The sequence below is a fragment of the Pongo pygmaeus genome, chromosome 6 (genome assembly GCF_028885625.2).
Source record: "Pongo pygmaeus isolate AG05252 chromosome 6, NHGRI_mPonPyg2-v2.0_pri, whole genome shotgun sequence".
Classification (NCBI taxonomy): domain Eukaryota; kingdom Metazoa; phylum Chordata; class Mammalia; order Primates; family Hominidae; genus Pongo; species Pongo pygmaeus.
The window spans coordinates 109,269,448-110,368,380 of NC_072379.2; the positions used below are offsets into that span (position 1 = coordinate 109,269,448).

General features: G+C 36.7%; 2 protein-coding genes and 1 pseudogene across 11 annotated transcripts; 1 reads left to right on the forward strand and 2 right to left on the reverse strand.

The window, feature by feature from the left end:
* Nucleotides 1-27,667: 27,667 nt before the first annotated feature.
* On the reverse strand, nt 27,668-973,099 carry IMMP2L (inner mitochondrial membrane peptidase subunit 2). 8 transcript variants are annotated; one of them, XM_054495035.2, is made up of 8 exons: nt 942,454-942,499; nt 941,835-941,907; nt 912,432-912,499; nt 901,187-901,323; nt 869,415-869,518; nt 323,410-323,475; nt 242,570-242,672; nt 27,668-28,167 (listed from the first exon to the last, which is right to left on the reverse strand). In XM_054495035.2, exons 4-8 carry the CDS (start codon nt 901,319-901,321, stop codon nt 28,048-28,050), a joined length of 528 nt encoding a protein of 175 aa, XP_054351010.1. In that variant the 5' UTR covers nt 901,322-901,323; nt 912,432-912,499; nt 941,835-941,907; nt 942,454-942,499; the 3' UTR covers nt 27,668-28,047. The 8 variants fall into 8 exon arrangements, with proteins under 8 accessions (XP_054351010.1, XP_054351007.1, XP_054351008.1 ...); XM_054495032.2 differs by lacking the exon at nt 912,432-912,499 and having other exon boundaries at nt 942,454-942,503; XM_054495033.2 differs by lacking the exons at nt 912,432-912,499; nt 942,454-942,499 and adding an exon at nt 942,281-942,431.
* Nucleotides 441,945-489,994, forward strand: LRRN3 (leucine rich repeat neuronal 3). Of its 3 annotated transcripts, XM_054495030.1 has the most exons (4): nt 441,945-442,045; nt 453,014-453,112; nt 456,444-456,567; nt 487,012-489,994. In XM_054495030.1, the coding sequence occupies exon 4, from the start codon at nt 487,370-487,372 to the stop codon at nt 489,494-489,496; it is 2,127 nt and encodes a 708-aa protein (XP_054351005.1). In that variant the 5' UTR covers nt 441,945-442,045; nt 453,014-453,112; nt 456,444-456,567; nt 487,012-487,369; the 3' UTR covers nt 489,497-489,994. The 3 variants fall into 3 exon arrangements, with proteins under 3 accessions (XP_054351005.1, XP_054351006.1, XP_063523797.1); XM_054495031.2 differs by lacking the exons at nt 441,945-442,045; nt 453,014-453,112 and adding an exon at nt 464,963-465,041 and having other exon boundaries at nt 455,040-456,567; XM_063667727.1 differs by lacking the exons at nt 441,945-442,045; nt 453,014-453,112; nt 456,444-456,567 and adding exons at nt 462,358-462,460; nt 464,963-465,041.
* Nucleotides 474,360-474,449, reverse strand: LOC129041879 (small nucleolar RNA U13; annotated as a pseudogene).
* Nucleotides 973,100-1,098,933: the final 125,834 nt, after the last annotated feature.

A 1,098,933-nucleotide genomic window follows, 5' to 3' on the forward strand; every position in this document is an offset into this window, starting at 1 on the left:
CTACCTCTCAGCTGCCATCTTTTAATTAGAATTGTGCCCTCAAAAGATATGTACGTGGTCCTCCATTTAGATGATTGGAATAATATTTTGACACACTTGCAAAAATCATGTGGATAGACAGTACCAGGAAGGGGGTTAATTTTAATTATCTATCAACTGCAAATTACTATAATATAGGATACATGTTTCTACCTCCATTATGTATTTTTAGAAATTCATTATTATTAACTCCTGGACAGAAGGACTTCTGAAATGCTGAGCAATGGGTGCTATATAAAACTTCTCATTGCACATTCATAGCCCTGAGGGAGTGTTGGTGTTGGTATTGTTGATTTTTTACTGCAGAGTGAAGAATCTGAGTTGTAGGTAAGTTTTGTAACTTACTGGTAATGGGCCCCTAACCCCTAATGTGATGGTATTTAGAGGTGGGCCTTTAGGAGGTAATTAGGTTTAGATGAGGTTAATATGAGGGTGGGTCCCTTATGATGGGATTAGTGCCCTTCTAAGGGGAAGACAGAGAACACACAGCAAGAAGTCCACTGCTGTCTGCAAGCCAGGAAGCAGGCCCTCACCAGGGCCTGTGCTAGCAACTTGATCTTGGACTTCCCAGCCTCCAGAGCTACTTGTTGTTTAAGCCACCCAGTCTATGTTATTTTATTATAACATCCTGAGCCAAGACATTGCTCAACTTTTTCCAGAACTTAATTAGTAGCCAGGCTCTTTAACAGCAAATATACACCAGTTCAAAAGTACCATACTGCTTTATGTTCCACATACCATATTGGTTAACCATAATGCACTAGGCAGTGGCATCTGAAGGGCATTGGCCTATCTTGAGATATCTTTATAGATTAGGGAAAAAAAATGTTTAAAAATAAGGGCTGAAAAACTGTGCTGTTGGTAGAGCCTTAGATAGTCAAATAGCCTTAACCAAAGTTTCTGATCAGTTCACCAGTGTCAGCTGAAAGAGACTTACTTTTCTGTCTACTAAACTATAAGGCATTTGAGGGTAGGACCCATCAAATGTAATAACATATGCCAGTTACTTAATATTTAGTGGCTGCAAAGTGTTGTTCTAAGTGGTTTGCATGTATAAAGTCATTTAATCCTGACAACTCCATTAGATTTTTAATTGAAAATTAGATTATCAATTAATTGTTACCATTATTATTCTTGTTTGATAGATGGGGAAACTGCAACAGAAATATTAAATAATGGCTAGAGGAACGAGTAAGAGACAAGGCTGGGGATGAATGAAAGTAGCCTGGCCCCAGAGCTCCATCTCAACCCTCTGTCTCATTCACTGCTAAATCCCTAGTGCTCAGCCCAGAGCCCAAGAGTTGGCTTCACTAAGTGTGCATTGAACGCATACCTAATAGCCATTATTATTAGATGAATGCCAAAATCAGTCACGTAAACTTATTATGCATTAAAACAAGAAAGTATCCAGGAAATGGGGCTGAAATCTTGTCATTTAGGAACAGAGGAGGGAACTGGTAGAGGAGTGAAGGTTTGCTGGGGGTGGACTGGCTGCAATGCAGGAGGAAATAGCATTACTGCATTTTGGCGTTATTTCTTGTAAGACTGATCCACCAGTATTACCACTAGCATTTTATGATTTTTAAGTGTCAGAATTTATTTTTGTAAAAGTCAGAGAATCCATGTTCTTAAGGCATTTCAAATATGAAATGTATGAACTCTGTCAGACATCCCTCTGGCCTCCACTGGCTCCTGTGACTTTGGTACCCAGTTCCCACGGGCTTCTAAGCTACAGGCTCCAATGCAGCTGGTCCCATGGGATGCCAGCCCCTTCCTGCCAAGCATAGCTCCATCAAGGGAGCCTTTAGAGCCACTACCTCTGGGAAGCTCCTCTGCTCTCACTGGGGCTGGCGGCCCTAAGACACAGCAGTTTTGATTTCTCTCCCTCACATGGAAGGTGGCTAACACTTGGCCTGATGCCCACTTGTCCCCATGACATATCCACCAGCCTCAGAGGAGCTACCTGTCAGGCCCAAGCTCTTGTTTGTTTGCAGAGAAGGTGCAACTGGGGACAAGAAAAGGTGGGAGCTGTAGGAGTAGAAAGGTCTGGAACAGTGGATGGTAAGAGCAGTAGGCAGGGAAGGAAAAGGGGGAAGGATTAGAGAGATCAAATGAGATTAAATGAAGCCACCAACCTAAGTCAGATATAAGGAATTACAGTCATAAAAGTATCATATGTGATAATTAAAAAAACCCACAATGTATAGGAATATACAGGAAACTTGCTACTAAAGGAAAGAACTTGAACTACATGTAAAAAAAATTGTCACCACCTCTTAGAAAAAGAAATAGATCATATTTCTTTATTTCAGAGGGCAGAAGAAATTGCAGAGAGAAAAATTTTAGATCAATGTAAGGAAAATTGTCAAACAAATAATCCTATCTTAAATTTAATGGGCTGTCTATATGACAACACATTTTCCATCACTTGGGCATTTAAACAAAGCTTAGGTAATTACTTCTCAGGGATGATATATATTGATAAAGACTTCTAAATTCCTTAAATCAAATGTCCAGTATTTTTCCCCTCAATTCCAATAACTGTAAAGATGACCTTTCTGCAATCCCTCATAGCAAGAGAATTTTAAGTTGAAGGACTAAAAACCTTTATGAGATAAATAATGTTAGAAGAACTAAGGGCATAAAAGGGAATCTTAAAGTATTTTAAATATCAGCAAAAACTGAGACAACAAAGACCCACATACAAAGCAAATAAAGATGCTATCTTTAATTTTTGTATAACTTAAATAGTAAGAATGGGCTCTGAGATGAAATTTTCAGACCATCCATTCCTCAGGATCTCACTTTTTATTCATTGTCAAAGACATGCTTAAAATCAATTGTGCTCTGTTTGAGGAAAGCATTGCATTGTGAGAGGCATTTTCTCTCACCTTACCCTCTCTCGTCTTTTCTTCCCTCCAAGAGGTCAATGCCTTTTGGATTTTATGAATCAGAGTTATGAGCTTGGACTCCCAAGTCCAACTCTACTGCATGGCTGCAGGATGATGAACACTTCAGATAACATGCTACTGTTGCCTTATTTAGCATGTCTGCTCTAGCAGCAAATGAGTGTTTTCAAATCTCTAAACACAGGATATTCACCAGGAGATTCTAGACTGTGGCAGGATTCTTGGACTTGGCTCCCCAGCCTGTTTTTGAGGACTCCTTCCTTACTTCTGCTCCTCTCACTATAGAGGAAGGCCATTCTGAGACCCAAATTACTCACCTTCTGCCTTCCTTTTCCTCTCTGAAAACCACAGCAATAAACCTCTACTCCTAGTTTTCCGTGTGCTCAATCCCCATTTTCTTCTCCCAAATCCCCAATCCTCCCTTTTCTATTATTTCCCATAGTGGGCAGTTAATATTTGCTTATTCTCAGAACAAAATTCTCTTGATTGCTAAATAGATATAGAAAAGTAAATTTGACTATGCTAGAATTTTGCTTCAGGGAAATTCATGGTCAGAAAGAAGTCATATACTGTATGTACTTTCCCAAAGAGACACATTTCAATTACGTTCTTCATTATGGTAAAAACGTAATGATAATTCACTGCAAATTATAATTAACTCTTTAGAACAGGAGAATTTCTTCTCTTTAAAAGAAAAGCTTTAATATGAACTTTTAAATAATAGCACACAGTTATTTCTATGAATTAATTAAGAATAAGTGACCAATAGAAAAAATATATACTCATGAGCTGGACCCAAGTTTAAAGGTTATATTTAATGAAGGTAAGGGGGCAAGAGAGGGACAAGATTTTTTGAGGAAAACAAATCTTTCCTTTCAGTTTCATGTTAAAAAATTACCATCAGAATTGTTTGTTAATATTACTAAATAAACTTTAAAAATGCACGTATATGTTCATTATTACAAGGGCAGGGATATGTAAACACACAGGGGCAAAGAGAGAGACACATGGAGGACAGGGAGGCGTGCAGGACAGGGTAGTGCCATGCTCTGGGGTTAAAGAGAACAAAGGAGTGAGGAAGGAGGTTGAAAAAGAGGAAGAACTACGTTTCTGAGAAAAGTAAGACAGGTGTGCCAATGAAAAAAAGAATAGCATGAGGGAACAAGAAGATCAACATCTTCTACTGGCCATAATGACACACAAAAAAAATGATTACCAGCTGTTATGAGTGATTCCTTCAGGCAGGTTCAAAAACTGGTAGCTCATTCACCAATTTGGCATCATAAGGGTGTTTATATTTTTTAACTGGATTTGAATACCGTTAGATTCAGCATTTCTTCCCCAGTTTACCACTAGCCTAAACACGTCTTAGCATCTAAAATTTTAGGAGGAATTTAAAAAAGGGTATTGGATTTCTCCTAGAATAGAGGACTCAGGTTCGAATCTTGATATTACAGGGCAGAGACCACAGCCCTAGTTACTCTTTCTCCAGGCTTCTGCTTGTGTCAATCAATCCCCAAATCCCCACCCTCCCTGTAGTTTGCCAAGGCAATTTGCCTCAAATTCTTGTTTTAGGAGATTTCAGTTTCTAAGGATCTTGCTCTCCTGAAGCAATCCCTATCTTTCTTTTCAACTCCTGTCTGCAGAGTCTCTGCCTCCTAGGAGCCCCACTGCTAGATAAACAAATGGTTAAAAACAAAAGTCTTAATGTCCTTTCCAATTTTGAGTGACCTGCCAAAATTCTCCCTTCTAGAACTTTTCTTCATCCTGTCTTGGGTCTAGCCTACTCAAAGGCCCACAAGTGCCCCATCCTCCATGCTCATAAAGTCTGGAGTCTACACTCAAAATCAGCATCACTGTCTAGAACTTAATCCCAAGTTCTGCTCTCTCCCTATGGAAAGTACTGTGTTTCCCTGCCTCTGAATGGAGAGACTCCTCTGTTTAGTATTTCCATCATTGTCTTAGCTCCAGAACTCTCCTCAGATGAGCAGAAAATTGATTTTATTAATTTTAATATAAGGGGTAAGAAGACCTCATAGCATTGCCTGCTTAGTTGAGTAGGCATGGCACAGGGAGTAAACAGTCTTGGAACACAACTCATCTCCTTGTTGTTTCAGCTCAGAAAATGAAAAGCCCAATTCCTTCTCTGAACCCCTCAGGCTGGGTATGTTTAGGAAGTAAAAAAATATTTTTTAGAATCTAAAATCTCAAAATAGAGTAGTATGAAGCTTATAGTACATATTACAGAATCCCTCTCTCACCTCCAGGGGATCAAAAGCAGTATTGTAGAAGTGCACTAAGGTGCTATCATGAAACGTGCAAGATTCACACCAAGTGGAAGAAATAAAGTCTCCAAATAGTCTTCTATGAATTCAAGCCAGGTTTTGCCCTCAAATGTGTTCAGGTCAGGCCGGGAGAGTTTTACTGCCAAATAGGCAGGTAAAAAAATCAACCAACAAACCAATCAAGCAAACAAATAAGAAACCTCTCAATTTTCAGGACATTTTGGATTTCAGAACTGTGGAGAAGACATTGAGAACCAGCAGCATAAAGAGGGTAATATACAGAGAGGCAGGAAAAGGTTCTTACAAAAAATAAGGGAAGCAAACAGAAACAAATCTGGCAAAGGCGCCGGTTGCATGAAGAATGAACGACTGAATGATCATCATCCACGTGAAAGAGGAAGTGCGGTAAGGCAAGGAGGAGGGCACCACACATAGTGGGGCTGTTTCATCTACACACGGGCAGGTATTATGTCAGGCAGGAAGGACATGGATGCAGAGGCCCTGGAGACTGAAGAGCAGCCTAGGGCCCCAGAGTGCTGGAAGGGCAGGGGGCGGGGGGCGGTTGGGGGTGGGGAAATTTAAGCCCTATGTCAAGGGCAGGCAACTGGAGCCAAGAGGAAGCTGGTCCAGAAACTCTCCCACCACTTCCACAACCAGGAAAAAGAAAAGGGACAATTTTAAAACGGTAATCTTAGTGACAGGAGAAATTTCAGTATCCCTATTTGATCTGTTAACTTAGACGCCCTTATATGCTAGTAAATGTCTATCTTTTCGTCTATAAAATCTATTTATCTCACTGTCAGGTTTTTCATAGTCATCTTTATTACTTTTGTTCCGAATGCACACAGGAGGTATTTATTCTGGGTCAGAGACAGGTTTCTTATTACCTCACAGTAAATACTAACTGCATTGCCTGCCTTTTTCCCCAGTCTTTACCCCTGGAACCAGGCAATAAGAGCCAGGTCAATTGCCCTTCATGAGTAGCTGGATGCTCCGTAGGTAAGGGATGAGGACAAATGATTTTTCTCTGCTTATAAAGGGAAAGATGTCTCAGGAAGCTAGGGCTTTTTACAAAAGCACCAGGAGACCCAGGGAAGTTTTCTTTTTCCACACTTACATGGTTTGAGTGAGCATTAAATGAGAATTATGGAAGATATTAATGCAAAGTCTGGTGCATTTTATTCTATATGATATTCTAATTAATCTTGTAGTAAGGGTAAGTAGAACAAATATTGTCAGTCTTGTATAACAGGTATTCCAGGAAAGTCAAGACAATGATGTAATATTCTTGGAGGCTATCTTGAAGACTTAAAAAGATAGTGCCCTGACCTAGATGTTATACTGTATTTCTTTAAGAAATTATGTACAAGTTAATGAGACACATTGGGCTAGAGGTGCCCTGTCTCTGACTTAACATGTTGAAGCTGCCATAGTGCATTTCACTTGCTCCGTGAGGTTAAATCACAAGGGTGCTCTTGGTGATCTGAATGTGGTTAATGCAACTGCAATGTAAGAAATTGGGTAATTTCTATTAAGACCAACCTAAACATTACATCTAAATAGAGTTTGTTTTATTTTTAGTAATTAGATCTAAGGAAAACATGCAACTCTAAGATAAATATCTTTTAAAAAAAGTTATAGAATGACAGAAAGACAAAGCAATTTTACATTAGTGTTTCTGCTAATTAGTATATACTTATTATATAGCAGAATATTTAATTGAGTCTAATAGAAATGTTAGAAGTGCTAATTGCTTTGCCATTATATTGCTTTATGTATTTCCAGTGCTTTCTGATGAAAATATAATACCATAAAGAAAAGCATATTTATTATTCATTTTATGAGTGGGTTATTAAAAATAAAAATTTTCCTTGGGAGATTGGAGAAATGCAGCTATGTACAGAATGTAAGTTATAAACGGATCTTCAAAAATGGATTGATGTTGGTTTACTGCTTCTCTTGTTCTTCCACTTTCCAAGCTGCAACGGTGAAAGCAGCAGTGCACCGAGTCAGGCCAGTGAGGTCAAGTGTGGCTCTGCTTCAGCCATCCTATGGCCTCGGGCCTCAGTTTCTCTAACACTAAGCCATATCACACATCTTTGGGCAGTATGATAGAAGATTATTCAGAGAAAAAATTATGAAGATATCTATCTTATTAATCTTTGTAACCCCAATTGATGGTGCAGAGTTGGTTTCCGGTATACATTTGCTTAGTAAATGAAAAAGGAATAAAGGAAGGAAGGAAGGAAAGAAAGAGGGATAGAGGGAAGAAAGGAAGGAAGGAGGCTGTATCTGTGTGACAAAGAGCCCTATGGGAATATAGGTAACTTTAATGTTTGTCTGACTTCTTTAATGTTTGTCTGACTTCTGTGTCTTTTATGCTTGGGTCTATCTAAATCAATTGGCCCACCACCTGTTTTTGTAAATAAGGCTTTATTCAAACACAGCCACATCTATTCAGTCATAAACTGTATACGGCTGCTTTCATGCTATAACGAGAGCTCCAAGAGTTGAGTAGCTGTGAAAGAGATCATACAGCCACCAAACTGAAAATATTTACTATCTAGCCCTCTACAAAAAAAAAAAAAAAATGTTTGCCAACTCTTTATCTAAATATTCCACATAGCTCTGGCCTGCCCTAAAGGATGCATTTAAGGAATGATTTATAATAACAGAAGACTTCACCACTAATTTGGATACAGAGCTTCGGCATAATGAAGGGCACTCCTTGAAAGGCAGTTGCATAGGGAGACTTTTGAAACTACTACCAACCTTTAAAAACCCAGTTCCTGAAAATTCTGAAAATGTGAGTCTTTGAAAAGAGCCAGGATATGTTGTGCAGAGGAGAAATGTCCTAACCATTGCTATCAAACAGTTAATGCTAACTCACAACACATTTTTCCAAAAAGTTAATGTGATCGTACATCTGTATTAACTCAGAAGAGGTGCAAATTTCCACCTATACTCCCAGCATAATTATTAAGAGTGCCCCTTTTCATGATGAAATGTCCTGATTTAGACAATCTATTATATGGCCATGATTTGCATACTTGATCCTAAATTTATTGTGTTTGCTCTTGTCGGACCAGACTCTTCTTTTGTTGTCAGTTTTAGAGTTTCTCGCTGAGCCTCAGGGTACTTGATTCATCTTTGTTGTTTTTAATCATGATTTTTGCTTTATATTCTGAAGCAGCCTTTGCTACAAGGCCACAGCTTTTGAATTTTGACTCTGTTTTTGAGAAAATTACCTCACAAAAATTTGTATCTGAATGTTCTCCATGTATGACTTTCTCCCAACAAAGATAAAAATCGAATTCTCTTGAAAATACGGTCTAACTACTAGGCTGAAATATTTCTTCCTCATTTTCTATAAGAGCATTGACGTCTGTGGAATTAAAATCATTTAACTTCTCTTCTCTTACGGCTGTGTTTAAGAATCATCTCCAATTATTCTTTGAAGCCATATCTGAGAATCAGTGATCATTAAGATGCTCAAAATGTCTCCCCTGAAAATGGTAGCTTGGGTCATAGGAGGACCAATCCACATCTGATACATTGCCTTTGCTAACCTTCATGGGAAAGTGGTTGAAACCTATTACCAGGTGTGTTAGTCAGCTCCACGTAGACTATTAAAAAAAAATTAATGACTGTGGATAGAGTTTAACCTGAAGTTAATTTTACAACTTATATAGGCTGACAGATTGTCTGTCAAAACTGTTTTAAGCATCCTGGTGGCCATGAAAACTTTCTCTTGTCCCTAGGAAATATTTTGATCAGCAATGGTCTGTGCTGTCTAGTACCAAGAACTATTAGCCACTACTACTTAAATTTTAATTAATTAAAATTAAGGAAAATCAAACATTTAGTTCCTCAGTTGCACCAGCCACATTTTAAGTGCTCAACGACCACACAAGGTTAGTGATGACAGTATTGAACAGTGCAGACATAGAACATTTCCCTACCGCATAAAGTTCTATTGTTCAGCACTGGATAGATGCATGGAGAGAGATGATTAGGCTAGGTCAGTTAACATATCTATAACAATACATTATCTTTCTTCTATTTAGCAAATGTTATGCTGTAAAGCAGAAGTATTAAACTTTTATTGTATTGGAATTCATTTTATTTATTAAGCAACTGTCATATGACAGGCCATGTGTTGTTTGTTGTGAAGAATTAAAGAAAAATGTTGCCATTGAGGATAGCCAACCTGAAGAACCAGCTGTGGACAAGCTATGTTTTTGTTAGTGGGATGAGTAGGAACAGCCAAGCATAAAAAGAACAGCACAACCATGTGCAGAATATCAGAGAGTATAAACCATATCCAATCAGCCACACTGCTGGGAGATACCTTAAAAGAACAAAATATTTATTCATTCATGCTTCTGCAACAAGCCTGTGAGGAGCAAAGCGTCTCTCAGCGTCTCTCAGTTTCATAGGATGTGGTCAGCGTCTTACCAATCAGTAGTGGTGTTACCAGCATGAGAGCAGGGCTCCCAGTTGGGCGCCATTTCTATTTTATTGCAACCCTATAACCTAGAAGTTTTAGACATAGAATAAGGGAACGAACTGTAAATGGCAATAGAAAAACATTAGCTTTATAGAGTACATTTTCATTAAAGTGAGAAAGGTCTACTAAGGATACAGCTTGAAGTTTCAATTTTCTTCTATTCTAAAACTTCCATTAAATCTAAACATTTAGGGGAAAATATTATTTCCAAAATTGTTCATGATGTTTCTATAAGTAATGCAGTTAAGAAAACGAGGTACATTTATGGACTAGTACTGCATATGTTCCACGGTAAGAAATCAAAAGGCTTACACTGATTCGGGTCCTCACCTAGAAAAGGGGACATATTTAGAGGCATCGTCATTTGGGGGCTGTTCTTCTCAGCCTATGGCTGCTCTGTCCTTCTGATCACAGAGGGCAGCCTAAGGTTTAGCATCACTGTGTACATTTTTATAAGGTTCTGGATAGTGTCACCTTTTAAAGACTTTACTTAATCTGATAGAGAATGAAAGAAGAAAACAGATGTTGTAAATGCATATTTGTGGTAATGTAATTTCTTTTGAAGGGCATTAGGCTATTTCTGTCTTAAAGGTTAAAGTAATTTTAAAGCATAAACATTTGAGTGTCAAGTACAAAAGCAGAATAAGAGTTCATTATCCTAATATCTAACAATATACCACAAACCAAAATGACTTTCTTCACCATAAAAGACTCTTCAGTTGGCTTTCTGGTGAAGACTCTGTAGTAACAGTTCTGTAGTTCTGGTTTATAGCTTCAGGGTCTCTTTTTTAGTGCTTTATCTTTTCCCTCCAGGCTGACATATTTCCACCCTCACATATAAAGCAGAAAACAGTGGCCTTGAAATTGACTTCACAAAGGGACTGTAGATCTCTACAAAGGGGAGAAAGAGAAAACTAAAGTCTTGGTCAATAGAGGAGAAAAAGGAGGTAATTAATATGCACTTGTAGAAATGCTAACATCATTCATGTTTGGAAACAAGGATTCTTCTAGCATGTATAACTGGGTCATGCTCTTGGATTGGCATTAAAGCTCAGAAAAGAGGAGACCAGCTTGGGCAACCCTGTCTCTACTAAAAATACAAAAAATTAGCCAGGCGTGGCGGCATGCACCTGTAGTCCCAGCCACTTGGGAGGCTGAGGCAGGAAAATTGCTAGAACCCTAGAACCCAGGAGGCAGAGGTTGAAGTGAGCTGAGATTGTACCAGCCTGGGCGACAGAGCTTGAAGTGAGCTGAGATTGTACCAGCCTGGGCGACAGAGCGAGACTCCATCTCAAAAAAAAAAAAAAAAAAAAAAAAGAGCAGAAAACTAGTTTATCCATATGGGACGATTGTGAAGATCACCTGTGAACCTGTGATATATAATGACAATATTCATGTTGACAAGTGTATATAAATTTATGTAAAGTTGACCTATTCTGATTGTGTAGATTGTAATAGTTTAGGAACCTATGCTTACTCTAAAATAAGCCTGAGCATTGCTGGGACAGAAATTGAACCCATTTTACTAAATCCAGCACTTGAGAGGCTTAACTTTTTATCCTTACAGGGCACCTTTATGAGGCAGGCACTAAGGAATAAGAGTCACATATTCAGTTGATGTCTGAACACAATTATGTGAGTCCCTGCTGATAGGGGTTCTAGAGCCCCAGATTTTTGAAGACTGTGGTTATCTTTTCCATTAGCTCTCAGACTATCAATGATAAGGAAATCTCATTATCTTTTGAAACAGTGCTTTGTCTTTAAGCTTATCCAAAGTCCTTAAGTGCTGCCTATTCCTGATTTATTCTTCAGGAGCATTTTTATTTTTAGCTTTGCTTCTTGCAGCTAAAAAATTTAGCTCATTCCCCAAGGAAATGTAACAGCCCTTTTCCTGGGAAGGAAACCTAGAAACATTTGTCCTGAGTGATATGCCTCCTGTTTGGGGTTTGCACACAGATTCTACCGGACATTTCCAGGGCATTGTTTGACATTCAGAGGTAACATGTAAAATTGAGTATATGGTACCTCTGTCACACATTAAAGTGATGTGAGCCATGCTTGAGCTAAGAGACACAAGAGTTTTGATTTCTCCCATAGCAAGAAATTATATCCTGTAACATGTGCTTGGTAATTACAAATCTTTGAACGGGCATCAGTGCCATATGCATAATATACCCCGGTGGCACCATTTCAAGGTTGCAGAGTCACATTTTGTCAACGAATCATTTATAATCACCACTGCTACTGCAGCATTGTCTGTCACACTTTGCTCTGTATGCATGATTCTATAATGAATTTTAGTGTTGCTAAGTGATTTCTTTAAAACCACAAGTTAATGCTAGTGTATTTGAGATATTTCTTAAGGACTATGATAAAATGTCATCATGTATCTTGGAAAAGGAGTAGGATAAGAAAGAAAAAGAATGGTAACCAAACCTTCATTGATCGCTTATCATAACAGTAGAATAATCTTATAACAGTAGTAAGGACACATGAACATTTGCATACTTTTTTATCAAGGCTGCTTACCTTTTTGAATTATGAAAAATATGATTAAATGACAGAGCTTAGATATGTTCATTTCTGTATACAACTTGCTCACATGAAAAGATACATGCATTCATACTTTCTTCTATTTTTTAAATTGATCTCCACTTCAACTTTGGAAAGTGTGTATTATACTGAAAATAGAATATCAAGTGGTTAAGAGCATAGGCTCTCAGAGATTGAGAGTTTGACAGGCATAGGTTAAAATCCTGGTTCCATTAGTCTTTAGTTAAGGGACATCCACCCCACCCAAGGTCAATTAACTTTTGTTTACCTTGGTTTCTCCAACTGTAGAATGAGGACAATGACATAATCTCCTCATTGAGTTGTTGTTGTGGTTAAATAATTAATATAAATATCCACTAAATGATAAGTATTCAATATTAGCCATTACTTCCATTATAGTCATTTTACAGATGAAATGATAGTTTTAGTGAGATAATGTAATTTGCTCCCAGATTTACATTGCTAGCGAGTGGTTGACCTGGGATTTGAATCCTCTCTAGCCAATACGAATAAGAATCCCATGATCATCTATATTTTTAGAAAATTATCTCTGACAGTCAGGAGCCTGTCGCAATGATTCAAGTTGACAAACCATTAAGATAAAGAAAAGACAATATCTATTAGGTTGGTATAAAAGTAATTGCAGCTTTGCAATTAAAAGTAATGGCAAAAATCTCAATTACTTTTGCACCAAACTAATACTTTTAGAACCAGATAGACACTAGATTCTCATCTTACTCCTACCGCTTACTAGCTATGTGACCCTGGGCAAATCATTTAACTTCTTGGATACTCAGCCTTCCCAACTTTATATTAGGAATACCGTCTACCTTTAAGTAAATATTGTTGGGAAGACTAAATATGATTAAATATGATATTTGCAAATCACTTAGCACAGTGTCTGATACATGGGAGGTATTCAAAAAATAACAGCTATAGTCATTGTCATTATCAGAACTTTACTGCCCAGAGTTGCTCCCTGGAAGTTGCCACTACAGAGCACTGTAATGTCATGCAGAATGAACAAATATTAGATGCCCAACTCCTGTTCATTATGCTCCACTACTGAGATAATTGGGAAAACCAGACTGATTGGGTGACTATAAGAGAATTCCGTAGAAGATAAAGCAACACTTTAGCAAATCTCAGTACTTTTTTTCTCAAAGGGAAAATGAGAAGCAATGAGAAACCAAAAATTCAGATGTTAAAACTCAAAAATATTTAAATTATCCATTAGACATATGTCAAGCCATCATATACTTTCAGCAATTTGATATCATTTAGGAGGTTTAATGACCTTATTTTAAAAATCATATGAAAATTAAATTCAATAAAAATCAATGTATACTCATATCTACCTAACTTAATGAGAAAAATTAAGTTTAGTTGTAAAGATCTCCAAATTTGATTTAAAGTATATGTGGCTGCCACAGGAAAATGGAGAAGATGTAAAAAACCTCTTGATCTTAGAAAGAGCTAGGCACTTAAATTCAGAGACTAAATGAGAGCTAAGGGAAATCCATCTCTTTAATTATAACCTCATCAAAAGTATGTAATCAAATGATAGCGATACATGAAGGTTTTAGATCTATAAATGCCAAAATACAGGATTAATACATATAATCACAGGATTCTTGAGTAACAACTTGTGTGAATACAATATCAGCTGGTGATCAAACAAGAGCTATAAAGAATTTTTTGAAGGGAAAAGTAAAATCCACCTGTCATTTGTTTCATTTATTATTAATATAAGGATATTGAATATTCAGATGATCATGCAAAGTAATCCCCTAAAATGTAAATTTCAATTGGATTCAAAATGTTTAACTGTCATTCAATTAGAAACTAAACAACCAGAGATTTAAAAGAGAAATTGCAGACTGACTGGCAGTGAAGACTTCAGAGAAGAACACACCATAACACAATCTTTCAGTGGTTTAAGCTTGAAAATCAAAACGGAAATCTCTGAAGCACCCATGTTTTACAACTTGGTGATGAGAATATGAAGATAAGTGAGCAAACGTAAGTTACCTGATGTTTGAATTTTCATATTCTAAAATATAAAATCAAGAATAAATGACTGTCAAGTGTATTCTGTCATGATATATAACCCAGAGTAAATTTATATGTATTATTAGTTCATACTTCTGCCAGTTACTTTATTTTTGCAATATACTGTCAAGGAAGACTAACTTATTAAGCAGGAGCCCTTAGTAAGTCCCCAAAAACTTTATCTAACTTTTATGGTAGACAATCTCTATTAAAAATTCTTTCTTTAGTGGATTTAGTTGAAATAATGTTCTCAGAAATATAAAGACTACACACAATGTTATGTAGCTTAGACTGTAATACAAGTATCAGAGTAGGTTCTGACACAAACTTTATGTAAGTATTTTACTGCAATTAAAAATGTACAAAAAACTATGGCTTAGTTTTTCTTTAGGCTTAAAACTATGGACATTTAGACTTGTAAAAAAAAAGGAAAATACTATAAATTGGCACGAAGCCTACTTAACATGATGAGAATGGAATTGATAATGTAGCAATCTCTGAAAATAAATGGAAGCTGACTAGATGAATAATAATTGGAGTGCAACATGAGGCAAGATGATGCAAGTACAATAGTTCATCGTATAATAAAAATAGGGAGAGAAAAGCAGCTTACCTCTAAGTGTTCTTGTGAGCCTATGTGTATTGAAATGAATTACATTTGCGAGGACTGCTGGGAAGGGGCTGAAGTGAAAGTGTCAGGAATGCTGTCCAACTAGTCTTATACTCAGCATTATTTTTTCTACAAACCAATAGATTCCAGTACACATTCCCTTTTTGTTAACAGATTCTCTGTGATTTATCTCAATTTATGTTACATTTGTTTATTTAATTTGTAAGAAGTTTGATGTTCAATTTATAGAATCTAAGAAATGTTGGTCATTTTAAAATAAAATAAAAATTTAAAAATACATTTGGTATCTGTTCATGGAAAAGCAAAATTGTATACACTATTATTTAATATTTGTATTTTCTCATTGAGCATAGTCTGAAAGCACTAACTTCCACATTCCCCCCCACTACAAAAACAAAACAAAACAAAACAAAAACCCGGAAACTGTGTTCTGAAATTTTCATTTAGTAAATGATATACATGATTCTCTGTTTACTATTAGAAAAGAATTAACAAATTGGGATAAGCAACATAAAAGGTGAAGCTGGTTTATAAATAAATAATCACTCAACCCTTTGAACCCAGTCTCCTCTCCCCACTATGTCCACTCTACATTTAGTAGGAATGTGGTAAAAAGAAACAACAGATAAGAACTGCTATTTATGATGCAAATTTAAAATATTAAATATTAGTTTTAGTATCCACCTTCCTGTATCTCTCCTGAACATTTATCCCAGTGGTTTTAACCATCCACTATCTAGTAGACTTTCTGGTATATAATAAGGATTCACATGTAAGTTGAATAAATGACCACTTGATCTAATTTCACATAAAACCAAAGAGATGTGGACCAGAATCAAGTACAAACTTAAAATGGGTATCTGGCAAATATGATTCTGTTATCTGATGTGATATAAAAAATATATAGACATCTAGTAATTTGAACACCAAATTACATCTAAATTTATATTGTTCTTACAATGTAACAAGCAACATGTATTAAAGATAAGATTCCAAAATATTCTTCTGAAATGGACAATTCTAAAAAGAAGTTCTAAAATGTGATGCCAAAACATTTACCCCTTCCACCTTTTTCCATAGCCCACATAATGCCTATATAAATCATACAAGATTCTAGATCTTACAATAGTAGAGAATTATCTTTGGACCTACTTTCCTGCCTATTACAACTAGAAATCTGGGCAATTTATCTGAGTGAGTCTTACCAATAACTTCTAAGATCAAGATTCTAGACGTAAGAGAAATTGAGATGTGTATCACTGTCAGCTCACTCTTTCTCTTAAGGTATTTGCCCATGTGAATGCAGTAGCAAAGAGGCTTAAAAACTAATAGGTTTGGCAGGCTCAAAAAGGAGGAGGATCTCTGGTAAACATTATAGCATGAGACCCCAAATGGTTACATCTTGGGAGGGTGAAGACAAAATAGAAATCCTCATTGGTAGAAGTTAATATTTATTGAATTATTTCAAATATTATCTCTAAATAGTTTCTAATTATCTCTAAAATTTTTCAAATGTGATTTTTCAAAATGAATTAAAAATGTATAAGCATATAAAATTGCAAGAACTGACCAAACCCCAGAAAAAAAAAATAGAAACAAACATATGAGAAATTCAAAAATCAAAGTGATCATGTAGTTTAAGATAATAATTATTAATATGTTTAAGAAATAGATGATAAAATTAGGAATTTAGGCAGAAAAATAGGAACTATAAAGAGAATCGAATGGAAATTCTAGGAATGAAAAATATAACAGTCAAACTTAGGAACTCAATGGGTGATTTAACAACCATTTAGACACAACTGCATGGAAATGCAGGAAAAAATAGTAAATATGTGAGTAAATTTTTAAAATATTGACATATTAAACAATAATAATACATTGTGGTGTTTAAAATATACGCAATTTTTTTAAATGACAAAGATGGCACAAAAGGCAAGGGTTATTAAATAGACTTAAAGTGATGTGAGGTCCTAACATTGTCTATATTAGGAATATGCTATGGTCTGAATGTTTTTCTCCTCTAAAATTCGTAAGTTGAAATCCTGACTCCCCAGTGCAATAGTATTAGGAAGTGAGGAGTGTGGCAGGTCATTAGATCAGGGGTGGAGGCCTGTTGAACAGCATTAATGCCCTATAAAGAGACCTGGAGGAGGTGGCTTGCCCCTTCTTCCGTGCAAGTTTACATTGAGAAGACATCTAGGAAGGAAGAGGGGCCTCGTCAGAGAGCAAATCTGCTGGCACCTTGATCTTGGACTTCCTGAGTTCTAAAACTGAGAAATAAGCTTCTCTTGTTTATGAGTTATCTAATCTATTTTGCTGTAGCAGCCTGAATGGACAAAATCAGAATTATTTATTTTCATTAAATTATGGTTAGAAAATGTAGACTTCTATTTTGATTAAAATTAGGATTTTCTACTTGGCTTAATATTCAATAGACTCTTGTGAATATGTAACATTGCAGATATTATTTGTTTATGTGTAGTATGCTATTTTTACCTTTTTGGTCCCCTTAGTAATATACGTTTAATATATATGTACACATATTTATATAAATAATTTTTGTTTAAGGGTGGGGTGTAAGGAATTTAGGACATCTTAGTAAGCTTGTCTCATGATTTTTCCCTGGCAGGTCTCTTTTTGTCCTCTTAGTAATATATGTGTAATATATATGTATACATATTTATATAAATAATTTTTGTTTAAGGGTGGGGAGTTTGTAAGGAGTTTAGGACATATTAGTAAGCTTGTCTCATTATGAATTTTCCCTGGCAGATCTCTAATTTTGGTCAATTGTTGCTTATTAAAAATAAAAATAAAAACATTAAAGAAATCATTCAAGATAGAGTATATTTTTAAGAGCAACCAAGTCCACTCTGGTTCTAATCAGAGGTGTTTTGTAGAGACGAGATATAAGCCCTGACTCTACGGTTAGCCAGTGCTTCAGTTCTAGATTCAGGAAAGGATATCTACCAGTACCTGAGTTATGGCCACTGCAGTTAAAAAGCTATGCTACTAGCTTGAAACTCCCCAGCTCCAGAATGGGTAGAAATTGGTGTTTACAGAGACACCTGGTTTCTGAACAGCAGCACAGATAGATCAGCAATCACAGTCAAGTGATGATAAAAAAAATGCAATGTAAGACACTGAAAAATTTCTGTAACATATTTTTAAAAATCATGCCAAAGGGCTTGAAATAATTTTTTCCATAAAGTAAGGTCACTACTTTAAAAAAAGAGAATTTTAGAAACCAAATATTTTCTCTCCTCAATGTGCATGTGTATGTTACATCTACCCTGTAAGAGAGGGCAAAATAAAAAGAATAAAAGTAAATGAAATATGCAAGAAAATAAAATTAATGTTGGAAATAGCAAAATGTACATTCATATATCAGAAAACTAAATTAGTGATAGGAAAGATAAATTTGACAAACATATCCAGAATGCAGAATAAATTATGAAACAAGAAACAAAAATAATTTAAAAGAATATTACAGACATGGAATAAAGAACTGGAAAAGGCTGGGTGCAGTGGCTCACGCCTGTAATCCTAGCACTTTGGGAGGCCGAGGTGGGTGGATTGACTGAGTTCAGGAGTTTGAGAGCAGCCTAGCTAACACAGTGAAACCCCATCTCTACTAAAAATACAAAAACAAAATTAGCTGGGCGTGGTGGCGCACGGCCTGTAGTCCCAGCCACTTGGGAGCCCGAGGCATGAAAACCTCTTGAATCTGGAAACCCAGGAGGCAGAAGTTGCAGTGAGCTGAGATCACGCCACTGCACTCCAGCCTGGGCAACAGAGCGAGTCTCTGTCTCCAAAGGAAAAAAAAAAAAAGAAATGTAAATCCAAAAATGAGAATAGTAAGAAAAGTTCAATGACAGTAATAAAACAACAGTAACACAAGAAAGATAATATGATGTGAGTGTGATAGTATTGATGAAGACACATCAGACACTTTCATAGTCATTGGAATATAGTGCTGAACAACACAGATTACATGCATTTTACATTCCAGTTGGCACAGTATCAACAAATAACATAATATCACAACAGTGAGAGGGCTATCAAGGAAATGCAACAGCCTAGGTGGATAGAAAGTGACAAAGGGGCAGTGGCTGCTTTAGAAAGGATGACCAGAGAGGTTCCATGAGGAGGCAATTTTGAGTAGACCTGAGAAAGGTTCAGGAGGAAATCACCAGGTATATAGAGGTGAATATGGTTTAGGAAGGAATAGAGAAAATGTTTTTATGCTGTAGACTAATATTATTGAGGGTAAAACTTCAAAAAAATTCCAATTGTGACTACAGTTGATTACGTAAACTGTAACTTAAAGAATATTAAAATATTTTCCGACTTCCATTTCCAAAGGCCAGTCTCCACTCTCTCTCACAAAAATGTGTGCCAGTGAAGTTTTATAACTGTAGCATAAATAAATTTAAAATTTTTTTTTAATTTCCTTTTTTTCTGACCATCTGAATTCAGAAACTTTATGTACAAGGCAAAAGTGAGCATGCTAATTTGGTAGTTTAACATTCATTTAAATTTAAAAGTTCTTTGATATATAACACATTTTTTAAAATTTTATTTATTTTATTATTATACTTTAAGTTCTAGGGTACATGTGCACAATGTGCAGGTTTGTTACATATGTATACATGTGCCACGTTGGTGTGCTGCACCCGTTAACTCCTCATTTACATTAGGTATATCTCCTAATGCTATCCCTCCCCCCTCCCCCACCCCACGACAGGCCCTGTGTGTGATGTTCCCCTTCCTGTGTTCAAGTGTTCTCATTGTTCAATTCCCACCTATGAGTGAGAACATGCGGTGTTTGTTTTTCTGTCCTTGCGACAGTTTGCTGAGAATGATGGTTTCCAGCTTCATCCATGTCCCTACAAAGGTCATGAACTCATCATTTTTTATGGATGCATAGTATTCCATGGTGTATATGTGCCACATTTTCTTAATTCAGTCTACCATTGATGGACATTTGGGTTGGTTCCAAGTCTTTGCTATTGTGAATAGTGCCGCAATAAACATACGTATGCATGTGTCTTTATAGCAGCATGATTTGTACTCCTTTGGGTATATACCCAGTAATGGGATAGCTGGGTCAAATGGCATTTCTAGTTCTAGATCCCTGAGGAATCGCCACACTGACTTCCACAATGGTTGAACTAGTTTACAGTCCCACCAACAGTGTAAAAGTGTTTCTATTTCTCCACATCCTCTCCAGCAGCTGTTGTTTCCTGACTTTTTAATGATCACCATTCTAACTGGTGTGAGATGGTATCTCATTGTGGTTTTGATTGGCATTTCTCTGATGGCCAGTGATGATGAGCATTTTTTCATGTGTCTTTTGGCTGCATAAATGTCTTCTTTTGAGAAGTGTCTGTTTATACATTTTGCCCACTTTTTGATGGGGTTGTTTGATTTTTTCTTGTAAATTTGTTGGAGTTCATTGTAGATTCTGGATATTAGCCCTTTGTCAGACGGGTAGATCGTAAAAATTTCCTTGCATTCTGTAGGTTGCCTGTTGACAATGATGGTAGTTTGTTTTGCTGTGCAGAAGCTCTTTAGTTTAATTAGATCCCATTTGTCAATTCTGGCTTTTGTTGCCATTGCTTTTGGTGTTTTAGTCATGAAGTCCTTGCCCTTGCCTATGTCCTGAATGGTATTGCCTAGATTTTCTTCTAGGGTTTTTACGGTTTTAGGTCTAACATTTAAGCCTTTAATCCATCTTGAATCAATTTTTGTATAAGGTGTAAGGAAGGGATCCAGTTTCAGCTTTCTACATATGGCTAGCCAATTTTCCCAGCAGCATTTATTAAATAGGGAATCCTTTCCCCATTGCTTGTTTTTGTCAGGTTTGTCAAAGATCAGATGGTTGTTGATGTGTGCTATTATTTCCGAGGGCTCTGTTCTGTTCCATCAGTATATATCTCTGTTTTGGTACCAGTACCATGCTGTTTTTGTTACTGTACCCTTGTAGTATCATTTGAAGTCAGGTAGTGTGTTGCCTCCAGCTTCGTTCTTTTTGCTTAGGATTGTCTTGGCAATGCAGGCTCTTTTTGGTTCCATATAAACTTTAAAGTAGTTTTTTCCAATTCTGTGAAGAAAGTCATTGGTAGCTTGATGGGGATGGCATTGAATCTATAAATTACCTTTTTGGTAGTATGGCCATTTTCACGATACTGATTCTTCCTATCCATGAACATGGAATGTTCTTCCATTTGTTTGTGTCCTCTTTTATTTTGTTGAGCAGTGATTTGTAGTTCTCCTTAAATAGGTCCTTCACATCCCTTGTAAGTTGGATTCTTAGGTATTTTATTCTCTTTGAAGCAACTGTGAATGGGAGTTCACTCATGATTTGGCTCTCTGTTTGTCTGTTATTGGTGTAGAGGAATGCTTGTGATTTTTGCACATTGATTTTGTATCCTGAGACTTTGCTGAAGTTGCTTATCAGCTTAAGGAGATTTTGCGCTCAGATGATGGGGTTTTCTAAATATACAATCATGTTATCTGCAAACAGGGACAATTTGACTTCCTCTTTTCCTAATTGATACCTTTTATTTCTTTCTCCTGCCTGATTGTCCTGGCCAGAACTTCCAACACTATTTTGAATAGGAGTGGTGAGAGAGGGCATCCCTGTCTCGTGCCACTTTTCAAAGGGAATGATTCCAGTTTTGGCCCATTCAGTATGATATTGGCTGTGGGTTTGCCATAGATAGCTCTTATTATTTTGAGATATGCCCCATCAATACCTAGTTTATTGAGAGTTTTTAGCATGAAGGGCTGTTGAATTTTGTCAAAGGCCATTTCTGCATCTATTGAGATAATCATGTGGTTTTTGTCTTTGGTTCTGTTTATATGATGGATTACATTTATTGATTTGTGTATGTTGAACCAGACTTGCATCCCAGGGATGAAGCCAACCTGATCGTGGTTGACAAGCTTTTTGATGTGCTGCTGGATTCAGTTTGCCAGCATTTTATTGAGGATATGTGCATCGAAGTTCATCAGGGTTATTGGTCTAAAATTCTCTTTTTTTGTAGTGTCTCTGCCAGGCTTTGGTATCAGGATGATGCTGGCCTCATAAAATGAGTTAGGGAGGATTCCCTCTTTTTCTATTGATTGGAATAGTTTCAGAAGGAATGGTACCAGCTCCTCCTTGTACCTCTGGTAGAATTCGGCTGTGAATCCGTCTGGTCCTGGACTTTTTTTGTTTGGTAGGTTATTAATTATTGCCTCAATTTCAGAGCCTGTTATTGGTCTATTGAGGGATTCAACTTCTTCCTGGTTTAGTCTTGTGAGGGTGTATGTGTCCAGGAATTTATCCATTTCTTCTAGATTTTCTAGTTTATTTGTGTAGAGGTATTTACGGTATTCTCTGATGTTAGTTTGTATTTCTGTAGGATTGGTGGTGACATCCCCTTTATCATTTTTTCTTGCATTTATTTGATTCTTCTCTCTTTTCTTCTTTATTAGTCTTGCTAGCGGTCTATCAATTTTGTTGATCTTTTCAAAAAACCAGCTCCTGGATTCATTGATTTTTTGAAGAGTTTTTTATGTCTCTATCTCCTTCAGTTCTGCTCTGATCTTAGTTATTTCTTGCTTTCTGCTAGCTTTTGAATGTGTTTGCTCTTCCTTCTCTAGTACTTTTAATTGTGATGTTAGGGTGTCAATTTTAGATCTTTCCTGCTTTCTCTTGTGGGCATTTAGTGCTATAAATTTCCCTCTACACACTGCTTTAAATGTGTCCCAGAGATTCTGGTATATTGTATCTTTGTTCTCATTGGTTTCAAAGAACATCTTTATTTCTGCCTTCATTTCGTTATGTACTCAGTAGTCATTCAGGAGCAGGTTGTTCAGTTTCCATGTAGTTGAGCTGTTTTGAGTGAGTTTCTTAATCCTGAGTTCTCGTTTGATTGCACTGTGGTCTGAGAGACAGTTTGTTAAAATTTCTATTCTTTTACATTTGCTGAGGAGTGCTTTACTTCCAACTGTGTGTTCAATTTTGGAATAAGTGTGATGTGGTGCTGAGAAGAATGTATATTCTGTTGATTTGGGGTGTAGAGTTCTGTAGATGTCTATTAGGTCCGCTTGGTGCAGAGCTGAGTTCAATTCCTGGATATCCTTGTTAACTTTCTGTCTTGTTGATCTGTCTAATGTTGACAGTGGGGTGTTAAAGTCTCCCATTATTATTGTGTGGGAGTCTAAGTTGCTTTGTAGGTCTCTAAGGACTTGCTTTATGAATCTGGGTGTTCCTGTATTGGGTGCATATACATTTAGGATAGTTAGCTCTTCTTGTTGAATTGATCCCTTTACCATTACGTAATGGCCTTCTTTGTCTCTTTTGATCTTTGTTGGTTTAAAGTCTGTTTTATCAGAGACTAGGATTGCAACCCCTGCTTTTTTTGTTTTCCATTTGCTTGGTAGATCTTTCTCCATCCCTTTTTTTTGAGCCTATGTGTGTCACTGCACATGAGATGGGTCTCCTGAATACAGCACACTGATGGGTCTTGACTCTTTGTCCAATTTGTCAGTCTGTGTCTCTCAATTGGAGCATTTATCCCATTTACTTTTAAGGTTAACATTGTTATGTGTGAATTTGCTCCTGTCATTATGATGTTAGCTGGTTATTTCGCTTGTTAGTTGATGCAGTTTCTTCCTAGCCTTGATGGTCTTTACAATTTGGCATGTTTTTGCAGTGGCTGGTACCGGTTGTTCCTTTCCATGTTTATTGCTTCCTTCAGGAGCTCTTGTAGGGCAGGCCTGGTGGTGTCGAAATCTCTCAGCATTTGCTTGTCTGTAAAGGATTTTATTTCTCCTTCACTTATGAAGCTTAGTTTGGCTGTATATGAAATTCTGGGTTGAAAATTCTTTTCTTTAAGAATGTTGAATATTGGCCCCCACTCTCTCTGGCTTGTAGAGTTTCTGCCGAGAGATCTGTTGTTAGTCTGATGGGCTTCCCTTTGTGGGTAACCTGACCTTTCTCTCTGGCTGCCCTTAACATTTTTTCCTTCATTTCAACTTTGGTGAATCTGACAATTATGTGTCTTGGAGTTGCTCTTCTCGGGGAGTATCTTTGTGGCGTTCTCTGTATTTCCTGAATTTGAATGTTGGTCTGCCTTGCTAGGCTGGGGAAGTTCTCTTGGATAATATCCTGAAGAGTGTTTTCCAACTTGGTTCCATTCTCCCCCTCACTTTCAGGTACACCAATCAAACGTAGATTTGGTCTTTTTACATAGTTCCATATTTCTTGGAGGCTTTGTTCATTTCTTTTTCCTCTTTTTTCTCTAAACCTCTCTTCTCACTTCATTTCATTCATTTGACCTTCAATCACTGATACCCTTTCTTCCACTTGATTGAATCGGCTACTGAAGCTTGTGCATGCATTATGTATTTCTCGTGCCATGGTTTTCAGCTCCATCCGGTCATTTAAGGTCTTCTCTACACTGTTTATTCTAGTTAGCCATTTGTCAAATCTTTTTTCAAGGTTTTTAGCTTCTTTGCAATGGGTTTGAACATCCTCCTTTAGCTCGGAGAAGTTTGTTATTACTGATCGTCTGAAGCTTTCTTCTCTCAACTCATCAAAGTCATTCTCCATCCAGCTTTGTTCCATTGCTGGCGAGGAGCTGTGTTCCTTTGGAGGAGAAGAGGCACTCTGATTTTTAGAATTTTCAGCTTTTCTGCTCTGGTTTCTCCCCATCTTTTTGGTTTTATCTACCTTTGGTCTTTGATGATGGTGATGTGCAGATGGGGTTTTGGTGTGGATTTCCTTTCTGTTTGTTAGTTTTCCTTCTAACAGTCAGGACCGTCAGCTACAGGTCTGTTGGTGTTTGCTGGAAGTCCACTCCAGACCCTGTTTGCCTGGGTATCACCAGTGGAGGCTACAGAACAGCAAATATTGCAGAACAGCAAATGTTGCTGCCTGATCCTTCCTCTGGAAGCTTCATCTCAGAGGGGCACCTGGCTGTATGAGGTGTCAGTCGGCCCCTATTGGGAGGTATCTCCCAGTTAGGCTACTCGGAGGTCAGGGACCCATTTGAGGAGGCAGTCTGTCCGTTCTCAGATCTCAACTTCTGTGCTGGGAGAACCACTACTCTCTTCAAAGCTGTCAGATAGGGACGTTTAAGTCGGCAGAAGTTTTTGCTGCCTGTTGTTCAGCTATGCCCTGCCCCCAGATGTGGAGTCTACAGAGGCAGGCAGGCCTCCTTGAGCTGCAGTGGGCTCCACCCATTTCTAGCTTCCCAGCTGCTTTGTTTACCTACTCAAGCCTCAACAATTGTGGACGCCCCCCGCCCCCCAGCCTTGCTGCTACCTTGCAGTTCGATCTCAGACTGCTGTGCTAGCAGTGAGCGAGGCTCCGTGGGCATGGGACCCTGTGAGCCAGGCGCAGGATATAATCTCCTGGTGTGCCATTTGCTAAGACCATTGGAAAAGCGCAGTATTAGGGTAGGAGTGTCCCGATTTTCCAGGTACCGTCTGTCATGGCTTCCCTTGGCTAGGAAAGGGAATTCCCTGACTCCTTGCACTTCCTGAGTGAGGCAATGCCCCGCCCTGCTCCGTTGGCTGCACCCACTGTCCGACAATTCCCAGTGAGACAAAACCAGTACCTCAGTTGGAAATGCAGAAATCACCCGTCTTCTGCATTGCTCATGCTGGAGCTGTAGACTGTAACTGTTCTTATTTGGCCATCTTGGAACCTCTGATATATAACACATTTTTATAAGTTACTTGGTAAAACTGTTTGAAATGACTTTTGTAAAAAGTGAAAAAAAATTAATTACAAATCTCAATGTTCCTGAGGTACAATCATTATTTCACATTTTACAAATTAAATGTATAAAACATAATACACACACTACACCCTGAACTGTAAACTAGCAGTAATGTTTGAGAGGAAACTATTTAAGTAACTGAAATCGTTTATACAGATTAAATTTATAATTCACAGGAGGGGAACTCCATTCATCCTAGAAGGCTCAGTCCATGGCACTCCTCCTGTGACGGTTTCTCCCATCCCTATTTCCCCAGACACAATCAAATTTACAGCCCTTTCTGCTCCCATTGCACCTATTCCATGCTCTATACCTACCGCTGAATTGTATGTTAACTCTTTGCCTCTTTACAGTTCCTCCTACCCCCACCAGTCGACTATGAGAACCTTTGTTTTATCTACTTTGATTTTCCTGTCCTTAACACAGTGCCTAGGATTCATACATTGATTGGGCAGGATTTTATTGTCAATTATGAGCAATTGTATGACCAAGTTGAGCAAGATAAACCCTGCTCTAGATTAGACTACTAGTTCACAGTCTAGTAGGGGAGAAAGTATGTACACGAATCATTAACATGCAGAGTGATACATTAATGAATGTATATACCAGGTAGAGCAGTGACTCTGCCTGGGGTTGTATTCCTGAGGAAGTAACTAGTCAGCTGAGCTATTCAACAAGCATTAGGCATTAATTATGCTGGTGATGTGCTGGATGGCTAGTGAATAGAAAATTGAATAGAAAGAGCATTTACCTTCCTTCCAAAGATTTACAATCTTGAATGAATTTGAGTAACAATGGCACAGGTAGTCAATAAGGTAGCAAGGCTGATAGCCAATGGGGTAAACTGTTAAAATATTGAACTCTTCTATACCAGTGGTAAATAGCAGCCACTACCAGCACCTGTCTATTTGTTCTTCACTCTACCTCCCCTTAGTACTCCCAATCCCCTCTTATATGACCCATAGACCCTCCTGTGTTCCAGCAAGTAAAGGGTCAATACCCTTATGCACTAAACATTTTACACATAATTCCAAAGGAGGCACTTTGCCAAGAAAGAAAAAAAATTACAAGTTTTGAAATAGCAGTATTTGGTAAACTGCAGTTAAAAGCCAGGGTATGAAGTTCAAGTTGGGAAAAAGAGAAAATGGAACTGAAGAATTGAGAAGGGCAATGAAGAGCCACAGAAAAATTTTAGGCAGATCTGCTTTAAAAAAAAATTCTGTCCAACATTAGTATATACATTAGTATATAAGTGCTCATTAATATTTGTTGAATGTGATTATGCTAATACAAACCTCTAACCAATGGGAGAAAAAGAAGCTTTCATAAACACAGACTTAGATGCAGGGAATTTACTCCCTTATCCATACAAACTACAGACTCTATTATTCTACTATAACTTTGCAGTTGGTGATTTCAGTATTGCAGACGTGAATACTGAGAAATAATTAGGGGAAGAAAATCAAACGTGGTTGATCTGGACTGTTTTTTCTTCTATTTCACTCAGAACTTTTAAACACATAGCATGACTAAATGCAGATAAAGGGGTTTACCCATCATTGTGAATAGGCATGAGATCACTCAGAAATGTTGGATTAAAAAGGGCCAATAAGAAAGGCTTGACTGTATGCAAGTATCGATAGAATGGGTTCTCCATTATTTTAATTCCTTATTTTCAGAAGAGATAAGAAATTCCTCATTAATGGATGTACTCAATGAGATTTAAATACTCAAAACAGGACCTTAGCAAATCATTGTTTTATTTTAACATCACTGTTTACTGTTCTTCCTAACTGGCAGTTACTGCTTTGTAGATACTACAAATCACAATATAATTCCCATCATTATATGTATAATATGTGTTCCTTCTTGTTCTACCTTAACAGTAAGTGACAAATACATCATTTTTATTGAATATTTTCAATTTATTTCAGCAGCAAGCACCAAAATCAAAACCCAACAATCAATATAATAAGTAACAAATAATCTGAAATTTAGCCCCATTAAGACATGTGGGTGCAATATTTTTATATTCCCAAAGGTCTGCATATTTTATGGGCATTAAACAACAGGGAACTAAAATTTAACACAAAATCAGGTGCCATTTAATACTTTTAACATTTGAAAATTATTTATTTAATAATACAGATCGTCTTAATGTGCTGTAAATGTTTCTCGCACAGCATCATACTGTCAGAAGTTTTTCCCTTTTGGAGGCTTCTTTTTTCCATTCCTCTCCAGTAACTGGCCTCCCAATGCCAGCAACTCAGGTAGATTCATGCAGTCATTCCTCTTCTCTCTGTACTGGTAAGCGCTCTGGAGGAAGAACAGATTCCAATTTCTGCCAGCGCTCCGGGGGCCACAGGATATGTGTGGCATGGGCATGCAGAAGTCCTAGGGAAACCTGAATTCATGAGAAACAGAAAGAAAGCAATAGAGAGATCATTTTATAAGAATCATTATTAATAGCTTGAAAGCAGAATTTAATCCAGGTTTAAGATTCCATGGAAAAGTGATGATGAATAAAAAAAAATAGTAAACACATTTTGTAGCCATTGAAATACAAAGAAAAAAACAGTAAGCACTTATATAGCATTTTTCTAGGTGCTATTGTATGTAAACTCCTTTAATCCTCACAAAAACCATTTGAGGTAGGTTCTGTTAGTATTTCCCTTTTACAGATGAGAAAGCAAAGCTCAAAGAGGTTAAAAAACTTGCCAAAAGTCATACAGCCACCAAGCGGTTAGTCTGTCTTTAGAACCAAGCAGTTTAACTCCAGATTCCACCATCTTAACCATTAGCCTCAAGAGCCTATTTGCATAGACCCAGGAAGCATAAATCTGGTGTATATTCTCAGAGTTTCCCACAGAGTCATTGGTATCCTAGAGAGACTCTCTTTATGGAAAAATCACAGAGTCCTAAAAAATACATATATTTTGTGAAAAACATTGTCCCACCTACTAGATGAGCAGCAGGAGTTAGGTGTGAGACTGGGTGGGCTGTCTCCATGGAGAGTACACTGAGTAACACGGATCTAGTACTCATGGAGAGAGGTGGAAAACAAAGAGAAAGCAAACAAAGTGGGATGGGTAGCGAGGAAAAATAATAAAGTATATAGATCATGGCAGATGGTAAAGAATCCCCATCAGCCGAGGCGAGCAGAGATTGGTGAGGATGGAAGAGGAGGTGAGGGGGAGGACTTAAGCCTGAGCCCAAAGACAGGAAGGGAGCCCTTAAACATCTTAAATCTTCTTAAAGACATCAATTTCAGCAAACAGGAGAACATAGCAAACTTGTTTAAAAGGCAGATCAGGGTCTTATGTTAAGAGATTACCCTTCAACAGGTTTGAAGGAGGGCCTGGAAATCTGTGTTTTTAAAAAAATTGTTGTTGTATAGTTACTATCAGGTGATATTTTAATGGTATTTAGAAGCTTACAAAATACACTCATATTTAGCACATATTTACTGAGTGCCAGTTATAAAGTAATACTATATGTCCACTTTATTTACCATTTTATTTTCAAATGTTTTTCCTATAAATTGGACTTCCACAGAGATTAACATAAAACATTCCTTTCACTGAAGCTCTTCTATTTGCTATCACATGAATTCAAGAAATCTCTTCTATTTGCTATCGTATGTATTAAAAAAAAATCACATTGTCTAGGGACTCGAAGATGGAGCTGGATGTCAGGGAAGGCTTCCAAAAAGATAATCAAAAACACATTGTTTACACAGAAGAAGAAGAAGAAAAATCTTTTAACAACAACTTGAAATACAAACTAAATAAGCACGAAGGGTAGCAAGAAGCCCTTGGGCTCAATAAAGGTTTTTTTTTCTTCTACTTGTTATTTTGAAAATCAGACCTGTAAAAAATTTGAAAGTGTGGTACAAAAAACAGCTACCATCAAAAGTAAGCATTTACATTTTGCTGCATTCATTTCTTTCTCATTTTATGTGTATGTACATATATGTTACATATACATAGCTACTTCTTCTAAACTGTTTAATAGTTGTTGACATCATGCTAAATTTATCCCTGAATACTTCAACCTATATCTCCTGAGAACAAAGACCGTTTCATATATGAACACAATACCATTATTATACACAAGATATTTAATGTAGATACAATATTACTTATTACGTCGTCCATATTCAAAATTTTCCAGTTGTCCCAGTGATGTCTTTTACAGCCATTATTTTAAAAATTCAAGGTCTAATCAAGGGTCACAAATTGCATTTGGTGGTCATCTCTTTGCTTCGGTTTACATTTAATTTCTTTTAATCTGGAGTCCCGGCAAGCCACCTTATAAAATGTCCTGTATCTGAAATTGCTTGATTTTTTTCCCTCATGACTAGAGTCAAGTACCATCAAATCAGGAGGTACAAAATGTCGGTGCGTCTCATTGTTGTGATGCCAAGTTTGATCCCTTAAGGCAATATTGACTAGATTTCTCCATCATAAATAAATCTTTTTCCTTCTGTAATTAATAACTCTGTGAGATATTTTGTAATAATGTAAATATCCTATATGCCAGCTATATTTCATCTAATTGTGTTAACATTCATTGATGATCCTGTCTGAATCACTTATTACATTAGGGATTACAAAAATAATGATTTTCCAAATCGATTCCTTCTTTTGCATTTATTAGTTGGCATTGTTCTCTAAAAAAAAAGTGCTTTCCCTTTCACCCTGCCTCTATTGTAATATCAAGAAGTCTTTTTTTTAAGTCAAAATCTGTGACTACTTTTTATTTATCTGTTTGATGCTCAAATGTCTTAAGTTTGGCCAGTGGGAGCTCTATGTGTCCTTCGGACACGTCTTCATCAGTATTTTAGCACTACCTTACTTTTTGGCACTATTAGTTGTTACAGGCTTACCTTGCACCTTATACCTGTTCCCCTGAGATCAGATATTTCTTTAAAGTGCCTTGGTTTCTTTTAGCAAGGAATACTACTTAGAAACCAAGATTTGGTACTAGGTGTGCTCAGTGCTCCTGGGGTGTCAATATTCTATGCCATTTCAGGGAATACACATAAAAAATCCAATACCACAAAGTTCTCCCTCACCTTCTGCACTCCATATTTTATCTCCCTTCTTCCACAGTGATCACCCTGGCTCCCCACAACATTAACACATTTACTTATTTATACTTTCCTAAAATATACTCAAAATAGTTTCAAGGTGACACACTACAACCATTACCAACAATAAATCTGCTGAGTACAAATTAAGATTTCTGTGTAATTATTTTAGTCCTTAAAATATATCTTATTTTAAGGGTGTACTTGTAGGCTGGAGTGCAGTGGCACGATCTTGGCTCACTGCAAGCTCCGCCTCCCAGGTTCATGACATTCTCCTGCCTCAGCCTCCTGAGTAGCTGGGACTACAGGCACCTGCCACCACGCCCAGCTAATTTTTTGTATTTTTAGTAGAGAGGGGGTTTCACTGTGTTAGCCAAGATGGTCTCGATCTTCTGACCTAGTGATCCACCTGCCTTGGCCTCCCAAAGTGCTGGGATTACAGGCGTGAGCCACTGCGCCTGGCCTGGAATAAATTCTTTTTTTTCTCCCCAGTATAGTTATGTTACTGTTTGATATAGAGGTAGGCTTATTTGTTTCTATTTATACTCAATTTTAGAGTTTGCTTTTGTTACCCATTTTTGATTCCATTTTATTTTTGAATATATATAAATTTACATCATTCAAAAGTTAAGATTATTTTTTAAAGATGTGGTAGGCAGAATGATGCCTCCCCGCCACTGTCCTGGCAAAAGATGTCCACATCTTAATTGCCAGAAGCTGTGAATATGTTAGAGAATAAAGAAGAATTAAGATGCTGACCAGTTGACCTTAAGATAACAAGAATATTCTCTATTATTTTATGGGCCTGAATGTAATCACAAGGGTCCTAAACAGTGAAAGCAGGAGGCAGAAGGGTCAGATTCAAAGAGATTTGAAAATGCAGTGCTGCTGGCTTTGAAGGTGGAGAAAAGGACCATGAGCCAAGGAATGCAGGCAGCCTCTCGAAGCTAGAGAAAGGAAGGAGATGAATTATCCTCTGGAACTTTCAGAAGGAATGCAGCCCTGTTGACATCTTAACTTTAGCCCAGTGAGACCCATATTGGACTTTTGACCTCCAGAACTGTAAAACAGTACATTTGTGTTGTTGTAAGGAGCTACATTTATGGGAATGTATTAGATCAGCAATAGGAAACTAAAACAAAAAGTATACAAAGAGAAATCCCATTCCCATCTTCCACCCCATCCCCAATAGGTAACTAATTTTATTAGTTTCTGGTTTGTTGTTTCTGTGTTTCCTTTTTGAAGAGGAAAAAAAGCAAATAAGGATACATACATATTCCTTTTTCCCTTTTAGACTTATACCAAAGGTAACATGCTATACTTTCTTGTGCACCTTGCTTTTACTCTCAACAGTATATCCTGGAAGCTACCTCTATCACTTCACAGAAATGAAGTCTGTGTTTTTTTTTAAAGTCTCCTCACCCCACCTAACCCTAGTGATTCTGCTGATTACTCAATTGGGGAACCTAAATCTGTAGTTTCCACTTTGTTTCACGTCTCGAAAAGGTAAACCTAATCAACTTTAAAGAATCCCTTGAATGTATTCCAGAACATCCTAAAAAACCATTCCATCTATGTTAACTGCCAGGAAATACTTCCCTAGACCTAAATGATCTGTCATATTGCAGTTTTTATCCAGTTTTGTTCTTATCTGAGCTCAGCAGAGTTGGAAAACAGCTGGTCTCCATCTCTTCTACAATAACCCTTTTTAAAATGTGATAGCTGCTACTCAGATGTACCTCAAGCCTTTATTTGCTCAAGATGTTTAACTTTTTTCATAAGGGTGATTTGCCAGTCTCCTAACTTGGCTGAACTCTTGCCAATATATCTGCTTGCCTGCTTAGCTTTGGACTCAGTTTTGGGCATAGTGATTCAATTTTTTTTTAATCAACACTCATTTTACCAAAACCAATCTTAGAATTCTTTTATTTTAAACATTTATTAAGGCTACTACTCTTGCTTCCTGAAAAAAATAATTCATCTTCACAATGATGAATGATGAGAATTCTATCAGATAGCATCAATATTGCTTCAAAACATGGTATGGGAATGTAAAATTCAGGGTTTCTTTTTTTAATACTGAGAATAATAGAGAGAGAGTGTCTGTTCATCCTCCATAGTGTCTTGTCATGGATCTTCATTTTTTAAAATTGATATGTCTACAGGCAGGCAAAGAGTATAGTGAATATAGAAAGAGATAAAAATCCAGAAATACAGGAACTTTGTAAAAATTAAAAGTTATCCTTCAGATACAGTTTTGGCTTGCATATTGGCTGTATTAGCTAGGTTCTCCAGAGAAACTGAACCAACAGTATGTGTGTGTATATCTATATATATATATCTATATCTATCTATATATATATATAGAGGGAGAGAGAGAGAGAGAGAGAGAGAGAGAGATTTATCTTTAAGGAATTAGCAAATGTGATTGTGGAGGCTTGGCAAGTCCAAAATCTGACAAGGAGGGTCAGCCGACTGGAGACCCAGGAAAAAGTTGCAGTTCATTGCAGTTCGAGTCCAAAGGCAGACTGCTTGTGAACCAGAAGAGTCAATGTTGCAGTTGAGGTCTGAAGACGATCTGCTGGTGTGTTCCTTCTCACTCAGGGGAAGTCATCCTGTTGTTCTATTCAGGCCTTCAACTGATTGAAGAGGCTTACCCACATTACAGAGAGTAATCTGCTTTACTCAAAGTCGATCAATTTAAATGTAAATCTCAATCAAAAGCACCCTCAAAGAAACATCCAGAATAATGTTCGACCAAAGATCTGGGCACACTGGCACAGCCAAGCTGACACATAAAATTCACCATCACACATGACAAATAAAATCTTCCTGCTCTTTGCTTACTCAGTGTTACACACTCAGTGCTTACTCTATGCGGGGCAGTGTTCTGAATGACTTACACATACTGACTCATTTAATTCTCACAATAACCCATGGGGTAAATACTGTTACTGCCTCTATTTCATAGCCGAGGTAGTCTAGGTGCAGCAATGTATTTTTTGAGCTGAGACTCAAATACATGAACTCTGGTTCTAGAAGCTTTCTATCAGGATCACCATATCATTCATCATCCAAATGAAACACTTCTGGCAGTCCAAGGGGGTGCTATTTTAATTAAGTCAGGATAATAAAAATAAATCAGGACTGTCCTTGACAAATCAGAATAAGTTGCCCTAATATAGTTGCTTCTCAATACTGCTAGGTCCCACATTCTTTCCTGAAAAAAATAGACTCATCAATAAGTAAGTACACATTGTTATGTGCTAAATTGTGTTCCCTCAACTTTATATGTTGAAGTCTTAACTCCTAATACCTCAGAATGTGACTGCGTTTGGATATGGAAACTTTAAAGGGATAATTAAGTTAAAATGAGGCCTGAAGGCAACGGGATTAGTGACCTTATGAGAAGAGGAGATTATGACACACAGAGAAACACCAGAAGCACATGTGCACACAGAGAAGGTCATGTGAGAACACAGCAAGAAGGTGGCCATCAACAGCCAAGGAGGGGGACTATAGAAAAAAACCAAACATATACTGAACCCTTGATCTTGGACTTCTAGTTCCAGAATTGTCAGAAAATAAATCTCTGTTGTTTAAGCCACAATCTGTGGTATTTTGTTATGAGAGTCCTAGCAAGCTAATACACACATGAATTAAAAAAACACTGTGCAGCTGGGTGTGGTGGCTCATGCCTGTAATCCCAGCACTTTGGCAGGCCGAGGTGGACAGATCACTTGAGGTCAGGAGTTTGAGACGAGCCTGGCCAACATGGCAAAACCCCGTCTCTACTAAAAATACAAAAATTAGCCAGATGCAGTGGTGCCTGCCTGTAATCCCAGCTACTCACCAGGCTGAGGCAGAAGAATTGCTTGAACCCAGGAATCAGAGGTTGCAGTGAGCCGAGATCATGCCACTGCACTCCAGCCTCGGTGACACAGCAAGACTCCGTCTCAAAAAAAAAAAAAAAAAAAAAAAAGAAAAAACCCAAACAACACTGTGCTAGAAGTCAGGTCCATGAAATGTCCTAATACTTACTCCTCAAAATAGGGGAACAAAGAAATATGTTGAGAGAAAAACAAAACCATTTTTGCTTTAAAGAAAAAGAGAGAGATGCTTAAGTATAAATAACTCTTCCAATAGGTTAAATACTTTGAACAACCAACCTAACATCTTATTGGAACTTGATTCTCCCCTCTCCTTACTTATTTGTGTCCCACGTGTAACTGTGTCTCCTTCAATGGATTCACATTTTTCAGGTATAAGAAAGTTACTTTTACAGTAAATTTCAAAACACAATAGCAAAAGCATATTAAATGAACCCTGCAACCTTGAGCAGATCATTGCATTTTCAGTATCTATTGAATGTGAAGATAAGTTCACCTACATGTCTTAATAGAACTCTTGTAAAAACTTGCCCCTATGGTAGAGTGGGAGGGCACTGAGCCCACAGATTGGAAATTCATAATCTAGAATAGTAGTCACCAAACTGTTTTGATTATGCATCAGCAGAAAATTTGAGGATTCATCTTTATTATTTATGTTAAAATTACATATATGCTATTAACAATCCATAAAATCAAATGTTAATATGGCTTAGATTCTTATTTTAGATACAAATAGTAGTTCTAATATTTTTTTCTTGCCTCCCATGGATCACTGTATTCACTACTCGACTATTCCTGCTTCCCACTTTAGCAATCTCTGTTTTAGGAAACACCAAAATTACTGGCTGGAAAGTGATCCGGGATATCAGTTAATGGGTTTGTTTTGCCCACACAATGCCAACGAACCACATGGACTAAATTTGCACTGAATTGCCTGTCTTTGATTGAGTTGGCTCCACTGAGAAGTTATTTTGGCATCTGGTAGACACAGTCTTCATGAGCCCAGCCTTTCCTTCAGATGCCAGGGGGACAGGTGTGTGTGGCTTTTGTTCCCTCCCCTCCCTTTCCACAAACCTATAGTCTACCTAACATTCTTTCATTTCTTGGCTTCAGGTAGTTTCACCTTCTCTTGAGGGAAAGGCTTGCAAGGACAAGATAAGGACAAGCAAATGCAAAAGAGCCTTGAGTTGGGATAGAGGAAAAAACACAGGAAAGAGAATCAGGAAGAACAAGACTATTAGCAGGAGGAACGACATTTTTAAAAAGATGTTCAGGCACTTCTACCATGTGAGGGGCCCTCACCAGACGCTGAATTTGCTAGCCCCTTAATCTTGGATTTCCTAACCTCCAGAACTGTGAGCAATACATTTCTGTTTAGAAGCTAAAAAAAAAAAAAGATGTTCAGAACTTGTATTAGTCCATTATCATGCTGCTAATAACTAATAAAGACATACCCAAGACTGGGTAATTTATAAAGGAAAGAGGTTGAATTGGCTCACAGTTACTGTGAGGAAACTTACAATCATAGCAGAAGGGGAAGCAAACATGTCCTTCTTCACATGGTGGCAGCAAGCAGAAGTGCTGAGCAAAAGGGGGAAAGCCCTTTATAAAACCGTCAGACCTCATGAGACTCACTCACTATCACAACAACAGCATGAGGGTGATTGACCCCATGATTCAATTACCTCCTACCAGGTCCCTCCCATGACATATGGGGATTGTGGGAATTACAATTCAGGATGAGATTTAAGTGGGGACACAACCAAACCATATCATTCCACACCCAGCCCCTCCCAAATCTCATGTCCTCTCATTTCAAAACACAATCGTGTCTTTCCAACAGTCCCCCAAAGTCTTAAATCACTCCACCATTAACTCGAAAGTTTAAGTCCAAAGTCTCATCTGAGACAAGGCAAGTCCTTTCCGCCTATTAGCCTGTAAAATCATAAGCAAGTTAGTTACATCCTAGATACAATGAGGGTACAGGCATTGGGTAAATACACCCATTCCAATGGGACAAATTGGACAATACAAAGGGACTACAGGCCCCATGCAAGTCTGAAATCCAGTAGGGTAGTCATTAAACCTTAAAGTTCCAAAATGATTCTCCTTTGACTCCATGTCTCATATCCAGGTCACGCTGATGCAAGAGGTAAGCTCCAATGGCCTTGGGCAGCTCTGTCCCTGTGGCTTTGCAGGGAACACCTCTCCTTCTGGCTGCTTTCATGGGGCGGTGTTGAGTGTCTGCAGCTTTTCCAGGTGCACAATGCAAGCTGTCAGTGGATCTACCATTTTGGGGTCTGGAGGATGGTGGCCCTCTTCTCACAGTTCCACGAGGCAGTGCCCCAGGGGGGACTCTGTGTGAGGGCTCCAACCCCACATTTCCCTTCCACACTGCCCTAGCAGAGGCTCTTCATGAGAGCTCCCCATCTGCAGCAGACTTCTTCCTGGACATCCAGGCATTTCCATATATCCTCTGAAGTCTAGATGGAGGTTCCCAAACCTCAATTCTTGACTTCTATGCATCTGCACGCCCAACCACATGGTAGCTGCCAAGGCTTGGGGCTTGTACCCTCCGAAGAAATGGTCTGAGGTGTACCTTGGCCCCTTTTAGCCACAATTGAATCCAAAGCATCTGGGACTCAGGGCACCATGTCCTGAGGCTGCTTAGAGCAGGCAGGTCCTGGGCCCAGCCCATGAAACCATTTTTCCCTCCTAGGCCTCCAGGCCTGTGATGGGAGGGGCTGCCATGATGGTCTCTGACATGCCCTGGAGACAGTTTCCTCATTGTTTTGGCAATTAACATTGGGCTCCTCATTACTTATGCAAATTTCTGCAGCTGGGTTAAATTTTTCCCAAGAAAATGAGTTTTTCTTTTCTACCGCATCATCAGGCTGCAAATTCTCCAAACTTTCTACTCTGTTACCTCTTGAATGCTTTGCTGCTTAGAAATTTCTTCCAGCAGATACCCTAAATCATCTCTCTGAAGTTTAAAGTTCCACAGATCTCTAGGGCAGGGGGAAAATGCCACCAGTCTCTTTGCTAAAGCATAACAAAAGTCATCTTTGCTCCAGTTCCCAACAAGTTCCTCATCTCCATTTGAGACCACCTCAGCCTAGATTTTATTGTCCACATCACTAACAGTATTTTGCTCAAAGCTATTAAACAAGTCTCTAGGAAGTTCCAAACTTCCCCATATCTTTCTGTCTTCTGAGCCCTCCAAGTCTCTAGGAAGTTCCAAACTTTCTCACACTTTCCTGTCTTTTTCTGATCCCTCTAAACTGTTCCAACCTCTGCCTGTTACACAGTTCCAAAGTTACTTCTACTTTTTGGGGTATCTTTAAGCAGAACCCCACTCCCAGTACCAACTTACTGTATTAGGCCATTCTCACACTGCTAATAAAGACCTACTTGAGACTGTATTTACAAAGGATAGAGGTTTAATTGACTCACAGTTCAGCATGGCTGGAGAGGCCTCAGGAAACTTACAATAATGGCAGAAGGGGAAGCAAGCATGTCCTTCTCCATATGGCGGCAGCAAGAAGTGTCAAGCAAAAGGGGGAAAGCCCCTTATAAAACCACCAGATCCCATGACAACTCAGTCACTATCATGAGAACAGCATGAAGGAAACCGCCTCCATGATTCAAATACCTCCCACCAGGTCCCTCCCATGACACATGGGGATTATGGGAACTATAATTCAAGATATGATTTGGGTGGGGACACGGCCAAACCATGTCAGAACTAGAGCCAGTGTCAGAAGATGATCAATGTCAGGTATGAGGAATGAGGTGAAGCACAACACTTTTAAATCCATTTGATTAAAATATTTTGTAAGCAGGAGAAACAACCTGCACTTTTAGCAAATAAAATATTTTGATGAATTTTACTTAGCAGCGTAAGGAGAGAAATTTCCAAATAAACAAAGCAGCAGTCAGATGATATTTATTCTACAGTATTAAATTACCTACAATTATGTTTGAAAGTCAAAACGAACTGAAACAATATCCAAAATTTGAAATGTTGTTCTAAAATAAGTACTGATTTCTCAATGCTTAAAGAAATGTCAGCTCTCCAATCTGATATCAAAGGTCCTTCACAGTCACATCCTTCCAAACTCATCTTCATGATTTCTCAGTACAAGTACTCTACTCTCAGGGCCTCTCCAGAGCCCCTACAACAGGACAAACCATATCTATCTGCCTGCTTCTGATTACTGTTGTCCTTCCAGTTTGTAATCCTCTTCCTTAGATCCCTGGATCTCTCTTGTAAGACCCAATTCAGTCCTGACTCTTCCATGGAGTCCCTCCCAGCCACTCCAATTCATATCCATTTGTTCCTGACCAAGGAATCAAGGCCTGGTATATGGTCTCCCCAATATCCAGTTCTTCCCAATATAAAGATCAATATATTTGAGTTAAATATATTTTTTATAAAGTAGCACAACTCTTATTTTCTTGACCTCCCACCTTTGGATCCAGAGGATTACACAGCTATCACCCAGTGTTTTCTCTTAGAATGTATAAGGCTAGTGGTGAGTATAAGGCTAGTGAGATATCATCAAAAGTGGTGACCCCTTTTGGAACATAACTTATCTGCCAGTGATCCCTACCTTCAGGTCCTTGTTTAAAGGGGAAACCAATGGTTCAGGCCCCAACTTAATTCAAATGAACAAAATGAGCATAGTGGTGGCTACATCCTTTATCAGGCTCAAAAAAAACAGGCTCAGTTCTCCCATAGTTTTTCTCTTCTTAAATGCAATTGTATTTCATCAAAGGCAGAACCCACTCCTCCTGGGCCTCTTACTACAAGGTTGTCGCATCAGAAAACCGATTTTCTTCTCACTGGTTTAGTTATTTCTGAGTCTCCTTAATGAGATTTTGAAAACATTATTATTGGGTTAATAAATGTTTCTTGCTTAAAGGAACAAAGTTTAATAATATAGGAACCAAAACATTTGTGTGGTTAGGTCAGCAATGACCAATACAAAGTAATTTACTTTCTTATCATAGTACTTACAGCTTTAAAATAAGTTTTAAATAAAACTTACAGTTTTAAAATAAATTTGGTACCTCATCAAAATAAGATAATCACAAATGAAACTTTAAGAAATTCCCTAAGCATAGTGTGACCATGCAATCTATTACCCAAATTAGGACACTTAAGAGTGAAGGGGGTTATTAATAATTAAACTGGGACAGTAGGTGTAAACCAAGGTGGCTCTAGGATATATAGTCATCCTACTTACGTGTCATCCCATTATTTTGACAAGTGAACATTTATTGACTATTGTTATACTCTGAGGGCCTTATATATACATAACCTCTCTTACTACTAAAATTAAACCTGCAGTATAGATATTACTAATTGCATTTTGCAAAAAAAAAAAAAAAAAAACAAAGCTCAGAATTACTAAATAACCTGATGAAGGCTATAAGGCTAGTAAATGATAGAAGCAAGATTTGAAATAGGCATAGTTCAAAATTCATGCTGCTCCCATAATAAGGTACTGTTTCTTCTGTGACGTTATGTAATAATTTATGTTTCCATCTCTATAGAAAGGGTCAGTAAACATTTTCTCTAAAGGGTCAGAGAGTAAATATTTTAGGCTTACAGGCCGTATGATCTCTGTTGCAACTACTCAACTCTGTACTTGCAGTACAAAACAGGCATGGGCAATATGTTAGCGAATATAACATTTGTTCCAATGAAACTTGATTTACAAAAACAGGCAGCGAGCTGTATTTGGCCTGAGGGCCATTGTTCACCAACCCCTGATCTATACTCTAGACCCTATAATGTCTCTGATGGGACAGGCAGAGGTTCTAGCTCACCTTTTCTATATTATAAATTAGCGCAGTGTTTTGAGCAAGATTGGGAACTACCTGTCAGCAATAAGCATTTACTGAATGAGTGAATTAAGGAGGAAAGCTTGTTTGGAAATGCTGTATTTTATTATCTGGGCATCAAGGAAATTCCTTAACCTACATTAATGGAAACATCTACAGTTCTTTAGAAGACAGTATTAAGTAACAGGAGGGTTTCCATAATCACTGACGATATACCACAATGGATTGACAGCAATCTATCCCTACAAAGGACTGTGAGATAGTCTCAAAAGTATTTTTAAAAGGTAGAATATGGAATTCTACACTTCCTGGTACTGCACTGACAACATGCCCCAGTTCTTTCTGGATTGGGTACCACAAAGGGGGATGTTGCCCTTATAATCACCGCTGAGACCAGAGCTGTGAGTGTCAAAGACAGAGCAAGGTCACTAACAAGAAGCACAGGACTTCACTTGCAGCTTCTACTGTGATGTCACGCATTCAACATGATGCAGTGCAACAAGTGGAGGGGATGTCTTGACAGTACAGAGACACTGCTTTCCTGATCCCACCTCTCTGGTCACCATTTTTTGCTCATGTCAACATTACACATGAACAATAACAACCATAATAAAGGCACAACTTTAAAAGCAATCTAAGAGACTAAGAAAAAGTGAGAAGAACAAAATGATTCCTTTAATAAAATAGCATAACATTGAGATTTCTTGTGGATACCAGCAAAACAGATGCATGGTTTAAGTAAATCAAACAGAATTAGAAATAAAGGCAGGCAAAACCAAATGTCACATGGAAAAATGAGCAATTGCACTGTTAAAAATTATCAAAAAGATATTTTTTTAAAAAGACTAAAGCATATAAATGATGCTATCTACTTTATTTTTAAACATGGATTAACATATCCATATTTGAATTTTTTCACCAACATTTTTGGATACAGGAGACTAGGTTCATACAGAGAACAGTATTAGCCTATTATCCACTCACACATTCCTACGATGCTTATCTACACAGCATACAGAACAGATAAACACTACTCCTAATAAAACAAAGGCATGCACACAGAATGCTTCCATTCCACGTAAGCACTGACTGATATGCACTCAAAGACAACCTGATAAGAGCAAAGCTTTGCTTGTTTAGGTGAATGAGGTATGTGAGCATCACGTGCCAAAGAATTATGCTGAAGGCAAACAAGAAGAGCCTCAAAACTCCTACGATCTAAGCTTTGGTGAGCCAAAAAGGATAAAAGAAAAAAATACAGATAGAAAGCAATGGAGGAGTGGAGAAGGGAGGCTCTGGAAAAAAAATGGATAGATAGGTTAGTACAGGGAGGAAGAAGCAGCAGATAAGGTAAAAGGCACAGAGTCAGGGGTGGCACAATGGGTGAGCTTTTTTTGTGGGAAATGAGCTACTGAGATTGCCCCCTCTGGTATCACCATCCTGTGAGACCCTAGCAATAGTGATAGTTCTGGAAGCACGCCACTGTGCAGAAAGACCCAGCATCATTTTCTTCATCCTCCCTGAACTCACAAGAGTAATGGCCCTTGCACCTAGGAATATTTCCTGTAGACAAGAACTCTTTCCTAACTGAAGATATAATACAGGTCCGCAGTATCTTACTAGCAATTCTAAAATCGAAAGAGTTCCAAAAATATGAAGTTTTCTGTAACCCTCTGGTAGCAAAATCTGACCTGACCTGAGCTGCTATAAAATTATAGTCTATTTATCCCACAGAGTATGCCAATTCATACTTCTGGCTGCAGAAATATTAATGTGCTTGATTCTAGAAGCTGCCCCAGTCTCTGCTGGGGGTATTATGTTACATATGGCATAGACATAGTTTAAATATGCTGTTTATAGATACTGATATCACCTTTCCAACAGCTAAAAAGTCTGAATTCTGTAGTATAAGTTTCCTAGTTTCAGATGCGATATTAACATCTTTAAATATAAGCAAAGGTGAATATTTACCAAAGAGAATAAATGTAATCAGAGATATATGCTCAATCCTAGGTGGGATTGGCACTCTACTAGATGCTGGAAATATACAGAAGGTAATGAACACGATCTCTGTCCCTTAGGACCTCATGATCTGGTGGGAAAGACAGATGTTTAAACAAAGTTTTGAACTACAACCTGGCATGCTAGACATACAAAGGAGCCAAATACCCCGAGAGTAGAGGTTGTGGCCAAGCCTTGGAAAGGCTCCACTGAGCGGATTCATCTAAGTTAGCTCTAAAGGATGCTGCTGACTTCACTCTCCTAAGGGCAGATCTTCACCCATGATATCCCTTGCCAGATTTTTATCTAGAACATTCTCCTAATCTTTCATTAATTTCAAAGGTGAGATAATGTGATAGGTTGATACAATGCAATATTTTGCAATTTAAAAGCAAAGCCCTATGGTTTGGAAGAGATTCGAAATGAGACTTTCTCTTTCAAAGGCCTCATTCTAGGACAAGTGTTTTCCTTCATTACCAACAATTTTAACTTTAATCATTTCAAAGCAATTTTCCTGTTCAAGACTTAGCTTTAATCAGAATGCATTTTCAGGTCACTTCATAGCCTCTTCATGCTTCTCTCTAGATAACTACGGAATCATGCATAATCATTCTAGTCCCCTCAAGACACCCTCAGTAAGTAGACAGTTCAACATTTTATGCAAAAACAGATACAAAACAGGCCTCTGGGGGTATCTCCAGCTAATTTTCATGAATTAATTTCCCAGGATTGATGTTTATGCACCAGTCTCTTTACCACATAATCAAATCACTGGAGTTGAAGTGGTCTAACTCCTTATTTTGCAGCTTGATTAAGCAGGTGATGAAATACTTGAATATAATTTGGATAGTTAATAGCTCACACTATTCACAATAATCCAAGGTAGATGGATGACATTACCAACCGATGTCTCATTGTTTGCTTGTTTTGTTTCTAGTAGCTGATGTCCCACATGTTATTTTTATGTTGGAGATAAAACAGTTCATATAAATACATGAATGGAGAGGTGTGAAAGGCTTTAAAATTGATGATGTTGTTTTAAACCACATTTAGACCAACTGGGCAGGCAGCCACTGAGACAGACTAGATTGCCATTGGTTAAGAGAGGATTTGGGATGACATGGTATCTGGTATGCACTGCCAATCCCACTGCTGTGGTGAATGCAGCTATTCCTCTGCTGGAGTTACCTCTGTTCATCTGGGTGGCTATCTGGCTTCCAGCCTCTATCTAAACATCTCCCTCTACTTCCCTTTCCTCTTTTGTCTCTACTTTCAAAATAAAAGGGGAGAGGCTTAGAAAATAAACAACCAGAAATGAAAGAAGATAAATAAAATAACAACTACAAAGACCAAGATAGCTGCTGTGACTAGCACCACATCTGGTGAAGAAGACAACAGGCTAATTTACACAGCTCTCATATGAGAGGACACTTCACATTTTTAAAGAGAGACTAACGTTTTCTCTGATTTAATTTTTGCAATACATTTCTAACATAGGGTCTAGTACAGGACACTCTAAGTATCATAACGAACAATATTCACACATTAGGTTTCCCCAAAAAAGGCAGAAACAGAGTTCAAGTTGCTGGCAATTTGGTGAATATTATTTTGCATGAGACTAAGGTGACTTGGTCTTATATGTAATCTTCTAGACACCTAATTTATTCCAATGATAAGAACTTAGATTACATAGAGGTTTGGATAGGTAGGCCACCCTTAAAATTATCTTTGTTAATTATCATTTTTCTCAACTGTGTTTTTCATATATAAGATCTGTTCTAAGTTGTTTGTGGCCAGAGAAAATTCCTGATTCCAAACTATTGCTACATGTCTGCAAGTGAATGATGAGCCAGATGAGTGATCCACTCCACTCTGCCTGTCTCCTCACCCTAGAATGACACTTCAAGCGGTCAGAGCTATAACTGCAGTTCTTAATTTACACCAGAAAATTGTGTTGTTGAAGACGAAATAAAGCATAATAAAAGGTAATGGAAAAAGTGGTCTAAACCTGAGAAAAACTGACTTCTCAAGAAGAAACAGATCTAGCATGTGCTTGAAGTTTTAAATGTGCACATGGTGAAGCAAGATTTACCTCATTGAGAACATCACAGGTGTGGGCACGGCACAATTGGCAACACCAGTCTTAATGATGGCTGCATGTCTGTCCAAGTGTCCGTGAAAATAAATGTCTTCTTCTATTGCCTACTCCTCCAGCAAAATGATCCAGATATTCCTTTTCTCCACTCCCAGCAGCTAGGCGGAAGCATCTGACCAGGGCCCAGCCAATCAGATGCCCACACCTAGGACCATGAACATGAAGGGAGTGATTACTGGCAGAGACATGAGTGACAGAAAGTGTCCAGAAATACCAATCGCCATCCTCCCTGCCTTGCTCCTGTGGAGTGGCATAGTGGTGTGCTGTGTTGCTAGCTGTGAAATTCCCAAGCCTAGTTTTCATTGCAATTTTTCTGTAAGCTAGCCAATATTCTTCTAATGGCATCTGCTAAAATTAGTAAGGATTAGAAAAAAGACAAAACAAAGTGAGAATGGGTTTGGGTTGTTTGAAACTGAGATGCCGGATTGGTAGGCTGATGTGGAAATAGTGGTGAAAGAATAATGTTTATAAGGAGATTAGAAATTAACCCTAATTCCCAATTCCACAGGTGGGAAAACTGAGGCCCAGAAATGCTACCCAGAGTCACTCAGTTAGCTAGAGATGGAACTTCAAAACCTATTACTGGCTCTTAATTTGAAACCCTTTCACTATACCGATCAGTGAAATCAGGTATAGAACCCGAGAAATTGTAATTTTGTTAAGGGCCCTGCATCCATGCTTTCTACACCTGCTATTATCCTAGGGAAAAGTGAGGTCTTTCATTTTCTGCAGAAAAAAACAAATAAACATTGCACATGAAGGTTTATACACAGCCATGTCACTCTGTTTTGGAATTGTTCTGAGTTGTAGCAGCAGGGCATGTTACAAGCCACTGGGCTGTAAGGAACACTTGCTGAGGGCAACAAGAAAACTAGTGATTATTACAGTAACTTGGTTATATCAATGTGCATAAATGGCCCTGAAAAATAAAGAAATGTGGTTAGACTCTTTTTACTCAACACAACAGATATGCAAAGGCCTACTACATGCAAAGCACATTGCAAGGTGTTCTATTTCATAAATGTACCAAGCTGTGTGAGACACAGAATCAGGCCTTAAAAGGCTTATAATTCACAGAGGAGGATGGTTGTCATAAGCTTGACCCATGCAATGTGTTTGGCAGAAGTGGAGAAGAGATTGTAGGAACTGAGAGTAATCTAGTGAGTAATTCAAGCCATTGAAGGATCAGGAAGAAAGACAGGTTCTCATTGGGGACATGACCTCTGGCTGCAACCTGAAGATAAAAAAAAACGGCAAGGGAGTGGTCAGCAAGAGAATAGTCAGGAGTTTTTTGTGATGTTGCTGACAAAAGATATGATCATACATAGGAAAAGAAGAAAGAAAAATGCGTTGAGATTGAAATCCAACTTTCCTAGTTTGGCATCCAGGCCCTTCATAAATGTTCCTCTGTTCTGTTTCATTTCTCAGCACTCATCAGCTTGTAGCCTGAATCACTCTTAGGTCTCCTTGAAAACTCTCAGATCTCTCACAGCACACTCTGATCTCTCACAGCTCTGGACATTTGTACATACTGTTGTTTCTGCCTCCCGGAAGGCTTTCTCTTGCTCTTTACCTAGATAACCCCTGTTCACCTTTCCACACAGTGCCTACATGCCACCTCCTTCTGGAAGGCTTCCATGACCTCTTCCCAGTTTCAACAGCTTGTGAATAATTCTAACTAATAATTATCATACTGGGCAGTGATGGCCTATTTAGTTCTTTCTGTCTTACTAGGTGTGAGCTTCTTGAAGCAGGCACTGTCTCGTATTCCAAATACATGATATAAAATAGAAAGAAGCTCAAAAGTGTTTGTCAGTTGATTAGATGAATAAATGAAACTGGAGAAAATGTGGATGTAGATTAGACACAACTCAGCAACTGATTGGATATGGGAGCTGAGAAAAGAACAAGGTGATGGGGGGATGATCATTGCTTCTCACCTGCCTGGAAAGATGGTAATGCCGTGAACAGTCACGGGATCACAGTACAAGGAGCAGATTTAGGAAATGATAAATTCAGTTTTGTATTACTGAATCTGAGAGTCCTATTGAATGCCACAGAAGATATCTTGCATGCGGTTGAAATTTCTGTGCAAGAGTTCAGGCAAGGGTGTGAAGTAGAACTTAGAGATTCAGGAGTTACCCAGTTGCACCCATGGGAACACAGTGCTCACAGAGGGAAGGAGAAGAAAGCAAGAGCACTAAGGGCAGACACCTGGGGGAACACAGCATTTCGGAGGCAATGCTAGAAAGCTACCAACTACATGCAAGAATCAATAAACTTGCCTGAACTCTTGCACAGAATTTCCAACTGCATGCAAGATATCTTGTGTGGCATTCAACAGGACTCTCAGATTCAATAATACAAAACTGAATTTATCATTTCCCAAATCTGCTCCTTGTACTGTGATCCCGTGACTGTTCACGGCATTACCATCTTTCCAGGCAGGTGAGAAGCAATGATCATCCCCCCATCACCTTGTTCTTTTCTCAGCTCCCATATCCAATCAGTTGCTGAGTTGTGTCTAATCTACATCCACATTTTCTCCAGTTTCATTTATTCATCTAATGAAACAGAACACAGGAACATTTATGAAGGGCCTGGATGCCAAACTAGGAAAGTTGGATTTCAATCTCAACGCATTTTTCTTGAATTACTGACTAGAATAACACATTCACCCTTAAATCAGAGCTCATGAGACTTATGCACAAGTAGAGAAGCATTGCTCTGCTTATAAAAAGGGGGGCATTGAGATTAGCACACAACAAAATACAGCAGTTAAAGATGAGTAGGGGAAATACTTCTAACATTACCTTTAAAACTGCAGCTATTTGGGGTTTTTTTATTACTGGATCTATACAACATATAAAGTTCTAGATAATACTTCTTAAAATCCTGAAAATTATGTTCAGGTAGTGCAGTTATACATCTGTTCATATGCATATGACTCATATAGATTAAATATATAATGTAAAACCTCTCAGTAGCTTAATTAAAATATCTCCTCTAATGGAAATAAATGTTACTTTATGAACATTTTGCTTTCAGAAGGGTAAGTGCAATGCTTTATATAATTTTTAGCTGACTTTTAAATGAATTTCACAAGCTTTTAATACCACTTTGGTGAGAAAGAAACTTTTGTTTAGTGAAACAAAGACGCTACCAAAAGTGGCTAATATGTATCATTTCTGAGAAATAATTGTAAAACTTTTACTTTAAATATTATGATCTATCTGTTCACTTTTTATCACATCAACTACTAAGTGAATTAAAGCAAAAGACAAGAAATTTAAACTATCATACAGATTTTTGCTACTTTTAATTTTTGTAAAGCCTCAATCTGTCCTCTTGAGAAATCATCTTGTTAATAAAGCATAGTTTGAATGACTAAAAAGTAATGTTACTGTGATCATGTTAAAGGCATATTAGTCCAGTGTCAGTCCTAGTATTGATATTTAGTCCCTGAATATATAGACCTCATTGTTGTTACATTAGGAAAAATTAAGTTAATGGAGTCATTCCAGCTTTGTGTGCTTTCTATTGACTCTGTGATTTTTTCTTTTTCAGATTTGAGTTCCTACAAATAATAGTTATCTTGCTTTTCTACTTTGACTACAGTAGTTAATTCAGAGAAATCTGTTTAGGGTCATTCAACATTCAATCAATAAACATGCTGGCACAAGGCTATGGCTGGGATGTTCTGTAAGACATTTGAATTTCCATATACTGAAATTGCCAAGAGTAAATAACATGTAGTCTTTTGATTTTGAATGTGCACAGTTATTGTCTGAAAGTTAATAGTAGATTATTTAAAGTTGAAATTTATAAAATGACAGATGAGCCATGTCAAATATAACATAGTAGCAATAAAATAAAACTGGTAGAGCTACCATAAACCAGAAGAAATTCCTCATGGCTAACTATGGACTGACTACTTGAGAGCAGTTTATTTACAAAAATTTTTATATTCCAAGCTGTTATTTCCTAAAATAGACTGAACAGCAATAAGTCTTAATTCTTTTTCATATGTTGGTTATGTATATGCCAGAGAAAAGGTTGATCATTTTAATGGTAGCCTAAGGCAAGTATAATGACAGATACAAATTAATTTTTTTAGAGCAATGTTACAAATTACCTTGAGATTACCCACTGGTATGGATTATATATAACTTTACTCCACTGACTCAGATAGTTCAGTGCTGGCTCTAATTTGTAAATTTTCTTAATTTACAATATATCACATAATTCTGCTGTGTGATAAATTTTGACTGATCTTGGTCAGACAAACAGATGAGGTTGACTGTTAAAACTCTTGATGCTTTTTACACCTAGGGATGATGTTAAATTGTCAAAGGTTCAGTCTGAAGAGTGAGGTGTGTTAGCCCCTGTGTAAATGAAATGCTCACTGCCTTGTGAAGAGAAACAGAGATTTGGGCCGATGATGAAGGTTTCACTTTATTTGGCACTGCTGTCCTCATGCATGTTCTGTGCCCTCTCCCAGTGTTAAGAAACTGCCATCAATCCATTTCCCTACCAAAGTGGAATGGAACAAGATGTGCATGCAGCAACAGGAGTAGAACCTGCCCTGCCTATGGATGAAGTCTTTTCACAAACACTTCCGGCCACACTCAACCTACTGTATCCAGTGCTACCTCGCATTTGAAACAACAGTTCCAAATTTTCCTTTTCCTTCAAGTGATTTTTAATTTTTTTTTCCAGTTTGCTTTTCTACATCTCCTTAAAGCTGAAAAGACAACTTCTTCATTATCTTAAATAAATTTTCATTAAGGGTTGGGAGGGAAGGGGATGTCTCAACCCAAACTAATCCATCGGTCAAATAGAGAATATTGTCTCTAATCATAAAAAAAATCCTGATAGTTCAGCATCCATTGTACAGCATCCATGCTCCTGGAGCACCATAATGTACAGACAGTCCAAGAAACAGGAGCGGAGTGAGCATCAGTCATAGAGCACATAGAGCGCAAGCTTTGGAGTCAGAAAACTAGGTTAGGATCCAGAAAATTAATAGCTGCATCATCTTTGGTAAGTATCTTCATTTCTTTCATTCTTCCTTTCCTCATTGTCCAATGGGAATAACAATATCAACTCTGCAAGACTGCCACAAGAATTAAATGGTATAATTTGCAAAGCACTAGCTCAGTGCTCTGCTACATACTAACTGCTATGGCAGCCCCATAGAAAGTCAGGTACAGATTAAGCCTGATGCACTACACAACAATAATAACAAGAAATAAGGTGTTGAAAATAGTTGCATTATATCATATCCCATTATTAACAGTTAATGGTGCTGAACTAGGAGTTATGCCCTTGAGAAAAATTGTTTTTGGTTAGCTGGTGATACTAGTTTTTGTTGGTTTATCATAAGTATAAAATGATTGCAAAATTTTGTCCCAACCAATTTTCTTCTTAGAAAATCTATCTATAATAGCAATAAAATGTGGTTGCTGTTATGTTTCATTTTTTTTGACATAAAGCTGGGCTTTGAAGGAGCTTTTCTATGTACTAAGATGAACTCAATAAAAATAAAATCCTTTGGATTAAGGTAACATCCCTACGAGACCTTTGCCTCTGGTAGAGGCATTTGCAGTAATGAACAAAAGAAGAATGGAAGACTTCCGTTGTTGCTTTAAATTACATGTGTGACAGATCACAAAGAAATTGCTTTTAGTTAAATGAGCAATATTTTCTTGGTTTTCTCTCAGCTCTTCAATAGCAGTTAAAAGGTCCATTGGAAGTATGAATTTTCCTAGGAAAATAACACTGCATTATAAATGTTGCCAGTTTCTGATCACTGACTCATTCCTTAAGCCTTGCTGGATTCTGTTTTCAATATGTGACAGAACTGAATTCTTAAAAGTCACCAACACTTTCCATGGCTTGTCTTTAGTCTCCATCTCCCTCTGCAATCTTTAACCCTGCTGATCACTACCTGCTAAAAAGTCTTCTCTGCAAAAGATAAGTAGCTACCCTATTTATCTTCCTAGCACTCTGAGCACATTATACAATTTTGCTGATTTATAATTATCTCCCTGTTTCCTGAATGTACCTATTTCTTTAGGTTTGTCTTCTCTATTTTTTTGCTCTCTTTATATTCTTCCTCTTGGTAAACTCATCCACACCATAGTTTCAACACCTACCACACTGCCAATAACCCTCAAATCCATATTTCCAGTCCTATCCTTTCTCCTGATCTCCAGACCTGATTCTCTTCTCAGTGGCCGGCTGGACAATCCCAATAGGGTATCCCCCTCAGTATACAAACAAAATGCAGGTATCACACCAGTTCATATTTAGTTGTCTCAACTGAGTATCATGCCCTGGTGTCTCGATTTTGGGATCTCCCTATTGCCTGCTTCAACTGTAACCTCAGAGCCATAATTAGACCTCTGTCTTTGCTTCACCACCCTCATTTCTAATTAGTTTACAGATTTTTTCTTGCTTGAATCCATCTGCTCCTTCCATCCTCACTGCCCTCATCAAGGAACAGGTTCTGATTTCCTCTTCCCTGAACGAACACAGTAACCTCAATACAAAACTCTCCAATTTCAACCTTGTTTTTCCCTAACTGCTATACACACTGGTACCAGATTAATTTTCTAAAGCTTGGCTTCAATCAGATCATTCTCAAGATTAACACATTTGAATCATTCTTCACTTTCTACTAATATAAAGAGAAGATGCATAGCCTGGCATTCAGGAACCATCACAGTATTATGCCCATCTATCCACTTTTTCATTCGTCTCTCTTGATATTCCTCTACCACATACCCTGAACAAGCTCCATACAAGTTCTTCAGGGTGAATTCAGTGCCCATCAAATCTTGAGAACTTCTTCGCTAAAATACAAACAAACTGAAATGGTCACAGTATAACCAGCATGGTTACTCTGTATTCATGACATTTTGCCCGCTATTCCTGTTAAGTATTATTCTTCATCACCACCTCCACCTCTTCATTCTACCCATCTCTCAACATCCAGCAACACTGTCCATAAAGCTTTTTCATAAAGCTTTTAAAAAATGACTCTCTTCTACCCCCACTTCTATCTATGTCTCTCTCATCAGCTTATTTATCGTTATTTATATGTGCTATCTTCCTGAAATGTCTATAAGGGCCTCAAAGGCAGAATCCATGTCTAAGTCATCTTTTTTGTTTTTTAAAATACTCAACATAACATATTATCCATAGCAGGCACTCAATGAATAATTTATTCATAAACAAATAAAAGGTTATAAATAATGACATTCCCTTAGACAATACTTAGGAAGTTCAGGAGGGAACTTCAAAATGTGCATGGCTGACAAAACAGACCTATGAATTAATTTTCGCATTAAATATATTTTAAAACAAATTACTTTAAAATTTAGATCTTAATGAGTGGAAATATACTTTTAAAAGAATAAATTAAAAATGTTACACTTTTTGATGAAATAGCCAAAGCATGTGTACGTAAATAATTCTACTTATTTCTTTATGTCAATAAGCTACCTGTGGCAGATTACATTTTTCAAAGAGGGCCACAAAAATATATCCCTACTCACACACTTTTCTGTGATGTAATCTTTCCACCCACTCATCTCAAGAGGTGGAGTCTATTTCTTCATCTGCTCGTATCGGCTGGGGATGGGTCAGTGTGACTGCTTTGTCCAATTCCGGGCATAATACTTAACTGGCCTGGCAGCTTTTGCTTTTTGCCTCTTGGAAAAGAGCCATCATATAAGAAGTGTGTCTATGAAATCACCATACTGTGAGAAGCCCAAGCCACACTGAGAGTCCCTGGAGAAGAAATGTCACACGGAAATTGAGAGACGGAAAGGTGAAAGAACACTGTGGTACTAAACACCTGAGTGAAGAAGCCATGTTGGAAGTGGATGCTCTATCATGAGCCACACCAGTTTATGCCATGTGATTTGGACACAAACCACCCAGCTGAGCCCTTCTGAAATTCCTGATTTGTAAAATTGTAAGCAAAATAAAAGAGTTGTTTTATACCACTAAGTTTGGTGTAGCTTGTTACATAGAAATAGATCATGGAAACACTACTCATCACCAATTTGAACCTGTACAACTATGTTCACACAAAAATAAAAATGGTATGTCTACAAAACAGACAGCTAGGAACAACAAACTGCTATGTTTGTGATTTAAATGTTCTAAACAAAGCCAAATACTGGCCAATTTACTAATTCCTTTAGTCCTTTCCTTAGCAAAAAATTAATCAATATAAAAATGGATTAAATATATTTAATATTTTCCAAGTCAAGCCTCCGCCACAAAAGCATAAGACTAAGTTATAAAATAGGCTGAAAACTACCAAAGAAACATAGGTTAAAAGAAAACTACGACAAGTTTGCAAAAATGTATTCTGGCAATGTCCATTATTAGTTTACATAAATTATGATGTATTCTAATACTGAAATTCTATGTAGCCATTAAAAATGATGATGTAGCTATACTGACAATAAAGATATACACAGTATATTAAATGTAAGGAGCCAATTACAAAACTGTGAATAGTGAAATCTTATTTGGGACTGCTTTTAAAAGGATATGTATTTGTCCTTTCTCTCTGTCTCTCTCTCTCTCTGTATGTATGTATGTATATACACGTGCATATAACATGTGTACATATATATACACACACTTTTTTTTCTATCAAAAAGAGGTCTGAAAGGATGTACGTAAACATTTCATTATCTTTACGGGGTGGGATTACAGGTCATCTCTGTTTTCTTCTTAAGACTTTAAGGCAGTGATTCTCAAAGTGTGGTCCTGCAACCAACACAATCAACATCATCTGACAACTTGCTAGAAATGGAAATTTGTGGGTCCCATCCTGGGCCTACTGATCAGAAACGCTGGGTGTGGAACCCCGCATTCTGCGGTTCAAATAGGCCTCCAAGGCAACACTGATGTATGCTAAAGCTTGCAAACAATGGCTTCACCATTGTATTTTGTAATTTTTAAAAAGGAAACATGGTATTTTCTCAGTTAAAAAAGTGAATGTGTTTCCTTTATAAAGATTTTTAACGGCAATTTTTTAAAAACAGCAAAGAGATGATTAGAGTAGTATGCACATGTTATTTTTTCCGGTTTTTTTATCCTATTCTCTATATGTTTTAGCTTCTATTAGATATTTTTAAATTCTTTATCTCTCTGCACTTATTCCCAGTTTGTAGACTTTTTACTTCTGTCTAATCGGCCTGTTTAAACTGTCCATTGAGTTTTAATTTCAAACTGCTGTATTTTTCATTTCTAAAAGTCAGCTTTTCTCTTTTTCAAATCTACTTTATTTCCATAGTTACCTCTTTTTACTGTAGGGTGTATACCTTCTCCTTAATAATTGTAAAGGCAGTTTTTAATTAGTATCTTTGAGATCATCCTTGAACCCCAAGTTTTCTGTATCCTAATTAATCGTTATGCTTGTCTTATCGGCTGCCCCTATTTTATGATAGATGTTTTCACCATTTGGTTTGCAGTGTTTTATTTTAAACTGTTCTTCAGAGAATTGTTTTATCTGTAGATGTCTCAAGAGAGGTTGTGGAAGTATTTCAACATAGCAGATTTGTACTTATTTTTGCCAGGTAACAGGAGTTTCTCTGGTCTAGACCAGTTTGTGCTCTAATTTCTCGGTTTAGAACTTCAACCACAATGCATGTAGTGTAAATTCACCATATATATCTTTTTTCATGGGAGGCTTTTGTATTATTGTCATTCAAAGTCCTGAGACAAAAAACCTAGTTTTGTTGTACATAGGATAAAGTTTCCTTGTATCTTGGGGAAAGTTTGCTGGTTAGCCTTTCACTGAGGGGTCAGGACTTCCAGAGTCCAGGCCAGGCTTCTATCGTGGCACCCACTCACCCCCCAGCTCAGACAATGCCACAATTTCTGTCCTATGATGCTGGGACCTGTATCCAGTCTAAGAATCTCCCAAACCATGACAGCTTCACATTTTGAGCACATCGTTCTTAGCTTCATGTCTTCTTTTTGTTTCCTCTAGATGAACTTTCTTTTCCCTCAGGTTCATCTTTGTACTTTGTTCAGCATCATTAAGAGCTTATGGAAGGAGGAAATTTCACTTTAGTTCAGTCTGCCATACTGATGGAACCTCCACATTTCCTTTAATGTTGTTATATTGCTCTTGCAATTAATTTTTTTAAAAACCTTGGTTGTTGGAAGTTCCAGCTAGAGCAACTAGGCAAGAGAAAGAAATAAAGGGCATCCGAATTGAAAAAGGGAAAGTCAGACTATCTCTATTTGCCGATGATTTGATCATATACCTAGAAAATCCTAAAGACTCCTCCAAAAGACTCCTAGATTTGATAAACAAATTCGGGAAAGTCTCAGGTTACAAAATCAATATACACAAATTGGTATCACTGTTATATACCAACAATGACCTAGCTGAGAATCAAATGAAGAACTCAATCACTTTTATAATAGCTGTAAAAACAAACCAATAAATGAATTTTAAAAACCTAGGAATATACTTTACCAAGAAGGTGAAAGATCTCTATAAGGAGAACTATAAAACACTGCTAAAAAAAATAGATAACACAAACAAATGGAAATACATTTCATGCTCATGGATTGGAAGAATCAATATGGTGAAAGTGACCATACTGCCCAAAGCAATCTACAGATTGAGTGCAATCCATATCAAAATACCAACATCGTTTTTCACAGAATTAGAGAAAACAGTCCCCAAATTAATACAGAACCAAAAAAGAACCCAAATAGCCATAACAATCCTAAACAAAAAGAATAAATCTGGACGCATCACATTACCCAACTTCAAATTATACTACAAGGCTACAGTAACCTTGTAGTAGGTACTTGTATAAAAGTAGATACATAGACCAATGGATCAGAATAGAGAACCCAGAAATAAAGCCAAATGCACCGATCAAACTGGTCCTTGACAAAGCATAGAAAAACATAAATTGGGGAAAGGACACCCTATGTCATAAGTGGTGCTAAGAAAACTGTACAGTCACCTGTAGAAGAATGAAACTGGATCCCTATCTCTCACCATACACAAAAATAAACTCAAGATGGACTAAAGACTTAGTCTAAGACCTAAAACAATAAAAATTCTAGAAGAAAACCCAGGAAAAGCTCTCTGGACATTGGCCTAGGCAAAGAATTTATGACTAAGACACCTAAAGGAGATAAAACAAAAATAAATAAATGAAACCTAATTAAACTAAACAGCTTCTGCACAGCAAAAGAAATAATCATTAGACTAAACAGACAAACTACAGAATAAGAAAATATCTGCAAACTACGCATCTGATAAATGACTAATATCCATAATCTACAAGAAACTCAAACAAGTTAGCAAGAAAAAAATAAAAAATCTTATCCAAAAAGTGGGCAAAGGACATGGATAGACATATCTCAAAAAAAGATACATAAATGGCTGACAAACATGAAAAAATGCTCATCACTAATCATCAGGGAAATGAAAATTAAAACCACAATGAGATACCACCTTACCCCAGCCAAAATGGCCATTATTAAAAAGTCAAAAAACAATAAATGTTGGCATGGATGTGGTAAAAGAGAATGCTTATAAATTGATAGTGGGAATGTAAATTAGTACAACCTCTATGGAAAGCAGTATGTAGATTTCTCACAAAACTTAAAAGTAGATTTACTATTCAATCCAGCAGTCCCATTACTGGGTATCTATTCGAAGGAAAAGAAGTCATTATATCAAAAAGACATCTGCATACAAATGTTTACCACAACACAATTCACAATTGCAAAGAAATGGAACCAACCTAAATGCTCATTCAACACTGAGTGGATAAAGAAAATGCGGTGTGTGTACACACACACACTCCCCCCACAACACACACACCATGGAATACTACTCAGCCATAAAAAGGAACAAAATAATATCTTTTGCAGCAACTTGGATGAAGCCAAAGGTCATTATGTGAAGTGAAGTAACTCTGTATCTCAGGAATGGAAAACCAAATACTGTATGTTCTCACTCAGAAGTGATAGCTAAGCTATGGGTATGCAAAGGCATATAGAGTGGTATAATGGACGTTGGAGACTCAGGAGGGGGAAAAAGTGCGAGGAGGGCGAGGGATACAAAAGCTACATGTTAGGTACAATATACACTACGCGGGTGACAGGTACACTAAAATCTCAGACTTCACAACTACATAATTCATTCGTGTAATAAAAAGCCACTTGTACCCCTAAAGCTATTGAAATTAAAAAAAAAAACTTTGGTTGGTAAAAATGGGCTCTACTAAATATAACATCTCAGATTCAAATCTACAGATTGTTAACTATAACAGTTGCATTTGATTTCACTGAAAATAATGTTTTACTAAAGAAAATAAGTTTCAAACTTTGCTGATTATTTACAATTTGTTATTTATTTATTTTTGGTATAGATTATAACTGTGGGGAAAAATAGCTCTTTCTAGGAGGAATTACTACTCAGAGCAGTCTGAACCAGTGTGAAAACTGCTAGAAGCAGGAAATCAAAATATTGTTTATTCTCATGAAAGGCAGGAGATTCTATTAGATACTGTTAGGCCCAATGTGACTGCTAACTAGAACACTAGTAATCACTTTATTAGTTGCAAAAAATCTTCAACAGTTCAGCAATGTGGTACAGAGGAACCAGCCCAGTTTAAGTAGAGGGCTAAGTGCAGTGTTTGTGAAAATGCAGCCCAAGCCATCTGCACATGAATCTCCCAGGGTGCTCCTTTGAATCTTCATTTTAAACAACTCTTCCTGGTGATGCATCTCCATATTCAAGTTTGAGATCAACTGGTTAAGTGCATAAAAGCAGCCATTTTGGTAACAAAATACAAATCATATAACAAAGAACTGAAGTTCCATTTGAGACAAAGAATGAAAATCAAGTACATCTTATATGAGTTACAGGATACATACTAAATTGTCTACTTCTTAAGAAGGGCAGGGGTTTTGTGTACTCTAATGCCGAGTGATCTCTCAGCTGTAAGAGAACACAATATAGGAAAATCACAACTGTCTCAACTACTCTGGTCTGAGACACTGTCATCTTATACTAGGACTATTTCATCAGCCCCCTAAATGGTTTCAAATGTCACAATGGAAAAGCCTTCTATGTCCTCCACATTTAAAATAGTGCCATCTAGTCTTTATAGCACTTTTCTCCAGGTGACACCTTACACAATATAGAATTATTCATTTGTTCTCTATCTGTATTTACTCACTAGGCTATGAAACTATGAGAACAGGACTTTGCTTTGTTAACTGCTGTATCCTGAGTGCCTAAAGGACTGTCTTGCACCTGTAAAGGCTCAACAAACACTTCCTGAATAAATAAGTGAAAGTGCTTAAGGAAGGCTTCTCCTCCTTCTGGATTATTAGAGAGGATGAAGCTTTCCTAGAGGGAATAGGAAAAAAATCCATAGACACCAGAAAATAAGATGTCTTCTGAGTACAGGGCAAACCAAACCAGTGTCATGAGTTTGATGTAGGGAAGAACCTCACATAAAGAGAAGGAAAGAATTTCATAGCCCCTGGAAGTCTTGCACTGAAATCAGTTTTGTTTTGTTGTTGTTGTTGTTAATAGAAGGTCAAACTAGTCTTTCTGGAGTACTTGTGGTAGCAACAATGCAAGGGAGGCTATAGAGACCCTCACAAGTGGGAGGCCATGTGTTGGTGATGGATGCTTCCCTTCTTGGGGAACAGAGGGGACCTTCATCTTAATGAGGTTCTATGTTTCCCACCTGGAATGAGTATCCCAAATACAAGAGATTGCAGATAACTACCACTTCTGATGACTTGGAAGAATGATAAAGTCATAAAAAATAAAGCAATCTTCCTGTGAAATAGACTTGTGAAACTCTGCGATACATAAGGATTAAGTCTTTTTATTTCTTTTTCCAATTCAAGTTTTTGCCTTTGAAAAAAGAAAAAAAAGTCATATACAAGTGAATAGTTGGCTAAAAAAGAATAGACTAGAATTTATGTTCTGGGTGATGACTTATGATCTTAGAACAATTGGGTCCTGACAGGGATAGAGCACAATCTTAAGAAGATGAGGAAGAAAGTGTTTGGCATCTGTGCCCACTGGATGAAGATGTTGTAAACCCAAATGAAATCAGATACAAAAAAAGAACAATATACATGATACAGAAAAAGAACTCTAATAGAGTCCAGTAAGTCTCAGGGGAAAATTAAGGAAAAGAAAAAGTAATATTTAGGTCCTTAATTGCCTTTGAGACACAGTCTAAGTTCTGACACAAAGGAGTAAATGTGATTTCTTGGCAATTATTAAGGCTTTCTGAGAAGGTACTCAGGTCTGAAGATGCAATTGACTGAGGCATAGTGAAACAGAAAGGGCGAGAGAAAGAGGAGGAGAGAGAGAGAGCGAATTTGGTGGTTCCTCAAAAAGTTAAACATAGAATTTATATATGATCGAGCAATTTCACTCACAGGTATATATCAAGAACTGAAAACAGACTCAAACCAATACTTGAACCTGCATGTTCATAGTAGCACTGTTTACAATAGTTAAAAGTGAGTGGATGGGTGGATAACTGAAATGTGATCTATATCTATCTATATCTATATATGCAAAAGATTATTCATCTATAAAAGGAAATGAAATACTGATAAACGAACATGGATAAACCTTGAAAGCATTGTGTTAAGTGAAAGAAGCTGGACACAAAAGGTCATATATTGTATGATTCCATTGACATGAAATATCCATAATAGGTAAATCTACAGAGATAGAATGTACATTGGTCATTGCCAGGGGCTGTGAGGATAGGGAAATGGGGAGTAATTTGTTAACAGATAAAAGGTTTCCTTTGGGGTAATGAAAACATTTTAGAAGTAGACATGGTGGTTGTACCGCATCATAAAAATGTTTGATGATACCGAATTGTTCACTTTTTATTTGTTTGTCTGTTTATTGAGACAGGGTCTTGCTCTGTTGCCCAGGCTGTAGTGCAGTGGCACAATTATGGCTCACTGCAGTCTCAACCTTCTGGGTTCAAGCTGTCCTCCCACCTTAGCCTCCCAAGTGGCTGGGATCATATGTGAATGCCACCACCCCCAGCTAATTTTTAAATTTTTTGTAGAGACAGGGTCTTGCCATGTTTCCCAGGCTAGCCTCGGACTCCTGGGCTCAAGCAATCCTCCCACCTCAGCCTCCCAAAGTGCTGGGATTACAGGCATGTAATCCCATTGTGCCCAGCCAGAAATGTTCACTTAAAGTGGATAATTTTATGTTATTTGAATTTCCCCTCAATAATGAGAATAATAAAGATAGTCTCAAAGGTTAAAAAAAATTAATTGAATTTTTAAAAAGATAGAAGCGGGAGGGCAGGGAAGGGGAGAGTAGAGGAGGCAGTGGCAGTCCCTGATAGAAAAGGATATGCTTCTAGAGCAGCCCAAACCTCAGGGCAGCAGCATAACGTAGGGTGCTTCCTGAGACTAATAGTGTAGAGAGACACCAAAGCAACAGAATTCTGAAAGGAAGACTCAGACAGCCTAGTCCGACAGACCATTAAGAATGATAGTCTCCAATTAAGGAGGCAGAGCACAGAGACAAAAGATGAATGACAGATTCCACAGAGGACATATGCTGTGGGAACTGCACAGGTTAATAAACTGAAGTCTTTGTCTCCAAAAGCTAACACTCTAATATAGCTGTGACTTTCAGAGGAAGGCCTTTTGCCATGATAGAGGTAAATGTACATGTCAGGATCATTCAGAAGAAAGAGAAACCACTTTTCAAAAGTGGAAACAGTAAAAGCTCCATAAACATTTGCACCATCTCTTACTGAAGGATTGCAGAGCAGGGTGAATGGAAAGAGAGAAAAGCACATGAAGACACAGGGCATGTCACATGCATGAAGGGGTTCCATAAGCAGTAAGGCTGGCAAGGAGGACTCTGTCCAGACTGGTACCTGAATGCCAGGCTAACAAATCTGGACTGTATTTATCAGCTAATAGGGAACCATGGAGGTTTCTAAGTAGTGAGTGACATGAGCTTTGCTTTGGGAAAATTATTCTGGCAGGTATGTGTAAGAAGAAAAATGGACTACCAGCAGGGAGAGCACTTAGAAATAGACTCTAGTATTCCAGGCAAGAGGGAATAAGTATCTGCACGGAGACATTCCTTTTTCTTTTTCTTTTTCTTTTTTTTTTTTTTTTGAGACAGAGTCTTGCTCTGTTGCCCAGGCTGGAATGTAATGGTACGATCTTGGCCCACCGCAATCTCGGCCTCCCAGGTTCAAGCGATTCTCCTGCCTCAGCCTCCTGAGTAGCTGGGATTACAGGCACCTGCCACCATGCCCGGCTAATTTTTGTATTTTTAGTAGAGATGAGTTTCACCATGTTGGCCAGGCTGGTCTCAAACTCCTGACCTCAGGTGATCCGCAAACCTCAGCCTCCCAAAATGCTAGGATTATAGGCGTGGGCCACTGCACCCAGCCTTGCATTGAGACATTTCTGTGGTATGAGAGTAAAGGGACAGATAAAACGGGTATCTGAAAGCTGACTGGAAGTAGAAGACAAAGAGAATAAGAATTTGATTGGGGGGAAGGATGGGTAATTATGTCATTAGTTAAAAAAAGTAGCACAGACAAGTTCCATTTGACATATATTGTGTTTCAAATGGGCAGGAAGATCCAGGCGGAAGGCTCAATAAACAGCAATAAAGCCTGAGGAGAGATAAGAAGTGCAGGAGACATCCTTAAAGGTATGAGGGTAGAAATTCGATTCAAGTTTGTTATGCAGATGGTCTGTGAGCACTTGAGGAAATGAAGAAAAATCAACCAGAAGCAAACCTGAGTTTGCTGCCAACTAGTCATGCCAAATTAACCTCAATTCCTTTGTGATGAGGTACCTAGACTCACAATCAGGGAAGTGTTTTGACATGGCATACCTTGATTTCAGCTAAACATTTGACAGTATCTCATGATATCCTTATGACTAAAATGGAATCATGCTGCATACAAAAACAGATATAGATGGATTCAAAGTTAATTGAGTAATCATAGCTGAAGCACATTGATTACCACAGCAGTGCTGACCTGAACACAAACACAGGAGAACCTAAAAAAAAATTACCTTTATACTCAAATGTTTATACCCTTAAAAAGAATGGCTTATTTACCTCACTGAGTAGTTGAAGGAATCTCCAATAGAATCACAACAAATTATTTTGTTGGTTTACAGTGTTATTCATGGTTTGGAATTTTAACTAACAGTGACCACAGAAAGAATTCTTGGCTTGTCATGGTGGCACACGCCTGTTATCCCAGCACTTTGGGAGGCTGAGGTGGGAGGATTACTTGAGCCAGGAGTTTGAGACCAGCCTGCACAACATAGTGAGATCCTGTCTCTATAAAAAATTAGTTGGCTGTGGTGGTGCGTGCTGTAGTCCCAGTTATTTGGGAGGCTGATTTGGGAGGATCACTTAAGCCCAGAAGTTCAAGGCAGCAGTGAGCTGTGATCATGCCACTGCACCCCAGCCTTGGCAACAGAGTGAGACCCTATCTCTACGAAATAAAAATTAAAAAAAATTCTTAAGACATTATCTCAAAAGAATAAGCTAGAATTACTTGTGCACATTATTTGGAAGGAAATGGCTAAAGATGGCATGTTGTCTTTGTGTAATGTATACATGTAAGATTCCCTATTTAATAATTTGGGAGACTTAAATATTTTATTACTAAAATACTATGGTTAAATATACATGTCACTAAATGCTAATATCTGTCAAAACATTCATTATAAAAAATTGTCTTTTGACATTTTAAAGGTATCATCAATTTCCATTTGAAGAATTTATCATTAAAATTTCATGGGGAGGCAGCAGGGCCTGAGAATTAAATATGGTAGAAGATGCCACAGACTGAGTTTCTACCCAAACTCTCCACCATAGTCACTGACTATGTACTAGCAGAAAGAGTCAATATGGAATTGTAAAATACACTGAAATTATAGTGTTTTAAAAGTGCCTAAGACAATGTGTTCTCTGAAAAGAGAAATCAATCATGTATAACTGTTACCTACTGGAATAAATAGGCTTAGTCACTATTCAGATCTTAATGATATCTCAGTATACAATGTAATTTAATATTATCCCTTAATAATAATACTTAAGTAGTTGCCCTTGAATATACGAGCCTTATTATTTCATTGTAATTCAACCAGTAGCATCCAGAATTGTAAAAGGACAGATGGATGGATGAATGCAGTGATGAGGGAATACCCTCCCCTCTACCTACCACTGCCTTCCTCTTTCATCCTTTCTAGAATTCAGAAGTGATGGCTGGAGCTCAGCAGCAGCCATAGAAACTGGCATATAAGCTTTAGAAGCCTTTAGGACTAAAAGTTCATGCTCCAAGGATGGCAGGGCTGGAAGACAGGAGGAGCTCTGGGCCTCTTAAGAGTGGGAGAAAGCCAAATGGATTTCGTTACATGCAGTTAAATTTAGCCCCAGCCAATACACACTATGTGTCCAGTATTCACCTTCTCATCTTTCCACCACATCATTTGAGTCATCATTTGCAAGTCTTTCAAAAGTTTTCATAAATATCAAAGTACAGAAAGACATCAACACATGCCTTGATAGTCTATGGCCTTGTGTCCATCTGGATGCTTTAAGAAATGTTTTGAATTCTTATTTTTTAAGTAAATGCTAACGACATGGTAATTGTTTTTATAGATTTCCAATGAAGGGTGAGGTGCTTTGACAGCTGTCAGCAGAGTGTCAAACAGACTGTGGCCATGAAAGGTGAGGAGATTTAAAAGCCTTTATTCTTAGTGGCCTTAATTTCATCTGATACTAAGTAGCTAAAACTTGGCTTCCACTGAGGAAAAGTGTTATTCTTCCCCATAACTCCTCTACCTATTCTTTCTTCCCTGCCTCAGATTTCCCAAGCTTCTCTCAGTTGTGTTCAGACATGGCCCCAGTTTAAGAAATGATGCTGCCCTAGACTATGTGACAACCTCAACTGAATTGCTAAGTACCTATCCTTTCTAATATCTCATTTAATGGTACCCAGAATATTAAATCATATTAGGACAAAGAGCCTATGATGCCTAGGAAGTTACTGGGCTTGCTTGGTGTAGTTGAAGGAATTCTGAGATGGTCTCTATGATTTCCACCCACTGAACATAGCTCCCCTCTCCTTGAGTACAGGTAGAACCTGTGACTTGATTCTAACCAACAGAAGACAGAAATGGTGAAGGATGCCGGGAGCAGTGGCTCACACCTGTAATTCCAGCACTTTGGGAGGCCGAGTTGGGCGGATCATCTGAGGTCAGGAGTTCGAGACCAGCCTGGGCAACATGGAGAAATCTTGTCTCTACTAAAAATACAAAAATTAGCTGGGCATGGTGGTGCACACCTGTAATCCCAGCTGGGGAGGCTGAGGCAGGAGAATCACTTGAACCCAGGAGGTGAAGGTTGCAGTGAGCTGAAATCGCACCACTGCACTTCAGTCTGGATGACTGAGACTCTACCTCAAGAAAAAGAAAAAAAGGTGAAAGAATATCCCTCCCATGATTATATTGTTACATTATGTGAGTCTGTCTTAGCAGACTGAGTGTGAGGGCCTTGAAGAAGAAAAAAACCATGTTATAAGCAGCCTACAGAAAGCATCACATGGTAAAGACCTAAAGGCAGTCTCTAAGTCCCCAGACTGTAAAAAGCCAGGGCCCTCTCTTATACAGTCCATAGCCCCAAAGAAATGAATTCTGCCAATAACCTAAATGAGCTTGGAAATGGATTCTTCCCTGGTCAAGCCTCCGGATAACAACGCAGCCCAATTGACACTTTGATTATAGCCTTGTGAGACATTCAGCAGAGGACCCAACTAAGTCAGCCATGATTCCTGACCCGCAGAATTATGAGATAGTAAATATGGCTTGTTTCAAGCCACTACATTTGTGGTAATTTGTGAGGCATCACAAAAAAACTAACACACCCCGTAAGCCTCCCTTGCTTTCAGTTGCTCTGGGACCCATTGCCCCATTGTTGGTTTTTTCACCTAATTGAAGCCATTCTGAATCTCAGGAGCTCTAGTCCATAGCACTGAAGCTTCAGCTTTGGTCATTTTTCTTTCAAAGCACTACTACTTGCCACCATCCCAAACCTGCATATACTGCCTTGTAGATTTTACCTTGCTTTGGTGAATCTCATTTTTCCAAATATTCCGGCCGTAACGACTGCAATCCCCATAGTCCTCACAAAGATTGGCACAAATACTGTTTGACCAGTAGTCAAATATTACCCATAGCCAGGTCTCCTGGTCAATAACCACCTGCCAGCCTGGATTCCCCAAAATATTCCCCCAACACTCTGGCAACTCCAGTGCTTTGCATCACTACCTCTTACCTTATCAGAAACTCTCCAGTGTTCATGGGTTTACCTGAACTCTAACTTGAGGTTAGCATCTGTTGGATATTGGGGTTTCTTACCTGGTCATTTCCTTCAATTTTGACTTTCTTATACATTTCAAAACCAAAACAGAACTCCACCTATTAATTCTAAGAAATAAAAGCAAATTCAGTATTAAATGCTTATTAATGTGGCCATGATACTAGTATTCCTATGTACTGACATAGTATGTATAATTTAATTTTGTATGTGTTCAATTTTGGGGAAACTGAAATGCACTATAATGTCATATGAATATTTGCAGTATATTTATATCCATTTTATAGATTTTGCAACAGCTTTTTCAAAAACAGATGTAAATTATTTTTAATACACCTAAATTATTATGAAGGGTTACAGTTAAGGAATCTGTTTTGTTTTATGACATGTTGTACACATATTTTACACATATCACACTTCTGTTATACATGAGGCGATCTTGAATAGGCCATTTTGAAATGACCATTTATTACAAAATTCACATAGAAAAATTATTACTCACCCTAACCTATCATAGTGTAGTTTTTAGAAATGAACTGCAGTGAAAATGGAATATTTACTATATCATATATAATGCAGTATATATTATAGCATTTACTGCCCCTAATAGCAAGTTACTGTCACTTTTAGCAATAATAGCTACCATCTACCAACTATTTAGTGCTTACTAAGTGTCAGACATTATTTTAAATGCTTTACATACATTATCTCATTAAATCTTGGGAAACATGACAAAAAATTTTTTTTTTAATTTTTGTTTTTTTAGATGGAGTTTCTTGTTACCCAGGCTGGAGTGCAATGACCCAATCTCAGCTCACTACAACCTCTGCCTCCCAGGTTCAAGCAATTCTCCTTCCTCAGCCTCCTGAGTAGCTGGGATTACAGGTGTGCGCCACCACGCCCAGCTAATTTTTTGTATTTTATTGGTAGAGACAGGGTTTCGCCATGTTGGCCAGACTGGTCTCAAACTCCTGACCTCAGGTGATCTGCCCGCCTTGGCCTCCCAAAATGCTGGGATTACAGGCGTGAGCCACCACGCTCAGCTAACAAAAGAATTATTAATCCCATTTTAAAGATGAGAAACTAGATTAAAGACACTAGATAAATTTTTAAAGATCACAAAATTGCAAACCAGGATTTAAACTCAGGCTGTTCTAACACCAGATTTCCTATCCTATTACAGTAGATTAGCTCTAATTTGATTTCTATATGTGTATAGTCAAATAAATTGTGTTGCTGAACGATTTCCTTTTTTTTTTTTTTCTCGAGACAGTGTCTCACTCTGTCATCTACACTGGAGTGCAGTGGCATGCTCACTGCAGCCTTGACCTCCCAGGCTCAAGCAATCCTTCTACCTCAGCCTCCCTAGCCGGTAGGACTACAGGTGCATGCCACCATGCCCAGCTAATATTTTTTTTTTTTTGTATGTTTTGTCGAGACGGGTTTTCACCATGTTGCCCAGGCTGATCTCGAACTCCTGGACTCAAGTGATCCATCTGCTTAGGCCTCCCAAAGTGCTGGAATTATAAGTGTGGGCCACTACACTTGGCCCTTGAATGGTTTCTAAAATCTTACTAAAAGGTCGCACTTGTGACAAATTTGGAATACAAATTTGGATTTTGTTTTGGCTCATATATTATTTGGCTTTAATATATATGCATATACATGTTCACAGAAATTTTTGAATAAGTGGTTACTTAGGAACAAAAAGAAAAACTAAATATAAAATAGACAATACTTTCAGGGCAATGGCTAACATTAACCATGAATATTAATATTAAGATCTTAGTGCCTGGAATTACACTGAATTTGTAAACCAAATCATGGATAATTGACATCTTAACAATACGGAGCTTTGCTATCCAAGAACACGGTATATTTTCCAATTTACTTAGGTCTTTAATTTCTTTCAACAATGCTTTGTAGTTCTCAGAGCGTATTGCATATATTTTGTTAAATTCATCCCTTAGTTTTTCAAGGTTTTAATGCTATTGTAAATAATATGATTTAACGTTTTCAGTTTTCAATTGTTTATTGCTAGTATATAGAAACAAATTAATTTTTTATATATTGACCTGTATTCTTCAACTTTACTAAACTTACATATTAGTTCTAGTAGTTTTTTAAATAAATTCCTTAATATTTTCTATGTGTACAATCATGTCTTTAAAACTTTTACTTTTCACTTCCTAATCTGTATGTCTCTCTCATTTCTTCTTCTTCTTGTACTGTACTGTCTAAAACCTTCAGTACAACACTGAATTAAAGTAATGAGATCAAATAGCTTTACCTTGTTTTCTGTTTCAGAAAGAAATCATTTATGATGCTTTATAACCATGAAGTCCTTTATAATTTACAAAAGCATCATGATTAACTATAATGTTGTTGTAGGTTTTTATAGGTACATTTTTCAGAATGCGGAAGTTCCCTTATATGCCCAGTTTTCGCAGAAATTTTATTATGAATAGATATTGAGTTTTTTCAAATGCTTTTTCTGCATCAGTTGAAATTATCTTATGGTTTTGCTTTCTCATTATGTTACTATAAGTTACACTGACTTTTGAAAGTTAAACACCCTTGCATTCCAGAGATAATCCCCATTTGGTAACAACATATTATCCTTTTTTTATGTATTGTTGGAGTCAATCTGCAATTATTTTCATAAGGATCTTTGTGTCTACCTTCACTGGAGTATTGGTATGTAGTTTTTTTTTCTTGTATTGTTTTTGTTTAGTTCGGATATCAAGCCAATTCTTGGCTTATCAAATGAGTTAGGGAGTTCTCCACAATTTCTACTTTATTTCCCTACATACTCATCTCTCAGAGATAATTTCTTTTACTCAGTTTTTCAAAACCTCAGTTTGTAGCTCACTCATATTTTAAAATAGATGAATATATAAAATCAGTTTGCCTTGCAGAAATAATGTTGTAGAAGTATGAACTATGAAAAGCAATGGGGAACAAAGAAATTCACAATATCATTAGAAACAGAATACTGTGTTCAGAAAACAAAACATTGATGTTTGCAAATAGGTCTCTGTGTGATGAAGAATATTGCTTATATAATGACTAGGTTTCAAAATAAAATGTGCAATATATTCAAAATCTTATGGAATTGTAATTATATAGAAAATAATAGTTTTCTAATTGCTCTTAAGAGAAGAATTTTTTTTTTTTTTTTTTTTTTTGAGACGGAGTCTTGCTCTGTCGCCCAGGCTGGAGTGCAGTGGTGCGATCTCGGCTCACTGCAAGCTCCACCTCCCGGGTTCACGCCATTCTTCTGCCTCAGCCTCGCGAGTAGCTGGGACTACAGGCGCCTGCCACCACACCCGGCTAATTTTTTTTGTATTTTTAGTAGAGACGGGGTTTCACCGTGTTAGCCAGGATGGTCTTGATCTCCTGACCTCGTGATCCACCTGCCTCGGCCTCCCAAAGTGCTGGCAAAAGGGGATTTTTAAGGCTTTACGAGTTACTTACCAAATTCCTAATATTCTCAATTGATTTTATAATTTCTAAGGAAAATTGTCAACATAACTATATTTGTTAACCATGCACAGTGGGAAAAAATCGCCAATTTAATGTGTGAATAACAATCTCCAGACTGCTGAATAAGAAAAATTGAGCCTAAGTTACTTTAGGTTGAATAATTTCCCTTAGGAATATCACTCCTTCCTAACATTTCCAAGTTTCTCTTACAATACTGTCACACCTATTAAACAATGCAACTTTCCAATGCATGGTGTAACTATAAGCTATTCTGAGCAATATTTGTAGTTCTCTTGTCTTAATTGCTGAGACTCTATCGTAACCATTTTGTTAGGTGGTGAATTCTGCACCAAGGAGAAGCACTTCTGTGGCAGTGCTGCCTCAAACTGCCCTACCAGAAGTCAGGTGACAACATGGAGCATTAGACTGCATGGTAAGCTATTCATTAGACTGTTAACTTTGTCTGACCCAGTTTGCCAAGTGTTTGTGTTCCAAATGTCAATTCCTACTCACTTGGTTTTGCTAGACTAATAAGAAATTACCTTTTCCAAAGAAAAGAGAAGAAAGTAAGACTATCAGGAAAAGTAAGCTCAGAAGTCTCTTGGGGGAAAAATTAAGTACTGGTGAGAATCATCTTAATTACCCAGTTGGGAGGTTAGTGAGACTCTTTCTTCATCCTGTTTGTCTGACACTACCCCTCATTTTATACTTGGCTAATTACCCTGATCCCACAGCATATGCCAAATCTAAGAAAACTTGCCAGCAAAGCATTTTCTTAGACCAGATGAAATCACCTCTTTTTGAAAAAACAGTTAATTCATATTATATAATTGAATGATAAAAAGTTAGTCATCATTTTTATATATGATCAGCTCATTATTATTACTTCCACCAGAAATAATCATAGACAATTAAAAGGAGATTAAACTGGAAGCTTACTATCAACGTCATAAGAGATTCAGTGATGGAGGAATTTATAAGCTACTAAGAAGACAGTTTAAAATGATCTATAAATGTCTTTCCTTCATGCTGATCCATTACCAAAGATAATCAAGAGTTGGCTAAAATACCTCCAAAACCTCATCAAACAGTTATATTAGAGGAAAGAGACTGATAGTTTCTAGTACACTAGAATGTTTTAGGTGAACAAAGAGTAAACACATGATTATGTCTCAGACCAAAAAACAATGTGCAACTTTAAATTTACTGCATGGCACTTTCCTTATTTACTATGAAACATATCTGCTTGTTGTGAACTGATTTATCCAACCCCTAAGAGGTAGTCCCCCAGGTAATTAATTTTGCCAACATAATAAAAGATTATATGAAACGTCTTGAAATTAATCCAAAGGATGAAGGTCAAAATATTTCATCTCATAAGTTTTAACTTTTATGTCAGTGCAGTCAATTTTTAAAATAATTTCAACTTTTATTTTAGATTCAGGTGGTACATATAAATGCTTCTTACATGGGTATATTGCATGATGCTGAGGTTTGGGATATGAATGACCTGTCACCCAGATAGTGTGCATAGTACCCAAAAGTTAGTTTTTCAACCCTTCCTCCCCCAAAGTAAAGGGTTGGGAAAAGAACTGGCATGCAAATGGAAGGACTATGGATATCCTTAGGGGTGAGATGGGTCTCTTGAAGAGAGGGTATGGATGGCTTTTTTTTTTTTTTTTTTTCTAATTCAACCTTGCAACTCTGTGCCTTTTAAGTGGGGTGGGTAAACTGTTTACATTCAAGGTTAATATTGATATGTGAGGTTTTGATCCTATAATGAAATTTGTTGGTTGGTTGCTTTGTAGTTGCTATTGTGTGGTTGCTTTATAGGGTCTGAGGGCTATGTATGTAAGTGTGTTTTTGTGGTAGCAGGTATCTTTCTTTTTGTTTCCAGGTTTAGAACCTGCTGAAGGGTCTCTTGTAAGACTGGTGTAATAGTAACTAACTCCCTTAGCACTTGCTTTTCTGAAAGAGATTTTATTTCTTCTTCACTTATGAAGCTTAGTTTGGCAGGATATGAAATTCTTATTTGGAATTTCTTTTCTTTAAGAATGCTGAAAATAGGCACTTAATCTCTCTTGTCTTGTAAGATTTCTGCTGAGAAGTTTGCTGTTAGCCTGATGAGGCTCTCTTTGCATGTGATCGGATAGTCACTGCTTAATCCCAGTATTTCTGGTAAAGAAAGGAATGGTCAACTCTGAAAAGAGTGAATGGTTGTCAGAAATATTAAGGATAAAGGATATATAATCTGTCAAAGGTTTTGACTAATTAAATATGGACTTCCTATATGTGATTGAAAGTGAGAAGGAAAAAAAAATTCAAAGCAATTCTCAGGTTTCTAATAAAAAATGATGGTGTTAGTCACTGAGACTGGAAACCTAAAAGAAGAAGTAAGCATTTAGAAATGTGGAATTACATTTCATGATAGATGTCTGGAATGAAGAAATATCTGAATGTTATAAGAATATGAGGAATAAGATAATTAGAGGATTTGGGTAAGTCTATCTAGGAGACAACTTGGAATGAGGAAGAAGGTAGGGGATAGAGTATTACTGTCTGGCAACAACTAAGGGTTTATTTGAACAATCAAGAGCATCCAAGTAGATTATAAAGGCTCAGTTTAAAACACAACTCAAGCCGGGCATGGTCTCACGCCTGTAATCCCAGCACTTTGGGAGGCCGAGGTGGGCGGATCATGAGGTCAGGAGATGGAGACCATCCTGGCTAAAACGGTGAAACCGCGTCTCTACTAAAAATACAAAAAAAATTAGCGGGTGCCTGTAGTCCCAGCTACTTGGGAGGCTGAGGCAGGAGAAAGGCGTGAACCCGGGAGGTGGAGCTTGCAGTGAGCTGAGATTGTGCCACTGCACTCCAGCCTGGACAACAGAGCAAGACTACATCTCAAAAAAAAAAAAAAAAAAAAAACTCAAAGTGTAAGCACCCAAAGGGAAGGTACTTGTATTGCTTGTCATTGTATATATCCATAGCACCTATTACTCTACTTGGAACACAGTACATGGCCATTTGTTAAATAAATGAACAAACAAACCAAGATAGTGATGTTATGAAAACCAAATGCAAAGGGAGTTTCAAGAAGAAGGAATCACTTATAGTGGCATTAAGATGTCCTTGGATTAGGCAATTAGAAAGTCATTAAAAACCTCATCATGAATAGCTGCTGTGGAGTTTTGTTGGTAGAACCCAGATTGAGAAGGATAGAGGAGCAAATGGATAATGAAGCAGTGGAGATGTTGAAAACTGCTTTCACCTTCAAAAACACTGTCAAAGAGCAGGAATTATTAATAGATAAAACTAGAGGAGGAAATATTATTGAGAACACTTTTTGTAAGTTAGGAGAGATGTAAGCAGGTTTATATGTAGGGAAGGAAGACAAAGGAAGGAAGAAATTCAAGAAGCAAAAAAGGGCATGACTGATAAGGTATGGTCCCTGGGACATAGAGGAGATGAGTTCTAAACCAGAAATGGAAGAATTAGTTTAGGACCAAAAATAGGACTTCTCTATCTATAGAGTGTTAAATTGGGGCAGCGAAGGTAAATGAAGAGACGATGATAACCCCCAGATTTATGATATAAGGTGGTGATCTCTCTCTTTTACATCTGTAAGGAGGTAAGAATAAGAGAAAATATAGGCATGATTTCTGGTATAAAAGTAGAAAGTTTGAGAACACTTATTCTCAATGTGTAGCAACGCTGCTATCTTTTTAAAAGGGTTAGAAGTGAAGTAGGAATTCTGAAGAGAGTGGTAGATATTTGGAGCAAACCGTGGCACTAGATTATGGAGTTTAACAAGAATATGTGAAAAGAACTACTGCTATCCAATGGAAGAGTAAATAATAAATTTTAGTTGCTTGCACTAATCTGCTCAATGGTTGAGTTTTCTTCGGTGGCATTCAGTGTTTTTAGTATAAAAACCAAAAAATAAATAGCAGACTTAGTCTAAGGCTAGCTGTTGGCAGAGAAGTATGATAGAATGGATAAAAACCAGGGAGTTAAAAGCACTTGGAAGCTAGCCTGGGAGGAGGTTGGCAATAGTTTAAGTTGGTGGAGGTAACTGAAGTGCTTCAGCATTTGAACAGCATGGGGAATCAGAGGGACGAAAGGAGTATGGGAGCCTCAAGGATAAGAGATCATGGTTTTGAATCATAAAAGGCAGATTTAGCTGGGTGTGGTTCCAAACTGAGGTGGGAGCCTCAGATGCAGATAGAGGTTGGCTCAGGTGCTTACCTGAAATAGCCAGAAGCAGCAAGAGCTAGAAGATACCTTTGAGCACTCAGGGCACAAATTAAAAATGCTAATATTTGTCTGGCACACTGGAATACACAAATGAGGCTGGCTGAAGCTGCAAATGACTGGATCAAGGGGTCCTACTGCTGGAATGACATAGTATTCCAGACACGCGTGTAACCCCCTCCAACCTATTCCCTGCCTGTGCTCCAGAACACACAACTTAGGAAAACTCTGCTTTTAGGAAACACTGAAGGTTTAAATAAGGAAAATCGGGTGATTAATGATGTAGCTCAGAAAGTTAAGGTGACAGATTCAAAACAAAGATAATCAGATCTGAATCCAGGCAAACACTGGACTGAACATGAGTGAAAACAGAAATGATAGGAATAAAGGAAAAGTCAATGACTGTTGTTACAAATTGGTCTCATGCACCATCTGACATAGGCCTGGTGGTACACGGATGAGTCAATGCAGAAGCAAACATGAAGGTAAAATTTAGAGTCCATAATTTCAGGAAAAGGTATTTCAAGGTGAAAAGAAAAAAGGCCTTTTTCACTAATTTTAATTTTAGTTACCATGTAATACACAACCAACGGTACCACAGAAAATTGATCAGGATTTTTTTTTTTTAACAGGTAATTAAAAAGCTGTAGAGTCAAATGAAGTTATTGTGCTCTGGAAAAAACCCCATTATTAAAATACAAAAATGTACTTCTCAAAATATATCCTAATATTTTCCTGTTTAGCATTGTACAAACTGGAAGTTCTCTTAAGTTTGAAATGTTTATAAAATAACAGCTTTGTGTCTCAATAGAATATAAGATGCTTTATTCTTCTTGAACATCTTTGAAGGAATCATCAAAGAAGCAAAATGTCATCTGCATTGTCAAATGATCTTGCTCTGTGATCTTCGCAGAAAACAAACAGCTTTAAATGAGAAGAAGCTGTCAGTTCAGGCCCTGTTACAATAATGAGAGTTCATCACATGCTTTATCCTGTGGTTCTGAATTATAGCACTCTTTTATGTAGTTACATTGTAAATCACCACCCACTATTTATAACATTTCTGTACTTCTAGCCAAAATATCAAGTAAATCAAATTGGAGATGAAATATTTTTGGCTTAAACCGATCCAATATGTTCTTGCTCCTGACAGCTGTAAAACTCAAGAGTTATTTTACTTCTTAGTGTTTGAAGTCGAAAAACCACAATTTGGGATGACCTGATGTATTCCAACTAAAATCCTGGAAATCTCGTAATGTCTGGGAAATTAGCTGAGAGGAGCATGGACAGATCATTGTTACTGGATGAAACTTACAGGAGAATCACAGTAAGGGGCCATTAACTACAAAGCCAAAAGCAAGAGATCATGAACAACAAAATTTAAGAGGTACCCAAATTGGAACCAAGGTATGGCTGTTAAGAGGCTTATAACATGTAGAGGTATAATTCTATTTATTCTAGAAAGTCAGCTAAAGGATAAAGAGTCAGAGCCCCCGGTTGAGCCTGGTAATTATTCTAACAAAACATTTATGTAGAAAGTGATCACTCTTCTCCAAGGCTGTTGTAACAATTAGCGAAAGAAATAAAAGAGGACTAAAGGGATGAGCTGAAGCAACAATATAAACAAAAATGAAACTGTTCACCACCACAGGGGAATACTGTCGTAATTGTGTGAGGTTTGTAAGTAAAAATGGCTATGTCAGTATTATTATCTTAAAATAATTTAATGAAGCCACAGGATGTCTCATGTACATACAATAAAACAATTTAAATTTTGGAAAATAACATATAATCTAGTCTTTGCTCTACTACTAATTGCTGGGGAATATGATACTGGCTGGGGTCCTTCTGTTCTTATATTAGCTGTCTCTGTTCATTGGAATATAACCCTTGGAGACTCAGTATTCTATGTCGAATATTTCTGAAATCGTTTAAGTGCACTTCTCTTAGTGGTTCTGCCTATGCTTTTAAAATAGCAAGGAAATACTTTGGGATTCTTGCCAACCTGTTTTTCCAGTATAGGCAGAATTTAAAAGTGAATTTTCATTCACAGGTATCTAGGAACACATATTTCTCCTTCATACCTCTGGATTGATAGCAACTGCAGTACCAAGTGGTGCTTTGGGAAGGCTTAACCTTCCATCTTTCTTTCAGCTTCTCCCCACCCCCTCCCCAGTCAGCATCAAGATTAATATTCAATATATAAAAATAGTATATGCCTGTTATACAAAAATAAGCTTCAGGAAGAGTTATCTTGCTTCCCTTCCAATGAAATTACCATCCTACTCCCATCCTACATCTAGTGTCATTACTGAGAGTAGCTTCATATACTGACCAAATGCATGGACAGACACTGACCCATTCTAGGGACAAGCTGGAAGGGACAGATACCATCTTTATGTGTAAGACTCTGGGAAACTTTTAACCTCCCCAGGTCTCACATTGTTCAGGGTTGTTGCAAGGACTAAAATGAAATAATGCATTGCGAAGTGTTTGGCCAGTATATGGCAAATAGTAAGAGCTCAATTAAGGCCAGACATTTTTAATATTATTGTTATTGTTCTTATTACTGTTTATTGCAATTTTCCCTTGCAAATGGTTTATCCAATGAAAACATCCAAGCTAAGAACCATGGAGATGTATAGGAAATGAAAATATCTTATAGGTTTTCTTGGGTGACCAAAAGCAAAAGAACAGACTATGACCAAAAAAAAAACAAACAAAAAACAAAAAAACACAAACAAAAAAAACCACAATTCTAAAATATGTTGACTGTGATTTGATTATTTAGAGAACATTTCAGTCTCTTCAATTACCTCAGAACTATCAGTATAACCATCAATTTTCATTTTTCTAGCAAAGAATGGAAATCTTTGCTACTAAAGAATACTGAATGACAATGCAATTCAACAAGTATTGACAGAATGGTGATCATATAGAAAACTCATGTGCTTACCGGAGGGGATTGTATGTAGGGGGACTGGATAAAGATAAGTAAGAAAGTGTTTCAAATACTTTGCAATATAAGGAGGAGGGATAAGAACAAGAGAGAGAAGAAAGAGAGAGAAAGAGGAACAAAGTTGTAAACAATCATAAGATAAGACAGAATTGAAGTGCTGTAATAAAGGTGAAAATCTAAGGATTTGAAAACACAGCTGTGTGAAGGATTGATTTTAACTGGCAAGACTGATGAAGATTTAGTGAGAGGGTTCGTTTGAGCTGGCATTTAAAAGATGAATAGGATGTCAATAGGTATGAAAGAAGACATTTCCAGGATGAACTATAGGATCAAAATATTTTGGAATATCTGGAAAACATAAGGACAATAGCCAAAAAAGCAGAATAGGGTGGGGATGGAGCAATGAAAAACCTGAAGGGTGTTGAGTAATGGGATGTAATAATAACAATATTAATAGTAATAGCAGTGGCAACAGTACTCGGGGTTATATTACTAATAGTAGAATTCATTAAGTAGTTAATGCATACTTAGTACTTTTAGCTCATTCAATTCTCAAAAACCACCACTCTTTAAGAGATGTACCATCTCTGCCTTTTTTAGAGGCACAGGGAAGTTAAAAAAGTTGCCAGTGCACACCTAGGTAGTAAGAGACAAAGGATTCAAAACCCATCTAATGTCTAGAGCTAAAAGTCACTGTCACACTAGCTAATACTACTATGAATATTATTTCTTTCATATGAAAACTAAGAAATAATACAATCTATTTTCTCCACATAAAAGTTGGATCCAATGTATTTCCTTTTTAGCAAATAGATAGCATACATTCTACTCAATGTGAAAATATATGCTGATTTTTGTTTCTATGGTAAATGTTATTATGATTTTAAATGACATCCTTGAAACATAACATACACCATTATTTCCAGTGAGGAAATCAAACCCTGGTTTAGAGGCCCTTCTTATAATAACAAGGGATTATAACTCAGCCCCACCATTCCTATAATTACCAGAAAATATAGATGCTAGAAGGACGGGGTAGGGGTGTGAAGCAGAGAAATGTGTGTGTGAAGCAAGTTTGTGAAAATAAAAGCTCTTTATTCTTCATTTTCATGCTTCTCAGACCATGAGGATCTGGAATTGGTTACAATTTGTGCAGGGAAAAACTCAAGCTGTGAAGCAGGCAACCATGGCAAACTTGTCTTCAGTTCTATGTACCAATCATCAAGTCTTCCTTAATAGGCAGATTCCCTTGTACCTAAGATATTGCAGTGCATTTCATAAAACACAGACATACCAACCATAAGATGAAAAACACTCTTGTGTAAGTAATAAAGAATAATGAAATGGCCAGCAAGCTATAGTCTAAAACTTTGGTCACTGGACCATAAATGGGGATGCCAAATTATCTTATGATTGGGATTTTGAAGTCTTCTCCAATAGGGACAGAAGTTATGCATTGTGTAAACATTCCCCTCCAAGCAAAGATGATGGCTAGAAGTCACTGCCACATCAGCTAACAGAATAAACTACCACTAGTTTGGTGCAAAATCCTGACCCAAGCTTTTCATCCTACAGTTGAAATGCAGCTGCCACATGGCAATCTTGCTCGCAAGCAAACAGAAACCTACATGCCTGCGAGTGTCTGGTTTTTAATTTTTTGAAATCAGTACAATTTTCTCCTACTAAAGGGAATAAAAGATAGCTAACTGGTAGTGATCCATTCTTTAGGCTTGATTTTTTTTAATCCTCTAAATAAATCTTCACTGATTAGCAATTGTAGTAGTTCTAAAAACTGATTGATGGAAAAAAGACACAGTCCATATGTGTGGCAAGATATCTTAATAAAATGCTGTTTGTAAAAAACATAAAAACATCCACAGTTTCAAGAGACATTTACTGGAACCTTTATTTTATATCTTCTGGTTACGGCCATGGAGCCAAATGAATTAGAAAACAGAGGTAATGATATAGATGTGCCATATAACCTTCAACTATAATCTCAAATAATCCCCACACTTAAGAATAGATATTTTGCTGTGGTTGACTTACCTAGAGGGAAAGGAAAAAAAAAAAAAAAAAAAGAACAGACATCTCGGAACAGTAATCACGAGGAACTTAGAAGGGAAATATTGCTAAGAAAATATTTAGCAGAAACGTTTGCAAATGCTTAATAGAAAGAGCTTATAAGTAATTTATATGAATTATAAAAGTAAAGGTTTATGCTAAATTTTGTTATGTTGCTTCGATATCATTTCTAGTTATTTTCTGTTCCTTAAGTAATTCTGCTTACCAACAACCTCTCAAAATATTGTAGAACATTTGGGACATCTGAACCAAGTTGTGCCTGTTGTCAAAATATCATTTCATCTTTTAAGCACGGATAATATTTCAAGATTTATTTATAAGTATAAAACAGATTTCAAGTGATCACCATTTATCTGGTTGGCAATTAAGTTGGTGTGGCTGTCTACCTGAAATAAGATTATGCTTTTGAGTTAAGGACAGTTATTAGCTAGATCCTGCCCTATATACGACTCTACCAAACTAAGCTTAGATGGGGCAAAACTAATGTCAGAGCCAATGCCTTAACTTCCAAACTGGGTATCTTCAATGACATCTTTTGTAAAGCATTCCTATCAAGAAATTTTACTGTGTTACATTCAGGAACATTCTGGAACCAAAGTTTCTGTTTGCTACATTGTAGGAAAGCAACAATAGTATGCACTGCTATAACTTCTTTTAAAGTAATGTTGCAGCTTCTCTGAGGAATGTTGCAGGTGGATTCTCCAAGGTTGCTAAGGATAAGAGAAAATGTCTTCAGCATTTTTTTTTTTTTGCATCAGGAAAGAGATATTTTAAAAATCAGATTTAGTAAAGAAAACGGCATTCCAATAATTCCAATAGTTTTGTAAATTTGTTTTTATAAATATGGTTCTTAGCTCATCTCCTCAGTTTAAAACAAAAATGACTATTAAAGTTCACAAGAACTAAACTAAACCTGCCCTCATCAATAATCACCTGTCAACTCCTTTTCATCCAAGAATCACTGCTATTAAGGATATCATACACCTGTAAGTGGCTTATCAAGAATTGGCTGTGAGATGTTAAAACCTGCACGACCTTGACTAAAGTAAAAACATTTCCAAGTACAATTCATTTAACTACACCATTATACTGGATGACAGGGCTGAGACTGAGGGAGTATGAGAATAGCAAAGCTTTAAGTCCCTTGGGATAGACAGATAAAATGAAGCGGTACCTGTCTAAACAACAGATTTGTTATAACTAGTCATGGTATCCTCAAAGTCTTTACTCTGGAAACTACACTGATTATGCCAGAGTTCACCTTATCACTGATGCACAAAGGCATTTCAGACATGGATCACACTTGCCCATCTTGATTTTACAGAGAGGAAACCAGAAATGACAATTTGTATGAAAAGTGGAATCTGGGCTTTCATTTGGCATTAATATGATTTTAGTTACTAAAGAAATTCTTGTTCTAAATATTTTGCTTTTTACTTAAATAAGTCAGTATTTTGGTAAATTTTGGCTTTTGTTACAAGCTGTACAAAATGAAATATGTTTTGTTGGTCTCATATCCTTTGGAAATAGATGAAATATTTTATTAATAATTATTTTAAAATTCTTTTAATTTCTATGGTATTTTCCTTCGACATCCAAATTTTTTAAAGAATATTCTTATTTTATAATATTGTAAAAATACTGTATATTCATTTTTAGACCTTGAAAAGTTAGATTCAACCATTCAACAAAAATAAGAGGGGAAAGAACTAACATTTGCTGATCATGTCTACTATGTTTAAGCACTGTGTTCAGCAAGAAATACAATAGCCTTGAAATAATCACTTGCTAATGGAGAAGGTAGATAGCTAACACTAACCTTGGTCCCCTGTGACAAGGGTGGCAGTAGACCATTCATTTGTTCTGAGTCCACGGATTAGAAGCTGGTTTATTCTGATTGGGACAATTGCAAAAGGCTTAACAAACTACGTAATATTTAAACTGAAACTCAAAGAATGAATACCAGTAGTATTAGTAATCACAAGTACTGCTACTGCTGCTACTACTTACATAGCACTTGCTATATACCAAGCACTGTTCTAAAAGTCTTATATATATTAACTCATTTAATTCTCACAACTCTGAGAGGCAAGTACTATTACCCCCATTCTACAGATAAGAAAATTGAGGTTCACAGAGATTAAATAACTTGCCCAAAGACACACAACAAATAAATTGTGGAGCTGGAATTTGATCCAAATGGTCTAACCCCAGACTCTGTGCATAACTCCTATATCAAACTGCCTCTCATATAGAAATTCACCAAGGAAGACCATTAACAGGCCAACCCAAATGGAGGGAATAATAGCATATCAAGAGTTATGAGATAAATGATTGTGCTATCTTCAAACACTGGGCTCCTTGAACATCTCCCTCACCATATAAGTAGGTATGTGAACTACATAACACTCCTTTCTTCCTCCCATATGGCTCCAATTCAGTTGTTCTGATAGGAGAGAAAGAGAAGAAAATAAAGTGCACAAAAGCATGGAAATCGATTTTATCCAGAAGTAATAATTATACATAATGGAATATTAAAATGGAAGTTTTGGCTGTAGCACCAAGACAATAATTAACACATTCCCAAAGAGGTGTAAGGCCATATGTTGAATTTCCAAAGGAGGATTCTGAGAAACCAGTTACACAATTCTAAAATGCTATACCTACATCAAAGTCCCAGTGTCTGAAATTAAAAAGGGGAACTTATTTGGAAAAAGTTATTGATAAGCTGTGATTTTGGCTCTGAAGAATGGGAGATCTCTTTCTTCACCTCAGCATGGGGAAAGAAACTTCAACAGAACCTCTTTAGAAACCCTAATATGTGTCCTCTGCATTTTGATGTGCATATAGACTGATGTCTGACCCATGTATATGAGAAACCTAAAGTCCAAGTGACTGTCTAGCTCTACTTATGCTGGAGCAAAGAGAAATTTGCTGAGTGGGGAATCACCAATGCCCAAATTACACTGGGGTTCATAATATGTGAGTGTTTCCCTACAGACCAGTTGTGGGCATTTTGTAAGAAAGAGTCAGAATGCGGTCACCTCTGGTCATGTCAAAGAGGGTCATCTGGAAAGGGTCAAGATCTCAACAAAAAACACTGGAGGGACCATTGGCTTTCTTAGCCAGAATGGAAATGCTTCCTTAGGCATTAAATAATTGCAGACGGCAGAGTCAATAAAAGCATTCAGAAGTCAGTCAGCTTTAAAATCCTCCAAGTCCAGGTTGGGCGCAATGGCTCACACCTATAATTCCAGAACTTTGAGAGGCTGAGGTGGGTGGATCACCTGAGGTCAGTAGTTTGAGACCTGCCTGACCAACATGGTGAAACCCTGTCTCTACTAAAAATACAAAAAAATGTAGCTGGGCAGGGTGGTGCATGCCTGTAATCCCAGCTACTCAGGAGGCTGAGGCAGGAGAATCACTTGAACCCAGGAGGTGGAGGTTGCAGTGAGCCGAGACTGCGCCACTGCACTCCAGCCTGGACGACAGACTGAGACTCTGTCTCTAAATAAATAAATAAATATTAAAAATCTTCCAAGTTCAGACAGCACCAATGCTAGACTAACATTATGGAACTTATCAAGGAAGAACTTTCCTATCCCTGTTTCCTCCTCTCCCTCTCAGTGCTCTAAACCAGGAAGAGTCAGAAACTGATATTAGCAAATTGAAAGTAGAGGAAAAGACAAGGTAGGGAAAGAGAGAGGAGACCAAGTATCCCTTTCCCCACTGCAGGTTTCCTGCCTACAGGAGCTTGAGTTTGACAGCTCAAGGAGAGAAGCTTTAACTTTAAAAAAAATTAGAATATTAAATATAACATGAGCTAGATATTTAAATTATTAAATTGAATCTGTGTTCTTACCCCCAAAGCTACTATAGAGCGTATTATTATCTAAGAGTGTTTGGAAAAGTCATGGGACTTGCCTGAACTTATATCAAGGGGTAAGAAAAGAACCGCTTCACCGAGTGGATTTAAACAAATTTTTACAAATAATTTTTACAAATAATTACATCTAACAAATTGTGCTAAGTCAACATAATAGCTACATACATAACAAGCTCTGCATTGCATACCCACACACATGTAATTCTGCTCACTTCTGTTAACATTGTAAAAGGCAGCACAGTAAGCTTGAGTCTGGCTCTGGAGCCAGTTTATCTGAGCTTGCCTCAGTTTCTTCTTCTGAAGAACAGGGGTACTAACAATATATACTTCATAATGTTGATGGGAAAATTAAATTAAATAATATGCAAAGGCATTCAATTTAATGCTTGGCCAATAGTAAGCATTCATACATGATATCTGCCATGCTTGTTGTTATTGTTATCAATATTATTAATAAACTTAAAGGTGACCGGGAGTGGTGACTCACGCCTGTAATCCCAGCACGTTGGGAAGCCAAGGGAGGCAGATGGCTTGAGCACAGGAGTTCGAAACCAGCCTGGGCAACATGGCAAAACCCTGGATCTACAAAATATATAAAAATTAGCCGGGCATAGTGGCGTGTGCCTGTAATCCCAGCTACTCGGGAGGCTGAGGCACGAGAATCACTCGAACCTGGGAGACAGAGGTTGCAGTGAGCCATTATCATATCACTGTACTCCAGCCTGGGCAACAGAGTGAGACTGTCTCCAAAAAATAAATAAAATGAAATAAAATAAAATAAAATAAGATAAAATAAAATAACAATATTAAAGGCCCCTTTTGACCCACCTTGCCTGCAAAGAATAATCAGGGCGGAAGGCTCACCATTATCATGTTTTATCTAATCACCTACTAACTACTTTCAAACCAACAAACCCAAATATTGCCACTGATCCCCCTCCTATGCAAAGGACAGTAATGAGTGTCAAAAAATATTGTTTGTATTGAATGTCTACCTCCATGTGCTGTACTACGGGTTCTGTGCATATTATTTCATTTGTTCCTCACCACACTCTGTGAGGTGGCTACAATCATTATCCCCATTAAATGATGAAAAACTAGGACTTAAGGTCCTTGTCCATGGTAATACAACTAGTATATGGTAGAAGTGTGATAAACAGTTGTATTAGTCTGTTTTTGTTTTGTTTTGTTTTGTTTTCACCCAGGCTGGAGTGCAATGGCGTGATCTCAGCTCACTGCAACCTCCGCCTCCCAGGTTCAAGAGATTCTCCAGCCTCAGCCCCCTGAGTGATTACAGGCACGCGCCACCACGCCTGGCTAATGTTTGTATTTTTAGTACAGATGGGGTTTCACCATGTTGGTCAGGCTGGTCTCGAACTACTGACCCCGTGATCTGCCCGCCTCAGCCTCCCATAGTGCTGGGATTACAGGTGAGAGCCGCTGCGCCCGGCCGTATTAGTCTGTTTTCACACTGTCATAAAGATACTACCAGAGACTGGATAATTTATAAATAAGAAGTCTAATTGACTCACAGTCCTGCATGGCTGGGGAGGCCTCAGGAAACTTATTATCCTGGTGGAAGGCGAAGAAGAATCAAGGCATATCTTAGATGGTGGAAGGAGACAGCGCATGGAGATACCAAACACTTCTTAAAACCATCAGATCTCATGAGAACTCACTCACTGTCATGAGAATAGCATGGGTGAAACTGCCCCCATAATTCAGTCACCTCCCACTGGATCCCTCCCTCGACACATGGAGATTGGAATTCGAGATGAGACTTGGGTGGGACACAGAGCCAAACCATACCAACAGTCATTGTCAACATTTCTGCTAATTTATGATAATCAAAGTTATTTTCATTTTGGGGTGAAGTCTTTAATATACTCTCTGTCATAGGGACTTCACTAAAGGCCACTAGCAACTCAAATTAAAGCAATGTATCTGTTCTCACTTATAACTGGAAGCTGAATGATGAAAACACACGGACACATGGTGGGGGGAACAACACACACTGGGGCCTGTCAGGGGGTCAGGGGGAGGGAGAGCATCAGGAAGAAGAGCTAATGGGTGCTGAGCTTAATACCCGGGTGATGGGTTGATCTGTGCAACAAACCACCATGGCACACATCTACCTACGTAACAAACCTGCACATCCTGCATGTGCACCCCAGAACTTAAAATAAAAGTTCATTTTTTTAAAAAAGCAATGCATCTTTTATGAAGAAGCAATTCTTCTTTAGTTTTGGGAATCTATTGAACATTATGAGGTAAAATCAAAGAGGTTAGCTTTTAATTTCAAAAAGATTAAACATGAAAACATGAAAGATTAAACATGAAAGATTTTCATGTTAAGAGTATTGTGATGGCTAATACTGAGTGTCAACTTGATCGGATTGAAGGATGCAAATTATTGTTCCTGGGTGTGTCTATGAGGGTGCTGCCAAAGGAAATTAACATTGGAGTCAGTGGACTGGGAGAAGAAGACCCACCCTCAATCTGGGTGGGCACCAGCTAATCAGCTGCCAACATGGCTAGAATAAAGCAGGAAGAAGACAATGGAAAGAGCAGACTCGCTGAGTCTCCCAGCCTTCATCTTTCTCCCGTGGTGGATGTTTCCTGCCCTCGAACATCAGACTCCACATTCTTCAGCTTTTGGACCCCTGGACTTAGACCAGTGGTTTGCCAGGGACTCTCAGGCTTTCAGCCACAGACTGAAGGCTGCACTGTCAGCTTCCCGACTTTTGAGGTTTTGGGAGTTGGACTGGCTTTCTTTCCTTTTTTTTTTTTTTTGAGACGGAGTCTCGCTCTGTCGCCCAGGCTGGAGTGCATGCCATCTCGGCTCACTGCAAGCTCTGCCTCCCGGGTTCACACCATTCTCCTGCTTCAGCCTCCCCAGCAGCTGGGACTACAGGCGCCAGCCACCACACCCGGCTAATTTTTTTATATTTTCAGAAGAGACGGGGTTTCACCGTGTTAGCCAGGATGTTCTCGATCTCCTGACCTCGTGATCCACCCTCCTCGGCCTCCCAAAGTGCTGGGATTACAGGCGTGAGCCACCGCGCCCGGCCTGGACTGGCTTTCTTGCTCCTCTGTTTGCAGACACCCTATTATGGGACTTCACCTTGTGATCGTGTGAGTCAATACTCCTTAATAAACTCCCCTTTAAATTTACATGTATCCTATTAGTTCTGTCCCTCCAGAGAACCCTGACTAATATGAGTATATACAAAACGAAATCATAATTAAACACATGTTGCAGCTGATGGGTGTGACTAGAAAGAGGTATCAATTTAAGTAAATTTAAAACACAATATCCAATCAGGTGAACTCTTCTGAATGTCATATTTTACTTTATATCTTCGTTTAACTTCTCCTAGACTCAGGTCCCTAGTATCTAAAATAAAAATTTGCCATCAAAATTAAGGGAAATTACATATACATATGTAAAAACTACTTTTTTAATCTAGAGAAACATACAAAATGTTAACATTTATTATGTTTATAAGAAATCTTACTGTATTTTAGGATATAGAATATCATAAAAAATATAAATATCTAGCTGCCCAAGTGTGTACAGTGCTTGATCTATAGAAGGTGCTCAATAAATGTTAAATCAATGAATACAGATACTCTGAGTTCCTTGCTAACAGCAAGAATGTATTTAGTATTTATTATTGTTATTATTCCCCCCATCATAATAATAGTGGAGGATAGTGCCCGTCTCTGTTTGTCATTGCAATAATGAACTCTACCAGCAGCCTCTGTAATTTGGGGGTGACACAGGAGAGGGAGCTCACAAAGACACACTATACACACAATGGTTCTGAACCCTGAATTCAAACTGGTGTCTCTGTTTTTGTAGCTTTTCTTCCCCCAAATATGTAGGCAAACATACTAATACAACCATGAAAAAATGCCATTAAAATATAATACCTTGCAATAATTAGGTGAAGAATTCTTGACATGCTCAAATTTTATAGTAATTATTTATATCATAAGTATGAGATTATAAAGCCTACTTTCTCCGTTGACTTCAGGATGAAGTCGATAAAAGGGACTTAACTAATTATTATAATCTATTAATCATTCCATACTTACTGAGCACCTACTAGGTGCCAGGTACTGAACTAGGTGCTGAACGAAAAAAGTAGTCTCTTTGTAGGGTTCTTAGACTAGTTAGAGACAAAAACAACTCACCAGCAATTAGAAAACAGCATGTCTGCTACAAATGGGGAATTAATGAAGACTATAAGAGCACACAAGAGGGATTTTTCAGAAGAGTTCTCCAGGCATAGTGATGTCAAAGCTGAGACTGGGTGGGGCGGGGCTGGAGAAACTGTACTGGGAGAACACGTATGACGGTGAAGTTCAAGGGGCTGGAGAGCATGAAGAATTCAGTATCCTGGGGAAGGGGGTAGTGGGTAGAGAGGGAGCTAAAGAGTCAACAAGGGACAATTCATAAAAGGACTTATGAGCTAATACTCCTCAGGTAATAACACTGAATGAAAATATTTCCCTACATGTCAAGCATATTCATTTTATTTCTTCCATTGATTATTAGTAATAGCTAGCTGCTTTCAAAGAAGCTTCAGAATTTAATCAACACAGGAAGAATACAAAGACCTAAAACAAGTCTCTATAATCTTTTTCTAATTACAAATAAAGAGATCTTTGGAACTGCTTCTCCCTAATTTGGCACGTGAATTATGATTTGAGAGCTTGAAATAGATATGGTACTGAATTCATTTGCTCTGAGGAAGAAAGGACACAGATAGAAAGAAGTGTTTTCCTCTAGGCTTATACCAGTTTGCTTTTATGAGGATTTTGTACCTTGTCCACAAACATTTGGAACTCATGGGAAAATTAATACTCCCTAAGCAAAATAACTGTTTTTTTTAGGAAAATGTCTTCAATTTTTCTGATAGAAAGTTATTTCCTAGGTGCAGAACAAACTACTACATATGCTTCAGAAATGATCCTGATATGTGGTAAAAGTTGATGAATGGAAAAGATGAAGGCTCAAGCACAACGAATTCCTTTTTTTTTTTTTTTTTTTTTTTGAGATAGGGTCTCTGTCACTCAGGCTGGGGTGTAGTGGCATGTTCACAGTTCACCGCAGCCTCAAACTTCAGGGCTCAAGAAATCCTCCCACCTCAGCTTCCCAAACAGCTAGGACTATAGGCACCTACCACCACATCTGGCTAATTTTTAAAAATATTCCATAGAGAGGGGGTCTCACTATGATTCCCAGGCTGATCTCAAACTCCTGGCCTCAAGTGATACTTTAGCCTTTGAAAGTGCTAAGATTATAGGTGTGAGCCACTGCACCTGGCCTTCAATTGCTTTGATACCTTATCAGTTAAGATTGGATTAGTTGCAAAAAATAGAGACTCCTAAAACAGTGATTTAAACAAGATACAAGTCATAGTTATGCTGTCTGGTGCTAGTACGACAGCTCTACAGGGTTGTCAGGGACTGGTCTCCTTCTATCTTAACTTTCTACTATGATGGTTATTATTCCCAAGCTAGCTATGTAAGTGTCAGTTATCGCATGTAGAATTTATGCAGTAAGATGGATGAAGAATTGAGGAAAGCATGCCCTCTCCCTGTCAAGGGAACCTCTGTGAGTCTGTACATAGTTCTGCTTACATTTTATTAGCCAAAATTGTCGTAACACTCTACTTCACTGACAAGAGAGCCAAGGAGTGTTTTGTTTTTTTTTTAAGATAGGTTGCAAAGAGCCCAGCTAAAAATGTGTGTATTTCTAAGAAAAGAGGAAGGAAGAGAAAGAGAGAAGGAAGGGCAGATTTTAGAAGCCAATTCTCAATCTCTGCCATAAACATACATTCATATAAACTTAAAAATGTGAATGTGTGCTATGGTTTGTATGTTTGTGTACCTCCAAATTTCATATTGAAACTTAATCTCCAATGCAACAGTATTAAGAGGTAAGGCCTTTAGTATGTGATTAAATTGTAAGGGCTCTATACATTAAGGGGATTAGTGTCCTTAGAAATGGGCCAAACAAGGCTGTTTGGCCCTTCTTCCCCCTCTGGCCCTTCCTCCATTATATGAGGGCAATGCATTCATCCATTCCATCATGTGAGGATACAGCATCCAGGTACCATCTATGAAGCAGAGGGCAAGCTTTCATCAGACACTGACTCTGCCAGCACCCTGACCTTTAACTTCCCAGCCTCCTGAACAATGAGAATTAAATTTCTACTATGTACAAATTACCCAATCTAAAGTATTTTGTTGTAGTAGCATGAACAGACTGAGACAAAAATTTGCACCAGAAATGGGGTGCTGCTGCAGCAAATACCTAAAAATGTGGAAGCAGCTTTGGAACTGGGTAATGAGTAGAAGCTGGAAGAATTTTAAGGTGCATTGCCATGAACAGAGGGGCATTGAGGGCAATACTGGTGAGAGCTCAAAGAAGAGAGCTGTAAAGAGAGTGTTGATCTTCTTAGAGATTATCTAAGTGGTTTTTAACAGAATGCTGGTAGAAATAGACAGTAAAGGCCATCCTGATGACATCTTAGACAGAAATGAGAAAACGTATTGGAAACTGGAGGAACAGCCATTCTTGTGATAGCATGCAAAGACCTTGGCTGAACTGTTTGTGTCCTAGTGTTTCATTCAAGTAAGAACTTAAGAGCAATGAAATAGGGTATTTGGCAGAAGAAATCTCTAATCAGTTTTAAGAATGTGGCATGGCTTCTTTTGACTGCTTATAGTAAAATGCAGGAAGGGATAATAAATTAAAGACACAATTTATAATCTAAAGGGAAGCAGAACTTAAAGGTTTCAAAAATTCTCAGAAGAAAAAAGTGTGTTCAGAAGAAAACACCAACGGTGTGGCCAAATGACCATTTGATTAGAAAATCAGGATGGATAAAAGTGAGAGAGGAGAAAGGAAGAAACCAGTCAGGCAGACAGTTAGGGTGGGTCCTCAGTTAAATTGTTTCAAACAAACAAACAAAAAACCAGCCTAAAAAATCAAGTTGCAGGCGCAAATAAGGGAACTTGCCCAGGGGGCTTGCCTAAGACATGCCCTCAGCTGCATAGATAAGAAAGGCTATACAGAAGACCGGGCTGTTTGCAACCTATCTAAAAAAAATACTCCTTGGCTCTCTTGTCAGTTAAGTAGAGTGTTGTGACTAAATTTTGGCTAATAATATGTAAGCAGAACTATGTACAGACTTGCAGAGGTTCCCTTGACAGGGAGAGGGCATGTTTTCCTCAACTCTTCATCCATCTTACTGCATAAATTCTACATGTGATAACTGACACTTACATAGCCAGCTTGGGAATAATAACCATCATGCCTGCAATGGAAATAACCAACATGCCTGCAATGGAAAATTCTGTCTCCTGACACATGTGCAGTAAGGGGAACAAAGCAAAATGGAGTAACTCAAGCTGAGCCTGCATGTGCACTCGGAATATGCGGTGGAACTACCAGAAATGGTGCTACCTTATGCAAACTACCAGAAATGCACGCCTTATGCACACCTTATGCAAATGAGATGCCCGGCCCCTTATCAGTTTCTTATAAAAACCTCTGTATCCAAACTGTGAATCAGCAACCCATTTTTCCAGGACCCCTCTCTGTAGCAGAGAGCTATTCTCTTTCTTTCGCCTATTAAACTTCCACTCTTAACCTCATTCTTTGTGTGCCCACATCCTTGATCTCTGTGGCCCTGAAACAACCAACTTCAGGTGTTACCCCAGACAATGAGGCCACTTCAAAAGGAAGCCAGATGCTATTCATCGAGACAATGAAAGAGGCTGGGTGTGGTGGCTTGTGCCTTTAATCCCAGCAATTTGTGAGGCTGAGGTGGGTGGATTGTTTGAGCTGAGGAGTTCGAGGCCAGCCTGGGCAACATGGCAAAACTCTATGTCTACAAATATATACATACATATACATATATATACATATATATACACATACATATACATATATACATATATACACATACATATACATATATATACATATATACATACATATACATATATATACATATATACATACATATACATATATATACATATATACATACATATACATATATATACACACAGTAGACAAATACACACACACACACACACACACACACACACACACACACACACACACAGGAAAATTAGGCAGACATGGTAACGTGTGCCTGTAGTCCCAGCTTGAGCTTGGCAGATGAAGGTTGCAGTGAGCCAAGATTGTACCACTGCACTCCAGCCTGGGTGAAAGAGTCTCACTCTGCCTCAAAAAAAAAAAAAAAAAAAAAAAAAAAAAAAGAATGAAATAATGACCCCAAAAGCATTTCAGAGATTGTTGGGGCTGCCACTCTCATCATAGGCCCAAACTGCCAGGGCCTTGAGGGCAGAAAAGTTTCAAAAAACAGCCCAGGGCTCCTGTGTGAAAAATTTCAGAAAGGGCTCAGGGGTTCCTTCCCAACACCACCTCGAGTCTCTGCTCCCAAAATTCAGGTGCAGTGCTCCTCAGCTGCACCAGCTGTGGCTCAAGTAGGCCCAGGTGCAGCTTGGGCCACCCTGCTGGAACATAGCGACAACTCTGCAGGCATGCAGAGTACAAGAGCTATGGGGGCTTGGCTACCTCCACCTAGATTTCAGAGGATAACCCCAAAAGCCTCAGGGTCCAGGCACAGGCAGGGCTATCACAGAAAGCCCCTAGTAAGGTAACACCCAGCAGATCCATGGGGTCAGGGTCAGGTTCACTGCAGAGTCCCCATTAGGGCAATGCTCGGGGGAGCTATAGGGTTGGGGATGCCGAAAAGAACTTCCACTAGGGCAAATGTCCAGTAAAGCTGTGTGGGCAGTACTACTTCCAAGACCCCGGACCTGCAGAGCCACCCAGCATGCAATTTCAGCCCAGGAGAACTGCAGGAGTACCACTGCAATGCCATGAAAGCTGCTGTGTGGGCTGTGCCCAGCAAAGCTAGGGTTGCAGGATTGCTCTGAGCTTTGGGGACCCAACTTCCACCCCAGTATATTCAGAAAGCAGACATAGAGTCAAAGATCATTCTCAAGCCTCAAGATTTAATGTTCTTTGCCTTGGTGAGCTTTGTACTTACTTGACACCTGTTCCCATTTCTTCTTTCCTATTTCTCCCTTTTGAAATGGGAATATCTATTCTATGCCTGTCCTACTGTTGCATTTTGGAAGCAAAAACTTGTTTGATTTCACATATTCACAGGTGGAAAGCAATTTGTCTCAGGATAAATCATACCTTGAGTCTCATCCATATCTGATTTAAATGATATTTAGATGAGACTCTGGACTTCAAACTTCTGAGTTGGTGCTGAAATAAGTCAAAAATTTGGGGGATTTTGGAATGGAATGAATGTATTCGTATGTGAGAAGGTCATGAATTTGGGGGATCAGGGCAGAATGTTATGGTTTGAATGTTTGTGGCAGTCCAAAATTCATATTAAGAAATTGAGGGATTAAGATGGCAGATAGGAGGCAGGACTAGCTTGCAGCTGTCACTTGGATGGACAGAGCAGCCTGTAGAGACTCACACCGTGAACTTTTGCTCCAGGAACTACAGCAGGAACACAACAGAAAGCCAAGATAATCCACAGACCCTTTGAAGGAACTGGATCACGACTGCAGGTTCCCTGAGATGCCAAAAAAACTGTGAGTCTGCTTTATTTCTCAATGGGGAGGTTTGTGGTCTGGGGCAAGTTTTCAGCCCTGGTCACTGGCTGCCTGGAAACAGACTCAGTGCCGTTGGTGGGGCACAGTGGGAGTGAGACCAGCCTTTAGGACTACGGGCTGCATGGGAGCAGGGTGAGGCCTGTGACTTCTGGCTTTCCTCCACTTCCCTGGCAACTCAGCAGAGGAAACCTTAATCCCTCTGGGAATATAACTCCATTGGACTGGGAACCATACCCCCATCTGCCACAGCAGTCACAGCAAGCCCACCCCAAGAAGAGATTGAGCTCAGACATGCCTATCTCTGCTCCCACCTGGTGGTCCTTCTCTACTTGCCCTGGTAGCTGCAGAAAAAGGTCATAATCCCTTGGGAACTCTATGGCCCTGCCCACCACCTGAGAAAGCTGAATACTTAACCAGATGTCCCTAGGGCAAGTTTTCATCCTCCATATAGGACCACAGCTGATGTGCTCTTGAAAGTACCACCTCCTGGCTGAAAGCCAACCAACAAAAACCAGTGCACTAAACAAAAACACAGCCAAGGACCCTCACAGAGTCCACTCCATTCCCTGGCTAACTCCCCCAGAGCAGGTGCTGGTATCCACAGCTGCAAGACCTGAAGACAGATTACATCACAGGAGTCTTTGTAGACCCTACCTAGTACTAGCCTGGAACCTGGTAGCTCTGCTGGGTGGCTAGACCCAGAAGAGCAGAAACAGTCACTACAGTTCAGCTCTTAGGAATCCCCATTCATAGGGGAAGGGGGAGAACACCCCATCAATGAAACACCCTGTGGGACAAAAAATCTGCACAGCAGCCCCTGAGTCCCAGATCTTCCCTCTGACGTAGTCTACCCAAATGAGAAGAAAGCAGAAAAACAATTCTGCTAATATGATAAAACAAGGTTCTTTAACATGCCCAAAAGATCACACCAGGTCACCAGCAATGGATTCAAACCAAGACAAAAATCTCTGAATTGTTAGAAAAAGAATTCAAAAGGTTGATTATTAAGCTAATCAAGGAGGCACCAGAGAAAGTTGAAGTCCAAATTAAATAAATCAAACACATGATACAGGATATGAAAGTAAAATTCTTCAGTGAAATAGATAGCATAAATAAAAAACAATCACAACTTCTGAAAATCAAGGGCACACTTAGAGAAATGCAAAATGCACTGGAAAGTCTCAGCAATAGTCTCATCCATCAAACAAGCAGAAAGAAAGAACTTGAGAACTCGAAAACAAGACTTTCGAATTTACCCAATATGTCAAATACAAACAAAAAAGAATTTTAAAAAATGAACAAAGCCTCCAAGAAGTTTGGGACTATGTTAAACGTCCAAACCGAAGAATAATTGGTGTTGCCACGGAAGAAGAGAAGTCTAAAAGTTTGGAAAACACATTTGAGGAAATAAAGAAAACTTCCCCAGCCTTGCTAGAGATCTAGACATCCAAATACAAGAAGCTCAAAGAACACCTGGGAAATTCATCACAAAAAGATCCTTGCCTAGGCACATAGTCATCAGGTTATCTAAAGACAAAGGAAAGAATCTAAAGATCTGTGAGGCAAAAGCATCAGGTTCTGTAATGGAAAACCTAACAGATTAACAGCAGATTTCTCAGCAGAAACTCTGCAAACTAGAAGGGATTGAGGTCCTATTTTTAGCCTCGTTAAACAAAACAATTATCAGCCAAGAATTTTGTATCTAGTGAAACTAAGCTTCATAAATGAAGGAACAATAGTCTTTTCCAGACAAATAAATGCTGAGAGAATTCGCCACTACCAAGCCAGCACTACAAGAACTGCTAAAAGGAGCTCTAAATCTTGAAACAAATCCTTGAAATACACCAAAATTGAAACTTCTTAAAGCATAAATCTCACAGGATCTATATAACAATAAGACAATGAAAAATATGAAAGTATTTAGGCAACAAATAGCACAATGAGTAGAATAGGACCTCACATCTCAATACTAACATTGAATGTAAATGTCCTAAATGTTCTACTTAAAAGATACAGAATGGCAGAATGTATAAGAATTCACCAACCAAGTTTCTTATGTCTTCAGGAGACTCAGCTAACACACAAGGATTCACATAAACTTAAGGTAAAGGGGTGGAAAAAGATATTCCATGCAAACGGACACCCAAAGCAAGCAGGAGTAGCTATTCTTACATCAAACAAAACAAACTTAAAAGCAACAGCAGTTAAAAAAGACAAGGACATTACATAATGACAAAAGAACTAGTCCCATAGGAAAATATCACAGTTCTAAATATATATGCACCTAATACTGGAGCTCCCAAATTTATAAAACAATTACTACTAGACCTAAGAAATGAGATAGATGGCAACACAGTAATTGTGGGGGACTTTAATACTCCACTGACAGCACTAGACAGGTCATCAAGACAGAAAGTCAACAGAGAAACAGTGGACTTAAACTATTCCCTACAATAAATGAACTTAACAGATATTTACAGAACATTCTACCCAACAATTGCAGAATATACATTCTATTTATCTGCAAGTGAAACATTCTCCAGGATAGACCATATCACAGGCCACAGAACAAGTCTCAGTAAATTTAAGAAAATCAAAATTATATCAAGTACTCTCTGAGACCACAGTGGAATAAAATTGGAAATCCACTCCAAAAGGAACCCTCAAAATCATGCAAACACAAAGAAATTAAATAACCTGCTCCAGAATGATTGTTGGGTTAACAATGAAATCAAGATGGAAATTTAAAAGTTCTTTGAACTGAATGATAATAGTGACACAACCTATCAAAACCTCTGGGATACAGCAAAAGCAATGCTAAGAGGAAAGTTCATAGCATTAAATCCCTATATCAAAAAGTCTGAAAGAGCACAAATAGACAATCTAAGGTCACACCTCACAAAACTGTAGAAACAAAAACAATCCAAACCCAAACCCATCAGAAGAAAAAACATAACAAAGATCTGAGCAGAACTAAATGAAATGGAAACAAACAAAAAACAAACAAAACCCACAAAAGATAAATGAAACAAAAAGCTGGTTCTTTGAAATGATAAATAAAATTGACAGACCATCAGCGAGATTAACCAAGAAGAGAGAGATCCAAATAAGCCCAATCAGAAACAAAATCAGAGATATTACAACTGATGCTACAGAAATACAAAAGATTATTCAAGGCTACTATGAACACGTTTATGTGCATAAACTAGAAAACCTAGAGGAGACAGATAAATTCCTGGAAATATACAACCCTTCTAGATTAAACCAGGAAAGCATAAAATCTGAACAGACCAATAATAAGCAGTGAGATTGAAATGGTAATAAAAAAATGCCAACAAAAAAAGTCCGGGACCAGATGGATTCACAGCTGAATTCTGTCAGACATTCAAAGAAGTCGTGGTGCCAATCCTATTGTCACTAATTATCAGGGAAATGCAAATCAAAACCACAATGCAACACCACCTCACTCCTGCAAGAATGGCCATAATTTTAAAAATAAAAAAATAATAGAGTTGGCATGGATGTTGTGAAAAGGGAACACTTTTACACTGTTGGTGGGAATGTAAACTAGTACAAACACTATAGAAAATAGTATGGTGATTCCTTAAAGAACTGCACATTCTGTACATGTAACCCAGAACTTAAAGTATAATAATAAAAAAGTTACTGTATATTTAAAAAAAAAAAAGAACTAAAAGTAGATCTACTGTTTGATCCAGCAATCCCACTAACAGGTACCTACCCAGAGGAAAAGAAGTCATTATATGAAAAAGATACTTGCACATGCATGTTTATAGCAGCACAATTTGCAGTTGCAAAAATACAGAACCAGTCCAGATGACCATCAATCAACGAGTGGATAAAGAAAATGTTTATATATACCATGGAATACTACTCAGCCATAATAAGGATTGAAATAATGGCATTTGCAGCAACCTGGATAAACTTTGAGACTATTATTCTAAGTAACTCAGGAATGGAAAACCAAACATTGTATGTTCTCACTCATATATGGACACGATCTGTTCCCCCAAAACCTATTGAAATAAAAAAATAATAAAATAAAATACAAATAAATTGATGAATAAAAACAACCAAAATAAAACTCATACTGAAGCTTAATTTCCAGTGTGATAGTAGCAAGACGTGGGCCTTTAGGCGGTAATTATGCCATGAGGGCAGAGCCCTCATTAATATGATTAGTGCCCTCATAAAAGATCCAAGGGAATTTATTTGTCTCTTTTTGCCCTTTTTCCACGTGAGGACACACAGCAAGAAGGCACCATCTTTGGAGCAGAAAGCAAGCCCTCATCAGACACTGAATCTGTTGGTGCCATGATCTTGGCCTTGCCAGACTTAGAATTGTAAGCAATAAATGTCTATTGTTTATGAATTACCTAGTATAAGGTATTTTGTTGCAGCAGCCAGAATGAATTAAGACAGTATGTAACCTCAATATATTTATTTATAAATTATAGACATACTCCATTATGCTATTATTTTATAGAAATTATAAAGTATGAACAAATAATTTTGTTAAAGAATAAAATAAAAATTAAACATAAATAAAATGTTTATATTGTCTTTCCAATCTCAGGGGATTGTAATGTATAAATCAATTTGGAGACTGCTGCTCTAGGAGGCAATAAGTATAAACATTTAGATTCTACTTCTTCAAATTGGCAAGAAAATAATCATAGAATATAGAAAGTCTTAGGGGTATGAGGTATTCCCTAGTCTATTGAGGAAAAGACTATGTCCACTTAGGTTACTACTCATGGACTAATTTTGAGTAATGGCAAGGCTAGATGCTTAACGTAGACTCAAGAATTACAACATTAGCATGTGAGAACAACAGTATTATAAAATAAAAACATGAAAAACAGAGTGACAATATAAATTAGTAAGTGTTAGTTACATGAAGACTTTGAGGTTATTTTTGTATATTTACTTCAAATGGTAACTTTTTTCTAAAAATGTGTTTATAGTAACATTTCTGAAAAGCACAATGGCAATAACATAACCAAAAGCCTCAAAAATGTTTATATATCATAAGTAAACTTCTTAGACTTCTAAGAGCCTAGGGAAAGAAACTATGATATCATGAAAATTTTATAAATAAAGATATTCCAATGATATTCATTATTAGAAATAGGCAAAAATGGTTAAACAAATTATAATACAGTCATGCAATGAAACATTATGCAACTATTAAAAATTATACTTTCAACTGCTGGGCGTGGTGGCTCACACTTCTAATTCCAGCACTTTGGGAGACCGAGGCGAGCAGATTACAAGGTCAGGAGATCGAGACCATTCTGGCTAACACGGTGAAACCCCATCTCTACTAAAAATACAAAAAATTGGCCAGGTATAGTGGTGGGCACCTGTAATCCCAGCTACTCAGGAGGCTGAGGCAGGGGAATTGCTTGAACTGGGAGGCAGAGGTTGCAGTGTGCCAGAGATCACACCACTGCACTCCAGCCTGGGCAATAAGAGCTAAACTCCATCTCAAAAAAAAAAAAAAAAAAAAAAAAATTATACTTTCAAACACTATTTGCTGACATCATAAAATGCCCAACATTAAGTAGGGGATGCAACATAACAAATTAAGTCACATATCCCCTTACAAACCTTTCTCTTCCCCTCTTTCACACACATGGACATTCCTATGTACATTACACTGATAAATTCCTAAAAGGAAAAACTGCCTGAATTTTAATGCTATCTAGGGAATTATATTAGTGGTGATTTTTATCATATTCTTTAATGTTTTCTGTATTTTCCAAATTTCCTGGCACAAATACATGTAACATTCATATAATTACAACTCAATGCTACTGAAAAGCTTATTGAAAGTCATCTTGAAAGAAAATATATTAATGTAGGTTCTCAAAATTAAAAAATACGTTAAATAGTTTTATAGGTCTAGTGTTGGGCTGTGGAGAGCTATGTGGTCTCTAGGTCTGCGAAAAGGTAGTTTGAAGGAAATTCAGATACTCAATTTGACTTCATGTGGCAGAAAATGTCTAAATTATATTTTAGTTAGTAATTATTCACATTATAGTAATAATGCATTATCAAATCTTGCATTTGAATCTGAATTTGCAGAATTAACATTGACATTACTTAGATAAAACTCTCAAGTAATAAATGAAAGTTAGTAAAAATAAGATGTGCTATTATTTAAAATGTTTTTTTAAAAAAATAATTTCCAGTTGCTGGCAAGATGGCCAAATAGGAACAGCTCTGTTCTGTAGTTCCCAGCGAGATCGACACAGAAGGCAGGTGATTTCTGCATTTCCAACTGAGGTACCCAGTTCATCCCAATGGGACTGGTTGGTCAGTGGGTGCAGCCCAAGGAGGGCGAGCCTAAGCAGGGTGGGGCGTCACCTCACCCGGGAAGCACAAGGAGTCGGGGAACTCCCTCTCCCAGCCAAGGGAAGCCGTTAGGGACTGTACTGTGCACTCTGGCCCAGATACTGTGCTTTCCCCATGGTGATTCCTTCTGGTGCCTACACCACCAGAGCCCTGGGTTTCCAGCACAAAACTGGGCGGCCATTTGGGCAGACACTGAGCTAGCTGGAGGAGTTTCTTTTTTCATACCCCAGTGTTGCCTGGAACACCAGTGAAACAGAACCGTTCACTCCCCCTGCAAAGGGGGCTGAAGCCAGGGAGCCAAGTAGTCTGGCTCGTCGGAGCCCAGATGGAGCCCAGCAAGCTAAGATCCACGTGCTGAAATTCTTGCTGCCAGCACAGTAGCAGTCTGAGTTCGACCTGGGACACCCGAGCTTGGTGGGTGGTGGGGAGTCCACCATTGCTGAGGCTTAAGTAGGTGGTTTCACCCTCACAGTGTAAACAAAGCCACCAGGACGTTCAAACTGGGTGGAGCCCACCCCAGCTCAGAAAGGCTGCTGCGGCCAGACCGTCTCCTCTCTGGGCAGGGAATCTCTAAAAAAAAGGCAGCAGCCCCAGTCAGAGACTTATAGATATAACCCCCACCTCCCTGGGACAGAGCACCTGGGGAAAGTGGTGGTTGTGGGAACAGCTTCAGCAGACTTAAACATCCCTACCTGGCAGCTCTGAAGAGAGCAGTGGATCTACCAGCACAGTGTTTGAGCTCTGATAAGGGACAGACTGCCTCCTCAAGTGGGTCCCTGACCCCTGTGTATCCTGACTAGGAGACACCTCCCAGTAGGAACCAATAGACACCTCATACAGGAGAGCTCTGGCTGGCATCTGGTGGGTGCCCCTCTGGGTTGAAGCTTCCAGAGGATAGAACAGACAGCAATCTTTGCTGCTCTGCAGCCTCTGCTGGTGCTACCCAGGCAAACAGGGTCTGGAGTGGACCTCCAGCAAACTCCAGCAGACCTGCAGCAGAGAGGCGTGACTGTTAGAAGGAAAACTAACAAACAGATAGGAATAGTATCAACATCAACAAAAAGGATGTCCACTCAGAGACCCTATCTGAAGTTCATCGACTTCAAAGACCAAAAGCAGACAAATCCATGAAGGTGGGGAGAAACCAGCGCAAAAAGGCTGAAAATTCCAAAAACCAGAATGCTGCTTCTCCTCCAAAGGATGAAAACTCCTCGCCAGCAAGGGAACAAAACTGGATGGAGAATGAGTTTGACAAATTGACAGACATTAAGCTCCAGAAGATGGGTAATAACAAACTCCTCCGAGCTAAAGGAGCATGTCCTAACCCAATGCAAGGAAGTTAAAAACCTTGAAAAAAGGTTAAACGAATTGCTAACTAGAATAACCAGTTTAGTGAAGAACACAAATGACCCGATGGAGCTGAAAAACATAGCACGAGAATTTCATGAAGCATACACAAGTATCAATAGCCAAAATGATCAAGAGGAAGAAAGGATATCAGAGACAGAAGATCAACTCCATGAAATAAAGCGACCAAACAAGATTAGAGAAAAAAGATGGAAAAGAAATGAACAAAGCCTCCAAGAAGTATGGGACTATGTGAAAAGACCAAATCTACGTTTGATTGGTGTACCTGAAAGTGATGGGGAGAATGGAACCAAGTTGGAAAACACTCTCAGGATACTATCCAGGAGAACTTCCCCAACCTAGCAAGGCAGGCCAACATTCAAATTCAGGAAATACAAAGAACACCACAAAGATACTCCTCGAGAAGAGCAACCCGAAGACACATAATTGTGAAGATTCACCAAGGTTGAAATGAAGGAAAAAATGTTAAGGGCAGCCAGAGAGAAAGGTCAGGTTACCCACAAAGGGAAGCCCATCAGACTAACAGTGGATCTCTCTGCAGAAACCCTACAAGCCAGAAGAGAGTGGGGGCCAATATTCAACATTTTTAAAGAAAAGAATTTTCAACCCAGAATTTCATATCCAGCCAAACTAAGCTTCATAAGTGAAGGAGAAATAAAACCCTTTATAGACAAGTAAATGCTGAGAGATTTTGTCATCACCTGTCCTACAAGAACTCCTCAAGGAAGCACTAAACATGGAAAGGAACAACCGGCACCAGCCACTGCAAAAACATACCAAACTGTAAAGACTATCGACACTGTGAAGAAACTGCATAAACTAATGGGCAAAATAACCAGCTAGCATCATAATGGCAGGATCAAATTCACACATAACAATATTAACCTTAAATGTAAATGGGCTAAATGCTCCAATTAAAAGACACAGACTGGCAAATTGGATGAAGAGTGAAGACCCAATGGTGTGCTGTATTCAGGAGACCCATCTCACATGCAAAGACACACATACGCTCAAAATAAAGGGATGGAGGAATATTTACCAAGCAAACGGAAAGAAAAAAAAAGCAGGGGTTGCAATCCTAGTCTCTGATAAAACAGACTTTAAACCAACAAAGATCAAAAGAGACAAAGAAGGACATTACATAATGGGAAAGGGATCAATGCAACAAGAAGAGCTAACTATCCTAAATATATATGCACCCAATACAGGAGCACCCAGATTCATGAAGCAAGTTATTAGAGACCTATCTAGAGACTTAGACTCCCACATAATAATAGTGGGAGACTTTAATACCCCACTGTCAACACTAGACAGATCCATGAGACAGAAAATTAACAAAGATATTCAGGACTTGAACTCAGCTCTGGACCAAGCAAACCTAATAGACATCTACAGAACTCTGCACCTCAAATCAACAGAATATACATTCTTCTCAGCACCACACTGTACTTATTCTAAAATTGACCACATAATTGCAAGTAAAACACACCACAGCAAATGCAAAAGAATGCAAATCATAAAAGTCTCTCAGACCACAGTGCAATCAAATTAGAACTCAGGATTAAGAAACTCACTCAAAACTGCACAACTATATAGAAACTGAACAACCTGCTCCTGAATGACTACTGGGTACATAACAAAATGAAGGCAGAAATAAACATGTTCTTTGAAACCAGTAAGAACAAAGACACAATGTACCAGAATCTCTGGGACACATGTAAAGCAGTGTGTAGAGGGAAATTTATAGCACTAAATGCCTACAAGAGAAAGCAGGAAAGATCTAAAATTGACATCCTAACATCACAATTGAAAGAACTGGAGAAGCAAGAGCAAACAAATTCAAAAGCTAGCAAAAGACAAAAAATAACTAAGGTAAGTGCAGAACTGAAGGAGACAGAGACACAAAAAACCATTCAAAAAAATCAGTGAATCCAGAAGCTGGTTTTTTGAAAAGATCAACAAAATTGATAGACTACTAGCAAGACTAATAAAGAAAAAAGAGAGAAGAATCAAATAGATGCAATTAAAAATGATAAAGAGGATACCACCAATCCCACAGAAATACAAACTACTGTCAGAGAATACTATAAACACCTCTACACAAATAAACAGAAAATCTAGAAGAAACAGGTAAACTCCTGGACACATACACCCTCCTAAGACTAAACCAGGAAGAAGTGGAATCCCTGAATAGACCAATAACAAGTGCTGAAACTGACGCAACAATTAATAGCCTACCAGCCAAAAAAAGTCCGGGAATTGATAGATTCATAGCCGAATTCTACCAGAGGTACAAAGAGGAGATGGTACCATTCCTCCTGAAACTATTCCAGACAACAGAAAAAGAGGGAATCCTTCCTAACTCATTTATGAGGCAAGCACCATCCTGATACCAAAACCTGGCAGAGACACAACAAAAAAGGAAATTTCAGGCCAATATTCCTGATGAACATCGATGTCAAAATCCTCAATAAAATACTAGCAAACCAAATCCAGCAGCACATCAAAAGGCTTATCCACCACGATCAAGTTGGCTTCATCCCTGGGATGCAAAGCTGGTTCAACATATGCAAATCAATAAACATAATCCATGACATAAACAGAACCAATGACAAAAACCACATGATTATATCAACAGATGCAGAAAAAGCCTTTGACAAAATTCAACAGCCCTTCATGCTAAAAACTCTCAATAAACTAGGCATTGATGGAACATATCTCAAAATAATAAACACTATTTATGACAAACTGACAGCCAATATCATACTGAATGGGCAAATACTGGAAGCATTCCCTTTGAAAACCAGCACAAGACCAGGATACCCTCTCTCACCACACCATTCAACACAGTGTTGGAAGTTCTGGCCAGGGCAATCAGGCAAGAGAAAGAAATAAAGGGTATTCAATTAGGAAAAGAGGAAGTCAAATTGTCTCTGTTTGAAGATGACACGATTGTATATTTAGAAAACCTCATCATCTCAGCCCAAAATCTCCTTAAGCTGATAAGCAACTTCAGCAAAGTGTCAGGATACAAAATCAATGTGCAAAAATCCAAAGCATTCCTATACACCAATAACAGACAAACAGAGAGCCAAATCACAAGTAACTCCCATTCACAACTGTTACAAAGAGAATAAAATACCTAGGAATCCAATTTACAATGGATGTGAAGGACCTCTTCAAGGAGAACTATAAACCACTGCTCAAAGAAATAAGAGAGGACACAAACAAATGGAAGAACATTCCATGCTCATGGATAGGAAGAATCAATATCATAAAAATGGCCATACTGCCCTAAGTAATTTATAGATTTAATGCTATCCTGATCAAGCTACCATTGACTTTCTTCACAGAACTAGAAAAAACTACTTTAAATTTCATATGGAACCAAAAAAGAGCCTGCATAGCCAAGACAATGCTAAGCAGAAAGAAAAAACCTGGAGGCATCACGCTGTCTGACTTTAAACTACACTACAAGGCTACAGTAACAAAAACAGCATGGTACTGGTATCAAAACAGATATATAGACCAATGGAACAGAAGAGAGGCCTCAGAAATAACGCCACACATACACAATCATCTGATCTTTGACAAACCTGACAAACACAAGCAATGAAGAAAGGATTCCCTATTTAATAAATGGTGTTGGGAAAACTGGCTACCCATATGTAGAAAACTGAAACTAGATCCCTTCCTTACACCATATACAAAAATTAACTCAAGACGGATTAAAGACTTAAACCTAAGACCTAAAACCATAAAAACCCTAGAAGAAAACCTAGGCAATACCATTCAGGACATTGGCATGGGCAAAGACTTCATGACTGAAACACCAAAAGCAATGGCAACAAATGGCAAAATAGACAAATGGGATCTGATTAAACTAAAGAGCTTTTGCACAGCAATAGAAACTATCATCAGCATGAACAGCCAACCTACGGAATGGGAGAAAATTTTTGCAATCTATCCATCTGACAAAGGGCTAATATCCAGAATCTACAAAGAACTTAAACAGATTTACAAGAAAAAAACAACCCCATCAAAAAGTGGGCAAAGGATATGAACAGACACTTCTCAAAAGAAGACATTTATGCAACCAACAAACATATGAAACAGAGCTCATCATCACTGGTCATTACAGAAATGCAAATCAAAACCACAATGAGATACCATCTCATGCCAGTTAGAATGGCAATCATTAAAAAGTCAGGAACAACAGATGTTGGAGAGGATGTGGAGAAATAGGAACACTTTTACACTGTTGGTGGGAATGTAAATTAGTTCAACCATTGTGGAAGACAGTGTGGTGATTCCTCAAGGATCTAGAACTAGAAATACCATTTGACCCAGCAATCTCATTACTGGGTATACACCCAAAGGACTATAAATCATTATACTATAAAGAGACATGCAAACGTTATGTTTATTGTGGCACTGTTCACAATAGCAAAGAGTCGGAACCAACCCAAATGCCCATCAATGATAGACTGCATAAAGAAAATGTGGTACATATACACCATGGAATACTATGCGGCCATAAAAAAGGATGAGTTCCTGTCCTTTGCAGGGACATGGATGGTGTTGGAAACCAACATTCTCAGCAAACTAACACAAGAACAGAAAACCCAAACTTGCATATTCTCACTCATAAGTGGGAGTTGAACAATGAGAACACATGTACACAGGGAGGGGAACATCACACACTAGGGCCTGTCAGGGGTTGGGGGCCCAGGGGAGGGATAGCATTAGGAAAAATACCTAATGTAGATGATGGGTTGATGGGTGCAGCAAACCACCATGGCACGTGTATACCTATGTAACAAACCTGCACATTCTGCACATGTACTTCAGAACTTAAAGTATAATAATAATAATAAAAACAATTGCCATTATGTTAAACTTCAGATTAGAGCAAACCTTTTGCAGCTAACACTTAGCTCCCAGAAAATAATGCTTTTGCTTAGACAAGCTGCCAGGACTAAACTCTAACAGCATAAATATGTCACTAAAATAAAAACTTTTCAATAGACAAACACTGTAAGGATTACCTGGTTTAAGTTTCCAAGTGTAAATTCAATTTGAAATGATATAGCTAAAAATCTCTGTGGTCTTAGGAATTTTTTTAAACTTCTACAAAGAGAGTGCACAGTTACAGCTTCTACTCACTGATCTGGGCCTTCAGAAACACATCAATACACATAGTACATAAGAACCAGCTATAAGAGTTTTTTTATCAATACAAAGCAAGGTCACTGCATTATAGAAAGACTCAGCACTCTGTTTATTTCACTTCCATAAAGGGATTGTTCAAGGGCAAATTCTAAAAGAATAATTCCGAGAAGCATTGAAACCCCTGGAAAAACAGACAGCTTTGGTAAAACCCTGAATATCTATTGGGATATTCTTGGATTGTGTTGTAAATAGAAGCAAAGCGTGTATTTGAATAAAATTGTTTGCATTTATCTTTACATATTTTAAAGTAAATGCCTTTACTCCTTATTTCAAAGCAATGGAAAGGAATATAAATACCAAGAAAACAATAAATTAATAGCAATTATGGTGATTCACTCTGGAAAATCAAGATAAATAAGAAAAACTTACAACAATTAAATGCTGACAAAATTGTAATTGTAATGAGGGCCTGCCCCATGCTAGACACCGTAGGTTGCTGAGATTACTGTTAATGCTTCCCAAATACTGTATTTTCTGTACACAGGCCACATTAATGATAGGGAACAAGGCCAGGACGAGGGTGAAACTAGTGAGGTGTTTAATTTGGGCACCAAATGTAAGGAGGCACATACACACAAAAATCCCCTTAGTAATCCAAACAAACAATATTTTAATGAAATATTTTTAAAATAAAAAAGCAGAAAATCCATGATGAACAAAATATTGAAATTTTAATAAATGTCTATCAGAAATCATATACCAAATACTACTTGGTTCAAGTGGAAATGATAAAAGCAATTTCACATCTAAAAATGTTTTCAGAGTGAAAAGAAGATAAACCTTTTCAGTAGAATGTCTTGTTTCTTTTTAATACTTTCGGATTTTCCTTAACGAATACTCTCTTGAGATCATAATGGGAAAACAACATCCAGAATCTTTCCACTTCGTCCCTCACTAAGAGACTTAAAAAAAAAAAAAAAAAAAAATCATGTGTAAGACACAGGGATCTTTAGAAGAGAGTCATTATGGAAAGACAGTGCATTAGTATTTACAAAGTAAATCTCATTATATATGATAGATGGTTAGAACCAGAAAAAAAATTTTAAAAAGAAAAATATCATGACAATACTCCTTTAGAAACATACTTAATATTTGGCTAACCTCCTGTTTTCCTGTTTTTTCCATTGTCTAGATGTTTCAACTGATTTTTCTAAGCCTTTTACAAACAATCTTTTAGAAAGCCAACATTCAAGCAACTCTAAGAGGCCTTGAGGAAATAAGATGAAACATTCATAAGAAACAAAAGCAAGAGCACTAAAGAGAAAAAAAGAATAACCCTGATAACCAGTCAATGCTCTAGGAAATTTTCTTTGGAACACTGAAACAAGATCTAGCTGTAACATAATAAATTGTAATAAGGTAAAGAAGGTAGCTGCCTCACAGCTGTCACACAGCAAGTTAGTAACCAGGAAATTCTAATATTTAATGACTAAAGATAGGTTTGTTTAAGCCTAGATTGCATTTTATGAATGAAAATAAATACTTCTAAATTAATGGCTTTGTGATCATGTGTAACCTTAAAATATTTTATATTCATTCATATTAAATGTCATAAGATTTAAAAAAAACTAATAATATTTTTAAATAAAATGAAAGAATACATGGATTATGACCTTATATGATCACATGCAACCCAAAACCTTTAACTTCCGAGTGGTTGTAGAATTTAGAACCCACAAAATTCTCATCCCACTTGGCGGGAAAGATTATTGCAACTGCTGATCCTAAGCCCCACACTAAGATTTTCTAAATCATTATCTCTAGGTTTAGCATCCCATAAATGGCACTTTTAGGAAAAACCCCCTGTGATACTTACATTTATGTCCAAGTTTGAGAACCACTGCTTAATATAGAATTTTAACCTAGGCTTTTAGAAATAGGCATGAAGAAAATAGCTCCTGGGATGGATTTTGAGGTTTAGTGCTATAGAAATGGTCAGCTACAAAGCATTATACAGGATATATAATCTCTTCTGGTTCAGTCTTATTACTGATGGTAATTACAATAGATTTCTTGGGATGAATAATTGGCCATTACTGTAGAAAAAAATTCAAAAGTATGTTTTGATGCCTTTATTGTCTTGATCTTAAACTGTCTAACCAATGATCATAGAATTTTTGGTTTTGTCTTTTAAAAATGTTTCTGTGTCCTAGATTATGAGACACTATAATTACCAACTTTTCTATTTATATATACACATTTATATATCTAATGATTTTACTTGCTGTGTTTAAAAATCCTGGTTATGATTATATTAAACAATACAAAGTCACTGGGACACTCACTCTATTGTTTTCAAGTCTAGTATTCCAGGGTCTTTGGATTCTCTGGCCGTCCATTACTACGGCAGCAGGGTTGTTCTGACATCATGAAGATCCTCTGATACACATCTCCTACTGTACGGCAGCAGGGTTGTTCTGACATCATGAAGATCCTCTGATACACATCTCCTACTGCTTCAGGGACAAACTGGTAGAGGCAGGCAGGCCCACCTTCAGCCAATCAAAGAAGAAACCCTCAGACTCTGAAGGGATGTGGGGAAGAGAAGAGAAAACAGCTTGCCTAAAAGAAGAGATTGGGTTGACAATACTCTTGATGATCAGCGGGAAATAGAAGGAAACCTGAATTTGTAGTAAGACAAACATCACAGATTATTGAATATTACAGCTGGAACAGATTTGAGAGAACAAATAAATAAGGCCTTTCATTTTACCAATGAGGAAGTAAATACAAGAAGAAGTTAAGTAGATTGCTAAGTCCTTTAAAGGAAAGAATCTCACAGGTCACCACACTAACACTTGTTTATTATGGTTTCCATGAAGTTGCTTTAACTCATAATGGAGTATGGAGTATAAGCTTTTCCTTTGTAGCAGTTATGCTTTATGGGAAATGCTTGGTTGATGCTGGGGGAGCAGAAGGTAAGGAGAATGAAAGAAATCACTGCAAATACTTCCAAACTCCATTGCTTTTTTGTAAATCAACAATTAGTTTTTAAATCACCTGGAATCCTTCTACCTCAAATAATCTAGTTAGTTCAATGTGCTTTCAAACTACCTACTTAAATAGAAGACTCTACTCAACATGATCTTAGATATTAGAAAAGGGAATAGAGAAAAGTATGGATGACCCATGATGGCTTCCTTTGATCAGAATACTTCTTTTCATTTGCTAATTCATAGCCAAGAAGTGGAGACCAGGTTTACTTTCATTACTGATCCCTGCAAATGGGCATAATGCCTTCTGACATTTAACTTTTATGGCCAAAATCCCATATAGTGTTATATAGGATTTGTGTATAAAGAAGCTCACATTTCAATGAAATGTTGAATTCTAAACTATTACAGCAATATCGTGATACCTCAATTTTCTAATAACCACATGCAGGAATTACCAATGTATTCATTACTTGTGGCCCTTAAGTGGACACTCATATTGGTAGATACCAAGAACACATGATAGTACATCATGTCTGATTTTTCAAAAGAAAAGCAGCCAAAGAGAAATGGCCAAAAAGGTAAGAGGCTTTCATTTGAAAGCGTGTGTGTGAGTGTGGTGTGTGCGTGTGTGTGTGTGTGTGTGGTTAGTAGAAGAGGAAAAAAGACAAAATAGGGTGGGAATATAGACAGTGGAGGAAAATTATGTCTAAACACCACTATAATTAACTTATTCTTTGTTCAGGAATCATTATGGTGATAAAAATAGAAGGACAAATAGGGGCTCAGCTATCTTTACTTCTTGTCATAAAGGTTTTGGGGTTCCATCTAAGCATCCCGTAAACGGGTCTTAAGTTTCTTTCTACAAAATCTGCATAGCTTGAAACCATCATCACATTTATTTCACTATCAAAGAAACTCTTCAACTATCATTTTTCCTATCCTCTTTTCAAGATTATACATTTCCATCAAAGAATCTATCTATTTTGGGAGGCTGTCCTTAAAAAGGGTGTCAAAAGGTAAAAGATATCAATATTCAAGTCATAGTGCCACAGGAGGAAAAAGTAGGGTAATGGTTTACCAGATCTTTTTCTATGTTTTACTGCTATTGTAAAAATAATGATGTCCCAATTAATATAATCAGTGAATATGGATGCTACAACAAGACAAATAATACCTTATTTCATAGATGACCGGGGTTAACTAATGGTCCTTGTTCAGAAAGTCCAGATTTAATACTCTGTAGAAGTAGAGTACAGTTTTTCTATCTATGAATTGTACTTTTTATAGAAATCTGTCAGCTTTACTCAGCAGCTATCTCTACCTAAAGGCATATCTGTTCTGGATTAAATGTCAGTCCTCTTTTCTCTTCTTCCTGCTTTTCTATGGGTACAGAAATAGTTTATAGAAAATGAAAAGTTATTTTTGGGTCTAGTGATATTAACTTGGATTTTGAATTTTGGAAATTCTTGTTAGAATTTTTTAAGTGAACAGATACACATCTGCTTACTGCTTAGTATAAATCTAATTATAATCAAACTCATAAAATAATGTTAGAAAAACTAATATACAAAAGAAAATTTTCAAGGTACTGTAATATATTTGCCATAAGAGCCTTCTGCTGGTAATTGGAAGATTCAGCTTTACTTCACTGTTTAATCACCCACAAAACTGTTTATTGCCCTATATATTCCTCCAACAAGAACATTATGCTCTTAACGTGGCCCTCAGAGAACCAGGGAATACAGGAGGGTTACAGTATGTTCTATTTTTTTTTCAAATATTACATTTGAAATTGAATTCAAATGACAAATTTTAATCTGACCATCAGGCTCTGACAACACATACTCCTATTAGTACATACTTGAACTGAAAGAGGTTATTATTTGATGCAGAATGATACAGGCACTGGATTAAGGCATAAATAACAATATCTGCAACATAAGCTATGGGTCTAAAATATTAACTTTTAATTACATATGGTTAATCCTCAGTTTAGACCATAAAATTACAGTTTTTAAAGAAACTCTTAAATATTTTGTTCATAAATATGTTTACTGCATGTTTGTATATATTCATTTAGGTATATTTAGTTTTCTTTCTAAAGCTTTTAAATAAATATAACAATTACAAACTACTACTTTTTTATTCAAAAGAAACTTTTTTCACAATCATTAGAAAAATAAAACTAGCTGCCATTAGTAATTTCTAGACAAAAATAGAGAAAAGTTAACAGACTGGTTATTTAAAATACTGTTTAAAAGACTTTTTAAAACTTAAGTACTTATTTACAATTGTAGTTATGTAGTTCTACACCTGTAGTTTAAGTTTTTACACAGATATGCATATTGTGTGATAGTCACAATCTAAATATAGCATCACATATTTATAGAGCACCTAATGTGTGCTGAGCACTGTACAAGGCATAGGGATACAGAGATTTAAAAAATGTCTCTTCTCTGAATGAGCTTTAGAGTATAGTGGTGTGAAAGATATTTAAACAGATCCTTACAATGTTCTATGTAAGGCTATAGTGAAGTTGTTAAAAGGTGTAGCTGAACTGAGGAGAAGAAGATGGGTCTTAGAAGAGAAGCGGAAGTTTGCTGGGTTGATAAGACTGGGACAAACATATCTGGTAGGTGCTGTAGGAAACAACATTAGGTGCTACAGCCTGGAGGGATTAGAGGCCATGCAAAAATTTTGGTTGAATAAGCACTAGTACTGTAGTTTGGTATTTCTGGAGCAAGAAAGGAAAAGACACAGAAGGAGAGAATATCTGGAAGTATTCTATATTGCCATTTTAAAGGAGGTCATTCATGCTATAGGTGATGAGGAGCCATTTAACAAACTTTATGCAAAAAAGATGTGGTAAGATTTGCATGTAAGATAACCTTATTAGCAGCTTTGTGGATGACAGATTAAACAGCACAGTTAAAGGCAAGAAGACTACTGAAGGGACCACTATTAGAATCTAGACTAGAAATGATGAACACGTGAATTAGGATAGCCGATGTAGAGATAAGAAGGAAGATGCAGACATGAGACATATTTAGGAGGTGGAAAACAAATAGTCTGCTCTGATTAATTAGATGGTGCATGAGGAAAAGAGAGAAGCCACCAGTGATGCCCAGGTTCTGTCCTGGATCATGGAGAATAAAGAGGTTTTTCTTTAGAGACAAAGCAGAAATAGCAGGCTAGTGGCTGGAGTAGAAGGAGGTGCAGTTACATCCATTCTGAGTAAGCTCTAGATCCCTATATTTACAAGTGATGATACTTAGTAGGCAGTGGAATGAAGCATATATATTTTGAAGCCCAGATGGAAGATATAGGATGGAAATAGTGTTTGTGCCTCAGCTGCTTAAAATGTTATTTTGAACCCATGGCTAGAGTATACTGCAGTCTGAATAGTCAGCAAAGAAGTAGGCCAAGCACCGAACCCTGAGAATGACTGATTCTGGAATGGGCAGGCCATAAAGAATATTAGATAGGTTCATGTCAGGGAAATAAACCTTAGAAAACTTTAAAATTATACTCATGCATACATTTCTATTCTATATGCCAACTGTTAATTTAAGTTACAGGACTTGTTTTGATTACTGCCTTTATATAGAAAATTGTTAAGAAAGATGATCTTAAATACTGAGAGTTTCAAAAATTATCCTTTCCAATGAAAGATACTGGCTTGCTCTTAGCTTTCAGTTATGGCTAATGAAGACAGGAGGTCAGGCTGTGGAAAAGGAACCCAATCAGTAAGGGTTTGATCTCTTCCTGTAGCCTTTCTTCTTCCATTTTTTAAGAGAATGGTTTATACATTTTATTTGTATATGTTTATACATATTTATTGTATTTACTATGTGGCAGGGAGTGTTTGTGGCATTATATGCAGCATGTAATGAAAGATACTAAAATTCCTGCCCTGGGGAGCTTAAATTCAAGTGGGTCAGATAAATAACAAACCAAATAAATAAGTTAAATGATATAGCATGTTAGTTAGATTGAAATACGCGTAATGCAGAAATATAAAGTCAGAAAGAGGCATAGGGAGGGAATTCAGTGTTGGAGGCAAGGGGTGAAATCAGGGCTGGCTTCACGGGTGTGCAACCTGGGGAGTCACCCAGGGAACCACATCCAGAAGGGCTTCGTGTTTGGTTTAATACTCATCATCACCATCTAGAGCTTAAAAATTTTTTAACAAGCTATTCTGCATTTTCATTTTGCACTGTACCCCTCAAATGATGCAGTTGATTCTGGTTGTAATTTTAAATATGGTGGGCGAGGGAGGCCTGTATGCAATGTCTTTTATTATTTGGCTCACCAGATATGCTCTCCACATTTCTCTTGAACTCTGTCCCAGGAGGCTATGTGGATTGTATTAGTGGGCTCCTTTGCCCTCTGGCTTCTGATTTGGTACAAATAATGAGGATCCCCAGTTGAAGTTCAAAGGTCACTGCTTTTCTCAAGGGAGGCCTGTCTACCCATATCTCATATACCGGGTTCCATAAGTGCTCCCAGCCCTTGTCCAGCAGTGATAACAGCTCTGCTTTATCAGGCCTGGGATATGCATATCCTCCCTGGACTCCCTCTGCTCCCTGCCCATACCTTTGTTAAATCTTTCTTAAATTTTTCTACTTTGAGTATGTCATCTGTGTTTTGCCAGCACTCTGACGGAAAAAGCCTAATTAGGAAGGCAGCACTTGAGAAGACTCCTGAAAGTGGGGAGGGGAAGCCATGCAGCTGTTTGGAGGAAGATAATTTCAGGCACTGGAAACAGCCACGGGGAAGGTGGTAGAAGGAAGTGGGATTGGGGATTCTGGGGTAGAAGTAGGAGTGATGTAGTAAATGAGTTCAGTTTCATTCATTAAAAGCTTGAAATTTCTACTAACCACCAAGTAAATAAGAGATAGGAATTAAAACTAGAATATGTTGCCCTAGGAGTTAGGGAAGAAAATGTTTCAAAGAGGAAGGAAGGATGGAGCTGGTATGTCAAAGTAGCTGAAGGTCAAATAAGATGAGGATGAAGAATGGATAAGTGAAGTTAGCATCTTGGAGTCATTATTAACATTGAGAAGACCGGTTTTTGTATGGTGACGTGGGTAAAAATCTGACTGGAGTGGACTTAAGAGAATGGGAGGAGGGAAAACACCAGTTGTGAGTAAAGACAATTTTTTAAAGGAGTTTCGCGGTGAAGAAAAGGAGAGAAATAGGAAGTCACTGGAGGCAGAAGCAGAGAGACAGAGATTTTAAAAAATATATAGAATAACAAACAGCAAGTTAGTATGCTATTGGGAAAGATCTTATAGACAGGATAATATTGATGACTCAGGAGATAGCATAAGAATTGCTAAAGCCATGTCCTTGTAGGTGAAAGGGGATGAGTCTAGTAAATAAGTAGAGTGCAGCCCTGGCTATGAGCAAGAAGAGGTCTCAGGGCATGTGACATTGAGCTATTTAGTAGATAATAATCAATCAATATTGACTTTCAGTATTCCTATAATACAACCTTCCAATACTTTGTGAGCAGTCAGGACGTTAGTATATAATCAAGATCTTGGAGTTTAACTCACTATTTTTTCACTGATGAGCTCCAAGACCCCAGACAAAACATCCAACCTTTGTGAGACTTAGTTTGCCTTTAATTATAAAATGTAGTAACTACTGGTCATTGCAGTGCCTGGAAAATTAATGAGTTATATAAGTAAACCTCCCCAGGTGCCAAATCTCTCTGATGTTGCTGCTACAGAACTTCATAGAGAGAAAAAAATGAAAAGTGCTTATAGACAGAGACGTCTAGCAATAGCCAGTGGAGATCTTTTCACGGTCTGTTACCTGATTTTGTTACCTTAAATTTCCTCCAGATGAAAGGTATTTTAGTCTCTATGCCTTAATACTCACTGCAATTTTCATTTCTGAGAAAACTGTTTTATATAAGCTGCACGTTTAGTATTCTACTTGCCATTATTTCCATGAGAATCTTGCATGCGACGCTTGACCACAGATTCATCATCCTTGGAGACACAGCTCAAATGTCACTGCCACTGGAAGACATTCCTGAGTCACCCCCAGGGAGAACATCTCCTTCTTGTTCCTATTGTACTCTGTTCATACCTGTGCTATGACACTGAACAGGCTGCCTTGTAACGATCTGTTTACATTTCTATCTCTTCCAGACCATGAGCACCTTATCTTACCTTCCTCTGAGTCTTCAGTGACTTGCACAGAGTAGATGTGAGATAAATATTTGCCGAATGAATGAATTTAAATATAAATTTCTGAAAGGAGGCTGGTCAAATAAAATAGCATGATATGCGAGGAAAGAAATGGAATAAATGGATACTAAGGCAGAAGGTTTGTATAAGTGTTCATGAGAAAAGGAGGTTCATGATGCATATTCTTATTAATTCTAAGTATTTTATAAAGAGGCCCTATTTTCAAAAATGGCTATGGTAAAAAAGAGTCAGGGAACACATGCTTGACTAGGCTTTAATATTAAAAACAGATTTTGGAGCTGCTTTATTTCCTTTCTTGGTAACATGTATGTACAGACAGACTTAGGGATTTACTTGTTTCCTTAAGAAAGTATATACATGCCCTTGTTCAACTTTTATTTCTAGGGGAATCCTGACGTCAATGAACTACTGAAGTTATAGCTTCAATAATTTCAAATAAGAGAGGATACAAATGAATTGAGTTTATGTTGTATGAATTTTCAGAATTGAACTTCCTGGCAGAAGCAAAGTTGCTTATTATTATTAGATTCATTCTTTCCCAACCCAGTTACTCTTTTTTCCCCTGCTGTGAGGTCTCTGTCTTTGAATTCTTTATTAAGCTTTTTAATAGACAATCTGCTTCAGCACTTTCTGAGGGGAAAAAAAGCTTCCTTTTCTCCCCACAATGCCAGTTAAGCCTTCCATTTAATATGAAATCAAGTGGAGACATCTGTGCTTTGTCATCACAAAAGAAAACCGTTTTATTTTTCTAATTATTATCTACTTATCAGCCTTGGGTTGAGAATTCACTTGCTTTTGTGCCACCTTGAGAATTCAGTCTTAATTCTCCACGTCCAGGCCTAAGATAGTATCATTCCCTTTCTATTAGTGTTTATCTGCATCTGCCTTAGAGAAGTTGTTTACATCCAATATTGGACTACCCTTCACATTAAGTTTAAATTGGAAACTTCTTTTTCTAAGAGAGATAATCTGTGTAGTGTTCAGGAAAGTACAATAATTCAGCAATAGATGAAAATGTTTTAAAACTGTGAAGGGCTCTGAAGCTGATGTTTTCCATTATCAGTTGTTTGTTTAGGTAAATTACATTAAAGGTCAGAAATGAAATGCCCGTACCAACAACTAGACTGAGAAGTGGTCTATTACTCACTGCTTTCAGCTTATATAAAAGAGTTTTTGTTGTCTCCAACTCCCAGGAGGGCAACTGCTGGGAAGGAATGAAGTGCCTAGAAGATACCAATCCATATTGAAAGGCAGCAGAGTGTTGGTTATGTTTTCCTTCCAACATGTCACAGAATTGAATCTTTTTTGGTCTGTGCTTTCTTTTTGTTCTACAATATATTTATTTCAAAATCTCTCACAGCACTGCAATACCTGGAATATCTCAAAAGGTTTGCTGACTATTGTTAACAGCTCTGACTAAACACCTATTTCTTACTACAAGTGTAGAACACCAGATAGGATCATCACAGTAGGCACCTCACAAGGATCATGTAGACCTTAGAGGAAATTATGGCCCAACAAGCCACAGGAGCCAGAGAAGTCAAACCAGATGTATAAGTGACATAAGTGGGTTGAAGAATAGAGAAAGCAAACATTGCAATGCAGCAATAGCAGGTGAATTTTAAAAGCATCTGCTACCAAATACAGGGCTTGCTGATAAGTAAGGGAGAATGAGAGCTGTTGGTATATCAGACTAGTTCTTCCTATGGATGGCTGAGATTCAAAGTTAGTCCACCTTTCAGCCAGTCAAATTTTAAACTTTTGGTGTCAGCAAATATCTCTAACATAGTGGGATTCCAGAAGGGGACTAAGTGGTTTCTCAGTCTGTGGAATATGAGCATTCCACCGGAAAAACAAATGAGAAATAATGACTTCTTGACGATGGGGATAGTAAAAAACAAAAATATAGCCATTCCTCTTTATCTACCTCACATCAAGCCCTACTGACTGTTTAGCAAACAAAGCTTTCCAATGATCAATGATGTCCTTTCCATGACAGAAGAATCTTGAACTCGTCAACCTAGATTCAGATATAGTACTAGGATGGAATTAGACCCATCTCTATTTAGGCTGGTTATAAGAAATCAAGAACGCTATGCTGAAGTCCTTCCTAATGATCTCCAAAAGTCAACATATTCTACAGGAAGGATTCACAGTGCCATAAAATTGAAGTAGATATGCATCAATCAAGTACCTCTCAGGAGATTTTAAATTTTTATAAAAATAACCATTTATAGTTATCAGATGCTTACTGTAGGCTGGGAACTTACTATGTGTAAAGGCTAACCTCATTGACATGTGCTGTCTAATGTAATCCTTATAACTATCTTGTGAAGCAAATATGATTACAAATCCAATTTCACAGATGAGGAACCTGAGGCTTAAAGAGTTTAAACAAACACTTAGCTGTTAATTGGAAGCTTGAGCCCTTAACCTCTACGCCATGCTGAGTATAAATCACAGCTTATTCATTTGTCTAACTTCTGACCTCTAGTGTCATCATGACAATTGTCAGGTCTACATAACATACCTTAAATATTCTGTTTGTACCAAAGCTAAACACTGCCAACATAGCTCCCTGGTCAACACAGGGTCCGTACCTCTGCCCCTGGCCCACTCCTAGCTTCTACCTAGACTGAGGTCCTAAAAGCAGATAATTCTTTGAATTCTTTCTCTACAACCATCATCCTTTCCTTTCCAAAGAATCATGGAACTTGGCAAATATTTTAACAGCTATTTTAAGACATTTAAAAGATTTAATTGCAACTTATTACATTTGCCTCCTAATGTATTTCCAAATTTTATTTCTCCCAAAAGTTATATAAAATAACTTCTTAGAGGTTTTATCTGGGAAAGAGACTTCTGGTAAATGTATCACTTTTTTTTTTCCCATCGGCAAGGTGCTTCAGAGTGCTCAGAAATGTATAAAATACTTGAGTTATAACTACAAAATTTTAAATTTCTAAAACTGTGGGTCCACAAAAACTATAAATCCTAATCAATCAATCTATGTAAGAAAACAAGCTTATGGCCTTCATGGTAAGACCACTACTGGCTGCAAAATGGCATGTTCTGTGTATAACGAACATGTTCATTTGAAGAGCTTATCACATTGCCTGAACATCAACTCCCGTCTAGGCCTGCCTCGGTATCATTCTCCAAGTCACCTTTGCTTCAAAATCTTGTATTTATCCTTCACTCTTTTGTATCCTTCTTGACCTCTTCACAAGCACCAAATCTTATTATTTTTTCTTTGAGTAGCTTTGTTTGGGAGGGCAGAGGTCAGAGGCAGGCTGCTAGGAATGGACTAGTGAAATCCTATGGAGGTCTCTAAGGAAATCTTATCTGCTGAATTGAGTTAATGTCCACTTGTATTTTGGACACATGCCCAGAAGCTAGTGGATAGCAGGGTCTTTTATAAGCAATACAATTCCCAAAAATCGAAAGCAAAAAATAAAAGATAATGTTCGGAGAGCAAGAGCAAGGGCAACCATAAAAATATACTCCACCCTGCATTTGTTTTTGAAAGCATTTCTCCCATTTTCTATTATTATTAATCAGGATTTGTTTAAAGTTTAATTTTAACTATTCTCTTTTCCTGTAACACTATATGCAATAAAACCATCCTTTGAGCTGGGGAATAGCTCCATGGTAACAGATTCTCAAACATCAGCACAGGATGGAGCTTTTAGTGTGTGATCACAGTTCAGCAAAGGAGGAGGAGGAAAATGAAGAAATCCACATTGGGTTTCTTTCCTTCTTTGGGATAACACCCTGAGAAAAAGAAATCAGCAATCTTGAGAGGTTACTGAGAGTGGGGGAAGGAAAATGGAGTCAAGTGATAGAACAAGCTTAACATTTCAATAAGCTAGTTATGGAATTTCCTTTGTTTTAGCTCCCTGAAGAAATGAAAAATACACTTTCTATTCAATAGAGAAGAAAATAACTTTCAACCCTGATGACACACTTTCCAGCATATACTGAATTTGATTCATTCATTCACTTATTCAACATTCATTGAGTGCCTACTCTGAGCAAGCAAAGCCCTATGGTGGGTAGTGTACTAGGGTCCAGGTTCATTAGCTTTTAATAGGATAAATCTTTGCGAAAGAGTGTTATATACACAACAAATTAAATGTTTCCATCTCAAATATCTAGCTGTACTAGAAGCTAGACATCAAAGTCCCACCTGAACACTACTAAATGGGAAGGTCTTTTATACACTTTCCTAATAGTTACCATATAACACTGACAAACCACTTAAATCTTTATAAAAACTTGATAATTTGCCTGCCAAGTTCAGCCAAACCTCACAAATTAGAGTAACTTGATTTAAAGCAGGGTAATAGTAAATTAGGCAAGTATTTCAAATAAGGGCCATTTTAAACTATCATCATCGTTGTTGGACAGAAATCCTCCTTAAAGAAAACTGATAATATTTTATATATGGAGCTTAGATTGTCTGTAGGTATATGGGTGCTTCTAAAGTACTTAAGGGTGTTTAATATCATTTGTTCTTCCAATCTTGTTTGCACTATTAATTTGGTTAATGGGTTAGCAATCCTTTCTTTATAGATAGCAGGAGAATAAACTTCAGCCCAGCTCCTTGCTAAATTATTACATTCTCTGAACAAATGGGGTGCAGATTAATGAGGTTTTACTCAAAGCCTTGAATTCACAGAAGCCTTAAATGAAGTGATACATCCTTGTTTCCATTTAATGAAAATAATAAAGAAATGAAAACTGACTTGAATACAAGGTAACAGAACTGGATAACTACCTGCCAACACTGAAATCATCTTCAAAGTACGCCTTTTGGCAAATGAAAGGGCTCTGACCACCTACTGACAATGCCAACTATATAACCACTTAAAGATGAACAAAAAAAGTACTTATAATCCTTTCTTGGGTGCAGTGAGTCTCACAATATGTCATAAATACATATAATCATATGGCACATTAACAATAAACTAAAGGGGGTTTCTGATTTTCAAGTTTTTAAATTCATTTAATCATAAAGCAATATATGAGTCCCCCTACTCAAAAAAGGCAAAGATTCCTATTTGCACTATTCAGCCAAAAATAAAGTGAATAGATGAAAGAATATCATCACATGTAATATTTTCTACATCAGTATATCAGGATCAAGCTTTTAAATAACTCACTGATATTAAGAATTCTCTGTATAAGGCAAAATTAATATCAACAAATCCTGTATTAAAAAATTGTGAACCTGACAAATCAACAAACATCTATTTTGAAATATTTGCTCATAAGGTCGCACCTAATTATAATAAAAATCCAAATGTAGGAGAATGAATATGTCAATGAAAGAGAATTATGACTTCAAAGTGGGAAAAGGAATATGTAGCTCCTTTTTTGTTACTAAATTACTTGGGGAGAAAATATTAGTATTTAAGTGCAGTATCATTACTCCTGAAAGAATTACTCATAAATCCATCAAGCTCAAAATAAATGCTACTATTATTCTTTTACTTCTAATCTTCTAGCCAACCAAGATGTTATTAAAAACATTAAAAACTAGTTAATGTCTTTGTGGTTTCTTGTATTGATCCAAGATGATGAAGGGAAGAGCTACTGAAAACTATACCGATCCAGTAACAGGCTTGAACTTGAATCCCAAACCTCAATTTTTACATCTATAAAATGAAGAAATACTGCTGACCTAGACATTTTGCCACTGTATTCTTATTCAGCAATCTGAAAAGAAAAGCTTAACCTCTAGAATAGACAGCAAAATCAAGATAAAAGATGTCTTGTAGGTTTGAAGAGTATACATCTACTATGTAAAAGCAGGTAGGATAAGAGGAACAGTTTTCATTTCTCCTCATAAAATATTCTATGCCTATAATAAATCAGATTGCTAAGGTTAATGGTGAATAGAAGTTTCTAACCATAAACATTATCATAGGAAATTAAATACTCACAGAGGAAAGTTATAGACATATTTATATCCCAGAAGAGAAGACAAGATTACTAATGAGATTCCAAGTTTGCAAAAATTGTGGCTGGGCTGAAGAAGTTATCATGACTTTCAAGATATGCCCATTAAATATCATACTGGGGGGACACAGTATGGACTGAAGAGAATCATCAATGTTTTCAAAATATTTTTTTTCTTAGATATGACATTACCACAACCACTTTATATTTAGGATTCTATATTCAGTATTTTGCCTATAGTTAGGGTATGCTACTAGTAGATGGAGTAATGGCTAGGTCATAACTACTGGAAATCATTCATTCATTTGAGAAATCTTAAAATTTCTTTTATTTTTAATTTACATCTAAAAATTGTGCAGTGCGCTCTCTGTTTAGATACATCTATACACTGTGAAATGATCAAATTGGGGTAATTAGCTTATCAATAACCTCAAACACTTAGCTTTTAATACTTTATTTACTATAATAGCCATCTATTTATTAAATAGGAATTTAACACGTCTTTTTTAAAGTAGGCTACTATTTTCATTAGATTTTTAAAAACTGTTTTTGCTAGTGCTCTAGTTACAAAGCTCTGTAAGTTTTGAGTGGTGTGCCTCATCCTATTTTTTAAAAATATACTTGGTTATTTGCAGTGTGTGGTTGTGCACATTGTGGGTGTTTTCAGGACCACATATATCATGTTACAGCAGAAATTCTGTATCATGTGGCTATAATTTATTGACCACGTAATTATTAGTTCTAATGGTTTAATTAAATAGAATTTGTTGTGACTGTATTGATTATTGAGTTATCTACAAATAGAATAAATTACACATTTCCAAATAACGTAGAAGAGATTTATTTAAATAGTTTAATTGGTGAAATACAATCTAAAGATAGACTATTTCCGACTAATTTCTGGCTCTTAATAAACTTGCATTTGACTCCAATCTGGAAAGGCTTTAACTTGTCAAAAATTAAACAGTAAATGTGGCTGGGCACAGTAGCTCAGGCCTGTAATCCCACCACTTTGGGAGTCTAAGGCAGGTGGATCACTTGAGGTCAGGAGTCGAAGACCAACTTGGCCCACATGGCGAAGTCCCGTCTCTACTAAAAAATACATATATTAGCTGGGCGTGGTGGTGCGCGCTTGTAATCCCAGCTACTCGGGAGGCTGAGGCAGGAGAATTGCTGGAACCCAGGAGGCGGAGGTTGCCATAAGCCGAGATCGTACCACTGCACTCCAGCCTGAGTGACAGTGTGAGACTCCATTTAAAAAAAAAAAAAAAAAAGATTTTTCATTTCTTATTTGGGAATAGGAAATTTTCATGGTGGGAGTTGGGGGAAGAAATAGAATCATATTAATTTGCCATTTTTAATCCCTTTTGAATGGTTTCCTTTATGAAAACTGAGAATTTACATTTGTCCTAACTTTTTATTTCATTAAGAGACAATGCTTAATATCTTGCTTTTTGGTCTCTCTATACAGAAGGCAGAAACGTAACTGATTAGAGATTCTGATGAATTCAGAGCAGTTGTAATCAGAAAATTCAGGCAATTAAGTCTTCAAGGGTAGAACCTGGTGTGTGGGTTCCCAGGGCTTCTGAGGAAACTTACGGCAATTTTCATGCTTAATTGGGCCACTGGATCCTGTCTGCGTGAGGGGAGAAAAACAAGGTCCTCCTTGTTTGGCATTTAAAATGACTTCATTAATGATTATGTGGAAGCATTAACTTTAGAGTCATTACAATGCTATCAGCATTTCCTGTTTTTCTTGTTCTAGCATTTATTTTGCAAGATGCCAAACTGACCTTTCAGTCTGTCATATAATTTATTTATCCTATTAAGCCATATTGTTGTTGCTTATGAGTTGGACAGACTTGCCCAAAGATAAACCTTACCTACAAAAGAACCAGTTTGTGTTTTTGCAAAATGGAAAAGATTGATGACAGACACAAGCAAACAGAACCAGAAAGAGACTTCACACATGGGAGAAACGATGTTCCTAAACCAAGTTTTTAATTACTTTAATTTACTTTCAGTATGGGTTTAAACTGGTTCATTTTTAAATAATTGATTTTGAATTGATCTGTATACCTTAGGATTTTAATGTTAACTCTCTCCTAGTGTCACTCTCCACCCTTTCCTCAGGCTAAGCTCATCCACTATAACAGTGTCCTTTACCAAACTATTTGCTGATGACTTGCAAATCCACATCTCCTGCGCACATCTCTCTCCTACACTCAGTTATACAAGAACAATACATAGATATCATCTTGACTCTTCATTCTCTATCTTATGCCTATCAATTAATCATCACGTACCATATATTCAGTCTCTACCTTTATGTCCAATGTTATTCTCTTGATGCAAGTCAGCACTAAGCAGGGGAAGGACTGGAACAATCTCAATAGTTTCCTAACTAGTCTTCCTGCTCCCATCAAGCCCTACTAGATCCATGCTTCATGCTACAGCCAGGATGGTTTTTCTAAAGCACAGAATCCTGGTAATGTCCCTACTTTGTTAAAACCCATTGCTTTTGTCATAAAGCCCCTGGCATGGCATTTAAGACATTTTTTTGGAACTGGCCCTCTGCTTAATCTGTTTATCAGTGATTGAAGAGAATTTTATTGATTGTCTATTATGTGCCAAGCACTGTTCCAGATGCTGGTAATATAGCAATGAACTAGTGTGCAAAATCCCTGCCCATGAGGTCTGTTAATAGAGAAAAGTAGAAAACAGATAAATGCATACTTAAGAGTTTCAGGACTAATAGGTGCTGTAACTAAAACAGATAAGAGAGCTTTACAGAAAGTGACTTGGGATGCTGTTTAATTCTACAGTGATTAGGGAAGGCCTCCAGGAAGGGGTGACATTTGACTGAATCTAGAATAATAAGCAGAAACATGTGAAAAACGGAAAGAAGACCCTGCCTTTAAAGAGCCTGGGACTGGAATGACCTTGATATATTTAAGGAAGGGAAAAGAAAACAAAGGAAAAAAAAAAAAAAAAAAGAATGACCACAGTAAAGGATATAAGGCTGGAGTGATAAGAAGCGGCCAGATGCACAGGGCTCTGCAAGCCACTATGCAATTTCAGTTCCATTCTGTGCACTATGGGAAGCTACTGGAGGGTTTTAAGTAGAGAGAGGAGTGACCTGATTTTCACATTAAAAGCTTCCTTCAGCTTTCTTCACTTCCCACTCTCTCCTGATGCTAGGCTTTAGCCATAATGAACTACTTCTGGCCCCACAAATTTCCATACTCTTTCTCCAGGATTGTATACATGTTATTCCTTCAGCTTGGAATATCTTCAATGCCTCCCTCCCTCCCAGGCCAGCTTCCGCTTATCCTATGGACCTCTCAGTGTAGACATCACTGCAGGAAGGAAATCTATTCTCCAAGCTGAAATAGACATCCCTCCTTTCTGGTTTTAAGCTTTAGTATCATAGCCCTTATAGCAACATGTTGTGATTGCTTACTTTCCCATCTCTCTCACTGGATCATCAGCTACTTCAAAACCCATGTTGTCTAGCCCGTTCCCTGTTTACCCAGCACTAGCTCAGAGCCCTGATGTACAGCAGGCAATCAAAACATATTTACTGAATAAATGAAGGAGTTTTTTAAAAGTAATAATGACTATTGATTGCTTACAGAGATGGCTTAATGGAAACATGCACAGAATTAGGTGTGCTTAAATTTTTTTTTAATGAAAATAAACAGAGTATGCTGCTAAAGTCCATGTAAATGTTCTGGTACATTTTTGCCTGATAGCACAATTTCATATATTCCTCTGGTCCAGTCTTTTGAATACATTTTCATTCTCACAGCACATTTCTTCTGCTGCTTTTCTAAATTATTTTCTTGAATGCTAGTGCTCTTTCCTTGTTATTTTCGTTACCTGCCTAGAATTGTATTTGTTCTTTCCTGGTCACTTCTTATATTTTATGTCCAGCCTTTTTAGCTCTTAAACTTCCACATTCACTTCCATGCCATTTTGCATTCATCTGGCATAACAGGAATGACCTCTTGTACAGAGAACACACATGCTGCTGCTTTATACCACCATTCATTTGCATATAAGCTTTTAATTTAGTAGTCAACTAATTCCTCATTATGCTGGGATTGACTGTCCAGTTAATAGATTATCTAGGTCTCCTCCTTCCTTTTTCTGCTGTCTTTTGGCCACAGCATTTTTGTATTCTGCTAGATAATATGCAGAGAAGAGAGGAAGTAAAATGCAAATTAATCAATTTTGATCATTTTGAGCAGCTCTCATAAGAAGATCTGATGGAAGACAAGGTTGAAATTATTGGCTCAATTGAGAATTATAAGCTGTCTATGGGTGTCATTTATCCATGCTATTCTGATCACCACTTAACATGGATAACCAGAAAGAAAATGGACAGAAGAAAAAAGAAATAAGAGTTAGTGATAAATAAAAAGAAAGAAAAGAAAGCTAAAGGTAAGACAGATGTTATATGACAATACTGCTGAACCAATAAGTGAGTAAAGTCAGCCCCAGATTTGAATCAATTTCTTCTACTGTATCTCCTGCTGGGGAAACAATCTAAACCTTGGAACAAATAACAACTCATCTGACTGACTTAGCACACCAAGGATGAAAAAACCAACAGGTTGACTATCCGAACTGTTGGGTTTCATAATGGGTTGTCTTTGTTCAAGTAGATAGAAGCCACTGAAGAGTCCCCAGTCCCTATGCATTCATACAAACAGACATGTCCACATACATACAACAATAACGATTATGTTACTGATTACAACGGTTTCCTGATCCCAAAGGGACTTAGAGCGTTGAATTCTTTCTTAAAATCTAGATGATAAACCTAATAGTGCTATAAAATCTCAGTCACTTAAATAAAGCAATAGCAAACTATTTTCTGTAAAGAACTCAGGGGATGGAAGTGCTCATACTTAATTCCCTTACAATGAATGTGAAGCCATGTGCATTTATGCAGGGTCATTCCTGCATAAATTCAATCCTTCCTGTGCAATGTGCCCCTCAATATAATGGCACTCATTAGCGAATTACAAACATTTCTGTGAATATATTAAAAGGTTTAAGAGAAATTAGCCTTTGTTTATAATTAGGAAACATCAGTGAAAATGTATTTTATTTCATGAACTTTTCTGAATAAATTAAAATTAACAGTGAAATACCTTCCCCCTCCCAGTCACACTTCTTCTTCACCTAAGTTCAGATCTTTACATTTCATGCACTGTCTTGTCCCTGTCAAAATCCTTTTGATGTGTTTCATGGCAGTTGATGTTCCTGAAGTTATTTTTATACATACAATATGGCAAATATTCCTTTTGAGCAGATCTGCATCTTCACAGGAAGGTATTGAAGACTGTACTGTGTTCTTATCTGGGCAATTATTACATTAAAGATGTACACAGAAAAGCAAGTGTTCAGTGAAAGAAGTCTTCCCGAAGGCACTGGGTCATTAGGTGGATATAGCGCTCCTGGGACGTCTGACCTTCTATGACATTCTAGGAAGACTTGGGGTTCCTGTGTAGCACATGTCACTTAATGGCAAAAGGAATATCTGTCTGGCAAAATCACCGTGTAATTAACATGAACATTGCTCCCAAAGAGCTGTGTTGGTCCTGGTGGGATTTACATAGCACTTGCTCTGTGGGGCCTGTGCTGTACTCACAGAGTCTATTAGGGATACTCAGAATTCACCTGCCCAAGGCCTGGGCAGGGGACTGAAATGTTGACAGGAAAAGGAGGAAGACAATGATGGCAATGTCAAGGGAAAATTAACCTTCGGAATGTTCTGATGGGAAATATCCAGAGTCTCTTTAAAGAAGGGGTTGCTGTTTTAGTGACTTTGTAGCAGAATTATTAGAATTTGGGGGTGAGACTAGGTCAGAAAAGCCACTCTGAGACTGCTGGTTTGGACGAGAATCTCACTGAGGAAGATCAAGTCACACGTTAGTGTTGATGCTGTTAGTAAGGCTGATGAGGGAGCTGCCCAGGGCCTTCTTGCTACAGGTTGATGCCTCTGATCAATAAAGCTTTGAGACACAATGAGAAAAAAAACAAGGCTCATCTTAACAGGAGAAAGCAGGGCTGAACAAATGAAAAGGACCTTGGCAGTAGAGCTACTGGAGCAGGGTGGTTGAGAGCAGGGACCACCAGTCTGCCTGACTCCCAGCTTTGCCACTTTCAGCTGTGTGACCTTGGGCAAGTTACTTAACCTAGCTGGGTCTACAGTTTCTTATCGGAAAACAAGAAAAATATAATTACCTATCTATCATGCTGGCCATGAAGCTTAAATGAGCTAGAATATGTTCACACATAGAATAGTACCTGATACATATTAAATGTTAACTAAACATATGAGGGTAGATTTACTCAAAGGACTTATCGAAAAACATAAACACAAAACCCAACAAAGACTCCTATGACACAGAATATATGCCAGCTATAATTCTAATAGCTTTACACATATTACAAAGTACAATCCTCATAAAATCCCTATGAGGTAAGTAATCTTATAACCTCCATTTTACAGATGAGTAACTTGAGACAGATAAAGGTTATACAACCTTGAGATCTAGGATATGTACCCAGCACTTGGTTACAAAATATGTGCTCTTAACCACTATGCCAAACTTCCTCTATGGTATTAAAGAGAACTCTTAGTCATGATCTTTTGATATCGCATCCTGGGATCACGGCTTTATTTGAGGTCTAACTCAAAGTAGTGAGGAAATCTAGCAGCATATGAAACCCTCCAAAAGCTGCCTGGTCTCTTGCAGGTAACTAGGCCTTAATCATCAGAGTCAAGGGGGAGAGAGTGGTTCTGGAATACTGATGTGGTAGAAAATGGAACAAATCTTCCCAATGCTCCTGAAGTATCCTTCTCCCTTGAGACTTGGTGGAGTCTATACCTTGAGAATGGTGATCCATGAGCTTCAGGAATTTGGAAACTGTCTATATGGCATGAGGTCTCACATCTGTGGGTAATGCCGAGTACAACCATCGGCCTTCTTGTTCTCAAGGCCCTTCTCTGGTGTCTGGTCAGGAGACTCAGCTCCTGCCTGCTGGACCCCCAAGGACAGCTTCATTACTATAAGCAGTCACCCCATTTAACCTACGGCTGCTTTAAGAACAGCACTATGCTACCCAGGGACTCTGTCGTATCATAGCTTACTTTTCCATAGTTTCCACATTATCATCCCTACACTGGCTATGACCAGCTTGGCTACGAGCCCCTTCAATGAATGTGATGCTGAGGAGTGGGCAAATCCTCTCTTGAAGGGAATGATGCTTCTCTAACACCAGTGGGTACCACGGAGGGGGCTCTTGTTCAGAAATTATGGCTTTAGACAAGGCTTAACAAGGTCCGCTTCTCTTCAATAGCCAGGCTCCCTTGACTGCAATGAGATAGGACCAAGTTGGTCTTGACTCCCCCACTCAAGTCATTTGTAAGCACTATGCAAGCCCTGGGTGTGGAGCACTGGACAGAAAAGCTCAGACTTCCCATCTTCCCAGTATTACTGGCAGGAGGCCTTATGCCTGCGTATTAAGGACCAAGTGCAGTAAACGACATGCACTCAGAACTGTGCACAGGAACACTCCAGTTTTGAACGAGAAGTACTATCTGCCATATTCATTTCTTTTTTTTCCCTTTGTCCTTTCAAATGTATACTACCCTTAAAATAATTACAAACATGGATTTTTAAAAACTAATTTAACTTTAAAGCATTGAGGAGATATATATTCCCAAGGCAATGTATAAATTCCACGTAACAAGACCTAAAAAAGGGTTCTGGTCATCTTGGAGCCACGTTTCACAAGACACTGTCAAGCAGAAAAAGTGGTATTATTAGTTTAGTCACTGTGTGCTAGAAAACCAAGGATTTTCAAGGGTGTAAACAAATGAAACAAGGTCTCTATACTAATAAAATGTTCACAACCCGCCTGGGGCGATAATCTTGCAACTACTTTAAGCGAAGAGCACTAAATTTACCTCCTAATTGGCTGAGACACAGCCACAAAAAATTCAGGTGTTAGAAAACAGTAAAAACGAATCATTATATCACTCTTATCTGAAGACATCCTGAAACAGCATCTCAATCTAATATTATGAAATACTTCATATAGTGGGTCCTGTCTAGAACATTAAAAAATCAGTCATTATGTATCAGGTGCAGGGACAGATTAAATTTAGAACTCTGGCCAAACACTGTCTGGCAACATATGAGTATAGCTATAAGAACAATTTTCCTTGGACTATATTTCCTGAAGAGTTAGTTATAAACACAAAAACAAAAATGCAACTACAACAAAACAACTGTGCTAAAACTTTTAAACCACTTAACCTGTTGTTTAGAAACAGAGTTAGCAACTTGGCCATCCAAATTGAGTTCTAGGTGAGAAAGGACAGGCAGAATTAAATCAGTCATTTCACTTGGAGGTTAATCTGTCCAGGAGGGCAATTAGGCAAGTGCTCAATGCAGTTAATAGTCTATTCTTTTTTTTTTTTTTAGTTTCTGTACTACTATTCTTTAAACTATTTTCTGCTGGAGTTCCAAATAATGACATTGGGTAAAATAAGAAAAAAATGTTATAAGTAGCCATTTAAAAGGAAGGTAGTATTGGAAACAGGCATATTTTCTTTCTGTATCTCTAGAAATCAAATTACTTCCTTTTTGTCCTTGATAACTGTTGCTTTTAAGGTTTCGTGTATCCAACAATACTTTGGGAAGGGTGAAGGCTGAGAAACTTTATAAGAGTGCCACATTAAAATATTGTATGGTATTTTATAGTTTTACCAAATTTAAAACCACCAGTCTATATAATAGGCAGAAAATATTTTACAGAGAAGATTGTGGAATCAGTAACTGGTAAACCTTCAGTTACCTAAAACCTGTTTTTCCTGAAACAGGCAACTTGCTTGGTTTGATCATGCTCTCTGGTTGGCTAGCAATTGAAACCGTTCTTCACTGCTGCAAACCTCAACAAGCAAGCATGGAAAAGGCAAAGTTAGTATGTAAAAATGGTACTAAGTGAATATCTCCAGCTGCTTTTCCTGGCCCCAAGGCAAATAGTCATCTATAAAAATATTACTTTATCTCTAACAGTATTTTTTACTACTTTTATCTAGAAGGAAACAAAAAACCCTTCACTATATTATGAAATAATATAAATCTGTTTTAAAACCTTAGTAAGTTCAATTTAAATATAGTTATGTGTCACATAATGACATTTTAGTCAACGATGGACTGCATATATGGCAGCATTTTCATTGATTATAATACCATGTTTTTGCTGTACCTTTTCTATGTTTAGGTGCACAGGTACTTACACTTGTGTTACAAGTGCCTACAGTATTTAGAACAGTAACATGCTATACAGGTTTGTGGCCTAAGAGCAATAGGCTATACTGTATAGCCTAGGTGTGTAGTAGGTATACCATCCATGTTTGTGTACATGTGCTATATAATGTTTGCACAATGACAAAAAGGCCTAAGGACTCATTTCTCATAATGATCCCCTTCATTTAGAGATGCGTGACTGTATGTATGTATAGAAATACACACATACACATCCTTAAATTGTAAACAAAACTCCTTAGTGTAAAAAAATAATGAAGTAGTTAAATAAATAAATCCTGGCAAATCCATAGGATGGAATACCATGCAGCCAATTAAAATCACACCTTCAATGATTACTTAGTGATACAGGAAGATGCTTATAGCAAGTGAAATGGAAGATATAAAACTTTATATGCTGTTTCAACCTTGGAATAAAAATTTATGCATATAGAAAATACGGGTAGGAAATACATTATCATCAAGAATTTACTGACTCTTGATAATGAGATCATGCCTGTTTTCTTTCACTTTTCTGCATTTTCCAAATATTTTACAATGAGTGCATAATGCTTAAGTCAGCTGTGTGTGTGCGTGCGTGTGTGTGTGGTTCTGATCTAACATAGCTTGTATGTGTAGCTTAAAGTGTGTACATTTACAAAACATAGAACTGATATTAAATTGAGTCAATTGCTATGGGTAGTGTTACCTGAAACAGAAAAATTCTATTTAAATTCCAAGTAAATACCTGATAACAATTGGAAACCTAAAGAAGAGGGCATTTGTATGAAGTGTTTTCTAAACTTAAACTAGTAGAGAAAACCATGACTAGAGAGCAGCCAATGGAGGTTTTATTTTGGTATTCCAAGACACACACAAAAAGTGTTGAATGTTTTAAACTTTCAAATATACACATTTGTCTTTAGTTCAAAGCCATACCTACAGGAACCCTCAAAATACTTTTCATCTTCAAGTTTCGTTCTTTCATAATTGAAAGCTCTGAAGAATAAAAATATGTTTTGTTTTTGCTACATCTAATGTTACTCTTCTTTACTTGGAAAACAAAACATTAAATGTAGAGTTAAGTAAATGTAAAGTATGGCAACCACCAAACAGCTCTCAATTTTCTCCTCTAAAAGAAAAACGTGGGAGTTGTTCTTAAACAGGAAGCTGTTACTCCTTGTTAGTATTCCATGCCCAGGCATTACCCTGGTTCTGTGGAACTCCAGAGGCAACAAAGTCAACTTGCTATTTTAAAATACAGGCACAAAATAAGCAAAATACACACATGTAAAAAAAATACCCATGAAAAATAACTTATTGAGGAAGGAACTTATAAACCTCAAAATATAGTTAAAACATCATACTCCTGCCAATAATAAATCATCCGTAATTTGAATAAAGTAATTCATAATAAACAGTGATTGTGTATGTGTGTAAATTATCTCTAATGTACACCCTATGGATGTTTAATGAAAACCAAAGTCATTAGTAATTCCCACTCCAGGGCAGTTAGCATCTGAAGATCATAATCAAGAGTCCACACTACAGAGATGGTTGTGTCATGCACTTCAAATACCACCATTATTTCTGTACAACAGGGTGAGTTAATTGGCGTAAGTAATGTTAGAAATAATCTTTGATAAAAATGAGTGGTATTTAAGAGAGGTGGTTTCCCAGAAAAATGATACAGGTATCTCTACGTTCCATGAACGTAGAGCCCAATGGTCAAATAGCACACTAGGTCTAGAGTTTGCTTTAGTTGTGTGGCCCCCTTAACTGAGGACACCATCACCTGAGCAAAGCAGAAGGCTTTCTGATCCTACCACTATAATACTGTTGCATCTTCTTGGGAGTGAAGTTTTCCTTAAAGCTAATTGTTGGAGTAGCTTTTCCTTAAAGGTAATTGTTGACTTGAGTAGGAATGAACAAGTTGTTGACTAACTGCACTTGCACACTAATAAATGTATGGCAGTATTCAGATTATAACTTGTTTTCATTTTTAAAATGGGGAAGAGATCTATATCTTCCACTTATCATCAATTTCTAGAAGGTACCAATATTTCTTTTGAAAGCCTGATGACTATAAAACTCAGCCCATGGGTCACCTTCTTGGTCAAGCTTTCTCTTTATGCCTCAAGTTGAAAAAACTATTTCTTACATTATACCTCCCACTGTATCTGGTATTGTGTTTATTCTATCTTATTGCAGAGGGTTGATTTTTTAAAAAATGTTTGTCTTCCCCACTGATTTTGTGTTTCTTTACACATTGAGGTATATACTAGGGACCATGTAAACTTCATGGTAACTTCCTGCAACTTTCTAAGACTGGGTTTGTTAATATTTGTGGCTATGAATTTAACAGCAGCTCTATGTTAAACATAAGGAAGGTGTGGGAGGATAAAAGTAGTAAGAAATTAGTATCACTAGAAATTCCTGAGAATGTCTCAAATCCTTTCCCATGGGCCTTCTTATCATTGGCACACCATTCAGGGATGCATACTTCTTAAGACTGCATTCTTGTGCAACTATCACAGGAGCCCAGCTCAGCAGGTGTGCCTGAAAATCACTTGGTTGGGCCACATCTGGAAAACACAGGCAATAACTTCATAAATATATGAACACAACTCTTCTGAGCCATGACAACCCCACAAGCCATTGTTTCCATGGGGGAGAAATAGATTTGTAGCAATATTAATAAGCAAGATGTAGTTATCTGGGACAATTTGAAAGCAAACGTGCTACTGATGCATATTTCCTACAGTAATATTTTTCCCTACAACCTAGTTTTAACCTTGCTGCTCCAATAAGACCTCATAAATTGAAGTTTCTTTAGCCCGTTAATTTAATATGAATGTTCTATACCAAAAACAATATTGAGGAATACTGCTGAGAAAGCTGCAGAGCTGGAGAATGAACACTGCTTCTAGAATGTCTTATGTTATATAAGCTTCATTCTATAAATACGTTTGGCAGAAGTGTCATTCTGCATTATTTTTGCTACAATATGTGTTATTCTGAGGATCTGCAATAGTGGTGGCTTACAGATCCACTATATTAAAATTTCCATATTGATAGTTACAAGGGAGAAAATCTTAATGCCAAATAAACCGTTAAAAAAGATATAGTTTGGTGGTTATATATGCAGTCTTATTTTATATCTAATTAATTATTTTAATTTTAAGAGACTGAAAATAAGTCTTTCCTGTTCTAAAGCTTTGACTTGTTTTTCATTTATTGTTCTGTTAGTCTAAAAAGGGAAACCTAACATTTTCTAACTGATGGACAGCAGTGAATTCCTTTTTACTGAAACACTCACACTTTAAACTTCTTGGCAGTTTTTAAGGTAGTGCTGGGTTAGAAAGAAGATGAGAATATGTCAACTTTACTAAGACGAACATCTGGCTTCTAGAGCTACCAAATGAAGGCCAAAATATAGGAGCTGAAAAATATTTTGTCATACAAAAGTTTTCCAGTGAAGAAATCTAATGGACAGAGAGTCTAGAAGCTTTAAGATATTTTAAATAATTCTATTTAATACTTCTATCTAATAAGAAAAACAGACTCTAAATTTTGTGTTTTTACATATGTGAACAAATATAAAACTTAAAGAAAGGGTGTATTAAAATATAGGAAATAGAAGATATCAAACATTTCAACTTAAGGAACATCTATTTAGCATCTATGTCATTATTGGAAGAAGTGCTGGGATATAAAGATGCTGATAATCTCTTATGATGCACATATTCATCATCATTTACTTCTGTTGTAAGTTAGTGAATGATTTTATTCTCATTGCTGTAGCATTACTATTACCACCAGAATTTAGCTTCTTTTTCAATGTAAAAATAAACTAAAATAGAGCAAACTTATTTTTATTCCTCCATATTTCAGAAAGCTCTAGGACAGTTGCTCTTAAATTTTAGTGTATACAATAATTACTTGGACAAGAGAACCTTACTGAGAAGAATAAGGATGGAACCAAAGAAATTACATTTTAAAATAAGGTAAGCAGAGGATAGAAACACAGCTGCTTTAAGAACCATCATTTTAGATATGTGGCCCTAGAACTGTAACAGCATCTATTTTTTTTTTCAAATACTATTCAGCTATAAGTGGTGTGTTGGAAAATGTTTAACAATTTGGTTTCAGTGTGGTGAAGCTGATATGTAGAGCCTGCCTATTTTGTGATGCAAATTCTCTCACCATGGCCAAAATCAAGTCATCAGGTTAAAACGATTGAACGTCCAGCTGGGAAGTGGTGCTCTGTGGTATACCATTTTGTCCACCACGTAGAGTAGTAAAATGCAGTAACATGAATAGAAAGTGAAGTCTTGAGGATTTATTACCTTTAATTATAAGTAACGATTTTATAAAATTTGACTTTTAATCATGGCTACATTTTAACAATCAATCAAAAAACTGAAAACTTAATAATCATCTCCCAGAAGTCAATACAAACCAGTCCCAGCACAAACTGGCCAAAAGAGTCATTTTATTTTGTCCACTTTACAACAGTCTGATATATAAGCAACAAATAAAGGAAGAGATTCTACTATTCTTATGGCTTTTGTTATAAGCAAATAAAACTAAATCAAAGTTATTTTTATATGCAATGAGTGTAAATAATTGTCTTTTCATTCAAACATCTTCTATACCTGAAAAATATAGTAAGTTATCACAAATACCAATGGAGGCAAAGCAAATTTGGGTCAGCAGGTACTGTTCTTACTAAATTTGAACAATGGAGGTTTAGTTATTGAGAAAAACATGACTTGAACTGAGGTCTGGCAGGGGGAGAAAGGCATTTCTGACTCAGGATAATTTTTGGTGATGTGCTACTGTGTGTAGCTAGTTCTTAAACTCCAAACAGCATGTGTAGCAAAACAGTCTACAAGGCACAGATTTGTGGTATTTCTAGGAACAGACAGATGGCTTATCTACTACTTCCCAACTTTTACGATAAGCAAGGAAAAACTATTTAAGAGGGGTGTTATCACCTTGCAGGGCCCTAGGACACGGCAGCATATTCTACCAGGGATTAACTAAAATTACCCAGGTTAAAAGAATTAATATTTATTTTCCTGGCAGGATCTTACTCAGCCATCCATGTGCCATGCTGATAACAATTTTTACTATTGTAATAGTAAGGAAAATACAGGAGTAAAGTTCCTATGGAACTGCCTAAGTAGGAAGTTAGTAAAGGATCTGGACTTTGAATTTGATTTAAAGAAAGAGGAAAACACATGTTGGCTATAAAAGAAATAAATGAAATAACCATTGCCTACAACCTTTTTAGCATGGGTACTGTCAAGAACATATCTTCTAATGTTAATTAAATAAAATATTTTATTTTTCTACCTTTTGTACTGTCTTTAAAATCATCTTTGACACATGAGTTATTTATGTGGCTCACTTAGGTAAGAATCTCTTGAGGAAGGGCTGAGATATCCTGGTTCCTTTTTCTGCTTCATTATGATTTGAGTGCTTGCACCAAAGCTTCAAAAACAAGGTTGATCCAAATTGGTATTCAGGAAATTAAGTGTACTGTTCAATTCCTATAATTGAATTAGAAGCTGACTCTCTGGATTAGTTCTCTATATACTAGATAGAAAAGGTTTTTGTGTTAAAAAAAAACAAACTGTTATGGTTTACACTGGTGCTGAAAAGAAAGCTGAGAATTCACCACTGGCAAGAGTATTACCTGAAAATAAGATTTTCTCAAAGTCTCTATATTTCTGCAAATATTCTAGAGCTAACTCCCACATATAAACTGACAGCATATTCAGAGGCAAATTTTCAAACTCTATTGATTCTATTGTTTCAGGCTCCTCTCACCTCACCGCTCATCTCGCAACTCTTCGAGCACACAACCCTGCTTGCCTGATCTCTCTCCCTCGCTATTACCCCTTACCCAGGTTGCCAGCTCACCTCTATGTTCCCTTCCCATTCTGGCTTATTCTCATTTGGGAGCTGATTAATTTCCAGAAAAGTATCAGCTGATTAAAAAAAAAAAACTATAAGTCTTATCTTACAAATTTATCTGTATTTAAATGAATTTTACTTACCCAAACTTTAAAGCGTATCTCTCATTTAACAAAGGAGGGTGCCTTTGCTAAACCCCTCTACTTCCCCACAGAACAGGCTCAGAGTACCAGCTTTTTCCTTCAGAGCACCTGTCTCATTATTTGCACTCCCTGTCTTGTGAGTTCAGCAGCTGCATGAGAGAGCAGTTCCACCAATGTGGGCTTATTATGTACAGATGCAAGCTTTTCATTAGGGGACTAATTGAGATTTGAATAGAATCTTTCAAGGACATGGGGAAGATGCTAGAAGTTAAGATTTTACATATGTGTTCCATTTGTTAACCTTGAAACATTTAAGGATAATTATTGATCATGAGTTTATAAGAATTTATAGATCACTGAAAAGGCTTTTAGTTATACATACTATGTTTGTTAGCAATATGGGGCAAAGCAAAAAAGTATGTATATTTTTCAACAGTAATTAATTCATCTTGTGGTACAAAAATCATCCATTTATTAAATTGGGAGTTGAAGAAAGGTGTTCCTATTTTTCCTCCAGTAATGTAAAACATCTATATCCACGATACAACACTGAGTACAAATTCCCAGCATAGTGTGACATGTTTCAGTCTACATATTGTAAATGTAGACTCCGCAATTCAGATTTTTAAATTAATTTTTAAGGTGAATAAAATGCACTGCTTTTTTGAGTTAAGAATATTACAATATATTCTCTAATTTCAAAATGGCAAAAAATAAACAACCAAATTCTAATTTGCCATATGGTATTCTTATTTTTTTCATCAAATATCTACTCAATATTGAGCCAGTATATTTTTTCTGAGATATAGATATTTTGTATTTTTCCAAGAAAACCATGCATAGAATATGTTTCTAAAATGGACTAAAATATTCATTTTCCTACATTCAGATATAATTTAGGCAAGATATAAATGGATTTTATCTGACAATATGTTATGAATTGTCAAAAATCTTCATCCAAAATAAAACAGACCCATATAAACTATTAACAACAGACTGTGCCTAAAATAAAACTTTAAGGAGATAATTATAAGGGAAGTCAGCCTACCTAATCATACTTATTTTATTAACAAAAAGTACATATAAAGTTTCATTATAATTATATGTCTAAGGTGATATGCTATACAGCTCTTAAACTTCTTTGAAAAATTAATAGGCAATAGAAATCAAATTCTCTTTTCCAAGAAAGAGAATGATACTTTCTTCAATTAATTTAAAGCCTTTCCCTTTGAATATGAAGTTTATCCTAGTTTCTTTCTAACCCAGTAGTGGTTGTAAGAGCTGAGACCTGAAGATTAAGTTAGCTGCTAGCCGAGTCAGCCCAATAAACACCTGGAATGGGCTATTCTAGTCGGCAGGAAGATCTGGTCTCCTCTCAGCCTTACTTCAACGTCTCCCCAGCATTTAAATCCAGATGTACACATAAAAAAGAGATTCTGAGATATCCACTAGGCTTATATCTTATGACAAACATATTTTAAGCCTAAGGTGGATGGTACAATTCCAATCCTCAGAAAGACTGTCAAAGTGAGACAATACACATGACTATTTTAAATTAAAAATAACAGTAGGGGAAAAAAATAAACAAACAGCATAAAAATCTAACCTGCTATGTGTTTCTGACAGTTTTAGTACTTACTTTAGTATTGTCAATTTGGCAGTTTCATTTTCTGACAATATGTTGTTTGCTTAAATGTGATAAATGCAGCCTTATTGGTAGAGGTGGGGGACAGATGGAAAGGCACCTCTGTGAACCACATTAGTCCTTTTTAAGACTTTTTTTGTAACTGTTTTTGACGGTCTGTCAAGCAATTTGACACAGTAGTTTCTTCAGGGCATGTTTATTTGCATATATTAGGTCCCTTAAAAAAATACATAAGGAACGCTTATAAACCCAAAGCTTAAGCTAACACTTAATAGGTACTTACTATGTGCTAGGCACTCAGCTACATAAATCTGTATCAATTTGTCTTATACCACCAGATCCTTCAGAAACTCTTTGCTTAGAGGTCAATTAAATCTTCAGCTATGTACAAAACTATCACATGCCTTGGGTAAAGTATGGGCATAGGAGCATAGAAATTACTGTGTCCTTGGTCTAAGAATAAAGAGATTCAAAGGACAGGGATGTAGAAAGATCAGAAAAGATCTTGAAAATGAAACTGCAGAAAAGACCACAAACCTGAAGCCCAATAAAATAATGAAGTAAATAAATTTTAGTGTGTAGGCTGAGGCAATGGAACAGGAATAAGTAAGGGATTATTATGATTTTTCCTGAAAGGATATGAGCTGGAAATGTGCGCTCTTGAGTACACTGAGGTTGGAGCAGGAACAGGATCTCGAGGTGTATAATGTTAACAAGATTCTTTGTTCTCTATCTTGGGTCTAATTAGCTTAAACTCAGCTATCAGTGACCATACAGAATAGGGAAAATGATAGCATGCTAATAAGCTGAGTTTTGTGATTGTGGAGCCCTGTATCTTATTGCTAGAGATTGAAGCCCAGTATTAATATTAATATTATCTCTGTGAATTTTATAATAGCTTTATCAAGTAGGTACCAACATCCTCAATTACAACGAGGAAACTAAAGGTCAGCAAAAATAATTTACTTGTCTGAGGTCACAGAGCTGGTTCTTAAGTCACAATTTAAGTAATCTGTTCTTTCTAGCTCAAATCAGATGTTGTTTCTATTACAATAGGACTAGATCATGTCAGTAAATGCCATTATCAAATGTTCACATGTTGAAATATGGGATTTTACAGAACTGAAAAAATTTAAACAGTCTGATAATTAGAACAAATATGTAAAAAAAAATTACTCCTGGTATATATAGACAGTCTTGTTCAATGGAAATGTGATGTTTAAGTAAAGGGTTTTCACAGCATTTTACTATATCAGGGTACTGTGAAAAATTCAATATCAAACAACTGAAAGAGGAAAAAGTCTGTCTCAGGTTACATTGTATTTTCAATAGAAGAAGAGGAAAAATACATAGAAGTTTAAGAAAATGCAGAATTGTATGTAAATGTGGAGAAGCAAGCTCTCTAAGGAGCCAAAGGTTTACAGAGAACAGGTTAGCACATAATCCAACAAGTTCCTTGTAGTGTGGAGAAATGAAAACCGTGTGACCTGAACACATTCCTAAACCCCATGGAGCTTTGGTCCCTCCATTAAAAAGACCTTGGACTAGCCTACCATTAAGTTCATTATAACTATTAAAATTAAAAATCAAGTACTACTAATTTTATGTCTTTTATGGCACAAATAAATATTTTCTTCAGAAGGACCTTAGCGGGTCATGCATGAACCCACAATAAAAGAATTACTCTCCAATTTGCCCTTCCTTTGGATGACTTACCTTCTAGATAACAAGAATACAATAAGTAATATTCCTCGTCATTGGTATAATTCCTAACCTCCTTCAGTGTTACAGTTAATAATTTAAATACTTGATAGCAAAACCTATGGACTTCTTCAGCAATGGAACGACTTTATTTTACTTTTAAAGCATCTGTTTGCATAGGCTCAAAACTCATGACAAGTTTTTGCATATATTTAATCTTTAAAAAATCATGTAACAACTGCATCTACTTGCAGTGTCCTCCATCACACTGAACAGCACCTCCTCCCCTCCCCTTCCACATTCAGTTTGTAATCAAGACCTTTCATCTTCCAAATAACTCTTGATTCCATCTTCATCTACCATGAAGCCATCATCCATGAACTGGGCTACTGCCCAAGCCACTAAAAGGATCTGCCAACATTTACATCTACTGTATTGCCCTCTAATCTGATCTCTGTGCTTCCACCAGAGTGATTTTTAAAAAATGTAAATGTGATCACCCCTCATCCATGCTTAAAGCTTTAAAGATGTATCATGGTTCTAGGATAAAAACAAAACCTCTCAATGAGGTCTCCAATTCATGCAGTGGTCTTCATCTTAGCTGCACATTGAAATCACTTAGAAAGCTCTTCTGAAAATCCTAATGCCTGGACCCCACCCTAGAGATGTTTATGTAATTGGTCTGGAGTGGGGCTGGAGAGCAGATTTTTCAAAGCTCTACTTAGACCTCCCCTGTGCTACCAGGGTTGACAGCCAGTTCTCTAGAGCTGCACTGTCCAGCATGGTAGCCACTCACCGTGGAGATTATAATCACTGACATAAAATTTGAAATTATAATTCCATGTTAAATGACGTTATTTTAAAATAAGATAAAAGAAACACTTGTAAAACGTTTTCTAAAACATGGTATTAGAAATTACCTTTACTCAGAAATAAGGTTAACTTTAACTTCTCATCAATATCATGACATTCTTTTTAGAAGAATAGATGCAGATATGATAAGTAAATTTTGGTGTTAAAATTACAGTAGGAGGTGGTAGAAGTCAGAATGCTCAACTATGTCTGAAGTCCTTTTTACCAAAAGCTATTGGTAAAATTAGATTAAAAATAAATGTGTTTTAGCCAGAAAAATATCCCTGAAACAAGGCTTGCCATCTTTTAAAAATTTGCATCAACACCATCTTCTGCTTATTATCACTTTTAAGTAACGGTCATTTTTAAATAATATATCTTCTTATTAAATATCTCTAATTCTGTTGGTGGTGATTCCACATCAGTGTGGTTGGATTTAAAAATGGTTCTGGTGACCTTGAAAATCAGATGTTCTCACCCTCTAGGATGGTAGAGTCCCAAGGATCTTTTTCAGTATTAGGACTACATACAATGAGCTTGGAGAGCAAAAATAAATCCTAAGGCACTGGATTTTCCATAGATTTTCCTATTTTATCATTAGATTAGAAAACAGTGACTTCTTGAAGGCGACACATCTAGGAAGAGGTGAAGCAAAGATAGAATCAGTGTTTCCATCCTCTACTATGGTAGTCTTTTCAGGATAACGCCTTGCATCACCAATGAGAGGAATGCATATTTGTCAACAGAAAGCATTATAAACCATATCCACTTAATTTTATTGCAGAGATGTTTGATCTGATCAATAGGCTGTATCATCATATAATTATTACAAGTAAAAACCTTTAATAATGGAAAATATGGTAATAAAACTTCAAGAAACTATGATCTATAACACTAATTGTTCCACATAATTTGTCAATTGTACATTGATATGTATTTTTCTCTCTCTTTCATATTTCTATATCTAGTTTTTAAAGAGACTTCTGATTCCTTGAAAGGGAGAGGCTGTCTTAAGGATCTTTCATATTTTCTGCAAGCCAGTCCCAAACCAGGCATATAACAGATATACTGTAAGTCCTTTTATAAATGAAAACGATGAATTCAGAAAAAGGATGCTTACTAGATTGCCATATTTTCTGTATATTAACAATAAATTTTATAAAGAGTCTTTTAACTAACATGTTTTCATGTTTTCTCAGTCTATGATAGAAACAGCTTCATAAAAAGAAATTAGTTTAGTCTAATGTTCCCAGAATTATTTTTATAATAAGCTGTATCAAATATAATACATAGTTACTTGAATCTCAATATATGTCTTTCTATGGAAAATATCAGATGAGTTTTTCAGTTGCCCTTTGACACCCAGAGACATTTGAACGCTAGAAAAACATAATTTGCAGCAAATTAAGTCTCTGAGAACACATGAGAGTTCAAATAGGATCTGTTTTATCTTTTCACGGAGTAAAGATGCTAAAAATAGCATGGGCTTAAGCTTGGGCTACAGTTTTGTGAAATTGCTATCACTTCACTGGAAAATGGAGGAAATGAAACAAGACTGTTTTAGGGGGCCTCCTGTAGGAGATGGACTGGCGCTCACGTACCAGCCCTTCAGAGCTGTTACACCAAAGGCCTTTTACAGCTGATAGCTAAACCTAACACTAAGTATGATCTAAATATATGACACTTCATTGTACTTCTATTACAGTATGCAAATACAAATAAACTTACCACAAATTGGTGAACAATTAATGAGATTCATTGCAGGGATATTTCATCACTGAATGCTGTTTTCCTGCCAACTGAGACATGATGTATTTAATTCTAAATGACACCACCTGCTCCCACCTCTAAGTGAAATGAAAAAGCTGCCAAAGGGCATGTTGGGAATTAACTTGCAGGCTTCCTTTTAATCAGGCATTTCTCCATAACACTGAAAGCCAAAAACATAACATAATGAAAAATAACACAGCTCTGTAAGTCAATAGTTGAATTTGGAGTGCTTGTCAAATAAAAGAAACTTGGGATATATAGCATGATATTCCACACAATAGTATTATTTTCTTGCTGTGAAATTACTTTCTTACTCTAAAGCAGGAAAAAAGAAAAAAATACAATTTTATCCGACATGACAAATCAATAAGAAGTGACTTATAAGGGAGGAAACTGAAGGGAATGTTTTCATTTGTCATAGTTACCATAATGACACTGTGAACTTAAAGAGTGTCTTTTATTTGAGAATCTGAAAGTGCTTCCCAACCCTTAATTCATAATGTTGCAATATACCCCCAGTGAAGTATTAACATGCTGTATTGCACATTTTCCTAATAGGTAAGATGAGTTAGTGTATGGACAGGTATTTTATAAAGAACCTTACAAAGCTTTTCTTGAAGCTTTTATCTCTTGATTTTCAGTCCTCTCTCCTGAGCAACTGAACTGCTACTCAATGTGATCAGTGGAGGGTAGAGGAGGGCTTACGCAGTTGCTTTACGCCAATATCTTATCTCAGGAGTCTGTCAAATGAGGATCCACTTTAGAAATAATCAAGTTGCCAAGGACAATCTTGGTACTAGAAAATATAAAATCTCCCAAATTATTTTCCCATTAAGTCTTCTGATAATCCCCAGGAGTCTCAAAGTGACACCCTAATTAAAATGTGAAGTCAAAATCACATTTGAATTAAATTTGTAAAATAATTTTGAGGGATGCTAAGCCAAAACAAAAAGATTCCTATTTAATTCATTCCACAATCATCCATTCACTTAAAACATTTTTCTGAATATGCTTTATATGTCAGGTCCTAGGTACTAGGAATAGGTCAGTGAACAAGATGGCAAAATCCTTGCCCTCATAGGGTTCACATTCTGATGCAGTGATAAGAAATAAATGAATAAATGGTAAAGTTCCAGGAAGGCCAAAAAAAAACAGATTAAGATAATGGAGTAGCCTCTTCTACATAAGTAGTTAGAGAAGATTTCTTCAAGGAGAAGAATACAGGTCTATATGAGGAAATGGAGGGAACCCAGCATACATCATTTACGCTGCATGCCTTTCCCTCCTGCCTGCTCAAGAACTTTGCTCCTACCGATACCCCGATCATTGTTTACTCCACTTTCTGCTTTTTTTCCCCACTAGTTTACAAATACGCTCTAAAATCTTCCAGCCTAAAAAAAAATAACACCCTCCTTTGACCTGACATCTCCTCTAAAAGTCATGTCTTTCATCTATTTCCCTTTACAGCCAAACTCTTCGAAATAGATGTTCACACTCAAAGTTTTATTTTCCTTTCATTTGTTCTTGAACCCTCACTAAGCTGGGTTTGAGCTTCACAACAAGGAAGTACCTCCTAAGGGTCATCAATGACCTTCAGATTGACAGAATTAATTCTCAGTCCATATCTCATAATAGCACTTGATGCAGTGGATTTAAGCTAATGTAAATACTTGCTTTTCTTGGCTTCTAGAACACCACTCTCTTAGTAGCACTGGCTACTTATCTCAGTCTTTTTGGATGACTCCTTTTCATATTCCTGAGCCTGAACATTGAAGTGCTCCAGGGCTCTGTCCTTGGACCTTCTTTTCTTTACTTATACTCACTCTGCCTCATCCAGCTTCGTGCTTTCAAACAGACAAGTGTCTTCCAAATACATCTGTAGCACAGAACCCTCTTTAATCATATATCCAACTGTTTATTTGACATCTCCACTTAGTCGTCTTATAGATAACACAAATACAACACTGCCAAAATCTAATTAATTTTGTGCTCCAATACACACCTGCTATTCTCACAGCCTTCCCCATGATGGTGGATTGTGTATTCCAAAGAGGGCTGCCACAATATTTCCCATTTTGCTTGCTCTTCTTGCAACGTGACCTTGACATGTCTCCCATCAAATGGTAGTACATCTGTTACCTATCCTTGATTCTGTGTGAACCTTTGTGACTGTCTCATTCCATAGAGAATAGTGGAAGTAAGGTTATGTGATGTCTAAGACTAGATCATGAAAATCCAATTCTAATTGGCTCTCTTGGGTCAGTCAGTCTTGGAACTTAGCTGCTGTGCTGTGTGGAAGTCCAAACTCACTTGCCTGGAAAGATGACCTGGGGAAGCTGTGTGTAGGTGTTCCAGCTGACAAACTAGCTGAAGTCCTTACTAAAAGCAAACATCAATCGCCAGACATGTGAATGAAGACACTTCCAGATAATTCCACTCTCTCACCACTGAGTGAACCGTAGGCTTTGGGTCTTCCCAACCAAGGCTTTAGATATTGTGGAATAGAGAGAACAGACAAGATGCCCCATTTGAATTTCTAACCCATCAAATATGTGAGTAAAATAACATGGCTGTTTTATTTCACTAAGTTTGTTATGATGATGGTAAATGGAACAGATTTACCAGTTGCTCAGGACAGCTTGTATTCATCTTTAGCTTCTCCCTTTTTCTCATACCCACATTAAAGCTGTTAGCAAACCCTACAAAGTCCAGCTCTTTCTTTGAAATACATCCAGGATCCTATGACTTCCTACCATCGTATCTTTTGTCTGGACTATTGCAGTAGCCTCTTAGTCTTCATGTTTTTACCTTCCCTCCCTTATTGTCTACTCTCAACACAATAGGAAGAGTACTTCTCTAAAAGTATAAATCAGTTATGTCACTTCAATGCTCAAAACTGTCCAATGGCTTCCTTTATGATATAAATTAAAAGCTTAAGTCCTTAATGGCCTAGAAGGCCCTTCATCCTCTGAGCCTCCACAACCTCACTGACCTTATTTCCTACCGTCCTCCCTGCCTGATGTGTTACATCCTAGGCATACTGGTGCCCTTGCTCTTCCCTAAAAACACCTGGCACACTCATACCTCAGGGCCTTTGCATTTTCTATTCCTTCTCCCTGTAGTATACTTACCCCAAATATTTATGTGGCCACTCTTTCATTTCCTCCAGGCTTCTACTCATGAGTCACTTTGTTAGGTATTCTCTAAACACTTTCCATAAAGTAGCACATCTTACGCCCATGGATCTTATTCTTCTAATTTTGACTTACCATTACCTGAGTCCTTATACATTTGTTAATTTATGTTCTGTCATCTTTCTGGAGGATGAAAGCTTGCTAAGGATATAAGCTTTGTCTTGTTGAAAGGCCTAGTCACTGGGTCTACAGTAGTCTCTAGTGCATAGCTCCATAAATATTCCTTATTGTTAAAGGCCATACAAGCAGAGGGGAGAACAAGTAGAAAGGGCTGAAACAGAAACTAGCCTGACTTCCTTGAGAAACAGTATAACTGGGACAGAATGAAAATGGGGGAGAGTGTATGTGACAAGGTCGCAGAGGTAGCCAAAAGTTGGATCATGTAGGTCTTCAGAGGCTAAGGCAAAGACTGATGGAAAGAAACTGAAGGGCATTTGATGTGATCTGAGTGGCATTTCTAAAAGATTATTCTGGATGCTCTGTGGATAATTGTCTATATGAAGAACAGGAGAGGAAGAAGCATCAAGGGGACCAGTCCAGAGGCTTTTGCAGTAATTCAAACAAACAAGAGATCATGGTGGCTTGAACTGCAATGGTAATGACAGAGGTACCTAAGGTGGTCAGATACAGGATGTATCTACTTTTCAAAGTAGAGCTGAACAGACATGATAGCTTGGTTATAAGACAATGAGAGTAATCAAGGATGGGTTCTAGATTTTTGGCTTGAGCAAATGGTTAAACAGTGGTACAATAGGGCCACTTCGAAGTAGGTTTACTTTAAACAAGGGTCCTATTTTAATATGACGAATTCAGAGCCGGCAAGCAAGTCCCAAAGCAATGTTCAATTGTACTATGGTTTAGTCAAACTAAAGTTCCAAAATCCAGTGAGTAAATTCTTTGATTCTCAGAATGTCTGGGCACTGAACACAATAGCTGAATTTGAATTAAAATATGCAAAGAGACCAATAATGACACCTCACATAAGAAATACCTATGTGTGCCACTGTCTTGGAGAAGCACCCCTGACACCTGCACACACAGATGGCCTAACTGGGCACCCTGAAAACTGACAGACTTCGTATTTGGCAGGTGAACCATCAAGAAAATTCATAAACACAAACTTCTGCCCATGAAAACATAGCTCTTCATAACATTTACAGATACTGGGGGAAAAAATCACACTAAAAATCACAGCGAAAGGCTAAACACCACCACTCAAGTAAAGAATGAAGTACTCGTATGCCTTTCTCCCAACATGCACATAATAGAAAAAGAATTTGTAAGACAGTTGATGACTAGGATCAATAAGGAATGTAAAATAATGAAACATCATAAGTATAGCTCTTAGGGAGCAGCCTTTAAAATGGGTTCCACTGGCTTGGTGCTATCCAAGCAGAAAAGGCAAGCTTACCTGACCATCTCTACTCTTCCATAAGCCAATAACCCTTTAAACATATTTGTCACTCAGTCTCTTTAAAATATTTTGCCAGGGATTTTTCTTACCCTCTTCCCTAAGGGCAGAAATGAAAACTATTACTGTGTTATCTTTAATGATAATTATTCTGACATACATATATTTTAACATATGAATCCTTTAGATTTTATCCTACCCATTTTTGAGGCTTTCAGGGACCAGTAAACAAAACAATATTCCTCTTTCTCTCCTAATTTGGAACCAACTGTGTGATGGATAAATAAAAGATCAAAATGTCAGCTTTATTACTAATAAAGTTGATCAAAGAACATGACTCAGAGGTACCACCACAGTAAGCCCCCTAATACCTTCTAATACTCCTGAATTGAACAATTGCCAGATGCTCTCTGAGAGGAGACCCTAGCCTGAAAGCTCACTGAATACAGAAGCAGAGAATGTGTCCAGCAGACAGGAGCCAGAAGGATGATCTGAGCACCATCATTTCCTTCTCTGAAACTCAACTATCAGAGAAGTCACTCCTCCTGCCCTGGAAGGGGCAAATGATGAGGTGGAGAGAAGCAGGGGCATGTCTTCCTCACATGTTTTTCCCTCCTGGAGAGCAGAGTAGAAATGATCTCCCTCTATGAGAACATGGAGTTGAGAATAAATATTCTTCCATCTTGCCCTTCAAAGTTGGGCAAGGGAACTAATTTTATCCACAGTCAGAGAACTGGATTTCTACCAATCACCTATGTACACTTCATTTTTCCATTATTCCTTATATACATGAATGAGGTAGCTGGTGGCTATTGGGCACAGAGAGAGGCAGACAGGTTGACACCTGCACCCTCTACCCTTAGCTTGTTGAATTTAGCAAATAATCTAACTTCTCAGAATCTAATTTTCTTACATGAAAATAGATTATACATACTCACCTCCTAGGGTTAGAATTAAATGGAAATAAATGTGAAAGGACTGGCATACAGGTACTGAATTGATAGCATTTTTCCCTTCTCTAAGTCTTATTCAGTACTAGTTTAGAAATTAAAATCTGTATTAAATCAAACCCTGTAAGTTTTTTCCAGACCCTGCCACTTGGTTGATCTCTTGATAGTCACTGAGACTAAACATCTGGCTTTTCTGGCTTTTAAAAAAATTTTTTAAGTAGACTTTATTTTTTTAAGCAGCTTTTGGTTCTCAGTAGAATTGGACAGAAAACACAGAGAATTTTCATATACCTCAATCTCCCCCACAGTACAGTTTCTCCCACTAACAATGTCTCGCACGCTGCTTGCACTGGAGTGGTACATTGATTATTCTTCCATGAACCTTCCTTGACACATCATTATCTCCCAAAGTCCACAGTTTACAAAAAAAGGTCACTCTTAATGTTGTACATTCTAGGGGTACATTCTATTGACACACATACAATGAATGACATGTATCCACCATTATAGTATCATACAGAGGAGTTTTGGTGCCTTAAAGATCCTCTGTGCTCCACCTAGTTATCTCCCCCTCCTCCAGCCCCTGGCAACCATACATTGAAATATTATTCAGCCTTAAAAAAGAATGTCCTGCCACTTGCAGCAACATGGATAAAACTGGGGGGCACTGTGCTATACGCAATAAGCCAGACACAGAAAGAAGGAGACTGCATGATCTCACTTACACATGGAATCTAAAAAAGTTGAATACATAGAAACAGAGAGAAGAATGGTGGTTACTGGGGTGGGCACTTGGGGAAATGGGGAGAAACTGGTAGAAATCACCCCTGAAGAACTTATCCAGCTGAGCGTGATGGCTCACACCTGTAATCCCAGCACTTTGGGAGGCCAAAGCGGGTGGATCACTTGAGGCCGGGAGGTACAAACCAGCCTGCCCAACATGGTGAAACTCCGTCTCTACTAAAAACCTCCAAATTAGCCTGGTGTGGAGGCATTCCCCTGTAATCCCAGCTACTTGGGAGGCTGAGGCACGAGAATGGCTTGAATCTAGGAGGTGGAGGTTACAGTGAGCCGAGACCACACCACTGCACTCTAGCCTGGGTGACAGAGCAAGACTCTGTCTCAAAAAAAAAATAAAACAAACAAAACAACTTAAAGAAGTTATCCATGTAACCAAACACCATCTCATCCCCAAAACTCTATTGAAATAAAAATAATAAAATTTTTAAATTAGTTGAACTAAAAAAAAATCAACAAAAATGCACAATGCCACAGTAATAAAAACATATCTTCTTTAAAACAAAAAAAAGTATAAAGCTGCAGTTATGTAGAATAAGTATAGAGATGTAATGTATAGCATGATACAGTTAATAATCCAGTGCTGTATACTGGAAATTTGCTAAGAGAGTAGATTTTAGGTGTTCTCACCACATACATGCTTAAAAATAATTACTATGTAAGGAGATGGATATGTTAATTAGTTATCATTCACTGTGTATATGTATATCAAAACATCACATTTTATACCTTAAATATAAAAAAATTATATAAAAACTTTAAATGCATATATACAGTTGGCAAATAAGCAGATGAAAAGGTGTCCAACATGATATGTCATCAGGGAATTGCAAATGAAAACAAGTTACCACTACATAACTATTGGAATAGCAAAAAGCTGACAACTCAAAATGCTGGAAAGGATGTAAAGCAATAGGAAGTTTCATTCATTGCTGGTAGAAATGTAAAATGGCACGGCCACTTTGGAAGACAATTTGGTAGTTTCTTTCAAAACTAAACATACTCTTGCTATATGATCCAGCAATGGTGCTCCTTGGTATCTAACCAAATGAACTGAAAACTTATGTCCACACCAAAACCAGCACATAGATATTTATAGCAGCTTTGTTTATAGTTGCTAAAAACATGAAAGTAGCCAAGATGTTCTTGAGCAGGTGAATAGATTTAGTAAACTGTGGTACATACATACAATGAAATTTTACTCAGCACTAAAAAGAAACAAAATTTCAAGCCATAGAAAGACATAGAGAAACCTTAATATTACTAAGTGAAGGAAGCCAGTCTGAAAAGGCTATCTACTGTATGATTCCAACTATATGACATTCTGGATATACGCAAAACTACGGAGACAGTTTTTTTTTAGTGCTGATTAAAGATTCCTTAAAAAAATATATCTTCCATTATTATCAAATGGTACTTAAATGCAATCATCATATATTCCTATTTTTGAGTTAAGACATTTAGGATATTAAGCTTGGAAAAAACCAACAAGACAAAACACCATCATGAAACAAAATATCCAGCTTCCTAGGGATTCTACCACAGTATATGACTATTGCTATTGTCACCTTGGAAGAAAGTTTCCAGGTTTACTTAGAAGAAAATAAGGAAAGTATAAGAATGTTTTGATTATGAGATGAAGACCCCGTAGAATCATACATATGAGTTAAAAGAAACTTTTAGCTCCAACCCCTTCATTAAACATAAATAAATAACGAATACATATATTCATTAATAATAATGAATTAATTAATTAATAATGAATAGATATATACACACACATACAGGGAAACTAAGATAAAGAATACCTAAATGACTTGCCCACAGTTTTACATTTAGTTAGCAATTGGGCCTGGTCCAGTCTTTGACTTCTGGCTCACTGCTCTTTCCTCTGGTTCAGATACATGGAGGGAAACAGATGGGGAGATGCAGTGAAGACTCTGGGCAGTCAGGGTGATTTAAGACACCAGGTGCTTTCCAAACAGAGAGAATAAGAAAAGGGACAAAAGTGGCTGGAACATGTTGAAGACAAACATTGCAAACTTTATGATGGAGCCCCAAATGAAATATGCTTTAAGATTATGGCTGAGTTCCTGAGTTTTCTATTTGCACCCCAGCCTTGCTTTTTTTACTGGCCACTACCAAACCAAGCTAGTATGGTTTTCCTAGCTGTTGACTCAGTATTTGTCACATGATTCTCCTACTTAGTGATGATTAAAAGTCTAAAGCAAGATTGGTATATTTTTAAAAAAATCAGTATCCTATCATGGTTTAAATATAAAGTATTGAGCAAGTGGGCCAGAAACAAGCAAGGGACTTTCTTTCCTATATCAGTAATAATAAACATTGTCATAAAATTGAAGTTGACATCCTCTCTTGAGGGCAAGATACTGTGCTGACAGTGCTTTTTACTTAACAGCCCTGACAACCAACTCAAGCATAAGCATAGCAGCCATAAAGAAACATCTGCTGAACCAGAAATGTAGAGACAAATGAAATTTGTGACGAAAAGAGAAGATGGCACTGGATGCATAGTCAATCTGGGATTCAGGTCCACATCCTGCTTTTTAACCCCAGAGCTGATGCCTTGTACACTGAACCCGGGAATCACACTAAGATTTTGGTCATATATCTGGGAACTGAATAGAAATCAATCAAAATTTAGACACCAGCTACTAAATCCCAGGCTCTGGGATACAGAGAAGGAGAAGGCAACTTTCTTACCCTCAAGGACAGCATTATACAAAGCAATGCTTGCCTTGCAGGACAGAGATAGATGGTGATATGGTTTGGCTGTGTCCCCACCCAAATCTGATCTTGAATTGTAGTTCCCATAATCTCCATGTGTTGGTGGAAGGACGTGGTGGAAGGTAATTGAATCATCGGGGCGGTTACTCTCATGCTCTTCTTGTGATAGTGAGTGAGTTCTCATGAAATCTGATGGTTTTATAAGGGGCTTTCCCCCTTCACTCTGCATTTCTTCCTGCTGCCACCATGTGAAGAAGGATGTGTTTGTTTCTCCTTCCACCATGATTGTAAGCTTCTGGAGGCCTCCCCAGCCATGCTAAACTATGAGTCAATTACACCTCTTTCCTTTATAAATTACCCAGTCTCGGGCATGTCTTTATTAGCAGCATGAGAAAGAACTAATACAGATGGACTTAGAACTCATCCAGTGCTCCACCTGGATGCCAAGCTTCAGAGAGGTAAAGCACTGTAGAGAGGTAAAGAAATGAGTTCAAGGCAGAAATAGAACTCTATCCTCTTGCTTCCTCGCCCAGTGCCCTTTCCAACACAACAATTCAAAATGGGATGTTATTTTACCATCTTTTCTTGTCTTCATTATTCAAAATCTTTGTTTCTGACTTTTAGAAAGAGATTTTCTAACAAAAACTCTCTAGTTAAATATTATTGGACCAAGTTCTCATCCTACGGTAACTTAAAACACAATCTCAATTTCTTTCAAATACTAAGAATACACACTATATTATGTTATTTCATGGACTACTTTTCTGGAATATAGTTTTTCCTTTTTGGAAGAGGAAACAGTTTAAGCTAGGTAAGGAAGAACTCAGATTTCATATGCCAACAAAAATCTTTGTATTACAACCCACAGCTCTGCTTACCTAGAAAGCAAGACCTGCAAGATCACAGGTGAAAAGATAGGCTTCCTTCTTTCAATATTTGGTTAATTAACCAAGGATATCTACAAGGTGTTAGCCGAACACTCCAGAAAATATCACATTTACAATGCATACAACGTATAGCTAAATGCCTTTGCCTACATTAGCCAGCCATTTATTGCTTATTGGGACCTCAGCAAGTACTGAGTTGATTCATTGTAAGCCTCTGGTTTGTACAGCAAAGGCAGCAAAAAGTAAATCAGAACTCCCCACTTCCAAGAAGAGTGCCAGCTTCATTTTCCTCACTACCTATGAGTAAACAACTCCTATGTAAGTACTAAAATGCAGGATCTATGGAGCTTTGATTCTCAATTTAAAAGGTAAAGAGCAAGGTGATCTTTCATGATCCTTTTCCTCAGGAAGCAATAGCTCTGTCTTTGCTTCTGTCTCAGAAAATAAAAAAAAATGCTATGAAACTTAAATTATTATTACCTTATTTCACAAACCGAAAGTCTGAGTGAAATAAAAATCCTGAATGAAACATATCACCCAATTTGACTCCTCATCAAAATTACACAGTACAACATATGTGTAGTAGAGGAACTTTAAGGAAGAAATAATATTGGTTTTAAATATCTACCTTTATTCAAGAATAAATTATTAATGGGAAAAAGTTTTAATTTTTAGGTTGAATTAAAGCATTCTTTCAATATCATCTTCCCTTCTCCCTGCTGTAATTAACCAATTCAGCAGATAAAATTCATCTTATTTTGAAACATGCATTTAAATGAAGCCTGAAAAATAATTAACTAAGAGAAGAGGCAATTAGACAACACATTTCTGTTGTGCCACAGCAAGTTCATGCTTGTAAGTGTGAGCACACTGGGTACTAGTATAAGAATATCTGCCATTCTAAATACCTATATTATTCACTGGGAACTGATTACTTTATTCACGTGCTATTTATTGGTTCCCTGCTCTATGGAAGACACTGCTAGTCCCTAGAGGAGAGTTGAAAAGTTATAAAATAATCCCTGATCTCCTAGAAGTTGAAATCTACTAACAGAAAGAAAACACATGAATGATCACAGTGCATGACAGTATAAAATAAGTGTCGTGTCATATCAGCATCAAGAAGTGATAAATAACCTAAAAATCAGTTGTTTTGAAATGGATCTTGCATTGTGCCCATGAAAAATTAAATGATGTAGAACAAGGATTTAAAGAATAACTATTCTACCTGATAATGACAGAAGGGCAAACAATGGTTATTAACACAAAAGAAATGCCAAAGTATAAGAAAAGGTACGAGATGTGCAATTAATCACAAAGCCGTAAGAATCTTACAGAGGTCATAGAGTTTATATATAACTTTTATTTATCAAAATATAAAATATTTTCTTCTTTGTGATTCTAATCACACTAGGACACAATTACAGGAAAAAAAAGAAAAGCACAAAATGTTAAAATTTAGGCACTGTGATTAATTCAAACAGATAAAATTCATCTTATTTCAAAACATTCAAATAAATGAAGTCTCAAAAATGATCAACTAAGTGACGAGGCAATCATACAACACATTTCCGAGGAACATTTACTATGTGCTTGGCATCATGAAAGGCACAAAGAAGAAATCAAAAGGGAGTCTTTTTGAAGGAAGAGAATATACCTCATTCACAATTCTATCCACAGTGCCCATACTACCTGACTCATAGGAGATCATCAACTAATATTTTTAAAGAGATAAACTTAGACAGATGAATGACTGAATAAACGAATGAAGGAGAGAATCTCTAACTTTTGGCATTTATATTAGTAACATATTCATTCTAGTTCTAGAAAAATGTTATACCAATTTGTAATAGAAAATTGAGATTAATGCTAGAAAACTAAATTTAAAGCCAAATAGGAAGAAAGTGGGGGTGGAGGGGAATACTAAGACCTGAGGAAAGATGGTGACTTCAATTGAACATTATATTTATTTCTGAGTTTTCTACTAGTTAAGGAAAATGAGAAGCAATTACTTTTTCAGTTCTTATTATCTGATTAAAGGGAAACATCTTCACAAACAGATGTTTTTTATCTGGAAGTATAAGAGAAATTTACATATAGAAACATACATATAAAAATTTATATATAAGGAACTCTGTGATTAATGGGCAATGACATCAATAAACTCTTGCAGATAATATAGAAAGGCTTTTCAAGTGGTCCTTTGTTTTGCTGACTTTTGATAAAAACTAAAACAATGGTAATAATCTGTAACTCAAATAAGGCATTTTATGTCAGTTAAGCTTGTTGTTTTCTAGTGATTTACCGAATTATAAATACATTTTGAAAAAAATGTAAAGGAATAAGTGAACACTGCCAATCTCAAATACTAGTTATCTCCCTTTGATACTATTGGCCCGAGCTGGGTAGTAGTCAACTTAACATTGAGGTCTTTACAAAGAATGCCTAGAGTATGGACTCCTTCACCTGCTAACTGCATGCTTACCACATGTATATCTAGAAGCTTAGAACTAAAAACTGAAGAATTAAATTTGAGGGTGCTAAAACCAGTTTTTGAAAGGGTGACTCCTTCACTAAAACCAAGTGAAAGGGAACTTTAAATTGAAGAAAAATTAAATGAATGATGTGCGTTTTTTCTGAAACTCAAGTCAGGACATGTTTGTAGACTCATTTACTGAGTATATTATAAAATGAATTTAGATTGTAAAGTTATTTTTAAAAGAAAGAGGATAAAATTATCTTCTATTTTTATATCACTGAATTTGTTTTTGGAAGCATGTCATGTAATATATGGATTACCACATCCTTTGCATTTAATATATGATTGCCCAAATACTTTAGTAAAGGGAAACATACTGGAGTCACATTTACTCGAGGAACTACAGTATATAATTTCTGGAAGAAAAGATCAAATATGACAATTTTTCATTTTTATTTACTGCTAGTCATTTTATTTCTCAAATAAAGATGGAAAATGTTCAGTGGTAGCCTTTTCAGGCAAAGTCGAGACAGCGCAGGCCAAGGAGATGGGTGATTCACTGGCAATATTGATGGTTTTGTCTGAATTACCAATTCCACTGGTTGAGGCTTTGCTTCAGTTCACCCATAGAGTCTCTAACATAACCAGCTCTGCAGTGATGTAGGCCTGTCCAATTCTACTGTAAATCACTCCATGATAATGAGGGTGAATTCTGAAATTCATTTCCATAAATGTTCCCTGAAGTGGTACCATAAATTTTAACACAAAATTGACCTTAAAGATTTGCTAAAATATTAAATGCATGTGTAAAATATTTATTAATCTTTTCATTATTTCAAAGTCATATCTGTTCAAATGGAATTCATGCACTTGAAAGAAGAATTGATAGCTTTTTTTAATCTCTTTTTTTATTTATAAATTTCTAGTTTGCTGTTGCTGTACATTCTATAAACAAAACATTTAACTAACAGAGAAGATCATTAGGAAGTGTGAGAAAGTATCAAGTGGGAAGTCTGCAGGAATAGATACAACAATTGGAGTATTAGAAGTACTTTGAGAATGAATGACAATACAGAGAGCAAATTATCAAGCTCCCCTCCCACCCAAAGCTGAATGGCATGTCCATCTGATTTAATGACGTATGTCTTCTGTTATAAGCTAATTTTCAGGGTTTTCCATGAATCTGCAGAGAATTTTTGAACGGCCAAGGAAAGAGAACAAAACCAGAAAATACGCAGATACACATTAAACAACAAAAGGATCAAATCAATAAACATTCATGAAGTGCTTCCCTTATGTGCACACCTCCCAACTCTTTGAAGTTATAAGAAGAAGAAATCATAGTTTCTTCCCAAAAAGTTTATATGCTGGTTTGAATGAAAATATATGGATGTAGATACACCATTTTTTCCTTATGACAAATTTTCCTTAAGATGATGGTTTTACAAATGTATTATCACAGCATTTTTATTCATTGTGGCAAAGGATATTTGCACATTTTTTTGGAAACAGTGACAGGTTAGCATCATTTGACCCTATCCATGTTACTATTTTAAGGTTCATATACCTAGATATATAATAGACAATCATAACTTCTTTACGGGGTACATTTGGTAAGGGCAGATGCCAATAATGTAGGATGATGAAGTGGCTCCAAGATGAGTCTACTCTATTCCACAAGTCTTAGTCAGATATCTCATAAATGGGGGCCGCTGTTCACAATGGGTACCTTCATCAGAAATGTGGATCAGGCACTAAAAACAAAAAAATAAAAAACCCTAATCAAATCAAACAAACCAAAGCACATGACTTACAGCCCACGGTTTAGTAGATTCATTTTTATACATGGATGGCAGCATACTGTTATCTGTGATTGTTTTTAACTCATGACTGCTATACATAGTTGAAAATGTTTCTACACCTCAGTGTCCACCAGCTTTCTAGGTCTGACTGGAAAGCCAAAACTACTCATATGCTCTAATATAGAGCCTGCACCTGCTATCTGTTATTTACTTAGCTGCTGTAGTTGCCCCTTTAGAGGCATGCTGCTGTTTGAATCTAATATTTTGCTCAAATTGAGCCTTCCCATATACTGCTTGTCTAAATTTTATTTGAACTTCCCATAATAAAAACAAAAGTATGCTCTCTAGACCTCTGTTTCGAAACTAGATTTTCCAAATACGTGCTTGACTTATACTTTCCTTTGGTCATTGTTCTTATGAGAACTAACTCAGTTGACTGAGACTCTGAACAACAAGGATTGCCAGAAAACTATAATCAGTGATGCCATATAATAATATCCTAAAAGATGGGTAAGAGAAGCACTGACATTCCTATTTATGCTGTTACAATTCTAGCTAGAATTGGGAATTGATAGGTTTAAGAATGTGAAATCAACTTCACTCTTCAATCATTTCAGTTGTGAACCCTCTGATACCAAAAAAGGAAGTAGGTCATGGTTAGTCATTCACAGAGAGAGTCCTAACAGGGACACAAATGGAAAATACTGAGGTCCTGTACACAGGCACTGGTAAGGGATGAATTCCCACTGCTGGCACAACAGAATTGTCGAGGTCTGGAACACGGGGTAACAGATATTGGGCTGGGTGACACGGCTTGCTGAGTTGTAGGATTATTGCCTTGTATGCCTATCTCTGTGCTGACAGCTATGGGAGGTAGGTGGTGGGAGAAGCAGCAAACTCACAGTTTTCGGATCCTCCTACTTAACAGAGATACCTCATTCCATATGACAGTGAAGATCACCAAACGTTAGGTATGTCTCCATGAAATACATGGAGCCCGGAGCATATACCTGTACCCTTTACAGCATATATTCTTTGCTGTGCTACGAATGAACCAGAATAGAAGCAAATTTGAACTAAATCCAAGTCATTGATCTTGGTCATCTTTGAATATAGATAAGACTCCTTGGTCTAGCCTAGCAGAAATAGAAATTATGACAATTAAAAGGAAGCTTACATTATTAAAAATTCTCTTCTGAATTTTCATGAAATTAGAGGTCCTGAGGTTAACCTGGTGGTATGGATTATATTTTAAAAGTAATTTTTCTTTTAAAGACAATGTGTGTGTGTGTGTGTCTGTGTTGGTAAGTACAGCTCTATATTCTTTATTATATTTTTCCCCACATTGTTAGGCGGCATTTTTTTGTTTACTTCAAATTAATATCCTATACCATTATTATTTTGTAATTTTATTTATAAATGCACTATAAAATACTTAGACTATGAAGAACTCATGTTCTTCGGAAAATAAGCATTCAAATATTGAGAAATATATAATAAAATCATAAGATATGGTCTTCTATTCAGAATATGTATTATTAGCGTGTTCTTTGTTATGGGCCATAAAAACCATTAACTATAATAGGTTCTTTTATTCAGTGAGTATTTATTGAACATCTGTTCTCTTTAAAGCACAACTATAAGAACCATGAGAATATAACAGAGTCAAAAAACAAAGTCCTGACACTGAGGAACCTGTACAGAGGATGAAGCAAGAAGATACATATGGAAGGCTGGTGGAGAAATTACAAGGCATTATGGGCACATCAGTGCAATGGTTCAGTACTCATTTCTGGGCCAGTTATCTGTTTAAGGATAACTCTAAGTGTGGTCCCTGCCCTCAGGGAGTTAACAGTCTAGAAGGATAAACACAAATAAATGGCCATTTTCAATACCACTTGATGTTAAAATAGAAATATGCAAAAGAAGTACAGATTATAAACACAATTACTAGAAGTCTGTCCATATCAGCTCCATAGTGGTTTTATGGAGAATGCCTATTGAAATAGATGAGTTTGTGTCTTAGCCTTGAAGGATGTATAGGATTAGGATAGGTAAAAAGGGCAGTAATGGAGGGGCATATTAGGTAGTGGGAACAAAATGGACATAATCTCTGAGATAGGAATGAATAGTAGGAGCTGTGTAGGGGATGGTAAGGATCAGATAGACCAAAGAAGAGAGGGTTAGGAAGTAGCTGTGAGGTATGAGCTGCAGAGCTTACAGACAGCCAGTTGATGTCCACTTTGAATATCATCAAACTGCAGAACCTGGACTCAATTCGATCTGCCACAGAGAGACACTGAGTGTGGAATCATTACTGTTTCAGTATGGGGTCTCTGGAAAGGCAGACTCTGAAACAGAATTTAGTGTTTAAGATGTTTATAGAGAGTAGGAATCAATGGGATCAATGTGTACACAGGGTAAAGGAGAAAGCAGAATGAGGCTGAGAGGGAAGTCAGTTGACACCACTAGGAGTTCTGCCACTGAAAGGGGCTGGAAGAGTGTCTTGGGTTGGGTCTTCCTACCTCTGCTGTGGTTAGTCATTGGATGGGGGGAGCTCCAGAAATGGGAGTGACCTTGGACCAGGCAGCTCCCTGTAGCCAAGGGCAAGTCCTGATGGGCTGACAGGCTATACCCTGGGAGCACTCCCAGCAATTGGGAGAAGTCATTCCTTGAAGGAACACCTGGGGAGTCAGAGTTACCAGTAGTTTTCAAAGTATGGTCCTGGAACCATCAGTATCTCAACACTTGGGGACTTGTTAGACATGCAAATTATCTTGCCCCACCTAAGACCTAGTGAATTACAAAGTCAGGGGGTGGGGCCATGCAGGAATCTGTTTACCTAGTCTTCCTGGCGATTATGATATAAGCTGAAGTTCAAGAACAACTGGTAAAATGGGTACTTGAAAGATGAGAACGAGTTTATGATCAGTGAGTAAATTAAGGAAGTGCAAAAAGCCTTGTTTGCCAATACTCTACATCTAATTTCTTAATTGGGCTGCTTTGAAACCACATGTAAACACTCTGAAAACAAATGAAATAGGGGATGTCCTCCTTGTTTATTATCATCTCCAGACACCCAGGACTTGGGTGGTAAACACTGTGTTTCTGATCTTGGTATTAGAAACATAGTATTTATTTAAATGCTAGATCCTTCTTTCATGCCAATTACTATTTCCAGATGAAAAATTCTGTGTGGCATTCCTAAAAGAACCTCCTATACACCAAATATTTGCATGGCAAAAGTTCATATCATAATGTACTTTTGGCTGTAGGCTGTTCTGTGTCCCTGAAGCAAAACCTTATTACATGGAAGTCTTTGGAGTCCAAAAGAGTAGTGATTCACCTATCACTGGTGGGATTGACTAAAACCAATCAGAAGGCAGGGTGTTCTGGAACTCTGGTTTCTAATGCACACCAAGTCCTGTGGCACACTACTAGCTGTCCCCTCAATGCATTCTCCTAGTCTTGCTGGGCACATAGCAGCGCAGCTAGGGACTACATTTCCCAGACTTCCTTGCAGTGTGAGATGGACACCTAAGTTTGGGTCAATAGGATGTGCGAAAAGTGAGGAGTGCAATTTCTACTTATTTTCAACTTAAAGACAATCAGCTTTCCCCGGACTTCCTCCCAAACCCACTCCCCGCTGGGGCTGGAATGCCAAAGTAGCAGCAATCCAGCTTCGGCCCCGCAGATGAGGACTACTTACAGGACGGAAGAAAAACATGTAAGGAACTTGTGTCTCTGAATGATCTAAAGGTTCAGGGCTACCCTGCAGTCTAGGCCAGAATGTTAAGTAAGAGAGAAACAAACCTCTAACATTTTTGTTTCAGCACTTTACATTAGCTTAAACATCTATAGCCAGCTAGGTTACAGGAAAACTCCTGAAATTAAATAAGGAAATAAAATCACCACTGATGTCCTTCATGATACTGAACTGCCTGGAAAAAAATTGACTTTAATATTACCATAGATGCTACATTGAATTATTTCCTAATCTTGAACAAAGTACGAAGAAGTCACACCAGTTTTAAAGGTAGATGAGTGACTCAAAAGTCCTACTGAATAAATAAACAAAGGTGCTCAAGAAGTGTTTCATCTATTACTGATATAACATAAATTAACATTTAATAGAAACTTAAATTTTTAAGAACAAACTTTACCAGTCTGAAAATGGTAACTATTGTTCCACAGTACAAGTCAGTGCTAGAAGGTAAGCTCCAGGAGGGTAATGAATTATGGCTTATTTATTGTTAAATTAACAGAACCTAGAAAAAATTCCTGGAACAAGATAGGCATAGAGTAAAGCTGTAGAATGAACGAATAATACAATCTCTTTCATGGTCCAACATCCATGCATAATCAGAACAGATATATACTAATATAGAATTGAAAGATTTACATCTATCTTTAAATATGTTAAATCTTCTTAAAAATAAACCACCATTAAGTCATTTTTAAAAATAACATTAAAAAATTCTATGATCCTATAATTAAAATTTTGCTATTACACTAACTGATTAAATTCAAGATTTATGAGCAATTGTGTCAAGGAAAAAATATAAACTCTCAAGTCTATTAAGAAAAATGTAATAGAATCATAAAATTGTATTCTATCACAGCCAAGTAAACACAGTAAATCCTCTTCTAACAATGGAGTAACATTGGCCTTACAATCTTGACTTGTCTTATACATGGCTTTTACTTTGCATAATTGTGTTTTAGAGATATTTTGAAACTTTCCTAAAACCTAATGACGTGGTATAATGCTATACTCCAAGCACACAATTTATACAAGGTAGAAAAATCAAAAAGACTTTATATTTGGCATTATCTAGTCTATTTTCAGTGAAAAGTTAACTCCTCTAGTTAGACCAACCCTTGCTAAAGTGGGGGAAGCCATTCATTCAATAAATCAGTAAGTGGACCAGTTATCTTTGTTCCATTCTTAGGCCAAAGACCGCACTCTTAATTAGGAATCCTTGTTATTGATCACAGAGGGAACCTGGTGAGTAAAAAGATGGATAGCTAAATCCATGAAATTACTAGAAAAATCAGTACAAAACCTATTTATTGCATGTGTTTAAAGCAACGAGCTCAAATGTCAGCGGAAGTCCAAAAGAGTTGGTTCATGTTCTGGCTCTGAAGTTCTTTTCTGCATAATTTTGGGTGACTCACTTTAGACTTCATTGTACCATAATTTTTCAGTATGTTCAATTCAGATATTATTTGGCATCCATTTAACTCATGGAAACATTAATAGATTAACATGATAAAATGTATTGAAATAAAGTAAAGGGCTATTGAAGGAAGATATGCTATGGATCCAAGATAGCATTAAACTGATTATTTGAGAGGAATTATCCATAGTTTCAAAAGTATTTCATATCTTATTCCCTATTATCTTGCACTTTAACAGATAATCTTCTTTCCTATATGTTAAGCATGAGAATTCTTAACAATCTTCAAAGGGAAAAATCCCCACAGAACCCAACAAATTGTTGGTCTCAAAAAAATGAAACCAACTAAAGGGATACTGCACACTTAAACAGCAATTAAAATGATAAAATATTTCTGTGTTCAGATCTATGGCTGCCAAATTTCTGGTCAACTTTTCAATTTAGAAATATGATCCAATTTAAATGCTTTCTTTTTTTAAATCCCCCTTTGAAATTTTCTGGCATAGTCAGAAAAGGTGATATGAAAGATGAGAAAAATCTTAATTATGTCAGAAAGTACAAAGGACTCTTAGAAAGTAAAAAGCATTTGAAAAACAGTTAAATATTTCCTTAGGATGAAATAGCCAAATGACCCAACTGTGGTTTGAGGAGGTTTAATATGTTTCAGGATAGGTGTAAATCCTTTAATATTACCTTTGTATATGTCTGTTCTGATTATTCATGGATGTTGGACCATAATGACCAATCTATGCTAAGTAGTCAGTCCCCATCTCTGTATCATTTCTTGATCACTGTTTAGGAGACTTGTTCTGGCTCTTAGTTTTAAAATCTTACTAGAAGGTAGGTTAAAACCTAATATGCTCTAATTTTCTACATTCCTTGTATGTGCTTACTCTGGTTTCTCCTCTGTGGGAAGCTTTATTCTTCAAGCCTATTCTTCTAGTCCTTATGGAGTCTACCCCATTTTAAAGCTGATAGAGTTAGCTCCTTTCGGTCAAATACAGTATCTTCATTCTTATTCTCAACCCAGGAGGACGTTTCTTTGGCCATTAAAAAACCTAGTTTGAAAGCATGTCTGAATTTTCTGATATGTGTTAAAAAATACAAACAAGAAACCTCATTGTGCTAGTATCCATCTCCAACCTGAACAAAACAAGGGACAAATCACCCCTCTTTCTAACCACTTTCCTTCGTTTGTACCTTTTCTCTAGTCACCCAAACACAAAGACTAATTTTAACCAAGTAAATATTTGATAATTTCAGATAAATTACTTAAGACTCTTATGAAAGCAACTGATATCCCCAAAGCATTAATTTTTAAAAAAAATTTAAATAAATATACATGAAGACATATATAATTGTGTACAAACAGGTTTGAAGAAAATGATTACAACTTTTATTTTTTTTTTTTTATTTTTTTTTTTAATTATACTTTAGGTTTTATGGCACATGTGCGCAATGTGCAGGTTAGTTACATATGTATACATGTGCCATGCTGGTGCGCTGCACCCACTAACTCTTCATCTAGCATCAGGTATATCTCCCAATGCTATCCCTCCCCCCTCCCCCTACCCCACAACAGTCCCTGAAGTGTGATGTTCCCCTTCCTGTGTCCATGTGTTCCCATTGTTCAATTCCCACCTATGAGTGAGAATATGCGGTGTTTGGTTCTTTGTTCTTGTGATAGTTTACTGAGAATGATGATTTCCAATTTCATCCATGTCCCTACAAAGGACATGAACTCATCATTTTTTATGGCTGCATAGTATTCCATGGTGTATATGTGCCACATTTTCTTAATCCAGTCTATCATTGTTGGACATTTGGGTTGGTTCCAAGTCTTTGCTATTGTGAATAATGCGGCAATAAACATATGTGTGCATGTGTCTTTATAGCAGCATGATTTATAGTCCTTTGGGTATATACCCAGTAATGGGATGGCTGGGTCAAATGGAATTTCTAGTTCTAGATCCCTGAGGAATCGCCACACCGACTTCCACAAGGGTTGAACTAGTTTACAGTCCAACCAACAGTGTAAAAGTGTTCCTATTTCTCCACATCCTCTCCAGCACCTGTTGTTTCCTGACTTTTTAATGATTGCCATTCTAACTGGTGTGAGATGGTATCTCATTGTGGTTTTGATTTGCATTTCTCTGATGGCCAGTGATGGTGAGCATTTTGTCATGTGTTTTTTGGCTGCATAAATGTCTTCTTTTGAGAAGTGTCTGTTCATATCCTTCGCCCACTTTTTGATGGGGTTGTTTGTTTTTTTCTTGTAAATTTGTTGGAGTTCATTGTAGATTCTGGATATTAGCCCTTTGTCAGATGAGTAGGTTGTGAAAATTTTCTCCCATTTTGTAGGTTGCCTGTTCACTCTGATGGTAGTTTCTTTTCTGTGCAGAAGCTCTTTAGTTTCATTAGATCCCATTTGTCAATTTTGGCTTTTGTTGCCATTGCTTTTGGTATTTTAGACATGAAGTCCTTGCCCATGCCTATGTCCTGAATGGTAATGCCTAGGTTTTCTTCTAGGGTTTTTATGGTTTTAGGTCTAACGTTTAAGTCTTTAATCCATCTTGAATTGATTTTTGTATAAGGTGTAAGGAAGGGATCCAGTTTCAGCTTTCTCCATACGGCTAGCCAGTTTTCCCAGCACCATTTATTAAATAGGGAATCCTTTCCCCATTTCTGGTTTTTCTCAGGTTTGTCAAAGATCAGATAGTTGTAGATATGTGGTGTTATTTCTGAGGGCTCTGTTCTGTTCCATTGAGCTATATCTCTGGTTTGGTACCAGTACCATGCTGTTTTGGTTACTGTAGCCTTGTAGTATAGTTTGAAGTAAGGTAGTGTGATGCCTCCAGCTTTGTTCTTTTGGCTTAGGATTGACTTGGCGATGCGGGCTCCTTTTTGGTTCCATGTGAACTTTAAAGTAGATTTTTTCCAATTTTGTGAAAAAGTCATTGGTAGCTTGATGGGGATGGCATTGAATCTATAAATTACCTTGGGCAGTATGGCCATTTTCACGATATTGATTCTTCCTACCCATGAGCATGGAATGTTCTTCCATTTGTTTGTGTCCTCTTTTATTTCCTTGAGCAGTGGTTTGTAGTTCTCCTTGAAGAGGTCCTTCACATCCCTTGTAAGTTGGATTCCTAGGTATTTTATTCTCTTTGAAGCAGTTGTGAATGGGAGTTCACTCATGATTTGGCTCTCTGTTTGTCTGTTATTGGTGTATAAGAATGCTTGTGATGTTTGCACATTGATTTTGTATCCTGAGACTTTGCTGAAGTTGCTTATCAGCTTAAGGAGATTTTGGGCTGAGACAATGGGGTTTTCTAGATATACAATCATGTCGTCTGCAAACAGGGACAATTTGACTTCCTCTTTTCCTAATTGAATATCCTTTATTTCCTTCTCCTGCCTAATTGCCCTGGCCAGAACTTCCAACACTATGTTGAATAGAAGTGGTGAGAGAGGGCATCCCTGTCTTGTGCCCGTTTTCAAAGGGAATGCTTCCAGTTTTTGCCCATTCAGTATGATATTGGCTGTGGGTTTGTCATAGATAGCTCTTATGATTTTGAGATACGTCCCATCAATACCTAATTTATTGAGAGTTTTTAGCATGAAGGGTTGTTGAATTTTGTCAAAGGCCTTTTCTGCATCTATTGAGATAATCATGTGGTTTTTCTCTTTGGTTCTGTTTATATGCTGGATTACATTTATTGATTTGTGTATATTGAACCAGCCTTGCATCCCAGGGATGAAGCCCACTTGATCATGGTGGATAAGCTTTTTGATGTGCTGCTGGATTTAGTTTGCCAGTATTTTATTGAGGATTTTTGCATCAATGTTCATCAAGGATATTGGTCTAAAATTCTCTTTTTTGGTTGTGTCTCTGCCCGGCTTTGGTATCAGGATGATGCTGGCCTCATAAACTGAGTTAGGGAGGATTCCCTTTTTTTCTATTGATTGCAATAATTTCAGAAGGAATGGTACCATTTCCTCCTTGTACCTCTGGTAGAATTCGGCTGTGAACCCATCTGGTCCTGGACTTTTTTTGGTTGGTAAGCTATTGATTATTGCCACAATTTCAGCTCCTGTTATTGGTCTATTCAGAGATTTAACTTCTTCCTGGTTTAGTCTTGGGAGGGTGTATGTGTTGAGGAATTTATCCATTTCTTCTAGATTTTCTAGTTTATTTGCGTAGAGGTGTTTGTAGTATTCTCTGATGGTAGTTTGTATTTCTGTGGGATCGGTGGTGATATCCCCTTTATCATTTTTTATTGCATCTATTTGATTCTTCTCTCTTTTTTTCTTTATTAATCTTGCTAGTGGTCTATCGATTTTGTTGATCCTTTCAAAAAACCAGCTCCTGGATTCATTAATTTTTTGAAGGGTTTTTTTGTGTCTCTATTTCCTTCAGTTCTGCTCTGATTTTAGTTATTTCTTGCCTTCTGCTAGCTTTTGAATGTGTTTGCTCTTGCTTTTCTAGTTCTTTTAATTTTGATGTTAGGGTGTCAATTTTGGATCTTTCCTGCTTTCTCTTATGGGCATTTAGTGCTATAAATTTCCCTCTACACACTGCTTTGAATGCATCCCAGAGATTCTGGTATGTTGTGTCTTGGTTCTCGTTGGTTTCAAAGAACATCTTTATTTCTGCCTTCATTTCGTTATGTACCCAGTAGTCATTCAGGAGCAGGTTGTTCAGTTTCCATGTAGTTGAGCGGTTTTGAGTGAGATTCTTAATCCTGAGTTCTAGCTTGATTGCACTGTGATCTGAGAGATAGTTTGTTATAATTTCTGTTCTTTTACATTTACTGAGGAGAGCTTTACTTCCAAGTATGTGGTCAATTTTGGAATAGGTGTGGTGTGGTGCTGAAAAAAATGTATATTCTGCTGATTTGGGGTGGAGAGTTCTGTAGATGTCTATTAGGTCTGCTTGGTGCAGAGCTGAGTTCAATTCCTGGGTAACCTTGTTGACTTTCTGTCTCGTTGATCTGTCTAATGTTGACAGTGGGGTGTTAAAGTCTCCCACTATTAATGTGTGGGAGTCTTAAGTCTCTTTGTAGGTCACTCAGGATTTGCTTTATGAATCTGGGTGCTCCTGTATTGGGTGCATATATATATTTAGGATAGTTAGCTCTATTTGTTGAATTAATCCCTTTACCATTCTGTAATGGCCTTCTTTGTCTCTTTTGATATTTGTTGGTTTAAAGTCTTTTTTATCAGAGACTAGGATTACAACCCCTGCCTTTTTTTGTTTTCCATTTGCTTGGTAGATCTTCCTCCATCCTTTTATTTTGAGCCTATGTGTGTCTCTGCACATGAGATGGGTTTCCTGAATACAGCACACTGATGGGTCTTGAGTCTTTATCCAATTTGCCAGTCTGTGTCTTTTAATTGGAGCATTTACTCCATTTACATTTAAAGTTAATATTGTTATGTGTGAATTTGATCCTGTCATTATGATGTTAGCTGGTTATTTTGCTCGTTAGTTGATGCAGTCTCTTCCCAGTCTCGATGGTCTTTACATTTTGGCATGATTTTGCAGTGGCTGGTACCAGTTGTGCCTTTCCATGTTTAGCGCTTCCTTCAGGAGCTCTTTTAGGGCAGGCCTGGTGGTGACAAAATCTCTCAGCATTTGCTTGTCTGTAAAGTATTTTATTTCTCCTTCACTTATGAAGCTTAGTTTGGCTGGATATGAAATTCTGGGTTGAAAATTCTTTTCTTTAAGAATGTTGAATATTGGCCCCCACTCTCTTCTGGCTTGTAGGGTTTCTGCCAAGAGATCTGCTGTTACTCTGATGGGCTTCCCTTTGAGGGTAACCCGACCTTTCTCTCTGGCTGCCCTTAACATTTTTTCCTTCATTTCAACTTTGGTGAATCTGACAATTATGTGTCTTGGAGTTGCTCTTCTCGAGGAGTAGAGCATTCTCTGTATTTCCTGAATACAGGCGTTCTCTGTATTTCCTGAATGTGAATGTTGGCCTGCCTTGCTAGATTGGGGAAGTTCTCCTGGATAATATCCTGCAGAGTGTTTTCCAACTTGGTTCCATTCTCCCCGTCACTTTCAGGTCCACCAATCAGACATAGATTTGGTCTTTTCACTTAGTCCCACATTTCTTGGAGGCTTTGCTCGTTTCTTTTTATTCTTTTTTCTCTAAACTTCCCTTCTCGCTTCATTTCATTCATTTCATCTTCCAGGGCTGATACCCTTTCTTCCATTTGATCGCATCGGCTCCTGAGGCTTCTGCATTCTTCACGTAGTTCTCGAGCGTTGGTTTTCAGCTCCATCAGTTCCTTTAAGCACTTCTCTGTATTGGTTATTCTAGTTATACATTCTTCTAAATTTTTTTCAAAGTTTTCAACTTCTTTGCCTTTGCTTTGAATATCCTCCCATAGCTCGGAGTAATTTGATCGTCTGAAGCCTTCTTCTCTCAGCTCGTCAAAGTCATTATCCATCCTGCTTTGCTCCGTTGCTGGTGAGGAACTGCGTTCCTTTGGCGGAGGAGAGGCACTCTGCTTTTTAGAGTTTCCAGTTTTTCTGCTCTGTTTTTTCCCCATCTTTGTGGTTTTATCTAGTTTTCGTCTTTGATGATGGTGATGTACAGATGGGTTTTTGGTGTGGATGTCCTTTCTGTTAGTTTTCCTTCTAACAGACAGGACCCTCAGCTGCAGGTCTGTTGGAGTACCTGGCCGGCCGTGTGAGGTGTCAGTCTGCCCCTGCTGGGGGGTGCCTCCCAATTAGGCTGCTCGGGGGTCAGGGGTCAGGGACCCACTTGAGGAGGCAGTCTGCCCGTTCTCAGATCTCCAGCTGCGTGCTGGGAGAACCACTGCTCTCCTCAAAGCTGTCAGACAGGGACATTTAAGTCTGCAGAGGTTACTGCTATCTTTTTGTTTGTCTGTGCCCTGCCCCCAGAGGTGGAGCCTACAGAGGCAGGCAGGCCTCCTTGAGCTGTGGTGGGCTCCACCCAGTTCAAGCTTCCTGGCTGCTTTGTTTACCTAAGCGAGCCTGGGCAATGGCGGGCGCCCCTCCCTCGCTGCCGCCTTGCTGTGTGATCTCAGACTGCTGTGCTAGCAATCAGCGAGACTCCGTGGGCGTAGGACCCTCTGAGCCAGTTGCGGGATATAATCTCCTGGTGCACCGTTTCCTAAGCCCGTCGGAAAAGCACAGTATTCGGGTGGGAGTGGCCTGATTTTCCAGGTGCCGTCTGTCACCCCTGGAAAGGGAACTCCTTGACCCCTTGTGCTTCCCGAGGGAGGCAATGCCTCGCCCCTGCTTCGGCGGGCGCACGGTGCGCTCACCCACTGACCTGCGCCCACTGTCTGGCACTCCCTAGTGAGATGAACACGGTACCTCAGATGGAAATGCAGAAATCACCCGTCTTCTGCTTCGCTCATGCTGGGAGCTGTATACCGGAGCTGTTCCTATTCGGCCATCTTGGCTCCTCCCCCAATGATTACAACTTTTTGTATAGAAGTCTTTAAATCTCTCCTTTTAAATACAACTTCATTAATGTTATAGTTATTTAAGGCATCCTACCAAGGAAACAGAAAATTTTCAATTCTGTATGAAAATCTTGTCATCGTCACAAAAACTGGCCCCCAGCTAAACCACTGACTCTTGGACTGTCCCTTGAACCAGAGATAAGTCAGAAGAAATCAGTATAACTTCTGCCCTAGTTGATGACAGAAATTGGCTTAATAGCTGTGTGTTATGATTACAATGGTTTCTAGAGCTACACACGGCCTGAAGGTTTTTAAGAAAAAGTTACAAATGAGTTTGCTCAAATATTCTCAAAGTTTTAAAATTTTACCTTAAAAAAAGATTGCCAGGGAAGGAAAGTACATGGAAAAATAATAGTTTTTCACTTTAATAATTATATTTAGTAAATACATTTCAATACTTTTCAATAATTACATTTCAATACTCAGTGTCTGCTTAAAATATATATTCAAATAAAGACAAAAGCTATCTCAAGACATGGTAAGGACTGTAAAATTCAACTTAAATGCATTCTGTTGAAGCTAATTTCATTTTTACTTTGTGCCAATACCCTAGCCCACACCTAGGAATTTGGCTTGGTGGTAGTAGGCCGTATAAAGCAGAGCAGCCAGCAGGGGCTAACAATCTCAGTACATCTGCTGTCATCCAACATTTCAAATCTTCAGTCTGCAATTATAATAGGAGAAGGGAATCAAGAGTTTCTTTATTTTGGGAAGCGCTTTATGAATGAATGCAGTCACTAAAAGGCTAATTGTATCTTCTGAGCTATTAATTGACTTAGCTCCAGGAGTACTGTATAAAACATATGGCACAAGATCCAAGCAACTGTCCAGGGCTGTGCACAGGGGGCATTTGGCTTCTCTTTGAAAAGAAGAACCGAAGGTAATCCCTTTGCAGCTGCAGTGCAGATGGTTTTCTTTACACCATTTCACTGAATACTAAACAGAAACTGGAAAAAGTTTGGAAACATAATAAACAAACAGCTGAGTGTTAGCTTAAATGCTCTCTGCATCTATCAGAGGGAAGCATTCAGAATCTCTGGATGTTTACCAGATAGTTTAAAGGAAACATAGAGACGTGAAAACTGGATGAAATGATTTTGAAATTGTACCTAAATATGGTTCTATGTGGTTTTCGTCAAAGCAACAATATAATTAAATCTCTCTGAAACTTCAGTTATGGGTGTCATGATTCATAATCCTCGACATCATAAAAAGTTTAGTTTCCTTGGAAATATGCGGAAATGGATAAAGCTAAAATCACCCTTCCTATAGGAGTTACTTGAAAATCACCGTTAACCTTCATTCTTCTTCCTTAGTGTGGCAACCCAAAACCCTGTTATCTTTCCCAAATAAAAATGCACAGTGAAGCTCAATTACCATTTCAACTTCACATCATTTTTCTACACTGGCATAAAGAAAACATCAAATAAGAGCCTGGTTGGTGGGCAGGCAAAAAGCAAAGTCATATCAATGAAGAGATTTGGCCTGTTAATATTCAGTAGGTAATAAATAATAATGTATTTAGTTCACTGAAGAAGACTAAGATATTAATACTAAAAACAAATCAGGTAAATACTAAAAACAAATACTCTTAGACATTGGGATGGCAGTAGTAACAAACAAAATACCTGTCATGCCTATCAACATATATACATTATTTCATATATAGCAAGAAAGACCAAAATATTAGCCTTTTTAGTTCTAATTATGAATAAGATTATGAAAAAGATTATGACTAGTATTTATGGATAACTTGCTTTAGTTTTTTTTGGTCAGGTGCCAATCGAGATTTTTCCTAAATAAACATATATTGTATTATCTTTATAAAGAAAAGTTACCCAAAAGACTATGTTACATACTTTATTAATAACAAATGGGCCAGACCAAAAGGTAACATATTACTTTATGTAAAATAAATTATGAACTAGATAAATATAATAATTTCTTTATCTTTTCTCAAATCTCCTAGAAAGTAGTGTTAAAATGAAGTTCTTTAAAACCTGAAATAAACAATTACTACATTTATCTAACAGGACAACTGTGTTTCATCAGTTGGAGACTTCATGAGTTTTAAACAACAAAGCAATTCATTAGGCAAAATATATTCTGAAGTCCTACTATCCAATGACACCAAACCCAAAATAATCTAAGAATATAAAATAAAAATTACTCCTCTTTGCCACTGCTCACCCTTTCCCCCATTCTTCAGTTCCATAAGCTTTACGTACACTTTGGAAACAGCAGTAGCTTTGCATTATGAAAAACACGAAAGACAAAGCACACCAACGCCAACTCTAAGAAGTTGGTGGCTGGTGTAACGGCTTCCTTCCTAAATGCCTGCCATCTGGAGCCGGTGTCCTCACTATTCTGCCTTGCCGGCTTCCATCTCGTTCCCAACTCTCAGCTGGAAATGTTTTGCTTATCCCTTGTTTAGTCCTTTTAATTTCTTTCTTCTCACTTGCTTGATTTCATTTAACTTGGTAAAACATTACAATGGCTGCATTTAATTCACTTATCAATATTCAGCTAAAAAGGACTATAAGAGAATTCACATATGGCTGCTGATACCATTTCTGGCCCATTGAGTAAAAAGACTCTTAACATTTCAAATTCTTCAGTGAGAAAAATTCAGCTATAAGTCACTGAAGAAATAGTTATAATCAGATAGCATGTGTTGCTAAAGGAGCTATTACGTTTCCCATTCCAAACATCTTAATATACTGGGGGCATAAGACCCCTTTCTGGTATGTCAGTTATTAAACAGCCTAAGAAAAGAGCTGAATTGTTGACATGAGAATGAATGTTTAAGCTGCTTGTCAGTACTCTGGTCATGGTAAGAACCTTAACCCATTTATTCTTGAGGTTGCAATTTTTTGAATTTTTGCTATCAGACCTTGAGCAGTAGGATATAAATAACTCTCACATGCTTAGCGTTCCAATAATGGAACACTAGGCATAAATAGGATTAATGAGCTTCAAATATCCTCAGTGGCAGAGTTTGAAGCTTGGGGATAAAGAGACCATAGCATAGCCTAATTCAGTTTGAAAGTTATTAATTATAATTAACAATACCTGAATTTGTCAAGTAGTTTGTGTAGTTTGTACTGATACGTTATTTAAGCCTCAAATATGTGTTTTTCTTCAAATTAATACAACTAAATATTTGAAACTGCAATTATAGGTGCCATGACTTGACATCATAAAAAGTTTGTTTCCCTGAAAATGTGCTGAGATGGGTAAAGCTGAAACCACTTCCATTTCTATCAGGTCAGCAACATAGAACCCTGTGTACCTACCCTGGGGTGACAGGAGAGGCCGTGTTGACGATATGGGGGATGGATGAAGGCTGGGGTGACTGAAAGATTCCCCAGGCTCTAGCTGCTGATACCAGACCCTATGTACTTGGATATTTTTGATTTGTTTGACATGTACTCAGGTAATGAAACCAGTGAAATTTATTAGTTTTTTTTATTGGCTTGACAGTCATTTTTCTTAAGGAAAAAAATAAATATTATTGCTTTTTAGCAATTTTCTCTATTTTTACAACACTGTAAAATATTTTTCTCATACAGTCAAAAAGCACAAGGCTTAATAAATGTTTAAAAATTGCCAACTCTAGAATGACCTTAGTGACTAATAAAGAAGATATCACAGAAAAGCCTAAAAATCAAATCTATAAAGGCCTTAATGCCAAGCATTAGCCTGGTGAGAAATGTGATAAAGGGTCATACATTCATAAACAAATATAAGGGGTGGCAATTTATTATAAATATCATTCTGGGCTTATTCATCAAAGCAGCTGTAACAGGTGAAGGTAAGTGTACAAACAACTTTCCCTTTTCTTTGTTTTTGTCCATACAACTTTTGGCATAAGTATTAGTTCGGCTTCTATAGCAATTTAATTAAAATTGAAAGTCTGTATTTTTTGTTTAATTTTTAAGCTATGGTAATTAGAGCTATTATATACAGTAAAGTGTTATGCAAACATTGTAAACAAATAAAGACATCCAAGACAGTATTATCAGGGACATGTGCTGTATTTATTACCTGGCATCTAGTACCCTTTCTGGAAACAGCATCCTGGTTTTTCTTCATGCAGCCACCCTTCCCTAGTTGTTAGTCCATGCAGTTTAAGTAGAATTGACTCCACCCCTGGCTTAAGGGGGGCCCACCTAGTAAGAGCATCCTAACCCTCTGGCCACAGTGATTGGCTCAGGGACAGGCATATGACCTAAGCCATTCGATAAGATTCAAGCTAGAACTTTGCTGCACTTCTACCTCTATTCTTCTCCAGGGATAATCACTGATAGCCTGTTTCATATGTACTCGTCCAACCTTATTTCTCTGACACATATATTTGGTGATGGAATAAACCTATATATACATATATCCACATATGTATATATACATAAATGTACCTATGTATGTATTTTTATATATGCAGTTTCTAAATAGAGTGGTACAATATAGGAAATGAATCTCTTTTACTCAGATTATTTACATCTTTCTATTTCAGAGCAACAGATCTGCCCTAAATTCTTAATCACTGTATTCTACCATATAGAGAAAATAATTTACAATATAATCAATACGATGTCCTATACCATAGCAGACTATGATGGTAGAAAAACCCTAGCTGAAGCAACAGCTCATTTCTGATCACCCTCTGCATCATTATTTGGCACCTCAGGAGTGACACAGGAGTTAGAAGGAGCCAGTGATAAAGGGGGAGAAAGTCCTATGGAAGCGGTGGGCTTAAGAAAAATGGAGACAGAAATGCAGTGTAATTCAGAAGAGAGAAACAGTGTAATCTCAACCAAGTCTCACTGCTATCTTCTAGGAGCTGGCATCAGAAGGCTTTCTTTATTTAGCAGGAGGACAAGGCATATGTTGGTTCTAATGAAACCAGGCTCAGGCTAGACTTGGAATTAAGTTACATACCCTGGACCAGGATTGGGAGTTTGGGATTGAAGTCTCAATTGTCTCACAGAAGATGGAGGCTGGGGATAAATGAAGACAGAGGAGAAGGGAAAACTTGTTTCAAAATCATGAACATTAACTCATAATGAGAACTCATAATGAGATCTTATTGTTTGCAAAGTTACTAAGAACAGGACACTCATTTCATTTTTCATTTATCCTTACCTAAAATTCCATGTATAGATGATACTTCTTTACGTATTTCTCTCTTCTTAAAAGAAAAAAAAAAAGGCAAATCAAGCAAATGCCAAGTCTGTTTTTGTTAACATATACATACACTCACATAACTGGCATTTTCACGTGGTACTGCATTTTTTATGGCAGCTAGTTTGCTTAATAAAAACTCCTAGAAGACCTGACACAGCATGAAGCTGAATTAGAGTTACGAGGAATCACTTTGCAGTAAAATGTTTTCCCCTATATTTTACCACTAACCTCTTTTTTCAGGATTAAGGACATTGTGAAAAAGTTGTCATAAAATCAAAGGATATAGAATGGAAAGAGGTACAGGAAGAGTTTTTCTAACTTTCTAAATCATCTTATTTTTATACTTTATTCAGTAACTAATTCTCATTTAAACTGAAACTCCCTCTCTTATTGAATTCATTTCATCAAAAATTGAAGTCAAACTGTTTTTCCTTTTTTTATTTGGTCCTTTTAACAGAAAAAAATTACCATTTTGCAACATTACTTCAGGTCTGTTTTGGGTATGAAAATTCTTAATTGTCTGTGGGTTAAGAATTATTTAAAAACATAAAGTTAAAACATTTCTTTCTTTCTTTCCTTTTTTTGAGAGAGGGTCTTGCTCTGTCACCCAGGCTAGAGTGCAGTGGTGTGATCATAGCACACAGTGGCCCTGATCTCCCAGGCTCAAAACATCCTCCCACTTCAGCCTCCTGAGTAGCTGGGACTACAGGCGCATGGCACCACACCTGGCCTATTTTTTCTAACATGCCTGGCCTAAAACATTGTTTAATCAAAGTCGAGCTACCAGAGGGAATGGCAGAAGGATGTTAACTGTAGATAAAAATAAGAAAGCTAAGAAGTTTAATTATGAAGAGACAGATCAGAAATTCTAAGTAAACACATCAGGATTTTTTTTTTTTTTTACTTTCTATAGATACTGTCCTAGGCTGATTTAATATTTATTAACTCTCTACTAAAGTACTTCCATCACCCAATTTATAAAGTGCATTTTTTGCCTGAGTTAAAAATAGAACACTTTAAAATTACACCAAAAGGAAAGAAATTTTCCTGTACTGTTTCCTCAGATAAAATAATTTCATCTCAACTAATTTCCTGGACAGAAACATACTTTCCATACTTAATTCAGAACATAGGCTATTTTTTTTAATGCTTATGAGTATATTAACTAAAGACATCAATTCCCAATGAAATAGAGAACACTCTTGATTTGATTGGCAGAATTGGGCTCTCTCTGCTTGTGAACATAAGCTAGAAATTGCTACATTACCATTTTACTGTATTCTTTTCAGGAGCAGTTCTAAATGCATAGTCAAGCAACATTCCAAATTCCATCCCCAGTTTTCCTCTCTGGAGAATTTTTCTTATGTCACAGGAATGGTGTATAATGTTTTTATAAGCAATTGCCATTTTAAGGCAGCAAAATCATTAACTGGGGCCTACTTGAAGTTATCAGTTTTTCCTATTTTGGAACCTACATAATTTTATTATGACTAAACAATAGCTGAAGAGCACTGCTCTCTATTTACTCCTAAGATGAAAATGTATATGACCTTGAGGAAATATCAAAGTAAAAAAAACTATATAGTAAAAAAGCATTATCAGAGTATTAATTATTAATAATAGATTAAGAATTAAAAGAGGGAGCATTTATATCTAAAAAAATCACAAACCAATAAACTGTTTTGGCTGTTAAAGTATATGCTTCATATTTACCAGGACAACCTGATTTCTTTTTCTTTTTTTCTTCTATTTCTTTTATTTTACTTTCAGAGAAATTGACTTACTCTATCGCTCAGAGTAGAATTCTTTTTCAACAAAAACAATTTGTCAAGTACAGATATATATATATATATAAAATTAAAATTTACCTGTATGAAAGTCATTTCTAATAATTGATTGCTCAGAAAGAAACCTCATTACAAATTGGTATTTTAAGTATAAAATAAACTTAAGACAGATGTGATCACAATACTTAACTTGTTAGTAGAAATTTATTATGATATTTAATCTATTTCCTCCTCAATATGCCAGGGACCATGTAGGTTTCAAAAATGAAACACGTGGTAGTTTTCTTTTAGAAACAAAATACAATTGAGACAATAGCAAGCCTCGTAAAACCACACTGAACTACAACTTCTTAACTGTGAGATGCCGAGAGAGTGCTCTAGGAATACAATATAATAAATCAGTCTGACTGGAGAAGTTAGCAAAGGATTTGTGAACTTCCTTTGGAACTTCCTTTGGAACTGGAACTTGGGTGGAACCTTGTTGGAAGTCATGGTAAGGTAAAGATAGGTGACAGTGGAAGAGAAGCAGCTTCGTGTTTGTTTGGGGAGGTTCGGAGGCTGGGAGGGAATGAGGCTGTGAGGGAATGGAACCAAGAAAGGCCTTCAAGCCCAAGCAGTTTCTATATGATATGAACATTACCCTACGTGAACTGTGATGCATATATTTTGGCTGAAGTGCAGAAATGTCCCCATTTTGAAAACTGTGAAGAACACCCAGGATGTCTAATTAAAATAGGGTAGAGATAACGAAAGTGACCCCATTAAGTGTGCTGGTGGAGAGCTGCTTTCACTTACTTTTCTGTGCAAACCCAAACCATCACCATCACAAAGTTACAAAAACAGTGACCTCAGCAACATGTAATTGTTAGGTACTCACTATGAATTTCTTAAACCACACAGTATGAATTCTTTTAGCAAATTAGGACCCAATGATTTTACTAAGCAAAATGTCCCACTGTAGAACATCATGTTAATTTTAGAGCTAGAGGAGCTCAGAATGGGGAAAATGGATAATAATACAAATTAAAAGCAAGAAGAAGTTGAAATTCCTAGTTAAATAATCATTATAAACTATATCTTCCAAGTAAAACTACAACTATTGATTTCCATGGTGTGCTTAAACAAGACAATACAAACGTGTGTTTTATAAATTGACTATACCTTTTTTCTTAATTTCTCTATATCTTTTAAACAATATTTACTTGCTGTTCATTTTGTTTTATTTAATTTTCCATCTTTACCTTGTTTTTCATATCTAGAGTACGACAATCTAGCAACTCTTTATTTCTGGTAACATTCTAAAATGTTTTATTTGGAACCACTTATTATGGCAGATGATAAAAATCTAGGCTCAGTTTTATCACCTCCACCTAACTCCTAAAATAGATGACATAAATTCAATAAGAATCTAAATCTACTTATCTTCAGGGTACAATACAAAATCCATCTACTTATTCACATTTTTGATTGACAGCATTCATATTTATGAAATGCTCTGGGCTTTGCAGGTGAAAATATTTTATACGAAACTCAAGTATCATTAAATATTCTGTGATGTTATCAAAGTGTTTTGTGTGCATATGTGCTAATGTTCAATAACTTTACCCTGAGGTCTAATATGCATCATAAACTTACAAAACAAGAAAATCTCTTCTTATGTGTTTAATTCACCTAATAAATCACAAAGAAAATTATAAAATAAGCTATAGCAATAAAGTAGCTTATGGAATATCGGTGTTTTGTTTCCCATTGAATACTGGGTGGTCTGCAACTGCTACAGAGTAACTAGTAAATATTATCTGAACATATACGTTTCATATTATGAGTATTATCTGACACCCGCACACCCACCCACCCACCCACTCACCCATAACAGTTCATGTTAAATTTGAACTAACATCTGTAAAGAGGAAACTTCTGACCTTTAGCAAATTTATTAATAAAGTAGAATATCTGCAATGTTATTGTCTATAAGGCATACATAATTTTCAACTCAAATTATATTTTTGGTTAACCTACTCATGATGGCACAGACCCTACCCTAATAAGAGGTGGTAGGAAGTACACTGAACTAAGAAGTGCTGGGGCCTCAGTGCCATCTTTCACTAGATATTTATGCATCCTTGAACACATCGCTTCAACTTTTCTGAGCTCCCTTTTCCTCATCTATAAAACCAATATGATTATCTCCAATCTCCCTCCACTAAAATGTTTCCGTTTGTTAATACAAATGCTTATGATGTTACTGCCTCTGATGATGATTGTAAAAATATCTAATATACACTGAGACCTAAATTATGCATCAGCCACTGACCTGTATACTTTATATATACTAACTCATTTAACTCTTCCCAAGAGTTAACTCATTTAACTCTTGTATATACTAACTCATTTAACTCTTCCCAACAACCTGTGAGGTAGATACTCTGATTATTTCTGTCTTATAAAAAAGGTTAAATAACTTGCCCAAAATCAAAGAGATAGTCAATGGCTAATATTAGAATCTAGGCAGTTTGGCTCAGAGGGCTCAATTCTAACCATTACACTGCATTACAATAAATGATCAGACTTTACAGTGTAACCATAAACAGAGTCTTTATCAATGAGTTTCCTCAGAGTTTCACGTTTGCTGGCATTAATGTAATTTCAATCTTTAATTGCTAAACATGTAATTCTCTGCTTGTATATCAGATATGTTAAAGGGATTTCACAGATACAAAAAAAATGTGATCCTTAAAACAACTCTCTGAGGGATGTTGGGTAGTTTTTCAAAATTTGCACTCATGAGAAAACGGAGGCTGAGACCTAGACATTTACGATAATTACAAAGTCAAGCTGCTTTAAATCCCTTATAGAAAAAGGAAAGGTAGGCTGGGCACAGTGGCTCACACCTGTAATCCCAGCACTCTGGGAGGCCGAGGTGGGCAGATCATGAGGTCAGGAGATGAAGAACATCCTGGCCAATATGGTGAAACGCTGTCTCTACTAAAAATTACAAAAAAAAAAAAAAAAAACTACCTGGGCATGGTGGTGCATGCCTGTAGTCCCAGCTACTTGGGAGGCTGAGGCAGGAGAATCGCTTGAACCCAGTAGGTGGAGGTTGCAGTGAACCAAGGTCACGTCACTGCACTCCAGCCTGGCGACAGAGCAAGACTCTGTCTCAAAAAAAAAAAAAAGATAAAATTCACTAGTCATAAAGACAGTGAAGAACATAACAACATAGTCAGAAACTTGGGATTTCTAACTTCTAGTCAGTCATCTGAATGTTCAGCACTCTCCAATCTTTTCTCCAACCCAGGTGTGTCTCCTGCCTGAGATCCTGATGAGTAAGATTTAATATACCCAAATGAAATTCATCATTTTGCCCCTAAACCTAAGTTTTCTCCTAAATTCTTTCTTCTGATCAATGACACCAATAATTACTTACCTGAATCAGAAACCTGGAAAACTCTTCCTTTCTTTTCTTCAATCTTACATTGTCAACTCATTCTATAAATTCTACCTTCAAAATATAGCTCAAGTCTATCTTCATCCCCATTGTGCTGCTTAATGTCTTGAATCATTTGCAGGACATAAAAGATCCTCTGTGATTGACAACCATTAATTCACCATCTTTCATTTCTTTTGAGACTACAGTCTAACCAAATGACTTGTAGTTCCTCATACTTTAGCACAAGTTCCATTCATGCCTCTGTGAATGAAAATTTCTCTGCCTGGAATTCCTGTTTGCTGTAAACATCTCCTTATCCTAAACACTTGTCCACTAAGAAATTTTTCCTTACCTGTCTCCATCCCCCAGCCAATTATCCATTCTTTCTTGTACATTCCCGTAATATAGTACCTTTCATATTATAGTTTAAGGGTAATAAATAAATCTCATTTGATTAGATTTAGTTCCAGGCTCTGTACTTTTAATGTTTTCTCTAATCCTTAAAAAGACACACACTGAAATTATTATCCCTGAAACTTAGAAAGGTTAGAAGTCTATAACTCAGAAGTGAGGAAGCCCAAGTTTAAAATTTGTTTACTCCCCAAATCTCATGCCCTTCCTATTTCAAAGTGTTACTTCCTTAATTATTTCCTTACATATCTTTCTGCTCCATTGGCCACTAAACTCATAGAATGTAAGAAGTATGTCTTATTCAAGGCTGGGGCCCCAGTACCTGGCACGGGATCTGGCATAGAGAAAGCACTCAACAAGTATCTGATGAGTAAATAAATGAGGCCATGTGATGTTTGGCTCACTAAATAAAATCCTACTGTTATTAACTGCCATTTACATGGAAATGCCAGTTTTATGAACATGACTGATGGAGAAAGAAGATTTGAACAATGCTTATGAGTTTTTAATGTAATTTTTATTGACTTTTTTGTATCCTAACTCATTAATAAAAGAAATAAAGAATAATACTGGCATGCTTTATCTCTCAACACTATCAAATTGAATTGACTTTTTTCTTTTAATAAGATGCCAGGAGTAAATTATTTCTGTTCTTCTGGAAAGGTCCACCTATTTTCACACAAAACCCTAACTCCTATATTATAAAAATATAGTTGCATATACAGTAGACACAAGTTTGTCTGTATATGTTGATGTGATTACATTACTTGACTCTTGACTCAAAAAGATAATATTACTTGACTCAAAAAGCAGTTGTAGATATCACTAAGTAATTTTTAAAAATTATATAATAATATATGGAGTGTTCTTTATTTAAAGATGGCAAGTTGCATCATTTTTCTGATAGGAAAAGTTTATGCTAAAGACAAGCTTATCCTAAGAATAGGTGCATTCTGCTGAATAAATTCCAGTTTGTGGAACTGGCCATTGTGAAATTAAGGTACTAAGTTCTTTTCATAACCTCATAAAAGATCAGAGTTCTTCCTACTGTGGTGCAGTAAAGACTCTGTGAATATTTACTTATTTGTCCTAGTAGCCCCAACATACTTTGAGAACAAAATTAAAGGTGAAAAGTGAATGCTATCAAAACTAACAGATGAAAAAAAATTCTGAAGATTTTAAAGTTGCTCAGAGATAAGATTTTGATGGAGGACCTTTGGTACAGAACTACTCTCAAAACATTATGACTATTCCTTAATAAATCAAAGTATCAAAGAACATCACAATTTAAACTGAGAGAGCAGTTGAATATACTCAAAGGCAGAAGTCTGATCTATGATATTTCTTTATCATTCAGTAATTGCTTGGAGAACACTCTACTGATGGGATGACACTAACACATGAAGTGGTTATTCACTTGTACAACCAACAGTGTCACTGCATAAGTAATAATTACATACATAAGGCAATACTTACATTATAAACATTCTCTATAGGCCAGGAGATTTAACACTGTTCAACTAGTTTGTTTACATTACAATGATGGGTATTATCACCTACATTATTTTTTTAAATAAGACAAAAAATGGATATGTAAATAACAAAATATGAAAGGGTATGAAATGAGATCTGAATGTCTCTTTTCACCCCTCTTTAGCCCCTAATCATTTTCTCCAATGTAACTCCTGTTTCTAGGCATTTGTCTCTATTCACAGAAAACTGTTAATTATTTACACAAATAGGATAAACTAAAAATGATTTTCTGCAGCTATTTTAATACTTAACATCTTAGAATTCTTTGTATAGTTCCAGAAAATAACTATTTTTAATGTTTGTGAAATATATATGAATTCCCCAGGCTCAAGCGATCCTCCCATGTCAGCCTTCTGACTAGCTGGACCATAGGCACACACCACCATGCCTAGCTTATTATTTTTTAATTTTGGTAGAGATGGGTTCTCCCTATGTTGCCCAGGCTGGTCTCAAACTCCTGAGCTCAAGAGATACTCCCTCCCTGACCTCTGAAAGTGCTGATATTACAGGGATGAACCACCACTCCCAGCCCGTATTGCACTTTCAATGGATCTTTACCTATGTGCATGCTTTTGAAACATCATGTCTAGTTTCAAGTGGCTTGTTCAGCTGGCAATTCAACAGCACAAGTACTTTTCCTCAAGACAGCCCTTGTACTTCCAAAATGTAAATGTGATTTGTATATACTTCCCATTTTATCATACCAAATATTAAAAAGGATATTATACCCAAAGACTGACATTTAATAAAAGAGGAAGTCAAATTGTCCCTGTTTGTAGACGACATGATTGTATATTTAGAAAACCCCATTGTCTCAGCCCAAAATCTCCTTAAGCTGATAAGCAACTTCAGCAAAGTCTCAGGATACAAAATCAATGTGCAAAAATCACAAGCATTCTTATACACCAATAACAAACAAACAGAGAGCCAAATCATGAGTGAATTCCCATTCACAATTGCTTCAAAGAGAATAAAATACCTAGGAATCCAACTTACAAGGGATGTGAAGGACCTCCTCAAGGAGAACTAAAAACCATTGCTCAACGAAATAAAAGAGGACACAAACAAATGGAAGAATATTCCATGCTCATGGATAGGAAGAATCAATATCATGAAAATGGCCATACTGCCCAAGGTAATTTATAGATTCAATGCCATCCCCATCAAGCTACCAATGACTTTCTTCACAGAATTGGAAAAAACTACTTTAAAGTTCATATGGAACCAAAAAAGAGCCCACATTGCCAAGACAATCCTAACCCAAAAGAACAAAGCTGGAGGCATCACGCTACCTGATTTGAAACTATACTACAAGGCTACAGTAACCAAAACAGCATGGTACTGGTACCAAAACAGAGATATAGACCAATGGAAGAGAACAGAGGCCTCAGAAACAATACCACACATCTACAACCATCTGATCTTTGACAAACCTGAGAAAAACAAGAAATGGGGAAAGGATTCCCTATTTAATAAATGGTGCTGGGAAAACTGGCTAGCCCCATGTAGAAAGCTGAAACTGGATCCCTTCCTTACACCTTATACAAAAATTAGTTCAAGATGGATTAAAGACTTAAATGTTAGACCTAAAACCATAAAAACCCTAGAAGAAAACCTAGGCAATACCATTCAGGACATAGGCATGGGCAAGGACTTCATGTCTAAAACACCAAAAGCAATGGCAACAAAAGCCAAAATTGACAAATGGGATCTATTTAAACTAAAGAGCTTCTGCACAGCAAAAGAAACTACCATCAGAGTGAACAGGCAGCCTATAGAATGGGAGAAAATTTTTGCAATCTACTCATCTGACAAAGGGCTAAAATCCAGAATCTACAAAGTACTCAAACAAATTTACAAGAAAAAAACAAACAACCCCATCAAAAAGTGGGTGAAGGATATGAACAGACACTTCTCAAAAGAAGACATTTATGCAGACAACAGACACATGAAAAAATGCTCATCATCACTGGCCATCAGAGAAATGCAAATCAAAACCACAATGAGATACCATCTCACACCAGTTAGAATGGCGATCATTAAAAAGTCAGGAAACAACAGGTGCTGGAGAGGATGTGGAGAAATAGGAACACTTTTACACTGTTGGTGGGACTCTAAACTAGTTCAACCATTGTGGAAGACAGTGTGGTGATTCCTCAAGGATCTAGAACTAGAAATACCATTTGACCCAGCCATCCCATTACTGGGTATATATCCAAAGGATTATAAATCGTGCTGCTATAAAGACACATGTACATGTATGTTTATTGCGGCACTATTCACAATAGCAAAGACTTGGAACCAACCCAAATGTCCATCAATGATAGACTGGATTAAGAAAATGTGGCACATATACACCATGGAATACTATGCAGCCATAAAAAATGATGAGTTCATGTCCTTTGTAGGGACATGGATGAAGCTGGAAACCAACATTCTGAGCAAACTATTGCAAGGACAGAAAACCAAACACTGCATGTTCTCACTCATAGGTGGGAACTCAACAATGAGAACACTTGGACACAGGAAGGGGAACATCACACATCAGGGGCCTGTCGTGGGGTTGGGGGAGGTGGGAGGGATAGCATTAGGAGATATACCTAATGTAAATGAGTGCAGCACACCAACATGGCACATGTATACATATGTAACAAATCTGCACGTTGTGCACATGTACCCTAGAACTTAAAGTATATTAAAAAAATAAATAAAAATACATTCCAGAGACTAAAAAAATAAAATAAAATACATAAAATTAATAATTTTACTCCTTCATCAAAGGCATTCTTAAGTGAAATTGGTATGTATATTTTTCATGACAGTGTATGATGGAGATGAAAACAATGACTATTAGTTCAACTTGGTGCTACTGCTTTGATTTGTACAAAGACACTAGGAGTTGTCCCACCATTGCTTTTGTACCATCAATGCCAATATTGACGGAGTAAAAATGACAAATTTCTTAGCATTCTAATAAAAATAGTTTTGACCTCAAATACCCCTTGAGAGTGTTTTGGGAATACCCAGGGGTTTATAGACCCCACTTAGAAAACTGCTTCCCTAAATCCTCTCCATTTCAAAGCTGAGGAAATTGAGGTTCAGAGATAAGCAACCCACCCAAAGACCGTTATTAAACAGGACAGTCAAATTGCAAACCTAGGCATTCTAACCCCAAGTTCTCGTCTTTGATGTCCAAGCACACTGCTTAGGAGACTTTTCAATTGGTTGCCAGCACTACCACAAAGTTCTTTTTAGTGAGATTTCACAATGGTCCTTGCTTTGCCCTCTGGGATTATAATATACCTTCACTCATCAAGCATTAGGTTGATTCTATGAGCCAGGGCCTGAGACCCATGATGAGGATGCCAAAATGAATAAGATATTGTCCTCACTTTCAAGGATTTCACAATCAACTGGGGAGACAAATGTGCAAACAAGACCTATAGGGTTGTGTGACAAATACTATAACAGTACTTTATACAAAGAATTTTGGAAGCACAGAAGAGAGGGTGATCAATTCTGCCCAAAGAAGGGAGTAGCTGGAATCAGGAGCTTAACAACAAAAGCGCATTTTAGTTGGACTTGAAGGATAAATACATCTAATCCCTTTATTCACAGGAAAAGAGTCCTTCACATACTTGAATACAGCTATTGTGTTTCCCATGTAAGTTTCCAGTACTTTGAATTAAGACAAACTAATGTCATCAAGAATATATTATGAACATGAATATAGAAAACAAATCACATATTATAAGAAACACCTCTGGAAAATACGTACTGATCCTTCTGCAAGGATATATGCAAATTTATTAAATAAACCAGTAGTTAATCATGAGAGAGTTAGACAATTTCACCTAATAGCCAAGCAGTTTCTTCTAAATAAGAACTAGAAAAGTGTGCAAACTAAAAAGACTGTTCTCGAAGTGCTCCTATCCAGACTTTTTAGTCTTCTCTCCTCTAAGCCAGAGGTCAGCAAATTTTTTATGTAAACGACCAGACTAAACATTTTAGGCTTTGTAGGCCAGATGGTCTCTGAAAACTATTCTGCTCTGCCCTTGTAGTGTGAAAACAGCCATATATAATATGTAAATGAATGGGCACGCTGTGTTCCAAAAAAAACTTTATTTACAAAAATAGGCCGAGATACGGCCCACGGGCCATAGTTTGCTGACTCCTGCACTAAGCCATCTTTCTTCTTGTGTTCTCCCTCCTTCTCCTGCATAGTAGTGAGAGCGTTAGATCTGGAATCATCAGAATTTTAATTCTACCATTGCTAACAACCGATTGTGTGATCTTAAGCAAACTGCTTTATCATTCTGGTGCTCTGTTTCTTGTGTCAAATCAAAGATCTTTGGATTATATGATCAATAATGGCCCTTCCTAAATTCCAAAGAATCACTGCAGAGTATGTCTCCTCCCCTGATATTCCTAATTCATTCCAGCATGGAATACACTATATGAGAGACTGGTAAAAAATAAATGTGACCTTAGGTGATACTAAAAGAAATGTATATGTCAAATGAAGATGGGGCAAGCCTAGTCTACTCTACACAAGATATAGCAATGTAAAGTTCAATTATGAGCAAAACACTAACAAGACTCTCCAAAGGAAAACAACCAAGGACCTAAAAGATTCTGAAGATTTTGGTAAATGAGATATGGTTGAAAAACCTGGGCAAGAGTGGAGAGCAAAAATTTAGTGAGCATAATTCTATCTTTCAAAATGCTTGTAACCAAACTAATATTAGAACCTAAATAAAATATTACAGGCCTAAATGATATTTCTGAATCCTCAACTATAAAGAGTATAAGTTCTGTGCCTTCTAAGTCTTCGTAGCATTTTGAGTCTATAAAGTTATTGCTAATAACAATGTTAGAAGTAACATCATTTCTAATACTTCATATATGTATGGCTATTTAGAGTTTATATCCTTGTATATCACATTGTTGAAGCTTCCTGATCCTATGAGATTGGCAAAGATGAGTATTATTATTGTCTTTTTACAAACAGGAGAGCAGAAATTCAAAAAGTTTATTCTGTACCTAGAAGATTTTTTAATAAACAACATAAAATGGGGAAGTGCTAAAGCTAAACTCCCAAATCAGCTTAGAAAATGTAGATGGAAGACTAAAACAGACATCACCAAATATTTTATAGAACATCATCTCCTTTATAATTCTCAGAGGAAGGGGAGCTTGGGGGAGTGGGATATATCAGCTTAACAGCTTCAAAGCACTTTACATTTGGAAATAGTTGCCTAGCATTTTGCTTTAGCTGTTAGTGCTCAATTTACCTAATTTTTCTGTTAAGTACTTCAATCACATGTAAATGCGTTATGAATGTAGTTCATAAAATGTCTGAGGGATGGTGTTCTATAATAAAACAACCCCAAATGGGAAGAATTCTAAAAGCAAAAAATATTTATTTCCATTTGATTGGTCTCAGATAAATGCCTCATTCTTAGAAAAACAAAAAAAAAAACAACAAAAAAAAAGAGAAAAACTCCAAGCATCTGTGAATAATTCAAAGTACTAAATGGCATGAATAGATTAATATTTTAATGTATACTTTCCTTTTATCCAGACACAACTTTGAACATAATAAATCTGGTTTTAGAACTTGAAATCCTCAAGACTGTATTTGGTCTCTTTTTAAAATATGTATAATTAACTTCATCTTTGAAGGCTCCTGGAGGTTGTAGAGGGCAGAAGAAATGTATTTTTGTTAAAATGAGCCAATCTGTGGGAGGCCTCCCAAGTTTCCTACATAGAAAATTACAAAGAGATTTGAGAGAGAAGCAATATTGAAGCTAGGTATCCAAAGAGAAAGGATATTATGCATTGATAAATTAATCTCAATCAGCGCTTTTTTCCTGCGCATTGAGGATACCAATGAGGGAACAGGGCTGGGGCAAGTCACATATGTGCTTAGTGTCATTCCCTTCCCCAACTCTCCAAATCTTCTTAGGTTAAATCAGATTATTTATCACTAACATCCCAGGTTACCGTGTATGAGAAAAGAGGTTAAAAAAGGAATGATTTGTAGTGTGCTTAGAAAGAGAAAAGGGACATTCTAATCTTGTGTAGAGAAGTTGAGGGAATTGATGGGCTGACAGTATATACATGGGCCTTATGCCTTTTTAGCAATAGCAAGTGAGGCTCCTTCACTTTCCTGTGGACTGCTTCCTTCTAGAAGCTCAGGTTCTCCAAAGGCTGTGGCTAGCAGGGACAGCATTTAGGACAAAGGTGTTGGACTTCACATGGGGGTTTGTTTCTAAAAAAAACAGTCTATAAGATAAAAATGACCTGAAATCAAAATACCCTTGAAGATCTCTTACAGTTTCCTTAAAGTAGACACACTTTTACATACACAACCCTGTACTGTAACTATTCATAAATATAATGTTCTCAGTAGGACACAGTTTATAATAAAGAAGGCCATCTTGTACCGCAAAAAAAAAAAATCAAAATATTTCAATTTTAAACATGCACTCAGTGATGTGAGAGACTAATACCATGAGGTGTGCAAGAAGCCGCTTGAGAGTCATAGTATGGAATGGAGACCGAATTGTCCCTACTGTTTATAATGTCAGATACCTCCTCTCCTCTTTTCCTTTTTCTTTTCTCTCCCTTCCTCCCTTGCTGTCTTTTCCTGACCAGCTGTTGTTGAAACCAAGTGAACCTGGACACTCAGATATTCCAAGGCATTTTGAGCCTTACCAGTTTTCTATTGCTACCATTACAGTATATGTACAATCACCACTGACTTATAGCAGCTTAGAGCACACACAGGCTTAGAACAACTCAAGTCTATTACCTCACAGTTCAGTAGGTCAGAAGTCAGAACTGGCTGCTCTGGGTTTCTCAAGGCCGAAATTAAAGTGTCTGCTGGCCTGGCCCTGGGGGAGAGTTCACTTCAAGCTCATTTGGATTGCTGGACAAATTTAGCTCCACGTAGCTGAAGGAGTGAGGTCCGGCTTCCTTGCGGCCTGTGGACTGGGGTCGTTCTCAGTTTCTAGAGGCTATCTGCATTCCTTGACCCTTAAAGCTGGCAACAGTGGGTTGAATCCTCATGTTTCAAATCTCTCTACCTTCCCTTCTACCTCATCTTTCTTCTGCCTCCATCTTCAACAGCTTCTCTCTAACTTTTCTGTTTTCCTGCTTTGCTTTTAAGGGCTCGTGTGATTACATTAAATATTGCCCCCTCCCCTAGAAACATTCAGGTTCCTTATCTAATTTAAGGTCAGCTGATTATTAACCTTAATTCTGTCTCCAAAGTCCCTTCACATAAGTACCTGGGTGAGTGTTTGATTACACAATTTGGGAATGGGAATCTTGAGAAAACTTCTTTATTCTTTCTATCATATGGTAATAACAAATTATTGGCCTTTTGAACGTATCTTGTTATAGCCCCTAAAATATGCTGCATATTTAGCCAAAAGACACAAGCAGCCAACTTGGTAAATAAGATCTCATTTGCAAAATGAAAACCGAAATGGAAACTTATCAAAAGAGGCTGTTATGAAAGGTTACAAATATTTCAACAAAAGTATAAAGGGTGCAATAGCAAGTATAAAAATAAGCATGCACTAAAAGAAGAATGCTCTAGCCTGACAAAAATACTAGAGGGAAAGAATCTGCAGAATCTTCATTTGTTCTCTAGACATTTGGGGTCACTGATTTATTCAGAGGTACCCAGGTATTCTTTCCAGGTGAAGTCTAAAGTGTTTAGTGCTTTAAAACAAACAGTGCTCTCAGACTTGTTAGAGGCTTAGGTGAAAGTCCCTAATTGAAGCTAAAGATCCCAGCAGGGTTTTTTTAAAAACTGCTTCCAAACTGATTTGACTTTAAAACCACTCTGTAGGGCTGGGCACAGTGGCTCACGCCTGTAATCCCCACACTTTGGGAGGTCGAGGTGGGCGGATCGCGAGGTCAGGAGATCAAGACTATCCTGGCCAACATGGTGAAACCTCGTCTCTACTAAAATACAAAAAATTAGCTGGCTGTGGTGGCGCGTGCCTGTAGTCCCAGCTACTCAGGAGGCTGAGGCAGGGGAATCATTTGAATCGGGAGGTGGAGGTTGCAGTGAGCTGAGATTGCACCACTGCACTCCAGCCTGGGGACAGAGCAAGACTCCATCTCAAAACAAACAAACGAAAAACAAACAAAAAAACCCTACTCTGTCATTCTGATTTTAGCCAGGTTTTGCACTGTACTGTCGTTATCCTGGTATATTCATGGGTTTTGCTAAATAACATCTTAGCAAAGTAAGCAATGCTAAAGTTCAGGACTTCCCAGTATGTGACACATTCCTTTTCTTCTAGCCAGTAGTCATAGACCACTCTCTTCAGCTGACAAGCCTGCCTTCTCTATTTTTCACAATCTAAAAGGGGCCTGCTGGTGGCATGCTTCCTAGCTTTTCTGTAGCTTTACTTGGCCTGGTGACCATTGGTGAACTCAGAACGTTGTGAAGCCCAAGTCTCGAGCTATGTACCTACCCAGAACTGAATTTAAGTCACATGGATCACCACTTAACCCTGGACAGGCATTTTGCACATAGTGATAATAATAAAAAGTTTCTTTTGTTCACAAGTACCACCAAGAAACTTAGAATTCTTCATAGGAATTCTGCGATCACAGAGATAAAAATTACTGAAGAGTATGAGAATACAGAGGGAGAATTCAGTTTTCTCTGATCATATGAATAACATAAACATTTAACATATAGAAATAGACACAGAAGTTGTGATGAGTTTTTCTAATTCTGAGAATGGATTTAGGTAACCAGGCCAGTAGGAGAAAAGATTAGGGCAGGTTTCCCTGCTCCCTCCAGTACAGCTCCTGACATGTTTTCCTCTGGGAACTCTACTGGTGATCCGTAATGCCTCACTGCCCCCTGCCATATTCTACCTCATACATAAGATGTAATCAATTGTCATATTATGGCCTTGCTTCCTGTTTAATTCAAGGGAGAACATTTATTGCATTGCTGGAGATATTCATTCCAGAACAAGAAAAAGTGGAGCTCTTAGAAGAGTTTTAATCATGAGGACGGGCACGGTGGCTCATGCCTGTAATCCCAGCACTTTGGGAGGCTGAGGCAGGCAGATTATCTGAGGTCAGGAGTTCAACACTAGCCTGGCCAACATGGTGAAATCCTATCTCCACTAAAAATACAAAAAGTAGCAGGGTGTGGTGGTGGGTGCCTGTAATCCCAGCTACTCAAGAAGCTGAGGCAGGAGAATTGCTTGAATCTGGGAGGCAGAGGTTGCAGTGAGCCAAGATTGTGCCATTTCACTCCACCCTGGGCGACAAGAGTGAAACTTTGTCTCAAAAAAAAAAAAAAAAAAAAAAAAAGAGAGAGAGCTTTAATCACAAAATTAAAGTATTTTTAATTGTGTCTCGCCACCTAGGGCATTCTTAGACCATCTTGGGGGATGGCTGATTTTTAGAGACTTCATAGTACATTCACTGAGGCAAAACAATAAATTTAATCTTTCAGCTTTTTCAGAAGTTCAATATTAGAAGACGATTTAGAGCAATGACTTTTTTAATAAAATAACTTGCATATTAAACATTACATTTAATGTTACAGAAGGCCTAATATGACAAATTCAGGATAAATTTCCCCTGTATTTCAATGCTAACTCAGCTGTCTAAGCACATCTCAGCCCTTTGGTTTTATTTAGTCAGTGAAAAAGATTTTGGTTTCTGCTTAACTTTAGCTCAAACTCCTTTGAATAGGGCAAACACAAGCTGTACCATTCTCTTTAGTTCATGCCCAGTCAATTCTCTCATTTACTTACCAGCCTGATTCATGAAGGCCTCTGAGATGAATATGAAAGTTCTCTTCAGGTAAATAATGAGAACTAGATCAACTAAGTTATTTTCTTTTTTGCTTCAGATGCCAGTAACTTGAGAATTAAGTTTAGTGCTCATCTATATTAATAAATTCATTTGAAGTTGCTTCTAGCGTCTTTCTCCTGATAATTTCATTGGTTGTTCTAAGTTTATTTAGAACTCTCTACTTTTTTATTGTAATTTATTTTTAAAGCTTCTTCAAATATTCTTTATGAATAATAAATCTTAAATGTAGTTTTAAAACTGGGACTTCCACAGAAATTCACTGTAGTTACTACTGGAGCATATTCAGTTTAGACTATCACTTTCCCATACTAGCACAGCAGTCTGGCATGTAAGAAATGGTCACTAGACATAAATCAGGCCTTACTGGTCATATTAATACAAAGTTAAGAGTGGCTTAATCATATATATGTGTGTGTGTGTGTGTGTGTGTTTGTATGTTACATATATATCTGTAACTTTATATATATAGTATCTATGTAACATATACACATTAGCTCAACTCAGTCCTGAAGAAAGTTGCTAATCAGTGTTCTAGCAATTCATCAAGGAGACTGGTACTAGAAGAAATAGGAGACAACCCCTGGAAGGAAGAAAGCTTTGTGCTCCGTCCTTCCAAGTATATATGTATAAACATACATACCTCACCATTATACCATCTTAGAACAAAGAATTAAATTTTTGAGTTCACAGCTTTTGTAGCTTAGTATTTGTCGTATAATCAAAAACTTAACTCGAGTTGCAAACAGTTTGAAGAAGAGAAAACTATAGCATGTGATAGTGCAAAGTATGAAAGTAGACTAAGATTGGGAGCTGTCTTTTCTACAAAGAGAATTGTAGGGATTAAGACAAATTTAACTGAAATAATTGGAAGAATAGATTACAGTTGGCAGTAGTGATCTTCTCAAACACCCTGGCCTTTGTGGAGTAAAGCACAACTTGGTTCTCATGAAATAGGTCCCTTTTCCCACCTGCCATGTAACCTGCCTGTAAGCAATCACCCTCAGAAGAATGGCCTGCCATGTAACCTGCCATGTAACCAATCACCTCAGGCCTGCCATGTAACCAATCACCCTCAGAAGAATGGATGCCGGTAAGCACTGAGTGCCATCAGCCAGGGCAGGTGCCACATGGAAGCATTCACCTGAAAATTTTTTTCCCCCAGAGAAAGATTCATCACCTGTGCCACCTAGCCTCAGAATCTCACCACCAGAGCACCTTAGGCAGGAATAAGTATGTAAAACAGGTAGCTAAATCACCTTTAGTGCTCAGAGCAGGAAAAATGTTTGCTTCACCTAACAATAGTAAGAACAAAATAAAAACTTTGCTGCAAAAGGATCAAAAGAGATTTTGCCCAGGGGCTTATTTCGGGGAACAATAGGAGAGAACATGCCGGGAGAGAGGGTAGTATGACTCTAACTATCATTATATGCTAAAGAATAAAGGTGTTTATTATCTGAGGCCAAAGGTCTGATCCACATACCTAATATGCGGTATGGCAGTGCTTTTTATAGACTCTGAAATTTTTGTCCTCAGATCTCTCAGATGATCAAAGACTCTTGGAAAGCTGCCAAGAAGGTCTCTGGCTCATCAACCTGCTCTCCCCAAACATCCTGAGAGCCCTAGGACCAAGGACAACTATAAACCAGAGAAAACAACCAGGAGTAGCAAAGCCAGGACAATTAAAGTGTTTGGTTGTAAATTTGAAATCATTTCTCCAAGCTAAAATACTTGCCTTTGTTCTCATAAGGTAGTTTTGTGTTAAACTCAGTAGCATTTTTTTTTTCTCTTCCTGAATCTCTTTTTCTTTCTCTGTGAACTCACTGGTAGAAATGAGAGCTATGATCTTTGCATATATGACACTGTATTCAATAAATGTTAAATAACAGAAGATTAGAACTCTTTTAATAATTCTGTTTGTTATTCTCATTGTTTGTTTTCTCTTGTTCTTCTCATTCAACAAATCTTTCTTCACATGCCTCACATTTTTTGAGGGCAGAAAATTTTTGACCCATTTTTCCCAATGGGTCACTGACTTTGCAGAGGATGGCATATGCTGAACTGAACATTGTAATTACATTTACACCCAGGGCAACACCCAATTGTTCATTGTCATTTGTAGCTAGAAGCACCTACAAATGACATATATTAATGAATGACAGATCCTGTGGTGACTTAATAAGATAAAAAATCTCAGTAAGTATTGCATAAATTGGGAGTGAAGGGGAGCTGAGTTCTTTGTAAACATGTGACCTGGTGGAATGAAATCTCTGTAACAGCAATTCAGAAATGATAAGGTTAGGTTAATACTGGTTCCTGTATTCCTGCTGTTCTATCAACCCACTCAATTCCTACATTCCAGCTGGTTGTGTTCCAGAATTTCTCTGAGAGTAAAACCTGAATTTACAAGTATTGTCATAAATTGGGGGGGTGGCCCTCATGATATGATTTGGCTGTGTCCCCACACAAATCTCATCTTGAATTTCCATGTGTTGAGGAAGAGACCCAGTAGGAGGTAACTGAATGATAGAGGTAGGTCTTTCCTGTGCTGTTCTTGTGATAGTAAATAAGTCTCACGAATCTGATGGTTTTAAAAGGGGAGTTTCTCTGCACAAGCTCTCTTCTCTTGCCTGCTGCCATGTGAGATGTGCCTTTCACCTTCCATCATGATTGTGAGGCCTCCCCAGCCACATGGAACTGAAAGCCCAATAAACCTCTTTCTTTTGTAAATTGCCATTCTTGGGTATCTCTTTATCAGCAGTGTGAAAATAGACTAATACACCTCATAAACACACATTGCAAAATTCTCTCATGCATCATAAGTTATTAAAAAATCCCCTTAGAAACCTCTGTGGCCCTAGGCTTTTGGTTGTTTGCCCTTGTGTTTTAGGTGGCTGATGTGGTATAATGAAACATAAGGCATTAATGAAATTCTCTTATATTTTTGCCAATTGAATTGGAAAACAATTTTAAAGACTGATAAATCCGGAACTAATAAGGATCCCCAGGGTGCAGAGAAATTCTGCTTCACTGCTGATGGCCATGTGAATTGCCACAACCTTTCTGAAAAGTAATATGGCAAAGTCCATTACTATTTAAAGGTGAAGATACCTTTTGAATCAGTAATCTCAAGTTCAGGGATTTCTCATAAAAATTAAAGGCAGAATACCTAAGGACTTATGTACAAGGTTGTTTATTGCTGTTAGTAATGGCACAAAACTAAAAACAACCTGCTCATCAATAGAGAAATGATTAAATAAAACATGATACATTCATATTATGGAATATTATGCAGCTATTAAAAGGAATGGATTAGATCTACAGGTATTGACATAAAGGCAATGTCTATAATACACTGTATAAAAAGAAGCAAGTTACAGAATATGTGTACAGTATTCCAGTTTAGGAGAGAAGAAAGAGAGGGAGAAAGAGTAAATAAGGGAGGGAAGGAGGTGGGGAGGAAAGAGAGAGAAAAGAGGGGAAGGAAACAAAAGGCAGAGAGACAGAGACAGAGAAAGGGAGAAAGAGCAAGAAAGAGGTAAGGGTGGGGAATATGCAAAAATGTATGTATGTGTCTATCTTCATATGAAAATAAAGAAGGACTACTATGCTGCAGATGATTTTAACACTTGTTACACAAAGACATGAGGCTGAAGGAGGGAAGATGAAGTTATTATTAAATTTTCTTTATTTACTTCCGTAGGGTTCTATTTGGTACAGAGAGAATGAATTACTATTGCTGCCCACTACCATTAAAAAAAAAAAATAGCTTAATGAAAAAGATAGGTTGATGTCAACTATATAGGGGCCTCAAGCTACTTAAGAGGGAACCGATTTTTAGTTCATGAAAATTTGAGATGAATGGGGGTTGGGAGGAAGGGGGGAAGGGTAATGTTTACTGAAAGTGTATTTCTGAATGACAGTGGAGACAAACAGGTGCTTTCCTTCCTAACCGGGAATCCCAGCATCATTTAGACATGAAAATGCCCAGAAGGCCTGGCAATTAAGCCTTTAATTTCTACCTGTAAATTGCAATTTATATGTTGGGGATGGCTCTATTGAGAAACCAAAGACTATGTAAGAACGTATTGTTTTCGGCCCTAGACTAGGGCACTTAATTTGTTTTGGTCAAATGAATTGCGGGAATAACTAAATCTCACTGTTGTTCCAGCAAAGCCCTTGGATTAAGATATGCATTTAACATCATAGGTAGAAACAGTAGTTAGAATTTATAATAGACTAGTTTTTAGCTTCCTAAATAATCATATTCAGTCAGTAGTTATCTGGGCCTTTGATCCTATATTCCTGAAGATTTTTTAGCATGCAGACCACATAAATATACATTTATCTAAAAATAATATACATGTTCTACTATTAAGCAATATTTTGACTTAATGCTTTATGAACATAAATAGAAATAGACGTTTTATTATATTGTATTTATGCATCTTCAATGGTTTGTCCTTTGTGTTTCTTGTGAAGTGTGCACTCTTCTTTGGGGTCTACAGTTTTATAGGTTGCTATGGTTTGAATGTGTTCCCCAAATTTCATGTGTTAGAAACTTAATCCAGTATGGCAGTACTGAAAGATGGGGGCCTTCAAAAGGTAACTGGATAATGCGGGCTCTACTCTCATGAATGGACTAATATATTCATGGTTAATGGATTAATGGCATATCATAGGAGTGGAACTGGTGGCTTTATAAGATAAAGACCCGAATGAGGATGTGAGCATGCTCAGCCCCCAAGCCATATGATCAGCAAGAAGGCCTTCACCAGATGTGACACCTCAACCTTGGCCTTCTCAGCCTTCATAACTATAATAAATAAATTCCCTTTTAAAAAATTAATTACCCAGTTTCAGGTATTCTGCTATAAGCAATAGAAAACAGACTAATAAACAGGTCCTAAGACTTTATTTACTGAGTCCAGTTATATGTTCTAATATATACATGGAACAGTTAATTTATTTGAGTCAGGAAAAATATATCATAAGGATGATCTCTGACTGCCATTCAGCTGTTGACCTTAATGTAGCCTTAAATGTTTTAAGATCTAGTGATTTTATTTTCCATGAATATTCAACACTTTAGATCTAGCAGATGTTCTTATTAAAATATGATAACAACAGCATACTTAATATCATTGCATTCTCCAGAAATCAGGGATGTTAGTTTAACAACAAATTTCAGTGCTATTGTTTGACCCTTAAATTTCTTCATTTGAACCATCTTAATATATGAAAATACAAACTTAAGAAAAAATTAGACGATGATTCACAGTGAAAATTTTCTATTGTTACATGAAGGACAGACCTTGGAATATCTTTAAAAAACTAATTCCATTAGCTATTAGCAAAATTATGCCAAATATATATTAGTTATGAATGAACATTAGTAGAAACATCAAATGAACAAATGATATTCATTAGGATTTGTAAACACTCCTTGGATAATAAAAAAAAAAAAAGTCTATTAGGCGAATTCAGGCTGTGCTAAAAGGCTAATTCATTTTCAACTTAGGTTAACACAAATGCCATTCTTTCTTGACCTAGGTATAGATATATCAGAAATCATTTTTATGACAAAAGAGGTCCTTACAAGAGAATGTTGAGTATGTAGTCCTTAACAACTGCCTCCTCCTACAGTTGTACCTTTACCCCAAGCACTCAATATATGTATATGAATATTCCAGATTATTGATTTGAGAGAGTGCAATGAAGTTTATTTAAGCACATAAATGCTTAAACGTGTGCACATATATTTTAATTAATATTAAACACATGAATGGATAATGAGGGCTATGTATGTGTTCCTATATTAAGCAGATATATCTACCAAGCTATACCTGTTATGAACAGATAACAGATATATATGATATCTATTCATATTAATCAATTAAATAATTAATTGATTAATAGCTGCTTATATTAATTAAGCAGATATATTTTAGTAAATTAGAACATTTAAAGACTTTATCATTGTCCCATTCGTATAGTATCAACTAAGCTGATACACTCTGCTTGCATGCATCCCTCCCTCCCATGGTTCTATCCACTGTTTCTCCTTCCTTCTCAGTGCTCCTGGATGAGTCTTTGATGGGCTACACTGACAGACTTCTCTAGTGTCTGGCTTTTGTTTGGAATTAGCCAGCAGAGGGCCAATGAGAAGAAAACGGCAGAACATAGAGAATGATATTCCCTTTCTGTTGGGCTACAGTTTGGCAGAAGTCCAGGTTCCTTGAAAGGTCACAGCTGCTGCTAGAAGTTCCCTCCTATAGCTATAACCTCAACTGAAGCTCTTTGTAGGTCCTGGTAGTATCACCCCACTTTCGCCCTCAGACATAGGAGTGGTAATAGCTCCTACTATTGCTAGCCCAAGAATGCTTCACCATCCTTGTTTTCTGTTATCCTTTTTCATACCTTTGTAAATAGTTTCCTATCTACAATTCCACCAAATTGAATGTGCCATCGATTTCCTTCTGGAATCCTGACCCATATGCTTATACACACATGATCTATTAAGGCTCCATAACATATAAAAATAAATAAATTAGAAATTGATTCTGCTTTCAAACAGTTTACAATCTGGAAAAGGAAATAAACGTGGTTTAACCAATATCATTGGTTAATGTCTTCTTAGCTAAAATTGAGAAGCTGATAGTATTGTCACATAAATGCAGAGGGTGGGGTGGAAAAAGGTAGAAAATTACATGGAATAACTTGTTCTCTACATGCTGACTTGAAACAATTTATTTACATATGATAGTATGAAAATGTATTTAGAAACATTTTAACAAGATTTTAGAATATCTACCTTCCTATAATTTGTGTATATGTAATATATTTGAAAACGCAATTAAAAATTACATGGTCTTGCTCCTAATGATTGTATCATACACATACTCATTTTATGAAAAACTTTTGTCTCTTTTCTATATAATATTTTTTTTAACTTCTATGTACAAACTCTCAAGTACAAAAATGTTATTTCATAGAATATTTTAAGCTCTCTGTTCTTAATGGAACGATTCATTATACATTTTGGCAATTTGGTAGGGATAAACTCAATTTTGGTAGTAATATAACAAACCATGAGCTGGGTTCTAATAGTGAGAAGGCACTAGGGTTTCATAAAAGGATACTAGTTAATGGTGTTTATTTAATTCAAGGGGCCATTCAATAAACTTGAAAAAGCACTTTTCAAGTTTTACATGAACAGTTAAATTTAGATTTTCAAGCCCTACTGGTATATCAGATGAATTAACAAATGTATAACACACGGTTTTCCTTTTTCCTTTTTTATAGTATACATTTAAGGTGTACAACATTATGTTTTGATATATATATACCCATAGTGAAATGATTACTATAGGTAAGCAATTTAACATATCCATCATCTCACATAGTATCCTTTTAAAAATAGAATCTTTACTTCAAAACATTTAATACATTAATGTCAATTAAATGTTTTGAAGTAAAGGTTCTGTTTTTAACAGGATACTATGTGAGATGGATACAAACAACAGATGAGACGAAAAAAGGACATGATTCTTGTCTTTAAAATATTTAATGAAAAATCTATGCACGAAAATTAATGATAGAAGACAAAGTAGAATCATTTCTCTATAGATGTTTATTTTTAGATAACTAATAAGCTAATCTAGAATCATTTAGTTTAATTAGAGTTTAACAAATATTCCCACATGAATATGTTCATGCTTGCGTCACAGCTTCCTTGCTTTCTTTTATCATAACAGATATGTCATTCACACTGCATTTCAGATCAAATTTTACATGACTTCAATAGATACATTATAGAATTAACAAATATTGAAATACTATTGCTTGAAGACTTTTTTTTAAAGAACTGGGGCTTAAGAGGAAAATTAATTTTCAGATAAGACCTACTATATCTGGACTTGGCAAACAAAAAGTGCTTACATATTTGCGGAAGTAACTGTAAAGATCAATGAGTACATTATCAAATTGTCTAAGAATTGATGTAAAATTCAAATACTTCACCCTGTCCCAATGGCATGAGTTTCAAAAGATACAAACATAAACATGTCTAAGTTAAAATAAACACTAGGTCAATAAATCTCAAATTTATAAAGTACACTTAAAGCTTTGAACTGTACAGCCTCAAGTGATACATTAGCAGTACCGATATACATTAAAGCACTTAGCATGAAAATTGTCCACTGTAAAATGGGGCAGAAACACATTAAATATTCTTATCAATCTCAAGCCCAAAAGGATTACAATTTAGAACATATGCAGTTCAGTTATTCAAAATGGACTCAATAGCTTCTCCAAAAATTTCCTAACTATTTGGGGATTTTTTTTCCTCTCCACTTTTGTATCTGCTGAACAGGGAGAACAGAAAGAAAATATTTCAATAATTTATTTTTGTTTATTTGTCTGAAATAGCAAATCATGAAACACTCACTGAACATAATTAGCTCCTCTGCACTGTGATTCCAAATCTCTTTGGATGCTGGGCCAGCTGACCAGATGGTGTGCTGTAACATAATGCCTTTGAAACAGAGGCTTGAGTTCAGGTCCACAGGCCACAGGACAACAGAGGCAGATTGCACCGTGGAAGTGATATATTCAACTCGGAAGGCCTGGGGCTGGCAAGTGCTACTGTGCTCTTTGCCAAAGGGCAAACCAAATGCCATCTTCCTCAAGCCTCAGGCTCTATTGTTGTATGTGGCAGCTTATTGTGTTTTTAACCTTTGGGGGAGGCAGAAGGAGGGGAGATTGTGACAGGTCAGGAAGACAAAATAGGTAAGGAAGAAGGGAAAGTTAATCAGTTTCCAAAATACTTATTACCTGCTACGCTGAGAAAGGATATGATGGCATTTGCAAAAGGATAGGCTGTTCCCCTAAATTACCTTGTATACAAAGGAATTTTCTTAGGAATCTTTTTTTGTTCTTAATTAATAAGACTGATTTGTTAGCAATCTGCCTTATGACTAAGCCTGACAGAGCTTAATCGAAGAGAAGCTTAATTGCAGGAAAGCAATGGAAGAAATTCATTAGAGAAGTCTTGAAATCTGAAAATTATGGGCAAAGCAGGCTACCCGAATGGAAATTGGGCAATTTAAGATGTCTTAATTAGATTTAAAACCAGAGCTTAGAAAAACTAAATTAGCTATATCGAATCAGATAAAAAAATCTGAGATAAAATGCATGGTTATTATTGGATTACTCAAGATAGTCTGTATAGCTTTGTGCTGGTAATTCTAAAACTCAATCTTTATGAGGAGTAACAACAACAACAAAAAGGACAAAGAAGACAGTGAACGTGAACTTTTAATGGTATTGAATTTATTCCAAGCCTTATAGTAAATGTTTAAGATGTTTTAATAACTGCTCACTGCCAATTATCTTGAAGAAGTCCAAAAATGGCAAGCAAATAGAAGCTTAATTTCAACTTTGTTGACAAAAAAAGATGAAGAAACAAACCAAATACTCCAATTTATTACTGATTTGAGATTTAGACATTTGCATAAAACTGTTGCAGTTTGATGGTGATGATAGTATGGGTATGGAGGGGGCCAGTCAGTCAATAAAGTAGTATATTTACTAGATAAACATGGGGAATTGGAATTAAAAATAAAGGAAGTAGACAGGAAGAGAAAAATATCCAAAGTTATTTGGATAAAGCTTGTCACTCATTCGGTTATATTACTGGGTAAATATGTCTCAGGCACAATGCTGAAGATTAATCTTAGAACAAAATATACAAGGTCCCTGCTATAATGCAGAATAAAACTTAGTGAACAGGATGGACATTAAACACAGATAACACAGAAAAATGTAAACTACACATTGTAATAAACACCAGAAAAAATATAAAGCCATCAATGTGACATGATAACAGGAAAATGTGATATGGATAAGGGCCTTGCTGAGGAAGTCATATCCAAGCTGAGACCTCAAGGCTGAGGAAGAAACTTCCCTTGGCTAACCAGTGCCAAGGGAAGAATATTCTGGACTAAGGAAGTGGTCCGTGTGTTGGGATGGGAGGCAGAGAGGGTGGCCAGGGTGGCTAAGGCAGGGTACATGAGTGAAAGGGCAGGAGAGATCTCTGGGATAGGAGGAAGGGGCTGGGTCCTGCAGACTGTTAAAGACTGGGTTTCGTGCTAAGACTTAGGATCTAAGTGAAGTCTGGAGCCTTTGGATGGATTTGAGCAGAAGAGTGACATGACAGGATTTGCACTTTTAAAAGATCACTGTCATTGCTGAGCCAACAGTGGGGTAAAAGAGAAGCCTCTGGATTCCCAGTGTGCGCTGGCTAGTGTATTCATTTGAGAAACATTTTTCAACATCTATTATTTGTCAGTTCCACTGAGGAGGAGAGAAATGCAAAGATCAATAAAGCTCAGAGTTTTCTTTCAAGAAATGTAACAAATTATTAAATAAATATGGTTTATCAGAGGAAAATGTGTATTTAGAGGCATGTACAAAATGCTAAAGGAGACTAGAAGAAAAGTTCATAAAAGAGATAAACATGGAATTAGATCTTGTAAGGACATAAGAGAAAATGTTTCAGACAGCAGCAATTGCAAAATAATGGAGTCATAGAAGAGTTCAGTATGAAATGGAAACCAAAAAAAGTTTAGCAGTTTTGCTCCCAGAAAAAAAGGAGATGGAGAAGGGTAAGCTTGTGACAAACGGACGGGGGTATTCTATATGCTAAGGTATTTGCCCTTCATCCTATGGTTAATCAATAGGGGAGCTTTCAGATGTATTCAAGCCAGATGACACTGTAGTTTAGAAAGATAAATCTAGTCCTACGCAGAAGACAGAGTGGGAGATAAAGCACTTAGTGGCAGGGAAGACAGTTAAGAAACTTCTACAGCAGTCCAGAAGGAGAGATGGTGAAGCTACAACCTAAAAGACAGCATGGAAATGGCAAGGATGGACAGTTTCTCTCCCAACTCCACATTTCCATCTCTGCTTCTCCCACAACCACCTATGGCCAGGAAATTTACTGGTCACAGGGTTCCGTTACATGTACACCAAGGACAACATAAAAGTCGGTGGAGTCAAAGTGCAATTAAGAGGATTGAAAGGGGAGGCCCAGAAAAAGAGGCCAAGGAGCCCCAGGCACAAAGTTTCCTACTTCCTCATTTTATCTAGGAAATTGGATGGCTCTTTTATTTCCAAACTCTCATCAGCTGGGAAAGATTTAAAAAGTAGCATGTGTCATAACTCCAATATTTCAACCTAAAATCCAAAAAAGCAGCTGCTTCCTTGCAAGAACACGCTCAGAGCTTTCCCTGTCACCTTTCCTTTCCCCTTTCACCTTCATTCACTGTGTTCCATGTTTATTTGTATACCTGTCTCCCTCAGCATCTAGTACAGTGCTTAGCAGACAGTGCACACTGAATTAATATTAGGTTAATGTTTATTTATAAAGATAGTAATTGATGAATGAAAATATATGTTAATTTATTTTTGTTCCTGTCTGAGAGAGCTTTTGAAAAGTATCAGCTCCATTCTCCACATCCCAGATTATGACAAAGGGAGTAGGATAGAGCCTGCTCATCTGTATTTTTAAAAAGCTCCCAGCTGAGTCTTCTCTGCAGCCAGATGAAGAACTCCTGCCCTATAATCTCCTGACTGTTAATGACTTAAGGGCCTGGGGTAAAATAAACTTTTATCTTTATCAAATTGTTATATTTTTATCAGCTATATTTACACTAGTTTCTCTCTGCTCTATGGCATTCATCCATACCTTTTTACTAAACTTATTTCCAACCGATTCTTCTTAGTAGATCATATGTACTCTTTATTATAATTTTCCTTGAATTCTTTGCAGTGCTTGATCAGACTGTCTAACACTTCATCACAAACTGTCTTCTCCCTTAACTTCACGATTCCACATTGCTATGGTCTAAGTGTTTGCGTTCCCCCAAAATTCATATGATGAAGCTTAAGCACCAATGTGATTATATCAGGAGATGAGGTATTTAGGAGGTAATTAGGTCATGAGAGTGGAGCCCTCATGAACGAGACTAGTGCCCTTATAAAAGAGGTGCTAGAGAATTTCCTTGCCCTTTTCCCACCATGTGAGGATAGAAAAAAGGTGCCAACTATAAACCAGGAAACAGGCCCTCAGCAGACACCGAATCTGCCAGCGCACTGATCTTGTACTTTCCAGCCTCCAGAACTGTGGAGAAGTAAGTTTCTGTTGATTCTAAGTTTCCTAGTTTATGGTATTTTGTTATAGCAGCCCAAATGGACTGAGACACACATTGTTCTGGGTAAGGCCTCTTCTAATTATCACCACAGTCAGGTGATTTGTTATCACAGATTCAGCTGTTAATAATCTAGTAGTAACGTTAGAAAATATACAGCCTTTCATTCTGATCATTTAACCCACAAGAAAACAGAGAACCTGAACAGCGAAGTGCCTTGGCCAAGGTAACATGGGTGGTTACTTCCAAGAACACCAAGTTTCTTTAGCTAAGGTCAGGATCCTGCCTACCTTGCTTCACAGCCTCTCTCCAACCCTGATTTCTTTTTTTTTTTTTTTTTTTTTTTGTTGAGACAGAGTCTCACTTCGTCACCCAGGCTGGAGTGCAGTGGCACAATCTTGGCTCACTGCAAATTCCGCCTCCAGGTTCAAGCAATTCTCCTGTCTTAGCCTCCCGAATAGCTGGGACTACTGGTGCCTGCCACCACGCCTGGCTAATTTTTGTATTTTTAGTAGAGATGAGGTTTTACCGTGTTGGTCAGGCTGGTCTCAAACTCCTGACCTCAGATGATCCACCTGCCTCAGTCTCCCAAAATGCTGAGATTACAGGTGTAAGCCACTGCACCTAGCTCAAACCCTGATTTCTAATTCAACCTTGAATGCTTCCAACTGGCCAAGGGAAAATTTTACCTGGATTTGCTGTTTTCACTTGAAAATAAATAAGGACATAGACATTCTTAATATATTAGCTGTTATTCAAATCCTTGTGTTTGGCATTACTCTATTTCTGTCATTGACTCAATTTCCTCAATTACCATCTTAAATAAACAAATCTAATTAAAATCCCTCTGTCACCAAGCCCTGCTGGTTTTTGACATCTATCTTGTCCTCTATCCTACCATTGCTATTATTAGAGTCAAAGGTCTCCTCAAAGTACTGTCTAGAACTAAGGTTTCTTCAGTGTTTTCCAGATGTCGTCTTTATTCAACCTTTCATCAATATCACAGTTAAGAAATATTTTGTTATGTCACATTCTCAAATATTACATTTATCTATCTCTAACAACATGGCACAAAAAATGTTGCATGTGAAATATTCAAGCAATGTTTGTTAAATTATACTGATTAAAAAGTCAAGCTAGAAATATTCTAATAAATAAAAGTTACAAGATTGTTTCAATAAGTTTTAGAAGTTCTTAGACCATAATACATTGAAAAGGTTTGTTGAAAAGCTTTTTAAGATGTACAACATGGATAAGGAAAAAAAGTAGTGTAATACATGCAAAGCACCTGATTTTCTGTTTGTACTTTTGTACTACCATAAAACATGTTTTATCTTAAATATATTTCTTTTAGCCTGATTATGATCGATTTAATACATGCTCATTTGAAAAAGTCAGATAATACAGAAAATATAAAGTGAAAAGTAAAATAGCATTACTTTGTCTAGCTAATCACTGATCCTAACTTGAGTTGTAGGTTCAACATAATCTCAATCAAAAGCAAGTTGTTTTGTAGATATTAACAAACTGATTCTAAAGTGTACCTGGAGAAGGAAAAAACCTGGAATAGCCACTCAATATTGAAGGAGAAGAAGAACATCAGAGGACTGACATTAGCTGACTTTAAAGCTACAGTAATCAAAACAGCATGTTATTAGTGAAAGAATAGACAAAGAGATTAACAGAACAAACTAGTGAGCCCAGAAATAGGGCCACACAGATAATAGTCAACTGATCTTTGACAAAGGAATGAAGGTAAGTTAATGGAGAAAGCATAGACTTTTCAAAAAACAGTGCTGGAACAACAGGACATCCTTTTGCAAAATAATAATAATAATAATAATAATAAAAAATCTAGACAGACTTTACACCCTTTACAAAAATTAACTCAAAATCAATCACAGACATAAATGTAAAACACAAAGTTATAAAACCTTTAGAAGATAACATGGAAAAAAATAAATGACCTAAGGTATGGTGATGATCTTTTAGATACAACATCAAAGGAACAACCCACGAAAGAAATAATTGATAGGCTAGGCTTCATTAAAATTTAAAACTTCTGCTCTGTGAAAGATAATGCCAAGAGAATCAGACAATAAGCCACAGGCTGTGAGAAAGTATTTGTAAAAGAAATGTCTGATAGAGAACTATTATCTAGAATATACAAAAACTAATTAAAACTCAACAATAAGAATATAAATCACCTTTAAGAATGAGCGAACAGCCTGAACAGATAACTCACCAAAGAAAAAATACAGATGGTAAACAAGCATATGAAAAGATGTTCAACATAATATGGCATTAGGGAATTTCAAATTAAAACAATTAGATACCACCACACACCTATCAGGAGGGCCAAAATCCGAAATGCTGACAACCCCAAATTCTGGTGAGGATGTGGAGCAACAGGAAATCTCACTGATAGCTAATGGGAATGTAAAATGATAGTCACTTTAGAATACAGTGTGGCAGTTTCTCACAAACTAAACATACTCTTAACATAGGATCTAGCAGTCACACTTCTTGATATCTTCCTAAATAAACTGAAAACTTATGTGCACACAAAAATCTGCACATGAATATTTATAGTAGCTTTATTCATAACTTCCAAAACTGAGAAGCAATCAACATGTCTTTCAGTAGGTAAATGGATAAGTAAACTGTGGTATATCCAGACAATGGAATATTATTCACTGCTAAAAAGAAACAAACTATCAAACTATCAAAAGACATGTAGGAAACTTATATGCAAATTACTAAGTGAAAGAAGCCAATCTGAAGAGGCTACATACTATATGATTTCAAATATATGACATTCTGTGGAAGAAAAATAAAAACAAAAAAACTATTATGACAGTAAAAAGATCAGTGGTTGCCAGAAATTAGTTGGGAGGAAAGGATAAAAAGTCAGAGCACAGGGATTTTTAGGGCAGTGAAACTATTCTGTATGATACTACAATGAGGGATATATGTCATATGCATTTGTCAAACCCATAGAATGTACACAACCAAGAACGAACTCTAATGTGAACTATGGACTTTGGGTAATAATGATGTGTCAATGTATGCTCATCATTGTAACAAATGCACTACTCTGGTACAGGATGTAAACAGTGGGAGAAGTTGGGGTATGTGTTTGTGAGGACAGAGGATATATGAGAACTCTGTACTTTCTGCTCCATTTTGCTGTGAGCCTAAAAATGCTCTAAAAATATAGTTTACTAATTTTAAAAAACCTCAGTGTACATATCTATCTGATTTTTTAATAAAGAGTAACTTACAAGAAATGAACAGAAATCATAAAACATAAAATAATCAAGAGATCTGTCTGTACTTTTAAAACAATACATGTCTATGAAATCAAAAGTCAAATTACAATATAGGAAAAACATTTGCCCCAAATATCACTCATAGTCCCTTAATATTATATAAATCAATTTGAAAGATAAATTTCAATTAAAAAAGACAAAGTTCATGATAGAAAAATTCACAGGTGAAATACACAAATCACTAATGAACATACGATAAAATGTTCATTGTCCTTGTAATCAAAGCAAAACGTAAATTAAAATAATGATGTTTATCACTTATCAAATTAATAAAAATTAGAGTAAGTGATAGAAATCAGTGCTAAAAAGGTAAAAGTGAAATAGATGCTACCTTACACTGCCATTGGGATTTTGCAGCAGTAAATATTTTCTGTAAAGCAATTTGACAATATGACCATAGCCTTGAAGATGTTCCTACTTTTAACCCACTAATTCTACCTCTAGAAATCTGCTTTATGGTAGTTATCAGAAAGGTAGAAAAGATTCATTTATTAAGATAATTCTCACAGAATTATTTATAAATTTAAAAAATACAAACAAAATTAGATTATGCCATAAGTGTTCAGTAACTAAAATATGTTTCAAGTTGTCTTAGAGAATGTTCATAATATAATATTTAGAAAAATATCTTCTTATAGAGAAAAATTCAAGATGCACATAGGGAAAGTATGTAGAAGATAATGAAATTTTAAAATGATATAACTGTCTATATAGAAATTCAAAGAGAATCAGTGAGAAAACTACAAAAGTCAGAAAATATAATGCATAATCAGAAAATAAATAAGAAAAAAGAGCTATATATCAGCAATTAGGGTAGGAGACTGGTAGGACTTGTTTTCTGCTATCAAAACAGGATCTGGTCCATACAAAATAAAGCAAAAAAACCCAGTAGGAACCAGCGATCCCTAGCTGCCTTCATTGCTCATTGGCATAAGACACTCCTACCAATGCCATGACAGTTTACAGATGCAATGACAATGACCTGGAAGTTACTGCCCCTTTCTTTAAAAGTCTGAAATGACCTGCCTTTCAATTTGCATTGACCTGCCCCTTGATTTACATATAACTGAAGGTGGGTTTACATATGTAAATATAATTTGCCAAGAGCCCATACATTGACTCTGGCTGCACTGCCTATGAGTTAGTCCTGCAATGCAAGGAACGGTACCATTCAATTAAAGACTGCTATCTAATACCACTGGCTCGCCCTCATGCCAAGAACCCTTCTGGGTTAAGCCCCAATTTTAGGGATCACCTGTCCTGTAACACTAACACTATAACAAATTAGGAAATACAGTAAAAAATCAACATTTTTAGTTAAAAAAAAAAAAAAAGAGAAAAAGATACTCAAAAGTCAGGAACTATAAAGCAAAAGACTGATATATTTTTATGTGCTGTTTGACAGAAGAGTTGACAAAAGTAATACAAAAGATTAAAACTGGAATATATATTTATAAATGTAGACAGACTTGCTATTCATAATCTAGATAGCAAGTCAGAATATCAATAAGAAAAAGAAAATATGCCTCAATTAAAAAGCTGAAAAAGACATGGAAAAACAATTTGCTAAAGAAAAAAAAGATTAATAACCATGTAAAAATTTGTTCAGCATCACAAAAACCTCAAAGAAACAAACTAGGAAAACAAAAAGACTTACGTTGATTAGACTGGCAGTAATTACGACGTTGATTAAGTCTAATGTATGAGGTTAAATTCTTTCTGACTACTTGGTAGAGTATGAATGTATATAAATTTTATGGAGGACAATTAGTAATATTTGTCAATGAACAAAATTTTAAATGTATATATGCAAAAATTGTGAGATTTCAATTCTAAAACTTATTTTAGCAACATAAGTTCGCAGGTACACCAAGATTTATATAAATAGATCATCTTTACACAAAAACTCAGTATATACAAACACACTAGACACCTCCTGTAAGCCACTTCATATTTATTAAGTCTAATGTAGAAGTTGTACCATTCAAGCAGGTGCACGATGCACAGAGGAATTAATGCCCCATAAGCAAACTTTGGCCAATGGGAGACAGGAGACAGCAGACAAATTACTCCCCCTTCCTTCCTTGTCCTGAGACGTTGTTTACGTTGCCTTTGAAGATATGATTCTGAAAGACTGAGCAATCTATCATGCTTGATACTGAGCAGTGGTCAGCTCAGTACATCATTCTCATTTTTGCTTTCCTGACATCCTTACCTCATTTTCCTTTTCCTAAATGTGAGGCCATTTTCCAAAAGGAGAAGGGAAATGAGGCAAGAAAGCCACTTACCCTCTAGGATTGAACTAACTCATAAAATTATGACACAAAAGTCTTTACCTTACACATTGTTATCTGAAAAATTCTAAGCTAAAAGAAATGCAGAAATTCTAAATGTCCATCAATAGGAATTTATGCAGAAATTAAAAATGATAAGATACATTCATTTGTATTGATATATGTGGCAGATGGAATTTTCTAATAGTGGTCTAGCAATATTTCTGGTTTCACATTTTATTTCAGAGTCATTCTATTTCTCTTCTACGAGCTGGAGTCTACATCCCTACCCTTGAACATGGGCAGGCCTTTGTGAGTGATCAACCAATGAAATCCAGCAAAATTGACACTGCATGACTGCTGAGGCTGTAATATAAAAGGTGATACAGCTTCCACTTTGCTCTGACTCTTTCACAAAAGACTTGCCTTTGGAATACAGCCACCATTTGGTGAGGAAACTATTATATCAGAAACTGTGAAGGGTCTGAGATTTTATCTTTCTTCCAAGTGAACAATTTAGACTGCTACAGGATGGTTGGGTGGATGAAAGGATGGATGGATGGATGGATGGATGGACAGATGTGTACACATACATAGCCATATACATCCATATTAAAATTATGAATATTGCTTGATACACACACATACACACACACACATATACATACACACAGGAAACATGAGGCCTCTGAGTCATAGACAAATACAGTTTATTACTCACAGCAAGAACAACAATATCTTGCATGAGTTTTCTAAGCCCAAGTCCTTGCAGGGCAACATGATGGCCAGAATGGTACCTGCACATGCAACAGGGTGCATTATAAAACAGAAATCCCCAAATTAGAAAATTTTTGATCTTCTATAGGGCTGTTGATGATATGCCAATCCTCCCTTCAGGAGAAAGAGAAACATTATCTTCATTCTGGAATGCAAGCAAATCTGGGGAGGAGGACAGGTTTTTATCTTTACTACCCTGGACTGTCTCCAGGAAGGGAGATGTCTCTAAGCTTCACTATCCTGGAATGTCTCCTTATAAAAACATTATTGTAAATGCCTTTGTTCAGAGGGCCTGGATCATGTAGAACCATGAAATATTCATGGAGAATTGTCTTCCAATAGAAACCCCGGCCACATAGAGAGCCCAAGTGGAGGCATTCCAATTGATAGGCTAAACTAAGGTCTAAGCCCACAGCCAGCATAATTTGTCAGATATATGAGTGAAAAGGTCTTTTCATGGTTCTAGCTCCCAGACTTTGAGCCATCCCAGATGATACAAAAGTGGAGCAGAGCTGCTCTGTCCCTGGTGATCCCTGCCAAAGACTGAAGATACTGCTGTTTTAAACAACTACATCTTGAGTTGGTTATGCAGCAAAAGATTACTAGAACAACATGGGAACATGTCCATAATAAAGTACATAAGCAGTTCCTGAACAAAATGTGTAACTTCATTACATTTGCATACACACACACACACATATATCTGAGTACATACACACACACAAACACATTTATACAGGCACAGAAATAAGACAAACACAAACATACACAAACACACAAAAAATCACGATGTTAGGCCAAAATGGTTTGTTCTGGTGGGACTTGAAATTTGTACTTTATACACGTATGTATTCATTGCTATTGTTCTGTAAACAAAGACATGTATTAGTTTTGTCAGAAAAAAAAAAACTTTAGCTTTTGCAAAACAATGTGTATACACCTTAATCTCTAGATTGTGTGTTCATGAGCTTTTATTCTTCCATCAACTTTCTATAGAGAGTAGGCACTAAGCACATATGTTGTGATGTGAAGTAATTAGGATAGCAATTAGGATAGCAGTGGAAATGGTTTCAGACAGTAGAAGCTGGCTTCCTTTAAAAAGAAATGTCATGCCATTTTTCTATAATGTTAGTTACCTTGTGAGATGATAGAACCTTTAGAGATCTTTTAAAGAAAAAAGTGTTTTCCTATACATGAAGACAGATAATGCCTCTTCTGTTATTATTTTGAAACTTGATATTGACTATAATTTTTCTATTTTTCTCTCTAGAAGCACCTGGTGAAAACAGATTTAAGAAAATTCTGAAAATGCATGATTTTGAATTACACTCATTAAAGATAAATGGTAAACATAATTTTTATGTAGCTTTCTTCACAAAATCAATCAAAGACAGTTTCAAGGCAAAACAGTCAATAATAACTAGTTACGTAGGTTACCTGGAAAACCTATAGTTCATTGGACTATGTACTTTAATATGTGATAGCCAAAGAAATGACAGTTTATATAGGACATGATAAACACACAATCTATGAAATGTAACACATTATAAATGCTGTTCTCAATTTAGACAGAATCATTTTTCTGTTTAAAGTATGGACTACGAATATTATTAAATCAAAATGAAAACAAAAGAACATATGTCTTACAGTCACCAATAAATAGTCCCGGATTCTTGAAACTAATTAGTGTTAATTAGATAGGTGCATATATATTTTGAATATAGGCATTCTAATATTCTACATGTATATAATACTACCATAAGTTTTAGAAAGAAATAACACTGCCTACTTTTCCACTTAACATATTTATATTTTCCATTTAAATTTTTTTCTGACTATTGTTTTATATATCAGTGGAAAACTTACATAAAGAATACATTTAAATATTACATCCACTATGCCTTACTTAATCCCTCTGGAATGAGTCCTGTGGAATAGTAATAGTGAACAGACACTGAATCATTTTGGAAAATCCACAGGAGAAAATATGTATTCTTTTTTTATTAATATAAAATTATGGTCTTTTAAAGTGTTCCACATTAAGTAAGTTTCACTCTGTCAAAAAAATAAAACTGTGCTTTTTGCTCCTCCATCTTAATAATAATGTAGCTTGGAACATGCACTTAAAACATTACTGAATAACTCCATATTGACCTCAAATCCCATGAAAATAGTCAATCTAGCCAGATGAAATAACATTAACAGATAATTGATATGTGAGCACACTAATATTCCAAGATTAATAACACTTAAAACATATGTAACTAACATACTCTGAAAATAAATATATACAAAGAGGTTTTCATTCAATAATCAGACTTCAAATCAGACATCACCATCTTGAAATAAAATAGTTTGCTTGAGTCTCTAATAACTGCTCATTTACTCATCTCTGCCTTATACTAGACTATAATATTCTGGAATTCAGTGACTGTCCACATGCAGCCTAGTGCCTAGACTATTATCTAATATACAACAAGTATAAAGAAAATATTTGCTGTTGAATAAAGAGAAAAGAAAATGAAGCTTCTAGAACTGTCTTTCCTTCTAGTTGTGTCATATTCCCAAACCCATGTTACAATTAAACTCATGAAAGGACAGTTATAATAGACATTTTAAAGGCCAGTTCTATCACAATTTAAGAAAACACACCAAGATAACAGTGCAAAAATGTTCAGTCAATTAAAAAATATGCACCAAAAAGATAGACCCAGGGCTGTGAAGAATCAAGGGAAAAGAAAATATACGGGGAAAAATTTATCTTAAATGATTGCTAAGCTTTCTGACCAAGAAGAAATTGCTGCTAATAGAAAAAACAATGAATGGATAATCAAAGTTATACAACCTAAAGTCCTACATGTTAGACACTTCTATCTTTTCTGTATGACTAAATGTTCAGGATAAAGAGATCTAATGCCTATGGGGTGATATGACAGTACAGTGTAGTATAATATACAAGAAGTTCTATACTGGAAATGTGTGCATTTTGGCTCCACCTCCACCACTGACAATTGTTTGGACCTGGAGAAGTCATCTCACTTCTCAGGACTTCATTTCGTAAGACTGATATGCAGGATGTATTCAACGATCTTCCAAATTTCTCTGATTCTATGCTAGAAGCCATTCTGGGCAGAAGCAGACACAACAAAGAAAGAGAGCTAATTCCTCATTATCCTAGCAGAGAATGTTTACTATCCCTTATACCCTTAGCCATCTGTCAATTTATTCAATGTGAATGACATTTATATTTTCCCAATCCAAATTTGTCCCTTCTCTTTCTTTTAAAACTCTGCCAAAATTCATCTTCTTCACTATTTCTTGCCAAACATATCTCACCTTCATTTGATCACTATAATCAGTCCCACAATACTTCAATTAGATATGCCACTCCTTAAACCTAAAGTTAGACAGGTACTTGTCAATCTATATCTTAATTTATATATGGACACCTATCTGGGTAAATCTCCTTACAAATTATACTTACTATAGGAACACTACTAATCAATCTACTCAATGCTCAAAAAAATAATATGATAGATCCAACAATAGAAAACTGTATGCTTATAGTAAAACAAATTCAACTAAAAGTTTTGAAAATATGGAAAGCCTCAATTTGCTTTTTTCACATACTTCTTATAATGTTTGAACTGTTCATCCACTACAGCAATCATTCTTTTGGCTAAATGCACTTTCTTCCAAAACCACCAAATTTATAAAACTTCAGTAAAAAACAGTAAGAATTATATCAAAATTACTAAAGACACTCATCATCAAGTCTGGTCTGTTAAAGTAAGGTTGAAAGGGAAAGGCAGTTTAAAGGTCTTAGTTTATTCTTTTTTTAAGACAAGGGGTCCATTCTGTGTCAAACTTTAAAAAAAATCCTCAGCTAAAGGCATATATGGATTACCACACGTCGTAAGTACACTTAGTTAAGGGCAGACTAACACCACTGCCAAGATAAGTAGGAAAGCAATGTTAATTTCTAGAAGGTAAACCAATCTCCTTGAACATGCTACCTAGAAATTAAGGCAAGACAAAAGCAGCCTTCCATATCCCGGTGATGTATAATGGAAGTGACATTATTTTATCTGATACAAATTCATGAAAAAGGAAAATCAGGCTATTTTCTTATAAAAGATCAAAAATTATATAAGCATCTTGAGCAGCTAGCAAGATCTGACATGCTCAAACCAATTTGGCACATAAGGGAAATTGATTTGGAAAAGGGAGAATATCCACTTTATCTTTCTGTTACAAAACCAATAGTTATATTTAATGAAAATTTACATCAAGATATGCTTTGAATTGTTACCAATTAACCAACAGATGCTGAAATCAGTGGCCTTTAATTAATAAGAAATAACAACTCAGTAGTTGAGGCCTCCTAAATGCTGATGAGATGGCTTGGTGTTCATTAAACAGCAGTGGTCATAAGAGGCAGGGAGTCCTGGGAGCCGTCAGCTGTTTGGATGAATGAGACTCATCATTAACCTTGATGAAATAAAAACCACTGTCTCTGTCAGACATTCTCTGACATTCATCTGATCGATATTAAATAGCACCATATAACAGGTCAATGTGTTCAATTGTCTGGGGAACATCTAGCAGCTCACTTATCCTGGCAGACATATCTGGAGACCTGCAAAGGGTCATCATTAAGGCTTTTGGGATAGCTATTTGTGTGCCATAGGTAATACCTTCTCTAAGTATTTTCAAACACAAAACTATGTCTGATTTGTTCTAACTTGATGTTTGAATTCATCAGTTATCCAAGTACTGGAGCAAACTCAAAATTCTTTCTTGGGGAACGTCTGGTCTTGACCAGGTGAAACCTATGGGGGGCTGGCCTTTTGTCTAGCCTAGCATACCAGTCTGGCTCTATAATTTGCATAAGTAGAATAAAGTCCTACCAATTGTGTGATCCTGTATAGTTCTCCCCTTAATCAGCATTATAAAATACCTGCCTTGTAGGCTGTCTTCAGATTGTATATTATTAAACTATTCTATCTGATTCCTAAGAAAAATTTGACTAATATAAAAGACATATGAAAAAAGAGAGCCCAAGCCACTGATTTTCAAAATGCTACTAAGACTAGTTGCATTAGAATCATATTAGGTACCTGTTAAAAATATAGATTCCTGGATCTCATCTCAAACTGACTAAATCAGAAATTTCAGGAATAGAGCTCAACAATCTGTATTTTTAACAAGAACTTTATTAGTCTTATGAGTACTCAAATAAAAGTTTAAGGGATTCAAAATCCAGTCAGTCCTGAGGCACTTGAGGCTCCTCTATATTTGGGTAGCATTTAACCTCTGTGGATATTCATACAACTTCACTATTTGAAGCACCTGCTTAAGATGTGTTTCAATGTTTAAAGTCCTATTTTATTTTGATAACTATCACAAAACAAGTATGTGATTTCTGCTTCTGTTAAAAAATATTAAAAAGACACTGCTAGTACACCACTCAGCATTAATTCCATTGTCTTGTAAGAGATGATACACATTCCCTTTTCTGATATTAAAACTCTTTTATTCATAATAACTCCACTTTCTACTAGGCTGCCAGGAAGCTCATAACCAAACAGATGCCTAACTACAGCTGAACTTGTCTCACAGTAAGCATATTTGTTTCTGCCCTTCTCTTTGATTTCTTTCTTCCTTTCAATTACATTTGTATTAATCTTTTTGTGTAGGTTAAACAAGAAAACTTTCAAAGTTCTCTTGGAAAGAAGCAGAGTATGAAGAAAAATCTCAAATAACAATTACAGTGGTTTTATCAGTTGATTTCAAGTCATCATCCATATCAATTTGGGCTTGGGCTTGTTCTATTTTTCCCCCATACACTTGCAGAAATATAGTAGGTCTAGATTAGTAACAAGGTATCCTCTTTGTCCCTAAAAACTGCAGGGAGATGGTCTCTGTTTCCAGACTAAGGTTTTTGCAACATTCTAATTTAATCAAACTCCTTGGACTAGCAGAGGGGGAGGTGGACAGGGAGAATCAAAACTAACCATGTACCAGTTTGAAATCTACAGTTTTCTATCAATCTGGACAGATAACTTAGACTTCAGCATTGTAGATTAGAAATATCCAGAACCTATAGCATTAGCTGGAGTAGGTCTGCTGGAAGCCAATATCAATTTTAAAGAACTTTCAAATCACTTCTTTCTACTTTCTGATCATGTCTTTCTGAAATTATTGGATCAATCATTTTGGTTTGTAGATAACCCCAAACAGATAAGCAACTGGTTGACTTTCTTCTTGTTTCTTTTCTTTTTCATTGAAAATGAATAGTTGATTTGTTGTTTTGATTGATATAAAACGTAGACTTGGAATTCTGTAGGCCCAAGCAAACATTTTGTGATAAAACTGAGAGTGCTCATCAAAATTCTGAGAATTCCAATGTTTCTATGAAGCTTCTGACTCAGAGATCTGTATTATTAGATAATTTAGAGCTTTTCAGAAGTATTTTTTGAGTCTAACTGAAGTCTGACTTGAGTGCTGTCTGGTATCTTTGGCCATACCAGGAAACCTAAATGAAAAAATGTTAGGAATTCAGATAAAGACAGTTTTTAGAAAATATTTCAGAGCAAAATTTGAGACTAAAAAGTTCAGTATATTGATTTTTTGTTAAATAAAAATCTAGTATGGGCTGTGTGTGGTGGCTCATGACTGTAATCCCAGAATTTTGGGAGGCCGAGGCAGGCAGACTGCTTGAGCTCAGGAGTTCGAGACCAGCCTGGGCAACATGGAGAAATCCCGTCTCTACAAAAAAATACAAAAATAGCCAGGCATGGTGGTATGTACCTGCAGTCGCAGCCACTCAGGAGGCTGAGGTGGGAGGATCACTTGAGCCTCGGTGGCAGAGGTTGTAGTGAGCTGAGATTGTGCCACTGAACCTGGCCTGGGTACCTGGGTGGACAGAATGAGACCCTGTCTCAAAAAAAAAAAAAATTAAAAAAATACATTGTTTAGGAGTAAACAGTTGTGCAAATAAAAATTTAAAATCTGTGTCTTTTTTCAGGAGTAAAGTGTAGTTTTTTAGAATAGGAAAAGTGTTCAAGTTATTACAGACCATCCTTCATAATCATACTCATAAAAAATTATGAATTATACTTTTAAAACTTGTTCTCATCTACTCTGGACTTAAACTGATGTTATATTTTTAACCTAAAACATTAATATGAGGAATTCAAGAACCAACCTGTCACATGTGTCATTGTTTAGTTTTGCTGTTGTTACAATCAAAGCTTCACCTCATTCTGAACTGATTAAGTAGAGATCAACATCAATGGTTAGATGGTCAGAATAAACAAATCAACTGTGGGGCAGCATTATATTCCATTTTGTGGAATATATAAAGCCCAGAAACTGAATTGGAAAAAAGAGGAAAATACAAGATAATTAAAAATTTAACTTTAACTTATAAATAGCAAATTTTTCATTTATCCTAAGGTTTAAAAAATATTTCCGTCATGTGAATATGCTATGACTAGAGTAATAAATTTCATAGAAAATATTGCCTCCTATTGAGAGGTATCTGTGTATATAGTACATTCTTGGAGCCCTTAAGATTTACTTAAAACGCAATGCCATGTTGATGGTAATACCTTTTCTTGGCCAATTGAATGTTGACAGATACAATTACAGAACTTAAGTATATCTTAAATTCTATACTTTCAGGAAGCTGAAGAAAAAATGTCTTATTCTCTGCAAGCATGTTTGTCTATAATTTATAGTTAGTACAATAAAGGTATTATCAGAATCTTGGCCTTGAGATTCATATAACTAGATTACTGCTCATCTCATACTCTACAAAATTGGAGAACAATAATGTATACTGCATTGATGCTACAACTATACTGATAGTTCACAAATTACAGAGTTTAAATTTATAGCTCCCTTTACATCTGTCATCAACAGCTCCCAAATCACAAGGTTTGCAGGTCAATCCACCTACGTTTTTTGTGTTAAAGCCATTTTGGAAAAAAGAAAACCTAAGAAAACTAAAACAAAGGTTAACTAAATTTTCTTCTTTTAAAAATAAAGTCAGGGCAATCCTTTCAATTTTGAAAGCAAAATAGTCACAATTAGATGGATCTAGTCAAATAATAATGGATAAAAATGTATGTAATGAATCCAGCTATTCAAAAATACTGTCATTATTTACTGATTAAAAAAAATTTAAAAATTCCTCAAAGGTATTTGTTTTATCTCAAAGCCAAGAGGTAAAACAATGACTACCACCAGCAGTTTGTGTGTGTGTGTGTGTGTGAGAGAGAGAGAGAGAGAGAGAGAGACAGATCTACTATAAGACAGAGAGAAGAAAAATAAGCTAAAATCATTTTTGCTAATTTAATATCCATTAGAAGGAGAAAATGAAACACTTTTCCATTAATATAATGCTTTTTGGTGAGGACAAACTTATTTTTTGGAGACAGGGTCTTGCGTCAGCTGCACTCAGGCTAGAGTGCAGTGTTGCAATATTGACTCACTGCATCCTCAAACTCCTCAGGCTTAGGTAATCCTCCTGAGTAGGAGGGACTACAGGCATGCACAACCATGCCCAGCCAATTTTTATATTTTTTGAAGAGATGAGATTTCACCATGTCGCCCAGGCTGGTCTTGAACTCCTACGCTCAAGTGATCCAGCCTCAGCCTCCCAAAGTGCTGGGTTTTATAGGTGTGAGCCATCACATCTGGCCTTTTAAATAATTTTTTAATCCGGAAAGGTTTAATACACCAAAACTTTGTGAAGCCTTTGGAGAGGGGCCTTACCTCCAGAAGACAGTTTTCTCATTGTAATTACTAAGAATTTAAATATCCATTTTTCTGAAAATACTATTGAAAGGTCCCAAAAGCCTGTTAATGACCACAGGCCAGAAAGAAAAAGAACTGAAATATCCATTTCTCATTTATCAACTAATTCTGAAAAGTTTAACCAAATTACAAAAATATTTTAAGGATAATTCAGAAGATATGAAATTTGTCAATCTGTTTACCAAATATGTGTCTATTATAATATCCAAATGCCTATAGCAGATTCAGAAAATATGGGAAAACATATTAATTTCAATTAACACTATTATATTACAAGTATAAATTACATCCACATGACCTGCATGGTTTATTTATAAAATATATATTTTAAGTGACTAATATGTACAACATTAATTTGTATTTTAGAAGTTTTTGACATCTCTGGCATACCTGTATTTTCTTAAATAAACTGTGTGCATGTATGGATAAGCAACACATATTACACTCATATATAAATACACGTGGATTTTTATACTTTTATAAAATCCCCCAGTGGGGATTCAGAACATCTTTAGAGAAGATTTTTAAAGTCAAATTTATTTTTTTATATTTTATTTATTTTTTTTTAGAAATGGGGCTGTATTTTATACTTTTATAAAATCCTCCAGTGGGGATCCAGAATGTCTTTAGAGGAGATTTTTAAAGTCATATTGTTTTATACATTTTTTATTTTTTTTTAGAAATAGGGTTGTGCTCTGTCACCCAGGCTGGAGTGTAGTGGCACAATCATAGCTCACTGCAGCCTCAAACTCCTGGGCTCAAGCAATCCTCCTACATCAGACTCAGAGCAACTCTGTCTATAGATATGTGCTCCCAGGCCTGGCTAATTTTTTGTTTTTTAATTTTTTGTAGAGACAGGGTTTTAGTGTGTTGTGTAGGCTGGCCTCAAACTCCTGGCCTCAAGTGATCCTGCTGCCTCAGCCTCCCAAAGTATTGGGATTATAGGTGTGAGCCACTGTGCTGAAAGTAAAATTTAATAGAAAAAAAATAAATTTACTTTTGCATTCTCAAAATAACTAAATCTTCCCCACTATTTCAGTGCCTATAAAGATCTCTGAAAAGACCTTCAGGTCTTTTGTGAACATATTACTTTATTTTAGACTATCTTTCAAGGACATTTGTACAGCAAACAGCCTTGGAAGATAAAGATATCTTTCTCTAGAACAAAGGGCAAGTTTGCGTACAGCCTTAGAAAATAAACGTCTCTCCCTAAAAAGCAGAGAGCTGGCCTACTTACCTTCTCATATAAAAAATTCAGATTCCTGAAGTTCAAGACCCATCTCCTATAAAGCCTGGCCCTCCACACATTACCCTGTGGAAACTGGGGGATCAGAGAACCAGCACAAATTCTGATACTCTGGCTACTGCTGTTGCTATGAGTAATAAACTGCCCTTTTTCTCTGACCTGAGTCTTAAATCCTCTGTTAGAATCCATGATCCAATGGCTGGCTTACACATTAGTTTGTAAGCAGGGTAACATTTCAGACTCTACACAGCTCTTGTCAACCTCCAAATCTCAGGGGTTTATAATAACACCAGTTTATTTCTTGTTTCCTTACATTTTACTCACTTTACATGTTGGCCGTGGGTCACGGGGGATCAGCTTAGCTCTGCTCCACACATCTCCTTCTTTCCGGGATCCAGGTTAAAAGAGCAGCCCCACCCCGGGACATGTTTGTTCTCATGACACAAAGAAAAGAGCAAGGGAAAGTCCACACTATGATTTTTCAACATTTTTGCTTGGTCATGGCATACTGGCAGACTTACATGGAAGGTCCCTAACTTACAATGGTTTGACTCAGGATTTTTCCACTTTCTGATGGTGAGAAAGCAATATGCATTCAGTAGAAACTGTACTTTGAATTTTCATCTTTCCCCCGGCTAGCAATATGCTATATCAATACTCTCAAGATGGTGGCACTTTCTCTCAATAGTGGCCATGAGCCGTAGCTCCCAGACAGCCACATGATCATGAGGTTAACAACTGGTACTCAACAGTGTACTGTGTGTCCAGATGATTTTTGCCCAACTAATGTAAATGTTCTGAACATTTAAATATTAAGTGCTAAGCTCAATGTTTGGTAGGTTAGGTGTTTTGAATGTATTTCAATGTACGATATTTTCAGCTTATGATGGTTTTATTGGGATGTAACTCCATCACAAGTTGAGGAGCATCTGTACTCTACTGACCAAAGCAAGTCACATTGATAAGCCCAATATCAATGGGATGCAGACGTATTCTCTTCCCACAGGGAGAACTGAAACAGTATCACCTCAAATAGGAAGAAGTAAGGATGCATAACATACTTACAAAGCAGAGGAGTGAATAATAGAAATAATACATTCTAACACACATAACACATATTTAGAAAAAGATAGTTATGTTAGAATTTGTTATGTTAGTTAATAATATAGCTAATTGTATTAGCACAAAATCAAAAATCTGAAAGACCCTTTCCATGTTTCAAAATAGTTTCTAATGTCTTGCATTATACTTACGATAAACAGAAAAATACCAAAGTTCAATGATTACTATTTAAAACAAGAGTAGAAATACGTTTGATGAGATGACATATAAATTGAAATAAAGTTAGTACTAGTGATTTTTTTTAAAACAACAGTAGAAATGGGTTCAATGAGATGAAATATCAATTGAAATAAAGGTAGTAGTACAGTTGGTATGAATGTGTTCAAATATACACAGGGACACACAAGCATGAAAAGAATATTTTTAAGAGTAATAAAGAGAAATATTGCTGCTACTATTAATAGAAAAACATATTTATAAAGCAAAGGTTTGACCAAGCCATCATTTAATAATCACAATTAATATTCCAAGAATTATTTAAAGAGTATGTTTAGCATCTCTCGTGCTCCCTTTTGAAGTTTTCTGTTGTTGTTATCAAAATCACCCTGAAGAAACAACACAGAGTGCAAAAAGGGTTACTTCTTATTTTTTCTTTTGAATTGTTTTAGATGTAATCATCCTTTGAGCCATCTTTTCATCAAATAATCTCTTTGAACTTCTTACCTGTGTATTGCCATATGCTAGACACTGCATGAAATAAACATGCTTTACTTTGAGGCCAATGAACCAATTAAAATTGTCTACTTATGCTATATTCCTAATTTCAAATCAGAAGTCATAATTTCAGGATTCCAAAAACTATGATAACCACTCTCCATTCTAACAAGTCTTTTTTTCCCTGATTTTCTCTTCAGTTTAACAATCCCATGTGCTGTGATCCACTGACTACATCCTTCCTTTTTAAGTGGCTATGCTCCATTCCATAGACATTTATCTAAATATCTAAATATTTCCCCACTGCCATGCTAGCTACCTATCTAATATTATTTAGGATGTTCAAATATTTAACTATTCTTACCCACTTTTAACATGTTTTTAATTCAGTATTTAAAATTTGTATATTTAAAGATAAACTTTACCTATTTTCTGTATTATTTATAAAAGATTATACGTGTCAGGAAGTGCATACATTTGCGCACACACACACTAACTATGCTTATTCATTCATTGTTGGGTTTAATAAGTATTAATTGAATGGGTGAAAAGATGAATTCTGACAAACAGTAAATTTTAAACATCCTCTAAAAGTAAATAAAATTAAGACGGACTTTTCTGAATATTTTCAAAAAGAAATGTAAATATGTTTCCTGCCTTTCAGCTTTTCCCATCTTGCCTACTCTCCAGTGTTAGCCTTCATTTCGCTCTTACCAACTACATTCTATCAACATTTACTCTGAGTTCTATATCTTAATTATAAAACATTGTTTGAAGCTCTAGCTATGGCTGATATATTTTTACCTTACAAATGCTAGTCTCTTGAACTTCCTCCTGGAAGAATCTTAGTAACAGATGGTGGAGCTTCTAGAGATATATTAAATAAAACGAAACTTCGCATATCAATACAAATCTGATAAGTGACTTAATCACAAAAGACACCCTCCTTCAAAAAACAATCAGGCAGGCAGCACCGATGAACACCGAGAAAAGAAGTCACTTTAGATATAGCCCCTTCTGTATTTTTCTCTATTCATTAATTAAGCAGCATTTAAGACAGCTTTTCATTTTTAGTATTTAACCTGATTTCAGCTCCATTTTTAATGAGGAAAATTATGTAAGAACCCTACCTTTATTCTCCAAACTAATTTTTTTTTCAAGGAGAACATGGGCATCAGTATACTTAAGTATAGTCTAAAAATTGATACAAAGCAGAACTTCTTCAGAAATTCTCTAGGCATGTCAAAGTACATCCAGGTATTGGGAGCTACAGGAGCAAAAGGATAGAGATAAGGCAAAAGTATCTCTGAATAACATTAATTAAGGGATTCTGTCTAGCAAACAGATTTCTATGACCTTTGAGTAATAATTTAAAGACATGATTGACATGTTTTTTTTTTTTTTCCCATAGCAAAGCCTGATCATAAATCTTATCCTTGAGTATCTATTACATTTGTTGTTTTGGCTCAGGTTTCAGGTTATTTGCTGTTACTCTACTTTAGGAAATTTCTAATTGGGGTAAAGAGAAGAAAAGATTAAAAGAACTACCAATTTCAGCACGAAGCCTTGGTGACAGAAAGAGAAATGGAGATAGGAATAATAGCATAAAATCTGGTAGTTGGTTGTGGAGATGGGAGTGAGTTTTAAAACAGCACAAAGGCGATGGTTTGAGAACATTCAGATAAGAGGGAAGAGGCAAGCAGAAGGAAGATTTTTAAGCCACAGAGATCAGAGAGGACAGGGTATTCCAGGAACTCAGTACCAATTGGCTTCCCTGTACCACCTGAGCTCTCTCGGGGATGCTCTTCCCTCTAATGCTTCACTCTTGTGAGCACATCAGGGCCCATCCTCCCCACTGTGAAACCTTCCTAGTTTAATCTGCTGTTCCTCAGAGTCTTAACTCTCCTCCCTAAAATGACAATTTGTTAATCTTAAAAATTATTCCATGCTTGAAAGAATAATAGTAAAGTTTCAGTTAATTACTCTTTTAAGGATATTTACATTTTACCAAAGGTTTCCAAGAGACACAAAGCCTTGAACCCAAAGGAGTAAATCCCAAATCTTGAGTGTTTGTTATTTAGTGATCTGTTTGTGGGAGAGTCCAGTGTTTCCTAAATCTAAGCATATACACATAGCTTCAGTTCTGCCATGGCCGTATTTTACAAAATGTTCAAAGAACACAAAATACATTAAAAGAACCTTAAGCTATAATTACCAATTGCAAACACAGTGGCAGATTTTCATATACAAAAAATATATATATACCTCTATATACACTATTGGTTAAAGGGAATTTTACACAGATGAGATCTTTTTAATTCACACCATCTTCACTCAATAACTTATCCATATAATTATCACTATGCATGTGTATTAGTCTGCTTGGGCTACCATAATAAAATACCACAGACTGGGTGACTTAAACAACAGAAATTCATTTTCTCACAGTTCTGAATACTGGAAGTCCAAGATCAGAGTGCCTGCATGGTTAGGTTCTGGTGAGGGCTCTCTTATTGAGTTGCTGATGGCTGCCTTCTTGCTATGTTCTCACATGGCACAGAGCTCTGGGGTCTCTTCCTCGTCTTGTAAGGGCACTAATCTCATCATGAGGGGCCCCACCCTCATGACCTCATTACCCCCCAAAGTCCTCATTTCCAAATATCATTACATTGGGGGTTAGGGCTTCAACATATGGATTTGAGAAGGACATAATTCAGTGCATAGCAGTGAGAAAATGCTGCCCCAAGTCCTTAAGACAATTCTACAAAAAATGTATGAGCAAGAAAGTTTTTAAAATTAAACAACTAAATGTATGAACAATAAAATGTCTTCATGTATGTGGGGAGCTGAAAGATGATAAATAACATGACTATTACCAAGAAAAGTCCCATGTATTTTTTTTTTGATAAGTTTCTGTGAATTTTACTACCCTTGAGCATCTCTCTTCTTTGCCCTCATCTCTAGATTTCACCTTGGATCAGGCTGAACAGCAGCACCATTCCCTTAGATATGAAAGCAACTGCCAATCCAGCTCCTCCAGGCCTTTGTCTGAAAACTCTTTATTTCAGTACGGGAGCCTCAAGCTCTTATATTTCAAAAATAAGCATGACTACACTCAAATGCCATTCTCTGAAGCTGGTTGATTTCTGAAACGCCTGAACTCATTATCCTCACATGGAGGTTTCTGATGCTGACATTTCTCGGCCCCTCCATGCACTGCTCAGTCACGGTGCTGTCACCCCCAGAGGTCCCCATAGGTCTTTAGGGCTCCAGATAAAAGTAATCAACATAGGGAGCAAAAAAACAGAGCAATTAACTGAAGGCAGCTCACCTTCAGAGAGACGCAAACTCAAACTTCAAAAAGTTTTTATCTGTAGCTCTTTTTATTCTGAATACAAGGTTCTTGTGAGGTTTTTTTGTGTGTGTATATGTGTGTAACCAAGCTGCAAATTCAGTGATATGGAGAGACAAGCATGAGGTATTAGATGAGCAAGACTAACTAAATCAAGCTGAGACAAAGAACACCTGGTGTATATTATTTTAACTAAGGATTTCTTCGTTTTTCTTATTTCCCAAGCCCATTTTTCTGTTTGAAACAAAAGAGGCATGAAATTTATAGATTCAGTAATTACAGGAAAAGTAACTATGTTGGATGAAGACAACCCTTTGAACTAGTTTAGCCATAAGAACCAAAATCAATCACCCCAAGTGTAAAGTGGCACAGTAGGTAATTGTGATCATCAAATCAGGCCCAGAGGCTGGGGGTTCAAATCATAGCAAATTTATTACATATTTTATTCCAACCTGCTCTAGTCTAATCTAGACATTCATTAAACTTTTGAGTGTCAGGCCCTGGGCTAGGCAAAGGAGACATACACAAGGATTACTAAAACATTTTCTATCTTTAGAAAATCTCTAACAGCGAAAATATGAACTGGCATTGGGCAGGCATTGCTCTGTTCACACAAGAAGTCAGCCAGCAACTGTCTTTAAATGAATAATTGCAATGGGAAGAATACTCCACTAAGCATTGTATCTGGTGCTTTTTACACATACAATTTTCCTTGAATCCACTAGCCTGTCTCCATTATTCTTTCTACAATCTAATCAATTTCTTGTTCTGGAAAACAGCCAGGTTTTAACAGTTCCTGAACTGAATGCGAAAAGAAACCTCTAAAAAAGGAACAAAATTTCTTGAAAAAAAATTAAAAAAAAAAAGAGGGATTCCAATTATTTTAATATTCTCTTGGAAAAGGAAGCTTTAAGTTTTTCTAACACAAGAATATTTCTCTCTAAAGAATGCTATCACTTTTACCAGGGTGCTAATTTTTAGTACATAAATAGTTTCTTCAGTTTTTACTTGGTCATACACAACAGAAACAAGAGTTATTTGTTCCCAGAGTTCAGGAAAATCAACCAGGTAGAATCAATTTCAGGTGGGGCTATTGAAACTTTAATAAAATAAAATACATATTTAATTAACATAGTCTTTCATTTCTACCATCCAATTTCTAATTAAAAATCTGATTCTGTAAATTCAGATTATTTGAAAATCATCTGAAACTAATTACATTTTTAAAACTCAACCAATAAAAGGGCAGATTATGCATAAGTGCAATATTTGTAAATAAACTCAATAGAAATGAGAACGTCTAATTTTTAGAATGAAATGTCTTTTTAGTTAGTTCCACTATATCCACCTAATCAACAATTACACACATACGTGCACTTACATACACATACAAACCACTTCCTCAGGCATTCACAACATTATTAAACTGTGTTTAAACAGTATGTGAACACAGACAAAACTACAGGCCCCTATAAGCCAGTGTTTCTTGAGGCATGGCCTGGCCTTGCATTTGAACTGTATTAATTTCATTTGGGGAATACTTGCTAAAGTACAGCTTCCTGAAACCCACACGAGTTCTACTAAATCAGAATCTCAAGGAAGCCAGAAAATCTCTATTTTTTATAAGCTCCTAAGGTGATTCTAATACACATGAAAATTTGAGAAACAGTGCTATAACATTTTAGTCATGGACAACAAAGTTTCTATTTAGATACTCAGAATGGGATGAGAAGCTTTAGCTCCATCCTTCTTTCTACTGTCCTAAGATTTCTTTCTTCCCATGGAGATAGTTTTACTACTAGATTTCAGGCCATCCCGTACTAAATTGGACTTTGCCTTTTTTAATATCTCTTTGATATCTTGACAAATATCTTGTAGTCCTGCTATTGCCCTGTAGATAAGACAATAATTTCTTTTGGTGTCCCCAGATATTTCTACCACTCTACCCCTCCTCCTAGCTTCAGCCAGCCTGTTCAGCTGACCTATCACAAATGCTCTGTGCTCTACCTAAAATAAACTTTTTATCTGGTCCTATTTCTCCTTGTTCTGTTTGCTTTGCTTGAATCACCATCTATTTTTAAGGTGATATCCATTTCATCCTCTTTCTGAAAAGTGCATCATGTCAGGAGCCTTCTTCCAATCTCCACTAACCATTTTAAGTGCATTTTAGTCTCTTTTTTCCAAAGATGTCAGATGTCCTTCTTGTATACTTTCCACTGACTTCTTATTTCTGAACCAGAAGGCATCACGAATGCTAAACTCACTCACAGAACAGAAATTTGTTTATTTATTTAACAAGATGTAGTGGGTGCCTATTATGAGCCAGCCAGGCACTGTGCTACAGCAGTGAACCAAAAGGACAAGGTTCCTGACCTTATGAAGCTAAATTTTCTATTGGAGGAGATAAAAATATAAACATGAATAAAGAAATAAAATAAGATAGTGATAGTAGCTAGAAGCAGGTGTGTGTGTGTGTGTGCACGCACATGTTTGCGTGTGTTCCATTTTGTTAGATGCACAGAAAAAACTCTTCCCTGAAGTGGGGAAAATAAAGAGCCAATCACACAAAGACCTAAAGGAAGAGAATTCAAGGAAGAGGATCTAGCTAGGACAAAAGGCCTTTCACCTGTTCAAAGAATTGAAAGATCAGAGAGGTGCAAGCATGGAAAGGGAAGAGATGGAGAGGCCATACAATGTGAGGGCCCTGAAGGCCATGGTCAAGGGAATCAGAGAAACTTAACGCTTTTAATTCTAATAGCAACAAGAAGCCACTGAAGTGTTTCATGTAGGCTAGAGACTGAGTTTAAGGATAAGATAACTGTAAGATAACTGCAGCTGCCACAGAGATGTTGATGTTTAGAAGATGAAGAGGGGAAGCATGCAGCCCAGTTAGGAGGCCCTTGTAGTGACACAGATGATGACCTGAATCAGTGAGGCAGCAGTAGAGATGGAAGAAAGCACGTGACTCTAGGACGTTGGTGGAAGAGTAACAGGCATAACCAGGCAGTTGAGGGCAATAAAAAGTGAGACCCCAAGGATGCCTCCTAACTTTTTGTCTTGAGTAAGTGGGTGGATAGTGCCATCTACTGAAATGGAAGAAATCTGAGGAAAGAAGATGGAAGGAGAAAGGAAGGGAATGAAGAATTTCCTTTTAGACATGTTAAATTTAAGATGTTTCTTGAATATCGAAGTGTGATACCATCTGGAGATACGAATCTGAGCACCGATGCATGAAGACAGCATTTAAAAACACAGGATCAATTTTCTTAGGGAGGGTTTAAGTATGGATGAACATTCAGGATCAAGCTCAGGGGCATGCCAAAATTTAGAAATCTAGCAGAGAAGGATGAAAATGTAAAGGAGGCCTAGAAAAAGTGACTGGTTATTTGGGTTCAAAGAAGCTAAAAGAAGAAAATTCTCAAAATATTTTAAAAAGGAAGTGGCCAACCATATCAAATACTGCTGAAAGGCTAAGATGGATATTTGGAAGAGACCACAGGTTTTGGCAACAAGAACATGATGCTGACAAAGAACCAAATAAATAAGTAATCTTTCAAAGCCCAGGTGTTCAGCTGACCTGCAAAAGAAATATTATGGAAGGTAGAAAGGTGAAAAGAAAAAAGAAGGGGATGCAAAGAAAATTCTACCACAGATTCAGAACTTTAATAGTTCTTAATCTAAGATAAACTACAGTGAGACATATATGTTGCAAAAGTATGAAATACAATATAATTTTTTTAAGTATGAAATACTATCTGGCACACATACTAAATTTATCTAAACAAAGATCTCAGAATTTAGTAGCACAGGATAACCTATTTATTGCTCCTGATTGAGGAGGCATAGTGGATTTTTAAAAAGACTTATATTTAATTATTTAACAAAGAATAGCCAAGCAAAGTCTACAAATACACTGCTCCTATATACTGCTGCTAGGATCACTTCTCTCTCCTCCCTCTCTCACGGCAAAGCCTCCAAACACCTGATGATTAATATCAATCTCCCATTTGTTAAACAGTGCAAATCACCCTTTGTCATTTTAGTTGCACTGAATTTGAATTTGCATAGGTTGCAAGTAGAGAACAGAATTTTGAAGCCACATAAACTAATCACACTTGGTCTTAAAACAGAATATATTGGATATCTAGCCAAACAAAATTGCTCAAGTACCCAATACATATTCTAAACACTTCCACCTCCACGCTTCTGCTACCTTGCTTTCTACTTCTCGAAAGTTACTTTTCCACTTGTCCATAAGTCGAAATCCTATCTTTTCTTCAAGGTTGAACTGACTAATGCCTTTGAATTTTTTCTTGCTAGATATCACTTCTATGAACTTCATGATGTCGCACCTCTGTCTCTGGCTTTTATACTTGTTACCTTTTATTATATGACATTGTTGTCTATTCTTTTGTCTGCCTAACACTCTGCATTATCTGGGAACAACAACCCCTTTCCCTGTACTGGCATCAACAAGATAAGGTTTCCATGGAGCTGCCATAATTTTTATATAACGCTGCCCCTAGGCCAGAATTGGTTGGTCTAGAGGTAGATACCTGATCCAAACTATGACAACCACAATATTCCAGCCCTTGACAATGATTGACTCTTCCAGGGCAGGCACTTAACTCAAGCTAGGCCAATCATAGTCATTTCTCAACTAGATCCTGCCCCACTGGTCATAGCTAATTGGTGCAGGACTGGAACTGGACACAAGCTGACCCTCGATTGAGAACTAGAGGTCACACCATTCCCTGTCCCATGTCTCAAACTGAAATATGCAGCACTGGAAAACTGCTCATGCTCACGGCCATGGGATTAGCCTTCCCCTTAGTCTCAGAAGGCCTTGGAGTGGAAGCAACAGGTATCTGGTAGGGGTAAATGCCACCTCTTTAGTCTCATGATTGAAACCACCTTCAAAGCACTATTCAATGTTGTCTTTGGAGACAAGTGAAGTGACTTGTGATATTTGGGGGGAGACACCATCACAAAAATAATTTCTCTCTCTGCTAGGTGATTTCTTCCATTTTATTATTATTTTCTTTTTATGGTGATGTTGAATTGAGGAGAGATGTTCCTGCTACATTTATTAAAAGTTAAAAGAAAATCCCAGCACCTTGGGAGGCCGAGGCATGTGGATCACTTGAGGGAGGCCAGGAGTTCGAGACCAGCCTGGCCAACATAGTGAAACCGTTTCTGTACTAAAAATACAAAAAAAAATTAGCCTGGCATGGTGGCGCATGCCTGTTGTTCCTAGTTCCAGCTACTCAGGAGTCTGAGGCACAAAAATCCTTTGAACCAGAGGAACAGGTTGCAGTGAGCCAAGAATGTGCCACACTGCACTCAAGCCTGGGTGACAGAGCAAGACTCTATCTCAAAAAAAAAAAAAAAAAAAAGTTAAAAGAAAGCAGCATTTGTTGGCTGGGCATGGTGGCTCACGCCTTTAATCCCAGCACTTTGGGAGGCTGAGGAGGGCGGATTACCTGAGGTCAGGAGTTTGACACAAGCCTGGCCAACATGGTGAAACCCCGTCTTTACTAAAATTACAAAAAAAAAAAAAAAATTAGCCAGGCATGGTGGCACGCACCTGTAATCCCAGCTACTCAGGAAGCTGAGGCAGGAGAATCCCTTGAACCCAGGAGGCGGAGGTTGCAGTGAGCTGAGATGGTGCCATTGCACTCCAGCATGGGCAACAAGAGTGAAACTCTGTCTCAGGAAAAAAAAAAAAAAAAAAAGAAAGAAAGCAACATTTGTAAGAGGTGATATTCATCTCTCTGTCTCTCTTTTTCTGTGAAAGGTTACTAGATTTCCTCCTTTTGGGGAGAAGTAGAAAAAATAATTTTGAGAGCAGGAGAGATCTCCCCTCTAAAGGAGGGGCTACTACTTAGGGGGATAAAAAAATCAGGGGCTGAGAACACAGAATGCATGATGAGTTTTGAAGACAATGTATTTTACTCTAAGCCTACTTCACTTTCAACCAAGTGGAAAAAATATATAGGGTATTTTTTTGTGCATCTATAAATGATTTTGTTTTGCATGATTTGTGATGTTTTTGGCTGGCTTACTTTTAAACAGGATTGGAGTAATACAAAAGCACATTAAAGCAGACATATTAGGCAAAGGATCATGGTAATAGTCTCACGGCCATTTGGGAGAATTTCAGGAATTAAAAACAGAGAATGTTGTAAATAACTTTATTAAGAGGGCAGTCTTCCTGAGCCTAAAGGATGGGAATAATATATCAATTTTGGGTAGTCTCTATATACACAAGCATATCCTTCTTAAATTCTTTCCATAAGGGGGCATCCTCTTCATAATCCATCTTATGATCAAATACCAAATTTACTTTGATGTGACAAAAAAAAGGTATTGTGAATAGTGAACTTCAAAAGAATGAGCAGTAAGATGGTTAGGGGTACTGATAGGGTGGAAAAGAATATAATAAAATTTCACATTAATATAATATTATTATACCAAACATATAATAGTAGGAAAATTTTCTTGCAATAAAACAGTAGCTTAAATAATGTTCTTCCATCTAAAAAAATACTTCTTAAGATGGTTGGTTTCTTTAAATTAAAATACAGAGAAATATTATGTGACTATAATAACAACAGAACTTACTCTTTAAAATGTACCTAAAGTTCTTTATAAAATATACTACTGTGACTCAACAGTATAATACTGTCTTAGTCTGCTTGTGCTGCTATAACAGAATGCCGCAGATTGGGTAATTTATAATAAAAAATATATTGACTCACAGCTTTAGAGACTGGGAAGTCCAATATTAAGGAACCAGCAGGTTTGATGATTCTGATTTCAAGATGGCACCTTGAATACTGCATCCTCTGGAGGAGAATACTTTTTCCACACATAGCAGGAGGCAGAAGGGCAAAGAGGAAAAAGGGGACTGAAGTCACCCTTTTATAAGGAATTAATCCCAGCCATGAGGACGGAATCCTCGTGGCCTAATGACCTCTTAAACATCTGACCTGGTAATACTGTTACAATGGCACTTAAATTTCAACATGTATTTTGGAAGGGATTCAAAAAGTCACAAATACTACTTGAAAAAATATAACGGTTTAACCAGTAATGCCCATCTGGGCAAAAAAGCTATTTAAGTACCATGCACTTTGATGAATGACCTTTAAAATAGCCTTCCTCATTTTATACTATTACTTTTCAGTCAGTGCAGGATAACGCATTAAATCTAAAAACAATGGCGCAGTGAAACCATGCTAGTAGATTTAAAGAATCCATTAATTTAATGGTAATTGTCATTTCCTATTCAGTACATATTCCTATTCAGTACAATATTCCTATTCAGTATATTTTCTTTGTTTGAAAGACTATGCTTTGTTTTTGTGTTTGTGTTTTTATTTTTTTAATGACAGAAGAATGCAATACAGTGTTTTAAAAGACTCCGTACCAAATATTTTGTGAAGTAGAATTTCTCCTTCACTAGAGTCTAGATAATTCCATAATGACTTGTAGAAATGACATAATTTATAATCTCATTAGGTTTTTGTGAAATGAAACTTAATTTATATGAACAACCCAAATATAATCATGGCTAATTTGAGAGGAATGTTTCATTTGCCTGCAGCTTCCCAGCAAATACTAGGCAGACAGAGTTTAAACCTTCAGTGGGGAATAGGCAGATGCATTTCACAAAAAGGAAGATTTAAGCAGCTTTGAAAATGGTTTGGTCGAAGCTCTTCAACTGTAAATAAAATCACTGGAAGTCTAAGTGAAACTTCAGCCTAATGTAGTTGTTAGTCTAAGTAGGTCCTAGTTAATGACTATTATTTTTATGAAAATCAGGCTTAGTAATCAAAAAAGTTCAATATTCCGCAACTTGGTGAAGCCTTATAGTTTCCCCTTTCTTTCCACTGATTATATCCTAATTTAAATTGACAATATCAATATACTTATTTTAATACAGTAACTTCATTTAAAGGGGAGATTAATGTAACTTGAAAGTAGTGTGAACATTCTATATCATTTCTTCAAAAAAATTGATACATTTCTTTTTGAAAATATTTTTAATTAAAATATTTATTTACAACTTCCCACAATGTGTTGACGTATTGAAAATATTTTAATTTTCAAAAAATATATATTTGTGTATGTTTTAAATAATAATGACAAAGAAATTTTTAAAACATGCTTCTCTATCAGAGGGTTTACCAAAATATTCGCCCTTCTATGTTTCCTTCTTTTAACCTCTACATTTTGGGAATTGTCTATACGTTTTGAAACATGCGAGAACTTTACCAAAAAGAGTAGAAAAGGCTGGTGAAATGAGTGGGGGGTTAATTGACATGGATGCTAAGTGTAACAGAATGGAACTTTGATACTTCGATGGAATATTTGCCTATAAGCTTAAGGAGTCATGAACAAGACTGGACTGCCACTCCCAACGTCAGGGACACAAATCTAATCATTAGCAGGCAGCACAATTCTCATCACGTAGCCAAGACTGCTGCTCATGCTTAATTTTAAGGTTTGACCCATCAGAGATAAGCATGAAGTTAGTTCAGTATTCCAGCTGGTGAATTTCTCTGACAGATGTGGTGAGTTAATACGAGGCAGCAGAATCTAACAGACATCAAACCAATTATTGGTTCCTAAGGACTCTTATAAGTCAATCTACTTCATATTTTTATTACTACCACCTTTGCCTAATGCCTAATCATCTCCCATTTGAACTAACAGTATTATCAAATAATTGCATTTTCTACCTATATCCTATTTCCAATCTAATCTTCCATTCATAATTTTCCCAAACCAGTCTTGCCAGGATACCTCTCGTAACTTATTACTCTCCTGTTCCAAAATGTAAACTGCTTTTTAGTCCCTTCTAAATAATGTTCAAATTTCTGACTTTCCTATTAACAGCCAGACATAATCAGTCCTAAACCAATCTTTCTAAAGTTATCTATTACTAATTCACTAGGATCAGAGGTTGGCAAGCTTTTTAAATAAAGAGCAGATAATAAATATTTTAGGATTTGTGGGATATAAATCTCTCTCGCAAGCAAGTACTTAACTCAGCCGTTACAGTGGGAAAGCAGCCATAGTCAATATGAAAGCCAGAGTGTGGCTGTGTTCCAACATAACTTCTTTTATACAGAAATAGGAATGGGCCAGATTTGGTTCAAGGGCCATATTTCACTGAACCCTGTTCTAGATGAACCTTTACTGTGCAGAAATTGGCCATTAACTGTGTCATGAAACAGCTGTTAAACTCTGTTCCCACTTCTGGGCTACAGGGATACAAGGATGAGTTAGCTCCCATAGCTGCCTTGGCAAAGTTCACAGTCTTTACACACACAGAATCACTGTGCAATTATACTGCAAATTCTGTGTGGGGTAACTGGCTTAGTCAGAAGCAAAACTTCATGTTAGAGTAGGTCTGGAAGTAGTCATTGTCCAGATTAAGGTGGGCAGGCACAAGATAATGAAAGGGAGAAAAAAAGACAGGCTGTGCCAAAATACAAAAATGCAAAATCAAATGGTGAATTTATGGAATGATCAAGGCATAGGCAGGTAAGACGGATCTGGAAAATTTGGTGGGAGACAGAATCAAAAGGGTTTGACTGCCCTGCTAATGACTTTACACTAGCTGTTTTGAGCCAGACTGCGCTTAGGCCTCGGCAAGAGGCACTGCTTTTTTGGTGCCTGTGTTTTTGAGAAACCTGCACATCACAAGTTTTACAAAAATTAAGTTTATTAAAGAACACATGGGTCCCTATGCCATTCAAGATCTGGCATTCAGCACTAGCAAAGTGTGACATTCTAACTCTGATTATTCACCAGGTATTTACTCATAAAAAACTAACACCATTAAGGACCCAGACATATGTTTTTCCATATATTTTATATTCTTAAAAAAACAAAAAACAAAAAACAAAAAGCACAATGGATTGATTCCAAATGCCATGAAACTTTACCAGTTGATCACAGGCAGGATTTTAGCCATCTAAGCACTTAGCTTAGAAGAAGGAAATTAAATGACCTAACAAGCCTTCTCAGCTTAGGGGCCACAGATTCTTGTATACTCAGTATCATTTGCCAGTAGCTGAGCGCCCCTGTTCTTTCTGCTCTTCATGTTTCAACTTGTGATTCTAGAATTCTAGAGGTACTCAGGAAAACACAATATTCACCACAGTTGTGCATGGTGACAAAGGAAACATTTGTGACTACTTAAATTTATATGTATGTAGTTGAGGGTATGAAATGCATGGAGCATGATACTCTTTACATTGACAAGCACGTAGAAATTGAACCCTCAAACCTGTGAATAGATTTCCTTTTATAAAAATATGTAATAAAATGTAATTAATTCTTTAAATACTTAAAAATTCAGTTCTATTTAAATAATTTTGATGTAATTTTATGTTAATAGTTATTTATATTTTGACTTTTGGTTTGAAAAGATACATTTTGATATTTTACAAAAAATCTTTTCGAAAGACTTGAAAAAATTTACTTTTAAATGTTTTGCATTTATTTTCATCTACATTTTCATTAACATATATTTAAATTATCTATACTAAATACAATTAAATATTATTTTAATCCTTCATATCATTCACTGTTGTCAATAGAATGCATAGCATGTGAAAATCTTGATTATAACAACATAGTGATTTTGCTGAAATGGAGGCCAGAAAAAAAATGTATAAATGAATTTAAAATGTATTTAAAAAAACTGAAAAGTAACAGCTTGGAATTTTCATTTAGAATATATATGTAATTTAACGCTTATGTATATTTTAATTTTATTACTCTTCCAAACATCACAGACCTTTCAACAGAATACTCAAATGTGTAATAATACTTAAATTCAGTCATCTTTGTTTGCTGGTTTTAGCCATATGGAGGTATATTTATCGAGTTAGGAAAAGTAACATATTTCATTTAACAGTTTGCTAACTTAATTTATAGTTAAATGTTAAATATTTGGACATGTAGTATTTAGACCTCCATGCCTGCCTTAGGCCTCACATATATTAGGGGACGATCTAATATTTATAAGTAGTGTGGAGTCACTGATGTCAACTTTTAATATTTTAACTTATGCAGTTATGAGAAATAGTCTATTATAGCAGGCGTGGTGGCTCATGCCTATAATCCCAGCACCTTGAGAGGCCGAGGCGGACGGATCAATTGAGGCCAGGAGTTTGAGACCAGCCTGGTCAACATGGTGAAACCCTGTCTCTACTAAAAATGCAAAAATTAGCCTGCTGTGGTGTGCACCTGTCATCTCAGCTACTTGGGAGGCTGAGGTAGGAAAATCACTTGAACCCAGGAGGCGGAGGTTGCAGTGAGCTGAGATTGTGCCACTGTACTCCAGCCTGGGTGAAAGAGCGAGACTCCATCTCAAAAAAAAAAAAAAAAAAGGAAGTATTATTTTATATTTTAGACGTAAAAAGTATAAAGCATGATGTAATGAACATCTGTATGCTCCCACTCTGCTTCAGATATAAGTACCGTAACTTGGTGCCTTTGTATACTCACTCCTCCCCAAAAACATTCATTCTCATCTTTTCCAGAGGTAACCAATCCTGAATTTTTTACTGCTATTTTAAATGGCAAATTCTTTAAAAGTATGTTTTCTATTTTTTGATGATATCTAGCCATGTTTCATCATGTATATAATAGCTATTATACTACTAAGTTTGCATAATTGTCTTAATAGTTCTGCAGATTCCTCTTGGGACTTCTAAGGAGACAATACCATACTTATGAAAAACAACAGTTTGGAATCTTCATTTCCCATTCCTACATCTTTTATTTCTCTTTCTTGACTTAATCTGCACTGGTAATGACCTTTAGCATAATGTCAAATATAAGTGGTAAGAGAGGGCTTTCTTGCCTTGTTTCTTTATTGAATATAGTAGGTACTGTAGGTTGATAATATTGTTGTTAGGAAGCAAAATAATGTGATCAGGATTCTTTTCAGAAAAATCATTAGTGACAGAAATATCAGTTGCAGCAGAATTCTTTAGGAGTCATATTACAAAAATAACTTCTATTTAATGCAAAAGTCATGGGGCCTGTGATGACCTATCAATAGAACACACGTTATGGCTCTGATTCTGATGACTATAGTAAAAAACTGCATTTTCGCTTGCTTGATTCACCAAGTTAGACAAATCTTAATATACCAAAAACTCACATGAGTCTTACTATGAATAATGTCTAAAAGTGTAGTTATCTTGATTCACTACAGGGTCCATTTATGGCTCCATTATACAAAAAAGATCACCCAAGTTACTCAAAATCAAACTGATCTTTTTCAAATACAACCAATAAGATACTGACACAGAGCAAAGTCTTTTTAAAGATTACCCAACAGGTTTTCAGAAAATAAAAAATTTCCAAAAAAAGCTGACTCCCAGCTCAGTCAAAAGAATGTTATTTACATAGTTTGGTGTTTACAAAGTTATTTACGTAGTTTGCTATTTATTAAAAGAAGTGGAGAGTAAATAATTACCCACCAAATATTTTATAAGTATATATCCATGTAAATGAGGCAATTTAACCTCAAACTTTGAATCTCAGTATATTCAATACTAGACTTTTTTTGTCTTATGGGCGCCTCATATTTTCCATTTTATTTTTCTATGTATACCCAGTTATGTAGGCACCAATTACATCTTACAAGTAAAATAAAGTCTTCAACCTCACTTTAAAAAAAATTCTAAGCACTTATAAAATTGCTAAATTAATAACCCCTGCAAATGTTTCACTAAATCTTGGCTCCTGACCTATTATCAGTAAATATATATTTCTAATAAAATGAATGTGTTTAATTCTGTAACTAAACGGCCCAAAGGAACAGTATCTGCCATAGCAATGAAGTCTAATGACAATTCTGCTGACATTCTTCTATCTAAAAATGAAATCATGTGGAAAATGATTTCTACACTAGCAGAATAATTAAGACATAAGATAAAATTTGATTTGGTAGGAATGGAAGCTAAGATTGCCTCTTCTGTTGGGGAGATGGGTGACATTATTTATTTCACCACCATATTATGTTTCCAAGCTCTCTTTTTAAAATCATATATATTTTTTCATGTCTTAATTACAGCAACAAATCCAATAAACAATGAAGGTAATCCTGAGGGACTTTCTGTTTCATTTTACTGCATGGACATTTCTTGGTGTTGAACACAGCTTCTGAGAATGGGCTCTCTTTTGAGACTTAGTTATCTTTGGTTACACAAATATTTTCATTATAATGGTATCTCCTTTAAGTGGCTTTGATCTTTTTATGAGATGTATGCCTTTGTCTATACCAGTCAAATGAAAATTATATCTAGGTAAAGAATGTGAGGTTGCCAGGTTCCAGCACTGTTTATGGGAACCATGAGAAACATTTGATGAAAAACCACAAGGTAAGGCTTTATGACTTATTAACAAAAACCATAAAACTATTGTTACCAATATTTTTCTATAAAATACAGATTATTTTAGTTCCTACCAAAATTTTCTAAAGAATAAGCATGTACTACAAGCAACAAGAAAATATAACCAATTAAAGTCTAAGCACTATTTTTTCAAAGAAATTGTGAAGAGAATACTTCATTTGGATCCTGTCAACACTGTCTAATGACCTTTTTTAAATCTGAAATGGCTGATTTTAAATAAAAGCTATTCTAGCTGCTCTAGAGAAGTTACAAAAGGAAAATACTACAATTCGACAATAAAAAATGCAATGAAAATTCATTCTCGTGTATCACAAGATTATTCTGTATTGTATAGGCAGAATATTTTCAATGCAGCTGAAACCCATTAACCACTCTAGGCATAAATCACTTCATTCACAAAACATACAGCATCTAGAGCGCTTTATGTAATGCAGGATTTTTACCAAATAGTTATTTTAACTGATTTCAGAACACTCTGTTCTACCAAATCCTCCTGGGAGATTTCATGGGTTTTCATACACAAATGCTCTACTTCTCGAAGAGGCTCTGTCATACCCCCATCTATGGTATTTGCTACAATGTGTTGTGAAGGACTGATTGTCTCTCTCCCTTCCATCCTTCCTTGAGAGTGGGGATTATACCCTAGTACTGGTAGCATGTATTGACCCTCTTACCTGCTCCTTCTAGGCATCAGGGTATGTTTTAATGCTTAGTGATAGTGGCAAAAGAATTCAGAAGGCGTGTCACAGGTTCACTGCACTCCTTATTATCTATGACCTGAATCTCTGTCCTTAAAATCTCTGACTACTTTAAACATTTCCCAAAACTCAGTCCCAATTCCTCTCTTTGTCAAGTGTCAAGTGCCTGCCTTCCTTCCTTCCTTCCTTCCTTCCGTCCGTCCGTCCGTCCGTCCGTCCTTCCTTCCTTCCTTCCTTCCTTCCTCTCTCTCTCTCTCCCTCTCTTTCTTGACAGAGTTTCTCTGTTGTTTCCCAGGCTCCAGTGCAATGGTGCAATCTCGGCTCACTGCAACCTCTACCTCCCAGGTTCAAGTGATTCTCTTGCCTCAGCCTCCCAAGTAGCTGGGATTACAGGCATGCACCACCACGCCCGGCTGATTTTTGTATTTTTAGTAGAGACGGGATTTCACCATGCTGGTCAGGCTGGTCTTGAACTCCTGACCTCAGGTGATCCACCCGCCTCGGCCTCCCAAAGAGCTGGGATTACAGGCATGAGCCACCACGCCCGGCTGTCAAGTGCTCTTAAAATAAAAAGTCCCATTCTTTCATCCTTCCTGCAACTCCAAGAATCTATTGTTTTGTTTTGTTTTTGTTTTTGTTTTACCAAAGAAGCATTATATAGGGGAAAAAAATCAAAACAGGTATGACTAGATACTAAATTGCTTAAAATGTCCATTTCCCACATATATTATAGAATCTAGTAATCTCTGCCTGGTTAAATGTAACTCTTATTTCTCCTGACGCATCCCACCCATCAGGCTCCACAAGCCAAAATCAAGGTGGGCAAATCAGAGGTGCTCAAAAATGTGTCTTGAAGGCATAAATGAAAAGCTTTGCATGATATAAAAACATAAACTTTACTTTTTCTCCTTTACTTTTCACTGGTTTTTAAAAAGTGAAAATTTTTTTGCACTTCATAAACTTCGAAAAGAATTCTATGGAATTTTAACATTCATTTTCCACACTTTTCTAAAAACATAAACTTTACTTTTTCTACTTTACTTTTCACTGGTTTTTAAAAAGTGAAAAATTTTTTGTACTTCATAAACTTCAAAAGGAATTCTATGGAATTTTAATATTCATCTTCCACAGTTGTCTATTTATCATCACTTTTTCAGACCACCAGTTCATTTCATTAATAAATAATAGTTCTAATGCTCATTTATTGCTAAAACTATCATCTCCTATTAGGCATATTTCCTTCACAAAACACTCTAGGGGGCTAATATTTTATCTAATAAGGTATCAATGAAATAAGTGATTGAATTAGCTCTTTTCCAAATGACTTGGAACTAAAAAGAACTCACATTCAGTATAACTCGAAGTTTCCATTCTCAGAAAGAGGCACTCTATCATAAATAGTTTCTGCATCTGAATTATTCAGTTATGCTTCATATTCCCTGCATACAAATTGTTCACAAGGCCACACTATGATCACAAACCTAAAAATCAAAATACATTTATACATCTTAGAAAGGTTATGTTTGCCTTGAAATGTATAAGCTAAAAGTTTTTCTTCTAATGTCCTTTGGTCAAAGTAGCTAAAATAAATTATATATTTTAGGTGCTAAATAAATAAATAATTTACTTTAGATTTATTTTTAGATACTAGAATTTCACAAATCACTATGCAGGAACAGTGAAAGTATCTCAGTTGCTCTCAATTTAAAGCTAGATAAAAATGATAGAAAAACTTCAAAGTGGAAAGTGTACAAGCTAACTGGAGGCCATAGAAAGAATCACATTTGTGTTTTCAGTAAATGGAACATATTATCTAGGAGAACAGTTCAAATATAATTACTAAAATTAATATTTATAATAAATGAAAGAATTGCTGCATGCATTTTTAATTGAAGAGTCTGTCAATGTGAAGTAGTTAAAAATCACTATAAGAAATATCACAGTTATATATACATACAAATACAAATACAAAATTTACTTTTTATGTGCTTCCATTTTAAAGCAAGCAAAATTTCTCACTATCTACGATAATCAGTTATTTTGTGTGCCGGTGAAGAACATCATGGCTACAATAGAAAATGTATTTATCTACATAGAAGTAGGTGTTGTAAAGGAAAAGACACTAATTTCTTTCACAGAGAAAGAAATTACTGAGAGAAATGCTTAGAAATTATTCTAAGCAACTATAAAGCAACACATTAGAATCACCATGTCTTTATGATATAATCCAGTAAAATCAAGTAGTAATACGCACTGAACAACACTTCCAGACAATTATCACAATTTTAAAATAAACTTATGAAAGATATTTATCGCACTAGAAATGCAAACTAAAGTCGTAAATTGGCAAATCCATATCATGAGACGATAGGACATTTTCCATCATTGTGCAATGATCATATACTCAAGAGGGTTAGCATAAAGATATTTCACAGAGACATCGCACACAATGGAAACATTTCATACCCAGTCACATCTGTGATGAGAGAGACATAAAATGGCTTTTAGGTAATCTTTTTCACTTGCGAGTTGCTACAAAATTTTGTCACAAGAGTCACTTCTATACTGTAAGTGACCTAAAATATTTCCAATCTGTTTATTTCATCTTTAGTATACCTTACAAAAATTAGATTATATTTTTGTAATAATTACTACTCAAAGGCAAGAGAAGGACTTAGTAGTATTTATCATCATCGCAACTAGAAAAAAAAGAAGTAGGGGTAGTTTGCTAAAGTTATCTTCTACACAATTATATATGCTTATCCAACTCTAGCTCTATTACTGTACTGTCAGCCAAAGATGAGTCAAAGTGGCTGCTCCATTAGTGACAGCAGGAGTGTGCCCTCATACTATGTGAAAGAAATTGTTTTATTAGAGATCACCAACATTAAATTTTAGAAAAAAACTATATGGATAAAATTTTTTTCACAAACATATCTAAAGGTATTCAATATTAACTTATACAAGTTGAATATCCCTTATCCAAAATACTTGAAACCAGAAGTATTTCAAATTTTGGATTTTTTTTATTTTGGAGTATTTGCACTATACTTACTGGATGAGCGTATCTAATCCCAAAATTTGAAATCCAAAATGCTCCAATGAACACTTCCTTTGAGTATCATATTGGTGCCCAGTAATCTAAGAATTTTGGAGCATTTCAGATTTCAGACTTTTGGATTGGGATGCTCAACTTATATATATGTTAACAAGTATAGATATGTCTACCTTTAGGAAAATCTAATGAGTGAAGATCCAAGCTTTTAAACACACTAGATAATGAGAAGCAGGTGTAGTGCCAGTTAACTCAAAGATTCACTTTATATTATGAGCTATTGCAGGGATTCATAAATACAGAATTTCTGTATACATTCAACATGAAAAAACTCACAAAATACCAGTTTAGTCTCAATTCTATGGAGTACAAGCATGGAATAAGGAATGTCTGCATTTCTACTATAAACTCAATGCTTCTAACATTCTACTGATAAAGGGTGACAGATTATGCCACTCTAAAATATGCCACTTTGACGTAAGGATTACTTTAAGCTAAAGGCACTTGACAAACAGCAGATGCAAAAAGGGCATTCTAATCTTTCCCTTTTCTTCCTGAAAGCAGGAGATACAATTTTTCATGTGAAAGATGCCTTCCCTGTACCAGGAGGAAAAAAAAACACTATTCCATGGGAAGTCATGGCAGGGGGCGCGGAGGGGCTTCTGTACAAACACACCTTGTTAAAATGTGTTAAAATAATTATCTTCCTTTAGCCTCGCCACATAATTTAGTCACTTTTCCACAATTAGGTCTCTTTGTTCAATCTAACATAAAAGTATGTACGTTTTTCCACCTGTTGGGTCTTCATTTCTTTATGAGGGCTCCTGCGTCACCTAAAACTTATTTTAAATTTGTTTGCTTTTCTCCTATGACTCTGTCTTATGTCAAATTAATTCTCCGGCCCAGCTGGGACCCTAAGAGGGTAGAGGTAAAGTTTGCTTCCTGTACATTTACCAATATGATTTATATTACACTTGCATTTTAAACTAATGATTTAGAAAACTGATGCCTATAGGTCTTGTACACATTATGTCTGCTACACATCAACTGAAAATATAAGCTACAAAGTATTCCCACGGGAGAAAAAAAGATCTTCCAATTTGGAATAAGGCAGTTGGCCAAAAGCATTTTTTGGTACTTTGTTGAAGTGTCTGAGTTTTTTTTTCTAAGAAACACACGTGCACATACATACCTACATACACACTCTGATAGTGTACCTTATCTATGATACTTAAAAGGAAATTTTCAAACATAAACTATTCCAGTATAAAATTCATTATCAGTCTTGGCTGAGTTACCTGAATAACCTGTCTGACATACTTTTGTTCTCACCTTTGAAATCCAATTATATCAACAAGAAGATAAAAGATGACTTACCGGCCCAAAAGAATTACTGTCAAAACTGTGTCCATGATGATCACCTTCAACCCAGATGTGACCACGGGGGACTTTGACATACCGGTTTTTGTGTCCTATGGTTCTGGAAATAAACAGTGTAACCACTGAGATATGAGTAGAAAAGAGATCAAACTGCTGAGCATACAAACTCAGGAATGGCGAAAATATTATATAGATGTTACAGAAAGTTAACCATGAAGCTTCTCCATAATTTCATTTTTAAGGAAGATGTGGTTACAGCAATTTGAATCTATTCACAGTATTTTTTTCTTTTTATATTTCTATAGGTAAGAATTTCGTGCTTAGATAAAATGTATTGGCACTAAATATAATGTGTTATTTAATATAATTCACAATATTCTAAATATGTATTTATGAAATCCAGTAAGCCCTAACAAAATACAGATCTATTTTTTTTTAACATTTGCTTTTAAGTCAATATTCAGCTTTTCCAACTGATTCATGCACAACTACAGTCTTCATTTTTTTCGGTCAAACTTCTCAAACCAATAGACAACAGTTTTCATACCCTCTTAATACTCTAAATTTTAGCATAAGTAAGAAATAAAGGAAAGAACATAATCTGAATAACTTCTTGTTAGATAAAAACTATCAGTATCAGTTGAAAATTTTTAACCAGCACTAAAGTATTCCTAAAAATGAAAATTTTTTAACAATTGTGAAGACTAAAGATCGATGATACACATGTTGCAAAACATTCTATATTCTTAATGTTGGCAAGGAAATGGACTAAGAAAAGGCTATCACACAGTTTTTGTAGCAATGTACAATGGTATAATGTTTTTCCCTATATTTCCATTTTAGGCCAATTTTTGGTACATTTTTAAGATACTAAAATGTTTGTGCCTTTTGACTTAGTTATTCTACTTGTAGAAATCCATTTGAAAAATAAAATCAGAAATATAGACAAATTTATTCATTACAAGGGGTGTTCAAACAAGGCTTTTTATAGCAAAAAAAAAATTTACCTAAATATTCAACAACACAGAATTGGTTCAATAAATTATGCTACAACCAACTAAATGAAAGAGACAGGCTTACAATAAAATATTATCCTAATCCCACAATAAGAAGTTATTTTGGGGCAGAGACTGCTTTTTTTTTTTTCTTTTATCCCCTAAAAAGCTCAGGAAAACACCTGGCCTAAAGAAGCTTCTCAGTAAGTGTTGGCTGAATGAAGGAATGAATAAATATCACCTCCAAGGCAGCAGAGTTCAGCAACTGAGCTTGGCATACATACTGTTCTTTGAGGTGGTGTCCCTTTGAGACTATTTTTATTAGTTAGCAAGTTGTATATGTGCAGAATGATACATTAAAAAAACTAAACATAAATTGGTGCTACAGAAACTGAAACGATTCATTATCTAGGATGGTTTTTAATTTTCAAGATAATTTCAGTGTTGAATTACCTTACTTTAAATCAGTAAATCATTCATGCAAGGAAGCAATATTGTAGCTATTAGAAGCTCACAGTAAGTTAATGACTGCTGTTTATTTTTAATTACTATTGGGAAGAAAGTTTTCAGCTTTTTAAAGAAAAGTGAAAAACAAGTTGAACACATCTTACCATCATATACTCTGTAATATAAGTGTTCTTCAATTAAAATCAGTCAATTAGTTCCTGACATCACTACAGCTTTTATTATTAGATTGCTTCTAAGAACTAATATTCTACATGAAATGTTAATGACAACGAGAATATCCTTTTACTTAATTGTTGGCAAGGCATACTCTCCAAATCAGTCCAAACATTTGTTCACCTTATTAAGCTGGGTATTTTGGATAAATGCTCAGAAAGAAAACAATTACCAATTTTGTCTCTTCAAATAACCATTCAAGAATTACAAAGGAAAACCAGCATAAAATCATTTCTGCAGTGACATGGTGAGTTTTAAATCAAGCATATTCCAGAAACCAGAAGAGTGATATGAAACCAAGATTGAGTTTTAATGTCATATAAGCCAAGATACTTGTGAAAGAAAGCAACAGCATCATAAAAGACCAGTGACAGTTACACGTTTCCTTGCACTGACCGTCTTATCTGAAAAATTTAAATATAGCCTTTATCCTGTTATTTTCTAGCTGCTTACAGTGCTTTATTTTTCTTTTCTGAGCCTGCTAACACTTGATATACATTTATGGGTTTGTTTGTTTCTTTTTTATGTCCCTCCACTAGAATGCAGTCTTTGGAACTTTGCCTTATTTGTTCATAAGAGTATCCCCAGAGCCCAGAACAGACTACACAGAGTGCTCAGTAAACATTTGTTAAATGAATGACCAAATGAATGAATATTTGAAGAATAAAAAATACTGCCATAAAGGCAGAATAATAGAGTGGAAAGTACATAGGTTCTGGAAACAGACTAAACCAGTTTTAATTTTAATACTATTACTCACAAGTAATCTTTTGCAAGTTACTTAGAGTTTCTACCTCTATTTGCCCATCTTTAAAATGGGACAAGACATACCCTAACTCAGCAGTCCCCAACCTTTTTGGCAGTAGGGACTGATTTAATGGAAGACAATTTTTTCATGGACCAGGGTGGGTGGGGGAAGGTTCTGGCATGATTCAAGCACATTATATTTATTGTGCACTTTATTTCTATTATTATTACATTGTAATATATAATGAATCAATTATACAACTCACTATAATGTAGAATCAGTGGGAGTCCTGAGCTTGTTTTCTTGTAACTAGATGGTCCCCTCTGGGGGCGATGGGAGATAGTGACAGATCATCAGGTATAAGAGTGTCATAAGGAGCATGCAACCTAGATCCCTCACATGCGCAGTTCACAACAGGGTTCATGCTCCTGTGACACTTTAATGACACCACTGATTTGGCAGGAGGCGGGGCTCAGGCAGTAATGAGAGCAATGGGGAGTGGCTGTTAATACAGATGAAGCTTCCCTTGCTGCTCACCTCCTGCTGTGCCATCCAGTTCCTAATAGGCCACAGACCAGTACCAGTCTGTGGCCCAGGGATTAGGGACTCCTGCCCCAACTGGGCTGAAACGAAGGTTAGTAGTTAGATGAAAATATAATGGAAAGATTGTTATACAACATAGTCTCTGGAGCCAGCCTATCTTGGCTTTTGTATCTTACTTAACATTTTCAAGCTTACATGATCTGCACAAGTTGATGAAACTCTGTGTCAGTTTCCTCAGTTACATAACTGGGCAAGTAACAATACCTAACTCAAAAAGTTATTCTATAGATAAAAGTGGCATATATTAAACACTTGATAAGTGGATTCTCTTGTAGTTGAGACTTTTTAATTTAAGTAAAGCACTGAGTATAGTTCCGATGTATAGTCAGAACCCAATAAGTGGTAGTTATTATTGCTATTGTCTTCCTTTGTCCATTATTTTCTTGCATTTTATAAGTCAGAATGTGTTCAGCCTCTGCTATCTATTAGCATCAGTTTTTTAAAATTACCTGAACTACGCTTCAGTAATTTCCTCTCCCCATGGTTGCACTGTGACTATAGACTATTTTTAATGGTACAATCAATCTTCTTTTTCTTTTGCTCCTACGTCCTTCTGGGACACTCTAAAACTTACATGTAAAAACACTATTTGTGTTCTGCATATTCAAATATGCAGACAGTAGTAGGTGAAAGTACAATCTATTTGTGTTTTTACCTACTAGTCTCTTGTATATTTGAATATTGCTATGCTAATACAGAGTGGTTTCCTAGATACCAGACAGATTTGAAAGAACTCTTAGAGCTATAGAAGAACCCTGGTAAAATTCATGCTATATCCTAGTGCATATTCTGTTTCTTGGGTTTCAATCTAACTTTTTAAAGAATAATCCAAAGTAACTTTAAAAAATATGATGTTAAAATATTGGGCTGGTCCCTTTTAGGACTGCCAAAGAAATATAATACTCCTAATAGAATTTCTCTAGAGAAAGAATTTTAAATAGCTTTCTGCTCCTGAATTCACATAAAAGAAAGACAAGATAATCTTTTAGGTGATTTAACAGTTAAGTGAGGTGTCAGCCTACAAGGTTGTATGTATCTATGACTTGCAAATAATTTTGGTTTTGACAGTCAAAAATGAGCTCTGTATGGTACTCTAACTACCTGTCTAAAAGAAAAGGCATTTTTAGTACTATCTTTACCAAGACAAGTTACCTAGGTCTTATAAATGGAATAAAGAATCGTTACCTCCAATTTGATTTGACCTTGAAAACAATGTTTTTAAGTCTCTGAACCTTTTGAGTGTCATTGGGTGAATACAAAAGTATTGTCTAGGTAATTCTTGTTACCACAAGAAAGGAAGAATTTCTTATTAAAAGTATTTCCCAAATATATGTACACACACACACACACTCTTAAGTAGGTCATTTATATTAATAATTCATGATTGATTTAAGGTATTATTTCTTTATTTTTTAAATTATTCTCTTAGTTTTTCTCATTTTCCAAAGTAGTGGCTGCCCTGAGGATGTTTACCGCTCCCTGGATACTAGATCCATGGTTTTCATTGTCTTGAAGGACCAGAAGTCAGGGGCTCTGGATCCAGAAAGATTAGCAGTTAGAACTAGGTCTCTTTATCATTGTTAACAGATAGAACCAGAAAAAAAAAATCCACCATCAGGAAAGAAAAATGAAAGGAACACTTTCCTATGTAGTGTTGGCCTCTGAAAGAGAAAAAAACTCTCTCTTGAGAATCTACCTTCTGCTGTCAAGTGAAACTAAGGTTCAAATTCACACTACTTGGGTAGTCTGACAAAGTTAAGAATCAACTTTAATTGGCCCCAGGCATCTGGCAGAGAATAATCCCTCAAATGTGGTTTTCAGGTTTTCTATAGATAAATCCCAGCTGACAGGAACCCACAATCCAAAATTACAAATCTCATTTGGAAATACCCACCTTAGTGAGTCAGGACAAACAATAAGTAGCAAAATTAGACTCCCGCAAACTTCAAATACTTGATTTATGAATATACACGCTATATTTAAATATTTTTAAAAGTATAAAGGGAATTAAATACATGAGTAAGGAACAATATAATATTTTAAAGATAGACACTTGAAAAAGAACCAAATAGAAATTCCAAAAATTAAAATATATAACTAAATAAGTGGGTTAAAAAGCAAATTACTATGAGTTAAAGAAAGAAGTAATGAACTGGAGTAGAATTCAATACAGAGAACTAAAGAAATGGAAAATATTAGAGACATTAGAAAGATATGGGAAGCATTGTAAGAAAATGTAACATCGGTGTAATCAAAGTTCCAAAGAAAGAGAATCAAAAGAAACAAGGAAGAGATAATATTTGAAGAGATAGTGGTAGAGGATTTTCCAGAATTGATGAATGAATAAATGTGCTGGGCCTCAGAAATTGATATCCCAAGATATGGCACTTAGATGTGCTAAACTGAAGAAGCCTCAAGGTCTCTCTGACCTCCTTCCACCTCCTGTTTCTCAACCCATTGTCTCTCCTAAATAAAGCTCATGATGAAGCTGTTCCCTGACGTTCCCTTATCTCCCTGAAGTCCAGACTGGCTCAGAAGAAAATGGTTACCTCTGGTCCATTCCCTGAGTTTTCATTAACTGAACTCATATCGCAGGAAGAAAGTCTGAAGTCTCAACATACCTGAACAGACTGGTCACAAACCATCATCTGCTTTGTGGGTCCAACTTGTCTCAGGCCATTGTATGTTCAACCCCATTGAATTCCCATAAAAATAATCTATTACCACCCTAAAATTATCCACACTTCCCCATCTCTCTTCCCCCTAAAAAGAAGGGTATAAAATGGTCTGTACTCCATTGCGTGGTGTACTCGCTCTATGACCCAACCCTCCACTGCACTTTGTATGCCTTCGCTCCTATTAATCTGCCTTTTTTCAGTTACTTTTCAGTCAATTTTCAGAGGGCTAAAGGGAAGTTTTCCCTTGACCACTACAAATGCAGATTCTGGAATCAGTGCAAATAACAAGCAAAAATCAAACTATCATACGTTGTAATGAAATTGTAGAACACTGAAGTCTCACTACTCCCAACCTCAAATTCTGAAAAGCTTCCAGAGAAAAAACATGGACTACCTTAAAAAAAAAAAAAAAGAAAAGAAAATTAAATTGACAACAGAGTTCCCTTATTGGGGTATAATTTACATGACATAGAATTCAGCAATCTTAACTATACAACTCAATAAATTTAAAAATCAACAGTCACATAATCCCTATCTACATCAAGATATGAAACACTTGAGTTACCCAAAAATGTTTCTTCATGTCCCTCTGTGAGAAATCTGCCCCACCCTCATCCTTGGCTTCAGGCAACCACTGTTATGCTGCTTTCTGTCACTACAGTTTTACCTTTTCTAGAATTTTACATACAGGCATACCTTGAATACATTGTCGGTTGAGTTGCAGACCACCTCAATAAATAAATAAAGCAATATTGCAACAAAGAAAGTCACACAACTTTTTTGGTTTCCTAGTGCTTACAAATATTATGTTTACATTATACTGTAGTTTATTAAGTGTGCAATAACATTGTATCTAAAAATACATACCTTAATTTGAAAATATTTTCTTGCTAAAAAATGCTGACAGACACACAAAACAAGCATATTCTTTTGGGAAAATGGTGCCAATCGACTTCCTGGATGCAAGGTTGCCACAAACCTTACATTTATAAAAAATGTAATATCTACAAAGTACAATTAAAGGAAGCACAATAAAACAAGGTATGACTGTAAATGGGAACATACAGTACGTATTCTTTTATTTCTGGCTTCTTACTTTAATGCTTTTGAGATCAATTCACATTATTCAAACAAAAGTAGTTTGTTACTTTTTTTTAAAAAAGTATACTATTATATGAATGCACCAGAATTTATCAAACAATAGTTCATGAATACTTTAGCTGTTTCTAATTTTTGACTTTTTACACAAATAATTTCAAATTTTATTTAAGATTCAGGGGGTACATGTGCAGGTTTTTTACATGGGTACATTACATGATGCTGAGGTTTGAGATGTGAATGATCTCATTACCCAGATAGTGAGCACAGTACCTACCCCAAATTCCTGAATATGAACACTAAAGCATCTATGAACATTTCAGTATAAGTATGACACATTTTCATTTCTCTTCTATAAATGAAATGGTTGGCTCACATGGTAAGTGAATGTTTAAACTGTCAAACTGTGGCCAAATACCCTATTTTTAAAAGGAAAAAATGATTTTTTTTAAAATTTTTCTTTTCCCCCACCTCCTACTTAGTTCTTAATGAAGGCAAATATAGCCTTTACCTTCTTTCCACCAGGCATGGCAAACTTATCTATGAGTTTACTTAGAAGTCCCAGAGACCCTACCTTGAAGCAAACCAGGTGCCTCCAGAACTCTCTTCCACCAGGGGGTAGCCCCAATTTACAACCTGACTCTACCCACATTGGTGTCAAGCAGACCACCTGACAGGTAAGACATCTGAAGATCCTGTACCTCCTCACCCCCTCCCCACATGTCGTTCATGTCGAGCCCCCTTTAAAAGCCCCTGCCTTCTTGTCCTGAAGACTGAAGTGGTACTCTCAAGGCAGGAGCCTATAATACCTCCCCTCAGCTACCTCAGGAGTAAAGTTACTTTCTATCCGATCTCACTATTGTTAATTAGATACTGCAAGGGGTGAGGGATGGGACCTGCGTTTGGTTACAGAACTGTTTTCCAAAGCAGTGGGACTACCAATGTGTAAGAGTTTCCGTTGTTCCACATATCACCAGCACTTGATATTATCATTCTTTCCATTTTAGCCATTTTAGGGGCATAGAATGGTTTTAATTTACATTTTGCTAATGACTAATGATTTGAGCATCTTTTCATGTTGTCTGTCATTTGCATATCTTCCTTGGTGAATTATCTATTCAACTTTTAAAAATTAAATTCAGTGATTTGTCTTATTACTGAGTTGTAAGAATTCTTTATATAATCTGGATATAAATTTTGTATTAGATATGTTTTGTAAATATTTTCTCCTATTCTGTGTGCTTTTAAATTTTTCTTAACAGTTTTTTTCTACAAAGAATATACATTTTTAATTCTGATGAAGTCTATTTAAAACATTTTTCTTTTAAAATACATGTTTTTCATAAGAAATTATTGCTTAACCCAAAAATCACAAAGGTTTTTCTCTGTGTTTTCTTCTTCTGGTTTTATACTTTTAGGCTATTTATAATAATTTTTATGCAGTCTGAGGTATGGTTCAAATTTCAATTTTTTACATATGGTTATCCAATTTTTCCAGTACCATTTTTTGAAAAAACCATTCTTTCTCCCTTGACTTACCCTTGGCAACTTTGTTAAAATTAATTTACCCTATATATTAGTCTATTTTCATGCTGCTGATAAAGACACACCCAAGACTGGGCAATTTACAAAAGGAAGAGGTTTATTGGACTTACAGTTCCACGTGGCTCGGGAGGCCTCACAAACATGGAGGAAGGTGAAAGGCACGTCTCACATGGCAGCAGATAAGAGAAGAGAGCTTTTGCAGGGTAACTCCCATTTTTTAAAACCATCAGATCTCATGAGACTCATTTACTGTCACGAGAACAGCACAGGAAAGATCTGCCCCCATAATTCAATCACTTTCCACTGGGTTCCTCCCATGACACGTGGGAATTGTGGGAGTTGCAATTCAAGATGAGATTTGGGTGGGAACACAGCCAAACGATATCACCCTATATGGATGAGTCTTTTTCTAGACTCTATTTTGTTCCATTGATGTTTATACCAATACCATACTGCCATGATAATTGTGGCTTTATAGGTCTTGAAATCAGGTGCAATGAGCCCCCCAATTTTGTTATACTCCTTTCCAAACCCCTTTGGCTATTCCAAGTCCTCTGCATTTCCAAACAGATTTTAGAACCCCCTGTCCATGTCTATGCAAAGGAGCCTGCTGAGAGTTTGATTGGGATTGCACTGAATCTATAGAGCAATTTAGGTAGAAATGACATCTTAACAACACTGAGTGTTCTGATTAATGAACATAGCATATCTTTCCAATTTTAAAGGTCTTTGAAGATGTTTCTGTTCTGTTGTGAGACTGATAGCATAACAGTCTTGCACATATTTTCTTAAATTAATATCTAAGTATTTACTGTTTTAATGTTATTTTAAAAGATATTTTAAAATTGTAACTCTCAGTTTTTCACTGTACTACATAGCAATGCAGCAGATTTTTCTCTATTGGTCTTGTATCCTGCAGCCTTGCTAAACTCTCTTATTCTAGTTTTATTTTGTAGAGTTCTCAAAATTTTATGCAAACACAATCATGTTTTGCTGGGACTACAGGTGTGTGCCACCATGCCCCGCTAATTAAAAAAAATTTTTTAGAGATGCTGTCTTGCTATGTTGCCCAGGCTACTCTTGAACTCCTAGCCTCTAATCATCCTCCCACCTCAGCCTCCTGATTAGATGAGATTTGTGTGCAAAAGTAATTGAGGTTTTTGACATTTTAAAAAGTGATGACAAAAACCACAATTACTTTTGCATCAACCTAGTAAAATAGTGAAAATACTATTGTAATTATAGCATAATTACAGACACTATATAAGTTGACTGAATATAGAAAAGATAACTCCACACTGTAAAGAAAATATATTTAAAATTAGTTTTTGCTAAAATGATGATAGATTGCATAAAATGTTAAAGGTGTAGATACCATAATTAGTTTACCTATTGTTAAATTGGACTTTATCATGGATACAAATAGTGAATCATATCATTATTCTATGGATGACTTCTGGCAAACCAATTTAAATAAAATAGTGAACTTGTAAAGTATAATTTTATTTTTCAAAAAAAATCAATATTTAATATAATTGGTATTGTTGCATTTGTTTAGAAAATCTTCTCTGAAAATAATTTACTGGGTGTTTGCATCATCATCATTTAGTTTGTAGGTCTTTTCCATATGCTGGTATGCTAGTTATATAGGGAAAAATACATTTCAGTGCATTCTTCTTTTTTTTTTTTTTTTTTTAGAGACAAGGTCTCGCTTTGTTGCTTAGGCTAGAGTGCAGTGGCATGACCATAGCTCACTGCAGCTGTAGTCTCAAATTCCTGGGCTTGCAAAATTTTCCCACCTCAGCCTCCCAAGTTGCAAGGACTGCAGGCATGTGCCACCATGCCTCACTTTTATTTTTTATTTTTTTGTATTGACAGGGTCTCACTATGTTACCAAGGCTGGCATCCAACTCCTGGCCTCAAGTGATCCTCTTGCCAATTTTAAATAAAGAATCTGGAAGCTACACGTATAAAGTAGGATTGGGGAAAGCCTTTTTAAGTAAGCTTAAAAAGCAAAAGTTATGCTGTAAAATAACATGAAAATACCTGAGTATTTTGAAATTAAAAATTTTTGAAAGGCAAAATGTGCCATAAATACAGAAGTCAACAGATTAACAGTATCTATGGGGGGAAAATGTTGTACTGATGTTGCATATATAATGAAATTATTTTTTAAAAAGACAAACAATCCAATTGAAAATGGATAAAAGATACAAATAGGCAAGTGACAGATGAGACAGGAAAAACTGCTTAAATTCACTAGTAGTCAGGAAAATACAAATTAGAGTAAACATGACTTTATAGCCAACAGCTAAAACATATTACTGGCATAGGTATAGGAAACATGTACACTCACGTTGCTGGTAGAAATAGGAAGAGTTATAATCTTTTTGGAAGCAATCTGGCAGCATCCATAACATTTTAAAAATTCATTTGCCTTATGATCTAGCAATTCTACTCCTGGGATAGTGCCATAACATAACTATGTAAGGACACAGGTACAATAATGTTTTTCATAACACTGTTCAGAGTGGCAAAAAATCTGGATGCAAAGATAATACTTAAAACAGGATGGTTTAATAAATGATGGTATGTCCATACCATGGAATGCTATATAACCCATAAAAAGAACAAATTAGAGCCATCAATTAACTTCAGAGATTTTTCAAAAATTATCAAATAGAAAAGCAGAAAAGCACATGATATGATTTATCCTTTGTAAAAAGGAAAGGTTTAAAAGCCACTATATGCAAATGTGAATGTGAATATGGGAAGCATTACACTAGCATAAAGAAAATTATACTGAAGATACACAAGGGGTTGTTGACATGGGTGAAGGATGAAAGAACTCAATAAGAATAAAAGAAAGTAAAAAAGGGAAGAGCATAGACAAAAAAAAGGGAGAAACAATCATACAACACTTCCAAAGAAAGCATTATGATGTTACTATATTTATGCTTTTGTGTAAATCATATGTGGATTCATATAAAAAGTAATTACAATAGACATAAAATATTTTATATATACATATATAAATACAATATATAAAGATTTAAAGACCAATAATTGTGTCATAGCAGTGAAATAAGCAGAAATTTAAAAAGAAGAAAACAAACACTAATTTATTAAAGTTAGGAGTATTAATTAAGGGCAATACATCCAAGAATCCTCCCATTTGTTTTTTCCCTCTGAGACTGAATGCATCAGTAAATAAATGTTAGAGGGCAAGAATAGAGGATGAATCAAGTTCGTGGAAATATCCTTTATTTTGCCGTTGCTAAGGGACCTCAACTGGCTGCTCACTACGCTAAGGATTTCTCAAATGCTGGTTCTAACAGGATGCCTGTTAAAATAATCACTTTTGTTTAAGTAATATACTAAAATGTCTTCATACTTAGAAGTCTAAAAAGTTTGCTATTTATTGCATAGATTGGGGAGGCAAAAGAAAACACAAAAACAAAAACACAAACCCAAAAGCCAGAACAAATAAAACACATTCTCTCCTTCCCTGGAGACTGCTCCCCATCTGTGAATAATATTACGAGTGAAAGATTTAAGAGCTGGGGCACATACTGATGGGCTGAGTCTACACTGACTCTTCCTGTCATGTAATTCATAAAGAATCAGAAGGTACTCTCCAGCTAGAAAATCAGCTCTTTTTCCTGATTTTTTTTTTTTTTTAAATAAAGAACTTAGCAACCATTCTACACAGTCATTACAATAAAGTTTGTTATCCTCTTCTAGGTGGGAAGCTCAGGAAACCTGCCTTTGTGCTCCTATTTCAGAGTTAATAATATTTTTAACTTTTTAGGCCTTCGGGGCCACAAAGACAACTCTTTAATCAAGACATATGAACTGACTGATTTGCTTTCTTTTCCTTTCATCTTTATAGAGCTTGTAATTTTATTTTTTAATAATTTCTCTGTTAACTTAACTCATTATTTATTGCCTGCAATGATTATGAAACTATTTGATCTTCAGAGTATAGAATGATACAGTATCTTTTGAATGAACTTTGCATTTGGCTTTTTAACCCTCCTTTTTATGTTTTAATTATCTACTAATAACATTTCTATATACAAATACATTACAAGAACCCATTAGAATGTGGTTAAATTTGAATTGGAATCCTTCGTTTTACGTGACCAATGGTGTAAAATAATAGAGCTACCTTATCAAAGTCAGCAAAGATTAGTTTGCTATTATCACATATTTTTCTAACTGAATATTCCTTTATATGAATTATTCCAACAGTTTCATACGAACAGTAGTACTACAGAAAGAGAATACAATGACTTCTTAAAAGAATTGCCATACTACATTCCATATTTGACAGCTATAGATTATTCTTCATTAAATATAAATAAGAATAAAATAAGTTTTAAAGAGTATCAAATAAGGAATTCTTGCTAATTCAAGCCCAAATTGCTTCAGCCTACATGAACCTATATTACAAACCCTTATTACAATACCCAGACTACCAGCATTCATATGAATGTAGGGCAGTGAATTGTTTAGAGTCAGATCTATTTTTCTTTCTCAATATAGGACATTTTTGTTTTACTAGTACATGGCGGGTGGCAGGGTGCTAAACTATGAATTCTCTGGGCTACAAAGCATGAAAGGAGTTATGGATCAGAGCACCTGTATGTTTGCTATTAAACATAAAGCTCACATAAAATGTTCTAGGCTATTTTGTGCCTTGTAGAACTTTGAATATTTTTGTATATCTTTGTATGTTTTTGAATGTTTGCTATCACCTAAGCCACAATAATTGGAGAACAAAGTTCTCAACTTCCAAGAAATATGCTCAATTATAAGCCTTTTTCTTTATGAAAGAGAAAAATCAGGGAATGTTCCATTCAGATAGGAAGAGCAGGAAATCATTTTCGATAATGTTTTCAAACTTAAATGTAACCCCAAATCATAATAAACAGCATAAAATTGACTTCTATCTCCACTGGGTTCGTATGGTATATGTCTGACCCGTAAGAAATTGGATTCAAGAGGATAAAGTGAATCATTGAAAGATGTAATTTCTCATATTGTGAAGATCTCAACTGAAGAGTCAATCCTCCATAAATACATCCCTCTGACACCCTGCCACATAGGCCAATTGTTGTCCTCTAAATGTAAATTGTTAAATGATCTAAATCACTTCATGAAACTTTAAAGCCAGATAAAACATAGCAAAAAAGGCAAAAAAAAAATCCAGGATTCAATTTACTTATATCTGAAGAACAACAATCTCTCTCCTTTCCTCCTTAGTGTCCATGCTGGTCCAAGCCACCAGCTCCTCCTTCCTGGACTCTTGCAGTCACCTCCTCACTAGTTTTCATGCCTCTCTTCTCCTCCATCTTTAGTCATTCTCCACACAACAGATCCAACCATGCCATCCTTCTGCCCTACTGAACATTTTCCAGTGGATTCCCATCACAGTTAAAATAAAATACAAACTTCTTACTTTGGCTTACAAGCCCTGTATCTTAGATTCCCAATCTTAACATTATGGACATTTTGAGCCAAACAATAGTTAGGAGGTGCTTCTGTCCATTTTAGGATGTTTAGTAGTATCGCTGGCTTCCAGAAACTAGAGCTGGTAGCATCCATTTTGCTATTGTGACAACTAAAAATGTCTCCTAATTGCCAAATGTCCAGAGGGTGGGTCAGGGTGGTGGGGGGCAGTAGGTGTGGATTGTTCCTTTTGGGAATTACTGTCTTATACCATCTGGCCATGGCTACACTTTTGGCCTCATCGCCTCTTGCTCACTCCACTGAAACCACACTGGCCTCTTCAATGTTCCTCCAAACACACCAAGGGCCCTTCTAACTGTGGCTGTTGCTTCACTTGCTGTTCTCTGCTTGGAATGCTCTTTCTTCAGACTTACTTTCTAACTTAATTTATGTTCTATATTCCTATTTAAATATCTTCTCTCTATTTAAAATAGCTTCTCCTGTCACACTCTACTCCTCAGCATACTTTTCTTCATAGTACTTAACTACTCCTGGGTTTACAATCTATCCACTGTTTACCTGAATTTTTTGGCTGTCCTCGTCACTGACCTGCAAATTCCATGAAGGTAGAGATTTTAGCACTGTCTTCCTGATTCCTAAAACTGTGCCCATCTGTATTTTCAATACATACTCAATAAATATATACTGACTAAATGGATATTCATCGAATGAGTATGGATTCTGGTAGTAGTCCTCTAGAATAACATAAACAATTTAGGGTTGCAATTTCCCTCATCTCGGTAACAGTTTCATATACTATCTTAAATTGAAAAGGATTTCAGATATCTTCAGGTAACACAGTCATTTTATAGATAAAAAATTTGAGGCTTGGAGGTTAGTTTGTCAATAGTGCTAGACTTACTTTGTGAAAATTGAGTCTAAAAACCAAACCGAAGACTAACACATTTCAGGACTTCTTTTTATATTTTCCCTTGTGGACATTTTACCCATACTGATGGAAGCTTCATTTACAATTACATTTTTAGAAAAAGTGGAATTCAATCTGGATACAGATATTGCATATAAGTAATATTATTTAAGAAGGCTATTTGTTGCTATCCTGATTAAGTGAAGACTATTTTGTCTTGCATATTTAGTAGGAAATTCAATCAGTAACATACCAGATTATTTTTTTAAAAATGATGGCTTAGATTCTGATTACAAACTAAAATATCTCAAAGATATTTTAGATATATCTGAAGTAGATCTAAAGTATAGATATTTGGCAGAATTAGATATATGGCAGAAGTACTATCTGAATGGATTCATTTTACAGACTTTATAGACTGATTTGCATCAAAGCTATAAGACTATAGGAAAGGTAAACATTATTGAAAGATACAGTATTTGGATTTGCCACAAGTTACGGTAATTTTAACATGATTAGTAAGGTACAATTCTATCAACTCAACTCAGTCTACATTTATAAAAAAAGATATCTAAAATGTACATGATTTTGGAGGGTTAAGGGGGATTAAAATTTTAAGTATGACAAAGCTTCTGACCTCAAAAACCTTATGTTTAAGAGGTAAGTACAGAAAAAACACCACAAAGCAAAATGTGATAAATGGTAGATTCAAAATATAATGATGATATTAACAGCGTACTATTAATTAATTATAGAAAAAATAATGTAATAAGTGACGGTAAATTAGGTTTTGTGAAACAAACAAACAAAAAAACCAGTAATTAAACCCAGATATCTAAAAGCCTGTACACTTAACTAATGGTCCACACTCCTTTAAAAAAAAGATTAATTCTGATTGGGCTGATCCTGATCTGGAAAATTAGAAAAATAAAATATAAATATGTCATGAATGATAAAATATATATATATATATATATATATATATATATATATAGTATCAAGGGTTCATGTTGGAAAAACCCTGAGTTCTTTGGTTTGTCTGAAATGCAGTTTAATGGAAACCACCAAATGTAAGTTGTAGGTTGGGGATGGACCATAGAGAGACTTTAATATCAATCTAAAGAGTATAGACTCTATTTTGTAGGCAATGGGGAACATCTGAAGGGTGTTAATAAAAAAAGTGACAAGATTATACTTAATTATCCTTCTGACACTAGCAGCCTGAGGGCCAAATGGACTCAGCTGAACAGCCAGCGACCGGTGAAAGCCATTCTTCAAAAAATTCAATACAATTAGGTTCCCCCAGAGTAGCGCCCTTGCTTGCCACACACACCAGGCTAACACTGATTACAGGGACAATATTTGAGTATATGTGGTATGTGGCTGTGTATTTCTTTTGGGTAAATTTTATTGTGGTAAAAGCACTTACCATGAGATATACTCTCTCAACAGATTTTTAAGTGTAGGATACATTATTGTTGAGTATAGGTACAATGTTATATGTCAGATTTCTGAATTTCTAGATCTTATTCATCTTGCTTATCTGAAACTTTATGACTGCGGATGAGTAACTCTTCATTTTCCCCTCTGTAAATTCCTGGCAACCACCATTCTACCCTTTGATTCTATTGATTTGACTATTTTAGATACCTCATATAAGTGAAATCATGTAATATTGGTTCGTCTTTTTGTGACTAGCTTATTTCACTTAGCATAATGTCCTCAAGTTCATCCATGTTGTTGCATATTGCAGGATTTCCTTCTTTTTAAGAATAGTATTCCATTGTATGTCTACACAACATTTTCTTTATCCATTCACCTGATGATTGACATCTGGGTTGCTTCTATATGCTGTCTGATGTGAAAAGTACTAAAATGAGCATAGGAGTGCATATATTTCTTTAGGATGCTGATGCTGGATCATATAGTAGCAGCTCTATTTTTACTTTTTTTTTTTTTTGTAGGAACCTCCATACTGTTTTCTATAGTGGCTGTACTATTTTCGATTCCCATCGACAATGTTCAAGGGCTCCAATTTCTCCACGCCTTCACCAATATTCATTGCCTTTGTTTTTTTAATAGTCATCCTCACAAGTGTGAGGTGGTATCTCATTACGGTTTTGATTTGCATTTCTCTGATTTGTGACATTAAGCATTTTTTTCATGTAAGCGGTTTGCCATGTGTATGTCTACTTTGGAGAAACATCTACTCAAGTCCTTAGCTCATTTTCTGATCAAATTTTTTGGTTTGTTTTACTATAGAGTTGTAGGAGTTCCTTATATATTTTAGAGACTAATCCTGTATTTGTGGTTTGTATATAGATTAAGCCCAGATATATAGTTTGTAAATATTTTCCCCCATTCCACAGGTTGTCTTTTCATTCTGTTGCTTGTTTCCTTTGCTCTGTAGAAGATTTTTAGTTGATATAGTGCCACTTGTTTATGTTTGTTTTCATTGACTGTACTTTTAGTGTCATATCCATGAAATCACTGCCAAGACCAATGTCATGAAGTTTTTCCCCTGTTTTCTTCTAGGAACTTTACTGTTTTGGGTTTTACAATGAAGTCTTTAATCCACTCTGAGTTGACTTTTGTGTATGGTACAAGATAAGGGCCCATTCATTGTTTTGCATGTGGATATCCAGTTTTCCCAACACCATTTGTTGAAGAGAATACATTTGCCCATTGTGTATTCTTGGCATCCTCTTCAAAGATCAGTTATATGCATGGATTTATTCCTAGGGTTTGTGTTCTGATTTGTTCTATTCCTATCTATATGCTTGTTTTTATTCCACTACCTTAAACAAAACAGATTACTATAGCTTGCTTCTTACTGAGACCTAATTATATTCAACTCACCCCCTTGTTTTATGGGCTTGCCATAGAAGGATCACTAGGAAAGCAAAGCATGTAAGAACTTCAGCTTTACAGCTCTAGTGCATCTTAGGCTAAACTGTGATTCGTCAGTGAAGGTGAGTCCAAGAGAGGCCTGTCTTACTTCTTAAGCACTGGAACCACATAATTAACATAATCTCTATATCTTCTGATTGGATATCTATCTCATTTGAACAAAAGCAATCCTGTTTCACCCTTATCAAAAATCATCCCACTTAGATAATAAATGTTTACAATTATATTCTTTTCATGATTACAAAATACCACTTTGATCTGATAAAATATGCTTACTATGGAAACCTCTACAATCACTTAAACTCTACTTACCATCTGCTGTCTCACTTAGTTATGTGTTCACATTTAGGGACCTGCCTTGCAGTTGTGTATCTATTACTGATGGGACTTCTCTCCTACAAATGATCGACCTGACCATAATATGTAAAAAATAACAAGTTTTTGGGTCAAATCATTTCCAAGTCAAAATTTTGCAAGATTCCCTTGTCATATGACTTCCCTCCTCAGCACTACAATATTATCATTAATCTTTAAATCATTGTCAAGTCTGTGATTGCCTTAGATATTTATTAAGAATAACATACTAGGATTAGGAAAGTTCAACTTTTTACCATCCTTAAAATTAGATTTTTGAAAACTGTCTTATCTCCATTAAAGAAAAAAATAAAAAGGATGAATACACTCATTCTTTCCCTTCAATTTTTTGTTGCATTTTTTTTTTCCTGAGTAGTTGTTTCAAATATATATAAGAGGATCTAGCTGGTCTTGGGAGGTCTGCAAAGATTTTAGAGCAGGTAATATCCAAAACTAAAGGATAAATAGAACTTATCAGGTAAAGAAGTTTAAGAAAAAGCATTTTGGGCAGAAGGAAAGCACGTTCAATGGCAAAAGATGAGAGATCATAAAGTACATTGTGGGTTAATATTAGAAGAACCCTGAATTCTGCACTTTGGCTGGACTGTAGGTGTGATGTCACATATGGTACCATACCTCAACAATTAGAAATCCTCTCATCCAAAACAATCCAAACTGACAGTTGTCAGCTTGATTTTTTTAAAGTTGGCAAAGTCATGGAATTTATCATACTCTCACTTCTTAATCATAACACTGAATTATAAAACATGAAATACACAATTTATTTACCAATCTTTTGAAATAAGAAGTCATTCTCTTTGTGTATGAATCCATAAGTTGAAGTTCTGAAAAATCTTTCTGTCATACACCACACCCATACTGCACTATTTACCACTGCCAGTTTCAGTTTCTTTACTTTGGAATGAAAAAGATAGTTGTGACCAAATCTGAGTACAGAACGATTCTAGATTTTTACAAATTTTTCCCCAGCCTTTCACAGTTATCTCACCACATTTGACAGCCATTTAAAAAAAGAAAACTCATTAAAAGTTAGTCTTTCAAAACATTTGGCTGTTTTTTTCTTACTCATGTTTCATATATTTAATTACATTAGATTGCTACAATAATAGGTACAACTAGCATGTTTGGGAATAATCACTACTGATTTTTTAATGCAAACATTTTAGCTGGTGGAAACAAAAGTACATAGTATGACTACAGAGTAAACTTTTAGCTGTGAACATTCTAGGTCACAGACCTCAGACAAATGTTGTACAGAGGAATAAAGAGAGTGCTTGAATTAGTCAAGTTGGTCTAGGTGAAGAATCCATTTAAGACAGCATTTGTTTAGTTCTGTGTGACAGAATAAAATGCAAGATAGGCAAATGCAACCCTAGTGAAAATGAGGTTGGAAAAGAGAACCAAATGAGCACTGTGTGCCAGGCTGCAAAATTAGGGGGCTTACTTGGAAAATCAGTATGAACAACGCTTCAGAACACAGACTCTGGATGGAGGTAAATTGCCTAGGTTTGAATGCCACCTCTCTGCTTAGCCATATGATGGTGGGCAAGTTATTTAACCACTACTTAATGATTAAATTAATTTATAATTGTGGAAAAAAAACCATACCAAAATAACCAGACTTATCTGGTTATTTTTAGGGATACATGAGTTAATATTGTAAAGTGCTTAGGACAGTGCTTGGTCAAAATAAACACTCAATTAATGTCAGCTTTATGATTATACTAATGTGATGACTGATAGTGAAGCCAGATATTTCCCTGACCCCTTTGAGAGCCTTGCAACAGGGGTGCCTTGCTTACTCAGCCCACAGCTCTCAACCACTTGCAGGAGGGGGAGCACAGGTGAGCAGGTACAGGAGCTGTGGTGAGCACTTTTGGGTGCCAGCAGGAACAAAACTCCGTGAGGGCCCTGCAGCAGCATTAGGCAAGGGTGGCGGGGGGGATGGGGGTTGGGGGTGCCCATGACCCCTGAAGCCCCAGAAGGAGTGTTACATATAGTAACACTTTAGTTTTGCCATTTGTGGTTGGCTTGTTAACAGCTCAGTGGAAGGTCAGTGTGACAGCCTTTTGTGCCCACACTTATGGCATCCGAGTTTTTGCCAAGCATCCAGGAAGAGTGAGGTCACACGAATAAACTCAATTTGGTAAATGTAGGAGCTCTCAGTGTGAAGCGGAGCCGAAAGGAGGATAGAACAGGAAGGTAATCTTTTCCTGAAGTCCAGCTGTCCCCGACCAGACTCCTCTCCGAAGCTATGCCATCAAGCTGTCCCTCTGAAGTCAAGTTGCTTCTCTTCAATGGTCAAACTGTAGTCTCCAACATCCAACTGCTTCTCCTCCTCTCTACTGGCTGAGTCTGGAGTTTTTATGGGCACATGATGGGGGATGGGGCGGGCCATGGGTGGTTTTGGAAAAGGCAACATTCAAGTGGGAAAACAGGGATGTAAGTTCTCACTTTGGACTGTGGTATCAGGTTTTGGGGCCCTCACTAGGGACCCACCCTCTTCTGCCCAGAATTTACCTGCCTCCTGTCCCTATCAATAGTTTCTAGATTTACTGTTCCAAGGCGTAATCATGAGTTCATATATATAAAATACTTGGACCAGTACTTGCTATATAGTAAAAATTTTATATTCATTTGTTGTTGTTATCATGAGCAATTTAAATGTTTTGAATGAAGGAGTACTCAGATTTGCATTGCAGAAGCAACCATGCCAACAGTGAGTGGGGCAATTGGTTGGGGGGAAATGCTTCAGAAGTTATTGGTGCTGAGCTAGGATATTCCCAGGGTGGAGAGGTAGAAGAAAAGTAGGAGCCAAGCCTTACTCATGTGACAGAATGGTCAGTACTTGCTGCTTGGCTGGATATGTCTCATGAGCAAGAGGGAGGAGTTAAAGACATTCATCATGGATACATTTTTCTCTGCGGTTGCACTCAAATATTATGTAGTTTCTGGTTTATGGGTAAACTCAGAAAAGAAGTAAGAAATTCAGAGCAGATATTTCTAAGAAATTCACAAAATCAGCTACAAAGGGAGGAAAAGCCTTATCTTTATAAACAGTATCTCTGCATCCAGCAACCTCAGTGTCCAGAAAAAAACTGACCCCTTTCTTACTAAGCCATCAAACTTCTCTCTCTCCTTCAAATTATTTATAGTTTAGTATCACTAAACCGCGCAGGTATACTTTGAAGATCTAGGCATGAGAAGCCTTGTGGAATAACTCTTTGAACATCTTTCCTTTAACATGAACTTGCCGGATAACTGATTTAGCATTCACTCAACTGAGAAAACTCTGTATAACAAAGTTGCCTAGTAAAATCATTAGGCTTCCTCTATTGAAATGAAAAAGGCTTTGGGGATGTTTCAGACTTTTCTGTGTATAATCTTGCTTGGAAGTGGGTATATATTGATACTAAAAATGTATTTAAAGTTTCCCCAACCATACAGCGTGAGAAAGTTACCATATCTTTAAAGAACTGTCTCTACTATACAAAAGACAAAAGACAAATATCAATTTTTGACTAAATAGATAACTATATTTATGCTTTCAACTATTTATGCTTAGAAACCCTTTCAGATGTGTTTGGTTTCTTTTGTATTTTAGAAGGTTTAGATAACAGCGATAACAATGTAACAGAATAAATCTGTATCTATGAAGTAAATAACTGGATTCACAAATGAAATTTAAATTCCCAGTTCACTTAATTTAATAGTTATTTATTGAGTGCCTTGTAGATGCCATGCACTGGGAGGCAAAAATGTGCAAAAACCAATACACTCTCAAGGAACTTTAAATTTAGTAGGAAAGACGGACATTAATCAAGTAATCATTCAAAAATGTAATATCATACCTGTGCTAAAGACCATGAAAGAAAGGTATAGGAAGCCAAAAATACTTATAATAGGGGAATATGACCTAGTCTGAGACAGTGGAGAGAGCTACACAGGCAAGGAAAGCAAAGTTTCAGGCAGATTGAGAGCGTATGCAAAGATCCCGTGTTCAGAAGAAACCTAGTGCATTTGAGAAACTGAAAGGCCAGAGTGGCAGAAAGGCAAAGGCAGTAGGAACGCAGTATGAAATGAGGCAGGCGTGGTGAGCTGGGACCAAACTGTGCTGTACTTTGCTGGAAGAACAAAGGATCTTAGTCCAGTGGTATTATTTAATCAATTGGTTAGGTGCCTAAATAAATAGTTTAGTCAAGATAGTTCAAACAATTGCTTTTTCTGCCACAAGAGACAAGAGTTCATTTTACACAGAAATTCAGTGACTGATGGCCCTAAAATAAATACCTTATAAGCCAGACAATGTAGCATGGCAGGGTGTAATGAAGTTACATGACTTTCACCTAAAGGTACTTGAGAAAACTTCTAATGCACTGAAAGCAAGAGAACAGTGCTGTGAGATTATTCTATTTCTGCTGCCCAGGAAACATCAGGCTAGGCTATATTAAGGTCAAATTTTGAAGAAGGAAACATTCATGACTGCAGTCTTTTTTTGTGAACTTACTTCCCTCTCTCGGAGGCTACTCTCTGGGGTTAACAAAAACTCTCTCCACTTTCAGGTCCTCTTGAGTTGAGCACCTCACTATCCAACAACCCTCTGCCTCCATTCATCTAGCCATTTCATCCATCTCTATCCTCTACCTGCAGTGGGCTCATAAACTCTACCTACTTTTCCCACCATTCATTAAAGTATATCTGTACTCTCCAAGAGAAGGGAAGGGATTCTTACTTCAGTGAGTCAGAAAACCATCAGTGTTAAACAGAGGAGAGAGAGAGAGAGACAGAGGAGAAAGAGAGAGAGAGAGAGAGACAGAGAGAGAGACAGACAGAGAGAGAGAGAGAGAGAGAGAGAGAGAGAGAGAGACCATTAAAACAATAAATGTGCCAAGGAAGGAGATAGAATACTAGTATGGACTAAAGTTGACTAATGGAACTTTTAAGTACAGAAACTTCAGTTAAGCCTAAGGTTAGGCTTAGGGAGGGAGGCCAGACATGATAAGTCATTTCAGAGTAAGCAAACCAGGCATGAAAACACAGTATACAGGAATGATGCATGCTAGGCTTGGGATGAAGCATGAAATACTAAGGGAAATTTTAAAGAAGCATAAATGCAACAGAGAGCATTCACAGTTAGAGTAGTGATAAAAGTAAAATTAAGAGAGCAAGATCTTAAAGAGCCCTAAAAACTAAGGTGAGAAATTTCATTTTTCCTCTCTTCATAGCTGAGATGAACTAGAAATCTGCATTCAGCAAAGTAACTTGATGAGAGCTGCATTTTAATCAAATTAATAAAATGAATCTTGTAGTGTTTACATACTCATTCAACAAATATTGATTCAATTCCTACCATGTGGTCAAATGCAGTGCTAGATGCTAGGATTGTAGACAAAACCAGGAAGGGAAATTTTCATTAACATAAATGTTGAATTTTGATGTAGGATGGCAACAGTGTGAAAAGAAAGGAAGAATCAGAGAGACTTTGACATTGTTATCATATTATTATATATTAGTCATTGAGTCAAAAGAAGGGCATCAAAGCTGACTCCACAGTTTGAAGTCTACAGGATGAAAAAATTGGGTTGTATTTGGGGGGAAGGTGATGACACTTATCTATGAAATATTGAGTTTGAAGTTGTAAGTGATTTCGTCAAGTGGAAAGGTACCATGGACAGATGAAGTTAATATGTGAGACCTAATAATTCTCTCTTCTCACTCATTATTTTTAGTTGAAAACTCACAATTCTAAAACCCTGGTATTTGCAACACATAATATTATGCCCAGCCATTGGGGAAGATATTGTTGATCTAGGAGAAGCCTGTATATAAATATTCTCCCTGTATGTTAATGTTATTGTGATTGAACAGAGAAGGTAGCAGATGGGAAGGTTGCAGGATGTGGGAAAAACCAAGATATTTAGAAAAGAACATTATAATTTACTCTTCAATATATGTGAAGCATATTTACAAATATATATAATCACATATATGTATGTATATAAATGTGTATTTTTCAATACTTTTTTACTTTTTAAACAAATGATAAAGATGAACAACCAGACATTAAAATTAGAATACGTAGACAGTTAAAAAAAGGAAATTACACGACCGAAAATTGTCTGCATTCTCATAGCCATTTACCTAAGCTATCTTGTACAGTAAGAAGTTTACATCTGAAAGACAAGTTACAAAAATGCATGCATTCAAATTCAGCTTTAAAAGTGAAATTAAAAATATATTACAAAATGTAAATCAAAAGGCATTAATTTATGCTAAAATTGCCTTTCCCTCCAAGGGTTTCTAAATACTCAGCCAACTTTATTTTAGCAGTCATGCTCTAATTTCAATTATGTGGAAATTCTTGTGTCTTCATGAACACGAAAACAGAAGAATAAATAATAAATGACCTGTCTTTGTTTAAATAGTACATCGAAACAGTACAAATAAAAAGATTCATACTCACACATGTAAATACTAAGAACTCCTAATAATCCAAGTTGGCTAAAAAGAGGCTGAAACAGGAGTTCTAAAAAATTATCTGGGGGTCAGGTATCAAACTCATGGCATTGAACAGAATTGCAAATGTTTTTCCTTTCCCGTCTTGACAGTAATATACCTATTCTCTGCTTCTGGCAACACAAACAACATATTTTCTCTAGCTTTACCCACATTTATCAAGGAAGAAAGAGACAACTATTACTGCTATCTATTTTAACCTGTCTAATCTTTCAATTCCTATTCAAGATTTCCTGGAAAATTCATGTATGTATTTCAAGCATTTGACGGGACAGTACATATGTATCAAAATAATTTCCTCTACGGAAATTGCAGTAAATGCATTGAGAATTTTCTCCTTCTAAAAGGTAGAAGGAGTTCCTAGAGGAAGAAACTTCCTATAGTACATGCAATGTTTAAAAAAATATTGATTAGGCATCTACATTCCAAAGCTGTTTGTCTTGCCTTAAGTGAGAGACTTCTTTCCAGTATCCAGTTATAATGTCAAAGGAGAAACAAATAAACAAACAAACCTAAGACAAAACAAAACAAAAAACTCTCAAACACACTGTAAATGAAAGAAGGCGAGTTATCTATCTCTCCCTTGCCCTTTTTTTAGTAGGCAATTTGGCTGTACCTATCAGAATCTTACAGCCAGTAAATTTAGAATTCTATTCAGCAAAAATAATTGCAAAACACATAAGAGCATGTGTATGAGAATGATCCCTAGAGCATACAGCCAAAAATGTAAACACAGTGTAAGTGTTCAAGTAAGTAACTTAAAAATTATAATACATTCAAGCTGTGGGATGCTGGGCAGAGATAATAATTAGTTAAATTGTGGTGATAATGTTTGTGATGGATCTCAGACTGGAAATAACACATTAAAGAAAATCCAAGCTCTAGATTAAAAAACACAAACACACACACAAACAAGCATATAGGTATATGCATGTTTCTGTGAGCATTAAAAATTATAGAAGGAGACACACTTAAAGTTTTTTTTACTTCATGGGGGTAGGATAATGGGGCAATTTTACAAAGAGAAACCCTGATCTTTATAAAATTCAGTATTTGGGTTTTTATTTACAATGCCCATGTAAAAACAAGAAAGCAAACACAAAGACTGACTAAATGCCAGTGGCTCTGCGAAAAGGAGTTGCTACTTGCTCCTAGGTTGATAATCAAGGTCTACATCTAGCCTGAAAGTAAAGTAGCAACCTCTTTTACTGCTCAGGAACTGATGCCTGAGATACCAAAGCTGGAGACCCTCACAACCCACACTATGAGAACTTGTGATTTTGCATCTCCTCAGCAACTACAACTCCCAGTATGCAGAATGGCAGAAAGGACAGACATGGCTAGAGAGGGAATGGATAGTGGCAAATGACATTGTGGAAGGTGGAGATCATCTCATGATAAAGACAGATGAGTGAAGAGTAGTCAAGAAGAACCCTGGGAACAATAAACTTTGGAGGTTGTAGTTTCCATGCTTTGTTGTCAAATAAAATATAAAATCTGACTTAGGATTACTAGGATATGTTTAGTCTTTCTTATAATTAGTTAAGAGGAAAATAGGAGCAGTTTTCTCCCTTCTACCCAGGAAGGTACCAGTAGACTAATAACCACTGTGTATTGGACAATAGGTAAGAGGCTACGTACATACCCTGCCCTTAAGATGTGACAATGAGATATGATGTGCATCAAGGGATCAAAAGCAAACTAATACTTTGTTGGTTAGCAAATGCCAAGGAGCTAAATGTGACCTTTCTCAAGAATTCACAAAATAATTGGCATCGATGAAGACATTCTGTTATATAAGAGCAGAAAGGGGTTAACATCTAAAACATATAAGGAACTCATACAACTCAATAGCAAAAAATAAAAATAAAAAATAAAAAAATCTGATTAATAAATGAAGAAAGGACCTGCATAGACATTTTTCCAAAGAAGATACACAGACGAGCAACAGGTATATGAGGAAACTTCAAAAAGTCCATGGAAAATATGAATTAAAAGATACAAATTTAAAAATACACAAACTTATTTCTCCACATAAGCTCCATCAAGGTCTAGGCAACTTTCTAAGTAATGATACCAGCCATTTAGTTGATCCCTGAAGATCTGAGGGTCCTAGGAATTTAACCATGTCCATGCAGCCTTTTTTACATTATTAACTGAAGAAAAATGGGTGTCCTTTAAAATTTCTTAACATTAGGAAACAAAAAGAAGTCAGAGGGAGCAAAATGAGGACCGTAAAGTAGATGCTTAATGATTTCCCATTGAAACTCACAAAATTGCCCTTGTTTGAGGAAAGAGCAGAAGCACTGTTGTGGTGGAGGAGGGATCTCAGGTAAAGTTTTCTCAGGTGGTTTTTTGCTAATACTTTGGCAAACTTTCTCAACACACTTTCATAATAAACAGATATTATCATCGTTTTGGCCCTCCACAAAGTCAACCAGTAAAATGTCTTGAGCACTCGAAAAAACTGTTGCCATGACCTTTGCTCTTGACCAGCCTGCTTTTGCTCTTCCTGGACCACATCCATGTCTTGGTAGCCATTGCTTTGATGGTACTTTGTCTTCAGGATCATGCTGGGAAAGCGATGCTTCATTTTCTGTTATAATTCTTTGAAGAAATGCTTCAGGATCCTGATCTCACTCATTTAAAATTTCCATTGAAAGCTCTGCTGTTGTCTGCAGCTGATCTGGGAGCAATGGTTTTGGCATCCATCAAATGGAAAGTTTGCTCAACTTTAATTTTCAGTCAGAATTGAGTGAGCTCAACCAATTGCATGTGACATCTATGATGCTGACTACTGTTTCTACTGTTAATCATCAGTCCTCTTCAATTAGGGCATGAACGAAATTAATTTTTCTTCACAAACTGATGTGGATGGTCTGCTGCTATGGGTTTCACTTTCAACATTGTCTTGTCCTGTCTTAAAATGAACTACCCATTTGTAAATTGCTGATTTCTTTGGGACATTGTCCCCATAAACTTTTCATAAAGCACCAATGATTTCATCATTCTTCCACCCAAGCTTTACCATAAATGTGATGTTTGTTCCTGCTTCAATTTTAGCAAAATTTATGTTGCTCTTTTCAAAGTGATGTCTTATTCTTCTCAATGCCTCAAACTAAGTTCTGTCAGATACATTACAGCAAGTTTAGTACGAGTTTAATTTAGTAAAAAAGTTTTTAGATCTTTCCTGCTTTCTGTTGTGGGCATTTAGTGCTATAAATTTCCCTCCACACACTGCTTTGAATGTGTCCCAGAGATTCTGGTATGTTGTGTCTTGGTTCTCATTGTTTTCAAAGAACATCTTTATTTCTGCCTTCATTTCGTTATGTACCCAGTAGTCATTCAGGAGCAGGTTGTTCGGTTTCCATGTAGTTGAGTGGTTTTGAGTGAGTTTCTTAATCCTGAGTTGTAGTTTGATTGCACTGTGGTCTGAGAGACAGTTTGTTATAATTTCTGTTCTTTTACATTTGCTGAGGAGAGCTTTACTTCCAAGTATGTGGTCAATTTTGGAATAGGTGTGGTGTGGTGCTGAAAAAAATGTATATTCTGTTGATTTGGGGTGGAGAGTTCTGTAGATGTCTATTAGGTCTGCTTGGTGCAGAGGTGAGTTCAATTCCTGGGTATCCTTGTTAACTTTCTGTCTCATTGATCTGTCTAATGTTGACAGTGGGGTGTTAAAGTCTCCCATTATTATTGTGTGGGAGTCTAAGTCTCTTTGTAGGTCACTCAGGACTTGCTTTATGAATCTGGGTGCTCCTGTATTGGGTGCATATATGTTTAGGATAGTTAGCTCTTCTTGTTGAATTGATCCCTTTACCATTATGTAATGGCCTTCTTTGTCTCTTTTGATCTTTGTTGCTTTAAAGCCTGTTTTATCAGAGACTAGGATAAAACTGACAACCTAACATCATAATTAAAAGAAGTAGAAAAGCAAGAGCAAACACATTCAAAAGCTAGCAGAAGGCAAGAAATAACTAAAATCAGAGCAGAACTGAAGGAAATAGGACACAAAAAACCCTTCAAAAAATTAATGAATCCAGGAGCTGGTTTTTTGAAAGGATCAACAAAATTGATAGACTGCTAGCAAGACTAATAAAGAAAAAAAGAGAGAAGAATCAAATAGATGCAATAAAAAATGATAAAGGGGATACCACCACCGATCCCACAGAAATACAAACTACCATCAGAGAATACTACAAACAACTCTACGCAAATAAACTAGAAAATCTAGAAGAAATGGATAAATTCCTCGACATACACCCTCCCAAGAATAAACCAGGAAGAAGTTGAATCTCTGAATAGACCAATAAAAGGCTCTGAAATTGTGGCAATAATCAATAGCTTACCAACCAAAAAGAATCCAGGACCAGATGGATTCACAGCCGAATTCTACCAGAGGTAGAAGGAGGAACTGGTACCATTCCTTCTGAAACTATTCCAATCAATAGAAAAAGAGGGAATCCTCCCTAACTCATTTTATGAGGCCAGCATCATCCTGATACCAAAGCTGGGCAGAGACACAACCAAAAAAGAGAATTTTAGACCAATATCCTTGATGAACATTGATGCAAAAATCCTCAATAAAATACTGGCAAATCGAATCCAGCAGCACATCAAAAAGCTTATCCACCATGATCAAGTGGGCTTCATCCCTGGGATGCAAGGCTGGTTCAATATACGAAAATCAGTAAATGTAATCCAGCATATAAACAGAACCAAAGACAAAAACCACATGATTATCTCAGTAGATGCAGAAAAGGCCTTTGACAAAATTCAACAACCCTTCATGCTAAAAACTCTCAATAAATTAGGTGTTGATGGGACGTATCTCAAAATAATAAGAGCTATCTATGACAAACCCACAGCCAATATCATATTGAATGGGCAAAAACTGGAAGCATTCCCTTTGAAAACTGGCACAAGACAGGGATGCCCTCTCTCACCACTCCTATTCAACACAGTGTTGGAAGTTCTGGCCAGGGCAATTAGGCAGGAGAAGGAAATAATGGGTATTCAATTAGGAAAAGAGGAAGTCAAATTGTTCCTGTTTGCAGATGACATGATTGTATATCTAGAAAACCCCACTGTGTCAGCCCAAAATCTCCTTAAGCTGATAAGCAACTTCAGCAAAGTCTCAGGATACAAAATCAATGTGCAAAAATCACAAGCATTCTTATACACCAATAACAGACAAACAGAGAGCCAAATCATGAGTCAACTCCCATTCACAATTGCTTCAAAGAGAATAAAATACCTAGGAATCCAACTTACAAGGGATGTGAAGGACCTCTTCAAGGAGAACTACAAACCACTGCTCAAGGAAATAAAAGAGGATACAAACAAATGGAAGAACATTCCATGCTCATGGGTAGGAAGAATCAATATCGTGAAAATGGCCATACTGCCCAAGGTAATTTACAGATTCAATGCCATCCCCATCAAGCTACCAATGACTTTCTTCACAGAATTGGAAAAAACTACTTTAAAGTTCATATGGAACCAAAAAAGAGCCCGCATTGCCAAGTCAATCCTAAGCCAAAAGAACAAAGCTGGAGGCATCATGCTACCTGACTTCAAACTATACTACAAGGCTACAGTAACCAAAACAGCATGGTACTGGTACCAAACCAGAGATATACATCAATGGAACAGAACAGAGCCCTCAGAAATAACGCCGCATATCTACAACTATCTGATCTCTGACAAACCTGAGAAAAACAAGCAATGGGGAAAGGATTCCCTATTTAATAAATGGTGCTGCGAAAACTGGCTAGCCATATGTAGAAAGCTGAAACTGGATCCCTTCCTTACACCTTATACAAAAATTAATTCAAGATGGATTAAAGACTTAAACATTAGACCTAGAACCATAAAAACCCTAGAAGAAAACCTAGGCATTACCATTCAGGACATAGGCATGGGCAAGGACTTCATGTCTAAAACAACAAAAGCAATGGCAACAAAAGCCAAAATTGACAAATGGGATCTAATTAAACTAAAGAGCTTCTGCACAGCAAAAGAAACTACCATCAGAGTGAACAGGCAACCTATAGAATGGGAGAAAATTTTTGCAACCTACTCATCTGACAAAGGGCTAATATCCAGAATATACAAAGAACTCAAACACATTTACAAGAAAAAAACAAACAACCCCATCAAAAAGTGGGCAAAGGACATGAACAGACACTTCTCAAAAGAAGACATATGCAGCCAAAAGACACATGAAAAAATGCTCACCATCACTGGCCATCAGAGAAATGCAAATCAAAACCACAATGAGATACCATCTCACACCAGTTAGAATGGCAATCATTCAAAAGTCAGGAAACAACAGGTGCTGGAGAGGACGTGGAGAAATAGGAACACTTTTACACTGTTGGTGGGACTGTAAACTAGTTCAACCATTGTGGAAGTCAGTGTGGCAATTCCTCAGGGATCTAGAACTAGAAATACCATTTGACCCAGCCATCCCATTATTGGGTATATACCCAAAGGACTATAAATCATGCTGCTATAAAGACACATGCACACATATGTTTATTGCGGCACTATTCACAACAGCAAAGACTTGGAACCAACCCAAATGTCCAACAATGATAGGCTGCATTAAGAAAATGTGGCACATATACACCATGGAATACTATGCAGCCAGAAAAAATGATGAGTTCATGTCGTTTGTAGGGACATGGAGGAAATTGGAAATCATCATTCTCAGTAAACTATTGCAAGAACAAAAAACCAAACGCCGCATGTTCTCACTCATAGGTGGGAATTGAACAATGAGAACACATGGACACAGGAAGGGGAACATCACACTCTGGGGACTGTTGTGGGGTGGGGGGAGGGGGGAATTATAGCTTTAGGAGATACACCTAATGCTAAATGATGAGTTAATGGGTGCAGCACACCAGCATGGCACATGTATACATATGTAACTAACCTGCACATTGTGCACACGTACCCTAAAACGTAAAGTATAATAATAATAAAATGAAATAAAATAAAATAAAATAAAAAAGTTTTTGAAATCTGTGCAATTTTTTATAATACATATCCATTTCATGGACTTTTTGAAGACCTCCTATAAGCAAACACAATCAAAATCACTAATCATCAAGAAAATGCAAATGAAAACCAGAAGATAGCATCTCATACCTATCAGGATGACTTATCAAAGACAAAAGATAACAAGTGTTGGTGATGGTGAGGAGAAAAGGGAACGCTTGTATACTTGGTGGGAATGTAAATTAGTACTGGTATTATTGAGAAGAGTATGGCGGCTTCTGAGAAAAATGAAAAACAGAACTATCATACAACGCAGCAATCCTATTCCTGGGTATATATCCAAAGGAAATGTAAACAGTATCTTAAGAGATATCTGCTCCCCCGTGTTCATGGCAGCATTATTCATAATAGCCAAGGTATTGAAACAACTTAAGTGTCCATCTATAGATTATCAGATAAACAAAATGTGATGCACTCATGTGCACGTGCACGCATGTGTGCACGTGCACACGCACACACACACACACACACACAAATATTATTCAGCCACAAAAAAAGGAGGAAATCCTGCTATTTGTGAGAACATTAATGAACCTGAAGGACATTATGCTACAAGAAATAAGCCTGACACCGAAAGACAAATACTGTATAATATCACTTATATGTGGAATCTAAAATAGTCAAATTCATAGAAGACTAGAGTAGAATGGTGGTTGCCAGGGCTGGGAGGGTGGGGGAAATGGGGAGATGTTGGTCAAAGGGTACAAAGTTGCAGTTATAAGATGAATAAGTTCTGAAGATCTTATGCACAGCATAACAACTACAGTTAATAATATTTGTATTGCTTACTTGAAACTTATCCAGATAATCGATTTCAAGTGTAGTCACTGAGGACCCTCTCCCCACATACAGTAGCTATAGATAGTGACAGATGTGTTAATTGACTGTGGTAATCAATATACAACATGTATGTATATCAAATCATCACACTGTACACTTTGAATATACATAACTTTTATTTCAATTGTTTTAAAATTAAAAAATAAAATAAAACATTATACTGCAAAAAAGAGAAAGAGAGAAAACTTTTGATAGGCTTTAGAAAAGCTTTAAGGATGAAAAATTTAACAACACATTGGAGACTATTTGAAAATCATGCCATCTCCTGAGACATCCTATCAGATAATCTGACTAGTAAATTAAAAGACTAATAAGGCATTTCTTAGCCAGTGTAAGGTTAAGTGTTTAATGCAGCCAATACTTTTCTAATTCCGCAAACTGAAAACATGTTTATTAAAAGGCTCACATCACATTCAATGGCCACATTTACATCCTTGATATGGTTATGTGGAGTTTTTGGGCTAATCAATTACAAAAAAAAAAAAAATAAAAAGAATTAAAAGAATTAAAAATCATTGCCTTGTTGTATGATTTAGTCATGCAAAAGTAACAGGACACTGCAGTCACTGTAATGATATCGGTAGTTGAAATGCAGCTTTTGACGACATAAAGCGTTTCTGTCTGAATGCTTGTAACGCAATCATGAATTTTCTTTCTTGGAAATGGTGATTCTTTGAAGCAGAGTCATATGGATTTCAAAGAAAAAATTTAACATTTTGTCTACTTTTCTGTTCCAGAAGATATAGAGAAAATGCATCTGGTGTTTCTATGTCTTCCAACTCTTTTGTGCTACTACAGAATGGATAAGCCATTCTACTATTATATAAAAGAGGTGGGACATCACTAGGATAGAAAATTTACAACAGAGAGTAAAAGTGAATCCTTGAAGACGTGAAAAGCCAATTCAAGTTCTGTTATAAAATGGGACCAAAACCATTAATATACTCCTTATTTTTTAACTCTCCTACACTACTTCCTTCCTCCATCCCCACACAGATGCACATATAGAACCAAAGTCTGGCAGGAATGCCAAATAATTGTATGAGCAAAAATAATGTATGCTTTCTTTGCTTGTGGCAATTTTATTATCATCAACTTGCTAATTTTATATTTCATAGTTTACTGGTAAATTTTTACTATGTGTAAGGCTGATCTAAAACAAAATGTCAATCAATGCTTCTATATTTGAAATATTATAGTTGGTAATACATTAATGGTTCTGAAAAACCTATTTTCTGTTAATAGATCAGTCATCACAAAATGAATCACAAAAAAGATGTTTGCAGTTGGTATAGTGGTCCCCCTAAAAGATAAATCCACATTCTAATCCCCAGAACCTATGAAGGTGATGTTCTTTGGAAAAAGGGCCTCTATAGGTGTAACTAAAGTAAGGATTTCAAGATGAGATCATCCTGGATTATCTGGACGCGCCCTACATTCAATGATTAGTATCCATGTGACAAAAAACACACGTGGGAGAGACAAGTAGGGAAGACAAGTCATATAAAGATGGAGGCAGAGAATGAGTGATACATCCTCAAGCTCAAGAATGCTGATGGTCACGAGAAGCTGGAGGAGGCAAGGAAGGGAATCTCTGGAGGGAGCACAGCCCTTTCAATACCAGACTTGTGGCCTCTAGAACTGTGAGAGAATAAATAACTGGTGTTTTAAGCCAACAAGTTTGTGGTAATTTGTTATGACAGCCTCAGAAAACCAATACTACATATTTTTTCTTTTCATGCCTTTCCTGTCATTCAAAGGTTAAAAATAATAACAATAATCACAGCCACTGAACACTATCTGCATGTCAAAATAGTGATACGTTTCTTACAGCCTTCTTATGCAACCTTTTTAAGGACTCTGTGAAGATGACATTATTATTAACTCATATTTGTTGATGAAGAAACTGAGAACTAGGATTCAATGCCAAGTAGATCTGACTCCAGTCCATGCTCCTCCAGTAAAAATAGGAAAGAATGAAGAATATAAAGTAAATAAATCCTTCTTTGCTTGCATGTACATTCTAAAAGTCCCCGGAAGGAAGGCAAAGAATAGGGAGATGGGAAACAAGGTGGACGGGTCTCTTCTGCTGTACTACATTTTTGAAAATTTCTGAACCATGTTAATGTATTATCTACTCAAAAATAAATTACAAAAGAAAAACATCGGTTGCCTGGTAAAAAGAAGCTGATAAATTCCCAATTGGATAATAAGAAATTAATGAAAATATTATACATTTATGGGCAGAATGAACAATTTTGAGAATACTGCTAAAATTACATCAGACATACAAAAATATGTCAAGAAATTACTAGGTACTACTAGAGTGCTGCTCAAATAAAAGTCAGTCCTTTCTTATAATATTTCCTAAGTCTCTCACCTTCTACTTCACTCACAGTCATCCACTTTACCGCTGACAACAGGCCAAGAGTAGATGAAATTAATGAAATATCCCAATGTTCTATGTACAAGTCTCTCCCTCAGGAATTTCTTTCCTTTCCTATTTGTTGTAGTTATTCAAAGTTTGATAACACAGCCTAAGATAGTGTAGACCATTAGATGTCTCAAAACACAGATTATGAAATTATTACCAAGGGAGCTATAAATTCTTATTTGTTGATGATATTTAAGAAAATGAAGATTTTTTTGTTTTGTTTTAAGTGATTTGCATTTAGACTTAAGAGTTAGGAGAAGGAAGTAATTATGACCTCTGATGACATTCCTGAACTTACAGCTCTAAAACTTTAGTGTCTTTCACCATAATCCCCTTATTTAAGATGTGTGAGCTACAAAAATACCAAAAGAAATAGGATTTTCTTTTCTTTTTTTTTGAAATGGAGTTTCACTCTTGTTGCCCAGGGTGGAATGCAATGGTGCAATCTCGGCTCACTGCAATCTCCGCCTCCTGGGTTCAAGCGATTCTCCTGCCTCAGCCTCCCGAGAAGCTGGGATTACAGGTGCGTACCACCACACCTGGCTAATTTTTGTATTTTTAGTAGAGATTGGGTTTCACCATGTTGGCCAGGCTGGTCTCGAACTCCTGACCTCATGATCCATCCACCTCGGCCTCTCAAAGTGCTGGGATTAAAGGCGTGAGCTACCACATCTGGCCCCAGAAATAGGATTTCATTGTTATATTACTCTTCCTTATATCACTCTTCTTGTCATTAAAAATAATTTCTCTAATAATTTTAAAAAGATTAAGAAAATAAGTCTTTATCAAAATAGTGACTTGGTTTTTCATTGTTATCAATTAGCATTTTATCAAATCTTCACAACTACTCTATATGCCAATAGAAATTGATGGTTCATCTTTGCCAGAGACACATACAAACCCCAAAAGATAACTGAGTAGATTAGAGTGAACACCAATAAAATCTAGGTCAAACTTAATAACCTTCAAACAGCAGCAGCCACAGTTCATACTAAATGTACCAACCATGAACTAGACGTTTTGATGAAGTCAAAACCAATTCAGGGCTGCCTGAGGATGATCCATTTCCATATACTGACTTTTGCATGACTTTCCCTTTTCAGTATATTTACTTTCAAATGTAACTTTTATTTCGCTACTTTAAGTAAAGTGTTCAAAATGACAAGCTGAATCCTGGTAATTAATTTCTGATTGACTTTTCCTAATATGACTCACCAAATTAAGCCGTAAGAGACAGAAACTGGCAGAGGTAGAAACTTGTGGTTAAGGTATAACGAACTAACTGAAACCTTCAAATAACCAGGATTTCAATATTAGAAATCACAAATGAAACTTAGAAAGAGCAGAATCAACAAAAATTATACTGAGCCTATACCAACCAAGCCCTTTCTCATAGAGACTCTACTTGTTTTCAGGATCATTTACATTTAATTCTATGGAGCAATGAGGGTATGCTTTCAAGCACCCTAAAGTTGACAAGTGCTTCTGCGAAATATTTTCCTCGTTGTTTGTTCCTCGTTTGCACACTGGAGAGGAGATTGAACCAGAAATTCTCTTTAAAAAAGGGTTTTGAAATGTGCACATTTTCTTCAATCAAATTCACTGATTTCTTGAAAAAAAATATTCTAAGAGTACTACTGTGAGCTAAGGCATTAGGGAAGATAAACATAAAGTGTGATGATTGTATTAACCAAGTGTCAACTTGATTGGATTGAAGGATGCAAAATAGTGTTCCTGGGTGTGTCTGTGAGGGTGTTGCTAAAGGAGATTAACATTTGAGTCAGTGGACTGGGAGAGGCAGACCCATCCTCAAACTGGCTGGGTACTACGTAAATTGCTGCCAGCTTGGCTAGAATAAAGCAAGCAGAAGTTGTGAAGACTTGGCTTGCTGAGTCTTCTGGCCTTCATCTTCTGTGCTGGATGCTTCCTGCCTTCAAACATCAGACTCCAAGTTCTTCAGCTCTTGGACTCTTGGACTTACATCAGTGATTTGCCAGGGGCTCTCGGGCCTTTGGCTATAGACTGAAGGCTGCACTGTTGGCTTCCCTACTTTTGAGGTTTTGGGACTCAGACTGGCTTCCTTGCTCCTCAGCTTGCAGACAGCCTATCGTGGCCTATTGTGTCCGTCACACCTTGTGATCATGTGAGTCAATACTCCTTAATAAACTCCCCATTTATATATACATGTATCCTATTAGTTGTGTCCCTCTAGGGAACCCTAATACAGTAGGTTTCTCCTTTCCAGAGGTATGCACCCTAGGTAGGAACACAGAGAGATGTGGTAAGTGACAGTGAAATGTGATGTACCAGGTGCCTATGGAGAACAGGGTTACTGATTTATTCTGGGGAATTAGGGAACATTTCACAGATGTCTTTGAGATAGAAGGCCACTGAAGAGCTAATGCTTTAAAGTTTTTGAAAGTGATTTGGCTTTTTGCTTTTTTCAGAAGGAGCTTCCCTTAGTATGCTCTGTATTTTTGACATTATTGTGAGGCTTCTGTTAATTTGAAAGTCCTAATGCTGGGAATTGATCTTATGTGTTTCTACATTTTTGAAATAGTATTTTTATATTTATATGCTTTACCAAGCTTCTATGTATCATTATTTTTGTACATTTTAAGAAAGCAATGATCACTATGGGGTATGTCCCACTAATAATTATAGTTCTTATTCATGCTACTTCTTTGCCCCAATAACTGGCATGAATTTTTTAAAACATTTTGAGATAATTTTAGATTTACAGAGGAGTTACAAAAATAGCTGAGTTCGCATACACCTTTCACCCAGCTTTCCCTAATGTTAACATCTTATATAACCATAGCACAATTGTCAAAACTAAGAAATTAACATTGGCTTAACACTACAGACTTTATTTAGATTTCATCAGTTTTTCCTGTGAAGGCCTTTTTCTTTTCTGAGATCATGACCTTTTGAAAAATATAATTTACTGAATGACTAGTTATTTAAGAGAGAAAAAAGAATATGAAATAGAACTGCCAGCTTCTTAAATGAGAGATTCTTGTTGAATAATATTTATTTTTGTTTATGTTTTGAAGCATTTAAGTGAGATAAGCTTTGTTCAATGTTATTTTATATGCTACTCATTGTATAACATGGCTGAACTCTGACAAATAGTAGCTACACAAAAATACATTTTTTAACTATTCAATTCTCCACACTTCACTGTTTTAAAACTGAAGGTGGTTCTTTACCTTGGGGATGGAAGGGTCAGTTCCATCTGAGGAGGTTTCTCAAGACAGTGGCATCTATAAATTCCCTTCTCTAGTGGGAGAGTGGTAGCTGCAGGCACTTATATGGAGATGTTCATCTGCTAGAAACAGAAGCTCTTCCACCATCTAACATCAAAGCAAGAGGTGATTTGTCATAGGGATCATTGGACATACCTCATTATTCCTCTGCATTATTTCTTATCTAATTAGCCAATAGAGACAAGATGCTTTATTCAAATTACCCTCCCTTTGAGGGATTTCACTGTAAAGGGCACATAAGAATTCTAGTAAACCAGGCCAAGGAGAGAAATGCCTGAGATAACACTCCCCTGCTTGTTTCTTCTGTTCTCCTATTCAGACTGGAAGCATTGGCTGGGATCACATTATGTTTTCATCTATTCAGTAATGTGAAAGCTTGGATCTTGGAATAACAAATGTGCTTAACTACCCATGGCATACCACAAAGAACATTATTTTGACATATATATGAAAACTGGAAATATAAATTGCTCTGGCATAAGGAGGATACTCTATCTCTCCTAGAAGTTAACAGTAGACTACTCCAACATAACTTTTCAGAGCATTGCATTTTAATAATTCTCCAGAGTCCTTGGCATTAGTCAGAAATTATCTTTTCTTGCAGTGTCATGTCTAATGTCAGTGTACTGCAAAGAGCCTGCACCACTGCTGGAACTTGTATCCTTATTACAGATTTGGTTCATTAGCTAGAAAAAAACATTAACAGCCACAGTATTTCCATCCATTAAGAATAAGCTTCAGCTAGTGTGTTTCACAACTCTCATATGACAGAGTGCCAAGATGCTACAAAAACAAAAATTCCACTTTGCTTTGAAAATAGAAGCATTTAAAGAACTGTAGAAATAGCTGTTACCTATTTAAGAGGTCACTGGAAAGACCAGTGGTCTGGAGAAAATGTATATGGCAAAATTGTAAACTGTAAAGAATTATGCACACATCAGGCTCAAGTGCAATTCTACTTCTTTATATCTTCCACAAATCTTTGCATATAAAAATACTAAGATGTTTGTCAATTGTCTATTATGTTCTGTCCAAAGGATCCTGATAGATAATAAGTGAAAAAATCATTAGTTGTATCTCAATAAACCTAATGGAAACATACATGTAAAATATAAAACTCCCCATATATTCTTGATATACTTTGATATAGTATTTTAGCAGGGTTTTTGTTTGGAATGATCTAAATCCACTTGACATAATAATTTCCTCATGAACGGATTTTAAAAATTAAGTGACTCAAACTCCATGATAAATGCTTAAAGCCTTAAAATATTCTTTTTCTTCTCTTTACTTAATCTACTGGTTGGGTTAGGCTCAAGGAACCACAGAGATTAGAAAGATTTTGATCTCATACCAGTGTCTCGTTTTATACACATGAAGCTGAACTTAGAATCATGAAAAATTCTGCAACCACTGATTGTAAGAATATCAGGCTGATGTTGTTTCAAATGTATATCATGAGCAAACTGTTTCTCGCTAAAGTCTGGATGTAATGTTTTTCTCATCAGATTGATTGTCAAGAACTTCATTTGATGTGTAACAAGATAAAACCTGGAAAGTGGTGGACTGATTGATTTTCTGATTTGCCCCGCTGCCTGGCACAGTCAACAATTAGATTGGTTGTTTCAAAGCCTTTTATTTCACCATTACGAATTTCTACCTGTAAAGAAACAAGCCTAGGGCAGCTGCTGTGGTGATTGTGCCTATGGCTAGGCCCCCAGGCATAAGCAAACACATACTGTCCTCATGTACCAGTAACTACAAGTTTCAAATTTTACTCCTTTGACTACAAAACAGAAAAAGAACATGTAAACAGTGAGTCGTTTACCACTCATGAATCAGCTTTCAGTGATGAAGAAACAATGAATACAACTATTATTATTAAATCATTCTTAAGAAAAGTAACTCTTGTACTATCAAGGGAACATCTATGGCTTGACCATAAACACAGGAAAAAGAGAAACTCCAGAAAAAAGCATTGTTTTGAGAATAAATAAAAGTAAAGCATTTGATAGGGACACTTACCCAGCAAACCAATCTTCTATATAAAGACAATGTATATATGCATTTGGTGTCATTAATAGCATAACAAACAAACAAACAGAAAGTCCTAAAAGAAAATATAATAGAGAGTGAACTCATAGAAGCATAAAAGGTGAACTCTTAAATATATTGGATTCTCCTTGAAAGGAGGCTTCATTATATATCTACACACATTTTACTTTTAAGGGAGGTTCTAACCTTTATTAGTAGAATATTTCAAAAGAATTCACTAAGCCTTTTATATTTAAGCATTACTTTTTCATAAAATAAAATCTATCAAATATACTTTATACACAAATATTTTGGTCACAGCTCATTATTACTTAATTAAAATATATTGCCAACACACTTTTAATTTGATCTAAATTATGACTCAAAAGCTCTCACTTTTAAATTAGAGTATTACTCCTATAAATATGACATTATTCTTTATTTAGGCATTCCTTCAAGGTAGACTAAAACTGATTTCTCAGAACTTACCTTTTTGAGAGTTATTATATCCCAATGCCCTACAGGTTATCTCACATTATAGCCTGATTGCTAGTGATTGACAACAGAAGCCCAGGAATAGCCCCCCACCGGTGCACAGGGGAATTAAAAGCCTTCCTCCTTCCTTGGCCTTTAAGGTAGCATTCAGCCCACCTTGTAGCTCAGTCTCAAGTTTACCTGAGTCTAATGTATGACAAAGGAACGATTCCCATGATTATTGAAAAGTCTAACTTCTACCTAAAATGCTCTTTTCCTCACTTTGTGATTTCACATAGAGCACTGATTCATTTGAATAGGCAACCTTTATCAGCATGAAGCCAGGTTTGGGCCTATAAGAACATAGACAGCACTGTTTCTCCCCAGTGTGTCTTTAATTTCCTTTATTAAAGCAAAATTGAGAAGAGGTTTCTGGTGAAAACATTTGTAGTTCTGCAGGCAGATAAAAGGGTGTGGATAGGGATCGGGATTTATTTTTGTTTCTCTTCTAAGAAGTCCTCTGGAGGTTCCATTTCAGTGGTACCTTTGCCAAGGGAGTCCTGCAATGACATACCAGACTCATTAAAGGGGCCCCATCCTTCTGTCCAGTCACAAGGTCCTCTTGCTGCAGGTACCAGGTTTATCCTATGTTTCTCTCACTATGGGGAACAGGGCAGGCCGGTTTTAATATTAGATATTCTAATAATGTAAATAAATGGCAGATAATAATGTCCTCACTAGGAAACAGGATTCTCAAGTTAGAGAAAAAGTAAGTAGATAATTGGATGTCTAATTTTTTTCTTCAAATAGCTTCTTTTTAATACTTAAACACCAGTGCTGAGACTCAACAATTTAAATGGCCTTATTTCTTCTTTCAGTGCTTTGGAAGGGACAGGAACAGCATTTCCCACCTTTTATTCCATCTATGTGTTCTAGTTATTGCTTCAAAGTAGAATTGGTATACACAGCTGATTAAACAATTTGAAAAAATGTTCTGGTTCACGCCTCTGCCACTACACTGCCTTAGAGCCTTATATTTCAAGAAAATGGTATATTCAAGAAAGGTTATTTTCTGTTAAGAGAAAGATAACAAAAGGAGCTATTAAAAACTTTCAACTACATCTAACCATTCATAGCTATGCATGATAAGGGAATAAAAAGGAGTATGATGAAGAAAGATGTTCTTTTGAAACTTGTATTGCTGAGGTGAAAAATGGAATCATGGCATAAGATGTTGGGGGGAAAAGATTATAGCAAAGATATTAGCGCTAAAACGGAGGGACCAAGGAAGATTAGCTTTTATTTTTCTATATGGATACAGAAATATGGATATAGCTTTTATTTTTCTATATGGATATACTCTTGAGTGAACAGAAAATAAACAGTTGAACATATATTTGGATATGTGGTCTTAAAAAGTTAACTCTAACTTCACGAGTATGGCCTTACAAACAGACATCAAAGTCCTTCTAGGCATAAAGCATGTAGGAGGAGGTATCTTTAAAAATGAAAACAAACACTTCAAAGAGGCTATCCCCCGGATACTCGCATAGCTGTACCAGGACACACACTTGTTTTTATAACTTAAAAATAAATTTTTTTAAATTATACTTTTTAGATCAATGCTGCATTCAATTTGCACATAGATCTGCTGACATTCTGTCTGTGATGAAAAGATATGAGACTACTTGACAGGCATTCAGAATTTCTTTATAATCTCCTGCTTCATTAGATAGAAAAAAAACACACCAATAATCAAGTATAGATACTTAAAGAACATTAAAAAGTTGGTGAATTTGGCTATTAAGTATTCCATGTAATTATCTTTTATTCATTCATTTCACAGTCTGTGTCCTATATTGCTTAATTACAAAGAAAAGAGTAGACTGCTCATGTGTACACTAATTGCTAAATGTGTAAGCAAATGAATGAATGATCCTGTTCTCAATCCACGAGAAAAGAAAATATTAATGAAGAGAACACAAAGAAGGCAAAAATAGGAGGATATAATCAACAAAATTATTTACTACCCTCTTAGTAAAACATGGTTATGAACACATAGTATAAGACCTAATTTAGATAACTCCCATACTTGATCTTACTCACTATATTCATACTCCAAGGTTTTAAAAAATATATTACATCAGATTTAAACATCTGCAAAAAATACACTAATGATGAAAAGTCAATTAATGCAAGGATGGGAGCCCTAGAGTAGCCTCTGTATGTTTTCTAAGAGGCTATGATACTAAAACATTAAAACAAGTATTTTTTTGGTGATTTTCAGTATTCATGTTCTACAATAAAAAGATTTAAATTGTTTAAGTATATAATTGTGCTGATATATTACCTCTATTAAGGCAAGAAAGTTCCTTTATCCCTATTTATAAAGGTGTTCTTTTTAAATAGGAAGGATTCACATTTAATTTTATCAGATGTTCTTTCTGCATCTGTTGAAGTAACCATATAACAAGTTGTAAAACAACCATTTTGAAGTTGATACTTTTCATCTTCTATTTAACCAAGAAAAATGGTTTCTGTATATTTATGTCTGAAGTGTTTTCATCTAAGAAGTAAATACCAAAGTAGGTTTAAAAGCCTACAGATCTGCCCTTAAATGGCCATGCAATTTACTTTTATTCATTATTCTTGTCAAGAAATATAATCCTCATCTCTTTCATGCCCTAAGTCTTTTTAAATTTTTTATTATAATATACAATATTGATGGAACATCAATTGAAGGATGTATATATATTCCATTAATTTTTCTCATCTTTAAGTTTTTGCTTATATTCTTTTTGGTCCATTCGAAACCTGCATACTTGGAATAAAGGCTTTTGCAACTTGTAGAATGATTTTTTTCCTGAAACATACTTTGGGGCTAGCACCTAGAAATGCTATAATAAACATCTCTATGAATTTTATCATTGCAATTTTTTTGTACAGATATTGGTGAGGCCATCATCTTTTATATCACATACAGTGTCCTTTTATGAGACCCATGAAAAAAGTTTTATTTACTTGTTATCCCCAAGAAAAGCTGTTCAGGGGACACTGTAAATCTTTTAAGTGACTGTGCGGTTTTAAACCATGTCTGCAAATTCTTTGACCCTCTTTCAATATAATTCCTCACCCTTGAATATGGTCTCACTTTAGTGACTCACTTCTAATGCACAGAAAGTGATACAAGTGGTGCTGCAGAATGTTTGGAGGCTGGGATATAAAAAACAACACAGATTCTATTTATTTCTGCCTGTTGATTTCCTTTCTCCTCCTCCTACCCCCACTTCACCTCTATTCTCCCGCCCATCCTTTTTTTCCTTCCCCCTCTCTCTGTCTCTTTGTCTCTCTCTCTCCCTCCTGTCCAACGTGCCTTGGAGACCTTACCCAACATATATAAGGAGTTCAACTTCAACTACCTGAGCCATATAGACATAGAGAGAGATGCTCTAGGAATATCAGATTGCTTGTCACTCTTGTGCGAAAGGCATAATAATGGCTCCCCAAAGCTGTCCATGACCTGATTCCTAGAGCCGGTGAATATGTTACGTTACATGGCAAAGGGAAATTAGGGTTGGAGATGGAATTAAATTCGCTAATTAGCTGCCCTGAAGGTTATCCAGGTGGTTCCAAGGAAATCACACAAATCCTTAAAAAAGGAAGAGGGAGGAAAAAGAGAGTAGGAGAGAGATATGACTACAGAAGAAGGGTCGAGATGGAATGTCACTGGTTTTATATATGGAGGAAAGGGGCCATGAGCCAAGGAAGGTGGGAAGCTTCTAGATTCCGAAAAAGGCAAGGAAACAGGTTCTCTCCTAGAACTTCCAGAAAAGAATGCAGCTTTGCTAACACTGAGGCCTGATAATGTCTATGCTGGACTTCTGCCCTTCAGAAGAGTAAGATAATAAATTTGTATTAAGCCATTAAAGTTGTGATAATTTGTCGCAGCAGCAATAGAAAACTATATACCCTTGTTTTAAGTCTCTAATGTAAGAAGGCTTTCTTACACATTATTTTATAAATGAAACAGTGACCTTGCTTAATTTCAGTTTTGGCCAATAGGAAGCTCACTTTGCAGTATCTCTTATCTCCAGTCTGTTCCTTTTTTCTTGATATGTTTCCTCTCCTGTGTTAGGGTTATTTTTGTATACTATCTCAAATCTATTTTAGAGCAGGGCCAGAAATAAATAAATAAGATTAGCTAAAACAATATATATGCCATGAACTACCAGAACGAATGAAGCGGAAGGAAAAAAGAGTTTCTTCTCTTGTCTCTATTAAAAACACAACAAACCCCTAAAACAGATAAATCACTATGGAGGGCATCAACTGAAGACAGAAGCAAAAATACATTTAATTAATTTGATATTTTCTAAAAATATGGAAAATTAGCTCTTCTGTTTTTCAATTTAAGAACAATAAAGAAAAACTTCTTATCCAAAATATAATTAAAAATACATGTGTATAGGAACATATGTGTATATGTACCTGCACACACACACACACACACACACACACACACACACATTGTTTCAGCTTCCTATTGTATCTGGTTAAGTAAGACAGTATAAAAGAAATGAAAACCAGAGGTTAGGAAAGAAAAACAAAAAAAAAAAAGGAAAATGATGATTTTTAAAACTTCAGTGTACACACACACACAGAATAACAGAACCTCAGAGACACACAGGAGATAGAGAATCAAACAGGAATACACATAAAAGGCATCCAGAAAGAAAAGGCACATAGAAAGAAAACAAAGATACTTTCATGACATAACACTCCCAGCACATGCCTTTTGGAGACATTCTTACTGGAGATTTCTGTTATTACACTAGATTTTAACATTCTAAACACACTAATAGGAATATAATCTATCCTTCACCAACTGCTCTATAAACTTGGTGAATCCTTCCTTTTTCAGGTCTTCTAAGCTTCAGAAACCAAATCCCCTAAAGGCAGCTCAGCCCCTCCAGGTTCTCGAGCAGAGGTAGCCACTGTGGAGGGTGCACAGTAGAGGCAACTACCTGACGACTGGAATCCTTGCTGTTGATTCAGGCGACTCTTCTAAACTTGCCTGCCCACCTAGCTGCCACTTGGCTGCAACCATTGATGTAGACCACATCCATGTAACCAAGGCCTAGGCCTCAGTTCTGTTAGGCTGGGAGACCTGTCCTAAGACCCCATCCAACTTGTGGGATGAACAACCGATTAAATGTGTACATCTGTCTCTTCCACATACCCAGTGCTACTGGCTGGGATCCTGCTCCAGAATCTATGTATTAAGCAAAGCCACAAAATGTAGCGACCTAGCCACAGATTCCTGGTGCTGAACTCCACCTGGACACAGTTTTCCGCTCCCTTTCAATATTATAATTTGTACTATTGGACACCTTGTTGAAATCACTAGCCCATCTCTGTGTTTTACTTTATTACTTTGGTGGTAAAAGAAGTAGCAGAAAATTTTCCTTACATAAGGGGAGAAGCAAATCACTCTGTTTGTCAACTGAAAGTCAGAAAAAAAAGGAATAAAGATGAGACAAGTGTACATGCAGCCCCATCAAATTTGCAAGCTATTTGTTTACTGGGAATAAATGTAGTAGGGCAAAATCTTGGGAATTCTTAAGTTCTGTATCTCATAATTAGTTTCTTGTATCTGTAGAACGGTTGGCATTTAATGCTCATGAGAAGTTGCTTTCATCATAATCAACAAACATAGTACACAGAATTAACACTAAGATACTTCCCTCCATTTGAGAAAGTAAGGTCTCCTGTGATCTTTGGCATCAACAGAAGCTCATTATCCTCGGGATAGTTCCACCCACTGTCACGTAAATGTTGCATGTGAATTCCATTTTATATCAGTAGAATGCTTTATAGTTTATAAAGCACTTGTGCATTAATCATATAGAATGAAGTTGCTTTCTGTTCAGGCTGTTTCTATACAAGTACTGAGCATTATTTGCAGATAACGTGCTTCACTGAACCTGCACTGAATTGTTCACGCAACAGCTGTAAATCAAGATTGACTTTTTGAACCTAACTTTGCATAATTCAACAAGCTACTCAACATCTTCTGCCTAAGCAGGCTCATGACTTATAAGAATCTGAAAGCTAAATAACTATCCATGACTGTCTCAAAATGATTAAATAACAAAAAGGTTTTGCATTAACAGATCAGGAATGAGTCACTTACTAATTCTTCTCTGATCAAGAAGTGACAGAGAAGGTGCCATTTACAAAGAGAAATGTCATGAAATGATTGAGTTGTGAATTTCATCGAGTTCCCAATAATAAGCAAATGACCACAAAAGGAGGTGGTAGATGGGGGAAGATAACTGCTATTAAATACTCATTTGTCAAGAGACAAATTTATCAGAGTCTTGGAGGTAGATTTAGTCTTAGCTCAGGAGAAGTAATCAGTTCTGCAGCTAATGAGTATACTGTGCTTAATCATTTCATCATATATAAGACTGAGCAGCGTAAATCAGAAACCTTGTTAAGTCAATACATAGTCACATGGTGCTTTAACATGGCACAACAATGAAACTTCGTTATTCTGCTGAAGCCTTTACTTCCTTTTCATATGTCCTTTGGTACAATTATTTGGAAAGATAGTGATCAGCTCCTCCACCAACTTATTCCACCAAGGTTATCCTCTTTGTTTTGTCCTGTGGTTTTGGACAATAGTAAATCTTTCATTAACATGTTTTTTTTTTTTTTTCCCTAACTTGAGCTTCTCCAAGGAGCAGACAGCCTTGTACCTGTAAACTCTCATTGTTTACACCACTCATAAGAGCAAATGATAGTGATAGTAGGAAGGAGGAAAAGGAGAAGAGCAAATGTTTACCAGGTTCTTACCACACATCAGGTAATTTTTCACATATTTATTATAATAGCTATATAGGTAGGTAATATTATTTCCACTTTAATAAGGAGAACAGATAGTGAGGTTTGGAATAGTTAAGAACTTGCCCTGGGTCACAGAAAGTGGCCCAGTAATGGCATAAACTAAAACATAAAACCCAAACTACTTAATTATCACATTAATAATTTGCATTGCTAGTGAAGTTTGAAGTCATAGAGGATGGCAGAATTGCCATCACATCACTGTAACCATACTGGAGTTATCATACCAAGCTGGATGAGAAACTTAGCCCTGTGGTTTCCACAAAGCTTAACTACCTAACTTTATTATTTAGTTATTACATGGGAATGTGTTTTATAGCTTCAATTATACCCTAAGTTCATGAAAAGCAACAGCTATGTTTATACACATTTAAAATTTATCCTTTAGTACCCAGCAAAGTGCTATTCACAAAAATTATCAATATACAATGGTTGAATCACTAATAAATTGTGTGATCTTAAAATACCCCATTCAGGCCAGAAAATGTACCTAAAATCTAGTGAGTGTAAAATTGTAATTTTTCTGGGGGCTGAGGACAGGAGTGAGAGTTATAATGGCCCTGACAATGACTGAAGTGGGGGATGACAGGTGGTAACTATGGATGGTGGAAAGGAGAACATATGAGGGATTGGAGATACCTAAGAGATACACTTTACCTCATTCTATATGTTTTGCAGGAAAGTTCCAAATATTTCTATGAGAACAAAGGAGAGAATCAGAGATTTCCCTGGCCTGAAACATATAAGGCTCTCCTGTAAACGAATGGATGTCATTAAACCCTGAGATGGGAAGGGATGCTATTGGCAGCAGCAAAAGGAACTCTTCTTCATTGAGTATAGTGTTCAGGTAATTTATCCCTCACACTCAATGACCCTTTTTCCTGCCTAACTTCTTCTCCTCTCTACCTCATATTCCTCATCTCCACAAACATTTTTTTACCATGTATTTTTCAGTTGTTCAGATTGAAATCCAAAGAGCCACCTCTGATTCCTCTCTTTACTTCAGCCCATATGTCTAATCCTCAGCTAATCTTGACGTGTTCTTCAGAACATATCCAGACTCCATCTACTGTAGTCTCTTTCCATTTCCATTCTGTCTCCCTGGACCGAGTCACCATCATTGCTTGCCTGGGTTACTACAGAACCCCCACACTGGTGCCAATGATCACTTAAACATATTAATCAAATCATGTCACCTGCCTGTTTTAAACCCTCTCGTGGCTTCCTATCTTACTTAAAGTAAAATATAAGCTCTGCCGTGGTCTAGAATTTACACAGTCTGATCCTAGCACATTCTCTGGCCTCATCTCCCACTACACTCCACTTCATATCCACCAGAGGACCCTTCTTTCCCTTACTCAGACAGACCAATCTCATTAGCACCTTAAGGTCCTGCTTTTCTCACTACCTTAAATACAGACCCTATGTTCTCACAGGACTACATCTTTCTTCTACTCCTTTCTTCTAGCCTGGGTCAACTTCCCTGACTACCTGAACCCTCATGCACACCTACCCCACTGAAACCAGTCAATGGCTAGCTCCACACCCCCTTCTATTTTCTTCAGAGTACTTGCCATTACCATTTATTTATTTATGTGTGTGGTCTGCCTTTATGTCCTATTTCTGGCCTCCACATCCCTACACTACTGTTGCATACAGGCTCATGAGAGTAGGGATTCTTATCAATGTCCACATTGCCTAGAACAACACCAGTTACATAATAAGAGCTGAATAACTATTTCTAGATCGAATGAATCCCAACAGAAGTCTTAGATGCTTAAGCCCTTTCTGAAATCGCTGCTTCAGAATCTACTTTCCTAGTGTGTATTTATTGAGAATGCAGTTTTTTTTTTTCTTTTTTTGAGATGGAGCCTCACTCTGTCACCCAGGCTGGAGTGCAGTGGCAAGATCTCAGCTCACTGCAAGCTCCGCCTTTTGGGTTCACGCCATTCTCCTGCCTCAGCCTCCTGAGTAGCTGGGACTACAGGCACCCACTACCATGCTGGGTGATTTTTTTGTATTTTTAAGTAGAGACGGGGTTTCACAGTGTTAGACAGGATGGTCTCAATCTCCTGACCTCGTGATCCACCCACCTCGGCCTCCCAAAGTGCTGGGATTATAGGTGTGAGCCAAAGGTCCCAGCTCAAGAATGCAGTTTTTACATTCTCCAGTGACATTTGAGAAAATATTTGATATTTTTGCCTTTGCAAAAAAAGGGGAAAATATGTCACCTACATTTTCCTTGTACACACTGTTTTAATACTGAGGTACTCCCGATGGGAATCTAACCTCAGAATTATAACATGGGGATGAGAGAGATAATTGAAAGAATAGGGTAAAAATTTCCATGTTGCCTTTCTGGAGAATGCAATAGAATTTGTGAGCATGATATATGACTATACACGCCTGCAGTAAGAGAGTGAACCTGCAAAAATGTTATTTCAGAATATTACATCAGCGAAGAGCTCTAACTCCCTTTAGTTTTGCCACAGGGTTTGAAGATTGCTGTTACTGTGCTTACTTGAAACGTAATCACAAATAAGAAGCATGTGGAAACGACAGCTATATTAACTTTATCATGTACAGTTAAGTATTCAACACACTTGAAAGCACTGCTCCTTCATTTTCATAGTGTACTACAGAGAGAAACAGACCTAGAGGAAGAGCCTGGTGGAGACACAGCTGGACTGAGGTGAACAAGGTAATAACCAGATGCCCAGATACTGGAGGAGGGTAATGAGGCAGTGATTAAACACTGGGTTCTCTGGCTCCTTTAACACCACCTTGAACAGAGATACGTGATCTAGAACTGCCCCAGGCAGATATAACTGGAGGGAAGGTTCAGTTAAGTTTGTGAGGTTTGTTTTTCCACTTTCTTTAAAGAAATCCTCTCTGCTCCTCACCTATTTCTTTCTCCCTGCTCTCAGGCACTTCACTCTGAATGTCCTACGCACACAACAGAGAAGGCATTAAATTAAGCCCTCTTATGATATTAAACAAGATAAATTATATGATGCTTTTATAAAGCATATGTGCTTTTTTAACACAGGGCTCATGAAAATTTTCTTTAAACTCTTTGGTGTTGCTCTATGCGTTTCATCATTGATGCTCAGCCTATTCCAGGCTGTATAGGCTGTTGGTTTAGGAGATGTTTCCAATTTTCTCTCAAATCTTAATCCATGGATAATGCCTGTGGGCTTTAACTTTTTAGAAAACTGGCTCTGATCCCAGAGACTCTTTTTATACAAAGAGAAAGTACAGATTTTCCCTTTTCAGATTTATTTTCCTATTAATGATGAAAACAAACACAGAAAAAGAAAGACAATAAAAAATGGAATACACTGATCTTAGTTACTTCTTATGTTTTGCTAGCTTTTGAATTTGTTTGCTCTTGCTTCTCTAGTTCTTCTAATTCTGATGTTAGGGTGTCGATTTTAGATCTTTCCTGCTTTCTCCTGTGGGCATTTAGTGCTATACATTTCCCTCTAAACACTGTGTTAGCTGTGTCCAGAGATTCTGGTACGTTGTTTCTTTGTTCTTATTGGTTTCAAGGAACTTATTTATTTCTGCCGTAATTTCATTATTTACCCAGTAGTCATTCAGGAGCAGGTTGTTCAGTTTCCATGTAGTTGGGTGGTGTGGTTTTGAGTGGGTTTCTTAATCCTGAGTTCTAATTTGATTGTACTGTGGTCTGAGAGACTGCTTGTTATGATTTCCATTCTTTTGCATTTGCTGAGGAGTGTTTTACTTCCAATTATGTTGTCAATTTTAGAATAAGTGTGATGTGGTGCTGAGAAGAATGTACATTTTGTTGATTTGGGGTGGAGAGTTCTGTAGATGTCTATAAGGTCCACTTGGTCCAGAGCTGAGTTCAAGTCCTGAATATCATTGTTAATTTTCTGTCTCGTTGATCTAATATTGACAGTGGGAGATGTTTCCAATTTTCTCTCAAATCTTACTCCATGGATAATGTCTGTGGGCTCTAACTTTTTAGAAGGCTGGATCTGATCCCAGAGACTCTTTGTATATAAGAAGAAAGTATAGGTTTTCCCTCTTCAGATTTATTTTCATAATTAATGATGAAGACTTTAACACTAAAGTCTTCTACTATTTTTGAGTGGGAGTCTAAGTCTCCTTGTAGGTCTCTAAGAACTTGCTTTATGAATCTGGGTGCTCCTGTATTGCATGCATATAAATTTAGGATAGTTAGCTCTTCTTATTGCATTGATCCCCTTACCATTATGTAATGACCTTCTTTGTCTTTTTTGATCTTTATTGGCTTAAAGTGTGTTTTATCAGAGACCAGGATTGCAACCACTGCTTTTTTTGCTTTCCATTTGCTTGGTAAATATTCCTCCATACCTTTATTTTGAGCCTATGTGTGTCTTTGCATGTGAGATGGGTCTCCTAAATATAGCACACTGATAAGTCTTGACTCTTTATCCAATTTGCCAGTCTGTGTCTTTTAATTGGGGTATTTAGCCCATTTACATTTAAGGTTAATATTTTTATGTGTGAATTTGATCCTGTCATTATGATGATAGCTGGTTATTTTGCCCGTTAGTTGATGCAGTTTCTTCATAGTGTTGATGGTCTTTACAATTTGTTATGTTTTTTCAGTGGCTGGTACTGGTTGTGCCTTTACATGTTTAGTGCTTCCTTCAGGAGCTCTTGCAGGGTAGACCTGGTGGTGACAAAATCTCTCATCATTTGCTTGTCTGTGAAGGATTTTAATTCTCTTTTGCTTATGAAGCTTAGTTTGGGTGAATATGAAATTTTGGGTTGAAAATTCTTTTCTTTAAGAATGTTGAATATTGTCTGCCACTCTCTTCTGGCTTGTAGGGTTTCTGCAGAGAGATCCACTGTTAGTCTGATGGGCTTCCCTTTGTGAGTAACCCGACCTTTCTCTCTGGCTGCCCTTAACATTTTTTTCCTTTTGTTCAACTTTGGTGAATCTGACAATTATGTGTCTTGGAGTTGCTCTTCTCAAGAAGTATCTTGTGGTGTTCTCTGTATTTCCTGAATTTGAATGTTGGTCTGTCTTGCTAGGTTGGAGAAGTTTTCCTGGATAATATCCTGAAGAGTGTTTTCCATCTTGGTTCCATTCTCCCAACCACTTTCAGGTACATCAAAAAAATGCTATCCCCATCAAGCTACTGTTGACTTTCTTCACAGAATTAGAAAAAAAAACGGCTTTAAATTTCATATGGAACCAAAAAGGGCGCATACAGCTAAGACAATCCTAAGCAAAAAGAACAAAGCTGGAAGCATCATGCTACCTGACTTCAAACTATACTACAACGCTACAGTAACCAAAACAGCATGGTACTGGTACCAAAACAGATATATAGACCAATGGAACAGACCCAAGGCCTCAGAAACAATGCCACACATCTACAACCATCTGATCTTTGACAAACCTGACAAAAGCAAGCAATGGAGAAAGGATTCCCTATTTAATAAATGGTGATGGGAAAACTGGCTAGCCATATGCAGAAAACTGAAACTGGACCCCTTCCTTACAACTTATACAAAAATTAACTCGGGATGGATTAAAGACTTAAACCTAAGACCTAAAACCATAAAAACCCTAGAAGAAAACCTAGGCAACACTATTCAGGACATAGGCATGAGCAAAGACTTCATGACTAAAACACCAAAAGCAATGGCAACAGAAGCCAAACTTGACTAATGGGATCTAATTAAACCAAAGAGCTTCTGCACAGCAAAAGAAACTATCATCAGAGTGAACATGCAACCTACAGAATGGGAGAAAACTTTTGCAGTCTATCCATCTGACAAAGGGCTAATATCAAGAATCTACAAGAAATTTAAACAAATTAACAAGAAAAAAAGAAACAACCCCACCAAAAGGTGGGCAAAGGATATGAATAGACACTTCCCAAAAGAACACATTTATGTGGACAACAAACACATGGAAAAAAGCTCATCATCACTGGTCATTAGAGAAATGCAAATCAAAACCGCAATGAGATACCATCTCACACCAGTTAGAATGGCAATCATTAAAAAGTCAGGAAACAACAGATACTGGAGAGGATGTGGAGAAATAGGAACACTTTTACACTGTTGGTGGGAGTGTAAATTAGTTCAACCATTGTGGAAGACAGTGTGGTGATTCCTCAAGGATCTAGAACCAGAAATGCCATTTGACCTAGCGATCCCATTACTGGGTATATACCCAAAGGATTATAGATCATTCTACTATAAAGACACATGCACACACATGTTTATTACAGCACTGTTAAAACAGCAAAGTCTTGGAACCAACCCAAATTCCCATCAATGATAGACTAGATAAAGAAAATGTGGTACATATGCACCATGGAATACTATGCAGCCATGAAAAAAGATGATTTCATGTCCTTTGCAGGGACATGGATGAAACTGGATACCATCATTCTCAGCAAACTAACACAGGAGCAGAAAACCAAACAGAAAACCACATGTTCTTACTCATAAGTGGGAGTTGAACAATGAGAACACATGAACAAAGGGAGGGGAACATCACACACTGGGGCCGGTAGGGGGTTTGAGGGCTAGCGGGGGTTAGCATTAGGAGAAATACCTATGTAGATGACAGGTTGATGGGTGCAGCAAACCACCATGGCACATGTACATCTATGTAACAAACCTGCATGTTCTGCACACATATCCTAGAAATTAAATAGAAAAAGAAAAGAAAACATTATGCTAAGTGAAAAAAGCCAAAAATAAAAGTGCATACAGTGTCATGTGACTAGAGATAAAGGTAGGGTGGTGATGTGAATATATGTGAAGATCCCTTCTCAGACTGTGAATGTGGCATTAAGAGGAGTGGGCATGGGCCACTGGGTTTATGTACACCCAGTTTGGGTGGCACAGTTTGGGGGTGAAGAGGCTTACAAAGTAAGTGACTCCAGGTCAAAGAGCTTATGTATCTGAAGGCAGTTTCCAGGTACTCCAATCTTAGGCGGGATTCACACTTCTAAGACTTAATGTCAACAGTTTCTATTGGATGACTCCAGTCATTCTACCCCTGATGTCACAAAATTGCTTATATTTCATGATTTTTGAGTTAAAAGATGGTAATATTATATAGTTCAACCCCCATACAACTGGGAATAAGAATGGGAGTAGCAGAAAGTTCACTTTTGGACTCATTATACTTTGCAAAGCCAGTTCAGCTTGGCTTATACCACCAAGTTCTTGTTTGTGAAGATACAAAACCCATTTTATACTTTATACTATGTCCTGGCAGAAGAGGCATGTTATGCTTTCACAGTAGTATCTCAGCCTCTGCTGGATCTTCCTTCAGTGAATCTTGTCTCAGTTTCAACTGTGTCAAGAAGGATGCATACAAAGCCACTGCCAATTTCTACAAGAACTTCACATACACCAAGCAACAGAACTTCAAAGACTTACTGAAACATTTGAAAATCATATGAAGTGGCCTCTGTTCCCTGAGTGGCCTTCTTTATCTCCTTGGTCCCCCTAACCCTTTCTCTCTCCCATTCATGCTCCTCACACCTTCCTCCCAGGCCTCACTCTAAGTTTTTCTCCCAGTATGCATATCAGTTCAGCTCTTCCTGGCTTCCAAACTCCCAATTTTCATGTTATCATCTGTCAGGTACATGGTAAAACAACTTAATAGGATCTACCATCCTTAAAAGGCAGTCAGGGTTATCAATAAATGATTCAATACACATTTATGGCATACTAATCTGTGTTCAGCATTATGTTAGATTCTAGTAGGGAGGGAGGGGTATCAAACAATGTCTGCAAATGCCTCCTGGCTGAGAAATTCAGTCTAGTTGGGAGGCAAGTATTTCATAATAAAAGCCATACAGCTAAGGGATACATAAAAGTAGAGCTGAGGCCTCATGAGGGATGGTGGAAAAAGTGCAGTGTGACAGCATTTTCTGAGCCAGACTGGACAGGAAACACATTTCTTTACTGAAAATATGTTTCCAATAACTACCCTTTCTCCAAATGAAACAACAAGAAATCCAAACATACCCTCCAAAACTAATTCATCTGTGTATGCCAACTACAGCTTATGCATTTGAATAAGGTAAGCGCTGATGGAGTTTCTGATTAAAAAGATAACTGATCTTGTGCACAATATTCAATATTTGGGTGATGGGTACAGTAAAAGCCCAGACTTCACTGCCATGCAATATATCCATGTAACAAAACTGCACTTTTACCCCCTAAATCTACAAAACAATACAAAAATAGTTGATCTTTTTTTAATGGTCACCTAAGGGGAAAAATATCGTTAAATGTAATATGCAGTTCCTACCAGAAGATGAGATAGCAGGGAGTGAGATAGAATGAAGATATTAATGTTGGATCCTTTTTTATGCAAGTAATTTTTCTTGACTCTATCATGAAGTTTGAATATACCAAAAATTTAAGCTTCTAATAGTACAGATTCTGCAACTGACTTCCAGACCACTTCACATATGAACATACAAATGACAGGCAGATTCTATTTGCCACTGAGAAGCTAAGTTTACATTGCTAAATCCTCTAAAGCAGAAAATAGAGCTCCCAAAGCTGACTTCTAAAGGTAGAAGAAAGTATAGAGAAGTAGTTTTCAACCATGGTTATATATGAGAATCACCTGGAGAATTTTTAGAATGCCTGATCCTAGGGCATCATCCCCGGGGGGATTCTGATTTAATTGGTCTGAAATGGGACCAAGACTTTCTGTGTCCCAGGGAAGCTTTTACAAATTACCGATCCCTGGGCTGCATTCCTGGGTGTTTCCAATTAAGTTGTTCTGAAGTGACTTCCAGAAATCTGTGTTTTTCAGTGTCCCAAGAGCTTCCATGTTTGGCCATATTTTTAAAACCATTGATCTAATGCAAAATTGCAAAAAAAAAAAAATCAGTTGTTTCTAAAATTGTAAAGCTAGTACACAGGGAATAAAAAAAAAAGTAATAAGATTTTTTGTGCTGTGGCACAAAGTCTGTCCTACGGACCCAATGACTTCACAATTTCCTGGGTCACCTGTAAAGTTAGTGTTGACAACAGTATGAAGCACTGAATGAAGCTCCCCTTCCTGAACCTTCATCCCTAGGAAGGTAAGCCAAATGACTTTTACTGTCTCCCTGTTTATGGAAGATAACAAATATATGTCCTTTCGAAAAGCATGCCTATAATTAAGCAGTCATCTAGGCTGGCAGTAGGGTATAGCTCAATGACTATCTTTAAACAAAATGTGGGTATCTCACTGTATTCATTGCATCAACAACAGAACATGGCAGGCTGTTAGAAAAGCTCCCAAGTGCAGCAAAAGAGGCCTTACACAGAAAAAACTGTTGAAGTTCTGACACAGACATGCAAAAGAAGGGAACCCAATGCTATATTTTGCTAAAAGGTAAAACACATTCTGACATTATATACTCATGTGGACGAAACAGTAGTACTACATTACTACACCATTGACTGAGAGAGTCTCCTTATCTGGAAATAAGGGAGATCTAATTCCAGAGATATCACAGAGGGGTAACCATTTACAAAGTTAAAATAATGTGGCTCATTCCTGTAATCCCAGCACTTTGGGAGGCCGAGGTGGGCAGATCACGAGGTCAGGAGTTTCAGACCAGCCTGGGCAACATAGTGAAACCCCGTCTCTACTAAAAATACAAAAAAATTAGCCAGGTGTGGTGGCAGGTGCCTGTAATCCTAGCTAATTTGGGAGGGTGAGGCAGGAGAATCGCTTGAACCCGGGAGTTGGAGCTTGCAGTAAGCCAAGATTGCACCACTGCACTCCAGCCTGGGCGACAGAGCTAGACTCCATCTCAAAAATAAATAAATAAATAAATAAAAGTTAAAACAAACATTTATATAATAACATAGACAAATAATAACAATTCCAAATATGCATATTTGATGGTTATTCATTAGTAATCAAAAAATTATAAAATCTCAGAAATAAAAAGGATCTTTAGAGCTCTCATTCAGCCACTCACCCACCCAACAGAATGAAGGATAACTGCACTGAAGTTTATAGATTTCCAATAAGCATTGGCACATCAAGATAGACTAAGGGTTAAGGGATCTGAGTTTTACTTCATTAGGCAGCTATGGAAACTTGGGAAGTCACATAGTTTTTAAGGCCTTAATCTCCTCATCTGTAACGTGAGTGTGAATGAACTGAACTCAGCTTTGATGTTCTGTCATCAGGTATGCAAATGTATGTCACTCTCTTTTAGTAAATCAATAATGAAACAAATACAACAAACAACAACCGGAAGTAATTTACCTGGCTATCAGCAAATACCTGAGGTGTCATGGGAAAGAAAAACCACAAGATTCTGTTTTATTTACTAGGTGGCTTGGGAAAAAAAAAATGAAAGAACTTACAAAGTCTTTATGATTAATATGCTTATAAGTGGTGGTTTAATCACAGCCACATGGCTTGCTGATAGTGTGCTGCATGAAGGAGGACAGCCTGATAAAATTCTTAGGGGACCAATCATCACTGTTGACATTCATCCAGCATGACAGAAGAAATCACTACTATTGAGAGTTATGCTCAGCATAGTCAGTGATAATACTCTCTTTAAAATGGAAGTAAGAACCTAGAGTAACAATACCCCTTTAGGTTAAATGCATCTCGCAGAAGAGTGGTTTGTGCATTTCGCATCTCCAGCATAAGTAAAACATACTTTTATCCAGAAACCTACTGGGAGAAACATCCCATATTCAGGGATATTCTGTTGATGGCAGTGTTATGGCTATTCAATATATCAGCTGGAGCACCACAAAGTAACATGCCATATAACTTCTGTTGTTCAGCATAATTTCTTTCTAAATCTTCATTTATCTGCAGCTATTGTGACTGTCTGGGAAAACTACAGATGGTCTCAAATATCTTCCTATTCTTTGGAGGTCTTCTGAATGAACAGTATCTGTGATCCTTTTGCTTTACACAAACAAAAGAGATCTTTTCAGTTATTAAGTAATGGTTTGAAATTCTTATAATTATATTAATGCATTTAAGCATATAGTCAATGCTTGCTTTATGCTTCATAGTTCTATTTAGAGAACAACACAGGACATTTAATGTCGAATGAGAGACAAGGGATTTAAACTTGTGAGTAACATAAATAAATCACAATTTGGTTTTATTTACTGCATTCATTCTCAGCAGACTTAACTGAAATATTTTGAAGCTTTTCAAGTTTTTCCTCAATAGTTTCCCTATTGAGAAGGTGAAATCTAATATTAAGTAATATTCCTTCACACAGTCCATGCACAAAAGAACACAAATGAAAATCATGAACTCAATTCAATAACTGAATGCATCTGCAAGTTTCTTAGCTTGTGACAGCGTGGTAACAAATTCTAATTCATTAGGCTTTTTTGTTCTTCCTCCACAGAATTATGGGTGTACTGTGGAGCTCAATTTTTTAAAAATGAAACAGCTATCCTTTAGTACATTAAAAAAAAAATCATACCCTAGTTAAAGGACTGAAAAATAAGCTTAAAAACACAACTGAATATTAAATCTGTTTTGTCAGTTTTGTTTTAGTGTACAGAATCTGTTGGCAATATTTGTTAATTGACTGGTTGCTCTAGGTTATTTGGTGTCTTACCTAATAAATTCTACTTCCAAAGTATAAGCTCACCACTTATTTTCATCAATTAATTACATTTCATTCAAGAGTTAAGTTTCTTGCAATAAATATTAACATAATTTGGGAAGATTTTATAATTTTCCAACTGACTAGGAATCTTTGACAACCAAACGTTGAACTTAAATTGAAGAATAACTCAATAGGAAATACGCAATAGCAGTGTCAAGATTTACAACAAATACACTGGAAGTGTTTTAAAAATTAATAGTAGGCTGCTATGCTTGGCTTAATTAGCTTTCTTCTTCATTTACAAAGCATATCTGTCTAGTTTTATGAACTTGGTCTCCAGTCCCCTTTCCTAAAAACATGTTTAATTAAAGTGTAACAGCTGTGTACGCTTTAGAAACAGCAGAATAATTTTTTCTCCCTTGAAATACTTAATCCTTTCTCAAAATATGATCATTCTGAATATATATTTAAAAGGCAAGGGGTGAGGAATGAATAATCTTCCAACAGACAAACACTGACAGTTTAGCTCATCAGTACCATGTATGGGTAGACTGAAAATTGTCTCCCAGGCCACCAAGAAATCCAAAACCAACATGAGGCATGAGCAGATTTTTGTTCTTCAAAAATAAAATGTCAGATAGAGAAAACGACAAATGAGTAAATAGAAAATTAAGTAGAAAGAAGGCTACAAAATACTATAAAAACACTGTACTTAATGGTTTTTGTAAGACTTTTCCATATACTGCTATAGATATCCAGCACCCAAGTAATATGATAAATAAGGCAATGCCAGCTATCTTGATCAGTGACTTGTAAAGTCAGTGTAATACTTTATTATCAAACATGCAAATATTTTTAAAATAATGACATATATTGACCACACAATCTCTGAAATGATGACAACAATTAAAGGACAGATGGATGTGATGAATCCCTGAACAATATACCTTTACTTATGAGACTAAAAAGTAATACTAATAGAAATTTAGTTCAGGGATCACTAGCTAAGGCATACAGTTTCACGCTGTCCCAACTCCAGATTTCTCTCCACCAAGGGTTTCTCCAGCAATGCTGGCATGACTACTGTGCAGGAAAGTATCATAGGTATTTTTAGGCCCTTTTGACAGTCAGCTCCTTGAAAAGAGAGTTTCTGACTTAGCGTCACATTCCCTATTGTGGTCTGTTTGTGGTACATGCTCATTTGATGTGTGTTGAATATGTACCTTGATACAAGTGCAAAACCAATTCATTTTTAAGAGAACTCTAAGAAAGACTTTGGTAGAGTGTATCCTTGTTCAAAATATTTGCTTCCCATCCCTGACAGAGGGATAGGTGAGTACATGCCCACCCTGTTGATTTCAGACTCGGCTATGTAGCGGCTTCTTTTGGCCAATGACATGTATGTGGAAATAATATGTGCCACTTTTAAGTGAAGTCTTAAGATCCATCCCATCGTTCTACCATGCTTTTGTTCTTCATCTCCCCTGAGACTATTAATACCTTGATAGCCTTATTCCCTGCAGGAAAAAAAATATGGAGCAGAGCCTCATGCAACCCATGGGGAACATATAATGGAGCAAGAAACAAGCCTCTATTAACTGCAGGCTATTGAGATGTGGGCGTAGGGTGTTACCACAGAAGAAGTTAGTCTGAGTTGACTGACACGGGGCCCATTTAAGACTTTTCAATAATAATCAAGCATATCCTCATCCCCTTTGCTATGCAGGGACAATCCCGGCAGCATTTATGCTGCTGGAGAGAGAAAAATGAAAACAGATGGCTGAGACTCATGTTCTTTACCACTTGCTTTCCTTAACCTTCAGCAACATGAAAAACTAGTGTTCAGCAAATTAGAGAGTTTACATTTTTAAAGATAAGGAGTTGGGATTGATGCTAATTGGACTAAGTTGAAATATTTCCAAAATAAATAGAATCATTTCACAGAGTGATACTCAGGATTGAAGTTTTATAAATATTGCAGAGAGCTTTCTGCAGTCATTAAATTTGACAAATACTTAGTGAGCACACCCTTGATATGCTAGATTTCCTAAGGCAGGATTGTTCTGGGCTCCAAAAAATAAGTCATTGCTCCTGACCTCAGGGAGCTCACAGATAGAGAAACACATGTACTACTGGTTCTAATATGATCAGATGTATTTTACGTCTGTCAGATCAATAAAGTATTGTGGAATCAGAGAAGAGGACAATCATTCCTGTCAGGGTAAGGATACAGGATGTTCTTAGATGGATGGGGATGGAGAAGGATCTGCCACATTCATGATAAAACATGAACATAAGAAGATAAGCATGAAAGTATTTTTTAAATCTGGAATACTATAGCTCAAGCACAAAGAGTGTGTGCGTGTGTGTGTGTGTGTGTGTGTGTAAAACAGAGAGAGAGAGACAGAGACAATGAGAATGTAGGTAAGGTCCTGAGGATTGAAGAGTATACATTGAAAAATCTCCCTCATTCTCCTGACCCTCCAGTTCCTTCTCTAAAGGCGAAGTTACTCATTTACTGCTAACTACTAGTTAGTTACTAGTTTAGATTACAAAGAAAGTGGAAGTGGACTCTTAGAAAAATGATTGGGATGGAAGTGGCAGTCAGAATCTGACACTTTATGTTAACTAATTCCAGAGACAGTTTACTCATATACAAGTGTATGTGTGTTTGTGTGTATATGTATATGCGCATATATAGATCCTTTTCTCTTAACCGTCCTAGAGAAATTCTATCTTATGAATGTACTATAATGTCCTTAACTGCACTGACATACATTTAGAATGTTTTCTGTCCTTTGCTATTATAAACATTGTTATAATTAACTCCCTTATACACATTCCTTTGCAATCATGTGAAAATATATCTACCTGATAAATTACTAGAAATGAAAATGCTGAGTAGGAATTCGCCAACAACAAAACAAAACAAAGGGAACAAGACGAAAGGAAGGTGCTTTCTACAAAGGCAATGGTATGCAAAACATTACACAGCTGCCAAGAAAATGCAAACTATAGGTATGGCCAGAGACAGTGGGGAGAATGTGGCTGGAGGGACACTCCAAGGCCAGATTGTGAGGAGCTGGATCTGCAGGGCTCCTGTTTATGGAAGGCATAATGAGATTAACATTTTTGAAAAAGCAGGAATGCATAATAAGATTAACATTTTTTAAAAAGCATTCTTGTGGAAGTGTGAAGAATGGATTGGCATGGGTAAGAAAGGGAAATCAGTTAGGATGCAGCCACAGCAATCCGTGGAGGAAATAATGAAAGCCTGGTAACCCATCTTCCTGGGCTCTGTGAAGGAAAATACCCACCTCGCTTGCTTCTTGCACTTTCCCTTTTTGGGAGACCTCAAAGGCCAGTGGTTAAGATGCCTCACGGTAAAGTATCTGCCACTGAGCATGTCTCAGCTATGGGATCCACCCCTGTATCCTGGAGTAGGAGAACAGTCTTCCTTCTACAAAAATGTATGTACTGACAGCTTCCACTTTTTCTATAGAAAAAGTAATTATTATAGAATTTAGGAGCTGAAAGACATGGAAATCATTTAGTCCAAAGGTCCTCAGATTATTGTCAGCTACTTTCCATTTTTCTAAAGCCTTGTAATCACGGAGAGGTCAGAGATTGAGAAAAAAGTGGAAGTGAACTCCTAAAGAAACAATTAGGGTGGAGGTTGTGAGCAGAATCAGACCCTTTACATTAAAGTACCCAAAGGGAATAGGAGGACCTGACACCACGGTGTCTTTTCCCACCAAACATTCCAATCGAAATCCTAACACTGGAAATTTAAGCTTAAGCACGGAGACAGTGGCAGCTCACTTGAAGAAGACTTTGAGATTTGTGATCTAAAATATTCCAATCTATCCTGTGGGAAGATAGCATCATTTTATATCTGATTAAACCAAAATGTAAACAAATTAAACCACTCACCTCAAATTCAAGTAGTTAATTGGTGAGAGGCCAAATACCAAAACAGGTTCTCAAATTTCAGCGTGCATCAGAATCACCTGGAGTGCTTGTTAAACCCTAGATTTCTGGGCCCCATCGCCAAAGTTTCTGATTCAAAGTGGAGGGAGTGAGAATCAATAATGTATTAAATACATTTCTAACAAGTTCCCTGCTGACTCTGACGCTTCTGATTACACTCCGAGAAACAATTTACTACAATGCCACCCTTCATGTGGTAGTTACGTTGCCTATAGAATGTACATAGACATATATATGGTCCTCTACAATAAAGTATTTCTAGGTTTTATAAATTTAAAATATTGAGACAAAAATACTGCAAAATTTACAGTAAACTTCCATGTCTCTATATCTCTAAAACCCAATAGATTAATATTAACTCACTAATAACTACAAAACCAATAGGTAAATGTATCAAAGTTATGTCAGATGTTTCAATTTCTAGAGTTCTACTTCAGGGCCAGGCGCGATGGCTCACGCCTGTAATCCCAGCACTTTGGGAGGCCGAGGTGGGCGGATCACCTGAGGTCGGGAATTGGAGACCAGCCTGACCAACATGGAGAAACCCCGTCTCTACTAAAAATACGAAATTAGCTGGGCGTGGTGGCGCATGACTGTAATCCCAGCTACTCGGGAGGCTGAGGCAAGAGAATCGCTTGAACCCGGGAGGCGGAGGTTGCAGTGAGCCGAGATCACGCCATTGCACTCCAGCCTGGGAGACAAGAGTGAAACTCTGTCTCAAAAAAAAAAAAAAAAAGAAAACAGAGTTCTACTTCATGGATCTAAAACCACCAAAAATAAGATTATACAACTTAAAAAATTATTTTACCTTTGTTTCTTTAAATAATCTATGAGAATGAATAGAACTAAAAGGCAAATCACAAACTGAAGATATATTTGATCTAAATATGACAAGGCATTAACATATTAAAACTGTTAAGAAAACATTTAATACCTTTTTTTGTTTGTTTGTTTTTTGAGACGGAGTCTCGCTCTGTCGCCCAGGCTGGAGTGCAGTGGCGCAATCTCGACTCACTGCAGGCTCTGCCTTTCAGGTTCACACCATTCTCCTGCCTCAGCCTCCCGAGTAGCTGGGACTACAGGTGCCCACCACCACGCCCGGCTGATTTTTTGTATTTTTAGTAGAGACGGGGTTTCACCGTATTAGCCAGGATGGTCTCGATCCCCTGATCTCATGATCTGCCTGCTTCGGCCTCCCAAAGTGCTGAGATTACAGGCGTGAGCCACTGCACGAGGCCTAATACCATTTTTTAAAATGGACAATTCTGGAATAGTTTTACAAAAGGAAATAAAAGGATAATAAATGCATAAAATATTCATTCTTTTAGCAATGAAAATAATACAAACTAAAACAACAATAAGAATTTTTTCACCTTTCATATTAGCAAAGATTAAAATGATTTGAATATTCATTATTGGCTTACTCTACAGTGAAATTTTCGTACATTGCTGGGGAAGTTTCATTATCATAACCTCCTTGATTTCCTTCCACTTTATTGCTTAGGATGTTGCAGGTTTTAATAAAAATAGGCATTATTTTTTGAAAGTCATGTGAGAATACTAGGGCTCAGGAACATTATAAAGCTAGGAGTCATTTCAATTTCCATCATGCAGTAAACATTCTCTTGATTTTAATGATAGCTGTATTAGATTTAGAATTCAGGCTTCATTTACATAATCCTCCAAAGACAGCCCCAGAAATCCATTAAAGGTCATCTTACTTTCCCATACATAAACCAAATTCTAATCTGTTCATTCGTCTCCTCAAAAGCATATTCCAGGGTTTTGTAAAGCTTACTGCTTATTCTACTTTCATCTCAAATAGAAAATCTTTCCATTTTGGCTTTCCATCCTACTAAACTCCATTCCAATATGTATTACTCACTCCTCTTCATGTTACAGTAAAAGATTAAATAGTCGTTTACTTTTTGATGTATGTAAAATTGAAATCTAGGCTCCAGAAATATTCTTTGGAAGTATCAGTACACCTAGAGCTGAAGCAGCGTGGGATGCAGCAATTTTCACTGTCTGCTCCTGGCTTCATATTAAAATCAGGTATCACATAGTGGTCAGGGAATATAATTTATTTGTGTAATAAACAAAGTAGAAAATCTCTTTGATTCCCAGATGTCCAGTTGCAGAGCCCAAAGTTAATGACTTGCTGCTTTCCATACCCCAAATATACAGGTTTCACTGCACAATTTACTCTTCTGAAAGAAAATATCAACAACTGTCAGCCCCCTAATAAGGGAAAACATTTAATCATTTTCACTCAAATTCTCATTTGAATCCCAACCAGGAGGATGATCAATTTCAAAATCTGATTAGTTCTGCTGAGGAGAACCATTCAGACTCTCATGCAAGATTACTTTGCAGAAGAAAACTAGAGATACTTTTTTAAAAAAATAGAAATTTATCATTAATATTTCTTTCAATAAAAGTTTTCCAACTATAAAACAGCAAACAGATTTTAGTTTCAAATCAACATTTAAATATGGAAATAATTACTGCTTATTCCTGACACTATTACGTACATAGGTATCACTCACAATGTGTTAGATAATATTTGAATATTTTCTATATCAATGAATGAATTGAGGAATTAAATTGCTTTTTTAAAAGATATTAGCTCCATTTTCTCTCTACTATTGGTTTGGTCCAACACAGTCAGAGCAAGCTAAAATAGCCACCAAAAGATAATTGGAGTTGGGCTGGGCTTATAAAAGAAGCTATAAATAACATGGAATAGTATTCTGATACAGAATTTTCTCAACTGCAGCTATTCCTTTTGTGTTAAGAAGAAACTGGGCAATGAAATTTAGTATTCTTTTTTGCAAACTTTGTCACTGCTTTCCAGTTAAGGTGCTATGCAGTGTTCTTGTAGTATAATAGCTCTTCCCCATTGTGATATTAATTTTAGGTGCCAATTTAACTGGATTAAAAATTGCTAAGAGAACTGGTAAAGGGTTATTTCTGAGTGTGTCTCTGCGGGTGTTTCCAGAAGAGATCAGCTTTGAGTCAGTGAACTAAGTGGGGTGAATCCACCCTCAACATGGACGGGCATCATCCAATGAGCTGGGGGCTTGGATGTAACACAAATGCAATTTCCTCTCTCTCCTAGAGCTAGGATATACTCTTCTTCTGTCCTTAAACAACAGAACTCCAGGCTCTTTGGCGTTTGCACCCCAAAACTTATACCACTGCTCCCCTGCCCCCACCGGTTCTCAGGCCTCTGACCTCAGATTGAGAGTTACATCGTTGGCCTCCCTTGTTTTGAGACATTTGGGCTTAGACTGAGCCATGCTATGGGCACTTCAGGGTCTCCAGCTTGCAGGTGGCCTGTCATGGCAGTTCTCAGCCTCCATAATCACATGAGCCAATTCCCCTAATAAATCCTCTCTCATATATCTATACACCATATATATGTATTGGTTTTGTCTCTCTGAAGAACTCTAATATATCCATCCAACTCAAGACATATATCTTCATTGTCTAGGTGTACCCATGTGGTTTCTAGCAATTCAGGAAAATCTCACTTAAATTAACAACTCAATATTTTCTCTTTTGTTGCTCTCTGCCTCAACCAATATATAACTAACAAATCCATGGCTTTTAGGCTAATTCCTCTCTTCTGTTTAAACTGTTGGCCAAGACTAAAAATAAGTTTTGTATTTTCTACTGATTTCCAAGTTAAGGAAATGAAAGTAGATAATACAGCCCACAGGTCAGCAAAACTGCAGCCTATGGACCAAATCTAGTCCAACATCTGTTTTTGTACATAAACTTTTATTGGGAATTTATTCATTGTATGTGTTGCCTATGGTTGTTTTCATGCTACAATATCAGAGTTGAATAGATTTCTCAGAGAGTATGGCCTGCAAAACCAAGCCTATATACTGTCTTTTTAAAGAAAAAGTATGCTGATCTCTGCTACAGAGACAAGAAAAAAAAATTAGAAAAACAGTAAGTGCAATTTCTTGCCAACAGGTCGCAATATGCAGGAAGAAGCAGGTTAAGATTAGAAAGATACAGTAGATAGCATCTGAGTACTTCCATGGAAAGTTTTAAAAGTATTTGCACTAGAAGTCTAACACTCACCATTATGCAATACACCCATGTAAGAAACAAGCACATATACCTTATGAATCTAAAATAAAAATTTTAAAATCCCCTGAATGATGAGGGAAAAAAGTGTTTTTGAATACTTTTGCTTATGTTGCATGTTGCATGAAATCATTGCAAAAACCACTGTCATGAAGCTATTTCACTATGTTTCTTTCCAGACATTGCATATTTTCAGGCCTTACTTTTTAATCTAATCCACTTTGAGTTGATTTTTTGTGTCATGTAAGATAAAGGTACAATTTCATTCTTCTGTATCTGGATATCCAGTTTTTTTCAACATCATTTGTTAAGAGACTGACTTTTCCCCATTGTGCATTCTTGGCACCCTTGTTAAAGATCAATTGACTGTATATGCATGGCTTTCTGTCAGTGTCTCTATTCTGTTTCATTGGTCTATAGGTATGTCTCTATGCCAGTACTATATTGTTGTAATTACTGTAGCTTTGTAACATATTTTGAAATCAGAAAATATGATGCCTCCAATTTTGTTATTCTTTGTCAAGAAGAACAGGATATACTTGTTTGGGTTATTCAGGGTACACTGTTTGTTAGAATGCAAAGTGGTTCAGCTTCTATGGAAAACAGTATGGAGGTTCCTCAAAAAATTAAAAATAGAACTACCATATATGATCTGGCAATTCTACTTTTGGATATATATACAAAAAAATTAAAATGAGAATATCAAAGAGATATTAGCCTTCCCATGTTCTTTGCAACATTGTTCACAATAGCCAAGATGTAGAATCAACCTACTGACAATGAGGGGTAGAATGATATAGTAACGGTGTGTTATACTTGGAGTAGCATGACAGGAAGTGCAGTCCCAGCTCTGTTCCTTACAAAGTTCTTGAGTTCTATGACTATGATGTATTTTTAACCATTTCCATAGACAGATGAATGGATACACAAAATATGGCATATATATATATATATATATATGCACCAAGTTCATGTATATATATGCCAAATATATATATATGAACTTGAAATATTTTTCAAGTATTAAAAAAAGGGAATCCTGCCACATGCAACAACATGAATAAACCTTGAGATTATTATGCTGAGTTAAGCCAGTTACAGAGGGACAAACACTGCATGATCCCACTTACATGAAGTATCTAAAACACTCAAACTCATAGAAACAGAGAGTAGAAGGGGGTTACCAGGAGCTGGGGGAGGTGGTGATGGAGAGTTGGTAATCAATGAGTATAAAATTAGGTTAAGCAAGATGAATAAGTTCTAGAGATCTCTATACAACATTGTGCCTATAGTAAACAATACCGTATTGCACATTTAAAAATCTTTTAAGAGGGTAGATCTCATATAAACTATTGAAATCACAATAAAATAAAAATTTTAATTAAAAAACTTAATTTGTTTGTTTCTTCCAACTTTACAATTTACAAAATATAGAGCTATTCATTAACCTCGACGAACATTCATATTATTTCAACAATCATAACAAAAATTTGATAATCTAAAATAGGCAAGGCATTCTGTTAAGCTCTGAAGAAGCCAAACAGAAAATTAGTCAATAATAAATTAAATGTTCATCGTGTGTTAAAGCTCACAAAGTATTGCTGCATGTATATATGGTGTATGTGTGTGTATGTGTGTATGTGTGTGTGTGTATATGTATATATATTTAATCTTATTTGGTCTTCAAAATAATCCAGAAAATAGAGAGATACAAATACATCAAACTCAGAAATCAATAACTTTGTGAAGGTTACACAGCTTTGTATGGAACACAGCTGGGACTGAACTTCCTATTGCCTTACTCCAAGTGTAATAACACCATCTACTATATCATGCTATTCTTCATTGTCCACAAACACCTAAATAATCTTTTATACACTTTTTTAATAAAAATGTAAAAGCATCCATAACTAATTAAATCAATAACTTGAATGTATCTGTTCCCTACATAAAATTCTTCCTCCCAACATCTTAAAAGAGAAACCCTGGTCAATGTTAAGTTAAACAAGGTTAACCGAAATTGCAAAAAATAGAAGAGCTGTTTCTTAATATTTAGTAATTGTTCAGGCTGAAATATTCAAGACTGTTTCTGACATGCTTCTGAAGCTCAGCTAAAAACAGTGGGTATTTTAAAAGACAATTTTTAAGCTTCCTACTGAGATAATTATACTTATATGTCCTTTCCAAATACTTGACAGACTTACATTACCATTGACAGAGGAAAAAAACATAAATTAATATTTAGCTCAAAGGAAGGTACAAAAGTTACTATTTCTCTATATCTTTACTTGGAGTTCATAACTTTAGAAAGTTATGCTACTAAGAGATGTAACTAAGCCAGCAGTAAAGAAGGCTAATTAACCCATTTATGCTAGAGTTTGCAATTTTTTGAATTTTTGCATGAGTGAAAAATCAGACATTGGCAATAACCTTCAGCAGTAGTACCTAAAAAACTCTCACACATTTAGCATTTCAATAATGGAACACTAGGCACAAGTGCGTTAATACATGAATGCACTAACCAGCTCCAAGTGTGATGTGCTTCCTGCTAGGAAACACCAGACTCCAAAGGAGAACTTCATAATGTCCATCTGTATTGGGGGAAAAGCTGAGGCTCATGGTAGAACTAATGAGTAATGTTCCAAAGCCAGTCCAAGAAGTGGGAAAGAAGTTTTGTCAAAAGTATCAAAAGTTAGAAACTGATTACCATCTTGAGATAGAGGCATGGAGATGTGGATGAGGATAAAGCTGGATTAGTCATCCTGCTAGGCTCTGTGTTGAAGAGATTCTTCCTAATTAAGCTAAGTCAATGTGTTTCCCATCTTAGGTACCTCAGTTATTTTAGCCCATGGACTACCTAGAGAGGACATGATGGTTCTAATATTTCATTAATATTTCATTTTAGATATAGTGAGTTTAGTATAATAAATATTGATTAGTGAGGACACTATTCAATATTCCTTCTCTTTCCCCTACTTTTCTATACATTTGTCTAGATCACATATCATTGCTACCCAATAATATAGTCATGATATCTTGGTGTATGCTACTGCTAGGACGATTCCAAGACTTACTAAGTAGGCAATTCTGGAATCGTCATGTCTTCCAATACCTACCTAGCAAAGGTATGCTACTGTAACAGGTATGGGGAACTCCCCACAGATATACATCTGATTCCTTAGAAATATATTTCAAGTGCATATTTTCATTTTGGAATATTCGAGATAAAATCTGGTATAAAACATTTTTCTAATCTTTTTTTACATACTTTAAGTTCTGGGGTACATGTGCTGAACGTGCAGTTTTGTTACATAGGTATACACATGCCATGGTGGTTTGCTGCACCCACCTACATTAGGTCACCTACATTAGGTATTTCTCCTAGTGCTGTCCCTCTCCTAGTACCCCACCCCCCAACAGGCCCCAGTGTGTGATGTTCCCCTCCCCTGTATCCATGTGTTCTCATTGCTCAGCTACCACTTATGAGCGAGAACATGTGGTGTTTGGTTTTCAGTTCCTGTGTTAGTTTGCTGAGAATGATGGTTTCCAGCTTCATCCATGTCCCTGCAAAGGACATGAACTCATCCTTTTTTATGGCTGCATAGTATTCCATGGTGTATATGTGCCACATTTTCTTTATCCAGTCTATCATTGATGGGCATTTGGGTTGGTTCCAAGTCTTTGCTATTGTGAATAGTGCCACAATAAACATATGTGTGCATGTGTCTTTACAGTAGAATGATCCATAATCTTTTGGGTATATACCCAGTAACAAGATTGCTGGGTCAAATGGTATTTCTGGTTCTAGATCCTTGAGGAATCGCCACACTGTCTACCACAATGGTTGAATTAATTTACACTCCCACCAATAGTGTAAAAGTATTCCTATTTCTATACATCCTCTCCAGCATCTGTTGTTTCCTGACTTTTTAATGATCGCCATTCTAAGTGGCGTGAGATGGTATCTCATTGTGGTTTTGATTTGCATTTCTCTGATGACCAGTGATGATGAGCTTTTTTCATATGTTTGTTGGCTGCATAAATGTCTTCTTTTGAGAAGTGTCTGTTCATATCCTTCGCCCACTTTTTGATGGTGTTGTTTGTCTAATCTTTTCAGTGTGACATAGATTAGAAAAATACACACCAGACATATGTCTGGGGGTGTGATTAAAGGGAGAGAAATGAGAGCCTTTTCTTTTTACATTTTGTGCTTTAGTGTTGTTTGAATTTTCCCTACTAAGCACACATTATTTTTGCAATTAAGAAGGAGGCTACAGATCTCCTTCTCATCTCAAACTCTAACCCAAAATTTGTCTCCAACACAGCTGGGCCACTCAGGCCCACCAGATGTTCCTGCTAAGCTCCAGGGGTGTTAGTGCATCTTCATAGTGGCAATTCTCTTGTTATATTCCATTTCTTTTGCTGCCTTTGTTGTCTTTCCACCAGACTATAAACTTTAAAAGGGCAAGAATTAATCTTTGGCTTTTAATATTTATAATCCCAGAGACAGGAACAGTGTTTAACACATAGGAAATATTCAAGGCACTCAATAAATCATGATTAAATCACAACAACAACTACCGCTATCTGATATTTACTGAACACATTTAAGAGCCAGGCACTGTGCTAACCAAATTATATCCGTTATTTCATATAATTCTCAAGAAAGCACTATGGAGTATACACTATTACAATTTCCATTTTATTGATGAGGAAGATTTCGTTTACAGAGTTAAGTAATTTGCCAAAGTGGCAAAGCTGGGATCTGAACCAAGGCAGTTTGAGTTCATAGTTTGTGCTCATGGCTTCTACAGCATACCAAATAAATAACTAGGCACGAATAAATAAATATGCAAGATTTTCATACCTAAAGATGAACTCTATTCATGAGAGATAGGTGGACTAAGGTAGAAAATAAAACCATTCAAGGAAACCACTGGCAGAGGTGGGGAGAGTATCACAAAAATAGGTGTCACCATTATTGGAAAAAGCAATTCAATCTAAATGACCTAATGACTTTCTGCAGCTGTCACACGTGAAAGCATATGCCCTGTTTGATGTATTGCCTTCAGAAACCTCCCTATACTGCTAAACTGATTACACAAATAATGTGTTTTTTTAATCAACATTTTTCACATTTATTAATCTTGATATAAAATCGATTCTATATATAAACTCAAATATATGTAAAGAGACTACATATAAACTTAAGGTGACTATCTCTCTGGTGATTAGAAACAAATACCTATTGCTAAGACATACAGCTTTTATTAACAATTCCATTTTTATTCACTGATATAGCAATAGTATGGAAAATAATCCACCTACAACTTTAGAAAAGAAAGAAATATTTCCATAAAGGTATAGGTTGTCTACCAATCTATGATTCTTCAGTAAGGAAAAATTATAATTCTTTAACAAGAAAAAGGTAAGAATATCCACAATATACTAATAATTTCTAAGGGTAACATCAGAGGGATACTGATGATTTTTCACAAATGCCTCTTATTTGGTGGCAACTAAACCCTTGGACAGAGTCTAAGACATTTAATTGTACTGCTCAATCCCTTCTCTATTAAACGGCAGCATTGGTGAGACCCTAAGCATTAAAGACAGGTGTACAATGCTATTTTGATTTGGGAAAATTCAGTGTTCAAATTAAACCAGGCTAAAGGGCTTCAAAGATTTCTGAACATCTTCTGCTTAAGCTACCAACAACTAAGAAACAGTGTACAAATACTCTCTGTCCTCAAAAGGACCGCCTACTCGACTCCCATTTGAGAACTATAAAATAAAACTCTTAGCTTCCATGCTCTAAAACATTTTACTCATCAAATATTTAACAGGGTCCTGGACATGAGTTTCTTTCACATCTCCCTCCTTTCAGGACAGAAACCAACTCTAATTATTAATCTACCAAAAAATGACACAAATGAATGCATGATCTTCAAGAAGAGAGCCATATGGATACATTGGCTTCTATTATTCAGAGGTACTGTACCAATCATTAAAAAAAAAAAGAAGTTATTAAACAAGCATCATTTGTAGTTTCACTGGGGAAAACTCAGTTTAGTTCTGTTTTTCTTCCTATAAAGATTCATCATTTGCTGGGACCTAATACGATTCGACCAGCTATGATAGGCTAATATTGATTTCCACATCTTCAATAGTATATTTAAAATCAACAGGCTTTGAAATGTTTAATTTCTAGTGACAAATGGATGTTTTTGCTAATACCAGAAAGTTGTTTTCAATAAATTAGGGTATTTTGACATTTTACAATATAGTCTTTAGACTCAAAGACAAATTGTCATTTAAATATTTTGCAGTGAGAGAAGACTCATGATTCTCTATCTCAGATTAGTCTGCAATATCAATACTTGTTAAAGAAAGCCTTGTGCTGTATTCACCAGCACAAAATGACTGCGTCATGAGCAGTACACACTTCTTGACAACAGCATTGATCCTCCCCTGCCTGATTCCTCCCTGGAGCCAAGAAGTGATTCTGTTTTCTATGAACACTTCTTGGAATTCTCCTGAACAGTCAGGCCCATGAACTAAACAAAATCCAATTATGTGAAGTGATTTATAAAGCAGATTACATTTCCTTAGCAGGGCAACCATTTGTTTCAGCTTGTTTTGGCAGTCCCAGTTTACGTCAACTCCCTCATGTAATAATGAATTCATCTTTTTTCACTCTCAAAGTGTCCTAGTTTAGATGATAAGTTATATGGTCATCTTCTTCATTAGGGACTAAAAAGAGTCCATTCCCTTACTTCATTGAGGTTGCTAACCACATGGAGACTGAGATTCCAAAATTCTATAAAGTGGTATTTCACCAGGAGAGAGGAAAAATGATGCTGGACTTCACTTCTGACTGGGCAGAGATCTATGAAACAGAAATACAAGTGTCCCAATAAAAATGTTGATGCCTTAACAATTTCAATTGTGGTTGCCTCACATTGACTTGCTGGAGTTTAGTGCTTTGCATTCAATTTATGCTTTTCTAAAACAATGCTTCTACTTGACTCATAACAAGTTAATAAGAAAAAGCAATTAACTAAAAATAATATTTTGGTGGAACTAATGGGTCTAAGTATTAGTAGAATCAGCTTATTTTTACTGTTTGATGTTATAGATAAGCATACCCATTTGAGTCAACATTATGAAAATGACTGCATTCCTAGCTATGAGATCCAGAGAATCAAGCAATTGCCTTGTGATTTTAATCAATGCCGACATCAAGGTAGAAAGTTCAGCACCCCCCAGTCTCATCTGTTACAACATTTATTTGTAAATTCAGCTGCATTCTCTGAAAAAGTACTCTGAAAGCCTACTTTTTGCCTTGTCAATATAATCATAATGACTGTGACTATAAATAACGTAACATAATATAAATAATGTAACTACTTTTATCTGAGTCATTTAAAATAACAAATAAAACTATCATGCATGTCATAAACAAGGACACAACTATTTCTACAAGAAGCTAGATATCATTTTCTCAAGAGAAAAACACTTTGACCAGTGATTTGAGTCAGATTATCCCCCTTTAGTCTATTCTCCAAGCAGCAGAAAGAGTGATTCTTTAAAAATGCCGATCAGATCATACTACTCCATGGCTCGCCATCCTTCTAAAATGAATCCAAAGTCCTTTCTAGGACCCACAAGGCTCTGAAAACCTCTCAGATCTAATCTTACTTCAGTTTCCCTCCTTCAGTAAAGTCCCAACCATGCTGACTTCTTGTACTTCCTTGAACTCACCTATCCATTTTAGGTTTGCATTTGTTATTCCTTTGGTTTGAACTCTCCTTTCTTCAGCGATTAGTATGACTCTTTCCCTGTCTTCCTTAATTTATGAGTCTCTTCAAACATCTTTTTGTTACAGAAGTTTTCAGTGAACATCTTACAGCCTCAGACCCTTACCATCTCTCTCCACCCCCTTTTCTCCTTTGGTTTTCTTCATAGCACTTCTTACCCATGACATTGCATTATGTGTTATGTATTTGTTTATTGTCTGCTTCTAACCACTAGAATGTAAGCATCATGAGGGTAGGAACACTGTCTCTTCTGTTCACTTACGTCTCTCCGGTATCTAGACCAGAGCTTTTTAAATGAATGGCACTAAAGTCTACATGGTCAGTGAACTGATTAAATGAAATTTAACCTGATCACCCAAAAGTAATTTCAAAGTTTGTGTTAAAATGTTTTACCCTGTAAATCTAAAGTCCAAAATTTCCCCATTGCACATGAACTTTAAACCAACTTTCTCTAAAATGGTTTTTCATGCTGTGTTGATAAGAGTATAAATGTACACAAACCTCTTGAGAGGAAAATTTGGCATCATATATTGGAACTAAAAATAACAACCACAATAACAACAATAACAAACTTGACCTGATATTTCCACTTTTAGCTATCTATTCTACAAAAATAAACACACAGGTGTACAAAGGTATGTGTGCAAGGATGTTCATTAAATCATTTTGAGTTTTACAAGCTTGTGTTATTTCCATAATTTCAAACAAATCTTTAAAAGAAGTTGATTTTTCCCAGAGAGTAATGTCAAAGCAACTCTAAGGAGAGCAGATCACAGTTTTACTGAAATGTTTTTAAAGGTAATGCTGAACAAAGTGACTGCTAATTGTAATGCCCCATTCTGTGATGTCTCATCTTATCTGTCATACCAACAAGCCCTTACCAACAGGTTCCTTCTAAGTACAAGGTATGCAGCAGATGACTGGTCTATCTAGCCACAGCTGACAGGACCAGGGAAGGATGCCTACCCCAAAGGCAGTAGATCAACTGGTTGACCAGCTGTCTGTCAGGTGGATAGGTCCTAGATCTGTTATCTCAAAGGGTGACACTCACATTTCTCTCAGGTAATTCAGACATGAGGCACATCCAAGAAGTCCACAGTTGGCGGTGGGGCAAAAGCCAACCAAAGCACAGATAGGCAAAAGCAATGTGCAAAAGAGAATGCAAGTGACAGAAAATGGAAGTCCTGCAACACTGTCATTCCCATTCTGCAGTAAAGCTAGGCTGAGCCATGGCTCCTACTGCCCTACTTCCCCAGGTACCCTTAAGTGCTCTTTAAGCTATATTTCACTACATATCTGCTTTTGCCACCTAAAGGAGTGTAACTACCAGAATATTAAATGGAAGATTGGATTAATCCTTCAATTAATCCTTCAAGGGGTCTAACCTCAAATACTACTGAAACCTACAGTAAGTATAAATAAGTCCTAAAAAATAAGACTGTTTCCTTGATCATTTTATGAAATATCAAATTTTTTCCAACAAAATATTTTTGGTGACCTATATTTTAGTTTAGCTTACCTAATAATATCCAGTAATAACCAGAGGAAAGATGGGACTGAAAAATCTACATCACAGACCAAAGCACGTTGCCTGTCACAAGTCAGAGGACCAGTAGACTAAGGGCTTCTAGTAGTCGACAGCATATTTTTATAATTTTTTAATATACTCTGGCATTTTTAAAAAATTGAGTCACAGAGAAAAGATGTACATGCATCAGTAAGTAATATTCTATTCTCTAAATACCCCTTAACATTTGACATTGTTAGAAAATCATTATCAGAATGTATGTGTTCAATCATTAATATAAAATCCAGGAAGCCAAGGATCTTCAGGTGCCAAAGTTTCAAAGGGAAAGAAATTTTTAATTTTCTTTAAAAACATCAAACGCTGAAAAATGATTATTTTTGAATCAATTATCAAATAGTTTTAGAGGCCACACAGTTGGAAGGTCCTTTATTTATGTTTTTCATTGCTCCATGATAGAGGTGTACCAAAGGGGGACAGATAGACCCATATGACCCTGGTGTCAATTCACAGACTTTGCACATGGGGTGCAGCAGTGGAAAGAGAGGAGGCAGACCTTTTACATCATCCAACTCCCGTTCCCTCGACTCCCAACCTTGCACCATTAACCCTTGTTCTGGCTCTGGTTCTGCTGTAAACCCAATATTTACATGTGCTGAGGAAAGCAACAACTTGTACTTTTCCTCAGAAAGGTCTGTTGTAGGATTTCTGATTGCGCAAAGCATTTTATGTCTGATCAAGCTTTGCAGTTTCACATTGTTGACTGTTCAGCTAGTGACCAATAATGATCCATCTGAGTTAAAAGCTGTGTTATATTTGGATTATAATATAAAATGGATCTCTTGGTATTCCTAATCCTGTTAGATTGTTTTACGTAGATGAAATTTTTGCCTGCTTTGCTGCCACATTCTTTTGGGTTTTAAAAATAGCTTTATTAAGATATAATTCATATAACACAGAATTTATCCATTTAAAATATACAACTCAATGTTTTTAGTATAGTATATTCACAGAGTTGTGTAACCATTACAATATAATTTTAGGACATTTTCATACTCCCCCAACACAACAAAACCTTATACTCATTAGCAGTAACTCTCATTTCCCTTCTTCCATGCCTCTGGGAATCACTAATCTATTTCTGTTTCTAGGAATTCGCCTATTCTGGACCTTTCATACAAATGGAATCATACATATGTGGTCTTCTGTGACTGGCTTCCTTTGCCTAGGGTAATGTTTTCAAGGTTTGCTGACATTCTTTGAATGGGATTTGCATCATATCTATACACTGTTTTCCAAATACTAAAAGTGTATTTTGGATATTTGTGATATATATCAAATGGCTTTCTAAATGTACTGCTCTTCCTAGTTTCTGCCACAAAGCAAAAGGCTGGATAGGCTCTTGAAAAAAAAACAGTCACCAAGTTCTTCTAGTTTAGAATGTACATTCTATAAGAAATGATAGTTAAGTTATTTTATACTAATAGACTTACCCCTGACTAAATCAGAGCATTATATATCCTCCCCCAAATGCTCACTCCATTAAAATAATCAAAATCAAAGAACCTCTTATAACTTAAAATATAAACAACCCAATATAAAATGTGCAAATGAACTGAATAGTTATTTCACCCAAAAAGAGATATGAATGGAAAGTATGCACATGGACAGATACTCAATATCACTAGCCTTCAGAGAAATGCAATTCAAAACCACAATGAGATTCTACTTCTCACCCACTAGGATGGCAATAATAAAAAAATATTCACAATACCAAGTGCTGGCAAGGATGTAAAAAAACTAGATTCCTTATGCATTGCTGGCAGAACATGAAATGATACAGCCACTTTCTAAAATAGTTTGGCAGTTTCTTAAAAAGTTAAACATGAACCTACCATAACACTCAGCATCCCACAGATACAGTTCTCCCTCTGTATTTGTGGGAGATTCATTCCCACAAATATAGATACCAAAATCCCCCCACAGATACCAAAATCCACAGATGCTCAAGTTCCTTACATAAAATGATGTAGTATTTGCATATAACTATGCACATCCCCCATATCCTTTAAATTATCTCTAGGTTACTTATTCCTAATACAATATAAATGCTATGTAAATATTTGTTTTACTGCATTGTTTAGGGAATAATGACAAGAAAAAAGTCTGTATTTTTTTTTTTCAGTACAGACACAACTATCCTTTGTTTTCTCTCTCTCTGAATATTTTCCATTTTCAGTTGATTGAAATCAGGGATACAGAACCCATGGATACAGAGGGCCAACTCTATACCCAATAGAAATGAGAATATGTTTCCACCAAAAGACCCAGATGTTCATAGTATTTATACCAATACCTATAGAATTACTCATAATATCCCCACACTAGAAACAATCCTAATATGCATCAAGTTGTGAATGGATAAACAAAATGTGGTAAGTCTATAAAACAGATTATACTCAGGAATAAAAATAAACTAATAACATGCACAATATAGAGAAACCTAAAAAACATTGTTAGCAATAACAACAAAAAAAACACAGACACCAAAGACTATATATTGTATAATTCTATTTAAATAAAATTTCTGGAGAAGGCTAAACTCTAGAGACTGAAAGCAGACCTGCGGCTGTCTGCGGTTGGGAGTTAAAGTAGGAGTTTAGTGCAAATGGACAAGAGAGAACTTTTGAAGGTAACAGGTAAGAGAAGTGTTCAAAAACTAGATTGTTGTGGGGGTTGCACAATTCTATACATTTATACTAAAACTCATTGAACTGTATACTTTAAATGGGTGAATTGTATGGTAAATAAGTTATACCTCAAAAAATTTTTAAAAGAACTTCATTGATATCATGCAGGCTACTAATGAGCACTCAATCTTGACGTGAAAATTGTTGCTACGAATTTCTACAGCAATAAGTTCTCAAATTGTTTGGTATCAGGACTCCTTCACATTTTACAAAATAATTGAGAATCTCAAAAAACTTTTATTTTTGTGGCTACTATTTACCAGTAATTATCACATTAGAAATTAAAATAGAAAATTGTTTTAAAATTTCATTTATTGATTCAATTTAAAATACCAATAATAAACCCTTATGTTAACAAAAAGAATATGATTTAAATAAAAATTATAGTCCTTTTCCAAAAGCAAACAATAAGCAGTAAAAATAATGATTTTTTTTACATTTTTGCAAATCTTTTTAGTTTCTGGCTTAATAGAAAACAGCTGGATTCTCCTATTTGCTCCTGCATTCAATCAACTCCAATATTACACATCTGGAAAACTCCACTGTACACTCACAAGAGAATGAGCGTGAAAAAAGGCAAGTAACACCTTAGTATTATTAGGAAAGTAGTTTTAATCTCATAGACCCCCCAAAGGGTCTTGGGGATCCCCTGGGATCCTCTAGCCATGCTGTGAGAACTGCTGGCCTAGAATCTGCTCTAAAAGTGATTGAGGTTCATTTCAGTGAGATTAATTAATATGTACTATCATTAATACAAATACTTTAGGATCAAATTTTTTTTAGAAAACAGGATCAGAAAACTTCCTGAATGTAGTATTCAAAGCATTTTGGTTACCACATTGTATAGGCCTGGCTATAACTTGTTTAAAGAAAGCGATCACAATGAGACATATCATACCACACAGTATTTACTTGCTGAATGTCAACAATTGTTCTTGATTTATCAGCAAGTACAATAAATATGACATTACTAAAGGCTGCTTAAACACCTGATTGTTACAATCTTATAATCTAAAGCTTTCATTCTTGTCACTGATTCAGAAGTTTCTGTTTCATATCCTTTTCAGTTTTCTCCCACCTCTATGAGTACAAAAGAGTCCTCTTAGTTTCTGCATTTGCTTCTAAAATAGTTAAGTGTTCTTGAATTTTTTAAAATGAACCTTAACATCATAATCTTAATCTTAAAATATTCATGCTACTTTTAATATCTGATCAATAATGATTTAATGATCATTTTAGACTATACGGTTAATTTAAATTAATACTTATCCTATACTTCACAATTAAAGAATAACAATATGATCAGTAAGTTTATCTATATTCCTTACAACCTGAAAGGTTAATGATGCACACTAAAGATGTACAAGCTCATTTGGAATGTCTCCAAAACTTTGGCCCTCGTGGACTTGAGATGTATTTCCCAAGTAATGTAGGTAACAGAACTCTAGATATTTAAAATTTGAACTCAGAAACAACAGTAAATACTTACCTGACAATATCTCCTTCAAGAGCAATCACTCTCTTAATGATCTTCTGTTCTGGATTTTTAGGAGACCTAGAACAAGAAGATAACGTTATACAATCAGTTATGTCTATGTTGTTTTAGGAAGATGAAAAGAAATTCTGTAACAAAATAGGCTATATTAAAGTCTTTACAGATTCCTTTGCACCCCATGACATGACATCAGTTTCACTTGGGTTCCAAGTGACATGAAGTGACTACTGAAGTAATTTTCATTTTAAATAAACTCTGGGGGAAAAAAAAAAGCCATGTTAAAAGTTTACAAAAATAAAAAATACAGAGGAATAAAACATTTTCTTATTAAGGAATAAAGTTTATTATTAAATTATCATTGTTGTTAAAGATAGGTTCTGATATGGTTTGGCTCTGTGTCCCCGCCCAAGTCTAATTTCGAATTGTAATCCCCATATGTAGATGGAGGGGACCTGGTGGGAGGTGACTGGATTATGGGGTTGGTTTCCCTCATGTTGTTCTCACGAGATTTTATGATTTAAGAGTGTGGCACTTCCCCTTAGCTTGCTTGCTCTCTCTCCTGCCGCCATGAGAAGATGTGCCTTACTTCCCCGTATCCTTCTGCTATGATTGCTAGTTTCCTGAGAACTTCGCAGCCATGTGGAACTGAGTCAATTAAACCTCTTTTCTTTATAAATTATCCAGTCTCAGGTAGTATCTTTATAGCAGTGTGAGAACTGACTAACACAAGTACTTAGAGGAAAGAGGATTAGTACATAAGAAAATGCTTACACATTTCTTTAAAATGATAACATACTTCAGTTTTTTAAAATTTCATTTAAAATTAAGAAAGGAGTTTTTATTTAAATCCCATAAAAACAATGAGGATGCGAAGCATTTTCTTTAAAAAATAAAGAATTAGAGAATTCTTTGAAACTACATTTGGGTTTAGCCATTTGATAATTATAGAATTCAGAGCGCTAAAACAGGGCTACTGAGAGTTAAAATAAATTGACAGGTTTTGATATACTTAATACAGACATTATTTATTTTAAGCTACTTGACTATGGTAAATTTTCACTTATAGTAATACTCTTTACTCTAAATAAATCTCTGCCTCTCCTGGTATATATACCCTATGCAGTTCCTTTCCAGACTGTGATAGGATTCATCTGTGAGGTCAATAGTTTATGGTAAAACTGACAGTGCATCACTTTTGAGATTATGTTATAAAACAGATTTACAGGCTCTCCCTCTTTCTCTCCTTCTCCCTCTCCCCTCCTTCCTTCCTCTTTCTATCTTTTCCTCTCACGTCTCTTTCATGGATCACTCTAGAAGTCTGGTCTATCCTGAGCAGCCTAAGGAGGGACTCGTGGTGAAGAAGGAAGGTCGGCTAACAGTCACATTAGTGAGCTTCAAAGCACGTACTTAGTCAAGTCTTCAGAGACTGTGGCTCTGGTCAACGGTTTGACTGCAAATTCATGAGAGACCTTGAGTCAGAACCACACAGCTAAGATGCTTCTGGTTTCCTCACCCTCAGAAAATATGTGAGATAACAAATGTTTGTTGTTTTAAGATGCTAGACATTGGGGTAATTTGTCATGCAGCAATGGGTAACTCTATCTTAATATGGTCAATTTCCTGCCAATAACATTTTAAGTCTTTTGATTTAACAGACCCATTTCAAGAAACATCTCATACATCACATAAATGATCATTTAATATGTATTTCAAAATCATGCATAGATAAAAATATTTTAAATTCAAGTCACATTTTGAATTGAAGTACTTTTTAAAAGGAATGTAAATGTGCAAAAACTGAAAAGATCAAATATATTAAAACTGTACATTTCATCAAAGGAAATGTGCACTTTCAATAAGATTTATATTTCACATTATGTCTTGCAGAGAAAATGAAATCATGTAAGCTAGTTGCATTTATTTGTAACAATTAGTTTCACAGTTTTTCACTAAGTTAATTTTTTTATTTTAAAATGAAATTTGATCAGAGTTTTGATTGGCCTCATCCCTTTATTAAATCAAGTAAATATTATGTTTCTATAACTTTAATGTCATTAACGTACAGCTGAAGTGAGGGGTATGGGCATATTCAAGCTAATGAAATTAAGATACTCTCTGCAGGGTTACTTACAGACCTTTTAGAAAAGTGCCCCTCCCATGTCTCCTATTTTAAAAACTAGGAAAGTATAAAATATTATACAGCCTCAGTGGTCATCAAATAATTGCATATCAAAATAATGGGATATTAAAACACTTTCTTACTATATTGACAAAGATGTACTACTACTAATAAAAATAAATTGCTGTTGAGGGATTAGGGACATCGGTACTCTACATATAAACTGGTCATGTAACATGCCTTTCTATAAGACAATTATCAAGATTTTATATTCTTTTAAACATAATAATCATATTCTAGAAATGTATCCTAATGAGATGATTACGAATGTATGCAAAATTTTGGCTACATGGATAGTTAAAGCATTACTGTCTATTTTAAAAAAGAAAAAAATTCAACAAGAGCAGACAGGTTAAATAAACCATAGTCCCACTCACATGATAAAATACAGTCATTAAAAATGATGTTATAGAAGAATATTTAGTGATATGGAAATATCAACAGAATGTATGGATTGAAACCGTATGTTAGAAAATATTATTTGTGGCATGACTTCACATCTGTAATAGCAGAGAGAGAAATGTGCATCCATTTTTACTGGGAACTGAGCAAGAAGATTCTAAGACAAAAGGAAAAGGAAAAGTTCTGTGTGGATAAAAGCTTTCATGTCCAGATTTTCGTCCAGATTATTGGGATATCCTTTAGCGGATGACAACTATTTGTGTTATATGACATTACCCAAGAAGACATGCTCCAAGATAGAGGTAAGACCTGAATTAATTATCAAGTTTACTGCCTAATATTGAGGTGAGATTAACAATAATGAAATAATATAAAAAGCAACCCCTATCAGTGTAAAAAATATTTTATGACAACAACGTTTAAGCTTTTGAGATTCTTGAAAGGTATTCTATATTTTAAAATAATCTATATTTTAAGATCATGAGGCAAAATAGAGTATGCAAAGGGAGCTATCTATATAATTAAAGTTTTACAAATTACTACTTCAAATATATCTTTAAATTTTAATGTAATATTAAACTCATGAATCTAATCAAATAATTTCAAAATGAAAAAAGCTATTACTAACATTAATTCCATTACTGTTTAAAATCTATATCTGTATTTTAATCATTAGGCTGTTGAATGTATTACTTTGATCTAAGTAGAAGTGCTCAGAGAGTTATTACAGATTTACATCATGAAACTTATTAAACTTCTCTTTGTCTTAATTTTCTTGGCCACTTGCCTATCTCCTAGAAAATGTGAAGAATAACAAGTGAAGGCTTATGCTTTACTTGAGGAATACAATGTATGCTCCCCAATAAATATTAAAATTTACATTTAAATTTGTAAGTTTAGTGTTTTCATAATAAGCAATGTTTTACAATATTTGTTTCTGGGATGTGGATTTTAAACATTCTGTTTTATGCTTATGATTTAATTTGGCAAGATTTCTCCAGAGACTTGGACGAGGAGCCTAGAATTGTTTCTTTACTGCATGAGTCTTAGCAGCTCTGTGTGGTATGGCAGAGAATGTCTGTAACCAGAATGGTTGCAGGTCAAGGAGTGGGGTCTAATGTAGACATAATAGAATTTCCAGTCTCTGTCACTAATTTCACGTTCTTTTATGTTCCCAAAAAGTTATAATTTTCATCCTGTTGGGAGCACTTGAAAGCTACTTTGGTGTACTCAAGAGACCCCTCTTGTATTGTGGGGATGGAGAGATTAGCATATGTCCCACCTTCTCTTTTCCTGACCACCCCCACCCTGATCCTGGTGTCACATAAATACCTTAACCCTAGGTCTAAGCATTCTCTTCTCCCATTTATGATAAAATTTTAAAACTTCCCTCTGTGACTTGGGTAGATTTTTATATTCATACAGTTCAGAATTGGCCCAGATTATCACAGAATTAAAGTAATCTTAGCCACAGTCTAATGTAATCACTGAACCCTTAAAAATACTACCATGTATTGGACACTATTTATATTGCATATATCCCAATGAGGCCTAAATCTAACGCTTTATTATTGAGGTGAGAGGAAAAACGAATATTCTGGGGATGCCTTCTATTACAAGAGGATGTTTTTCACTATCCTAAAGGATAAAGCATGCATTAAGCCATATAAATTTACATCATTATAATTTTAAAAATGTATGTTTTTCTATTCTTTTATCATGAAAGTAGAACAAAAAGTCCACTCAACACAATGATAAGAAGTATTATCAAATGATAGCTTATCACCTCCTTTCCCTGTCAAATTTGAAAAATGTTGCCAGAGTTTAGCATGGTTTTCACAATGGCTAGAGCTAAAAGGCTTTGGAGTATATCTGGCTCTTCCTCTGCTTCTTTTAATATTGCCCATTCTCTATTACCCAAATTTTCCACTTGTTGACCATGTGATGGTCCTCCTTTGCCCTGCAAATCCATGGACTGGAGAAAAATGGAAATAGAGTCTTGCTGTTACTATTCCTCTCTGCTGTAAGTGAGCTGCTCCCTCTAGGCAAGCTACATAACCTATCTGTGCCTCATTTTCAGGAAGGTAAGATTAGATCAGAAATCCTAAATCAGTGGCCAGACCATCAAATCTGGCCTACAGGAATATTTTGTTTGATTCATGCATTTTTTAAAAAAATCTTGAGCTAGCTAAGCAAATAGGAGATATCATATAAATTTATTTCTCTTGAAAAAATAGGAAGATCTGGCAACCCTAGTAGCACATTCTTGCATGAGAAAAGTCCACTGGAGGCTGGGTGCAGTGGCACATGCCTGTAATCCCAGCAGTTTGGAAGTATGAGGAGGATGGATGCCTTGAGCCCAGAAGTTCAAGACCAGCCTTGGGCAACATGGTGAAACCCCGTCTCTACAAAAAATACAAAATTAGCCAGGCATGCTGACATGCACCTGTAGTCCCAGTTACTCAGGAGGCTGAGTTAGGTGGATTGCTTGAGCCCAGGAAGTGGAGGCTGCAGTGAGCAATGTTGATGCCAATGCACTCCAGCTTGGACAATAGAGTGAGACCCTGTCTCAAAAAAAAGGCCATTAGAACTGAGAAGCAGACGATTTGCCACAGTCCCGCCAGCTTGTTTCACAAACGTGTAGCACCTGAGGGCATACGAGCCTAGAAATCTTGAAAAATTTTCCTACCTAGAGCATCATGTAAGTAGTGAGAGAAAATGCATAAAAGGTCTAGCAGGAATTCTATCACATCGTAGGTACTCAGTAAATTTTAGACATCCCTTTCTATAATAAATTCATAAAGGAGATCAATTAACTGGGCCTAAGACAAGAGTTACAATCCTTTTTTAAGACTTACATGGATAGACTATATTTAAACCCTCTAATAAAAGAATTTTTGGGTTCTCTTTCATGGGAGAACAAGAAAAGCATTGTAAAGGTTTGGTCAAATTTTATTACATAATTAGCTAAAGAAACAGCAAAACTAAATATAACTGAATCCATATTGAAAAGTACAGGTTTATTTTAAATTAGGTAGGTATTATCTGTAAAATCAAGATAAAAATGAAGAATTTTTAGTTTTGGATTCTGTACACTTGCTTCACTATCAGTAGTGTGAACTTTGTACATACTGCCTCATTTTTAATGATTCATTTTTAAAATTCAATACTGTTTCATTAGTCAGCTCTCTCAAAATTTTTATGTAGGTCAGTAGTATTTCAGCTACCTTTTTCCCCTTGCTGACTTCTCTTTGTATCATGTAAATATTTCAAAATTAAACAAACTACAGACTTTAGTTGTTTTTTGGGTTCATTCTTGAAATCCTCTCAAGCAGGGAGCTTATAACTTCAGATGTAGTTTCAGAAAATGATATATGTATATACAATGCCTAACAATCACTTTTGCTCTGATATCACTGAGAATGCTCCCAACCAAGAGCCTCATTACTGGCAAAATGACGTACAGATGAAGTGGCAAGAACACATGTTAATGTTTCAAATTTGTCTTATTTTTCTAAAAGGGGAAGGAAAGATCATGAGAACGGAAACCTCAGGCAGGGCTGAAGATTTTTATGTGTATAGAAAACTTTAATGAAAATAGAGTCAAATTTCAAGTAATGTGACTTACACAGTCTCATTTTGTGGGGTGGAATAAGATGGAATGGTTTATCTACATTGGCCATTCTCTCAGAGCATACAGTACATGAATCAGCCTACTAAGCAGAAACAGAATCTTTCAGGACACTGGAGAGATTCCAGTCAGGTTTCTAGGGACCTAAGAAGGCAGCAGCAGAAATACCACCTTTATGTTTCAGATTTATCTTCTACAATTCCTTACACAGGAAAATGTATTTTAACAGTACTGATGAAACAACAAAAGAATGAACTTTAAAGAACTGAACTGTTGTTTATTGATAAAAAATGTTCTTGGTTACGTGTAAGAGTTATTTCACTTTCACCAAATGTGATTAGGAAAAATTTAATAAGCAAATAGTGACAACTGGTCTTATTAGTGAATCAGCCTTGATTATGTAAAATCAATTAAATTTGTATTTATGACTCTAACTTCTATAATTGAAAAGAGCTGTGTAATTGAGTATTTTTGATCCTGAAAAACAAATGTCTTCATTTAACTATGAAAAACTTAGGGAATTTAGTATAATCATAACAATAAATTAATTTCCAACAATGTTTGTTAACTCAAGCATTTCAAGACACATAACAGTGCAATCTTCAAGTATTTAATATAATTACAATTTACCTCACCATCTAGAATAATTTGTATGTAAATGAATATATGCAGCACAGAAACAATATATAGCACATATGTAAAATGTGTGTGTGTGTGCACATGTATTCTATCATGTAACATGGAGTTATGGCTTTTAAAGGAACTTTAAAAAGGATCTATAAAGAAAGTTCTGGCTGTGAAAATTATATTCCTTAATTTATTTTGTAAAACTTGATTTTAATATATTGAATATGCTTAAAGTTGAACATATCTGTGGAAATGAAGGACGTGAATGCTAACATAAATTTACATACTGACTACTCTTTCAATACAGATTCCCAAGTGCAGACCTTCATATAGAAGCACCACCGCTCTGTTCCCAAAGATGGACATGCACTCAGAAACATTCTTTCCCCTTAGTCAAGCTAGGTTTCAACCCCCCATCCAAACTACCTCAGTGAGTATGGCTTTGCACGGAATACCACTTAACGTCATGGAATAAAACAAAATTAACTGCTCTTCAAGGGAATAAATCCATCAATCTAGCCTCATAACCCTAACACTTTAGTTAAGCTAACCAGCTTTAGATATTTGGTTTCAGTCAGGTTGGGAAATAGTACCACACATTTTTGGTAGGTTTGAAGGATATTCATACCACAAAACACCCTGAAAGAGCAAGCTATTTGTATTTTCTATATCAAACTGTATCCATTGCCATCTATATGGCACAGAGAAGGCAAACCAACTGAATTGCGGAATGAATACTAGTATACAAGAACTGAGGTTGGGACCTTTAAGTCAATGTCCATGCAAAATATTAGAAGTACCTGTAGCCACCTGGAGAATGTTATTGAAGAATGGCACAACAGTCAGCTTGTGCCCAACACAGCTTCCTCGCCAGTTTGCCATGATATCGGTGATATTGTAGGGTATGAGATGCCAAGCTTAGGGTAGAAAGCATCTTGGTAAAAGTGAAGAAAGTAAGCATAAGGCTAGTCTTGAGCATTTTATCTAGAGCATTTTATGGTTACCATATGATATTTTTTCAGGGTCAGGAAAGACACAGATGGGAACGGAGACACTTCAGTGGTTGCCAGCATTGGGGATTGTTAGTAAAGGAACCTTTACAATTGAGAATCAGACAGGCCAACATGCCATCCCATGGATGCCAGCAAGGAAAGGTGTCCGTCAAGGTGCAGGGTCCCTCCCCTGATGCCATCACACTATAAACTTCTGGAGCTTGGATGTTGTTCTGACAAGATAAAGAACTATAAACAGACTTAATTTGTTTTGAGTTGCCTCAGAAAGCTCTTACGTTTACCTTGAATTGAAAAGTATTGTTTGCAATAGGACACTTAAGTCTTGCTTGCAATAGGACACTTAAAATCAGCAACAGCAAAATAAAGTTATATATTTTTGCATACCTGATTTTTATGGCCTGAAAATTTGTATCCATTCCATTGTCTTTATTGCATATCTCTTTTGATTAATATGCTTTCTAGTGACAATCGAGATATGCATTATTAATGTTTAAACTGTGCTACTGGATTCAAAATTTCCTAGTAAAACTGAGTTAGGTGTATGTGTGGGGAGAGGTGAGATGCCGCATAATCAATGATACTATTCTAATTTCTCAAAAATGCTCACTCTCCTGGAGAATGTTGACAGTGTGGAGGTTAGAACATAAGTAGAATATGAAGTATCCTGACACATTTCTGTTCCAACATTGTTGAACTTATTAATTTTTGAAATACAATGCTACTGTTTTGCAGAAGAGCTCTCAGGCACCAGTAACTACACACAATTTACTCCTTTGAAAAGGTCAACTTTATGCCCCCAATTGTAGACTGGAATAGTATTAGCAAATTGTTTCCAGAAAAAAAAAATACATGATGCTTGGGATTTTACAAAATCAACTCAACTGATCACCTCTAAAAACAGCATTATCATTTATTTGCTCAGCTTGACAGCCACTCATTCAGCTAGCTCCAGTTGCTACATTATCAGAAAATGTTTCTATATATTTCATTTTCTGCGATTTATATTGCAATAACTTGTACTTTGATAGTTTGTCAATGCTTTAACCTAAATAATACTAAAATTAAATTAAATGTCTCCTATTCTTAATGTTATGCATATGTTTCTAAGTCTTCCAGTATTACCTTTTTCCTTTCTGCTGGATAAATTACATGGAGCTGTAGAGAGGGGAAAGAGCTAGAGAAAAGGCTTAATTTGGAAAGGATTTTTGGCAGCTGAGAATAAATATCTTTTGGAGAAAGGAGGCAAGTTAAGAATGGCAAAATTCAGGTTAGGGGTTAAAAAAGACTGTGAAAGATCATAAGGGAACTTTGGCAACAACAGAAGAAAAACAGGGGAGATTTACTTCCAAGGATGAACAGAAGTTATCTCATTAGGGTAAACCAAGCCAGAGAGGTACAGAGCAGTGAGTAGACAGAAAAACACAGCCAGGTGACTAAGAAGAGAGAGTGCTGCCTATGGATTCCACAAAGAGAACACAGAAGCACTGACTTGGAAAAGACAGATCTTCAAAGTTGCTATGTTAGGGTTCTACTCATTTAACAGGTGCCTCAGAATGAGGGAAAGTTTGGTTATCATGCTGTTACTCACTCTTCCTATGTTTGTTCTTTCCCTTATTAGGTTAGCCTGAAAAACTTCTATTGTTGTAAGAAAATGCAGAGGTCAAAATATTCCCAGTCAATAGAATAGAATGATAGTTGCCAGAGATTGTTGGTGGAGGTTGATGGCAGAAATGGGGAGTGGCTGGTCAAAGGGTAGATCTATTGTACAGTGTGGTGACTCTAGTCAACAATAATGTATTATATACTTGAAAATTGCTAAGAAAGTAGATCTTCAATGTTCTCACCATATACACACAAAAAGATAAATATATGAGGAAATGGCTATGTTAGCTAGATTTAATCATCTCACAATGTGTGCATATGTCAAATCATCACATTTTATACTGTAAATATATATAATTTTTATTTGTCGGTCATACCTTAATAAATCTGGGGAAAAATTCCTAGTTGCCAGTGTTCTACACATAGAACACCAAAGAAATCCCTTTCCAAAAATCACAACCATATCTCAACGTGTGATGCATCCTTTCAAGAAGCTAAAGATTCTGACCCACTATTTTTAATTGACTGTACACAGTCAGCAATAACTATAAAATTTATTGAGGCATGTGTTTTTCATAAAAACAGTGAGTATGTTGAGGCTATAATTTCTCCGAAGATTTACCTTTTTCTATTATTCTTTAGTACACACATCCTATAGCCACTTTTTTTCTAGTTCATAAAATCTTATTCCGAATAATTAGGTACCCATTTAAAATGGAAACAGACCATGTGTGCCCACATCTGTTGTTCCTTGCAGGAAGCTGCTTTGATTCTAGGTTGAAAGACATTGATTAATGTGAGAAGGCTTGCCTGCTTTTCAGAGCATCGGTCCCCTAATTCTGTACACACACAAAATGGACTCTAATCTCTACAGCTGTCATGTTGATGCTCTTTGTGAGTTGTACATTTCACAGACTCTGAAACCATCATTCCACAGCTCAAACATGACCAACAGCTTTCTTCAAAGAAAGAGTGGGAGATTATTAAGTCAAAATGGGACCAAACCCTCATCTTCATGTGTGGATGAAATTTGCATGGGTCCTGATAGCTATGTGGTTCCCACAGCTGAAGCTTAATAAGTCTCTCCCAGACACAGGTATAAGAACCATGAATAGTCCTCAAATACCTCTACAATTGAATAAAAATAAGGCCAAATAGAATTAATGGAAATAATCTTTAACTGGTCTTAAATGCCTGTGGGTTAAATGTAAGAAGGAGGCTTTGATTTAAATAAAAGCAACTTCTCAGAAACATATGCTCACCACCCACCACTCTTCATCTGAATGGCAGAAACGGGGATTTCGTTTCACTCTCACATGGGAGCTTTGCCAAGAGACATGGGCACAAACATCAGTGATTAAGAAAGCTCTCCAGTATGAAATATGTGGGATCTAATCCGCATTAGAGTGGGTTTGTAGGCAATGGCACCACGCTTTGGAATGACCACATGGATAGATATTTTGATTTACATAACAGTGTTAAATTCTATTTAAAACTTTTAAATAGTCTAACCATATTACCTAAAATAAAATGCCTTTCTGAAAAAGATATGAAATCAAGTAAATACTTCTCACAAAATCCTCTGATTCAGTTTCGTTTTAAAATATAGAGCCCCAAAGCCTTACTGATGCATACCATGTCTCTCCCACCCTTTATCAGTTCTTTCTCACCGCTGCCATCTGTTTGCCTTGCTTTTTCCAGCACAATGCCCATCCCTCCAGGCTGTTCACTGGCACTCATATGTCTTCCTCTAATTCTTTACATCCCCATCCAAGAAATGTTCCAGGTCTTTTCCTATTCTTCCTCCCAAAGATTTTCTTCAGCACCACCCTCTGTGTATTTTGGACACTTATTTTCAGATATTATTTGTCAATTAGAAAATATGCAAGTTTGCTTTTGGCCGTCTATTTTAAACACAATTATTTACAGCTATCTTGTTTTGTGTTATACATAGGAGAAAAATTTTGTAAACATCTCATCTTTTACAATTATAATTCCTTAAGTCCTTATAATTCCAGTCTTTAAAAATATAAATGCAATGTTCAGAGGAGTCCTATGATAAATATGTAGTTAATTCAAATGTTTCCTGGAGCATCTTATTTCATTTTCATTAACTTTTAATGTATACAAGCCTATCTATTCATAGTTACACTGATCTAATCACATGATCCTTATCCTACTGTAGAATTCTTAGTTATAGGTTAAAAACAGATATATAACATGAGTTTAAAAAATAAAAGGAAAAGAAAGGAAAGTCAAAGATATAACTCTACAGAAATAAGAAGACAAAATGTTTGGTAAATGACCATTTGAATCTCTTACAGTACCTTTCAAGCTATATAACTACCCTTCTAAATTAATATCTCATTTGAAATAGTTCCTAAAAATCCAATCTAGTCACTTTCAAGTCAAAGACTCAGCTGTTTAGAATGCAGACTGTATCATGGCTGTGGCTACGTGTACTTGACCTCCTGCCTGTTAACAAAGAGACTCAATTAATTATTTGCTGTTTTGAATGGCTATTTCATTTCACCTCCACCTTTCTTTAAGTATTGAAAAGCTCAATTGCTTTATCACCTTAACCTTAGCTTTGGAGAATGCATGCAGAATTTCTTAACTGCCAACTAATAAACTATCTTGATCCAGAAAGTTAATTTTCAGGACCACAGCTTCTAGAAGTCTTAGTGCTAGAGACAGCTGAAGTAACATATTGACCTAGTGTCATATCACCTTCCAAGACAGTCTCTTTGTTCTGAATGGTGGCTTTGGTGCTAAGCTATTCCCTTCATATGAGTCAAGAGACACACTAGCACTGCAATGGGTTATAGTGTCATAGTAACAGTTTAGAAATTTTACCACACATACAAAATGAATGTTTTCAGTATTAATTAAAAGTATGTAAACTAACAGTGTATCAGTTTTTCCTATTTACTTTTAGTCACATTAAACTCAGTAATATAATTTCATATTCAAATATTGGAACATTAAACTAGAAGTAGAAAACAGCTTTGAAGTAAATGTGAAAATGGATTTTTTTTTTAACGTATGGGCACAGTAGGACTAATCACAATGATTATCTACATGTGAAAAACTCACCACAACACCAAAACAGAGTCTGGAATTCATCAAGGATTTTCTCATATCTTTTGAATTTCTTCAGCCCTGATACTATGTAACATTTTTAAAATTCTCATTTGCTACATATTTGCTTATCTATATATTAATTCTGATTCTATAAGTAGACCATAAGATGATATGAAGGTAGTGTTACCCTTCTCATTATATTCGGTCCCAAGTCAGTTACCTGCACTTATAAAAAAACAAGTATTTGATGATGATTAGATCATAATACATAAACGAAGATATTGCTATTCAGTATTTCATAAAAGTGAAATAATACAATATTTGTCCTTTTGTGCCTGGCTTATTTCATTTAGCATAATGTCTTCAAGACTCACCCATGTTGTAGCATGTATCAAAGTTTCATTCCCCAGTTACCATTTTCATGACTTACACTAGTCATTATTTTATGAATATCCAAACTGATTTATCATTCCAGTATGAGTTTCTTATAATCTAATAAAAATGGCAACTGAGATTTTAAAAAATTTAATAACTCCTCATTTCTTTTCAAGAATATTTATACAGACATGAAAATAAATGTGTCTATAATCCTCAGATCTTAATTTATAGATCAGTGGTTCTGAAACTAACTTAAAGTCTAAAAGGTTAGGCCCTGGAAATCTAGAATCTGAATTTGAACAAGCACCTAGATGATTCTGATGCAGGAAGTCTAGTCCACCTTTGATAGGCACAGTTGGAAATGCTCACATGAAAATTCTATGAAATTGAACATACTGGCTCCCTACATGTTCAATAAAGATACAGCCTTAAAGAAAAGCCATAATATATTTCTAAAATGACCATGACAATACTGATTTTAAAACATGTACAAAAATCCAAAATTTCCTATCAGGGAAAAAACTCAATATTCTAATTCCATATTTAATATAAACCTGGACTTGAATCTACAACTAGTATGAAGCACCATAACTCAAATAAGAAAGAGTAAGACATCCCATTTCCAAGATTTTTTAAAGAATATAAAAACCTCCTCGGATCAGGCAAAATGACAGACAAACTGTGATTTAACAGAAAGGCTGTGGTGTTAGGGTACAGAAGAATTTATTTCTTATGGTCGTTAATTCATTCAGCAAATATATGCTGAATGACAAGCAGGTGCCAGGTACTCTGTATGGTACTAGCTTACAAAACACATCTTATTACAATCAATGGCATGCATGTTTTTTAGGGTTCAGGCCCAAATACTAGCTATATCACCTTGAGCAAGTCATTTAGCTTCTTAACATCTATTTTTTCATGAGTATAAAAGGATGACAGCAAATGTTACTGCTGATCCCCAAATATTACTGTAGAGACCCCATGAACTACTAAACATAAGCGGCCAAGCATCTGCTTTAGATAGAACGAGTCTCAGAATGAGATAATAAATTATAATGGAGAGTTCCATGGGTCTAATTCCTATTTGAAGTAGAAAAGCAGTATAATCTCAAACTAAAACCACAAAATGAACTTCTCGCTACTAAGATGACTACATAACATTTCAGGGAAGTCTGTGTTGTGGTTTATTACACCCAGTTAGCAACTCTGCCACCAAATAGCAAGCTTGACTCTACCTTCAAATAAATGCCAAATGACTTCTCTCTTTCCTTCCCTCCCTCCCTTCTTTCCTTCCTTTCTCTCTCTCTCTTTTCCTCTTTCCCTTCTTTCCTTTCTTTTTCCTTCTACCTTGCTTCTTCCTTAGAACCTTTATAAGACCTGTTAAATAATTAAAGATACTACAGATAGATTAAGCCACTTTTAGGCCCAGTAATTTGACAATTTTTTGCATTAGTTTATGAGCTGTTAAATTCATAGCTAAATGTATTCATACTGGGAAATTTAATTGCTCCAGTAAAATGCCAAAGTTCCGTAAACCAATTTTGTGTGGAAAGTAAAGGAAATCTAATTGTTTCATCTGTTGTGTATTTTAATTAATTGTTCCTCACAAAAAACTAGGTAACAAAATGAAAGCAATAATATTTTATTTAAAATGCCCAAGAAATTCAGCAAATAATTCATAGAACATCCTTGAAAGCAAGCACAATTTAAAAAGTCTGAGGCATAACAGGTATTCAGAATAAGCCACTAGAAAGTTGAAAAATAACAATATTAGTCCACTACTTAGTCTCATATTCACCGTTCCAGTGTTTTCTTTTTAGGATGATGGACTGTGCCACTTGTTAGTATATTTGTAGGCTTTTATTCCAAGTACTTTAAAATACTCTGACTTAATTATGTTAATATTTTAAAAGAGTGAAACAATTTTGCCTATATTTTACAATAAGAAACGTATGCCATAAACAAATGAATATTTCCCAAAAAGGTACAAATTGGATTGTTGGAACTGAGACCAGGACTATGATTGGGAATCCAGCCACCTATTAATCACAAAAATACATTGTAATTCCTTGTGGTGCCCATTACTATTTGCAATGTAGTTTCACTTAAAAAAAAATCAATACAAAGAAACAGGTAAGTAACAGTAAAGAAAAATTGATGGTGACATTCTAAAATTATTTTCACTTTCTAAAAGGCTGTGTGTCCACAAAAAAATTTAAAATGAGATAAAAAGATCAAACTATTAATTGCTTAAAAAAATAAATCCTGTTTAAAATAAGTTTATCATCTACACTAAACATTCTGAATTTTTATCTGAGAAAGAAAAAAGTATTTAATCCCAGTTTGAATAGATTGATGATTAACACGAAATCCCTATAGAACCTCCAGTTAATTTTCTAACCCTTTGATCTCTAAAATTCTTTCATAAACCTTTCAAAGTTGTATACCAGAAACACGAAGCCCTGTTTAATAAAAATGGAAAAAGCTACAATCCTGCTCAATTCAAAACATTTTGTGTGACTTTTAAAATATTAGAAACATATAAATATACTTTTTAGTAATTCTTATTAGAAATTTATATTATTTATGGGATGGACTATATAGAAAATTAAGGAGTTTGAGGTCAATCATTAACATTTTAAGGTTGACACTTGGTATTACAGTTAGAGATGATCATGATTTGAACCAACCATGTTCCAGTAAAGTGTTCTTCTTGAACTTCATATATTTTACATACAACTTTTCTGGAATATATGTACAACATGAATATCCACATGAATTTATACAGTATATGCTAATTTTCTCTGGGGAAGAGTGTACCATGATGTCTGGCCATCACTACAAATTTGTCTGAAGACATTCCTAGTACTTTTATTTTCTTACTCTTTATGTCCAAATTTTTTCTCAAATCTCCCTTGATTCATTTATAATGGTTAGTAGCATTTTAGTATTTATCTTTTCTCATTGTTTTCTAACTCTACACATTTTTAAACAATAGAATTACAGATGATGTTTTGTCACTTTTTTTTAATTAATAGTCTATAATTACTAGTTTTTCCTATTCTTAACTCCCAATAGAATGAGAACTTCCAGGTAGGACCAATGCAAATTAGAAGTGACGGCTTATTGCAATTATCTAAAGAATTCTATCAGTATTATTGGGTGTGACCAACATGGCACATGTATACATATGTAACAAACCTGCACGTTGTGCACATGTACCCTAGAACTTAAAGTATAATAAATAAAAAAAAAAAAGAAAGAAAGGGAGACAGAAAGGCAGGGTTTAAACTTAAAAAAAAAAAACAAAAAAACTCAACAATAAGAAAACCAACCAACCACTTGAAAAATGGGACAAATGCCTTAACAGACACCTCAAGGTGGAAAGGATAGAAAGTGTGCTTAAGGGTACAGAGTTTCTTTTTGGAGTTCTCAAGTTAGATAATGTTAATAGTTACACAGCTTTATAAATATACTAAAAAATGTTGAATTGTACACTTTAAAAATGTAAATTTATGGTATGTGAATTACACTTCAGTAAAGCCACTATTTTAAAAGATCCATTAGACGAAAAGTTATGGAACCTGGATTCTAACTAATCAAGTGCTATCATATTTTATAACATGACTTCAGACAAGTTTTACACTTTCCGGCCTTGGTCTCCTCATCTGTACAATAAAAAGCCCTTTCATTTCGGAAATTTATGGTTCTATACCTCTAGCACTTTCTTCATGAAACTGTCCTTTGCTGATCTGAAAGTGACCACTCCCTGCTTTGAACTCTAATACCATTAACTGGCTTATATGACTATCATTTGTGCTTCATCTTTTTTTTTTTTTTTTTTTTTTTTGAGACAGTCTCGCTCTGTCGCCCAGGCTGGAGTGCAGTGGCGCAATCTTGGCTCACTGCAAGCTCCGCCTCCCAGGTTCACGCCATTCTCCTGCCTCAGCCTCTCCGAGTAGCTGGGACTACAGGCGCCCACCACCATGCCCGGCTAATTTTTTGTATTTTTAGCAGAGACGGGGTTTCACCGTGGTCTCGATCTCCTGACCTCGTGATCCACCCGCCCTGGCCTCCCAAAGTGCTGGGATTACAAGCGTGAGCCACGGCGCCCAGCCTATTTGTGCTTCATCTTATCTCCTTTCTAGAAATGTGAGCCAGTTGAGGAAAGACAGGACACTGTCTTGTACATGATGTGGATTCGGTGAGTTTTTACATGACTAGATACATGAAATTATTTATATTTAGTATACATTGTATGGAATTAAGCAGATAAATCAACAATTTTTTAAAACTTTCATTCCACCAATATAAATTTCCCTAAATTTGACAAAGATTTGATGTTAATTTTTGGCATAATAAAATTGTAAACTGTGTAGAGTTTGAAACACCATATTAACTCTTGTTATACAGATGAGCTTCTATGCTATTCCAAAATAAATTGTGAATTATGCCATGGCAGCTTCACTGATGTTGCTATTAAACATGATGAAAATAATCCAAAATGAAAAGAAATAAAATTTTTGAACCAGTGTTATTTAATTGTAAATAATCAAGTTTTTAGTATTCTAGTAATTGTCCTGAACTACATTGTTTTTAAGCAATAAAATCTTCCAAAAAGAGACCTCAGTAAAGTACACTATTATTAAATCTGCTTTGAGAGTTTAGGCTACTGTTTTCCTGCAATTACTGAGTTTGCAAATTCTTAAAACACAGAAAATTATACAGGCCTTGTTGCCATATCTATAACTTTCCATACTGTGTGTTTGACAAGGTGAAATTTTTAGACAAAGAAGAAAGTTGTGTATAAATGTAATCAACTGCTTTTTCTTTTTTTCTTTAAATATAAAAGACAATTACCTGACAACTAAAAAAAAAAAGAAAAAAAGAAAATTATTGGGTATGGCAATAGTCACACTGTTAATATTATTTGCGTAATTAACAATTCTTGCCTACAGTTAGGTTTATACCGGGCAAATAAAACAAATTTGGTCGGGGGAGGAGCCAAAATGGCCGAGTAGGAACAGCTCCCATCTACAGCTCCCAGCTTGAGCGACGCAGAAGACGGATGATTTCTGCATTTCCATCTGAGGTACCGGGTTTATCTCACTAGGGAGTGCCAGACAGTGGGCGCAGGTCAGTGGGTGCACGCACCTGGGCGAGCCAAAGAAGGGTGAGGCATTGCCTCACTCGGGAAGCGCAAGGGGTCAGGGAGTTCCCTTTCCTGATCAAAGAAAGGGGTGACAGACATCACCTGGAAAATAGGGTCACTCCCACCCGAATACTGCGCTTTTCCGACGGGCTTAAAAAACAGCGCACCAGCAGATTATATCCCACACCTGGCTCAGAGGGTCCTATGCCCACGGAGTCTCGCTGATTGCTAGCACAGCAGTCTGAAATCAAACTGCAACGCAGCAGCGAGGCTGGGGGAGGGCCGCTCGCCATTGCCCAGGCTCACTTAGGTAAATAAAGCAGCCGGGAAGCTCGAACTGGGTGGAGCCCACCACAGCTCAAGGAGGCCTGCCTGCCTCTGTAGGCTCCACCTCTGGGGACAGGGCACAGACAAACAAAAAGACAGCACTAACCTCTGCAGACTTAAATGTCCCTGTCTGACAGCTTTGAAGAGAGCAGTGGTTCTCCCAGCACGCAGCTAGAGATCTGAGAACCGGCAGACTGCCTCCTCAAGTGGGTCCCTGAACCCTGACCCCCGGGGCAGCCTAACTGGGAGGCACCCCCCAGCAGGGGCAGACTGACACCTCACACAGACCTGCAGCTGAGAGTCCTGTCTTTTAGAAGGAAAACTAACAAACAGAAAGGACATCCACACCAAAAACCCATCTGTACGTCACCATCATCAAAGACCAAAAGTAGATAAAACCACAAAGATGGGGAAAAAACAGAGCAGAAAAACTGGAAACTCTAAAAAGCAGAGCACCTCTCCTCCTCCAAAGGAATGCAGTTCCTCACCAGCAATGGAACAAAGCTGGATGGAGAATGACTTTAACGAGCTGAGAGAAGAAGGCTTCAGACGATCAAATTACTCCGAGCTACGGGAGAATATTCACAGCAAAGGCAAAGAAGTTGAAAACTTTGAAAAAAATTTAGAAGAATGTATAACTAGAATAACTAATACAGAGAAGTGCTTAAAGGAGCTGATGGAGCTGAAAACCAAGGCTCAAGAACTATGTGAAGAATGCAGAAGCCTCAGGAGCCGATGCGATCAAATGGAAGAAAGGGTATCAGTGATGGAAGATGAAATGAATGAAATGAAGCAAGAAGGGAAGTTTAGAGAAAAAAGAATAAAAAGAAACGAGCAAGCCTCCAAGAAATATGGGACTATGTGAAAAGACCAAATCTACGTCTGATTGGTGTACCTGAAAGTGAAGGGGAGAATGGAACCAAGTTGGAAAACACTCTGCAGGATATTATCCAGGAGAACTTCCCCAATCTAGCAAGGCAGGCCAACATTCAGATATAGAAAATACAGAGAACATCACAAAGATACTCCTCGAGAAGAGCAACTCCAAGACACATAATTGTCAGATTCACCAAAGTTGAAATGAATGAAAAAATGTTAAGGGCAGCCAGAGAGAAAGGTCGGGTTACCATCAAAGGGAAGCCCATCAGACTAACAACAGATCTCTCGGCAGAAACTCTACAAGCCAGAAGAGAGTGGGGGCCAATATTCAACATTCTTAAAGAAAAGAACTTTCAACCCAGAATTTCATATACAGCCAAACTAAGCTTCATAAGTGAAGGAGAAATAAAATACTTTACAGACAAGCAAATGCTGAGAGATTTTGTCACCACCAGGCCTGCCCTAAAAGAGTTCCTGAAGGAAGCACTAAACATGGAAAGGCACAACTGGTACCAGCCACTGCAAAATCATGCCAAAATGTAAAGACAATCGAGACTAGGAAGAGACTACATCAACTAACGAGCAAAATAACCAGCTAACATCATAAGGACAGGATCAAATTCACACATAACAATATTAACTTTAAATGTAAATGGACTAAATGCTCCAATTAAAAGACACAGACTGGCAAATTGGATAAAAAGTCAAGACCCATCAGTGTGCTGTATTCAGGAAACCCATCTCATGTGCAGAGACACACATAGGCTCAAAATAAAAGGATGGAGGAAATCTGCCAAGCAAATGGAAAGCAAAAAAAGGCAGGGTTTGCAATCCTAGTCTCTGATAAAAAAGACTTTAAACCAACAAAGATCAAAAGAGACAAAGAAGGCCATTACATAATGGTAAAGGGATCAATTCAACAAGAAGAGCTAACTATCCTAAATATATATGCACCCAATACAGGAGCACCCAGATTCATAAAGCAAGTTCTGAGTGACCTACACAGAGACTTAGACTACCACACATTAATAATGGGAGACTTTAACACCCCACTGTCAACATTAGACAGATCAACGAGACAGAAAGTCAACAAGGATACCCAGGAATTGAACTCAGCTCTGCACCAAGCGGACCTAATAGACATCTACAGAACTCTCCACCCCAAATCAACAGAATATACATTTTTTTCAGCACCACACCACACCTATTCCAAAATCGACCACATACTTGGAAGTAAAGCTCTCCTCAGCAAATGTAAAAGAACAGAAATTATAACAAACTATCTCTCAGATCACAGTGCAATCAAGCTAGAACTCAGGATTAAGAATCTCACTCAAAACCGCTCAACTACATGAAAACTGAACAACCTGCTCCTGAATGACTACTGGGTACATAACGAAATGAAGGCAGAAATAAAGATGTTCTTTGAAACCAACGAGAACCAAGACACAACATACCAGAATCTCTGGGATGCATTCAAAGCAGTTTGTAGAGGGAAATTTATAGCACTAAATGCCCACAAGAGAAAGCAGGAAAGATCCAAAATTGACACCCTAACATCACAATTAAAAGAACTAGAAAAGCAAGAGCAAACACATTCAAAAGCTAGCAGAAGGCAAGAAATAACTAAAATCAGAGCAGAACTGAAGGAAATAGAGACACAAAAAACCCTTCAAAAAATTAATGAATCCAGGAGCTGGTTTTCTGAAAGGATCAACAAAATTGATAGACCGCTAGCAAGATTAATGAAGAAAAAAAGAGAGAAGAATCAAATAGATGCAATAAAAAATGATAAAGGGGATATCACCACCAATCCCACAGAAATACAAACTACCATCAGAGAATATTACAAACACCTCTATGCAGATAAACTAGAAAATATAGAAGAAATGGATAAATTCCTCGACACATACACTCTCCCAAGACTAAACCAGGAAGAAGTTGAATCTCTGAATAGACCAATAACAGGAGCTGAAATTGTGGCAATAATCAATAGCTTACCAACCAAAAAGAGTCCAGGACCAGATGGATTCACAGCCAAATTCTACCAGAGGTACAAGGAGGAGCTAGTACCATTCCTTCTGAAACTATTCCAATCAATAGAAAAAGAGGGAATCCTCCCTAACTCATTTTATGAGGCCAGCATCATCCTGATACCAAACCCGGGCAGAGACACAACCAAAAAAGAGAATTTTAGACCAATATCCTTGATGAAAATTGATGCAAAAATCCTCAATAAAATACTGGCAAACCGAATCCAGCAGCACATCAAAAAGCTTATCCACCATGATCAAGTGGGCTTCATCCCTGGGATGCAAGGCTGGTTCAATATACAAAAATCAGTAAATGTAATCCAGCATATAAACAGAACCAAAGACAAAAACCACATGATTATCTCAATAGATGCAGAAAAGGCCTTTGACAAAATTCAACAACCCTTCATGCTAAAAGCTCTCAATAAATTAGGTATTGATGGGACGTATCTCAAAATAATAAGAGCTATCTATGACAAACCCACAGCCAATATCATACTGAATGGGCAAAAACTGGAAGCATTCCCTTTGAAAACTGGCACAAGACAGGGATGCCCTCTCTCACCACTCCTATTCAACATAGTGTTGGAAGTTCTGGCCAGGGCAATTAGGCAGCAGAAGAAAATAATGAGTATTCAATTAGGAAAAGAGGAAGTCAAATTGTCCCTCTTTGCAGATGACATGATTGTATATCTAGAAAACCCCATTGTGTCAGCCCAAAATCTCCTTAAGCTGATAAGCAACTTCAGCAAAGTCTCAGGATACAAAATCAATGTATAAAAATCACAAGCATTCTTATACACCAATAACAGACAAACAGAGAGCCAAATCATGAGTCAACTCCCATTCACAATTGCTTCAAACAGAATAAAATACTTAGGAATCCAACTTACAAGGGACGTGAAGGACCTCTTCAAGGAGAACTACAAACCACTGCTCAATGAAATAAAAGAGAATACAAACAAATGGAAGAACATTCCATGCTCATGGGTAGGAAGAATCAATATCATGAAAATGGCCATACTGCCCAAGGTAATTTACAGATTCAATGCCATCCCCATCAAGCTACCAATGACTTTCTTCACAGAATTGGAAAAAACTACTTTAAAGTTCATATGGAACCAAAAAAGAGCCCGCATGGCCAAGTCAATCCTAAGTCAAAAGAACAAAGCTGGAGGCATCACACTACCTGACTTCAAACTATACTACAAGGCTACAGTAACAAAAACAGCATCGTACTGGTACCAAAACAGAGATATAGATCAACGGAACAGAACAGAGCCCTCAGAAATAATGCCGCATATCTACAACTATCTGATCTTTGACAAACCTGAGAAAAACAAGCAATGGGGAAAGGATTTCCTATTTAATAAATGGTGCTGGGAAAACTGGCTAGCCCTGTGTAGAAAGCTGAAACTGGATCCCTTCCTTACACCTTATACAAAAATCAATTCAAGATGGATTAAAGACTTAAATGTTAGACCTAAAACCATAAAAACCCTAGAAGAAAACCTAGGCATTACCATTCAGGACATAGGCATGGGCAAGGACTTCATGTCTAAAACACCAAAAGCAATGGCAACAAAAGCCAAAATTGACAAATGGGATCTAATGAAACTAAAGAGCTTCTGCACAGCAAAAGAAACTACCATCAGAGTGAAGAGGCAACCTACAGAATGGGAGAAAATTTTTGCAACCTACTCATCTGACAAAGGGCTAATATCCAGAATCTACAATGAACTCAAACAAATTTACAAGAAAAAAACAAACAACCCCATCAAAAAGTGGGCGAAGGACATGAACAGACACTTCTCAAAAGAAGACATTTATGCAGCCAAAAAACACATGAAAAAATGCTCACCATCACTGGCCATCAGAGAAATACAAATCAAAACCACAATGGGATACCATCTCACACCAGTTAGAATGGCAATCATTAAAAAATGAGGAAACAACAGGTACTGGAGAGGATGTGGAGAAATAGGAACACTTTTACACTGTTGGTGGGACTGTAAACTAGTTCAACCATTGTGGAAGTCAGTGTGGCGATTCCTCAGGGATCTAGAACTAGAAATACCATTTGACCCAGCCATCCCATTACTGGGTATATACCCAAAGGACTGTAAATCATGCTGCTATAAAGACACATGCACACGTATGTTTATTGCGGCATTATTCACAATAGCAAAGACTTGGAACCAACCCAAATGTCCAACGATGATAGAATGGATTAAGAAAATGTGGCACATACACACCATGGAATACTATGCAGCCATAAAAAATGATGAGTTCATGTCCTTTGTAGGGACATGGATGAAATTGGAAATCATCATTCTCAGTAGACTATCACAAGAACAAAAAACCAAATACCGCATATTCTCACTCATAGGTGGGAATTGAACAACGAGAACACATGGACACAGGAAGGGGAACATCACACTCTGGTGACTGTTGTGGGGTGGGGGGAGGGTGGAGGGATAGCATTGGGAGATATACCTAAAGTGTAATAATAATAAATAAATAAATAAATAAAAGAAAAAAAAACAAATTTGGTCATGCCTTATACAGCTCATAGGAAACCGCGCTAAAACTTTATAGTAAGAATGGGCCTGATGAAATTAACAATTATGACTATACTCCTGGAGCATGAAAAAATGTTTAAAATAAAATTTATGTGTTGAGTGGTTAGCACTAACTTTTCACTTAAAGAAAAAAAAACTAGTACTTTTTATTTGAAAAAAAAATTGAAGTGATAAGTAGTGTTTGAGAGTTGAAATAACTCCTTTTTAAGATTTTGAAATACCTCAAAAATGTATTCATTAGAGTGCTGATTGAATTACATTTCCAGGACTGAGGAAAGATATCTACCTTTTCAGCCCACTTAAGCAGAAACGTTTTCTAAGTTATTCAAGCTCTTGCAATGGGAATGGAACCTCTTTCTCTAAATCTGGTCCTCTTCCACTTCTGCTGCCTTCCTTATTTTTGCTCCACAGAGACATGCCCAACACAAAAAAACAACACTTGCCACTTTCTCATTTCAAAGAGTCAAGACAAGTGTCTTCAAACACTTGGAATTATAAGTACCTTCTCTTATCCTTCGTTCTGCCATTTCTTGGAAAGAGCAATAAGAAACTAAATATAAAGCGATTAATTAAAAAACTGATAGTAGGGCATTTTATTAGGACATTTAAGGTGAAGCATACATTGCAAGATCTTTTTCAAAGACATTTTTAAATGTTCCAATGAGAATTGGTTAGGTATTAACTGTGCAAATTTATTAATATATGCATCTGATTTCAGGTTCTATTAGAAAACCTGAGGTAACACCATAATTTTCCCTGTATAATTCTCATGTTTTCAAAAACAACATAGATACCTTTGAGCTGCTGTCCTCCAAAAGCTAGACCCTGCTGCGTCATTCAGCCAAAGATATAAAACTGAATCAGGTCACATATCCAAGTACACACCTCCAGGAAGAGGCTTCCATTGATTCAGAACTCTCTATTTAAGGCAACAGTTTGACCTTAGCTATATCACTAGTTACACAAAGTCAAGTAGTTTTAGCTGAGTCCACGTTGCGTAAGTGCTCATATTAAGGGGAAAAAGACATAGAGAACATCAAAATTTGCACCTTTGTTGGCAGTCTCAGTAGAAAATCCTTGTATTGAATAGGCATGAAGACCTAACAACTCTCTGATCCCTGGAGGTGGTCATACTAGGTCAAAAATGAAGCAAATTGGTAGGCATTATGAAGGAGCTAACACAACGGGGTTCATGAACTATCTAAAAAGACTCCACTGTGAATGTACAAGTATACTTTGTTACCACTAATGTATATTTGAAAAGATATCAACAGTATATATCAACCACATATTTTTTTCTTATAACTTAAGGTTTTCTTGATTATCAGAAACTAAATAATCTAATTTCAACTACAAGAAATGGATAAAGGTATTTTTTGTAAGTAGGATCTTTGCAATTGAAGTCTAGTGTGGAAATGGTAGCTTGTAAATTTCCTTAAGTCACATAATTCTTCTCATCTAATTTTGAAAAATCACATGATAGAACCATTAACTATATCACTTAGTTTCCCAAAACAGAAAGTCATAGATTAAAGATCATTAATTATAACCCCCTTAATATCACACCTCCCCTCAATTAAGGGCCAAATGCTTATCATTAAACATCCCACTTACAATTTTTATTCTATTTATAGTCATGCAATTATCAACAAATAAATCCTGAAATGAAAACATTGGATGGATTCCATGTAAATAATTTTTACAGAGAAATGTAAATACATTGAAGAGTTCTGTTATTAAAAAGAAGTTATTGGCTATTATTATCTATAAGACAAAAACTAACAAAATACTGAGAAGAATTAAAGTAGGTAAATTATTAGATCCTAGACTTCAAAGAAGCCTAATAATATAACTTTCAAGGTAACATGGATATAAATAAAACAAAATATTTTTCCTCTTTTCTAAAAGTAATACTTCATATAGTCTTAATGCTGTAACTTGACAGATTGATAATAAACATTGCTTCTGTAATGTCACTTTTATAAAACAGAAATCTTCTCAAAGTTCACTTGAGAAATCACTGCCTCCTCATATTCTTCCCTTCTCGTCATCATATAGAAATTTAGTTGCCAGAATCTAAAATTGTAACACCATCACCAGGAGTCACATAAGAAATGCTTTTAATATGTATCATTGCAATCACTCTTATTTCCTACATGCCTACATGATACTTAAATATTTATTGGATTCTACCTGTTTTGCTAAAATTGAAGAAAGTACTAGGATGTGAAATTCAAAGTATTTAACAAGTGTTATGATGAAGCACTGTCCAATTAGAAGAAAAGTGGGCTAGAAATGACTGTCTCGGTATTGAGGCTGAATACTAGCCCTTCTAAGGACCCTCCTCTGTCCACATACATTCAGTAGTATCAAGGGAAGAGAATGGGAAAAAGGGCTATTCCTCCATTGCTATTTATTTAGTCATTAAGATTTTAGTTTCTAAGCTCTGTAGATTTTCATCTTCCTAGTTCATGATCACCCACTATCTCCCCCAAAATAGCACATGTATGGGTTCCAGATGCTACATTTATAATCTATAGCCCTATCTCAGCCAGTCATTGCATGTCTGAGTAAAGGTCAAAAGCATGATAAAAACTAGACCAAGCAGATTCTCTCCCAAAGGGATTTGGATATGATTCAATCTCTTAGATTGACAGAGGACTCAGATATGATTTAATCTGTTACTGTTTAACAGAGGACATGTAAATGCAGACACATGGGTTAGTCATGTATGGTCCCATATACTCTGACACAATGAAATCTGGTTTAGAAAGAAACAGAGACAAAAATGGGTCATGTCAGGTATCAGATTAATTTTAAATATTCACTTTTTGCTTAAGCTAGTTGAGTGGTATGTTACTTATCATAAAAAAAAAACCACCTAGATTTTTAAAGGAGACAGGAAATCTGTAAAAGCAGACTCCCACAGTTTCTAGATCAAACTCACGAAAATATTTAGTATTATCAAACTAAATACATGAATATTTTAAATATAGTGCCTTAGATTCAGTCTCAAAACACTAAAAATGTGAATATACTACACAAGAGCTAATAATTTACGTTGCATAAGAGGTAAAACCAGTACTAAGCAGAGTTGTAATAGGGACTAAATTTGAAAAACATAGTAATAATTTGACTTAGGTATTCATATTTCTTTAAATCTTTTACTAGTGATATTTTACCTTGTCAAAAATTCGTGGTAATAGCCAATGTTTAGGCTTATTTTAATAAAAATACTTTGTTGATAAAAGGCTAGTAATATTTTCTTCTTAGTCAGGGCTTAACCTAATTTTAGTAAAAACACTTAGGAAACAAAAATCAATAGTATTTTCAGGTATGATCTTGCATCTTAAATTTGTAAAGCTAGTATGGCAGGCAAAATAATGGCCCTTCAAAGATGGCCACATCCAAATCCCCAGAACCTGTAAATATGTGAGCTTTCATAGCAAAGGGAAATTAAGTTTGCTAATCAATGGACCTTTGGGTCCCTATTTTAAAATAGAGAGATAATTCAATTATTCAGGTGGGCTCAACGTAATCACAAGGTATTTAAAAGGGGAAAGAGGTGGTAGAAAGAGTCAGAGAAAAAGATGAGATGGCAACACAGTGTTAGAGAGATGTTTTGTTGCCAATTTTGAAGATGGAAGAGGGAGACCATGAACTACGAAAAGCAGGCAAGGAGTTAGAAAAGGTAAGAAAACAAATTCTCCCCTAGAGCCTCCAGAAAGGAACTCAACCTTACTGACACTTTAATTTAGCCCAGTGAGATCTTTGTTGGACCTCTGAACTACAGAACTATAACATAATAAACATTTGTTGTTTTAAGTCACTAAGTCTGTAGTAATTTATTACAGCAGCAATGGAAAACTAATATAGGCCAGTTTTCTCAAATTGTTTTCTGTAACTTGCTTATTAAAAATGCAGACTCTTTGGCCCTTCCTCAGACCTCTAAGGATCAAGAATCTATATTACAACAAATCATGAGGATTATTGCTATGAAATTTAAGAAACATTATTTGAAAAGTTCTTAAAAAATAGTAAGTTGCTGTCACAAATCAGGAACAAAGATGCAGATTTTCACTATTCAAGTTTTCTTTGTTTAACATAGTTATAGTTGATGATATTACTATGACAATATAAATAAAGTATGTTAGTCAAGCTTAAAACTACTTTTAAAAGTGTGTGAATGTTTTAATTTTTATAGAAATAAACTCCATATTTGTTAAGAATGAAATAATAAAACATTTACAACATGAAAATACTGAAGTTCTTAAGTTTTTCCCCCTCAACTGAGTTAGAGCATCAAAATCAGAAAGTATTTTCTCTCAAAGCTGACAAAGTTGTGTTTTATTTGATATCCATTGACAGAAACTGAATGTCATTAATAAAAATGAAAACAATACTCTCTCTAAAGGAGAAGAATTATGTTAGAATGCAAGTTTTAAAAGTGAAAACAAAAAGCAACTAATCACATTTACCAACCTAATGATAATTTAATAAGAATACAGCTTATAAACTTGAGCAAACATAGGAAGCTCACTAGGAATACAAAATAAAAGAAAATTATTCCAAGTATAACCAGCTATCATACTAAGTGAAAGGCAATATCAGATAAAAGTAGCTTATTAGTTTATTAACTCTTTGAGGGAAATTTAAGCTTTCAACATAGATGTGCATTGGCAAATCCAAGTTGTTGCCACCTGGCTCTAACTTCTGTCATACAGTATCAATGATTCCATCTATCTGCTCAGAATTAATTTCACTTAAAATATGCCGAATTGAAAAAAACACAAAGTTTGAGCTTTTCCTGGTTACACTTGGTTAGGCAAAGTTCTAGGATCCTGTTACACCAACTTCCTACCCCTGGCCCATGATGCCCCCTCCTCACCTAGGGTGTTGTTCTCAGCTCTCGTGGTTAGAAGCCAATTTGATCACCCAATCTGAGATAAAATTTTAACTCAGCATGAGTTTAGGAGAGATTCCTCCAGGCATATTTACATTTTTTAAAGAGGCCATTAAAAATGGAGAAACCTTTAAGATATGAAGGAATCTATCTCTACTGTATCAAACAGGACAGGTTGTGGGGAAAATAATCTCAGTTCTGAGGCTTCCCAGGTCTCTTACAAATCTTGCCTTAGAGCTTGTCACCTATTATGCCTGGTGTGAAGCTTCTTCCAGCTAATAGAATTTTTAAAAGATAAATGAGAAACAGCATAAAATGGAGGAGAGAACACAAACTCCAGAGTTGGGAAATTTAGTTTTGATTGCTGGTCAAATCTCATAGCTTCTCTTGGCCTCAGCTGGCTTATTTGTAAAACAAGATCTTTAAGACCCCTCCAGTGTTGTGACACTATCACTAGGGTGGGTTGAAATATATCTTCTTAGTTAGTTAAAAAAAAAAAAAAAAAAAAAAAAATCTCTACTTCAAGAAAACACCCAAACACCCCAAACACTGGCTATAGGGTTCCACATATTTTATCTTTTAAATATTTTTCTTCTTGGGTCACCTATTTTCCTGAGGTAAGATAAAGTCCTATATAATGTTATGATTAGAATCTCCAGTTAACTCTCACCAAAATAGTAAAAAATTCTTTACTGATGGACAATAGTAGAGTAGGAAAAATATATATCAATCTAGTGGATAGACAGGATAAACTTAGAATAAATGCCAATTTCCAAGAATTCATCACTTTTCTATTTACCTATAGTATATGGACAGGTACTAACTTAAAATTCAAGAAAGAAACAGGTTGAACTAATTACCTGACTGAATTAAATAATCTATAATACTTATAAAGATGTCAAGGAAGAAGATAATAGTTGAATTCTCACAAATGCAAGTGTTCTTGTTATTTTTAAACTCTTGACAGGGGAAAGGGTAATCAGAGTTGACAGCTATTGGCAAGGCACTGCATTCCACTCAGTAAACCTGTTTCTGAAAATGCAATGACAACTTTATTTGAATCAGAACCACTTATTTCTTTTGAACTACAGGCAAAATTTAAAATGGTCCTTCTCATTTGTTTTTCTCAGTCAAGTATGTCAAAGTTTCCTTGGATTCTAATATTCTGGGATAGCATTTCCCAAACTGTATTCCATGGAACACTAGTTTTAGGAATGCTAGTTTTCCAAGATGTTAATGGTAGAACCTTAAGAAGACTTCTATGGGAAATTAAACTTTGGAAACACTAGGATAGAGAAGGGAGATGGGCTTATTTACTGCAATGTTTCTCACAGCCTTTCATATGCTCATATGAACTGTACACTGCCAACAGATGGGTACAGTGTGCAGGTGTCCAAAATGTCTTTAAGAACAGAATATCTTTTTGGCCTAAAATCTGTTAACATATCATAGATGGTATGGGCAACATGGCTCTATGATTTAGTTAAGAACCATTACATTCATTTAAAAATATTAATTAAAATTGCATTTGTTACCGTCTCAGCTTAAGGTCTTAAATCTCCCCCAAATATTCTACTAAAATACAAATACCCTTGAGGGATGGCTCATTATCCCATTATCAATTTTTAACAGCTTAGTTCTAGATCAGTGAAAGAGAGAATGTTAGAAAAACAAATGGAGAAAGGAAAAAGGTAATTAAATAGTATGGGAAGCTGACTATGGAGAACAAAGTAGAGCCTTAATTCTCAGGGTTTAGAGGATTAAAGAGGTAAGATTTAGGGTTATATGATAAAGCAGCCTAGGCTAACTGCTCTAACAAAGTGCACTAAAAATGAACAATAGCTCAAATCCAATCAAAGTTCACTTATAGCTCAAATAACAGTCTAAAGTGCTTCAGTTTGGTAGGAGCCATAGGGGCAAGGCAGCTTTACCCTATTATGCAGGAGCTGGGTTGTCAATGGCTCTTCCATCATCAACACACAGCTTCCAAGGTTAGCCTAGGAGTTGCCTCCATCCCAGTCAGTAGGAAAGAAACAGACAGTAGAGGTTCAAGCATGGGAGATATCTTCGAAACAGATCTATAATTGGTGCATATGACTTCTAGTCACATTTCTTTGGCTAGAATATTGTGATGTGGCCACAGTACTGCAAGAGAGGCTGTGAAATGTGGTCTAGTTGATGCACAGGAAGAAAAGGAAAGCACCAACTCTAGTAAATAGATAGCAACCTTTGCTACATGTGTACATGGAAAAAGAGGTAAAAATGAGGTCATAGCAGTATGTCACAAAGCACAGTAAGGCAGCAAAAAAAACCTGGTCTATATACATGCCCAGATTCTACTTGCGTGTGCCATTAAAAAATAAAAGGAACTATTTTGGAAAAGATTAAAAATAATCCAAACATTACAAATAGGGGAGGAGTTAAGTGAATTACTGTATTCCTAAAAGGGAATAGTATGTATTCAAAAAACATGATGTTGTAGAATAATGTCTGATAATTTGGAAGGATTATCATATTATATTTAAGACACATAAATATAGTATGTTCAATATAATCTCATTTTTATAAAAACTATAAAAATGATCCTGTGGGAGAAAAAGTCTGGAAAGATAGACATTAATATGTTCTTTTGCCAGGTGCAGTGGCTCACGTCTGTAATGCCAGCACTTTGGGGGGCCGAGGCGGCAGATCACCTGAGGTTGAGAGTTCGAGACCAGCCTGACCAACATGGAGAAACCTCATCTCTACTAAAAATACAAAATTAGCCGAGTGTCGTGGCGCATGCCTGTAATCCCAGCTACTCGACAGGTTGAGGCAGGAGAATCGCTTGAACCTGAGAGGCAGAGATTGCGGTGAGCCGAGATCGTGCCATCGCACTCCAGCCTGGGCAACAAGAGTGAAACTCTGTCTCAAAAAAAAAAGATGTTATTTCTGGCCAGCTGTGGTGACTCATGCCTATAATCTCAACATTTTAGGAGACTGAAGTGGGAGGATCCCTTAAGCCCAGAGTATGAGACCAGCCTAGGCAACATGGCAAGATCCCACTTCTACAAAAAATTTTTAAAAAATGAAAATTAGCTGGGTGCAGTGGCATACACTGGTGGTCCCAGCAACTCGGGAGGCTGAAGTGGGAGGATCGGTTGAGCCTAGGAGGTCAAGGATGTAGCGAGCACTCCAGCCTGGGCAACAGAGGAAGACTCTGTCTCCATAAAAAAAAAAAGTTATTCTGGTGGCTATATTTGAGTATTGGTAGTATAGGTTTAATTTTCTATTTTTATGGGCAATTCTCATTTTTGAAAATAAATATTTATTGTACTTATAATAAAATATTTCTAAATAAAAATATTAATATATAACTAAATATACACCAATGACAAAATTTTCAAGCTGTTTCATAATAAAAGATAAAAACAAAATGAAAAATATGTACTTTATCTCTTTCCCTCACATATCTGATGGGCGAATGTTTTTTAAAACATTAGAAAAAAAGTTTAAAAAGAAACGTTGGCAGGGAAAAAGTTAATAACATCTACTTTTATTGGAATATATATTTTATTTAATAATTTCAATAAAGAAAAAAATTCTGAGTATTTACTATTAAGCTATGTAGACAAAAACCGATGCTATTTTGTCCCACTTCTCTGTTGATTGATGCATCAGGAATTACTTTCCATCAAGAGATTTGCTCAATAAAAGCCCATACATTATTTTCTGTGTATGGATCAGAATAAAAGCACAAAGCAGCAACAGCAAATAAGGATGTATAAATCAGTGATTCAAATAAATATATATGACTACACAGCCACACAAATAAGGAATTTAATTATATACATACTGTGACAATATCCTTAATGCTTTGTAACTATAAATAAATTTATAATTTCCTCCCAATAGCATGAAAACATTAAGTATCATTTAAATAACTATCTTTGTGAATTTCTTTAAGAATATCTTAAAATGCATGGCTGTTGCCTTCACAAATAATCCTAGCCAAAGATTCAAACTTAAATATTCTAATAGATTCATAGGAAATCTAAATGGGCCACATTTTAGATCACAGAAAGACACATTTTTATACCAACATTTATCACCCCTGCTGTACTCAGAGATAGCACCATTCTTCTAAATATTTAATCTTAATTATTTTAGTTACATCCTAACCAGATTATAAGTACCAAGAGGATAGAGCCCTTGCCATACTTCTTTTTCATGAGGAAGCTGAAATTGTAGAAATATCATAGGCATTGGGGTCAGACTGACTGGTTTTGATTTTTGCCTCAGAAACTCTCCTTTTCTTTGTCACTTTCCAAATCCAACCCTTTATTATCTGGTAGCTGGGTTGCTGCATAAGCCTCCTAACCAGGCTCCCTAATGCCAGTGCCAATCTACTTTAAGTTAACTTACACCGGGATTGGCTTTTAAAACACAAACCTGGGAACACCATTTCTTACTTAAAAATCTATCTTGGTTTTCCAATTGTGTGATACAGAAAGTTAGACCCATTAGACCTAACTCTACTCTCCTAGGCTATACACTCTCAACAATGGCAAAATCTGAAGTGTTGCTGGCCAAGAATAAACCTCATATTCATATTGGCACCTTTTATTAATAGCACATTTTAATGCCCTTTCTTTGTCCTCTCTTGGAAAGAAAGCTTTTCTAATTTTCATGCAATAATATGAAAATGTGTGTTTCATAATTAAAAGTAAATTTTATGAGTTACACTGGATTAGCACAAATCCTATGAGCTGTTTACATAGTACTGGTATTTCAAACCACATCATTTAGGATGATCAATGCAAAGTCTACAGAAGATTAATAAATGATAATGCTCTGTACATACAAGAAAATGTTATAGCCTTGACAAAGCATCTCTGAGGTCAAAAATGGCCCATGTCACTTCATTTCTTGAGGCTCCCATCATGTTAAAAAATGAAGAAGGTCAAAACAGGACTACATATAGCGTGGCTTATTCTAAATGTTTATATTTAACCGATTAACATGTTCAACATTGAAAAAATGCAGTGCAATATAATTCTACCATTCACAAAATAATTAGAATTTATTATCATCATAATGAATATTTTACAATTTACTAACGGTGGTGTGGTCTAGTAATAGGAGCAAAACACCATCATTTTTTTAATCTGGTCAGTGTGTCTTTGTCACTCCATGGTAACATTAAAAACCCTCATTTTAGGCCTTTTCTAAATGGGAAACTTAGTTCCAGAGGGCCATGCTGGCCCTCCTTCTGAAGGGTATAGCAATTGTCTCCAGACCCAGAACAACTAACTAATCTACTTCTCGAAAGACACACTACTAGTAGACAGCTAATTGCTTAGGAAATATACAGCTCTCACAACCATAATAGTAGTAACCCCCTAGTGGTTACTATTACTACGACTACAATGACTTCCTATTATCTATGAATCAAAATACTTAAAAACACCTTCTTCTGGCACACATGGTTTCCACAATAACCGTCCACCCCTGACACCATTACTCTTCAGGCTTACCTTCTGCACCTGGCTGACCTACTCAACTCCAAATTTAGATCATGCTCTCCTTCTCTTTGCTTTCACTTAGGATGTTTCCTCTGCCTAGAAAAGGCTACTCATTTCTGCCACTCATATCATATCCATTGGCCAAGACTTTTCTTAAGCATCCTCTCTTTAAAAAGAAACTGCTTGTACCTGACGGCTGTATTTTTATTTAAACCCTGACCGTATTTCATGTTTTTCATTGCATCAATTATAATACATGCTACAATTTATATGTACATTTCTTTACTTCTCTGAGAGATTATAAGTCCGTTGAAGGTATAAAAAATCTTGTAGTGCTCTATCTACATTTTCTGTGCCCCGCAGCATAATGCATTATATATAACAAACATTTAATAAATATTTATTAATTAGAAATTGCAATAGCTACAGATTTTGGCAAAATGCTTACTAAAGTAAGTATTTCCTATGGTTTCAGTAACTTAAATACCCAACTATTTCTTTAACATTAAATAACATGCTAGATAACTAGATTTGCATAACATAACTAGATTTGATACCAATTTCAAGCATACTAGGCATAAAGTATGTAGTTCATAAATATTAACAAAGAAATAGGTATAATAATAATGCATCAATAAAGCTATCAGTCCTTAAAAATAAGATAAATCATAATCACAATCAAATTTTGTTTTCTGAACAGAATTTAAGCCATATTTGAAATTCAAATAAAGATGTATTACTTTTTTAAAAAATACCTTAACTGAGTTCCTAAATGTCTTGGCAAGATATTTATATAAATATAAGATATTTATATTATGATATAAGTCATAATATACAAAACATTCACTAGGAAGCTTAATCAGATCACTCAAGCATTTGTTGACATGGAAAGTTCATCCAAATGTATCAAAACTCTTAGCCAATATCAATACAAATATAATTAAGAATATATTCAGAAATAATGCTATAATTAATGCTTATTCAAATTGCCAGCTTCATGGCGAATAAATTCATCTTGTCCTTGTAGGCCACTTGTATTCAGTCCCTGGAGATAAAATAACTTGGCTTGACTCCAAGTACAAATCACTTAGTGGGGAAAAAGATCATTTTTTTAGTGAGAATTCATTGCATCAAAAGAGGTACATAATGTAAAAGATAATAACCTACTTAAACTTACTAAACTCTCAACCTAATCTTGTTATATGAAAACAAAATGTATATTGCACTTATTTTAAAATCATAGGAGACTAAAACAACTAATTGAGAAAGAAGTAGTACTACATCAATTTAAAAAAAAAAAAAAAAAAAAGGCCAGGTTTCCCTAAGGCTTTCCTGCCTTTCAACCTATGCCAGTTCCTCACAGCCCATAAGAACAGAGAGACATATGCCACTTGAATGACTGAAATGAAAAGGAAAAAGTAACATCACCACACCTGCCTCTCCTTACTCCTTGCTGCCCACTTAGTACATAAGTTAACCGTACAATCATGGTTCCTGTGTCTCTGCTCTAAACAGGTCTCACAGAAGTTAAATTGATTGTCCAATGAACAGATCAATTGGGCTTCTTTCCTTGTGCTTGTTTTTTCCAGAAAGGTTACCCTGATGGCTGCTCCTCTCCTTGAAATTCTTGCCAACACCAATGAGGATTTCTTTTATGTAGTTGCTTTTCTAGCTCTTCTTGCTATCCCTCAATAAACAGAAGTCCTCCCCAAAGCCGATCCTTTTCTCTCTTTGCTATGACATTCTCATGCCTTTATCTATTAGATTTCATGAAAAAAACACAGACCTCAAACCTCTATTATTTAAAGTTCTAAAACTCTCCTACGTGCTCTCCGACAGTCTGACTTTCTGTCAATGTCCAACTGGATCTTGCATTGATATCTCAAAGTCAAGTGGTCAAAAACCAAAAAATTCACCTCTCTCCCTGCTCCCCTACTGCCAAAACCCCCAAACAACCAAACAAGACAGGCCACAAAACAAAATCAGCCCTCCTGACTTCCCCATCGCTCTTGATGAACACACTCTCCTAGGGAAACATGCTAGACACTGCAGAGTGAGGTTCACTTCTTCCAGGTCCCCTCTGCCCATCTGAAGGAGTCTGCCTCTCCAGTGTCTCTCATGCCTGTCTTGTCTCTGCCCTTTGTTCTCTCTACGCTTCCATGTTAGATCATATCTTCTCTTACTTGGAAAAAAAAAAAAAGGCTCTATTTGTCTCTCTCTGTGCCATCTCTAACGCCAGCATCAAGTTAATGTGTTGGGAAATAGCTTTGATCATTCACTGATTCCATAAGTATTCATTACTCTATCTCTTTTTTTTTTTTCTTTTTTTGCTAGAGAAACCACACACTTGGCTTTCTACTGACAAACCCCAGTTGATCTCTGCTTAGGCCCAAACCTGTTTCCTTTGCTTTCTCTTGATTTCACACAAGCCATAAGAATTTGGCCTACTCTGAACTGTTCCTGGGGTTCTTTTCTCCCCTTCAAGCCTGGATACAAAATCAGATGTTGTTCCTGAGTGTCTGATCTCGTGTTCTTTTTAGCAATATAAAAAATTTAGCCCCCAGCTAACAACTACATATTTTAGCCTCCCTTGCTGCCAAGTATGACCATATGATTATATTTTGGCCAATGGGCTATAAGCAGAACCCACATGTAGCACTAGCATGCCTTTAAAAGGAGTATGCCCTCTGCTTATTTCTCACTTTCTCTCTTTGACCATACTGATGCCAGAAACACCCAACGGGATGGGGAGCACCAAAAAGGAAACTGATTTCCGAACAACCTTTTGGAACAGCGCATTCTCCCCCATGTCCCCTCCTACAACCACCTATAGCTTAGATGTCTGTGTGTGAGAGAAATACATTTTTACCTTGTCTAAGCCTTTGTTATTTTGGCTTCTGTTAAAGTAACCAATACAACCATCTAAATACTAAAGAGACACAATCTCTTCAGCACCTCCTTACTGGCTGACAGTGATAAGGTGTGACTCACAGGATATAGTACAGCAAGAAGGAGTTAAGCTTTAACACTTCTGAGCTTCTGATGATAGAAGAAAGGTTCAATTGATATTACACAGAAAGGAACATGGTGGCAAGAAATAAAGAAACATATTTTGAGTTCTGGACCTAATAAGAAAATAAATCTTCCCAGAAAAGGCTCACAGCCATAGTGCATTCAAGGCACGTTGAATATTAGAGAGCTGCTGCAATCTCCATTTCTGTTAGAAAGAAAAAGAGACATCTGAAGAGCACCATAGAAGTAAAACTAACATGAACGTCAGTCATTTATTCATACCAATACCTAGAACTCAGACACAAGGATCAGGAAAAATAGAAGCTATAATCCCAATGCAGACTGGCATGAAGTAAGAACCTTATGGGCTCCATTAAAGTGAAGAAATAGAATCGGAAGAACACAAGAAGGGAAACTTACAATGGATCAGATCACATGCTAGAACTTAGGCTAAAGGTTATAATGATTTCTGCAGTAAGGAGAAATCTTGAGTTAATACCTGAGCCCCACTAAAGCATATTTAGTTATTTATTGATCATATTTGTGTTTATATTTAACAGTAGTTGTAAGAAAAGTGTTTTCCTCAGATGCTAATCAGCAAGAGGCTATTGAAGTGCTGAGAGACACAGTAGAATTGTTCTGTTTCTTCCAGGAGATAAGAAGTACGTTATTTTTATGGAGTTTGGTTCAATGACAGGAGATTTAATGACAAGGAGGCTTCAACATCCATAAACAGTTGTTAAAATGTTTAGTACACAGACTTTGTATTTCAGTTCTTTCTGGTACAAGCTTCTGAGAATCAGGTGGTTTCCAAGATCTGGCAGGACCTTACAAACACAGGCAGCATCATAAGTAGCCATGAAACCCATTAGGAACCCTGGACCAGGGAAAATCAGGCTACAATATGCTACATCTCTCCCCTAGTTTCTGCTAGTCTCTGTATCCTTGGCCAAAAGAATCACAAGTTGCATGTGTATAGTTTCTATCTATCTGTAATCCACCTGGGACACTACAATAGTAAAGAAATATAATTCTACAGGTTAGGACATTATCAACAAATCCTTTTATGGCATTCATAATATCCTGACATAAGAAATCACACCATGTAATACACATTAAGATGCCTGGGGAAATACCAGTAAATGCATGAGACTTAGTGCCAAACAGACCTGGGTTAAATCCCAGCTTTACCACTTTACCTTTGGGCAACCTATAAAACATCTCTCTAAGCTTCAGTTTATTCTACTGCAAAATTAAGATCAAATGACAACATAGACAAGTATGCAATTGCACCTATAAGGGCTAGGACAAGTCAAAATACCACTGGAGTATGTTACAGGGCATCTGACCTAGTTCGGCAAATCAGGGAAGTCTTCTCTGAAGAAATGATATTATAGCTAAGATATGAAGAGTAAGAAGGCTTAAACAGCAAAGAGTGCTGTAGGCAAATGGGAAAGTGGCCTGTGGAGGGAAAAACTACAACACATTTCAGGAGATGAAAGAAGGCAACTGTGGCAGGAGCAGAGAGAACGAGAGGTGGGGTTGGCGTAAAAGGAAGCTGTAGGTATATGCTCATGTCAGACAATACAGAACAGCACAAGCCATCATTCCAGTGAAGAAGTTGTAGGATGACAAGCAGAAAGGCTTAAGAAATGTTAGCTTGCTTTATTGTCACTGTTAAGAAATAACATCTGGGCTGGGTAGACCCTGCCTTGTGATCACTGACTCAGGGACCATATGAGAGAGAACCAGATCAGCAGTCCCTCCTGATAGAATAGGATATTTAAAATCCTCTTTTTTTTTTTTCTGAGTGGGCTACAAAAATACATAGGCCCTTTTCTTATTTTTTTTTCAACTTTTTAATTTTAAGACTGTAAATTCACATGCAATCGTAAGAAATGATACAGAGATTCTGTATACCCTTCACTCAGTTTCCCCCAATGGTGACATCTTGCCTAGCTGTAGTACAACATCACACCCAGAATACTGACATTGATAAGATCCACCGAACTTACTCAGATTACACCAGGTTTACATGCACTTATTTGTGAGTGTGTGTGTGTATGTATGCGTTGGTGTGCATGCTGAGTTCTATGCAATTTTACTACACATGTAGATTCATGTACCACCGATGTGAAATTTTATTACACATGTAGATTCATGTACCACCATAGTCAATCACAAAGGGCATTCATGCTACCCTTTAATAGCCACACCCACCTCCTTCCCTCTCCCCTACCTCCATTAACCTTGGCAACCACTAATCTGTTCTCTTATCTCTATAATGTTGTCATTTCAAGAATGTGATATCATATGGAATGTACTTAAAAAAAATTTACTCAGCAGGATCCCTTTAAGAGCCATCCAGTTTGTTATATGTATCGATAGTTCATTCCTTTTTATTGCTGAGTTGTATTTCATGGTATGGATGTATCAGAATTTGTTTAACCACTCACCTGTTGAAGGATATTTGGATTGTTTCCAGTTTTAGGCTATTACACAAAAAGATGCTGTAGACATCAATATTCAGATGTTTGTATCAATGTAAGTTTCCATTTCTCTGGGATAAATGTCCAAGTGACAATTGCTGGGTCATATGGTCAAATTGTTTTCCAGAGCAGCAGTACCATTTACATCCCCACCAGCAATGCAGGAATAATCCAGTGTCTAAATCCTCGCTAGCATTTGGTGTTGTCACTATTATTTATTTTAGTAATTCTAATAGCTGTGTAGTGATATCTCATTGTGTTTTTAATTTGCATTTCCTTAATGACTAATGATGTTTAACATCTTTTCAAGTGCTTATTTGCCATCTGCATATACTTTTCAGTGATTTTTTTTCTGTTTGTGTCTTTTGCCCATTTTCTAACTGTTTGCTTCTTTACTGCTGAGTTTTGAGAGTTCTTTATATATTCTAGACACAAATTCTTCCTCAGATACGCGGTTTGCAAATACTTTCTCCCAGTCTGCAGCTTATCTTATTAGTGATTATAAATAATGATCAGTATGAAGAATTCAGGAAATAAAAAATATATACATGTGGAAGATTCAGAACTTGCCAAGTTCTTCTAATACAGGATAGTGTGAATAAAACTAGTTCTGAGATGCTACAGAAATAGAACATGGAAGCTTCATTGTACTTAAACCTTTGCTTTCCCCTCCCATATCTGCATACAGTTTATGTGGACTCTTACCTTCCATAATGTATCATTATTCTTAATAGAGAATCAATACAGTTGACTATATATCTCATACCCAAACTATCCTTTCTCAGGATATCTGGCTGGATGCTTCCCAGATCACCAGGCTTTTGCCCTGTTCCAGTATGACCTGAAAGGGGTCTTTCCTTCTACTTCTCAAACCCAGTTGTTCCTAATGCCTACAAAAAGCATGAATTTTACACCCTAGGAATTTAGGGTTATGACATTATGACAGGGTAATCCAATGGCCTTTCTATTCTTACTTTTTTTGTTCTAAAATTTCTATCATAGTCATTATACCCTACAATATGCCTCCAAAAAGGCTTGTGTTTCCCTGTAATGAGGACCATACTTGTTCTCCTAGGTTGGGGTTGTTACTAGAATGAAGAAAAGATAGTTTTCTAGCACAAGGCACATGATTCTCTTGCTATGAAACTGAATTCTAGCAACTATCAATTAATCACTGCAAATTAGTGAACATTTTATCTAAGTAAATCAAAGTTAGCTAAGTTGGCAATATGTACCCTGCTCTTTTGAATTTTGTATGGTTAAATTGTTTCTTAGGAAAATTTTCTGGATTCAAACATGGCATCCCTCACATCCCCTTGGAGGGAATGACTGGAAAGTTGGACTCAACTGGGATTGTCAACTAGAGTGCCAAATGGGGCCAATTCAAGGAAGGAATGTTCCAAGTGATAGGAAATAAATGATGATAGTTTCTTAAAGCCTGGGCTAGAAAAAGGGCACAGTGTAATTCCACTGTACACAACTGGTGAAAGCAGTTGTACAGCCCCCTCAGATTCAAGGGGAGAGGATATAGGATCACAGCTGTCAATGGGAGGAATGTTAACAAACTTACAGCAATCTTCATTCCACCACACAATTTGGTGGTGGATTAGGAGAGAAATATTCTGAGTTCTTCCATATCTGAAAACGTCTTCAGTCTGCCATTTTTTGGAGGTGCATATACCATAATGGAGGCGCAGATACCATTTTAAGTTGGAAAATAGATTTTTCTCTCATAACCTCAAAAACAATGCTCCATCTTTTGGTGTCCTGTGCTGCCCCCATGTAAATCAGATCTGTGATCTTTTGTTAAGGCATTTTTTTCTTCTCTTGAAGCTTTTATAATCTCATCTTTATCCTTGGTGTTCTAAAAATTAAATATGTATCTGAGTTTAGATTATTGTATGGGAACCACCAAATGACAAATATCCTTCTTCTGGTCTGGAAATGGTCTGCTACTATTTTCTTGTTAATTTGTTTTCTTTTTTTTTTCATTTTTCATGGTTTTTTTTTTTTGAGATTCTGGATTGTACCTCTTTTATTGGCATCTATGCTTTATAGCTTTTCTCCCCCATATTTTTTTCTATTTGTCTTCTTGCTCTATTTTCTGCAAGATTTTCTCAATGTTGTTTTCTAGCGTTATTGATTTAATTTCAACAATCATATTTGTATTCTCTAGTAGTACTCTCTAGCTCACTAATGGTTCCTTTATCATAGTTTTCCTAATTCTTGTTTTATGGATACAATATGTGCTTAAACACTTCTAAATATTTTCGATGAATAAAAAAAAAAAAAAACCAAGATACCTGTGTTCTCTGAATAGTTACTCTTTCTGCTGGGATCAGGTTTCTTCTTTGTTTATTTGATCTTTTAACTTTCTTGTTACTGGGTCTCCCCATAGGCCTGGCAATCACTGGTGGTCCATTCATAGTTACAAAAGGAGGGTGGGGTTGCCGTTGTGGGCTTCCTCTGCTGCTGAGAAAGAAGGATTTATTCTTCACCAAGTCTTTTCCTTCAGTGGGAATTTTGACTGGGGTATTTGTGTGGAGTACTAAAGCATGGTGGAGGGAATCAAAGGTAGAGGATGAAACTTTACAAGTTAAAGATGAGAGAGTGAGAAACTCCCTCAACTGGCAGAGTAAGAAGAGCTCTACTCCCTTTTCTCTGGAATATCAATATCCACACTAAAAGCCTTAGTTTTCCCAAGTGGATCCATTCTGGTTTTGTATGGAAGAGCCATTTTGTTGTTGTGGTTGTTGTTGTTTTCCTAGGCATCTGCCAGATAACTCTATTCTGGGAACAGAAATTGGGGAGAGGAATGGAGGTAATCTCAATTAATCCCTGTTTACATCCACATTTCTTACTCAAACCTCTATGGACCTTGCTGACTATCAGCCCAGAATTTCTCTCCTCTGTTAAAGATTTATCCATTTAAAATATCTCAAGAGGGATGGAAGGTAATGACATATTCCAAGTATACTATCTCTAACTAAAAGTTCTTGATAATCTTCTATATTTACCCTCAACTTAGACATGATAACACCCCTTGCTTTCAGAGCTACAAATGTCAAAGGATCATCAGAAGATAATGTGATGTAACAGAAATGACAATAAGGTGATAATATATTTGGGTGATGGGGGAGACTTCATTTTGAAAATACCTTTTCTCATATAGCATTTATACCTTATTTTTTATTTTGCACATTAAAAACAACAGATGGATGGATGGGGCGCAGTGGCTCACGCCTGTAATCCCAGTGCTTTGGGAGACCAAGGCAGGCAGATCACTTGAGGTCAAGAGTTCGAGACCAGCCTGGCCAACATGGTGAAAAATCATCTCTATTAAAACTACAAAAAGTAGTCTGGCGTGGTGGTGGATGCCTGTAATCCCAGCTACACGGGAGGCTGAGGAAGAAGAATCGCTTGAACCTGGGAGGTGGAGTTTGCAGTGAGCTGAGATAGTGCCACTGCACTCCATTCTGGGCAACAGAGCCAGACTCCTCTGTCTTAAAAAAAAAAAAAAAAAACAGATGGATGATTCCCTGTGGTAGGCCGAAAATATGGAAATTCTCACCAATATTTTGACATTCTTGTTTGTTTTGCAAATGTACCAGAATGATAATAAAAGAGCTAGAAAAGCCAAAGTTAGCAGCAAGAGCACTGAACCAAAGCTGCATATAGATGCTTTATGCAAACGATGATATTGATTGGCCAATTCATCCACATGTGTCAAGTTGTTGGTAATGTGTAGACACAGCATTATCAATGGAACACAGGTAAACCTCTGCATGTAGAATCCTGGTGTAAGGACTCTAGTGTCACACAGGATTTGAGAAAACATCATTTTTAAATCTCCTATACAGGTGCTAAAACACCTGTCTGTTGTTATTGTACTTTTAAAACATTATTTTACTCTTATAAAATAATGTAATGTTTAATTATTACAAACATCTTTCTTTAAGCCAATCTTCTATGAAGGTCCCAATATAAATAAAATCCATTGAAGCATAACTTCAACTTACATGTTTTAATACCTTACATTATGGTATTCAATCATGTATGAAAGTGTGACAAAAACACAAAATTATCAAATAAATATAATATGTTCACACATAATGTTTGAACACATTAGTTTTAAAGATATTTTTAAAACTTTGAGGGGGCAAGTTAAAATCAGCTGTTTTTATATCAAAAGAGATCTGGTTTCATTTCAACTAAGTATTTGAATGATGAATATTATGAAATTTGGAAAACAGTTAATTACACCTTACATGAATCAATTAAAGAAATATTTACTAGAATCTCACTATTAATCTGTCAAAATCCTTCACTGCTAAAACATGATTAATATGATATTTAAATGTCAGGCAAAGTTCAAACACAAAGTTAATTGTGAGCATTAGTGGTACACTAAGGTCAAACTATAATTTGCAATTTGTAATGAGCTGGGACTCTTATCAAAATATTTCATCTGATATCATTCTCAAAAGCAGTCATCAAGAAAAATAGACATACAATCCACTGCAATGTTTGTGAGACGTAAGGAACAATTAGAGATAGAGAACTCCCTACAGCTAGGTAGTTAAAGGCTGCAAAATTGATCACATTCAAATTCCTCCAACATGCACATACAATCTAGGCATGTGGTCAAGAAATTACAAGCAAACTGAGCAAACTAAAATTAAACTTTGGCATCCACTGAGACATAACACATCAATAATATGATAATAACTATAGCCTTTTTCCTCATTTGACAAGATTAACTGAACTTCCTGATACTATGAGAGTCAAGTGCAGGGAGTATAAATGAAGAAGAGACCCTCTAAGGTACCAGCAGAATTCTGAAAATAAGTTTAATAAAATCAGTACAGAGTAGAAGACACAAGGTATACGTAAAAATTACCCTAAGGTAATAGAAAGCCTCTCAGGCCCAGAGGGATAATAAGCCTGCCTATTACCCAATCAAAGGTGTAAAGATCCCAGGAGAATGAATGTGTTAACTGATGAGGATGATCAGAAAAAAGAGCGAAGAAAAGAATCTGACTGACTAAGTTTCCCAGAGTTTTATCCAATGAATTCCTCAAGTAAAGAGATGAGGAATTTGGGAGAGTTTGGCTACCTATCACCTTTCACTAAAGATCTGTCTGTTTTAAGGCAGAGGTTCTTCAGAATTCTCTAGAGCTTAGATGAGTGCTTCAAATCTTAAGCTTTGAGTTCTTGAAACCCTGTCAGAGGCTGTAAGGAGAAGGGGAGTTATGGGATGGGATATGAAGAGATTAGAGTAGTTTTGCTTTCATTTGTTATATACTTAATCAAGGGTCATTTTTAAAATGGAAAATTTACCAACTTATTTGAAATGTTTCCACCACGCTGATCACAGGTTCACCACACATATTCTAGATACTAAGTCAGTTTCCACTGCATCCTGACTCTGGAAATTATCCTGATGAACAGTCTTAAGCATTTAAGTCACTCGAAAGCAAGAGTTCTTTTGGAATTACCACACTTGTACTCTGTTTTGTTTTAATTGGCTCTTGTGAGTCTGGTGGGGATGAGCCAGTGTCCATGAGACTGAATACCTTGGGGAATGTGGGTAAAACCAAATTCTCAAACTGTACATCCTGGGACCATGGTCATGCTGCCATGCAGGTAACGCTTCCTTATATGTTCTCTGAGGATCCAGAACATCCTCTTGTTGACACAGATATTGTCACTGGAACCCTCAAGCCATAAATACCATTTGGGAGGATTTTTCTGCTAGCATGTCATTATTGTTATTGTTCATAGTTTATGTTAGCATTTAGTTCATTGTTCACTTAATCAAAATAACTTGGTTTTGGTCTGGCTCTAAAACTGTTATTACTAATAATTTGCTTAGCCTGACTTTTCTTAACTGTTAAGTGGAGATAGTATTAACCTATATCCTCTCAATTTTAGAGATTTTTGCCATATAATGGTCAAATAATGTATTTCTTATCAAATAGTTTATAAATTCTAAAGCTATCTATTTATGACTTATTTACATATTTATTTATGTAATCAAAATATCATCAAAATATCCCTGCTATATAAAGCCAGGAGCCATACAAAAATCTTTTGATTATCTAAACTACAAAGTACTACACGAATAAAAATTGTAATTGCCATTAAAATTTTAGTGTTCTTAATATTATAAATTTCAGATAGATTTTTTTTTTTGGAGATAGGGTCTCACTCTGTTGCCCAGGCTGGAGTGCAGTGGTGTGATCATAGCTTGCTGCAGCCTCGATCTCCTGGGCTCACACGACCTTCCCACCTCAGCCTCCTGAGTAGCTGGGACTACAGTTGTGTGTCACCACACCCATCTAATTTTTAAATTTTTTGTAGAAATGGGGTCTCACTGTGCTGCCCAGGCTGCTCCAGAACTCCTCGCTCAAGTAATCCTCCTACCTTGGCCTCCCAAAGTGCTAGAATTACAGACATGATCTGCCTGGCTGATTTAATGTCATTAACTCCAAATCCAGTGTTCTTTCTCCACCCCAATGAATGTACATCTAATTTTATCATAGGATATTTCACTTAAAACAAATTTTTTAAAAAGTAGTTATTTAACAGACAGATATATCACTTTGTATATTCTCACCTAGTAGATATTGATAAGTTTTATAAAGAAAGCAATGAATCATTGCCAAAGATCATGGATTCTCTGAATGAAAGGGCAAGAAACAGAGAGAATGATGCATCCCAATATAGCTCAGTGGAGACTAGAGGCACACTGTCTAGATTTGAATGCTTGGTTTCACCATGTATTATCTTAGTGATCTTGTACATGTCACATAAGCTTCTGTAAAAGAGAAAATAATACCCTAATTTCATAGGGTTGTCATGAGAATGATTTAATTCTCTTTTGGAGTGCAGTGGCACAATCATTGTTCACTGTAGCCTTGAACTCCTGGGCTCAAGTGATCCTCCCATCTCAGCCTCCTGAGTAGCTAGGACTACAGGCATGTACCATCATGCCTGGCTAATTTTTATTTTTTATATTTTTGTAGAAATAGGGTTTTTCTATGTTTCCCAGGCTGGTCTGAAACTTCTGGACTCAAATGATCCTCCTGTCTTGGCCTCGCAAAGTGCTGGGATTAAAGGCATGAAACAACACACCTAGCCTGTTTAATTCTCATAAAGCACTTAGGTCATTGCCTATCACTGAGTAATGACTGGATAGATAAATGTCAGTCAATGATTGCTGTGGTCCAAAGTTTTCACTCTCACCTCCTTGCAAAATAGATCTTCTGAGAAACTCAGCATTATCCCTAGAATTAAAGCAATATCATGGCCCAAAAAATTTGACCACAGCTGAATAAAATAGCATCTTCAGTCACCCAACCCCCTTCAAGGAAGGCAAAGCTATTCAGTTTCTATATGAAGCATGTGCTTCTGGTTGTGTACTCAGTGGCTGACCCTAACTGGGCATGATTTTTCTGTTACTGTATGCTATGAGGATGGTTTATTTATTTAACTTTTAGAAATAAATCCACTAATAAAATAACTCAGCATTTGGGAATAAAAATAAAAGGTAGATTTTGAAATCTCAGGGTAGATGTACAAAGAAAAACAAAACTACTCTCACTTATCACATCAAAGCTATTAAATAAATGTAGCTAAACCTAATTCAAACTGTCCCAGGTTGCTATAAGATCCAATATATGTTACAGCTACTAAGCTATGAACTACTCAGGAGCCCAACCAAAAGGCAGTCACTTTTATCATCAGAAGGATTGGAGTATGTGAATTTACTGCTCCAGATTCAAAGAGCTTGTGCCTATGTTCCTATTTTGGAGGCCATCACTTCAGTGGTTCACTCTGTTGGTTTCCAAGATGGTGGTTCCATTAAGATTCTCCCCTGCCTTATTACAGGTCTGCAAATTGATCCACCCAGAATGGCTGTCTGACACACACCCAGCAAGAATTGTTTCTTCCTTATGCTATCTTTCCTACAGGAGAAAAAAATAGAAGAAAACCATGTACAGTGTTTGTTATTAGCAATCATACATCTCCTATTGTTACATAAAGTAGCTCTTGGAAATTATTAAGGAATTTGTGTTGAACTATACGTAAACTTAAGGTCCAAATTAATTACACAGAGAGAACAAACACAAGCATACCTTGCAAGGATGCCAGTTTGGGAAACTACTTAAATCTAGCATATATATCACCAATCTATGTAACATCTAGTCCAACATCTGTTGATCCCATGCAATCAGAATTTGCATCTGCCTCAATTAAGCAGATAATAAATCTACATAGTTTGTCACTTACCGTGTTCCTGTAAAGGTGTCACAATCATAAATGACCAGATTAGTTTCTATTCTGGGGAAGTCTAGTCTCCTACAATTTAACAGTTACTCTAAGAATCTGATTCCCTTTATGAGGGTTTGATTTTGATGACAACTACTCCTTCAGGAGAGAGTAAAGAATGCAAGTCTATTCTTTGAAAAGAGGATCTTCCATTCTAAATGGGTCTTCAATTCAGACTAAATGCTGAAGATTGCTCTCCACAATCAATCATTCTTTCTAGCTTCAGAATGCATGGAAACAGAATTAGTGGCTGGAACACTGGTGAACAAACGAATATGAGGCAAAGAGCAGAAACTAATTTCAGAAAGGCCAGGTTTTTTTTTTTTTTAAGCCATGGGCCCCTTGGTCAAGAGTAACTAGCTACCCTAGTCCCTCCACACAGACCTACCCTCCTGCCAATTCTCAAGGGGCTCATCTAAGTCTGAGCCTAGAAGGCATTTTCACATTTTAGGGTAAATTATGCTTACATCTCCCATGCGGTTTAGGAAAGACTTAATTGTCACTGTCATCTTATAAATATATATCAGTGATGATACATAGATATGATCTTAAATGCCAAAGCCAATCCAAAGATAGTGACTGACTGACTCAGAAAAGATTCTGAAGACAACTCTTGACTCAATGTGAAAAAGTGTAAGGTGATTGATGTGCACAAACTGGCAAGGATATAGGAGAGGGAAAAGGATGACATTTATATCATATTATTTGGCCTCTGTATTTTATAATGCATTATTGGGCTTTATTTTCATAGACGCATAGACTTTTAACACTAAAAGTGATTCCAGGAAACAACTAGTTTAATCCCTTGAAGCAAAAGCATTTTCCCATAATAGCTACTTATTTTAACATTCATTCACTCATGAGGCATCTATTAAGGTCAAATCTTTTGATAGACACTATACTAGGAAAAGCACATTTCCTTGCTTTCCTGTTTCTTTCAAGAGCAACAATTTTATCTAATGTCCCAACTTCCATAGTCCTTGCTAACATCAAGCTGCTGTTGCCAGTTGCTTCTAGGATCTCAGTATCTGATTGTTTCAGCTGCCTCCTTCTCTGAACCACTGCTAAGAGGCTCTCACCTTTTGTGTCTACTTTTCTCTCTCTTTCTAAAATTCCATTATAATAATGTAAGCACTCGAAGGTCCCCCTTCTTTTACCTAGCCAAGCAAACCACTCTAAGAATTCCCTTTCCATCACTGACTTCATCAGTTTCTTTCCCTCTGCTGAATCATTCACATATATTCATATATCTGCTGGATATATCAGCACACAAATATTCTAAAATTCCATTATAATAATGTAAGCACTCGAAGGTCCCCCTTCTTTTACCTAGCCAAGCAAACCACTCTAAGAATTCCCTTTCCATCACTGACTTTATCAGTTTCTTTCCCTCTGCTGAATCATTCACATATATTCATATATCTGCTGGATATATCAGCACACAAATATGCTCGCTTGAGAGCATCTCTATCATATTTCTGACTTCCCCACTTTCCCTCCTCCCATTTTCTCTTGAACCTACTTGTATTAGTCAGTTTTCACTCTGCTATAAACAACTTCCCTGAGACTGAGTAATTTATCAAGGAAAGGGGTTTAATTGACTCACAGTTCCACATGGCTGGGGAGGCCTCAGGAAGCTTACAATCATGGCAGAAAGGGAAGCACACACCTTCTTCACATGGTGGCAGGAGAGAGAAGAGTGAAGGAGAAACTTCCAAACACTTAAAAACCATTAGAACTTGTGAGAACTCACTCATTATCATGAGAACAGCATGAGGGAAACCACCCTCATTATCCAAACACCTTTCTTCCTGGACATGTCAGGATTACAATTCAAGATGGAATTTGGGTGGGGACACAGACCTAAACTATTCCACTTTGGTTTTTGTTCCTACCATTCCATCAGAATTGCTAGGGTCAGCACCATTTGACACAGCTGATCACTCTCTCCGTGATATGTGCATGTCACCGGACTTTGGAAATACAAAAACTTTCTTAATTCTCTTGCCTCATCAGCTGTACCTTCTCAGTCTCCTTTACTGATTTTTCTGCCTCTCTCGAACATCTAAATTTTGAAATTCCCCAGGGCTCAGACCTCACACATTTTTTCATGTACACTCACTCCCTAGTAAATCTCTTCCATTCTCGTGTGTTTGAATACCATTGACATGTACGTATGTACACATATAGACATGTATGTACACATATAGACATGCATGTATGTCTGTGCACACATACTTATATATATGTGTGTGTGTGTGTGTGTGTGTGTGTGTGTGTATTCAATCCAAACTTCTCTAAATTTTGAACTGATATCCTACTGCCTACCTATTATCTCCACTTGGCTGTGTCATAAGCATCTAAAACAATGTCCCAAACCAAAAGCCTGATTCCCCACTTTCTACCATTTCTCGTCTTCTAACTCTTCCCAAATGTAATTAATAGTATCTCCATCCTTCCAGGCTAAAAACATTATTGACTCCTCTCTTTATCTCTTACCCACATCTAATTTATCATCAAGTCTTGTTAGTTCTTCCTTCAAAATATATCTAGAATCCAACTACTTCTCACCATTTCCACCACTACTGGTCTGAGCTATAACCATGTATCTTCTACTACTACAATAGCCTCCAAATGCTTATCTCTTGCCACTCCCCATTCTCTATTTTCAACATGATGCCAATGTGAGCCCTCTGCCATGCCAAATTGTTATATTCCTTTGCTCACCTCCACCAAGGGAGGTAAGACTCTGCATACTATGACTCCCCAATACTTCTATGAGGTAAAGTCCTACCATCTACCTCAACTGCTCTACTCTTGATTATACTGACTGCCTTGCTATTCTTTGAGCATACCAAGAATGCTACTGCCTCAGGGACTCTGTACTAAGATTGCTCTGCCTAAGATTGCTCTTCCCCCAGATATCTTCATGGTTCCCTCCCTCATTACCTTCAAGTCTCTGGTCAAATGTTGTATTAGAAAAATCTTCCCTGACAATTATGTAAAAGAAACTGTTCCTAGGCTCCTAGCCACCTCCTTCTTAACCTTATCTTTCTCCATGATACTTATATATATGGCCACACACACACACACACACACACACACAATGTTGCTGCTATTGTTTATTCTTCTGGCTCCTCTCTTACCTGCCCCCTATTAAAACAAACAAACAAAAAAAAAAAACCTGTAATTTTCATGCTGACAGGAACCTTAGTCAAATGGATTCACTGCTGTATCCTCAGTGCCTAGAATATTATGTGGCACATAGTCGACAGTCAAAACTATTTGTTGTATGAGTAGTGAGGGGGAAGTAATTATGTGAGAAGGTTCAGCAAAGTTACAATGGAAAGATACAATATGGGCTAGTCTTGAGTTATAAAGAATGAATTAGGTATTTCCAGAAGTTGAATAGGAAATTCTAAACAAAAGCATGAATATGCATGGATTCTGTGCCACTTTGAGTCATCTCAGTGTCAGTTATTCATGAAGACATCCCCTGACTAACTTACATTGATTGTTTTCATATTTAAATTTTGTGTCATATATGGTCCACAGGTCACACTCAGTATTTGCTTCACATCATTTTACAATTTTGGGGGCTGTTCTATTAATACAATCAATATGCATTTATTGTTTTTCTACTATGTGCTGCCATAACAATATGCTGGTATTATCTTCTCTCTAAAAGCGATTTAAAAACTTGGTTTTCTGGCCTTATCAGATTGTTCTAGAAAAGATTTTGCCCACATCTAACTTCACTGTTGCAAACCATTTCTTCAGTTAAGCCAAAATGTCCCTATTATTTGGTAAAAGCTATAATTGCAATGATTTCACTCAACACTATATTAGTAAGTCAAATTAATTGTAGATTCAGTTCAGAATATATATGCATTTTTTTGAGTGTATTTTTTATTTTAGCTTTGATCTTAACAATTTCCCTAAGACCATAAATTCTGTGAGGGCAGAAATTGCATTGCTCAGGTCACCTATCATAGCTGCTCATACATAACAGGCACATAAAAAAATGCCAATAATGATGACCCATGGCATGAAGCACAGGTATACAAGAACACCTTGCAGTTGAAATATTCCCATTTTAAGTTGTTAATATGAGAAAATTTTAAATTTTGACATACTGAAAATTTACATGTTATATATGGCTTTAATCATTTATTTTTTGTTTTTGTTTTCAGTCTGTCTTCAACAAAATGAATAAAAAAAGAAAGTTAGTTAATCTTTGGCAACACCATAAGCACAGTCTAAAGGCTCACAAAGCCACTCCCACTTATTTTCATATTCTACTTTGGAAAATGGATTTTGGGTTCTCTGAGTAGAAGCTGAAAAATAAATGCTGTGGTTTTGAGAACAGAACAAAAGCACTGAAGAGAAATTCAACAAAGGCTCTGAACCTTGTTTGTGTTCTGTAACACTGCTTCAAGGCAACATTTTTATTTTTAAATGTATGCCCTCATTTACACAGGAAATTAAGAAATGAACTCTCCGTGTCAGTGTCCCTGCTACTAAACAACCTAGCCATCGGCTGATTTACAATTGAGTCCTAATTGAACAGTTATGGTTTCAACTATATCAGCATATCTGCAAGTTCCTTAGATAAATATTCCAAGCATTTCCCATAGATTTTACAGTCAAAGTAAAGAGTAAAGAGAAACCTAGAGCAGGTTAACATTTTGTAGACTACTTGGCATATCATTCTGCTTCCTTTCTTAGTTATATCTCATTTCTAATACATATTTTCAAAGACTTGCTATTTAAAATATAAATGCTTTCATTAACAAACATTAAGAAACCAAATAAGAGGTTTTAGAGAAGTCACAGTCTTACATCTTTAGTAATGTAACTCAAAATTTGGTTTAACAATTATTTGCATAGAGATAGATCTTAACATCATGTTTAATCATTTTAATGGTTTCCATCATTCACAGATTAGTATATTCATTTGGATGCCTTCAGACTAGACAAAGACAGGCAATCAAGCAGCACATCCTAACAGGTATAAGCAGGCAAACATGGATAGTTTCGATTAAAACTATGGAGATTTTATAATTTGACTCATTAGCATGCTTTTCTCAAAAAGCCTCTTACTAGTGATCACAGTTGATGAAATTGTTGAGCTACAGGGAATGTATAGATCCAGGCCAAACAACTATTTTGCACACAAAGAAACTGGGGTTTGTGGACATTTGATGAGATTCTGAAGGTCAAAGAACAAGCTAGGTCCTCCATCCAGGTACTTTGGAAGAAATCAGGTAACTGAAGCTCATGCTAGTGTGAAAGGTAAGCTCAGTGAGCATAAAGGAAGCACAGAGTTACAATCATAGGCCATGTTTTGGCCAGAGAAAGGACATTCATGGTCTCAAGACTACAAACATGGCAAAGTTTCAACTGAAGACAAGTTTGAGGTATAGCCTCAAAGTTTACTGCTTAATGAGGCCATCAGAGCTGGACAAAAAAAAAAAAAAAAGTCAAGATACAGACCCAGGTGTTGAAAGTGTCCCCAGCATGAGATGAGTCAGGTGCAGTACCATTGTGGAAACCAAGAGAGTACTCCTGAGATCAGTAGATGAGAGTAATCCTTGGCAAAGTGCTGTAGAAGTGAGTGGCACTGGCGAGTGGGTAGAGATGTGATAACAGGCAATGGTTATGGAAAGAAAAAAAGTACCCGCTAAATTTTAAAATATATGGTTCTAGTTGCCAGTGGAAAGAGAGAAAATCGTGTGCTAGATTAATCATGTTGAATTATCAAGACTAAATTTTAGACAGACTGCCATTTACTGAGAGCAGTATTCATTAGTATCTGATTCAGTAATGCTTATAACTAAGTGGTCAGACTATATACCTAGAGAAATATTGCTCGTATCCTTCTAAAGCCACATGCACACAAACTGGACAGGTAGCTGTGTTATTATTAAAGAAAAAAGTACCCAAAAAATGCACGCACAACAGATATTTTCCTTCAGGAATGCAGTGCATTTGAACAACAATTTTCTGAAGAAAAGAGTCCCCTTACTATGTCATTACTCTGAAATGAAGTCTAAGGGGGAGGGAGGCAATAAATGGAGAGCCTGTGGCCTTCTTTTCTGGACCAGGATTATTTCTTATAGCTGAGTAATTATACCCTTAGCCAATATGATGTGAGAGTTTGCAGCTTTGCTACTGGGCAAGGAATGAATTCTGAAACCATGCTGTACTGAAGACGGCAACAACAGACAAGAGTGTCAGTGAGTGTTTTCTCTATATGAGTGAATAAACAAATGAAAACAAATAAATTACTCATTTACTTGTGTGATTTTGACACGCTATGAATCAATTCTCACCAGGAAGAAAATGTGCCTTGGGTGGAAAAGGGTATGCCATAAGCTAGAAATTGCTATGGCTCTGGTAGGAGAGCGAGCACAAAATTCTTATGACATCGCCATTTCCTGCCATCCTGTATTTCTCTCTGGGACTTCACAGCTGGGCAGCATATTACTGGAGCCCACTTTTCCAGAACCATTTCTACTCATGTGTGGAAGGCAAGAGAAGGTAAGTATGTCCATTTTCAGCCCCCTGTCTATATTGAGTAACAGATATTTATTGAGTTCGAGTGGGAAAAAGGTACAGAGAGAGAGAATTCTATTAGTTGAGGAGCTGAAATGTAATGCAGATCAAAGGTACAGGGATAAAATAAATTTCTATGGCTATTTCAGGTAAAATTTGATCTAGCTAATTTTCATATGCACCATTTCTGATGAGATGTCCTAGCATGAGTTTTCAGGGTAACTGCAATTATTTCCATTATCATTTTGAATTTATATTGTTATTCTTCCTTTAAGGAGTTTGAGTACCTCATACAATGTTGCAATTACTTTCAGAAATGCCTCACTACAGTGCGAACAGTATTTCATAATAATGCAACCAATAAAATAAAAACAAATATAAATTTCACCTAGGCAAATAAACATGAATGCATTCATTTCCTCTACATTATGCTTTTTCCATTTACAATGAAATAATTCACATATAGTAATATTTATATATGATATTAACATACAGGCAAATGAAACATAGTTGATAAAGGCACAATCCTGACTTTAAAAAAAATTTACACCAACCTTAACAGATTATTATGTTTTAGAAGGCCAATAGATATAGATTTAGAGCAACTATTTATACATTACATATGTGGTAGCTACTCTGGAGTTTTAGGTAAGTTAGGGTGGATACATGTTTATAGGATCACAGAACAGAAATTTCAGAGATGAATGGGTCCAATCACTTTAGCTTACAGATTTATTTGTAAGGGCTTTAGCCCCTATCTTGCCGATGAGGAAATGAAAGCTGAGAGGGTTCACTGTATCTTATTTTTTCACAACTTGTTCAAGCTTGTTGGGAGGTAGAAAATAACGAACATCCTAAACTATTGGAAGAAAATTTGCAATTAGGAAGAGGAAGGGCAATATAGCTTATGTGCACTGCAGCTTTCATTCATTCAGCACAATTGTACTGCACACCTGATGTATTGTACATTGCACTAGGTACAAGAACTATAGCAGTGAGCTAGATTGATATTATTCCTAAATTCTTGGACCCCACAATCCACTGAGAGATACAGACAAGGAGAGAGGGCCTTAGAAGACCCCTAGATAAAGATTATACAAGGGAAAAGTACGCAAGGACAGATGAGGCTGTTGTGGTAAACATCTGTGAGACTGCAAAAGACCTTATGAGCCATGATAATAACTTCAGTATTAGTACTAAGAGCAATTGAGAACCACTTAAGGGTTTTATGTAAGAGGTAGACATGAGCAAATCATGTTTTATAAATATGTTTCTGACTGAAGGAGGCAAGTCAAGGCAGGCAGGCCGGCCAATGAAAAGGCTTCTACAACACTTTAACGCAGAACATGAAGTCTTGCACAAGGAAAGTAGCAATGAGGACAGAAAGAAACAGGCTTACTTTTCGAGGTAAGACTGAAAGAATTGGGTGACTGCCTGGATGGGAGGTGTGAGGGAGATGAAAATGGAAGGAGGGTGTGCAAGTTTCTCTTTTAGTAAGTGGGTGAACAGGAAGCCATTCAACATAAAAAGGAACACAGAAGGAGAAGAGGAGGATTTGAGTGCAAGCAGGTTATGTTCACAGGCATCACTCCAAACTAACTCCTCCCACATACAAACTCCCATATATGCCCCCTGCCTACAAGTGGAAAAAATCATTCATTTTACAGTGAAGTAGAATGATTTCCTGTAATTTAGGCAATATTATAGAGTAAAATCTTACGTATATCTTTTATTTAAGTTTAGTTTATCTGTGGTATATCTTGATTAAACATTAAGTAGACTGCTTATATTTTTTTTTTCTTTTTTAAAAAACAAGTCTGGTTTCCCATCTCACATAGCTTTCATCTTACCAAGAAAATTCTTTGAAAGACAAACAAGTAAAAAGTTCCCTCATATCAAGGAGGTCTTGACCTAGGGGTCAAGTCAGGAAAACTGGACATATTTCCAGCTTCTCGAGTCATATATTCACAGCAAAACTTCATTATTTTGCTGGCAATTACTTTTCAGAAAAGTAGGGGCATATCCATAATCAAATATATGCACAAATAGGCCAGGTGTGGTGTCTCACGCCTATAATCCCAACATTTTGGGAGGCCGAGGGAGGCAGATCACTTGAGGCCAGGAGTTTGAGACCAGTCTGGACAACATGGCAAAACCCCAAAAATACAAAAATTAGCCAGGCATGGTGGTGCATGCCTGTAATCACAGCTACTCAGGAGGCTGAGGCACGAAAATTGCTTGAACCTGGGAGGCAGAGGTTGCAGTGAGCCAAGATTGCACCATTGCACTCCAGCTTTGGCAAGAGAGTGAGACTCTGTCTCAAAAGAAAAAAAAATTATATATATATATATATATATACACACACACACACTTATGTATGTACAAATTACATTTTAAATGCAAATATAAATGACTCCTGGATTAATTTCTGAATTACTGAACTCTGTTTTTATCATAAGTTGACTATTTAAAAGGCTTTTGGAATGATTTATTGGATATGACATGAAAAGCACAGACAACAAAAGCAAAAATAGACAAATGGAACTACATCAAACTTTAAAACTTTTGTGCATCAAAGGACACAGTCAACAGAGTGAAAGGTAATCTATGGAATGGGAGAAAAATCATATATTTGATAAGGGGCTAATATAAAGAATATTCAAAAACCTCTTATATGCAACAACAACAAAAAACCAAATAAGCCATCTAAAAATGGGCAAAGGACTTGAATAGATATTTCTGCAAATATGACATACAAATGGCCAACAAGCTTGTGAAAATGCAAATCAAAACCACAGTGAGATATCATCCCACACCCACCCATTAGGATCACACCTATCAAACAAAAGAAAACACAAAAATAATAAGTGTTGTCAAAGATGTGGAGAATTGGCGCCCTGGTGCCCTGTTGGTGGCACTGTAAAATGGTGCATACTCTATGGAATACAGTAAGGAGGTTCCTCAAAAAATTAAGATTAAAATTACCATACGATTCAGCAATGCCATCTCTGGGTATATATACACAAAGGAATGAAAACCAAAGTCTTAAAGAGATATTTTCACACCCATGTTCACAGCACCAATAGTCACAATAGCCAAGAGATAGAAGCAACCCAAATGCCCATTACCAGAAGAATGGACAAACAAATGTGATATGTACATATGATGAAATCTTATTCAGCTTTAAAAAGGAAGGATAGCCTATCACGCAATACAACATAGATGAACTTTGAAAATGTTATGCTGAGTGAAATAAGTCAGTCACAAGAAGACAAATACTGTATGATTCCATTTAAATGAGGTATCTAAACTAGGTAAATCATAGATACAGCAAGTAGAATGGTGGTTACCAGGGGCAAGAGAGAGGAGGAAAGAGGGAGCTTTTTTAAAATGGGCATAGAGTTTTAGATTTGCAAAATGAAAAAGTTCTGCAGATCTGTTTTACAACAATGTGAATATACTTAACACTACTAAAAAGTATACTTGCAAATGGTTAAGAGGGTAAATTTTGCTGTGTTTTTCACCACAATAGAAAAAAGGGCCACTTATTGTTTGAGTCTATCTACATGAAATGTCCAAGACAGGCAAATCAGTAGAGACAGAAAGTAGATTGGCAGTTGCTTAGGGCTGGGGAGACTGGCGGTAAATGGAGAGTGAATGCTAATAGGTAGAGGGTTTCTTTAGGGGGTAATAAAAATATTCTTGTATTAAATATTGCGGACAGTTCCAGAACTCTGTGAATATATTAAGACCACTGAATTGAACGATTAAAAAAAAAAACTTTTTGATGCTAGTGATTGACACACTTGTGTTGCCTTTTATATAGCCTCTCTCAAACACCAAAGATTCTTAAGCAATACCCCACTTCAAACACTCTTAAGAAATATTATAAAGTAGTTCCTTCAGATATCGCAACAACTATTTTCTTAGATCCAATGCATTCAACTCCCTAGGAATCCTCAGACAACAAACTAAAATGTAGCATTAATAATGTTATGTTAAGAACAATGGCATAATGCCAGAAAATTTCAAGGATAAAAATATGAAATTCCCTTGCCTGAGATTTAGTGTGCACTGCAAAAACAACTATATGTATCAGCCAGCTTGAGTAACATGTTTTGACATCATATCTCAACATCTAAAATTAAAACTACATCTTCAATTTGCACTAAAAGCCTTGTGTTTCATCTAGGTTAAACTCAGATAAGAATTTAGAATGAAGGAGATTAGCTACAAGGATGTTACTTGAATATTGTCTTCCTTCCCTGTCAAACTTGAAAAAAAAGTCCAGTAATTATATATATATTATATATATAGTATATATTATATATAGTATATATATAATATACCATATATAATATATTATATATAGTATATATATTATATATTCTATATTGTATATATAATATATATACATATACCATATATATAATATACCATATATAATATATATTATATATAACATAATAAAGGCACACATATTTAAAAAATGCAATATGAAGTTCTGTTGACTACAATGACTATAATGATTATATATGATATATAATATATATTTATATATAAGTATATATAGTATATAAAAATATATATTATATATATTTATATATTTTTATATATATATTATATATTATAATATATATTTATATATATATTTTATATACTATATATACTTATATATAAATATATATTATATATCATATATAATCATTATAGTCATTGTAGTCAACAGAACTTCATATTGCATTTTTTAAATATGTGTGCCTTTATTTATTTATTTATTTATTTATTTATTTATTGAGACAGAGTCTCACTCTGTTGCTGAAGTGCAGTGCTGTGACCAGGGCTCACTGCAGCCTCAACTTCCTGGGCTGAATCAATCCTCCTGCCTCAACTGCCTGAGTAGCTGGGACCACAGGTACATACCACCATGCCTGGCTCATATTGTTTTTTTAGAAATGGGGTCTCATCATGTTGCCCAGGCTGTTCTCACACTCCTGGGCTCAAGTGATCCTCTTGCCCGGGCCTCCCAAAGTGCTGGGATTACGGATGTGAGCCACTGCGCCCAGCCTTGTTATTTTTAACTCCATGGCCATTACTTATTTTCCAGTAATGTCAAAAGTCTAGGATAACATAATAGATTATCATGTGGGTTAGCTGGAAGGAGGGTAATGTATACTGTACCACAATCTCGTGCCTTGAAAGCCAACTACCACAGGATCAGTGACTAAAAAACAGGAGGCTTAGATACCCCACTCCCAGATATGGAAATTGTCTGACATCCTCTTCATTGCCCTTTCTTTTTACTCCCCTTCAGTTTACTTTTAACTTGCCTTTATCTTGAGGGACACAATCCCTTCTTTACCAGCAGGTGGAGGTTTCCTTGGTTTTGACCCTTTGGGCTATGTTCATTGTCATTCTCTCCCGCTAAGAAACCCAGCTAAGGGCCCAGCCCTCATTAAGCCAGGCTCACAAAGCTCCAGACAAGTCTCCTAAAAGGCAGATGACCGTGGTAGGAGCCACCAGAAGAGAAACTACAGAGACAATGTCAGAGAAAATACCTATTCACCAGAAGGAAAGACTCCTGACTTTATAAAAATAAATCATTTTGAATTATATACGTAGGCTTACTTTCCCAAAGCAACAAACCTACTTAACAATACTTTTTGGACAAACTGTTAGTCATCTTGGAAAATGAAAGCAATGGATATCTTTAGTGCATTTGGGCTCTAATATACATTATCAATCACTTGCAAGTTACAGCTATTCTTAAACTGTGTTTGCCTTTCTATTTCTCAGTTCTAAGGCAGTATCATTATTCTACTATTATTTGAACCCAGGTTATTTTTCAGAAGTAGGAGAAATGTAATAATTTCCTATACATATATTGTTCTGAAAGGTAGCAAGACAAGTTTCAGTGAGGCAGAGCCACCCCGGATGTTCATTAAAATCACCTGGCAGCATGGTGGGACACAGTGTTAATAGAACTCAGTATTAATGGGACACAGTGTTAGTGGCTCTGTGGCGCAAATGTTGACACTGATTGCAAATTGTGCTTGATGATATACATAGGAATCTCTGGATCCTTCACTTACAAATAGCATGAAATGGTGGATGAAAAGTAAGGCCCTAAAACACAGGACAGTTTCTAAAGAAAAGAAATATTTGCCTTGTTCAAATTGGAATTTAACTCTCAGCTGTTCTGTGGTTAAGATCTAAAACGTAGAAACACTTCAACAGTAACTAACACATGTAGCGCTTTGTGTGTAGCAGCCACTGTTCTAAGTATTTTGCATAAACTCATTTAATACTCAACCCCTACAATGCCAACAGACAGCTAACATAATTGTTCCCATTTGTCATATAAAGAAACTGAGGCTCAGAGTTAAATGATTTGCCGAATACCAAACAGGTAGTAAAAGGATAAACCAAAATTTGGATGACATACTTTGGCTAGAGTCCATACCTTTAACCAATGGAAATTGTGTGTCTTTTTATTATTATTATTATTACAAGCATCAGTATTTTTTATGAATACTCATTTGACAATGGCATTGATTTTTTAAAAATGCTACACCTACATTTGCAAAGGTTCAATCTTTCTAATAAACTAAATCAGTTAATTAAGACAAATTGTCGACTGAGTTAGTGAACATATTCAAGCTAGCTAGGGTGTAGATAACTTCTAAATAGAGGATCCACTGTAATGACTGTAATTACAGTGTAATTACACTGTAATTCCACTGTAATTCCATACCTAGATTCTGTGCAGATAATTCTGCTCCTTGAAAGCAGAGATTACTATCTTTATATTCTGAGCACCTAGCATAGTGTAAACAGTCAATAAATGTGTTGAATGAGGATGGAGGGTAAATAAATCAACACTACATGAAGGAAATATCTGTTGGCATTGAGAGGGAAAAAAATTGACGAGGGAGGAGGATGGGGAACTAAAGGTGACTGTGAGCTCTTTGCTGCCTTTGCTCCAGTGTTCCAGGGCTTCCTTACTTTTTGCAAAGCTCCAGGATCTGTATCCTTGCTATGCTTGAAGGGAGTTCAGGCAGCAGGGCAAAGGGCAGGGAGAGCAAAGTGGGAAGTCAGAAATCAGAGCAGCACCGCAGCAGGGAAACTGCAGTGGCTGAGAGTCACAACCCCACCCTCCTGGGAGCACTGGCAGGAGTGAGGTGCCCAGGAAGCAGACAGAGGGGGAGGCAGCCAGCAAGGGGGCCTCCACCTACTTTTCAAAGAATCAAGAAGTCACACTGAAAGAAAAAAGGATTTAGCCTCCTCTTACACAAGGTCTTCTGTCTTCCTTTGAAAACGACTTTAGAAAAGAAAAGACAAGGTTGAAAAGGAACACAAAAGAAAGTCAGACTCCTGCCTAGGGAGTTAAAAACATGTTGGAAGAGCCAGTATAAATCAGCAGCTAATGCCAGTGCCTTTGGAAAGGACTCACTACCAGGGGTTCTGGAGCCTGGCCTGGTGACACTGTTTATTATCCCCAGAAAAAAAAATTATTGGAAGTAAGGACATAAATTGAAAGGCAACTCAATGACCCTCCTTCCCGCTGCTTTCCATATTCATACCTTTCCATTTTTCTGGAATACAGTAACATCTCCATATCATGCCAAAACGCCATCTCTTCCATGAAGCATTTCCTGATCATCAGAAGGATACTTTCTCTACATAGCTCTTAGATGTCACTTGTATAGTATATTCACTTGCTCAACAGACACGTATTGCATGTCTGCTATGTGCTAGGTATCTTTCTAGACACTAGGGATACAATAATTTAAAAAAAAAAAAAAAGGCCTAGCATGGTGGCTCAAACCTGTAATCCCAGTACTTTGGGAGGCTGAGGCGGGTGGATCATCTGAGGTCAGGAGTTCAAGACCAGCCTGGACAACATAGTGAAACCTTGCCTCTACTACAACAAAAATTAGCCAGGTGTGATGGCTCATGCCTGTAATCCCAGCTACTCGGGAGGCTGAGACAGGAGAATTGCTTGAACCCAGGAGGCAAAGGTTGCAGTGAGCTGAGATCGCACCATTGCACTCCAGCCTGAGTGACAGAGCGGGACTCCATCTCAAACAAACAGGCAAATGAAAAAACCAAGATGCATATTCCTACATTCAGGGAACTTACATTCTACTATAGTACACTGCACATTAAATTGGAGTTGTTGGCTGGGAAGGGTGGCTCACGCCTGTAATCCCAGCACTTTGGGATGCTGAGACAGGTGGATTGCTTGAGCACAGGAGTTCAAGAACAGCCTGGGCAAAATGGTAAAACACTGTCTCCACCAAAAACACAAAATTTAGCAGGGTGTGGTGGCATGTGCCTGTAGTTCCAGCTACTCAGGAGGCTGAGGTGGGAGGATCACTTGAGCCCAGAAGGTCAAGGTTGTAGTGAGCTGAGATGGCACTAATGCACACCAACCTGGGCAACAGAGTAAGACCCTGTCTCAAAAGAAAAAGAAAAAAGAAAGAAAGAAAGAGAAAGTGAGTTATTGAAGTCTCCAACTATTATTGTTGAATTGTCTGTTTCTCCCTTCATTTCTGTTAGTTTTTGTTTCAAATATTTCAGTGACTCATATATTCAAATTGTTTTCAAAGGGATCTAAAAAAAGTGTGCCATGAGGTATTTCTTAAATTCCTGCTCATTTTTAACAAAATATAACAATTAGTAAAAGTAAAATAGATCAACTACTTCCCCATTTGACTTTAATTTGCCAAAAAATAATGCGTAATGATGAAAGCTACAACATAATTAATAAATTAGTAAATAGTAACCATACTATTCAGAATAACAGTGCTCAATATAGAGAGTGGGTGAACAATACACTATTCCTTATACCAGGAAAATCCTAAAAAAGAGATTTGAGTTATAGGTTAGCTATTTACTCATGGGAGATAAAACAGTTTCCATTATCCACCTCATCTTTCCTCCCTTTCTCCCTCTTCTCAATCCTTTTCTCTTATATGTAGCAAATATTTATTTTCTCATAAGCCTCAGAAAATCCTACCTGAAAGCAGGTATAAATTATAAACATTCTTTATAATTTGATTCCTTACTCACTGTATTAGTATGTTCTCACGCTGCTAATAAAGGCATATCCGAGACTGGGTAATTTATAAAGGAAAGAAGTTTAATGGACTCACAGTTCTACATGCCTGGGGAGGCCTCACAATTATGGCAGAAGACAAAGGAGTAGCAAAGTCACATCTTATATGGCAGCAGGCAAGAGAGCTTGTGCAGGAGAACACCTCTTTATAAAACCATCAGATCGTCTGGGTATGGTGGCTGACTCCAGTAATCCCAGCACTTTTGGAGGCCAAGGTGGGAGGATCACCTGAGGTCAGGAGTTTGAGGCCAGCCAGGCCAACATGGTGAAACACCATCTCTACTAAAACTACAAAAATTAGCTGGGGGTGGTGGCAGGCACCTGTAAACCCAGCTACTCAGGAGGAGTATCGCTTGAATCCCAGGCAGGAGAACTGCTTGAATCCAGAAGGCAGAGGTTGCAGTGAGCCAAGATCTCACCACTGCACTCCAGCCTGAGTGACAGAGTGAGACTCCATATCAAAACAAACAAACAAACAAACAAACAAAGCATCAGATCTCCTGAGACAGCAAGGGAAAGACCCACCCCCATGATTCAAGTACCTCCCACTGGGTCCCTCCCATGACATGTGGGAATTATAGGTGCTACAATTTAACATGAGATTTGGGTGGGGACAGAGCCAAACCATATCACTTACCCTAATCAATCAACATTTCTTAAGTAGAACCACCTATGCTGAGCATTATGCCACCCTTTTTCCAAGTGAAGCAAATCTGGCCCTATTCTGCCAATAAACCCTAGTCTGAAGTCAGAGCCATTTTCTAAATCTCATATTTCCTGCCTAAGTATGGATGAGTCATGGGCTTAGCTATAAAAATTCCTAAGACTAGGGTGGCATGAGTGAATGCAGGCTGGGCATAGCAGAAATGTAGCTCTGGCATCATAATTTCAGAATCAGTGACATCCTTAGAATGAAGTGCCCCCATCAATCTAACAAAGGAAATAAAACCCCAGCTTAATGTTTGCTTTAAGTTGCCATGATTTTCCTACCGACTTAGTGCTACAAGTCAATCTTTACAAGTGTTTTTTCAGCCTGGCGGCAAGAAAAAAAACAAGACCCCAAGAGGTGTTAGGAAAGGAGAAGACTTTTGAAACTCTACTCCCCTCAGATGTTCTGAGATACGCTGCTCCCTCAAGAATCTTAGTGAGTAGCTGTGGTTATGATGGAAATGTGTAATACCCCTTTGCAAATGTTGGAATAAAAACACAAATGAGAAACACTGAACTACCCTCACAAAAAATCTTGGCTCTTCTCAAGGAAGATCTATAACCTATAGCTTCAGGACTAAAAACAGAAGCAGAGAGGTCACTAATTCATGTCATAACATCCAATTGCTCCGTCACCAATCTGCTGATCCTTTCACCAACCCACTGCATAACAGACATTAGATGGCCTTAAAAAAATCCTAGAACTCTGATCAGAAATAAGTTTCATTCATTATTAATGCTAACCTTTCTTTTTTTATGGGAAAATGTTGTGAAACTGAATGAGAAAGACAGCAAATACACAGAGCAGATGCAACTCATTTCTGAGACATGAACAGGACACAATACAAATTCACCTTTGCAGCTCTATACCAACTGCTCATGCCCTCAGTAGAAAAAAAGTCATACATAATGTAGCAGTAAAACTGTTGACAGTGTCCCATGGTCACAGAAGACCCCGCGAATTTGCTGCTGTGGACATGAGGATGTGATGTGTGAAGCAGGGCCTAATGAGATTTCGCATTTCTCTTAACAGTGATCTGAAGGCGAGTTCTGGTACTTGCTTAACATCTGCGGTAATGTAAGGGATTATTGAAAGTAAGCTTTCGATTTCACACATTTTTTCTGTATCAGCTAAACACACATGCACTCACAAAATGCCATCATTTCCTTGTTAAATAATACTTAGATACTCAATTGTTCATGATCTTGGTAAACACATAAACAAATCATCTAGACTAGTGTGGCTCAAAATGCTCCTTTTCAAACAAATATAAATTTATAAGTTTATGGGCTGGGAGCGGTGGCTCATGCCTGCAGTCCCAGCACTTTGGGAGGCCGAGGTGGGTGGATCACCTGAGGTCAGGAGTTCAAGACCAGCCTGGCCAAATGGTGAAACCCTGTCTACTAAAAATACAAAAAAAAAAAAAAAATTAGCCAGATGTGGTGGCAGGTGCCTGTAATCCTAGCTGAGGAGGCTGAAGCAAGAGAATCACTTGAACCCAGGAGGCAGAGGTTGCAGTGAGCCGAGATCATGCCATTGCACTCCAGCCTGGGCAACTAGAGCAAAACTCCATCTTAAAACAAAACAAAACAAAACAAAACAAAAATTGTAAGTTTATTCAAATTATGGATTCTTAAACTTCATGAATGATGGGGATGTGGTGGTTAATGTATGGGCTTTAGAGAGTTATGAAACCATTTAGAATCACATATGCATTGCTATGGGTGAAGAGTCCATGACTCTCATCAAATTTTCAAGAGGTAAAATAACTTCAGAAAGGTTAAGAATCACTAATTTAGAGAAATGGGTGAATAGTCCAGTATATATTCAACTGTAATCTCATGACACAAGTAAGAAAAAGCAAACTATATCAGTAATTTGTAGATGACCATATTAAACCCACAAATGAATAGATCTGAAATATTGGCCATGTGAGTTCTACCATTCAATTGAGTCAAGAATTTATCATATGAAGAAACTGAAATAGAGAATGCAGGTTGAAGCAAAGATAGGTAAAATTCTTGGGGCAAAATTTCAGCAATGCATCTTTTACCCTTTAAAAATATAGCTTTATTAAGCTATAATATGAAATAAATAGTATATATTTAAAGTGTACAACTGGATAAGTTTTGACTTATGTAAACACCTGCTCTTTCCTTCCAGAGTCGAGTAGTTTCCTCAGGCACATCAGCTGATCAGGACTCAGCTGACTGCTTGAGGGGGCAGATCTCTAGAGGAGGCTCTCTGGGCAGCCCTTTTCTCTCTTCTCTCTCCTACTTTGTCCTAGGAACTCCAAATGCCTTGGTCTTCCCAGATTCTCAGCTCCATCAATTCAACCCAGGTAGTCCTCTGGGCTCTGTCTGGTTCCTCCTTTCTATGCTGCCTCTTGAAAGTAAGCTGGGACAATGGTAAGGCTCACCTTGTTTCCCATCTCTCAGGGAACATATTCATAAAGTGTCTGACACCCAGATTCTTGTTTCACATATTTTGCCCTTTTTTATTGTTGTTGTTGCTTTTGTAGAAGGGTAAATCCTGACCCTGTTACTCCTCCCTGGCCTTTACCCTTTCAATAACTACCACACATCTAGAAGTCCCTTTACTCTTTAATACTGACCAAATAACTAGAACATATAATCTATAAACAACTTTAGCACCATTTACCTGTGCAGAAAAAAAAATAGCAGAGAGAAGATACCCCTGACTTTAACTTGCATATTTTTACTTGTCTTTCAAATTTTCCTTAATCATATCAGACATTTTCAGGGTTTATGATTATTTTTTGTCAAAAAGAAAATAATTAAGAGGCTTAATTAAGGGGGTATTGAAATCAGCATATTTTAGAGAAAAACTTCTGAAATTTTGGTTACCTACAAATAACCATTACCAAATTATCAGATTCTCCAAATAGGAATGGAAATGGTTCATCTATCTCTTTCATTCCTTCCTTTACCTACTCCCATCCTCCCACCATACTCATCCCCCATATCATCTGAAATATGTCAGTTATACCGCTTCTTAGCTTCCAACACAGCACTTTGAACTCTGAACAAACCAGAAACTCAGGGGCCTATACGCACCAGGCAGGTGATTAAACAAGTAAAGTGGCTCACCACTTAATCTCTCTGAGATTCAGTTTCATTATCCATAAGATGTGCTTAGCCATGTCATCTACTTCCTAGAGTTGTTGTGAAGATTAAATAAGAAAAAGTTTAATCCTGGTAAATCCTAGAGTTTTACACCAATAAAAGTCATTTTTACCAATAAGAATGATCAGAATCAAACAAGCTATTGTAATATCCAAAACCATGATCCTGAAAGCATAAAGATTACATCCAATATTTCTATTTAGAGGTCATATATTAGAAATATTTCCATCTAAATAAAACAGGTTGCGCCTAAATGGTTAATTCTTAAACATCTAGAAAAGGCAGAGCAATGAAGCCCCTGAAAATAAAAAATAGGTAAAATTTTAATGTAGTTTTTATTCCACCATGTAACCTGGCTTACACCTCTAATTACAAGACAGTCCTCTCTGGGAGGGTGATATGAGTTTCCTGCTTATTACTGTACTCCCTGCATCCAGCCCAGTGCTTAAGCCTAGTTGGGCATGATATTTATTGAAGAAATGTATGAATGGATAGATGGCTAGATACGTGGAATGAATGGTATGAATAACGAATCTCATTTTAACTAATTCATATTAAATCTGTTTTAACATTGTTTCCTCAGGAATGGAGTTTGGAATTCAGATGGCTTTTTCTCAGATTACGTGAAGTTTGAGCAGTCCATGATTTATAATAGGCATATAACAAGTTCCCCGGGTGTTTAACATCATTAAATGTTCTTCTCTATCTGATAGATCCTTTTGCTAATATTAAACACACATAAACACACATACACACACACACACACACATTACGAAAAATGTGAAAACAGAAGAATTGTTTTAGTGTCATTGTTACCAAACTCTCAAGTAGGACACATTTTTAAAAATAAAATAGAATTTGGTAAAACTAAGTCTATAACAGTCACAACCATTGTGTAATTTTACCTTCTTTCTACTACATTGTGTAATTTTACCTTCATTCTACTACCTGAAGCAAATAATTTCAATTCCTATTCCAAGTAGTTAGAAGTTAATGATATCTTTTTGCTCCCTATAAAACCTGGCAGCTCTAAGATGGCGTGTCACAGAAAAATTTCGCCATTTAATCCTTAAAACAAAGTTTCCCTTTTCTTCCCCTTATTCTAGAGGAGAGTGATGTTGACATAAGGATCAAACTATTTGCCCTCAAATGCCATTATGAATGTATAACAGAGAGGGGAAAATGTGCAACTTAGATTAGATTATTGGGCTTCTAGCCGCCTCTCCCTGTGCCAATTACGGACAACTTTCCATTTACATAAAAATAGCTCGGAAATTCCAACACGAATGTACTTGAAAACACTGAATCAAGTAGTTCAGAAAAACATAAATTAGATGCATTTCAATTTAAGGTGTTTACAACAAGCACTCATTCAAGTAAATAAAAGAAATGGAATCAATTTTTATTACAGAAAGCAACATCTTTTTAAATTATTGAAATTATCCCCACACTGCTCTTAAACCCGTCAAGATCTATTTTGGCATGCTGTTAGTTTCTTTTGCCAGGGAAGAAAGGATTAAGTAGTTGTATACAGTTGTAGTGTAATGTGGGGGTAGATAATGCTGGATTTTTATTTCCTCTTTTTTTCTGTATAAGTCAGAGATGCCTCTTGAGCTACCTAGGGCCTTACAAAAGACGTAAATAAAACCAGATACACTTTTTCAACATAACTTGCTTTTATCTCTCTGGATAATCCAGTTTAAATTTTCTGTCCTTGTCACATTCTCTCCTGCTGAAAGACATCTTAGAATGAGTGTAACTTCATTAGCAGTCTCTAACTGCTAACTCACCACAGATTAACCACTCTGTTTATTGATCTATTGCTTATAAAGAGCCACTTCAACGCCCACTGCAGTTTCTCAAATGGATTTGATACATGGTATAAACAAACAACTCAGTATGGTAGAGGACAAACAATATTGTATATCACTGGTAAGGGCTGAGTTCTCATTTGCTGAATTCTCTTGAGGGTCTAGACAGATACAAGAGAAAAGAAGGCTGATTTTGTGTTGCTTATGTATTGTAATACTATCAGTGATGTTATATATTTTACAAAATACATCACAATTATTTGTTCTTTGAATATCTAAAAATATTTAGTTCACTGAATTTCACAGATAAAATGGCACAATCTAAAATGACTAGAATGACTCAATAATGATGTGGTTCCGGGAAGGAGGCAGAGAAAAAAAGAAACACTAATTTTCTGTGAATGAAATTGCAGACCATTTTCTGTCACTGGGATGGCTAAAGTCATTTAGTGGGAACTTTCTGGTTTCTTCTCGGAGGGGATTCTGGAGGTACACAGGGTAGAGATGCTCTCGGTCTACAGACACAGTGAAGTGCTTGCAAAAATGACTACTATGTAAGTTTCATTTTCGACTGATAAATGGTAGAGATTATTGAGTATTTACTATGTACAGGGAAGTCTAATACTGTTTCTCTACATGTTACACAATATTCAGGCACATATCTTGATATATCTAAATGAAGAACAAAGAAATCTCAACTTAACATTTCATGGGGCAGAAGCCTCAGAACAGGACGAAATCTAAATTCACAGACTAAAGCGGTATTATTGTTTATAATCACAAAAGCTTGACAACTTAGAAAGATAGACTAGGAGAAATGATTCCTGAAAAATGAAAGGCAAAAGCAAATGAAACATTTAATAAGGAAATTTAAATTCATGGGTTAAAAATAAGTCATATATTTTATCTTAAAACTCATTTTAAGATAAATTTTGTTGAAGTGTATAGTTTCAAGGTTCATATGGTTAAAAGTTTAAGAAGTTCAAAAACAAATGGAAGAAATAAATTTAAACGAAAGAATAATAGTATAACAATTGTTAATCAACCTTCCTACACAAATTAAACAATTTAAATGAGATTTTTTCAACGTTAGACAAAGCTTGGTAAAGTAGACTTACACTAACAAGTCTAATAACCATTAACTTGGTAAGTCTGTCATATTTTATGAGATTAAGCACACTTATACTGAGCACAGGGTCAGTGATAAACAGCAAATACTGTATATTGTTTGGCATGAACCTTTTCCCTTGGACTCTCCCACATTCTCTCTCTTCCACTCTTCAGTCTACATATTATACAAATTAGATCTTGCAATCAGCATAGGGAAATCTCATTACTGCTGAATATACTTAATAATCATCTTCTTTCTAAACAAAGATAACAGCAAACAGCTCTGAGGAAATTTTTATGCAAAGAAAAAGCTATGTAGTTTATTTGTAATGAAGATGGTACAACTGTCTGCATAACAGGTTATTAAATATACCATCAAAAGGAGATTCTCTAAAAAAATAAACTATGCTGAATTTCAAGATGGGCCTCATTATTTAAGAAGTCATTTCCCTAACAGTTTCTAGATGATGTTAACATACCAAACTTTTAGTTAGTATTCCATGGTTTTCCTTGCATTCTTTCTTTTCTCTTAATATCACACTATGTTGCTAAAGAAAAGGTTATGCATTTTAAAAGAATAAATGACATACATCTGCATATAAAATGATTGGATTTGACATAAGGAAGAAATTTTATGAGCAAGACTGTGAAAACTAAGCTGTAAAATAAGATTTTCTTCAAATGTCACTGGACTCTGAACCTCCCTTTTAAGAAAATCAGAAATACATCTAATGGATTAGAATATACAGTGCATCAATTAAAATTAAGCTTACATAAAATATCTATTAGCCTTCTAAAAAAAGCACTGTTTTAAAAATATTGCAGAAACTATCCAGACACGACTAATGGGAACAAATATGATTCTTCTAAGTAGTTATAAATCAGCTGTCATGATAAAATAGTCACTTATTGCTTGAGTTCTCAATAGATTTAAAACTCATGGACATTGATCCAATTTCCCTAAACCACTGCATAACCTAGGTACAACACAGAGTTTAACAACTTTCATGGGACATAGTTCAAGGATGGTCAAACAGAGAATTACATCAAGGAAAGATCTGGTTTCAGCTCACTGGGAGCAACAGAGATGAGAGCCGGCAATATCTTCACACTTTTCAAAGTGCTCTTGTGGGTGGTTGGGCCCTCTAGGGAAGTACTCTCTCTATATTGGAGGTGAAAAAATGGAAACATAAAAAGGTCAAGTGACATATTTAGATCAAACTATTAGTAAGCAGCTGAAGAGATACAGGTAGCTATTTCTTTGCATCAGGTGGCTCTGACCAGGCAGGAATCAACTTTCAAAGATTTGTTTTAACCTAAGATCCAAAGGTTTTCATTGAAGTCATACAGACTACCTAAATTACCCTATCAATGTCTACAGTCCATTAGTGATGGTCAAATGTCTTCTGGCTTTTTTGTCATGAATCTAAAAATAGTAAGCCTACCAAGTTAGAAGAAAATGAAATGACTGTTATAGTTAGAAAACAAGGTATTTGGGTATTTCAATGTATTGCTCATCACTGTCCATACGAGCTATAATTTCAGCCACTTCAATCCAGCAACACATTTCTGAAACTATTCAAGGAGTCAATCTCATCTTCCTGATTTTTAAGAAAATTATTGCTAGTCAAATGAAAGAACAGCTTTAAAAACACTGACAGCATAAGCGGCTTCTGGCAGGATTCCAGATCATGCTTCATGGGCAATGTAAAAAGGGAACAAAAAGGCAGTCACTTAAATGGGACAGTGACAGAATCACAAATCATAGAATCCCAAAACCCAGTAGTCACAACTGTTCCTTCTCCCAAGTTCCTGATTCTTTCCAGAAAGCCACATTGTAGCTCATTCCAGCTCATTACCACAAAAGGAATACTGGATTCTGCCCCAGGAGAGACTCAATCTCAAGAGCCAAATCGCAATGAGAAAGAAGTGCAGAGTTAAGGATTGAACCTATTGCATCTAATCACTAGTAGAAAATCAGGCCACTGAGGCAATTGTTTTAAATATTTGTCACTTTCTACACTTCCTCCATCATCTAAAATTTTTTTAAAATGTGAAAAAAAAAGCCTATAATATGTGCTAAAAACTGATGGCACTTAAAAAAAAAAAAACTGTTTTCCTTTCATTGAACAAACTCTTCTCTCCTTATTTTCCCATTTAATGTGAAAACATATGATCACGTAATGAATGCCAATAGATGATATACTTAGTTTTATTATTATGAAGTATTTTTTATTCCTTTCTCTTCCTTCACATGGGATCTGTACAGTTAAAAGATCTACACAACAAACATGAGGAAGTCAGAGAAGATGCCAGTTCGACTGTGATTAAAGATTTAGCTATGTAGTCCTTAAAGAAATTGCACTGAGTTGCTATCCCCAAGACTCCAGAGGTTCCTTTGTGGTAGAGGTGAGCTATGAAGTTCTCAACTATGAGAGGTTAATACAAATGTATTCACTTTATTTATATTAGTAAAACAGGATTAACTACATAGTTACCCACTGTATTTACTATACTTTAGAGCAAAAATGTATACAGTAGGAACAATAAATAAAAGCAAAAGTATATATATGTGTGTATGTGTGTACATATATATGTGTGTGTATATGTGTCTGTGTATATATGTATGTGTGTGTATATACATATGTGTGTGTATGTGTGTATATATATATATATATAATATATATACATGAGAATTAGACAAGTAAATGGATGCCATAGGATGGGAACCAGATTTCTCACTGTTAAGAGTGGGAGGTTAGAGGTAAGCAAGGGAGAGTGATTAGAATCATCCGTATGGTGATGAATTATGGTAGGAGACACAGTATGAACACATGTTTAGCTTAATATAGATATAGATAATTACATATAGTAATGTTTATAGTTATGTGTATACACACGGGTTAGTAACCTATGCTTGTATTTCTTCCTTCTGTCAGCTGACAGGGCCTAGAAGCAATCACATATCAGTAGCAATGAGCATACCTAGTGCCCAGACCTTGGTTTCCAATATCACTCCCCAATAAAAGGCATCCGTGCTCCTTGAGAAAAGAGATGCTTCTAGGACAAGAACAGGAAACATAAAAAGTGAGCCTGGAGCATTTTGTAGTGCTAGAAAATAAGGAGGGGTGTAGGGGTGTGTGTGTGTGTGTGTGTGTTTAAGAGAGAAAGAGAAATCCTATATTGATGTGGATATGTCAAAGGGACATCAAAGCTAACTAAAACAGCTCCCAATGGCCAAAGCTGAAATAATTTAATGACCAAAATTTGAAAAACATATTGGATTATAACAAAAAGTGTAAAATAAATATCCACAAGCCTACACAGACATAAATAAGTGACTGAATACATAAATGAATGAAGATAAAGAGGTAAGTATATCCAACGGAAGAAATCCAAATGATTTAAGTCAATACTCTGCCCTCAAAGAGGAAGAGAATACCTCTCCACTCCTTGAGTGTGGGCTGCTCATAGTGACTATCTTCTGAAAATTATAGTATAGAAAGAAGAGAAAAAGAATAACTTTACAGTGCAGAAACCTGGCAAACACTATTTCAGCCAGGTGATCAAGGTGACAAATGGTGATAAATCATGTTGACAATATGTACCCTTGATACATAATGAAAACGCACTTTACCTATGTGGTCTTACTCCAGAAAAAAACCTATAACGCTGCTATGACCATGAAAAACACCAGAGAATTTTTTTTTTTTTTTTTTTTGAGACAGGGTCTCACTCTGTTACCCAGGCTGGAGTGCGGTGGTGCGACTTCAGCTCACTGCAACCTCCGCCTCCTGGGCTGAAGCAGTCATCCCACCTCAGCCTCCCGAGTAGCTGGGACTACAAGGGGGCATGACCATGGCTGGCTAATTTTTTTTGTATTTTTAGTAGAGACAAGGTTTCGCTATGTTGCCTAGGCAGATCTCAAACTTCCGGGCTTAAGCTATCCGCCTATCTTGGCCTCCCACAGTACTGGGATTACAGGCATGAGCCACCGCATCTGACCTGGACCATTAGTATTGGCAAAAGAATGGAAAAATAGATCAATAGAATAGAATGGAGAGCCTAGAATTACGTGTAGACCTACATAAATATGATCAACTGATCCTTGACAAATGACTTCATTAAAACTAAAAACTTATGCTCTATGAAAAGCATTGTTAAGAAAATGAAAAACCAAGCCACAGCCTGGGAGAAAATATTTTCAAAGCACACATCTGATAAATGACTTACATCCAAAATATAAAAAGAGCTGTTAAAATGTAACAATAAGGAAACAATCCAGTTAAAACATGAGCAAAACAGGGCAGAGTGCAGTGGCTTACACCTGTAATCCCAGCACTTTGGGTGGCCAAGGTGGGTGGGTCACTTGAAGTCAGGACTTTGACATCAACCTCGCCGTATGGTGAAACCCCTTCCCTACTAAAAATACAAAAATTAGCCAGGCATAGTGGTGGATGCCTGTAATCCTAGCTACTCAGGAGGCTGAGGCAGGAGAATTGCTTGAATCCAGGAGGTGGAGATTGCAGTGAGCCAAGATTGCTCCACTGCACTCAAGCCTGGGTGACACAGCAAGACTCCATTTCAAAAAATAAATAAATAGGCCAGGCGTGGTGGCTCACGCCTGTAATCCCAGCACTTTGGGAAGCAGAGGTGGGCAGATCACCTGAGGTCCGGAGTTCGAGACTAGCCTAGCCAACATGGTGAAACCCTGTCTCTACCACAGATACAAAAATTAGCTGGGCATGGTGGCGTGTGCCTGTAATCCCAGCTACTCAGGAGGCTGAGGCATGAGAATCACTTGAACCTGGGAGGCAGAGGCTTCAGTGAGCCGAGATCGTGCCACTGCACTCCAGCCTGGGTGACAGAGCGAAACTCTGTCTCAAATAATAAATAAATTAAAATAAGTAAATAGATAAATAAAAATAAGAATGGGCAAAAGATGTGGATACCCTATCTAAAATGAATACATATGATAAGTATATGAAATGTTCAATATCATATGTCATTCGATAATTGCTAATTAAAACAATTAGATACTATTACACATTCAACCGTGACTAAAACCCAAAACACTGACTACACCAAATGCTGACAAAGATGTGGAACAACAGGAACTCTCACTCATTGCTGGTGGGAATGCAAAGTGGCACAGCCACTTTGAAAGAGAGTTTGGCAGTTTGTAACAAAACTAAATAGACTCTCATCATATGATCCATCAATATGTGCTCCTTGTTATTTACTCAAATGAGTTAAAAATTTATGTCCATACAACAACCCTCACAGGACTGTTTATAGCAGCTTTATTCATAATTGCCAAAACTTGTAAACAACTAAGATATCCTTCAATAGTAAACAAACTGTGATACATCCATACAACAAAATATTACTCAGCAATAAAAAGAAGTAAGCTATTAAGTCATGAAAAATCATGGAAGAACCATTAATGTATATTGCTTAGTGAAATATGGCAATCTGAAGAAGCTACATACTATGTAATTCCAACTATATGAGATTCTGATATTTACACATAAGACATGAAAACATATCGATACAAACACTTGTATGTTAATATTCATAGCAGTGTTATTTACAATAGCCCCAAACTATAAATAACCCAAAGGCCCGTCAACAGATTAACAAATAAATAGTGGTAATATCCATATTATGGAACATTGCTCAGCAATAAAATAAAATAGATCACTGAGAATAAACTATAGTGACATAAAGCACATCAGTAGTTGCCAGGTGCTAGGTGTGATGGGAGAAGAATAACTGCAAAAAGGAAGAGGAGTATGGGAAGTGATGGAATGCTTTTTATGTTGAATTTGTTATAATATATTGAAATGTACACATAAAATTCATGAATTTCACTGTAGGTAAATTATATTTCAATAATGATGATTAAAAATAAAGTAGTTACAAAATGAGGAGGGGGAATGCAGCAATCACATATTCAATTCTTCCTTGACACAAGGTTGTATAAAGGAGTTGAAGTACAAAGATGAATTAAGATAAAATTCTTACCCTGCAGTGAATTTACAGTCTAGTAGAAAAGACAGACATGTACACAATCAGTATAATATAACTATGGTAAGCATAATAATGGAGTTATAAAGAGAATTTTATAGGCATAGGGGAAAGGCATTAATTATACAAGATTCGGAGAAACCTTGCAAAGGATTACGAATTAGTTGCATCTTAAGAGGTGATTAGAATTTCAGCAAGTGACATTTCCTAAGCAATCATAAGGTATATTTCATAGTTATTTTCCTCTATATTTATCTATTCATCCATTGATCTATCCTTCCCTCCACCTATCCATCCACCCATCTATGCCTAGGGAAAGGAAGGGCTGTAGAGAAAATTCTATATTGCAGTATATAGCAATATCCAGGGCTTAAGTTTGTACCATAAGAATTTGTTATTTTGTATTTTATGTCTAATAATTTCCGCACAGCAGTTAGAATAAATTTATGCTGTATAGAACTGCATATTTACTTTACCTTAGCAGCAAAAACTTAAATCTGATCCTCTCAGAAACTTATCTAATTCAAAGGGTAGCCTAGAGCTAAAACAGGCTAATGACCATAACAGCACCAGACACTCGTTCCAGCACCTACGACAATACTTAATACTTAGTAAGAGCTGAGTAAATATTGTTGAATAAAACCAAAACAGACAGATTGTTAATTCAACTTTATTGAACTTCACAGAGGAAAACTCCACATATAACCAAACTGTACTTCCATTACAGACCCTGTACAGTTACAATTTTTTAAATCATTTTCTCAATCGAGTCAATAATAGGATGTTAAAAGAAAACAGAATATTAAAGAATCCAATACTGCTTTGAGACAGGATCAAATAAAGCCCTGCTTCAAAACTGTAACTGCTTCTGCAAGCTTACAAAAGTGGGTAGTTTTATTTAGACCTACTATTACTACTTCATTCTGTATTTTCTACAAAACTTTGACCAATAACACTGGTAGATGGCCAACATGCAAAGACAATGACAGAAATAAAAAGGTATCATCTATTAACCCTGTTTACACCTTTCCACATAAACTGATGTTTGGGTAACTGAAGTATAAAAGCAAAATAACATTTTCTAAAGCAAGCAAGAAATAGAAGATAACTCTAAACACAAATATGGACAACATAACCTAGTAGTTAAGTACAGATGCTTTCAGAAATGAGGTTACTTGGTTGGAATCAGACCTTGAACCAAAGAATACTGCAATGAACAGTGATTGCTTCTACATACGTGACCAACTACAAGTGAAAAGGGTCAAACACACAGGTGATTGTGGAGCCATAATTTTTGCATCATTGTATACATGCTGACATATACCAATGCTTGCAATAATATCTTTCAGAATTATGGACACAAGCTATGGCTAGATACTTTCAAATTATTGACAATTTCCTCCTGTCAATAAGAAGAAAGTTGCAGAAAAGTTGCACATCATCACATTAGATAACAATAAGAAATTACTAGATTATTTATTTTTTAAAAATTATCATTGGAGGAGTCCTTCTTAACTACCTATATTCTTCAACATAGTAACCCCTTTCCAATCATCTGATATGGACTGGCCTGGTCATTCCATCTATACACTGTATAACATTCCACATTTGAACTTGGGCAAGCTACTTCCCTGTGCCTCAGTTTCCTCATCTGTAAAATGGGAATGACAACAGTACTTACCTCACAAGGTTATTGTGAGGATTAGATGAGCTAATGAATGCAAAGTGCTTAAAACAGAGCCTAGCACATAGGAAGTTCTATAACTTTTAGTCATTATTATTTTTTATTATGATTGCTCATATTATTCCTTTTTTGCTATCAAACTACATCAATAAATATGGCATTTTAGAACTAGTAAAAACTTAGAACTAACATAAGAAACACAAATCTCTAGATCTAGTTCACTGCTGCTTATAATACTGTTTCCTTTAAGTGCAAGATTTGCCTTTCCTCAGAAACCTTCCTCTATAAACTGGGCCCCTTAATGACAAGAGACGCACTGTGAATAAAATTTTGATCCCAGCTCTATCTAGGCCTCCCAGCAAGCCCCAGGTAAGTCATCTCCCCTTTGGGGCCTCAGCTTTCTCATTCTTAAAACAAAGTGTTCACATTTGAGGATTATTAAGGTCCCTTTGAGTCCTAATATTCTGATTCAATAAATCCTTCAGGTTCTTTAATGTATTAATATGACATTATAAATTTGGCTTTTTGACACTTTAGAATTTATCTCTAGACACTTAACTAGATTATAAGCATCAGGATCCTCTAGGGCAGGATCTTTATTCTCTTTCATTCAGAAGTTAGATAGTTTAGCCAAAAAAAAGTCTCAAAAATAAAGTATTTTTGAGTGCCTCCAGAAGCAAACTGGAATTTTATTGATGTTACACATCTCTTTTTAAAATACTATTATTTAATTAAAAAGCTGTTGAATTCTATCATATATTCTGTAAAAGTGTATTTTTACAAACCAGATAACTTTATAGTTTCTGTAGTTTTGGATAGGTAAATAAGTGGCTTAACATGTTCAAAACTGGGGTCAGTTATTTTTCTAATGACTCCATTAAGATTATAAATTAATTCATGATATAATAAGAAATCACCATGTGGGAGTTTTGCAATTAAAAAGAAATATTTTTGTTTATTAATGTTTTCAAGTGATATAATGTTTTGCAACAGAAAAAATAAGCATATGAATGAAATGTCAAGGACCAATAATGAGCAGTCAGAACTGCTGAGCAGATCCCTCCCTCTTAGCTAGTAACACTGCTGTATAGGATCACTCAGGCTGAAAATGAAATTTTTTACAAGGAAAAATTTAACATTTTGTCATCATTACACTGTTGTGCTATAACTGATTTTCTTCACCAAGCTGGCAGGTGCTTCAATACTTAAAATGCTAAGATTCTTAAACCAAACTAACATATACATATTATGAAACATCAATCTTAAGATTTATATTTTCAAATTTGTAGAGGTCTAAAGGTTTTCAAGGCAGCTGTAAACATATACAATTTCTGAAGTGGAGGTTTCCAAAGATTGGGAATGCAACCGATAAGGTATAAAATCAGAGGAGAAACAGTGGAAAAGTAAACATAATATAAGAGAATCACAATATGTAATGCAGTCCTTAATTTCATGAGTCTCCTTGGATAGGTTTAAAGCACACTTCAGATGCATTAGTAGGATATCATTTTATATTTCAGAAGGAGTACTCTCAAGCCAAGCTTCTTTGTAGTAAATGAATCATCCAGCTTTATTTTGTGAAAAGGGGTCATTTTAATTTCAGGGTCTTTTATTGCCTACCAAGGTAACTGACTGAACTGTGAGATGACATTCACAATATAAATAAACTCAGTTTTCTTTGCTTCAAAGAAGGTAGTTATTATTCAAGCATTTACTTTCTAGCTTATCTCACATATTGAGATTTGCATAATAGATATTGGCCTTGTTAACACTGGACATAAAGCAAACTTTACTAGAACAATTTACAGTAATTAATTATGTACAATTTATTCTAATAAAAGGGATAATGAAAAGGGAGAAAATGTGCAGAAAATAGCAAAAATAAGATGAAGAGATGGTGAAGTTCACATATCTGTTTGTAGATGACAGTTTTAAATGTACTGTATTTTATTAAGAGGTAAAAAAGTTGTGGGGATATCTTAAAGTTCTCATCCTATCTGTGTCTAAAGAATCTATCCATCACAGAAAACCTCTGTCCCATAGGCCAGTGTGTGATTGATAGATACTTATTACAGTAAAATATTGACCGTACCATTAACTATCAAATGTTACAATGAAGAACCTTAATTTGAAGTTAGAATATTTTCTCATAATCAATAGTAGGCACAGCAGCATATACTAACTTAAGAGGACAGCCTGTGGCCACCTAAAAGTACTGACAGAATTTAAAAGGAAAAGAAAGAGAATAAGAATATACTGATTTTTATTTTTATAAAATCTAAATGCAGTTATTCACAATTTGTGGGTGGTAAAAATGAAAGGAAAAGCAATACGTTGGTGGCTAGTCAATTGGAAGCACAGTGGAAAAGGAGTAAGCCTACAGCACTGCCTACTTAGCTACTGTTGAGGATCCTATCTTCATCAATGACTAGTAATACATGAAAGATAGGGGAGGGGAAGTAGTAAAAGTTGTCCTCTTTTCAAACCTGCTAAAGCCAACTAGGTTCAAAGACCCTGAACTAGGTTAGCAAACTCACTAAAATCAACTGTGATCCTGAACAGTATGCACTGAGCAGTCACAATAACCTAGGCACCAGCATCTAACTAAAATGTAAAGAGGTGAAGAGGAGTTCTGGTTTGTTCAGTAAAACAGACCCTTGGGCATAAAACTATACAACTTCTAGCACTCAGTGGAAATATAATGAATAGAAAAGGGAGTATATTGTTTCATATGTTAAATAATCTATGAAGAAGAGTACCATTTTCAATATTTTTCAAGCCCATTTTTTATCTGACATGAGTTGAAATGAAGCATAGTTAAAAATTAAAGGGGATAATCTTTATAAATCAAGTTATTAGTAGAAAACGGATTTAAAAATCCAGGGAATTGAATATTGGAAATTCTCTCAAAGTATAAGTAATCAAACTTGGGGACAATAACTCATTAATCAAAATCAAGGTTTCTACTTGTGACCTAATATAAATAAGGTGACAGAAATATATTTCTAAGCCTTGGAATTCAGGGAATTTTTTTTTCTCTTACATCTCAGACTTCAAACTTTGGGGAACAGGGGTCATTTCTTTTTGTACGTAACTTCTATTTCAAACTTTGATAAGCACAATGTATAGAATAGAATGGTCTGTTTTGGAGGCATAAAGATAGCCTGATCTTATATCTTTCATCATTTTTCATATATGAGTTCACTGCATCTGTTCCAATCAGTAATGGAAAACATGTGTTTTGATTTTAATTTTGGAAAACATAAAATCTCAAATTTAAAAGCTTAAGTTTCAGAATGTATTTATTAAAACTCAGTTATTCAAATGACAACTGGCGTAAAAAATATAGTGTGTTCTATTTAGAGAGTCATAAACATGTACAAAACATCTAGTTTACTTCTAATAAAAACAGAATATGTTTTTCTAAACATAAGCAAATCTCTATTAACCCTTAAACTAACATAAATATTACACTTATGACACTTTAAGGAAGATATGATCAGATGCCATGTTTGGTAAGGCTTATGAGTAGGTAGATACCACCTGGAAAATAAAAAACTAAATTTAGCATCAAGTATAGATAGCGCAATTCAAAAAAATTCTCATTAATTCAGGTCAGTGAGCTCTCCCCCCTTTGTATTCACTGCTTGTATGTTAGTCCATATCATAAAGTATTAACATGGTAGTGGTTTTTTTAAAAACCATCACAACAAAAACTGTCCATTTTTACTGCATTAATCAAAAATTCACAAAAATATGAAACTCAAGAAGTAATTCCAGCATCTCTATTCCTCCCTTAATCGTGTGCAAATTTTACCTAAGAAATATCTTCTCATCTTCCTATGCCTTTAATTGGCTACCACTGCATTTCAGCAGCACATCAGCCCAACTCCATACATGCAGACCCATCTACAAAAGGGTCTGGACTGGGCAGGGTGGTTCACACCTGTAATCCCGGCACTTTGGGAGGCTGAGGCGGGTGGATCACCTGAGGTCAGGAGTTCAAGGCCAGCCTGGCCAACATAGTGAAACCCATCTCTACTAAAAATACAAAAATTAGCTGGGCGTGGTGGCACATGCCTGTAATCCCAGCTACTCAGGAGGCTGAGGCAGGAGAATCACTTGAAGCCAGGAGGCAGAGGTTACAGTGAGCGAAGATTGTGCCACTGCACTCCAGCCTGGGTGACAAGAGCAAATCTCTGTCTCAAAAAAGAGGGTCTGGCAACTACACTACATAATTATTTCCATGATTAAAAAATTAAACCAAAGTTTCCAAAATTATTTATTTGAAAAGAATTGTATGTTGTTATTAAATAACTAAATTCCTTAAATAGATATGGAGTTGCCAAAATGACCAATAATATTTTACAGGTGGAGAAATGTTAGGTCACCTAGACTGATAGGAGTAGTGATACTGAAAACTTAATTCAAACAACCTGAATTTTTATTCTTACTGAAGCAAATGCCCAGTTTAGGGGATGTTCTACCCTGAGTTTAATAAAATGTATTCTGCCAAACAATTACAGCAAAGGGAGTGTTTAATCAAATTTATCTAACATTTGATTGTATATCCTGAAAATCTTTTAATCTAAAAGATATTTAAATCTAATATTTAAATATTAGATTTAAATAGTAGGTACAGCAGCATATCCTAACTTGAGAGGAGAGCCTGTGGCCTAAAAGTACTGACAGAATTAAAAAGGCAAAGAAAGAGAGTAAGAATTTGATTTAAATATATAAATCTAATATTTAATATTATATAATTATATAAAATCTTATAAATATTATAAAACCTTATAAAATTATATAAAATATAATATTAAATCTAATATTTAATCTAAAAGATATTTAAAACTGATGCATAACAAAAGATGTGTAAGATTTTAACTCGGGCAATAAAGCATGGTATGATAAATCAAGTTTTAGTTACATCATTTATAAATTTATAAACATTTATGTTTATAAATTAATATTGATGCTATTACTTGGCTCAAATATTGCACTGAGGAAAAATACTCAACTTTAGCTTGCATTCACTTACAAACGTACAATGTCAACATACAATTCTAGCTGTTCTGAATTATCATTTGCAGCTAGCATTTTGGTATGATAATCTTCTAGAAGATAATCCTGCTTGGGGATTAGTGGCTAATTCTTATGACCATGTACCACCTAAGGAAATTTAAATTATTGTTTTCCTGGGGCTCACAAATTTTTGAAATTTCTTCATTAAAAAACATGTAAGTGCCTACAAGGTAAAATAATATGAAACTAAACTTAGCTGAGGTGTGGTCTAAAGAATAAGTTTACAGAAAAAAAGGCCTTGAAATCAACTAAATTTGTTTCACAAAATGAGTGAAAATATGTGTAAATAAAAAGTCTAAGCATGTACTTCTGTTTTCTTAAAATGTGTCTTTGTGGCAGCTCATTCTATCTTCTTTATTATAAATATCCAATTCTAGAAAAAGGCAGCAATGATCTCTTAACTGCCAGATAGAGTGGCTTTTCTAGTCTGCATTCTTTTAACCACTCAGGGGCACATGTAAAGTTAAACTCTTGTTGATATTCTGTCTTTCCTTGGCTTCCGAGACAGCGTTTTCCTGAATCTGTTCACTCTCAGTCTACATTTCTGATGTGTGTTTGTCACCAGTCACTTCAGTGTTGCTAGATCTCAAGGCCCTATCCTTGAGAATCTCCTTTCCTTTTCTATGTGTACTCTTCTACCCTGATGGCTTAAAATTACTAGGTGCACATGATTCTGATTTGTTTTCAGCCCAGGGCTTTCCTTTGAATTTCTGACTCATACTTCGTACTAGGGCATGGACATCAGGTGTCCCGCATGTAGTACATAGGGATGCGAGACAGTCTAGTGTTGTTAGTGTCAAGAGCATAGGCTCTGAAGCCAGAATGCCTCAGTTTGAATGCTAAGTCTACCAGTTGTGTGAATTTAAGTTGTTCAACCCTTCTGCAGCTCAGTTTCCTTATCTGTGAAATGGAGGTAAAGATAATAATCTATATTATGGGGCTTTTATAAGGGTGAAATGAACTTTGAATGGAAACTGGCATATAATGAGTGCTACATAGTGTGTGTTAAATGAAATAAGTAACACTATAATTTATGATTCTTAAAATATTCCTTATAATCCCCCTCATGCACATATTTGTAAAGCTGCATGTCCAGATTTTTAATATGGCCATCATAGATACCATTTAAAGATTTTTTTTTTTTTTTTTGTTTGTTTCTTTTTTTTGAGACTGAGTCTCGCTCCATGGTCCAGGCCAGAAATGCAGTGGCACAATCTCAGCTCACTGAAACCTCCACCTCCCGAGTTCCAGTGATTCTCTTGCCTCAGCCTTCTGAGTAGCTGAGATTCCAGGTGCACACCACCACACCCAGCTAATTTTTGTATTTTTATTAGAGAAGGGGTTTCACCATGTTGGCCAGGCTGGTCTCAAACTCCTGACCTCAAGAGATCCACCCGCCTCAGCCTCCCAAACTGTTGGGATTACAGGTGTGAGCCACCACGCCCAGCTACCATTTAAAGATTTTATCTTGTGCAAGGGTTAATTTGGTGATATCTAAGCTTGAGGCACTTGGAGAAACAACAAGCTCAAGCTCAAGCTAGATGCTTGCAGAGGTCAAAGGGCTCCTGGTTAGGCAAAGAGAAGCAGGGACATAGAGCAGGCCATGCTTGATCTATTTAATACTCTGCCTAAAATCTTAGTTCTGCCTAAGAGCTTAGTGAATAGCATGGTCTGCTCTGCCACAACAGATGACTAACATCTAAATTGGGATTTCAGGATTTTAAAGAAGCTTACAACTTTCAACCTTTCTCCATTCCTTCTAATCCACAATACCCTTTTCTTGACCCACTCTCTGGTATTCTGAGGCTAGGGAAAATAATAAAGAAATTTAAGAAGGCTATATGTCTTGAAAGGGCAGAAATCATGTCTTGTTCACTGTAACCCAGCACCCAAGCAGAGTGCCTGACTTATAATTGAAATTTGATAAATACTTCTCGAATAAAACAATAAATGTGAAAAGTGGATGGGGCAAAAGAAGTCAAATTTCTATTTCTACAGCTGATACTGCTGACTCAACATGCCTCAGAAACAACCATATACTACACTCCCACTCCACCTCACCCAATCCACACACACTCCTGTAATTCCTAACAGTAGCTGCTAATGGCCCAACCTGTAGTAAGTCTCAAAGACAATCCATTATATCCTCCTTTAATTTTTAAAATATGAAAAGAAATACTCACATAAGATCCTTTCCTAAAGGAGTCTCTTGAATTAAGCACATCCTATGATTTGATTTTTTTTAAGTGGCAAAAAAATTGAATTTTAAAAGTGTTAATATAATATAGTGATAAGGTATTATAATTAACTCAGCCAGGAAGCCTGAAATTTCATGGTTACTTAATGTCCCACCTTCCTCCCCTTTTCCTCTCAACGTTAACATCTTAACAGTTTATTTATACAGTACCCAAAAATGCCCATAGGAAAATACATAAACTTTAAATGAGATGCAAATTTGACATCTGCCAGTTCAGTCTTGCACAGTTTTATCTTCTCCATCTTAGCTGAATTTGAAAGTTTTCTTTAGGTACAAATTCATTTCCTTCTAAATATTATGGGTTAAAAATTAAATACAAAAAGAACAAACAGAATAGTAAAAAGTTATGTTTCAGTACTGGAAAATGCAAATATCACTGTGTGACCTTTGATATAACAGTTTTTTAGTCTAACGCCAGAAATAATTATGTCAGTGGCCTGCTTCCTGCCATCTCTACAGAGGTGTAATGAAGAAATCTTAGTTAATACGTACTAGACAAGAAAGTAGCTTAGAAGACAATGCTTTTAATTACTAAACAGGAAGCAAAAAACAGTTGTGGACAGGAATATTAAATAGAGATCATCACTTGACCTTCAAATACAAGAGAATGACTAATAATTTTGTCAGCTCTTTTGTCAGTAAAGGGATTTGATAGGGGTATGTAAGAAAGTTCATAGTCCAAAAGATACTGACCCTTTAATAAAAATAATAAAAACACGGAGGCATTCACCAAGTTAATTCTTGTCATTTCAGTATCAATCAAAAGACATTATGTCAAGCAACTATATTCTCCGAACCATTTTCAGTACAGTGAACTTAACTGTTCCCTGAATGCCTTCTGATCTATTTAGATGTTTCTTCACCAGCATCATCAAAAACATTATATAGTCTCACCTTCATATATTATGGAATAGGATAAAATGCCAAATGCAGAGAATTAAATCAACATTACCTTTGATCTCTAAGGACCTAGAATCTAAAATTGTACATACTGGGCTGAGCACGGTGGCTCATGCCTGTAATCCCAGAGCTTTGGGAGGCCAAGGCCGGTGGATCACCGGAGGTCAGGAGTTCAAGACCAGCCTGGCCAACATGGTGAAACCCCGTCTGTACTAAAAAATACAAAAATTAGTTAGGCATGGTGGCGAGCACCTGTAATTCCAGGTACTTGGGAGGCTGAGGCAGCAGAATCACTTGAACCCAGGAGGCAGAGATTGCAGTGAGCTGAGATTGCACCACTGCACTCCAGTCTAGGTGACAAGAGCAAAACTCTGTCTCAAAAAAATAAAAATAAAAATAAAATTGTACACACTATAATTCTGGGTATCTTTATGAACAAATCAGATAAGCCATTTGTCAATCCACTGTCATATTTCTTAACTATTCAAAATTGGTTGATGAGTGACAGATACACAACACTAACGCAAAAATGGCATGACCAATGGAAAGAAACAAAGGAACCAATTTGATAGTTTTTTTAGCCCATCAAGAAGTTACAATATATGTATATGTGCTTTAAGTGAACTAATGAATGACAATCTTTTTAAAGTTTACATATATAGACAGTGGGTAGTTGACAGCTCTGGAGACTATTTGATTATAATTTATTTATGTTTACTTATAATTTATTTATATACTGCCTTGACTTAAGGCAGGTAACAGAGGTGTGAAAATATAATGAAAAAAATAACTTTAAAATGAAAAAGATAAAGCAGAGAGAATATAAAGATAGAAAAGTAATAAAGAGATAATAGATTAACATATAAATTCCAGTCAATATAGCCCTGCTAGGCAAAACTGCTAAAAGCACTCACAGATTCCACTTTCAGCTTTCAGATACAAAGATTACAACAGCTATAAGGTAAAACAAAATCTGTGTCTCTGTAGAAGAACAACTATTTGGCTTGCTAGTTAGCCTACTCAGCCAAAACAACAAAAGAAATCCTTGATTTTTTCCATTTCCCTCACCTGTCAGGCAGACTCAATCCGTTAGTAAATTCTATGGGCTTTACTTCCTAAATATATCCTCAAAATATGCCCATTCTTCATTTCTAATGCCACAACCCTAGTCCAATAGACTACCCTTTCTCATCTGGATTATTCCAAAAGCCTCTTGTCTGGTCTCTGCACAATTTATTCCCTACATAGTAACCAGTAAGATCATTTAAAAACACAAATCAAATCTTGTCACTCCTCTGTATACAACTACCTGTGGCTTTCTACTGTATTTTCAACAAAATCCAAGCTCTTTCCCATGATCTTTGTGATCCGGACCTTGACCATCTCTCTAAACACATCTCTAGGATCCTTAAAAGTAAGAACAGGAGGCAGGAGAACAGTCAGTGCCAGAGTGATGCAATATAAGACTCTATGAACCACTGCTGGCTTTGAAGGTGGAATGGAGCCATGAGCCAAGGATGCAGGCAGGCTGTAGAGGCTGGAAAAGGCAGGAAAACTAATTCTCCCCTAGAGCCTCCAAAAGGAATGCAGCCTTGCTGATGCCTTGATTTTAGTCTAGTGAAACACATCAGACTTCTGACCTACAGAATTGTAAGGTAATAAATTTGTGTTATTATAAACCATTAAGTTTGTGTTAATTTGCTACAACAGCAATTGGAAACAAATACAGATTGGAATAAAAACCTCCCACCCAAGATAAAAATACAGAACAAAATTATGAAACATCTTTTAAAAGGGTAACAATAAGGGAAGGCCAATAAAATAAAACTTAGGGGAAATACTCACTAGATAAAAATACAAATCTTAATACAATCTAAATAATTTGAAAAAAGATAGTTTACAAACTCAAAAAGATGAAAGATGACATGTCCATAAAATAAAACATAATTCAAAAGACAAATTAAACAATACCAAGTACAAATGAAAAAGAACCAATTAGAAACACAAGAATAAAATATGTATAGTCATTAAAATTTTAAAAAGAACCAATAGATTAAATAAACTGTAGACTTACCATAGTAAAAGAAAGAAGTAGAAATTTTCAAAGAGCATTAAGAGGCACACAATGCATCCCAGAAAGATAATGCAATTAAAAAAATAAAGGAGCAGTTAAAGGACATGAGGGAGATATTGAGAAGCTCCAACATATATCCAGTAGGTGTCACACAAAAGAGAGAAAGGGAAACAAAATTAGGAGAAATAATGAAAAAGAAATTTCCAGAACTGAATAAAGATATATAGAAAAGTATACACTAAAAGTCAAGAAGGAAAACAAAAAAATAAATCCACCTGTAGAACCATGATAGGGAGTCTATAATAAATGAAGATAAAAAGAAAAGCTTTTCTCATTAGCAACAGATTACAGAAGACTATTAAATATTATGTTCAAAATATGAAGGAATTAGAACTCTATACCAGCTAAACTATTAGTCAAGAATGAGCTAAATAAAAGATGAATATCATTCAAGGTCTATTTTATCTTAATAATGAAATTATGTCCATATGGACCAAAGAAAGGGAACAAGGGATGAAATGATAACAAAAATTTACATTTCGAGGTGTTTACCACTTGCCAAGCCTGGTGTTGGGGACTCTACATTCACTACTTTCATTCGTGGAGCAATGACTGAGTACTTGGCATTGGGCCAAGAGCGTACATCTAACAGAAGCTAATCCTCCAAGCACTTATCAGATAGGCATTATATTAAAAATAAAAATAAAAATAAAAACTAGGGCCCATGGAAGCTAAAGCAGATCTTGCTAAAGCAAGATCATATATCTCCTTTGCTACTTTCATATAGCTCTTCAGCTACTAAGTGGCCGGGAATCATTTGCTTACACTTTTGCTGTTTCCTATCTCTATGCTGGAAACATGTAGTTACCTCTGCTGGAATGTCTTTTCTCATCCCCTAGTCAGGCAGTTCAACTTCAAAATATTTTTGTTTTTTATTTTTTTGAGACAGAGTTTCGCTCTTATTGCCCAAGCTGGAATGCAATGGTGTGATCCTGGCTCACCGCAACCTTGCCTCCCAGGTTCAAGGGATTCTCCTGCCTCAACCTTCCAAGCAGCTGGGATTACAGGCAGGCACCACCACTCCTGGCTAATTTTTGTATTTTTAGTAGAGAAGGGGTTTCTCCATGTTGGTCAGGCTGGTCTCGAACTCCTGACCTCAGGTGATCCACCCGCCTTGGCCTCTCAAAGTGCTGGGAATACAGGCATGAGCCACCGTGCCCAGCCCTTCAAAATGTATTTTAAAGTTTTTTTCTTACTCTTGGATTTCAAGATATAACCCTGAAGCAAACTGTAGGAGCCTTTTTCCTTAGTCTTAAAATAGATTCTATGACCCTCCTTTTCTCACCGTATGTACTCCCTTCACACTCATCTAACTGTATGCTAATATCTAATTGTGTGTCTTCTTAGAAATTCCAGGGGCTAATATTGAGACAGACAGACTTGGTCTAGAGACCCAGCTGCAAAATCCCAACAATTACTTTAAGGCAGTGGCTAGTTAACAACCCAGCCATTGTTGAGACATCAGTCCAAGGTCCAGGTGGACTGGGACCCAAGACAGCCAGCCACCAAAACAAGATACATGTGCATTGTACTCAGCCCAATTCTTGCACACCTTCCTTACCAAGCTTTCCCTTTTTAAATGCCTGCCATCCCCCCAAAAAGCGAAGCAGTTACTTTCGATAGAAATCTGGCTGCTTCCTGCTGGGCGCAGTGGCTCACGCCTGCAGTCCCAGCACTTTGGGAGGCTGAGGCAGGCGGATCACGAGGTCAGGAGATCGAGACCATCCTGGCTAACATGGTGAAACCCTGTCTCTACTAAAAAATACAAAAAATTAGCCGGGCGTGGTGGCGGGCACCTGTAGTCCCAGCTACTGGGGAGGCTGAGGCAGGAGAATGGCGTGAACCCGGGAGGCGGAGCTTGCAGTGAGCCGAGATCAAGCCACTGCACTCCAGCTGAGTGACAGAGTGAGACTCTGTCTCAAAAAAAAAAAAAAAAGAAATCTGGCTGCTTCCCTTTTACTAGTTTTGGTTGATAAATTCACTTTCTTTCTACCAGATCTTGCTCTTGTTAATTGGACTCTGCAAGCAGTGAGCATCTGGGCCTGCTTGGCTCAGTTACAATCCTTCTGGAACTGATTCAAATATCACCTTTCTAAAGTCTTTGCTGACCACCACCATCAGTCACCATAGTTGCTTCTATTCTGTTTTCCCACTGAGATACATATTGTACCTTAATTGTAGTACTTAACATACTAACACTGGTTATTGTTAGATGCTATTTTGGGTGAAGGAGGCCTGTAATACCATCATAGTCAATAAATATTTGTTGAATAAGTCAACAGGCAAAATAACATTTAAAAATATATACTATAATGCTATCTACATTGTCAAGAGGTTGTGATTATTAACGTGAACTCTGAGGAATATTATATTTGTGTTTCATAAACACTATAAAAAGACAACTTGGTCACAGCAGGATATTAGGAAGAAGTGTCCATAAATAAATTCATTTAAATAACTTATATTTCCTGAGCATCTATCTTCTGCAAAGATAGATACTCATGTACTGCAGGGACACGAAGCCGGTTGCTGTCCTCAGAAGAGATTCTGACATATCCAAATGCTACATACATTAGTTTGAAATCTAAGGAAAAGTGTGCATTAAGGGGACCCAGAGTTGTTACACTGCCATGCTCTATTAGTAGAGACAAACTTAAATATATACCATTTTACTGATAGCCAAATACCTCCAGGCATCTTTTAAAATTAAGATGCTAAAGAAACTGCTCTGTTTAAGCTTGGAGCATTGATTTTTATGATACTTCTAAAAAGTATTAAGGGATAGTAAAACTTCAGCCTATAGCTAAGTGACCATTTAGTTTCTTTTAACTTCCAGATAATTGATCACCCTTTGTAGGAAGTTGTCATTACTTCGGAATGTCTATTCCCTTTGATCGACCCCTTAAATTCTACATACTTAGATTATTTTCTTTTTTCTTAAAAGTGTATGCAGCAACAGAATATTAAATTGCCTCTCTTTGTCCTAGTTCATCTGAAATACTGGTTAAGAACAAAAAACTATTTGTCAAATACTTCCAAAACAAATTCCAAAGCAAAGGCAAAATGCAAGACCATTTTTGCAGGATTTGTAAAAGAAGTAGTCAAAACAGTTTTGCAGTTCAGCACCCACACTGAAGCCATAAAGGGACTGAAGACAGTAAATATTTAGGGGAAATTAACTGCTGTTCCATGAGTCCCACCGCTCCCATAGGGAAGCGTGAGAAATGAAAAGAGCTACTGGGAGATGCCATGTGAGAGCACAGTGGACAGACTGGTCTGATCTTCACCAAAGAAATCTAAGAAACAGGCTGGCTGAAGACAACTGTGAGGGAACTCTCCTCTCCTTGGTCAAAGGTTTCAGTTTTGAGGAGGCACAGTCTCAAATTTCAAAATTTATTCCACTGGAATAGTGCTATTAAAGTAAAATGATTGTGCTCCAAAATGAAGTATATAATAGGCATTCAATAAGCACTCACTGGATAATCCCATACTGTCCTTTCACGAAAACCTTTTCTAATGCAATCAAGTGGTTTTAATCCATAGAAATTGATGTCCACTGGGAGCAATACAGTAAAGAATCTTACAGATTTTGAAGCCAAATTCACCATATTTAAATAATAACTCTGTCACTTCCCCCTTCTGAAACTTGGGAGAAATTTTATCAATCTCTAGGAGCTTAGTTCTTCCATCTGTGAAATATAGGTAATAAAACCTAGTTAGAGGATTGTGATGAATACAGAAAACAACAACTGTAAAGTATCAGCACAATACCGAAAAGTTCTAAACATATCAGCCCACTCTCTCTCAGCCCGTTTCTATTGATGCGTTCTTTCTTTAGGTATGTTAATGTTAAATGGTCTTGCTTAAAGGGGATATCTTTTTTGCTGCTTTTTGCCTGGCAGATTGACAGTCTTTTTAAAGTGATCTTACAATACGTGAATTATCTACCATGTGTGGATTTTAGTAGTTAAAGTCTCGGTTTCGGGGTGACTCAATGCAACTCTAATTGCTGCCTGTTTATCAATACCAACCTAAAAAATATATCATTTTGGGTTCAACTACATTTGTGCCTAATACGTACCACATCTTTTCAAAAGTTATTTATTTATGTATGCCCTTAAAAACACACATCTGTGGTATCCATGCGCTGTGGAAAAGAAATCAGAACTGGGTCAGTTGAAAGCACAGGATATATTCAAACTGTTTTAGTCATCAGGCCTCTTGTCTAGAAAACTTCAGTGAAAGCTGAATGAGCTAATTACAGGAAAAGAAATTAACAAATAAAAAAGCTGACTTAAGAGTTGCTGGGAAACAATGGATAAAAGAAAATATTCAGCATCCTACATAAGTAAGGTGTGGTTTAAGTTTTCTTATTGCTTGAGCCCAGAAGGTCAAGGCTGCAGTGAGCCATGAGTGCGCCACTGCACTCCAGCCTGGTCAACAGAGTAAGACTCTGTCTCAAAATTTAAAAATAAATAAATTTTTTTTAATGGTCTTAAGTATTTTTATGCATCTCCCTGAGTCCAAAAACAAAGGCAAAGGGAGACTAGTGTATGACTGTTTATTTCTATATTGTCAGCATTTTTAATAAAACTATGCATAGGTTTTCTCTTACATCACTGAGTTATTTTGTTTCTGAGACCACTGAATATTTTCCCTGGGAAGCATAGGAAAGTCTTCAGGAAACTGTCCTGAGCGAATGCATCTAGTGAACAGTACACAGGACAAAGAAACAGGAGAGGACCAGTCTTGATTCTGTGTCCTCTGAAGAGTCACATCTATTCTTATTATCATCAGAATATATTTCTGAAGTGTTTCGAAGCCTTTTAATAAAAACTCTTTATAAATAGAAGACTGCTTATGTCAGTTCAAAAATTCTGAAATTCACTATAGCTCAAGCTTTCGTATTTGAAAATCTCCTGGGGAAAAATATTTGAGAAATGTCTACCTTTTGAGATATAAGTTGTCTAAAAAAGCAAACAAAAAAATGGATTCAGTCTAATTGTGGCTATTCATGGAAGGCATCATTTTAAAAAGTCGAAGCATTTATACATTGAAACATTCTTTTTTTGGTAAATCTTAGGTTGTCCCATTTGAAGAATCATGATTTTTCTATCATAAGCAGCCTATCTTTTAGAATAGGTGACAAGAATATTGGTGATACTGTAAACCAAAAATGAAATTTTAAGCCTCCAACTGACTCAATGGACCTCTCCTTTTGGCCTAGGGGATCCCAAAGAAATCTGAAAATGTAGTTTAGGCCTTGACAGGAATGGAGGGATATGCCTAGTCATCCACGCTCCCTTTGGAGTTTAGGCACAAATGACCAGTTTTAACATTAAAATAGAGGTCATCAGAATGACAAAACAGATTCTTTGTAGCAATACCCACCTCCAAACTGTCTCTGGTATAGCATCACAGGAAAGATGGCAGGCCCTGAAAGGAATCAAAGTATTTTACCCCAAAATATATTTCTTTGACGTATTTTAAAATGGCCTTCCAAAGCCATCTCTTGTGCAGGAAATATGCATTCTGTAGAGAATCCCTTTCCCTTTCCAGGTCTTTTCCCGACCCAGGAGAGAGTAACTGAGAGTCTGACACCTTTTAAGTTCTGATAAGAGACATTTACCATCTATTCTCTTTGAAGCCTGCTACCTGGAGCCTTGATCTATTAATACATAACAAGAATCTTCACTTCCACCATCCCCTTTTACCTTACTTAATTCAAGCATTTATTTCTATTAACTTCAACTCTTTAGGCAAAGCTTAACTTTTTCAACCAACTGCCAATCAGAAAATTTTTGAATTCATTTGTGTCCTGGAAGCTCCCCCTTCAATGTTCTAGATGTGCTGCTTTTCCAGGCTGAAACAATGTATACCTTACTGTATTGATTTATGTCTTCGCCTGTAACTTCTATCTCCCTAAAATGTATAAAGCCAAGCTGTAACCCAACCACTTTGGGCATATGTTCTCAGGACCTCTTGAGACTGTGTTCCTGGCCACAGTCACTCATATTTGGCTCAGAATAAACATCTTCAAATGTTTTATAGAGTTTGACTTTTTTGGGTCACTAGTATCAATAGTAATATCAATAGCCTGCCAAGAAAGAAGACAGAGACTTTACAGTGTGGTTTTCCCCTTCAGAACAGGTGCTTCTTTGCCTCTACTGTCTAAACTAATAACTAGCTTCTTTGTTGGGTCATTCCCCTGTTCTTTCCTCCTCTAAAAGGTTTCTGTTTTCTCCCACAAAAATTCAGCATCATATAAGCTTAGCTATATCTATATCAGAGTGTTAGTGGCAGCGAATCCATACAGGTCTGCAGGAACCTCAATTCTTGCCTTCTCAGAAGAATGAATTTGACTAAGGGCCATAACGCAGAAGCAGAGACCAAGGCAAGTTTTAGAGTATGAATGAAAGTTTATTAAAAAGCTTTAGAGCAGGAACAAAAGGAAGGAAAGTACACTTGGAAGAGGGCCAAGCAAGCAGCTTGAAAGATACGTGCATGATTTGACCTTTTGACTTGAGGTTTTATATGTTGGCATGCTTCCAGGGTGTTGCATCCCTTCCCTCCTGATTCTTCCCTTGGGGTGGGCTGTTCACATGTGCAGTGACCCGCTAGCGCTTGGGAGGGGAGCATGTGCAGTGTGTTTACTAGAGTTGTAGGCAAGCTCACTTGAGGTGTTTTTTCCTTATCAGTCAAATGGCCCTAGGTGGTCATATACCAGTTAAACCACAACGTTTTGCCTCTTAATGTACATGCTTGAGCTCACTCACCCAGCTCCTGAGATCTTATCGGGGAGCTGCTGATCACCAGTTTCAGGTGTTTATAGAGAGACTGCCTTTCCCTAGTGTCAGCTGTGACCAATTATTATTTTAGAGAGACAGGGTGACAACTGCCTGACCATCACCTGATGGTTGCCTGACATTCCTGGTGGTGGGAGCTGAGGGAAGAGTCCTCTCCTGCTTTGTTCATGCCTGATTAGCTACCTACTGTAACAAGAGGACATACATTATAGTAGAGAAAGAATTCCGAGAAACACATCACAGGTAGGAAACTCTATTCAGTGCCAAATGCACCAAATAATCTGCTATAAATAAGTGTATCTCTGCTGTGTCAATTCCACAAGACTTAACAAGAAGGAACTATATCAGATTACAGAATAATAAAACCCATATTGCTAAACAAATTAAGCATTTTATATTTATTATTTTAATTCAAATTAACCAAGTTCTTTATGGTAGTGAGGTAAGGTAATAAAAAAACAATTCATTTTCAGAGAGAAATTAGATTTATATGAATCATTACTATGAGAAGAATCAATGAACTGGTAATTTGTAATGACAGGAAAATTAAAAAATGGGTCACTAGGGAAAGAAGCAAATCAGTGCACTAAAATCTTTAAAACCACCACAATATGTGAAAACATATTTTTAAGAGTGTACTTAAAAGATTTCTATTTGATATATTTTAATATACAGGAATTTAAAATTCACCCATACATTGATATCTCAATTTTCAAAAAAATCTATGCCATTGAGACAGAAGATTTTTGAATCATTCTGTTGTTTTGACTTTTTAAATGTCCTTTTCTCTCCTCAGCTATTTTTTAACCATAAGAGCTTTCCTATCTTGAAGACATTTAAAAATACTTCATTTTGAAGAAACTATCAAAGGGACATCAACTGGCACATATGCTTGGCATCAGGGCACACCAAATGGCCCAATTAAACCATTTGCAGTCTTCACAAGATACAATTTAAATGTACCCAAGAAATGTCAAATGGTTCCTCATGCAGAATTATCTCTACCAATGAGCTATGTCCTAGGAACTGAGCACATAAATCCCTGCAGAAACCCATGAGGTACCGTTTGTCTCAGACACACACCAGAGCATGTTAATTACCACAGAAGAGAGGAGTTTTCAAGCTGAACACAACGATCAGAAATGCCTTCTTCAGTAAGGAAAATATGGTCAGAGGAACATGAAACTCTGCCAGCACCTCCCTCTGTTGGCAAGCGTATTCCCCATACCAGGTTCTAAAATCAATTGCTCTAAAATCAATCTCAGGAGGAAAACCTCTATACTTCTTCCTTTCTCCACTGGGAAAGTCTTCGACAGTTCAGGATATGTCTTCTCAATGTGATAAATTTGAAGAATGATAGTAAAAGATAGAAGAGAATTGCTAGTAAAGTTATAGGGTCAATCTATATATTCTTCACTAGAAAACCAAAATACAGCAATAAATTAGGAAACAAAATAGTTGGGCTGGCTCAAAAGTGACCACCACTAGTAGCACTGACCCTCCCACCCATCCCTGTCTCTAGTCATGGATTTGACACGTTTCTTCTTTCTTTTTTTTTACCCCCCAGAAACAGGGTGTCACTCTATCGCCCAGGCTGGAGTGCAGTGGTGCAATCACGTCTCACTGCAGTCTCAAACTCTTGGGCTCAGGCAAGCTTCCCATCTCAGCCTCCGAGTAGCTGGAACTACAGGTGTGAGCCACCATGTCCACTTTTTTTGTAGACACAGAGTCCCGCAACGTTCACCAGGCTGGTCTCAAACTCTCGACTTTATGCAATGTTCCTGCCTTGCTCAGTCTCCCAAAGTGCTAAGTAAGATTACAGGCGTGAGCCACCAGGCTCGGCTGAGTTGGCACGTTTCTGAACGTGGTTCTACACCTGGCACACTGATGCAGTAAGCCTGCACCTCAGAATGCACAGCTCTCATAGCTTGGCTGCCCTTACTTCCTCTTTGGAAGCCTGTTTCCATTGCTAAGATACCTGACAGGGATTCTCTTCCTAACCTGTTTGCAAACCTTTGCTCAGGCCTCTGTTCTCTTCCGCACTATCTACCTTTCTGCTGGGTGCTGGTTTCTAATTTTCTTTGACCCCTGTCTGTTGTCAAAGTGCTTTCATAGGCTGGATCCTTGGGCTGCACTTCTTTGCCACTCTGCAGAAGCTTAATTGCTGTCCTTGGTTAAGAATATATAATGACAACTGACTGAAAAATAATCCATTAGGCTCCAAAGGACATAATGGGTAGACGGATAAGGAAATTCAGGGGAAGGAGCAGAATGGCTTGTAAGCCTATAATCATCAGCCTAACCAGTAAATATGCATATATTTGAACATACATTCTTATAATCATGGGATCTGATGTGCTAAATTCTAGTGGCTAATACGTGCCATGCCAATACCAGAAATTTATCATATTGATGTATGTGTGGCAATGACATACTTAGGCTAATGCTTTTAGAATTGGCATATTTAATAAAAACTCATGACATTGAACTATTTTTTAATATTCTGTATATTTTATCAATTAAAGCCTAATATCAAAAAGCTATGTTACTTTAAATTCATCTCTAATTTTATATTTACAGATACATTTAAGAATAAGCTGTTTATTTAAACAACTAATATATCTCTGAGTATATTCATATCTATTTAGCATGGCATAGCATTTAATAGATTATTATTAATGAAAATCTAGTAAAAATAAACCAAATAACACAAATGCAGTCTTTATCATTTATAACATCATCAGTTGCATAAAACACTACACTAATGACCTTCTATCAACCATATAGCAGAACATGGCAATTTTGCTCAGTGATATCTTCTTCCTGCCTCCTGGGCCTGGAGTTAAGATGACGCCTGAGATGTAAAACCAGACAGAAAGGAAGCCCTTATATTTACACACAATAATTACTTGGAAATACACTCATCAGATTAAATCCCTCTAAATATATTGATATATCAACATCATCAACATCGTTTCAAGTAGCTATGTTAGATATTTAAAACATTTGAGGTAAAGCCCTTTTGTAATAATTATAGGTGACCCTTGAACATCACAGGGCTAGAGTTGCTGACTCTCTGCACTATCAGAAATCCATGCATAACTTTTGACTCCTTCTAAAATTTAACTACCATCAGTCTACTGTTGACCTGAAGCCTTACTGATAAATAGGCAGTCAATTAACACATATTTTGTGCATGTATTATATACTGTATTCTTAGAATAAAGTAAGCTGGAGAAAAGAAAATGTTAAGAAAATCATAAGGAAAAGAAAATATATTTACTGTCCATTAAGCGGAAGCAATTAATCATAAAGGTCTTCATCCTCAATCATCTTCACCTTGAGTAGGCTGAGGAGGAGGAAGAGGAGGGCTTGGTCTTGCTGTCTCAGGGGTGGCAGAGACAGAGGAAAATCCACACATAAATGCAGTTCAGCCCTGTGTTGCTCAAGGGTCAACTGTATATAAGTACCCCAAATTTACATAAGAGTTTAACATATTAAGTTGGATTTCACTTCTAGATGTAATTACCTTGAAAACTTTCATTTTTACTCACAGGTATTATTTTTTCAAATTGTTAATAAAATTCTTTTTTGAATTCATAAAGGACACACTTTGGTTGCCATTGATAATAACTAATTTTAAGATGCTCTCACGAATCATACTCTCTCCTTCTCTGCATTTTTTAGAGACTGCTTCCCATATTTGATTCATTGGCATGGTGCATTCACCCATAGTGCAGGCTGATGCCTTCCATAAGGTAGGCACCAGCCATCTGCCTCCTCCATTCCTCCAGAATATGAAAGGGACTCAAACTGCTTTGAGTTAATCATCTCAGAGAAAAGAAGATGACACTAAGTTGGTTTTTAAAACAATAGTCTTTTTCGATTGTAATTCTTATTCATTATAGTCTAACACCAAAAAAAAAAAAATCTCTTTTGCAAATCTTACAGAACAGATATGTAAGAATTTTTAAAAATAACATGACAAATAAAAATTATCCCTTGGTTAATATGCCATGGGCATTTATTGTACAGAAGGTTTAACAATATTTACCATTCACAGAAAGCAGCTTACATATTAAATGCAATTGAATAAATGGGAACCTATGTTAAAACTGCCAGTGAAATCACACCTATCAGTGACACTAGTACTCTCAAATCTAATAAATATATCCTTTCATATTATAAGGAATAGGCCTAACCCTTCTGTCAAAATTCTAATCAACTGGATGCTCATTAAGTATTTTGTGGTGTTTTCAAGCCTGATGAAATGCAACCTCTAATTATTTGGCAATCAAAAAAAAATAATCAAATAATCACTGTAAAAACTTCCTTCTTTAATGTAAAACATGTGGCCATTATAAAACATTCTTGTTCATGAGGAATTTCTTCAACTGTATGTATGCATTTATATATATATATATATATACCTGCACATATATACAGCATATGTATATGTGTCTGTATTATATGTATTAAATGAAAGATTATCCACATTTTGTTCTTTAGGCTCTTCAGCAGCTCTCTTCCCATCACAATAGAAAGGCCTGAGCTAACTAACATTTCCATTTCTGCAAAAGGCAGATTTTGTTCAATTAAAAATTATAATGCCTTAAATTTCCACAAACACATGAATTTATCCATTCTTCTTTTACAAACCCATACAAACATAGATGCAGGCACCCCAAAGAGAGAAAAAAAGCCACATCCTGTTTCTAACTCAGGCTGTCATCCCACTCAAAGACAATCTATTATTATGAGTTCAAACAAAAGACAACTAATAAAAATATTATCTACAAAAATGTACACCAAGACTGTACTGTTATTCCAAAATTATAATGTGTATTTTACACTTATTTCTAAAATTCTTGGCTAGCTTGTTTGGAATAAGTCAAACTTCAGATTTAAAAGAGCAAACAATTCTTATAAAAAACAAGCCGAAACTAAAAAGAATTCTTGGTGTTCGTAGGACACAGTCTATTCTCATTAAATAGGAACTCAGGATAGAATCACAAATAATAATACAATTAAAGAGAACATGTTTCCTTATATTATTATTTTAAAATGAATTTGCGCATTTATGAAATTGAGATGATTAGAGATGAAAGAATAAATCTTATACAGCTCAGTTTGCCACACTACCTTCTAATTCATCTTAAACACAAGGCTTTAAGAACTCACAAATTATATCAGCATATAGAAACCCAAGAATACTTATACAAATTATTGCCACCTACTCCACCCTTAGAGAAATTAGGAAAACACCCACCCCCAACAAATGACCCAGCCTTTACTGACTTGAGTCCTGTCCTACTAAAGCTTTTGAAAAACAAAACCATTGAAAATGGAGCTGAAAACTAAAATCATTATCTTGATTTTTCTTTAAAAAATTCATTACATTATCTCACTTTGAGACTTTATCACTGTGTTTTTTTCCTTCCTTATGCCTCCTTTCTCACATCTCTTTTTTTACTATTTATTTATTTATTTATTTTGAGATGGAGTCTTGCACTGTCACTGCGGCTGGAGTACAGTGGCGCGATCTCGGCTCACCGCAACTTTCGCCTCCCGGGTTCAAGTGATTCTCCTGCCTCAGCCTCCCAAGTAGCTGGGATTGCAGGCACCGGCCACCACATCCAGCTAATTTTTTATATTTTCAGTAGAGACAGGGTTTCACTATGTTGCCCAGGCTGGTCTCAAACTCCTGACCTTGTGATCCGCCTGCCTCGGCCTCTCAAAGCACGGGGATTACAGGCATGAGCCACCATGCCCAGCCTTCTCGCATCTTGTCAATGGTAGATAAGTAGGCAGTACCTTCACCATGTAAAATAGGACCATAAACTAAAACAAAATTAAGTGTATTGTTTAAAAGATTTTAACTTCTCTATTCTCATATAGGATAGTGGAAAACATAAACCTTTTCTGATTGTTCTAGGGAAAAGTAAGCATTTTCCCCTCTATAGCAAGTGACAAAAGCCTGTAGTTCTCTAAAATATTTACCTATAACAGACCTATCTCCCCTGCTAGACTAACACTTCATGAGGGGAGGGGTCTATGTTATTATCACCTCTCTTCTCCCGGGGACTAAAATAGTGGCTAGAACATATAAGGCACTCAATAAATGCTCACTTAATTTTATATATTTTAGCATGAGTATTTGTCATTTACAAATTCTGCTGACCAAATGGGATAGGCAATAAGCTACTGCTCAAAATTTTAACAGGAGACGACAAAGTAAATTCTCTCCAAGGGTAAACTTAATATCCTTGCCTTCTCATGATGCTGACTTCAAGTGTCTAAAAATATGGCACTCTACATGCCATAAGAAGGTAGTGCCTTTTCATTCAGGATATGAATATATAAATATATCTTTGACTTTACAGTATATGGTAATAACTTAAAAATTATATGCCTAATTGTGAAGAAAAAAAGAAAAAAAAACGAACTCTTCTTGCCAGAATCCAAGTCCCGTGAAAGTAGCCAATGCTGTCTCATTAGTTAGTAAGCTAATGGAAATGTTGCCAGCATTTCTTTCAGTGTCTAGAAAACAGAATGTGCAATATGCCAAGTCTTCACTGATTTATTTTTGTAAGTAGCAGTGTAATAAACCCAAAGAAGCCAAAAAAGCAAATTTTTAAAAAATAAATATTCATTTGTTATCAAGATGGATATGACCTTTTTACCCAAGCCTATGACTGACAATTCAGAAAGACTATGTGAAATAGTCACTCGTTTATCTTAATTGCATTTGCAGGTACTACCACCACTCAAGTTTTAAAATGTTTTTAAACACTCAAGTTTGCATTCCTTTGGCCTTTATACAAGAAACCACATTATTTTACACACGTACCTAATTATTTTCTGACCTTTCAGGAAAACCCAATAATATAAATCTACAAAGTGAAATAATACTCAAGAATTCCACTTTTCTCCCTTAGCAATGCCTGCACATAACCTTCAGCTTTAAATTCACTGTGGTTTATGGGAATTCTGCAAATAAGCACCATAGCGGGGATCAGAACCAGGCGTGTCCAGGAGTAAAGCTGTTTGAGTTCTGGCTGCAGGACTTACTGGTTGTTAATACTTTGGGGCAAGTTATCTCAGCTTTCTAAGCATCAGTCTTAAATCTACAAGATGGAGATAATTCAGTATCCATCTTAGTGTTTTTGCAAAAGATCTAAATGCATTAATTCATGTAAAGTGTTAGGGCAACTGAAAACTCAACAGAACTCAATAACAATTATTATTATGCATCAATATGGATACTTATTTAAAAATAAGCTGCTTGGGAAAATGGATACTGTATATATTCTCAAAGCTTGCTTTATTTCCCTGTTTTGATTCAGATACTGTCCTAAAACTTTAGTTATTTCACTTACTTAGATGAACTTCATCCTCACAAACTATAAGAAACCTACACATTAAGGTTCTGGGATTTAGACAAAGTTAGGACCCAATGATCCTTTTTAAAACATCTCAACATTTCTATAATCTTTTATGCATAATGAAATATAAAAAATAGACTTGGAATAGAACAGTGTTTATTTTCATGGTTGCATTCCTAAAACAAATGTCTACGCGTGAAGTCTGGCTATTTAATCACCTGAGATGGAGTAGTTTCATGCTGGAGATAGAATATCAGCTAGTTTTCAAAACCAAGTAAGATTTCAGTGGTGTACATGGCGTACAGGCTGGGCTAAGTAAGATTAACAGACTGAAGATAAGTGGGCACATTATTCAGAGCACAGAGATTAATCAGACTGGCTAGTGAGCCATATATACTAGTGAGAAGGTGATCAATGAAGCAGGAAAGACTAGGACCAAACCACAGAGGGCCTTGGCTGACTCGCTGAGCCTGGACTTTGTTTTCTGGGCGAGGAGGATTCGTTTTCAATAGTTTGCAGGTAGCACTGCTTGGAGGAGCTAGAAATGACAAAGGGGTGAATTTATGAATTCAGAGACTGGTATCAGTTGCTCAAAGTGGGGGACTTAAAGGGTGGCCAGGGGTAATTAATACTCAATTCCTCTCTCTCCCTCACATTCCTCATCTGCACCTCCTATCAAAGCTACCCCCAAATACACCTCAAGTCCACAGGTTCTTCACCGTAAGCACTGCCACCTCAATCATCCGTGCCAGGCTCGGGTCTTTGACTGCTTTAACAAACTTCTAAGAGGTCTTTTGGGCTCCACTTTGCACTGTTCCCACCCAGTTTCCAAAACACATCAATTCTCCACAGTTCAGCCAAAGTAATATTTAAAAGTGTAAACTCAATGGTTTCATTGATTTACATAAAGACCTTTCAATGATTTTCCTATGATTCTTCCATTAAAATCTATGTTCTTCTTCTTTACTTACAGGAGTGTAGCCGCATGAATATTCTTCCATTTACTTTTCAAACCAAGCCTCCTCCTGCCTCAGGAAATATTATTCCTTCTTTACAGAGTGCTCTCCCGCCACCATAACACCATTTCAGAGCTGGCTCATTTCCACCTTTAGCATCTCAGATTTAAGGTTATCTCCTTCCCCGCTTGCTTAGCACCCTTTCTTTTCCTTAAAGTATTTTCTGTAATTTAGAGCTATTCGATTTTGTACATGTGTATTAGTCCATTTTCATGCTGCTGGTAAAGACACACCTGAGATTGGGCAATTTACAAAAGAAAGGGATTTATTGGACTCACAGTTCCACATGGCTGGGGAGGCCTCACAATCATGGTGGAAGGTGAAAGGCATGTCTCACATGGTGGCAGACAAGAGAAGAGAGCTTGTAAAGGGAAACTCCCATTTTTAAAACCATCAGATTTCATGAGACTCATTCATTATCATGAGAACAGCACAGGAAAGACCCGCCCTATAATTCAATCACCTCTCACCAAGTTCCTCCCATGACACATGGGAACTATTGGAGTTACAAGAGGAGATTTGGGTGGGGACACAGAGCCAACCATATCATTCTGCCCCTACCCCTCCCAATTCTCATGTCTTCACATTTCAAAACCAATCATGCCTTCCCAACAGTCCCCTAAAGTCTTAACTCATTTCAGCACTAACTTAAAATTCCACAGTCTAATGTCTCATCTGAGACAAGTCAAGTCCCTTCTGCCTATGAGCCTGTAAAATCAAAAGCAAGTTTGTTACTTCCTAGATACAATGGTGGTACAGGCATTGGGCAAATACAGCTGTTCCAAATGGGGAAAACTGGCCAAAACAAAGGAGATACAGGCCTCATGCAAGTTCAAAATCCAGCAGGGAAGTCAAATCTTAGAGCTCCAAAATGATCTCCTTTGACCCCATGTCTCACAACCAGTTCACACTGATGCAAGACATGGGTTCCCATGGTCTTGGACAGCTCCACCCCTGTGGCTTTGCAGGGTACAGCCCTCCTCCTGGCTGCTTTTATGGGCTGGCGTTGAGTGACTGTGGCTTTTCCAGGCACATGGTGCAAGTTGTCAGTGGTGCTACCATTCTGGGGGTCTGGGGGATGGTGGCACACTTCTCACAGCTCCTTTAGGCAATGCCCCAGTAGGGACTCTGTGGGGACTCCGACCCCACATTTCCCTTCTGCACTGCCCTAGCAGGGATTCTCCATAAGAGCTCCACCCCTACAGCAAACTTCTGCCTGGACATTCAGGAATTTCCATAAATCCTCTGAAATCTAAGCAGAGGTTGCCAAACCTCAATTCTTGACTTCTATGCACCTGCAGGCTCAAAACCATGTGGAAGCTGCCAAGGTTTGGTGCTTGTGCCCTCTGAAGCCACAGCCCAAGCTGTACCTTGGCCCCTTTTCGTCATGGCTGGAGCAGCTGGGATACAGGGCACCAAGTCCCTAGACAGCACACAGCACAGTGACTCTAGGCCTAGCCCACAAAACCATTTTTTCCTCCTAGGCTGCTGGGCCTATGAAGGGACAGGCTGCTGTGAAGACTTCTGACATGCCCTGGAGACATTTTCCCTATTGTCTTGGGGCTTAACATTTGGCTCCTCACTAGTTATGCAAATTTCTGTAGCAGGCTTGAATTTCTCCTCAGAAAATGGGATTTTCTTTTCTACTGCACTGTCAGGCTGCAGATTTTCCAAACTTTTATGCTCTGCTCCCCTTATAAAACTGAATGCCTTTAACAGCACCCAAATCATCTCTTGAATGCTTTGCTGCTTAGAAATTTCTTCCTCCAGATACCTTAAATCATCTCTCTCAAGTTCAGAGTTCCACAAATCTCTAGGGCAGGGCAAAATGCTGCCAGTCTCTTTGCTAAAACATAACAAGAGTCACTTCTGCTCCAGTTCCCAACAAGTTCCTCATCTCTATCTGAGACCACCTCAGCCTGGACCTTATTTTTCATATCACTATCAGGATTTTTGTCAAAGCCATTCTACAAGTCTCTAGGAAGTTCCAAACTTTCCCACATTTCTTTGTCTTCTTTTGAACCCTCCAACCTGTTCCAACCTTTGCTTGTTACCCAGTTCCAAGGTCGCTTCCACATTTTCTATTATCTTTTCAGCAGCACCCCACTCTACTGGTACCAATTTACTGTATTCATCAGTTTCCATGCTGCTGATGAAGACATACCTGATGCTGGGAAATTTATAAAAGAAAGGGGTTTATTGGATTCACAGCTCCACGTGGCTGTGGAAGACAACACAATCACATGGCGGCAGACAAGAAGAGAGCTTGTGCAGGGAAACTCTTACTTTTTAAACCATGAGATCTCATGGGATGCTTTCACTGTCATGAGACTAGCTCAGGAAAAACCCGCCCCCATAATTCAATCACATTCCACAACACATGGGAATTGTGTGAGTTACAAAATGAGATTTGGGTGAGGACACAGGGCCAAACCATATCATCCTGAAGCAGCTGGATTGATAGAATGGTGGAATGGCTTTTTGAAGTCACAATTATAATGCCAACTAGGTGACAATACTTTGCAGGGTTGGGGAAAAGTTCTCCAGAAGGCTGTATATGCTCTGAATCAGCATCCAATATATGATACTGTTTCTCCCATATCTAGGATTCACGGGTCCGGAAATCAAAGGGTGGAAGTAGAAGTGGCACCATTCACCATCATCCCTAGTGATCCAAAAGCAAAATTTTTGCTTCCTGTTCCCACGGGATTACATTCTGCTGCCCTACTGGTCTTAATTCCAGAGGGGGAAATGCTGCCACCAGGAGACACAACAATGATTCCATTGAACTGGAAGTTAAGGTTGCCACCTGGGCACTTTGGGCTCCTCCCACCTTTAAGTCAACAGGCTAAGAAGGGGGTTACAGTGCTGGCTGGGGTGACTGACCCAGACTATCAAGATGAAAGCAGTCTACTACTCCACAATGGAGATAAGGAAGAGTAGGCATGGAATACAGGAGATCAATTAGGGCATCACTTAGTATTACCATGCCCTGTGATTAAGTTCAATGGGAAACTACAACAGGCCAATCCAGGCCGGACTACAAATGGTCCAGACCCTTCAGAAATGAAGGTTTAGGTCACTCCACCAGGAAAAAAACCAAGCGTGCTGAGGTGCTTGCTGAAGGCTAAGGGAATACGGAATAGGTAGTAGAAGAAGGTAGTCATCAATATCAGCTACAACCACATGACCAGTTGCAGAAATGAGGACTGTAATTATCATGAGTATTTCCTTCTTTTGTTAAAAACATGTTTGTGCATGTATACACTTGTACTAAGAAAATATCTTCCTTTTATCTCCTTTTTCCTTTATCATGTGACATAAGATTTATTGACTTCATATCAGCATTTAAGTATTGCCAACTTTACATAATAGCATTTGGCTTGGGGATTGGTGCATTTCCAGTTGTATAAAGGATAGCTATATTATGTTATACATAATTATGACTTTATTATTGTCTTTATTTGAAGGTTAGGTATGACCTCAGGAGATGTGTATGGGTTCAAGTTGACAAGGGGTAGACTTGTGATGATTAATACTGAGTGTCAACTTGATTGGATTGAAGGATGTAAAGTATTTGTCCTGGGTGTGTCTATGAGGGTGTTGCCAAAGGAGATTGACATTTGAGTCAGTGGGCTAGGAAAGGCAGACCCACTCTTAATTTGGATGGGCACCATCTAATCAGCTGCCTGTGTGGCCAGGATATAAAGGAGGCAGAAAAACACGAAAAGGCTAGACTGGCTTAGCCTCCCAGCCTACATCTTTCTCCTGTGCTGGATGCTTCCTGTTCTCGAACATCGGACTCCAAGTTCTCCTGTTCTCGAACATCAGACTCCAGGTTCTTCAGCTTTGAGACTTGGACTGGCTTCCTTGCTCCTCAGCTTGCATACAGCCTATTGTGGGACCTTGTGAGATAATACTACTTAATAAACTCCCTTTTATATACATATCTATCCTGTTAGTTCTGTTTCTCTAGAGAACCCTAATACAATGTGTGTGTGTGTGTGTGTGCGCGCGCGCATGCACGCACACACACTTGGTTGGTTGGCTTGGCTTTTGTTTGTCTCCCATACTAGGCTGTAATTTTTTTTTTTTTTTTTTTTTTTTTTTTTGAGATTAAGTCTCCCAGGCTTGAGTGCTGTGGCGCAATCTTGGCTCACTGCAACCTCCGCCTCCTGGGTTCAAGGAATTCTCCTACCTCAGCCTCCTGAGTAGCTGGGACTACAGGTGCACATCACCACGCCTGGCAAATTTTTGTATTTTTTAAAAGTAGAGATGGGGTTTCTCCATATTGGCCAGGCTGGTCTTGAACTCCTGACCTCGTGATCCACCCAACTCGGCCTCCCAAAGTGCTGGGATTACAGGTGTGAGCCACTGTGCCTGGCTGCTAGGCTATAAATTCTGAGGACAGAAACCACATCTGTACCAGGAAAAAGTAGGCCTTCAATAAATACTATTGAGTGAATATTTTAATGAACAAAGAATAATTAAAGGAATGAAATTTTAAAATATGAGAATATTAACAATAAAAACAAAGCAGAAGGCATTGGAAAAAAAAAGATATTTTTGAAGGAAATAGAAGATGGATGAAAGAAATCGCTCCGGAAGATAACATTTAAAATAGATGGGAACTGTGTTCCAGGTACCGCACTAGATGCTTTACATTGGTTATCTCTTAATGTTAAGAATTAAGTAATTCTCAGAGGCAATGGCCAAATAGCTAACTTTTGCAACTCCAGATCCACTCTCCCTATTGTTTTCCACTGTGTAGTACAGAATTTAACCTTCCCCCAGATGGGATCTGGCCTTTGTCCTTGGCTTCTGATGGGTAATCTCTAGGCCCCTGAAATGTCAGGAGTGTCTGATTGCCTGGAGGCCTTGGGTGATGCTACAGAGTCTACCAATAAGAATTACGGTAGGGCCTGGTCACATTAGTAACACCAATAATTCAATTTAATGTGGGGGTTTTGGGTTACATGGTATCAGTCAACCTAGAGACTGAGATCAACCACAGAGGCAATCCATCATGTCTATGATTCTATATGGAGCCTCAGTACAAACTGTGAACCCCAAGACCTAGGTAAGCTCCCCTGCTCAGCAATACTCTATCCATATTGTCATACATTTATTCTAGGAAAGGAATGTGTCCTGATTCCACAGGGAAAAGACAATGGAAACTTCATGTCTGGTACTTTCCTGGACCTGCTCTATGTGCTTCTTTCACTGGCTGATTTTAGTTTGCATCCTTTCCCTATCATAAACCACAACCATGAGTATAGCAGCTTTCAGTAAGTTATGTGAGTCCCTCAAGCAAATTATCAAATTGGAATATAGTTATGGGAACCTCTACTCAGATGAAATCAATATCAAAGGAGAGATCAGTGTTGGGAACTGTTCTCTCTAACTTTGTAGTTGGCTTAAACTCTCATATCTACCACAATCTCTGACCTGGGAAGCTGACCTAGATGGATGACATAAATAGGCGTAACCTCTGCCTTAAGTTTGGGTGGGACCAATGCGGAGCCCAGATGAAGGCTAGAGGGAGACAGGAGGGAGAACCTAGAATTTATGAATGTACTTCTCCCCCAGTGGAACTGCCTTAGATTGGCTGTGTCATTTTTTGATACCAAGTCACTGCTCCTTCCCTTCTCCCCTTGGATAAGTACATTTGTAATTAGATTAGTTCCTTTAAAAATAAATATTTCTCAACTTCTCCTAATCTGAGTGGGCTATTTATTTTCCTATTGGTAAGGTTACCAATACAGAAAAGCACTATTTCATAGGAAAACTGATGCTCAAAGAGACTATGAGGAAAAAGAAAAAAAAGACTTGTTTAAAGTTACATGGTTAGGAGGTGGTAAAAGTGACATTCAAACCCAAGTTTGTCTAATGACCAAGTATATGCTCTTTCCACTACCTTAGGCCAAAGAAAAATTGACAAAGGAGATAAAGAACAGCAAGAGAAAGAGGGAATGAACCAGGAATATGCATGGTGATCGTCTCTAACAGATAAGAGAATGGCAGCAAGACATTAAGGATGTGGGGAGAAGTATGACAGATATAAAATCCTTCAAAGAAGACGCTTAGTAATCCTTCAATTAAACCAGTGTGCTACCAGGATATTTGAAGTGTGAAGCATTAAATATAAAAAAGAAAAATAAATAAAATCATACAACCATTATGCACTGTAGATCAATTAACAGTGGTAAAGAAGAGTATATGTATATGTGTATCAGTAAATGTATACACACTCACCTACATACATACATACATACATCAAGAGACCACAGAGAATACAGACTAAGAGAAGGAAAGAGTGTGAGAAGACAGATGGCTAAATTTATTTTGTATATCACTAGTAATTTTGCAAAAATATTTGTGACTGATGGGCAGCATTTTTCATTGTGAGAAATAAATATTTCACAATAAACTTTGACAGAGAAAAATATATTTTGTATAGAATAATTTCTCACAGTTCCAGACTGATAGAAATTAATATGTAAAACCACCAAGAAACAAGTGATTGGTCTTCATATTTTCATGAAAACAATATGCAGCTTAAAGTTGTCATTTTATGAATATTTTGCAAAAAAGTACTGCTTCACAGTTCTGTGGGGGAAGTGAGAAAAAGCTCAAGATGTAGGGTTTAAAATTTAGCAAACATTCTTCAATCAAACAAAAGAAATGCTTTCAAGGAAGAATATCAAGTAATAAATTACGATCATTTCAAGTACTTATTGTTTTTAATATTTATAATAGCACAAGTATCAGCTTTTAGCAACAGAGAAACCTCTCAGTGATATCATAAGCCAATTAAAAAGCCTCCTTCAATTTCCAACTAAAATGTAAATACACAAAATAGCAACATTAAAAGACCCTGTCTAGTCTCTGAACTTTAAACTTCCCAGAACAAACCATGAGATCATTCTAATAATTTTAGAAACGACATGTCAGAAGTCTAACTCAAATCCCATTTGTTGTTCTGTCCACTAAGTTAGTGGGCTATCAGGGATGATAGCCAATACAGTAAAGTAATGATTGCCAATACAATAAAGTAATAGTTCTTTGAGAGAGTCGCTTTTTACTCAGTACTCAGTCTCCTTAGCTATAAACATGGATATCCTCTGGTAATGTAGAATGGACACTATATTGAGCCAAGAGGCTTGCTTGGTAAACGATTCCTTTTGCAACTTAAGCAAATAACTTCATTTTTTTTTTAATGTTCCCATCTTTAAACTGAGGGTACGAGACCAGGTCTATTAAAGCAAACAGATTCCTTCCTTTGTACCAACTTGTTTTACTGGTGATGACTGCAGGGCATGAAGAAGGATGCTTTGTGCTCAATGAGAAGGAGCACTTTGATCAATTAGCAATGCCTTCCATGGGCAAGCTGCAGTAGAAATGTTGCTTATTTGACATATCTGGGCTAGATGATTGTTAGCTGCCCTTTGAACTCAAGCATTTGGTAAAATAAGGAATAGTAATGAACTAATCTATAACAATAGGACATAAAGAGAACTGAAACTGAGTGAGTTTTTTATCCATCAAATTAGAAACTTACAGTGGGTACTATCTAGGGTCTCTGAAAAGTAAAACATTCTATGTTTCTAGGTAAAAAATATTTTAATATATTTCTTTATTGCTATTTAGAGATTATTATAATGAAGACTGATTATTATAATGACAAATGTTTAGTAGTGTTTGGATTCCAAACACACAGATATACATGTAGATACACAAAGCAATGAGTCTCCGAGACTCTCTGCAATATTGCTCATAATATTGCTCACCCAGTTACCATTTAGGGCTCACATGAGGAGGCGAGATGGGGTGATCTGGAACTGGTCTCCTTCCTGGAGAGAAAGCTAAGGTAGAACGACAGCTACACAAATCATACAAAAAAAAAATTGACCCCCAGGATCTCATTAGATCTTTCCAGAGTATGCTATTGAGCAAGTTTCCAGGGCCAAAGACAGGACAATGTTCCACTAAAAAGTTCTTCCACTATTTGCAAACATATCATGAAAGAAACCACATTTTAGCCTTGGGTACTGGCATCCCTAAAGTTTCACATCCAGTGTGCCCTCCTTCAAAGACAGTCCATATATAACAGAAGAAAGGTGATAAATATTATCCGGAACCTCACAACACAGATTTATAGGTTGGAAGGAAAACAGTTTTTAGCTAAAGTAGTTCACATTTTTGTCAGGAATGTAGGACTACATGTAAATTGATAGAGAAGAAAATATGTAAAGTGTAAAGTATAAAGTCCAAAGAAGCTTTGAATAATGAAAAGAAAGTTATAAATTCAATTGGAAAAAATATTGAGCACCACAAAACTATAAAAGGTTGCAGGCTTCATCTCACAAGGCAGCCTTTGCATCTGAAAATATCAGCAGTCTAACATGCTGCAAAACATTTGTTTAAAGTAGCATACTGTATGGCTGCACTGCTTCTAACTGTCATGGCAAATGATGATTAGTGTTCAGTCCACGAATTCTATTAATGGTATACAGAGAAAAAATTACAGAGAAAGACAATAGCTAGAAAAAACTTAGGATTTTTTTTTTTGGTTAAATAAAAATGTTATCTGTCTAGAAAGGAGCTTATGATTGGATATTTTTGACTAAGAAAATAAGGAAGATTGATAACTTAGAGTAAGTTGTTTTTGCAAAAGAGACTTTACAAATTTGCCAAATTTAACCTCATCCAAGAAATACTAATTGAGTTTAAAAGGATTTTCCCTAGTGAGTTGAAATCACTAATTCACTGAGAAATTCCAGAATGCTCTGTTGCACCATAGTGGCCATATATGGACAATATGGAAGGTACCTTGGACAGTAGGTGTAGTACATGATATTTTAACTGAACCTTAGATACTTTAAAATACAACAAACCTACACTTCTTAAATATAAGTAGACATATCTTCAAGTTGTAGTTAGGTAATTTCAAAGGATTATCTATTTGATATTTCCCTTGGTACTATTATTAATTCAAGTCTCTCACTTAAATTTCGGATCAGGAGAAAAACCATGACTTTAAAAACATTTGTACTTTTTAAGTAACATGATGTTATATATTACTAAAAGTTTATAGCTTGTAAAGAACTTATGCAAATCAATAACAAAAAGACAAATAACCCACTTTAAAAATGGGTAAAGGACTTGAACAGACATTTATTGAAAGAAGACAAATAAATGGCCAACAAGTACATGAAAAAAATTTTCAACATAATTAGTCATTAGAGAAATGCAAATCAAAACTATCAGATGCTACTTCACACACACTAAAATTATAAGAATTTTAAAATCCCCACACATACAAAAATAAAAAATAAAGAGTATCGGTAAGGATGTGGAGAAGAGATGTAACCCTCATACATAGCTGGTGGGAATGTAAACTGGTGTAGCCAATTTGGAAAACAGTTTGATGATGCTTCAAAAAGGTCAACATAGGATTACCATATAAGCCAGTAATTCCCTTCCTAGGTATGTACACCCTGAAACTAAAAATAGGTACTCAAGCAAATATATGCACATGAATGTTCATAGCAGCACTATTTATAATAGTCAGAACATGAAAAAAAGAAACAAATATCTGTCGATGGATAAATGGAGAAACAAAACGTGATATATACATAATACAATATTATTCAGCCATAAAAAGAAGTAAAGTACTGATTCATGCTACAATGTGGATTTATCTCAAAAACATTATACTAAGTGAAAGAATCCAGACATAGTGGGTCACGTATCATATAATTCCAACTATATGAAATTTCTAGAATGGCTAAATTCACAGAGACAAAAAGCAGATGGGTAGTTGCCAAGAGCAAGGGGAAAGGGAGAACAGGAAATAACTGCTTAATGGGTACAGTTTTCTTTTGGTGTGGTGAAAACACTTTGTAACTTGATATAGGTGGTGGTTGTACAACACTGTGAATGTATTAAATGCCAGCAAATTTATACATTGTACATTTATAAATGATTACTTTTATGTTATGTGAACTTCATTTCAATTTTTTTTAAGTTAATACAAATTTTCATAAAGTTCCCAAGACTCTGTTGATGATACTATCCACTAAAAAAATGAGGGGTCATGACAAATGTGTGAAAATGTTAAAAGGAAATATTACCCATCAGCCAAATATAGGGCAATTTAAGAATCACAATAAATAATGATACTAATAGCTTACAACTCATGTTGGGAAAAAAAATCCATTAGTCCTTACTGGCACTAAACAAGAAGGGAGAAGAGAAAGCTCTTCCTTACAACAGAATTCCAACTAGTAAATACAAAAGGAATGACAGAGTTAGAAACAATCATTTTACAGCATCATAATAGTACTTGATTCAGACAAGAATCATCGGTGACTGCAAAACTATTTCATAAAAGTTGATGAGGAATATAATATATATACAAAATACTTAATACCACAAAAAATTCACCCTACAGTGGAGAAACCTGACAGATACTATCTTTGCTGAAGAGATCACAGTTGATGTCACCGAATCTGGGGCAAACTGGTATCTTGTGCCTTTTGATATGATGAACTTAATGCAGTGTAAACTGCATTACTCTCAAAATGTGTAACCTCAATCCATGCATGAGGAAATATCAGAAAAACCCAAAAACAAAAGACATTCCACAAAACTCAAAAAAAAAAAAAAAAAAGTCAGCACGACAAAAGACAAATAAAAGCTGAAAACTTTCAGATAAAAGCAGTCTTGGCTGGGTGCGGTGGCTCACGCCTGTAATCCCAGCACTTTGGGAGGCCGAGGCAGGTGGATCACAAGGTCAGGAGATCAAGACCATCCTGACTAACACAGTGAAACCCCGTCTCTACTAAAAATACAAAAAATTAGCCAGGCGAGGTGGCGGGCATCTGTAGTCTCAGCTACTTGGGAGGCTGAGGCAGGAGAATGGCGTGAACCCAGGAGGCGGAGCAGTGGAGCTTACAGTGAGCCGAGATTGCACCACTGCATTCCGGCCTGGGCGACAGAGCGAGACTGCCTCAAAAAAAAAAAAAAAAAAAAAAAAAGGCATCTAAAGAGACATGACATCTGACAGTAATGCATGATCCTGGATTAGATCATTGGTAAGGGCAAAGAAATGGCTATAAGGAACATTCTAGGAATAACTGGTGAAATTTGAATATGGAATATATATTACATAATAGCATTGTACTGATGTTAAATATATTGAATTTGATAATTGTACTGTGGTTATGTAAGAGAAAAACTTCTAGAAAGGATTTCGGGTTAAAGGGTCATTATATCTGCGATGTACTTTCAAATAAGTCAACAAAAATGATAGTCATAAAAATGACAATGAGTGTATATATACACATAAACACACTCATATACAGCCATATAGCTATGTGTGTGTGGTGGGGGAGACAGAGAGAGGAGGAGAGAGAGCAAGAGTGACAGTGGGCGTGAGAGACAGAGAAAGTGTATAAATGTACCAAAATATTATAAATTGCTGAATATTTGGGGATTCATGGTGCTATTCTTGCATATTTTTTACAAGTTTAAATTTCTTCCAAAATTGAAAGTTAAAAATTTAAGAAGTAGTATCCCTGAGATGGTTTTTTTATTCAAGCCTGCATGCTTGTACAGATCTGAGACTATGTTCTCAGCCATATTCTCTCTTGCTGGCCATTTTCCTCTTAGAAACATGGCAAACAGAAATGAGAAACCCCATTTGCTTATCAAGTCTACCTGCTTGCCAGTGCCAGATTATTCCCTGTGGCATCATTTTTACTGTAATTTTGAGTCCATTTTTAGGAGTCTCAAATGTGTGGGATTCCACCATTTCCCTTGAGAGGCATCTTCTGTTAACTCTCTTTTCCTGAAATAGAGATCACCCTTAAATATTTCCTTAGTTGTGTTACCAATTATGTAGCAGAACTCTGCCACTCAGGATGATACTACTTATTTCTAATGGTCTGTACACTAGTGTTCTTTAATTATTAACCTTTGTCTTTGTTGTAGGGAAACTTGAGAAATGTTGTTATTTGGGATAAATTGTTGCATATACGTATGCATGTGTTATTGGTCAGTCTTCTGTTCCTCTCTATCCCTTGGTCTGTCCACAGAACCCAGGACAATGTCCAAGCTCTAATATCTGACCATTCAAATGGAAATCACTTTTGCATAGATAACACTTGCTGGACTGTGCTTTGTTACCCAGTAATTTTGACTATTGAACTACAGGCTCACAAAACATCAAAGCTGGAAGGGACACCAGAGACAACCAGGTTTAATACCCTCATTTTATAAATAAATAAGGTCCAGACAGGTTAAATGACCTACCCAAACTAATACGTTAAATTGAAGTCAGAGCAAAAATACCAAACCTAGTTTATTCACTTCCTGACCTGACTGTCATCTTTCCACCTGCCATGATGACTCATCAACTGTCATTTAGCTGATTATCACTTTAAGTGTTTGAGAGAATTTACAGAATACTAATTTGCTTTTCATAAACACCACACTTGCAATAAACTTTTAAAGCAAGATTTATTTCTAGCAATGCTGAAAAAGCCTTCTTTCTTAAGGTTCGGAGCAAAACCCAGTTAATCTTGGTCCTATGTAAAATACATGGGCACATGATGCATATCTTTAGTCTTCTCATTTTTGGACATATTTCTGCCTAAATACTTGTTTCTCTGCCAACTAACTAGAATTCTCTGAACAATATTTAGATCACTTTGGAAAAGGGAAGTTGGCTCACAGAGTTTTCATGTACACAGACACGGCTGGGAACCAAAATTCTAATGTTCTTCCTAATGGGGCTTGATTACAATAGGATAGGGTGACAGAGTCCCAATTTTTCTTCGAATGCCTTTTTAACTTCCACATTCCAATACCTGTTTTTCCTTTCATTTCTGGTTTTGGCCAAGATTGCAATCGCGTATCTGGTTTCAGCAATAAGGATAGTTTTGCAGTACTTTTGGCTATGATCAAAAACAGAAATGTGGAAAATATCAAGAGAAAATCTATTTGTACATAGAATCTTTAAGAACAAAGAAATTTGAGAGACTTTGGCAACATGCAAGTGACTGATAAGAACTATTCAACACAACGACAGAGATCAAAGGCTAATTAGCGTGGACGGAAGAGATCACGGGAAGCAAGAAAGTGGAGAGAAGGGCTATGAGGCAATGGGGTTCAAGAACTGTGATTGTAACGGGAACAAAAAAATTTGGCTGTTATATTTTAAATAGCTTGTTTTCAGACTCTTTTTTTTTTTTTTTGAGATGTAATCTCGCTCTGTCACCCAGGCTGGAGTACAGTGGCACAATCTCAGATCACTGCAACCTCCGCCTCCCGGGTTCAAGTGATTCTCCTTTCTCAGCCTCCTGAGTAACTGGGACCACAGGCATGCACAACCATGCCCTAATTTTTTGTGTTTTTAGTAGAGATGGGGTTTCACCATGTTGGCCAGGCTAGTCTCGAACTCCTGAACTCAACTGATCCAATCGCCTTGGCCTCCCAAAGTGCTGAGATTACAGGTGTGAGCCACTGCACCCGACCTTGTTTTCAGATACTTAAAAGTTTTTTTTATATCTATCATAAATGAATATTAGTAGTTGCCTAATCTGATGGTGAATATTGTTTTCATAATACTCGAAATTGCAGGAACATTTAGAACAGTCCCTCCTTTCTTCTTGAGAATGTTTTTTCTCTGAGCCTCCATAACACTAAGCTCTTCTGGCTTTCTTTTTGCTGGTTGCTCTTTCTCACTGTCCTCTGCTGGCTTTTCCATTTTTATTTCACATTAGATAATAGAGTGCCCGAGGTCAGATTCTCAGGACTTCTTGTCTCCGTGTACACTTTTTCCCCATGTTGTTGCATCTAAAGATAGATATGCTGATGACTTCTAAATTTACACCTTAAACTCCGATCTCTCCTCTGAGCTCCATGCTTTTATATTTTAAATGTGATGTGTCCATTATTTGGCTAAAAGGTAGCCCAGGCTTAACTCACTATTCTGAACTATTAGAAAAAAACATAATGTTTTACTTTTGTTTACAGCCAATTTAATTGTTCACCTCTTCCTTCCACTTGCCAGCTACCAGAAAATCAAATGAATATCTTATCTAGTTAAAATTTGGTCTAGTCTAATAGTTTCATAGATCTTTCCAATAATACTTCATTTCTCTCTAGGAAAAAAAAGTTTGGTTCTTCAAATAGCCCCCCTCATGATATTGGTGGGGAGGAGTCCACTGGCCTTCATGATGATCTTGTATGTGTGCTAGCTCTTTGCTACTCAAAGTGTGTGTGATCTGTGGACCAGCACCACCAATGTCTCCTGGCAGGCTGTTGGAGATGCAGGCTAAATTCCAGCCCTACTGAATCAGAATCTGCATTTTAACAGGCTTAGGTGATTCATAAGTCTGAGAAGCACTGAAGATCTGATATCTATTCAATGTGCCCCTGAGTACTACTTGCTCTGCTGACATTGAAAGCTGTGATCTATGGTTGGTAACATTTTTGTGGAGGTTTGGATGGTTGATTGCCTTAATGTGGGGATTTTTTTTTTTTTTTTTGTCCCCATTGGTTTGCTGAGAGCCTGATAGTTCTTTGTAGCTGCCTCACCTCAGCCTCCACTGGCAGCAACCTCCTGAATGACTCACTTGTCTTCCATTCAGTCTGTAGCTCAGGAATCAGCCCAGCCTCTGCTATTGGGACCCTTTGTCCATTAGCCTTCTGTCTCTCAACCAGCATCTGCGGCTCAGGTAAGCTAAATCATAAGGAATCCCTCTGTCCACATAATAGTGTGGTCAATTTGCTGTGGCACAGTATAAAAGTGATGGGAGAACAAAGAGGTGATATTTTACCAGAGAAGGGGGCAATGATGTTATTGTTTACTTAATGCACCTACCCATCTCCAAGCTAAAGCCACAAGGGTACGTCAAAATACACCTCTCTAACTACCTTACTCTCATCTCTCTCCTCTCTTTTCTCCCTAAAAATCCTCAGGGCAAAATAAAAGGCTTTTACTTTCCTTCTACTATATTTTATTTTTCTTCTTTCTGACTCTAGCTAGACCTTAATAGTGAATGAGGTCTCTCCTCCAACTAGGAAAAAATTGCATGAGCTGAGTCTCAGGCTCAGGTGGAATCAGGAAAATCTTATCTCAAGATGAAAGCCTGGCTTGCTGTATTTGGTCCAGAAATTCACACCTTAAGGCCTTTGTACTAGTTGTTTCTTCTGCTGGTTGCATAATTACATTTTTGCAAAACAAAGCTGCATCTTATACTGACTACTTTTTGGAATTTCTTGTTACAAATTTGAATCTCCCTTCAGGGAAATAAATGACTAGGGCTGATGAGGGCAAAGTTTTTTGTTTGGTTGGTTTTTTTGTTTTACATGGTTAAGCAACAGATAAAAGCATTTTAAACATTTTAAAACATTACCCTTCCATTACATGAGAAAGAGAGAATTCTGTTTGGGGATGAGGGCAACTTGCTCTTCTCTCAGAATCCCACCTCTCACTTTATAGCACCATTATCCACATAGCAGCACCACTGTCTACTACAATGTAGAAGTCTGACTTAAATCATCTTTTGTCATATCCCTTATACACAATCCATTAACAGTCTTTTTAGGTCTGGGTTTAAAACATCTCTGAAATACTATCATCTCTCAACATCTCTTCAGCTATCAGGGAAGTCCAGTATTCAGCATCTGTTGCTCCCCTTAACTCCTACCTGCCTCTAACCAATCCTCCATGTAATTCGCCTAGTGAGTTTTGAAAGAGTGAGTAAAAACTTTAAGTGTAATAATATCTCCACCCTATTTAAAACTGTCTGATGGCTGCCCATTACAATTAAAATGTAATTCCTTTCCATGGTTTGCAAGACTATAGGAGATCTCATCCCTGGTCACCATTCAGGCCTCGCATCCTAACACTTCCTCTTTGTTCATTACTCATGCACACTGGCCTTTTTCTGTCCCTAGGATATGCCAAGCTCATTCTTGCCTTAGGACCTTTGTGCACACTGTTCTTCTGCCCGTTATACTTTGCCTTTGTTTCTTGGCCTGACCCTTCTTTCAACATTCATGTCTGTGCTCAAATGTTACCTTCTAAGGGTAAACCTCTTTAATACTGCATGTTAATAATCCCTCTTTGTTATTTGCAATATTACTTTGTTTTAATTTTTTAATGATATTTACTAATGTCTGGAATCATTATTTACTTGCACGTTTATCGTTGCCTACTTATCATCTACCTCTTACATCACCCCAAGTAACAACTTTTTTCTGAAAAGAGTGACTTTATTTTTCACCTTTATATCCCAAGCATCTAGGACAAAACCTGGACAGGTGTTCAAATATATTTCCTGAAGGAATGAATGAAAAAATAAATGCTGGCAAGGGCATGATAGAAATGAGACTCATACCTGCTGTGTGAACTTGGTATGCGCTTTCAGGAAAGCAATCTGTATAATATATCAGGAGTCTTGGAATGCCTCAATCTTTTGGTCTAGAAAGTCACTTAAAGCAATCTGGTCTACTGATTATTGCTACTGCATTATCTGCATTATTCACAATATGGAACATTTTTAAAAATTAGGAAACAAACGTCCAATATTTGGGGAATGGAGTATCTATATAGTATTAATATGGGCACTAAAATAATAAAGATTATTTTTACGATGTAATTTTTAAAATATGGAGTATTTTCTACTATGCAAGGGCAAAAAAATGTACCAAAGCAAGTATACCAAAGTGGTATATACAATATATCCTTTGATGTGCAAATGCTTTCTTCCCCATTTCTTGATCCTTTTTGAGTTTTCAAAATTTTTTACAATAAAGCTGTGGTATTTTTTATTTTTATTTATTTTTTTATTTAAGATGGAATCTTGCTCTGTTACCCAGGCTGAAGTGCAATAGCACGATCTCAGCTCACTGCAACCTCCGCCTACCAGGTTTAAGCGATTCTCCTGCCTCAGCCTCTGGGTAGCTGGGACTGCAGACATGCGCCACCACACATGGCTCATTCTTGTATCTTTAGTAGAGACGGGGTTTCACTATGTTGGCCAGGCTGGTCTGAGGTGATCTGCCTGCCTTGACCTCCGAAAGTGCTGGGATTACATTGTGGTATTTTTTAAATAAACATTTTAAAAGCCAATATTAATTTAGTTAAATAACATAGCAGGAATCAAAATCAATACGTTTCATTGAATTAAATATGACATTAATTTTTTTCTAAATTCACTAAATCTAATACTATACAAATCGGCATTTACTTATATTCAAGTTCACTATATTTTAATCATTCTGAGAATTTTATCTACCCTAGGAAGATAAGTTTTGACCTGGGCCTTAAGACAATGTCCCAAATCGCACATGAGGTACTTCATAATTCAAAGCACATGTATGCTTGCATATGCATAGTAAGACCATAACATTTTAAAATTAGTAAATAAGCTCCTAACTTTATGATTATACATATAGACTAATAATTTGGATAATAACTAAAGTCTCCATTTGTCTTCAAATTATAATCTCCTATGGTTTGAATGTGTCCCCAAACTTCATGTGTTGAAAGCTTGATCCCCAAATTCATATACTGATGGCACTTGGAGGTGGGGCCTTTTGGAGGCAATTTGGTTTAGATAAAGTCATTAGAGCTGAGCTCCCATAATGAGACTGGTAGCTTTATGAGAAGAGAAAGAGAGAGCTGAGCAGGCATGCTCTTGCTCTTTCACCATGTGATGCCCTCTGCCATGTGTGATGTCATAAGGTCGTTATTAGATGCAGCCCCTTACCTTGAACTTCGCAGCCTCCAGAACTACAAAAAAAAAAGAATGTCATTTCTTTATAAATTACCCAGTCTATGGTATTCTGTTATAGCAACAGAAAATGGACTAAGACACAATTTCTTTGTTCTATGAACAAATTTAAGTCTTCTAAACAGTACTTACTTCTCCAAATAAAATGATGCTTGGTGTTAATTGAAATGTAGGACTGTTACAGTGGACTGCAGATATTATTGCTGCAGGCAGAAACAGAATTATAATGAATATCTGATGTTCTATGGTACTTGGAGGCATTTTGAAAACTCTCCCATTAACAGAATAAAATACAAACATAACCACTGTACTTGAAACAAAATAAGGGCTGTTAGATTTGACTCAATCCTTTCAATGCAATTTTATCACATATATATGTAAACATACACACACATATATGTATATACTTATATACACATGTATATTCTCATATACATAAATATATGTATATTCTTATATACATGTGTGTATTATATATTATGTGTGTATAATATATGTGTGTATATATATTACATATGTGTATATGTATACACACAGAATATTTCAAAAAAGATTATAAGTGATTGAAAGGACATGGAAAAATTAGACTTTGTTAGCTAATTGTCAAAGACAGTTAAACATTTGCTGTTTCCATCATTCTACACTCAATTAAGTCAGGCTAAGGATCATCTTATAAATGCTGACTTTGTTGTATTTTTCTCACATCAAACAATTCAGTTCAATCTCTTCTTACTGAATGCTTACTATATGCTAGACATTGTGCTGAGGACCAGGAATACAAAGATGCAGACATCCTGTTCACTGCCAAATTTTGACAAGGTAACATATCTGGGACCAAATATATATCCATTTTACAAACAGAAACTTCATAGTAAGTTTCAGTATTAGAAGGATTTTCTTGTCAGCAGCCATGATATCTAAACTGCTAAATATATACCCTAAGTAAATATTCTATAAGCACATCAGATCAGAAACAGCTGGCAGCTTCAGGCTGTTCATTTCAAAATGAATTGAAGACCTGTAATCAGACTAGTGAGGATATTATTGATAGGATAAGTATTTGTGTACTTTCACATGAATAAACTTTCTTCTTTCATGCTTTCAAATTTAGGGCCTTTTTAGTGGTGTTGGGATGCCCCATTAAATGCTAGAAAACTATTTAGTTTATCCTTAGTCAGTTCTACTGAATTTGGCATCTCTTAAATTTGGTTGAGGAAGAAATCTGCAAAAGACAATTACTTGAAATATATGTTTATTAAAAATGCGAAACTGCCAATATATTTAAGGAAAAAAGAAAACGTAAAAACAAACGAAAGACTTTCTTCTGACAATGCTGTGTTAGTGTTTCACATTTATAATTTTTTAGTATTAATCTGTAAGAATCCACGAAATAAATAAACTTGTACTTGCTTATTGTGCCTGTTTCTAGATTTTAGACACGCTAGCACCTCTTTGTAACAGTGGTCTTCCAAAGAGAGACTTGGCCAGCCTGTGCACAGAGGGACTGTCCTTAGTGCAGTGCTAAAGCTCTGGGCTATGAGTTCAAAAATCTCATTCATTCATGGACTCTTGTGCAGGCAAGACACTAACTGCTATGACAGTCAGCAAAAAGTAAAACAACAAGTAATCTATACATATTTATTAATTTCTGCATTTGTGGATTAACTGTGTTGATACATCTCTCATTTGCTGAAAGGATTGAAGTAGCTCAACACAGAGGTAAGAATGACTTCCTCCCGTGACTTTCTGTATGGGTGTAGAGGTGGCAACCTCTGACTGGGTGTCTGCATAGCAAATTGTATATTTTTAAAATAACGTCATCGACCATATCAAAAACGGGGAGAGGGATGATAAAGAATATACTGTAATCAAAGTCCCGCAAACCCTACTTTCCAGAGTGAGGAAGAAAGAATGATTGCCTGATATTTTAAGTAGGAGCTGCTTTCTTTGCTGTAGGTTGGCAGAAGCTGGAGAGTGGAGCAGGAGTCTCCTAGAAGCAGTGTTTTCTCACTCCAAATCTGAATTGGATGCTCATTAATGAGCACCAACCACCAGTTTGCAGTAGCCATTCTGAATTTAACAGTAACCATTTGGAGGCTACAAATCCTGAGGTCTGACTCTGAACATGTGTTTGTTTATTGGCACAGGGATACTACACCATTTAGTTATAAAGCACAACGGAGCAAAAGTACATTAATATGAGAATCCATATTTTGTCCTTCTTTTGCTGTATGTCACACTTCTCAGTGAGACCCTAATAAGAGCAGGAATTAAGAATAGGTCAGAAGAACATCTGCTTTTCTTATTTTGATTACGTGGGCAAGCAAAGGAATTTGCTTTTATAACACCAAAATAACTTGGAATGCGGCAAAAATAAACGCACCTTCTGTCTCATGGAATGTTATTACAGTACAACACTTTGTGAATGCTTGTTGGCATTTTCAAGCATTTTTTGTTCTCCTCATTTCTTTCTCAGCTCCATAATGCAATCCTCATGCTTTGAGCACTAGACTTCAAATGAGACATCTATTCAGAGACTGTTCAGACAAAACGAGTGGTTTCCTTAGTAATGGGAACTATGTGAAAGCCTTCAGCACAGCCCCTTCAGCCAGCCAGGCTTCTCCCGGGCTTGTGGTTCACACATAGGCTCTCAGTGAGCATTATACAGCTGGGGAGCACCCCCAAAGTCTAAACTGACCAAAGCACTGAATATTCATTGCATTTCTAATCAAATGTACCCTTTATAAAAGGTTAAGGATGTAAGAAGTGCTCTTAATGGTGAGGGTTAATTTGCTCATTTTCTGCATCATGTCTATGGAATGGAAAGAAAGATAAGCGATTTTGCCAAAAAAAAAAAAAAAGAAGACACGTGTTGCTCTTTTGTTTGATTGTATTTTACATTTCCTTACCTTAAAAACCTAAGCCTGTCCTATTCTTGTTCCTTCTATGCCTAAAGACTACTACTTCTGATTTTCCAGTTTTCTGCATAACAATCATCTTCAATAAAGCTTTGAAACTCTGCTATTAAAACAGGGTGCAAATGTTGCCTTTTGTAGTCTCAAATATATTTAAAATATAGTAAAGTAGTTTCATATACCAATGTTGAAGTTTTATGTATGTGTATCGATCCATTTTGTTATTTAGTTTCAGGACGACACAATAATTAGAAAAAGAGCGGTTTCTCTGGGTAATACAATTGTCATTCATCTTAAATATTGACTCTTAAAGGCAGACAAATAACAACAACTACCCAAAATAGAAACCAACATGAAAATAATAAAAAATTATCTCAGCTGATATAATGTTTGCCTTTGAGGAATAATGATTTCTAGATACCTTCACACTACGTTAATCATCCAATTAGGAGAATAAAAATATTGTCAAACATTTTGGGGTTGAAAAACATGAGGTATAGCTAAATTGTTAGTCTTCTACCATGAATATTTTTTGTCAATCTGGTTACACATAAGCAAACATAGGAAGCAAAAGTTAAGCTATAAAACCTGCAAAGAAGAGGAGAACGAGGGCCTCAAAAGATCACTGAAGAGAAGAAAATACAGTTTTAAGACTGTTGGCTTTGGAGTCTGACTTGCATTCTAGCTTTCCTTCTTTACTAGCATGACAACTGTAGAAGTTCACCAACCCCAGTTTCCTCTTCTGTGAAAAGGGGAAAGTCCCTGACTGCCTCACAGTACCGTAAGAACGAAACTACATGTGTGCAGGGTCTACCAAGTTTCAGTGTCTTGCATATAGTTAAACTCAACAAATGCTATTTAATATTATTCTAGGTACTTTAATTTCAGCATACATAATTTCTGCATTTGTACAGCTACGCATATTTTAAAATCTGATCTATTTCCTTGTGGTTTGTGGATAGCTCAAGGAAAATCATTTCTATTTTCTGAATAATACCAATAATAAAGATAACAACAAAAATACTAAATTTGCTGTCAAGAAATAATTGAACTGAGGAATGAAGAGTGAACAGTAAGAAGCAGCCTTGCTAAACACAAGTGTGAGCCTGACTGTGTTGTGGAGGAAGGGAAGAATGGACTAGAAGGTATGAGATTAGAAGCAAGAAAGATGAACTAGAAAAGATGAGACTGGAAGCAGGGAAGTTAGGAGAAATTGCAGCAGCCAAGGTAAGAGATGATGAACATCTAGCAGACAGAGAAGATAATTTAAGAAAACTTCAGAGTAAAATCAAGTTGTATACGGTGAAATGCAAGATATGAGGCACAAGATCCAAAGTTCCTGCAGTTCTCTAGGTAACTAGGCAGCAGCAGAAATAAAAAAAAAAAAAAAAAAAAAAAAAAGAGAGGAAAAAAGAAGAAAGTCAGTTTAGGGGAGCACTTAAGAGGTCAGCTTTAGACACGTAGAGTACAGAGTGCCTGGGGATCACGCAAGTAGAGACATTCACCAGACAATTGGAGGGAAGGATTGATAGGTAGAAAGATAGATGGATGGATGGATGGATGCACGGACAAAGAGACTGATTAATTTTACTTGCAAGAGCAGTGATATAGGTTTGAAAGTAGTAATTACATAGTAGAAGAGACAATATTATCTAAGAGAGCATACAAAGAACAGTAGGCAAAAGAACAAGCCTAGGATAAATACTTAACAGGTAGATGAACCCACAGTGACAAGAGACAGAATGTGCAGACAAGCATGAGGATGACTTAGGAGGCTTTGATGTGCAAGAACCAAATTGGGAGGGCACTGGTTGAGATTCCAAAGCAGAATTTCAGTAACAAGGTTGGATTAGAAATCAGAGAAAGGTCAACCGAAAAAGTAGGTAGAAAGTGATGATGTGATTGTAGCATATATTGATAGCTCTTTTGAGAAACTTAATATGAGGAGAACAGAAAAGGAAAGATAGACTAGGGTTCAGGATAGGGATGATTGTTGTTATTGTAGTATGAGTAACAAGCATATGTATGGATTTTGTGAAAATATTGCTAGATATTTTTCACATCGCTAGAAAAGGAGTAAAAGTCAATCCCCTGAGTGAAAAGAATGGAGAGAGACATAGAGAAAAGCCAAGATGACAGACCTTTTTGGATCTACAGAGAAATATAAGGAGAAACATAGGGAAGAATAAAGGAATCTGAAGAAGAGATAGAGAAAAAAATTTGTCTCATTGATTTCTGACATGTCATCCTTGATTATGAATTTCTTGGCATAGTGAGATTACTTTTGTTCTTCAAATGATTCATATCTTTCATTAAAAGTAAGACCTTCCCAGTAATGGGATTGCTGGGTCGAATGGTATTTCTGCCTTTAGGTCTTTGTGGAATCACTCTCTTCCAAAGCAGTTGAACTAATTTACACTCCCACCAACAGTGTATAAGTGTTCCTTTTTCTCCACAACCTCGTCAGTAGATTGAAGCTAGTTGATTAGGATATTTAGCTGTTAACTAAATTTTCGTGGGTTTGCGTCCCATTAATCTAGTAAGGACTTAGTAAGGTGTTTTTTGACTTTTTTAATAGTAGCCATTCGGACTGATGTGGGATGGTACCACATTGTGGTTTTTATTTCCATTTCTCTAATGACCAGTGATGTTGAGCTATTTTTCACATGATTGTTGGCTGCACGTATTTCTTTTTTTGAGAAGTGTCTGTTCATATCCTTTGACCACTTTTTATAAAGACACATGCACAAGTATGTTCACTGCAGCACTATTCACAACAGCAAATATATGAAGTCAACTCATTAGTGATAGACTGGATAAAGAAAATGTGGTACACAAACACCAAGGAATACTATGCAGCCATTAAAAAAAGAACAAGATCATGTCTGTTGCAGGGACATGGATGCAGCTGGAGGCTACCATCCTTAGCAAACTAATGCAGGAACAGAAAACCAAATACCACATGTTCTCACTTATAAGTGGGGGCTAAATGATGAAAAATCAACAGACACTGGTGCCTACTGGAGGGTGAAGAGTGGGAGGAGGGGGAGGATCAGAAAAAACAACTAATGGGTACTAGGGTTAATACGTGAGTGATGAAATAATATGCACAAAACCCCGCCCCATGACCCATGTTTACCTTTGTAACAAACCTGCACATATACCCCTGAACTTAAAATGAAAGTATTAAAAAAAAAGACGTGGACTGGTACTGTGGCTCACGTCTGTAATCCCAGCCATTTGGAAGGCCGAGGTGGAAGGTTCGCTTGAGAGCAGGCTGGGCAGCATAGAGAGACCCCATTTCTACTCAAAGAAAAAAAAAAAAAGAAAAAAGAAAAGAAAAAGAAAAATTAGCAGGGTATGGTGGCTTGTGCCTGTGGTCCTAGCTACTCTGGAAGCTGAGGTAGGAGGAACATTTGAGCCCAGGATTTTGAGGTTATTGCAGTGAACTATGATCGTGCCATTGCACGCCAGCCTGGGCAACAGAGCAAGAATTGTCTCAAAAATAAAGAAAAAAAAAAAATTAAAACAGAACCTATAGGTAAATAAGAATCTGTTTTTCTCCAATTCTACTTTCCAAAATTCCTTTGAAAAAGAAAATGAGAACTCTGACCCAACTTGCTTTAGTTCAACATTCTAACAAACAGTCAGAACTACTACTCACCTTACATCATGTTTCTAACTGAATTGAGAACTAATCTGTTATTAGAATTCGACCACAAAGGACAAAGTCATTGAAGACCTTCCTAGCACAACATCAGCCCCTCACCATCAGTGACTCATTCATATGTATTTAGCTTTCTGAGCATATCAACTCATTTTCTCCACTAGGCACTGCATTTCTTAAGAGTTCTACTTCTCAAATCATGACAGCAATAAAAATTCTGTCATCAAACCTGAACAACCACTACTGTATAAAAGCAACCACTATCTTGTGCATAAAACTCATTCCTTTTTAAAAATAGTATTTTATTTTTGGCATCCCTTGTTGCTGACTATATTGAATTGGTTGGCTCAGCCATCCATCAAGCATTCATTTATTTTACAAGTGAATATTGAGTACCTCGTGCAGTAGAAAGAGCTTTGGCTCTGTAAGCAGACAGAACTGAGTTCAAATTTTAGCCTCATTATTTAATAGTTTTGGGACATTGGGCAAGTAAGCTAGCTTCTTTCAGCCAACGTTTCTACACTGTCAATTGAAGGTAAAAATGTCTATCTCGGCCAGGCACGGTGGCTCACGCCTGTAATCTCAGCACTTTGGGAGGCTGTGGCGGGCTGATCATGAGGTCAGGAGATCGAGACCATCCTGCATAACATGGTGAAACTCCATCTCTACTAAAAATACAAAAAATTAGCAGGGCATGGTGGCATGCACCTATAGTCCCAGCTACCAGGGAGGCTGAGGCAGGAGAATCGCTTGAACCCGGAAGGCATTGGTTGCGGTGAGCCGAGATCGTGCCACTGCACTCCAGCCTGGGCGATAGAGCAAGACTTCGTCTTAAAAAAAGAAAAAAAAAAAACGAAACACTAGAATAGCTATAATTCAACTGGAATAGCTATAATTCATATATCAATCCCAATTTGAATAGAATATTTTTGAAGTTAATATATATAATATACAAATATATATTAGTGCTTGACAGATGTTATTTTATCCATTTTATATGCATTGTGGAGCTTAAAAATGTAATAAGACATATACTTCCTCTAGGAGAATCTTATACACTAAAAGGGGAAACAGGTAAAATTACAGAAACAATTATAATACCAAAAAAATGATAAGTAATAAGAGCGATAAAGAGTGCTATTGTGGGTCAAATGAGAGATTATATCTTGTTAAAGGAGGAAAACAATGACCATGATAACAATGACCACTACCATAATAATGCCAGTAATAATGTCAAACATTTGTTCAAGACTACTATATTTCAGCACTTTCTAAACCTGGTATACATATTAACTGTTTTAATGTTCATAACAATTCTAGGAGAAAAAAGCAGAGAGGATACTTAAACCAAGATGCACAGATGATACTTAACAGAGATGATACTTAACATGATGCTCAGAGTCTCTAAGAAGTGGCAAGGTAAGGATTCAAACCCAGGCATTGTGGCTCTACAACCCACATTCTACTGACTGTCCAGGCTACTTTTCTAAGAAAAGCACACGGGCAAATAAAGCCCAGGATTTGATGAAATAGCAATAAACAACTTAAAAATCCCAACCACTAAGTCAGTGAGTATCTACTGTACCCCAATATTTTCTTATTTGATAATGAAGGCAAAACTCTTTCAGTATAATTTAAGGGTTGTAATTATTCATTTATATTTTAAAACTATTTCAATACCTTTCCGTTAAAACTCAGTATTCATTTAGGAAACCCTGTAGACATTTCCTACAATGTAGGTAACATGTACAACCATGTAATACTGTGGTGTGCAATGTGAAATTTCTCTGAAGCTTTAGTGCCTTCTAAAGGAAGAAACTTAAAGAAAAAAAACGAAGGGAGAGAAGGAGGGAGAGTAAGAAGAAGGAAGAAAAGAATGAGAAGAAGGAAAAGAAGAAATAGCAGAGACCTGTCAATCATCCAGTAGATGATAGGGTAATATGGTGGAAAAAACCTGGAATACCTGAGGGGCTCTATCCTGGCTTTAATGTGCCAACTGTGTGCTAAGATTCCATGGTTCTCATTTGATGATCACTCACAATTGTATTAATTCAAAAACCCTAAAATCCTTACTGTATTACAATGTAATGTCTTCATATGCTACTTCACTACATAGATGTGATACCAAAATAATTTTTTCATGTATCTTTGGAGAGAGCCACATTTCATATTTACAGTTAAGGACTGAACTCCCTGATAAGTGAAAAAACACCCAAAACACACACTGATTCTAAAAAGCTGCTGATGCTCTTGGAACGAGATAGAAATTCCAGTCAAAGAACAGAATCGTCATCCTTTTCATCCAAAGCCAGAGTCATTTTCTCTTTCACATTAAAATCTCATTTCTAATGCTCCATGATATTAAATTTATAAAAATAAGTATAAAATATTTTAAATTTATCATGTACCTACATTAAAAGGACAATTGCAGGAAGAGCACTCTGATCTCCCACTTTCAAAAGAGTGATCATTTAGTTAAAACAACTTCCTATGAAATAATGTAAGATAACATATAAATGGCTACCTTTAACAATTCTAACTGAATCAAAACTGAAAATATTTTTTTCTTGATTTCTGAAAGAGACTGAAATTTAAAATATTAGGTATGACTGCAGTTTCATTTAAAAACCAAGAAAGTAGTTTAATCATGTATCTGACTATCACAACTTACCTTCATTATGGGAGTGCATTATAATTGGTTTGATTACTGGATTTGTCAATTATACAGTCAATACCAATCAATGAAAATTAATCACTTAAGATACCATGGCATAAATAAAAATTCTCTTTTTACAAATAATTATCACAATTTTAAGATTATTCTTCCATATGTGGAAATAAATCCCGCAAATATTGAAATAATTTGGAATATTAAAGAAATTAAGATTTGCTAGATTAAAATTAAGGGGTAAGAAGGATGATTATTACTATTATTAAAAGTACATTAAATTATATGTAAATATACTCTAACACAACATCCCAACACTCAACCATGATCCCTAACATGCAGAATTGACTCAGTGCTTTCTGAGTAAATACTAGAGTATCCAGTAAAGAATAAAACCTTACAATAACATTCTGAAATAAGCATTAGGTTAAATGAGATGCTACTTTTATCTTTAACTTATTTTGATTCATTTGAATAAATTCTTATAGAAAAAAAGCATTTCAGAACTGTTTCTAGAAAACTACAGAGTGCAAATATTCAGTATTTAAAGACAAGCCTATTGTTTAAAATTTTCCCTGGTATTATTATTATTATTATAACTGCAAACTATTGGTCTATGTCATGTCAATAAACACTTAAGGAGCAATTAGATGTGAAGGTTTTTTTTAAATTAAATCTGATAAGTGTCATTTTTTTTTTACTCCACTAGAGGGTAGTCTCTCAAAACTGGGGTTGGAGTCATGACTCTAGCCTGCTTTTGACCTGTTGATATATTAATCCTCATGTTCCATTCTCCTCAACAAGATGTTTCTCTAGTATACTAATTAAGGTTGTAAAACATTCATTTTTAAAACTGCTTTTTGATTTTTCATAGATGTTCTCTTAGAAATATGTACTGCTATGTGTTTGTGTGTTTTCCAAATTTCTGGTAATTAAAAATGTTTTACATATACGGCTTATATAGTATATTTTCCTGGGAAATATCCTTTCAGAGTTAATAGGCCTAAGAATAAAGATAGTTTTTTATATACTTTAACTTATTACAATCGAAATATTTCCCCATAGTGGTAAAAAATACATCCTAAATACACACACACACTCACAGATACACAAACCCACCTACACATGTACCCATTCATATGTAGCTCCTAGATTTATTACATCATGTAAGGAGAAGTCAGTGAGAATAATTAGAAATACATATTTTGAAAAAGTACCCCCTCAAATGCCAATGTTGTGAATTGCAGAGAGGCAAATATATGCTTTATTTTAAAAATCTGGTCAATCCAGACAAGAAATGTCATTGCTAAAAAAAAAAAAGTGTTATTGAACACCAAGCACATATGCTAACGTACGTAGGATCTATAGAGAACCAAATGCCACTCAAAACAGTTGCAAGCTTCTCTTCTTAAATAATGCTGTCATTGCTGAACTTCAGAGATGGAGTTGGAGGTTTCAGTCTCTACCAGGTGTTGTTAATATTTGGGAAATCTTTATCAGTAGTGTATCCTGTCTATTTGCAGACTGAACACATATTTCTCTGAATGACTGATAACCTAAAATTGAGAAAACTTGTCAAAAATTCCCAACATTCCCCCAGAAAGGAAAAAAAAAAAAAAAAGAAGGAAAATGATACCTAGGAAAATATGCAAGCCTGTTTCATTTATTTGTATCCTAAGCAGCAGTGTCATAGAACAGACAGTTTGTTTCAGCCAACCAGACTGGAGGAGCTGCGAGTGCTACATCTTGGCTGTCTGAAGCGATTGGCTCCTCTCTGGGGAGTGGAGGGTGTTCAGTTATTAATGACCGCTGAGCAGGCAGCACCATGTCAGTGTGACAACTGATCGGGTGAACGATGCACCACTAACCACCATGGAAACAAGGAAAAATAAAGCCAGTTCACAGGATCTCTCTTCACTGGATTGAGAGCCTCAGCCTGCCGACTGAGAAAAAGAGTTCCAGGAAAAAGAAGGAATCCTGGCTGCAGCCTCCTGCTTTCCTTTATATTTTAAAATACAGAGATAAGATTGCGTGCATGTGTGCATATCTATAGTACATATTTGTGTACACTTTGTTACACAGACACACAAATGCACCTATTTATACCGGGCAAGAACACAACCATGTGATTATCTCAACCAAGGAACTGAGGAATCCAGCACGCAGGGACATCGGAGGTGGGCTAGCACTGAAACTGCTTTTCAAGGTAAGTTTAAAATACACATATATTTTAAAATACGTTCTATTTCTTGTCTCTTCGATGATCACGTTTTTACACCTAAATCCTCCTTTGATGTCTTCTTCTTGTCTGAATTCTAAGAGCATTTTTCTTTTATTGCACTTTTGAGAAGAAATTCACATGCAAAACCCAGCTGGCTCTGTGTGTGCCTAGCTGTGTTTGTGAGATTCTCCAACATGCATTTTACTAGCTTGAATGCCCATCAGAGGATGTGAGTGGGAGAGAAAAAGCAGTGTTGGGGGGAGGAGAAAAAGGAGGGAGACAGAAGAGAAGAGAACAGTGGGGGAGAAGAGAGGAGGAGAGGGAGAGAGAAGGAGATGGGGAAGAGAGAAGACAGAGAGGAGACAGAGAGAGAGGAAAGGAGAGTCACGGGTGAGGGGGTGCAATTTTCCTTTTTCTTCACGTTATTTGTAGTGAAAAGCAGATCACACATTATTCTCTGTTTTGAAATCAACCCACCAAATGGGGCATTTTTATTCTGTCTCACCCAGTGGATGCAAATTAAGGCAAATGCCATTGTATGTTAAGAGCTAAACCACTAAGCAGAGTAGCGGAATGAGCATATCACAAACAGTTATTGAATTTCTGCCAGGCTACATCTTACAGACTGGGGTAAATGACTTCCCTTTAATAACATCCCCTCGCTGGTCTGAAGGGACAGTGCAAATGTCTGATTGCTAATGCAGCTGGAACTGCCACACACTAGGTAAAAGGATCCCATGAACCAGAAGAGTTCTAATCTTCTTTGGTAATTAACAGGATCACAGCAGGATGGCTTTAAAGTACATTTCCTATTTAAGAAGATTGTTTGTTCTAACCAACTGCTATATTCCCTTTGCTGTTATTGAGCTGGATGGCTTAATTCGGCTCTAATTTATTCATTTTTAACAATATGTCCTTGTTTCTCTGCCTCTAATTTCAGTGAAAGCAGGCTATGAATATGAGTAGAACCGTCCTAATTTAGTGAAAAGGGCATAATGTGAAAACAAAAATAGAAGTAAAGCTTCAAAATATCTACCTAGAAAATAGTGTGCTCTGGTACCATAAATATTACTGATATATTTCTCATCTTTAGTTTCAGAAGCAATGCCTTTGAGACAGAATTACTCTCAGTAAACTCTATGAGCATCCATGTATTGATGATTCATGGAATTCAGTGTGGGTTAATTTTTACTTCCAATCTTGTAAACGGAAGCCAGCTACTTAGAATATGCTTTCGAACAGACAACACCAATTGAGGATATTCATGGAAACATTCACTGCCCTCTTTACTGGGTCCTGGAAAGACAGTAAAAGAAACCTAGCATTTGTATTTCATCTTCTGGAGCTCTCTCCTGCCTTCTTTTAATTCAACTAACCACATAGTTAACAGAGTCAGCTTCTTTGAAACTGTGGGTTATTTTTTTCCACAACTGTGATTTCAGAGCTATTATTGGTTTCCTAGTTTGTAATATAAGCCAAGGCAAAAAGACAATAACAAGCCACTTAGATCCTTCCACTTTCCCATAAATGTGTCAAAAAATGAGTCAGTTTACAATATGTAATATAAGAAGTCAATTAATTCCAGTGACCTTTGTAAATGATGACAACAAAGCAGCTCTGACAATATGCCAGTGACTTCGATTTTCTCTCTGTAAAATGAACAAGTTTAAGAAGAGGGTTCCTGCTCAGAGAGAAAAATGAAAGGTGCTGAAGCATCAGCTTGCAATATTGGCAGCTTCGCTCGCTCTGCCTCAAATGCCACATGCAATCTATAAAAAAACCAAAATGATTTATTACAAAAAGGAAAAGGTGTTTTATTTGCTTTTCTGCTATTATTAAAAGTGCTGCTTTTGAAATAGACCAGATCTGATATTTTGAGGTACCTCCTAAGTTCCTAACCAAGAGGAAAAGACTTGAAGTAGATACTCAACCCTCTGATTTCAAACTCCTATATAACGTAGTATTGCAGTATTTATTTCAGTTTTTCTTAGACCTTTTCCAGGGAAAGTTTGCATGCCAGATACACATTCTTAAATCTAACCCGCCTTATTTTAAAATTGCAATCGATGACACCTAAGAACAGTGGATTCACTCTTTAACCTTAGTAAAGCTCACATACATATTTTCTGGATTACAGAGATCAGTAATGTGCCCACTTGAGTCTGAGAAATACCAACACTGCAGGCCCCCAGTGTTGCCACTCAGTGTGTGCCAGTGAGTTTCGTGATTTGATCAGCACCTACGAATGCCAGGTGATGGACATATGTGTATGCCTGGAAGATTTACCCATAGTCTCCCCAAATCATGTAACTATACCAGAAATAGCAGCTTCCTGGCAAGACAAGCTTCCAAGGACCATTTTTTTCAGGGTGTCGCTTGTCACAGGCAACATGCTGAGTTAGAATGCTGATGAGTAGGTGGAATTTTTTATTTGGAGGTGGTTGTTGTTGTTGTTAATGGCTTAATAAACGGTGCTACGAGCCTTCTAGGCCAGCAATTTAGTGACCTACAAAAAAGGTGATCAACTTATATGCACTAACTATATTTCACTCTTTCTTTGTTCTTTTTTTTTTTTTTAACATCTTTTGCTTTTGCCATATGATGGGTTTGATGTTTCACTCCTTCCCCCGAGTCTGAATTTTTTTAGGGTGTAACATTCCTATGTAACATGGCACTATGGTATTTATTACAAACTAAGTTGATCAGAAAGCTCTATAACCGGAGTTTTGTTTTTAAAAAAAAAAACACTTATGTAAGTTAAATGTTATTACTTAATTAGCAGCCCCTGAAAACGGGCATAGGTGAGGTATCTGTTGGTGAATCTGAAGGAGATTATTAAAAGAAAGCTAATAGCAAACTAAAAAATGAGTTGCTAGTGCTAGCCTCAGTAAGGATGCTCCTCTAAAATGATTTAAAATAATGTGGCTCCAGCCAGTCTGAAGAAACACTAGACATGTGTACAGCACATTAAAATGTTCCATGTAGACCTGGTTCTGAGAGTTTAGCTACTTATGTATCACTCTTTGGTACATGAAACTAAATAAAGCAGGTAAACTCTAGGTAAAACATCAGTACATCTTGTCAGTGCTGTCAAAGATAAAGCTCTCTGATACTGGCTATGCAATGAGTACGTAGGAAAGCTTCACTGTGTAACAACTGAACATAGCTCCTGCACAGAGCTCAGAGAATTCCTCTCCTCTCCTTCTGATAAAGTGATGTCTTGTTAGACATCTACGAAGTCACTAGTACAACATGATAACAATTATTTCTTTAGCCACAATGTGAAAGAAAAGGAAGTCAAATTCTAATATAAAGACAGTAGCTGGTGCCAGAGGATGGCAAAAAGGAACAGGGATAAATCGGAATGTTTTTCTAACTTGTTGAAAGGAATGGAAGGTCTCAATAGATGCTATTTAGAGGTCATTAAATACAGGATTAACAAGGAAGACTTAATGCCCATCTCAAATCTTTCTGAAGAAGTACAGTACCTACAGGGCCATTTACTATATTTGCGTAACTGTCAAGTTTGTATACACCTGCTTGCTATTATGTTAATTCATCTTTAGGCCATAATAAGGGAAGAATTTTCTATGGTGCCATTAATAAAAACACATGACACAGCTTCAGTATACGGGGAATAAAGAGGGGAGACATGCTTTCACAGAATAAAATTTTTGAACTGAAAGAGACATTAGTAGCTAGTCTAATATGTTCATTTGATAGGTGAAAAAAACTGAGGCTGAAAGGGTTTGAAATTGTTATAATGTAATATATTATACTTTGTATTCACCCAGCTATTTATTGGAGAGACCTAGGTTAGAACCCCTTACAATACTTCCTCCAGAATTCCATTAAAATTCTGCCTCCTTAGTCTTTCAAAAATAATGTTTTCTCAAAAACCTCCTATGTGCAAAAAATCCCCCCAAACTCACAGATATGTGCAAAAAAGAGAAATGTTTATTCAGATAATCAAATATTCTAAAAGGAAAAGCCAATATTCAATAATAGAAGCAGCAATTATTTATTAAGTATATAATGCCCAAATACTTCAAACCCGTAATTCATCATTTGAATGTAGTTTACCATATTCTGTAAAGTCATAAAAATTAGAGTTTTGCCCTGTTTTTAAAACATGTTAATAATAATACCGCTATCCTTCACTTACAGAGACTCAGCTATTGATCATCCACTATAAGTTTTAAGGTTTTCCAAGAATTCTGAAGAGCCTTTCCACATCTGTTTTTACTTGGTTTCACTGTAAATAATTTAAGGCACTTAACATGTGCCCTTTTTTTTTATACAGTGTCCACTCTCAGGATCCATACTTTGCTTATACATCTCACTGGAAAACAATAAATATATTATCAGGACAGCAATCCCTCTCCCTCTCTCCCTCCCCTACCCCATCCCAACTTACTTTTTGATTTCTAGAGTCAGAGTGAGAGCTCCAGTAGGCAATGATATCTCCTTAATATCACAATCCTATTCCTTTCTTTTGGGCAAATTTCTCTGTTTTTAAATGTGCTCTCCAAATTTTGCTTAAGATAATAGTAATTAACTGACTCAACTTGTAAGAAGGATACAAAATATAAACACAATAATTGTGAATATTTGTTTAAAGCTCTACCATTTACAGAGCAATTTTTCAACAATTACTTTGCTCCTCACAACAATCTGGTGAAGCAGGGTAGATATGATGATTAACATCTTTAAGACAGGAGAACGAGGTTCTGTGAGGTTAGAGACTTGCTAGCATGTTGAGGTGCAAGGGTCTCTGACTCCAAGAGTAGAAGAAAATATGGGTGCAGCACTGGTCCCTGGCATTTCTGAAGTTAGTAATAAATGTTGGTTCCCTTTTTATTGAACTTCCACTCTAGATCTTACCCTTCCAACAACTATGTCCTTTGTACCATACCACACTATATCTGGATAGATTTTTGCAAATTAAAATCTTTATTTCTTAATTTAAATCACAGCTATTGCTATGCCTGAGTTAAATTAAAAAAAAAAAAAACAACCCACAACCAACATCTATTCTTGGAGAAAAAGACTGTATGTTGTTCTACCTACTCATCCATATGTTTGTCTGACACCATTAGCACTTTGATAAACAGATACTTGGCAAAGGTCTCAAAAACTGGATAAAATGAGATGAGTAAATTATTTAGGGATTGTCCAGGTTACTAAAAATTATGAACAAAGTCTCCAAAGTCACTTAAGAACCCCCAATGGATCAAGTGTCAACATAAAAGCAACTTCCTTAGCATCTCCTTTCTGGTTTGTCTTGGGTAGAAAATGACACACTAAATAAGATAAAAATACTAGTTAATTTGAAAGTAAACTGGTATATTTGTAAACTACTAAAGTCAAAATGCCAGCAAACTTACATACATTATTCTGTGAGCCCTTTCTAGGGGAGACTGTGTCTGTCAAAAGTAATATAGACCTTAAAATGAATAAAAATCCCTTTAAAAAATCTTCTAAAGTTTGTCATTTCACGTTTTACTTCCAGGAGGTGAAGCATTCCACAGATAATCAGCTACTCTATTCAGGGAAGGAGTGTAAACATCACCACTTTTTGCATGTGTGCATAAAAAAGGCCCACTGAATCAATTAAAGGTTAGCATCAATAGGCAACATTCTCTATTTCCAAAGGCCTGAAGCTCCTGGGATCTAATTCCCTGAGGAACAATGGAAGAGGCACTGTTTCCCAACTGGTACAAAACAGGACTTCAGGAACAGCAGAATGTGTTCTCCCGGGATTAAGCCCCCTAACGTGAAGCTCAGGACTCACAACACTTACAAGTGACATGAATAATAGTAGATATTTTAACTATAGAAGGCATTTAAGAGACTTCGTTTTCACTGTGATAAACAGGTTTGATTTGGACTTATAACTTTTTTCTAAAATTATCAAATTAATAACGACTATAATGAAATAGAGGCAAATATTTTAGAGGATTCATTCTTTGGGGTAACATTTGTTCTATAATTTATAGTCTCATAATGTTGAGATCAAAGCATTTAAATAACATTGTCAACTAATTTTCAGCTTACCTTTCTTAAGAAAAAAAAATGCTAAAAATAGACATGTACTTTTCAAACATACAATTCATGTTGATTTTTATGTCATTAGTCTGTCTACTGTATCGCTATATTTATATGCCTCCGAAATATGGAGTGTTAATGGGGTCTAAGTTTAATTCTATTTTTATCAAAACTCAGTCACTCAGAAATACCAAACACTGAACACGTTCTACAAAAAGTATTCAACATCTGTAGAATACATGGACAACATCTGTAGAATACATGGAACCACAATGACCTTTATTGAAATTTCAATAGTTGCAGGAAATAATTTCAATATATATCTACACAGATTATATTTTGATTTCCACAAAGGCCAAGGGGTTAATGACCTTAAACTGCAGGTGCCCAAGGCATTGAGAACAAAAAAGATAGAGCAAGAGAAAAGAGAATTGAGTCTAGGTCACAATGCTGTAGCACTGAAAAGAAAGTGCAACAGAACAGAATGGAAAGAGCAAAACAAGGTGACTGCCATATATGAAAGATAAACATACTCTAAGAACATATAAACTTTGAAAGCTCTATTCATAGTCATTCTTGAATGAAAAATATATAAAATGCCATTGTAAGATATAAACTTCATCCAAGTCAATTTGTTGTGTGACTAGCTGAACTGACTCACTTACCAAACACATAGTTTATATTTGTTCCTCTTATTGTCATTTATTACCCACATATTTTTTACACAAACACTATAGTTGTTTAAAGAGTTTCATAAGGTGATGTTCAGCTAACTTTTTAAAATCAGTGAGGCATTTTCCAAACCATTTCCTCAATCAATTACTTTTTAATGAGGAAGCAAAGTTTATGTAAATATCAAAGTCTCATTTTTATATTTAGGCTATAAATTATACCATAATATGCTGCTGTTGGGCAAAATAATCAAAGTAATGAAGAATTAAAACAAATGTTCTGACATAAATTAATGTAAGCAGAGACCTTATACGTTCAAACCACATCATCTCTCTTAGACAATCCTTTAATGGCTAAAGGAATGGTAATAATACAGGCAGATCTCATTTACAACATACAAGCATTTTCCATGCCAAACATTGTGCTAAGCACTTAACATACATTTTCTCATTTAATCTTCATAACAACCATACTATGTAAGCACTATGTTTAACCCCTTTTACCAACGTGAACAATAAGGCTTAGAGAAGAAAAGTAACTTGCCATAACTAATGAAGAACACGAAAAGGAACCTAGGTCAGTTAGCTCGAAAGAACAGGCCTTTGTGCATGAGGCAACACTGCCTCCCATTGGTACTGCCTAAATATAGCTAGTTGATATCGCCTTCCAAGAGTCAGATTCTCTATCAAAATACAATAACTCCGTTTATAGTTTCATACCATGCATTCTGCTCATACTAGAATATTATATCTTTGTAGGATTCTTCTTTTCTTTCTGAGAAAGGAGTGATGCTTTAATTATTTATATCTGAGTTTTGCTATCCACTAGATTAACTAAAACGATTTTTTGCCGTTCAATTCACAGCTAGACCTGTGAACTGGCAGCTTATAACTTCCTCTTTCATCATTTTTCCATCAAGTGGAAGTCAACATACTTCTTTACCTGAGGTCATGCAGTATAATAAGTGACATGAAAGAAAAATGCAAAACTTAGCTCATTGGTCTCAAATTTCATTATTTATAATAAGCTTTCCTTGTATCCAGTTCCAAATTTTGGACACTTTTTTCCCCTCGTGCATTCTCTTTTGAATGATGAAGATGAAAATAGTCTGAACACAATTTCATTGCTACTATGAGCATCAATTTTCAATGAAATTCATCAATCTTCCTCAGTATGAACAAGCTGCTATCCCTGCAAAGTTAACTGATGAAAGCTGTAATTTGCTTTTCAAACTGAGGATGCTGAGCCAAACCTAAAACTTTAGTAGAAGCGTTCTATACTAGCTGTTTGTAAAACTTCAGCATTTCTTGCTATGTCACCTCCTGAAAGGGCTATCAGGGGAGTCCTTCAACTTGACTGCCCTACAAAACAAAATCTGAATGTAAAATTAAAGCAAAAATGTTGCTGAGGATTCCTCCAGTGATTAAAAATGGAGTTTAGAGAGCTCACATCAACATATATTTTCTATTCAAAATGAAGATTTTTTTTGAAAATTATAAGCAATTAGACAACTAAAAAAAGAAATTCAATTTTGAGGTGATAAAAGGTTAAAGTATTGTGAATCATGAATAACCTAACATATAAGAAATAAAGAAGGACATGTATAATTTAAAATTAAACTTTTGGGGTTTTTTCCTGCTGCTTCTTACATACAACAAAGACGAGGAAGAGGAGAAAGAGAAAGAAGAGGAAGATGTTGGGCAACATTTATTTAACATACTCCACAGCCTGGACCCTGGGTAAGCTCTTTGTACAACTCTTCTCATTTCACTTTGGTTCCATGAGGGAACTGAGGCTTGAAATGGAGAAGCATTTGCCCAACTTCGCTCAGTGGAAAAGTACCGATTTGAACCCTGAATGTCTGACTCTGAAGCCCATGTTATGGTGTCTTCCTTAGCATGTATTTCTTTTTTTAAAATTTCAATAGGTTTTTGGGAAACAGGTGGTGTCTGGTTCCATGAATAAATTATTTAATGGTGATTTCTGAGATTTTGGTGCACCCATCACCCAAGCAGTGTACACTGTACCCAATCAATGCCTTATCACATATTTCTTAGAATAAGCATAATATATTTATCCTTAGAGAAGCATTTGACTTTTTATGCAGAAGCATCTAACAACAGGCTCTTTCTACAGTTTTAAACTTCTCAGCCAAGATCAGGAGTATATATATAATAATACGCTTAAACTTTATATATAATAAAATATATATAATGAAAATATATATTAAAATATTTATAACATATATAGATTTAAAATAAACATAATAAATGCATCAAACTTTACAGTTTTACCACATGGTGCAACCTGATTAGTATAATATTATTTCATAAATAATATAATGATAATGAACACTTAATATAATTCAACTAATCTAAAAGTATTACTTGTGGATTTTCTACTTAAACATTCTTATTAATCTGTTGAAAATGCATACAGCCAAAAGATAAAAATTTAGGCTCTGGATGAATTGGATTAAGGCTTTTTTGTTTTTGTAATTTTAGAAGTGTAATGTATGTAAAAATATCATGGTTGAATTCCAGGAGGATTTATTAACATCTAAGATCTTTATCATTTCTTAGGGAATGGAAATCAGTAATGAAATGAGGAAAGTTTTATGGACCATAAATATCTTGCAAATTGAACAAGTAGAACAATGTTTTAACCTTATTCTTTCAGCCCTGAATGTTGCTCACCAGTTTTGAAAATATTTGAAAACTTTTAAATATCTTTCTATATTTTGTAAAGATGATGAACATTTATAAGTTTAAAATTCCCCCATAAAGAGTTTTTCCTGTCCAGAATGGTAACTCCTCCTCCTTGATCACCACATACTGCCTCCACACCTGCTAGCAGTATATCGAATTCTCAACCCTATTTAAGCATGGTGCTTTCTTTTCACATCATCATATTTAGTTTTTACGCAATGTGCTGCTCTGGATTTTACTTGATAGAGACTTTTACGTCTTTGAAAGAAGAAATATTCTAAGATAATATCTTACCACTTATTCATTTAGACATTTCATCTCATGGTCATTTTATCAATGACCATGATATAGATACATCCCTAGTCACTGAACAGAACCTTGGCATACTGATAAGGAATAATGTCTATATGATACAACAAACAGAATCATATATTTGTATCTGTGATGATGTACTACCAAACTCACTTGGGTACTTTTAATGTATGATCTCAGAATCTGTGAGAGTAACACCTAAGAATCCATACTTATTTTCTGCACAAAGTTACAGAATTATTGGGTTAAGATTCAAGTCTTTTTCCTTTGTCCACTGTGTACCATTTTTGTTTTAGATTTAGTAAAAAAAAAAAAAAAAAAAAACTACTTGAGACAATCAATTGTTTGAATTAATACAGAACATACATAGGTACAACAGGTACAATAGGTATACTGTGTTGTATATTTCCTGTGAAATATACAAGAAAAATAACAGGTTCAATAGGTATATTGTCTTGTATCCTCCCTGAGAAGACTGAGAAGAGGATATAGCTAAATGAGTTAGGGGTATGATTTTAAGGGACCTGACTGGGACATTCAAAGTAAATGGCCTCAGTCAATATGTAATAATGTAAGGCTGTGGTAAACATAGTTCCTATCTCTACTGCCCCCAATCTAAAAAGGTATACCATCCACAGTCATTTCTTTGCAGTCAGGTGATATCTGTAGGGTACTAGGTTATGTATCCTTAGGAGAAACATCTACCAAAAATGGACAAACCTCTTCTGCCCACATGTTCATGAACTCCAATTTTCATACACTATATCTCATTCGATATGGAACTCAAATGAGGGTCACGCAGAAACTGCTGCCAATATGATTAATGAGTAAACTCTACACTTCCTGTCAATTTCTTTTAAAAAAATGAGTCAGAATATAACAAAATCCCTATATTGGGATAGATTTTACAGATTTTAGGTCACTTGTTCAAAGTGACTTACAGACATAATTAGAACCAAAACCAGGTGATTCAATCCTTACCCAGTGGGTATTTCATAGCACATTGACTATGATTATAGTTTTAAAAAGTTTGGACCATATGCTCCTGTCAAATCATTCTCTTTTTTAATGCATCATGATGACCAAAAGTTCCCAAACTCAACCCTATAGAGAAACTCAGCAGTGCCTTATCTGTGAAGGGCCCATATTTGTGGAACCTCTTAGCTGCTGGAGTTTAGCAGAAGCACAATTCACTGTCATCCAGTCAGTTTTCAAGATGTCTCTTTAGATTGTCATTTTATTGACAGTAATGTGTTGCTGCTGCTTTACATCAAGCATGTTAATTACTTGAGTCTGGAGTTTTGAATTTGTGCCCTAAAGTGATTTTAGCTGAAGAGTTGTTTTGTTTTGTTTAAATCAGTCAAATAAAAGAGAGAGAGAAAAATTACTAAGTGGAAGCCCACAAGTATAATAAAAGAATGGAAACCACAGAAATAGCAAGTTTGAAGTTTCATACCTGTCTAAAAAATAAATAGAATAATTCAGCTTCTTTGTGCTATTCTATCAGAAACTTCCACTACTCTGGGACTTTCCATCTCAAATTTAAAAAGCTCCGAAACCATTCTTCACTAATCCTCTTTGCTAGGGTCATAAAAGACTTTATAATACGTATAAAATAACTACAATCTTTGAAATTATAAATCTCATTGTAAACTTATTTTTCTAAACGTTAATTAAAACCCCATTGTAAATTTCCCCTTAAAAGACCATATAGTATAGGACAATGAGCACTCAAGCCCCTGAGTTGCTAAAATTTAAAAATTGCTGACAATAACATGGTCTTTTTTAAGACTACAGTGTCCATTTATCATAGTGACTTCACAGTTTTCATTTCTCTCTTATTTATACTCTAATTACCACTTTGTGTGAGTACTAATGAATGTTGTTAAATTTTAACAATATCTATTAGACTTTGTTTCCTGCAAAAAAATGTAACTATATCTCAAGAAATAACAACTGCATTACTCCATCATCTCAAAAAACCTGTATTAGCATTTCTGCAGATTTATAGTTAATAATTGTACTTCTTTATCTCTATCTATTCCGTTGCCAACAAGCATACACGTATACGTTTATACTTTCACACACAGACCAATATTGGATTTTTTCAAATATTTGCCAACTGCTAATAGTTTTTACCAGTTTATAAATATTTAACTAAGTCTAGCCACACTGATTTGCCCCTGCTTTCCAAGGATTTTTTCTTCTTCTAAGACATGTCATATAACTAACATGCAGCGTGATACATTTTTAGAATTATTTTCATAGAAATAACCAGAAAAATATCTACTAGGCAAGTAAAATTCTACAACCGTTTACAATAATCAGAGCCAAATGCCATTTAAGTAGTTCTATTTTGTTCTGCCATTTCTCCTGTTCCAATATTTTCACCTGTAAGTTTAAGTTACAGCAAATTCTAATGAGTTCTTATCCGTATGATGACTTCTTAATATGATAGTGATTAACATTCAGTAACCACTCTGTATGTGTCAGGTGCAGAAGAACTTTTTTATACTACGAATTTTTAATGCATTATTTTATTTAATTTTCACAACATCCCTTTGAAGTAGGTACCATTATCACTCATCTTTCAGTAGATGAGGAAACAATGACATGGCGGCAGCACAGAAAGAACGAGAGTCCATGCCTGATCCCTTAATGACTAGGCTGCTTCTATTGAACACCATTTTGAGAGTACCAGAGAGCAAAATAAGGCATTTGTATTCGCAATTCAAGAAATCTTAGGGTTAAGTGTGGAACAAAATGGGAACACTGAAAAGTGGTACTCCTGTAATATGTGTGTGAAATGAAAAGCTACATTTTCATTTTCACTTCCCCAGCATAACACTCTTCATATCTCTGAGGTTGGGCCCATATTCAGGCAACTTTTTTGAAAGGCAAATTTGCTGGAGGATACCTTCCTTCATTCATGCACGCACATACACGCCTTTACTATTCACATCTTGAACCAATTTTGCAGAGTTGGAAATGATGAAACTCCAGGTAGGGGAGAGACAAAAGTCATGAGATTTTCTTTCTCCCACTCCCTCTGTGTCCCAATTTCCTGTAAATGTTTACTTCTGTAATCCACAGTTAAAATTCATTGTAGAGAATGAAACAATTTCTTTTGTTATCTGCTTTAGATTTACCAAACTCTACCTTTTGTTCTAGAAATTGTTCTCACTTCTGTTGATAATGCTCCATGTTTATATATTTTGATATGATGTCACTTTAGTAACTAATACCACCACTTCTACTGAAGCTGATATCAATTTTTTAAAAGGCTGAGGGGATATTATATGTGAAACTACTTAGTATGGTTGCCAGCAATAGTTGTAAATCATGCTAAATAATAGAAAAGTCTCATCATTAATCCCCCTATCTAGTCTTTTTGATTCGGGGAGCAAATGCTAAAGAAAAATTTTTAAATGTGGAGAAAAGGCAAATTAATAGTAGGGATGAAAAGTGTGAAGGACTTGTCACAAGCAACGAGATATTAATGTATTCACAATAAGCTGTAAGCTACACTTCCTATCAAATTAAAAATATGCATAGAAATACCTAGGCTCGCATCCCGTTGGAAGCAGGGCAAAATCTATTTAGAACGAGAGGGTCATGGCTTCTAGAACAGTGGGGAAGACAGGAAAAGAAAGCAGAGACAAGGGGACAGTCTCTCACACAAAAGAGGAAGAAAAACAAAAAGAAGAGATGGGGAGTTCCAAATATAATAGCTGTTACAAGTGATTTGAGTCTAAAATGTGAATCTACTTGCCAGAATGCAAAGAGCAGAGGCATGACCATAGACTTCCAGAAGCTCCCAGTCCAGAGCTATTTCCTATTTCCTTACTAAAGGTCTCATTGAGACAAAAATATATTCTTAACTCTGTAGACTGTAAATACGTGTTTTCAAATAAAATAACCACAAAACCTTTGAAGTGCCCTTTAAAAATTAATTTGATTCTTCATCATGAAATAAAGAATTCTTATGTCAATAGGCTGAAAAATTACAAAACAGATGTCAAATAACCTTCATTTTGCAACAACAACCTTCTATGAATCTGACATCTAGTTATTTCAGTTAATATCATGTATAAAACTCAGAAACTCTGAAATTATGCATCCAAAGAATGGAATACTAATTCATGACAGTATGTTGAAAAGAGCAGATAGAACAATACACCACAACAGTACATAAACTGACGAAATGAGACTGCATAGGTTACCATCTTCCATGACAACAGAAACTTACTGACGGACAATTTACATCTGGTTTGCTCCCTTATTCTGCAAATCACAAAAATGGGTTGCTGTAGCAACTGCCACATGCAATTTAGCTGGCTGGGGGGAAAACACCCTTAGAGTACTTTCTAAGAAACAAATACAACATGTATTTTTATTGTTCCTCCTACCCTAAATTGAACAAATTTCCTGACAGGTCTATTTTCCCATAGCTTTAAAAATGGGCTTGCTCTCTGTTGTTTGCATTTATATTATGTGTACTACCAACTTATGCAAATGGTGAAAAGAAAAAAAAATCCATAAAAATATAAAAGAAATAGATATAGATTGCCTGAGTCACATGAATGTGATAGGGCCATTGTCTTTTATAGCATCCCCACTTTTTATCATTGACAGCTCTTTTAGCCAGTTTAACTCCACTGATGTATGTATCAAATCTATGCATGACACTCCCAGGAATACACAACACCTCAATTCTTAATGCACCAGCAAGGGCAAGCTTATTTTTCTGAATCAGAAACAAGAGCAAGTACAATTAATAGGCAGTTAATTTTCTTAGAAACATATTTGTAATATCACAGTAACACATAACATAGTCTTTTTCCAAGGATAGAGCAGAGGACCTTAGAACATATAATATCAACATCGGTGCACATTGGAGCAGACAAAGTAGCACCTACATGCTAAATAAAATGGGAGGAATACTCATCCTTTACCTACTTACTTCTCAATTGGCAACTAAGAGAAGAGGCAAAGTATCTGGAACATTTAAAGCCCTGAATGTGGAACAAGTGAAGCTCAAGTCATTGTTCTCCTTATTTAATGGCAAGTTTGACAACTTTTCAAACTCTACAGATACTGGTCTGATGTGGGAAGATCAACTTTTTTGAAGGATCTTAACTATCAGCCCTTGAAATAATAGAAATCTCTTCTCTCTGGAAACTCACTGGTTTTGAGAAACTCTCTAAGAAAAACAGTCCAATTAAAAACAAACAAATAAAATGAAAAACAGATATGTCTTCTACCATCACCATTTTTGCCATGTGGAAACTTCTCATGAACTTCTCACTGCCCTAGGCTTGAGTGAAAGGCTCACTATTTTGAGGTGGAGACTCAAATAGGGCAAGAGTTGGTGAAGTATGGCTGCTAAGAGATGTGAGGGACTTACAAATAACATTAAGATAACAGGAATTAAAGTCTTGGTGTGTGAAAATACTGTATACCTAGGATGCACATAAAAACTGCCCTTACAGATCTTGCAGGGAAAAGTACCTGACTATACTGTATAAGACTTCTGCTGTACCATTTAATCATAACAAAAAAAAATGGAATCAACACACAAATAGATTTCTTTTCCACTGTTCTCAATTTAAAAATAATTGGAGAAATGTGTGCTTTGTTTAGAAGAGTAAAGGAAAACATTCATTCAATAGTACCACATAGAATCATTTGCTTAATAGCATTTCTAATATGTTATGCATGTATTCAATCTACTTCTTTCTATATTAAAATGCAAAAACAATTACTCTGGATGTAAATCCTAGAAAACAATCAAAGTTTCTATTAAATCACAGAAGAGACAGTTAAGCTGCAATGTGATTTGCAGATGCTCATGAATAGACAATACTTAGAATTTCTCTCACTAGAATGTGAAAAAGATAGGTGGGAGAGATTCAGAAACTTCCTTCTTTCCCCTTTCCCTCTGTCTCTCCTTCCCTCCCTTCTTCCTTCTCTCTTTCCTCTCCCATTTATTCTTTCTTCTTAGACAGACTTTGAAGAAAAGTTTTCATATAAAGTCTAATAATTTAAATTATATGGGCATGTAAAATTGCCTTATATTACAATGCCAGCCCTACAGCAGGTAGAAAATTCCTTTCAACATTCTGTTGTAAATAGTTTACATTCAACTGATCAGTCACAGGGGAATATGGGCAGTTTCAACCTCCTACCTCCTTTGTCTCTAAAAAGAAATTCGGGATAGTTCTTTGTATACTTATATTAAAGCCATTTCTGTTCATTAAAAACTCAAAATAAGCATGTTGAAGAAGGGGCAATGGAACATGAAGCAATGAATAAAAAGATTCTGTGCATGTATAACAAGCATTCTGTATTTTACTTTATCTGAATACAATTTTAGAATCTACATGCTTTAATTGTGGCACTAGTAAAGTAATAATCTCAAATATGAAATTCAATAGATGCGTTTCATGCTCTGATTAAATGTCAAGGCCACAGATCTGTTATTTCAGATCTAGTGAGTAATAATTTTGTTGGCTAATAATGAACTCCCAAAGATTTATTTGCAACATTTGGCGTCCATTTCAAAGCTCTGGGTCAAGCTGTAGTATTTTCAATTCTGCAGATAATATGATAGAATCTAGCATGCAAAGCTTAAACTTTTAAGTAAATTTTACTAGTTTCATGTGTGCTGCATAGACTTAGAGTTCTTCTGCTGAAATTTTGCACCAAAAATATTTCCCAGTCTCAACTTACAGCAGATATTGTCTTGATTTGCATCAGCTTTTCCTTAACCGAGTATATATGGCTTTCTTTACAATACTGTTTTTTGTTTTTGTTTTTGTTTTTTTCCCCTAAAGTACACTATCTTCTGTAAGTGTCACTTTCTAGTGCAGATTCTTAACCCCAGTCTAGGTTTGGAGACACAAACCTCACAGATTGTTGATGTATTGCATTTGATCACTATCAGCTGGCAACAAGCATAGTCTGGCCTGCAGCCACACCAAACCAATTTTCTAGAGGACTTTTCTCAGTACTTAACACTCAATTATATTAATGTTTATTATTGCTCTTTTTGTTGTTGATACAGCTTTTTACATTAATTCTGAAAGTCTGTGGCACTTCCAATCATTAAGAATACATTTTAACCTAAGTTATACGGTTTTCTATGTTCTCCAAATAGAAATGTCACAAAATTTTAAGAAACTAATCTGTATATCTTATACCCCCAGTACACTGTGCTATTACTAGAGATATAATATATAAAAATCAATTGAAAACCATATCTCAAGTAAAAAAGATATACGAACAAAACATACATATCTCCATTAGTTTCCTCACAACAGATTTATTCAAGATATAATAGTAGACATTGGATTAGAAGAAACTTATGATTCTTTTAAAACAATCACAGATTTAATTATACCCTTCTAAACATACTAGTATTTTCAAGTGGGTTTTGTTACACTTTTGTAATCTCCTGAATTAAAAAAAAACACATATTTATTTCTGTTTGCCAAGCTTACCTCATCACTCAATAGTTCATGCATACAAACCACATGAGTCAATTCAGCATTCACCAGCAAAACAAAGGTCATAAATGAGTACCTTGTACAGCAAATTTTTTTAAATGTATAATAAGATGGAAATTTATAATTAAAAGCAACTGATATTCATTGATTCATTCAGTAGATATTTATTGAACAACAATGGCAGGCAATATTCTAGCTAGGCACTGGAGATATATAGCTCTGAACAAAACGGAAACTTTAATAAAGCTAGCATTCTAGTGGAGGTGATGGGAAGTAAGCAATAAACAAAAAGCAACTAATTTCTAGCAGTCTTAAATGATCTATAAAGAAAACAATATGGTGAGAATGAGAATGACTTTAGGGGATATTTTAAGCAAGGTGGTCCGTAAATAAGGTATTATCAAGAAGAATTAAAGACCAAATTAAAGAACAAACATCTAGAATGTGTAAAACATTTTCAGTACAATTTAACATGTTCATTGCCAGCTACGTGATAAACCATTAACTTTCCTTCCATAATTTTTTTTTTTTTCAAGTCAGGTTTCCAAGGTATGAGGGAGGCACATCTTATACAAGAGCAAGAAAACCCAATCATCATGCTTATGAACTACAAAAGCATCTTAATTAAGTTTTAAAAGAAAGTATCATTTAATTTCACTGTGCAAAGAAGACAAGTCAGCACACAAGTATAGGCTTACTCAGTGAGTAAGACATAGGTCTAGACATGAAGGTGTTTCACTAACAACTAGTAAGGGGGCAATCAAGTACATATATACCTACGACATAAAGCTTTATTACACAGAGCTCACAGGAAGAGACCTGAAAATGGAGTCGAGGACCTGGGATAGAGTTCAGGAGCCATCACTGATAATGCCCCTTCAACTTTCACCACCTCATGAAATCTCTCTGAGTTATCACCTGTAAAGTGGGTATAACTGCACATGCTGACAGGATTATTAGGGGAATCAAATAAGGTCATATATGAAAATTGAACTGAATTTGTACATTGTAGCACAATATGACTGTGACTACTATCACTGTTTTCATTGTTTGTTGCTATTGTTATATGATGGAAAACTGAAGTTAATGGAAGGGGCCCTTAAAAAGTCTTCAAGGGCCGGGTGCGGTGGCTCATGCCTGTAATTCCAGCATTTTGGGAGGCCAAGGTGGGCGGATCACAAGGTCAGGAGTTCAAGACCGGCCTGATCAATATGGTGAAACACTGTGTCTATTAAAATTACAAAAATTAGCCAGGCATGACGGATGAACACCTGCAGTCCAAGCTACTCAGGAGGCTGAGGCAGGAGAATCGCTTGAACCCGGGAGGTGGAGGTTGCAGCAAGCTGAGATCACGCCACTGCACTCCAGCCTAGGCAACAGAGTGAGACTCTGTCTCAAAAAAAAAAAAAAGTCTTTAGGATCTGAACTATACTAAAATATGCAAAGATAAGTAAAGCATCAAAGATCCTATCTGTTCATGGATATTAGACATGAAGACATCATTAGGGAAAATGATATTCTTTTTCAAATCTTTGTTTCTCCACACAATTGATAGGAATCAGTCATTAAAGAAAACCTCAAAACTAATATTTTTCAAGTCCATATTCATTACTCTGACAAAGTTTAATTATTCTTCTTATATATTTAGAATAGCTTTTATTCACTGAAATAATATCTTATCTTCCAAGAAAACATAACAATACCAGGAATGATCACAAATATAGATTATATCTTACTAACCAGTGTCATGAATTATAATTAACAGAAATCATGAAAAAGTTTTATTCCTTTTTCAGTTTGGATGTTGAGCTCCAAGCCCAAAATGGTTTAGTATAAACTTTACTACATAACTGTCTTGAAGAATATATATAAAAACATAAGTATAAATATCAAACATATAAGTATAGAATACAAATAACTTAAAGTTCAAAGAATGTTTCTACGTATATGAAATTAATGTTGAGTAATTCTTGACTGAGCAATGTGAAATATTTCTGCAATAGACATTACTGGTATTAATTTAATACCAGTTATTTAACTATAACTTTCCTTCACAAAATAATTTTGTCTTGGCATACTGGAACAGTAAAGTTAGGTGAATGTCCCAGATCAAATTTAAGGGATTCCAGATCTTAAATCACGTGACTGTGAAGGGAAAATTTCTTCTCCTAACTCAGATCCAATAATCAAACACTATTCATTTTATCCATAAAAATGTATTCAATCCTAACCTGTGAAGCTGCTATAACATAATATAAAACCATTTGCTTTTCTGAGCCTAAACTGATAGTCTGAAACATAATCCTAAATTATCTGGAGAGAGTTTATCTACTAAGAAATTTTCCCAAACAGGTGATTTCTCACTTAGCTTTCACCTAATCCATATATGAGATGAACACCGGGCTTCTAAGAGTGAAATGAATGCAAATTTATAACCTGTTTTGAAGGAACTCTTTTTCTCCATTAAGATTTAGAACTCCCTTTGGTGCTCTAGTCATGTACAATCTTGCAAAAAGACGCTGACTTGGGCATATTGCCCATGCTCTTCATGGGTAGCAGTTGTAAAAAAAAAAAAAAAAAATGTTAGCAAGGGCCTATATTGCCCATTAACAAAAATTAAAATTTGGTAGGCATCACAAATTACACTGCTTTCCATTCCAAAAAAAAAGAAAAATAGCCCGTTAGTATTTTTACTTCCCCTGCCCTTAATTTTAGCCCTCTCTATTCAACACATAAGGCAAAATGTATTTCATTTACTATGCCACTCTTTTGGGGGATCTCATATTTCCCAAATGTTAATAACCTGATATAGACTAGTCCTTAAATGGTATAGTAGTCAAATATTATAAACACATTAAAGTAGAATTCACCATAAAGCTCATTATGAACAGAAATAATGTGAATCTACTAATGTCACCCCCTGCGTCAATAGTAATTTTAAATGAATTCAAGGGGGTTGTAGGCAACCAAATTTTGCAAAGTCATCTACATAAAGTAGTCCTACATAATTAACTTCAAGTAAAGAGTTATTGTGAGGCTTCTATAAAGTTAAGTGACTGAACTCCATCCTGGGTGACAAAAGGAGACCTTGTCTCTGAAAAAGAAAAAATACATGCCTTTAAGTTAGGTGACAGGAAAAAGGAAATGCAAAACTTTATTTATATATTTTTTATTTATTTATTTATATTTATTTATTTTTTAAATTTTATTTATTTTCTTTATTTTATTTTTTTTTTGAGATGGAGTCTTGCTCTGTCTCCCAGGCTGGAGTGCAGTGGTGTGATCTCAGCTCACTGCAACCTCTGCCTCCTGGGTTCCAGTGATTCTCCTGTCTCAGCCTCCCAAGTAGCTGGGTTTACAGGCGCATGCCACCACACCCAACTAATTTTTGTATTTTTAGTAGAGACGGGGTATTTTTAGCAGAGACTGGGTTTCGCCATGTTGGCTGGTCTCGAACTCCTGACCTCAGGTAATCCGCTGACTTCGTCTCCCAAAGTGCTGGGATTACAGGCATGAGCCACCACTCCTGGCCCTGGAAATGCAAAACTTTAACCTGCATATAGTGCCTTTTATTTCCACAAAGGAAATAAATGACAAAGCTTCACTGACCTAGCATACATCAAGAACTTTAACTCTTTCTGTCACTTCGTACTTCAGAGTGCCACCAAGTCATCTCACATTAACCGTTTAACACAAGTGTTAGGGAAAGAGCTCATGTCCTGTACAGTAATGAATTTCCACTCACAAAAAGACGCACAAACATGCACACAGCCATAAATATGGCCTCCATGTCTTGGTTGAAACTCAAAGCCATAATTCAGGAACTTTTTTCAAAGCTTACGGTGGAATGTATGTTGTTCTATTTGTAAAACTTTTTTGTATCCCCTGGACACAAATATAGCAATGTTGTTTAAAGCAGATTGTCAGGAATTCAAAAAGGAAACAAACCACAGAGCATGAGGGAAATCTGACACACTTTTGAAAAGAAAATAGACAAACAATCCCATGCTTATTATAGGGAACTAAAAATACAGCCCACATCGCTATTATCGTCTCCCTTAGGTATAGTAACAGAAAAGCACCATCCAACTCTGAACTCATCGCAGGCATCAGCTAACCCCAGCATACCCGAAAATGTGGTGCTATAATTTAGTCTCTTGTTTACTGCATTTGAAAAAATTCTTTCAAACTGAAGAATTTTATTTCCTTTCTTTCGTCATATGTTTTATCTTCTCAATTCTTAGTAAAAACATAAAACACTGAAATTAGTGTTATTTTATTTAACAGCAATGAGAACCAATATTTTATTATATGCAGAACAGAAAGTGAACTACCCAGAAACCTTCTACTCTGAGTTCCTTCAGAGGAATGTTCCTCTCCAAAATATAATTTTAAGATTTCTGTAATAATATTGTAACTAAAATGTTCTTCATTCTCTATCTATACTACGTCATTGGACTCTTGTCCACAGGCTTCCTTATCTTCTTTACAAACCAGTGACTTTCTATTCTGTCAAACTGAGTTAATCAAGGAATACAAATGAGATGAGAACCTTTTTGCTGCCATCCTTTTACAGCATATCTATGCTTCAAAACCATCCCTCCTGAGATTGATAAAAGCATTTACTTGTGGCAATCAATATAGAATAGTCTTTTATTTTTGGTATACATGCCTATCATGTCCTCTCATGTATAAGGCCCTGGAGTGTAGTGCTTGCAAGATCAGAAAGCATAAGGCAGCATACTCGTGCCTGTTCATAAAATCAACTCAAGCTGCAATCACTTCATTTATTTTTTTCTTTTAACTGTACCAGGGAGATGGACAGTCTTCATGTGACATAAAGAATGGAGACTTCAAAGACAGGATATTTGGCTATCTTCCAATAAAAAAATGACTTAAAAATTGTTTAAATTATCTGGATAATTACCCCAAATGTTTTCATCTGAAATGCAGAATAATTGAAGGTGGGTCTACATGAGACACACATTTCCCAAACCATTGTACTGCAAGGCACAATATAAGTCTTTCTTGTGTCATTCAAGCAGGGGAATTTCCAAATCTAGTTGGAAATTCCTTTGAAGATAAAAGGATGACATCATTTACCAGTCATACTATCACACTAGCTTCTCAAATAAACTGGAACTAAATCACAAGAATGAGCTTTTAGAGACCAAAACTTTCGCGAGAATAAGGAAAGCATATTTGGGCAGACTTTTCCTCTCAATTTATGTGAAATGTGTAAAATACAAATAAAGGCCTAATTAAATCCCTCAAAATATCCACTGATAGAAATAAAGAGTGGACAAAATGGGAAAATTTAATGCATAAATTTAGTCAATCACATTCAAAATTTTCTGAACAAAACTGAAGTCTCTCAGTGTACACATACACACAAATCTACACACACACACACACACACACATTTTTGCCAGGAAAACAATGATTTCTCTTACAAGTGTATATAAATTACTCCTGACATACAAATGTTTAAAATTCTTCAAATTTTTCATGAATTTGTACAGCTCCTAAGGATCTTTTTATAGACTACTTCTGATGCAAATGAAATTAGCACCTTGTCTATCTCTATGCCGTTGTTTGACAGACACATAAAACGTGAATAAGCATGAAAAACTAAAAATATCATAAAATCTCTGAGTAAATCCTATCAGTATCCATCCAAGTACACTGTATTAAGTTTGCACAAAGAAATATATTGGCTGGGCGCAGTGGCCCACACCTGTAATCCCAGCACTTTGTGAGTTCAAGGAGGGCAGATCATGAGGTCAGGAGTTTGAGACCAGCCTGGCCAACACGGTGAAACCCCATCTGTACTAAAAATACAAAAATTCGCTGGGCGTGGTGGCAGGTGCCTGTAATCCCAGCCACTTGGGAGGCTGAGGCAGGAGAATTGTTTGAACCCATGAGGTGGAGGGTGCAGTGAGTGAGCCGAGATCGCACCACTGCCCTCTAGCCTGGGCAACAGGCGAGACTCCATCTCAAAAAAAAGAAAAAGAAAAAAAAAAGAAATATATTGAAACCATTTTGAGAATATTTAAGGGTTACTACAAAAATTATATAATAATAGAATTTGAAGGTAATTTTTATTTTAGAAATGAAGTCACTAAAGGTCACGAGGTCTCCTCCTAACTCCTGGGTCTGCATACTTACACAATAGCCTACTGTTAAAGTGCTGGTAATTTTACAGACAGGCATCACCCAAAAAGAGATCTCTAGTTTAATTATAACCTGAAGCAAATTTTCCATCACTATGGAAAACAAGATGATTATGCTTCAATCTAAGATGAGTGAATATTAAGGATAATGAATAAATGAGTGTTTTTCCCAGAGAGACCTACATTTGGGACCATATAAATGCTAAATAACAAGGTAAGTAAAAGAGAAGTTTAAAAAGCAAATCAGGCAATCAAAATCCATTGGCTCTCAAACAGTATTGAATAATGTACTGTTATGCCATATTGTAAATTAGAATTCCCCAATATATGGTGTGATGCTTACAGGAAAAAATATAAGTACCAAGAGACAAGTTATGGCTTAAAATTATCATTTGCTTTACTAATCATGTACAAAAATCAACTTCACAAATAATGCTATTAACGCTCAGTTGAGCAAAATCAATAATTAAATATAACTACAAATCAGAATTTTCGTAAAAAATGACAGTATCATGACAAGCTGGTAATTTATGAGTATACAGAAATGACTACCCCAATATGAAATGCGCCTGTGATTAAGATTTCATCCCCCCATAAAAGAAAATTATAGAGATTTCTGTACTGTAAACTACCCTTTCTAAATTATAGCTGTACTATAACTAGATTCCACAAATTTGATGTATTAGGGTGAGACATTTGCAATTATTTTTTATTTTTATTATTTATTTTTATATATTTATATATTTCTTAGACAGACTCACACTCTGTCACTCAGGCTAGAGTGCAGCTGGCACAATCTGGGCTCACTGCAGCCACCGCCTCCCAGGTTCGAGCGATTCTCGTGCCTCAGCCTCCCGAGTAGCTGGGACTAGAGATGTGCCCCACCACACCTGGCTAATTTTTGTATTTTTACTAGAGACTGGGTTTCACTATGTTGACCAGGCTGCTCTCAAACTCCTGGCCTTAGGTGATCCACCCCACTCAGCCTCCCAAAGGGCTGGGATTACAGGCATGAGCCACCACATCTGGCTGGAATTATTGTTTAAAGAAAACTATCCCCATGTAGCACAAGCCTCAATTCTAAAAAACAAGAGAAGAAAAAAGATAAAATATCCAAGATTCTCTCAAATCTGCCCAAAGCATATCTTGAGACTCAGGAGAGAGAATTGTGCTATTTAAGTTACTACTGGTTTCTCTGAGAGAACTTTATTACAAGGCCTATATTGTCATCTAAAGGACTTAGTTTTGTGAGAAACTAAGATTCAGAGAGCAATGTGATTACTCTCACATAGCAAAACTAGGCCTAGAAAACGGTTTTTATTTTATTCCTTCCACAATACTCAACTGCCTTATAATTTCGTCTGAGTGAAACTTTATTATCAAAGGAAGAGAAACACCCAACAATAATAACCAAAAAGGCAGTGCACCTATACAGTTGGAGGAAACACCTTTCTGAAAAGATACCCAGGTGTGTGGTGCTGTTTTAAAAATAAACATTTGAGAGAAAGTAGAACTTAGTGATTAAGACTGAGCTTTAGAGGCAAAATGAAGGAATTTGAATTCACATCTGAATTTAGATGAAGTGCTCTAATAGAGGCAATTTACTTCCTACTGGTTAGTTTGCCTTAATTTAATGACTAAAGTAACTCTCTAGTTTGTTTACTACTGTGTAGATAAAAAGATAAAATAGAAATAATGGCAGGTAACTAATTTCATAGTCTTTAAAAGCCCCATAATGACTAAAATTCACTGATCCTAATTTGTTAATCGCATGGGACTAGAGTATTGAATATAAATTTGTAATCAATTAAAAAACACAAAGGTTAAAATCAGATAAGTGAGTTTACACACATTCAATTGTTAGACACCTTTGGAAAAAATCTTTGATGTTCACAGAATAGTATCACGTAAGTTTGGAATGTGAAAGAATCTTACAACTCATGCAACCACATTTCTAAATTATAGAGATCAATAATCTGAGGTACAAGAAAGTGAGGTATCCGGTCCCCAGTTACAAAGTCATCCAGTAAACCTGGCCCATGTTTCTTACTGCAAAACAAATTTTCTTTCTTTATATCAATTTCTCATTAACATCAGTTTTTAAGGATAGCATTCATTAAGCTATTCTAAATAATTACCATTATCCATTTCCTGAGAGTTGTCATATAAATTCAAATAATTCGTTTTGAAAAACTGGAAAAGAAATATTTCCCAAGGAAAACAGAACAGTCTTTTATAAGGATGCATTTAGTATAATTCAATAATACCTTTGGGATATGGAACCTTCAATTAGAACTAAAGAAAGATCAAGTCTTACAACAAGAGAATACGAAGTCAGATAATGGGAGAATAGAATTTAAGTTCTTTATACAAATGAACTTAGCCAGCAATTTGCTATAGAAGAAAAGGAAAAACTGAGTTTTAATGTACCCATGGCAATTTTTTTCTTCACCAATTTTTCAACTTAGGTATCAAAATGTTTCTTTTCCTCACACTCTGTAGTCTTTATAACACACATAATAAAGTGCAAAGAAGAAGGTACGCTTTGTTCTTAAGCTTTAGCATTGCAAAAACTCATCTAAAAGACAGTGGATTTTAAATCTTCTTATTCACATGTCCTCACTATACCCCAGCTGATTTTGTATAAGTATCACAAAAGACCATAGAACATTCATGTTGCTCCTTTTGGAGGAACAGAATTAAGCATTCTCTCCTTTGTGCATCCACAGAGCATTGCACACATTTTTATTCTAAATCAAATCTATTGTGCATCATTGTCCTCAGCTATTTACTCCTTTGATAACTGAAAACTTGGTGAGAAGATATTTTATCTTATTTATTGCTAACTTTCCAGTGTCTATGAAAATGTCTGCCAAAAAAGTAGGTGTTGGATCAATATTTCATAAATGATGAAAAACAGATAAAGAAGCTAAAGAATAAAGATCTCTTTACTAAGGAAAAGTAGCTTTATCCATAAAAGCTTCTACATATAATTATAACAAGAAACAATTTGTATTTTCACATTAAAGAAATCTCAAATTGTAAGTGTCCACAGGAATTGGATATATAAGATATGAGAATTCTTACAATTGTTTGATTTTAACGGCCTAAACTAGGTTTTAATCCCACCCCACCATTTATTTGTTGTGTGATATCAGGCAGATGTGTCTCAATAACCTTACATTAAAAAATGGAGATTAAAGTACCTCACCAACCTATCTCACAAGTTCATTAATATTAAATTAATAATGAATAAGAAAAGGCTTTGAAAACTATAAAGCACTAAGAAGATCCTATTATTACTTACTTATTATCCTGCAAATAACCCATAGTAAATAGCATATTAGTGAAATATCATAATCATTTCCACAGACTTAAGAAAAAGTCAATATTATGCTAAAGAAAGGATAAATTTATACATTCTCTATTGTGTTTAGCATACTATTACTTCCTACAGACCAGGAGAAACAACATTTGAATATGCTCACCACTATAAACACTCTCATTTTCAAAAGCTTTCAGAATAAATCTAATCCAAAATGTGGTTGTTTCTAGCATCTGGCTATGTAAATGATGAAATAAGAAAACATTTTCTAATTAAACACAAATATAAATTTTAAGACACTCACCAGGATAATTTCAAAAAGTGGCATTATATTAAGACTCCCCCAGAAAGAATGCTTCATCTTTAATATTTCCAAACCTCTAGTTAACTTAAAGAAGGATATAGGTACCTCTCTGCTCTGCTGGAGAAAGCAGACCTAACCAATTAATCGACAGAAGTAATGGTTTCTCCATTCTCAGCTAAGTGATTTATGGAAACATACAGAAATGCAATTGGACTTTGTACCTAGGTTTTACCTTCATTCTGGACATAAACGGGCAATAGATTTCTATTTTCATTTTATTCGGAGGGGTATGTGCTCCCAAATGAGCATGCATATGGAATTGTAACCATCTGTTTACGTCTGTTTCCCCTCCAGAGTGAAACTTTACTAAAGAAATCAACCATATCTAAGTCATCTTTTTTCCCTCTAGCTATTAACCCAGTAATTGGAATGTAGAAAGTGCTCAATAAATGTTGACTGGATAAATTGAAGAATAAAGCACAGATATAACAGATTAACTTTTCTTTTAAAGTCTAACATTCCTTTGTAATAGCCTGAATTTTAATCTCTGGATTTTAGTAATGTATGTAACACGAATTTGATGTTAGTAAATACTTATATACATTAAAACAGATTTACTGAAATTAGAAATTAAGCAGATCGAATTGCTTAAGTAATATGTAAAAGGATGCATACAAGATTCTATTAATACAATTCATTTATCAGTTCATTCAAAACATTTCTTGAGCATATACTACATTATAATGATAATGCCCAGAAGATAGGATGCAAAGCCAGGCAGGCCTCGTGCTCTCAAGGAGGTTGGTGCCTGGTGAAGGAAAGGATCAAGGAAATGCTTGACAGAAACAAGTGCTGGAGCCATGGGACCACTGTGAAGGGGCAGCTAAGTACATCTGGAGGGAAGGGTTATATGAAAGTCTTGTATGAAAGACTTCCCAGAGGGGAGATTCTTGAACTGAGGTTTGAAAAGACAGTAAAACATAATTTAAAACAAAGAAAGAAGTATTCCAGGCAGACTGATGCAACCATAGCTTTATCAATAGGGAGAAGGTTGCCTGCAGGAAAATGGCAGATGGTGACGTAAACATAGAAGGATCCCCACATATCAAATTTGCAACTTGGTGTTGGAAATGATTATATTTCAAAGACACTGGTATAGATTTAAAAGAAAAATATCTAGGTCTTGGTGTTACTGATTGCATTAATCCGTTCTCATGCTGCTAATAGAGACAAATCAAAGACTGAGTAATTTACAAAGAAAAAGAGGTTTAATGGACTCACAGCTCCACATGGCTGGGAAGGCCTCACAATCATGGCAGATGGCAAAAGGCACATCTTACATTTAGGCAGGCAAGAGAGAATGAGACTCAAGCAAAAGGCGTTTCCCCTATAAAAACATCAGATCTTATTTCACTACCATGAGCATGGGTGATTTAATTATCTCCCACCAGGTCCCTCCCACAACACATGGGAATTATCGGAGCTATAATTCAAGATGAGATTTGGGCGGGGACACAGCCAAACCATATCAGTGATGTAATAAAATTGTTTTTTCATTGTTAGTAATGGAAGGTAAGTTATTCTCAGGGAAAAATAAAACAGCCAAATGTTCATCTTGTGAACTTTAGCTAAGAATGATAACACACAGGTACATCTACAGCAAGTTAAACTTAATCTTCTCTGAAGACTGCAAAACTCAAGTCACTTTATGCAAAGGAGACTATGGAGAGAAGTATGAATGAAAATGGGAAACAGCTAATACCACTACATCTAGCTTACTTAACATTTTATAATTTTTGTCTCTAAATCCTGTCTCCTGGGAGCCTGTTGAATCGCAGTCTAACTCATTTGGTTGTAAGTGAACAGTATTATTTATTTATTGGCTTTTTATTTTGCCTAACAGGCAAAAAAAAAAGCCATCAACAAAGATTTACAAGTTGTTTTCCTTTTTTCCCTATAACTAAATTTCAAAGCTAATGAAAATATAACAAATAAAATTACAAGGTATAAACAAGTAAAGATTTGAAATAACAGAAAACTTCTGGAAGCATATTCATTAAAATAAAAAATGTTTAACTTTTTAAAGATTAAATTTCTCAGCCTGCCCAATGCCTAGGCCAAGAATTATCAAGAACATATCCTTTGCCCAATTGTTCATGGGGTTGTTTTTTTCTTGTAAATTTGTTTGAGTTCATTGTAGATTCTGGATATTAGCCCTCTATCAGATGAGTAGATTGCAAAAATTTTCTCCCATTCTGTAGTTTGCCTGTTCACTCTGATGGTAGTTTCTTTTGCTGTGCAGAAGCTCTTTAGTTTAATTAGATCCCATTTGTCAATTTTGGCTTTTTTTGCCATTGCTTTTGGTGTTTTAGACATGGATATGAACAGACACTTCTCAAAAGAAGACATTTATGCAGCCAAAAGACACAGGAAAAAATGCTCATCATCACTGGCCATCAGAGAAATACAAATCAAAACCACAATGAGATGCCATCTCACAACAGAATGGCAATCATTAAAAAGTCAGGAAACAACAGGTGCTGGAGAGGATGTGGAGAAATAGGAACACTTTTACACTGTTGGTGGGACTGTGAACTAGTTCAACCATTATGGAAGTCAGTGTGGCGATTCCTCAGGGATCTAGAACTAGAAATACCATTTGACCCAGCCATCCCATTACTGGCTATATACCCAAAGGACTGTAAAACATGCTGATATAAAGACACATGCACACGTATGTTGATTGTGGCACTATTCACAATAGCAAAGACTTGGAACCAACCCAAATGTCCAACAATGATAGACTGGATTAAGAAAATGTGGCACATATACACCATGGAATACTATGCAGCCATAAAAAATGATGAGTTCATGTCCTTTATAGGGACATGGATGAAGCTGGAAACCATCATTCTCAGCAAACTATCACAAGGACAAAAAAAAAAAACAAATACCGCATGTTCTCACACATAGATGGGAATTGAACAATGAGAACACATGGACACAGGAAGGGGAACATCACACACCAGGGCCTGTTGTGGGGTGGGGGCAGCGGGGAGGGATAGTATTAGGAGATATACCTAATGTTAAATGACGAGTTAATGGGTGCAGCACACCAACATGGCACATATGTACATATGTAACAAACCTTCACGTTGTGCACATGTACCCTAAAACTTAAAGTATAATTAAAAAAAAGAACTATCAAGGGCAGGCATGAAAAAGATAAAGTCTCCAAACATACTGAAGTACTTAAACTCTAAGAATATAATTTATACATGAAATAATTATAATTAGTTAATGGATATTAATTATGGTATTTTTCATTTGTACTAATTATTGTTCTCTTTTCTTTCATATTTCATTTTATTACATTTAGCATCATCCTGCTATTCCTGCAAATACTGAACAAGCATGGGATTTGAATATTATACTTCTAAATAAATGAATTACTCAATCTCCTATGACCATCTATACATACTCCACCTTCAAAAAGTACATCAATATTATATCATTAAGGAAATAGTAACCTTCTCTTCTCCAATATGCATGACATTTTTGGACAATGCAATTGTGGCACTAGCACTTATTTCAGTGAAGAAAAACTTTGTGGTTCTATGGCATTCATCATCTGACAAATGCAAGCATCTTCCTTATCAATCAGCTCCTATTGAACTTAATAGCACTGACTGTGGAATCCTTAAGGGCCCATTACATTTCTGAAGAAGAAAGCTAAGATGAAGGACATGCCACTCCAAATTCATGTGCTACTTGGCCTAGCTATCACTACACTAGTACAAGCTGTAGATAAAAAAGTGGATTGTCCACAGTTATGTACGTGTGAAATCAGGCCTTGGTTTACACCCACATCCATTTATATGGAAGCATCTACAGTGGATTGTAATGATTTAGGTCTTTTAACTTTCCCAGCCAGATTGCCTGCTAACACACAGATTCTGCTCCTACAGACTAACAATATTGCAAAAATTGAATACTCCACAGACTTTCCAGTAAACCTTACTGGCCTGGATTTATCTCAAAACAATTTATCTTCAGTCACCAATATTAATGTAAAAAAGATGCCTCAGCTCCTTTCTGTGTACCTAGAGGAAAACAAACTTACTGAACTGCCTGAAAAATGTCTGTCCAAACTGAGCAACTTACAAGAACTCTATATTAATCACAACTTGCTTTCTACAATTTCACCTGGAGCCTTTATTGGCCTACATAATCTTCTTCGACTTCATCTCAACTCAAATAGATTGCAGATGATCAACAGTAAGTGGTTTGATGCTCTTCCAAATCTAGAGATTCTGATGATTGGGGAAAATCCAATTATCAGAATCAAAGACATGAACTTTAAGCCTCTTATCAATCTTCGCAGCCTCGTTATAGCTGGTATAAACCTCACAGAAATACCAGATAATGCCTTGGTTGGACTTGAAAACTTAGAAAGCATCTCTTTTTATGACAACAGGCTTATTAAAGTACCCCATGCTGCTCTTCAAAAAGTTGTAAATCTCAAATTTTTGGATCTAAATAAAAATCCTATTAATAGAATACGAAGGGGTGATTTTAGCAATATGCTACACTTAAAAGAGTTGGGGATAAATAATATGCCTGAGCTGATTTCCATTGATAGTCTTGCTGTGGATAACCTGCCAGATTTAAGAAAAATAGAAGCTACTAACAACCCTAGATTGTCTTACATTCACCCCAATGCATTTTTCAGACTCCCCAAGCTGGAATCACTCATGCTGAACAGCAATGCTCTCAGTGCCCTGTACCATGGTACCATTGAGTCTCTGCCAAACCTCAAGGAAATCAGCATACACAGTAACCCCATCAGGTGTGACTGTGTCATCCGTTGGATTAATATGAACAAAACCAACATTCGATTTATGGAGCCAGATTCACTGTTTTGCGTGGACCCACCTGAATTCCAAGGTCAGAATGTTCGGCAAGTGCATTTCAGGGACATGATGGAAATTTGTCTCCCTCTCATAGCTCCTGAGAGCTTTCCTTCTAATCTAAATGTAGAAGCTGGGAGCTATGTTTCCTTTCACTGTAGAGCTACTGCAGAACCACAGCCTGAAATCTACTGGATAACACCTTCTGGTCAAAAACTCTTGCCTAATACCCTGACAGACAAGTTCTACGTCCATTCTGAAGGAACACTAGATATAAATGGCGTAACTCCCAAAGAAGGGGGTTTATATACTTGTATAGCAACTAACCTAGTTGGCGCTGACTTGAAGTCTGTTATGATCAAAGTGGATGGATCTTTTCCACAGGATAACAATGGCTCTTTGAATATTAAAATAAGAGATATTCAGGCCAATTCAGTTTTGGTGTCCTGGAAAGCAAGTTCTAAAATTCTCAAATCTAGTGTTAAATGGACAGCCTTTGTCAAGACTGAAAATTCTCATGCTGCGCAAAGTGCTCGAATACCATCTGATATCAAGGTATATAATCTTACCCATCTGAATCCATCAACTGAGTATAAAATTTGTATTGATATTCCCACCATTTATCAGAAAAACAGAAAAAAATGTGTAAATGTCACCACGAAAGGTTTGGACCCTGATCAAAAAGAGTATGAAAAGAGTAATACCACAACACTTATGGCCTGTCTTGGAGGCCTTCTGGGGATTATTGGTGTGATATGTCTTATCAGCTGCCTCTCTCCAGAAATGAACTGTGATGGTGGACACAGCTATGTGAGGAATTACTTACAGAAACCAACCTTTGCATTAGGTGAGCTTTATCCTCCTCTGATAAATCTCTGGGAAGCAGGAAAAGAAAAAAGTACATCACTGAAAGTAAAAGCAACTGTTATAGGTTTACCAACAAATATGTCCTAAAAACCACCAACTAAACCTACTCCAAAAATGAACAAAAAAAAGCGAAAGACTGCAGTTGTGCTAAAAACAAAACAAAACAAACAAAAAAAAAAGTAAAGAAAGATTACTTTCGAGGGAGAAGTTTAAGCTTCACCAATGCTGCTCCTGACCAATGGAAATATGTACAACTTCAGCATTTTAAGTAACTGGCTTCAAGGGGTACTGTGGCAACCAAATAAAATAACTCCATTTTCTAAAACTTTCACGTAACTTTTATGTCTGGACTACAGTTAAAGTGGACAAAAACATTTCTGTATTTTTTTTAAGTATATAAGACTAGTTGAACTGAGCAATACCTCCTCCTGTGTTGTATTACACATATTAGCCACGAGTTTTTGCAGTGACCAGATAAACTTGAATTGACACGTGGTGTAATAAAACGGACAAATTCTGTAGAGTAGACACAGTGAGTATGTGGACCTCTTTTATAAGAAAAAATACATTTTGGATTAAAATCAATTGCTTTTGTCTTGTTTTGTTTCTAAATAAAGAATAATTTCTGGGAAATATCATCTGATCAGATATCATTTAAATGACAAAGTTTTTAAAAGGTGTTTTTCTATAATGAAATTTGGAATGCTAAGACACTTTTCTTGGGTGATGGGACTACCTACATTTTTATAAAGCCTCAAATATGGATTTCAGAAAGCATTTAATCAATATTAAATAGCAATCATAATTTGTATTTAACCCTTTAACTATTGACAGAAACTCTAGGAAATTATGTATTCACTTAAGGATTTTTTTTTAACAAGTAGCTTTTGGAGTAGATTAAATTATTAGGTTGAGATAATATAAATTCAGTATCTGAGCAACATAAAGTCTTATTTTAATAATTAGCAGTAGCTTAGTTTTAGGCCGCTTGCTTTTTTTTTTTTTTTTTTTTCCTGAGATGGAGTCTCCCTCTGTTGCTCAGGCAGGAGTGTAGTGGCAAAATCTCGGCTCACTGCAGCCTCCGCTTCCTGGGTTCAAGCAATTCTCCTGCCTCAGCCTCCCGAGTAGCTGGGATTACAGGCATGTGACTACATTTCCGGCTAATTTTTGTATTTTTAGTAGAGAAAAAGTTTTGCCATATTGGCCAGGCTGGTCTCGAACTCCTGGCCTCATGTGATCTGCCCACCTCGGTGTCCCAAAGTATTGGGATTACAGGCTTGAGCCACCACGCCAGGTCTAGGCTGCTTGCTTTGCAGAAACTATTGCCAAATTTCATTATGACTTATGCTCTAGGTATAATTTTCAAATCTCTCTCTGATTCAAAACAGTTAAGGAGCTTCACCGAAGTAACAAGCAAATAACTTAATAATTTACTATGTTGAAACATGGCAAGGAAACAACATGTTTCAGTCCCACACTAAGATTTTAAAGTTACACCATAAAACATAAAGGATTAGTAGTAGAAGTTTAACAGGTTCGACTTTCTGAAATTTCTTTTATTAGCTCACCCCAATATAAAAATAACATAATTCAGATACCTCCAGAGTTTGATACAAATTTAAGAGGAATGATGTTAACTAAAGGAAAAGCTTCTGAAACTATTTTAAAGTAAAAGAAACAATTAAGAATTTAATTTTTTAGTCCAGTCCTCTAAAAATATATTTAAGGCACTGGAAACCCACAGCTTAAAAGATTACAAATCATTGAATTGAAGTGCCAAGTACATTAGTAGTTATTTAAAAATCTTACATAGGGAATATACAGATTTCACTTAAAAAAAAGAGAATTAAGATTTTTGAGGATTTCAGTCATTTTTACAAACAAACCCCCAGAGTCCTGCAAAAATAGAAGTATTTTTGTACAAAGCAAACATTCTGAGACAATAAAATACCACAGTTTTTAAAGGTAAATTGTTTATCTCTCAAAGTTACAAAGCTTTCATGTTAATTGCTATTGTGTCTGCTCATAAGCAACTTTTAACTTTTCTTACAATAGCTTTCTGCATAATATCAACATCTCACTGGCCTATAAACATTTCCAGCATGTAGTCATATCAATTTATTTGTTAATATTAGATATTTCTTTTGTGATAGCATTGACAGTTTCCAATTAAGTCCTAGCTGTTTTTGACAATCTGGAAGGCAATTGTTAAGAACTTCTTAAAACAAAAGGGTAAATTGAGTTAATTTTAACACAACCAAAATACGAAACTTGCTAATTCAACGTGTTTCTCAAACACAAATTTTACAACCTGATGAATCACTATCACACAGAGGCTGACGTTAGAATTTATCAGCCAGACATGCTCATACATCATGAGAGGTTTCAGCACCACAAACAGAGCTTTACAGAGCTCAGCTATTTGTCGAAAATATAGGAGCCAAAATACAACCTATTAGGATGCAGGCATAGTATAGGTCAGTAACAACTTGAGCATGTACCTTGTATGTTTCTTTGAAACCTATCTGCCTGAAGAAGTATCACAAACATATCACAGCACTGAGAATTCATTTTAATCCACATATTTCTTTTAAAGTTTGTTACGAAATATGCATTCTGAATAGACATCCAGCAGTGAGCATTAAAATGAAGTATTTCTGTTACAACCAAAAATATACAGATGCTCAAGGCAAATCATGAACCTACTGATTTGCTTAAATTTTAATATAAATTTCCAGTGAGAGAGAAAAGACATCTGCTTCAATGAGAATGGTGTTTCATACTCTTTCTGTTACCTCTTAATCCTCACATAAAACTAAGCATTGGTCAAAGTACTCAAACCATTTAACTTACAATGGATGCTCTTGTTGCAAAACACAACTTTACCTATAACAAATAAAACTCTAAAGTTTATAGCTGTATGAATGCTACCTAACCTGCTCACCTTGTATGGAGAAAAACACCTTGGCACAAAAATAATTTTTGAAGAATTACATATTTTATAATTGATACTACAAAATAAAATTAAGATTTTCTAACAATAAGCATACCCAATTGAATAGAAAAATATATAAAAACAGTGCAAAACAAAATATATATTTTATAATGTATATAATTGTCAGTAAAGCTAAGCAGCAACAGGTTGGCAGACATATGCTAACCATTTCACCAAGAAAGAAATGAAATAGATTTATGGTACATATACTAGTCATTTAATACTTATTTTAGTGTTAAAGTTTTTATTCTAATTAGACAAAAAGTTTTTAAGTAAAACTACACACAAACAAGCATAAGTTTAAAATAATTCCTTAGTTTATTCATTTAATTATCTCTTGTTTATATTCAATAAACATTTATTGTATGGCTATTAGTCACAGGAAAAAGAGAAATAAATAGGACAAATTTTCTACCATCTAAAACTTATATTCTACTAGATTATATTCTGGTTTATTTTCTTAATCAGTGTTTTCACAAATACATGTTAACTGTGTAATTTGGTAAAGTCCCAGCCTTAATCATTCATACTTTCACAAAATGCTAATGCTCAGAAAAAATACAAAGTTTTTTTCTTGGTCTAAAATGTTTTACTTATCACAATTTTGATGTAAAAGCTTGCTTCAAATGTAATATTGATTTTATTCACTATATCTGCAGAAACTAGCCTAATAGTATCCTTTAGACTGGCTAAATTAAGAGGCATATTTAGGCTGAGTGTGGTGGCTCAAGCCTGTAATCCCAACACTATGGGAGGCTGAGGTGGGTGGATCAGAAGGTCAAGAGATCAAGACCATCCTGGCCAACATGGTGAAACTCCATCTCTACTGAAAATACAAAAATTAGCTCAGTGTGGTGGTGAATGCCTGTAGTCCCAGCTACTCGAGTGCCTGAAGCAGGGGAATTGCTTGAATCTGGGAGGCGGAGGTTGCAGTGAGCCAAGATCACATCATCGCATGCCACCCTGGCAACAGAGCGAGACTCCATCTCAAAAAACAGAGGCATATTTAGTTACCATAAATTATTTCTATGCATAAAACATGGATACCTGTTATGTGACCCCTATTTCAAACTCAAAGAGAAAATGAGAAGAGAATTTCAAAAAGGTTTATCTAGCACAGACAAAATGTCTATATATCTTTACAAGGAGGAGAACCAACTTACTCTATCCACATTAACCCTTACAAGATGTTCCAATAACTATAAAGGATAGTCTTAAAATTTCAGAGATTAACATTTTAGATGAAAAATCCAAAATGTGTCAGAAACTAATAAAGCAAACAATAAAAACAACTACAAAGTTTAAAAGTATACATGTATTAAGAAGTGAAAAAATCTCAATAACATATCTCACAGCCATCAAAAATATGAGGAAATAATTCTAATTATATATGTCACCATTCACAGTATCTTGGGCTTCATCACAATGCTGATTTTCTAGGAGATAGAGAGTAATGAATAGTAACTAAATTGTGGCTATATTTTCTTTGATCCAATCTTTTTCCTCAAATTTCCCAAGACATTATAGCAAATGAGCAAAAATTTTTGTGAAGAATATAGTTGTCATCATTATATTTACTATATTATATATTATATATATTATTACCATTATATATTACTATATTTAAGGGTCCCAAAAGGATATTTTGCAATCAATTAAACAGAAAAGACTACAATGATCTTCTCTTTCAGATGCTAATATTTTCACTACAGCTTTGCTTCTATAATATCATTTTACCCTAATGAATGCATTGCTAACTAGGTCGTTGCTTGGGAGAACTACAGCGTTGTACTGGAATGCCACGTCTAGAAACAGCTACAATCAGTATCATGGAGTTTCGGGAAAAGACAGAACTGACTCCAGTTTTCACACAATAGTGACTACTTTTATCTGTTCATTTGAAAAGTAAAGACTTGAGTGTTAAGAGTGACCATGGCCTAGATTTATGTTATTCTTCTAAAGGAAAAGGAAAATATTATTTTTACAGAGGAGCAAAGTGCAAAATCAGAGTTAATATTAACAGTCACAAAACATATATCCAATTCTAAGAAAAATTATTAAGAGGAAAAACTTTTAAAAAGAATATTACAGCAGAATATAGATTATTTCCAAAATTTGGCCTAAACACTTCATTTACAATATACACAGAAGGCTCATGAATTGAGTAGTATGCATTTAGTATTCTCAAGTGAGAAGACATCATATGAAATAGAACATCATTCCTTTTTGTTCATACTAAAAATAGACAAGCCTACAGAGATTTGAATTTACCTATTCTAGTTCACTCTATATACATCTCAGAAGGCTCCTAGTTCATCTTTGAAATAAGCCATAGAGCATATACCAACTAAGGGTGTAAATAACTCACAGATACGTCAATAGGACTTTTTCTTAGGAGCAAACTGAAGAATTCAAATCAGTAATAAATTCAAAGCTAGCATCATACAGAATTTCAAAATTATTGAGAAGTGGCCCAGAGTAAAAGCATAGCAAACAGAATTGTGGTTGACCTTAGTAAGCCTTTTAGAAGGATGAGCTACAATGACATTTGGAGACCTCACAGTACTTTGTGTGTTTATATTTACCTTTTCTAACTCTACTACATCACTAAGAAACTAATAGTATTATGTGACCATTGTAAAGAAAATCCAGCTTCTCATTAAAATATATGGTTCAGTGTCTGAAGTTATTGATTCAAAATCCAATTGTGATACTCCTTTGTAATGTTTACCAGCCTCTGGAACAAATAATGGAGTGAGCTTGGGACATAAATTAACCCTCCTAATCCTCACATGGAGAATCAGGCTGTAATAAAATAACCTCCCTGTCATTTATGGTACTAGACTCAAGGCTGGTAAAGACAGAAATAGTTCTTAAACCAACAGAGGTATCATTATTAAAGCAATATAGCTAAACACACCCAAATGGTCTTTCAAAAGAATACAATATAAAATTGAAATTCATTACCAGAACTGGGATTAAGGTCAGATACCTCTAGTAAACATCTCTTTAGTAATGGTTTCAGAGAAGAGTCACCTATTCAATAAAAAACAAGAAATCATGTCTCCAAAATAACTTTAAAGCTCTTACCTTCCTATCCCTATTTCCTAGTAAATTAATCAATGAGACAAAATTCTAGTATAGAACTTTCATATTAAATCACTTATTTTTTCAAGATTTTTAAAAAATATTTACATATAAAATGCATGAATTAATATAAGTATATGATACTAACAAGTCAATTCAAACCCTTGAGTGTAAAAAAATTTCTTCTAACCACGGATATGGCATATATAAAATGTATTTAAAAAGTAGAAAACAAAAGATTCATTTATTTCTACAAACAACATATTTTCCACACAAATCAATAGGAATTAAGTGATTGCAGTGAAAAAAAAAAAATGAACCACAACAAAAATAACTGTGTGAGGCTAAAGGGAATTAGGTTTTCCTTCCAGTGGATCATGTGTGCCACAGTCCAGGCTCAGTCCTAAAGTGACAATGCAACGCTTGGGATAGTCTGTTGACGCATGCATAGAAAATAATAAATATATTATTAATATATTATGTTTGGATAAACATGCATTTATATTTACTTGAGTAGAAAGATTACAAATTAAGAAGGAAGGAAAAAGGACAGGAAGAAAAGAAGGAAAAATTCACTAAATTGTGAATATGTGCCAGATTAACAATTTGCTGTGCTCTTAGGAAATCCACTTCAGATCTAAAGAAGGGGTGTGGGAAAATAAACATTTGCCATCTTACAATATGACAGGCATGCTGATAGACAGGCCTCCACATCTCTTTCTGTACATGTATAATGTAATATATATTACATATAAATGTGTATAATACATTACATAATTACAATCCAATTTGTGATCCTCATGAAATTTCTTTGAGTTCAGCATTAACATTCCAATTTTATATATCAGTCTCAGAGAAGTATTTAAGCATTTTTCCCCAAGAAAACATATGAACTATATATTCATATAGTTAATATGAATGCATATTAACTGTAACAAAAATAATAACATAGAGCAAAAAAACAAAAAACCACATGACTCAACACCAAGAGAAATAATAACAGGAACTTTATAAGCATGCCATAACTCACAACAATAACTAATAGGTGATTTTTTGGAGAGGGAACAATCCACCAATAGTACATTAGACTCATTAATTGTTCCTATTATCTTCTAACTCTCTCCATCAGTATGTTCTTTTATAATATTCCTATCTCAGTTTCGCATCAGAAAATGGGGATAAAGAGTCTTTATTTGTCAAATTGCAGTTACTACTTATTTGCCAAACACAAAGAACACTAGTTTATCAAGAAGGGAAAACCTATACATATTCTTATAAATAAAACCTTTAAAATAGGAATATACATGAAGTTCCAAGTAGATGTAAGGCTAGGGACTTTTCAAAGAATTTTTCTGCAATTATTTCCACGCATCTACTTCACATTCCCAATCTATAACGCTCTTCTCTTTCTCAGTCCATTACAGGAAAATACAGAATGGTCAATTATGTTTAACCTGCTTGCCAACTCTCTGATTACACTTATCATGCACAATAACTCAATCTTAGAAGGTACATCCTGCATAAAAAGTGAAGTTTGAGAAGACAGACACTTCTCTTCAACATTTCCATCCTTGTGAGTACTGACACTATAGGCATGGGAAACTCAGAACACCACATCAACACCAACAGCTTAGAGAGTCAGATGTCATTGTGAGCTGATAATGCTTTGCTTTGTTGACTGACGTGTAATCTATTGCAAATCTTGGGTTCTTAGGAGTTCTACTTTATAAATTGTATAATGTAGTTCGAGAACAACATTATTTAATATAGTTTAGATGACAGGGATTGCATATTGATAAAAGAGGTAGCAAAAAGTTTAAATAAAAACTGGACACCATCAAACTTATCTGTGTGATTAAAATCTATAGCTACCCATAGAGGAAGCTGATCATCTATATGTCTGAGTGAAAGAAAGAAGGTGGTTCTTTAAAAGACTTTCTTAGGTTAATGAAATTCTATGGAATTAAATTGACACGCAGAAATATTTTTATGTATAAAGAAGCTCCTCAGTATTCAACGAGTACTAAAGTCACTATGTTGACCTATGTTCTCATCCCAAATGATATGGCCGAGCTTAGTTGTTGTTACTGTTGTTATTTTAATGAGTCATTTGTATGTTAGTGCTCCTTCCAAGGATCAGGTCTAATAGTAGCAAGGTTTCTAAGCAGGGAAGCAAGGAGTGGCCCATGTTTTATTCACACACCATTTGTTGAAGATCTACTGTGTACCAGACAAAATATTAGCTACTAGAGATTCAACATTGACTGCAATAGACAAATCTCCTGACACCCTAAAACTTAGAGTGAAAAGGTAAATACCAACAAATGAATCTGGCAATTGCAATTCAGGGAAACAAAAGTATGATAGGCAGAGGGACAATTACACATATTTGGGGGGAGTTCAACATTCTCAGTTATTGTAAGGTAGTCCAGAAAGGCTTCTAACTCAGAGCTAAGACAATCTTTACACAATATCCCAATTAGAGGGCAGAGAAATGTTAAGGTAGATTAGGGATGGCATGAAGATACTAGTAGGCTGAAAATTTTTAGTAATGACAGAGTGCTAGGCAACTGGGAGAAAGTTCTGAAGGACAAAGCAGGAGCTGGCTTCAGAAAGAAAAATCAGGAGGTGGGTAAAAATCAAACTTTATTTTGTGCTAACCATGTTAGAAACCAATATCCTAGGAAAAAATGACTATGCCAAATTTAAAAGACCAGAATTAATTTATAAGGGTACAAAGATTCGTTTGTCATATTTCAATCCTAACTCCCTATGTAGTCTAGCACCCAGCTTCCTCCAGATTTAGAAATATGAGAAGACGTGGGAAATAAAAGACAAAAGAAAATAGACATAGGCACACTCTATACTCCATCCTCTTAAACCTTCTCTAATCTGAAATCACACATACTCAAAAGCCTCACAAGCGTACTCTCAGAAACAAACACCCTTTATCTTCACAGTTATTATAGTCCAGTATTTGATCGATATCTAATTTCAGATATTTTAAAAATACATCTCCTGTGAAATTCGTAGATGGTCAAAGTGTCACTCCAGCTTTCTACTGTCTCCCCAAAGGACAAACAAAGGAAAGAGAGCCTAAGTATTCTGCGTAATTTTGTATATAGAAGCCCAAACGTAATGTAATGTAAAATTGTGATTGATGTCTTTGATTTTAAGATTGACCTAGTTCTGTTTCCACTGTCAATTGTATTTCTTTTTCAGAAATTTCACAAATATGTTACATAGAGTTTAATGAGTATATAAACAGATATAGGAAAAACCAAAAAAAGTACTGTGTCTAATTTCCTTAGACTATATTTTGTATAATACCAGACATACTTCTAACTACCTAGATTTTATATCACTTTCTTCAGATAATATTTTTAAAATGTTCTCTATTATGTTTCCAATTGGAACGTTGAACTCAAAACTTAAAGAAAGAGTATTTGTAGATGTACTGATCCACATAAATCAGGTATCCATTCTAGATTTTCTATAGTTTCTTATCATTGTGCTCTCCTAAGAAGCAAAGTTTTATTAATATTATCTAAGATAAGGCAGTCTAATTTGGATTATTAGAGTAAAAAGTACATTATGTCACAGCATTTTTGAAAGCTCAGTTTTGAGGATGCATTTTTATAGTATTAACTTATCTCTTCTGTTATGAAAAACATAAAATTTGGAGATATTTTTGCTGTGAAATTTTATCAGAAGTGTTTTGGGGAACTCTGATACATGCATTATGAAAATAGTTATTTTTCAATTCTTCAATAATGTTTTGTTTGAAAAAAATTTTTGGAGATTTTCGCCTGAAACCAAAGAGAAAATTCTAAACAAAAAATAAATAGGATAAAAGCACATCACATCCACCTTCCTGTGACATTTAAAATACTCATACCCGAGTATACTCTGAAAAGACCTCTTTAATATACCGATGCTAGCTCCTAATTTAGTGGAGAGGACTCCATCTCACACAGCAGATGTATCTGTTCCATTTCACTATGGTAACAATAATAGAAAAGGGCCAGGTAGCCTCTTAAACAAAATATTTACTAAATATATGTAACAGAGTGATTTTCATTTTATTGATAAGGGAATTCTACCCCAATACTAGGCTATACTACTCAAGCCAGTTGTTTCAGTGTGAATACTCAGAATATCAGGTAGAACATGTAAGTAATTCAGCACAAATTGTCATCTCATTCTGGAAAAAAATGAATCCAGTTTTAGCTTTACTGAAACCAGAAGATATAAAACACCATAATATCTATGAGACCAATGGCCCCGATTTTGAAACTAAAACTAAATATGAGGATATTATAACACTCTACTGATTACATATCTATAAAGTACTTTTTAAGATACAAGACATACTCATACATATTATGCCTGGGATTTGATTTATTATCCATATCTACTCTGTGATGTCAAAACAATGATGCTAACCTACCTTGATGAATTATTGGTCATAAGGAAGGAGAAACTGAATAAAAATATTTTCAGACAAATCTGCAATCCCATTGAGTCTTTCCATTCCTCCAAAGTAAGCACTGTGACAGAGCTGTGTCTTTCTTAGAAGTGATGGGCCTTATCAATAAAGATTGTTACTGTATTGGGAAAAGCTAACCCTGTGATCTTTAAATACTCTGGCTTCAGAAAGGAATTTTAATATTAAACCTCTTCCAAAGTTCTTGACTTGAAATCCCAACATTACCATCATGATGCCACATTATTCTTTTAAAATATACCATTTCAAAATATGAAATAATTTTTACATGTTAATAACTTAGTATATTTTATTGCAGAATTAACATACGCTTATTATACAAAATCAAGAACATACAAAAAGAGGGCCTCATATTCTCCCTGTCTCCCAAATACACTCTTACAAAAGCCTGTCATTCTACCCTTGACAAACTTTATAATATTATCTCTTGACTCCACTATTTCACTCTTAATCCAGACTAGAGCTGCCCACACTTTCAAGGTATCATCAAAGACCTCTTATCTCAGAATAAAAGATGACTTCAGTGCCCATCCAGTTATCCTCCTACAGCCCTCAAACCTCCCAATGATGTAACCGACAGACATTACCATTATATAGTGAATAGTAGGTCAGTTGCTTATATGTCACCCTACAATTTTTTTTTTTTTTGAGACAGAGTCTTGCTCTGTTGCCCAGGCTGGAGTGCAGTGGCATGATCTCAGCTCACTGCAACCTCGGCCTCCTGGATTCACGCAATTCTCTGCCTCAGCCTCCCAAGTAGCTAGGATTATAGGCGCCCACCACCATGCCCGGCTAATTTTTGTATTTTTAGTAGAGACAGGGTTTCACCATCTTGGCCAAGCTGGTCTTGAACTTCTGACCTCATGATCCACCCACCTTGGCCTCCCAAAGTGTTGGGATTGCAGGCGTGAGCCACTGCGCCCAGCCACCCTATTATATTTTTTAAAAGTCCTAGGAGTAAATAGATTTTTCCATTTCATGGTAGCCTGAGAAATTTGTTTCTTTCTAATCTTAACCAATTCTATTTTAGAAATAAAAAAAATGAACCTAATCTACATCCCATAGGGCAGCCCTGCAAATTATTGATTATGCTAGCCTTTCTCTAAGTTTTGTTTGTTCCATACTGAAGAAACCCATGTCCTTAAAGCAATTCAGGTCACTCTTCTCTGGATATGATTCAAGTCATTAAAGTCTCTCTTAAAATATAGTACCAGAAATTGGATGCAGTCCTCCAGGTGTGCTAATCTCTAATCTCTGGAGTAGTATTAACCAAATTCCTGCACTATTTTCAAATGGAAGCAAAGCCAGCTGTAAACGAACAAAGATAATTCCACTTGATCCCAAATGATGTGGTTAACAGCATCATCAATATCATCATCACCAGCACTTAGGAAATGCTAAGCATGAGCAGACATATAAACTCATTTAACCTCTATGAGAAAGATTCTTTCAGCAACCATATTTTATATTATAAGTAAGAAATTTCAGGTAAGGAACTTTAAGGAACATCACTAGCAAGTTTTTATAGGTGGTAGTGACAGGGATTTGTTCTCCATGTTAAACAAATTGAAAGGTTGAAAGGTGGTTAGCTTGCTGTGGAAAGGTGGTTAGCTTGCTGTTATTATCATAACAGCACAGAATTAAGAATCTCACTACAAACAAACAGAAATGCATAAATCTAGAGGCTAACGATATATAGTCTTTGTCATGTTGAAATGCTGCAAAAATATGGTGGGTTGGTTCACTTTCTAGTGGCAATAAGGTTTGGTGGAAATGTGGTAAACTTCCTCCACCTCAACTATTTGATAGCATTTATAGTGGTATAACAGAAATAAAGTCAGCTTTATTTATGAGAAGACTCATTCTATATTCAATTTATAATAATAAGCATGCTGGAAGAGCCATCTAGATACCTTATAAAAACGGTATTTTCCATTGGAAGTAAAGAATTTTAACCAGTGTTAGTTGGTGATTATTCATTTCACCATTTCCTAATCATGGCCAAAAAAATATGTTAAGCCAGAATTCACAATTTTTCCATTATGCAAAAACACTACCATATTGTTTTATCTACTTAGTAAGATCATTTTTTTCTATTTCATACACTCAGACCACATTGCTCAAAATAAGAAAAGGCAAATATAATAATCAAGCTTGATAAGCCGAGAAGCAGAGCAAATGATAGGAAAAAAATAATTTGATTTGAGGAATAAAAATATTAAATTACTACTTCAATGCTCTGAATGATAAAAGCATAGAGTCAGAAGCAGTCCATTTCTAAAAACTAAGTGGTATTTCAACAGCTCTAACAAAGGAGAACAGAAACTAGTCTTGGATTTTTATGAGAACTTTAATATGAATGATTTAAGAAATTATACTTTAAAAATCTCATTCAGTTAAAGTACAGATGTATATGCTACAACTTTTGGTTTTGGTTTTTTGTTTTTAAACAGGGTCTCACTCTGTCTCCCAGCCTGGAGTGCAGTGACATGATCTCAGCTCCCCGCAACCTCTACTTCCCAGGCTCAAGTGATCCTCCAGCCTCAGCTTCCTGAGGAGCTGGGATTACTGGCATGAGCCACCACACCCAGCTAATTTTTGTATTTTTTTTTTTTTAATAAATGGGGTTTCCCCATGTTGCGCAGGCTGGTCTCCAGCTCCTGAGCTCAAAGCTATCTGCTCCCCTAAGCCTCCCAAAAGGCTGGGATTTCAGGCCTGAGCCACCATGACCAGCCTTGTGCTACACCTTTGTATAAACCTACTTTAAAATACAAAAAGGTATTCCATTCATTCTTTTCAAAAGATTTAGTGAATGTGAATAATGTCATATTGCCTAGAGTAATCTTGATATTTTTGTTCCACTGGAAAAAAACAAGGTCCCTTTAACTAAAGGTTTTCTTCTGCTATTGTCACTTCAGCACTAGCAAAACTAGGGTGACAGCTCATAAAGAAAATAACCAAAAGCTCTCACTTTGTCCAGTGACATGGCAGCCCTCCAGCACTGGCATTTCCTGCCCTAAATTAACTCCAGGGGCCATAAGATCAAAGTAAGAAGGAAGTAGCGTGTCTTTCTCTTTGGTTGTGGCAGCTACTTTGTATTACATAGGCAATATAATTAAGGTTTCTTATATAACCACTTAAGCTATTTTAAATTGTACTAAGCATCTGCAAACAAACAAATGTTATTTCTTGTTCCAAGTTAGGTATAACTTGTAAATAAAACCCTGCAAAATGGCTCACAATAAATCAAAATAGTCCTACAAGAAAACAGAAAGCTAGAAAAAGATTAGAGATAAGGTCCTGCCAATAGACAATTCTATTTTAAAAGAAAAAAATTCAGCTGAAGTCCTATTTGGTTCTCATGAACCTGAAAGGATAGTTAGTTGTTTTGCCAAAAAAAAAGTCCCAGACATTATTTGGTCACTTGCCTGGAATAGCTTGGCATTTCTGCACTCTCAAGTAATAAAACTTACTTGTAAAACCCTTTAAGGCAACAGAGATTGCCTGTATTTATTTACTAGGAAGGGAAAATGTTGAAAATTATGATGTATTCAAAGACCACAACTATGGGAGAAAATGCCATACTGCTAAATGTTTTTCAGTTGACATGATTTTTAAAATTATCTCTATTGATCTCTTTATTTAAGATTCGATTTGGCTATTGTGAGAATAATGAACAAATAAATGAATGTGATATCCATTTGATATCTAGTATTTCACCAAAAAAAAGGAATAAGCCTGGATTTTTTATCTTTGCCCTATTTACATTGTACAATGAGGAAAAAATTTTGGAATGGAGCTAACAAAAGATCTAAATTAAGACACGATTTTAAAGCTCTGGGAATTACAGTGGCACTATTACCCAGAAGCAAAAAATCCTAAATGATTCTATGAACAGGTAACAAACTACAAAAAACAGGTAACAAGGGCCAGAGACTGGACTAGATTGGTATTTCTTTTTGTTCAAAAAGTATTTACTAAGAAACTAAAATGTTAGAAGCTTCAGGGGATACAAAGATAGGTAACTTCCCTGAAATAATTGAGAATTATCTATGGTGGGAAAAACTATGAGAAAGGAAAGAGATTTTTTAAAAATGCTATAGCAATTAAGCAGCTTCCAGATATATTTTGGGAAAATTACAGATAGTGGTAATTAGCCTAACCCTGATATGCAAGTTAATCATCTCTCCCATCTAGAAAGTTGTTCTTTTTGTAACAGAAGACACATAAAATAGTGTCTATTCACTTTATAAAAATAGCAATAAACCTCAAATTCAAGTAGAAACAAAATACATTTTCCTCTAAATAAAAAAAACCTATTTTGAGCTAGGAAAAGAGAATACCTATTAAAATGTATTTTGCTTGCTGGAAATCTGGTTTAACTCACAATTTCCCAGCAAAAGGAAAAACTAGGATAATTCTTTCTCTGACAAGATTGCCTGTGCTGTTGGCAACACTCTTCAAAAACTGAAACTCTAATTTTTAATTTTACAGTTACCTCCTAGCCTTCCATGGTCTCATCTACTAAACCAAAGTTAGAATTACATTTCCTACATATGTTTTTTTCTTGGAGTTCAATGAATAGGACTGAAAATAAAGATCAGAAAAGAAAGAAGAGAGACTCAAATTAAGGAAACCAACTAAAAACAGTGAGACATAAGAACTAAAAGGCAAGGGAAGAAAAAAGGGACAGAGAAAATACAGAGTTGTGGCAAGAAGGAAAGAGGGAGACCAAGACTCAGGGGGGATTTCAGAGGACAAAGCCTTCTGTCTACTTTAAGTGTTAGCTTACTTGGCTTCATTAAATGTTGGCTTGTGTCTATTATCAGCTGCTCTTTACTGCCCTGTAAAATAACAATAACAACAAAAAACTGGTTGGCAAAGGCAGATATGACATGAAGTAGCAATGACCTGGCTAATATGAACCTTTGGACAAGATCATGTCTTCCTGAGCCCAGGTGCATCAATACTGGATATTTTCTGCCTGCCCATTCAATCTCCAGAGTTCTGAAACCTAAATAAAATTCAACGTATAGCTGGGTGCCTTTCAAAACACTGTGCATCATTTAATATCATATTCACTGTTGAATAAACGTCGTAAAAACTAAGAACATAAGACATGAGAAAGCTAAGAAATGTAATTGGGAAGGGCTAAATAAGTTAACAGAGCCAAGCCATTTTGGCCAGATGGCTTTTTGCAATTTTGGAAATATCTGAACTTCTCACAAATGTCACAGGATGTAGAACTGAAAATATTTCCATCTGCCCCAACCAAAGAAACTATTGCTCTTCATTCATGCAAATGATAATTCCATGCTATCCTCCAAGTTATTAAGACTGTTTGGCCATTTAAGAAGAAAAATAGTCTATTCTTCCACTGAAAGGGTAATTCTAAAGCCACTTACGTAAATGACTGAGTGACAAAGCAAATAAGAAATTAATACATTTGAGAGAGCTGCTGGAAATAGTTTCTTCTTACATACTCTGCTTATAATAGAGGAAAATATCTATGAGACATAGTACAGAACTTGGGTGATGAAGTAGTTTAAGAATTATGAAATAATATGACTTTTTAAATTGAAAAATGAATGGCTAGTTGGTGAAAGAGTCAGGACTAGCACTCGGATCTTCCACCTGCAATCGTCTCTACCCTATGCATTAGTGTCTGTAGGTTCTGGTGTGACTGGGGATGGAGAAAGCAAAAGAGAATCAATAATTAACTCAGATTTTTTTTTTCTGGTGTTACCACCAAATTCCATACTTATAATACCCATGTTTAATTTTAAAGTCTTTGATATAATTTAATTCCTTTAAAATAATACTATAAAGAATGTGAATTCAGCTCCCTTAAACCTCTTCACATTTCCCCTCCCAATCTTTCCTCAAATTATAATTTTATCACAACTTTTTTTAAATCAACATTAATATATGCATTATTATAAATTATTACACCTGAGCCACATAGTATGCCAGGGTTACATTTCTTTTTTTTTTTTTTTTTGTATAATTTTGTATTCCCTACAGATAATCACTGCCTTAGCCTTATCTTTTTTTAGGTTGCTTAATTTTCTATCTACCTACAATAATTTATTCCCAAACTCTACAGAACTATAAATCTGCAAACATTTCTGGTCTACTATAGTACCCTTCCCATTCTCTGTATCATTGTGGGTTTATGGGGGGTTTTATTCCTCATTGGCATTTTAGTGACATTTCAATGAAAACAGATGAACACATGTGCTCAATCAATCATATTTAACCAGGAGCTAGAGATGTTTGTTTGTTTGTTTGTTTAAGAAATGGTCTCGCTATGTAGTCCAGGCTGGTCTCAAACTCCTGGGCTAAAGTGATCCTCCTGCCTCAGGCTCCCAAAAAGCTAGGGCTACAGGTGTGCACCACCATGCCTGGCTAATTTTTAATTTTTTTTTGTAGAGACAGGGTCTCACTATGTTGCCCAGGCTGGTATCGAACTCTTGGCCGCAAGAGATCCTCCTGCCTTAGCCTCCCAAAGCGCTAGGATTACAGGCATGAGCCACTGTTCCTAAAGATCGGTATTCAATTTTGCATACATGAAAATCTGAACACAGGGTCAGGCACGGTGGCTCATGCCTCTAATACCACCACTTTAGGAGGCCAAGGTAGGCAGATGACCTGAGATCGGGAGTTCAAGACCAGCCTGGCCAACATGGTGAAACCTCATCTCTACTAAAAACATAAAAATTAGCTGGGTGTGGTGGCACATGCCTGTAATCCCAGCTACTCAGGAAGCTGAGGCACAAGAATAGCTTGAACCCAGGAGGCGGAAGTTGCAGTGAGCCAAGATCGCACCACTGTGCTCCAGCCTGGGCAACAGGGTGAGACTCTGTCTCAAAAAAAAAAAAAAAAAAAGAAAGAAAGAAAGAATAGAAAAGAGCTTAATTTGAAGTAAGAAACCCATGTATTAAATATCATAATATCAGAAGTATTACAAAGCTGCCTGCATAACTTTCATAAATAGTATCATTTTATACACATATTGAAGTAATCAGAAAAAGTGCAACAAGTAGGTTTCACTTTGATATTTTTCTTTCCTGAACAGGACAAGCAGATCACTACAATTAACACCTATTGTGAATTTACAGGGATTCAGGTGGAAAATAATTCATGTTAAACAGAGGTTCCAAACATCATTAACAGAGACTGAGAAATTGGGCCAGTATGCATGAGAGCACAAATCATAAAGGTTATGTGTGTTAATGAGAAAAAGACTATTTATTAGCTTGCAATTTAAATATAAAGCCCTTCTCCCTCAATGACTTAAAATGGAGCAATATCCTATACCTGAGGACAAGAAAAGGCAGTGCCCTCAATTAGATGAACAACTCTCACGGTCCCAAAACTTTTATTGTTGTCACTGAAATTCATCATTCTGATTTTATTTTTAGATTGTGATATCTTTTATGTTACAGACAGAAAGCTTGTGAATAGAAGCCATCCTGTACTATTGTACACTTTTTTGGAAGTTTAAGAGACTATATATTTACTTTTACTCAGTTGCCAAGCAGCATATTTCCTAACTTTTGTGTGTGCTCCAATCAATGTTTTACATTTGTTCTGAGGTCAAAAAAGAGAAAAATATTTGCAGATATCATGAAAAAAATCAACATGTCATTTAAAAACTAAAGACATCCATCTTTGGAAACTGCCATTTTATTACACAATGAGAAAACAAAAGAATGGATTTCAAAAAGAGGTGACAGATAATTATGATACTGTATAAATATTAAATGCAATTGTGATATTATAACTACTAAGAAGTAATTTAATTTTCTGAATACATATTTGAGGAATCCCACCCCCAACCCCCAACCTCTGCACCAGGCTAAATAAGCGAGGTAAACACTCATGACACAAGGCTATGCAGCATTCACACTTGAGGTCAAAAATTCAAAAAATAAATCCATAACAACAGGTGTTATCCTAAAAGTACTGAGATGTTCCCCATGAAAGACTAGCAATTTTGGATTTTTAAGAAAATAAAGTAGAAATGCTCTATCCATACACATTTTTTAAAACCCACCTTGGGTCATTTCACAAATATTTATTTCTTAGCAATCCATTTTCCTTTGCTTATAAATTTCCTGTATCACTGATTTCAAATGAAAGAATTCTTTTACAGCCACTTCTTACTAAAGCCAAGAAATAGAATAATACCTTTAAAAAAGATAACTGTAACTGTGGAAAGGCACAGAAAGTAAATATAAACCACAGTCAGTGACTGATCCTCCATCAGGGCCATATGAATCTCAGGACATTTATTGTGCTATCTAAGTGAGAAAATGCATTCTCATTTTAAATAATAACACTAGAAATCTCTTTGTGCATTAGAAATAAACCAGTGCAGATACTGTATATTCAAAGTAACCCATATGCACTAATCAATGATGTAACCAAAGCTTTAAAATGGTTAGTTTTCTATTTCTCTTATTCATTCATTACCCTACCCTGTTTGGAAAACTTTTTAAAACATTATTATTTCCATCTCAGTGTCACAGATACACTGCAACATTGTCAAATAAAATGATTGTTTCTGGACTAACAAAATCTCTATTTTTCTTACAAGGCAAACCCATCATGTTGTGACAAAACCTACTACATTTACTAGATAAAAGCAGAGCCAAAACTATGAGCACAAATAATACTTCTCTATGTCTCCCCAGTATTTGGCATTAGTAACATAATGTGCCAGAGTTTCCCTGAATAACTGCAAGTTCCTCTTCCTACAATACTTCTGTAAATACACAATATGGCCACATTCAATTTAAACTTCCAGTTAGACAATATCTAGTCAATGTCTACTTCACAGGAATAGTAGTAAATTCTAGGAATATAGCAGTGAGCAAGATAGATCATAATTTCTGCCCTTGTGGATCTTAGAGTCCAAAAGTCACATAAGCTGGGAGTCAGATATATTTGGAGAGGTTAAGGGAGAAATTATACCTTCCATAGAGAAGCTGATCATAATGCTCATCGGCACAGTAGCTCAAATATAGCGTGTCTATCTCAGAAGTGACAGGATCATCCTTTCCTTTGTGTTCCTATAGTTTTCACTTCTTTTTCCCCTTTCTTACTATCCAAAATACTTATGCGTATTTAAAAGTTGCTGAGTTAAAACATATTAAATCCACGGGGGATAGAAATTCTAGGAGACTGGCCATATAAAAAACAGTAGACAAGAAATAAGTGAATGGATTACAATGAAAGAGATACCTCCCACAAGCAAATGAGGATTCTTGAGCATTTATTCAATAGATGTTTCTTAACTATTTATGTGCCAGTACTGAGTAAACAATGTTGAGCAACATACAGGCCCTAATGTTACTAACAGTCTTGCAAAGGAGAAAGACATTAAGCAAATGATCATTAAATATATAAATACAAAGTGTGATAAATGTTATGACAGCAAAACATGAATATTGTCTTAAAGGGGCCTGATCTGAACTGTAGGTTCAGGGAGGATTTCTCTGAGAAGATATTGTCTAACCTGGGAGAGTCAAGCTAAATAGGTGCAAAGAAGGAGGAAGAACCTTCAGGGTAGAAATGTGCATATGTTGTGTAGAGTTTAGGAAAAGCAACGTAGGATCTACAACAAAAGAATATGTTTAGGTTCAGTGTGGCTGGAGGAGAGGAAACTAGAGAATATGCTGAGAAATACAACTGAAGACATATACTCATGCAAGTATATGAAATATATTTAGGATTTGGATCTTCATCTAGCAAGAAGCAGCTTTGTGAACATACGCACATATGTCAAAAGGGAATACGTGTAGTTGCCTCTCTAGAGAGGAACTGTGGCCGGAGGACAAAAGCAGGAAGGAGACTTACTTGTCACTGTATAGGCTGTTGTGCCTTTTCAATTTTATCTTTGTATGTCTATTACCTATTTAAATGAAAACAATGTCATCTAGATATTTAACTCACTGGCTCTATTAGGAAGAATTAATTATCAGAGATCAAACAAAAGGCCATCGCTCTGGTCTGGGTAGGCCAAGCAGCAGCAGAGATAGTAAGAAGTTCAGAATGATAACGGATTTGATAATAAAATCAACAATTTGTTCCAATGGACTACCAAGTAAGTAAGAAGATACAATAGGAACAGCATGTACCCTAGACGAGGTATTAGGTGAACTCTTTCCACTTGCTCTCAAGTGTCAACTGAGCATCGCATCAGGGTGAATACTGAGTCTGGTGGTTGCAAAGACTTAAGTAATACTAAGGGACTATTAGAATCATGAGCCACTTCTTACTAAGAAGCACAATTCTATGAAGCAAAAACTTGGGAGAAAAACAATGTGTATAACTCAGAGCAGTTAAAAACAAACAAATAAAAACATTATTCCAAAGGATGCATTTGGAAAATTGTGCTATTAAAGGCAAATGCTAAAAGTCAGCTATTCTCTGGATATGTTGGCTCCATTCATCATTCAACGCCCATTCAGAGTAATGAATGGTATTCAATTGAGAGTATTGAAAAGTACAGAAGCTAGAATGCACATATACTGACTTAGGAGAGATTAAAGGAATACCAACAAAAACTAAATTTTGTCTAAAGGTTAAAAATGAATTCAGAGGAATATAAAAAATAAGTGAAGACAAGTTGTAACATACTATACCCACAAATGAGTGCAATAGCTAAAATATCTCTCAGGTAACTAAAAATGCTAATTAAAAACTTATAATTAAAAATGGATCTGTGCTGTTCTTGTCAATATAACATGCTTTTTTATGAGGAAGGAAAGAGGTGGGGGAGGGAGGGGAGGAAAGGGAGGAAGGGAGGGAGGGAGGGAAGATTATCTTGTTCCTCTGATTTCTTGCTAGCTTTAAAAAGAGCTAAATATTATTTTTCTTTTAATATTAAATTCCCTTTCACTTATCTGGGTCAAGAATGCCTTCTCAAATCCTCCCTATAATCCAAGAAAAACACTAAAGAAAAATAAGCATACTTATAGGAAGTAGACAAATTGCCACTAGAACCCAAATGATAGCCTGTTTGTTTAGCTTAGAACCAGACCTCAAAAACTAATAGGAGAACAGTTAAACATCTTAGAAGTGCATTTCCAGCAGCCTAGGCAGAGTTAATATTAAATGTAGCACAGAAAGCAAGAGTCCCTACATCCTGCTCTATCATCTAAATTGTAAACTCCACGAGGGCAAGAACCAAGGCTGCTCTATGCCCAGGGTCAACATAGTAATAGGAATGTAAAAAGATCTTAAAAAATATTTATTAAGTTAATGGATGAAGAAGGGAATTAAGAAAGAAACGTTTTGAAAAAAAACAAATCGATATTGTTCTATCTGCAATTGAATTAGATGTGTTCTGGAGGCAGAAGCCTTAACTGGGTGCCAGAGGTAACACTGAGTTCAACAGATGCTGCTGCTACTAAATGTATCCTCCATCTCCTAACATTTCTTTCAATGGCTCCATCTTTGTGTCATAAATTTTTTCGCTAAGGTCTTGGCTTTATATTCATAATAATTAATTTGTTCTTCCTATGGCTCCATTTTATTTCAGAGCTCTTCCATTTAGTTTTCTACTTTCACAATCACACTTTAATTTTAAAAGCTATTTCTTATTATCTGTTCCTTTTTCTTAGATGCTAATCTTGTTTTAGAGACTCAATATTCTCTCAAATTATTTGGAAGAATTTATAATTTCTATAAGTTTTCCATTATTCCCTAACTAAATTTTGTTTCCTCTCAGGTCGGGGGGCTGTTCTTGTTGCCGTTGTTGTTGCTGTTGTTGTTGTTGTTTTAAATTCAGTCCTATATATTCATTGTTTTGAATCTTCGTCAAATATCTTGTGATTGATGGTTCACATAAATCAATGAGAAATTGGTTTAATTAATATAAAGGTCTTGCATGGGACTTTTCTGAAATTCTTTATCTTTCCCAACGGTTTCCCTCCAAAATGAGAACATTGACAGAAAGTTGTCTGTAGGCAACAGAGACTTGTAAACTGGAAGGATTACATCAACATGCATGGAAAAATATGAGAACACCTGTTGGCAATATCTCTAAGCAGCCACATAAAAAGGGATTTATCCAGTGGGTCACTTTACTGCTCTGTTCTCTGAGACATAGCTCCTTTCTCCTCTCATTACTTTTCCACCATGGAGATTCAGACTCGTTAGGCTTAGTCCTCTGCTTCACTCTCTGGGCCTGAAAGCACATTAGTGGCTCTAGCCCTCCATAGACAGACTGTTTTAATTTTAGTGGTTGCGAGGCAGGAGCGACCACTTCTGGAATGGTAAAGTAAAGACCTCCAAAAATCTACTCCTCCATAAAAGCAACCAAAACACAAACAATTGTCAAAATAAACTTTTTCAGAATTCCAAAAGTTGAACAAATGCTTGCAATGTTCCAAGAAGGATTTATTCAACAAAAATAGCTGAATCTTGCTAAGAACAGTGAGCTTTCTATGGTTTTAAATTGCTGCTTTGGGAAACAGTTTGGTAGTTCCTGAAAATGTTAAAAATACAGTTACCATATGACCCAGCATTTCAACTCCTAGGTATATACCCCAAGAGTATTGAAAACATATGTCTATGCTAAACCCTCTACACCAATGTTCATAGTAACATTATTCATATCAGGCAAAAAATAGAAGCAGCCCAAGTTTTCATCATCTGTTGAATGGATAATAAAATGTGGTACATCTATACAATGGAATTTTATTTGGCAATAAAAATAAATGAAGTTCTGATACATGCTAAAATATTGAGGAATCTTGAAAACATTATGCTAACTGAAAGAATCCACTCACAATAAGTTAAATATTGTATGATTCCAATTACATGAAATAGTAAAAGCAGGCAAATCTATAGAAACAGAAAGTAGAAGTAGACAGTGCTTGCCAGCCCTAGGGTAGAGGAAGGAATAGGGAATGATTGCTAGAGTGCATGGGTTTCTTTTGGGGATAAGGAAAATGTTCTGAAATTCCACAGTGGTAATAACGTACAACTCCGTAAATATATTAACATTCATGGAATTACATACATTAAAAGTGTGAAACCTACAGTAAATGAATTATATCTCAATAAAGTTGTTGTAAAAACATTTCAGTAGATGACAGTTTTTACCTGGGACAAAAATACTATTTAAAAAAGACATATTAAGGTGAGATTACTGCAATAATTTCCGTCTTTTAGGCTTTACAGAGGACACTTCACAGATTTATTTGCTTCTACCTTTATTCATTCTAAAATTACTTCTGGGAGTATAATCTCACAATTGCAAATAGTGGATGACATACGTGTATGTGTGTGTGTCTGCGTGTGTGTGTGTGTGTGTATGTGTCTGTGTGTGTTACCAAATGAGTATAGTAGTTTATTTATTGTCAAATGATTATACTTTGTTATGAAACACTTGAATAGTAATAGTTTCTCTAAGTGCTTCATGTGGAATAACTCACTGTATGTTCAAAGCTATTCTATGAGATTGGGGCTATAATTAACCATAGGAAAAAAACTAAAACAGAGTTAACTTAATGAGGCCAAGGTCACAGATAGAGTAAATAAAATTTGAATCTAGACAGGCTGGCTCCAGAGTCTGTGCTTTTATCCACTTGCTATGCTGCTGCTGTAATAAAAAATTTTAAAGAGTACGTTAAAAGTAATACAGTAAGTAGTTATGTTGAAGACATCACAAATATACAACACAGAGAAGATAAAATAAAACAGAACTAAAACCAATCCCTTCATGTTTTATAATAAGTTATTACAGCTTGGGATATAATTTCAGTGATAACAACAAGTCAGAAGTCAAAAGAAAGAAGAAGATGTGGTCTGAAACTGTTGAGTGACTCAAAAAGTGGATCTAATAATGAAAAACACTGATATTGAAGATGCGTGCAAAACACTGAAAGATTCTTCATGAAATATAAGAGCAGAAAAAAGTAATATGGTTGGCCCTTGAACAACGTGGGGTTTAGGGGTGTCAATCCCCATGCAGTTGAAAATCTGCATTTAACTTTTGACTCCCTCAAAAATTAACTACTAATAGCCTACTGTTGACTGGAAGCCTTACAGATAACACAAACAGTCAATTAACACATAAATAAACTAGTACTTATATATATTTCATACATTCATGACATACCTAACTTTTCATAACTTTTTTGATATTGCTAGACTAATTGGTTCATCTGAGTTTATTCAAATTGTTGCAAATGTCCAAAAAATTTTCCAACATATACAGGAAAAAATACACGTACACACGGACCCCACAGTTCAAATCCACATTGTTCAAGTGTCAACTGTTTATTTAAATAAGTATATGTGATTTATACAACCTATATAACAAAATTAATAAAATAAAATGTTAAATAGCTATTTGAGTCATCCACAATGATATATATGAAAAAGCGGGAGAGTCACTTATGTTCAAGATTACCTTTCTTTGAAGAAAGAAGCAACTCATCAAATTTTTATTTAAAACATCCAAAAAACAACTGCTGGCTATTCTTACACCCCATAAAGTAATACACTGACAGTTCACCAATAAATTTGGATATGTCAGGGAGCCAAACCTTAACAAAATTCCATTTTACTTTTTATTTTATTTCCAATACTACTTTGTTTTATTTGACTTTGTCATGTCTGCCTTTATTATGCAGTGACATGCAAGAAAATGTAAAATCTCAACCATGACATGAAAACCAAATAGAATATTATGATCTTTTTGCAGGTTTGACAATGTATTGCAATTTGACATAGGGGTTGACATAACCCACCAAAGATACATGCTCTCTATTTTTAATTTTTAAATAAGTCTTGTCATCATATGTTCAAATCTTTATTCCTCAAGCATCTCCAAGACACAGGGTTTACTCTCATTCCTAGGCTGTCAGTCAAGGGGGTCCTGGTTCTGCCTCCCTGACAAACTTCCCTCAATAGCTGCTCCCTTTCCACTACAGGCAAATGAACTTCCTGGTATTATAGAGTACATTACCTGCTATTACATTAAAGATCGTGAAAAAACCACTCATCTTGACAGTACAAACTTGCACCAAACCTCCAACTGAGTCCCAGGGACAGAGTCTGACAGACCTTTGCTATAATTGGCTCTGCCACTGAGCTGGCTTCACAATTCAAACATGAAACAAAGCCAACTAAGGAGAAGCAAGGTTGAGATGTGTTTTGTCCTTTGTTTTTCCTCCAAGCACTCAAAATACTCATTACCATAGAATTTTACACTCTCGAAGTAAAAACAATTCTTATATAAATATGTATGTGTGTCTACAGATGTACATATGTATATATTCACTTAATGGTGGAAAATGCAAGCCTCATTGGCTATTCTTTTCTCAGAGGAATAAGCATGCCCTACTAATCTTTTTTGAGCTTAATTTTCTCTTTGGTCTCCTAGCAGATTACTTCAGGTTACCTGCTTTTCTGCATGGCTTCCATATAACCAACTGTGCCATTTCATTAGCCACAGTCCATTCCTGATGCGCAGAGAGATTACAAGCACTGGTGGCTTTTATTCCATAGGAAAAGCTGTTTCCCACCAGAGAACTGCTTTGTCTGCCTGTGTTAGGGTCAGAATGTTCTAGAGAATACTGTCCTGGGATTCTTGAGCAAGCTGGCCAGTGTGACTCCTGTGTAACAGTGAACTATTATAAGCACTTGAAAACAGACTTTGAATTTTACTGATCTGTATAACATCTAGGCCACCTGCCAGTGTACCTGAGCATAAAGAAAGTTCAATCAGCATTTGTTGAACTTAAATAGTAATTGAGAAAGGGAAGGCCTCAGTTCTACTGATAGCCATTTGGGATCACACAGTTTATTTTTCATTCTTTTTCCACATCTTTAAAATGTCTAGAAAGATCTAACAACCAGCTTACATGAAATATAGGGCACAGAGAAATAGGTTCAATGAAAATACAGGGATATAATCACCTAAATTCAACATGTGGGAAACTACAGCAAAATTAACCTGGATTCTTCAACAAATAAATTGTAATGAGAGAGGGGGAGGAAGAGAGAAAGAGACAGAGACAGAAAGAGACAGAGACATAAACTGACCTACGGAATTGAAACTATATTTAAGGGACATAACCAAATGTAAAATGTGAACCTCCTAATTTTACCAAAACGTAACATGTGGACCTCCTATTTTGAACAAACCAAATGTAAAAAATAAACATAACATTTATGAGTCAATCACAAAAATCTGAACACAGGGCCAGACGCGGTGGCTCACGTCTCTAATACCACCATGTTAGGAGGCTGAGGTGGGCAGATGATCTGAGATCAGGAGTTCGGGACCAGCCTGGCAAACATGGTGAAACCCCATCTCTACTAAAAGCACAAAAATTAGCTGGGGGTGGTGGTGCATGCCTGTAATCCCAGCTACTTAGGAGGCTGAGGCACAAGAATCGCTTGAACCTGGGAGGCGGAGGTTGCAGTGAGCCAAGATCGCGCCATTGTACTCCAGCCTGGGTGACAGAGTTTCACTCTGTCTCAAACAAACAAACAAAATCTGAAAACAATATTTGAGATTAAGAGAGTATTGTCAAAGTTTTAGATGTGATAATAGTATAATAACTATGTATGAATGACCTTATCCATAGATATTGATGGAAATACAGATAAAAATACTATGGTGTTGGGGATTTGCTTTAAAATAATCTTGGAAGGGAGAAAATTGGTGAGGTTATTGAAGCTGGAAGATGCATACATGGTATTTTACAAGACTCTTCACTATAATTTAGTATATGTTCAAAGTTTTAATATGTAATATTAATTGCTATTAATTACATAATCATAATGAATTTGAAGTTTTCAATGCTTAAAATCCATACATTCCCCTCCCTTTGAGCACTTAATGTTACCACTGCATTACCGTTATTTAAACCACCTTGCCTCTTATGTATAACTTTTCCTTAGGCTCTTCCTCAATTCAGCAACAGTATAGTACTCCCTTTTCCCACTGAATCCTGCAAACACCTCTGTTACTGCACACATCACATTTTATCACTGCATTTGTTTATTTCTCACACTAGCAACTTCTTAGTAAAACATACTTTGAGAAAGAAAATCTTAATTTATTAAGCACAGTATAATAGAAAAATAGTTACATATACCCAAAGTTATTCCTTTGTCATCCTCCCTAACAAATGAGATTACTTGTTTAAGCTTCAGCTCAGTCCATAAAACTCTACCAGAACAAAAGCAGATGCTAGCAAGATGTTCTATCTACTCTATCCCCAACGCAGCTCCTCCTCATTAATAGACAAAAAGGCCATTATTTCATCTTCTCCAAAGTTTACTACAAAAATAATCTCTATTTACTTTCTTCTAATCCCATCTTCTCACTTTCTCTTTTTAAATTATTATCTATCTCTACTGAATTATGAGCTAACAAGAAGTAAATGTCATTATTCTTAGTATTCCAGAACTTAGGACAGTGCCAGGTAAATAGTGGATAGCTGTATATAAATATATATAGATGAATGATGAATGGATAGCTGGATAAATATCAAGCCTCAAAGTAATATTTTTGTTGATTTTTCCGAGTTAAATATAAATGCAAAAACCTGCAGTTTTACTGTAAAGAATTCTAAAGGCCTTTAGGTATGCCAAAATAGAATATATTATACATGAGGGGAAAGGAAGCATATCTCTTTAAAACAGCATTTTATATGTTTAGGAGTACTGCCTTATGGCAAACAGCTAGTTACTCAATTTTTCTTTTTTAAAAAAAGTTCTTAACAGAACAGTATTTAAAAGTCATCATGACTTTGGGAATTTTAAAGAAGATTTATAGGTATTCAAACTTCACTGTCAATAAAATGTCAAAGCAAGGTCTTATACCTACTAAAGTTAATTTTTTGTTTTATATATTGAGACATACTCTAACAATAAACACTATGCTACCACATAGAATCAGAACAGTGCAGTAGTTTGACTTACAACATAATCAGTAAATAGGATAACTTTCTGTTAGTTAATAGAGGTAATCTTAACTTTGCAGCCTTCTGGATTCTTAAAGGATGTTTTGATTTACAATATAAATTAAACTGTGCCTATCTTTCCATGGTAAGGATGGAAATTGACCAGTTTATGTATAAACCTACTCTTGACTAACAGAAATCAGTAAACTATGAGGCCATGTTATTTTTCTTTACTTACACTGTACTTGGAAACATAGTAAGAGTGTCTAAAATTGCAAATGAAAAATGATTAAACTCTTAACAAACATATATACAATACAGGAAAAAAGGTATTCACCTTTTAATGAGAACTATATATTTTCTTTATGGTAGTAGTACAATAAGCACACAAATCTCCAAAAGTTACCAAGTCTAGGACACTATAAAAATCAATTTTTCATTCAATGACGGCTCATATCCATCCAGCATGAATTACTGCCTTATTAAGTATCAGAGACTTTTTCTCCCTAACTGCACACCCCATTGTACCAAATCTAGTTAGATGAAGCAGAAACAAATTCATATTTCCTGACACTTATTCAAATTCCTTGGACTAGAAACTGCACTGCTGAGAGTCTTCACATTTCATCAAATTATTCTCCCAGTAAGTTTTTTACTAACAAGGCTCTCATGTATCATTGTTTTTTTTCTTTTTATGAAAAAGGAAAGGATCCCCACTAATTTCACAGTACAATGTTTCATTTATTACTCAATCTTGTTTCTTAGTCTATTAAAATTAAAGATGTATATGCTCTATTATACCACACTATTATATTTAATAGTTAGCTTAAAATGTTAAAAATAAAATTAAAACTACTTTAAAGTACCTTTAATAGGTATTTCTAAAACCCAACTGCTTTATCTTTACTAACTGGCTACCTATTTATTTCTTAGATTTCTAAAGTCCTGCTAGAAACATAACAAGGGTAGATAGGCATTAGCATTATTACCTACCATATACATATATATTTTTAGGATCTTCCTAGTGAGAATTATAAGCATCACATCAGCAAATAGAATGTTATTTTTTAAATACAATAAGAAAAATAACACCAAGAAAACCCAAACTTCACCATGAAAAGAACATCCCTTTTTATCACTACAATTGTTATATCAGACTTTCAAATTAATTTCAGTAAAAAGAAAATAGTGATGGTAAACCAATACAATACCGGTTAAACTAACTACAAGAAGGAATTTTACTTGGAATGTAAGAGCCTCATTGCTCCAAATCTTACTTGCTGTGAACTAGGGATAATCAATAAACTCTTAATAGCAGTTCGAGTCTACATTTAACACACAAGATGGCTGCGATCTAAAAATCATTGTACATTAGTTTGGTTTCCTTTCTTTGTTGTTGTTGTTTTTTGACACAAGATCTCACTCTGTCAGTCACCCAAGCTGGAGTACAGTGGTGTGACCATGGTTCACTGCAGCCTTGACCTCCTAGGGTGAAGCGATCCTCTTGCGTCAGCCTCCCAAGTAGCTAGGACTACAGCTCTGCCCCACTATGCTCAGGTAATTTTTTAATTTTTTGTAGAGACAGGGTCCCACTATGTTGCCCAGGTTGGTCTCGAACTCCTGGGCTCATGTGATCTCCTACATGATCCCAGGATCATGGCTTCCCAAAGACTGACATTACAGGCATGAGCTACCACATCCAGATCATTAGTTATTATTAAAATTCTGCTGGAGAGGAGAGATATATTCAAAGATGTATGGGTAATAATTTTGCCTTCTTCCCTAGGATCAGGATGAATATGGCTTTTCTGTTTCTGAATTTGTTGTAAGAAACAGAAGAACCCAAAGTTTCCAAAACTTCCTTAAGTGGAATGCATATATCATTGCAGTAGTGTGTGTCGTTACTTTGGGGCTGGTGATGCAAGCCTTGAGAATACCAGAGCAGCAACAAAACTGGATAATAACATTCAACTCTGGCTGCCTCTGCTTCTGGGGAGAATGTCACTAGCAACTTCTTATCCACTAGGAAACAGAGAAACAAAGAAATATTCACTCTAAATATACTATTTAGATCTTCTCTGGGTAAGCATTTTCTTTCTTGGAATAAATAAATTGGAACATTAGAATAGGTAAACTAAGCTCTCTTCTAACCAATCTCTAAGCCATTTGAAATGCCAATGTGGTCAATAAAAATTTTTTCACTAGAAAGCCTTGCATTTATATTCCTCTCTCTGTGTATATATATAATTGCACATAAATTTCCATGACAATGGAAACTTGTGTGCATTGTCATGGAAATCTATATGCAATTATATATATATACACACACACAGACAGTCATGTTTTCTACTGAACAAAAATAATATATACTTTTAAAAACTTTTCATTGTTGCATAACATAGATATTGTAAAGTGTAAAAATTTTAGGCATAGCTTGGATGTATTTTCATGAAATTAACTCATTTATGTCCACCATTCCAGGAAGCTTCCCTTATGCCCCATCCCAGTGATTTTTCCTCTTTAAAGGTAACAAAAATTTTAAACTCTGCCATTTTAACTTTGCCTGTCTTGGAACTCATGGAGATGAAAATATATAATATGTACTATTTTGTGTTTGACTTATTTGCTCCAGATTATATCTGTGAGATTTATCCATGTGCTTTGTGTTGTCATAGTTCATGCCTTTTCATTGCTCTATAGAATTTAATTTTATATCCACAAAATTTTTATTATTTCTATTCTTGACAGACATTTCCATTGTTCACAGTTTATTTAAAATAATACTGTTGTAGACACTCTTGTATAGATTTTTTGGTATAGTTACACACAGTTTTTGGTTTGGAATGTATTTAGGATTAGAATAGGTGGGTCATAGGAGATATTTAAGTTCAGCTTTAGACTAGGCTGTCAAGAGTTTGTCAGAGTGGTTATACCAACTTACATTGCCATCAGCACCTTAAAAGTTCCAGTTGCTCTACATCTTCCCTCTCCAATACTTAGTATTTTAAGTTACTTTACTCTCTAAATATTAATTTTTAATATTAAGGCATTTTGTTATCTGCTAATGTTAGTTCTCCAACTTTATTCTTCTTTTTCAAGACTGACCTGATTACTCTTGGGCATTTGCATTTCTCCCACAAAATCCTGTTGAATATTTAACTGGGATTATATTAAATCTATACTCAGTTTGCTAAGTCGACATTGACACAATTCACAAACACATGATGTATCTTTCCATTTATTTAGGTTTCTTTTAGTTTTGAAATGTGTGCACAGGTTTCACAAATCTTTTATTCTTCCTTAGGTATTTGATGATTTTGATGCTAATATTAATGTCATCTTTTAAAATTTTCATTTTCTAAGTCTTTCAAGCTAGCACAGAGAAATACAACTGACTTTGTGTGTAGACCTTGTATCTAGTATTTCCTACATGTTTGGAAAACCAGACTGGTGAAGTCTTCTGGGCCTGACATTTTTTTCTGTGAGGAGGTTTTTATTTATAGAGTTTATTTTCTTAACAGATATGACTATTCAAATTTTCTACTACTCCATGTGTCAGTGATGAGAAGAGGTGATTTTCAAGAAATCTGTCAATTTCACTTAAAAGGTGTTCAATATCACTGATCAACAGAGAAATGCAAGTCAAAACTACAATGAGATAACATTGCACTCTAGTTCAAATGGCTTTCATGTAAAACATAAGGCATTAACAAATGCTGGTAAGGTTGTGGAGAAAACAGAATCCCTGTGCACTGTTGGTGGGAATGTAAATTAGTACCGCCACTACAGCAAACAGTTTGGAGGCTCCTCATAAAACTAAAAATAGAACTACCATATGATCCAGCACTCCCACAGCTGGGTATATACCCACAGAAAGGAAATCAATATATCAAAGAGATATCTGTATTCCCATGTTAGTTGCAGCATTATTCACAATAGCCAAGATTTGGAAGCAACCTAAGTGTCCATCAATTGATGAATGAATAAAGAAAATGTGGTACATATACACAGTGGAGTACTATTCAGCCATAAAAAATAATAAGATCTTGTCATTTGCAACCACATGGATGGTTCTGGAGGTCATTATGTTAAGTGAAATAAACTAGGCATTAAAAGACAAATTTCACATGTTCTTACTTATTCATGAGAACTAAAAAAACAATGGAACTCATAGAGGTAGAGAGTAGAATGGTTACCAGAGGCTAGGAAGCGTATTGGAGAAGGAGTGGGGATGGTTAATGGACACAAAAATATGGTTAGATAGAATGAGATTTAGTATTTGATGATAGTACAACACTGTGACTACAGTCTACAATAATTTATTGTACATTTAAAAACTAAAAGAGTGTAATTGGAGCACGTGTAACACAGAAAGAAAAATGCTTGAGGTAATCGATATCCCATTTACTCTGATGTGATTATTACACATTGTATACCCACATCAAAATATTTCATGTACCCCCTAAATATATATACCTACTATAAAGCACAATGTAAAAAATAAAATAAAATAATAAATATTAAAAGAGAAAACCTTAATTAAACAGTGAACACGTTTTCTGGATATTATTGGTGATTACACGACTATATTAACTTACTGTAGTTGTCTGCACAAGCAGCACAAATCTGGCCCCGATGACATCATTAAAATATATTACTATTAGCACTACATTACTGTCAGAATTTTTATTACAGTTTTCTAGCTTGTGAGCTAGAAACTCTCATCCCATACTCTATATACAAAAATAATATTTTATTATGTTTTTATTATTCCAGAAGCAAAAACACATTTTGTCAAAAACTCAGAAAAACGTAAAATAAGATTACAGTGTTTTTTACATGTCAAAGAAAATATATTCCAATATTTTCAACTCTTCAAAGTACTCTGATTATAGATAGATATAGGTAGATAGATACAGACACACATATAGAGAGAATCATCAAAGACTGTTGCATACCAAATAAGCTCAACACTAATGACAGTAAAAACATAATTCATAAGGGTGAGATTTTTAAATTGTATAATATAATCCATTATAGTACTTGCAACTAAACACTGTTCACTACATACAGAAAGTAGTGACAATTATGCCTCGAGGTAATGATGTGCTTTTACAATTGCTAAGAGTAATTTCTAAATGAAAAACTGTTATAAGATGCAAATTTAACTTTAAATTCATCTAAATTTAAATTCATCTAAAACTCTAGTTTTTCAAATCACAGTTTTCAATTCTTTTAGGACATTCCCATACTCATGGGTGCTATACAACTGTCTATGATACTGTTTCTAAACAGGTAAGAAGTTATATTGCATATACGTTTTTTCAAAGATCCACAAATACATATTCTGTTGAATAATGTAGATAACAAATGGGGTTATTTATTCCAGTTTTGTTGAATTATCAAACTAAAGAACAAATAATTTGTTCTGTGAGTAATATCTAAGTTTCCATTCCAAACTATTCAGCCCAAGCTTAATACAAAATCTAACTGGAAATCAAGGACTGGTCTAACCTTTCTCCAATGGATGCTTTATGATCACACCTAAATTTAGAGTATCAATGAAATAAACATTACCAAAATTAAATGGAGAGTCTTCTCTTCTTTTACAAGCATATGCTTAATATCCAGATACTTATTCCACCAAATGTCGTAATGTACCTTTAGAAGTTCTAAACTAGGTCACATAAAATTATAAGTGTTTTGAAATTTAAAATGTTTCTGGTAGCATTCTACGAAGAAAGGGTATTTTCGGTTCAAGTTGATGCTGATGATTTTATTTATTTATTTATTTATTTATTTATTTATTTAGACATGGATTCTCACTCTGTCACCCAGGTTGGAGTGCAGTAGCATGATCTCGGCTCACTGCAACCTCTGACTCCCAGATTCAAGTGATTCTCCTGCCTCAGGCTCCCAAGTAGCTGGGACTACAGACATGCGCCACCACGCCCAGATAATTTTTGTATTTTTAGTAGAGATGGGGTTTCACCATGTTGGTCAGGCTGGTTTCGAACTCCTGACCTCATGATCCGCCCGCCTCAGCCTCCCAAAGTGATGGGATTACAGGTGTGAGCTCCCACGCCTGTCCTCAGGTTGATGCTGATGATGTTTATACTTTAAAACATTTATCTGGTTGATGTGTTTTGCTTGAAAAAACAACAACCTTTTCTGTAATTTTTTTAACTTCTCCAAATTAAGAAAACACTCAGCCAGCAAAAATAAATTCACTAACAAAAGGAAGAAAACAAAATAAATTAATTTTGAAATAAGCTAACTGCCTTAAATGGGGAATAGAAGGCCTGTGTTTTGTTTCTAAATTTTTTACCAATTTGTCATGAAGACTTACATGAAGAAATGAACTCTTAGACCAAGCAATGTCCAACAGAAATATAAGGTGAGTCATATTAAGTTTTCTAATAGATACATTTAAAAAGGAAAAAAGGTGAACTTTTGATAATATATTTTACTTAATATACCTCAAATATTATTACTTAAACATGTAATCAACATAAAAAGTATTAATGGAGTATCTTACATCCTTTTTTTATTACTATGTCTTCAAAATCCAATTTGTATTTTATCCTAGGGCACATCTCAATTCAGACTAGCTGCATTTCAAGTGCTCCAAAGCTAATGGTATCAACTTGCACAGTGCAGCTTCACACTTTTGGTTCTTCACTTACTGAATGACATGATTCTTAAGGGTATTTTAGTACTAGTTTTGTAAAATTCTAATTGTGGTTAAAACTGATCAGTGATGATAGATGCTAAATTCTTCTTCATCTCATAAATATGAGCAAACACAATAAATCAGTATTAAATATATCCAAAAAATGCAATAGCAAAATACAGGCAAATTTCACTTATGTAATTTATGAAAGTATGCCATAAGTATGTTTGTATTATTATAAATAAGTTATCTGAAAATATTAAAAAGCTATAATAAAATGCTTCAGAGAACTGCTATACATAGGCAGAATGATAAATCCCACTAACAAACCTTTGAGCAGTGTTTTAGCTTAGGTTTATATATATTAGAGTAGTCTACTGCAATTTCTACATATCACACATTTGCGGTTTACAAGAAGCCTGTACGGACACTAAAATTGAAATCATACATGTTTTAGGGCTCGTATAGTGAGTAAGTCCTTTTGCATATAAGTGAGTAAATTAATTAACATCTATGACTCAACTGGCTCTTTACTCTTTATCACATATATGTTGAGTACTCTCTGTTAAAAGTTTAATGACTTAAATTTTTATTAAGACAGAAGGCTATAAATTCATGAGCTAAGTATGTCATTTAGGAAGTTAGACAATGAGAAATAAAGTAAAAATAAAGATTATTGAAAGTAATAACAAAGATATGAACAAAAATTAAAGAAATATAAAATAAAATTAAAGTAAAATTTAAAAATATAAATATAAAAATAAAGAAATATAAAATATAAGATTAAACAGGAATCACAAAACAAAAAGTTAATTCTTTGAAAAAACTAATTCAGATAAACTTCTGATGAGTTTGAAAAATTAATAAAAGAGGGCCAAATAAATATTAGAAATGAAAAAGGTAACATAATCAGAGATTTAACAGAATTAAAAGATATTAAAAGAATTCTGTGAATAATTATCTGCCAATAAGTTGAAAAAATGTCATTAAATAGAAATATCTTTATAAAATATAGTTGAACTCAACAAAGAATAAAAATACAAATAAATATACAACTTTTAAATAAATGGAATTATTTCCTTAAAATCTTTTCATAAATACAACAGACTCCAAGATTTTTAAATGCAAGTTTTATCAGACTTTCAATATCCAAAGCATTTCAATCTTATACTTTTCTAGAGAATGGGGGAAAAGGGCATGGAAGGGAGAAGTGATTTATTTCCCAACTCTATGAAGTCAATATAGCTTTGACAACAAAACAGAAAATAACAATAGAACAAAAAATAATATGCCCTCTTACTCATGTATGTATATGTAAATATCCTGAACAAAATGCTATAAAAATAAAATCCAGTGACACATAAAAACATTTCTGTTTGACTAAGCTAACTTTTAGGACTACAAGGGGATTATAATTAAAGGAACTATAAATGTCATTTACTATATTAACATTCTATAAGAAAAAATTATAATTATCTCAATAGATATAGAAAAAAGTATCTGATAAAACTGATTACTCAGTTATGGTTAAAAAAAATAGCAAATCAGGAAACGAAAAAGATACCCAAAATAACCTTCAGTAATGTTGAATTTTTTAGGTATCCTATCATGGTACATTCAAATTTCACAAATGCTTCAGAGCACATTCCTCAAAATTCAAGGATGTGAGTAATAAGTATGCTAAACAAGTGTATTGTATGAAGTAACAGTATTAAATACCAATTTGCTCAAAATAGTAGTGAACAGACTTCAGGACATTCACTATCTACAAGGTTTTTGATCCTAATGAATGAAATGTCACTGCAAAGAAGCAATTTATTCATTTCATTATAAATAATTTTATTGACAAGACAATTTTTAAGACAACCTGACAAACTAAAATGTCTCCACTTCAAATAAAGTATCCAACATTTTTTAAAAAATTATATTAGGATATTGCTTTAAATAGAATTCTGATGTTGAACTCCATAATATGTGAGTATGTGTGAGTTACCACTTATGTTTAATAACTGTTAGATGGCTAATGTTAGTCCAAAGGATGGTCTGCTCTGGTTAACATACTAAAATTGTTTGTATCAAAATCACAAAATCAATGACTGCAAACCAAACCAAAAGTAAGGTCATACCAGTAGTTTTTATATTTACTGATAAACAAATTGTTGATCGCTAAGATGTTGTTAAAAATTATATCTTTTACATCTCCCTAAATGCATTACATGTATGTGTGTCCAATGAGGTTTTAAAATGTCCAAGATATGAAATTTAAAAGAATCTTGAAGAAATTTATTAAACACTGAAATTTGATTAGAATTGTACAAAATTTATTCCTAAAGTCATCTCAAGGAGCAATGACCTCAGGTAAACATGCACTCTTAGAGTCATATGGGATAAATAAGTCTGGCAAGATTAAACAGGGAAAATGTGACATTTTTAAATGACAGTAAGTATAACACAAATATACTAAAGTTCATAAAAATATATATTACAGTCATCAAATATAGTCACCTACTCAGCTCAGGGAGGGCACATCCTCCACAGGGATTCATCCATTCTCCATTTTAAAATTGATTTTAACTTTACAGAGGCACGTTTGTGAATCAAGGAAGATTCCAGATTTTGAGCGAGTAGTTTTTTTCCCCCATTGTATTTGCCAAGCCCCAATGTTAGATAAAATTTCCAGCTAGAAGGTATGTTCTTGTCAACGACTTTCTCCTGACCAAACTCTTGTCAGAATCCTCTGATCCTCTGCTTGACTAAACCTCAACCTTGGTGGATAAAAACTGCAAACTCTTCACACAAATGATTTTGTCTAGACATCCCCACACCCACCAACATAAACACTAAGAGACTTGAACAAACACTAACATAGTTTCTAACTGCTCAAGGCCACAGCCCTAGGATGACCCCATCCCACCTTAGAGCGCCTGCCTGAAAAAAGCTCAATACTGCCAGGAGAACTTGCTGTTTGTTTCAGCCCCAAACCACATAGGCCCCTGAACCCTGCTCTTATAGAGCAGTTGCTTTGGAAAGGTTGCAATTATAAATGCTTTTTTGCCCTTTGGGACAATCTGCTACCTCAAACTGTTTCCTCAAGGACCTGAGCGCTCTATGAGATGTAGACATTCTGGGAGACAACTGTCACTCTCACTCCCAGACCCTGTGGGAGTTAAGGCCCAACTTCCAGTGGGCACCTTGCTCTAATACCATTGCCTCCTGTCATAAAGATAGGTTGCTTCTCCTCTGGAGAGGTGTCAATTAACAAACCCACATGGCTTCATCACATGAACCAACCCCTATTAACACCCCTCAGTGCCAGTCCCTGGCCTCTAAAAAGTCTCCAACTTTTTGTTTTGGTGAAGTTGAGTTCAATTCACGCTGGACTCACTTCCCTACTGCAACTATTTATTACTGAATCAAATCTCCCCTCAGTGCTTTAACTAGTGTCTAGCTTTGTTTATCCTTGACACTCTGAAAAAAAGTTGATAATCCCCTAACTGCCAATATTCTGGAAGTTAGTCTCAATTCTGTCATGTGTATGTCTCTGCCTTGTCATAGAATATTAAATTAAACCCTAAGTGGCTTGTGTGGATTGGTATCAGTGGGAAACTTAGCTGGTGGAGTTTCGTGAGCCTTAGATGAGGGTAGGATGGGATAAGGGGCTTGATAGATTTTCTATAGGTTTTGTGTGCAGTGCAGCCAGCTAGACCTGAGATGCAGTGGATGATGCCCCATCCTAATAATAGAACCAGGGACTCCCCAAGGGAATGTTTTTTAGGGAATTCGGTCTAAAATCCAGTAGTCTGATATCTCTTATTGAGAATGGTCTTTGTTCTAAAGTAACTCAGCTTTGCTATATCTCAGGGGAGACTAGGCTGTTGTGACCTTAACTACTGACGTAAAGACTAGAATAGATGGGGAGGAGACCAGGAAGGAGCTTTTCCTACTATACTGGAACAAGCTATAGCACAAAAGATCTGAAATAGCTGTAAGAAGAAAGTACCATGCAGTAAGCGGAACATAACATTTAGAGGATTAAAAACAGACCACTGGTAAAGGCATAGTATGACAACAGTCATAAAAAGGGAGGGAAAGTAGGAGAGGGGGAGGGAGAAAGGAAAGGAGGGGAGGGAGGGGAAGGAGGGAGGAAGGAAGGCAAGAAGGCAGGAAGGCAGGAAGGAAGGCAGGCAGGCAGGCAGGCAAGAAGGCAGGCCAATTGGCCAACTTCAGACATAGTATTAGGTTGGAGCAATTACTTTTGCACCAACCTATTGCAGGGAGTGCTGACAACAAGGTAGAGCCCTGGGAAATCTAAAAGTGATAGAAAGACAAGTAAGCAGCAGAGGGAGTCCTGTCACTAAGTGGATGGGCCCCATTCACAGGACATGTTGTGAGGAAGCACTAGGTCACTAGGGAAGTCACCATAAGCTCAGAGATTGACACCAGATGGATTTACCAGGAATGGGATGAAAGAGTGGAGTGATCCCGCAGCAAGACATAAAGAGCCCAGTTATTGAGAACAGGGTAGTGATACAACAGTACACAGTGAACTAATAATGCTGAGTCCCAGAAAACTGGATCTAGTTTAAATCTATGAACTTTACTGTCAGATGAGTCAGAAAAGCAAAGGAAGGGCATAATTAATTATAAGAATCAGGCCAGGCTCAAAAACATAGCATCTGTCAAGTTTTGAAGTCACTTAATTCAAACAAAGAGCTTGGAAGGGACATGACATTTTGTTCATTTTGTTGTGAGCTGATTACAAAAAATTTTTTTTGCTAGGTTATTTACTGTTTTGGGTGTGGTTTTGTAGCTTTCTTTTTTTCCAATTATTTTTTACTGTAGAGAAATACACATAGCATAATATTTACTATCTTAATTATATTTAAGTGTAGCATTCAGTGGTATCAAGTACATGTACATTGTTCTGTTACCATCACCGCCATTCATCTCCAGAACTTTTTTCATCATATAAAACAGAAACTCTGTACCCATTAAACAGTAATTCCACATTCCACACTCCCCCAACCCTGGGCCCCTGGCAACCTCTATTCTTTCTGTCTTTAAGGTTTTGACTATTCTAGGTACCTCGTACAAGTAAAATCATACTGTATCTCTCTTTCTGTGACTGGCTCATTTCACTTGGCACAATGGCCTCAGGGTCCATCTATATAGTAGCATATGTCTGAACTTTCTTCTTTTTTAAAGCTGAATGACAGTCACTTGTACATATACACCACACTTTGCTTATTAATTCATCTGTCAATGGATATTTGGGTTGCTTCTGCATTTTGGCAATTCTGAATAACATTGCTATAAATGTGAGTATATAAATATATCTTTGAGACCCTGCTTTCAATTCTTTTGGATAAATAACCAGAAGTGGAATTGCTGGATCACAGGGTAATTTTATGTTTAACTTTTTGAGGAAATGCCATACTATTTTCCACAGTGGCTGTTTATTTTTTAACGCATTTAATCTATTTTACTATTTTAACTGATTTCATTAGTGTTTTGCTAATTTTTATCTACTTATTTTATTTAAAAATTCAGTTTTAAAAATTGTGATTTACTTGTTTCAAGTGATAACAAGGAACAATCAGGATAAGGATAATAGACTTGTGATAAGCCCCTGACTGAAGCTGGGGTTAACTCTACAAACACCTTCGCAGCACCAAAACAAATCTCCCATGCTCATTCTGGGTCATCTCTTGGCTCCTAGGAAAAAGACCGACAGCATCTTGAGATCAAACTGCAGCTCTGCCTTCTACCATTTGAAGGCCAAGCCCCCGGCAAGTTATCAGGATTGTAGTGCATTCTCAATTAATATAGGTTTTGATTAATATTAATGATTGCTCTCAGCCAATCATAAGACAGTGATATATTCATCCTCAAAGACAGCTCAATAACCTAACTAGGATTGTGTCATATCATTTCTAAGAATATTTAGTCCTTAATTATAATCTTAAAATGACAAGAAAAAAGTAGCAATTCATATTTTAAAATTATTTCATTTAAACCCCATGAGTGAGGTTAATAATAATGGAAGGATTATTATCTCCATTTCATAGATTAAGAAATCGATGCTTAGATGGGTATCTTGCCCAGTGAATTAGTGACAAAGCCTGACTCTAACCCAGGAAATTCAATAAATGAAATCTATAGTCTCCACATAGATTTAAACTCTAGACAATCAAAATCTAGTCCTTAAACTGTCTATGAAGTTCTTATCCAGAAGTATCATTATCTTACTAAGAAACTAGGATTCCTCCCACCCTGGCCTGCTTGAGAGTAAACTTTATTATTTATTATATTATACTCTCTCCTATCCTTTTAAATAATGTCTTCAGTTACATAAAAAGAGAAACAAATATACTTTAACAATCAAGGAGCACCTAGGATTTCAGAGCTTCCTTCCCAGAAGTGGCCTCCATTACCCTAAGGCAGTGCCAACTGCAGGACATTAGAGTTGCTTAATTCGTCCCCCATACATACTGTATTAGTTTCCTAGGGCTGCCAGAACAAAGCACTACAAACTGGGTGGCTTACAAAAGAAATTTACTCTCTCACAGTTATGGAGGCCAAAGGTCTGAAATCAAGGTGTCATCGGGCTACATTTCCTCCAAAGTCTCTGGGGAAGAATTCTTCCTTATTTTGTCTAATTTCTGGTGGTTCCAGTTATTCCATGGTTTGAGGCTGCATCACTTCAACCTTTCCCTTTATTTTGCCTGTACACTGCTTTCACCTCTTCTCTGTGTGTCTCTGCTGTGTCTCCTTCATAAAGATACTTGTCATTTGATTTAGGGCCCACCTGGATAATCCAGGATAATCTCATCTTGAGGTCCTTTAAATTGCATCTGCAAAGATTCCTTTTCCAAGTAAGATGAAATTCACAGGTTCTGAGAAATGGACACATCATTCGGGGGGGCAGGTCGCCATTCAACCCACTACACCATAGAAAAACCCAACACTATCACAGGTCCATGTGAAGCTGTTATGATGTATATCACTTGGCAATGTTCTACCATTTAGTCTGATCTCCTGTTTACCACTTTACTATTTTCCCATTTGAGGGGGCTTGATCTGACCATGTCATGAACCACACCTCCTCTCATCAAAGCCTGTCTTTAGATCTTTCCTCTGACTATGTCCAATAACATACAATTTCAGCTACTTTTGAGTGGACCCTAACTAACTGATTATCACCATGCTCTGTTCTGGACTGTTTTTATGGGTTGCCTGCTGACTCCACTCATGAACCACAAATCCAAAATATTTTTTTTTCACTATAAAGAAGCAGTTTGCTCTGTGAAAAATGACCATACATCCCATTTTGCAAAAAACCTTGCTGGTTTACCTGATTTTTCAGCATAATTCAAGCTCAAGATTATATACACATCCTAACTCAGGTGCCCCTCAGCTTCAAACCAAATAATATCAGAAGGTTACCAACTGAAAATCATATTACTCCAAACTCCCCAAAACAAATGGATTGTTGCAGTTTCCCTTACCTTTAGTGTATTGAGGAACACACTTCCCAATGACTAAATTATCTTCACCAGGATATAATATAAGGGAGAATCAAGTATTAGGCTTACTCCCTAATATCCATCTAAGGATTTAACATCATATGCCTCAAAAATAGCTGGTCCTAAGAACACAACAAGAGCCCCTTGTGTTTACTCAGAATCCTCAGTAAAATAATGTTGAAAGAAAGAATGGCTGTAGTGATTTAAGGTAACATCTAAGATTTGGCTTCTGAGCTATTGGGTATATGCAATACGAATTCTTTCAGAATAATACTTTTTCCATTAACTACTCTGCTTATTTTTTTTTATTTTGCAGATCTCTGCCTACCAATCTAGGTGTTGTTTTGTTGGTGGTGGTGTTTTTACACTTGAAAGAAACTAAGAGATTTCTACTTACTTTATTCAAACAGTAAAATTTTTGCATAGAAAGTTTTCAATCTTAATAAATTTCATTAAGGTCTATAGAACACTGGAAGTATGTAGCTTAGTGGCAAAATTTGAAACTTGATTTTCTGTTGGATATGTTGTCTGTAAAAATGGACTTAATTTTGAGTGTTAAAATCACTTATAAATATGAATTTATTTTAACAATTTGAAAAAATGATTTGCAAAAATAATCCAATTATTTGTGATTGGTTTTTACTTGTGGGCTTTAAGTTCTGTTTTTTTTTTCTACAGACCTGAACCTTTGCTTTTATTTGAGCATTCTAAACTCATTTAGCTGGAAAACCAAATTCCCCGTGGTCCCATTATGTATGTTGCTAAGCAAACCATCTAGCAGCATCTATAAACAGGAGGTTTGGATGTGAGCCAGTCTTATAAGTTGAGAGTAGGTCAGTGCATTTTAAACCAGCACATCACATCATTAATGAAGAAAGGTGTCTTGCTGCTAAGCCAGTTTATATTTCTTTTGGGGCAAATATACACATTTACTGACCTATGCTAAATTGATTTTGCTTTTTTACCCCTGACTTTGAAGCACCTTCCATATTGCTATATAGATTTTACTTAACAAGGACTTCCCTAATTTGAAAAACAGATCTAAAGATCATCTTAAAGCTCTACTTGTATACTTTTCAAGCAAAGCTGTATAATATATTCTATCCCTTCCCTACATTCTTTCTGTAGGAAATAATTTGTCATGAGTAAATAATCTGGCCTTTAAAACTGACACTAAATGGAAAGATGCTATGGCTTTTGAAATGGATATTAGATCATCTGTTACCAAATTAAATTGGTATCAGTTTGCAAGGAGTACCATAAGAAAGTACTACAAACTGGGTGCCTTAAACAACAAAAATTTTTGTCTCAGTCTGGAGGCTGGAAGTCCAAAAACAAGGTGTCTTCATGTAATAGTGAAACAGCAAAAGAGTTATGAATATTATAACTAACTCCATTTTTGTTAAGGGGCCCTTACCCGATTCCTGCACATAGGCAAGAATAATTTTAGAACAGTGAGGTAATTTGCAAAAACAGCAATCATGTAGTTTTTAAAAGTAACGCTGAGATTAAAGGAGAAGTATGTATACAACTATATATTTTGTTAAAGATTTATAGGAGCATTGTGACCTAACCAAAGAAAAAGACATTCCCAACCTCCTTGGACCCTCCCTGGAGCCCAGATGTCTGCAGTGCAGTCATTAGTTACCTCTTGATCCCAATTCCCAACTCTTTCTCCTTCCCTTCACGTAAAAAGAACCTGAAATTTGTACTGACTTAAGATGGTACTTCAGGATGTTAGTCCAAAATTTTCTCAGTTGGCTGATTCTGAATAACCTGCTTCTCTTCCCACCAAATTTCATCTCTCACATTTGGTTTTTGAGTGGTGAACAACCAAACTTGAGTTTGGGTTACATTCAGGGTTGGTTTCTTCTGAAACTAAGTTTGGTTACATTCAGGGTTGTGAGGGAGAACATGTCCCATGCCTCTCTCTTGCTGGTGGTTTCCTGACAATGACAATCTTTGGTGTTCCTTGGCTTGCAGTATCGTAACTCCAATCTTCCCATAGCATTTGCCCTGTGACTCTCTCTCTGTGTCCACAGTATCCTGTTTTATAAGAACACAGTCATACTGAATTAGGGCCAATCTTAATGACCTCATCTTCATTTGGTCTTCTGCAAAGACCTTTCCAATAATGTCACATTCACAGGTACTGACAATTAGGACTTCATGTTTTGGGGAGACACAATTCAACACATAACAAAATTCATTCATGAAGAAATGTCACAGACTACACTGGCACACCAGTATTTCTACATTTCTATCAGATCCAGTGGTTCTCTTCTTTTATTGTCTCCTTTTGTTTGTTGTTCATGGTGGTATTTTGTTATTTAACTTCCTATATTAGATTTTAAAAGTACCCAAGTTAATCCAGTTTCACAAAAGATATGTAGATATAAAAATGATTTGTAATAGCACATCTATATTGCTGATGAAATACATTCATAAGCTGTTTCGTCTATACATATGCATACATTCAAGTAACAGTTGAAACTGCTGAAACTATGTCACTATATTTTGGCACATATTATGAATTGCCATTTGGAAGAAGAAAACCCAATATTAAGAATCTTTTCTTATAAAAGAATATAAGGTCTCTCTCTTGTTAGTCTTGTTAGTATTGTTTTTTCTCCCCTAAGGAAATCCAACAACTATTTTGGGAAATCAAGGCAACCTTCAAACCAGGGAATCTAGATGTACAGGAAACAACAGGTAGATTGGCAAAAAGATAAAGGCCAATTTAAGAGCAGAATTAATTTCTTCTGCAGTGACCCTAGATCACCACGGCAGAGGCAAAAGTCCAGAACAACTGGCAGTAACATAAAATCCAAAAACACAGTTGTTTGAAAGATGGCTGTAGCCAGAATAGGAGCCCACAATACAATAGTTTAGGCCAATACCCTTAAGAAATAAAGCCTGTGGCAGTCATTTCCAGAAGAAATCGACAGCACTGGAATTGGACTTAGAGAGGTAGAGAATGTGACCAAAAGGACAGGGTAGCCCTAGAAAAGATAATCCTACAAATCGACACATCTCCTAGAATGTCAAAATAATGAGGTCTGAGGGTTCCTATCATCATCTCCCTAGCTCCCAGTTTACCTAAGGTATACATCATCTGTATGTTTTCCCCATACTTGAAAAGATTCTTTTTTAAATTTTTTAATTTTTATAGATTTAGGAGGATCATCAGCAGTTTTGTCATAAGAATACTGCATAGTAGTAAAGCCTGGGCTTTTAGTGTACCCATTACCCCAATAGTGAACAACAGTACCTAAAAGATAATTTTCAACCCTCATTCTCCTTGTGCTTAGAAAGATTCTTAAAACAGAAATATGAGGCTTGAGATAGGTGATCATAGTATATAAGAACACAGTGTTTGTGTCTTATAATCAGGTTATACTGAACAGTTCTAACTGCTCAGAAGGCAAGAGAAAACTCTGATTGTGTGTTTGATTGTATTTCATAGGTTTACTTTTACCTCTGAGAAATCGGTATAAGAATCCAAAATCTGTATAAGTATAAAGCGAGGAAGGCAATCAGCTTCTCTTCATGAGCACTCTTGGAGCCCTTTTCTAAAAGAAAAAGTATGCATGCAAGATACACACACATACAAAGACACACACACCAGAGAAAGAGGATATATGGTGCACACCACGTGGCATACATTTATATTTTAAATTATCATGAATTAAATTTTCCCATGAGGCCTCAATATTGTACTACATTGAAATTATTAGAAACTCACTAAGGTAGCATAAAATCAATGTTTTGAATCATTGACCACAAGGGAAATAATATTTGAGCCTCCAAGTTTTATTAATATCACAATAACTATTTAAATATTTACCTTAAAAGCCCAAAGAGAGAGAAAGAAGCATTAGGGAACAACCTGTATAATATAAATCATTTAAGGCTTTCTCACCTCCATGGTCAAGTTTCTTTTGCCTCAAAAGAAAACATGGCAAATTGAACATTTATGAAAATGTATTACATAAAGTTGGATACTTAAAGATTATAGTCATAATGTGTAGAGTAAAAGAATCCGGAGGGAAAAAAAGACTAATATCCTGAAGAAAATTTACCAACATCCTAATCAGACCAGGATTTGCTTAGAATACATCTGAGGGTGCTCCTTAGACAAGAAGCAATGTGAAGAACGTTTCTTTTAAATTATAACTCTGCTGCTTAAAAAAATGCAGGTAGCTTACACTAAAAGCAGACACAACTGTAACTATCTACATATATGTAATATAAGTAGATGTATAATAGGTAAAAAAAGATAAAATAAAGAATTAAAAATGCAGGGGCTAAGTAATAAGGTGTGGTTAGGGGTGAAGAAAGGAGTAAGAAAGGAATAACTTGAAGAAAAGAATGAGCAGAATATTATGGGTTTGGTGAAATATAGGGTGCAGGCATTTGGTAATTTATTCTTTGATTTAATAGAAAACAGCATTAATCTCAATCAAAAAAGTAGTATATGCCCAGAAGAATTTCTTCAATATTGTGAATCTATGTATAGTCAAGACTACATTGTGAAGATAAATAAATCACATATGTCAGTTGCTAAACCTGCTTGCTAAATGGTATAAAATATAAGGGGCTTTCATAATATAAATATGCAGTACAGTGCTGGTTCCTAAGCAGACTGCACTCAACATTGAGTGCTTTTGAGACATAAGAAAGGAAACTTAGCAGCTTTATTTATTACTGATATTATATTCATTATTAAATTTACAGACTGGAACACTCTATGATTTCTTCTTTGCTTTTATTATTATTTTAATTGACACATAATAATTATATATATTCATGGAGTACAATGTTATATTTTCATACATGTATACAATGTGTAATGATCAAACAGGGTATTCAGCATATCTATCACCTCAAACATTTACCATTTCTTTGTGTTGAGAACATTTAAAATCTGCTTTTCTAGCTATTTTAAAATATATAATACATTGCTGCTAATTATAGTCAACCTATAGTGCTAGGGAACACTAGAACTTATTCCTCCTATCTAGCTGTACTTTTAAATCCATTAACCAGCCTTTGGCTATCTCCTTCTTCCCCTTTCCTTCCCCTCCTCAAGTAACCACTATTCTGCTCTCTACTTCTATGAGATCAACTTTTAAGCTTTCCCATATGAGTGAGAACATGCAGTATTTATCCTTCTGTGCCTGGTTTATTTCATTTAACCTAATGTGTTACAAGCTCATGTGGAGTTTTATATGTCATATTATGAAAGCATTATTAAAAGGCAACCTACCATTAAATTAATTAAAATCAGCTTGGAATCGACAAAATGGCAGAGAACTCATGGTATAATGGTGGAAAAACCACTGTGCCGATAATCTATGTAATAGAACTACTATTTTCTATATGGCAAAGAGAGAACTGTAACCTGCTGAGGGACTGCTATTGCACCACATGCTATAGACAAACGAACAATACATGAAGTCAGTAAAAATTCCAGCAAAGAATAACTGAGAGTTTAGGTCATAAAAGCCCCAGGAGATTCTAATTTCCTAGAAGTAGAGCTTCTTCTCAAACATTAATATTACTACCGAAGTGTTGCAGTCATTGGAAGATTTTTAATAACTTGAATTTTCTTTTTCAAAATTTAACATTATTATATGATGACATCTAAAACCTCAGACTCTCTTTAGATAAAATAAAATTATTATTCTATTTTTCTGATAATTTCCTAAAAAGTGATTTCTTTAAAAAATCATTGCTAAAACAACTTTCTACCTGAAAAAAATTAATTAACAATACACAATTTTAATCACTTGAATCACTGAATCACTTGTGCACACTTGGCCTCTCACACCCATTCTGTGAGCTACTTAGTAAACTTTCTAAAGATGCTGAGAACGTTAAGTTAGTGTTTACCCAATAAAGAAGAAACACTGTTATGAGAGTGTATGAATTTTATACATTGCCTGAATCTACTGGTTACAACCACAGTGGTTTGGAGGCTATACACTCATTCTTTTTCTCAAGTTTGGTAAACAGTTAACTATAATTTGTATGTCCAGACTCAACGAGCAACAGTGAATGCATTTCTGGAGTAACAGTCTCATTTCCAATCCCTAGTAAAACAGCAGATATAACCTTCCTCCTGGGGTGTTTCTTATATTATCAGAAAAACACACCAGGGCTAATAACAGTCCTGTAAATGAAGACTAATCAGTCACAGGACATATCTAGAAAATGTAGATACAATATGAGGAAAGAAGCTTACCATTGTTGTAACATTTAAGAAAATCACAAGCAAATATCTGTCGTTCACTGTTCTGTTCTAAAATTTCAAACTGTTGTTCTAAAAGTATCTACAGTGAAGTTAAATATATTAACAATGCTTACTGAGTTTCTCTTTCAAAGGATTGTCAACATCAACCCTTCTCATAAATGTGAGCCTCCTCATGGGCATCTATTTGTATGGAATAGCATACTTCAATTTTCACTACCTGCCCCATATCATAAAGAAAAATTATACATATACACATACTCATATAAGAATATTTTTTAAAACTGTGGGACCCTGGTCTCAGTTTCACTAGAATAATACTACAATCATCAGTGAACTGGCTATAAACACAGAGACTTATACTACCTCACAACTGAACAACTCTAAAAGTTTCAGTCCTTTAACAGTTAATCTCAGTGCATACTTACAAATGAGACAGGCAAGGCAGGTAATACAAATCAGAAAGCTGAGGCAGATAGAGGTTTAATGACTTCCTACAGCTGGCAAGTGGCAAAACCTAGTCTTCTGACTCCTAATTCAATGCATATTACCATGCATACACACAGGCATATTTACATGCCTTCTGCCTAGAGCCACAGTCTATATTTTTATTGTATGTTTTATATTTTCAGCTCCTACCTCACTCAATGCAAAAAAAAATTGCCAAATTTCAAAGTTCAGGGTGGTTATGGGAAATACACAGCCTAAATCTTTTGGCCCTTGTTTGCTTATTTTTAAATTTCATGATTACATTCTCCCTGCTTCAAAAAATTCTATTACCATATGAAAAACTATTAACCAGCCTTCTATTGACTCTAGTAAAACAATTATTGAAAAAAGGAACACAGCCCCATAAAGCATGTGCCTGGAAACAAATATAATCCCTTCTTGGCACAGATGCACAAACTCAAATTGCTGAAAAAGAATCTGAAAGATATTCTGAAATCAATACTTGTACAGTAAATGGTTGAAGAAAAATATGCAAGGCAGAGGAGATATACATATAACACTCAGCATTAAAAGAATTCCTTTAAGTGGGCTAGATTTTCCAATAAAGAATATAAAACCAATAAATCAAACATAAATAAGTCCCTGGTGGAATACTAGGCTTACAATATGCACTTAATAATTTCTTAGTACCATTAAAAACCTTTACATTTTATGAAAGCACATACTGAACTCCATTAAACTGAAAATGATTTCTTTTGAAATATATCAGAAATTAAGTGGAAAATCAGAAAAAAAACTATTGTTTTCAGAGTCCTCGTTGCATTATATACTCCGGCTTTATGCAAGAAGATTAGGATTAATTACACAGCATCCTAATTACTGTCTTGCTTCCATTTCTGACTCATTTAGTATGTGGGCAAGCAGATGGCCAAGGAAAAGGTCTTACAATAACAGGCAGCGTTTTCCCCATCTTAGCTTAGCCACATTCAAGAAGAAAACACAAGCACCTCCATCATTCCTAACTATAAACTATAAGCTCACTGAAGTTCAACGAGACTGTCTATTCTTTTAATTCCTAAGTAATACAATATGTACACTTTTTAGTAATAGTGTAATATAGGGGGGTAGGAGAGAAATAAATACAGTCCATTGTAGGTTTGTTATCAAGAGAAATCTATAATGTTTATGCAAAAATACATATTCCATTAGAAATAACAGGATTCACAACATCAGAAATTATTTCAAGAAATATAAATTTTATCTACAATTTGGAGGGTTTTTTTTTTAAATAGTAGAAGAAGGAAACCAGACCCCTATTTCTCGCCATATACAAAAATCAAATCAAAATGGATTAAAGACTTAAATCTAAGACCTCAATCTATGAAATTATTACAAGAAAACATTGGGGAAACTCTCCAGGACATTGGAATGGGCAAAGATTTCTAGAGTAACACCCTATAACGGCAGAAGACCCATGCAAAAATGGACAAATGGGGTCACATCAAGTTAAAAGGTTCCTGCACAGCAAAGAAAACAATCAACAAAGTGAACAGACATCCCACAGAATGGGAGAAAAGATTTGCTAAGTGTCCACCTGAGAAGGGATTAATAATAAGAATATATAAGGCGATCAAAAATAGGAAAAAATCCAATGATCTGATTAAAAATGGGCAAAAGATCTGAATAGATATTTCTCAAAAGAGGACATACAAATGGCATACAGGTAGATGAAAAGGTGCTCAACATCACTGATCAACAGAGAAATGTAAAGCGAAACTACAATGAGATAACATCTCACTCCAGTTCAAATGACTTTAACTGAAAGACAGACAATAATGCTGGCAAAGATGTGAAGAAAAGGGAACACTTGGGCACTGTTGGTGGGAATGTAAATTAGTATTGCCACTATGGAGAACAGTTTGGAGACCCATCATAAAACTAGAAATAGAACTACCATATGATCCAGCACTCCCACAGCAAGGTATAAACCCAAAAGAAATAAAATCAGTATTCAAAGAGATATCTGCATGCCCATGTTTGCTGCAACATTATTCACAATAAACAACATTTGGAAGCAATTTAGATTTCTATCAACAGAAGACTGAATAAAGAAAATGTGGTACATATACACAATGGAGTACTATTCGACTATAAAGATGAATTAGATCCTGTCATTTGCAACCACATGGATGAACCTGGAGGTCACTATGTTAAGTGAAATAAGCCAGGCACCAAAAGACAAATCTCATGTTTTCACTTATTTGTGGAAGCTAAAAAAATTAAAACAAATGAACTCATGGAGATAAAGAGAAGAGTGATGGTTATCAGAGACTGGGAAGGGTAATGGAAGCTGTGAGTGTGAGGATGGTTAATGGATACAAAAATATAGTTTAATAGAATGAATAAAATCTAGTATTTGATAGCACAAAAGGGTAACTACCATCAACAATAATTAATTGTACATTTCAAAATAACTAAAACAGTAAAAATCATTCAAACCCATTCAAACCATAAACAAAAATAAATGGTGCACAGTGTGGACTCTCTTATTACCTATAACTTCTCAATGATCTTCCAGGTTTGAAACACCATTTACTTAATCCAGTTTATTTTCTGCATGTAGTATAAGAAAGAAAGGAAAATCTGTGTCCCTTAATACCTTTCTTTCTGCATAATTCTTTTCTTCCTGAATATACACTTCACTGGATGAATACCAATCCTCAAGTTTACCGGTAAATGTTGATGAAAAAAAAAGATAGGGAAAATGTGAAATTTTGAAAAAGTACTGCACAAAAATATTCTTAACAAAATGGTCAAAAAAAGTTTAAAATCAGCACAACAAACACTTGACTTGATTAGTGAGTTTCACACTGCCCTGCTTTTATTTTTTCATTTTTGTTTTTATTTTTGGAGTCTTGGTCTTGCTCTGTCATGGAGGCTAGAGTGCAGTGGTGCTATCGCAGTTCACTGCAGCCTTGACCTCCCAGGCTCAAGTGATCCTGCTACCTCATCCTCCTGGGTAGCTGAGACCAGAGATGCATACTACATGCCAGCTAATTTTTTAAATTTTTTCTGTAGAGATGGGGTCTTGCTATGTTACTCAGGGTTGTCTGGAACTGCTGGCCTCAAGCAATCCTTCTGCCTCAGGCTCCAAAAGTGTTATGATTACAGGCATTAGCCACTGTGCCCGGGCTTCCCCACTTTTGAAAAATCAATTCCCTTTCCTTTGACCTTCTCTCTTATAATGATTAAACTCTGTCCTTTAAACATCTCCAAATTTAAAAATTGTGTCAACTAGAATAATAGAATATAAAATCAAAGAACAGTCAGCTTTGATATTTACCTACATGTATAGGTCTTTTAGTCCATGAAGCAACTAGAACCATTGTTATTAAGGCCCTGGAAGATAACACACAAGTTTAATTTACCAAGATGAGTCTTTGCCCTAAAATGTTCCCTTAGAGTTGAGTACATGTGACATTTCTTTTATTCACATATAGAAACATCAAATATGACAGGAAGATGGGGTTGGCAGCTTTATGTCACAAAGAGTGGGAACAGCTTACAAGGTACTTGTTGTCAGAGGGCAGGAAGTTAAATCCTGGCTTCCACATTCCCTGTGTGCCTTTTCCTGGATATTCATTTTTTGTTTTATTATAAAAATGGGATTAACTTGATATTTGAAATAGGAAAATATCAAACACCATGTGCTCAAATATGCTAATTACTTTTCACATTACTATTTCTTACTAGCTAGGGGACATATACATATTTTTAAGAGCGAGCAAGCATTTTTCTACTGAATCACAGAACCAAATACAGGCATACCTTGGAGATATTGCAGATTTTGTTATAGATCACCACAATAAAATTAATACAGCAATAAAGAAAGTCATATAAGTTTTTTGTTTTCCCAGTGCTTATAAAAGTTATGTTTACACTATACTGTACTTTATTAAATGTGTAATAGCATTACATCTAACAAAGTATATACCTTAATTTAAAAATACTCTGTTGCTAAAAAAATGCTAACAATCATCTGAGCATTTGGCCAGTTGTAATCCTTTAGCTACTAGGGGGTCTTGCCTCTATGTTGATGGCTGCTGACTAATCAGGGTGATGGATGCTGAAGTTTGGGGTAGTTGTAACAATTTTCTTAAGAAAACCATAAAGTCTGCCCTATTAATTAACTCTTCCTTTCATGAAAGATTTTTTTGCAGCACATGATGCTGTTTGATAGCATTTTACCCACAGCAGAACTTTTGAAATTGAAGTCAATCCCCTCAAACCCTGTCACTGCTTTATCAGCGAAGTTTATTAAATATTCTAAGTCCTTTGTTGTCACTTCAGCAGTGTTCACAGCATCTTCACTAGGAGAAGATTGTATCTCAAGAAACCACTTTCTTTGCTTATCCATAAAAAGCAACTCCTTATCTGTTAAGTTTTATCATGAGATTGTAGCAATTCAGTTCCATCTTCAAGTTTCACTTCTAATTCTAGTTCTCTTGCTATTTCTACCACACCTTTAGTTACTCTCTCCACTTATGTCTTAAACCCCTCAAAGTCATCCATGAGCATTGGAATCAAGTTCTTCCAAATTCCTGTTCATGTTGATATTTTGATCTGTTCTCATGCATCACAAATGTTCTTAATGGCATCTAGAATGGTGACTCCCTTCCAGGTTTTCAATTTACTTTTCCCAGAGCCATCAGCAGAATCATTATTTATGATAGCTAGAACCTTACAAAATGTACTTCTTAAATAATAAGACTTGAAAGTCAAAATTCCTCTTTGATCCATGGCCTGCAAAATAAATGTTGTGTTAGCAGGCATGAAAATAACATTAATCTCTTTATACATCTCCATCAGAGCTCTTAGATGACCATGTGCATTTTCAATAAGCAGTAATATTTTGAAAAAAAAAATTTATCTGAGAAGTAGGTCTCAACAATGGGTTTAAAATATTTAGTAAACCATGCTATAAACCAAGCTTGTTCAACCTGCAGCCCACAGGCTGCATGCAGCCCAGGACAGCTTTGAATATGGCCAACACAAATTCATAAACTTTCTTAAAACATTATGAGATTTTTTTGCAATTTTTTTTAGCCTATCAGCTGTTGGTAGTGTTAGTGTATGTTATGTGTGGCCCAAGACCATTCTTCTTTATCCAATGTGGCCTAGGGAAACCAAAAGATTAGACACTTCTGCTATGAAGAGATGTGCTGTCATCCAGACTCTGTTGTTCCCTTTATAGAGCACAAGCAGAACAGATTTAGCATCCTTCTTAAGGGCCCTAGGATTTTTGGAATGGGCAATGAGCACTGGCTTCAACTTAAAGTCATCAGCTACATTCACTCCTAACAAGAGAGTGAGCCTGTCCTTTGATGCTTTGAAGCCAGTACTGACTTCTCTCTAGCTATCAAAGTCCTATATGGCATCTTACAAAACAAGGCTGTTTCATCTATCTTGAAAATCAGTTGTTTAGTGGAGCCACCTTCATCAATTATTTTAGCTAAATCTTCTGGATAAATTGCTGTAACTTCTATGTCAATACTTGCTGCTTTACCTTACACTTTTATGTTACGAAAACAGCTTATTTCCTGAAGCTGTCAGGAATGAACTAACTTTTGCTAGCTTCCAACTTTTCTTCTGAAACTTCCTCACCTCTTTCAGCCTTCACAGAATTGAAGAGAGTTAGGGCTTTGCTCTGGATTAGGATTTGGCTTAAGAGAATGTTGAGGCTGGTTTGATCTGTCCAGAACTCTCAAACTTTCTCCATATCAGCAATAAGACTGCTTTAGTTTCTTACCATTTCTGTGTTCACCAGATTAGCACTTTTAATTTCCTTCAAGAACTTATCCTTTGAATTTACAACTTCACTAATTGGTACAAGAGGCCCAGCTTATGAACTATCTCAATTTTTTACATGCTTTCCTCATTAAAATTAATAATTTCTAGATTTTCACTTAAAGTGAGAGACTCATAACTCGTTCTTTCTCTTGGACACCTAGAGGCCATTGTAGGGTCGTTAGTTGGCCTAATTTCAATATTGTTGTGTCTCAGCAAATAATGAGGCCTGAAGAGAGGAAAAGAGATCCGGAACCTGCCAGTCAGTGGAGTAGTCAGAACCACACATTTGTCAATTCAACTTGTCATCTTATATGGGTGAGGTTTGTGGTGCCCTGAAACAGTTACAACAGTAACAGCAAAGATTACTAATCACAGATCACTACAACATATGTAACAACAAGGAAAGTTTGAAACACTGCAAGAATTACCAAAATGTGACACAAAGACATGAAGTGAGCACATGCTGCTGGAAAACTGGTGATGACAGACTTACTCAATGCAGGGTTGCTACAAACCTAATGCAAAATACAGTGAAGCACAATAAAATGACATAAGCCTACAATAAAATTGTGCTGAAATGACTGTACTTTCTAATTACTTTTCATTCATTCACACGTATATATTGACAAAGCCTGTTTTTAAAATTCATTTTGGCTGCTTATGGAATATGTGTTTCATTTTATAAATTGAGAAAAAATTTGACATACTGTATATTAGGTTTCTATGCTGTTTCCTGGATACAAAAATGTGATTCCTTAAAGTAAATCTAGCAATATTAAAATAACACATATTACAGTGTTTACTTGATGCTATTGGAACAAGGAAAATGATATTAATTTTTATAACCACCGAATATTATACCATATTTCTATACTATCTTCCTATACAATTATTACTATGTTATTCTACCATTATTATCACTATACATAGGCCTATTTAAATATAATTAGGAGTATACATTACCTGATGTTCTTATTACTATATTGTTTTTGTTGTCACTAGGCAACTTGCACATATGTTTAGGAGCCACTTAATATGAAAGATTTAACATCACTGAGCCTGATTTCCTCTGCTGTGGTTGGCTGGAGAATAAATATAGCAATATCTTCATGTGACTTTCTAAAATAGGAATGGATAATATTTCCCCAAATACATAACATGAAACACGCTTCTAATGAATAATCCTATATCTGCATTTTACTTATCACTATTCTGCTATTTTCTTGTTTGTTTAATAGAATGTAAGTAATGTCCATGAATAGGGATCTTCCCTGTCTTGTTCATCATTATATACTCCATGTTCTAAATAATGTCAGATGAATCATAACTGCTCATTAAATAGATTTAACAAATGGGTAAATCCTGTATTTGAGCACCCAGCTTGATGGAGAAGCTCTGGCCCCACATATATAGCTACTAGTTGGAAGCACAGCAATGAATATAAACTCAAATGACCAATAAGAGGAATAAATGAAGGTTCTCTTGCCCTAAAACACAAAAACTTGAACTTTCCAATTTCAGAAGTAGATACTAAGATAAATGTGCAGGTTTTATATAAACCTAAACAAATGACCAGCATTATTTAATCTAGTTTTATGCCACAAACAATAACAAAAAGTTGACCATAACTATTTTCAACGGCATGATAAAAGCTAACACAATAATAAAGTCCACTAAGGGTTTCTTATCATTGCTTCCACATTTCTGCTTACTTCTTACAGCTAAAATAAATAGCTATAAACTTTGTAGCTAGCTCATCTGTCAGTTTAGATATGCTGAAACCTTGCTTACATATAGAACAAGTGTTGAATAAAATTATTGGGCTTCAAAAGCTTTAAGAATAAACATTTCAATATATACAGCCATTTCTTACTTTAATAAAAAGAAACAAGCATAAAAAGAAATAAAAAACATAAAAAGAGGTTTTAAAATGATCTTTCCTAAGTGTCAGAAGAGGGAATAAGTCCATGGAGTTGCTATATAAAATGAAGAATCTTACTCTTTTTCTTCCTAGTGCCATCCTTAGTTAATCAAATCTGTCTAACTGTCCATCACTTTAACATCATCAGGACTCAATTGCTCAGTATGCTCAGTGGAACTCTAGAACAGGATTCCCACTTACCAGGCTAATAATAATGCTAATGAAAGTAAATCCATAGCTTGTTTTCTAGTTTCTATTACCATCAGGTATTTACCACTTCTTTGGTCCTGTGAAAACTAAGAGCAGAAGCTGTCCCAAGGTCTCAATAGAATTTGGTTGTAGAGGAGCCAGGTTGCCTCAGAGCCCAGTCTCCGAAAACTCCATGATGCATTCCATTCAAAAGAATCCTCAGACCTTGGAAATCTCAAGAAAGCACTCAGCTTGGGGTTAAGATAGAGTTTCTCAATTTATTTATCAACTGAAAAGAACAAAAAGGAAGACAATAAGATTGAAAAATGAGAATTAGAAAAGAGAGTACAAAGTACCCACAGAAATTTTTTTCAAGTGGTATTAAAAAAATAAAGAAAGTCAATCATGTTTCTCAGAGAAAATACCTCTGAGCTGGAGGTAAGAATGTGATGTGAAATCTAAGGCAGTAATGATTTCAAGAATGAACTTAGTTGCAAATAAGAAAAAAATCTGATCCTACAGATATATGGCACAATGCAAGCAGAGACACGCAAAAGAAAACAAGAGAACTCAGGCTAGTTTCTAAATAGTTTGGATTCTCTCAAGTGCTTATGTAAACTGAAATTTCGAAGACAGCGATTCACTAATCAAATCAACCTTAATTTGTACTATCATTGGAATACTAAATCTTACAGACATAGACTGGTAGTTTTCTCTTAAATTGGTGCCTTGCTAGATTGCATAAGCTTTTATATTCATGAACATTTTTAAAGTTTAAAGTATTATTTATATAAAGTGGTTAAGACATATTAACTATTTACAAATGTATCGTAAATGTTTATTTTGTGATTGTGTCTAAACCAAAAAATGAAGAAAGGCCATTATGTTCTACTTAACCCCATGATGCCTGCAGACTGAAGATGTGATATTTCAAATAAGTAAGTAATAATGCATAAACACTGTGTTTTTATGAAATGCATGTTAAAATTATGTCAATAAAATATCTCTATCCTGAAACGGAAGTAAACCATTTTGATGTATGCTAATGTAAGCCTTTATAAGGGATATTAGTCATATATTCAACTGTAGTTTTGATTATAAAACAAAAATATGCTGGAAATTCCATAAAGATCAAACTAATTAAGGTACTTAATTGCCTCTGACTAATTATGGAAATTGGCAAGCTCAGTAAGGAAACAAGCGTTTTAAAAGAGTTTATATTTTAGGCCATAGCTTCCTTGGCTTCATTTTACTGGGAGCCACTTGTATCATTTCAGATCTTACACTGCAAGCTTTGTCCACAGAGAGTTATAAAGGGAAATGACTGCATATGTATCCAGAGCTTAACTGGGACAAGGAGAAGCTACACTCTCAGACTTACAGTCAGAAGCTGGGTTGGCATTTTCCTAGATCATACATTGTTTCTCATTAGCAGTGTGACTTCTCTAATTTTGTTGTTGCTGTTGTTAAGTCTTCCACAAGGCATATTTGTAGTTCATCGAGTCCCTTTAACTCAAAGGGGCAAAATGCCTCAATCAAGAAACTATGAATCCCTGTGAAATATCTGACATAAAACAAAAGACAAATATTTCAGGCATAAAAGAAAGAACATGCACTCTGGAATTTAACTGATAACGGCTTTTTAAAACCCAGTTGTGCCAGTTGTTAGGTACATTTGTAAGAACTTGGGAAGTTATTTAATTTCTCTTGGTCACATTTTCTGCATTTATAAAATGGAAATAATAACACCTAGTTTGCACTGTTGTCACAATAATAGGGACAATATAAGTTATCTAGCTCATTTATGGAAATAGAAAGTATCCATAAGTGGTAGTTATTATATTTTATATTCAATGCAATATAATTTTTTCATACTATGGTTCATTACTTTATTAGAGATATATAAGCAGCTATGAAGAATCAAAGAATACTCCAGGGTGCTCTACAGACAAATTATAATTCTATAATAAGAATCAAAGAGAAATAGAGGGGAAAATAATGGAAATGAGTCAATAAGCAAATGTTATTCTACATTCTTTAATCTTTACCTTAAAATATTTAAGGTGCCAATTTCCATCTAAAATGACACCCTGAAAGGTATCATTATTTACAAAAATTATGTTGTACAGAATGAATTGTGTATAGTATTCCAAAGTACATATATATTGATAATTTGAAGTCACTGACAATTATATTCAATTTCTCCATATTCTATTAAACAAGGATGCAATCCATTGTCTCTCTCAAGCATTGAAAGGAACTTCCCTTGCCCTTTTCTTCTCTAGAGCTTCTGGTCTCACTACTACTTAGAGATCATTAGAAGCAGTTGTAGCAACAAGTACTACAAAAGCAGTTCTTCCCACCCCACCTCAAAGTTGGGCAAAAAACACTGTGGAAAGGAAGTTTGCTATACTAATGTCAGAAGTGCAACAGAAACCTGACTTCCATTGTTACCTACTGCAGACCCCAGACACTGCCACTCAAAGGTAATGCCACCATTCAGAACTACCCATAGATGTTTAAAAAGTGTGTGCGTGTGTGTGTGTGTGCATGTGTGTGTTCAGAAGGCATAAAATCTGAATTTAGGAGTATTCAATGCATAGAAACCACTACATAACCCAACCCACCCTCAAATTACCGCACAACAGTATTTGTATGAATTTTATGTAATAAGTTAGTAAGTATAAAAAAGTTTTGAATCCAATAAAGATCCTGCTAATAAAGATGCACTCCTTCAGTCCCTATCAAAAGCAAGAAATCTCTTTAAAGAAAGTTACTGTTTTGTTTTGTTTTTAAAGTACTTTTGTTGCTAATCTGTATATGAATGTCATCACTGAATGGAAGCAGTGCAAGAGACTCATATCATTCCCACTAGAAGGAGAAGCTTGGATAAATCTCTAAAGCTATGGCAGTGATCCAGTCCCTATGCCATATGGCATTCCACCTGTCCCAAGAAGTTTTGTTAATGTCCTTTAAAGCTCCAAACAAAAATACTGAGACATAAACAATCAAATCTACTCTGTGATTGGATTTTTCATCTCTACGTGGTAGCTGCAAAAATTCCTCATGCCGTGCGTGTTAATGAGACCCTCCATGGGCACCATTAGTACATAAAAGCAATCACCCATAACTCATAGGCCTTTTCCTTCTATGTCTGAATATGTTCACTGCATTTAGAAACTGGTAATAAAATATACCCGGAGAAATTCCAGATGTCAGGAGGCATGAGGACTGAAGATCTGAAAGTGTTGGCAAAATAAGCAAATCTACAGGTTGTGAGCATATTACCTCAAAGGCATTGATGCAAAAATCTTCAATAAAATAGTGGCAAACCGAATCCAGCAGCACATCAAAAAGCTTATCCACCATGATCAAGTGGGCTTCATCCCTGGGACGCAAGGCTGGTTCAATATACGCAAATCAATAAATGTAATCCAGCACATATACAGAACCAAAGACAAAAACCACATGATTATCTCAATAGATGCAGAAAAGGCCTTTGACAAAATTCAACAACCTTCATGCTAAAAACTCTCAATAAATTAGGTATTGATGGGATGTATCTCAAAATAATAAGAGCTATCTATGACAAACCCACAGCCAATATCATACTGAATGGGCAAAAACTGGAAGCATTCCCTTTGAAAACTGGCACAAGACAGGGATGCCCTCTCTCACCACTCCTATTCAACATAGTGTTGGAAGTTCTGGCCAGGGCAATTAGGCAGCAGAAGGAAATAAAGGGTATTCAATTAGGAAAAGAGGAAGTCAAATTGTCCCTCTTTGCAGACGACATGATTGTATATCTAGAAAACCCCATTGTCTCAGCCCAAAATCTCCTTAAGCTGATAAGCAACTTCAGCAAAGTCTCAGGATACAAAATCAATGTACAAAAATCACAAGCATTCTTATACACCAACAACAGACAGAGAGCCAAATCATGAGTCAACTCCCATTCACAATTGCTTCAAAGAGAATAAAATACCTAGGAATCCAACTTACAAGGGACGTGAAGGACCTCTTCAAGGAGAACTACAAACCACTGCTCAAGGAAATAAAAGAGGATACAAACAAATGGAAGAACATTCCATGCTCATGGGTAGGAAGAATCAATATCGTGAAATGGCCATACTGCCCAAGGTAATTTACAGATTCAATGCCATCCCCATCAAGCTACCAATGACTTTCTTCACAGAATTGGAAAAAAATACTTTAAAGTTCATATGGAATCAAAAAAGAGCCCGCATCGCCAAGTCAATCCTAAGCCAAAAGAACAAAGCTGGAGGCATCACACTACCTGACTTCAAACTATACAAGGCTACAGTAACCAAAACAGCATGGTACTGGTACCAAAACAGAGATATAGATCAATGGAACAGAACAGAGCCCTCAGAAATAACGCTGCATATCTACAACTATCTGATCTTTGACAAACCTGAGAAAAACAAGCAATGGGGAAAGGATTCCCTATTTAATAAATGGTGCTGGGAAAACTGGCTAGCCATATGGAGAAAGCTGAAACTGGATCCCTTCCTTACACCTTATACAAAAATCAATTCAAGATGGATTAAAGACTTAAACCTTAGACCTAAAACCATAAAAACCTTAGAAGAAAACCTAGGCATTACCATTCAGGACATAGGCATGGGCAAGGACTTCATGTCTAAAACACCAAAAGCAATGGCAACAAAAGCCAAAATTGACAAATGGGATCTAATTAAACTCAAGAGCTTCTGCACGGCAAAAGAAACTACCATCAGAATGAACAGGCAACCTACAGAATGGGAGAAAATTTTCGCAATCTACTCATCTGACAAAGGGCTAATATCCAGAATCTACAATGAACTCCAACAAATTTACAAGAAAAAAACAAACAACCCCATCAAAAAGTGGGCAAAGGATATGAACAGACACTTCTCAAAAGAAGACATTTATGCAGCCAAAAAACACATGAAAAAATGCTCACCATCACTGGCCATCAGAGAAATGCAAATCAAAACCACAATGAGATACCATCTCACACCAGTTAGAATGGCCATCATTAAAAAGTCAGGAAACAACAGGTGCTGGAGAGGATGTGGAGAAATAGGAACACTTTTACACTCTTAGTGGGACTGGAAACTAGTTCAACCATTGTGGAAGTCAGTGTGGCAATTCCTCGGGGATCTAGAACTACAAATACCATTTGACCCAGCCATCCCACTACTGGGTATATACCCAAAGGACTATAAATCATGCTGCTATAAAGACACATGCACATGTATGTTGATTGTGGCATTATTCACAATAGCAAAGACTTGGAACCAACCCAAATGTCCAACAATGATAGACTGGATTAAGAAAATGTGGCACATATACACCATGGAATACTATGCAGCCATAAAAAATGATGAGTTCATGTCCTTTGTAGGGACATGGATGAAACTGGAAATCATCATTCTCAGTAAACTATCACAAGAACAAAAAACCAAACACCACATATTCTCACTCATAGGCGGGAATTGAACAATGAGAACACACGGACACAGGAAGGGGAACATCACACTCTGGGGACTGTTGTGGGGTGGGGGGAGGGGGGAGGGATAGCATTGGGCGATATACCTAATGCTAGATGACGAGTTAGTGGGTGCAGTGCACCAGCATGGCACATGTATACATATGTAACTAACCTGCACATTGCACACATGTACCCTAAAACCTAAAGTATAAAAAAAAAAGAACCTAACAATTAACCACAGAAATATATTAAGTAAACAGAAATTACTGAAGCTGAAAACTCAATTTAACCTACAAGTATTCTTGTAGATTAGAACAGTAACAGAAAACTAACATTTTTGTAACCCAATGAAAAGAATAGCAAGGAGATTAGAGCAAACTATTTGCCAGATCCTTTTGAATTATTGTCCAGCCACTTTGTTCATTTAAATCTTTATTTCAATGGATATAAGCATGTTAGATGAAATAACATGAGAAGTATAAACAGATATGAGTAATTAGCTTGCTTAGCTTCTGGACATGTAGGGAAATATGCTTTATGTTAAATTCTATGACTTGGTCACCAACAGAAATCTGATTTATTTTCATATCACATTCCCATTGTTTTACATATCTTGAAATATTTTTTACCTTCAACACTACACTACTTTGAAACTATGATTGTTTATAGGCCCAGTGTTATTAGATCATCTTAATACATTTAAATATATTATGAAGAAACAAATATATAATACATCACAAATTTTAAAGTATTTTGCTAAATGAGTTCAATAAAACTGGTTTCCTCTTAAATACCATATATTTTATTCTATGCATCTAAAAATGTATTCTGAGAAGAGTTGTATAGCCTATAGCAGATCCCCACCAAGGTGTCCATGATACAAAGAAAGGCTGTAATTAATCTTTTCTAAAGGAAGACCACACAGACAGACAGTGACACCAATGTATATGCTGCAGCCATGTGATTGTCACAACTACAGTTATAGCCATGGGACTATTCATGTCCTTACGTCTACTTTGGCCTTCATTGTTCCTCTTTTCTGCCTAATATATGCCTGACTATCATTCCACTCAATTTTTTTAGGCATCTAGAACCATATCTTTCAATTTTTTTTTTTTAGAAGGAGTTTCACTCTTGTTGCCCAAGCTGGAGTGCAATGGCACGATCTCAGCTCACTGCGGCCTCCACCTCCTGGGTTCAAGGGTTCAAGTGATTCTCCTGCTTCAGCCTCCTGAGTAGCTGGGATTACAGGCATGTGCCACCACGCCTGGCTAATTTTTTTGTATTTTTAGTAGAAATAGGGTTTCACCTTGTTAGCCAGGCTGGTCTCAAACTCCTGACCTCAGGTGATCCGCCCACCTCAGCCTCCCAAAGTGTTGGGATTATAGGCATAAGCCACCGTGCCCAGCCTCTTTCCACTTTAATCAGGCATGCTGATGAGGTAATCAATTTCAGTATAAAATCTAAGAATGAGTCTTATGGCCTAGTTCTTTAAGAACATCTGGAATTCATGTATAAAGGACAGGATGAGACAAAGGCAACACCAGGAAGAGGCCACATTTACTTTTGAAAATTGTTTCCCTACAATTTTCTGTAACTTCCCCCTCGCCCCTGCTTTTTTTTAAAAAAAAAAGTTTTAATACCTTTTTGTCTCCCCAATATAGTATAAATTAGTCTACTTAGTACTGGGAATAGAATTAGTAGTAGGCACTTTTTTTCCGTAAATGAATACACCTTTACACAGAGGAAAAGACTGCAAACGTATAAATAAAATCAAAGTAAGTATTAATGTCATCGAGGACAAGTGCAAACATACAGTGTGTGTTGCAGAGCAGTGTAAGAGAATGGGAGTAAGGTGGTGGTGTTCTAATAGTCTGTGGGCAGCAAGAAAATTAGGCCCTTCCCTTTCTGGCCAAGGAGGTCTTAACCCTTCCATCAGTGGGTCTCAAGGAAGCAGAGCAACTGCACAGACAAGACGTAAGTTCTGCCACCCAAGGAGAGGGCCACCAGGCTCTCCCTTTTAGGACCAACTAAATATAATGCTGGCACTTTGAAAGAGTACCCAGATATTCAGGGTAATACCACCCAAGCCCAAGTTACATATCTAACCTTTTAAAATACATAGCTAAAAGCCAATTGCGCTCTTATATTTCAAACATAGTATTGTAACGAGAACTCAAACCACTATATTATAGTTAGCGTCTGGCCTTACTCGTAGTATGGAGCCTGTTGGAAATGCGACAGAATACTATGCTTAGCGCAAAGTATGTTCTTATTAAATATTTACTGAAGGAATGAACGTTGTCATTAGAATCATATTTCAAGTAATAATAATCATTATGATGGCAAACATTTAAAAGGAACTTATCAGGTGGCAGGTATTGTTTTAAGTGCTTTACAAATACTAACTCAACTAATTCTCCAGACAAAGTGCACACAGGTTATTCACACAGGAAACTGAAGCACAGAGACCTTGAATCACCTGCGCGAATCACTTACGTATTAATCGTAGATTTGGGAATCAAATCCAGGCAACCTGGCTCTGGAATCTGAGGCTTTAAGTACATCAAAATACTGCCAAGTTAGAGTAAGACTTACATCCGTATTGATGCTATTGCTTCCAAAAGGGAAAATGGATTTTTTTTTTTTAAAGAGGGTATGGGGATAGAGAAGTCCAAGTTGATTCAGAATGTGTCAGAGAAGGAGAAGCTTTAGTAGGAAGGGTTGGGACCTTCCTGGCAGAGCCCCTCTGGAGAGGAAAAGTAGATGTCAGTGTTTATAGCTTGCCAGTCTACCGCTCCGGCTCCCTCCACAGCTTGTGACAGTCTCTGTCACAGTATGGCTTAAGTTCTCTCTTGCTGTTTCAGTAACAGTTTAAATAAAGGCCGTATCCCACGTTTCAGGTCAATTCATGGTGCTCCTGTCTTAGTACAGGCTGTGATTAACAAAGTGCCATAAATTGGGTGGCTTACAAACAACAGGAATTTACTTCTCACAGTTTTGCAAGGCTGAGATCAGAATGTCAGCATGGTCAAGTTCTGGTGAGGGCTGTCTTCCAGTTTGCAGACTGATCTCTTCTCATTGTTTCTTCATACGGCAGAAAAGGGGCAAGAGACTGTTCTGGAGTCCCTTTTATAAGGGCACTAATCTCATATACGAGGGCTCCATCCTTGTGACCTAGTTAGCTCCCAAAGGCTCCACCTCCTAATTTGGAGTTAAAATTTCAACATATGAATTTGGGGAGTAGACATTCAGTCCATAAGAGCTCATTAGAGGGCTCTGCTCATAGTAGTTGGATCTGGCAGTTTAAGGAAAGAACTTGTTTTGTCCTGGGAGGAGATAATTTCTTGTACTCGCTAGTGAGTGGGTAGCTAGTACAGGTAAACTGTTAATCGGGCACCTGCACACAATGGAAGGGGACCCAGAGAGTGGCCACTTGAAAAACTTGGTATTACTGACACTCTCCAAAGTAATGTCATTAACTCATATTAGCTTACTATTTAGTATTTAGCTATTAGTCCTATAGAATAACATCTTTTTCAATAGGAAGATTTCCCACCTAATATGATCTTTTTAAGCCAAGGGAATTATTACAACTAGCTAACTTCCTGGAAGATCAGAACTACAGATATGGCTAATAAAAAAGTGCCTCCTGTTCAAGCACCATTCCAATAGCATCAGCCAGCTCCATTATTGCACCTACTAGGAGTACTGTTGAGAGAGAACTGCCCTCAAGTGCAAACTGGAGTAAGCAGTAGAGAATGGTCTAGAGGCACCATAGCTAAACAGTGCCACTCAGAAGAAATGAGATAATTCATGTATACTTTTTATTGTGGCCATTCTCTAACCAGGGCCCTATAGAATTCCATTCTTTAAAACCAGTGTTTTCAATTAAAATAACAAAATCAATTAGAGGAGACAAAACAGGCAGAAAGATGTGTCTCAAAAGCAGAAACTTTGCCTTTGTGGTGTCAGAAGCCTGAGAGGCCTGTGTATCAATTATAACTATTAAAAGACATCAGTGTTTTCATGTCACCCACCTTTTTTAATGAAAAAAAAAAGAAATACTACAAGGGCCTGCCAGAAAGGAAATTAGCTTGACATTAATGACCAGAAGAACAGCACTAATACTTAATAAATAGGGCAGTTATTTTCTCTAGAGCTTTTTCTTTAGTGTTTTTACACTCTACTCATAGATTATACTTTAACTTTCCTATCACAGATAACCAAAGTCTTGGAAAAAAAAAAAAGAAATATTGGTCCACATTCTCCTAAACTCTACAAATACTGAAGAAACTATGGCATTCTTCAGCAAAGAACTAGGGCAAAGATGAAGGTAAGAGAATAAGGAGGATATTTTTAATACAGAAAAGCTTCAGAGGATTGTCATTCTTCATAGCTTTTATGATCTTGAACTGACTTAGCTTAAGGTGCTTTCTCTACCTCCAACCCACCCCAGGCATGGGAAATAGAGGGCTTAGGAGTGGAAAGAGAAGACTTACTATATCTTTAAAAGGAAAGATTCCTTTCCTAGTCTAAATGCTTATTCAGACAAACTGCTCTCATAAATTAGCCTTAACATTTCAAACTCTGTGTGACTATAATAAGGTTTTGTTTATAAGACAACCCTAAGTGTATTTGGAGAAAGTACCTGAAATACAGTTTGATACGATAATTTCAGTTGTATTATCAGTGGAAATTAACATGGCCAGTTGACAGCATATAAAAATAAATAATGAAACAAAAATTATCTGCAGATATACATTTTACAGCATCATCTCATACCATTTTTTACACTAAATTAAATGTCTCACCAATAGCTAAAATCACTCATCACTGAGCACTATAGTAGGTATATGCTTTATCATTTCCTTTTATTTCTAGGGCAGCATGACGGTTATTATTTTTAACTCCTCTAAGCTTTCTAACTACTTGCTCTATTTTTCATTCTCAAGGTAAACAATGACACCTAAGCAAAAACAAGGTTTTCTCTGATTCTACTAGTCCTTCAGGCTTTAGTTAAAAAATAAATCTAGCATTACCAACATGCTAAATGTATATTACAGAGCTTCTTCCTCTATTATCAAATATACTTTTAGATTTGTCCGAAGGGAAAACTATTTTTATTTTGCATAAAATACATGATATGTATATATAAAACACAAAAAATGCAAAATTAAGAGAAATATTTCACTCCATTATGCACCAATAGAACAATAGGAATGTAAGGTAAAGAAAAGCGGTTAAAAATACTTGCAAGAATGAAAGTTGGTGTCTGCCACACTTAGGTCCAAATCCATTTACTACAATATGTCACTAACAATATGTGACCTTGGGCAGGTGACAATCTCTGGACCCTTAGTTTCTTCAAGCAGTCTGGCATAAAAAGCCACATTTTTTACTGACATGACATGAGTATATTGCTTATCTATATAAAACAGGACAATTAATATGTATGTACGAAGGTAGGCTGGTAAGCAGGTATGTGTGTATAACATCATGTGATATAAATAAATTCTACAGCATCTTAACTAGGCAATTTGAGTAGACAAAGTTTGCAGCTGGGGAAGGAGAGCTGGTGCCACAAATTTAACAGTCATCTAAAAGACAGTATATGTCAAACACCCAATAAAAAGCCTGACCCATAGCAAACATCAATAATACTTCTTCCTTTTGCTTTGAGCAGGCAAACAGAATAGGAAAGAACTGACCACTGCAGTGGCAGATAAGAAGGCATCAAAGAGATGGTAAAGGTGAGAAGCAACAAAAGCATACTGCCTGACTCACAACTATTTCCAAGGCCAGCCTGGCTTATAAGTCTTCATTCTAATGTAGTTATATGACCTTTATTAATATCATTTGCAGTATATTATTTTGTATTTTGAATGATATTCTTTTTTAAAAAAATATTCTTTGAGCATTCCTCCCCCAAAATGCAGGTAAGAAAACCCAGGCAAAAGTCTAGATTAACTATTTCATTTAGCCTCACAGAGTAATTTAAATTCCATTAAAGCATGTAAAATCTGTTTGTTACATTATAGTCACATTCACTATAAGAGAATACTTCCAGAAAGATAGTTAAAATCTGTAGCAAGCTAAAATGCTGCTGCTCAAATACACACACACACACACACACACACACACACACACACCCCACTTGTATGCTTTTACATCTAAATAAATTGCCTTGACTGGAAATGACTTTTAATGTACTCTTACAGGCAAATTCCCTAAAGGCAAATACTGGTATATTCCTTCCTCCTGACATGGAGTATTCCTCCTGACAGGTCAGTAGTAGCACAAACTGGCTTCTAAGTAAGAAGATTCTAGCATTTTTTACTCTTAAACATGTCTTAAGACCAGTTACTGTCTTTAGGAAATAAAGTCAGGCCAAACAGAAGTTGATCTACGCTGAGCTAAACAAGAGAATATTTTTTTAAAGGGCGCTTCAAGTTTCACATTCTTTCTATACACATCCCTCCACCCTACCTTCCCATCCTAATCATCCATTGCTAGTTAAGGAAAAATCCATTTATTCTACAAAAGAAAGCTACTTGGTTCCATTTCTACAGCCAGGAACTATGTAGTAGAAGCAGGTGAGAGAGCTTGTTGACAAGCAGGAGCAGGAGCAGGAGGGAGCCACATGGAAATCTGTGGTTATCAGGCAGGATCTGGCAAAAGGTAATGAGAGCAAGCAGAAGTCGCACTGGCACAGAGCAACCTTATGGTTGACACCTTTACTCATCAGGTATCAACTTACAGTTTGGGTGATCAACTATGTACCCAAGTGGAAGAGGGAATTTTCTCTCAGACTCACCCAGAAGCCAGCAAAGACAGAATATAACAATGTATTTTTATAACCCTCATCAGCCTTGATCAGATTATTTTATGCCCTGAAAAGATTATGAGATTATGAGAGCTCACATTCCCATATATTATTTAATGTCAAGGCCAAATATTTAAAATAAAAATACTACACCATGATATAAATATAAGGAACTCCAATAAAGTCATTTGTGTCCTTTGACTTTTAAAAATATCATGTGTCAATTAGTTTCAAAAAATTTTATTTTTATTTCCTGCTATTCTAAAGCCCCAAATTTGTATTTAGTCTGCAAACTGAGCAATCCAAACTGCCAGCAATCATAACTCCTTTTCTTTTTGCTTCTTCCAACAAAACTTAGTATGTAAAATACTCAATAAAATTAAGTGAACTTGTTTATTTTGAAAGATAGCAATCTCAATTCTAGTTGACAACAGATATAAATCAGTAAGACGTTTGGAACATACCAATTATGAAGTGCCTTGTCCATCCAGCTGGAGCCAAGAGAATAGAGCTCAGGAGAAACCCAAACAAGAGCTCCAGATTTGGGCATCACATGGCAGGTTAATCAAAGAAAGGGGATGATTGCCCAAGAGAGTGCAAAGTACACAAAGAGAAGATCAAATGCAGAACTAAAACAAACAGCCACGATTTTCAGCAGGATAAAGGCAGAAGATACAACTAAGACTAAAAACAAATTACGGAGGCAAGAAGAGAGTGGTAGCCGATGAGGTAAGGGAAGAGTTTAGAAAAATGATGGCTAATCACATAGACTGTACAGTGATCAAGCCCCTGAGGAGAGTTTGAGTTGGGCAACTGGGAAGTCCTTGGCAACCTGAGAGAGCTCTGGATGATTCCAGCAAAAGCCAGACTTCAGTGTATAGAGAATTACTAAGAGATGCATAAACGGAGATATTGAGTAAAAACAACTGTTCAAACATGGGAGAACAGAGAGAAAGGAAAAGATTTGAGGAGAGATTAATGTGAGGGATTTCCTCTTTTGTTTATTTCTCTTTTGTGAAGTATGTGGAGATGTAGCCTCTTTGAGGGCTAATGGGAAGAAATTAAAATACAAAAGAAAGTCCATGGGTGTCTGTGCAAGCTCCTGCAGGAAGCAGGGAATAACAGAACAAGGGCATGGCAGAAGGTATGCTCTTGACAGTGGTGGGTTCAGATGCTTTTTCTTCCCACTCTGAGAATCAGTGAAGAAAGAATGGATAAATAGATAAACAAACTTAAAGGCGCAATAAAAATAAATTTGAGGTAATTTTTGTCTGATGGTGAGAAAGTGGGTAATGATTTAAAAAGAAAGAACCAGAAACAATCCTTAAAACAGAGCCAAACATTGAGCATCCATCTCCAACGACTTTTAAAGAAAATATAGTTCTTATTTTCACTCAGGTTTTATTTTCACTCCCAAGAGTGATTATTTGGGATCAAGGAGAAAAGGGATGCTAAATATAGTCCTCTGAATGGGAAATCCTCAATATCCAGAGATCCTGACCAGAGAGAACAGAGGCCAATCAGAAGGAGCCTCTTCATTTAAGTGGGAAAAACTAAAAGATCAATAGGAGATCTTCCAGTACATATTTTAATTGATATACCTAATTAAGAGATTTTAGCTGGGTTAGCTAATAGTATTTTTAGCAATATAATTTATATTCCCTTTTAATATTACTTATTTTACCTATTATTTACACATATTTTGACCAGGCTATGGGTCAACTTCCCATTATTTAATCTGTGTCCTACTCATCAATTGACCTTACGTCTCAAGACTATATCATATATGCATTTGTAAAATATTACTGATTTCTTAAAATTTCTCTGCTTTTTTAGGCCAGTCCACTTTTAACTCGGTATTCCAGAGGCCAAACGACTCATAAAGTCACAGCTGTCTCTTTGGGATTTGGCAGTGATACCATGGCCTGGTCATATGGCACAAAGCTTCTGCAGCACCTTTACTCAACTTCTGCCTTGGGGCACAGCCCTCTGGGAACACATATCTGTCTCCTGCAGGACTGTGAGCCCCTGAAGAGCAAGAACCAGATCTTTTTAGGGTTCTAGTTCTTCTGTAGCTAGTACAGGAACTTGTCTGTTGTGGCTTTTCAATAAACATTTGATGAACTGAGTATTCATCCTACATTTCGTACTCTTTTAATAGTGGAGCAGATGTTTACTTAATGTTCAACCTACCTATGACAGTCTACCATTTAGTCACGTCAACACTCATTTATCTTGCTTAAGGAGCAGCCTCTGAGAAAGATTCCTGAGATCCCAGCAGAATCCACCCCTCCTTTGTACCATTACACCTGTTTATAACATTTGTAATTTTGTAGCATAATTATTTGCTTTCAATGCTTCCTCTCCTTCAATAACTATGAGCTTCAACAGTGTTAAGAACCTCATCTTATTTATCACAAAAGTCACTACCTGCCACAATCCCAAGTCCACAAGAAGTGCTCAATAGATGTTGTGAATGAATAGTACATACGTCTTCACAGTCAAATATATATGGAGCTGATAAAAACAATAATCAGTATTTGTTTCTAAATAAAAGATTAACACCTAAAACAGTATTTCTTTATAAAACTTACTTTATCAATTATTTTCACCAAGTCTGTGAGGTAGGCATTATGTCTAACCTTATATTAGAAATCACAAAATTACTTACCAAGACCATATCTACTTAGCTCTACCCAGTATCAACTTCTATAATCATATTTAACATGTAGACACTAAATTTCCAGTTTTTTTGCAGTGTATATACTTATGCAAAAATATTACAACAAAACAATTTTACTTATCATTTTCATAGATGATTTTCCATAAGCAGAAATGTGTTTCAGTGAATTGTTTTTAAAAACCAAACTACTGAAAAATAACAATTAAAACTGTCACCATTTAGTATATTTATTTAATATGTTAGATCTTAATGAAATAATATGCACTACATAAAACTTACATTGTAAAGTATATGAAAGAGGCATGAAGTAATAGATTTTTGGCTTCCATTTATATTTACATAAAATTACAAAGACTTTAAGTTTATTGGATTATTCATACAATTTCAATTTAAACTAATTTAAATTTAGAGTAGTAAGGACAGTAGAAATCTAAATCCCATTAATATTTTTGGAGGATTAGATGAGAGGCTAGAAACAAATTTTTTTCAAAACTTATCTATTCTCTTTCAACTGATACCAATTTCTATGATCTCAATACAAACTGGACTGACATTATCAGCTGCTTCTAAAGACTAAGTTGAAAACATAAACTTGCAAGGAATAAAAATGAGACAGACTGGAAGAATATAGGAGGTAACACTACTAGAAGTCACAGTAAAGTGTAAAATTTCAATCATGTCTCTTTATCAATTGCCACATTATCTTTTTATTGCGTAGAAACTTTATTATAAAGGAATTTTTATTTTTAAAAGCAAATACGTACATATATTTTCATTGAAAGTCTAATTATGGACTGAGTCTGTCTTCAGGATGCTTTATATGTGTGAGCTCATTTATTTCCATTGACTACCCTATGAGTTCCTTTTTATGAGTGTGGATGATGCTAAAATCCACGTGTTTTCCAAAACATGATAAATTTAACTTTTAGAAATTATCAGAAAAATATGAAATTTATTAAAACCAACACAAAAATTTATCTGAAATCTATTTAAACCTGCAAATATTCCAGAGAAACTTTTTGCATTGGCTTTAATGAATTTCATATTTTTCATGAATATGAATAGAATGCTAGACTGTGTAATCAAATTTTATATTTATTTTATTTATGTTATGTTATGTTATGTTATGTTATGTTATGTTATGTTATGTTATGTTATGTTATGTTATGTTATTTTTGCTCTATCACCAAGGCAGGACTTCACTAACATAATCAGGGCTCACTGCACCCTCAAACTCCTGGGATCAAGTGATTCTCCCACCTCAGCCTCTAAGCGGCTAGTACCACAGGTGTGGTATGCCACCACATCCACCTTTTTTTTTTTTTTTTTTTTTTTTTGGTAGAGACAGTATCTCTCTGTGTTGCCCAGACTGGTCTTGAACTACTCGGATCATGCAATCCTCCCACATTAGCTTCCCAAAGTGCTGGGATTATAGGCAAAACGGGCCACACCCATAAATTAAATTTTTAAACTAAGATTATTTGGGACCTTAGAAAAATCCTAAAAAATAATCTCTTGGAATAATGTGAAAGATTATATTGTTCTCTAAAAGGAACAAAATGCTTTACAGTGCTAGCCTTTTATACCATGCTGGCCATGCCAGCTAAGGTTCAGATCAGGTCATCATTTCCAAAATCAAAAGATAAAAATCAAACTAGAAAAAAAAATAATTCAATGAAGTGACCCATTCATCACTACGAGTGTTAAACTAGAACAATGTGGTATTTTCTCTAAAGCATCTTACAATCACTGTAAATTAGTAGATTATGGAGGACACTAAGAGTCTCCTATACACTATTTTCTACGTAAATGGAGACTTTTTAAAAAAAACTATTTAGTTAATAAAAGCAATACATGCTCATTGTGAGAGTGGGAAAAACAGGAAGAAAAAAATAAAGCACTTTCATAAAATAGGAAATGAAAACATGAGAATTTAAATGATTTAAATTTAAATAATAATTTTTCCTAGCTTTTTTCCCCATAAATAATCATTGTTAATGGTTCCTTCAAAATTTTTCACTGCATGTTTGTTGTTTACATATCCATATAGCTTTAAAGATCTTTACATAAACGCTCTGATACTATTTGCAGTTTTACATTTTTGTAACGTAAAAATATATCTTAGGCACCACTCTTTTTTTTTCTGATTATTATTATTATTATACTTTTAAGTTTTAGGGTACATGTGCACAATGTGCAGGTTAGTTACATATGTATACATGTGCCATGCTGGTGCGCTGCACCCATTAACTCATCATTTAACATTAGGTATATCTCCTAATGCTATCCCTCCCCACTCCCGCCACCCCACAACAGTCCCCAGAGTGTGATGTTCCCCTTCCTGTGTCCATGTGTTCACATTGTTCAATTCCCATCTATGAGTGAGAACACCTGGTGTTTGGTTTTTGTCCTTGCGACAGCTTACTGAGAATGATGATTTCCAATTTCATCCATGTCCCTACAAAGGACATGAACTCATCATTTTTTATGGCTGCATAGTATTCCATGGTGTATATGTGCCACAGTTTCTTAATCCAGTCTATCATTGTTGGACATTTGGGTTGGTTCCAAGTCTTTGCTATTGTGAATAGTGCCACAATCAACATACGTGTGCATGTGTCTTTATAGCAGCATGATTTACAGTCCTTTGGGTATATACCCAGTAATGGGATGGCTGGGTCAAATGGTATTTCTAGTTCTAGATCCCTGAGGAATCGCCACACTGACTTCCACAATGGTTGAACTAGTTTACAGTCCCACCAACAGTGTAAAAGTGTTCCTATTTCTCCACATCCTCTCCAGCACCTGTTGTTTCCTGACTTTTTAATGATTGCCATTCTAACTGGTGTGAGATGGTATCTCATTGTGAATTTGATTTGCATTTCTCTGATGGCCAGTGATGACGAGCATTTTTTCATGTGTCTTTTGGCTGCATAAATGTCTTCTTTTGAGAAGTGTCTGTTCATATCCTTTGCCCACTTTTTGATGGGGTTGTTTGTTTTTTTCTTGTAAATTTGTTGGATTTCATTGTACATTCTGGATATTAGCCCTTTGCCAGATGAGTAGGTTGTGAAAATTTTCTCCCATTTTATCGGTTGCCTGTTCACTCTGATGGTAGTTTCTTTTGCTGTGCAGAAGCTCTTTAGTTTAATTAGATCCCATTTGTCATTTTGGCTTTTGCTGCCACTGCTTTTGGTGTTTTAGACATGAAGTCCTTGCCCATGCCTATGTCCTGAATGGTAATGCCTAGGTTTTCTTCTAGGGTTTTTATGGTTTTAGGTCTAACGTTTATGTCTTTAATCCATCTTGAATTGATTTTTGTATAAGGTGTAAGGAAGGGATCCAGTTTCAGCTTTCTACATATGGGTACCCAGTTTTCCCAGCACCGTTTATTAAATAGGGAATCCTTTCCCCATTGCTTGTTTTTCTCAGGTTTGTCAAAGATCAGAGAGTTGTAGATATGCGGCGTTATTTCTGAGGGCTCTGTTCTGTTCCATTGATCTATATCTCTGTTTTGGTACCAGTACCATGCTGTTTTGGTTACTGTAGCCTTGCAGTATAGTTTGAAGTCAGGTACCGTGATGCCTCCAGCTTTGTTCTTTTGGCTTAGGATTGACTTGGCGATGCAGGCTCTTTTTTGTTCCATATGAACTTTAAAGTAGTTTTTTCCAATTCTGTGAAGAAAGTCATTGGTAGCTTGATGGGGATGGCATTGAATCTATAAATTACCTTGGGCAGTATGGCCATTTTCACGATATTGATTCTTCCTACCCATGAGCATGGAATGTTCTTCCATTTGTTTGTATCCTCTTTTGTTTCATTGAGCAGTGGTTTGTAGTTCTCCTTGAAGAGGTCCTTCATGTCCCTCGTAAATTGGATTCCTAGGTATTTTATTCTCTTTGAAGCAATTGTGAATGGGAGTTCACTCATGATTTGGCTCTCTGTTTGTCTGTTGTTGGTGTGTAAGAATGCCTGTGATTTTTGTACATTGATTTTGTATCCTGAGACTTTGCTGAAGTTGCTTATCAGCTTAAGGAGATTTTGGGCTGAGACAATGGGGTTTTCTAGATACACAATCATGTCGTCTGCAAACAGGGCCAATTTGACTTCCTCTTTTCCTAATTGAATACCCTTTATTTCCTTCTGCTGCCTAATTGCCCTGGTCAGAACTTCCAACACTATGTTGAATAGGAGTGGTGAGAGAGGGCAACCCTGTCTTGTGCCAGTTTTCAAAGGGAATGCTTCCAGTTTTTGCCCATTCAGTATGATATTGGCTGTGGGTTTGTCATAGATAGCTCTTATTATTTTGAGATACGTCCCATCAATACCTAATTTATTGAGAGTTTTTAGCATGAAAAGCTGTTGAATTATGTCAAAGGCCTTTTCTGCATCTATTGAGATAATCATGTGGTTTTTGTCTTTGGTTCTGCTTATGTGCTGGATTACATTTATTGATTTGCGTATATTGAACCAGTCTTGCGTCCCAGGGATGAAGCCCACGTGATCGTGATCATGATCATGATTCATCCCAGGGATGAAGCCCACTTTGATGTGCTGCTGGATTCAGTTTGCCAGTATTTTATTGAGGATCTTTGCATCAATGTTCATCAAGGATATTGGTCTAAAATTCTCTTTTTTGGTTGTGTCTCTGCATGGCTTTGGTATCAGGATGATGCTGCCCTCATAAAATGAGTTAGGGAGGATTCCTTCTTTTTCTATTGATTAGAATCGTTTCAGAAGGAATGGTACGAGTTCCTCCTTGTACCTCTGGTAGAATTCGGCAGTGAATCCATCTGGTCCTGGATTCTTTTTGGTTGGTAAGCTATTGATTATTGCCACAATTCCAAATCCTGTTATTGGTCTATTCAGAGATTCAACTTCTTCCTGGTTTAGTCTTGGAAGAGTGTATGTGTTGAGGAATTTATCCATTTTTTCTAGATTTTCTAGTTTATTTGCGTAGAGGTGTTTCTAGTATTCTCTGATGGTGGATTGTATTTCTGTGGGATCAGTGGTGATATCTCCTTTATCATTTTTTATTGCATCTATCTGATTCTTCTCTATTTTTTTCTTTATTAGTCTTGCTAGCAGTCTATCAATTTTGTTGATCCTTTCAAAAAACCAGCTCCTGGATTCATTAATTTTTTGAAGTGTTTTCTTGGTCTCTATTTCCTTCAGTTCTGCTCTGATCTTAGTTATTTCTTGCCTTCTGCTAGCTTTTGAATGTGTTTGCTCTTGCTTTTCTAGTTCTTTTAATTGTGATGTTAGGGTGTCAATTTTGGATCTTTCCTGCTTTCCCTTGTGGGCATTTAGTGCTATAAATTACCCTCTACACACTGCTTTGAATGTGTCCCAGAGATTCTGGTATGTTGTGTTTTTGTTCTCGTTGGTTTCAAAGAACATCTTTATTTCTGCCTTCATTTTGTTATGTACCCAGTAGTCATTCAGGAGCAGGTTGTTCAGTTTCCATGTAGTTTAGCGGTTTTGAGTGAGTTTCTTAATCCTGAGTTCTAGTTTGATTGCACTGTGGTCTGAGAGACAGTTTGTTATAATTTCTGTTCTTTTACATTTGCTAAGGAGAGCTTTACTTCCAATTATGTGGTCAATTTTGGAACAGGTGTCGTGTGGTGCTGAATAGAATGTATATTCTGTTGATTTGGTGGAGAGTTCTGTAGATGTCTATTAGGTCCGCTTGGTGCAGAGCTGAGTTCAATTCCTGAGTATCCTTCTTAACTTTCTGTCTCATTGATCTGTCTAATGTTGACAGTGGGGTGTTAAAGTCTCCCATTATTATTGTGTGGGAGTCTAAGTCTCTTTGTAGGTCTCTAAGGACTTGCTTTATGAATCTGGGTGCTCCTGTAGTGGCTGCATATATATTTAGGATAGTTAGCTCTTCTTGTTGAATTGATCCCTTTACCATTATGTAATGGCCTTCTTTGTCTCTTTCGATCTTTGTTGGTTTAAAGTCTGTTTTATCAGAGACTAGTATTGCAATCCCTGCCTTTTTTTGTTTTCCATTTGCTTGGTAGATCTTCCTCCATCCTTTTATTTTGAGCCTATGTGTGTCTCTACACGTGAGATGGGTTTCCTGAATACAGCACACTGATGGGTCTTGACTCTTTATCCAATTTGTCAGTCTGTGTCTTTTAATTGGAGCATTTAGTCCATTTACATTTAAAGTTAATATTGTTATGTGTGAATTTGATCCTGTCCTTATGATGATAGCTGGTTATTTTGCTCGTTAGTTGATGCAGTTTCTTCCTAGCCTCGATGGTCTTTACATTTTGGCATGATTTTGCAGCGACTGGTACCAGTTGTTCCTTTCCATGTTTAGTGCTTCCTTCAGGAACTCTTTTAGGGCAGGCCTGGTGGTGACAAAATCTCTCAGCATTTGCTTGTCTGTAAAGTATTTTATTTCTCCTTCACTTATGAAGCTTAGTTTGGCTGGATATGAAATTCTGCATTGAAAATTCTTTTCTTTAAGAATGTTGAATATTGGCCCCCACTCTCTTCTGGCTTGTAGAGTTTCTGCTGAGAGACCTGCTGTTAGTCTGATGGGCTTCCCTTTGTGGGTAACCCGACCTTTCTCTCTGGCTGCCCTTAACATTTTTTCCTTCATTTCAACTTTGGTGAATCTGACAATTATGTGTCTTGGAGTTGCTCTTCTCGAGGAGTATCTTTGTGGAGTTCTCTGTATTTCCTGAATCTGAATGTTGGCCTGCCTTGCTAGATTGGGGAAGTTCTCCTGGATAATATCCTGCAGAGTGTTTTCCAACTTGGTTCCATTCTCCCCGTCACTTTCAGGTACACCAATCAGATGTAGATTTGGTCTTTTCACATAGTCCCATATTTCTTGGAGGCTTTGTTCGTTTCTTTTTATTCTTTTTTCTCTAAACTTCCCTTCTCACTTCATTTCATTCATTTCATCTTCCATCACTGATACCCTTTCTTCTAGTTGATCGCATCGGCTCCTGAGGCTTCTGCCTTCTTCATGTAGTTCTCGAGCCTTGGCTTTCAGCTCCATCAACTCCTTTAAGCACTTCTCTGTGTTGGTTATTCTAGTCATACATTCGTCTAAATTTTTTTCAAAGTTTTCAACTTCTTCGCCTTTGGTTTGAATTTCCTCCTGTAGCTCGGAGTAGTTTGATCGTCTGAAGCCTTCTTCTCTCAGCTCGTCAAAGTCATTCTCTGTCCAGCTTTGTTCCGTTGCTGGTGAGGAACTGTGTTCCTTTGGAGGAGGAGAGGCGCTCTGCTTTTTAGAGTTTCCAGTTTTTCTGCTCTGTTTTTTTCCCCATCTTTGTGGTTTTATCTACTTTTGGTCTTTGATGATGGTGATGTACAGATGGGTTTTTGTTGTGGATGTCCTTTCTGTTTGTTAGTTTTCCTTCTAACAGACAGGACCCTCAGCTGCAGGTCTGCTGGAGTTTGCTACAGGTCCACTCCAGACCCTGTTTGCCTGGGTATCAGCAGCGGTGTCTGCAGAACCGCGGATTTTCGTGAACCACAAATGCTGCTGTCTGATCGTTCCCCTGGAAGTTTTGTCTCAGAGGAGTACCAGGCCGTGTGAGGTGTCAGTCTGCCCCTACTGGCGGGTGCCTCCCAGTTAGGCTGCTCGGGGGTCAGGGGTCAGGGACCCACTTGAGGAGGCAGTCTGCCCATTCTCAGATCTCTAGCTGCGTGCTGGGAGAACCGCTGCTCTCTTCAAAGCTGTCAGACAGGGACATTTAAGTCTGCAGAGGTGACTGCTGTCTTTTTGTTTGTCTGTAGGCACCACTCTTTAACGGGGCATACAAAATTGACTCACTGATTCTCAGAGCTGTGCAGTATTTCACTGAATAGGTATATCAATTTATTTTGCCCTTACTGAGGCTGACTTGAGCTACTTCCAATTTTTCCTTTATGAAGTTTCCCTAAACTTCCATGAACTCTCTTGAATCCTCTTGTATTCACAAAGCCATCATGAATTAATGCTATGTTATTTTACATAATCGGAGGCCCAGAAAATACTGAAAAGGTTGAGGAAGTACCAACTCTTACAATGATCACATAAGCCAACAAATTCCTTTAAAAACGAACCAAGTATTAGCCACGCTCAGTGGGTCACGCCTGTAGTCCCAGCACTTTGGGAGGCCAAGTCAGGCAGATCACGAGATCAGGAGATGGAGACCGCCCTGGCTAACACAGGTGAAACCCCGTCTCTACTAAAAATACAAAAAATTAGCCAGGCGTGGTGGCGGGCGCCTGTAGTCCCAGCTACTCATGAGGCTGAGGCAGGAGAATGGCATGAACCCGGGAGGTGGAGCTTGCAGTGAGCCAACATAGCACCACTGTGCTCCATCCTGGGAAACAGAGCGAGACTCCGTCTCAAAACAAACAGAAGAGAACAAGACAAAAATCAACCAAGTATTTATAGTAAAATAATTCTCAAGGTAATATAGCTATTTGATGAAGATATCTCCATACGTCTTTAAAAAGGCAATCAAAGATAAAATAATCACAGAATTGGGCTTCAACAAACCAAAGTACCATCTGTCATCAGTTAAGGAAGTATCAGCTGGAAGGATGGGAAAAATAACTATATTTTAAAACTCAGCAGAACTACTATACAATGTGATAGCTTTCAGTGTGTTCACTCAATACTATTACATTCTATCAAATGACAAATCCATCTAATTCTAAAGACTAAAATTGCAGTTTAAAATGTTTAAAATAATTTTGCTCCTTTGAAAATTACTCTTGATGCCAGGCAATTACTTTCAAATTAGAAGTTCCCTCAGACTTTAGAATTGTCACACATTAGTAGGGATTTAAAGCAAAGATCTACCTTACAGTAAACAACAATAACAAAGAAGGAGGAAAAAACATTGACTAAATGTAATTTAGAAATCAGTAGACAGATAATATTGCACAGAAGAATGAAGAGTACATAGATAATCTAAATTTAGGGACATCTGGGTTTTAATTATACTTTTTCACCAAGGATTCCAAAGATGGCATTTTGAAGCCATGTATTCTTTTCCTGTCCTCCAGGACACAAGAATGCAATTACTAATGGGAAAATGAAGACAGACTTTGTTTTACTCATTTTGAAAAAAGAAAAAAAATGCTCTCTCTAGTCTGCATAACCTGGCTGAAGTTTTGACCTGATGTGACAATTCCTCTAAATATGGCTCCAGATCTGCCCTTAGAATCATATAATACTGTGAGTAACAATACAGGTCAGAACGGCTCTCGGTCATATTCCTGGCTCAACTACTCAATAGCAGAGTGACTTTAGGCAAGTTCTGAGTCTTATTTTCCTAACCTGTACCAGCAGTTATTATTACCCCATGGGCTGCTGTGTGGATTAACTGACATAATGAACTCAAAGTTTCTACTACCATGGGTATACCAGGTCACTCTGGTTAACCACAGCTCCTTGTGAAGCAGGGATTCATACTTTCCAGCATGTATCACATGCTGCAATCAAACTGGAATCCATAACTATTCCCTAAACATGCCCTGATAATTTCTGCCTTGATTCATGCTACTTCTACAAATGATGCCTTTTTCCTCCATAACTGCCTACCAAAATCTTATCCTTCTTTCAACACTTTTGCAAATGCTACTTCCTTTATGAAGCATTTTTCCCAATTCTCCTCTGTTATTAGAACTCATTCATTCTGGAACTCTGTTTTTCCATAATACTTATACCTGGCCTTAGAGTTATAATGTCCTTGTCATATCTTTCTCTTTCTTTAGATTCTAAGTTCCCGAAAATAATATAAACCTCTTCAATATTTACAAAAACTGCCAATTGAATTGAATGTTTGAGTGGAGAATATATGCATTTTCAGAGATATATACAAACAGGTAGAGATCTGGAAAACTATGTTTCAGCTCCCAATGTCCTCCGTCAATATGGACTAAATTCCACTGAACTTGATAGCTATGTCAGTCACTACATTTTCGAATTGTGTCTCCTAGTTGGGCTGTTATAATTTGTCTCCATTTTTTTTCATTAATTTACATGTATTTGTGAAGTAGATTTCAAGAAAGGGATTGAAATAAACACATTTTTATTCTGCCACCATTTTACAAAAAAACCTGCCTAATTTCCGAATAAATACAGCCTACATATAATGTATATTAACTCAAATATTTCAATTCTCTCATTTAAGTATGCGAGTATTTCTATTTAAAGTTACTTGATTCTAAAACTAAGAGTAACTGGACAACCTGTCAGTTCCCTGTAATTTCCTTTTGCGCCTTCACACACTGTCAGCAATACAACCACAATTAATTAAAATATGTATGTGGAATATGTAAAATAGCATCAAATACGAAATATGTAAAAGTTGAAAACACTAAAAGAAGCCAAAACTAAAAATGATTCTCCTTAACACATTAAAAACAGTACTATGTCGGAATAGAAAAAGAAAAGCCAATGGTAATCACTAAAGTTATTCTCCTGTAACGATGTTAACCTATATAATTTGATTTGAATAAGAAGTTTACAGAATGTTGGTCTGATATAACAAACCAATTAGAAGAAGCATAAGCTTTATCTTTCACTATCATTCTGTTTTTTGGTGAAGGAGCTTTGAGCAGTAAATAATTTACTATCAAAAGCAGCAAACTCTGCTCAAGTTAAAATTACAATCTTGTCAAAACCACCAACCTCATTTCAGTAGATGTCTTATCTCACATAAAGTATGCTGCTAGACAGAAAGCGTCAGTGGTTTACCTCTAAATGATCCAGTCCCTCCAGGAAACTGGGTGTAGTTTTAATAAAATGGAACTCATAAGTTTTTATTACATTTATAATGAATGCTTTTCAGTTTTATAGGCTCTTTGAAGGAGCAATTTAGTTTCTCTATTAAAACATGACTTTATATCCTTCACAACTCTCAGGTTTCAATTTTATGGTGCTACCACTCTCAATATAAATGAAGATATTGAAGTTTTAATAAAGGCATAGAGTTATTTTTATTGTATGTATGGAATGTGAGTTTACAAAATTACAGGGAAAAGTACAGAATATTAAAATTTCTTTCTATTCTTACTTTTCTATATCCTTTCTGCCATACAAAACTAACCAAAGGTGATATAACATATTTAGGTATTAATAAAGCAGGATTCATGATATTACCTTTTCTCAGAATAAAGCATAATCTAATCTTTTAAAAATGTCTTATTGGCACAGTGGAAAGTGCAATACTGTTTAATTTAACTTGTTGGATCTTTAATCAATCTCTTTATTACATCTAGTGGAACTATATAAAATTTTCAAAAATACTGGCTTTATTTACACCATCAAAGTTTGCCCACAGTAGGGATTATTACAAATGAACAACAGAACATTTTGTTTGTATTTTGTTTGTCTACTTTCCCAACTAAAGAACGTGGTATATACTGGGTTCTATTTTGGAAGCTTACATTTAAAAATTGAGGAAGGTGTTCTTTCTGCCCATGAAGAACTCACTATCTGCTGGGAAAAAAAGGAAGAAACAGACACATAAACCATTATAATACACTGTTATATGACTTTAATAAATAATAGACATAATAAATATCTATATCCATAATAGATAATTTAGAGCAATAATGAGACCACTGAGGAAAAGCAATCAACTCTGCCCTGGCAGAGAAAGAAACACCTCATGGAGATGATATTTCACCTAGAACTTGAGGAATAAAAGGAATTCCACAAACAGATAAAAGACAAAAAGGCATTACAAACAATAGGAAGAACCCATTAACATAACTGCCAATAGTATTTAGTACTCCTGCAAGAACTAATATTGTCATTGTTGCTTATTTTATTCAATAACAATTTGAACAAAATTATAGTACTATAGTGAAAAACCAAAGAGCTTTTCCTTGTGGAAAATTCTTTTGGAAAATTCTTTTGGATTAAGTCTTCTACAAAGACAAAATCAGATCCTACTCATACAATCCTGATTCCCATCTTGGCTTGTTTGGATGTTTGGAAACAATTCTTATCTGTTCTAAGAAACACATATGAAAAAGCTTGTATCAAACACATATGCTTGGAGGGTCTGAAGACATCTTTTAAACACAAACAATTCATTAAATGGAAATGCAGAGCATGCCTACATCCTACTACTATATAATGAAAATTGATGTGTTATCACCAACCTACATTTAACGTATCAAATCCAAAAAAAAAACTGCATCAATTTCAGGAATGTAATCTTTATACAATTTTTTGAGAATTATAATATAACTGCTATGGTCTGAATGTTGATGTCCACCCAAAATTCCTATGTTGAAACCTAATCCCCACTGCAATAGTATTAAGAGGTGGAGCCTCTGGGCACAGTGGCTCACACCTGTAGACCTGTAGTCCCAACACTTTGGGAGGCTGAGGCGGGCAGACTGCTTGAGCTCAGGAGTTCAAGACCAGCCTGGGCAATCTGGTAAAAACTCATCTCTACAAAAAATACAAAACAATTGCTAGGCATGGTGGCATGTACCTATAGTCCCAGCTACTCAGTAGGTGAGGTGGGAAGATCGCTTGAGCCCGGGAGACAGAGGTTGCTGTGAGCTGAGATTGCGCCACTGCACTCCAGCCTTGGCAACAGAGCAAGACCCTGTCTCAAAAAAAAAAAAGGGAAAAAAAAAAGAGAGAGGGGGCTTCTAAGAGCTGATTAGGTTGTTATAAAAGAGGCTAAGGAGCCTGTTTGCCCCTTCCATCATTTGGGAACACAGCAAGAAAACACTGGCTATGTGGAATAAGCCCAAACCAGAAACTGAATATACTGGCATCTTGATCTTGGACTTCCCAGTCTCCAGAAATGTGAGAAATAAAGTTCTGTTGTTTTTAAGCTACCCAGTTCTTGTTAAAGCAGCCCAAATAGATAAGATATTAATACAGCCACATGCAAAACTAGACATTAATTTCAAAGCACATCTTTTGAAAAGTAGCTTCTCCATTTGACTAAACAGGTTCCTAGTGTTGTAATAAATAACATCATTTGACCCATCATTCAAAGCATAATTGTCACTTGAGAGACAATTAAAAGTCAAATGAAGAATTTCTGTTTCCTTTGATATCAGGTTATAAATTTCCATGACACCCACTCTTGGCAGAAAAAGTCAGTGTAATTAAAATCCATTAATAGAACTTAAATTTGTCTGGAAAAGGAAGCTGTTAACTGGAGTGCTGGCCCCTAAGTCCACCATGCTAACAATTCTCTGATAACAAGTTTCAAGAATCAAAAATAACTATACTTCTCATGCACTCATAGCTTCCTGTCATGTAGAATTCATTGTTATGGAAGTGTCTTCTTTCTCCCATGGAGGCCTATCATTTAAACTGATCTACTCCAAATAAACCCAACGGGGCAAAGATGAGTGTCCTCACAGTTAGTTTCACTTGTGAACCCAGCCAGCAATTCAAGTGCCTCCACTTTGTTCTAGGTTGCTGCACTCTAATGATCGACAGTAAAGAGGATATGTAGAATTGACTCTTCACAGAGACAAGCTGAAACAGTGCTAAAATATAACATCGAAGGAAAACATTATCCAAGCAAAAAAGGAGTTTGGGGAAATGAACTACTTCTCTTTAGAAATGAGATAAAGAAATAATAAGCAACTTTAAGCTATGAACTCTATCTAGTTGACCCAATAATGATTGATTAGTAGAGTAGAAACAGAGATGAGTGTGAAGGGGATGTTAGGAATTTGTAGAGAGCTAGCCTCTTGAAATCCATTTTGGAAATGATGGACAGAAACAATCAAGCAAAGAAAGAAATCCATAGGTGACCACCATATTGAGAGACCAAGTTTAATATAGATGGCTTGAGTATTGATCTCTTGCCCTAAACTATAAACATTAATGGTTATGGGGAAGTAATCTACCCTCTGTAAATAGGCCATTGGCCCTCTAAAAATGAGAAGTGACTACTACAACCTCCCAAACTAGGACTATCTATTCAGACACAGATGCAAGCAAAAAGAAGAAGGGTGATATTCAAAGGGATGATAGTTCATTTGAGATGAATTAATTCTTGAAACAAATGCTAACATAAAAAGAAGTCAGTCACCTTAATAGGCAAGACAGTTTTTTTGTTTTATCATATTCATTCAATAAACATTTATTGAGGGCATCCTATATACCAGGCGCTGATCTTGGCACTGGGATACAGCAAAAAACAAAACAGATACCAGTCTCTGCTCTCAAGGAGTTTTTATTCTAATGAAGGAAACAAACAGTAAAAAAAAAAAAAAAAAAAACAAGAAAAATACATAGTATGTCAGATGGCAACAAGTGTTTTGAAGAAAATGAAGGCAAGATAGATACAGATTATTGAGAAAGGTGTTATTTTAAATAAGGTAGTCAGAAAATATAAGGCATAGGTTTTTAAAACAATAAAAAAGAAATAATGTTTGGGAAAGAGTAGGCTAGGGTAATATTACATTATTATACTGGTTCTTTTTTTTTTTTTTCAATTAAAACTGAAGGACCAAAGAAACCCAAGGAATTAGATTCATGATGCTACTTGTTCTGCTTCTATAACCATCAAATATTAGGTAAAATAATTCATCTTTGCCTTCACCTTGTCCATTTTCTGGAGGAAGGGACATAGGTTTGATACAATGAATCAAAAAAACAAAAAAGATCCTCCGGGTATTTATGCAGTATAATAAAGAGCAAAGCAATGTAATTCCAAAAAGATAGCTCTCAAATATTTGAAAAAAAATCACTAAATCCTAAAACTTCTCTTGGAAACAATTTCCATGTCTCAAGACCATTACATTGGTTACCCTTGTAAGAACTTTCTTAGGAATAGTTTAAAATGGTTACTTTATTAATACAAAAGATCTCACACGATAGAACTGCTGAATGGACTCACAAATCACTTATACTTTTAAAGTCTAACCATCCCAATGTAGACTCAGAAAGGAAATAAATCTGACATTCAAAAAATATTCTTTTACCTTTTATAGTATCTACATTTAAAAATATTATTCTAAAATAATATCATTCCTCTAGTGGATGTGAAATTATCTTGTCCCGTCCAAGAATTTTTCAACGACTGAGACAAATCCTGCTGTGAGTAGTTTTGAAAATACTTTCACAAGCCCACATCACTCACTGATGCAAATGTCTCATGAGAGGCATCTACCTTTAAAATGCAATTTGGGATCTGCTTCTGTTAAAAGTAAATTACAATACGAACTACAAGGGCATAAAACAACAACAAAAAAATCTCAGTTTATAATAAAACCTAGAGCATATCATCACCTCTGCAAGACAACATACATGAAAAAAATCTGATTAAAATTTAATATGCTGTACAGTTTTCTAAGCATACTAAGTATTAAATAATGCCAATTGATCTATATTATGTGTATTAGCACATAAGCATGAAGTAGCTATATATGATATCATAATGATCTACCAGTTCTCTTTTCCCATAAAAATTCTGTACTATACTTTGTGATTCTGAATAAAAATAAATTTTTTAAAAAATAAAACTTCTTGGCTACCACCTATATACTTGAGGTACTTTCACATTTAAATAACATGTTGAGTACTTTCATATAATAAATGATTTAGTCTTTACAAGAGCTTATGTTTTGCTATCCCCCATTTAAAGACAAAGAAACTAAGGCTTAGAGAAGTTAACTGACCTACTGAAGATCACACAGTTAAGTGTCTACAATTCAAACTCCTTTTATTGATGTAGTCATTACTTAAACATTGTTGGGAGTATATTGGGATGTAAAGTGTGACAATATAGTAATCAGAATGAATTCTTTTTCATCAATGTATCAAACTTCATACACTATCTTAGTCCATTCCTCCTGCTATAACAAAATATCAGACTGGGTAATTTATAAGGAACAGAAATTTACTACTTACAGTTCTGGAGGCTGAGAAGTCCAAGACCAAGGTGCCAGCATTCAGTGTCTGGTGAGGGTCTTCTTGCTGTATCCTCACATTGCAGGAGGGGCAAAAAGTACACAAGGGACAACACTGTGTCTTCACATGGCAGAAGTGGAAAGCCAAAAACAAAACAAAACAGGCCTAAGACCCTCCTTTCGACCTCTTTCATAAGGTCACTAATCCCATTCATGAGAGCTCTAGCCTCATGACTTAATCATTTCCTAAAGGCTCCACCTCTTAATACCATCACATTGGTGATTAAGTTTCAACATATGAATTTTGGGGGACATATTCAGCCCATCACATACATCAATAAGTGAAGCCCTTCACAGTGTTTTTACTTGGTTTGTTGTGTATTTATTTCAAGGGCATTATCATTGCTACAGTTCTCTACAGAACTTCTCTATGGAGATTGTCACAGAGCCAATTTCCTAACTCCTCAGGAAAATCAGTTCCATTGAACATCACAGGACCTTATATAGATTAAAGGTCTCTAGTTTACAGTCCTACCAACAGTGTAAAAGTGTTCCTACTTCTCCACATCCTCTCCAGCACCTGTTGTTTCCTGACTTTTTAATGATTGCCATTCTAACTGTAAACTAGTTCAACCCTCGTGGAAGTCAGTGTGGCAATTCCTCAGGGATCTAGAACTAGAAATTCCATTCGACCCAGCCATCCCATTACTGGGTATATACCCAAAGGACTATAAATCATGCTGCTATAAAGACACATGCACACGTATGTTTACTGTGGCATTATTCACAATAGCAAAGACTTGGAACCAACCCAAATGTCCAACAATGATAGACTGGATTAAGAAAATGTGGCACATGTACACCATGGAATACTATGCAGCCATAAAAAATGATGAGTTCACGTCCTTTGTAGGGACATGGATGAAACTGGAAATCATCATTCTCAGTAAACTATCGCTAGAACAAAAAACCAAACACCGCATATTCTCACTCATAGGTGGGAATTGAACAATGAGAACACATGGACACAGGAAGGGGAACATCACACTTCGGGGACTGTTGTGGGGTGGGGGGAGTGGGGAGGGATAGCATTGGGGGATATACCTAATGCTAGATGACGAGTTAGTGGGTGCAGCGCACCAGCATGGCACATGTATACATATGTAACTTAACCTGCACATTGCACACATGTACCATAAAACCTAAAGTATAATAATAATAATAATAATAATAAATAAAATAAAGAAAAGGTCTCCTGCTAACCAAATATACATTTTTCTCCCTCCTTCCATCTTTACCTCTTTGAATTTTTGAATTCAAGAATTAAATTTGCAACCTATCCATATCAGTAAAAAAAAAATAACATTAAATAAAAATTAATAATAACAAAAAATATACGAGATTTACACACTTAAAAAAAAGATTAAATCATGAACTATAGGCCTTGCCATCTTGCTCCCATTCTGCTCTCTCCCAGTTGCTGCTCTAGAGCTGAGTCTAATCCTATACTGAGTTCCACAGAGGAGCCCATGGGAACAAGCTGAGCCTGTTGATGAGGCGGCCTTATTTGATTCACATCAGGAGTCAGACTAGCTGGGGCGAGTTCATTTGTGACCTGCTTGCATTAAGTGCCAGTACATAATAACATAGAAGAAACTGGCTGGAAGCCTTTATGCATCATCTACAAGTACAATCACTTTAAGTAGAGGACTGCCTGCACAGCTCCAAACCCAAGTGCACACAATTAAAACATGCTACAAAACACAGTGTTAAATCTCTAAAGACATCCCAATGACACCAAATCTGTTTTTCTAATGGCACACAAGACTGCTTTAAAACACCTCAAACCCTATCTTATTCTTACATAGCTGTGATTTTAAAGAATCTATAACCTCCTTCAACTCTCACTATTAGTAAAGACCAGAGGTTTTTCATTACATCTCCCTTAGAACACTAGATAGTGCTTGCTTTAACTTAAGCTTATTTCCTCTCCATCCACCCAGAGGAAACAAACAAAAACATGTTTCTTTTAATATCCCTTTATACAAATAAGTCCCCTTTAGCTTTCCAACACAAAGATACATTAAGTCCAGAGTTGCTAAGCAATCTTCAAGCCTTTCAATTAGTTCCCCCAAATCAGCATCTCAAACTACATTTCAAGTCTACGTTTATATGCATTTTGGTGTATAGCGACCCAGTAAGTGACTGTGCTCTTCAGATTTTTTTTAATTCTTAGTTTTTGTGAGTACATAGTAGGTGTACACATTTATGGGGTACATGAGATATTTTGATACAGACATACAACATACAATGTATCAAAATAATAACATAAGGATAAATGGAATTACCTCAAGCATTTATCATTTCTGTTATAAACAATCCAATTATACTCTTTTAGTTATTTTAAATGTACAATTAAATTATTATTAACTACAGTCACTCTATTGTGCTATCAACAACTAGATCTTATTCATTCTTTCTTAAGATTTTTAAAGTGAGAATATATACTTAGAAGCTTATTTTCATCTCCCAAGCAAGAGAACAATAAAACCAAACAGAACAAAACTAATAACAAACAATAGGCCTCATCAGGGGAGATGATTTTCCTTAGGCGTTACTCTTAGGCTCCAGATGGGCACACCCAGCATACATTTCAAATAAGTGGATTAAAAAAAGACCAGAAATTGCCATTTATCACGCTTCAAGTCTTTCTGAATAAAAAATAAGTTTTACAAAAAACATTTTTAAGATTTTTAAGGAAATTTATTCAATGATTTAACCTTGGAAGTGTCTCTCCTTTTGGAATATATTGTACTCCACAGAGTCTCCATTTTAAAATCAGCATTAAGATACTGCCCTGGTTAGAAACGTACTTAAAGCATCATTATCAATAGAATATACCTTGGAAAGGATACAGAGTGATAGCCAAGCACTTGACTTTTGGAAATAGGCCGTCTTGGTTAAATATCTCAGCTCAGCCACTAATAATCTTTGTGCCTCAGTTTCCTCATAGAAACTAACCTATTTCATGGGGTCATGAGAAATTTGAGATTACAGCCATAAAGCACTTACTGCAATTCCTAGAACAATGTAAGAGCTCAATTAATGTTAGTCATTATTATGCTGACTTCTAAGAAATTGCTTACTCTTTCGTTCTCAGACTTCAAATACATCTTTAAAAATGTAAAAACAACCAATTAATTCCTAGCAAAGACAGAGGGTTTCTTTCTTTCTTTCTTTCTTTTTTTTTTTTGAGACAGAATCTCGCTCTGTCATCAGGCTGGAGTGCAGTGGCACAATCCCTCACTGCAACCTCAGCCTCCTGGGTTCAAGCGATTCTACTGCCTCAGCCTCCCGAGTAGCTGGGACTACAGGTGCGCGCCACCATGTCCAGCTAATTTTTGTATTTTTAGTAGAGACAAGGTTTCACCATGTTGGCCAGGATAGTCTCAATCTCCTGATCTCGTGATCTGCCCTCCTCAGCCTCCCAAAGTGCTGGGATTACAGGCATGAGCCACCACGCCCAGCTCAAAGATAGAGGTTTTCTATTCTAAGATATTAATTTTACTCTACCAGCCTTTTTGTTTGTCTACAAAACTAGCTTTTCTTTCTTTATTACAAGAGCTACCAATAGTTAATCCATCCTTGCTGTACCCTATCATTACAGTGCCCATCATTTTACACATTTGTCTTCCTCCTACTGCTCTCATTTCAAAAGACCCCCTACCAAACAAACTATTATTAGCTTCCAGGATTCCACTTTTACTGTTTTTTCAGTCTTCAGTCAGGACCTAATGGACTCAGAGTCTACTATAAGGTTTATATATTGCTTGTATTACTCAGGTTTGGTTTTAAAGGCTCATAGCAAAACGTTCATTTTGACCATATCCAATTTGTTGATATTTTAACAACATTCTCTCAGGTGCATAATCATTCAAAAAAGAACAATAAAGTGAAAATTTCATTGATACAATTATTTTATTTACTATTTGTAATAGGCCAAGAAAAGGGAACGGTGAAAGCAAGAAGATTTTTACCCATAACATACAGAGCTTACTGTTGATTAGAATTCCAAAATCAAAGCAAGCCCTTAATTAACAGACCCTTTAAATTATTTTATTTTGTGGCTGAATTACCACACTGATACTTACTCATTAATTATGCCCTGGCCCAGAGAACTGACATTTTTACTGGCAGGTTATGAAATGTTTGTTAAAGCTATGAAGTCTAATTATAAAAGCCTTCTTTCAGAGGTTCACAAAAGATGGAGAAGAGCTAGAAAATTATCTCCCTGGTGCCAAAGGAAGAGTTATAAAACAAATGAAAACAAATGGAGTGAAATCACATGAATGATACATGTGTGGGTAGTTTAGAGTACACACGGATGGGAGGCTGGGCATAGAATACACAGCAGAAAATGCAAGGATTTGTCTGGTGCAATCCTTTGGGTCTTTATAGAAAATGCTATGATTTACTTTTTTTTCTTCAATGGGGTTGGCTGTAACTGAAGTTTCATGGTTGCTAATATGTTATCATTACTCAAATAATTAGACTTGGGAGCAACAGATTTTTAAAATTAGCTATCTCAAAGAAAGTTCATTATAATCATCTAATTATCCTTTGAGGCAACTTATGTACACATGTTGTAAACATTCACTATCTTACTTCCATGGGTGCTGCCTCCATGTTTATAGTTTAAAACTGATAGCATTATAAGAATCTGTGATGACAACTTAGAGAGCACAATTTGTTTATTTCTTCAGAAATCTGAAAGTAATGTTCAGAAAGTAAGAACTCAAGGCTGGGCATGGTGGCTCACGCCTGTAATCCCAGCACTTTGGGAGGCTGAGGCGGGTGGATCACAATCATGAGGTCAGCAGATCAAGACCATTCTGGCTAACACAGTGAAACTCCATCTCTACTAAAAATATAAAAAATTAGCCAGGCATGGTGGCACGCACCTGTAGTTCCAGCTACTTGCGAGGCTGAGGCAGAAGAATCGCTTGAACCCAGGAGGCAGAGGTTGCAGCGAGCTGAGATCGTGCCACTGCACTCCAGCCTGGGCGACAGAGCGAGACTCCTTCTCAAAAAAAAAAAAAAAAAAAAAAAAAAAAGTAAAAACTCACTAATTACAGATTAAACTCAAAAATGAATATGTAGTTTCAGCTAAGGTGGTAAAACTCATATTTACATTTAATTTATTCACATATCAATACAGTATTTCTCTAGCCTAAATGCCACCAAACATTTAGCTATATTCAATCAACAAGATTGCTTAGCCAGATAAATAATTACCACCTTTATCAGAATAAGATGCCCTCCTATAACAATCAGCCTGTAGAAGCAAATGACTTTTTCAGAAACATAATTGTGTTAAATAAGTCTCTAAGGAGACCAGCAACAACACAGAACCGTATTTGAACTATAAAATAACTCTTCTTTGTTACTCTTTATTACATACACAAGTATATCATCAAGAAACTGCCCAGAAAGAGGTGGGCAGGACACTTACAGGTGGGCCTGAAGGTTCGGGTGAGTAAGAGAAAAATGACTCAGATATTCTTGATCTCTAGGCCTCATCTTGCCCACTTCTAGGCCTACCTATGCTATATGCCTATTAGCCCTGTTCCAGTTCATGAGAGGAAAGTACAGTACTCTTCCTGTCCCCTCAGAGTCCAAGCAAGGTGTTCTTTGCCGAGAGTGAATAATCAGTATCTTCTCCGTGTCCTCTCCTTTTAGCTGAGCCTTTGCTTCAGAGTAGCTCTTTGTATCTCCTTTTGGTTGAGTAACACCTTTCCAAATAGCTCCATTTGGTAGGAGACTTTGTGTTTTGCTTTCTTGACTCTCTGCTTCACCTTAATTAAAATTACCCCAGCCTCAGCAATTCCCTAGTAAGAAACCCCTGATAGGAAGATTAGTAGAGAATTAGTTGATTAGTTGGCATATTTGTCTTAATAATTAGAAAGTTCATCTTTTTTAAAGATAGAGCACACATCCAACATAATTATGTGGCTATCTTTATTCATCAGCTTAAAGTTTTCAAGCTGTGTTTATTTCACGTGTAAACTTAGAACTGCAAAAACTGACAAAATTCCTCGAAACTACTCTTGCTATTTCTAGGTAGAAGTCTTTTCAACCAGGCAGATAGGTGCCTCATTATTCTTAGAAAACTCTAAGGACTACCTGCACTTATTTTATAACCCAATTAAGGTATCTTCTCACTACCACTGGAAAGAAATATTTCTCTTTTCTTATGCTTGATATATTTTTAAGTAAGATACATTTTGAAGTGTGTTTCCTTTTCTAGTTTTAATACCTGGTTAATAGAAAAAAAAATACTACATCTGCCTACACTTATATTCTTAATCATAAGACTGCCCTGAAGGGAAGGTATTCAAAAAAAGCAAAAACTGCTCTTAATACCATGATATTAGTATATTGAAATAAGAACCATGATTAAGAAATATTAATATACAAAGAGTAATCTTTTTCTGAGAGTGAGAACTGGAACAAAATGAGAAAAAAATTACTCAAAATGAGAAATAATACTAGAACTTGAAATTCTTGTGTTGTGTCCCCCAACAGTGTAGATAAGGATAAGGCCCTTGGCTTTACCTGGACCTACCTTGGATAAAAGGGGAAAGAGAAATAGAATAAGAAATTTAATTTAAGCAAAAATCTTCTTCTTCTTCCTAAAAAATAATATATTCAGTCAGTTGCTCTATCCACCAATTCATTTAATAAACATGTATTGAGTCAATATATAAAACTTTGTGAAATCCCATAAAGTACAAGAAGAAATACAAGAAAACTATAAATACTTCACGGAAATACTACAGAGAGTACTACAAGAGTTCAGAAGAAGGAAACTACATATGATTAGCCTGCACAGATGTGAATGCCTTTCAGATAGGCCCCAAAACATAAGTTGGATTTTCACCAAAGGAGTTAAGGTGGAGGGCATCCTGAATAGCTGGGAGGAAATGACTCTATTTGGAACTACAAAAGCAAAAGTGTGGAAAGAAGAAAGCAATGGCTTATTCAGAGAAAGAGAGACAAAAATGAAGAAAAAAAAGGAAAGACATAAGAAAGACACTTTGAGTTTAAAGCATGCCACAATTCAATGGGAGGAGTGGGAAATAGGGCTGGAATCAGAATTGAACCAGGTCAAAACATTGTTGAATATTAGACCCAATCTATTTAATCTGTAAGAAACAAGGACCCTAAGAAAGATTCTGACCAAGGGTACATGATCGGAAGCTTGACAGTTAAATGTAGTATACTTGTAAAGCCATACTATGAAAAACTTGGGGATTATTTGAACACAAATTATCACCTGGAAAAAGACAGAAAACAAGGCAGAAGACTGTGCAAAGAGGTTGGAATATTCAAAACTTCAGATTAGAAGACTGAAATCCTGGCCAGGAGCGCTGGCTCACGCCTGTAATCCCAACACTTTGGGAGGCCGAGGCAGGTGGATCATGAGGTCAGGAGATTGAGACCATCCTGGCTAACACGGTGAAACCCTGTCTCTACTAAAAAAAAATACAAAAAAATTAGCCGGGCGTGGTGGCAGGCACCTGTAGTCCCAACTACTCGGGAGGCTGAGGCAGGAGAATGGCGTGAACCCAGGAGGCGGAGCTTGCCGTGAGCCAAGATCAGGCCACTGCACTCCAGCCTGGGAGACAGAGCAAGACTCTGTCTCAAAAACAAAAAAAAAGAAGATTGAAATCCTGCTTAATGTTGCTCTTCTCTTTCTATACTATAAACGAAACTAAGGTAATCATTAAATCATCGTAAGCATTTGTATTGCCATTTAGACAGTCTTCATCTTGATCTACTAAACCAGATCTCTCTCTCTCTCTCTCTCTCTCTCTCTCTTTCTCAACTTTCTGGGGGAATTATAAGGATGAGTCAGGGAACCCTAATCTAGAAGATTAATTTTATTTTATAAAATAATAGTTCATAGATTTTCCTTTAAAGAGCAAACAACTTTTTCCTTCAAAGAGCAAACAATAATTACGGCCGCATGCAGTGCCTCACGCCTGTAATCCCAGCACTTTGGAAGGCAGAGGCAGGTGGATTGCTAGAGTCCAGGAGTTCATGACCAGCCTAGGCAATGTGGCAAAAGCCTGTCTCTACAAAAAACACAAAAAAAATAGCCAGGTGTGGTGGTGCACACCTGTGGTCCCAGCTGTTCAGGAGGATGAAGTGACAAGATCACTTAGGCCAGGGAGGTGGAGGCTGCAGTGAGCTGAGATCACACCACTGCACTCCAGCCTAGGCAACAGAGTGGGACCCTGTCCACTACCACCCAAAAAAAAGGGGGGGCGGCAAACAATAATTATTGCTACCATCATAAAAATATAAATGTTTTCATATACATAATGGATAAATAAAACGATGTTAAAAACTCAATTTAAAAAATAATTGTTACACACAGTGGGGTCTGGTTGAAAAAGGAGAGCAATTCTAAAGGTAAAGGATAACAACATGTTAGATTTGTGGATTCCATGGGGCATCTGCTATTTATGTCTGCCCAGTGCATTTCCCATCTCCTGCTCTGTCCTTGGGTGGACTACCGTTCTCATTCCATGTGCTCTGGTAGAGTTCTCAATCCTCATGACAGCAGCCCATCTAGAGCAGAGGCTGCCATGACACCAGCTTCAGTGGAGGATATATTTCCAGGACTGCGCTCTCCACAGAGCTGGCAGGAGCTGGAAGCAGCCAGAAGCCCCGCCCTTCCAGGCACAGCTGCAGCTACCCAAGTGGCGGCTCCAAACCCAGGCATTTCTGCACTCTTGGAAGCAAGGAAAGGCCCCCTGGCTCTGCAGACTCAGAGGTGCCTGCTCTCACTGCCTGGCCTCTCCTTGCTCCCTACACTTGCTCCAATCTTGGAGTGAAGTGGAGGCCTAGCCCTGGTGCTGTCACAATCAGGCTGGGTGTGCACACAATAAGGGCAGCACTGACATACCAGCGCCCTGCTGCCTCAGCCCCCTCCAGGCTTTGGGTGCCAATGAGCATGGGGGGGAGGCTGAGTGGGGCCTGAAGGCAGCTCGGTGCTGGCCTGCAGGCACCCCGCACAAACAGCCTGGGTGCCATGAACTGTGGCAGAAGGCAGACAGGCTCCGGAGTGGAAGGGGGTGGGTCCCTAGCAAAGCCCCACCTTCAGGCTGGGGAAGGCCTGAAGCCCTCCAGGGGCCAGGCTGCTGGTCATGCAAACCAGAATGGGAACTTGTGGTACCTTCCAGACCTGCCTATGGCCACCCATGGACCAACTGGTGCACACTTCCTCCCCTCTGAGGACTACAAGAGCCCCAGACTCACCCAGACTCAAGAAATCGATGGAACCACCAGCTGCAGAGAGGAGTTACCCACTCCAGGCTCTCCTCTCTGCTGAGAGCTAAAGAGACGACAGGATGACCAGTTGTGGAGAGGAGCTACCCACACCAGAGTCTCCTCTCTAATGAGCGCTGAACATTTGAAGGGATGACCTGCCTGTGGAGAGCTATCCAATGTGGGTCTCCTCTGAGCTGTTCTGTTGCTCAATAAAGTTCCTCTTTGCCTTGTTCACTCTCCACCTGTCCACATACCTCATTCTTCCTGGACTCAGGACAAGAACTCGGGACCCACCAAATGGCAGGGCTAAACGAGCTGTAACAAAAACAGGGCTGAAACACGTCCTTTGCTTGCCACATTGCAGGTGATAAGAAGGAGAGAAAGAGAAGGAGAGAAGAGCTATGGCCCTTCAGGAAGCCCAGACCTAGGAGCTCCTTGAGCCAGGGCTGTGACACCCTCTTTGGGGCTCTTCCTATTCCTGGCATCTCAAAGCTTCTGGACACCACCACATTCCCAGTGCCAACCGTGGAAGCTGCTTGCGGTATGCCTAGTCCGGTAGCAGCCTCGCAGGGAGCCAGCAGGCTGGTGGAAGGGTTTATGGGGTGCCAGGTTAGTCAGTCACCCCTGTATAGGACACCTATGGAACACCATAGGGGGCCTCTGAAGAGAAACATCTCCTTATTGCCATTGTGTCCCCAGGCCAGTGAGCATGACCTGCTCTGCAGCTTTACACAGAATGCTCAGGGCTGAAACACTCCCTTGAAGCACTGGAATGTGATCAGACATCCTGGCTCTTGTAAAACCAGCTCCCACCAGCTGCAGCAACAAGTTAAAGATTATCTTAGTAATTAGACATATGCTTTTAGCTTAAAGGAAATTCACGTAACTGTCACTGCTATAAATCTTTCTAATGATGTAGGCTCCCCCTCCTTCACTGTTTCACCCCATACCATCCCCTTCTTAGATCAAAAGATCGTACTCAATAAATTGACAGGAAACCACAGCTCTGGGCCTTCTGCAGCCTTCACTCTAGCAAATGGCCCCCTGGACCAGCTTTTACTCTTAACTTGTCTTTTCTCATTCCTTTGTCGCCACCAGACTTCGGGTACCCACAGCCGGGGTTGGGACTGATCACCTCAACACTGGCACCCATGCCAGTGCCTGGAACTGCCTGCGCTGCTGCAGCCAGCATGCCTGGCTGTGCACAATGGTCGGACCCTATACTTGCTTGCACACCTCTCACCACTCTGTGTCTGGCTCACCCTTGGAAGGCATAGGATCCAGGCTGGTAGCATGAGCCAAGTGCAGCCTTCCAGGCCGAGTGCACAGAACAAGCCCAGCGGGCCTGAGCAAAACTCCAGCAAATGCGCCACTGGCCACAGAGGTTTCCAACTGGCAAAGCAACATTCCAAGGATCCCGTAAGACTCACACTCAAATTCTGCCAAGGGCCTGGCCGCTTACATTGAACCTCCATGCAGAGCGGCTGGATACAAAGGTTGGCCAGAAGACCAAAGCAAAGTCAATTAGATTTGTTCCCTGGGATTTTATAAGTGTTCACTGAGAGACAGAGTTCTATTCTAGTAGCACTCCCTCTGGTATTTCCTCAAAGTACTTATAGTTTTCTTGTATTTCTTCATGTATTTCATGGGATTTCACAAAGTCTCGTATAGAGACTCAATAAATATTTGTTAAATGAATTGGACAGAGCAACTGAACTGAATATATTATTTTTATAAGAAGGTGCATATCTCCCTCATTCTGGGGATATGAGCTACAATAATGTATATCTGGAGATACCTGCCACCATGTGCCTGTCTGAACCTTGCCCCATATAGGATAAGATGAAACAAATACAGAGAGAAGCATAACTGAGAAATAAAGATGAGACAAAGAGAGAGACGAAAATGTCATACCACCATTGGAGCTCCAGGAGTTTTCTGAGGTCAGTTACACCCCAGGACTTCCCAGTTTCATGAATCAATAAACTATCCTCCAAATTCACTAATCTATCCCATGAAATGTTTATGTAAGCTTCAATTTGGATTTCTGTCATTTCTAATCCCCAAACCCCTGATATACAAATTTGTTATGGGCCGGGCACAGTGGCTCACGCCTGTAATCCCAGCACTTTGGGAACCCAAGGTGGGTGGAGTTTGAGACCAGCCTGGCCAACATGGTGAAACCCCGTCTCTACTAAAAATAAAAAAATTAGCCGGGTGTGGTGGTGTGTGCCTGTAATCCCAGCTACTCAGGAAGTTGAGACAGGAGAATTGCTTGAACCTGGGAGGCGGAGGTTGTAGTGAGCCAAGATTGCATCGCTGCACTCCAGCCTGAGTGACAGAACAAGACTGTCTCAAAAACAACAACAACAACAAAACAAATATGTTATGATGCCCAGCCCAAAACAAAGTGGTCTGTGCAGCTATGCAGCCTGAGTGTCCTCCTAGGTGCTGAGTACTTCAGCAGTGCAAGAAGGAGGAAGAGGAAAGACTGAGTCAAGCTTCACCAGAGAAGGGAAAAGAAATCTGGTATCTATTATGGTGTCCATAGTCTCTGCTTCATGATGATGTCACTGTTCTAAATCCATCAGAAAACTGGATAAAATTAGAGCTGCCTGTATTACCTCCCCATAGGCATGCCTTTACCATTTAATTATACAAATGAAGACTGACCACTGCTTTTGTCTAAGCAAACATATTCTACAGAGCATATTTCTCAATGGTTAACTGAAAGCCACATTTTAGAAATGAAGCAAACTCTTCAAGTTCTTTTCACCTTTGTTTTTGAATCTAGTTATTCAGGCAATTATTACAAAACAGCCCATTATTCCTGAGAAATACCATTAAGTAGACAGGCTAAACCATGATGTGGAAGGCATTCTCATTAATGGAACTGATATAAGAAGGAAAACACATCAAAAGATAGAATGGGAAAATATAAGTGCAGATCTTACCTCTAAGGAGCTTGAAAATTCAGTGTTGAGAAAAAGCAACCATCTTTACACTGACATTTATTTAATGAAATTCTTTAAGCCACAGAGAAAATTACTCAAAATAAGACTAAAATGATTCCACGTTTATTATCTCAATAAACAAGCCCAAAACTAAGTAAAGAATGCCTTGACTTATCAGTTCACTATCTTTAGTCAATTAGTGTACATTGGTGATGAATTTATTTCTTTCTTGGAATATATGTTGACAAGTGAAAAAAAAATTCACTTCAATTATAATAAAATGTTTATCACTTTGATAATTTATAACAGTAACAATAATACTTATTAAGCACTAAGAGCCAGATACTGTCCTTAACACTTTACATGTATTCCTTCATTCAATCCAGTCAATGACACTTCTGGGGAAGCACTAATTATTTCCTTTTTACAGATGAGAAAACTAAAGCAAAGAAAGGTTACTTAACATGTCTGAGGCCACAGAGTAAAAAGCAAAAACAGGTTGGAACTAAAGTAGTTTGGTTTCAGCACTAGTGTTCCTAATCATGGGGCTTTAGAATAGCTAAAACCCTACTGTATTTCTTTTCGTATATTAGGCTGTTTGCATGAGGACAAAGTAAGAAAAAAAAAAAAACAAGTAATTAATGGCAGAATGGAAGAAGCAGCATTTTCTAAATGAAAGCTAGAAAAAAAAAAACTGGTTGGGGATGGGAAATGGGAAGGAAATACAGTAGGTGAGAATGGCATGAATAGGGGCACCGTAAAGAAAATGAGAAGCAGCAAGTGGTTTGATGGGGTGTCCTCATAGAGCCCTCACAGTTAGTGATCAAGTAGTGAGGAGCTGGACAAGACACTGGAACCTCATTTTGAAACATTTGCAATATTGGCTTGATAAACTACAATCAATTTAGTACAACTTGGAGATTTAGTCATGATTCTGGGGCAGAGTGATATGATTTTCTCCTGTACTTTAGGAAAAAGAATCTGAAATTCTGGAGGAAGGCTGTAGTTAGAACGTGACTTTGTGGCTAATCATGGTCCAAGAGAGATAATGAAGACTCAACACTGTCTCAGCTAGAATAGAAAATAGGAAGGAATTGGAAGCTGTAAAAACGTTTGACATAATGAGGGGAGGGAGAAATTGAGAGAACGTAAGCAGGCGCAAAAAAGAGATGTAATCTATTCCAGGAAGGGTTCCATGGTTTAAGAAAACACCACCACCAAAAGGAAAGGAATCAGCAAAGGCGTCTTGGAGGAAGACAAATGAGAGTGAAATTTGCTAACTGGGTGAGAGCTGGCTATGAAGGAAGTGGGAGGTAGTAGAGAAGAGAGAGAAAATGGGGAAATTGGAGTAATTCAAGAAGGACTAGATATGCAAAGACCTAGCTACAAGATAATATTTTGTGATAGAAAAATCAAGACAGAGCCTAAATAAAAGCTGAAAATTGGTTCAAGTAGGGAAGGGATGTAAGGGAGATTAGAGGCCTCAGCTGCAGGTGTTCGCAGATCTTCATTCTGCTGCTTTCCCATTAATGATACTCAGCTATTCTTCATGTGCCTGCTCCTTGGAGCAGTAATTTTATTTTGCCTTGGCTTACTCCAACACACCCCACCCTTCAAAGCCTGCAGATTTCCATTTATATCTGATAATATCTTTTCTGTCATCTTACTCATAGTTTATCATAATTTTGTCTTGCCATAACCACCCCCATCACCTTAGGGTCATCTGCTAGTTTGTGGTGTTCTTTTAACTTTACTTCAATTGCTAACTAATTAACTCCTTCTCTTGAACTGACTAAACCACTCCTAATTTTGAGTCAGGCCAGATCATAGCACTGGTGACCTATAGCTTCACAATGTTTGGATCACGTGCCTACCCCCAAACAAATCATCTGTAAGGGTAATTTCATTCAAACCATGACTGCTTCCTCTATTTCTAGTTTTCCCTAAAACGAAAAAGTTACCACATGGCCAGAATTAAATTATTAATTTGAAGGTCTATGCCAAAAAATAAAGGAATAGAAAAACGCAGCCAAAAAAAAATGAAATCATGTCCTTTGCAGCAACACAAATGGAGCTGGTGGCCATTATCTCAAGCGAATTAATGTAGGAATAGAAAACAAAATAACACATGCTCTCACTTATAAGTAGGAACTAAACATTGAACATTCATGTGAACATTCATGGACATAAACACGGAAACAACAGACACTGGGGACAACTAAAGGGGAAAAAAAGGAAGGGAATCATGTGTTGGAAAACTGCCTACTGGGTACTCTGCTCAGTACCTGGGTCCAGTATATCCATGTGACAATCCTACAAATGTACCCCCCGTATCTAAGATAAAGCTGATTTAAAAAAAAAGATGCAAGTCACATGAATAGTGAAGAGCTATAAGTATTCATACATTTCTAATGTAAAATATATGTGATGATTAACTTTGGTAACCTTGAGGGTAGAAACATATTTTTAATACACAATAAATCAATTAAATAGGCAGGTAATGATTTTATCTTGAAAAAAATTATAAAAATTCATCATCTGTCCCCTTTTACTATCCAGTCCCTTCCAAGGATATCTTTTCTTGCTTATTTAGAAAATCTGTGTGAAACACTCAAAACAAATTTCATGGTTATATCTTACTAAAATTAGAGAAATAAAATCAATCACTTTCTTTTGAGTCCTTCTATGCTTTAATTAAACGTATCCTCTTAGCAACTTTGTTTTTGATCCAATGAATGACAAAGTAATTTTTCTTCTTTTTATTTTTTTGAGACAGGGTCTCACTCTGTCACCCAGGCTGGAGTGCAGTGGCATGATCCCTGCTCACTACAATCTCCACCTCCTGGGTTCAAGCGATTCTCCTGCCTCAGCCTTCCAAGTAGCTGGAATTACAGGCACCTGCCACCAAATCCGGTTTTTTTGTGTTTTGTTTTGTTTTTAGGTAGTAGAGACAGGGTTTCAACATGTTGGCCAGGCTGGTCTCAAACTTCTGACCTCAGGTGATCCACCTGCCTCAGCCTCCCAAAGTGCTGGGATTACAGGTGTGAGCCACCACGCCTGGCCAATTTTTTTTCAAATTTATGTTAAATCTCACCTAAATAAAATATACGATATTAAGAATGTTCAGCATCTTGTTCAACATTTAAACAAACTCTAGTACATACTGTGTAGATTATCCAGAGCTCAATAACCATGTAAAAAAAAAAGAGAGATAGAGATTAAAGTAGAACACTCAAAATACAGCCACAGGCCAGATCTGGCTCAAAGACTTGCTTTGTTTAACACATACCAGTGCAGCAAAATTGTTTTCTGATGAAATGCTTACATGTATAAATGAAAAACTTCACAGAAAAAATCCAAACTTAAGTCTCCTCCTTAGAAACAAAAACAAAAACCAAAAACCAGTTCTGGCAAAACTATGCCCTCATTCCCACATATCAACAATCACCACAATCTACATTCTTTAAACTGTGAATTCAGATACCAGTTTGCCATAGTACCCATCACTCCTTATATTTACCATTGGTTAACAGTGTCAATGGATGCAACCACACAGGGACATTATATATGTACAAGAAAAAAAAAAAAAAACACAAGTACTATTTCCTAAGCACTGTAAGTACTTTCCAGATCATCTACACGAGCCATTCTATTCATTGGTGAGCCTCCCATGCATACTTACGATCATACCCTTCTTCCTAAAGAAGTGTCTTACTATTGGAAATCATCATTCTCAGTAAACTATCACAAGGACAAAAAACCAAACACCGCATGTTCTCACTCATAGATGGGAATTGAACAATGAGAACACATGGACCCAGGAAGGGGAACATCACACTCTGGGGACTGTTGTGGGGTTGGGGGAGAGGGAGGGATAGCATTAGGAGATATACCTAATGCTAAATGACGAGTTAATGGGTGCAGCACACCAGCATGGCACATGTATACGTATGTAACTAACCTGCACATTGTGCACATGTACCCTAAAACTTAAAGTATAATTTAAAAAAAATTAAAAAAAATAAAGAAGTGTCTTACTCAGAATCAAAAAGTTGCTAAGTAACAGTATTACACTTGAATCTGAATCTGACCCAAAATCCAATGTTTTTCCAGCTTCTGCACAGTTAATACAGCTAGCAAATAAGTAACAATTATTTTTCCCAAACAAGAATCATGAAGATATTCTAGCCTATTTGAATATAGCTACTTTTATATTACAAGATCAAATTTACTACACATAACAGGCAAAACATGGAAAGCACCCATTTAGTCTAATTTCAAAAAAGATATACATTCTCTCCTTCCTGAATTTCGTCTTATTTCTTTCAACAATAAAAGAAAGGTTAGATACAAAAAGTATCAGATCACCCACAAATAGGCACTTAAAAAAGAAAAGTATGTCAATCATTGGGTAAGCTTCAGAAGGAAACTGTGGCAAAACATTAATTTTCTCCTCTTTCAGAAACTTCTTTGCTCAAATTCTACTTTCATTCTTTCTAATATAAACCTGAGGCTGGCTCTTACACAAAACTGTTGAAGTCATTCTTTTGTTCCTTCTACATTTCTCATCTGTAAATGTGCTCATCAACTTGTCAACCAGGCTGTTAGAATTTGTATTTAATCTTCATATTCCCTCAGCTAAAATTTTCTCCCATTCTTTAATCATTTCCTATCTTGATTACTATAATTTCTTTTTTATTGTCCTCTTGAAATTCATACTTGTTAAGTCATGTATGGCCAGAATATATAGCTAAAATAACATTTCCTTCCAACTGTCTTTCTCTTCACAAATACATCTTCATTCTCTCTTGGAAAATTCCAATTTGCCTTCGGATCATTCCAGGTACCTCACTATAATTATCTTCTCTGTCACTAGAGTATGGAGTCACACACATCACCAATTTTGTCATCTCAAAATTTGAGGAGGTCTCAAGTAGATATTCATTGAGAGTCTCTTCTCAAGAGCACTGTTTTAAAATGTTCCCTATAAAGCTAGATAGCAAGAAATAGATGAAGGATTAACTATATCAGTATTTCATTTCTTCCCTAGAAAAAGAGGGAATAGTTCAAGATACATTCCACATTTTAAACTTGCTTTGAATTTTAGTTTTTGGAATATATTTTTATCACAAATTGTCAATTTATGACTGCATAAATTTATGGCATACAAAGAGATGTTATGATTTATGAATACAGTGTAGAATAATAAAATCAAGCTTGTTAACACATCCATCACCTCAAATACTTCCACTGTTTTGTGGTAAGAACATCTGAAATTTATTCTCTTAGCAATTTTAAAATGTACAGTACTCTATTATTAATTATATTCACCACACTGTGCAATAGAACTAAAAAGAAATACCATATTCCTCCTGTCTACCTGAATTTTGTACCCTTAAAGTGGAGTTTTCAAAGAAATGGTTTCTCAGACTCTAACATTTCTTGGCAAAAGATGAGACATCCAATTATATCATATGAGGCACAAACAAATGCAAATAGACTAACCATATAATCAAAAGAATATCATTTAAGGCAATAAGCCCTTCAGCTTCAGAAGGCTTGGCTTTATGACTATATTCAGTCAACCACATAACCATTTTGAACTCTTGCAGTGGATAAAATAACACCTTTGAAGGGTAGGGGAAAAGAAAAAAGGACATTTTATCAAATGCATGCAAGTGATTTCGCCCATATAAATACTTGAAATAAAACCCTAAATGGCACATTTTAATTTTCCCTTTGGAATTTTCTGGAAAAAGAAATGCCAGTGTAAATTCTTATCAAAGACATTCCTCATCTTCTGATCTCTCTCTCTCTCACACACACACACTCAAACACACACACACACACACAATATGCAGTGGAGTTAAAATGTTCCTAGTTAGGAATATTTTTCTCTGTTCTGCAATCTGTAGTAATTCTTTATCTTAAAGCTAGTTCTCCTTTTGGTGTTAGAATGGTGGCCAGGAGTCCAGCAGAATAAAAAGAGAATCAATTCAAGAAACTCTCCCAGTGAGAATAAAGGAAGACCTGTCCAAGAAGGTACCAGCACTACTCCTAATACCAGTCCGCTTAAGTGGGTACCTGACCCTTTTCACATGAAACAAGAAGTGGTAAGAAAGATGGCGTTCACCTTAGACTAATAAAGCCCACTCATGGAGCTTGGATTAGGCTCAGCTTCTCCTGAAGCATTTAGCCTACAGCAGAGCAGAGTAGCTACATGAAGAAACTTGGATATACTGTAAGCAAAAGAATATAGGGATATCAATGCTGAGTACAACTAATAATGTCCATTGAGTCAGAATGAGAATTGTGACAGAATTATCCAGTCACCTTTATCTTTTATAAACAATAACAAAACTAGTATATTTTATATTCTGATTAGAAGCAAATTACAATAGTTTTAGGTAATCCTTTACCTCAAAATTATGATACTAAAGAATAATCAATATGAATGAAATTCTAATACAAGGAAGAAAAACTGCTTGACATGAAATAACTATCAATCATCTTCCCTATATATTCTAGAAATCTTATTTTTAATATAAAAATTAAGTTTAATATTTTTGGCAAGATTAGATCTCTACTATGAACTGAAAGTCTTCGATATCTCTCTGGAGGTGGGTGTTAGAATCAATAGGAGCAGTATTTTCATGTTCTTCACTTTCCTTTTCAAAATAATGAGCTACGGAAAATGCTATTGCCTTTTTGTGCTTTCATAAGAAGTAAAAATCAAAGGATTCTATGATGGACAGAAAATTTGAATCCTAAGGAAAATAATAAAATCTTCTCTCTTTATTCACTCTTTCCCTATATATGAATTGTTTAGCTTAGCATTTATGGTCTTAATAAACAAATAGCAAGATATAAACAAGTGTCCCAAGTATCTGCGCCTGTTCTAAAGTTTTCTTACGCAAGGCATCGCCAGACCTGGTAAACCAAGGTTTTACAAGTCTTACCAATTTCTGTGCACTTCCTTTTAAACTTTTCAATTCTTATAAATGTCACATTTCTTATGAAAATTAATGTATTCCTCCTGAAAGAACTGCAAATAAAGAATGCATGTACCTATGCTATTATGTTGTATCGCCTGCATTTAATAAAACACAAGTGTAAACTTTCAACATATTTTCAAAAGTTTTATCAGTTTTTTTTTCCCATTACAATGTTAAAGAGAAATGCACCAATAAACCCCAAGCAACGTAAATAAAATGTTCCCCATATGGTCTCAAAAGAAATCACAGAAATATCCAAGGCTATACACTCAGCTAGATCTAAAATATTTTCATTAACCTAACAACAGTTGTGAAAGTCTGGAGATGGGAGATCTCCAATTAACCTAGTTCATAACCAATAAGGCTTTAATTCAGTCAGGTACTAAAATAGTTATTTTTTCTGGTTAATTATTTCAGGCTGACCAGTTATAGGCCAGGGCTACGTACATCAATGTCACTCACTTGGTTAGCAATGACATCAGTGGAAATTACTTTCCCCATGAACAGTTCTGAAATCTCAGCCCCTGACTACAGCCAGTTATTACAAAAGTATAATAAATCTTGAATATCGAGGGCCTGCCTCTTCTAATACAAAATAATAAATATTTTTCTTAAAATCCCAGAGTTCTGCTTAAAATATGAAATAACAAATACATCCACAACTTAGAATATCTATACAAGATCAAAAGTCATCTATGTTGAGCCACTAAAACTTGTGAGGGAGTGAAACAGGGCATGAAATAGAGGTATTAAGCTAGAAAGAAAAAGACTACGTGGCTAACAAAATCAACTATTAATGTATGTTATACTATTTGGGTTTAGCTGTTTAGCTGTTAACCATCACAGGTTATTTTTACATGGAAATTTCTAACTTACTCTACTTTGAAATGCCAAACTACTAAAAAATTTTAAAAGCCTCTTTTTGAAATCTAGAATAATGACCCAATTACAGTAAAATCATAACTTTTTTCTTTGTTTGAGGCACTATTTCTAAAAGTGTAATCCCAAGACCACCTGTGATGATCAATATGCTGACGTTCAGGCTGTTCCCAAGACCTAATAAACCAAAATCTCTGGAAATAAGGCCTAGGACCCTAAATTTTAAACGAATATTGCAAGTATTAATATTTCTGCATTGGTTTCAGCTATTTTATTTGCCAGTGCATAAATTTTAAGTAAACAGGGCTAGCTAAACATGAAAATTAGCTCTATTGATATCATAAAATTAATTCACATATTATTCAAATTAAGTGAGTCTCTATTCTTGCTTACATATTTTATTTTGATTTCTTAGGATGCAATATCTTATGAAATAATGAAATCACATCTAATTTAATATGGCTGCCTTTTTGCCTTAGCTGTCAGTATTCTACGATCTCAAATCACTGTTTGGTTGAATCAACTTCAACTGCAATAATTAAACAGTACCACTAACTTTTTTGCTCTATAAAACAAGAAATTAATCATGCTTTTTTACCTTTCTTAACCTGTTTCTATTGTGTTTAATCTGAAAAGCTTTCTCAATAAATTAATGGAAGTAAATGAGGTATCCATAAGCAAGAAAGTGATCTTAGAGTAGTGATAGAATGATTCAAGCAATGGGAATATTATTTTAACTTCTTTTATCAGAAGCCGATAAGTAGCTAGTGGAAAAAGAAATTTCAAAAAATAAATTTGGAACCTAATTCTCAGACTACGAATTTATGCTCACGCTATTTCTCCAAGCTCCACTATAGAATCATGTCACTTATCTACTAGGTTAGTGCAAAAGTAATTGCAGTTTTTGCCATTTGAAACCTAATATTACATTTTTCCAGTTAGTGTTAAAGAACAAACCACTTACCACACCCTATTCCCACCATGTTAAAACAGCACAGGCTCACAAAGGAAAAAAATGAAATCAATTTCAAAGTCAGAGCTGAGCTTCTACTTATAATTCCTTTATATGTCTTACAAAGTAAAATATTTTATAGGTATTATAAGGCATAAAAGATGAAGAGTAAAACATTGTTTGGTTACTAGACAAAAAAGAAATCCTATTTAAAACAAGTTCGGATTTTAAAACAAATCGGATGGTGTTTCTGAATATGTAAAATAAATTTCTTTAAAAGATTTGGAGGCATAAAAGCTAGATTTAATTGCAGATTTGCAAAGATGGTTTAACAGAAAATTTATTATATTAAATGCAAGAAAAATAATTGTTAAAGTAAATATTCATTCGAAATAAAAAGTTTTCTGTATTACTCAGGCTTCTCCAGAGAAACATGATGGATGGATGGATGGATGGATGGATGGATGGATGGATGGATGGATGGATACAGAGGGAGAGAGAGAGAAGAGAGACAGAGACTGATAGATATACACACACATATATTTACTGTAAGGTATTGGCTTATGTGATCATGGAAGTAAAGTCTCATAATTTCCCATCTGCAAGCTGGAGCCTCAGGAAAGACAGTGATGTAGTTTGAAGACCTGAGAACCACAGAGCCAATGGTATAGATTCCAGTATGAGTCTGAAGGCCTGAGAACCAGGGGAACTGAGGGCAAGAGATGAGTGCTATAGTTCAACAGTCAGGTAGAGAATGAATTCAGCTTTCCTACACCTTTTTGTTCTATTCGGGCCCTCAATAGATTGGATGATGTCCACCCACATTGGAAAGGGCCATTTTTTTACTGAGTTCACCATTTTAAAAGCTAATCTCTTCGAGAAACACCTTCACAGACACAACCTAAAATAATGTTTAACCAGATATCTGAGCATCCTGTTGCATAGTCAAGTTGACACATAAAATTAACCACCACACCTTCACAAACAAGGAGTAAAGGAAGCATCTCTACCCAAATACAGAGTAATGTAGAGTATCTCTTAAGAGCTTACAGCAAATATCGCAAACTAAAATTTTAGTCACATTACCATTAACATAAAAACAAAAAGATATATATCTATTCCGCTGCTTCTCTCATACTGCACTAGAGATAATAGTCAATACCACAAGACTATTTGAAAAATTTTAAAAATATATATTAGAAAGCATTACCTGTATCTGTATGTTATGACCGCCAAAATAGAAAATTTTAATGGATTATATAGCAAATTATCAGAAGACTTCAGAAGTAGCTTGTTTTAAGACTAGCAAGCAAAAACTACAGACTTCATACATACAAGTAACAAGCATTTCAATACTGGAACAGAGAGAGAAAGAGAGAGCAAGAGAGAGAGAGATAACGTGAGCCTATACACACTAGCAACAATAAAAACATACAGTACGCAGGGGAAAATGTGCATAATCACATTACGGGGAAAATTATAAAACCTTAGCTCTATGTAATGAAAAGTAATTCCATGTTCACATGTGGGAAAAAATATAAATACAGCAAGTTTGTGGCAATTAATAGATCAATTTGAAGTCATTCCACAGAGTTTTTCACAGAAGTTGATAGTGTAATCCCGAAATTCATATATAAGGCCAAAGAGCCAAGAATAACAATGATAATTATGAAAAGGTAGTACAAGGTAGAAAAACTTCTCCTGCCAGATACTGAAACTATCATTATTAGAACAGCATAGCATTAGGCCAGAGACACACAGCTAGACTAAAACGACAGAACAAAGAGCAGAGAAACAGATCCATGCCAGCATGGACATGAAATATCAAAGAGATGGCATCACAATTGGCGCCGGGATGATGGGGGAAAAGTAAATCCCTACCCAAGACTAGTTACAAAGTAAATGGGGATTTACTTTTTTCTTGTCTTCCCCCACTGATGTATAATGCCACCACTAATTCCTGATTATAATGCCACCTCAATTTCTGACAGGTAAGACCTAACTGTGAAAAGCAAGATATGTAGATATATTAGAGGTATAATGCCGCCTCTAATTCCTGATCTGTAATCCTACCTCAATTCCTGATTGATTAGACCTAAATGTGAAAAGTAAAATATAGAAAAATATATCTTTATAACACAAGAGTAAGAAAATTCCTAAACAAGAAAAATACCTATGCCTAACAAAACAAAAAAACTCTGCCACATACAAATTAAAATTTTTGTACAAAAAAAACACATGAGCAAAATTAAGATAAGCCACAGACGAGATATTTTCAAGACTTATGACTAACAGATGATTATCATCCAGAATATAAAAGGACACCTACACATCAACAGTATTTTTTTTAAAGCTTAACGACCAAAAAGAAAAATGAAAGTAGGATAGAAACAAACATTTCACAGAGGGAAAATAGTAAATATGCATATGAAAAGATGTTCAGCCTCAGTAGTAATCAGGGAGATGTGCAATAAAACTTCAAGGAGATGATATTTGGATACATTAAAACTTACAATCTAACAATACCAAGTTTTATGAGGTGACCTGAAAATGAAACATTCTTATATAAGAACATAAGTGAGTAAGGAATGTAGAAGTGTATAAAATAGCAAAACTACTTTTGAAAATAAGCTGACAAAAAACTGTTGTCCATGTGGATAGGGAAGTATACATAACAACGTCCTGATATCACTACATATAGCAAGAATTGAAAAGAACCTACACAGCCATCAACAGTACAACAGATACATGAATTATGGCATACTCACCAAAGAATACTACACGTTGTATACTTACATCAGAGTTACACATATAAATATGAATGATCTCAAAAGCAACATTGAAGAAAAAACTGTTGCAAAATGACATAGAATGATACCAAATTTTATACACTATTAAAACATGAAAAATACTATATATATTTATGAATACAAATATATGTATCAAAATATTAAAATATGCATTATGGAAAAATGATCAGTAAATTCAGAATGATAACTAACTCTTGGTAGTGATGGACACAGCCTCACGACAAGGTATACAGTAAGTTTTAATTATTTTTGTAATATTTTTTCTTTAAGAAAGGCAGAGCTAGAAAAATGTTAAAATACAATAAAAGTGGATGCTGTATACATGGATATATGTTATTATTCTCTATCATTTGCAGTGTTTTAAAAATATTTTCTAATAAATTAAGAAAAATTATTTTTTAAAGTCTAATTAAGCACAATGAACTCTAGGAAGCTCAGTTCAATCCTCTTGGCCAAAAAGGAATACCACAAAGAAATAAAATAATGTTTAATTAATTTTTATAATATGCAACCATCTTTGCTATTGTAAACTCTTCAAAACCCTTTTTCATTAATTCACACCACGTATGTCAGCCTTTTGTATTGCTAATCCCAGCATATGATTATAGATTAGTCAGTCTACTTTGTAACATTCTTAATTACCCAGCAAATCTCCATTCCCTGTATTGTTTTGCCTTATATTGGCTAGAGGGTATATTTAACTGTTTCCTGCAGTTCTTCTTGCAGCTGAAAATTTCATACCTGGGTTGGCTGATATTTATTAAGTTTAAAAGGAAGTAACCTTCATGGTTACAACAGAATTGTGAGCAGTATCAGGCCTTCGCTGAGACCATAGCTCCTATGTGTAGCTTCCATTTCTTCAGTTACACAATATTTTTATCTAAGTCAACAGCCTGTGCAGGCATCTTATGATATGAAATGATAAGAGAAACCAGGTACATAGACTAGGGAAAAAATACGGAATGACTTTTAAATTGTTACAAGAAAAGAAAAAACACTATACACAGGAGGAAACTGAATATAGAAAACAAAGCATCTCAATTCTGTTCTGCCACTCACTGTGTGGCCTTAGACCTTAGGCAACCCACTTCCCCCTCTCTCAACCTGGGTTTACTCATGGAGATAATGACACTGCCTTGCAAATCTCACAGGACTGGTGTGATGGCCGAAAGAGATGATGCATAAGGAAGTGCTTTGTGAACTGAAATGCATTTCAGAACCACAAGCGGGAATCCCATCATTATTCTGACCCTTTCAGAACTAAAGAGTATACTGGTAAAATGAATATACTAAAATTCTTTGAAACAAATAGATTAAGGAAAATTAACTTGATGGCCTCAGCAAATGATGGTTTGTACATGTGTGAGTCTATCTGTCACAGGAAAATTTCCATGAAAATATAAACACCTGCTAATGACATTTTAGAGAGGAACCCTGTTAAAAGTAGAAGTATCCAAGGAAGTTGAAGAAAGGTGTTTTAAACACCATCTTCCAAAATCACTCAAGTAGTAAATTAAATGATGATTGCAATTTGTGTGCAAAGACTAAGGTAAATACTTGGTGACAGAGGGTGGCAAGATGCAGAATACTGTGTGTTACTGCTTTCTTTAAAGCAGTGGCTCTTAAAGTGAACTCAATGGACTCCTGAGATCCATGAGAACCTTTCAGGAGTTCATGAGGGTAAAATTATTTTCATAATGATATTAAGATGTTATTTACCCTTTTTGATATGTTAATATTTTCACAGATGATATGAAAGCACTGGTGGGAGAATTGCTAGTAGCTTAGCATAAATCAAAACCTGGGCACAAAACTTTACTGAGTCATTGTACTCTTCACTGCCATGCACTGTCATTAAAGCAAGCAAAGTCTGTTTTATTTAAGAATGTCTTCGATGAAGGAGTAAAAATCTTAGTTCCATTATATCTCAAATGTGTTTTATTATTCTGTGTGGTGAAATGGCAAATACACATAAAGCACTCACTGCACACTAGAGTACAATGGTTGTTTAAGGAACAGCACTCCTGGTTGTTTCAGTTGCAAGCTGAACTAGCCACGTTTTTCCATCAAACACTTTTTACTTAAAGGGACAACTGACAGATAAACTGTTATTATTTAGACTTGGATTTTTGGCAGACATTTTCACAAAAATGGACAAAGTTAATCTGTCACTTCAAGGAAAACAACTGACAGTATTCATTACCAATGATAACATTAAAGCTTTCAAGCAAAAAGTAGAAGTTTGAAAAACTTACATCTGTCACTGTGACAGTTACAAGAAAGCCTTATATTGCCACTGTAAGAGCTTACTAATATCATGACTTTTCTGATGACAGCAGTAGTAATATTAATAAATGGGATTTGTTTATGCTGTATAATAAAATGCATAAACATTTGGAAGATATATATAACCCAACGAATCAATATTTTCCAAATGACCAATACACGCATGGGTAAAAGATTTATGCAAAGGTGCAAGATAAACCAATGGATACTGGAGTGAGAAAATACAAAAAGTTCATTGATATGGCATCAGATTCCACACTGTAAATAGTCTATAGGAAAGTACTACTTGTTGAGTTTTGGTATAATATCAATATAATATCAAAGAAGAATGTCACAATTATCCATCAAAAGTGCTATAAAATACTCATCCCTTTTCCAGTCAAAATGGTGAGTTAGAGCCAAAAAAAAAAAAAAAAAAAAAGAATGGGTGGTTAAGTGAAGTGGAGTGATGGAGTGCAAAGTAAATTATCCAATTCCATCACATGGTTCCTTAAGAAGACTTGTGCACATTACAATACATATTGTGACTCGCATGTTTCAGTGTGATTTTGCTTCCAAAAGATAAGACCTGTTAAGTGTTCTTATGCCCTCAGGCTGCTATAGTCACTTTATATATGCCCCTAACTGGGGATAAGCATCTCCCCTCCTGTACCCCTTTATCATCCTTAGGCAGTGGCTGATAGGGATCGAAGTATGAACATCCAGCTCATTTAATTTGGGTTTGAACAGACAAATAATTCATACTCCAGAGCTCTCATGAAAGTTTAGACTAAAGCTATCCTTGAAGAGACTTTGCCTAAAATCATACCTCTTCTTCCCCATTCCCTTTTTTTCCCATTCTGTCACTCCCTAACTGATTACTCCTTTTTTTGTTTTGTTTTGTTTTCTGAGACAGGGTCTTGCTCTGTTACCAAGGCTGAAGTATGGCACAATCATGGCTCACTGCAGCCTCGACCTCCCAGATTCAACCAATCCTCCCTCCTCAGCCTCCTCGGTAGCTTGGACTACAGTCATGTGCCACCATGCCCAGCTACATTTTACTTTACCATTTTATTTTTTTATTTTACAGACAAGGTCTCACTATGTTGCCCAGGCTGGTCTTGAACTTCTAGGCTCAAGCGATCCTCCTGCCTCAGCCTCCCAAAGTACCAGGATTACAGGTGTAAGCCACCGTGCCTGGCTGTTTCTCACTTTCTTAATAAATTATTTGCAAACAAATCCTCATCTCAATGTCTGCTTCTGGGGAATTAAACCTCTGAGAGCTAGCAACAGGTCATTCTACTGCTTGATCATTGTGCTCTTTGATTTTCTGCTAAATGATGATCAATTTGACTAGCACAGTAATGGGAGAGACAATGTAAAATTTCTTTTTATAGCAACATAATTGTGAAGTGAAATAAGAAATAAATTTTAACTCTGGCAACAATAACAACAAAAACAAATGTTGATTATGATCTTTGATTCATTTCCCCAAAAAGGGCATTATCAGGTACAGTATCTTTGAGTCTACAATAATTGTAACATGCTTTTTGGTAAACTGGCTAGAAGGAAATGGAAGTAATATAGCAATAACATGAAGGGACAGAATGGAGACAGCTACATAGAAAATACATGAGCAAATTTATTGGTCAAGATAATAATCAGTGGAGAAGACAAGACTGGAAATGCCAGTAAAAAGGGGAAGTGATTGGTGGATTCATATCCCTGATGAAATAGGAGGAAACAAGATAAAGAAAGAAGGTAATGGATAAGAGAAAGAATGAACACAAATAAACTGCTCAGGTGAATAAAAGGGGGTGGGTTGAAGCTGCGTAAGGGGCTTTCAATGGTTCCAGACATCATTCTCTGGCATTGGTAGCACAGAATGCTGCACCCGCCACACACGACCACCTGGTTTCACCTTGCAAACAGCCATACAGTGCTCCATTTACACCCACACACATTTCTCACACTATTCTGCATTCTTCCATTACCATTACTTTTTTATCTCCTTCTCCATTTTCCATATTTCATTTGCTACCCAAAGTATTACTTTAAGAGATCCCAAACTTCTTCTTCCAGTCAATACATATTCCCAGAAATCAATAAGGAAAGATGGAAGTAGAATATATTATAGGATATCTCCCTGTTTTCTTTTAAGCTTAGACTATAAGGACTAGTTATTTTTACAGCACCCAAGAGGAAACGTTAGTCACAGAAAGCAGTTCCATACGAAACCAGATCTATCTAAAACTGCCTTTGCCAGTCCCAAAGGACAATGTTGAAAAGGAATCCCAAGAAATATATGTGTCTACAAAATTCAGAGCCTATAAAGACAAAAACTGAGTAGAAATACTTAATAAAGCTGCTCCCATATTCTGTATAAGCCAGAAATAAACCACTCCTAATATGGCAACCACACAATAAACACCTAATGCTCAGAAAGTTTGTCAAAGGTATGTTGGTCAAATGTACTGTCTTTCAACATTTAACATTTTATCAATAAAGAGTTCCTAGAAACAGAATTCTGGCATCTACAAAAAATATATATATCACATAGTAACCCATTTTAAAGTTAATCCAGAGTGGTATTTACAACATTTTGAGTAAATCAATACCTTGGTATGGTATTTCAAAAACCATTTCTACTATTAATCTGTTGTCTCATTAGTTGTATTTGTTAGAGAACCTAATATGACAAGTTTTGATTTCGACAGCATGTAGAGATTTCAGAACCGATTCCATTGAAACCTAGCCATAGGCCACAGACATCTAACAGAAATAATGTCAGGATTGACTTCAGATGGGCCAACTAGGAATTCCCTCATTAAGACATTATCTGCTATTGAAACATGTTTATGTTCATGTTTAAAACAAACATTTCTGAAACACAAAATAATTCTACTCCTCTATATTCAAGAAATGGTACTAACCACAAGACAACAGCATATAAATAAAAGCCACAAACCTGAAAGGCTGTCAAGGTGGGGACAGGAGCACTTGGAACACAGGCTGGAATACAACATGTGTCTGGCTCTAGTACTTAACTTGATAAAGTCAAGTCTATTTCTATCAATTTGTATTAGGAGATGAATAGGTTCTCATTAAATAAAAAAATGAGACTCAAAAAGAAAAACTTTTATAAAAAAAAATCAAAGGTGTCAAATCTGGAAATACCTCCCAAAAGCCAGGAAACACTGAGTTCTAAGCACAAGAACCAAGATAGCTTCCCGATGGTTCTTGAGACCAGATGGCCAAGACCAGTACAGGCCCACAGGTCCCATCTCTCAAGTGTGTGTTAGAAGTGCAAGAAGACTGGGAAACTAGTCTGCAGAAGTATCCATTCCCAGAAACTGACCATACATAAAGTTTGGTGAGTTTTGTATGAAATTTCCTCTGTTGGGCAATGGCAGCATTTATGCCTCTGAAACTTTGTTAAAAATGCATAAATATTCTATAGTTATTTGCAGAAGAACTACATTTAAATATAGCATATCCTATGGATATCCATCTTCTTGGAGTTAACAAAGGGTCTCTGCCATCTTAGGTGAAAGGTATTTTACTATGTTGTAAAAACAAATTAATGGATGTACGTAAAAACAAAGGTAAAATAATTTATAGCTTTCAAAAATGACCAAGAAGTAACAGTTAAACATGGTGCAAAGAGGTAATTCAATAAGCACTAGCAATGCGTGTGTGTGTGTGTGTGTGTGTGTGTGTGTATATCAGCCCAAAACCTCAGAAGTGCTAGTTTTTTTAACCACCTACTATTAATGTCATACTCAACCCTGATTTTACATACCAACAATTTACCAACACAGTAACAGTTTACAAAACATTCAGTTCTTCTTCGCGGTTGCCTTTATTACAAAGTAACTTCTTGCCACACTGATGACAGATATAATCCAATAGAAACACAAATTAATTCTTAATATTTTTATAATACTTTTTTAAAACTATTGATTTGATAACCCTCAATTTCCCTTTGAAAGGAAATACCGAGAGTATTTAAAGTATCCTGACCATGAAACAGAAACTTAGGATAGTAAGTGATACATATGTATCCACTGATACAATCTGTATCACGATACATGATAAAAGTATGTGAAATGATTTTATCAGTTTCAGGTATGCAAATCACAATCAGGTGATCAAGGTAATTGCTTTACCTTATGGTTGAAATCATCCCTGGTTTCTGATAGGAAAAGTACTGTGGAATGTGCTAAAGTGGTTCCAAAGGTTGCCACACTAACTCACCCTACTCACATTCCCACCGTCTGTCTCCTTCCATCTTTCTAAGGTTGATTGTGTGGTTTCAGTGCTTAACTTATCATTGGGAGAAACCTCAACAATGGATAAAATTAGATTTAGTGAAGAATTTCCAGGACATTTGACTAAAAGACAAAAGGAATTATCGTATATATTAAAATAATTCATATCGTTAGTACACACCAGACTTTTCCATTTCAGAGGCAAACGTTTGATAAAGTTCAATTAGAATCATTTTTTCACTTAGTATGGAAAATGATTCTAAACTCTGCCCAAATATGTGGGAATGTTACATTGGAGAAATGCTCAGAAAAAAAACCCAAGTGTAAAGAACGGAAGATTATGTAAGCTTTGGTAAAAATCTCTGTGTTACATTTTCTCAGCTCTTAAATGTAATTCCAAAAAAGACGCTGGACAGTGTGGTATGGGCTAGCATATGGTTTATTTTCAGCTTTATGGAACAACAGGGATTTGCAAGCTTTAATAAATTCCCAACTATAACCACAGAAGATCTCTTTGGATCTCACCAAATAGAAAACAAACAATAATGAGTTGCTGGGGTGACAGGGTCTTTATTTGTTATGATGGCATAGAAAAAGAAATGGGTGCCTAGGGCATTTGTTTTAATCACGAAAATGGGGAAGTTAGTGCTCAGCATTCTTCACTGCTGGATCATTCTTACAGCCAATTTAATTAATGTGAAGAACAGCTTCTTGTCTTGTAAATAATTCATTTCTTCACTTCACAAGTATTTACTGAGGTCTGACACCAATTCAAACATTAGCAAGGTCTTCCATACTTTAGATCACACAGGAATTTGAGGAATAAAGAGATTCAAGAGGGAAGAAATGCAGAAAGAAGTGCAACAAAATGAAATACTTAGTTTACTCCTAATTTTAAGACAGTTACTATGCTCATAAAAGTGTTTTATATGTCATTTCAAAAAAACTTTAAATAATCAAATCTCATAGTTTATCCTGAAAGAAAATAAACATGGGAAAATGTCAGCTTTGTCTGATACAAAACTTTAGGCTTAGGTGGTGGTATACATTTATTTATTCATTCCACCAAATATTTTTCCACCAAATGTTTATTGACTACCATACAGGTGCCAGGCTCAGTGCCAAGCTATGCAGATTGCAAACTGAAAGCTGCTCTCATGGAGCTTTCAGTTTACTGAGAGAGTATGAGAGCAAGAAACAGTAATCAAACACTAATGAGTGTGCAATTACAAACTGAGATATGATCTAAAGAAAGGAAGCACAGATATGGGAATATTTGTAACAAAGGTACATGTCCTAGGCTTAGGGTTACTGAGGAAGGTGGATGAAGAAAAACTTCTTTGAAGAAGAAATGCTGGAATTGATAACTAATGAATGGGTGAAAATGAATGGGAAGGGAGTGACATCTGACAAAGGCAACAAAATGTACAGAAGCCCTATGATGTAGGTAAATAAGTAGTGGCTGTGTGTGTGTGTGTGTTTGTGTGTGTACATATAAACAAAAAGAAAGCTTTTATAATACTGAAACCAATAAACTTTCAGATGTCCTATCAGCAATCAGATTACTTAATCTATCTGCCTATGCAAGTACTTAATAACTGACAACAAAGTGAAACAGGGATCTGTCTCCATTTCTCAAATGCAGGAGGTAAATTATTATGATATTTTACACCATCATCTATTTCCTGCTACCATAATTAATGCATTAGTGCTTAACAAACGTAATACTTTTTGTGAAATGAAAATCATAATATCAAAACCCCATCTTGCACAACTGTAGCCTTCACTCTTAACAGCCACAGGTCTTCTTTGATTTTCCCAAAAAGGCAAGCTCTATCCCCCCTAAAGGTATTTACCTAGACTTTCTCCCAAATCTTTGTTTCTCCCAAACAAGAAAAAATAATTCCTAACCACCCACCGGATCTCAGCTTAATGTCACTTCTCCAAAGAGGCCCTCCCTGTTTGCTCATTCTAAAGTAGGTTGCTGCCTGGTTTTTTTTCCCTCTCATACCAGTTGTCAACTTAGTGTGTTTATTTGTTTACTCTGTCTTTCACAATGTAAATCCCATGAGAGAAAATATTCATGACTATTTTATCTACCAAGAGCAACACATATGTTAGGGGCTTAGTAAATATTTTTTGACTGAAAGTGAATGAATAAATGATGACTGAGTACTGAAGTAACATAAAGTCAGAGAACTATGAATAAATATATATTATAATCTTCATAAAAAAGCTCTATAAGTGTAGGCAATTTGAATATAACTGAAACACTCTTCTGAGATTTTCTCAAGGAATATCATATGATACAACTGTCAAGCATAATAATTTTTTTCTATAAAAATCACTGCCAAATTTCAGTGCACTATCTAGGAAGTCAATCTGAATCTTAAGACAATTCAAACTGGAAAACAGGAAAGGAGCTCTCAAGTATAAAAGCCCTATTAAACAAAATTACTTTCACACATAGAGACTTAGTATCATTCATAATACAAAAGAAATGTTTAATAAATGTGTACTAGATTAATAAATTGAGTATTTCTGTATTTTCTCCACAATTTTAAGTGCAGAAAAGTAACATGAATTTACATATGATTCTTCAACATAATTATTATTTTTATGAACTTTAAAGAACAGTCAGGATATAGAATTTTTCCCAAAAAATTTATAATATTCTCCCAGAAGCAGCTTAGACTCATGTATAGAACGAAGAATCTTCAATTAGGAGAATAAAGAATTCCAATAAAAATGCCAACAAATCACATAGAAATTAATAATTAGTTCACTATATTGATTCATTTTGGAGGGGTTTTTTTTTTTTTGAAAGAAAAACATTTAGGTATGTGTGAACTCAGGAGTCATAACCTGCAATGAACCCAACTCTGTAACGCAACACAGATACCATAGATGGACTGCAAAGGCCAGTCCTGAGGTCAGCTAGATCTGAAATGGAAATTTTCAATTTTCTGAACGAATAAATTCTTATATTAACTTCTTTTTTGTTAGCCTAAGTTACATTAGATTTTTGACCCCTGAAATCAAAAGAGAATTAACCAATAACAAATACTAAGAACTCTTTACTCTTCACACTCTGAGTCATCAGTTCCTTCTCCATTACATCTCACAGAATGTTTTCAGAATGACAGTACTAAAATGAAAATGTGATTAGATCATTCACTCTATAGTTTCTCCTTGTTTACAGGATAAATATTAACCCTATAGCTTATCTCTGCTACCTTTACCTCCCCACCTACCATTCTAATTCATACACACTGTAAGCCAACAATTCTGAACATTTACCCATTCTCTGTGTCTGCAATCCCCTTCTCAGAGTCAGCTCCTCTGGAAAGGAGTTACCTTCTTCCTCAGGCTGCATTAATACTGGTACGATGTATTCCCAATGCATCTTGCTTCTATCTCACTGTAATGCAATTTCTGCTTTGCCAGGCTACCACCTACCCCTACTAGACTATAAACTGCTTCACATCAGAATTTCTCCATATTCCCAGTGAAAACACTGAACCTAACTCATCTTAGATACTCAATAAACGTCTGCTAGATGAATGTACACTTTATCCAATGAATGTAGATTACATTCAATGCATGCACATAAGTTAGCCACTTTTTAAAATGAGTAATTCCTTTACAGCATGATTAATAAATGCAATCTCTAATATTTAAAATAATAGTTTATTAGTAAACATGGCCTTATATAATTGATGGTTAAATACTTTTGTATATAAATAAATGTGATCTCATTTTTAAAATGTCACATTTCACTCCCTGAAATAAAGACCTCAAATTGCTTTTTGTAATAATGTTAGGTTCAAAATACTCTCTAACATTTAAAAGGAAATCAGAATTTGAGGAAATAGCCATACAAAGTCAGTGGTACTTGACAAACTGACTATATAATAATTTCACTGACATGATTTCTGGTATTAAATAAATGAAACAGATAATCGTAACACAGAAAGGTTATTCAAAAACTGACTAAGAAAAAAGTCACCAATAATTATTTTATTCAGGGAGTAAATGTTATTAATTGCCAAAATACGAATTTTAAATTTGGGAAGTACAGATTTATAAGCATATATTTGTTTGAATAGTATCAGACTGGCCTTTTATTGGCTTATTGGTATTTAGTGCCAGCACTTATAATGTGAACTCAGCAACAGAAGATAATTCTTATGAAATCGACATTCAACTTACACGAAATAACTTAAAAACTTACCAACAATATTCTAATGATTATATACGTTTACCAATGTCTAATGAAAGTCCAAATGTAAAAATTTTAAAATTAAAATTACAGAATATAATTTTTACACATCAATTGTTTTGTAGCACCATCTTGCAAAGTAAATATCATGTTTATTCTGTAGCTAAAATTTCTCCCCACAAGCAGAAATTGTTTGGGATATACAAGAAGACAACCCATTAACAAGTAACTTTAAGTAATGTAGTTGGATGGTCATTATAATACAAACGGTGCTATAAATTTCCCTTTAAGTATTGTTTTAGCTACATCCCACAAATCTTGATGTGTTTTCATTTTCATTCAGCTCAGTTCAGTATTTCCTTAATTCTTTTTTTATTTCTTTCTTAACCTATGGGTTATTTAGAGGAGAGTCATTTAATTGACAAATATGTGGAGATTTTCTACAAGTCTTTCTGTTATAGATACCTAATTTAATTTCATTCAACTCAGATAATATTCTTTGTATGATACAGATACAGATGCCAGTTACACCAGATTCATAGGGTTGTTCAGGTCTTCTATGTCTATATCTACTTCTGTCTACTCTGTCCATCAATTATTAACAAGGAATATTTAAATCTCCAACAAAAACTGGATTTGTGTCTTGCTCCTTGAAGTTCTGTCAGATTTTGCTTCAAGTATTTTGATGCTGTTATTAGGTACATAAAAGCTGTGTTTTATGCCTTCTTTATGAACTAACCCTTCTATAATCATGAGATAATCTCTTTTTTCCCTGGATATATAAAATCATGATTGGATTTGAATCTACCCTTTTGCTACTTGTTTTCTATTGCTTTTATCTGCCCTCAGCCTCTTTTCTCTCTTTTTCTGCCTCCCTTGGATTAACTGCATATTTTATATTATTCCATTTTATCTGCTTTCTTGACTTATTAGCTATAATTCTTTTAACTGTTGTTTTAGTGGTTGGTTCACAGTTTATACCTTTAATTTATCATGAACTATCTTCAGGTAATATTATACCACATCATATATAGTATAAGAAATTTACATCAGTATTCTTACATTTCCCCCTCTCCTAGCCTTTGCACTATTACTATTATAATTTTACTTCTATATATGTCATGAAGTCCACAATATATTTTTATTATTTTTTACTTAAACAGTCAAATAACTTTAAAAGAGACTCTAAGGGGAGAAAATTACCATTTTCAGTGTTCTTTATTCCTTTATATAGTCCAGGTTTCTAACTGATAACATTTTTCTTCTGCCTGAAGAACTTTCTTTAGCATATCTTTCAGTACAGGTCTGCCAGTGATTAATTTTTTCATCTTTATCTAAACAAGTTTTTATTTCATCTTTATTTTTGAAAGATATTTTCACTAGGTATAAAATTCCACATTGATGGCCTTGGACAGTGGCTCACGTTTCTAATACCAGCACTTTGGGAGGCTGAGGCGGGCAGATCACCTGAGGTCAGGAGTTCAAGGTCAGCCTGACCAACATGGAGAAACCCAGTCTCTACTAAAAATACAAAATTAGCCGAGCGTGGTGGTGGGCACCTGTAATCCCCGCTACTCGGGAGGCTGAGACAGGAAAATTGCTTGAACTCGGGAGGCGGAGGTTGTGGTGAGCTGAGATCATGCCATTGCATTCCAGCCTGGGTAACAAGAGCAAAACTCCATCTAAAAAAAAAAAAAATTCCACATTGATAATTTCTCTCTTTCTATAGTTTAAAAATGTTATTCCACTGCCTCTGTGTTGCACTGTTTCCAAAGCAAAGACTCTTAACCATCTTTGTTACTCTGTACCTGATACATCTCTTTTTTTTTGGCCTTCTTTTAAGATTTTCTCATTATCATTGGTATTAGTTTGATTATGATATGCCTCTGTATCATTTTCTTGTGCTTGGAGTTTTTTTAGTTTCTTCTGAGTTTATAGTTTTTATCAATTTTCTTTCCCACCATTTTTTCAAACATTTCAGTCTAAAACTCTCCCACTTTCCTCCTCTTCAGCAACTTGAATAACATGAATACTGAGGCCCGTGAAATTGTCCTACAGTCCACTGATTCTCTCTTTTTTAAATTAGCCATTATTCTCTCTGTGGTTCATTTTGGGTAGTTTCTGTTGCTATGATGTCACCTCATTAATTTCTTTCTTTGTAGACTCTAAACTATCACATATCCATCCAGCAAATTTTTTCATCTTAGGTCCTGTAACATTCATCTCCAGAATACAGATTTAAGTCTTTTTCATATCTTCCATTTCTGTGCTTAACGTGTTCAATCTTTCCTCTCCTTTTTTGAACAAATGAAATGTGACAATAACTATTTTAGTGCTTTGTCTACTATTTCTCTCATTTGTGTTTTTTTTTAACTGATTGATGTTCTCCTCATTTTGTGTCATGGTTTCCTGTGTCTTTGCATAAAAAGTAATATTTTTACTAGCTTCCAAACATGATTTTCACCTTTTGGGGTGCTAAATATTCTTGTGTTCTAATGAACATCCTTGAGCTTTGTTTTGGAAAACAGTTAAGTTACTTGGGAACAGCAAATCCTATAGAAGTTGGCTTTTAAACTTTGTTAGGCAAAACTGGCACAGCCTTTAATCTAGGGGTGAATATGCTCCACTACTAGGCAATATTCTTCTGGTTATTCTATCTGATGCTTCATGAATTATGAGGTTTTCCACTCTGGCTGATATGGGAACATGAATAATTCCCAGCCCTGTATAAATTCTGAAAATTATTCCCTGTGTTCTTTTGAGGTGATTATTTCTCCAGCTTTTTGTAGGTTCCCCACATGCTGATGGGTCCTCAGCTGAGGGCTGTACGAGGACCTTCTGCATATCTATATAGTTTTCTCTCTGTGCATCTTCTCTCCCGTCAGTACTCTGTCCTGCAAACTCTAGCCACCTGGACTTCCCCAGACTCCCAACTCTGCCTAGTCAACCCTAGACTACCAACATCCACCTGGGTTCTCCTCCCTGTGCTGGGCCCTGGAAAAACCTCTCAAGGCAATCAGCTGGTACAATCAAAGGGCTTACCTCATTTGTTGCCATTCTTAAAGGATCACTGTCCTGAACTGTCTGATATTTAATGTCTGAAGACTCCCTTTCATACAGTGTATCTGGTCTTTTTTATTTGTTTCTGGTAGGAAGGCAAATCCCGTTCCTGTAACTCCATCTAGGCTGAAACATTCTAATACAATTAAATGGCCATTCTCTGGGAATAGAAAGTAAGAACCTACAACAGTGACGTTTCCATAACACAGAATGTATAATAATTTTCAAATGGACAAAAAAGAACAAATAATACCCAAAAGAAGAAACCTAAATATCCTAGTTGATGGAATAAATATTTCTACACCCAGATATAATGTCTGACACACAGAAGGCTCAAAATAAATACTAAATTCATAATTCCTTGATTTGAAGCTAATTAAAATTAGAAAAGATAATTCAGTAAAAGGAAGAAGAAAACAATGCTATCCTGTGCCTTAGATACTGAATAATTAATTCAACTTGATGTCCTATAAGAATAATTCATAAAATTGTGTATTGTGTCGTTTTGATTTACTGGAAGATTACAAACTAGCATGCCATATTCACATGTATTTTATCTTCATCTGAAATAAGTTAAATAAGAATGATTTTATAATTTGTTTCTTTCAAAAAGCTTTTTTTGGGCAATATTTAACATAATATAACTAAGATAAACTATATATTACCTTGTTAATATTAATGGTTAATATTAATTTTAATAACCATATATTTAGACAAGATTTAAAAACTATAAAATAGAAGAAATTAAACAAAAATAATTTAAAATAAAGCATTACTATGACTATAATATTTACCTATAATCATAGAAATTACACCTTATAAATGTATATAATCTGTTTCTTAAAAAAAAAAAAAAACTTTAGGATAATTTCTACCATCATTCAGAGGGTTCAATTAGTCCAATCTGCTATTTAAGACCTAGAGGCTTTATTCAGAGAACAATGCAAGATCAGTCACCTTAGCTCATGAGCTCTAAAGTAAAATAGCCTTCAAGATAAATAACACCTCTGCGAATTACTTATGCTCCCTAAGCTTTACTTTCCTGATCTGTAAAATGGTGATAATGGTATCTATCCAATAAAGTAGTTGTAATAATAAAAGAATGCACGAAGAGCACCTAACATAGTATTTGGCACTAAGCTGGCTTATTATTTTATTAAGTTTAATGTTATTCTGCCTAGAAGTAAAGCCCTTATGTGAAGAAGATGGACTCCAAAGCTGTATTGTCTTATATTCTATTCTCAAACGTTAAGGCCAGTCTTCTGGAATGTCAAGCTGTAATTTCTGAGGCTGCCATTAGTATTGCTTATGGAAACATAAGACCAAGTAAGGACACATAAAGTTGGAGTAATCAGAAAACAATCCTGTACCATGAGGAAGAAGACAGGCTGGAAGTCTGGAAATAGATGATGTATTACAGGGTAGAGAAGGTGAAAAGCCAAGGATTCACCCTTTGGAACCTGTAAGGTTTTAAATCTCGGCTCCACCAGTTTATTTGTGTTTGACTTTGGGCAAGTTACTTGACCCTATCTGTAAAGTGAAGACAATAATAATAATTACTACATATATCGTTAAGTTTCATTGACAATACGATGTATCACTCACTCACTAACTGTTAATATTATAAAAGCCAGGAAGATTGGAGAGTTACAAAAGCATCAAATACAAGGTTATAGAGATGGATTTTATAAAAGGGAAGGAGTAGATTCCAGGGTCAATCTAATATAATTCTAGCTACTGTCTCTCTTTTAAGACCCAATCACAAATAATGAAAAAGAAAGGTTTTAGAGTGATAAAAGACCCCTCAAAAGGTAAAATATCCACGCATGAGGATAGCTGTTATGACATAAGCTGAAGTGAAAGCTGACCTAACATAGACTTGTTACATAGAAAAATAGTTCTAATATTTTTTGATAATTTGGAATAGTGTGTGGAAAAGTAAAAGTTTTGCAATCAGACAGACTAGCTTGAGTAGCTTGAGTTCAATTTTGTCACTTAGTAGTGTTTAACCCTGAATAAGTTCATTATATCCTCTGAACCTTAATTTTCACAATTGTAAGACAGGCGTAAGACAGGCATAACGACAACTGCCTTTCAGAACGATACTGAAAATTAAATGATAAAGTATGTAATGTTCTTGCCATAATTGCAATAATAGTAGCTTTCACTTTCACTATTTCAACAATAGTAAAAACCATTCCCAAAGAAACAGGAACCTTTCCAATATCTCTGCCCCACTCTGAATGGGACATTGTTTTTGTTGTAACAGACCATCTTTCTCATATGTAAATCTGAACTAATTCCAGGTCTCTGTCAATTTGAATAACGAGTTCGAATCCACATCGTGTTCAACATTAACCTATAGTTAATTTGTTATCCAAACTATCGCTATCAGTAACTACTACTTTACTTTCCCTGAAATCACCTCCTTCACTTATTTTCCTTACACATATATCACATATAATATTCTTTATGATCAAGCCTCAAAAGCCAGCATTCCATCTCCTAGGCCTTAATTTCAACAAAGTCTATTCATACGAATTAACAACACACCACTGTTAATTTTCACAAACTTTCAATAAAATTTGAATTTAATGCTCTCATACTTAATGACAAGACAAAGATAAAATGCGCATGAACTATAAACACCTCCTTGGTTCAATCTATCATATTTACCAAAATTTGGAAAACAAAAATAACACTCTCTTAAGGCAGGGGTTCTTAATTTAGGTCTAGTTGATTATGATAGAAAACAGACAAACACATGATGCAGAATATCAACCTGATAAGACCAATTCTTTGTAATCTCTTTATCTCTGATGATCCTTTATGCAATCCAGAAAACTCAATCTTCTCCCACATTTTCAACTGCCTGTGTTTTACTGCCAACTCCCATCAATTTGGCAAAAAGATGAGAGCAGTAATCACTGGAAAAAATGTAGGGGGAAAAATGAGCCAAATCAACTGATTTTGTTTCAATAGTCTACTTAATCTGCCCAATGAGCAAGCCTAAGTGTTCTTGCTAAAGGTAATTAAGTGGTATTTTGTAATTCCTGTTGTTCTTTTTAAAAGGTCTTGTTTTAAAAGTGTTTTAAAGGTGTACTATAATAAAACACTTTTTGTCCTTAAGGAAACACCTTTTGTCCCTAAGGAATAAGGTAGAAATAGATGCTAAAGTAATAATTTGGCATTACCACCTTATTTTCACAATAATGGATGTTTTGACATTGACAATAGATTTCCTCATTTGTACAATCAAAATTCAATTTGAATAGTTTTAGTAGTAGCTCTTAAGGAAACAAAGGGTATCAATAATATAGAATGTTTCCTTAAGGATGTATAGCTACTGCTATGTTTCCATTTCTTCTAGTCAAAAATCAATGTCACACTAGGCTATAATGAATGGCTGCTTGCCAGCTGCACTTAAAGTGACTGAAACTCATCATTCCTTTAAAATCTGTTCTTCTAGAAAGAGTAATTTAATAACTTGACTTTTTTAAGTTTGATTCAGACATACAATCTAACCATGGCTTAGAAGGCATTTTACACATAAGAAAAAATAGGCTGTCTTTATTAGTGTTAGAGATGTTTACAACACAGTCAATTTTTAAAGGAAGAACAGAAACTGCAGTCAATTATTAGATACATATTCACACCTGTTGTCTGTCATGTTTCAAACCCCTTAGGTGTGAGATGTAGTCAAGGCAAATGAAATGAAGAAGAACCAGCTGCAAAAACTGATTTTGTTCTCATATGGTAATTAAAAGGAAAAAGTGTACCATGTGTTGTATCTATGACAGTCCCATTACTTCATGTTAGGGACAGTCCCATTTTCTTTTAACAGATTTTTGTTGCTGTCAAGTATGTTATAAAGGCTAGCACTTGTAGGTCTAGGCTATTGACCTAATTTATATTGGTAGTCTGTCCAATCACCTTTGCTAAATTTCTCCCTGAAGCATACTAATCTGGTGTCAGAAAAATTAAACATTTTCATTTTCATTCCCACTCCAACCCCCATACTTAAGTCACACTTAATGTGATTTTTTTAACATCACATTAGACATCAGACCTAGTCAGGCCATGTCTTAGAAAGACAGAGGTGCTATAAACACCAAATGCTTTTAAAATGCAAACCACAGAGCATCTAAAACTACATGTGGTACAGTTATAATAAATGAACACTCAGAACACATGTAAATGCTACACTGTCATGACCATATGCTTCTTGGAAAACCTTTAAGATAACAGTAACTTAGTTACTGTTTGAATGGTAAATATTGTATTATGTTTGAATTGTGCTTACTTTACATTTAAATCTTACTTTCAAAAAACTATTAATTTAATATGCTTCTGAATATTATCAATAAGATTATATATATTTAAAGCATCTGTAAATACACTCCAAGTCACTATGGATGTGACTCATTTGAGGAATATATAATATAAAATAATTTGAAGTTAAAATAGATCTTTACCCAAAAAAGGTCACTTTAAAAACACATTCACCACTGTCTTCTATGTATTGAATATAAAGTATGATTTGCTTTGTAAAAGTTTTATTCTTGTACAACAACAAGAAATACGCAAAGATGAAAATACATAAGCTCTGGAACTAGACAGAGACAGATGCAAATTCTGGCTCTAGAGCTTACAAAAACAAAACCAAATAAAATGCTTAACAAAATTAATGCCGATCTAACCTACTCGGCAAGGACAACCCTACACATGAAATGATTCTTACTGATACAATGTAACTGCCACACAGAATTGTTTGACTCAAGAAAACAAAATGCAACTTGTTATGGCATTTGTAGTTAAGTACCAAGGGTCCAGCCAAATGTATATTGTGCTGTAACTTTTATACATAAGTATAAATTGTGTATATATATTATATAAGTATAAAGTGTGCATATATATTTTATATATACACTTTTCCACCAAGGAAGAAATTACCAGATTTTCTATGTCTCTGGATGATTTATAGAACTGAGTAACTTGAAACAAAATTAAGTAAATACATTACAGTGGGAAAAAAATGTTTTACAGTCAATGAAAAGAGGTATTTGCAGGTATTGCTATGGTATTTGCAGCCTCTAGCAAAACATGTTGTTAAAAGTTTAAAATGTCCTAACATTATATGTGAAAAATATGATTCACCCGACCCAACCATGGAAAATGCCTTTAACTAGTCTGTGAAACAGGTTTTCTTTCTAGATCATGAAGAATTATTCACTGAGTTTTGCATCATAGAAGTGATTTTTTTAATGAAGGCTAAAATGAAAACAATAATTCAGAAAATAGAATATTAGTTTCCCTTACCATAAACTTTTCCTGAATATGCTTTAGGAAAATAGAGATAGCAAAAACAAAGCAGAACAAGGACAGGTGTGTGTTGCTCAGTGATCAGTCAGTTCAGTAATAAATCAGTCCCTTTTAGACGCCGATTTTAATGTACAGCAGAAGTATATCAGCTAGGAGAAAATCCAATCTCTTCCAACATTATTTATGACAAAGCACTCCTAACTGAAGTCCAATTTGTTTGTGGAATTGCAGTCATTGTGATTCAACTAAACAATAAATGAATCTGCCTTTCACAGCTCCAACTCCAGAGCACAAAAGAAAACAAAAGAGAACTACATCACAACACTTCACGATCCAGGGGCCCAGTTAAAGGAACAGTGGGAAAGCAGCTTTTGGAGTGGGGAAAAAAATCCAATGAGCTACAAAATACAATTCATTGACCTGAACCACCCATGTACTTTTTGCATCAGCTGCATTTCACCTAGTGAGCTATTTATAGCACACAAATGAGCTTGCTGGGAGCTTTATTACAATCCTTCTTCATTCTGAAGGCCTCGTGCATCACTGAATGCTGGACATCTCAGATGACCACTCTAAATACTCCTCCAATTCAACCAAAGCCTATGGCACAACTAGATCATGATAATGATTAAAAAAGAGAAATTCTGGGAGGCTAAAAACACGAACAACCAAGAATTTGTCTATAAATTTATAAATATTCCTCAACTAATTAAGATTTTGGACTCCGACATACTATTTTCTTTCATAATGACTCTATTTAGAAACAATTATTGTCCAATGTTCTCTAACTGGTATTTCTTAATTTGTTACATTTACTAAGTTGTATTTTACCAGGGAAGAAAAAGGAGATCTTAAAATATTTTTTTCTGTCATATCACAAATCTCTTTTTGTGCACTTTTCTTGTGAACCACATGTCTGAAGGTGAAAAATATTGTTACTAAAAAAACAATTCTTATTATTTTTATGCCAACTAAAGAGCAGTTGTTTTGAGAAGAAACAACAGGAATTTTAAAATGTATGGCATGATGTTGCCTTGGTCAGCAACCATTCAATCATTCCCAAGATACATATTCTGAATGTGAAGTATTTATTATATATTGAATTATAAAATATTTATTATGCTAAAAGAGTTCTCAATAAATACTAATTCTCTATCTAAAACTCTTGTAGAATTAAAAACTATGATATAACTGAGGCATGTTGACAGGAATGTACACAGTACTAGTAAATTCCCAAGTTGTTAAAATTTTATATTCTTGCATGGACTAGTAATTTCCACAATAGGTTTTCCAGTCCTTCATGTTTTACATATATAATTTTAAAAGTTATATGCTTATAGAAGTAAAGTGTTCAACTCTATATTTCTTGTTGCTTTAACTAAATATTTACAAACTGCTTATAAGGAAAGAAAACTATCCATTTAGAAGAGAAAGTCATATTTGTAATTCATCACATAAACTGAACTAAAGGTAAAAAACACATGATTATCTCAACAGACCCAGAAAAGGCCTTTGGTAAAATTCAACACCCCTTCATGTTAAAAACTCTCAATAAACTAGGTATTGGAAGAGCATACCTCAAAATAACAAGAGCCATATATGGTAAACCCACAGCCAATATGATACTGAATGGGCAAAAGTTGGAAGCATTTCCTTTGAAAACAAGACAAGGATGGCCTCTTCCAACACTCCTATTCAACACAGTATTGGAAGTTCTGGCCAGGGCAATCAGGCAAGAGAAAGAAATAAAGGATATTCAAATAGGAAGAGAAGAAGTCAAATTATCTTTGTTTGCAGATGACATAATCCTGTATCTAGAAAACCCCACCGTCTCAACCCAAAAGCTCCTTAAGCTGATAAGCAACTTCAGCAAAGTCTCAGGATACAAAATAAATGTGCAAAAATCGCTAACGTTCCTATACACCAACAACAGAAAAGCAGAGAGGTGAATTATGAATGAACTCCCATTCACAATTCCTACAAAGAGAATAAAATACCTAGGAATACAGCTAACAAGAAAAGTGAAGGACATCTTCAAGGAGAACTACAAACCACTGCTCCAAGAAATCAAAGGACACAAATAAATGGAAAAACATTCCATGCTCATGGATAGGAAGAATCAATACCAAGAAAATGGCCATACTCCCCAAAGTAATTTATAGATTCAATGTTATTCCCACTAAACTACCATTGACATTTTTCAAAGAATTAGAAGAAACTATTTTAAAATTCATATGAAACCCAAAAAGAGCCTGAATAGCCACAACAATCCTAAGCAAAAAGAACAAAGCTGGAGGTATCACACTACCTGACTTCAAACTATACAAGGCTACAGTAACCAAAACGGCATGATACTGGTACAAAAACAGAGACATAGACCAATGGAACAGAATAGGGAACTCACAAATAAGACTGCACGTCTACAACCATCTGATTTTTTACAAACCTGACAAAAACAGGCAATGGGGAAAGGATTCCCTATTTAATAAATGATGCTGGGAAAACTGGCTAGCCATATACAGAAAATTAAAACTGGACCCCTTCCTTATACCTTATACAAAAAGTAACTCAAGATGGATTAAAGACTTAAATGTAAAACCCAAAATTATAAAAACCCTAGAAGAAAATCTAGGCTATTACCATTCAGGACATAGGCAAAGGCAAAGATTTTATGACAAAAACACCAAAAGCCACAACAATAAAAGCATAAATTGACAAATAGGATCTAATTCATCTACAGAACTTCTGCATAGCAAAAGAAACTATTATCAGACTGAACAGACAACCTATAGAATGAGAGAAAATTTCTGCAATCTATCCATCTGACAAAGGTCTAATATCCAGAGTCTACAAGAAACTTAAACAAATTTACAGGAAACAAACAAACAACCCCGTTTAAAAGTTGGCAAAGGACATGAACAGACACTTCTCAAAACAAGACATTCATAGAGCCAGCAAACATATGAAAAAAGCTCAACATCACTCATCATTAGAGAAATAAAAATCAAAACCACAATGAGATACCATCTTACTCCAGTAAGAATGGTGATTATTAAAAAGTCAAGAAACAACAAATGATGGCCAGATTGCAGAGAAAAGGAAACACTTTTACACTGTTTATGGGGGTGTAAATTATTTCAACCATTGTGAAAAATAGTGTGGCGATTCCTCAAAGACCTAGAGGCAGAAATACCATTTGTACCATTTGACCCAGCAATCCCATTACTGGGTATATACCGAAAGGACTATAAATCGTTCTATTATAAAGATACTTGCACACATATGTTCCACTGCAGCACTATTCACAACAGTAAAAACATGGAATCAGCCCAAATGCCCATCAATGACAGACTGGATAAAGAAAATGTGGTACATGGAATACTATGCAGCCATAAAAAGGAAAAAGATAATTTCCTTTGCAGGGACATGAATGGAGCTGGGAGCAGTTATCCTTAGCAAACTAACACAGGAACAGAAAACCAAACACCACGTGTTCTTATTTATAAATGGGAGCTGAATGATGAGAACACATGAACACAGGGAGGGGAATACCACAAACTGGGGCCCACTGATGAGGACAGGGGAGGGACAGTATGAGAAGAATAGCTAATGGATGCTGGGCCTAATACCTGGGTGAGAGGTTTATCTGTGCAGCAAACCATCATGGCACACATTTATCTATGTAACAAACCTGCACAGCCCCTAGAACTAAAAATAAAAGTTGAGGGGAAAAAAACATAATGTCATTGTGTCACCTCTATCTTCATGAGTTTTATTCCCTAATATTAAACTTGTCTAAAGGCTTACCTAATAAACTCTCTCCTGAAAAAAAAATTCTCATGTCACTGAAACTCAACATGAACAGAAAAAAAGAAACAGATTTTGCTTTAACCAAGTAAAAAGAAAGCATTTCTCTGAATATTACCAAATCGTCACTTCTCAAAATAGGTCATTTGGGAGCACACAAACAAAAGTCCCTTTCTTTTCAAAGTTCACATGCAGGATACCTTCCCTTTTGAGTGATTTCAAATGATGCACAGAGTATTCAGCTGATGGTATGTATGAAATGTAGGCATCATCAACCAACAAGCGGAAACAAACTCAAAGCGTATGTATGTAGCATGCACATGCAAGCACCCACACAAATGTTTATGTGTGTATTGGAGTAATCTATTAGAAATATGCCAGTGGAAAAAGTTCTGAATTAGGCAGTATAAAACGAGACCTGGAAAATGGATTCAACAGATACAAATTATTATGGCAGATAAACAAGAACCCTAAATATTGTCATAAGTATAATTTAAATAGCTGTCATATGATTGGAGAAGAGAAAGTCTACTGAACACTGTGACTGGAAAAAGGAAATGTGACAAGGAATAATTTGGAATGGGAAGCAGAGGAGAAAAAGAATACCAGCCTCTGATGAATAATACGTGGCTCCAAGACTGCATTAGGTTTGAAGCCAACACTAAATCGGGGTCTTTGAGCATTTAAATTAAAATTCTACTTTTGAGAACTTGTGAAGAGTCTACTTAAGGTCAGTAACATTGGCATAATGTGCAAATAATTATTCAAACATAACTTTTGATATTGTTTCAGAGGCATGAACTTGATTTTCAAGACCCAAAGATTAGGAAATGACATTATCTATTGCATATTCTAAAATCTTAGAGTTTTACTCAACATTATATTTAAAAGTTACATGGTTCCAAAACTGACAATGTCATTTATAAGAGTAATGTAATTTATAACAACTATGACTCTGTTTATGTCTATATGAAATTATTTGTTTAAAAGTAAAAATGGTATGATTAGAGTTATAAAACGTTTATAGATTTTACCAATATTGCCTGGGCTTCTCCTAATTTCTACAAGTGTTTCCAACTTTATCATAAGTATAAAATATGGTGAGAAATGAGATATGGAAAAGACTTATTGTAATCCAATAAAATTTAACATGATAAAGGTCTTACCTGGAGTATTTAAGGGGGAGAACATCTGTTATTCCTCCATTAAAATTAAATATTTCTCCAAACACAAACTACTAAAACCAGTGTTATCAGAGAATTATATCAATGATGAACACAAAAAATGTCCATAATGGCTATTTACTGAGTGAATACTCACAGGTGCAGTGTTAAGTGTACAGCAGAGCAAAAGACAGTAGCTGCCAGGACTCAAGGAGCTGACATTCAGGAGGCATGTGCATGCCTCAGAAGAGTGAGCATTAGGGAGGGCTGTCAGGGAAGAGGTAGAGGATCTGTAAACCAGATGAACCAGGGTGGGAAGGAATTTCAGGTAACATGACATACAAGGCTCAGAGGTGAAAGGATGCTGCATATGATTCTATTTGGCTGTGAAGACTGCCAGAAAATAAAAGTCTTGAGAGGGAGGCAAGGCTGAGGTCATGAAAAATCACATCAACGGTCTGAGGAGGAAATTCCTCTAAGTGTTTTAAGTAGGAGAGTATAAAGTGTGTGTTGCAGAAAGAACATGCAAACTAATTGAGGTCAAGATTTGCTACCAAATCACAAAATATGTATCAACCTGTGTTAAGGCTCTCAAAGACTGCCACATAGAACTTGATCTAAAGTCAGAGAATTATTTAGGCCAAAGTCAAACGCCTACAAAAAGCCAGGCAAGTAATGAAAGTAAGTGAACAGCCCCAGAAAACCATGGCCAGGAAGAGGTGTGAGGCCAGCGTGGCATGATCTAACATTTAAACAAATCCAGATATCAGAATTCTTAGGTGAAACATCCTGATTGTTCAATAACGACAACTATATAAATGTGCTTTTTCAAAGCACTGAAGTGCCAAACATAATATTTGTGGAAATTATCTAACTCCACAGATTGCAAGGCCATTTAAAACCAATTCACTAAGAAATAAAATTTGTGCATCAAGTTACCTCTTATTTGAGCTAAGCATTTTTTTCTCAAAAACACCCTCCCTGAATGAGATTTCTGAGTGATAAAGGCTTTAAAAACTCTGCTTTGGTGGCTATGAATGATACAGAAAAGACTTAAAATGTAAAGTTTCTTGTCTGTTTCTTGTCTTTTGTTTTGTTTTGTTTTTTATTACTGATTTCAAAGTAAAATGAATGGTCCTAAGCACTCTGGAATGATCCTAAAAGTCTTTGAATATATGCAAATCTGCAAAGGGGAAAGTTTACAAATATGAGCAATAACAAACATGGAACATTTTTGTTTTCACCTATCAATCTCTCATCTGGCAAACAGAAATGAACACAAAAATGCTATTTCATGGATGAAAACTCTCTGAAATAGGATATTTCACTACCTAATACTGTACTCAAAGTGCTGTTTTAAATCTAGGGCAGACTGTCAGAATATCTAATACCTAGTTTATTGGGTAATTGATGAACCCAACGTATTAACATTTTATAAGTAAAAAGAAAAAAATCAAGTTACATATACATGCTTCTTTAGCATGTATAGTTGTCCCTCTGCATACATGAGAGATTGGTTCCAGGACCACCCATATATAACTAAATCTGCACAACATAAGCCCCAGAATCGTCCTGCAGAACCCTCATATAAAAAAAGTCAGCCCTCTGTAACACAAGTTTTGTATCCCTCAAATCCATGTCTAGTTGAAAACAAAGCCACATATAACTGTGCAGTTCCAACCTGTGTTGTTCAAAAGTCAACTGTATATTGTTTCTGGGAAAAATCTTCAGCTCTTTATCAACATTAACTTTTGCATATCAAACATATATGTAACTCTCAAATGTAATTAACATAATGTAGAAAAATTTTTAATTATCCACGATCCTATAACCAAATATAACTACTTTAAATTTTAAATCTATAATCTACATGAATACATCAAGGTTTTCTATACTGATGAAACTGCCAGTTAAATAGCAATTCCACCTCCACCCCAATCCCACTATTTTAACGACCCCCACCGATACATATTTTAAAGCATATCTTCCCACAGCAATCAAACTGGGCACCAATCCTTGGACACAAATATCTCTTCTAAGAATGACTGCAAATATCATAATTAAAGAAAACTAACAAACTTCAAGTTCAGATTGAATGTGTTCTTTTCCATGAGGATAGAATGCATTCTCAAATACATCACAAGCACAACACTGACAGCCGCAATTTGAAAATTTCACAGTATAAAATGTGTGAAACAAAAGAATGGTGGGAGAGGTAGTGAGAGAAAGGAGGGTGATGATCATCCATTTTACAAAAACATGCTCCACTCAAAATGATTCATTATAGTATTTTTTTTTACAGAGAAGCTCCACCTAGTAACAAGTGGAAGTTTTTGTTAATTATACACTATAATAAGAGAATTAGACTATAATTATTATAGTATATAATTTTAAACTTTCATATGCATGTATCATTTTACCCTAATAAAATCCTGTAAGTTACACATTACGTCACAAGTTTACAGAAGAGGAAAATGAAGTTCAGGAAAGGTGACTGAGCCATCCAGGATCTGAAAGATAAAAGAGCTAGGGATAGATGAGTCAGGACTTGAACTGAGGTCTATTCTTTCCAAATCTCATGCTTCAGTTAACACAAGCTTTCTTGGAACACTCAGAGTACAGTGTCCTTTAATAACTATTGTCCAAACCAAAAGCTTTAGAATTCTTTCCAAGAAAAGGTTATCTATCTATACAATGCTTCTAACCAGATAATAACTCCCACATAGTAGTTTTGCCTGTATTCTATTGTTCAAAGCTGTAATTACCAAGGAATGTTTCTGGAAACAATAAATGCTTTTTAAAAAACTTTTCAAAGATATTCAATGAGCAGTTTATTCCCAACAATAAATCATAATTATCTCTCAAAAAATTAAAATGAAGCATAGAGATTTATACTATACATTGTATATTATTTCTTTGGGAAGTATTTTTATTTACAACAAAAGATTAGTTGTTTGATTTAGATAGTATTCTAGCAAGCCCATTTTAAAAAAATGTTCTTTTTCCTTGTTTTAAAGTACTATGCTAATTAGGTTTATTCATACAAAAACATTTATTTACCAAAGTTAGACAGTTACAAAATGGCATACATAAAGGTTAAACTTTGTTTTGCTTTTAAACCAAACAGATTTCAAGTTCTAGATCTGCAAATGATGTACATATGAACTATAACAATTTTTTTATTTGAAAAATAATGTTTAAATCTAATATTATTTTCTACATATAACACTGATAACTGTGGTTAACTGTGTAAGATAATACATGTTATCTTCTTCTTCTAATTCCATTTGGAAACCAACTCCAAATGAATAGAATATGTCAGTGAAATATCCCATTGAAGAAGGATTAACACAGTAAACTGTACTCCACATTTACAAATAAGCAGTTTCATTGTTAAAAGTTGCTTGCAGCTTCTCGTTCTCACCACAGATTTTCACTATATGTCCATTGTTCATAGAGGACCATGCTGCCTAGAGAGAAAAGTTCTTTTAAATCGAGTAAAAGGGTTTTTCTGTACCACAGGATAATCATAAGATAGAGTACCCCAAAGGGAATCAAGGTGGCTCTTCAATAATTTAACTCTCTGCCCTGAACTGACACATTAAATTATCATATACTGTGAATTCACACCCTCTGAGAAAAAACATTTTCAAAATACCTGAATTGTATTGACTCTAAAAGACAAAAAACGCAAAGGCAAGAAGCAGTTTCAGGTACTTGACTAAATAACATCTGGGTAGATAATCAACTCCAGAGATCTTTCTAAAGATGATGAGTCCATCATTTTTCTAAGTAAGCACCTTAAACTACCAACAATAAATAAAAGTAGAGTAGACCTACACAATTATATTCCAGCCAAATGCCACAGCGCAAGTTTTTCTCTTTGACATTTATCAGATTATGATCTTAATATAATCTAACCAGAAGATAACAAGTTTTCTCAGATTGTATAAGAGAAAAATCCAACAAAGGCTTAACTCAGTTGGCAGTGTTTCACACAGAACTCATAATAATTCCCACTGACAGCTGTCATACTAAAAGAGCCATCTTACTAAAAATGAATAATATGAAATAGTCCATATTACATATTAATAGGGGTGTTATTCAATTACTGTATTTTAACTGAAAATTAGTCCAAAAGCCTATCATTCTGTAGGACAGACTGATTCAGGTCACCCGTTACTAAATTAAACTTCCGCTTTCACTGCATCTCGTTAAACATGCTATTGCAAGTTTAAATAACTCCATGCTTTCATTTACACAATCACCCATCTTGTTATTGTTTACAGCAACCTAATTTGGCACATAATAATTCAGGCAGCATTGGATTTGTATTACACTGAAGTATTAATTTTTAATATAATTGCATTCTTTAGTCCAACAAAAGCTAGTTCAGTAGGGATTTTACTCAAGTGAGTCTTCCATTATTATACAAGGCAAATTCTTCTAAGATTTTGCACCTTTCTTTGCCCTACTGATTGGTTTCTCTATAAATTAAAAACTCATTATAAGCTTAAACTAGCTTATTTGCTTAAACAACACAGTGAATGATTACACTGGTACAAAATATACGGCCTATACATCTTTAAAACACCTTTTTCTTTTTCTTTTTTTTATTATTATACTTTAAGTTCTAGGGTACATGTGCATAAAGTGCAGGTTTGTTACACAGGTATACATGTGCCAGTTGGTTTGCTGCACCCAGCAACTCGTCATTTACATTAGGTATTTCTCCTAACACTATCTGTCCCCACGCCCCCCAGCTCCCAACAGGCCTCGGTGTGTGATGTTCCCCTCCCTGTGTCTATGTGTTTTCATTGTTCAACTCCCACTTATGAGTGAGAACATGCAGTTAAAACACCTTTCTCTAAAGGATATTTGATTTAATAATTAAGCAAGTCATGTTTTCCTAGCACAATGATATGTAATTACTAAACCCCACAACTTAACATAAAGGTTAATAAAGAAACTCTTGGAACATCAACAAAATAATGATAACTAAGAGTTGTTCCATTATGCTTCCTGCTACCACAAATCTCAATGATGCTGATATCTGGAGAAATACATTAAAAGATTAGTTAACATGTCACCCCTCATGTGTGGGTGATCACAGAGTACAGTGTACATACTTGAGAAGAAAAAAAGGTGAATTGATTGAAAACAAGAAGATCAAGGGTAAAATATAAAATATGTTCACAAGGTAGCAGGGCCTTAATCACTAATTACCGTCCATATTGTTCATGCATATTTATATATCTTCTACATGATGGCTCATATATATTAATACCATTTAAAATACTGGTGTTATGAAGAAAAGCATTTTTTAATTTTACTTTATTTTTTTGAAAAAGTGTCTTGCTCTGTGGCCCAGGCTGGAATGCAATGGCATGATTGCAGCTCCTGGCAACCTCCACCTTCCAGGTTCAAACGATTCTCACACCTCAGCCTCCCAAGTAGCTGGAATTGCAGGTACCTGCAACCACACCTAGCTACATTTGTATTTTTAGTAGAGATGGGGTTGCGCCATGTTGGCCAGGGTGGTCTCAAATTCCTGACCTCAAGTGATCTGCCCGCCTTGACTTCCTAAAGTGCTGGGTTTATAGGTGTGAGCCACCGTGCCTAGCCAGAAAAACATATTTTTGAAATAAATATGTTAAAACTACACTTTTCAGTACTTATACTTAAGTACTGAATGACCACTAGGACATGACTAAATGAGGAAATAAAAAATAATTAATTATAGCCATGCATAACTTTGGCAATTTAATCATTATGTGAAGTGTACTTACACAAACCTAGATGGTATAGCCTACTATACATCTAGGCTATAAGGTATAGCCTATTGCTCCTAGGCTACAAACCTGTACAACATGTGACTGTACTGAATACTCTAAGCAACTGTGACACAATAAGTATTTGCATAGCTAAACATATCTAACATGTCTAAACATAGAAAAGGTAAAGTAAAAATCTGGTATAAAAGATTTAAAATGGTATCCTATATAAAGTGTATAAGCTCCAAGAATGGAGTTTACAGGCCTGGAAGTTGCTCTGGGTCAATCAGTGAGTGAGTGGTGAGTGAACCTGAAGGCCTAGGACATTACTGCACTACTGTTGACTTTATAAACACTGTACATTTAGGCTACACAAAATTTATTTTAAATTTTTTCTTCAATAATAAATTAGGCTGGGCATGGTGGCTCATGCCTGTAATTCCAAAACTTTGGGAAGCCGAGGCAGGAGGATCACTCGAGGCCAGGAATTTTAGACCAGCCTAGGCAACATAGCTTAAGTTTAATTTTAATTAAAAAATTTATTAAAATTAGCCAAGAGTGGTGGCACACGCCTGTAGTCCTAGCTACTCAGGATGCTGAGGCAAGGGGATCTCTTGAGGTCAGGAGTTCAAGGATGCAGTAAGCTATAATGACACCACTACACTCCAGCCTGGGAGACAAAGTGACCCTGTCTCTAAAAAATAATTTTAAAACAATAATAATAATAATAAATTAAGCTTAACTTACTGCATATTTTTATAACTTAAAATCTTAAATTTTTTGACTCTTTTGTAATAACACAGCTTAAAACAAGCACATTATATAGCTGTAGAGAAATATTTTTCTTTAAACCTTTATAAGTCATTTTCTATTTTAAAAAAATATTTTCTTTTTTAAAAAATGTTTTAAATATTTTCCTTAAAAACTAAGACACGAACACACAAATTAGCCTAGGCCTGCACAGGGTCAGGACCATCAATGTCACTGTCTTCTACCTCCACATCTTGTCCCACTGGAAGGTCTTCAGGGGCAAAAACACGCATGGAGCTGTCATCTCCTATCATAACAAAGCCTTCTTCTGGAATACCTACTGAAGGACCTGCCTAAGGCTGTTTTACTATTAACTTTTGTTGTTGTTTAAGTAGATGAACTACACTCTAAAATGATTAAAAGTATAGCATAGTAAATACATAAGCCAGTAACAATTATTTGTTATCATGATCAAGTATTATGTAATGTACATAATTGTATGGGCTAGACTTTTATACAACTGGCAGCACAGTAGGTTTGTTTACACCAGCATCGCCACAAACACACAAGTAGTGCATTGTGCTACAATGCTATGAGAGCTATGACTTCAGTAGGCAATAGGAATATTTCAGCTCCATTTTAATCTTATGGGACCACCATCATATATGCAGCTCATTGTTAACTGAAATGTCATTATGTGGCTCACGACTGTATGTAAACTGTAATTTGAATTCTACAAAAGTGGGATTAAGCTACATTGTCTCCTTGGCCAGTTCACTACAGAGCAGAATATGGTACAAGGTAATTCATTTTTAGACCTAATCAAGAGAGATGATGTTAACTAAAAGAAGAAAGTAGATTCAAAATTTTGGGATGGCACCTATAAGGTAATGTGAAGGTCTCTACCTAAAAAGATATTTTCATGACAATATTCTTATACACCTCAGAATTCTATTTTGCAAAACAATTTAATCATAATGGGTTGTGGTACTTTAGAAAATATGTAAGAATAAGTCATTTTCATGTGAAATATGAGGAAGAAACTGTTTCTCTAAAGGAGTATACAATCGAAACAGGTATTAAAAATTACAGACATAAAATTATACTACAAATACGTGACAATAGAGAATTTTTTATTGTCCTATCAAGTTTCCCATTTGTGAATTTAATAAAAACAGACCAACTTAAATTAAATCAGTAGATATGATAATTTTAAAATGGCAATTATTACTATTCTTGATTACAGCGTAAATACACAAGGATAAAAAAACATGATGTTTCAAATGAGGGATATTTGGAATCAGGAATGAAAATTCCAGGAAGCCAAGCACTATGAATCTCAGTAAAAAAGATGCCCTACTCTAGTTAACACATAACTCTCAGTATAACGTAACAAGTACATAGGTCAAGAAACTTCATTAACTTCTTTAAATTAATCTATTTAATAACATGACAAGCATTTAATTATGGCTAATTTCTCCACAGCCTTTAAGTATAGGATAAAGATGAACAAGTCTCCTGAAAGTTCTCTCGTCATAGTTTAGCTCTCTGAGGTAACTGAACCTCATAATATTCCCCGTATATTCACCAACACCTCCCCACAACATGATTTCCCTCCCTGACCAGATCCCACTGAAATACTGACTTAGTTGTTGTTCTTTGTGTATGAAATTGGTGAAAACTAATTAAGGAATTATTCTTCTTTGTCTTATATGACCAAGTCAGAAATATTTTTTAAAAAGCTATTACCAATCTAAATTCCCTTTACTCTCTGATTCAGGGCTTCATTCATTCAGCACATTGTGAAGATCTACTATGAACTAAATTACCAAATGTCTTGAACGGAACTCAGGAAGGCTGGTGTCTAGTGAATAAGACATATACTTTCTAGAATAAGTATAACATAACATGTAAATGATATAGCAGACAGAGGTACTGGTTTCTACAGGAGAATTCTTAATCCAGACTAAAGAAAATAAAGTGAAACATCAGGAAATCGTTTTAGGCTAAATCATCAAGGGGCTAGTTATTCAGATGATTCAGATAGGCCATTTCAGGCATAAAAATTCAGAAACAAAATGCACTGAGACCTTCAGGGGGAAAACACACATACATATAAGTGAGAAAGGGACTGCACTGAAGTCAGAAAGGTAAGCAACGACTTGGGTGTCATGCTAAGAAATATGATTTTAACCTGAAGGTTATGGGGAGAGACTGAAGAATATTAAGCTGGAGAGAGAGATATGACCATATTTGGCTTTTAAAAAGATCATGTTGGAAACAATACACCAGTAGTCTGTTAGGAGATGACGGTGGAAATTTAAGTGAGAAATGATGAGGTCCTCGGCCAAGGTAGTGGTAGTAGGGATGCAAAAACAAGAATTCAATCAATAAATACAGAGTAGAACCTACTATGGTTGGGTATCATTCAAGGCACTAAGAATAAAACAGTAAACAAAAATCTCATCCCACAGGAACTTATATTCTAATGGCACAAACAATCCATAAACAAGATAAATAAATAAAATAATAGTATTGCAGATAGGGATAAGTATAAAAGAGAAAAATGCGGGAAAGAGGAAGAGGATATATCAGGGAGTGGGACTGAAATCTTATACAGGGTAGCCAGGGAGGGTTAGTAAAGGCCTGAATGCTAGTAAAGGCCTGAATGAAGTGAATGAGCTGGCTATGAGAAGATCTAAGTCCAGAGCATTTCCATAATAGGGAAGAGCAAGTACAGCAGCCCTGCAGCAGGGCTGTGCTTGCATGAGTGGGAGAAAGGAAATGGGAGTGGGGGTTGAAGAGAAGGCAATTGACTATGTCTACACCCCTTGTCCTCTGGACTTCTAAGTAAATACACTAATAGTATTTATCCAAGAGGCAGAAACAATATCTGAAATACCTGTAGCAAGATGCCCCTAGCTAAAGATTACCTATAGTAAACAGAGCGTGAGATTTATGAGGTATATCTCCCTAGATAATATTTTCAACAGAAAGAACTGTCTAGAGTATTAAATGGAGATGTTTCATAATTTAAATATTCCTGCTATGTGAAGTAATCTTATGAACATCATATGGAGACTTCATCTGCTCTGAGCCAGAGAATCCTGTCCAATGTGGAAAGGACCTTGGAAGGTGCCTTTGATATCCTGGACCTCTCTCTCATTTGTCTAAGCTGTTAGAATGCCTGTATCTTTGACATTAATTAATAGAGTTTGATACTGGGCAAGATCTCTAATGCATGTTTATCTGATTTGACAGTCTGATCCTGTATGTTTGCTCAGAGAGGAAGAGCCCAGTGTGGCTGCTATATTGTGAATAGGAGGAGAATCATAAAAAAAAATGATTTCAGAGGGTTAACGAGTAGTCAGATAATATAGTCCCTTGTAAGCCATTGTAAGGCCTTTGACTTCTGCTCTGAGAGAGGCGGGAAAATATTGAAGGGTTTGGAGTAGATAAGTGAAATGGTAATTGTTACTGGTATCTTCAACAAATACTATAAGGTGCCAGGGACAGAAATAAGGAGACTAGTTAGGAAGCTGTAATAAGTAGGTTAAAGATGTTGGTGGCTAGGAGAGGTACAGTTAGTGAGAAGTACCTGTATTCTGCATATATTTTGAAGAAAGAACCAAAACGATTTCCCAACAGATCGGATGTAAAATATGAAAACAACAAAAGAAAGAGGACTCAAGGATAACCTCAAGTTTTATGCCCTGAGCATGTGCAAGGATAAAACAGCTATTTGTTGAAATGAGGAGAACCATGGGAAAAAGCTTAAAAAGGAATGAGGAGGAGTTCTTCTTTGGATATACTGGGTTTCAAATCTAAGTAAATATCTAAATGCAGATGAGAAGGGGACCAGTGGATATATGAGTCTGGATATACAGGAAAGAAGTCTGGGATAGACAGATAAATTTGGGAGTCATCAGCATATCAATGGTATTTTTAAACCACAAGCCTGGATTAAATCACTAGAGAGTCACTGTTACTAGGGAAGAGGTCCATGAACTGATACCTAGGGTGCTCTAATTATTAGAGATCAGTAAAAGGAAGAGGAGTAAGCAAAGATGACTGAGTAGTGATTAGGGAAATTAGTGAAACACTAGGAGCACATGGCTTTACTGGAAGCCAGGGGAAGAAAGCATTTCAAGGAAGAAAGAATGATCATCTGTGCCTTTTTAACAGTAAAGAAAAATGAGGATTAAAATTTGTCCATTGGATTTCGCAACATGCAGGTCACTGGTGACCTTAATAAGAGATATTTAAAAGGCAAAATACATCCCCATTTTAGATATCTAAAAATAATTCCTAAGATTCTGGCTAGGATAAATGGGTAGGTGATCGGCTGCAGATAGATGTAGTGAGTACAGTTATAATACTCCATACTCAGCTTCAAAGTATGAGGAAAAACGCCCAATTACATTTCTAACTAATAAAGTGTCAACACTTCAAATGAAATTTAAACACATTAACACAGAAAATCAGGGAAAAAAGTCTCACATCATACAGTTTACTATTTTTAACCTGTCTCTTCTTAAAATGAGATCATGACCATCACCTGACAAGGGTACGGGCTCATTTACAGACAAAATTATCTTGGATTAAAGGGCCTCCTCTGTTTAAGAGAAGAGATCCAGATTTAGGTCTATAAGCTTACCCAACAGTGTCAAATCCTCTGGGTACGGAAGATATTTCCAAATCAGACATTTCTGCTGGAAACAGCAGATGGGAATTTTGTTTTATTTTATGCATACCCTCTTGGCAAATATATCTCTGAAAAACTTGCCCTGCAGAAACTAATTGTCTAAGCAAGATTTTTTTTTTTTTTTTTTTTTTTTTTTTTTTTTTTTTTTTAGGTTTTCACCCAACAGGAATCAAATCTGTGAATAGAGAATTTAAGGCTGGATACCAGCACTATTTTTGACTTGATTACAAAGCAGAAACAGAGAAGACCAGGCACTGACTGGCTAGTTACAGGGAAGATTAGACGGTGAGATTGGCATCCAGGGAAAATGCATGGCCAACTGGGAGGCTGCCCCACTACCTTAATGCCAGGAATACTAGATATGGAAACAGCCATCCATTTCCAGACTCTGTTGAAAAGGCAGTTTTCTCATATTGGTAAATGTGGCTCAGGGTGGATAAAGGGCTAAATCTCCCAGAAGTGAAGGTCTGGTACCCACAGTTGCACAGCATGATATGCTGTAGGGCAGGAACCAATGGGAAAGAACACTGATATACAGAATTCCACCTATTAAATTCCAATCCTTTGTTACCTGCATCTTTTACACAAATAAGCAAGAGTTAACTGTTTAAAACAAGCAAGCAAGCTTGTTTACAGATCATTGAAAACAATTATCAACTTGATGAGCTTCAAAGAGCTGTGGGATAATTTAGTACTAATCTAAAGAGATAGACAACATTTCTAAAATGTTGCTTATTTTAGCAGAAAACAGTTTAAGGCAGATTCCTTTCCACATGGTTCAGCTGACAGCCAGCTGCCCACATAAATTCACGTGAGTACATTCTCTCCAACTGTCTCTGAACACAGAATAGGCTATATTACTAAAAGCCTTTTTCTGTTGGAAATGTATTCTATTAAACACTTTTTCTCCTAGGCCTCAGCTGCACTTTCATGAGCAGCATATTGAACCCAAATCAAAATCTCTACTTTGTGTTGAGATCTCTGATTCTCAATGCAATCTGATAAATATCAGTTTGATTTAACAAACCATTTTGGAGCAGTGATAATTTGTCAGGAGCTGTACTAATGAAAATATGCTTTAGAGACCAATTTTTATCATCAAGGATTGAAGGATGGGGTGAGCAAGGACAAAGGAATCAGAAAAAAATTTCATGGAAGGGACATTATTTGAGATGGACTGTGAAACATGGCTAGGGTTTCAAAGGGTAGAAGAACATTCCTAAAAGAAAACACAATGTGCCAAGACCCAGAAGGGCAGAAGCACTGAGTCTGCACAGGCCCAAGAAAGGCCTGCTTAGAAATTGCTCAAGATTTCAGAGTAGCAGAGTGAGATGATCCAGGTTTGATTTTTTGAAAATTAGACTAGGGGCAGGATAATGAAAGCTCTAAAAATATGAGAAAGAAAGAGAAAGAAAACAAGCATTTGTGGTCAAGAAAAGAAATGACAGAGGGTTTCTGTTTTTATTCAGGGAAATTTAAAGGAAAATAGATTTTGTAGGCATTACAGGATTACAGTCTACATGACTGGGTTAATGACTGATTACCCAAGTCAGTGAGGCCTTCCCTGACCAACCTATCCTAAAATTACAGCAGCCTGCTCTCACACATACCTGCCATGCCTCTTTTAGAGGTGATTTTTGAAATAGCACTTACCACAACCTAACATACTTTAAACATGTTTAAACATATATTAAAGCATATTTTACTTATTTAGTTTATTGTCTGTCTTCCTTGAATATAATGTAATATTTATGAGGACAGTGACTGCTGTATCTCTACAAACATAAGTAATAACTAATTCACTAAATGCATAAATACATGAATGAATGTAAAAATGACTGAAATCTAACGCTGTCATTAAAAGAAACCAGGGAGCCAGGCACAGTGGCTCACACCTGTAATCCCAGCATTTTGAGAGGCTGAGGTGGGTGGATCACTTGAGGTCAGGAGTTGAAGACCAGCCTGGCCAATATGGTGAAACCCTGTCCCTATTAAAAATACAGTAATTAGCCAGGCATGGTGGCATATGCCTGTAATCCCAGCTACTGGGGCGGCTGAGACAGGAGAATTGCTTGAACCCAGGAGACAGAGGTTGCAGCGAGCCAAGATCACACCATTGCACTCCAGCCTTGGCAACAGAGCAAGACTATGTCTCAAAAAAAAAAAAAAAAAAAAAGGCGGGGGGGGATCTAGGTTCTGTCTCCAGCTCTGGCACTAAGAACAACAGTTTAGGCAAGTCACTTTTCTTCCATAAAGTGCATTTCTCTCATCTATAAAATTGAGGCCTAACTGAACTTACATACACCCACTGTAAAATTAGACTAAGTCCCCAGTTAAATAGCCAAGACTACGGCATTTTCCTGCCAGACATATGAAATTGCCACATTTTTGTCATGCCACTGCCCTCTTACACATGTAGTTAAAATCACTTAGCCAGAAAGAACTTATGATGCAATAGACATGCTTCCATTTAAACGCATGTTTACAAACAGCAGCTCTCCTATTTCTTGAATCAAGCTCAGCATGAGCAAGGTCACAGCCTCATTCAGATGAAGAAAGCAAAGTCAAGGCCCGGGTGTCTTTGATCAATTTCTCTACCCTAGCTTTCCGATGATCCAGAAAGTTTGTTTCCCCAAAGGCCACCCTTAACTGATTCAATACCATGTTTTCTGGATGATTTTGATCATAATTTTGGTCTGAGGATCACAATTACAAATTCAATTCTTCCATATGTCCAAAATTCCCTTTAGTGCTAACGTGCTATATTTCCATAAATTTTTATAGAACCTTACCAAGTTGTGGGGTTTCTTTCTTTCTTCTTTCTTTCTTCTTAATACAAATGCATCATCAGAATATGTATGGTCTCAAACATACCTTTTTCGAGGCATTAAAAAGAACATAGTGAATTAGGGGAATTTTAGGTAATTTGAATGGGTAATAAAAAACAATTGTAAAGTCCTTTGAAAATACAAAATTACTAAGATTTATTCAATGTCATTATTTAAACGTACCCTAATTTGTTATTATTTAACATTTGTCTCCCAGTTGGTCAGCATTATGGCTCATGAGCTGCAGGGTGATGGGAACATCATGCCATCTGTTTCATTGCTAGGAGCGCTGGTCTCCCCAGGTCACTTACTGTGATTATAAACGTGGCCTCAAAGGAAACAGTGACTCCATGCCCTAAGAAGCCAGAAGCTCAGATTTTCTTCTCCCAATTCTCTCACCAATTTACTGGGCAACTTCTTAGCAGGACATTCTTAACCTTGAATTATCTTTTGACCCAATCTTTAATAGACTTAATAGGGGTAATATTTTTTTTTCTTTTTTGAGCTTTCAGATTATATTAACTTTTTTTCTATAATACTATTCTCCAGGGATAATATTAGTTATCATCCATAAAGGTGTTTGCTGGATTAATTAAAATATGATTCCAGGATAGACCACAAATTGAAATGTGGAACAATGATCATTCCTTCATGTCTATGAGTTCATGAGTCATTGTATAAAAATAGTGTCGGTTCATTCTCTGTATCATTACAGAGTATCTTTTTCAAAGAAGAAGTAGTAAATTCTGGCCCATTCACGCCTGTATGCTATCTATTTAAGTATGGTAATTCAAGACATTTTTTAATTGGCACTAATTACAAATAATAACCCCAGCTTTACAAAACAAACAGAGGAAGCAGTCACTGATATATTTACTTTAGAATTAGACAAAAGTCTCTGTCCCCAATTTTCTCACTCATCAACACAGCACCACCATGATGTTTTAAATTCTACCATTAGAGATTTATCTCTATGTGTTATATATTATTCGCCCCAAGACATTCTCTTTTAAAAAGCTGATATCCCTAAAAGGAGTAGGATATTAGGATGCAACCAATCAATAACATTGTGTGAAGTCCCGCAGGGTGGAAGGAACTCAAGAGTATTAGATGTTTGGTGAATAGCAGAGATAGAAAAGGGAGGCAGGAGTTGTCTTAAGACAAACTTCACCTAGCTCATGGTTTTGCCCAGGAACAGGCTTCAGCTATGTGGTGGTAGCAATAGGAAAACAATGCCAAAGAGGTAAACTTGCTGGGTTTCAAAAATTTTGTTTTTGTTGTTTATCTAATAATAATAATTAAAAAAAAAAGGAGCCAGAAGCGAAAACTACATTCCCAGGGTAAAGATATGAGTTAAACTTCACATTTCTCTTTTTTTTTTTTTTTTTTGAGACCGAGTCTTGCTCTGTTGCCCAGATTGGAATGCAGTGGCATGAACAGGGCTCACTAAAGCCTCAACCTCCTGTGCTCAAACAATTCTCCTCCCACCAGCCTTTCCAATAGCTGGGACCACAAGCGAGCACCACCATGCCTGGCTAATTTTAATTTTTCTATTTTATCTAGAAATGCAACCTCACCCTGTTGCCCTGGCTGGTCTAAAACCCCTGGGCTCAAGCAATCCTCCTGTCTCAGCCTTCCAATACCTGGGATTACAGGTATGCGCCACTGCACCTGGCCAAACTTCAGATTTTTATACAAACTATTATCTTTTCTGGTCCTTGGTAAATTGGAGGCATCTGCAAATATTGTCCATTTTTTATTACTTCTAAAGTAGGTGGAGCAAGGTCCAGTTACTGCATAGGGCACAAAAGTAAGGACAATACAGGGAGAGAAGGCCTCAGGCTCTGTCTATGCTACTTCTGCCTACAACTGCCAGTGTCTGAGATCCATACCTAGTCATGAGTTGACAGGGCACTGGCAGGGCAGAGTTTGTGGCGATAATAAGAGGCTTCACTGTAAAATTTTTTATCAAAAGCAGCATCTGCTGATTTAAGAAACACTTTGATCTGATTCATCTTTGTCCCAACAAATACCAGTCTTTTTCATATTATTATATTGTCTCATCATGCTAAGACACTATATAAATAAGCATTAAGAAATGCAATCCATATAGAAAGACATTATTCATATGGAAAGACTGAACAAATGATAGAATTTTTAAGCCAAATCAAGTATATATCATCTTGAAAAACATGCAAGTATGCTAATGAATGTAAAATAAAGTGGCAAGTACAAAAATTATATGTGTTTGCTATATACTATGGCCTCTCCAGAAACAGTGCCACGTTTTTCATCTTATAATTAAAAAATAAAAAGATATATTCACTGACGAGTATTATTAAACACACTATGAATACAGTATTTTCTTCTGTATGTATATGATGTTAAATGCAAGTTTTAATTAATGGTAGTATGTATTACAGTTTTTTTTAAAAAAAAAGTTCACATCATGAAAGAAGACGTAACAAATTATGAAATTATGTTATCAAAATATGGAATTATGTGTTTAAATCCAGTTAAGCCCCAGTATCCTATCTAAGAGAAGACCTATCAAATGCAAACTCACCACACAGAAATGCTATCCCAAAGTATATTATCAAAATCCACTCAAATTTTCCTGGAGTTGCACGATTTTTGGCTACCTATACCTGCTCTAAGGAGAAGCACTTACCATGTTCTGATTTGAGAATACCTCTCTCAATATTGGCTAACTCTTCTTGTCTTTCAAGATTCAGTGCAGGCATCACTCTTTGGTACTGCATGTTATTATATTAACCTATACAAACCCTATTCCTATTGTATCATCTTTGTGTGTGTGCATGCATGTGTGTCTGTGTGTGTGTGTGTGTATATCTTCCCCACTGATTTGAAAATCACCCATTTTCTTTTCCTAGTGCCTACAATGTAGCTGCCCTAATTAAATGGGGGAAGAGAAAGCTGGCTTGCCTTTTATTTAAAAAATGAAAAACTATTTCATTCAAAGAAAATGTGTCAAGTGAATGTACTATAGCACAGATTCCATTACTTGAAAGTTATCATTACCTGTCTCCCATTACGATAAACTTCAGTAGTGCCTTAAAGAAACCTTTTCTACTGATCTGCTTTTCATTTTTTAATAATGTTCAGTATTATTCTTGAGCATAGTGACAGAATGCAATCCTAGGACCAAAGAGTCTAAATGTATTCTATTTGTCATGAGTATTGTATTTAGTGACTTGAATTCTTTTTTATGTAGATGTAGTCCATCAACTATCTCATATATTTATCACAGTTCACTATAAAGAAAAAAATTTCTTTAAAAATATGATGCAGAAGAGAAGAAACTTTATGCTATTACATGAGCAAATTAGCTGTCAAAACCAACTTTAAAAGGCTTTCCAAATAGCATCCTACCCTTTGGAAAGTAGTTTCCAAGGTAAAGAGTTTAATCGAAGTAATTTCTACATGACACCTATATTTCAATAATTTATGAATGGTATGTTTGAACTGAAAAGACCTCCATCTAATAAAAACACAAGTATTTATTTGTTTTTATTTTCTTACTCATAGAATTTTTTCTTTATTCCTCTAGGAATATATAACAATTGGATTTTGTTTATGCCTACTAACATGGCATCTCTAAAACGAGCACTTATCTTACATGAACAATTTTTCAAAATCTTAGTGTAAAGTACAGTCTCAGGACCATATAACTCCCGCTAAGACTATTATATACTCCATTAACATACTGATATGGGTTGGCTATGTCCCCACCCAAATCTCATCTTGAATTGTAGTTCCCATAATCACCACATGCCATGGGAGGGACCCAGTGGGAGGTAATTTAATCACGGGGACAGTTACCCTCATGCTGTTCTTATGATAGTGAGTGAGTTCTCATGAGATCTAATGGTTTTATAAGCAGCTTTTCCCCCTTTTGCTTGGCACTTCTCTTTCCCGCTGCCATATGAGGAAGGACGTGTTTTCTTCCCTTTCCGTCACAATTGTAAGTTTCCTGAGGCCTCCCCAGCCATGCTGAACAGTGAATCAATTAAACCTCTTTCCTTTATAATTTACCCAGTCTTGGACAGTCCTTTATAGTACTGTGAGAATGGACTAATATACACACTCAATGGAAGAATGGACAAAAGTTTAATGATATAAAATTCATCACAAATTAAGACTGCTTTTGGAGTAAAATAACGCAAATTACACTGATGCCCTCGTGCTACATTTCACTGCTTTGGCCAGTGGTTCTCAAGCTTCAGTGTACATCAGAACCACAGCGAAGGCTTATTAACACAGATTGTTGGGCCTCACATTCAGAGTTTCTGATATAGAGTAGGTCAAGGTTGGGGCCTAAGAAAGTCCATGTCTAAATTCCAAACATCCAAGTGATGCTGATGTTGCTGGTCAGGGGACCACATTTTGACAATCAGTGGCCCAGGTAACTACATCCACACAGATGCCTGCCATGGCTCCAAATCCACCTCTCAGGATCAGGCTTATCTATCCAATTGACCATCTGGATATCTTGGAGAGTCCCTAAGTACAAATGCCCTACATTACCTAAAACCTATCTCAGAAAAAAATGACACCACCATGAAGCAAGTTGCTCAAGTTGTTCAAGCTTAGAAGTCATTCTTAACTACTTTCTCTCTCTGGCCACATTCTATTCCTATACATGTTTCCAACCTATCTACTTCATCTCTGTTATCACACTAATCTAGACCAGAGTCATCTCATATTTGGACCACAGCAACAGCCTCCTAATCAGATAAATACAAACACTCCATTTCTACTTTTGCCCCACCCAATCTGTTTTCTGTAATGCAGACAGAATAAGTGTTATAAAACATAAACATGATGACGTTAAAATTCTCCAATGACTTCCTATATCTTTTCGACAAAGTCTAAAATCCTTAATGTGGCTTCCCATAACCTCCAAAATAAAGCCTTTACTATATCTCTTCAGGATTATCTTGTGTAAACTCTCCCACCTAACTATGCTGGCCTTCAACCACTTCTCATTTTATCTTACCTCAGGGCTTTTGCTTATGCTAATGTCTACAAACAGTCTCCACCTTGCTTTTTTAGCAAACTCCTCATTTCTTGGATCTCAGCTTAAATGGTATGTCTAATACAAACCTTTCCTGATTCCCCAGAATAAATAAATCACTACTATATTCTCCAAAGGCACTGCACACTGCTACTTTAGTATGATTAAACACACTGAAAATTACTTGGTCATACTACAACTATTTACCTCACTAGCTAAGCTCCACAAGGAACCGTTTTGCTTGTTCAACATTTTAATCTCAAGGCCTGTACAGTGCTTCATACATAGTAAGTGCCCCAAACTAGGCACTGATTTGCTGATACATAGACTATTATAAAAATTTTATGTGTTAATAGAGAAGAGGAGCAAACAAAAGTAGAAAAGGGCTGACCAAGTTCACAGAAATGTCCAGCCATGGGCTTATTCCCACTGGACATCCCCAACCTTTTCAATTGGGCTCACCTAGCCCTTTTCTTTGGGCCCACACACCTCAGACTCTAGGACCAAAACTGGCAATTGGCAGAAAGATAGAGATTTCAAAGTCAGCTCTTCATTTACCCAGTAAGATCATCTCAGATTATAATACAGAAGTACATAGCAAGAGTACAGATATTAGCTAACTGATCTAGATGTTGGAGGAGGTGACAATGGAGTCTTGATAGAGTATAAAGAACATTACAAATGGAAGAAACATCTAGATCAAAGTCCAGAAATTAAAAATAGCTCAGCGTCATGGCGTGGTGGCTCCTGCCTGTAATCCCAGCACTTTGGGAGGTGGAGGCGGGCAAACCACTTGAGGTCAGGAGTTCAAGACCAGCCTGGCCAACATGGTAAAACCCCATCTCTACTAAAATACAAAAATTCACTGGGCGTGGTGGCAGGCACCTATAATCCCAGCTACTTGGGAGGCTGAGGCAGGGGAATCGCTTGTACCCAGGAGGCAGAGGTTGCAGTGAGCCGAGATCGTGCCAATGCACTCCAGCCTGGACGACAAAATAAGACTCCATCTCACAAAATATATACATATATACCTCAGAAATGCTGAAACATGACTGGAACATTGAGGTATAAAGCCTGAAGCAGTGGAAATTTTGGGCTGCACGAGAAAGACAGGGAACAGATCATGTGTAGCCTTATTTGACATAATAAGGAGGTTAACATGAGCTCATAGTCTAACAGGAAAAATAAGGAAAACTAGACATTATACATAATAATAAACTCTGAAATAAAGGAAGTGGCCGGGAATAGAACAACAGTTATCTTGCCATGGGTATGGGGTCATCATGAACAGAGCATATAAACTTCTGCCTTGAGGATGCAGGGAGGTGCACATGCAATATTGTGGGATTCAGAGATCAGGGACATTCATTCCACCTGATGAAGGAACACTTCCCGACGGAGCACGGTCTGAAGGGGTCTTAAGTTCTGGATATACAGAGGGTAGGGTTAGGAACATTCAAGGCTCAAGGAAAATCATAGCCAAAACCACAAATACTACATGGAATATTTCTGGAATTAATAATTATGTTTGGCTGGAGCACAGTGGCATAAAGGGAAGGAATGAAAAGGATATAAATAAAAGTAGGTTTGATCTTAATACTGAGAGGATGCAAATACCAAAGTCATCAGTTTGATTTATAACAAACTCCATTTTTTATTAAGAACTATATATACTTCTTAAATTTTTTGGAAACTAATAACTTGCCTACAGTTTCTTCAGTCAACATTTAATTTTGAAAGTCTTTCATGGGAAGAAAATGTGCTTTCCTAACCTATTCTTTATTTACTCTGCCAATGACACCCAAAATTATTACTTCCATCTGGGTTTTAATTACACCTGTTTTTCCCAGGGGGAAAAAATCAATGTAAATCAAAATAAAATATAGTAGATAGTTCTAAAATGTAATTAGTGATAATAATCAAGCAATTCCTACAGGAAAAATTTACAAGTCTCTGATCTGGTAGGATCACCTTTTCAAAATGGGAAGTCATCATTACATAACATGAAACATTAAAACTTCCATTAAAAGGAAGGCTAAAATGAGTCTTAAATAAGATGCACTCATATTAAGAATCTTTTTACAGTAACTGAAGAGAATCTTAATTATTTTACTTTACTTGAGCCTCTCTAAAAATCTTATTGCCAGTAATTTGGGCTGACGAATGTAGTCAATAAAGAAGAGCCTCAATTTTAACACTTCTCCCTCAAAGCCTGTCCCTCTTGTGGTTTTCTGATAGGCTATTGTTAGATTCATTTACAGTAAAATAATTACCAGCTCCCTAAGCAAGACACATAGCAGGTTATCTATTGTCTCTTAGAGGACTGTTGGACTGTTCTTAACAAGCATACTAAATTACAATAGCAGCTTTATTGCAATTAACAAACAGACACGAATCACCAATCCAGTTATATCTCAAAAGAGAGAAGGGTTTTCTGAAGTATACTGCTGTGGTTGTTTTCTGAACAACTGTTTTGTAATCCTAAATTCAAAGACCCGTATTTAAGCAAACAGGCACATGTCCCAGGAGCAGGCAACACAGATAGAATAGTTTTTCTTGTTATTCCCAACAGAAAGAGTAATAGTATAATGATTTAGAGAATTAACAGAGTGCAGACATGAAAAGATACCAGCATTCCCCATCAGTACGTAAAGCACTCACGCTTGATCATTTACAGCTCTGTCAGCTTGACATCTTCCAGTCTCTGATCCCAAAGCAGTAGCACCAAGGCGCAACTCTGCCTCTTCATTTACATTGACATTCTAATCTCGAGATGTGTCAGAATTAAAGTTGGCAAGTTTCCAGACTATTTGAATTATTTCATGTTGAGAAAAATGCAATTGCACTGTGCATATTCATAGGAATCCCATGGAGGCTCCCAGAGGATCTGCTCACAGAGACAAGGAATACAGGTCAGTGCCTGTAAGTCAATAAGACCACATCGCCCACTAATAAGAGGTGGAGGGATGCTAATGAGATAAGAGACTTGGCCCAAATGCTTTTCTACAAATAACAGTAAAGCACTCTCACACAAACCTTTCTACCAACAAACTCAAATATTTCCGAGGAGAATTAGCATGTTAAAAAGAAAGTTTATGTTCTGAATTGAATTCCTAATGGTTTTGAACCAGAATTACTGTTCCCCCTACTAGCATTTTTATACTTGGGCTACTTCCTACAAGTAATTCACACTCCAAAAACAGTTGTGGGGGACTGGTGAAGGAAAGACAGTAATTATACTGAAAATGTAATAATAAAAAAGTCACTTTTAACAATTCAGATACAACTTATTCAGTCTGGGAGGTGTGTATGAGTTATTCACAAGGTAACACAATTAAGTTTTAACATACAGTTTTATAGGGATTGCACTGAATCAGTAGATTTAACGATAATGATTCTTCCAATCTGTGAGAATGGAATGTTTTTCCGTTTGTGTTATCTACGATTTCTTTCATCAGTGTTTTGTAGTTCTACTTATAGTGATCTTTCACTTCCTTGATTAAATATATTCCTAGGCATTTTTTAATAGCTATTGTAAATGGGATTGCCTTCTTGACTTGGTCCTCAGCTAGACTGTTATTGGTATAAAGAAATGCTACTGATTCCTGTATATTAATTTTGTATCCTGAAACTTTACTGAATTCATTGATCAATTCTAAGAGTTGGTCAGTGGAGTCTGCTGCGTTTTCTAGGTATAAGATCATATCATCAGCAAACAGGGATAATTTGACTTCCTCATTTCCAATTTAGACGCCTCTTATTTCTTTTTCTTGCTTAATCATTCTGACTAGGACTTCCAGTAATATGTTGGATAAGAGTGGCCAAAGTGGGCATCCTTGTCTTGTTCCAGTTATTAGAGGGAATATTTTCAACTTTTCCCCATTAAGTATGATGTCAGCTGTGGGTTTGTCGTATATTTTCTTTATTATGTTGAGATATGTCCTTCTAAGGCCTAGTCTTTTGAGGATATTTATCATGAAGGGGTGCTGAATTTTACTGAAGGAAATTTTTGCATCTATTGAGATGATCATATAGTTTTTGTCCTTAATTCTGTGTATGTAATGTATCAGATTTATCGATTTACATATATTGAGGCATCCTTGCATCCTTGAGATAAATCCCACATGATCATGGTATTAATCTCTTTGATGTGCTGTTGTGTTCTATTTGCTAGTATTTTGTTGAGGATTTTGTGTCTATGGTCATCAGAGATTTTGGTCTGCAGTTTTCTTTTATTGTTGTCTCCTTATCTGGCTTTGGGATGAGGTTGATACTGGCCTCACAGAGTAAGTTAGGAAGAATTCCCTCCCCCTCAATTTTCTGGAATAGTTCCAAGAGGATTGGTATTAGTTCTTCTTTATTATTTGGTAGAATTCAGCTGTGATCCCATCTGATCCTGGGCTTTTACCAATGTCATTTTTCACAGAATTAGAAAAAAAAATCCTAATATTCATGTGGAACCAAAAAAAAAAAAAAAAGCCAAAGTAATCCTAAGGGGAAAAAAAGCTGGCTCCATCACACTACCTGACTTCATATTATATTACAAGGCTATAGCAACCAACAGAGTATGGGACTGATACTAAAATAGATACCAAGATGAATGGAACAGAATAGAGAACCCAGAAATGAAGCCATATACCTACAACCAGCTGATTTTCAACAAAGTCAACAAAAATATACACTGGGGAAATGCCACCTTATTTAATAAATGGTGCTGGAAAAATTGAATAGCCATATGCAGAAGAATGACTGGACCCATACCTCCTTTCACCATCCACAAAAATTAACTTAAGATGGATTAAACACCTAAATGTAAGATCTGAAACTATGAAAATCCTAGAAGAAAACTTGGGAAAAACTCTTCTGGACATTGGCCTAGGTAAACACCTTATGACCAAGTCCTCAAAAGCAAAATCAACAAAAATAAAAATAGACAAATTGGACTTAATTAAACTAAAAAGCTTCTGCACAACAAATGGAACAATCAACAGAGTAAACAGACAGTCTATAGAATGGGAAAAAATATTTGCATTTGACAAAGGGCTAATATCCAGAACCTACAACAAACTCAAACAACTCTACAAGATAAAAAAAACAAATCATTAAAAAGTGAGCAAAGGAATGAATATTTTCCAAAAGACGTACAAGCAGCCAACAAACACAAAAAAATGCTCAATATCACTAATCATCAGAGAAATGCAAATTAAACCCACAATGAGATACCATCTTACACCAGTCAGAATGACCATTAAAAAGTCTAAAAACACCGTAATTCCAGCTATTCAGGTGGCTGAGGCACAAGAATTGTTTGAACCCAAGAGGCAGAGGTTGCAGTGAGCCAAGATTACTCCACTGCACTCCAGCCTGAGACAGACAGGGACCTTGTCTCATAAAAAAAAAAAAAAAAAAAAAAAAAAGTCTAAAAACAACAGATGTTGGCAAAGATGCAGCGGAAAAGGGAATGCTTGTAGGAATTTCAGTACAACCTTTATGAAAAAAGTATGGAGATTACTCAAAGAACTAAAAATAGAACTACTATTCCATCCAGCAATCCCACTACTGGGTATCTACCCAAAGAGAAAGAAATCATTATATAAAAATGGTAACTGTAATTTGTGTGTTTATTGCAGCACTATTCACAATAGCAAAGATATGGAATCAACCTAAGTGCCCATCAGCAGAATACTGGATAAAGAAAATGTAGTATATGTAACACTACATTATACTATTCAGCCATAAAGAAGAATAAAATCATGTCTTTTGCAGAAACGTGGATAGAACTGAAGGCCATTATCCTTAGTGAAATAACTCAGAAAGTCAAATACCACAGGTTCTCACTTATAAGTGGGAGCTAAACAATGGGTACATATGGACCATGGAGTAAAAGACACTGAAGACTATGAAAGGTAAGAGGATGGGAGAGGGGTGAGGGCTGAAAAGCCACCGGTTGAGTACAATACTCAATATTTGGGTGATGGGTACACTAAAAGCCCAGACTTCACCACTACACAACGCATACATGTAAGAAACTTGCACTTGTATCCCCAAATATACAAACAAATAATTTCTTTGAAAAGTTTTAACATATATATTATACAGTGCTTCTCAACAATTTCTGCCCTATGGTATATAGAGAAAATTATACTCTTTATATGAGACATGAGTAAACATGGTTTGTATGTGCAGCTGGAGGGAACTAGCCTGGGGGCTCCAGCCACTCTCCAACTCTTCATCTCTTCTCCACTCCCAACAATTGCTTTTGTAAAATGACATACTTTTATTGCCAAAAAAACACAGTCAGATTAGATAGTTTTAAAAATGAATGTCACCATTTAGAGATAACCACTGTCAATGCTTCACTAAAACATCATTCCAGTTTCTCTCCAGACATATACATAGACACATCAGTTGCACACCTCAGTTGTGAAACTCAGTAATAAGGCATGATTTACACATATTTGTATTAACGCTCCAACTGAAGACTTTTTCATCTTTAAGCCCTGAAAATGAGAAACGAAAACCTAATAAAGTATGATCTTTTGTTAATAACATGTTTTATCATTTTCTAGCTCATATACATTGTTCTTGCTCTACCTTCCCCACATACACAAGTAATGTAGTTTTCTGTGATCAAAACTATTTCCTTGAAATCTACACCCAACTTGTACCCAGAAATTAGATTTAAAACTCTACCTCTAATCCAACTTTTAAGATATCTTGTTCTTCTTAACAGAATTAGAAATATTCATTTTAATGGTTTCTAAGTCATCAATTCTACGAGAATGAAATATTTTTCCCAATCCTTAAGACATGAAACATGAAAAAAAGAATTTCAACTACCCAAATAATCCATAAAAACCAATTAACCTAAGTAGTCTATTGAGAGCATGTCCTCTGTGCAGTTTTGATAATCACAGACATTCAAAAACATTATTGTATTTGATTTTACTTTTTATCTCCCAATAACAAATCTTATACAGCAGAGGCTATTTTATGGAAGTGATAAGGTTTACGCCAGATTTTCAAAATTGGGTAAAATGTATAAAACAGAAGGATAAAAGCAAAGTTGGTACTAATGTGGTCTTAGCCAGATACAAAAAGCTCACTGTAATGGGTTGAATAGTGAACCCCCAAAATGATATGCCAATGTGCCAACTTCCAGAAACTGTAAATATGATCTTATTTGGAAAAAGGTTTTTTGTAATTAACTTAGGATCTTCAGATGAGAGTATTGTGAATTAAGATGGGCCCTAATCCAAAGACAAGCCCGTTGAAGAGAAGGAGAAACAAACAGAAAGACATAAGAGATGGCCATGTGAAGACTGAGGCAGCAACTAAAAAGCTATTTCTACTAGCCAAAGGATGCCATCTTGAGATCCTAAGTGAATTACAAAAACCCCTTTTCTAAATATTATTGTCTCAATTTTACAGTTTCGTCATCTACGAAACTAAGGCAAGATTTCTCTGACTTGGTATCACATAGGAAGGGACAAAGCAAAGATCTGAACTCAGGAAGTCGGGTGCAAAAACATGTGTTTTTAACTACTATATTATATCCTCTTTTGCTTGAAGAACAAAGTGGACCTTGGGGTGTAAAGGAAAATAAATAGACATGTAAAGAGGCCAGGTTACAGAGACCTCAAAATACAAAGGATTTTGTCCATGATGCAGCATATATAGAACAAACATTTCGGGCTTTTAATGCATTGTCCAGTTCATTGCATTGACTCCATCTCCAACCTCTATCTTGATCTATCCAGTTTTCTCCATCTTTAATGCTAACCCACTAGTGTCAACCTTCTTAGTAGTCTCCAACTTCTACTCTTGCCTATTCAAACTATTCTCCACAAATAAGCCAGGATTTATCTTTTCAAAACAAGTCAACTCACTCCTCTTAACATCATCAATGACTTTACAGGACTCTTGAAACAAAATAAAACTCCTTGCCATACTCTAGCAAGGCCCTAAATGATCTGGCTTTCCCTTCGACATCATCTCATTATTCTCATCCATCATTATGTTTCAGCTGTCACAGCCTCCTTTCTGTTTTACAAGCATGCCAAGCTCTTCCCTATTCCTGGGACTTTACATTTGTTGTTCCCTCTGCATGAAGTCCTCTTTTCCCAGTTCTTGCATGGCTCATTCACATCCTTCAGGTCTCAGCTCACATAACTTCTCCTCAGATGTCTTCACTCTTCACCTACCTAAGGTGGTCTCTTAAGTTATCCCAACATTATATTTATTACTACCAAAGCCCTTATCACAATGTGAGAATATCCTTTATATACTTGTTTACTGCCTATCACAACACAGAACAGAAGGCCCAAGGAGGCAGAAACTTTGTCCAGCTTGTTCACCACAGAACCACTGTACCTAAAACAGTGGCTGGTACACATCAAACATTTAGAAAACATCACTGACAAGCAAAAAAAGGAAATGTCATGATGAACTGGTCTTCCAAGAAACTTGGTCTAGGTAGTAACGTACAAGATGACTTCCCAAAAGCACAGACTAAAGAAACAGACAAATTAGGTGGCTCTTACTAAAAACTTAGTAATAAGTGTTTAAAGGCTTGGATAAGAACTGAATGAGTAAGAACAACAAAGAAAGGAGTGAAATTGGCCGGGCGCGGTGGCTCAGGCCTGTAATCCCAGGACTTTGGAAGGCCGAGGCAGGCAAATCACGAAGTCAGGAGATCGAGACCATCCTGTCTAACATGGTGAAACCCTGTCTCTACTAAAAATACAAAAAAATTAGCCGGGCGTGGTGGCAGGTGCCTCTAGTCCCAGCTACTTGGGAGGCTCAGGTAGGAGAATGGCGTGAACCCGGGAGGCAGAGCTTGCTGTGAGTGGAGATCACGCCACTGCACTGCAGCCTGGGCAACAGAGCGAGACTCTGAGAAGAAAATGGAAGGGAGGGGAGGGGAGGGGAGGGAAGGGAAGGGAAGGGGAAGAGAAAGAGAAAGGAAGAGAAAGAAAGAAAGAAAGAAGGAGGGAAGGAGGGAGGGAGGAAGGAAGGGAAGGAAGGAAGGAAGGAAGGAAGGAAAGAAAGAAAGAAAGAAAGAAAAGAAAGAAAGGCAGAAGCAAGGAAGGAAGGAAGGAAAAAGAAAGAAAGAAAGAAAGGCGGGCAGAAGCAAGGAATGAAGGAAGGAAGAAAGAAAGAAAGAAAGAAAAAAGAAAGAAAGAAAGAAAGAAAGGGAAAGAAAAGAGGGACGGAGGAAGGAAGGAAGGAAAGAAAGAGGGAAGGAGGGAAGGAAGGAAGGAAAGAGAAAGAAAGAAAGAAAGAAAGAAAGAAAGAAAACTGAAATTTAGAAACTTGTAGAAGATAAAGGCAATAAAATTTAGTAACCCCTTAAATACATAGGATACAGAGACTAAAAAATGTGGCAAGTCAAGAAACTGTCACAAATCTCACAGCTTAGGTTACATGGAAGACTTCCATAGCATTTGAAGTCTATACTTTATATACTTCATAATTTAACCTTTATTTTATCCAACAGTGACCAAACACTGACTAAGTACCCAACAGAGACACTTGGGAGGCATAGTAAACTTCACAGAGGTGCCACCAACCAAGCTGACCCAAAAAATAACCAGTTATTTTTGTCAAAACTAAGCAGACATATTATTACATCCATGTTTATCAGAAAATGTTTACCAGCATTATATAAATGGGGGTACTCTGCTATAAGTCAAAGATAGGAAATGACATCAAGTGGCACCAAAAACAAACAAATTTGATTTCATACAGTGAAGAGACAGATCAGTCAGAGCAGTAAACAGCTCTTCTCTAAAGGCGACAGGGTACTGGAAAGAGACCACAGGAATGGTAGGACAACTAAGGTTGTTTTTATAGAAATCATGAAATGTTTTTAAGCTATAGCAACAAATATTTCATAATTGTTGCTAAGTTATTTAATATTATTTTCTTTTTTTAAAATACATTCAAGTGTACCATGAAAAATTTCAGTATTCAAAGCTGTGTCCAAAAGAGAAAATAATTGAGAATTGCTGACCTTCAATATTTCAAGCATTGTGCTAGGCAGTGGACAAATAAACATGAATAAAACATAGCCTCATAAAGCCTACTAGACTAATTGGCTATGATGGAAAACAAGCACACACATAAAAAAAATTATAGAAAGAAGCGTGACAGATGAACTTCTGGCATGACAGTATGAGGATCTCCACTGTTCTGGTCTCCAGTGAAACTGGTTAAACAAATTTTTTAAGGCAAATGATCTTCAGAGCAGACAGCAAATTAAGAAATATCTGTTCTTACAAAAATGGAAATTTGGTAAGAAAGGGAAGAGTCTATGGTATTAACTAAGACCGCTCCCTTACTCCCCACTCCCAGTTCAGAAATAAAGAGGGAACTTTTATAAATAATAAAAGAGCCAATCAATCAGGAAGTTATAGAAATGATAAACATATATGCAGCCAATAATGATGCACTCAAATATTTGAAATAAAAACTGACAGAAATGAAGGCTGATGATTCAACAATAATAGTTGGAAATTTAAATAACTCTTTTTTTTTATTTTCTTTTTTTTTTTCTTTTTGAGACAGGGTCTCTCTGTCACCTAGGCTAGAGATCAGTGGTACGATCTCAGCTCACTGCAGCCTCAACCTCCCAGGCTCAGGCAATCCTCCCACCTCAACCTCCCAAGTAGCTGGGACCACAGGCATGAGCCACAATGCTAGGCTAATTTTTGTGTGTTTTATAGAGACTGGGTTTCACCATGTTGGCCAGGCTGGTCTCAAATTTTTGGGCTAATATGATCCACCCCCTCGGCCTCCCTAAGTGCTGGGATTATAGGCATGAGACACCATGGCCTGGCCAATAACTCACTTTCAATATTGCATAGAACAACTAACTAGACAGAAGATCAACAAGGAAACAGGAGACTTGAACAACACTATAAACAACTAATCTAACAGACATCAATAGAAAACTCCATCCACAACAACTGAATATACATTATTTTCAAGCACATGTGGAACATTGCTCCGGGACAGATTATATTCTAGGCCATAAAAAAACCTCAATGAATTAAAAGGATAAAAATAATGTATGTTCTCTGATCACAACAGAATAAAATTAGACATCAATAACAGGAAAAATCTGGAAAAATCATGGATAGGTAGAAATTAACCTACTCCTATGTAACCAATGGGTCAAAGAAGAAATCAAAAGGGGAATCAGAAGAAAAACAATTACAGAACATTGCGGTAAATGCAAGACTGGGAGCTAGCAAGGAGCTAAAAGTGCATATAGAGTTGACACTAATTCTACCTAGGAAAATGCAAGAAAGAAGAAAACTACAGAACAGAGGAAGTAACATTTAGGCAGGTCTTGAAAGATGAATATGAATTTATGTGGCAAAGACAGGGAGAAAGAAAATGAAAAACATAGAAGCAGCTTCCCAAAGCAGGGAGGTGTTGAAGTGAATGATAAAATCTAAAATGATGAGCAGTTAGGAGTGGCTAACGTGTAGGGTATGTGGTAGGGGAATGGCAGTGGAGGAAGACGAGCTGGAAAAAGAGGTTAGGGCCAGATTGTTAATAAACAAGAACACTACTCCAACGGGCCTGGGCTTTACTTTGGGTAACAAGACATCATTAAAGTTGTAAAAAGAGACATGTTCAGATTTGCATTTCATATCATATTCTATGTCACAGCACTCATGTATATTACCATTTTCTCCTCAGTATATATAACATAAGTTTTTCAAGACAGGTAAAATACCCTGTAGTTCTCATGGCTCTGCCACAGTTACAGGCTCAATGCTGGGAACACTGCAGCCATCTAAAAAAACAGTTACTTTTTCACTGCACTAATAGTACAAAACTTCTAGATATATTTTGCTCATAAACTTGAAGAACTGTTCTTCTGTTTTGCAAATTCAGTTAGCCTTGCTGACTATTCAATGTAACTGAAAAAATTATAACTTGTGTTTCCATAGCCTTTAATGTCACTGAAAGAAGCCTTAACATCCTCTTCTCCTTCATTACTACATTACCACAGCCACTCATTATGGCAGTCAGACAAATGAAGCCAGCATTTGGAGAGAGGGAGTAGGACTGAGAAATTGGCCAAAAAAAAAAAAAAAATGTATGTAGTTCATGGAAAGGAAACTTGAAGGGAAATTCATGATTCTTAGAAGTGGAAGAGTTTAGGGAGGAATGTTTGGGAAAACCGTAGTGCTGACAATGACTTTGCTTAAGGGTAGCAAGAGTGAAGAGGAAAGACAGGTCAGTAGAGTTCAGAATGACTATAAGTCCGGGGCTTTAAAAATTTCACAAATAAGAAAGGTTGCAGCAGGCACTGAGAGCAAAAAGAAAACTGGATGAAGTGTTGCCATGGAGGAAAGAAATCCAGAGTGAAATCTCTAGCTCAGCTATGACAATGTACTCTGTGAGCAATGAAAGTTCAAGGGGTTTTTGGAATACTACAAAACTATCCATCTTTACGGTTGGACAAAAAGTTGCAAATACAGGAAAACACACTCACTCTACCAGGCATTGGAGAAAGTAGAACAAAATGCAGATCTGGCCACCTAGGAGCTCAAATCTAATGAAAAGGGAGAAATGCAAATTAATATGTGCCATCAGTGAAACAAAGACTGATGAGGCTGTTGGTCTACAGCCATGAGCCACAGGGTGGAGTGACTGCTGAGGGTAAGGAAGAGCTTCTCAGATGAATGAGAGGATCATGGAGAATGGAAAGGAGTTTGCACAGACAGCATCACATAATAAAGGCCTTGCAAAGAGAGGATATAGCTTACCCTATGACATGAAACAGTGTGGCATATGAGGAGGAAATGAAGGAACACAAGGCAGGAAAGGCCATCAGGATGCAAATTACAGAGGGCTTTTAGTACAACGTAACAGCCTAATGAACGACCTCAAAATCATATGATCATCTAAGCAGGACACCCTGTGAGGAAAACAAAAACAAAAATAATCAGAAATCATCATTTACAAAATCATTAGCAATGTTTCCTTGGGAAAGACCTGACCGAACAGAGAAAAGCCTTTAAAATGATCAGAAAATGAAGGGAAGAGGCAACACTAAAGTTTTCAAGTTTGGACTGAAGTCTATGAAATCATGATATCATTAAGGGTATATTCTCTAAATTTCAGAACACTAGCTTAAAGGGGAATCATTGAAACTTAAGGGAGAAAAAAAGCAATTCAGAATCATACAAGAATTACATAAATGCTCATGCAATTCAATTTTCAGTGCTAAGAATAGACTTCCCCAAAGCAGTATTCCCCTGGTCAAATCCTCTAGACCCTCACCAATCAGAATTCATTTCTCCCTCCTCAAGACTTCCACAGCATATGACAGCACTTAACACAGTCTTTCTTGTGTCTCTCCAACTGTAAATCAACTTCCTGAGGCTAGAGACCACACTTAATTCATATTTGTATACCCAACTCTATCTAGAATCAATAAATGCATATTTATGTAATGCAAAATATTCACAGGGATACTATTAAATACAAAGTAATGTGCTTAATACTTCTGCATGATAAAGAATGAGAGACAACAATCACCCTGAAAGTCTTCATATCTGGTAGGGGGGTTATGTATGAAAACCAGTCACTATAATACAAAACCAAGGAAGAAGGTTTAATCAAAGCTTACACTTGTAGGTTGTTATGTTGTTTTTCGTTCATTACCTACAGCATTCCAAAAGGATTTTTGATAGCTTACAGAAGTACATACAGTATAACACTAAAAAGACTAATTATTGAGAAGACATACATAAAGAAAAAATAATAAGAGAAGAAGATGGAGTCAGGACAGTTCACGAAAATTTTAACAGAAGTACAGTTAGAGATGCACTTGGCATCAAAACCAACAGTTAGAAGATTCTCAGCAACAGTTGCTCAGGAGAAGTTTAGCTTTTCCTGACACTGGGACAGGACAGTTAAGAACTTTCTCCTACGGCTGTTCATAAGACAAAGACTATGTAATATGTGGACAATCTCCTTACGCATTCCACCATGATCAACGCAATAATGACTTAACTGAGATTGCGTATTAATGACCCTCAATCTGTCAATGGTAACACCACACTATCACTCAGTAAAAGCAATTCTCAAAGGGCCAAAGCTCTACGATGGTCTGGCTTGAATCAAAAGAAAAGGTCTACTCCCTAGCAGAATGAACGGATTACATATTCCTCAGAAATATTATGCAAATATTATCATAGAGACAGTTTTGATAAGGACAAAGTGGCATAGAGTTTGAGATTGTGGTCTCCGAGAAAAAACAGGAATATAAATATTCTCTTTGGTCAATTAAGGGCATATTGAACTTAGAGAATTAGCAGATAAACAACCAGGTTTGCATTACTTCATGAAAACAAAACAGCAGCATGTGGAGAGTACCCCACTCCTAAGCAAAGGAAGGCCATGATTTCTCTCAGAAAATGGTCATGGATCCTCTTTAACACACCCGTCAGTGGGTGACTGAGGTCCCAGAGATGTACAGCCTAGTCAGAATGATTTGGGGATACACAATTTCCAAGGTAGGCATTCCCAATCACCATGCTGTAAAAGAAAACATTTGATAAGACACCCTTAGAATAATTCAAATTAGGCAATGTTTCAAGATAAACTGGCTGCAAAATGTGCTCTCCCTAGATAACTGAGATGACTTGCTCCATGGGGTTGTTACTATGAACCAATAAAATATCAGAGGATCTCTGCAATTGATTTTAGAGACGGTGCTATGAAACCATTCTTACAGCCAATAATTAGATATCAGAAACAATGTTCTTTAAAGCCCACCTCAATCCTGTCTGTGGTAATAAATTAATGATACCAGCATAAGAAACAAGCTTACTTTTCTCCACGTGGGAAGAAAAATAAGAAGGAGCATATATCCTGCTCACTTAAGTGTGCCAAGCCATTACGATACAAAATGAATCTCTAAACATATATATTCCTGCTTTACCTGCTCAGAAGTATTTACTAAGCAATCAGGAAAACATTTGCAAACCCTGATTTTGACTGTGATATTAAGCATCATAACGGCTATGTAAAGCCACCATAAAGGCTTTTGTGTTAAACACCGTAACTGATTTGTAAAGGCACCACGGATGGAGGGCAAAGGATGGCACTAATATCATGGATACAGATGTAACTTACAGTCTTTTGTTCCACAAAATCAAGAATCCACACCAAAAAAAAAATAAATAAACAAAATATACTTTAAATTGGCAATATTTTTCTCAAGGTATTGAGTATGAAAATGGCTACATCAGCTTGCCAGTTTTGTTCAAAGTTGTTATTAAGTTAAAAACTGCCATACATTCTGATTCGGGCCCAGAGTTGGAGGGAATTGATGATTATCCTATAAAAAATGTATATAAGTCTAATTACAGAGAACTAGAAATGTAAAGCCAAAAAGCCCTTTGAAATAGCCCTCAAGCAGTTTCACAGACAGGAGAACTTCCGTGGACTCCCTTCTGCATGATGGATAGTTGGACCAATGGAAAGAAATATTGGGGTCTATAAAGTTTGCAGCATTTAATCTTGCTTCATATAGCTGGGGAATGTAATCTATCCAAATTCCAATCAAAGAGAATCTGGGTTTCCACAAGCTCAATAATGAAATGCCTTGCATAGGTAAACATCAAAAATTACCAACATTACATTTCTAAGAGTCACATGACGATTCTCTTGTAATTTATTACAGATTTTTTTTGGCTGGTTTTCGTTCTTACTGTTGTTTCCAGTGCACTAAGATACATGTTAAACAATGTGCTATGAGAGTTTCAACGACAGCAGAGATCACATTCAATTGTAGATATGCAGCCATAAGCAGGAATAAAGATGTGGTCAAAGGGAAGAGATATTCTATGAGAGAAATTCCTATTTGGTGGATTTAGGTTATTTGTTAATAAAATTAACTCAAGATGGATTAAAGACTTAAACGTAAGACCTAAAACCATAAAAACCCTAGAAGAAAATCTAGGCAATGCCATTCAGGACATAGGCATGGGCAAAGACTTCATGACTAAAACACCAAAAGCAACGGCAACAAAAGCCAAAACGGACAAATGGGATCTGATTAAACTAAAGAGCTTCTGCACAGAAAAAGAAACTATCAGAGTGAACAGGCAACCTACAGAATGGGACAAAATTTTTGCAATCTATCCATCTGACAAAGGGCTAATATCCAGAATCTACAAAGAACTTAAACAAATTTACAAGAAAAAAACAACCCCATCAAAAAGTGGGCGAAGGATATGAACAGACACTTCTCAAAAGAAGACATTTATGCAGCCAACAAACATATGAAAAAAGTTCATCATCACTGGTCGTTAGAGAAATGAAAATCAAAACCACAATGAGATACCATCTCACTCCAGTTAGAATGGCGATCAATAAAAAGTCAGGAAACAACAGATGCTGGAGAGGATGTGGAGAAATAGAAACACTTTTACACTGTTGGTGGGAGTGTAAATTAGTTCAACTATTGTGGAACACACTGTGGTGACTCCTCAAGGATCTAGAACCAGAAATACCATTTGATCCAGCCATCCCATTACTAGGCATATACCCAAAAGATTATAAATCATTCTACTAGAAAGACACATGCACACATATGTTTATTGCGGCACTGTTGACGATAGCAAAGACTTGGAACCAACCCAAATGCCCATCAATGATAGACTGGATAAAGAAAATGTGGCATATATACACCATGAAATACTATGCAGCCATAAAAAAGGATGAGTTCATGTCCTTTGCAGGGACATGGATGACACTGGAAACCATCATTCTCAGCAAACTAACACAAGAACAGAAAACCAAACACCACATGTTCTCACTCATAAGTGGGAGTTGATCAATGAGAACACATGGACACAGGAAGGGGAACATCACACACGGGGGCTTGTCAGGGGGTTGGGGAGCTAGGGAAGGGACAGTATTAGGAGAAATACCTAATGTAGATGATGGGTTGATGGGCGCAACAAACCACCATGGTACGTGTACACCTAGGTAACAAACCTGCATATTCTGCATATGTACCCCAGAACTTAAAGTATAATTAAAAAAAAAAAAAGCCTGGAAAGACAAGTTGGTGGCAAATTCTGAATGATCTTGAATGCTATGGTAAGATTTAGTGCTTAATTTGTAAGTGCTTAATCGTTATCATTGATGAACTGAACCTGGACATGAAATTATAATGAGCAAATTATCTCAAGTTATTCTTTCTGTCTCTTCAAAGGGATATATAAATCAAAAGGCCAATTCTGAAAATTTTAGGAAAGAGATCCAAGCTATTTTGTAGACCCAGAAATGAACTTTATACCTACTGTTCTATTTTGTTTTGTTTTGTTTTGTTTTTTGAGATGGAGTCTCGCTCTGCCACCCAGGCTGGAGTGCAGTGATGCGATCTCGGCTCTGCCTCCCCGGCTCAAACTTTTCTCCAGCCTCAGCATACCTACTGTTCTTATGCTTGGTTGTTGTGTTTTAAGCCTTCTGTGACCTCACGGAAATTTTGATGTTGACACAGCTGCAGGTTTTATATAAATTTAAAGGCCATTTGAATTAGAATTTGATTAATGAACATAAAACCTATTAGTGAAGTTAACACTCTCTTAATACCCCCACCACAAAAGCAAAACCTTGAATTGAGTCTCACTCTATTTCAAATCACTCACATTCTTATTGCAAATTTCAAACCTACATATTATCTGTTAGTGTCTTCTCCCCAGTCTGCCACTGCACATAGAAAAGAAGGACATATTTCAATTGCTTCCCATGCTCACAGCAGTAAGTCCACATCATTCTTAATTTTGTTTTATAAGAGTTTTTCTTCAAATACAAACATCATGCTATTGATCCACCATTAGGTATCATGTGCATTAAGTGGGTTTCCTGGGAGTGGGGCTGTTGAATCCTTTCATACTCCATTGCCTATCACCCTTTACAAAAATCCCTCACTGTGCAACATATAATATGAGGAATAAGAAAAATTAGGAGAAATATTCTAAATATATACAAGAAGGTAAATAGACTGCCTATATACTTGGTAAACTCTGATCATATTTGTATATTCGCTGGAACGTTTTAAATGCCTTCAGAGGTAATTTTCAAATATAATCTGTATTTATTTAAGCATGATTGACTTCTTTTTAAAAAATAAAACGAATGATTTAAATCCTACAGACCCTACTTATGTCAGAGGTCAGCAACCTTGTAGAAGTAGTGTGTGCCAAGCTGCCAGTTCCTATTTCTGTCAAGCAAGGGAGAAAAGAAGCAGAAGCCCAAAATAGGCAACTGAGAAATATCTGTGATACATAGATATGTGAGGCCTTTCTGACGAATCTATTGCAAATTGAACTTTTGACCCTGTATAAATCCCCTTTTTGTGCTTCATTTTTTCTGATTGCACTTATCACCATTTAATACTCTGTCTCTCTTTCTCTCTCTCTCTCACTATATATACACACACACACACACACACACATATATATATATAATTTTCTATCCACCTCCAAACTACAATGCAAGCTCCAAAACAGTAGAGATTTTTGTCTGCTTTATATTCACTATACCTAGAATAATGTCTGGCACCTAGTAGGATTTCTGTAAATATTTGTGGGAAGAAAGAAGGAAGTCTGGTTAAATAAAGATCCTATAGAAGCTCTTTATGTGCATTTCATATCTTACTATGTGACTTTAATTAGAAACCACTCCCTCCCATAAAATCCAAATGAGGCCAGCTGCTTAAGAAATGGATATCAGTTCTAGATAAAAAGAGGCAATGGAAAGACACAGATAGTATCTTGCAATTTGGGGTGATTCAATCAGAAAAGATCTTTTGAGGGAAAAAAAAAAAAGTTCAACAAGAAACACTAAGAAGCCTTTGCAGAAGACCAGTGGTTGCAGCAGCAGCTCCCATCATCTAAATGTCTTCTTTTTCAAAGGGCAGGGCCCTCCTGGGTGATGGCCCACAAACATCTCAGAGAGTCCCTAAGGAGTTCTACCAAACTGAATGAGGCTCCTAATTACAACTTAAAATACCTATCATCCAGTCTTACTTTTGACAGATGTCCTCGTACTTTTACAGAGCTTAGAGTGAAAGGGTCTAAAAAAATGTTTACCTTTAACCAGGTATAAGGAGTAATGTATCTTTTTTCTTCCTTCAGTTTAAAATCCATTCCACCAAAACCTGGCAGTCTACACACAAAATATAATGATGGTTATCAGGGGCCAGGGGAAAAGGATGAGAAAAATGGTGATTAAAGGGAACAAAATTTCAGTTAGAGGGAATAAGCCTTAGTGATCTGATGCAAAATGGTGACTATAATAAATAATAATGCATTGCATATTTCAAAATTACTAAAAAGGTAGATTTCAAATGTTTTCACCACAAAAAAATCACAAGTATATTAGAGGAAGATTTGTTAACTAACAGATTTAATCATTCCACATTGTAAACACGTATCAAAACATAATATTGTACCCTTAAATATGTACAGTTATCTGTCCATTGAAAATAAAACTAAAAACAAAAAGGCTTTGCTGAAGGAATCTCTACAAGCTTCCAAGGATATCTGAAAAGTTCTACCTAAATCACTACTGTGGTGATTTAAGCTCTTTCTTGCCTGTCCCCCTGCAGTGAAGAAAGAACAGCTGCTCATCATCACTCATATAATATCTTTTCACACACAGTGAAACCAAGAAAACAACCATATTCAAGAATGCCTGTCAAAAGACAATTCTCCTGGGAACCACTCATGGCCTCTGTGTCTATGATTTCACTGAACTTGAAGACTGTAATTAACTCCCTATTCAGACTTCACTTCTCTAGGCTAAATAAACCCAATCCTTTAGACTTTCATCACATAGCAGATTTCTCAAATCTTTTAATAATTTCTGTTGGATTCCTCTGGATTCTCTCCAAATTCTACATAATAAAATCATGGCCAGGGCTTCAGGAGAAAAAGGGAATTGCCTGGCAGCCTCTTAATGTTATCCTCTTACATTTGTACAGTTTGTTTTTCCTCCCTATGTGAATTACCCTGCACACATTTCTACAGAGCTATATTCAGTAGATGTAAATGTACTCAGTTTACATGTACTAGTTCTTCCAACTTGCCATGATTTTTTTTTTTTGAATTGTAATCCTCTTTTTGTTTTGCAGAGTACTGGCATCCTAGCCTGGTTCAAAGAAATTGACATATTATGTGTCACTAATGAAAAGGAAAAACATCAGGCTAAAGACTGTGATCTAGAAAGTATTATTCAGAAACTACTTCCACAAACTTCCCAGGGTGGGCCAGATGGGTTTAGATTTCAACTCTGCCATTTACTAGTTTCAGGACTACGGCAAATATTGAACATTTTTTGGAGAATAATAATGCCTACTTCCCAGGGTTATCATGAAAAATGAATTGAGTTAATAATGGAAAGAATATGGCAGAGTGATACGTGCTCTGCATAATACTATATATATATTCATTATTTTATCTTCTTTATGGAACAACCATTATAACCACTTTGAACTACTTTCACAGCACAATGGTAAAGGCCAAGAGAGCTCATTCCTCTATAGAATGAAACTCAATATGAAGGATGAAAGGCTGGTCAAAATAATAAGTCAACAGACTTAACTCTTAGCATATACCTCACCATCCTGCTTTTCAGTCAGAGCAGCAGCAAGTGTGTCCGGAATTGGTGGGTTCTTGGTCTCACTGACTTCAAGAATGAAGCCGTAGACCCTCGCGGTGAGTGTTACAGCTCTTAAGGTGGCGCGTCTGCAGTTTGTTCCTTCTGATGTTCGGACGTGTTCAGAGTTTCTTCCTTCTGGTGGGTTAGTAGTCTCGCTGGCTCAGGAGTGAAGCTGCAGACCTTTGTGGTGAGTGTTACAGCCCTTAAGGCAGAGTTGTTCGTTCCTCCTGGTGGGCTCCTGGTCTCGCTGGGTTCAGGAGTGAAGCTGCAGACCTTCGCAGTGAGTGTTACAGCTCATAAAAACAGCGTGGACCCAAAGAGTGAGCAGTAGCAAGATTTATTGCAAAGAGCGAAAGAACAAAGCTTCCACAGTGTGGAAGGGGACCGGAGCGGGTTGCCAATGCTGGCTCGGGTTGCCAATGCTGGCTCGGGCAGCCTGCTTTTATTCTCTTATCTGGCCCCACCCACATCCTGCTGATTGGTAGAGCCCAGTGGCCTGTTTTGACAGGGCGCTGATTGGTGCGTTTACAATCCCTGAGCTAGATACGAAGATTCTCCATGCCCCCATCAGATTAGTTAGATACAGAGTTTCCACACACAGGTTCTCCAAGGCCCCACCAGAGCAGCTAGATACAGAGTGTCGATTGGTGCACTCACAAACCTTGAGCTAAACACAGGGGGCTGATTGGTGTGTTTACAAACCTTGAACTAGATACAGAGTGCCGATTGGTGTGTTTACAATCCCTGAGCTAGATATAAAGACTCTCTACGTCCTCATCAGACTCAGGAGCCCAGCTGGCTTCACCTAGTGGATCCCGCACGGGGGCTGCAGGTGGAGCTGCCTGCCAGTCCCGCCCCGTGCGCTCGCACTCCTCAGCCCTTGGGTGGTCGATGGGACTGGGCGCCATGGAGCAGGGGGCAGCGCTCGTCGGGGAGGCTCGGGCTGCACAGGAACCCATGGAGGCGGGGGAAGGCTCAGGCATGGCAGGCTGCAGTCCCGAGGCCTGCCTCGCGGGAAGGCAGCTAAGGTCCGGCGAGAAATCGAGCGCAGCGCCGGTGGGCTGGCACTGCTGGGGGACCCAGTACACCCTCTGCAGCCGCTGGCCCGGGTGCTAAGTCCCTCATTGCCTGGGGCCGGCAGGGCCGGCTGGTTGCTCCGAGTGCGGGGCCCGCCAAGCTCACACCCACCCGGAACTCCAGCTGGCCCGCAAGCACCGCATGCAACCCCGGTTCCCGCTCACGCCTCTCCCTCCACACCTCCCTGCAAGCTGAGGGAGTGGGCTCCGGCCGGCCTTGGCCAGCCCAGAAAGGGGCTCCCACAGTGCAGCGGTGGGCTGAAGGGCTCCTCAAGTGCCGCCAAAGTGGTAGCCCAGGCAGAGGAGGCGCCGAGAGCGAGCGAGGGAGGGCTGTGAGGACTGCCAGCAGGCTGTCACCTCTCACAAGGACATGAGATATAAGCAATGGTGTACACCTAAGAAGTGCAGGGAAACTCAAAAAATGATAACCCAGTATGAGCAAAATAAACTTAGAAACCAAACCCCTGAATTCGACTCTTTCCCCAGTGTATTGATTGAGCATTAAACCAAAAGACTGATCAGGTACAAATTTAGTATCTTATTTTAGAAAAGAATAGCTTACTGCTCCAAAGATAATCAAAATATTAATCCTTTTCACTTTTTGTGAGAGCAATTTTTGATTCTAACATTTTTAAAAGGCATATATGTTTCAATATAAAGAAGCTACATATTATTTCAAACGAAAAACAAGATGAAAATCCTAAGTAGAACAGGGCAAAAAATTAATAATGTATTTTTTTCAATGACTTTCCTGACATTTGACCTCTTGGTGGGGAGTCTACTCAGCTAGCAAACCAAAGACATACCTCCTTCACAAAACTACTATAAAAACATAACTACTATTTGACAAAGCACTTACGGATATGCTTCAAAACTGCTGATTGACAAGGATATAATATTATTTGTAGTTTTAAAATATTTTTAACAATGTGGTTCAAAAAACTTTCCATGTATTAGCTTCTATGTAATGTAATCTTAGCAGAGAGAAGTCACATTTATAATGTGAATAAATAAGAGGACAGCTAACATGCAATTTCTTCCATACACCAGGTGCTCTGCTAAACACTTTATATACCTTCTCTCATTTAATCCTCAGAACACTTTACCACAAGTGAATGGGGAAATTGAAGCTTAGAGAAGGTAAATAACTGTTCAGTGTAACAAATTAAGAATGATACTCAGGAATATGTAAATCAAGATATAGATTTCAACCCAACCCTATTCTGATCATGCAATCAAGTTAGTAGGTCATCACAAGCATCTATTTTAATAGGATATTCATAGAACAGAGAAAGACCATAAATAGTAAAATAGAATAAACTTCTTTGAAAGTCACTGCTCTAAACCACTGCTATATTAGAAGCAACTAAACATCAAAGAAACATTAATCTTAAAAGCATTCAAGAATATTCAGAGATCATTTACCCTTACCATTTCACTTTACAGATGAAGAAACTTAAAGTTTGGGTTATTTTCTTTACCCATACTCATATGGCTAGTTGGTGGCAAAATCAGAACAAGAGCCCAGGGCTAACAAAAGTATATTGATTTGAGAGATGTATTATAAGGCATATTTTACTTTGAGTTAAACAGATTGTTCTCAATAATTACACCAGGAACATGGGCATAAACCTAAACTGTCTCAGGAAAACCAGAACGAGCAGTATATGGCTCTAGAAATTTACCAAAACTTGTCAATCAAAAGTAAACATGGTGAGAAAAATCTTTGTTCAATGGAAGTTTTTTCAAAACAATGTAGTTTTAATTTACATATAGAGCTATAAGTAAAAATAACCCTTATATCTATGCTGTAATTCTTTTTCCGTGTTTTAATGTTTACATAATTTAAACATGAATCTATCAGTGAAACAAGAAGAAAAGATTATAAATTTTTAGCAACCGTGGCAACAAAACCATCAGGACCTTGTCAATGATTCACAATGATTTCCTAATATTTTCCAGTGTTGATACCAAAACTGGCAAGGACAGATTCAAACTAAATTGCTGATACTGTGAAATAATGCTCACCAGATGCAAGCGCCATTTAATGCAAGTGACAGTTTCTATAAATATAATTCATAACTAATATTAATTTTCAAAGGACTTAGCAAAAACTAAAAAAAGAAATATTTTATTTTAATATGTAATTTTCTCAGTCAGTATTTCAGAGTGAAGATTAGTATGGGTATTTCTTACCCCAGCTAAGTAAAATGTAGCAATAAATGGACTTTTCAGTAAGTGAGAAGATAACTAATATTTTAGCCTATGAAATCATTATGTAAATTTAACTGGCTTATACTGCAGCCCTTATGACTTGAAACATCTGTTCAATACAAGTTTTTCTGATAATATGTGAAGTTTCAAACTGCATATTACAGCATTTTGCAGCATATTTGTAACATGATGGTTTTGTCCTTTACTAGATAGACTTTCAAGGTGTGACCTGTAACAAGGTACTGAAGTTACTACTTACTTCACCATCTGCTCACATGTATTTTCATCTAAAATTACATAGCATTCATAACTATATTAGAAAACTGTCTTCACACAATTTGGCACTTAATTTTATGTGTTGATATATTGCCTGAGGTCCCCAATGCAGTATCATGATAAACAAGGACCACAGATAAGAACCAAAAAGGAGATAAAAGGGTGGTAAGTTGGCAAAACACATATGACAAAGCTTAAGTACTGAAATCGTGGTACAGCCCCAAGGCCTTCACACATAGACTATATACTCATAGTTTAGACACAAGTTGAATAGGTTAAGAGTGCAGGTTTCCCCTTCCACAAAAGATTAGAATAAGTAAAATGGAAAAGAGTCACAAGACTGTCACAGAGAAGCATGCAGCAAACAATACACATGAAATATGAGTTGGGAAGCCAGTGAAAAAGAAGGAAAAATCTTATTATACAGTTATTCATAAGAAGTCCAAATAAAGACAATAAAACTCTCTGGCCCTTCTAGCAGGCGTATAAATGTGTGCAACCATTGTGGCTACCATTTTACATACACAAGTAAAATTTATATATATATAAAACCACCTAGAGATACTTTTCCACATATTCACATGGAGCTATGTATAATGATATTTTGTCAGTGTTATTTATGGTAGTAATCCAAAGTAACAATCACTAGGAGGTTGGATAATAAAAATGTGGCATATCAACAAAAATTAACCCTAAATGGATTTTATACCCAAATATAAAACCTACAACTATAAAACTTTCAGAGCACACAGAAGAAAATTTTCATGAACTCTGAGTAGGAAAGGATTTATTAGAAAGAATGTTAAAAAAAAAAAGCACTAAAAATGAAAGAAACAAATTGCTACACTGAAATTCATAAAAATGAAAAGCTTCTACTCTTAAAAATACATCATTTAAAAATGAAAAAGGCCACCTATATAATAGGAGAAAATATTTGCAATATGCATATCTGACAAGGGAGTAATAATAAGATGTGAAGAACTCATAACTTTATAAGACCAATAAACCATCATTAAAATGGGCAAAATAATCTGAACAGATACTTCACAAAAGAAGATGATCAATAAGCATTTGAAAAGATGTTCACATCCTAATTCATCTGAAAAGCAAAAACTGAAACCACAGTGAAATATGAATACATGAAACTAAAATGACTAAAGTTAAAAACTGATTCCTCAGGGATCTAGAACTAGAAATACCATTTGACCCAGCCATCCCATTACTGGGTATATACCCAAAGGACTATAAATCATGCTGCTATAAAGACACATGTACACGTATGTTTATTGCGGCACTATTCACAATAGCAAAGACTTGGAACCAACCCAAATGTCCAACAATGATAGACTGGATTAAGAAAATGTGGCACATGTACACCATGGAATACTATGCAGCCATAAAAAATGATGAGTTCATGTCCTTTGTAGGGACATGGATGAAATTGGAAATCATCATTCTCAGTAAACTATCGCAAGGACAAAAAAACCAAACACTGCATGTTCTCACTCATAGATGGGAATTGAACAATGAGAACACATGGACACAGGAAGGGGAACATCACACTCTGGGGACTGTTGTGGGGTGGGGGGAGTGGGGAGGGATAGCATTAGGAGATATACCTAATGCTAAATGGCGAGTTAATGGGTGCAGCACACCAGCATGGCACATGTATACATATGTAACTAACCTGCACATTGTGCACATGTACCCTAAAACAAAGTATAATAATAATAAAAATAAATAAATAAAAACTGATAATACTAGACACAGACAGACATTTCGCCAGAGAGGATATAAAAATGGCAAATAAGCACACACAAAGATATTCAACATCACTAGGTAATTAGGAAACCCAAATTAAAACTAAAATGAGGTATTTTTACACAACTGTTAGAATAGCTTTAAAAAATGTAATCCCAATGCTGGTAAGGATATGAAGAAATTATATAAATCATACATTTGCTGGTAGGAATATAAAATGGTACAGCCACCCCAGAGAATAGTTTGAAATTTTCTTTAAAAAAAAAAATAGAAAACAAAATTTAACATACACTTAGTACACACTTAGCACTCCTAATACTAGGCATTTATCCCAGAGAAATGGGAACTGTCCACAAGAAAGCATGCCCATAGTTATTCATAATAGACTTTTTTTGTAATAATCAAAAGTTAAAAACAATCCAAATGTCTTTTACTGGCTGAATGGTTAAATAAACTGTGTTATATCCATACTACTCAGCAATGAAATGCAAAAAGCTAGAACTCTCAATACATGTAACACAACACCTTGGATGGATATCAAAGGCATTGCACTGAGTGAAAAAGCCAACTTCAAAAGGTTATATTCTATATGATTTCACTTATATAATATTCTCTAAATGGCAAAATTATGGAGATGAAGAACAGATTAGTGGTTGCCAAGGGCCCACAAAAGTGGAGACGAAATGGAGAAAAGGGAGCCAAAGGGATGCGTAAGAATATAAATGGCTAGCATGAGGAATCTTTGGGATAACAGGAAAGTTCTGCATCTTGATTATGGTGGTGCTTGCATGAATCTACAAGTGTGACAAATTCCATAGGACTATATATACATGTACACTGAAATGAATCCATATAAAACTAGTGAAATCTGAATAAGGTCTGTGGATTGTACCAACATCACTTCCCTGCTTTTGATACAGTTCTAAAATTACACAAGATGTTATCACTGGAGAAAACTGGGTGAAGGAAACACAGGACCTCTCGGCATTATTTTTGCAACTATGACTCTATTTCCAAATAAAAAGCTTAAAAATAAAAGACTGACAATATTCCAAGTGTTGTCAAGAATGTGAAGGAACTCAAACTCTTATTTGTTACTGGTGAGACTGTCACACAATCACTTTATAAAACATTTTGGCAGTTTTAAAAATAAAGTTATTATATGCTTATCACAAGACTCAGGAATTCCATTCCTACGTATTTACCAAGAGAAAAGAAAACATGACAACACAATGATTTGTGCATAAATGTATATGCCAGCTTTAATGATACTAGTCAAAAACTAGAAACAACGAAAATATCCACAAACAGGTGAATGGATAAACCAATTGTGGTATATTCCCACAATGAAAAATTGCACAGAAATAAAAAGAAATGAACTAGTCATTCAAACAACAGCATGAATGAGTCTCAAAAACAAGCTGAACAAAAGAAACCAGACTCAAAAAGTGTATACTGTATAAGTCCATTTATACAAAATCTAGTTTAGGAAATTTGAATCCACTGTGACAAAAAGATCAGTGATTTCATGCAGCCAGAAGCAGGATTTACTGATAAGGCATACCAGGGTACTCCTTCACATCTTGGAGTGAAGGGAATATTCTATATATTGATTGTGATGTTGGTTACAAAAATGTATTCATTTGTCAAAACTCACTATACACTTAAAATGACATTATCTTTTTATATATATTATAACTTAATAAAGTTGAAAATGCAGCATATGCTTAAAACAGAATATCAAGTAGCAATTAAAGATTATGAATTTTATGTACACATGGCAACATGGAAAAGGGGGAAAGAACCAAGCAGGATTTATAGGACAATACTTCAGCATTAATGGAGAGGGAGCTTATTATACTGGTCAAGGAGGTGTGGACTCTAGAACCAGACAGCCTCAGCTGAAATCCTGGCTCCACACTTATGAGTTACATACCCTTGGGCAAATTACTTAATCTTTCTGTGCCAAGAGGGATAGGAGTACTTGCCACACAGGGTTGTTGTGAGGATCCGATAAATTAATGTTGCTAAAAGCTTAAAACAGTGTCTGGGATTTGAAAAATGCTATGTAAGTATTTGTTAAAAATATATAATAAAACAAAACAGCCGGGCCAGGCGCAGTGGCTCTCACCTGTAATCCCAGCACTTTGGGAGACCGAAGTGGCTGGATCACCTAAGGTCAGGAGTTCAAGACCAGCCTAGCCAACATGGTGAAACCCCGTCTCTACTAAAAATACAAAAAAAAAAAAAAAATTAGCTGAGCATGGTGGCAGGTGCCTGTAGTTCCAGCTACTCAGGAGGCTGAGGCAAGAGAATCGCTTGAACCAGGGAGGCATAGGTTACAGTGAGCCGAGATCGTGCCACTGCACTCCAGCAGCCTGGGTGACAGAGCTAGACTCTGCCTCATGAAAAAAAAAAGAAACTAGCCGATCTTTTTTTCAAGGATATGCATATATCTAAATAAGCTGATGGAGAGGAAACTGTAAGGACATATATTAAATACTTTACATACATATTCAATGCAAGAAGAAGAATGCAGGCAGTATGAAAGAAAAGTAATAAACTAAAATAAAGGGGTTAATATTGATCAGTAATGAGTGTCTGTTATAAGTAAACATATTCTGTGCAGTTGAAGTCATAAAAGGGAGAAAGTACAGTCAAGAGGCACAATTATCAGGACTAACTTTATTTAAGGACAAGCCTACATACCTCATTATTTGTCTTGAATTACCAGAACCATACATAACTATTGTACAATGTCATTGAGACTTAAGAAAGAGAAAAAGAGACAAAGGCAAAGACAAAAGGCACTAGGACAGGGTACAGTTAAACACACACACACAGACAAATGCCAAATACATTTGAGAAAGAGTTTCCATCATGTTCATAAGTGGGATATTATAACAAGTCTTGGACAGCTGTCATTATGCATAAATAATGTACCACAAAATTGAAAGCTACATGAACACAGAACTGGCCAGAATACCAAACAGTGGTGGTACACACCAGTTATCACTAAATAGTTGTTAATCTCATTCAATAACCATCATTGAATGCCTACTATATGCTAGGTATTCTAGTGAGCTCATCAAATAAATAATCTTCAAAATGCAACATAGAATTCAGTGGCCATTAGAAAAATCAAACAAGAGTTTGTCATTTTCAGAAGCAAATACAAAACTATTATTAGTGGGGTTTTCCCAGATAATTCTTTAAAGGTAGCTGAAGCAGAAATAAAAAAGAAATGTGTGATTATCTACTTAAAAAGGACACAAAGTGGATCTTTTGAAAAATAAAATATTAAACTTATTAACGAGGTAACAGTTTACTGTAGTTCCTGATCATAAGCAACATGCACACAAAAGAGGAATCTCATGTGTGAATTTGTCTTTTTTTTTTAAATAGGCAGGATTCTGCAGCTACCATGCAAAGATATTTGCATGTGGTCTGTTTACACATAGAATTTATTGCCTAGCCAGGGCCCATTTTAAAAAGAAAAGAGAACAAAAGGACTAACAGCAATCTGCAAGCACAAATAAACAGTGGCTGCATCCTTGCTGACAAAATTGCAGTAACTACAAGTAAGGAAAGTAATTATTTCAACAGGTATCTGAAATAAAAGCTGGATAGACCCTAGAAAAGTAGAGTGGAATTACAGTAAAACTTATTTTGAAGGAAAAAATATTAAGACATCTATAGACATATAAGTATCTCTGACATTCTCAGTTAAGAGGTTCTCAGTTGAGGAAGTGATACTGGTCCTCTGGGATCAGGTCACAGACTTACAGAGTCAAATGCCTGTAACAAGTATCACACATAACCTAAAACACTCCTGGATAACATCCTGTACTTTTAAGTGCAGAGATTTGTTTGCAGCTTTGCTGAGGTCCTCAATTCTGTTTGCACAGCAGACCCACCTGAAGATCTTTCTAAAAGTACAAGACACAGACCCCACCAGTTAAATCAAAATCACTAGGGCTGGAAGCCATATGTTCTCTACTAATCAGCCAAAATAATAAGTAAAGGGTTTTTCTTTAATTAAATTTTTTTATTTTGAGATAATTGTAGATTCACATGCAGTTGTAAGAAATAATACAGAGAGATCCCATGTACTCTCTAGCCACATTCTCTCAGCAGTGACATCTTGCAAAAATATGATGCAAAATCACAACCAGGATATTAACATTAACACAGTCAAAATATAAAACAATTCCATCACCACAAGGACGCCTTCTGTTGTCCTTTCATAGACACAACCAATCTCCTTCCGCACCCATCCCCAACTCCAAGTCCTGACTCCGGGCAACCATTTCATAACTTTGTCATTTCAAGAATCTTATATAAAGGTATTCACTTGTGACCTATGTGGATTAGTTTTCTTTGATGCAGAAAAATTCCCTGGAGATTCAGCCAGATTATTTCATGTATCATACCTTTCCATTGCTGAGTAGGATTCTAGGTATATATGTGTACAATTAATTTAACCATTGACAGTTGCAGAACATTCAGGATGTTGCCAGTTTGGGCCCACCAATAAAGTTGCTACAAACATTCATGTACAAGTTTTTGTTGGAACATAAGTTTTCATCTCTCTCAGATAAATACACAAGAGTGCAATTGCTGGGTCATATGGTAATTGCATGTTTAGGTTCACAGGAAACTGCCACACTGTTTTTTTTTCCAGAGTGGCTGTACAATTTTCTATATTGTATCAGCAATATTATGAGTGATCCAGTTTCCTCACATCCTCACCAGCACTTGGTGTTGTTACTTTCTTATTTTAGTCATTCTGATAGGTGTGTAGTAATAACTTATTGTGATTTTAATTTACATCTCTCTAATGCCTAATGATGTTGTACGTCTTTTCATTGTGCTTATTTGTCATCTGTATATGTCTTTGGTAAAAAGTTTCTTCCTGTCTTTTGTTCATTTCCTAATTGAATTGTTTATTTTTTGCAGTTAGGTTTTAAGAGTTATTTATATATTCTATATACTGGGTTTTTTTTGGGTTTTTTTGGGGGGGCAGGAGATATGGTTTGCAAATATTTTCTCCAAGGCTGCAGCTTTTGTCTTTCCATTCTCTCTTAACAAGAGTCTTTCACAGAACAAATAAGGCCCAATTTATCAATCTTTCCTTCTATGGATCATGCTTTCGGTGTCAAGTCTAAGAACTGACTGCCTAGCCCTAGATCCTAAAGATTTTAACCTATTTTTTTTCTAAAAGTTTTATACTTTCATATTTTGTATTTAAGTCAATGATCCATCTTGAGCTAATTTTTGTAGAAGGTATGAGTTTTGGGTCAAGATTCATTATTTTACCTGTGAATGTCCAGTTTCTCCAGCATCATTTGTTGAAATTTCTAACCTTCCTCCATTGAACTGCTTTGGCTCCTTTGTCAAAAATTAAGTTGGCCATATCTGTGTAGGCTATTTCTGTGTTTCATATGCTATGCCATTGATCTATGTGTCTATCCCTCCACCAATAACACATTGTCTTGAGTACTATAGCTATACAGTAGGTCTTATCAAAATGGTTTTTAAATGTAAATTACGCCACGTCAGTTTCATGCTAAAAAAAAAAAAAAAAAAAAAAAAAACCTTAAGAATTCTCTTCCACAATTAGAATGATATCCTAACTCCTTATCCAGGCTCACAGAGTTGTACAAGACTAGATTCACCAGCCTCTCAGGTCACACCTCACACTGCACAGGCCCAGGTCAGTACCCATTAGCATCACCAGTCTTTTTGTTTTCTGAGTACATCTTAGTAACATCACTGGAATGCCCTTGCCCCAGATTTCTACAAGGTTAGTTCTGTGTCATCAGTTCTCAACTAAAATGTTACCTCCTAAAAAAATACTTCCTTGACTATCCAAGCTATATAAACACCCAAGTTTAATCCTCTACATATCAGTTAGCACTACCTGAAAATTTTATCATTTCTTTACCTGTTGTATTGTCTCCCTGACCTCCTGAACCAAAATATAAGTTTCATATGAACAGGATCCTTGTCTGCCTTGTTCAGTAGACCAGCACATAGAATAGTGCTTGAGGTCCCTATTTATGAAGTGTGGCGTGAATAATAATAAGTACAGCAATAACAAAAACACATCTATACATAGCACTTGTCTAAAAGCTCGCTCTCTCTTTCGATAACTCTGTGTGTGTGTGTGTGTGTGTGTGTGTGTGTGCATGCACACGCGGGCTCATTCAGTCTTCATGATAACCCTAGGAGTTGCTATTACTGTTCCCATTATATAAATAGAAGAAATTGAAGCACGGAGAGGTTAAATAACCAAATCAAGGTTACACATCTACTAAAAGAGCATTAGTCATCACACACAAAAAAGTAGTGAAATAAAGAATTTGTTTTTCTCTTTGGCTTCTCTTATGGAGATTATGACAATTACCAAAATCTTTATTACCTAGAATCTTTTATTTGGTGACTTATAGTTTTAGTTCCAAAGAAAAATATTGCCATATAAGGAAAGGGTATGACATAGAATAAACCTTAAAGAGAGTTTTCTTAATATGACTTGTTTGTGAGATAATTTCTGGGGCTACCACATCCCTGGTTTTACACTAGAGTCCAGTGACCTGAACCTCCAATACTGAAGTCACTAAATTTTCTTCACAAAATAACTGTATCCTACTAGCATCAAGATAGCACATTACACTGCCACTTTGCCCCCATTCTTGAAATTTTAGAAAGCAAAATATGGCCTCATACAAATATCATCTGGAATTCTGAAACTGCAAAGATACCCAGGACTCAAATGTTTAAAAACCCAAATGCATTTCTAAGTATACATTTTCCCCCTTAGATTGCCTTGTTCTGCTCTAAGTATCCTCAAAGTGCTTTGATTTTTTTTCTCTAAGTGAGCTATAGAAATCAAAAGTTAAAATAGCATGTATTCTTTACAGATCATTTCATCATTGTATCAACTAGTAAGTATTAGCAATTTATAAAGTATGAATATGTTCTTACTATTTCCTTAAAGAGAAAATCACACAGACATCAGAACAATGAATCTCTGGCTGAATAAATTTAAAAGTTCAGTCTCATAAAGCAAATTTTTTGTTTATTTACATATACTCACAGTTTGGAAGCAATCAATCTTGATTATTTATTTCTGCAATGCTTTTACTTACCTCTATAAGTGCTTTGGGATTTGATTTCTATGATCATGACTATGCAAAGTTAGGGCATCCTATATTTTATTTTGTGGGACTCCTTTCATATTTGTGAAGAAATAACTTAAGGTTGATTCTCCCATTCTTTAAAACTACACCTGATCCATTTGTCAGAAACAATAATGGCAAAAACAAGGCAATTTTTCAAAACTGAGTTGACAGTTTTTGAATATTAAGCTTCCCAAAGATATAGGCTTCACACATTTCTCTGTACATTTTTTAAAAAGGAAACACAAAAATCAATCTCACCATCTTTACTAGGGTTCTTCAGGGATTTCATAAATGCTTTTTGGTGAGACCTCATCATTTAATGTGCAATAAAAGAAAAAAGGTCTGATGGAAGGAACAGAGTTGAGGGAACAACTACTAAAACCACAAACCTCCCAAAAGAACTTTACTTTGAACAGAATAAAATACCCTATTGAATACTCTAACCATCAGTTGTATAGGAAAAGAAAAAAACATAAAAATTATCTCACACATTAATGGAAAGTTTATTGCATCAGAAAGAAAATGAATTCCCATATACTGTTAATTTCATACACTAAAATGAATTGAAGAAACTAATTATTCATAATGAATATTGGCCTTTGGGAAACACTGCTTCCTAAAAGGATTTAATGGTCAAAGCTTGTATGAATTACTATCATGAATTAAACTAATGAGAGGATGAAGATATTGTTAACAGAAGAAGTTCTGAAATGCTAACCTTGCCATTTCTGTCATGACATGAAAAATCAATGTTCGAATAAAATGTGCAGTTAAAGCTTTAACAGGAAATAAGTGCCACAGAATCTATAGAGAGAGGTTTTTCCTATTTCTCAGCAAAAAATATACTAATGGAGGTAAGGTGGAGAAAGAGGACAATAGCAAATATCATGCCCCAAATGGAAATGAAATTAGCACCCTGAGAATGAATTTAGAAGAGTAAAAATTAATGTTCAGCCATTTGTAGAATACTGTGAGCCCATATGTGTGTGTATATATATAATGTGTATATATACATATATATGTGTGTGTGTATATATATACGTATGTGTGTACATATGTATAGTGTGTATATATAACACATATGGGTGAATATACATATATAATGTATGGGTGTATATACATACATAATGTATGGGTGTTTATACATACACATATATAATGTGTGTGTGTGTGTGTGTGTGTGTGTGTGGTGTATCCTGTAAAGAAGAAATTAAACCATCTGAATATCAGTGTCCAAAATCAAGATGACCCACGTTACTTTAAAAAATATATAATTAGAAGGGAAATTTAAGAAAGTTTAAACCTTACCTTTCCTATTTTCCTCAACAAACAAAAAGAAACAACAACCAACACACACAAAAAAAGATCTACTTGACACTGATCAAAGGAAAGTCTCAGAAATAAGAATTTGAAAGTATAATCTACCTAAGAGAGAGGGCTCTTTGTTGGAGAAAGTGGCTCCAGATTTCAGATTTTAGTTGACGACAGGAAGTGAAATAAGAAAACTCTTTGACAAGTGTATGAATAGAGAAACTTTGTCTTGTTTTTTTGATGAGGGAGGTTGTTTTCTTTTGATTTGCTATGAAATGGCATCTCCAGAGGCTTGCAAGGGTTAAGAAGAGTGGGAAGCTGGGTAGGAAAAAGAAATCCGAGAAGAGTACAAGCAGAGTTGGAGAGAGGGCTAAATTATTAGAAAAGGAATGGCACTTTGGTTAGCAACCCAGAATAGCAGTAGTGTGAAGCTCAGTGGGATCAGCTGGCTTCAGGGCTTAACAAAGAAATCCATTTCCCTGAGTGCTAAATATTTTTTTTGAGATGGAGTCTCACTTTGTCGCCCAGGCTGGAGTGCGGTGACGCGATCTCAGCTTACTGCAACCTCTGCCTCCCAAGTTCAAGTGATTCTCTCACCTCAGCCTCCTGAGTGGCTGGGACTAATGGCAAATTAATAAATTAGCACTCTGATTTATATATCAGTAATACCAGATAACATATATTTATGAATTTGTTTGGTGAGTCTATCCTGGAAAGGCTAATAAACTTTAAAATAATGAAGAATCAGCTTTCAGGTCCCGTGAAGCTAAGAAACATATCCTAGAACCTGGTCTTAGAACCAACATACTCCCTGTGAGAATGCCACTAACCTGGATGAGGTCTCCATTCTGTTGTTCTCTATCTGCAATGCTTTATACAAAAAGTGGTTGATAATTAGGTAAACTAGCTTCTGAGGAAAAGTGGTGGAGGCCAGAATAGGGCAAGGGAATGGATGACTGCTGACATCTTCTAGAAACTATCACAAATTTTTATAATAAATCTCTAAATATCATGAAATGTAAAAAAGATGGCCCAAATTTGCAGGGATCACTTTGATATCTTTGTTTAAATAAAATTTATATCAAAATGTGTGCAATGACTATCTTTTCCTCTTCTTCATTCTATTTTACATTTTTAAATTTTCCAAAGTACATATATACAATTTTAATCATCAAAAAATATTTATAAATTCACAGAAGATTTTTAGAGCAGTGAAACTACCCTATATACTCTAGCAGTGGATACATGTTATTACAAACTTGTCCAAAGCCATAGAATGTACAACATCAACAGTGAATGCTAATGTAAAATGTGGAATTTGAGTGACGATGTGTCAATCTCAATTCAACTGTAACAAATGTACCAGTTTGGTGGGGGATACTGATAAATGGGGAAGTCTATGAATGTATGGGAACAGGAGTAGGTACATAGAAAATCTCTGTATGTTCCATTTAATTTCTCTGTGAAACTAAAACTTCTCTAAAAAATTATGTCTATTTAAAAAATTCTAGCATAAATCTGTCTTTATTTATTTGGTATCTATGTCAACAAATTTTCAGAAATATTTAAAGGTCTTTCATTTTTATATATGAGATCACATTGATTATCACTGGACTCTGGGTGTGTGTGTGTGTGTGTGTGTGTGAGTCCAGTTTTAAAGCAGAAAAGGGGTTACTGACTGGAAGCTGTAATGATGAGATCTCTTGATAAAGTAATGCGGTGTAAGCAATCTTTAGATACTCTTTCAATTTGCTGATGTTTTCTGACTTTTATCCTTTGGGCTGAATCAAGAAAAATAAAACAACTAACAAAACTAAGAGTCTGCTACCCACAGCAAATGGGGGAGGCAGGGAAGAAGACTATACTGATTGTCAGTATATAGCAGCATTATATTTTTTAAATTTATCCTTATGAAAATTATCTCTCATTATTAAAAGAGCTTCTCTGATGTTTAAAGAACTGGTTAACTATATTCTATACATATTATATTCTAATTATATTCTATATATTTTTTTCTATCTATTTTCTATATATAGTCCTTAGTTTATCATTTCTGTCTATTTTCTACACAAATAAGATGGGCACCTCAAAAAAGGAAATAAGCACGTCTATTATACAATCTTAAATTGTGTTAGAAAACTTAGTACCTTACTTTTGGATCCTAAAAAATATTTTATTGATATACTCCACAATTTAAGATCTTAATTTTCTTATATATTTGCTCTAAATGGCACTTGAAATAAGAAACTAAAGAGTGATTAATATTTGGGCAATGTTACACGAATGTTACTATTTATCTTGTTATTCTTATTTTAACAGTATTTACCAATACTGTCAAGTCACTAAGTTTTGATTTTTGGTTCCACTCCTTCTAGTTTCACTTATGCATTTTAGTCCTCATCTTTGCACTAAACATGCTTATGTGTACCATATTCTATAATAAAATATAACTAGGCAAAAACTATGATTATCTACCTCACAGTAGGTAAAAATATAGAAGTTTCCAGAGTGATACTTCCCAAAATTATATCTGCTATATATTAACATATAAACTTTGCATAAAAACAATAAACCATTATAAAATGTAATTACATACATTTTATATATATAATATTTATTAAATCAAGAAAATATTTTCAAGTTACTATGTTCCCCATAAGTTTTACCATATTCATAATTTACAGTTTGTTTTTATTCTTTGAGAGAATTTTTTTCTTACTTGGAACTATTTCCTATTTGTTCCCATTGTGTTTCCAACTTCCTTAGAAAATGGCCATAGCAATACAATTTTTATTGATATAATAGCTCATGGGGCACTGTTTCTTGCTGTTAGGTGTAAATCCAGTAATAATAAAAATAAGTTCCATAAATACAGAACAGTAAAATTCAACCAGTCAGGCCTGATATTAAGGGGATTTGAATACATATACAGAATATAATTGAACACTTTAAGCAATCTACAAATTTTAAGAAATAGAGCTATAGATTGAGTTTTTTCACAAACTAAAACAATTATAGTGATATAGTTCAACTCAGTCTCTTAACTTACAACTAACTATGCTTGTGCGTATCTGTCCAAATTCAATTGTATTTCTGGCCTATAAGATTATTTGCTTAAATCAACCAACATAGAGAAAAGAGTCCCATGCTAAAAAGTAAATATAATGTCTACACTGGCAGTACCCTATCTCACAGATATATTGTGACAAAATATTACTATTAATATCTGTAAATATTATATACCTTTCACGAAAATATGAAAGCTAAATAAATATATAAGGGCAAACAAATAATAAAATCTAAAGGTAAAGTTTCATTTGGTACATTTGAGAAAAATACAAAAGAAAAGGAAACTTTGTGTCTTATTGGTGATGTAGGAATCTGGAGATTGAAGATGTAGGCAGTGGGGATAGTGCAGGAGTGAAAAAACAAGCAGTTACAAAAAATTATTTAAACTTGCCATCTTAATGCAATATGCTTTGAGTCGGCCTTTATTTCTATGTATGGAGAATAAAAAGTTTCTAGGCAGAAAAATATTATAAAATTGATAGTACAGACAGTGAACTACTACAATTTAAAAACATCTGACTCTTTCTGGCCAATCTTACTTTAATGGTATCATCATACAAAAGAAAGAAAATTACATGGAACAAATGAGAAAAAAAAGTACCTTTGTCATAAACTTTCAAATATAACATTATAATAAAAAAATTCTCAGGAGAAATTTTGGGGGAAAAAAGATGTATTCTTCAACAATAATTTAACTTGGCCTAAATTCATAAGAATATCCTCCAGTTTTGCAAATTGCCTTCAATTTGCTGAGAACCCTATTCTTTTATGCCAACTTAAAATAAGCAAAGATTACACAAGTACCATGTGCCATCTTAAATAAGGAAAGGGAAAAAAGTACAATATGGTATTTAAACAGCTGTGTGAAGATACTGGTTAAAACAAGAATCATTTTTCAGCTGAGCTTGTAAAGCTTCATTTTGCTAAATTTAAACTAGTGCATCATTAACTTAACCACTGATTTGTAGAATAAAGTACAGAACCGCACCTGCATATAATCCAATAAACACAATAATTTTTCAAATGGTTGTGAAATTGTCATAATTTGGGATCAAGATTTTAGAGAAGGAAGAAAAAATAAGAAGACATTATTTCATAGATGTACTGGAGAAAATACAATTGTTTTCATTATTTGCAGTTTTATTTGAGTGAGCTGACAAATGTACAACAAACAGTACATGTGGAAACACCCTAGTAAGAATTCTATGCCAGGCAATTAGTGAAGATCATTGCAAGAAGTCAATTTTTTGGAAATAAACAAAAATTTTAAATGTTATGTGGCCAGTTTGGATGAGTATTATAAGTAAATGGGCTCAAACCAGTTAACGAAATGGAAGAAAACAGAGTGTGTGCTCAAAATAATTTTGATCCTAAAGGTCCACAAGGAATCATTTAGTATATCAGAAGTATTCATTTACTATGTGGTATCTCCCTGGTCAAAGAATTGATACTTTTTCACATAGATTCACTCAGTCTTGTCTTTCCACCATGTTAGAGGTTTTAAACCCCACCAAAAAGTTCAATAGATACAATTTTGGGAATATGATTCATGTATTTGGATGAAAAAAAGATCATATGCTTATTTTCACTAACAATTAGCTAAACGTTTAAATTTCCCTTTATTAAGAATGCAGACAACAAATCGCAGTAGTATTTGTTGTACTTGTGACTGACAGAAATAATATGTATTTTGAAATATTGTTACACTCATCCCTAACTTCAAAATTATAGTACCTGTTAGAAGTAATGCTGCATCCTATCACTATTACTATTCATGGATTACTATTTTAGAGATTTTAAAATATTTTGATGGCACTATTTCAATTTAGTTTATTTCCTTTACAATCCTATGCATTCATTTTGTGCATTAATAACATTCTGGCCGGGCACGGTGGCTCACACCTGTAATCCCGGCTACTCAGGGGGCTGAGGCAGGAGAATCACTTGAACCCGGGAGGCGGAGGTCTCAGTGAGTCGACATCACCACTGCACTCAAGCCTGGGCAACAGAGTGAGACTCCATCTCAAAAAAAAAAAAAAAAAAAAATCTAAGACTCTTGAGTTCACATGCTTAAATCTTTTTTTTTTTTTTAATTCTGAGACTGGATCCATGAACTTCCCCAGATTGGAAAAGGGATCCATGGCACAAAAAGTATTAAGAACCTCTGATTTTTAATTTGGCACATGAGATAAGGGAAAGGTAGGGAGACAAGAAACTCTATAGCTTAAAATTAAAGTTTTGTTTCTGTTAAAGTTTTGTTTCTGTTGGTCTTTATTTTTAATTCTAGAAGAACAATCATCCTAAATTAAGCCAATCAAATACATATTGCTTTAAGCACTAATTAACACCTTCTTCTTCTACCCTTTATTAGTTCTAAGAAATGTTCTTTGGTTTAAAATTTTCCACTAATAATGGAAAAAGTATGAAATTTCTTATCCCTATTTAAACATTTTAAAATTAACTCCAATATGTACTAGATTATGACAGAGCAGATTTTACATCACCCTGACAGTAAACTATACTGCATTCTTGGTCAGATGAATGTATTCAGCTTCTTGTAATCCTGGCTAATTGATATAGGAATGGGGGAAGGATTTGCAAGATCAATAGTTGTATACCAAGTGCCAGAGACAAGAATGACTGGCTCTAGTAAAAAGATCACATCTAGAAGAGTATCTCCAATCAGAATTGCAACCAGATTAAATTTAAAACAAAGCATCATGGTTTCTAAGGCCTATTCTCCTTTGCGCAAGGCAAGCAGGTGAGTAAAATGAGTACGTGCTAAAAATCTCTGTTTTAAAATTTTTAAGTATTTAATAGCAGCAGTAATCTCTGACATTTTTCTAATGAATTTACTGCTTTTGGTTTGCTCTCCTGGATGGGAGAACAGTTCCAGGGCTTTCCACTTGGCCCCTTCTACCACAATATCCTTCATTCCATGGTTCAGAAAGCCAATATGGACATTCTGCAAGCTACAGAGGATATCTAGTCAAGGTAAGCATTCAAGAACTGGACAATGATCACAAGGTAGATAAACAGACCCCCTGGAACTACAGTAAGAGTAATTCAAGTTACAAAGAAAGAAAAAGGTAAAGAAAATGAGAGAAGGGAAAGAAAGAAGGAAGGAAAGAAGGAAGGGAGAAAGGCAAGCAGGCAGGCAGGCAGGGAGGGAGGGATCATTTGGTCACCATAGGTCACATTTTGACAAGAACAATGGTCAAGTATTTTGGGTCTCCCCTCCCTGCCAAGGATTAGTGTCAAGTAAGAGCCATGTATGGTAATCCCTGAAATAACTAAGAATTTCCCTTTCCACAATGTACAATCATCCTGGTAAATGACTGAGATCACATTGGGGACAACTTGAAGAAAGATTTTTGGTATGTATTTGTAGCAATACTCATGCTTTATCTTCAGAGGGATACAGTTGCCCTCATTTCATTTAGGAGCTGTGGCTCTGTGAACTGGCTCTGGTCTAGAAACTAAGTGAGAGGCCATGATGTTGTATCAGGGTGAGGAAATGAGTTTTCTGCTCACAACGTCAAGTATGTTTCTGTACCCTAGAGTCTGTATTTTAGTGATATTTCAGCCACCATCAAAAATTAAAAGTTTGGTGTCACAACAGTCTGATTGTCACTCTGGCTCTTCCACCCATTATCGCAATTGTACTCACTTTGCTTCCAGTGATTACACTGGGACACTCAGCCTCTGCCACTCCAGAATTCCATCATTCCATTAAAATGAGAGAGTCTATTTTGAAAGTGGCACCTAATATCACATCCAAGGCAATCAGAATACAGCCTTCCCAGATTTATTCAAGGACACTAATGTTCCCTTCACCAATGCATTTCTCAATATTTCCATGAGGAAAACTTGTGGGCCACACATGATAAACCCACTGTAACATTCCTATCTCCCTAAGGCTTTAGGATATTTTCATGCAAGACTGAAGTCACTATGGCCATTACAGACTCTTCAGGAAGAGGGAATTTAATCTCCTTAGAGAAAGAAGAGGTTGGTTCTACAATAAAGCACTGGGGAAACTGCAAATGAAGCACAGAGGAAACTGGGGTTCAAGGCTCTGAGATTTAGGTGAGTTCACTCACATACATATATTCATTTCAATTATCATGATCCATGTCTACCATTCATGTCTTATCTTCCATATAAGAAAGCTAGTGAGGCTGTGAATTCAACTTGTACTGTGATTCTATAATTCTCAGGACTGAAGTTTGGTTATTTTCAGCTGCACCATTACTGCAATGATAAAAGACAAGACAATTTGTGTTGGCAGTGGGAGTGGGGAGGTGATCATAGATCTCTGTTTACCTGACTATCCTTGAACTGAGAGAAGTCCTGAACCCATAATTTCCTTTCTATAAACCTTCTAGTATAGTCAAAAACAGCCAACAGGAGTCGTTATTCAAACCATAACAGTCAATTACAACTTCCATTTGATTTCCCAAAACTTTGACTTTAGTAAACACTTCATTTCTGATAAGAAAGGTGATACATTAAGTAACTGAGCTGACCCTGCATGGAATGGCAATTTTCCACTGGCAATGATATACTATTGTGTTCAATTGCAATATGGTCAGATAACCAATCTCAAATTCTCATCTTTGAAATTCTGTCTCCTAAAACCACTCCTGGTTATTGTTCACTAAAGAAAGCAGAAACTACTATAGACATTTCCAGAATAGGAAATTTAATACGAGAAACTGATTATACAGTTGTTCAAGGGGTTAGAAAAAAAAGGAAGAAATAAATACTTGAAGGCACAAAACAAAAACAGGGTTTCAAACCAAAGCGAGGGTGCTACCCCACTAGGCTGGAGCCCACAAGCCTGCAGTCATTGCTGAGCTCCTGGAAAAACTTCTACAGGTGCCACTGGGACTGCTCTGTTATTGCTCAACAGAGCCTATACTGTCCAGCAGCAGGAGTACTGCTACTGCTATTCAAGATGCCAACACTAATGCTTCTGGAACTCACAGCCACCTGTGGTCACCTTCAGTATCCTCTTCTGCATGCTGAAGTACACCATCCAACAAAAGGAAATAAATAGCTGCTGCTTCTCTCCTACCGTACAATCTTTCAAGATTGCCTTGCTTTGGCTGTACCTAATAGAAAACTTGCTAGCAATGGAATCTGGCATGTGTGGTTCACAGGTTTTATATCTCTGCAGTAGAGGGTGGAAGGGCAGATATATAGATAAGAGATAACAGCACTGTCACAAAACCAAACAATAATGGAAAAACAGAATGTGATGCATTTTATCTTCTAACCATTTATAAAATAAATTAAATATATGTTTTATGGTATAATAATAACTGTAAAGAAAACCAAATACTACACAAGCACTCAAAATGCCATTCTCAATCTAATCTTAACTTTCTTAATAATCAACAAATACTTACTGTGTCTATGTTCCTGACATTGTGACAAATCCCAGAGTTACAGATGTAAAATCAACTATAGGAGTTTTTACTCTAGTCGGGAAATAGAATCAGAAGAAACAAACAAAATACAGTAAATAATAACTAGGCTATGTGTATCAGGTATACAGGAGAGCCAACTACAACAGCCAAGAAGGGTCATAGATGGTGATATAATCTGGATATTTGTCCGGTCCAAATTTCATGTTGAACTGCAATCCCCAACACTTGAGGTGGGGCCTGGTTGGAGGTGTTTGGATCCCAGGGGTGGATGTCTAATGGCTTGGTGCTGTCTTTGTGATAGTGAGTTCTCACAAGATATAGTCATTTGAAAGAGTGTGGCACTTTCTGCCCTCCACTCTCTGTCTAGCTCCTGCTTTTGCTATGTGAAGTGCCTGTTCCCACTTTGCCTTCCACCATGAGTAAAAGCTCCCTGAGGCCTCCCTAGAAGCAGATGCTGCTATGCTTCCTGTACATCCTGCAGAACTGTGAGCCAATTAAACCTCTCATCTTATAAATTGCCCAGTTTCAGGTATTTCTTTATAGCAATGTGAGAATAGCCTAATACAGGCAGCTTCAGGGAAGTCACTTGGGGAAAAATTAGGGCTTCTCAAGAATACAAGAAAAAATAATATTTCGATCAGAAAAACAGCATGTATGGAGGCATACAGACCTGACAAAGCATAAGATGTCCTGGAAAGTAGAATTGTGTATAATTTGAAATATAGCAAATGAGGAGATAATCAGGAATATGTTGAAGAAAAGGTTAGGCAAAAGGTGAGCAAAGTATGATTCTATCAATATATTGCTCATACAATTGGTTGAATGATGTTGCATTTTAAATTTTTTAATTTAAATTTTAGAAAGATAATTGCCAGAAGAATGGAGGACTGATTAGAGTGAATAAGATGAGGAAAATAAGATCATTTAGAACGCTGTTCTAGTATAGGATAATAAAACTGAAGTAATGCAATAACTACTGAAGTAATACAATAAACTGAAGTAATTCCCACTTGTCTAGGAAAAAGCTAGCTCTCCTCCTCCTTCTGTATGCAACTTCCCCAGATTCTAATCAATCTATCAGTTAAGCCCACTTTAATAATTACTAATATGTTTTCAATGTCCATTTTAATAACTGTGTTTTCTACTAAGATTAAAGAAATAAAATTATCCTACCGATTTTTCTAAACAAATAGTGGAGACCTATGGAATATAATTGCAGGGGTAGTAAAAATGTAACTTAAATTAAGCTGTGAAATATATTCTATTTTTTGTCTGCTATTTTGTCATGACTGTTTTACAGAAAATCTACCCTCTTAATATGCCAAATTCACACATATTAATTAGGAGAACTAGAAGTTAACCAAAGTAAATCGGGAGGAAAATATTTTAAGAACATACTTGCATATCTCACCCAAAGAAAAATTCCGATTTAATTCTCACTTCCTTTAAGGTGGCCCTCCCCCAGAATATCGTTGACTTTTTAAAACATATCATAAGGCAAACATTTGTGACGCTATCATAGTCCATTTTATACAACCAACCAGGAAAAATATTCCCTTTAATCACAATCAGTAATTTTGTGTTAAGCTTCTTTTATTGATATGAAAAATTTGGGCAGTCATGCAGAGAGAGGTCCAAATAACATAGGAAACTAGCCCTGACAGGTGGTAAGACAATAGGAAGAAACTAGTATTTCCTTAGGATCTTGCTTATACATATGGTACTTATGATACTTTGCTAAAAAGTACTTATCTGAATCCTTCAGTAGCCTATGAGTCCCTTAATGGCAGGAAATGACTGAAAAAAACAAATAAATAAATAAAGTGAAGACAGAAACAACATGGATTTCTAAAAATATTTCTGATGCTTCTGCATTTCTTAAAAATTTACATGGATATTTTCCAGGATGGACAATTATCTGTGCACACAATGCAATTTGCTCTTCCAAATCCTTTCTACCACAGCTTCAGAGTTAAGCTCTGTTTAATGTAAACCAATCATAGTAATACCTTCCTCACCGCCACGTAGTCTTTCAGTAATGAATGAGACTAAGCCCATTTAAGCAAACAACACACAAGGAAACATTTCCTAGTGGCTTCATAAAAAAAAAAAAAAAAGCCTTCATTTTTCAACTAATAAAAAGATGTGTATTACAGATAATAACTACATAGGAATGTAAAAAAAAACTTACTCTGGCTACGGAAGTCTGAAAAGACTTCATGTAAGAGATAAGGCTTACACCACACCTGAACAACAGAAAAGTACAGTTACACATCACTTAATGATGGAAACACATTCTGAGAAAAGCATATAGGCAATTTCATAATTGTGCGAACATCACAGAGTATACTTACACAAACATAGATGGTATGGCCGACTACCCCTAGCTTATGGCTCCTAGGCTACAATCCTGTACAGCATGTAACTGCACTGAATTCCATAGGCAATTGTAGCACAATGGTATTTGTGTATCTAAACATATCTAAACATAAAAAAGGTACAGTGAAAATATGGTATTATCCTCTTATGGGAAGACCATCAAAAACACAGTCTATCATTGACATTATGCAGTGGCACATGGCTGTATCTCAGAGAGTAGACAGGAATTACAACTGGGTGAATGGTATAAAGAAAGGCATAAGAAGCATAAAGAATGGAAGATGTTAGACGTATTCAAAGCACAAGCCAGCCACCCCGAGCGAAAGATTCATAGACAAAGAAAGAACATGCAGGAAAAAAAAGTAGAAAAAAGGGCCTGAAAACCAGAATATATTTCATTATGTTAAGAGCCAACAAAGTAAAATTCTTAGTTATGATCTAAATGTATGATTTAGGGATGAATACACACTTAGAAAAGAAAAATTATTTAGCCATGAATAAATTAATACAGGTTCTTATTCATCAAGATTCCATTTTGAAGAGGGCTGCCACTTAGGAACACTCAAGCTACAAGGGCCTTAAATTTAACACACACATTTCTTTATGAAGGAGTAGAGAGAATAAACAAATTTTTAAAAAGTAAAGGGAGAAAAGGGAAAATAAAGAAATATGCAAGGACATCTGATAGTCAAAATGTATTATCTCATAAATTTATATGCTTCAGTAAAAAAATTCTCATATTTACAATCAAAAAAGGCCATTTGTAAAGAATCTCACATATATTATCTCTTTCAAATCTCACAACAACCCAATGAGAGAGATATTGTTGGCTCCTTTTTTCTTTTTTTTTTTTTTTTGAGACGGAGTCTCGCTATGTCGCCAGGCTGGAGTGCAGTGGCGCGATCTCGGCTCACTGCAAGCTCTGCCTCCCAAGTTCAAGTGATTCTCCTGCCTCAGTCTCTCGAGTAGCTGGGATTACAGGCACGTGCAACCAAGCCCACCTAGTTTTTGTATTTTCAGTAGAGACGGGGTTTCACCATGTTGCTCAGAATGGTCTCGATCTCCTGACCTCGTGATCCGCCCACATCAGCCTCCCAAAGTGCTGGGATTGCAGGCATGATCCTTGGCTCCTTTGTACAGACATGAAAGTGGCTCAACGTGGTTAAGTGAGTTTGGAAGAGCCAGATTATTATCCAGGCCTCTGACTTTACATCCTGTATCCACTCCAGCCTACCTCATTTCATTCAAGAGATAAGTACAACACAAAGCTCAACAACATCTGAAGCCATTCTGAACTAGAAATAAATGAAGATTCTAATTGTCAGTACATCATTATTCAGATATAACGTAGAAACAAAGGATTTTGCCAAGCTTAATATGGTTTGGCTGAATGCAAGATTTATATATTAAGATCCAACATTATATGGGCAAAGAAATACTACATGACTCTCTGGAAATTGAGGTTTATCGATTAGCCTCCCTAGATATTCAGTATTTTGGAGATATAATAATACTGAACCACAGACAGAAAAAAACTAGTAATAAAATATTCAAAGGTCTAAAAATTAAAGGCAAATTTTCTTAGCAAAGAGTATATGGGATTCTATTTAAAAATTAACAATTTGTCTTCCTTCCCCAGATCATAAACCCAAGGAGACCATTATAAGGCTGCTACAAACAACCTGTCAGTTTGATTTCACTTGGTTAGTGAGGGTGTTTATTTTGTTGTTGAACTGCTTAAGAAAAATTTAAGATGCTTAAAGAAAGTTCTTTAAACATATTAATAATAAGCTTTTTAAAGTCTGTGAATTTAGTATTTCATTATTTCCTTGAACCTGTCAGAGTTAAGTGAAACTTTGAAAATTCCAGGAAAGGTTCAATAAAATTTGTTATAGGTTCTACATGGTCTCATTTTCCTTTACTTAAAAAAAAAATACCAAATAGGCTGTTATATTTTGAAATCTACATTTTTTCAATCTGCTTTTTAATGAGCACCAATTATGGTAAATAAATATTAACAGAATATAACCACTTACTTATAATGCAATCCTTATAATGTTATATTTATCCAAGCCATGAAGGATTAGGGAAGTAAAAACTACACTAGCTTATGATTTAGCAGTTTTATTTTCCAATATAGGTCAGAATCTAAAAAGTTAAAGAGTGAAGGAGGGCCACGGGGCCTTTAAGGAGCCCAAATATCAGTGTAAATGAAAGGGTGATTGATTCTCTCCTCAAAGCAGATGGCGTCCTTTCCCCAGATGCCTGGTTAATACAGATGTGGAAGCTAATGGAGAACTCAGCTTCCTTACAAAGAACAGAAAAGGGGTTGAGCACACAAATAATTCAAGAGTTCAAGGGTTGGTGGTGAAATCTGGTAGTAACAGATTGCAGACACATAACAGATGTCTAAAGGAAACAGCAAAAGGAAGATCTGGGAAGCAACTCCCCATGAAAAGATTTTACCATAGAAATCATCATCATCATTAAGAAGCCTCAGATCAGATGTAACCTATAGCAGATCTGAACATGACTAAATCCTAGACCAAAGTAATTAACTCCAAAACAGTGGTATGGATCAATTCAAATGAGAAATTGATTTTCTAGTTCTGAGGTGCAATGGCAAACTTGTAAGTCAAACGATATCCTAGAAGACAGCACTTTTAAAGACAATACCTTACCAAGCCACTTGAAGACTGAATATACCATAATGAAGAAAAATTTCTATTACTTAATAGATTCTTTTAAAAAATATTTTAGTTACTAAATTAGGACTATTACATAATTGGTATTATCTATATTTCAAGTATGGAAGTAACAGTTCATTTCAATTAACAAGCTAATATTCTGTCTATTCATCATGATTCGGCCACTAGCCAGACTTTGCTGAATAATTCTAAGATTAGCCTGCCATTTAGTCACAAGTTAGCCAACTATATAGATAAGTGAACTATTTTGCTATTATTACCTTAAATGTTGTCCACACATCACAATGACCAATAAGAAAACATCCCTTTCCTACCATCGTGGTAATCAGAAAATCACCATGTGGCTTAATGTAAGACTATTTTAGACTTTGATAGGCTAAGTAAGTGCTACCAAATATGTCTGTAGGAGGGCAAGTCTGAGGGCATGATTACACTTTCAAGACTTTGTGAGGAATCATTTGTAATCTTGTCACACTCAAAAAAAGTGCTGAGAGCATTCTTTTTTCACCCTCACATCATCCAGAGAACTGCTCAGCAATATAAAGCTGTGACCTTGATGTTCTATATAGCTTAAAGACCATAGTTAAAGTCCTCATAAGCACTAAAAGTCATCTCTGCACAGGAAGTAGAATATCCTTCTACACTAATGTGCTACATATTATAGATTTCTCCAATATGTTCCAAATATAATATAATGTTATTTCCAAAACAGTAAAAAAAATTCATAGTTTAGCAGATCTAAGCAGAACTCCTTTTGGCTGGTGAGATGGTGGGAAGAGATTAGGGTAGAAAGTGGAAGAAGCAGAGTCATAAGAGAATAGTAATCAGTGAACTACCAAAATTTTCATCATTCAAAATTTTTGCAAATCAAAATTTTAGCCTTAAATCAATTTTATATGTTTGGTTAAAAAGATCAGCCCTCAATAACAACCCTATAATCTGTTTTAATACAGAAGACTATATTCTATAGCAATAAGTTCTATTTTAGAAAAGAAGCAATTTAAACCTAAGTTTTTTAGAATGCTAGTATAACATATAGTATGAAACAGGAAACAAACAGATTAAAGGAAGACCAGAACATTGGCTGAAAGTACACCTTCAGGGCGCATTTCCAGGTAATGCCCAAGGCCTCCTAGGGGATAACTAATAGTTAATATTTCGGCTGCCACATTCCATGGGACGTCATAACAATGACTTTATATAAAAATTATTTCTATTTTTCTCTTTTATTTTTAACTTAGTACTATTAACTGGAGCTCTTTCTTCCCTTGTTAACTATTCATTACTGTATATTTCTGTGCATTAAGACCACTTTAAAAAAAAATCTTCATCCCCACATCAGCCTCCATCGTGGGAAGATATATATATATACACAGAAAGAGAGGAAAAGTCATTGATCCCCAGGCCATAAGTCAAGGGAGGCTTCAACAATAGATCATACCCAGGCTGCACACTATTAGGTCATAGAGAACATGTGGTCACACTGTCCTACCAGGACAGAAGCTAATTCTATAAAATCCCCAAACCATGCCTTCTTGTGTTTCTCCATTGACCTCAGTCAATGGCTTCACCACCATCCATCCACCTTCTTGCTCAAACCAGAAGCTGAGGAGCCACTCTGCCTCTTCCCATTCTTACAGTCCAAATTCTTGTTCACTCATGCGATTATTCATTTCTCTCTCACTTCCTCAGCATTTGTTTCAGCCCATATCATTTCTGACCTAGGTGATTTTATCAGTTCCCTAACTGGTTTCCCTTTCTCTGGCCTACAACCCATAAATCCTAAAACACAATCTGAATAACCTTTCTAAAACATTTTAGGAACAACCCACTACCCTCAGATCAAGTCCAAACTCTTTAACACTGTTTACAAGGCCCTTGATAATCTGACTGGTTGCTGCTCACACTGAACTCTTACCAATCCCACTGTGGTACCCAACAATGCCAAACGATTTGCAATTACTCAATTACTCATATTCTGTCAGCACTAGGCACCACCATTCCTCATCCCCAACACTAAAGCAATTGAGTTTGATTCAGGTGTAATCCTCAAGAAAACATTGTTAGACCTCTCCAGTTTGTCCAGATGACACATCTGTGTGCTCTGAAAGCACCCTATGCTTATAGTTATCATACTATACTGTACTGTTTACTTTTTTCTTCCTCCCCCATCACTGATTATTAGATCCTTAAAGTACAAGCAACTTATTCATATTTGTATCATAATGACTAGAACAGTACTTGGAACAAAGGAGACACTCACTAAATGTTTGCTGAATTAATGAATAAAGATATAAATGAAAGGCGGTACCTGTTCTGTGTTTTCTTCAAGAAAATATGCCCACCAAAATGTGTATGAACTAAGTATTCTCCAATCTGCCCAATGGAAAAATAAATAAATAACAGCTAAGAGTTTGTCAGAAATTTCAGGGCAATCCTAATGAATCTAGGAAAGTTAATTGATCAAGAGGCTACATCATGGCCTTTTGATTTGACTTACCCTTATTTGCTCCTACGATAATACCAAAAAAGCATCTGTCCATATAGTGAGAGTGTTAAGTCAACACACAATTGGCTCAGGGTAAGCAGATTACAATTCTATTGAAATAAAAGAATTATAATCAAAATCCTGCTTCCGTATATGATTTAATCATTGCACACTGATTAAATAAATGACAATAATTATAAAGAAAAATCTCCATCCATTTTGAGTGCTCCTGAGAAGCTAGAGACTACTCAGATCTCTGATTTGGGGTAATGTTCTCAATGTCTTAAATTAAATGCAAATATTCTCATGGAAAAAAAACTACAACAATCTTTTTTTTTCTAAATTATTAATATTTATCTTTGAGGTTGAGATTCTCAGGTTTTTGTAGTACATCATGGGAGTTATATAAAAGGAGTCCTTAACTGCAAATCAAAATTTTAGCCTTAAATCCAAAGCTTGCTTTACTGTGTAGCTCTAAATCACCAAATTCAGAAATCCTTTAACATAGACACTTGAATGTGGTTTCAATGTAAGCACTCCCTTAGCAGACTCACTCTTCAAAGTCCAAAATGAAAGAAAAATTATATGCTCACCAGTTTATTTAATTAAAAGGAATGGAACTACAGAGTGGTAAGTATAGAAAAGTTCAGCATGTCTTTTCAAAAGACTGCAAAAAAAAACTTCCAACACTTTACTTATATTCTTGCCCTTGTGACTAAGTTATGGACATTAAAACACCTTGAGTTCTGATACAAATCCTTAAACCTAAAATGCCATATGTTAAAACTCAAATTATGTTAAAGCCCATAACTATTTTAAAACCCTGTGTATAATGTGATCTACCGCATTCACAGTACTTAAAGTACTTTCATTTTTGAACTTTTATAATTTCTGCAAGAGAAAACAATGCCAAGAGACATCCCTACAGGAATTAATGTAAGATAACAGCTTTGAATTTATAGTTATTGGCAATTTAATTAGTCTTGAACATGGCCACTATAAGACTTGATAACTACTAAACAATTATTAATAAATAAAAGGCTGACCCCCAAATTCTTTTATGCCAGACCCATGGAAATAGTATGTGCCAGATAAATAGATTCTCAATAAATATTTATTAAGGTCAAATTGACCCCACGACTGGTTAGATGCAGAATTTTAGTTCACATCATATAGACATTCTGAAACTGAATTTAACACAAGCATAATATCAGCATAATATTATACTGAATTGTACAGAGAGAACCATGAGTCACTTTCTGCTCCAAATCGATGAAATGTTGAAGTAGAAGGAACAGCATAAGAATTCTCGGTTATGTAGCTAAGTTTGACACAATAGTAGAGAAATCTCCAGGTCCCGAAAAATGAAAAAGAAATTCGATGTCTGGGTGGTAGAAGGAACTGAACTTAAAAAAAAAATTAGAAATATACTAATATTAGTAATATTAATACTAATATACAAATACATTTAATAGTGGTGTTCTCAGATCACGACACAAAATCTCCCCAAGAAACCTACTGATAATGAATAATAATTTACATGAGAAAAAGACCTTTTCACCTGCAAATTAAAAAGCAGGCTAACATTTATGGGTCATGGTAAAAGTACTTCTCCAAAGAAAATCCATAGCATTAAACACTTACATATTTTTTAAAGAAATAAAATGAGGAATGAATCTTTACTTTATATCAAAGGATACGTCTCCCAGCTTTGTTCACAGCATTAAATACTTACATAATTTTTTTTTACAAAAGTAAATAAAATGGTGAATGCACCTTTGTTTTACACGGAAGGCTGCATCTCCCACGTTTGCAAACTCTTCACTGTAATAAACTCTCTTTCTTCAAAATGAAAAAAAGAAAGTAAATAAAATGACTTAAACATTTAATTTGAAAAACTAGAAAAAGACTGCCAACAGAAAACAAAAGCAGAAGGAAATTAATAAAAATTAAAATGAAGTCAGAAAAACAGCAAAATTAATAAACAGATCAAAAAGCTGGTTCTTTCAGGCAACCTACAGAACGGGAGAAAATTTCTGCAATCTACTCATCTGACAAAGGGCTAATATCCAGAATCTACTATGAACTCAAACAAATTTACAAGAAAAAAACAAACAACCCCATCAAAAAGTGGGCAAAGGATATGAACAGACACTTCTCAAAAGAAGACATTTATGCAGCCAAAAGACACATGAAAAAATGCTCATCATCACTGGCTATCAGAGAAATGCAAATCAAAACCACAATGAGATACTATCTCACAATAATTAGAATGGCGATCATTAAAAAGTCAGGAAACAACAGGTGCTGGAGAGGATGTGGAGAAATAGGAACACTTTTACACTGTTGGTGGGACTGTAAACTAGTTCAACCCTTGTGGAAGTCAGTGTGGCGATTCCTCAGGGATCTAGAACTAGAAATACCATTTGACCCAGCCATCCCATTACTGGGTATATACCCAAAGGACTATAAATCATGCTGCTATAAAGACACATGCACACGTATGTTTATTGCGGCACTATTCACAATAGCAAAGGCTTGGAACCAACTCAAATATCCAACAATGATAGACTGGATTAAGAAAATGTGGCACATATACACCATGGAATACTATGCAGCCATAAAAAATGATGAGTTCATGTCCTTTGTAGGGACATGGATGAAGCTGGAAACCATCATTCTCAGCAAACTATCGCAAGGACAAAAAACCAAACACCGCATGTTCTCACTCATAGGTAGGAAATGAACAATGAGAACACATGGACACAGGAAGGGGAACATCACACACTGAGGCCTGTTGTGGGGTGGTGGGAGGGGGAAGGGATAGCATTAGGAGATATACCTAAAATTAACTGATGAGTTAATGGGTGCAGCACACCAGCATGGCACATGTATACATATGTAACTTACCTGCACATTGTGCACATGTACCCTAAAATTTAAAGTACAATTTAAAAAAAAAGCTGGTTCTTTGAAACACTCAACAAAATAGAAAAATTACTAGCCAACCTAATAAGTAAAAAGGTGGGGGAGATTAGGATAAAAGCCCAAACACACGAAGTGAAAAATAACAACGAAGAAATAGTCATCAAAAGAGATGAATTGAAAGAGAAAATGAAGCACGAAGAGGAAAATAAATCTATTGTATATGCAAATAAATCTGAAACACAGGTAAAGGAAAATTTCATTTGGCAAAACTGACCATAATAGAGAGAGAATGCATTAAGGAAATGCCTAAAAAAGGAAGTAAAACTAATTAGTCAACTACAGCCCATAATTCATCAGAGGTTCCTTAAATTAAGTTGAGGCAAGTCACTCTTTTTCAAGTAGAGAAAAGATGCTATAAAACATGAAGGCATGTTTGAGAAAACCAGTAAATATTTTTAACAATAGTTCCTAGAGTCAAATAAAAAATTCATTCAAAATCATGTGTAATATAATGTTTAAGTGTAATATATTTAAATGACAAATTCCAATACTATATTCCCTAACAAAGGAAAATAAATAAATTATACCTAAAAAATAAATATTCAATATCAACCAATATCAACAACAATCTGTTTATTAAGAAAATGTATTTTTAGTTTTTAAAAAACAATAAAAGGTAAATAAACTAAAATTCAAAGTGCCAAACAATAACATACCTAAGATTTTTTTTGAATACTGAAAATCTAGGGGAACAACTGCTCAACATTTGGTTGCTTCACAATCTGTTAATTTTTTTATCAAATATGACTAAGATAAGTCTGTCACATCCATAAAAACATTAACTGAAATTAATATGCAAATTATGGTGCCTGTGTGGGATGCCATTTCATTAATTTCAATTCACTGACATAATTGTGTTCTCTGAATTTATGAGATTTGCAAATGCCATTTCATAGAGAATGCAATGTTCAGTGGATGTTATTTTACTAGCATAAAACCCAATAATAGGTTAATCCACAAAAAATATAAGATTTTAGTTACAAAATAATATATATTTTTGTAGCTGTATATTCTTTGAGCTAATTCTGAGAGCTTCTTAAAATAATGTTTAACTTTTAAAATAACACTGATTAATGGTAGCAATCTTGGAAAGTTCAAAAAGGTATATAAAATGAGAACACTTTAATGATTAGCTATCTTTAAATTATAAATAATAACAGTATTTGGTATATTTTGCTTCAATCTTCTTGTATGCAGATAAGTACAAATGTGAAAGCATGCAAAATAAATATAATGTTTTAATTCCATTTTTTTCACTTAATATAGCTATAGATATTTTACCAAATTAGTAAATGAATTCCAAAATATAATTGTAAATGAATGTATATTAAGATAATCATGTGGACCTACCAAAATATTTTTAATCTTTCCATTATTTTTTGGAGTTTAGGTTTTTTTAGTGTTTTAATAGCATAAATCCTTCTGTAATCGAGCCCTTCATGTAATTATTTGTGTCTCTGATTATTTCCTTAACAAAAAAATACTTGAAGTGAAATTCCTGAATCAAAGGATGTAAATTTTAATATATATCATCTAAATACCTTTCAAAAATATTGAAACTTTTTACATTCCCACCACGAGTATATAACTTCTATTCCCTTGACCCCTTGTCCATACTACATTCTACCTTCTGGCATCATCAGTGTGGTAGATCAAAATGGCATCTCACAGTTGATTCATTTGCATTTCTTTATTAGAGAGGTTGAACTCCTCATGAAATTTTACTGTAGTAATAATGTTCTGGAATTTTAATTTAAATTATAATGTAGTTTTGCCTATAACTGAATTGTGAGCAACGTTGCTATTTATAATTTATTATTGCTTGAAGTTGCATACGGTAAAACATGCTGTGTTTAAATTATGTACAGTATTTTTTTATGGTTAGATTTCATAAAGTCTCCTAAACCAAACCTGAGTAAATTTCTTCTCTCTTTACTTGCTATTACTTTCAGGTCTATAAAGATATAAAGAAAATTATACTTAATTGAATTTTATATATTTTAGGTATTTTGAAAGCAATTAGTTCATCATAATACCTCAATTAAGATATAAATTATGCATTTATAAGACTGAGACTGCCAAATAAAAATTAAGATGCTTTGCAAATAATGAATTTGATTAAATGTTTTTTAAATTTTCTCAAAACTACAAAAAAGTTTTTGATCAATACCAAAGATTATAATTGAAATATCTTTCCATCTCAGATATTAAAGTTACAATAATTCCAAAATTATGGGCATGCATTCTCTCTCCATAAGTGAAAGTTGTACAATGCCTCAACTCTCAGTTGTCTCTTAAACAATTCCACTCAGAAATCTTCTTCAGCTGCTGATAACATATTCCTCATTAAGATTCCTACTTCTCATAAACATTTCTCCACAGAAGACATAAAAATGGCCAATAGGAATATACAAAGATGGTCAAGATCACTAATCATCAGAAATATGCAATGAAAACCGCAAGGAGATATCAATTCACACCTGCTAGGATGGCTATTATCAAACAAACAACAACAAAAAAAAAACAAGTACAGGGAACACTGGAAAAACGGGAACCCTTATGCACTGTTGGTGGGAAATGTAACAGCTCTGGAAGCAGTATGGCAGTTCCACCCAGAATTACAAAAAGAACTACCATTGCTTGGAGCAATCCCATTTTCAGGTATTATCCAAAATAAATTTTGGTTTTTGGTATTTCAAAATAACTGAAATCAGGATCTCAAAGAAGTATTTGTATTCCCATGTTCACTGCAGCACTATTCACAATAGCCAAGATATGGAATCAACCTAAGTGTCCATCAATAGATGAAAGAATAAGGAAAATGTAGTGCATTTACATACTCTAGAATATTATTCAGCTTCTAAAAAGAAGGGAATCCTGGCATATGGATGGGGAAAAAGGGGAATCCTGCCAGCATAGATAAACCTGGAAAACACTGTGCTACGTGAAATAGGCCAGTCACAGAAATGCAAATACTGCATAAATTCTACTTATATGAAGTATCTAAAATAGTTTCATTCATAAAGGCAAAAAGGGAATGATAGTGGTCAGGGGCTTGGGAGAGGGAAAAATGGGAAGTTGCTGTCCAACTGGTATAAAGTTTCAGTTAAGCAAGATAATAATTCTTAAAATTCATGTAAGAGAAAATATTATCAAAATAGAATGCCTCACTCAACCTGCTTTATGAGTGTTCACTCACATGGATCATTATATATAAAAAGTGTCATGGTAACTAAATAATTTCTACAATTTCATTAACATGTACTCCATTCCCCTTGCTGCATGTCTCTATTACAGCTGTTCCTGCAAGGTACTGTCATCCACCATTCATTCATCCATGTACTTCATTATACTTCAAAAGACTGAACTATTTCTTCTGTGGCACTTGGCATGAGCAAATACATAATATATTAATAAATAAAAATAAATATAGGAAAATTGAGCTCACAAATGTGCTATTTCTGTATGAAAAGGAAAAATATTTTTAACTATTTTCAGAAATAAGTTAGAGGCTAGAAAGTAATCTTATGGTATCTCAATAATTTAAAAGTCATCACCAAATCCTGTGGTTTGGCCAAAATAAATGCAGAAGTAGAAAGAAAGAGAGCCATAAATTGCTTCAGGTCAGAAATGCAAGCTGAAAACATAGAGTACATAATACAAGAAATTCTTAATTCTCCAGATTTCTATGTATCAAAAAGCTCCTGATTTCAGTGTGGAAATGAGGGTTTTAACTACATACCTAAATCACCTGTTTGGAAAATAGGTAAGTATAGTAGATATATAATATATAAGAATACATATGAGAATAAGGTATTATAAAGCAGCATAACCACCCACATTTCACCATCTTTTCATCATTAAGCTAAAAAATATTTTTAAAAAACCACATGACCTCTCAGTCATAATAGAACTAATGAAACTACAAAGATCCAATCTTACTCAGAGAACTTGTACGATTTTTAAAAACAGCACCATTAAAACAGCTCTCTCAGAGTACTCTCCTATAAGCTCTTAAAAGTTATTTTGAAAATTGTCAATACAGCTGGGGTTCTTTTCCACCCAGTGGCAGGTTACAAAGGAATATTAAAGATGTTTCAAAAACTGATATAATTCAAGAAAAATAATGTAAACAATATGACTGCAATTATGACATATTACAATGAAATACATGGCAGCTAGAAATAAATAGGAGCCCACAGAATGATGCTTAGAAATGCATTTACATGATTACTGAGTTTTCTCCAGTAGAAAAGCAACTATCCCTTCTTGCTCCTAATTGGTACAAAAATTATTTCAGGGCCCACAAATTCCAAAAGCATTATAAAGTTTGAAGAATATAAAGTAAATGGCAATTATAAAAAGTAAGGGTTTATATTTTACAAGCCCCAACACAGCAAGGCTTAGAATTAGTTATAAAAACGAGAGGTGTGTTACGCCTTAGAGTAGGTAACAGCTGGATACTGTGTAGAATAAATGCTCATGCCCGTAGGTGGGATGTTCATAATGCTGAAGGGCAAGAGAGAGATGCATAGCTTGGGAAGTGATGTGGATAATTACTTGTCATTAAACAGCAGAGTAATTGCTGCAGCAAATTCCCATGTAACTATTCCACATGAAACTTCAGCGTGCCCTTGGACTTACTAAACATACATAGTTTTCTCAGATAATCTTTGCAAAAAGACAGCAGTCAATGATGTACCACACTTAAAAAGATCATTATTTTATTATTTAGTCTCACAAAAAAACATTTGGACTCTAACCATTAATAATAGAAAGAAAAAAAAGCCATTGATCTTTACATTAGTAAGACCTTGGTAAGATGTCAGAATCTACTTTTTCCCAACCTGCTCAGACTAGGTGTCTCATAAAGCCTGCAATAATTTAAAAGATCTTCTCATCTTTTGAAAAGCTTTCATGTACAATCATGTTATTCAGTATTTAAATTCATAATAAGCCAAGATAGGAAACATTTAAGTTGCTGCAGGATGTTGAGTGCTATTAAGAATGCATTAATAGAGAGGATTCTAGGCAGCTGAAGCTGTGGCAGAGAAATTTGAAAGAAGTACCAAAATATCCTGAAAATAAACAGAAACAGGAAGAGGAAAAAGAAGAGAAGGAGAAGAATTAAAACTACACATCCTATCTCAACATAACTAGAAAACAAGGAAACTCCAAACTTCAAAGTACTTGTAAATATAAATATAAACATCAAGACCTAACTACCTCTTTCATGCGCTCCTGCCAGTAGCCTTCATGGAGACCAACAGCAGTTCAGGAGAAACTACACAGACGAGAGCAGAGCGGAGTTAAGGACAGGTTGAACCATGATTTAAAACCACTGCTAGAAACAGAAACTCAGCCCTCGGCCCTATATATACTGAAAAATGAACAGTTAGAACACTGACAACAGAGAGGAGACTTGAAAAGGCACATGGGACATGACAAGCCACCTTGTAAAGGTGTCACTTTGGAGAGAAAAGACAGCTAAAACAACAGGAGAGTTTCTTTGGAAACCACACATTAGAGAAAAAGGGGACAACATTTTGAATTACATAAAACAAAAGAAAATTTAAAAATTGAAAGGCATATGCCATTTGAAAACCATGCCATCCAGTAAAGAAACAATACTTTGCTTACAGTAACAGGAGAGGGTGCTCTTGAACTAGAAATGTTAAGCCATCCCAACATACAGATAAACAAAAACCTAGCATAAAAAGAAAATTGAAAATAAGGACCCAAACAACTAAGGCGATAAAAAATTCCACCCTCTCACACAAACAAATGGCAAGACACTGGCAAGACAGTGGCAAGACAGTGGCAAGACAGAAGAAAACCACGACACTCAAAACTAATAGATATCCATAAATTCTGCAATTAGGTAGATTTAAAAAACAACCTTGAAATAAGAATTAAAAACTAAGTAGAGAAATGAATGACCAGAAAATTTTAAAAGGAAAAAATAAAATACCAGTTGATTGAACACAAAAAGAAAAGAGAAGAAAAATACAAAATCACATCAGAAATGGAAAGTAAATTACAAGATGCCCAAGGAAAAACAGATTTGAAAAAAAATGCAATAAGAGATACTGGAAAAATAGCAGAAAATCAACTAAATGAATAAAATGAAATAGAGAAAAAAGTAAAAAGGGTCAAAGAGAAAGTGGTTGAAATGGAAGACAGGAAAAAGAAGATACAATTTATATATAAATGGAATTTCTGAAGAAGACTTTTTAAAATAAAATATGACTAATAATGAAATTCTAACCAAGAAAGTATTCAAACACAAATGACCAGAACTTATACACTGAAAGGGCCCACTAACCATGGTTGGCGGGGGGGGGGGGGGGAACTTGTAACAATCAACTCAGAGACATATTTTAGTAAAAGTAGTAGACAAGATAAAGGAAAAATCCTCAGGGAATCCAGGCAAATGAATTCAAACAACATACACAAGTAAAAGAATTAGACTGGCAACAGATTTATCAAAAATAAGATTCATATCCAACATGAGGTTAGTATACAAAATGTACATAAAGCTCAAACAACTCAATAGCAAGAAAACCAAAAATCCAATTTAAAAATGGTCAAGATATCTGAATAAAAATTTCTCAAAAGAAGACATACAAATGTACAGCAGACATATGAAAAAATGTTCAACATCGCTAATCATTAGAGAAATGCAAATTAAAAACCACAATAAGATATCATCTTACACTTATCAGAATCGCTATTATCAAAAAGACAAAAGTTAACAAATATTGACAAGGATGTGGAGAAAAGGGAATCCTTGTATACTGTTGGTGTGAATATATATTAGTATATCGATTATGAAAAACTGTATGGAAGTTCCTCAAAAAACTAAAAATAGAATTAGCATATGATCCAGCAATCCCACTTCTGGGTGTTTACCTAAAAGATTTGAAATCAGTTTGTTGAAGAAACGTCTGCATTCCATGTTTACTGCAGCACTATTCACCATAGCTAAGTTATGGAATCAACCTAAGTGCCCATCAATGGATGAATGGATAAAGAAAATGTGGTAAATATACACAGTGAAATTCTATTCAGCCTTTAAAAAGAAGGATTCTGTCATTTGTAGCAGCATGTGTGAAAATGGAGAACATTATGCTAAGTGAAATAAATAAGGCAAACAAAGACAAATATCACATGTTCTCACTTATATGTGAAATCTACAATAATCTAAATCACAGAAGCAGAGAGTAGGATGGTGGTTAAAGAAGCTCGGGCAGTAAGGAAAGGGGAAATGATAATCAAAGGGTATAAAATCTCAGGAGAAATATGCTTTTTTTAGTTCTATTGCACAGCATGATGATTATAGTCAATAATAGAGTACTGTACATCTTAAAATTGCTAAGAGAGTAACGTTCAAATGTTCTCACCACAAAAAAAGGTATTTGAGGTGATGAATATGTTGTTAATTAATTTGATTTAATTATTCCACATTGTATACATGGATCATATATCACTTTATACTCCACAAATTTATACAATTATAAATTATCAATTTACAATTTTTAAAAAGATTCAAAGCAAGATACCAATGGGGCAGCATTTTCATAAGGCTCCAGGAAATAAAGGGAAATCCAAGGATTTGTATATAGCCAAGCTGCCTTCAAGTATCAAAGCTATAAAAAAAGTTTTTAATATGCAAGAATTCAACGAATTCTGTATCCATGAGTTCTTAAAGAATCTATTAGAAGGTGACCTTAACCCAACTTGTTATTAACTGGGAAAGTTAAGCAAAAAAACTAATAGTATACATATATATATTTATTTGTAGGTACAAGACACATGGGAAAATACATTATGTGCTATATGCTATATATTATGTGCTATTTTCTCAAAGTAGAAATAATGTCGCAAAAACAATAAGACAAAAAGGCTGTTTTATAGGCAGGAGGTAGGAACTAAAGAATATCAATAACAGCCGAATAAGCTGATGTTAAAAGGTCATAATGTTTAAATGGGGAATAAGGACGTTAGTAAAGAAATAAGTACAAACATGACATCTAGACTAAAATGAAACCTTCCTAGAAAAAAAACTTCAAAAACGAATAGTAAAAAAAGGTTACTAGAGAAAGAAGCCAAGCAAATATAATATAGCATGCATGATAATTATAATATGACAAAATTAAAATCAAAACATCAGTCTTTTCAATAATTGTGCAGGCACTTAACCTACCAACGGAAAGAAAATCATACAAAATCAAATGCAAGCCAAAAAGCATTAAATGTAACAAAGAAGGACACATTTTAACGCTAAAGCCAAAATCACAATAAAGACATATTAAATATAAATATCTATGTACCAAGTAATATAGTACCTTTTTGTAAAACAAAAACTATAAGAGATGCCAGAAGTCACAAAACAAACACTAATAATAGGAGATTTTAACATACTACTTAGAACAAGGCAGATCAATAAACATGTAAAATGAAAAGTTAAAAACACCTACAATATAACTAATAAGGTAGATTTTATGAATATATGTCAAACTTTACACCCTAAAAATAAACTTTTCTCTCAAATACATATGGAGCATCACAAAAACTGATCATATATTAGGTGATAAGGAAAACATCAGTATGTTCTATAAAATAGTAATGCTACAAGAAATATTTTCTAACCAAAATTAAAATAAAACTAGAAATTATTTAAGCACTTTTTAAAAAAGGCTCCTTGCAATGGTTAATATTGTCAACTTGATTGGATTAAATGAAATCTGTCTACTACTCCACAATGGAGGTAAGGGATATCTGGAATACAGGAGATCCCTTAGGGTGTCTCTTAGTATTACCATGCCCTCTGACTAAGGTCAATGGGAAACTACAACAGCCCAATCCAGTCAGGACTACAAATAGCCCAGACCCTTCAGGAATGAAGGTTTGTGTCACTCCACCAGGAAAAAAACAAGACCTGCTGAGGTGCTTGCTGAAGGCAAAGGGAATACAGAATGGGTAGTAGAAGAAGGTAGTCATCAATACCAGCAAGTGACCAGTTGCACAAACGAGGACTGTAATTGTAATGAGTATTTCCTCCTTATTTTGTTAAGAACATGTTTGTTCATGTACATATTTGTACAAGAAAATATCTTCATTTTATTTCCTTTTTCCTTTAAATGTGACATAAGATTCATTGACTTGCTATCAGCATTTAAGTGTTGTTAACCTTACGTAATAGCATTTGGTTTGGGGATTGGTGCATTCCTGGTTGTACGAAGGATAGTTTTATTATGTTAGGCATAATTATGATCTTATTATTGTCTTTATTTGAAGACTATTTATGATTTCAGGAAATGTATATGGGTTCAAGTTGACAAGGGGTCGACTTGTGATGGTAAATATTGAGTGTCAGTAATATTGATTGGATTGAAGGATGCAAAGCTCCCTAGGTGTGTCTGTGAGGGTGCTACCAAAGGAGATTAACATTTGAGTCAGTGGACTGGGAAAGACAGACCCACCCTCAATCTGGGTGGGCACCATCTAATTAATCAGCTGACAGTGTAGCCAGAATAAAAGCAGGCAGAACATGAAAAGACTACACTGACATAGTCTCCCAGCCTACATCTTTCTCCCGTGCTGAGTCCTTCCTGCCCTTGAACATTGGACTCCAAGTTCTTCACCTTTGTGACTTGGACTGGCTTCCTTGCTCCGCAGCTTGCAGATGGCCTATTGTGGGACCTCACCTTGTGATCATATGAGTCAATACACCTTAATAAACTCCCCTTCATATACACATCTAACTTATTAGTTCTCTCCCTCTAGAAAACCCTGACTGATACACTCTTCAACCTGTATATCTTCTTTTAGAAAAAAACCTTTTCTTAAACAACTCTTAGGTGAAGGGGTAAATACAAGCTAAAAGTAGAAAATATATTTTAAAAAATTATAAGCACACTACATATCAAAATATTTTTATTGATGTAAAATATACATAGGTAATTTATCATCTATACCATTTTTAAGTGTACAATTTGGTGGTAATAAATATATATATATATTTTTATATATTTTTATATATATATATATATATATATATATATATATATATATATTTCCCCCCTTCATCTCCTCCTCCCCTCTTCCACTTCCCAGTCTCTGGTAACTACAAATCTACTCTCTGTCTTCTTGACATTCACTTTTTTAGCTCCCATATGAATGAGAACATGTTATATTTGTCTTTCTGTGCTTGGCTTATTTCACTTAACAAAACGGCTTTCTGTTTCATCCATGTTGCTGTACATGATAGGATTTCATTCTTTTTTATGGCTGAACAGTATTCCACTGGGTATATATACCACATTTTCTTTATGCATGCATCATTTGATTGGCACTTAGGTTGATCAAGTATTTTTAAAGCAATGATCAGAAAAAAATTCATAGCCTTAACATTTCTATCAATGAAATTTTAAAAATAAAAAAGAATTAAATTCCCAGCTCATAAAGGCATTCAGGGTAATAAACTAATTTGTATAACATGGCATTTCATACATGCATGACTAAAGAAACAGTGCCCAGGTATGCTCTAGGTTCTCATCCTTTTTTCAACTTGGTCCTGGCAGTGCAAAAGACTTCTAGGGAATTTAGCTCCCTAGAGATTGATGGCACTGATTGCCCAAGTATGTAAGATAATACCATACTACTAACTTTATTGTTTTTTAAACCTTCACTTGTATTTCTTCCATTTCCCTCACTTTTCCTATCATCTCTCAGTACACAGAAAAAAACAGAAGAGCAAGGTTGATTTGGGGTAATATCAGTCAGGTACGATGGAATTCAGAAATTTGAGACACATCTCTTCTTTCTTGAGGCATATCACTCTTATACTGTTAATCATCCCACAGAGAGCTCTAACAAGAAGATTTCATTGGTCTTTGACCCTGTAGCAGGAGCAGTTTATAGGCCAAGTCCCATAAGCTCAGCTGAGATTCACACTTAGTGATGCTCTTCTGGAATCTAAACCTTAACATTGGCATAAGAAGCAGAGGAGACAGAAAAAGAGACCTAAAAAAACTTTTCTTTATAGAAAAGATACAAACTAGAGCTAGGTTTCAGCCTCCCTCACCTTCTCTTTGGAACAGATCTTATATATTTAAAACCATATTTGATGAAATGGATGCATCCCTTTAAATAGTAACAGATATGAGCATGACTACCAAATATCTCTGTTATTATAAGCCTGGAGAGTCCCAAAAAAGTCAGCCAGACAACATGAAATGTAAAATGTCTAAAGAGTGGAAATATAACAAAGCTAAATGGCAAATGGACAGGTAGGAAATATCTACAGCACAAAGATGAAAGGTTAATATTATATAGAACAACTCAAAATAAAAATAGGTAAAAGTTATCAACATGAAATTTACAGGTGAAATAAACATGAGAACATGAAGAGATCTCCAAGATCACTAATAACTTAAGAAATACGAGAAAGTTTATTGAAATGCTGTTTATAGCAGCAATAAGTAGAAACAGCCTAAATGTCCATCAGTAAGAAAATTACTAAAAAGACTAGGAAATACACATACCAAAGAACACAACAGGACAGTTTAAAAGAATGAGTTTGAGCTATATAAACAAAATGGAAAGTTCTCTTACATTTATTGTGACATGATGACATTTATTGTAAATCGTTTAAAGGTGTGTAATATGCACAAATTTGATCCTTCTTATAAAACAGCAGGAAAGTATATATTTCTACATGTATGTATACAATTTCATGGAAATACACAGGAATAAAGTTATCTGGGATGATATACATCAAAGGAATAATAATTACCTATGGGGTAGGAATTGCTATTGGCTAAAAAGGGTAAAGACGTTCTTGTACTTTGTACATCAATAGATACTTACTTGATGCTTAAATTGTTTTGTCAAAAAAATGGTTTCAAGTATACTTAATTTCATCTTAAGTTTTTGTTGTTGTTTGTTTTGAGACGGGATCTCACTGTGTCACCCAAGCTGGAGTGCAGAGGCACAATGTTGGCTCACTGCAGCCTCAACCTCCCAGGAAGAAATCCTCCTGCCTCAGCCCCCCAGGGAGCTGAGACTACAGGTGTGTGCTACCAGGCCCGGCTAATTTTTTTTTTTTAAGTTTTTTGTAGAGACAGGGTCCCACTATGTTGCCCAGGCTGGCCTTCAACTCCTGAGCTCAAGCAACCCACCCACCTCAGCCTCCCAAAGTGCTGGGATTACAGGTGTGAGCCACCACACCAGGCCTTATTTTAAAGTGAATGAGAGATAAAGAAGTAAAAATATTATGTGTTTAAAGTGTCTTAGATACTTTTAGTTATGATGACACTTCTCAACCTAACTTGTAGTCTCAACCATATTTTTATATGTTTTATCTATCTTTGATTTGGGGTGGATCTCTCAATACTGTCTTTCAGCTTAAAAATTATCTCTAACAGTAAATTTTCTAGAGTTTATCTTGTCTACACTAGTGTTTTAATTTCAATTACATTTTTCAATTCCACAATTTCTAATAAGTTCTTTTTCATATTCATGCATTCATGTTTCATTCTGCCTATTTTGTTATATAATTTCTTGCTCTTTCTCATTGAAAGTTCTCTCTTCAATTATCTTCATAATAAAGCATACTCATTTTACAGTATTGATCTGATCTTTCTGCTAAATTAATTTTACCCAAAATGAATTCATGTTTACATTATTGATTAATCAAGTTGCCTTTCTCAGAAGTAGACCTTTTTTTTTTTTTTTTTTTTTAGAATTTTGGTACTCAGTCTTATTTATACTGAATAAGGTAAAGTGGCTTAACAGAAACTAGTCTTGATAAGGTAAACCAAATAAGTGAAAATAGTGCCAAACACAGGTTCATAAGCATCATATATATTTAATGTCAATTTTAATGTCAACTCCAACTTTAAATTTTAGTCAAGTTAATGAAAAGCAAGCCCACATTGTTATTATTTAAGTCTGAATATTCAGCCTTCAGAAATTCTGCAATACTTTCTTGGTTCAGTAAGATTTCTATATTAGGATGAAAAATCTATCTAATGCAACAAACATCCACAGCTGTCAGCTAAATGAAATGTCTGGGTTTTCTTTTTTAAAAAAAACAGAGAATTATAAAAAGTAATACATTAAATAGTTTATTTTAACTTAGAAACATAAATAGATATTGATTTGCCTGTCTTTTAAAGTTATTTGAAGATATAAAAATTATTTAAGAATAGCCAATAATAGAAATTATGCTATACTCACCCCCTATTAATTACTTTTTTTCTATCTTCCATGGCTCCTAGCACATGTTTTGCAGTATCTAACTGAAGGTATTAATTAAATTATTCGGATGGAAGGATGGACGGATGGATGGATGGATGGATGGATGGATGGATGAACTGGACCAATGAATGGGCAGATGGATGGACAGTTGAATGGGCAGGTAGGCTGACAAATAAATGAATCAACCATTCAGCAAGATGAACCAAGTCTGACCTCAAATTAGTTAAACCTAGAGTGTCTTAGTTACCCAAGGTGAACAAAAAAACTAAGTACCTTACATTCAGGAGTAGATTTTCCTTCTTTTTCATCAACATTAGCAGAAGCAAAACCAGCAACAGCATTAACAAACATTCACTAAAAATCTGTCATGTGAAGGCCTCTATGAGGTTTACCAGAGATACAAAGAAATAAAAAGGACTGCCTCTGCACATAATCCAGTTGGAGAGTTAAAACACACATAAAAGCATAGATTACGATTCAGGGCAACTTGTGCTAGGTGGCAAGTAGGTGAGACAGAGAAGAGAGTGAGACAAAGGAAAAAGGCAAGGGCAGAAGCACAGCGAAAGCACTTCATGGAGGAGGCAGGACCTCAACTATGGTAGAGAAGAGAAAGTTCTGCAATCAAATTCACAGTGGCAGAGATGATAACTGTAGGGCAAAGATGAGATCAGTTTAACAGAGGAGAGGGTTTGTAGGAAAGATGTGTAGAAGTTATGTGTGATTAAAGAATAGAAGCAAACTGTGAAGGAAAGAAATGCTACTGCTATATTTTTTCTCCTTAGCACGTTCCCCCCCCCTTCTTTTTGCTATGAATCTCAATATTTTAGATAAGAATATAAAACTAAAGTTCAACCATCTACCCCCACCCCTGTCATTCTAGTTACAGTAAATTGTTATTTGCATAAATGGGGACTAGGTATTCTCAATAATAAACTACATTGGTGAAAAGAATTAACGGATATGCCATAAATCAAACAATCATACATAATAAGTACACTTAATAGTAAAAGTTTATGAAAAATAAATTGCTTTACCTACTTGGGAGTTAGTTTAGGATCTTATAGCACACATGAAGGAAATAAAAATTATTGATCCTTATCTAACATCATTTAGCCAGACACTGTAGTATATGCCTCGGATTATCATTTCACTAACACTTACTATATACTCTGTGAGGTATTATTGTCTTGTGAATAAAGAAATCTAGGTTTGTAATTTTTATCCATTAATGAGAAAGAACTAGCAATAGAAAGAATTAGCAGGAATTCCACATTCTTGTCGCTTTACCCCAATATTGCATGCATGTGCACGTGCTTAAGAAAGATTTGCAGTTGGCAACAAGCTTCACCAAAAATAAATTCTGTCAATACAACTATTTATCCTGAGTCTCAAGAATACTGTCCCAGGAGTCAATAACTACCTTTTTTCTTGATCCCAGTACGCTACAAGTGAGCTCCTCTGGATTTTACTTGTACAAATGATTCTTCCTTCAAACTAAATTACTGTAAAAACACTTACCACAAAGGAAATTGCTAACAAAATCATTATCTACCTCAGTACAAACTAATGTTATTACTTTCAGGAAACAGAAACAACTGAATTATATAATAGAAATATTAGTTTAAAAGGTCACTGGATGTCAGAATGTATCATTTTGCAGAAGCCTCTTGAGACTATTCATCAGAAATTATAATGCTTAGAACACCAACTTCAATGCCATGATTCAGCAGATCTCTCTCCTCCCTCGTTCATTTAGCACCAGTCATGAAGCTAAGTAAAGGGAAGACAGTTATTCTCTCTAAAAAGAGAGAATATTTCTCTCTGAAATAATTATCTCCACTTGCAATTAAGAAGAATTTAAAAAAAAAGAGAGGCCCATGTAAATTGTTCTGTATTAATATACACCTAATACCCTACATAAATATATAGAACATATACCTTGACATTAGCTCTAGGAAGAACCAGCTTAGCCCTACACCGCATTTTACAGATGAAGCAACTAAGACACAGTGAAGTAAAGAGTTTAACCAATCAAAATTGCAGAAATAGTGACTGAAAAAACTGGAAGTAAGGAGGAGTAATTAAACAAACTATATCACTCCTCTCAACTAGATAAAAACTATTCAGTACAATTGAACATGAAACAAAGATACAAAAGCTAGTAATGTTTTCAGTCCTCTATCTCATTTAAAGACTTCAACTCAACTTTTTATTCTGTACCTATACTTGCATAGTAAAAGAATTTTGGTGAAAATTGAGTAGTTAGCCTTCTGTAATATATCAAAATACCTTCCAAACACCATACTGAAAGGAACTGAGGCTAAAATAGCATTCAAAAGCCATATCAAATAAGGATGCTATGTTCCAAAACACATGGTTTAAGAACTGCACATAGCCCCCCAGAGTGCTAGTTGGGTTTCTCAGGCAATTATAGTTGTCAAACAAATATCAATTCTTTGTAGATCACTGATACTACCATTCTATATACAGAATACTCTAGAAACAATTCACTGTAACATATTAAACATAATCAAAAAACTCTAGTACATGTGGAAAAAATAGAAAAAAAAGTTATTGGGTGTCAAATGAACTGAAATCTGAAAGTTCCTTTCTCCTGACTTCCAGTTTTGCAGCATACACAGTGCAAAAAGAATCATTACTATTGGGCAACAAATATATCTATAGTAATTCAATATGATCCCTGAATATTTGAAATTTTTTGTTCTGTTACAGACTTCTTTGTACTTCAAAGAGATGACAGCCTGATAATACATCCATTCGACTTTTTCCTATGTCAAAGGAAAAGCTGGGATAAACAGAAAAATATAAAAGATATTATTCTAGTTGTTCTTAAAAAACAAAGTAATTATACCCTATTTAGATTCTTTAAGAATTAAGACTGTGTATGTTTTCAGCCAATATGATCCCTATTTCCTCAAAACACATCTCTAATGTCCACCATATTTTCAAATATAGAACATAATAGAACCACTCTGGAGAATTCTTTAGCTGTAACTCCTAGGGCAGAACATGTACATATCCTAGGTCCCAGGAAGTCCACTCCTAGATTTATACCAAAGAGAAATTCACAAATGTACAGGAAAGTTCAAGCATTTATAGTAGCCAAAAACTGGAAACAACCCAAATGTCTATTAACAAGAGGATGGAAACATAAATCGTAGAACAGTCTTACAAAGGAATACTACACAGCAAAACAACATTGAACTCTGTTATAAACAGCAGGAATGAACCTCACCTGCACAATGGTCAGTGAAAGAAATCAGGCACAAAAGAGTACTTACTGTAAGTACGCTTTTGATTAATACACACTTCTGGCAAATCTAACCTATGGAGACAAAAGTCATCTGGGTAAAGACAGGAAGGTCACATGAGGGAGGAAATGTTCTTTATCGATATTGATCAGTGTGATAATTACATGGACCAATACTCTGGAAAAGTTCATCAAGCTGTACTTTCAAGATGTGTGCACATTTCTGTTTGCATGATATACTTCAATTTTTAATTTTCACTGAAAATATTAAGTATATGTTAGAATTTTTCAAAGATTACATTCTGCAGCAATGAATTCAGCAGAGCAATATTGAGAATAATTGGATTCTAGTAATAATTCTTCTAGTTATCAGCTGTGTAATCAATCTCTAATATAACTTAACCTCTCAGTGATAATTCGGGTAGCCAATACATCACACAGAAAAGTTCTCAAGATATTAAATCAATTTTATTCATTTAACAAATATTTACTGTGAGCCACTGTTCTAGGCACCTGTCTCTTGCATTCTAATGGAGGGAAATAGAAAATACTCAGCAAACATAATGAATGAATATATGAATAAATGATGTAAACTGCAATCAATGTTTAAAAAAACACAGTTACATACATATGAATTTGTATGTGTATATATACACCAAATGAGACTTTCAATCCAGTCTTAACACACCTAAACACATATAAATACAGAAAGCAAACTGGCTTGAAATAACTATTTCATTACGATCTAAAGTAAAACCATTCCCATGGTAAATGCTCCTGCATAAATCTTTATAAATAATTAGCCTTGATAACATATAAAATATTTAAACATATCCTTGAAACCACAGACGATAGAGCTAGAACCAAAAAGGCAGATTTTTCAAAGGAAGAAATTAGTTCAATATTGCTATGGTTTGAACATGTCTTCCAAAAAGCAAGTTTTAGAAACTTAATCCCAATGCAACAGGGTTGAAAGGTGAGGCCTAATGGGAGGTATTTAGGTCATGCAGGCTCCACCTTTATGTGCAGATTCATACTAATTACAAAAGAGTTTGAGGCTGTGTGTTTGATCTCTCACCCTCTTTTGACTTCTTTTTGCTCTTCCACCACAAGATGAAACAGCAAGATGGCCCTCACCAGATGCCAGCTGCTCAATCTTAGACTTCCCAGACTCTAGAACCATGAGCCAATAAATTTCTATTCATTATAAATTATCCAGTCTCAGGTAGGCTGTTATAGCAGCACAAAACAGGCCAAGACAGGTATTTAAGAAAGAAGTTTAAGTAACCAAAATATTTTAAAAGACAATATTAAAAGAGAGATTTGATACTGGATTGTAGAGGAGAAGTAACTTTTGTATTTGGGAGGAAGGTTAGCTTTGACTTACAGAAAATTTCCAGAACTTAAATTTGTCAATTGGGAGTTTTCGATATATACTAAAATATTATATTTTTATAAAATCTTTTTTGCATATATACAAAATACAAAGACTAAAGGCTGGCCGGGCATGGTGGCTCACGCCTGTAATCCCAGCATCTTGGGAAGCCAAGGTGGGCGGATCAAGAGGTCAGGAGATCGAGACCATCCTGGCCAACATGGTGAAACCCCGTCTCTACTAAAAATACAAAAATTAGCTGGGCGTGGTGGCACGTGCCTGTAATCCCAGCTACTCAGGAGGCTGAGGTAGGAGAATCCCTTGAACCAAGGAGTTGGAGGTTGCAGTGAGCCGAGATCTCCACTGCACTCCAATCTGGTGACAGAGTGAGACTCCGTCTCAAAAAAAAAAGAATAAAGGTCATACACAATCTTACACTGATAATAAACTGACATTTGAATTTCTCTGTATTATTTTATTGATCTTAAAAATGCTACTATAATTATGCAAATATAATTATATATAATTTTCTGTTCGTTTTTCACCAAGCATTGTCTAGAAGTATTTTAAATATGTCAACTTTCACTGTAATTCTAGCTAGATTAAAATTTTTGTAGTAGTAAGTATTCACTATTTCAAAGATACACGAATCTCTAAAAAGTTATAAGATTTCTTTTAAATTTAACACCCTTCTAACATAAAAGTTATGCAAAACCCCAGCAAACTACCAAAACAAACCATGTATATGCTAAACTCAAATTGCCTAAAAATTTAAATAACAGAATAAAGTAGCAATAAGATTCAGTGAGGACCTGTTTGTACCACTCCTTGGTAGTTTCAAATAGTCTCATTGATTAAACCTAACCAAGCTGAAAATCCTTGCAACTACCTATTATACATACTAGACTTTTGCAGAATATTATCAACAAATATTTATTGAGTGGTTGTATCCCTTTCCAATCTATTATTCACACTACAATTACAAGGGTCTTTGTTAAATGTTAATTGTATCAAGTCATGCCTCTTCTAAAAATCATAAATGGCCCCCTGTCTACCACAACATTATATCTAAGTTCTTAAAATGGCTCTTGGAGTATTATAACATGCCCTGCTCACTTCTGTGACTTTTCCTTCCTCTAGTCTCTCTGAACTAAACTCTTCAACTATAGGGATCCAACTTCAACTCCTCTGTCTGAGCTTTTCAGATTCTGGCTCTAATCACAAGCTATCACCTCTGCCTACCACACTATATCCTGTCCTTTCTAACTTCTACTCAGCCTTCACTATTCAGCTGAGACATGACATTCACCCAGAAACCTTTCCTGGCTCCCTGCGCACCCAGTGCTTCGCTCCTTCAGCAACCACATAGTGCGTAATGTCCCGTCTTCTCCACTATCAGCAAGAGAGGGACCATTTCTCTGTGTCCCTGTTCTATATACAATAGCACTTAGTGAACTCAATATCTTTTTGATACATGAGTGAATGATATCGATGCCAGCCCCATGCTGAGTCCTTGAGACATAACATAGAATAAAAATGTATTTCCTGCACAGAGAATTTGATGGTCTAGGTGTTCATTTAAATTTGAAAAGGCAGGGTGAAAGGGAAGGTAACCTTGTGATCACCATAACCTCTTCAAGCTTTATTTTCCTCTTCCGTAAAGTGAGGAACCTTCACCACCTCATTCTGTGGTACAACCATCATTTACTGATCAAAACAGAAATCTGATCGTGGTCATTGTTTCTTCTCTCTCCCTGAAATGCTATTTCCCATACAACCCAAAAAGTCTCGGTATGAACCTGCAAAGGGATATTTTCAATCTGACCACTTATCTCCATTTTTTCTATACTCACAGTAATCCACTTCCCCTCTCTTAGACCTCTAAATGCATTATTTCCATTCCTTCCCCATCCAATTTATTTTAATATAGAGCTGTCAAACTATAAATAGAAGTCACTTTACTTAAAATCTCTCTCAATGACTTCCTACCATCCTATTAATGATCTGATTTCTACTGACCTCTCCAAACGTAACTCCACCAGCTTTATCCTAGTAAAGCTCCAGCCACACGGCCTCCTCCAGATCTTGCAACATGCCAAGTTTTTTCCACCTCAGAACCTTTATACATGCTGTTCATTCTGGCTAGCACATTCTTCCCTTCACTTTGTGTATGGCTGCTTCCTTTTCTTCCTTCAGTTTCAATGTAATACCTCTTGAAATAGACTTTCCTTGGACACCATATCTAAACTGAACTCTCAATCTGTATTCCTGTTTTTCTCTATTACCCATTTACTGATCTTTCCTTCTTTGTTCTTCAGCATATTCCCAATAGATAGAGCCATGTCTGGCATACAGTAGAAAGACTAAAAATGATTTAGGAAGGAAGCAAAAAGGCAGGGAAGCTGTCTATAGGTGTAATATATGCAGACTATTTTGATGTGAACACAAGGTTCTTATTTTCTCTAAATTTCACCTTCAACAGCCTAACACCCATCAGTAGAGATGGATAAATGCCTTCTGTTTTGAACACTACCGTTCATACATAAGTTACCTGAGATTAAGTCATGTATTAACATGTATCAATACAGCTGAGTTTTTAAAAGTAGATCGCTGTTACCTTCGGAAGGACAAACAGGAGAATGGAGGAAAAGAAAATAAAACACTGGAGAATTTTAATAAGAGAGAACAAGTTGACAAAGTTCTGAAAATGAAGTGGCACCTAAAGGCACCAGGAAGAGGCCACAGTGATAAAGCTCTGGAGGAGAATATGAGGCAAAACAACATGTAAGTCCCAGAAACCCAGGGACTCAACTCGGGTATAACAGTAGTAAAACTGACAGGGCAGAGGTAGTAGTAAAGATAAACCCTGATTAACTCACATACAGTTTTCCTTAGAGTTTTATTGAACAGATTTATTGAGAGTGAAAACTGGAAATTTCATATAGTATCACATAAAACATTATCCACATTTTAAGATTCAATAAATTCTTTTATCACTCCTGGGCAAGTCTAATATTACTAAATGTGTAATATTACTAATTTGAGGTCAAGTAAAAATTCCAAGTAGACAGACTTTTACATCAAACTATTTTAGTTGTGCTTCATTAGAAAGCTCAACATGATCAGGTTCATTTCCTCTTGGTCACCTGAGGCACAATTTGCTACCCACCACTCTGCAATAAGCAGCTGTTTGCAATAAGCCCTATGTTGCACACATTGGACTGTCTCCTGGGGTTTACAAGATGTTGATTCCTAAAGGCCAGATTTAACACTTTGGGGAAATATAAAAGACAGCATGCAAATACAGAAGAGGAAATAACGCATGGCATTTGATTATTTGAGGACTGCAACATATTACAGGAATTGGTTACCACAGAAACTGTGATTTGTAAATCGTTCAGGTGGAATATGCTTGAAAATAACATGATGTGCAAAAACTGAGTTGACTCATAGAACATCAGAGGAGGCTAGTGCCATGGAGATTATCTAGTGGGATTCTGGCTAGTGGCTAACAAGTCTAGCTCTGTATTCAAAGCACTAATGTCCCATTTGACAATCCTGACTGGTGAACATCAGGCCTCCACCAAAACAGCTGCTATACTGTCCAGGTCATTTTAAGATAGCTCTGTTCCAGAATTCTTTATATTGAGTGAAAAATCTACCTAAACTCTTTAATATACACCCATTTGGCTATGCTCCTTAGAGCCAAGAGAATAAACTGAATTCATCTTCCACATCTCCACAAATACCTGGAAGCAGCTATTGCATACCCACTTGCCTCAGTTTTCTTGTCTTCAGATTAAATAGCTATAGCTTATTCAATTTCAACCATTACTGCAAGACATGGTATTGGGTTATTTCAATTACCTAACCACTCTCTTCTAAATATGTTGTCATTGCTGTATTTCAATGATCAAAGACAAATACACTAAGTCAATAATAAGAACCATCACATGTAGTAAGTGCTTTGTATGTCTTATTTCAGTAAAGCCTAATATGGAAGACATTATAATCACCAACTTATAAATGAAGATACTGAGGATTACAGAAATAGAAATACTTGCTAGAGGCTATATTGGGAGTAACAGTCAGGAAATGAACCCATGTTGACTCCACTATGCCCTAACCCTTGTCCTGGGCTATTTCAGGAGAGACCTAAGCAGAGCAGAGGAGAGAAGGGGGTAAGAGACACTACTGAGCATCCGTTAGATCCAGAATCTGTTATTCAGTATGTAAGCTGACTCATATATTCAAACTATCTATGCAATCAACATACCAACTACGTTTTTCTCCAAGTAGTTTGGATGGAGCCTTCCAAATGATCCAGGAAAAAGTGTGAACTTACCTCAGACCTATAGGCCCACTGAGTTTTATACTTTCACTATGGTATTTTAAAAGATCCCTCTGAATATGTACATGGACAGATAAACAGAAAGCCACACTGCAGACTGAGAGCTTATAGCTCTGAGGTGAGCCAAGACAAGAAGCTGACTAGATTACAGGTGTGTAGATGGAACAATATTTATGAATTCAAGAGAGATTTTTAAAAGCAGAACTGACAGTACTTGGTGATGCTTTAGATTTGTAAGCTGTGGTATAGTAGTGACTTAGAATGTGGCTCTGGTCAGACTCTGGGCTTTAAATTCCAGCTACACCACTTTAATTTGTGTGAATGAAGCTATACTTTGGTTTCTGTAACTGTGACATAGGCACAAGAGCACCTAACTCATAGAGATGCTGGCAAAACTAACTGTGATAATAGATAGCAGAGAGTTTAACAAGTCTCTGTCTCATAAGAAATGTTCACTAATCACTAATGTGACTGATAAGGAGAAGAAGGAAGAAAAAGAAGAGAGGTGAGAAAAGGCAGTCTAGAACAACCGCCAAGTCTCTGCTTAGGTGAATGAATAAACTCAGAGAGGGCACAGAGGCAGAAAGGCTGGCTTGACGAAGAAGAGTTTTGTTCTGAGTGTGATGGGCTTGAGGTAGTGACAGGCATACAGATAGCAATAGATTGAAGAATATGGAGTGTCAGCAGGGTAGTCTAGCCTTTTAAAGAAGCTTGGTCAAGAAGGAAAGCAGAGAGGATGTAAGGGCCAGAGGAGGGAAGTGACTTATTTTTATGGGTACACAAGCAAGTTAGAGTTTGAAAGAGAAATGCCAGAAGACAGGGAGGGGTTGAAGGTAAAAACGATTAAGAAGTGGATGAAACCAGTCTCCAAGGGACAAGGTCAGGAATTAAACTCATATTTTACTCCAAAGCCCCTACCCTAACTCCTGACCTGACTACTTCAGCAGAAACCAAACCACAGCAGAAGAGAGAATGGACAACAAGAGAAACAGGCTCAGAGCACAAGAATAAGCTTCAAGCAGGACTAAGAGGCACAGCAGGAAAGAGGGAAGGATGGCTACAGAGAGGAAGCCTCTCTCCAGTGTTCATATTTCCCAGTCACCTGAGATCAGCACCAAGGAGGTTGGGGAGTAGGGGGTCAGGCTTGAGTATGATTATCAGATTTAGAATATTTGAAAAAAATAGGAGAGACAGGGACAAAGAAAAGGCATTCATGCAATGAGCTTCTACTCATCGTTCAAGGCTGAATTACATTGTGTGTCATCTGTGACATATTTCCCCACCTTTCCTCTGTCATAAATGAAATTTATCTCTCACAGAAAATTTTATTTTAAAAAGTTCTATCAAGACTGGATTAAGAAAATGTGGCACATATACACCATGGAATACTATGCAGCCATAAAAAAAAGGATGAGTTCATGTCCTTTGTAGGGACATGGATGAAGCCGGAAACCATCATTCTGAGCAAACTATCTCAAGGACAGAAAACCAAATACCGCATGTTCTCACTCATGGATGGGAATTGAACAATGAGAACACTTGGACACAGGGTGGGGAACATCACACACCGGGGCCTGTCGTGGGGTGGGGGAAGGGGGGAGGGATAGCATTAGGAGATATACCTAATGTAAATGACGAGTTGATGGGTGCAGCACACCAACATGGTACATGTATACATATGTAACAAACCTGCACATTGTGCACATGTACCCTAGAACTTAAAGTATAATAAAAAAAAGTTATATCAAAGTATTATGAAGATGAAATACTTCTAAGTGCTTATATAAAATCTTTATATGAAAAGATTTTATCTTCATAAATACGTCTCTCCAACTAGATCACATTTTGTTTAATGCTAAATTCTCAGCCACTTCCTAAAACACAGTAGGTGTTCATGTTTTCTTAAAAAGACTGAGCCAGTTTTCGGTCCATCTAACTATACTCTAATACACTTCCTTCTCCATTTCAGTATGTTAGAAACCAAATGATGCAGTTTTTGAGAATAACAAATAAAGAAAACTTGCAAAATTGTCCTAATAGCAACAGTTAACATGAGTCTGCCCTACGAATAAGATCATTGCTTCAAAAGGTTTTTAAAATACCCCCCATGGCATTATTAGTATCATTTATAGAACTAGACTTGTGTGATAGTCTTTAGAAACTGTTAAGATAGCATTAAAATATGTCTCATAGGTCCCTCGATGCTCTCCTGGTAGAAAATGAACCTGTGCCATTTACATATTAGCTGACTGTGACATCCAAGGGTTCTGGTATCTGAAAGCAATGAATATGACTTCTTCTATCCTTCTTATGTGTATCTCATAAACTCCTAAGGACTTTCCTAGAAAGATTTTAGACTAGCAAAGAAATATTTTCTTCATCAAAAATCCTTTCAAGTATTTATTTCCTTCCCAAGTAGACTGAGTTCTGTGTGTACTGGTTAATACTTTATAAGCTTGAGCTTGCATGCGGAACACATCAGAGGCTGTTTTATTTCCAGATATAGTTTTCCTGCAATTTTAATTGTTTGCCATGAGGAAAAAAATGATTTCAGAGCTCAAACTACATTACCTATGAGGAGCCTCCCAGAGCTCTAATTAACAGAATCAGAACATAGGATTGCTACTGCAATTCTATTTTTCTCTAAAATATTGGCAAAACACCAAACTAAATAAAATTATGGCTAATGTTAATAACAATAAATTATTTAACAAATATGAAGGAGCACCTATGTTGAGCAGCTGCTATGTTAGGCATTGGGATGGTAACCAAAATGTATGAAACATTGTTTCCACTCCCCCAAGAATTTTACAGGCAAGTGGGATGCAATATACCTCACTATGGAAATAAAAATGAGACAGCAAAAAATAGTTTTAAAATTTTGAGCAAAGTTTAACTAAATGCAACCCAGTTAATTTACATCAGGTGCCTTTCTCTTTAAATTTCAAATGATAAAAGTCAGCTTCTCCCTCTAAACTTTAATAAGGCAAATAAATATTTCCTGGCTTTCATGAAGCCCTAGGAGCCTTAACTATGCAACAGTTCATTCACTAAGAATGTCTGTAGAGGAAAAATGGTAGTCAAGTGGTACCAGCAAGGGGAGTAGAATGAAGTCCCTGCTTTGAAGAGAGACAAGAGCTGGATGAAACAGCCACTGAAAGAAAGGAAAGGAAGGGGAGGCCAAAGAAAATACATGGCTTCTCTTAGTAGGGCCAAATCATGAGGCCCAATCCAGACTTCTACCTTGACTTCCTCTCCTATTGTCTCTCAGGAGCCCTCTCCCTGTTCTAGTCAAAATAAATGTCTCTTCTCTGATGTAGAATAAGAGTCCTCGACCCACACCCAATATCATGGCTCTCATCTACTGCATGTGAGCTCATTACTTTATTTATCAAAACAAAGATGTTCCTTTTTTTTTTTTTTTTCTTTTGAGACGGAGTTTAGCTCTTATTGCCTAGACTGGAGTGCAGTGGCGCGATCTCGGCTCACTGCAACCTCCATCTTCTGCTTTCAAGGGATTCTCCTGCCTCACCCTCCCAAGTAGCTGGGATTACAGGTGCATGCCACCATGCCAGGCTAATTTTTGTATTTTTAGTACAGAGGGGGTTTCACCATGTTGGCCAGGTGGGTCTCGAACACCTGACCTCGTGATCCACCTGCCTCACCCTCCCAAAGTGCTGGGATTATAGGCGTGAGCCACCACACCTGGCCCAGATGTTCCCTTCTTAAAAGGAATCCTGATGTTAACTATTAAAATAATAAACCATATTACATATCATCAAGCTTGCATATATATATATATATAGTTGGACTTATCTTTATTTTTTAAATATTAGTGTATATTATTATAAATTGTTAGGCTATGAACTCATTGAACAGGGCCATCTTAGTGTCCCCAGATCCTAAAGAAGTACACAGTAGGTGTTCAACACACTGTAATGTTACAATCTTCCTTTCTCAGATAGGGGGGTCTAGGAGTATACTAATTATCTGCATTTTATGTGATCATTCTGCATAAATAATCATAGCCACAATAGCAGTTTTTATCTGAAGTCACGTATTGATTAGGAGAAGATTTCAGGTGACCTCACCATAGAATATCAACTTTTCACTTCCTTTCTATAGAGTATTTTATACTACAGGAAAACAGATTCTAACACCTCTTCCAAAAATAATCCGTAACATTTAATAGTTTATTCATAGTCACCATGATGACTTTGACCTCTCGTCTTTTATATCTATTTTTAATTGTGTTAGAGGCCACATTACCCAAATTTCCTTACAGAGTTTCCACTTGGACCAAAACCGTGAATACTGTAATTGTTGGGGATGAAGAATTAGATGAAAAAAAGACCATGCAGTTTCAATCACTGCATTTAGTATTATTAGGGTAGACGGCCAACTATTACACTGTAAGAGATGGAAGTACAACGCAAATTCATGAGGAAATCATAATGTTAAAATTTTCAACAACAGGCTGGTATTTTGATGTGAAAGTAAAAAGCTTACTTAATACATTTTTTGCTCAATTCACTATTGCGTGTACGCCGGGAAAAATATCTTGCATTCTATACCAACCCATTAAATCAAAATGAATGACAGGGGCATTTTTATTTTATTTATTTTATCTTTTTTTTTTTTTCTTTTGAGACAGAGTCTTGCTCTGTCACCAAGGATGGAGCGCAGTGGTGCAATCTCTGCTCACCTCAACCTCCGCTCCGCCTCCTGGGTTCAAGCGATTCTCCTGCCTCAGCCTCTCGAGTAGCTGGGATTACAGACGCACGCCACCACGCCCAGCTAATTTTTGTATTTTTAGTACAGACGGGGTTTCACCATGTTGGCCAGGCTGGTCTTGAACTCCTGACCTCGTGATCTGCCCACCTCAGCCTCTCAAAGTTCTGGGATTACAGGTGTGAGCAACCGCACCCAGCCCATCTTTTTTACTTACACTGCACTATGTAACTCCCAATTCCTGATGATAGCCAACTACAGGAGCAATTCATCACCAACATCATTTTATCATCAAGTTCTTTCATATCTGATAAAACCTATTCCTTTCTGACATATGTAAATTTCAAATTATAAAAATTGTTAAATAAGTGGCTATAATATGATTCCAAAAACAAAAGGCACCCACTCACTGTACTTTATTATCTAATTACAGATCATTCTGTTAAACTTCAAGAAATGTATTTGAAATAAGAAAGTACAGACATATTGTCCATCTCAATTTCATAAATGTTTTATCATATATCCAATGTATATCACTTTAAATTTTTTCAACCTGTATATTTCAAGACAGCTGCTACACAGTACTTTAATATTTCCTGTTTGATATATTAATATGCAGCTGAATCTGATTTGGTTACAACTTCTCAGTGAAAAAGATGTTCATCTACTTAAACATCAGTTTCATTTCAACAGAATGGCACTTGACAGAGAATATTTCCTTTTTCTGTACTACTTTTTCCAGTTGCATTTTATATCAGTATGCTTCCCATTAAGACAACAAATATATACATAAAACCAAGACATATGAGTAATTTTCTCAAAGGCCTTTTCTGCATCATGCTAAAAACTCTCAATAAATTAGGTATTGATGGGACGTATCTCAAAATAATAAGAGCTATCTATGACAAAACCACAGCCAATATCATACTGAATGGGCAAAAATTGGAAGCATTCCCTTTGAAAACTGGCACAAGACAGGGATGCCCTCCCTCTCTCACCACTCCTATTCAACATAGTGTTGGAAGTTCTGGCCAGGGCAATTAGGCAGGAGAAGGAAATAAAGGGTATTCAATTAGGAAAAGAGGAAGTCAAATTGCACCTGTTTGCAGATGACATGATTGTATATCTAGAAAACCCCATTGTCTCAGCTCAAAATCTGCTTAAGCTGATAAGCAACTTCAGCAGTCTCAGGATACAAAATCAATGTACAAAAATCACAGGCATTCTTATACACCAATAACAGACAAACAGAGAGCCAAATCATGAGTAAACTCCCATTCACAATTGTTTCAAAGAGAATAAAATACCTAGGAATCCAACTTACAAGGGACGTGAAGGACCTCTTCAAGGAGAACTACAAACCACTGCTCAAGGAAATAAAAGAGGACACAAACAAATGGAAGAACATTCCATGCTCATGGGTAGGAAGAATCAATATTGTGAAAATGGCCATACTGCCCAAGGTAATTTATAGATTCAATGCCATCCCCATCAAGCTACCAATGACTTTCTTCACAGAATTGGAAAAAACTACTTTAAAGTTCATATGGAACCAAAAAAGAGCCCGCATCACCAAGTCAATCCTAAGCCAAAAGAACAAAGCTGGAGGCATCAGGCTACCTGACTTCAAACTGTACTACAAGGCTACAGTAACCAAAACAGCATGGTACTGGTACCAAAACAGAGATATAGATCAACGGAACAGAACAGAGCCTTCAGAAATAATGCCGCATGTCTACAACTATCTGATCTTTGACAAACCTGAGAAAAACAAGAAATGGGGAAAGGATTCCCTATTTAATAAATGATGCTGGGAAAACTGGCTAGCCATATGGAGAAAGCTGAAACTGGATCCCTTCCTTACACCTTATACAAAAATTAATTCAAGATGGATTAAAGACTTAAACATTAGACCTAAAACCATAAAAACCCTAGAAGAAAACCTAGGCATTACCATTCAGGACACAGGCATGGGCAAGGACTCCATATCTAAAACACCAAAAGCAATGGCAACAAAAGCAAAAATTGACAAATGGGATCTAATTAAACTAAAGAGCTTCTGCACAGCAAAAGAAACTACCATCAGAGTGAACAGGCAACCTACAAAATGGGAGAAAATTTTCACAACCTACTCATCTGACAAAGGGCTGATATCCAGAATCTACAATGAACTCAAACAAATTTACAAGAAAAAAACAAACAACCCCATCAAAAAGTGGGCAAAGGATATGAACAGACACTTCTCAAAAGAAGACATTTATGCAGCCAAAAGACACATGAAAAAATGCTCATCATCACTGGCCATCAGAGAAATGCAAATCAAAACCACAATGAGATACCATCTCACACCAGTTAGAATGGCAATCATTAAAAAGTCAGGAAACAACAGGTGCTGGAGAGGATGTGGAGAAACAGGAACACTTTTACACTGTTGGTGGGACTGTAAACTAGTTCAACCATTGTGGAAGTCAGTGTGGCAATTCCTCAGGGATCTAGAACTAGAAATACCATTTGACCCAGCCATCCAATTACTGGGTATATACCCAAAGGACTATAAATCATGCTGCTATAAAGACACATGCACACGTATGTTTATTGCAGCACTATTCACAATAGCAAAGACTTGGAACCAATCCAAATGTCCAACAATGATAGACTGGATTAAGAAAATGTGGCATATATACACCATGGAATACTATACAGCCATAAAAAATGATGAGTTCATGTCCTTTGTAGGGACATGGATGAAATTGGAAATCATCATTCTCAGTAAACTATCACAAGGACAAAAAACCAAACACTGCATGTTCTCCCTCATAGATGGGAATTGAACAATGAGAACACATGGACACAGGAACGAGAACATCACACTCTGGGGACTGTTGTGGGGTGGGGGGAGGGGGGAGGGATAGCATTGGGAGATATACCTAATGCTAAATGACGAGTTAATGGGTGCAGCACACCAGCATGGCACATGTATACATATGTAACTAACCTGCACATTGTGCATATGTACCCTAAAACTTAAAGTATAATAATAATAAAAAATAAAATAAAATAAAATAAAATTCACAAAACATTAAAAAAAAAAGACATATGAGTAAAAGGTATAAATGCAGTCAATTAGCCAGATGTTTGGAATCATGGACACAAACATCAGAAGCATTATAAAACCTACAGGAATGGTAATGCTTGACAGGATATGTGAGAAGTATTTTTTAAGAAAACCTTATAAGCATAGTACAAAGATGACAAACACACAATTATAGCCCAATGTAGCCCTGAACTCCTGGGTTCAAGCAATCCCCTGGCTTAGCCTCCCAAGTAGCTGGGTAATGCAGGTACATGCCACCATGCACAACTAACTTTTTTTTTTTTTGATAGAGATGGGGTATCACTGCGTTGACCAGGCTGATCTAAAACTCTTAGCCTCGAGTAATCATTGTGCCTCAACCTTCCAAAGTACTGAGATTATAGGCATGAGCCACTGTGCCTGGTCATATTGTTTTCTGCAATAGAACTTACCTACTCTCTCTCATGCTTCTGTAGCACCAAGTATCAGAAAACATAATCTAGTCATTTCTAGATAAACTTACATCATTCTGATTTTCCTCAGTAATTTCTACATATGCTCATCTTAAGAATTAATGACTTCTCATTCTTCTCTTTCCTAAGGTGAGGGTTATATGGTGAGGGAAGTTCACACAGCAGCTGCATGGTATCGGTGAGAGGCATTGGACCTGTAGCACTCTGATTTGGTACCTGTCAAGTCTCTAGTCAACAGCACTTGTGTAATCGGGTTTTCAGTGAACTATCTGTAGTCTTAGTAGTCTCTAATCATGTATTCCATACTACCATTCCTCGCTTCTTCTCAACATTACTGTGAGGTCCTTTAAAGCACTGGTCGTGCATCCAGCTCCCTTGTTCTGCCCAAAAGCACGTGAAGTCTCAACTGCCTTCCTGGGCCCATAGGAGCCTGCTAACTATCTTCTACCTGCTTTATCTACAGACTCCTCTCATATGGTTAACCATCTCCATCTAAGTGATACCATGTCATTCAATATGGGACACACCCATGAGATTGTTGCTTCACAAAATTCCAGAAAAAGCAGGCTGTGCAGCCATTCCAACTCTGCCACCAGCACACTATCATCAGACAGGGGCCTTAGATAAGGCTTGCCATCCCCTGGCTTTCACCTGGAGGGTGAAGCACAAACTTCCAATGCTCAAATCTTCAACTAAAGGGAGCTTCTATCATTATCCCTGGTCTCAGGCTGTAGAGGAAAGAAAGGCAGAACACAGGGCTGCCATGTCTACTGAATCTTGTTTCAACTCCCCTTCTAACCAAGGCAACACTTATTTAATAATGTGATGAGATCATCTCACTCTTTGGCTAATTTCTTTCCAATCTGTTGTTAAAAGTTAAAATAAAAATAAATTTATGCACTGATATCTTCAGAGCTTTATTTTAAAAACTGAAAACCCTTTTCTATTTCATATAGCTCAGCTGCTTGAAATACACTATCTTGTGTGTCAAGACTATTAAGCCAACTAGAAGTTTCAGGAGCGTACTTAGAACTCAGAAAAAAGAAATTTAACTTTTCTTTATTGCATTAACACTCTTCTCTGAAAAAACATTATAATGGCAATAAGGTTCAGTCCAGTTCAGTGGGAAAAGGACTATGGGTATTGAAAACATATACAGACTACATATATACATAAATATACACATACACAAAAAAGGACTTTCTCAGAATATACAACTTAATATATCAAAAGACTACCTTTATACATTTTTATGATAAGACAACATAAACATAGTCAGCTATATATGTTACATAAGTTATGAATAGAAAACACTGGTTTTATCCACATATTTCTTCATTCTCCTTCTTCTCTGTCTTCTGAAAACATTTGAAATATCAACTATAGCTGCCTACATAGGGTTCTCTGACAGAATATTAGGTGATAAAATGGTATAAGGAGACATATAATTGAAGTGGTAAGAACAGATATTACTCAGAGAGAATGTAAAATCAATAAAGGGTAGAACATCGAGCTTTATATTTAGGAAAAATGGGGATGGAATAACTCTGATACCAAAAATGAAAAAAGATATCAGGAAAAAACTACAGAACCTTATTTATAAATATAGGTACAAATTTTCCAAATAAAATCTTGATAAATACAGCTGAATAGTTAAAAATATGACCAAATAAGATTTAATCCAGGAATGTAAGACAGGTAAATTTAAAGATACCTATTAAGGTAACATATTTACCACATTAACAGATAAATACAGAACATATATATTACCATCTTTATTGATACCTAGTATCAAAGGCCAAAGTACTTGAAAATCTAATTTCCACCTAAGGTAAACAAACAGCAACCGACAACGAAAATAAACCTCTTGACCAACTGGAAATAGACGGGAAAAAACTTATTTCATACCATATGAGGAGCCTAAGGGAAATATTACATTAAATGATAAATATCAGAAGGATGCCCATGAAAGTCAAGAGGGAGGAGAGGTTCTAGTCAACAAAGAAAAAAATTGAGATGTATAAGGCTTTTTTAAAAAAAAAAAAGAAAATGTGTTATTTTGAATAATATAACTACCTGGAAACACACAGATAATAAACTTAAAAATATAAATAAGAATATTTTGAAATGTGGTTGGAATCAAGATCAACATTAATGGCCTTCTTATACACAGAAATAAGCAATTGGAAGACTTATTGGAAAGAATATTTTTTAACAATAACAAAAATATATGGAAAACCTAGAAATAAACCTAAGAAGGAATGTGCAAAGTTTATGTGAAGACAACTATAAAATTTAACCAAAGGAAATACAAGAAATTCTGAAAAATGAAGATACGCCATTCATTCGACAAAAAGTTAAATCCCTACCCTATACTGGAATCCAATCTCAACAGAATAAACACAACTATATAGGTACCAGAATAAAATATTAGAGAATAAAGAGAAAGTGAAGGATCTGAAAAGGATACTACTGGGGAAACGTACTAATGAATTTAGTTTTTCCCAAGCTAATCTTTAGCAGCAGCATCCATGAAAAACTTTTATGAATGTCCAATTTATAATACAGTACTCTAAAACTGACAGTTTTTATTGAATATAAAGAACAGTGGTTGCCTGTGAAAAGTGAAATTAGATTTCCTTCTTAAAAGTTCCTTTATTTTTTACAATGTACATGGAATTTTTTAAAAATCAAAATGAAATAAATTTTTAAAAGTTAAAAATATAATGTACAAAATAATACTAATGCATGAAATCAATTTGGTGAAATATTTTTCTTCTATAAATTAATTATGAAAATTAGTAATTTATACACTATAAATCTTTAACCAGATACTGTATAAATAAAAAGTGTTATTACTCTTCAAACCTTCTTCAATGTAAATTGTAATATTGGGCTTTATTACTTAATGTATAGAATCTGTGTATATCCTCTTAATTAGTAATTTGAGATATTTTTTCAAAATTTCTTTTCTTCAGTTATTCTCATAAATACCCACCAGTTTTAAAAGCAATTTTGAAAACTTCTACTCAAAACAGAAAAACAATAAAAAACAGGGAAAAAATAGGATAGAAAAACCTTCTGTTCATTCATAAGATGTACAGAAATGTTGTTCATGAGTAATCTTTTAAACGTTCACCTCTATATCAAATGTAATTTATTTTCTACTCTCTGAGCAATGATTCAAACATATTTGAACATATTTTTTTAACTAAGGAGAACATACAATTAGTCTATTTTAATTTTGCTTCATATTTCAAAGGTTTGTGTTTAAGCTTTATTAATAGTGCTCTTTATTTTCCTACTAATAGGTCTTTAATTACATGTATCTGAAAATACAAAGTCTAATTGTTAGAAAACTTAATGATTCTTAAAATATTTGCTTTCATGAGTATATGATTATCTGAAAAACAAACTCCAAAGGGCAATAATTAAGCGACATGTGGTTCCACATAGGCAGAATTTAGAAAATTAAACTAACATTCTATTTAATTTAATATAAACATTAAATTTAAATTTAGAAAATTAAACATACACCATATATATATACACACAGACAACTTCATATTGAATAAAATACAATCAGCTATAAAGTAGATTAACAGACTCAGATTCCTTTTAGACTAGTAAATTTGACTCATTCAACATGTTCAGATGCAGTTGGCCCACTGTATCCATGGGTTCCTCATCTGTGGATTCAAGCAACCAAGGATTGAAAATAGTCAAAAAAAATTTGCATCTCTTAACATGTATAGACTTTTTGTTCTTGTCATTATTCCCCAAACAATATAGTATAATAATTATTTATATAGTATTTACATTCTATTAGGAAATATATGTAATCTAGAGGTGACTTTAAGTATAAGAAAGCATCTACATAGGTTATAAGCAAATACTACACTATGTTATATCAGGGATTTGAGCATCCTCGGATTCTGTTATCAAGGGAGGTCCTAGACCAGTCCGTCACAGATACCGAGGAATGACTGCAACCCCTTATTCAATGTTAAATCCCAATTGTACGCTTTTTAGTGTAGCACTGAAAAGTTTTGGAAGAATTCTCATATAAACAATGCTATAAAGTTAACTTTCCAGATAAACTGAAATAAAACTGGTTTTTAAAAAAAGAGAGAAAGAATTGACAATTTTACAGTTATTTTTATTCATAAGATTTTAAAAGCATATATAGGCTGGGCTCAGAGACTCACGCCTGCAATCCCAGCACTTTGGGAGGCTGAGGTAGGCGGATCACCTAAGGTCAAGAGTTCAAGACTAGCCTGGCCAACATGGTGAAACCCTATCTCCACTAAAAATACAAAAATTAGCCAGACTTGGTGGTGGGCACCTGTAATCCCAACTACTCAGGAGGCTGAGGCAGGAGAATCACTTGAACCCAGGAGGTTGCAGTGAGCCCGAGATGGTGCCATTGCACTCCAGCCTGGGCAACAAGAATGAAACTCTGTCTCAAAGAAAAAGCATATATATACAAGCTACAAGATTACTATCAACCGGTACAGTACTTTATAAACTACAAACTCATCTTTGCCCTAGGATTAATCACTAACCACTTCAAGAAGGAATGTGGACATAGACTGGCCCACTGTAGCATTTAAAGTTTTTTGGCTAAATACACACATCTGTGTTGTTCTTTTCAAACCGTCAAGATATAAAACCCATTTAAAACCTATTTTTAAATACCATGCAGCAATGATCCCTTAGAGGCAGCAACTTTAGATGATGCTTAAACAATGAATTTTTTTTTCCAACAATAACAATTTTCTTCAAATTCATTTATAAAACCTCACCACACAGCATGAGGCATACTTTCCTGGTAAGCAACTATAAAGCAGAATTAACTGTCCTCAAATGACTATGAAATTAAGTCAGCCATATCAGATTAAGATGACCATAAATGCAGTTAAAAACATGCTAATTTACAAAGCCCCCTAACCATGTTTAATTGCCACATTAAAAACCCTTCAGATGCTGGTCTGTCCTTTTACAACTCAGAACAGTGTCAACTGAATTAACTTGTTTTGTCTGAATGTTGCACTTTGTTTTTTCATTTATATAGCTGGGAACATTCATGAGCTCTAGTTATTATGTCTAAATATTTTTACTGAATAGAATAAAATAATCAAATCCATCAAACTGGTTTTAATAAGGTAAGCAATGCATTTTTAAAAGGAAGTACTCTCTTAGCCCTAAGCAACATGAGTCATCATGAAGAAATTATATGTATATATATATATATATATACTTATCCATTTCTATCTGGTACTTTTAACCATGTGGGGCATGCCCATCTTCCCATGAGCATGGAAACTGAAGGTAACCCAAGGGCACTAGCCAGCTTTGGAATTACTGCTATAATGCCTCCTACACCACACCCACCACACTCCCATACTCTGATTTCTGCAAGCCACAGAAAGCCAAGGTTTTCACCCTATGGCATTCTGGACTCTTTTGATACCCTGTCTCAGAGTAGAAACCCAATCTTTGTACTGGGCTGTCAACCATTCACTTTTTAGATTCAGAGTACATAATCATTCGGCTTGTTTTTGCTATACCCTCTGGGTGCCTCATACTCTAGAATGAACTATTTGATTTCTTGACATCTAGTATGTTTAGATTTCCCTTCCTTTCTGGACTACTCTTTCACGTTTCCTCACCTACCCCACAGCTTCAGATGCATTATCTTACTACCCTCTATTCTCAGCTCCTCAATGACCAGGATATAACCAGGAATTGAGGATAAATTATTTATTCCACTTGTTACTTAGGCAACCCTGAAACATTAATGAAAGCATCTTTTGCCATCATGTATTATATAGAATCTTCAGTAAGCAGCAATGCATAACAAGACAAAAGTGACTGATTCTGACCTACCTAAGGAAAAAAATCACATTATTTTGTAATTATCTTGGCTTCTTCCATAACACAATAATCTTTGGTTACCATAATGCCTAAGCTCAATTAGAAGTCAGAAACCCCAAAGTATCCACACCAGGCAGCAAAGCAAGAATAATCAAGATTGACATATTTCAACACACATAGAATTGCACTGAAAGGCTCCCTTAACCAATTCACCAGATAACCCCACCCCCAAAAGAACTATGCATGGGTGAAATTTCTATAGTTTTTGCACTAAAAGTAAGGTCTTCCCGTGGCTGCTAGAAATCACCAATATGACCGTTCTAACTGTTGATCTTATGCTGTTATAGCAACCAAGGGAGACAACTGGAAATGGGAGAAAGTCTCTTTTAGACTGATGAAAATTAACAAGGGACAGAAATCAAGATAGTAAAGGAAGGAGAAGGTGCTGTGATTTAGCCAGAGATAATAATTGTCGACATACTATTATATTTCATTTTAGATCTTTTTCCTAGGTGTGCAGATTAGTGTACTTAACTCCATTTCAGTTGTGTTCTTTAATGCACGCTAAGTTAGATAGCTAGAACAAAAGCTAAGCTAGAAAGCTAAAGTTTATTTCCTAGACTTCCTGACAGTTAGACGTTGGCACATCACCTAGCTCTTGCCAAGCAGATACACTGGCATTACTTTGGAAGGCAAGGTTAACACAGTGAGACAGAGGCCGGCCGCTGTTGCCTCTGCTGTTTTTACTAGCAAGGTCAGTGATACAAAAATTTGATTTTTCTGCAACGTAGATCTGAATATCCAAACTCTACTTTCATAAAAACAAAAGCTAGGGCCAGGGCATCCATGTGAGGTGGCCTCCTAATTCTCCAGGTTTTTTTTGTTTGTTTTTTTTTAATGAGACAGAGTTTCTGTCTGTCACCCAGGCTGGAGTGCAGTGGCGTAATCTCAGCTCACTGCAACTTCCGCCTCCCAGGTTCAACAGATTCTCCTGCCTCAGCCTCCTGAGTAGCTGGGATTATAGGCGCCTGCCACCACTCCTAGCTAATTTTTGTATTTTTAGCAGAGATGGGGTTTCACCATATTGGCCCATTTGGTCTGGACTCCTGACCCCAAGTAATCCATCTGCCTCAGCCTCCCAAAGTGCTGGAATTACAGACGTAAGCCACTGTGCCCGGCCTCTCCAGGTTCATAAACACCACAGAAATTGCAGCTTCCTTAGCCACCTATAAAATGAGCAGCCACTACTCCAAGCAGAAACATGCTCATTGGTTGTTAAGCAAGAAATAAACTTTCATTGTGTTTGAACCATTATGCATTTTTTAATCTCTTTGTTACATAAGCTAGTGGTTACCCTAACTGATAAGGAGTCCAATAAATATTTATTGAATGAACATTAAAGAAGAGGAAATAAATGCAAGAAGGAGGTGGAGGGAGGGTGGGAAAGATGGTGAAAGATAAATAGATGTTTAAGGATCTTGATTTTTTAAAGAATTAATGGGATAAATGTTCTCTTGGAGTACAGAATTATTTCATACTATTACAATTACTAAATTAATAATAACCTGTTTGAATTTCTTTTCTATTGGTTTTGCAGTATAACATCTGCTCACAATTCCTATCCTGTTGAAATTTATACTCTAATCCACTCCATAAATTTTAAAAAATGATTTTGGTTTCTGATTACAGTTTTACCATAATGTAATTACAAATCCAAAAGTAAGGGAAAGTCCTCCATAATACATGAAGCTAAAATCAAATACAGACATCAACATAATACATATGCAAAAACTAGATTTCCATTTTATTACATGCATACTAATTATTAAAATGTAACACTTTTGATAATATTTTAAAGCAGTGTCCCCATAGTGTGCTCTGAAGACGCCACTCTGATGGTCCCCATGAACCTTGCAGGGGGTCCATAAGGCCTCCCTTTCCCAAGTACATATCTGTGTGAGGGAAGATTGTTTTCATACATACTCCAAATCAAATAACATTACACAACATATTGAATGCAAAAGCAGATATGAGAATCCACCTGTTTGTATTACGCCAGATAGTGAAGAGATTTATGAAAATGTAAAACAGGCCTGGGGCACAGTGGCTCTTGCCTGTAATCCCAGCACTTTTGAAAGCTGAGGTAGAAGGATTGCTTGAACCCAGGAGTTTGAGACCAGCCTGGGCAACACAACGAGACCTCATCTCTACAAAAATTTAAAAAATAAGTCAAGCATGGTGGCACATATCTATAGTCCCAGCTACTTGGGATGCTGAGGCAGGAGAATCACTTGAGCCCAGGAGATCAAGGCTGCAGTGAGCTATGATTAGGCCGCTGCACTATAGCCTGGGCGACAGAGTGATACCTTGTTTTAAAAAAACAAAGAACAAAGCAAAAGTAAAATAGTGCCCTCTTCTCACTAAATATTTTTGTTTTGAAATATATAGTTATTTTTCATAAAACTGTCCTATTTATGTTGATACATAATAAATATTTTTATTTTTAAATGATGAATATATATTTTAAATTTTCTCAATCTTAATTTCCAGTATGCTAAATATTGATAAAACCAATCCACAGAACAGAAGCTCTTTAGGGTCCTAAATTTTTAAGAGTTTAATGAACCATAAATAAATTAGTGAAATCCTGTAACAATGCCAGGATTCCTTTTATTAATAGTAAACAATAAACTGTATTTAAATATAGCCAATTTTCTATATGTACAAAATGCTAGGCAGCCTTCCTATTGCTGTAGTAGAAACAATATGGCATTGAACACATGGGTTTAAATACCAGTTTCATAACTTATTAGCTGTGTGGGCATCTGGTCCCTATTATTCTCACTGCTACCATTACAACTAACTCAACGTTATGCATATCAAAACTAAAATTGTTGCATTTTGCAAGCATTCTTGAACATTTAATTGTGCAGGATTATAGAGAGTAATTTATATATAATTATATACACTTACTAATTCAATTATCCAGGAGTATATTTTAGCTAACTCACTATTCAGAGTTATACTTCCTATAGTAGCAGTTGCAGCATAACTGAGTATTCTTAAAGCAAGCAATTAATAAACTCCAACATAAAATTTTTCCTTGCCAAATTATATCTGTCTTGTTCTATGGAAACTCAACAAAATACTTACTTGTTTAAGGGCCTATGTTGATCCAAAGATTTCTCTTCAGGAAAATGCTGGTGCTGCCTAGGGATACTAGTACCTTTCAATAAAAAAAGTGTTCAACTAAGAGCGCTGTCCAGGCCACTCAGCTTTGATAACAGAAGTTCAGCTTTATCATAACCTGTATGTCAAGCATCCAAAACCTAGGAAACTACTCTTCATTACTAACAAGATAATAACCTTTCAGTAGGTATGATCTCAATTCTTTTTCTCATCTACATTTTACAAAATGGCTTGTTGAAGAAAGGTTCTAAGAAGGAAGCTCTAAAACAATAGTCTTCATTTTTTTTCCTCTCATATTCCTAAAAGAATTTTCTAAAAATACTCAACATACATTTTCAGTTGACATGTAAAAATTTTCATCATGAATTTAAATGACTGCAAAGGCTATAATTTCCAGCATGTTACAAATACTGCCATTTTTATATAAAAATGTTATATCAGTCTTTTAAGGGTACCAAAGAAATCTAACTTCCACAGTAATCTGATATACACCAGCAACCATTTTATTAAAAAAAAATTCAAGAGTTAGAAAATTCATTACACTTTTTTGCTTAAACTCATTTCCAGTTATCTCCCCATAGGATTTTACCCTAATGTAATCGTTTTTATTTCTAAAAGTTTTTAACTGATCCTCTATCATACTTCTCTTCAATAAAAATGTACCTTAAAATTGAACTTTTAAATTGTGTTTAATTTTCTAAAACTGTAATGTTCAAACTAAGAAATATATGGAAATGTATTTCTTAATGAGAAGGGCTAGATTTTTTTCTTTTTTAAAATAGTTTATAGGCCTCTGAATGAATGTTACTCGTTGCTAGTATAATGTTTCACATCAATTTTTTTCTATTTTTTATTTTCTCTGTTTATGAAAGAACTGAAATTGTTCACTAAGTAGATGAGAAGGATGTTTTGTTATGGCAATGGTACTGAATCCTTCAAAATCACATAGTTTATTAAAAATATTTGATGTGTGAAAACTATCAGCTGTTAACTCAATTACATCTTCCTTAAGTTTGTTGAAACCAAAGAATTAGAAACCATATGAGTTGCAAAAGGATTTGTTACCTTGAGTTTAGGTCATTCACCTTTTCAATACCAATACCAATACCAATACCAATACCAATACTTCTAGCTAATCCTCTGCTGTCATGATGCAAGGGAATTTTCCATCCTGGAGAAGTGTACAATGAGAAGATCAGGGAGGGGTGAGAAGTCTGCCTTGCTTATTGTAACACGAGTCAAGAGCAATTCTGAAAGGGGAGTTAGGAAAGGAAAAGCTGCTTTCACTGTCTCAGGAAGACCAATTTTAGGACAGACTATGGAAACTGAGGACTTAGATTCCTTCAAAATCAACTGTGTGCGTCCTTGGCAAACAATCATGTACAAATTTGAAGACCTCAAATCTAAGGGACACTATTCCTTCGCTACTCCAAGTGTTTTAAATCCCTTCTCTCTGTCTCTTTTTTTCATACACACATGAATGCAAGCCAAAGCCCATTCACATAAAGCAATCATATGAAGCACATCTTTGCATTTATTATAAAATTATTGTTGGTGCCACAATAATCACAATACTGCATAAGCTCTAAATCCTTGCTACTTAAAGTGTGGCCCTCAGGACAAGAGCATAAAGCATCATAACCCTGTTAGAAATGTGGAATATGGGGACCCATTCCAAACATACTGAATCAGAATCTGATTTTAACAAAATCTCCAAGTGATCCCTATGCAGATAAAAGTTTGAAAAGCACAGACCTAAGTAGAGAAATAATTTTTAAAAATGTAGTTTGTAAAAAACATACCTCTTGTAGAAATAATATTTCCTCTTTTTTGATCATAATAAAGTAACCCTCATGTTTCCATTTTTGTCAATCTTACTAGCACCAGCCAGTGTATTTCCTAAGACCATTAAGGCTTGAAGTAAAAAATATATTGGAAACGTATCTCTTCCTCATTATCCTGGATTTCTGGAGTGTTAGTCTAGCTGATTTGTCTGCCTACGGTCTTTCCCCCCTTCAATCCCTCCTCTGCACAGCTGCAAGAGTAGAATTTATATAACAAATCTAATCATGGGACTCTCCTGTTTTAAAACCTTCAAGGTATCTCCAAACTAAAATACAAGCATATAAGGACGAGATTACCTGATCCCTATTGACCTCTCTAGCCTCATCTCCCAACCACCTCCCATTTTCTCCTGTACTTACTCTTTTAGCTCCCTGTACATACCACGTGGTTTTATGTATTACCTTTCCATTATGTTGTCCCTTACCAGAATATCCATTCCCTATTTATTGCCTAGCTGATTCTTACCTGTGCTTAAAGGTTCCATTTAGCAATCTTCTTTTCCAGAAAACTTTCATGTAAGATCCCCCCACCACACGCGCACATCTACCCCTTCATACACATACAATGGGCAAAGGTTATTTTCTTTGTACTGTCACAGCACTTACCATTTTGTATTTAAATAATATATTTATATCTCTGTCTCCCTATATAGACAGTAACCTCTTCTAAGGACTAACAAAATTAACAGCACAAAGCAGGTGCTAAACATTAAAAGTCAAATTGAATAAAACAAAATGTGATTGTTAATCATAAGAATTGTAATAGCCAGCTCTTATAATTAGCATATTCACTTCTCTATTCATATGCTTTTAGTGTTCTTATGTCATCTGCTAGTTTTTACCATTTTACTTTTATTTTGGTTTAAAAAAAAATCTACCTCAATTCCTTTTTCTGAAACTAGGCAGAGTATACATACATATATAGAGCACAGCTCTGAGACTTTGGTGAAATTACATAATGTGTCTTAGTCACAGTTCCTTTATTAATAAAATAGTAATTATAGGATCATATTCAGTAGGTAGGATTAAATTTGGATGCAATAGTCCCAGCTACTTGGGAGGCTGAGACACAAGAATCACTTGAGCCCTGGAGGTAGAGGTTGCAGTGAGTCAAGATTGCGCCACTGCACTCCAGCTTGGGCTACAGAGTGAGACTCCATCTCAAAAAAAAAAAAAAAAGTTCATGTGAAATATTTTATATAAACTATAAATATTGACCAGGCATGGTGACTCACACCTGTAATCCCAGCACTTTGGGAGGCCAAGGCAGGCAAATCACTTGAGGTCAGGAGATCAAGAACAGCCTGGGCAACATGGTGAAACCCCACCTCTACTAAAAATACAAAAATCAGCCAGGTGTGGTGGCAGGCGCTGTAATCCCAGCTACTGGGGAGGCTGAGGCAGGAGAATCGCTTGAACCCAGGAGGTGGAGGTTGCAGTGAGCCAAGATCATGCCACTGCACTCCAACCTGGGCGACAGGTTTGACTCTGTCAAAAAAAAACTATAAACATTATATACATAAGTAATAAAAATTGCTTATTTTATTAAAATCACATCCATCATAACAAAAAGTACAGTGGTTAGAACTCTAAACAACAGGAAATACCTTAGGAAATAAGATAAACTTTAAATAAGAAGGTCTTAACCTTTCTGCTGCTGAACTTTTAAAATTGAATTCAGTATAAAACTAATACCCCGCAGTGGCCTTTGCACAATCCTATATCTCCTTAGTTTCCTGTACTTCATGAAAGATGTAGGATAAATAAGTGATTATTTGAAACTGTTCAGGTTCTGAAACACAATCTGCTATCATGAATATTTCATTTCTTGAAAATATTTTCATGCTTATCTTTTTCAATAATGCCACATCATAATGCTTTATTTCATCTGCCTGTGACAGACATCATTACTAATCCTATATAGCTGCTTGTTTCACGCCATGCTAGAGCAGCTGTTGAATTTCCTACAACATGGCAGCCGATCCTGACATTCATATGAGGAATACTATGATAAATACATAAAGGACTATATAAATAAGGCAACAAGAATTAAAACATCATAGGTTCTGAAGGTGGCATCTTGACTTAATTGAAAGAAACTCAATACATAACCAAAGCTGAAGGATGAAAAGGAGAAACGATTACCAACCAGTTTATAAACCACAATCTAATCAACTTACAGGGCAAATAAACCTAGCACTCAGATCTTGTTGAAACCGGTTTTTATGAAACTTGGTTTTATGAAACTTGATTTTTAATGCCATTCCTCACCAAAAAGATTCATGGCTTCTGGAGAAATGGCTAGCTTCAGGGCTAGATAGAGAAGGTACACAATTATCCTGGAGCACCTTGCTATGCCAAAAAGTAAGGAAATGCTCAAAAATGATTTTTTGAAACCTATCAAAAAGACTTAGAATTATAAACCACCAGTAAAAAAATGTTCTAATAAAAAGTAGAAGGAAATGAGGAAGAAGGGAAGACTGGTAGAGCAGGATGCTGAAGACTGACTAGTAAATGAAGAGGAAATACTGGCACTGGTACATCATTTTGCAACCATGACAATAAAGCCTGGTCCAGGCAAGAATTATTAGTAGATGCTAAATCAAGAAGAGAAATTTATATGCAGGGTCTCTGAGTATCTCCCCATGGATTGCTCATTAATAGCAAGGGGATAAGAAGTAACTAAAAAATAGAGAAAATAGACAGTACCTTGACCAGATAAATATTGAGAGCTTCCAGATGCGATGCCTGGAAAAGGAAAATCATTTGTATAATATCCTGGCTAGGAATGCAAAATCTGAACCTAACTCATGAGAAAACATCAAACAGACCTCAAATGAGAAGCATTCTATTTAAAAAAGAAAGAAAAAGAAAGAGCAAGGGTGCTGTATTCTTCAAATATATCAGTGTTATAAAAGACAAAAAAAGCAAGCTGAGGAATTGTTATAGATTAAAGATTAAAAGAGATTAAGGAGACCTGACAACCAAGTACAATACACGGCTCCATGCTGGATCCTGTACTGGAGAGAAACAAAAAGCAAATGTTTATAAACTACATTACTAGGTACACTGACAAAATTCAAATATGAATGGTAAGTTAGGTAATGGCAATATATTAATGTTAAATTTACTGACACTGGATATTATACTGTGATTATATAAATAAAATGCCTTAATCTTAGGAAATTGCATTGCAATATTTAGAGGTAAAGGAAGGCAATAATATCTGAAACGTTCGGAAGATTCTAAAAACAGAATTAAACATATATTCATTCTCTCTATACATATGTGTTCTCTCTATGTATTATTTCATCAATATATTCATTGTCTCTGTATATATGTATATACACACGTATATACGTGGAGAGGAGAGGCAGGAAGAGAGATCACATGATAAAACCAATGGGACAAAATACTAGCATGTTAACACTTGCTAAGTCCTAGCTTTAAAAGAATATAGGTATTCTTTGTACTATCTTTGCAACTTTGATGTAAATTTAAAATTATTTCCAAATACAAAGCTTGAGGGGAAAAAAAGCAGGCAAAAGATAAACACAAAATTCAGGTACTGTGAGAGAGAGGAATCGGACAGAGGAGGAACGCACGGAAGAATATGCTGACAGTGTTCTCGGTGACACTCGTGGCTGTTCCTCTTATTGTTATGCTTTATAACTACCTACATGCTACATATATTCCTGTGTGGGTAAACTATTACATTAGGAAATATTACATCAGAAAGAAGAATAAAGAAAAAAATAATGCTCTGTAAATTGTTTTAAGAATTTCTTCAAAACTACAATAAGAATACGAAGAGCCCTCACAATGCAAGCACAACAGGAGATATACACTAATAGGTATTTCTGGAGTAACAATCATTAATTTGTTTTTATTCCTACTGGGTTAAAAGCATAATACTATATTTAGGTCCAGTTATTTAGTTATCTTCATTCTTCCTCAATTTGGTAGTACTTTTTTCCCTCAGCAAAAAGGCTTTTTTTTTTTTAACACAACATGTAGTACAGTTAACAAGAGTTAATACACACAATTATAGCTAACATTTATTGCTTACTGCCAGGCACTATGCTAATAAGTACTTGATATACATTGTATCTTTCAATTTTCACAGTTACTTGAGCAACATATATCCTATTATTTTCCCTCTTTTCGCATGGGGAAAAAACAGAAATAGAAAGGTTAAGTAACCTGTCCAAGGCCACACAGCTAGTGTGAGTCCAAATTTGAACCCAGAGACTCTCATTCTAGACTTCATACTTGTAAACAACATGCTCCACTGCACCTGAACCTGAGATTCTGATCCCAAATAGTTCTTACATTGAAAACAAAGGTAAAATGCCCATATAGTACTTTAAAACCAGTGGATAAGCAATAGATTATAGCTATTATTTCCATTCACTGAGCAACAAATGCTGTACATAAAATAAAGACTATCTTAGATTTGAATTCCCCTCTTCATTTTTCCTTTTAACCACTTATTAAAAAAAGAAAAGGTATTATTAAGTAATTAAGATGCTACCAGAGACAAAAGGATAGAAAAACTTTTAAAATATTCTCAATCTATATACACTAGATAATCCACATTTTAAAAATATTGAATATGCTTATATGGAAAATGCTGGTTATATTGGATATAGGAAAAAAGAGTTTTCTAGCACAATAGAATTCTCAGGTGCATTAAGTGGATATGTCATTTTACAGCAGCCCAGCATCCAGTCCTTTTCCTGACATCACCCCTACTTCTTTTGGGGGAATTTTCTCTACTGTGCAGTCCTGGTGGAAGCATAAATCCAAATGCATGTTCTCCATTATGGAAACCAAAGATGTCTTTCAAAGGCTACTTCCAGAAAACTCTCTGTTCACTCCAATAGTATAGGGAAGTGAACATATAACCCAGGTTCAGTCAGTCAGACACATTCTCTCAAGACTTAGTGTATTAGGCAGAATCAATGCACACACCAAAGACGTGGTTAGAGTTTATTTACTGCAGCAACACAGCCTAACATTTTTGTTGTTGTTGTTCCTGAAAGTTCTTGCTACGAAGACCTTCCAGATCTGCCTAATTCTTATCTGTTTCAAGCATAACTCTTTAGTCTCCCTTCAATCCTGTGAGCTTTTCCCATCCCAGATACCAGATATGTCTAACAAACTCCTTTTTTGCTTTTAAGTCAATCTGTTTCCTTTACTGGCAACAAGAGTAACAACAACGACAAATCTGTAAAATAAAATATAAAAGCATAAGGGGATAAAATTATATAATCTTATTTAGCAGTTCTTTGGGTGACTTTTATTCTTTTCCAATGGTTTAGTATACTGGAAAAAGTACTGGCCAAAGTATTTAAAGAGCTAAAATCTAGTCCAGGCTTTCCATCAGCTGGCTTCAACATCTGAAGTGTGAATTCATTCTGGTCCTCATTTTTTTTTAAATCTGTAAAGGAAAATGGTTTGAACTTCAAGTTTTGTTATATTCATAAAATATTATGTTTTATAGAAAGGACCAAAGATTTCAATGACAATACCAATAATACAGACCTTCTTTTAAGAAATTAGCACACGGATGACTGTTATAGTATTTCCTATTCTTTTTTAATAATATTGTTTTCATAGAAATAAAATGTTACAGTAGTTTTTCAATGACAAACAGGAATCAAATACTTTCAGACCATTTCCCTAAAGGGATGGCATTACATATCTTAGAAGATTTAGCAGTAAGAAAAAAATTGGTTTGAAATATTACTATCAGTAAATAGCATTACGTTTGTAAGATCCACAGGCAAAACAATGCATCTTCTATAGGTTTTTACATTTTGTAATACCACAACATTCTCCTGAAATGTAATTCTCTTCATGTTTTCAAACGTTGTATAAGTACCAGCCTTACATAAAAGTTTCAAGTTCAAAAGAATAAAAAATTCCTTTAAAAGATAACTGACGATAGTTAGACATGTTTTGCTACAGTTGTATAAAATTCATTGGTATAATTACTAAGGAATACATTTATAATCGTATTAGGATTTCAGTTTTCATGAAAGGGCTAAAATTACTCATGTCAAAGTCAGGCAAAATTTTGCAAACTGGCATTAATCATGGATTGGTGAGAGTCTAAAAAGCCAGTAGGAAATCATAGAATAAGGTCAGAAGGAGTTTTAATGTTGAAATCAATACATCAATAGAAAAGTATTGTTATCAATTCTTTACAAATTAAAAAACAAAGCCATTTTCAAAAGCCAATCAAGATTAACACCATTAAATCACATCTCCAAGAATAATAATTATTTAATTTTAACACTTATCAAGCATTAACTGTATTTAAAAGGCAATGAGACCTTCTTCTTCTCATAAAAGTTTTATCTCCCTAGACCTAGGCTTAGATATACTATTTGTTACCACCTCTCACAGCAATTCAAAACACAGAACAACTATCATGGCAGTCATTATGCTAAATTCTGGATGGTAATGAGGAAGATGAATTAGTCCTTGGTCTTAAGCACTCACCGCCATGAAATCAACTCAATATAATGTGATCCATGCTAGAAAACAATGGTATTTAGTATAATCTGTTAAGGAAGCAATTAATTCTGTTTGGGGACAGAGGAAAACCTATAAAGAAAAGGTGACATATTAAAATTTTATAAAAATATCAAAAACTCTTATCCAGACAAAGGACTTCATTGTAGGTCAGATCTGAGTTTAAACCCCAACTCTAACCTGTGTTGTCATGTGAAACTGAGCAAGTTGTTTGGAAACCTAGAATCTAGGCCTAGTTCTGCTGCTCTTGAGCCATGCCCTCAGGCAACACTTAACATCTCTCAGCCCCAATTTCAATGGAGAGAGTCAATGAGTCATTCTCTATGATCCTTAATTTCCCCTCCAGTATAACATGACTCTACACCTTATAGTAAATTGATAAATTCCTGTTGATATTGAATGTGTTCATTTACCAAATACCTCTAGAATACCCAACTATGTACTACTGGGCTTAGCAAGTGGAATACATCATTGAACAAAATAAGCAAAAATCTCTGTTCTCAGGGAGATTACACAGAAAACATCTATGGAAAAACTTTTAAAATACTTTATTGCACCCTTGTTCAAACATAACTTCCCTGTGCAGTTGACATATACGTCAAAAATAGTTAGCACTGGAAAATTTCCAAATAACCATAAATATTAACATAGAGAAAGAAATCTAGATAGCGATGAAGCATAATTAGTAGCACTACCATCAAAATCCCGTTTCTCTAAATTCAGTCAGTGAGCCTTAGCGGCTTGACAAAAAGGCAGCATGTTAACGAGATTCCCCTAAACCAATTTAGTATATAGTATTTATCTTCCTCATGTAAATTATTCCATAGTTTCTTAAGAACTATGATACAACCAGGTAAGTTTTATTTAAAGATAAATAAAATCTGTACATGGTGAGAAAATATTAACACAAAAACCTATTATCTCACTTCTTTTTCAGACATTCCACTTCCATACCTGGTGTTTTTCAGCCTCATTTTAGGCTATTTTATTATATAAGATTTTTATTTGAGTTATATATCACCACTGTTTGAAAACTGATTTATTATTCAATAGACAATTGCAAGACATCCATTTTTAGGCATCTCCAAAACAGAAACACAGTCAGAGTATGCCAGGTGATGGAGGGGCTACAGAAAGGATACATGATGAGGTAAGGAAGAACAGAATATAGCTGCCCTCAAAATACACAGCAACTTGAGGAGAGTCACGGCAAGTCTTACAATCTTCCATGCTTGGACTCTTCTTCACTAATCTACTAATTTCTCTGTACGACTTTTCCCGTTCTCTCGTGGTGATGTCTTCTTCATGGCTGCTACAGTATCCTAGATTCTGCAGCCTGCCTTCTCTCAAAATGTCTGCATACTTTTGCATCTTTCTATTAATTGCATCCCTTTCTTAGAAAAGAAGATATTACTGGGGTTGTGGTGACTTTCCAGTATGGAGTATAAAGTCCTCATGTTCAGCCCCCTTAATGGCTGTGTGCTTTTGACTGCCTTTGGATAATGGGGTCACAAGATTTTAAAAAAACAAAATCTTGTTAGCATATGCCTAAGTCATCCATCAAAAGAGGACTATAGCATAGGAGTACCAGAAGTTTCTAAGAAAGACATGCAAGTACTTTCTGTGGACTGTTCACCACGTAATGATACAGTATCACCATAGAGACTGTATGTACAGAGACTGAACTTAACAGTCACTCCCACAAAATTGGGCCATTTCTTTGACTGTCAGGCACTTTCTGTGGACTGTTCAGTATATAGTGATACAGTATCACCATAGAGACTGTATGTACAGAGACTGAACTTCAAAGTCACTCCCACAATGTTAAGGCATTTCTTTAAAGGCACAAAAGTAAAGTAAACACTGGCAAATATATATAGCATATACTAAAAATTTAAAATTCTAAAAGGTGTGAAGAGGTGGGTGTAGTCATATGTTTATGTAATTTAAATAGGCTCAGCTTAGGAAACTATTCTTTGAAGTAAAACAAAACAAACATACAAATAAAATATTGTAAAAACACTGTTTTTAAAGCTGAGCTGGTCAGCATCAAACATGCACTTCAAAGTAGTGAGTCTTAAGTTTCATAATTGGTATTCTTCAAACTGTGAACCTCAGAATATATTGACAAATGGCCACAATTTTGGGTAAGAGAACAATCACCTTGACGAACATTTTCCAAAGTTTCAGTATTCCAATTTTATCAAGGAGAAACAGCCAGCATTACACAATTGCCAGTCTGAGGTTCTGTGCCAACATCATGCATAAAAATTGCAAGCAATGACCAAACAAAATATAAAATACAAAGGACAAATGCTTGAGGAAATGGATACCCCATTTTATATGATGTGATTATTATACATTGCATACCCGTATCAAAACATCTCATGTATTGCATAAATATATACACTTACTATATATCCACAAAAATTAAAATAAAAATTTTGAAAAAAATACAAAACACAACAAAGAAAACTTTGGAATAATACTTCCTTTATGCTGAATACTTCTATAAAACACTGGAGCCACATGAAAGAAAAGAATACGTATCTCTTGTTCTCTTTCCTTCTGTCAGTAGGCACAAGATAAATATTCCTTCACCCTCCACCTGCCACTCACCAGATCCCACTGGCTGCTATCACACAACCACAAAATGAGCCACCTTACAAGGAAGCAGATACCAAGGAAGGCAGAGAAGAGAGATGGAGTTGACTGCTTATAAACATTCAAATGATCACTGACTTTGTCACTTCTTCTGATGAGTTCTGTTGTTTTTTTTTTAACATAAGCAAATTTTGTTTCATAAAACAAAGGAAATGATGAGCATGGTACAGGATGGCAGATAAGAAAGGGTATTTAATCTATCTCTTTCCCTCCTAGTCTCTCCAAAAGGCCATGAACATAATGTATGAGCAAGGATGATAAGAAACCCTAGTTTTGCACTAGCAAAACAAAACAGGGACAGAATAATATGAGCAGTCATAATTTCTCATCAGTTTCATTTTTCTATTTCAAGTGCTGTAGATCATTGATCATGTTCTTGCAAATACCCATAAAGTCTACACATTGAAGATGAACAATTAGGGTAAAAGTGAACATAAAACATTGATGTAATCTGTTTTGTTACCCACTGGAGGAAGGAACCTATAAAATTATCCAAAGTTTTAATTACGAAGGATTAAGAGACTTGCCCCTACAAAATCTTCCAATGTTTTCATTATTGAGGATTAAGAAACTTTCCCCAAAACATTTTAAAGTAGCATTAAGTGGTGAAAAAAAAAATCGTAGAGAGAAAGAGATCACATGCCTCCCACAGGGTAGTTGTTAAATGAGTATTTCTTAAATTTAACTGAAAATATATAAAAGGAAAGAAAAAAATAAATTTTCTATGAAAAGGAAAAAGAATTAGAGATGATCAAAAAGGTTAACATACTGGAAGACGGTGCGGCATTTGAGGAATAAAGGTTGGTATCATCTACTGGACAGAATTGTTTTGAAAACTGGATGAGATGTTTGCAAATATACTCAGCAAATGTCACGCAGTAAATACACTGAAATTGAGAAAAAACACTGAATAAAAGAGAGAAACCTGCTTCTCAGTGCTACTAAGTAAGGTGAAATGGAAAAGAGGCCATGCAGTTAGGATCCTCTTTCTTGGTCCTTTCATGATCCAGGAGCTGCTGCTTATAAAGCTGCTCTGGGGCAGAGATTTCAATTTGTCTGTTTTCTTGACAACTTCAGTTATAAGCTTTGCTAATGCTCATAAGTTCGCACTGGAGAAAAATTGGTTAGTGAGGATTATGAACTGAAGGAAAATGCCTTCAAGGATGGGTTGGTAAGATTAGGATAAATTCTAATATTACACAAAAATAGATTATACTCTACATATTTTATACCAAATTAATTTCTCCTGTGCTGAGTACAGTAACTCATAAATCCCACTCACTCTGTCCCCAAGCATGAATGAAGAACACAAGAAAATACATCAGGGATTTAAATGAACGCATTTTTAAGTTAAGGAACTCATATTTGACAAGAATGGCTTATGCCTTAGGAAATACTATTTTGAATCAAATCAAAGTTGAGGTGGGTTTTTTTTCCCCTACTTTTTTAATCGTGGAGGAAAAAAAAAAGCCAAACATTGATTTCTAATGGTAGGCTTGCTCTGACCCTTCCCATTTTACTCTGCAGCAAAGACCTAATTCAGTTCCTGAAAAAAGCCAAGCCCTCATCATGGTCACTTCAGATTATATAACGGGAGCTGCTCTGAACTATCCAAGCACAAAGCAGGTCTCCAAAAATTACTCACATGCTAAAGCTTGATATTGTCATAAGTGTCTATAAATGCATACTGAATAATGTAAATTGGTAACCTGCTGACAATGCGTTTGCATAAATCAAGTCAATATTCATGTAATAAAATCACCACTGAGCCTTTTATCTTTCCTAGTACTGATCACTCTGTAGCTAGTAAAGTCCTAGACTAGGCTGGTAACTTAATGAATGGAAAGACTGGCATTCTAGAAGAACAACTAAGAAAAACCTAATAGAACTTAGTGATAAGAAGCTAGTTCTCAAGAGGAAAAAACCCAAAATTAGAAAAAAAAAATGGCAAGACTCAACAATTCCACAAAGTGAGCTTTTCAAAGTCCATTCTTTCTCCCACATTATTATTGTCCTTATGTCTAACAAGTACTCTGATGAACAACTTACCATAAGGCTCCTTGCATTTTTCACAGTATAAAGGGGAAAAAGCCATATAGCTCTTACCAAGTTAAACCCAAAAGACAGTCAGACCCTGAGAGTCAAACAAGACGTAAGTAAAATGGCTTTGGCCATAAATCAAAAGCTAATAGGGCCTGACCACATGAGTCTGACCCTTTAATAGTATTCTCTCCTAGCTTGGCAACCCAAGTGAGAAAACAAACTGTTGGGGTTATCCAAGCCTGTGCGAAGACACTGGATGCTGCATTCCATGTTAGCTATAGCTATCACATTGCTGAGGAAAAGTTACATTAAATCAGGAAAAACTATTGTCACTAAGTCTAGACTTTTGTTTTCAGAGACAAGAAAGTGTGAAATTTAAGCATCAAATATGATATCATGATCTATTAAGAAGACTTGAATATTTTTGGTAAATGTTTACAGTTCCCACCACAGTTTTAGCTCCTTCATAGCGAGGGGTCTTATACTTTAGTGTTGTCTCCCACTATTTAGGAGGTGCTCAGAAAGAGAGTCTTCACTGTTTATTAACTCAGCAGAACTCTCAGGATGTAAACTATAGACTAAAAGTACTCACACACTGATGCCATATTTGCCAAACATTAAAAGGAACAGGCTTGTTGAGTGTTGCTACAAAGAGTAGAGGCAGATCAAAAGACAAAAACTACCAGGAAACAGATGAAAAACCATCTAAAGTAATAATAATAGTAGTCTTATGAGACAGTAAAATATCTGCCACCAAAAAAAAGTGGTTTTAATCCAATCCACTTGCTTAAATTATGATGTCAAGGTCTGGTACTCAACTGGCTCATTCATAATATCTGAGTGAAGCCTGGAAATGTGCATTTTCAACAAACACAGTTCTCATGTAGGTAGAAAACAACATGTAATCCTGGCTAAGCAACCGTACCTTAGCAAACCTGTGAACAGATTTTCTGAATTTGGTAAAAGTGACTTTTTTTTTTCTTTTTTTTCTTTTTTGAGACGGAGTCTTGCTCTTTCACCCAGGATGGAGTGCAGTGGTGCCATCTCAGCTCACTGCAACCTCCACTTCCCGGGTCAAGCAATTCTCCTGCCTCATCCTCCCGAGTAGCTAGGATTACAGGTGTGCGCCATCATGCCTGACTAGTTTTTATATTTTTAGTAGAGATGGGGTTTCACCATGTTGGCCAGGCTGGTCTTGAACTCTTCACCTCAAGTGATTCATCCGCCTTGGCCTCCCAAAGTGTTGGGCTTACAGGCATGAGCCACCACGCCCGGCCAAAAGTGACATTTTTGAACTGAGGTTCATGTGAAATTAAAGAGTCTTTGTCTCTATGAGATTATGCAGTTGGGTAAAATAAAGTAACAACCACAGCAACAACAATAACAATAGTAATACAGGAAACCTAAAAACATATATTACTTGAGACATGTTATAGTACCATTTTTAAAGAACTCAGGCTCTGGATTAAAAATGACCTGGATTCAAATCCTACACAATTTACTAGCTCTGTGACCTTGAACAAATTACTTATCTTCTCTCAGTCTCAATTTCTTACAACAGTTAGCTAACAGAGAAATTATGTAGAGTAACATTGTGTTACTCTACATTACTCAAAATTATAAACAATGATATTACTCAAAATTATAAACAATGAAGAGTAATGGTACAAATATCTAAACAAATCTGACAAGTTTTTAGGTAAAAAAATAAATTCCAAAAGTAAAAAAGCCCCATAATCTCATTAATTTAAAATACATATGTGGCCAATAAACACATAAAAAGATGCTCCACATCATTAGTTATCAGAGAAACGCAAATCAAAACCACGAGATACTACCTCACATCTACTAGGACGGCTACAATCAAAGAAATAGATAATAACAGTGTCAATGAAGATATGGAGGAAGTGAACCCCATACACTGCTGGTGAGAATGTGAAATGGAGCAGCAGCTTCCGAAAACAGTTTGGCATTTCCTCAAATGCTTAAACACAGAGTTACCATATAATCCATCAATTCTACTCCTAGCTATATATATATATATGAATTGAAAACAGTTATTCAAAAATTTGTATACAAATGTTCATAAAGGCATTATTCATAATAGCTAAAAGGTGGAAACAATCTAAATGTTCATCAACTGATGACTGGACACACAATATGGGGTCTATCCATACAGTGAATATTATTAAGACATAAAAGGGAATAAAAAGTAGTGATACATAGAACATGATGAACCTTGAAGACATCATGCTAAGTGAAAGAAGTCGGTCACAAAGAACCACACATCATGTAATTCCATTTATATGAAATGTTCAGAATAGGAAAATCTATAGAGACATAAAGCATATTAGTGGTTGCTAGGGACAGAGTGAATGGAGGTGGTATGGTGGTGACAGTTAAGGGATATGGGGTTTTCTTTGAGGGTAATACAAATGTTCTAAAATTATTCTGATGAATGTACAACTCTGTGAATATACTAAAAGTCACTGAATTGTATACTTCAAATGGGTGAACATATGGTATATGAATTAAATTTCAGTAAAGGTGTTTTTAAAACAAATATATGTAATATATATTTGCACAATAAAAAAATATAGTATATATAGTTATTTTCTTCTAATATGGGATTTTCCCCCTAGAAGTAGCTCCTTATCACCAAGTTCTATAGGTTTTTCATAGTCATTCTTCTATAATGTTATTCTTTCCTTTCCATTTCATATATAAATATATATATGTGTGTGTATGTGTATGTGTGTATGCATTCATATATATAAAGAAGGAAAACATCCCTCTACAGTACAGCTTTATAGTACAGTATCCTTCTATAGTACAGCTCTATAGTATAGTATCCCTCTATACTACAACTCTGTAGTATAGCATCCCTCTATAATACAGCTCTATGATACTCTTCAAGCCCAGCACCTGTTCCTTTGGTAAACTGCTTTTCCCTCCATTCTATGTCATTCTAGTACGGCTGTCAGTCACAGGAAATCCCCAAATCCCACTCCTGCCACAGAAACTGCACAGGAATTTCTGCCAATGAACTGTCTCAGCTGTTCATATTTCCATGCTTCCAGGGGCCTATTTATTCGGCTTGGCTTTTGATTCTGTGATATAACCACATTTTATCTGTGATATAACCACATTTTATCTGTGGTTATATCTGTGATATAACCACATTTTATCTAATCTTTTATCTCTTCTTATTTTGCTTAGATAATCTCTGAGTTTAGGCTGCTTGCAATTACAAAACTCCATTTGATATACACTCAAAACTGTTTTAATCTCTTCACCCGAAGTAATGCTATGAACAATTTGCTGTTAATCCTACCACAGTATTTTCTATGCATATATAACTACACATCCACATATATATCTTATCATAATACTATACATAGTATTAATGTACCATAATTGATTTTAGCATTGTTCCATTAATAATTCTAACTTAACTTAGTTTTACTTATTCATTTTTCTTTTAAAATCAAGGGGAATATGGAGAATCCATTAAAAAAAACCATGTTAAAATCCAAGAAATATTTACGGAATAGACTTGGTAGTTGAAGGTCTTTTTTTTTAACACAACTTTAGATAATATTTAAAAAAACTGAAATATAATCTCTAATCAATTTTTGTTTACAATGTAGTTTGGCAGGTAATATAGAAAAATTATAAAACAATTATATGTCAGGATGTAAGCAAAATTGCATGATAATCATCTTATACCAGTTGAAGCCATGAAAATTCAATTCAATTTTATTAAATGTCAACTGTATAATGTTTTCTGATATGTGGATTGTATTGGCATTCGAAGGACCACCCAAAAAGTGTATAGCTTAGCATACTTATAATCCAGTTAGTCAACATTTTATAATTGTCACAAATATAAAAATTGATAAAACTTCCAGCAAATTTAAATATATTTCAGACAAAAATGTTCATGACTTTTATAATAATACTTCACATTTATTAGTACTTACTAAATCTTATTATCTAAATTATTTTTCAAAGCAATTCTATGAAGCAGGTATTGTTATAATCACCCAATGGCACCGCTGTAGTTGTAACTGGCAAATCAGAGAACTGAAGTCAAGTCTTTCTATCTCTAAAATCCCTTTCTTAATCAATATCTGTTATATCAAAATTATTTTAATGACTAAACAGTTGAACTGAAGAGTGTTTATAATATCCAATTGCATTCTCACATCAATATTAACAAAAAAGCTGTTAGCAACAAATCCACTGTCTGAATCAGCTCAAAGACTTATTAAACTTGAGATCTTCTTGTTACATGAGAAGTTGCAGTATCACTTTCTTCAGCTATATCATGAAGGTGAATTCAGATTAATTCAAGCCACCTAGTTGACTTGCAATCTTTACAAACATAAAAACAGGTTAGTATACTCTCCTAATGGTGTAGTTATTCTGCATGAGAAACAGGTATACAATTCCATAAGAATACAAGATAATTTAAAACATATAATAACCACATTGTTACACAGTAGACCTTCCCATATTTATGCATATTTAATTATAATATTTATTAAAAGGCTAATGAGACCATTTTGAAACACATTTACTAAAAGGCTAATCTGGTAGTAGAATACAATCTGTTTATTAATTGAAGAACACAATACATGACATTTGTACACTGTAAGAGAAGACCAGAATTGCCAATAAAATATCATTGAAAACTTCAAGTAACCCTTATGGTAAAAAAAAGTCCTATTAAAGATAAGAAATATCATGTACAGTATCACTTCCTCACTTCTACAACATAATTCAAACTTGCTGATATGTAAATGAAAATTTATATTCCAGTCAAGGAATGCACCCAATGAGAGTACATAAATTTTATATGTATTATGCAGGATAACAGCTGTTATAGACATTTAATCAAAAGCCATTTTAAAAACTGCAAAATATGTCAAGATGTTTACATGGTGAAATGAAATTTCATAATATGGCACCTTAAAACAATCTCACATTAGATTGCTGCACCTCAGAAAAGCACTATTGATATTTCACTGAGCCAAAAAATAATAATAATTCCCTTATCAAGTGAATATAGTGGAAAGAAACCAGGCTGAAAGTCAAATAGAAATACCAGTCATTTTCTTAAATAATAATATATTATTAATAATGATACATATCTGAAGGCTTATAGTTTCAAGATCCGAAAATTCCAGAAGTATAAAATGGAACATATTATCAAACTCTAAATAACAAAATTGTCTAACATGTAACTGCCTACTATTTGCTCATCAGGTAAATAAGAACTCATTTTAAGATTAAGGAAACTAGCAAGTCAGTTCAAGTCTGGAATTTTTAGATGAAATAACACTCATGAACAACTTTATTTTCTAACATTAATAACAGATTTCACACATCCACATAAGTTTAGGTAAAAATAAAATCCATGTATACGTTGCAAGTGGCAACTGTTCTCCATAGCCGATTCAGTATTATGAATTATCTAAATAAAAATCAAAAGTAAGTTACTAGAAAATAGTAAAATAGCTCCATCGAAAACACTTCTGTGCATATTCTGCAACATAATTAACATAAAATGGTTAAATCACTGCTAATTTATTTGTCAGGAAAAAATAATACTTTATTATAATATCTAAAAAATTTGAAGGCACTTCACAGTATTATGTCTTTTTGTTAACACCATCCAATGGTATATTTATCAGTTGTCATATGAAGGCCCCGCCATGAGAGTTTTTAAACATTTATTAAGAAATACCCTCTACATTCAAAGTTAGATATTTAATATCTTTAAGGAATCTGAAATAGATTATATATTCATTGACTCCTACAACATGCTTCAGCCAGATAATGATTTTTTGTCAAAATATGAGCAAGCTAATTGTGTGGTCCTCCTCACGCAGACTGATAACAACACTCAGAATGCAATAGAACCAAACTCTTCACCTAAATGGATGTGAAAGGACTAGTGCTACGGTTCAGACAAGCCATCTGGCTTGTCTCTGATATACTCTGATATCATATTGTATCATCAGAAATTGTAAAAAGAAATACCAGGCATAAACTGCTAACCTTAGAATACAATTTAACCTCAGTATTCTCCACAAAAAGTAACAGAATCTGTTTCTCTAAGGTACCTGAGTTGATTCTAAGTGAAAAATATCAGGTTATTCTCACTACTCTCTATTTTCCACGTTTCCAGAATGAGAGCGCAAATCTGAGCACCATATTTAAAAATAAGTAGATCTGAGAATAAAGAAAACCATGTTTTCACCCAGATGCCTGCATTTCCATCAACAAGTCCTGAAACAACACCGCACGAAGTGTTGTAGCTGACTAACCCAGCATATTTCTAGGAACTACATTAGTTTGGTATTAGTAAGGTGCAAAGTACAAACGGCAGAGAGGGAAGTAGAGAAGGGCCAGACCACCTTACAGCAGATACTACTATGCTGAGATTTTTTTGAACTGTAAGACATGGGAGTCATTGAAAAAGTGAAAACAGAGGAACAATGTAAGCAGAGACTGGATGAGATTTTTACTCTGCTAGCAGCATAGAGCTACTTTAGTGAATATGGTATCCCCTAGCCACGTGTCTACTGAGCACTTGAAATGTGACCATGACCACAAGTTGAAAGAATATTCTAGATAAACTAGATCAAATAAAATATATTATCATAATCAATACCACCTCTTTCTTTTTATTTTTAAATGTAGCCACTAGAATAAGTAAAACTATATATATGCCTTGTATAATACATTTCAATTGGACAGTACTTGTATAGATGAAAAACTGTGAGGAGGAAAATACACTAGCAATGATGAGAACAAGGTAGACTATTGCAATCGCCAAGGTGAGAGAGGACAGTCTCATCCAGAATATTAAGAATGGAGAAGAACAGAAGAGAAAAGTTCAAGAGAAGAAAGAAAAGATGCAGGACTTGGTGACTGACTGAGTATAAGGAGTAAGAGAGAAGTCATTTGTTCATTCATTCATTCATTCAAACACATCATTATTGCATGCCTAGGATATGCAGGTACCATGCTGGTTATACTATAATGAGCTAAATAGAAGTCGGAAATGCTTACCAACTCTCTGGTTTGAGAAACTGAGGAAAGGCTGTTATCACCCATTGAAATAGCAAACAGGAAAGAGGAACACTTTTATTATCATCAAATGTATCAAGTATGAAGTGCGTGTAGGTTATTTAAGGGGAAATGTCTGGGAAGCAATTGGATATCATGCTCTGAACTATAACAGAAATGCCTAAGCTGAAGCTAGAGAATATGGAATTAGCAGCAGACCCATAAAAGGGTTTGCTCCAGGAGAGGTTGTAGAGTGATAAGGTCAAGGGTCCAAGAAAGAACAGTGACACAAAAATTCTGAAAAGGAGAGAGAGGATAGACAGCAAGTTCACTAACAAATAGCCATGTATGAACAAGAAAAATTCATAAAGAGTAGAATCACAAAAACCAAAACAGAAGAACTTTTTAAGGAAGTAACATTCAATAGAATCAAATACAAAAGAAAAGTACATAATTTCAGAGAAGCATTGAAAAGTATACAAAATGCCAAAAAAAAAAACCAAAAAGTATTTGGCAAGTCAGAGATCAATGATGACCTTCATGAAGGTGATTCCAATGGTAGGAACAAGCAGGACTGCCAAAGACTCCAAAAGGCGAAAGAGCAAAGGAGAGGAAAGAAAGACCAAGTATAAACAACTGTTTCTAAAATCTTAACTATAAATAAAAAAATAATAAAGTAGTGAGCACAGAATCAAGGGATGGTTTGGGGTATTGTCATTTTTTATTTTGGACATGAGAGAGACCTGAGCATGTTCAAAAGCTCAGAAAAGCAATCAGTACAGAAAAGCTGATTAAAGGGGCAAGAAATAGAATAACTAATGGAGCAAGAGCCTGAGGAACTGGGAGAGAAGACCTAGAACACAGATGGACAGGCAACCCTGAACAGAAGAAAGAACACCTCTTCGTCCAGAAATGAAAGTGAAGGTGGCTCAAGAGGCAAAGATAAATTCAGAAGCAGGTAAGAACTGTAGTTTCTGTATTAAAATATTACTCAGGTTATACAGTAATTACGGGGCACCTTTGGCTAACAGTAGCTGCAAATGTGGTTCCATACTTCCAAGGATTTAATATTTATAGCAAATATTCTAAAGCCAAGGACAGAGATTCATCCAGGTAGGGGAGAGTCATCTTCAGTCTACTCTGTGGCCAGTCATCTATACTCTACCACACAAAAAATAAACCTGTGAGAAATGATTGCCATTAGTCATAAAGAGGAATGGAGGAAGAAAATGTAGACTAGAGTGATTGGGGACAGGGAATCCACATATCCCTCTAGGGTTTCTATCTATGCACATGTGAAGTAGAGAGACTGAAGAGAATAAAGACGGTTTCTCTCCTGTCTATATAACCCTAATTAGTTCCTTCCCAAGGTAAGAGTCATAGTTATCATACTTTGCCACAGTTTAAACCTTTTGGATGAAGTTATTGTGCTTTAAAGAAATGAGCCCAGATTCCCCGGACCTCTACTCTGCCTGTTTCTGGGAGTGGTAGGCATGCCTAGGCAGGATTTGGTCCTCCAGGCTGAGTGGTCATAATTATTTTGTGTGATTAAAAAGAATCTCTTGGCCTGCCCATCCTCATCTCTACTCTGCTTCATTGTCTCCACCTACAACTGAATGAGTGAAGAGTATTGGGCTTCACTGGACCAGAAAACCGAGCTAAGCCTACAAAACCAAGACTCATGGTTCAACACTCCTCATTGAAAAAGTCAGACATTGAGGGCTATCCAGCATTTGTCCACCTTATAAACAGCACTTTATTTCCCTGTTGGCTTCTATACCTTTTTATAAATAATGCATCAGTCCAGAATTCCAGAAGGCAGGAGAGGTAGGTGGAGGATTCAATAATCAAAATCTCACCTTGAACCTCCAAAAACCCTAGTGACAAACTAAAATATGCACTAAGTTTTTCTGCCTCTTTCTTTTTCATTTTTCTTTTTCTCACTCTGCCCCTCCTGAAATCCCCCTCCTTCCACTTTTATATGTTCAAGCCCATGAATATTCAGTTTATATGTCACCTTATCAAGGAAGTTTTCTCTGACCTGTCCAGTTACATTTCAGTATCACTGCCTCATCTATGCTCTTGTGTCTTATTTATATCTCAATTAAGCTCTTGGTTATAATTAGTTATTTAATTGTATCTCCCAGCCAGGTGAGGTGGCTCACATCTTCAACCCCAGCTACACAGGACACTGAGGTGGGGGAAACATTTGAGATCAGGAGTTTGAGGTTGTAATGAGCCATAACTGTACCACTGCATTCCAGCTTGGGTGGCAGAGTGAGAGCCCCCATCTCTAAACGATGAAGAAGAAGGAGGAGAAAGGAGGAGAAGGAGAAGGAGAAAGGAGAAAGGAGAAAGGAGAAAGGAGAAAGGAGAAAGGAGAGAGGAGAGAGGAGAAAGGAGAGAGGAGAGAGGAGAAACGAGAGAGGAGAGAGGAGAAAGGAGAGAGGAGAAAGGAGGGAGGAGGAGTAGGGAAGAGGAAGAGGATAAGGAGGAGGGAAGAGGAGGAGGAGGAGGAGGAGGAAGGGGGAGGGGAGGGGGAATTGTGTCTCCACTAGGAAATCAGGTAGAGATTGCTGAATTCAGCTTTGTATCTCGGGCCTTGAGCACATTGTCAAGATTGGTCCCCACTCCAAGTCACAATTCATTCCTACTTCTCCCAAACTCCTAAAGTACTTTGTAGGGCAGAAACTGGGCCTTGCTGCACTCTATCAGCACTGCCCCTCTATTATTGAAAGAAGACAGAAAGAAGGAGATCCTGAAGGCCTTTGTATCATAGGTAAACAATCTTTTGACTCTTCAGCCAATCAATGCTCCATTTGGCCTCTAGCGAAGGAATCTCTTAAGCAGCAAGCAAAAAATATGATTCATAAACAAGTGAAAATGAGTCACGCAGTAGTAAACAGAACTGGGGCCAAAAAGGCAGCTTTGGAGTTGTCCCCATTCATTTCAAAAAGAGCACTTTACATATTTTTTACATATTTACATTTTACGTATTTAACTGGATAAAGTTAGGAAATACATAAATTGTACTAAATTTAGAATTTCTAACTTGATTAATAATGACAAAATACCTTATAAAGTATATTACAGCACACCAAGTACTTCCTAACACTTCCATTTTATACTTGAGGAAATGAATTTTTAGAAAAATTAGGTAGGTTCTGTAAGGCCTTATTCATCAACCAATAATGAACAAATGCCTACTTTGTGCAATGCACTGGGATTGCAGCAGCCCTGCCCTCATGCACCTCTTTCTTACAGGGAAGATGTGTAATAAATAAAATGTCTATGTCAAATGGTACTAATGGGAAAATAAGGCAAGGTGGAGGTGGGGGGCCAGGGTACAGTTTTGAATAAGATAGCCAAAGAAGGCCTCACTGACAAGTGGCATCTGAGCAAAAAGGGGGTAAGAAAGCCAAGTGGTTGGTACCCTAACCTGAACTATTAACCAAATCTTGGATTTTCATTGCTTACACTCCTTTCAATACAGCAATTTGCCCTTTATAAGAGAGGAAGATCCTGACATTCAGGAAAGCAGCAGGGGAAGCAGTATCCTGTTCTCTACATTTTGGGCACATTAGAAAAGTGGTTCAGAAAATCCTGTACAAGACCCAAAGCGCTACCCCAGGCCGAAGTGAGTCCCCAACCACACACTCGGATACTCCAAAAAAATGCCAAGTGGTCATTTTCATTGACAGGACTAGCAATGTCACTCCAAATGGTAAAATGTTAAAGTTGTAACTAGAGAATGTTTGATCTTTTTATTGCTGTTTTTAAAGGCAAATGTCCTGAGTGGTTCATTATGGTTTCTACCATATAAAAGTCATTTTACTCTACTGAGTTACTTGGCTGTCATAAGACAGAAAATGAGCTGCCATAAGAAAAGCTGATGGAAAAGGAAAAAAATTACAAGTATCTGATCCCATACCCAGGTCACTGTCTTCATCTAAGGCATAATTTATCTTTTCCAGTGACATATGTGTACATCTCAATTAATTATCCACTTACCCTCTACTAATCAGAAATAAGATTTGGTTCAGTAAGGTGGGGTGAAGGAATAAACTCAACCTACCAATTGCTCCACATGAATTTTTTTTTTTTTTTAATAGAGGCAGGGTCTTACTCTGTTACCCAGGCTGGACTGCAGCCTCCAACTCCTGGGCTTAAGCCTCCCGAATAGCTAGGACTACAACCACATGCCACCACTCCCAGCTAATTTTTTTTTTTTTAAGAGACAGGGTCTCGCTCTGTTGTCCAGGCTGGTCTTGAACTCCTGGCCTCAGACAAACCTCCCACCACAGCCTTCCAAAGCAGTGGGATTATAGGCATAAACCACCACTCCCAGCCTGCTCCACATGATTGATAAATAATCTGATATAACCATCTGGATGAGTCGATCTTTGCTGAATAAATAACTTCTCCATGAGTAATCCTTCCTATGCCCAGTTTTCCCCAATCCTTAATATCATTGCTTTTTTTAGACTCATACATTCATTCACTTAACAAACATAAACTGAATGTTTAAGATAAGGCAAATACTTTGTATGACTGGTTTTCTATTTGAAAATAGAGTATATGACTATACAAATACATATATACATAAAGGTACACCAATTTATATACATTGGCCCTATATAACCCCCATTTGAGAATATTTCTAAGCATGCCAGCTACTTAAATTCAAGTGTGAAGGTATGTGTATTTGGGTGTGTGTGAATGAATGTATGTGAGAGACAAAGGCAGAAAAAAAGAGAGAGGGAATGGATAAGAAGCAAGTAAAGTTACAGCAGACAAGGACATGAAAACTCATAAAAGACTCATGATAAAATGTAAATACATTTAAAGGAAAAGAATAACATAAGCCTTCACTCCCCTTCCCTGTGCGATCATAATCACTGCCCATCAACTGTTCTGTCCATATCATGTGTGCTCCCTGTGTTCCTTAAAGGTTATATATAACCAGGATCTACCTTTAATGCGTTTGGCAAAAATATCTGTGCCATAAACTATTAGCTGACAAGCAATTATATTTTACCTTGTAAAAGAAAATTAGGCATAAAATAATCCCACAAAAAGAAGAGAATGACTGTTTCACATAAGAGGCAAAAGAGATTTAAACAAGATAATACCATAAGTTTCTATCTCACCATCCATTAATTTTAAATTTGATTTTGCTTCTTATATCACATAGCACTTATTCAAAAATAGCAGAAGAATACTTCTGTCTGTTGTCCTGTAAAAAGAAAAGAAAATACTATTATTTGTATTTCTTGTTCAAACATTCTGAGGATAAAAGTACTGTTTTCAAAAATGAGGAGGTTCCTGCAGATAACATTTACCCACAGGATTTGAGGCTTTTTTGTGACATAAAGTGCAGACTACTTTGAGGATGGTTACAGATGCAATGGCACAGGAAAAGCTTTTAACTTTGGCTCATTTCCTCTGACCACCATGTCTCCATTCTAAATTATAACCTCTCAAGCTACAGATCGTTTAAAACTAGCTTTTAAACTAGCTTTCTGTGGTATCATCACAAAATAAGAACACTTTGTTACTTGAAAATAAAAGCACAAAATTATTGGACTCAATAACTGTTCTCATTATTGCAAACCAATAAACAAGGTTCAACAAGATTCGTTTTAGCTATTGCTTATCAAGCTGCCAAAAAATAAATCCAAAAGAAACCGAAGAAAAACCTGCCTTAACAATATAGATGGTTTCTTATTCATAAACTATCTTTAACATCAAAAATGGCTAGCATGTATGCCAGTGTTATTGCCTTGCATAACAGAATCTTAAGCTAAGCACTAAAGTTCTGTCATTCACATCTAGAATAATAATTTTTTTTACAAAAACTAAAATACGGCCAGGCACGGTGGCTCACTCCTGTAATCCCAACACTTTGGGAGGCCGAGGTGGGCAGATAACGAGGTCAGGAGATCAAGATCACCCTGGCCAACATGATGAAACCTCATCTCTACTAAAATAAAAAAAATTAGCCAGGCATGGTGGCGCGTGCCTGTAGTTCCAACTACTCAGGAGGTTGAGGCAGGGGAATCACCTGAAACCAGGAGGCGGAGGTTGCAGTGAGCCAACATCACACTACTGCACTCCAGCCTGGCAACAGAGCAAGACTCTAAAAAAAAAAAAAAAAAAAAAAAAACAACTAAAATACTAAATAACCCCATTTTTAATAGAAATTTGTTTCATGATATAACCCATACCAAATGCTAGCTGCTCAGCCAAATCACTTTTAGAGTCCATACAGCCCTTTATATCTAAAAGAAAATAATAAAAGTGCTAGGAAACAAGAAGTATCTGGGCCCATTACCGTTGATTAGGACTGAGAAATTAGCTGGCACAGACAGCAAGACTGGGACCAAATATTCAAACAGTTGGCTGGAGATAGTGGGTTGGGGTCAAGGAGATGACCCATATAGCTGTAAAATTAAGTATAAAAAAGGGAAATTGGGCAAACAAATAAATATACTGAGGATAATGGGAGCCAGGTTTTCTAATGTTGGAGAAGGAACCTACAAGTACAAAAAGGGGAAGGAAGAATTTACCCTGTTGTTTGGAATTGAAGAGATCAGTGGGAACATATATTTTTAGATAATCACTGATCAATAGATAGATATGTATATGTATATATGTACATACATATATACATGTAATGTACACATGTATTAGTCTGTTTTCATGCTGCTGATAAAGACATACCCGAAACTGGGGACAAAAAGAGGTTTAATTGGACTTACAGTTCCACATGGCTGAGGAGGCCTCAGTATCATGGCAGGAGACAAAAAGTACTTCTTACATGGCAGTAGCAAGAGAAAAATGAGGAGGAAGCAAAAGCAGAAACCCCGGATAAACACATCAGATCTCAGGAGCCTTATTCACTACCACGAGAATAGCATAGGAAAGACCGGCCCCCATGATTCAATTACCTCCCCCTGGGTCCCTCCCACAACATATGGGAATTCTGGGAGATACAATTCAAGTTGAGATTTGGGTGGGGATACAGCCAAGCCATATCAATATATGTATGTATATGCATACATGTACATACATATATACATATAATGTGCAAATCTGTATTTCCTAAGTTTGTTCACTGAAAAGATCTAGAAGCAAAGACACCTCAGTAGCAAAGAGCAACCTTAGACCCAGTAGCAAAGAGCAACCTTAGCATCCACTAAAAGAAACCAGAAGTCTTTGGTAGCGCCAGGGCTGGGGCAAGAAAAGTACAAGATAAGCTTGAACCACACCTTTTAACATGAGGAACTGAGAACATAGCATCGCTTTTGTGGTAATAATGCCCAAAATAACAACTTATTCATAAGGAAACATCAGATAAACCCAAGTAGGGAAACAAAACATAGCTGTACTCTTCAAAAATGTCAAAATCATTAAAGATAAGGCAAGATTAATGAAGATTCCAGATTGAAGGAGAGCAAAGAGCCAGGGCAGCTAAATACAAGGCTTAGATTCTGGACATATAAAGAACATCATTGGGACAGTTGGTGAATTATGAATTGAATCTGTGTAATAGATGGTAATATTGTATCAATACTAGTTTCCTATTTTGTTGGTTATACTGAGATTATGTAGGGAAATGTCCTTATTTTTAGAAAATAGTCACGAGGTACCAAGGGAGTACTGGGGCATCATGTCTCCAATGTACTCTCAAGCCACAAAAAACTTCAAAATAATAATATTGTGTAATGGTAAGAGGAGAGGGAGGACAGATTGAGAGAGAGGGAGAGAGAATATGATAAAGCAACTATAATAAAATCTTAATATTGAAAATTTGAGTGAAAATCATATCAGTTCTTTGTACTATTCTTGCAATGTTTCTATAAGCTTGAAATCATCATCAAATGATTAAAAAACAAAGACATGTTTGGCCCTAAATGCCCATATAACTATTAAGAAAAACCTTAACTCTCTTTGAAGGGCCACAATCTGCTCTGAATTTTGAATATAAAAAAGTATGCTTGTGCTAGAGGCTAATACAGCCTATATAATTCTAAGGGCACTAAACAAATAAAATAAGGATGTTAAAAGGTGTCTTGAACGTGTCTAAAATCTGTAAAATGTTAATTCTTACAGAATACTTGGCTTAGAAAGGTGATGTACATTGGGGAATTATAAATATTATAAGGATAAAATTGCAAAATTTCCCTGATAGTCACAAAATAAGACCTATGTAGACAACAACGTGCATCACCCAGATCCCCCTTCAAAGAAGCACTCACTCATGGCCCATATATGGGCAGTGCAGTCAGTAGACAGCTGCCAGGTCAGTAGACTTCAACATCGCCACAGCTGCAGAGAACCACCCTCCCTTGGGGTATTCGACATCCTCAGACAGGGCAGGGGTGACTTGAGACAACTCTGAAGGCCATACTGTCTGAGGGCCCCATTGGCTTGTCTAGGGTTCTGTCAGGCCTGCCTCACAGTTTGGCTTCCTCCCCTGCTCAATCCTGTATCTTCCTTCTTTCTTTCCCCAGGGATGATCCCTAAAATACATCTCACACCCTAAACTCCATCTCAATGTCTGCTTCTAGGGAACCCAACCTGCCACAGGACCTCTTCTGTGACTTGACAAAACATAGCTTGATATAGGCACATTTTATAATTTTGTCTTGTGAGTAGGTAACTTTATTTCCAACTCACAAGACATGTATAAATTTTTTTCAGGTAAATTCTGTCTCTAAATCTCATCCATTTACCTTCTCATGCAGTGTGACACAAAAACTGTACTTTCCCCTTTTCATGTTAGCCAAATATAAAAGATAATCATTGTTTAAACAACAAATTTCCCTCTTATGGTCCATTAGCTCCTGCTGCTTGTTCCTGTAGTGAAATAGAAATACAACAAAACGATTTCCATGGCAATAGGTAATAATCTAGCAAATGTGAATTTCCAACTTAGCAACAGAACAAAGCAAGAAGAGATTATGGAACTGCAGTGGGGCTAAATTTCAATTTCTGTGTACTTTTAGTATCACATTTTAAAACAAAAAAAGCACAAATGCAGACACACATTAACACATAACTATGAAGAATAAAATTCTAATTATAGGATAAATTTAAGAGACCTCAATAATCAACCTGTAATATCACTCCTTACTTCACTACTAAAATATATTCAACTAACATAAAAAACCTTACCGTATAAATTTGAGAATTCTTACACTTATTTGAAAGCCTATTATCTACTATCATAGCAGTCCCAATTACAAACACATCCTGTTATTTTCATTTTTAGTAATAATTACAAACATGGCTTATTGCTAATATGTAAATGAAAGATTTTCAAAGGACTAAAGAATCTCTAGAAAGCACAGGAATAGAGGAACTGGAAAGACTGTGAGCATCAGGAGCAGATCTCTTGCTGATATTCCATTAGTCGAGGCTCTCCACTCCCTTGTGGAACATGCAGCATCCTGTACAGGCCACTCTCTACTCTGCACCTGCTCTTCTTCCCACCCTTGAGCTTCACACTCACCAAGAGGGGTTGTTTTGTTCCCACACTTATTACCATTTTTTCTTGTTATAGTAATTATATAGTTTAACTATATTATTCACAACCTGATGAAATATGAGTGCAGAAAGGATTATCATATCCAAGAAAGTAAGTACAACGCTTTGCAAAGATTTGATAAAGATGAATCACTAAAACTATGAACAAGTTAGATATGGGCAATGCTAGACTGTGGACAGTTACAGAAAAAATAATTCAAATCTAGGATTCTGCACTCAGATTGCTTTGTAAGTGTCTTAAATTTCTGCACTTTTAAATAACCCAACGTGAAAATTATAGGTAATGCATTGCCTGCGTTTTATACAGAATGACTATCCAAAGATGCAAATTTTTTTAAATAAAAAGCTTCAGCCTTATACAACCACAAAAATGGCAAAAAGACAAACAACTACGATAAGAGTATGAGTTCAAGAAAACCTGAATAGAGTTCCTTAATATATGACAACACAACCATACCTCTCTTTCAGTTGCCTCCACTCTCCAGGTGGGATTCCTGCCCTCTGTTCTAAAGGATGACATTGAGCACTGCCCCCCTTGTCCTTGACCTCAGATATGCACTTCTTCAATCTCAGGCTAATTCTTCTCGGTTGGCAATGGAGGTTCAGAAAGTGTCTCCTTGCTTCAATGTCCTCTCCTAGCTTTGTATATACAAATTCTTCATTACCAGCTTGATTGCATTTATATCCAGCATACAGCAACATGCAAACTATATTTTCTCTTTGGCTATTAGCTACCCAAGGAGGGCCTCAGACAAGAACATACTTTTAGCCCCAAAGTCACATGGGCAATCACATTTCCAATCTTTTAAACACCCTTCCAATGGATATACTGTCTAACCAGGAAAAAGATTAACTGGACGAGTCAAGTCTCTTTTTCCTGTTCTAGCCACATATTAATGATCAATGCCCCCACCCACTGGAAATGTACAGAAGCTACAATAAAAAGAATTTCTTGCCCAGGGCCAAGAATTTATAGATTTAGATTCTAAAGCATCTGATGTGACTACTTTTTAATTTTATTGCCTTAACTTCCTTAGCTACAACTGAACACACTTCCCATCAACCTATTACTTCTTTACCTCCCTCCAGTTTTCCTGGCCTTTAACTCAATGCCTCTCCTAAGTATGCTTGAGCTGTGTTTACTCAAACCACCTCTGACGTCAAGTGAGAAGTGTTTTTCCTTCTGACACCAAACAATTCTGACACAAACTCGAAGCCCCATAATTCAATTAATTCTGATAATAACAACCAGGAGTTAGCATCAGACTCTTTAGGGCTTAGCCCCACAAAACAAGGTCCCTAGGTTACACACACTTCTGTCTAACTTGGCTATAAAGTCTGAAGTGGGAGGGTCCTCCCCCTCACTTCAGGTTCAGTAATTTGCTAGAGTGGTTCATAAAACTCCAAAAAACACTTTACTTACCATTACTGATGCATTAAAAGTAACACAAATGAAGAGCCAGATAAGGAGGTAAATCTAGTGAGGTCTGGAAGGTCCAGAGCATAGGAGCTTTTGTCCCCATGGAGCTGGGGGGTACCACCCACCTGGCATGTGGATGTGTTCGCCAACTATAAAAGTCTCAGAACCCAGGCATTTAGGGGTTTTTGTGGAGGCTGCACTACATAAGCGTTATTCATTAAATCACTGGCCATCAGTGACTAGCTCAATCTCCAGCCCCTTTCCCCTACCCAGAGGTTGTCACATGAGATCAAAAGTCCCAAGCTGCTAATCAAGGCTTGGTCTGTTGGGCAACCAGCCTGCAACCTGAAGCTTTTTAAGGGCCCACCAAGAATAACCTCACTAGAACAAAAGATGCTCTCATCCCCCTAATGACTCAGAAAATTCCAAGGATTTCTGAAGCTCTCTGCTGGGAACTGGAAACAAAAAAAGAAATATCTTTCTACACTACTATAACGCTTTAATCTCTTTTCTCCACTTTTTCACAGATCTTACAAGTGAATAGCCAGTTACTTGTTCCCTGGCTCTGTAACAGCTCTCCTCCCATTACCTTTTGTAAAAAACTTGTCCCATTTCTCTTTCCCTTCCTTCCTCCTTCCTCAAGTTTTGTACCAAACAATTCGCAGAATTTAGAACATTGCATATTTTCAATTAAACTTACTCTATTGTCTGCTGTGCTCGGGGAATATCTGCAGTCTGTAAACTCTGCATGCTAGGAAGAGCTATTTAATCTTGCTCCTGACATTTTACGTAGGAAGGAATGGTTTACAGGCTCAGTGTCTCTAGAAAGAACACTCCCCAAGGAACAACGTATTTATTTCTCAATGTTCATTTTCTGTTTTACTCTTAAAATCTTCCCTACCATCATCCCTCACTCCCAAGAGTACAATTATGAAATCTAACGTATAAAACTAGCAGAAGTTAAAGTTTATCCTATACTTACATTAAAAGCTACTCCTACTTGAAGATATGCAGACCCCTCCAAATCCTTCTTTTGATTCTCTATTCACATAAGTGGGTTTTATATATGTGTGTTTTTTTCCACAAAGGAGAGGCCCAAAGACAGCCAAGAGATCAGGATTGGAACAGTTTTTTAACATCATGTTCTCACATTTTCAAAATTTCCTCCTTTATTAATGATAAACTTTTTAAAAACTGATTTCAAAATAGGAAACAGTTGTTCATCAGTCTGCCAGTCTCACTTTCACCCAATCAACATATTTCATTGATGATAATATAATTTTTTAAATACGTTATCATCTCTGGAATCAAGATATATCTTACAGTCAATAATATCATAGTTTAATTGACAATATTTTTCATAAAGTACATGAAGAAATACCTTATCATAAACACATAAGACAAAGATAAAATAAATGACACAAAGATGAATCTTACATTTGATAAATATATTAAATTCCTCTCTCAACAGTTTCTGGCTTACCTCAGACATAACCTATGTAAAGCATTTAGCATTAAATATAGTATAATAGATTTTCATTGCTCCCGTCATTGATGACATCATCATCAACATCATCATTATTTCTAAACAAATAACAAAAGTCTCAGAAACAAATTATGAATCAAGTTAGGGTTCTGATGTGTTCTCCTTATTCTATTTCTTTTCTGAGTGCCATTTTTGTTTGTTTTCTGTCCTAATTTTCTAAATTTTTAATTTGTCCCCATATTAGAAAACAGTAAACACTCTGATGGGGTTATGTAAGGTTGTGCTAAATGACTTAGCTCAGAGTACTCAAGTCGAAGTAAGTTAGGATCTTTTCATCTCAAAGAACTTTAAATATCTGTCCCTATCACTAGCTACCAAATCAAAAACCTAGGAATCTCATTGGAAAATAGACTATAAGACAATTCCACGGTTATGAGTTTTAGAAGATGACTCTAATCGATCATCTTTTTTTTGTACTTATTTTTTGTATATTTGTAAAATAGTAGTTACATGAAGCAAACAATATTATCAATGCAAGGCCCTTTCTCTTTTCAGGCTACTCAACATGCAGAAATGGTGGCCATTGATCAGGTCCTTGATTGGTGTCGTCGAAGTGGCAAGGGTCTTTCTGAAGTATTTGAACACACTGTTATATGTCACTGTGGAGCCGTGCATTATGTGTGCAGCTGCTCTCCATCTGATGAGTATCCTTTGACTTCATAAGTTAATGTCTTGTACCATTCATGTGAACATGACAGTGGCAAAACATATAGCACAGCAAGAAGCAGAGGGCAGCTGTGACGGGACTGGCCGGCTGTAGTTAGGATGGTGAAAATACTAAGAAGCCAAAGGAGGCAAGAGTGGTCAGACAGAGCAGGTGTGGCCAATTGCCTCAATCATTTTTTTCAAGCAAAAGTATCAAGTTATATTTTCTATTTTTTTCTTCCACATCATTCTTCTACCCTCTGCCATTTTTTTCTTTCTCCATAAATGGAAATCTAAAATGTATTTCTACTACAATTAGAAAGCAATCAATAAAAAATTTTAGTCCAATTTTGTTTGTATCTCCACACACTACTACATGAACTCAGTTTTACTTTATACTGTATTATAATCATTTGAGCAAAATTTCTTTATTTCTTGTAAATGAATGTGCTAGTATAAGAAATATCTACATTTTAATGAAAATCATAGTGCAGGTACAAAATTTCTAAAAGTGAGAAAATGAAGCAAACACAATACAGCTTTTTGGTACTTTTATATATGTAATCTTTCTTTATTCTGCTGTTGATAGTTTTTGCCTTTCTCTCATTTAAGTAAGTTAATTGAAAGCACAGTATAATTTAATCTCTATTGTACTAAAAATACACAACTATCTATAGTAATACTACTCTGCAACATTCTCAAAAAAACTATTGGGCATTAATTCCATCTGGACTCTCCACTGAATAAGCATTATTAAACAAATTTACTTAAACTATAAAATTCATATTACTGAATTTGCATATATCCAGAGTGTCTGAAGAATAGAGAACAAACATATGAGAAAAAGCTCATCATCACTGGTCATTACAGAAATGCAAATCAAAACCACAATGAGATGCCATCTCATGCCAGTTAGAATGGCGATTATTAAAAAGTCAGGAAACAACAGATGCTGGCGAGGCTGTGGAGAAATAGGAATGCTTTTACAATGTTGGTGGGACTGTAAATTAGTTCAACCATTGTAGAAGATAGTGTGGCAATTCCTCAAGGATCTAGAACCAGAAATACCATTTGACCCAGCAAACCCATTACTGGGTATATACCCAAAGGATTAGAAATCATTTTACTATAAAGACACATGGACATGTATGTTTATAAAGACACATGGACACGTATGTTTACTGCAGCACTATTTACAATAGCAAAGACTTGGAACCAACCTAAACGCCCATCAATGATAGACTGGATAAAGAAAATGTGGCACATATATACCATGGAATACTATGTAGCCATAAAAAGAATGAGTTCATGTCCTTTGCAGGCACATGGATAAAGCTGGAAGCCATCATTCTCAGCAAACCAACATAGGAACAGAAAACCAAATACCACATGTTCTCACTCATAAATGTCAGTTGAACAATGAGAACACACGGATACAGGGAGGGGGACATCACACACCAGGGCCTGTGGAGGCTGGGGGGCAAGGGGAGAGACAGCATTAGGACAAATACCTAATGTATGCAGGGCTTGAAACCTAGATGATGGGTTGACAGGTACAGCAAACCACCATGGCACATGTATACCTATTTAACAAACCTGCATGTTCTGCATATATATCCCAGAACTTAAAGTAAAATAAAAATGAAAAAGAATAAATATAGTTGGCAAATTATATGTATATATACAATACTATTATAACAATATACAATGCTAGTCTGTAGTTTATAACTTTTTCTCATAAAATAAATGAAGCTTTAGAAAACATTTTTCACTGGGTGCGGTGGCTCACGCCTGTAATCCCAGCACCTTGGGAGGCCAAGGAGGGCGGATCACAAGGTCAGGAGATTAAGACCATCCTGGCTAACACAGTGAAATCCCATCTCTACTAAAAATACAAAAACAAAATTAGCTGGGCGTGGTGGCAGGCACCTGTACTCCCAGCTACTCAGGAGGCTGATGCAGGAGAATGGTATGAACCAGGGAGGCAGAGCTTGCAGTGAGCCGAGATCGCACCACTGCACTCCAACCTGGGCAACAGAACGAGACTCCATCTCAAAGAAAAGAAAACATTTTTCACTATAAGAAAATAAAATCACTTATAATAGACATATTTCCAATATTTATATTCTCTGTAGTCCTCTAGTCCTTTATCTATACATATATATTTTTCAAATACTGGAATTATACTATACATCATTTTGTAACTTGCTTTTTTGTTTGACAATATTATAGGAGCACTTTCAATATTCATAGTCTTCGAAAACATGATTTTTGAATGGCTGTATGAATATTCCATCATTTGTAAATATTGTAGTTGATTTTGCTAACCCACCACTATTGGACAGTTACTACCATAATAATGCAGTAGCGAACATCCCTTTATCTTTGCTCTAGTCTCTGATTTATGTCTTGGAAAAAAATTCTAAAAGTTGAAAGTACCAAGTAAAGACATGTAAATATTGTCAAGCCTTTTGATGCCTACCACCAAACTGTTCTTTCTCCAATATTCATAAGAGAACAGTTTAAAGAAACTTCATCAATATTGTGTTGCTGGTATGATGGATGAAAAAGTATGTCTCATTTAATTTCATGCCTTTCATTTACAAGTGAGATTAATCACTTTAATAAATTCATTTTTCATTTTCTTTTTTGAACTATCTGTTCATGACCTTTGCTTATTATCCTTCGAATGTATTTGCTTTTTATTACTATTTTGTGGCTGTTTTTTATACAGGAGTGATATGTTTGATGTTGCAAATACTTTTCCAGGTTCTCATTCACTTTATCATTTCACGTTTTTTTGACATATAAGAGACTTTAATTTTACATACCAAATTTGTTAAACTTTTCCTTCATTATATGTCCCTTTGGTTTTATATTGAGGAAGGCCTTTCTGGGCCTACTATGAAATAATTCATTTATACTTTCTTCTAAGTATTTTATGACTTACATTTAATATTGTTTCTATATTTAATCCATCTGAAATGCATTTTGTATACAGAATTGGAGAGAACTAATCATGCTTTTTTCAGACAAAAGTATTTTAACACGTCAAGTATAAACCATAAACACTTTTCAGATTAATTTTTTTCCATAAGTTTTTGGGGTGGAGGTGGTATTTGGTTACGTGAGTAAAAGAAAACTACTGACTGATATCCTTGATGAACACAGATGCTAAACTCCTTAACAAAATACTAGCTAACCTAATCCAACAACATATCAAAAAGATAGTCCATCGTGATCAAGTGGGTTTCATACCAGGGAGGCAGGAGTGGTTTAACATACACAAGTCAATAACTGTGATACACCATATAAACAGAATTAAAAACAAAAAACACATGATCATCTCAGTAGGTAAGAAGCATTCGACAAAATCCAGCATCCGTTTATGATTAAAACTTTCAGCAAAAATTGGCATGCAAGGGACATACCTCAATGTAATAAAAGCCATTTATGACAAACCCACAGCCAATACTGAATGGGGAAAAGCTGAAAGCATTCCTTCTGAGTACTGGAACAAGACAAGGATGCCCACTCCCACTACTTCTCTTCAGCAAAGTACTAGAAGTCCTAGACAGAGCAAACAGACAAGAGACAGAAATAAAGGGCATCCAAATTGGTAAAGAGGAATTCAAACAGTCACTGTTTGCTGAAGACATGATCATTTACCTTGAAAACCCTAAAGACTCCTCCAGAAAGCTCCTAGAACTGACAAAAGAATTCAGCAAAGTTTCCAGATACAAGATTAATGTACACAAATCAGTAGCTCTTCTATACACCAACAGTGACCAAGCAGAGAATCAATAAAGAACTCAACCCCTTTTACAATAGCTGCAAAAAAAAAAATACTTGGGAATACAGCTACTAAACAAGGAGTTGAAAGACCTTTACAAGGAAAACTACAAAATGCTGCTGAAAGAAATCACAGATGACACAAACAAATAGAAACACATCCCATGCTCATGGATGGGTAGAATCAATATTGTGAAAATGACCATACTGCCAAAAGCAGTCCACAAATTCAAAGTAATCTCCACCAAAATACCACCATCATTCTCCACAGAATTAGAAAAAACAATTCCAAAATTCATATGGAACGAAAAAAGAGCCTGCATAGCCAAAGCAAGACTAAGCAAAAAGAACAAATCTGGAGGCATCACACTACCTGATTTCAAACTATACTGTAAGGCCATAGTCATCAAAACAGCGAGGTAGTGGTTTAAAAATAGGCACATAGACCAATGGAACAGAATAGAGAACCCAGAAACAACCCCAAATACTTATAGCCAATTGATCTTCAACAAAGCAAACAGATTAATTTTTTCTTGACACAGTATCTTTTTCTGTTGCCCAGGCTAGAGTGCAATGGCATGATCTCAGTTCACTGCAACCTCCATCTCCCAGATTCAAGTGTGCCTCAGCCACCTGAATGGCTGGGATTACAGGCATGCACTACCATGCCTGGCTAATTTTTTTATTTTTATTAGAGACAGGGTTTCATCATATTGCCCAGGCTGGTCTCCAACTCCTGGTCTCAAGTTATCCATCAGCCTTGGCCTCCCAAAGTGCTGGGATTACAGGCATGAGCCTCTGCACCTGGCCTAGATGTATTATTAATGTATTATTATTAACGTATCCTTTCATACTAACACCTAAGTTGTTTTTGTTTAACATGTACTAGCACTTCCTACCTTTTAAACATGTAGTAGCATATCCTATCGTTTAAACATGTACTAGGATATCCTATCTTTAGGCTCCTTTAATATAGAATCAAGGTTCTCCTTCTCCTTGCTTCCCATGCTACCAGCACTATAAAGTAAGAGAATCAACAAAACATCCTACATTATAAAGAGTAGTTTGATGTTTTGGCTGTATGTAGAACACATCAATTATATCTATCACATATTAATTTAAAAAGTGAACTCAATTCCTCTAGCTATTGAAAAAGATTTGCCCCAGAAGTCTTTTCTGAGTCCTTAGTCCCACTCTCCATCTGAATGTGATACCTCTCCTGTGTGTTTTCCAAGACCTCTGAACATATCTGATCACAGCCCTTATCACCCTGTATTTCTGACTTACTAGTCAGTCCCCCAACTAAACCAAAAGAATTTCAGAAGAACTATGTCTCAGATATTTTATCACTATCCCCTAGCTCATAGTAAGCAGTTTGTAAATATTTGTTAAATAAATGAATGAGTACAAGACTACAAGGCTTTTAATTCCTTTCAGGCCTGCCAGTGACTGTTTGCAACAGTGAATAAGTCACTCAACATTTTCGACTGTGGTGAACAATTCAGAAATCAGTAATTTCTTAGCACAAAGATCTCTTAAGACTTTTCAATCTCAAAATTCTATGGTGACATGACCTGTATCCCCAGAACCCAATTTTACACACCCTGCTGCTACACCTCTTACTTGGTAATATTCCCCTATCCCCACCAGTCTGACCCTTCCAGACTTCCTTGACCTTCTCCAGTCTACCCCACTGTCCATTTAAAATGTTCTCACCTTGTGCTCCTTAAGGCTTTTCTATGGATCAGCCATCTATATCTGTAGTCTGAACAACAGTGCATTTTACTGTACCTTCCCCATGTTAAATGTGTGTGTAGGTATACTGCATGGCTTATTCAGAAGATATCGATGATGTGAAATGCTTAGGCATGAGGTTAAAAAGGAGCTCTCAATCTCTTGCTTACCCCATAGACTTATCTTTGGAAATGCGTATGACATTAGATTAATGACTGCATTCTACTCTAAAACAAAATGCCTCAAGAGTATTAGTATTATTTTATAATTTTACAACTTTTCTTGTTTCCATAATGATCAACAGAAGTGACATGATTTTGCAGTCACGCCAAAAAAGAAAAAAAAAAAAAGGATTATACTGATAATCTCTTCCCAAATATATTCTGGTGAGGAAAGGTTTATTTTGTTGCTTTTTGCTATTTCCTTGCTCTGGTTTAGTTGTTTTAAATATTTCCATAAGTGTTGGGAGTAAGTTTACTTTGGACAGAACAGATTTGCTTCTATTTTTAAGAATTTGATAGCATGTGGTGAGATTGTTTATCTTGTTGAGATACCCCAAAAACTCAGCCTCTTGATCTAAAATGCAATCCAATAAGTTATAACATGAGTTAAGGTTAATCTGTAAATAAAATACAATTCCAATTTGCTAGTGAATACTTACCTATAAATATTAAAGACAGTATTTTAACTCAAACATTTTCTGATTGCCAACCTATGCTAAGTGTTATGGGGGAGCAAAGGCAATTACAGTCAATTTTCTGCCTCCAAGGAGTGTATTCTGATTAAGACAGACCTGTGCTTAACTAACAATAACACAAGGCAAAATATGGTTCTTTAAAGAAAAACAAATCCTGTAGTAGCAAAAGAATTTTAGCATTAAAATAATATATAGATAAGTAGGATTAAAACTGCAGTTCTAATACCTTTCCAAATTTCAATGTACTTCTTTGAATAAGAGAAAAATTAACCAGCCATGTCCTTTCCAAAGAAACACTACAGATTACACATCCTGTAGCATTCTGGAATTATGGGCTCTGACTGGTAGTAGACTACTACTTCTGTTCAAGAGGTTCTTTAAATATTCATGAAGTCTGATTGAGAAAAATGTTAAGCAAGTCATGGTCATACTGAGCAATTCAACTGGTAAACCACGGACTGCATAGCTATGTTCAACATTAGATGGAAAGAATAACTTGAGAGGCTATTAAGGAATAGAATTAGGAAGACTATAGGCTCATTATTAAACCATTATTTATTTAGCATTGCCAACATTCCAAACACAGTGGTAAATGCAAGACTGGTGAATACAATCCATAAAAATATTATCTGAGAGACTGTTTATCATGTTATAAATTCATGGTTTTTAAAAAATAGAAGCCAGGTAGGGTGGCATGCATCTCTAGTCCCATCTACTCAGGAGGCTGAGGCAAGAGGACTGCTTGAGCCCAGGAGTTCAAGGCTGTAGTGAGCTACGACCGTGCTTGTGAATTGCCACTGCACTCCAGGCTGGACCACATAGCAAGACCCCATTTCAAAAATAATAATAATAATAATATTAAGTTAGGAAAAAGCAATCCTTCATTCATTCACAATGTACATGTCCTATATATTCAAATTAAAACCAAGCAAAAGCCTTCTGTTCTGAAACTAACTTTCTATGAAACGCCCAACTTGTATTCCCGGCAATATCAAGTTTCCTTATTCATCTCTATAGATTACCTCATATAATGAAATGGAATCATCCTTTTCCAGAATTAAATGCTGCTTTTATCACTTTACTTTCTCAAAAACCTTAAAAGCTTTCATTCACAGATGGGTATGGTGGCTCACGCTTGTAATCCCAGCACTTTGGGAGGCTGAGGCAGGCAGATCACCTGAGGTCAAGAGTTTGAGACCAGCCCAGGCAACACAGTGAAACCCCGTCTCTAATAAAAATACGAAAATTAGCCAGGTGTGTGGTAGCATGCACCAGAAGTCCCAGCTACTTGAGAGGCTGAAGCAGGAGAATTACTTGAATTACCAGGAGGCAGAGGTTACAGTGAGCCAACATCGTGCCACTGCAATCCAGCCTGGGTGACAGAGTGAGACTCTGTCTCAAAACAAAACAAAAAAAGCTTCAATTTACTATAAAATCAAATTAAAAATCCTCAATGTGGCATTCAAGACTCTGCATATCTGTATATTAAAACTATTTCCTAATACCTTCACAATGGAAATTTTCTGTTCCAGACACATTGCCTTCATAGTTCCACAAACACACTATGTATATTTATGTCTATTTACATCTATTCTTTCTTTTCTTTTCTTTTTCTGAGACAGGGTCTCACTCTGTCACCCAGTCTGGAGTGCTGTGGTGCAATCTCGGCTCACTGCAGCCTTGACCCCCCCAGGCTCAGGTGATCCTCCCACCTCAGCCTCCCAGGCAGCTGGGACTATAGGTGCAAGCTACCATGACCGTGATATGGTTTGGCTCTGTGTCCCCACCCAAATCTCATCTCTAATTGTAATCCCCACATGTTGAGGAAGGGACCTGGTGGGAGGTGACTGCATCACAGGGCGGTTTCCCCATGCTATTCTCATGATAGTGAGTACTCATGAGATCTCATGGTTTAAAATTGTTTAATAGGTCCTCCCCCCTCACTCTCTCTCTCTCTCCTGCCACCACATAAGACATCCACTTTGCCTTCCACCATGATTCTAAGTTTCCTGAGGCCTTTCCAGCCATGTAGAACTGTTAAGTCAATTGAACCTCTTTTCTTTATAAATTACCCAGTCTCAGGTAGTTCTTTACAGCAGTGTAAAAACAGACTAATACAGCCCAGGTATATATATATATATATATATATATATTTTTTTTTTTTTTTAAACAGGGTCTCACTTTGTCACCCAGGTTGGTGCAATCACACCTAGTGGCACAATCTTGGCTCACTGCAGCCTCAAGTAGTAAGTATTCAAAATATATGTTTTGTTTAAAGGGGGTCAATAAAATAATCTAAGTCAACTATTTTATTTATTACACATGAAGAATCACAGGAAAAAAGTTAAGCAGCTATTCCAAATTACATTGTTTGAAAGCCACATCCCAAACACAAAACCCAATATTTTTGGGGTTGTAAAGAATCCTGCAGAGGATTGTGAAAGGGTAGAAGTGAGGATCCCTTTCTGTGTAATATTGTTAAAGTTGGGATCCTTTAATTACATGATAGCTTAATTCTAAATACAGAGTTGCCATCAGTTAAATATAAAATAATATTGGGGCAAAATTAGCCACGCCACTTGGAAGTCTTTTGAAAGGTTTGTGTTTATTTTTTTAACCTATATATTGCTATAAGAGGCATACTTGGAACAACCCCCACAAACACATATACTAATTAACTAATCCGGCAGAGGCATAACACACAGGGAGTTTTATCCTTTATGAAGGCCTGGCATATGCATCACATTTAACACAGCCCTAGCTCACAGTACTTTATCTAATTGGCTAGAAAACAAATGGCCACAGAAATTCATGCTAGTCAATCTATTTTTTATATATTTTGGAGTAAAAAGGATGTAAATTCATCTGAGTAGATAACTAGCATACAAAGAATTCAGATTGAGTATGCTACAATTAAAAATGGTCACCACAAGAAGCTGAAATATTAGGAGTGTTCAGTGGCATTACTGAAAGTCTTCAAGCAAAAAGGGTTTTCCCAACTGTCACTGTAATTACAATGAAAAAATTTTACTTCCTAATGATTTCATCTAGAACACATTACACATAACAGAATATACATGCATTCAAATGTAATAGACACATAAGGAATACCAATTTTGACTACCTTCTTCCCACAAATCACAAGTGACCTCTAAGCACAACTCTCAAGACTTTTAAATGCTTTCTGGAACTCTTTTTCCATTTAGAAATAAGTAACTACGTACAACAGTTCATGGAAAACTCAAGCACTTAACTATTTCAGTGAAAAGAGGTAGAAAGAAAGTCTATAAACTATACTTTTTATCCATTTGAAAAAATTTAAATTTGCAAAGGAATCACTTCACTCTTAAGGTCCCAACACCCTAAAAATAAAGTTTATTCTAAATTTTCACATTTGTCAAAGACAATAATATCAAGCAGTAGCCCACAATTCCCTAAAGGAATGATGTCAATTGGTATTTCTTAAATTAATTCAGTGACCTACAGTAATGTGAGTTCTTGGTACATAATGTCTGTCAGTAGGCAATACAAAAATTTCAGAATCACTTCTGGTGTCTGAACTCCAAAATGCAACCCAAAAAATGTGTCTAAAGTAGTTCCTTAATTCCTACTTCACCTTGCATCTGTTACTTATAGCAACGTCAGAAAAATAAAAATTACACCAGGTGTAGATTGCTAGAACTACAGTTCTACAAATTAAATAGAGTACAAATTTAACCAAGATTTCTGGTAATATATAATCAGTTATCTTTCTGAGCTAAGACATTACAAGTCTGTAACTCCTTTAACCAACTATGGTTTAGTGAGTTTCACATGTGCTTACACAGCTCATTTTTAGTTACTTACTAGACAATGTGCAATGGTGTACTTTTATAAAAATTTCAAAGGTCTCAAGAAATGGAAATACTCAAATTTAAAGGATTTACTGTTATCTCTGAAATCTCTTTCTCTGCTTTTACTGCTCCCAAGTATACAGGCACCACGAACACAGAGACCAGCTAAAAGTTCAGGAACAGAAAATTCCAACTACATCATCTTAACAAATAACCCCACACATTACAGTTTAAAAATAGCATATTTGAAAAAAATGCACTAAAAATTATTATTAGAACTTCACACTCAAATGTCTAAAAAGTTATGAACATTTTATATTGTAATACACATAAATTATAAAGAATATCGAAGTATAATATCAGAGAAACAATATGTGTAAGATTATAAAAAATTAGAGGATTATCTGTTTGGATTTTTACATGAATTATTTATGCACTTAAAAACACAGTTGAAGTGAGGAGAGACATAAATGATAACCTAATCACATTCTCTGAGTTTCCCTCCTAGGTCACTGGCTGCTCCTTCTCATCTTCCTGACTCCCATTATTCCTAACCTCTAAGTGTTGGACTACCCTAGGAGGGGTATAGGACTTTTGTCTTTCTCTATTCACTGTCTAGGTCACAGGTCAGTAAACTCTACCTGCAGACCAAATGTAGCTTACCACCTATTAATTTTTATAAATAAAGTTTTATTGGAACACGGCCACACCCATTTTCTTAATTATTGTCTACAGTTCCTTTCACAATACAAGGTTAAAATTGAATAGCTGCAACAAAGACTAGATAGTGCTTCTGATCCTTACAGAAGAAAAATTGCCAATCTCTGTCTAGGTGATCTCACTAAGGTGCATAGCTTTAAATATAATGTATATCCTGAAAATTACCCAAATTCTATCTTCAGTCTTCACTCAGATATGAATGACAACTTCTCTATATTATATTTGGAGGTCTTATAGGCATACAAATTTAACATGTCTAAAAGGTAAAATTTGGTTTCTACCACCCCTGCCCACTCCTTTGCCTCTTGTATCTCAATACACAATTTCCATTCATCCAATTGCTTAGGCCAAAAACTTCAGAACCCTCCTTGATTCCTCTATTTCTCTCATACTCCATATCCCAGCCATCAAAAAAGTATATCTTTAAAATATATCCAGAATCTGGCCACTTCTCAGCCACTCCAATGCTACCACCCTAACTCAAGCCACAACCATTTTCACCTGGACTATTGTAGTAGCCTCTTTACTGGCTCCCTATTTCTGTTCTTGGTCCCTTACACTCGATTTTTACAGAGCATCTAGAGTGATCATGGAATTCCACTACTGAAAACACTTCAAAAGCCATGCAAGGTGTGGCCTCTTGTTATATTCTACCTTTCCTCCCTCTTACTGACTCTGGTCACTCCCCACATGGTCTTTTACTGTCAAGCATGGTCCTGCCTTAGATCTTTGCATTTGCTCTTCTGTCTGGAAAAGTTTCCCCCAACTTATCTAGGTGGTTTAATTCCTCATTTTATTCAGGTCTCTGATCAAAGATTACCTCAAGTTAGAGGTCTTCCTTAATCACTCTCTCTTAATTAGTGACTCCTATCAATTCTATATCCCTGTTATACGTGGATTCCCTAGAAAACGGGCTCTAAGATTCTGGGATTTGCATGCATTTTGGGGAGTGCCCTTAGGAACAACATCTGAAAGGGAGTGAAGGAAGCAGGACAGGCAGAGAAAGAAGCTGAATTGCAATGTGGTTGTAACAGAGGTTTAAGCCACAGGAACCTCTGCAGTGGGTATAGTTTTTGAAAATTATCCCACATGAGGAAAAGAGACAGGGTCTTTGAGCTCACATATACATGATAAAATTCCCAGTATCGCCAGCGTTGGGGTGTAACATTGAGTAAGACACACAAATACGTGTTTTAGGGAAATGCAAATTAAAAGCAAAATAAGATACTACTTCATACACACTGGGAGAGCTAAAATCAAAAAAGATAAAAAATAACAAATGTTGGTGAGGTTGTGAGGAAAATAGAACCCTCATACATTGCTCATGGGAATGTAACATGGTACACACAGCAGCTCCGGAAAACAGTTTGGCAGTCTCTTCAAAAGTTAAACATAAATATATCACACAACTCAGCAATACCATACCTAGAAATCTGCCTAAGAGACATGAAAACATATATCTACGGAAAGAATTATAAAAGCATACTGGGGGAGGAGCCAAGATGGCCGAATAGGAACAGCTCCGGTCTACAGCTCCCAGCGTGAGCGACGCAGAAGACAGGTGATTTCTGCATTTCCATCTGAGGTACCATGTTCATCTCACTAGGGAGTGCCAGACAGTGGGCGCAGGTCAGTGGGTGAGCGCACCGTGCGCCAGCCGAAGCAGGGGCGAGGCATTGCCTCACTCCAGAAGCGCAAGGGGTCAGGGAGTTCCCTTTCCAGGGGTGACAGACGGCACCTGGAAAATCGGGCCACTCCCACCCGAATACTGTGCTTCTCCAACGGGCTTAGGAAACGGTGCACCAGGAGATTATAGCCCGCACCTGGCTCTGAGGGTCCTATGCCCATGGAGTCTCCCTGATTGCTAGCACAGCAGTCTGAGATCAAACAGCAAGGCAGCAGCGAGGTTGGGGGAGGGGCGCCCACCATTGCCCAGGCTCACTTAGGTAAACAAAGCAGCCTGGAAGCTTGAACTGGGTGGAGCCCACCACAGCTCAAGGAGGCCTGCCTGCCTCTGTAGGCTCCACCTCTGGGGGCAGGGCACAAACAAAAAGACAGCAGTAACCTCTGCAGACTTAAATGTCCCTGTCTGACAACTTTGAGGAGAGCAGTGGTTCTCCCAGCATGCAGCTGGAGATCTGAGAACGGGCAGACTGCCTCCCCAAGTGGGTCCCTGACCCCTGACCCCCGAGCAACCTAACTGGGAGGCACCCCCCCAGTAGGGGCAGACTGACACCTCACACGGCCGGCCAGGTACTCCAACAGACCTGCAGCTGAGGGTCCTGTCTTTTAGAAGGAAAACTAACAGAAAGGAAATCCACACCAAAAACCAATCTGTACATCACCATCATCAAAGACCAAAAGTAGATAAAACCACAAACATGGGGAAAAAACAGAACAGAAAAACTGGAAACTCTAAAAAGCAGAGTGCCTCTCCTCCTCCAAAGGAACGCAGTTCCTCACCAGCAACGGAACAAAGCTGGATGGAGAATGACTTTGACGAGCTGAGAGAAGAAGGCACAGACGATCAAATTACTCTGAGCTACGGGAGGATACTCAAACCAAAGGCAAACACGTATGTTTACTGCCGCATTATTCACAATACCAAAGACTTGGAACCAACCCAAATGTCCAACAATGATAGACTGGATTAAGAAAATGTGACACATATACACCATGGAATACTATGCAGCCATAAAAAATGATGAGTTCACGTCCTTTGTAGGGACATGGATGAAACTGGAAATCATCATTCTCAGTAAACTATCGCAAGAACAAAAAACCAAACACCGCATATTCTCACTCATAGGTGGGAATTGAACAATGAGAACACATGGACACAGGAAGGGGAACATCACACTTTGGGGACTGTTGTGGGGTGGGGGGAGGGGGGAGGGATAGCATTGGGAGATATACCTAATACTAGATGACAAGTTGGTGGGTGCAACGCACCAGCATGGCACATGTATACATATGTAACTTACCTGCACATTGCACACATGTACCATAAAACCTAAAGTATAATAATGATAATAATAATAATAATAAAAGAAAAAAAAAAGAAAAAAGAAAAAAAAAATTAAAAAAAAAAAAAAAAAAAGAAGTTGAAAACTTTGAAAAAAATTTAGAAGAATGTATAACTAGAATAACCAATACAGAGAAGTGCTTAAAGGAGCTGATGGAGCTGAAAACCAAGGCTCAAGAACTACGTGAAGAATGCAGAAGCCTCAGGAGCCGATGCGATCAAATGGAAGAAAGGGTATCAGCCCTGGAAGATGAAATGAATGAAATGAAGCGAGAAGGGAAGTTTAGAGAAAAAAGAATAAAAAGAAACGAGTAAAGCCTCCAGGAAATGTGGGACTATGTGAAAAGACCAAATCTACGTCTGATTGGTGTACCTGAAAGTGACGGGGAGAATGGAACCAAGTTGGAAAACACTCTGCAGGATATTATCCAGGAGAACTTCCCCAATCTAGCAAGGCAGGCCAACATTCAGATTCAGGAAATACAGAGAATGCCACAAAGATACTCCTCGAGAAGAGCAACTCCAAGACACGTAATTGTCAGACTCACCAAAGTTGAAATGAAGGAAAAAATGTTAAGGGCAGCCAGAGAGAAAGGTCGGGTTACCCTCAAAGGGAAGCCCATCAGACTAACAGCGGATCTCTCGGCAGAAACCCTACAAGCCAGAAGAGAGTGGGGGCCGATATTCAACATTCTTAAAGAAAAGAATTTTCACCCCAGAATTTCATATCCAGCCAAACTAAGCTTCATAAGTGAAGGAGAAATAAAATACTTTACAGACAAGCAAATGCTGAGAGATTTTGTCACCACCAGGCCTGCCCTACAAGAGCTCCTGAAGGAAGCGCTAAACATGGAAAGGCACAACCGGTACCAGCCGCTGCAAAATCATGCCAAAATGTAAAGACCATCGAGACTAGGAAGAGACTGCATCAACTAACGAGCAAAATAACCAGCTAACATCATAATGACAGGATCAAATTCACACATAACAATATTAACTTTAAATGTAAATGGACTAAATGCTCCAATTAAAAGACACAGAATGGCAAATTGGATAAAGATTCAAGATCCATCAGTGTGCTGTATTCAGGAAACACATCTCACGTGCAGAGACACACATAGGCTCAAAATAAAAGGATGGAGGAAGATCTACCAAGCAAATGGAAAACAAAAAAAGACAGGGGTTGCAATCCTAGTCTCTGATAAAACAGACTTTAAACCAACAAAGATCAAAAGAGACAAAGAAGGCCATTACATAATGGTAAAGGGATTAATTCAACAAGAAGAGCTAACTATCCTAAATATATATGCACCCAATACAGGAGCACCCAGATTCATAAAGCAGGTCCTGAGTGACCTACGAAGAGACTTAGACTCCCACACATTAATCATGGGAGACTTTAACACCCCACTGTCAACATCAGACAGATCAACGAGACAGAAAGACAACAAGGATACCCAGGAATTGAACTCAGCTCTGCACCAAGCGGACCTAATAGACATCTACAGAACTCTCCACCCCAAATCAACAGAATATACATTTTTTTCAACACCACACCACACCCATTCCAAAATTGACCACATACTTGGAAGTAAAGCTCTCCTCAGTAAATGTAAAAGAACAGAAATTATAACAACCTATCTCTCAGATCACAGTGCAATCAAGCTAGAACTCAGGATTAAGAATCTCACTCAAAACCGCTCAACTACATGGAAACTGAACAACCTGCTCCTGAATGACTACTGGGTACATAACGAAATGAAGGCAGAAATAAAGATGTTCTTTGAAACCAACGAGAACCAAGACACAACATACCAGAATCTCTGGGATGCATTCAAAGCAGTGTGTAGAGGGAAATTTATAGCACTAAATGCTCACAAGAGAAAGCAGGAAAGATCCAAAATTGACACCCTAACATCACAATTAAAAGAACTAGAAAAGCAAGAGCAAACACATTCAAAAGCTAGCAGAAGGCAAGAAATAACTAAAATCAGAGCAGAACTGAAGGAAATAGAGACACAAAAAACCCTTCAAAAAATTAATGAATCCAGGAGCTGGTTTTTTGAAAGGATCAACAAAATTGATAGACCGCTAGCAAGATTAATGAAGAAAAAAAGAGAGAAGAATCAAATAGATGCAATAAAAAATGATAAAGGGAATATCACCGCCGATCCCACAGAAATACAAACTACCATCAGAGAATACTACAAACACCTCTACGCAAATAAACTAGAAAATCTAGAAGAAATGGATAAATTCCTCAACACATACACCCTCCCAAGACTAAACCAGGAAGAAGTTGTATCTCTGAATAGACCAATAACAGGATCTGAAATTGTGGCAATAATCAATAGCTTACCAACCAAAAAAAGTCCAGGACCAGATGGGTTCACAGCCGAATTCTACCAGAGGTACAAGGAGGAACTGGTACCATTCCTTCTGAAACTATTCCAATCAATAGAAAAAGAGGGAATCCTCCCTAACTCATTTTATGAGGCCAGCATCATCCTGATACCAAAGCCGGGCAGAGACAAAACCAAAAAAGAGAATTTTAGACCAATATCCTTGATGAACATTGATGCAAAAATCCTCAAGAAAATACTGGCAAACAGAATCCAGCAGCACATCAAAAAGCTTATCCACCATGATCAAGTGGGCTTCATCCCTGGGATGCAAGGCTGGTTCAATATACGCAAATCAATAAATGTAATCCAGCATATAAACAGAACCAAAGACAAAAACCACGTGATTATCTCAATAGATGCAGAAAAGGCCTTTGACAAAATTCAACAACCCTTCATGCTAAAAACTCTCAATAAATTAGGTATTGATGGGACGTATCTCAAAATAATAAGAGCTATCTATGACAAACCCACAGCCAATATCATACTGAATGGGCAAAAACTGGAAGCATTCCCTTTGAAAACTGGCACAAGACAGGGATGCCCTCTCTCACCACTTCTATTCAACATAGTGTTGGAAGTTCTGGCCAGGGCGATTAGGCAGGAGAAGGAAATAAAGAGTATTCAATCAGGAAAAGAGGAAGTCAAATTGTCCCTCTTTGCAGACGACATGATTGTATATCTAGAAAACCCCATTGTCTCAGCCCGAAATCTCCTTAAGCTGATAAGCAACTTCAGCAAAGTCTCAGGATACAAAATCAATGTACAAAAATCACAAGCATTCTTATACACCAACAACAGACAAACAGAGAGCCAAATCATGAGTCAACTCCCATTCACAATTGCTTCAAAGAGAATAAAATACCTAGGAATCCAACTTACAAGGGACGTGAAGGACCTCTTCAAGGAGAACTACAAACCACTGCTCAAGGAAATAAAAGAGGATACAAACAAATGGAAGAACATTCCATGCTCATGGGTAGGAAGAATCAATATCGTGAAAATGGCCATACTGCCCAAGGTAATTTACAGATTCAATGCCATCCCCATCAAGCTACCAATGACTTTCTTCACAGAATTGGAAAAAACTACTTTAAAGTTCATATGGAATGAAAAAAGAGCCTGCATCACCAAGTCAATCCTAAGCCAAAAGAACAAAGCTGGAGGCATCACACTACCTGACTTCAAACTATACTACAAGGCTACAGTAACCAAAACAGCATGGTACTGGTACCAAACCAGAGATATAGATCAATGGAACAGAACAGAGCCCTCAGAAATAACGCTGCGTATCTACAACTATCTGATCTTTGACAAACCTGAGAAAAACAAGAAATGGGGAAAGGATTCCCTATTTAATAAATGGTGCTGGGAAAACTGGCTAGCCATATGGAGAAAGCTGAAACTGGATCCCTTCCTTACACCTTATACAAAAATTAATTCAAGATGGATTAAAGACTTAAATGTTAGACCTAAAACCATAAAAACCCTAGAAGAAAACCTAGGCATTACCATTCAGGACATAGGCATGGGCAAGGACTTCATGTCTAAAACACCAAAAGCAATGGCAACAAAAGCCAAAATTGACAAATGGGATCTCATTAAACTAAAGAGCTTCTGCACAGCAAAAGAAACTACCATCAGAGTGAACAGGCAACCTATAAAATGGGAGAAAATTTTTGCAACCTACTCATCTGACAAAGGGCTAATATCCAGAATCTACAATGAACTCCAACAAATTTACAAGAAAAAAACAAACAACCCCATCAAAAAGTGGGCAAAGGACATGAACAGACACTTCTCAAAAGAAGACATTTATGCAGCCAAAAAACACATGAAAAAATGCTCACCATCACTGGCCATCAGAGAAATGCAAATCAAAACCACAATGAGATACCATCTCACACCAGTTAGAACGGCAATCATTAAAAAGTCAGGAAACAACAGGTGCTGGAGAGGATGTGGAGAAATAGGAACACTTTTACACTGTTGGTGGGACTGGAAACTAGTTCAACCCTTGTGGAAGTCAGTGTGGCGATTCCTCAGGAATCTAGAACTAGAAATTCCATTTGACCCAGCCATCCCATTACTGGGTATATACCCAAAGGACTATAAATCATGCTGTTATAAAGACACATGCACACGTATGTTTACTGCGGCATTATTCACAATAGCAAAGACTTGGAACCAACCCAAACGTCCAACAATGATAGACTGGATTAAGAAACTGTGGCACATATACACCATGGAATACTATGCAGCCATAAAAAAGGATGAGTTCATGTCCTTTGTAGGGACATGGATGAAATTGGAAATCATCATTCTCAGTAAACTATCGCAAGAACAAAAAACCAAACACCGCATATTCTCACTCATAGGTGGGAATTGAACAATGAGAACACATGGACACAGGAAGGGGAACATCACACTTCGGGGACTGTTGTGGGGTGGGGGGAGGGGGGAGGGATAGCATTGGGAGATATACCTAATGCTAGATGACGAGTTGGTGGGTGCAGCGCACCAGCATGGCACATGTATACATATGTAAATAACCTGCACATTGAGCACATGTACCATAAAACCTAAAGTATAATAATAATAAAAAAAAGAAAAAAAGAAAAAACAAAGATAAAAGTCCTAGAAAAGAAAAAATAAATAAATAAATAAATAAAACCTTCAAAAAAAAAAAGAATTATAAAAGCATATTCATGGTATTATTCATAATACCTAAAAGCAACACAACATAAAAGTCTAGCAAATGGTGTGTGGATTAACAAAATGAGGTGCATCTAAACAAAAAATAATATTCAGCAAAAAAACGAACAAAATACGGATACATACTGTAACATGGATGAACCTCAGAAACATTACACTCCGGGAAAGAAGCCAATGCAAAGGACCATTTATTGTGTGATTCTTTTTAAATGAAATATCCAGAAGGGGAAAATCAATAGAAATACAAAATAGATTATTGGTTGCCTGGAGGTAGGGGTAAGAAATAACAGTAAGTGCAAATGGCCATGGGGAGTATTTTCAGGATGATTAAAACATTCCAAAATTAGATTACAGTGATGGCTGTACAACCCTATACATTCACTATATCATCAATTTCTATACTTAGCATGAGTGAATTTTATGAAATGTAAATTATATATAAATAAAGACATAAAAAAGAAAAATAAATATTACTGGCTGATTCTTAAATTGACTAATAATAATGGTGACAATAACTACTACTCACTGAAAATTTGCTTAGATTCAAGAATTTTTCTGAGTGCTTCATATGTATTAACTCATTTAATCTTCAACACAATCCTATGAAGCAGGAACTATATTATTCCTATTTCAGAGATGAGATAACTCAGGCGTGGGAAAATTAAATAGCATGCTCAAGGTCATAGAACTAAATATATATTAATCAACTTATAAAAATTAAACATTCTACTTTAAACGCTAAGCAACAGCACTTATCTAAAACAAACCAAAAAAGTAGAAGATAATACCATATGTGTATATACATGGTAAGTTCCCTGTAAGTAGCGTATTTAAGATTTTCCTATAAGTGACCAACTTGCAACACTTCTGATTATCTGTATAGCCATTGAAACAAGTAATAAGTGTAATATTTATTATAAGACAGCTTGGCCAGTACTTGGTTCATATTCAGTGAGAGACTTAATTACTGTAGACAAATATAAAGAATGCTCATGATCTAATCTACTGAATCACTATGTTCATAAAGACACAGAAATATCACTATGGGTACACATAAATATAACTTTATTCTGCAAGAGTCATGCATAAACATACAAACTCTAAGTCACACAATCTCTATAATAAAGATTCTTCTAGTGCATCATGTCACAGAACTGCAAGCATATCATTTTCTTCCTGAAACTGAAATGCATAATGGGACAAGATGAGATGACTGTGTGTTTTATCTTTTTCATATGAAAGTTCAGTAATAAATTTCACATGGCAGTAAGCCAATATGAATGAAAAACTTGGAGATACTAACTTCTCATGTAGCTACCAGTAAAACTAACTCTCAAATTTACAGATACCCCTAGAAAAGACAGCTGATAACCACATTGTATGTAGTTAATTTTTTTTCTAAATGAAGGCATATAAATGATCAGCAAGCCTGACATTTAGATATTTGACAACAATGTGTTTTAAACAGTCTAATAAAACACAAAGCACAGATGTAGAGGAAGCAAGATATGTAACTAAAACCACATTCACCTTCAATTCCTTTGCAGGTTAACACTGAGAAACCTACATCAGCACTTTCTGTCTAGATGATACATTGATACAAAGCTAGAAGAAAAATGGTGATAAAAAAGTACCATTTGTAATTGAAAATAAATGTTGCTAAGTGCTGACAAGCTTCTGTCAGTTAAATTGTTTTTATTTAGAAATATTTTGCATTTCCTCTATTATTCTTAAGAAGCTTTGTAATTAATTTTTGTTCCAAATAATGTTTTTGTGTATTGATTACACAAATTAGTAATATATACATTTAAGACATCCATTTAAAGTTGAAGAAACCATTCCATAATAGAAAGCTAATTCCTACCCTTAATTGTCTTAAAATTTAACGTCCACCTAGAAAGCAATGCATCAGTAATAAATTTATGATTCAATATGGTTATCAGCCCATAGCTAAAAATTTGCAGATCTATATAACCAAGCACATTAAAAGTCCCCATGGGTAACATATAACCATGAGTAACTCTCATAATTCAACATGCACTACAGTAAGAACCATTACAACTGCATGTTTTCATTGTTAGGTCCCAATCCATTTTTAAAAGAAGCTGTACATGTACATCACCAACTTGCACATACATGGATGCAAAATTAAATTACCTAAAGGGTATCTTCTGAAAAACCTGAGAGTTTTTTTTAAGACATCAGTATAACCTTGGTTAAATAATCTTATGGTCTCTATACAAAGATTTGAAATTTCTGAAAATAAAAACATACAGTAACATAAAGCTTGCTTCTAAGAGTAGCCAGATTCAATATTCAGGTTTAGAAAAATTACATTCATTAAATTTAAGTGAAACAAATAATTATGCTGAACTTCTACAGGATTGCCCTCAAAATCCTATACATAACTAGAAAAGTGGACAAAATATATAAAGCTATTTCAGATAGGGGACCAATGGCAGAAGAGGCATGTGATTATTAACAAAAGGGAAACAAATCAGGTGATATCTAAAACTGCCTCTATTTCAACCTAGATGCAAAGTCTAAACTGTGGTATAAGAATGGGGAACTCAGAGCCTCATGATCCAAATAAGTTGAGAAACAGATTAGAGTTTGAAGACGCTGGGATGGCTGGAATTTGTGGGACATATTACAGATAAAGAGAACGCTATGCAGAGATTGACTTAAGAATACTCATGAGGCTTTGAATAGGAATCTGTGCTACATAGGGTGAAACTCCAAGCAGCCAAGTGAAAAATAGCAGGAAAAGATCAATTTCAGGGGAGCTATAAAGTGAACAATTCCAAGAATGAAGAGCCCTTGTTGTTGAATACCCAGAGTATTCTGTAGAGACTCCAGAGAGCTCATGCCTTAGTAGTGAGTCTAAACTAGCTCTAGAGTAAAGATTACCCTAGATCATCCTTGAAAAGCATAAAAATAGCCTTGAAATGAGCAGGCTGATCTGCAAATAACTTAAATGCTTACCAAAAAAGTGGAGGGTGGTGGGGGGAGAGACCATTTAAAAGAAAAACCAAAATGTAATTAGTACTACATTAGTAACCAAAAAGAAAAACCAATGTAAATTAGTATCTACATTGTTCAAATTCAGCTGAACAATGTAAATACTAATATTCAATGCCTAATAGTGAAAAAAAAATTAGAGACAGACAAATAAAAGGGAGGAAATGTTGCCCAGAACTAGGAGAAAAATCAGTCAATAAAAACAGATCCAGAATTAACAAAGATAACAAAATTAACATTAAAAGGCCTTAAAACAGCTATTAAAATAAGTTCAATAAGATTAAAGACTTAAAGGAAATATGAACATAATGAGAAGACAAAGAGAACATATTGAGAACCACCAAATTAAGTGTCTAAATATTTAAAAATATTTTTGATATGAAAATGTTGCAGATAAGACACTACAGAAAATATCAGTGAAGTTGGAAACATAGCAATATAAATTATTTTAAACAAAGTACAAAGGAAGAAAATATTTTAAAAATAACAGTCTTGGTAATATGTGAAGGCAACAACAAATAATCTAACATTTTTGTGATTCAAGCACTAAAATAAAGAGGAAAGAGGTCAAGAAAATATTTAAAGAAAACATGCCCCCAATTTTTCTGAATTTAATAAACAATATCAGCCTACAAATCCAAGAAGTTCAACAAAGCCCAGGCAGAATAAAGAAAAACCATGACAAGACATGTTATAATCAAATTGCTAAAAAAAAAAAAAAAAAAAAAGTAATAGAGAAAAATCTTAAAAGTAGCCAGAAAAAAAGGCACATAACGTACATAGCAGTAAATATAATAACACATGTCTTGTGAGAAATTATGCAAGCTAGATGGAAATGGAATGACATTCTTAGAGTGCTGTAAGAAAAAAAATGTGAAACTAAAAATCATACATCCAGATCAAATATTTTTCAAAAATGAACACAAAGGCAAAGATGTCATTACCGATATACCCAGGACCTAGCCAAAACCCACAACACCCCTGAAATTCTCAAGATCAAGTTCAAAAAAAGGGGTCCCCGGAAAAGTGACCATCAAGGTGGCACCACCTCACCAGACCTCCTTGGAGCTCTTCGTGTACCTGAACGAAGTCACAGGCAAGCACGGCATGGGCTATATTGACATTGTGGAGAACTGCTTCATTAGAATGAAGTCCAGAGGTATCTACAAGACCCCAGCAGGCACCATCCTTCACCAGGCTGATTTAGACATCAAGGTCTTCACCATGGATTGGGAAGTGCACAAAATCAACCCTGAGTGTAAATCTGTCCACCATTGCATCACCAAGTCCCAGGAGCAAATGGAAGGAAAAGTGCAGGTGCCCATCTTCAAGGACCAGGTGCACATCCTTAGCCAGGAGTCTCTACTGTCTCTCTACAAGGAGGGGCTGGTGAGCATCAACATGCAGGGGAATTATGAGCCAATCGATGCCACCGGTTTTATCAACATCAATTACCTCAGGCTGAAGGAATATCATTATTTCCAGAGTAAGGTCACTGTCAAATAGACCCGTGTACAATGGAGACCTGGGGCCCCCTCACGTTGCAGCTCTCCCAACTACAGGTGCTAATTGTTGTGATGATTTGTAATTGTGACTTGTTCTCCCCGGCTAGCAGAATAGTGGGGCTGCCAGGCCCCAACTTTGTTCCCTGATCTCCCTGAAGCCTGCAAAATTGGTCATCAAAGGGAAGGGTGGAGGACAAATGCAGGAGTGAGCTGTAAAATGACAATTAAAAAAAAAATAACAATTCTAAATATTTATGCACCTAATAATGGAGCTTCAAAACACATGAAGCAAAAACTAGAACTGAAAGAAAAAAAAAAAAACCATAATAATAGCTGGAGATTTCAACACTACTCTCTCGGTGATTGACAGAACAAAGAGACCAGAAACAGTAAGGATATAGAATACTTCAGTGGCACCATCAACAAGTTGACCTATTTGATATTTACAGAACACTCACCCAACAATAGCAGAATACACATAATTTGCTAATGCACGTAAAAAAATTAACCAAAATAGGACATATGCCAGGCCTTAAAAAAATGGATTGAAATCACTCAAAGTACTTTCTTTGATCACAAAGGAGTTAAAACAGAAATAATTAAGGAACAAGTCCTGAAATATCTGGAAGTCAAACAATATAATTCTAAATAATCAATGGAAAAAAGAAACCACAAGGGAAACTTAAAAATATCTTGAATAAAATGAAAACACAATATATCAAAATTTGTGGGAGAAAACTAAAGTACACTCAGAACAGTGTTTCCCCAAATGTGCTACACACTAAAAATCACATAGGGAGTTTTTAAAAATCCCATTGTATCTCATATCAATTTAATCAATTAAATAAAAATATTTGGGGATGGGAGACAGAATTATTAATTTTTAAGGATTCCCCAGACAATTCCAATTGGCAACAAAATTTGGGAGCCACTGGTTTAGAAGAAAATTTTTTTTTTAAATAAACTTCTACGTTAACAAGGTAGAAAAAGAAAAGCAAATTAAAATCAAAGTACACAGAAGGGAAGAAATAATAACAAGCAAATAATCAAAGAAATAAAAAACAAACCCAAAGCTGCTTTTTGGAAAACATTTTTAAATGATAAATAGCTAGATGACCATTGGAATAAAATAGAAAAGACACAAATTACAAATATCACAAATAAAAAAGGAGATATTCTCCAGATACTTCAGACATCAAAACAAAAATAGAGGACTATTATGAACAATTTTATACCATAACTTAGATAAATTAAATGAACCAATTGATTAAAAGACACAAATTATAAAACTGACTCAAAATAAACCCCTCATCAATCACAAAAGTTTAACTCATAATTAACAATCTTCTCAAAAAGAAAATTCCTGGACCAGATGGTTTCGCTGGTCAATTCTATCAAATATTTAAGGAAGAATTAAACCCTATACAAAATTTTTTTAGAAAAGAAAAAAAGAAGAAATACTTCCCAGCTTGTTTATGAAGCCACCAAGCCTCCAAATCCAGATAAAGATTACAAAAAAAAAGACCAATATATCTCATAAATATAGACATAAAGAGAGATCTTTAATAAAATATTACCAAATCAAACCCAGCAATATAAAAAAAAATACATCATGATGAGGTTTGGCTTATCCAGGAATGTGAGATGGGTTTAGCATCCAAAAATCCAATCAATGTAATTTACCATATTAACAGATTAAAAAACAAAACTATATGACCATATCAATAGTTACAGAAAAGCATGTGGCAATAATCCCTGAGTCCTAATTTAAGAAAAAAAAAACTCAGCAAAGTTGAAACAGAAAGTGTGCCAGTTATCAACCTCTTGCCTGTCAGCTCCAAATTTACCCTTCCCTGTCCTGCTTTGTGATATGGGAGCTAGACCCTGTATCTTTTCTTTGCCAGCTGCTGTAACACTAAATTTTGTTAGCAGAGGGTGCTGGAGAGAACACTGGAAGATGAAGGAGCTTCTCTTTCTGGTTCCGATATGCTTTGTTTTCTTGTTTTTCTTATGGCAATCAGCATTACAAAGATACCCAGTGATACTCACATCCAAGCAAGTTGCAGCAGCACCTCCATAAGCAACTTCCCAGCCAGTTTCACCAGCATCCCAAGTGGTTTCCTGGCAAGTCTCAAGATGTTCCAACCAGCAGTTTCCCAGAAAGTTTAAAAACACCCCCATGAGAATCTTTGCAGTGAACTTGACCCCCTCCTCAGGGGCTGGCTCACTTCCACCACATACCATAGAAGCAAGAAGAGAATAAAGTACACTAGAATCAGAAAGAGAAGCCCCTTCCTCCTGTTCCCCTGCAGGAAGATTCCAAGTGAATTTCAATGTCACCTCTGCAGGCAATTTCCCAGCAAGTCTCAAAAAGACCCAGAGGGTAGCTTCCTGAATCAACAAACTAGGGTACATCCATGTAATCAAATATTAGTGAGTGATTTAAAAAATCACAACCTTATAAAGCCACGGAAAGACATGAAAGAGTCTTAGCCAGCATACCGCTGAAAGAAGCCAGTATGAAAAAGCTACATATTGTATGATCCCAATTAAATGACATTCTAAAAAAGACAAAATTGTAGAAACAGTAAAAAGAACAGTAGTAGGAGTGATGGGCAGGAGGAAGATAGAGATGAATAGGTAGGAGCATGGGATTTTTAGGGAAGTGAAACTATTCTGCATGATACCACAATGGTGGATGCATGACATGCATTTGTCAAAATCCATAGAGCTGCACAACACAAAGAATGAACCCTAATGTATAGACTTTAGTTAATAATATTGTATCAATATTGGTTCATCAGTTTTAACAAATGTACATTAATGTAAGACTATCATAATAGGTGAAACTGTGTACAGGGAAAAAGGGATTATATGAGAGCTCTCTACACAAATATAAAACTGCACTAAAAAATACAGTCTATTGATTTTTTTAAAAAACACATTTTCAAATTTTCCCATAGCTTCCTGTAGTGGGCAGAATTCTAAGGTGGCATCCCAGATTTCTGCCCACTGGTGCACACACTCTGAAGACTCCCTTCCCCTTGGGGGTGGGTAGGGCTTTAAGTATGATAGATTTCACTTCCACTATGATGTTACATTATATGACAAGGATGAAAAGATTGTATTAACGTAATTAAAGTCCCAAAGCAGTTGTCTTCGAGTTTGTCAAAACAGAGATGATTCTGGGAGTCCTGAAAAGGGAGTGGGTCCTCGTTGAAGGATAAGCCTCAAAGCTTAAGAGAGATTTTCCTGCTGGTCTTAAAGAAGGGGGCCTGTATAGGAGCCATGTAGCAAGGACTTACAGGAGGGGACCTCTAGAGACTGAGAGCAGTCTCCAGACAAGAGCTAGCAAGAAAATGTGGACTTCAATCACACAATCCCAAAAAACTGGATTATGCCAACAACCACATGAACATGAAAAAGGATCCTATGAGATCCCAGATGAGATTGTAGCCCAGGGGAGACCTTGACTTTAGCATATAAGAACTTGAGCACAAAATCCAGCCATGCCCAGACTTTTGCCCTACAAAAAGTCTGAGATAATTAATTTACATTTTTATAAGCCACTAAGTTTGTGGCTTATTAAACAGCAATAGAAAACTAATACAGTCTGTTACCTTCAGGTTGACAAATCACCAAAGTCAACAAAATAGGCTAAAAGAAGACATTTTGGACTTTTGTACATTTTGACAATTGAAGTGAATTTCATAGTCATAAAAATTTACTTATTTTGCATATAGTTGGCATTTGATATTTTGAAAAGCCAAATTATAACTAGTATATATGACACAACCACAGCCTATAGAAAAAAATTACACACCTGAGAATAAAATGCAACGACAAATCTATCAGGAAGTAATTCAGGACTAAAATTCTCAATTTCAAAGAAATTTTACATAACAACTTAAAATTCTACTTAGGATTTTACAAATTGCTACCAAGTGATAATTAAATGTTTTTAATTTTTAAACATATACAGGTTTTAAACAAAAAAAAACAGAAAAACAATTTTGAAACCTGCAAATAAAACATATCATCAGCCCTAAATTTCTGAAAAGAGATTTTGCATAATTTTCCTTAATTGTACACTTTAAAATGGTTCACAATATTATGTGAACTTCATCTTAATTTTAAAAAGTTAATCTGGTCATTCTAAATATTAATTATAATTATTACATGTAGATCTATGGAGAACATCTATTCCCAGTTTTTGTCAACACCCAACTATGCAAATAAAATCAACAGTGCATAAACAGAAAATCATCAGCTATCCCATTAAAGTACATATTGAAACTTTACATACGATGCTTGAAAGGTCACTTGTTCACTGCATTAAAAATTTCTTCCCCGTGCTAGGCATACAATGAATAAAACATGCAGTCTTTCAGAAAATTGTATGTAATGATATGTCATAGCAGTTCACACAATTGTACTAAACAATATGCATGCTTTCTGTTTTTCTATCAATTAAATATTCAGGAATTACTGTCAAATGCCATGACATAGCATGACAGAGATTTAGCCCAGATTTTGAAATGTGGTTTGAACCACTAGAATTAGCAAACCAAGCAGCAACATAAAATATTAAGCATGTCAACCAAATAATCCACTTTCCCTCTGTCTTTGGAGATGCCTTATTAAATTTCCTAGAAGGAAAATAAAAGTACTTCATGTAAAAAGTTTTAACCCTGCTTTGAAAACACATATTTTAGCCCATCATATAAGGTTTTTTAATATGATTGGTTCTAATAATCATATTTTAAAAATGCCAACCAGAAGAAGCACTTTAAAAGTATTTTTTCAGTTTAATATGCATAGGTCTGCCAGTATAATATTTGTCCATAATTAAGAAAATTGCTTACTTGCTCAGTAGGCAATACATGAATCATATGCAGTATAAAATTAGACCGCAATTGAGAGTTTAATCCCTAAACAACATCCAAAGTTAAGCAGAATATGGTATGATACATAATACCTTTAATAGAATTAAATTAGCCTTAATTTTACATAAATATATTAATAAATTAGATATATACTATCCAATACAGTAACCATAAACTACATGTATCTATTTAAACTGAAAATAATTTAAAGTACATAAAATTAAAGATTCACTTTCTTAGTTGCACTCACCACATCTCAAGTATTCAACAGCTATATGTGGTTAGAAGCTACCATATTAGGTAGCACAGATATAGAAGATTTCTATCATTGAAGAAATAGTACTTATTTGACAGAGTTGGGTTTACCATAAAACTCATCATCAAGCTTAAGCTTCAGGCCTCCTCATTTGAAAATGTCCCTGCAGGTACCCTAGCAATGTGTCCATGATTATATATTTTAGTAAAATTTGTAAAAGTAAGATATTTTGCCCATAAAATATCTTTCTCCACTCCCACTTCCTCTCCACCAATCTTCTGTTGTCAGGTGGAGGGCGTCACAGTGAGCAACCTGGGGATCATGCAAACGGTGATATATTCAGTTTGGGTGACACATTCAGAATTGGTAGCACATTGTTTTTAGTGGGATATATGTAAGTGGTTCTTGGTCATTTCTATGTGTAATTAGTTTACCATCTGTTCCAGTATAGGAATGGCTTCTAGGAATACATCTCTTTCCCACTGTGCTAACTCACGTGGGGTCCTGATATGAAGGTTCATAGTCAGAGGTCTATGAACACCCCTGAATGTGTAACCTCTGTCACGAATGTGTCCCATGGCAACGAGAACTAAAGATTTGTGTCAGGCGAATGTGATAACCACTACACTACGGACCCAGCCATCCCATTACTGGGTATATACCCAAAGGACTATAAATCATGCTGCTATAAAGACACATGCACACGTATGTTTATTGCCGCATTATTCACAATAGCAAAGGCTTGGAACCAACCCAAATGTCCAACAATGATAGACTGGATTAAGAAAATGTGGCACATATACACCATGGAATACTATGCAGCCATAAAAAATGATGAGTTCATGTCCTTTGTAGGGACATGGATGAAATTGGAAATCATCATTCTCAGTAAACTATCGCAAGAACAAAAAACCAAACACCGCATATTCTCACTCATAGGTGGGAATTGAACAATGAGAACACATGGACACAGGAAGGGGAACATCACACTTCGGGGACTGTTGTGGGGTGGGGGGAGGGGGGAGGGATAGCATTGGGAGATATACCTAATGCTAGATGACGAGTTGGTGGGTGCAGCGCACCAGCATGGCACATGTATACATATGTAACTTACCTGCACATTGCGCACATGTACCATAAAACCTAAAGTATAATAATAATAATAATAATAATAATAATAATAAAAGAAAAAAAAAGAGCTTACAATTAATAGGAGAAAAAAAAAAAAAAAAAAAAGATTTGTGGCAAATGGAAGAGAAGCAGAGACTGAAATTTACTCAGCCAGAAGCTACTCTGTGGAAAATTCTTCCAAAAAGGAGACATGAAATAGAATAAGCAGATAATTCCATTTGTAATCAATGCCTAGTCAAGTTTTCTCTTATTAGGAATATAGTTGATAGTGCATATACAATTATAAACGTAGCAGACATTTCTTTTTTCTTTTTGATGGGACTCACAATGAAATAGAACTTTTCAGACACTGTGTTTGCAGAGCCCAAATCTGCAGCTGCTCTATAAATACTATGTCTGTGAGTGAAGCTGCACAGTTTATACAGCTCAATTATCAATAATAAAAACAAAATCTTCCTAACCATAGTACAGGAAAGTCTAATTTATCTTTCTAAATCTATAAAAAATTATATTATGAAGTCATTGTCATCTGAGAGGGGCTCAAACATTATGTATCCTATAGATGTGGAAAAGGTAGTTTAAAAGTGTGATCAGCAGCTATTTTTCCAAATATTATTATGATAATGTCATTGACCATCTTTTATGAAATTGTAATTAGTTGTGATTTCTTTTCTCATTCTAAATACATATTGACTTGTATATAAATTTGTATCTGTAATTTTGTATTTTTTTAGAAGGGCTGCCTCCAAATGGTCTGCCTCCTTTCAGGTCCCCAATAAAACCTTGATCTGACTCTGATGCTAGAAAATTACGTCTTGATTAAAATATATATTCACTAATTAGTAATCACTATATATTCATTTCTTCATCCTAGATGTACTACAATATCAATAACCCAGTCACATCATTGTCATTGAATTCTAGGATTTAAAAGGGTAAATTTGAAATACATCCCTTCTGCTCACTCTGGACCTAATCTGATATCTTTTCAGCCTTCGGTACAAAAAGCTCACACCTCACTAGCACTAATACAAATGTCATTCCTAGTAATTAGGTTACACTGAGTGCCTTTGAGCTTTGCAGTGCTACTGCCAGTGAAGTTCTTAATACATTTACAGTTATGGTTATTTAAACCACTAAGGCTTTTCTTTGAGTAAACAATATATTGATCAAATCAAATGCTAGCCTGACAATACCAATTCATTTAAGAAAATAAAAAATACACAAAAATTTCTGTTATCTAATTATATTGAAGAGATTGCTCCTAATAAAACAAACATTTGTCAAACCACCTTTTGTACTATGAAAATTATATTTGTACACACACAAGCATAAAAATGCCCAATAGCTAAATGCCACTTATGCAAATAGTCCCTAAGTTTTATTTGATTTACATTTTATTTCATACTCTTTATATTTCATTAAGCCATCCTTCAATAAACTATTTTTTCAATATTGTATTGTGAAGATATTCTCAGCCTGAAATTACATCAAATAAATTACAAATCAAATTTCTGAAAGCCATTGCCATAGGTGGAAATCAAATCAAATGCCTAGCTTCACATAAATGGTTAAAGCTTTAAATAAATTACATTTATATAATTGCCTTACTTGCTGCTGCCTCCTACAGCGGTAGAATAATGTTATTCCAATATATAAAGAATATATTGGCAGCCAAGACTAAAAAATTTCAAATTATTAATTAAAAATGGGAAGTTTTATTAAATACATTAAAGAACTGAATTTAGACTTAGAATACATATATTCCTGTAGCTCTGTTTCTCTGATTAGGCCCTGACTGTTAACACTTTCACTAAAGATTTTTTTTAAAAGGAAGAAAAAATTTCTTACCTAAGAGGATTTGGAGCTGTGAAAGGAAATGGGCCCCAAAATCACTAAGCTAAAGGGAAAAGTCAATCTGGGAACTGCTTGGGACAAACCTGCCTCCCACGCTATTCAAAGTCACCCCTCTGCTCACTGAAATAAATGTGTATCTGATTGTCTCCTTTGGAGAGGCTAATCAGAAACTCAAAAGAAGGCAATCATTTGTCTCTTAGCTACCTATGACCTGGAAGCCCCCTCCCTGCTTTGAGTTGTCCTGCCTTTCAGGATGGAACCAATGTTCATCTTACATACGCTGATTGATGTCTCACGTCTCCCTAAAATGCATGAAGCCAAACTGTGCTCTGACCACCTTGGGCACATATCGTCAGGACCTCCAGAGACCTTGTCACAGGCACGTGTCCTCAGCCTTGGCAAAATAAACTTTCTAAATTAACTGAGACCTGTCTCAGATTTTCAGGGTTCACAGAGCAAAATGATAATTTACTGCCCTTACTCAAAAAACATTGTCCTATTCATAGAAAAAGAAAATGATAAGGTGGTTACCAGACACTGGAAGTAGTGGAGAAGTGTTACATAGTTATTGCTTAATGGATACAGAGTTTCAGTTTGAGAAGATGAAAACATTCTGGAAATGGATGGTGAGAATGGCTGCACCACAATAAGAATGTATTTAATGTCATTGAACTGTACACTTAAAAATGGTTAAAATGGTACATTATATGTTATATATATTCCATCACAATAAAAATGTTTCAATTTTTCTAATTATATTTACATTTTTATATTTTTTTCTGAGATTCAGCCTGAATTGAAAAGTGCTTCATTATAAATAATAGAAATTAAATACTTAAGTTGGTCATTCAAACTCACAATAAAATGGAGAAAAGAAATCAAGTTTTCTAACTTGTGACTCTGTGAGCACTTTACTACCACACAAACTGAGAGATCACAAAAGAAATTCCAAACTTCTCTGACCAAGGATAGTTGTTTTGAAACAAATAAAAAAACTATCTGTACAATAAAGGTACAGGTGAAACTTTTCTCTTTTACACTTCGAGTTCTAGGGTACATGTGTACAATGTGTGCAGGTTGGATACATAAGTATGCATGTGCCATCTTGGTTTGCTGCATCCATCAACTCATCATTTACATTAGGTATTTCTCCTAACGCTGTCCCTCCCCCAGTACCCCCACCCCCAGATAGGCCCCCGTGTGTGATGTTCCCCATCCTGTGTCCAAGTGATCTCACTGTTCAATTCCCACCTATGAGTGAGATATGCGGTGTCTGGTTTTCTGTCCTTGTGATAGTTTGCTGAGAATGATGGTTTCCAGCTTCATCCACATCCCTGCAAATGACATGAACTTATCCTTTTTTTACGACTGCATAGTATTCCATGGTGTATAAGTGCCACATTTTCCTAATCCATTCTATCAATGCTGGACAATTGGGTTGGTTCCAAGTCTTTGCTATTGTGAATAGTGCTGCAATAAACATACGTGTGCATGTGCCTTTATAGGAGCATGATTTATAACCCTTTGGGTATATACCTAGTAATAGGATGGCTGGGTCAAATGGTAATTCTAGTTCTAGATCCTTGAGGAATCACCACACTGTCTTCCACAATGGCAGAACTAATTTACACTCCCACCAATAGTGTAAAAGCATTCCTATTTCTCCACATCCTCTCCAGCATCTGTTGTTGTTCCCTGATTTTTAATGACTGCCATTCTAACTGGCATGAGATGGTTATCTCATTGTGGTTTTGATTTGCATTTCTCTGATGACCAATGATGATGACCATTTTTTCATGTGTCTGTTGGCTGCATAGATGTCTTCTTTTGAGAAGTGTCTGTTCATATCCTTTGCCCACTTTTTCATGGGGTTGTTTTTTTCTTGTAAATTGGTTTGAGTTCTTTGTAGATTCTGGGTATTAGCCCTTTGTCAGATGAGTAGATTGCAAAAATTTTCTCCCATTCTGTAGTTGCCTGTTCACTCTGATGGCAGTTTCTTTTGCCGTGCAGAAGCTCTTTAGTTTAATTAGATCCCATTTGTCTATTTTGGCTTTTGTTGACATTGCTTATAGTGTTTTAGTCATGAAGTCCTTGTCCATGCCTATGTCCTGAATGTTATTGCCTAGGTTTTCTTCTAGGGTTTTTATGGTTTTAAGTCTAACATATAAGTTTTTAATCCATCTTGAATTAATTTTTGTATTAGAGGTAAGGAAGGGATCCAGTTTCAGCTTTCTACATATAGCTAGCCAGTTTTCCCAGCACCATTTATTAAATAGGGAATCCTTTCCACATTGCTTGTTTTTCTCAGGTTTGTCAAAAAACAGATGGTTGTAGATGTGTGGTGTTATTTCTGAGGCCTCTGTTCTGTTCCATTGATCTATATCTCTGTTTTGGTACCAGTACCATGCTGTTTTGGTTACTGTAGCATTGTAGTATAGTTTGAAATCAGGTAGCATGATGCCTCCAGCTTTGTCCTTTTTGCTTAGGAGTGTCTTGGCAATGTGGGCTCTTTTTTGGTTCCATATGAACTTTAAGGTACTTTTTCCAATTCTGTAAAGAAAGTCATTGGTAGCTTGATGGGGATGGCATTTAATCAATAAATTACTTTGGGCAGTATGGCCATTTTCATGATATTGATTCTTTCTATCCATGAGCAAGGAATATTCTTCCATTTGTTTGTGTCCTCTTTTATTTCATTGAGTAGTGGTTTGTAGTTCTGCTTGAAGAGGTACCCACATCCCTTGGAAGGTGGATTCCTATGTATTTTACTCTCTTTGTAGCAATTGTGAATGGGAGATCACTCATGATTTGGCTCTCTGTTTGTCTGTTAATGGTGTATAGAAATGCTTGTGATTTTTCACATTGGTTTTGTATCCAGAGACTTTGCTGAAGTTGCTTATCAGCTTAAAGAGATTTGGGGTTGAGACGACAGGCTTTTCTACATATACAATCATGTCATCTGCAAACAGGGACAATTTGACTTCCTCTTTGCCTAACTGAATACACTTTATTTCTTTCTCTTGCCTGATTGCCCTGGCCAGAACTTCCAACACTATGTTGAATAGGAGTGGTGATCACGAAAGGGCATCCCTGTCTTGTGCCAGTTTTCAAAGGGAATGCTTCCAGTTTTTGTCCATTCAGTATGATATTGGCTGTGAGTTTGTCATAAACAGCTCTTTTAATTTTCAGATATGTTCCATCAATACCTAGTTTATTGAAAGTTTTTAGCATGAAGGGGTGTTGAATTTTGTCGAAGGCCTTTTCTGCATCTATTGAGATAATCATGTGGTTTTTGTCACTGGTTCTGTTTAAGTGATGGATTACGTTTATTGATTTGCATATGTTGAACCAGCCTTGCATCCCAGGGATGAAGCCCACTTGATCATGGTGGATAAGCTTTTTAATGTGCTGCTGGATTCAGTTTGGCAGTATTTTATTGAGGATTTTTGTATTGATGTTCATCAGGGATATTGGTCTAAAATTCTCTTTTTTTGTTGTGTCTCTGCCCGGCTTTGGTATCAGGATGATGCTGGCCTCATAAAATGAATTAGGGAGGATTCTCTCTTTTTCTATTGATTGGAATAGTTTCAGAAGGAATGGTACCAGCTTCTCTTTGTACCTCTGGTAGAATTCGGCTGTGAATCCATCTGGTCCTGGACTTTTTTTGTTTGGTAGGCTATTAATTATTGCTTCAATTTCAGAGCCTGTTATTGATCTATTTAGAGATTCAACTTCTTGCTGGTTTAGTCTTGGGAGGGTGTATGTGTTGAGGAATTTATCCATTTCTTCTAGATTTTCTAGTTTATTTGTGCAGAGGTGTTTATAGTATTCTCTGATGGTAGTATGTATTTCTGTGGGATAGGTGGTGATATCCCCTTTATCATTTTTTATTGTGTCTATTTGATTCTTCTCTCTTTTCTTCTTTAATAATTTTGCTAGAGGTCTATCTTTGGGACACATTTAAAGCAATGTGTAGAGGGAAATTTATAGCACTACATGCCCATAAGAGAAAGCAGGAAAGATCCAAAATTGACACCCTAACATCACAATTAAAAGAAAAAGAGAAGCAAGAGCAAACAAATTCAAAAGCTAGCAGAAGGCAGGAAATAACTAAGATCAGTGCAGAACTGAAAGACACAAAAAATCCTTCAAAAAATCAATGAATCCAGGAACTGGTTTTTTGAAAAGATCAACAAAATTGACAGTGAAACTTTTTTAAATAAAAAGATAGTTTACTAATGGCTACACTGAGCATGACAGTTGTTGCAGATGGTCAATGATAGAGCGAGTCTAGTTATTTCAGCTGTAGAGATAATGTAATTAAATTAACAGTATAGACATTTGATCAACTTTGAATAATGAATCTTATCACGTATACCAACATGCTCTGTTCTTCACAAAATCCATTCACAAATTCTAGCATGTATGATTTTTTAAGTGAATTCTGATTCGTTAGAGGTTAATGTTTACGAATGCAAACAGCATCTGTAGAACCTGATTTACAGTAAGGTACTTTCTACTCATCACAGTATCTCCACCGTTTAACACTGTTACAACGCAAGTGCACAACAAATATCTGTTTAAGTAGCCAGGAAGGAAGGAGACAAGGAAGAAGAGAATGAGCGAGAGAAGGAAGATAGATGGGCGGTTTCGGTAGATTCTTAAAACCCATCGGCTAGTACTCAGTGTTTGGCCGTGGTATGAATAAAAGACAGAGGCTAGAGACAAGTAATTAACAGACTGTGAGGGTCAGTGTCCCAGACTAAGCCATGCTAATTTTTAGATATTACTAGTGACTTTTTTCTCTACTGACAAAAGCTCAGCATTTAAATATATTAGGTGATGCATATATCACAAGGTACCTGAAAAACAGCTGGGATTCATTACATCTGTATAATCATCTATGCATGATGTATAACCATGCTATTTAAAACTATATTTTAAATATGAAGACTCTTAACACAGAGTAATTTCATACATTCCAAAACATTTCTCTTCATTGTACATTAATTAAAACTGTATTTTCAACATTTTATAATCATTCTAAAAGCCAAATATTAAGCAATTCTATCACAAAACCAAAACATTTGAAACAATCACCATATTTTGACTTTATAACTTTTGTAAAATATGTGGTTATTTGGGTCACAGAATTGTATCACATTTGCTGATCACCAGGCAAAATTCTTTGTCAAGTGACTTTCAGGTTTACACAGTCTGCTGCCATTATAGCAATTATACGGCATAATGGAATGCTAGACATGTGTACTTCTGACACGCCTCTAAACCCAGGTCATTAGTCATTACATGAAGTCATTTTAAGTTTCCTTCATCAATTGCCCTCTGTAGTTTTCCAGTTGTCATTTCAGTTGTTAGTTTCAACTGAAATGTAAATGTAATCGATGTAAATGTTTATTTAGGGATTGCTTCCCCTTTCTGTTTTTCACATAAACATTTACATACTTCAATTCCTTAAAGACATCATGTTTTGGCAAAACTAATCTATAGTAAAGGGGAAAAAGTGAGAAATGTGGTTCCCTTTGAGGTTTGGGAGCAGAAGGTGACTTAGAAGGACCATGAGAGGACTTTCTGGGATGATGTTAATGTTCTGTATCTTGATAGCGATTAGGGTTACACAACATAGGCATATGTTAAAACTAGCAAATGTTCATTTAAGATTTATACACACTATTGTATTTAAATTTTACCTCAAAAGAAAAAAAAACTGTAAACTATTCTTGAACTCTAGTTAACAATACGCATGTTGAAAGCATTTAGGGGAAGTGCCTATAGTTTACTTTGAAATGCATCATAAATAAATAAGATGGACTGATGGACGAATAGAGGGATTAAAATATAGATAGATATATAATAGAAAAGTGATAAGATATGAGCGGTGAGTATACTGGTGTTCACTGTAAATGTCTTTCGACTTCTCTGTATGTTTGAAAATTTCCATAACAAAATACACTTTCAAATTTAAAAAGTCATTTTTCCAAAATCCTTTTAATTTTCAAATTCACTCAGTAAAGAAAGAGGAATCAGCAAGTGTTCCCAAACATTTTGAACCATAATCTTAGTTACCCACTTGCTGGATCATTCTTAGATCAAGTAGTCAGAAATACTGGTCCAAATAGTTAAGACTCGATAAAAATCTTGCTAAATTAATTAAACATATAATTTATTCATCTACTCCTTCATTTATTCCACAAATACTTGTCAAAGACTTCTAAGAAGCAGATGTCTCTAAATGCTACAGAAAAAGAGAACTGAATTGTAATACAACGTGATATACATTAACTGCTATAAAAACACGACAGGGAGGGCATTTTCGGGACCATGAAGGGTGAGTAAAATTTTGCCAGATGGGTACAGGAAGCAGAAAGTTCATCCCAGGGTATGGAATATCATGTAGGTAACTTTATAATACATAAACTTTGTTTTACAGCTAAAAATGGTAAATTATATATTTCTGGTAGTTGCTTCTCAAATATGTCAAAATAATTTAAAATAAATATATGTACATTAATCCCTCCTTTTTGTACCTTACGTACTGATTTTAGAAGATTCTGCAATCTTTTCAATCACCAATATAATTTAGGTTTTGCTTATTCACCACTAAATCACAGCAACATGTATTTCATTTATAGTAATTAAAGGTATGTTCGTTCACATTTGATGGTATTACCACTGAGAGGTTTTTTGCAATAACAAGTTTTCCCTGGAACTCACTTTGGGAAACAATTCTCTAAAGCCTTGAAATCCCAAGAGTGCATACTCAGGGATTAGAAAGGTTTCCCTAGACCAGGATGCAAATAAAAATGCAAATCTTTCACACAGCAACTCTGCCCCCAAAAAACTGACAAAGGACAAATATCAAAGAACTGTGTAAATTGTCTACAATCTATTTAGAGACTTTAAATATGTTATGTTGTCCTTTTTAAGGCATGTGGCTGGTCACATTTCCTTTGATGAGTAGTTTGCCTTTCTAAGCAACCTAACCAAAATTCTGGCATATGTGAATTTACTGCAATATTATCTTTTTATGATCTGCAAGATGTGGATATCACTGTGTATCTCACATGCTTAATGTGAAGGTTATATGAGATTTTTTTAAATAATGAAAGTAAGTGTTTGGTGTTTAATAAATAGTAGTAATTAATAATAAAAAATATTTACCCATATACCTATTCATGCAATTGTACAACCATGCTTTTAAATTTGAGCCAGGAACTGCGGTGAGCCAGAATTCATCTTATTTTATAAGCGTAGTTACAAAGTCCTAACTCTTAGTCTCATTGCATTACTGACCACTTTAATGTCATGATAGTTTTTAATTTGCTCCCTTTCAGATCCAAACTCCTTACTTCACTGATCACCCAAGACTGGTACTCTTTAAGGAGTTCACTAGCAAAGACCTTAGAACTCTTTTATCATTCATCTGTTAGTGGCTGAGGATAGAAATATCAGTGGACCTTCACCTCAAATTATCCTCTAAAAAAATTCCCAGCGACTGAGTTGGGCCAGAAGTTCAGACCCAAGATACTTTGTAATTTGTTTTAAATTATTTTCTATAGGTAATATCAAATGATCCCTAAGCCAAATGAAATGTTTTGTTCTAATGACTGAAAAAATCAGTTAAGAAAAGTAGTATTAATATTAGGGCACTTCTTAGGACTGGACAGTGCATTATAAAAGAAAATGAAGAACACTCAGAGATCCAAGAGAAAAGAGACTTCTAGAACAAAAAATAAATACAAAACCTGATTTCATTTGTTAGTACAAATAATAATGACTGTCACTATTTAACAGAAAACTATATTACCATATTGAAATAGAAAGAAGTGAGAATTCGAAGCTATAACTTTGAGATGCAATTAAGTGTTCCAACTCAATAAACCTTAAACAGAAGAGTGTTTCTATGCAGAGTGCCAGAACAGTGTGAATCTGGCAACAACCTTGCAAAAGAATCTTGACTATTGATCAGATATTAATCTCCATGCTATGTTTCCATTATTCCAAAAAATTAAGCACTCTGAATATTTACTACAGTATTAAATTATAAATCTAGCCCCACATATCAAAAGATTTTAAAATAGTTACATCTTTAATGTCATAAGAGCAAATACAGAACCTCAGGCTCAGTTCTATTAGGTAAGTTCATATCACTGACATTTTCTTCCCATGAAACACATTGGATTTAAGATATAGCTATGAATATAATTTTGCTGGAATACTAATGATATTCATTTTAAAATCTGAGTGCTATGAGTACCCACTTTCACTTTTTCATCTTTCATGATACGCTTCTGATACAAGTGTAGTCTGTGTAGCAACACACTCATGCTGTAAACCTCATTGGCTCAGTCCTGTCAGCAGATTGTGTGCATTTGAATCTTTATGTTCCTTTCTTTAGAATTTGCAATATTCTAGGAGAGTGATTTTCTTTATTGTTCCCTTATATTGTATTTCACCCTTACAGAAAATGATAGAGTAATTAGAATCTTATTTTCCAAATGAGTCACTCTGTCTTCTTTGTCTAAAAAATATATTTTCTATTTCATATATAGATGATAAAGACTAAAGCAGTAGAAAAATGAATACAGAAAATGTCAAGAGAAATAGGAGGTTTCGATCATAATTTTTTAAAGTAATAAGGACTAGAAAAAAATTCTATATAAAAATTGAATGATTAAAAATACTAAAATGATTCCTTACTGCCCTAAATAAAACCTTTACAAGATGCTTCATATGTGAAATAAATTAAGAATCAGTTCAAAACAAGAGAAACTTTTTTCAGTAAAATGAGTAAAATCTTTTAAAAACCTTTTAAAATTTTCTTTGATACAGTAACTTTCTAAAGAAATGTTCAAGTATCTATCAATTTTATTTTCACAAAAAAAATCTAACTCTGCTTTACTGACAATGCAGTTTATTTTAAAACTAGAGCAGTACAAAAAGTTCACAAAAAGACTTTCTGAAATATAAAATGAGTCTAAGATAAGCAAAGCTGAAATGACTATCTATAACACCTTTCCAAACCTATTAATGCTTCAAACTCTATTATTATACAACCACAAACAAATATGTACACACTCTCTACTAGAACATCTCCATAGTTGCCATGAATCATTCTTTCATTTTCCATAAGTACTTACAAAGCAATATAGTATTCAATTTTAAAAGTGGAAAAATAAAATACACAGAGTTTTGGCAAATAGAAAGTATCAGATAAAATGCGAATGAAGGCTAGATGGGTAGATGGATGGAAGGTGGGTGGATGGATAGATACATGAGTAGTTGGATGAATAAGTGCTCAGGACATATGAATGGATGAATATGGTGCTTTCTATCAAATAAAAGAACATGCAAACTTTTTTTCTTCTTTCATTAAGTAACACTTGTATATTAATCTAGGGGTTGCCCATGAGCTTCAAGAGCAGCTTTATGAATCTCTGGGAACTGCATGTAGGGAAATGCATGTTGATATAGGTACATACATGTGGGTCCTGGGGAAGGGGGTAAGCATGGATATAGGCATCAACACAAAAAAAGGCCCCTTCTTCTAATCTCCAGAAACAATTAACCTACTCTTTTTAAAAACTCTACTTTGCCAATCTTTCATCTTTCAGCAGAAGAGGCAAGGCCTGAGTGAAAAGTATGATGCCTCCTCTGGCTTGGCAGCCTAAACAAACAAGCTTTCCACACATAGACCAGGGAAGCTTCCACACCCACATCTGGTGCTAGGCATGGTTCCTGAATTCAACAGCAGGATAATACCTGTCCACTATGTAATAAAGGCACTAAAAGTTAGCTTTAAAAAAAAATCAACATAGAACTCCTGATTTCATATTTATGAAATAGCATCCTTTCACAATAGCACAGAAGAATTAAGTAAACAATTTAAAGATTCACATCTAATTGAGCTCCAACTCAGATAAAATAGCCTGTGTTTCTTAAATTGAGACTCCCACAACTAAATTTTGCCTTTCAAAGGCAAAAGAATTTTGAAGAAATGATATCTTCCTAGAGATACCTTTGGGGAACATTTTTACAAACATTTATCATGTGGGCAAAATAATTTCACAAGTTTGTTTATTGGACATATTGGCCTGTACTTTCACAAATGCAGACCCAAAAATCAAAATCAGAGCTGGAAAAGGGCAACACAGTATTATATAGCAAGTATGCATGGGTAATAATCAAAGTAGAAGGCTTAGGGTCCTGGCTCTAAAATTAGCCAACTAGACATGAGTTTCTGAACAAGAATGATCATAATATAGTTTAGTTCCCTTTCAGTGGCTATTGCCACATGTATACAAAACAAACATAAGGAAATGCATCATATTCTTAAGATACTCATCCTCTCATCCATCTGGTTTTATCTCATAAATTACAAAGTCCTATTTGAAATTCTTATTATAATATTAAAATTGGGAAAAGAGCAAAACTAGAGAATACATAAGGTAAGGAATATTGAAAATTAATAAAGAATTAAGAAAATTCAAACAAAGAAATACGTTTGAATTTTTTCACAATTTCTACAATATGCCTCCTGAATAACCTAACTGAAATATGTCTGACAACTACAGCTATGGAATCCAAAAATAACAGAATATTATTATTTTTTCCTTCCTGCTAGAAAAAATAAAAAGCATATGAATTTACACCTTTTTTTGGTCAAAAAATGAATAACGGACATTTATTTCACAGTTCTTGAACATTAAAATTGAGCTAAGTTCTACATTATAATATAAAGTAGTTATAATAGGCATATAATATGTTTCCAAACATTATATGCCATTACTATGATGTGAAAATAATACCAAAGATCAGTTCTTTCAACACTTGAATCACTTTGCAGTTGCAGTGAGGCAATGTAAATTCTATGTACTGATTGTCTCTGAGTTTTTAACAGTGTAAGATGCTACAAAAGTCATCCATGATATCTGTAGTATTATCCAACTGTGTGTCTCACCAGCTGTGTAACTTCAGGTTAGTCCTCATTACCTCTCTGGGTTTAAATTTCCTAATCTTTTATGAGGTCGAAGCTGGAAAATCCATCAAGTTCCTTTCTGGTCTAGCATTCATTCATTCTAGGATGTACGATTATGGCACGTAAATATGGACAAGACTTTCTTTTTCATTCCCCTCTTTCCATGAAGACAGGCTCCTTCTCTCTTCATAAACCATGAACTTATTGTAGGTCAAGGCTTCCGGGTCCACAGGAGACCCCTGGCGGCCACCCTGGTGAACTCTCTTGATAGATGTTACCTCCCACAGTTCCGAAATCTTTTTTTTTCTTTTTTTTTAATTATTATTATACTTTAGGATTTATGGTACATGTGCGCAATGTGCAGGTAAGTTACATATGTATACATGTGCCATGCTGGTGGCTGCACCCACTAACTCGTCATCTAGCATTAGGTATATCTCCCAATGCTATCCCTCCCCCCTCCCCCCACCCCACAACAGTCCCTGAAGTGTGATGTTCCCCTTCCTGTGTCCATGTGTTCTCATTGTTCAATTCCCACCTATGAGTGAGAATATGTGGTGTTTGGTTTTTTGTTCTTGTGATAGTTTACTGAGAATGATGATTTCCAATTTCATCCATGTCCCTACAAAGGACATGAACTCATCCTTTTTTATGGCTACATAGTATTCCATGGTGTATATGTGCCACAGTTTCTTAATCCAGTCTATCATTCTTGGACGTTTGGGTTGGTTCCAAGTCTTTGCTATTGTGAATAATGCCGCAGTAAACATACGTGTGCATGTGTCTTTATAGCAGCATGATTTATAGTCCTTTGGGTATATACCCAGTAATGGGATGGCTGGGTCAAACGGAATTTCTAGTTCTAGATCCCTGAGGAATTGCCACACTGACTTCCACAAGGGTTGAACTAGTTTACAGTCCCACCAACAGTGTAAAAGCGTTCCTATTTCTCCACATCCTCTACAGCACCTGTTGTTTCCTGACTTTTTAATGATTGCCATTCTAACTGGTGTGAGATGGTATCTCATTGTGGTTTTGATTTGCATTTCTCTGATGGCCAGTGATGGTGAGCATTTTTTCATGTGTTTTTTGGCTGCATAAATGTCTTCTTTTGAGAAGTGTCTGTTCATGTCCTTCGCCCACTTTTTGATGGGGTTGTTTGTTTTTTTCTTGTAAATTTGTTGGAGTTCATTGTAGATTCTGGATATTAGCCCTTTGTCAGATGAGTAGGTTGCGAAAATTTTCTCCCATTTTGTAGGTTGCCTGTTCACTCTGATGGTAGTTTCTTTTGCTGTGCAGAAGCTCTTGAGTTTAATGAGATCCCATTTGTCAATTTTGGCTTTTGTTGCCATTGCTTTTGGTGTTTTAGACATGAAGTCCTTGCCCATGCCTATGTCCTCAATGGTAATGCCTAGGTTTTCTTCTAGGGTTTTTATGGTTTTAGGTCTAACGTTTAAGTCTTTAATCCATCTTGAATTAATTTTTGTATAAGGTGTAAGGAAGGGATCCAGTTTCAGCTTTCTCCATATGGCTAGCCAGTTTTCCCAGCACCATTTATTAAATAGGGAATCCTTTCCCCATTTCTTGTTTTTCTCAGGTTTGTCAAAGATCAGATAGTTGTAGATATGTGGCATTCTTTCTGATGGCTCTGCTCTGTTCCATTGATCTATATCTCTGTTTTGGTACCAGTACCATGCTGTTTTGGTTACTGTAGCCTTGTAGTATAGTTTGAAGTCAGGTAGTGTGATGCCTCCAGCTTTGTTCTTTTGGCTTAGGATTGACTTGGCCACGCGGGCTCTTTTTTGGTTCCATATGAACTTTAAAGTAGTTTTTTCCAATTCTGTGAAGAAAGTCATTGGTAGCTTGATGGGGATGGCATTGAATCTGTAAATTACCTTGGGAAGGATGGCCATTTTCATGATATTGATTCTTCCTACCCATGAGCATGGAATGTTCTTCCATTTGTTTGTATCCTCTTTTATTTCCTTGAGCAGTGGTTTGTAGTTCTCCTTGAAGAGGTCCTTCACATCCCTTGTAAGTTGGATTCCTAGGTATTTTATTCTCTTTGAAGCAATTATGAATTGGAGTTCGCTCATGATTTGGCTCTCTGTTTGTCTGTTATTGGTGTATAAGAATGCCTGTGATTTTTGTACATTGATTTTGTATCCTGAGACTTTGCTGAAGTTGCTTATCAGCTTAAGGAGATTTTGGGCTGAAACGATGGGGTTTTCTAGATATACAATCATGTCGTGTGCAAACAGGGACAATTTGACTTCCTCTTTTCCTAATTGAATACCCTTTATTTCCTTCTCCTGCCTAATTGCCCTGGCCAGAACTTCCAACACTATGTTGAATAGAAGTGGTGAGAGAGGGCATCCCTGTCTTGTGCCAGTTTTCAAAGGGAATGCTTCCAGTTTTTGCCCATTCAGTATGATATTGGCTGTGGGTTTGTCATAGATAGCTCTTATTATTTTGAGATACGTCCCATCAATACCTAATTTATTGAGAGTTTTTAGCATGAAGGGTTGTTGAATTTTGTCAAAGGCCTTTTCTGCATCTATTGAGATAATCATGTGGTTTTTCTCTTTGGTTCTGTTTATATGCTGGATTACATTTATTGATTTGCGTACATTGAACCAGCCTTGCGTCCCAGGGATGAAGCCCACTTGATCATGGTGGATAAGCTTTTTGATGTGCTGCTGGATTCTGTTTGCCAGTATTTTCTTGAGGATTTTTGCATCAATGTTCATCAAGGATGTTGGTCTAAAATTCTCTTTTTTGGTTGTGTCTCTGCCCGGCTTTGGTATCAGGATGATGCTGGCCTCATAAAATGAGTTAGGGAGGATTCCCTCTTTTTCTATTGATTGGAATAGTTTCAGAAGGAATGGTACCAGTTCCTCCTTGCACCTCTGGTAGAATTCGGCTGTGAACCCATTTGGTCCTGGACTTTTTTTGGTTGGTAAGCTATTGATTATTGCCACAATTTCAGCTCCTGTTATTGGTCTATTCAGAGATTCAACTTCTTCCTGGTTTAGTCTTGGGAGGGTGTATGTGTTGAGGAATTTATCCATTTCTTCTAGATTTTCTAGTTTATTTGCGTAGAGGTGTTTGTAGTATTCTCTGATGGTAGTTTGTATTTTTGTGGGATCGGTGGTGATATCCCCTTTATCATTTTTTATTGCATCTATTTGATTCTTCTCTCTTTTTTTCTTTATTAATCTTGCTAGCAGTCTATCAATTTTGTTGATCCTTTCAAAAAACCAGCTCCTGGATTCATTAATTTTTTGAAGGGTTTTTTGTGTCTCTATTTCCTTCAGTTCTGCTCTGATTTTAGTTATTTCTTGCCTTCTGCTAGCTTTTGAATGTGTTTGCTCTTGCTTTTCTAGTTCTTTTAATTGTGATGTTAGGGTGTCAATTTTGGATCTTTCCTGCTTTCTCTTGTGGGCATTTAGTGCTATAAATTTCCCTCTACACACTGCTTTGAATGCATCCCAGAGATTCTGGTATGTTGTGTCTTGGTTCTCGTTGGTTTCAAAGAACATCTTTATTTCTGCCTTCATTCGTTATGTACCCAGTAGTCATCCAGGAGCAGGTTGTTCAGTTTCCATGTAGTTGAGCGGTTTTGAGTGAGATTCTTAATCCTGAGTTCTAGCTTGATTGCACTGTGATCTGAGAGATAGGTTGTTATAATTTCTGTTCTTTTACATTTACTGAGGAGAGCTTTACTTCCAAGTATGTGGTCAATTTTGGAATAGGTATGGTGTGGTGCTGAAAAAAATGCATATTCTGTTGATTTGGGGTGGAGAGTTCTGTAGATGTCTATTAGGTCCGCTTGGTGCAGAGCTGAGTTCAATTCCTGAGTATCCTTGTTGACTTTCTGTCTCGTTGATCTGTCTAATGTTGACAGTGGGGTGTTAAAGTCTCCCATGATTAATGTGTGGGAGTCTAAGTCTCTTCGTAGGTCACTCAGGACCTGCTTTATGAATCTGGGTGCTCGTGTATTGGGTGCATATATATTTAGGATAGTTAGGTCTTCTTGTTGAATTAATCCCTTTACCATTATGTAATGGCCTTCTTTGTCTCTTTTGATCTTTGTTGGTTTAAAGTCTGTTTTATCAGAGACTAGGATTGCAACCCCTGTCTTTTTTTGTTTTCCATTTGCTTGGTAGATCTTCCTCCATCCTTTTATTTTGAGCCTATGTGTGTCTCTGCACGTGAGATGGGTTTCCTGAATACAGCACACTGATGGGTCTTGACTCTTTATCCAATTTGCCAGTCTGTGTCTTTTAATTGGAGCATTTAGTCCATTTACATTTAAAGTTAATATTGTTATGTGTGAATTTGATCCTGTCATTATGATGTTAGCTGGTTATTTTGCTCGTTAGTTGATGTAGTCTCTTCCTAGTCTCGATGGTCTTTACATTTTGGCATGATTTTGCAGCGGCTGGTACCGGTTGTGCCTTTCCATGTTTAGTGCTTCCTTCAGGAGCTCTTGTAGGGCAGGCCTGGTGGTGACAAAATCTCTCAGCATTTGCTTGTCTGTAAAGTATTTTATTTCTCCTTCACTTATGAAGCTTAGTTTGGCTGGATATGAAATTCTGGGGTGAAAATTCTTTTCTTTAAGAATGTTGAATATTGGCCCCCACTCTCTTCTGGCTTGTAGGGTTGCTGCCGAGAGATCTGCTGTTAGTCTGATGGGCTTCCCTTTGAGGGTAACCCGACCTTTCTCTCTGGCTGCCCTTAACATTTTTTCCTTCATTTCAACTTTGGTGAGTCTGACAATTATGTGTCTTGGAGTTGCTCTTCTCGAGGAGTATCTGTGTGGCGTTCTCTGTATTTCCTGAATCTGAATGTTGGCCTGCCTTGCTAGATTGGGGAAGTTCTCCTGGATAATATCCTGCAGAGTGTTTTCCAACTTGGTTCCATTCTCCCCGTCACTTTCAGGTACACCAATCAAACGTAGATTTGGTCTTTTCACATAGTCCCACATTTCTTGGAGGCTTTGCTCATTTCTTTTTATTCTTTTTTCTCTAAACTTCCCTTCTCGCTTCATTTCATTCATTTCATCTTCCATGGCTGATACCCTTTCTTCCATTTGATCGCATCAGCTCCTGAGGCTTCTGCATTCTTCACGTAGTTCTCGAGCCTTGGTTTTCAGTTCCATCAGTTCCTTTAAGCACTTCTCTGTATTGGTTATTCTAGTTATACATTCTTCTAAATTTTTTTCAAAGTTTTCAACTTCTTTGCCTTTGGTTTGAATATCCTCCCGTAGCTCGGAGTAATTTGATCGTCTGTGCCTTCTTCTCTCAGCTCGTCAAAGTCATTCTCCATCCAGCTTTGTTCCGTTGCTGGTGAGGAACTGCGTTCCTTTGGAGGAGGAGAGGCACTCTGCTTTTTAGAGTTTCCAGTTTTTCTGCTCTGTTTTTTCCCCATGTTTGTGGTTTTATCTACTTTTGGTCTTTGATGATGGTGATGTACAGATGGGTTTTTGGTGTGGATGTCCTTTCTGTTTGTTAGTTTTCCTTCTAACAGACAGGACCCTCAGCTGCAGGTCTGTTGGAGTACCTGGCCGGCCGTGTGAGGTGTCAGTCTGCCCCTACTGGGGGGGTGCCTCCCAGTTAGGCTGCTCGGGGGTCAGGGGTCAGGGACCCACTTGAGGAGGCAGTCTGCCCGTTCTCAGATCTCCAGCTGCGTGCTGGGAGAACCACTGTTCTCTTCAAAGCTGTCAGACAGGGACATTTAAGTCTGCAGAGGTTACTGCTGTCTTTTTGTTTGTCTGTGCCCTGCCCCCAGAGGTGGAGCCTACAGAGGCAGGCAGGCCTCCTTGAGCTGTGGTGGGCTCCACCTAGTTCAAGCTTCCCGGCTGCTTTGTTTACCTAAGGGAGCCCAGGCAATGGCGGGCGCCCCTCCCCCAGCCTCACTGCCGCCTTGCTGTTTGATCTCAGACTGCTGTGCTAGCAATCAGTGAGACTCCGTGGGCGTAGGACCCTCTGAGCCAGGTGCAGGCTGTAATCTCCTGGTGCACCGTTTCCTAAGCCCGTCGGAAAAGCACAGTATTCGGGTGGGAGTGGCCCGATTTTCCAGGTGCCGTCTGTCACCCCTGGAAAGGGAACTCCCTGACCCCTTGTGCTTCCCGAGTGAGGCAATGCCTTGCCCCTGCTTCGGCTGGTGCACGGTGCACTCACCCACTGACCTGCGCCCACTGTCTGGCACTCCCTAGTGAGATGAACATGGAACCTCAGATGGAAATGCAGAAATCACCCATCTTCTGCGTTGCTCACGCTGGGAGCTGTAGACAGGAGCTGTTCCTATTCGGCCATCTTGGCTCCTCCCCCCCGAATTTACACATTTTTAGGAAATGCTAAAAATGTCATGAAGTATGCCTTTTAGCCTTCTTTAACTTCTTTTCAAAAATCTAAATTTATAATAGATCTATAGTTCTGAGACTATATAATCCTGTTTGCCTAAAAAGAGATAAATAATTATAAATAAAATTATTGTATTTCCTTGATTTATCAGACTCTCCATCCTCAAACCAAAATCCTTAATTAAGCAGGGCAAATATAAGCAATCACTTAGAAAAGTGGTGTGATAACTCTTTTAAACTATTAATCTTTTTAAAAGTAAGCCTTTTTAGGAGATCTAAGTAGTATACTCAAATATTGTCATGGATGCTGGGTGCACAAAATAAGAACCTGTACCAGTTCATGAATATTTTTATTGTTTTCTCTTTTACCCAGGGAGGGAAATAGACAAAAGACACTATTAAAGTTAAATATAGGCTGGGCATGGTGGCTGACATCTGTAATCCCATAGCTTTGGAAGCCCAAGGGAGGTGGATCACTTGAGGTCAGCAGTTCGAGACCAGCCTGGACAACATGGCGAAACCCCATCTCTACTAAAAATACAAAAATTAGTCAGACATGGTGGTGAGCGCCTGTAGGGCCAGCTACTCGGGAGGCTGAGACATGAGAATCGCTTGAACCTAGGAGACAGAGATTGCAGTGAGCCAAGATCGCGCCACTGCACTCCAGCCTATGCAAAAGAGTGAGGCTCTGTCTCAAAAAAAAAGTTAAATACACTGTACCCTTTTTTATCTTGACCACAAAAGGTCTCCATCTCAGTAATAGGTATCATACCTGCAGTACCTCCATGGCATATGCCCAGGATTTATAGCTCTTTTGTTAGATAACAAAATCCAGATAAATCTAGAGAGAAAACGTAACCTGTGGTACAATAATACCCATCATTAATGAACTTTGGACTTTCCCAGTATTTCACTAGTCAGTGTAAAGAGAAATTGTTGTATGCTCATGAGCAAGTCACCTTGCTTGGTCTCAGTTTTCTCATATATAATAAAGTATTTTACACATTCCTTTTATTAATCTATAAACTCTATAAGCAAGGATCATGGTACCCTAACACCCGCCCAATATAGGCAGCCAAAAAATATGCATGTGCAGAATGCAAGATCACACAGGTTTTTTCCAGCCAACTTTATCTTCAATTATATAACTTTTTAAGTCTAATATTTGGGTGGATAGGTCCATAATACATATTAAAACAAAAAAGAGGGCGGTTAGGTCCACAAAAAGTGGTAGAAATAACTGAAGATCACAAAAGAAAGAAACAATTTCCTACAGTTCAAGTGGCCTCCATCAAACTTTACCAAAACTCTACCAAAAGCTCTAATTCTAAACTTTATAAAAAAGTCATAGAAGTATAATTTCTCTTTCAGAAGTAATGGCTTTCGTTGTTGTTGTCGTTGTTGTTGTTTCCAGTTGAGACCTTTGTTGAATGTCTAATAATTGGAAAAACAGTGAAGTCAAACCTTTCCTAACTTCTATTTTAAGATATTTATACTTTTTCCAAACTTTCAGCAGATTTAAAAAAAAATTGTATTCTTTGGACAACAAAAAGTTAGTACTCAGAAATTCATATTTGGTAAACCACTCCAGTAAATTAATTGAACCCAAAGAGGGGGTCATGGGAACTGCAACTTGAAGCCAGTTCATCCGAAGTTCCAGAGACCTAGACTTGAGACTGGTAGAGGAGGAATAGGGAAAGGTGCAGTCTTGGGAACTAAGCCCTAAACCTGTGGGATCTGACATTATCTCCAGGTAGGTAGTGTCAGGACTGAATTAGAGGACACCCAGCTAGTGTCTGCTGCTTGGAGCATGGGGGAAAAAAAACCCCACACATATGGTCACAGCAGTCTTCTGTGTTGATGACTGTTGTGGCGTGAGAGTAGAGGAAAAACACAGTTAGAGAGAGTTTTCCTTAAACAAATGGTGTTAGTGAAGCAAGATTAGCTGGAACACCATGATCAGGTGGGATTTATCTAGGGAAGCAAGGATGGTTCAAAAGACACAAATTAATAAATGTGATACATTGCATAAACAGAATTATGGACAAAACCCATATAATCATCTCAACAGATGCAGAAAATGCCTTCAGTAAAATTCAGCATGGCTTCATCATAAAAATCTTCAACAAACTAGGTATAGAAGGGACATACTTCAACATAATAAGTGCCATATATGACAAACCCACAGCCAACATTTTACTTAATATGGAAAAGTTGAAAGCATTTCCTCTGAGAACTGGAAAAGGACAAGAATTCCCACTTTCACCACTCTTACTCAACATCATACTGGAAGTTCTCACCAGAGCAATCAGGCAAGAGAAAATATTCAAAGGCATCCAAATTGGATGCCTCTTCACTGATGATAAGATCTAGTATCTAGAGAACCCTAAAGATTCCACCAAAAAAACTTAGATTTGATAAATGAATTCAGTAAAGTTTCAGGATACAAAATTAATATTCAGAAATCAGTAGCATTTCTACACACCAATAACGACCTAGCCAAGAACCAAATCAAGGAGGCAATTCCACTTCCAATAGCTACAAAAAAAAAAAACCTGGGAATATATTTAACAAAGAAGGTGAACTATCTGTTGTATTAGTCAATTCTCATGCTGCTATGAAGAAACCTGACACTGGGTAATTTATAAAGAAAACAGGTTCAATTGGCTCACAGTTCTGCATGTCTGGGGAGGCCTCAGGATACTTAACAATCATGGCAGAAGACACCTCTTCACATGGCAGCAGGAGACAGAATGAGTGCCAGAAGGGGAAATACCAGATGCTTATCTCATGAGAACTGACTCACTATCACAAGAACAGCATGGGGGAAACCACCCCAGTATTAGTCCATTTTCACACTGCTGATAAAGACATACAGACTGGGCAATTTACAAAAGAAAGAGATTTAATTGGACTTACAGTTCCACATGGCTGGGGAAGCCTCACAATCATGGTGGAAGGCAAGGAAGAACAAGTCCCATCTTACACGGATGGTAGCAGGCAAGGAGAGAAATGATGAGGAAGACATAAAAGCAGAAACCCCCAATCAAACCATCAGATCCTGTGAGAGTTATTCACTACCATGAGAATTGAATCATGAGGGAAACTGCCCCCATAATTCAATTGTCTCCCACCAGGTCCTTCCTACAACACATGGGAATTATGGGAGTACAATTCAAGATGAGATTTGGGTGGGGACACAGAGCCAAACCATATCAGACCCCATGATTCAATTAGCTCCACCTCGTCTTGCCCTTGAAACGTGAGGATATTATAATTCAAGGTGAGATTTGGGTGGGGACACAGAACAAAACCATATCATCTCTTTAAGAAGAACTACAAAATACTGATGAAAGAAAGTGTAGATGACACAACCAAATTTTTAAAAATCCCATAACCATGGAATGGAAGAAATAATATTGTTTAAAATGACCATACTACATGGAGCAATCTACAGGTTCAATACAATCCCTATTAAATTACTAACATCATTTTTCACAGAATTAGAGAAAACAATCCTAAAATTCATATGGAATCAAAAAAGATCCAAAATAGCCAAAGCAATCCTAAGCAGAAAGAACAACGTTGGAGGCATCACATTACCTGATTTCAAATTATACTACAAGGCTACAGGAACCAAAACAGCACGGTACAGGTATAAAAATAGACAGGTCCATGGTATAGAATAGAGAACCCAGAAACAATACCACATACATATAACTAACTGATCTTCAACAAAGTCAACAAAAATATACACTGAAAAAGTTCTATCCTATTTAATACATAGTGCTGGGAAAACTGAATAGCCTAACCATATGCAGAAGAATGAAAGTGGACCCATACCTGTCACAAAGTCTTATGTTCTGGTCTTTGGATTAGGCAATGATTTTATGACCAAGTCCTCAAAAGCCAATGCAACAAAAACAAAAATAGACAAATGAGGATTAAATACAGTAAAAACCTTCTACACAGCAAAAGAATCACAATCAGCAGAGTAAACAGACAAACTACAGAATGTTTCCCACAAGAAAAAAAACAAATAACCCCATTAAAAAGTGGGCAAAGGACATGAACAGTCATTTTTCTTTTTGTTTTTTTGTTTTGTTTTGGTTTTTTTGTTTTGTTTTATTGTTTTTGAGACAGAGTCTCACTCTGTTGCACAGGATGGAGTGCAGTGGCGCAATCTTGGCTCACTGCAACCTCCACCTCCTGGATTCAAGAGATTCTCCTGCCTCAGCCTCCCATCCAGGATTACAGCTGGGATTACAGGCGCCTTCCACCATGCCCAGCTAATTTTTGTATTTTTAATAGAGACAGGGTTTTACCATGTTGGTTAGGCCGGTCTCGAACTCTTGACCTCCGGTGATCCACCCACCTCGGCCTCCCAAAGTGCTGGGATTACAGGCATGAGCCACTGTGCCTGGCTGAACAGCCATTTTTCAAAAGAAGACACACAAGCAGCCAACAAGCAGCCAACAAGCAGTCAGTCATGGCACAAGGTGAAAAATGCTCACCATCACTATTCATCAGAGAAATTCAAATTAGAAGCACAATCATACATTTCTCATACCATCTTTCATCAGTCAGAATGGCTACTATTAAAAAGCCTAAAAACAATAGATGTTGGCAAAGATGCAGATAAGTGAACACTTATAAACTACTGGTAAAAATGTAAATTAGTACAAGCTCTATAGAAAACTGTATGGAGATTTCTCAAAGAATTAAAAGTGAAACTACCATTAGATCTACTGATCACACTTCTGGGTATCTATCCAAAGGGAAGAAATCATCATATGAAAAAGATGCTTGAAATTATATCTTTGTCTCCGCACTAGTCACAATAGCAAAGGTATGGAATCAACCTAAATGTCCATCAATGGAGGATTTCATAAAGAAAATGTGGTATATATACAACTTAGAATACTATGCAGTCATAAAAAAGAATGGAATAATGTCTTTGGCAGCAACATGGACAGAACTGGAGGCCATTACCTTAGTAAAATAACTCACAAAGTCAAATACTTCATATTCTCGCTTATAAGTGGAGGCTAAACAATGAGTACACATGGACATACAGAGTGGAACAATGGACAGTGCAGACTCCAAAAGGTGGGAGGGTGGGAGGTGGGTAAGTGCAATGTTCACTATTCAGGTGATGGGCACACTAAAAGCCAAGACTACACCACTATGTAATACACACACGTAAGAAACCTGCACTTGTCCCCACTAAATGTATTTTTAAGGAAATTCACAATTGGACAAGCTATTTTAATATCCCAAAATACGGGAAAAAAACTATAAGCTACAAATTATAGAAGCAGCCAGCCAATCACAGCTGCCACAGCTTGGGCATCTCACTTTCATTTAGTTAGATCCACCCCGGGCAACAGTTCTTCCAGACCCTTCAGTGTTTTGGGGGCATCCCTATACTCCTGCAGTGGGCCCCATTCGTCAAGGATAGCAGCTATCAGACCCCCTATAGATGTAGACAGCCAGCCTAGAATTTCCTCCGCATACTTCCTCTCTCCCAATCCCATCATCTTGGCACTCATGGGATTTTCTTCAACTTATTGCCATGCATATCAGGTGTCCTGCCAGACCTCTGTGGACTTCAGTTAGACGGCACTATGTTTGAGAGGCCAAAGAAGAGACCCAGAATTAGTAAAATAGACAACAGAGTTTATTAAGGGAACATACGTACTGGGCAGTCCAGTGGCGGAGGCTGGACAGCTCCTGTCCAGTAAAACTCCAGAAAAAGCAAAAAATATTAAAATAAAGGATTTATTACATAAATTATGTCATATCCACTTGGCCCTCTATTTAAAATCCATTAGGATATTAAACATAAAAACCAACAGGCAACATGGAAAAGCTTTGTTTTACAAAAAAAATGACATTAGGCTGGAAGGAAATACACTACACTCTAAAAAGGTACACTTTTAACCAAACAATGTACAAATACAAAAACAAAATTTCTCATCATAATATTTCATAAACTAGAAAACTTACATAAAAATGTATTCTTAAGACAGTTCAGACTTGTCTTCCAAGTCTTTTCTTCTTACACACACACATACACACACACACACACCACACATATATGAATACTTTTTAAACATTTTTTCTCATTATGTAAAAAATCAAAATAAAGTAACTCAAAAATTTTTAAGCCCTAAATATTTTATTATACTTGTAATACTGTCACTAAGTTAAACTCCAAGAATCTAACATTAGGTCATTAGACAAAACTGCACTGTGTTAATCTGTTTGCACTGCTATAAAGCAGTACCTCAGACTGGGTAATTTATAAACAAGAGGTTTATTTTGGCTTACAGTTCTACAGGCTGTACAGGAAGCAGAGTGCCAGCATCTGCTCCTGGTGAGGGCCTGAGGAAGTTTCCAGTCATGGCAGAAGGTGAAGGGGGTGCAGGTATGGCAAGAGAGCAAGCAAGAGTGGAGAAGTGCCACACTCTTAAACAAACAGATTTTGCATGAACTTAGAGCAAGAACTCACTCATTATCATGAGGAACGCAATAAGCTTTTCATTAGGGATCCGCCCCCATGACCCAAACACCTCCCCTGCCTTCATCATTGGGGATTATATTTCAACATGAGATTTGGAGCAGACAAACATCCAAACTGTATAATGGACTTATTCTTTTTTTATGAAAATCAGTCAAAATATATCTTTAAAAAAATACATCCACAGCCAGACACGGTGGCTCATGCCTGTAATCCCAGCACTTTGGGAGGCCAAGGCGGGTGGATCACCTGAGGTCATGAGTTCGAGACCAGCCTGACCAACATGGAAAAACCCCGTCTCTACTAAAAATACAAAATTAACCAGGCGAGGTGCCACATGCCTGTAATCCCAGCTACTCAGCAGGCTGAGGCAGGAGAATCACTTGAACCCGGGAGACAGAGGTTGTGGTGAGCCGAGATCACGCCATTGCCCCACAGCCTGGGCAACAAGAGCGAAACTCCGTCTCAAAAAAAATAAATTAACACATCCCACTGCTATCACAGTTTTTAAAAACCCAAAGTGAAAACAAATAACTGTGTCAGACTATCTTTAGCAACAAAACACAAAAATGATAATGTCTAGAAATATATGTAAAATAATTTTAATTATACCATTTACCAAAGATTTTATTTTTTAAATTACCACTTCTTTTCATTTTACTATTTCTTCTAAACCAGCCATCTGGTCGCTTTCACCTTACAATGTTTTAATTAACTGTATGGTATTTATTTTTATCTGACATATTCCTATCTTATTTATTGATTATCTGTCTGGCCCACTGGAATGTAAACTCCTTAAGTAAAGAAATTTTTTTATCTTGTTCAAAACCCAGAGTCACTACATACAAATGTGTAGGTTTTACACATGTGAATATCATTACAGTTATGTAGTGCACAACCTGCAGAACTGAATATGGTAGGTCTGGCTGTGAACAAATAATTATCAGACATGTAATAAAAAGCCAGAGATCTTAACAATTCTGTGTCCTCCCTAGTGGTGATGCAAACCATCTCTAGGCATGCATGCCAGGAAAAGCTGTTCCTCAACATTTTCAATTCCTAAATATTCTTTAACATTATATTACACAAGCATGTACAAATTATTTGCTCTTTGCTATTCCATTAAATCTATAACAGCAAAATATTTCTGAGGCAGAAAACAACCCAACGGAGTTACCTATTAAAGGCCAATATGAATGAATTATAATAGCAGTAAATTTTTAAAGTATTTTTCACCAAAAATACTAAATTGTTTACTATTAGACACATATCAATTATTTTTAAAATAACATGCTGACAGTCTCAAAGAATACTGTAAATCTATATATCGTTAATATAATCCATTTTTATGTTCTTAAACATCTAAAATTATAGAACTACATTTTTTATAAACTGTCATCTTTTTTATTTAAAAAAAAGGATTTTTATGAAAAACCTCTGAGTTTAAATTACTATTATATTCAGGAGTCCCACACCCACTGTTTCCAAATGTAACTCTTTTTATAACAACTTCTGACAATCCTCTAGAGAACAAAAATACACTTTTAATCAAAGTTAAATGCTAGAACTGTTTCCTGGGAAATTTAATTCAAGGTAAACAATCTACTTGATATTGTCTTATTCACACAAAGCTGTGTTGTTAGAAGAAATGATAATGAAATATAAAACCTTTCTCTTCTAGGTTATTGTTTACAATCTGGACAAAGCTGATAGGCAAAAGAAAGTAGAGAAAGCCAATGTGAAAGGATGTGTAGGATTAGTCATGCTTCTTCCCAGAAGATAGATGTTGACCAGTAAGACTATCAGTTACTAAACATAGCCCTCTCATTCTGCACCCCTAACACAATCTCTTAAAAAAGAAACTACAACTTCCAATCTCCATTTGTCAAGTATCTTGAATTTAAATATACAGGTCTTCACAAATATGAACTAAAATTCAACAAAGTTTTATTTGTCTACTATGTGCTAGACACTAATAGGATAAAAAATGACTAGGAAACACTTCTTGCCTCAGAGGAACTTTGCATGCAAATGACAACATTACTTGGCAACAAAAGAATGTGGACACAATGTGAAATCAAGCCGGGGTCCAGCAGTTAGAATCAGCCCTTCCTTGACTACACCAGGGACAGACTACTACAAATCATTCTGTCTTATACCCCAGCATCCAGCTATCCTCTGGAAATGCTTCTCCCTGAAGTTTACAATCTTGCTTAGCTATTTCACTCATCTACTCCATGGCTAATCCCTTCATCTCTGCTTTTCAGAAATGGCTCTTTCCAATCTTCCCTTCCAATCTACTCCACAATTCTAGTGGCCCAGTCTCAAGCACTCCATCTTCCCCCGCAGTGCTCTCATACCTTCTCAAAGCTGCACTTCTAGTCCTGAAGATCTAGGCAGGGGAAACTGGTACTCACACATTACATCAAGGAAAGACCTCAGAGGTACGTACATCAGTGGAGATACCATAGGTTCAGTTCCAGATCACCTCAATAAAGTGAGTCACACGAATTTTTTGGTTTCACAGTGTATATAAAAGTTATATTTACACTGAACTGTAATCTATTAGATGTGCAATTGCATTATGGCAAAAAAAGTACATACTTTATTTTTAAAATACTTCATTGCTAAAAAAAATGCTAATGATCATCTGAGCCTTTGGCAAGTTATAATCTTTTAGCTGTGGAAGTGTCTTGCCTCAATGTTGATGGCTGCTGACTGATTAGGGTGGTGGTTGCTGAAGAGTGAGGCAGTTGTGGCAATTTCTTAAAATAAGACAATGAAGCTTGCTGCATCAATTGGCTCTTCCCTTCATGAAAGATTTCTCTGTAGCATGCATTGCTGTTTGATTGCATTTTACCCACAGTAAAACCCAGTCACTGCTTTACCACCTAAGTTTATGGGATATTCCAAATCCTTTGTGGTTGTTTCAACAATGTTCATAGCATCTTCACCAGGCATAGATTCCATCTCAAGAAACTACTTTCTTTGTTGATCCATAAGAAGCAACTCCTCATCCATTCAAGATTTATCACAAGATTGTAGCAATTCAATCAAATCTTCTGACTCCACTTCTAATTCAAACTGTTTTACTGTTTCTACCACATCTGCAGTTACTTCTTCCACTGAAGTCTTAAAACTCTCAAAGAATCAACTTCTTCCAAACTGCTGTTCATGTCAGTATTTTGACCTCCTCCCATGAATCACGAATCACGAATCCCATGAATCAGTTCTTAATGGCATCTAGAATGGTGAATCCTTTTCAGGAAATTTTCAACTTAATTTGACTAGATCCATCAGAGGAATCATTATCTATGACTGCTATAGCCTAACAAATGTACTCCTTAAGTAATAAGACTAGAAAGTCAAAATTATTCCGTGATCCTTGGGCAACAGGATGGATATTGTTAGCAAGCAGGAAAACACTGATCGCCTTGTACATCTCCATCAGAGCTCTTGGGTGACCAGGTGCATTGTCAATGAGCAGTAATATTTTGGAAGGATTCTTTGCTTCTGAGCAGTAGGTCTAAAGGATGAGCCTAAAATATTCCACAGTCTATGCTATGAACAGATGTGCTATCATATAGGCTTTGTTGTTCCATTTATAGAGCACAGTCAGAGTATATTCAGCAAAATGCTTAAGGGCCCTAGGATTTTCAGAATGGTCAAGGACCACTCGCTTCAACTTAAAGTGAACAGCTACATTAGCCCCTAATGACAAAGTCAGACTGTCCTTCAAAACTTTGAAGCCATGCACTGACTTCTCCTCTGTAGCTAGAGAACTCCTAGATGGTATCTTCTTCCTATATAAGGCTGTTTCGTCTAGCTTGAAAATCTGTTGTGTAGCGTAGGTGCCTTTGTCAATTATCTTAGCTAGATCTTCTAGATAACTTGCTGCAGCTTCTACATCAGCCTGCTGCTTCACTTTGTACTTACATGTTATGAAAATGGTTTCTTTCCTTAAGCCTCATGAACTGAGCTCTGCTAGCTTCAAACTTTTCTTCTGAAGCTTCCTCACCTTTCTCAACCTTCATAGAATTGAAGGAAGTCAGGCCTTTGCTCTACATTAAGCTTTGGCTTAAGAGAATTTTGTGGCTTAATCTTCTATCCAACCACTAAAACGTTCTCCATAACAGCAATAAGGCTATTTCACTTTCTCATCATCCATTTATTCACTGGAGTAGCACTTTTCACTTCATTCAAATACTTTCGCTTTGCATTCACAACCTGGCTAACTGTTCAGCACAAGAGGCCTACCTTTCAGCCTATCTAGGCTTTCAACATGCCCTCCTCACTAAGCTGAATAATTTATAGCTTTTGATTTAAAGTGAGAGACATGCAACTCTTCCTTTCACTTGCACACTTGGCATTGTAGGGTTATTAATTGGCCGAATTTCAATATTGTTGTGTCTCAGGGAATAGGTAAGCCCAAGGGGAGGGAGAGAGATGGAGGAACTGCAGGTCAGTGGAGGTGAAGTCAAGTCAGAACCTAACACTTACTGATTAGGTCGGGCATGTTATATGAGTGTGGATCATGGTGCCTCAAAACAGTTACAATGGTGACATCAAAAATCACTGATTATGATAATCATAGCAGATATAATAACAAAAAAGTTTGAAATATTGTGAAAATTACCAATGTAACACAGAGACATGAAGTGAGCACATGCTGTTGAAAAAATGGTCCCAACAGACTTCCTTGACACAGAGCTGGTACAAACCTTCAATTTGTAAAAAAAAAAAAAAAAAAAAAAAAAAAAAAAAAAAAAAAAAAAAAAAAAAAAAAAAAAAGAAAACACAGTATCTGCAAAGTGCGATGAGAGATGAAACACAATTTTTTAAAGAAGTGTTCCTGTATACAACTAACTGGAAAACAAGGCAGCGTAAAACTCACATGAAAAGCTCTGCAAGTAGGCCGGGCACTGTGGCTCACACCTGTAATCCCAGCACTTTGGGAGGCCAAGGCGGGCAGATCACAAGGTCAGTAGATCGAGACCATCCTGGCCAACATGGTGAAACCCTGTCTCTACTAAAAATACAAAAATTAACTGGGTGTGGTGGTGCATGCCTGTAATCCCAGCTTCTCAGGAGGCTGAGGCAGGAGAATCGCTTGAACCCAGGAAGCGGAGACTGCAGTGAGCAGAGATCATGCCAATGGTACTCCAGCCTGGTGACAGAGAGAGACTCCATCTCAAAAAAAAAAAAAAAGCTCTGCAGGTAATATAGTCTGAAATATTTATCAGAGGAAATGTCCAAAGCCATACAGTTAAGTGTTCACTGCAAAGTAGGGATTCCTTTTTGGGAGCCACTTACCATGCTCCACAAATCGATCTCACAATAGTCTCAGTGTAACTACACTAAGTATAGTTCTACTTCCTTAGTGGAACTGTAGGAAGTTACAGCCAACAACTATTCCAGGTTATTTGCCATTTCAATCATTGGAAGTAGCTATAGAGACATGTACTTGAGAACTTTATCATTTACAGTTGAATGATTTTCTAGACCTTCCAAATACTGGATTTTACCCCTTTCATGACCCTTTGCTCCCTGTATAAACTTTCATCAATGCCAGAATACTGAATGAAATAACCCTGAAATCAGCCATCATATTAAAAGATGGCTACAAGGTACATCTCTAACCTTCAGAAAATGGTCTGTGCTAATGAGAAGGCCGAAGTATCCACTGCAATATGTCTGTATAGGTACCTCAAATGTGACAACAACTAACAAAAAAAACACTCTGGTACAAATAAACTAGTACTGGATGCAGCTAATAAAGCACATGATAGTATAATGTTAAATACATACACTAATAGAATTTTCTACAATTATCTGCTAGAAGGTCCTTTGTAAATCATGGGAGAGTAAGTGGTTTTAAGACTAAATTTGCCCATATAGTTAATTGCCACTTCACAGCAAGTCCTGTGAATAAAAAAACCCAAACTGAGCTGGTTTGGACCTAGTTACAAATACCATTTAAACAGAACAGAACGAACGCCTCTATGTTGACAGGGATAACACCAAAGTGGAACACAGGCCTCACACAACCATCTAGAATCTCTCAATTTCACCTTTGCTTCAGACATACTGAGGATTTTTCATTTGAGTTTTTCTTTCCAGAGCATGTATCACAAACTTCAAAGATAAATTAGTAAAAATACACACACATAATAGCATAGGTTGATTTTATGTTTTTTAAGATGAAGGTTTTAAGCTTATCTCATTCAATCCCTTTCATTTTAAAAATGAGAAAATAAAGCTCCAAAAAGGTAATTCACACATGGCTACATGATATATCAGAGACAATAATTTCTCTGTTAATTACTTATACCTCTGTTCAATACAATAATCCAAATTTTCAAATGCCATAAGTTATTTTACAAGCCTATCAAAGGAACTTGCTACTTTAAAGACAACTGGAGTACTACGACCACTGTCTTAAGAGAAGGAAAACTGAGTGGGCTGGTTAAGGATGCAGAGGAGGATAAAATCACAGTCACTCTTTGACCCAAAGTCAACTTAATTTCCAGAATGCCTAGTAAACTTGAAGCAGCTTGGTGCAGCTAAGCACACAGAGCTCAAACATTTATCAAGTCTCCTCTGAAGAGTTCTAAATACGGGGACATACTAGTGTGCTGCTTTACATTTCTTCCCAGTCCAGACTGCACAGAACAGAACTCTCCTCAAAATATCCCAGAAGGACTTCAGAATCCATTTTTTCAAATGTTTTGACACAACACTGAAAAGGTGCAATTATTAAAATATCGGAAACCATTATATTTAATTCAAAGATGTTCAGCTACTACTCATTCTTCTTCCTATTTTTAAATGTGGGGATCACTAAGTATCTTTAAACTTAGTGTATTTTCAATTTTTTTCTCTACAGCCACAGTTAAAGGGGTGGAAAGTTAAAAAAGAAGGAATTTGATTTTGTATCTATTAGAAGGAAGGAAAAGTTTAGATGACACTATTATATGTGAAAACTGAACTGTAAAGCATATAGTATGTGCATCTTGACAGGGTATATAATTTCAAAAGGTGAAAAATGTTTAAATAGATTTTAAAATTATTTCTCTGCAAATATCACAAAATATTAAAAGTATAGGCTTAATTGCTATGAAAGTATCTTTAAATGTTGTGTTTCTATTTTTAAAAAATCACTTTGTCACTTGAGAGAAATAAGGTTGTTACTTTTTTTCTATTTTCCCCATTCTCATATCCTTTATGTTTTTCTTCATTAATTACATTGTCCTTTTTCTGATGGTTTAAAATATTGTGCATATTCATATATCTGCTGATACATATATTTATGGTCTAGCTCAACTAATGCATTGGTGAATATGTTCACATAGATGTATATGTATATGCACACACACGCACATAACAAGAAAGATGGCACAGTGGTTAAGGCTCTTTCTAGAGTAAGACTGCTTGGTTCAAATTCTGCTTCCACCACTTACAAGCTTGGACAAATTTCTTAACCTCTCAGTGCCATAATTTTCTTATCTATAAAATGGGGATAATAACAGTAAGTGCCTCTAGGGGTACAAACAGGACTAAATAAAGATTTAATATTTATGGTGATTATAATAGTGTCTAGCATTGTTAAGTGTCTGCAAATAAGTCTTGAATTTTTTTAAATTATTTTTTACTTTTCTTCATTCTCCTTCTCTTCATTTTCCTCATCACTTCTACTGCTACATCTTTATCAAGTACTTAACCATCAAATCCAGCCATGCAGATAACATTTATATACTTCCTACACTCAGAAAATAAACAGGACACTGTTAACCCTGATGATAATGAATATACCTAAAACAAAGAAGTAAGAGAGCAAAAATGATAAGCAGGAGCAGAAACTATGTGGCATAATGCAGTGGTCTTCAAATTGGAGTAGATATACCCCTCTAATTACAGTAGGAAGGTATCTCCCTTCCTACTGTCCTTCAGCGTAATATCTATTGGAGACATTACATTATTCAGTGATACATGAAATACTTTAGACTCACGTTTTTCTACTAACAGTTATATATTAATCAAGATGCAGGTTTATAGTCTAATGTTGAGCCTTAGAAGATTTTTCTAAGAAATAGCTAGGCATATAAATATATTTAAGGAAATCAATTGCTAGATCTAAACGTCCATAAAAATTTTTCCTAAAAATGACCTATCTGAGAAAGTGCCTCTCGAGCATGATATCCTTTCCCATCTCTCTTCTCACAATTATCCTTCTCTAGATTTATAGGAAAAAAAAAAAAAAGTCGTGCTCTTACACATCTCCAAGAATACTACAGGACATTGTTTTGGGCAGACAAACTGTGGGGAGCCAAAAAAAAAATGAAATCTCATACATTTATCCACTACAGGTGCTCTCAGCTTAAGTGAGGACCAGCTCCCCAAGTCAGAAAACATCTTACCATCTTTACTCCTTCCTACCAATTTATTCCCCCTTTCCTAGAAGAATGAAAACAAAATAGACACAAACATACATACATACATACATACATACATACATACATAATACATACATACATGAGTTTAAACTGGTTTGGCCTTCAAAGGAACAAAATCATACAAGATCATGATGAATAATAAAGAAGTACAAATGTGAAGACTGAGAATAATGAAACTTGAAAGGACTAATGGAGAATTAGAATTCAAGCACGTTCTCTATGACGTGGGCATTCTCAAATATATTCCAATGTTCTAGGTTTCAGATTACATGATCATTTTTATGGAGTGCTAAAAGGGTGGAGATTGGGAAATGGGATTAATTAAAGAACAGGGAAGAACAAGAGAATAAAGGAAAAAAGGAGAAGGCAAGGCAAAATGATTTAGTAGGAAAGGAAGAAACCCTTTCAAACAAAGAAATCCTACGTTTTCTCTCGATATATCACTAGTAGCATATGCAAGAAATCAATATATACTTTTTTAAAAGAAAGGATTAAGTAGAAGAAGATAAGAGAAGATATACAGGTCACAGCGAATAAAAAATTAATGGTGCCTTTCCACACAGACTTGAAACAATTTTGGTCACTGAAGGGCAGTAAGGCTGGGGAAGGTATCTCCCTTCCTACTGTCCTTCAGTGTAGTATCTATTGAAGACATTACATTATTCAGTGATATATGAAATACTTTAGACTTTTGTTTTTCTAGTAACAGTTACATATTAATCAAGATGCAGGTTTATAGTCTAATTTTGAGCCTTACTTTAGTTTTTATCAGCAACAATCTTGTATAATCTACCATGACTATACATATGCATCAGGTTTAGTAAAGCAATTTATGATACAGTCTCCATATGTAAAATTGAAAGCCAGAAGCTAACTATTATTTTAACAAGCTGTCAAGATATATAGAGTTTTGCCAAAGAAACATTGATTACACTGGTCTTTTGAAAAGTAGATAAAACTTAGAATTCCCTAAGCAAACCATAGTTACACAAAATTGTCCTGAGATTCCTATGAAGCATATGACTCAAATGCTACCAAAATCCTTCATAAGTAAGATTTATTTCTAATAAATTACATATCTCTGTTTTAGAACTCTGATAATTTGCAGCCCATTTTCCAGTAACATGTTTTTATCATTTTCTACTGCTGAATAAAAAAGAAATTAAAGGACAAAGAGAAGATCATGAGTAAACTATCCAAATTTTATTACAATCTTTAAAAATACACATCTGTTTACTTCCTGTTCCTCTGCCACTAAATCTCTGTGGGGAGGTCCAACTTCCAGTTTTCTGAAGTCATAAGGGAGAGGAAATAAAACTAAGGAGCAGGTTGCTATAGCTCTCCAATTCAAAAGCAAATTATTACTCTATTTAATACAGCAATCTACCATAATCTCCTCCAACACTCCTGATCCTCTTTACTCTTCTATAGCACTTATCTCCTAACAAAAAAAAAAGTACACATTTACTATACCTATTATGTCACTTCTTGCTATGAAGTAAGCTTCAAAAAGGCAGGGATCTACATGATTTTGTTCACTGGCCAATCTCAAATACCTAGAACAGTGTCTGACACATAGTAGGAGCTCTACTGAATAAATAAACTATTACTTTACCAGTATCAAACTCCCCATCTGAGGTAGTGCTACCTAAACTACATGTTGTTCCGATTCTAATTGCAAGTGATTTTTCTAATCTTCATGTTATTATCATAGATGTGTCCATTGCTACAACTGGAAGTAATCTGTGCACACTGAAGCCTTCATTGAAACCCAGATAATACTTCTGTTCTTAGCTGACCTCATTTTTATGGCATCCCACTGTATAGCTTGCTTCTTCACTCTTACTTAGGCAGTGTCTTCACAGTTTCCTGCCTCGAATACTTCTCGTACACATTTACCACCTTAATTCTTTTTTGTGTACATTTTCCTTGATGCCTTCTCCCCACCATGACAGCAGATTCCCTCTTCTGATTTTCCACTGATCAGCACGGCCCTTCAAAAACCTTCACAAAAGCCCGTTAGAAACAGATTGAGAGACGCATTTGTGAAGCTATTTAACAAATTTAAGTGTTATTTTAAAAGTATTCATTTTAAATTGGAGCATTGTCTGATATCGGTATCTTGCTTTAAACTGATTAAGCACATGTAAAGATACATGCTACCAATAGAAGAGGATGAAACCGAGAGATCATCTTTATGGTTAATAGGGAGCCAGTGACAGGAAAGTAAAAAGACTGAAGGATGATTTTGGGAAGTCCAGGTAATTGACTGGTTATCCCTCACCAATGTCTTGATCCAACCCAAGAATCACTCTTACACAGCAAAACTCAATCCTTCCTGTTCTTTTATTTGTGGCAAGAGAAAGATCCCTAAAATAAAATGCATTTATAAAATGATTGCCTTATAATAAGCACTCAATAAATATTTGCTGAATAAGTTAATGAATCAATGAGTATTTCTCTATGGTTTGGGAAGTTTAGCCCAATTAAATGCCAGACTTTCAAATGTAAAGGGTTATGTCTCAAAAATACACCTTACCCAGCTGATACACATAACACTTAAATAACTGTATCTGCATGCTCAGTAAGAACTTTATGCATTCATATATTTAATACATCATCAAAGCATTGCGAGACAACTTTCTAATAGCGAATTGAAACCATATAAAAAACTTTGGACTTTCTGAGGGTTTTTGGTTTTTGTTTTTTATTAGAGACGGGGTCTTGCTTTGTCAGCTAGGCTGGAGTGCAGTGATGTGATCGCAGCTAACTGAAGCCTCAAGTTGAAGGTCTCAAGTAATCCTCTATCTCTGCCTCCGGAATAGCTGGGACCACAGGTACAGGCCACCACACGTGGCTCATCAAGTGACAACTTATTCTCAGTCAAAATTCATGGGTAAAAATAAAGTTAAAATTTTTTATTTTAATTTTGAAAAAGTATATATTTTTTGATAATAGCTTTGATTCTGCTCTCCATCAAATACATTTAATTTTCCATTTCTCCATATTTAAGTGATTAACCCCATTAAAAAATGGAAAACTATACATTCTCAACTCACTAAAGGAAGTATAAAATGAATTAAATACAAAGACTCACTCAAATATAGCTAATTTCATTAATATTTCCTGTGTATCATTTCAAAAAACATTGCTAAAAAATATTCCTAAGATTCTTCTTATAATTTTTATAGTTTCATTATTAAGAATTATTGAGATAATTTATTTTAATTAGATGGGCTTTTATAAAGCATATAATCAATAAGTGTTTGTAGACCCCTTAGTTTTAAAGCTTTTTTTAAGTTTCTCTTTACCCAAAAATATAATCTGGATTAAATTCAATTTACTGACCCAAAGATATAAATGAGAAATTCAAAACCATTAACACTCTAACACAGCTAGATGGAATGATGAATGATTAAGGGAGAAGCCATAAGAAAACACCAGGTAATCATCTTTCTAGCATGGTCTGAATGAAATCCTTCCCATGAAATTAAAATTTGATACAAAGTCTATCAGGAAACCTTCTAAACTTTAAGATTTGTCAGGAAAAATTGTGAAACACTGAAATATGCAAAATATCAGTGGATGTCCTATCTAGTATACCCTTCCAGATTATCTGAGTCAGTCAGAATATGAGCCTCACATTGTCTTTCAGCTACTTTACAACTATGTAGTTGTAAGATACAGAATAATACAAACAATTCTTTTCCATAAAAATGCAAATAAATTGTGTCCAGTGAAATGAAATGGATAATTGGCCTGTGGCTATTAACCAGTTTTGTGTCTGTTGCACATTCATTTCAGCATCCTTGATTGCCTATATATGTGTGCTCTTAAAACTCTCCTTTGAATAATTTGTAACATCTTACTCATCCCCTCATTAATTAATGAGCTTAATAAAGTCTTTGATACCCATTCTTTTTATATTTGAATAAAAGACATGATTTTAACCTTTCTTTAAAAGTATCCCTTAACAGAATCTATCATTAAAAGTAGGACTTTTGATCCATCTTCCATAAACAGGCTTTCTTAAAATTTCCATTAAGTCATAAGTCATCCCATTCAAATCACTCAAAATAAAATACTGCAGCATCAATATTTTGAATCCAAATATGAATGAATCCAAAGCACCATCATTATATGATGTATGTTTACTATTTATGTATCCCTAGAAGCAAAAAGGCTGCCAATTAAACTAAGACATAATGCTTTTTTATCAATTAGATTTCATTTTTTGGATATCTGCATCATATATTCCACTGTTCTGCCCCATGCCTCTCATGTAGATACATGAGTATATATAACTTATCTTTCCAAGCCTAAATCATAGGATTTGGGAATCATTAGAATACCTGAAGTGCATATAACTCAATTAAACTTTGACATTATGACCACATTCACACATGCACAGATAACAACTCCATCAAAACCACCACCTACCCAACATGGATTTTGAGTCCATCAATTCAAAGAAGAATCCCAGTTTCAGATATGTTCAAATATGAAAAAAACAGACATCTTAAAATGCATAAAACACCACAAATATAAGTGCAAAAACATATAGCAGGATTATAAATGGCAAATAGCTTACAATCAGAAAACCTGTCACTAGAGGGTCATCATTTCCTTAAATAGTAACACTAGAATAATCCACACAGACTGCTAGAAATTTATGAATCTTAAAACTGACAGTCAAAATCTCAATGAAGCCAAATAACTCTTTAGGGCAAGAAAAGGTGAGATCCTTGACTGAACTAAGGTTATTCAATCTCTTGTTTACTAAAACAGTGGTAGGGGTGGTTCGGTCTCTAGCAGAAGGGCAAACAAGATGGTATCACATAATGAAGCTGGCTTAAAGCAAAATAATAAAAATGAAAAAACACTCATTCCTCTACTTCTAAGAAACTTATATTCTTCCTTTTTGATGTACTACTGACATTCCTTTCCTCTTTCAATCCTAGATTAGTTAACAGCTTGTAAAACTGCTGTTATTATAATGACAATCTCAATCAACTATATCATAAGGCTTTTTGCCTAACGGATCATCTCTCCAAGTTGTAATCTCTTTGAAGACTAAGGAAACAAAAGCCTCTCTTGAACACTTAGGCGTTTTCCAAATTAAAAACCAAATATTTTAAATATTTATGAATGATATCAATCAGACTTCCTGCTAAATATTACTTCTTAGTTTTTAGCCTTTTGTAATATGTTATAAAAGTTTACATTGTCTTTGTATTGTTGAAGGCTACAATATTGCCTAGCACATAGTAACAGCAAATAAATGTTGGTAAACTAGAAATTGACTCTTTCTCACAGTGGCCTTCATTCTCACAGTTAACCTAGAAGTAAGTACCGCAACAATGTTTATTCCCATTTCATATATAAAGAAACTGAAGGTTGGAGAATTTAGGGTTTTGCTCTAAAATCACAGTTAATAAGTGGCATTGTCAAAACTGAATCCCAGGCCCTTTGACTCCAAGAGCAGAGCAATTCTTACAGTAACAGACTGAACATCCCATGCCTAGATTTCCTTCCCCCTCTCTTCTCTTACCTACTACATGATACTTGACTCAGGATTCTGGTTTGCTAAATTACCGAAACTACATCAACACTGAGTCAATGGTAATTCTCTACCCGGTTACATTTACATTTTAGCACGGATATTGTAAGATTAGGTACAGCAGACATTATTGGAAATACACATATTGACAGTCAGATAGCTCACTTCTAGTGGGACTAGAATATTTAATTTTCCTGTGTCTCAAGCCCTTCATCTGCAAAAGCAGGTGAAATGCAGATGATCAATGAGGTCTTTTCCTAACTAAAAACCTAACATTCTAAATACTTATCAATTATACCAAATCAGATCACCTGCTACATTTTACTTAATATTGGTCTTGAAAAAAAAAAGAAAAAAAGATTCTGCAGTGGGCCAAAAACAGAATATATAAACAGAAATTTAAATATATTCCAACCATACTACTTGACTAAGGACACTGTCTGTACCAATTTAAAACTAGAAGGTTTTAAGGATAAATGAGATCTATACAGGCACAATTGTCACAGCAGTCCTTCTAGGTATACAAGATACTGAAACACTTTACTGGCCTATAACTTACTTTTTCATACATGGCAAAACTATATTTTTCTCATTACAAATGCCCTAGCTCTCCCCACAAAGTTATTGTGAAGTCTCCAAATATTGCTAATTTGTCCCTTAAAGCAAAAATATAAAACACTTTGTGACATATGAAAAATGTTCACCATGTCCTTTAGTTGCTTCAAGATATAGCATATAAATCTTTGAGTTTCTAAACAGAACCATACTATCTAGATATTTTTGTCTAAAAGATTTAAAACTTAAATTTGCTACCTTTTTTTCTCTCTTGCAGCTTTCAAGTCACTTAGCCTGCTCCAGTCTCCAAGATATACATTATTTTTCCGATAAATGAATAAATAAAATTGGTATTTTTGACTACTTCTTAGTATAAATCTTTTCTTTGTATCAACAAATGTTCGAGTGCATTTTCATTGTATGACTAAATTTCTATTAAAAATGTAAATAATTTCTGCTTACTCTATCGAGTCTTTAATTAAAAGTGGTTTTTAAAGAGTCAAAAGACTTTGATCAATTTTTATAGAATGCACCAGGGCACGGTGGTTCACGCCTGTAATCCCAGCACTCTGGGAGGCTGAGGCAGGTGGATCACTTGAGGTCAGGAGTTTGTGACTAGCCTAGGCAACATGGTGAAACCCCATCTCCACTAAAAAATACAATTTAGCCAGGCGTGGTGGCATACGCCTGTACTCCCCAGCTACTCAGGAGGCTGAGGCAGAAGAATCACTTGAACTTGGGAGGCAGAGGCTGCAGGGAGCCAAGATCATGCCACTGCACTCCAGCTTGGGCATCAGAACAAGACACCATCTCAAGAAAAAAAAAACTTATGGAATGCTAACATTCTATCAAAAATAAACATAATATGCTTTCTATTTTAACAAATGAATAACTTACCATTGTACCACCCAAAGTTACCAGGAAAACTACCCTAAATTACCAATAAAATTGTTCCTCCTATCTTTCTCCTCTGCCTCTGCTCTATTTCCCTTCAAAAAGTTCTTCACTCCACAATTTCCCCAAACAGAAAATTTTCCTGATTCTCCTATCCCTCTGTTCTTTCTGTCACTCTCTTTACGATCCTTTTCCTCTTCTCTCCCACCAGCATCCCCCTTTGATTCTCTGCCTATATTCTCCTTCATCTTGATTCACTCCTTCACAGCTCATCTGCTTCCATAAGATCAACTAACATTTCCATACTGATGAATCCCCAAAGAACATTTTTAGCCTTTATTTTTAACCAGTCTCTGATTCTATATTTCCAGTTGCCTTCAGGATATGTCTCCTTGAATGACTGGATACACCATTAGAATTCAAAACTTCCAGTTTCTCTACATCCTCCTAATCTCCTTGTACATAAACTCAATACTTGGGGACATATAATTATCATATATAATCCTAACAATCTAAAATCTTCACCTTTTGCTAGTCCTTACAACCAGAATGAACTACGTTATCTGCTTTATGTCACCACAGGATGCTAAAATGTTATTGAAAATAGCCACTAAAAAATGTAGCAAATGTTTCTAACACAAACTGATGAGTTCATAATATTCTATGAGTAAATATAATAGAGTTCCCTCTATTTTCCTACTAAACATCTGTTTCTGATTTTTCAATATCACAAAGAAAACTGTTATCTTTATCATTATACATATTTTCATATTTAATAATATCTCCTTAGTGTAGCAGTCCAGAAGTGAAATTAATGGGGAAAAAAGATAAAAGAATTGTTAAGGTTCTTGATAAATACTGACAAGCTTATTTCCAAAACAATATTATCACAACAATGTTAGCTCCATGAGTGCAGGAATCTTGTCCCTTGTGCATATGATAGGCACTAGTAATACAACAATGATAAACAGTAAGCATTCAATAAATTTTATTTAAATAAACTAATCAATCAACCAATCAGATCTATGAAAGTACTTACAAATAATAAACATTCCTTTATATCTTTACTATATCATTATACTATATTTACTTACTCCCCCTTTAAGAGTAAACATGTCACTGCTTTGAGCAATGAAATACGAGCAAAAGTGGTATGTGACACTTCTAGTCAAAAGTTTCAAGTGCCATTTATCATGTCCTTTCCCTCTGTCACAGCAACCTAAATGACAGGCAAAAGTTTCTGGTATTATTATATATCATCAATAATTTCTTATAGTAAAATATAGCTTTTCCCTTAAAACATATCCTTTTTACTGATCAGAAATTCACAGGGAACTCCCTCTTCAGTGCAGGGGGATCCTATGGTAGGAGGATTACAAGTGTGCACTGTCATTCCTAAGAAAGAATATGGAGCAATAAAGGAAATTGCTAAAGTCTGGAAATCATTCTTGGCTTTCTGCTTTGAAATGAAGCTGACTTTGAAAATCAGAGAATTTGAATAAAGTTATCTTAGATTTCAACGAAAGAAAAATGCTTCATGGAGTAGCTCTTAGTATTACTGCACCTCTAGAGGCCCCAGAAGACAACTAAAAACCAGGCAATATGCTTTATTTTGAAATTCAGCTGTGTGGGCTGAGACGTCAACTTAGCATGAGGGTCGAAGGAGTACAGGGAGAGAGGGTAGCCAGAGCGTCAGATACAAATTGTAACTCACACTTAAACTCATTTGAAATGCAATAAACACACTAAACAGAATAAGCACACAACTACTTGGGCACTCAAATTGAGTTTTTTAAGAAATTTTAACTGTTACTATCTAAATGCTATTAGATAAGGAATATTTCTTTCACAAATACAGCTGAACACATTGATGTTTAAGAGTTTTAGTGCAAATTCCAAGAACTAAAAGAAAATAGAGGAAGACAAATTAGAAATGAGAAGCTAACTTAATGCCAACAAATTAACCTTTCAGAAAGTTAGAAAGAAAGAATAAAATAGTCAGGCTATTTTATTATTGTTTTGTTTATACTTCATAAGCAAAGGTATTTGTGGGAGATTTTTTAATAAAATTTTCCTTGTCTTTTTTTTTTAAGTGGTTAAAGAAGAAAAGTTAACTAGCAGAAGATAGGAATGACAGCAGTTATTTGCAAATTTTTCCACAAGGAAAATCCTATCAAAATCCTTCTTTGATATTTGTCCTCATAATTTGTTCCCACAATTGCCAAAAAAATGATTACAGTCAGGTTGCATGATTATCTAAAGCCCCACATGATGTTCTATGTTTTTATCACAATTCAAGATTATTGCATTTTTTCCTATCATAACACTAATTAATGGTCAATATAAAAATATGGACTATATTGAACACCAGGCAAAAGGAAAAAATACACCCACAAAACTGTAAGACTATGACACAAGTAAAACATTATTCAGCATTTTAGTATAGTTCCTTCTCATATATTTCCAAGCCACATTTTTGCTTGCTTATTTGATTCTATATACTTGCTTAACCATGTTATTCATTTATTTATTTAACAGCATAATCTTTTTCCCATGTTACATAAACTCTTCACAGATTTCACTTTAGGTATGGTGTTCCATCAAGTGTACATTCCACAATTTATATTTTGTCTTAGTGTTGGATAGTTGCTTTCAATTTTTGTACCATTACAAATAATTCCGTTAGGAACTTATTAAACATAAGTCTTTCCAATATTTCAAATTCTTTTCCTAAAATACATTCCTCGCAACTGAATTACTATATATCAAAAACAATAATCAAAATTAAAAGCCAATATGATATCTGGGATTTGGTACAAAACAATACATATTGGGGAAGCAGATGGGAGTTCCAAGTGAAGCACATTTAATTTTTTTCAAAATAAAATATTCAAACAAAAAATTAAAAGCAAAAAAAATCATCCTGAAATACACACACACATACACGCACACGCACAGACACACACACACATGCACACGCACAGGAACACACATTCTAGCAAAGAGGAAAGTATTTTTATGGCTCTTGCTACACATTGCCAAATTACTTCCCTAAAGAGTTGTAATCATTTTTATTCCCAATATATAGCTTAAGGTTTATAGTGAAGGCTTTTTTAACTCTTCTTTTCTTTGAAGTCTTTGTTTGTACATTGACTTTGGCATGTCTCTGCAACCTACTGCAAATTTTTCCTATTGAGATATGTTCCTGAGTTTTCACTTTATTCTGGAGACTGGAAATTGTTCTTATGATGCTCTTTGCTCATCATGCAAACTTGATTCCATGTAGAATAAGAATTGGATAACAGTACAATGATTTACCTACAGGAATGTTTTTCATATTGTTTACAAGGCAAAAATACATTTAACATAATGTTTAGTAAAAACTGGAAACAACTGTTTCTGTATCACTTGCAGGGTCACAGCATTCCTTCAAAATGTATTTACTGTCATGGAAAAAAATAATTTGCCACTATAATGTTGAGTTTTTAAAAGTAGGCTACAAGATTGTTTGTATAACACAATTCCATTTTATATAGATCATACACACAACACGTGCACAAACACAGAGATTAAAAAAAAAACTGGATGTGTATGTACTATAGTATCTTCTTGGGGAGTTGATAAGTGATTTTTACAAACATCTTTATACTTATTTATATATTTTTATTTTAATAATAAATATTCTAAATGTATAATTTTTAAATCATCAACCAAAGTAAGACTCAAAGTATAACCAGTAATCGTTTGAGGAACTTATTATGTACACATGTCAATTTCCAGCTTGCTTACATAAATAGTCTCCCAACTGGATACATCTTAGTGAATTTATAATCATTAAACAAAGTAATGTCCAACATGATCATCACCTCAATAACATTATTTTTCTTCTAAATTTTCAAAAGACAGCTTTGTGCCCAATGGTTTTCCAAAACTGCCTCATATTAACAAGAAAATTTTGGTTCAAAGTAGAGATTAGGAATTTAATGAACCAATGAAACACAGTTAATTACATCCAGAAATTAATTATCAGGATATTAAAACTTGTAAAATATAGAAATAATAGTTTTCCTTTATTAAAAATTTTTTTGAATTATTATGAATACATAATAGTTGTATTTATGAGGTATGGGTGATATTTTAATATAAGCATACAATGTGTAATCATCAAATCAGGGTAACTGGGATATCCATCATCTCAAACATTTATCATTTCTTTGTGTGATAAAGCTTTTCTTAACTAGAAGTTCAACGATAAAATGTGCTTACAGACCTAACTAAAACCCTATCATGTCCACCTCTAAGAATTCTAATACAGTTTGTCTATAGGGCCCTAGCTCTGCCCCTGCCATTAAGTTTGTGTGACCGACGGCAAGGTCTGCATCTCCAAAATCAGTATTTTACATCAGTTGATTTCTAAGGTCTTCATAGCTCTATGGCTGTATATACACTTAAAAAGAAACTGAAAACAAATATGATCAATAAGGAACTTTTTCATGACATATGGTATGTTATTCTGCAGGGCTGCCATAACATAATACCAAACACGAGGTGGCTTACAACAACATAAAGGTATTCTCACAGTTCCAGAGGACAGAAATCTGAAATTGAGGTGCCAGGAAGGCTATGTCCCTCTGAAGGCAGTAAGGAAGGATCTGTTCCATGCCTTTCTCCTAGCTTCTGGCAGCCTCAGGTGTTCCTTGACTTGCACATGGCCATCTTCTGCCTGTATCTCTTCACATCATCTTCCGTGTGTGTGTGTGTGTCCCAATTTCCCCTGTTTATAAAGATACCAGTCATATTGGATTAGGACCCATACAAATGACACCTCATTTTAACTTGATTACTTCTGTAAAGACCCAGATCTTCAACTTTTATGGGGGGGATCCAACTCAACCCATAACACGTGGCATGCTGGTTAATCTCTGTTGCCCTCTAAATCCATTCCCTGCTCCGTTCCATGCTTCTTTAATTTCTAGCCTCAAGTTTGGGTTGGCAAATGGGAGGCACCTGTTCCAGATTACAAGACAACAGAAGAGAGAAGGGAGGGTATTTGTTGCCACTCCATACCCCCACCAGGCCACTTTTTTGGCAGCAACTACATTCAGCTATCCATAGTCCTACTCCCTGTCCACTAGCCCCACTCCCATAATTCTAGCTCTCACCAGAATGGGTAATTCCATTCCCATCTCTTTTTCCTTCTGGCATCAGGCTATGATGGCATCCCACTGTTGCTAGTCCCTGGGCACCTCACTATCGTTCAATGGTTGCATTCTGCACTACCACCCATTCCTCTATAATGAAGTCCATTCATTAAACTCTCTTCATTGTCCCCATTGAATGTACCGTCTGTTTCTCACCAATGCCCTATCTGGTACACACAGATAAGCCAATTCTTTACTTTAGAGTTTTTACATAATTTGTTTATCAAAATTGAGATTTGAAATAATTGGTAGTAAAGACGTCACTTTCTGTCATATATACATTTGCTACTCTTTTGCTCCTTTCCTGCTTCACAATCATATCTTAATCTAGAAGGATATGGCAGAGGTCAGGAGCATGGATTGTGAAGGCAGACTGCTTCACTTTGAATCTAGCCTCTACCACGTACCAGACTACATAAATCCAGTTAATTTACCTCTCTGTACACTAATAAAATGGGCATAAAGGTAATAATATACAAGGCCAGGATTACAGGTGTAGCTTATACCTGTAATCCCAATACTTTGGGAAGCCGAGGTGGGAGAATCGTTTGAGGTCAGGAACTCAAGACCAGCCTGAGAAAGATAGCAATTATCTTGCCTCTGCAAAATATTTAAAAATGAAAACATTAGCCATGCATGGTGGTGTTGACCTGCAGTCACAGCTACTTGGAAAGCTAAGGCAGGAGGATTACTTGAGCCCAGGAGTTGAAGATTACAGTGAGCTATGACCATGCCACTGCACTCTGCCTGGGCAACACGGCAAAACCATGCCTCATAAGTAAATAAATAAGTAAAGTTTACAAGTCACAGGACTGCTATGTGAAATATATGCCAAATTACTTACATTAATTTTTTAACGATTAAATCAATTAATCTATATAAAGTGCTTAGAACAATACCTGTCTTGTAGTAAGTGTTCTATGAGCATTAGCTGCTATTATTATGATTAATTTTTCCTCTGATGTTTTTCCCTTGACCTACACATTAAGTCACTCTAGCCTCAATCATTTTTACATGGACCCTACCCAACCAATCAAATGTATGCTGGGAATATACAAAAACACAGCCAACTCTTTTTTATTTTATTTTATTTTTTCCCCGAGAGGGAGCCTAGCTTGTCACCCAGGCTGGAGTGCAGTGGTGCGATCTCGCCTCACTGCAAGCTCTGCCTCCCAGGTTCACGCCATTCTCTCGCCTCAGCCTCCCGACTACAGGTGCCCACCACCAGGCCCGGCTAATTTTGTTCTTGTATTTTTAGTAGAGACAAGGTTTCACCGTGTTAGCCAGGATGGTCTCGATCTTCTGACGTCGTGATCCGCCCGCCTTGGCCTCCCAAAGTGCTGGGATTACAGGCGTGAGCCACCGCGTCCGGCCAACACAGCCAACTCTTCAAATTTTACTATGTAAACTACCCATTGTCCAAAAGATCAGTAACACCTGTCACTCCTGCCATAATGGGCTCTCTGACCCCCATATGGCGGTACATCCTAAGTCCTCAAGTGTTTTATTTGCTTACAACGTATTTTTGACAATTCGGCTCTCAGTCAAGATTCTGATAAATCATCAATCCCCTACCTGGGCTATTTCAGCTATATGTGAAACACTACACTCCCACTCACTTCCTGGGGTCTATTCCGGCTTTTAAAAGACAGTTTTCAAACCCCTACTTCAGCCAAAGAAACGGTCCTTAATAGTGATTTTCCTCCCAAAATATGTGTACTTAGTTTTGTTTAATTGTTTGGGGATGAGGAGGAGTAGTAGTGTTTGAGACCAGGTGTCACTAAAAAAAAAAAAAATTAAAAATTAAAAGAAGACATTTATGCAGCCAAAAGACACAGGAAAAAATGCTCATCATCACTAGCCATCAGAGAAATGCAAATCAAAACCACAATGAGGTACCATCTCACACCAGTTAGAATGGCAACCATTAAAAAGTCAGGAAACAACAGCTGCTGGAGAGGATGTAGAGAAATAGGAACACTTTTTCACTGTTGGTGGGACTGTAAACTAGTTCAACCCTTGTGGAAGTCAGTGTGGCGATTCCTCAGGGATCTAGAACTAGAAATACCATTTGACCCAGCAATCCCATTACTGGGTATATACCCAAAGGATTAGAAATCATGCTGCTATAAAGACACATGCACACGTATGTTTATTGCGGCACTATTCACAATAGCAAAGACTTGGAACCAGTCCAAACGTCCAATAATGATAGATTGGATTAAGAAAATGTGGCACATACACCATGGAATACTATGCAGCCATAAAAAATGATGAGTTCATGTCCTTTGCAGGGACATGGATGAAGCTGGAAACCATCATTCTCAGCAAACTATCGCAAGGGCAAAAAAACCAAACACCGCATGTTCTCACTCATAGGTGGGAATTGAACAATGAGAACACATGGACACAGGAAGGGGAACATCACACACTGGGGCCTGTTGTGGGGTGCGGGGAGTGGGGAGGGATAGCATTAGGAGATATACCTAATGTTAAATGACGAGTTAGTGGGTGCAGCGCACCAGCATGGCACATGTATACATATGTAACTAACCTGCACATGGTGCACATGTACCCTAAAACTTAAAGTATAATAAAAAAAATTTTTCAAATTTGGTTGCTTTTTACGAAGGGGTAAGGAGTTGGGGAGAGAACATGGGAAAAGAAATCCTCATTGATCTTTGCAAATTATAAACAATCTTTTCAAAGTAAAAATAAACACAAACAAAAACTTATTTTAAAAATTCCCTCACTTGGCTTAGCAGAAATATACCTCAGTTACGATAACTATAACGAACAAAAAGTGATTACTGTTACTGTATAAAATGGCCCTGAGATGTAGTTATGTACTATATCTGTGTATTTATATAAGTACATTTATCAATACATCAGAAATATCTAGATCTCAAGAAAGGTTCAACTTAGAAATAAGAGTACAGTAGGCCATCCATATCTGTGGGTTCCACATCCATGGATTCAACCAAAAGCAGATCAAACATATTTGGGAAAAAACTGTCTGTACTAAACATGTACAGACATTTTTTTCCTCTTATTATTCCCTAAACAATACAGTGTAACAACTATTTACATAGCATTTACATTGTATTAGGTGTCCTAATTAATCGAGATAATTTAAAGTATACAAAATGATGTCCATAGGTTATATGCAAATACTACACCATTCACACCAGGGACTTGAGCATCCTTGGATTTTGGTGCAATTGAGAGGTCCTGGAACCAATTCCCCAAGGATATGAAGGGACAACTGTACTAAGTATGAGCTAAGAGTAGTAGTAGGAAAGTTCATAAGTAAAAAACCAGATTGACCAAATAGCAGATTAAATCACTGATTAGCAGAAGACCCACGTGGTCAAAAGCACAGCCCCTGAGGCGAGAAGGCCCTGGTGTAAATCCTCACCCAAGCACCTACTGGGTGACCTTGGGCAAGTCACCCAATCTCTATGTGCCTCAGTTTCCTCACTGTAAAGTAACAGTTCTTACCTCACAGTGCTATTGGAAAGATTAAATGAGGTAATATATGTAAAGTATTTAGAACAATTCCTGACACATAGTAAGCTCTTAAAAACTTTTAGTTCTAAAATTTCCAATTCTATATACAGTCCAGAAATATATTCAGTTCTGTAAAGATGGTATTCATTTTAAAGGGAATATTTTGTTGCAGTTTTTGGCTTCTTTTCTCCTACTTATGTGAGTCACACTGCTCATACTCACTTAAGCATAATACAAGTCATTTTACAGAATAAATGTTCAAAGATGGCTGGTATGTATATTGAAAACAACTGCCAACTCCCGAGTTCATGTCTAGACTTCCGAGGGATTACAGAGGTTGGTAAGGTTAATTACCCTTTTAACTATGATCATTGTTTATTACCTTGCTTTATTTTTGAGAAAAGGGCAAAACATTCTGAGTATATGCAAAAATATTCCAGTTGACAATATATTCATTACTGTTTATGACCTCTAGTATTCTTTCAAATTAAGTAATTAAGTATTTAAACAAACACTCCTGAAGTAGAAGCAAAAATCACTTTCTGAGACTATTTAATACTTCTTAAAGGTCTCCAAGAAGTAGTATACTCCAATTAATATTTATCCTCTTCCTCAGAGCATCGATGCTTACACTGCCTAAGGGAAACCTGTTGTCAGCTAAGGCAAAGGAGGTTAATAACAGGATTTGGCTAAGAAGAAAAATATGTTGCACTTTAGAGAACTAACATCTCATCTCATCTCAATTAAATATGCTAGGAGAATAAAGAGGCCAGGAAACAACCAATTGTAAAAATATTAGTAAATAGGTAACAATTAAAGTCATTCTTTCTCATCCCAACTAGATATACTAATGGCCAAAATTACTTTTCACTTACATTAGTATTACCTCAGGGGATCTATTGTTTTCCTGTAAAAGTCAGCTGAGCTGTACAGCTTAACCAAGATAATCCTCTATATTAGTTTCCAAGTATAGAAAGCATATGTGTAAATAAAACATACATCACTCATTGTTACCTGGATGTTATTAACTCGTGCTTCCCAAGAACTAAAATATCCATACAGGGATTTACTTACAAAAAAAAAGAAATATGCTTATTAACCTAATTATGGGTATCACATAAATACATCTCATTTGCCCATTTATTATTATTATAGCAGGGCTCTAGGGGCCATACTATCCATATTGGATGGCTAGTTTCTCCCAGTAGCCATCAAGAAGACTAAAATTTCATCATTTGAAATATTTTTAAGTCTTGACTTTTAGAGGAGAGAGAACTATAAAAGAGAATGTCTAGAGTTAAAGATAGAATAGCAGTCTAGGACTCATATGCAATGTAAGAAGAAAATGGAATCAGCAGAAGTTCTAAGCAGGAAAGTGATATTATCCAAATTATGTTGGAAATAAATCTGCTAGCAATGTGGAAAATGTACTAGAGAAAACATATCATAGTCAAAGAAGGAGAGATCTATGTGGCACCTGGACTTAGTAAATGGAGAAAAGAAAAATATTCAATAGATATTTTTCAGGTAGACCCAAAAAGACTCTGTATCTAACTGGATACAGATGATAAGAAAATCCTAGAAGTTAAAGATGGAAGTGACTCTAACTTTGACTTGTGACTAAATATGATGCCAATAATCAAAATAGTAACCAGAAGAAGAAAACAAGTTTGGTATGGGCTAGGTTGAGTTTGAGAAGTCTGAGGAATATCATCATACACATATATCCAATAGAGAGCTAAAATTACAGGTATGATGCTTCAAAAAGAAATCAGGTAGGCAAGAAGTCAAGAGCAGTGGACAAAGGGAAAAGAGAAGAGGGCCAAAAAAGGAACCAGCAAAGCATACAAAGCTAAAACAGAACCAAGAAAAAAGGATGTAATATACAACAAAGGGCAAGAAAACTTCAAGGAGGAAGTATTCATACTGTCCATTTCTGCTAAGAGATAAAGAAACATTCGTATCGTGGCCATTGGATTTAGCAATGAGAAGATTTGAGAATTTTTCCAAAGAGTTTTTGTAGAATATTAGTGATAGAAGTCTGATTTTACTAAACTAAGGCAGTAAGTGACTTAAGGAATTAAAGAGGATTCACAGATATTTCTTCCCAGAAATATCTCTTTCCAGATGTTTGGAAATAAACATCACTACTCTTCCCAGATGCTTGGAAATAAGAGCAAAATGTACTGATTTACCTGTAAATCTTGACAGATTCTATGGAATGCAAGTCTCTGTCATTATTGTATAGAAGAGAGGAGAAAACAAAAGGTAATTAAAGCTGACTCTACAGTCTCTAAATTTGATTCATGGGTATAGATATAAAGATTCCATAATTTTAGCAGCAAGGTCCAATACAGTAGCCAAAAGCCACATGTGGTTACTGAACACTTGAAATGCAACTAGTCCAAATTGAGATGTGCCAAATGAAACCAACACCAGATTTTTAAGACCTTATTTCGAAAAATGTAAAATATCTCATTAACATTTTAATATTAATTACATGTGGAAATATTTTAGATCTATTGGGTTAGAAAATATTAAAATTAAAATTACACTTGTTTCTTTTTTCACTTGTTTCAAAGTGTTACTAGACAATTTAAAATTACATATATGGCTCACATTATATTTCTTTTGAACGTCCCTGAACATTCAAAATGTTATCCTCTAGAATAAATACTAAATTGGAAGAACAGGATTCAGAAAGGTTCCATCAAAGCCAGCCTATATATATCAGATTAGTGTGAAAGTTAATGAAGAGGACACCTAGGACAACTTCATGACTTTATAGTTTAAGAAAATAAAGTCCTAATTAATTAAGTGGCTTACTCAGGTCAGCTAGCTACTGGAAACAAAACCCAGACTAGAACCTAGTCCATGGATATTTCCTCTGTTATTCCACCACTTGAAATGTCAGTGAAAATTTAACTGTTATATACGATCTTATTCTATACCACATTCAATAAAATGACTTGTAAAAAAAATCTTAAAATCATAATCTCCATAAGAGTATCCTTTGTTCACCAGTCAACTTGTAATTTAACTAATATTGTAAGTTATGTCAACCCACGATTCAGTTTTGTTTTGTTTTACTTTGGGCATGTATATATATACTCTGAATTTATTTCAATCAATTCCACATGAATTTTAAAGAGAATATCCTCCTTTCAAGTACACATCTCTTTAAAAAAAAGTTCTAAGAAAACATATCTGGAAAAGTTCAGAGAAATTACTCTCAACCATTATTATCTGCCATTTGATAGTGGTAACTTACTAAGGCATCATGTTGCTCATTAATGTAATATTCATGCAAAATTAAAAGTTGTATTAAAAATATAGCTATAGTATATGATGATATACTGTATTTCAAATTCTGGCAAGATTTAAAATCCTGCTTTGCCCAGTAAAATCTTCAAAGACACTCAACCATTATGTTGTAGGTAAACCACAGTTCCAGAATCACCAATAATTATAACCAACCAAAATATTTAGCTGTAATTTCTTCAATATGCCAACAACTATAAATGTATTTATGTTTTTCATTAAGAAAAGACACAATTATTTAAAAATTTAGTCTTTTCATGCTAACTTTCCATGCGAAATTGAAAAATAAACATCACTTGAAACTTTAAAACTTAATTTTATGAGACATCTTAATAAGCTAATAACTGTTGTAGTCATGGTAGTTATTTCCTTTGTAGAAATACTGTTCCAAAAATAGTGCTATGCTGAGTGCAGTTGTTCATGCCTGTAATCCCAGGACTTTGGGAGGCTGAGGTGGGTGGATCACTTGAGGCCAGGATTTCGAGACCAGCCTGGCCAACATGGCGAAACCGTCTCTATTAAAAAAAAAAAAGAAAGAAAAGAGAAAAAAAAATGCAAAATAGTGCTGATAAAAATGAATAAAGATTATTTGATTAACCAATATGCTTATTTTATTTTGTACATATACCCTATATTTACTTTAACAAATAAAACTATTATTGTCATTCCAAAATTACATTATTAAAAGTAATAAAAATAAAGAATATCAGCTCCACTTCTTGAATATTTGCTGTTATTTCAATGTTATCACATAGATGAAAGGATGGTGAAAATCTAGCTAATAGAGTTAGCTATGCACAGGGTGACTATGCTTCCAAAGAGCAGTTTTCCATGGCGATCTGCATGTCTTCTTTTCTTTGCCTGGCTGTTTGTGGCCCCTCTTCACATAACTGGAGTTACTGTATTCATCTATTTCAAAGTTATTCCATCTGGACTCCTATGTGGCAGCCTTCCCCAAAATACAAAATACAAAAAAATACAAAAGTATAGAGCCAGATGTCATTAAAACCTGAGCTTTACCACATCTTTAAAAGTTTTCAAGTTTTCCTTGGTTGTATATGTCCCTTTTCAGCTTACTATATAGCAGATGCTAAGTGTCCCACTGTTGACTATTCTTAGCAAGGCACAATCCAGCATGGAGCTACAGAGAATCACTGCTCCTTCAATACTGGCAGACTGAATCACATTGTTGGTGTTTATGTCAACCTACTTCATGTTAAAAATAACTGACAGTTGATAGTCATGACATTGCATAAGCATCTATGGTAGATTCAATATCAATATTCTAGAGAATATTTGCAATAAGCAGCATTTAATAGCATTTGTTCAGCCACTGTGGAAAGAAGTTTGGAGATTTCTTAAAGAACTTAAAACAGAACCACCATTTGACCCACCAAACCCATTACTGGGCATATATCCAAAGGAAAATAAATCATTCTACCAAAAAGATGCACACACTCATATGTTTATCACAGCACTATGCACAATGGCCAAGACATGGAATCAACCTAGGTGCCCATCATCAGTGGACTGAATAAAGAAAATGTGGTACAAATACACCATGGAGTATTACGCAGCCATAAGAAAGGATGAAACCATGTCCTTTGCAACAACATGAACGCAGATGGAGGCCATTATCCTAAGAATAAATTAACGCAGGAACGGAGAACCAAATATTGCAAGTACTCACTTAGAAGTGGGAGCTAAACATTGGTCACTCATGGACATAAAGATGGCAATAACAGACACTGGGGACTACTAGAGGGTGGAGGGACAAAGGAGGAAAAAGCTTGATAAACCAACTATTGGCTATTATACTCACTACCTGGATGACAGGATCAATCATACCCTAAACCTCAGCATCCCACAATATACCCAAGTAACAAACTGCACATGTGCCCCCAGAATCTAAAATAAAAGTTGAAATTACTTTTTTAAAGTCCACAATTTGATAAAGTGTGCTAAAGAATCACACCTCCTTGAAAATAACTAAAAACATCACTTCTCCCATTTCTAAAGCAAAAGTGAATATTCAAAGATAACTGCAGGAGGTTAAGTTCATTAGCCAATATTCCCCTAGCACCTAAGGCAGTTTTCTGCTTTTTTTTTCCAGTGTGCTCTTATTACTGCCTAATTATCCATATTGCTTTTCTTCCTAGTTATCCATATTGCTTTTCTTCCTTTTTGTTAAACTGAAATTCACCCAAGCAGTTTAACCTTCCATTTAGAATCATTAAATACACCCCCCTCCCCTCACTGATAATTGGCCTCTTTCTTTATTAACTGATTTCCCCCCTTGATTTATTACAAATCTTTTTTGCCAAATTTGGATCCATTCTGTTAATATATTCTTTACCTTCTTTCAACTCAATTAACAGAGTGTCATTGTTACCAAAGCTTTCCTATTATTTCTTCAAGTTCTTATTGCTCTTTAAAGATCCTCTAGTAGAATAATGAATTTTTAATAAACCTGGAATATTTTAATGATTCTTACTTAATTCTATGGTAAAATTTATGTGAGACATACTATTCTTCACACTGAAATGTTTCCTACTGTACTGTCATAATACTATACGGTAACTTTCTGGCAATCCAAATACACAAATCCTTGCAATATAACTTATGACTTCTAAAAGTACAGAAAGCCATATTATAATTATCATATCCATAGCCAAATCAAACCAAGCCAGCTTCTTCAACAGCAGTTCCAACATCCATACAATTTTTAATAAAGTGAAACCTATACTTGTGCTATCAGTAAATATTAATGTAACCTCTGAGTATGAGTAAACCTGTCACTAGATTATGCAAAGGAATAACCTTTCATGGGTCCTTGAGGTTTCTCATTAATGGAAATAAACAATTTTTTTAAAAGGCATTCCTGTTTGCTTCTTGGAAAGAAATACTTTCCTGAGCTCCAAGGCACTGATAAAATTTGGTGGGTGTCGTTTTAAGGCCTTTCCCTTTCTTATCAGCTACCGACACATTTCCCAGCCTTGCCACCTCTACTCACCAAAACAGTGCCTTTTTTTTTCCAAAAAGAAAAGAAAAATGAAAGGTATCTACTGACCTTGGATCAAATAAGGTTATGTTTAAGTTTAGTTTAGAGATTTCTTCCGCTTTTCTAAGACCTAAAATATGAAGCAGAATATAGAATATGGTATCTTTATTTAGCTAGAACCAGTGCACACTGTGTTTACCGGTGGGAAACACATCTTAAGTTGACAAGAGAGATGGAGATAACCAGAACAAAATTAACCATTAGAATATTAAAAACTCTACTCCCAGAATAAATTACAAGGAACAAAGAAACAAAGATTTCTACCACTATATTATTTTGAGTAATTTTAAATAAATAGGAAAGGATTTTGATCTCATCCTTCTGTAAAACGTCTACCTGCCAATGTTTATGTTTGCAATTTTCAATAATTGCAACTACAGACATAATATTTATAAGTATATATTCATTTGATGTCTTTCACCAATAAAGAGCTGGTGTTCCAAGTCTCCTATCTGTTCCAGAATTTCTATTTAATGTGCCAATATAGCTCTTCTTCTTTAAAAAATTTCAAGTCAGTTTTGACTCCAACTTTAAAACTATGCAACATAGTTCTCTGATATCCTGAGGGATTGATTCTTATGTTGAACTTCCTAACAATTCCATTTTGATCCCTAAAGCTATTTTCATGCATTTTTAAATGAAAGAGACCTTAAAGATCAACTAGTCTGTACCTCTTATTCTGCAGATGATGCAATTGATCCAAGGAACAGTTAAAATAACCTGTCCAGGGTCACTCAGCCAGTTAAAAATGATGCAACTCAAAGTAGAAACAAGATCTCCCAAAGCCTAGTCCCATAGTCTTGCACTGAAGAACTGGCAAACATAGGCTTTCAGATTTGTTTCACAGAAAAGAAAATAATACTTTTTAAATTAGTAAATTATGTAAATAAAATCGGTGTTTTCAAACACTTAATAATCTTTTGTAAAAGTACATTTCCTTGTAAATGTAAAGGTGGTTTTAGAACTGTTTGTATTTTTTATTGCTTAAGATGATTTTCTATTGCCACTGTAACAAATTACAGCAAATTTGGCGGTTTAAAATAACATCTGTTTATTATCTAACAGCTCTCTAAGACAGAAGTCTAGCAGGTTTGCCTAGATCCTCTTCTTAAGATCTTTCAAGACCAAAATCAAGGTGTCAGTAGGTCTAGGTCCTTATCTAGAAATCCCAGGATAATCTATTCCCGGGCTCATTAAGTTGTTGGCAAAATTCTATGTAGTCGTAAGACTGAGGTACTTGTTTCCTTGCTGAACTTTGAGTGAAGGTCATTCTTAGCTTCTAGAGGCAGCCTGCTTTCCTCTGCCCATGGCCCCTGAATCTTCAAAGGCTTTAACAATGTGTTGCATCCTTCTTGTCCTTTGGATCTCTCTCACTTCGTATGCTGCATCTCCCTAACTACTATTTCTGCCTCTGTTGTTAAGGGCTCATGTGATTACACTGAGCCTACATGGATAATCCAGGATAACCTTTATTTTAAGGTAAACTGATCAGTAGCCTTATTTACATGTGTCCCTTTGGCAATGTAAAGTAACTTATTCATGGATATATCATCTTATTATATTCACTATCCAGGGAATTAGAGCATGGAATCTGCTTGGAAACCAAAGTTCTAATTATTACATTTGGCTCATATTTATTGACATATCCTTAAGGAAATGACTGGTTTTCTACAGATCATATTGTTCAAACTCTAACAAAATAAATAACTTTTCATTCCTAATATTTATATATCCATTTCCAGGAATGGCTCTGATTGGCCCTGCTTAGGTCCAGTGCCCACCCCGCTACCAACCACCAGGGCTGGCTTCATGGCAATGTGACCAGTGCAGTCACACATAATCCTGGGCTCAGAAGGGACCCTACATTTGGGGCTTAATGCTCTGAAGCTACTAACTTGAAATTCTTAACCCTTTGAATTTGTTTTGTACATGAAGTCCAACAGAACAATTGAGCATGTGCTAGGGGCTTGTTTGAAAGAGAATGCATTTCTCTTTCATTTTTTAGGAATATTTCCAACAGGTACAACATTCTAGATTGACATTTTTTTTCCTTTTACCACTTTATAGAGATGTCATTCAGTTATCTCCTGTCTTCCATCAGTTGAAAAGTAGGCTATATTTTTGCTTCTTTGAAGGAAATATCTTTTATCCTTTTAAGACTTTTATCGGCTGGATGCAGTGGCTCACGCCTGTAATCTCAGCACTATGGGAAGCCAAGGCAGGCAGATCACCTGAGGTCAGGAGTTCAAGACCAGCCTGACCAACATGGAGAAACCCCATCTCTACTAAAAATAAAAAATTAACCAAGTGTGGTGGTGCATGCCTATAATCCCAGCTACTCGGGAGGCTGAGGCAGAAGACTCGCTTGAACACTGGAGGTGGAGGTTGCAGTGAGCCAAGATCATGCCATTGCACTCCAGCCTGGGCAACAAGAGTGAAATTCTGCCTCAAAAAAAAAAAAAAATAGACTTTTATCTTCTTTGGTTTTCAGTGGTTTGACTGCCATGTGCCCTAAATGTGCTTTCATTGTATTTATTCCAATAGTGCTTTTTCATTCTGTAGATTGATGTCTTTCATTGATTTTAGAAAACTCTTGGCCTGAATCTATTAAGATAATGCTTCTTCCTCAATTCCTACTCTCCTATTCTCCTGGGACTCCAATTAGATTGTAGTCAGCCTTTTTCACTATTACACTATTTACACAATTGATTGTGTGCTCCATTCTTTTACTCCCCCCATACCATATTCTATATATTTTCTAATTGACCCATTATCCAGTTCACTAACTCTTTCCTCAGCTAATTTTCTATTAAACTAATCTATTGAGTTCTTCGTTTCAGTCACAGTTTTTATTTCTAGAATTTCTTTAAATTATTTTTATGGATTCTTATTCTGTGCTGAAGTTATCCACCTTTTCATCACTTTAAAAAAATACCGATCATAATTTTTTTCTGTTTTTGGAGAGAGGGTCTTACTCTGTCACTCAGGCTGGAATGCAGTGGTGAGACCATAGCTCACTGCAGCCATGAATTCCCAGGCTCATGTTATCCTCCCTCCCATCTCAGCCTCTGTAGTAGCTGAGACTACAGGCATGCAACACCATGCCCAGCTTTTGTTTGTTTGTTTGTTTGTTTTTGTTTAAGTAGAGACCAGGGAAGTCTTGCTATGTCACCCAGGCTGGTCTCAAACTCCTGAGCTCAAGTGATCCTCCCACCTCGGCCTCCCAAAGTGCTAGGATTACAGACATGAGTCACCACACCTGGCCAATTACAGTTATTTAATAGTCCATGTCTAATCATTCCAATATCTAGATTACTGTGAGACTGTTTCTATCCTTTCTTATGTTGTTTTTTTTTTTGGTCCTGGCTTCTAATATGCATGGTATAATTTTTTATTAAATGCCAAGTGTTGTGTATAAAAAAATTATAGAAACTCTGCATGATATCTCTTGCTTCCAGCAATGACAGACAGTTAAAGTAAAGGCAGACCACCTTAAAATCAAGATTGGGTTTATCAAAGAATACATTTTGATTTTTGTAAGTAGTGGCCTATTTATAGTTTTTCCTAACTCCTAGGATATAGCCTCACAAGAATCCCAATGAAAAGCTTAGAGTGTTTTACCAGGGTCCTTCTTCCTCCTTCCTGAATTTCAGCTTGCAGGCACTGTGAAACTGCCAAAATTTCTGCTCACCCTCTCACCATCTTAGCTATTGCTGCTTGGCTTCTCAGCTTGGCCTGTGTTGCTTGCAAATTGACAGAACCCAAGGTGAAAAATGACACCAAATACAGGGCTCACTTCAGTGTGTTTCCTTTCATTCTTAGATCTTTAGCTCTTGGTAGTGCTCCAATGCCTTTAGATACATATATTTTTTAATCCAGTTTTTTCATGATTCACAGTGTAGGCCTTAGTTTGAAATAAACTAGTCCATTTACAGCCAGAAATAGAAATCAGCCACTGACTGATCTGTGGCCTATCTTTATGTATGCCTCTATATCTTATTGATTCCAAAAGTATTTAAGATAGGTTGACACACTTATTTGATGGTTGATTTGCCTTGTGTTCTATTTCCTGCTTGAAACCTAAACTGTTCACTACTTAATTAATTCTATTGTAATTACTATGTAAACTTATATTCAAAATGCTTCTCCTCAATAGCTAAATCTGACTCCTTACATATAATATTTAACGTGTATTTGGGAGGTCCTTTGTAAATGCTGTCTTGTACTTACTCATTTTTTTAAATATAAGAAACAGCATTCTCAGAGACTAGATTATTTCAGAGTAAAAATAAAAACATTTATAAACATAAGCACTAGTATTTAATAGAATGTTGCCTGTATAATTTTTTTCCTTGATAACTTATAGTTACCTCTCAAAGGATATAAAATTTATAAAACAGGAAGAGCAGAAGCTATGTGTATCTTCTATGGTTACATTAACACAAAATCTCAGTAATTCAAAATTGAAATTTATTAAACATTTCTAAGCTGTAATTTGTCTCTGAACTAAGAAAATGTCTTATTACATAATTAAGTGTATAAGCATTGTGAAGGCATTTTATCCTACTTAAAAAAATAAATTGCTGTTAAGGACTGTCTTAAGGATACCAACTTTTTTTTTTTTTGAGATGGAGTCTCACTTTGTTGCCAAGGCTGCAGTGCAGTGGCACAACCTTGGCTCACTGCAAGCTCCGCCTCCCAGGTTCACGCCATTCTCCTGCCTCAGCCTCCCAAGTAGCTGGGACTACAGGTGCCCGCCACCACGCCCAGCTAATTTTTTTGTATTTTTAGTAGAGACAGGGTTTCACCATAGCCAGGATGGTCTCGACCTCCTGACCTCGTGATCCACCCGCCTCGGCCTCCCAAAGTGCTGAGATTACAGGCATGAGCCACTGTGCCCGGCCAAGGATACCAACTTTTTGTATGGCTATGAACAGCATTTAAAAATCAGTTTAATCTATATCAAATAATAAGAATAATAATACCTATACTATCTCATTTTATTTATTTTAAAAATGTCACTTGTACATAGTAATGACTGCAAATTACTATGGATAATTGAAAGTACCAAAAATAAACTGCAACACAGGATTTCCCTCCCCAGCATTTTACTGTCAATAAAAAAAAAAAAAAAAACTGGAAACCTAGGTACTTCATCCTCCCTAAAGAATCTTTCTGTAAAAGTCATGGTCTTTCTATATTTGGTTCCTAAATGTACTATATTAATTACAAACTCAGAAAAATGTTTGTCCATAGATTTTAAAAATTGGGAATGAGTGCCGGGCACGGTGGCTCATGCCTGTAATCCCAGCACTTTGGGAGGCCAAGGCGGGTGGATCACAAGGTCAAGAGATCGAGACCACCCTGGCCAACATGGCGAAAGCCCATCTCTACTAAAAATACAAAAAAAAAATTAGCCAGGCATGGTGGCAGGCACCTGTAATCCCAGCTACTTGGGAGGCTGAGGCAGGAGAATCGCTTGAACCTGGGAGGCAGAGGTTGTGGTGAGCCATTGCACTCCAGCCAGGGCAAAAAGAGTGAAACTGTCTCAAAAAAGAAAAAAAAAATAGGGAATGAGTACAGATAGAACAGATAAGTATACACAATTATATTCTCCCAGCTCAACTGATAACTGGCTTTTAATACAATTATGGGTCATTATTCAGTATTATCATTACTGTGGGCAAAACATGAAATTCCATTTTTAGCAGGTTCCAATTAATTTCCTTGGTTGGTCAAGGAACCTTTCAAGATTCACAAGCACTCAAGACACAAAGCACCTTTCGTTTTTTTTTTTCCAAAGGCTCTATTCTATTTCATCTATTCCCCTTGCTCAAATCTTTATGACTTTGTTCAAACTTATCGATAGAGAAGCAGCCACCACACTGGCCATCTATCAGAAAGTGGCAATTAGTTTAGCATAACAAAAACCAGCTGTTGAAACTGTATGCACACTATATGTTCATATTACAGTAATATTGCTATTAATGAAGAGACTACTATGTATTTCAGGAACCACTGTATCAGAAATTCGACTACAGAAATGGGAGTAAAATAAGAGATGTAGACATACCAGGGCCAGAATGACTTCTTTGGTGAGAATCAATGTTACTCAACCATAGCGTCATACCACATTATATGGAGACATTATAGGATGACGGTTAAGACACAGATTTGATGTCAGGCACTTCAAGCCTTTGCTCTGCCACTTATTAATATTTACTATGTCCTTAGGCAGGTTATTTAGCCTCTCTATGCTTTAGTGTTCTCATCTATAAAACTGGGGATAACAATACCTACTTTACTGGTTTTTCTTAATAAGAATCAAATAAAAGTGAAGTTAGAACTCCTAACCCAGTGGCTACAAAAAAATAAGCCGTCAATAAACACTTTAAAACTATTATGGTTGTTTTTTTTCTCTCCATAGATTATGTGTCTTTTTCTCTCTGCCTTTGGACCTGATCACTCCAACACTCTCACCAACACCAGGTGTTTACCTATCTTTAGAAATCTACCTTTGCTTCATAGGAACTACCCTTAGTGTTTTCCATCTCAGACTTTGGGATTTTATCTTAGTTCACTTCAGACATACTCCAGGGATGCAGCAGTGTACAATGGGAAAAGATTTAGACATAGTGTTATCAAATAGAAATAAAATGTATGTCACATGAGTAATTTTACATTTTCTACTAGGCATATTTAAAAAGGAAGAATCAGCCAGATGCACTGGTTATGCCTGTAGTCCCAGCCACTCAGGAGGCTGAGGCAGGATGATCACTTAGGCCCAGGAGTTCATGCCCAGCATGGGCAGCATAGCAAGACCCAATCTCTTATAAAATAAAACTAGAAGAAAAAGAGGAAAAAGAAACAAGTAGAATTTTAGTAATATATTTATTTGCATGAATATATCCAAATTATTATGATTTTAACGAGCAGCAATCACCACATTTCAAGTGTTCAGTAACTATAGGTGCTTGCTCTATCAGACAGTACAGGCTTAGAGTCAAATGAACGTGGATTCAAATTCTGGCCCTGCTTTTTACTTGTCATGCACTTGCTGCAAATCTGTTTCATTATGTTAAAAATTACTATCTCCAGATGTTGTGAGAATTAAATAAAAACAGCATACTCAAAGCACTTAGCACAATGCTTACTTACAGGCATGCTCATTCAATGAGAATTCCCTCACACCAACCTTCTACTATAGAACTGACACTGGCTCAATACAGTGAAATCTGTGATCCAGATTAAGAGGAAAGGAAGAGAAAGGAAGCCCTTGTTCCTTCCTTTCTAGCTCTCTATAAACTATGGCCATTTCTCCCACTCACACAGCTCTCCTTCTTTGCTTCCTAGCAGCTATAAATTTGACTCGGTAGACTTATTTCTAGAACCCCTGAACCCTTGTAGTCATGACCCAAGTATGTGGTTCCAAGAAACTAAAAAAAGAAACCCATGCCTGAAAGAGAAATCCTACCATCTCTTTCTCCTCTGCCCTGTGGTATCCACCTCCCCAGCTGGCCCTACTGCCTACTCAGACAGAGTTTCTCCTTCATTCAGGGTTCTCACTGCTGCAGCTTCCTCAGCCTCAACAACTGCCATTAACATTAGTGCTTCTCTATTGAAAGAGAGTCTGGCATCAAACATTAAAGAGGCTGAGCAGCATTCTGCAAAATAACTGGACAGTACCCTTCAAAAGTGTCAATGTCATAAAAGACAAAGATCAAGGAACTGGCATATACTGAAGGTGACTAAAGAGACATAAAAAATAAAAAATGAAAATATGAGATCTTGAGTAGGATCTTGGCCCAAAAAAATGACATTAGTGGGAAAACAGGTGAAATTTGAATAAGGTCTAGACCTATTTGTCTAATAAGATTAGATCTAATAATATTCTACTGATGTCAATTTCCTGGTTTCAATACTTGAACTATGGTTCTATATAATGTTAATATTAGGGGATTTGTGGGAATTCTCTATACTATTTTTGCAACTTTTCTTCAAAACAAATAAAAGTAAAATAAATTTAAAACACTTTTAAATGTGATTATTTAGGACTTTATTATGAAAGAACCTCTGTCCCAATGGACTTGTTAAGTGATATATTATTGTGAAATAGTGCAACTTATGTTAAGCCAAGAAGGCCATCACACAGGTTAATGAAAAGTCAATTCCAAGGTATAGAAAATCCACCTTAATCACCACTATGAGTTTGTAAATCACTAAGAGAGTATGATGCCACCTACATATACTATAGTGAGGACTTGATGGCAGCAAATCATATTTTGTGCAACCAATAATGTTATTAAATAAATGTAGCTACTGAATAACATACTTAAACAATAACTCCATTGTGACCAACTTTTTAAAGAAGGAAAGAGACAGTGAAAAATAAGAAAGATATGCAAAAAAATAATATGCACCCACCTGCCTCTGCCAGATCTCCCATGCTTTAGGAAACAACACTGGTCAACCAACTCTGAACAAAACCCCTTGCAATAGAAAGGACAATCTGCTTTGCTATATATGTGTATCCGTAACATGAATTAACATACACAATTGGTAAGTGGAGAAAAGATTTCAGTGTAATGCAGAAGTTACATTGGTTCATATGTAATTTTTTTCCCAGATCATTAATGTTTTGCCTTATTAGTACAGGCAACTGAAGGCTACGTATACTAATGGCAGCAAACCAGGAAGGAATCAGTATTATACATTCAACCTTTCTCTTAGAAGTGCTATTGCAAAGTTAACCCTGATCTTTGTTTATAAATAACTAAATAAATAAAACAAAGTAACACAAAACAATGAGGAGAGCATACAGCTCTGGTACCAGTACATTTTGTACAAAGCTTACAAGCTTTTCTCTATTTATGACTTGTGATGATAATGTCTTTCTGCCCTTGTATCTACAGACAGCCTCAACCCTTCCTTATACCACCTACCACCAAGCTATCTTCACCTTTTATGTTTTAAGTAAAATACTACTTTTACTGCAGTTTAATTATTAGAAACTTCATGTCTTTTAAACTGTGTTAGTATTTTTATTGAGATTGTTATTGTTTTCATCAGTGCTCTGTTTATAAAATTGAATAAGCCCTACTGATTTAAGTAAGAATTTGGAAACTGCAAATTTTCCAGAAAAGCATACATAATATTATAGTGAATTTTATATATATATATAGAAATGGTGTATTACCACACATTCCGAATACACTGTCTCAAGATTTTTTTAATATAAAAAGGTTATACTGGTTTGTTTTCAAAGATTACTTATTTATCAATGAAGTATACTGTTAATATCAATTTCTAAACAAAATTACGAAGTGTATTTTATAATCAGCTTTAAATTGAACATTTTAATATATATTTCTGTATTTGTCACACATTTCTTAAATAAATACGATGTTCCAATGTAGTAACAAAAATTATTATCTGTGTTAAAAACAAACTGATGCATTGTGTAAGAAAAGCAAATATTCAATATTTGACATAAATTAAATGTATATTATAAACTGCAATCAAACCAACATTAATCTTCTAAAATGAAGCAGTTTCTAAATTGTATGAAAATACATGGATACGGTCTAGAAAGCATGTTTGATCATAAGACTAAAAAGATACTTTTTATTAGGCAGGGTCTCACTGTCACCCAGGCCGGAGTGCAGTGGCACAATCACAGATTACTGCAGCCTCGACCTCCCAGGCTCAATCGATCTTCCTACCTCAGCCTCCCAGATACCTAGAACTACAGGCACACATCACCAAACCCGGCTAATTTTTGTATTTTTTGTAGAGACAGGGTTTCACCATGTTGCCCAGGCTGGTCTCAAACTCCTGCGCTTAAGGGATCCACACACCTTGCCCTCCCAAAGTGCCAGGATTACAGGCCTGAGCCACCTGGCCCTGACCTAAAAAAATACTTTAAATAATGCTAAAGAACAATTTAGCATCAGATTTTTTGTTTCTTTCTCAAAGTAACAATATTGCTTCACGATCATCTGTTGTTAAATATATAACACCAGTAACTAAGCACTCTTTTATGTAAATGGGTCCTCCTAAGAACAAGCACATGAAAGTTTGTGTTATTTGTACATGACAAAGATATAGCACATAACTGAGTCATTAAAAACACAGTTCAGGCCGGGCACGGTGGCTCACGCATGTAATCCTAGCACTTTGGGAGGCCGAGGTGGATAGATCACGAGGTCAGGAGATCAAGACCATCGTGGCTAACACGGTGAAACCCGTCTCTACTAAAAATACAAAAAATTAGCTGGGCGTGGTGGTGGGCGCCTGTAGTCACAACTACTTGGGAGGATGAGGCAGGAGAATGGCGTGAACCCAGGAGGCGGGGCTTGCAGTGAGCCAAGATCGCGCCACTGCACTCCAGCCTGGGCAACAAAGCGAGACTCTGTCTCAAAAAAAAAAAAAAAAAAACACAGTTCAACTGGAATATCTATAATTTATATATCAATTCCAATTTGAATAGAATATTTTTGAAGTTAATGTATATAATAAATATCTATCACTATGAATATTTACATAAAACAGTAATGTGCTCTTTTTAATATACTCCATGATATGGTAGGATACTTTTATGGACCCATGCAACCCTGAATATCAAGGAGCCCTGTTTTATTTTTCAATTATCTATTCAAGTCCACTTGGTTAGAGATAGTCAGCATGTTTCTCACGGGAAAAAAAAATACTGCACAATTGTCTGTGTATAGTGTGACCTCTTTCACTTGGGTGGGTATCCTTTCCATCACCAACTAAGTGAGGATATAACCTTGTCAAACCAAAGGCAAAAGAATAATGAGCATATGACAGGCTAACCCAGAATGGAAAAGGTTGTTTAGGAGGTTGCAAAAATAGTACTCTAAATGACAAAATAAAAGTACACTTCAAAGAGCAGGTTAATGTTTTTAAAAGCACTCAAAACCTGAGAAGCATTTAATCCCCCTCCTTGGATGTCTGCCATACAAAACTCCACTTGAATTTATTTCATTAGTCACTAACCAGATTTGGTTAATATGTTTTCAAATGAATACTGGTAGAATAGTCTGAAAGAAACACATTTACAGAATATCTATTTCCACAAAGCACTAGCCAAAGGTAAGTACAAATAAGCAGATGATGTCTTGCTTTTACCAAACAATTATAAGTTACCATCCAACAAGAAAAAAATCTTTCCAATTCAAGAATCAGAAATATAAATGGGAAAAGTATTTACCCAGTAGCAGGTTTTTACTGTCTCCAAATCAAATGGCAGTAACACTGCTACATTAATTGCTACCCCTAACTGGCATAACAGGGAATCATACTACAACATTTTTATAAATATTTGAAACCAGAAGAAATTAGACAAGTTTGGCTACAGTCTTCCTAGTGTAAATTTACTTTTAAAGCAAACAAACACAAATCTCCAAACTATTTAAGCCTGTCCTAGGACTATGTATTATATCATTGTGTCAGTTATGCACACTTTGACATTCCTTTTCTACATTAAGACTGGAATGAAATTTTTGATCCTGACCAGTCATCATATTATAACAGTGAAACAGTGCCACCTTTTGGCCCCAAACAGAAGCATCCAGTACTAGTCTTTCAAACTTCCTTTTTCAGTTAAACTCCTGATGTACATAAATGTCAATGATTTTCATGTCATAATTATCACCTTCTAGGAATACTTTTTAATCTATACAGACCAAGAAAACATTGGGGTAACAAAAAAGTTGCTTACCAAGATTCAAAATTTCAAAATATTCCAAAGTAATACGAAATGCACGTATTTTTCATAATTTCTAATCAACATTTCATTAAATACATTTTACCCAATCCAAATATGTTAGTCAACTAACATATTTTAAATGCAAAAAATTCTTTTTATAGCATTGTTACACTGCAAAATTGACTTTTTTAAAACACATTATATTTAACATGTATTCAATTTAATAATTGGCAATATGATATTAACAGTGGATTACCAGTTAAATCAGCATAAGTATAAATAATTTTATATACAAATAAAGTATGCTTCTGAGTTACTTACACCAATGATACAATGTCACCACGGTGTACTTCAAAATTCCTCACTTTCCAGTGGTTCAAAAGCACCACATCAGATGACTGGCTCCCCCCAGGATTCAAAGAAGGCTAGAAAATAAGGAGAAAGAGACACATCTATCATTTGTATCTTTCAATCTTCATGGTTCTTGCACTTCACAGCTCAAGTGGACTGAAATAAAACATTTCTAATACAGTACCTTTCTATAAATTGCTGTTCTAAAGTAACTGCAAATGATGAGTTTTCAAAAAGGCTCACTGGGATTCTTCACAGATGAACCAGAAAAAAATAAATTACCAATGCTTATTTGAAAGGAACGTGTGCTAGACATTAAAATCTTTAGTAAACTCCAGTAAAGAGGTATGAAAAGCCTTAAGAATAATATAAAAACATAAGAAGTGAGTCAAACCTCCTAACAAAATATCCAGATAGGATCTAATTCCACAGTAGTACACATCATTGTTCCATCTGGGGAAAAGAAGAAATAGTCCCAAATCACAGTCATATCCACAAATCTTCACAGTCATATGAAGAACTGAAGGGGGCAAAAGAAAGATGTGATAGGATTATCATTATAAAATGTATGGATTTCCCACTTTGACCTCTCTTTTCTCAAAAGAGCACATGTCCTAAGGGTCCTGGTCCCAGTTTGAGCCTAATAAGGGGCTTTCATCCTAGGATTCAGAGAAGTCTAACTGTGCCTGAGGGTTAATGGATCAAGAACTGAGAAACATTTTGTGTAAGAATTTTTCTAAAGGTCAGGAACCATACAGGCACAAAAATTTGATTGGGGAACTATGAAACCAGCATACTTGTCATTTCGACAGGGGTACAGACAAAGCCAATGAATAACAAGCTTGAGGCAAGAACAGGGGGACAAAATAATTAGGAAAGCTAAGACAGCCTTTTCACTGTTTTTTATACTTTTTTTTCATTTTTTATTTCAATAGGTTTTGTAAGAAAAGGCAGTGTTCGGTTATATGAGTTAAGCTCTTCAGCAGTGACTTCTGAGATTCTGGTGCACCCATCACCCGAGCAGTGTACACTGTACCCAGTGTGTAGGCTTTTATCCCTCACCACCACCCACATTTTCCCCCAAGTCCCCAAAGTCCAATGTATGATTCTTATGCCTTTGTGCCCTCATAGCTTAGCTCCCACATATCAGTGAGAACATAAAATGTTTGGTTTTCCATTCATGACTTACTTCACTTAGAATAATAGTCTCCAATTCCATTCAGATTGCTGTGAATAACATTATTTTGTTACTTTTTATGGCTGAGTAATATATATACACACCACATTTTCTTTATCCACTCATTGATTGATGGGCATTTGGGCTGGTTCCATATTTTGCAACTGTAAATTGTGCTGCTATAAACGTGTGTGCAAGTACACATCTTTTTCATATAATGAGTTATTTTTTCATATAATGAGTTTATTTTCCTCTGGGTAGATAGCTAGTATTGCTAGGGACTGCTGGATCAAACGGTAGATCTACTTTAGTTATTTAAGGAACCTCCATGCTGTTTTCCATAGTGGTTGTACTAGTTTACATTGCCACCAACAGTGTAAAAGTGTTTCCTTTTCACCACATCCACATCAACATCTATTATTTTTTGATTTTTTGATTATGGCCATTCTTGCAGGAGTGAGGTAGTATTGCATTGTGGTTTTGATTTGCATTTCCCTGATAATTAAAGATGCTGAAGATTTTTTCATATGCTTGTTGGCCATTTGTGTATCTTCTCTTGAGAACTGTCTATTCACGTCCTCAGTCCACTTTTTTTTTTTCTTTTTGAGATGGAGTCTCACACCGTTGCCCAGGCTGGAGTGCAGTGGCGTAATCTCGGCTCACTGCAAGGTCCGCCTCCCGGGTTCAAGCCATTCTCCTGCCTCAGCCTCCCGAGTAGCTGTGACTAGAGGCGCCTGCCACCACGCCCAGCTAATTTTTTGTATTTTCAGTAGAGACCGGGTTTCACCATGTTAGCCAGGATGGTCTCGATCTCCTGACCTTGTGATCTGCCCGCCTTGGCCTCCCAAAGTGCTGGGATTACAGGCGTGAGCCACCATGCCTGGCCTCAGCCCACTTGTTGCTGGGGTTGTCCTTTCTTGCTGATTTGAGTTCTGACTCTCCAATAATGCTACCATGGGAAGTGGCCATTTCTGTGGTGATAGGAAAGGTGCCAAGCAACAACTGAGACTCTCCGCCTTCACTGAGGGGCTGATGACAGCAGCCAGTGGAGACACAACAACAGCAACCAGGGTAGAAGCAAGGAAAACAGTGGGGCAACAGCTAGTCCCTGGAGCAGTAATGATGTGCCTTTTGTTAAAGATTCCTGGGATTACTTGTAGATTTTCTACAAAGCAAGAGTTGACAAATATGTCAAAATTCTGCGTGGAGGCTAGTATCCTGACACTATTTTTGATCCAGGGTTTTGCAGCTGAAAAATACTGGTTATCCTTGAACATCTCAAACACTTTCAGAGCTTTCACCAACTCCTTTAGTGATAATACCTAAATCTCTAACTTAAATTCCCTGCTACTCATTTCACTTAACTACCTGACAAAAAAATCAACAGGATTAAAATGGAATTTGTTATCATTTCAACAAATAAATTTTTTTTTTGAGACAGTCTCTTCTGCTCTTCTGCCTCAGCCTCCTGAGTAGAGCTGGGACTACAGGTGTGCGCCACTACGCCCAGCTAATTTTCGTATTTTTAGTAGAGACAGGGTTTCACCATATTGGCCAGGCTGGTCTTGAACTCCTGATCTTGTGATCCGCCCGCCTCAGCCTCCCAAAGTGCTGGCATTACACACGTGAGCCACCGCGCCTGTCCTCTTTTTTTTTTTTTTTTTTTTTTTAAGAGGGTCTCGCTCTGTCACTTAGGCTGGAGTACACCGGCATGATCATAGTTCACTGTAGCCTTGAACTCCTGGGCTCAGTCTCCCAGTTCCCAGGTAGCTAGGACTACAGGTCTACAAGTGCATACCACCACATCAAGCTAAGTCGGTGTTTTTTTTCCCCCTTTTTTTTTTTTAGAGATGGGAGGGTCTTGCTATGTTGACCAGGATGGTCTTGAACTCCTGACCTCAAGCAATCCTCTTGCCTTGCCATCCAAAACGCTGAGATTACAGGTACGAGCCACCATGCCCAGCCCTTTCTTATTTTCTTACATCCGGTTTACCCTTTTCCCAGTCAACCAGCTTAAAAATCTTAGTTGTCTTCTTACTTCTCATCCAACCAGTCAGCAAGCTAAAGGGATCTTTTTTTAATCATAATGTCTTCTACTTTTGGCACATGTTTTCTTTCCTCTCTAGCATCATCATATTTCAAGCACCTATCATTATGTAACTCATGCTATATCTATACTAATCAGTCTCTCACCTCCAACTTAGAAATGATTCCATTTCTTTCTAGTTATATGATCTTCAGCAAGTTACTTAACTTCAGTATGCCATTCATTACTAGGAAAATGGTGATGAATAATAACTATTATCTAATTAATAATTAAATAATAATAGCCAATACCTACCAAGTACTTACCATGTGTCCTGGTCTAATAACAATAGCCAGACATGTTAAGTGCTTACCATGTGCAAGACACTGTTTAAGGGCTTTACAAATATAATTGACCCTTGAACAACACAGGTTTGAACTGCATGGGTCCAACAACACACAGATTTTTTTCAATAAAAGTTACACTTCGCCCACTTTTTGATGGGGTTGTTTGTTTTTTTCTTGTAAATTTGTTGGAGTTCATTGTAGATTCTGGATATTAGCCCTTTGTCAGATGAGTTGGTTGCGAAAATTTTCTCCCATTTTGTAGGTTGCCTGTTCACTCTGATGGTAGTTTCCTTTGCTGTGCAGAAGCTCTTTAGTTTAATTAGATCCCATTTGTCAATTTTGGCTTTTGTTGCCATTGCTTTTGGTGTTTTAGACATGAAGTCCTTGCCCATGCCTATGTCCTGAATGGTAATGCCAAGGTTTTCTTCTAGGGTTTTTATGGTTTTAGGTCTAACATTTAAGTCTTTAATCCATCTTGAATTGATTTTTGTATAAGGTGTAAGGAAGGGATCCAGTTTCAGCTTTCTACATATGGCTAGCCAGTTTTCCCAGCACCATTTATTAAATAGGGAATCCTTTCCCCATTTCTTGTTTTTCTCAGGTTTGTCAAAGATCAGATAGTTGTAGATATGTGGCATTATTTCTGACGGCTCTGTTCTGTTCCATTGATCTATATCTCTGTTTTGGTACCAGTACCATGCTGTTTTGGTTACTGTAGCCTTGTAGTATAGTTTGAAGTCAGGTAGTGTGATGCCTCCAGCTTTGTTCTTTTGGCTTAGGATTGACTTGGCGATGCGGGCTCTTTTTTGGTTCCATATGAACTTTAAAGTAGTTTTTTCCAATTCTGTGAAGAAAGTCATTGGTAGCTTGATGGGGATGGCATTGAATCTGTAAATTACCTTGGGAAGGATGGCCATTTTCATGATATTGATTCTTCCTACCCATGAGCATGGAATGTTCTTCCATTTGTTTGTATCCTCTTTTATTTCCTTGAGCAGTGGTTTGTAGTTCTCCTTGAAGAGGTCTTTCACATCCCTTGTAAGTTGGATTCCTAGGTATTTTATTCTCTTTGAAGCAATTGTGAATGGGAGTTCACTCATGATTTGGCTCTCTGTTTGTCTGTTATTGATGTATAAGAATGCTTGTGATTTTTGCACATTGATTTTGTATCCTGAGACTTTGCTGAAGTTGCTTATCAGCTTAAGGAGATTTTGGGCTGAGACAATGGGGTTTTCTAGATATACTATCATGTCATCTGCAAACAAGGACAATTTGACTTCCTCTTTTCCTAATTGAATACCCTTGATTTCCTTCTCCTGCCTAATTGCCCTGGCCAGAACTTCCAACACTATGTTGAATAGAAGTGGCGAGAGAGGGCATCCTTGTCTTGTGCCAGTTTTCAAAGGGAATGCTTCCAGTTTTTGCCCATTCAGTATGATATTGGCTGTGGGTTTGTCATAAATAGCTCTTATTATTTTGAGATACGTCCCATCAATTCCTAATTTATTGAGAGTTTTTAGCATGAAGGGTTGTTGAATTTTGTCAAAGGCCTTTTCTGCATCTATTGAGATAATCATGTGGTTTTTGTCTTTGGTTCTGTTTATATGCTGGATTACATTTATTGATTTGCGTATATTGAACCAGCCTTGCATCCCAGGGATGAAGCCCACTTGATCATGGTGGATAAGCTTTTTGATGTGCTGCTGGATTCTGTTTGCCAGTATCTTATTGAGGATTTTTGCATCAATGTTCATCAAGGATATTGGTCTAAAATTCTCTTTTTTTGTTGTGTCTCTGCCAGGCTTTGGTATCAGGATGATGCTGGCCTCATAAAATGAGTTAGGGAGGATTCCCTCTTTTTCTATTGATTGGAATAGTTTCAGAAGGAATGGTACCAGCTCCTCCTTGTACCTCTGGTAGAATTCGGCTGTGAACCCATCTGGTCCTGGACTTTTTTTGGTTGGTAAGCTATTGATTATTGCCACAATTTCAGCTCCTGTTATTGGTCTATTCAGAGATTCAACTTCTTCCTGGTTTAGTCTTGGGAGGGTGTATGTGTTGAGGAATTTATCCATTTCTTCTAGATTTTCTAGTTTATTTGCATAGAGGTGTTTGTAATATTCTCTGATGGTAGTTTGTATTTCTGTGGGATCGGTGGTGATATCCCCTTTATCATTTTTTATTGCATCTATTTGATTCTTCTCTCTTTTTTTCTTTATTAATCTTGCTAGCGGTCTATCAATTTTGTTGATCCTTTCAAAAAACCAGCTCCTGGATTCATTTATTTTTTGAAGGGTTTTTTGTGTCTCTATTTCCTTCAGTTCTGCTCTGACACTTCTCAAAAGAAGACATTTATGCAGCCAAAAAACACATGAAAAAATGCTCACCATCACTGGCCATCAGAGAAATGCAAATCAAAACCACAATGAGATACCATCTCACACCAGTTAGAATGGCAATCATTAAAAAGTCAGGAAACAACAGGTGCTGGAGAGGATGTGGAGAAATAGGAACACTTTTACACTGTTGGTGGGACTGTAAACTAGTTCAACCCTTGTGGAAGTCAGTGTGGCGATTCCTCAGGGATCTAGAACTAGAAATTCCATTCGACCCAGCCATCCCATTACTGGGTATATACCCAAAGGACTATAAATCATGCTGCTATAAAGACACATGCACACGTATGTTTATTGCGGCATTATTCACAATAGCAAAGACTTGGAACCAACCCAAATGTCCAACAATGATAGACTGGATTAAGAAAATGTGGCACATATACACCATGGAATACTATGCAGCCATAAAAAATGATGAGTTCACGTCCTTTGTAGGGACATGGATGAAACTGGAAATCATCATTCTCAGTAAACTATCGCAAGAACAAAAAACCAAACACCGCATATTCTCACTCATAGGTGGGAATTGAACAATGAGAACACATGGACACAGGAAGGGGAACATCACACTTCGGGGACTGTTGTGGGGTGGGGGGAGGGGGGAGGGATAGCATTGGGAGATATACCTAATGCTAGATGACAAGTTGGTGGGTGCAGCGCACCAGCATGGCACATGTATACATATGTAACTTACCTGCACATTGTGCACATGTACCATAAAACCTGAAGTATAATAATGATAATAATAATAATAATAATAAAAGAAAAAATAAATTAAAAAAAAAAAAAAGTTACACTGAGTGTGCCTGCCTCTCCTGCTTCCCTTTCCACCTCTTCTACATCTGCCACCCCTGAGACAGTAAGACTAACTCCTCTTCTTTCTCCTCCTCCTCCTTAGCCTACTCAATATGAAGACAGTGAGGATGAAGTCCTTTACGATGATCCTCTTCCATTTAAGAAACAGAAATATCTTTTTCTCTTTCTTATGATGTTCTTAATAACATTTTCTTTTCCCATCTTACTTTATTGTAAAAATATAGTATATAATACATATAGCATATAAAAATATGTGTTAATCTCACTGTTTATGTTAACAGTAAGGCTTCTGGTCAGGAGTAGACTATCAGTAGTTAAGCTGTGGGGTGTGGGGCAGTCAAACCTTATATGCAAATTTTTAACTGCATGGGAGTTGGGTCCCTCACCCCCTCATTGTTCAAGAGTGAACTGCACTACCTTATTTGGTAAGATCATTCATTTAAAGTGCTTATGGTAGTTCTTGGCCCATAGTTACCTCTCAATAACTTCTATTATTGATATTTCTACATCACAATTTTAATTTTAGGCAGGTCTGTACTCTCTACCCCCAGGTTCCTCCTCTGTCTCTATCCCTAGTGAGGAACAGAGTTGATATGGTAGCGGAAGTCCAAAGGGCTTTACTGAGCCATGGTGCTGGGGAATGGAGCTTTTGTCATCACAACAGTAGGTTAGATTATTAAAAGTTGAGCTTCCACGAGGGTACGCTCTCTATCTCATTCATATTTCTCATTCAAATTCTCTATCTCCCTCTTCCTCTCTGTCTTTGACCTCAGTATCCACAGGTCCTCTTCCCTAATTTCTTTGTATTCTTTTTCCTATATAACTGACACAGTAAAGGTGACCTGGAGGGAGACCATCTGGGCTCTGGACCATAAAGAGAAAATCTTCCTATTGTACTTTCACTGCATTCGGTTTTTTTTTTTCTTTTTTCTTGCCATAATAGTGAAGGAACAAAAGGTGATTTAATTATTTCTGACTGTTCTTCTTGGTCTCTTTTACTGGTGTTTTTTTTTGAAGTTTGTGACCGCAACTCATAAGATCAAAAATCCCAAGTTCACCATCACATCCTATGATTATTTCTATCATAATATTTAAATGTGCATTATAATCGCTCCCTTGTCTCTCTTTCCAAGAGTCTATAAGCTCTTTTTTTTTTCTAAGTTTTGAGAATAAATTATTTCCTATGCCTATATTTTTGAGATCGGGCACTTTGCAGGTAATTAACACATTTTAGTTGAAAGAATAAAAAAACATCAATTAGTGGAATTTCCAAAGATTTTCAAAATTAACAAGTTCAAAACAAAGATCCTATTCCAGCCCACTCCAGCCCCCAAATATACTTCCCCTCCTTATTTAACAGTAGTACCATTTACCCTATCCCCCATACTAGAAGACGCATAAGTCAGGTCCAGTTTCTAACCCGCTCTTTGAATGCCTCATCATCAGACTTCCCCTCTGTCAAGAATGTTTTTTCTACACTTGGAAACTTCTAGTCATTTGTCAAAGTCCTTATCTGATGGGGACTCCTCTGTAAAGCCTTTAAAAAAAATAAAAATAAAAAACCTGCTGCAGTTCCCTTAAGGAAATTGGAAAATTACATCGTGGTGTTCCAACAATGGGGATAGAAAAATCCCCACTGACCCAAATTTTAACTTCATCTTTCCCTTATAGAATCACTCAAATGCCCAACTTTTCTAATTGTAATTGCTAGAACCAAAAGGTAAAGCATTATAAACAAAAGATTTATGCAAGGGAAGAAAACAGAAGGAAGCATATCTAACTTCCAATAGTGAAGTACTAGAATCAACAGTCAACACCTGAATGACATTGCTTGATTTTATAAAGGAAGCAATAGTTTTCTTTTACCTTTTCTTTCCTCCACAAGTTTAAATTAGCTACTCCCTCATGTGCGCTCCCATAGCAATGCAGGTACTTACTAGGTATCTGCCTACAGATAAGACTCTTCCACTCAGGTCTAAGTTTCTCAACTGCTGAAACCATGTCTTAGCCATTTTTGTACACCTAATCCCAGAACAGTGGTTGGAAAATAATATTTCTATAAAGTCTAAAAGATTAAAGGTTTTTAAAAGCATATTTAAATCAGATAGTTTCTAGAATATACATTATCTAAATAATGTATACATCTCTTTCAATGAAAACATTCTACATAAGTAAGTATAGTAAGAAATTTTTTGTGTCTCATCAAGTTAGGCAATTTAAGAGTTAGAAATAGTTGAATAGGGCTTTATTATTCATAATGAAATAATGGTAATCACAACACAATAAACTATCGTGTTTATTAATCTAACACTTATGAATATCAACAAAACATCATAAAGAAAAACTTTCTTGAATTGGGAAGTTGTTCCTATAGCACTATAAGAACCACAGTTTTCTGTACTTCACTAAAAACAAAAGCTTTATTAAAAAGAAAAAAAACAGGCCGGGCGCAGTGGCTCAGGCCTGTAATCCCAGCACTTTGGGAGGCCGAGGCGGGTGGATCACGAGGTCAGGAGATCAAGACCATCCTGGCTAACACGGTGAAACCCTGTCTCTACTAAAAATGCAAAAAAATTAGCCGGGCGTGGGGGTGGGCGCCTGTGGTCCCAGCTACTCGGGAGGCTGAGGCAGGAGAATGGCGTGAACCCGGGAGGTGGAGCTTGCAGTGAGCCGAGATTGCGCCACTGCACTCCAGCCTGGGCGACAGAGCAAGACTCCGTCTCAAAAAAAAAAAAAAAGAAAAGAAAAAAACAGTGACCAGTCACGGTGGCTCACGCCTGTAATCCCAGCACTTTGGGAGGCCGAGGCAGGCAGATCACGAGGTCAGAAGATCGAGACCATCCTGGCTTAACACGGTGAAACCCCGTCTCTGCCAAAAAATACAAAAAATTAGCTGGGTGTAGTGGTGGGCCCCTGTAGTCCCAGCTACTCGGGAGGTTGAGGCAGGAGAATGGCGTGAGCCCAGGAGGCGGGGCTTGCAGTGAGCCGAGACCACGCCACTGCACTCCAGGCTGGGCGACAGAGCGAGACCCCGTCTCAAAAAAAAAAATGGAGCAAGCAATTTTTTCAAATCGATGAAGTTAAACATATCAAGTAGAAATTAAAAGTCATAAATAATAATTTGATATGGCCACAGAATCTGTATTTTCTTGTTATGTTGTTAATATTTTAAATCCTAGATTCCAAGAGACTACATCAAAATATAACTAACTTAATAAAGTTTTTGAAGAAATCTCAGAGAATATTTAATCTAGGAGTTTCCACCTGTATCTCCAAGTATTTGATTGTATCAGATATTCCTGCTAGTAGTCACAGTAATTTTCAGTAGCAAAAGGAAAAACACTAACAAAGAACAAAACAAGCCAAATATCTGCTGTGGACTGAGTAAGAAAGATCCACCCTCACCCAACGTGGGCAGGCACCATACAATTAGTTGAGGGCTTGGATACAACAACAAGAAGAGGAAAGGTAAATATTCTCTCTCTGTCTCTCTCAACAACTTGCATTCTCACACTCATCTATTTCTCTGCTTCTCCCATGAACCACTAAAGTTAAAAATCAAACTTGGAGAAGCGTTTTGAATAGTCCTTGCCCTAAACACAGAAAACTATGTTCAAATTTTGTCTCCATTTCTTATTAACCATATTACCTTAAACAAATTATTTAACCTGTCTCATTTCCTCATCTATAAAATGGGGACTGACTGCAGGAACACTGATCTCATGGGGTTGCTACAAGAATTAAATGAGACAGTCTACAAAACATTACAGTCATGAAACAGGTAGCAGTCAACAAATAGAACACTAATGATGATGGCAGCAATAACAAAACAAAGGGAAACAAAATCAGGTACGGTATCCTTTCCATAAGATTTAAGAAAAATTAAACATTTAAATATTGCCCTGCACATTTCTCATTTTACATAGTAAACTGAAAGTTTCTACCCCTCATTTCTAAATTCTTTGTTGACAGTTTCCTCACTTTTTTAAAGCAAGTAAAGTTAGGATGCTTTTATTTGGAGCCTTAATTGTTCTGCCTCTATAAATTAATCCAAAAAAATTTAATGTACATGATTAGTTATGAATACCTATAAGAATTTTATACCCGTTATGTTTTAAATTCTTATTTTTAAAACATATACACACATACAGAGGTATATAAAAACATATACATTTAAAAATCTAACAGTTCTTAGCTGTGGTTGATGAAATGATTTCCTTCTCCCCCACTGCTTACCCCTCCCCACACCTTGTTTTCCTCTGGCTCAGTTATATCTCACAAATTGTTTTTTATAATGAACATATATTTAGTTTGTATGCTTTGCTCTGACCTAAGTACTATATAGTTCACTCTAAGAAATACAAGTCAGCATATTTCAACAGATGTTAGTAAGTTATGCTAAAGCTAGAAATAGCCAATATCTATCGAATCTGCTTTTGGAACAAGCATAACACAAAAGTTAGGCTTTAACCTTTTCTCTGATCAAAGACTATGCTGAATGATTTTTATTTGTCCTACAAACAAATATCATTGTCAAGGTATCCTAAATCCTCAGCTTGTGTCTAACTTCAAATCATATGACAGGCTTGGAAGAATTTATGTTTCGGTTTACAAAAATAAAATTCTCTTAGAGAATTAAGCATAGTCACAGTATACTTCTTGCCTTGTAAGACTTAACTGAAGCCATCAATCAATCAGTGGTATTACTCTGGCTTTTTACTACAAATTTTTTATTCATTTTTTAATTTTAAAGAATCTACGGCCTATGATTCACTGCCTCCAAGATATCAAGAAAGCCTGGTTTTGACCTTACTTCTTTGGGTGCAATGCTTTCAACCTTTTCAGGCTTATAAAAAGCACCACTCACACTGGCTACATACAATTTACAACAGGCAAATATCAAACTTTGTGCTTTTAAGTGAGATAGAGCCCAGCTGCAGCCACAAGGACCCACCAGTAGCCCTCAGACTTCTTTTGAAGAACCATTACTTTGAAGACATATCTGTGGAGGCGGGGGCAATAACAGAAGAAACTGAAATAGTACTGTTGATTTAGACTTTTTAACACTGCAGCACTGGCCAAGAAGCATGAAGTAAGTACGGTTAAAGTAAATGTACATTCTGATTACAGAATTATTAGATGCCACACCTTTGAAGGAATGTGGACAATATGGTCTACAATGCCATTTTTCTTCCCTTGCTATTCAGGGGTCTCCATAATTTGCATGGCTTCTAGAGTTCTCAGATTTGTCTCTCTAGGCGTGCATAATAAAATAGACTATAATGTACACAGGTCTGTACAAAGCTGTAAGTTAGAAATGGAACATTCCTCTTACATAATGGGTACTTATTACCCATACCCCTTCTGATGGTTAATTTTAGGTGTCAACTTGACTAGATTAAGGCTACCCAGAATGCTAAGAAAGCATTATTCTGTGGCAATCATTAAAAAGTCAGGAAACAACAGGTGCTGGAGAGGATGTGGAGAAATAGGAACACTTTTACACTGTTGGTGGGACTGGAAACTAGTTCAACCCTTGTGGAAGTCAGTGTGGCGATTCCTCAGGGATCTAGAACTAGAAATTCCATTTGACCCAGCCATCCCATTACTGGGTATATACCAAAGGACTATAAATCATGCTGCTATAAAGACACATGCACACGTACGTTTATTGCGGCATTATTCACAATAGCAAAGACTTGGAACCAACCCAAATGTCCAACAATGATAGACTGGATTAAGAAAATGTGGCACATATACACCATGGAATACGATGCAGCCATAAAAAATGATGAGTTCATGTCCTTTGTAGGGACATGGATGAAATTGGAAATCATCATTCTCAGTAAACTATCGCAAGAACAAAAAACCAAACACCACATATTCTCACTCATAGGTGGGAATTGAACAATGAGAACACATGGACACAGGAAGGGGAACATCACACTCTGGGGACTGTTGTGGGGTGGGGGGAGGGGGGAGGGATAGCATTGGGAGATATACCTAATGCTAGATGACGAGTTAGTGGGTGCAGCGCACCAGCATGGCACATGTATACATATGTAACTAACCTGTACATTGCACACATGTACCCTAAAACCTAAAGTATAATAATAATAAATAAATTAAAAAAAAAAAAAAGAAAGCATTATTCTGGGTATATCTGTGAGGGAGTGTTTCCAGGAGAGATTGGCCTTTGAAGCACTGGATTGAGTAAGAAAGATCCACCCTCACCCAACATGGGCAGGCACCATGCAATTAGTTGAGGGCTTGGATACAAGAACAAGAAAGAGGAAAGGTAAATATTCTCATATTCTCTCTCTCTCTCTCTCTCTCTCTCTCTCATGAAGCTGGGACACCCTTCTTCTCTTTCCATTGGAAATCTTAGAACTCCAGATCCTCTGACTTTTAGACTCTGGGACTTGAACCAGCAGCCCCCAGGTCTCAGGCCCTTGGCCTTGGACTGAGAGTTATACCATCAGCTTCTGTGGTTCTGAGGCCTTCAGACTTGGACTGAGCCAAGCTACCCAGAGCTCCAGCTTGCAGATAGCCTATAATGAAACTTCTTAGCCTCCATAATCACATGACCCAATTCCTCTAATAAATTCCCTCTCATAGACAGATAGATAGATAGATAGATAGATAGACAGACAGACAGACAGACACATAAATATCCTATTTGTTCTGTCTCTCTGGTGAACTCTAATTATAATATAATTTAATTTTTCTTTTAAAAGCAAGCGTGTAAAACTACATTAATAAAATAAAAGTGAACATATAACATATTAATTTAATTCAGAATTATACTAGGTTGTTAATTTTTCATTCTCCTAATCTTAACTGCATGTTCTACTATAGAATGTCCCATCAAAGTGTCACAGGCACGCTCACCTACTACCTGTAGGAATGAAAATCTTTATAAACTATCAACAAGGTAATTTGCCAAAATATATTTAAAGTCCTAAAAGTGATCTTGTCCTTAAACTTGAAAATGTCACATTTAAAAAGATGTCCTAAGAAACTAATTAGACATATGTCCAAAGGAACATATACAAAGATATTCATCATACATTATTTACAATAGTGAATAGCTTCTCAGTCTTTCAGCTAAAATCAAGTGAATAACTGAGCCAAGCTCAACACCAATAATAGGAAACTGATTAAACCTTGGTTTAGCAATGGTTAAACTTTATGGATATAAAAAATGATTGTAAAAATTACATTGTGGAAAAATATATATTTGGATATGTCTGGAAAATAAGTGAAAAATGCGACATAGAAAAAACAAACTGGTATCCAATTTCGGGAAAGATGGGACGGAGGAAAAAAGGGAAGAACATTAAAAGAATAAAGTAAAGAAGGAAATTGTGCAGAAAAGAAAGAGAATAACTTATAATGGTTTAGAAATGCAAACTTCGAAGTCAGAAGCTGGGTTTAAATCTATGCAATCTTCAGTAAGTTATCCAATCTCTCTGATTGTATTTCTTCATCTGTTAAGTGGGTTAACAATAGTATCTTCATCGTACAGTTGTGGGGGATATTAAATAAACTAATATATATAAAGTCAATACTGTAATGACTTGAACATAGTGATCATTCAGTAATTTTTAACTATTAGTATTATATAACAATATATTTAAAATAATTCTGAAAGGTGGTATCAATTATTTATTTTCCATATTTTTCTATGTTTTCTAAGTTTTTTGCCAATCAATATGCAGTGCTTTTATATTAATGTAAGCACTAAGCAATGAATTGTTTTTATAGGGGAAAGCATCTGATTTTTATATCCTCTTATTACTAATATTTTTAAAGTTTGTGTTCTTTAAACAAGCTCTTCAGTATTTAAGCATCTCTGTAATTCAGGTTGCTACAACTAGATTGCAAGGTTCAAATCTGCAAAGTTTCTGTTTCAATGCACTAATTATAAAATACTACCATTAAATACGTGCATAGTGTTTCCTAGCTAATAAAACGCGTTTTGAGACAGCTATTCTAATTTATAGTTCTAATTAACCATATTAGAAATAGATCACATATGGTCAATGAAATAAAAAATTTATATAAACATATCTGCATATTAACCTGAAGACAGACTGCTATATGTAAAATAAGCCAGCTACACAGAAAAGCCCCAGCAAGATACATGCGGAATCTTTAACTTCCTCATAAAACTGAATAAGGCATGTAAAATAAGCCAGCTACACAGAAAAGCCCCAGCAAGATACATGCGGAATCTTTAACTTCCTCATAAAACTGAATAAGGCTTTCCTATTCATTGCTAAGTTTTTCTTGCTCAGAACCACTTTTCTGTCTCCTAACCTATTTAAAAAAAAAAAGTTCATAGTAAGCTGCGTAGCACAGAAAGGAAGTGATTCACCAAATAACAAAGATTTTAGGAGGCTGCATGATTCCCTCAGAAGCATGTAACTCCAAAGAGGCCAAATTCCCCAACATATACAATGGTGTAGCAATCTATTCACATGGCTTATATAATATCTGTGAGCAAATCTGTGAAGATAATACCATGGATTTTAGATCCTTTAGTTCTTCATTGTTGAACCTGATGCTGCATTATAAGGAAAAAAATAAAAAAGAACCAGTCACCATCCTAACACTACAAATGTGTATCAATAGAAGTTTTGGTACCTGGGTACCCTAAATTACATTGATCAAAGCTATTAGAACAAAGGAGCTCAAATGCATAGGAAACAGCTTATCAAAAGGAACTGAAAAGCATTGTGGCAGATAAAAAGGGAAAAAAAGGATATATACCTTAAATCACTTATCTACTGCTACAAAACAAACCACTCCAAAACTTAAAACAAAAATCATTTATTGGTTCTTGATTCCACGATTTAGGCTATGCTTAGCTATGCAATTAGCCAGCTTGTCTGGCTGTGATCACTCAGGCAGCTGCAGCCATGGAGGCAGCAGTGTTCCAGGAGCAAAACTCCCTCGTGTACGCATCTATCAAGCTTCTGTTTGCGTATTTGCTGATATTCCACCAGCCAAAAGGAGTCATACGGCCAAGTCAAGAATCAGTGTAGGAGAGGACGACATAGAGCTCAGTACCAAGGAGCATGACTCATGAGGGATGGGGTAGCGAATATCAATGTAACAATCTACCAAAGCTCTGCCCTCTAGCTCCAATGAATCACATCCCTCACACATGCAAAATACATGTAACCCTTCCTAAGAGCCCCAAAGTCTCCTCAGATGTTTGCAGTAGGATTCATGTCTGTTAATTCATGATATGTATCAGGTCCCAGTATGGATGAGGACTCTAGGGTGCAGCTCATCTCAAATCAGAGACTTATGAAGTGAAAAGATAAATTATCTGTCCTCCAAATACCAAACATATAATGGAAAGACAGAAGATAACCACAGATTTTAAAAGGCAATGAAAAAAAGCATAGAAGTCACTTGTCCATAGAAAGCCTAAAATCCAGCAGCATGTGTTGTCAAGGCCTCCCATCTCATAGAAAGGAATGTCCTTTAATTAAGGCTCTGTTCTGTTCTCTGGAATGGTTCCCTAATTTATGGGTCTGCATGGCTCTTAGCTCTGCCCTCTGGGCTTTGGGCTCTTTTTTAAAAAGAAAGGAGGCCAGGCTCACACCCGTAACACCAGCTTCTTGGGAGGTGGGAGGATGGCTCCAGGCCAAGAGTTTGAGACCACCTGGGCAACATAGTGAGACTGTCTCCACACACAAAAATTTTAAAAATTAGCTGTCCAGGACTTCGAGGCTGATTGCACCAATGCACTCCAGCCTGGGCAACAGGGCAAGACCCTGTCTCTTTAAAATAATAATAATAATAATAATAATATAAAAATAAATAATAAATTTAAAAAAATAAATGCTCCTTCATAATAAGGTGGACACACCCCAGAGGTCTCTTTCTAAATTGACCCCATTTTAGTCCAAGTTAATTCAATACCCTTAAAATGCTGTAGACTTCCCATTAATCTAGTTGGGGCTCATTCCATTCCCCCCCAAAACTACATCCATAACTTCCTTCTTTTTTCTTTTTCTTGCTCTATCACCCAGGCTGAAGTGCAGTGGTGCAATATCCGCTCACTGCAACCTCCGCTTCCCAGGTTCAAGTGATTCTCCTGCCTCAGCCTCCGGAGTAGCTGGGACTACAGGTGCATGCCACCACGCCAGGCTAATTTTTGTATTTTTAGTAGAGACGGGTTTTACCATGTTGGCCAGGATGGTCTCAATCTCCTGACCTCATGATCCACCTGCCTTGGCCTCCCAAAGTGCTGGGATTACAGGCGTGAGCCACCATGCCCAAACCTTAATTTTTTTCAAACCAGATCTTTTCTTTACTTTGAAAGTGTCAGGCTGCTGTGGCACAAAGCCCTGAAGAGTTTACAATCTATTTTGTCTAATCAAAAAGATATACTAAGTACCACCTTATATCTTTCTGAGGTTTTTTATGTTTTTGCTTTTGTTTTTGTTTGAGACAGAGTCTCACTCTGTCACCCAGGCTGGAATGCAGTGGCACAGTCTTGGTTTATTGCAACCTCTGCCTTCCGAGCTCTGGTGATCCTCCAACCTCAGCCTCCCAAGTAGCTGGGACTACAGGCGCATGCCACCAAGCCTAGCTAAGTTTTCTATTTTTAGTAGAGACAGAGTTTCGCCAGTTGCCCAGGTTGATCTCAAACTCCTGGGCTCAAGTGATCTGCAAGCCTTGGCCTCCCCAAGTGCTGGGATTATAGGTGTGAGCCACCACACCCGGCCCTGAGGTCTTAATAAAGAGTCTTCCAGTCCTGATTTGATCTCTTCCCCAGGCTATTTCTTACTTTGAGGATCTTTTGCCTGCTAGATACTGGGAATGAAAAATAGTTTTATTTTCCAACCCAAAAAAGTTCTGGGCACCCTATATTTCCTCTAATTTCTGCTATAAGTTCATTTCTCTCTTCCCATATCTTATATAAAGCTATACGAAGCCAGCTGACAATTTCAATATTTTTGCCTGGAAATCTCCTTAGCCAAATCTATAAGATCATTAGGTATATCTTCTATTTTTGAAGTTCTTACAGTTCACATTTTTAAAAAATGTTTAAGTACCATAAAACACAGATCATCGTAATTCCAGTCCCCAGTAACAGATACTTTACTATCTTTCTATTAACAGTTGTTTGCCATTTGTCCAGCGTCTGCCAAAACTCCCCTCACCACATTACCAGCCCCAAACTGCCACCCAGTCCCCAAATCAATTCTACTTATTTTAGGTTTTTGTTACAGTATCACTTCACTAATAATACCAATTTTTGTTTCGGTTATCTCTTGCTTCATAATAAACCACTCCAAAACTATATGTCTAAAAAGAACAACCAAAATGCATCTGCTTGTAATCCTGCAATCTTGGCTTCCCTCAGTTGGAAAGTTCAAGATGGCTTCATTGACATGTCAGGCACTCAACTGGGGCTGGAAGGCCAGGATGCTTCATTTATTCTCCAAAATCTCCGTCATCAGGATAGCATGAGTTTTTACATGTACCCAGCTCACAAGTACTGACCAAGCTCCTACTTGAGCAGTATTGCTTATATCCTACTGACCAAAACAAGTCACACGGTCAGAGTCATTGTGGGAGGAAACTACACAAATCAATGAGGGAGGCCTGATTCACTACTGAATCATTACCATAAAAATCTACACATATCTCATGCTAAATGAATGGGCCATCCATTCAGCTGACAATCTTGTGACTGTGCTTTCTGTTGATCATTTTAAAAGCTACAGAAATAAAAGATAGTTTATATTTTAAAAAGAAAGAAAAAAATTCACTGACAAAAAAATAAAAATTTTAAAGATAACTAAATAGTCTTAAAAGCAAATGACAAGCTAAAAAGTATAAAACAGGCATTTTAAAAAATAAAATTAAAAAAGCTTAAGAAGAAATAAAAATAAAGTTCATAAAATAGAAAAATTTTTAATTAAAATTTAAAAATTAAAAAAAACATATTATAAAATGATATACCCATTGGTATAATATTGTAGCGGTCTTTCTGCTCCTTAGCTCAGCTAGGTCCGAGTTCTTGTCACACAACCAGGAAGAATTAGGCATGCAGACACCAGAGAGTCAGTAAAGTAGAATTTAACAGGCGAAAAAGGAAAGCTCTCAGCAAAGAGGGGGCACAGAGGGTGGAAGGGGTATGATTCCCCTATCTGAAGGCAGGAAAGTCCCCAGTGTGGCTGGGTCCAGGGCCTTTTATAGACTCAGAATAGGGAGAGTGTGTTGTGGTTTGTGAGTATGCAAAAAAGGTTAAAGCAAAGACACCACTCAAAGGTGGGCACAACAGAGTAGAAAACCAATTAGGAAAGGGTAGGTATATGTAAAATAGGTGAATGGTGGGGATCTATCAGAGGAAAGCATGCCAAATAGGCAAGTTCTCAATCCAGTCTGAGGATGTAACTTGTAGCTTGGCTTTCAGGCTTTAACCTGTCTTGGGCTTGGAAGAGGGGTTTCACTGGGGACCCGCCCTATCTGCCTACGCATTTGGCTGCTTCCTGCCACTCTCAATATTAGAAACAATAAGCTAAAATTAGCACAAATATATGATGAATAATTTAACAGACAAACAGATAGGAAATAAAACAAATTTTTTAAAAGGTATAAGACTAAGAATTCAAAAGTTTAGTAAACAAAGGCAATCAGGATTTTCCAAGCAAAAGCCATTACCATGTCTAGCAAATCCCCCAACAATTTGCCCTCACCCAAGACATGGAGCTCTCCTTAAGGAAATGGTTCTCAAACTTTAGTATTTACAGTTTGTTAATGCAGATTCCAAGGTCCTCACAAAACGATTCTAATTTCATAGGTCTGAAATGGGGCTCATTAATCTTCATTAATAAGTACCCCAGATTATGTAATAAAAAAGGCCCAAGGACCACAGCAGCTACAAAAGGGTTTTCTCAAACAAGGGACAGACTATGGGGCTCCTTATCCTTCATGTTACACTTATTGCTTGAAGTGCTTATGACAAGCCCACATTTAAAATTTCAGAATCAAAAGTTAACATGCTCCACTCCCTTAGTTATAGCTCAATTTGAGCTGTCTCACCCTTGTAAGCTTCCCTCCAGCAATAAGGGAGCATTTTGCAAACTACAGGTCACAACCAATGAATGAGTCAGAATCATCAATTTAATAGGTTATGACCAGAACAGAAAATATCAGAGGGCATTGCACATAATGATAGTAATTACAGTTTAAGTATTGTTAAATGAAACTTTCGTTCCATTTGCATGTATGTGTGTATAGTGCAAAACTATATTACTTAATATGAGTCATGAGCAAAAAGGTTTGAAAATCCCTGCCATAAAGAATATGATGAATTCGTCAAGAAGCTAAAAACTTTTTAGGAGAATAGTTCACCAGAAACACCCTCAAAGTCTAAGAAAAAAAAAATTTTAATGATCATAATTTCATTTTATCATATTTCTGTAGGGTTTAATTATTCAGGCATATCAATGCTTCAAAGAAGAAATTTCATATGCATTTATTCCAGCATCCCTCTGAACTAGCAGGTGAGAGGATTATAGTCCCCTTTCTTTTAGAAACTTACAAAGTAGAGTTATTATTAACCCATGAAATTAATAATTAGAGGACAGTACAAAAGGATTTATAATCATGAGTTAAACTTACAATGCTGTAGGATTTCTAACAAGTGAATGACAGAATTAAAGAAAGTTGCATGAAGAAAATAGAGCTTGAGTTTAGACTTAAAGGGAACTTAAGAAAAAGCAGAGGAGAAAAGGTATAACAATGAGTCGTGTTATACAGTCAGAATAGGCTAAATGCTTGTAAAAAGAATTTCAAAAGCTCAGTGGTATAACACAATAGTGAGTGGACTGACTCCACACAATCATTCAGAAACCCAGTTTTTTCGAGCTTGTACATCTACCATCCCCTGTGGCATCGTGTCCTCAACTGGATCCTCTGCTCCATTGTATTATATACATACATATACATAAATATAGATATAGATATTGATACAGATATCAAAATCAGTATAGATATCCTGTATATTATGATGTTTTTTGACACGTTAAAAAAAATTCCTAGCTGGGGAGACACTGCCTCTGCCAGACCTGGCCAATTCTTCCAGCTAGCAAGAGCTCAACCAGAAGCATGCCTTTCATATGCAAACTAACCAATCCAGAACCATACCTCCTCCAGCCAGTATAACCCTGGAGACAATTTCCTCTGCCTTCATCTTCCCAAGGCCAGGTACCAGGCAACCAGGGACCACCCCTACAGATTACAATCTGCCAAAATTATTCAAACTAGCCAATCCTAAACTATTCACCCTGCCCTGCCTTGCCTTGCCTTGCCCTTCCTGCACAGAAACCTCAAAAAAGGCTTTGGCCTAGCTGCTATTGTCATCTGCTTCCTGACCACTCTGGTATCTTTCCCATGTGGCCCCACATACCGTGCTTTACCTCCTGTCTCTAGGACCTGTAAGTCTAATAAACTTCGTTTTCCTGAGCCTCTCCTCTGTCTCCTCTAGTGGCCACACCTAACTAACCAACTCATAAAAGAATACAAAACATCTCCATTCAGCCAGCAGACAGAGGAGACAGCATGGAGGATCACAAAGATTTTTCATGGGCCAGGCCTAAAAATGGCACTTCACTTCCTCCCATTTTCCACTGGCCAGAACTCAGTAACCTCTGATATCAGGAAAGATTAAAAAACAGGACAAGAATTCATCCACTCATCATTAGTCATCCCTCTTACAACTAAAACACCCTGAACATAACACCACAAACAAAAATATAGGAAGATCTGCAAGGTGGAAAGAAGATAAACTAGAGGCCAGGAACCACAGAACTTGAGAAATGACACCATCGCAAGTCCCCTGGACTTTCTTTTTGCTTCCCATATATCCTAGATCAGGCACTAGAGAATCCTGCAACCTGTAGCTACCAACAGGCCAAGCAAAAAAAGGGCCTGAAGACGTGGTGGCCAACGCCTGTAATCCCAGCACTTTGGGAGGCTGAAACGGGCAGATCGCTTGAGCTCAGGAGTTTGAGACCAGCCTGGGCAACATGGTAAAACCCCATCTCTACTAAAAATACCAAATAAAATTAGCCAGGCATGGTGGTGCAAGCCTGTAATCCCAGCTACTCGGGAGGCTGAGGCACAAGAATGTCTAGCCCAGAAGGCAGAGGTTGCAGTGAGCGGAGATCGTGCCACTGCACTCCAGCCTGGGCAACAGAGTCTTGCTCTGTCAAACCAAAAAAAAAAAAAAAAAGACCTGAAGAAAAGCCTACTCTCTAGCCAAAGGACCAGGAAAGGGAAGACCTAGCAGAACAGAAACATTTTTGCTAATAACCATCCTAATCTAGTCAAACATCAAAGGAAAAACTACCCCGCCCCATCCCCCAACACCATGGTGTCGGCAGGGCCCAGCAGGGAGCTGGACTTCTAACCCCACTCAGCAATAAGGAGATGGGGCAAGTAGGCCCTTCACTTCCCCGTATCAGGTATCAAAGAGGTGGAATGAGAGTGCAAGTGGTGCCAGTCAGCAGCCCACTTTCCCCACCCCAGTTAGTTGAGCAATTTCTTTAAAAGTTAAACATAAATGTACCATGCCACTCAGCAATCCCACTATTAGGTATCTGCCCAAGAGAAATGAAATCATGTATATACACGGAACTGTACACAAATATCTATAGCAGCATTATTCACAATTTGAAAACATCAAAACCCAAACATTTATCATCTGGTGAGTGGAGAAACGAAATGTGGTATATTCATATAGAGAATACTTTTTGCAATAAAAAGACACAAAATGCTAATACATAGTACAACACGGCTAAACCTCGAAAAATTCTAGTAAGTAAAAGAGCCAGTCAGGAAAAACCACATTAGTATGGTTCTATTTATAGAAAAGGTTCAGAAAAGGCAAATCTATAAATCAGATCAGCAGTTGCCTAAGGAAAGAGGTGGGAGTAAGGATTAACTTCAAACAGGCATAAGGTCCCTTTCTCAGGTGATGAAAATATTTTAAAACTGGGTTATGGTAATGACTGCATGACTCCATAAGTTTATTACTTTTAATACTATTTATTGATATGTTATTATATAAAATAAAATATACTTTTTAATAAAATTATTTTAATAAAATAATTTTATTAAAAATAAAATTTTTAATAAAAAATTCAAGCGTTCTACAGATTCACCCCAAAGCATTCTACAGATTCAATTGCACTCTTTTTAAAACTCTGATGTCATTTTTCACAGAAATACACAACACAATCCTAAATTCATATGGAACCACAAAAGACCCTGAATAGCCAAACAATCTTGAGCAAGAAGAACAAAGCTGGAGACATCACACTACTTAACTCAAATACAAAATTATAGTAATCAAAACAGTATGGTACTAGCATAAAAATAGACATATAGACCAATGTAATAGAATAGAGAATCCAGAAATAAATGTACACATTTATGAAAAATCAATTTTCAACAAAGATGCCAAGAACACACAATGAGGAAAGAATAGGTTCTTCAATAAATGGTGCTTGGAAAACTGAATATCCACATGCAGAGGAATAAAATCAGACCCTTATCTCACACCATATACAAAAATCAACTCTAAATGGATTTTCAAAGATGATGTCTGAAACTGTAAAACTACCTGAAACTGTAAAACTACTAGAAGAAAACACAGGGAGAAAAGCTCCACGACACTGATCTGAGTAATGATTTCTTAGATACGACCCCAAAAGCACAAGCAACAAAGCAAAAAAAGACAGCTGAGCTTCTATCAAACTGAAAAATTTCTGAAGAGAGAAGGAAACAATCAACATGGTAAAGAGACAATCTATGGAATGGAAGAAAATATTTGCAAACCATATATCTAATAAGGGGTTAATATACAAAATATATAAGGTATGCAAACAACTCTATAGCAAGAAAACAACTTGATTTTAAAATGGGAAAAAGACCTGTATAGAGAATTCTCAAAAGAAGACATACAAATGGCCCAGAAGCATATAAAAAATATTCAATATCACTAATTATCAAGGAAATGGAAATTAAATTAAATGTGCAATGAGATGTCACCTCACACCTGTTAGGATGGCTATTATCAGAAAGTCAAAAGATAAGTGTTGGTGAGAATATGGAGAAAAGAGAACCCTTGTGCTCTATTGGTAGGAATGTAAATTAGTTCAACCATTATGAAAAATAGGGATATATCTCAAAGAACTGAAAACAGAACTACCAGATGATCTACCACTCTCACTTCTGGGTATGTATCCAAAGGAAATGAAATCAGTAAGTCAAAGAAATATCTTCACTCCCATTTCATTGCAGAATTATTCAAAACAGCCAAGATATGGAAGTAACCTACATGTTCATAAATGGATGAAGGGATAAAGAAAGTGTGGTCAGTGTGGGTGTGGGTTTGTGTATATATATGAGTGTGTGTGGATATTCTTCTGCAGGTGTATATATACACACACACAGTGGTATATGTACTATGAAATATTATTCAGCTTTTAAAAAGGAAATCTTGTCATTTGTGACAGTGTGGATGAACCTAGAGAACATTATGTTAAATGAAATAAGCCAGGCACAGAAAGACAAATACTGCATGATCTCACTTATATGGGTAATCAAAAAAAGCTGGACTCACAGAAGCAAAGAGTAGAATAGTGGTTGCGAAGAGCTGAGAACTAGGGAAAATGAGAAGATGTTGGTCACAGTATACAAAGTTCCAGTTATGCAGGATTAATAATTTCTGGAAGTCTAATGTACAGCAAGGTGACTATAGCTAATAATACTGTATTATACACTCGAATTTTACTAAGAGAGTAGATCTTAAATGTTCTCACCACCAAAAAGAAGGTAACTATGTGAAGTAATGGGTATGTTAATTAGTTTGTGGTAATCATTTCATAATGTCTATATATATCAAAATATCATGTATACTGTTCTCACTCACAGGTGAACAATGAGAACACTTGGACACAGAGTGGGGAACATCGCACACCAGGGCCTGTCGTGGGATTGGGGAAAGGGGGAGGGATAGCATTAGGAGATATACCTAATGTAAATGACGAGTTAATGGGTGCAGCACACCAACATGGCACATGTATACATATGTAACAAACCCGCACATTGTGCACATGTACCCTAGAACTTAAAGTGTAATAAAAATATATATATATCATGTATACTTTAAATATATGTAATTGTTGCCAGTTTACCTCAGTAAAGCTGGAAAACATCATTATATCACTTACAACAGGTAAATTCAATGGTATATAAATTATACCTCAATAAAAATGTGTTTTAAAAAGTAGATGGACTGGCATAATGAACCACCATGTAATCCATCACCTAGAGCCAACAATTATGGATTCATGGCCAATCTTGTTTCATCTGTAACCCTTCTACACTTTTATTCTTGCCATATTATTTTAAAGTACATCTCAGCTATTATGTATTTCACTGCAAATTTTATAATATTCATACTATGAGGATAAGGGTTTTTTTAATATAACCACAGTAAATACCATTATCACCCCAAAAAACAATGTATCAAAGCACAAGGGATAAAAGTAGTACTTTGCTTGACCATTTTAGATAATCTCTTGTTGCTTTCTCCTATTTTCATTCTCCTCTCTTTCTTTCAACTACATTTAATATCTGATAGCTCCAATTTCTAAAGCCTTTAAAGTCTGGTTCAGCTAATGGTTGCTTCTGACTCTCACTTATAGAGCTCATTTTCTCATGCAATGTTTTTACTGGGATATAATGTTAATCAAACTTTACCTTTGGGATTCTATAAGGCCTGGTTGCAAGTTGCATGTGCCCAGGGAATTTGGTGCCTGAGGCTGCTCTAAACCCAGGCCACTGTAAATTAATATCTCAGTTTAGGGCTTTTCAGGTGCAGTGAATGTGAATTCAAACCTCAATTCCACAAATCAGGGCTTTCTCTCTCAGAGCCTAGACAATTTTTCTTACAGAACAGATTTTTGTTTTAGTCTATCCATTTCCTAAAGATGTGTCTCTTCCATGGTCCTGACTTCATTTAGAATTTCTGTTCCAATTTCCTGCCTTGTATGAGCCTATGGCCTTGTCTTCTGATTCCCATGTGGCCATGGAAACCAAAAGCTCTAAATGATCAGGAATTGACAAATATCCATGTGACAGCTACTGACTTTAATGTATACTTACTGCCCTAGAAATGTATTCCCCCTTATTGTGGTCTCTGAGAATTTCCCTTGCTTCCCTGCAAGCTAGTTATACATTTAAGTTTTTAATGTTTGTTTTTAATTTTTTATGAGTTTTGCATTGGGAATATTTCAAGATGTCTCATCTGCTATATTTCCAGATAGTCTAATCCCTTCTTATAAACTTCAAATCTTTGGACTTTATAAGAGAAAAGTATCTTCCATCAACCTGAGCGGCACAGTTTAAAATCTTTTTCCCCCATTATAACATAAAGCTTAATTTCTATATTTAAGTTCTAAAAGTACTACAGAATCATCCCAAAATTAAATAACTTACTAAGTACATCATTCCATAAACCAAATAAAATGGAATAAAACATCACTGTGAGAAGTAATAGTATAAAGAGGCACTATTTATACTAACAGTGACAGGGCACAACTTTTATTAGTTATTATTTAGTGAAATGGACAGCACTATCAGAGTTGGTTCAAGCCAGAGTTCCAAAATTCAATGATTGTGTGAGCTTACGTAAAATACCTCAACTGTCTGAGCCTCAGTTGTTTCAAATGTAAAATTTAGAACTTGAGTCATTTCTTAATGTATTTAAAGCTCTATACTGCTATGAATAAAGTGTTAAATTTTAAAATCAATTAAAGAAAAGCATTAATATACCAATCAGCAAGCATCATGACTCAGGAAGAATGTACAAGAGTGTCAAGAATTAAAGGGGCATGATGTATGCAACCTACTTTCAGATGGTTTAATAAGACTTTTTGTGGGTATATATTCATACACACACAAATACAGAGGGAGAGGAAGAGGAGGGGGAGGAGGAGGAAGAGAGAGAGAAGAGGGAGGGAAAAAAGATAATAAAATAAATATTCTAAAATACTGAAACTGGTATATCTGGGTAGAGAAGCCATAGGAGTTCTATGCACTACTCTTGCAACTTTTGTGTAAATCTAAATTTACAACAAGTTTTTAAAAAGGGTAATAAAGTTGGTATTTAAATAACAGATATAACCCTGGCTATATAAAACAGAAACATATAGTTATTCTATCATGAGAAGTGAAGAAAAATCCACAAAGGGACATTACAAATTTATCACTCACCAACTGTTTCAGGATAACATGTTTGTTGCTATAAATACAAAGTCTCTATTAATGACAGGTTACAGAACTACGTAAAAACTCATAACTCATCCTAAGGGGTAAAACATCAGGTGAGATTCCTGAGCCAAAAGTAATTTGGGCAGAAAGCACACAAGTAAGCCAATAAAGCATTCCAACATTAAATCCTGACTTCCTTTGACGTCAGCCCCAGCAGACCAAGGTGAGTGACGACACAGAGGAGTCAGCACAGGAGGAAATGTGTGCCAGGTGGTGCCCAGTATCTTGGAAGTCCAAATTTAGCAGGTAACATAAAACTCCATAACTCTATCTTAAATGCTGGTATATAAATCACAATGTATCTCTTTTCTTGAGAGTCTGTATCCAGCTTCTCAGAGTTCAAAATAAGTTACAACCAATAATGACTGTTGAGTATTATTAAGCTGTAGGTTAAAACTTTTTTAAAAAAACATAGATTGAAAGAGAGCTTGCTTTTTGATGATACTTTTAATTTCAAACTCAGCAGGAAACAAGATAATCATAGGTAGCTGAAAGTCAAGACAATTTCAAACACATAAATGTATGTTATTGATGAACAAAGACCTCAGTGCTAATTAAACTGTATTTTCCTTCATATTCTGCAATTTCCTAATATATTCTGCATACATATGTCTCTGAAGTCTGACCTAGAGAGACAGTATTGTGTAGTAGTGTTTTCAAGTATTTTTTCCCTCTGGCCATGCAAATGAAAAAAGGAAAATGGTACACTATGTAAAAATTATGTATCAATTGCAAAAAACAAAAGATAATGACACAAAATTATTTATTTTACTTACTTTTTAAAGTCTTAAATCTTAGTTTTAAATGTGGAAAGCATATACCTTTTATCAAGACCAGTGACCCCACTGCAGGAATTCTCACTCAAATAAAATCTAAAACTTTGGCATGAGGTCATTAAACTATTCCTAGGGCACCCTTTTACTCTAAAAGCCTCTGTAAGCCATTAAAGTTCTAATGTATTCACATTACATTCCACCTACATAAATTCCCTCTGTAGTTTCAACTGTATGCAATATCAGTCTTCATTTCCTGAATTAAATTAATGTCGTGTAATGTGGTGCTTCCTTTTTAAAAAAAGAAGTACATCTACTTTCATAGGTAACCTTTCAGCAACCAGTAGAAGTGATTCATGTGCATGAGGGGAATAGGTCAGTATGAATAATCATTAACCAACAATTTGTGCCAGCATTTATTGTGTCGAGCATTGCAAAAGGGACAACTCATATAATGAAATGAATGTAGCTATACGGCTTTTTAAAAATCAAATATTTTATAAACTAAATCCTATTTTCCATTGAATTTACCAATGCATCATTAGAAACTTTATTTTCATTTATGGCTTGCCTTTAATTAGCTGATACTTCCCATGTTTGATCACCCTTATCTTTCTAGTCAAATACTTAATGAATTGCAAATTAATACTGAAAATCCTAACTTAAAAAAAGAAGCACTGAGTAGTGTTTAAAAAGTAAATAAGTATTTCTCATAGAGGGAATCTTAAAAACATGCTTCCCCTAATCACAAACCAACAGAATCTTTGAAAGACAGAAAAACAATTCTTACAGCAAAATTTGTTACTCAAAGTGAATTTCCAGTGTTACCATTAACAGTATTTATTCAATAAACCCAAAAGACTAGTATTACACATCCCTTTAATGAGATTTAATCTTTCAATCCTTGGATATTTCTTAAATAATGTGTCTACCAGTTGCTGAGTGACCTTCAAGAGTGGCTTTTCCCAGAGTAAAGAAAAACAGCTGTGTTCCTTGCAGGATGCTTAGGGACTTCCAGAGATCTCCACACCATGCCAACTATTTCAGTCCTTGAGTCATTAGAGAAATTTAAAGAGAAGAATCTATCCCAACTGTCAAAAATTCTGTTGAACCCCATGACATAAACGTGTTTAGTTGATCAAAGCTGTATAGTAGCAAAGATGTCTTCAAATATGTTGAATTAGTTAATCCCTAAATCTCATTATTATAATTTCTGCTCTTAAATAATTTAAAATATGATTTGCTGGTATCTAGTGAAACTGTAAATTAAATTATCTATTATACCTAGAGTTGGTCTCAAATTCATGAAATATAGACCCAATTGTAAAAACATATTTTCCTTTCTTCCTAGAATTCCATTCTACTTTGATTCTGAAAATAGCATCCTCCTTCCTCTAGGAAATGTCACCTGTACTCCACTCCCCAATTCCCACAGAACAATGTGATTCAAAGAGATGTTGTCATTTTCTTATAGATCACTTGGCCTAGCCACAGGCTTGGGGTGTGTACTTGTTCAAAGCTGGACCAATCACGGTTCCCCATCCTGGTGGCCAAAGTTGATCTGTATAGTTGTATAGATAAGGGCATGTGACCCAAGCTGAATACATCACAGTCCTTCCCCAAGATATTCCACACTGAAATCAAGGCAGTAGGAGCAATCTCTCTCAGGCGGTGAAGAAACTGGGCATGCGAGCTGCCAGCAGCCATGTACCCTGCTATGCAGAGAAAGCTGGTCTGAGAGAACTAAGCCAAGATGCAGAAAAGAACTTAGAAAGAAGATGGAGCACTCCAGCAGCATTCAAGTCCTGGCTCTAGTTGTCCCTGACAACTTTCTCACTCGTGCCTTCCTTGTGTGTATATAATAAGCCTTCCAATAAATCCCCTTTATACCAAGCTATTTTCCTATTACCAGTAGCCAAGGAAACTCTACACAATATATCAAACAAATTCTAACATAATACATTTGACTTCTTAGGGGTAGGGTCTAGGAATACTGCAAGCAATTCTAATACCTCTGCAAATTCAAATATATCTAATGCAAACCTGGGTTTAATCCATGAACTGACATTTGGAAATAACATGATTTAATACTTTCTTCACTAACTTCTTCACTGGGGATAAGCCTTGTCCTTTCATAAGACAGTCAAGGTCTTGTGAGCAAGACCTGTATCTTATATTTTGCAGTGAATTGCTCTGGCTCTCAGCACAAGCCATGAACATAGATGTTCAGTAGGAATATACTGGGCTAAAAATATGAACATTGGGATATTATGATTGCCACATGATCCTCTGGAATATCATCAGATCCAAAGTAAGGAGATTTTGTGCTCTGGAAGTCCTTCTTAGAATAGTGATAGTTATATAGCAAGATAGCAGTAACAAAATTGGGAAAAAAAATCATTCTTAAATGGATTATTTGTTACCAAAAGATACATGCTTGTGAATGGATTCAAAGGGATCCTTGGGACCGAAAAGGAATGTGGGTGGCTGTGAAGAAGGCAGTTTTAATCTGAAATGAAGAATCTGACTCCAAAGCTCAGCAAAGAAAAGTCTACGTTTCCCTAAGGATTGGGTCTAAGACAAGGTTGCTAGGAATTCAAGATTAAAGAGGCAACAAATGTAAAATACATTCTATCTTAAACATGTTAAAGTGTATTTAAAGCTATATGCCTGTAAATCTTTCTTTCTATGTTTACTGTACCCCTACATTAAGATATTTTTGCATTCAAAGTAAGTGACCAGTTTGCTTTGGGCTGGTGACCCACTATGGAGAGAACCTGAAAGACAAGGGTTGAGAGCAGAATCTTCTGCCCAAGAGAAGGCCCTAACCATGCTCAAATAATGGTAGAATATAAAGGCAGTCCTGTTTTAAAAATGTAGCTTTTCCCAAAGAAGCTAAAGGATTTCCTGACCTTCTGTATCTCACTGACTACCAGAACTCAGGGAGAAGTTCAATACCATAATTATAATAAATAAAGCAAACTAATTCTAACTCCTTAAAGCTGATAACTATGCCCTTAACTAGTTCTAACTAAAACAAAAAGAAAAAAAACTAAGCTGGTTATTCTCTGTATAATTTTGATTGTTTAGAAGCTTATATATTCATTTTAGTTATTTGTTTTATACAACTATTTACCACAACGCATGAACTTAATACATATTGATAATACAGGAAACCAAATCCTATAACAAAATGCAAATTCTGCCTAACTGTATAAACTTACTAAAAAAGCTAGGTTCTAGACATCAACTTTAGGACAACATAATTTTCTCTAAGTTATTCCAGAAGACTATTTGCATAAAACTTTTGGAAACCTCCACTCCAAAGTTCTTCCACTGTAAACTGCCCTTAATCTTTTCAATTAGCAACATGCTTAAAGAACACAATACAGTATCTGGGATCAATGGTCTAGACATTTCTACAAACTGAAATCATATACCTATATAACAATAGAGCAACTGATTGTGACTCAAACCCATCTTGCAACTACACTAATAATTTGGCATTAAAAGGATATTCTAATAGAGCCATATTCGCAGAAAACAGTGTCATTTAGTATAATTTCTTAAGAATCTCCATTTAAAATTCTCAGAAAAATTTAAACTACAGACCCAGAGAACTGATAGTCAGTTTTATTAACCTCTCCTCTGATTATAATACGACTGTATTAGAAGACCTTAAGAACAAATTCAGTAAAGTAAAATTTCATTTCAATGCCTTTTTATAACCTTTCAGTTCCCAGAATAGGAATAATAATTAGCACTCTCATTTCTAGTGCTTGAAAAACAATGAAGTATGTGCTGTAAAGAACGAAGTTATATCATTTTCACCTGCATCGATGCTCCTTCTACTCTTGCCACACAGGCGACCCGATCCAAGAAAGTCACTGCCACAGGTACCGCCACAAAGAAGCCTTTACAAAAGGCCTTGATGTATCTTTTCACCCACCCTTGTGACTGTGCCATTCCTAAAAATACAAAGAAAACAACTGTGAAATTAGTCTCAAGAAAGGTGAAAAACAAAGACATAAAAACAGTACATGAAAAGTAAGAGTTACCGAAGGGCAATCTTGTCTCTTAGTATATTTCACACTCATTCCTGTAACCATTAGAATAAATCTGACTTACTTAAATTCCTAAAGTGAAATACATGAACTCAGGTTAACACTTTTCCACAACTCAAGTCACTTGCTAACTTCAGTGGGAAATTTCTCCCTACAAAACAGTAAGTTAGAAAAAAATAAGCATTCCAGAAGTAAATTCTTTTCTGTTGCTGACTATTATGATGAAGTTACTCCTTATACCCCTGATATCTGTTCTCTTCTACAGTAATAAAAGTTTCAGTGGAACATGTGGCTGCCCAACTAAAGACTGTTTTCCAGGCTCCCTTGCAGATAAGTGTGACCATGTCACTACATTTGATCAACAGCATGAGTAGAAAGGATATACTTCTGGGTTGCACCCTGAAAAGGAGGATGCCCTCCCTTTTCTTCCCCATTTTATAACTGTAATAGTAACAATTTGGTGGTAGAAGCAGGGGTGGCCATTTCAAACTATGAGATAAAAGCTTCAAGTAAAGATGACAAAGCAACAAAATGGAAGGATCCTGGGTCCGCAACACCATGAAGGCACCATACTGTCCTGCATTGCTTAGATTTGGACTGTTAAATCAGAGATAAATCACTTGCACTGTTTGTGGTGGCGGTGTTGTTGTTGTTGTTGTTGTTGTTGTTTTTAGACAGGGTCTCACTCTGTCACCCAAGCTGGAGTCTTGGCAACACTTTTTTGGATAAGACTTCAAAAGCACAGGCAATCAAAGCAAAAACAGACAATGGGGATTACATCAAGCTAAAAAGTTTCTGTGTAGCAAACAATCAACGTAATGAAGAGACAACCTACAGAATGGAAGAAAATATATGCAAACTATACTTCTGACAAGAGGCTAATATCCAAAAACGCATAAGGAACTCAAACAATTCAACAGCAAAAAGACAACCCAATTAAAAAATGGCCAAAAGAGCTTAACAATAATTTCTCAAAAGAAGACATACAAATAGCCAACAGGTATATGAAAAGAATGCGCAGTCATGAGGGAAATGCAAATCAAAACCACATGGATATCATTCCACCCCAGTTAGAATGGCCATTATCAAAAGGCAACAAGTGCTGGCAAAGGTGGAGAAAAAGGAACCCTTATACACGGTTTATGGGAATGTAAATTAATATGGCCATTATAGAAAAGAGTAAGGAGGTTCCTCAAAAAGTTAAAAATAGAACCACCACATGATTCTGCAATCCTATTCTTAGCAATATATCCAAAGGAACTGAAATCAGTATATTGAAGAGATATTTGCACTCTTACGTTTATCACAACACTATTCACAATAGCCAAGGTATGGAATTAATCTAAGTGTCCATCAATGGATGAATGAACTTTAAGATGTGAGATATATATATATATATTATTTCGCCATAAAAAAGAATGAAATCCTGCCATCTGGTACAACATGGGAAAACCTGGAGGACATTAAGTTAAGTAAAATAATCCAGGCACAGAAAGACAATATTGCACGATCACTCATATATAGAATCTAAAAAAGTTAAACTCATAAAAGTAGAGAGTAGAATGGTAGTTACCAGAAGGTAGGGTAGTTAGTGGGGAGGAGAGGTTGGGGAGATGTTGCTCAAAGGATATATAATTACATTTAGAAGGAATACATTTCAGGACATCTATTGTACAGTAAGGTGAGTATAGTTAATGACAAGATATTGTATTCTTGAAAAATGTAAACAGAGTGGATGTTATATGCTCTTACCACAAAAATGATATGTTAGGTAATGCATTTATTAATTAGCTAGATTTAACCATTCCACAATGTACATGTACTTCAAAACATTATGTTGTATACAATAAAACTCACAGTTATCTGTTCACTCAGAAAATAAATAAAAATAAAAATACTCAACCACTAATTCCCTCCCAAATCTTTAACATGTCACAGGAAAAATATGAATGATAATCTAAATTGGCTAATTCTGAATTACCTACTGTAACTGACATCAATGAGGGCTACATGTATGCATGGTAAGTAATTAAGACCAGTACTCTTGTTTTTTATACTTTTATCAACATATATTGCACATAATATAACATTCACCCAAACCAGTAATCTTTTTATACCTAATCAAAATAAATGTAACTCAGACTAACTTTAGAATATAAGCAATTTAAAAACATGTTTTCATTCAAACTCAACTAACAACTATAATCTTTAGTTACATTGCTTATGAGTTCACACATCTGGTACTCAAGAAATGTGTTTGGCCCAAGGTACTGATTGTTTCTGTGAGCAATCTTAACCACTATATTCCTAAAAGAGTAAACCTGCTTGACATGTTTCATTCATTCATACCCAGCTTTAATGTGAGCCCCTGAGGAAAAGTAATTTCTCTTCAATGACATCTTTTGCCTAGAATCAAAACACCTTTACTAACTCCTTTTATATATCTCTACATAAGATTTAATATACTTTTCCAATGGACTATTTTACAAAGATCCCATTTATCATGTACTACCTGTGTTAATATAGAAGAATAACTTTTACATATTTATCAAATCAGTACCTTCAAGATGCAAAAGATGCATTTCCCTCGACATTAGATTTCATTAGCTCAATCTTTCTGAAAACACTTCTAACCACAGGTTTAACAACACAAACATCAGTCTTATAATAAATGTAAAAACGGAATGACCTCCACATCTATTCTTTTTATTGTTTCCAAAATATATAAATAAATAAATAAATCCATAGATTTCAGATTATAAAATATGTGAATCCACAAATAATTTATAAAATGCTCCCATGTACATATGAAAAAAAATAGTTACCATGTAGAAGAGAAAGGAAACGGCTCAACAGTAAATAATCAATTCCTCTTTGACCAGTTTGATAGCTTCAAAGTTATTTTAAGTGGCCTACACTTATGTTTAAGTCATACACAACTCCCAAATAATAATTCCAGGGTAGTGTTTCCCAAGCTTGCCTTGATTGACATGCTTAAAAATGAAGATCCCCACTCCCACTCAGACCTCCAAAATCAAACACTTCAGGTGATTCTCTTAATAGAGCAAGTCTGGAAAATACTGATATTTGGGTGTTTAAAGGTCAGATGTTTACTCACTCCTCAAGTTTATTACCTTCTGAAAATGAGAACAGGGAAAAGTTAGCAAAGAAATATCATCCTGAATGTCTCCTCACATTTAGTTTACCTCCTTACTAGATTAAGAAAAAGTATCTGCAGAACAAACATTGTACAGAAAATGAACACCACTACCAGATCCTACTCTGTAACCTCCACCTGGTTCCATCAGAAAATGACTTCCAGTGGATTGTCTCTTTGCCCCGCTAAGGCAGTTCAATCATCTATCCACTCATCTACCCACTCACTTACTACCTGGCTCATTCATTCTTTCAACCAGTATTTACTAAGGGTCTTCCACAAGCACGGTGTTAGGCACCAGGGAATCATAAAACAGTGAGCAAGGCCAGTCCCAGTCCCTAATCTTATCGAGTTTTTACAACCAACTATGGAATGGTAAGAGTCAATCTGAAAATCACATAAACATACATAAGAGTTGTAATAAGTGCTATGAGAGAGATACACAGAGGTCAGGAAAGGTCTTTGAGGAAGAGGCTGAACTGAAAAATGAGGAGGAGTTGTCTAGATAAAGAACTGTGGGTAGGCAAGGGTATTCCAGAGAGCAGCCATGTCACATTCAAAGTCCCTGGGTCAGGAGTGGCTATGTTGTGATGGACAACTGAAGGGAGGCTGGTGTAGATAAAGCACACAGGAAGTGGAAGAGCACAGTGGGACATGAATGGAAGGAGGCAATGTAAATCGCAGAGCAGTTAAGACCTCACAGGCCCTGTAAGGATTTGCAGCAAATGAGAAGTAACTGAAATGTTCTAAAATTGAGGTGAATGATCCTATCTGCATTTTGAAATAATCATCTATCTGAAAGTCTGGATAGGACAAAAATGGATATAGGGAAACCAGATTATTCTAGTGGTCCAGGGCATGAGATGATAGTTGGAGTAGGATGATAGTGGAGATGGATTAAAATGGGCAGATTTAAGTATATATTTTGGAAGTTAAACTGACAGGATCTGGAAATAGATGGGCAATGGTGGGAGAAGGAAGGAGATAAGAAAATGTCAAGGGGCCATGGTAGCCTGTCAAAGCACTGTTATTCTGTCGTGCTCTTGAATTACATGTCAAAATATTTAATACTAAAATTATGCTCGTAATTCCATTCCTCAAACTTTTTTTTTGGCAAACAAGCAGATGTGCTCCCTGCCCTCAAGGAGTTACAATATACCAAGGAAGACTGCCCTTCAACAATTATTTCCAGTGGATGAGCATTAAAAGGGACGATGGCCCTGAAGCATGACGGCATGAAGCAAGAAATGATTCATTCAGAAAATGATCTATTCATCAGAAAATGATCAAGGAAGGTCTGCCCCACTCCACCCCCGCCCCCAAAAAATGGCATTTGAGGCAAGACCTCAGCATTTCAGGTAAAAGCAGTAACATATATGAAGGCCTAGGGGCAAAATAAAATGTAGCTGTTTAAGAAACTAAAATAAGATCAGTTTGGATAGAGTATATACAAAATTTATTACGTGAATCTTTAATTCAGTAAGCATTTATTTGCTATCAAGCAGCAATGCTAAGTACAGAGGATATAAAGATGGCTAAGCATACAGTATCGTACCATTCAAAAACTCTCACTAAACAATATCTTACATTTCTACATACATTTATATGTGCACATAAAAGTATTTAAAATGGAATATTTATATTGTTTTAATTGTTTAATAAACACCCATACGTTACTTGTGTAATTATTAAAGTATACCAAAAGAGGGAAGAAAGCAGCATCAAAATGCTAGCAGTGGTTACTTCTATATGCTAGGAATGGAGACAATTACTATTTTCTTCTTTGAATTTTTGCTGGTTTCTAAAACAGAAAGATGGTATCTGCCCTAGGAAGTCACTTTGATATACAAATAATATGGGGTAACACTAGTGTTAATCTCTATCCCATCACAATGAACAAACCACACTCTCACCCCAATCTCTGCTGCTCTAAGTAGTACAAATAACACTGAGCAAGATTATTTTCCTGTTTATGCAGCAATCAATATATTTAACTGACTATAATGTTGTTTATGTAACCAATGCAGGCTATCTATCATATTTCTGGAAACTTCTGGAAAGTTCTGTCAAATATTCGCTACTTTTATTTTAAGAGGCACAGAATGGAGACATGTCTTATCTTTGCTGTTCATCATGCCCTGCATGCATGGACCTTCACAAAATAGTTAAGGATACCTGCAGGACAGAAACGGAATGCTTCCAAATATGATGCCACAGCTATCTTAGTTATAAGGTAGTATGCATGATTAAAATGTAAATTAAGGGGGAAACATTAATAAAAGTTGCATTAAATTCACACTCCCTGAATTTTGAGCCTCCTCTTCTTTTCCAGTAATGCTCTCCTACATTACTTCTACTCCATTTAGTCACTGGTCCCCAAAAAGGAGCATGGTAATGAGACTCAGGAGACCTGAGGTGGATATCTGTCTCTGTCTATAACCAGCTCCATGACTTTGAACAAGTCACTTCTGGCCTGTTTCCTCATGTGTAACAAGAAAGGGCTTATTTGGGAGGCCAAGCAAGAGGGTCACTTCAGGTCAGGAGTTCGAGGCCAGCCTGAGCAACACAGCAAGACTTCCATCTGCTAAAAATTTAAAAATTAGCCAGGCATGGTAGCATACACCTGTAGTTCTATCTACTTGGGAGGCTGAGGGGGAAGGACTGCTTGAGCTAAGGAGTTTGAGACTGCAGTGAGCTATGACTGTGCTACCACACTACAGCCTAGGTGACCAAACAAGACCCTATCTCCAAAAAAAGTGGGTGGGGGGGAGGGTTAGATTTAATATCCAAGGTTCTTTCTAAGCCAGAATTCTTTATTTCTATAATTTTTTATTGTCTTTTAACTGTTTCTTAAGAACTCTGGCAGATACTAAAACAAACACTGAGATCATTATTGACTAAGAAAAAGTGAGTTGCCTTTATGGTTTGAGACTTTTTTAAGTGTTGAAAATAAAAAAGAATTAACTTTTTTTAAACAACTGGTTAAAAGACACAACAGTGAGGGAGCTGAAACCAGTGCAAATCATGTAAAAGAACATTTTAAATATAGACAAAGACCTGAACACCGTTGCTCTTTCACTTCTCATTTCCACAACTCGACTGCTGACCAGAGCATTGCTACCATCGCCTGCACAACAAAGTCAGGGCAAGTGTTTTTCTGAGAGATTATAAAGGAGCATGTGGGAGATGTCTCAATCTGATAGTGTGCTGATCCTGCTCCAAGCCAAGGAAGCAAGAGCAATAAAAGCTACCCTGGAAACAAGGTACAAGTGGTTGCTATTTTCAGAGGCTCAAAAGAAAAGGCTCAATTCAGTCCTGTTTTATCTGGATTGTGAGGGGTACCTATATTTCATAATAATAAAACACTGTTAAAAGCTTCTATCATGTAAATACTAAAGAAGCCATTCATACATGAAGAAATGAACACAACATTTCTATGTTGTCATATCCAATAATTTTCTTAAAGTTTTATGGCATTCACATATTGGCAAAGTTAATGCACCTCCTTGTCCATGTAAATTGCCAAAGAATCATTCAGATGATCCGGTCTTTTGTTCACACCTTAAATGTTTAAAACCACCACAGTAATAAGTACCTAGCCCCAACTTCGTCTGAGAAAATTTCATCTAAGCAATAACAATCAGGTACTAAAATCATCCCCGGCAAAAAGGGAATAATTTTTATCAGTTACCTCATTCTTCTTGTAACTATGGAAGTCACTGAAGTTCAAAACACTGCTCCTGAGAAAATTATTGCTTAAAATTGTAAGTACACCCAGTTCATTGTTGAAGTACTTAAACTGAGAATATTTTTTAAATAAGCTTTCAGAATCAAGTGAAATCATATTTGCCACCTGGCATACAGCACGTACAAGTGAGAGTGTCTTGGTGATGCTGACCTCAACCACATAACAACCCACACTGTAAATTTCTCTCCTTCCCGTAACAACTTGTGGCTTGATCATGCATTAATTCATCTAAAATTGTTCTTAAACCTGCTTATATTTTAGCTTGTACAAAGTCACCAATCACTCATCCATGGCAACCAGGTGGATAAATCCACCACAAGTCATCCTAATTACAAAAACTATTTAAAAGTTGTGTGGGAGGCTTGAAGGTAAGAGGAAAATAATAAGTTATAAAGCAGTATCTTATGTAAAATGTAACCTTTCAATCATCATAATAAGCCTACACAAAATCAAGATTTTATTTATAAAGAGGAAACCATCAAACTATGAATATCAGAGAACACAAGACTGGGGATCCAAGCAAATCTGACACACAATTCCTGAATCAGTCAGTATATATGTACCTACCATGCACCATGGAATTGTGCTAAGAGATAAATATGTGATATAGAACAAGGTCTGCATGGTCCTTTCTCGACGTGGAGTTTGCATTTTCATTCTTTCAACATTAAGTGCCTACTTTGTGCTAGACACTATGTTAAGACACCAGATTGATCAAGCCATAGTCACTCCCCAGAGGGACCTGTGACAAGATCACAAGAAACAAGTATATGACCTTACATAATACAGCTATCATCCTCCATGGATCTTTCTAGCAGCCCCTGGTACCAATAACCTGGCTCGGCAAACGGAGCCTAAGCATGTGAAAAATTAGGAGACATTTGGATACATGTGGCCTAATACAAGGATAAAAAAGAAAAACTGATGAATTACAACAATTTTGGTTCCACTGGAAGCAGATCTTGGCAAGTAATCTATAGAAAGCAATTTAAAAAATTTTTTCAGGACTATCTTGCTCCTTTCACATTATAAGTAAACAATGTTTTATAAACAGACACTTAGTACTCTTTACAACATGAATACCAGTATCAAATTCTTTATCTTTAGTCTTGTCTGACCTAGCAGTTCTCACTTGAAAATTCTCAGGAAAGACCAAAATGGCACATACACAAAAAAAGAAATAAGAAAGAGGAAAACCAGCCAAAAATAATAAAGGAGGAGAAATGTAATTATGTAAGGCATAAAGTTAGTCATTTTTTGGCAAAGATACCCAATAAAAAAGTCAACACTGATACAATGATGAAGCTAAGCCCTATAAAATTGCTTCTTTCATGGAGATAATTGTGACTTTCTGTTGGTAAACTGATAAGCATCTGGATACTAAGAGAAGAGAGGTTAAAACTGATGTATTCAATTTTAAGTCAGCAATACGTAAAAACAAATGAATTTGAAGGTCATGCTCTAGTACAACTGATGTAGAGAGAAAATACAACCAGGAAACAACTAGGATACAGAAATTCATAAAGGCTTCCTGATTTTTGGTAAGGACTCTTTCAACTTGCAAACATCATGCATTTATGCACACCCTTCCCTCTGATTCAGTGGAAAAGCAGGCCCCGTCCTATCCAAGGTGCTCTTCAGAAGCAGCATCAGCAAAGAGGGAAAGTCAGTGAAAACCTGGTGGGCTTTGAATCCAAGACCTCAGTTCAAATCGTGATTCAACAGTGTGGAAATTACTTTATCTCAGTAAGCAAAATTTTTCATCTGTGAAACCTTGCAGGGTTTCCAGAGGTTTAAAATGTTCATATGTGTTTGTTTTGTTTTGTTAACGTAAGCATTTGTGTAAAGAAAATGACTAGATCATCAAATAAAGTGTATTTCTTCAGATAAAGTACTAGCTATGTCTAAGGAAGAGGACTAGTAATAACAAATCAAAAAAGGATAACAGAATTAAGGATGTCCATTACAGACAATAAACCAATAAAGCCCATCTTCTAGGTGATAAGACACCTAATACATAATCATTTTGTTCTGCTTTGAACCTCATGCTGTTCTAAGATTTGACCAGTTAGGGGCAATCATATGTACTGATATTGACCAGTTAACAAGAATGTATTCAGCACTGTCTTAGGTGTCTTGAGATTTTTTTTTAAAGCAAAATAAAAGGAAATATATGACTTAGTGCCAGAATTGGACCACAGGGATAAATTATATAATATTCATTGAGGAAAGAACAAAAAGGAAGAAAACTGTAATTACAGGAAAAAAAATTCATGATGAGAAAGGCTAAAAAGAAAAAAAATGAATTAGAATGTAGGTGGTGGGTTTTAAAATGTTCATTATAAAATTCTTAGAATGCTTCTGTATGTTTAAAATTTTTCCTCAAAATTTTGGAAATAAAAGAATAAATTACATCTGTTAAGTCACTCAGATAAAAGAAAAATAGAATGAAGATGCATACAGCCCATCTGAGATAGCAAGAATGCTGGCCAGATCAGCGAACAGGACATATATTAAGACAGGTGAGACATAAAACTGAATATTAATTTTTTTTTATGAGGCGGAGTCTTGCTCTGTCGCCCAGGCTGGAGTGCAGTGGCACCAACTCAGCTCACTGCAAGCTCCGCCTCCCGGGTTCACGTCATCCTCCTGCCTCAGCCTCCGGAGTAGCTGGGACTACAGGGGCCCACCACGCCTGGCTAATTTTGTTTTGGTATTTTTAGTAGAGACAAGGTTTCACTGTGTTAGTCAGGATGGTCTCAATTTCCTGACCTTGTGATCCGCCCGCCACGGCCTCCCAAAGTGCTGGGATTACAGGCGTCAGCCACTGCGTCCGGCCTGAATACGAATTTTTCTTGTTTTAGTTGTTTTGTTTTCTTTTTTTTTTTTTTTTCATCAATATGGACATCTTCATGGCTCCAATATTTTTGGAAACCATATAAATCAAAATCCTTTAACAATATTCTAGGACTCTCTAAGAACTGGCTTAGGCCATCCTAATCCTATAAATTATCCTTATCCTGTAACTCCAAATAGACATCATTTAACAGCATTTACAACCAAGGCCTAATCTCAAATTTCAGTTATTAAAATGAAACAAATTCCGCAAAAAGTTTACCATAAAAATTAATAAGACAGTGAATAGCTTTTTACAGAAGGAGAAAAATCCTATTAAATGATAACTATTAGCAAGGAGAAGCTTGGTAAGCTTTAAACCGTAATAACCACAAAATTTGGATTTCAACACTGTACTCTATTTTTTTCCAATTTAATAGAAAAGCATAACTTCTATCATTAAGTAGAAGCTAAAGGCAACGTGAATTTTAAGCTAACAATGTGAGGACTTAAATATGTGTATAAATGAAACAGACCAGCTACTTATCCATAACCCAAGCAAAGCAATTAGAGGATACTTTTCACCATAAGTCCATTTTTTCTTGAAGTAATAATACACTGGGTTAGTAAAAGGATATATTACCAGCATCAGGAATACTTACTGAACAGCTAAGAAGAAAATACTGCATTATTTGCCATTTGGGCTGTGTTCAAAATTGGCTTTAAAAAAATTAAGAAAGCCTATAAATGGAAAAAGCACTCTTTTTAGAAAAAAAAATCTCAAGAACCTTTCGAAAATCAAAACTTAGAAGAAGTGAGACAGGGGAAATAAGAAAAAGGTAGTAATACTCGGAACCTAAAAAAAGAAGGGTACAAAATATTAGAAAGTGGGCATTAGGCAATAACATGAGTAATGGAAAAATATCACTAGAAACCATGTGACAGCCAGTTTCCAAAGCAGTCATCCAAGTACCAAGCTTTGCTGTTCCTTATCTACTTTGCTACCTCACATTTTTTCCTACTATCTAACACTGCTTCATATTCACTTCTCTTACACTGCAGCCCTACTTCGGTCTTATTTTAGAATGGCACAAGGGTCTTATTAGCGCTCAACAATAAGCAGAATTGAAAAACTTTTTTAAAGAACATGGTTTCTGGGTCTCATGAAAATCCTATCCTGATCCCTACTTTTCATGCCTCAAATATATTGCTTTCTATACTAGAATGCAAATGCCTTTACTAGAATGCCATATCAACTCAAGTCATACTTACAACATGGCTTTTCCTTTGATCAGGGTTGGGAGTAAGGAGTAGGAAGGCTTCTCAAAAGAACCAGGCCACTAGACCCCAAGGGACAAAAATGGAAAGAGAAAGTCACAAAAAAGTAGGACTGAAAAATACAATTTAACCAGTAAACTTATAGCTAGCCCAGGGACTATTACTACTCTTTACAAAATGATAAATACAAAAAAATTAGAAACACAGGCTCCCCCATCAGGAAAGCACATTAAGGCTCCGATTAGTCTGTCAAAAATAAAATCTATTCAGACTATGGCTTGAAGATTTGGAAAGGTGCCCGCAGCCCATGTATGGCAGCTGCAAGTCCATGGAGAGCTCAAACAGCAACAGTGCAGACTCAGTACTGAAGACGCAAGCCAGAGGAAAAGATTTATGCAATTTAAGGTGAAAGCAACAGAAATAAACTCCCTTGGAATGAGTGCTTATGGTCCTTTTAGCTTATAAGTGCAAGTGTACCCACAAACATGCATGCACACTTGCTGAAATGGCAACAAAGGCCAAGTTAGCAGCATATGTTAAAAAAGAAAAAGTAAAAATAAATAAATAAATAAATAAAACAGCCAAGAGGCCAGAGTACAAAGAAGCTCATCCTGAGTGGCCTGGAGATAAAAGCAGATGGAGCACAGCATTACCCAGACTCAAGTGTCTGCTGCACAAAAAGTCCAGGTATTAAAATGAGCCTGTGGTGAGTATTACAGCAAATGGAACTGCGATCTCATTTAGATTATTCTCCACACTTATATGCCTTGTTTTGATTTTTGCATATTTGCCTATAAATTGGAAGACATTGTTTTAAGATACCTGTGAAATTTCATCAACTGTGGCTAGAGCTGAAATCTTAACTTCAACCTTAAGAGAAACACTGAATCACAACTACAAAGCTGAGCCGCTCCTAAATTTCTGATGATCCATGGAAACTGTGTGAGATAATAAATGTGTTAAGCCACTGATTTGGGTGGTTATTTGTTTTGCAGAAATGACTAATACAATACAAAATGCACAAAAAGACCCAAGGGTGCAAAGAAACTTGGTATTTGATAAAGTCAACATTCATATTGGGAAGAGAAGTTGAATTAACAAGTTATGTTGAAACAATTAGCTACAATTCGGAAGGAGAATAAAATCAAAGCTAGATATTTATTAAATTCATTATAAGAAAATAAATTCCAGATAAGCCAAACATTAAATGTAATAAATAGAAATATAAAAATAACAAAAGGAAATAAAGGCAACAGTCTTTTAAGGGTAGAAAGAGGTCTTTCTGAACATTTTACAAAACCCAGAAAACATGAAAGACAAATACTGATAGATTTCACTACATAAAAATCCAAACATACCATAAATAATGTTAAAAGACAATCAGCAGGACATAAAAAATTATAATATCAGTATCTCTAAAATTACACAATTCTTATAAAGTATAAGAAAAAAGACAATAATTTTGAGAGAAAGGTATTTTACTGAAACAAAATATGGACAGTATATAAAGACATAAAAAGATGTGCAAACACACTAATAATAAAATCAATATAAATAAAAACAAAGTACTACTTTAGTCTATCAAACTGACAAATATAATATGGTAATATGTACCAAAATGTTACATGAATATACCTTCTGATGCAGAAACACCACTCCAGGAATTTATTTTATGGATGCAAAGATATGATCAAGGATATTCAACATACGATTTTTATTGCAGTGAAAAAATGAAAACAACCAAACGTTCACAAATATGTAAATAAATTATGGCATGCATACAGTAGAGTAATTTGCAATCATTAAAAAGAACAATATATCGTTATATTGCTTGCGATTCTGCTTCAAAAAAGTTGGAAAATTGCATTTTTAATATGAACCCATTTATGTGAAATTTTATACACACACAGCATCATCCTCATTGTCATCCTTATCATCATCATCATAGAAAGAGGTCAAATAATAAAGAATATGAACCAAAATGATGACAGTATTTATTTGCAATGAAAGGAATTTTACTTTATGCTTTATATTTTTCCATACTACTTAAATCTTCAGTAATGGGTATTTAGTATCTTTATATACTAAAACAAAATTAATATTACAGTCTTTTCTGCTACAATAGCTATTTCTTAATGTAACTTAGCTCATATATAGGAAAATGATGTCAGTCTTATGTGAAAGCTATGCTGGTTCATACACAATTTTCCCCAGTACATGAAGGTTTTGATTCAACCAAGAGCAAGTTTTCTCCCAATTAAAGTAAAAGTCTCATTTGGTGGCTTCAAGACTTTCCACTGTTAAAGGAGGCTAAGCATACCAATGAAGAAATGCAAAGATATTTTCCCCTGTGTTTAAAATAAAATAAAATCAACAGATCAATACCCTGGAGCAGATTTTCAACTTTGATGAAATTGGTCTGTATTAGAAGTAGATGACTTTAAGGACCTACAACAAAGGAAGAAAACCAGGGTTTCAAGCTAAGACTGATGTGATGCTGGGTGCAAATTGCCAGTAGGGAGTTAATAGTGCTATTGTTTTTATGACAACTTCTATTTTCTTAACTCTGTTTACAAAATGTCACTGGTTTCAAATGATCTGTTCCTAGCCCTATTTTCTTTACAAGCCCTAAAATTTTACGGTATAATTTTGCAGAATTAAAGATTTTTCAGGAATGCATATATGTCATTAATAGCAGAAATGCCTCTACTATTCTGAGTAAAATGCAGTAAGGTAGAGAAATGTTCCATATCAAAAAGAAACAAAAAACAAAGAAAGAAAGCAAAAAAGAGAAATGAAGGAAAGGAGGGAAGCAAAGAAGGAGGGGGAAAAAGGAGGAAGAGGAAGGAAAAAACTGCACACTTCACTTTGTTTTAGTGAGAGTGTCTAATGAAAGATATTAAATGCAGGGCAAAACAATCTCATTAATATTCTTGATTTATACCACAAATTTTGATTCTATATGAGACATATCTAAAGAAATGGTCTTTGCCCCATTGGACACTTAAAATCTAAACAAGGGAGTGAATTAAACAGTCATCAACTATGTTGGGGGAGGAAAAGGGACTAATCCAATTAACTTTTGGACACAGTTATTTGATTATACCCAACCCAAGGATATACAGTCAAATATTATGGGCGGTATTTGGGTTGGGAAGTTGGGGGGTGGGGAATGCAAACAGTAAGAGAAAACAATCGTGAAACTACTTAAGATACATTGTAGGACTGAGCAAATGAGTTGGGAGAACAGTGCTGACTGTGGGAAAAGGGAGATAAAAATACACAGCGGGAATCAGGAAAGAATGCTGTGGGGCCCTGGAAGCAAAACCATATAGAAGTAGCAATAAGTATATGTAGTACTCAATTCTTAGGGTCTAATACCATTCCCTACTCCAAAGAATCAGCACTCTTCAGAGAAAGGGTTGATTCTGGGGCTGTGGTGGGGAAGGTTTAAGATGAGCCTGAAACATTTTCTTTGGCCACTAAGAAGTGCTTAGAAAAAAGATGGAAGTACATCAAAAAGAGACGGGAGCTTGCCTGGTGATCCCACTGGCTAAATATGAAAAAAATTTGATTACTTATTAAATAAAGTCAGTAATGAGTTTAAACTACTGGAAAAACAGCTTTGAATTTGCTAATTTTCTGAATCTGAGCAATACTTTAAAATATGGGTTTTAGCTTCAAAAGGTAAATCAGGTAATTTCATTTTATTTAAGTAATACCGTGAAAAAAATGTTACAAACTACTAAGTTAAATACAATATGCAATATTGGTGGGGCGTTGTTTTTTGTTGTTTTTTGGGTTTCTTTGAAACAAGGTCTCCCTCTGTTGCCCACACCGGAGTGCAGTGGCATGATCAAGGCTCACTGCAGCCTCAATTCCCAGGCTCAAGTGATCCTCCCACTTCTGCCTCCCAATAGCTAGGACCACAGATGCACACCACCAGGCCTGGCTAATTTTTTGTATTTTTTGTAGAGATGGAGTTTCACCATGTTGCCCAGGCTGGTCTCAAACTTCTGAATTCAAGCAGTCCACCAGCCTCAGCCTCCGGAAGTGCTGGGATTACAGGCGTGAGCCACTGTGCTCTGCCTAAAATATTGTTTTAAAATAAGTCCCCTTTATGATCATTCTCAGAAATATGTTAGAAAAGAAGTTCCCTTGCACATATAAAAAATTTTTTTCAATTTATAAATTATCCTTCTACACTAATTTCCAAAGAATAATCGTTGAGATGAGTTAAAGCTTTTCACTATTCTTTGAATATTATATCTGCATATCCAACTGTTAATTGAATTTGAGATCCACTAGTAAAGCAAAAAGCTTGTGACTTTGAAGACTATTTAAAATGCACAATGTTTTATTAATTATCATTAGTAGTACTATTATACAATGGTCGTACCCTTGTAAGTTTGTTAAGAAACAGCTGACATTGAAATTGTCTGCATCTGAAGGACATGTTAGGAAAAGCAGAGAAATCTTAGCAAAAAAAAAAAAATTGAATCAACATCACTTCTTTTGGTATTTACCCCTTTCACATCAATAAACATTTACTGAATATCTGCTAAGTGCCAGGCATCATATCAGTTTCTATACTGAAAGAGTAAAGATGTTTCTGTATAGTATCTATATAGATATTGAATATTAAGCATTGATCTTTGGAATTATTCCAGCCTTGTGATAAGGCTAAGAGGGCCATAAAAATAAAATGAAGAAAGATGGATTTTATAAAGGATAGAGGCAATTGGGGATGTTATGGAAAGACAAACTACACTGCATTTTATACTCTCCGGTTCTTCTACTTTCAGAGAATGACTCTATCATCCAAACAGCTGCCCAAAGTTCAACATGGTAGTGAGCCAAAGTGAGCATTCATGAAAAAAATAGAAATCATCCTAACTTTCTCTTATTTCAAATCGTTCAATAACTCCTCATTTTCTATAGCATAATATCAGGCTGCTTAGATTTAGCATATAAGGCTAATTATGATTAGATTCCTAATCTCATCACTTCCACTCTTTTTTTTTTTTTTTTTTTTTTTTTGAGACAGGGTCTCACTCTGTCACCCAGGCTGGAGTGCAGTGGTGCGACCTCAGCTCACTGCAACTGCAACTTCTGCCTCCCAGGCACAAGCAATCCTCCCACTTCAGCCTCCCAAGTAGCGGAAACCACAGGTATGTGCCACCACGCCTGGCTAATTTTTGTATTTTTTGTAGAGATGGAGTTTCACTGTGTTTCCCAGGCTAATCTCAAACTCCTGAGCTCAAGTGTTCTACCCCCCTTCCCAAAGTGCTGGGATTACAGGTACCAGCCACCGTGCCTGGCCAGTTCCTCTCTTTCACAGCACATCATGCTTCAACCAAACCCACCTCCATACAATTTCTAGAATATGCCACACTTTTACTTGTCTCTGGGCCCTTATACATCTCTCCCTTCTGTCTACATCACTCTTCCCACCTTTCTTTGTTTTGGCCAGCTTTACCCATCCTTCAGGTTAGCTTAGATGTCACTATCAGGAAGTCCACTCCGACTCTCCAAATCTGACTTACATTCCCTTCCTATGTGTTCCCATAAAACTCTATGCTCCCCCTAGCACAGCATTTATCACACCAGATCTTCTCATCCTTACCCCTAATCAGCTGTGAGTTCTGTGCAGGAAGAAACACTTGTTCAGTGCTATACTTCAGTGCTTTGCACTTAAGTGCTCAGTGTTCAACACAGTTTCATTGAAGAAATTAATAAACCACTTAGCTGTCCATATAAACTACATCATACTCAGAATGTGATATAAGTTCTGGAGGCCTTGATTGAACAGCACTGCACAACCACATGCCATAAATTGTGTGTGTGTGTATGTTGAGTTTGTGTGTGTGGTGTATGTACACACAAATGACTATCTCCATCTCTTACCTGATAGTTTTACTTCACAGTTGAAGATATTTATGGAGAAAGTGGTTTTTAAAAGAAATTATACTTATGCTGTAAGTACAAATATACACAGAAAGAAATACGTGGGCTGGACACAGTGGTTCATGCCTGTAATCTCAGCACTTTGGAGGCCAAGGCAGGAGGATCACTTGAGCTCAGGAGTTTGAAACCAACCTGAGCAGCATAGGAAGACCCTATCTCTACAAAAAAAAAAAAAAAAAAAAAAAAATTAACATAGCCAGTCATGGTGGCACATGCCTGTGCTCCCAGCTACTCAGGAGGCTGAGGTGGGAGGATCACTTGAGCCAAGGAGATCGAGACTGCAGTGAGCTGTGATCAGACCACCGCACTCCAGCCTGGGTGACAGAGCAATGAGATCCTGGCTCATTTAAAAAAAAAAAAAAGGCTGGGCACAGTGGCTCACGCCTGTAATCCCAGAATTTTGGGAGGCTGAGGTGGACAGATCACAAGGTCAGGATGTTCAAGACCAGCCTGGCCAACATGGTGAAACCCCATCTCTACTAAAAACACAAAAATTAGCCAGGTGTGGTGGCGCATGCCTGTAGTCCCAGCTACTCGGGAGGCTGAGGCAGGAGAATTGCTTGAACCTGAGAGACAGAGGTTGCCGTGAGCAGATCATGCCACTGCACTCCAGCCTTGGCGACAGAACAAGACTCCATCTCACAAAAAAGAAAGAAAGAAAGAAAGAAAGAAGGAAAGGAAGGAAGGAAGGAAGGAAGGAAGGAAGGAGGGAGGGAGGGAGGGAGGGAGGGAGGGAGGGAGGGAAGGAAGGAAGGAAAGAAAGAAAGAAAGAAAGAAAGAAAGAAAGAAAGAAAGAAAGAAAGAAAGAAAGAAAGAAAAAGAAAAGAAAGAAAGAAACATATGTCGATTATTACATATATATCCGTATATTGAACTTCAGGAAGATGACTTTTCTGTGTGTATTTTTCTTCAATAAATCATAACACAACACTCTTGTCCAAAAGCAGTAAAGATGGATAAGAAGGATCAAGTAACTTTCATAATCCACCCAACTATAAGGCATTAAGAATTTTTTTCCCAATTAACAGCTGATTTTTAGGAAGTGTTTAGATTTTCTTTCAAAGCAATTATTTTTCAGTCTGTGCTTCATGGTCTCCTAATGATTCCCTGGAGTCTCAAGGGCCAGGGGGAGCAGGTGCTAAGTGAATAGAGTTCTGAGCTGCCTCAATCAGAGCCACTCTGCTTTTTATCTGTTTCTTTTTTTTTTTTTTATAATGGAATTCCAACCAAGATTTTCTTTGAAGAAGGGTTCACTACATTAAAATAAGAATAAAAGAAAAAAGAAAAAGGTTAAAAAACACTGCCTTAAAGAATCAGCAGTGGATTGAGGTTTGCACTATATAATTCAAGCTCTAATGTATTTCATATTTCTTGGTTAGACTAAATTCAACTGTCAGGTTTATAGGCCTTTCTTTGTGCTAAAATGAGAAATACCATTTGAATACAGAAATATCCAGGTAGAGGGAAAACAAAATGGGTTTTTGATAAGTATATTTATTCTCTGATGCAGCTATTTCTAAATTTACTTATTATTTTTAATGGCATTATTTATGTACCAATCTTCAAGTTAATGATTCGTAACAGAACACCAAAATAATCTAATTGAACAACAGAAGCCCACTGTAAAGGCCAGCTGTTGCTATGTTGCATATACTGTAAACAAATACCCCACCTCACTTTAATATTTTCTTAGTAGAAAGATCACCTTAAAGGAAAAGATCCACCAAACTCATATTTAAATAATAATTTTAGCTATTTTGCCAATCCAGAAACAAAAGGGGCTCCAGGTAACTGAAACTGGGGGTGCTCCATCATAAAACATCCAGAAGACCAGTGGGGTGAATTTGATCTGATGGTGAACACAATGAAGACTGATAAGCAAAAATGGGCTTCTTCCAACAGAAACCTCCTGCCAACCTGTGCACAACATTGTGCAAATGTGGAATGGCACTTGACTGGAAGTCAGGGAAACACTTGCAATCAAGTCCAGGCTCTGTAACAAGTTAAGTGAATCCAAAACCTTTACAGCTGAACACATAAAATTATTCATAAGATCTAACGAGGTGAGAAGCAACCAAACTTGATTTTCATCTCTCTGGGAAACCCTATATTAGCATTGTAACCCACAAGGCCCTCTTCCACTTCCAAACTCCTCTGGCATTCACTAGCCACACCTTCATTTGGCACCCAAGAGTGTTAGTTACCGTTTTATAGGTAACTCCCCAACTAAGTTGTAAGCCCCTAAAGGTTATACATAGGTCATGTCTCACTCTTTTCTATACATCCTAAAATTCTTAGAATTTTGCTAAGCATTGCAGATGCTAAATAAATGTATCTTGACTGTTTGTTTAACTGTAGATATGGTTTACATTACCACCCATTTACAATGTTGATAGTTTCATATGGTTGTGTCAGATGACATTCCACTCCTTTAAATGCCAGTCAGGAGAGTAATGGAGAAAATAAGCAGCCAGATCAGGCTGTATTGACGGCCATGCAACTCATCTGATACTACCTCTCCATGCATGTGTCCCTCCCAAAGACCAACTGCCCACTCTGTTCTAGGGCTAAGTGTTTTCTGTTCCTGCTATGCTTTGTACCAAGTCAGAAATAAGATTTGGATTCAAGTCTTAGCTATGCCAATGAGTAAGCAATTTGAATAGATGACCTTAGCTCCAATTATCTATGATTCTATGATTCTAACTTCAGGCCTTTACCCTCCAATATCAGAATGGCCCCTCCCTTGCAGTACTAAAATTACTTACCTTCCATGATATGTCCCATTATCATCATCACTATACCCATGTTCAGAGGCCATTTCTGACTTCTGCTACAAGGTCAACATACTCATGAAATTATTTACACTTCTAAAGATAACACTGCTAAATTTCTTGTCTGATCTTTACGTCATACCTGCGTTCATTTAATAAACACAAGTGGGTAGTTGGGTAATATGGGGAAAGACACTCATTTAGGGAAGCTTCTAATATATTCCTGCTTTCAGCAGCAAAGATAAGTTATGGCTCCATTTGCAAATAAGCACCAATAATAGTAAATAAAACTAAATTATTTTTATACTGGTCACTAGAAAGGTGTTTTCATCTTAAACAGCAGCTTAGTAGCCTTGAGAATAATCTGATCTCTCCCATTTTATAAGAAACTTATTTTTATTGTCTCATCAACATCAAATGATATTAGGGAGTTTCACAATGACTGTGACAATAAATGGCTTAGAAAGAAAATTCAGTAACAATTTTGATAGGTTTTAAGGAATATACGAGCTAGATAAAAATATATGAGCCATATAGAGATTTGATGCAATTTAAATTAATATCTACCAGTTTTGAAAAATAAAGTTTCTCAGAACCTAATGTAGAAAGCAAAAAAGACGAGGCATATCACCTAAAAAGACCTGTCCCTAACCAACTGTTATCCAAGTAATTAAAAAGAAAAGTGAAAATTTCACCTCTTCATACATGTTAAGCAAAACCAGCCATAATAAAATCCCTGATGAAAGGTGAGTTTTAAAAATAAAAGTGAGACGTAGATAACAGAATCCTCAAGAAATACTTAAAAGGTTAGTTTTCCTCAGCCAAAATCATATCAACATTTTTGTATATTTTGGATATTAATCTCAGTACAAATATTTATATAAAATATAAAAATATTTGGCTAATGGTATAGTAAGGTTTTGTTTCATTTTTAATAGAGTGATTAGCCATTCACAAAAATCAGTTAATATTACTCCTCCATAAATTATGATAAAAAATCTACAAACTCTGAATGAAGCATTAACTGGGAAAAGAAAAAAGCTAAATATTTGTATTGTGAAACTAATAAAATAAAAACCTCAGTCTAGTAGAGAATATTCATTTTGTGTTGATTAAAATTTTATATCACTGTGTTAAACATAGTAATATTGAAAATTGTTATTTTAATTACCTCATTTAATCTCTACATTAACCTTATTTTTATCCCCATTTTAAAAGATATAAACTGATGCTCAGAGTGCTTAAGGAATCTTCCCAAGGTCAAAGACACAGTAAGTAGCAGAGCTGAATCCAGATTACTTGACCCTGTAAACTATGTATTTAAGCACTATGCTACACTGCCTCCAGTTATTCATAACTCCCAATAAATATTCAACACTCCCAATAAAACACAGGGCACGATGAGTTATTGATTTCATAACTGCTACTGCAGCATTCAGATACTACTTATTTGGAAAAGTGTTCTGAATACACAATTAATGCAATCCACTATGTAAAAGGTAAATGTTCAAGTCTCATTCAAATGGAGAAGGGGTAGAAAAGGAAGAAAAGTACAAAGTCTATATGGAACATCAATTAATAAAAAATATTATCAGGGTTGTCCTTAAACTTCACAATTACTGAAGGCCCTTATTATCTTGCTGTCATTTCAGCACTCTCAATTGCCTCTTAGAATTTGAAATTTCACTGTTGAAACAAAAGAAACATAAAATATATGTGCATTCTAAAAAATTTCGCCCTTTTGCAATTTATCTTCTACATTTATTACCTGGATCTTCTAACACTCGACTAGAAACTAAAGCAATCCAACTGTATATACAAAATGTAAACTGGAAATGCCAGAAAATCAACATGACCTTTCAAATATAACATTTTCCACAATCATTTACTTAATACTAGAAAAACATTTTACAGTATTTAAAGCATAATCTTTATATGTAATACTTTCAGCAAATATAAAAGCAAATACAGAACAAAGTCAACCACACTTTTAAACCAAAACTGCAATTAATTTTAAACTACTACTTTTTCTGCGGTAGTTCATTATCTATCTATTAAAACATTCACAACCATATTAGTGTGCTCTCCTTTTCAAATACAAAGCTGATGTTAACCACTGCAATAGTCACCTCCTGTACCTGGTAGGGACAGCTAGTATAACAAACCCCTCCCCTGACACCAATTTCCCTATATTAGTTTGCTTGAGAACAAAAACATGTATTGGACAAAGAAATTAGATAAGCCTTCTCTGTAAGCCAGCAAGACCACTCCTCATTAATCCCCAATGTACTGGCCTCAACAGCATGGCTTCTAACCACCAGAATCCTCAGTCAAAAATACTTCAAACAAAGATAAAAATTAGCTGGAAGATCATATTACCCTAAAATTAAATTTTATTTGAGAGCAAATGTATAGCCTTTATATTTTCTGATCCAATCACATCTTTGTTAAAAGCAAAAGATATGTAAATCAACACTAACAGGATGTTAGATTTTTCCAAGAGAGAATCACACTTCAGATAAACTACTACTCAAAATCTTTTTTATTCCATAATCAAATAGCAATCCTTAAGAATATACCTTTCATTCCCCTTTGACTACTTTAAGTATTTCCAAAAGAAGCTGAACAGAAAATACTTTTCCTCAGACTTTTTTCTGCACATCTCCTAGCAGGAGAGAAAAATTAGCAAAACAAATGAACTCAGAATCATTAAAAGGCGTGGACAGTGTCCATCTTATAGCTTTAATACCTGAGAATTAGGAAGAAAAAGAGATCAAGGAAATAAAGTGACCAACATAATACCTGACTGAAGGACAAATTCTATACTTTAAGTACGGTTCTAAAAAAGGATGAGTTTATGTCCTTTGTAGGGACATGGATGAAGCTGGAAACTCATCATTCTGAGCAAACTATCCCAAGGACAGAAACCAAACACCACATGTTCTCATTCATAGGTGGGAATTGAACAATGAGAACACTTGGACACAGGATGGGGAACATCACACACCGGGGCCTGTCATGGGGTGGGGGGATGGGGTGGGATAGCATTAGGAGATATACCTAATGTAAATGACGAGTTAATGGGTGCAGCACACCAACATGGCACATGTATACACATGTAACAAACCTGCACATTGTGTACATGTACCCTAGAACTTAAAGTATAATAAAAAAAATTAAGTGTGGCTCCTACCAACTCTATGAATTCAATTCATATTTCTTTAATGCAAAGAGAGAAAGAGCAAAGTTACTGAACGAAGACATAAAAATGTAAAACATCAACAAAGCAACTAAATTAGATACCTCACCTATCACAGAGAAAATCAATAAGGCCCAATGAATTTATATGTACACATTTACTTTGGAATAATATGTCATCTGCTTTTTGTATTCTAGACATGTTCTATTCCATTGACTGGGAAAAATCGAAAAGGTGGCCTTTGTAGCAGAGGACAAACAGAACTCAGGCTTAGTGTAACACAGCAGCAAAATAAAGTGAGAGAAAAGCAGCTGAGAAGGGGAGGTTTACATTCAACATGTATAAAAATAATGTATATTGGCTTTTTTTTTTTCATGAGGGAAGGAAGGTAACTGGCTACCCTAAGAATGAAGCAGAATCAGCATGGCAAGAAACAAAACAGGCAGAAAATTAAAGGATCCCTGAGAATGGTTTATACCCCAAACAAAACAAAAGTGAGACAAAGTAGAAAAAAGACCGAAACCCAAACTAAGACAAAAACCCCAATCCTCCCTCCTACATTAAGAGAAGCAGAATAAGACAACATCAAGAACAAAATATCTGCATCCAGAAGTCAGACTCACCACACACACACATAATCTCAGAGCAGCAGGAGAACAAAAGGACAACATATTTTACAATATTAAGATAAAACTAGTACAATTATATTTTTAAATATTAATTTTTTTTAAAAAAGAGAAAGAACAGGTTGGTCAGCTCTGCCCATAGATGCTTCCAAAAAACTCCATAGGAGTCATCCTAATGGATGTGAGACACAATTTTACTAGGGCTTTGATATGCATTTCCCTAATGATTAATGATGTTGAGCATCTTTTCATGCCCTTATTGGCCATTTGCATATTTTCTTTGGAGAAATGTCAATCCAAACCATTTGCCCATGTTTTAGCCTTGTTGTTTTTTCTTCTTGAGATGTTCGGAGTTTTTTGAGAAAGAATCTTGCTCTGTCACCCAGCTGGAGTGCAGCGGCACAATCTCAGCTCACCGCAACCTCTGCCTCCCAGGTTCAAGCAATTCTCCTGCCTCAGCCTCCCAAGTAGCTGGGATTACAGGCCACCATTCCCAGCTAACTTTTTGTATTTTTAGTAGAGACGGGGTTTCATCATGTTGGCCAGGCTAGTCTTGAACTCTTGAACTCAGGTGATCCACCTGCCCTAGCCTCCCAAATTATATACTGTGGATAGTAACCCCTTATCAGATACATGAACCACAGGATTCTTTTTAAATTCATTTCTCTATTCCCTAATTTCTCAGAGTTGGCTATATATAATGCAGAAGTACATTTTGAGTTAAATATATTTCTTCTTTGTTTTTATTTTTTACCTAATACAAAATTTAAAATACTCAAAAGAGGAATACAATGGAAAATAACCTCCATCCCCATTCTTCAGCTACCAAGTTCCAATTCCCAGAGGCATTTTTCATCTTCTTATAATTCCCTCCAGAAATATTCTATGCATATATAAGAAAATACATTTCTTAAGTCTCCTCCAAAATAATCTATTCATTGTTCTGCATTTTCCTTTTTGACTTACTATATCCTGAAGATTATTACATTTCAGTATATATAAACTGCCTTATTTTTAACAACATAAATATTTCATTATATATACTATAATTTATTTATCCAGTCTCCTAAGGATGGGCATTTGTTTCCAGTCATTGCCAAGAGTATCCTTAAATATATATTATTTCACACAATTACAGGATCTATAGGATACAATCTAGTAGAAAACTTAAATGCTATATATATTTCAAATTTTCCAAACTGATCTCCATGAAAATTGCACAAATCCATACTCCCATTAGCAATGATCACACTTGCCTAGTTCCCTATACCCTCAATGACACATTGTGTTTTCAAAATTTGTTTCTTTGCCAATTAGGTTTTAAAAAAAGGCATCTCATTAGAGTTTTAATTTTGCATTTCTCTTATTATGAAATATTAATACTCTTTGTATCTTTGTCCATTTTTCTATCCAATTGTTGGTCTTCTTCCCATTGAGTTGTTTGTGTTCTTTATATATTTATGAAATCAGCTGTCTTCCTATGATATGAATTGCAAACATTTTTTCCTAGTTTTTCTTTGCTTTTTGATATACTATGTTTTCTTAATTCTTAAATTTAGGAACAAAAGTACTTCCACTATGTCTTTGTTCAAACTATATTCCTTATTTTGAATGTTCTTCCCTTCCTTCAAAGGTCAATTCAAGTTGATGTCTCTGCTCTCTCCCTAATCACTCAAGATCACCTTGATTCAAAAATTATTTAGTGAGAGCCTACTGCATTATATTTACAAATAAGTAAATCCAGTGAATTTTGTGATATAGTAGCACACAGCAAGGATAATTTATAGAGGCTACTAAACATTTAAATTGTATCTGAAAAAATGAGAAGATATGATCCAAATTTTAAAAATGAAACAAAGGCCCAGGTAACAAGAACTTACTGTCTATAAATTAGTCTCATTGGGGTACAGAATGCTAATGTTGGAGTGAAAAAGAGAAAAAGCTGAAGAGGCAAGCAGAGCCAAGTAGGATAGGTCTTTTAGGCCAATTTAAGTAAGCTTTTCTTAATCTAAGGGCAACTAGAAGCCACAGAAGCATTTTAAGCAGCAGAATGCTGGTCAGAGAAGAATTTTACAAAGACCACTGACTGCAATCTTGAGTTTAACCAGCACATCAGTGAACAGAGTTGAAACTGATTCAAATATCAAATATACTCTTATTTATTCAATAAGTGAATTTTAAACCACTATGGAATAGAATGCTACAGAAAGGTGAAATAAGGTAACGCACTGCTCTACTTCCTTAACTGAGGGCTTGGAACAATCATTGTTGCAAGTCAATTTAAACAACCAGACAATCAGACAAAGTTAAAGATGAGATCTCTAATAATAAAAAATCATAGTTGATTCTCACCACTTTATCATAAAATCCAAAACGGACAAGTATGGGCCCAAATTCACGCAGTTCACTCAACAACTGTATTCTTACTTCTCCATTGTAGGCTAAACAAACTGTCATACCCCCCTTTTTATCCTGCTTTTTTGCTTGTTTTTTTTAATTTTTTATTTATTTATTTTATTTTTTTTTTTTATTTTATTTTTTTTGGTGGGGGGGTGACAGGGCCTTGTTCTGTCACCCAGGCTGGAGTGCAGTGGTGTGATTATGGCTCACTGCAGTCTCAAACTCCTGGGCTCAAGAGATTCCCCTGTCTCAGCCTCCTGAGTAGCTGGGACTACCCATGGGCACCACCACACCAGTCAAATTTTTTTTTTTTGAGACAGGGTCTCACTCTGTTGCCCAGGCTGGTGTATAGTGGCATGATCACGGCTCACTGCAACCTCTGCCTCCCAGTCTCAAACACTCCTCCCACCTCAGCCTCCCAAGGAGCTGGGACCAGAGGCACATGCCACCACGTCCAGCTAATTTTTTGTATTTTTGGGAGACATAGGGTTTCACCATGTTGTTCACACTGGTCTCAAACTCCCAGACTCAAGTGATCCTCCAGCCTCAGCCTCACAAAGTGCTGGGATTACAGCTGTGAACCACTGCATCTGGCCTACCCTGCTTTCAACAGATGACATTAAATGTCCAGAAAGTATTCATGAGATGTTATGACGATTGAATTTCCCCACGTTTAGCCTGGGTAGTGAGAAACCAGTTTCAGGGAGAGAATATTATCTATCTTGTCACCCAATTCAATCCTCTAAAATGACCTTCTATGTGCTTGCTACAAAAAAAAAAGTTCTTCCAAACAAATACATTCAAAAAATAAAGTTTGTTTGACTGCATGCTTCTCTAGAATGCTTTTAAAAATTTTCTTCTCCCCATTCTCAATATCAGAAATCAGGTAACACCTAACAGGAATTGTCTGTACTATTTCTTATTTGCTGGTGACAATTCCTTTTTGATTCCCCACGTCTTCTTTAGGATTAGCAGTTGAACAGTCATTCTTACATCTTTTGTCATAGGATATTCCACCGTTCTGTCTTTAGATATATGATACACTTTGAAGTTAACAGAAGAAAGTAAATTAGTATAAATACAAAAAGTTGATATTACAATATAATAAGCATGTCAATGGTACTAACAGGAGATGACAATTACAACTTTATCTCGAAGTAATCACCATCAACCATTCTCAAACTCAGAAGTGTATAGATTTTTTTATAATTTTAATTCATTATCATGTCACTTACCATTTTTCTCTAAGTATTTTAAACTATAGGGACATTTTGATTGAAACTAGAATTGTATTCAATACAACACCTCCCCCAGGAATTTAACTTTACAAGGCTATTTCTATTCTCTTCCCAAGAATCTTTCCATCTAATTCTACCTTGCCCTCGCGGCTTAACCCATACACAGACTGGTCATAAGTGCTTCAGAATCTAGCATTTTCTCCCTAAGAACAGGAAATAATGTGTCTCTGACACTATCCAAAAATGTGGCAATATAATTTATGCTTTTGCAAGGAAGACTAACGTCTCAAGCTGACAACTAGGTAATAAATATGATTAAGACCCAAGCACACAATGACAATATCCCAAAGGGTATACCTTTCAGAAGAAGACAAAAGAAGGCTTAATCAGTGAGACATTTTCAGCAAAAAATACAGTCATTTTTTTCTCAGATGCTCCTAAATAACCATCTTTTTGGCAGTATTGACTTGTGAGCCCCAAATCATTATTTCCCTTCTTTACTATTAATCTTCAAAACAAAAAAATTTAAGTCTATGAAAGTAACCAACTCTGACTCATTAACCGAACGATTCCTCGCTTTTCTCTGAGTTTAAATTCACATAGGATTCTTACAAACTGCTTATAAAGTCCTCAAAAATAACCTATGAAGTATGTGTTATCTCTATTTTCCCAGAAGGAAAATGAAGTTCACAGACAAAAAGTGACTTGTTCATGTTCACATAGGTAATAACAGAGCTAGCACCTGAATAAAGATCTTACATATCCTTTTCACTATATATCACCACTTTAACATCTGGATATTTATATTTAAAGCCTATTTTTTAAGTTTTAATATAGAAGTTTTAACTGAATGTTTAGAGTACTGGCATAATGTAGTCATAAACATCAGACAGGTCTCAAAAAATCTTCTAATATGTTGTCATAATCCACATACTCAGACTACAGGATGTCTCTTAAACATGAGAAATAGTAAGACTCTGGCCACGTGTGGTGGCTCACACCTGTAATCCCAGCACTTTGGGAGGCCGAGGCGGGTAGATCATCTGAGGTCAGGAGTTCGAGACCAGCCTGGCCAATATGGTGAGACCCCCATCTCTACTAAAAATACAAAAATTAGCCAGACATGGTAACACATGCCTGTAATCCCAGCTACTTGGGAGGCTGAGGCATGAAAATCACTTGAACTTGGGAGGCAGAAGTTGCGGTGAGCCGAGATCACGTCATAGCACTCCAGCCTGGATGACAGAGCGAGACTCCGTGTCAAAAAAAAAAAAAAACATAATAAGACTCATAAAAAGCACAAGCTAATTCATTTATAAACTGATTCAAACTGCCCTCATATAATAACAGTGCTAAATAGTTATTAATATTTAACAAAACTAAATAATAATTATTCAGTATTTAAATCTGACACTAAAAAAAACTCTTATTCAAGCAACTATTAAACAAATAAGCTCCTGGAAAAATACCAAGATCCTTAGTAAATAATCTGCAATACCAATAAAACTAAAAATAAAGGCCAAAAAGGCTACATACTATATGATTCTAAGTCTATGACACTATGGAAAAGGCAAAAACATTGGAGACAGTGAAAAGATCAGAAGTTACCAGGGGTTAGGAGAAGGGAGGGATGAATAAGCAGAACCCAAGATTTTTAGGCAGTGAAAATACTCTGTATACTATAAGCATACATACATGGCATTATACATTTGTCCAAACCCACAAAATGCACTATACCAAGAATGAACCCTAATGTAAACTATGAACTTTGGGGGATAATGATGTGTCCATGTAGTTTCACCAATTGTAGCAAACATACCATTCTGGTGGGGGATGTTGATCATGCAGGAGAGGCTATGCATGTGTGAGGGCAGGGAGTAAATGGGATATCTCTGTACCTTCCATTCAATTTTACTGTGAACCAAAAATGACCCTAAAAAATAGTCTATTTTAAATAAGGCACAATATCTGCGACAATCTTAATCTTCTCCTATCAATTATTACTTCACAGGTCCTCTGTTAACTATTTAGTAGAAAGCATCCTTGGCTGTCAATGCTAACCTTCTGCACAGCTCTTATTTACACACACATTGCTCCTCACAACATCTGCTCTGCCCGCTGTAGCCTGCTTATCCTCTAATGGTCATCAGTATAATGAGTCCAAAGACAGGGAAGGAGTCAGGTACAAACGAGATGGAGAAGACAGGTAGTGGGGCTAAGGAAGCAAAGAACTCCTAAAGAGGGAAGTCAGCAGATAAATCTGCAGGAGAAAATCTGCAGCAACAAGGAGAAAAGAATCCTGAGTTGATACTAATTTGTTTATTGGTTTACATAATGGGAAAATCATATGAAATGAAATTATCCTAAAATACAAAACATGATGACATTACAAACATTTCCCTTCTTTAAAAAAAAAAAGTCTTTGCTGTATACAATTCCAAAACTATAACTTGATAATCTGTTTGCAATGTGTCCCCCAGCGACAAGCAAGATGATTTTTCAAAAGTTGACTGTAAATGCTACATTTTTCAAAGGAAAGATACATAAAAGTGTGTGTGACAAAGACCTATGTCCCAGAATAACTTGGAAAAAAGTACAAATATTAAATTTTTATGATTTATTGCCTGAAAGAAAGTTGTACACTTTTATATTCTGGGTATTCTTAATCTAAGAACTCAAGAATATACTATGTGTTACCAAACTGGGCAAGAGTTCAATGAGATTCTGAAAGTTGTACCTAACATACTATGTATTACCAAAAACATACTATATGTTTAGTAACAAATAGTATGTTAGGTATGACTGTTAGGTATGTTAGGTATGACTGTTAGAGGTGGGTGGGGGTGTGTGTGTGTGTGTGTGTGTGTGTAGTCACTTGCTTGCTTTGTTCAACGGTGAGGAAGCCAGGCTAAGCAACTAACAAAGAGTCCAAATATCTGAGTCATTTATGAGAGGCTAAGGGCTCCAGTGGCAAATCAGGGACCTATAAGACAGGCTCGAAGATGGTTCTGGCAGGATCCACCACCACCATCACTACCACCTCAGCAAAATACGACCTTCTTCATCTGAAGTTTCAGGGAAGCACAAAAGCTCAAGTTCTGCCAGCAGTCCAGCTCAGTAAACACTGATTAAGCACCAGTGAAGTACAAAGTATTAGGTTAAAGGTGATAAAAGACACTGAATAGGAAGAAATATAGCCCCTACTACCTTAAGAATTATCCAATAAAAAATATGGTAAGACTATAATCCAGGCAAGGTAGAGCAAGTACTAAAAGAGAAATACAAAGAAGACATTCAGAGGTTTCCTCAAGGAGATGCTCCAGAATGAAACCTGAGGCTATTACTCAGATGACCAACAAGTTCATGCTATAGCCACTGCCCGTTTATAATTTTCTCCCATTCAATGTACTACTTCTACACCAGAGATGTGAGAAACTTGAAAAAGGCTATTTTGTTCTAGCTGATTATTAAAGGGAGAGAATTCTTGAATATAAAGTAAGATATAAGATAAAGAAAGCAGGAAAGGATTTGGAGCAAAGTGTGTCATAATGCTAACATGGCACAAAGCAAAATAATTCAACTTCCATTCAGTTTTACTGGTCAAAAAGAATAGCATCACTTTTTTTTTGTTTTGTTTTGTTTTGAGACAGAGTCTCACTCGTCACCCAGCCTGGAGTGCACGGGCACAATCTCTGCTCACTGCAACTTCCACCTCCAGGGTTCAAGAGATCCTCCTGCCTCAGCCTCCTGAGGACCTGGGATCACAGGCATGTATCACCAAGCCCGGCTAATTTTTGTATTTTTAGTAGAGACAGAGTTTCACCATGTTGGCCAGGCTATTCTCGAACTCCTGACCTCAAGTGATCCACCTGCCTCGGCCTCCCGAAGTGCTGGGATTACAGGTGTGAGCCACCATCACTTCTATAACACATTTATATGCTGCTTTAATGGTTTACAAAGGACTCTCACATAAATGCTTACAATGAAACTCAAAGCAATCCCATGTCAGGTAGAGACTGTTATCCTCTCAGGGAGCCTACCCTCACAAGACAGTCCACAATGATCCTTGCCTCATGTCCTTGTGTAATCCCCTCCCATACTGAATCAGGGCTGGTCTGTGGAACCAATTGAATACATCTGAAATGATGGTGTATGACTTCCACAGGTAAGTCATAAAGGACACTGCAGTTTCTACTTTGGTGGCCTGAATCTCGGGAAAGTCATCTGCCATCTCATAAGAATAGTCCCACGGCAAGCCCATTGTGGAAAGGAACCAACCTGCCAACACCAACTGGCCAGCCAAGTGAGTAAGCCACCTTGGAAGTGAATCTTTTAGCTCCAGTGATGCTCCTATAAAACTTCCACTCCTGCTAATATCTGACAGCAACCTCCAGAGACCCAAGCAAGGCCCCTCAAATTGCTGACCCACAGCAACCATGAGATAACAAACAATTATTGTTGTTTTCAGCCACTAAGTTTTTCATGTTACAAAACAACAGAGAACCCAATTTTACATATGAGGCTCAGAGAGGTTAATTTACCAACTATCATATAGCAATTAGTAGAGAAAACAGATCTGGAACCCAGTCTTTAGTTTTTAGATTCAATTTGTCATTAAACAATACCAACTTCTTCTCAACTAAAATAAGGTATAATACTGTGAGAACGATCATTCCTACATGATTATATGACTGATACTAGTATGTCAGGCTTCCTACAGTATAGAGACACAGCATATGTCCCTGTATTCTTAACGAATATAATGGGAATCCACAAAATAAGTGAATTTGTGGTGCTCCATTATGCTCTGTGGAGTTGTTACTATTTTCTGGAAAATGGCTATTTTTAATGTGCATATCATGAAAATAAACACTTAACACATTTAGAGAATTTTAATACTAAAATATTACTGACATGGAGACTACACACTTAATCTTAATTACAATAAGCATCTGTGTAATTTTAAACAATTAGAATATGTCAGACAGGAAATGCTCAACTGCTATTTCTTTAAGGTTCTGCATTTTGGCTTTAGGTCTTCAACCTTGTAGCATCACACAAATGTAGTAAAATATATCATCAAAATGCTCGTGATGGTAAAATATTAAATCGAAATACATAAAGTAGTTCCTATCTTACAGAACAAGGTAGCCAGCTCTTAAGCCTGTCCACTTCCGGAGAAGGTCAAGAGAACATTTTATTGTTATAATCACATCTGCATATAATGTTCCTTCACACAAATTTCCTCTATTGAGCCATATAACTTTGCAAAACAGGTAGGCAGGACAGGTATACTACCAACCTATTTTTCAATGATGGCCTTTGAGAAGTCTGAGTAACTTAACTAAGGATACGTAACTATTAAAAGGAATTCAAGAATCTAATCTACAATTTTTTAGCTCCAAATCCCAGCCTTTTCTTCTAAGCCATGTTTTAGCCCAGTGGTTCTCCACCCTGACTGCCATGAGGACACCTAAGATGCTTTGAAAATATCACTGCCTGGACCTCATCCCCCAGATACTTGATTTAATTGCACTGGTTTGTGTTAGCTGTCTAATATATAATAAACCAGTGTTGGTAAATTCACAGAAACTTTGTATCACAAGGGAGAAAATGCTGATACGTCTATATGTAAACTGAAACATATTAACCCCCTAAGAACTCCCTCAAAGACAAAAATATCTTGCAATAAAATCACACAGAACAAGAAGAAAGGGAAGATGAGAAACCCAAGCCCCTTCTGCTGCTATCATGGGGCCATTAAGGAATCTTTTATTCCCCTAATCTTACTCCCTGAACCTCACCATGCCATATCTCAAGCTATAGCTTAGGTATCACCTTCTGTGAGACCTTCAGGATCACAAAAATAATGAAGTCCATTTTTCGCATCTATCTTACCTTGAACTCTATCATAGCACATATTGCCCCTCAAACCATTGCTTTATTTATTTATTTATTTTTATTTTACTATTATTATTATTATTATTTGTTGAGATGGAGTCTTGCTCTGTCACCCAGGCTGGAGTGCAGTGCCACATTCTCAGCTCACTGCAACCTCCGCCTCCTGGGTTCAAGTGATTCTCCTGCCTCAGCCTCTGGGATTACAGGTACATGCCAGCACGCCTGACTAATTTTTGTATTTTTAGTAGTGACGGGGTTTTGCCATGTTGGCCAGGCTACTCTCGAACTCCTGACCTCTGGTGATCCACCCACCTCCACCTCCCAAAGTACTGGTATTACAGTACTTTGTGAGCCACCACACCCAGTGTGTTGCTTTATTTATATATCCATTTCTCTCACTGCCCTGAGGGCTCCTTAACCCATTTATGCTGGAGGTTGCAAATTTTTCTGTGAAAAATCAGGCCTTGGCGATGACCTTGAGAGGTAGTATATAAATAACTCCCATTAGCTTAGCGTTCCAATAATGGAGCACTAGGCATAAATGCATTAAGATCAGATCCCTATGTTACTCATCCTTCCTGCCATATATATCTTTGTATCCAGGGCCTTAACCATAGCCAATATTAATACGTGTTGCCTATGCTGAATGATTTTTAAGTTTGTTATCATTATTTCCTCCATTCTCCTAGCAGACACTCCTGTGAAATTTTTCAACTTTTAATGAAGGAAAATGGAGTTTTTACGCACAGCTGGATTAGGTTAGAGAATAATGTATGCAAAAAGGCCAGACGTAGAGAGAGCAAGACAGCAGTGAACTGTGGGGCAGGAAAGAATAGACAGGACATTTAAAATTCATATCTGACAGTTGGGGTCAGATATGAATTTTGCAAGCTGGGAAGGAGTAGGCAAACAAAGAGACAACCTAATCTTCATTCACAAAAAAAAATATGACAAGCAAGGAATCAAGAATACAGGCAACTGTATTTTCAACATCTCCCTTTCTATGGTGCTTGTAACTCACAGCATACAGACATGTTGTTTCTCTCTCAAAAAATAAAATCTGAAGCAGTGATATGATTTCACTATGTATTTGATTTTTTTTTAGATTCCACATGTGAGATAATACAATATTTTTCTTTCTGCATTTGGCTTATTTCACTTAGCATAATGTCCCCTAGGTTTATCTATCTTGCGGCAAACAGCAGAATCTATTTCTTTTTTAAGGCTGAATAATATTCCATTCTATATATGTACTGCAGTTTCTTTTTCTGTTTATCTTTTGTTGGACAGTTAGGTTGTTTCCATATATTCACACCCATCAAGATGGTTACTACCAAATAAAACAAGAGATAAGTGTTGGTGAGGGTGTGGAGAAAAGAGAACCCTTGTATACTATTGGTACAACCATTATGGAAAAAGTAGGGAGGTTCCTAAAGAAATTAAAAATAGAACTACCATTACTTCTATTTTGTACCAATTAGCCATCTCTCTTCTGTGTGTGTATATATATATATATATATATATATACCCAAAGAAAATGAAACCGCAACCTTGTAAAGATATCAGTCGGAATTTTTAAAAGCTCTCTAGGGGATTCTAATATGTGTACATACAGAGATGGAGAATAAAACAGTGATCCCAGGGGAGGGGGAAGGAAATTGAGATGTAGGTCAAAGGACACAAAGTAGCAGCTATGTACAATCAAAGAGTTTGGGATCTCATGTACAGCATCAGTACTATATAAGACTGTATTGTATTCCTGACTTTTGCTAAATGAGTAAATTTTAGCTACTCTTGTCATACACACAAAAATGGATAACTATGTAAGATGATGGATGTTACTATGTCTCACTACAGTAACCATTTTACTATTTACATGTATTCCATAACATGTTATTTTCCTTACATATACACAATAAAATGTATTCAGTAAATATCCTGACTGAAGAACAATTATCTCCTAAGAGGGACCCAAGCATATCTACTCTCTATTCTCATGTCCAGCCCCTCTTCAGACTCATCTCCTATTCAGTCCTTTACCCACAGCACGACAGCTTTACCTCTACCACTACAATGAAACCAATGACTTCTAACAGACACTTTACAATCATCATCATACTTAATGGCCGCTCTCCTTCAGCATCTTTACATCTTTCTCTTTCATGGTTTCTCCTTTAAATTTTTACATTCTCTAAGACTTATTTTTAGCCCTTTCCTCTTCTCTTTCTATACAATTCCTCTACGCACTTTTATCCATATCTATGCCTTCAGTTACTCTCCATATGGTAAGAACACACAAATCTGTTTCTCCAGCCTTCGCAATCTCTTGTGATGTTCCAGGATCCCATATCCAACTGCCTTCTAGACATCTCACATTTGCCAATGATATGCCCTGTGAGCATGTTAAACACAGGTAAAAGTTGAACTCATTCTCTTCTCCCTCATACCTTCTTCCTCTTCTCTTTTCCCACTCACGACCCAGAAACCTAGGAAGCATTCTAACATTCTCACTCTCCCATATCTTTTACATTCAAACAGTCACAAAGACCAGCAAATTCTCCCTCATCTTACTTTTCCTAAACATTCTCACTTCTCTATTCCCACTACTTCCACCCTTATCTAAGCTTTCAACCTCTCTTATCCATACTAATGTACTGTCCTGGAAAGCTTCCAATCTTGCCATGTCCCCACACCCAACCCCACTCTACCCTCAATCTACCCAGCACACTGCTTTCAGTGATCTTCCATGACACTCACAATTCTTCAGTGGCTCACTACTACACATGGTATAGGAAGTGTACCCTGAACTGGCTATCCAGTTTCATCTCCTTTCACTCCTGACCTTGTCCTTCACACTCTAATATAACTGACCTACATATAGTTCCCAGTACATACTGTGTTCTCGTAATGCCACATAACTACTCATGCTGTTAGCTTTATCTAGAAATGCTTTCTACTGCTTGTCAACATGCCCACTCCTACTCAGTTTTCAAGTCTCAGCTCAAACACAACCACTACTAAAACCCTTCCCTGGTATTCCAGGCAGAGATCAAGAGCTCTTGCTAGATTTCATTTGCACTTGTACGTACCTCTGTTATAGCAAATAGCATACAGTATTTGAACTATTGGTCAAGATATCTGTAGTCCTATAGACTATAAGATCCTTGGTCAAAGATGACTTTTCATCTTTATATCCTCCTAACTAGTTCAATTCACACAGTCACTAGTTCCATGTACATTACTAGTTCAATGCAGATAGATATAATTAAAAAAAGGAGAGGCGAGGTTAATGAATAAGGTATGAGTCAATGAAAGAACAAGAAAATCAACTGGACTTTGAGTATAGAAAAAAAACACCAGATCTTAAGAACGTACAGACATCTTCAGTACAGACATCTGTTACTGTAGTACAGATATCCATTACTAAGTCCTAACCATTAAAAAAAATAGCAAAATATGGTTATTCAGGTAGTATGAAGATGACAAAGAAAAAAACGTATTATTGGACTAAGTACACATTAAGAAAGTAAGAGTTTCCAGTGGAACAGTTGACAAAGATCAACAGAGAAGCCAGAGAAAAAGATGGTTCTTTCTAGGAACCAAGTTAATTCATTGACCTAAATTCATGGACTGAGCAAAAGACTGCCACCTTTCTCTCAGTTCACAACCCCTCTCCTTTGTCATTATTCTGCATGACCCTTTCTGAGTCCTCACTACGAAATCCCCAATGCCATGGGTAGTTCCCCTCCAGTGGAGCCACAGGTCCAGACCAGTGACTTAATCTGGATGCAAGGGCAAGGAGTAGGAGGGTATCTTTGTTCTTGTGCCTAGGACTTTGAGGAAAAATGAAACAACTATTTACTGAGAATTTATTTTATGGCAGATTCTGTGCCACATTACACTCACTCACTGAATTTCACAGTAATCATGAGTAATTATCCCATCTACAGTGAGGAATTTGTGTCCAAGGTCAACAGCTAAGCAATAACAGGCCCTGCCTGAAAATCTAAGAATGACAACCTCCAGAGCTTTTTCTATACCCCTCACTACCTCAAAATGGAGGGAGACATGGTCCAGCCATTCTAGGTTGGCACTCAGGAGACACTTACCTCCAAAACATTATTATATATGTTGATTAGAGTCTACAGTACCACTAATATAATAGGCACACAATGAGTTTAAAAAGCTTTCCTTAGTACCTTTAGGAAAGCAAGTACTAGATTTCCTGGGGTTCTGATCTGGAAATCTAAATGCTATTTATTCCTATAAGTACATTGTTAACTTTACAAACAACAGACTTGAAAATGAACTTGTGGAATACAATGGGTTCTTAAGTAAGGCTTTTCTTTAAGAATATTTTCTTGCTTCCACAAAAAATACAAAAGCCACCAAGGATAGAAGGATTTTGCCTTGTTAACTTGTAAGAACAATGACACTAGAAGAAACCTATGGGAAATGTGCTTATCTGACCAGGTGCTCATTTTCGGTGGGCTGTCATTTGAATAAAACATCATACCAAACCCTACAGACCACAGCTTATGAGAGAAATGCCATAAACTATAACAGTACAGTTGATATGCCTATAATCTACTGACAAAACGTACTCCTCAGTAAAGTGAAACCAGATGTCTGGTGTGAAATCAGATGTCTGTGAACTTGTCTTTCTCAGTTTCCAGAGCAGTATCAGATATACTAAATACACAGCTAAGCTGTATATTAAATCCACAACTTGGCAAAATCATGACAGTTTGGACATGAAGCATCAGCATTTTTATTGTAATTCTTATAAACCAAAGACATTTCCGAAATGGAAATCCTAAGTTTAAGTACTCAGCTAAATACAGTAATATGTCTTTCTCACTTTAAGAACAGTGTCAGGGCTTTTTAAACACATTATAGAAATTCTTTCCCTTCGTTTTTCAAGCTGACACACTTTATCCAGGGCTGTGGAATGATCTGATAAGGCCACATCAGGTGTCAGTCCTTGTCCCAGAAATTCTAAGATCAGATACACCAGGTGAACCCCGGTGAAAAGCAAATCCCAGGGAGGTCTAACAGCTATAGGAAAGTTAGGCACTACATGGCTTTCCACAATCAAACGGAAGATCATAGGAAAGTAATGGGTGACCACATAGAAAAACAGGGAGGGAAATTTAAAACTAAGTACTTCTATGCCAGGCACTGTTTTTTCACACATTCTTTTACATATACTCTTTGTTCTGTTTTGATGGATAAGAAATCAAGCAGCAGAGAAATTTTAATGGCCCAAAGTGACACAGCTAATAAAATAAGAGCCAGAAATCAAGCTCATGTCCAAAAGACTGTAAAAGTCATGCTACTTCTACATGAAGTTTTGGGGTGGAGTGAGGAGGGGTGGTAAATAGCCAGGAAGAAGGAGAAAAAGAAAGAAATTTACAATTTTATCAAATAACAGTGAAATATATATATATAAACATGTATTATGTCCCACATATGTTCCATATATAATACACAGTTAAGATGTATACATGTTTAACATATACTTAAGCTGCATATTTAGTATGTGTATATATGGAGAAAAAGTTGAAGAAACAAGTATCAAATTGTTAAGTGGTCATCTGAAAGTGGACTCACAGGAAACTCACTTATTGCCTTTTATGTCCCTCCCAGATTTAATTCTAAATAACTTTTTTTGACTTTTTATTACTCTTATAACCAGAAAAAGACAAAGAACTATTCTAGCTTAGATTTTTTAAATGAGGCTAAATGCACAGAAACCCATGCAAGTTAATGGTCTACTTTCGAATTTATTTTTCTAAGTACATCATCCTTTACACTCTCCATGATTCCTAATATTAGGTCCTTCTTATGGAACAACTACAAAAGTTATCCTCATCTAATTATTATACTCGTACACTGGAAAATGACTATAACATTATTCATTATAGGACACAAATCACCAAGGTCAGCCATCCTTGTAAGTTTATTACTGAAAGTACTAGAAAGGCGGAATAATAATTCTGTTCTCCCACAACACTGTATAGACCTGCAAACCACTATGATCAGTAGTACAGGGAAAGTCTTGTACATTAACATGTAACTATTGAGAAAATCCACAAAACTGGTGAAAGGCCTGCCCCAAAACAGCCATCTCCAATACAGTCTCATCATTCTCACCATCCTACTTTTATCAAAGTGCTGATAAAAGTGTTCAGCACATGGTAAGAGAGAATTAGCTATTGAATCAATGAAGGAACCCATTATCAATAAACAATCACTTCCTGGCTTTCCATAAAGTAAATTATGTGGTCACCTATCACTTGAGCACAAACAAATAGGCACGTTCACGACACAGGCAGCCAGTATCAGAATAGGCAGCCTATCACAGAGGGCAATTCTACTTTTTCTGTGTAAGAATCCAGGAATGTGGTTTACTACATTCCTGCTTGTAGCTAATCTGAATTTCAACTAATTTAAAACGGTTATTTATATGTGACATATAGGATGCATAAGGAGTTCCCAATCTTGTGAGAGGAGCTGTGTTTCATTTCACCACACAGGGGAGAGGGAAGCAGTGTATTAAAGAAGTGATAGAAAAGTCCCACAGAACAGCCAATGAAATAGACCACACTGAAAATCACAGTAAGCCTCAGAGGACTTCAGTGTCCTTTTTGGCAACTTTTCAAAAGTGAATGGAATGCTTGCGAGGAGGCACCAAGAGTGAAAGCCCAGAGAAAAAGGCCCAGCCTGGTCATCTCTCTCCCCTCAAAACATCTTCCTCTGCAAGCTTGAGAGAAGATCCCAAAGAACTTCAACACTTGTAATCTTGTTACTAACTTTATGCTTTGGGGTCCTAAAGGATTTTTTCAGGAGTCCCCTTTTAAAATGTAAACATCCCTAAGGGGGTTAACTGTTCATTATCAAACAGGACCTGGATTCTTTAGTGCTATGGTCTCAGGGATTAGTCAAAGCTGGCTAATAAGATAGGGGCCAGAGACAGACAACTAGAGAGGACCAATGTTCCAAGGTAAAAACAGGTAAAGGGGAAGGGCAGTTTTCTGTCGGGTCAAGGGGCTAAAAGGGATCCATATGCCCAAGCTGTTAAACTCCCAGGCAACTCTATAGACTGTGTGAGGCTGAAAACAGTCCGGGGCTTGGGGCCTGTGACTTTGAAGGTGGGTCCTCCAGTTCCCGATGAAAAGGTAGAATCTGGGCCCAAGTTCCCCAGGAGCAGTTCTGGACACCTAGCCCTTCTCTCTCTCTCGCTCTCAGGATAAAGTCCTAGGTCCTTCCACCCCTGACCATTCCTTACTTACCCTTTCTCCCGCTCTTCCTCGGTGAGAAGGGGTAAGTGGTTATTTTGTGCCCTCGCCCAATTTGGCCAAAACCCTAAAAGTAAAAAACGACAGACAGACACGTGCTTTAAAATCATGTTATTCAAGCCTGAGGCTCTCCCACCACCTGCCCAACACTTCCAGGCAGAAGGCAGCGCGCCCCCACAGCGCTCCCTCACGGCCAAGGCCGGGGGCCGGACTAGTCCTCTTTGTGAGGACTGGGAGAGGGCGCGTTCTGGGGGCGCCGGCTCGGCGGGGAGGAGCGGGCCAGCTCCGGGCCAGGTGTGCCGCCTGTGGCGCCGGTTTCCCAACCTAGGTAGCCAGTGGCACCAAGAAGAGAACTAGGCAGGGGTGGCCGCCGCACGCGCCTCAGATAAACACGCACACGCACACATGCTCGCGATCACGCAAGACTCGCGGCCGCGCACCCCTCCGCCTCCCGGCAACGCCCGCTCCGCCGGGGCCGGGGCCGGGGCCGACTCCCAGGGAAGGGTCCCCAGCCCAGGAGACCACCAAGGGTCGGCGGCTGCGCGCCCGCCCACCCCTGCCAGCCTCACAGCCCCCCACCCGCCGCCAGACGGCGGGAGCCCGCCCTCCGCACCCGCTGCGCTGCTCAGCCCGGGGGAAGTCCCCGCGCAGACCCCGCCCTCCGCCGGCGGCAAGCTCCGCCCCGCTCCCCCGGCGCGCGCTGGCCGCCCGAAGCTCCGCCCCCGGCGGAAAACTGGTCTCTGGACCGCCCGCCCAGGTCGGGCTCAAAATGCGGCGTGGATCTGAAAGGATCAAACACTACACTAATTCAGCAAGCTATTATTGAGCACTTGCCCTAAGCTCAGCAACGTACTAACGGGGGAGAGGACAATAAAGAGCCGAAAAGTCTATGAAACTGTGTCTTCAGCTCCTCCTCTTGTTTTAGAAGTCAGGAAACAGAGAACCCTCACAGTTACTTAAGTACAGGGCAGTAGTGGCAAAGCACCTCACTAGCGATCTCTGGGCAACTCCTCATTGCATTTTTTCCTACTCATGTGCACTCAGGAAAACTATTCAGTTTTGCTGCCTTCAGGTAAACCAAAGTGAGTAATACAGGACAGGCGGTTTACTTGAGAGAAACGGGAATTTCATACTGAAGCTTTTGCCCTCAAATGGTACAAACTCTTTTTTTTTTTTTTTTTTTTTTTTTGTTCTGAGACGGAGTCTTGCTCTGTCGCCCAGGCTGGAGTGCAGTGGCGCGATCTCAGCTCACTGCAAGCTCCGCCTCCCGGGTTCACGCCATTCTCCTGCCTCAGCCTCCCTCGTAGCCGGGACTACAGGCCCCCCGCCACCATGCCCGGCTAATCTTTTTGTATTTTTAGTAGAGACGGGATTTCACCGTGTTAGCAAAGATGGTCTCCATCTCCTGACCTCGTGATCCGCTCACCTAAGCCTCCCAAAGTGTTGGGATTACAGGCGTGAGCCACTGCGCCCGGCCAAATGGTACAAACTCTTAACTGGGTTATTACAACCTACAAAGAAACCTTCTTATCCATGTTATTAATTATCCTAATTCAATGTGGTTTAAAATGTTGATGAAAGTACCCAAATCATGGTGCTCCAACAAGCTGGATGCCAACCAGATACTCGTAAGCACTTGCAATTACGTGAAGCAGCCAGAAAGATCAACTACCAGATTCTCCATGATTGAAGAATTGATAAATAGAAAGGGAAGACCGAAACCGGCCAAATTTTCCCTTCGAAATGAAACTTGAGAAACTTGCGTGTATTTTACCTGAGTTCCTTTCTCAGGAGATAAACTGTCAGACCTCCCATATAGTGTCAAGGAACTGAAACTTTCCAGAACACGACATCTGGACAATGAGGTGCATCTGCTGCCTGTTCACAAACTCCTCTTCCTTACCCCTCCATAATTCCCTGCTATAGAAAGCCCTAACTTTAGTCTCCCTAAGACATGTTTGAGACTGGTCTCCCTGCCAGCACACCTGCATTAAAGCCCGTCTTCTCTGGCAATACTCATTGTCTCAGGGATTGGTTTTCTTTGCTAGGAGCAACCCAACCTAGGCTGAAGCCCAGGCATTTAGCAGCAGTGGCACCTAGAGATACTGAACAGACATAAAATACTTTTTTTCTCCTTTTCTTACTCCTCCAGTTGCATCTTCATTATTTCTGTCTCTATTCTCCTTCTAGATACTGCCAAACTACTCTGTGCACTTTCAGATCACTTAATACTAATGTAAATAACAGACATTCTGGCACTCTTAGTTCAAAATTCATTCTAAAGGTTTAAGAATCTACTCAGAGTCTTAAATAGCCTGATAACTAAAATTCCAAGAGTCTCCTAAAGACAGCAAAATTGCTCTCCTGTGAAGGGGATATGTGCCAGTTTTTCTTACTTGTCACTGAAATAATTACCGTAAAGTAAGCTCTTTTCTGCCAGTGCTTAAGGACTTAATTTCAAGAGCACTTAGGTGACAGGACCACCCTCATCAAATAGCAGTCAAGAACTATTTGGTACCATGACCCCAAATTAAATGGAGCTCCTGGTCACTAGGAACTGACAGTCTGGGATGGAATGTAGGTGAATAAACAACAAAGACAGGTGTTTATGGCCTGTATCGTATTGGGAAGTCAATAAACATACAAAAAGAGTTGCTAGGTCTGGCCTGATTTTATCACTAAGATTCATCAAGGGTACTTAAAAAGAAGCTAATATCTGGAAAAGGCAGAACTATGGTATATTAGTCAGGGTTTCCTAGAGGGCAGAACTAATAGGATAGATATATAAATATAAAGAGGAGTTTATTAACTTACATGATGACAAAGTCCCACAATAGGCTGTCTGCAAGCTTGAGGAGCAAGAGAGCCAGTCCGAGTCTCAAAATTGAAGAACTTCGAGTCCGATGTTTGAGGGCAGTAAGCATCCAGCACAGGAGAAAGCTGTAGGCTGGGAGACTGGGCCAGTCTCTCCTTTTCATGTTTTTCTGCCTGCTTTATATTCACTGGCAGCTGATTAGATGGTGCCCACCCAATTAAGGGTGGGTCTGCCTTTCCCAACCCACTGACTCAAATGTTAATCTCCCTGGCAACACCCTCATAGACACACCCAGGATCAATACTTTCTATCCTTCAATACAATCAAGCTGACACTCAGTATTAACCATCACATATGGAGACAGTAAAAAGATCAGTGATTGCCAGAGGTCACAGAGGAGGGGGATATGAAGCACAGATTTTTAGGGCAGCGAAACTATTCTGTATGATATGATAATGGTGATGCATGTCATTATACATTTGTGCAAACCCATAAAATATACAATCCAAAGAGGGAGCCTTAATATAAAATCTCAACTTTGGGTGATAATGATGTCAATGTAAGTTCATCAGTTGTAACAAATATACTGCTCTGAATACAGGATATTCATAGTCAGGGAGGCTGTGCAGATGTGGGGTACAGGAATATATAGGAACTCTATACTTCCTGCTCAATTTTGCTCTGAACCTGAAACTGATCTTTGGGAGAAAAAAGTTTATGAGAAAAAGAAGCAGCAGTTAGAGCATCCTATTTTATTCTAATTTATCAATTAAATTCTAAGCTGAATATTTGGCTTTATGTGTCTAGTTCAAATATATTTGCTTTGTCTCTTTATGTATTAAAGCAGACCTCTGTTGTTAATACCATCAGGGGAAAATGAATCATATAGTCCTAAGGTACAAATTTAAATTATAGTTAGGCATCAAATCTAATGTTCAAAGAGATATTTAAACAAAGTTAAAATAATTAAGTTTACAAATTCCACAAATATAGATATTAAAATCTATTCCTATCTATACATACTTACCATTAGTAAGCAAATAATAGAAGGTATCATAGAGTAGCAGTTCTCAAACTTCTTTTTGATCTCAAGTTCTCTTTACATTCTTAAAAATGATTGAGAACTTTAAAGAGCTGTTGTTTATGTGGGTTATATATGTCCATATTTACTCTATTAAAATTTAAGATAGAAAAATGTTAGACATGTGTTTGTTTAATTTAAACCCATTACATGTTACTGTAAAGGTTATTTTTATAAATAATGACTACTTTTTTCCCAGAAAATTAGAGAAAAGTGGCATTTTTAACATTTTATAAATCTCTTATTATCTGGCTTAACGGAGAGCACTGGATTCTCATATTCTGCCTCTGCATTCAGGCTGTTGTGATATGTTGTTATACCTAAGATATGAAGAAAATTAACTGTCATACAAATTCATAGTTGAAAAAGAGAGGACCTTACAAAGCTCCTGGAAGGGTTTCAGTAACCTCTAGGGGTTCTCAAACCTCAGTTGGAGAATTACTGCCAAATGGCATTTTGCATTTCATTTGTTTGAATGTCATGTATTTCCACACAGGCTTCTGTTAACACCTGAAATTATAGCCCTTTACTTATTTCAAGCTAAAACTCCTATTTGTCAGCTCATATCAAACCATGACATTTCAAAAAAGTTTTTCAAAGCTTTTACTATAGCAACTCTGATGAAATTGATATTATTATTTGAATTGATATGAAAACATTTGAGATTTCATTTATATCCTTCATCTCAAACTTTTTGGAAAATTTTGAATATAAATTGTACCATCTGGAAAAAATGTAACATTGGTATATAGTTATTAATCCAATTTTAGGTATGCTTATAACAAGGTATATCCCCTTTTATAAAAATAATTTAAAAGTGAGCTTAAAACAAAAACAGAAAAAGCAATTACAGTTTTATTTATTAAGTAAATGAATACTTGATTCTAAACTTACTACCTTGGAATAAAATTTTAAATTTATAACCTTTCATTTTTATTACAAATAAAAATAATATAAATCATCCAGTTTGGGGTTTTTTAATACGGTTTCCAACTAAAAGAAACTAGAGCTTACCAACGGAATGTCTGACTTCAGATCTGGGTCAGGTTATACACAAGATGAGCATAGGATAACTTGTCCCACAAAGCCGGAAATCCATTAACAACAAAATGTGTCAAAGGGACACAGAAACCAATATCAAATAGCTCCTTTGGCCAAAGATGGACAATTTAAGCATCAAAAGAAGTAATGGATGCAGTTGTTTGAAACATACTGAATATATAAAAATTCATGAGTTCTTAATGATGTTCCAAAAAGGGGAGGTCAGTAAAAGGAAAAAAAAAATCCACTGGACACTATTGCAAGTAGCTAGCACTAAGCCCTTATTCTAAAATTGTCCATTAAAAGAAAATAATTCAAATGTTCTGATTTATCTTTCCTGATTAAACTATATATCAGAAAACCAAATTGGTGTTGAGGGAAAGTTGTTTTTTATAATAAATATGAAACAACAGAACTGGAAACCCACCATTTAGCAATCTTGTATTTAATAAATGATTCAGGCAACCATCATCAATGGATCAAACTAACAGATGAAATGTTCATGAGGAACTTCACAATGGAGATCAGACTGTCACTACCTCAGCCTAATAATCTGTCATTACAAGTGGGACTCCAGACATTGTGTGCTTCCTGATCTAATGCCATCTGAAGCACTCAGCACGACTATGAAATGTTATCACCCAAAAAACATGAATGGAATCTAATCAAGCCTTAAAACTGACTTCTCACTTACAGGCTTACAAAAAACATGAGGGTTACAGGAATAAGTTAAATGACACCACAAAGAGGCCGGGCATGGTGGCTCGCACCTGTAATCCCAGCACTTTGGGAGGTCAAGGAAAGTGGATCACTTGGGGCCAGGAGTTCAAGACCAGCCTGGGTAACATGGTGAAACCCTGTCTCTACTAAAAATAAACAATGAGCCAGGCATGGTGGTGTGTGCCTATAATCCCAGCTACTCAGGAGGCTGAGGCAGGAGAATCGCTTGAACCTGGGAAGTGGAGGTTACAGTGAGCCAAGATGGCACCACTGCACTCCAGCCTGGATGACAGGGTGAGACCCTGTCTCAAAAAAAAAAAAAAAAAAAAAAAAAAAAAGACGCCACAAAGAAGGAAACAGGTAAATTTAGAATGGAGTAGAATGGAGGACACTCTCTGGGACAATTGATGTAGTCTCTACAACAAGTTAATAACTGGACACACAGGAGAGGGAATGGGTCAGGAGAAGCCTAGGTTAAAAAAAATACATCCATGAAATGTAAGATGTGAACCTTTATTTGGATCCTGATTGAAACATCACAACTATAAAGACTTGTAAGACAATCACAGACATTTAACTATGGACTGGTGTTAGATGATACCAAAGAAATATTATTTTATTAGGTGTAATAATGGCATTGTGATTATGTAAGAAAATGTCCATAATTTTTGGAGAGGCATTCTGAAGTATGTTGAAGTTAAACGACATACTCTCTGGAATTTGCTTTATACTTCAACATAAAAAAAAAAAGGAAGGAAGAAAAAGAGATAGCATAAATGTGAAAATAAAATGGATAATTATTGGATCTAGATGATGAGGGCAGTTCTTTGCACTTTTTCATGGTTTTTGTATATGTTTGAAATTTTGTATAATGAGTATTTAAAAATATAAGTGATGGCTATAGCTCAGATTTTCTAGAAAATAGTGCCTGAGACAAACTCACATGTTAAAATTTTCTTGGGGGTTGCAGTACTAGAAAAGCAATAATGAAGGAAAAGGGGGAACAGAGGCAGGGACAGAGGGAGGAAGATCCGTGGTGGTATGTTTCCAAGCTGATTATAGCATCCCAGTACGTGCAACTGGTTGCTTAGTCACACAGGACATCTCAAGAAGGCTGTGTGAAACCACTGGGTAACAATCCTCCCTCAGGAGGGGAAAGGTTAAGGCATTTTTTTAAACTGGATTCTTCCTGCTTTCTGTCTCTCATTCATCAATGTTTGTTCCATAAAGCAGGGCAACCATGTGGGGAAAAAAAGGTTGGGCGCAGGGAAGTGACAATGGGTTTTATGAAGTGACTGAGATTTATTTAATCTCACAATGTAGAATTTAAACAAATCAGTGACTTTTGGGTTTAGTGAAGACTTACCTATAATTTTAGCCTTTTTGAACTAGAATAATCATTCTGCTTGACTTTCTTATTACCTCAGTAAATAATTTATTCAGGTCAAAGCCATTATTTTTGATTAACGAAAATCACAGTCACATAAATGGCTACAGAAACTAAATATAGGAGAAGGGTTCTACCACAGTGACCTGCACATTTGCATGTGCCCTTGCACATCTCCACAAAGGCCAAGTCAGCAAGACTTGACTGCAGCTGGTCTAAGTCATGGTGGAATGCTGTTGATTCTCCTACAACATGAGATCATGAGAGGCTTGTTAGGAGCTGCCCCAAGGCCATTTCTCATTCACCTCCCAGTTTCTCATTGCCTCCTGTGTTTTCAGGAGGTATGAGACTTTCTGCCTCATTCTCCCTAGAGTACAGCCTCAGGCTGTAAAACTGCTTAGCTGAAGCATGACATTGGTTCCTCAGGAACAGGGTGCCCTATCATCCAGGTTGTGGTAATCTGGCCTCCTTTGTATCAGTGTCACCCTGTGCAAGGGATACCAGAGCTAGCATCTTTGGCTACTCTTGCTTTTGCTGTCCAAGTAAGTAATAAACTGTCTGAATCTAAAAATGGCAGCTCATTGTTTTCTTACTGGCTGAATCTATCACCCATGCCTTACCTTGACAAATTCTAGGTGAGGAATTTTCACTTTGCTTAATGCTAAAGAGGTCCTTTACTCTTTCCTCTTTGTATTTTGCTCAGCCTACAGAGTAGAAAGTCAGTAGCCAGTATACAAACTGATATGAAAATATGAAAGACTTAGATTCACATTTTTAGAAACAGTAACTGTTCTCTAAGTATTTTAGGATAATTTTTGGCCAACAGTTAAAGGAGCCTTCCTTCTCCTGGCCTTGCCTTCGAATTAATTAATAGGCTATTCTTACAAGGCAGGTCAAGATTCAGTCCTCTTAAAAAATAAAGACCAATCAGAAGGGTTTTCAATAAAGTCCCTTTATTTTCTACTCACACTTAAACACTATGGTTGGTAGGGTTCAAAAAGTCTGGGAAAGAGGGAGACGAAGAAAGATGGTGAAACACAAAACTCCACGGATCGTTCCCACTAACCCACACCAAGTTAACAACTATCTACATGGAAAAAAACACCTTCATAAGAACAAGAAATCAGGTGAGCACTCATAGTACCTCACTTTAACTTCATAGCACTGAAAGAGGCAACAAAGAGATAGAAAAAGTAGTACTGAATTGCCGATGCCACCCCCCATTCCTCCCCGACCCCAGGAGCAGCATGGTGTGGAGAGTGTCCTTGGGTGCTGGGGGAGTGAGAACACAGCAATTGTGAAGCATTGAACTCGGTGCTGTCTTGTTAGAGCAGAAAGGAAACCCCAAACTCATCTGATGTCCACCCACAGAGAGAGCATTTAAACTATTCCTAGCCAGAGGGGAACTTGAGTGCCTGCAAACCTCGCCACCCAGGGCTACAGCTCTCTGTCTCCAAGTAAACTTGAAAGGCAGTCTAGGCCATAAGGACTACAACTCTTAGGCATATCCTAGTGCTGAAGTAGGCCCAGGACAGTGGACTGGTGGGGCATGTGATAGGTAGTCAAGGAAGTGGTGGCATCACCCCTCTCCCAACCTCAGGCTGCACAGTTTGCAGCTCCAAAAGAGACACCTTCCTGCCGCTTGAAGAGAAGAGAGGGAAGAACAAGGAGAACTTTGTCCTGCATCTACAATACAAACTCAGCCACAACAGGATGGGGCACCAGATAGACTTGCAAGGCCCCTGTTCCAGGCCCTGGTTCCCAGACAACATTTCTAGACACACCCTGGGCCAGAAGGGAATGGCTTCAGGTAACAGCCCAGCCACAGTGGGTAGAAAATCAAGCAGGCTCTCGAGGTCCCTGATTCCAGGACTTTACTCTTGAACAGCATTTCCGGACCTGTCCTGGGCCAGAGGGGTGTCCACTACCCTGAAGGGTGAGTCCCAGGCCAGGCAGCATTCATGACAAACTGACTTAAGAGCAGTTGGGCATTAAAGGAACATCAGTAGTAGTCTGGCAGTACTCTTCATGGCCTGGGGTGGCAGTGGCTATAGGGTAAGGCTCCTCTGCCTTCGGAAAGGGGAGGGAAGAGTGGGAAGGACAGCATCCTGTGGTTTGTTTACCAGCTCAGCCACAATACAATAGAACACTAGGTAGACTTCTAAGGTTTTTCACTCTAGTCTCTGACTCCTAGACAATGGCACTTCTGTACCCATTGGTGGGCTGGGGGACCTTCCCTCCCTGAAGGAAAGGACACAGGCCTAGCTGGCTTTGCTACCTGGTGATAGTAGAGCCCCAGGGTCTTCAGAAAACATAGGCAGTAGCCAGGGGGTGGTTATAACAGGCATTGGACAAGACCCAGTGCTGTGCTGGCTTCAGGTCTAACCCAGCACAGTCTTAGTGGTGGTGGCCACAGGGATGTTTGTGTTACTCCATCCCCAGCTTCAGGTGGCTCAGAACAAAGACAGAGGCTGTTTGGGAGAAAGTAAGAAGAAAGGAACAAGAGTCTCTGCCTGGTAATCTAGAGAATTCTCCCAGATTTTGTCCAAGGCCATCAAAGCAGTACTCTGTGCGTCTGCAAGAATCACAGCATTACTGGGTTTGGGGTGCTCTCTAAAGTACATCACAACACTCAAGTCCTTGTAGATCACAACTCTCAAGTCCTTTCGAATATCTGGAAAGCCTTCCCAGGGATGGCTGTAAATAAGCCCAGACAGTGAAGACTATAGTAAATACCCACTCTTCAATGCCCAGACACCAAAGATCATCTACTAGGATCAACGCTATTCAGGAAAACATGACTTCACCAAATGAACTGAATAATGCACCAGGGATCAATCCTTGAGGAACAGAGATAGGTGACCTTTCAGACAGAGAATTCAAAATAGCTGGGTTGAAGAAACTCAAAAACATTCAAGATAACACAGAGAAGGAATTCAGAATTCTGTCAGATAAATTTAAGAAAAAGATTGAAATAATTAAGAAGAATCAAGCAGAAATTCTGGAACTAAAAAATGCAATTGGCAGACTAAAGAATCCATCAGAGTAATTTAATAGCAGAATTTATCAGGGAATTTGCCCCGATATTCACATAGGTTCTTTTCTATTTTTCCTAAGCATCAGCCGGCTTGAGAAATAAAGGGACAGAGTACAAAAGAGAGAAATTTTAAAGCTGGGCATCCGGGGGAGACATCACATGTTGATAGGTTCCGTGATGCCCCACAAGCCACAAAAACCAGCAAGTTTTTATTAGGGATTTTCAAAAGGGGAGGGAGTGTGCGAATAGGTGTGGGTGACAGACATCAAGTACTTAACAGGGTAATAGAATGTCACAAGGCAACTGGAGGCAGGGCAAGATCACAGGATGGAGGCGAAATTAAAATTGCTAATGAAGTTTCGGGCACCATTGTCATTGATAACATCTTATCAGGAGACAGGGTTTTGAGATCAACTGGTCTGACCGAAATTTATTAGGCAGGAATCTCCTTGTCCTAATAAGCCTGGGAGTGCTATGGGAGACTGGAGTCTATTTCATCTCTGCAGTTTCGACCATAAGAGACAGGCACACCTGGGGGAGCTGTTTATAAGCCTATACCTCCAGGCACATATTCTCTTTCTCAGGGATGTTCCATGCTGAGGAAAAGAATTCAGTGATATTTCTCCCATTTGCTTTTGAAAGAAGAGAAATATAGCTCTGTTCTGCCCGGTTCACCGGCGGTCAGAGTTTAAGGTTATCTCTCTTGTTTCCTAAACATTGCTGTTATCTTGTTCTTTTTTCAAGGTGCCCAGATTTCACATTGCTCAAACACACATGCTCTACAATTTGTGCAGTTAATGCAATTATTACATGGTCCTGAGGTGACATACATCCTCCTCAGCTGACAGGATCAGGGGATTAAAGTAAAGACAGGCATAGGAAATCACAAGGGTATTGACTGGGGAAGTGATGAGTGTCCATGAAATCTTTGCAATTTATGTTTAGAGATTGCAGTAAAGACAGGCATAAGAAATTATAAAAGTATTAATTTGGGGAACTAATAAATGCCCATAAAATCTTCACAATCCACTTTCTTCTGCCATGGCTTCAGCCAGTCCCTCCGTTTGGGGTCCCTGACTTCCCGCAACAAGAATTGATCAAGCAGAAGAAAGATTTAGGGAGCTTGAAGACAGGCTAGTTGAAAATACAGCCAAAGGAGACCAAAGAAAAAAGAAAAACCAATGAAACATGCCTACAAGATCTAGAAAATAGCTTCAAAAGGGCAAATCTAAGAGTTGTTGTTCTTAAAGAGGAGGTAGAGAAGGGAATACAGGTAGAAAGCTTATTCAAAGGGATAATAACAGAGCCCAAACCTAGATAAAGATAACAACATCCGAGTACAAGAAGGTAATAGAACACCAAGCAGATTTAACCCAAAGAAGACTACCTCAAGGAATTTAATAATCAAACTCCCAAAGGTCAAGGATAAAGAACAAATCCTAAAAGGCTACGCATGGTGGCTCACATCTCTAATCCCAGCACTTTGGGAGGCCAACACCGGCATATCACTTGAGGTCAGGAGTTCGAGACCAGCCTGGCCAATATGGTGAAACCCTGTGTCTACTAAAGCAAAAAAAAAAAATTAGCCAGGTGTGGTGGTGGGCACCTGTAATCCCAGCTACTTGGGAGGCTAAGGCAAGGAGAATCACTTAAACCCAGGAAGTGGAGGTTGCAGTGAGCCAAGATCATGCCACTGCTCTCCAGCCTGGGTTACAGAGCAAGACTCTATCTCAAAACAAAACAAACACACACACACACACACACACACACACACACACAAAGGCAAGAGAAAAGAAACAAATAACATACAATGGAGCTCCAATACATCTGGCAGCAGACTTTTCAGTGGAAACCTTGCAGGCCAGGAGAGAGTGGCATGACATATTTAAAGAGCTGAAGGAAAAAAACTTTTAACCTAGAATAATATATTCAGTGAAAATATCCTTCAAACATGAAGGAGAAATAAAGACTTTTCTACACAAACAAAAGCTAACGGATTTCAGCAATATCAGACCTGTCCTACAAGACAAGATGAAATGCTAAAGAGAATATTTTAATAAGAAAGAAAGGAACATTAATGAGCAATAAATAATCACCTGAAAATACAAAACTCACTGGTAACATTAAGTACAGACACAATAAAAAATTTTATAAAACTGTAACTGTGGTGTATAAACTACTCTTATCCTAAGTAGTTGAAGACTAAGCAATGAGCCAATCAAAAATAATAACTATAACAATTTTTCAAGACATAGTAAGTACAATAAGATATAAATAGAAACAGCAAAAAGTTAATAAGTGGGGAAACAATGTTAAGTCATAGAGCTTTCATTAGTTTTCTTTTTGTTTGTTTTTGCAAATAGTATTAAGTTGTTATCAGGTTAAACATAATGGGTTATAAAATATTATTAGCAAGCCTCATAGTAACCTCAAGCCAAAAAGCATACAATGGATACACAAAAAATAAACAGCAGGAAATCATATCACCAGAGAAAATCACCTTCACCAGAATACAAATAACACAAGGGCAGGAGTAACTCTTTACTTATCAATAATAACATTGTATGTAATGGACTAAACTTTCCAATAGAAAAATATAGAGTGGCTGAATGGATGAAAAAACAAGACTCATCGATCTGTTGCCTACAATAAACACAACTCACCTACAAAGACACACATAGCCTAAAAATAAAGAAATGGAAAAAGATATTCTGTGACAATGAAAACCAAAAAAGAACAGGAGTTGCTATACTCATATCAGGCAAACGATATTTCAAGACAAAACCTAGAAGAGACAAAGAAGGTCACTATATAATGATAAAGGGGTCGATTCAGCAAGAGGACATAACAATTTTAAATATATATGCACCCAACAGTGGAGCACCCAGATTCATAAAGGAAATATTATTACCACTAAAGAGAGAGATAGGCCCCAAGGCAATAATAGCTGGAGACTTTTACACCCCACTTTCAGCAGAAAGACAGATCTTCCAGACAAAAGTCAACAAAGAAACATCAGATTAATAGATATTTACAGACCATTCCATCCACGAGCTGCAGATACACGTTCATTTCCTCAGCACATGGATCATTCTCAAAGATAGATCATATGTTAGGTCATAAAACAAATATTAAAACATTCAAAAAATTGAAATAATATCAAGCATCTTCTCTCACCACAATGGAATAAAACTAGAAATCAATAAGAAGAATTTTGAAAACTATACAAATACATGGAAATTAGACAATATGCTCCTGAATGATGAGCAGGTCAATGAAGAAATTAAGAAGAAAATTGAAAAGTTTCTTGAAACAAATGATAAAGGAAATATGACATACCAAAACCCATGGGACACAGCAAAAGCAGTACTAAGAGGGAAGTTTATTTAGGTTGGTGCAAATGTAATTGTGGTTTTTGCCATTAAAAGTAATTAAAAGTAATGGCAAAACCACAATTATGTTTGCACCAACCTAATAACTATAAGTGCCTAAATCATAAAACAGGAAAACTTCAAATAAGCAATCTAAGGATGCCTCTTAAAGAACTAGAAAAGCAAAAGCAAGCCAAATCCAAAATTAGTAGAAGAAAATTAGTAGAAGAAAAGAAATAATAAAGATCAGAGCAGAGATAAATAAAATTGAAATGAAAAAAATACAAAAGACCAATGAAGTAAAAAGTAGGTTTTTTGAAAAGATTAACAAAATTGACAAACCTTTAACCAAACTAAGAAAAAAAGAGACAAAAATCCAAATAAATAAAATCAGGAATGGAAAAGGAGACATTAAAACTGATACTACAGAAATTCAAAGGCCCATTAGTGGCTACTATGAGCAACCAGATGCCAACGAACTGGAAAATCTAGACGAAATGAACAAATTCCCAGATACATACAACCTACCAAGACTGAACCAGGAAGCAATCCAAAACCTGAACAGACCAATAACAAGCAACAAGATTGAAGCCATAATAAAAAGTCTCCCAGTAAAGAAAAGACTGAGACCTGACAGCTATACTACTGAATTCTACCAAACTTTTAAATAAGAACTAATGCCAATCCTACTCAAACTATTCTATAAAATAGAGGAGGAGAGAAGACTTCCAACCTCATTCTACAGGGCCAGTATTACCCTGATACCAAAAGTAGACAAAGACACATTTAAAAAAATAAATAAATAAATAAGTATAAGCCAATATCTCTGATGAATATTGATGAAAAAATTCTCAATAAATTCCTTGACCAAGTGGAATTTATTCCAGGGGTGCAAGGATGGTTCAACATGTGCAAATCAGCCAGTGTGATGCATCATATCAACAGAATGAAGGACAAAAACCACAAGATCCTTTCAATTCATTTTGAGAAAGCATCTGATAACATTCAAAATCCCTTTATGATAAAAACCCTCAAACAACTGGGGATAGAAGGAACATGTCTCATCATAATAAAAGCCATATATGACAGACCCACAGCAAGCATCACACTGAATAAGGAAAAACTGAAAGCCTCTCCTCTAAGATCTGGAACATGACAAAGATACCCTCTATCAACAGTGTTATTCAAGGTATAATGGAAGTCCTAGCTAGACCAATCAAAGAGAAAACGTAAAGGACATTCAAGTTGGAAAGGAGGAAGTCAAATTATCCTTGTTTACAGATGATATTATATTTGGAAAAACCTAAAGACCCCACAAGAAAACTACTAGAAATGATCAACAAATTCAGTGAAATTTCAGGATATAAAATCAACATACAAAAATCAGTAGCATTTCTATATGCCAACAGTGAACAATGGGAAAAACAAATTTAAAAAGTAGTCCCATTTACGATAACCACACATAAAATTAAATACCTGGGAATGAATTTAACCAAAGAAGTGAAAAATCTCTATAATGAAAATGACAAAACACCTATTGAAGAAATTGAAGAGGACACCAAAAAAATGGAGAAACATTCCATGTGCATGGATTTGAAGAATCAATTTTGTTAAAAGGCCCATACTACCCAAAGAATTACAGATTCAATGCAATACCTGTCAAAATATCAATGGTATTCTTCGCAGAAATAGAAAAAACAATCCTAAAATTTATATGGAACCACAAAAGACCCAGGTTAGCCAAAGCTCTCCTGAGCAAAAGGAACAAAATTGGAGGAATCACATAACCTGACTTCAAATTATACTACAGAGCTATAGTAACCAAAACAGCATGGTACTGGCATAAAAACAGACACAGAGACCAATGGAACAAAATAGAGAATCTAGAAAAAAATCCACACATCTACAGTGAACTCGTTTTTGACAAAGGTGCCAAGAACATACACTGAGGAAAAGACAGTCTCTTCAATAAATAGCACTGGGAAAACTGGATATTTAAATACAGAAGAATGAAATTTGACCCCTATCTCTCACCATATACAAAAATCAAATTGAAATGGATTAAAGACTTAAATTGAAGACCTCAAACTATGAAACTACTACAGGAAGACACTGGGGAAAATCTTCAGGACATTGGGTTGTGTAAAAATTTCTTGAGCAATACTCCACAAGAATAGGCAACCAAAGCAAACATGGGCAAAAGGGATCAAATCAAGTTAAAAAGCTCCTGCACATCAAAGGAAATCAACAGAGTGAAGAGACAACCCATACAATGGGAGAAAATATTTGCAAACTACCCATTTGACAAGGGATTAGTACCCAGAATATATAAGGACCTCAAACAACTCTATAGGACAAAAAAATTCTAATAATTCAATCAAAATATGGACCAAAGATGTGAATAGACATTTTTCTTTATTTTTCATTTTTTTACTTTTTTATTTTTATTTTATTATACTTCAAGTTCTAGGATACATGTGCACAACGTGCAGCTTAGTTACATATGTATACATGTGCCATGTTGGTGTGCTGCACCCATTAACTCGTCATTTACATTAGGTATATCTCCTAATGCTATCCCTCCCCACTCCCCCAACCCCACGACAGGCCCCCGTGTGTGGTGTTCCCCTTCCTATATCCAAGTGTTCTCATTGTTCAGTTCCCACCTATGAGTGAGAATATGCAGTGTTTGGTTTTCTGTCCTTGCAATAGTTTGCTCAGAATGATAGTTTCCAGCTTCATCCATGTCCCTACAAAGGACATGAACTCATCATTTTTTATGGCTGTGTAGTATTCCATGGTGTATATGTGCCACATTTTCTTAATCCAGTCTATCATTGATGGACATTTGGGTTGGTTCCAAGTCTTTGCTATTGTGAATAGTGCCACAATAAACATACGTGTGCATGTGTCTTTGTAGCAGCATGATTTATAATCCTTTGGGTATATACCCAGTAATGGGATGGCTGGGTCAAATGGTATTTCTAGTTCTAGATCCTTGAGGAATCGCCACACTGACTTCCACAATGATTGAACTAGTTTACAGTCCCACCAACAGTGTAAAAGTGTTCCCATTTCTCCACATCCTCTCCAGCACCTGTTGTTTCCTGACTTTTTAATGATCGCCATTCTAACTGGTGTGAGATGGTATCTCATTGTGGTTTTGATTTTCATTTCTTTCATGGCCAGTGATGATGAGCATTTTTTCATGTGTCTATTGGCTGAATAAATGTGAATAGACATTTTTCAAAAGAAGACATACAAATAGCAAACAGGCATATGAAAAGGTGCTCAACATAATTAATCATCAGAGAAATGCAGATCAAAACTACAATGAGATATAATATCATCCCAGTCATAATAGCTTACATCCAAAAGACAGGCAATAAGAAATGCTGATGAGGATATGGAGAAATAGGAATCCTCATACACTGTTTCTAGGAATGTAAATTAGTGCAACCACTGTGGAGAACAATTTGGAAGTTCCTCAAAAAACTAAAACTTGAGCTACTGTGTGATTCAGCAATCCCACTGCTGGGTATATACCAAAAAGAAAGAAAAGCAATATATCAAAGAGATCGCTGCACTCCTATGTTGGTTGCAGTACTGTTTACAATAGCTAAGATTTGGAAGCAACTTAAGTGTTCATCAGCAAGTAATGGATAAAGAAAATGTGGTACATATAAACAATGGAATACTATTCAGCCATAAAAAAGAATGCAATCCAGTCATTTGCAACAATATGGATGGAAGTGGGGATCATTATGTGAAATGAAATAAGCTAGGCACTGAAAGACAAACATCAATGTTCTCACTTATGTGTAGAATCTAAAAATCAAAATAATTGATCTCATGGAGATAGGGAGTAGAAGGATGGTTACCAGAGGCTGGGAAGTGTAGTGGGAGGGTTGGGGGAGGTGGGGATGGTTAATGGGTACCAAAAACATTAGTTAGAAAGAATGAATAAGGCTGGGTGTAGTGGCTCACACCTATAATCCCAGCACTTTTGGAGGCCAAGGTGGGCAGATCACTTGAGGCCAGGAGTTCAAGAGCAGCCTGGCCAGCATGGCAAAACCCTGTCTCTACTAAAAATACAAAAATTAGCCAGGGTGGTGGTGCACAACTGTAATCCCAGGTACTCAGGAGGCTGAGGCATGAGAATCACTTGAACCCAGGAGGTGGAGGCTGCAGTGAGCTGAGATTGCATCACTCATTGTATTCCAGCCTGGTGACAGAGGGAGACTCTGTCTCAAAAAAAAAAAAAAAAAAGAAAAAAGAAAGAAAAAGAAAAAGAATAAGACCTACTATTTGATAGCACAACAGAGTGACTCTTAAGTCAATAATAACAAACTTAATTGTATATTTTAAAGTAACTTAAAAAGTATAATTAGAGTGTAGCTCAAAGGATAACTACTTGATGGGATGGATACAAAAAGTTTATAGGAATAAATAAAGCAAATTTTGAACTAACAAAAAAAAGACAGGAAAAGCTAGAATAAAAAAGAGAAGCATCAAAGATCAAGCTCCATAGACATGCCCTACTCAGATTTTCACAGGTGGGTGATCTGCCTCTGTCTTTTATATACAAGATGATTGATAATGATGTTAACCAATTACAACTTTGCCTTTCTTATTTGATACATTGAGAGGCAGGGTTCCTCTCTTCTTTTATAAGGTTATAATAAAGTAGAAAACAGAAAAATAAGTGGGGGCAAAACTTAAAAGCTAGTGAATATCTCATCTTTGTCATTTCTTTTCTTTATCACAACATATGTAGATTATCTCTTGGTAATGGAAATACATAAGCCTTGCTAAATGACTATCCTAGTAATAGTTGACCAAATCCTTAGATCCATGAATGAAGGAAACAGTTATGTAGGAGACTCGGGCCTGCCTCACATTTTGTCCAGGGATTTCCTGGTACTCTACAGTGGGGGAAAAAAAACGGGCGGGATTGGTTTTGATTGACTTTTTATTGATAATCCTGAGATATCTGAAAGAATTCCTTAAATTATCTAATGAATTAGCCAGATAACAATTACAAACCAGCAATTTATAGTAACTAGTAATGGGAGAAACAATTCAAAATAAAACCACACATAGTAAAAATTTGTTGAAATAAAAAGCAACCCAAGATTCATATCTTCATATCTTGTTAATAACTATAAAAACTAAAAACACTGAGAGAGTAGATTTAGCTGGAATAATAAACACAAAATAATGAAGCAATGGCTAAGCCTGCACATGATCAAAATATATTATTGACTACAGTTAACAAATTCTATTTTCATTCATCTGAGAATGTCTTTATTTCCCACTGATTTCTGAAGCAATATACTTTCACCAGAAATAGAATTGACAGTTCTTTTCTTTCAGTACTTGAAAATGTTTTGTTATTAATACTTCCTTTTGGCCTCCAGATGAGAAATCTGCTCTCACTCAAATTGGTGTACCCCTCTGTAAGTTATGTGCTGTTTCTCTCTGGATGCTTTCAATACTTTTTTTATTTGTCTTTACTATTCAAAAGTTTAATTGAAATGCCTTGGCATGGATTTCTCCTATTTGGGGTTCACTCCATCTCTTAGATCTATAGGTTTATATCTTTTGCCAAATTTAGGACATATTAACAAATTATTTCTTCAAATACTTTTTCAGTCTCATTCTTTCTCCTGTACTTCTGAAACTCCAATAATGCAAATGCTAGCTCTTTTGTTATTGTCCCACAGGTTCCTCAGTCTGTTCAATTTTTTGTTCCAGTCTATTTTCTCTATTGTTCAGGTTGGGTAAATTATTATTATCATTATTATTATTGTAGAGACAGGGTCTCCCTATGTTGCTCACGCTGGTATAAAACTCCTGGGCTCCAGGGATTCTCCTGCCTGAGCTTCCCAAAGTGCTGGGATTACAGACATGAGCCACCACACCAAGTCAGGTTGGGTAAATTCTATTGATGTGTCCTGAAGTTCATCAATTCTATCTTTAGTCATCTTGACTCTACTATTGAACCCATCCAGCAAATTTTTTATTTTGTTACTTTATTTTTTAGTTCTATAATTTCTATTTGGTTCTTTTTTGTTAACTTATTTATTTGCTGAGATATTTTATTTTTTATTTGTGTCAAGAGAATTTGTAATTGCTGGTTAAAGCATTTTTATAATAACTGTTTTAAAATCCATATTAGATCATTCCAACATCTGATTCATCTTGATTTTGGCGTCTGTTGATTTTCTTTTCTCATTCAAATTGTGATCTTCCTGGTTCTTGGTATGAGGAATGATGTTCAATTATATTCTGGATATTTTGGATATTATAGTATAAGACTCTGGATTCTATTTAATCTTTTTTAATCAGGTAGTCCTCCTGTTGGGGTGTAGCAAGAAGGCAGGTGATTTTGTATGTTTGGTCTCCCAGTGGGCCCACCAATACCATCCAGACAAACGTGGAGTACTTATTCATCTTGTCTTGATGTCTATGGCGGGGGGGATGGTGGGGGGGGGGCGGGTATTCATTTTCTAGTGCTGCCATAACAAAATGCTACAGATTGGATGGCTTAAAAAACAGAAATTTGGCAACGTGCGGTGGCTCACGCCTGTAATCCCAGCACTTTGGGAGGCTGAGGTGGGTGGATCACAAGTTCAGGAGTTTGAGACCAGCCTGGCCAACATAGGGAAACCCCATCTCTACTAAGAATACAAAAATTAGCCCGGCATGATGGTGTATGCCTGTAGTCCCAGCTACTCGGGAGGCTGGGGCAGGAGAATTGCTTGAACCCGGGAGGCAGAGGTTGTGGTGAGCCAAGATTGCGCCACTGCACTCCAGCCTGGGCAACAGGGTGAGACTCTGTCTCAAAAACAAACAAACAAACAAACAAAAAACAGAAATTTATTTTCTCACAGTTCTGGAGGTTGGAAGTCCAAGATCAAGGTGTTCACAGGGTTGGCTTCCTCTGAGGCCTCTCTCCTTGGCTTACAGATGGCCACCCACTCACCATATCCTCACATAGTTGCCCCTCTGGGTACACATGCCACTGGTGTCTCTATGTGTGTCCTAATCTCCTCTTCTTATTAGGACCCCAGTCAGATTGGATTAAGGGCCACCCTAATAACCTCATTTTAATTTAATATTTCTTTTAGGAACTATCTCTAAATACATTCACATTCTGAGGTACTGGGGATTAGAGCTTCAACGTATGACTTTAGGATGGGAAACACAATTCAGCCCATAACATGTGAGTTGGAAGTTCAGCTACCCCTTGCCCTGTTGACACCTTCCCAGTCAAAATGAGATATTCGCTCACACCTCTAAGTTCAGGTGCCACTAGAAAGGTGGAAGCAGGCGACTGATTCACACCATTTTATTACAGCAGGATTGGGGTGGAAATCAGGTTCTCAACTCTCTGCTGGGCCTCCCTGATGCCAGAGGAGGAGAGGGAGACAAGCAAAGTGCCAACTATCCCTGCCTCTACCGCTTTGTTCTGTCTCATTGATGCCAGGTGAAAGTGAAGACTCAGCAACCCACTGGGCCCTGCCTACATGAAGGTGTGGGGGTAAGTGGAGTACTGACCAGACTTGAGTCACACGACCCAGTTCAGTTGTTGATGCTTGATGGGAGTGGAGTCTCAGCCTCCTGTTTGTTACCACTGACATTAGACTGAAGCATAACTGTGATGAGCCCTGCATCCCGCCGTCTCTTTGAGTCTCACTGTGGGTACAATCTCAGCTCATTACTGCACTCTGCCAGCACAAGGTGAGGGATAGAAAACTAGATCCCTGCTCAGCCAGGCAAAGCCACCCTCAGGAGGATCACAGTGCTGCTGCCCGCCTCCAGTGAGTGGGGTAAAAAATCAGCCTCCTGTCCTATTCTACTCAAACTTTGAGAAAGGGAGGGTGCAGTTTTTGCACTGGTATTTGCCTGGAGTAGGGCAGGTATCGCCAAAAAGTTCTGGCTAGGGGGAACGAACAGGCTCATCTTGGGGCATTTTGTGTATGTTTGTTAGTGGCTCCAAGTTGAAAAATTCTGCAGGACCCTGTCTAGAATATATGAGAGGCAATAAGGAAATCCAGGGAACTCAGTGCCATGTCATTCCTTGGGTCCCCAGGTTCCTAAGTAGTTCACCTTCTTCTTTTCAGTGTTAGAGTCTTCCTATGCTTGTGTGTTGACTTATGGCCAGGGTTTTTTTAGTTGTAAGAAAGAGGGTCTGGGAGGAATGAGGCTACTTCCACTTGCCCAGAACCAGAAGTCCTCCTTATAAACACTTTAATAGAAGAAATGCAAAGAAGATAGGGATTTTTGTGGAATATTCCAACATAAAATCAGCAACTGATCTAAAACCTGAATTATCAAAAGGAATATCAATTTCTGAAACCAGGGCAAGCTGACAAAATAAAATAAAGAAATAAATGAGCTATATAAAGGTATGTGTGCTGTAATACTCAACTTTAAGATGCTTTTGGATGAGCTCAATTCAACTAACATCAAAACAAAAGGAAAGACATTTTTCTACATTTGGAATATTTGTCACAAAACAAAGACCAAGACTGTCAGATAGGGCAATTCATGTTTTGTGTGTTTTAAATTTTTGTTTTAAGAATAACTTTTAAATATTTGTAATAGCTTTCAATTTTTTAATTGATTTTATTTGGTGTTAGTGATACTTTTTTAGTTTTTTCTAGCATCAGGTATAGATCATTTTTACATGTTATTAAAATACATAATCTCATCAAATGCAGTTAATATTGTATTTTTATTTTTATAGAAAACCTCTGAAACTTTTAGCATAATTCTGTCATCAAAAATGACACACCACTTTATTATTGTGGTCACTTATCAAAATTTGAGAACACAGGCTCGGCACAGTGGGTCACATCTGTCATCCCAGCACTTTGGTAGACAGAGGTGGGTAGATCACCTGACGTCAGGAGTTCGAGACCAGCCTGGCCAACATGGTGAAACCCCCGTGTCTACTAAAAATACAAAAATTAGCCGGGCGTGGTGGTGCGTGTCTGTAATCCCAGCTACTCAGGAGGCTGAGGCTGGAGAATCACTTGAACCTGGGAGGTGGAGGTTGTAGTGAAGCAAGATTGTGCCACTGCGCTCCAGCCTGGGCAACAGAGCGAGACTCTGTCTTAAAAAAAATAATAAAAGCATGTAAATATCACAAAAAAAATAGGATGAATTCTGTTTTGAGAATTCCCAGGAATTTGTATTTTTTTTAACCTGAATCCTGAAGATATTTGTCAGGGATTTAGAAACACTATAAAAGGCAAATATTGTCCCAATTACCTTAACAAAGACTTTTTCTTTTTCAGTGATCAAGACTTAATCAAAATTGTTTTTATCTCTCCAGTTTATATGTCCAGACTTACTTGGTTATTACAGGCACAGTGATGCAGTGAAATCATGACCTGTACCTAAACAGCCTGAAAATATTCAGCCTATAAAAGAAAAGACTTAGGTGAGAATTTAATAGCTGTCTTCATAAACTTCGAGAGCTCTCCTGAACAAGAGAGATTGCATTTGTTCTGTATGACCCAAGAGGAAAGAATTAGGATAAATGAGATGAAGTTACAGGAAAGAAAATTTTAACTTACTATATTTATCCACTTTCTAGCAACTAGAGAATTATGAAATGAGAACAGATTCCCTCAAGCAATAGTGATTTCTTGTCACGGTAAAAGGCTGGACGACCATTTATAGGGGATATTACCAAAAAGACTCAGAGTTTGTGATTTTTTTTTTTTTTTTGGTGTGTATCATCTCATTTTGTTCTCCAAGTGAGACACATAGAAAATGTATTTAAATGGCTATGTATGAATGAAAATAGTAAAGTTCAGAGGGTGTATTAGTTAGGATTCTTTGTAAATTATAAAGCAATTTGAGCTAGCCTGAGCAAAAACAAAATACAGTATAAGAATAAATGGTATTTCACAGAACCTAAGGCCAGTATAATGCAGCTGGCTCCAGGGTGGGACTGAGGCCATAACTCTCTATCCCTGTATCTTCACCCTGTTTCTCTCTGAACAACTGCTTTGTTCTCTATTTCTGCAGATGTATTTTCCATGCTTCCCAACCACATGATGGGTAGGAGGTATTTATGCCACAGATCCCCAATTTACATCTCTATCATTCAAGGGACCAGTCCAGAATGATTGGGTGCCTAAATTATTCTGGACTTTACGCAGCCAATTAATCACATTATTCTCCCTTCTGAATGCTAAACCAATTAAGAAATAGCCACAGTAAAACTGGATGGGATAATGTGGCTTAAACTTGAAGCCAAAATGTACTTTTCTGCAAATTTCCTTTGAATTGAATTCAGCCAGTCCAGGCAGATATCCAGATTGCATCTCAGGAGATGGCCTGACCTGGCGGCCTGACCTGACGAGCTTATCAGATGGGAAAGACATCCAGGAGGTGAGCACATTCCACTTGCACATATGCAAAAGGAGAATAAAGGATCTGGTCAGACATGTGCAATGACCCTTTACTGAAACTTACTAATTAAGTAAGTCACTCCACCAACTCCCTCAGAGTGGAGTTGCTGAAAAATGGAGAGAAGGGCAGAAACTTTCCTCATAACATTTTCAAAGATATTTTATACGATGGACTAAGGTAGGAATGTGCAGACGGGAAGAGAATAGCCTTCCCGCAATTACCAATTCTTATTTCTGGAGATAGGGAAGCTAACTGGCCCACTTTGAACCAGTTATTCATCTAGGTCCAATCAATTATGGTTTTAAGAGAGTCTCTCGATGCATAAACAGCATGGCCAGGGGACAACCATTACAGATAGGACAGGCAATTTTTGGTAAAAGATGGCTAAACAGATACATGAATAAGTACACTCAGAACGCATACACTTCTTCCTTTACATTATAAAGTTATTCTTGACTCATGATATCCAGCTACCTCACGTTCAAATGCAAATACACACAAGTACACACACACTCATTCACACATGCTCTGCAATGGAGGACTACCCAAGTAATGAGCGGATAATCCATTACATTCGGAAGTGATGTTGCCTTGAGGTCACTGCTCTTCCTGTGTAAAATTTCTGGATGAGGTCCATTTCCTCCCCGAATCCAGTTTTAATTTGGTTCTCATTTTCTTAAAATTTAGAGAGTAAATTACAAACTTAACCACTCTCAATATATCTAATATACAACACTTGGGGAAATGGCCATATAGAGAAATAGCAATGGAAAGAAAGCTCCACATAGTGGTCACTGGTCTGTGATTTATTCTGCTGGACAGTGGCAGTTTGAAAAGCTTGAAAGAACAGGTGACTTATTTGTGCATAATTTTGACTCACCCCTTTGGCGAGTTTCTTGACCCTGTAGTGAACTTTCAGTTCGTGTTATTTCTTCTTCAGATTGTGTCTGAAAATTTCCTGAGAATTGACTCTTCTGGTATGAGTCAACTATGGGTCCCTTTCACCAGATTTAGTATTTTTCACTGACATTTTCATTCTTATAAAACCTTTCTGGCTGGCTGTCACATCCATTTTGGACTCCATTTGCTAAAATCCAGCACCACAAATCTTGTTAGGTCATGCTCTAAATTGAATAGCCAGGACTTGTTCACTCTACACAGGCCTATGTTCTGTTTTGTTTGTTTTTGAAGTAAGTCCGAAGGTTTCGCCATCCATATGGCTTTTTAATACATGAATTAAAAACTATAAAATTAGCTGGGCATGGTAGCAGGGGCCTGTAATCCCAGCCACTCAGGAGGCTGAGGCAGGAGAATCCTTTGAACCTGGGAGGCGGAGGTTGCAGTGAGCCAAGATCGCACCATTGCACTCCAGCCTGGGTGACAAGGAAAGATTCTGTCTCAAACAAACAAACAAACAAACAAACAAAAACTATACCCTGGCCGGGTGCAGTGGCTCATGCCTGTAATCCGAGTACTTTAGGAGGCCAAGGTGGGAGGATCTCTTGAGCCCAGGAGTTCAAGACCATCTGGGCAACATAGCAAGACCCCATCTCTAAAACAACAACAACAGCAACAAAAACTATGGCCTGATATGAGGTAGCTAGAATAACAGAACTCCTTCCTTTCTTATCAGCTATGGAAATATTGTCCCTATTTTCCTATTTTAGCTAGTGAGAAGGACTTTGGAAGGATGGGGGTGGGAGGTAGAAGTATGGTCGTCTTTCTCCACTCTTCTGCTTCTTCCAGGATATTCTCTTTCCTGTTTCCAGGATCTTGCTTTTTCTTGGTCCAGACATTTATTTATCTTAACTACAAAAAGGAGAGTCAACTCAGAACTTGACTACTGCAATTCACATTTCCTTGATTTATTTCTTCATTGGTACCTCAGCAATTGATTGATTAATTGATTGAGACAGTCTTGCTGTGCTCACTGGGGTACAGTGGCGTGATCTTGGCTCACTGCAACCTCTACCTCCCCAGGTTCAAGCAATTCTCCCTTCCCCAGCCTCTCGAGTAGCTGGAATTACAGGTGCCTGCCACCATGCCCAGCTAATTTTTGTATTTTTAAGAGAGACGGGCTTTCGCCGTGTTGGCTAGGTTGGTCTTGAACTCCTGACCTCAAGTGATCCGCCCACCTTGGCCTCCCAAAGTGCTGGGATTACAGGCGTGAGCCACTGCACCCAGCCAGCAATCTATTTAGAAGCTCAGATTTTCTCTCTGTGCTTCCAGTCAAGCAAATCTAAGTTGGTTTTTTTCTTCTGCACCTTATACTGACAGCTACAAAAAATAGATATATACTAATATTTTCTACCAAGGCCCCCCATGGCTTGGTGGAAAATGATCTGAGATGTAAGAGACAATGAGCAGGTTTTCCTAGTTACTTCAATATTGCAGAAAGATTGTAAGTTTCTATCCTAAGATTGGGGTGGTAGGTGGGAGTGTGAGACTCCTCCCAATCTGACACCTGCCTTAACTTCACTCATTTTATATTTTCTGATTAAGAATCTGTTACTCCGAACCCTATCACAGGTATCACTTTGTATATTAAATAAGATTCTCTGTTGCCCTAAGCTGTATGCAACAGAAACTGTATCAAGCCAGCCTAAGCAAGAAAAGAATTTAAGAATTCAGAAGGGCAGTCAGGCCTAAGAAAGAGATAGAAAAGATACCAGATCTTTCTTCATCTCTCATCTTCTTCTCTCTGCATGTTTGCTTTCTTTATTTATTTTCTCTGAAGTTAGGCTTTCTCTGTTTCTCTGTCCACATACCAGGTAAGATCATGGTCACTCAGCAGCTTCCAACTTCATATGTCTTTTCTTTGAGAAACCAAGGATAGTATGCTAAAACCATTATTAGTTTTTTTTCAGGTATGTCCAGGGAGAAAATCTAGTTGACCAGTTTGTTCTTATAGTGAATCTTCATCAGTGGTGTGTGTTCAATATCAAAACATCTTTCTAATTATAAAGAATCTTCAGTTAGGTGAGCAGATATTTCATCTCCCCACCTTTTGGTTCCTAAAACAAAGACATGTGACCCAAGTCCCACCAATATGATGTTTTTGCCTGGAACTTTATCAAGTGATACACACAATTTGGAATTTTTCTATGGCTGTGGCACCAATGGCAGTGGCTTCTGCTTCTGGTGGCAGTAGTGGTTTCCAGCATCTGATGATACAGTGGTGACTGCTCGGTAAAGACAGCAGTCATGTCCTAACCAGGTTCTTTCTGCAGCATAATTTTAAATGTCCTGAGTTATGGCCTCCCTTAATTATTGCTCATTTTTTTCCAAGCCCAATCTTCAGTTCTTCTCATTGATTCTGTGAGCATTCCTAAACTCTTCTAATAATTGTTTCTTTTCCTCAAATATACCAGAATGATTTTATGTTTTTTACAACTAAGGACTTGCCTATATTCCAATCAGCTAAACCAGTGGGTAGGGGCCTTGTAGAGCAAACCTGATTGTCAGAGGTCTACCCCTGTGAATAGGAAGAACAGTTCCCAGAGAAGACAGAATCAGTGGACATCCCAATAAGTGTCTTTTTGCATTGATATTGGAAAAGTTGTCCAAGACCATAGAAGAGCTGAATATCAGAACTTTAAGAAGAATCTGCACATCTCACTACTCAATATAGGATTTATTCCTTTGTCCCAAGGATTAATTTTAACTCATGAATTAATAATGGACGGGGAGACCTAAGGTTATTATAGAAAGGCCAACATAAGCCCTTCACAATCTCAATGATTTGCTATTTCACCAAACTTAAAAACCAATTTCAAAAAAGAAAAGGCTGAATTCAATTAAACAACCTGGTTCTTTCAAAATAACTGGTTACCTAATTAAACCTTACTATTGCCTTAAACTTTGTAAACATATCTTAAACACTACTATGCTAAGATGGGGCAGAGGAATGAATTACTGATAAAATTCATAGTTAATTGAAAATGATATCAAAAACATTTTAATACTTTCCACCACATAATAAAATAAAAACTGTGTGATTTGAGTTTTTATCTCCTTTTATGGGCCTGTTTAATTTCTGTAAAGGAGCTTTGAAATTAAGCAAAATAGAAGGGGAAATAGTAATTTGGATAATCAGTCCCAAATAAATAAGAATTGCTAATTGCATTTCTTGTACACAACTAACAGTAAATTCAAAAACTGAAAGTAAATTGGACGTGATGCTCAGAGAGTATCCTTGAGCATGAGTAACTAAAATTAACCAGAATTTTAAATAAACTGAAGACTCCTAGACTTCTGAAGACATGAATGAGGCTATTAGAACTCTCTTTCTCCTACTCATCCATTAGCAATGTCAGGAACAGTTCATGAAAGATTAATGTTTAAATGCTTAAGAATATACATTTGAATACCTTGAAAACACCAAGCAATGCTTTGTAAATTAATTGATAAGTCATTTTATACTTGTGATGTAGACTTGGACTTTTTTGTAGTAACAAGCCAGACAACATCTATACTTCTGAGAGATAATATGTGAAAGAATTGTAGAAGAAATGAGAAAGATGATTAGTAATCATGTATTTCTTCTTGAGACAGCAATTCTCTAGTAAGTGGAAATTCAGGCAAGCATCAGTGATGAGAAATAGATACATTTTACTTTTTACTTCATGGTTGAGAAGTGCCTGTAATTCACCTTTCAAATAAGAGGCAACATGTATAGCATAATCCCACAGTATTATGAAATTTTGGAGGTGAAAGGGACCTTGATGTATTGGTAAGCTATTGCTCTGTTAACAAGCCATTCCCAAAACTCAGTGGTTTAAAACATTTATTATTGTTCAAGCATCTACAGATTAGCTAAGATTGAACATTTATTATTGTTCAAGCATCTACAGATTGGCTGAGCTCATCTGGGGTGATTCTGTTCCATGTGTTTCTCATTCTCCATAAACCACAAACAAAATAATAATAATAATAGTATTTTTTTAAGTTCTCACTTGTTGAAGGCTTATTATGTGCTAAAAGCACTTTAAAATGTTATCTCCTTTACTTCTCACAAAAACATCATGAGGTAGGTACTACTAATATCCTAATTTCACAGATGAGGAGACAAAGAAAGAATTTCCCCAAGCTCAAGATCTAATGTATGGTGAACCTGGAGCACACAAATGCAGGTCTACCTGACACTAAACTTTATGTTCTTAACCATTCTGTTATATTCTGTTTCATGAAATTTACTATTCCATTTTCAGAGTTATAACCGCTAAGAAGTTACTCTTATATTCAGTGAAATGATTTTCTCTATAACTTTTAATCACTGATCTTAATTTGGCCTTTGAGTACATGCAGGATAAAGATAATAATCATAAATTAAATGATATAGTAAAAGTGCCTGACAAACAGAATGTGTTCAACAAAAATTAATCTAAGTCAGCCCCACAATAGGCATAACAGTCATTGATAAAGTGTTCAACCGGGCAGGGCCAGAATTATTTGCAGTTTTACCCAGTTGGCACTTATCCAATTATACAGAAAACTATACAACCTACGATAAATACAATGTTTAAGTCCAGATATACTGTGTCTATAACATTTCCTTTATCTATCAGCCTAGTAATCTTGTCAAAAAGGAAATGAGCCCTAGATTGAATAAGCAACAGACAATTAGAATTTAGAGGGGAGAGAGGAGGTAAGGGAACATTAAATAATGCTTTTTAAAATTAATCAGCATATATTTTATTAATAAGCTAGCAGGCAAAACCTAGTAAATGTTGACTTTCTTTCTATTTGGAAAAAATTTAATTTGTTCAAAGGTAAACTTTTGTTTATATTATAGGTTTACCTAAGCTGACGAGAGAACTGAGTACATAATAACTATTGAGGATAATAAACTTGTTAAAAGATGATTTTCAAAACGGCAAAATATAAATATTAAATGAGCATATGTGAAAATTTTTATTCAACTCATTAATTAATGAAAGACCCTGTAAGATATTACAAGCTATTCAAAAAAGAATAGAAACAGTCATATGTAGGCAAGCAGGAATGTTTAAGTAAATGTGCTAATATGTGCAAAATAATAGATCCTATAGGTACTAAATTGTAATGTTTGGAATCATCTTTTCTACAGAGAGGAAATCAATTGTACTCTATGATAAAATTCATTAGCACGTCTATGGAAAAGAATAATTTGCATTTTACTGTCAGTCAATTTTTTACAACTTCCTGAGTTGTAAAATAGCTCAGTCAAGGGCAGTCCAAAGCACAGGTTCCAGCAGAATCAGATAACCTTACCTTGGAGAGTAAGCCAGACAGTGTCAGACATTCCAGAACACCCAGAATTGTGCCCATTCAAAATTCTTCACAATTCTTCCTGACAAAGTTTCTAGAAGAACATCAAGGAGAAAAACGGGGGGAAGTGCTGATTACATGAAAATGTACAATGGTTGAAACATTTTACAATTTTTTACAAACACATTATTTGACACTCTTTGAGAAAAAAGATAATCCCGGAAAATCATGAAATTATTTTTTTAATTTTTTTGTCACATCCTTCAAATAAACTGTTAATCGTGATATACAAGGTCAGATGGAAACTGAAAAAAGGAAAAATTAATGTTTTTTAATATACCCTCCCATTTGTCTGCCAAAATTGTATTTAAAAGTAGTGTTATATAATTAATGATATTTTATATTTTCAGATGATTGCTAACAAGCCAAAGAAAAAAATTTCCCTGATCGTATTTAGAATTTAAAAAATCATTGATTGAATGAACTAGTAATATTTTATTTAGCATTTCCTTGTATTTAGAGTGGTAAGAATTTCTATGTCAGCTCTGTCCTCTGCACTGACAAATCAGAAGGTCCTGAATCCTCTTTACTCTGTTATGAGATCATAAAAAAGAAATTAAAAGTCCATTGCTCTCCACTGAAAATCCTAGAATTGAGAATCAAGGAATAACCTTCTCTTCCAACCACAGTCCCTGTGTGACTAAAGATCAGTGTAATTTTAAAATGTGGCAACTTGTAATTAAAATGTCATATAGAATTTTTAAAAATCTTTTATTGAGATTCAAAAATAGACAAAGAAAATATAATAATGGCTAATAAGCACATAGAAAGATGTTCAACATCACTGGTTATTAGGGAAATGCAAATCAAAATCACAATAAGACACTAGTTTACATCCATCAAAATCGCTATTGTTTCTTAAAAATTGAACACACTAGGCATTAGTGAGTGTCTTCCTTCATTTTGTGCTGCTCTAATAAAATACCACAGACTGGATAATTTATAAAGAACAGAAATTTATTTTCTCACAGTTCTGGAGGCTGAGCAGTTCATGATCAAGGCACTGGCAAGTTAGGAACTGGTCTCTCTGCTTCCAAGATAGTGCCTGGAATTTTGAGTTCTCTAGAGAGGAGAAACGTGGTTTCCTCAACTGACAAATAGGCAGGAGAGAGAGAGAACCCACTCCTGCAGGCCTGTTTTATAGCAGCATTAATCCATTCATAAGGGTGGAGCCTCATCACTTAAACACCTCCCATCACGCCCTATCTCCCAACACTGTTGCCTTGGAGATTAAGTTTCAACATGAGTTTTGGAGTGGACAAAAACATTTAAACCATAGCAATAAGGATGTAGAAAAATTAGAACCATCACATATTGCTGGTAAGAGTGTAAAATGGTGCAGCCACTATGGAAAACAGTATGGCAGCTCCTCAAAAAGTTAAACATAGAATTACCACATGATCTAGCATTCTACTTCTAGGTATATACCTAAAATAATTAAAAGTAGGGGCTCAAACAGATGCTTGTACAGCAATATTCATAGCAGCATTATTCACTTATAGAATTTAAGACACTCTACCCCAAAATACTTATTTAAGCTGAAAGAATTTGAGAAAACAGCAGAATAAGGAAGGTCACCCTCACTTTACTCCACCCTTCTTTCCTGAAGCAGGTCATAAAACTTAGGCAGGATTTTCTGACCTTCCCTTGAAGCAGGTCATAGCACCCTCATGTGAGAGGTGCCCTCTCTAATACCTGGATAAAGCAGCCAAAGACAGAGACACCAAGAATCTGAACAGGTAGGCCTTGCTAAGTTTCCCCAGTTTCATTACTGGTAGATTATACCCACTATGTCCAAGTCTGTTTCTCCATGTCTATCCATTTATTCATCAAACTTGGCATAAAAGTACACATGTTTAATCTGCTTCTTTGGGTCTTCATTGCCTTATGCAGACTCCCATGTCACATAAAACTTACATTGAATAAATTCATATGCTTTTCTCTTGTTGATCTGCATTTCAGCCATGAACCTGGGATGAGTGAGGAAATACTTCTCTTCCCCTATATCGCAGTAGGCAACAGGTAGAAACAACCCAAATGTCCGTCAACAAATGAATGGATAAACTAAATGTGGCATATACATATAATTAAATATTATTCAGCCTTAAAAAGGAATGAAATTTTGATACATGCTACAACATGGATGAACCTTGAAAGCATTGTGTTAAGTGAAATAAGCCAGACTCAAAGGGACAAATATTGTGTAATTTCACTTATATGAAGTACCTAAAATAGTCAAATTCATAGAGACAGAAAGTAGAATAGAAGTTTTCAGGGACTGAGAGGAATAGGGATAGGGAGTTATTGATTAATGGGCATAGTGTTTCTGTCTGGGATGATGAAAGAGTTTTGGAAATGGAGAGTGGTAATGGTTGCACAACAGTGTAAATGTACATAATGCCACTTAATTGTACTCTTAAAAAAGGTTAAAATGATAAATTTTATGTTATGTACATGTTACCACAATGAGGAAAAAAATCATTGGTTGGAAGTCAAGAATGTTTTAAAGCTTTTTCAGAGCTCCAAGTGTTACAGGAAAGGGATCCCGATCCAGATGCCAAGAGAGGGTTCTTGGATCTCGGGCAAGAAATAATTCAGGGCGAGTCCGTAGAGTAAAGTGAAAGCAAGTTTATTAAGAAAGGAGAGGAATAAAAGAATGGCTACTCCATAGACAGAGCAGCCCCAGGGCTGCTGGTTGCCCATTTTTATGGTTATTTCTTGATGATATGCTAAACAAAGAGTGGATTATTCATGCCTCCCTTTTTTAGACCATACAGGGTAACTTCCAGATGTTGCCATGGCATTTGTAAACTGTCATGGTGCTGGTGGGAGTATATCAGTGAGGACAACCAGAGGTCACTCTTGTTGCCATCTTGGTTTTGGTGGGTTTTAGCCAGCTTCTTTACTGCAACCTGTTTTATCAGCAAGGTTTTTGTGATCTCAATCCTGTGCCGTCCTCCTATCTTATCCTGTGACTTCGAATGCCTTAGCCATCTGGGAATGCAGTGATGTTGCGGGAAGTCAGGGACCCCGAACGGAGGGACCGGCTGAAGCCATGGCAGAAGAACATGGATTGTGAAGATTTCATGGACATTTATTAGTTCCCCAAATTAATACTTTTACAGTTTCTTATGCCTGTCTTTACTGCAATCTCTGAACATAAATTGTGAAGATTTCATGGACACATCACTTCCCCAATCAATACCCTTGTGATTTCCTATGCCTGTCTTTACTTCAATCTCTTAATCCTGTCAGCTGAGGTGGATGTATGTCGCCTCAGGACCCTGTGATAATTGCATTAACTGCACAAATTGTAGAGCATGTGTGTTTGAACAATATGAAATCTGGGCACCTTGAAAAAAGAACGGGGTAACAGCAATGTTCAGGGAATAAGAGAGATAACCTTGAACTCTGACTGCTGGTGAGCCAGGTGGAACAGAGCCGTATTTCTCTTCTTTCAAAAGCAAATGGGAGAAATATCGCTGAATTCTTTCTCTCAGCAAGGAACATCCCTGAGAAAGAGAATGCGCCCCTGAGGGTGGGCCTCTAAAATGGCTCCCTTGGGTGTGGCCATCTTCTATGGTCGAGCTGTAGGAATGAAATAAGCCCCAGTCTCCCATAGTGCTCCCAGGCTTATTAGGACGAGGAAATTCCCACCTAATAAATTTTGGTCAGACTGGTTGCTCTCAAACCATGTCTCCTGATAAGATGTTATCAATGACAATGGTGCCCAAAACTTCATTAGCAATTTTAATTTTGCCCCGGTCCTGTGGTCCTGTGATCTCGCCCTGCCTCCATTTGCCTTGTGATATTCTATTACCTTGTGAAGCATGTGATCTTTGTGACCCACACCCTATTCGTACACCCCCTCCCCTTTGAAAATCACTAATAAAACTTGCTGGTTTTACGGCTCAGGGGGCATCACGGAACCTACCGACATGTGATGTCTCCCCCGGACACCCAGCTTTAAAATTTCTCTTTTGTACTCTGTCCCTTTATTTCTCAAACTGGCTGATGCTTAGGGAAAATAGAAAAGAACCTACGTGAAATATTGGGGGTGAATTTTGCCCAATATTTGGCTGAATTTTCCCTGATACAGCCCAGTATGTTTCAGCCTTATTTTACCCAGCTCCTATTCAAGATGGAGTTGCTCTGGTTCACATGCCTCTGACACAAGCACTCCAAACTGGTTTCCATTTCAATTTTCTCTCATTATATTATTTAATTAATAAGCATTTATTAAGAGCTTTTTTTGCTAAACACTGTACTAGGCACAGCAAAAAAATTCAAAATAATAAGATCTTTTTTTCTCTGAAATCCATCATTTAGCTCTTCCTAACTTGGGATTTAAGGAAAGCTGTTTCTTTTTTTATGGTTTTGTTTCTTTTTATTGGGATGTGTTGTTCATAGGTGTGCTGAAGAGAAAAACATTTTTCCTCTTTGCAAATAAATGAGTGTTTAATTATTAAACAAAGTTAAATGGAATTTTTAACTGTAAAGACTTCCCATAACTTTTAAAATGCTAATGTATTTTTTGAATCTACAAGACTGGATTTAGTAAGTGGCATTCCTAAGCTTATTTGATCAAGAATTCTTTGTCTCTCAGAGCCCAATTAATTAACATCTCCCTTTGTACTGTGGCTATAGAAGTTGAGCTATGTGGTGGTTTCTTTTTATACTGGGCTAAATGTATTATACAATCTGTAATTATGGTATAAATGTGTATTTTGTTTTATCCCCATGTGTTCTAGAATGTGAGTATGATTTTAAAAACATTTTTAAATTTAAAAATGTAGATTAAACACTAGAGACAATAAAGTCATTATAATTTCTTACCTCAATTTACCACTCTTTTTCTCCTTTAGATAGCATTTATTATTCTGGAAAAAGGGATATTCTTGTTTTGGGGAGAAGGATTTGCTAATGGAGATTTTGCAGAAAACTGTGATGCTGACTGTGATATGTAACTTATGAGCATTTTTAATAAGAAGAAATGTAGAATGCCAGTCCTTATTCTTTTCTTGATAAAAGAATTCCTACCGAATTATATCCAATCAATAGCTTTAAGGACTTGTGATTTTCTCTCTGCCTTTGAATAATTGCAAATTTTTGATGCTAATTCTTACTCCATAAGTTTAAACGTCTCTATTTTTCCCATTACTAAACTTATACTTTAAGTCACAACCTACAATAATATGCAGACAATCCCTGACTTACGACGGTTTGACTTATGATTTTTTGACATTATTATGATGTAAAAGTGAGATGCATTCAGTAGAAATACTGTTGTACCTATACAACCATTCTGTTTTTCACTTTTAGTATACAGTATTCAGTAAATTATGTGAGACAGTCAATCTTGTATTATAAAACAGGCTTTGTGTTAGATGATTTTACCCAACTGTAAACTGAAGTAAGTGTTCTGTGCATGTTTAAGGTAGGCTGGGCTATGTTGTGATGTTTGGTAGGTTAGATATAATAATGCATTTTTGCCTTACAATATTTTCAACTGTTGAAGATTTATTGGGACATATCCCACATTGTATGAGCATCTGTATTCCTGCATCCTCCATATATTCTTTTTTTTTTTTTTTTTTTTTGAGATGATGTCTCACTCTGTTGCCCAGGCTGGAGTGCAGTGGCATGATCTTGGCTCACTGCAACCTCCACCTCTCCCCGTTCAAATGATTCTCTTGCCTCTGCCTCCCAAGTAGCTGGAATTACAGATGTACACCACCACACCTGGCTAATTTTTGTATTTTTAGTAAAGACGGGGTTTTGCCATGTTGGCCAGGCTGGTCTCAAACTCCCAACCTCAGGTGATCCACCGACCTCGGCCTCCCAAAGTGCTGGGATTACAGGTGTGAGCAGCCGTACCCAGCCCTACATATATTCTTAATTTTGTGCTGTTCCTTCAAAATTAAACACAGTAGAACAATTTAAGTAAAGCTAAAGATATAGTAAATTTGAGCCTATTTCATGATTTTAATATTGAGCCACCACACCTGGCCCAAACTTCTCGAGAGTAGTAATGTTATATTTTCATTAGTAGTATCATTTTCATATGTCTAAAGTATCAGGTAAAATGCATTAGAATATTAAGTAATTGCACAGGCATTACAAAGGAATAAAAATGATAAAATTGCCCAGATCGACCAGCTGGCCATCAGGCAGAAGCACCCCGTGATGCTGTGAAATACTTGGTTATTGATGAAAGATAAAAGTCTAGATCAGCATAGGAAAGAGAATTGTTGTGTGTACATGTACAGTGGATGGAGGTGCCAGTTGTTTGCAAGTCAAGCATTCTAAAGCCTAGGACTGCCTGAACTAGAGCAACAAATAAGAAAGTATCAGAGTTCAAGGATTAATTCTGACCAGATGATTTTGGAAACCTTCCTGGAGGAGAACACATTGGGCTGGGTTCTGAAGAATAAATAGGATTCCCACAAATTTTTCCAGACTGAGGAGAGAGGCTAAGATGTGCAAATACAGGGTTTATCTAGGAGTGTAATTTTGGAGTGCAAAGTATAGAGTGCATAAGGGATAGTGAAGTAAATTAAACTAGAAAAAATTATTGAGGCCAGATCATTAGTGCTAACAAATTTAGACTTTATTCTCTAAGTAACTGAGAGCTGAGGAAAGTTTTTGAGCAGAGGGCATGATTTGTGTTTCAGAACAATTACTCTGGTGGGCCCATAGGGAGCAGATGAGACTGGAATGAGGCAGGGAAGCTAATTAGGATGTTATAATTGTCTAGCAAGAAAAGATGAAGACTTGATTGACTGGAAAGGAAACAATAAATAGGAGACATTTTGAAAAAAATTAACTGAGGTTGGTGAATAAATCAATTAGAAATCCCTTTGGATGCAAGAAACAGAATTTCTTTTGAACAGAGTTGAACATATAGAGCCTTACTTTATTCAAGTAGATGCAGATAGGTGGCTGCTGGTGTTGGTGCAGAAGCTTGACAATATCAGTGACATCATTTCTCAGCTCTCTTGGTTTTTCTTTCATGTTGTTGAACAACCGTCTCCTCCACGGCCTACTTTAGGTGAGTGATTGGCTGGAGCTGAGTCACATGGCAGCCTCTAGCTACAGTAGAGGCTAGGAAGGTGGGGAATAGAAGTGTCTTGATCACCTGAGACTGATCATGGTCCGTAACTATGGGCTGATCACACTGTCCTTGAGAAAAAACATTATTAGCATAGAGTACATGGGCATTGGATATTAGGTGAACAATTAATAAAGTTTGCTGCAGTAACTTATTGGATATTGGAGTGCAGTGGGTTGAATAGTGTTCCTCCAAAATTCGTGTCCACCCAGAACATTAGAACATTACATTATTTAAAAATGTGTGTTGCAGATACAAATAAATTAAGGATCATGATGAGATCATACTGGATTAGGGTGGAACATATATCCAAAAAGACTGTCTTATAATCACCAAAGATAAAAAAAGACAGATACTATTGAAGTGATAAAGACAGGTTTTTTCTTTCTTTTTTTTTTTTTTTGGTCTTTTTTTTTGAGACAGAGTTTTGTTCTTGTTGCCCAGGCTGGAGTGCAATGGTGCAATCTCGGCTCACTGCAACCTCTGCCTCCCACGTTCAAGCGATTCTTCTGCCTCAGCCTCCCAAGTAGCTGGGATTGCAGGCATGCACCACCACATCCGGCTTATTTTGTATTTTTAGTAGAGATGGGGTTTCACCATGTTGGTGAGGCTGGCTGGTCTTGAACTCCTGACCCTAGGTGATCCACTCGCCTCAGCCTCCCAAAGTGCTGGGATTACAGGCATGAGCCACTGCGCCCTGCCTAAAGACAGGTTTTAATTAGTAATTAACTATTGCAAAAGTGAAGAGAATCCAGTATAAACTGAACACAACTTTGATTTGTTTTAAAGAAAGAATGAGAGAATAGGAAAGGGGAATGGTGAGGACCAGAGTCAGGGAGTGGAAATTTACAAAAAGTGAGAAGACGAGTGTCTTAGTCTGTTTTGTGTTGCTATAACAAAATATCACAGACCAGGTAATTTATAAAGAAAAGAAATGTATTAGGCTTATGGTCTTGGAGGCTGAAAAGTCCAAAAGCACAGTGCCAGCGTCTGGCAAGGGCCTTCATGCTGAATGATAACATGGTAGAAAGCATCACATGGTGAAAGAAAGCAAGAGAGTTTATGTACAACTTCAAGCCATTTAAATAATCAACATTATTCCATTAGTGAAGGTGGAGTATCCATGACCAAAATAACCCCCATATGGCCCCAACTCCCAAAACTGTTGTATTGGGATTAAGTTTCCAACACATGCACTTTGGGGGACACATCTAAACCATAGCAGTGAGTTGGCCCATGTAAAATCATCTGAGTTTGCTAACTTGTACTGATCAAAGTTAGGCTCCTACCCTCCCATAGAGACAAAAAGACAGGGGCCCTATCTTCAGGTGTTGGCCAGAACAAACAATATGTTTTTTGGGCAGCCTTGAGCTTTCCCAAGCAGGAACTTAAAGAGACTGGTGTCTTTTAGTTTAAAGGAGTGGTGATACTAAGGATGGGAACTTCAGCTGTCAGAAACTATGCTAATGTCTGTTCAGTCTTTTAATGGGAATGGAGGAGGAGGCCAGGCATGATGGCTCACACCTGTAATCCCAGCACTTTGGGAGGCCAAGGCAGGTGGATTGCTTGAGCCCAAGAGTTTGAGACCAGCATGGGCAACATGGTGAAACCTCATCTCTAAGAAAAATATAAAAATTAGCTGGGTGTGATGACCCGTACCTGTGGTCCCAGCTACTCAGGAAGCTGAGAGGAGAGGATCACTTGAACCTGGGAGGCAGAGGTTGCAGTGAGCTGAGATCGCACCACTGCACTGCAGCCTGGGTACCAGAGTGAGACACCATCTCCAAAAAAAAATGAAAGAGAGAGAGAGAGAGAAAGAATGGAGGAATGGAGGAGGGACATTGTCGTAAGAGACAAAGTTAAGAAGGCTATGTGAAAATGAAGGCAGAGATTGGATTTATGCTGCTACAAACCAAGAAATGTCAGAAGTCATCAGAAGCTGGAAGAGGCAAGGAAGGATCCTCCTCTAGAAACTTTGGAAGGAGTGTGGCTCTGGTGACACCTTGATTTCTAATTCCTGGTCTCCTGAACTGTAAGAGAATAAATTTCTGCTATTTTAAGCCACTCAGTTTATGATAATTTGTTATAGAAGCCCTAATAATCTATTATATGGGGTAAAGGAGAGGGGGAGGTACCTAAGCATAAGAGCCTGGGAGAGGATATTGACAGGGCTCAGAACATGATACCCCAAAGTATGGCGCCCTGGGATGCTGAGTACTTTGAACTGAAGGACATTGGAAGGGCTTCAGAAGCAACCATTTCTCACTCTCCTGTCTCTCATCCTTTTTTCTCCTCCAAGTGAGTCATAGAAATCAGAATCCCTCTTCCCCAAGATGGGTCATAGAAACTAGAACCCCTCTCCCACAAAACAAGCCATAAAACCTGAAAAGGTAACTCTCTACCTTCTCCCTTGAAGACCCTCATTCCAGAAGGGCCTTGCTCCATTCTGGGAGGAAGGAATGCTACATGGAGAGACCAAGAAGAATCTAAACAGACAGATGTTACTGAGTTTTCCCCTTCAGTCTATTACCATGCTATCATACCCTTTTGGCCAATAACATTTCTACATGGCTATCCATTCTTCATAGAATCCAAGCATAAAAACAGTTTTTTCCTCGGTCTTTGGGTCTTCATTTCTGAAGGCTCCTGTGTCACGTAAAACTTTTTTTTTTTCTTTGAGACAGAGTTTCTTGTTGCCCCGGCTGGAGTACAATGGCATGATCTCAGCTCACTGCAACCTCTGCCTCCCGGGTTCAAGCAATTCACCTGCCTCAGCCTCCCAAGTAGCTGGGATTACAGGTATGCACCACCACACCTGGCTAATTTTGTATTTTTAGTAGAGATGGGGTTTCTCCACGTTGGTCAGGCTGGTCTTGAACTCCCGACCTCAGGTGATCCACCTGCCTCAACCTCCCAAAGCGCTGGGATTACAAGTGTGAGCCACCACGCCTGGACCATAAAACTTTGATTAAATAAATTTGTTATCCTTTTATCTTCTTAATCTGTCTTTTGTTATAGGAGTGTCAGCCATGACTCTTACAATGGGTGAGGAAAGGTATCACACTTTTCTGCTCCTACAGTATTAATACCATGAGTAGAACATGTTGACTGTGAGACATTTAGGAAATATTCATATGAGGATGTTAGGCAAGAATTGGGATTATGGATTTAGAAGTGAGGAATGAAGTAAGGAATAAAGAAACTGCAGGGAAAAGAAAAATAAACTTCACCAAGCAATAGTTAATAACATAAGATAGAGTATAAGTTAGTATTTAATTGACCACCTGAACACAATTCTTTCCCTCTTATTTCCAAATTCTATTCCTGTGTGGCAGGAATAGAAGAAAAAGCTAGCATCATTGAGGGTTAATGAATTTGGCCTATAAGGGCAAATAAATATCTACAAACAAAGTTTGGAAAGAGTCATTAACAGGACTTTGATTTCCCATTTGCCTTAGTAGCAAATTTAGCAGCACTTTTTAAACTGCCTCATGGATTACTCTCTCTATTAGTTTTTTTTTAATAAGAAAACAATAAACACTATGCATGGTAGTGTTGTATCCTCAGTGCTTCTAATATAATTTCTTCATATTTCTAGTATTACGTTTATCTCACTGCATTCTGATTATTATTCTGTCTCCCCCGCTAGACTGTGAGCTTCTTAAAGGTAATGCACCATTTTTATTAATATTTGTATTTCAATTACTTGACACAATATTCAGCACTTAAGCAATTTATGTAGTAACTACTGGATGGATTGTAATAACAATAATAGTTAAGGATGCAGATCTAGAGCTAGTTTAGTTGGGATAAATCCTGGTTTTACTGCTTATTTGTTTTGTGACCTTTTGAAATTACAAAACCTCTCTGTGCCCCAGTTTTTTCATCATAATGTGAAATAATAATAAGACCCTTGTCTTGGTAAATTTGGGCTGCTCTAACAAAAGTATTATGTACTGACTGGCTTAAACAACAAACATTTATTTCTCATAGTTCTGTGGCTGGGAAGTCCAAGATCAAGGTGCCAGCATAGTCAGTATATAGTGAGGGCTCTTTTTCTGATTAGCAGACAGCCTCCTTCTTTCTGTATCCTCACATGGCAGAGAGAAAGAAAGATCATCTCTCTGGTGTCTCTTCTCATAAGGGCACTAATCCCATAGTGAAAGCTCCACCCTCATGACCTAATTACCTTCCAGAGGATCCATCTTCAAGTATCATCACATTAAAACTAGGGTTTTAGCATTTGAATTTTGAGGGCATACAAACATTCAGTCCATAGCAACCCTCCTCAAAAAATTGTTGTGATAATTAAATAAATTAATCTATTTAAAGCACTTAGAAGATTGCCAGACATATGGTAAGTGCTCAATACACACATATATGTTATTGAATTATTAAATAGAATAATGCCTCTGGCATTCATTACTGCTATTCAATTTTGTCTTCCTTGTTATTTTATTTTCTTCCTGTGTAATTCCCTTGTGGAAATGTCATAATTGTTATAGCTTTTTTTGTTTGACCCTCCAAATCACATGTTCAAATTGGATCCCCATTGTTGGAGGTAGGGCCTAATAAAGGCTGTTTGGGTCATGGGGGTGGATCCCTCACAAATATCTTGGTACTGTCCTCTGGTAATGAGTGAGTTTTCACTCTATTAGCTCCCATGAAAGCTGGTTGTAAGAAGATCCTGGCACCTCCCCCTGCATTCTCTCTTGCTTCCTCTCTCACCGTATGATCTCTACCCATGCCAGCTCCCCTTTGCCTTCCACCATGAGTGGAGGCAGCTTGAAGTCTTCACCAGAAACAGATGCTGGAGCCATGCTTTCTATACAGCCTGAAGAACCATGAGCCAACTTATTTATAAATTACCCAGCCTCAGGTATTCCTTTATAGCAACACAAATGAACTAAGACAATAATCTACAAATTCATTTACTTGATTACTGGCAAATTACTCCCATGAGAGTGAGAAACTTTTCTGTGAAGTTCTCTACCCATTCCGTGCCTAACACAGCATCTACACACAGCAGAGATTAGTAACAGTTTGTTAAAGGAGTAAATTGATCCACTTTTACCTTCTGTAAAGACCAATTTAAATCTTTCTTATATTGCTAACACTGAACCTCCTGGTTCAAAGTTAAAAAAAAAGATAAGGTGCAGTAACAACAGAGTTTCAGGCAGATCTGGTAAAGAAAGATTTCCTATTATTATTTATTTATTTATTTATTTATTTATTTTTTAGACAGATTCTCACTCTGTTGCCCAGGCTACAGTGCAGTGGCATAATCTCGGCTCACTGCAACCTCCACCTCCTGGGTTCAAGCGATTCTTCCACCTCAGCCTCTCGAGTAGCTGGGACTACAGGCATGTGCCACCACGCCTGGCTAATTTTTGTATTTTTTGGTAGAGACGGGGTTTCACCATATTGGACAGGCTGGTCTCCTGACCTCATTATTCACCCTCCTCAGCCTCCCAAAGTGCTGGGATTACCGACGTGAGCCCCTGCACCTGGCCAATTTCCTGTTAATTCTAGGACTAACTACCTGAAAATAGGATAATACCTTGCATCACTACATTAATATACTCATTTTTATTGTCTCCTGTTTCTGAGAGTAACAACTTCAAATCTCCTACCTTCTTTCCTGACTTTGACTTCCTATGCCGTCAGCTCTTCAGGGCAGTCTTGACATTGGAATAATAATAATAACATCATGTTCTTAGACAAAGACTGATCTACTCTCAGAAATCAGGTTAAAGGTTATTTTATGTGATTCTTTTTTGTTTTAATATGATTTATAAAGACGGAGAGTCAATGTTGAAGAATCAGCTATTTTAAAATTGATCCCTCTACTGGAATACTAAAAGGTATTTGTGAAATGAACACGAATAATCTTTATTATATTAAACATTGCAAAACCTAAATGCAAAATAGTCCTATTTAACATAAAGTGTTTCATATTGTTCTGTTCTGCCATCCTTCTACACATTTGCCCAGAGAGGACAGCAACAAAGAAAGAATATGTAAACACTTTAATCATTTCTAACTTGCCATCTGTGACAATTCACCGTGCTGAAATCAGAAAGGATGGAATCACTTTTCCATTTCCTTAAGGTCACCAAGGACAGACAAGCTCAGGACATACTGTATTTGTCAGAAGCAAAAGAGATGACTGGTGAGGTGGCAGTGACAAATCTGTTCTAGGTTCAGCTCATTTTACTGAAGAATATGTGTCCCCTTCTGACATTTATCAAAAGAAATTCAATTTTATAAAAAGAAGGATGTCAAATAATAGTACATTGCTAACACTCATTTTGTTGCTGTCAGAAGGGCAGATGGGGGCAAAAAGGGAAAAGGGTGGATGGAAGAGAAAGTTATTCCAGCAAGAAACAAACAAGGTCATGCTAATAATACACTTATAGGCTTGAATATATTTCTAATTAAAGCATCTATTTTTGAGATCCATCTTAGTGCCTGGTTCACACTTTAGAATACCAGTTTTCACTTCTTCCAGACAGAAGGAATGACACAAAGCAGGTTGATTTGCGGGTTTTGTGTTTGTTTTTGGTTTTGTATTTTGTTATTGTTTGAGAGCCATTCTGCTGCACCAGGAAGGAAAGAAAGCTAATGAAACCTGGTAAAACCCCAGGTACAATGACATGCACCCTGTGGGCATGCAATCAATAGTTCTTATGGTGATGATGATGTTTTTCTCTGGCAGAAAAGGGTATTTTGGGTCAAAAAAATAACCCAAAAGTTGTGACAGAGGTAATGGAAAAATAGAAGTCAGATTAAAATCAAAGGAAGAAATTATATCAGGAGACTAATAATGAAGCTGACAATATACTGTAACAAATAATAGTGTTTTACCATACTGCATAAAAATATTGGATTAAGATACAAATTAAATCTCTTTCTCAGTGAGGGGTTTCTGCAGAACATAAACAATTAAGCTGCTTTCTGGAGAAGACAGGAAACTTGATTAACAGATCCAAAAAGACAGCATAGGGAAGATGGGTTTAACACTAGGAGGTGAAACACCAACTGTTATCCAAATTGACTTTTCCTGAAACGTTGGATAATTTCGATCAAGGACTGAAATATACTCTTTTCTTTTTAAGCGTCAGTGTTCTCTGGCCTTAAACTAGTCAAAAGAGGTTCTTATTAAATAAATGCTACTGGTGCATATGTTCCAGTCACAGTCTCCTGAGGTGAGTATGGAGACACTACAGAAAATTGAACCATGAAATGGGGTTTTGTGTCTCTATACCAAAATTTCAAATATCTGGAGGTGTCCTAGCTCATGGTAGCTAAGCAGGCAGCTTGTGGGAGTACAGGAGTCTACAGGAGACGCCAGGAGTAAAATGACCTATTCTGAGTCCTGTAGTCTCTGTAAGGTGCCTGTTTGATGCCATTTAAGACTGTCTTATTTAGAATAGGGACCCTCAGAAGCTGCTAAAATAAGTCAAAGAAACAAATACTTCTGTGCATTTTTCCCCAAAAATAAGGGATTGTCCTAAGCCTCTAAGCATTAAACCAGGAATCCAGTAAAAACGAGGCTTATTGTACTCCAACCCCCAACTCACTTACTGTCTTAGAGATTTTCAGATACAAGGTGCTAAAAGTTATGTAGCATATTTTAAAATTTATCTGTTATCAAGTGACTTTCATTGAACAAAAAAAATCAAATTCAATAGTACATAAACAAGATCTTTCTGCTCCTTCTGGGAAGATTTTTAGAAGAATTAAAGTCATAGAGACAATCGTCTACATGCCATTAATATTGTCATCTTCGCATGTTATTACCAGTGTTATTACCAGCACAGTTTTCAAGGTTTGACATTTTGCATTGGGCTGGCCTTAACATTTGGAGAAATCCTTTTTAAATATAGGGAATAAATAATAAATTAAAAAATAAAATACGTTAATATGCAATTTTTTTTTTTTTTGAGACGGAGTCTCACTCTGTCGCCTGGTCTGGAGTGCAGTGGCACCATCTCGACTCACTGCAACCTCCGCCTCCCAGGTTCAAGCAATTCTCTTGCCTCAGCCTCCCGAGTAGCTGGATTACAGGTGCCCGCCACCATGCCCGGCTAATTTTTTGTATTTTTAGTAGAGATGGGGTTTCACCATGTTGGCCAGGCTGGTCTTGAACCCCTGACCTTGTGATTCTCCTGCCTTGGACTCCCAAAGTGCTGGAATTACAGGCGTGAGACACTGTGCCCGGCCAATATGCAAAATTTTAACCCTTTAAATAAGAGGTCAGCAAACTTTTTCCATTAACAGAGAGTAAAATATGTTCTGCTTTCCATTCCATACACTCTCACACAACTAATCAACTCTGCTGTTGCAGCACAAAAGCAGCCATAGACAATACAAAAACAAATAGGGGTGGCTGTGTTCCAACAAAATTTTCTTTACAATAACAGCATAAACTTTGGCTTCAGGTCATAGTTTGTTGACTCCCACTTCATATTATCTTGTCCCCCCCACCCCCATTTCTTTCAGTCACCTTCTATCACAGAGTCACAGCTTTGCACTCACAGGGTAGCCAAGTTGTAGCTACAGACCAAACATTGTAAATAAATACCTCCGGGGAACTTGAGAATCAGTTAAAACTTTGTGCTAAATCATGAGTGAAATATACACTGGGAAACACAGTTAACAACCCATTCCCCAACTTGCTTACTGGGCCATCTTTCTAAAAATGCAAATTTGATCCTGCAGCTCCCTAGCTTAAAATGCTTCACCTGCAACAGAAAGCCCTGGCTCTTTAGTTTTTCACAATAGGCTTATTTATGGCTGGTCCTGCTTTCTTCCCCTCCTTATTTCTTCTCATCCCTTCCTTCTCACATTCTATGCTTCAGCTACACAGAAAGACTTATAATTTCCAGAATGATACCTGCTCCCTTGCCTTTCAACCCATACACTTATTTTTTTTTCTTCTTAGATGGAGTTTCACTCTTGTCACCCAGGCTGGAGTGCAATGGCGCAATCTCGGCTCACCACAACCTCCACCTCCCATGTTCAAGCAATTGTCCTGCCTCAGCCTCCTGAGTAGCTGGGATTACAGGTACCTGCCACCACACCTGGCTAATTTTTGTAGTTTTAATAGAGAAGGGGTCTCACCATGTTGGCCAGGGTGGTCTCGAATTCCTGATCTTATGGAATCTGCCTGCCTTGGCCTCCCAAAGTGCTGGGATTACAGGCATGAGCCACCATGCCCAGCCAACCCATACACTTGTTACTCATTCTCCTTGAAGCACTCTTCTCCACACATCCCTGGCCTTGCCAACTCCTTGAAGGCTGAGCTTAGGTGTCTTAAGGACTTCAACTCCCAGACACTTCTGCATACCTGCGTTATAATATTTTTACTGCTGGCTGTGTGTGGTTGCTCACACCTGTAATCCCAGCACTTCGGGAGGCCAAGGCAAGAGGATTGCTTGAAGCCAGGCATTCAAGACAGCCTGGGCAACATGGTGAGACCCCATCTCTACCAAAAAATTAGAACTTAGCTGGGCATGTGGTAGTACATGCCTGTACTGCCAGCTACTTGGGAGGCTAACATGGGAGAATCGCTTGAGCCCAGGATGTCCAGGCTGCAGTGACTCGTGACTGCACCACTGCACTCCAGCCTGGGTGACAGGGCAAGATCTTGTCTAATAATAATAATAATAATATTTTCGCCACTATCTACAGATGATTACTGGTGCAGATAAATTTAAAATTCTTCTTGGCCATGCGTGGTGGCTCACACCTGTAATCTCAGCACTTTGGGAGGCCGAGGTGGGCGGATTGCTTGAGCTCAGGAGTTCAAGACTAGCCTGGGCAACATGATTAAACCCTGTCTCTACCAAAAATACAAAAACTTAGCCGGGCATGGTGGCACACGTCTGTGGTCTCAGCTACTTGAGAGGCTGAAGTAGGAGGATTGCTTGAGCCCTGGGTAGTAGTGAGGAGGGTGGAGGTTGTAGTGAGCTGAGATTGTAATACTGCACTCTAGACTCCAGCCTGGGTGACAGCGTGAGATTCCGTCTCAAAAAATATATAAAAAATAAAAAAATTAAAATCCTTGAAAGCTGAAACTGCATTTTCTTGTAAGCACATGATATCCCTCTTAGGGTCCTGCTCTCCCATCCCCCGAGCATGGAAATAAATAAAAAATCTTGAGTCCCTTTAGGGGAAAATTCCAGGCACCCCACTATCCTTGAGAAATAAATAAATAACCCACTAATCAATAAGGTAATAATAAGCTTAAACAATAGCCACCCAAGTAAGCTAGGGTCATAAAATGTTTGGTTCCCTATAAAAACTAAAGATAACATCTTGACATATGTCCCTGAGTTGTTTTTCAGAAACCTGTACCCCCACAAGATGGAAAATGCTGACCACCATCACACAGACCTCAAATAAGGGAGAACTGAGGACTGATCTCTAATCGTTGTCCCTTGTTCTAAATGTCTTCATGAGGGGCCTGGAGAGAGTCATCATGCCCATAGATCAAACCTTAACATTCCTTTCTTCTGACCCCAAGTTTTTAGACAAAGCATTGCTTCCCTAACCAATTGTAAATCAAATAATCTGTGAACCTCTCTATGACTTGTAAGCCCCCACTTCCAGATATTCTGCCTTTTGAGGCAGAACCAATGTATAACCTCCATGTATTGAATTACGTATGATTTTGCCTATAACTTCTGCTTTCCTGAAATGTACCCCTTCCTTTAAAACCCTTGCTTATAAGCCATGGGAGAGTTTGGGTCTTAAGTGTTAGCTGCCCAATTCTCCTTGCTTGATGCCATGCCATAGATGCCTCACTTTCTCTCACAGCAAATCTCGGTGTCAATGTTTGCCTTTGCTGCACCAGGTGGGCCGACCAAAGTTTGGTTGGATAACACATGGTACCTGGCACGCTGAGAATAATCCCTAATGCTTATTAAATGCAGCCATCAATTATTTAATTTCTTTAATAAGCTTTTGGCCTTTCTACTTCAGAATATAACTTTAGTTATTCCCAGCTGTGGGCAATTTATTTTCTTTTCGATATTGTCTATAAATGATACCCAAACAACTAACAGGAAAAAAAAATTATTAATCAGTTAAACAGGTAATTTAATATCAAACCATAGAGGAGGAAAAATGATTGTTTCTCTACCCTTCAAAGTTCGTAGCTGAGACTCTATAAAAACAGACAGGTTAACAGGAGAAAAATAAATAAAAGTTGAATAACATGTATACCTCCAGTATACATGGAAGGGATACTCAGGGAAATCTGAAAGAGTAAAATCTCCAGGCTAAATCTCAAGAGAAGATCTCAAAAGGGTTGTTTAAACTTCAGGCTTATACCATCCTTTGTTGTAACAAAAAGAGAAGTTCATTGGGAAAGGCTGATTATGGGAGATAGGAAGAGTACAGTATGCAAGAACAGTTTGTTATGCAAACTTAAGTCAGTCCCTTCTCCATTAAGAGTATCTTGTGATTTAGTCATTCTCTTCCTGGTACTGAGAGAGAGAGACACCCTTACAATAAAGATTTTCTTTATAGACAAAAATTTCTCTTACAAAAGGGTAACTTGTACTCTAGTTTTCAGAGCTTCTTCTGTGTCTGCTGTTTCCCAAAATAATTCAGTTCAAAAAATTCTATGCCAAAGAGGCTTATTTGGGGTGGTGTATTCTGGTCTTTTACAGTCACACTTTGAGATGACGTGTTCTGAACCCCATCAATATAAAAAGCTACTTAACTTGCTTTAAAATTTTTTTCCTGTTGAAATTAGACATATAGCTTTATGTTGTCATTATTGTTTTGTTTCTTTAGAGTGTCAACCTAAAAGGAAGAAGCTGAGGCAAAATTAACATACGTAGAGAGTTTCTTTGGGCCAACCTTGCAGATTGCAACACAGGAAAACAGATTCAAGTTGCCCTGAGTGTAATCCAACAAGCATTAGTTACAAGTGGATTTTTAAAGGCAAAAAGGGGAGACACAGAGTGGGCTGATACAAAGTTGCTTGTCAAGAATTCTCACTGGTTCATGGAAATGACATTGAGTAGTGATTGGCTATACATTTTTAGCTATAGGGTGTGGGTTATAGTGTCTGGTGTGGCATTATTAGCTTAATTTATAGCTACTTGTAGCATTAGCAAGCAGTTTCAAGAGATTAATATATAGCTCAAAGTGGGAAATAGAACATTATTGTAGTCTCATTTTAATGTCTCTTTGGGCCTGATAAGTATACTCTTCTTTTTTTTTCTTTTTCTTTCTTTTTTGAGACAGGGTCTCACTCTGTCACCCAGACTGGAGTGCAATGGCACCATCTCGGCTCACTGCAACCTCCACCTCCCAGCCTCCCAAGTAGCTGGGACTATAGGCATGCACTACCATACTGTGCTAAATTTTTGTGTTTTTTTGTAGAGATAAGGTTTCACCATGTTGCTCAGTCTGGTCTTGAACTCCTGAGCTCAAGCGAAAGAGACAATCTTAAGGCCACTTGCTGCATTATCTATCAGTATTAATAAAGCAACTTTACATTTACCCTATAAGTAGAAATATTTTCTCAACTAATCACTTAACAGCCAGGTTTTCTTTGAGAAGCAATTAAACATTTATGGGGTCGACAGAAGATATGAACAAATGCTATATAAAGACATCCCTAATAACAGACTATAGAAAAAAATTGTGCTTTAATGCATTATCTACATACAGCATGTCACTCTGGGTTACTAGATTTTAGCCTTTCATAATCTTTGAACTATTTTATGAGTCTTTGTAAGTTAAAAGTGACAAAGACCCTCCCCTTAGGCTCCTTTGAATCTTCTTTTTGACTAAGTCTCACCCTTGGTCTCATCCTTGCCCCATCTGGTCTAGTTTTAGCAAGAATACTGTTGAGTAAATATGGCAAAAATCCCCTACCCTTGGTATGTGATCACTATTGATGGCTGATCAGGTTCCTCTTCCTTCATCCTCTATATCTTATCACAGTGGGCTGCCTTCAGCAAGAATCCTAAGTCAGTGTAGCCATAATCCCCATAGCCTTGATGTTTCCTCTTAGTAATTTTCAACCCTCTGATCTCCGCCCTTTTCCGTGGCCATAAATCCCCACTTTTTCTTGTTGTATTAAGAATGGGATTTAATTCTATGCTGAGATCTCTTTTTCCCTATTGCAATAATTCCTGAATAAAATTTGCTTTTATCAGTTTAACTTTGTTTGGCTGTGGTTTGCTTTGACAATAGACATGCATATTCTGTCTTATAGAGTGGAGTTCAATTGACTTCCCATCTCCTATGGGGGAAGAAAACAGTTTTGCCTCTATTTGTAATTCCAGTTCTTTACTCCATAGAAATGTGTGCCTTTGAATTTTCCTTTAAACCAATTATAATGTCTACCCGCCTTCCTTACTGAATGAGTAAAATAAACATTTTAACACATGCTCATTTGTATACCCATATGACAGTCATGATATTACCTTTTCTAGAAAATTATCTTTTAACAATTTTGGAAGTTCCACTGAAATGCCCAGTGGATTTACCTACCAAAGCCAGGTAACCTTTGCAGGCAGAGAAATGCACTTCATGGGCAGTGTAAGCCCAGGTAGATCTTTTCTTGGCTCACAGAAGTGAATCCAAGGTGGCAAGAGAACTTTGCTCACTCTGTTTTCCTCATTCTAATTCTCCTCTATACTAATTTCACATTTTTGGTTTTGGGTTGTTTACTGTCAGTAAGTTATTCCCTGTTGCGAGAAGTAATGGTTGGGAATTCACTTTTATGATCTGATTATTTGATGATCTCTGTAAATGAATTAATAGTTAATAGAGATCTCTGCTAGGTGAGAGATAGCAGAGAATCTAGTGTGTTAGTCTTTTCTGTTTATCTGTTTTCTATTTTGAGCTCCTGCAGAAACCAAATTAATGTTTTAAGGATTCAAGTTCAGCTGGGAGTGGTGGCTCACGCCTGTAATCCCAGCACTTTGGGAGGCTGAGGTGGGATGATTGCCTGAGGTCAGGAGTTTCAGACCATCCTGGCCAACACGGTCAAACCCCGTCTCTACTAAAAATACAAAAAAAAAAAAAAAAATTAGCCGGGTATGGTGGCACGTGCCTGTAATCCCAGCTACTGGGGAGGCTGATGCAGGAGAATGGCTAGAACCCAGGAGGCAGCGGTTGCAATGAGTGGAGATTGGGACACTGCACTCCAGCCTGGGCAACAAGAATGAAACTCCATCTCAAAAAAAAAAAAAAAAAAAAGATTTCAAGTTCACATAATTTAGATAAATTTTTGGCAAATGAGACAAGCTTAATATTATTGGTTTAACAAAAAATACCTATGTCTTCTTTGATTTACTAGAGAATGAGAATAATATAATGTAGGTGCTTATGCTACTTGGATATATTTTTCCTAATCTTAAACAGGTTAATAGATTGAATAAGCTCGCCTTATTTCTACTTCATGTTTAAGACGTTTACAAATATAAATTTCTATTTACTCAGACTGAATCATTATTGTGATAAACTTTATTTCAACAATAATTATGTTTTGTGTATGTCAGCTTCAGGACAATTTTCAAGGTCTGTAAGTAACTTAAAACTTTGGACCAAAGGTAAGTTGAGTTAATTAATGGAGAATCATTAGATAGACAGTAAGACAGTATCTCAAGATAGTAAGAATACTTATTACTACTCATAATTTCAAGTTTATATCCCTTTACTTCTTATTTTCATGAGACTATCTCTTTGGGTCTGTAATGAATGTGCTGCTGATTTCTGCCACTTTTAGGAGTGTATAAAAATGATATGTGTGGCTAAGGCAAGCTGTATTGTGTGTATTCACAAGTTCTGCTAGTCTGCTGCAAAATGCTGGTGTGACAGTGAACGATTATCCACTCTCCAGGTCTCTCTGTGAAATAGAAGTGTGTTACTTTGGCTAAAAGTTATAATGAATATGTGGCTTTGGTTATATTTGGGAGCCATAGTTTCTGACAAATACAGCTGTGTATTTCCATTTTTTGAGGAAAAGAGTAATTTTGTCCCAAAGGAGTGGAATATTTTTGGTCTCCAAACCCCCTTGTGCTCTTCAAGCTTATAGAGAACAACAAAGAAATAGAACTGCCTTTGAGATTTCCCAAAGGACTCCCATAAAGTCACAAAGATTTGTTCTTTTACCTTCTAAAAAGAGAGATGCTAAAAATAATTAGGCTCATGTAATATTATTAGGGCTAAAAACAAAAAAATGATACCGTAAAATATGATGCCTTGACAAGCCTTTTTTTTTTTTTTTTTTTTTGGAGACAAGGTATCACTCTGTCACCCAGGCTGGAGTGCAGTGGCATGGTCTCAGCTCACTGCAGCCTGACCTGCCAGGCTCAAGAGATCCTCTCACTCCAGCCTCCCAAGTAGCTGGGACCATAGGCACATGCCACCATGCCCAGCTAATTTTTGTTTTTTTTGTAGAGAGGGGGTTTTGCCATGTTGCCCAGGCTGATCTTGAACTCTGTGCTCAAGCATCCTCCCACCTTGGCCTCCCAAAGTGCTGGGATTATAGGCATGACCTACCGTGCCCAGTCTCTTGACATGCTTTGAACTAAAAAACCAGACTCAGAAACAAAGTGTCTCTGACCTTCTCCCACCCTCACCCTCTGTCCCCCAATCTCAGTCCTCTGCCTCTCTGAAAGCACAGGGAGAGGCTTTCTCTGAAGTTCCCTTATGGGACTACAGGAAGTTCCTCCAGACAGAATGCAATTGTCTTAGGTCTTCGCCCTATAATCTCAGAAAACAAAGAAGGCTAACTTGCTGGAATGATGACTAGATTGGACACCATAACCGAAGCCCAGGCAGACTTTCTCCCAGGCTATTGTTTGTTCTTCTCCCCTAAAAATCATTTCCTTTTCCTCTAAAATTGCCTACATTCCCCACTCCCTCTCCCCTATGAAGAGAGTATTTGAACTTCAACCATCTGGCCCTTCTTTGAGTATCACACTTCGTGTGACTCCTGTGCACTTGCACGTTAATAAATGTGTATGCCTTTTCTACTGTTGATCTGTCTATTGTCATTTTGTTTTATAGGCTCAAATTCTTGAACTCCCAGGGAGTGGAAGAAAACTTTCTTTCGTCCCTACAGTGTGTTGTTATTATTAATGAGTTACATAGAAACAGTTGTCGAATTAAAAAAGATACTTACGCTTCCCTGGATTAAATTTATATGGGTAAAATCATCACAAACATTTTACAAACTAAAATCCATATGTGAAGTTCCTAGAGATTTGTCAATGCCTTCACTGCCTATGACATGGTTCTATTTATCAGAGTTCAGGTGCAGCTCTGCCTGATAATAGACAATAGACAATAGTATACAGTAGACAGTCATAATTTCAGTTATTTTTGGCATGCCAGCTTTGTTAAGATATAATTCACACACAACACAATTTAACCATTTAAACTATACAATTCAACCAGGCACGGTGGCTCATGACTGCAATCCCAGCACTTTTGGAGGCTGAGGTGGGAGGATTGCTTGAGATCAGGAGTTTGACATTAGCCTAGGCAATATAGAGACACCTCCTCTCTACTAAAAATTTTTAAAAATCAGCCAGGCATAGTGGTACGTGCCTATAGCCCCAGCTACTTGGGAGGCTGATGGGGGATCGCCTGATCCTGGGACGTCAAGGCTGCAAGTGAGCCATGATCATGCTACTGCACTCCAGCCTGGGAGACAAACTGAAACCTCGTCTCAAGAATAATAATAATAATAATAATAATAATAATAATAATAATAATTAGGTGCATAATTCAATGGTATATTCAGTTACGCAACCATCGCCACAATCAATTTTAGAACATATTCTTCACTTCAGAAAGAAATGTTGTAACCATTAACAGTCATTCTGCATTTCCCCACTAACCACCAACCCAGATTTGCCTATTTGGGACATTTCATATAGATGGAATCATGCCATATGTGATCTTTCATAGCTGGCTTCTTTCCCTTAGCATAACATTTCAAGGTTCATTTATATTTTACCATGTATCATTACTTCATTCCTTGTTATTTGCAAATATTATTCCATGGTACAAATATAACATTTTATTTATCCACTCATCAATTGATAGGCATTTAGATTGTTTTCACTCTTTGGTTATTATGAATACTGATGCTATAAAAACTCATTTACAAGTTTTTGTGTAAACATGTTTTCATTTCTCTTGGGTATATACTTAGAAGTAGATTTTCTAGGTCATGTGGTAATTCTTTGTTTAATCATTTTTATGGCAACCCTATGTTTAACTATCAGATTGTTTTCCAAAGTGGCTGCACCATTTTTCAGTCCACTAGCAGTGTATGAGGGTTTCAATATCTTTATACTTTAAACAACACTTGGCCAGGCACAGTGTCTCACACCTATAATCCCAGCACTTTGGGAGGCTGAAGCAGGTGGATCTCTTGAGCTCAGGAGTTTGAGATCAGCCTGGGCAACATGGCGAAACCACATTTCTACTAAAAGTACAAAAAGCTAGCCAAGTGTGGTGGCACGCGCCTGGAGTCCCAGTTACCTGGGAGGCTGAGGTGGGAGGGTCACCTGAGCTCAGGACGTTGAGTTGTGATCACAGCACTGCACTCTAGCCTGGATGACAGAATGAGACCCTGTCTCAAAAAAACTGAAAACCAAAAACCACCACAACCAACAACAAAAACACTTATTATCTGTCTATTTGATTACAGCATCTTAATGGGTATGAAGTGCTATTCTATCACCTTGAGATTTACTTGTTTTTTTTTCTCCTTAATGGCTAATGATGTTAAACATCTTTTCATGTGTTTATTGTCCATTTATATATCTTCTTTAGAGAAATGTTAATTCAAATACTTTGCCCATTTTGTATTTGGGTTATTTTATTATTGAGTTGTAAGACTTCTTTTTATACACTAGATACAAGTTCCTTGTAAGATGTATGAGTTGCAAATATTTTCTCCATTTCGTGGATTGTCTCTTTACTTTTTTGATGGTGTCCTTTGAAGCATGACTGTGGTGAAGTCCACAATTTTCTAATTTTTCTTTTGTCAATTGTGTTTTTGGTGTTACATCTAGAAAGGCTTTGCCTAATCCAAAGTCACAAAGATTTATACCCTACATTTCATTCCAAGAGTTTTATTGTTTTAGTTCTTACATTTAGGACTCTGATCCATTTTTAGTTAATTTTTGTGTATGGTTTGAGGAAGAAGTGCATCTTTATTCTTTTGCATGTGCATATCCAGTTGTCATATTTGAGAATGATGCTCATTTTACCAAATATGACCGTGTTCCTTTAAGTAACTAAGGTTGTAAACTTCATGAAACCAATGCTTGCAATGTCCTGTTGGGTAAGCTCACCTGGTAACTGGCTTATAGGTTTCCCTGCCTTCCAGGTAGGTTTAGGAGGTCACTTTCTGGTAGGTCCAAAAGTCTTAGCATCTTTTGGGGACCTGGAGAAGAAAGTAATTTGTCTCACTTATAGGAACTGCAAGGAAATCTGATGATGAGTTCTTACCTTGGTTTCTTAGCCTCACGATAGTAAATAATGAGCGGTTTTAAAAGCCCATTCGGAGATTGCTTATAAAAACTTCCAGCGAAGCAAATTTAAGGTCTCTATGATAAAGGAATTTTCTTGCTACACCTGTATATATAATCAGGCCAGATCTGTCAATGTTGAGAGAGGAGAAAGGGAGAAACCAGTTAGGCAGCAGTTAGGGTGGGTCCTCTGTTGAATTCTTTCAAACAGAAGAACAGCCTGACAAATCAAGCTGCAGGCACAGATAAGGGAACTTGCACAGGGGGCTTGCCTAAGACAGACCCACTGCTGCACAGATAAGAAAGGCTACACAGGTGACTTGCCCAAACATTCCCGCAATGGAAAATTTCGTCCTCTGACACATGCACAGTGAAAGGAACAAAGCAATATGGAGTAATCCAAGCTAAAGGCCCGCATGCACACTAGGAGGATGCAATGGGGCTACCAGAAATTTGTGCCTTATGGAAATAAAATGCCCAGCCCTCATCGGTTTCCTATAAAAGGCTTTGTCTTCAACTGTGAAAACAGCAATCCTCTTTTGGGCCCCCTCTCTGCAGTGGAGAGCTTTCTTTTTTTGCTTATTAAACTTTTGCTCCAACCTCACCCTTGGTGTCTGTGCTCCTTAATTTTCTTGGTCATTACACAAAGAACTTCCGGTGATACTTTGGGCTATGAGAAACTGCTACATTGTGGTGCATTGGGGAGACTGTAACCATGTGTATCTTACTTTGTGATCAAGAATAATCTTTCTAGATTATTTTTTATTAAAAGAGGAGAAACGATACAAAAAAATTGTGTTTCAATGGAAAACTATGGATTATCTACATACAACATGCCTTGTGTTACCTAATCTAGCCTTTTTAATTTTTCTTAGAGACAGGGCTTTGCTCTGTTGCCCAGACTGAAGTCAAGTGGCATGATCATCACTCACTGCAGCTTGAAGTCTTGGGCTCAAGTGATCCTCCCGCCTCACCTCCCCTAGGACTACAGGGATGTGCCACTATGCCCAGCTAAGTGTTTGTTTATTTGTTTTGTAGATTTGGGGCCTCTCTGTGTTGCCCAGGCTGGTCGTTAACTCCTGGCCTCAACTCATCCTCCCACCTCAGCCTCCCAAAGTGCTGGGATTATGGTTGTGAGCCACTGTGCCCAGCCAGTCAGATTCTAGCCTTTATAATCTCTGTGCTATTTTCCAACTCTTTGCAAATGGATAGACTACACATTCTGTCTTGTCTGATAGGGTTTCAATGAACTTATCTCCCCTCTCAGGGAAAAAATACTTTTGCCTCCATTTGTAATTCCATTCCTTTATTCCATATAAATCTGTACCTTCTGACTTTTCCTTTGATCCAGTGTAACATTTGCCTGCTTCCCTCATCAAATAAGTAAAATCTTTCACACATGTTCATTTTTTATTTGTATGAGAGTCATGATTTTACCTTTATTTCAAAAATTATCTTTTAACAATACATTACAAAGTGGGATAGAGATGAAATCAGATAAGAGAGAAAAAGATCCATGAAAATGCATAGGTTTAGGATGTACCTCATTTGGACTCTGCAGAGACAATGAAACATAGTCTCAAAGAAGTTGATTTGCCGAAAGATACAACCAGGACATGGGGGTGAGATAAGGGTGAAGGGTAAACAATAATTAATGGAAAAGAAATTAAAATGACACAAAACATATGAATAAATGCTCAATCCCATAATGCTCTCAAATCCTTTTTTAAAAAGACGTATCGACTGATGGGGAGGAGCCAAGATGGCCGAATAGGAACAGCTCCGGTCTACAGCTCCCAGCGCCAGCGACGCAGAAGACGGGTGATTTCTGCATTTCCATCTGAGGTACCGTGTTCATCTCACTAGGCAGTGCCAGACAGTGGGCGCAGGTCAGTGGGTGAGTGCACCGTGCGCCAGCCGAAGCAGGGGCGAGGCATTGCCTCACTCGGGAAGCACAAGGGGTCAGGGAGTTCCCTTTCCAGGGGTGACAAACGGCACCTGGAAAATCGGGCCACTCCCACCCGAATACTGGGCTTTTCCGACGGGCTTAGGAAACGGTGCCCCAGGAGAGTATAGCCCGCACCTGGCTCAGAGGGTCCTACGCCCACGGAGTCTCGCTGATTGCTAGCACAGCAGTCTGAGATCAAACAGCAAGTCCGCAGCGAGGCTGGGGGAGGGGCGCCCACCATTGCCCAGGCTCGCTTAGGTAAACAAAGCAGCCGGGAAGCTTGAACTGGGTGGAGCCCACCACAGCTCAAGGAGGCCTGCCTGCCTCTGTAGGCTCCACCTCTGGGGGCAGGGCACAGACAAACAAAAAGACAGCAGTAACCTCTGCAGACTTAAATGTGCCTGTCTGACAGCTTTGAGGAGAGCAGTGGTTCTCCCAGCACGCAGCTGGAGATCTGAGAACGGGCTGACTGCCTCCTCAAGTGGGTCCCTGACCCCTGACCCCCGAGCAGCCTAACTGGGAGGCACCCCCCAGCAGGGGCAGACTGATACCTCACACGGCCGGCCAGGTACTCCAACAGACCTGCAGCTGAGGGTCCTGTCTGTTAGAAGGAAAACTAACAGAAAGGACATCCACACCAAAAACCCATCTGTATATCACCATCATCAAAGACCAAAAGTAGATAAAACCACAAAGATGGGGAAAAAACAGAGCAGAAAAACTGGAAACTCTAAAAAGCAGAGTACCTCTCCTCCTCCAAAGGAACGCAGTTCCTCACCAGCAACAGAACAAAGCTGGACGGAGAATGACTTTGACGAGCTGAGAGAAGAAGGCTTCAGACGATCAAATTACTCCGAGCTACAGGAGGATATTCAAACCAAAGGCAAAGAAGTTGAAAACTTTGAAAAAAATTTAGAAGAATGTATAACTAGAATAACCAATACAGAGAAGTGCTTAAAGGAGCTGATGGAGCTGAAAACCAACGCTCGAGAACTACGTGAAGAATGCAGAAGCCTCAGGAGCCGATGCGATCAAATGGAAGAAAGGATATCAGCCCTGGAAGATGAAATGAATGAAATGAAGTGAGAAGGGAAGTTTGGAGAAAAAAGAATAAAAAGAAATGAGCAAAGCCTCCAAGAAATGTGGGACTATGTGAAAAGACCAAATCTACGTTTGATTGGTGTACCTGAAAGTGACGGGGAGAATGGAAACAAGTTGGAAAACACTCTGCAGGATATTATCCAGGAGAACTTCCCCAATCTAGCAAGGCAGGCCAACATTCAGATTCAGGAAATACAGAGAACGCCAAAAGATACTCCTCGAGAAGAGCAACTCCAAGACACATAATTGTCAGATTCACCAAAGTTGAAATGAAGGAAAAAATGTTAAGGGCAGCCAGAGAGAAAGGTCGGGTTACCATCAAAGGGAAGCCCATCAGACTAACAGCGGATCTCTCGGCAGAAACCCTACAAGCCAGAAGAGAGTGGGGGCCAATAGTCAACATTCCTAAAGAAAAGAATTTTCAACCCAGAATTTCATATCCTGCCAAACTAAGCTTCATAAGTGAAGGAGAAATAAAATACTTTACAGACAAGCAAATGCTGAGAGATTTTGTCACCACCAGGCCTGCCCTAAAAGAGCTCCTGAAGGAAGCGCTAAACATGGAAAGGCACAACTGGTACCAGCCACTGCAAAATCATACCGAAATGTAAAGACCATCGAGATTAGGAAGAGACTGCATCAACTAACGAGCAAAATAACCAGCTAACATCATAATGACAGGATCAGATTCACACATAACAATATTAACTTTAAATGTAAATGGACTAAATGCTCCAATTAAAAGACACAGACTGGCAAATTGGATAAAGACTCAAGACCCATCAGTGTGCTGTATTCAGGAAACTCATCTCACGTGCAGAGACACACATAGGCTCAAAATAAAAGGATGGAGGAAGATCTACCAAGCAAATGGAAAACAAAAAAAGGCAGGGGTTGCAATCCTAGTCTCTGATAAAACAGACTTTAAACCAACAAAGATCAAAAGAGACAAAGAAGGCCATTACATAATGGTAAAGGGATTAATTCAACAAATAGAGCTAACTATCCTATATATATATGCACCCAATACAGGAGCACCCAGATTCATAAAGCAAGTCCTGAGTGACCTACAAAGAGACTTAGACTCCCACACATTAATAATGGGAGACTTTAACACCCCACTGTCAACATTAGACAGATCAATGACACAGAAAATCAACAAGGATACCCAGGAATTGAACTCAGCTCTGCACCAAGCAGACCTAATAGACATCTACAGAACTCTCCACTCCAAATCAACAGAATATACATTCTTTTCAGCACCACACCACACCTATTCCAAAATTGACCATATACTTGGAAGTAAAGCTCTCCTTAATAAATGTAAAAGAACAGAAATTATCACAAACTATCTCTCAGATCACAGTGCAATCAAGCTAGAACTCAGGATTAAGAATCTCACTCAAAACCGCTCAACTACATGGAAACTGAACAACCTGCTCCTGAATGACTACTGGGTACATAACAAAATGAAGGCAGAAATAAAGATGTTCTTTGAAACCAACGAGAACCAAGACACAACATACCAGAATCTCTGGGATGCATTCAAAGCAGTGTGTAGAGGGAAATTTATAGCACTAAATGCCCACAAGAGAAAGCAGGAAAGATCCAAAATTGACACCCTAACATCACAATTAAAAGAACTAGAAAAGCAAGAGCAAACACATTCAAAAGCTAGCAGAAGGCAAGAAATAACTAAAATCAGAGCAGAACTGAAGGAAATAGAGACACAAAAAACCCTTCAAAAAATAAATGAATCCAGGAGCTGGTTTTTTGAAAGGATCAACAAAATTGATAGACTGCTAGCAAGATTAATAAAGAAAAAAAGAGAGAAGAATCAAATAGATGCAATAAAAAATGATAAAGGGGATATCACCACCGATCCCACAGAAATACAAACTACCATCAGAGAATATTACAAACACCTCTACGCAAATAAACTAGAAAATCTAGAAGAAATGGATAAATTCCTCAACACATACAGCCTCCCAAGACTAAACCAGGAAGAAGTTGAATCTCTGAATAGACCAATAACAGGAGCTGAAATTGTGGCAATAATCAATAGCTTACCAACCAAAAAAAGTCCAGGACCAGATGGGTTCACAGCCGAATTCTACCAGAGGTACAAGGAGGAGCTGGTACCATTCCTTCTGAAACTATTCCAATCAATAGAAAAAGAGGGAATCCTCCCTAACTCATTTTATGAGGCCAGCATCATCCTGATACCAAAGCCTGGCAGAGACACAACAAAAAAAGAGAATTTTAGACCAATATCCTTGATGAACATTGATGCAAAAATCCTCAAGAAAATACTGGCAAACAGAATCCAGCAGCACATCAAAAAGCTTATCCACCATGATCAAGTGGGCTTCATCCCTGGGATGCAAGGCTGGTTCAATATACGCAAATCAATAAATGTAATCCAGCATATAAACAGAACCAAAGTCAAAAACCACATGATTATCTCAATAGATGCAGAAAAGGCCTTTGACAAAATTCAACAACCCTTCATGCTAAAAACTCTCAGTAAATTAGGTATTGATGGGTCGTATCTCAAAATAATAAGAGCTATTTATGACAAACCCACAGCCAATATCATACTGAATGGGCAAAAACTGGAAGCATTCCCTTTGAAAACGGGCACAAGACAGGGATGCCCTCTCTCACCACTCCTATTCAACATAGTGTTGGAAGTTCTGGCCAGGGCAATTAGGCAAGAGAAGGAAATCAAGGGTATTCAATTAGGAAAAGAGGAAGTCAAATTGTCCCTGTTTGCAGATGACATGATAGTATATCTAGAAAACCCCATTGTCTCAGCCCAAAATCTCCTTAAGCTGATAAGCAACTTCAGCAAAGTCTCAGGATACAAAATCAATGTACAAAAATCACAAGCATGCTTATACACCAATAACAGACAAACAGAGAGCCAAATCATGAGTGAACTCCAATTCATACTTGCTTCAAAGAGAATAAAATACCTAGGAATCCAACTTACAAGGGATGTGAAGGACCTCTTCAAGGAGAACTACAAACCACTGCTCAAGGAAATAAAAGAGGATACAAATAAATGGAAGAACATTCCATGTTCATGGGTAGGAAGAATCAATATCATGAAAATGGCCATCCTTCCCAAGGTAATTTACAGATTCAATGCCATCCCCATCAAGTTACCAATGACTTTCTTCACAGAATTGGAAAAAAACTACTTTAAAGTTCATATGGAACCAAAAAAGAGCCCACATCGCCAAGTCAATCCTAAGCCAAAAGAACAAAGCTGGAGGCATCACGCTACCTGACTTCAAACTATACTACAAGGCTACAGTAACCAAAACAGCATGGTACTGGTACCAAAACAGAGATATAGATCAATGGAACAGAACAGAGCCGTCAGAAATAATGCCACATATCTACAACTATCTGATCTTTGACAAACCTGACAAAAACAAGAAATGGGGAAAGGATTCCCTATTTAATAAATGGTGCTGGGAAAACTGGCTAGCCATATGTAGAAAGCTGAAACTGGATCCCTTCCTTACACCTTATACAAAAATCAATTCAAGATGGATTAAAGACTTAAATGTTAGACCTAAAACCATAAAAACCCTAGAAGAAAACCTAGGCAATACCATTCAGGACATAGGCATGGGCAAGGACTTCATGTCTAAAACACCAAAAGCAATGGCAACAAAAGCCAAAATTGACAAATGGGATCTAATTAAACTAAAGAGCTTCTGCACAGCAAAGGAAACTACCATCAGAGTGAACAGGCAACCTACAAAATGGGAGAACATTTTTGCAACCTACTCATCTGACAAAGGGCTAATATCCAGAATCTACAATGAACTCCAACAAATTTACAAGAAAAAAACAAACAACCCCATCAAAAAGTGGGCGAAGGACATGAACAGACACTTCTCAAAAGAAGACATTTATGCAGCCAAAAAACACATGAAAAAATGCTCACCATCACTGGCCATCAGAGAAATGCAAATCAAAACCACAATGAGATACCATCTCACACCAGTTAGAATGGCAATCATTAAAAAGTCAGGAAACAACAGGTGCTGGAGAGGATGTGGAGAAATAGGAACACTTTTACACTGTTGGTGGGACTGGAAACTAGTTCAACCCTTGTGGAAGTCAGTGTGGCGATTCCTCAGGGATCTAGAACTAGAAATTCCATTTGACCCAGCCATCCCATTACTGGGTATATACCCAAAGGACTATAAATCATGCTGCTATAAAGACACATGCACATGTATGTTTATTGTGGCATTATTCACAATAGCAAAGACTTGGAACCAACCCAAATGTCCAACAATGATAGACTGGATTAAGAAAATGTGGCACATATACACCATGGAATACTATGCAGCCATAAAAAATGATGAGTTCACGTCCTTTGTAGGGACATGGATGAAATTGGAAATCATCATTCTCAGTAAACTATCGCAAGAACAAAAAACCAAACACCGCATATTCTCACTCATAGGTGGGAATTGAACAATGAGAACACATGGACACAGGAAGAGGAACATCACACTTCGGGGACTGTTGTGGCGTGGGGGGAGGGGGGAGGGACAGCATTGGGAGATATACCTAATGCTAGATGATGAGTTGGTGGGTGCAGCGCACCAGCATGGCACATGTATACATATGTAACTTACCTGCACGTTGCGCACATGTACCATAGAGCCTAAAGTATAATAATAATAATAATAATAATAATAATAATAATAATAATAAAAAGAAAAAAATAAAAAGACGTATCATTTTTCATCTAAGAGAGTGGTAAAGAAATAGAAGTGTGGTACTATTCAGGGCAGGTAAGTAGGTAGCAGGAATAGGTGCATTTCTGCTTTGTGAATAAGTGAGCAGGATAAACTCTTTAGGAGTCTATTTAATAAGATTTAAATACAGGTATCCTTTAAACCAGCATTTCTACTTTTAGATGTTTAATCGGTGAAATGCTTGCACAAGTATGTGATGACATATGTTCAAGGATGTTCATTTTCACTATTGTAACAGAAAGCTTGGAAGCACCCTAGATTTCCATCAATAAAGAACTGTTTCAGAACTATGTATCTAGAATAGTGCATTTTTTGTTTAAAAATATACATATAGTGGTCATCTTAGAGGGATGGGACTATAAAACTTTGTACTCCACATTTTTTTGTTTTACGTTTGTATTACTTTTGCCATATTTTTAAAAAAGTAAAAATATAACTATAAGAGAATCCAATCTTTTGAACTTGATACAGTATCATATAAATGAACTCATTTTTTCAGTGCACCAATGGAAGCTTCTCAGTGGAGGTGAAGAGGGTTGTAGAACAGCATTCTGAATTGGACCTCCATGAAGTAAAAGTAGGGCATAGTCATTACTCACTAGTCACTAAGAACATTTTCTATGGGATGTGCACAATATCCAGACAAGAATTTTAACAAGATCCACACACCCTACTTGAGCCAACGAAACCCTTTACCTAATCAATTAACTAATGAAGGTCTTGGGGCAAATAACTACGACTGAAGAATTCATGAACTATAGAATGTAGGTGTATGTGTGTGTCTTTTGACTGTAGTTCCCACTGAAGAGTTGCCGAATGATGAATTAATGCTAAATGATCCAGATACACATCATATAAATAATTACTTATAAATATTATTCAAATGAAATGTATCTACTTTAAAAAGCCATTTGTGCAGTTAATTGATTTTAAACTGCATATACTTCCAATTTCAAAATAGGCTGATTTGAAGTAGAGTCTTTAGTAGGTGCGTAGCACATGTTGATTTAAAAAATTTAAATCTTATGTTACACTAAAATGCTGTAGGAAATAGATTTGATCAGGCAACCAAACCAATGTCATGGGTCACTATTCGTAAGTACCATGGCAAATAATAATGATTAACATTTACCACAGACTTATTGCATAGAAATAATTTCTGTAAGTTATGCCTCCAAGCAACTCAGTGATGTAAGTAATGATTTATCCTGGCTTACCAGAAGTTAACTAAAGACACGGAGTGAGAAAATGAAGCCAGGGAGTTCTCTGGGGCCTCTTTTATAAGGGTACAATCCCATTCTTGAAAACTCCATTTCCATGACCCAGTCCTATCCCAAAGACCTTGCCTCCTAACACCACCACATTTCAGGTGAGAATTTTGCATAGTCATTTGGGAAGGAAGGACTCAAATATTCAGTCCATAACAAAATTCCTCATTGAGGTTGTGTGTATTGACTAGATTACAGAAACTCAACAGTTTCCATCCCAAATTTATTTGCTATCCAATATAGATGGCTTTGTTTTTATTTTTGTCTTGAAACAGTCTTACTCTGTCACCCAGGCTGGAGTGCAGTGGCACAATCATAGCTCACTGCAGCCCTGACCTTCTGGGATCAAGTGATCCTCCCACCTCAGCCTCCTCAGTAGCTGGGACTACAGGCATGTGCCACCACGCATGGATCCTTTTTATTTATTTATTTATTTATTTAGTGGAGACAGGGTTTTGCTTTGTTGTCCAGGCTGGTTTTGGACTTCTGGCCTCAAGTGATCCTCCTACTTGGCCTCCCAAAATGTTGGGATTACAGATGTGAGCCACTGCACCTGGCCTCATAATTTCTGATTTATACTCACAATAAAGCTAAAAGAGAAAACACATGTATTGTGAAACAAAAAGCACGCAAGGAAGCTGTTCGACTGTCTTTTTAAAATTTTTACTTTTTTTGGGGGGACGGAGTCTTGCTCTGTCACCCAGGCTGGAGTGCAGTGGCGCAATCTCGGCTCACTGCAACCTCCGACTTCCAGGTTCACGCCATTCTCCTGCCTCAGCCTCCCCAGGAGCTGGGACTACAGGCGCCCGCCACCACGCCCGGCTAATTTTTTTATATTTTTAGTAGAGACGGGGTATCATCATGTTAGCCAGGACGGTCTCAATCTCCTGACCTCGTGATCCACCCGCCTCGGCCTCCCAAAGTGCTGGGATTACAGGCGTGAGCCACCGCGCCCGGCCTAATTTTCACTTTTTAATGTTCTTATTGATGTGTAATAATTGAACATATTTAGGGGATACATGTGATATTTTGTTACATGAATAGAATGTGTAATGATCAAGTCCGGATATTTACGATATCCATTACCATCAGCATTTTACCATTTCTGTGTGTTGAGAATGTTTCAAGTCCTTACTTCTAGCTATTCTGAAATGTGTAATACATAATTGTTAAATATAGTCACCTATATCACTACAGAATATTAGAACTTTTTCTAACTGTACGTACCCATTAACCAACCCTGCTTTACTTCCCCCCACGCACACTCACACATTCTTCCCAGCCTCTGATAACCGTCATCCTACTCACTACCTCCATGAAATCGACATTTTTATGAGCATATGAGTACATGTGATAATATTTGGCTTTCTGGTTTTTGTTTTGAGACAAGGTTTCACTCTTAGCCCAGGCGGGAGTGTAGTGGCACTATCACAGCTCACTGCAGCTTCCAACTCCCTGGGCTCAGGTGCTCTTCCCACCTCTACCCTCCTGACTAGCTGGGACTACAGGCACATGCCATCATGCCTGTCTAATTTTTGCATTTTTTTTGTAAAGATGGCGTTTTGCCATGTTGTCCAGGCTGGTCTCAAACTCATGGGCTCAAGTGATCAGCCCACCTTGATCTCCTAAAATGCTGGGATTACAGGCGTGAGCCACCACTCCTGGCCATATTTATCTTCCTGTGTCAGGCTTATTTAACATAATGACCTGCAGTTTCATCCACATTGCTGCAGATGACATTATTTCATTCTTTTCTATGGTTGAATAGCATACTACTGTATAAATACATGACATTTTCTTTATCCGTTAATTCACCGCTGGACATAGGTTGTTTCCCTATCTTTGCTATTGTGAACAGTGCAGCAATAAACATGGGGGAGTATGTATCCCTTTGATATGCTGATTTCCGTTCTTTTAAATACCCAGCAGTGAGACAGCTGGATTATATGGTAGTTGTGTCCAGAATTGGTGGGTTTTTGGTCTCACTGACTTCAAGAAAGAAGCCGCAGACCCTCGTGTTGAGTGTTACAGTTCTTAAAGGTGATGTGTCCAGAGTTTGTTCCTTCTGATGTTCAGACACGTTCGGAGTTTCTTCTTTCTGGTGCGTTCGTGGTCTCACTGGTTTCAAGAGCAAAACTGCAGACCTTCAAGGTGAGTATTACAGCTCTTAAGGCGGCATGGTGTGGAGTTGTTCATTCCTCCCAGTGGGTTCGTGGTCTCATTGACCTCAGGAGTGAAGCTGCAGACCTTCGTGATGAACATTACAGCTCGTAAGGGCAGTGACGACCCAAACAGTGAGCAGCAGCAAGATTCACTGCAAAGAACTAAAGACCTGCACTTCCACAGAAGCCGAGAAGGTTGCCACTGCTGGCTTGCACATCCTGCTTTTATTCCCTTATCTGGCCCCACCCACATCCTGCCGATTGGTTGATTTTACAGAGAGCTGATTGGTCTGTTTTACAGAGAGCTGATTGGTCCATTTTGGCAGGGTGCTGATTGGTGCGTTTACAATCCCTGAGCTAGACACAAAAGTTCTCCCAGTCTCTAGTAGATTAGCTAGACACAGAACCCTGATTGGTGCATTTACAAACTTTGAGCTAGACACAGAGTGCTGATTGGTGTATCTCCAATCCCTTAGCTAGACATAAATGTTCTCCAAGTCCCCACTAGACTCAGAAGCCCACCTAGCTTCACCTAGAAGATCCCTCTCCAGGCCACAGGCAGAGCTGCTTGCCAGTCCTGTGCTGTGGCACCGGCGCTTCTCAGCCCTTGGGCGGTGGATGGGTCCGGGTGCCATGGAGCAGGGAGTGGCGCTCATCAGGGAGGCTCAGGCCGCGCAGGAGCCCACGGTGGCCGGGTGGGGGTCGGCGGCTCAGGCATGGCGGGCTGCAGGTCCCGATCCCTGCCCCGCTGGGAGGCAGCTGAGGCCAGGTGAGAATTAGAGCAGAGCGCCAGCGGGCAGGCACTGCTGGGGGACCCGGCGCACTCTCCGCAGCTGTTGGCCCGGATGCTAATCCCCGCACTTGCCTGGGGCCAGAGGCCCAGGCCTGCAGCTCCCAGTGCGGGACCGCGGAGCCCACGCACACCCGGAACTCGCGCTGGCCCGGAAGCGCCACGCACAGCCCCGGTTCCGCCGGCGCCTCTCTCTCCACACCTCCCTGCAAGCTGAGGGAGCCGGCTCCAGCCTCGGCCAGCCCAGAAAGGGGCTCCCACAGTGCAGCAGCCGACTGAAGGGCTCCTCAAGGGCAGCCAGAGTGGGCTCCGAGGCCGAGGAGGTGCCAAGAGCGAGCAGGGCTGCCAGGGCTGCAAGCACACTGTCACCTCTCAGTTCTATTTTTAGTTTTTTGAGTAATCTTCATACCATTTTCCATAAAGGCTGTACAAACTTACATTCCCACCAACAGTGTATGAGCGTTTTCTTTTCTCTGCATTGTTACCAACGTCTGTCATTTTTTGTATTTTTTAATAGTCATTTTTACTGGGGTTAGATAATATTGTGGTTTTGATGAGCATTTCCCTGATAATTAGTGATTTTGAGCATTTTTATTATATCTGTTGGCCATTTGTAGGTCTTCCTTACAGGAATGTCTATTTAGAACCTTGCCCAACTTTTAAATGGGGTTGTTTGTGTTTTTGCTGTTGAGTTGTTTCAGTTCTTTGTATATTCTGGGTATTAGTCCTTGTCAGATAAATAATTTGCAAATACTTTCTTCCATTGAATAGGTTATCTCTTTGCTGTGTTGATTGTTTCCTTTGCTGTGTGGAAGCTTTGTAGTTTAATATAACTTCGGTTTGTTAATATTTGGTTTTGTTGCTTGTAATTTTGGAGTCTTAGCCATAATACCTTTGCTTAGGCCAAAGTCCTAGAGTATTCCCCCTATGTTTTTTTCTAGTTGTTTTATAGTTTAGGGTCTTGCGTTTAAATCCTCAATCCATCTTGATTTGATTTTTGAATATAGTGAGAGATAGGGGCTTAATTTCATTCTTCTGCATATAAATATCCAGTTTTCTCAGCACCATTTATTGAAGAGGATGTCCTTTCCCCCAGTGTATGTTCCTGGCACATTTGTCTAAAATCAGCTGTCTATAAATATGTAAGTTTATTTCTGGGTTCTCTATTTTGTTCCGTTGGTCTGTGTTTCTCTTTTTATAGCAATATCATGCTGATTTGGCTACTATAGCCTAATAATATATTTTAAAGTCAGGTAGTGTGGTGCCTCCAGCTTGGTTATTTTTATTCAGAATTGCTTTGGCTATTTAGGCTCTTTTTTGGTTCCATACAAATTTTAGGATTTTTTTTTCTATTTCTGTGAAGAATGTCACTGGCATTTTGATAGGTATTGCTTTAGTAGTATGGTCATTTTACAATATTAATTCTTCCAATCCATGAGCATGGAATATCTTTACATTTGTTTGTGACCCCTGCAATTTCCTTCACTGGTGTTTTATAGTTTTCCTTGTAGAGATCTTTCACCTCCTTGGTTAAATTTTTTCCTAGTTTTTGTTTTTGTTTTTTGTCATTGTACATGGGATTTCTTTCTTGATTTATTTTTCAGCTAGTTCATTATTGACATTATTGGTATATAGAAATGCTACTGATTTTTGTATGTTGATTTTGTTTTCTGAAACTTTACTGAATTTGTTTATTTGCTCTAGGAGTCTTTTGAAGGAATTTATAGGGTTTTTTAGATATAGTATTATGTTGTCAATGAACAGAGATAATTTGGTTTCCTCTTTTTCTATTTGGATGCCTTTTATTTCTATCTCTTATTTGATTGCTCTGGCTAGGACTCCCAGTAGTATGCTGAATAGAAACAGTAAAAGTGGGCATCCTCGCTTATTTTATTTCTTAGGGGAAAGGGTTTTAGTTTTTTCCCATCAGTATGTTAACTATGAGTTTGTCATACATGGTCTTTATTATGTTGAGGTATGTTCCTTCTGTGCAGAGTTTGTTGAGTGTTGTTTATCATGAAGGGATGTTGAATTTTATCAAATGCTTTTTCTGCATCTATTAGATGAACATGTAGTTTTTGTCTTTTGTTCTGCTGAGGTGACATATCACGTTTACTGTTTTACGTATGTAGAACAATGCTTGCAATCCTGGGGTAAATTCCACTTGATTGTGGTATATTATCTTTCTGAGGTGCTGCTAGATTTGGTTTGCTAATATTTTGTTAAGGATTTCTATATCTACGTTCATTAGCTTATTGACCTGTCATTTTCTTTCTGTGTTGTATTTTTGTTTGGCTTTGGTACCAAGGCAATAATGGTTTTATAGAATGAGTTAGGGAGAATTCCCACCTCTTCTCTTTTATAGAATAGTTTGAGGAGAATTGAAATTAGCTCTTCTTTATAAGTTTGGTAGAATTATGCAGTAAAACCATTATGTTTTTGGCTTTTCTTTGTTGGGAGACTTTTAAATTTGTTTTCAATCTCATTGCACTTTATTGATCTGTTCAGGTTTTCTATTTCTTCCTGATTTGACCTTAGTAGGTTGCATATTTCCAGGGATTTATCCATTTTCTCTAGGTTTTGCAGTTTGTTAGTGTACAGTTGTTCATAACAGTCTCTGATGATCTTCTGTATTTCTGTGGTTATCAGTTGTAATGCCTTCTTTTCATTTCTAATTTTATTTGGGTCTTCTCTCTTTCTTCGCTAGTCTAGCTAGTGGTTTGCCAACATTATGTATCTTTTCAAAAAACCCACTTTTTGTTTGCTGATTTTTTTGTATATTTTTAGTCCCATAGGTTTTAGTATGCTGTGTTTCCATTTTCATTTGTTTCAAGAAATTTTTGGCTTCCTTCTTAATTTCTTTTTTTCTTTCTTTTTCTTTTTTTTCTTTTCTTTCTTTCTTTTTTTTTTTTTTTTTTTTTTTTTTTTTGAGACAGTCTCATTCTGTTACCCAGGCTGGAGTGGAGTGGCACAATCTCAGCTCACTGCAACCTCCACCTACCAGGTTCAACCAATTCTCATGTCTCAGCCTCCTGAGTAGCTGAAACTAGTCATGTATCACTACATCCGGCTAATTTTTGTATTTTTGGTAGAGATGGGGTTTCACCATGTTGGCCAGGCTGGTCTCGAACTCCTGGCCTCAAGTGATCTGCCCACCTCAACCTCCCAAAGTACTGGGATTACAGGTGCGAGCCACCACGGCCAGCCTGATTTGCCTCTTAATTTCCTCGTTAACCCAATGGTCATTCAGGAGCATACTGTTTAATTTCATGTATTTGTACAGTTTCCACAGACCCTCTTGTTTTTTATTTCTAGTTTTATTTCATTGTGGTCAGAGAAGATACGTGATATGATTTCAATTTTTAAACATTTGTTGAGACTTGTTTTGTATTCTAACGTATGGGCTATCTTTGAAAATGTTCCATGTGCTGATGAATGTGTACTCTGCAGCTGTTGGATGAAATGTTCTGTAAATGTCTGTTAGGTCCATTTAATCTAAAATATGCAGTTTAAACCCAATATTCCTTTGTTGACATTCTGTGTAGATAATCTATCAGTTGCTGAGAATGGGGTATTGAAGTCCCCAACCATTATTATGTTGGAGCTTATTCCTCACTTTAGAGCTAATAATATTTGTTTTACATTTCCGGGTGCTCTGGTGTTGGGTGCATATATATTTAGACTTATTAAATCCTCTTGCCCAGGCATGGTGGCTCACACCTGTAACCCCAGAGCTTTGGGAGGCCAAGGCAAGAGGATCACTCAAGGCTAGGAGTTACAGACTAGCCTCAGTAACATAGTGAGACCCCATCTTACACAAAATTTTAAAAAATTAGCCAGGTGTGGGGCATATGCCTGAGGCTGAGTTGTGAGGATTGCTTGAGCCCAGGAGGTTGAGGCTGGAGTGAGCCATGATTGTGCCATTGCCCTCCAGCTTGAGTGACAGAGCAACAGAGCAAGGATCTGTCTCAAAATAAAAAAAGAGAGAAAAAAGATTTTTATATCCCCTTAATGAATTGATATCTTTATCATTATATAATTACCTTTTGTCTCTTTTTGCTGTTTTTCACTTAAAATCTGTTTTATATGCTATAAATATAGCATATTCTGCCTATTTTTGGTTTCTGTTTGTGGAATACTTTTTCCATCCCTTTGCTTTCAGTCTATATATGTCTTCACACATGAAATAATTTCATGTAGATAAGACATAGTTAAGTCATGTTCTCTTACCCATTCGTCTAGTCTGTATCTTTTAAGTGGAAATTTTAATTTGTTTACATTCAAGGTAACCGTTGATATGTGAGGACCTCTTCCTGTCATTCTGTTAATTGTTCTCTGGTTGTTTTGTATATCCTTTGTTATTTTCTTCCTATTTTTTATCTTTATGGTTTGGTGATTTTCTGTAGTGGTAACATTTGAGTCCTTTCTCTTTCTCATGTGTGTATTTTCTCTATTTGTTAGTTTTATACTTTCATGTGTTTTCGTGATAGTAGATATGGTCCTTTTGCTTCCAAGTACAGAACTCCTTTATGCATTTCTTGTAGGTCTGGTGTAGTAGAGATGAATTGCCTCAGCTTTTCCTTGTCTGGGAAAGTCTTTATTTTTTTCTTCATTTATGAAGGATAATTTAGCTGGGTATAGTATTCTTGAGTAGCCATTTTTTTCACTTAGCACTTTGAATATATCATTCCACTGTCTTTTGGCCTGTAATGTTTCTGCTGAGAAGTCCATTGTTAGTCTGATGAAGATTCTCTTATATGTGACTAGGTACTGTTCTCTTGCTGTTTTAAAATTCTTTCTTTGTCTTTGACTTTTAACAGTTTTGCTACAATATGACAGGAAAAAGCCTTTTTTTGGATTGTATCTGTTTGGGGATCTTTGAGCTTCCTGTATTTGGATGTCTAAATCTCTTGCTAGACTTGGGAAGTTTTCAGCTAATATTTTGTTAAATAAGCATTTCTATGGCATTAACTTCTCCTTACCTTCTGGGACACAAAACATTTGGATATTTTGTCACTTATGATGTCCTGTACATCAGATAGCCTTTCCTCATTCTCTTGTATTCTTTTTGTCTGATTGGATTATTTCAAAAGACCTCTCTTCAAGTTTTTCAAGTTTCTTCTGCTTGATCTAGTCTATCATTGAAGCTCTTGATTATATTTTTAAATTTTATTTATTGAATCCATCAGTTCCGGGATTTGTTTAGTTCTTTTTTATAATATCTATCTCTTTGGCGAATTTCTCATTCATATAGTGAATTATTTTTTTCTGATTTGATTTCTTTGTATTGTTCATTCTTTTGTATCTCATTGAGCTTCTTTAATGTTATTTTTAATTCTTTCTCAGGCGTTTCATAAATTACTTTTTTTTGAAATCTGTTGGAAAATTATTATGTTCCTTTGGAGGTTTCATATTTCCTTGCTATTTCATGTTTCCTGTTTCCTTTTTTTTTTTTTTTTTTTAGAAGGAGTCTTGCTCTTGTTGCCCAGGTTGGAGTGCAGTGGTGTGATCTCACTGCAACCTCTGCCTCCCAGGTTCAAGCAATTCTCCTTCCTCAGCCTCCCCAGTAGCTGGAATTAAAGGTGCCCACCACCACACCTGGATAATTTTTTTGTATTTTTATTACAGACGGGGTTTTGCCATGTTGGCCAGGCTGGTCTCTAACTCCTGATCTCAGGTGATCCACCTGCCTTGGCCTCCCAAAGTGCTTTGATCACAGGCGTGAGCCACCACGCCCAGCCTCCTATTTCCTTTCATTGACGTTTGCACACCAGGTGTAACAGTCTCTTCTATTTTTGGATTGGCTTTTGCATGGGGAAGACTTTTTCCTGTAGGTGAATCTATGGTGTTGGTTGGGTAGGGCACTTTTGCTTTGATTCTGGGTATGTGCAGTAGTGTAGTCTCATAGGAGTTCTTTAGCTGTAAACTCAGTCAGTGGTGTTTGTGATTTTCTCAGTACCTTGGGCTCTGGTTGTTAATGGAAGCTGTGGTGAGTTTTTTCTGGGGACAGGACAACCCTCAGGCTTCCAGGTGGCACTTGCTGGCCTGGCTTCCTTCCTTCCTTCCTTTCTTTTTTTCTTTCATGTACCTTTCTTTGTTTCTTTCTTTCCTTCCTTCTTTCTTTTCTTTTCTTTCCTTTCTTTCCTTCCTTCCTTTTCTTTTCTTTCTTTCTTTCTTTCTTTTTTTCTTTCATCTTTCTTTCTTTGTTTCTTTCCTTCCTTCTTTCTTTTCTTTCCTTTTCTTTCTTTCCTCCCTTCTTTCTTTTCTTTTCTTTCTTTCTCTCTCTCTCTTTCTTTCTTTCTTTTGCTTCCTCTTTCTTCTTTCCCTCCCTCCCTCCCTCCCTCCCTTCCTTCCTTTTTCTTTCTTTCCTCTTTTTTTTGCCTGTGATGGTCTAAGCAGGCCATTCCCTAGGTCCCCAGGTGGCACATGCAGGTGTGTGCTGGTGGTGGTGGTGATGGAAGGTTGGGCAGGCCCATCTTCAGGACCCCAGGAGGAGTTCCCAGATGCCAGTAGTTATGAATGAGGCAGGGAGACCCCAGGCCTCCAGACAGCATGCTTGGTTGCTGGTTGCTGGTTTTCTAGATCTGTTGTTAGGCCCTTTGCTTGTGTGCATGTGCACCCAGGGCAACTGTTGAGGTGGTGTGGCCCCAGGCTCCCAGGTGGTGTGTTTGGGGCACTGAGGGGCCAAGCCTCGTAGGATGGGTCTGTTTTTAGGTGTCCTGTTGGTCCACATAACTGTTGGCTTTGGTGGGTGGGGCAGGGCAGGCCCCCAGGCCTCTGGAAGGTATGATAGGGTGCCAGCAGTGGCAGGTTTTCTGGGGCTATTATTAGGCCCCCTACTGGTTTGCATCTTCACCTGGGTGACTGATAGGATGGGGTAACCCCTGGGTCTCCAGGTGGAAGGTTTGGGAACTGGGGGTGTGGTTCTAGTCTGGGTGGGCCTATCCTTAAGCTCCCCATTGTTGCGTATGGCCATAGGCTGTGGTGAGCATTGTGGGTCGATCCCCAATTCTTGGGCAGTGTGCTCAGGCAGGGATAGCAGCAGTGGCAGTGGGCAGTAAAAACCTGTCCTGAAGGCATATGCAAGTGTGCAGTAGCCCTGCTGGGGATGGGGGTGCTATTTGTGGTAGCCATCCCAGGAAGGTGGGGTTCAGACTCTGGACAGTATGTACTTTGGCTCCCAGTACCAGCAATGGCTGCAGCAGCTGGCAAGGATAGCCTGGACCCCGGGCATATGCAAGTGCATGGCAGCTGTGCTGCTGGGGAGAGTGTTAGGGTTGCTCTCTGTGACCACAGGTCAAGGCAGATGGATTTCAGACTCTGGGGCGTAAGCACTTTGGCTCCCTCCTCCCCGGTGTGCTGCACCTCCCTCTCCCCAGTGTATAGGACACTGTATAGGCTAGATTGTTGGGGACCCTGCTGTTCTACTGGTTCCAACTGGCATCTCACCTCTGTAGCCCTTCTGGTGGATGTGGGGAAATGTCACTGGGGCTTCAGGGAGGTGGAGATGCAGGAGCTGTGGGGCGCTGGGACAGGATATAGCTTGGTGGAGGTTGGGCTCTCAAAATGGTGTCATGCTGCAGCTGCCTGGGAGTTAGGGGACGGGGTGATGTGAGACCCACTATGAGCTCCCTCTCTGGAGCAAAACTCTCTCATAGACTTTAGGGAGCTCCCCATGCCAGTCTCAGGGCCTGCAGGGCTTGAAGGACTCCCCCATGGCTAGTATTACAGGAATCTGTGGTAAGGATGTGGACCACTGGGGATCTTGCACTTCCCCTTTGCTTGCACTGAGGAGCCTCTCTGAGCTCCCAGCTGATGCTGGCTGGGCTGCCGGCTTCACCTCTGGCTCCTTGAGTGCCTCAGGTGTTTCTTGTCACTTTGTTAAATTCTAGCTTTCTCTCTTAGATGTTCTGTTCCAAGTGTGAATATCTACTCACTATTTTGGTTCTTTGTGGAGGAGCCGAGTGTCTTGTGCCTCTAGTCAGTCATCTCAAAGCGTCACTGCTCAGACTTCTTCTTTTTTTTTTTTTTTTCTTAAATAGAGACAGGATCTTGCTATGTTGCCCAGGCAAGTTGGTCTTGAACTCCTGGATTCAAGCAATCCTCCCACCTCGGCCTCCCGGCAGTGCTGGGATTACAGGCACGAGCCACCACACCTGGCCCAAACTTCTCGAGAGTAGTAGTGTTTGGCTTTTGTCTTCTGTGGTGTAATTATTCTCTAATAGCTTGGGATTGAACTCTGACATGATAAACTGTGAGTGTATCCTACTGAGAGACCAAAAAGATTGGAATAGTTCACAAACGGATATAGGAGACTCTATTTCCCAGGAGGTCCTGAACAAAGATTTACGCACCTAGAGTAAGTATAGGCAGGGATACCCTTGAAGCTAGAAGACTAAGAGGTGGCACTTTTATGACTCTAGTTCTTGAGAAAATTTACTTTTTCCCCCTCGTGGTTGGTTAGAACATCGAAATAGTTAAATGAAACTTGTTCTGAGTTGTTATTTGTCTGCCACCCTCCCTTTTAGAGAAGCTGATTTCTGAATAATTTCTCTTGTACATGCATTTTAAAGGTGTGTAATTAACTGGTAACAGGTTGTTAGGTAACTGATGAGGTGTGAACTAGCCACTAATTTGTTTTCTTTATTTACAACTTTCCCTGCTCTTGAAGATGACAGCATGATGTTTTTCATTCCCTGCTTACTTCACCAGATTAAAAAGTGATTTGTGAAGCCATTTTTAATTCCTCAAATTCCATTAAAAAGGAATCTCCAAGGGAGTCTTAATCAAGACATAATAGACACTAAAATGTGATCACACAACAGCACTTCTAATGTGGCCCTATTTCAGCTATAATGTTAAGCGTTTGCCTCCAGTTTACTGAACTCAGCCCTAACACTGACCTACAACTTCTGAAATGAAATAACCTCTATGCAGTTGGCAATTACTTTATTGTAAATGTTTGCAGCTAACATACTTTATTGCTTTAGAATTTAACATATACCCCAAAGGGATAATTTGTTACCAAATTATTATAGTATTATCAGTAAAATAGTTTGCTTTCCCCTTCAAATTGCCTTTTCTCCTACTTAATAATATATATAATTTAAATCAGTTTAAGAAATTAAAATGGAAACATAATGAAATGAGAATCGTTAAAAACACCACACTAGAATACTGAAAATGAAGCTGAAACAGAAATGGCTAAATGTAAAATTCGTATGTAACCGAAAGGGGTAATTTGAAACCAGGGAGCATATTGAGTTATTGGATGAGTTTGATAAGACAAATGAAAATAAAAACTCTGTTCTTTAATTTTTAAAAAATTACCAGAAGTAAGCTACAGAATATGTAAAGACTATATCATGCAGAATTCCCCTTTACCCTTGGATAGACAGTTAACCAACATGTAACAAAGCACAGATGTTAGATATGTGGCAACATTTTCCTTTCTACCTGTCAGAGCCTACATTAGTATTTCCATCAAGAACATTGTGGCCTCCAGGATACTATTTTCAAATGCAGATATGTCTCAGAGCATCAATGCTACAAGTTGCTATGGTGATCACTTTTGTATGGTAATAATAACCAATGCTCACTGAGTTTTTGATTTATGGCAGGCACTGTTTTAAGTGCTTTATAGTATTAACTCCTTTAATCTTCACAACAATCCTATAAATCCCATTAGGACTCTAAGAATCCTATTAGGATTCTTATTTTATAGACAAGGGAACTGAGGCCCAATTTTACAGTTAAAAGTAACTTGGCTAAAGTTACATAGTGTTGGAGAAATTAAAAACAAAATCTCTTCCCAATCTCTCAGCAAAGAAAGAAGAGAAAGGAAACAGTTTTATTATTGAATAAGCACTAAACCAGAATGTGATGGCCATCACAGGCAATATGGTAAGAGATTGCAAAGACAGAAAGAAATCTCAGCCTTTTCCATAGCCAAGCAGATACCAGATACAACCCATTACATACATGTTTTCTTTTCTCTTTTTTTTTTTTTTTTTGAGATGAAGTCTCACTCTGTCGCCCAGGCTGGAGTGCAGTGACATGATCTCGGCTCACTGCAACTTCTGCCCCCTGGGTTCAAGTGATTGTTCTGCCTCAGCCTCTCAAGTAGTTGGGACTACAGGCTCCCATCACCACACTCAGTGAATTTTTGTATTTTTAGTAGAGATGGGGTTTCACCATGTTGGCCAGGCTGGTCTCAAACTCCTGACCTCAAGTGATCCACCTGCCTTGGCCTCCCAAAGTGCCGGGATTACAGGCATGAGCCACCACGTCCGGCTACATATATGTTTTCAAGATAAACAATTATAGTAAGAGGTCTGTCAGCACCATTTGTCACACATAGTTATCCTCACTTTACTTGATATTTTGTGGTGTTAGCTAATTGGCTTTATCCAGAAGAAAAAACAAGCATCTCATCTCTTTATAATAGGAGGTAGTTTTGCAGCTTGGAGCAAGCTATCTACCAAAGTTAGGCCCCTACTTTCCCATAGAAGATAGGGGTACTATCTCCTTTGATGTTTACATTTCAAAGAGATGGCTCCTAGGTCTTAAAAGTGAAAAAATGCCTATCTCATTTTCAAATGGAATTTTGTACATTTCAAAGAGAGGAGGAAGTCCTTACAATTAGAAGGGTTTTTGTTTTGTTTTGTTTTGGTAAATGCTTTAAGAAGAAGGAGAGGATGAAAAGTCTCTTCCTTTATTTTCATTTTTTTCTTTCTTTTCTCTCTCTCTGTGTGTTTGTGTGTGTGTGTGTGTGTGTGTGTGTATGTGTGTTTTGTTTTTTTGAGACAGGGTCATACTCTGTCACCCAGGCTGAAGTACAGTGGCGCAATCACGGCTCACAGCAGCCTCGAACCCCTCAGATTCAAGTGATTCTCCCACCTCAGCCTCCCGAGTAGCTGGGACTACAGGAGCATGCCTCCACGCCCAGCTAATTTTTGTATTTTTCATAGAGACAGGGTCTCACTATGTTGCCCAGGCTGATCTTGAATTCCTGGCTTCAAGCAATCTGCCTGCCTCAGCCTCCCAAAGGGTTGGGATTACAGGCGTGAGCCCCTGCATCTGGCCTTATTTTTAATTTTCATTTGTCCTTACAACAGATAATAAGTAGTGGAGTTAGGATTTAAGATAGTCTAGCTTTAATTTTTTTTTTTTTTTTTTTTTTTGAGACAGTGTGTTGCTCTGTCACCCAGGCTGGAGGCAGTGGCAAGATCTCACCTCCACCTCCCGGGTTCAAGCGATTCTCCTGCTTCTCAGCCTCCCGAATAGCTGGGACCACAAGCACGTGCCACCACACCTGGCCAACTTTTGTATTTTTAGTAGAGACGGGGTTTCACCATGTTGGCCAGGATGGTCTCGAACTCCTGACCTCAAGTGATCCACCCACCTTGGCCTCCCAAAGTGCTGGGATTACAGACATGAGCCACCACTCCCAGCCACTTTAAAGCCTTTTTAAGAATTCTATGCTATGCCATCTTTGTAAGCTTCCTACTTGGAAGCCATTGAACAGAGGCGATATACTGAGGAAATTAATATATTTGCTCAACACTTACTTAATGAGCACCTACTATGTACCAGGCACTTTGCTAGGTATTAAGGATATAATTATGAATAAAACAGACAACAGTTTTGCCCTCATGGAACTTAGGGTCTAGGTGGAGAGACTCATATTAAACAAACAGTTCTTCAAGGTTATCAAACAAAATTATGAAAACTGAGAAGAATGAAAAGTATAAGGAGTTTTGAGAGCATATTAAAGAGAGAATTTCAACTAGCCCAGGTGGTCTTGAGGGCTATTTAAGTTGAAAATAGGAGTTTTGATGAAGAAGAAAGGAAGATAACAAAAGGATACTTTGAGGTATAAAGGAAAACAAAATATCTCAGGACCCCCAAACTTCTTATTGCAAAAGAGGTTAAGCTGCGAGGCTGAGTTAGGCAACAACCTCTTCCAAACGAACAGCTGTTACTAACATGCATCAGCGAGATCCCCATGGAAAGATAAAAGGCCTCAAGCATCTATGAAGGGCTGCCCCCACACATCATTCATAAGTTCTTTGCCGGTCTCTTATAAACAAAGACATGCCAATTTAACTTAAGGTCTTCCCAAAATTAAAGTCTGTTCAGTTCCACACTGATAGCGTAGTACAAGTTTATCTTCTCAGGTGCAGAACGAAGACAAGACTCATTTCTCCACCTAGCGAGAGATGCCTGCATAACTGAATCTTCCTTTACTCCCTTTTTCTCTTCAAACCTTCACCTTATCTTATGTAAAATGTAGATTTACTAACCAAAGTCCCCCGGGAATGTAACCATTCGCCCTACCTCCTACCTGCCCCTATTCCTACACTCCTTCCCAACTTTAAGAAAATCTATAAATACAAAACCTCTTGAGAGTCTCTTTGGAAAAAACAGCCACAGATGTGTCTGTGGCTTGTGTTTTTCCCAGGCGTGCTTAAAGCTGGCTTAATAAACCTTGATGATTGAGATTTGTGCCTCATTTTGGTTGTCCCAGCTTTGGGGTATTAGATTGGGAGGAATAGGATTAAAAAGTAGGAATGCTACTGGGCACAGTGACTCATTCCTGTAATCCCAGCACTTTGGGAGGCCGAGGCAGGCAGATCACGAGGTCAGGAGTTTGAGAGCAGCCTGGCCAACCTGGTAAAACCCTGTCTCTATTAAAAATACAAAAATTAGCCAGGTGTGGTGGTGTGTGCCTGTAGTCCCAGCTACTGGGGAGGCCGAGGCAGGATAATCGCTTGAACCTGGGAGGTGGAGGTTGCAGTGAGCTGAGATCATACCACTGCACTCCAGCCTGGGTGACAGAGCGAGACTCCATCAAAAAAAAAAAAAAAAAAAAAGTAATGCCACACTTTGAACGCTTATTCTGCCAGAGTGAAATAATAACATTTGATAGCACACGTAGGTGTGGAAAGGGAATGATCCTTTTCCTCCCCATCACAAAGCATCATGGCTGATGCCCCAGTTTGAGTGCTCAGAAACAGATGCCCCAAAATATGAGACTCCCCCATCTCAAAAAAACAAAGTTGGGCACTGTTGATTAATATTTTAAATGCTTACTCATTATTTTTCTAGTTTATTCCTTTAATATTTTATTTCATTTTTTATTTACACAAGTAGTTCATAGATATACAGTTTACACAAGGTGCTACAGATTGAATGTTTGTACCCCCCCTCCATTCATATGTTGAAATCCTAGCCCACAAGGTGATGGCATTAGGAGGTGGGGCATTTGGGAGGTGATTCAGTCGTGAGGGTGGAGCCCTCATGAATAAGATTAGTGTCCCCATAAAAGAGGCCAGGAGAAATCCTTCACCCCTTCCATCATGTGAGGACGCAGTGAGAAGACATCCATCTTTGAAATAGGAAGAATGCACTTCACAGACATTGAATCTACTGATATGTTGATCTTGGATTACCCAGGCTTCAGAACTGTGAAGAATAAATTTCTGTTGTTTATAAGACTCAGTGCCCTTATAAAAAGTCCCCACAGGGACAAAGACAATAGTGTTCTTTATTTATTTAGTAGAGACAGGGTCTCACTATGTTGCCTAGGCTGGTCTTGAACTCCTGGCTTTAAGAGATCCTCCTGCCTTGGCCTCCCAAAATGCTAAGATTACAGGCACAAGCCACACATTTCCAACGTGATATATTTTATCTTACTTTTTTTCCCACTCTATTCAGGAACTTCTCTGTGATTCCAGATGTTCAAAGTATTTCATCACAGCTTTATTTGTCTTAAATCCAGATGTCTTTCATTAAATGAAAAAATGAGCAACCACCAACAAGCTGAGATTATCTTCTTCCAATGAGCAATGAATCAGAACTGGGCTGGACTTCCAGTGATCCTTTTAATTTTATTTTGTTTAAATGCTATTGGGAGCAAACCCATGAATGCAATGTGACCCCAGAAAGCATGAAGGGCAGGAGAGGAAGAATTAGCTACGAGCAAATGGGGAAGGCAGGCAGTGAGCTGCTTTGCATTAAAATTCTAAAAGTTGGTTGTGGCAGGGGACAAGTGCCTGGAGAGAAAGAAAATGTAAGGGATGTGAGCCAAATAATTTCTCTCAAACCTAGCAAAAATTTGACTGAGATTTATGAGAGTTTAAAGCCCTCCCTCTATGCTTACTCCATGTCTCTTTATATAATTTTTTTTTCTTTTTGGTTTATGTCCCCCTTCCCCCTTGGATTTAAGCTAAATTTAGACTTTCTTTAGGATTAAAACAAGCTTAATAAAAGTTCTTGGAGCAGGATTTTTGGAGTGAGAGTTTAAAGGATTAATTCGCCTGTCACGTGACATCTATATAGCGGAGGATCACAGATCTATATAGAGGAGGGAGTTTGCATTTATTATTGTCAAACCAGGAAGACCCCTTGCCTGAACCGTTATATAATACTTGCTAAACTATAATTTTCATAAAGGGACATTTATGGCTCTTGCCAAATATAAAATATAGACATGTCAACCTTTTTTTCAGTAACTCATTAATTAATCAGAGAACTATTAAGATACTAAAAACAGTTCAGACCGGGTGCAATGGCTTACGCCTGTAATCCCAACACTTTGGGAGGCCTAGGTGGGCAGATCACTTAAGGTCAGGAGTTTGAGACCGGCCTGACCAACATGGCAAGACCCTTACCCCATCTCTATTAAAAATACAAAACTTAGCTGAGCGGGGTGGCACTTGCCTGTAGTCCCAGCTGCTTGGGAGGCTGAGGCAGGAGAAGCACTTGAGCCTGGGAGGCGGAAGTTGCAGTGAGCCAAGATCACACCACTGCACTACAACCAGAACAGAGTGAGACTCAGTCTAAAAAAAAAAAAAACAAAAAACCAAAAAACACATAAAAAATTCAAATAAAAATTTGAGTAACAGGTATGTGTGTATGTAGGATACCAAAAATGCTGAAATGAACTTGTTAAAAGGTGCATACTGGTTAATATTTTATAGGTCTTAAAATGTCATGTTGGGGATTATCTCTTCTAAAAGGTAGAAATCAATTGTAACTCTATGAGACAAAAAAAATTATTTGCCTTTTTTTTTTTCTTAGACAGAGTCTCACTCTGTCGCCCAGGCTGGAGTGCAGTGGTGCGATCTCGGCTCACTGCAGCCTCTGCCTCCTGGGTTCAAGCGATTCTCCTGCCTCAGCCTCCTGAGTAGCTGGGACTACAGGCGTGCACCACCATGCCTGGCTAATTTGTTTTGTATTTTTAGTACAGATGGGGTTTCACCATGTTGGCCAGGATGATCTTGATCTCCTGAGCTTGTGATCTGTCTGCTTTGGCCTCCGAAAGTGTATTTGCATTTTGTTTTTTTTTGAGACAGAGTATCACTCTGTCGCCCAGGCTGGAGTGCAATGGTGCGATCTTGACTCACTGCAACCTCTGCCTCCCGGGTTCAAGTGATTCTCCTGCCTCAGCCTCCTGAGCAGCTGGGACTACAGGCACGTGCCACCACGCCCAGCTAATTTTTGTATTTTTAGTAGAGATGAGGTTTCACCAGGTTGACCAAGATGGTCTCGATCTCTTGACTTCGTGATCCACCCACCTCGGCCTTCCAAAGTGCTGGGATTACAGGTGTGAGCCACCGCACCCGGCCATGTGTATTTGCATTTTTATGGAAAAATATTTTGAATTACTATGGACAAGAAACATTTGGGTTGTCACCAGTTTTTTCCAATTTAACTATTTTCCCTATAGGTTGTGAAACAGTCTAGTCGATCAAAGATGATTTAAGATACAGTATTTTTTGTGTGTAAAGGAAACTAAAATCACTTTACTCCAAAATATACTTCTTTGACATATTTCAAGATGGTTATTCAGAGGCCCTGCAGACAGGAATAGCCTAGCATAAACTAAACTAAAATCCTAAACCTCCCCAACTGACTGAGTGGTCCCCCTCTTGGCCAAGGGGACCCCAGAGAAGCCTGAAAAACTGAGCTCCTGGTCATGATGGGATGAGAGTGTTATAGGTAGTTAGTTAGGTCTGAGTGGGGCAGGAGAGACCTCTTCCCTGCACCCATTAGAAATGTCAGATGGTTCGGCAATTATCACATTGCCTCTCTAATAGTGATAAGTTGGCTATTTCCTGAGGGTCCACACCTGTCAACACTAAAGTATTAATTAAAGGGAGACCCCAGGGAGAAGAAACTTCCTGGGCATGCACATTAAGAGTCAAAAATGGCCAAGTATGATCTTCCAGGTACACTTCACTATAAAAAGGAAGAAAGCCTCAGATGGGCATGCATACAACTTCCTAAACACACTGCGCATGCTCACTTCCCAAGGGTAAGGAGGGCTCTGCACATGCTGGCAGCCGACCCTAAGGGAAGAATCATGAGAAAGAGGTGAGCCTATGAAAGTCCTAGGATCACAGTTAAAACAGGGCACTGGACCTCTCTCTACTCATGCACCCTCTTGGATCTCTTCCAAGTGAACTTTCCTTTCTTTCCTGTTCTAAGGCGTTTTAAATAAACGTCCACTCCTGCTCTGAAACTTGCCTTGGTCTCTTTTTCTGCTTTATGTCCCTCAGTTGAATTCTTTCTTCTGAGGAGGCAAGAATTGAAGTTGCTGCAGATGCGTAGGGATTTGCTGCTGGTAACTTGGGGTAACTCAGATCTCTTCCACCACTAACAAGAGGTCAGGCAAGCCTCATTATCTCCTCCTCCCTTTGGAGTTCAGAAACAACTGAGCAGCATTAATGTTAAAATAGACATCATAACACTAACAAAATGGACTTTTTTTTTTTTTCTGAGACGGAGTCTCGCTCTGTTGCCCAGGCTGGAGTGCAGTGGCACGATCTTGGCTCATTGCAGGCTCCGCCTCTTGGGTTCATGCCATTCTCCTGCCTCAGCCTCCCAAGTAGCTGGGACTACAGGCGCCCGCCACCACACCTGGCTGATTTTTTGCATTTTTGGTAGAGACAGGGTTTCACCGTGTTAGCCAGGATGGTCTCGATCGCCTGACCTCATGATCTGCCCGCCTCAGCCTCCCAAAGTGCTGGGATTACAGGCGTGAGCCACCATGCCTGGCCCAAAATGGACTTTTAAGTTAACAGTATCTTAACTTAAAATATTCCTTTCTGTTGACTCCAAATTTTTAGACAAAACTTTACTTCTTTAACCAATTGCAAATTGGAGACTCTCAGAACACACCTATGACCTGTAAACCCCCATGTCAAGATAATGCCACCTTTTTGGGCCAAACCAGTGTCTAACCATTTATGGATTGATGACTTTGCCTGTGACTTCTCCTTCCCTAAAATGTATAAACAGAGTTTTAACCTCACTTTGAGTGTTTTTCCCCAGGCCACGGTCGTTCCTATTGGCCCAGAATAAACCTCATTGAAATATTTTTACAGACTTTGGTTTTTCTGTTAACACTTGAAAAGCTGCCTTTTGTAAAGGAGATTTGCATCTGTGGAAAAAATTTACATTGGTGAAACAGCCAGGCTTTCTCCGAGGCTCCCCTCCCTTTTCAGGATCTAGGACAGATGAACCAAACCACAGGCTGTCAACTATTCTTTCTGAAAGCCGCTCCAAAATTACCTGAGATACTTCACCTGCATAAGATAGCCTTTGCTTGACATACTTTTCCGCTCTTCATTCTCCCATAACCTGTGACACCACCTTCCACAGAGCCCGGAGAAACTTGGTCCCAGGCCCTTGGTCTTTGGGCTCATTCATTTTCCCTCAAAATCATATTTACTTCTATACCTCCCCATCTCCCTTCTCCCCAGTGAAGAAGATATTTAAACATCAAACATCTGTCCCTCCTCCGAATTCTTTGAGACGAAGTCTTGTCCTGTCACCCAGGCTGGAGTGCAGTGGTGCAATCTCAGTTCACTGCAACCTCTACCTCCCAGGATCAAGTGACTGTCCTGTCTCGGCCACCCGAGTAGCTGGGATTAGATGCACGCACCACCATGCCTGGCTAATTTTTGTATTTTTAGTAGAGACGGGGTTTCACCATGTTGGCCAGGCTGGTCTCGAACTCCTGACCTCAGGTAATCCGCGTACCTCGTCCTCCCAAAGTACTGAAATTACAGGCATGAGCCACCACGCCCGGCCCGAATTCATATTTTGTATGACTCCCATGCATATCTGTGCACACAGTAAATCTGTTATGCTTTTCTCTGTGGGTGGCAAGCCACTCAGGTGCCGAGGCAAGAGACGGAGGACACGAGCTGTTCCAGTATAATAAAATATATAAAATAAGAATAGTTATACTAGATATAGATCTTAGATATGATTATATATGAATATCATTAATCATTAGTTTGTAGCAATTACTCTTTATTCCAATATTATAATAATCCTTGTGCTACAATCATAACCTAGGAAAAACCAGGCCATACAGAGATAGGAGCTGAGGGGACAGAGTGGGAAGTGACCAGAAGATGAGTGTGAGCCTTCTTTTGTGCCCAGACAGGGCCACCAGAGGGCTCCTTGGTTTAGCAGTAACGCCAGTGTCTGGGAAGATGCCCGTTGCCAAGCAGACCGTGGTCTAGCAGTAGCGTCAGTGTCAAGGAAAAACACCCACTACTTAGCAGACTGGGAAAGGGAGTCTGCCTTTCCCCGGGGAAGTTTAGAGAAGACTCTACTCCTCCACCTCTTGTGGAGGGCCTGACCTCAGTCAGGCCCACCCGCAGTTATCCGGAGGAGGCCTAACCGTCTCCCTGTGATGCTGTGCTTCAGTGGTCATGCTCCTAGTCCGCCTTCATGTTCCATCCTGTACACCTGGCTCTGCCTCTTAGATAGCAGTAGCAAATTAGTGAAAGTACTAAAAGTCTCTGATAAGCAGAAATAATGGCATAAGCTGTCTCTCTCTCCTCTCTCTCTCTCTGCCTTGGCTGCCAGGCAGGGAAGGGCCCCCCTGTCCAGTGGACACGTGACCCACGTGACCTTACCTATCATTGGAGATGGCTCACACTCCTTACCCTGCCCCTTTGTCTTGTATCCAATAAATATCAGTGCAGCCTGGCATTCGGGGCCACTACCGGTCTCCACATCTTGGTGGTAGTGGTCCATGGGGCCCAGCTGTCTTTTCTTTTATCTCTTTGTCATGTGTCTTTATTTCTACACTCTCTCATCTCCGCAAACGGGAAGAAAACCCACCGACCTTATGGGGCTGGACCCTACATTTCTCTCCTGAATTTGTGTTTTGTGACAGAGGTGTAGGCACCAAGGGACAACTTCCCCTTTGGTCTCTGAAGGTATTGTGAAAAATTAACTGACAAACACCAGATTAACAGGAGAAAAGACATACACATTTATTAATATGCATGGGGGGAACAATCATAGAGTGATTACCCCATCACACAATGAGGTACAGATGGTTATACACAGTTTTTCTTAGGGGAAGGGAGATGGATAATTTTAGGGGAATAGTAAATAATTTTTAGGGGAATTCAACGAACTTGAAGAACATACAATGGTCTGAGATGAAGTTTGTTGGGTTTGCAGAGCAGACAATGGCTTGTGACTAAAGTCTATCCGATCATGTTGACAGACTTTGGTGTTTCAGTTAACATTGCCCAGGCTGGTCTCAAACTCCTGGCCTCAAATAATCCTCTTCGGCTTCCCAAGGTACTGGAATTATAGGCACCAATGCACCTGGCCAGTGACCAACTTTAACAGTTAGCATTTGAACTTTGGTAGTTAGTACTAGAATGTTAAATACATTAAAGTGATTTTTCTCCAAAATTTGAACTTGATATCATCTCTATAGTTTAAAATCCTTCAAATAGCTTTCATAGTATTTCAGATGAGTAATACAATGTTTTAACTGAGTCAGCCTATTTTTCTAGCTTTATCTTCCAACCATTGCCCTTGTTTACAATTTGAGGAGTGGAAAGATGGGGAAGGGGAGGGCAAAAATGCGTCAATAGTAGGTTGCATCACTGCACTCTTCCCTCCTCTCCCTCCTCCTCGCATAGCATCTAAAACAGGTAAGTACAGCATATCAACTGGAACTCTCCAAATTCTACCTCTACTCCTTTCAGGAAAGAGACATTCTCCACACACATCAGCTCTGGAGCTTCTTGTTATGTGGGATAATTTTAGGGGGAAAAGTGAGTCCTACTTTTCCAGGGTTTTTTTTTTTTCTTTAGGGGAAGCCTAGTCCATTGTGTGAGTCTATAGTTACTGGGTAAATTCAAATATCCAGATTCATGTCAGGAGGAGGCATATGCCTCATATTAAATGGAAAAAGTGCCTCAAACTGTTACCATACTCAACGTGTCCTAATTCCTAACATTGAAATAAATCTTATTTTTAAAAGGTAATCCTGTTTTAAGTAAAATGGATTTCACTTTGGACACACTTTAGTGTAAATTCATTGATTCATTAACAAGCCCCAGTTACTTTCCTAAGACCACACGACTTTGTTTCTGCTTCCACCTAGTTCCCACACACAAGGCAATCATCACAACTCTTATTGTACCCACTAATTTTCAATGGAAGCCAGGAGTGGAAGCCGAAGACACTTCTCTCCACCACTCCCACGGAGACATACATGGGGGTGTGTGTGACATGGGTGATTCAAAAAACTGCTGTGCCCCCAATCTGATATGCTTTGCCAGAAAATGGGTCCCATTTTTATAAATTTCTATTTATGTGAATAAAGCCTGAGAGCGGGGCACATGGAATTGGGGAATCTGTGGGTTGGGGTTGGTGAGAAGATGGGGAAAGGGCTTTAACACAGGGTGTTGCTCAAATACATTAAGCCTGGACAGGACATCGAAGTAAGGGGGATTGATGAACGCTGGAACCTGGGAAAGGAGAGAGGGTGGTGCGTGCGGAAAGAAGGCTTGCAGAACATCCAACATTAACTCAGTCCACTTCACACTTTAAATAAGAGCCAGTGTTATTCACTCCCAGGGGTGTTCTTAGTCTGAAGAGAGCAGTTCTGTGAACATAGATGAGGGAGAAAAAGAAAAAAACCCTGTATCTTCCTACATTGGAGAAGGGAGGTCCACAAGCTTTACCAAAGGGATCAGTGGCTCAAAAGGTAGTTTAAGAATCCCTGAGTCTTAGCCATTTTCTCATTATTATGTACTCACAATACTATTTTTTTCTTATGAACAATCTCTCTAGAGACTTTTTCAATTTATTCTTTTAATAACACTATATTTTTGTGGCTCTCTGTATATGTCTTTTGATATACTTCTTACAAAGTCTGTTCTGGCTTATAGGGACTTTGAAAGAATGGGCTGCCTGGAGAAAAATATCCGCAGACTAAGGTACAGCTAAGGACGAGAGCCCTAATTTCAGTTTAGAACATTGTGATGGACTTGTTGAGAGCATTTATGGTGCATTCGAAATCTGCAAAAAGGCCAGGTGCAGCGGCTCATGCTTGTAATCTGAGCACTTTGGGAGGCCAAGGTGGGAGGATTACATGAGGCCAGGAGTTTGAGACCAGCCTGGGCAACATAGTGAGACCACTTCTAGAAAAAAAGAAAAGAAAGAAAGAAAGAAAGAATCTGCAAAATATTTTACTAACACATCCACCAGTTTTGCCCAAATGCCAGAGAAGAAAGAAAAAGAAAAGATGAAGGCATTATAAACACGATGGTGTGCAACATTGCTATCATTTATATCAGGCTGCTCAATACTAACCTCAATTCATCTTCTCCCAGGAAGGAATGTTTGTAAATTGCATCAAAATGGTTCTGGACTATCAGGAATGCTGGCCGGCCTGGACACCTGGAAGCAGTTAGAGAAGCTATCATTTGCAATGTCATGTTGGTTTCTTATTCTTGAATATATTAGCCAAGGGGGAAAATGCCCAGACATTTGTGCTCACAGCAGTACGTGATCACATCTCTTCTTGCATGAAGAATTTTAAGAGGGAAGTGATTTCAAGTGCGTGATTATATGAAAGGTGTGTGTCTGTCATCAAGAGGTCATAACTGAGTGTTGGGTTAACTTTCTGCTGCAGTTATTTTTAAGCATTCTACTCCATATTCTTCCAGTTGTGTAGTTTCACATTTTAACGGAAACAACATAGTTCAAAACACATTAAGAATATTTTAGGCCAGGTGCAGTGGCTCACGCTTGTAATCCCAGCACTTTGGGAGACCGAGGCAGGCGGATCATGAGGTCAGGAGATCGAGACCATCCTGGCTAACATGGTGAAACCCTGTCTCTAATTAAAAAGTACAAAAAATTAGCCGGACGTGGTGGTGGGCACCTGTAGTCCCAGCTGCTCAGGAGGCTGAGGCAGGAGAATGGCATGAACCCAGGAGGCAGAGCTTGCAGTGAGCCAAAATCGTGCCACTGCACTCCAGCCTGGGCAACAGTGCAAGATTCCATCTCAAAAAAAAAAAAAAAAAAGAATATTTTAGTGATTAGAGAGCAAGTTTAGATTATATTTATCTATGCATTTTGGAAATGGTAGAAAAAATATTTATTCTCTGCAAGACTATTTCATTCTCTGTCAAGAATGTTCAAGAAAAAAACACAGTTTTCTTTTGTTTCTAAATAATCAAATAATTACTGTTTACTTATTTTCTTGTCTAACGTAAAATATATAAACTGGGATAAAAAATGTCAGTGCAAAAGGCTTTTAGATTATCTATCATTTTTTATGTTTTCCTAAACCTTTTTATATCAAATTAATACATATCCTAAGATATAAATTTTACTTGATAATATAAGAAATTTTCTCTATTGTTCAGATTACTTAGTTTATTGCTATCTTTATTTATTGGCAGATGGCTAAAATTTGAGAAATGTTTAAGAATTTAAAACACCTGTAGATGAGACACAATTAAATTTAACTCCTTTAGGCTAAGAGAAGCCTATTTTCTAGATTACCTTTCCAAATACACTTCCCCAGGACCCTAGAACACAAGTTAGTGACATTTCAGGGAGTTAACAGGAACATTGAGGAACATTGTTAGAAGTGTAAAAATCAATCAAGAAATCACTCACTTTGGATTGTCAGGTTCGAAAGATACGTGAGTTTAGCCAAAGCCTACTTGTAAGAAGCCAGTAGATTGCTCTTTCGCGAAGCATATGATTCTTTTCCAAGAAAAGTTGAAATGGTATATTAAATTGCTTTATTTTTTATTTAAAGTAGATCTCCTCAGTTAAGGCTCCTTTGAGTAACACTCTAAAAGTGAAAAGAAAGCTTTGTATCAGAGACTATTCTTATTAAAAAGAGTAATATAAATATTATATCCCAAAATTCTAGGGTTGCTGGGATGGGGTGGAAATAAGGCCTAGGATATGGAGGCAGTTTTCACTTACAACTAACCAGGCTGGGCTTGGTGATTCTGTTGGGCAATTTTGTTTCATGTATTTTTATAGACCAGAACTAAAGATTTTAGGAGGAGCAGGAGAAAGAAGAGAAGATAGGAGAATATCAATAGACAAGCCTAGCCACCTAGGTCAACATACAAACTAATTAGAGTAGCCAACTTCTTCAATCCCATGCTGTCTTTCAAAAAGCATTAAAATCTTCTTCCCCATCCACTCCCATGAAAATATTTTGTCACCTGGTGAAGCTTTCACTTTTCTCAATGAGAATCTCCTAATTGAAGAAGATAAAGTATTTTTTTCAGTCCCTTCCAGACAAGAGGATTTTATTCGATTTTCTTTTTCTTTCTTTTTTTTTTTTTTTCAGGGTCTCACTCTGTTGCCCAGGCTGGAGGGCAGTGGTGCAATCATGGCTCACTACAGCCTTGACCACCCAGGCTCAAGCGATCCTCCCACCTCAGCCTCCTAAGTAGCTGGACTATAGGTGCGTGCCACCATGCCTGGCTGATTTTTTTTTTTTTTTTTTTTTGTACAGACAAGGTTTCACCATGTTGCCCAGGCTTTTATTTTCTATAGTTTACATTTCAAAAATGATAGGGTTTGCAGGGGCGGGGAAAGTGTTTTTTAAATATAAAATACATTTTTCAAAATCCCCTCCCCCACCACATAAAACAAGATAAAAGACAAGCATCTCTCTACTAACTGACTTTAGAGCCTGACATTTCCACATTAGTTGAATCTTTGGATTAAGGCAACAAAGGGATCCTGTTTCAATGTAATTCTACTGGTACTTTTATAGATGTTTATCAGATTGGTCCAAATGCCTAGTACAGTTCACATTTGAAAAGAAAACCAAGGTACAACTCAGGTAGGGCTGCTTGGTGAGGGCTACCTCAGATAAGGCACCACTGAGAGGGTCCCAGGCAACTATGAAAAGATGACTGGGGAGTCCCCAAAGAGGGATGGCTTGTGCCTTGTTTTCTTTTATAGCTTTGACATTTGTGTAGTGCCTTGAAGGACTGAGTTATATGTGACAGACTTTTCTGCTTTTCCCTGGGGGCTCCAAAATAGTCATCTGAGATGGAGTAAATGGAACCAGCTGATATGGATTTATAACTCACTACAAATCTGGCCTGCTACTTTTTGCGTTATTGGATGTGTTTCACTAGGTCTGTTTTCTGGCAGATGTCTGGCGTGAAAGGCTGATTTCCATTTTTGCCAGCGTATTTCCTGCCTTCCTTTTGACTACAGGACTTACAAACATCTGGCAGAGAAAAGGCAAACACAGTTATGAGTCACAATGTAGAAATTCAATGGTAGGCCCAACTCATATTCTTGTGTATCCTACTTTGTGTAATAAGTCACTTTCAAAATTCCAAAAACACACACTATTTTAAATCAAATAATATTCTGCCATTGACTTTTGTTTTTTTAAGATATATAGTCCCATACAACATAAATCTTGAAGATTTATGTTCAAAACATTATGAAGATCTATATATTTAACAGAAAAATTAAACTTTATAATAAAATAACAGCACCAAAAGGTTAAAAATATTTTAAAAAACACAATTGCTATACCAAATGAAAAAGTGACATTGTCAGTGAAGAATAGGAAAGAACACATGTTTTTTAAATGTTCTCAAAGAACAATTTTTCTCAATGTACAATTTATTGTCCCAGTTTATTTAAATATTGGCTTTTTTCTTATCTTATCTTTTTTTTTTTTTTTTTTTGAGATGAAGTCTTGCCCTTGTCCCCCAGGCTGAAGTGTAATGGTGCGATCTTGGCTCACTGCAACCTCCGCCTCCCGGGTTCAAGCAATTCTCCAGCCTCAGCCTCACGAGTAGTTGGGATTATAGGCACCTGCCACCACACCCAGCTAATTTTTGTATTTTTAATAGAGATGGGGTTTCACCATGTTGGCCCGTCTGGTCTTGAACTCCTGACGTCAGGTGGTCCGCCTGCCTCGGACTCCTAAAGTGCTGGGATTACAGGCGTGAGCCACCACGCCTGGCCTATGGTTGGCTTTTTTCTAGGCATCTTTAAACTAAATTTAATAATGGCTGACAATAGCACAAAAACTCCAAACCCAACCAAACAACAGACAGACAGACTCCACCCCCATTTGAGAATTTGCTCTAATGCAAAGCACTATGCTACGAGATCTAGACAGATTGTTCTGTTTTATCCTTACAACAGTTTACTATTATTATGGCCGGTGAAAATGTACAAGACATACAGAGGTATGAATATGAAGTACTAATGAGTCACTCTGCAGTATTCCTCAGTGAATATTGCTCAGACCACCTACACCAGAATCATCTGAGACCCTTGTTAGATACTCATTTTCTTAGGTCCCCAACACTCAGAAATTTTAATTCAGAGGTTTGAGGTAGGAATCTGGAATTTACTTAAGAAGCATTTTGAGTGATTCTGATACACAATAAAGTTTGAGATCACTTGTGAATATTCATTGTTAATATTAATTGTATACTTTTTTTTTTTTAAATGGAGCCTTGCTCTGTCGCGCAGGCTGAAGTGCAGTGGCATGATCTCGGCTCACTGCAACCTCCTTCTCCCAGGTTCAAGCAATTCACTGCCTTAGCCTCCCAAGTAGCTGGGATTACAGGCATGTGCCACCATACCCAGCTAATTTTTGTATTTTTAATAGAGACGGGGTTTCACCGTGTTGGCCAGGCTGATCTCGAACTCCTGACCTCAGGTGATCCACCCACCTCGGCCTCCCAAAGTGCTGGGATTACAGGCATGAGCCACCACACCCGGCTAATGTATACATAGTTTAACATAGAAAAGTATAAGTAAAATGGCCCATGCTTCCCCTCTTGGCATAAAAATAAAAATGTGTATTAGACAATTAAAGTAAAACAAAAAGTTAGAGGTAAAGCCTCCCCCTTTGCCACACCCTTCATGTATGGCACACACATGATCTCCCTCACCCCTAAATAACTGTGATTAAGTTTCTTGTTATCCCCCAGGAAAATGTTAGCATTACATAGATATACTTTGTATCATGTTCAAAAAGTGAATCATACTATGTTTACTGTTGTGCATCTTAAAACTTACTACATATAACTCAAGATCTGTCTATGTAGGACATATAAAACCCTAACTCATTCATTTAAACTGCTGCATAATATTTCATTAAATCTACGTACTAAAATTTAATTATTTCTTACTTCCAGTTTTTTTTTTACTATTATAAACAGTGTTTCCATGAATATTTATATAGAGCTATAGATATCTCTCTTGGCTGTGCTATCGCTTTAAAAGTGTAAATTGGGTATTAAAATTACCTAAGTAGAGACATCTATGTTTACTAGAAGCCTAGAGCCTTCATTTAAACCTATTTCTGCAAGAATGGAAAGAAAAATTCTTACCAAAGTTCATATTAAAGCAGCTAATTAGTGTTTTATTTGAGTTGGCTTAATTGTAGAAACACAGAGAACCCTATCATTTATGAATTTAAGAGGGCTACAAATGCAAAAGAATGAATAAAATTAATTGGAATAAGGCAAAATGGAAGAAAATGGAGCAAATGTAGCAAAACTCTAAGAAAAAAAGGATTAGAAAAGATCCAGAAAGTAAAATTTAACTGAGAAAGAGGATTATTAGAAGGAAGACTATAAAAGCAACTGTATTAGTTCATTTTCATGCTGCTAATAAAGTCATACTCAAGATTGGGCAATTTACAAAAGGGAGATGTTTCATGGACTTACAGTTCCCCATGGCTGGGGAGGCCTCACAATCATGGCAGAAGGCAAGGAGGAGCACGTCGCATCTTACATGGATGGCAGTAGGCAAAAGGAGAGCTTATGTGGGGGAATTCCCACTTATAAAATCATCAGATCTCAGCCAGGCGTGGTGGCTCACGCCTGTAATCCCAGCACGTTCAGAGGCCGAGGTGGGCACATCATGAGGTCAAGAAAACAAGACCATCCTGGCCAACATGGTGAAACCTTGCCTCTACTAAAAATACGAAAATTAGCTGGGCTTGATGGTGGGCGCCTGTACTCCCAGCTACTCGGGAGGCTGAGGCAGGAGAATTGCTTGAACCTGGGAGGCGGAGGTTGCAGTGAGCCGAGATCACACCACTGCACTGCATCCTGGGCAACAGAGCGAGACTCCATCTCAAAAAAAAAAAAAACCATCAGATCTCAGGAGACTTTATTCAGTATCATGAGAACAGCATGTGAAAGACCTGCCCCCAGGATTCAATTACTTCCCACCGGATCCCTCCCACAACACATGGGAATTCAAGATGAGATTTGAGTGGGGACACAGCCAAACTATATCTGCAACATAGTAATCTGTGGTGATTATTTCAAACATACCAAAGTTATTCAGTGTATGCATTTGCTCATTCACTAATTTACTCAATGAATATTTATCATTAGGCACTGTGCTAAGTTTGAGGATATAGGGAAGGAAAGACGTATTTCCTACCCTCAGTGAGCTTACTGTTCATGGAAATTACAGATGCCAAAAAAAAAAAAAAAAATCAATTGCTTTTAAAAAAAAGAAAAATAGTGCTCCTGACAAAGTCTAAGATGTTTTTAAAGAAGAAGTTTCCAAGTGGCATCTAAGGTAGAAGTCACATGTGCTGTGTCATTGAGGAATATAAGAGCAGAGTGGGTTAGAAACCCACATGTAGTTCCTGTTGCCACAGTGGAAAGCATAAGGTGAGAACTGCAGGAATGAGAGGTGATGTCGCTAAACAGGAGCTGATGCTAGATAGGGACACAGGGCCAGATCCTGAAAGGTTTTGTTTGCATGCTAGAAAACTGAGATTTTTATACTGTGAGCGATAGGGAGCAGCCAAGAATTTTGACTATAAATTTAATATAATCAGATTCACGCTGTAAAAAGTCCTCTGGAGACTGGGTGGAGTTGAAATAATCTAGGTCACAGATGATGAGAACCTGGTGATCTCCAGCAGTTATGGGGCTAGGCCAGGAAATGAGAGGACTCTTAACAGGCCGACCCACAGGTCTTGGCCATTGATTGGATGGTGAAGGGAGGTGGGGGAAATAATTTATGACATTGCCAACACTGGGGAAATGGATGTCTGGTAGCATCATTCTTTGAAGTAGGAATTAATGAAAGGGGAGCAGATCTTTCCAAAATCTCTTTTAGATGTTCTCCACCATATCAGAGGCAACACTCTTACACACAAAAAATCATCACCTTCTCTTGACTAATCTGAAAATTTATAGGTAGTATAACCTACTTATATACATATTTTAAAAACTTTAATACAATAGCTCAACAGTCAGATAAAGTATAAATAAAAGGAAAGTAATTGAGGACAAAATATATTAATACATAAATGTTCAGGCATGACTACATAAAGGCATAATGAAAAAGTCAGATGTGTTTGCCTATACGTGAAGTCATTGTTAGTGTCCCAACCACAGGTGCGAATCAACACACCACTGTAATGCATGTCATAAAATCTTGGAAAAGAGCTGTGTTAGTTCATTCTTGTGTTGCAGTAAAGAAATACCCGAGACCGGGTAATTTATAAAGAGAAGAGGTTTATTTTGGCTAACAGTTCTGCAGCCTTTATAGGAAGCATGGTGCTGGCATCTGCTTTTGGTGAGGGCCTCAAGAACCTTCCACTCATGGTGGAAGGCAAAGGAAAGCTGGCATGTCACATGTTGAGAGAGGGAGGAAGAGGGAGAAGAGGGAGGTCCTAGACTCTTTTAAAGAACCGGATCTCACATGAATTAACTGAGTGGGAATTCACTCATCACCCAGGGAATGGTACTAAGACATTCATGAGTGATTTACCCCTATGATCCAATGCTTCCCACCAGGTCCCACTTCCAACACTGAGGATGAAATTTCAACATGAGATTTGGAGGGGACAAACATCCAAACCATATCAAGAGCTTGTCTTGGTTGCAGTATTGGAGAAGGCTCCATAACACTGTTGACATTTCAGCTTAGCTTTTCAAGAAGGAATATAATTTTGAAAGGCAGAACTAGAGGAAGAAGAAAGGGGTGTTCCCAATACAGAGAACAGTACAAATGGGGAGAGAAAAAGGAAAATACAGGGTGTTCTTTGGCTTTGGCTTTGGCTACGGCAGAGGTTGCGTGGAGTTGGTGTACGAAGCTGGAGAGGTGTTTTCCTGCTAGTACAGGGAGGGCCTCGAAAGTGTACCAATGACTTTAGACTCTAATAATCCCACGTGACCTCTTGCTTTGGTAAGTTGTTTGCATTCATCATCATCAAGAATAATTCTATTTTCCCATATATATTGAACTGATTATCTTTAATCTTTCCCTGCCCAAATTATCTCAAATTCTAAAGTGATGACATACAAATTAATGAGATTTTGTTTTCTAAATTGATAATGCTGCTTTAAAGAGAGTTTGAAGGCAATGACTACATATAAAAATAGATTTCATTTGAAGTCAGGCTTGAAAGGATCAAATAAACTATTTGGTGCGTTTTCTTCTGGATAATAATCTGCGAAGAGGACATTTATTATCTCTGCTGGTAGTGATATCGGGGGGAGAGTAAAAAGCATCTAGATGATAGTGCCAGGCTGAGAGAAGAGAATAGATTCCATTGGACAACTTCCTAAGGGAAGGTGCATGTTAACATTCTATCATTTAAATCACAGAAGTTTTCTTTTGAAAGTATAAAGATGTATTATATAATAATATTTAACAATCCTAAGAGGTTTGTTAGTTATCCTTGCTGAAAGACAACAGAGATAAGTTTCGCTCAAGCAATATTCCTCTGAGAAAAATGGACCTCTGTCTCTCCCTTTCTTATTTTGTTTTATTTTAGCCTGAAGTGTCCCATTACGTTTTCAATGCCTAATATCTACCTTCTCTTCAACTGTCCATTTGGCTAAGAATTCAGCCCACAGGAATCAGGAATAGGATATTTAAAACTACTTCACGCATTTTAAATCTTATAAATAATTGAGATACAGTTGATGGTTGCTAGGCTGCAGTTGAATTCCATTTCATCCTATCCCATTATAATGTAATTTAGGTTTGTTTAGTTGTTTTTCTTTGCTTCTTTTTAATCCTATAGGGAAAAGTTTTTGATGATTGAATTGCTGTATTTGACAGTACCTATTATCAGGCAAGGACTTTGAGGTATTTCATATCGTTTCTTTTCATATCTTCAAATAAAAGAATGTGTGGAGTTCCCATGCTAGCCACACCACGGACAAAGTTAAGGAGAATGAAAATGAGCAGGGCCTGAAAGTTGCTTTCTTTGGTCCCAAAGTGACTCTTCTGGACACCCAGAGGTAAGGGCACCAAACTAAGTTACATCAGTTTATCAGGTGGAAATCAACAACAGGTGAATTAAAAGTCAACAGTGAAACATCATTGCATCTTGTTCTTTAGCCCAGGAACTCCAGAAGGATTCCATCCTCAGATGGCAACCCTGATTGGTGGTTAAGTGTCTAAAGCAGGAGTCTGCAATCCACAGCAGGCAAACTACAGACTAAAGTCTTTGGATCATATCCAGCCAGTCACTTGTTTTATAAACAAAACTTTGTTGGAACACAGCCATGGTCATTCATTCCATATTGTCTGTGGCTGTTCTTCCCCTATAACAGCACAGTTGGGTAGTTGCAGCAAAGATTGTGTGGTTTTCAAAGCCTAAAATGTTTACTATCTGACTTTTTATATTAAGTGTTTGCTGTGACCCCAGGTCTAAAGTATTAGGTTAGACAGGCTGCTGAGTCCCCAACTAATCTCAGAAAAAACACATGCTATGATTGATTTTTCTTCTGTCTGCCATGCTCATGGAGGAGGAGTGCCGTGCATTTATCAGCCCTGCTTTTTCCCCTTCCCCAAGTAAGAGCTGCATGATGGAACATAGAGATGTAAAAGAATAGATTCAGCATCAAAACTAGGAATGAGTAGACATTGAATAGTATTTCAAAAGAGTTGGTGGCAGCTATTTGGGAGGCTGAGGCAGAAGTATTACATGAGCCCAGGAGTTTGAGTCTGCAGTGAACCGTATCACACTACTGCCCTCCAGCCTAGGTGGCAGAGAGAGAGATCCTGTCTCTAAAAAAAAAGAAAAAAAAAAAAGAGTTGGTGGCAAAGATGCAGGAAGTGATGTCAGGGAAAATTGATGAATTGTCACCAGGAATCATTGAAAACCTGTAAAACCAAACCTATCATTACAAATATAAGCACATTAAGTTTAGTTTTCTGTTCTATGGATTGAATTATATTTATTGGGAATATAAAAAATTTGGAAGAAAACTCTATGACTTTACTAAAGGGAAGGAAAGAAGGCATAGTGGCAGGAAAGAGCTCACCTTACCTTTAAAAAGAGTGGCTCTCTCTTTCTCTGTATCATCTTTCACATCCATACACATATAGTCACACATTCAATCCTCATTACACAAAGCTGTGGATATCCTGGGAATAATGACACTCATTTGCATTGAGATATTGGAGCCAGAACTGGAATATATCTAGTTATCTAGTTATTTGTTTGAAGTGAGCTTAAATACAGCACTTGTGAATGGGAAAAGGGAATATTTTCATGACTCTGTAGATCCTACAGGCATATTCCTATACCTCAGAAAGTCAGAATAGAACCTAAGAAAAGACAATCTAAAAGTGTCTTAATATTTTTAGAATATGGCGTTAGGGATGCTTGTTAGTTGAAATGCAAAAATCTCAACTTGTGGGAAGATACAAATGATCCATCAATTAGAAAATCAACAAAATAAGAGCAGTTGGGAAGTCAGCAACATGCCTTGAGGAAGAATCCGACTAAATAAATTTAATTTCTTTCTTTGGCACCCTGACAAAGAGGAAGCAATAGATATAATATCTCCAGACTTCAGTAAGGCTTTTGAACCATTTCACATGACATTTCTTTTCAACAACCTGGTAATATATAGCTTGGATCATAGTGCTGTCAAGTGGCTGAAGAGTTGCAATCAAAGAGTAGCTATCGGTGACTTCTTGTCATCCTGAGGACATTTATCAAGGGGTGTCTATCCATAAGGGCTGGTTGTGGGCCAGAGTTATCCACAGGGTGATGAAAGTGAGAGCAAGTTCAATAAATTTGCTGATAACACCAATCTGGAGCAGCTGCTTACACCTGGCAAGATGGGAACAGCTTTCAATGACCTTGATTAAGCTGGGCTGGTAGAGTGAGACGATCTCAGAGCCAGGATACCTGGCTAAGACACTGTGGGCAGATTTTCTATGCAGGAAGACTTATGGCATGTTGCAGTAAAACTGGACAGTGTTTTATTTCTAAAATTTTCTGAAGCACTATAATTAATTAACAATTCTCTATGATGCCAAGTGGTTTAGAACTACTTTTATTACACTAGTTTCCCAATTTGCAAAGTAGAGACTCAAAAATCTTGTCTCACAATATTCTTTTAAATGTTAAATAATCTCTGGAAAGTACCTAACAGATATTGAGTGCTGAATGTTAGTTTCCTTCCTCTTCCCTATTTTCCCACCCTGTTATAGTGGGACCAGCACTGGGAAGAAAAAGCCCTAATTACAATACAGAAATTCAAAAGAAAAAAAGAGACAAAAACACAACAAAAGAAACAAAAACATTGGCATTGAACCTTAAACCACACTCTGGCATACCTAAATATTATCGCTTAATTAATAACAGTTTAACCATCAAGTAGAATACGTTTGAAAGGATATTTCCAATTTATACTAGTGGTTATAAGATTTTCTAGAAGTTCACCTTCAGTAATTATGGAAGGTGGAGAATTATTGCTTTTTTTACACTGTGGATCCTACAAAAGGTTAGTTTCTGCATGATGGGCACTCAATAACTACTTGTTTTATTCTCCTGTGTGTTGCCAGGGAAATGTATTAAAAGTATCAGCACTTGATAATAACTCTAAAGCAGGTGCTCTTAACTCCTTTGGGAATTTGATATTCCTTTCAGAAAAAGAAACAAAAGCCAGTGCAACATTTAGATCACAGTTTTACTCACAGGTCCTTATCTAAGTCTAGGTAGAGAAAGGCAAGATAAGTCTTAAGTTGTTTTCCCATTAGTAAATGTGACTGGACAGACCCTGGTACTTTGAGCAGCAGAGTGACAGGTTAAGTAATGAGAAAGCTGGCTGAGGTTAATGGTCAATGTCTTGCAAAAATAAACTAAAAGATATCTTAGTTGTAAATATTTTCTGCCCAAACAAGATGATGTGAAAAGGATCCTGCTCCAAATTCCTTAAACGCAACTGAGGAAAATAGAGAGCCGCAGTCAGAGAACGAAGTTTCTAGCCTATTAACACTCTCTCCCTTCATCCTCACACTCAGCTTATTGCTTTTATTACACTGAAACCCACTGACTAATCAAAAGGGAGCTTCCAGGATGGGTGTGGTGGCTCACGCCTGTAATCCCAGCACTTTGGGAGACCAAGGCGGGTGGATCACTTGAGCTCAGAAGCTGGAGACCAGCCTGGCCAACATGGTGAAACCCCCTCTCTACTAAAAATACAAAAATTGGCCAGGTGTGGTGGCAAATGCCTATGGTCCCCAAGATGGAGTCTTGCTCTATCACCCAGGCTGTAGTGCAGTCTTGGCTCACTGCAATCTCCATCTCCCCATTTCAAGTGATTCTCCTGCCTCAGCCTCCTGCCTCACTGGGATTACAGGTGCCTGCCACCAGGCCTGGCTAATTTTTGTATTTTTAGTAGAGATGGGGTTTTGCCATATTGGCCAGGTTGGTCTCAAACTCCTGGCCTCAAGTGATCCACCCGCCTCAGCCTCCCAAAGAACTGAGGGCCACCATGTGGGGCCTGAGTTTCCTATATTGTTGTCTACATTTCCTCTTGTCTGTGTCACTCTTTAATGTACTGTTTTGTTCCCTCTGCTATACTCAGACTCCTATTAGCAAGATACTAACAACCTCCACATGGATAACACCAATGATTAATTCTCAGTCCTTGTTCTAATTCACCTGCCCATAGATCACTTCCCCTTATTTGAAGCACTTCCTTTTTTTTTCCTCCTAGACCCTGTTTTCTCACTGGCAGCTCCTCCTCAGTCTTCTTTGCTTGATGCTTCTCTTCTTGACATCTAAACATTGGTATATCCTAAGACTGTCCTCAGACGTCTCCTTTTCAATCTCTGTGATTACCCTCTGGGGGATTTTATCCAGTCTCATGATTTTATAAAACACCTACTCACTGACAATTTCCAAATACATATTATCAGCTCAGATCTCACTACTGAATTCCTTACCGCTCTATATAACTACCTTCTTAACATATCCATTTAGATGTCTAAGTGACATGCAACATGTCCAGAACTAGATCCTTGGCCCATATCCCTAATTGTTCTTTCCCAGAATTTTCCATCTCGATAAAGTCAACTTCATTCTTCTAGTTGTTCATGTGAAAAAACATGGAGTTGGCCTGGCGCGGTGGGTCACGCCTGTAATCCTAGCACTTTGGGAGGCCGAGGTGGGTGGATCACGAGGTCAGGAGATCAAGACCACCCTGGCTGACATGGTGAAACCCCGTCTCTACTAAAAATACCAAAAAAAAAATTGCCAGGTGTGGTGGTGGATGCCTGTAGTCCCAGCTACTCAGGAGGCTGAGGCAGGAGAATGGCGTGAACCCGGGAGGCGGAGCTTGCAGTGAGCTGAGATCGCGCCACTGCACTCCAGCCTGGGAGACAGAGCGAGACTCTATCTCAAAAAAAAAAAAAAAAAAAAAAAAGGCATGGAGCCACCCTTGACTTCTCTATTTTCAGTCATGTCGGCTCTACCTTTGAAACATATCCAGCCTGACTACTCCCACTATCATCATTTCCTGGTAGGATTTTGCAGTAGTCTTCCACCAGTTTCTCTCTCTAACCCCTGCACCAACCTCTCCCCAACCCTAACACACATACTCTAGTTTCCAGAGTAGCCTAAGGAAGCCTACTAAAACTTAAGTTAAATTATGTAAAGTTTCTGCTCAAAACACTCCATTTGCTTTCCATCTCATTCGCAACAAAATTCTGTCTTTTCCCTGATGTACAAGGCCCTGATTCACATAGTCCAGTTCTGGGAACTTATCTCTGGCTTCATCTCGTACCACTCTCTCTCATTCTGTTGTCTCCAGACACACTGCCTTCCTTGTATTCCTCTAACATCCTGTAAACACTTCTGCCTCAAAACCCTTGCCCTTGCTACTCTGAGTGCCTGGAACTCTTTTCATTCATAAATCTGCATGACTTCACTTCATTTAGGTCTCTGCTCAAATGTTACGTACTCCAAACACCCCATATAAAATTGCTCAGATCTACCTCATCTCATCATTCTCCATCCTAAGGTAGGGTAACTGCTTTAGTTTTATTCTTAGCACTTATCACCATCTGACTAGCCTACGTTTATTTGCTTGTTGTCTATCTTCTTCCACTAGGATATAAACTTCATGAAAGCAGGGATCATTGTCTCTTTTATTCACTTTATCATGTCAGCACTTATTGAACAGAATAGGCATTCAAAAAATATTTTTTGAATATGGAAGGTTGCATAAGTGCTGCCTATTGCAACTGCTTAGAGCTACAACCTTTGCTTCTGGAGACTGAGCTGGAACTAGTATTACTTGAATTACTTTAAAATAAATCCAAACACCCAAATTTATATCTGGAATACAGAATGAATGTGCAAAGTAAGTATAAATTCTTGACCAAGACTTTTTTTGTGGATATGACTTCCAAAGAACAAAACCAACAGGATGTGTGTCTGTATAGAGAGATTTATTTTAAGGAATTGGTTCATGAAATTGTAGAGGCTTGCTGAGTCTGAAATCTGCAGTACAGACTGGCCAGCTGGTGACTGAGAAAAGGGTTGCAATTTGAATCCAAAGGCAGTCTCTGGCGGAATTCCTTTTTGCTCAGGGGGTGGTCAGTCTTTATTCTATTAAGGCTTACAACTGATTACATGAGGCCCTCTCAGATTATGGAGAGCAACTACTTCACTCAAAGTCCACCGATTGAAATGTTAATCTCATCCAAAAAGCACATCCAGAGTAATGTTTGATCAAATATCTGGGCACCATGGCTCAACCAAGTTGACACATAAAATGAGCTATTACATGTAGGTTGTTACAAATATATATTTTGGATTTGCCTGACTTGTTTCCTTATTTATCTATAAGCTCCTTGGGTACACTGATTTGCAGGAGAGTAGGTGATCAGTAAATATGTGATGTATTTTCATATAGCAAGATCAAGGGAATATAATGCATGATAACCAAAAATTATTCTCACCACTAAAGGTCTCCATTATATTGAAAAAAATGCTAAATTGCTCAGTTACTTAATTTTCTAAAGTGGGTCATATTTGATTATTTATACCCTTTAAATAAGCTAGGAGATGAGTATGGAAGGTCTTCCAATAACACTTTTACTGGAGGTTGCCTAACAGAATTTGGGGCCTTGCATTGGCAATGGCCTAGAACATTGATGTTATAAATGAATTTTCTTGGCGTGGAGGAAAATACAAAGCTATAAGCATTGGGCAAAAGTCTCAAGCCTCAAAGAAAGTCTACAGAGTCTTGTGATCATGGCTGTATTAGTCCATTTTCATGCTTCTGATAAAGACATAACTGAGACTGGGCAATTTACAAAAGAAAGAGGTTTATTGGACTCACAGTTCCACGTGGCTGGGGAGGTCTCACAATCATAGCAGAAGGTGAATGTCATGTCTCACATATCAGCAGACAAGAGAAGAGAGCTTATGCAGAGAAACACCCCATTCTAAAACCATCAGATCTCGTGAGACTCATTCACTATGACGAGAACAGAGCAGGAAAGACCCACCCCCATAATTCAATGCCCTCCCGCCTGGCTCCTCCCATGGCATGAGGAAATTGTGGGAATTACAATTCAAGATGAGATTTGGGTGGAGACACAGCCAAACTGTATCAATGGCAAACCATGAAAGTTTAGCAACTGTTCTGATCAATAATACAAACATATAGGTTTGGAGATCATTGAAAAATATGTAAATTTCCATAATAAAAGGAAATATGGGATATATGTATTTATTTATATATGTATCTGTGTGTGTGTATGCATATGGTGGACATGTGCCTTTCTATTTTATTGAAAACTGTGCTCTCGAATAGTGAACTTTGATGCCATGTAGTATTTTGCAGCTAATCCCTAAAAGGTGAGATGTCATAGGCTAGGGTAATGGTTTATAGTCACTTATGTGCCAACATAGATTTGGAAGCCAATAAATGCCTGGCAGTAAATGACTAACTAAATAAAAAATTTTAAAACCCTCACGTGGGAAAATCTAATGCCAGCATTTTCCCAGCAGTTGATACAGAGTTTCAATAATGGCTGTCTTTTATCAAGGAAAAAGTTTATACTAAATATTCTGTTTTAGTATAGATTCAGCAAGAACTATAGAAATATGGGGTCAGGAAAATACCAGCAATAAGAACATGATTATCCTAAAAGACTGACACCAGTAGCTTTAATTTTATATTTCTACTTTTCACTTAGATCTCTGACAAATTGTAAATCAGATATCAGCTGAGGTCACCTTGCCCTTTCAGATTTAAATACAGTTGGCTTCAGTCGCTTTGTCTTCTGTCCTGTGGGATGCATAATGTTCTCCCTGATATTTTCATAAAGTTTTTAGAGCTCATGTTTCTATGGACATATCTGCTCAGAGTCTCCACTTCTGCTGACCTCTTAGTTCACTTTCACCTGATGTCCTGGACAGGATTCTCTACAGAGACAGAACTAATAGGATATATATAGATATTTGAGACATGATTTGTTAGATAAATTGGCTCACACAACTGTGGAGACTGAGAAGTTCCATGATATACTATCTGCAATCTGGAGAACCAGGGAAGCTGGTAACACGGCTGAGTTCAAGTCTGAAGGCCTCAGAAACCAGGAAAGCCAATGATGGAACCTCCTGTCGGAGGCCAAAGGCCTGAGAATATGGGGGACTGCTGGTATAAGTTCTGGAATCCAAAGGCTAGAGAACCTGGAGTTCTGATGTCTAAGGGCAGGAGAAGAAGAGTGTCCCAGCTCCAAAAGAGAGACAGAATTCAATTTCTGTTGCCTTTTTGTTCTATCCAGGCCCTCAGCTGATTGGATGGTACCTGCCCAAACTGGATGAAAGCAGAACTTCCTTACTTAGTCCACTGATTCAAATACTAATCTTTTCCAGAGACACCCTCACAGACATACCCAGAAATAATGCTTTCTTAGCTATCTGGGCATCCCTTAATCCAAACAAGTTGACAACTAAAATTAACCCTCACACCCCCAACCCTTACCACTGCTCTTGTCTTTTCTCAGCCGTGTGCTGACCCAGACAAAATGGACTACAGTCCCCTTTCCTTCTGGGGAAAATCATGCAGATAAAGCATTTGGGTGTGTAGCAGACTTTATAAAAGATGTGGGGAAACAGAGTGGTTAAATCACAGCAAGGCAAACAACTGAAATATACATGGCTGGAGCCTTCTGTCGTGGCTCTTTTTCCTTTAGGATCCCTCACCCATGCCGTGGCTCCTTTCCCTTCTCTGCTTTAACTCATCACCAAATTCCTATTATTTCTTATAAAGAGTGGTCTTCTTACAGATTATACCCTCTGGGCCTCATCTTCCCTCTGAAAGGGATCTTTCGAAGTATAGACTTAAGCCAGTGACAGCAACACTGTCAGCTGTTAAAATGGTGTTTTCATCTGGTATCTGAAAAGTACATTGGAAGTTTCTATTCCAAATCTCTCTCTGTCTCTCTCTCTGTTTCTTTCTCTCTCAACATGGATCTTCATGTACCAAAATACTGAAATATTTTCTGTAGTGTTTTTTGTTTGTTTGTTTGTTTTTGCATTTCATCTTTTCCCTGATACCATAAGCATCCACTTTTGAAGACTGTCCTTTTCAAAATTCTACCGTTGGCTGGGTGTGGTGGCTCACGCCTATAATCCTGGCACTTTGGGAGGCTGAAGTGGGAGGATTACTTGAGGCCAGAAATTTGAGACCAGCTTGGGCAACATAGTGAGAACTTGTCTCTACTAAAAATAAAAATATTAGCTGGGTGTGATGGTATGCACCTGAAGTCCCAGCTACTCAGGAGGGTGAGGCAGGAGGATCCCTTGATCTTGGGAGGTTGAGGCTGCAGTGAGCCACTATCATGCCACTGACTCCAGCCTGAGCAACAGTGAGACCCTGTTTTAAAAAAAAATCTACCATAATATTTTTATGCATTTAAATGGATCATTGTGTAGGTTATTTGTAATAAGAAGCAATTAGTGTGTCTAAGGAGGTTTATAGATAGACATATTTCCAAAATATTCTAAAATATTGTTAAAAATGTTCTGCTTACATTACTTAAATTATTATATATCCAGAAAATTAGAAAGTAAAGTCTCAGGTATGTTGGAAAATTCCAGAGGCATCAAAGTTTAAATTAAAGGTGCTTCAATTGGAATGTCCCTCAGTAGGTGAGGACTATTTGGGTAGCTTCAACAACATCACTAATAATTAGTTATTGGTAAACCCAAAGACCTCAATTAAATAGTTGTTTGAAATAACTCTTTTTTGTTGGAGCAAAAAGTACATTTTACTTGGTGGAACATTTGTATCCAGATGGAGCTATCAGATCTCAGAGAATTCATTTCCTTTATTTTGGCAAAGATTCCTTTAAGTGTTTACTGTGTGACAAACACTGTGTTAAGCTATACATGAATTAAATAATTTAGTCCTCCCCATGACTCCACGAGGTAGCTATTTTTATCTCCATTTCACATACGAGAATACTGAGGTTTAAGGTTAGCTAACTCATCCAAGATCACAAGATGCTGGCACACCCAGGTGTATCAGATAGGGCCTGGCAAGAAACAGTTGGCACACTTCAACAGGGTACCTGAGGAGAGTTTCATGAAGGAAGTACTTATCAAGGAATAAGTAGCATCAGCCAGGAATGGTGAAACACACAAGGGCTAGCAGCAGTGGGAGCCATGTGGCCTGTAGGTCTCCAGGGGCACAGGGAGGAGCACTTACTGGAACCTGGAAAGACCTGCAGCCATAGGAGATACCCTGCAGAAGCTGTAGTCGTCTTTTTTTGTTTGCTTGTTTGTTTGTTTGAGACAGAGTCTTACTCTGTCACCCAGGCTGGAGTATAGTGGCGCGATCTCGGCTCACTGCAACCTCCCTCTCTTGGATACAAGCGATTCTCCTGCCTTAGCCTCCTGAGAAGATAGGATTATAGGCATGCGCCACCCCACTTGGCTAATTTTTGTGTTTTTAGTAGAGATGGGATCTCACCATGTTGGCCAGGCTGCTCTCAAGCTCCTGATCTCAAGTGATCCACCCTCCTTGGCCTCCCAAACTGTTGGGATTACAGGCATGAGCCACTGCGCCTGGCAGAAGCTGTAGTCTTAGGTAGAGCAAAGCTGACAGTGCCATACTATGGCCCAAAGGGAACTGACAGATTACATTGCTGAGCAATTTCTCATCACATCTTTTCTTCTCCTGCTAGTGGCTCCTATTGACCAAACTCAACGAGAAGGCAGAGGGCAAAGAAGCTTGACTGATCCACTCTGTAAAGGTGAGCCTCCCTGGGCAGAGTAGGACAAAGAAGTTTGGAGAGTGGGTCTGGAGGAGAAACAGGCCATTCAGCACACCAGGTGCATCTGAATCCAGAGCCTAAGCCCTTGACCACCACACTATCCTCTTGCCTTGGTAGGTGTGTTGATAATTTCCACAGAAGGTGGATGCTGTATAAACATGATACAGTGGAAGGAGTACTAGAGTAGGGGTCAGGAAAATCAAATACTCTGAAGTGTGGAAGTGCCTGGCACAGAGTAGAAACTTAATCAATGCAAATCCCTCATCCCCTCCCATTGTGCATCATGAGCTTCCCAACACAGCCCATAAAATCTCCAAGTTGTAATGCTGAAAGAAGGGCCACAACCTTGTCATTGACGCAAAAGAGATTTCATCAGAGTGTGCATAATTTAGAATGTAAATCTCTGAGAAATGAGAGCTGATGAGAGCAGACTTTAGTAATCCCCTAAACTCTCAATCATCTGTGTTTTGGTAAAACAGGAGCACTAGCAGATCATATTCTGCTGTATACCACAAGTCTGGCACACTGTGTAGTGGCCTGGGTGAGCAGAATATTGGCCTCCTAAAGAGGCCCATATCTGAATCACTGGAGCCTGTGAATATGTTACCTTACACGGTCAAAGAAAGGCTACAGATGTGATTAAGGTTAAGGGCCTTGAGATGGGGGAAGAGTATGCTGGGTTACCCATGTGAATCCAATCTACCTACATGAGTCTTTAAAAGCAGAGAACCATTCTCAGCTGTAGAAAGCCAGAAATATAGCAGCATGGAAGCAGATTTTGAAGATGGAGAAAGGCCATGAGCCAAGAAATACAGGTAGCCTCTAGAAGGTGGAACAGGCAAGGAAACAGCTTCTGCATCAGAACCTCTGGGAAAGAATGCAGTCCTGCCAACATCTTTCTTCCACACCAGTGACACCTATGCTGGATATTTGACCTACAGAACTGTAAGAAAATAAATTTATGTAAGTTTTGTTTTTTGTTTTGTTTTGTTTTTGAGACAGGGTTTCCCTCTGTCACCCAGGCTGGAGTACAGAGGCGCAATCACAGCTCATTGCAGCCTCAACTTTCCCAGGCTCAAGTGATCCTCCCACCTCAACCTCCTGAGGAGCTGGGACTATTGGCATGCACCACCACACCTGGATAATTTTTGTATTTTTTGTAGAGATGGGGGGTCTCACCATGTTGCCCAGGCTGGTCTTGAACTCTTGAGATCAAACGATCTTCCCAACTCAACCTCACAAAGTGCTGGGATTACAGGCTGGGCACGGTGGCTCACACCTGTAATCCCAGGACTTTGGGAGGCCGAGGCGGGTGGATCACCTGAGGTCAGGAGTTTGAGATCAGCCTGACCAACATGGCGAAACCCCGTCTCTACTAAAAATACAAAGAGTTAGTCGGGCATGATGGCGGGCTCCTGTAATCTCAGCTACTTGAGAGGCTGAGGCAAGAGAATCGCTTTAACTCAGGAGGTGGAGATTGCAGTAAGCTGAGATCACGCCACTGTATTCCAGCCTGGGTGAGAAAGCAGGACTCCATCCCCCAAAAAAAGTGCTGGGATTACAGGCGTGACCCACCGCACTTGGCCTTGTGTTATTTTAAGCTACTGAAATTGTGGTTTGTTACGGTAGCAATAGAAAATGAATGCAAGCCTCTTCATCTTTTTGTTTCAGGGCAAGAGCCACCTCAGTATGTAAATTTCTTGATATATGATGACTGACATTGAAGTGTTCAACAGGCTCCAAACATCGATCTTTAAGCATTGAATCTATTCAAGTTCTAGCATAGAAGTTTTTTATTCAATTGCATACCAGAGTTACTTGAGAGTAGACTGATGCTTCACATTGTTGTTGTTGTTGTTTTTCTTAAATAACTCTGCCTCTTCACTAGAAAAAGGTTTTGTTTTGGATATCATTAAAACAGTCAGGGGAGCATAGCCCTTGAAAAATCCCAAAACTAGTAGCCTACCTCCTGACCATGCCTAAGTAGAGGAATCAAAAATTTTTTTTTTTTTTTTTTTTGGGGGACGGGGTTTCGCTCTTATTGCCCAGGCTGCAGTGCAATGGTGCAATCTTGGCTCACCGCAACCTCCGCCTCCCAGGTTCAAGCAATTCTCCTGCTTCAGCCTCCCAAGTAGCTGGGATTACAAACATGTGCCACCATGCCTGGCTAATTTGTTTTTTTGTTTGTTTGTTTTTCTGTTTTTTGTTTTTATTTTTAGTAGAGAGGGGGTTTCTCCATGTTGGTCAGACTGGTCTCGAGCTCCGGACCTCAGGTGATCCGCCCACCTCAGCCTCCCAAAGTGCTGGGATTAGAGGCATGAGCCACCACACCCGGCCCCAAAAGTGTTTGAAAACCTTAAAGTCAACCACAGAGCCTTCAGTATACTGTATGTTATTCTGTACCCAAGTCATGGTTCTGGTTGCACACAAAAATGCCTGTGGGATTCCTGGTCAACTGGTATTCACCATGGAGTTTATAAAGTGCTGATGTTCCTCAAATACCGGATGAATCTAAGTAAGTACTACTTTATGTAGCCATACGTGAAGTGGAAATTGAGTTTAAGCCCAAGATACCTGTGCCTGAGGGGAACAAATAATTAGAATGAGAGGGGTTTAGAGAAGACCAAGTTATGCAGGTGTTTACTGTAATTCTCTCATTATGTATATGTGAAGGTAGCCCTTAGACCCTCAAGTGTATTGGGAGGTATTAATAATAACCACAAAGATGGTCCTGTGCTATGGCAAATGCAGAACCTTCAAAGCACTATTCAGCCTGCAGAAGAAAGCTCATTTCCAGATCCTTCCTTCTGTTTTTCAAGTGACATCACATAAGAGGATGAGAATTTGCCTTTGTATTAAGCTTCCTTTGTCATGTCTACTTCAGACATGATCTCTGAGTTTGAAGTCCCAGGATTTTAGATGAAAAGTGTCTTTGAGTTAAGGGAGGAGAGGGCCACTACATGAGAATGCCTGTTTCCAATCTCAGAGTACCCACATGCTGAATGGCTGATTAGACACAAGCCACAGAGGGGAAAATCAGCTACGTTGGGATAGGGGATTCAAATTTCATTGTGGTGGACGCCTATTTATTTTTTATTGTAGTCAATTTCCCAAGGGAGAAAGGGCAAATATGTCCCTCCTATGCCAACATTGTAGCACCCCCATCGGAGCAGACCTCAGGAGTATCCTACACAGAAGAAAGGAGCAGTGAAACCTATGACAACTGATTTTTCTCTGAAAACAATGTTATGTGTATATTGCCTTTCTTCATCTCTCCAAAAACTTTTTGTAACAAGTATCCTTTTTGCAACTGTGGCAGGTATACTGGGGACCAGCTCCTATAACCTAATGCTCATGCCAAGTATTTCTGTTGTATCTCTTAAAAATGCCTTTTCTTCTCGTCTCCCAGAACAATTTTTTTTTAAACACAGATCCATGCCTGTTGATGATTTTCTCACACTTTTGTCAAGTATACTTTTTTATTCAACTCAATGTCTAATATCACAAAAACCTGGCACTTTAAACTTGTTTCTACCAAAGGTATAATGCTTTTTAAAAAGAATTCTGCCTAGTGTTCCTCCAGTGTAGCAATTAGCATTCTCTTAGCGGCAAACATCAAAATATCCAAATAAAATGGTTTCAATAATAGGGATGGTTATTGTCTCTCATAACAGGAAATCTGGACAGAGCTGACTCCAGGTGGATTGAGAGGTTCAGCCACGCCTGCAGTCTTATCCATCCTTTTGCTCCACTATCCTCTATATATTTGTTTTCAATAGCTCTACGTATCCACTCCTTACACAACCAAGTTCCACTTCTGCATGTGTTTCTCCTATTAGGAGGAAAGAAAACTATTTCCCTGCTGGTTCCAGCACAGAAGTCTCCTTTTAAGTCTTTTGCCAAAATAAGTTCCTAAACCAGACCCAGGAAAGAAGGTGAGATTGCCTTGTTTGCTTTAGATTGATCTTGATTAGTCTACTGAGCCTGAGCACGATTTTCTTAAGCATCTCATTCCCAACAGGAAAGCAACAAAATTGGCATTCTATTAATAAGACAAAGAAGAGAATTGCTCTTGTGTGGACAATCAACAATGTCTTCCACATCATAGAACTCCTTGGTATGCATTAGAAAAACCTAGGGTGGTGGTTACAAGAGCAGATTCCAGGTGTCAAAGAGATTTTGATTACAGATGGGGTCCAGGAGGGTGCATTTTCAACAAGAACCCAGATGTGTTGGATCTAGTCATCCACCAGCCAAAGTTTAAGACACTGCCCTACAGAAATGAGAGCAAACTTTCCTTAAAAAAAAAACCTTGGCGGGAAATGTTGGCTCGCACCTGTAATCCTAGCACTTTGGGAGGCTGAGACGGGTGGATCACCTGACGTTGGGATTTTGAGACCAGCCTGGTCAACATGGTGAAACCCCGTCTCTACTAAAAATACAAAAATAAGCTGGGTGTGGTAGCAGGTGCCTGTAATCCCAGCTACTCGGGAGGCTGAGGCAGGAGAATTGCTTGAACTCAGTGGGCGGAGTTTGCAGTGAGCTGAAATTGTACCACTGCACTCCAGCCCGGGCAAAAAGAGTAAAACTCCATCTCAAAAAAAAAAAAAAAAAAAAAAAAAAAAAAACTTGTTAATACATCTATAAATATTCACTTTTAGTAACTGGATGTTACTGATCCACACAAGTACATCTACTGTTAGAAAGTAACCATTCTTAAGCAAAACAAAGGAAGTCTGCCTGCATAGGGTGATCAGAATAATGTCCAAATGCACAAATGATAATGAGATGATGCAGATAAAGTGCTTAGCCTAGTAGACTATGAATGTGCCAATGGAAAATTATAATTTTTTAACCTGTTGATCAGTTTTTTTGCTACTAGATCTTTGCATCATTATCTCCTGCTCAGTAGTTAAGTCTTTGCTCAAAGTGTCAGTTACATAGAACATACCACTACTTGAAATCTTATTTACTTGTTCTTTTAGTCTGTCATCCTCACTAATTATCACCTCCACAAGGAAGGGCTATGTCTTGTTCATCTGTATTGCCTAATTCTCAAGTCCTGAAATTTTAAGCTTTTAAGCATTTAAACAGCTGTTTTCAAATTTCTAAATAAGACACCTTTCCATGTAGATATGATCTAAACTATGACATACAACTAAATTATAAATGTCAAAACATTGTTTCTTTTATAAATAGTTTACTATAGGAAGTTAAGAGTAAAAGTGAAAAATTTCTGATAGTGAATTAATCATGACTTTAGGAAAAACTAATAGTACCCAAGTAAATCTTCCCTTTGACAACTTAATTCTGAAAATTATGTATGACTTTGAAAAATTGAATAAATCAGCAATTTCCAGAAACTGCTGACAATTAGTATAGTTGTGACTTGATTCCCCAATCCACGGTGTGCCTATGAAATAATTAGTAGAACTGGGCTTTAGGTTTTGTTTTGTTTTTTTTTGAGACGGAGTCTTGCTTGTTGCCCAGGCTGGAGTGCAGCGGCGTGATCTCAGCTCACTGCAACATTCACCTCCCAGATTCAAACGATTCTCCTGTCTCAGCCTCCTGAGTAGCTGGGATTATAGGCACACACCACCATGCCCGGCTAGGTTTTTTGTATTTTTAGTAGAGTTGGGGTTTCACTGTGTTGGCCAGTCTTGTCTCAAACTCCTGACCTCAGGTGACCCAACTGCCTCAGCTTCCCAAAGTGCTGGGATTCCAGGCCTGAGCCACCGCGCCTGGCCGGCCTTTAGGTATTCTAATGTGCATTCCTTCTGAAAGGAGTTTATCACCATGTTGAAATTTCTGTGTTCTAAACCCACGTTATCTGATAAAACTTTCTGTAATGATGAAAATATTCTACATCTGCACTGTTTAGTAATGTATTACCCACTAACTATATGTGGCTACTAGGCACTTGAAATAGTATGACTGAGAAACTGTATTTTTAATTTAGTAGCCACACATGGCTAGTGGCTTCCATATTGTAGAGTGATGTTCTGGACAGTTTTTTGTAAATAGGCACAATGTATAGCAACAGGTTCCTAGAGTTTTAAATTTGAAAATGGATTTTCCCACCATCCCTTATTTCCTATGACTCCAATTTCCCCTTTTTACTTTTATTCCCTTGTCAGTGAACTGCTTAGCTGCTGGCTCCAAAGTTTCGCTACCAAGAGGATGCAGAAGTATCATAGTAGGGGCAGTAAAAACATTATGTATATTATGTATATTATAAAAAAGCCACTGTCCTGGGAGTGAATTCTGAGAAATGCAATGGAAGACAAAAGGGAGCAGGAATAAAAGGCAAGAGGTTTCCTTGATGTGTTCCCCTGTGATTTAAGACCTGTTTTTTGGTTTTGTTTTTAAGTCAGCAAATCTATCAAGCACTGTGCCAAGGGCTAGGGGCAAAAGGATGGGAATGGATAGAGATGGATAAACTAACAATCACAACAGGGAGTGAAACACAGGGTAAGTACAGGACACCGTAGGAATGCACCAGGGGTCAATTTCCTCAGTCTTTGGGGAAGAGGAGTGATGAGTACCATGAAAACAAAGAGTGATATCTAAGCTAAACCTTGAAGTGTGATGCCAATTAGATTGGATGGGAGAGACGATAGAAGAAGGGAAGAGGGTTAGGGACAGAGAGAAGGAAAATATGTGCTGTAGAAGACCCGAATATGCCACTCCCAAATATGCCATTTTGACATAAGGATGATTTTGAGCTGAAGGCAGCTGAAGAAATAGATGTAAGAGATGTTCTCTCCTTGCTCCCATTTGCCTAAAAACAGGATATAAACTTATGAAGGTAAAGGTGTCCCTCTTCTCTACCAGGAAGAACAAAGATTGAGCACCAAAGGCAACTTTAGACACTTATCAGCCCTGGAGAAACATGTATAGCAAAATTCTACTTATTTACCTTCCTACATTACCACCCCTAGAGATTCAAAGTCCTTCTCCTTTGTCTTGCCACTTCTCTAAAAATTTATTTTTTTCTTTGTTGAAGATGCTATATGTACAAATCTACATAATGATTATCCAATCTCAGTTTTCACTGGGAAGCAAGCAGATCTGCCAAAAATCTGTTACCTAAAAGCATGATATAGATATAGAACATCTGGATCAATTGAGAACAAAACAACCCAAATTACAAATGTGCCACATTTTGGAGTTTTTAAAAACTCATAGTTTCAGTGTAAGTACTAAAAGCAAGTGGAAAGTATAGATTATAATTATAGATAATGGTTAAATTTGACATTAAGGACTTCCATTTGAAAACAAAGTTAGGAATAGATGTGCATAATAAAGATGCATTTAGATTTAAAATATTAATATTTTAAAAAATTAGGCACCATGCTTATTACATTTGCCCTAAGCTGAAGTTGGCAATGAGATGTTTAGAGAATAGGCTCACCTCTTAAAAAAAAAAAAAAAAAGTGGAATAATTTTCAGCATAGTAGTATATCCCCCTCAGAATTTATTATTTAAAATAACATTTTTAAAAAATTTAGATTTAGAATATTAACACTTTAAAAAATCAGGCACAATGCTTATTATATTTGCCCTAAGCTCCAGTTGACAATGAGATCTATTTAAAGAATATGCTCACCTCTTAAAAAAAAAAAGTGGAATAATTTTCAGCTATAGTAGTATATCCCCTTCAGAATTTATGCTACATGTGTGCACTACCTGTTTTATCTCTTTAAATCAACTCACATTTTCTTAAACAAATGTGATTTAAAAAGAAGCTTTAAATCACTTCCACAAATTAAAAAACATTATTGCTTGTTATGAATAAAAGATAAGACATAAATAAATACAAATGAAGACTAAACTATGTTCTTACATTCTAGCTGGTTACCATTCTTCCCTAAATGCTGTGTTAAAAAGAGATATCAAGTACCAGAAAGGTGTTTAAGACAAACTCAGACTTTTATCTTGGTATAATCAAAAAGATTAAAAAGAATTGAAAACAAAATTATTTCCTCATTGTGATTCAACATATACTTAATGCAGTTTCTGTGGCACCACCTAAAACCATCAAGAGTATTAAACACAGCTGAAGCATAACTTCTTTCCCACACAATTGATATTGCATGTCGTCTTCCTTTAGATTGATGTAAAAAAAAATGTCTTATCAAAAAAATGTAGTTAGAAGATAGGAATGAAAAATAAAATGTCTGTCTTTGCTAAATGCTAACCAAGCTAAATGCTAACCAAGGTAACATCTTTGGGATACTCCCCACTGACCTGTTTTGCAATATTTCTGCAAACTATATTTGTGATGGATATTCCTTGACCCACTGGCCCATGTATTTGTATAGCATCTGCCTTCTCTTCAGTTGTCAGTTGATTTCCCTCTGCACTGTTACTTTGGCTCACCATGGGCTCTAGGTACCCAAGCATGGAAAATCATCATAGAAGTGGTCAGCAAAGCATGAGATGGGATAACACCCCTGTAGGAATATCCATTGACCTCAAAGTTGAGAAGCAGTTCCGCCCAGCTGGCCCCTCTCCACTGCTGGTCAATGCATCAAGCCAGCAACCAGGTACTTACAACATGAGAAAGATAGGAATGGTAAAAGGTAATATGGCAAGGACAAAGACCATATAAGGTTTTTGTGGAGGACTTTCCTTAGAATTGGAGGTCAGATAGCCATTATCTTGCAAGAAAGGCTGGCTGCTCTACCTGACTCATGGGGTGTTCCACCACTGCACCCTGAGCGGCATTAACCAGCACAGCAGGTAGCAATCACCTGGGGGTATTTAAAATGCCCATAGCCAGCCTCATCCCCAGAAACTGTGTTTTAATTCATGTAGGGTGGGGCCCTGCTGCAATAAATAGCTCCTCAGGTGGTCATGAGGTACAGTCAGGGTTGAGAACCAAGAAGGCATCATACTCAGCAGACAGCTCCCAGCACTGGGCAGCAAGGGCAGGAGGTAGGGATGGTGACAGACTCCTCCAGGGTTAAATGCTAAGACAGTGCTGGTAGCTTGGTTAGGCCAGCTTTGCTGTCAGTGTGCTGGGACGCCAGCAGCCTACATTGCTAGGCCGGAAGTGACTGCTGTCATAATTTATAAGATAATGTTTTAAAGAAAGTGCTTTAAAAAATCTCATGTAAGTTTTAACTTAGTTTAACAGACTAAGTATCTGTTAAGCCTTAAGCATCTTGATCTCTCCAGTCCATATGTCATGGCCTGTTTACCCAGCTAGTTCATTCTTTTCTCTATTTCTCTATTTGCCTGTTGTTAAGCTAAAGTTATGTTTGTACATTTAGAAGATGGGATGAGATCCATGTGTGTCTAAAAGGGCACACCTGTCCAACTATGTTCTATATGATAATTTATCATTTTTCACTGGTTACTTAAAGCTGTTACTAAAACAACATGTATGAATGTTGGATAGATAGAACATTAAACTTAAATTAATTTCAAAACAATAAGAATCAGATCCATTATTCAGAGTCAGAGATAAAAATATCTTCATATGCTCTAAGAGTAACTCCTTGATAGGAAAAGTCATCCCATTTTCTTTTAAAGCAATCAGAGGCATCATGGTGTCATTTTTAATTCTGGCAGAATCAGTACATCCTCTCCTTCCACGGGTTGGAGCTCCATGTGCTGATTCTGAGTGACAGGAACAAATGTCATTCCAACCACCACCACAGCACATGGAGGACTCCTGGGTGAAATGCTGGTCTCCTCCCTTGCTGGGGTATTGCAAAGCTTAATTAATGTTTGCAAAACACGTGGAGGAACTTGTATAGAAATTACTATGTAATTGCAAAAGATCATTGAAGGGAAATGCTAGTAAAATTTACTGGGAGAGAAGGAGGATTTAATTGGTAAGTCTTATGCTTTACTTTGAAAATGACATCAGACAGAAGTGAATTGACTTTGTAGTGCCAAAAATAAAGTAAGTTATGTTGGGTGGTCTGTAAATTCAAGATATTAAGTTTCATGGCTGAATTTAATTTTGTTTGAATTCATAATACTACAAACCTAACCAACTACATTAAAGTTATTTGTTACAGAGACTAAAATCTGTTTGTGTATCTGTCTCCTAAGAAAGCCCAAGTGTATAAGGATCCTTAGTTTTCTATGAAGTTCAACCAGAAAAGATAGCCTAGGCACCTTGATGGTAACTGGATTTACTTTGAGGTGTTTCCATTTAACCATAGCTTTTGGATGCCTTGTCAAAGCAGCATATTATCTTTGTTGGATTACTTCTTGGGAAACTTCAGCAATATTGGTAATGTTTTGCACTTTCTTAGTTTTTTTTTTTTTTTTTCTGAAGCAGAACTTCTGAGCTGAGCTTATTTATCTGATAACATAATTTTATAACCATGTAATTTGTACTGTTTTTTTTCTCCCAGTACATATTTTGGTACAATGTTAAACTTACCACATTTCAGGGCTAATGGGTTGAGTAGAATAATTATTCTAACTAATTTATAGGCACCAAGGTTTGCAAACCTCAATTAGAGTTGACCAAGGGGTTACTGTGTGGCTCAGGGCTTGAACAACTGGGGGCTGAGCAGCTCAACTCAGGGCTGAGTTAGCTGTCAGGTCCAAAGCAGTTCTGTTATACACCTAATCTGCAGGAGCTAGAATCCAGATCACAAGGACCAACCCTTGCCTAGGCTGTGGCATAACCTGACTGTAGGGAGAATCGAGTAATAGCTGCAGCAATCCAGGGTTTGCCAATAACTTTCCTTACCAGGAAAGGCTGTTCATTCAAGACATTCTCAGTGTGGTTTAAGGACTGTGGCCAGATGTCAGATCTAAGGAGTCAGGTGGAAGGGAGCAAAGAGACAAGGTTCTCCAAGAAAAGGGGTCGTCTTAGCAGTTGCAGTCTCAGTTATGTTCAATACTCGGAGCAAAGGGTAGAAACTTGAGACATTGTAATTTTCAAACTAAGGCATGTTGCTTAGACTGGGATTCAGAGACCCCAGGAATGGAAACAAAGAAATAAGGAACAGGGGCATATGAGAGCCCAGAGACAAATTATTTGGATGGGAGCAAGTGACAGGAGCTGGCTAGTATGTACCGTTGCTCTACAGTGCTTATCTGGTTAGGTCTTGTCCCTGCTTACAAATCATGAGTAACTTGAATGTTTTCTTTGGCACAAACGAGAAAATCTAAGAATGTTGAACTTTATCTCAGCTAAGGAAAGCAGCAATGTTAGAGGTACCATCCCACTCTTTGTGATCCTTTTGTGCGCTGAGAAAAATATTTAATCGTGGTATAACTCCTGCCTACATCTCCAGATACCCTCTTGCCATCCCTCCAGCAAACCCTGTACTCCAGCCTCACAGTCTACTTGCATTTTGCCATTGGTACTGTAAGGATGGAAAGGTGTGATATCTTTTCTCACCTATCCTAAAGGTTTCAGCTGACAAGCCTATGACAAAAGACAGATTAACAAGTATAAGCCAAAAAGTATCTGAGACAAGTCTCAATTTAGAACTTTATTTTGCCAAGGTTAAGGACAATGCACGGAAAAAAAAAAAAATAGAAAATCACAGAAATAGTCTGTGGTCTATGACTTTCTCCAAAGATGGATTTAAGGGTGTCAATATTTAAAGGGGAAAAGTAGGCGGGAGGGTATGGTAATCCACATGTTACAAGAGAAAAGGAGCAGGTAGAGGAATAGCCAATTACGTATTCTTCTCGTGTTCAGTAAAGCAGCATTTTACATAAGATAAGGAGAATATAGAGTAGCTATCTGTGGAGATATTTAACCTGTTATCTGTAGCTGTCCAGTTAGGAACAAAAGGAAAGGCAGATTCTTGCATGACTCAGCTTTCAGCTTAGTTTTTTCTTTCGGCAGAGTGAATTTGGGGTCCTGAGTATTTATTTTCCTTTCACATAAGAGAAAGCCATAATACATTTATTTAGTCACAATTTTATGTGACATGGGAGCCTTCCGAAATGAAGACCCAAAGACCTAGGAGAACTATGTTTTTATGCAAAGTCTGATGAAAGAAGTGAATAGTTGTGGAGAAACATGATTGGTCAAAAGGGTACGATCTAATGGTAATCACTGAGGGGGAAAACCCAGCAAGGCCTGACTGTTCAGATTCTCCTTGGCCTCTCTGTGTAACATTGCTTTCTCCCCAATTTAGGGCATGACTCTGCTGGAATGAGGTTCTTCAAGGGAGAAAGTGTTACTTGGAAGGGGTCCCAATCCAGACACCAAGAGATGGCTCTCAGATCTCACGCAAGAAAGAATTTGGGGTGAGTCCAGAGGGTAGAGTGAGAGCAAGTTTCTTTAAGAAAGTAAAGGAAAAAAAGAATGGCTACTCCATAGAGCAGCTGCAAGGGCTGCTGGTTGGATATTTTTATCGTTATTTCTTGATCATATGCTAAACAAGGGGTGGATTATTCATGAGTTTTCTGGGAAAGGTACGAGCAATTCCCAGAGCTGAGGATTTCTCCCCTTTTTAGACTGTATAGGGTAACTTCTGGATCTTGCCATAGCATTTGTGAACTATCCTGGAGCTGGTGGGAGTGTCTTTTAGCATGCTAACACATTACAAGTAGTGTTTAATGATCAGCGAGGACAATCAGAGGTCACTTTTGTCACCATCTTGGTTTTGGCAGGTTTTGGCTGGTTCCTTTACTGCATCCTGTTTTATCAGTGGGATCTTTGTGACCTGTATCTTGTGCTGATGTCCTGTCTCATCCTGTGACTAAGAATGGCTAACCTCCTGGGAATGCAGCCCAGCAGGTCTCAGCCTCATTTTGCCCAGCCCCTGTTCAAGATGGAGATGGTCTGGTTCAAACTCCTCTGTCAAAGGCAGAGAGTGACCTTTCTAGGGTTTATGGCTTGCTTTGGGGGAAAGGAGTTCTAGTGTCTATGACCTGCCTTTGGGGAAGAGAAATTCTGGTTTCCAAGACTTGCTTTTGGGGAGAAAGTAGGGAGATCCAGGAGGGTGGGAGAAGGTCAGAATGATCTTGCTTCTCAGTCCTTCCAAAGTCCTTCATTTCAAAGTACCGTACTTTGGGGTATTATATTCCTAGCCCCAGTAGTTCCAAGTTCTTCCGGGTATCTCTGCCTTTGCACAAGCTACTCCCACTGGGCAGAATTCATTGCCCTCGTTCTCTATCCAGCTAGTCCTGAATCATCCTTCTAGACTAAGTTGAGCTATCCCCTTTTCGGAAGCCTTTCTCAGCCTCATCCGGGACTCATAGCATTGTGTTTACTGTCATTAGAGTGCCTGCTGTACCAGTTTATGTATACAGTTTTCGGGGGTCAGAACATGATACCCCAAAGTATGGCGTCTTGGCATGCCGAGTATTTTTGAGCTGAAGGAGACAGGAGGGCCTCAGAAGCAAGAAAGTCTTTCTCCTTCCCTCCTCTCATTCCTCCCCTAAAGCAAACCATAAAACCTGGAAAGGTCACTCTGACCTACCTCCCCTTTAGTGGGTTATAAGACCCTTATATAACAGGTGTCCTGTCCTACCCACAGGAAAGGATTACTACATAGACAGGCCAAGGAGAACCTGAATAGGCAAGCCTTACTGGGTTTTCCCTCATTAGACCATAACTTTTTGTCCAATTATGTTTCTCTACAACTATCCACTTCCTTCATCAGATTTTGCATAAAAATATTTTTCCCTAGGTGTTTGGATCTTGATTTCTGAAGACTCCTGTGTCATATAAAACTGTGATTAAATATTATAAATTTGTTGGCCAGGCCTGGTGGCTCATACCGGTTATTCCAGTGCTTTGGGAGGCTGAAGTGGGAGGATTGCTTGAGCCCAGGAGTTTGAGGCTACAGTGAACCGTGATCACTAGACTCTAGCCTGGGTGACAGAACAAGACCTTGTCTCAGTCTATCAATTTGTTATGCTTTTCTCTTGTTAATCTGTCGTCTTTTATAGGAGTGACCCTTGCAAAATGGGTGAGGAAAAGTTATCTATTTGCTTCTACACTGTGTTAAAACTCTCCCATTTGCTTACCTTAAAACAGGTAAAAACCCTTTTAGACTCTGAGCTACACAGTGCTTGGGGAAAAGGTATTTAATAAGTTTGCTGGAAAAACCTGCCTGATTAATCATCATAGATTGAGAGGGGACCGTGTATGGTAACAACCACCTCTCTGCTGTTTACGTGGAAATGAGCACTGCTGCTGCTGGCTCCAATTTGATTGATAGCACTCAGCCTTCGCAGATTGGAAGCCCTAATTAAGTGTCAAAAGGGACTACATTGAGAACTGTGAATTGTCTTTTAATTAAAGTGAGAGAGCAATTGAACTATATGATCTGGTAATTGTTTAAAGTGACCATGCTGAATCCTTAGAATCCCCCTCAGTTTCTTTCTCTATAGGATGCTGCATGACAGCCCAGAGCAGGCATTAAAAGGGCAAAAGCAGGGCCTGAAGCAGGGAAGAACCTTAGGCTACCTAAATGAAAGGATCCCTCCTTACTTACTTTTCCCTCATTACCCACCCTTCTTTTTCCTTTTTTCTTTCACACTTCAGTTCGCTCATTCCCAACTTTGGGTCATTACCACACAAGATGTTTTTTATAATTCCTGCTATGTCTATGTACCATTAATAGTTTTATATAATTCATAGTTTCTTTCATTCATGTACACAAAAAGCAAACTTTGTATGACTACCTTAAGCAATAACCGGTATTACTTTTCAAAAGTTGCCTTAAAAATAAATAATGAGAAATTCTTGGTCTCTGGCCTGCCGGGAAAACAGCCCCACCCTTACAGAACAGAAGAATTTGAAAAGGGTTCTTTTGGAGCCTGGTGGCCTCCAGAAGCTCTTCCTTCTTGATGATCCGCTCTGTATGAGTTGAAAGGGAGTGTTTGAAATTACAGTACAATTCAAGCTCTATCTAAAGCCAGGCAGCCAATATGTCCCCAGTAGTGAACACCAGGAACCACCACTGATACCTGCACTGCACTGTGGGCAACATTGCTCTAGTTTCCAGTCTCAAAATAGATAAAAGTGTTTTATTACTATGTTGGTCATCCTCTGTCAAGTAGGAAGTCCTGATTTTTCACTTATATGCCACAAACAATTCTGATTAACATCTTGATTTTACTTTTCCACCCTTTTAACCACCTCAGATACTTTGTTCTAGGAACCTCTGTATGTCTCTTTAAAAACCATACAGCTAGAATTTGGAACTGACATTTAGCAAGCACCTACTTTAAGATAATTTATACAGTCTATCTGTATTCATCTTTGTAACGACCTTGAGAAATAGGTATCATCCCTATTTTACAGATGTGAAAATTTTGTTTAACATTATAAAGATTCAAATTTTTCATTTGTACACCCCTACTTTGTGCTGGCTCCGTGAATCTGCTGGAATTTTTTTTGGTCGTCACATCATGGCTGAGTATCATAGCAGCATTGTCTCAAAATTCTTACTTGCTATATTCCCAGTGATAAAATCAAATCAGCTATTCCCATGACTAATCTTCAGTTCCCTATGACCATTTCATCCAGAGCCGGCAGATAGGTTTCATCTGTGTTCTAATGCCAAACAATAGGCAGAAGCTGCCTGGACCTTTGCATTGGGAGACTGTTTCTGGTCCTGGCACGAAAAGGTGATTAATTAGAAGTGTCTGCTCTGGGCTCTGGAGCAGGGAGTGACGGCACAAGTATCACACATTTGCCATGCTTGATGTAATCTTTTCTGGAATTATAGTTGTCCCCACTTATTCATGGTTTTAATCACCTATGGTCAACTGTGGTCCAAAAATAGTAAGTCGAAAAATTCAAGAAATAATTCACGAATTTTAAGTTGCATGCCATTCTGAATAGTGTGATGAAATCTTGCAGCATCCCACTCTGTTTTCCATGGATGTGAATCATCCCTCTGTCCAGTGTATCTATCCACACTGTCTGCACTACCTGCCCATTAGTCACTTAGTAGCTGTCTGGGTTATCAGATCGACTGTCTCAGTATTTCAGTGCTTGTGCTCAAGTAACCTTTATTTTTACTTAATAATGGTCCTAAAGCACAAGAGTGGTGATGCTGGCATATTATAATTGTTCCATTTTATTATTAATTATTGATAACTTCTTAATGTGCCTAATTTACAAAGTAAACTTTATCATAGGTATACGTGTAAAGGGGCAAACATCGGATATAAAGAATTTGGTACCATCTGAGGTTTCAGGCATCCACTGGGAGTCTTGGAATGTATCCTCCTTGGATAAGGAAGCACTGCTGTACTTATGGGGTCAGTCATTTCCCAGTTAGCATTTACATGTGCTACATTTTCTCCTATTTATGGTTGAGCAGTGGTATTTTTGGTTTCATATTACTTCTTTGGCTATCCAAGTTTAAAAACTTGAATCCAATTGTGTGAAGGTGCTGGGAAACCTAGTTATTTCTCTTCTTCACGTAACCAAACATTATCTGTATACCTAAGGTGATATCAAATAAACTAATACAGGTATTCCACAGAAACAACCAGTAGGACTATCCCTGCATTCGATTTTATAATCTGTTAAAAATAAATTTCACAAGATGTCCAATAAGGATTTGCCAATTTTTGTGCTTGTGATTGCTAAATACAAAATTGTTTGCCTCTAATTAAACAAGTCCAATATTAAATAGGTTATATAATCCATTTGCAATTTCGTATATAAAATTTCCCCAAGTTTGAAGACTAGCTTAGGGGTTTAAAAACAACTTAGGTTTCTTGTCATAAGAATTTCACTGTTTAACTCATTGGCTAGATTTCAATAAAAGGGATTTTTTTTTAAATTATGGCTTTCAAGCCCTCTAAAATCAGCTACCTTTTTTAAATTTACGTATGCTTTAGATACCAGTTTACAAATTGAATTCGGAGAAGAACATGTTTTCTGATATCTATACAAAGAAACTATCAAATCATTTTCCCTGAAATGACTTAAAAATGTAAGCATAGAATGTAGCAGGAAAGGAGTGAAAATGTGTACATATTCTTTTTTTTTTTTTTTTTGAGACGGAGTCTCACTGTGTCGCCCAGGCTGGAGTGTAGTGGCATGATCTCGGCTTACTGCAAGCTCCGCCTTCCGGGTTCACGCCATTCTCCTGCCTCAGCCTCCCGAGTAGCTGGGACTACAGGCGCCCGCCACCATGCCCGGCTAATTTTTTGTATTTTTAGTAGAGACGGGGTTTCACCGTGGTCTCGATCTCCTGACCTCGTGATCCGCCCGCCTTGGCCTCCCAAAGTGCTGGGATTACAGACGTGAACCACTGCGCCCGGCCTACATATTCTCTTATGTACCTATGATAGGGTTATGTCTTGATAGCCCGTCATAAGTTGAAAACATAAGTCAAAAATGCATGTAATACACCTAACCTATGGAACGTCATAGCTTATCCTACCTTAAACGTGCTGAGAATACTTACATTTGTCCACAGTTGGGCAAAATCATCAACACAGAGCTATTTTCATGATAGTGTTGAATATTCCATGTAACTTAGTAATCTGTTGAAAGTGAAAAACAGAATGGTTGTATGGTGCTTGAAGTACAGTGTTTACTGAAGGGGTATCACTTTGTCACCATCATAAAGCCAAAAAATTGTAAATCAAACCATCGTTGGCTGGGCATGGTGGCTCATGCTTGCAAATCTCAACACTTTGGGATGCAAAGGTGGGTGGATCACCTGAGGTCGGGAGTTAGAGATCAGCCTGACTAATATGGTGAAACCCTGTCTCTACCAAAAATACAAAAATTAGCTGGGCATGGTGGTGCACCCCTGTAGTCCCAGGTACTTGGGAGGCTGAGACAGGAAAATTGCTTGAACCTGGGAGGTGGAGGTTGCAGTGAGCTGAGATCACACCACTGCACTGCAGCCTGGGTGACAGAGTGAGACTCCGTTTCCAAAAAAAAAAAAAAAAAAAAAAAGTTGGGGATCCTCTGTATTAAGGTTATAATTAAAATTCTGGATTTATTGTGTTCTAGAATAAGGAAGGCAGAATAAGGAAGTCACAGTAATTTTTTCCGACCAAAAAAAACTTAAGAGGATGAAGTTCTAAGAACTATTTTATGTATTGAGTCATTCATAATTAGAATATTTTATGCTTAGCATTAGCATACTGATTCTTAATTTTAAAATGTTGGTTCTGGAAACAGAATTTACCTGCTTCAAATTAAAGTATTTTCTTTGAGAATTTTACTTTTCCCAAGTACCCTAAGGCACATTAAATAAGACAGCACAAGTCATACGGCAGCCTCTAGAGAATATTTATCTTAATTGCATTGATCTTACTTCATAAGGTTAAATACAATTGTTCCCCAAGTTATATATCATTTTTATTGAGGTTAATGTTGAGTCAAGATCTAATTTCAGCAGCTTCTTAAAGTTATTTGAACTATTTCCTCCAGCTACCTGATACTTATTGTTCATTTGAAATTTCAATTCACCATGCCTTACTCCACTCATATATAGCTGGATATGCTTTTTAAAATATTGTGGTTTAAAAGAAGAGTGTGTGCTTGTTAAATGAAGAAATTTTAGAAGACTTCTATTTCTGAATATGGCAAACTTGATAACACACAAAAAACTTGTGGTTGTTTGAAAAACATGGCCTTATATTCTTTGACACTTTTTCCATTAAAAGGTGAAGTCTTTACCCTTCCCTTTGAATCTGGACAGGTTTTGAAGCCTTCAACAATAGGGCTTAGCAGAAGTGACACTAAATGATCTATGATGCTAGGACACAAAAGACCACTCAGCTTGTTGGCTGGAATAATTGCTCTTGGAGCCCTAAGCCACCGTGTGAGCAGCTCAGCTGCCTGGAAGTTACCATGCTAGAAAGGCCCCATGTAAGTTGTCCAGTGGACATTCCTGGTTGAGGTCAGGCTTCCTGCTATCCTTACAAGGCACCAAGCATAAATAAAATGCCATCAGATGATTGAGGCCTTTGAGTCATCCCCAGCTTCTTGATGTCTGAAGCCGTAGACATCATGGAACAGAGACAAGCCATCCTCACTATGCACTGTCTGAATTTATCACCCACAAAATCCATGAGTATGATAAAATGGTGGTTGTTTCATGCCTCTCAGTTTTGGAGTTGTTTATTATTCAGCAATAGATACCTGGAACATAACTTGGCACATGAAAAAGGAGTGCTTTCATAATATAACCTAGAACATGTGGTGTTGATTTTGGGGGCCAGGTAGCAGGTGGGAGCCTGATGGACCTTTGGGAACATGACGTGAAGTACTGAAGGAAATACAAATGTTATGGGAAGTTGGAGGAAAGAGGACTCTTGTTAGCGTTAGCGGAAAGTTTGGTAACAGTGTCACATGTGATAATGTGGAAAATTGGAAATATACCTAATGAACTCAATGATCTAGATAAGAGATTTCTATGCAGAATATTGAAGGTGTCTCCTGGCTTTCTCTGTCTGCCTATAATAAAATGTGGGTGAGCAAAGTACTAAAGCATAGAGCTTAGGGGAAAAAAAGGGGGAACAAGTGAGTTTTTCCAGCTAGTAAACAGATCTCAGAGTAAGAAAGAACCTCGGGGTAAAGATCGAGTCCTAGCTGCTGTTAGGAAAATGTAGTCTCAAGGGAAAGATGGAGTCTAGGGCGTGACTTATAAACCTGTACTTAGAACTCACAAAGCTTTAAGGTGGGGTCTCAGACTCTTTTCAAACAAACGAGAGTCTTCTAAGGATCTTAAAAGTGCTGTGCAGACACTCTCCATTAAACGTTAAATATAGCCTTTTTTTCTTTTTCTTTTTTTGTGGTGGAGTCTTGCTCTGTCACCAGGCTGGAGTGCAGTGGCGTCATCTCAGTTCACTACAACCTCCGCCTGCCTGGTTCAAGCGATTCTCTTTCCTCAGCCTCCCAAGTAGCTGGGACTACAGGCGCCAGCCACCACGTCTGGCTAATTTTTGTATTTTTAGTAGAGATGGGGTTTCACCATGTTGGCCAGGATGGTCTGGATCTCCTGACCTCGTGATCCACCCACCTCAGCCTCCCAAAGTGCTGGGATTACAGGTGTGAGCCACTGTGGCCAGCCCTAAACATAGGCTTTCTAAGATAGACAGATGAATGAACAAATGTAAGAACCTTAAGGGCACTGTTCCATAGCAGCCTTGGAAGAGGCCCAAGGGAGAGAAAGAAAGACTTCCTAGGAGAGATTTCTAGGTGTGTCTAATAAAATTTATAAATAGACCAGGCATGGTGGCTCACATCTGTAATCCCAGCACTTTGGGAAGCTGAGGCGGTTGGATCACCTGAGGTCAGAAGATCGAGACTAGCCTGACCAATATGGTAAAACCCCGTCTCTACTAAAAATACAAAAATTAGCCTGGCATGGTGGTGGGTGCCTGTAGTCCCAGCTACTTGGGAGGCTGAGACAGGAGAACCACTTGAACCAGGGAGGCGGAAGTTGCAGTGAGCTGAGACTGCATCACTGCACTCCAGCCTGGGTAACAGAGCAAGACTCTGTCTCAAAAAAAAAAAAAAAAAAGTTTATAAATAGATACAAAAGAAACTTGGATAATTTTTTAAAAATTATATCAGTTTTGGCAAGGCATGGTAGCTCATGCCTGTAATCCCAGCACTTTGGGAGGCGGAGGTGGGCGGATCACCAGAGGTCAGGAATTTGAGAACAGACTGGCCAACTTGGTGAAACCCCGTCTCTACTAAATATACAAAAGTTATCTGGGCATGGTGGTGCATGCCTGTAATCCCAACTACTTGGGAGGCTGAGGCAGAAGAATCGTTTGAACCCAGGGGGCAGAGGTTGCAGTGAGCCAAGATCATGTCACTGCACTTGAGCCGGAGCAACAGAGTGAGACTCTGTCTCAAACAAAAAATTAGTTTTGAATAAAAGGGACAGAAATAGTATGAAATGAAACGAGGTCTTTCATTTTATTCTGAAATTCTAACTGCAGGAAGCAAACTGAGAATATGTATCAGATGCAAAAGCAATTTGAATAATATATTAATAGCTATACGTTGATGTAAGAGCTAAGGACATTTTTATTTTGTATTCCTTATTTAAGATGGGAAATATTTGAATTTATTTAGATGCTGATGGGAACAGGCTAGTAGATGGGAAAGACAGAAGATTCTGGAAAAAATGGGGATTAATGACATAGCAAGTCTCTAAGAAGAAAGGAATTGAGAGAACAGATTTTGAAAGGAGGAGAGAGACATTTTCCACTGAGATAGGGAAGAGGGTCTGGTAACTTTAGGAGGATGGGGCTGAAGGTTGGCCCCTATTTTCTTGTAAAATGTAAAGCAAGATCATCAAGGACCAGCAACAAACTTAGAGTTCCAAGACATACTTTTCTTCCTTTATGGCAATGATAAATTCATTTGTTTTATACTTTCAGATTAAAATTATTTTCATTATCAATCTTAAACATGATAAACTGTATAAATCATTCTGGTTTGATCCTGAAATTCATCACCCATTATTTTCTCCAAGAGATTTGCCTCTGTCCTTTTCGTTTGTTTGAATTCCTATTACCACTAGTGCTCATATTAGATACCGGGGACTGAAATCCAGGGAGGTTAAACTGGTGAAGGTCATCCACAGGTTCCTGGAAGGGTTGGACACTAGCCAGGAGTCTTCTTATTTTATTACTGTTTATCACTAGTGATGGTTTTGTTTTCCATTACATTTCTTAATGATATGTCCCTACCGGAGACTCAGAAAAGTGCACTTTGTCCTGTTGCAAATTTTCATCAATGAGATGAATATATTAAAATTATGAGGGCTAGATAATGTATCAGATGGCAAAAATATTATTTAAAATGTTCTCAGTGTGCTATAGTAATAGTCTAAATGAACAAAAGGAATTTTGAAAGGGATGGAATAAATGAAAATAAAGTTTTGCATTTATTTTTCAAAATAGGCAATTGCAAGAAAAATATATGCCTGACATGATTAATGAAGAAATAGGGGTTACTTGTAGTACTGGATACAAAAACTTACTGTAAAACCATATTAAGCAAAACAGTACAATATTGGTATGGGCAAGGAGAGACAAATAGTTGAACAGTCCAGAAAAAGCCCATCCGTAGACAGAACAAACTCATCTGTATGTTTGCCCATATACAGCTGGGCAAGATCAACACAAAGCCTATTTTATAATAAAGTATTGAATAGCTAATGTAATTTATTGAATAACCTATTGAAAGTGAAAAACAGAATGGTTGTATGGGTACTTGAAGTATGATTTCTACTAAATGCATATCACTTTCTCACCATCATAAAGTAGAAAAATTGTAAATCAAACCATTATTAGTTGGACAACTGGTGAGCTGGATTAAAAAATGGAAATGTATCCTTACCTCTTCCTATATAGAAAAATCAATTCCAAATAGATAAAATATTTTAATGTGAAAAACAAGTGAATTTTTTAAAAACACTACAAAAGAATAATTCTGTAACAGATATGGAAAGACTTACTTTAAAAAGTATAAGCCGTCGTGAAAAGGACTGATAAATTTGACTACACTGAAATTACAATTTATAATGATCAAAAGCATCCTAAAGAGATTGAAAAATAAAAGGTGCACACTGGAAGAAGAGATATGCAATTCATTAAAATGACATTAATATGCAGAATATGCAAGTAAATCCACTTATTAATAAAGACATTTCAACTCAATAGAAAAGGCGTAAAGAAGAGTTTCACAGGGGAGATAGAACAGCCAATAAACAAACAAAATGATGTTCAGCCTCATTACTAATCAAGGAAAAACAAATTAATATCACAGTGAGGTACCATTTTAATCCCCATTAGACTAGAAAAATCAATTAGCCCTACAGTATTAAGTACAGCAAGAATGTGGAACCACAGACCACTTACTGCTGATGAGATTGCATACTGGTAAAATGACATTGGAAAACAAGTGTGCATTTTCCAGCAAAGATGAAATTCTGCGTACTCTGACTCTTTAGGTACACACCTTAGAAAAACTCTTGGACATGTGCATAAGGAGGCATGTGCAAGAATCTTCATAACAAATTTTTTTTTGAGACAGGATCTAGCTCTGTCCCTCAGGCTGGAATGCAGTGGTATGAACATGGCTCACTGTAGCCTCAACCTCCTGGGCTCAAGCAATCCTCCTGCCTCAACCTCCCATGTAGCTAGGACTACCAGTGTGCACCACCATGCCCAGCTAGTTTTATTTTTATTTTTATTTTTGTAGATGCAGGGTTTCATTTTGTTGCCCAGGCTAGTCTTGAACTCTTCAGCTCATGCGATCCTCCCACCTGGCCTCCCACAGTGCTGGGATCACAAATGTTAGCCACCGTGCCCACGCATAACAAACTTCTTAAAGACATGAAACCAGAACAAACTTAAAAAACCCTCCATCAGGGAAATGGATAAATGAAGCAGTGAAAATTAACGAACTACAGCTACATGCAGGGTTATAAATGAATCTTTAAAACAACACGGAATTCTTTAAAAAACAGAAAACAAACAGCATGAGTCTATTTATTGGAAGTTTAAAAACAGGATAATATATACAACATATTGTTAAGGATATGTATGTTATTTAATAAGCAAACACGAGGCAATGTTAAACACAAAATTGAGAATAGTGGCTTCCTTCCCCAGTGTCCCTGGGGAGGATGTGGATGCAGTCAGGAAGCTGTTCACAGTTGGCTTCAAAGGTGTTAGAAGTGTTCTGTTTCTCAACAAGCTGGTTAATGAGGACTCCAGTGTGTACCTATTTGTTTATTTCATAAGAGCAAAAGTATGCAACATAGACTTTTTGGTATATGTGTTTCACAACTTAAAAATAAATAAAAATACACTTTCATATGTAGGATTTACTTCACAATTTTAAAAATCAGTGCATTAAGTGGAATTATGCAGTATTTGTCCTTTTTTGACTGGCTTATTTCTTAGCATAATGCCCTCAAGTTTCATCTGTGTTGTAGCATATGGCAGGATTTCCTTCTTTTTTAAAATAGCTGAATATTATTTTGTTACATGTATATGTACCACATGATTCCATTTCTATGATACATCTAAAGTAATCAAACTCCTAGAAATGGAAAGGAAAATGGTGGTCGCCCGGTGCTGCGGCAGAGGGGGAAACGAGGAGCTGCTGTTCAACGGGTCTAGAGTTTCAGTTGCATAAGATGAAAAAGTTCTAGAGATCTGCTGTAGAACTAATTGTGCTTCTGGTTAACAATACTGTACTGTACACTTAACATTTTGTCAAAAAGGTAGATCTCATGTGTTTTTAACACAATAAAATACATAAATCAGTAAATTCAGCACATTGAAAAAAAGAAGAGTGGTTAGGGCACCATAAGTTGCATGTATGTCTGGGGTTCAGATCATTGTAAATAAGTCTCCCTCTAAAGTGCTCAACTGTATAAGATACTCTGGATCCTCTCAGCACACTGGAGCCTCACTTTTGGTTCTGAGCACACTGCAGGGGAGAATGACTACTATGCCCTGTGTCAGGGTAGTAAGTGATCCTGAATCCGTGGCCTATAGGATGTTTGAAGGAATGTTTAATCTGATACAAAGCAGACCAAGCTGTCTTCCAACATAGGAAAAGTTGTTCTTGGGAAGAGAGAGAATTATGTTCCAAAGAGCTAGATTTTTCAGAGGGCTAATGTTGCAGGAAAAAAGCCTTTGGCTCCATCAAAGTATCCCAGGGCTCCTCTGGAAGAGAATATGATGTTTCATACGGGGGTGAGTTGAATCACATAGTGGCGAGGTGACCATCTGCTAGGGAAGTCATAGGAAAGTCTCTTCCACTTCTGAAACTCACTGACTCAATGACAGTGCTTATCAATTAAATTAACAAAGTGATCTAGGTTAAGCACTGAAGCTTCAACAAGGACTCTATTTATTCTCTGCTCTTTGATGAACATTAGCTGTGACTCAAGACTTGGGAAAAATATTTAAACCTTCTTTACAGATCTGTGAGTGAGAATCAAAATGGTATCCTGACACTTTGGCTTTCCGGCCTCTGCAGCGGGGGCCATGTAACCTCCTGCTTGGAGAACCAGGCTCTTATGTCTATGAATCATAGAAAACTACTTCAAACCAGAATAAGCCAAAACTATGGAATTTATCTTACGATTTAACAGAGCTGTTTCACAAAATCCAAGGGCAGGAAGCACAGTCGAGCCACATGGAATCCAGACTGGGAAAGTGATCAGGCAGCTACTCTTGATTTCTCTCTACCTCATTGTCTCTCTCAGGATGTCTCAATCTCTGTGGCTACATGGTTTCTTTTAATACTCTTAATCAGCCCATTAGTTTCATTCTTCTCTCTGCAGATGAGCTTTCTTCGCTCTTCCATATGCAGTGCTGCCTCACAGGTCTATGTGCATGCTTAAAGCCATTTCCAAATTCCTGGTGGAGTGTCTTGATGCACTGAGCTTGGATCAAGTGTCCATGCCTGCTCTGCATGGCCAGTTATCAGTGGCAGGAGGTAGAAATGTGGTCTCACGGTTTGTCTCTATAGGTAGGAGGTAGATCTCAGAGAAACAGAGCAGCTAATGAACTGAACTGATACTCTGAACATTTTCAGGCAAACCTCTAACTCACAGGGATTTATGAGGATCACATATTATAAGGTACATAGAACATGTGACCCATAGACATCCAGTTAATGTTAGTTTCCTCTCCTTTATTTCTGAACCTCAGTTTTTTATGTAAATTAGAAAACAATATCATGACTCATTTAGTATGTGAAAATCATAAAGATGGTATATGTATTAGTCTGTTCTTCTGCTGCTATGAAGAAATACCTCAGACTAGGTATTTTGTAAAGGAAAGAGGTTTAATTGACTCACAGTTCAGCATGGCTGGGGAAGCCTCAGGAAATTTACAATCATGGTGGAAGGTGAAGGGGAAGCAAGGCACCTTCTTCACAAGGCAGCAGGAAGGAGATGTGCAAGCAGGGGAAATGCCAAACACTTATAAAACCATTAGATCTCAAGAGAACTTGTGCACTATAACGAGAACAGCATGGGGGAAACTGCCCCCATGATTCAATTACCTCTCCTAGTCCCACCTGTGACACTTGGGGATTATGGGGATTACAATTCCAGGTGAGATTTGGGTGGGGACACAGAGCCAAACTGAATCTGTATATGTGAAAGGACTTTGCAAACTTAAAATAGAATCATAATTTACTTCCCTATACTTCATTCTAGCAACTCCAGGCATCCACAGCTGGAGTTCCCTGGGGCAGATGGCTTGGGTCTCTTACTACCATATCTTTGGTATCCTCCTGTTACATGCCTTACCTTTGTGGGTTTGTGTAGTTTCTATCACATAGATGCACTCTCTGGCATGGTCATTGTCCAGAACCTAGTAAGAGCAAATTACTAATTTTCAAGTCTGAATCAGTCCAATTTATAAAGTTTTTTTGTTTTTTGTTTCTTTTTTTTTGCCTGATGATCTTTGCCCTTACCTACAGAGCAAAATCAATAGACAAAATGAAAGTTCATCTGTGTGTATACCTATGGCCAAATAGGACTACTCTGGAAATTTTGGCTATTTCATTCACATAGCTACCAACTGGCAAGCAATTGATCATACTTGTTTTGCTATTTCAACCACCTTAATGACTACATTGGACCGACCACTTCTTATTTAGTCATTCTGTAGATAAACTGGGGTGGGGCTGGAAACTGTTAATTCAGCTGTGTGCATTAGACATGCTCCCTACTCAGCTCTTCAGGTAGTGTCACACTGATAATATATACTAATTCATATTATAAGATGCAGACCAAAGTGTCAGTTGTTAGGACTTCAACCCAATAAAAATACTGAATAAAATCAAGAACCACGAACATATCTGTGTTGTATTTTTTACCATTCCTAATCAATATGTACAACTTTAGTAATGTTTTTATATTGGCATTATTGGAAATGAGGTAATGTACATAAATGGATTTCCCTGATAATTTCACCTTCCTCCTTCAGTGGCATGAAAAAAATTAACTACTTTTGGATGGCAGTTTCAAAAACGTATCACATAAATCTAAAGAAATAAAAAAGCCTAATCTAAATACAGCACACCCTTGGTATTTGTAAAGACTTTTCCTGAGGTCTTTGCCTGCCCTCAAGATTGAAGCTACAGGAATGTTTGTACAGAGGCCTGACTTTCTCATGGGTCATATTTATCACAAATTTTAACTTTCACTAATATTGTGTCCCCATATAATGGAGATAGCAAGGAAGTACAACTCGTAGCATGGGATGAGTCATGTCATATGTGATTATGAATGCAGTAGTGTGGAGGTGGAGGTGAGGTGAAGAGCATAGGCCCTGGAGCCAGTTGCTGGGATCAGATCCTGACTTTTCTCTTTAACAGCTTAGTGACGTCGGGCAAGTTCCCTGACTTTTTCTTGCCTCCCTCTCATTTATAAAATAGGGATAATAACAAAACTTACCTCAAGGCATTATTGAGAGGACTTTGTTTTGTTTTGTGTTTTTTTTTTTTTTTTTTTTTTTTTTAAGATAAGATCCTCACTCTGTCGCCCAGGCTGGAGTGCAGTGGCACAATCTCAGCCCACTGAAACCTCCACTTCCCAGATTCTAGCAATTCTTGTGCCTCAGTCTCCCCAGTAGCTGGGATTATAGGCATGTGCCACCACACCTGGCTAATTTTTGCATTTTCAGTAGAGACAGGATTTCACCATGTTGGCCAGGCTGGTCTTGAACTCCTGACCTCAAGTGATCCACCCACCTTGGCCTCTCAAAGTGCTGGGATTACAGGCCTGAACCACCATACCTGGCCGACTTAGTAAGTTTTATCACATTACTTGGCACAGAGTGATTGCTAAATAAATGTTAGATTTAAATTAATTACAATTATAGAGAACAAAATATTGGACTTGAGATATGCATTCTGCCTAGGAATGGGTGGCAGGCTCATATGCTAGCAAGGTGACTTGAAGTTCATATAATTCAAATTTGTGTCTTAGCTAACTTTCAATTTTTATCACAAACTTTTAGGGACATGATCAGTAAGTCAAAATTATTATTTTCAAACCCAGTAATGTCAGAACTTTATTGTAATCACAATATTTCTCTCCCAAACATCTCACTTGTAAAAAAAAAAAAAAAAAAAGGAATAAAAAGGCCAAAGATTTAATATGCAGTTCCCAAGATATAACATTGATTTGTGGTCAAATAATATAGGCTAAGCCAAGCTTAAGCGTTTTAAGTTTGCTCCCACGTAGTGACAATTTTTTTTTTTTTTTTTTTTTTTTAATGAGCAGAATTGTTTAACACGTTTCATCTTCGAAGTCCTTTTTGGAAAGTATTAGGTAAACTTTGATATTTTTACCTAAAATCATCCATCACTTCTCAGTAAATCCTTTACTGGAAATATGAAAACCATCCCAATGGAGTTAAAACGGGCCCAGAGGCTGAGAAATTTGCTGTATGAGAAAATATAAGCTAGGGAGCTCTAAGGTCTGAGTTGGTATGATTTTATATAACAAAGCCAATTACAGCCATAACTGCTCTCTACTTACCGAGACCTAATTTAAACTAACATCATTTCAAATAATACTCCTTGAGAACTAAATCCTTTGCTTCTTAGGTAAGTAAAACTCTCTTTTGACTTCAAAGGGAGTTTTGCCTACCTTTAGAAAGCAGCTTATGTTTCTAGTCACATTACCCTTATGTGATCCCCTTTTTCTCTATACTTTTGAGTTCCTTGATGTCTGAAAATTCTGATGGATATTAGTGGTGCAACTTCCATGCTAGTTTGCATTAATGTCTCTCCCCTTTGCTTCAACTGCTTAAGTAGCTTTTAAGAAAAATTATGTTGGCATGCTCCCGAGAAATTGCACATTGTGATAGATATAATTATCTTAAAAATATATCAATATGTATTTAAAATACTAGGGAGTGTGTTTTATAAGACAGTATATGGTCCATAGCACTGGCATGATGAACAGATGCATATACTGTTTTTGCTCTGCTGCTCTAGGAAAGCACTTTTTAATTGCACGTATGGGTTATGTAAAAAAGTAGAGAAGCTATACCAAAGAACTTCAGCAATTATTTAATATTTTTAAAAATTGATGATATACAGCCCATTAGCTCTTTCAGTTCTTTTCCAATGAAAATGCTTAACCAGTCTTCCTTACCTTTCTGAAGCATGAGCAGAAATCAGGTTTTCTCTCTTGGCAAGTCAAGGCTAATTTCACTCAATAGATTTATGCAAATTGATATTTCAGATGAAGATGTCTCAAGGAAGGGTCAAGAGAAGGTCCCAAATGGGATTTGGTTTCAAAGGGCAAATAAGAACTCCAGACTCATTTGTTTTCATCAATATTTTGCTGTACCCACAATACATATGTCATAATCAAATTCAGCCTGAACAGAGAAGCCTAAGCATAATGGTGGTGCCTGGCTCTAGAGTTGAGATATATTCATATAACATGCTCTGTTCCCCTCTTTGCCATCAATCATTATTGCATTTCACTTTGGGGAAGTAATGAATACCAAGTTCAGTTGTTGGAGTTGTGTTCTTAATTAATTGAGATTATGTAATTATAACTAAGATTTTGGCAGCAGTGGCTAGCAGAGACTTATTAATGATGATCAATTATGACCAAGTGGACTTTCTGACAGCTGATTTTTACCTGACAATATGTGTAAAGGTTTTAATTAGATAAGTAGAGCTAACAAGCTGACCTCACCATCTGCTGTTATTTCTCTTCCTTGGTAGATCATTCCATTTGTTGCATAGGAACGAGTCCTCTTCATTGCAGCCCCCTTTCATTTGCTCAGCACAGAACTTACAGTTCGTCTGTCAGTATGCCCAGTGGTTGAGGACCTATTTATAGTCCATGATAGCACCATGACCAAAAAACAATTTTCCAAAACCAGTTGCTGAGGATCTAAACAATCCCATTCTTGCTCCAAACCAAAGAAAGAAAATTAGGCCCCTTTCTCTTTTGTCCAGTCAATAATGGCTTCACATCAAGGAAGTCTAGAGCCTGAAATGCTTGCTTTGCTGTCATGATTGTTGGCAGTTATAGTGACATGGTGTGATAATGCCAGTGACCCAGGTAAACACAAGCAGAGTAGTGGAGCTGCTGTGCCTGGCTCAGGTCCCCTTCAGGACTGAACCATCGGTTGCTGGCAGTGTGGGCACAAATAACTCACAGATGTGTCCTCACTCCCACCCATACCCTCATTATTTATCCTTAGCCCAGGGAGCTGCCTCACTCTGGGCTACATCACCCTAGCTGCACCCTGAGCCCCAGCAGTTGCCATCTAATGATTGGTCAATGCAGGGGTAGAAAGGCCTGACCCCTTGTCTCAAACTGAGACAATTGTGAGAGGCCAACTGTGCTCCAAGCTGGCTGCGGGATCACTGAGGCTTCTTTGGTAAGGACATCTCAATTTACCTTTTCTCTCTACCTACTCTTTTTTCCCCTCACTCCTCACAATGCTGTTTGTGAGTTCCCCAAGAACCATCCTGCAAGCAAATCTCTTTCTCAGAGTCTGTTTCCTGGACACCCGAGCTACAACATACAGTCATGACACAGAGCTTGCTTGCAAACAAAGTTTGTACTGATTTTTGTGCCTTAAGACTGATTTCACACTTCTGTGTGTCTTTTCTGTGAGTAAGAGACTGTGGCTTTATCCTGCACTTCATTATGGATACAGTATAGGAAAGGCTACATTTCATCGGAAGTACTCACACATACTTTTTCAGTGTGTATTGTCATATCAGACATACCTAAAACACTCACGTATTTAGTCAAGGGCTTCAGGGAGTTAATTGACTTTGAACTGACTTAGCAACGCTTGCTGTCCATATCTTCTCTAGTTAGATGGAGCATTCTTTTTCCTTCCCCTACAGTGGTCATCTACTGTAACTCCTAGCTATTCTCAGAAGCTATAGGTTTATCCCCCAAATTACTTTGTGTACCAGAAGAGTTTGGTTTTGGGCAAGCTAAAATTGAGATGCTTATAAGACATTCAACTAGGCCGGGCGCAGTGGCTCACGCCTGTAATCCCAGCACTTTGGGAGGCTGAGGAGGGTGGATCATCTGAAGTCAGGAGTTCAAGACCAGCCTGGCCAACATGGTGAAACCCCATCTCTACTAAAAATACAAAAATTAGCCGGGCGTGGTGGCCGGCACCTGTAATCCCAGCTACTCGGGAGGCTGAGGCAGGAGAATAGCGTGAACCCAGGAGGTGGAGCTTGCAGTGAGCCGAGATCGTGCCACTGCACTCCAGCCTGGGGGACAGAGCGAGACTCCATCTCAAAAAAAAAAAATTCAACTAGAGACATCAGTTTGGCTGCTTGATAATGACATTTTGAACTCAGAAGAAATAGTGTTAGCATAAAATTGCTATAAGAAACCACGAGAGTAGGATGAGATCATCTAGGGAGAGAGAAAAGAGGGTTTAGGGTAAGCTGGAATAAACCAAACTTAGGGGCCTGGGAGAAGACATAGAACCTACAAAGGAGACTGAGAAGGAGCAGCCAGAGAGAGAACTAGGACAGTATGGTATCCTGGGAGCTAGGGTGCTTCAAGAAGGATGGGGTTGTCAACTGTGTGATTTTTCCTTTTCAATGACGGCTTTATTGAGATCTAACTCATATACCACAAAGTTTACCCTTTTAAAGTGTAGAATTCAAAGACTTGGGCATCTAATTTCAGGACATTTGCTTTCCTCCTTTGTCAAAATAGAAACCCTGTAGTCATTAGCAGTCATTTCCCCATTCTCCCTCTCCCCAGTCCCTGGCATTCTCTAATCTACTTTCCGTCTCTATGGATTTGTCTCTTCTGGATATCCCATATCAATGAAGTCATACAATACATAGTCCTGTGTGGCTGGCTTCTTTCATTGACATTTTCAAGATTTACCATATTGTAGCATTACCAGTACTTCATTTCTCTTTTATTGCCAAATAATACTCTGTTACATAGATATACCACAGTTTGCTTATTATTCATTGGTCAGTGAACATTTGGGTTGTTTCTACTTTGGGCTATTATAAATGATGCTGCTATGACCGCTCATGTATATGTTTTTGTGTGGTGTGTTTTTCAGCTCTCTAGACAATCTAGACTCAAGTCCCTAGCCAGAGATATGATTTGCAAATATTTTTCTGTCATTCTGTGGCTTGTCTTTTTACTTTCTTAGTGGTGCACTTTGAAGCACTAAAGTTCTTAATTTTGGTGATGGGCAACTTATCTATTTTTAATTTTGTTGCTGTGCTTCTGGTGCCATGGTCAACTTTGCTTTGAATTCTGCAAGACTGGGTAAAGTGAAGACAGATAAACAAAGACAAATTTGGTGATGGAAGTAACTTATGATCTGGAAGAAGATTATAAAGTTTTGGGGTTGAACTCCTAATGCAGTGAATCATGAGGGCCTAAGGAGAACACATAAATCAACTCTTAGACCTGAGGTACATGGAGTCTAAGAGAAAACACAACCTCCATTGGAATGGGCTGCAACTTGCATGGGAAGCGTTCATAGGGGATGTGAGCTTTTAGGTAAGACGAATATTCGGAAAAGAGGTTAAAGACAGAATAGTTTAGTGATCAGTGTTTGGGAGTCAGAGAAGGTACAGGGAAGGGTTGGGGAGCTGGTGTATGATAGATTGGGTCACTTCGAGGGAGGGCAATACATTCTTTTTTTTTTTTTTAAATACTTTAAATTCTGGGATACATGCACAGAACGTGCAGGTTTGTTACACAGGTATACCTGTGCCATGGTGGTTTGCTGCACCCATCAATCTGTCATCTACATTAGACATTTCTTCTAATGCTATTACTCCCCTTGCCCCCCACTCCCCAACAGGCTCTGGTATGTGATGTTCCCCTCCCTGTGTCCATGTGTTCTCATTGTTCAACTCCCACTTATGAGTGAGAACATGCAGTGTTTGGTTTTCTGTTCCTGTGATACTTTGCTGAGAATGATGGTTTCCAGCTTCATACATGTCCCAGCAAAGGACATGAACTCATCCTTTCTTATGGCTGCATAGCATTCCATGGTGTATATGTGCCACATTTTCTTTATGCAGCCTATCATTGATGGGGATTTGGATTGGTTCCAAGCCTTTGCTATTGTAAATAGTGCTGCAATAAACATATGTGTACATGTGTCCTTATAGTGGAATGATTTATAATCCTCTGGGAATATACCCAGTAATGGAATTGCTGGGTCAAATGGTATTTCTGATTCTGGATCCTTGAGGAATTGCCACACTGTCTTCCACAATGGTTGAACTAATGTACACTCCCACCAACAGTGTAAAAGCGTTCCTATTTCTCCACATCCTCTGTAGCATCTGTTGTTTCCTTACTTTTTAATGATTGCCCTTCTAAATGGCATGAGATGGTATCTCATTGTGGTTTTGATTTGCATTTCTGTAATGACCAGTGATGATCTTTTTTCCATATGTGTGTTTTTTTCCATATGTGTGTTGGCCACATAATGTCTTTTGAGAATTATCTGTTCATATCCTTTGCCCACTTTTTGATGGGGTTGTTTGTTTTTTTCTTGTAAATTTGTTTACATTCCTTACAGATTCTGGATATTAGCCCTTTGTCAGATGGATAAATTGCAAAAATTTTCTCCCATTCTGTAGGTTGCCTGTTCACTCTGATGATAGTTTCTTTTGCTGTGCAGAAGCTCTTTAGTTTAATTAGATCCCATTTGTCAATTTTGGCTTTTGTTGCCATTGCTTTTGGTGTTTTAGTCATGAAGTCTTTGCCCATGGACACGCCCATGTCCTGAATGGTAGTGCCTAGGTTTTCTTCTAGGGTTTTTATGGTTTTAGGTCTTATGTTTAAGTCTTTAGTCCATCTTGGGTTAATTTTTGTATAAGGTGTAAGGAAGGGATCCAGTTTCAGTTTTCTGCATATGGCTAGCCAGTTTTCCCAACCCCATTGATTAAATAAGGAATCCTTTCCCCATTGCTTGTTTTTGTCAGTTTTGTCAAAGATCAGATTGTTGTAGATGTGTTATTTCTGAGGCCTCTGTTCTGTTCCATTGGTCTATATATGTTTTAGTACCAGTACCAAGCTGTTTTTGTTACTGTAGCCTTGTAGTATAGTTTGAAGTCAGGTAGCGTGATGCCTCCAGCTTTGTTCTTTTTGCTTGGGATTATCTTGGCTATATGGGCTCTTTTTTGGTTCCATATAAAATTTGAAGTATTTTTTCTAATTCTGTGAAGAAAGTTAATGGTAGCTTGATGGGAATAGCATTGAATCTATAAATTACTTTGAGCAGTATGGCCATTTTCACTATATTGATTCTTCCTATCCATGAGCATGGAATGTTTTTCCATTTGTTTGTGTCCTTTCTTATTTCTGTGAGCAGTGTTTTGTAGTTCTTGAAGAGGTCCTTCACATCCCTTGCAAGTTGTATTTCTAGGTATTTTATTCTCTTTGTAGTAATTGTAAATGGGAGTTCACTCATGATTTGGCTCTCTGTCTGTTATTGGTGTATAGAAATGCTTGTGATTTTTGCACATTGATTTTGTATCCTGAGACTTTGCTGAAGTTGCTTATCAGCTTGAGTTTTTGGGCTGAGATGATGAAGTTTTCTAAATATACAATCATGTCATCTGCAAACAGAGACAATTTGACTTCCTCTCTTCCTATCTTGTTACGCTTTATTTCTTTATCTTGCCTGATTGCCTTGGCTGGAACTTCCAATGCTATGTTGAATAGGAGTGGTGAGAGAGGGCATCCTTGTCTTGTGCCAGCTTTCAAAGGGAATGCTTCCAGCTTTTGCCCATTCAGTATAATACGGCTGTGGGTTTGTCATAAATAGCTCTTATTATTTTGAGATACATTCCATCAATAGCTAGTTTATTGAGTGTTTTCAGCAAGAAGGGTGTTGAATTTTATCAAAGGCCTTTTCTGCATCTATTGAGATAATCATGTGGTATTTGTCATTGGTTCTGTTTATGTGATGGATTACATTTATTGATTTGCATGTATTGAACCAGCCTTTCATCCCAGGGATGAAGCTGACTAGATCATGGTAGATAAGCTTTTTGATGTGCTGCTTGGTTTGGTTTGCCAGTATTTTATTGAGGATTTCCACATCGATGTTCTTTAGGGACAATGGCCTGAAATTTTCTTTTTTTTATTGTCTCTGCCAGGTTTTGGTATCAGGATGATGTTGGCCTCATAAAATGAGTTAGGGAGGAGTTCTTTTTCTATTGTTTGGAATAGTTTCAGAAGGAATGGTACCAGCTCCTCTTTGAACTTCTGGTAGAATTCAGCTGGGAATCTGTCTGGTCCTGGGCTTTTTCAGGTTGGTAAGCTATTACTGCCTCAATTTCAGAACTTGTTATTGGTCTATTCAGGGATTCGACTTCTTCCTGGTTTAGTCTTAGGAGGGTGTATGTGTCCAGGAATTTATTCATTTCTTCTAGATTTTCTAGATTGCATAGAGGTGTTTATAGTATTCTCTGGTAGTTTGTATTTCTGTGGGATTAGTGGTGATATTCCTTTTATCGTTTCTTATTGTGTCTATTTGATTCTTCTCTCTTTTCTTCATTAGTCTGGCTAGTGGTCCATTTTGTTAATCTTTTCAGAAAGCCAGCTCCTGGATTCATTAATTTTTTTTTTTTTTTTTTTTTTTGAGACAGAGTCTCACTCTGTCACCTAGGCAGGAATGCAGTGGCGTGGTCTTGGCTCACTGCAAGCTCTGCCTCTCGGGTTCACACCATTCTCCTGCCTCAGCCTCCCAAGTAGCTGGGACTACAGGCACCTGCCACCACGCCTGGCTAATTTTTTATATTTTTTAGTAGAGATGGGGTTTCACCGTGTTAGCCAGAATGGTCTTGATCTCCTGATCTCATGATCCACCCTCCTTGGCCTCCCAAAATGCTGGGATTACAGGTGTGAGCCACCGTGCCTGGCCCTGGATTCATTAATTTTTTGAAGGGTTTTTTGTGTCTCTATCTCCTTCAGTTCTGCTCTGATCTTAGTGATTTCTTGTCTTCTGCTAGCTTTTGAATTTGTTTGCTCTTGCTTCTCTAGTTCTTTTAATTAGGGTGTCGATTTTAGATCTTTCCCACTTTCTCCTGTGGGCATTTAGTGCTATAAATTTCCCTCTACACACTGCTTTAAATGTGTCCCAGAGATTCTGGTATGTTGTGTCTTTGTTCTCATTGGTTTCAAAGGACATCTTTATTTGTACCTTCATTTCATTATTTACCCAGTAGTCATTCAGGAGCAGGTTATCCAGTTTCCATGTAGTTGTGCAGTTTTGAGTGACTTTCTTAATTCTGCATTCTACTTTGATTGCACTGTGGTCTGAGAGACTGTTATGATTTCCATTCTTTTGCACTTGCTGAGGAGTGTTTTACTTTCAATTATGTGGTCAATTTTAGAATAAGTGTGATGTGGTGCTGAGAAGAATATATTGATTTGGGGTGGAGAGTTCTGTAGATATCTATTAGGTCCACTTGATCCAGAGCTGAGTTCAAGTCCTGAATATCCTTGTTAATTTTGTCTCATTGATCTGTCTGATACTGACAGTGGGGTGTTAGTCTCCCACTGTTATTGTGTGGGAGTCTAAGTCTCTTTGTAGGTCTCTAAGAACTTGCTTTATGAATCTCAGTGTTCCTGTATTTGATGCATATATATTTAGGATAGTTAGTTCTTCTTGTTGCATTGATCCCTTTACCATTATGTGATGCCCTTCTTTGTCTTTTTTAATCTTTGTTGGTTTAAAGTCTGTTTTATGAGAGACTAGGATTGCAACCCCTGCTTTTTTTTTTTATTTAAATTTGCTTTGTAAATATTCCTCCATGCCTTTATTTTGAGCCTACATGTGTCTTTGCACATGAGGTGGGTCTCCTGAATACAGCACACCGATGGGTCTTGACTTTTTAATCCAGTTTGCCAGTCTGTGTCTTCTAATTGGGGTATTTAGTTCACTTACATTTAAGGCAAATATTGTTAGGTGTGAATTTGATCCTGTCATTATGATGCTACCTGGATATTTTTCCCATTAGTTGATGTACTTTCTTAATAGTGTTGATGGTCTTTACAATTTGGTATGGTTTTGCAGTGGCTCGTACCAGTTTTTCCTTTCCATATTTAGTGCTTCCTTCAGGTGCTCTTGTAAGGCAGGCCTGGTGGTGACAAAATCTCTCAGCATTTGCTTTTCTGTAAAGGATTTTATCTCTCCTTCACTTATGAAACTTAGTTTGGCTGGATATGAAATTCTGAGTTGAAAATTCTTTAAGAATGTTGAATATTGGCCCCCACTCTCTTCTAACTTGTAGGGCTTCTGCAGAGATATCTGCTGTTAGTCTGATGGACTTCCCTTTGTGGGCAACCCAACCTTTCTCTCTGGCTGCCCTTAAGATTTTTTCCTTCATTTCAACCTTGGTGAATCTGATGATGATGTGTCGAGTTGCTCTTCTCGAGGAGTATCTTTGTGGCGTTCTCTTTATTTCCTCAATTTGAATGTTGGCCTGTGTTGCTAGTTTGGGGACGTTCTCCTGGATAATATCCTGAAGAGTGTTTTCCAACTTGGTTCCATTCTCCCCGTCACTTTCAGGTACACCAATCAGATGTAGATTTGGTCTTTTCACATAGTCCCATATTTCTTGGAGGCTTTGTTCATTCCTTTTCATTCTTTTCTCTCTAATCTTGTCTTAACACTTTATTTCATTAAGTTGATCTTCAATCTCTGATATCCTTTCTTCCACTTGATATTCAGTCTCTGATATCCTTTCTTCCACTTGATTGATTCAGCTATTGATATTTGTGTATGCTTCATGAAGTTCTCGTGCTATGTTTTTCAGCTTCATCGGATCATTTATGTTCTCTAAACTGGTTATTTTAGTTAGCAGATCTGGTAACCTTTTATCAAGGTTCTTAGCTTCCTTGCTTTGGGTTAGAACATGCTCCTTTAGCTCAGAGAATTTTGTTATTACCCACTTTCTGAAGCCTACTTCTGTCAATTCATCAAACTCATACTCCCGTCCAGTTTTGTTCCCTTGCTGGCAAGGAGTTGTGATTCTTTTGGAGGAGAAAAAGGATTTTGGTTTTTGGAATTTTCCTCAGCATTTTTGCGCTGGTTTTTCTTCAGCTACCTTTGATCTTTGATGCTGATGATGTTTGGATGGGGTTTTTGCGTGGGCATCCTTTTTGTTGATGTTGATGTTATTGCTTTCTGTTTGTTAGTTTTCCTTCTAACAGGCCCCTCTGCTTCAGGTCTACTGGAGTTTGCTGGAGGTCCACTCCAGACCCTGTTTTCCTGGGTGTTACCAGCAGAAGCTGCAGAACAGCAAAGATTGCTGCCTACTCCTTTCTCTGGAAGCTTCATCCCACAGGGGCACCTGCCAGATGCCAGGAGTAGCTCTCCTAGATGAGGTGTTTCTCGACACCTGCTGGGAAGTGTCTCCCCATCAGGAGGCATGGGGGTCAGGGACCTACTTGAGGAAGCAGTCTGTCCCTTAGCAGAGTTCAATTGCCATGCTGGGAGATCTGCTGCTCTCTTCAGAGCTGGCAGGCAGGAATGTTTACGTCTGCTGAAGCTGCGCCCACAGCCGCCCCTTCCCCCAGGTGCTCTGTCCCAGGGAGATGGGAGTTTTATCTATAAGCCCCTGACTGGGGCTGCTGCCTTTCTTTCAGAGTTGGCATGCTCAGAGAGGAGGAATCTAGAGAGGCAGTCTGGCTACAGTGGCTTTGCCATACTGCAGTGGGTTCTGCCCAGTTCGAACTTCCTGGGGGCTTCATTTACACTGTGAGTGGAAAACCCCTACTCAAGCCTCAGTAATGGTGGGTGCACCTACCCCCACCAAGCTCCAGTGTCCCAGGTCGACTTCTCACTGCCAGCACAGCAGTCTGAATTTCAAGCCAGTGGATCTTAGCTTGCTGGGCTCCATGCGGGTGGGACCCGCTGAGCTAGTCCACTTGGCTTCCTGGCTTCAGCACCCTTTCCAGGGGAGTGAACAGTTCTGTTTCACCTGGTGTTCCAGGCACCGCTGCGGTACAAAAAAAATCTCCTGGCAGCTAGCTCAGTGTCTGCCCAAAAGGCCACCCAGTTTTGTGCTTGAAACCCAGGGCCCTGGTGGTGTAGGCACCCAAGGGAATCTCCTGGTCTGCGGGTTGCCAAGACTGTGGGAAAAGTGCAGAATCTGGGCTGGAGTGCACAGTACAGTCCCTGATGGCTTCCCTTGGCTGGGAGAGGGAGTTCCCTGACCCCTTGCACTTCCTGGGTGAGGCGACGCCCCACCCTGCTCCAGGTCACCCTCCGTGGGCTGCACCCGCCATCTAACCAGTCCCAGTGAGATGAGCCAGGTACCTCAGTTGGAAATGCAGAAATCACCCACCTTCTGCACTGGTCTCACTTGGAGCTGCAGACCAGAGCTGTTCCTATTCAGCCATCTTGTGAAGACCCAGGAATACATTCTTATCAATCCTTTGTCTTTGCATCACTAGAACAAGAGTCAAAGTCCAGAGGTGATATAGCCAGCTACAGACCTCTGACTGCCAAGGAGCAAAGAGAAGCAAGGTCTAGCACTCTTGGCTTATAAGTGGGAGAAGCATCACCTTTCACCACAAGACCCACAATGGAGGCTTCCCTCAAATGGCAGTGGGGATTGGATTCTGGGTAATACCCTCTCCCCAAAACACAAAAATCTGCTACATACGTGGTCAAATTTTTGTGTCTATTTTAAAAGACATTTTCAGATAAAATTTTCTAGACTAGGTGAGAGAGATTCAACATCAAATCCACATATCTGATTTTCTATCACTTTTATTTATTTTTATTTACTTATTTTTTTTGAGACGAAGTCTTGCTTTGATGCCCAGGTTGGAGTGCAGTGGTGCAATCTTGGCTTACTACAACCTCTGCCTCCCAGGTTCAAGCGATTCTCTTATGTCAGCCTCCCGAGTAGTTGGGATTACAGGTGCCCACCACCATGCCCAGCTAATTTTTGTATTTTTGGTAGAGATGGGTTTCCACCATGTTGGCCAGGCTGGCCTTGAACTCCTCACCTCAAGCAATCCACCCACGTTGGCCTCCCAAAGTGCTGGGATTACAGGCATAAGCCACTGCACCTGGTCTGATTTTCTATTACTTTTATTTTATTTTATTTATTGTTTGTTTGAGATGGAGTTTTGCTCTTGTTGCCCAGGCTGGAGTGCAATGGTGCAATCTGGGCTCACCACAACCTCTGCCTCCTGGGTTCAAGTGATTCTCCTGCCTCAGCCTTCCAAGTAGCTGGGATTACAGGCATGCGCCACCACACCCAGCTAATTTTGTATTTTTAGTAGAGATGGGGTTTCCCCATGTTGGTCAGCCTGGTCTTGAACTCCCAATCTCAGGTGGTCTGCCTGCCTCAGCCTCCCAAAGTGCTAGGATTACAGGCGTGAGCCACTGCACCTGGCCTGATTTTCTATCACTTTTACATGTGCATGTTTGGTCTGGATGGTTTAAGACATGAATTTGATCTAATCAGCCTTAGATATTTTGGGAGAATATAGCCTTCAAAAATGTTTTTAAGGCATCATGTAATTCTTAAGTATTTTCAACTCATGCACGTGTGCATGCACATAAATGCACAGAACACTCACTGGAAATATTCTTTCATATATATGTAAAAATATACTAAGTGTGTTGGTTTATCCTTTTCTACCTACAGCTTACTGTGGCACAAAAATCCAAAAAGAAGTCCTTGCAAACATGATTTAATTTTATTGACACACCCTGCATCAATTTTCTAATTCAAATTCTACATGCAATGGTTAGGATTCATTCTAAACTGCTTAAGTACTATAGAATAAATTTGATAGAAGGCCCTTCCCCCCACCACACACACAATAATTTAAAGGTTCTAGGATGGGTAAATGGCTCTGCTCCATAACTAGTTATCTCTGCCTTCAACGTGTGACTTCTGTCGCTAGGTCCAAGACCGCAGCTGCCGTTCATTTTCAGCTGGCAGTGAGGGGAAAGGCTCTAGTGCAGGGCAAGCAGCTATGAGTTGTCCCAGAATTTGCATACATCACTTATGATCACTTGCTATTGGCCTGAATTTAGTCACATGGTCATTCCCAGTTTAAAGGGAAGCTGAGAAATAGTCTCTGCCATGAGCCCAGCTAAAATACAGGGGTTCTAGCACAAAAGGAAGGAGAAAATGGATACTAGGGGGTTAGCAATCTCTACCAAATCAGTGGCACCTGATGTGTGAAAGTTTACTAGTTTTTCCACCGTTAACTCAATCTTTGTTTCAATGAAGTACAAAGAGGAATGTTTTGTTGAACAAGCAACCTCTTCCTGTTAGCTCCTTTCAGAGAAGAGAGGCAGTAGGCGTTAGATAGAATCAAGAATATGGGGGCAAAGAAAGAATATAGGAACTATGTGGGTTTATAATCCAAGCTTTGATATTTACTGGCTCTGTGACTTTGAGTAAACAACTTTTCGTGTGCTTCAGTTTCCTCATTAGGATGATAGGAAAGAAAGTTGGAATAGGGTTTGGGTTATAGGATTCACTCAGTTGATACTTATTGTATCTACTGAGGGTAATTATTAATAATTCCTTTTAGCTAATATTTTTAATAAAATATTCTGAAACCGTTGTTTGTATTGTTCTACTATGAGAAATACTTTTCAAAGAGCAGTCATGGCCCTGTTGAGTTGATTTCATCTCTCATCTTCTGAAACTTTTCCAACTTCATTTCTTCTTACTCCTCCCCTGTGTTTCTTTTCATTTCCAGCACCTAGCTGCTTCCTGCCTTGGCTCATTCTGTTTCTTCCTTTCAATCCCTTCCAGACAATTCATACTCAGAACTTTTTCAGACTTTCATCTCAAATTATTCCCCAAGCAACTCTTATCTACTCCCACTGCTGGAGCACCTTAGGCTTCCCTACATTGGAGGTGCCCATTTTACCATCCTCTCTTGTACTAGTTTATATGGCATTTTGGTCTCTCTGGCTGACACTGTCACCTGCCTCCCAAATATCCACTGCCCTCTTTTGCTTGCTATTAGAAACCCAGTTTTATTCAAGGCAGTGATATGTTCACCAAGTAAAATGTTTATTATCCTAGCCTACCTTGCAGCTAGAGATAACTGTGCAACAGTTCTGGCAAATGAGATGTACTGGTGTCTGTTTAGGGATTTGGGATATTTTTACTTATAAAAAGGGAGACATTGTTAAAAAAATTATCCTGACACTAGTTAAAACGGTAAGACAGGCTTTATTCAGGAGTATTGTAATAGGTGCCAACACAATCACAATAGGGGAGCTTTGTCAAGCTCAACTCTGAATACAGTAAAGACACCTGGGGACTTACAGCCAATGAGAAGGATAAGCGGTTAGTGGATGGAAAATAAATAACTCAGAGGAGATCTCAAGGGTAGGGGGATTCTTGCTAAACTGACCTGACAGCATTGTTGCTGAAGACAGGCCAGGGCGATCAGATATCAAGGATGGGTGATGAGGACTTTTTGATCAGCCTGAGATATCAGGGGACTTAGTTGAAATAAAGCAAGGACCTAGTTGAAAAAAGGGCTCCGAATTCCTACCTAGAGCAATCAGACAAGAGAAACGAATAAAGGGCATCCAAATTGGAAAGAAGTCAAATTATCCTTGTTTACAGATGATATCTTATATTTGGAAAAAGACTCCACTAAAAAACTATTAGAACTGATAAGTTCAGTAAAGTTGCAGGATAAAAAATCAACATACAAATATCAGTAGCATTTCCATATGCCAACAGGGAACAACCTGAAAAAGAAATCAAGAAATTAATCTCATTTACAATTACTGCAAATAAAATACCCAGTAATTAAAGAAGTGAAAGCTCTCTACAATGAAAACTATAAAGTATTAGTGAAAGAAATTGAAGAGGACATAAAGAAATGGAAAGATATTCCATGTTCATGAATTGGAAGAATCAAGGTTGTTAAAATGTCCATACTTCCCAAAGCACTCTACAGACTCAATACAATCCCTATCAAAATACCAACGACATTCTACACCGAAAGAGAAAAAGGAATCCTAAAATTTATATGGAGCCACTAAAGACCCAGAATAGCCAAAGCTATCCTAAGCAAAAAGAAGAGGGCTCAGAGAGACTTTGTAAACATGGCTGTTTTGCTCCTCCTTCTACCATTCTCCATTCACCCCCACCTTTCTTATAATCTGGACCTGTGATGTCTGAAACTGCAGCAGTAATTTTGTGCCCACGAAGAAATACACAGGAGGGAAAAAACACCTTCATTTAGGATGGTGTAATGAAAATAAAGAGCTGGAGTTCCTATTGGCATCATTAGTCAGTATACAAATGCCAGCAGCCACCTGACTCTTCATTCGTCTTGGCTTTGCATTTTCCAGCCGATAAATCAACCATTTCCACATATTTCCTGTGTCCCTCCCACCTCAGGTGAAATTTCTGTCCTGTTTGGTTCCAGAGTTGTTAATATTGGAAGCAGAAAATACTTTAAATTTATTCCTGCTTTAGATTCCACCCCTTGACTCTAGCATTGACTTACTCTAGCAACTGGCCTGACCTGGCATGGGGTTACCCAGCACTCTACATAAGGCTCCAGAATTGCATCCTCAATGTACCTGCTTCATCTTTCATCCGAGATGTGATATTCTGGGGAGAATTATGGGCTTCTCAGTTGCTCTTTGAAAAGATCACTTCCACCTTTTACCTATTTTATGTGAATAAGCTTCTGAGTCTTTGTTTTAAGCCCAAGTCTTCCATGTGAGTGTCAGTTTATAGAACTGGACTTTTTACGCTCCCCATCCTGACTCCTGCTGGACATTGGCTGTCTCTGACACTGGTCTAGAGGCTGGCACTCTTTTCCCCTTGGGAATGCCTAAGAGACACCAGTGTTAGCCTCCTGAACATCCATGCTCTTTGGTTTCCCTGCAGACCTGTGGTGACCCCCTACTTTCTCATCCTGAACCCAAAGCATGGATAAACCATGCATAAGCCATGACTGGAGATGTCCATAAGATTTGGGTTTTGTATGTGTGTTTAAAATCTAGACTATGCTTAACTGTTAGCTCTTACAGCTGATCAGTTACCCCAGCAGAAGGTCTGACCTGGTAGGTGATTCTAGTGTCATACCAGTCCCATTGCCTGGTCTCATTACTAGAAAATGGTCACATCTTAGCTATAAATCCTTTGAAACTTTGATAATTCTAGTTACTTGGGATTTGTGGTTTGTCCTTTTAATAATACCATTGAGACTCTGAGGGTTAGTTAATTATCCTTTTAAATTTTTTTAAAAAGAACTCTGAGAGGATATTTATGAACATGTAATAGTCTAATAATTGTTGAATGAATGGATAATGAGTCACTAAGTCCAGGGAAACGTGTAGGTCAGAATAACAACAGTGCTTTCTTTTCATATTTCTGTCTTCTGAACAGCTTCAGGGAGTGTGGCCTGCTTGTAATTGGTAATGAAAATAAGAGACTTTAATTCCTTCCAGTGCTGTCTTGTTTGATTAGCACCACAATTTGTGTCCAGTAGTTACATGGAAAAAAACAGTTATCTTGGCATTTAAGCTAGTAATTCCAAATGTGACACAAATGACCTGGACACTGCTTGTACTGGAAAATATGAAAGAGGCTTAATGTAAAATCCAACCTTCGAGGCTTTTTGTGGCCACTTCTGCTACTCAGCATCCACTCATGCCTGACCACCACCATTCCCTGGTTTTAATCCACGTATCTGGTTCACCAGCTGTTTCTTGGCTCGTTACATTTGACAAGGTTCCCAAGATGGTGAAACTAGCCTCCCTGGTACTTTTTTTTTTTTTTTTTTTTTTTTTTTTAACTAGGGAGAGGAAAGAAACATTTTCATCTTCTCATTGCAGATTTTAATGAAACGTCATTTTTTTTCTTGTTATATGTGGAGTGATGACTAGTCAGTGAAAAAGTACTGGAGCATGAAGAAAAAGCAGCAGAAAAAAAATGGTAGAAAGAAATGGCACGTTGCTATTTAGAGACTTAAAAATAAACAGAAGAGCCCACTTAGGACCAGCGGATGAGGAAAGCTATCTCAGAGGTTGTCCCTCCATGGACTCGAGTCAATCACAGTTTATCTGATTCATTTTCAGTTCTTTGGAGACAGCAATGTTTGAAAATTCGGTTCCCTTTCTATTGCAGAAAAGCTTTTGAGCCACGCCAAACAAGGGTCCTGTGATGAAATCCACAAAGGCCTTAAACTGAAGCCTCCCAAATGAAGGCTAAGGTCTGAAGAAGACTACTTCACACTGTGGGTCAGTGAGTGAGCCAGGGGAACTTACGTTACTGTTTTTTCTTTTTTTTTTTCTGTAGATTCTGACTCTAAGAAAAAATTGAGTATTTTGACCAACAACAAAAAAATCAAAAGTCTCTAAGGACATAAGCAATAGAATATTTTAGTGTAGAAAATTTCAAGTAATAAAACAGGTAAAATAATAAATACATGTATTCCAAAGAAAAATACATCAAAGGCCATTACAGCAAGTTACATTACAATAAACATCATAGTCATGTGCGGCCCTGTGTTATGATTTCTAACTTTCACCTCCCCTCAACATCAGCCACTCATTTCCATGGCACTGTCTGGACTACCGATCACCCAGAACTACTCCAAAATGACAATATGTAACATTCCACTCTTGGCCCATCACTTCCTCCTTTCAGCTGTCACTCCTTCCACATCCCTTTATCCTTCCACATCTGGCCTTATTGAAACCTCCAGTCACATTCCTCCAAGTCTACCAGAGCCTCAAAGTGTTGAACCAAGATGAAGGCAACCTTCATCTGCCTTCCTGGAAGCTAGACTTTGGCCACTGAATGCTGCTGGAGAAAGTTGCAAAATCACACCAAACGGTGCTATCACAGATTCATGATCTCCAATCTCAGCTGGCCTTCCACATGGCCCAGGAATTCTTATATATGTTTAGACATCATTAGCTCCAACAAGTGTGGCCCACACTTCACAACTCTCCTTAGGCCCACTTTACCAGTTCACTTACTCTCAGCAAATAATTATTTTCCTGCAGCATGGATAAAATAGGGTCACCAGGAGTGAACTTTTTAAACTCTCATCACATCTCTGAAAAAGTGTTGATCTGTATTCAACGCCAAGAGCTCCAGAGAAAGAGGCATCCCTCTTCCTGTTCAAGACCAATCTCTTTCCTGTCCCTTGAATCCCATTCACATCCTCAGGAACATCTTCATCTACTCTACAGGCTATTTATCTCCCAGACACATACTATTATTTCTACTGCAGATCTCTTATTTGTCCTCTCTGCTTCTCTGCCTTTAGTAAGATCCTCCTTACTGCAGACCTGTAGGAGCCTCTCGCTGGTCTTCCCTCCTCCTCCATTCTTTGCTTCTCCCAACCCACCCTCATCACCTATGAGTAATCTTGCATAGCAATACTAAAACATAAGCCTGAGCAGTCTTTCTTCCATTCTTAAAATCCTTTAGAGGCTCCTTATCACCATTACGAAAAAAGTTCAAACTCCCTGGCATATCATGCCCCTCATAACTGGGTCTTTCCCTAACCTCTCCAGCTCTATCTCTTCTCTGTTTGCTACCTGATGCCTCTGCAATCAAAACCCTCTTTCTCTCCCCCACATACTACTATATTCCAGGTCTCTGCTTATGCAGGTAATCTCTTCCTGAGATGTCTTTTCCCTATCTTGTCATTCCTGATTGGTCAAAATCTTTCATAAAAGGCTACCACCTCTGTGCTGCCTTCTCTACCCCCACTTCACCTTATAACACTCTATTCTAGGTTAAATGCCTTGGCATTACAATAGCATCCTCCTCATGATTCTTTTCTAGTCTGTATCATGCCTGTATCATTTATTCATCTATTAAGCTGTTTATTTCTTTACACAAATTAACTATAGAAAAAATTGAAACTGACCGGGCGCTGTGCCTCATGCCTGTAATCCCAGCACTTTGGGAGGCCTAGGCGGGTGGATCACCTGAGGTCAGGAGTTCGAGACCAGCGTGATCAACATGGTAAAACCCCATCTCTACTAAAAACACAAAAATTAGCCAGGTATGGTGGTGTGTGCCTGTAATCCCAGATACGTGAGATACTGAGGCAGGAGAATCGCTTGAACCCGGGAGGCGGAGATTGCAGTGAACCAAGATCATGCCACTGTACTCCAGCCTGGGCGACAAGAGTGAAACTCTGTCTCAAAAACAAAACAAAACAAAAAAAAAACCCAAAAAACCCCTATAATTTTCTACCTAGATTTAACAATACTAAATTTTGGCCTATATTCTAGTATACATATAATTCTTTGATAGTGGGTTTACAAATACTGTTTTATAGCATAAAATTTTCAGATAGTATTATAAATATCTTTTCATGACACAAATACACATACACATCATAATTTTTAATAGCTGCTGAGCAGCATTACATTGTATGGATATTTTATTAAAGCCATTCTCCGTTGTTAGTAACTTAGAATATTAAAAAGTTTCATTATTATAATCTACATTGCAATGATTATGCAAAATATTTGTATGCATATTTGATAAGGATGTTTTCTTAGAATCAACTCTTAGGGGTGGAATTTCTGGGTCAAGGAGAATTTTAGATGGTGTTGGGAGATATTTTGCCTAATAGAAGAATCACTATATTTAGATGCTGGTCTGTTTCTCTTCCTTCCCATTAGTCTGGAGCCACCTGCAAGGTGAAAATGTTGTTGTGTTAGTTGCTATGTCCCTAGGGCCACACTTTAAGTATCACTGCCTCATGTCGGAGTCAAGCATGTCAGAGATTCACGCCATCTGGCTGACTGCTGTTCTCTAAGGATAGGGAAACATAAAATAGGACTTCAGGATCATCAGCGCCAAACTTTATTCTACTATTGTCAAGAAAATAAATCAGCCCAACAGCATGATAAAGCAGCGTTTGAACCTATGTGTTGAATGGGTACATATTATGTGAAGTCAACCTTTATGGGTTGTGTCACTCATTTGGTGATTAATAAGTTGTTCATCACCTAGAGACATATCTTGTGACATTAATATACACATATCACTAGATAATATACATGTTTCCATTTTTCACAATTAAGAGGAATTTCCTGGAAAATGGCAACCATTATACTTCTATGAATGCCTATAAGTGTGTATTCTTGGCAAGCCCTAAATAATGCCTTAGTCACCCAGATGAATCTAGTCTTGATCATAAAACTACTAGAAGGAGGGACAGAGGGCTCATTCTGCTAATGTTTTCATCCTCTGATAAAGGGCCAGCTAAAAGAATCAGCTGCTTGCCATGGGGAGCCCTCAGCACACTTGTAAAACAGAGTTGAAGGTGACTTCCCTCTGCTCAGCATCACTCACAGGTGGCAGGATGGTCTTGGCTGTG

What these genes read in the sequence shown, in the direction of transcription:
- IMMP2L (XM_063667728.1), bottom strand. Translation starts at nt 972,009, where the DNA reads ATGTCTGACACTGTCTGGCTTACTCTCCAAG. An exon ending in TGTCTGGCTTACTCTCCAAG is followed by an intron (nt 901,324 to 971,978) that starts GTAAGGTTATCT and finishes TTGTATTTTTAG; the next exon opens with GAATGGCACAGTCACAAGGG. An exon ending in GGTGACATTGTATCATTGGT is followed by an intron (nt 323,476 to 869,414) that starts GTAAGTAACTCA and finishes TTCTTGTTCTAG; the next exon opens with GTCTCCTAAAAATCCAGAAC.
- LRRN3 (XM_054495030.1), top strand. Translation starts at nt 487,370, where the DNA reads ATGAAGGACATGCCACTCCAAATTCATGTGCTACTTGGCCTAGCTATC.